This window comes from Lathyrus oleraceus, chromosome 4, assembly GCF_024323335.1.
Source record: "Lathyrus oleraceus cultivar Zhongwan6 chromosome 4, CAAS_Psat_ZW6_1.0, whole genome shotgun sequence".
Classification (NCBI taxonomy): domain Eukaryota; kingdom Viridiplantae; phylum Streptophyta; class Magnoliopsida; order Fabales; family Fabaceae; genus Lathyrus; species Lathyrus oleraceus.
In genome coordinates, this window is record NC_066582.1 from 385,135,755 (window position 1) to 386,289,187 (window position 1,153,433).

Here is a 1,153,433-nt window from a genome sequence, read left to right on the forward strand (position 1 = left end):
AGACCACAAATGGAGTTCCTCTCTTGAGATCATATTGATGATCCAAGTAGCTCCCATCCTTTGGAATATGCAAGCAAAATAATAGTAAGCTCAAGCAATCAACAATCAATTTAGCTCTGGGAAAGTTCCTCAATGGCTCTTAGATCTCTCTCTCTCTTAGAAGCTCATGGCAATGGTTCCTCACTTAGGCTCAATGTTGGAATCCCTAGCACAAGAACACACACATTAAAAAGTTCCATCAAACAATCAAGAATGAACAAGAGAGAGTTTTAGAGATTGGTTCTTTCAAAGTTCTCTTCAACATTTATAGCATTCTAAAGGCACAATGCCTAGTGGCTCTTTGACTTTTATAGCACTCTAAAGGCTCAATGCCTAGTTGCTGTTTGACTCCACATTTGCATAGGGAATGTCCTAAAGTCTAAGTCCATGATCCGCTGTCGCGCGCGGATCAAAAACGAGTATTTTTGACAAAACGTAGTTAGCGACAAATTGACTCGGATTATCGTTCTCACAAGGATTCTTGAATGAATTAACCAATGATAGTAACAATTAATGGGGTTTTGGTTGGTTTAGGATTCAATAAAAAAAAGATTAAAATAAGTGATTATTGAAATAAGTTGTAGCAACAATTTACTGATTCGGTCTTTGCCTCTCATCAACTATCGTAATTCCAACCGCAGATTAACTATTCCTATTCGATTATAATATCAACTGACAAGAACAATTGATAGTATAAGTTGTATGTTCCTATTATCCGAATTAAGCAAACGAGATTAAGTTTCATGAATAAAGCAAACATGAATTAAACGGACTCGATAACGAATTAAGTAAACGAAATCGTGACTATAGTTAGGATCACACAATCAATCGGATTAAATCAATATAGCATATGTAAATCGGATTAAGCAAACAAAATACATATATTAATATTGAAAGGAATAAAAAACCTGAATAAGAATTACTAAAATCTCAAGGTATCGGAACCCGAATACAGTAAATTGTTTGGATCGATTAGTTCTTCATGAGAATTCTTCCAAAGCTTTCAAGTATTTCGTGAATAGTTCCTTTTTTTCTCTAATGTTATGCGGCTGCTAGGTATATGGAAAACAAGGAATTTGGTTTACAACCCAACTGGATCGAAAAGATAACCCAAGCCCAAAACTAATGACCCCAAAACTTAAATAAAACTAATGCTGCAACTTCAACGAATTTTCTGGCCTTGCTACAGTCTGATTCAGCTCTCGACTTCTGAACAAAAGTTGTAGCTCTTTTTCTTAGCTTTCCATCTACTGGTAGCACGTCTCAATCTGATACTCCTAGCTCAAGATATGATTTTTCTTGCGAAAGCTGCTAATGCTGAAAATTAAATACGAAAATTAAATAAGTGCAAAAATAAAATAAATTATTAAAACACATTAAAACATAAAAATAATCAAAGAAAACCGAAGAAATGCTTGAGTACAAACATGAAAGAACGTGCATCAAAATGCACTGATCAGTCCATTTTGTCCATTTCTTTGCATTTGGTCCACAACAATCAAAACAAAACACAAGCATAATGATCTATACACAAATATGTGCTCAAGTGAGCAAAAGGCAAATTGCATTAACATAAACATGTGCTCAAGTGAGCAAAAGAAAAAAAGAAAATAAATAATATGTACAAGAATAATAAATCGCATAAAAGTAAAGGGCAAAAAGTAAATGTTAATTGTTAATGGTTAATGTTAGTAGTTAGTGTGCCATAAGGAAAATTTAGCGCTATGTTAAGCAATCGTAATTGGACTTATGTAGAAGTCACAACTATCTGAGGCCGGTCAATAATAATGTAGGCAACAACACAAGTTAGAAGTCTTGATTAGTGAACCAAGTTCCAACAACTTGCCATGCCAAAAAGAAGATGAGAAATGATCTTGTATTGGTTTAAGTCCTTTGCATGATTTAAGAAGCAATTTATCTTTAATGCAAAGCCATTCACTTGATTATTTGATCAAGATGAATTAGATTTGAATCAAGGAAGATTAAACCTCCCTAATCAATGCTAACTTATCAACCTTTAACTCATTGATCAAAAAAGAAAAGAAGAAGAAGAAGATGAAGGAGATGAATAATAGAAATGAAGAAAATAAAGTGCATCCAATGAAAAGGAATGTACCAATCTATAAATGTTGACCAAAGATAGGGAAGATCAAGGTCAAACCCTCAAAATCAGAAATGAGATGAAGATTGGAAGTCAAGAAATAAACAAAATATTTTTGGCATTTTTAATATTTGAAAATAAACTTGAATTAAAATATTAAAGAAAGGTCAAACTTTAAAATCACCTCAAATTAACTTTAAAAAGTCCAAGTGAATTATCCCAAGTTCAACAAGGTCAAACAAAGTTTGACAAAAAATTTCAGCATTTTTAAAAGTCAGAAACTATTTTTTTTATCAATTAAAAATGAAGAAAAATAACCTAATTGAACTAAAATCTCAAATAAATCTCAAATCAATTAATAAATTGATGAGAATATTTTTCATAGATCTATCATCATTCAAAGAGATTGAGAAAACATTTTTGTATTTTTTGAATATCAAAAACTATTTAAAATGAATTAAAAATAACTAGAAAAGAGAAAATTCACAAAAAATATCAAATGATAAAATAAAAAATATTACAAATCATATTTAGATACTAGAATTAAAAAGAGAAATAATGCAATTGGTCCCATATTTTTTGGAATTAAAATGAGAGAGTTATGAATTTTTGAAATAAAATGGAATTAAAGAAAATAAACAGAAATAAAGGAAAATAAACAGAAATTAAGGAAAATAGAAAAATCAGGAAGCGTTGGATGACTTCATTAATTGACGTGGCAACATCCAATGGATCAGGAGCGCGCGCATACCCTAGTCATTAGTCAACTGAGAAACATATTGAATTAAAAAAGTCATAACAATGGAGCGTGGAGATTAGATATGGAGATTGAGATCAATGGCTCACATTGAATCTGGCAATGAGACGGTGGCCAGCGCCACCGTCTTCTCCGGTGAGCTCCGGCGAAGGTCAAAAAATGCAGAGACTCAAATGCTCACTAAAATGGACGATCCAGACACCATTCGAAAGGTGAAGTGATGTACATCACTCCTATATCACTCACTTCCACTCTAGATTCCTATTAAGAGAGAAATCAGAGATGGAAGTTTGGTGATGTTCAACTGAACTTGCTCGATTTCAACAATTAAGCACTCAATAATAATGCCTTTATAGAGAGGACTTCAGACCACACAATATCAAGGTTAATGGATCAAAGAATAAAGAGATTCGAAGCAAAAACCAATTGATCTAAACCTTTGGATTATGATGATTTGAGTCCTTTTCCTTGGTTCCTTTTGCAAAAGAAGGTCTAGGAACTTTAGATCTGAAAATTCAACCAAATGCAATTGAATTTCAGATCTGAATTTTTGAAGAAAGATGAACTTGTTCCTTTAGGTATGGCTAGGGATTCAATCTTGCAGCATTTCAGGTGCCTTCAGGTCGGAGAATTATGAAGCATAGCACATGTATTTATAGCTGAAATGGATGCAAGCAAGTGAGGAACTCATGTGCATGGCAAATGGATTTTTCATTGCATGGGCTTGTGTGATCATGTGGAAGGCCCAATGAAGACTGAAATGACCTGCTGAGTTCATGTGAATTGCAAGTGGACGTGCACATTAAGTGTAAACAGCTCATGCATGGCAATTTGAATGGAATTTCACAAAATGCAGTTAATCTTCATGTCTTCGAAAATGGTGCTTCTAAACTCCAAATGCCACCTTATGAGTAATGGTTAGAGAGCTTGTTGCATAAGGAACAAATGATATGTTGATCAAAATTTCAATTGGGCCTTGAAATTTAGTGAATTTTGAGTTTAAAGTGTAGGGTGCAAAACATGCATGAGTGAAGTTTCCAAATTTTGCCAATGTTCAAGCCCTTCTGTCTCAATGATGCAAGCTCCAAATGGTAAAACCTTCAACATCAAAGTTGTATCTTTTCAATCCAATCAATTTAGACTTAAATTTTGCATCATTTGGATTTTTAATGAAGAAGTTATGGGCACTTGAAGTTGGACTTTTTTCCATTTCAATGACTTTGGTCCAAAGTGACCTATAATGTCTTGCATTATCACATGTATTTCTTTTGAGATTTTGAAATTTTGCTCAACTTAACATTTGAAGTAGACACAATAAGCTTTCTAATGCACTTGGTTCCACCTCAAAATCATAAAAAATGAATGAGTTATGTTCTTGGGAAGTTGACCCAAAATTAGGGTTTGGAATCTAGAGAACATTACCTCTATGGCTTTGTCATCCTCCATTTTGAAGGCTTCATTTTTCTGGATTAGAGCCAGAGCCTTTGTTTCATTGACCTGAGAGTTTCCTTCATGAGTCATCCTCAGGGAATCAAGTATGTCTTTAGCTGTTTCCTGTTGGTGATTTTTTCACACTCGTTGTAAGATATGGCATTGAGAAGTATCGTTCTGGCTTTGTGATGATTTTTGAATTCGCGCTTCTGATCATCTGACATCTTACTTCTGGGAACTTCAACTCCAGCATCTGTTATAGGAGGTTTGTATCCATATGTGACAATGTCCTAGAGATCAGCATCATAGCCTAGAAAGAAACTTTCAATTCTATCTTTCCAGTAATCAAATTTCTCTCCATCAAAGACATGAGGCTTAGCATTGTAACTGTCTCTTTCATTTGTGTGGGCCATAGTTTTTCTCGTTCTGGATCTCTCTACACTGTTAAGTGTTTGATTAGAAAATCAATAACAGAGCCGAAGCTCTGATACCAATTGAAGGTGAGAAAAACAAGAAAGGGGGGTTTGAATTGTTTTGGAAAATAAGCGCTTTTGCAGAATAAGAACACACAGGATTTTATACTGGTTCGCTTATAACACAAAGCTACTCCAGTCCACCCGGCCAAGGTGATTTCGCCTTCAAAAAGGACTTAATCCACTAATCTTGAAAGATTATTACAACCAACATCTAAGAGAAAGATCTCTTAGTCTTCCCAAGTATACAGACTACGCAGAGTCACTTGAGGAACAAAAATCAATTTAAGCAAACAGAATTTTGTAATCTAGAGTGCTTCTAAGATAAAGCAAATATTACAGCAATTTGAGCAAGCAAGAGATTTCACGTATGAGCAACAGATCGTGAAAGACTAAGAGAGAGAGTAGAGTATTTCTGTGCGTTCAGGTGTATGTCTCAATGAAGTTCGCCGTCCTTTATATAGTGGTGAAGGGACCGTTGTAGTGATGGCAGAATATTTGACTTTGATGAGAGTTTAATGCCATTACTTCTGTGTTTCTTGCCATAACAGATTTGTCTCCTTAAGTAACTTCCTTCCAAATATACTTTCTTTCCATTTGAAGTTGTAGTTTCCGTTACTCTTTCTGGATTAAGAGATTCTTCGTCAGAATCTGTGTTGACTTTGTTACTCTGAGATTGAGTTGACGTAACATCAGAGCTTCTGATAGTCCTGGTCTTTTTAGATCATCAGCGTTAATTCCAGAGGAAGTTTAGAGCTTCTGGTATTCTGCTATGCTGTTGTGCTCAGAGTCAGAACTTCTAGAGCGCGCTTCTTCTTCAGATGCTTCTAATCTTCTAGTGCTTTGTATCTGATTCGATTCTGTATCTGATAAAAAGATCAGATTCCTTTGTTCTTGTTCAGAGTCCTGCACACTTAGAGAAATTTCGTTAGAGTGCCATTTTTGGTTTCAACCTTTGTTATCATCAAAATCCTGGAATCTGTTGTAGAACAATTTTTGTTCTTACAATTTCCCACTTTTTGATGATGACAAAACAAACTCAAATAATAGATGAAACATTCAGATAAAGAGTTTATCAGATTAGATAGAAGTGAGCTCCCCCTGAGATAAGACTGGGAGTTCAGAAGTTCTTACCAGAGCTTCCTTGCAATGATGTTTCTAGGTACTCTTCTGCAAATGTCTAAGTCAACGAGGGTTAGATAGATTTTTATTGAGACAAATAAAAGAAACAAGCAGAGACAATAGACAAAAAGCAGAAAATAAGCCTAGGTGCCTAAGGGTTGGGAGGAGGAGGCATTCTCTGAAGCAGTTGAGTCAGCAGATTCTGGATGTTGGCGTTGACTATGTCGTGTTGATCCAATCTGGCTCGGACTTCCTTATGCTCTTTCTGAAGCTCCTCAAGGGTCTTGAGAACCAGAGGGGAAAATGTAGAGGACTCCGCCTGAGTCAGAGCATTCTATTCTTCAGCGCGGAGAGCTTCAGCTTCAGCAACGGCTTTAGCTTCAGCTTCAGCAGCAGCTCTTGCTTCAGCTTCAGCAGCAGCAGCAGCAGCTAGAGCTTTGGCTTCAGCTTCCTTTAAACTTTGAAGTTCTTCTTGTCTTGCTCTTTCTTCTACATCCCTTCTGGCCAGTTCCTCAGCTTCTCTGGCTAAGCGCTCCTGTATTCTTTCCTCAGCGTCTCTGATAAAGTCGTTTCTGACTTGCTCAGAGAGGTTCTTCAGCTTGAAGGCCTCAGGGGTCATCCAACCAATGACTCTGTTCCAGTGTGTCTTAACAGAGGAAGGATCATCACTGATGCCAGAGTTGATGGTCAAAGACTTGACCTTTTCAACCGATGCTCCTGAAAACAGCATAGTTGCCTCTTCTAGGGTTGGCAGGGAGTGTTCAGGTTCAGATGGTAGAGGTGAAGAAGTGGGAGGGCTTAGGTTGAGAGTTTGAGGTTCAGCGGAAGTGTTTGGAGGGGTAATGTCAGAGGTGTTGGGGTATGAGGGTTGAACGTCAGATGGAGTGATGTTTGGTTGTTCTGTGGGTGGTGAGGTTACTTCAGGTTCAGGTGGAGGTTGTTGTGGTTGTTGTGAGGCACGGTTTTGAGTCTAAAGTTGGGCTAGAGTGGGAGAAGAGGGGTCAGAGAGTTCTGTGTCAGATGAGATGACAAAGTAAGGAGGTGATTCTGGGGCTGAAGATGAGGAGGTGGTTTCATTCATTTGTTCAGCTTCAGATAGGGGTAAGGAGGTAGTGGTAAGGTTAAATTTTGGGAGTCGTTGAGATGTTCTGGTCGTTGAAGGAGGGGTTTCAGATGGGGTGTAGAGAGGTGTTGGTAGAGGAATAGAAGCAGCAAGTTGCTGTGTAGAAGGAGCAGGAGAGACAGACTTACCAGAAGACTCATGCAGAGGTGCTAGAGGTCTTGATCTAGAGGATTCTCCTAGCTTTGCTTTCTTCGCCTTCGATGTCTTCTCAGAGGGACCTCTTTTATGCCTCATGAAGTTTGGAGCTTTATCTGGCAGATTGTTCAGATTGAATTCTAAGATATCCACTCCTTCATCCTTCAGACCTTGGAGATAGTGGAGGATTGCCTCTTTGGGTTCTTCCTTGGAGAACAGATATAGACCATGGGGAATTTTCCTCTTATCTTTTAAGGCTTCCCAAGAGGTGTCCAGAGTAGGTCTAACGTTGACCTTCTCCAGAATCCCCATGCTCTTCAGATTCTTAGAGTTCAGAGGCTTTCCAGTGTCGATTGCCATGTCTTCCATGAGCCTGAGTCTCACCAGATGGTCCACGAGACCACTCTCTATCAGTACATCTGAGATAAGTCTTCCCAAAGGAATGTAAGTTCTAGGCTTCATGTGATTTCTGGTTTCTCGTACAGTGTCTCTGAGGTATTTGAAAAGAAGTGCTGGGAGGAATAGCTTCAGACCTTTGTGTATGCAGTACATAATACATTTCTGATCTGTGTTGATGTAGTCTGACGAGTTTGACGCTGGGCGATGATGGATTGTGCCCAGAATGATCTTCAGCCAAACCCGGAGGTTCTGAAGTAATTCCTTGTTCTTGGAGGGATTTCCTTCTGCGTATTGTTTGAAGATTGTTGGGTTGATTTCTTGAGATATGTATTTCGCCCTAGGATTGATGTTGTAGATTCTTCTGCCTCCATCTTTCTCCATGTTCAAAAGAGCAGCGATAGACTTCTCCGTTATCACCATCTTTACTCTCAGAACATAGGAGACGATAAAGTGATCGTCAGCATCAGCAAATCTCCAGAATTCTTTAACAAGATTTAGGTAAACTGGATTGTAAAGGCGTTGAAAGTAGTTTCTCCAACCCTATTTGTGAAGTTCTTCAGTGAGGTCTACGCCATTCCTTTTCATGTTATCAAAATCCACCAAGGATTCACATAATACTTCTAGTTTGTCAAAGGGCGTTGCAAGATGAATGTGGGGCTCACGATCAAGAATGTGAGGCTCCTTGTAGACTGGTGTTATAACTACGCCTGTAACCGTTGGAGTAGGGTTGCTTGTGCTTTGAACTTGATTGCTTGAATCCATTTGCTGAGAGTAGTTGAACGCAGCTTGTTGTTGAGCATCCATGATGGTAATGAAGAACTGAGATGAAGATGAAGAACTGCTTGCAGAAATGCCTTGAGAGAACTGGGGTTTAAAGAGTGAGTGAGAGTGAAATGTGTGCAAAGTGAGAAATGAGTGTTTAAATACCCAAATTAGGGCGCATGCAAAACGACACACAAATCAGAGTTTTAGCACAAAAACCAAGTTAGCACGTTTAGAGGGAGAAATGATTATAGCTCATAAATGATGTCTAATCCCAACAATCAGCACACTGCTCGAGGAGATCTCAAGAGATTGTTCCTTGATTACTGTTGGATAGTTGTCTAGAAGTTTCAAGGTCAGACGCAAGGCACTCCACGTGGTTTGATTTATCTGATCTTCAGGAAAACCAAAGGATTGGTTCCTGGAGATTTCTAACTCAGATAACTTCTAACTAGGTAAAGGTATCAGAGTCAGAGGCAGAATCCATTTGTTTATTTCAGAGTCTCATTTAACAACCTCAGAGGCACATTTTATTCAGGGCAGTTTTGAATGTTCAGATTTTCTAAGATAAAGAGGAATCTATCTTCAGCTAAGGGTTTAGTAAAGATATCTGCCCATTGATGATCTGTATCAATGAACTTCAATGTTACTATCCCTTTCTGAACATAGTCTCTGATAAAATGATGTTTTATTTCAATGTGTTTAGCTCTGGAGTGCAAAATGGGATTCTTACTTAAACAAATGGCAGCAGTATTATCACAAAAGATAGGAATGTTACTCTCGAAGATTTGCAGATCTTGTAACTGATTCTTCATCCAGAGCATTTGAGTAGTGCACAGTGATGTTGAGATGTATTCTGCTTCTGCCGTGGACAGAGCGATAGTTGATTGTCTTTTGCTTGCCCAGGATATCTGATTGTTTCCCAAGAGCTGACAATTTCCAGATATGCTTTTTCGTTCCAATCTATCTCCTGCGTAATCTGCATCACAGTAACCAGAAAGTCTATACTCTGATGTTTTCTCATACATCAGGCTCAGGTTAGGTGTTCCTTTCAGATATTTGAAAATTCTCTTAACTGCTGTTAAGTGAGTTTCTCAAGGATCTGATTGAAATCTGGCACAGAGACAAACACTAAAGAGAATATCAGGTCGAGTAGCAGTCAGATAGAAAAGAGAGCCTATCATACCACGATAGAGCTTCTGACAAACCTTTTTACTGACTTCTTCCTTTTCAAGACTGCATGTTGGATGCATGGGAGTCTTTGCAGAGTTGCATTCAGCCATGTCAAATTTCTTCAGAACATCTTTTATGTATTTGCTTTGATGAACGTACGTGACTTCTGAAGTTTGGTTAATTTGAATTCCTAGAAAGAACTTTAGTTCTTGCATTAAGCTCATTTCAAATTCTGCCTGCATTAAGTCAGAGAATTCTTGACAAACAAAGGCGTTAGCTGAACCAAAAATGATATCATCAACGTATATCTGGCATATCATGAGATCATTGTTAAGGTTTTTACAAAAGAGTGTGGAGTCAACTTTCCCTCTGATAAAATTATGTTCCAGAAGAATATTACTTAATCGCTCATACCAAGCTCTAGGAGCTTGTTTAAGTCCATATAAGGATTTTTTAAGTTTAAAAACATGTTCTGGATAATTTAGATTTTCAAAACCTGGAGGTTGGTTGACATACACTTCTTCTGATATATAACCATTAAGAAATGCGCTCTTGACATCCATTTGATACAATTTGATAGAATGATTTATAGCGAATGATACAAGAAGACGAATAGATTCTAACCTGGCGACTGGAGCAAAGGTTTCATTGTAGTCAATACCTTCTTGTTGACTGTAACCTTGAGCCACCAGTCGAGCTTTGTTTCTGACGACTTCTCCTTTCTCATTCAGCTTGTTTCTGAATACCCATCTGGTTCGGATAACATGAATGCCTTTGGGCTTAGGAACAAGATCCCAGACATCGTTCTTTGTGAATTGATCTAGCTCTTCTTGCATGGCTAGAACCCAGTCGTTATCTTGAAGTGCCTCATCACAGGACGTAGGCTCGATCAGAGATACTAGTCCCAGAGGAGTTTCTTCAGAGGTCTTGAAGGTAGATCTGGTTCTGACAGGTTCGTCCTTGTTACCCATAATCAACTCTTCAAATATGTTGAGGTGACTTTTAGCTTTCTTTGGGATTAATGGAAGGTTAATTTCTTCAGGAGTTTGAATGGCAGTTGCTTCTGGAGCTTTGTCAGATCCTGCAAGAGTGATTTCCAAATCTGCAAAATTCTCAACTAGCTTTGACTTTTCAGGGTCAAGCTTATCGTCAAATCTGACATGGATTGATTCTTCCACAATTTTGGTTTCTGTATTATATACTCTATAGCCTTTAGAGCGTTCTGAGTATCCTAACATAATACCTTTCTGTGCTTTGGAATCAAACTTGTTCAGATGCTTTTTAGTGTTTAAAATAAAACAGGAACATCCAAAAGGATGAAAATATGAAATGTTTGGTTTTCTTCCTTTACACAGTTCATAGGGAGTCTTTTCCAGAATAGGTCTTATGGAGATTCTATTATGAATATAACACGCTGTATTTACAGCTTCGGCCCAAAAGTGCTTAGCCATATTTGTTTCATTGATCATAGTTCTGGCCATCTCTTGGAGTGTCCTATTCTTCCTCTCTACAACTCCATTTTGTTGTGGAGTTCTAGGGCAGGAGAAATCATGGGATATTCCATTAGAGTCAAATAATTCCTCAAAGAATTTGTTTTCAAATTCCCCACCATGATCACTTCTGACTCTTACAATTTTAGAGTCAAATTCTTTTTGCACTTTGGAACAGAAGCTAGTGAATACATAGTGAGACTCACTCTTGTGCTTTAGGAATTTCACCCATGTCCATCGACTGAAATCATCAACAATGACTAGTCCATACTTCTTTCCATTGACTGTTGCTGTTTTCACAGGACCAAATAAATCAATGTGAAGAAGTTCTAGAGGCTTAGAGGTAGTAACAATAGTTTTCTTTTTGAAAGATGTTTTTGAAAATTTTCCTTTCTGACATGCTTCACATAGAGCATCTGAAGAGAACTTCAGTTTGGGTAGGCCTCTGACTAACTCGAGTTTATTTAGCTGGGATAATTTCCTCATGCTAATGTGGCCCAAGCGTCTATGCCATGCCCATTGCTCTTCGTGAACGGACATCAGACACTTCACATTTTGTTCTTTTAAATCAGAGAGATTTATTTTATAAATATTGTTTTTCCTCTTGCCTGTGAATAGGACAGAACCATTGTTTTGATTTATGGCTTTACATGTTTTTTGATTAAAGATTACGTCATAACCGTTACCACTTAATTGACTTATGGATAACAGGTTATGCATTAATCCTTCTACGTAAAGGACATCAGATATAGAGGGAAGAGTACCATTACCAATAGTTCCGGAGCCTCTGATCCTTCCTTTCTGATCTCCTCTGAAGCCTACGAATCCAGCGTCTTTAAGTTCCAGGCTTTGGAACATAGACTTTCTTCCTGTCATGTGTCGCGAGCATCCAGAGTCCAGGTACCATGACTGGTGTTTGAACTTTGCTGCATAAGATATCTGCAACATAAACAATCTTATCTTTTGGTACCCAGAGTCTCTTGTGTCCTTTATGATTAGTTTTCCCAGAGTTTCTTATCGCTTTGGGTTTTCTACAATTATCAAATTTTTGCTCTTGTGTGTGTGTATAGTGATATGAAAATAGAGATTTAGGTTGGTCACTAGTAGAAGTTTTATCTTCCTTAGGATCATACCCAATTCCTCTTCTATTGTTCTGACTGACTCCATAAATCATGGATGCCATTACACTCCTTCCTATCCCATTTTTCAGAAACTTTTGAAAGGCTTTTTCGTATTTATAAATTATCGTGTTTGAATTTTGTGGAGCTTGAGATAACGCTTCTTCCAGGTTTAAACAATTTTTCTTTGCTGCATCTCTTAGTGATGTTAAAACTTTGTTTTCATCTTTTAGTTCTAGAATTATTATCTCAGGTTTGCCACACTCTTCAAATTTTTCTTCAAGACAGCCTTTTATTGCTTTAAATTTTTGTTTTAGTTTCTGATATGAGCTACGAGTTTCAGACAAGCATGATTCTAGGTCAGATCGAGAGAGTTCAGAAAATACCTCTTCTGATTCAGATTCTTCATCTGAAGTGTTCCTGGATGTGGTAGCCATGAACGCCACATTGGCCTGTTCATCAGAGTCAGATTCTGATGAGTCAGATTCACTATCATCCTAGGTAGCCATCAATCCCTTCTTGGTTCTGAGGGAGTTTTTCTTGAAGCTCTCTTTTCTGGAACTGTCTTTCTTTAACTTGGGACATTCGTTCCTGTAGTGACCTATTTCTTTACATTCATAACAAGTAATATCTTTGTTAGTTTTACCTTTTGAGGTTGATTCTGATCGATCCCCTCTGGGTCTTGGTCTCCTGAAGTTATTGTTCCTCTTTTTCCAGAGTTGTTTAACTCTTCTGGTTAGGAGGGACAATTCTTCTTCATCATCAGAATCTTCCTGTTCAGAATCATCAACATCTTTTGTTTCGGCCTGGAAGGCTTTGTTTCTGTCAGATTTGCAGCTTTTCAGATCTGGACTTTAATGCAACAGACTTGTTCTTCTTCTGAGGCTCATCTTCCTCTAGTTCTATCTCATGACTTCTGAGTGAACTGACAAGCTCTTCAAGACTGATGTTGTTCAGATCCTTTGAAAGCTTTAAGGCAGTGACCATGGGTCTCCACTTCTTTGGTAAGCTTTTGACTATCTTTTTGACATGGTCTGCAGTTGTGTATCCTTTGTCTAGAACTTTGAGACCTACAATAAGAGTTTGGATTCTAGAGAACATTTCCTCTATGGCTTCGTCATCCTCCATTTTGAAGGCTTCCTTTTTCTGGATTAGAGCCAGAGCCTTTGTTTCTTTGACCTGAGAGTTTCCTTCATGAGTCATCCTCAGGGAATCAATTATGTCTTTAGCTGTTTCCCTGTTGGTGATTTTTTCACACTCGTTGTAAGATATGGCATTGAGAAGTATCGTTCTGGCTTTGTGATGATTTTTGAATTAGCGCTTTTGATCATCTGACATCTTACTTCTGGGAACTTCAACTCCAACATCTGTTACAAGAGGTTTGTATCCATATGTGACAATGTCCTAGAGATCAGCATCATAGCCTAGAAAGAAACTTTCAATTCTATCTTTCCAGTAATCGAATTTCTCTCCATCAAAGACATGAGGCTTAGCATTGTAACTGTCTCTTTCATTTGTGTGGGCCATAGTTTTTCTCGTTCTGGATCTCTCTACACTGTTAAGTGTTTGATTAGAAAATCAATAAACATAGCCAAAGCTCTGATACCAATTGAAGGTGAGAAAAACAAGAAAGGGGGGTTTGAATTGTTTTGGAAAATAAGGGCTTTTGCAGAATAAGAACACACAGGATTTTATACTGGTTCGCTTATAACACAAAGCTACTCCAGTCCACCCGACCAAGGTTATTTCGCCTTCAAAAAGGACTTAATCCACTAATCCTGAAAGATTATTACAACCAACGTCTAAGAGAAAGATCTCTTAGTCCTCCCAAGTATACAGACTACGCAGAGTCACTTGAGGAACAAAAATCAATTTAAGCAAACAGAATTTTGTAATCTAGAGTGCTTCTAAGATAAAGCAAATATTACAACAATTTGAGCAAGCAAGAGATTTCACGTATGAGCAACAGCTCGTGAAACACTAAGAGAGAGAGTAGAGTATTTCTGTGCGTTCAGGTGTATGTCTCAATGAAGTTCTCCGTCCTTTATATAGTGGTGAAGGGACCGTTGTAGTGATGGCAGAATATTTGACTTTGATGAGAGTTTAATGCCATTACTTCTGTGTTTCTTGCCATAACAGATTTGTCTCCTTGAGTAACTTCCTTCCAAATATACTTTCTTTCCATTTGAAGTTGTAGTTTCCGTTACTCTTTCTGGATTAAGAGATTCTTCGTCAGAATCTGTGTTGACTTTGTTACTCTGAGATTGAGTTGACGTAACATCAGAGCTTCTGATAGTCCTGGTCTTTTTAGATCATCAACGTTGATTCCAGAGGAAGTTTAGAGCTTTTGGTATTCTGCTATGCTATTGTGCTCAGAGTCAGAACTTCTAGAGCGCGCTTCTTCTTCAGATGCTTCTAATCTTCTGGTGCTTTGTATCTGATTCGATTCTGTATCTGATAAAAAGATCAGATTCCTTTGTTCTTGTTCAGAGTCCTGCACACTTAGAGAAATTTCGTTAGAGTGCCATTTTTGGTTTCATCCTTTGTTATCATCAAAATCCTGGAATCTGTTGTAGAACAATTTTTGTTCTTAGAGTTGCTTCATGAGCAAGGCATTGTTGATGATCAGATGAATTAGGGTTTCCTTGGGAGACAAACCTCAAACCCCTTGACTTGCTTTGATCAAAATGATGAATTGAGATACTAGGGAGGCATATTTGATGGATGAGAGCTTTGGGAACCATCACCATGCTTGCTTTCATCTTCTCTTGACTTTATCATTGCACAAAGGATCTCCTAGAAGCTTCTAGACCTTGTGATTGCTCAAGCTACAAATAAAGGATGTTAGTGACATATCGTTGTGTTTTTGGTTAATAAATAAAATGAGAAAAGCAATGATATATAATTCAAGCATGCTTGGTGATCTCAAACCACTCACTAGAGGTCCCACCCAAAGACAAAGGGAACTCAGATGCTTATGATCCTTGAGGCTTTGTAAATGCAATGTTATGATGCCATAACGGATCTTAGGGCCAAAATTGGGGTCTTACACTTGCTCTTCAAGATAATATAATTATGCATTTGTGTGTTTCTGGATTCAAAAAGTCCAAGGGAATTCTGGGTTTCTATTGACATTTTTGTCTATTGGATTGCTACCCATTTACTCAGATCTTTTTAAATCTAAACTTTTAATTTTGTACATAGGATAGTCTCTTCAGCTTCTCCCCATTTCTTTAATTTCAAAATCCCTCCCTCCCTTTTCAAAATCTTCTCTGGTTGAACCTATTTTGTTCTAAACTTTGACCACTTTGCAAAAAGATAGAAACTTTGGCCTTATGCCATTGCATTTTTCAAACTTCTTCTCTAAATCAAACTTGTAAATAAACTTAATTATACTTGACTTAAATTTTCAAAAAGCCAAAAAGAACTTACTCATTCAAACCATTTTTAGGCCTTTGTGCCTTTCAAACTTAATTTTTTGTTAAAAGTAATGCATCCACTTTGAAATTTGTATCACGAACTACGAGGTTTTGATCCCTCACTTTTATGTTGGTACGTAGGCACAAGACCGAAGGTCTTGTCAAACACAAAAATATAATTAATGAATTCTTTTCTGAATCCCCCATTCTATTTGTTTGTAAACATAACTTTATACCAAGTACATATGCATACAAAAAGGGCTCCCTAGGAGTACCTAGTGTAGCGGGAAATTCATGATCATTAAGCTATTGCAAGCTAAAGATCAATTAACAAGAGTCGCCACCACGATTTTATTGTTTCCAAGAGAAAAGGGAAAAATGCGAACAAAACCCAAATAGTAAGAAGTTTTCAAATAAAAACTAATAAAAATCAGAGATCACAGGTAAGGGGATTGGTTACACAGAGGGAAGGTGTTAGCATCCAAAGTGTCCTAGGTACTCTTAGGGAGCCCTTTTTGTGTGCATATGTATTTTGTACAAAGTGATGTTTACAAACAAATAGAATGGGAGGATGAGAAAATAATTGATTAATTATATTTTTGTGTTTGACAAGACCTTCAGTCTTGTGCCTACGTACCAACATATAAATGAGGGATCAAAACCTCGTAGTTCATGCTATAAATTTCAAAGTGAGTATATTGATTTTAACAAAAATTAAGTTTGGAAAGACACAAAGGCCTAAAAATTATTTGAATGAGTTAGTTCTGTTTGGCTTTTTGAAAGTTTAATTCAAGTATAGTTAAGTTTATTTACAAATTTGATTTCAGAAAATAAGTTTGAAAATGCAATGGCATAAGGCCAAAGTTTCTACCTTTTTGAAAGTGGTCAAAGTTTAGAACAAAAATAGTTCACACAAAGAAATTTTGAAAATGGAGGGAGAGATTTTTGAAATTAAAGAAGTGGGAAGAAGATGAAGAGACTACCCTAGATACAAGAAATTTTAAAGTTTAAAGTTGAAAAGATTTGATCAAATGGGAGCAATCCAATAGACAAGTATGTCAATAGAAACCCAGAATTCCCTTGGACTTTTTAGAATCAAGAAACACACAAATGCATAATTATATCAATCTTGAAGAGAAAAGGCATCAAATAAAGATGGCCTCATCCAAGCTTATCCACTTCAATGATCTTCTTTAGAATAGCCTATGTAGCAGATGAATTCCACAAGTCACAGGTTCAACATAACAACTTAACATGGATCAATGTTGCAGATGAATTTTGAGAGATCTTGAATGATGTATCAGATGAATTCAAACTTACAAGTATTTGGTCTTTCAACAAATTGGCATTGGCCAAGTCCATTAGCAAAGGAATGTTGCCTAAGTTCTAAGTCCAATTGGGGAGATCAAAACAATAGTCCACTCAAAAGTCTTTTAGGGTTCTTGTTATTATTATGTGCATTAATGGTCAAAGACCAAACAAACAAGGCAAAAAAGTATATTAAACAAAACCGTCCAAGTGGACAAAGTAAAAAATTGCATAATCATAAACAATTAGAATGATATGTACAATGACAAATGATAATAAAAATAAATTGCATTATGTAGAAGTCACAACTATTTGAGGTCGGGCAATAAACTTTTGGTGTTAATGCATGTTAGAGACATAGTATTAGGAACTATGCTCATTAAACACACCACACACAAAAGATATGCAAAGGTGTGGCCTAATCTCATCCATACTCATGTTAATCTTTCAATCAACTAGCATTAGGACTTTGAGATGACATTGGCCAATTGAAAATGAATGGATGAAGAATGGGAATTAGATTAAGAGGGAAGGGGATGAATGAGATCACAAATTGGTCAAAGGAGGACTTTTACCAAATTAATATTATTCATTCATTTTGGGAAATGGAATGTACATTCCATCAATCCCCTAAATCCAATAATATTAACTTGACAAAGTCAAATCAACCTTGACCAAGGCCCAACAACAAGTGAGAAACTCAAATAAGTCAATCCAAATGGTCAACACAATTAAAATGGCATTTATTCAATTAAAAATATTAAAATAATACATTAAATTCAAGTATGTTTTGTCCAAATCCTAAAATCACATCAAAACACCAAATAAATGGCCATGTGATTTATCATAGGTCAAACAAGGTCAAAGGACCTTGGATAAAAAATTTCATAATTTTTGGACACTTAAAAATAGTTTTAAACGATTAAAAACAAGTGAAAAATCAATTAATTCATGAAAAATATTAATAATGATCCAAAAAATGATTTTAATTCAGAATATGAAAGAGAAAAATATTTGAAAATTTTCCGTGAAAGTCCCATATTTTTTGGATCAATATTAAATTTATTATGAATTATTGAAAATAATGGAGTTAAATGGAAAATCAAAAATTACAAAAAAACGTGGACCATCAGATCTCCCTCATTAATTGAGGTGGCAGATCTGATGTTCCTTAGTCAACAGCGTGACAAAATGAGTAATCAAAACAAGCGGTCCCGATTATAATGTGGGACTCGGATCAAGTAGTCCAGAGGTGAGACACCTCATCGCCAGAGCCAGAGCTCCGGTCATCTTCCCCAATGAGCTCCACCGGTCTGGTTAAGATGAACCATCACCAAAATGCAAAACAGGGACATGATTTTAAAGAGAGAACATCACTGAGCAAGAATATCACCTCTATTTCTTCCAATTCCACCTATATTGAGAGATACGTGGAATTGAAAAATGAGGTTCATGATCTGATTTGCTTCGGTTCATCACCAAAACAACTCAAACACCTTGCCTACATTGGTAGGACTTTTAGATGTTTGATTGGCTGCATTTTATGGTAAAACATTGGTTGGATTCTAATGTCTTGACTAATGTCATGACATGTTGTGGAGATGTTTATCTGACTGCATTGTATGTTAGAATATCTAGCTGTAATCTGATGTCTTGACTGATGTCATGACATACTTGAGTAGTATGCTGCAGGTTTAGCTAATACAGGATCTACTGAATGTCAAACTAGATGTTATGACATTCATCCATGTCAGCAGATACTGAGGAATAGAACAATTGGTGTTCTTTTATAACTCAATATTTATTTTCAGTCTGTTTATTACGGGAATAACAGACTTGGCACAAGGCCTACTGTCTGAATGTCAAACTGGATGTTATGACATTCATCATTGACAGCATATACTGAATAATAGGCAGGTTGGATTTCTGCTACATTTCAGTATGTATCTCAGTCTGTTCTTCAGGAGAACAACAGACCATGGCAAAAGGCTCTATGTGCAAATGTCAAATTGGATGCCTTGACATTTATTAATGTAAGCTGATACTGAAGTATGAATGAGTTGGTCTTCTACAGTACAACATTTGTGTACAGTCTGTTTTCTGGAAAATAACAGACTTAGCATATGGTCTATGATTTGGATGTCAAACTGAATGTTGTGACATTCATTCCTGATAGCGTACGCTAAATTGTAGGTTGTTTAGTTTTTCTGTTTCAGCGTTTTTCTCACGCTATTCTTCAGGGATTCAACAGCTGAGCTAAAATCTAGGAAACTAACAACTAAGCTACCATTAATGAACCTAACAAATAGCCTATTTGTTAGTACCCTAATATATGGAGTTTAGGTTAACTCGCTTGACCTTAAGTTCAGGAAATACAAGTACAAGGCCCAAGTGCTGCAATATAAAAGGATGGCAATCCTTCATTTAGAACTCGGGGATTTTAGGCGTGAAGATTTTATTTGTCCATCATACTTCACTGCTGTATTTTGTGTGTCTTGTGTTAGGTGTATCTTGTGAGCCAAGCTATTATCACTTAGATGATTGCATTGGTATAGGGTGTTCATTGAGTTGTAAGTGTTGTGTCACTCTAAACTTTTAAGCGTGAGTGTTGTGTATCTTGATTAAAGCTGTTAAGCACAATCAAGAGTTGTTTGAAGTGTGACTTCACAATTATCTTTAATCTAAATTACAGGTTGTAATCACTGAGGTGATTGAGGGGGGGTGAGTAGGGACTCTGATCTTAGTGTAAGATTGAAATTGCATTGGGTAGGTATTAAGTGATAGGGTTAAACAGTTGGTTTAAGGTCTGAATTAATACTACTAATAGTGAATTTCCTCCCTGGCTTGGTAGCCCCCAGACGTAGGTCATGTTGGACCGAACTGAGTAAACAATCCCTTGTGTTATTTATTGCACTTACTTTTTAAGTTCTGCATAATTCTTGTCTGCGCAGAATTGGATGTCATAACATCCCGTGTGACATCGAAAGTCTGTTCACTAGAATTTCAATTGGCATCAGAGCAGGCACCCTGCCTGTTAATTTCTGGGTGAGATCTAGGGAAGGTACTTTCTAGTACCATGGACAAGGATGTAGGATACTCAAATAGACCACCCATACTGGATGGTTCTAACTATGATAACTGGAAGCCTCGTATGATAGCATTCTTAAGGTCTCTAGATAGCAAAGTCTGGAGAGCTGTCAACAAAGGATGGGAACATCCAACGAAGACAGGTAACGATGGAGTCAGTATGCAAATTCTTGAAGAAGAGTGGGACAAGGAGCAAGAGGCATTAGCCCTTGGAAATTCTAAGGCCTTGAATGCATTGTTCAATGGAATAAGTAAGAACATCTTCAGACTGGTGCATCACTGTGAGCTGGCTAAGGAAGTTTGGGATACCCTCAAGATAACTCATGAAGGTACCTCCAAGGTGAGGATATCTAAACTTCAGATGCTGACCACCAAGTTTGAAAATCTGAGGATGAAAGAGGATGAGACTATTCATGACTTCCACATGAATATTCTTGAAATTGCCAACACTTCTGGTGGCTTAGGTGAGAAAATGGCTGAAGAGAAGCTTGTAAGAAAGATTCTCAGATCATTGCCTAAGAGATTAGCCATGAAGGTCACAGCCATTGAAGAGGCTCTTGATATCAGCAATATGAAGGTTGATGAACTTATTGGTTCACTCCAAACCTTTGAAATGAGCTTCTGTGAGGATGCTGAAAAGAAGATCAAAAGCATAGCTTTTGTATCAAATACTGAGGAGAATTCAAAAGAAGGAAACATTGGAGGAAATGAGAGCATTTCAGAAGCCATAGCCATGCTTGGAAGACAGTTCAACAAGCTCATAAAGAAGGTTGATCAACAGGGTAGACCTAATGTCAAGAACTCTTCATATGACATCAGTAGAAAGTCAAAATATGAAGAAAAGGTCACTCAAGGCAAGGGAATTCAGTGCCATGGATGTGAAGGTTATGGTCATATTAAAGCTGAATGCCCTACCTTTCTCAAGATGCAAAAGAAAGGGCTATCTGTCACCTGGTCCGAAGGAGACTCTGAGAGTGAATCTGAAGGAGAATCTGCTAAACATGTCACTGCTCTGACCAGTGTCTGTGCCTCAGATGATGACTCAAGTGGAGATGAACTTACCTTGGATGAACTTGCTGCTTCATATAAAGAACTATGTGTTAAAAGTGCAGAAGTGTGTATCCAAGGAGAGAAGCAGAAGAAACTCATCAAAGAGCTGGAAGCTGAGAAACAGAAGCAGCTGAAAGTCATAGATGGTCTGAATGGTGAGATATCTTTGCTGACATCTAAGCTAGAACAAATGACTAAATCCATCAGAATGATGAATAAAGGAACTGACACCTTGGAAGAGATTCTAAAGGTGGGACAGAAGTCAGGAACCAGGTCTGGTTTAGGCTTTGCTAAGAAATCCTCAACTGAATTCAAAAGATCAAAGGCTGAAGTTCAGAAACTTAAGCAGAAGTCACAACCGATGTCTCAACATCAGGGAACCAGGATGAGTAACCATCAGAAGAAGAAATTTCAGAGATGGAGATGTCACTACTATGGTAGATTTGGTCACATAAAACCCTTCTGCTACAGGCTGCATGGTTATCTTAACCAGACTACTCAAGTCAGACCTAAGCAGAAGGCATCTAAGCATAATGCCCCCATTAAGAAACAAAAATGGGCTGCTAATTAGACACCCCAAGTCAGACCTAAGCAGCAAGCATCTAAGCTTAATCTCCCCATTGAGAAACAACAATGGGTTGCTAAACTAGCTCACACATCTCCAAGGGCATTTACCAGACAAGCCTGGTATTTTGATAGTGGCTGCTCAAGACATATGACTGGGATGAGCAACTTATTGGTGGATCTACAACCCCATGTCACCAGGTATGTGACATTTGGTGATGGAGCTAAAGGAGAAATCAAGGGTGCTGGTAAGATGGATTGTCCTGGAGTTCCAAAACTGAGTAATGTGCTGTTAGTAAAAGGACTAACTGCTAATCTCATCAGCATAAGCCAGCTGTGTGACCAAGGATTCAATGTGCAATTCACTAGGGGAGGATGTGTGGTGTTGAATGGTTGCATATAGGAAGTGATGAGAGGAGCCAGATCCAAAGATAACTGTTATCTATGGGAATCTAAAGACTCACTCTACTCCTCAAAGTGTCCCTTAGCCAAGGAAGAGCAGGAAGTGAAGCTGGGGCATGGAATACTTTGACAACTTCATTTAAAAGGAATGAAGAAGATCATATCCAAGGGAGCAATTAGAGGAATCCCAAAGCTGCTTATGTATAAAAGAACAGACTGTGGAAAATGTCTGATTGAAAGCTATGAGTCATTGTCACCTATTGGACATCATACAAATGATGCAGTAGCAAGGGATAAACAGAAGTGTGTATCATTGTCCACTGCAGAAGCTAAGTACCTAGCTTCTGGTAGCAGGTGTTCACCACTGGTATGGATGAACCAGATGCAGATTGAGTACAATGTCACTCAGAATGTCATGACATTGGATGCTACTCAGTTTGACAAAGTTAGGGGCAAAGAGGGAATGTGCGCTTATGAGAAATTATAGCAACTAATGATGTTAGTTATTTACTGTTTAGTAAGTCAACTTATTAAAAAATTAATAGTGCACTCTGAGTGGTCAACAAATAATAGGCATTGCTCATGCAACAAGCGTTTCCTATTCCATCGCTTCAACTTTCAGTCTTGCAAACTTTCTCCTAAAGAAACTGTTCAACTCTCCTCCGAGATATTCATCATGTCGCACCAATCCGACTCAACCTCCTACACGACCATGTCTGATTCCCCCAGCACTGAGTCTTGCAACCCTAACCGGGAGGATCCTGTTGCTGACGCTGCAACTTCGTCCCATGCAAGAAGACCTAAAGAAACGGTCTCCGGATTCTCCTCAGCAATCGCACTTGATGAACAAACCAGGGAAGGCTCTAGGTATGTGTATAATGCCATTGCAACTATTGTCACTAAGATACTATCTGGTAATCAGAATGTTCCTGGGGTTTCTGTTCCCTTGAACACTATCATACCTGATAATGTTGCATGTCAAGAAAACGCATTCGTCTTAAGAAAGAATGTTTCTGACAATGCTGAGCAACCTGATGCTCATGAGGGGTCCAAAATTGACAAACCCTTAGACAATGTGAGAGGTGAGAAGGTCCGTGTCACTCAAGATGTCAGTGACAACCCTAATGCTGACATAGTGAATCTGGAAGAGTTCTCTGATAATGAACTATTGACCTCAGTTGTCCCTAGCATAGCCAAAAGGGTTAGGACTAGGAGAGAGAAGAAGACTGTGGTGCAGAGGTCCCCAACAAGGGAGGTTGATGTGGCAACTTCTCCCAATCCAAAGGTGACAGAGAGTTCCCTCAAAAGTAAAGGACATGGACCTGCGAAATCTTGGAGCAAAGAGGTGCCCAAGAAAATGAAGACCAAGTCTGTTGTGGTGGAGTCTGATTCAGATGTCCCATGTGATGTCACAACATCTCTGTCTAAAAAGAAGCCAACCACTAGCAAGCTGGCTGCTAGTGTTCCTTAGGTAACTATTGACAATGTGTCATTCCATTTTGCTTCTAGTGTGAACAGGTGGAAGTATGTCTATCACAAGAGGCTGGCCTTGGAGAGGGAACTGGCTCAGAATACCCTAGAGTGTAAGGAGATTGTAGACCTTATTAAAGAGGCAGTGCTAATGAGAACTGTGACTCAACTCCCAAAGTGCTATGAGACTTTAGTGAAGGAGTTCATTGTCAATGTGTCTGAGGAATGTGCAGATGGGAAGTCCAGAGAATTCCGAAAAGTTTATGTGCGAGGCAAGTGTGTAAACTTCTCTCCCTCAGTAATCAATCTGTATTTGGGAAGAGCTGATGTAGTGCAACCAGAGCTTGAAGTGACTGACAACAAAATCTATCAAGTCATCACTGCAAATCAAGTCAGGAAGTGGCCTCTTAAAGGTAAGTTGGTGGCCAGCAAACTCAGTGTGAAGTATGCTATGCTACACAAAATTGGAGCTGCCAACTGGGTGCCCACAAATCACAAGTCCATTGTGTCTGTGATGCTTGGAAAGTTCATCTATGTTGTTGGAACCAAAGCAAAGTTTGACTATGGAACCTACATTTTTGATCAGACCATGAAACATGCTGGGAGTTTCAGTGTGAAGGGGCCTATAGCCTTTCCTTCCCTCATATGTGGCATTGTGCTGAATCAATTTCCAAACACCTTGACAGAAAATGACCTTGTGAAAAGAAGAGAGAGTCCGTTGGCCTTCAATTACAAACTGTTCCTGGGTAAGCATGTCCCCGACATTGTCATGACAACTGGAGAAACATCAAGTGTTAGCAACCAACCAGATAAAGCTGTTGTCATTGCCGTACTCAGAGAGACTTGCAAAGAGATGGAGGCTAGGAAGCTCACTTTGGAAAAGTTGATTATCCAATTGGAGATGTCTGATAATGGTGTGCTTGGTGAAGCTGCTGAGGCTACAGATGGAGCTGCAAGGCAAAGTGCAGAGGGTGAGGAGGAGGCCAGTTATGATGATGGCACTGATGATGAGGCTGACTCTAAGTCAGATGAATAAATCATTTATTGTATTTCTGTCATTTGTGTAATTCTGTTTATGTTGGTCTGTAATTTAAAGTGTTGCTTTGGCAACATTTTTGACAAAAAGGGGGAGTAACACCTGTGATGCCCCAGGACAACAGATTGTTTTGCTAAACAGATATTGAAGATCCTCTAATCCAGAGGTTGTGCTACAGCTGATGTTCCACTTCTATGAGTGTGAGTGTGTTTATGTGTGCTGCTATTAGAAGTTTTTACTTAATTTCTGTATGTGTGCTGCTATTAGAAGTTTTTATTTAACTTCTGTATGTGTGCTGATGTGTGAAGTTTTTATTTAACTTCTATGTGTGTGAGTGTGCTGCTGCTCTGAGTGTATTAGCTAGTTTTTTTCCTGCTAGATGTGTGTTTTTCGCTGCTGTGTACTCTGTTGTGAGGCCAAAGTGTTTTAGCCAAAAATTTGCCAAAGGGGGAGTTTGTAGATGTTTGATTGGCTGCATTTGATGGTAAAACACTAGCTGGATTCTAATGTCTTGACTGATGTCATGACATGCTGTGGAGATGTTTATCTGACTGCATTGTATGTTAGAATATCTAGCTGTAATCTGATGTCTTGACTGATGTCATGACATACTTGAGTAGTATGCTGCAGGTTTAGCTAATACAGGATCTACTGAATGTCAAACTAGATGTTATGACATTCATCCCTGTCAGCAGATACTGAGGAATAGAACAGTTGGTGTTCTTTTATAACTCAATATTTATTTTCAATCTGTTTATCAAGGGAATAACAGACCTGACACAAGGCCTACTGTCTGAATGTCAAATTGGATGTTATGACATTCATCATTAACAGCATATACTGAATAATATGCAGGTTCGTTTTCTGCTACATTTAAGTATGTATCTCAGTCTGTTCTTCAGGAGAACAACAGACCATGGCAAAAGGCTCTATGTGGAAATGTCAAATTGGATGCCTTGACATTTATTAATGTAAGCTGATACTGAAGTATGAACGAGTTGGTCTTCTACAGTACAACATTTGTGTATAGTATGTTTTCAGGAAAATAACAGACTTAGCATATGGTCTATGATTTGGATGTCAAACTGAATGTTATGACATTCATTCCTGACAGCGTATGCTAAATTGTAGGTTGTTTAGTTTTTCTGTATCAGCATTTTTCTCAGGCTATTCTTCAGGGATTCAACAGCTGAGCTAAAATCTAGGAAACTAACAACTAAGCTACAATTAATGAACCTAACAAATAGCCTATTTGTTAGTACCCTAATATATGGAATTTAGGTTAACTCGCTTGACCTTAAGTTCAGGAAATACAAGTACAAGGCCCAAGTGCTACAATATAAAAGGATGGCAATCCTTCATTCAGAACTCGGGGATTTTAGGCGTGAAGATTTTATTTGTCCATCATACTTCACTGCTGTATTTTGTGTGTCTTGTATTAGGTGTATCTTGTGAGCCAAGCTATTATCACTTAGATGATTGCATTGGTATAGGGTGTTCATTGAGTTGTAAGTGTTGTGTTACACTAAGCTTTTAAGCGTGAGTGCTGTGTATCTTGATTAAAGCTATTAAGCACAATCAAGAGTTGTTTGAAATATGACTTCACAATTATCTTTAATCTAAATTAAAGGTAGTAATCACTGAGGTGATTGAGGGGGGGTGAGTAGGAACTCTGATCTTAGTGTAAGATTGAAATTGCATTGGGTAGGTATTAAGTGATAGGGTTAAACAGTTGGTTTAAGGTCTGAATTAATACTACTAATAGTGGATTTCCTCCCTGGCTTGGTAGCCCCCAGACGTAGGTCATGTTGGACCGAACTGAGTAAACAATCCCTTGTGTTATTTACTGCAGTTACTTTTTAAGTTCTGCATAATTCTTGTCTACACAGAATTGGATGTCATAACATCCCGTGTGACATCGGAAGTCTGTTAACTAGAATTTCAGGACTTCAACCAACACAATAATCAAGAGAATTGAGCAAGAAACAAGGAGAATCGAAGAGATCAAATTTTCTGAAATTCACCTTCAATGGAGGTCTAAACTTGCTAGATCTCGATCTGAATTGTGCTTTGTTTCACTCCAATAGCTTGCCGAAGATGAATGGAATGGCTTAGAATCAATGGACTCCTGGAGAATTAAATTCCAAAACATTGGAGATTCAAGCTCAAATTCAGTTGAATTTTTCAGGTTTATCCTCTCAATGTGAAGGTTTTTTTGTGGGGATTCGAAGCTGGCACAGTGTGTGTGTGTTGATTGTGAGCAAATGAGCTTCAATTTATAGAGGATTCAAGTGTTAATTGCACACTTCATTCAAGTTTCTAAAATTGGCAAAGTGAGGCCAGCTCATGCATGGGCGCGCATATGCCCATCAAATGATTGCCATAAGTCCAAATTTGAAGTTCATATATGTTTAAGCAAGCTTGGAATGCAAGGAAATTGAGAATTTGAATTTGAAGTTTGATCAATGACACATGATACCAGTCTGTTTAAGCCATGCGCAACCTGTGTATTTCTCATCCAAAATGAATGAACTTTATCTCTTTGGAAAGGTGAGATCAAGAGGAACAAGTTTGATGTTGAACACTTTTTCATTTGGATCTTGTAACTTGGAGATATTTGAGGTGGAAGTTTGGAAAAATTTGACATATTGAAAATTTTCTAAGTGTCAAGCCATATGCCTGAATATTCCACCTTGCTTAACTTTTTGTGGGAGCTTCAAATGAGAAAAGTGTCTTCATCAAAGTTGGAGCTCTCTCAAAGATATTCAAAATGGTCACAAATTTTATGTCATTTAGATTATAAATGATAGAGTTATGCATTTTTGAAGTTTGGCAAAATCACTTGATCAATGGTATAGGTCAAAAGTGACCTATAATGTAGCCTCATATCACATGTGCAAATAAGTTCAATTATCTCACACTTAAAGCATCAAAGTTGAAGTAGACACATTGAATTGGATTATGAAACTTGGAAATCTTTCATTTCATAAAAATTGATCAAGTTATGGCCTTGGGATGTTGACTTTCATATTAGGGTTTATACAAAATGACCTATAATGTTTCAACATAGAAGAGGATTTTCCAAGAAAAACTAGCTCTAGGTCTCAACATTAAAGTTGTTTATAATGTCATTTAGAGTAAGTGTTCTCCTGGAATCATTTTCATATGGTAAAAATTGTAGGAGATAGGGTCTAGGGAGACCCAATTTTGATAAGATGAACTCATCTGGCCAACCACCATCAACCAACTTGCTAATTTCCAAATCCCTTGACTTTCTTGACTCATAGTAGATCATATATGAATAATATGATGAAATTTGAATCATCCCTTGAGAAATTTGATCAATTTATAAGATAGCTTGTTGGAGAAGTTACTTAAGATACCTAGTCAAACTAGGGCTTCCAAGGCAAATCGCCCTCAAACTTTTGAAGCAAACTTGATAAATATAACATGTAAAAATAATTGGGACTCATACATGATGCTCATAACCATTCTTGAATCAGTTCTTGATTGTGCTCTTTGTTCATGAGGGTCTCAAACCCTAGGTGTGATAAATGAATCAAGGAAATCATGTCCTTTACCTACAAAAGAGTTAGACAACTACAAAGACATATTTTTTGTATTTTGGTTAGTGAAATGATAAAATACAAGTATGATATAATCACAAAGTGCTTGGTGATCTCTCCTAAAACAAACCCAATGCAAAAGGGGTAAGGAGAATGCCAAGATATGATCCCAATGCCAATGCTCCTGATGAAATGCACGAGGGATCTTAGGGTCAAAATTGGGGTCATACACCTAGGACATAACAACATAGAGAAACAAATTTTGGTCCCTAAGAGACCTCATGATGTATATGATATGAATGCAAAAGTTAATGCTTTGTGGGGAAATGTTGCCACAAAGGAAAAAGAAATCAGAGAGACCGAAAGTCCATAGGAGTATAATGCATTCCATAAGGAAAACTCACTGGGGAGACAAAGACTCTGAGGGGACAAGGACATATGCGTAGGCTAGGCTATGACTTAAAACTACTGGGGGACTCGAGGGGATCCATATAAAAATGGAAAGACTCAGTTGGGGAAACAAATATCTGCAGGGGATACGACTAAGCCAGGATAAAACTGAAGTATTCGACTCATGCAGGGAAAAGCGGTTTCACTAAGGAAATGCACACTCGACTCGATTGGGGAGAAAAATGAGTTTTCAACACAAGAGGAGCAGAAATCTATCATCTACTACTTGTTACTGGGTAAGATGAAGATATCAAGAATGTCTCGCTGAGGACCGCCAGGAGGAAGTATTCATTACCAGTTATTGGGTAAGAATAGCCTTGCTAGGGAAAACTGCAGGAAAATAGGATTTACAACTACCAGTTACTGGGCAGAAGACCAAAGGGTGAGAGTATCCGTCATCGGTTAGGATGAACATATCAAGGATAAACTCAACAAGGAAGAAAATTCGTCACCGGTTAAGATGAACATATCAAGGATAGACTTTCCTGGGAATGTCAAGGAGGATACCTGTCATCGGTTAGGATGAACATATCAAGGATATACCAATTGAACGAAAAGAGGATTACATCTATCAAAAATTGGATAGAAAACTGTCGGAGAGAGAATCCGTCAACGGTTAGGATGAACATATCAAGGATTAAACTCTACGAGGGGACAAAGTAGGATTTACAACTACCGGTTACTAGGTAGAAAACCGATCAAAGAGAATATCTGTCACCGGTTAAAGTGAACATATCAAGGATAGACTCTAAAAGGGGAGAAAATAGGGATTACATCTATCAGTTACTGGATAGAATACCAAAGAACAGAAAATACGTCACTGGTTAAAGTGAACATATCAAGGATTGACTCCGCTAAAGGGGAACAATAGGATTTACAACTACCGGTTACTGGGTAGAAGACCAATCAAAGAGAAAATTCGTCACCGGTTAAGATGAACATATCAAGGATTAACTCTCTAGGGAAACAAAATAGGGATTACAACTACCTTTTTACTGGGTAGAATACCAAAGATGAGGATATATGTCACTAGTTAAAGTGAACATATCAAGGATAGACGCATGTGGGGGAATGAAAGATATCCGTCAACGGTTAGGATGAACATATCGAGGATATACTTCCGAGGACTCTACTGGGAGAAAAGGGGTACTTTTGCCGAGTATTAGGCAAGAAGTAACAAACCACAAGCTAACAAGGATATTACCAGTTACTGGGTAATAGACCCTTAGGGGACCAAAATATCCATCTAGGTAAGAGCTAGAAAGACCAATCAATCAAGACTCGACCCAATGAGGACATAACTCAAGGGGAGTAATTCCATCCAGAAAATTTTACTGGAAAGGAAACCGAAATAACAATCATCCACGAGGAAACAAACTCAGTGGGGTAACTCAAGGGCTGACACTCTACAATTAAACGAGGACAGACACCAGATTTGGTATGGGGATAAAGTACCGCCATAAGAGAGAATGAAAATCTCAAATTAATGAAGATGCAGGATATGCAAATTATGAAATTATATGAATGTATATGTATATGTATATATGGTGATTATGCTGACAAAACGATCACGAAGGATACAGAGATGTTGCAAAGAATTTAAACCACCGGTACAATCCTCGGTCAATCCACGAAAATCATGGAGACAAATTGCTAAAGAACAGAGAGATCAACAACCCAAAAACTCAAACCCCGGCTAGGGAAGGAGAAGATCTATTGAGGAAATACGCATCCAACTGTAGGGATTTTAGGTCGACACCATAAAATGGGAGACAACCCTATTGGGGAGAAAACAAACAGCCGCTCAGAAACCAGGAGGAAACTCTGACTGGGGGCAAAGGTACAACGATTGGTGGAGATACCAAAGCGATCTACTGGGGAGAGATCACACATCTTCTGATGACGATAGACCTGCAACGAACTCCGCTGGGAAGGCCAAATCTATGTTAGGGACCAAGACACGCTGTTGGGGATATACAAGCATCTTAGCGACTTTACTGGGGAAAATAATATGCCACAGAGTATATGAATCAACCAACTCAGCTAGGGAAACAGAAAGAAACTCCACTGCGGAACAAGCACTCCACCGGAGAACTGAATCCACTAGCTAGGAACAACAACACTCTATTGAGGACATGAATCGACACTGATGCCTAGAGATACCTGAAGAGTTACGACTTGGGAAACCTCAGATGCTTCGCACTTAAGAACTTGCTATTCACTGAAATGCTGTTGATATTACTGTTACTTGCTTTGGAAAAGTTTTTGCTTTTATATCTTTCCGAAAAATATGAATTTTGATTTAAAAATTTAATAATAAAATGATCATAATAAAATCTAAAACTATTGGCTGAAGTAAAATAAGCGTAGAAACAATTGGATAAAAGCTCAACTTTATTTAATAGGATGGTAGTTTGTAAATGACAAGACTCCATAGATTTTACAAAGTTGAAAATTGTAATTTTCATGGAAAAGGGGTACATTGAATACAAACGATCCTTAATCCTTCTACCAAATCTTGATATTCGATGTGCTCTCGACCGCTGCTGAAGATGAACCAATGTCAACCCTTGTGCTCAAACAAGTCTTCAAAAGTTACTGAAGATCAGCAGAATGCAATTACTTGCCATAATCCCTAATTTTTGCATAAGTTGCCCCAAGGTGGGGTACTCAACTTATCGGGAAATTATTTTCTGTTTTTATGTCTCTAATTTTTGCCTAGATCGCCCTTTCGGGTTTTCAATCCAACGAGACACTCATTTTTGCCCAAGCCGCCCTTTCGGGTTTTCAACTTAACGTGTTGTTCTTTTCTTTTTTTAGGCAAAGTATTTCTTGACTGCATCTGCGATCACAGGACGAGTGAACTCTTCACCATCCATAGTTGTAAGAATCAATGCACCACCTGAAAAGGCTCTCTTGACAACATATGGGCCTTCATAATTAGGAGTCCATTTTCCTCTGGAATTTGGCTTGAACGATAAAATCTTCTTGAGCACAAGGTCACCTTCTCTAAACACACGAAGTTTGACCTTCTTATCAAAAGCTTTCTTCATTCTCTGCTGATATAACTGACCATGACACATGGCCATCAATCTCTTCTCTTCAATTAAATTCAACTGGTCGAACCTGGTCTGACACCATTCAGCTTCAGTCAACTTGGCTTCCATGAGCACACATAACGAAGGATCTCAACCTCTACAGGGAGCACTGCTTCCATACCATATACAAGAGAGAAAGGGGTTTCCCCTGTCGAAGTGCGGATAGATGTACGATATCCATGCAATGTAAAAGAGAGCATCTCATGCCAATCCTTATACGTGACAACCATCTTCTAGATAATCTTCTTGATGTTCTTGTTTGCAGCTTCAACAGCCCCATTCATCCTGGGTCTATAGGGAGAAGAATTATGATGTGCAATCTTGAAGTCTTTGCAAAGAGCTTCCACCATATTGTTATTTAAGTTTGATCCATTATCAGTAATGATCTTACTTGGCACACCATAACGACATATAATCTGATTCTTGATAAACCTTACAATAACTTGCTTGGTTACATTTGCATATGATGCCGCTTCAACCCATTTGGTGAAGTAGTCAATTGCCACTAAAATGAAACTATGTTCATTGGAAGCTTTGGGCTCAATCATCCCAATCATATCAATTCCCCACATGGAGAAGGGCCATGGGAATGAGATAACATTCAATAGTGTCGGAGGAACATGAATCTTATCAGCATAAATTTGACACTTGTGGCATTTCTTCACAAACTTGCAATAGTCAGATTCCATTGCCAGCCAATAGTAACCTGCTTGCAACATCTTCTTCGCCATTGCATGTCCATTGGAATGAGTACCAAAGGAACCTTCATGCACTTAGGTCAACAACAAGTCTGCTTTGTGTCATTCCAAGCATCTGAGCAAAACCATGTAGAAGTTTCTCTTGTACAGTACATCACCATTCAAGTAGAAGTTACCGGTTAATCTTCTCAAAGTCTTCTTATCTTTCAAAGATGCCCCAGGCGGGTAAATCTGACTTTGGAGGAAACACTTGATGTCGTAATACCACAGCTTCTCATCTTTGATCTCTTCAACAACAAACACATGAGCTGGTCTATCAAGACGGATCACAGATAAATTGGGAACTTCATTCCAATACATCACCATAATCATTGATGCCAATGTTGCAAGAGCATCTGCAATCCGGTTCTCATCTCGAGGGATATGATAAAACTCAACCTTTGTAAAGAAAGTTGAAATCCTCCTCACATAATCTCTATATGGTATCAAACTGGGTTGGTTCGTCTCCCATTCTCCTTTTATCTGATTTACTACCAAAGCTGAAAATCGCCGAAGACATCCAAATACTTAATTCTGAGATTCATGGCCTCTTCGAGCCCCATAATGCAAGCTTCATATTCTGCCATGTTGTTTGTACACTTGAAAGTTAATCTAGCTGTAAACGGTAGATGCGTGCCTTGAGGAGTAATAATCACTGCCCCAATGCCATTTCCATATTGATTAACAGCTCCATCAAATACCATGCCCCAACGGGAACCAGGTTCTGGCCCTTCATCTAGTAATGGTTCATCACAATCTTTCATTTTCAAGTACAAAATCTTTTCATCAGGAAAGTCATATTGTACTGACTGGTAATCTTCAATTGGTTGGTGAGCCAAATGGTCAGCCAAGTTGCTACCTTTGATTGCTTTCTGAGATCGGTATTCAATATCATACTCTGATAACAACATCTTCCAGTGGGCAATTCTCCCAGTTAAAGCAGGCTTCTCAAATATATACTTGATTGGATCTATTTTGGATATCAACCAAGTGGTATGATTCAACATATACTGACGCAGACGCTTAGCAGCCCAAGCCAATGCGCAACAAGTCTTCTCAAGCATTGAATACCGAGTCTCACAATCAGTGAACTTCTTACTGAGGTAGTAAATTGAAAATTCTTCCTTCCCAGTCTCATCTTGATGTCCAAGAACACAACCCATACTCTCTTCGAGCACAGTCAAATACATAATCAACGGTCTTCCTTCAACAGGTGGAGACAGAATTGAAGGTTCAAGCAGATATTCTTTGCTATTATCAAATGCTTTCTGGAAATCTTCGATCCAATCACAAGACTAATCTTTCCGAAGAAGCTTGAATATAGACGCATATATGGCAGTCATGTGGGAAATGAATATGGAAAAATAATTCAAGCGGTCGAGAAAACCTCTGACTTGCTTCTCAATTTTGGGCGCAAGCATCTCTTGTATTACTTTGACCTTGGCAGGATCAACTTCAATACATTTCTCGCTAACAATAAAACCCAACAACTTATCAGAACGAACACCAAAAGTACATTTATTGGGATTCAAGCGGAATTTATACTTCCTCAAACGTTGTAATAGCTTCAACAAATGCTCAACATGTTCCTCCTCATCAATCGATTTAGCAATCATGTCATCGACATATACTTCAATCTCTTTATGCATCATATCATGAAAAAGAGTAGTCATTGCTCTCTGGTAAGTTGCACCAGCATTCTTTAGACCGAAAGGCATCACTCTATAACAGAATGTTCCCCAGGGCGTAATGAATGTGGTCTTCTCCATATCCTCGGGTGCCATCTTAATCTGATTATATCCGGAAAATCCATCCATAAAGGAAAAGACTTTGAATTTAGCAGTATTGTCTACCAACATATCAATGTGTGGCAGAGGGAAATCATCGTTCGGGATGACTTTATTCAAATCTCTATAATCGACACACATGCAGACTTTTCCATCCTTCTTTGGCACAGGAACAATGTTGGCCACCCATTGCGGATACTCAGCAGTTACAAGGAAACCAGCGTCAATCTGCTTCTGAACTTCCTCTTTGATCTTCATAGCCATATCAGGAGGCGTTCTTCTCAACTTCTGCTTGACTGGCGGGCATTCTGGCTTCAACGGCAATCTATGCTCCACAATATCGGAATCCAACCCAGGCATGTCTTAATAAGACCAAGCAAACACATCTTAATACTCTCGAAGAAGATCAATCAACCCCTTCTTAGCATCTGGACAAAATCGAGACCCAATCTTGACTTCCTTCACATCATCTTCGGAACCCAAGTTGAATAGCTCAATCTGCTCTTCAAACGGCTGAATAATCTTCTCATCTTGCTCAAGAAGACGAGACAATTCACCACTCACTTCTACATCACTTTCCTCCTCGGTTTCAAACACAGGGAATTCAAAATTTGAAGAAGGAGAAGGATCATTGTATTCAATGGGGTTAGGAACCAACCTGCATAATGATTTGATATTTTGATTTTAGAGAAGTGAATTTGTGACCAAATATTATGCAGATGGACAATTGTATTGTTTATTTATGTTTTTTTGTGATTACCATTTTCATAAATAAGCAAAAAGTAAAAATAAACATCAAAGATGTGGATGAATAGAATTAATTTTATTGATGATCAATTTAAAATGCCCAATAATGTTAACTTCTCCCTTAGGCATAGGAGAAGGATTTTTAAAATAAAAAAGAAAATTACTTAGATCGATGCAAAATAATAGGAATATCAACAGCAGTCCCATTGTTACATGTCTGTCCATGCGTCACAAAGTTGGTGCAATCTTCCTCTTTGTTGTCCTCTATCACAAGAGCTAAGTGTTGTTCATTCCCATGAGTGAACCCTCCGCTACGGAAACTGAGTTGCATCTCTTCAGATCTAACGGTTGATGAGCCCTTATGGAACCCCAAACCAATTCTTCCCTTGTTGTCGGCGACCTCTACCACGCGCCCCTAGTGATCAACAGGACCTCGTTCAACAATTCTCTGTGCATCCTTCAGAGAGGACATGGGTGTCTCAACTCTCTTCTCAGCAGCAATAGACAAATCTTGGAACGGCACTCCAACTTCATCCTCAGCTTCCACATATGAAAAAGATGACAAATGGCTTACCAACAATGCTTTCTCTCCTCCCACGATCACCAACTTTCCATTCATGAAAAACTTGAGCTTTTGGTGCAGAGTGGAAGTAACAGCTCCTGCTTCATGAATCCCTGGCCTTCCCAACAAACAACTATAGGCCGGGTGAATGTCCATTACCTGGAAAGTAATCTGAAAATCACTCGGACCTATCTTGACTGGAAGGTCCACTTCTCCAATGACAGTCTTGCGCGAGCCATCAAAGGCTTTAACAATTACTCCATTGTACCTCATGGGAGCTCCTTGATATGATAACTTTGACAATGTTGACTTTGGAAGCACGTTGAGTGACGACCCAGTATCAACTAGCACGTTTGACAAAGCATCTTCTTTGCAATTCATCGAAATATGCAAAGCCAGATTGTGATTCCTTCCCTCCTCAGGGAATTCTTCATCACAAAAACTCAAATTGTTGCATGAAGTGATGTTGGCTACAATGTGATCAAATTAAGCTACAGTAACATCTTGCTCCATGTACGCTTATTCGAGAACTCTTTGGAGTGCTTCTCTGTGTGCTTTAGAATTTAAAAGCAGAGACAACACGGAAATCTTTGAGGGAGTCTGAAGCAACTGCTTAACCACGTTAAATTCACTCCTCTTAATCAGTCGGAGTACCTCATCATCATCACTATCGGCTTTCAAATTGCTGAATTCACCAGACTTATCTCTTGAACAGCCCATAGGATCTACACTAGGCACCTCTGCCTTCTTACCAACAATCAAATCTTCCTTACTCTCTAGGACAATTAGCCCAAAAACTCGACCACTGCGGGTCACCTTCGTAACGTCTGCAATGCTCACTACTGAACTGGTCGTAGGCAACGAGACCTCTTGACCTTTCTCATTCATCGTAGCATTGTATTGATAAGGTACAACTTTATCAGATGCATACGGGAAGGTCATCATTCATTTCAAAACATTATAGGTCATTTTGACTGAAACCCAAATTTTAGGTCAACTTCCCAAAGGCCTAACTTCTTTATTTTGTATGATTTTCAGGTGAGACCAATTGCATTGGAAAGCTTAAGATGTCTACTTCAATTGTTATGTTGGACAAAATTTCATAATCCTAAAAAAAACACATGTGATAATACAAAACATTATAGGTCACTTTGGACCAAAACCATTGAATCTTGAAAAAGTCCAATTTCAAGTGCCCATAATTTTCTCATCAAAAATCCAAATGATGCAAAATATAAGTACAAATTGATCATCTTGAAAATATCTACAACTTTGTTGTTGGAAATGTTTCCATTTGAGGCTTGTATCATTGAAACAGAAGGGCTTGAAGTTGATCATTTTTGACAAATTTTCCTTATACATGTTTTGTACTTCAAACTTCAAGGCCAGTTTTCACAAATTTCCAAACTCCAAATGGATTTTTGACCAACATAACTTTTGTTCTTTATGTCAAGAACTTTCCAACCATTACTCGCATGCCTATGTTCGGATTTTTCATGTGTGACTTTCGAAGAGGGGAACATTTAGGCCCAATTATGCATTCCACTTTGAATCTTCATGCACAAGCCATTGCAGTTTAAATTGAACATCCAAACCCTCTTCAAATGAGCTTAGCGTTCATTTCCATCAGCTTTTAGGCCTCACATGCGTCTGTACAGGCCCATGCATGGAGGATCCAAAGCTTCATGCACACGAGTTTGGCACTTGCTTGCTTGTATCTCAACTATAAATAAGAGCCTTGCCTCATTCAAATTCCAACCTCAAGGCAACCTGAAACTCTGCAGAAGTGAAAACCCATCCATTACCAAAGGAATTCTGATTTTTATTTTCTCAATTCAAGCTTGAATTTCAACAAAATCAGTTGATCTTCAAGACTTATTCCTGAGCCTTGCATTCATACCACATCTCAAGAGCAAATTGGAAGCAAAAGTTGGAAGGAATCGTGCTGATCAAAGCTGCTCTTCAAAGGTATATGATCCAACTGTTTTGATCTGAATCTCTTCATACAATGTGAATTGCTTGTGTTCAAATGGTTTTCTGAAGTCCTCGTGCAAGAGGCAAGCCAGTGGTGGCTTTGATTTCATGTTTTGAGAAGTTTCAGTTTGCACACCTGGATTTTCAAGCTCAGATTTCTCCTTACATAGAGATCTTGAGAACAATCCAAGGTTACAGGGGTGATGTACATCACCCCAACTTTATTTTGGTATATGGCTCGTGCATTTTAGTTGAGGTTTAAAAACCTGCAACTGGTGGCCGGAATCAGTTGGTCCACCGGAGAAGACGGTGGTTTCCACCACCGTCCCCACGTGGATGACTCCAGGCCCTTGGATGAGGCTTCAGCGTTCTAATCCTGGCCAATGATTCTTTTGACTTTTTTTAATTCAGTTTGTAACGCATTTGACTGTGGACCATGGTACACGCGCGCTTCTGAACCCTTGGATGTTGCCACGTCAATTAATGAAGTGGATCAAACGTTCCCTTATTTTTCTCTTTTTCTAATTTCTGTTTTATTTTCTTTTATTCCATTTATTTTCAAAAATTCATAACTATTTTATTTGGAATCATAAAAATATGAGACCAATTGCAAAAATTTTCTTGAAAAATCTAGTTTCATAATCTGATTTTTAATTATTTTTGTGATTCCATTTAATATTTTTTGTGAATTATTTTGTTTTTAATAGTTTTTAATTCATTTTAATTACTTTTTGATATTCAAAAATTCCAAAAATACTTTCTCAATACATATGGATCATGACAAGTCTATGAAAATATTCTCATCAATTTCTTAATTGATTTGAGATTATTTTGAGATTTTAATTCATTTGTGTCATATTATAATGCTTTTAATTGATTTTAAATTAGTTTTTGTTTTTAAAAAATGTTGAGAAAATTTGTCAAACTTTGTTTGACCATGTTAGACCTATGATGATTCAATTGGACTTGTTCAAGTTGATTTGAATTGAATTTCAGGTTTGACCATATTTTAACCATTTTAATTTTGCATTTATTTTAATTTCAAAAAATACCAAAAATATGTTTGACTTTGTTGACTTCTAATCTTCATTCCTCTTCTGTTTTACATTGGTTGATGATGATTTCATTCACATTTGATCATTGGGTTTTGATTATGTCATTTGAATTCTCATTTTGTCCATTTCATTTTCATTTTCATCTCTCTTCTTATTTCTTTTTCTTTGGCCAATGAGTTAATGATTTGTGGTTAGTCTTGACATATGAGAGGCTTAACCTTCTTTGATCCAAATCAAATTCAACTTGATCAAAGATCAAGTGAATTGCTTTGTGTCTAAGATAGGTTGCTTCTTGGTGAAGCAAAAAACCTAAAATCCATACAAGGCCATTCTTCTTTTTGTTTGGCATGGCAAGTTGTAGGAGCTTGGCTTACTAGTCATGATCTCTAACTTGTGTTTATTTGCCTATAGTTTTATTGACCGGCCTCAGATAGGTGTGACTACTACATTAATCCACTTACGATTGCTTAACATAGCGCTAAATTGTCTTATGACACACTAACACTAACCATTAACTACTAACTTTAATTTGAGCATTTAATTCATGCAATTTACTTTAATGCAATTTATTTTCTTGCTCATTTATTCATATTGCCTTTTCCCTTTGCTCACTTGAGCTCATATTTTATGTTTATGTCATTTTCCTTTTGCTCACTTGAGCACATTATTGTATATAAATATATTGTTGCTTGGTGCTTGTTTTGTGAACCCAATGCAAAAAGGAGAAAGGACTTCGAATTAGGACCTTACCTATGCTTAAAGGAGTTCAAGAGCAACTAGGTCTCATGCCTTTAGAATGCTAAACTTGTTGAAGAGCAACTAGGCCTCATGCCTTTAGAATGCTAAATCTTAAAGTTGACTTCAAAGGACCCCTAATCTAAACTCATTCTTTGTCCATTGCTCTTATTGCATTGTGAACTTTTTTATGTTTGTTCTTGTGTGATAGGGATTCCAAACTTGAGATAGTAAGAAGGACCATTGTCATGAATAACCAAGTTAAGAGAGACAAGCTAAATGGAGATCCTAGGAGCTTGAATATAATATTTGTTTGATTGCTTGAGTTAATTGCTAAGTCCAAAGGAAAGGAGCATCTTGAATCATCTTTATGATCTCAAGAAAAGGAACTCCAAGGGTTTTATCTCTTCTCTTATCTTTGCATGTTTAGGACTAGCCATTCTCTTCTTCTCTCCATTCTAACCCAAGCTAAACTCATTTTGTGCAAACTTTGACATTGATTTCAAATTAGAAACCTAGGCCTTACGCCTTTGACATTTCAAACTCTTTTCAGTAATACTTATTTTGAATGAATCTTAAGTCAACTTTGACTTCATTTTGTGAATACTTCTAATTTGTAAATACAACTCACTTCAAGTTGTTTTTGTGGTTCCAATGACCACCTTTGTTGAAACTTTTCATAAACATTAGTCATTAGGTTTGAGTTATCATAGTGGTTGATGTAAACCTCACCTATCCTTAGTGATTGGACTATAAGTCTTCCATACTTATTATAGGGTGGATCCCTCACTAGTATGTTGAAGCTCTCCTCACATGGTGGATTGTTGGTTTAGGTTGAGTTTTCTCCCTTTGATAACAAAAGACCTTAAGGCTTTTGATCAAATTAATTCACCAATCTTTTGAGATTTTGACCCTGAACTATGAGGTTTTGATCCTACCTTTCTGATGGTACGTAGGCAATGGGTTCATCCATTCAAACAATAAAATTGTAAATAATATGTATATTCTTTTCTCATCTCTCCAATCTTGTTTGCACAAATATTTTCACAAATACCAACCTATAATACACCTTTGCAAAAAGGGCTCCCTTAGAGTACTAAGGATGTTTTGGGTGCTTAAAACCTTCCCATTGCATAACCAACCCTCTTACCCAGATCTCTGACATTTTTATTAGTTTTTGATTTGATAAAACTTCTTACTTGGTTTTTGTTCGCTTTCTAACCTTTCCTTTGGATAAATAGAAGTGCGGTGGCGACTCGAATTGTATGCTTACTTTTGATTTAGTCAATAAATCTAAAGGTAACGAATACCCCGCTATACACAAAAATAGGTCATGACATGTTTGAGTTATTGTCTGACCTAGAATTTCAGGTCATGACCTCAAATTCCCAAGCATGCCATTTCCACCTCAAGCATCCTTTGAACTTGGTTCTTTTTTCAATGTTCTACTCCATGAAAGGATCATTTGGCCTAAAGAAAATTGGAAAATGCACGAGTGGATTTTATTTAGCCTAAGCATGAACATAGTGACCTGAACTCTATTTTGAACTGTGACCTATAATTTCGAATCATGCCAAAATCAAATTGGGAATACTTCTCACACGTGCAAACTTATTTATCATGACCAAACGCATCTCACCATAACACAAAATGACTTGAATAGTGTTAAAATCACAGAATGTGTGCCATTTTTTCACATGGATGAATATAGAAATATCTGAATTTGGTTCACACGTTTAGGATCCAATTAGGCACGTACCTTGACCTCACTCTCTTCCCTATAAACATATCATCATTTTGTCTAACTTTCCAAACTTGGATAGCCACATAATCCCTTCCATTTTCACACTCCGAAAGCTCAAAGAGTTTATGGTTACACAAAAACAAGCTTGTTTGAGGTCATTTCTTTTCCCAGAAAGCTTCATTGGCGTCTTCTGAACCTTCTCCAATTGGAATCGAGCTTCGAGACTTCCTGAATTGCTTTGACCATTTTCACCATCTTCAACCTCAAGCTTCGATTTGGACTAGGTAAATACGAGTCAAATTACACTTCAAACAAGTTACCATCCTCCTAGTCTTGATCTTTTGGTGCTAAGCCCTCACTTACCTTTGATTTATTCATCGTGTTGACCGTTTAATTTAACTTTGAAACCTTATGGTTTTTTGCGTATTTGAGCCAATTCTCTCTGCTCAGAGCAAATCAATTGCTATGATGCAGAGAGATAGGAATGATGATGGTAGTAGAAGCTTGCGTTCATAGTGTTTGAGCTAAAAACTCCAAGTTTCTGGACCTGAAAATCAGTTCAGAGGTTGAAGATGAAGTGCTTCGGGCGCTTTAGAGAGAAATTCAAATTCACCATCCAATCAGCGCCTGAAACTTCACCTAGCCGTTGCTTTTACATTTTTTTCTATTTTTAATTCATTTAGTTTACTTTTCTTTCAAAATTAGTTTTAAATAACTCCCTTATTATTTTTTACTCCAACTTTTTTTCTTAATTTTATAAAAATATTTTCTACCACATATAAGTTTTGCATTTAATTCATATTTTCTTCTATGTTTCATTTAATTTTCATTTGGAATTTTATTTTTAATCATTTTGAAACATTTTTCACTCCAACTTTTGAGATCTCAATTCTTATAGTATTTGTGACTTTCTAAAAAATTTTGGGACATTTGTTTGGTGTTTTGATACCTCTTTGACATTTTCCTTTTAATTTCCATTTAAAACCTTTTTTTTAAAATTTGTTTTATTTGGCTTATCATCCTTTTTGTGCCATTTTTTGTGTTGACCTTTCATCATATATGGCTGATTGATGCTTCATCTTGTCCAAATGGACTTTGGATTAAGGCTATGATGATTTGAACTTTCTTCATTTCAAATCTATCATTAAGTGAACATTTGATCATTTATGATACCTCAGATTGATGACAAGTTTATCTCAAAGTATCATGAAGAAGTTTGCTGGAAATTGATAATAGATATTCCCCTTGCCTTTATAATTGATGATCTCTCTCTCCTTCTCTTTCTCATTCTTGTTTCGTTTTGACTTGTGTTACATTATTTTAGGAGAATGATTTTGTATCATTTATCTAACATGTATGACACATAAATTGCTATTGACCGACCTCAGATAGGCATGACTTCTACACAAGCCTACTTACGATTACTTAACATAACGCTAAATTATCCTGACACAATTAATTTACCATTAACTCCTAACATTACTTTATTGCACCTACTTAAATGTCATTTAATTCTTACAATTTACTTAATTCCATTTACTTAATGCAATTTACTTTAATATCTCATTATTCATCAACTCACTTCATACATTATTCATCTTATCTTATCTATCTATTGCTGCTTATCTTCTTTGATTGATCTTCTTGCTAATCTCAACGAATCAAAACATGATAAAATGGAGAGATTTGATCTTTAAGACCTTTATTTCACTTTGAGCGATGATGAACTCTTTGGACTTTTGGACTTAGGCCTTAGACCCTTTACTTTACTTGGAGTGACCTTGGACACTTGGACCTTGTGGGAACTTTGACTTTGTACCTTTTTCACTTGTTTAACTCTTGAACTTCTGACCTTGTTTTTGTTATTGTGTTGTATGCCTCTGCTTATCACATTCATCTATTTAGGTTAATAAACTTATCACACACATGGCTTTCTTTTGGGCTACCTAACAATGAAACCAGACTCAATACACTTTGTACCCACATGGCTTACTCTTGGGCCACCTAACAATGAGACATTAGGTTAGTCTTTGTATGATCATGCATTATTTGTTTCTATCCCTCTCATTCCCTCTTATTTGGCTTGATCAAGGTCCACTTCATCAACTAAATCCCTTGACTTTGCACATTCCCTCAGTCTTTGTCAAGTGACGGTAAGTCCCTTGATCACTTGATAGTATTTTCCTCTATTACCTTGGAGTCCTAGTCTCCGTTCGAGTTCAAGACTTCATGAACAAGTACAAAGTATCCCAGTGGACCACAAATTTCCTCAGCAAGTCTTAACCATCTGTCTCATCTCCATAGATCATCATCTTTGTGAACCTGGTTCAACAACTTGTAAGACATTGAGAAGGATTCCATGCCATGAGCCTTAAGAAATTGAGAAGGGGGGATATGGAGCACTCATATCCTCATTATGAATATTTTGGGTGCGAGACGAATGACCCAATTGCTCAGAGTATTCATCTATATTCATAGATTGTAATGCAATTCTAATCAATTCACTATCAAGTTTGCAACTGGCCTTGTGGCTCCTCTTTTCATCTCCTTTTGGTTTAAACACTATTGGAACCTCTTTTTAGGGACACACCTCTATGGTTAACCCCATCTCCTTGTCTTTTTAGGGACACACCTTTATGGTTAACCCACTCTCCTTTTCTTTTTAGGGACACACCTCTATGGTTAACCCCCTATCATTTTCTTTGGCACACACCTTCATGGTTAACCCCCATTTCTTGGTTTTGACACCATAATTCAGGCTGACATCTTTATGGTTAACCCACCCTCCTTTTATTTTTAGGGACACACCTCTATGGTTAACCTCTATTCTTTTCTTTGGGAAACACCTCCATGGTTAACCCCCATTTCTTGGGTTTCACACGATAATTCAGGTTGACACCTTTATGGTTATACACCTCTTTTTAGGGACACACCTCTATGGTTAACCCCAACTCATTTAATTTTTAGGGACACACCTTATTGTTAAACCCCATTTCCTTTTCTTTTTAGGGACACACCTCTATGTTTAACCCCTATCCTTATTTTTGGGACACACCTTTATGGTTAACCCCTATTTCTTGGTTTTGACACCACAATCCAGGTTGACACATTTATGGTTATACACCTATTTTTAGGGACACAGCTCTATGGTTAACCCCCTCTCCTTTTCTTTTTAGGGACACACCTTTATGGTTAACCCCCTATCCTTTTGTTTGGGAAACACCTCTATGGTTAACCCCTATTTCTTGGTTTTGAAACCACAATTAAGGTTGACACATTTATGGTTATACACCTCTTTAGGGACATACCTCTATGGTTAACCCCATTCTTCTTTTATTTTTAGGGACACACCTTTATGGTTAAACCCCTTTCCTTTCAGGGAAACACCTTTAAGGTTAACCCCCTCATTTCTTGGTTTAAACATCATTCCCTTACCATGTTAGTGTCAATGCTTTGGTAAAACCCTTGTCATGTCAATCCTAGTGCTTTGACAAGTTCATTTTTTCCTTCCTTACCATTCCAGGCCCATTGCTTTGGTAAGCCTTTTCCTTCTAGTTTAAACACCACCCCCAATCTTATCTTTTCTCAATCTTAGTCCTCCTAACTACAAAGCTCTGACTTCCTTATTGCACTATAAGGATATGTAGGCACGAGGATGCAAGTCCTTGGTGAGCACCTTCTCCACCCTCTTTCCTCTACGAGGCTCTAACTTTCTCATTGCACTATGAGAATACGTAGGCATGAAGGCCCCAATCTTCCTCGAGCACTCTTTTTATAATCCATTTTCTGTTTCGCAGGTACATGAAGATAGCAACACCCATCTACGTATGAGCATTCAAAATGGTTGTCGTGGAGTACCATGGATGTGAGGGGTGCTAGAACCTTCCCCTTACATAACCGACTTCCTTACCCATTTCTATGTTTCCCCTTGGGTTTTATCGATATTTTACATTCCTTCTTTTAGGATAAATAGAGTTTGGTGGTGACTCTATTATTTGTTTGATTGTGCGACGCATTCGAGTACATTTTCGTCCAGTTTCACCATCATCTTAGAATGAGCCCAACTAACCTAGATGAGTGAGAGGGTAAATGGCTTAACAAGACGAGAGAGAGAGAGAGAGAGAGAGAGAGAGAGAGAGAGAGAATAACTAAAAAGGCCTAGTTGATCATGATAAATAGAGGCAAAAGAGAAAAATCCATCTGATGTATGATTTCAATTCCATTGTCTCTATCCAAAGAGAGACTTGAACCAAAAATCACAAAGATAAGGTTATCAACCATATGTAGTGCTATTATATTTGATTGGAAAGATTTTTATTGGCAACATGAAAAGAAAGATGTCCTGCCAAGAATATAGACATATTGTCTCTGTATAATTAAGACCTTTTAGTAATAAAGTAACATGTTAAGCATAATGGCATTCATCTTGAGACTTCCCGTCTCGCTCTGGGTTGCTTCGTGCACAAGATAATTTGAGTAATTATTATGCTTTTAAGGATTTGTTTTTAAGAATTTGTTTTCTTTTATATTTAATCAGAGTTTTGTCCTTTGTGCGCTTCTGGTAATAAGGAAGGTTGGCTCAAAATCACTATTAGCAAGAATAAATGTATTTTGATTTGTTCAAGATTTAATCAATCAAAGTTTTCAATCAACATAACTGAAGATTGGTTTCTTGTGCCTTTGGGAAGTTTATCCACATTCAAGAGAAAAACCCTAGTGGCTTTTGAGGTTGGACCTTTGTTGCTATTTAAAGAGGCATTCTCCATTGTGAAGACTCATACCTTGCATAAATAAGCTTGGCATGTTTATTTTCTTTGAGTCTTTTATTTTTTATTTTTGTGTAATACTATATTATTGCATCTTACTTCTAAGTTCGGAGAATAGAGTATTTTAGTTGTAATATTGTTCCATCGTTCATAGTCTTTATAACTGTCAAAACACTTGGAAGAGTGTTTGAATGAAAGTGATATGGGTCTAATATTGAGGGGGAAGTCTTGAATCGAAGTTCGTATGTAATATTAGGAAAAGATGCATTGAGATAGGAGAGTTCAAATCATACCAATTTATACTTTTGCCTATTAAGAGTGAATTTCCTCACATTGGGTTAACGTACTCGAGACATATGATGGATTTTCTCTTTAACTGGGTTACTAAGTCCTGTGTTATTTTACATTCAGTTTTTATTTTGTCCGTTATGCCTACACTTTTCATACGTATTGTTATAACATTATGTTTGAAATATTGTTATCGAGATAGCAAAATTTCAATTGGTATCAGAGAAGACGCCCTATTATGCTAGGGTGAGCTCTACGATTTTTATATATTTTGTTTAAAATGGACAATGCTAAAGAAGGAGGGTCTGTAAATAGGCCACTTATTCTAGATGGCACAAACTATGATTATTTGAAAGCTCTCATGGTTTCGTTTCTCAAGTCTATGAATAGTAAAATATGAAAATCAGTCATACAAGGATGGATACCTCCCAAGATTACAACTGAAGATGGCATAGAATCCTTGAATCCTGAGAGTGATTGGTTAAAATTAGAAAATGAATAATCTCATGGGAACTTTCATGCTCTCAATTCCATTTACGACGGAGTTAACCAAAATATTTTCTGACTTATTAATACTTGCTCCAGCACAAATCAAGCTTGGAAAACTCTTCGAACCACACATGAGGGAACCTCTAAAGTTTGCATGTCAAGACTGGAACTCCTTACTACGAAATTTTAAATTGTGAGGATGAAAGAGAGTGAAACCATTGCTGATTTTAATGTCCATCTCCGTGACAAAGATAATAACTCTTTTGCTCTTGGTGATAAAATATCAAATGAGAAGCTAACAAGAAAATTCTTAGATCTCTTCAAAAGAGGTTTGATATGAAAATTACATCCATCTAATAAGCATAATATATTAGCACTATCAAAGTGAATGAGTTAATCGGCTCGTTACTCACTTTTGAAATGGCTACCAATAAAAACTCAAATAAAAAAAATTGTGGCATTGAAAGCTAACATTGAAAATGCTAATGACAAGGTAGAAGAAGATACTCATGATAGCCTGGTTAAATCTATTACACTACTTTCAAAAAGATTTGGTAAGTCCATGAGAAGACTTAACGGGAAATCAAGGAATAATGTCACAACCAATGTCAAAGACAATATACCTCTCAATCCCAAGGGCTTCAATTCTCAATGTTAAGATAGAGAATAAGATAAATTGAACAAAGACAAGGAAATTCAATATCATGAATGAGGGATTTGAAAACATTTATATGGAATGTGTAATACTCTAAACCCCACTCTTAATTATAAAAGAGAAATCACATTTTAGGATGTTACTCCAATAAAACATACATACTTTATTCAGATAAAGTCAAAATACTCGTAACGGAGTTTAAATTATGGGATAACTTCAAATATTTATTCAATTGAAATACTCAAATAAATAAATAAAATCCAACATCAACTCATAGAAAATAACATCTCATTCGCCGATGTCACAGAATCAGAGCAATGTCTCTCTGACAGCGAAAGATAAATATATAAGAAAGAGAGTTGCAAAACCATCTTCCAACTCACAATAGAAATCACTCCTTCTCAGTATTTGTACAAAATTTCACAAAGCCGCATAAAACAAACAAGAAAAGGGAGAGAATAAACCTTATAAATGTTAGCGGTGAAAATAGATAGCAAGATAGTAATTGTAATTAAACAGATAATTTTCACACAACAACAATAACCAAACAGTTCATAATGAAAATGAAAATACAACAACTTCTCCACCAAGATTGCATGTGGTACCGGGTTTTTGGGATCAGAGGTACGTTACTGATTATCCCTATCTTCGGCTCCTCTATGAACCGTGTCCCTTTTTGGACATGAGATTGTTATGGTTCCTTTCTGAACCTGACCTCACTGGACTGGATTCTTACCTAACTCTAATATACATGTATGCATGATTATGACATCGTAAGCTCAAAGAATCATACAATCATCAATATCTAATCTTAAAATATATAATGAAAAATAGGTTCCACTCTTGAACCATAATTAACAAATAACAGGTCTCAATGTAATTCCACTAAATTACTCAACTCCAAAAATATAATTAATTTTATATAATTATATTATAACTCAAAATTTCACAATTCCAATAACATGCCTCAGTGTAATTCCATTGATTACTAAACTCAAAACATAATATATTTATATATTTTCTCAAAATAATAAATCATAGAGTAAAATTGTGTTGTTACTCAATAATTCACCTTAATTCAATCACTAAACTCAAAAACATCTCAAAAGGGTATATTTTAAATTATATACTCTCAACTCCAAAATAATTTAAATAATTCCACAATGTTCATAAGGGAACTCTAAACAACTCGCCAATAAAACTTGACAACTCTAAGGTGACCCCTGAGTACTCAAACTCGAAAGTGCCCTAATGACGACTTTTACGAGTGGTAACTCTACTAAACTCCTTAGGGGCTGACGGTTCTACTCAAATAATAATAAAATTAACTATAAAATAATAATTTTGTCTCAACTTATCAAAAAGGTTAGTAACAACAAAATTGCTCGAACTTAATAGTTTAATAAAAATCCAATTTACTTAATAATTATAAAATAACCATTTTTATTTTATTCGGATAATTATTTCAAATATATCTAATTATTATAATAATTTAATTTTATTTCTCCTCCCTCAAATACTCTATATTCTCAATAATTATTAAATTACTAAAATACCCCTAAAACCCAAAAAACACCAAAATAACTCAAATAATTTAAAATAAATTTAAATAAATCAAGAAACACACATAAAAACACTCAATTAATTAAATAAAATTAATAATTTAAAGTTGTAGTGTTACAACTCTCCCTCACTTAGAAATATTTTTTCACACGAAAATTACCTGCCAAAAACAGATTCGGATAAGATCCCTTGATCAGACTCTACAACTCTCACGTCATGTTCTTTCTAACAGGTCCTTCTAAACAACCTTCACTAGAGGAATATCTTCACCTCTGAGTTTCTTCACTAATCGATCCTCAATCCTTAAGGTGATGCCTCGACAATTAAGTTATCCCTCACTTGCACATCGTCCATTTGGATTATACCAGATGGATCGCGGATATACTTCCTAAGTTGGGATACATGAAAAATACAATGCATATTTGAAAGAGATAGTAACAAGGCCACTCTATAGGCAACAAATCCAACTCGCTAGGTAATTTGATACGGACCAATGAAACGAGGAGTAACCTTCTTAGACTTTATTGCATATCCAACACCAATCATGGGAGTGATTCTCATAAATTCATGATCACCTTCTCAGAACTCAAAAGCCTTCCTCCGTTTATCATGGTAACTCTTTTGCATACTCCGTGATGCCTTCACCTTCTCTTGGATCATCTTCACCTTTCGAGTAGTATGTTGACCAATCTTTTGTCCAAGTACAACACTTTCTCCAAACTCATACGAACACAAAGGAATCCTACACCTCCTACCATACAAACTCTCTAATGGTGTCATTCTAATACTAGAATGGTAGCTCTTATTGTACATAATTTCGATACATGGCATATAATTGTCCTAAACACCTCCTTGCTCTAAGACACAAGCCCTTAATAAGTCCTCTAGAGACTAGATAGTCCTTTCAGTCTGACCATTTATCTGTGGATGATAGGAAAAACTCAATCTCAGTCTAGTATCCAAAGCCTTATGCAAACTCTCTCAAAACCTGGTGTAGCGGGGTATTTGTTACCTTTAGATTTATTGACTAAATCAAAAGTAAGCATACAATTCGAGTCGCCACCGCACTTCTATTTATCCAAAGGAAAGGTTAGAAAGCGAACAAAAGCCGAGAAGTTTTATCAAATCAAAAACTAATAAAAATGTCAGAGATCTGGGTAAGGGGGTTGGTTATGCAATGGGAAGGTTTTAAGCACCCAAAACACCCTTAGTACTCTAAGGGAGCCCTTTTTGCAAATGTTGTAGGGTAGGTTGGTATTTGTGAAAATATTTGTGCAAACAAGATTGGGGAAATGAGAAAATAATATACAAATTATTTACAATTTTATTGTTTGAATGGATAAACCCATTGCCTACGTACCATCACAAAGGTAGGATCAAAACCTCGTAGTTCGGGGTAAAAATCTCAAAATATGGGTGAATTGATTTAACAAAAGCCTTAAGGTCTTTTGTTATTAAAGGGAGAAAACTCAACCTAAACCAACAATCCACCATGTGAGGAGAGCTTCAACATACTAATGAGGGATCCACCCTATAATAAGTATGGAAGACATATAGTCCAATCACTAAGGATGAGGTGAGGTTTACATTAACCACTATGATAACTCAAACCTATGGCTAATGTTTATGAAAAAGGTTTTAACAAAGGTGGCCATTGGAACCACAAAGGAATCACTTGAAGTGAGTTGTATTTACCAATTAAAAGTATTCACAAAAGGAGGTCAAATTTGACTTAAGATTCAATTCAAAATAAGTATTAAATGAAAAGAGTTTGAAAAATCAAAGGCATATGGCCTAGGTTTCTAGTTTTGAAAACAATGTCAATGTTTGCACAAAATAAGTTTGGCTTGGGTTAGAGTGGAGAGAAGAAGAGAAGGGTTAGTCCTAAACATGCAAATATGAGAGAAGAGATAAAACCCATGGAGTTCCTTTCTTGAGATCATAAAGATGATCCAAGATGCTCATTTCCTTTGGACTTAGCAATTAACTCAAATCAATCAAATATTCAATCAAGCTCCTAGGATCTTCCAATTGGGCTTGTCTCTCTTAACTTGGATGCTCATGACAATGGTCCTTCTAACAAGCTCAAGTTTGGAATCCCTATCACACAAGAACAAACAATCAAAAAGTTCACAATGCAATAAGAAATGGATAAAGAGGGAGTTTAGATTAGGGTTCCTTTCAAGTCAACATCGAGATGTAAGCATTCTAAAGGCATGAGGCCTAGTTGCTCTTCAACAATTTTAGCATTCTAAATGCATGAGGCCTAGTTGCTCTTGAAATTCCATTAAGCATAGGTGAGGTCCTAATTCTAAGTCCTTTCTCCTTTTTGCATTGGCTTCACACAAACAAAAACAAAACAAGCACAAGGCAATAGTATATTTACACAATAATGTGCTCAAGTGAGCAAAAGGCAAACGACATAAACATAAACATGAGATCAAATGAGCAAAGGGAAAAGACAATATGGATAAATGAGCAAGAAATTAAATTGCATTAAAGTATATTGCAAGAATTAAATGCTTGAATTAAAAGTTAGTAATTAGTAGTTAGTGTTAGTGTGCCATAAGGAAATTTAGCGCTATGTTAAGCAATCGTAAGTGGACTAATGTAGTAGTCACACCTATCTGAGGCCGGTCAATAAAACTATAGGCAAATAAACATAAGTTAGAGATCATGACTAGTTAGACAAGCTCCTACAACTTGCCATGCCAAAAGAAAAGAAGAATGACCTTGTATGGATTTCAAGTTCTTTGCTTGACCAAGAAGCAACCTATCTTGGACACAAAGCAATTCACTTGATCTTTGATCAAGTTAAATTTAATTTGGATCAAAGAAGGTTAAGCCCCTCATATGTCAAGGCTAACCACAAATCATTAACTCATTGGTCAAAAGAAAAAGAAGAAGATGAAAGGTGAAGATGGAATGTACAAAATGGAAATTCAAATGACATAATCAAAACATAATGGTCAAATGTGAATGGAATCATCATCAACCAATGGTAAATAGAAGTGAAATGAAGATTAGAAGTCAAAGAAGGTCAAACATATTTTTGGTATTTTTTGGAATTAAAATAATACATAAAATAAAAGGAACAAATGAGGTCAAACTTCAAATCCAATTCAAATCAACTTGGATAAGTCCAATTAGATCATCATAAGTCTAACATGGTCAAACAAGGTTTGACAAGTTTTCTCAACATTTTTTGAAAAAAGAAACTATTTTTAAACAATTAAAAATGAAGAAAAGTAACATAATTGGACTAAAATCTCAAACAAATCTCAAATCAATTATGAAATTGATGAGAATATTTTTCATAGACTTATCATCATCCAAAGATGTTAAGAAAATGTTTTTGGCATTTTTGAATATCAAAAAGTATTTTAAATGAATTAAAAACAAGCAAAAACAAAATAATTCACAAAAAATATTAAATGGAATCACAAAAATAATTAAAAATCATATTATGAAACTAGAATTTAAGAGAAAGTTTTTGCAATTGGCCCCATATTTTTGTGATTCCAAATAAAGAAGTTATGGATTTTTGAAAATAAAAAGAATTAAAGAAAATAAAACAGAAATTAATAAAATAGAAAAAACCAGAGGCGCACGATCCATCTCATTAATTGACATGGACATCATCAACGGATCAGAGGCGCGCGCTTACCATGTACATGAGTCAAGCGCGAAGTATCATGAATTAAATGAAGTCAAACATAACAAAGGCCAGGATTAGATCGTGGCTAATGGATCCAAGGGCCAAGGGACTCCCACGTGGGGACGGTGGTGGAAACCACCGTCTTCTCCGGTGAGCTCACTAAATCCGGCCACCAGTTGCAGGTTTTGCAACCTCAACCAAATCAAACGATCCTTATACCAAATTAAAGTTGGAGTGATGTACCTCACCCATGTAACCTTAGTTTTCACTCAAGATCCCTATGGAAGGAGAAATATGAGTTTGAAAATCTAGGTGTTCAATCTAAAGTTCAACAATTCACAAAATTAAAGCCACCATTGGCTTGCCTCTCACATGAGGACTTCAGAAAACCAAGCAAACTCAAGAAATGCACAATATATAGTGAGATTTGAAGCAAAATAGTTCAGATGGAAACCTTTGAAGTGCAACTTTGATGAGCACGATCCAACCAATCTCTTGCTTGCAGCTTGATCTTAATGTATGATATGAGAGCTAGGCCTAGGAATTAGTATTGAAAATCAACTGATGTTGTTGAAAATCAAACTTGAAAAAGAGAAATGAAAATTCAAATTCCTTTGGTGGGAAATGATTTTAGTAGGGTTTCAGGCGCCTTCAGGTTGAGAATTCAATGAAGTGAGCATGCTATTTATAGATGAAATGCAAAGGAGAGTGGATGGAAACCGTGTGCATGAAGCTTTGGATCCTCCATGCATGGGCCTGTACAGGCGTATGTGAGGCCTAGAAGCTAATGGTTTTACATGCTGAAATGATTTGAAGCAAGTTTGGACGTGCATATTGCATGGCATTGGCTTGTGTATGAAGTTTCATCATGAAATGCATAAATGGTCACAAAAGTTCTCCTCTTCGAAAGTCCCATTTGGAAATTCAAACATAGGCACGTGAGTAATGGTTGGAAAGGTCTTGACATAAGAAAAAGAATCTATGTTGGACAAAAATCTATTTGGAGTTTGGAAAATTGTGAAAACTGGCCATGAAGTTCAAGGTACAAAACATGTATTTGAAAAATTTGCCAAAAAGGACCAACTTCAAGCCCTTCTATTTCAATGATGAAAGCCTCAAATGTTACAACCTTAAACATCAAAGTTGTAGATATTTCTAATAAAATCAATTTGGACTTAAATTTTGCATCATTTGGATTTTTGATGAGAAAGATGTGGGCACTTGAAGTTGGACTTTTTCAAGATTCAATGGCTTTGGTCCAAAGGGACCTATAATGTTTTGTATTATCACATGTGTTTATTTTAGGATTATGAAATCTTTTCCAACATAACAAATGAAGTAGACATCTCAAAATTTCCAATTCACTTGGTCTCACCTTAAAATCTTTAAAAATGAAGGATCTGGGTCCATGGGAAGTTGACCCAAAATTAGGGTGTCAGTCAAAATGATCTATAATGTTTTGAAATGAATGATGACCTTCCAAGTTTAAAATGAATTTTTGATGAACATGAAAGTTGTTTAAATGGTTCTTAAGAACATGTTTTCTCTTGGGGTCATCTTCATTTGACCAACACATCAAAAGTTAGGTCTCAGTGGATTTCAATTTAGTCAGATGACTTGACTGATCAACTTCTCAAGTCCAAACTTCAATTCTTGATGAATGAATGATTGAGAGGCCTCAAATAGGCTCATATATGTATAAAATAATTAATTAAAGAACTTCCCTTGATTTAATTTGATCACAGGTTGAGGTTGCTTCATTAGCAAGGCACAGTCAATGCACAACTGAATCAGGGTTTCCTTGGGAAGCAATCCTCAAGCCCTTTGGTTTATCTTGATCAAATTGGCAAATTGAGATACTTGGGAGACATATATGATGTTTGAGAGATTTGGGGACCATTGTCATACTTGCTTTCATCTTTATCTGGCCACTTCAATGGGCATAGGAGCGTCCTAGGAGCCTTGGATCACATGACTGCTTAAGCTTCAAAACAAAAGAGGTTAGTGACATATTTTTGTGCTTTTGGTTAGTAAACAAAATAAGAAAGGCAATAATATACAATTCAAGCATGCTTGGTGGTCTCAACCAACTCACACAAGTCCCAACCCTAGGGTAAGGAGCCAAGATGCTATGATCCTTGAGGCAAATGTAATGAACAATGATATGATGCCATGAGGGATATAAGGGTAAAAATTAGGGTCTTACACCTGGATGTGAATCCCGGGTCTCTGTGAGAAGTAATACTCATGGAATACCATATAACTTCATAATTGCACTAATATAGATCTCAGCCAGCTTCTGTAATGAAAAACTGATCTTGATCGGGATCAAATTCGCCTACTTAGTAATTATATCCACGATCACCAAATCACGTCGCTCCCTATAGGAGTATTCAAAAAATCAGTCATAAAATCCATCGAGATATTATGCCACTTCCATTCAGGAATATCCAATTGTTGCATCAGTCTATACGACTTCTGATGCTAAATTGTTTTAGCCCAATTCTACCTATCTTGCTTTGGATTTTAGTGTCAATCAATTATTTTAGCCCAATTCAACCTAACTTACTTTGGGCTTTGTGTGCTTCACCACTTCTTATCATTACTCGGACCCATTCGCTATAAAACACTAGAATACTAATCTTTTGGGTTAGAAAAATAATTTATTGAGACGAATAAAAAATTAAATTCATTATTTTAAGGTTTTAATCATAGTTTTTTGATTATTTTCACCTTAAAATAATGTATACATCTTTTATAAAGAAATATAGATAAATAATTCCCTAAAAGGGAAAACACCAAATATACTATTTTATTATCCTTCTCTAAATATTGTTGGATGCGAGAGTTGATATAGACGACAAAATGAGCATGTTCATAACAGACATATCCACTCATCTAATCACTAAGGATCATAAACTTTAAGATATTCTCAAATAATTTGCTTTAATCACAATGATTGATATTTGTCATCGTCTATCCGTGGATCATAAACTTTATAAATATTATATACTTTAGAAGTACACTATAAGAAAATTAGGGTTTTACGACATAAAAGTCTCGACGGTTACTTGATAATCATTGTAATTCTCCGGTAGCAATGGTTGCCAATGCGGTTTACACCTAGCACACTTTTGTTTTAAAAAAAATACTAAAGGTGGCGACGATTGGTTTCTTGAACCGGCCTAAATCACAGGTAACAGAGATAACACACCCGTCGTCCCCCTAAACCTTTCACCATGCATTTATAAAGTAAAAAGGTGAAAAGGCCCCCCACCCACCATCCCCTTCTAAACCATTCACCGCTGAAAATGCACAAATGTTACGATGGTAACATATCCGTTGTCCCCCTCAAAGCCCTTCACTCTGCTTCATAAAGTGAAAATTAACAAACATCACGATGGTACCCTCACCCATTGTCCCCCCTAAAATCTTCGCCCACGAACAAATGATGAAAACCATTCAAAGGTTACGTTATTTCACTTTTTCTTGGTTCTTATTTCTCTTCTTTTCTCATCTTCATATATCTCTCTCTTTCTTTCTTCATACAGACTCGCATCAAGTTCATCTCTCAACTCGCATCAAGTTATGCTTCAATCAATTAATCTATAAGTTTCCATTTCCCTTTTTATTGATGCTTCTATTAATTAGGGTTTACTATGATATCTATTGTTTGGTTTTGATAATGGTAGCATGTAGTTCTTAAATCAAAAATCACATGTGAACCATGAATGATTTTGAATGCCATTACTTTTATCTTCTTTTTGTTTAAATGTCATTACTTTGAAAAAAATTTATTGTAACCTAGTTGATAAAGTTCTAAAATTTAAGAGGGATTTGACTCAATGTTTTCAATGATGTAATTAATGGCTGGTTGGGGATTTTCTTAATGCTAGTTTTGTTTGTGCTTTCATTTTTGTGCATTAATCCACCTTGCAGAGAAAAAGTTGTTGATAACTTGATGCTGATATATAATTTTGATTAGTTTTATCAACTATTGGGCATATCAAACTTAACTAATGTTGTTCTGACGCTGTTGGGCATATCAAACTTAACTTGCTGGAAAAAAGGTTTTATCAAGGATGAGGAGTATAAACTTAACTTGTAGAGAAAAAGTTGTTAATAATTTGATGTTGTTGATTAATTTGATGTTGTTTGTTGCATGTTATTGTCATTGCTAAGTGAAACATATGTTTGTTCTTGCTGTCTTTTGTAACCTAATCAGAAATTTACCGCCTCTGGTGTTCTTCGTTTATGCGAGCAAAATTCAAACGGGAAAGTTGATTTTGATACACTTTCATAGCAATCATATGAGTGAATTTAGAAGTATTTAGAAACTTATGATCATTGACAAATGATTTTAATGATTTATTCATTATGATTGATTATGCTTGTCTAACTCGCTTAGGATATCAAATGGTTTCCCTTGGATGGGATCATGGTTTTAAATTGCGGTCCGCAACCACAATTGCACCCGCAATATTGCGGATGCGGTTACCTCCACAACCACATCAGACCATAATTACGGTGTGATTTTAAAATTAAACCTTCACCTGTATTAGAAACCATATCAAATTGTTTCAATCATGATTCTTCAAGTATTTTAATAAAAAAAACAAAATATTAGAATCCTAAAACTCAATTTACTTCATATGTAATTAAAAAATTTAACATTAAGTGTTTTTCAACATTGTATTTCAAACACCTACCTATAAAATTCACACCGCAACGTCCGCAATGCACATCGTAACAAGTGCAATGACCGCAATCGTAACACCTGCATCTGCAACCGCAACCGTAATTTAAAACCATGGATGGGATATCCAAGTGTATTGTTCATTATAGGAAGTCTAGCTTCATTAGTGTTGTTAGATTCTGGCCATGGAGAAAAAATTCCTAAGGTTGCTACATTAGTTTCTATTTTATACTTTTGCTAGAGACAACTTCTTCTCTACTATAGCTGAACTGGATTCGTCGGTTGCGTCGGCTGTAGGCTTTGCATGTCTAGCTCTACAAATCAATAAACCACGAGAGAGACTCCTACTAGACATGTGGTAGAACACATTCCTAGAATTTGAGGGAAGAGTTAGCCATACTTACTCTAAAACTCTCTTTCCAACACACTTTTATTTGAAACGACCCCACTGATCAATGTTGCCAACCTCAATAGCCTTTTATGCATCCTTTAAAGAAGACATGGGTGCCCCAGTTTTATTCACTTCAGCAATAGACAAGGCTTAGAACAATGTTCCAACCTCCTCCTCAGCATCAACATAAGAAAAATATAACAAATGGCTCACCAATAGTGCCTTCTCTCCACCAATAATGACAAGCTTGTCATTCTTCACAAATTTCAACTTCTGGTGAAGAGTAGACATCACAGCTCCTGCTTCATGAATCCATGGCCTTCCCAATAAACAAATGTAGACCGGGTGGATATCCATTACTTGGAAAGTAATTTGGAAATCACTAGGACCTATCTTAATTGGAAGGTCCACTTCACCAATGGTGGTTTTACAAGAACCATCAAACGCCTTAGCAAGCACGCCACTGTACCTCATCGGGGCACCCTGATAGGAGAGTCTTGAAAAAGTTGACTTTTGAAGCACGTTCAGTAATGACACGGTGTCAACCAACACATTGGACATAGCGTCCTCCTTACAATTCATTGAAATGTGTAGCCAAATTATGATTTCTGCCTTCCTTAGGAAGCTCTTCATCACAAAAACTCAAATTATTGCAAGAAGTGATGTTGGCAACAATGTGTCAAACTGATCCAGAATCACATCATATTCTACATAAGCTTGTTCGAGCACTTTCTAAAATGCCTCCCTATGTGCCTCAGAATTCATTAATAATGACATCACGAAGATCTTTGACGGGGTTTAGAGCAGCTGCTCCACCACATTAAACTCACTTCTCTTTTTTAGCTTCAAAACTTCATCATCATCATTAGCCTTCAGTTTGATGGATTCACCAGACTGACACACTAAAGTGCTAACCGGATTTGTTGCTGGAATCTATGCCTTCTTACTGGCTGCAGCATCTTCTACCTATCTCGAAAAAACTTGACCAAACACTCGACCACTATGGGTTACCTTTGCAATATCAACAATATTTACCACAGAGTCTACAATTGGTAGAGGAACCTCTTGACCATTCTCAACCATTGTGGCGTGGTATTGATAAGGCACAACTTTATCGGATGTATACAGGACGAGGCTTGCTAACTGTATTACTAACGGCGATACCAATTTGTTAACATTGTTGTTGTTCCTGCTATCAAACTGGATAACTACCCGCTCAGGGGTCCTGAATACTGGCACAATCACATTCACATCATTTATATCTCTTGAATGACAAATTTGAATGAGTTCTTCATCCATCAACCTTTGAATATCCCTCTTGACAATAACACATCCTCGAGGGTTCACACTGCAGATTACACAACCATCATGGTTATGCTCATAGTCACTAACTAACCAAATATCTTTATGAATTTCCACCAAAGATTGTCTGATATGGAGAATATCATAAACCTTGTACTCACCAAGACAACCATCTACCATGTTGACAGAAGCATTACCATGAGCAGGTAACAGATTGGCTTTCACATTAGGCGCTCAGTCCTCAAAGGACACCAATGATGTTCTTAAGAACCAATGATGGATATCATTCTGCGTACGACATAGGAATAGGGTCAAACGAGACATTCTTCCTCTCAAAGGTTTGCTGGTTACTATTGTTGTTGTTGTTGTTGTTGTTGGTTCTTTGTTGCGGTTGTTGTTGACGTTGTTGTTGTTGAATCGGAACAGATTGATTGTTGGAATTATTGGAAAATACAGGAATCACTGGTGAAACTTTATGTTGATGTTGATGTTGACGAGGTTGAGAACTCTTTCTGACATGAGGACTCCTCTGCCTCCCCACGGTTACTGGATTAGTTTCCCCCTCCTTCCTCTTGGAGAAACTATCCCCATACTTCTTGCTAGACGGTGCTTCTTCTTTAGACAGACGTCCTTCATGGACTCCCTCTTGTAACCTCATCCCCATATTTACCATTTTAATAAAGTCATTGGGGGCACTGGAAATCATATGTTCGTAGTAAAAAAAACTCAGCGTCTTCAGGAAGATCTTCGTCACCTCCTTCTCTTCCATTGATGGACTAATCTGGGCAGCAAGTTCTCTCCATCTCTGAGCATACTCCTTGAATGTCTCCTTATCCTTCTGAGACATAGACCTCAGTTGGTCTCTATCGAGTGCCATATCAATGTTGTATTTATACTGCTTAACAAAGGCTTCACCTAAGTCATTTAAAGTACGAATACTTGCATTATCAAACCCCATATACCATCTCAAAGCAACACCAGTCAAACTATCTTGGAAGTAGTGAATCAGCAACTGATCATTATCAGTTTGAGTAGATATCTTTCTGGCATACATCACAATATGGCTTAGCGGAAAAGTGTTTCCCTAATACTTTTCAAAGTCAGTGACCTTGAACTTCATCCGGATTTTCACATTAGGCACTAGGTAGAGCTCATCAACACTCTTCCCAAACAAGTCCTTTCCACTCAGAGTCTTTAACTTTTTATGCAGCTCGAGGAACTGATCCTTCATTTCGTCCATTTTATCATACACGTCTGGAACCCTCAGATGGCTCAGAGTGGTAGATGGTATCCTCACCATGATGCAAAGTATGAACAACTAGAGAGGGCACTAACATGACCGGGCTAGATGCCGACAGAGAAACAAAAGTGGGTGCATACCCTTCAGGCATAAAATTTTATGGCATTCCCCAAGGGAATCCAGCAGGCATAGAAGGACCGGATTGGTTGGCAGCAACATGAATGGTTGAGGTAGAAACCTTAGAAATAACAGTCCTCTAGGGAGGAGTTGTGGGAGTTGGTGAATATTGATTCTGCACAGCAATGACAAACTCCATCAACACCGTTAACCTGTCGATCTCATCCTTCAGCTCTCTGTTCTCTTGCTCTAAATGTTCCATGATCCTCGGTTGATTAGCGCGAGTGTTGTATCGGTGAGTCAGCTTGGCTGAAGCACATAATGATAACCGATAAGACATCTGGTAGAAGAAAACCTGCTATGCAAATGATGCATTAAATGCGATGTTTATGTTTGTTTAATTTCAAGGAACATATGAAGTTCTATTTGCAAATATATGATAGTAATGAGAACAATTTGATTGACCATAAAATCTCTTTTTATTCATAAAATTTGGAAGGATTACACTGAGTACAATTTCAGAAACCCAAATATAAATACAAGAGAAAAGGAAACTAATCATTCTAAGGATCCCTTAACAACGGTGTCAGATGATATGGTTGTGGGTGCGTACTTCCTTCAGATGCGTCGAATCTCAGACTCAACAGATGTCTTCATCTGAGCCTTCTCGAGGACAAGTTGATGCACCGGAAGGTTGAGGCATACTAGAGGAAGGTAGACCCTTTGTCTCTCTCTGTCTCTTCACTACTCAGTCTTCAAGAAGTTCAATAAGCACATCCTTGTCTTTCGACTCAAGTTGCAACTCTTCATGCTTTCGGCTTAAAGCATGGAACCACTCTTTCCACATATATTTCTCTTACTTCATCTTGGTGAGTGAATCTTCCAACTCATCTATATCTTGGTTAGGGAGAGTTGATGGCTCAGCCACAACCAAAGACATAGGTCTTTCACAAGCATAAGGCATCTTCAGCTCCAAAGCTCTCTTTTTCACCCAAGTAGTGTAAGCTTCCAAAGCTACATAATTGCGGGGATCAAGCTCAGATCTTCCTTTCTTATGCACCTTATGCCAAACATGTATCATCCCCTGCTTCAAATGTTGGGGATCTTTACCCTCTTAATAGAAAAAACCTTCTAATTTAGTGTTATTAGCTTTGTCTCTCAAGGGGAACCCAAGTTGACGACGAGCCAAAGCATGGTTGTAGTTGATTCTTCCTTGTGTACAAATGAGGGGCACATTAGAGAACTCATCACAACGGTCAATTATATCCAAGCTACTCAATGAAGAATCATGCCAAAAAATATCATCATTAGTGAGAGACACGAGTCTCTGAGACCACAATAGACATTGTTTGTTCTCCAGAAAAGTAGGCATCTGAGCCAAGTGCGAAATAAACCACTTGTACAGAAGAGCTCACAGCAAACAACAGTCCCACCACCTTTATAATTACTCAAATGCAAAGATATATACATGTCACCCAACAGAGTAGGAACATGATTCCTAGTCAAGAAGATTCTAATGGCGTTAACATCAACAAAACCGTCAATGTTAGGGAACAAAGCTAGACCATAGATGAGCAACACAAAGATGGCTTCAAAAGAATCCACACTACCGGCTTGAGAAAAGACAGTAGCTTTACTAATGAGGAACTCAGAAATCAACCCCAAAATACCTCCTTTCTTCACCCAATGAGCCTTAATCTCAGATTTCTTCAGATGAAGAGCTTTAGCTATGATATGAGATCTAGAAATCTCCTCCAATCCACTAAAAGGAACTTTGTCAGATACAGGTATTCCCAAGAGATGGGCATACTCTTCTAACGTAGGCAAAAGCTGATAATCAGGAAAAGTGAAGCACCGGTAGAGAGGGTCATATAACTGAGCCAAAACACTCAAGAGCCCTTCAACCACATCAGTATATAATACAGACAAGATCTTCCCATGAATTTGCTTGAAGTCCAAGGAATCTAATATAAAGGATGACAACTTCCTTACCTCTTTCAAATCAGGACATCTGAAACCGTACTTCTTAGTGTTCCTTCGTCCATAATCCATGGTCTAAAAGTATTTGTAAATAAGACCTCAGTTCCTTGAAATTTATTTTTTTGTGATGAATGTTATGATGTGTATGTATGCATGAATGCAACAATCACAAACAAGGGATCACACACAAGGCAAACACAATCAAAGGTCAAGGGATGGATCAAGTCATCATCAAGATCAATCATCCATTTTGGCAGATTATGGTTTTCACCTTATCAACACCCAAGTTCCATTGATATTGATGAGACTTGATCAGATCAACCAAGAATCAAAGGGTTTGTGTGAGTCACGAGCATGGAGTCAGGTTAAAAACCATCCCAAAGGAGTGTACTAAGGAAAAAAACATGTAGATCATGTTCTAAAGAGTTCCCAGAGTCTTAATCCCATCTATCGGATATTATAGGTTAGGATGACTGACTCATCAACCCATAATATTCTCAAGAGAAACTCGTCTGAGTGTAGTATAGCGTAACAACTGTTATGAGGTCTACACTTGAAGATCCTCTGCACTACATCCTAAATAGGCCAAGTTGGGTTAAATGTTCTACGGTCCTTAGCTTCTCGGACCCCAAATCAGAGAAAGTAATGCCTAACCACAAATAACTTGTCCACTGAGTAGACGGGTCTCAAGCCAACTTGTTAAGGACTACAACACACAAGTTAAACATGACTATACCATCCTCCTATCTTAATTGCACTCAAGTTCGGGTTAGAACTTATATCACCACTCAAAGATCACCAAGCACAACAGCCAGATTATATCATACCAACAAATATACAAACATCAAAATATACAAATATATACACATAAAAAAGAAGGCTAAACCCACCGAGGACTACTCCCCAGCAGAGTCGCCACTTAATTTTTATAGTGGTAAATTCATGACCATCAAATTATGGATAAGCCTAATGTCAATAAAACCAGAGTCGCCACCGCACTTTTATTGTTTCCAAAGGAAAAGGGAAAAGTAAGAACAAAACCGAAAGATAAGAAGTTTTCAAATCAAAACTAATAAAATTCCAGAGATTACAGGTAAGGGGGTTGGTTACACAGAGGGAAGGTGTTAGCACCCAAAGTGTCCTAAGTACTCCTAGGGAGCCCTTTTTTATGTGTGTATGTGTTTTAGGTATAAAAGATGTTTGAGAAAAAATAGAGTGTGGGGATGAGAAAAGAATTCATTAATTATATTTTTGTGTTTGATAAGACCTTCCGACTTGTGCCTAGGTACCAACATAAAAATGAGGGATCAAAACCTCGTAGTTCGTGTTAGCAATTTCAAAATGAGTGAATTGATTTTAATCAAAAGTTTAAATGAAAAGGGCTCAAAGGGTGAAAAGTTTGAATGGGGTTGTTAGTTCTTTTCGTCTTTTAAAATTTTAAGTCAATATGATTAAGTTTGTTTACACATTTTATTTAAGAAAAAGTTTGAAAATTCAATGGCATAAGACCAAAGTTTCTATTTGAAATAAGGTCTAAATTGAAATCACAAGCAAAGAAAGTTTTTGAAAAGGGGGAGAGATTTTGAATTTTAAGAAGTGAGAGGAGATGAAGAGACTATCCTAAGCACAAAATTAAAAGTTGAGAGTTGAAAAGATCTGACCAATGGAATGCAATCCAATAGACAAGAATGTCATATAGAAAATATATTTTCCCTTTGGACTTTGAATCAAGCAATAATCAATCAAGCAATTAGCAATATCCAAACATCATGAAGATCAAGGCATCAAATAAAGATAGTGACATCCAAGCAAGAAACTCCATAGCTAGTAGTCTTCTTTGTCTTCTCATGTACCAGATGAAATATTCCTTGATCAACTCAGCACAAAGCATTAGACACAAGATCAAAATAATAGTTTGCACCAAGACAATGTAGTAGATGAGTTCAAATGAATCCCAAGACTTACATCAGATGAAGGCTCATTTTACAATAACTTGGTCTCAAAATGTTGGCATTGGCCAAGTCCTTTTTGCATAGGGAATGTTGCCTAGTTCTAAGTCCAAAAGTTCAGATCAAGCTCAAAAGTCCACCAAACATTTTTTAGGGTTTTTGTTGTTTATTAAGTAATTTAAGGTCCTAAGACCACAAACAAGATCAAAACGCACAAACAAATATATACAATCACAAGATATGGCTCAAATGAGCAAAAATGAAAATGGCATAGACATAAACAAGTTAAATGAAATGTAAATGATAATGAATGATAAATGAATGAAAATTAAATTGCATAAAGTAAATGACTTGAAAGTAAAGCAATATTAACAAGAGTTAGTCAAAGGTTAGTCAAGTGTTACTGGTGTTTTATTTTTTAGAATAAGTCATTCTTTGGAGAACACTCAACCATCCATTCTAGAGCATGGATCCTTGAACCAATACATCTTCCATAGGAAGGAAAAAAGGAAAATTTTCCATACAATACCATGAAGGATGGGAGACTTCTAATCTCACTTACTAGAATGTTATTCCTTTAGGGTCAAATTTAGATCTATGTTAAGCAATCATAATTGGACTTATGTAGAAGTCACAACTATCTGATGTCGAGCAATAAGAATTTAGGTGTTAATACATCTTAGAGATTTGGTATAATGAACCAAACTCCTAAAACATATCACACACTAAAAGAAAAGATCAAGAGGGATAAACCTATCTCATCCATACTTGTATTGATTCATCTGACACAAGGTCATTGATGAACTAATTAGCCTTAGGATATTTGAGATTTTATTGGTTAATGAAAGGAATGGGCAAGAATAGGGATGAAGATGAAGAGGGAGGGGGGTAGAGAAACACAAATTTGTCATGGGAGGAATTTTATCAAATTAAAATTATTCATTCATTTTGGGAGATGAAATGTACATTTCATCAATCCCCTAAATCCAATGATTTTAATCAAACAAAATTCAAATCAACCTTGACCAAGGCCCAAACAAATTGTCAAACATCACAAGACCATAAAAATGCTCAACATAACTTTTACACATTTAATCAATTAAAAATCAAATTAAAAATGCATTAAAATTCAATTTAATTTGGTCAAAACCTAAAATCTCTTCAAAACACCAAATAAATGGCCAAGAGATTTATCCTAGGTCAAACAAGGTCAAAGGACCATAGACAAAATATTTCATCATTTTTGAAAAGTCAGGAGTATTTTTAAACAATTAAAAATATGCACAAAAACTTTTAATTCATGAAAAATATCAAAATTATTCCAAAATATAATTTTAATTCAGAATATGAAAGAGAAAAATATTTAAAGATTTTTGGTGAAAGTACCATATTTTTTGGATTAAAAATGAAATTAATATGAATTAAACAAAATAAAAGGAATAAACATAAATTTATAAATTAAAATAAAATAAGAAAACAAGGGTCATCAGATCTCCCTCATTAATTGAGGTGACAGATCTGATGGCCAACAACACACATTCCATCAAGACTTCAGTCAACTCGTGTACACGGGTGGTATGCAAAAGCAATGGCTAAAATTAAAACGTTGAAACCAGATCAGATGGCTTGGGACTTGCCAACGCACCACCGGAGCCCTAGCTCCTGTCATCTTCTCCGGTGATCACAATTAGACTGGTTCAACCTCAACTTCATGAAAAATAAAAAATAAGGACATTAATTCAAAGAGAAAATGCTCAGGAGCTCGAATCTGGCCTCAATCTTCTCCAATTCCAAGTATATAAAGAGATACAAGGATTTGAATTTTGAGGATTATGAACTCAGTTGCTTCGATTTGACCTCAAAGCAACTCAATCTTGTTGCCTACATTGGTAGGACTTCAGCCAACCAAAAATAAATCAAAATAATTTAGAAATGAGGGAGAATCGAGGAAGAGAAGTTTCTGAAATTTCACCTTCGAGTAGCTTCAATTCAGCTTTATCTTAATCTGGATTTGCTTGATCATTCCTCCTCTTTCTTGCAGTAATCAATTGAGATGGAAAAGGAAATGAATCCTTGGAGTTTGAACTTCAAAACAGAAGGTGAAATTCAAACTCGATTTCAAAGAAATCTATGGTGTGAGGTTCTAAGTTCTCTTGGCAAAGCTTGGGCAAGGTGCGTGTGTGATTTCTGAGGCCATGAGCTTGTTTAAATAGGCAAGGGAATTCATCTTTGCACCACTTGAAATTTTGCCAAAAATGGAAACCAAGGTGCATGGATGCATGGGAAATGGTTTGGTCCTAAATAATGATGCAATCCATCTCCAATTAGTGCACAAAGAGTAATTAGGTCATCACATGGAAGCATGCAAAAAGGAATGATCATTTGAATCCAAACCTTGCCAAAACAAACCCAACAAAGGAGCCATGCGCAAGTCCCTCAATTTTGATCCAAATGGGGTTATCTTAGACTTTCTGGAAAGTTGAGATCAAGGGGAACATCTTTCATGTTGAAAACTTTTCCATTTGAAACTTGGATCATGATGAATTTTGATGTGGAACTTTGGAAAATCAAACATATTTGAAAAATTTCTAAGTACCAAGTCAAATGTTCACTTCTTCCACCTTGAATAACTTTTTCTATGGGCTTCAAATGGAAATTTTTCCTTCATCAAAGTTGTATCTCTTTCAAACCTCTTCATTTTGGTCACCAATTTGACCTAATTTGGATTTGGCATGAAGAAGTTATGCATTTTAGAAGTTAAGGAAAATCACTTGTTCAATGGTAATGACCCAAAATGACCTATAACGTTTCCTCTTGGCACATGCATTTACAAATTGAATTTAAACTTCTTCCAAACATAAAAGTTTAATAGGAAATTTGAATTTAATCATGGAACTTGAATGGCTTTCATCTTATAAAAATTGAGCAAGTTATGGTCCTTGGAAGTTGACCTCCTGACTAGGGTTCAGACAAAATGACCTATAATCTTTCACCATAAAAAATGAATTTCCAAGCAAAACTAGCTCTTGACATCAACATAAAAAGTTATTTGGAATGGCATAATAAGTAAATTTTCTCTTGTAATAATTTTCATATTACAAAAAATGTAGGAGATAGGGTCTAGGGAACTCCAGTTTTGACCGGTTGACTTTCTCTGGTCAATCACCATGAACCAACTTGCTAACTTGATATTATCTTGATCTTTGGGACTAATTGAGGATAATATATGTGTAATATGATGTATAATGAATTATCCCTTGATATATTTGATCAAATGATGAAGAAACTTACTAAGGAAGTCACACAAAATACCCAGATGAATTAGGGCTTCAAAGGCAAACAAGCTTCAAACCCTTGATGAATTCTTGATCAAAATTATATGTGAAGACCATAGGGATCCATATATGATGTCTAAAGTCAAACTTGTACCATATGCTCCTTGCATTGAGGGTCTTAAACCCTAGATATGAGTTTGATGAGGCATTGGTGGATGCACACACTACCTACAAAAGTAACAAACTATACATTGACATATGTTTGACATTTTGGTTAGTAAACAAAGTATGATACACTCAAATGTGCTTGGTGATATCTGCCCATGCAAACCCAACGAATGAGGGGTAAGGAGGATGCCAAGGTGTGATCTCAAAGCCAATGTATATGGTGAGATAGCATGAGGGATCTTAGGGTCAAAATTGGGGTCTTACAGATATGCCTGACAAAATCATGGTTGTCAAGGCTATAATCATAATGAACATTTAGACTCCTATTTGTCCAGGAATGCACACTTGCTGCAAGAACAATGGTATAACTTGGATAGATTTTAGGTATGAAAGGTTGCCTCTCTTTTTCTTCTACCGCGGAATCATGGGGCATAATGAGAATTTCTACACACAAAAACACTACACATGTGCATGGGATAACAAAGGTTAAGTCACTTGGCCATTGGCTAAAATATACCAAACCAGGAAGAAAACAGGTGTCTATAGAAGATAGAAAGTTCAGCAAAATTCCTTCAAATAAACCCTATATGAGTATGTATATTCCTTCCCTGAACTCCATGGTAGAGCAGCTAAAATCTATTTCTCTGAAGGAGGAAAAAAGAACCAACATGGAAGGACAAAGTAATCTGAGTACCTCTCAAGTCAGAACAAGAAATAAAGACTTATAGAAGTGGAAGAAACAATGGACAACACCAACAACACAACATCAAATAATTCAAACATTTTGGCATGCCTTTTTAAAAAGGCAGCCTTGGAAGGATGAAAAACTTGGCGTGGAACTGCAGGGGGTTGGGAAAACCCCAAACTACCAAAGCTCTCAAACACCTGATAAGATTACACTCTCCCAATATACTATTTTTATCTGAAACTACGAAGAACAACAATGACACATGCTTTAATAAACTTGCTAGAATTGAATCCTTAACCAATGTTTTTAGCATTAGTAGTAGTAGTAGAAATGAGACAGGGAGGGCTGGGGGGCTTGCTTTAATTTGGAGTGACAATTTTAATCTTTATATCAATGATTCTATTAAAAACTATATTGACTTTTATATTATGGCTCATAATAATTTGATTGATAAGAATGATAATGACAATATTCTATGGAGAGGGGCTGCCATCTATGGCTATCCCAAATCTAATAAAAAAAGTCTTACTTGCAACATGATTACCAACATGGCTTAAAGAAATAGAAACCATAATTGGCTTATCTTTGGGGAGCTGAGTTTAACTTTTGCTAACCATGAAAAACTGGGGGTAACCCTTTAGACCCCCAATTAAACCAAATTACGTTTTATACTTTTAATGTTATAATCTGGTGGATTTAGGTTTTGAAGGAAACATGGCTACTTGGAGCAACAACCAGCAGAAGGATAATTGCATTGCAGCAAGGCTAGATAGATACTTGGCTTATTCTGGTTGGATGAAGGCAATTATTTTTATAGAGGAGGAAATTCAAAACATCTTAATGCAGTTCTACAAGAATCAGTTTACTACTAAAAGTCTTATTACTCATGAAGATTGCTTCCCCACCAACTACCACAAAGTTTCTAAGGATATGATGGACAATCCTAATATCCCTTTCACTATGGAGGAGATTATCTTTGTTGTTAACCAACTTAAGGGGAATGCAGCCCCTGGTCCCGATGGTATGCCAACCATATTCTACCAGAGACTTATTGGGAGATTATGGGAGACGAAGTCACCCAAAACATTCTAAACGTTCGTAACAACCAAGTGAGCCCCCAATGATTTAACGATACCTTTATTACGCTTATTCCTAAAATGAATAATCCATCCAAACCCATTAATTATAGACCTAGAGCCCTCTGCAGTGTTATCATGAAAATCAAAAAAAAAATCTAGGCAATGGAATGAAACCCATCCTCCATAAACTCATCAGTGAGAATCAAAGCGCTTTTGTCCACAAGAGACACATAACTAATAATACTATGGTGGCGTTTGAAGCCTTTCATCATATAAACAAAGCCTCTATAAGAAAGTAAGGTATGGTTGGCATTAAATTGGAATATGACAGGTTTTAGCATGTTGTATTGCATTTGGGACATTACGGGAAGTTGATATGTTAGATCTAGTAGCTTGGAACTGGTAAATGAATTAACTCCAACAAATCTTACAAATGATGTTCTTTTAGACAACCAATAACGTTTTGAATGTTGAGTTTTCAAAACATTTGAAGTTGAATCATCAAGTGGTGTAAACCTAGAAACACTTCATTTTTTACTAATAGATTAAGATAAATGTTCATTATGAGACATATTCTCTTTAAATGATCTATTTTATATAAAAAAAAATCTTCATTAGTGTCAATTTTCTTTTTTTCCTTGCAGCTACAGGATGAGTGTTGTTATTATCCATGGTTGTATGTTCGAAATAAATCTATTAAAAAAAGACAAGGAAACCCAAATCAGTCATAAAGTTTAATGCATGAAAGTTGTGGTTGATTCAACTAAAAAATAAGCATAAACCTTAAGGAAAAAAATTAAGTAATCAAATGTAATGCATACGAAACAAATTCTAGTAAGACCGATTTCAGAGGTAAAAATCCTGGAATTAAATACATTAGCTTTTGTTAGCATTGAAACTTATGAAATGGCATTCAATAGACACATCGTTGAATGATAATTATTAAAAATAATTGTTTATGGTTTTTAGAACGATAATTATTAAACATCATATTACAATCGGATACCTTTCACCATTGAAATTGTGATTTTCTATGTTTATTTGTGTTTGTGAAAATTCTTGAAAGATTTTTTTTTTATACAGATGTTGATGTTATTGAGTGAAAAATGTGATAAATTTTAAATGGAGTAATAAGTAGATTGTTTCAATGTATCATTTCTACGTGAATTGTTAATTTGCCACAATGGCGTACTAATTAGTTTTTCATAATGGTATGCTAATTATTTTTTCTTACTTTACTTAAAATTTTGTTTAATGATTTTGTTTGATTTAAATTTGCAAGGCGTGTGAATTGATTCTAACTTAAAATTCAACATGGAAGAAATGCCATTGGAGGAATGCATCTATATAAGTTTATAGGAATATACAACATAGCTTAGGCAAAATTATTTTGTAATAATTTAACGAATAAATGTGTTTATTTTTGTATATTTAGCTTTAAATTAGAGTTTAGCTTATTTTTAGTGGAATTCTTTATTGTAAATAACAAAAATGAATCTTATCATTAATTAAATAAAATTGCTCTTGATAAAAATTTAATTTTTAATATTATCTTTTTAATCTTTAATTAACTAATAAATATTATCAATAGCAGGAAACAAATTTAAAAGTGTAACCTAAATAAAGTTGGTCTACTAAATACGCGGCGGTTTTATGTTGTGGCTTAATCAAAACCGCGGTCTATAATTAATTTAAAAACTGCAGCATATTCCTATATTTTAGGTGACGATTTTTGGTATTCATGGACTAAAGCAAAAAAATCGTAGACTATAGAATAGGAAACAACCACATACTTCACGCCTGGATAATACGGTTTTTAAACTTTTGGCTACGATTTTCAATCGTTACCCAAACACGTTTTTGTTGTAGTGTACTTAATAGATATATACAAGTACAATGATAAAATGATTCTTCATATGTTTGGATTTGTGATTCGCAACAATGTTTCCTTTTTTTAGATTATATGATTTCTTGAACTCTACTAACCAGCAACAATGTATATTTCATTTTGATGTTTGTCTCTTATTGCATGAATGACTTTGCACGTATCTCTAATTGACTTATCATCTTCATTTCTCAAAATTATCTGATGAACATCACGGGAAAACAACACTTTGCAACTGACCTTGGTGTAAGACCCTAATTTTGACCCTAATATCCCTCATGTCATCATATCATTGCTCATTGTATTTGCCTAAAGGATCATAGCATCTTGGCTCCTTACCCTTGGGTTGGGACTTGTGTGAGTTGGTTTGAGACCACCAAGCATGTTTGAATTGTATATTATTGCTTTTCATTTTTTTAATAACCAAAAGCACAAAAATATGTCACTAACTTATTTGTTTTGAAGCTCAAGCAGTCATGTGATCTAAGGCTCTTAGGAGGCCCCCATGCCCATTGAAGTGGCCAGATGACGTTGGAAGCAAGCATGACAATGGTTCCCAAAGCTCTCAATCATCATATATGCCTCCCAAGTATCTCAATTTTTCAATTTGATCAAGATAAACAAAAGGGCTTGAGGATTGTTTCTCAAGGAAACCTATTTCAACTGTGCATTGACTGTGCCTTGATCATGAAGCAACCTCAACCTATGATCAAATACAATCAAGGGAAGTTCTTTCATTCATCATTTTATTCATATATGAGCCTATGTGAGTATCCTCAATCATTCATTCATCAAGATTTGAAGTTTGGACTTGAGAAGTTGATCAGTCAATTCATCTGACTATTTTGAAATCCACTGAAAGCTAACTTTTGATGTGTTTGTCAAATCATGATTACCCCAAGAGAAAAACTGTTCTTAAGAACCATATAAAAAACTTTTATGTTCATCGAAAATTCATTTGAAGCTTGTAAGATCATCATTCATTTCAAAGAATTATAGGTCATTTTGACTGAAACCCTAATTTTGGGTCAACTTCCCAAGGACCTAACTCCTTCATTATTTATGATTTTGAGGTGATACCAAGTGCATTGGAAAGTTTAAGATGTCTCCTTCAAATGTTATGTTGGACAAATTTTCATAATCCTAAAATAAACACATGTGATAATACAAAACATTATAGGTCACTTTGGACCAAAGTCATTGAAATGTGAAAAAGTCCAACTTCAAGTGCCCATAACTTTCTCATCAAAATCCAAATGATGTAAAATTTAAGTCCAAATTTATTTTCTTAGAAATATCTCCAACTTTGATGTTGGAGGTTTTGTCATTTGAGTCTTGCATCATTGAAACAGAAGGGCTTGAAGTTGGTCCATTTTGGCAAATTTTCCATATACATGTTTTGTATCTTGAACTTCATGGTCAGTTTTCAATATTTTTCCAACTCCAAATGGATTTTTGTTCAACATAACATTTGTTCCTTATATCAATACCTTTCCAACCATTACCCACATGCCTATGTTTCAATTTTCCAAATGGCATTTTCGAAGAGGTGAAGTTTTGGGTTCAATTATGCATAACATGTGAAATCTTCTTCCATACTACATTGCCTTGCCATTTGCACGTCCAAACTTCATTCATTAGTGTTCAGCACTCAATTGCAAGTGGTTTTGGGCCTCACATACGCCTGTACAGGCCCATGCATGGAGGACCCAAGTTCATGCACACACGAGTTTGATCATGCATTGCATCAGCTCTTGCTATAAATACACATGCTTGCTTCATTTGAAAACTAACCTAAAGGCGCCTGAAGCTCTGCACAACTGATTCCCCAACCCTCCATTAAAGGAATTTTGAATTTTTCTCTTCATTTTTCAAGCTCAAATTTCAACTTCCTTGGTTGATCTTTGGCTTCTAAATTCCTTAGCCTTGCTTCCTTGTTACTTCAAGATCAAGTTGCACTGAAGAATTGGATTGGATCAAGCTCACACAAGCAGCACTTCAAAGGTTTTCACTCCAACTGTTTTCCTTCAAATCTCTTTGGATATTGAATATTATTTGTATTGGTTGGCATCTCTAAAGTCCTCATGTGAGAGACAATTGATTTGTGGTTTTAATTTTTAGAATTGAACAAGTTCAGATTGAACACCTCATTTTTCTAGCTCAGATTTCTTCCTTTATAGGGATCTTGAGTAGAAACTAAGGTTACAGGGGTGATATACATCACCCCAGCTTTTGACTGGTATATAGATCGCGTGCTATGGTTAAGGTTTGAAAACCTGCAACTGGTGGCTGGAAATGGCCTCAGCCCCTGGATCCATGTTTCCAGATCTAATCCTAGCGCTTCATTTTTATGACTTTATTTAAATCATTGTGCCACGCTGTTGACTAGAATGCACCATGCGTGCGTGTTTCCCAGCCACAAGATGAGCCACGTCAATTAATGAAATGAGATCTGACGCCTCAGGCTTTTTGCTATTTTCTGAATTTCCATTTTAATTTCTTTTATTCCATTTAATTTTAAAAATTCATAACTTCTTTATTTGGAATCACAAAAATATGGGACCAATTGCAAAAAAATTCTCTTAAATTCTAGTTTCTAAAAATGATTTTTAATTATTTTTGTGATTCCATTTAATATTTTTTGTGAATTATTTCTTTTCTGGTTATTTTTAATTCATTTAAAATACTTTTCAATATTCAAAAATGCCAAAAATATTTTCATAATATCTTTGGATGATGATGGATCTATGAAAAATATTCTCATCAATTTCTTAATTTATTTGAGATTTATTTGAGATTTTTGTCCAATTATGTTATTTTTCTCCATTTTTATTTGTTTAAAATTAGTTTCTGTTTTCAAAAAATATTGAGAAATTTTGTCAAACTTTGTCTGACCATGTTAGACTTATGATGATCCAATTGGACTTTTCCAAGTTGATTTGAATGGGATTTGAAGTTTGACCTTTATTTGTTCATTTTATTTCATGTATTATTTTAATTCCAAAAAATACCAAAAATATTTTTGTTATTTCTTGACTTCTAATCTTCATCTCACTTCTGTTTACCATTGATTGATGTTGATTCCATTCATGTTTGATCAATGTGTATTGGTTATGTTATTTGAATTTCAACTTTGTACATTCCATTTCCATCTTCTTCTTCTTCTTTTTTCTTTTTGACCAATGAGTTAATGATTGGTGGTTAGCCTTGACATATGAGAGGATTAACCTTCTTTGATCCAAATCCAATTCATCTTGATCAAAGATCAAGTGAATTGCTTTGCATTAAAGATAGGTTGCTTCTTAGTCAAGCAAAAAACCTAAATCCATACAAGGTCATTCTTCTTTTCTTTTGGCATGGCAAGTTGTAGGAGCTTGGCTTACTAGTCATGGTCTCTAACTTGTGTTTATTTGCCTATAGTTTTATTGGCCGGTCTCAGATAGGTGTGACTACTACATTAGTCCACTTAGGATTGCTTAACATAGCGCTAAATTGCCTTATGGCACACTAACATTAACTACTAATTACTAACTTTTAATTCAAGCATTTAATTCTTGCAATTTACTTTAATGCAATTTAATTTCTTACTTATTTATTCATATTGTCTTTTGCCCTTTGCTCACTTGATCTCATGTTTATGTTAATGCAATTTGCCTTTTGCTCACTTGAGCACATTATTGTGTATATACTATTGCCTTGTGCTTGTTTTGTTTTTGTTTGTGTGAACCCAATATAAATGGAGAAAGGGCTTAGATTTAGGACCTTACCTATGCTAAATGGAGTTTCAAGAGCAACTAGGTCTCATGCCTTTAGAATGCTAAAATATGTTGAAGAGCAACTAGGCCTCATGCCTTTAGAATGCTTAATCTTGAAGATGACTTGAAAGGACCTCTAATTCTAAACTCACTCTTGTCCATTCTTTCTATTGCATTGTGGAACCTTTTGATTTGTGTGTTCTTGTGATAGGGATCCCAAACTTGAGCCAATTAGAAGGACCATTGTCATGAGCATCCAAGATAAGGGAGACAAATCCAAATTGGAAGATACTAGGAGCTTGATTGATTATTTGCTTCATTGCTTGAGTTAATTGCTTATTGCTTGCTAAGTCCAAAGGAAATGAGAAACTTGGATCATCTTTATGATCTCAAGAAGGGAACTCCAAGTGGTTTTATTTCTCTTCCATCATCTTTGCATGTTTAGGACGTAGCCCTTCTCTTCTTCTCTCCACTCTAACCCAAGCTAAACTTTTGTGCAAAACATTGACATTGTTTTCAAAATTAGAAACCTAGGCACTACGCCTTTGATTTTTTTAAAACTCTTTTCATAATACTTATTTTGAATTGAACTTTAAGTCAATTTTGAACTTATTTTGTGAATACTTCTAATTTTAAATACAACTCACTCAATTGATTTTTTATGGTTCCAATGGCCATATTTGCCAAAGCTTTTCATAAACATTAGCTATTAGGTTTGAGTTATCATAGAGGTTGATATAAACCTCACCTTTATCCTTAGTGATTGGACTATAAGTCTTCCATACTTATTATAGGGTGGACCCCTCACTAGTATGTTGAAGCTCTCCTCACATGGTGGATTTGTGGTTTAGGTTGAGTTTTCTCCCTTTGATAACAAAAGAACTTAAGGCTTTTGACCAATCAATTCACCAACTCATTTTGAGATTTTTACCCCGAACTACGAGGTTTTGATCCTACCTTTTTTAAGATGGTACGTAGGCAATGGGTTTATCCATTCAAACACAAATTGTAAATAACTTGTATATTCTTTTCTCATCTCCCCAATCATGTTTGCACAAATATTTTTTTTACAAATACCAACCTACCATATAACATTGGAAAAAAGGGTCCCTTAGAGTACTAAGGATGTTTTGGGTGCTTAAAACCTTCCCATTGCATAACCAACCCCCTTACCCAGATCTCTGACATTTTTATTAGTTTTTGATTTGATAAAACTTCTCGGTTTTTCTTAGCTTTCTAACCTTTCCTTTGGATAAATAGAAGTGCGGTGGCGACTCGAATTGTATGATTTACTTTTGATTTAGTCAATAAATCTAAAGGTAACAAATACCCCGCTACAGAAAAGTGGCGACTCTGATGGGGACCTAAATCTTTCCTAGTGGGTTTAGCCTACTTTTTACCTTGGTTGTATTGTATGTTTATATTTACTTGTGACATATTTTTTGTGTAAATTTGGGATGACTGTATTGTTTGTAATGTATGAATTGCTTGATATATGAATTGCTTGTGTGCTTGGTGGTCTCTTGTGAGATGAGTTCTATACCCAAACTCGAGTGCACTTATGATAGGAGAGTGGCATAGTCTTGTTGACTTGTGTGGATTTATTCCTTAGCAAGTTGACTTGCAATCCCATTCACTTGGTGGAGGTTATGTTGGGATCAATAATGTCACACGAGTAGTCGTGGTTAGTGTAGAACCTCAAATTTGCACCTCCCATCTTGTATATACATTTTCATTTTAGGTCATTAACATTGCATTGTTCATTGCATAGTCCATCAAGTCATCAGGCAAGACTGGTCAGGAGGTTCAACTGTGCAAGCAAGCCAGTGCATTTTCTATGAGATCAAAGCCCTAGGGTTGGTACAATGAGTTCATGTGACCTAAGGATCATTTTAAAATGATTTGGCCAAGCATTGAAGGCTCAAGGCTCATCAGTTCATGTGCAATTCATCTGAAACCCTAGAAAGTCAACAGAAGTCAACTATCAGTTCAACTGTGGATTTGGAGGTGGGAGATGGTTAGAGATGCCTCATTCATGTGTAAACAAGTCTCATTTGACATTTCAAACATCAACATTGAAGAATTTGAGGTCAGATCAAAACTTTCCAAAAATAGAAAGTGACCTGTAATTTGAATTTGCCAAAAATGGAATGGTTTTCAACTCAAGATTACATCATCAAGAAAGCTTCAAATGAAATTTTGTTGAACATGAAAGTTGTAGATCTTTCTCTCCCATTTCCAAAAAGTCCAAGATCATCAATTTCTCATGTGTGGTTAAGGAGATATGATCAAAACTTGACAAAGTGAACATGGAACTTCAAAGGAGCATAACTTCTCAACCAAAACTCCAATTCAAGTGGTTCTTTTTGCTAAATTCTCCTTTTAACCTCTAGTTTCAAAAACATACATTGCATTACACCAATTATCGTCACATGTTCATTTGCAAATTTTTGGATTTTTGGAGGGAATTTTCAATATTTAAAATTGGTGAATTATTTGAATATGCTACCATTGCATTTGGCTCCAAAACATCATTTGAAGTGAATTTGAAGGGAAATTCGTGCACTATTCACCATGCATTTTCATGCATAGGGTGAAAACTCATTTTGCACTTACACTCCCTAACTCATCCATTTCATTAGCATTTGGTTTAAGGCTTAATTAAACATGATTAGTGGAGCATATATAAGCATAACCATAACTATTTTTCACTAACAACCATCATAATTTTCAGATCTAGAAAATTCATCAAACTTTTTCTCTCAAATTTTCTTTGAAATTCTTCAAACAACTTGCATTTCTCTTGCTTGATTCATCATCCTGGAGCATAATCAAGGAGATTTGCACGTGGAACTGGTTGAAACAGAGCTGAATTTAAGCACATTCAAAGCATGAAGCATTAATGGTGAATCCAAAATTTGTTGAAATCGTGCATAATTAATCCTCAATTTCTCTTCCAATCAACTGTACAAGCATCATAGAGAAGCATTGGAGCATTGCAAGGCTTGAATCCATTGAATTCCAAAGCTGTTCATCAAGACGTCACAATTTCGATCTCTCTAATTCTTAAAATGCTTATGCTATACTTGTAGATCTAAGAACACTGATGATGCTGAGCTTTGAATCATTGAAATCCATGCAAAATTGAGTGAGATATGGTTATTTGAAGTTTTGATGTTGAATCTTCTTCACTTCGATCCGTGCATGTTTTAGTGTTTCTTGTTGATTTGATTATGGATTCGTGTTGTGTGATGGAAGATCTACACATTGATATGCGCCATGCTAATTTCTGGACACTTTTAATTTTTCTGGAAATTGGTTGATGAAGATCTTCATATGTTCTTCATACCTGCATATTACCTGCGAATTTTGCTATGACCTTCATACGTTTTCCTGCGAATTTTGCTGCGTGTTCATCATGTTTCCTGCGGATTCCATTTGCATTGCATGGCGTGCGTGTTAGGGTTTCAAAGTCCAAACGTTGTCGTTTTGGACTTGGCGCGTTTTCTCATTCAAATTGCGCCTGGCTTCGATCCTTGGCTGAAGCGTTTCTCACAATGCCATTTCATTTTTCCCATATTTTCACATGTTAATGTCCACTTCATTTTTTATTTTTCTATCAACTTCATAAACTCAAAACAAATTGAATAATCATCCAAAAAATATGTGGTTTTCTGCATTGTGTCACATTTTCTCTCTAGTTTTTTATCATCATTTTTCCATAAATTGTGGCTGGCCTGAAAAATTATTTTTCCTAAGGAGTTTGAACATGTATGCTTGCTTGACATTGCCTTGCTATATCATTTGTGAAATGCTCATTTTTTATCCAATGCTCATGAAATTTTACATGTTGAAACTAGACTCATGTCTTGAAATTATGGTGTTGATTTGGTATTTTTATCATGTGTCATTTCTGTTTTATGATCATGTTAAGGTAGGTGTGACAATTTGTGTCACACCTTGTGATGTTCACTTGATTGATGAGTTTGCCATGCCAAATGATCTCCAAATGTTCTGATTTTTTGTATGCTGCTTGATATGAATGTTGTGATTGCTCATGATTTATGGTGGAATTTTTGGAATCATTTCTGATTTAATTGGGATTTTTCATTCTGGATGGTCACATGTGAGCTTTTGGTTTGCCTTGAACTTCATTTGATTGTGAAATGCTTGTGGATTATCCAATGAATGTGAAACTTTGCACACTATTTCTAGACATGTTTAATGGTGTTTTGGCTTTGGTTTGAGGTCTTTACCATGATTCATTTCTGTTTTATGCTTATGCTAAGTTGGTGTGACATTTGGTGTGACACATGTGCTTGTTATGCTTGCCTTGGCTTATGCAATGTGATTACCATGCCTAATATTGTCCAATGCTCCTAATTTTTTGTGTGATGATCATGTTGTATGTCCTGTTTACTCATGAATTTTGGTTAATGATATTGATATGAGCCCTTTTGGATTGTGTTCTTGATTGATTGAGGTTGATTCATGTCAAATTTCATGTTCTGTTTTGAATTTTTTCCCCATCTTTGACCCTAGGCCTTGACCTAGTGGTTTGTGACTCACAGTTGAGCTTTGATTTCAGGTTTACACATCCAAGTCCATAGTTGATGATGCTTCCTCACTTGAGCATTGATGTTTGTTCTAAATGTTAACTAACTTTGAGTTGTTTTGTAGGTTGATGCCAAGTTACTTGTGTTGTGCCCATTGGCTTGTGCCTTGCACATTGCTTGCTTATCTGTCTGATTGTGTGATTGACTGTCTGTTTGTTTGTTTGACTTGTATACTAATTGGGTTAGATTTTTTTCAGGTACATAAGTTGCTTTGAGTTCTTTTGAACTTGCTTTTGCTTTGCTTGGTTGCTTAACCATTGAGGTATAACTCTCTGACTTCATGTAGTCTGAAAGATCTGTCCTGTTACTTGGGCAGGCACCTGTCTGAAGCCCTTCTTAAGAGGCAATGCTTGTGTTTGTTTACTTTTGTGCCAAGCAGGAAAAGTCCTCCTATGAGGCAATTGGCAGATAAAAGAGATGTGTAATTCATCTCCTGCTATTCAGTGTGTCATTCACTTTGCTCACACACCTTGTGTTGATGCATTGTGGACATTAACCCAAGATCTCTATTGTGTCAGTCATATGTGGAGAAGAGTTCCAACTTTCTGAACTCCCGCACTTTCACTTGTCTGAAGCTCTCCCAGGCCAGGGATAAGAGCTGTGAGGTCTTACCCTCACTTCCCATTTCATTTGCTTCACCCTAACTCTCAATGTTAGGGTTAAGAGCTAACATCACCCTGTTACAGTGGCTTATTTGTCGAGGTTGACATGACCCCTTGACTAAAGCCTAACCTTGTATGAGCCTAATTGTTTGCATATAGTGTGTGTGCTTGCTTTTGTATTTGCCTGTGCTGTTTAGGATAGCTTGCTTCCTGTGCAAGTTAGATAGCAACCTTAACATAGGGATCGTATGCATGATAACTTCTAGGCTCGAGTCGTAGTCTCCCTAGTAGCTTGTGTCTCCCTTTGTATCTGGTTAGGCTAGTCCTTTTTCCCTGCGTAGGGGAACTACGTCGCCCTGATCCTCATACCAGATGAGGTACGTAGGCAGGAGATGAGCTGATCTCTCCGGGTGCCCTTTTTCTTTTTCAACCCCTTTGTGTGTGTTGGAGTCTGACATAAGTCCAGCGATTGGCAGTCGGTTTCCTGTGTCTTGTTTGCTTGTTGGAGTCTGACGTAAGTTCAGCGATTGGCATTCGGTTTCCAGGTTTGCCTGTTTGTGTGGAGTCTGACGTAAGTCCAGTGATTGGCAGTCGGTTTCCTGTGTGGTTTTGTTTGGCGTGCGTTAGCCGAGCTACGAGTGCTCTGATTCTTCTCCAGTCAGAGAAGATACGTATGCATAGGATGCAACATCCTAGCGAGCACGTTTCCCTTGTCCCGAACTACGTCGACTCTGATGTCTGTGCCTGACAGACTACGTAGGCCCAAGATGCGATATCCTGCCGAGTTTGTTTCTTTTGTCGTTTCTGTGTCTCTTTCAGCCATGTGTGATGTTTGTGAGCAGTTTTTTAGCAACCTTTATCCTTTCTTTTGAGCGTGGATCCCGTCGAGTACGACGGATGCGTAGGGGTTCTAATACCTTCCCTTCGCATAACTGACTCCCGATCCCATCTCTCTCTGGTCGCGAGACCATGTCTTTTCCAGGTTTACTTCGAGCGTTTCCTTTCCCTTCTTTGGGATAAATATCGCACGGTGGCGGCTCTGTTGTTTTCGTTTTCCCGCCGGTTTTTCGCGTCATGCGACAGCTGGCGACTCTGCTGGGGATTATAGAGAAGTTGACCTCTTGCTGGTCCATCTTCCCTAAGCGAGTCAGTCCTAGCGCTCTTTAGGATAGGGTTTGGTTGCTTTTGCTGCTTTACTTATTGCATTTATGATTATCATGTTGTGATTGTATATGTTTGCATATATGTTTGCATGCATATTGTCATTGTGCTGGCTGTGTGTTTGTCTCTCTATGGGGTGGGAGTTACAAGAGGTAAAAGGCCCAATACCTAGGCTATGAGTGAACTCTAGGACACCAAGGAATAGAGTGATTCTTGGGAAGCGGGTGGTATTGCGCCACTTAGCGGAACATGATATCACAAGCAGTTCAGACTCTGATGGGGTATTATCGGTGCATACATCGGGTGTGTACATGATGATATTCTATGAAAGGGTTGTTTATCCTGCGTTTCTCTTGACCTTACCCTGGCCTAGATGATACCCGTGAGTGGGGAGGGAATGAATCATTTACAGGTACAGTTGGTGACTTGTCGGTGACTTGTTGGTAACTTGTGATCCTGCTGGTGACTATGGTTCAGATGGACTTATGGGTATCTATCTCTGACGCCGGAGTTCTGTCCGTGATATCTAGCAGCGGGTTCCGTTTATTTCGGATCCCCGGGTTGAATTTGAGGGTACTTTTTCAGAGGATCTGGTTGTCATCCGTTCAGTGGATTTCCTGTGATGATAGTGATATAACCTCCGGTTCCGTTTATTTCGAAATTCCCCAAGTTGGATTTATGGTTACTCGGGCCCTCAGATGATTGTAATCAGTTCAGAGACCGATCCAGTACAAATGATCCTTAGATGACTTGGAAAATGGCACAGTGACCTGCCTGCATGCATTTGCATCATGCCCATTTCGCATTCATCTACATTTAACCCATGTCTATCCGTACTCAGGGTCCATTTTTGATTGAGATTCTGGTCGAGAGACATCCGGATGTCAGAATGTTGTTGTTGAAATATTATCCGTCTCAATGAAGCTAGAATCAAAGGACATTCCTCATACGGATAGACATTGCATGTGTGAGTCATACTAACCTGTTTGTTGTTTTGTAGGTGTCTAACTGGTGCGCATAGCTCTTCCGTTCAGACATCTAAGCTGATGGATCCACCCAACGCCGACATTCTCGAATTGAAAGAGATGATGGGGGAGTTGTTCAAAGTCGTGCAAGGGCTCGCCTTGGGGAAGAAAGCAATGGCTGAGAGGTTGGAAAGGATTGAAAGCTGGATGATAAAGGAGAAAGTTCAGGGAAAGGCTCCGTCATCCGTGGTACAGAAACCCTCTGGCAATGGTCAGCCCAAGAAGGAGGTTGAATCAGGTGGTGTGCTTGCCCGAAAGGAGCACGGTAAGGATCGGTACCACCCTTATGCTGCCAATGTAACCACTCCTATTGGTAGTCCATCAGTACCACAGCAACAACCACTACCTCAACAGAAGGCGCAGAAAGCTAAGAGCCAAGTGAAGAAAGGGACAGATCGTCGGTTTGATAAGCCACCCATGACTTATACCCTTCTGTTCAAAAGGTTGAGGGATCTTGGGTTAGTTCGGCCGAGGATATTGGTTTCTGTAGAACCGCATCGGAGGCCTGTAAATTACGATGAGAATGCCAGGTGCGAGTTCCATTCTGAGACACCCGGACATAACATTGAGGGTTGTAGAGCTTTTAAGCATGTCGTCCAGGACATGGTGGATTCCAAGGCCATCAGCTTGACACAGATACTGAATGAGGATGTTAACCCCGTACCAAGGCATGGTCCTGTAAAAGTGAAAGTGATGTCAAAGAACAAGGGAGGAATAGAGGTGATTGATGGAGATCAGTTAAAAACTCCAATGTCTGTCCCAAAACATCTGATGAAGGATGGAGCATTCCCTAGTGTTGATAATCGTTGTGCGGTCGTCGCCACAAAGGGGTGTATAGTGATGGGGGAAACGATCCAGAGAATGATGAAAGTAGAAATGGACAATGTAAGATGTAAAGCGCCCAGTCTGGCAGTTGAAACCGTCAAGGTGGAAAACGCCCTTGTTGCTGAGAAAGAGAAGAAGCTGTCCATTTCTTCTTATAAACAAGCCCTAGAAGTGGTGAAGAACAGAGAGGTACAAGGCTGGGGAAGGATCATAGATATTATGGTGAAAGCGGATATGTTCGGGGTCGGCTATCAGCCAGATCAGGAGTCGTCTAGACAAAACAGAGGACGCCGTCCACCGTACACCTTCGTTAGTGCAGGAATGCTGGATCCTGGCTACGCCTATACAGTGAGTGAAGAGATTGACCGTGACCGCGAGCTTGAGTCGTCGATAAAATCGTGCATACCAGGAAACTGGAAGGCCTCCAAAATCATCACTGTCACTCATCCCGAAGTGTAATATTTCTGTGTTTCAATTTTGTTTGCATGAAAGCCATACGTTTTGCCCGAAACGTAATGGTCCATTGTAAGGGCCACCTCATGTGTTTCATTTTGCAACATTTTGCATCAGTAATAAATGGATGTTTTTGTAGTAAAAGCGGTGCGCCCTGTTTTTCATTTATTTTTGCAGTTTAAAAATAATAAAAATGGCAATGTTTTTTTCATTTTCATTCCTTTTGATTTGTCTGGTTCCGACCTCAAAAGTGACTATTCTCCTAATCTCATTGATAACAATTCGGTTACAGCTCTGTATGACTTCGACAATCCGATCTATCATGCCGAAGAATAAGGCGAAGAAGATTGTGATCTGCTGGAATTAGCCAGGTTGTTAAAATAAGAGGAGAAGGTGATTTAACCGCACGAGGAGCGATTCAGGATTAATATTACAGGCACCACCGAGGTCAGAAAGGAAGTGAGAGTTGGGGCCGCTTCAGAGGCGAGTCGAGAGCAGAATGGTAGCCCTGTTGAAAGAGCATGTGGATACCTTTGCCTGGTCGTGTCAGGATATGCCAGGGTCGGATACCGATGTCGTTGTGCACAAGCTACCATGGAGAGAAGACTGTCCTCTAGAGAAGCCGAACGCCGGTGCCACGTATCAGAGTGACTTTGTTTCATAATATGATTCATCATGAAATCGAATGCTATGTTGATGACATGATAGCAAAGTCCCGAACAGAAAAGGGGCATTTGGTGGATCTGGCCAAGTTGTTTGACCGGATCGAGACAACTCAGACTGAGGTTGAGTCCGAATTAGTACACTTGTGGAGTGCGGTCCGGTAAGTTGCTGAGGCTTATTGTGAATGAAAGAGGAATCGAGGTTGATCCTGCTAAAAAAAAAAGATATAAAGAAGAAAAAGCAATACGAGAAATGCCTGAACCGAAAACAAAAGAAGGTTCATGGTTTCTTAGATAGATTGAATTGCATTTCACGGTTCATATCTCATCTGATAGCCACGTGGGAACCCATTCAAGAAAAAAGAGCAAACGGTCAGGTGGATAACGATTGCTAAGGGGCATTGAAAGATAAAAGAATAAGTTGCAGGAACCTCTGATTCTGATGCCTCCTGTGGAAGGAACAACTGTTAATCTGGTACTTGACAGCCCTCGAGGGGTCTATGAGGTGCGTATTGTGTCAGCATGACGAGTCTGGTCGAAAAGAGCATGCAATTTACCTTAGCAAAAATTTTATCGACTGTGAAACAATACATTCACTGCTCGAGAAAACTTGCTGTACTTTGGCATAGGTTGCTCGCCGACTGAGACAGTATATGCTGGTTCATACCATTTTGTGGATGTCCAAGATGGATCTGATCAAGTATGCATTTGAGAAGCCAGCATCGACCGGACGGGTGGCGAGAGGGCAAATGATGTTGACTGAATACGATATTCAGTATACCTCTCAGAAAGCAATCGAGGGGAGTGTATTGTCTGATTACATCGCCCCGCAACCCATTGAGGATTATCGACCAAGGAAGTTTGAGTTCCCTGATGAGGACATCTCGAGATCCTCAAATTGAAAGATTGTGAGGAACCGATCCCGGAGGAGGGGCTTGACCCTGAATCCGAACGGATTCTGATGTCTGATGGGGGAGGTTAATGTGGATGAGTTAGCGCCGTTTTGGTTACGCCAAAAAGATCCCACATTCCTTTTGTTGCCCGGATAAAATTTGAATGCACCAACAATGGTAGCTGAGTACGAAGCTTGTATCCTGGGTATTGATCTTCGGTGCGTACGTCTACTGGGGCAACGCCGCGCTCACTCGTGTATGGGATAGAAGTAGTATTACCTACTAAAGTCTAGATCCCAGTGTGGAGAGTCCTGATGGATAGGAAATTAGAGAAGGCTGAGTAGATAAGGACTCGGTATGACGCGTTGAGCCTGACTGAGGAAAAAGGCTGACAGTTATTTATCGTGGGGCAGTTGTACCCAGTGAATGAAGCGTGTTGTTAACCGAGAAGTGCGACCTCGTGCGTACCACGTGGGAAACGCGTTGTTGAAAAGGATCCTTCCTCCTCAACGATCGTAGGGGCAAGTGGACACACAATTATGAATGCCCATTTGTGGTCAAGAAGGCGTTCTCTGGCAGAGCCTTTGTTGTCGACGACCATGGAGGGTGAGGATTTTCCATCCCCTGTGAATGCAGACGCAGTTAAAAGATATTTCGTAAAAGAGAGACCCGCTGGACGAAAAGAATAAAAGAGTCCAGGCAAAAATGGGCATCCCGGCGAACCAAAAGAAAAGGAAAAGGTTCGGGCAAAAATTAGGGATAAAAAGAGAAAAAATCGTACACCCGGCAAGTCGAAAACCCCACAAGGGCGACTAGGGCAAAAAAGGGTATCCTGGTGGACCGAAAACCCGAAAGGGCGGTCCAGGCAAAAGAGGGAATAAAACGAACAACTGCGTCTAGCATAATCGTTTGTACTTTGGTTAAGACATCATGGATAATTCCCGGTGGAGATCGATTGGAAGCGTCTTGTTCAGAAGACAGAAAGTGTGGAAAGTCTTGAGGACATATGGGGTGTAACCGAGTTGGAACTCGATGAGATCACGGTTTCACGTTGCCAATGGGATAGGTTTTTTTCCTTTTGTGAGCAATCACCTCTTTTCAGGGTTTGCTTCCAGTGTGTTGCTCGGTTCTGAGCCACCTTGTGTTCAGTCAATAAAATGCGTGTTCAGTCAAATAACTTTTGTTTTGTTTTCATTACCGCTTTGATTGCGAAAACATCCGTTTATTTTTGATAAGAATATTTGCATTTTGAAACATAGAGGTCCCTTCCGATGCATGCTTATAAGATTGGAATCTGGAAATCTTATTCGGAAGTTTGAGTGACCTAGGTGTTGAAATGTTGGCACGCATGGGGCACGCTTTTTATCTAACGATCTCTTGTGCAGGTGTTGTTAGATATCTTCATTCACTTGCAGTTGGTGATGGGTAACCTTTTGATAAAAGAGATTCCCGCAGAGTCCTATCAGGGGCAAGGGATAGACGAACGGTGAAAGGACGGAGACAGAATTACGACGACGATCCCAGAGGGTAACCCAGAAGACTCTTCAAAGTCTGAAGATTAGAGAGTTCGCCCGGGTCTGAGGAGATCAATTCTCGAAGCCAAGAAAAGACGAGAATACTGGGTGATGAATCCGAAAAGACCGGATGAATTTGGGAGCTCAAAAGTGGAAAGTTGACACTATGGTTGGATGGTAAATGCCAGGGTTAGACGAATCAATGGGCGTTCCATGTCAAATAGACCGTATCTCCCCAGTGGATTTGGGAGTGTTATCTCCACAGCAGATTCGAGATTGGTGTCTCCTCGACAAGCCTAAAGGTTGCCATATCCCCAGTGGAAGTGCCAGTGGGTAGATTGTTCCTAAGAGTTGAGGATGTTTCCCCAGCAGGCTTGAGAATGGCCGTTTCCCCAAGCAAGTCTGAAAGCTATTATAACTGTTATTCCCCAGCAGTCAGATGGCAGGTCTGAAGGCTATGCTATCCCCAGCCAGTCTGAAGATTGTCAGTCCCCACTGAATCTAGAGTTTGTTGTATCCCTAGCGGAGGTATCAGTGAGTAGTTTGTTCCCCAACAGTTGGGTATGAAGCACTGTAATCCCCAGCATGGTCGTGAATGCCTTTCTCCAGCCGGGTTGTGAATATTCTCCCCAGCAATTTTGAAGTGGGTCGTCTTCCCAGCGGAGTTTGTGTTGATGATTTTCCCTAGGAAGTCCCCAAGTGAAAATTATCCCCAGTAGAGTTTCTTCCCTGAGGGTTGACAGTTATTACCCAGTAGAGGTGAGCATTGGTTGTTTCCCCTAAGCGGAGTCCCTCAGTGGATTGGATTCAATGGAAGTCGTCCCCGATGGGATTCATCCTTTCTCCAGCAGCAATGCTATTTGCCAGCACGATTGAGAAGTTGGCGTGTTCCTCAGGCAGAGTCTCCCCAGAGTTGACTTGGTTTCCTCTGTCGTCTCCAGAGTATCAGATCAGCAAAGCACCCCGAGCAGTGCATCTCCCCACCGAGTCGGAGAATCTAATCAGATGTGTGCACTCAGAGGAGCGACCATTTGCTTCCCAGCAGGAGTTCTCATCATTTTGTATCTTGCATGTAGTAAACATTGCATCCTCAAATCACGTAGCATTTCCATTCAATATGGAGCATTACGCCATAGAAAAATTCAAACATATGCATTCATGTGTTAAACCTAATTGGACCATATCCCCAACAGAAGCGGATCATTGTTCAACATCTGCACGACACCTTTGTTACAGTTGCTCTTGACAGACAGCATTCAGGGTTGATAATCCCCCAGAGAGGTTTATTTCCTCACCCGCAGGTGAAAGGAAAGGTTGATTCTCCCCAGTGAGATCCCCAGCAAGTGTTTGGCCTTGTCTCGACATATGTAGATGTCATCCTTGTGATACCCGTGAGTGTCGTGGTTATCCCCGTGTGGGTTTTATTTGGGTGTCCGTAGACATCATCTTTCGATGTTCGTATCATCCTATTTCCGTCTTCCCATTCATCCGTTGATGTCTGGTCACCTCTCCGTTGGTTTCGATAAACGTTGAGTTTTTCCCATTCGTCCGTTGACGTATGGTAGTATCTCTTTCCCCATTCATCCGTTGATGTCTGGTCACCTCTCCATTGGTGTCGATAAACGTCGAGCTTCTCCCGTTCGTCCGTTGACGTCTGGTCGAGTCTTCCCATTCATCCGTTGATGTCTGGTCACCTCTCCATTGGTTTCGATAAACGTTGAGTTTTTCCCATTCGTCCGTTGACGTATGGTAGTATCTCTTTCCCCATTCATCCGTTGATGTCTGGTCACCTCTCTGTTGGTGTCGATAAACGTCGAGCTTCTCCCGTTCGTCCGTTGACGTCTGGTCGAGTCTTCCCATTCATCCGTTGATGTCTGGTCACCTCTCCGTTGGTTTCGATAAACGTTGAGTTTTTCCCATTCGTCCGTTGACGTATGGTAGTATCGCTTTCCCCATTCATCCGTTGATGTCTGGTCACCTCTCCGTTGGTGTCGATAAACGTAGAGCTTCTCCCGTTCGTCCGTTGACGTCTGGTCGAGTCTTCCCATTCATCCGTTGATGTCTGGTCACCTCTCCGTTGGTTTCGATAAACGTTGAGTTTTTCCCATTCGTCCGTTGACATATGGTAGTATCTCTTTCCCCATTCATCCGTTGATGTCTGGTCACCTCTTCGTTGGTGTCGATAAACGTCGAGCTTCTCCCGTTCGTCCGTTGACGTCTGGTCGAGTCTTCCCATTCATCCGTTGATGTCTGGTCACCTCTCCGTTGGTTTTGGTAAACGTTGAGTTTTTCCCATTCGTCCGTTGACGTATGGTTGTATTTCCTTCCCAGTCATTCATTAATGTATGGTCACCTCTCCGTTGGTGTCGATAAACGTCGAGTTTTTCCTAAGCGTCCGTTGGCGTCTGGTTGTGATTTCTATTCCCATTCATCGTCTTTCGATGTCTGGATGTGGTCCTTTTTCTGGAAAAAATCAGAATCCCCGGGGAAGTCGTTGGTAAACGTCTTGTCTGGTTCAGTGACAAATATCAGATCCCAGTGGAAGCGTCCGTTGGTGACTTTTCTTTTCTTGGATCCCCGCAGGGTGCAAATTTCTACGGTTCTTCGGTATTCAATCCCTGTTTACCTTGAAGGTCTGACAGTCGTTGCTATCATCCGTTCAGGTTCCCAGCTGATTGAATAGGGGCAGCAGTAGCACCTTAAATTTGCACCTCCCATCTTGTATATACATTTTCATTTTAGGTCATTAACATTGCATTGTTCATTGCATAGTCCATCAAGTCATCAGGCAAGACTGGTCAGGAGGTTCAACTGTGCAAGCAAGCCAGTGCATTTTCTATGAGATCAAAGCCCTAGGGTTGGTACAATGAGTTCATGTGACCTAAGGATCATTTTAAAGTGATTTGGCCAAGCATTGAAGGCTCAAGGCTCATCAGTTCATGTGCAATTCATCTGAAACCCTAGAAAGTCAACAGAAGTCAACTGTCAGTTCAACTGTGGATTTGGAGGTGGGAGATGGTTAGAGATGCCTAATTCATGTGTAAACAAGTCTCATTTGACATTTCAAACATCAACATTGAAGAATTTGAGGTCAGATCAAAACTTTCCAAAAATAGAAAGTGACCTGTAATTTGAATTTGCCAAAAATGGAATGGTTTTCAACTCAAGATTACATCATCAAGAAAGCTTCAAATGAAATTTGTTTGAACATGAAAGTTGTAGATCTTTCTCTCCCATTTCCAAAAAGTCCAAGATCATCAATTTCTCATGTGTGGTTAAGGAGATATGATCAAAACTTGACAAAGTGAACATGGAACTTCAAAGGAGCATAACTTCTCAACCAAAACTCCAATTCAAGTGGTTCTTTTTGCTAAATTCTCCTTTTAACCTCTAGTTTCCAAAACATACATTGCATTACACCAATTATCATCACATGTTCATTTGCAAATTTTTGGATTTTTGGAGGGAATTTTCAATATTTAAAATTGGTGAATTATTTGAATATGCTACCATTGCATTTGGCTCCAAAACATCATTTAAAGTGAATTTGAAGGGAAATTCGTGCACTATTCACCAAGCATTTTCATGCATAGGGTGAAAACTCATTTTGCACTTACACTCCCTAACTCATCCATTTCATTAGCATTTGGTTTAAGGCTTAATTAAACATGATTAGTGGAGCATATATAAGCATAACCATAACTGTTTTTCACTAACAACCATCACAATTTTCAGATCTCGAAAATTCATCAAACTTTTTCTCTCAAATTTTCTTTGAAATTCTTCAAACAACTTGCATTTCTCTTGCTTGATTCATCATCCTGGAGCATTATCAAGGAGATTTGCACGTGGAACTGGTTGAAACAGAGCTGAATTTAAGCACATTCAAAGCATGAAGCATTAATGGTGAATCCAAAATTTGTTGAAATCATGCACAATTAATCCTCAATTTCTCTTCCAATCAACTGTACAAGCATCATAGAGAAGCATTGGAGCATTGCAAGGCTTGAATCCATTGAATTCCAAAGCTGCTCATCAAGAGGTCACAATTTCGATCTCTCTAATTCTTAAAATGCTTATGCTATACTTGTAGATCTAAGAACACTGATGATGCTGAGCTTTGAATCATTGAAATCCATGCAAAATTGAGTGAGATATGGTTATTTGAAGTTTTGATGTTGAATCTTCTTCACTTCGATCTGTGCATGTTTTAGTGTTTCTTGTTGATTTGATTATGGATTCGTGTTGTGTGATGGAAGATCTACACATTGATATGCGCCATGCTAATTTCTGGACACTTTTAATTTTTCTGGAAATTGGTTGATGAAGATCTTCATATGTTCTTCATACCTGCATATTACCTGCGAATTTTGCTATGACCTTCATACGTTTTCCTGCGAATTTTGTTGCGTGTTCATCATGTTTCCTGCGGATTCCATTTGCATTGCATGGCGCGCGTGTTAGGGGTTCAAAGTCCAAACGTTGTCGTTTTGGACTTGGCGCGTTTTCTCATTCAAATTGCGCCTGGCTTCGATCCTTGGCTGAAGCGTTTCTCACAATGCCATTTCATTTTTCCCATATTTTCACATGTTAATGTCCACTTCATTTTTTATTTTTCTATCAACTTCATAAACTCAAAACAAATTGAATAATCATCTAAAAAATATGTGGTTTTCTGCATTGTGTCACATTTTCTCTCTAGTTTTTTATCATCATTTTTCCATAAATTGTGCCTGGCCTGGAAATTATTTTGCCTAAGGAGTTTGAACATGTATGCTTGCTTGACATTGCCTTGCTATATCATTTGTGAAATGCTCATTTTTTATCCAATGCTCATGAAATTTTACATGTTGAAACTAGACTCGTGGCTTGAAATTATGGTGTTGATTTGGTATTTTTATCATGTGTCATTTCTGTTTTATGATCATGTTAAGGTAGGTGTGACAATTTGTGTCACACCTTGTGATGTTCACTTGATTGATGAGTTTGCCTTGCCAAATGATCTCCAAATGTTCTGATTTTTTGTATGGTGCTTGATATGAATGTTGTGATTGATCTTGAGTTTTGGTGGAATTTTTGGAATCATTTCTGATTTAATTGGGATTTTTCATTCTGGATGGTCACATGTGAGCTTTTGGTTTGCCTTGAAATTCATTTGATTGTGAAATGCTTGTGAATTATCCAATGAATGTGAAACTTTGCACACTATTTCTAGACATGTTGAATGGTGTTTTGGCTTTGGTTTGAGGTCTTTACCATGATTCATTTCTGTTTTATGCTTATGCTAAGTTGGTGTGACATTTGGTGTCACACATGTGCTTGTTATGCTTGCCTTGGCTTATGCAATGGGATTACCATGCCTAATGTTGTCCAATTCTCCTAATTTTTTGTGTGATGATCATGTTGTATGTCCTGTTTACTCATGAATTTTGCCAAGATTATTTGAATCATTTTTGAATTAATGTGCATTTGTTCATTCTGATGTCACAATGTGGTTACAACTTGCATACTTTGCCATATCTGGTTCATGAAATGAATTTGGTTATTGATATTGATATGATCCCTTTTGTATTGTGTTCTTGATTGATTGAGGTTGATTCATGTCAAATTTCATGTTCTGTTTTGAATTTTTTCCCCATCTTTGACCCTAGGCCTTGACCTAGTGGTTTGTGACTCACAGTTGAGCTTTGATTTCAGGTTTACACATCCAAATCCATAGTTGATGATGCTTCCTCACTTGAGAATTGATGTTTGTTCTAAATGTTAACTAACTTTGAGTTGTTTTGTAGGTTGATGCCAAGTTACTTGTGTTGTGCCCATTGGCTTGTGCCTTGCACATTGCTTGCTTATCTGTCTGATTGTGTGATTGACTGTCTGTTTGTTTGTTTGACTTGAATACTGATTGGGTTAGATTTTTTTAAGGTACATAAGTTGCTTTGAGTTCTTTTGAACTTGTTTTTGCTTTGCTTGGTTGCTTAACCATTGAGGTATAACTCTCTGACTTCATGTAGTTTGGAAGACCTGTCCTGTTACTTGGGCAGGCACCTGTCTGAAGCCCTCCTTAAGAGGCAATGCTTGTGTTTGTTTACTTTTGTGCCAAGCAGGAAAAGTCCTCTTATGAGGCAATTGGCAGATAAAAGAGATGTGTAATCCATCTCCTGCTATTCAGTGTGTCATTCACTTTGCTCACACACCTTGTGTTGATGCATTGTGGACATTAACCCAAGATCTCTATTGTGTCAGTCATATGTGGAGAAGAGTTCCAACTTTCTGAACTCCCGCACTTTCACTTGTCTGAAGCTCTCCAAGGCCAGGGATAAGAGTTGTGAGGTCTTACCCTCACTTCCCATTTCATTTGCTTCACCCTAACTCTCAATGTTAGGGTTAAGAGCTAACATCACCCTGTTACAGTGGCTTGTTTGTCGAGGTTGACATGACCCCTTGACTAAAGCCTAACCTTGTATGAGCCCAATTGTTTGCATATAGTGTGTGTGCTTGCTTTTGTATTTGCCTTTGCTGTTTAGGATAGCTTGCTTCCTGTGCAAGTTAGATAGCAACCTTAACATATGGATCGTATGCATGACAACTTCTAGGCTCGAGTCGTAGTCTCCCTAGTAGCTTGTGTCTCCCTTTGTATCTGGTTAGGCTAGTCCTTTTTCCCTGCGTAGGGGAACTACGTCGCCCTGATCCTCATACCAGATGAGGTACGTAGGCAGGAGATGAGCTGATCTCTCCGGGCGCCCTTTTTCTTTTTCAACCCCTTTGTGTGTGTTGGAGTCTGACATAAGTCCAGCGATTGGCAGTCAGTTTCCTGTGTCTTGTTTACTTGTTGGAGTCTGATGTAAGTCCAGCGATTGGCATTCGGTTTCCAGGTTTGCCTGTTTGTGTGGAGTCTGACGTAAGTCCAGCGATTGGCAGTCGGTTTCCTGTGTGGTTTTGTTTGGCGTGCGTTAGCCGAGCTACGAGTGCTCTGATTCTTCTCCAGTCAGAGAAGATACATATGCATAGGATGCGACATCCTAGCGAGCATGTTTCCCTTGTCCCGAACTACGTCGACTCTGATGTCTGTGCCTGACAGACTACGTAGGCCCAGGATGCGATATCCTGCCGAGTTTGTTTCTTTTGTCGTTTCTGTGTCTCTTTCAGCCATGTGTGATGTTTGTGAGCAGTTTTTTAGCAACCTTTATCCTTTCTTTTGAGCGTGGATCCCGTCGAGTACGACGGATGCGTAGGGGTGCTAATACCTTCCCTTCGCATAACCGACTCCCGATCCCATCTCTCTCTGGTCGCAAGACCATGTCTTTTCCAGGTTAACTTCGAGCGTTTCCTTTCCCTCCTTTGGGATAAATAACGCACGGTGGCGACTCTGTTGTTTTCGTTTTCCCGCCGGTTTTTCGCGTAATGCGACAGTTAGGCATTACTCTTTCCAACATAAACCTTAGAAGCCAAGGACATTAGATTACCTATCCCATCTTGGCCTATTTTAGGATGTAGTGCGAAGGTCGGTCAAGTGTAAGATTTGATACGATTATTACGCGATACTACACTCATAAGAGTCTCTCTTGAGAATATTTTTGGAATACGAGTAGTCATTTATCCGATAATATCTGAAAGATGGGATGATGACTATGGGAACCTCTTATAGAACATGATCGTCAGGTTTAACCATAGTACACTCCCTTTGGGTGGTTCTTAACCAAGACTCTATGCTCGTGACTTGCAACAAACCTCTGATTCGCGGTTGATCCGTTCTCGTATATCCTTAATATCAATGGAACTTGGGTGTTGATAAGGTGTAAACCATAATCCACCAAAATGGATGATTAATATTAAAGATGACTTGATCCATCCCGTGACCTTTGTATGGTGTGATTTGCTTGATCCTTGAGTGTGATTTTTGCATCCATGCATTCATGTATTCATTCACATCCATATCATCAACAATGAGAGAATTTTAAAGGAACTTAAGAGGTCTATTTGCAAAAGCTTCAGACATGGATAAGCAAAGAAGGAATATGAAGAAGTACAGTTTCAGACAACCCGACTTGAAAGAGTTAAGGATTTTGACATCCTATGTATTAGATCCCTTGGAGTTCAAAGCTCGCCATGGGAAGCTTCTGTCAATTCTTGCTACTCAAGTGGATGAAGATCTGATGAGTGTGTTGGTGCAGTTCTATGATCCCTTGTACCGCTGCTTCACTTTTCCGGATTTCCAGCTTTTTCCTACGCTTGAGGAGTACCTATCTTAGATCAGTTGCCATTCAGTGGCTTGGAGAGAGTTCCTTCTTCCCAAGAGATTGCTGATTTGTTGTATATAGATGCATCTATTATTGGTGCTCATATGACTACCAAAGGTGGAATTCAAGGTCTCCCATCTGATTTCCTCATTGCCCAAGCTACTTATTTTGGGAAGGCTATGAGGGAGGACGTCGTTGAGGCCATATTTGTACTTTCATCTATGGGCTAGTGTTATTCCCCAACATCGACAATTTTGTGGATGTGAACGCCATTAGGATTTTCTCTACTCTTAATCCAGTTCCTACTTTGTTGGGTGACACTTATTTCTCTTTGCATATGAGGAATGCAAAGGGTGCTGGTACCATTGTGTGTTGTTTGCCTCTGTTGTACAAGTGGTTTATTTCGCACTTGCCACAGACGCTCGCCTTCAAGGAGAACAAAGGATGTATACGGTGGTCCACGAGACTTATGTCTCTCACTAATGATGATATCTTTAAGTATAACCGTGTATATGATGGTGTGCAGATTATTGACTCTTGTGGTGAATTCTCCAATGTGCCTCTTCTTGGTACATGTGGTGGAATTAACTACCACCCTATTTTGGCACGTCGTCAGCTTGGGTTCCCCTTAAAGGATAAACCTAATAACATTTTGTTAGACGGTGTGTTCTTTCAAGAGGGTAAAGATCCCTGAAACTTGAAGGGCAGGATGGTTCGCGCTTGGCGCAAGATTCATAGGAAGGGAAGGAAAGAGCTCAATCCGAAGAATTTTATTGCTTTGGAACCCTATACCTCGTGGGTTAGGAAGAGAGCTTCTGAGTACCGCATGCCCTATGACTATCCGAGACATACACCTATGGTTATGGTTGGGCCTTCAACCCTCCCTAACCAAGGAGTAGAGGAGTTGAGAGATGAAGACGGTTCGCGTGCTTGGGTCCGTGAGCGAGAGGAGCTACTTCAGCAACTTAGAGATAAGGATGCGTTGATAGAATTTCTGGAGTATCAGGTTATCGACGAGCCTGATGATGTAGTTACTTATCTTCTTCCTCAGTCATCCAGGTTTTGGAAGAGGAAGTGTGATCGGCTCTCCAAGGAGAAGGCAGATATGGAGGTAGCCTGTGAGAGAGAGGTGAAGAGGCTTCGTGCAGCTTATCTTCCGATCTCGAGAGCTTTGGATGATTATTTCTAGGGTTCCATAGGATGTTCATTTTCCTTCTCTCTTGTATTGTATTTGGTTACCAAGACTGTACTTCTTTGGTGTAGATTTTTTTCCAGATATTATTGATATGAATATTCCATTTATATATCTAAATGATTAATATTTTCCAAATATTTGCAAATATAACTCTGAAAGTTCATCTGATTAAAAATAAAATCATATGCACAAGCATTGCATGCATCATATGCATAAGCAGATTTTGTTCAGGGCTTCTTGATCAGTGGTCTAACTCTGTGTTCTTCATTTATTTTGAAGACAAGTTGACACACCGGTACTACACCGGAGCTAACTCTTCAAAGCTAATGGATCACCTCGAGCAAGAAAACAGGGAACTCAAGGAGGAAGTGGCAATATTGACTGCCCTGATGTAGTCATTCTTGACCGCCCAAAGCCAGTCTTCTCCAACGCCTTCAACTCCTCCCCAGAGAAAGGTCATCTCAGAGGTTGCCTCTTCTACCGTGCCTGCTGCCAGTGCTCATTTTGCTCTGTCTGCTATGCCATCCGGGTTTCCCTGGGGGATGCCCGCTAATTTTGTTCCAGAGGGTCTCGCCCCTAATTTTGCTTCTCTGCCGGCATCTAGCCCGGTCCTTGTTGTGCCACCTCCAGTTGTGCATACTTTGTCGAGAGTTGATGACACCATTTATCACTCTGAGCCATCTGAAGGCCCAGATGTGTACGAGAAAAGGATGTTATGAATGATCAATTCCTTGAGCTGCGCAAGGAACTTAAAACTCTAAGAGGGAAAGACCTCTTCGGCAAATCTGCTGCTGAGTTGTGCCTCGTGCCAAATGTCAAAATTCCTATCAAATTCAAAGTGTCTGACTTTGAAAAGTACAAAGGAAACACTTGCCCGCTCAGCCATCTTGTGATGTACGCAGGCAAGATGTCAACTCAAACTAACAACGATCAACTCCTCATCCACTACTTCCAGGACAGCCTGTCCGGTTCCGCATTGAGATGGTATATGGGCTTGGATAGTGTGAATATTCGCTCCTTCAATGACCTTGGTGAAGCTCTCGTCAAGCAGTACAAGTACGACGTTGATATGGCTCCCGATAGGGACCAACTGAGGGCTATGTCCCAGAAGGAGAAAGAAACATTTAAGGAGTACGCCCAGAGGTGGCGTGAATTGGCTGCACAGATTATGCCCCCGCTCGAAGAGAAAGAAATGACGAAGATCTTTCTCAAGACTTTAATCTCTTTCTACTACGAGCGGATGATTGCTAGTGCTCCCAGTGATTTCACCGAGATGGTGAACATAGGAATGCGATTAGAGAAAGGAGTCAGGGAAGGACGCCTTACCAGAGAAGAAGGCTCTTCTACCAAACGTTATGGGGCGTTTGCCAAGAAGAAAGATGGAGAGGCACATGCCGTATCCTCCCATGTCAAACAAAGAAGACCCTCTGTGAAGAGGAAGACTGTGCCCCCGGCCAATACCCAACACCAGGTGGCTCATATAGCACCTGCCTTCAGGGAGAATCAACATTATCAGCATCAGAACTAGCAACAACAACATCAACAATATCAACAGCAACAACATCGTCCGCAACAGTAGGCCTACCAGCCTCGAAACAACAATCAAACCAGCACTAGCTATGATAGGAAGAGGGTCACTTTTGATCCCATTCCAATGACCTATGCTGAATTATATCCTTCGATGATTGAAAGGAAGCTAATTACTCCACGTGACCCACCTGCTATACCAACCAACCCTCAGTGGTGGTACAAGCCCGAGCTTCACTGTGTTTATCATTTCGGTGCTCCCGGACATGATATGGAGAAATGTTACCCTTTCAAGACCAAGGTTCAAGACCTTGTTAGAAGCGGTATATTGTTTTTCGAGGACGTAGGTCCTAATGTCAAGAAGAACCCATTGCCCGAGCATGGGAAATCTGCTGTTAACATGGTTCAGGGTTGCCTTGGCAAGTACAAGGTTCGGTATGTCAGCTATATCAGACAATCATTGGTCGAGATGCATAGAATGTTATGTGGATAGAGTCATTATGAGCATGACCATGACAGCTGCCGTGTATGCACTGTCAATGAGAGGGGATGTCGCCAAGTTAGGAAAGACATCCAAGAAATGTTGGATCAGGGTGTGATCGAGATACTTCAGAATCGTGATGAGGATGAAGTTAATGTTATATCCCCTGATTTCAGAATACCTGAGCCTGTTGTTGTTAGATATGATGGCAGCAAGCAAAAGGCCTCTCCTACTCTCATTATTAAGCCAGCTGGCCCTGTTCCATACTTTTCAGACAAGGTTGTTCCCTATCGATATAATGCAATTGCATTAGAAGATGGGAAGGAGGTGTTGGTGTAAGCCCTAGAGGCCAATACTTTTTGGTACTTGTATCGAATTATTTATTAATAATAAAAGGCATTTTCTTTATTATGGTTGATTAATAAAGTCCCTGGAATAGATAGTCCGTTTAATGTATTAAGTGTGACTTAATCATGAGAACACATTAAACATAAGGACACTATTCTTAAAGTATCCGTAGTCGAGCTTTAGTGTGAAGTGGGATAACATTAAAGCATTAAGACTATTATGTTTGTAGACTGATGATCACATCTCATGGATCATGGATAAAGAGTTATCAAGTCTTAAACATAGATATGAATATTAGCAGTAATATTTATACCGGATTGACCCGCTATGAGAATACTATATAGAAAGTTATGCAAAGTGTCATAAGTTATTCTCATGGTGATAATGGTGTATATCACTCTTCGACCTGAAACCACTATGGACCTTAGATGTAGAGTCGAGTGCTTTATTGCTGATCCAACGTTGTCCGTAACTGGATAACCATAAAGGCAGTTGATGGGTACTCCACGAAGCATGCTGAGGGACATGAGTGACCTAGATGGAATTTTCCCATCCTGCATAACAGGATAAATGTCTATGGGCCCAATATTGAACTGGACAAGGATGACACGGTCTATGCCTTGTGTTCAATATAGACATAAGGGAAAAGGGGTAATTATACACATAAGTATTATCACAGAAGGTTTGTCAGATCACATGACATAATGTGCTAGTAGACACAGGATCATCGCTGAATGTGTTGCCAAAATCCACTATGGCCAAACTTTCATACCAGGGGCCTCCCATGAGGCCGAGTCGAGTGGTAGTCAAAGCTTTTGATGGATCCAGAAAAATTGTGATTGGCGAGATTGAGCTCCCAGTCAAAAAATCGGACCTAGTGATTTCCATATCACTTTCCAGGTTATGGATATCCACCCATCATATAGTTGTTTGCTTGGCAGACCATGGTTTCACGAGGCAGGCGCCGTGACATCCACCCTACACCAAAAGTTAAAGTTCGTGAAGAACAAGAAGTTGGTGGTGATAGGGGGAGGGAAGGCTCTCTTGGTAAGCCATTTGTCTTCCTTTTCTTACATCGATGCCGAGGATGAGGTTGGGACGCCGTTCCAAGCCTTGTTTATTGCTGAGCTTTCTAAGAAAGGAACTTCTTCATTTGCGTCCTATAATGATGCGAAGTTGGCCATTGAGCATGGCGCAACTATTGGTTTAGGATAAATGATTAAGCTGGAAGACAATAAATCTCGGGCTGGCATAGGGTACCCTTCAGGCACTTTCAATGAGCGTGGCTTGTTCCAGAGTGGAGGTTTCACCCACACGGTCGAAGACCAAGAGGATGTTGCTGTAGTAGAAGATGATGCAAAGGAAGATTCTGGAAACTTTGTCATCCCTGTAGGAGTCTGCAATAATTTGGTCGATGTTGATGTTCCAACAGTTGTCCATAAGTCCACGTAATGTTAATTTTGTTTAAAAACCCTTCTCCCATGCCAAAAGGAGAAGTGATGACATTGCTGGCACATAAATACAATGATATTCATTCAATAATTACATGTTAAATGTTTGTTTTTCCAAATTATTTTCATTTTTTGCTTTTTGCATGAAATTGGTGATCACAAAAAAAACCCTAAAAAAGAGAAAAAAATCAGTATTTTCATCTTCATAATGATTTGCTTTCCTTGAATTCTAAAATCTCTTTTATATCCAAAATCATTATGCAGGTTGATCAAACCCATTGAACATAATGATCCAACATCATCTCCCAACTTTGAGTTCCCTGTATTCGAGGTCGAAGAAGATGATGTTGAAGAGATTCCTGATGAGATTACCCGTCTGCTTGAGCACGAAGAGAAGATCATTCAGCCACATCTTGAGAATCTGGAAACAGTCAACTTGGGGTCTGAGGATTGTGTTCGCGAAGTGAAGATTGGGGCACTCCTGGAAGAGTTTCTCAAGAAGGGGTTGATTGATATGCTACGAGAATATGTCGACGTCTTTGCCTGGTCATATGAAGACATGCCTGGTTTGGATACTGATATCGTGCAACATTTCCTGCCTTTGAAGCCTGAGTGTATGCTTGTGAAGCAGAAGCTCAGAAAAACTCATCCTGATATGGCAGTGACGATTAAAGAAGAGGTTCAGAAGAAAATTGATGTGGGGTTTCTGGTGACTTATACATATCCTCAATGGGTGGCCAATATTGTGTTCGTGCCTAAGAAAGATGGAAAAGTCTGAATGTGTGTTAACTATAGAGACTTGAATAAAGCTAGTCCGAAAGATGATTTTCCCCTACCACACATTGATATGTGGTAGATAATACAGCTAAATTCAATGTCTTCTCATTTATGGACGGATTTTCCGGTTATAACCAAATCAAAATGGCACCCGAGGATATGGAGAAGACAACATTCATCACACCTTGGGGAACATTCTGTTATCGAGTGATGCCCTTCGGTTTGAAGAACGCCGGAGCCACGTATCAATGTGCTATGACTACCTTGTTTCATGATATGATGCACAAGGAGATCGAGGTATATGTCGACGATATGATTGCAAAGTTGAGAATGGAAGTTGAACATGTAGAGCACTTGTTGAAGCTTTTTCAGCATTTGAGGAAATACAAACTTCGTCTGAATCCGAACAAGTGTACATTTGGAGTCTGTTCCGACAAGTTATTGGGCTTCATTGTTAGTGAAAGAGGTATTGAAGTTGATCCTGCCAAGGTCAAAGCAATACAAGAGATGCCTGCGCCCAAAACTGAGAAGCAAGTCCGAGGTTTTCTTGGCCGCTTGAATTACATTTCCAGATTTATATCCCACATGACTGCCACATGTGCGCCTATATTCAAGCTCCTCCAGAAAGATCAGCGTCATGAATGGACCGAGGATTGCCAGAAGGCCTTTGACAGTATCAAAGAGTATCTGTCCGAGCCTCCGATTCTGTCTCCGCCTGTGGAAGGGAGACCCTTGATTATGTACCTGACAGTTCTTGAAGACTCTATGGGTTGTGTACTAGGTCAGCAAGATGAATAAGGGAAGAAAGAGTATGCAATCTACTATCTGAGTAAGAAGTTCACTAATTATGAGTCTTGATACTCAATGCTTGAGAAAACATGTTGTGCTTTGGCTTGGGCTGCTAAGCGCTTACGCCAGTATATGTTGAATCATACGACTTGGTTGTTATCCAAAATGGATCCAATCAAGTATATCTTTGAGAAGCCTGCTTTAACTGGGAGGATTTCCCGTTGGCAGATGATGTTGTCTGAGTATGACATTGAGTATCGAGCTCAGAAAGCTATTAAAGGTAGTATCTTGGCTGACCACTTGGCACATCAACCAATTGAGGATTATCAGTCTATTCAGTACGACTTCCCTGATGAGAAGATTTTGTATTTGAAAATGAAAGATTGCGATGAGCCTACACTCTATGAAGGGCCAGAACCTGGTTCCCGATGGGGCATGGTGTTCGATGGCGTTGTAAATCAATATGGAAATGGTATTGGGGCAGTGATTATTACTCCTCAGGGCACACATTTTCCTTTTATAGCAAGGCTAACTTTCAAATGCACGAATAATATGGCGGATTATGAGGCATGTATTATGGGTTTAAAAGAGTGTAATGATCTTAGGATCAAACATCTTGATGTGTATGGTGATTCGGCCCTTGTTGTTAATAAGATTAAGGGTGAATGGGAGACGACTCAACCTGGCCTCATCCTATACAGAGATTATGCGAGGAGGATTTCAACGTTCTTTACTAAGGTTGACTTCCATCATATTCCTCGATATGAGAATCATATGGAAGATGCTCTTGCTACGCTTACTTCTATGATTATGGTGAAATTCTGGAATGAAGTTCCCAATATTATTGTGATGCGCTTGGATAGACCAACTCATGTATTTGCAGTAGAAGAAGTAAAAGATGATAAGCCATGGTATTTTGATATCAAATGTTTTCTTCAGAGTCAGATTTACCCGCCTGGGGCATCTGTTAAAGATAAGAAGACTTTGAGGAGATTATCTGGTAGTTTCTACCTCAATGGCGATGTGCTTTATAAGAGAAATTTTGACATGGTTTTGCTCAGATGCGTGGAGAGACACGAAGCAGACTTGTTGATGATTGAAGTCCATGAGGGTTCATTTGGTACTCATTCCAATGGACATGCCATGGCAAAGAAGATGTTGAGAGCAGGCTACTATTGGCTGACAATGGAGTATGACTGCTGCAAATACATGAAGAAATGCCATAAGTATCAGATTTATGCGGATAAGATTCATATTCCCCCGACACTTCTGATTATGATTTCATCACCATGGCCTTTCTCCATGTGGGGGATTGAAATGATTGGCATGATAGAGCCAAAAGCGTCTAACGGTCACAGGTTTATTCTCGTAGCAATTGATTACTTCACTAAGTGGGTTGAAGCGATGTCATATGCAAATGTGACCAGGCAGGTGGTTGTGAAGTTTATCAAGAATCAACTCATATGCTGTTATGGTGTGCTAGATAAGATCATTACTGATAATGGATCTAACTTGAACAACAAGATGATGAAAGAGCTGTGTAGCGAGTTCAAGATTGCACATCATAATTCTTCTCGTTATAGACCCAAGATGAATGGGGTTGTTGAAGCTGCTAATAAGAACATCAAGAAGATTATTCAGAAGATGATTGTTACATACAAAGATTGGCATGAGTTATTGCCATTTGCTTTGCATGGTTATCGTACATCTGTCCGCACTTCAACACGGGCAACCCCTTTCTCTCTTGTTTATGGCATGGAGGATGTGCTCCCCGTGGAGGTTGAGATCCCATCAATGAGAGTCTTGATGGAAGCCAAGTTGACTAAAGTTGAATGGGTTCAGAGTCGTTATGACCAACTGAATTTGATTGAAGAGAAGAGATTGACTGCCATGTGCCATGGTCAGTTATATCAGCAAAGGATGAAGAAAGCCTTTGATAAGAAGGTCAAGCCTCGTGTGTTCCGAGAAGGTGACCTCGTGCTCAAGAAAGTCTTGTCTTTCGCGCCCGATTCCAGGGGCAAGTGGACTCCAAACTATGAAGGCCCATATGTTATTAAGAGAGCCTTTTCAGGCGGTGTTTTGATACTTACAACTATGGATGGGGAGGATTTCACTTGTCCTGTGAATTCAGATGCAGTCAAGAAATACTTCGCCTAATAAATAAAAACAGAATAGCTCGCTAAGTTGAAAACCCGAAAGGGCGGCTTAGGCAAAAATGAGCGTCTCGGTGGATTGAAAACCCGAAAGGGCGATCTAGGCAAAAGTTAGAGACATAAATAAATTATGAATATATATATCCCGCTAGATTGAGTGCCTCACCTTGGGGCAATCTAGGCAAAAATTAGGGATTTGGCAAGTAACTGCATCTTGACAAGACTTTGTTTTACGACCGTCTTCTGTCAAAGAATTTCGCTCAGTCATCGTCAACTAAAGCTTCAAATACATTGGATTCAGAGTTGGTGGAGAAATGGTCATTATGTTCAATGTAGCCCTTTTCCAATATATATCACCAATTTCAAATTTTGTAAAGATCCATGGAGTCTTGCCATTTGCAGACTACCATTCAATCAAATAAATTTGAGCCTTTATCCAATTCTTTGCACTCTTATTTGTTCCTGTTTAACAAATGTTTGCATGTTTTAATTGATAAGTATTATTGTTTTAAACGAATGAAGTTTTTATAAACTGTTTTTTAAACAAAGTGAACATTCACAAGGACTGAAAGGATAATGGGGATATCCTTAGTGCTCTCCCAAGGATAGTATGATCTCCAAAAGGGTAAGGCATTTGTTCATATTCCTAGCATATTTGTATCCTCTTTCATCATCTTTTAGGTTGACCCCTCAGCAAGCGCAGAGAAGAGGTGATACACCGCCAAATTCCCCAGGGAGTCTGGAGTTTGGTCTCAATCTTTTAACTCCTCAGTGGGTCTGGGTCTAACATCTGTGTTTTATCAATTATATGGTTGTCATCCCTTGTGTGGATTGACCCAAAATCCATTATAAATAGATAAAAATTGATATGCTATCTGTTCGAGGAAGTTGGTCTCCCCTCAATGTGATCGGAAATCTCCCGCAGAGTTGAGCAGGAATCCCCAGCATGAGCGGAACTTTCAGCAGGTTGGTTTGTAGCTTATCCCCTTCGGATTTGCATACATTTATCCCCAGCAAGTTTGCCTACCGTTCATCCTCAGCAGGGTTTCACATTAGACTTCCCCAGTTTGGTCATCAGTAGGTTATCTCCAGCATGATCGCCTACAGGTTATCCCCGGTTCAGTCATCAGCAGTTGTTCCCCAGTGGAGTTGTCTGATCAGAGCCTGATATTTGCTCCTGCCTCCTTCTTGGATAGTTTCCTCCTAGCAGGGCTGGTGGTGATGATGTTTATTTCTTTCCCCAGCGGAGCGGTGTTTCTTTTCTCCTCGGCAGAGATTTGTTTCTCCAGCAGGTATGAGGAAGTTTGGTGATTTTTGGAACTTCTGTTTGGTGGTTGTATCCCCACAAAGTTTCATATCTTCCCTTTTGATAAGCTCCTCAGTAGAGTTATTTCTACGATGGATCTTATCCGTGTTAAGCTCCCTAGAAGTGGCTGTGTAGCTCCCCTCAGCTAAGACTTTACCCGATCCTAGCTTGGCGTTGGAACTTCGAGGAGGATGTGTTGTTTCTTTCCCCAGAGGAGTGGTTTTGTTTCTTTGCCTCCGCATCAGAGATGTTCCTTCAGTGGTTAGAAGTGAATGTTTGTTAGATGTGTTTCTGTTTGGTGGTTGTTCCCCATAGAATTCCACATCACATCCTGATAAGATCCCCAGTAGAGTTCTTCTATGATTGATCTTATCCACCTCTCCGCATACTGTCGGAAGATCCCTATCTTTGATGGTTGTGACCTTTTGGGCTGATCCCCAACAGCGGTCTCCGATCCCTGGTGATCCTGCATGTTCCCCTAGCAGTGGCCTTCGTCTCTGGCAGCAACTCTGCTCAATCCTCGACAGTGATTGGTGTTTCCTGGTATTTGTTGCTCCCCGCCAGATTGGATTTCTCCTGTGGGTCTGGCTTTCTCTTTTGAGATGTTGTACCGGATGTTTGTCCATTGATTCTTGGACCTGTTTGTGTCAGATATGTCTTCTTGTCAGCATTAATCATACATAAACCACACATATACATGCATAATTATAACATTCAGATATTCATGTTGCATCCTTTGCCATATATCTTTGCTTGTTATCTCCCGCTATTGGTGAAATGTTCTTCTACAAGCAAATGTTTGTGTCTGATCTCTCCATATAGAGTCCTCCCCCATAGGCAGAAAGTGTCTACCCTTTCTTCCATATTCCCCACTGAGTTATGTCCTCGTGGATGATTATTGGTTCAGTTTTATCCCTAATTATGTATTGGGATGGAATTATTCCCCTGAGTTATATCCTCATTGGGTTGAGTCTTGTTTCATTGCGCCTCTCTAGTTTGTCCCTAGATTGACTCCTTTCTTGTTATTTCCCCTGCAGTTCCCTGTGGTTCAGGTGATCAATTGCTCAGTAAACAGTAATTATTCATTCTCTCCCCAGTGAATTTCCGTGGCCTTCTACCCAGTAACCGGTAGTTGTAAGTCCTATTTCTGTGGTTTTCTACCCAGTAACCGGTAGTTGTAAACCCCATTTTATCCCCGTGCAGAGTTAAACCTTGATTGTTGTTCATCCTAACCGATGACGGGTACTCTCTTCTGTGGTTTTCTACCTAGTAACCGGTAGATGTAATCCCCTCTTTGTTGGTTATCTTTATCCAGTATTCGGTATTGATATTCCTTCAGTTTTAAGTATACCACCCAGTAACCGGTGATATATCTCTTGGATAATTGCTCTAATTAAGCAATTTATCCCCAGCGAGTCATCTTTCATTTACCCTTGTTTGGTAATGATTGTTTCTCCCCTTGATTGGTCATCATTTTATACCCAGTAACCGGTATCCCGATGTCCTTTCTTTTCGGTCAATTTATCCTTTATTAACCCAGTAAACGATTATGGATAATCTTCCATGCGAGTATATTAGCTATGTTCTGACGGTAATAGATAATATATCTCATGCGCTCTTCCATCGAAGTCTTTTTTCTTCCTGATTAGAGTAAGATTCGTATTTCCTTATGGGATTGAATGACCATCCTATAATCGAGCTCGCTTTTTCAGCCCTCCTTTCGGATGATGAGTGTCTTGGAAATATTCCCCAATTCACGCCTGGTTGGTCACCTATTATATGCCCAGTAACCGGTATCCCTGGTGTTCCTTCCTTTTTGCTCCCTATTATGACTTTTTGTCCCCTGTGGAGTCAGATTTTCCTGAGTTGAAATATACCTTTTAGGTTTTCCTCAGATGATTGGACGATCGATATCTCTCACCTTTATACCGGTTTTAGATATTCTTTCTCCCTGAGCATGTTGCCTTTTCACCTTTATACCGGTGTTTTGATCACATGTCTCTTTGAGCTTATTACCCAGTAACCGGTAATATCTCATTATTTCTTCCTCAGCTAAATCCCTTTCTGGATATTCCCCATCCGAGTCCAGATTTTTATCCAAAGTATACATTATGGATAGTTTGATGTATTGGCATATTCCCCAATACATGCATCCTTGCGTCAGCTCGAGTCTTTCCATTGATTTATTTTCATGGAATCCCTTCGTGTCTCCCAGCAAGTTTCAAGTCATGACCTGCTCATGTATTTTTACCCTTTACTCCCCCAGAGTCTCTGTCTCCCTAGTGAGTGTATTACTCCTTTGGATTTTTAGTTTCTCCTGATTTCTTTTTTCTTTGTGGACATATATCCCCACGGAGTATTAACTTTTGCATACATACATTTGCATCATGAGGTCTCTTAGGGACCAAAATTCGTCTCTTTGTAATTATTTAAGCCCATTCTACCTCGTCGAGACAAAGATTTTAACCTTCATATCTCCGGTTAGAATTACCTTAAATAGGGGCATTTGTAAGACCCTAATTTTGACCTTAAGATCCCTCATGGCATCATATCATTGCTCATTGTATTTGCCTCAAGGATCATAGCATCTTGGCTCCTTACCCTTGGGTTGGGACTTGTGTGAGTTGGTTTGAGACCACCAAGCATGTTTGAATTGTATATTATTGCTTTTCTTATTTTGTTTACTAACCAAAAGCACAAAAATATGTCACTAAGTTGTTTGTTTTGAAGCTCAAGCAGTCATGTGATCTAAGGCTCTTAGTAGGCCTCATGCCCATTGAAATGGCCAGATGAAGTTGGAAGCAAGCATGAAAATGGTTCCCAAAGATCTCAATCATCATATATGCCTCCCAAGTATCTCAAATTTTCAATTTGATCAAGATAAACAAAAGGGTCTGAGGATTGTTTCCCAAGGAAACCCTAATTCAACTTTGCATTGACTATGCCTTGATCATGAAGCAACCTCAACCTATGATCAAATACAATCAAGGGAAGTTTCATTCATAATTTTATGCATATATGAGCCTATGTGAGTATCCTCAATCATTCATTCATCAAGATTTGAAGTTTGGACTTGAGAAGTTGATCAGTCAATTCATCTGACTATTTTGAAATCCACTGAGACCTAACTTTTGATGTGTTTGTCAAATGATGATTACCCCAAGTAAAACAATGTTCTTAAGAACCATATTAACAACTTTCATGTTCATCAAAAATTCATTTGAAGCTTTTAAGGTCATCATTCATTTCAAAGAATTATAGATCATTTTGACTGAAACCCTAATTTAGGGTCAACTTCCCAAGGACCTAACTCCTTCATTTTTTATGATTTTGAGGTGAGACCAAGTGCATTGGAAATCTTAAGATGTCTAATTCACATTTTATGTTGGACAAATGAAACACATGTGATAATACAAAACATTATAGGTCACTTTGGACCAAAGTCATTGAAATGTGAAAAAGTCCAACTTCAAGTGCCCATAACTTTCTCATCAAAATCCAAATGATGCAAAATTTAAGTCCAAATTTATTGTATTGAAAATATCTACAACTTTGATGTTCGAGGTTTTGTCATTTGAGTCTCGCATCATTGAAACAGAAGGGCTTGAAGTTGGTCCGTTTTGGCAAATTTTCCATATACATGTTTTGTATCTTGAACTTCATGGCCAGTTTTCAATATTTTCCCAACTCCAAATAGATTTTTGTTCAACATAACATTTGTTCCTTATGTTAAGACCTTTACAACCATTACCCACATGCCCATGTTTCAATTTTCCAAATGGCATTTTCGAAGAGGTGAAGTTTTGGGTTCAATTATGCATAACATGTGAAATCTTCTTGCATACTACATTGCCTTGCCATTTGCACGTCCAAACTTCATTCATTAGTGTTCAACACTCAATTGTAAGTGGTTTTGGGCCTCACATACGCCTGTACAGGCCCATGCATGGAGGACCCAAATTCATGCACACACGAGTTTGATCATGCATTGCATCAGCTCTTGCTATAAATACACATGCTTGCTTCATTTGAAAACTAACCTAAAGGCGCCTGAAGCTCTACACAACTGATTCCCCAACCCTCCATTAAAGGAGTTCTGAATTTTTCAAGCTCAAATTTCAACTTCCTTGGTTGATCTTTGGCTTCTAAATTCCTTAGCCTTGCTTCCTTGTTACTTCAAGATCAAGCTGCACTGAAGAATTGGATTGGATCAAGCTCACACAAGATGCACTTCAAAGGTTTTCACTCCAACTGTTTTCCTTCGAATCTCTTTGGATATTGAACATTATTTGTATTGGTTGGCATCTCTGAAGTCCTCAAGTGAGAGGAAATTGATTTGTGGTTTTAATTTTTAGAATTGAACAAGTTCAGATTGAACACCTCATTTTTCTAGCTTGGATTTCTTCCTCTATAGGGATCTTGAGTAGAAACTAAGGTTATAGGGGTGATGTACATCACCCCAGCTTTCGAATGGTATATAGATCGTGTGCTATGGTTGAGGTTTGAAAACCTGCAACTAGTGGCCGGAACTGGCCTTCTCACCGGAGAAGACGGTGGTTTCCACCACCGTTCCCATGCGTCCTAGCCTCATCCCTTGGATCCATGTTTCCAGATCTAATCCTAGCGCTTCATTGTTATGACTTTATTTAAATCATTGTGCCACGCTGTTGACTAGAGTGCACCATGCGCGCGCGTTTCCCAGCCACAAGATGAGCCACGTCAATTAATGAAATGAGATCTGACGCCTCAGGCTTTTTGCTATTTTTTGAATTTCCATTTTAATTTCTTTTATTCCATTTTATTTTAAAAATTCATAACTTCTTTATTTGGAATCACAAAAATATGGGACCAATTGCAAAAATTTTCTCTTAAATTCTAGTTTCTAAAAATGATTTTTAATTATTTTTTTGATTCCATTTAATATTTTTTGTGAATTATTTCTTTTCTGGTTATTTTTAATTCATTTAAAATACTTTTCAATATTCAAAAATGCCAAAAATATTTTCTTAACATCTTTGGATGATGATAGATCTATGAAAAATATTCTCATCAATTTCTTAATTGATTTGAGATTTATTTGAGATTTTAGTCCAATTATGTTATTTTTCTCCATTTTTAATTGTTTAAAATTAGTTTCTGTTTTCAAAAAATATTGAGAAATTTTGTCAACCTTTGTTTGACAATGTTAGACTTATGATGATCCAATTGGACTTTTCCAAGTTGATTTGAATGGGATTTGAAGTTTGACCTTTATTTGTTCATTTTATTTCATGTATTATTTTAATTCCAAAAAATACCAAAAATATTTTTGTTATTTCTTGACTTCTAATTTTCATCTCACTTCTGTTTACCATTGATTGATGTTGATTCCATTCATGTTTGATCAATGTGTGTTGGTTATGTTATTTGAATTTCTACTTTGTACATTCCATTTCCATCTTCTTCTTCTTCTTTTTTCTTTTTGACCAATAAGTTAATGATTGGTGGTTATCCTTGACATATGAGAGGCTTAACCTTCTTTGTTCCAAATAAAATTCATCTTGATCAAAGATCAAGTGAATTGCTTTGCATTAAAGATAGGTTGCTTCTTGGTCAAGCAAAAAACCTAAATTCATACAAGGTCATTCTTCTTTTCTTTTGGCATGACAAGTTGTAGGAGCTTGGCTTACTAGTCATGGTCTCTAACTTGTGTTTATTTGCCTATAGTTTTATTGACCGGTCTCAGATAGGTGTGATTACTACATTAGTCCACTTACGATTGCTTAACATAGCGCTAAATTGCCTTGTGGCACACTAACACTAACTACTAATTACTAACTTTTAATTCAAGCATTTAATTCTTGCAATTTACTTTAATGCAATTTAATTTCTTGCTCATTTATTCATATTGTATTTTGCCCTTTGCTCACTTGAGCTCATGTTTATGTTAATGCAATTTGCCTTTTGCTCACTTGAGCACATTATTATGTATATACTATTGCCTTGTGCTTGTTTTTTTGTGTGTGTGAACCCAATGCAAATGGAGAAAGGACTTAGATTTAGGATCTTACCTATGCTAAATGGAGTTTCAAGAGAAACTTGGCCTCATGCCTTTAGAATATTAAAATATGTTGAAGAGCAACTAGGCCCCGTGTCTTTAGAATGCTTAATCTTGAAGATGACTTGAAAGGACCTCTAATTCTAAACTCACTCTTGTCCATTCTTTCTATTGCATTGTGGAACCTTTTGATTTGTATGTTCTTGTGATAGGGATCCCAAACTTGAGCCAATTAGAAGGACCATTGTCATGAGAATCCAAGATAAGAGAGACAAATCCAAATTGGAAGATCCTAGGAGCTTGATTGATTATTTGCTTGATTGCTTGATTTAATTGCTTATTGCTTGCTAAGTCCAAAGGAAAGGAGCAACTTGGATCGTCTTTATGATCTCAAGAAGGGAACTCCAAGTGGTTTTATTTCTCTTCCCGCATCTTTGCATGTTTAGGACCTAGCTCTTCTCTTTTTCTCTCCACTCTAACCCAAGCTAAACTTTTTGTGCAAACATTGACATTGTTTTCAAAATTAGAAACCTAGGCAATATGCCTTTGATTTTTTTTAAACTCTTTTCATAATACTTATTTTGAATTGATCTTTAAGTCAATTTTGACCTTATTTTGTGAATAGTTCTAATTTGTAAATACAACTCACTCAATTGATTTTTTATGATTCCAATGGCCATATTTGCCAAAGCTTTTCATAAACGTTAGCTATTAGGTTTGAGTTATCATAGAGGTTGATATAAACCTCACCCGTATCCATAGTGATTGGACTATAAGTCTTCCATACTTATTATAGGGTGGATCCCTCACTAGTATGTTGAAGCTCTCCTCACATGGTGGATTTGTGGTTTAGGTTGAGTTTTCTCCCTTTGATAATAAAAGATCTTAAGGCTTTTGACCAATCAATTCACCAACTCATTTTGAGATTTTTATCCCGAACTACGAGGTTTTGATCCTACCTTTTTAAAGATGGTACGTAGGCAATGAGTTTATCCATTCAAACACAAATTGTAAATAACTTGTATATTCTTTTCTCATCTCCCCAATCATGTTTGCACAAATATGTTTTTTACATATACTAACCTACCATACAACATTGGCAAAAAGGGCTCCCTTAGAGTACTAAGGATATTTTGGGTGCTTAAAACCTTCCCATTGCATAATCAACCCCCTTACCCAGATCTCTGACATTTTTATTAGTTTTTTATTTGATAAAACTTCTCGGTTTTTGTTCGTTTTTTAACCTTTCCTTTGGATAAATAGAAGTGCGGTGGCGACTCGAATTGTATGATTTACTTTTGATTTAGTCAATAAATCTAAAGGTAACCAATACCCCGCTACACTTGGTACATACTACAAAAATTTGCAAATTAAATTTAAATATGGTTTTGAGAAGTGTAGTACAATGTATTAAATTGATCATAAATAAGGTTTTCTATTTACTGAAAATGAAAATGAAAATTAAGGTACCAAAACATTGTTCTTATTGACAATGGTTTGAGTTACTTGAAGGAACCAGGTATCATCCTCAAAGTCTGGTTTTAGATAGGATTGAGTCACTCTGAAATTCAATATTAGAAAGTAAAATTATAAAGAATTGTAATAAAGAGTGTGATTTAACTTAATTATAATTTTTAGACCGCTTAAGCATGATAAAAACCTTATGTTTGACATTTTAAAGACTAATTTCAAAGAAGGAGATGAAGATGACTAATTTATTCAAGTTGGAGTTAAACACGTTAGAAATGTTTTATGTGGTTGCTTTATTTATACATAAAAGACAAATTCATCGTGTAGGAATCTCTTCAATCGCGCGTAGCCTTCTGAAAAAGTAATGAAGAGATATATTGGAAAGTATATTACATCACACATCATAGTATATAGCAAGCAGATGAGACAAAAACAACATAGAATTCTGTTGCATATTAATGTTATTGCATTCTCATATTTTGTTAACACATAATATGCTTGCATATTGTTGACTCTTTCAAAAAACTATTCAAAAGTGAACTGATTCAGTTTGGTAGTAAGGAACATAGTGGGATATAAACAACATAGAGTTCTATTTTTTCTTATCCAACTTAACATGTTTGCGACGTAGTCTGGTTGATGAATGTTCTCCTTCATCAAGTTCTTTCAAAGTGGATGACTCGTTGGACCTATGATGTGCACCCCTTTTGAAAGTGTTGACTAGAGTGACTGGTTGTGGATCACATTTTTTCAGAAGTTTCCAAATTCTAGTATTATTAGAAACATAAAGAAAACTTGTGTCAAGTGAAATTAAGAAACAATAGTAATGTCGTAAGTTTAGACGTAATTTCCAATTCCTGTAGCAAAATGCATAATTATAAAATACAGTTCATAATGGTTTGAAAAACAACTATATCTAGTGCAATACAAGATAACAACATTGGTTTTATGTAATGCTTATTGTGATGATATTATATTCATCAGTAAATATTGCCTTATAGTTACACTTTCCTTAATCTAATTGTAAAAAGAATTCATAAAATAAAGATTAACATGTAAGTTATAGGTCAAATGATAGTTAAATAAATCAAACTAACAGAATGTGACATATAATAAACTTGCGGAATTTTCCCATCATTGACATTAGAAGATGTTGGAATTTGTTACGAAATGGAAGAGATTTATTTTGCATTCATACAATTGTAAAGAGGTAGAGAATAAAATACCCTGAACTAATTGTAATACCTTGCAAATCTCCCATTGAAAAAATAAATTATTAATGGTGTCTTTATCATGGTTAATCGACATAACATTTGTATTATGCCACCTGGATTTTCATTTGACTTTGAAGGCAATTTCCTTACGAAGCATTTTATCAAGGACCAATGGAAATTCTAGTGGATCATTAACACCAACCTATGTTCAATTAAAAAATGTATAAGAAAATCAACAATTGTCATGACATGATAGTTGAAATGAAAAATTATATAGGGCCAGACCTGAATATTGTATCACAGACGTGGGCAATAGAAACTTCCAATAAATGGGAACACTCCCGACCCCAAATCACAAATGCAGAATGTCAACCACCATGGATAATATCAATCTCAAAACTGTACCTACAAATGTATGCATATTAATTTGATATAAGCTGCAAAGATTTAATAGTACGAGTTGAAGAATAACTAATACCTAAAAAAAATAGTTTCAGTTGAATAGCCATCATAGCATATATAAGGTGGACAACTTCCTTTAGCAACTTTGGGACACTTACAGTAGACCTGATAATAATACCAAACAAAGTGAGATGCTCTCAGTTTATCCGTAGTAGCAACGGGAAAGCACCATGTCAACTACAAAATATTACAAGTTAAAACACAAAAGTTGCTTTTAATCAGAAGGAAATAAAATGGAGTTAATATCAATTTTAAACAAAGCGACCCATAGAGATTGTTACACCTGAAAGTTTTATAATATCACTCAAACAAAGAGGTATAACATTTGGCATGAATTTATCATGAACACTAATTTGAGAACCATTAGCATTTTGTGACCATATATTAGATTGGGTACTCATAAGTTGATTAGATGTTCCAACTTGGGAGTCTTTAGGTATCTTATATTAGAATAATAATATGTTAATATGGTATATTTTGTGTTAGTTGACCGAAAATACAAGAATATAAAGGAAACATGTTACTTGGTTCAAAGGAACCATTTTTTTTTATATTCTAACGATTTCATACATATCTTCGTTTATGTGAAGATTTATTATATTGTACGTATTGGCCACAGATATAGGATATTTTCCTTTATGAATATATAAAATTTCAAAGGGATTAGTTTAATGACTAATATTAAACCGATTATAAAGCAACAACATAAAAAGTTAAGAAGACTCACCTTCCTCTTTTATTTTAGTATACTGTAATAATATGATTATCGACCTTTCATCCTTCCTCTACTGATTGTAATTAATGAATTTCATTGCATATGACTATGGGTGTGCATGGATACTATTTAGTATGAACCAATCAATTTTTATGGTTATGGTTTATAAATCAAACCACTTCTCACAAACACTAATTTAAAATTTCAAATCGATTCCAAATCGGTTTCGAACCGGTTTAAAATTGGTTTTAAATGGATTTTGATTTTAATCAAAATTATTTAATTTAATTTAAATTTTATTTTCTTTAAATTAATATTAATTTTTAAATTTAAAACATAAACAAATTTTATGAGGTTTTAAAATATTTTTTCTTTTAAAATTTAAAAAGTATACAAAAGATAATTAAAAAAAAATAATAACAAATATTCAGAAAAAAAAATATATCAAAAAAAAATTGAAAATAATAAAACTATATTCTGAAAATAAAAAAAAATTGAAAATATAAAAAATCTTAAAAATAAATTATTCTAAAAAATAAAAATAACTGAAAAAATTTATTTTAAAAAAATGGAAATAAAAAATAAAAAATTCTGAAAATAAAAATAATTAAAAAAAAACTTTTTTTTCTTCTGAAAATAAAAGTTTTTTTATTCTAAAAATTTGAAAAAATAACCTTTTTGAAAATTAAAAAAATTATCAAAAGAAATTATTTAAAAAAAATCTAAATTATTTTACTAAAAAAAATACAAAATATTTTGATAAAATTTTTTTTTTATTTAGAATAAAATAAGAATTTTATTTGAAAAAAATATCAAATATAATTTTTTTGAAAAAAAAAATTCCGAATATAATATTTTTCGTGAAAGAAAAATTCTGAATTTTATACTTAAAATAATTTTTTATAAAATTAATTTATAATGTGATAAAACATAAAAAAACAGACAAATATAAAATTTTAAGGCATACTAAAATTTGGATACCCAATAACAAAACTAAATTTTTATAATGGGTAACGGTTTATATTTGGATAACAAAATGGATATCCAAATTTTTATTTTAGCATTTGGTTTGATTTTTTAAAAGTGGAATAATTTGGATACAAATTTGATTATGAATAACTGATTTTTTTGCACACCCCTAAGGGGCATGCGTTTGTATATCTAAAATAACAAATATAACCTAAGGGTAAAATGGTCATTTCACATGAATATTCAATTTAAGAACAAAATTAAACCCTAATCAATATCCTAACTAAAACTTAAAAATTAATTAAGTTTTAAGAAAACTAATTTAATCAAATCAAAGAAACCTAATTATTTTTAGAAATCTAACTAAACTATAAAAATTCAATTAATTATCTAACAATAGAGGCATTTCCGTCATTTTCTTGACTCCATATTTTTTGTATTTTTGAAATCTTTCTCCTCTCTCTCACAACTCTGTTTTGTGTATAATTTTCTCTTCTACTTTTATTTTCGAGTAAATTTTTCGCACCATCTACACTCATCTTTATTACATTAACTTCATTTTCTTCATTGTTTTAATAGTTCCAATTTATACATAATTATTGCGATCAGTCATCATTTTTATCATCTTCTTCATCAATCCTCTAAAGATTTAAAACAATCCTCTTTGGTACTCATTGTTTATTCCATGAAATACAAACGAATATTTTATTTTAGAATTGGATTATACATTTTCTGATCGGATCTATATGAATTTTATTCAATAAAAAATAAATGTTACAAAAATGTTCTCAACACAAACTACAAATATTATATGAAAAATGCTAACTTACATTCTAGGGATATAAGTTAAAAATTAAAAAAAATAATATTGTAATATATTAATTTTAATATTATTTTTTTTAATATAAATTTTTTATAAGTAAATTTCTTAGAAAATTATCCTTATCCGGTATGATATATTTATGTATGTCAGAATCACACTCACTCTGATCACGATGTCTTAACTACTTAATAAAATTATTAAGGGCTGCTAAGGATAAGCTTTGACGAAATGCCACCATATCAGATCTCATCCATGTTACAATATTCTTATTAACTAGCTAGATACAGTGATTTTATATAAAATAATAATATATAATCTCTTCTGTACTAAAATAAAATAAAATAAAAATATATAATCTCTTCTGTACTAAAAAAATAAAATAATAATATCTACTCTTTCCTTGATAAATATTATTAAAAAATGTACTCTCTCTTTCTCTGATCTTATTTTTTTGTTATTCTTTTCTATTTTGTTCTTAAAAGGCTAACTATTTTACTTAAAAGTGTAGTGAAATATTAAAAATAAAAGAATTAAATTTTTTAACCAAGGCATACTAAATATTCCTTCAACATTTTACCATTTTTACTCCTGGTTTAAATATATACTTGACATTCATAAAAATTAAAATACACATTTTAAAACAATAAATTAAAAAAAAAATACAGCTAGTTAAATATTTTGAATTTATGATATAATACTAATTAAAATTGATACGAAATAATTATTAATAAAAAAAAAAGAATATACACTGATAATATAAAGTAAATTTATATTATCAACTAATTATCATCACGTATTTCGTCAAATCATCTTGATATTTTTAAATTAATTATAAGATATAGAAGAATGATGAATTTCTATTAGATAATAATGTAAAACTATTTTACACTGTCAATTTTATTTAATCTCTTATTAATATTATTTTTTTCATTTATAGTATTATTAGAATTTATTTGGGATACAGTAATACGTTTAATTAAAAGAGATATTTTATAAGATTTTTATTTATTTTTTTATAATTAAATTGTGATTAATCTTGACATATTAAAGTATGTTTGATACAGAACTTTCTAAATTTTTTATTTATTATAGTTGTTGTTTTTTAATTGTTTGTATGCATGGATAGTTTCAAAATAATATCTTAACGTCAATCGCAATCCGAAGGTGGCCATTATATTATATTATATATATATATATATATATATATATATATATATATATATATATATATATATATATATATATATATATATATATATATATATATATATTAGTTCTTAGTTCATAGTTAAACACTCACTGGATTCTACTTTCTACCACTTGACAGCTTTAATGGGGTTTACACATCTATCTCTTTTGGCTCTATTTTGTGTAAGTTATTTTCTGTTTCTTGATCATTATGATTAAATGTATCAACTTTCAATCCAAAATTTCATATGATTTAAAAAAATGTCTGTCTTTCTTTATGAATCATTCCCTTTCCATGTTTTGTAATTATTACAGTCTCTTTATGATAATATGACAAATCGAAAATATGAGTAATATATAGGATAGAAAAAAATAACATCTATCTTTTTAACATTTTTGGTTGCAATTACCCTTAATATTTTCTGATATTAATTTCTTTAAACTATAAATTATATCATTAATTTATAGAAACAGAATATAGATTATATATATATATATATATATATATATATATATATATATATATATATATATATATATATATATATATATATATATAATGACTTTTAGATGTCATTATAAATTAAAGGAATGTCAATGTCATTTTTATAGATTTCAGGAGAAATTAATGCATATTTTAAAATTAAAAAAAAATACAATGTCATTTTAGTAGATTTTGAAAGAGAATAGAGGAAATTCTCATAAATTCATTTCATACTTTAGTATATTTATTAGCGAGGTCAACTTAATCATTTGGTTTCCATCTTTTTGACATCTAATGTTTAGTAATGATTTTGACACAACTGGACCATTTTCAAAAGGTTCAAACATTAATTAGACAAAACGTGTTTCTTGGTGACATGTAATATGGACATATTACAAAAGTAAAATCTATTATTTTCTAAATTTATGAATAATTTATATTTTCTATATATTTTTTTTGTATTATAGAGATTACTTTTATTAAAAATACTACGATTTTATTGAATTATTTTTTATAATATCTATATTACACAAACATTACTAAAATATATATTTTTTAGTTGGTTTTCTTAGGAATCAATGGATATAAGTCAGAAGAAGAATATTTGAAATCTATTTGGCCAGACACTCCTATTCCTAGACCTCTTTTAGATCTTCTTCAGCCTGGTTAGTAAATATGAATTATTTTGTGTTTGATCATGGTTATTTTAACCTTTTTGATTGATATATGTGATATCATGTGAATTGGTGTCTTGCAATATATAAGAATATTATAATTTTAGAATTTGATTCCTTTTTTATGGTGTAGATAGCAAAACCAGTGTGCCTATTAGAGACCACGAAAAAAATCAATATTGGACTGTCTTTTTTGAACATGACCTATATCCGGGAAAAAAGTTGAGTTTGGGCATCCATAAACATTCAAAGACACATATGTCTGTCGAAAATACAAATCAACCTTTTGGAATCAACACATGGTGGGATAAAAAATCAAGTCAAGCTTTTGAAACTCATATTCCGACTAACAAAGCAATTGAAGAGGAAATTAGAAAACCAATTGAAACTTTTGGAATTCTTATATGGACCGGTAAACCAAGTCAAGATAGTGAGAGTCGTACAGAAATTGATAAAATAAAAGAAGATATTGAAAAACCAGACCAACATTTTGCTACTCGCAAATGGATTGATAAAGCAAATGCTAAAAAAACTGAAAGATTAATTCAAACTTCTACGGTACCCCTGTGGACCGAAGAAGAGATGCGCACTTTTCATGACTATTGTGGCAACCCTTCACCAATAGGGGAAGATAAATATTGTGCACCATCCTTAGAATCAATGATGAATTATGTCATTTCAAAACTTGGAAAAAATATTAAAGCTATGTCAAGTTCCTTTTCTCAAAGTCAAGACGAATATGTGGTTGAGGAAGTAAAGAAAATAGGCGACAAAACAGTTATGTGCCATAGATTGAATTTTAAAAAGGTGGCATTCTATTGCCACCAAATCAATGCGACAACAACTTATATGGTCCCATTAGTGGCTTCAGATGGAACTAAATCTAATGCGTTAACTATTTGTCATCATGATACAAGAGGAATGGATCCAGATATCCTTTATCAAATTCTTCAGATAAAATCGGGAACTGTCCCCGTATGTCATTTTATTGGAAATAAGGCTATTGCATGGGTACCAAACGAAGATGTAACTGCATCTAATGACCATTCTTGTGTCATCTAGAACATATTTGTAAATTTATTAGCCTCTTATGTTGTTATTTCTTTTGAAGTGTAATATACACGGAAAAATACTCTGAAAAAATATTATATACTATATATTGAGTATTATCCATGTATTCATGTAAAACTAGTTAAAAAATTTGTTAGTACTATTAGTTTGTTATTAACTATGACAATATGAATTGCCAGTATGTTGTACTTTTTATTGGATAATATGAATTGCGAGTAAGTTTCTTTTGTTTGGTTGGAGATTATTGCTTGATAAATTTTCAACTAGAGTTGAATTAGGTAGAAGAAATGTGATATGTGGCAGTCATAATATGGTTTTTACTCATTGCTTCAAATAAGATGAATGAGTGTTGTATTTTCTCTTGAATTTTAACTTTACTAGTCAGTTATGGGTGAAGGTTTATGACTGGATTGTAATGGCTTTGGTTGGTGTTGGTGGCTCAACAACAGAAAAGTTTAGGCATTTTTGCAGAAAGCTTAAAGTTAGGATCAAGAGTGATTTTAGTGGTCTATTGTGGATTGTAGTTTGTTGGAAGATCAGGCACAGTAGAAATGCAGTATTATTCAAAGGTGGAATCAAGGATGTTGTTAAAGTGTTGTATCATGGTATATTCATTTCACGGAAATGATTTGTCTCTAGATTTAATAGGAAAGTTGTAACAACTTAAAATCCCGACTCACTATTAAAATGATAAAATTTATATTTTAGGATGGTACCCAAACACAACATGCATACTTCATTAACTCATCAAGTTGAAAATACTTAATCAAAATAACATAATTCAAAACTAACTCAAAACAATTAAAACGCTTCGTTCCCAATGTTACAGATCAGAGCACGTAAATCAACTAAATAGCGATAACGGTAAATGAAACGAAGAAAAGCTTCAAGGCTATCTTCCAACTCATAACAACACTCATTCCTCCTGAGTGTCTGTACAACAATGTACTTAGAAACACACAAAAAACAAGAGATAAAGGGGTGAGAATACACTAAAATATATTAACAATGTAAGACAATGCAAGGATAGATAAAATTACGCAATCAACAACACAAATTTAATTACACAACAACACAACAATTCAACTCACATAACTTTTATGTATGCAATGTGACTCACAACTCGACTCAATGCATGTGGTACCAATTTGTACATCATAGGTTTGTCATTGATCTCGTCCACTCAATAATGGTTCCTCATTCGAATCAGGTCCCCACTTCTGAGTCCCAGACGATCACATGTCCCCACTTCTAAACCTAAGACGATCACATGTCCCCACTTTTGAACCCATGACTCGCCTCTTTCAACACATTGACACAATATGATGCATGGCATACAATAATACAATAACAACAGTTATTGTTCCACTTCTAATCATAACAAATAATGAAGTACAACATTCAACAATAGTCTCCACTTCAGAACTACACACCATAACATAATACATACAAATATATTCACATCATATTATTGTATTTACAACACAACAGTTCATACACATGATCATAATTCAACACATAAAATCATGCAAGTTAATTCAATTATTACTTCATCATAATAATACTTTAGCATTAATTAAATAATTAAACCAAATACCCCAAAACAACAGTCAAACACCGACTACTCGAGAAAACAGCTTAAAAAACTGGACTAATCACTCAAAAATGCGTCCCTGGCAGCATGACGACTCGGTCGTCTTATGGGTGACGACCGTCACCTCCCCCTTCATGACCCATCACCTATGCAACGACCAACATAAACATTTCTACCCGGAGACCATGACAGTCTTCCGTCACCCTGATGATGACCGTCAACAGACTCAGGCGTACGACGAGTAGCCCGTCACGCATTTACAAAATGCAGTTTTCTGCATTTTGACCATGAAAGCTCATTCCAAGCTCTGATTTCGACCCCCAGTACCAGGATTTGCACTGAAATTATAAATACATGTGATATATGGATTAAATCATAACATACTCACCGATTATCAATAAATTTCAGCAATTAATCCTAATTTCGATGTTAGGTTTATAAATCCAAAACACATCAATGGCAACCATCAAATTCAGAATTCATACTAACATGTTATATATATATTTAGCATATAAAAAAGCACGAATTCATACACAAAAATTTCAACTATCATGGATTACACATAATTACATTTCAAGGATTCTTACAACACAATAATGGTGAATAAAAACCTAGACGATGGTGAGGATCCCTCTCTACCCTTCATGCAATACACCTATATTCAATTATTCCCTCCCTTTTACCTGAATTTTCAGCAAACGTTCCAAACTTGGCTATGGATTCTCCTTCTCTCTCAAACCTTTGTTCTTATCTTCTAGCACTTGCCTCCTTTCTCAATTCTACATATTGTAAGGTTTTGACTCCCATCCCTTTTACTATTTATTTTAACTAAAAAATATAATTAATTCTTTTTCACATTATAAGCCCTCAACTAATCTCCATTTTCACACTCTTGAACCATAAGATTACCAATCACAGGCCTCAATGTAATCCCACCGGATTACTAATCTCAAAAATATAATTTTAAAAATAATTAATTTTCATCTTAAAAAGAGAAAAGTTATGATTCTACTCGGCAACTCTAAACTCGTCAAAACTACTCATAATGTCTCAAAAGTTTTATTATATTATTTATAACTCAATAAAGTTCTCATAATGAACTTTAAATAACTCTATAACAACCTTCACAAATCTAAAATAACTCTAAGGTACTCAAAATTACTCTAAAGTATTCAATTTTCAACTCTTTAACAACTCTAACAATTCTATAACATCAAGTTGATATGAACGTGGTTGAACTCCAACCCGTTCATTCCTAGCATAACATCAAGTTGACTTAATGATAAGCAGACTAAGTCAATACCAAAGTCCTTATAATAGATATTCAAAGGGAAATTTAGACAAACCCATAAAGTAGTCACTGAATTATTAGTTGGGGTATCAATGACCATCGACACAACTCTGAAACGTATTATTTGTTTTGAGTTGATTATTGGAGTTATTTTCCTTGAGTATTTTCTTTAAATAACCATTTTGCTGTGATGAGATATTTTGAGTTGCACTGTGAGTTTTTTTTATAATATTCATGAAGTATGTATGTTAAGCGTTGAGTAGTATCCTAAGTTGTGAAATTCTCTTTTATATTAAGAATCGAGGTTTAGGGTGTTACAATCTACAAGTTGTGTGTGATTTTTTGGGGGTGTTCCCAGATGACATTAGTGATTTACCGCTGGAGCACGAGGTTGAGTTCACCATAGACTTAGTACCTTATACTAGTCCTATTCTAGTGACACCTTATAGAATGTCGGCTTCAGATCTGAGTAAGTTCAAGACACTTATAGATTCAACCTCCCAGCGCAATTAATATATATGAACGAATGTGTTACACCTATGTCAATCATAGAAATCAGAGAAAGACCATTAATAAAGCACATACCTTGAATCAAGTTATCATATCTAGTAGTCTTTGTTCCACTCAAAGTAAAAACTTTCCCTCCAAAATGAGCCTTTTTTTTTTTTTGGCAATTAGTACTATTGTGACCTAGTTCTTCACAATTGAAGCAAGTAAGTACGTTACTTTTACAATTAGCAATATAATTTCCTCTCTTCCCACACTTGAAACATTTATGACCAGAACCCTTTCATTCACTAGCACGACGACTCATACCTCCACAACTAAAACATCTGACAGAAACACGAGTGCCCCCTCACTTGTCTCTTTCCAACCTGGAGCCTTACACTTCCCTTTAACAACTGGTGCCCCATAAGGTTTTCTATGGTTTTGATTTCCACATTTCTTCTCACTAATACTCTTATAGTGAGCAGATCTAGAACGACTATCCTCATTGTAGATTCAACACTTATTAACCAACACATACAACTGAAAAATCTCCGGATAACTGATGAATTTATTGATCTCTAGATGCAAGCCACTCTTTAAATTGACACACTTAGAACCTTCAGATCCTACCTCATTGTAATGTGGGAAGAACCTAAACAACTCTTCAAACTTCACAGCATAATCAATAACTGTCATGTTTCCTTGCTTCAACTCAAGGAACTCGATCTCCTTCTTGCTACGAACATCAGCAAGAAAGTACTTTTTAGGAATTCAGTCTTAAAATTATCCCATGTAATCTCAGTACCTGGAACTTCAAGCCTCTGACGAGCATTGTCTCACCAATACTTTGTTTCCACATCCAACATATGAGTATTAATCATGACCTTCTGCGCGTCAGAACAACCATCACTTTGAAGAACTTCTCAATTTATTGCAGCCAAACCTGAGCATTTTCTGGGCCATATCTCCCCTTAAAAGTCAAAATATTGTTCCTCTAGACTTTCCCAACCCTCTAAACTCATCAGCCATCGAATTCTGATTCTGCAATGCATGATTCTCCTGACCCCATCACATGAGACATAACCTCCAAAGCATCAGTGATTGCATGATCACTTCTTCCATCCATTTATCTGCACACCAGTAAACATTCATTAGAATAAACATTGTATCAGTATCGTTTATATACATGTCACATACTAGGGGACATATAATGTCACAAAACCTAGCTGGATGGACCGACCTACTAAGATACTCCTAATTCTAAGACCCTAATTTTGACCCTAAGATCCCTCATGGCATCATAACATTGCATTTGCATCTTGCCTCAAGGATCATAAGCATCTTGGCTCTTACCTTTGGGTGGGAACTGTTGTGAGTTGGTTTGAGATCACCAATCATGCTTGAATTGTATATTATTGCTTTTCTCATCTTATTTACTAATCAAAAGCACAAAAATATGTCACTAACACCTTTTATTTGTAGCTTGAGCAATCACAAGGTCCAAAACTTCTAGGAGATCCAATGTGCATTGATAGGGCCAATTAAAGATGAAAGCAAGCATGGAAATGGTTCCCAAATCTCTCATCCATCAAATATGCCTCCCAAGTATCTCAATTCCTCATTTTGATCAAAACAAATCAAGGGGCTTGAGGCTTGTTTCCCAAGGAAACCCTAATTCATCTGTTCATCAACTGTGCCTTGCTCATGAAGCAACCTCAACCCATGATCAAATACAATCAAAGGAAGTTATTTAATTCATCATTTAATGCAAATTTGAACTTATTTGAGTGTCCTAAAACATCAATTCATCAAGATATGAGGTTTGGACTTGAGAAGTTGATTAGTCAATTCATCTGACTATTTTGAAATACACTAAGACCTAACTTTTGATGTGTTTGTCAAATGGAGATGACCCCAAAATAAAAACTGTTCTTAAGAACCATATTAACAACTTTCATGTTCATCAAAAATTGATTTGAAGCTTAGGTCATCATCCATTTCAAAACATTATAGGTCATTTTGACTGAAACCCTAATTTTGGGTCAACATCCCAAGGACATAACTCCTTCATTTTTCATGATTTTGAGGTGGTATCAAATGAATTAGAAAGATTAAGATGTCTAATTTAAATGTTATATTGAGAAAATTTTCAAAATCCTAAAATAAATACATGTGATAATGCAAAACATTATAGGTCACTTTAGACCAAAGGCATTGAAATTTGAAAAAGTCCAACTTCAAGTGCCCATAACTTCTTCATAAAAAATCCAAATGATTCAAAATTTAATTCCAAATTTATTGTCTTGGAAATATCTACAATGTTTATATTGAAGATTTTGTCATTTGGAGCTTGCATCAGTGAAACAGAAGGGCTTGAACTTTGGCCAATTTTGAAAATCTCACATGTACATGTTTTGCACCCTACACTTCATGACCACTTTTCATCAATTTCCAAGTTTCAAATGGAGTTTTTATCAACATAACAATTGATCCTCATGCAAAAATCTTTCCAACCATTACTCATGAGGTGGTGTTTCAAGTATGGACATGCCATTTTCGAAGACATGAACATTATGGTACAATTTTGGAAATTCATAAAATTTGCATTGCATGAGATGATTATGCACATTTTGCACGTCCAGTTTGCATATGCTAATGATCAGCTGCCAAATCCAAGTGGAATTGGGCCCTCCATGCGCCTGTGCAGGCCCATGCATGGAGGCCCTTTCCATTCATGCAATGGAATGTTCATGCATTCAGCCATGCTTCTCCTATAAATACAATGCCAAGGCCTCTCATTTTAGCAATCTGAAGGCGCCCTAAATGCTGTGCAATTGAATCCTCACCCTCACTACCAAAGGAACTCACTAATTTTTCTCTCAATTTTTAGATCTACAATTCAATTGCATCGATTGTTTTCTTAGATCTAAAGTTCCTTAGCCTTCTTCCCTTTGATCTAAAGAACAATTGCAAGCATCCATACCAAGGAATTATGCTCTCACACTATGCAAATCAGAGGTTCACTTCACATTTTAATTTCTTCGAATCTGCTCATATACTGGTTGTTTCTTGTTGTTGTTGTGTGATCTGAAGTCCTCTGCATAGAGGCAACATTCTTGAGCTTCGAATTTTTAAAATCTAGCAAGTTCAGTTGAACACCATTAAAATTCCATCTCTGATTTCTCTCAATTTAGAAACCTAGAGTGGATTTGGTTGGTACAAAGGTGATGTACATCACCCCAACTTTCGATTGATACCTGGATCGTGGCTTTTCATGCACATTTATTCTCTATAAATTTTGAGCCTCGCCGGAGCTGGACGGAGAAGACGGTGGCGCTGGTCACCGTCTGGTCTCCAGATTAAATCTGAGCCTTCCATTTCATTTTCCAGATTTGATCCCATCCATTCATTGTTATAACTATTTTAATGGCCCTGTGCGCTTCAGTTGACTAGAGTGCATGGTGAGCGTGCGCCTCTTGGCCACGTGATGATCCACATTAATTAATGAGGTCTCATCAGACGGTCCACGCATTTTTATCATTTTAATTTCTGATTTCTATTTACTTTTATTTCTTTTAATTCCATTTCATTTTAAAAATTCATATCTCCTTCATTATTGGTCCAAAAAATATGAGACCAATTTCATTTTCTCCTTTTAATTTCTAGTTTCTAAAAATGATTTTTAATATTTTTTATTTCATCATTTGATATTTTTTAAGAATTTTCTCTTTCTGCTTATTTTTAATTCATTTAAAATAGTTTTTGATATCCAAAAACTACAAAAATATTTTTCCAACCTCTTTGAATGATGATAGATCTATGAAAAATATTCTCATCAATTTATTAATTGATTTGAGATTTATTTGATATTTTAATTCAATTAGGTTATTTTTATGCATTTTTAATTGATTTAAAATAGTTTCTGACTTCTAAAAATGCTGAAATTTTTTGTCAAACTTTGTTTGACCTTGTTGAAGTTGGGATAATTCACTTGGACCTTTCAAAGTTGATTTGGCGTGAGTTTGAAGTTTGACCTTTCTTTATTATTTTAATTCAAGTTTTATTTTAATATTGAAAAATACCAAAAATATTTTATTTGTTTCTTGACTTCTAATCTTCATCTTACTTCTGTTTACCATTGTTTGACCTTGATCTTCTCTATCTTTGGTCAATACTTGTTGATTATTTCATTCCATTTCCATTAATGTACTTTAATATTCATCTTCTTCTTCTTCTTCTTCTTCTTTTTCTTTTTTTGATCAATGAGTTAAAGATTGGTGGTTAGCCTTGATACATGGAGGTTTAACCTTCCTTGATTCAAATCTAATTCATCTTGATCATGTATCAAGTGAATGGATTTGCATTAAGGATAGGTTGCTTCCTAATCAAGCAAAGAACCTAAAGCAATACAAGATCATTTCTCATCTTCTTTTTGGCATGGCAAGTTGTAGGAGTTTGATTCACTAATCAAAATCTCTAACTTGTGTTGTTGCCTACATTATTATTGACCGGCCTCAGATAGTTGTGACTTCTACATAAGTCCAATTACGGTTGCTTAATATAGCGCTAAATTGCCTTATGGCACACTAACTCTAACACTAACCATTAACCATTTACATTTAATTCTTGCTCTTTACATTTATGCAATTTACTATTCTTGTACATATTATTCATTTGCTTTTCCCCTTTGCTTATTTGAGCACATGTTTATGTTAATGCAATTTTCCTTTTGCTCACTTGAGCACATAATTGTGTATATATTATTGTGCTTGTGTTTTTATTTGATTGTTGTGGACCAAATACAAAAATGGACAAATGGACTTAGTTTCTAGGACATTCCCTATGCAAAATTGGAGTAAAAAGGCCTTAATGTTGAAGATGGATTAGAAGGACCAAACCTCTAAACTCACTCTTGTCCATTCTTGATTTACTTCATGGAACTTTTTGATGTGTGTGCTTTTGTGCTAGGGAATCCTATTTGAGCCAAAATGAAGAACCATTGTCATGTGCTTCAAACTAAAAGATACAAGAGCCATTGGGGATCTTCTAAGAGCTTGCTTGATTAATTTGATTGCTTGAGCTTACACTTATTTGCTTGCTTATTCCAAAGGATGGGAGCTACTTGGATCATCAATATGATCTCAAGAGAGGAACTCCATTTGTGGTCTTGTTTCTTATCATTCACCTCTTGTATGATTAGGACTTTAGCCATTCTTCTTCTTCCCTCCACTCTAACCCAAGCCAAAACTTTTGTGAAAACATTAACACTTGTTTTCAAGCACTAGAAACCTAAGCATTATGCTTTTGATTTTCAAACTTTCTTTTCATAACACTTATTTTGAATTGAATCTTTAATTCAACTTTGACCATATTTTGTAAATACTTTTCATTGGTAAATATAACTCATTCAAATACTTTTGTGGTTTCAATGGCCACTTTCTTATTAAACTTTTTCATAACCTTTAGCTATTAGGTTTGAGTTATCCTTGAGGTAGATGTAATACTCACCTATATCCTTAGTGATGGACAATGAGTCTTCCATGCTTATTATAGGGTTAACCCCTCACTAGCATGTTGAAGCTATCCTCACATGGTGGATTTGCGATTTTTAGGTTGAGTTTTCTCCCTTGGATAACAAAAGACCTTAAGGATTTTGGACCAATCAATTCACCAACTTGTTTTGAGATTTTTACCCCGAACTACGAGGTTTTGATCCTAATCTTTTTTAAGATGGTACGTAGGCAATGGGTTTATCCATCCAAACACAAATTGTAAATAACTTGTATATTTCTCTTCTCATCTCTTCAATCATGTTTGCCCAAACAAATTTTTCACAAAATACCAACCTTACAACAAGTGTGAAAAGGGCTCCCTAGGAGTACCTAGGATGTTTTGGGTGCTTAAAACCTTCCCATTTCATAACCAGCCCCCTTACCCCGATTTCTGACATTTTTACTAGTTTTTGATTCGATAAAACTTTTAGGTTTTTGTTCTCTTTCTAACCATTCCTTTGGATAAATAGAAGTGCGGTGGCTACTCGACTTGTATGGTTTACCTTGGATTTAGTCAATATGTCTAATGGTAACGAATACCCCGCCACAAAAAAGTTGTGACTCTGCTGGGGAGATTTTCCTAGTGGATTTTGCCTACTTTTCATATTTGTTGTATTGTATATTATTTTGTGACATATTTTTGTGCAATTTGGGATTACTGTATTGTATGTAATGATTGAATTGCTTGAATATTAATTCCTTGTATGCTTGGTGATCTTTGTGAGATGAGTTCTATACCCGAACTCGAGTGCACTTAGGATAGGAGAATAGCATAGTCTTGTCAACTTGTGTGGAGTTATTCCTTAGCAAGTTGATTTGCAAGCCCATTCACTTGGTGGAAGTCATGTTGGGATCAATAATGTCACACGAGTAGTCGTGGATAGACATTACTCTTTCCAATATAGACCTTAGAAGCCAAGGACCTTAGTTTACCAAGCCCATCTTGGCCTATTTTAGGATGTAGTGCGAAGGTCGTTCAAGTGTAAGATTTGATACGATTGTTACGCGATACTACACTCATAAGAGTCTCTCTTGAGAATATTTTTGGAATACGAGTAGTCGTTTATCTGATAATATCCGAAAGATGGGATGATGACTATGGGAACCTCTTGTAGAACATGTTTGGCAGGTTTAAACCCTAGTACACTCCCTTTGGGTGGTTCATAAGCGAGACTCCATGCTCGTGACTTGCAACAAACCCTTGATTCATGGTTGATCCGTTCTTGTGTATCCTTAATATCAATGGAACTTGGGTGTTGATAAGGTGTAAACCATAATCCACCAAAATGGATGATTGATATTAAGGATGACTTGATCCATCCCATGACCTTTGTGTGGTATGCTTTGCTTGATCCTTGAGTGTGATTGTTGCATCCATGCATTCATGCACCCATTTGCATCCATATCATCAATAATGAGAAAATTTTCAAGGAACTTAAGAGGTCTATTTGCAAATTTTCAGACATGGAAAGACAAAGAAGGAATACGAAGAAGTACAGTTTCAGACAACCCGACTTGACAGAGCTAAGGAATTTGACATCCTATGTATTAGATCCCTTGGGTTTCAAGGCTCATTATGGGAAGCTTCTATCTATTCTGACTACTCAAGTGGACGAAGGTTTGATGAGTGTATTGGTGCAGTTCTATGATCCCTTGTACCGTTGCTTCACATTTCCGGATTTCCAGCTTTTGCCCACGCTTGAGGAGTATGCCTATCTTGTGGGTATACCTGTCCTAGACCAGTTACCGTTCAGTGGCTTAGAGAGGGTTCCTACTTCTCAAGAGATAGCTGATATGTTGCATATAGATGAATATCTGGTTGGTGCTCATATGACTACCAAAGGTGGAATTCAAGGTCTTCCTTCTGAGTTCCTCATCGCTCAAGCTACTATGTATGGGAAGGCCATGAGTGAGGACGCCTTTGAGGCCATATTTGTAATTCGCATTTATGGGCTAGTGTTATTCCCCAACATCGACAAGTTTGTGGATGTGAACGCTATTAGGATTTTCTCTACTCTTAATCCCGTTCCGACTTTATTGGGTGACACTTACTTTTCTTTGCATATGAGGAATGCAAAGGGTGGTGGTAGCATTGTGTGCTGTTTGCCTCTGCTGTACAAGTGGTTTATTTCGCACTTGCTGCAGACGGTCGCCTTCAAGGAGAACAAAGGATGTCTACGGTGGTCCACGAGACTTATGTCTCTCACTAATGATGATATCTTTTGGTACAACCGTGTATATGATGGTGTGCAGATTATCGACTCTTGTGGTGAATTCTCCAATGTGCCTCTTCTTGGTACATGTGATGGGATTAACTACAACCCTATTTTGGAACATCGTCAGCTTGGGTTCCCCCTAAAGGATAAACCTAATAACATTCTGTTAGAAGGTGTGTTCTTCCAGGAGGGTAAAGATCCCCAAGGCTTGAAGGGCAGGATGGTTCGTGCTTGGCGCAAGATCCATAGGAAGGGAAGAAAGGAGTTGGGTCCGAAAAACTGTATTGCTTTGGAACCCTATACCTCTTGGGCTAGTTGGAGAGCTTCCGAGTACCTCATGCCTTTTGAGTATCCAAGACCTACCCCTTTGGTCGTGGTTGGGCCTTCAACCCTCTCTGAACAAGGAGTAAAGGAGTTGAGAGATGAAGACCGCTCACGTGCATGGATCCGTGAACGAGAGGAGTTGCTTCAACAGATTAGAGAGAAGGATGCTTTGATAGAGTTCCTTGAGCACCAGGTTATTGATGAGCCTGATGATGCATTGACTTATCTTCTTCCTCAGTCTTCCAAGTTTTGGAAGAGGAAGTACGATCGACTCGCCAAAGAGAAGGAAGATATGGAGGCAGCCTATGAGAGGGAGGTGAAGAGACTTCGTGCAACTTATCTTCCAGTCTCCAGAGCTTTAGATGATTGCTTCTAGGGTTCCATAGGATGTTCATTTTCCTTCTCTCTTGTATTGTATTTGGTTACCAAGACTATACTTCTTTGGTGTAAAAATATTTTCCAGATATTATTGATGTGATATTTCCATATATGTCTAAATGATTAATATTTCTAAATATTTGCAAATAAGACTCTAAAGTTCCTATGATAAATAAAACAAATCATATACACAAGCATTGCATGCATCATGTGCATAAGCAGGTTTTGCTCCAGGCTTCTTGTTCTATGGTCTAACTTTGTATTCTTCATTTATTTTGAAGACAAGCTGACTCACCGGTACTACACCTGAGCCAACTCTACAAGACTAATGGATCATTTGGAGCAAGAGAACCGTGAACTCAAGGAGGAAGTGGCTAGATTGACTGCCCTGATGGAGTCTTTCATGGCTGCCCAGAGCCAGTCATCTCCGACACCTTCAACTCCTCCCTAGAGGACAGTCATCTCTGAGATTGCCTCTTCAACCGTGCCTGCGGCCAACGCCCACTTTGTACCAACAACTATGCCAGCCAGATTTCCTTGGGGGATGCCTCCCAACTTCGTTCCTGAGGGTCTTGCGCCCACCTTTGCTTCTCTGCCGGCATCTACCCCGGTTCTTGCCGTCCCACCTCTTGTCATGCATACTATGCCCAGAGTAGACGACACCATCTACCATTTTGAGCCGTCTGAGGGCCCAGATGTCAATGAAAAGACGGATGCTATGAATGATCAGTTTCTTGAGCTCCGCAAGGAATTGAAAACTCTCATAGGAAAGGACCTCTTTAGCAAGTTTGTTGTCGAACTCTGCTTAGTCCCAAACGTCAAAATCCCTATAAAATTCAAAGTACCTGACTTTGAAAAGTACAAGGGAAATACTTGCCCTCTTAGCCACCTGGTCATGTATGCTAGGAAGATGTCGACTCAAACTGACAATGATCAACTTCTTATTCACTACTTTCAGGACAGTTTGTCCGGTGCTGCCCTGAGATGGTATATGGGCTTGGACAGCGCGAACATTCGATCCTTCAATGATCTTGGCGAAGCCTTCGTCAAGAAATACAAGTATAATATGGATATCGCTCCCGATAGGGATCAATTGAGAGCCATGTCCCAGAAGGAAAAGGAAACTTTCAAAGAGTACGCCCAGAGGTGGCGAGAGTTAGCAGCCTAGATTGTGCCTCCGCTGGAGGAGAAAGAAATGACCAAGATCTTCCTGAAGACCTTGAGCTTATTTTACTATGAGCGGATGATTGCCAGTGCTCCTTCTGATTTCACTGAGATGGTGAACATGGGGATGAGTTTAGAGGAAGGAGTCAGGGAAGGGCGCCTAACCAGAGAAGAAGGCTCTTCTGCCAAACGATATGGGATGTTTGGAAAGAAGAAAGATGGTGAGGCACATGTTGTGACCTCCCATGTTAAACCAAGAAGACCCTCAGTGAGGAGGAAGACCGTGCGGCCCGCCGGTAACCAGCATCAGGTGGCTCACATAGCACCTGTTTTCAGAGATAATCAACAATATCAGCATCACAATAATAACCAGCAACAACAACATCAACAATATCAACAACAACAGCACCGTCCTCAATAGTAGGCCTACCAACCTTGAAACAACAATCAAGCCAGTACAAGTTATGAGAGGAAGAAGGTCACCTTTGATCCTATTCCCATGACCTATGCAGAATTGTATCCCTCTTTGATAGAGAGGAAGCTGATTACTCCACGAGACCCACCGGCTATACCTACCAACCCTCAGTGGTGGTATAAGCCTGAGCTACACTGTATTTATCATTCTGGTGCCCCCGGACACGACGTAGAAAACTGTTATCCTCTGAAGACCAAGGTTCAAGACCTTATGAGATGTGGTATCTTGTGTTTCGAGGACGTAGGTCCCAATGTGAAGAAGAACCCATTTCCCAAGCATGGGAAATCCTCTGTCAACATGGTCCAGGGTTGCCCTGGTAAATATAAGGTCAAATATGTTAGTCATATTCGACAATCTTTGGTCTAGATGCACAGACTGTTGTGTGAATACAATTATTATGAGCATGACCATGATAGATGTCGTGTTTGCACTATCAATCAGAGGGGATGTCGCCAAGTCCGCAAAGACATCCAAGAAATGCTGGATGAAGGAGTAAATGAGATACTTCAGAATCGAGATGTTGATGATGATGATGAAATCAATGTGATATCTCCGGTGTTTCAGATCCCTGAGCCTGTTGTCATCCGATATGATGGTAGCAAGCAGAAGGCTTCTCCCTCTCTGATTATTAAACCAGCTGGCCATGTGCCATACTCTTCTGATAAAGCGGTCCCCTATCGCTACAATGTTGTGGCATTGGAGGATGGGAAGGAGGTGCCCCTTCCCTCTACTTCTGTTGTTAATATTGCCGATGTCAGCGGCCTGACCCGTAGCGGTCGTGTTTTCTCGGCTCCGCCGAAACCTCAAGCTGATGTCCGAAAGGCCGATGTTGCTAATTATGTTGAACGCCCGGTTGGGAATGCTGTTATTGCTCCGAATCCGAAACTTGTTGCCAATAAACCTACCTCTGTTGTAAAAACTCCTGTCTCTGCTGGCAAAAGTGGCACCATGAAAGAAGACTGTGATGAGATGCTGAGGCTCATCAAAAGGAGTGAATACAATGTTGTAGATCAGCTTCTATAGACGCCATCAAAGATCTTTGTGCTATCTTTGTTGATGAATTCATAACCACACCATGAAGCTCTGCAGAAGGTGTTGGATGTGGCGTATGTAGACCATGACGTCACAATAGAACAATTTGGTAGTATTGTTGCAAACATTACCGCTTGTAACAATTTGAGTTTTTGTGATGCTGATCTCCTCGGGAAGGGAAGAGACCATAATTTGGCACTACACATATCCATGGGCTGCAAGGATGATGCTATGTCCAATGTGCTGGTGGACACTGGATCATCGCTGAATGTGTTGCCAAAATCCACTCTGGCCAGATTCTCATACCAGGGGCCTCCCATGAGGCAGAGTGGAGTAGCGGTTAAAGCTTTTGATGGATCCCGTAAAAATGTGATTGGAGAGGTTGAACTCCCAGTCAAGATCGGACCAAGTGATTTCCAGATCACTTTTCAGGTCAGGGATATCCACCCATCATATAGCTGTCTGTTGGGCAGACCATGGATTCACGAGGCAGGCGCCGTGACATCCACCCTACACCAGAAACTGAAATTTGTCAAAAACAAGAAGCTGATGGTGGTAGGGGGAGAGAAGACTTTCCTGGTTAGCCATTTGCCTTCCTTTTCTTACATAGATGTTGAGGATGAAGTTGGAATGCCGTTCCAAGCTTTATCTATTGCCGAGCCTACTAAGAAAGGAACTTCTTCATTTGCGTCCTACAATGATGCTAAGTTGGCCATTGAGCATGGCACAACTACCGGTTTAGGACAAATGATCAAACTGGAAGACAACAAATCCCGGGCTGGCATAGGGTATTCTTCTGGCGCTTTCAACAAGCATGGGCTATTTCAGAGTGGTGGGTTCATCCACACTGTTCAAAATGAGGAAGCAACTGCTATTGTGGAAGAGGATGCAGAGGAAGATTCTGGCAACTTTGTCATCCTTGGAGGGGTCTGCAATAATTGGGTCGCTGTTGATGTTCCAACAGTCGTCCATAAGTCAACGTAATGTTCATTTTGTTCAAAAACCCTTCTCCCATGCTAAAAGGAGGAGTCATGACATTGTTGGCTCATAAATACAATGATATTTTCATTCAATAAATTCATGTTAAATGTTTGTTTTTCCAATTATTTTCACTTTTTGCATTTTGCATGAAATTGGTGATCACAAAAAACCTTAAAAATAGAATAAAATCAATCTTTTCATCTGCATAACGATTTTCCTTGTTTGAATTCTAAAATCTCTTTTATATCCGAAGTCATTATGCAGGTTGATCAAACCCATTGAACATAATGATCCAACACCATCTCCCAACTTTGAATTCCCTGTATTTGAGGCGGAAGAAGATAATATTGAAGAGATTCCTGACGAGATTACCCGTCTACTTGAGCACGAAGAGAAGATCATTCAACCGCATCTTGAGAATCTGGCAACAGTCAACTTAGGGTCTGAAGGTTGTGTGCGAGAAGTGAAGATTGGGGCACTCCTAGAAGAGTCTGTTAAGAAGGGGTTGGTTGAGTTGCTACGAGAATATGTCGACGTCTTTTCCTGGTCATATGAAGACATGCCTTGTCTGGATATTGATATCGTGCAACATTTCCTACCTTTGAAGCCTGAGTGTGTGCCTGTGAAGCAGAAGCTCAGAAGAACTCATCCTGATATGGCAGTGAAGATCAAAGAAGAAGTTCAGAAGAAAATTGATGCGGGGTTTCTAGTGACTTCTACATATCCTCAATGGGTGGCCAATATTGTGCCCGTGCCTAAGAAAGATGGAAAAGTCTGAATGTGTGTGTGTAGCACCTCAAATTTGCACCTCCCATTTTGTATATACATTTTCATTTTTAGGTCATTAGCATTGCATTGTCCACTGCATAGCATTGCATTGTCCATTGCCTAGTGCAAGTCATCAGTCAAGACTGGTCAGGAGATCTAGTTGTGCAAGCAAGCAAGTGCATTTCCTATGGAAGCAAAGCCATAGGGTTGGTTCATTGAGTTCATGTGACCTAGGGATCATTTTGAAGTGGTTTGGCCAAAGGTTGGATGCTCAGAGATCATCAGTCAAGATGCAATTCATCTGAAACCCTAGAAAGTCAACCAAAGTCAACTGTCAATTCAATCATGGATTTGAAGGTGGGAGATGGTTAGAGAGGCCTCATTCATGTCCATACAAGTCTCATTTGACATTTCAAACATCAACAATGAAGAATTTGAGGTCAGATGAAAAGTTTCCAAAAATAGTAAGTGACCTGTAATTTGAAATTGCCAAAAATGGAAAGGTCTTCTCCTCAAGATTACATCATTAAGAAAGCTTCAAATGAAATTTTGTCCAACATGAAAGTTGAAGATATTGCTCTCCCCTTTCCAAAAAGTCCAAGAACATGAATTTCTCATGTGTGGTTAAAAAGATATGGATCAATCATGGCCAAGTGAATTTGAACTTCAAGCATGCATAACTTTTAAACCATAAGGCCAAATGAGATGGCTCTTTTTGCAATATTTCTCTCTTGACATGTACTATCCAATTCATGCATCATAGGCCATGCATTTCCATCACAAAAATATTTGACTTTTCATTTGAATTTTGGAGGGAAAGTTTAAATTCAAAAATTATGCATTGTTTTCACTTCCCACCACTTGCATTAGCTTCTAAACAGCATTTGAAATGATTCCAAGGCAAAATTCGGGTACTGTTACATTGCCATTTCATACATAAGGGTGCATTGGCCAATTTGCATAAACACTCTCTTTTCACTAATACCAATTGCATTGGCTTAATTGGGATTAAGAGCATCATTAACAGATCATATATAAGTGAAATCATAACAGAAAATTGAAAAAACACATCATAATTCTCAAATCTGAAAATTTTCTTCACTTTGTTCTCTCACTTTTTCTTCAATTTTCTCTACATACATTGCCTTGTTCTCGATTGATTCATGATCCATAAGCATTGTGGAGGTAGATTGAAGCAAGATCCATCAAGTTTCATCAAGATTCGAAGTTGTTGAAGTTCAAACTCATCCATGGCAGATGCAGATTCTGGCAAGATCAAGCACGATTAACATCCAATTCTTCATCCATGCTATCATACAATAGCTGAGGAAGAACTGTTTATGCATAGCAAGGCCTGAATCAACCTGTTTCGTTTCTGCATCTTCATTAAGGTCAGAATTCGATTTCCCTAATTCATGAAATAGTTATGTGCATATTGTAGATCTTTCATTGGTGGTTAATCTGAACTTTAGATCATTGAATTCCATGGAGAAATGAGTTAGTTATGTTAGCTTGAAGTTTGATATGTGAAAATGTATGCGTGCGATTTGCTGGATATATGTTGATTCATGTTAAACCATGCCTGGATTTGTAACGTGTGATGGAAGATCTATCCAATGATGTGTTCATTTTGCATTTCTGGACACTTTTGTTCTTGAGCCTCAAGAACACGATGAATGTTGATGAATATCCTAGGGTTTTCATGTCCAGAATCTGTTTGATCTTGTTTAGCGCTTGGCTGCATGTTTTTAAGTGTTTGTCTCCATGCATTGGTCCACGTTGTCGCTGGCTTGGCATTATGATTGGCCCTGAGTGTTTCCCACTGCCACATAGATCAAATGAAACAGTGTGTTTCATTAGGAAACGCGCCTAGTTCAAATGCGTTCTCACTTCGATTCCCAGTGCATGACATTTCCAAAATTGCCTTTGCCTTTTATTTCCTTATTCCATGCCATTCATGTATATGCTTCATCATGTTTTTTTTTAATTTTTCATTCACTTCCAAAATTCATAACTCAATAAATATTGATCCAAATCATGTGTGGATTTTTGCATCATGCTCCTCATTGTGTCTACTACTTTTTGATTATTTTTCCAGAAATTGTGCTTGGATGGAATTTAATTTTGCCTAGGGTTTGTGTATGCATGTCTATGTTGAACCTTGCTTGCCATATGCTTTGTGAAATGATGAGTTTTAACCCAATGCTTTTGAAATTTGGTATGCTTAAACTAGACATCTTGCTGGACATTTTGATGTTCAGTTTGCATTTTTATCATTTGTGGTTGCTGAGTTATGATCCTTTGAATGTAGGTGTGACAATGTGTGTCACACCTTTGCTTGCTCAACTTGATGAATTTCTTTGCCATGCCAAATGAATGCCAATTGATGTGATTTTTTGCATGATGGTTCTTCTGGATGTTGTGAATGCTCATGATGTTTCTTGGAATTTTTGGATCCATTTCTGATTTGTTTGAGATTTTTCTTGCTGTATGATCATTTGTGCACTTTTGAATAGTGTTGAACTTCAATGATTTGGGAAATGCTGGTTGTGTATCATATGGATGTGAAATTTTGCACATTGTTTCTAGACATATTGAAGTTTATTGTGGATTTGGTTTGAGGTCTTTACCATTTGTCATTTCTGTTTTAGGCTTGTGCTAAGTTGATGTACCATTTTGGTGTCCATTTGAGCTTATTTGTGCTTACCTTGCCTTATGGAATTTGATTACCATGCTTAAACTTGTCCAAATGCCTTGATTTTTGGTGTGTTGATCATGTTATGTGTTCTGTTTAGCCATGATTTTTCTTGGGATTTATTGGACCATTTTTGAATTAATGTGGATTTGTTCATTCTGTTGCTTCAATGAGCTTCCAACTTGCATGCCTTGCCTTATTTGATGTGTGAAATGAATTTGGTTGATACTATTGACATGAGACCTTTTGGATTATGTTCTTATTGGTTTGAAGTTGATTCATGTCAATTTTCATGTTCTGTTTTGAATTATTTCTCCCTCTTTGACCCTAGGCCTTGTCCTAGTGGTTTGTGCTTATGTTTGAGCTTTGTTTTCAGGTTAAGAAGCATATGGCCATAAGAGGATTGATTCACTTTCTTAAGTTGACTAATTGGTTAATGTTGACTAATCTTGAGTTGTTTTGTAGGTGGCTCTTAGCTCATTTGAGTTGAGCTTGTGCTTTGCACCTTGTTGCATTTGCTTGTTTGACTGTGTACTGTTGACTGTTGACCATTGGTTGTCTGTTTGACCTTTTTGAGTTGTATACTGATTGAGTTGGATTGTTTTCAGGTACATTAGTTGCTTAAGTTCATTGTGAACTTGCTTTTGCTTTGCTTGGTTGCTTAACCACTAGAGGTATAATTCACTGACTTCATGTAGTCTGGAAGACCTGTCCTGTTACTTGGGCAGGCACCTGTCTGAAGTCCTCCTTACGAGGCAATGCTTGTGTTTGTTTATCTTTGTGCCAAGCAGGAAAAGACCTCTATGAGGCAATTGGAAGATAAAAGAGATGTGCAATCCATCTCCTACTATTCAGTGAGTCATCCACCTTGCTCACACACCTTGTGTTGATGCATTGTGGATATTAACCCAAGATCATTGTTGTGTCAGTCATCTGTGGAAAAGAGTTCCTACTTTCTGAACTCCCACACTTTCATTTGTCTGAAGCTCTCCCAGGCCAGGGATAAGAGCTGTGAGGTCTTACCCTCACTTCCCATTTCATCTGCTTCACCCTAACTCTCAATGTTAGGGTTAAGAGCTAACACCACCCGTTTCCAGCTGGCTTGTGTTTCACAGCCTAACCTTGTGTGAGCCCACTTTGTTTGTATATAGTGTGTGCTAATTGTGTGTATGTTTGCTTTGCCTATGCTGTTTAGGATAGCTTGTTTCCTGTGCAAGTTAGATAACAACCTTAACTTAGGGATCGTATGCATGACAACTTCTAGGCTCGAGTCATAGTCTCCCTACTAGTTTGTGTCTCTCTTTGTATCTGGTTAGGCTAGTCCTTTGTCCCTGCGTAGGGGAACTACGTCGCCCTGATCCTCATACCAGATGAGGTACGTAGGCAGGAGATGAGCTGATCTCTCCGGGCTCCCTTTTTGTTTTGTCTCTTGTGTGTGTTAGGAGATGGATGTAAGACCAACGATTGGCATTCCGTATCCTATTGTTGTTTGCTTGTTGGAGTCTAATGTAAGTCCAGTGATTGGCAGTTGGTTTCCAGTGTGTGTTTGTTTGGTTCGGAGTCTGATGTAAGTCCAGCGATTGGCATTCGGTTTCCATGTTTGCCTGTTTGTGTGGAGTCTGACGTAAGTCCAGCGATTGGCAGTCGGTTTCCTGTGTGGTTTTGTTTGGCGTGCGTTAGCCGAGCTACGAGTGCTCTGATTCTTCTTTGGTCCGATATTATACGTATGCATAGGATGCGACATCCTAGCGAGCACGTTCCCCCTGTCCCGAACTACGTCGACTCTGATGTCTGTGCCTGACAGACTACGTAGGCTCAGGATGCGATATCCTGCCGAGTTAGTTTCTTTTGTCTTTCCTGTGTCTCTTTCAGCCAGTGTGTGTGATGTTTGAGCAGTCTCTAGCAACCTTTATCCTTCCTTTTGTGCGTGGATCCCGTCGAGTACGACGGATGCGTAGGGGTGCTAATACCTTCCCTTCGCATAACCGACTCCCGATCCCATCTCTCTTTGGTCGCGAGACCATGTCTTTCCCAGGTTTACTTCGAGTGTTTCCTTTCCCTCTTTTGGGATAAATAACGCACGGTGGCGGCTCTGTTGTTTTGTTTTCTCGCCGATTTTTCGCGTAATGCGACATTGTGGACTATAGAGACTTGAATAAATCTAGTCCGAAAGATGATTTCCCTCTACCACATATTGATATGTTGGTAGATAATACGGCTAAATTCAATGTCTTCTCATTTATGGACGGATTTTCCGGATATAACCAGATTAAGATGGCACCCGAGGATATGGAGAAGACAACATTCATCACACCTTGGGGAACATTCTGTTATCGAGTGATGCCCTTCGGTTTGAATCACGTCGGAGCCACGTATCAACGAGCTATGACTACTTTGTTTCATGATATGATGCATAAGGAGATCGAGGTATATGTTGATGATATGATTGCAAAGTCAAAAACGAAAGTTGAACATGTTGAGCACTTGTTGAAGTTATTTTAGCGTTTGAGGAAGTATAAGCTTCGTCTGAATCCCAACAAGTGTACATTTGGAGTCCGTTCCGGCAAGTTATTGGGAATTATTGTCAGCGAGAGAGGTATTGAAGTTGATCCTGCAAAGGTCAAAGCAATATAAGAGATGCTTGCGCCCAAAACTGAGAAGCAAGTCCGAGGTTTTCTTGGCCGCTTGGATTATATTTCCAGATTTATATCCCACATGACTACCACATGTCCGCCGATATTCAAGCTCCTCCAGAAATATTAGTCTCATGATTGGACCGAGGATTGCCAAAAAGCCTTTGACAGTATCAAAGAGTATCTGTCCGAGCCGCCGATTCTGTCTCCACCTGTGGAAGGGAGACCCTTGATTATGTATCTGACAGTTCTTGAAGACTCAATGGGTTGTGTCCTTGGTCAGCAAGACGAAATAGGGAAAAAAGAATATGCTATTTACTACCTGAGTAAGAAGTTCACTGATTGTGAGTCTCGATACTCAATGCTGGAGAAAACATGCTGTGCTTTGGCTTGGGCTGCTAAGCGCTTACGCCAGTATATGTTGAATCATACGACTTGGTTGATATCCAAAATGGATCCAATCAAGTATATCTTTGAGAATCCTACTTTAACTGGGAGGATTGCCCGTTGGCAGATGTTGTTATATGAGTATGATATTGAGTATCGAGCTCAGAAGGCTATTAAAGGTAGTATCTTGGCTGACCACTTGGCACATCAACCAATTGTGGATTATCAGTCAGTTCAGTATGACTTCCCAGATGAGGAGATTCTGTATTTGAAAATGAAAGACTGCGATGAGCTTACGCTTGATGAAGGGCCAGAGCCTGGTTCTCGATGGAGTATGGTGTTTGATGGCGCTGTAAATCAATACGAAAATGGTAGGGCATTGATTATTACTCCTCAGGGCACACATTTTCCTTTTATAGCAAGGCTAACTTTCAAATGCACGAATAATATGGCTGAGTATGAGGCCTGTATTATGGTATTAGAAGAGTGTATTGATCTTCGGATCAAGCATCTTGATGTTTATGGTGATTCGACCCTCGTTGTTAATCAGATCAAGGGTGAATGGGAGACGAATCGGCCTGGCCTCATCCCATATAGAGATTATGCGAGGAGGATTTCAACATTCTTTACTGAGGTTGACTTCCATCATATTCCTCGAGATGAGAATCGGATGGCAGATGTGTAGCGGTGTATTCGTCACTTTATGATTTATTGATTAAATCAAAAGCAAAGCATACAAAGAATCGAGTCGCCACCGCACTTTTATTTATCCTAAGGAATGGCTAAAAAGCGAACAAAAGCCTAAGAAGTTTTACACATAGAAAACTAATGAAAAGATCAGAGATCGGGTAAGGGGTAAATTACGCAATGGGAAGGTGTTAGGCACCCAAAACGTCCTAGGTACTCCTAGGGAGCCCTTTTCACACTTGTTCAATGAAATGTTATTTGTTTATGAAATATTTATTGTGCAAACATGGATTGAAAGGATGAGAAAAGAATATACAAGTTATTATTTTTGTGTTTGAACGGATGAACCCGTTGCCTACGTACCTTTCCATGGAAGGTAAGGATCAAAACGCCGTAGTTCGGCTAAAATATTTCCAAAATATGAGTGGGTTCATTTTAAAACAAAATCCCTAAGGTCTTTCGTTATCCACGAGAGAAAACTCAACCTTATACAAACAACAAGTCCACCATGTGAGAAAAGCTTCAACTTGCTAGTGAGGGGTTAACCCTATAATAAGCAAGGAAGTCTTACAATTCAACCACTAAGGACAAAAGGTGAGATTAACATCAACCAACTAGGATAAATCAAACCTATGGCTAATGTATGAAAACTTAACAAGAATGGACAAAGCCACAAAACAATTGAATGAGTTGGATTAACCAATTAGGATTTATTCACAAAAGATGGTCAAAGTATGATTAGAATTCAATTCAAATAAGTGTTAAGAAAATGAAGTTTGAAAAGTCAAAGGCCTAAGGCCTAGGTTTCTAATTTGAAAAGAGATGACAATGTTTGCACAATATTTTTCAGTTTTGGATTAACATGCACAGATGGAGGTTTAAAGAAGCAAAAAGGATGGGAGGTGAGGGAGTGTAAAACTTCTTAGATGTTCACCTCTTGAAATCATATGGAAGATGATTCAAGTGTGTCCTTAGGAATAAGCAATAAGCAATAACAAATAAGCAAAACAAATGATACCGGATGCCAATTGCTGGACTTACACCAATCTCACAAACAAAGGTGGATACCGGATACCAATTAATGGATTTACACCAATCTCCTAAAGCAAACAGGGATATCAGATGCCAATAAATGGACTTATACTAATCTCCTAAAGCAAAACAAAACATGGATATCAGATGCCAATCTATCTGGACTTATACCAATCTCCTAAAGCAAAATAAAACATGGATCTCAGATGCCAATCTATCTGGACTTATACCAATCTCCTAAAGCAAAACAAAACATGGATCTCAGATGCCAATCTATCTGGACTTATACCAATCTCCAAAGCAAAGAAACAAGGATACCGGATGCCAATCACTGGACTTATACCAATCTCCTACCATATCACAGGAAACAAATGCCAATAATTGGACTTACAATTGACTCCTCAATGGTCATAGGAAACAACTGCCAATAAATGGACTTACAGTTGACTCCTCAAAACAAAATGATCACACAAATATGAACAATGATTATGCAATTATGTACAATTAATGATGATAAATGCACAAGGGCACACATAAGTAAATATGCACAGATGAATCAAGTAAGCAATCAATCAAAGTCAATTAGCACACACTATATACAAGCAATTAGGCTCAAACAAGGTTAGACTTTACAGTCAACTGGAATGGGGTATGCTGTGCTCTTAACCTTAACATTGAGAGTTAAGGTGAAGCAGATGAAATGGAGATGAGGGGTGTGCCTCATAGCTCTTATCCCTGGCCTGGGAGAGCTTTGAATGATAGAAGGTGTGGGAGTTCAGAAAGTTGGAACTCTCTCCACAAGAGAATGACTCTATAGATCTTGGGTTAATATCCATAATGCATCAACATGTTATGTGAGCAAAGGGATGACACACTGACTAGTAGGAGATGGACTACACATCTCTTTTATTTACCAATTGCCTTATCAAAGGACTTTTCCTGCTTGGGACAAAAAGTAAACAATCACAAGCATTGCCTCTTAAGGAGGACTTCAGACAGGTGCCTGACCACATAACAGGCCAGGTCTTCCAGACTACATGAAGAAGAGAGGTTATACCTAAGTGGTTAAGCAACCAAGCAAAAGCAAGTTCAAAATGAACTTAAGCAACTAATGTACCTGTGGAAAAATCAAACAAATCAGTATACAACTCAGATAAACAACCAACAGTTAATATCAACAGTCAAGCCCAATAAGCAAAGGCATAAGCCACAAGTTATGCTCAAATTAATTAACAACCCTACAAAATACACAATGTTAGTAGCCAAAGGTAGACATCAAATGCTCAAATGATGGAGCATCATGAACCATATAACCTGGATGTTCAACCTGAAAACAAAGCTCAAAGATGAGAGGCAAACCACTAGGTCAAAGCCTAGGGTCAAAGATGAGGAAAAAATCCAAAACAGAAGCTGAAATTTGACATGGTGACACTTCAAACAATTATTGACACATAGCAAAAAGTCTAACATAAATATCATATACCAAATGCATTTTACAATCAAACTATGGCAATGTATGCAAGTTGAAAGCACATTGAGGCAACAGAATGAACAAATGCACATAAATTCAAAAATGATTCAAATAATCTTGACAAAATTCATGGATGACCAAAACATACAACATGATCAACACACCTAGAATTAGGGCAATTGGACAACATTAGGCATGGTAAAGAAATTGCATAAGGCAAGGTAAGCACAAACAAGCATATTGGTGACACATCTTGGCACATCAACTTAGCACAAGCCTAAAACAAAATTGGAACAAGGTAAAAACCTAAAACCAAAGCCAAAACAAACTTTAACATGTCTAGAAACAATGTGCAAAATTTCACATCCATATGATAAACCACAATCATTTCATGATCAAATGAAAATCAAGACTATTCAAAAGCTCACACATAGCAATCCAGAAAGAAAAATCTCAATCAAATCAGAAACCAATCCGAAAATTCTACAAAAAATCATGAACATTCACAACATCCACAAGAAGCATCATACAAAAAATCACATCAATTGGAATTCATTTGGCATGGCAAATCAATTAATCAAGCTGAGCAAGCAAAGGTGTGACATACATTGTCACATCTACATTCACATGATCATAAATCAGAAACCACAAATGGTAAAAATGCAAACTCAACACCAAAATGTCCAGCCAAGTGTCTAGTTTAAGCATACAAAATTTCACAGGCATTGGATTAAAACTCATCATTTCACAAAAGATATGGCAAGAAAGGTACAAAATATGATACATGTTAACATTCTCTAGCACCAATTTAATTTCAGCCATGCATAATTTGTGAAAAAATAACCAAAATATAATAGACAGAAAATGGAATCCAACACAAAAATCCTCATATTTTTTGGATGTATTTTCAATTTAATATGGATTTTATAAGATGATGAAAAATTAAAAAAATGCATGAGGCATGGCATGTGAAGCATATACATGAATGTGGAATAAATCAGCATGGCACTTGGATTTTGCTACCACCAGGAATCGAATGGAGGAAATATTTGAAATGGATGGCGCGCTAGCTTAAAATGATAGTGTTTGGCATAACCATAGACACACGTGCATGCATGCAAAGCGGAATCCGCAGGAAACAATGAAGAACTGGCAGGTAAATTCGCATTTATTGGCATCTGATATCCCTGTTTGTTTTAGGAGATTGGTGTAAATCCATTAATTGGTATCCGGTATCCACCTTTGTTTGTGAGATTGGTGTAAGTCCAGCAATTGGCATCCGGTATCATTTGTTTTGCTTATTTGTTATTGCTCATTGCTTATTCCTAAGGACACACTTGAATCATCTTCCATATGATTTCAAGAGGTGAACATCTAAGAAGTTTTACACTCCCTCACCTCCCATCCTTTTTGCTTCTTTAAACCTCCATCTGTGCATGTTAATCCAAAACTGAAAAATATTGTGCAAACATTGTCATCTCTTTTCAAATTAGAAACCTAGGCCTTAGGCCTTTGACTTTTCAAACTTCATTTTCTTAACACTTATTTGAATTGAATTCTAATCATACTTTGACCATCTTTTGTGAATAAATCCTAATTGGTTAATCCAACTCATTCAATTGTTTTGTGGCTTTGTCCATTCTTGTTAAGTTTTCATACATTAGCCATACGTTTGATTTATCCTAGTTGGTTGATGTTAATCTCACCTTTTGTCCTTAGTGGTTGAATTGTAAGACTTCCTTGCTTATTATAGGGTTAACCCCTCACTAGCAAGTTGAAGCTTTTCTTACATGGTGGACTTGTTGTTTGTATAATGTTGAGTTTTCTCCCGTGGATAACGAAAGACCTTAGGGCTTTTGTTTTAAAATGAACCCACTCATATTTTGGAAATCTTTTAGCCGAACTACGGCGTTTTGATCCTTACCTTCCATGGAAAGGTACGTAGGCAACGGGTTCATCCGTTCAAACACAAAAATAATAACTTGTATATTCTTTTCTCATCCTTTCAATCCATGTTTGCACAATAAATATTTCATCAACAAATAACATTTCATTGAACAAGTGTGAATAGGGCTCCCTAGGAGTACCTAGGACGTTTTGGGTGCCTAACACCTTCCCATTGCGTAATTTACCCCTTACCCGATCTCTGATCTTTTCATTAGTTTTCTATGTGTAAAACTTCTTAGGCTTTTGTTCGCTTTTTAGCCATTCCTTAGGATAAATAAAAGTGCGGTGGCGACTCGATTGTTTGTATGCTTTGCTTTTGATTTAATCAAAAAATCATAAAGTGACGAATACACCGCTACACATCTGCCATCCGATTCTCATCTCGAGGAATATGATGGAAGTCAACCTCAGTAAAGAATGTTGAAATCCTCCTCGCATAATCTCTATATGGGATGAGGCCAGGCCGATTCGTCTCCCATTCACCCTTGATCTGATTAACAACGAGGGTCGAATCACCATAAACATCAAGATGCTTGATCCGAAGATCAATACACTCTTCTATATCAACTCGGTATGAAGGTTGTGGTAAAATTCGCAGGAAAAACGCAGCAAGTTATGAACACGATGAAGATCTTCAAGATCTTCATCTCCAGATTTCCAGAAATTTTCAAAGTCTCCAGAAATTAACATTGAGCATATCATTATGTTCATCAATCAACATACAACATGAATCAACAAACATTTCATCCAAAGATCAACTAACACGCATGGATCGAATAGAAAAAGAATCATCAACCAAACTTTGAACAACCATATCTCACTCAATTATGCATGGATTCACACGATTCAAAGCCTAAACTAACCAGCATTCAAAGATCTATCATATTAGCATAGTAATTTTAAGAAAATAAGAGGTCGAATTGGAACCTCTTTGATGAACAGAGCTGGAATTGTTGATGTTCAGGTTGTGTAATGACTCAAAAACTCCTCAATGATGCTTGTGAAGTTGATTAGGAGAGAACTCGAAGCTCAAATGCACACGAACTTGCAAGAATTTGGAATTGCCATAGTAGCTTCAAGCTTCACCAATGCTCCAATCTTGCTCGATTTCTACTGGATCTATGTGTAATCCTGCTCAATATCAACTCAATAACAAGAATCCAACAAGAAAATAGATTGGAAAATGAAGAAATTGGAAGAAAATTTGAGAGAGAAATTTTTATGTTCTAGATCTAGATCTGAAAATAATGAATGTTGTTAGCAGAATTCTGTTATGATTTATGTTATATACTCCCTCCTAATCACTTCCCTAATCATGTTTAAGCAATTGGCAAAGTGGATTAGCAAAATGAAGGTGTAAGTGCAAATTAGCAAATTCACCTCATGCATGGTGTGCATGATGAACAGTGCACGTGGCTGAGTTCAAATTCACTTAAAACCTCATTTTGGAGTTATTGGCAATGATAGAATGTCCAAACAATTCACCAATTTTAAACTTTGAAAATTCCCTCCAAAAATCAAGTGAAAATGCAAATAATTGTGTGATGAGAATTGATGTAATGCAATGCATGTTTTGGATAGTAGAAGTCAAGAGAAGAATTTAGCAAAAAGAACCACTTCATTTGGCCATTTGGTTGAGAAGTTATGCATGTTTGAATCTCCATGTACACCTTGCCATGTTTTGACCATATCTCTTCAACCACAAATGAGAAATGGATGATCTCGACTTTTTGGAAATGGGAGAGAAAGATCTTCAACTTTCATGTTGGACAAAATTTCATTTGAAGCTTTCTTGATGATGTAATCTTGAGGAGAAAACCTTTCCATTTTTGGCAAATTCAAATTATAGGTCACTTTCTATTTTTGGAAAGTTTTGACCTGACTTTATTTTCTTCAAGGTTGATGTTTGAAATGTCAAATGAGACTTGTTTGAACATGAATGAAGTATTTCTAATCACTTCCCACCTCCAAATCCATGATTGAACTGACAGTTGACTTGTGTTGACTTTTCTAGGTCTTCAGTTGACTGAAGAATGCCTTGATGAGATTCAAGCCTCTACCACTTGGGGTTTTGATTCAAAATGATGTCATAGCTCATATGAACTCTTATGAATGATTATGGTGCCCAAATTATCTAGAATGGCCACCACTTATGGCTCAATGACTGCCTTTGACTACTTTGACTGTTGATTGCTTCATCTGCAAGTCAAGGGTTAAATGACGTATTTTTGTACTTTTGGTTAGTAAACAAATGAAAAGCAATGATATACATATGCCAAACATGCTTGGTGATCAAGAATCACTCTCAAAAGATAACCTACCCATAGGGAAGCAGGCAAGGTGCACAATGATCCTTGAGGCAATGATATGATATGATATGATGCCATGAGGGATCTTAGGGACAAAATTGGGGTCTTACAGATGCCCCTATTTAAGGTCATTCTAGCCGGAGAAGTGAAGTTTAGAAATCTTCATCTCGACGTGGTAGAATGGGCTTAAATAATAGTAATGAGACAAATTTTGGTCCCTAAGAGACCTCATGATGCAAATGTATGCATGCAAAAGAAACAAAACTCTGTGGGGAATATGGGTCCACAAAGAAGAAAAGACGATCCGTCGGAGTAATACATTCACCAGGAATAGAGACTCTAACAAGACTCTCATGGGGATAAGAAAAAGAAAAAGAATGCGTGAGTAGGACACGACTTTGAATTAGGGGAAACAAGAATTAGACACGACTGGGAGACTTTACTGGGGAGTGAAGGACTCACACTGGGGACAAACGAAGAATTCCAAAGGAAAACACATCCATTGGAAGGACTCAAGCTGACTCAAACTATCCATAAAAGATACTTCGGATGAAAATCCGGACTCGGACTGGGGAAAAGATTCACAAAGAACCTCCCTGCCGGGAAAAAATGCGTATATTGGGGAAAACGCCAATACAACAAGAGGGTAAAAACCACAAGAAACTCCACTGGAGAAGGTCTAACAAAAAGACTCTCCTGAGGAAGCACCAAGGAAATGAGGTGTTACCGGTATAAGGGTAACAAACTCAGGAAGAATGAATATCTAAGACCGGTATAAGGGTGAGAGATATCAATCAACGAAACATCTGAGAAAGACCTGAAAAAAGGTACATCAACTCAGGAAGATCTGACTCCACGGGGGACCAAGGTTATAATAGGGAGCAGAAAGGAAGGAACCCCAGGGATACCGATTACTGGGTATATAATAGGTGACCTACCGAAAACGTGAATTGGTATATATGCCAAGACACTCATCATCCGAAAGGAGGGCTTAAAAAAGCAAATCGACTTACAGGATGGATATTCGAATCCACAACGGGAAAACGAATCTTACTCAACTGGGGACACAAACCCAAAGAGCGCATGAGACATAATATCCGTTACCGTCAGAACATGGATAGAATACTCGCATGAGATATATCATCTATTACCGTCAGAACGTAGATAATACACTCGCATGGAAGGGAACACCAGGGATACCGGTTAGGGTATACAACAGGTGTCCTACCGAAAAAGTGAATTGGTATATATGCCAAAACACTCATCATCCAAAACACAAAATTGTTAAAGGATGGATATTCGATTCTACAAAGAATACGAATCTTACTCTACTAGGAAAAATCAACAAAGGACTCCAACCAAAGAGCGCATGAGACATATTATTCATTACCGTCAGAACGTGAATAATATACTCGAAAAGAAGAGACACCAGAGATACCGGTTACAGGGTATATAATAGGTGGTCAACCAAAAAAAAAGAGAGACAATCGATACCACAACAACAGGGTAAACGAAAGACAACTCACAGGGGATAAATTGCAAGCATCCGACAATTATCCGAGAAACAAAGAATATTCGATTCCCACAAAGGGAAATAACGAACCTTACTCGACTGGGGAAACACAAAAGGTTTCGACTGAAGAGTGCATGAGATATATTATCCATTACCGTCAGAACATGGATAACATACTCGCATGGAAGATTATTGATCCGCTGTCGCGCGCGGATCAAAACGAGTAATTTTGTAAAAACGTTATACAACGACAATTAAACTCGGATATCGTCTCAAGGATTCTTGTTTGTAATAATTAAACGTAATCGAATGGGGGGGGGGGGGGTGATTTGGTGTTCAATTACAAAAATGCAGAAAATAAGTGATTATGAAAAGTGATTATTTGAATAAGCTGAAACGAATCAACCCACTATATCATCTTCCGACTTATCATTGATCCCTATAAAATTCCAATTCCCTAAACGAGTCTGATCCTATTCGATTACAAAAGCTACTGACAAGCGCAATAACAATTATACGAAGTATGCCCCTGAATTCCGAGTAAAGCAAACAGATTAAAACTATTGCAAATTAAGCAAACGCAATATGATCGAACGCGATAATGCAAAAGCTACACTAATCACGAAATTGATTCAAAAGCAGACAACAATCAAATTAAAGAATTCTATCATGTAAAAACAATTAAATTAAGCAAGTAATTGTGATTATAGATATAATTCAAAGGAACAGATTAATGGAAAATTATAAAAGAACCTCAAAGTGGCATCCGATTACAGTGAATTGATTCTTGGGAAATTAGTTCTCCATAGTCATTCCTTGCAAGCTCTCAAATTCGTGCATGAATAGTGATTTTTCCCGTTCCATTCCCTATGGTGTACGACTGCTAGACCTAGGGGAAAACAAATACCCGTTTTACAACTCAACTGGGTCGACCCAGCCCACTACAAATGACCCAACAAAAATACAAATAAAATTCTGCAACTTCAACAGACTTTCTGGCCCTGCTACAGTCCGATTCAGCTCTCGACTTCTGAACAAAAGTTGTAGATCTTTCCCTTATCTTTCCAACGCATACTCACAAGCCTCAATCTGATACTCGTAGCTCAAGATATAATTTTTCTTGTGAAAGCTGCTAATGCTGAAAATATAATGCGAAAAACAAATAAGTGCAAAAATAAAATAAATTGTAAAAACACATTAAAACATAAAAATAAGTAAAGCAAACCAAAGAAATGCTTAAGTACAAACATGGAAGAACGTGCATCAAAATGCACTGATCAATTATCCACAACCGGTTACTGGGTTAACAACGGATAAATCAACCGAAAAGAAAGGCATCGGGATACCAAAACTAGGTATATAAAGATGACCAATCAAAGGGAGCAACAACATTACCAACAAAAAGGGTAAATGAAAGAAGACTCGCTGGGGATAAATTGTATAAACAACAGTTATCCACAAGGACTTACTGGCGGCTTCAAAGGGGATAACATTGCAAGCATACGACAATGATCCAGAAGACTGCTGGGGATACAATTGCTAGCAACCGACAATTGTCCCGAAGCAAAGAAGGAATATCAACATCGATCTTTGAATGAAGATAACCACAAAGAGTAACCATCATCGGTTAGGATGAACAACAAGGTTAACTCTGCAAATGGGAGAAATTAGGGTTTATAACTACCGATTACGGGGTAGAATACCAAAACTCTGGCTGGGGATAGGGTTGCTAGCATCCGACAACTGTCCATAAAAAGCACAGACTCCGTTAGGAATAAAACCACAACAGCATAGGATTTACAACTACCGAATACTGGGTAGAAGACCACAAAATCCACCATCAACCAGAACGAACCACAACGGTTACCTTTGCTAGGGGAAAAGAGATAGGACTTACAACTACCGAATACTGGGTAGTAGCCAGCAACTCTGATGAGGATAAAAGATATTAGGGTTTACATCTACCGAATACGGGGTAGAAAACCAACCAACTCTTGCTGAGGAATAAAAGGTATATAACCACAAATTCCGCCAAGAAGAGGGAACGTAGGACTTACAACTACCGGTATGAGGGTAGAGGCCCAAACTCCGCTGGGGATAAAAAGAATTATTGCCGGTTACTTGGCAATTTATTCATTTACTCCACAGGGAAGTACAAGAAACAACTGACAAATAACCAATTCAGGATCAAACCGAAAAGACAGACTGAATCAAAACTCGTCCTATGAGGATATAACTCAATAGGAAAATCCATCCCAATATGTGTGTTGGGAGGAAACGGAAACAACCGTCATCCACGAGGATATATCTCGATGGGGAACTGCAGAAGGAAAGACAGACACTTTCTGCTTATGGGGCTGACTCTATATGGAGAGATTTAAATGCCCGACATCTGCTTGGGGAGATCTACTGAAGAGATCTATATCACCAATTAGCAGGGAACAACAAACAAAAGATATATGGCAAAAAATGCAACATGAATATCTGAATGTTTATGATTGCGTGAATATGCGTAATTTATGTTTGATGAATGCTGACAAAACAGACATATCTAACATAAACAAGGTCCAGGAATCAAACGCCCGGTACTATACTTCCAGAGGAAAATCCAACTGGAAAGCCAATCTGCTGGAGATCTTCAATGCTAAAAAGCAAAGATCTGCGGGGAGGCAAAAGATCAAAGATATCACAAAATCTCTGAATGATGGATCAACAATCAACCCTACTAGGGTACAGAAAGTCACAACAGGCATAAACAGCCACAAAGACCAATCTGTTGGGGAAATGGAGAAATCCCAAAAATCTGCAGGGAGATTCTCAGCACCAACTGGGAAACAAAAGTTCACTGCACAAGCAAGAGCTGCTATGAAAGCAACTCCAAATAACTCCGCTGGGGGAACAACCCACTGAGGGAGAACAAATCATCCACGTAGAATCTACTGCACAAGCAACTCTACCTGGGAAAACACAAGTAGCCACTCCGTCGGGGATACACCCACTGAAGGAAAAACAGATCACACAAGTAGATTCTGCAACAAGCCACTCTACTAAGGATCAAAAGCAATCAGGAAATCAACCAAATCTCTGGATGCTAGACCACCAACCGTCCCTACTGGGGAACAGAGGTATCAACAAGCAGAAACTGCCACAAAAGCAACTCTGTCGAGGATACCAGCTCTGGCGGAGACTCTGAGGGAATACCACTCTTTTGGGGATTTTGCATAAATACAATCCACCAAACCACAAATCTACTGACGGCTCCACTGGGGAATCCACTGAAGAATCCACTGGGGATATGGAAGAGAGCTGGGGGATCAACCACTGAATGCTACATCTTCCAAAAACAACATCAACAACTGCTGAGGAGGAAAGTAATCACTACTCTGCTGAAGGCTAAACGCTCCGATGGGGAGATATAGCATAAAAATGCAGTATATCATATCAACAACTCTGCAGGCGACTGCGTTGAGGAAAGTGGTAAAGTACCGGGACATCAATCCACCAACCACTGAATCTTCAAAAGGAAATCATCCATGCTGAGGAGAGAAACAACAACTCTGTTGCGGCAACTGCACTAGGGAGAGAGACGGGGTACCGGGGTCTCAAACCACCAACTACCGAATCTTCCAAAAGGAAACACCCATGCTGGGGAGATAATACTGCTAGAGAAGAAAACGAAGTCTTCAACAAGCACTCTGCTTAGGGAACAACCCCAACAACAACTCTGCTTGTGGGACAACCCCTAACAACAAAGCAGGAGAAAGAGGATACAGCCAAACCAGGAATATGAACAAATGTCTTACCTGTCGGAAATCATGCCACCCTTGGGAGAGCACTGAGAAATTCTTGAGTATCCTTCCATCATTGTGAATGTTCACTTTGTTTAAAACAACAATTTGAAAAATTTTATTTGTTTAAAACAATGACATTTTATCAATTAAAACATGCAAAACATTTGTTGAATTGAAACAAATAAGAGTGCAAATAATTGGATAAAAGCTCAAATTGATTTGATGGAATGGTAGCCTGCAAATGGCAAGACTCCCTAGATCTGTACAAATTTGAAATCAGTGATATATATTGGAAGAGGGCTACATTGAACATAATGATCCTTTCTCTACCAATTTGAATTTCGATGTATTCGAAGCTTCAGTCGACGACGAATCGAGAATCTTCTGACGAAAAGACGGCTGTGGAACAGAAACTCTTGTCAGGACGCAGTTACTTGCCAAATCCCTAATTTTTTCCTAGATTGCCCCAGGGTGAGGTACTCAATCTAGCGGGATGCAAATTCATTTTTTTTATGTCTCTAACTTTTGCCTGGATCGCCCTTGCGGGTTCTCCACCGAGACGCTCATTTTTGCCTAAGCCGCCCTTTCGGGTTTTCAACTTAGTGAGCTATTCTGTTTTTATATACTCTTTTTTTTATATATTTTTTTAGGCAAAGTATTTCTTGACTGCATCTGAATTCACAGGACGAGTGAAATCCTCCCCATCCATTGTTGTGAGCATCAAAGCTCCGCCTGAAAAGGCTCTCTTAACAACATATGGACCCTCGTAGTTTGGAGTCCACTTGCCCCTGGTATCGGGCGCGAAAGACAAGACTTTCTTGAGCACGAGGTCACCTTCTCGGAACACACGAGGCTTGACCTTCTTATCGAATGATTTCTTCATTCTCTGCTGATATAACTGACCATGGCACATGGCAGTCAATCGCTTCTCTTTAATTAAATTCAGCTGGTCATAACGACTCTGAATCCATTCAGCATTAGTCAACTTGGCTTCCATCAAGACTCTCATTGATGGGATCTCCACCTCTAATGGGAGAACAGCCTCCATGCCGTAAACAAGAGAGAAAGGGGTTGCCCGTGTTGAAGTGCGAACAGATGTACGATATCCATGCAAAGCAAATGGCAGTATCTCATGCCAATCTTTGTACGTAACTGTCATCTTCTGGATAATCTTCTTGATATTCTTATTTGCAGCTTCAACAGCCCCATTCATCTTAGGTCTGTAAGGAGAGGAATTATGGTGTGCAATCTTGAACTCAGCGCACAACTCTTTCATCATCTTATTATTCAGATTAGATCCATTATCAGTAATGATCTTATCTGGCACACCATAACGGCAAATCAGCTGATTCTTGATAAACTTCACGACCACCTGCCTGGTCACATTCGCATACGAAGCGACTTCAACCCATTTGGTGAAGTAATCAATTGCTACGAGAATAAACCTGTGTCCATTGGACGCCTTCAATTCAATCATGCCGATCATGTCAATTCCCTACATAGAGAAAGGCCATGGTGATGAAATCACATTCAGAAGTGTCGGAGGGACATGAATCTTATCCGTATAAATCTGACACTTGTGGCATTTCTTCACATATTTGCAGCAGTCAGACTCCATTGTTAGCCAATAGTAGCCTGCTCTCAACATCTTTCTAGCCATGGCATGTCCATTGGAATGAGTACCAAATGAACCCTCATGGACCTCAGTCATTAACAGGTTTGCTTCGTGTCTATCCACGCATCTGAGCAAAACCATGTCAAAATTTCTCTTATACAGCACTTCACCGCTGAGGTAGAAACTGCCTGACAACCTTCTCAAAGTTTTCCTGTCTTTCATAGATGCCCCAGGCGGGTAGACCTGGTTCTGGAGGAAATTCTTGATATCAAAATATCAAGGCTTGTCATCATTCACTTCTTCAACTGCAAACACGTGAGCTGGTTTATCCAAGCGCATCACGGAAATGTTAGGAACTTCATTCCAATACTTGACTACAATCATCGAAGCAAGCATAGAAAGCGCATCTGCCATCCGATTATCCTCTCGAGGAATATGGTGAAAGTCAACTTTAGTAAAGAATGTTGAAATCCTTCTTGCATAATCTCTATACGGAATGAGACCAGGCTGATTCGTCTCCCATTCACCCTTGATCTAATTGACAACCAGGGCTGAATCACCATACACATCAAGATGCTTGATTCTCAAATCAATACATTCTTCCAGTCCCATAATACAGGCCTCATACTCAGCCATATTATTCGTGCATTTGAAAGTTAGCCTTGCTGTAAGCGGAATATGCGTGCCATGAGGAGTAATGATTACTGCCCCAATACCATTTCCGTACTGATTCACAGCGCCATCAAACACCATCGTCCACCTGGAACCAGGTTCCGGACCTTCATCAAGTGTAGGCTCATCACAATCATTCATTTTCAAATACAGAATCTCCTCGTCTGGGAAGTCGTACCGAACAGACTGATGATCTTCAATAGGCTGGTGCGCTAAATGGTCAGCCAAGATACTACCTTTGATAGCTTTCTGAGCTCGATACTCGATATCATACTCAGACAACAACATCTGCCAACGGGAAATCCTCCCAGTTAAAGCAGGCTTCTCGAAAATATACTTAATTGGATCCATTCTGGATATCAACCAAGTTGTATGATTTATCATGTACTGGCGCAAACGCTTAGCAGCCCAAGCCAAAGCACAACACGTCTTCTCAAGCATTGAGTACCGAGACTCACAATCAGTAAACTTCTTACTGAGGTAGTAGATATCAGATTCTCTCTTCCCTGATTCATCTTGCTGACCGAGTACACAACCCATCGAGTCTTCAAGAACAGTCAAATACATAATCAGAGGTCTTCCGTCTACAGGCGGAGACAAGATCGGAGGTTCCGACAGATATTCTTTGATACTGTCGAAAGCTTTCTGGCAATCCTCGGTCCAATCATGAGACTGATCTTTCCGGAGGAGCTTGAATATCGGCGCACATGTGGCAGTCATGTGGGATATAAATCTGGAAATATAGTTCAAGCGGCTAAGAAAACCTCGGACTTGCTTCTCAGTTTTGGGTGCAGGCATCTCTTGTATTGCTTTGACCTTTGCAGGATCAACCTCAATACCTCTCTCGCTGACAACAAATCCCAACAACTTGCCGGAACGGACTCCAAATGTACATTTGTTCGGATTCAGGCGAAGTCTGAACTTCCTCAAACGCTGAAAAAGCTTCAATAAATGCTCAACATGTTCAACTTCCGTTCGGGACTTAGCAATCATATCATCAACATAGACCTCTATCTCCTTGTGCATCATATCATGGAACAAGGTAGTCATAGCTCGTTGATACGTGGCTCCGGCGTTCTTCAAACCGAAGGGCATCACTCGATAACAGAATGTTCCCCAAGGTGTGATGAATGTTGTCTTCTCCATATCCTCGGGGGCCAGCTTGATTTGATTATATCCGGAAAATCCGTCCATAAACGAAAAGACTTTGAACTTAGCTGTATTGTCTACCAATATGTCAATGTGTGGTAGAGGAAAATCATCTTTAGGACTAGCCTTATTCAAATCTCTGTAATCAACACACATACGGACTTTTCCGTCCTTCTTAGGCACAGGCACAATATTCGCCACCCATTGAGGATATGTAGAAGTCACCAGAAACCCCGCATCAATTTGCTTCTGAACTTCCTCTTTGATCTTCACTGCCATATCTGGATGAGTTCTTCTGAGCTTCTGCTTCATAGGCACGCACTCAAGCTTCAAAGGCAGGAAATGTTGCACAATATCTGTATCTAGACCCGGCATGTCTTCATACGACCAAGCAAAGATATCGGAATATTCTCGTAGCAAACTGATCAACCCCTTCTTGACAGACTCTTCAAGAAGTGCCCCAATCTTCACCATACGAACACAATCCTCAGACCCCAAATTGACTGTTTCCAGATCTTCAAGGTGCGGCTGAATGATCTTCTTCTCGTGCTCAAGGAGACGGGTAATCTCATCAGGAATCTCCTCAACATCATCTTCCTCTGCATCGAATATAGGGAATTCAAAATTGGGAGATGGCGTTGGATCATTATGTTCAATGGGTTTTAGAATCAACCTGCATAATGATTTTGGTTAATAAAAAACTTTAGAATTTAAACAAGCAAACCATTATGCAGATGAAAAGATGTTTTTATTCTTGTTTTTATGGGTTTTTTGTGATCACTGATTTCATGCAAAAGCAAAAAGTGAAAACAAATGGAAAAACAAATGTTTAACAATGCATTAATTGAATGAAAATATCATTGTATAAATGCTGCCAACAATGTCATCACTTCTCCTTTTGGCATGGGAGAAGGGTTTTGAACAAAGTGAACCATTACTCTGATCTATGAATGACTGTAGGAACATCTACAACGACCCAATTGTGGCAGACACCACCAGGTATGATGAAGTTGCTCAAATCCTCTGCATCTTCTTCCAAGATAGCAGCAGCCTCTTCAGGTTGATCAGCATGGATGAAACCTCCACTCGTGAACAAACCTTGCTCGTTGAATGCCCCAGAACAATAGCCAATGCCATCCCGGGCTCTGTTGTCTTCAAGCTCAATCTTCTTCCCCGAACCAGCAACTGCACCACATTCAATGGCCAATTTCGCATCTCGGTAGGAAGGAAATGAAGGAGACTTCTTCTCAATTGGCTCAGCAATAGACAAAGCTTGGAAAGGAGTTCCAACTTCATCCTCAGCATCAATATATGAGAAAGAAGACAGGTGGCTAACCAGGAAAGCCTTTTCTCCCCCTACCACAACCAGTTTCTTGTTCTTGACGAATTTCAGCTTCTGGTGTAGGGTGGATGTCACGGCGCCAGCCTCATGAATACATGGTCTACCAAGGAGACAACTATAAGATGGGTGGATATCCATAACCTGAGAGGTAACTTGGAAATCACTTGGTCCAATCTTGATTGGGAGATCAACTTCCCCAATCACGGTCTTACGCGACCCATCAAAAGCCTTCACAACAACACCACTCTGCCTCATGGGAGGCCCTTGATATGACAATCTCGAAAGAGTGGTCTTCGGCAATACATTCAGAGATGACCCAGTGTCCACCAGCACATTGGACATGGCGTCGATCTTGCAGTTCATAGAAATATGTAAAGCCATGCTGTGGTCTCTTCCCTCCTCAGGGAGATCAGCGTCACAGAAACTCAACGTGTTGCAAGCAGTAATGTTTGCAACTATACTATCAAACTGTTCTATGGTGACGTCATGATCAACATAAGCCAGGTCCAAAACTTTCTGCAGAGCCTCCTTATGAGGTTCCGAATTCAGCAGCAAAGATAAAACAGAGATTTTGGATGGCGTTTGTAGAAGCTGGTCTACAACATTGTACTCACTCTTCTTGATGAGCCTCAGCATCTCATCACATTCTTCGTTCACAGTGCCAATCGGGCCAACAGAAGAAGCAGGAGTCTTTTGTACAGAGGAGGGTTTGGCAACAGGTGCCGGATTCTGAACACTCACAGCAGTCCCAACTGGACGCTCAACGGAATCAGAAACAATGTGAGGCTTCGGGGGTGCAGAAAACACACGACCACTACGGGTCAACCCGCTCACGTCAGCAATATTGGTAACAGAAGTGGAAGGCAACGACACTTCTTTCCCATCTTCCACAGCAACGGGATTATACCGGAAGGGGATAGCTTTGTCCGAAGAATAAGGTATAGGGCCTGCAGGCTTGATTACCAATGAAGGAGAGACCTTCGGCTTGCTACCATCATAACGGATGACAACAGGCTCGGGCAACTTGAACACAGGAGAAATAACATTGACTTCTGGTTCATCTTCATCAACATTACGGTTCTGAAGAATCTCTATAGTACCTTCATCCAATAGCTCTTGAAGCTCTCTTCGCACTTGGCGACAACCCAGTCTATTGACGGAGCAAATGCGGCATCTATCATGGTCATGCTCCATGTGGCTGTACTGACACAGCAAACGATGCAACTCGACCAATGACTGTCGAATATGACTGACATATTTGACTTTATACTTCCCAGGGCACCCCTGGACCATGTTCATTGATTTCCCATGCTCGGGCAATGGGTTCTTTGTAACATTGGGGCTTGAGTCCTCAAAGCTCAGAATACCACACCGCATAAGGTCTTGAACCTTAGTCTTTAATGGGTAGCAATTCTCAATGTTATGTCCCGGAGCACCGGAATGATAAACACAGTGTTGATCTGGCTTGTACCACCACTACGGGTTAGCAGGCACAACCGGAGAATCCCTTGGAGTAACCAGTTTCCTTTCCAACAAGGAAGGATATAGTTCAGCATATGACATAGGAATGGGATCGAAGCTGATCTTCTTCCTATCATAATTCAGATTGGCCTGATTACTGGTACTGCCACGAGGCTGGTAAGCCTGTTGCTGTGGACGGTGTTGCCGTTGATACTGAGGTTGTTGCTGATGCTGATGCTGATTAGGCTGTTGATACTGAGCATTATCTCGGAAGACAGGTGCTATATGAGCCACCTGGTGCTGATGACGCACCGGCTTCCTCTTGACAGAGGGTCTTCTTGGTTTAGCATGGGATTACACAGCATGTGCCTCCCCATGTTTCTTCTTAAATGCCCCATATCGTTTAGAAGAGCTCTCATCCTTACTCAAACGTCCTTCACGGACACCCTCCTCCAGACGCATCCCCATGTTCACCATCTCGGTGAAATCCGAGGGAGCACTCGCAACCATCCGCTCGTAATAAAACGAACTAAGAGTCTTCAAAAAGATCTTAGTCATTTCTTTCTCTTCCAGCGGAGGAGTAATCTGAGCTGCCAACTCTCGCCACCTCTGGGCGTACTCCTTAAATGTCTCTTTATCCTTCTGAGACATGGCCCTGAGTTGATCACGGTCAGGCGCCATATCAACATTATATTTGTATTGCTTGACGAAGGCTTCGCCAAGATCGTTGAAGGATCTGATGTTTGCACTATCAAGGCTCATATACCAGCGAAGAGCCGCACCAGACAAACTATCCTGAAAGTAATGAATCAAAAGCTGATCATTATCTGTTTGCGTAGACATTTTCCTGGCATACATAACCAGGTGAGCGAGAGGGAAGGTGTTCCCCTTGTATTTTTCAAAGTCAGGCACTTTGAACTTGATTGGAATCTTCACACCGGGAACTAGGCAAAGTTCAGCAGCAGACTTGCCAAACAGATCTTTCCCTCGGAGGGTCTTCAATTCCTTACGCAGCTCAAGGAATTGGTCATTCATCGCATCCATCTTTTCATTGACATCTGGGCCCTCAGACGGCTCAGAATGATAGATGGTGTCGTCTACCCTGGGAATGGTATGCACGACAGGAGGAGCAGCAGCAAGGACTGGGCTAGATGCCGGCATGGAAGCAAAAGTCGGAGGTGGAATATCTGGCATGAAACCCGGAGGCATACCCCACGGAAACCCGGCTGGCATGGCATTAGGCACAAAGTGAGCACTGGCAGCTGGCACAGTCGGAGCAACGACTTCAGATATAACCGTCCTCTGGGGAGGAGTTGCAGGAGGTGGAGAAGGTTGGTTTTGAGCAGAGAAGAACTGCTCCATCAGGGCACTCAGACGAGCGACCTCTTCCTTCAGCTCTCTGTTCTCTTGTTCCAATTGATCCATCACTCTGGCAGAATTCGCTCTGGTATAGTACCGGTGAGTCAACTTGTCTTCAAAATAAATGAAGAGCACAAAGTTAGGCCACAGACAAGAAGACCAGAACAATACCTGCTTATGCAAAATGATGCATGCAATGCTTGTGCATATGCTTTGTTTTTCAAGGAACTTTTAGGGTATTTATTTGCAAATTTGAATATTTGACATTTAATAGCATATGGAAAATATCTCATCAAATATATATTCGAGACAAAGAAGTACAGCATTTTTGATCATTACAAAGGGAAAAGGAAAATAAACATCCTATGGATCCCTAGAAGCTCGAGATGCACAAAGCTTCTTGATCTCTCTCTCATATGCTGCTTCCATATCCGCTTTCTCCTTAGCAAGTCGATCGTACTTCCTCTTCCAGAACTTGGAAGACTGAGGAAGCAAAGAAGTCCAGGTATCATTCGGATCATCGATCACCTGATGCTCGAGGAACTCAATCAGAGCGTCCTTCTCCTTGATTTGCTGAAGCAACTCTTCTCTTTCACGGATCCAAGCACGTGAAAGGTCTTCTTCTCTCAACTCCTCTACACCCTGGTTAGGGAGGGTTGAAGGCCCAACCACATCCAATGGTGTAAGTCTCGGGTAATCATATGGCATAAGATACTCAGAAGATCTCTGTCTGATCCAAGAAGTATATGGCTCCAAAGTGATGCAGTTCTTGGGACCCAATTCATTCCTACCCTTCTTGTGAATCTTGCGCCAAGCGCGGACAAATCTGGCTTTCAGGCCTTGGGGATCTTTACCCTCCTGAAAGAATACACCCTCTAACAGGATGTTATGAGGTTTATCCTTTAGGGGGAACCCAAGCTAACGACGTGCTAGAATAGGATTGTAGCTGATCCCACCACATGTACCAAGAAGAGGCACATTAGGGAATTCACCACAATAATCAATAATCTGAACAGTATCATACACGCGATCATACCAAGAGATATCATCATTAGTGAGAGACATAAGTCTCTGAGACCACCGTAGACATCCCTTGTTCTCCTTGAAAGCGACCGTCTGCGGTAAGTGAGAAATAAACCACCTATACAGCAGAGGCAAACAACACACAATAACTCCTCCACCTTTTGCATTCCTCAAATGCAAAGAGACATAGGCATCACCCAACAGAGTCGGAACGGGATTAAGAACTGAAAAGATCCTAATGGCGTTCACATCCACAAATTTGTCGATGTTGGGGAACAATACCAAACCATAGATGAGCAGCACAAATAAAGCCTCAAAGGCATCCTCACTCATGGCCTTCCCATACACGGTAGCTTGAGCGATGAGGAAATCAAAAGGAAGACCCTGAATTCCACCTTTGGTAGTCAGATTAGCTTTAATCAAGGCTTCATCTATGTGCAACAAGTCTGCAATCTCTCGAGGAGTCAGAATACTCTCTAAGCCACTGAACGGCGCCTGATCCAGAATAGGAATACCCACAAGATGAGCATACTCCTCCAAGGTAGGCAACAACTGGAAGTCCGGAAAAGAGAAGCAGTGATACAGAGGATCATAAAACTGAGCCAAAGTACTCATCAGTCCCTCATCAACCTGAGTAGTCAACAGAGGCAGAAGCTTCCCATAACGAGCTTTGAAACCCAAGGGATCCAATACATAAGATGTCAGATTCCTTAACTCTTTCACATCGGGCTGTCTAAAGCTGTACTTCTTTGTATTCCTTTTTGGTCTTTCCATGTCTGAAAATTTGCAAATAACCCTTTAAGTCCCTTGAAAATTTTCTCATTTTTCTGATGACATGAATGCAGATGAATGCATGAGTGCATGAATGCAACAATCACACTCAAGGATCAAGCAAATCACACCAGACAAAGGTCATGGGAAAGCTCATAGTATCCCTAATATCAATCATCCATTTTGGTGGATTATGGTTTTCACCTTATCGACACCCAAGTTCCATTGATATTAACGATACCTGAACCGGCTCAATCATCCTTAATATCAACCATCCATTTTGGTGGATTTAGGATTTACACCTTATCAACACCCAAGTTCCATTGATATTAAGGTTGTCTGAACGACTCAACCATGAATCACGGGTTTACTGAGAGTCACGAGCATGGAGTCTCGGTTAAGAACCACCCAAAGGGAGTGTACTAGGGTTTAAACCTGCCAGACATGTTCTACCAGAGGTCCCCATAATCATCATCCCATCTTTCGAATATTATCGGAGGAACGAATACTCGTATTCCAAAAATATTCTCAAGAGAGACTCTTATGAGTGTAGTATCGCATAACAATCGCATCAGATTTGACATCTGAACGACCTCCGCACTACGTCTTAAAAATAGGCCAAGATGGGCTTGGTAAACTAAGGTCCTTGGCTTCTAAGGCACACGATTGAAAGAATAATGCCTAACCACAAATAACTTGTGTGACATTATTAATCCAACATGACCTCCACCAAGTGAATGGACTCGCAAGTCAACTGGCTAAGGAATACTCCACACCAGTCAACAAGACTACGCCATTTTCCTATCCTAAGGTGCACTCGAGTTCGGGTATAGAACTCATCTCACAGAGATCACCAAAGCAAACAGCAATTGTATATCAAGCAATTCAAACATTACAATCAATACAGTTATCCCAAATTGTACAAAAATATGTCACATAACAAATTACAAATATCATACAACAAGGGTGAAAAGTAGGCAATACCACCAAGGATATTATCTCCCCAGTGGAGTCGCCACTTTTCTGTAGCGGTGTATTCGTCACTTTATGATTTATTGATTAAATCAAAAGCAAAGCATACAAAGAATCGAGTCGCCACCGCACTTTTATTTATCCTAAGGAATGGCTAAAAAGCGAACAAAAGCCTAAAAAGTTTTACACATAGAAAACTAATGAAAAGATCAGAGATCGGGTAAGGGGTAAATTACGCAATGGGAAGGTGTTAAGCACCCAAAACGTCCTAGGTACTCCTAGGGAGCCATTTTCACACTTGTTCAATGAAATGTTATTTGTTTATGAAATATTTATTGTGCAAACATGGATTGAAAGGATGAGAAAAGAATATACAAGTTATTATTTTTGTGTTTGAACGGATGAACCCGTTGCCTACGTACCTTTCCATGGAAGGTAAGGATCAAAACACCGTAGTTCGGCTAAAATATTTCCAAAATATGAGTGGGTTCATTTTAAAACAAAAGCCCTAAGGTCTTTCGTTATCCACGGGAGAAAACTCAACCTTATACAAACAACAAGTCCACCATGTGAGAAAAGCTTCAACTTGCTAGTGAGGGGTTAACCCTATAATAAGCAAGGAAGTCTTACAATTCAACCACTAAGGACAAAAGGTGAGATTAACATCAACCAACTAGGATAAATCAAACCTATGGCTAATGTATGAAAACTTAACAAGAATGGACAAAGCCACAAAACAATTGAATGAGTTGGATTAACCAATTAGGATTTATTCACAAAAGATGGTCAAAGTATGATTAGAATTCAATTCAAAGAAGTGTTAAGAAAATGAAGTTTGAAAAGTCAAAGGCCTAAGGCCTAGGTTTCTAATTTGAAAAGAGATGACAATGTTTGCACAATATTTTTCAGTTTTGGATTAACATGCACAGATGGAGGTTTAAAGAAGCAAAAAGGATGGGAGGTGAGGGAGTGTAAAACTTCTTATATGTTCACCTCTTGAAATCATATGGAAGATGATTCAAGTGTGTCCTTAGGAATAAGCAATGAGCAATAACAAATAAGCAAAACAAATGATACCGGATGCCAATTGCTGGACTTACACCAATCTCACAAACAAAGGTGGATATCGGATACCAATTAATGGATTTACACCAAACTCCTAAAACAAACAGGGATATCAGATGCCAATAAATGGACTTATACTAATCTCCTAAAGCAAAACAAAACATGGATATCAGATGCCAATCTATCTGGACTTATACCAATCTCCTAAAGCAAAATAAAACATGGATATCAGATGCCAATCTATCTGGACTTATACCAATATCCAAAGCAAAGAAACAAGGATACCGGATGCCAATCACTGGACTTATACCAATCTCCTACCATATCACAGGAAACAAATGCCAATAATTGGACTTATAATTGACTCCTCAATGGTCATAGGAAACAACTGCCAATAAATGGACTTACAGTTGACTCCTCAAAACAAAATGATCACACAGATATGAACAATGATTATGCAATTATGTACAATTAATGATGATTAATGCACAAGGGCACACATAAGCAAATATGCACAAATGAATCAAGTAAGCAATCAATCAAAGTCAATTAGCACACACTATATACAAGCAATTAGGCTCAAACAAGGTTAGACTTTACAGTCAACTGGAATGGGGTATGCTGTGCTCTTAACCTTAACATTGAGAGTTAAGGTGAAGCAGATGAAATGGAGATGAGGGGTGTGCCTCATAGCTCTTATCCCTGGCCTGGGAGAGCTTTGAATGATAGAAGGTGTGGGAGTTCAGAAAGTTGGAACTCTCTCCACAAGAGAATGACTCTATAGATCTTGGGTTAATATCCATAATGCATCAACATGTTATGTGAGCAAAGGGATGACACACTGACTAGTAGGAGATGGACTACACATCTCTTTTATTTACCAATTGCCTTATCAAAGGACTTTTCCTGCTTGGGACAAAAAGTAAACAATCACAAGCATTGCCTCTTAAGGAGGACTTCAGACAGGTGCCTGACCACATAATAGGCCAGGTCTTCCAGACTACATGAAGAAGAGAGGTTATACCTAAGTGGTTAAGCAACCAAGCAAAAGCAAGTTCAAAATGAACTTAAGCAACTAATGTACCTGTGGAAACATCAAACAAATCAGTATACAACTCAGATAAAGAACCAACAGTTAATATCAACAGTCAAGCCCAATAAGCAAAGGCATAAGCCACAAGTTAAGATCAAATGAATTAACAACCCTACAAAACACACAATGTTAGTAGCCAAAGTTAGACATCAAATGCTCAAATGATGGAGCATCATGAACCATATAACTTGGATGTTCAACCTGAAAACAAATCTCAAAGATGAGAGGCAAACCACTAGGTCAAAGCCTAGGGTCAAAGATGAAGAAAAAATCCAAAACAGAAGCTGAAATTTGACATGATGACACTTCAAACAATTATTGACACATAGAAAAAAGTCTCACATCAATATCATATACCAAATGCATTTTACAATCAAATTATGGCAAGGTATGCAAGTTGAAAGCACATTGAGGCAACAGAATGAACAAATGCACATAAATTTAAAAATGATTCAAATAATCTTGAGAAAATTCATGGATGACCAGAACATACGACATGATCAACACACAAAAAATTAGGGCAATTGGACAACATTAGGCATGGTAAAGAAATTGCATAAGGCAAGGTAAGCACAAACAAGCATATTGGTGACACATCTTGGCACATCAACTTAGCACAAGCCTAAAACAGAATTGGAACAAGGTAAAAACCTAAAACCAAAGCCAAAACAAACTTCAACATGTCTAGAAACAATGTGCAAAATTTCACATACATATGATAAACCACAATCATTTCATGATCAAATGAAAATCAAGACTATTCAAAAGCTCACACATGGCAATCCAGAAAGAAAAATCTCAATCAAATCAGAAACCAATCCGAAAATTCTACAAAAAATCATTAACATTCACAACATCCACAAGAACCATCATACAAAAAATCACAACAATTGGAATTCATTTGGCATGGCAAATCAATTAATCAATCTGAGAAAGCAAAGGTGTGACACACATTGTCACACCTACATTCACATGATCATAAATCAGAAACCAAAATGGTAAAAATGCAAACTCAACACCAAAATGTCCAGCCAAGTGTCTAGTTTAAGCATACAAAATTTCACAGGCATTGGATTAAAACTCATCATTTCACAAAAGATATGGCAAGCAAGGTACAAAATATGATACATGTTAACATTCTCTAGCACCAATTTAATTTCAGCCATGCACAATTTGTGAAAAAATAACCAAAAAATAATAGACAGAAAATGGAATCCAACACAAAAATCCTCATATTTATTGGATGTATTTTCAATTTAATATGGATTTTATAAGATGATGAAAAATTTAAAAAATGCATGAGGCATGGCATGTGAAGCATATACATGAATGTGGAATAAATCAGCATGGCACTTGGATTTTGCTACCACCAGGAATCGAATGGAGGAAATATTTGAAATGGATGGCGCGCTAGCTTAAAACGACAGCGTTTGGCATAACCCTAGACACACGTGCATGCATGCAAAGCGGAATCCGCAAGAAACAATGAAGAACTGGCAGGTAAATTCGCAGCAAACGGTATGAAGGTTGTGGTAAAATCCGCAGGAAAAACGCAGCAAGTTATGAACACAATGAAGATCTTCAAGATCTTCATCTCCAGATTTCCAGAAATTTTCAAAGTCTCCAGAAATTAACATTGAGCATATCATTGTGTTCATCAATCAACATACATCATGAATCAACAAACATTTCATCCAAAGATCAACTAACACGCATGGATCGAATAGAAAAAGAATCATCAACCAAATTTTGAACAACCATATCTCACTCAATTATGCATGGATTCACACAATTCAAAGCCTAAACTAACCAGCATTCAAAGATCTATCATATTAGCATAGTAATTTTAAGAAAATAAGAAGTCGAATTGGAACCTCTTTGATGAACAGAGCTGGAATTGTTGATGTTCAGGTTGTGTAATGACTCAAAAACTCCTCAATGATGCTTGTGAAGTTGTTTAGGAGAGAACTCGAAGCTCAAATGCACACGAACTTGCAAGAATTTGGAATTGCCATAGTAGCTTCAAGCTTCACCAATGCTCCAATCTTGCTCGATTTCTACTGGATCTATGTGTAATCCTGCTCAATATCAACTCAATAACAAGAATCCAACAAGAAAATGGATTGGAAAATGAAGAAATTGGAAGAAAATTTGAGAGAGAAATTTTTGTGTTCTAGATCTAGATCTGAAAATAATGAATGTTGTTAGCAGAATTCTGTTATGATTTATGTTATATACTCCCTCCTAATCACTTTCCTAATCATGTTTAAGCAATTGGCAAAGTGGATTAGCAAAATGAAGGTGTAAGTGCAAATTAGCAAATTCACCTCATGCATGGTGTGCATGATGAACAGTGCACGTGGCTGAGTTCAAATTCACTTAAAACCTCATTTTGGAGTTATTGGCAATGATAGAATGTCCAAACAATTCACCAATTTTAAACTTTGAAAATTCCCTCCAAAAATCAAGTGAAAATGCAAATAATTGTGTGATGAGAATTGATGTAATTCAATGCATGTTTTGGATAGTAGAAGTCAAGAGAAGAATTTAGCAAAAAGAACCACTTCATTTGACCATTTGGTTGAGAAGTTATGCATGTTTGAATCTCCATGTACACCTTGCCATGTTTTGACCATATCTCTTCAACCATAAATGAGAAATGGATGATCTTGGACTTTTTGGAAATGGGAGAGAAAGATCTTCAACTTTCATGTTGGACAAAATTTCATTTGAAGCTTTCTTGATGATGTAATCTTGAGGAGAAAACCTTTCCATTTTTGGCAAATTCAAATTATAGGTCACTTTCTATTTTTGGAAAGTTTTGACCTGACTTTATTTTCTTCAATGTTGATGTTTGAAATGTCAAATAAGACTTGGTTGAACATGAATGAAGTATTTCTAATCACTTCCCACCTCCAAATCCATGATTGAACTGACAGTTGACTTGTGTTGACTTTTCTAGGTCTTCAGTTGACTGAAGAATGCCTTGATGAGATTCAAGCCTCTACCACTTGGGGTTTTGATTCAAAATGATGTCATAGCTCATATGAACTCTTATGAATGATTATGGTGCCCAAGTTCTCAAGAATGGCCACCACTTATGGCTCAATGACTGCCTTTGACTGCTTTGACTGTTGATTGCTTCATCTGCAAGTCAAGGGTTAGATGACGTATTTTTGTACTTTTGGTTAGTAAACAAATGAAAAGCAATGATATACATATGCCAAACATGCTTGGTGATCAAGAATCACTCTCAAAAGATAACCCACCCATAGGGAAGCAGGCAAGGGACACAATGATCCTTGAGGCAATGATATGATATGATATGATGCCATGAGGGATCTTAGGGACGAAATTGGGGTCTTACAAGATGCACTTGCTACACTTGCTTCGATGATTGTGGTGAGACTTTGGAATGAAGTTACCAATATCATTATGATATCAAGTGCTTTCTTCAGAGTCAGATTTACCCACTTGGGGCATATGTGAAAGATAAGAAGACTTTGAGAATATTATCAGGCAATTTTTACCTCAATGGCGATGTGCTTTATAAGAGGAATTTTGACATGGTTCTGCTCAGATGCGTGGATAGACACGAAGCAGACCTGTTAATGACTAAGGTCCATGAGGGTTCATTTGGTACTCATTCCAATGGACATGCCATGGCAAGAAAGACGTTGAGAGAAGGCTACTATTGGCTTACAATGGAGTCTAACTGCTGCAAATATGTGAAGAAATGCCACAAGTGTCAGATCTATGCGGATAAGATTCATATTCCCTCGACACTTCTGAATGTGATTTCGTCACCATGGCCTTTCTCTATGTGGGGAATTGAGATGATTGGCATGATAGAGCCAAAAGCGTCCAACGGTCACAGATTTATTCTCGTAGCAATTGATTACTTCACCAAGTGGATTGAAGCGACATCATAGGCAAACGTGACCAGGCAGGTGGTTGTGAAGTTTATCAAGAACCAACTCATATTCCGTTATGGTGTGCCAGATAAGATCATTACTGATAATGGATCTAACTTGAACAACAAAATGATGAAAGAGATGTGTAGCAAGTTCAAGATTGCACATCATAATTCTTCTCCTTATAGACCCAATATGAATGGGGTTGTTGAAGCTGCTAATAAGAATATCAAGAAGATTGTCCAGAAGATGGTTGTTACGTACAAAGATTGGCATGAGATGCTGCCATTTGCTTTGCATGGATATCGTACATCTGTCCGCACTTCAACAGGGGCAACCCCTTTCTCTCTTGTTTACGGCATGGAGGTTGTGCTCCCAGTAGAGGTGGAGATCCCATCAATGAGAGTCTTGATGGAAGCCAAGTTGACTGATGCTGAATGGGTTCAGAGTCATTATGACCAACTGAATTTGATAGAAGAGAAGAGATTGACTGCCATGTGCCATGGTCAGTTATATCAGCAGAGGATGAAGAAAGCCTTTGATAAGAAGGTCAAGCCTCGTGTGTTTCGAGAAGGTGACCTAGTGCTTAAGAAAGTTTTGTCTTTAGCGCCCGATTCCAGGGGCAAGTGGACTCCAAACTATGAAGGTCGATATGTTGTTAAGAGAGCCTTTTCAGGCGGTGCTTTGATACTTACAACTATGGATGGGGAGGATTTCACTCGTCCTGCGAATTCAGATGCAGTCAAGAAATACTTCGCCTAAAATAAAAACAGAATAGCTCGCTAAGTTGAAAACCCGAAAGGGCGACTTAGGCAAAAATGAGCGTCTCGGTGGATTGAAAACCCGAGAGGGCGATCCAGGAAAAAAAATTAGAGACATAAAAAAATGAATATGTATCCTGCTAGATTGAGTACCTCACCCTGGGGCAATCTAGGAAAAAATTAGGGATTTGGCAAGTAACTGCATCCTGAGAAGACTTTGTTCTGCAGTTGTCGTTTGTTAGAGATTCTCGCTCAGTCATCTTCAACTGAAGCTTCAAATACATCGCATTCAGAGTTGGTGGAGAACGATCATGATGTTCAATGTAGCCCTTTTCCAATATATATCACCAATTTCAAATTTGTAAAGATCCATGGAGTCTCGCTATTTGCAGACTACCATTCCATCAAATAAATTTGAGCCTTTACCCAATTCCTTACACTCTTATTTGTTTCTATTCAACAAATGTTTGCATGTTTTAATTGAAAAATATCATTGTTTTAAATAAATAAAATTTTCATAAATTATTTTTAAACAAAGTGAACATTCACAATGACAAAAAGGATACTTGGGATATCTTCAGTGCTCTCCCAAGGATAGTATGAATCCCAAAAGGGTAATATAAGACCCTAATTTTGTCCCTAAGATCCCTCATGGCATCATATCATATCATTACATTGCCTCAAGGATCATTGGACACCTTGCTTCCTTCCCTGTGGGTGGGTTATCTTTTTTGAGAGTGATTCTTGATCACCAAGCATGTTTGCATTTGTATATCATTGTTTTTCTTTTAATCACTAACCAAAAGTACAAAAATATGTCATTAACCCTTTGTCTTGCAGATGAAGCAATAACAGGTCAAGGCAATTAAAGGCATTCATTGAGCAATAGATGGTGGTCATTCTTGAGATTTGGGCCCACAGTCATTCACAAGAGTTTATATGAGTTATGATGTCATTTTGAAGCAAAATCCCAAGTGCTAGAGGCTTGAATCTCATCAGAACATTTTCTGATCATCTGAAGACCTAGAAAGTCAACTGCAAAGTTAACTGTGGATTTGGAGGTGGGAAGTGATTAGAAATACTTCATTCATGTTCAAACAAGCCTCATTTGACGTTTCAAACACTCACATTGAAGAATTTGAAGTCAGGTCAAGACTTTCCCAAAATAGCAAGTGACCCATAATTTGAAATTTCCAAAAATGGAAAGGTTTTGGACCAACTTCAACTCAATATTACATCATCAAAAAAGCTTCAAATGAAATTTTGTTGAACATGAAAGTTGTAGATCTTTCTCTCCCATTTCCAAAATGTCCAAGATCATGAGCATATGATGTATGGTTGAGGAGATATGATCAAATCATTGCCAAGTGTGCATGGAACTTCAAATGAGCATAACTTTTGAACCAAAGCTCCAATATGAGTGGTTCTTTTTGCAATATTCTCCTCTTGACATCTAATTTCCAAATCATGCATCACATTACATGAATTGTTATCACATAATCACTTGCTATTCCATGACTTTTTTTGGAGGGAAAATGCAAAATTCAAAAATGGTGCATTGTATGGACTTTCACCACTGCCATTGAGTTTAAAAGATAATTTTAAGTAAAAATGATGAGGGAGTGGTACTGTTCACGTGTAAATGGTACATGCACCATGCAAATTTTGATTTTTTGTAAAACACCTCATTTCACTTAACCAAACAAATTATGGATTAGCAAAGTGATTTGGAAAGCATATATATATACTCTAATCATAACAAAATTGAGGGAGGTTAATCACAATTCACATTTTCAAGATCCAAATTCTCTCTCCCTCCAAAATTTTCTTCCATTCATAATTAAAAATTTTTCCAAATAGCATTGCATTTTGACTTCATATTCTTGTTCCTGAGCATTGATTTAGTGCAGATCAAGTATTTGTTTGAAGAATTCGTGCAAGAATGGTGCATAGCAAGCTCATGAAGTTGAAAATGGAAATTCAAGTTTAAGCTAGATCTACACGTGTGCAAGCTTCCTTTTCTTCACCAAACATCATTTCAAGCATTGTAGAGTGGATTTAGATACTTACAAGCAGTGGATCGTGCAAAATCAAGAACTGCTCTTCAAGAGGTTCAGTTTTCAAATCTCTTAATTCTCAAATTCATGTATATATTCTGGTAGATCTTGTTCTCCTGGTGATTCTGATCTAAAAATCGTGTGAATTTGTGCATTATTGAGCAAGATATGAGTGTTTAAAGTTTTACATCCATGAATGTTCTTGCTTGATTCTCTCTATTCTTGATGATTTGTGCTTAAATGTTTGTTGATCTTTGCTCTCCATTGCAAGAGCTTCATGATGATGTATTTGTTTCTGAGTTCTGGAAAAAAATTCTGGAAAAGTATGAAGTTCGTGCACTGTTCATCTTCTTCTTCTTCATGAAGAAGATGAAGATCTTCAGCCGTGCATCGACCATACAGCAATGTTGCGTCGACCGTTCGACAGTTTTGAGTCGACCATAACTGGCCTTGCGTCGACTCCTCTCTGGTTAGGGTTTTCTGTGAAACGGCGTCGTTTCACCTTGGCGCCACTTTTTTTTGAATTTGTACCGGGTTCGATCCCTGCTGAGCGCTGATTTTCAATAATGCTTTCATATTTTCATCTTTTACCTCTACTTTGCCATGCTTTGATTTTAATTTTTCTTCCAATTTAGAAAAATCATAATAAATTGAAAAATGATCCAATTCATCTCCAATTTTTTGCAAAATGTTCCTTATTTTGTCTAGTTTTTTTATGATAATGAATTGGCACGTTGTGCCTGGCTGGAAATTTATTTGCTCTAGGTTTATTGAACACATGTGCATTTGTGACCTTGTCTTACTCTTTCCTTTGTGAAATGCTTGATTTTAATCCAATGAACTTGAAATTTTGCATGATGAATCTAGACACGTTGCTGGATATTTTGGTTTTGGTTTGACATTTTTCTCAATTACCATTTCTGTTTTATGCTTGTGCTAACTTGGTGTGACAATTTGTGTCATACCTTTTGGATGTTCAACTTGTGCCATTTAATTTCCATGACAAATGATTTTTGATGCTTCTGATTTTTTGTATGTTGATCATGTTAGATGTCTTGAACGTTCATGAATTTTTCCAGATTTATTTGAATCATTTCTGTTTTGATTTGGATTTTTCATTTATGTTGATCACATATGAGCTTTGAAATTGCCTTGGATTTCTTTTGATCATGAAATTCTTTTGGTGATTGATTTTGATGTGAGACCTTTTGGAATATGTCAATATTTGTTTGAAGTTGCTTTGTGTTAAATTTCAGCCCCTGTTTTGAATTTTTTCTCCATCTTTGACCCTAGGCTTTGACCTAGTGGTTTGTTGCTTACATGTGAGCTTTGATTTCAGGTTGAGCATCCAAGTTCCATAGTTGATGATGCTTCATCATGTGAATATTGATGTTTGCTTTTTATTACTAACACTTGTGTGTTTTGTAGGTTGATGCTAACGCATTTGAGTTTGCCTTTTGGCTTACACATTTTGTACATTGGGATTGTCTGTTGCTTATTGACTGTTGTCTGTTTGTCTGAGTATTGTACTGATTTGTTTAGTTGTTTCCACAGGTACCTAAGTTGCTTTATGTTCATTTGAACTTTGCTTTGCTTGGTTGCTTAACCACTTAGGTATAATCTCTAATCTTCATATAGTCTGGAAGACCTACTGTTATTGGTAGGCACCTGTCTGAAGCCCTCCTTAAGAGGCAATGTTTGTGCTTGTTTAACTTTGTGCCAAGCAGGTAAAGTCCTCTCATGAGGCAGTTGGCAGATAAAAGAGATGTGTAATCCATCTCCTGCTACTCAGTGTGTCATTCACCTTGCTCACACCATGTGTTGATGCATGGTGAATAAAAACCCAAGATCCTATAGAGTCAATCATTTGTGGAGAAGAGTTCCAACTTTCTGAACTCCCACACTTTCCATTGATCAAAGCTCTCCCAGGCCAGGGATAAGATCTATGAGGCACACCCCTCATCTCCATTTCATCTGCTTCACCCTAACTCTCAATGTTAGGGTTAAGAGCACAAAAAACCCCATTCCAGTTGGCTGTAAAGCCTAACCTTGCTTGAGCCTAATTGATTGTATATAGTGTGTGCTAATTGACTTGTTTGATTGCTTATTTGATTCATCTGTGCATATTTGCTTATGTGTGCCTTTGTCCATTTATCATCATTACTTGTATATCATTTCATGATCCATTGTTCATTACTTTGTGACTTTTTTTGTTTTGTCCATTGAGGAGTCAATTGTAAGTCCAGCTATTGGCAGTTGTTTCCTATGATCTGGAGGGATTTGGAACTAAGACCATTCATTGGCATTCCTTTCCTTGGAGTCGAGTGTAAGACCATTTATTGGCAACTTGTTTCCTCTTGCTTATTGCATTTATTGTTTGTTTCTTGTGAGGAGTTAATTGTAAGTCCAGCTATTGGCAGTTGTTTCCTATGATCATTCCTTGGAGACTAGTGTAAGTCCATTGATTGACATCTGGTATCCCTGTTTTGTTTTAGGAGATTGGTATAAGTCCATTGATTGGCATCTGGTATCCCTGTTTTGTTTTAGGAGATTGGTATAAGTCCATTGATTGGCATCTGGTATCCCTGTTTTGTTTTAGGAGATTGGTATAAGTCCATTGATTGGCATCTGGTATCCATTTTGTTTTGCGAGATTGGAATAAGTCCATTGATTGGCATCCAGTATCCATTTACTTTGTTCATCTGTTATTTGCTTATTGCTTTGTTGCCTATTCCAAAGGAATCACTTGAATCATCTACATATGATCTCAAGAGGTGAACATCTAAGAAGTTTTACTTCCTCACCCTCCCACCTTTTTGTTTCTTTAAAACCTCCATGTGCATGTTAACCCAAAACTTAAAAAACTATTGTGCAAACATTTTCACTTCTTTTCAAATTAGAAACCTAGGCCTTAAGCCTCTGATTTTTCAAACTTCATTTTCATAATACTTCTTTTGAATTGAATTCTAATCATACTTTGACCATCTTTTATGAATAAATTCTAATTGATTAATTCCACTCATTCAATTGTTTTGTGGCTCAAGTCCACTTTCTTGATAAGTTTTCATACATTAGCCATAGGTTTGATTTATCCTAGTTGGTTGATGTTAATCTCACCTTTTGTCCTTAGTGATTGAATTGTAAGACTTCCTTGCTTATTATAGGGTTAACCCCTCACTAGCAAGTTGAAGCTTTTCTCACATGGTGGACTTGTGGTTGTATAGGTTGAGTTTTCTCCCATGGATAACGAAAGACCTTAGGGCTTTTGTTTAAAATTGAATCCACCCATACTTTTGCAAATCTTTTAGCCGAACTACGGTGTTTTGATCCTTACCTTCCATGGAAAGGTACGTAGGCAACGGGTTCATCCGTTCAAACACAAAAATAATAACTTGTACATTCTTTTCCCATCCCTTCAATCCATGTTTGCACAATAAATATTTCATGAACAAATAACATTTCGTACAACAAGTTGTGAAAAGGGCTCCCTAGGAGTACCTAGGACGTTTTGGGTGCCTAACACCTTCCCATTGCGTAATTAACCCCTTACCCAGATCTCTGATCTTTTCATTAGTTTTCTATGTGTAAAACTTCTTAGGCTTTTGTTCGCTTTTTAGCCATTCCTTTGGATAAATAAAAGTGCGGTGGCGACTCGATTCTTTGTATGCTTTGCGTTTGGTTTAATCGATAAATCATAAAGTGACGAATACACCGCTACAGAAAAGTGGCGACTCCACTGGGGACCTCCTTGGTGGTTTTGCCTACTTTTCACCCTTGTTGTATGATATTGTTTATTTGTTATATGACATATTTTTGTACAATTTGGGATTACTGTATTGATTGTAATGATTGAATTGCTTGATATACAATTGCTATTTGCTTGGTGATATCTGTGAGATGAGTTCTATACCCGAACTCGAGTGCACCTTAGGATAGGAGAATGGCATAGTCTCGTCGACTTGTGTGGAGTATTCCATAGCAAGGTGACTTGCGAGTCCATTCACTTGGTGGAGATCATGTTGGATTAATAATGTCACACAAGTCATTTGTGGTTAGGCATTAGTCTTTCAATCATGTGCCTTAGAAGCCAAGGACCTTAGTTTACCAAGCCCATCTTGGCCTATTTTTAGGACGTAGTGCGGAGGTCGTTCAGATGTAAGATCTGATGCGATTGTTATGCGATACTACACTCATAAGAGTCTCTCTTGAGAATATTTTTGGAATACGAGTATTCGTTCCTCCGATAATATTCGAAAGATGGGATGATGACTATGGGAACCTTTTGTAGAACATGTTCGGCAGGTTTAAACCATAGTACACTCCCTTTGGGTGGTTCTTAACCGAGACTCCATGCTCGTGACTCTCAACAAACCCGTGATTCATGGTTGAGTCGTTCAGACATCCTTAATATCAATGGAACTTGGGTGTTGATAAGGTTAAAACCATAATCCACCAAAATGGATGATTGATATTAAGGATGATTGAGCCGGTTCATGTATTGTTAATATCAATGGAACTTGGGTGTCGATAAGGTGAAAACCATAATCCACCAAAATGGATGATTGATATTAAAGATACTATGAGCTTTCCCATGACCTTTGTCTGGTGTGATTTGCTTGATCCTTGAGTGTGATTGTTGCATTCATGCATTCATCTGCATTAATGTCATCAGAAAAATGAGAAAATTTTCAAGGAACTTAAAGGGTTTATTTGCAAAAATTTCAGACATGGAAAGACCAAAAAGGCATACAAAGAAGTACAACTTTCGACAGCCTGATGTGATAGAGTTAAGGAATCTGACATCCTATGTATTAGATCCCTTGGGTTTCAAAGCTCGTTTTGGGAAGCTTCTGCCTCTGTTGACTACTCAAGTTGATGAAGGGCTGATGAGTACTTTGGCGCAGTTCTATGATCCTCTGTATCACTGCTTCTCTTTTCCGGACTTTCAGTTGTTGCCTACGCTTGAGGAGTATGCTTATCTTGTGGGTATTCCTATTCTGGATCAGGTGCCGTTCAGTGGCTTAGAGAGTATTCCGACTTCTCGAGAGATTGCAGACTTGTTGCAAATAGATGAATCCCTGATTGAAGCGCATATGACCACCAAAGGTGGAATTCGGGGTCTTCCTTCTGATTTCCTCATCGCCAAGCTACTGTTTATGGGAAGGCCATGAGTGAGGATGCCTTTGAGGCCATATTCGTGCTGCTCATCTATGGTTTGGTATTGTTCCCCAACATCGACAAATTTGTGGATGTGAACGCCATTAGGATCTTTTCAGTTCTTAATCCCGTTCCTACTCTGTTGGGTGATACCTATTTCTCTTTGCATCTGAGGAATACAAAGGGTGGAGGAGCTATTGTGTGCTGTTTGCCTCTATTGTATAAGTGGTTTATTTCTCACTTACCACAGACGGTCGCTTTCAAGGAGAACAAGGGATGTCTACGATGGTCTACGAGACTTATGTATCTCACTAATGACGATATCTCTTGGTATGATCGCGTGTATGACACAGTTCAGATTATTGATTATTGTGGTGAATTCCCAAATGTGCCTATTCTTGGTACATGTGGTGGGATCAGCTACAACCCTATATTAGCACGTCGCCAGCTTGGGTTCCCCCTAAAGGATAAACCTCATAACATTCTGTTAGAAGGTGTGTTCTTTCAGGAGGGTAAAGATCCCAAAGGCCTGAAAGCCAGGATGGTCCGCGCTTGGCGCAAGATTCACAAGAAGGGTAGAAATGAGTTGGGTCCGAAGAACTGCATTGCTTTGGAGCCGTATACTTCTTGGGTCAGACAGAGAGCATCAAAGTATCTTATGCCTTATGATTATCCGAGACCTACACCGTTGGATGTGGCTGGCCCTTCTACCCTCCCTAACCAAGGCGTAGAGGAGTTGAGAGACGAAGACCTTTCACGTGCCTGGATCCGTGAAAGAGAAGAGTTGCTTCAACAAATTAAGGAAAAGGACGCTCTGATCGAGTTCCTCGAGCATCAGGTGATAGATGATCCGAATGATACCTGGACTTCTCTACTTCCTCAGTCTTCTAAATTCTGGAAGAGGAAGTATGATCGACTTGCTAAGGAAAAGGCGGATATGGAAGCAGCATATGAGAGAGAGATCAAGAGGCTTTGCGCATCTCGTCTTCCAGCATCTCGAGCTTCTAGAGATCCATAGGATGTTCATTTTCCTTTTCCCTTGTAATGATCAACAATGCTGTACTTCTTTTGTCTCAAATATATTTGATGAGATATTTTCCATATGCGATTAAATGTTTAATATTTAAAAAAAAAAACATTTACAAATAGAACCCTAAAAGTTCCTTGAAATAAAAACAAAGCATGTGCACAAGCATTTCATGCATCATTTGCATAAGCAGGTGTTGTTCTGGTCTTCTTGTCTGTGGCCTGACTCTGTGCTCTTCATTTATTTTGAAGACAAGTTGACTCATCGGTACTACACCCGAGCTAATTCTGCAAGAGTGATGGATCAACTTGAACAAGAGAACCGTGAGCTGAAGGAAGAGGTCGCCAGACTGAGCGCTCTGATGGAGCAGTTCTTAGCTGCACAGAATCAACCGTCTCCACCGCCTGCAACTCCTCCCTAGAGGACTGTTATATCTGAAGTAGTTGCGTCAACTGTGCCAGCTACCAGGCCCATTTCATGCCAGCCGGGTTTCCGTGGGGTATGCCTCCAGGTTTTATGCCTGATATTCCAGCTCCTACATTTGCTTCCATGCCGGCGTCTAGCCCGGTCCTTGCAATGCCTCCTCCTGTCGTGCATACCACTCCCAGGGTAGACGACACCATCTATCATTCTGAGCCGTCTGAGGGCCCAGATGTTAATGAAAAGATGGATGTTATGAACGACCAATTCCTTGAACTCCAGAAGGAATTGAAGACCCTCTGAGGAAAAGATTTGTTCGGCAAGTCTGCAGCTGAATTATGTTTGGTTCCCGGTGTTAAGATACCCGTCAAATTCAAAGTCCCTGACTTTGAGAAGTATAAGGGGAACACCTGTCCGCTCAGTCACCTGGTTATGTATGCCAGGAAAATGTCTACTCAAACAGATAATGATCAACTGCTGATTCATTATTTTCAGGATAGTTTGTCTGGTGCAGCTCTTCGTTGGTATATGAGCCTTGATAGTGCAAACATCCGCTCCTTCAACGATCTTGGCGAAGCCTTCGTCAAGCAGTATAAGTACAATGTTGATATGGCTCCTGTCCGTGATCAACTCAGAGCCATGTCCCAGAAGAATAAAGAGACATTTAAGGAATACGCCCAGAGGTGGCGAGAGCTGGCAGCTCAGATTACTCCTCCGCTGGAAGAGAAGGAGATGACTAAGATCTTTTTGAAAACTCTTAGTTCATTTTATTATGAGCGGATGGTCGCTAGTGCTCCCTCTGATTTCACCGAGATGGTGAATATGGGGATGCGATTGGAGGAAGGAGTCCGGGAAGGACGTTTGACTAAGGATGAAGGCTCTTCTAAACGATATGGGGCGTTTAAGAAGAAAGATGGGGAGGCACATGCTGTGCAATCCCATGCTAAACCCAGAAGACCCTCTGCCAAGAGGAAGCCTGTGCATCATGCCAGCAATCAGCATCAGGTGGCTCACATAGCACCTGTCTTCAGAGACAACAATCAGCATAATCAGCAACAACCTCAACAATATCAACAGCAACATCGTCCACAGCAACAGGCTCACCAGCCTCGCAACAACAGTAATCAAGCTAATTTGAATTATGAGAGGAAGAAGATCACTTTCGATCTAATTCCTATGTCATACACTGAGCTATATCCCTCTTTAATAGAGCGGAAACTGATTACTCCTAGAGATCCTCCGGCTGTGCCTGCTAACCCGCAGTGGTGGTACAAGCCTGACCAGCATTGTGTTTATCATTCCGGTGCTCCGGGTCACAATGTGGAAAACTGCTATCCGTTGAAGACTAAGGTTCAAGACCTTGTGAGATGCGGCATTCTGAGCTTTGAGGACTCAGGCCCCAATATTACGAAGAACCCATTGCCCGAGCATGGGAAGTCGGTTAACATGGTCCAGGGTTGCCCTGGCAAATATAAGGTCAAATATGTAAGCCATATTCGACAGTCATTGGTTGAGTTGCATCGTCTGCTGTGTGATTACAGTCATATGGAGCACGACCATGACAAATGTCGTATCTGCTCCGTCAATAGATTGGGTTGCCGCCAAGTGCGCAGAGAGCTTCCAGAGCTGTTGGATGAGGGGGCCATTGAGATTCTTCAAAACAGAAATGTTGATGAAGATGAACCCGAAGTAAATGTGATTTCTCCTGTGTTCAAAATTCCTGAGCCTGTTGTTATCCGATATGATGGTAGCAAGCCGAAGGTTTCTCCTTCTCTGGTCATCAAGCCTGCAGGCCCTGTGCCTTATGCTTATGAGAAAGCGATTCCCTTTCGTTACAGTGCTGTTGCTGTTGAAGATGGGAAAGAAGTGCCGTTGCCTTCAACTTCTGTGGTAAATATTGCTGATGTGAGCGGGTTGACCCGTAGTGGTCGCGTGTTTTCAGCGCCTAAGCCTCAGGCTAGAGCTGATGTTGCTGATACTGTTGTAGGTCCGGTTGGGACTGTAGTGAATGTTCCGAACCCAACACTTGCTGTTGCCAAACCCTCCTCTGTACAAAAGACCTCTACTTCTTCTGTTGGCCCGAGTGGCATTGTGAATGAAGAGTGTGATGAGATGCTGAGGCTCATCAAGAAGAGTGAGTACAACGTTGTAGACCAGCTTCTACAAACGCCGTCCAAGATCTCCGTGCTATCTTTGCTTCTGAATTCAGAACCCCATAGGGAGGCTCTGCAGAAAGTGTTGGACTTGGCTTATGTTGATCATGATGTCACGATTGAACAGTTTGATAGTATCGTTGCAAACATTACTGCTTGCAACACTTTGAGTTTCTGTGACGCGGATCTCCCTGAGGAGGGAAGAGACCACAACATGGCTTTACATATTTCCATGAATTGCAAGACCGACGCCATGTCCAACATGCTGGTGGACACTGGGTCATCTTTGAATGTATTGCCAAAGACCACTCTTTCGAGATTATCATATCAAGGGCCTCCCATGAGGCAGAGTGGTGTTGTTGTGAAGGCTTTCGATGGGTCACGTAAGACTGTGATTGGGGAAGTTGATCTCCCAATCAAGATTGGACCAAGTGATTTTCAGATCACCTTTCAGGTTATGGATATCCATCCATCTTATAGCTGTCTCCTTGGTAGACCATGGATTCACGAGGCTGGCGCCGTGACATCCACCCTACACCAGAAGCTGAAATTCGTTAAGAATAAGAAATTGGTTGTGGTAGGGGGAGAAAAGGCTCTCCTGGTTAGCCACCTGTCTTCTTTCTCATATATTGATGCTGAGGATTAAGTTGGAACGCCTTTCCAAGCTTTGTCTATTGCTGAGCCAATTGAGAAGAAGTCTCCTTCATTTGCTTCCTATCGAGATGCGAAGCTGGCCATTGAATGTGGTGCAGTTGCTGATTCAGGGAAGATGATTGAGCTTGAAGACAACAAATCCCGGGCTGGCATTGGCTATTCTTCTGGGGCATTCAATGAGAAAGGACTGTTCAAGAGTGGAGGTTTCATCCATGCTGATCAAGCTGAAGAAACTGCTGCTATTTTGGAAGAGGATACAGAGGATTTGAGCAACTTCGTCATCCCTGGTGGTGTCTGCCACAATTGGGTCGCTGTGGATGTTCCTACGGTCATTCATAAGTCAACGTAATATGTTCACTTTGTTTCAAAACCTTTCTCCCATGCCAAAAGGAGAAGTGATGACACTGTTGGCGTCATATATACAATGATATTTCATTCAATTAATGCATGTTTAAACATTTGTTTTTCCATTTGTTTTCACTTTTTGCTTTTGCATGAAATCGGTGATCACAAAAAACCCTAAAAACAAGAATAAAAGCAATTTTTTCATCTGCATAATGGTTTGCTTGTTTAAATTCTAAAGTTTTTTATTATCCAAAATCATTATGCAGGTTGATTCTAAAACCCATTGAACATAATGATCCAACACCATCTCCCAATTTTGAATTCCCTGTATTCGAGGCAGAGGAAGATGATGTTGAAGGGATTCCTAACGAGATTACCCGTCTCCTTGAGCACGAGAAGAAGATCATTCAGCCGCATCTCGAAGATATGGAAACAGTCAACTTGGGGTCTGAAGATTGTGTTCGTATGGTGAAGATTGGGGCACTTCTTGAAGAGTCTGTCAAGAAGGGGTTGATCAGTTTGCTACGAGAATATTCCGATATCTTCGCTTGGTTGTATGAAGACATGCCAGGTCTAGATACAGATATTGTGCAACATTTCCTGCCCTTGAAGCCTGAGTGCGTGCCTGTGAAGCAGAAGCTCAGAAGAACTCATCCAGATATGGCAGTGAAGATCAAAGAGGAAGTTCAGAAGCAAATTGATGCAGGGTTTCTGCTGACTTCTACATATCCTCTATGGGTGGCCAACATTGTGCCCGTGCCTAAGAAGGACGGAAAAGTCCGTATGTGTGTTGATTACAGAGATTTGAATAAGGCTAGTCCGAAAGATGATTTTCCTCTACCACACATTGATATGTTGGTAGACAATACAGCTAAATTCAAAGTCTTTTCCTTTATGGACGGATTTTCCGGATATAATCAAATCAAGATGGCACCCGAGGATATGGAGAAGACAACATTCATCACACCTTGGGGAACATTCTGTTATCGAGTGATGCCCTTCGGTTTGAAGAACGCCGGAGCCACGTATCAACGAGCTATGACTACCTTGTTTAATGATATGATGCACAAGGAGATAGAGGTCTATGTCGATGACATGATTGCTAAGTCCCGAACGGAAGTTGAACATGTTGAGCATTTGTTGAAGCTTTTTCAGCGTTTGAGGAAGTTCAGGCTTCGTCTGAATCCGAACAAATGTACATTTGGAGTCCGTTCTGGCAAGTTGTTGGGTTTTGTAGTCAGCGAGAGAGGTATTGAGGTTGATCCTGCAAAGGTCAAAGCAATACAAGAGATGCCTGCGCCCAAAACTGAGAAGCAAGTCCGAGGTTTTCTTGGCCGCTTGAATTATATTTCCATATTTATATCCCACATGACTGCCACATGTGCGCCGATATTCAAGCTCCTCCGGAAAGATCAGTCTCTTGATTGGACCGAGGATTGCCAGAAAGCTTTCGACAGTATCAAAGAATATCTGTCTGAACCTCCGATCTTGTCTCCGCCTGTAGAAGAAGACCTCTGATCATGTATCTAACTGTTCTTGAAGACTCGATGGGTTGTGTACTCGGTCAGCAAGACGAATCAGGGAAGAAAGAATCTGCTATCTACTACCTGAGTAAGAAGTTTACCGATTGTGAGTCTCGATACTCAATGCTTGAGAAGACGTGTTATGCTTTGGCTTGGGCTGCTAAGCGTTTGCGCCAATACATGATTAATCATACAACTTGGTTGATATCCCGAATGGATCCAATTAAGTATATTTTCGAGAAGCCTGCTTTAACTGGGAGGATTGCCCGTTGGCAGATGTTGTTGTCTGAGTATGATATCGAGTATCGAGCTCAGAAAGCTATCAAAGGTAGTATCTTGGCTGACCATTTAGCACACCAGCCGATTGAAGATCATCAGTCTGTTCAGTACGACTTCCCAGATGAAGAGATTCTGTATTTGAAAATGAAAGATTGTGATGAGCCTACACTTGATGAAGGTCCAGAACCTGGTTCCAGATGGACGATAGTGTTTGATGGCGTTGGAAATCAGTATGGAAATGGAATTGGGGCAGTGATCATTACTCCTCATGGCACGCATATTCCTTTTACAGCAAGGCTAACTTTCAAATGCATGAATAATATGGCTGAGTACGAGGCCTGCATTATGGGATTAGAAGAATGCATTGATTTGAGGATCAAGCATCTTGATGTGTATGGTGATTTGGCCCTGGTTGTCAATCAGATAAAGGGAGAGTGGGAGACGAATCAACCTGGTCTCATTCCGTATAGAGATTATGCGAGGAGGATTTCAACGTTCTTTACAGAAGTTGACTTTCATCATATTCCTCGAGAGGATAATCAGATGGCAGATGCTCTTGCTACACTTGCTTCGATGATTGTGGTCAGGTATTGGAATGAAGTTCCCAACATCACCGTGATGCGCTTGGATAGACCAGCTCACGTATTTGCAGTGGAAGAAGTGAAAGATGACAAGCCTTGGTATTTTGATATCAAGAATTTCCTTCAGAACCAGGTCTACCCGCTTGGAGCATCTATGAAAGATAGGAAAACTTTGAGAAGGTTGTCAGGTGGTTTCTACCTCAGTGGTGAAGTGCTTTACAAGAGAAATTTTAACATGGTTCTGCTCAGATGCGTGGCTAGACACGAAGCAAACCTGTTGATGACTGAGGTCCATAAGGGTTCATTTGGTACTCATTCCAATGGACATGCCATGGCTAGAAAGATGTTGAGAGCAGACTACTATTGGCTAACAGTGGAGTCTGACTGCTGCAAGTATGTGAAGAAATGCCACAAGTGTCAGATTTATGCGGATAAGATTCATATTCCTCCGACACTTCCGAATGTGATTTCATCACCATGGCCTTTCTCTATGTGGGGAATTGACATGATCGGCATGATTGAACCGAAAGCGTCCAATGGACACAGGTTTATTCTCGTAGCAATTGATTACTTCACCAAATGGGTTGAAGCCGCATTGTATGCGAATGTGACCAGGCAGGTGGTCGTGAAGTTTATCAAGAATCAACTTATTTGCCGTTATGGTGTGCCAGATAAGATCATTACTGATAATGGATCTAATCTGAATAACAAGATGATGGAAGAGTTGTGCGCTGAATTCAAGATTGCACACCATAATTCCACTCCCTATAGACCAAAGATGAATGAGGCTGTTGAAGCTACTAATAAGAATATCAAGAAGATTATCCAGAAGATGACAGTCACGTACAAAGATTGGCATGAGATGCTGCCATTTGCTTTGCATGGATAACGTACATCTGTCCGCACTGCAATAGGGGCAACCCCTTTCTCTCTTGTTTACGGCATGGAGGTTGTTCTCCCAATAGAGATGGAGATCCCATCAATGAGAGTCTTGATGGAAGCCAAGTTGACTGATGCTGAATGGGCCCAGAGTCGTTATGACCAACTGAATTTGATTGAAGAGAAGCGATTGAGTGCCATGTGCCATGGTCAGTTATATCAGCAGAGGATGAAGAAAGCATTCGATAAGAAGGTCAAGCCTCGTGTGTTCCGAGAAGGTGACCTCGTGCTCAAGAAAGTCTTGTCTTTCGCGCCCGAATCCAGGGGCAAGTGGACTCCAAACTATGAGGGTCCATATGTTGTTAAGAGAGCCTTTTCAGGCGGAGCTTTGATGCTTACAACAATGGATGGGGAGGATTTCACTCGTCCTGTGAATTCAGATGCAGTCAAGAAATACTTTGCCTAAAAAAAAGTATATAAAAGAAAAACAGAATAGCTCGCTAAGTTGAAAACCCGAAAGGGCGGCTTAGGCAAAAATGAGCGTCTCAGTGGAGAACCCGAAAGGGCGATCCAGGAAAAAGTTAGAGACATTGGAAAAAAATAATATTTGCATCCCGCTAGATTGAATACTTCACCCTGGGGCAATCTAGGCAAAAATTAGGGATTTGGCAAGTAACTGCATCCTGACAAGACTTTCTGTTCCACAATTGTATTTTCGTTAGAGATTCTCGATTCGTCGTCAACTGAAGCTTCAAATACATCGAAATTCAAATTGGTAGAGAAAGGATCATTATGTTCAATGTAGCCCTCTTCCAATATATATCACCGATTTCAAATTTGTACAGATCTATGGAGTCTTGCCATTTGCAGACTACCATTCCATCAAATAAATTTGAGCTTTTATCCAATTATTTGCATTCTTATTTGTTTCAATTCAACAAATGTTTTGCATGTTTTGATTGATAAAATGTCATTGTTTTAAACAAACAAATTTTTCAAAATTGTTTTTAAACAAAGTGAATATTCACAATGATGAAAGGATACTTAAGAATTTCTCAGTGCTCTCCAAAGGGTGGCATGATTTCCAACAGGGTAAGCCATTTGTTCATATTCCTGGCATAGTTGTATCCTCTTTCTCCAGATTGTTGGTGGGGTTGTTCCCTAAGCAGGGTTTCTGTTGAGATTTTGTGTTCCCAGATCAGAGTGCTTGCTGGAAACTTCAGTTTTCCTCTCCAACAATATTTTCTCCCCAGCGTGGTTGCTTTCCTTTTGGAAGACTCGGTAGTTGGTGGGTTGACATCCCAGTACTTCGTTTCTCTCCTCAGTATAGTCTCCAGCGGAGTTGTTGGCATGATATACTTCATCTATGCTATCTCTCACCATCAGAGTGCTTGCTGAGGTTTTTCACCTCTTATCCCTTCAGCAGAGCAGTGTTTTTTTCCTCCTCAGCAGTTGTTGGTTTCTTCTTAGAAGGTTCAGCATTTGGTGGTTGATCACCAGTTCTCCTTCTCTTCCTCAGATAATTCCCCAGTAGATTTATGGTATGGTGGATTATGTCTGTGATGTTTCCCTGCAGAAGTTCCGTGATTTCCCTGCAGTATCTCCAACAGAGTTGGTATCCTCAACAAAGTTGCTTTTGTGGCAGTTTCTTCCTATTGTAAACTTTTGTTCCCTAGTTGGGTTGGTTGGTGATCTATCATTCATAGACTTGGTGATTTCCTGATGATTTTGATCCCCAGTAGAGTGGCTTGTGGCAGAATCTACTTGTGTGATCTATTTCCTCTCAGTGGGTTTATCCCCAATGGAGTGGCTGACAGCATCCCCAGTAGAGTTGCTTGTGCGGCTGGATTCTACTTGTGTGTTCTATTCTCTTCAGTAGTTCTTGCTTGTGCAGTGAACTCTTGTTTCCCAGTTGATACTGAGGATCCCCTGCAGAAATCTCGGGATTCCTCCATTTCCCCAACATATTTGTCTTTGTGGCAGTTGCTGCCTGTTGTGAACTTCTGTTCCCCAGTTGGGTTGATTGATGATCCATCACTCAGAGATTTTGTGATTTCTTTGACATCTCTGATCTTTTTCTTTCCAGCAGATCTTTTCTTTTTAGCATGTAGATCTCCAGCAGATTGGCTTTCCAATTGGATTTCTTTGGATTTTCCTCTGGAAGTGTAGTACCGGGCTTTTGATCCCTGGGCCTATTTGTGTTAGATATGTCTGTTTTGTCAGCATTCATCAAACATAAATTACGCTTATTCATGCATATTTTCAACATTCAGATATTCATGTTGCATTTTTCGCCATATGTCTTGTGTTTGTTGTCTCCTGCTAATGGTAATATAGATCTCTCCAGTAGATCTTCCCAAGCAGATGTCGGGTGTCTAATCTCTCAATATAGAGTCAGCCCCATAAGCAGAAAGTGTCTGTCTGTGCTTCTGCAATTCCCCACTGAGATATATCCTCGTGGATGACGGTTTTTTCCGTTTCCTCCCAACACATATATTGGGATGGATCTTCCTATTGAGTTATATCCTCATTAGGATGAGTCTTGATTCAGTTTGCCTTTTTTGGTTTGATCCTGAATTGGCATTTTTCAACTGTCTCTTGTGCTTCCCTGTGGAATAAGTGAATGAATTTCCCAGTAACCGACAATAGTTCTTTTTTATCCCCAGCGGAGTTTGGGCCTCTACCCAGTAACCGGTAGTTGTAAGTCCTATGTTCCCTTTTCCCTCTTGGCGGAATTTGTGGTTATATACCTTTTATTCCTCAGGAGAGTTGTGGGTTTTCTACCCAGTATTTCGGTAGTTATAAATCCTACTTTTTTCCCCTAGCAGAGGTAACCTTTGTGGTTCATTCTGGTGGATGGTGGATTTTATGGTCTTCTACCCAGTTTTCGGTAGTTGTAAATCCTATGTTGTTGTTGTCTCCCTAGCGGAATCTGTGCTTTCTCGTGGAATAGTTGGATAATTGCTCAGTATTCAGCAATTATTTCACCCTATCCTCATAAGAGTTTCTGGTCTTCTACCCCGTATTCGGTAGTTGTGAATCCTAATTTCTCCCTTTTGCAGAGTTAACCTTGTTGTTCATCCTAACCGATGATGGTTACTCTTTGTGGTTATATTCATCCAGTATTCGATGTTGATATTTCCTCTCTTCTGGGTAATTGCCGTATGTTAGCAGTTGTATCCCCAGCAGATCTTTCCTTGTGGATAATTGCCGGATGCTAGCAGTTTTATCCTCAGCGGGTCCTTTCACTGTTTTCCAGTGATTTGTTCCCCAGATCATTGATGTTTATCAATGCATCCCTAGTGAGTTTCTCTTTCATTTACCCTTTTGTTGGTAATGATTGTTGCTCCCTTTGATTGGTCATCTTTATATACCTAGTTTTGGTATCCCGATGCCTTTCTTTTCGGTTGATTTATCCTTTATTAACCCAGTAACCGGTTGTGGATAATCTTCCATGCGAGTATGTTATCCATGTTCTGACGGTAATGGATAATATATCTCATGCACTCTTCGGTCGAAGCCTGTTGTGTTTCCCCAGTCGAGTAAGATACGTGTTCCTTTGTGGAATCGAATATTCTTTGTTCTCCTTTTTTGAGCGTATCACCCAGTAGCCGGTGATATGTCTCCTGGATGATTGCCGGATGCTTGCAATTTATCCCCTGTGAGTTATCTTTCGTTTACCCTATTGGCGTTGGTATCGATTGTCTCTCTTTTCGGTCGGTCACCTATTATATACCCAGTAACCGGTATCCCTGGTGTTCCTTCCATGCGAGTATACTATCTACGTTCTGACGGTAATAGATAATATGTCTCATGCGAGTATACTATCCACGTTCTTACGGTAATGGATATTATATCTCATGCGCTCTTTGGTTTTTTTTCCAGCTGAGTAAGATTCATTTTCCCGTTGCGGAGTCGAATGTCCATCCTGTAAGTTGATTTGCTTTTTCAAGCCCTCCTTTCGGATGATGAGTGTTTTGGCATATATACCAATTCACGCTTTGGTCGATCACCTATTATATACCCAGTAACCGGTATCCCTGGTGTTCCTTCCTTTCTGCTCCCTATTATGACCTTGGTCCCCTGTGGAGTCAGATTTTCCTGAGTTGACGTACCTTTTTCAGGTCTTTCTCAGATGTTTGGTTGATTGATATCTCTCACCCTTATACCGGTCTTAGATATTCATTCTTCCTGAAGCTTGTTGTTCTTTCACCCAGTAGCCGGTGTTTAGATCACATGCCTCTTTGAGTTTGTTACCCAGTAACCGGTAACACCTCATCTTGCAGTTTTTTCTCCAGGCGAGTCTCTTTGTTAGACATTCCCTAGTGGAGTTTCCGTTGTGATTTTGCCCTTTTGCTGTATTGGCGTTTTCCCCCAAAATATGCATTTTTCCCCGACAGGGAGATTCTGTGTGAATCTTTTTCCCCAGTCCGAGTCCGGATTTTCATCAGAAGTATCCTTCGTGGATAGTTTGAGTCGGCTTAAGTCTTTCCAATGGGTTTATTCCCTTTGGAAATTTCTTTTTTTCCCCAGTGTGAGTCCTCTACTCCCTAGTGAGGTCTCTAGTCTAGTCGTGTCTTGTTCATGCAGCGTCAGTTTCCCCTAATTCAGAGTCGTGTCCTGCTCACGCATTCTTTTTCTTATCCCCATGAGAGTCCTGTTAGAGTCTCTGTTCCTGGTGAGTGTATTACTCCGATGGATCGTCTTTTCTTTGTGGACCAGTATTCCCCACAGAGGTTGTTTCTTTTGCATGCATACATTTGCATCATGAGGTCTCTTAGGGACCAAAATTTGTCTCATTATTGTTATTTAAGCCCATTCTACCGCGTCGAGATGAAGATTTTAACCTTCACTTCTCCGGCTAGAATGACCTTAAATAGGGGCATCTGTAAGACCCCAATTTTGTCCCTAAGATCCCTCATGGCATCATATCATATCATTACATTGCCTCAAGGATCATTGGACACCTTGCTTCCTTCCCTGTGGGTGGGTTATCTTTTTTGAGAGTGATTCTTGATCACCAAGCATGTTTGCATTTGTATATCAATGTTTTTCTTTTAATCACTAACCAAAAGTACAAAAATATGTCATTAACCCTTTGTCTTGCAGATGAAGCAATAATAGGTCAAGGCAATTAAAGGCATTCATTGAGCAATAGATGGTGGTCATTCTTGAGATTTGGACCCCACAATCATTCACAAGAGTTTATATGAGTTATGATGTCATTTTGAAGCAAAATCCCAAGTGGTAGAGGCTTGAATCTCATCAGAACATTTTCTGATCATCTGAAGACCTAGAAAGTCAACTGCAAAGTCAACTGTGGATTTGGAGGTGGGAAGTGATTAGAAATACTTCATTCATGTTCAAACAAGCCTCATTTGACGATTCAAACACTCACATTGAAGAATTTGAAGTCAGGTCAAGACTTTCCCTAAATAGCAAGTGACCCATAATTTGAAATTTCCAAAAATGGAAAGGTTTTGGACCAACTTCAACTCAATATTACATCATCAAAAAAGATTCAAATGAAATTTTGTTGAACATGAAAGTTGTAGATCTTTCTCTCCCATTTCCAAAATGTCCAAGATCATGAGCATATGATGTATGGTTGAGGAGATATGATCAAATCATTGCCAAGTGTGCATGGAACTTCAAATGAGCATAACTTTTGAACCAAAGCTCCAATATGAGTGGTTCTTTTTGCAATATTCTCCTCTTGACATCTAATTTCCAAATCATGCATCACATTACATGAATTGTTATCACATAATCACTTGCTATTCCATGACTTTTTTTGGAGGGAAAATGCAAAATTCAAAAATGGTGCATTGTATGGACTTTCTACCATTGCCATTGAGTTTAAAAGATAATTTTAAGTAAAAATGATGAGGGAGTGGTACTGTTCACGTGTAAATGGTACATGCACCATGAAAATTTTGATTTTTTGCAAAACACCTCATTTCACTTAACCAAACTAATTATGGATTAGCAAAGTGATTAGGAAAGCATATATATATATACTCTAATCATAACAGAATTGAGGGAGGTTAATCACAATTCACATTTTCAAGATCCAAATTTTCTCTCCCTCCAAAATTTTCTTCCATTCATAATTCAAAATTTTTCCAAATAGCATTGCATTTTGACTTCATATTCTTGTTCCTGAGCATTGATTTAGTGCAGATCAAGTATTTGTTTGAAGAATTCGTGCAAGAATGGTGCATAGCAAGCTCATGAAGTTGAAAATGGAAATTCAAGTTTAAGCTAGATCTACACGTGTGCAAGCTTCCTTTTCTTCACCAAACATCATTTCAAGCATTGTAGAGTGGATTTGGATACTTACAAGCAGTGGATCGGTGCATTATTGAGCAAGATATGAGTGTTTAAAGTTTTACATCCATGAATGTTCTTGCTTGATTCTCTCAATTCTTGATGATTTGTGCTTAAATGTTTGTTGATCTTTGCTCTCCATTGCAAGAGCTTCATGATGATGTATTTGTTTCTGAGTTCTGGAAAAAAATTCTGGAAAAGTATGAAGTTCGTGCACTGTTCATCTTCTTCTTCATGAAGAAGATGAAGATCTTCAGCCGTGCGTCGACCATACATCAATGTTGCGTCGACCGTTCGACAGTTTTGAGTCGACCATAGCTGGCCTTGCGTCGACTCCTCTCCGGTTAGGGTTTTCTGTGAAACGGCGTCGTTTCACCTTGGCGCCACTTTTTTTTGAATTTGTACCGGGTTCGATCCCTGCTGAGCGCTGATTTTCAATAATGCTTTCCGATTTTCATCTTTTACCTCTACTTTGCCATGCTTTGATTTTAATTTTTCTTCCAATTTAGAAAAATCATAATAAATTGAAAAACGATCCAATTCTTCTCCAATTTTTTGCAAAATGTTCCTTATTTTGTCTAGTTTTTATGATCATGAATTTGCACGTTGTGCCTGGCTGGAAATTTATTTGCTCTAGGTTTATTGAACACATGTGCATTTGTGACCTTGCCTTACTCTTTCCTTTGTGAAAGGCTTGATTTTAATCCAATGAACTTGAAATTTTGCATGATGAATCTAGACACATTGCTGGACATTTTGATTTTGGTTTGACATTTTTCTCAATTACCATTTCTGTTTTATGCTTGTGCTAACTTGGTGTGACAATTTGTGTCACACCTTTTGGATGTTCAACTTGTGCCATTTAATTTCCATGCCAAATGATTTTTGATGCTTCTGATTTTTTGTATGTTGATCACGTTAGATGTCTTGAATGTTCATGAATTTTTCCAGATTTATTTGAATCATTTCTATTTTGATTTGGATTTTTCATTTATGTTGATCACATATGAGCTTTGAAATTGCCTTGGATTTATTTTGATCATGAAATGCTTTTGGTTTTTGATTTTGATGTGAGACCTTTTGGAATATGTCAATATGTGTTTGAAGTTGCTTTGTGTTAAATTTCAGCCCCTGTTTTGAATTTTTTCTCCATCTTTGACCCTAGGCTTTGACCTAGTGGTTTGTTGCTTACATGTGAGCTTTGATTTCAGGTTGAGCATCCAAGTTCCATAGTTGATGATGCTTCATCTTGTGAATATTGATGTTTGCTTTTTATTACTAACACCTGTGTGTTTTGTAGGTTGATGCTAACGCATTTGAGTTTGCCTTTTGGCTTACACATTTTGTACATTGGGATTGTCTGTTGCTTATTGACTGTTGTCTGTTTGTCTGAGTGTTGTACTGATTTGTTTAGTTGTTTCCACAGGTACCTAAGTTGCTTTAAGTTCATTTGAACTTTGCTTTGCTTGGTTGCTTAACCACTTAGGTATAATCTCTAATCTTCATGTAGTCTGGAAGACCTACTGTTATTGGTAGGCACCTGTCTGAAGCCCTCCTTAAGAGGCAATGTTTGTGCTTGTTTAACTTTGTGCCAAGCAGGTAAAGTCCTCTCATGAGGCAATTGGCAGATAAAAGAGATGTGTAATCCATCTCCTGCTACTCAGTGTGTCATTCACCTTGCTCACACCATATGTTGATGCATGGTGAATAAAAACCCAAGATCCTATAGAGTCAATCATTTGTGGAGAAGAGTTCCAACTTTCTGAACTCCCACACTTTCCATTGATCAAAGCTCTCCCAGGCCAGGGATAAGAGCTATGAGGCACACCCCTCATCTCCATTTCATCTGCTTCACCCTAACTCTCAATGTTAGGGTTAAGAGCACAAAAAACCCCATTCCAGTTGGCTGTAAAGCCTAACCTTGCTTGAGCCTAATTGATTGTATATAGTGTGTGCTAATTGACTTGTTTGATTGCTTACTTGATTCATCTGTATATATTTGCTTATGTGTGCCTTTGTGCATTTATCATCATTACTTGTATATCATTTCATGATCCATTGTTCATTACTTTGTGACTTTTTTTGTTTTGTCCATTGAGGAGTCAATTGTAAGTCCAACTATTGGCAATTGTTTCCTATGATCTGGAGGGATTTGGAACTAAGACCATTCATTGGCATTCCTTTCCTTGGAGTCGAGTGTAAGACCATTTATTGGCAACTTGTTTCCTCTTGCTTATTGCATTTATTGTTTGTTTCTTGTGAGGAGTCAATTGTAAGTCCAGCTATTGGCAGTTGTTTCCTATGATCATTCCTTGGAGACTAGTGTAAGTCCATTGATTGGCATATGGTATCCCTGTTTTGTTTTAGGAGATTGGTATAAGTCCATTGATTGGCATCTGGTATCCCTGTTTTGTTTTAGGAGATTGGTATAAGTCCATTGATTGGCATCTGGTATCCCTGTTTTGTTTTAGGAGATTGGTATAAGTCCATTGATTGGCATCTGGTATCCATTTTGTTTTGCGAGATTGGAATAAGTCCATTGATTGGAATCCAGTGTCCATTTACTTTGTTCATCTGTTATTTGCTTATTGCTTTGTTGCCTATTCCAAAGGAATCACTTGAATAATCTACATATGATCTCAAGAGGTGAACATCTAAGAAGTTTTACTTCCTCACCCTCCCACCTTTTTGTTTCTTTAAAACCTCCATGTGCATGTTAACCCAAAACTTAAAAAACTATTGTGCAAACATTTTCACTTCTTTTCAAATTAGAAACCTAGGCCTTAAGCCTCTGATTTTTCAAACTTCATTTTCATAATACTTCTTTTGAATTGAATTCTAATCATACTTTGACCATCTTTTGTGAATAAATTCTAATTGATTAATTCCACTCATTCAATTGTTTTGTGGCTCAAGTCCACTTTCTTGATAAGTTTTCATACATTAGCCATAGGTTTGATTTATCCTAGTTGGTTGATGTTAATCTCACCTTTTGTCCTTAGTGATTGAATTGTAAGACTTCCTTGCTTATTATAGGGTTAACCCCTCACTAGCAAGTTGAAGCTTTTCTCACATGGTGGACTTGTGGTTGTATAGGTTGAGTTTTCTCCCATGGATAACGAAAGACCTTAGGGCTTTTGTTTAAAATTGAATCCACCCATACTTTTGGAAATCTTTTAGCCGAACTACGGCGTTTTGATCCTTACCTTCCATGGAAAGGTACGTAGGCAACGGGTTCATCCGTTCAAACTCAAAAATAATAACTTGTAAATTCTTTTCCCATCCCTTCAATCCATGTTTGCACAATAAATATTTCATGAACAAATAACATTTCGTACAACAAGTTGTGAAAAGGGCTCCCTAGGAGTACCTAGGACGTTTTGGGTGCCTAACACCTTCCCATTGCGTAATTAACCCCTTACCCAGATCTCTGATCTTTTCATTAGTTTTCTATGTGTAAAACTTCTTAGGCTTTTGTTCGCTTTTTAGCCATTCCTTTGGATACATAAAAGTGCGGTGGCGACTCGATTCTTTGTATGCTTTGCTTTTGATTTAATCGATAAATCATAAAGTGACGAATACACCGCTACAGGTAAGGCATTTGTTCATAGTCCCAACATACTTGTATCCTCTTCATTATCTTTCAGGTTGTCTCCTCCGCGAGCACAGAAGAAAGTTGTACATCCCACCAATTCCCCAGAAAGTTTGGGAGTTCTAGGTGTGATCTTAATCTTCTAGACCCCCGGTGAGTCTGGATTTAGCATTTGTGCTATCAATTATATGGTTGTCATCCCTTGCGTGGATTGCCCTAAAATCCCTTATAGATTGATAAATTGAATATGCTAATCTTTCCGAAGGAGTTGGTTTTCCCTCGCTTCGAGTCAGAATTTTCTCCGCCAGAGTAAGCCAGAAATCCCCAGCGTGAGCAGAGTCATCATCAAGTTTGATTTGTAGATTTTCCCCTGTGGACTTGTCTACTTTTGATCTCCAGCAAATTTGCTCCTCGACCATCCTTAGCAGGGTTGATCCCACTTTTACTCCCCAGTATGGTCACCAATAGGGTAGCCCCAATAGTTGCCTACGGTTAATCCCCGATTCGGTCGTCAACAGTATTTCCCCTGGTGGAATTGTCTGATCAGAACCCGTTTATATTTTCCTCCCGAGAAGAGTGGTTGATGAAGATGTTTATCTTTCCACCCCCGGCGGAGTAGTACCCTTCCTCCTCGCCAGATTTGATTTCCTCCGTAGTGCAAGAAAGGTGTTGGCATCGGAACCTTCTGATTGGTGGTTGTTCCCCACAGAGTTTCATTTCCCTCTTCGATAATATCCCCAGTAGAGTTGCTTCTACGGCGGATTTTATCCGTGTTTAGACTCCTCAGCCGAGACTTTGCCTGATTGCAGAGTGGCATGAGAGCTTCTGAGGAAGATGTGTTGATCCTTTCCCCAGCGGAGTGACTGGTTCTCCTTTCCCTCCAGAGATCTTTGTTTCCTGGTATCTTTTGCCCTCCATCAGATTGGATGTTCTCCAGTGGGCATGGCTTTCTCTCATGAGATGTAGTACTGGATGTTTGTCCATTGATTCTTGGACCTGTTTGTGTTAGATATGTCTGTTTGTCAGCATTCATCATACATAAACCACGCATATATGCATAATCTTAACATTCAGATATTCATGTTGCATTCTTTGCCATATATATCTTTGATTGTTGTTACCTCCTATTTGGTGATACATATTTCCCCAAGCAGATGTTTGTGTCTGATCTCTCCATAATAGAGTCGGCCCCATAGGTAGAAAGTGTCTACCCTTTCTCCCATATTCCCCACTGAGTTATGTCCTCGTGGATGGTTGTTATTTCAGTTTCCTCCCCAACATGTGTAGGGATGGAGTTCTCCCCTAAGATATATCCTCATTGGGTTGATTCTTGTTTCATTGTGTCTCTCTAGTTTGTTCCTAGATTGACTCCTCTTGTTATTTCCCATGCACTTCCCTGTAGTGTAGATGAATGATTGCTCAGTAACCGGTAATTGTCCATCTCTTCCCCGGCGGAGTTTGTGGCCTTCTACCAAGTAACCGGTAGTTGTAAGTCCTATTTTTGTGGTTTTCTACCCTCATACCAGGTAGTTGTAAACACCATTGTATCCCCTTGCAGAGTTAACCTTATTTTTGTTCATCCTAACCGATGACGGTTACTCTCTTCTATGGTTTTCTACCTAGTATCTGGTAGATGTAATCCCCTCTTTGACGGTTATCTTTATCCAATATTCGGTATCGATATTCCTTCACTTTTGAGTATATCTCCCATAACCGGCGATATATCTCCTGGATCATTGCCTTTGTCAATGTATCCCCAGCGAGTCATCTTTCATTTTTCGGTAATAATTGTTTCTCCCTTTGATCGGTCATAATTTTATACCCAGTATTCGGTATCCTGATGTCCTTCCCTTTCGGTCGGTTTATCCTTTATTAACCCAGTAACCGGTTGTGGATAATCTTCCATGCGAGTATATTATCTACGTTCTGACGGTAATAGATAATATATCTCATGTGCTCTTCAGTCGAAGTCTTTTGTTCTTTCCAAGTCGAGTAAGATCCGTATCCCCTTTGCGGAGTCGAATGCCCATCCTGTAATCGAGTTTGCTGTTTCAGCCCTCCTTTTGGATGATGAGTGTCTTGGAAATATTCCCTAATTCACGTTTGGTTGGTTACCTATTATATGCCCAGTAACCGGTATCCCTGGTGCTCCTTCCTTTCTGCTACCTATTATGACTTTTTGCCCCCTGTGGAGCCCGAATTTTTGAGTCGAAATATACCTCTTTAGGTCTTCCTCAAATGATTTTGGATGTTTGATATCTATCACCCTCATACCGGTCTTAGATATTCATTCTCCCCGAGCGTGTTGTTCTCTCACCCTTATACCAGTGTTTTGATCACATGTCTCCTTGAGCTTATTACCCAATAACCGGTAATACCTCATCCTGTTGTTTCCTCAGATGAGTCCGTTTTGGATATTCCCCGTTGAACTCCCTTAGTGGATTTTCCCCATCTGAGTCCGGATGTTCATCCGAAGTATCCTGTGTGGATAGTTTTCGCTGTATTGGCATATTCCCCAATACATGCATCTCTGAGTCAACTCGAGTCTTTCCATTGATTTATTTTCATGGAATTCCTCTCATGTCTCTCAGCAAGTCTTAAGTCGTGACCTGCTCATGCAATTTATTCCCTTTCTTATCCCCATGAGAGTCCCCAGAGTCTCTGTCCCATTGAGTGTACTACTCATATGGATTGTCAGTTTCTCCTGATTTCTTTTCTCTTTGTGGACACATATCTCCGCAAAGTATTACCTTCTGCATACATACATTTGCATCATGAGGTCTCTTAGGGACCAAAATTCGGCTCTTTGTTATTATTTAAGCCCATTCTACCTCGTCGAGACGAAGATTTTAACCTTCACTTCTCCGGCTAGAATAACCTTAAATAGGGGCATCTGTAAGACCCTAATTTTGACCTAAGATCCCTCATGGCATCATAACATTGCATTTGCATCTTGCCTCAAGGATCATAAGCATCTTGGCTCTTACCTTTGGGTGGGAACTGTTGTGAGTTGGTTTTAGATCACCAAGCATGCTTGAATTGTATATTATTTCTTTTCTCATCTTATTTACTAACCAAAAGCACAAAAATATGTCACTAACACCTTTTATTTGTAGCTTGAGCAGTCCCAAGGTCCAAAGCTTCTAGGAGATCCTATGTGCATTGATAGGGCCAATTGAAGATGAAAGAAAGCATGGCAATGGTTCCCAAAGCTCTCATCCATCAAATATGCCTCCCAAGTATCTCAATTCCTCATTTTGATCAAAACAAATCAAGGGGCTTGAGGCTTGTTTCCCAAGGAAACCCTAATTCATTTGTTCATCAACTGTGCCTTGCTCATGAAGCAACCTCAACCCATGATCAAATACAATCAAGGGAAGTTCTTTAATTCATCATTTCATGCATATTTGAACTTATTTGAGTGTCCTCAATCATCAATTCATCAAGATATGAGGTTTGGACTTGAGAAGTTGATCAGTCAATTCATCTGACTATTTTGAAATACACTGAGACCTAACTTTTGATGTGTTTGTCAAATGGATATGACCCCAAAAGAAACAATGTTCTTAAGAACCCTATAAACAACTTTCATGTTCATCAAAAATTTATTTGAAGCTTGGAAGGTCATCATCCATTTCAAAACATTATAGGTAATTTGGACTGAAAGCCTAATTTTAGGTCAACTTCCCAAGGACATAACTCCTTCATTTTGCATTCTTTTAACGTGGGATCAAATGCATTGGAAATATTAATATGTCTACTTCAAATGTTATGTTGAGCCAAATTTCAAAATCCTAAAATAAATACATGTGATAATGCAAAACATTATAGGTCACTTTGGACCAAAGGCATTGAAATGTGAAAAAGTCCAACTTCAAGTGCCCATAACTTCTCCATAAAAAAATCCAAATGATGCAAAATTTAATTCAAAATTTATTATCTTAAAAAGATCTACAACTTTTATGTTGAAGATTCTGTCATTTGGAGCTTGCATAAATGAAACAGAAGGGGTTGAACTTTGGCCAATTTTGAAAATCTCACATGTACATGTTTTGCACCCTACACTTCATGACCACTTTTCATCAATTTCCAAGTTTCAAATGGAGTTTTGATCAACATAACAATTGATCCTCATGCAAAAATATTTCCAACCATTACTTATGAGGCGGTGTTTCAAGTTTGGACATGCCATTTTCGAAAACATGAACATTATGGTACAAACTTGGAAATTCATAAAATTTGAATTGCATGAGATGATTATGCACAATTTGCACGTCCAGTTTGCATATGCTAATGATCAGCTTCCAAATCCAAGTGGAATTGGGCCATCCATGCGCCTGTACAGGCCCATGCATGGAGGCCCTTTCCATTCATGCAATGGAATGTTCATGCATTCAGCCATGCTTCTCCTATAAATACAATGCCAAGGCCTCTCATTTTGGCAACCTGAAGGCGCCCTAAATGTTGTGCAATTGAATCCTCACCCTCACTACCAAAGGAACTCACTAATTTTTCTCTCAATTTTCAGATCTAGAATTCAATTGCATCGATTGTTTTCTTAGATCTAAAGTTCCTTAGCCTTCTTCCCTTTGATCTAAAGAACAATCTGCAAGCATCCATACCAAGGAATTGTGCTCTCACACTCTGCAAATCAGAGGTTCACTTCACATTTTAATTTCTTCGAATCTGCTCATATACTGGTTGTTTCTTGTTGTTGTTGTGTGATCTGAAGTCCTCTGCATAGAGGCAATATTCTTGAGCTTCGAATTTTTAAAATTTAGCAAGTTCAGTTGAATACCATTAAAATTCCATCTCTGATTTCTCTCAATGTAGAAACCTAGAGTGGATTTGGTTGGTACAGGGGTGATGTACATCAGCCCAACTTTCGATTGATACCTGGATCGTGGCTTTTCATTCACATTTGTTTCTCTGTAAACTTTGAGCCTCGCCGGAGCTGGATGGAAAAGACGGTGGCGCTGGTCACCGTCTGGTCTCCAGATTAAATCTGAGCCTTCCATTTCATTTTCCAGATTTGATCCCATCCATTCATTGTTATGACTATTTTAATGGCCCTGTGCAGTTCAGTTGACTAGAGTGCATGCTGAGCGTGCGCTTCCTGGCCACGTGATGATCCACGTCAATTAATGAGGTCTCATCAGACGGTCCACGCATTTTCATCATTTTAATTTCCGATTTCTATTTTCTTTTATTTCTTTTAATTCCATTTCATTTTAAAAATTCATATCTCCTTCATTATTGGTCCAAAAAATATGAGACCAATTTCATTTTTCTCCTTTTAATTTCTAGTTTCTAAAAATGATTTTTAATATTTTTTATTTCATCATTTGATATTTTTGAAGAATTTTCTCTTTTCTGCTTATTTTTAATTCAGTTAAAATAGTTTTTGATATCCAAAAAATACAAAAATATTTTTCCAACCTCTTTGAATGATGATAGATCTATGAAAAATATTCTCATCAATTTATTAATTGATTTGAGATTTATTTGAGATTTTAATTCAATTAGGTTATTTTTATGCATTTTTAATTGATTTAAAATAGTTTCTGACTTCTTAAAATGCTGAAATTTTTTATCAAACTTTGTTTGACCTTGTTGAACTTGGACCTTTCAAAGTTGATTTGGAGTGAGTTTGAAGTTTGACCTTTCTTTATTATTTTAATTCAAGTTTTATTTTAATATTGAAAAATACCAAAAATATTTTATTTGTTTCTTGACTTCTAATCTTCATCTTACTTCTGTTTACCATTGTTTGACCTTGATCTTCTCTATCTTTGGTCAATACTTGTTGATTATTTCATTCCATTTCCATTAATGTACTTTAATATTCATCATCTTCTTCTTCTTCTTCTTTTTCTTTTTTTGATCAATGAGTTAAAGATTGGTGGTTAGCCTTGATACATGGAGGTTTAACCTTCCTTGATTCAAATCTAATTCATCTTGATCATGGATCAAGTGAATGGACTTGCATTAAGGATAGGTTGCTTCCTAATCAAGCAAAGAACCTAAATCAATACAAGATCATTTCTCATCTTCTTTTTGGCATGGCAAGTTTTAGGAGTTTGATTCACTAATCAAAATCTCTAACTTGTGTTGTTGCCTACATTATTATTGACCGGCCTCAGATAGTTGTGACTTCTACATAAGTCCAATTACGATTGCTTAACATAACGCTAAATTGCCTTATGGCACACTAACTCTAACACTAACCATTAACCATTAACATTTAATTCTTGCTCTTTACATTTATGCAATTTACTATTCTTGTACATATTATTCATTTGCTTTTGCCCTTTGCTCATTTGAGCACATGTTTATGTTAAAGCAATTTGCCTTTTGCTCACTTGAGCTCATAATTGTGTATATATTATTGTGCTTGTGTTTTGTTTTGATTGTTTTGGACCAAATACAAAAATGGACAAATGGACTTAGTTTCTAGGACATTCCCTATGCAAAATTGGAGTAAAAAGGCCTTAATGTTGAAGATGGATTAGAAGGACCAAACCTCTAAACTCACTCTTGTCCATTCTTGATTTACTTCATGGAACTTTTTGATGTGTGTGCTTTTGTGCTAGGGAATCCTATTTGAGCCAAAATGAAGAACCATTGTCATGTGCTTTAAAGTGAAAGATACAAGAGCCATTGGGGATCTTCTAAGAGCTTGCTTGATTAATTTGATTGCTTGAGCTTACACTTATTTTCTTGCTTATTCCAAAGGATGGGAGATACTTGGATCATCAATATGATCTCAAGAGAGGAACTCCATTTATGGTCTTATTTCTTATCCTTCACCTCTTGTATGATTAGGACTTTAGCCATTCTTCTTCTTCACTCCACTCTAACCCAAGCCAAAACTTTTGTACAAACATTAACACTTGTTTTCAAGCATTAGAAACCTAAGCATTATGCTTTTGATTTTCAAACTTTCTTTTCATAACACTTATTTTGAATTGAATCTTTAAGTCAACTTTGACCGTATTTTGTAAATACTTTTCATTGGTAAATATAACTCATTCAAATACTTTTGTGGTTTCAATGGCCACTTTCTTATTAAACTTTTTCATAACCTTTAGCTATTAGGTTTGAGTTATCCTTGAGGTAGATGTAATACTCACCTATATCCTTAGTGATGGACAATGAGTCTTCCATGCTTATTATAGGGTTAACCCCTCACTAGCATGGTGAAGCTATCCTCACATGGTGGATTTGCGGTTTTTAGGTTGAGTTTTCTCCCTTGGATAACAAAAGACCTTAAGGCTTTTGGACCAATCAATTCACCAACTTGTTTTGAGATTTTTACCCCAAACTACGAGGTTTTGATCCTAATATTTTTAAGATGGCACGTAGGCAATGGGTTTATCCATCCAAACACAAATTGTAAATAACTTGTATATTTCTCTTCTCATCTCTTCAATCATGTTTGCCCAAACAATTTTTTCACAAAATACCCACCTTACAACAAGTGTGAAAAGGGCTCCCTAGGAGTACCTGTAGCACCTCAAATTTGCACCCCCACTCATGCATTCATTTCATGTTTTAGGTCATTAACATTACATTAACATTGCATAGTACATTGCATCTTATCAGTCAAGACTGGCATCAAGAGGATTCATCTGTGCAAGAGACCAAACATTTCCTTGAAAAGAGGCTACATGAGTATTCTAGAGAGCTTATGTGAATTAATGTTCATTTTGAAGCAATTTGACCAAGTGTTAGAGGCTCAAAGTCATCAGTGCATGTCCCGGTCATCTGGGGCCCATAAAAGTCAACTGCAAGTCAACTGAGGGCTAGGAGGTCAAACATCTACCTTGAAGATTTTGAAGCCAGATCAAAAGTTTCCCAAAATGGAAAGTGACCTGTAATTCCAAGTTTCCAAAAATGGCAAGTTTTTGGACCACTTTCAACTTGACTTTCCAACATCAAAGAAGCTTCAAATGAAATTTTGTCCAACATGAAAGTTGAAGATATTTCTCTCCCATTTCCAAAACGTCCAAGATCATGAGCTTCTGATGAATGGTTGAGATGATATGATCAAATCATTGCAAAGTGTGCATGGAACTTCAACAAGCCATAACTTTCTCTCCACCATAATTCAAAAATTCTTCAAGTAACACATGATTTTTATTGCATATTCTGGTTTCTTGATCATCATTTGGTAGAATTCAAGCTCTTAATTGAAGCATTTGGTGAAGAATCAAGGTGTGCAAGCTCAAGAACATGAAGAGAGAAGTGGCAAATTAATCAAGATCTAGTTCGTTTCAAACTTCAATTTCTACTTCAGACTTCATATCAAGGTTGATAGAGTGAATCTGGACATTGTAGAAGCTTGGATCCACTGCTGCCATTGATTGATCTTCAAGAGGTGTGATTTTCGAGCATCTTAATTCTTGTTGTTATGCACATGTTTAGATAGCTCTCTCCATGCTGATCACACTGATACTTTCAGAATTAAAAATGGTGCAATATTCATTGAGATATGTTGGTTTAAAGTTTGAATGATCATTTTGTTTTCTCTTCGATTTGCTTTGTTTATGATGACTTAATATGAATTGATGATAGATTTGAATTGTACATGAGCTAAGCTTTCCATTGATATAAATTTCACGCGATTCTGCAAAAATTTTAGAGTGTGGCTACTGTTCAGCCACCGTCTCAACGAAGGAGACGGTGGTTTCCACCGCTAGCGCCGCCGCCTGCAAAAGCAGGCTAGGGCTTACCTGTACGTCCATGCGAGCGCACCTGTTGGCCAAATAATTGGATGCGGCTTGCTTGACCAGTTCCACACGTACATTGGACCGCTGATGTAGGCGCCATGTCATTTAGTAATACGCCAGCGTTTTGGACGCTCCTCCCTTCGATTCCAGGCGAAAGCACATTTTTATTCCACTTTATTTTTACCAAAACGCTGTGTTTTGATTGGTAGCGCTGGTACCTCCGCTCCAGCTTTTTTTCAAATTTTCTCACCATTTATCATTTCCCTCCATTTCATCATGTACATGTTTCATCATTTATTCATCATTTTCTTCCTACTTCCAAAAATCACCAAAAATAGCATATTAATCCAATTAATTCCAAATTTTTTCTCATATGTTCATTGAAATGTCTAGTATTTTTTAATGTGATTTTCCTGATTTTAGCATTTCTGGATTTTTGATTGAGCTTGAGTATTTGAGTATGGTGCAAAATGTGACATGTTGTGCTATTTGATTTGTGAAATGCTCATACTTTCTCCAATTGTCATGAAACTTGACATGCTGATTCCTAACACATAAAATGGTCTTTGAGGCTTGGTTGTGCATTTTTAGCATTTTCCATTTCTGTTTTAGGCACATGAACTTAGGGTGTGACAATGTGTGTCACACTATTTGATGTTGATCTTATTCATTTTCATTGCCTTGCCAATTGAGCTTTTCTGATTATAATTTTTGGCATGATGATTGTGTTGGACATGTTGTATGCTCATAAAAATTTCCAGGATTGTTTGATTCATTTCTGTCTTAATATGGAATTTTCATTCTTGATGACCAATTGTGTGCCTTGAAATTGCCTTTGCCATATTTTGCTCATGTGATGATTTTGCTTAATGCTTTTGACTTGGTCCTTTTTAGGACATGTTCTTGATTGAATAAATATGCTTCATGTTGAATATTGGTTTCTGTTTTGACTTTTTACTTTGCCTTTTACCCTAGCCTTGGTGCTAGTGGTTTGAACTCACAATTTGAGCTTTGTATTTCAGGATCAAGCATTCATCTACATGGTTGATGTTGCCTCATCATTTGACCTTTGCTATTTGCCTTGTTTACTAACCTTTGGTTATTTTGTAGGTCCTTTGGTAGTGAATCACTTGAGTGTTTGCCTTCTATGGCTTACTTGTTGTGCATATTAGGATTGTCTGACTGTTGACTGTCTGTTTGGTTTGTCTGAATGTGAATATTGACTTGTTTGATTTTCTTACAGGTACTTTAGTAGCTTTAACTCATTGCTTGAGTTGCTTTGCTTTGCTTGTGGTTGGCATACCACTTAGGTAATCCCTCTAACTCCATGTAGTCTGGAAGCCCTGTCGTTTATGTTTGGCAGGCATTTGGCTGAAGTCCTCCTTAAGAGGCAATGACTGTTTTTGTTTTCTTTTGTGCCATGTACTTCAAGTCCTCCTAAGTGAAAATGCAATTGGCAGATAGAAGGGATGTGCAATCCATCCCCTGCTATTCAGTTGAGTCTTTCATCTTCCTCGCACTACGTGCTTATGCATTTTGAATATACACGCAAGATCCTTTGTATATAGAGTCGGTCAAGTGGAGTAGAGTCCCACATTCTGAACTCCCGCGTTTTCATTGATTGAAGCTCACCCAGGCCCGGGTTAAGAGCTATGAGGACCAATCCTCATTACCTTTCATCTGTTCACCCTGACGGTCAATGTCAGTGGTTAAGAGCCCTCAGATACCCTTCCAGTGCCGGCTTGTTTGTCGAGGTTGATATAACCCCTTGACTAAAGCCCCACCCTTGATGTTTGAGCCCCATTGTTAGTGTGTTTACTTCATGCTGTATATGTTTGTGTGTGGTGTGATTGTATCCCCATAGGATTGCTAGACTTCACATAGTCTCGTTTGCATGTCAATTAAGGTAGCACGGTTCCTTCGTCTAGGACTTCCTTTCTTGCGTGAGCTTTCCTAAAACACAAACAAATGTTATCCACTCTTAAAGACACGTTAACTCCTTCTACTACAGGTGAGTAAGTCTCCAAAGGTCGAGCATCCGGTAGGTTGCGTAGTAACGTCGTTCACTTAAAAAACACAAACCAATAGAAATAGTTTAGTCGAACCACGACTACTCTGATTCTCATGTCCAGATGAGATACGTAGGCACGAGATGCGATGTCTTGTCAAGTTTGACTAACGACTAACTTTTATCCTTTTCTCTCACCCCCGTTACGATTGAGACCTGCCCTTTCTCTTGCCCTAGTTGCAATCGAGACCCTTCTTCTTCTTGTGTGTGTGCTTGGAGTCTGACGTAAGTCCAGCGATTGGCAGTCAGTTTCCCGTGTGTGTTTGTTTGTTTGGAGTCTGATGTAAGTCCAGCGATTGGCATTTGGATTCCTGTTTGCGTTTCTTTTGTGGAGTCGGATGTAAGCCCAGTGATTGGCATTCCGTTTCCAGTTTGTGTTTGTGTGTTTGCTTTGACGTCTCAGCGTCTATTTTTTAGCGTTTTGTTTCGGCGTGCGTTAGCCGATCTACGAGTGCTCTGATTCTTCCTCTGGTTAGAGAAGATACGTATGCATGGGATGCGATATCCTAGCGAGCACGTTTCACGTTTCCCCCCGAACTGCGTTGACTCTGATGTTTGTTTATGACAAACTACGTAGGACCAGGATGCGACATCCTGCCGAGTCACCTTCTTCTGTCTTCTTTCACTTGTGTTTCATTCCAGTCTTGTGCAGTTTTGAGCAGTTATTTAGCAATCTTATTCTATTCTTTCTGAGCGTGGATCCCGTCGAGTACGATGGACGTGAGGGGGGTCTAATACCTTCCCCTCGCGTAACCGACTCCCGATCCTTGCAATCTCTGGTCGTAAGACCATTTCCTTTCCAGGTTTACTTCGAGCGTTTCCTTTCCCTCCTTTGGGATAAATAACGCACGGTGGCGGCTCTGTGTCTTTTCCCGCCGGTTTTTCGCGTAATGCGACAGCTGGCGACTCTGCTGGGGAATAAAAGAGAAGTTGACCTCTTGTTGGTCCATCTTCCCTAAGCGAGTCCATCCTAGCGCTCTTCAGGATAGTTTTGGTTGCTTTTACTGTTTTATTTATTGCATTTATGATTATGATGTGACTGTATATATGTGCATGTATGTTTGCATGCATCATATTATCATTGTGCTGGGTGTGTATCTGTTTCTCTGTGGGGTGGGATTCACAAGAGGTAAAAGGCCCAATACCCAGGCTATGAGTGAACTCTAGGATACCTAGGAATAGAGTGATTCATGGGAAGCGGGAGGTATGACGCCACTTAGCGGAACATGATATCACGAGCAGTTCAGATTCTGATGAGGTATTATCGTTGCATACACCTGGTGTGCATATGATGATATTCTTGAATGGATCGTTTATCCTGCGTTTCTCTTGACCTTATCCTGGCCTAGATGACACCCGTGAGTGGGGCGGGAATGAATCATTTGCAGGTACTGATGGTGACTATGGTTCAGATGGATTTGTGGATAGTTATCTTTGAGACGCCGGAATTCTGTCCGTGGTACTTATCCGCGGGTTCCGTTTATTTCGGATCCCCGGGTTGAATTTGGATGGACCTGTTCAGAGAATCTTGTTGTCATCCATTCAATGGATTTCCTGTGATGATAGTGATATACCCCCCGGTTCCGTTTATTTCGGAACTCCCCAAGTTGGATTTATGGTTACTCGGGCCCTCAGATGATTGTAATCAGTTCAGAGACCGGTCCAATACAGTTGATCTTCAGATGACCTGGAGGATACACAGTGACTTGCATTTATGCATTTGCGTCATTCCCATTTTGCATTCATTCACATTTAACCCATGTCTATCCGTACTTAGGGTCCATTTTTGATTGAGATTCTGGTTGAGAGACATCCTGATGTCCGAATGTTATTGTCAAATTATTATCCGTCTCGATGAAGCCAGAATCAAAGGACAAAATCTTCCTCATACGGATAGACATTGCATGCATGCGTGAGTCATATTAACCCGTTTTCTATTTTATAGGTGTTAGTATCTAACCTGCTTGGTTGACAGAAGAATCACTGCTCGCGCCCACCGAATCATTCCTCCGCTCAGATATCCTACCAGACTCAACAACCCAGACTGATAGATCTACCCAACGCCGACAGTTTCGAATTGAAAGAGATGATGAGGGAGTTGTTCAATGTCATGCAGGGGCTCGCCTTGGGGCAAAAAGCAATTGCTGAGAGGTTGTAGAGGATTGAAAGCCGGTTGGGAATGGAGAAAATTCAGGGAAACGCTCCGTCGTCCGAAGTAAAGAAGCCCTCTGGTAATAGTCAGCACAAGAAGGAGGTTGGATCCAGTGGTGTGCATACCAGAAAGGAACATGGTAAGGAGCGTTACCACCCGTATGCTGCTACAGTAATGACTCCTATTGGTAATCCATCTGTACAAAAGCAACAACAGCCACCTCAACAGAGAGCACAGAAAGCTGGGTGCCAAGTGAAGAAGGGGACGACGGACCGTCAGTTTGATAAGCCACCCGTGACTTATACCCTTCTGTTTAAGAGGTTGAGGGATCTTGGTTTAGTTCAGCCGAGGATATTGGTTCCTGTAGAACTGCATAGGAGGCCTGCAAATTACTATGAGAACGCCAGGTGCGAGTTCCATTTTGGGGCACCCGGACATAACATTGAGGGTTGTAGAGCGTTTAAGCATGCCGTCTAAGATATGGTGGATTCTAAATCCATCAATTTTGCACCGACGCCAAATGTTGATGTTGACCCCATGCGAATGCATGGTCCTGTGGGGGTAAACGTGGTGTCGAAGGACAAAAGAAAAATGGAGGTGACAGATGCGAATCAGTTAAAAACTCCAATGTCTGTGGTCCAGAGGCATCTGAGGAAGAGTGGAACTTTCCCTGGTGGTGATAATTGGGGTGTGGTTGTCGCCACAAATGAGTGTGAAATGGTGAGGGAAACAATTCAGAGAATGACGGAGGTGGAAATGGACGGTGAACCGTGTGAAACACCGAGTCAGGCAGTTGAGACCGTCAAAGAGGAGAAGGCCATCTGTGCTGAGAAAGAGAAGAAGCTGTCCATTTCTTCTTACAAACAGGCCATGGAAGTGGTGAAGAATGGATAAGCCCTAGGCTGGGGAAAGATCATAGACATTGTGGTGAAAGCAGATATGTTCGGGGTTGGCTATCAGCCAGACCAAGACTCGTCTGGGCAAAACAGAGGACGTCGTCAACCGTTCCTGTTCATCAGTGCTGGAATGTTGGATCCAGGTCACGCCTGTGCGGTGGGTGAAGAAGTTGACAGTGATTGCGAGCTTGACTCGTGGATAAAATCGTGCGTACCAGGGAACTGGAAGGCCTCAAAAATCACCACTGTCACTTATCATGAAGAGTAACATTTCTGTTTTTCAATTCTGTTTGCATGAAAGCCATAAGTTTTGCCCGAAACGTAATGGTCCATTGCAAGGGACACGTCATGTGTTTCATTTTGCAACATTTTGCATCATTAATAAATGGATGTTTTTGTAGTAAAAGCGGTGTTCCCTGTTTTTCATTTATTTTTGCAGTTTTAAAAAAAATAATAAAAATGGCAATGTTAGTTTCATTTTCCTTCCTATTGTTTTGTCTCGTTCCGACTTCAAAAGCAATGCATGAATCAATATTCGTGTAGATGCGATCATTTTCCTGATCTCATTGATAACAATTCGGTTACACCTCTGTATGACTTCGACAATCCGATCTATCATGCCGAAGAAGAAGGCGAAGAAGATTGTGACCTGCTGGAAGATCAGCCAAGTTGTTGAAACAAGAGGAGAAGGTGATTCAACCGTACGAGGAGCGAGTTGAGATTGTTAATCCAGGCACCGACGAGGACAGAAAGGAATTGAAAATTGGGGCCGCTTCAGAGGCAAATGTCATGAGCAGAATGGTAGCACTGTTGAAAGAGCATGTTGATATCTTCGCCTGGCCGTATCAGACATGCCAGGGTTGGATGCTGATGTCGTGGTGCACAAGCTACCATTGAGAGAAGACTGTCCTCCAGTGAAGCAGAAGTCGGCGCTGAAAAAAGGATGAGAAGGTGAGAACGCGTGTGGACTACCGAGATATGAACAGAGCTAGTTCGAAAGATGACTTCCCATTACCTCACATTGATGTATTGGTTGATAGTACAACTAAATTCTCGGTGTTTTCCTTCATTGATGGTTTTTCTGGCTATAATAAAGTTGAAATGTCGCCAGATTACATGGAGAAAACAATGTTCATCACACCGTGGGGCACCTTTTGTTGTAAGGTGTTGCCATTTGGTCTGCAGAATGCCGGTGCCACGTCTCAGAGAGCTATGGGACGCCTTCCTCGCTCGTGTATGGGATAGAAGTGGTATTACCTATTGAGGTCCAGATCTCATCATGGAGTGTCCTGATGGATGAAATTGGAAAAGGCTGAGTGGATAAGGACCCTGTACAGAATGTTGAGCCTGATTGAGGAAAAGAGGCTGACAGTTATTTTGTCGTGGGCAGTTGTACCTAGTGAACGAAACATGCTTTGGACCGAAAGGTGCGATCATGCGTACCACGTAAGAGATGTGGTGTTGAAAAGGATCCTTTCTCCTCAAAACGATCGTAGGGGAAAGTGGACACACAATTATGAATGTTCATTCATGGTCAAGAAGGTTTTCTCTGGCAGAGCCTTGTTGCTGACGACCATGGATGGTGAGGATTTCCATCCCCTGTGAGTGCGGACGCAGTTAGAAAAAATACTTCGTAAAAGAGACCCGCTGGATGAAAAGAATAAAAGAGTCCAGGCAAAAAAAAGGGCATCCCGACGAACCAAGAGAAAAAGAAGAAAAAGGTTCGGGCAAAAGTTAGGGATAAAAAAGAAAAAACTGTACACCCGGCAAGCCGAAAACCCCACAAGGGTGGCTTGGGCAAAAATGGGTATCCCGGTGGATTGAAAACCCGAAAGGGAGGTCCAGGAAAAAGAGGGATTGAAACGAACAACTACGTCCAGCATGATCGTGTGTGCTTTGGTTATGACACCATGGATAATCCCCGACAGAGATCGATCAGAAGCGTCTTGTTCAGAAGGCAGAAAGTGCCGAGAGTCTTGAGGACATATGGGGTGTAACCGAGTTGGAACTCGATGAGATCACGGTTCCACATTGCCATTAGGATAGATTTTTCCTTTTGTGCGCAATTACCTTTTTTCAGGGATTGCTTCCGGTGTGCTGCTCTGTTACGAGCCACACCTTTTTCAGTCAATAAATGCATGTTCAGTCAAATAATTTTGTTTTTGTTTTCATGACCGCTTTGATTGCAAAAACATCCGTTTGTTTCGATAAAGAATCTTTGCATTTTGAGACATGGAGATCCCTTCCAATGCATGTTTATAAGATTGAAAATGTGAAATCTTATTCGGAAGGTTGAGTGACGTAGGTGCTGAAATTTTGGCACGCCTGGGGCACGCTTTTATCTAACGATCTCTTTTGCAGGTGCTGTTGGTTATTTTCACTCACTTGCAGGTTGTGATGTGAAGCGTTTTGACAAGAGATCCCCGCAGAGTCCAATCAGGGACAAGGGATAGAATAACAGTGAAAAGACGGTGAAAGAAGTGCGGCGATCCTAGAGGGTAATCAAGAAGACTCTTCAAAGTCTGAGGATTAGAGAATTGGCCCGAATCTGAGGAGATCGATCTTCTCTGAGTAGAGAAATGCCGAGAATACAAGGTGACGAATCAGAAGAATCCAGATGAGTCTGGGGGCTCTCAAAAGTGGAAAGTTGACACTGTGGTTGGATGGTGAATGCCAGTGTTCGACGAATCGACGGGCGTTCCGTGTCAAATAGGCCGTATTTCCCCAGCGGGTTCGAGAACGTCATCTCCCCAGTGGATTCGAGAGCGGTGTTTCCTCGGCAACCAGGCCTGAGAATGTGATCCCCAATAGGGCAGAGAGCTTTAATTTTCCAAGAAGTCTGAGGACTTTTAGTTCCCCAGCAAGCCGAAAGATTGCTATTTCCCCAGCGGAGGTGTCTGTGAGTAGTTTGTTCCTCAACAACCAGGTTTGAAGTGCTGTAATCCCCAGCAGGGTTGAGAATGTTGGTTCCCCAGCAAGTATGAAGTTGGTTGTTTTCCCCGGCGAAGTCCCCAAGCGGATCGAGTTCGGTGAAGGTCATCTCCAGTAAGGATTATCCTTTCCCCAGCAGCAGTGTTATTCCCCAGCAGGGTGGAGATTGAAGCGGTATTGAGTTCCTCAGCAGAGTTCCTCGAGCTCCCCAGTAGAGTCCCCTGAGGGGACATGTTTTTATGCATTCATCATTTAGATAAGCATAGCATATTGCATCATTAATTGCGTAGCATTTCCATGGTTGTGGAGTACTACGCTAAAAAACTCATGCATCAGCATTGCAAGCATAAACTAGCCCTAAGCCGTGGTTATCATTCAAGAGTTGATTGAGATGGTCGGTGAAGGTGTTACTCTGAGGAGTTTAGCATTACGACGTTGGGTCGTCTGGGTCGATTTCAGAATTGGTTTCCCCAGCATAGTTGAGGGGTTGATGTTTGCCCAGCAAGTGACTCCCTAGGAATGACAGATTGGCAAGCGCCCCCAGTAGCAGTGCTACTCCCCACAGAGTTGGAAGATTGAATCGGGAATTGCGTGCAAAGTGATCATTGGCTTTTCCAGCAGGAGTTTTCCTCCCTTGGCATCTTGCAAGCTGGGATCAGTTCCCCAGCAGAGGTGAATCATTGTTCAACATCTGTATGGCACGTTTGCAGCGGTTGTTCTTGGCAGCATTCAGGATTGGTAATCCCCAGAGAGGTTTATTTCCTCACCCGTCAGTGAAAGAAAAGTTTGACTCCCCCAGAGTAGTCCCCGACAAGTGTCTGGCCTTGTCTTGACATATGTAGATGTCATCCCTATGATACTAGTAGGTGTCGTGTTGATCCCCGTGTGGGTCTCCTTTCTTTTGTTGTCGGTAGACATCAGCTTTCGATGTTCGTAACATCAGCCCCCTTCCCATTTGTCCGTTGGCGTGTGGTCGTGGTTTCTTTCTCCCATTCATCTGTTGATGTCTGGTTGAGTTTTTTTCCCATTCGTCCGTTGACGTTTGGATGTGTATCTTTTTCCAGTCATCGGTAAATGTCTGGTCGACCTTTTGTTGGTGTCGGTAAACATCATCTTTCGATATCGGTAAACGTCGAGTTTTTTTCCCATTCGTCCGTTGACGTCTGGATGTGTATCTTTTTCCAGTCATCGGTAAATGTTTGGTCATCCTTTTGTTGGTGTCGGTAAACATCATCTTTCGATATCGGTAAACGTCGAGTTTTTTTCCCATTCGTCCGTTGACGTCTGAATGTGTATCTTTTTCCAGTCATCGGTAAATGTCTGGTCGTCCTTTTGTTGGTGTCGGTAAACATCATCTTTCGATGTCGATAAACGTCGAGTTTTTTTCCCATTCGTCCGTTGACGTCTGGTTGTGTATCTTTTTCCAGTCATCGGTAAATGTTTGGTCGTCCTTTTGTTGTTGTCGGTAAACATCATCTTTCGATGTCGGTAAACGTCGAGTTTTTTTCCCATTCGTCCGTTGACGTCTGGATGGGTATCTTTTTCCAGTCATCGGTAAATCTCTGGTCGTCCTTTTGTTGGTGTCGGTAAACATCATCTTTCGATATCGGTAAACGTCGAGTTTTTTTCCCATTCGTCCGTTGACGTTTGGATGTGTATCTTTTTCCAGTCATCGGTAAATGTCTGGTCGTCCTTTTGTTGGTGTCGGTAAACATCATCTTTCGATGTCGCTAAATGTCGAATTTTTTTCCCATTCGTCCGTTGACGTCTGGATCTGTATCTTTTTCCAGTCATCGGTAAATGTCTGGTCGTCCTTTTGTTGGTGTCGGTAAATGTCGAGTTTTTTTCCCATTCGTCCGTTGATGTCTGGTTGTGTATCTTTTTCCAGTCATCGGTAAATGTTTGGTCGTCCTTTTGTTGCTGTCGGTAAACATCTTCTTTCGATGTCGGTAAACGTCGAGTTTCTTTCCCATTCGTCCGTTGACGTCTGGATGGGTATCTTTTTCCAGTCATCGGTAAATCTCTGGTCGTCCTTTTGTTGGTGTCGGTAAACATCATCTTTCGATATCGGTAAACGTCGAGTTTTTTTCCCATTCGTCCGTTGACGTCTGGATGTGTATCTTTTTCCAGTCATCGGTAAATGTCTGGTCGTCCTTTTGTTGGTGTCGGTAAACATCATCTTTCGATGTCGCTAAATGTCGAATTTTTTTCCCATTCGTCCGTTGACGTCTGGATGTGTATCTTTTTCCAGTCATCGGTAAATGTCTGGTCGTCCTTTTGTTGGTGTCGGTAAATGTCGAGTTTTTTTCCCATTCGTCCGTTGACGTCTGGTTGTGTATCTTTTTCCAGTCATCGGTAAATGTTTGGTCGTCCTTTTGTTGCTGTCGGTAAACATCATCTTTCGATGTCGGTAAACGTCGAGTTTTTTTCCCATTCGTCCGTTGACGTCTGGATGGGTATCTTTTTCCAGTCATCGGTAAATCTCTGGTCGTCCTTTTGTTGGTGTCGGTAAACATCATCTTTCGATATCGGTAAACGTCGAGTTTTTTTCCCATTCGTCCGTTGACGTTTGGATGTGTATCTTTTTCCAGTCATCGGTAAATGTCTGGTCGTCCTTTTGTTGGTGTCGGTAAACATCATCTTTCGATGTCGCTAAATGTCGAATTTTTTTCCCATTCGTCCGTTGATGTCTGGATGTGTATCTTTTTCCAGTCATCGGTAAATGTCTGGTCGTCCTTTTGTTGGTGTCGGTAAATGTCGAGTTTTTTTCCCATTCGTCCGTTGACGTCTGGTTGTGTATCTTTTTCCAGTCATCGGTAAATGTCTGGTCGTCCTTTTGTTGGTGTCGGTAAACATCATCTTTCGATGTCGGTAAACGTCGAGTTTTTTTCCCATTCGTCCGTTGAAGTTTGGTTGTGTATCTTTTTCCAGTCATCGGTAAACGTCTGGTCGTCCTTTTGTTGGTGTCGGTAAACATCATCTTTCGATGTCGGTAAACGTCGAGTTTTTTTCCCATTCGTCCGTTGACGTCTCGATGTGTATCTTTTTCCAGTCATCGATAAATGTCTGGTCGTCCTTTTGTTGGTGTCGGTAAACATCATCTTTCGATGTCGGTAAACGTCGAGTTTTTTCCCATTCGTCCGTTGACGTCTGGATGTGTATCTTTTTCCAGTCATCGCTAAATGTTTGGTCGTCCTTTTGTTGGTGTCGGTAAACATCATCTTTCGATGTCGGTAAACGTCGAGTTTTTTTCCCATTCGTCCGTTGACGTCTGGTTGTGTATCTTTTTCCAGTCATCGATAAATGTCTGGTCGTCCTTTTGTTGGTGTCGGTAAACATCATCTTTCGATGTCGGTAAACGTCGAGTTTTTTTCCCATTCGTCCGTTGACGTCTGGTTGTGTATCTTTTTTCCAGTCATCGGTAAATGTTTGGTCATGTATCTGTTCTTTGGTACATATCAAAATCCCCAGTAGAGTCGTCGGTAAACGTCTTGTCTGCTTCCAGTTGTAAACATTTTTGTTCCTCCCAAGTCGAAGCCACCATCGGTAAATGGCCTTGCTTTCCTTGATATCAGTGTATATCAAGTCGACTGTTCCACCAGCCGCCATCGGTAAATGGCCTCGCTTTCCTTGATATCAGTGTATATCAAGTCGACTGTTTCAAGCCGCCATCGGTAAATGGCCTCGCTTTCCTTGGTATCAGTGTATACCAAGTCGACGGTTTCTTTGATCATCCCCCGCAAAGTGCAAATTTCCCAGTTCTTTGGTATTCAATCCCTGTGTACCTTAAAGGTCTGACAGCCGTTGCCCTCATCCGTTCAGGTTCCCAGCTGATTGAATAGGGGCAGCTGTAGCACCTCAAATTTTCACCCCGCACTCATGCATTCATTTCATGTTTTAGGTCATTAACATTACATTAACATTGCATAGTACATTGCATCTTATCAGTCAAGACTGGCATCAAGAGGATTCATCTGTGCAAGAGACCAAACATTTCCTTGAAAAGAGGCTACATGAGTATTCTAGAGAGCTTATGTGAATCAATGTTCATTTTGAAGCAATTTGACCAAGTGTTAGAGGCTCAAAGTCATCAGTGCATGTCCCGGTCATATGGGCCCCATAAAAGTCAACTGCAAGTCAACTGAGGGCTAGGAGGTGGAGAAATGGTTTGAGACACCTCATTCATGTCCCAAAGAGGTTTATTCAACATGTCAAACATCTACCTTGAAGATTTTGAAGCCAGATCAAAAGTTTCCCAAAATGGAAAGTGACCTGTAATTCCAAGTTTCCAAAAATGGCAAGTTTTAGGACCACTTTCAACTTGACTTTCCAACATCAAAGAAGCTTCAAATGAAATTTTGTCCAACATGAAAGTTGAAGATATTTCTCTCCCATTTCCAAAAAGTCCAAGATCATGAGCTTCTGATGAATGGTTGAGAAGATATGATCAAATCATTGCAAAGTGTGTATGGAACTTCAACAAGCCATAACTTTCAATCTAAAACTCCAAATTGAGTGCCTCTTTTTGCATAATGCTTGTCCTGACTCATATTTTCCAAATCCATCAAGCCATTGCATGAAATTTCATCACATGACCATTTGCTCATTCATGCTCATTTTGGAGGGAAAATCATGAATTTGAATTTGGTGCATCATATGAGTTTTTTAACCATTCTATCATGTTCATAAGATGATTTTAAGTGTAATTGCATGGTCATGTGGTATTGTTCACGTTCATGTTGCATGCATGGGGTGAAAATTCCAATTGTGCATAACACCTTATTTCTCATTAAACTTTCATTAGCCATGCCTAAGTGTAATTAGCAAATGGATTAACATGACGTATAAAGCCCAAATCATAACATAATTTCTCACAACTTATCATTCTAGATCTAGATTCAAATTTTCCCTCCAAAATTTCTCTCCACCATAATTCAAAAATTCTTCAAGTAACACATGATTTTTATTGCATATTCTGGTCTCTTGATCATCATTTGGTAGAATTCAAGCTCTTGATTGAAGCATTTGGTGAAGAATCAAGGTGTGCAAGCTCAAGAACATGAAGAGAGAAGTGGAAAATTAATCAAGATCTAGTTCGTTTCAAGCTTCAATTTCTACTTCAGACTTCATATCAAGGTTGATAGAGTGAATCTGGACATTGTAGAAGCTTGGATCCACTGCTGCCATTGATTGATCTTCAAGAGGTGTGATTTTCGAGCATCTTAATTCTTGTTGTTATGCACATGTTTAGATAGCTCTCTCCATGCTGATCACACTGATACTTTCAGAATTAAAAATGGTGCAATATTCATTGAGATATGTTGGTTTAAAGTTTGAATGATCATTTTGTTTTCTCTTCGATTTGCTTTGTTTATGATGACTTAATATGAATTGATGATAGATTTGAATTGTACATGAGCTAAGCTTTCCATTGATATAAATTTCACGCGATTCTGCAAAAATTTTAGAGTGTGGCTACTGTTCAGTCACCGTCTCAACGAAGGAGACGGTGGTTTCCACCGCTAGCGCCGCCGCCTGCAAAAGCAGGCTAGGGCTTACCTGTACGTCCATGCGAGCGCACCTGTTGGCCAAATAATTGGATGCGGCTTGCTTGACCAGTTCCACACGTACATTGGACCGCTGATGTAGGCGCCATGTCATTTAGTAATACGCCAGCGTTTTGGACGCTCCTCCCTTCGATTCCAGGCGAAAGCACATTTTTATTCCACTTTATTCTTACCAAAACGCTGTGTTTTTATTGGTAGCGCTGGTACCTCCTTCGATCCTCCACTCCAGCTTTTTTTCAAATTTTCTCACCATTTATCATTTCCCTCCATTTCATCATGTACATGTTTCATCATTTATTCATCATTTTCTTCCTACTTCCAAAAATCACCAAAAATAGCATATTAATCCAATTAATTCCAATTTTTTTCTCATATGTTCATTGAAATGTCTAGTATTTTTTAATGCGATTTTCCTGATTTTAGCATTTCTGGATTTTTGATTGAGCTTGAGTATTTGAGTATGATGCAAAATGTGACATGTTGTGCTATTTGATTTGTGAAATGCTCATACTTTCTCCAATTGTCATGAAACTTGACATGCTGATTCCTAACACATAACATGGTCTTTAAGGCTTGGTTGTGCATTTTTAGCATTTTCCATTTCTTTTTTAGGCACATGCACTTAGGGTGTGACAATGTGCGTCACACTATTTGATGTTGATCTTATTCATTTTCATTGCCTTGCCAATTGAGCTTCTCTGATAATAATTTTTGGCATGATGATTGTGTTGGACATGTTGTATGCTCATAAAAAATTCCAGGATTGTTTGATTCATTTCTGTCTTAATATGGAATTTTCATTCTTGATGACCAATTGTGTGCCTTGAAATTGCCTTTGCCATATTTTGCTCATGTGATGATTTTGCTTAATGCTTTTGACTTGGTCCTTTTTAGGACATGTTCTTGATTGAATAAATATGCTTCATGTTGAATATTGGTTGTTGTTTTGACTTTTTACTTTGCCTTTGACCCTAGCCTTGGTGCTAGTGGTTTGAACTCACAATTTGAGCTTTGTATTTCAGGATCAAGCATTCATCTACATGGTTGATGTTGCCTCATCATTTGAGCTTTGCTATTTGCCTTGTTTACTAACCTTTGGTTATTTTTTAGGTCCTTTGGTAGTGAATCACTTGAGTGTTTGCCTTCTATGGCTTACTTGTTGTGCATATTAGGATTGTCTGACTGTTGACTGTCTGTTTGGTTTGTCTGAATGTGAATATTGACTTGTTTGATTTTCTTATAGGTACTTTAGTAGCTTTAACTCATTGCTTGAGTTGCTTTGCTTTGCTTGTGGTTGGCATACCACTTAGGTAATCCCTCTAACTTCATGTAGTCTGGAAGCCCTGTCGTTTATGTTTGGCAGACCTTTGGCTGAAGTCCTCCTTAAGAGGCAATGACTGTGTTTGTTTACTTTTGTGCCATGTGCTTCAAGTCCTCCTAAGTGAAGAGGTAATTGGCAGATAGAAGGAATGTGCAATCCATCCCCTGCTATTCAGTTGAGTCTTTCTGAAATTCTGGTGTAGTCAGAATTCAGATGTTCTACTCCAAGTCATGACATCTGATCTAACATTGTAACTAATACAGCAAGATAGTTATTAACCACTGTACTAATATGCACACGTTCACAGATGTCACGACATCTCATTCTATGTCACCCTAGAATGGATGAACACTGGGTTCTGTGCATTAGGAAGAAAGACTCAACAGAGATCAATCCTAGCACTCACTTCTGTTGTTTTCTTACACAATTATCAGCATGATGTCTTACTATTGATTTTGGACATCATCTGTTACATTGTTCCTGTGTGTTTGTCTTTTACTTGTATTTCCTGAATTAAAGGTTGAACACTTTAATCTAATTTCCACTTATTAGATTGCTAACAACTAGGTTATTTGTTAGGTTCATTAATTGTAGGTTAGTGGTTGGTTTCCTGGATTTTAGCTCAGCTGTTGAATCCCTGAAGAATAGCCTGAGAAAAATACCTAAACAGAAAAACCAATCATCCTACACTTTAGCACATGCTGTTGAGAATGAATGTCACAACATTCAGTTCGACAGTTAGAACATATGTTGATTCTGTTATGTTCCTGGAACCATGCTGTGCTAAGTTTGCAGTACTGTAAAAGACCAACTAGTCTCTACTTCAGTATCAACCATCAGTATCAACTGTCCAAACATCCAGTTTAACAGTTTCACAATGATCCTTCGGCTAGGTCTGTTATCTTGGAAGAGAACAGACTTAAATAAATACTGAACTGAACCTAACCTGCTTTTTGTTCAGTATACACAGTCACTGATGAATGTTATAACTTTCTGATTGACTTTCAAACAGAAGGCTATATACCAGGTCTGTTATCATCTTGGTAAACTGACTGGAATACCAACTGAGTTATGACAGTAACAAAAACACATGCAGAAGGAAAACAAACACAGGAAATTGTTAACCCAGTTCAGTCCAACATGACCTACATCTGGGGGCTACCAAGCCAGGAAGAAGATCCACAATTAGCAGTATTAATTCAGAGTTAAACTCACCCGTTTATAACTCTTCACTTAATCCCTACCCAATGCAATCTATACCTAGGAACTCCTAGATAGAAACCTCCAGTTTCCATTCCTATCACTACAAATACAATGTAATGTTAACACACCTTGAACTTACTTCACAGCTTCATTCAAGAACAAAATCACTCTTGCCTACAGGCTTTGAGTTACAAAAACTCTCAGCTTTTACCACTGAGAAACACATGGTAACCTTCCCACAGGTTGGGAGGTTTACCTCACACACACCCCTAAATTTTCATTCTAAGAGGCTTACAAAAACTAGGTTACAATTAGCTATTTATAACCTAATCACCCAACTGGATTTGGGCCTTCAGAAATCGCAGCAGACTTGTTCTTTGCTGTTACAACTTCAGCAGAAAAATTCTGCTACAAACAAGGTCTTCAATCCTAAAATCTCTCCATATATATCTCCTTACTTTGAGCCTATATATCTTCTGATTGAGTCTTCAAGACCTCCACATGGGAGTTAGGATATTCACCAAATATCCTTGCTTATCCCAGAATATATACTGAATTAATTAATTCAGTTTTCTACACATGTACGATGTCACAGACCTGATGTCGTGACATCGTACAAGACATGTTGGTCCAGATGTTGAATTTCTTCAACCCAACATATTAAAACAACAGAGGTGATTACATTATTTGTTTTACTAAAATTAATGCCAATCCTAAGGTATTAACAATCTCCCCCTTTGGCAAATTTTAGCTAAAACAAATAAGCCTCTGTCATTCTCTCCACCACCACAAACTCCAAGGTTGGTGTACATGGGGAAGAAGAGGTACACGGATCAGTTGTACCAGAACCCTTCCCCTCCACAGGAGAGCTTCCGGAAGAATATGTAATACTGAGTACATGGATAATGTAACTCAGATCCCAAGACACAACTGTCCTCTTAACTCAGATCACAAGACACAAGTGATATACCCAGTTGGTGGATTTTGTGCCTGACACCAACTTCTGTTTGCTACCACAATTAGCTTGCTTCTGGTACATTCTCAACCCCAGGACTGTATTTCTCTCCCCCTTTTTAGCTAAACATTTGTAAAGGCACCCCTCACAAAACCAGATCCATTAATGGTAGGAATTAATGGTAGGAATTAACGGTAGGAATTAATGCTTGGTCAAGATTCATTAATGTTTGCTGAGAGACAGTCAGGGAATCACCAACAAAATCTCAGACTATCTTTGAATACCTTTTATAGCTCTTGACTGTTTCTTTTTCAAAACAGCAGTTCCAGTGCATGGAGACTATTCCATATATGCAGTCAGACACGTTGCACGCGATGTCTTAACATTCCACGCGGCTTTTTCCTGAATTCTGCCAGTATTCAACATTTCCCAAGGTTCCTGTCATACCTCCGGTAGAGACTTGACATCTGGCACTGCTACAGTCAATTTCCCACACTTCAGCAGATGGTTACTCCCCCTGTACCACACAGCTGTAGCCATCAGGCTTATTCTGATTTATCAGAATTTGACACATCACCTTCATAATTCCTACTGATTTTAAGATTCAGAAGGAATTAGCAGCATTGTCCAGGGCAATGTCATGACATCCGGTCAGACATTCTTCTGCTCACTCAGCCTTAACATACATCACAGCATCCTGATAACTGACAGGGTGCCATACCTAGTTATCTGAGTACACAAAGACCACAAGCTTGATAATTACTTGCAGCTTCAAAGACAGAACTCCCCCTGTCATGGACACCCTACTCTCCTCTTGACACTTGGAGGTCACACATGAGCATATCCAACACCCCAAAGTTGGACCTTCACATACTTCCTGATTCAAAGAGAATCCAGACCACTTTATGAATGGAAAACATAAGACGCATCTTCATGTCTTCAAGAGCACACCCTCTGTTCAACCCTCTTAGCTGAACACATTCACACTCTGTGTCAATCTCTCTTCTAACCAGAACAGAAGTCCACTTCACAAGATGTTCTAACATCGGTTGAGACATCCTTCATAACAAGACAAGGCACACCATCTGATAGTCTTCAAATATCACTGAGTCACCAGGTTGATCAAGAAGAACCCAGACATACATTGGGACATATACATTTTCATCCCATTACAAGAGATACTCTTCCATAGATAGCTCAGAACTCCTACCACAAGCTCCAAGAGATGAATAGAAAACACCTCCTTTAGTCTTCAACTTACTACTTTTCTGCTCAAAAGTAATTTGTCTCAGACTTTCCTCAAGAATAATCAGCCGCCATATGTGGATTATCTTGATTCTTCGAATTCACTTCTGAGATAGACCAAATTCCACTGGTTGATTACCTCCTTCATGAATCCTCATATGAAAAAGGTCAAATGCTGCTTTTTGACCTTCCCAAGTTTATCAGACTTCTCCCAAAGATATTCTGACCTTCCAAGTGAGATTTGAACTTCAAGTTACATGTTAAACAAAGCTTAGGGTCTCTAAGACATGAACATGTAACATCTTCTGCAATGAGAACGATCCTTTTGAAGTACCCAATCTACAACTCTGTAGACCCTTCTATCTTAAGTTGATGTGCCACTTCACCAACTAAGAATCTGATGTTAAGCCAAATGTCACAACATTGTTTTTAGACATTTAGCTGTTGAATTCAGCTCCTTCTTCTGCCACTTGAAAGAACTTCCTCCCTTCACAGAACAAGAGTTCAATGTTCTCATAGACTTGATTGTGGAACCAAGTTTGAGTAAACAACCTCCATCCTGCAGGTTGGCAGTTAAGTCATCCAAGCTCACACCTTGATGAATCCCTGCTTCTTCTCCAAAGACATCAGACACTTTGATGCATGAGTCTTCAGAAGGACCAGTTAGAAACTAACCCTTCAGCTATACCAAGGATTCCACATCCTAAAGCAAGGTTGTTTCCATGATGTCAAGACTGCTGCCACTTGTTCTTGACTCCACAACGTGCATAAGCTAATGCACTTCCTTACCTAGATCAGAAATAACCTGATCCAAGTAACCACCATCAGGACTATGATGTCTTCTTCTTCTTGTCCATACCCAGGCTGAACATGTTTCTTGCCAGGAGACCTTTTCAGAGATCATATGCTTTTGCTGCCACCAAAGAGATAGATCATCAACCAATGTACTATCCTTCCTGTGATTCTGCACAGGGTCTTGAAGAAGAGATGTTCCAACATCTTTAAGAACATCAGTTATCTTGAGTTCCAAGGATAATCAATTATATACTTGTACTTGGCACAAGTTGACATTGATCTTAAATCCTTTCCCAATATTCCTTTCAGATACTTCCACCATAAGACTACTTTGAAAATACTCTTCTAGTGTCAACATCTTCTGCTTGCAAGCACTTCAACAGTTTTGAAACTCTTCTCAGATTAAATTCACCCTTAGGAAAGAGAGAGATGAATTCTTCCTTGCAAACATGTCACACACCCACCAGAACCCATGTGACACAGGTCAACAGCTAACCAGACCCTAGGCTGACCAAACTTGAGGAGGTTAACTAAACTCCCCCTCAAATTGACAATCATGGAAACTCCATACCAGTATCCATGTATTGTATACAAATGTCTCAACATGACATGCACTATCCTCCCTGTGGCAACTAACTCCCCCAATCAGACTCCAGCTGACCGTAAGTACTAGTGAGACACACAACACCAGTCAATAGTAGACATGCATTGCCAGAGCATACTACATCAACCAACCTCTGAATCTTCATATTCTCACTCCTTGTAAGAACTGCCACTTCTGAACGTGGTGTATGAATAACAAGATTCATGGTTCCAATCTTCTTAAATGATATAGCAATCAGGTTACCCCAATATTGACTTCTAACATTCAGGGGACTTGTCTTCCAAAACAACATAGTACTTCAGGGAACAACTATTCCACCCTGATCAATCTACAGGAGTAAGACACCCAGCAGGAAATTGCACAATGTCACATCTCAACCAGCTCCACTTCTAGAGATCAGACTTTTACAAGTGACCCTCTTGAGCATACACACAGTTGACCCTACCCTTGTCAACTGAGCACACACAGATGTCTCCTCTTCCAGGTCAGGAGTAGGTTCCAAACAAGAGTATCCCTTTGTTTGACACCTGGTCACATCTGCTCTTCAACCAGTAGCTGCATACTTGTTGAACAACATGTTCTAACATCACATAGAACATTAGTTCCACCTCCTTGGAACACACCTTCCTTGAAAGACTTCAAGATCTTCACATACACTACTCAAGAGAGTAAAGGAATCAGTGATTAAGTGATTCTTACCATCCTGAATTGAGGACGTCATTATGTGTGGACTTGAGGGGACTCAAGTATCTTTGACATCTTCAGTAGATTATGCTGGGGTCTTGAATATGGCAGCCATTCATCCACATGAGGGGAAACTACATCAGAGTTTGAGTTTTCCCAGGTATTATGCAGCGGAAATCATAATACGACTCACCTAATGAACACACACTTCATCAGATCACCCTCCAAGAACATACCAAGTTTGAATATGATTCAATACTTGTACAGCTGTCCCATACAAGGGTCCATAGCCAACCTCCAGAGACAGGTACACACCATTCCTGTCATGAACAGTCCATCCACCTACTTCAAGGGACCATTCAGGGAGAATACAGAACCTTCCACAGGTTCCAACATAACTTCTTGCAAGATACCAGAAAGTATCACCCATGGATCTCATCTAGAAGCAGAACAGGATGCCAGCTCTGATACCAATTGAAATTCTGGTGTAGTCAGAATTCAGATGTTCTACTCCAAGTCATGACATCTGATCTAACATTGTAACTAATACAGCAAGATAGTTATTAACCACTGTACTAATATGCACACATTCACAGATGTCACGACATCTCATTCTATGTCACCCTAGAATGGATGAACACCTGGTTCTGTGCATCAGGAAGAAAGAATCAACAGAGATCAATCCTAGCACTCACTTCTGTTGTTTTCTTACACAGTTATCAACATGATGTCTTACTGTTGATTTTGGACATCATCTGTTACATTGTTCCTGTGTGTTTGTCTTTTACTTTTATTTCCTGAATTAAAGGTTGAACACTTTAATCTAATTTCCACTTATTAGATTGCTAACAACTAGGTTATTTGTTAGGTTCATTAATTGTAGGTTAGTGGTTGGTTTCCTGGATTTTAGCTCAGCTGTTGAATCCCTGAAGAATAGCCTGAGAAAAATACCTAAACAGAAAAACCAATCATCCTACACTTTAGCACATGCTGTTGAGAATGAATGTCACAACATTCAGTTCGACAGTTAGAACATATGTTGATTCTGTTATGTTCCTGGAACCATGCTGTGCTAAGTTTGCAGTACTGTAAAAGACCAACTAGTCTCTACTTCAGTATCAACCATCAGTATCAACTGTCCAAACATCCAGTTTAACAGTTTCACAATGATCCTTCGGCCAGGTCTGTTATCCTGGAAGAGAACAGACTTAAATAAATACTGAACTGAACCTAACCTGCTTATTGTTCAGTATACACAGTCACTGATGAATGTTACAACGTTCTGATTGACTTTCAAACAGAAGGCTATATACCAGGTCTGTTATCATCTTGGTAAACTGACTGGAATACCAGCTGAGTTATGACAGTAACAAAAACACATGCAGAAGGAAAACAAACACAGGAAATTGTTAACCCAGTTCAGTCCAACATGACCTACATCTGGGGGCTACCAAGCCAGGAAGAAGATCCACTATTAGCAGTATTAATTCAGAGTTAAACTCACCCGTTTACAACTCTTCACTTAATCCCTACCCAATGCAATCTATACCTAGGAACTCCTAGATAGAAACCTCCAGTTTCCATTCCTATCACTACAAATACAATGTAATGTTAACACACCTTGAACTTGCTTCACAGCTTCATTCAAGAACAAAATCACTCTTGCCTACAGGCTTTGAGTTACAAAAACTCTCAGCTTTTACCACTGAGAAACACATGGTAACCTTCCCACAGGTTGGGAGGTTTACCTCACACACACCCCTAAATTTTCATTCTAAGAGGCTTACAAAAACTAGGTTACAATTAGCTATTTATAACCTAATCACCCAACTGGATTTGGGCCTTCAGAAATCGCAGCAGACTTGTTCTTTGCTGTTACAACTTCAGCAGAAAAATTCTGCTACAAACAAGGTCTTCAATCCTAAAATCTCTCCATATATATCTCCTTACTTTGAGCCTATATATCTTCTGATTGAGTCTTCAAGACCTCCACAGGGGAGTTAGGATATTCACCAAATATCCTTGCTAATCCCAGAATATATACTGAATTAATTAATTCAGTTTTCTACACATGTACGATGTCACAGACCTGATGTCGTGACATCGTACAAGACATGTTGGTCCAGATGTTGAATTTCTTCAACCCAACATATTAAAACAACAGAGGTGATTACATTATTTGTTTTACTAAAATTAATGCCAATCCTAAGGTATTAACACTTTCATCTTGCTCGCACTACGTGCTGATGCATTTTGAATAAACACCCAAGATCCTTTGTATATAGAGTCGGTCAAGTGGAGTAGAGTCCCACATTCTGGACTCCCGCGTTTTCATTGATCGCATCTACTTGCTATGAGGACCAATCCTCATTACCTTTCATCTGCTCACCCTGACGGTCAATGTCAGTGGTTAAGAGCCCTCAGATACCCTTCCAGTGCCGGCTTGTTTGTCGAGGTTGATATGACCCTTTGACTAAAGCCCCACCCATGATGTTTGAGCCCCCTTGTTGGTGTGTTTACTTCATGCTGTATATGTTTGTGTGTGGTATGATTGTATCCCCATAGGATTGCTAGACTTCGCATAGTCTCGGTTGCATGTCAATTAAGGTAGCACGGTTCCTTCGCCTAGGACTTCCTTTCTTGCGTGAGCTTTCCTAAAACACAAACAAATGTTATCCCCTCTTAAAGACACGTTAACTCCTTCTACTACAGGTGAGTAAGTCTCCAAAGGCCGAGCATCCGATAGATTGCGTAGTAACGTCGTTCACTTAAAAAACATAAACCAATAGAAATAGTTTAGCCGAACTACGACAACTCTGATTCTCATGTCCAGATGAGATACGTAGGCACGAGATGCGATGTCTTGTCGAGTTTGACTAACGACTAACTTTTATCCTTTTCTCTCGCCCCCGTTGTGATTGAGACTTGCCCTTTCTCTTGCCCTAGTTGCAATCGAGACCCTACTTCTTCTTGTGTGTGTGCTTGGAGTCTGACGTAAGTCCAGCGATTGGCAGTCGGTTTCCCGTGTGTGTTTGTTTGTTTGGAGTCTGATGTAAGTCCAGCGATTGGCATTCGGATTCCTGTTTGCGTTTCTTTTATGGAGTCGGATGTAAGCCCAGCGATTGGCATTCTGTTTCCAGTTTGTGTTTGTGTGTTTGCTTTGACGTCTCATGGTCTATTTTTTAGCGTTTTGTTTCGGCGTGCGTTAGCCGAGCTACGAGTGCTCTGATTCTTCCTCTGGTTAGAGAAGATACGTATGCATGGGATGCGATATCCTAGCGGGCACGTTTCCCGTTTCCCCCCAAACTACGTTGACTCTGATGTTTGTTTATGACAAACTACGTAGGACCAGGATGCGACATCCTGCCGAGTCACCTTCTTCCGTCTTCTTTCATCTGTGTTTCATTCCAGTCTTGTGCAGTTTTGAGCAATTATTTAGCAATCTTATTCTATTCTTTCTGAGTGTGGATCCCGTCGAGTACGACGGACGTGAGGGGGTGCTAATACCTTCCCCTCGCGTAACCGACTCCCGATCCTTGCAATCTCTGGTCGTAAGACCATTTCCTTTCCAGGTTTACTTCGAGCATTTCCTTTCCCTCCTTTGGGATAAATAACGCACGACGGCGGCTCTGTGTCTTTTCCCGCCGGTTTTTCGCGTAATGCGACAGTACCTAGGATGTTTTGGGTGCTTAAAACCTTCCCATTGTATAACCAACCCCCTTACCCCGATCTCTGACATTTTTACTAGTTTTTGATTCGATAAAACTTTTAGGTTTTTGTTCGCTTTCTAACCATTCCTTTGGATAAATAGAAGTGCGGTGGCGACTCGACTTGTATGGTTTACCTTGGATTTAGTCAATATGTCTAATGGTAACGAATACCCCACTACACTAATGTAACACCCTAAAATACTGACTCACATTTAAAAGGATAAAAATCATATTTTCAAGTTGCTAATTAAACATAACATGCATACTTTCCAAATATTTTTAAAACACACAATAGAATCAAATAAGTAACATACTGTCATAATGAAATGAAGCGCTCGCACGCTCGAGACGATAAACAGAGTCACCATCAAACCTTATATTTTTAAGAGGAAAGGGATAATATTGATAAAACCCTTAAAATAAAAATAAAGTGGTCGTCGTAACCAAATTTGGGTCCAGGGGTAGGTTATCCAAGGGAAAGGTATTAGCACCCCTCACATTTGTTGTACTCAATGAGAACCATTTAATTATATTTGTGATTATAATGTTAGCGCGTGTCATTTATTTTCTTCGAGTGATTAAAAGATTAAAAGGAAAATAAAACAGTCACAAAAAGGTTTTAATTAGGGTGCTTGACAAGATTACGGGTCTTACTCCTATGTATCCTTAGGTGCGATGAGGAATTCAAAGCTCTGTAGTTCTTTATAGAAAACTATGTATTGGTTGATTGATTTAATTGAAATAATTTTTAGATTGAATTCTAGCAGTTAAACATTGCTTGTAAGCTCCTAATTGGGGGCTTAAGCATTTGGTTGTATCACGGTATAACAGACTAAAGAGTGTTCTTTCGTAAAATGGTTTTCGATTGCGTGGGGGAAAGAAAATATAAGTTTGATTGGTTGAAGTTTGTTTTTAAATAGATAACTAATGCTTGAATGGTCAAGCTATATTGGTCTTATCCAAGCAATCGAGGAAAAGATTAGTAGATACTAAACCATTCATTTTCTACTCAATTAATTGTAAAAGGGTTAGTTATGATTATGTTATTTTGAATGGAGGACAAATACTCGAATAGTCGAGCTATACAAATCGTATCCGAGTATTCAGGGGAAAGGTGGTATAGACCAAACCGTTCCTTTTTCATCCTATTGACTATGAAAATAATACCTCCTAAGATTGGATTATGAAACATGTTCAAGGTGAATCAGGTTAGATGTTTTTAAGCGGATGATGAACTCTCGGATGGTCGATCCATGTAGATCGAATCCAAACAATCGGGGAAAAGAGTAATAGACACTAAACTATTCTTTTTTCATCCTTTCTGTGAAAAGATGTTTGAATATTATTAGGTATATTTATTTTGGTTTAAGAAATGCACTCGATATGGATCGATGTTTGATTTGTGTTAATTCGAAATTGATCTAAAATGATAAATTTTGAAAACACCACTTGACGTTGAATCAAGTTTTTTTTTTTAAATTTCAAACATTCATTTTATTTTTCTAACATATTTTATCAAATAAAATAATAAAACTTAAAAAAAATAAAAATAATAAGATGGCAATAGTACACTTTGCACCCACATGGCTTCCTCTATGGCTACCTGTCGCCTCGCGAAAAACAACCGGCGGGAAAAGACACAGAGCCGCCACCGTGCGTTATTTATCCCACATGGCTTCCTCTATGGCTACCTGGGCCTACGTAGTTTGTCAGACACAAACATCAGAGTCGACATAGTTCGGGGGAATGGGAAACGTGCTCGCTAGGACATCGCATCCTATGCATACGTATCTTCTCTAACCAGAGTAAGAATCAGAGCACTCGTAGCTCGGCTAACGCACGCCGAAACAAAACGCTAAAACAGGACGCTGAGACGTCAGAGCAAACACACAACCGGAAACGGAATGCCAATCGCTGGTCTTACATCCAACTGTGCAAAAGAAACAGGAAACAGATAGCCAATCGCTGGTCTTACATCTGATTCCGAACAAACAAACACCAACAGGAAACCGAATGCCAATCGCTGGACTTACATCAGACTCCAAACAAACAACACAAACAGGAAACCGAATGCCAATCGCTCGACTTACATCAGACTCCAAGCACACACACAAGAAGAATAAGGGTCTCGATTGCAACTGGGGCAAGAGAAAAGGAAGGTCTCAATCGCAACGAGGGCGAGAGACAAGGATCAAAGTTAGTTGTCAGTCAAACTCGACAAGACATCGCATCTCGTGCCTACGTATCTCATCTGGGCATGAGAATCAGAGTTGCCGTAGTTCGGCTAAACTATTTCTATTTGTTTTGTGTTTTTTAGGTGAACAACGTCACTACGCAATCTACCGGATGCTCGACCTTGGGAGACTTACTCACCTGTAGTAGAAGGAGTCAACGTGTCCTTAAGAGGGGATAAAGTTGGTTTGTGTTTTAGGAAAGCTCACGCAAGAAAGGAAGTCCTAGACGAAGGAACCGTGCTACCTTAATTGACATGCAAACGAGACTATGCGAAGTCTAGCAATCCTATGGGGATACAATCATACCACACAAACACATACATCATGAAGTAAACACACCAACAAGGGGCTCAAACATCAAGGGTGAGGCTTTAGTCAAGGGGTCATATCAACCTCGACAAACAAGCCGGCACCGGAAGGGTATCTGAGGGCTCTTAACCACTGACATTGACCGTCAGGGTGAGCAGATGAAAGGTAACGAGGATTGGACCTCATAGCTCTTAACCCGGGCCTGGGTGAGCTTCAATCAATGAAAACGTGGGAGACCAGAATGTGGGACTCTACTCCACTTGACTGACTCTATATACAAGGATCTTGGGTGTTTATTCAAATGCATCAGCATGTAGTGCGAGCAAGATGAAAGACTCAACTGTATAGCAGGGGATTGATTGCAAATCCCTTCTATCTGCCAATTGCCTCTTCACTTAGGAGGACTTGAAGTACATGGCACAAAAGTAAACAAACACAGTCATTGCCTCTTAAGGAGGACTTCAGCCAAATGCCTGCCAAAAGAAACGACAGGGCTTCCAGACTACATGGAGTACAAGAATTATTACCTAGGTGGTATGCCAACCACAAGCCAAGCAAAGAAACTCAAGCAATAAGTTAAAGCTACTAAAGCACCTGTAAGAAAGTCAAACAAGTCATTATTCACATTCAGACAAACCAACAGTCAATCACAGTGTTACTATATGTACACAAGTCATGCTCTATGTGCAAGCATTCAAGATATTCCACCACACTCAGTGAACCTACACACAACAAAATTTAGTGGACAAAGAATTTGCATCTCAAGGTATGAGATCAACATCAACCATTAGGACTATAAGCTTGAACATGAAATGCAAAACTCAAAAGATGAGTACAAACCACTAGCACCAAGGTTAGGTCAAAGGCAAAGCAAAAAGTCAAAACAACAACCAATATTCAACATGAAGCACATTTATTCAAGTAAGAACATGTCCTAAAAAGGACCCAGTCTAAAGCCTTAAGCAAAGTCATCACATGATCAAGATATGGCAAAGGCAATTACAAAGCACACAATTGGACATCAAGAATCAAAATTCCATATTAAAATAGAAATGAATCAAACAATCATGAAAATTTTTATGTGCACACAACATGTCAAACACAATCATCATGCCAAAAATTAGAATCAACAGAGCTCAATTGACCTAGAAATGAAAATGAACAAGTATGACATCAAATTGTATGACACACATTGTCACACCCCACATTCATGTGCCTAAAACAGAGAGGAAAAATGGTAAAAATGCACAATCAAGCCTAAAAAATCAAGCAACATGTTGGGACTCAGCACACCAAATTTCAAATTAATTGGCCAATGTATGAGCATTTCACAAAAGAATTAGTACAACATGTCACAATGTGCACTATGACCAAATAAGCACTCACAATTAAAATTCCAAAAATGACAAAATTAGAAAATCCATACCACAAAATACTAGACATCTCAAGGATCATGTGATAAAAAATTTGGAATTATTTGGAATCATTTTCAATTTTTATGATTTTTAGAATTTGCATGAAAATTAAATGAAATTACATGTGAAAATCCATGTGAAAATGCAATAGAAAAATGAAATGAATTAAAAACAGCATGAGGTGTGGTTCGAACCCAGGCCTTGAAGCTCATAATAGGCGCTTGGTGGAAAATGAATGAAAGCAAACAAAACATCCACCATCCAGGATCGAATCCTGGGCGCAATGGTTCTAAGTGCTTCAGCATAAAACACGGTCATTTTGTTAAGTGGAGAATCAGAAAGAAAATAAAGAAATGCACGCTGGAAGGATCGAACACAGGATTGGCAAGTGCAAGGCTTATCTACAGTGGATTTGGAGCGCACGAACCAGAAGAAAACCCTAACTGTTCACGCACGGCCATGCACGGTTGTTTCCACCGTCTTCTTCATGAAGACGGTGGTGCTACAGTGACATACATTTTTTTTTGCAGAATTTTAAATAGCTTACACCATTGGAAAGCTTATTCCATGTACATCACGAACCCAACACTAATTTGGCCTAAAACCTCATAGATTAAGAGAATCAACCAAGAACATTTTCATGCATCAAACTTTAAACTACCGTATCTCATGCAATTCTTGTCCGTTTTCAATGAATTTCATATCAGTGTAATCAGCAATCCAAGATCTACAACATTATGGTAATAAAATGAAGAATTAGGACGGTCAAATTTCTGACCTCTTGAAGAACAGTCAATGGAAAATGGTGGATTCAAGTGCTCTCCAGGTCCCAATTTCCTTCCTCAATATTGCTATGAAGTCTAAGACACGATTTGATGCTTCAATTGGCTTGGATCTTGCTGAAACTCAAAACTCCATGTTCATGTTCAAGCTTGGAGCATGCATAAATCTTCACCAGATTCTCCAATCCAGCACTTGATTTGCACTAAATGATGATCCAAGAGCAAGATTATGCAATAAAAATCATGTGTTATTTGAAGAATTTTTGAATTTTGATAGAGAGAAAAATTGGAGGGAAAAATGTGATCTAGATTTAGAATGTGTTAGAATGAGAAATTTTGTTGGGATTAAGGCTTTATACCACATGCTAATTACTTTGCTAATGATGCTTAGGCTTGGCTAATGAAATTTTAATGAAAAATGAGGTGTTATGCACAAATTGCAAATTCACCTTATGCATGGCAATCCCACGTGAACAGTACCACATTATCATTCAATTACACTTAAAATCAACTTATGAACATAATGGAATGATCAAAAGGCTCATGTGATGCACCAATTTTAAATTCTTCATTTTCCCTCCAAAAATCACATGTATGCACCAATGATCATATGAGATTTTTCAATGCAATGCAATGATAGATTTGGAAATTATAGGTCAAAAGAAGCAAATTGCAAAAAGAGGCACTCAAATTGGAGCTTTGAATCAAAAGTTATGGCACTTTGAAGTTTCAAGCACACTTTGCAATCATTGGATTATAACTCCTTAACTATTCATCAGATGCCCAGGATCTTGGACTTTTTGGAAATGGGAGAGAAAGATATTCAACTTTCATGTTGGACAAAATTTCATTTGAAGCTTATTTGATGTTGGAATGTCAAGTTGAAAGTGGTCCAAAAACTTGCCATTTTTGGAAACTTGAAATTACAGGTCACTTTCCATTTTGGGAAACTTTTGATCTGGCTTCAAAATCTTCAAGGTGGATGTTTACAATGATGAATAAACCTCTTTTGGACATGAATGAAGTGTCTCAAACCATTTCTTCACCTCCTAGCCCTCAGTTGACTTTCAGTTGACTTTTATGGGCCCCAGATGACCTGAAACTGCACTGTGGACTTTGAGCCTCTAGCACTTGGTCAAGTTGCTTCAAAACGAACCTTGGCTCATGTAAGCTCTTTAGAATACTAATGTGGCTTTCATCTCAAGGAAATGCTTGGTCTATTTTGCACTGATGAATCCTCTTGATGCCAATTCTAGTTGATGAGGTGCAATGCAATATGTAATGTTAATGACCTAAAAAAATGAAATGTATGCATGAGTGGGGGGTGAAAATTTGAGGTGCTACACTACCTAACAATGAGACCTTAGGCTAGTGTTTATATGATCATGAATTTGTTTGTTCATCAATCTCACTCCTTTGATTTGGCTTTATCAAATTCCCCTTTGATCAACTAGATCCTTTCATCTGTTACAAATTCCTTTTGTCTTTGTCAAGTGACCATAAGTCCCTTAGTCACTTGATAGAACTCTTCTCTATTTCTTTGAAGCTTCAACCTCTCAACAAGTACAAGACTTCGAGTGGAGTACATTTTTCCTCATCAAATGTCAGCCATCTGATTCATCCACACAAGAAGCTTTATGAACCTATTTCAACTACTTGTCAAGCATTGACAAGAATTGCATGTCATGAGCTTAAAACAATAGAGAATGATGAGAGGGGGTCTTTCCTACCCTTATCTAGAGTACCTTTGTGCATGAGGTGCAAACCTTAGTTGCTCAGAGTATTCACCTCTATTCATAGACTTTAGTGCTATTCCAGTCAATTCCCTATCAAGTTTGTAACTGGCCTTGTGGCTCCTTTCATTTCTTCTTTTAGTTTAAACATCACTGCAATCCTCTCTTTTTAGGGACACGCCTATGTGGTTAACCCCCTTTTTCTTTCTAGGTTTAAACACCATAATTCAGGTTGACACCTTCATAGTTATACACCTCCTTTAAGACACACATCTGTGGTTAACCCCTTTTCCTTTCTTGGTTTAAACACCATAATTCAGGTTGACACCTTCATTGTTATATACCATCCTTGGGACACTTTTATGGTTAACCCCCTTTTCCTTTCTTTGTTTAAACACCACAATTTAGGTTGACACCTTCATGGTTATATACCTCCTTTGGGACACACCTCTGTGGTTTACCCCCATTCCTTGATTTTGAAACTGTAATTTAGGGACATATATCTATGGTTAACCCCCTATCCTATCCCGGTTTAAACATCATTTCCTTACCATGTTAGACTTAGTGCTTTGGTAAGATCCTCGTCATGTGAGTCTTCGGCTTTGACGAGTTCCTACTTTTCTTCCTTACCATGTTATTCCCAGTGCTTTGGTAAAACCATTGTCATGTGAGTCTTTGGATTTGACAAGTTTCTTTTCCTTTAGTTTAAATAAATCCCCCCCACCACACACAATCTTATATTTTCTCAGTCTTTATCCTCCTAACTACGGAGCTCTGACTTCCTCATTGCACTATGAGGGTACGTAGGCACAATGATGTGAATCCTTGGTGAGCATTTTTTTGTATTTTCCCCCTTTCCTTCTCTGGTTCCACAAACTATGAGGTTCTGAATTTCTCGTTGCACCATGAGAATACGTAGGCATGAGGGCCCCAATCCTCCCCGATTATTCTCTTTCTAACCCATTTTCTATTTTGCAGGTGCATGAAGATAACAACACCCATCCAAGCAAGAACATTCAAAACAATTCCCATGGAGTACCATGGATGTGAGGGGTGCTAATACCTTCCCCTTGCATAACCGACTTTCTTACCCGTTTCTCTATTTCCCATTGGGGTTTATCGATATTTTCTCATCCCTCTTTTGGGATAAATAAAGTTCGGTGGCAATTTTGTTATATGTCCAGTCATGCGATGCATTAGAGTATACTCCGCGTAGCTTCAAGAGGCATACATAGAGGCCAGTCAACCAGGGCTAGGTCAATGAATCAGATGGCTTTGCAAGAAGCCACATGTGGCCATTGCAAATGAAGGGTGGAAAAGTAAAAAGAAAAGAGGACGTGAGAGATAGCTCATTCTGAAATCTCTTTCTCTCTCTTGGTCTACCACGCTCTCCTCTTTTCTCTCACCAAACCACCACACAAACATAAAATACACATATTTTCTCTCTCTAAAAGGTAGATCAAATACGATGGTTGGTTATAAAAACGAACGAACATTCTCGTGTTCATCCCTACCATTTCCAGATTTTGACAAAAATACCTTAAATCCAAAAATAAATTAAAGCAACCTTACTTAAAATCCTATTCTATACATGAATTTAATCTTTATTTAACCAAACATCACACACAAACACATACTGAGCCTTGTTCCCAAATCAAAACCCTAGGTACATAATTCGACAACTAAAGGTACAATACATGCAAACCATGCAATTAGCCATACAACAAGTATAAAGCAACAAGTAAGCATGAAGAAAATGCAAGAAAAAATGGAGAAGAAGACCTTGTCGGAGCTTTGAAACAACGACGATGTTCCAAATAACCTCAGGTGAGTACTTTTGAACCTTTTTCTACTTCTTTTCGTATGCTATTGTCCTTCCTACTCTGGTTCTTCTTCCCTTCCCTTCTATATTGCTCCGACGAGTGGTGTGATTATAGGGTTCATCTCTGACTTGCTCAAGTTCAGGAGATGAACTTGAGAGGTCCCTTTAGAGAGAACTAGTATAATGTATGGGGAGTTTGCAGCAACGATTCAAGGTTTTGTTGTTGGTGTTTAGAGAGTAAGCATAGAGCTTAATTTATAGTGGATTAAATGAGGTTTTTGTGAGAAAAGAGGGGGAAAGTTTATTAGAACAATTTGGGGGGAAAATTGGCATGACCTGTGTCAGTGTGAGGGACTTATGTGATTGATTGGGTTGAGTTAAGGAAAACATTGTAAATGAAATTCATGGATTATTGACGTTATGGAAATGAGATGATGTATGTCATGGTGTTGGGTGAGAGCACGCGTTTTTGAATTTTCTTGAATCAATTGTTTCACATTATTTTAATTTTATCATTTTATTTGATGTTAGTGATGATATGTATGTTGTGTATGTTGAATATGATGTGAATGAATGGACTCACGCGTTTCTCTTCTTCTTTCAACTTGTTTCACATCTGATTTTAATTTATTTTCATGAACGTATATTATGATGGTGATGACTTGTATGTTGTGATGATATGGTGCATGCGTCATTTGCTGCAAAACTCGTGTCTCCTCTTGTTATTTCAAATTTCAAATTTGATTATGTATTGATGGATGGATGCAGGCAAGAAGGTTATAGTTGCATGGAAATGAATTATGAGGAGATGCTAATTGGATAAGTCAAAAGCATGGAGCTCGTGCTCCTCACAAGCTAACCTCACTTATCTTCTTTACTTAATTTTTTTTTGTCTTTTCAATTCCTATGGTTATGTAATATGATTTAATGTAATTGCATATAAAAAAGCAGTCATTCTTTTCAAGTAATATTTTAATTTTCATACAACATTAAATTTATCCATACTATAGTACATGTAGATATTAAACAAAACCCTTTCTCTATGCATTAGTATATGTACATTCTGGAAATTTATGTTGACCAGTTGACTTGTAAAATTGGATGAATCTGGTGATGAAGTAGGAATGGTTCGGGAGGAAGTCGGGTAGTAGTCATAGATGGAACACAAACCTGCGAAGTCATCATATTGTCGGGTTGATGGTCCTAATAGGAAGAGATAGAGAGTCTCTTATCATTGGGCATGGAACCCAGATGAGCCAAGATAATGGTAAAATGAAGGGTCCCTATCTGGAAACGATTTCGGAAAGTGAAAGGTCATAACGTCTCCATAATGGTAGGGGGTACATAAGCTGAGGGAAAATTTGTTATGTCATGATTATGGAAGACAGTGGATGTTATTCCAAGTTCCGTTAATGAGGAATATGAATAAGCACCCCTTTAAGGTCCATTGATGGTGAAAGGACTATAAAAGGAGACTTCTTTTAAGAGGAAAAGGACAGATGATAATGACTTGAGAATTTTTTTTATAAACACTTCACCAATCATTTGAGGCTCTCCTCGACTTGCATCGGGGAAGTAAACCTTTTAGTGTTTTTTAGCAAGAACATTTGGAGATCAACGTGGGGCCTTGGTAATATATTTCCAGGCCACACAAAAATCATCACCCAACCCAGTTGTGCAATGTATGCGTCATCTCCCATCCAAAGTGATCCACCTTAGCCATCATATTTAGCCCAATTACTTGCAGTGGTGGATGCTCTCTGTCAACAGAATGAAATAGTGAAAGATAGCGTACCTATTTCAGAAACACAAAGTCAACAAGATGGGGATATGGAGGAGAATCTTCTGGATTCCCAACCATTGTCTAAGGCAATATGGGACGATCAAGTTCCAAAGAACTTCAAAGCACCACCATTGGTATTATTTGATGGTAAAATCGATCCACGGGAGCACATTATTACGATCAATAATTAGATGGGAATAGTAGGGGATTCTGACTCCCTTTAGTGTAAACTCATGACATGTACCTTTAAGGGGGAGGGGGGCTCTACGCTGGTATATGAGCTTTCCTAGATTCTCAGTCGTTAGATACCAGTACCTAACTAAAAAGATGGTACAACCAAGAAACCATTAAGGGGTCTCACCCAAACGAGGAGATGTTTGTGGGGGCATTTCAACACGGCCTCAAAGTCCGGCAGTTCATCGAATCCCTGGCACAAAATCCGGCAACCAGGATGGATGAGGTTATTAATAGAGAAGAATTCCACATCCAAGGGGAAGAGGGCAACATAGGAAGGAGATCTCAAGACACCAAGGAAAAAATGCGAGTTAAGGAGGAGAGCATTTCAACACGGACTCAAAGTCTGGCAGTTCAACGAATCCCTTCTCTCCATTTTCCTTATATTTTCAGTAATTGATGATGAATTGTACATCTTTTATGATTTCCCTCTCCAATTTCCTAGCTTGCTTTTCCTATCCTCTTTTTGCCTCTTTTCTATGTGTAGTACCCCAAAATTTACCCTTCATTTTTCCTGGAAGCATGGGATTATGTTTTACATTTTCATTGGCATCATACTAGGTCATACTCATTGCATACTGCATTAGCGACTTGGAAATCAGGGTTTGATTGATCACTCCTTAACAGAAGGAGCCCACACAAAGCAAGATTGAGAATTGGACTTCATTCTCTAAATATACAAGTCTCAAGGGTCTCAGGGGGCTCCAGGTATCTCATCATGGTCCTCAGTTCATCAATGAAGGATTCAGAGCTATCAGAGTGTTCATTTGGATTTAATCAGGAAATTAGGGTTTCATGGCTACCTACAACAGGCAATGTTTGGTTGGAAGTAGAGGAGCTCATCCATGTCATGATTGGAGAGGCATCTTGGCCTAGGAAGACTCACAATTATCTCAGAAAGATCCATTGGCAAACGGTGGAATTAGTCCCCGATAATTTTTGCCCTAAAATTAGGGTTTGGTATAAAATCAGTTTATTTCTGATTCTTTGGGTGAAACTCTTTTCCATGGTCCTCCATATGTCCCCAAGGGTCCACATACAAAAACTCAGCTTTTTATTTGAGCCAGAAGTGCTTCAATTGATCACTGAATTGGGAATCAGACAGTTTGGGAAATGTCCCCAAGTTACCATGTTAATCTACACATTTTGTACTTGAGTTCTGGTTTTTATTTCATGTCATTTTGTGCCCTATGGTGGTCGTATTATTGAGTGGAAATTGAAGAAAATCCATTGCATTTTCACGTTGTTGCATGGTTATGGCGCTAGGGTTTCTGTTTTAGTGGAGAAGACGATGACGTGTCGTCTTATGACCCATTAGATCCAAGGCGCATGTTTTAATCGTGGCTGCCCATTGCTATTTTGTCCTCTAGTGACTTAATGAAACGTGACCAGTTGATACAATGTTACATAATTCTTTTTAATTGAATGTTATTTCATTTTCTCACGCTGGATTTAATTTTGTTTTGGACCATAGGCCTGTGCTAGTTGCTCTTCACACCCTCCCTTTCCTGGCCCATCAGCACTAACACACTCTCTTTTCATTTTCTTTTTTAATTTCCATTTATTTTCTGTTTTGATTTTAATTATTTTAAAATATTTTCTTGGTCCATAAAATTACCCAAAAATATTTTCCATTTTTCTTAATTCCTTATTCAATTTTATTTAATTTTTATTTTTGAATTTATTTAATGTTAATATTTTATTTTAATTATTCATTCTAAGTGGTTCATTTTAGCACATATTTAATTCTTGATTTTATTTTTATAAGTTAAAATTATTTTTAGCTTCTGATTTTTGGGATGAAGGTTGACCACTGTCCCATGGTCAACCTGACCTTTTCTTGGAATTTTATTTCCCATTTTCAATTTATTTTAGATTTATTTTTGACCTAGTTTGGTTGGTTGACTTTTGGTTTGACCTTTGTTTTATTTCAATTAATTTATGCACTAATTTTCATTATTTTTGAAATCTTTTTGGGGGATGATGATGTCCTGACCCCACCTTATTTAGTTAAATTTTTCATAATTTTCTTGATCAATTTGCTATTTATTTGATAATTATTAAGTTGGCTTGAATTTTCAGTTGACTTCTTTATGATCGATGTTTGACTTAGGGATTGCTTATGGCAATTGAAGAGATCTTTTGATCCTCCCTTGTTCATCTCATATGCCATGTATTAGAGGCCTTGTATCTTGATTTTATTTGATCCTTACCTCATTTCCTGATTTAATTATTCAGTGGACCCTTTTTGTGTATCTTTTCATCTGTCTGATTCATCTATTATCAGTTATACTCGTTCCTTTCATCCATGCATACTATTGCTTGATTGTGTAACATGTTCATACTTCCCATGCATTGTTTAATGCTCCATTATTTCATTATTTGATTCTTTGGTTTAATTACATACCTATTTGCTTATCTGATTTGATTGATAATTGTTGCCTACTTGTATGATGATTGAGGCATATATTCTTATTGTTTGATTAACTGTTGCCTACTTGTATGGTGATTGAGGCATATATTCTTATTGTTTGATTGCCATGAACCACCCCCATTCATAACAAATGTACCCCTCTCCCATAAAGTGTATAATATTTATTCTTTCATTCTTTATTCATCTGTTAATACAAGAATTAAAACGAACATCTGATAATCATTTCAAAACAAGATCAAAAGCTCGATCCAACATCGAGTAATCATTTTCAAAACTTAACGGAACCAGCATGTATTCATCCATCCTTTTGTAAGTCTTTTGCTTCATGCATCGCCATCTACCGGTAAGTCGATTGCTTCATGCATCGCCATCTACCTATAAGTCGATTGCCTCTGGCATCGCCATCTACCCTTATCCGTGGCTCCTCTCCTTACTCCATCCGTCGACTCTTGTTCCGTTTAGGTAGCACCCATTAGGTTGAACCCTTTGTATGATAACATAGGTAGAATTCCCTTATTCTTTGCATGCTAACATTAGGTAGATGTTCCCCTTTGAAAATCCTAACACATAGGTTCACATTGCATAACAACTCTAGGGCAGAGCTTTCCCCACTTTTAGACCTTCCGTGCGTCTCCGATCTTGTGGCATGTCAGTCCGTTCTATTGCAAAGAGGTAACTGCCTAAGACTCGATTCAGCGAGCTGCGACACCTACTGCTAGGATGTTGAGCACATTTCCCACTTTCCTTTGACAAAGCTGGTGTCCTCTTTTGTAAGTCCATGTTCAGATGGCAATCATTAACCCCTAGTTAGCCGAACTACGGCAACTCTGATTCTCATGTTCAGATGAGATACGTAGGCACGAGATGCGATGTCTTGCCGAGTTTTGACTGGCGACTAACAACTAATCCTTGTTTGTTTTCGCCCTTGTTGCGATTCTTTTCTCTCGCCCTCGTTGCGATCGAGACCTTCCTTTTCTCTCGCCCTCGTTGCGATTGAGGCCTTCCCTTTCTCTTGCCCTAGTTGCAATTGAGACCCTTATTCCCGTAGTTAGCTGAACTACGTTTTGCTCTGATTTTCATTCCAGATGAGATACGTAGGCATAATACGCGATGTCTTACCGAGCACACTTCTCTTTCACCCGTAGGTAGCCGAACTACGACAACTTTGATTCTCATGTTCAAATGAGATACGTAGGCAGTGGATGCGACATCCTTGCGAGTCATTTTATTTTAACCTTCTTTTAGCAGACAGTACTTTAGATATACCCACACCCTATAAACTAGACCAACAAGAGTGGATCCCGTAGAGTACTACGGATGCGTAGAGGTGCTAATACCTTCCCTTCGCATAATCGACTCCCGAACCCAAGATTTGGTTGCGAGACCTTATCTTTTCCTTCTCTTCAGGTTTTCTTCGATCGTTTCCTTTCCCTCCTTTGGGATAAATAACGAACGGTGGTAACTCTTCTGTTTCTTTTTTTCGCCGGTTGTTTTTTCGCCTAGTTGCGACAGCTGGCGACTCTGCTGGGGAACTGGTTTCCCTATGCGAGTCCCTCCTAGCTTTTGTGAGTTTCTTGTTTGTTGGGTGTTTATTCTTTTATACAGTTTTTTACTTTCAGCATTTATCTGCTTTATCTTATTGCATTGTGTACATATGATTGATGTATTTGTTGGATCTGTGGGGTTGTTTGTTTGTTGGGATGAGTTGTTCTATGAGAGATAAGCCCACTACCCAGGCTTGAGCGTACACACAGGTTTTAGAGTGGATAGTCATGAGGCTTGCATAGTATATTACTACGTTAAGTCATTCATGAAGACCCACACCCAGACGAGGTTTCTTTTGGGTATATTTTGTCCTACGGGTGTTCCGTAACGACAGTATGTTCCTTTAGAACTCGTTGACTCTGGTGACCATTTCCCGAGGACTCAGTCGAGGCCACTCCTCCGAGACGCGATTATGTTAGCTCTAGTGGGCACATTCTCGCTGCTCAACCCAAGGACCCCGAGGCTGAGAACTTGCTTTTAGGATGTCCTGTTGAGGGGAGTCAGTGTAGGTCTTTTGTCTCGTAATAATGCCAAACCTTCAGTGGTAAACGTATTATTCTTGACTGAAGGGCTAGAAGCTGACAAACTTCTGGTCTTAGAACCTACCAGTGAGGGGCGGGATAAATTCAAGAAACCTTGACCTTCAACCAACCCGGTTTTCTGGTATTCTTGTTGGAGCAGAACTTTGATCTCTTATATGTTCCTCAGTGGTTTTCTCTTCAGACAGTGCGACCTGACAGTTTTTCAAGCAGATGCAGCAATCCTTATTCCCATGTCACTGCATTGCATCACATCATTTTGCATTCACATCATCTAACACATGTTTATCTATTTCTAGGGGTTTATATCTTCTTCTTGATTCTAGTCGGGGTTTTCTGGTTCTCCTAAGATGGATATTGGTAGAAAAAGACATGTCGCCTACAAGTTTCCTATGGTTTGTTTGGATCCCATTCAACAGCTGATGAAGTTAATGGATCATGATTCTCTAGAAAGATTCCGGAAGGATTACGGGTTGATTCTAAGTTTCGTTACGGTTCTCTCCAAAGATCAACACGATGCTCTCTTTACATTGCTGCAGTTCTATGACCTTCCATTGAGGTGTTTTACATTCCTAGATTATATCTTGGTCCCTACTCTGGAGGAGGTTTCCAATTTTCTCAGAGTTCCTATCAAGTCGCAGTTGCTATTCTACAGTTCTGAGTTTCTGCCCGATTTCAGCATGGTTGCTTCAGCCACATATTTGGGGAAATCAATCTTGGAGTCTAATATGTGTCAGAAAGGAGGAGTCAGTGGTTTTCATCTGAGTTTCTTAGTGGGAGAAGCCAAGAAGAAGCTCGAGGATGGTGATTGGAGGTGTTTCAATGTTGTGTTGGCTCTTTGTGTATACGGGATTGTCCTGTTCCCTAATGTTGCAAAATTTGTGGACGTAGACGCAATACGCCTCTTTGTGTTGGGAAATCCAGTGCCGACTTTGCTGGGAGATTTCTTTCATTCAGTGTATCACAGGAATGAGAATAGAAAACGAGGATTGGTGAATTGTTGTGCACCCTTGTTTTATAAGTGGTTCAATTCTCATCTGCCCAAGTCAGGAGCGTTCGTTGATTTCGAGGACTCGTTGAGTTGGTCAAAGAGGTTGATGGGGATAAGAGTTAAAGATATTTCTTGGTGGTCTGACCGGAACATGCTTCGGGCGGATATCATTCACAGTTGTGGGAACTTCCCGAATGTGCCGTTGGTAGGAAGAAGAGGGGGAATCAACTATAATCCTTCTCTAGCAGTCAGACAGTTTGGGTATGCTTTAAAGACTCCGCCTTTGGAAAAAGATGTGGAAGAATCTCTGTTTTTCCATTCTTCATCTGATATGATTGTATCCCATAAGGCAGCTGAGGCCTGGCTCAAGGTAATCAAGAGAGGAAGGACTGTGCTTGGAAAGGGGGATTGCAGGACTTATCCTCAATATGAAGATTGGCTTCGGAGAAGAGTCGAAGAGTTAGGTCTTCCTTTTCCTATTGAAGAACCTTTGTATCCACCTACTCCTGAGCAGTCAACAATGGTGATCCGAGAGGAGTATGAAAAATTGAAGAATACCATGGAGGAGCTTCAAACTTAAAACTCGGAGTTGAGTGTGAAGTTGCAAGACGGTATGCATCTGTACCATGAGGCAGAATATCAGAAGGGGAAGTTGTCAAATAGCAAGAGGAAACAGAAAAGAAATTGGCTGTGGAGGTGAGATTCTTCAGGAAAACTGACAAAGCCTTGGGGTCATCTGGTTCTGTGTTGAAGCGAGTCAAGCAGCAGTTAATAGATGCCCGTGGTAAGTTAGTTGGGTGGCAAGAACAATGGGATGTATTTTTAGCTTCTCGGAAGGCAAAAGAGGAGAAGACGGTGGCCCAATTGACTGGTCAGATGGAGAAGTTGAAGACTCTGCTAAAGGAGAAGAACAATGAGCTCCTGTGTGTAAGACCCCAATTTTGACCCTAAGATCCCTCATGGCATCATAACATTTCATTTGCATAGCCTCAAGGATCATAAGCATCTTGGTTCCTTTTACCTTTAGTTGGAACCTCTTGTGAGTGGTTTGAGATCACCAAGCATGCTTGAATTGTATATCATTGCTTTTCTCATTTTATTTACTAACCAAAAGCACAAAAATATGTCACTAACATCTTTTGTTTATAGCTTGAGCAATCACAAGGTCCAAAGTTTCTAGAAGATCATGGGTGCAAAGATATGGCCAAGAGAAGATGAAAGCAAGCATGGAAATGGTTCCCAAATCTCTCATACATCAAATATGCCTCCCTAGCATCTCAATTCATCATTTTGATCAAAGCAATTCAAAGGGCTTGAGGTTTGTTACCCAAGGAAGCCCTAATTCATCTATGTATCAACAATGCCTTGCTCATGAAGCAACCTCAGCCCATGGTCAAATACAACCGAGGGAAGTTCTCTAATTCATAATTTCATGCATATTTCAGCTTATTTGAGTGTCCTCAATCATCAATTCATCAAGATATGAGTTGTGGACTTGAGAAGTTGATCAATCAATTCATTTGACTATATTGAAATGCATTGAGACCTAACTTTTTATGTGTTGGTCAAATTGAGATAATCCCAAACGTAAAAATGTTCTTAAGGACAATATTAACAACTTTCATGTTCATCAAAAATTTATTTGAAGCTTGGAAGGTCATCTCCCATTCCAAGACATTATAGGTCATTTTGACTGAAACCCTAATTTTGGGTCAACTTCCCAAGAACATAACTCATTTATTGTTTAAGATTTTGAGGTGGGATCAAATGCATTGGACATATTATTATGTCTACTTCAAATTTTATGTTGAACAAAATTTCAAAAACGCAAAAGAAATACATGTGATAATGCAAAACATTATAGGTCACTTTGGACCAAATGCATTGAAAGGCAAAAAAGTCCAACTTCAAGTGCCCATAACTTCTTCATCAAAAATCCAAATGATGAAAACGTTAAGTCCATCTTGATTGTCTTGAAAATATCTACAACTTTTATGTTTGCGGTTTTTCCATTTGAGGCATGCATCATCAAAACAGAAGGGCTTGAACATTGGCCAAATTTGGAAACCTCACTTTTGCATATTTTGCACCTTACACTTTAAACTCAAAATTCACTAATTTCCAAGGCCCAATTGAAATTTTGATCAACATATCATTTGTTGCTTATGCAAAAAGCTTTCTAACCATTACTCATGAGGTGGCATTTGGTGTTTGGAAGCACCATTTTCGAAGGCATGAAGGTTTAGTGCATTTTGTGAAATTCAATTCCAATTGCCATGCATAAGCTGTTTACACTTCTTGTACATGTCCATTTGCAATCTGCATGAGTTCCACAGGTTATTCCAAGCTTCATTGGGCCTTCCACATGATCATACAAGCCCATGCAAGGAAAATCCATTTGCCATGCACACGAGTAAAATCACTTGTTCAGCCAATTCCAGCTATAAATACATGTGCCGTGCTTCATTATGAACTAACCTAAAAGGCGCCTGAAATGCTGCAAGAGTGAATTCCCAACCATACCAAAGGAACTAAATCCATTTTCTTCAAAAAATCAGATCTGAAAATCATTTGAATTTGGTTGAATCTTCACATCTAAAGTTCCTAAACCTTCATAATTTGATCCATAAAAGTTCTGTTTTGTAAAAGGAACCAAGGAAAGGGACTCAAAGCCTCACAATTCAAAGGTGTGCATCAACTGGTTTTTTCTTCAAAACTCCTTATTCTTTGATCTGTTGGCCTTGATATTGTGTTGTCTGAAGTCCTCTCTATAGAGGCATCATTGCTATATGCTCAATTTTTGAAATCCATGAAGTTCAGCATGAACACCATATTTTCTCCTTCTGATTTCTCTTACTATGGGGATCTAGAAGAGAAACTAATGGTACAGGGGTGATGTTCATCACCCCAGCTTTAATTTGGTATATGGATCGTGAGTTTTGGTTAACTTTTGCAAACCTGCAACTCTTGCCGGAGCTGGTGTGCTCGCCGGAGAAGACGGTGGTGTACACCACCGTCCACCATGCCAGATTGAATCTGGACCATTGGATGTGTTTCCCACGATCTAATCCTGGCCCTTGTTATGTTTGACTCCATTTAATGCATGATACCACGCGCTTGACTCATGTACATGGTAAGCGCGCACTTGGGAGCCTTCTGATCAGCCACGTCAATTAATGAGGCTTGATCAGACGCTCGTGGTTTTTCTTGATTTTTATAATTTCCATTTTATTTCTTTTATTTCATTTAACTTAAAAAATTCATAACTCTCTCATTTTTAATCCAAAAAATATGGGACCAATTGCATTATTTCTCTTTTTAATTCTAGTTTCTAAAAATGATTTTTAATATTTTTTATTTCATCATTTGATATTTTTTGTGAATTTTCTCTTTTCTGGTCATTTTTAATTCATTTTAAATAGTTTTTGATATTCAAAAAATACAAAAATATTTTCTTAACCCTTTTGAATGATGATGGATCTATGAAAAATATTCTCATCAATTTATTAATTGATTTGAGATTTATTTGAGATTTTAGTTCAATTAGGTTAGTTTATTCATTTTTAATTGATTAAAAGTAGTTTCTGACTTTTAAAAATGCTGAAATTTTTTGTCAAACTTTCATTTTCAAGTGCTCCAGCCAAGATACTACCTTTAGTAGTTTCTGACTTTTAAAAATGCTGAGAATGATAACCAGTGCTCCCTCAGACTTCACCGGGATGGTGAATATGGGGATGAGATTGGGAGAGGGGGTCCGTGAAGGACGCTTAACTCGAGATGAAGGCTCTTCAGCAAAAAGATATGGAAGCTTTGCAAAGAAGAAGGAGGGAGAGGCACATGTTGTGTCTTCCCATGTCAAGAGAAGACCCTCTGTGAAGAGGAAGATTGCTCGTCCGATCAATAATCAGCATCAGGTGGCTCATATAGCACCTGTTTTCAGGGAAGCTCAACATTATCAACAACCGCAAACTCAGAATTATCAGCAACAACAACAGCGTCCACAACAGCAGGCCTACCAGCCTCGAAATAACAACAACAATGCCAACACCAGCTATGAGAGGAAGAGGGTCACTTTTGATCCCATTCCAATGACTTATGCTGAACTCTATCCATCTCTGATCGATAGAAAGTTAATCATTCCGCGAGACCCTCCCGTTGTACCTGCTAACCCCCAGTGGTGGTACAAGCCTGAGCTTCATTAAGTGTATCATTCTGGTGCTCCCGGACACGACATAGAGAACTGTTATCCCCTGAAGACCAAGGTGCAAGACCTTGTGAGAAGCGGGATTTGGTTTTTCGAGGACGTAGGTCCGAATGTGAAGAAGAACCCATTGCCCGAGCATGGGAAGTCTGTTAATATGGTCCAGGGCTGTCCTGGCAAGTACAAAGTTAAATATGTCAGCCATATCCGACAATCGCTGGTTGAGATGCATCGCTTGCTGTGTGATTATAGCCATTATGAGCATGACCATGATAGATGCATAGTCTGTTCTGTTAATCAGAGAGGATGTCGCTAGGTGCGCAGAGATGTTCAAGAGATGTTGGATGAAGGAGTCATTGAGATCCTTCAAAATAGAAATGTTGACGAAGATGCTCCCGAAGTCAACGTAATTCTCCAGTATTCCAGATACCTGAGCCTGTTGTCATCAAGTATAATGGTAGCAAGCAGAAGGTTTCTCCAGCTCTGACTATCAAGCCAGCCGGACCTGTACCGTACTCCTCCGAGAAGGAAGTTTCTTATCGCTACAATGTTGTAGCAGTGGAGAATGGGAAAGAGGTGTCCTTGCCCTCTTCATCTGTCGTTAATATTGCTGACGTCAGCGGTTTGACCCGCAGCGATCGTGTATTTTCAGCTCCGTTGAAGCCTCAAGTTGATGCTCGAGGAATTGTTGATGATGATTTTTTTGAACGCCCGATGGGGAATGCTGTGAGCACTCCAAATCCGGCATTTGTTGCTAAGCCCTCTTCTACATTGAAAACTCCTGCTTCTGCTGGCCCGAGTGGCAATACGAAAGAAGATTGTGATGAGATGTTAAGGCTCATCAAGAGAAGCGAGTACAACGTTGTACACCGGCTTCTACAAACGCCATCCAAAATGTATGTGTTATCACTACTATTGAATTCAGAACCATACCAAGAGGCTCTACAAAAGGTGTTGGATGTGGCGTATGTGGATCACGACGTCACGATAGAACAATTTGATAGCATTGTTGCAAACATCACCGCTTGTAACAACCTAAGTTTTTGTGACGCTGATCTCCCCGAGGAGGGAAGAGACCATAACTTGGCATTACATATATCTAGGAGCTGCAAAGATGACGCCATGTCCAATGTATTGGTGGAAATTGGGTCATCATTGAATGTATTGCCGAAGACCACTCTCGCGAAGTTGTCATATCAAGGGCCTCCCATGAGGCAGAGTGGAGTAGTTGTGAAGGCTTTCGATGGGTCTCGCAAAACTGTGAATGGTGAGGTTGATCTCCCAGTCAAAATCGGACCAAGTGATATCCAGATTACCTTCCAGGTTATGGACATTCACCCATCGTATAGCTGTCTCTTAGGCAGACCATGGATTCACGAGGCAGGTGTCGTGACATCCACCCTATACTAGAAACTGAAATTTGTAAAGAATAAGAAGCTGGTGATGGTAGGGGGGAAAAGGCTCTCCTGGTAAGCTATTTGTCTTCCTTCTCTTATATAGATGCTGAGGATGAAGTTGGAACTCCAATCCAAGCTTTATCTATTGCTGAACCTATTAAGAAGGGAACTCCTTCATTTGCTTCCTACAAAGATGCAAAGTTGGCCATTGAGCATGGTGCAACTTCCGGTTTAGGGCAAATGATTGAGCTAGAAGACAACAAGTCCCGGGTTGGCATAGGTTATTCTTCTGGGGTATTCAACAAGCAAGGGTTGTTCAAGAGTGGAGGTTTCATCCACACTGGTCAAGATGAAGAGGCTGATGCCATTTTAGAGGAGGACGAAGAGGATTCCGGCAATTTCATCATCCTTGGAGGGATCTGCAATAATTGGGTCGCTGTGGATATTCCAACAGTTATCCATAAGTCAAAGTAATGCTCATTGTGTTTGAAAACCCTTATCCCATGCCAAAAGGAGAAGTGATGACATTGTTGGCGCATAAATACAATGATACTTTCATTCAATAAATTCATGTTAAATGTTTGTTTTTCCAATTATTTTCCCTTTTCGCTTTTTGCATGAAATCGGTGATCACATAAAACCCTTTAAAGATAAAATAAAAACAATCTTTGCATCTGCATAATGATTTGCCTTGCTTGAATTCTAAAAGCTCTTTATATCCAAAATCATTATGCAGGTTGATCAAACCCATTGAACATAATGACCCAACATCATCTCCCAACTTTGAATTCCCTGTATTTGAGGCGGAAGAAGATGATGTTGAAGAGATTCCTGACGAGATTACCTGTCTACTTGAGCATGAAGAGAAGATCATTCAGCCGCATCTTGAGAATCTGGAAATAGTCAACTTGGGGTCTGAGGATTGTGTGCGAGAAGTGAAGATTGGGGCACTCCTTGAAGAGTCTATTAAGAAGGGGTTGATTGAATTGCTACGAGAGTATGTTGACGTCTTTTCCTGGTCATATGAAGACATGCCTGGTCTAGATACTGATATTGTGCAACATTTCCTACCTTTGAAGCCTGAGTGTGTGCCTGTGAAGCAAAAGCTTATAAGAACTCATCCCGATATGGCAGTGAAGATCAAGGAGGAAGTTCATAAGCAAATTGATGCGAGGTTTCTGGTGACTTCTACATATCCTCAATGGGTGGCCAATATTGTGCCCGTGCCTAAGAAACACGGAAAAGTCCGGATGTGTGTGGACTATAGAGACTTGAATAAAGCCAGTCCGAAAGATGATTTTCCACTACCACATATTGATATGTTGGTAGATAATACAGCTAAATTCAAGGTCTTCTCATTTATGGACGGATTTTCCAGATATAATCAGATTAAAATGGCACCTGAGGATATGGAGAAGACAACATTCATCACACCTTGGGGAACATTCTGTTATCGAGTGATGCCCTTCGGTTTGAAGAACGCCGAAGCCACGTATCAACGAGCTATGACTACCTTGTTACATGATATGATGCATAAGGAGATCGGGGTATATGTTGATGATATGATCGCTAAGTCAAGAACAGAAGTTGAACATTTAGAGCACTTGTTGAAGCTTTTTCAGCATTTGAGAAAATATAAGCTTCGTCTGAATCCCAACAAGTGTACATTTGGAGTCCGTTTCGGCAAGTTATTGGGCTTTATCGTTAGTGAAAGAGGTATTGAGGCTGATCCTGCAAAGGTCAAAGCGATACAAGAGATGCCTGCGCCCAAAACTAAAAAGCAAGTCCGAGGTTTTCTTGGCCGCTTGAATTACATATCCAAATTCATATCCCACATGACTGCCACATGTGCGCCGATATTCAAGCTCCTTCGGAAAGATGAGTCCCATGATTGGACCAAGGATTTCCAGAAAGCATTTGATAGTATTAAAGAGTATATGTCTGAGCCTCCGATCCTATCTATGCCTGTGGAAGGAAGACCATTGATTATGTATCTGACAGTTCTCGAAGACTCAATGGGTTGTGTCCTTGGTCAGCAGGACGAATCAGGAAAGAAAGAGCATGCCATCTACTATTTGAGTAAGAAGTTTACTGATTGTGAGTCTCGATACTCGATGCTTGAGAAAATATGTTGTGCTTTGGCTTGGGCTGCTAATCGCTTACGCCAGTATATGTTGAACCATACGACTTGGTTGATATCCAAAATGGATCTAATCAACTATATCTTCGAGAAGCCTGCTTTAACAGGGAGGATTTCCCGCTGGCAGATGTTGTTATCTGAGTATGATATCGAGTATCGAGCTCAGAAGGCTATTAAAGGTAGTATCTTGGCTGACCACTTGAAAATGAAAGATTATCAGTCAGTTCAGTATGACTTCCCAGATGAGGAGATTCTGTATTTGAAAATGAAAGATTGTGATGAGCCTACGCTCGATGAAGGGCTAGAGCCTGGTTCCAGATGTAGTATGGTATTTGATGCCGCTGTAAATCAATATGGAAATGGTATTGGGGCAGTGATTATTACTCCTCAGGGCACACATTTTCCTTTTACAGCAAGGTTAACTTTCAAATGCACGAATAATATGGCTGAGTATGAAGCTTGTATTATGGGATTGGAGGAGTGCATTGATCTTAGGATCAAACATCTCGATGTTTATGGTGATTCGGCCCTCGTTGTTAATCAGATTAAGGGTGAATGGGAAACAAATCAGCCTGGCCTCATTCCATATAGGGATTATGCGAGGAGGATTTCAACATTCTTTACTGAGGTTGACTTCCATCATATTCCTCGAGATGAAAATCGGATGGCAGATGCTCTTGCTACACTTGCTTCAATGATTGTGGTAAGACTTTGGAATGAAGTTCCCAATATCACTGTGATGCGCTTGGACAAACCAGCTCATGTATTGGCAGTAGAAGAAGTAAAAGATGATAAGCCATGGTATTATGACATCAAGTGTTTCCTTCAGAACCAAATTTACCCGCCTGGGGCATCTGTGAAAGACAGAAAAACTCTGAGGAGATTATCAGGAAGTTTCTACCTCAATGGTGATGTGCTTTATAAGAGAAATTTTGACATGGTGCTGCTCAGATGCGTGGATAGACACGAAGCAGACCTGTTGATGACTGAGGTCCATGAGGGTTCATTTGGTACTCATTCCAATGGACATGCCATGGCTAGAAAGATGTTGAGAGCAGGCTACTATTGGCTGAGAATGGAGTCTGACTGTTGCAAATATATGAAGAAATGCCATAAGTGTCAGATTTATGCGGATAAGATTAATATTCCTCCGACACTTCTGAATGTGATTTCGTCACCATGGCCCTTGTCCATGTGGGGAATCGACATGATAGAGCCAAAAGCGTCCAATGGACACAGATTTATTCTCGTAGCAATTGATTACTTCACCAAATGGGTGGAAGCAGTGTCATATGCAAATGTGACCAGGAAAGTGGTTGTGAAGTTTATCAAGAATCAACTCATATGGCGATATGGTGTGCCAGATAAGATCATTACTGATAATGGCTCTAACTTGAACAACAAGATGATGAAAGAGCTGTGTAGTGAGTTCAAGATTGCACATCATAATTCTTCTCCTTACAGACCCAAGATGAATGGGGTTGTTGAAGCAGCTAATAAGAATATCAAGAAAATTATACAGAAGATGGTTGTCACGTATAAAGATTGGCATGAGATGCTGCCATTTGCTTTACATGGATATTGTACATCTGTCCGCACTTCAACAGGGGCAACCCCTTTCTCTCTTGTTTATGGCATGGAGGTTGTGCTCCCAGTAGAGGTGGAGATCCCATCGATGAGAGTCTTGATGGAAGCCAAGTTGACTGATGCTGAATGGGTTCAGAGTCGTTATGACCAGTTGAATTTGATTGAAGAAAAGAGATTGACTGCCATGTGCCATGGTCAGTTATATCAGCAAAGGATGAAGAAAGCCTTTGATAAGAAGGTCAAGCCTCGTGTGTTCCGAGAAGGTGACCTTGTGCTCAAGAAAGTCTTATCTTTCGCGTCCGATTCCAGGGGCAAGTGGACTCCAAACTATGAAGGTCCATATGTTGTTAAGAGAGCCTTTTTAGGCGGTGCATTGATACTTACAACTATGGATGGGGAGGATTTCACTCGTCCTGTGAATTCAGATGCAGTCAAGAAATACTTCGCCTAAATGAATTAAAACAGAATAGCTCACTAAGTTGAAAACCCGAAAGGGCGACTTAGGCAAAAATGAGCGTCTCGGTGGATTGAAAACCCGAAAGGGCGATCTAGGCAAAAATTAGAGACATAAAAAAAGGGGGGGTGAACATGTATCCTGCTAGATTGAATACCCCATTCTGGGGCAATCTAGGTAAAAAATAGAGATTTGGCAAGTAACTGCATCCTGACAAGACTTTGTTCTACAACTGTCTTCCGTCAGAGATTCTCGCTCATTCATCATCAACCAAAGCTTCAAATACATCGGATTCAGAATTGGTGGAGAAATGGTCATTATGTTCAATGTAGCCCTTTTCCAATATATATCACCAATTTCAAATTTGTAAAGATCTATGGAGTCTTGCCATTAGTAGACTACCATTCCATCAAAATAATTTTGAGCCTTTATCCAATTATTTGCACTCTTATTTGTTTCTATTCAACGAATGTTTTGCATGTTTTAATTGAAAAAATATCATTGTTTTAAATAATCAAATTTTTCATAATTTGTTTTTAAACAAAGTGAACATTCACAATGACATAGGGATACAAGGAATGCCTGCAGTGCTCTCCAAAGGATGGTAAGATTCTCGACAGGGTAAGGCGTTTGTTCATATTCTTGGCCAGCTCATGTCCTCTTCCTCTGGAGCCTCTTGTGGTTCTTTCTCTCAAGCAGAGTGTTGGGTAAGATTATTCATCTCTCCCTCCTCAGTAGATATGAGCTCATTGGTAGTACAATATCTGGTGATCTGTCGCAACCTGAAAAATACAGTGCGCGAAAAAACAACCGGCGAAAGAAAATGACAGAAGAGTCGCCACCGTGCGTTATTCATCCCAAAGGAGGGAAAGGAAACGCTCGAAGTAAACCTGAAAAAGGAAAGGACAAGACGGGGTCTAGCAACCAAATCTTGGGTTCGGGAGTCGGTTATGCGAAGGGACTCCACCTCCGGATCGGGTCTCGGTTGCTCAACCAATTCCCTCAGTTTTTCCTGGCTTTCTGCCATACCAGTCATCAATGTCATGAACTGATCCATCCTTTCACCCGTATCAGCCAGCTCTTTCTGTACTTGGTCCATCGCTAGCTGTGGATGATTTTCCTTTGTCGGGTACCTGTGGACTCGCTTGGGACCAATAACTGCCTGATACAGGGAACAAACATTAGACACAGCGGTGACACCTGCAAAACACACAAGGGTTAATATGCATGGTATGCGATGCACTGCTTGTTCAGTTTTAAGGCACCCCCGTTTTGAAAGGGAATACCCTGTAAATGAATAAGCATGAGATGTTGGATGCAAATATGCAGATGATGTTATGCAATGCAAAGGCATGTCAATCAGAATTAATGGATCCGCTTTAACATCTGTCAGGTTGCACTGCCTGGAGAGAAATTCACTGAGGAATATAATACAAGACCAAAACTCTGCTCCAGAAAACCGGGTTGGTTGGAGGTTAAGGTTTCCTGAATTTAGCCCGCCCCTCACTGGTAGGTTCTAAGAACAGAAGTTCGTCAGCTTCAGCCCTTCAGTCGCGAATAATATCTTTACCACTGAAGGTTTGGTATTATGACGGGACAAAAGACCTCCATTGACTCCCCTCAACAGGACATCCTAATAGCAAGTTCCCAGTCTCGGGATCCTCGGATTGAGCAGCGAGAATGCGCCCACCAGAGCTAACATAATCACGTCTCGGAGGAGAGGCCTCGACTGAGTTCTCAGGAAATGGTCACCAGAGTCGACGATTTCTAGAGGAACATCCTGCCGTTACGGAACACCCGTAAGACATAATATATCCAAAAGAAACCTCGTCTGGGTGTGGTTCTTCACGAACGACTTAACGTAGCAACACGCCACGCAAGCCTCATGATTATCCACTCTAAAACCTGTGTGTACACTCAAGCCTGGGTAATGGGCTTATCTCTCATAGAACACCCCATCCCAACAAACAAACAAACAGATCCAACAGATAAAACAGATGCATGCAAGCAGGTAAGCAAATAAATGTACAAAAGCATGAACACCCAATAAACAAGAAATCACACAAGCTAGGAGGGACTCGCTTAGGGAAGATGGACCAGCAAGAGGTCAACTTCTTTCAATCCCCAGCAGAGTCTCCAGCTGTCGCAACCTGAAAAATACAGTGCGCAAAAAAACAACCGGCGAAAGAAAATGACAGAAGAGTCACCACCGTGCGTTATTCATCCCAAAGGAGGGAAAGGAAACGCTCGAAGTAAACCTGAAAAAGGAAAGGACAAGACGGGGTCTTGCAACCAAATCTTGGGTTCGGGAGTCGGTTATGCGAAGGTAAGGTATTAGCACCCCTACGCATCCGTAGTACTCTACGGGATCCACTTTTGTAGTTCTTGTCTAAAGGGTGTGGGTTCATCTAATGTGTTATTTACTAAAAAAGAGGGGGTTAAATGAAAATGACTCGCGCGGATGTCGCATCCACTGCATACGTATCTCATCTGAATATGAGAATCAGAGTCTTCGTAGCTCGGCTACCTAGGGGTTAAGGGTAATTGTGCTCGCTAAGACATCGCGTCTTATGCCTACGTATCTCATCTGGCCTGAGAAACAGAGCAAAACGTAGTTCGGATAACTATGGGGTTATGGATTGGGTTTTGGACGAACGACGTCACTACGCAATCTACCGGATGCTCGACCTTTGGAGACTTACTCGCCTGTAGTAGAAGGAGTTAACGTGTTGCTTTGGGTTTTAGGGTTTGGGATGCTCAATGGCAAAAAAGGCAGTCCTTGACGAAGGAACCGCGCTACCTGCAGGGATACGAACACATACAAAACAAACATGTATAAAGTAAATGTGCCAACAAGGGGCTCAGAAGTAAATAAACAAAAGAAAACAACAGCCTCCTATCGAGGTCTTCCAGCTAAGAAAGCGATAAAATGCGGAAAAGAGGTAAAAGTACCACACGGATAAAGATCCGAAGTAACAACAATTAAAGGAGTAAGAAACCCAGGGATCTCCCAAGCTAATGCCATCAAAGAAAGGTGAGTCAGTACAGGTAATCGAAATGAACCTCCAGGGGGTATCCCACAAATAAAATGGGAAAACCATGCAAACCATCTCTGCAAGAGTCTGTGAGCCCTCACAAAAACTCAACAAAAGGGTTAGTGAAACATGATAAGCATTTTTTTCATGGATAACAGTATGGTTTCAGAAACCTCAAACCCTGTGGCATACATTTCAGAAATCATGTGATTAAACATTCAAGGCATAGGTTTCACCCATTCATGCATAATTAAACCCTTGGGCAAAAACATAATGAAATTCATCCATCATACCTCATACATTCAGATGATCCAAATTAAGAGCATAAAATCATGGGAATGAGGTAAACCTGATGGGAGAGACCGGTTGAAATCAAATGGCACGGCTTGGTTTGCAAGGCAATGTTAGGGTTTGCGTGAGATGAAAGTGTGTGAGTCAGATTGAATTTTTCAGAGCTGCCTGGGGGTTGCTCTCAGTTCTTTGTCAGGTTTCTCTCCAGTTTTGTCAAGGGTTTTGTTTCAAGGAAACCTCAGAGTATTTTGCTTCTCTTCCTTTTTCTGTCTGATCTCCCTCTTTTATAACCTGATTTTCATGGCTTTGTGGGCTCAAATGAGAGAGGTCCAAGTCCAAGTTTTTTTCTCTTTGGAAGCTTTTGGTTTATGGTTGTTCCCTTTCAGACATCCATCCTCCTTTTTGATAACTTTCCCGGTAGAGTTGCTTCTACATAGAAGTTCATTTATGCAACGACTTTGCCCCAATTGGAATGACGGGTGCTCTTTCCCCTGCAGGAATCTTTGTTTACTGGTATCTCTTGCCCCTCATCAGATTGGATATCTTTCCACTGGGCCTAGCTTTATCTCTTGAGATGTAGTACCGGATGCTGGTGTACTTATTCTTTGGACCTGTTTGTGTTAGAAATGTCTGTTTGCCAGCATTCATCATACATAAACCACGCATGTGTGCATATAATTCTAAAACATTCAGATAGTCATGTTGCATTCTTTGCCATATACCTTTGATTGATATCCCCTGCTAGCTGGTAATACATTTCCCCAAGCAGATGTCTGTGTCTGATCCCTCCATAAAGAGTCAGCCCCTTAAGTAGAAAGTGTTTATCCTTTCTTCCGTATTCCCCACCGAGTTATATCCTCGTGGATAATGGTTGTTTCTGCTTCCTCCCAACACATATATTGGGATGGAGTTCCCCATTGATCTATATCCTCATAGGGACAAGTGTTGTTCCATCGTGCCCATCTAGTTTGATCCTAGATTGGCCTCCTATGACTGTTTCTGGCACTCCCCTGTGGTATAGATGAATAGTTGCTCAGTAACTAGTAATTATCCATCTTTGCCCCGGCGGAGTCTGTGGTTTTCTACCTTTATACCAGTAGTTATAAACCCTATTTCATCCCCTTGCAGAGTTAACCTTTTGTTCATCCTAATCGATGACAGTTACTTTTCCGTGGTTTTCTACCCAGTATCCGGTCGATGTAATCCCCTCCTTGGAGGTTATATTTATCCAATATTCGGTATTGATATTCCTTCATCCCTTTCTTTTGAGCATATCTCCCAGTAACAGGTGATATGTCTCCTGGATCGTTGCCTTTGTCAATGTATTCCCAGTGAGTTATCTCTCGTTTACCCTTTTGTTGGTAATGATTGTTTCTTCCCCCTGGATTGGTCATCACTGTATACTTAGTATTCGGTATCTCGATTCCTCTCTCTTCAATCAATTTATCCCTTATTAACCCAGTAACCGGTTGTGGATAATCTTCCATGCGAGTATTTTATCTATGTTCTGACGGTAATAGATAATATATCTCATGCACTCTCTGGTCGAAGTCCGTTCCTCTTCCCCAGTCGAGTAAGATTTGTATCCCTTTTATTGGAATCGAATGTCCATCCTATAATCGAGTTTTGCTTTTAGCCCTCTTTTGGATAATGAGTGTCTTGGGAATACTCCCTAATTCACGCTTTGGTTGGTCACCTATTATATGCCCAGTAACCGGTATCCCTGATGTTCCTTCCCCCCCTGCTCCCTATTATGACTTTTTGTCCCCTTGTGTAGTCAGATTCTCCTGAGCTGAAGTTTACCTTTTTAGGTCTGCCTCAGATGATTTCGGATGTTTGATATCTCTCACCTTTATACCGGTCTTAGATATTCATTCTCCCAGAGCATGTTGTTCTCTCACCCTTATACCGGTGTTTGGATCACATGTCTCTTTGAGCTTATTACCCAGTAACCGGTAATACCTCGTCCCGTTGCTTCCCCATGAGGAATTTTGTTTGGGTGTTTCCCCGGCGAGGTCCCTTAGTGGATTCTCTCAGCCTGAGACCGGATTTTTATCCGAAGTATCCGTTACGGATAAGTTTTTGCTGTATTGGCATATTCCCCAATACATGCATCTTGGAGTCAGCTCGAGTCTTTCCATTGATTTATTTCATGGATTTCCTTTGTGTCTCTCAGCAAGTTTCAAGTCGTGACCTGCTCACGCATTTTTATCTCTTTGCTCCCCAATAACGTCCCTAGAGTCTCTGTCCCACTTATGAATGTGTTACTCCAGTGGATTTTCAGTTGTTCCTGTTCCTTTTCTTCCTCTGTGGACATAGATCCCCACAAAGTGTTACCATTTGCATACATACATCTGCATCATGAGGTCTCTTAGGGACCAAAATTCGTCTCTTTGTTATTATTTAAGCCCATTCTACCTCGTCGAGACGAAAGATTTTAACCTTCACTTCTCCGGCTAGAATGACCTTAAATAGGGGCATCTGTAAGACCCGAATTTTGACCCTAAGATCCCTCATGGCATCATAACATTTCATTTGCATAGCCTCAAGGATCATAAGCATCTTGGTTCCTTTTACCTTTAGTTGGAACCTCTTGTGAGTGGTTTGAGATCACCAAGCATGCTTGAATTGTATATCATTTCTTTTCTCATTTTATTTACTAACCAAAGGCACAAAAATATGTCACTAACATCTTTTGTTTATAGCTTGAGCAATCACAAGGTCCAAAGCTTCTAGGAGATCATGGGTGCAAAGATATGGCCAAGAGAAGATGAAGGCAAGCATGGCAATGGTTCCCAAAGCTCTCATCCATCAAATATGCCTCCCTAGCATCTCAATTCATCATTTTGATCAAAGCAAGTCAAAGGGCTTGAGGTTTGTGTCCCAAGGAAGCCTTAATTCATCTGTGTATCAACAATGCCTTGCTCATGAAGCAACCTCAGCCCATGGCCAAATAGAATCAAGGGAAGTTCTCTAATTCATCATTTCATGCATATTTGAGCTTATTTGAGTGTCCTCAATCATCAATTCATCAAGATATGAGTTGTGGACTTGAGAAGTTGATCAGTCAATTCATCTGACTATTTTGAAATGCACTGAGACCTAACTTTTTATGTGTTGGTCAAATGGAGATGATCTCAAATGAAAAAATGTTCTTAAGGACAATATGAACAACTTTCATGTTCATCAAAAATTTATTTGAAGCTTGGAAGGTCATCTCTCATTCCAATACATTATAGGTCTATTTGACTGAAACCCTAATTTTAGGTCAACTTCCCAAGAACATAACTCATTCATTGTTTATGATTTTGAGGTGGGATCAAATGCATTGCAAATATTATTGTGTCTACTTAAAATGTTATTTTGAACATAATTTCAAAATCTCAAAAGAAATACATGTGATAATGCAAAACATTATAGGTCACTTTGGACCAAATGCATTGAAAGGCAAAAAAGTCCAACTTCAAGTGCCCATAACTTCTTCATAAAAATTCCAAATGATGCAAAATTTAAGTCCATATTGATTTTCTTGAAAATATCTACAACTTTAATGTTTGAGGTTTTTCGATTTGAGGCTTGCATCATCAAAACAGAAGGGCTTGGACATTGGCAAAATTTGGAAACCTGACTTTTGCATGTTTTGCACCTTACACTTTAAACTCAAAATTCATTAATTTCCAAGGCCCAATTGAAATTTTGATCAACATATCATTTGTTCCTTATGCAATAAGCTTTTTAACCATTACTCATGAGGTGGCATTTGGAGTTTGGAAGCACCATTTTCGAAGGCATGAAGGTTTAGTGCATTTTGTGAAATTCAATCCCAATTGCCATGCATAAGCTGTTTACACTTATTGTACATGTCCATTTGCAATCTGCATGAGTTCAGCAGGTTATTCCAAGCTTCATTGCGCCTTCCACATGATCATATAAGCCCATGCAAGGAAAATCCATTTGCCATGCACACGAGTAAAATCACTTGTTCAGCCAATTCCAGCTATAAATACATGTGATGTGCTTCATTATGAACTAAACTAAAGGCGCCTGAAATGTTGCAAGAGTGAATTCCCAACCATACCAAAGGAACTAAATCCATTTTCTTCAAAAAATCAGATCTGAAATTCAATTGAATTTGGTTGAATCTTCAGATCTAAAGTTCCTAAACCTTCATCATTTGATCCATAGAAGTTTTGTTTTGCAAAAGGAACCAAGGAAAGGGACTCAAAGCCTCACAATTCAAAGGTGTGCATCAACTGGTTTTTTCTTAAAAACTCCTTATTCTTTGATCTGTTGGCCTTGATATTGTGTTGTCTGAAGTCCTCTCTATAGAGGCATCATTGCTATATGCTCAATTTTTGAAATCCATAAAGTTCAACATGAACACCATATTTTTCTCCTTCTGATTTCTCTTGCTATGGGGATCTAGAAGAGAAACTAATGGTACACGGGTGATGTACATCACCCCAGCTTTAATTTGGTATATGGATCGTGAGTTTTGGTTAACTTTTGCAAACCTGCAACTCTGGCCGGAGCTGGTGTGCTCGCTGGAGAAGACGGTGGTGTACACCACCGTCCACCATGCCAGATTGAATCTGGACCATTGCATGCGTTTCCGACGATCTAATCCAGGCCCTTGTTATGTTTGACTCCATTTAATGCATGATACCACGCGCTTGACTCATGTACATGGTAAGCGCGCACTTGAGAGCCTTCTGATCAGCCACGTCAATTAATGAGGCTTGATCAGACGCTCGTGGTTTTTCCTGATTTTTATAATTTCTATTTTATTTCTTTTATTTCTTTTATTTCATTTAACTTAAAAAATCCATAACTCTCTCATTTTTAATCCAAAAATATGGGATCAATTGCATTATTTCTTTTTTTAATTCTAGTTTCTAAAAATGATTTTTAATATTTTTTATTTCATCATTTGATATTTTTTGTGAATTTTCTCTTTTCTGGTCATTTTTAATTCATTTTAAATAGTTTTTGATATTCAAAAAATACAAAAATATTTTCTCAACCTATTTGAATGATGGTGGATCTATGAAAAATATTCTCATCAATTTATTAATTTATTTGAGATTTATTTGAGATTTTAGTTCAATTAGGTTATATTTATTCATTTTTAATTGATTAAAAGTAGTTTTGACTTTTAAAAATGCTGAAATTTTTTGTCAAAGTTGGGATAAATCACTTGGGCTTTTCAAAGTTGATTTGAAGTGATTTTGAAGTTTGACCCATCTTTAATATTTTAATTCAAGTATATTTTCAAATATTAAAAATGCCAAAAATATTTTGTTCATTTCTTGACTTCCAATCTTCATCCCACTTCTGTTTTTGATAGTTTGACCATGATCCTCAATGTCATTGGTCAACACTTGTTGATTGGTACATTCTATTTCATTTAATGCACTTTGTTCTTTTATTCTTCATATCCATTTTTCTTATTCTTCTTCTTCTTCTTTTCCTTTTGATCAATGAGTTAAAGGTTGATAAGTTAGCATTGATTAGGGAGACTTAATCTTCCTTGATTCAAATCTAATTCATCTTGATCAATTGATCAAATGAATGGCTTTGCATTAAGGATATGTTGCTTCCTAAATCATGCAAAGGACTTAAACCAATACAAGATCATTTCTCTTCTTCTTTTTGGCATGGCAAGTTGTTGGAACTTGGTTCACTAATCAAGACTTCTAACTTATGTTGTTGCCTACATTATTATTGACCGGCCTCAGATAGTTGTGACTTCTACATAAGTCCAATTACGATTGCTTAACATAGCGCTAAATTTGCCTTATGGCACACTAACTACTAACACTAACCATTAACCATTAACATTTACTTTTACTCTTTACTTCTTGCACTTTACTTTTATGCAATTTACTATTCTTGTACATATTATTCATTTGCTTTTCCCTTTGCTCATTGGAGCACATGTTTATGTTAATGCAATTTTCCTTTTGCTCACTTGAGCACATAATTGTGTATATACTATTGTGCTTGTGTTTTGTTTGTTGTTGACCAAATGCAAAGAAATGGACAAATGGACTTAGACTTTAGGACTTTCCCAATGCAAATTTGGAGTCAAAGAGCGACTAGACATTGGGCCTTTAGAGTGCTATAAAAGTCAAAGAGCAACTAGGCATTGGGCCTTTAGAATGCTTAATGTTGAAGATGACCTTGAAAGGACCAACTTCTAAACTCTTCTTGTCCATTCCTTGTTTGTTTGCTAGAATCTTTTAATGTGTGTGTTCTTGTGCTAGGGATTCCAACTTGATTCAAATTGAGAAACCATTACATGAGCTTCTAAGAGAGAGAGAGAGAGAGATCCAAGAGCCATTGAGGAACTTTCCAAGAGCTAACTTGATTGTTGATTGCTTGAGTTTATGCTTATGTGATTGCTTATTCCAAAGGATGGGAGCTACTTGGATCATCAATATGATCTCAAGAGAGGAACTCCATTTGTGGTTTTACTTCTTTTCCCTTACTTCTTGTATGTTTAGGACTTTAGCCATTCTTCTTCTTCTCTCCACTCTAACCCAAGCCAAAATCTTTGTGCAAACATTTAACACTTGTTTTCAACATCAGAAACCTAAGCCTTATGCTTTTGATTTTCAAACTTTCTTTTCATAACACTTATTTTGAATTGAATCTTTAATCCACTTTGACTATATTTTGTACATGCTTTTCATTGGTAAATATAACCCATTCAAATGTCCTTTTTGTGGTTTCAATGGCCACTTTCTTAATCAAATTTTTTCACAACCTTTAGCTACTAGGTTTGAGTTATCCTTGAGGTAGATGTAATACTCACCTATATCCTTAGTGATGGACAATGAGTCTTCCATGCTTATTATAGGGTTAACCCCTCACTAGCATGTTGAAGCTATCCTCACATGATGGATTTGTGGTTTTAGATTGAGTTTTCTCCCTTGGATAACAAAAGACCTTAAGGCTTTTGGACCAATCAATTCACCAACTCATTTTGAGATTTTTACCCCGAACTACGAGGTTTTGATCCTAATCTTTTTTAAGATGGTACGTAGGCAATGGGTTTATCCATCCAAACACAAAATGTAAATAAACTTGTATATTCTCTTCTCATCTCTTCAATCATGTTTGCACAAACAATTTTTCACAAAATACCAACCTTATAACAAGTATGAAAAGGGCTCCCTAGGAGTACCTAGGATGTTTTGGGTGCTTAAAACCTTCCCATTGCATAACCAACCCCCTTACCCAGATCTCTTAGTTTTTGATTCGATAAAACTTTTAGGTTTTTGTTCGCTTTCTAACCATTCCTTTGGATAAATAGAAGTGGGGTGGCAACTCGACTTGTACGGTTTACCTTAGATTTAGTCAATATCTCTAATGGTAACGAATACCCCGCTACACTGTGTGCCCGTACAACCAATGGTTACATCACAGATCAACTCGACAAGGCTAAAGAACAGATTGAAGAACTCAAAGTGCTGGCGGGTTTGAAGAAATCTAGACTTGAAGAGGTATTCGGGGAGGATGACGGGGATTATAACATAGAGCACATCAAAGAACTGGATGGGATTATTCACAAGAGGAATTTGCTTATCCGACGTTTGAAAGAATCTCCAGATCATCCTGACACGGTGGCACTTCTGGCTGAAGTTAGGAGCAGTCCTTATGGGTTGTATACAGGAGGCTGATTCCTGATTTTTGTTCCTCTTTTTACTTGTTGTGTTTCTTTGTTGCTTTGTAGTGATGATCCACAGGCTTGTTATGGGGATCCTCTTTTGATGTATTGTTGGTTAAGGCCCTTCTCTTTGAACTCATTTGTATGACGGTTTTTCTTTATTGCATCTTGGTCTCCGAAATTTATCCACAGCTCGATCTTCTTACACTGTTTATCTATTGAGAGACTGGAATCAAGGGGTAGAATACCCTTTGGAATTGATAAACATGTCATTGCATTTGCATATTCATTAGCATGTCTTGCATAACAGGTACCGCCATAGTGTTCTCATTTTGTTTGGCGCTCCACTAGCAGGATAGCTGACTCAGGCATTCACCGATACGGTACCCAAAGAAATCAACAAAGATCAACGGAAGGTCTACAAGCAGAGCTCGCTGAGATGAGGATTTGCATGAATCAGTTCATGGAAGTGGTCCAAGAAGTGGCTTAGGGACAACAGGAGCTTAGATTGTTGGTATAGAGGAATCCCCCTACTACTCAACTGGAGGTTGTGGCTGATCCTACAACTAGAGAGGCTAATGGACCCCCAATGGACCAGGGCCTATCCCGATCCCACATGTCAACCTTGATCAACAACCCATCCATGATGATCAGGAGGATCAGTTCCCCCTGCTTCAGGAGGACTTTGGCATGGGCCATGGTATGGACCCTATGTTTCGGAGACTGGAAGTGAGGTTGAAAGCTGTGGAAGGGCAGAATGCTCTTGGTGTGGATGTTGCTGACTTGGGGCTGGTCCCAAGTGGGAGAGTTCCACCAAAGTTAAGAGTCCCAGTTTTCGATAAATACAATGGCAACTCTTGCCCAAAGACTCACGTACAAGCTTACTTCCGCAAGATGGTTGCGTATTCTGATGAAGAGAAGTTGCTCATGTACTTCTTCCAGGACAGTCTAGCTGGGGCATCCTTGGAGTGGTATATGAGGCTGTACAGAGCCCATATTCGCTGCTGGAGAGACTTGGCTGAGGCTTTTGTGAAGCAATATCAATACAATGCGGATATGGCACCTGATAGGACTCAGCTCCAGAATTTATCTCTCAAAAGCAATGAGTGCTTCATAGAGTATGCTCAACGTTGGAGAGAGATGGCTTCCCGTGTTCAGCCTCCGATGTTGGAAAAAGAGATGGCCAACATGTTTATGAACACACTGCCTGGATCTTATCTGGAGCGTTTGGTGGGTTGCAACGCCTCGAATTTTGCTGATGTGGTCTCTACCGGTGAGAGGGTGGAGAACTACTTGAAGACGTATAAGATCCAAAATGGGGTTGGATCATCTTCGGGGTCAAAGAAGTCGTTCTTAGGAGGACAGAAGAGGAGAGAAGGGAATGCAAATGTTGTGTCTTCTTATCAGAGCAGAGGTAACCGAAGGAGCAGTTTTCAGAATTACCATCAGCAACCTTATGTTGCAGCTGTGACCATTCCGGCTGCAGGTCCAGTGCAACAACAACAACCTCAACATCAACAAAATCAATACCAACAATAACAGGGTAATAGGCCTGCTTACCAACAGAGACAGAGGATGATGGATAGGCATTTTGACACTCTTTCGATGTTGTACTCCCAGTTGCTTCCCAACCTTCAACAGTTACAACTTGTGTAGTTACGCACTTTGGCTCCTCCCATTGGCAGACTTCCAATGGGTTATGACGCCAATGCTAGGTGTCAGTTCCACTATGGGGCACCTGGCCACACTATTGAGAAATGCAAAGCTTTTAAGCACGTAGTTCAAGACCTTATTGACTCAAAGGCCATTAACTTTGCGTCGGCTCCTAATGTTGTCAACAATCCCATGCCGCAGCATGGTAGAGCAAATGTTAACATGGTTGAAGGAGAAGTCAAATTAGTCAAGGAGGTGTTGAAGCTGAAGACTCCGCTGTTAGAAATCAAAGAATACTAGCTAAAGGCAGATGTTTTCCCCGGTTGTGGGAGCGGTTGTTTGGGTTGTACTGCACATAGTGGGGGTGGTGTGAAGCTGCAGCAGGGTATCCAGGCTTTGCTTGACGATGGTGTCCTTCAAGATGAAGACCTATCTGCCCAAAGGTTTGTTGAAGGGGTTGTTGAGAATGCAGATGCTGATCCTCTCTTGTCTGAAGATGCCATTGCCGTTGATGAATTTACAAATGTTGTTCCTACTGAGTTTGTAATTCCCAATGATGTAATAAATTTTTCTAATGTTGTTGCTGATATTCCAAACATTGTGCTTGATTCTTATGTACTTGTTGAACTTGATTCCGATGTTTCGGATGTTTGTACTTTAATGAATGAGATTTATGAGTATGACTGTGACGTTGCCACTATCACAATTTTCTACCCGACCGCTCAGATCAGTGTGCCAGTAGCGCAACCGGTGCCACCAGTGCGACCGCATCAATCCACTATGACCATCACGACCCGGGTCCTTTACCTTTCACAAGCGAAAGGTCATTCCTTGGTATTACGGGGGGAGTGTGTACACGCATGATCATGGAGTGGAGCAACCATTGAAAATAGAGGAGGTGCAGGATCAGAAGTCTGAACCTGAAGTTGAGTTAAAAGATCCTGCAGTGGACAATGTTTGTGGAAATCGGGCGATTCACCAGAAGTGGTAGACTGTTCTCACCACCAATTACCCAACCTGATAGTGCTGACGCCACGGCAAAGGCCAAAGGCAAGCAAGTTGCAATTGAGGGTACCTCTGCACCACGGGCTGGCTCTGAGCCTGCTTTCGTGAAGGATGTGGACGAGCTCTTGAGGATCATAAAGAAAAGCGACTACAAGGTAGTCGATCAGTTGATTCAGACACCATCCAAGATATCCATTCTCTCACTCCTGCTGTGTTCGGAGGCACACAGGGAGGCACTTCTGAAGGTCCTTAATGCTGCATATATGCCTCAGGAGATCTCAGTGAACCAACTAGAAGGGATCGTTGCAAATGTTCATGCAAGCAACAGGTTGGGTTTTACTGATTCTGACTTGACACCGGTCGAACGTAATCATAACAAGGCTTTGCACATTTCGATGGAATGCAAAGACACTGTGTTATCCCATGTTCTGGTGGATACATGTTCCTCTCTGAATGTGCTACCCAAGAGAGCCCTGTCAAGGTTAGATGTAGAAGGTTTGATCTTGAAGCCTTCCGATCTTGTGGTGAGAGCCTTCGATGGTTCTAAGAGGTCGGTGTTCGGAGACGTAGAATTGCCAATTCAGATTGGATCACAAACCTTCAACACCATCTTCTATGTGATGGATATCAGTCCTTTGTATAGTTTCTTGTTGGGTCGTCCTTAGATCCACAATCCTGGGGTAGTCTCCTCAACCTTGCATCAGAAGATCAAGTTCCCGGTCAACGGAAGAATTATCATTGTCTGTGGTGAGGAGGATATTTTGGTCAATCACCTGTCTATATTCAAGTATGTAGAGGTAGAAGCTGAGATTCATGAGACCCTGTGTAAGGCCTTTGAGGCAGTTCAAGTCAAGGATGCAGCTCCAGTGGAAGAGGCAGGTGCCTCTATTTTGTCCTTCAAGCAGGCACATGCCTTGGTAAGTTCAGGTGTTGCTCCCGGTTGGGGACGTCTGTTGGATTTACCTATGCAGGAAGACAAGTTTGGGATTGGGTATCAGCCATCATTGACTTCTACAACTTCAACGCCTCAGACTCGTCAGGGGCCGATTACTTTCTCCAGTGCTGGCATCATTCAGTACTGCCAGGTCTTTGCAATCAACAAAGAAGATGAGGATAGGGATTCCGACATTGACAACTGGGTGCGTCCAAGGGTCCCAGGTGAAGTTCTCTGCAATTGGTCTTCTGAAGAGATTATCCAAGTGACTCTTCTTGAAGAGTAATTTTATTTGTTTAGTTGTGCATATCCAAGTCTTACGTTCCTCCCAGGGCGTAATGACTCATTGTAGGGCTCATCTATGTGAATACCTGCATTTTTTATCGTAAATAAAGGACGTCTTTTTGCATTCAAAAATTTTGTTCACTGTCTTTCTATTTTTGAAGTTTTCAAAAAAAATCAAAAAATGTATTTGGAAATGTCTTGTTTAGTTGTCACTCTTTTTTTTCACACTCATAAGCACATACCATCACTCATGCAGATGCACGTCACCGGGTCCTATTGATAACAGTTCTGCTATGGCTCGCTTCGACTTTGAAAATCCAATCTTTCAAGCTGAAGAAGAGGGTGATGATGACTATGAACTCCCTGAAGAACTTGCCTGGTTGTTAAAACAGGAGGAAAGGGTCATTCAACCGCATCAAGAGTCTATTGAAGTGATTAATCTCGGCACCGAGGACGTCAAGAGAGAAATCAAGATAGGGGCTGCTTTGGAAGATAATGTGAAGAAGGGGCTGATTGAATTGCTGCAAGAGTATGTTGACATATTCGCTTGGTCTTATCAGGACATGCCAGGGCTTGACACAGACATTTTGGTACACTGTTTGCCTCTCAAAGAGGATTGTCCTCCGGTCAAGTAGAAGCTCAGGAGAACAAGACCAGAGATGGCTGTCAAGATAAAGGAAGAAGTGCAAAAATAGTTGGATGCAGGGTTTCTAGCGGTTACAAATTATCCGCCTTGGGTTGCAAACATCGTTCCAGTACCTAAGAAGGATGGAAAGGTACGGATGTGTGTTGACTACCGGGATCTGAACAGGGCTAGTCCTAAAGATGATTTCCCATTACCTCACATTGACGTTTTGGTGGATAACACGGCTCAGTTCTCGGTATTCTCCTTCATGGATGGCTTTTCTGGCTATAATCAAATTAAGATGGCACCAGAAGACATGGAGAAGACAACTTTCATAACCCCATGGGGGACCTTCTGCTACAAGGTGATGTCGTTCGGTCTGAAAAATGTTGGGGCAACATATCAACGAGCTATGGTAACTCTTTTCCATGATATGATTCATCATGATATCGAGGTTTATGTTGATGATATGATTGCCAAATCTCAGACGGAAGAAGAACATTTGGTGAATTTGCATAAACTGTTTGAGCGTTTGAGGAAATTCAAGCCGAGGCTTAATCCGAACAAGTGTACTTTCGGGGTGAGATCTGGAAAACTGCTGGGTTTTATTGTTAGTGAAAAAGGGATTGAGGTGGATCCGGCCAAAGTGAAAGCAATACAAGAAATGCCTGAGCGAAGAACAGAAAAACAAGTCAGTGGTTTCTTAGGAAGGTTGAACTACATTGCAAGGTTCATATCTCACCTAACAGCCAAGTGTGAGCTAATATTCAAATTGTTAAGAAAAGATCAGGCTGTCAGGTGGAATGACGATTGCCAAAGTGCCTTCGAAAAAATAAAAGAGCATTTGCAGAATCTTCCAATCCTTATGCCTCCAGTCCCAGGGAGACCGCTAATTATGTATTTGATAGTACTCGATAATTCCATGGGTTGCGTTCTCGGTCAACACGACGAGACAGGTAGGAAAGAGCATGCCATCTACTACCTGAGTAAAAAATTCACAGATTGCGAGTCGAGATACTCAATGCTTGAAAAGACATGTTGTGCACTTGCATGGGCTGCTAAGCAATTGAGACAATACATGCTGACTCACACAACATTACTGATCTCCAAAATGGATCCAGTCAAATATATATTTGAGAAGCCAGCTCTCAACGGAAGGGTTGCTCGTTGGCAAATGGTACTGACAGAGTACGACATCTAGTATACATCCCAGAAAGCCATCAAAGGGAGTATTCTGTCAGACTATCTTGCTCAACAACCGATTGATGATTACGAGCCGATGAAGTTTGATTTTCCGAATGAAGACATCATGTTCCTCAAGATGAAAGATTGTGAAGAGCCAGTTGTTGAGGAGAGACCTGATCCAGACGAAAAGTGGACTTTAACGTTTGATGGGGCCGTCAATGCCAAAGGAAGGGGAATTGGTGTTGTCATTACCACTCCGAAAGGTGCCCACATGCCTTTCATCGCTCGTCTGACTTTTGAGTGCACCAATAATGAAGTTGAGTATGAGGCGTGTATCTTGGGTATTGAGCAAGCCATTGATTTGAGAATCAAGACTCTGGAGATCAACGAAGATTCAACTCTAGTGATCAATCAAGTGAATGGTGATTGGAATACTCTCCAGCCTAATCTGGTCTCCTACAGAGATTACACGAGAAGACTGTTGACTTTCTTCACAATAGTAAAGCTGTATCATATACCTCGTGATGAGAACCAGATGGCAGATGCTCTTTCTACTCTATCCTTCATGACCAAGGTGATTCGGTGGAACTATGTTCCCAAAATCGATGTTATGCTCCTTGATAAGGTCGCGTATGTGTTTGCTGCTGAACTAGTAGTTGATGATAAGCCCTGGTATCACGGCATCAAGTGATTTCTGAAGAATCAAGAGTACCCTGCAGGGGCATCCAACAATGATAGAAAGACTTTGAGTTGATTGGCAGGCAGTTTTTTCTTGAACAAAGACGATGTGTTGTATAAGAGGAACTTCGACATGGTTTTGCTCAGATGCGTGGATAGACACGAAGCGGACACGTTAATGCATGAAGTTCATGAAGGCTCCTTCGGTACTCATGCCAGTGGACATGCAATGGCTAAGAAATTGTTGAGAGCGGGTTGTTACTCGAAGACCATGGAATCTGATTGTTTCAAATATGCTCGGAAGTGTCATAAATGCCAGGTTTATGATGATAAGGTGCATGTGTTGCCAAATCCTCTAAATGTGATGTCTTCGCCGTGGCCGTTTGCTATGTGGGGCATTGATACGATTGGAAAGATTGAGCCGACTGCTTCCAATGGGCATCGCTTCATCCTTGTTGCCATCGACTATTTCCCCAAGTGGGTCGAAGCAGCGTCATTTGCAAAGGTCACCAGACATGTGGTTTCCCGATTCATTAAGAAGGAAATCATTTGTCGTTATGGGATTCCCGAAAGAATCATTACTGATAATGGTTCTAATCTCAATAACAAAATGATGTAGGAGTCGTGCAAGAACTTCAACATTCAGCATCACAATTCTTCCCCTTATCGTCCTAAGATGAACGGTGTTGTTGAGGCAGCAAATAAGAACATAAAGAAGATTGTGCAGAAGATGGTCATTATGTACAGAGATTGGCATGAGATGCTACCCTTCGCCTTGCATGGGTACCGTACTTCAGTACGTACATCGACCGGGGAAACCCCTTACTCCCTTGTGTATGGTATGGAAGCAGTCCTACCTGTTGAAGTGGAGATTCCTTCTCTAAGAGTCCTGCTGAATGTCAAGTTAGACGAAGCTGAATGGATTCAGACAAGGTTCAATAAGTTGAGTCTTATCCAAGAGAAGCGAATGGAAGCCATTTGTCATGGGAAGTTGTATCAAAGTCAGATGAATAGAGCCTTTGATCAGAAAGTGAGTCCTCAAAAATTCCAAGTCGGAGATTTGGTGTTGAAAAGGATCCTTCCTCCTCAGACAGATCACAGGGGAAAGTGGACTCATAACTATGATGGGCCATATATTGTCACCAAGATTTTTGATGGTGGAGCCTTAATTCTTGCAACTATGGATGGTGAAGACTTCACTTCCCCTGTGAACTCAGACGCAGTTAAAAAATACTTCGCATAAAATAGACCCGCTGGACGATAAAAAGAATAATCCAGGCCAAAAATGGGCATCCCGGCGAACCAAGAAAATGAAAAAGGTTCGGGAAAAAGTTAGGGATTAAAAAATGAAAAGATTGTACACCCGGTAAGTTGAAAACCTGAAAAGGCAACTTAGGCAAAAATGGGTATCCCGGTGGATTGAAAACCCGAAAGGGCAATCCAGGCAAAAGTTAGGGATTAAGCGAATGATTGCGTTCTGAGTAGTTCTGAATATCATCTCGTGTCGATAACTGGAAACTTTCGAAGGATAGGAAACAGTCCAATCACCCTTTTCAGAAAGCTAATCATTTGGAGGATCTTGAAGACGAGCGAGTCATAGCAGAATTGGAACCCGATAGAAATCCACTTCACATTGCCATTAGATTAATTTCTGTTTTCATCTTTTATGCAATTACCTCTTTCCAGGGATTGCTTCCTGATGTAAATGCCTATTTAGAGGCCATTCAATCAAGAAAATCATGTTATTCAGTATATCTCTGTGTTCATTTTCATTTTACTGTTTTGTTTGCAAAAATGACGTCCGAATTTTGATAAACATTGCATCATGAAACATAAGAGCTCTACAGGTACATGCTCAATAAACATTTAAAATTGATGTAAATTTTAATTGCTTTGGATCGTCTATTCAGAATAGGTACACTCGGGGCATTTCTTTAAGGTACCCAGAATATGATCGCATATGTTTTTCTTCAATAGTTGGTATTTGGTATCTTGTCCCTACAAAGCTGATCCGAGCATTGGATTCTTCAATCCCCAGCATGTTCTCACTACTGTACTCCCCAAGCGTTTGTTTCAGGCTATACATTCACTAGTAGAGTCGACAGTGTCAGACTGTATATCCCCAGCGGAGTCGAAAGAATCAGACTGTATATCCCTAGCGGAGTCGAAAGTATCAGACTGTATATCCCCAGCGGAGTTGACAGTTCCAGATTGTATCTTCCCAGCAGAAGTGGCTACTCCTCAGAGTTCGACGCCAGATAGATGATCTCGATGCGAGATCCGTGGTCTCTTTTCTTGAAGCAAAATCCCAGTACCGTATTAGTGTTTTCTTCCCTTGCTGAGTCGTCTCTCGCATATTATGGTTTCCAGAACCACTGTCGTTTTCCAGAGCAGCAAGCTTTCAGTGCCATTCTTTCCCCAGTCAGAGTCTCGGTATTTTGTCATTTCCAGAACACCGAGTGGCCGGTTGTTTCCCCACAGAGTTCATTGTGCTGTGTATTTCCAACAGCATTGCCAGGGTCCAGAAGATTGTGATCACTTCCCCAGCAGAATTCCATGCCTCGGCTTGGCGTTCTCTCTAACCTAGCATTTCGCATACCTGCATGTAGAATCATATCGCATTACATCCTCCCAAATCGCGTAGCATTTCCATTTTCATGGAGCATTACGCCATTGAAAAATTCAAACATACGCATGTAAAGCATAAGACATTCTCGGTATCCCAAGTGATAAGTCAGAAGTTTGTTTCCAGTACTCAGACTGAAGGTTGTTCATGACTTAGCCTTTATTATTCCCAGCAGGGGTCGTTGGCCCACGCACCGCCTCAATTATCACTTTCGCTATTTCTGCCGATGCTGACAGGCATGTAAGTTTCCGGTATTCAGACGGAAGTGACACTCAGGCCAGTTTTCCGATGTTCAGATCGAAGAAGTTTCCGACGTTCAAGTCGACACAACTTGTGGCATTCAGGCCAGTTTTTCGGTATTCAGACCGAAGTGGCATTCAGGCCAGTTTTTCGATGTTCAGATCAAAGAAGTTTCCAACACTCAGGTTGATGCAACTTATGGCATTCAGGCTAGTTTTCCGGTGTTCAGACCGAAGTGGCATTCAGGCCAGTTTTCCGATGTTCAGATCGAAGAAGTTTCCGACATTCAGGTCGATGCAACTTGTGGCATTCAAGCTAGTTTTCCGGTATTCACACTGAAGTGGCGCTCAGGCCAGTTTCCCGGTGTTCATACCGATGTTTGATAATCTAGTATCTTCCGATGCTCAAATCGAAGTCATTTCCAGTATTCAGATTGATGAACGACATTCAGGCCATGGTTATTTCTTTGTTACCATTTATTTTGGTATTCAGGCTAACATTCTTTTTTCGGTGTTCAGACCGACTCTCACCGTACCAGACGGATTCTTTTTTCAAGACCACCTCTTTGCCGATCCTGACAGGCATTGTTACTTCATTTTTCACTTCAGTGTAAATTTTCGAGCTTTTATCGTATTCAGTCCCTTGATACCTCGAAAGTGTGAAAGTCGTTGCTATCTTCCTTTCGGGTCTCCAGTTGATTGAATAGGGGCAGCTGTAATACCCCAAAATTTACCCTTCATTTTTCCTAAAAGCATGGGATTATGTTTTACATTTTCATTAGCATCATACTAGGTCATACTCATTGCATACTGCATTATCGACTTGGAAATCAGGTTTTGATTGATCACTCCTTAACAGAAGGAGCCCACACAAAGCAAGATTGAGAATTGGACTTCATTCTCTAAATATACAAGTCTCAAGGGTCTCAAGGGGCTCCAGGTATCTCATCATGGTCCTCAGTTCATCTGTGAAGGATTCAGAGCTATCAGAGTGTTCATCTGGATTTAATCAGGAAATTAGGGTTTCATGGCTACCTGCAACAGGCAATGTTTGGTTGGAAGTAGAGGAGCTCATCCATGTCATGATTGGAGAGGCATCTTGGCCTAGGAAGACTCACAATTATCTCAGAAAGATCCATTGGCAAACGGTGCAATAAGTCCCCAATCATTTTTGCCCTAAAATTAGGGTTTGGTATAAAATCAGTTTATTTCTGATTCTTTGGGTGAAACTCTTTTCCATGGCCCTCCATATGTCCCCAAGGGTCTACATAAAAAAATCAGCTCTTTATTTGAGCCAGAAGTGCTTCAATTGATCACTGAATCGGGAATCAGACAGTTTGGGAAAAGTCAACTATGGGGCCAGAAAAGTCAACTCCTGACATTTTGAGAGTGGAATCTTAAAATACATGCCTAGGGGATCCTACATGTGAAATTTATCCATGTTTGGATAATGGACTCATCATTTAACCAGGAATTGGAAAAGTTACTTAATTTGGAAATGGTTGACTTTCTATTTAGGGCAAGTTTTCATGATTGTTGCACTCACTTTAAGCCCATTTTCTATCAAGATAAAAGCTCCATTTGAAAATATCTCCAACACGAAAGTTGTTCCTATTGTTCCAAGCTTTCTAGAAATATAAAGTTTGCCCATTTGGATCAAAATTGAGAAAGTTATGCTCAGTCAAAGTGAGATATTTTTTTAGAACACTTAGAAAAATTTCTAAGTCCAAAGATCTTCAAAGTTTGTCAAGACTTTTGGCCAATTTTCTTGCACTTCAAGGTACCAATTGAAAATGTTTTCTTCATAATAATTATACCTTGCCATGTCCTCTTTCAGATCCTTTTGGAATCATCTCATTTGGATCCATGGTTTGAGAGATACATTCACTTAAAGTGGGCACCATGACTTGATTCTCTAGGCAGATTTTAGGCCAAACTGGCCCAATCAGTTTTGCATGGTGAGACCTGAACTTGAGGCCCATTTTTCACCTTCTTCCACTCCTTATTTCCACTCATGCTCAACATTAAAGATGACACACTCCATGAGGTCTTGCTACTGTTTGCATTATTTCTTCATTTGGTAGCTTGATCATCAAGTTACATGGCCTCAAAGTCACCCCTTTGGACTGTTTTCTTGTCAAACCAAACCAACCAAGCCATGCTGCATTACACAACCCACATTTTTGTTACCTCATTTGGCCATGCATTGAATATTTACTCACTTAAGTTTGGCCCAAAATATCACAAACCTCATGTGTCCATTCCTAATACACCTCACTTTGCATTTTTTGCCCATAAACCAAAACAATTATTTCTGAGCCCATTAAGCATTAGACCCACATATTTAAGAGACAAAAACCATAAGTCTAGGAGGAAGCATTGGAATTTCGTTGCAAGCAAGGAAAAGAGGTCATAGAGCAGACTTTATTTTCTCATCAAGTTCTTGAAGTCAGGCACAAAGGAAGCATCATATTCTTCCATTCTCTCCATAATCAAGAGGCAGTGGACCTAACTTCCACTAGGTACCTTTATTACTCCTCTTCCATGGCCATGTATTGATATATCCATGCTCATCATCATGTTTTCCATGCTTGCTTCATGCCATTACCATGCTCATCATCATGCTCCTTTTCATGTTAACCATATGTTATGCTTGTTTCTTAAGCCCTCAACACGAGGCAATGTCCATGATATTGATTTGTGCTGTTGAATTTTTTCCCTTTCCCGTGCCCATATTGACATCTTATTGTCAATATTTCTCAATGTTTAAGCCATCATTTTACTCAAACCAAGTTACCATGTTAATCTACACATTTTGTACTTGAGTTCTGGTTTATATTTCATGTCATTTTGTGCCCTATGGTGGTCGTATTATTGAGTGGAAATTGAACAAAATCCACTGCATTTTCACGTTGCTGCATGGTTATGGCGTTAGGGTTTCTGTTTTAGTGGAGAAGACTGTAAGACCCCAATTTTGTCCCTAAGATCCCTCATGGTATCATATCATAACATTGCATTGCCTCAAGGATCATTGGACACCTTGCTTCTTTCCCTGTGGGTGGAATATTGTTTGAGAGTGGTTCTTGATCACCAAGCGTTGCTTGCATTTGTATATCATTGCTTTTCTTTTAATCACTAACCAAAAATGTACAAAAATATGTCATTAACCTGTGTTACTTGCAGCTTAAGCAGTCAACAGGTCAAGGCATCAGGTGAATTCATGGTACAAAGAGAGATGAAGTTTCCATTGATATATGGATCATGTGATCATTATTTTGAGCTTATGTGAGCTATAAGTTCATTTTGGAGCAAATTCCCAAGTGGCAAAGGCCCCAAATTCATCAAGACATTTTCAGGTCATCTAAGGACCAGTGCAGTCAACTGAAAAGTCAATTGTGGGTTTTGAGTGTGGGAATTGAGTTTCTTCATCCCATTCATGTTTAAATCATGCTCATTCATCATTTCAAAGATAAAGGTTGAAGAATTTGAGGTCAAGTCAAAAGTTTCCAAAAATGGAAAGTGACCTATAATTTCAACTTTCCAAAAATGGCAAGTTTTTGATCCAACTTCAACTCAACTTTCCAACATCAAATAAGCTTCAAATGAAATTTTGTTCAACATGAAAGTTGAAGATCTCTCTCACCTATTTCCAAAAAGTTCAAGATCATGAGCATCTGATGAATGGTTGAGGAGATATGATCCAATCATTGCCAAGTGTGCATGGAACTTCAAATGGCCATATCTTTTGATCCATAACTCCAAATTTGGTGGTTCTTTTTGCATTTTGCTTTCATGACATGAGCTTTTCAAAACATTCACCACATTGCATGAATTGTTATCACATGATCACTTGCTATTCCATGCCTTTTTTGGAGGGAAATTGCAAAATTCAAAAATGGTGCATTGTATGGACTTTCTACCATTGCCAATGTGTTTAAAAGATGATTTTAAGTGACTTTGATGAAGGAAGTGGTACGGTTCACGTGGGTTTACCACATGCACCATGCAATTTTGATTTTTTGCAAAACACCTTATTTTCATTAACCAAACTAATTATGGATTAGCAAGGTGATTAAGGAAGCATATAAATACCTAAATCTAACAGAACTTGAGGGAGGTTAATCACAATTCACCATTTCTAGATCTAGTTTTCATCTCCCTCCAAAATTTTCTTCAAATCAAAATTCAAATTTCTTCAACATAACACCTTGTTTTTGTTGAAGATTCATGATCAGTGAGTTGAATAGAGTGTGAATCAAGTGTTTGTTTGAAGAATTTGTGCAAGAATTAAGCAGTTGAAGCTCAAAAACTCAAAGATGGAAATTCAGAATTAAGCTAGATCCAGCACCTGCCAAGCTTCAATTTCTTCATCAAACATTATTTCAAGCATTGTAGATTGGATTTGGATCATTACAAGTTGTGGATCGTGCATTTACAAGGAACTGCTCTTCAAGAGGTGAGTTTTTCGAGCTTCATAATTCTCAAATTCATTAGCATGTTCATGTAGATCTTGTGTTCCTGATGATTCTGGTGAAAATTTCATGTGAATTGGTGCATTATTGAGCAAGATGTGTGTGATTAAAGTTTGATGCATCAAAATGTTTTCTATCGATTCTCTCTTGTTATGTTGAATTAAGTTTAGATGTTTGTTGATCTATGATCTCCATTGAAAATGCTGCATGATGATATACTTGTTTTGGATTTCTGGAAAAATCTGGAAATTGGCTTGAAATTCATGCTACTGTTCATCTTCATCTTCATGAAGAAGATGAAGATCTTCGTGTTTGCGTCCGAAGCATCCATGTTAGCGACGAATCTGGTTATTTCCACGCTGGCTTAGGGTTTTGTCCTTATTCGTCCACGCATTTGCCTTGTAAGCGTTTCCATTGGTTCACATTAGTCTGACCGAGTCCACATAAGCGCTGACCAACCAGCGCATTAATGAAACGACCGTGTTTCATTTGTTAGCGTGCGCCTCATTCAAATATGAACATGGATCGATTCCCAGCGCTGCCACATTTTCAAATGTTTTCACCATTTTATGCTTTCCCTCCATTACCATATGCTATGCTTCATTTCATTTTTATTTTTTCCATCAACTTAGAAAAATCATAACAATTTGAAAAATGCTCCAAAAAATGCCTGGTTTTTTGCTACTTGTTCCTTAGAATGTCTAGTTTTTTTTGATGATAATTGCTGAAGTTGTGCATGGCTGGATTTTGTTCGGTGCTAGAATATGTGAACATGTGTACATTTGTGACCTTGCTCCATTCATCTTATTGTGAAATGCTTGATTTTAATCCAATGGACATGAAATTTTACATGTTGATTCTAGACACATTGATGGACGTTTTAGGCTTGGTTTGGTATTTTTCGCATTTACCATTTCTGTTTTATGCATGTGTTTGCATGGTGTGACAATTTGTGTCACACCTTTGGTTGTTCAACTTGTGCAATTTAATTTCCATGCCAAATGATCTTTGATGCTTCTAATTTTTTGTATGATAATCATATTGGATGTGTTGAATGCTCATGATTTTTTCCAGAATTATTTGAATCATTTATGTTTTGATTTGGAATTTTCATTCATTTTGTCCAAATATGAGCTTTGAAATTGCCTTTGACTTCCTTTGATCATGAAATGCTTTTTCTTGATGATTTTGACGTGATCCTTTTTAGGACATGTTAATATGTGTTTGAAGTTGCATTGTGTTGAATTTCAGCTCCTGTTTTGAATTTTTTCTTCACCTTTGACTCTAGGCTTTGACCTAGTGGTTGTACTTACATGTGAGCTTTGAATTTCAGGTTCAAGCATCCAAATTCCATGGTTGATGTTGCTTCATCATTTGAATGTTGATATTTGCTTTTGATTGCTAACATTTGCTATTTTGTAGGTTGATGATAACTCACTTGAGTTTGCCTTATGGCTTATTTGTTGTACATTGGGATTGTCTGTTTGTTATTGACTATTGTCTGTTTGTCTGAGTATTGTACTGATTTGTTTAGTTGTTTACACAGGTACCTAAGTTGCTTTAAGTTCATTTGAACTTTGCTTTACTTTGCTTGTGATTGGCATACCACTTAGGTATAATCCCTGATCTTCATGTAGTCTGGAAGACCTGCTGTTATTGGTAGGCACCTGTCTGAAGCCCTCCTTAAGAGGCCATGTTTTTGTTTGTTTAATTTTGTGCCAAGGAGGTAAAGTCCTCTTAAGAGGCAATTGGCAGATAAAAGGGATGTGTAATCTATCCCCTGCTATTCAGTTGTGTCATTCACTTTGCTCCCACCATGTGTTGATGCATTGTGAATAAGAACCCAAGATCTTATAGAGTCAATCATATGTGGAGAAGAGTTCCCTCATTCTGAACTCCCACACTTTCTATTGATTAAAGCTCTCCCAGGCCAGGGATAAGAGCTATGAGGCATAACCCTCATCTCCATTTCATCTTCTTCACCCTAACTCTCAATGTTAGGGTTAAGAGCTCAAAACACCCCATTCCAGCTGGCTTGCTTCTAAAGCCTAACCTTGCTTGAGCCCATTGAGTTTTTTATAGTGTGTGCTAATTGGTTGCTTCTTGTTTGTTTGCCCATATGTGCATAATTGTTTGTGTGTGCCTCTGTGCATTGCTTTCATCTTTGAATATTAATTGTATATCATCTCATGATCATTATTCATATTTTGTGACATTTTGTTTTGTCCATTGAGGAGTCAATTGTAAGTCCATTTATTGGCCGTTGTTTCCTATGATCTGGTAGGGATTGGTGTAAGTCCATTGATTGGCATCCGGTACCCATGTTTTCTTTGTTCTGTGAGACTAGTGTAAGTCCATTGATTGGCATCTGGTATCCATCTTTGTTTTGTGAGATTGGTGTAAGTCCATTGATTGGCATCCGGTACCCATGTTTTCTTTGTTTTGCGAGATTGGTGTAAGTCCATTGATTGGCATCCGGTATCCATCTTTGTTGGCTTTGCCTGATACATTGTTCATCTATTATTTATTTGTTGCCTTTTCCAAAGGAATCACTTGGATCATCTACATATGATCTCAAGAGGTGAACACCTAAGAAGTTTTGCATCCCTTAATCTCCCACCCTTTTTGTTCTTTAAACCTCCATTTGCATGTTAACTCAAACCAGAAAAACTTTGTGCAAACATTTTCACCTGTTTTCAAATTAGAAACCTAGGCCTTAGGCCTTTGATTTTCAAACTTCATTTTCACAATACTTCTTTTGAATTGAATTCTAATCATACTTTGACTTCATTTTTGTGAATAATTCTAATTGACTAATTCCACTCATTCAAATGTTTTGTGGCTCAAGTCCACTTCTTGATAAGTTTTCATACATTAGCCATAGATCTCAATTATCTTAGTGGTTGATGTAAATCTCACCTTTTGACCTTAGTGATTGAATTGTAAGTCTTCCTTGCTTATTATAGGGCATAGTCCCTCACTAGCAAGTTGAAGCTTTTCTCACATGGTGGACTTTTGGTTGTATAGGTTGAGTTTTCTCCTGTGGATAATGAAAGACCTTAGGGCTTTTGTTTAAAATCAACCCACCCATATTTTGGAAAGTTTTTAGCCGAACTACGAGGTTTTGATCCTGTAAAGGTACGTAGGCAATGGTTATCCATCCAAACACAAAAATAATAAAATTGTATATTCTTTTCTCATCCTCCCAATCAATGTTTGCACGATAAATATTTTCATAAACAATATCTTTTGCAACAATTTGTGAAAAGGGTTCCCTAGGAGTACCTAGGATACTTTGGGTGCCTAACACCTTCCATTTGCATAATTACCCCCTTACCCAGATCTCTGACCTTTCATTCGTTTTCTATGTGTAAAACTTCTTAGGCTTTTGTTCGCTTTTTAGCCATTCCTTTGGATAAATAAAAGTGCGGTGGCGACTCTATCTTTGTATGCTTTGCTTTTGATTTAGTCAATAAATCATAAAGTGACGAATACACCGCTACAAAGACGATGACGTGTCGTTTTATGACCCATTAGATCCAAGGCGCAAGTTTTAATTGTGGCCGCCCATTGCTATTTTGTCCTCTAGTGACTTAATGAAACGTGACCAGTTGATACAATGTTACATAATTTTTTTTAATTGAATGTTATTTCATTTTGTCACGCTGGATTTAATTTTGTTTTGGACCATGGGCCTGCGCTAGCTGCTCTTCACACCCTCCCTTTCCTGGCCCATCAGCACTAACACACTCTCTTTTCATTTTCTTTTTTCATTTCCATTTATTTTCTGTTTTGATTTTAATTATTTTAAAATATTTTCTTTGTCCATAAAATTACCCTAAAATATTTTCCATCTTTCTTAATGCCTTATTTAATTTTATTTTATTTTTATTTTCAAATTTATTTAATGTTAATATTTTATTTTAATTATTCATTCCAAGTGGTTCATTTTAGCACATATTTAATTCTTGATTTTATTTTTATAACTTAAAATTATTTTTAGCTTCTGATTTTTGGGATGAAGGTTGACCACTGTCCCATGGTCAACCTGACCTTTTCTTGGAATTTTATTTCCCGTTTTCAATTTATTTTGGATTTATTTTTGACCTTGTTTGGTTGGTTGACTTTTGGTTTGACCTTTGTTTTATTTCAATTAATTTATGCACTAATTTTCATTATTTTTGAAATCTTTTTGGGGGATGATGATGTCCTGACCCCACCTTATTTAGTTAAATTTTTCATATTTTCTTGCTCAATTTGCTATTTATTTGATAATTATTAAGTTGGCTTGAATTTTCGGTTGACTTCTTTATGATCGATGTTTGACTTAGGGATTGCTTATGGCAATTGAAGAGATCTTTTGATCCTCCCTTATTCATCTCATATGCCATGTATTAGAGGCCTTGTATCTTGATTTTATTTGATCCTTACCTCATTTCCTGATTTAATTATTCAGTGGACCCTTTTTGTATATCTTTTCATCTGTCTGATTCATCTATTATCAGTTATACTCGTTCCTTTCATCCATGCATACTATTGCTTGATTGTGTAACATGTTCATACTTCCCATGCATTGTTTAATGCTCCATTATTTCATTCTTTGATTATTTGGTTTGATTACATACCTGTTTTCTTATCTGATTTGATTGATAACTGTTGCCTACTTGTATGATGATTGAGGCATATATTCTTATTGTTTGATTAACTGTTGCCTACTTGTATGGTGAGTGAGGCATATATTCTTATTGTTTGATTGCCATGAACCACCCCCATTCATAAAAAATGTACCCCTCTCCCATAAAGTGTATAATATTTATTCTTTCATTCTTTATTCATCTGTTAATACAAGAATTAAAACAAACATCTGATAATCATTTCAAAACAAGATCAAAAGCTCGATCCAATGTCGAGTATTCATATTCAAAACTTAACGGAACCAGCACACATTCATCCATCCTTTTGTAAGTCGATTGCTTCATGCATCGCCATCTACCGGTAAGTCGATTGCTTCATGCATCGCCATCTACCTGTAAGTCGATTGCCATTGGCATTGCCATCTACCCTTATCCGTGGCTCCTCTCCTTACTCCATCCGTCGACTCTTGTTCCGTTTAGGTAGCACCCATTAGGTAGAACCCTTTGTATGATAACATAGGTAGAATTCCCTTATTCTTTGCATGCTAACATTAGGTAGATGTTCCCCTCTGAAAATCCTAACACATAGGTTCACATTGCATGACAACTCTAGGGCAGAGCTTTCCCCACTTTTAGACCTTCAGTGCGTCTCCGATCTTGTGGCATGTCAGTCCGTTCTATTGCAAAGAGGTAACTGCCTATGACTCGATTCAGCGAGTTGTGACACCTATTGCTAGGATGTTGAGCACATTGCCCACTTTCCTTTGACACAATTCGTGTCCTCTTTTGTAAGTCCATGTTCAGACGGCAATCCTTAACCCCTAGTTAGCCGAACTACGACAACTTTGATTCTCATGTTTAGATGAGATATGTAGGTACGAGATGCGATGTCTTGCCGAGTTTTGACTGACGACTAACAACTAATCCTTGTTTGTTTTCGCCCTTGTTGCGATTCTTTTCTCTCGCCCTCGTTGCGATCGAGACCTTCCTTCTCTCTCGCCCTCGTTGCAATCGAGACCTTCCCTTTCTCTTTCCCTAATTGAAATCGAGACCTTTGTTCCCGTAGTTAGCTGAACTAAGTTTTGCTCTGATTCTCATTCCAGATGAGATACATAGGCATAAGACGCGATGTCTTATCGAGCACACTTCTCTTTCACCCGTAGGTAGCCGAACTATGGCAACTCTGATTCTCATGTTCAGATGAGATACGTAGGAAGTGGATCCGACATCCTTGCGAGTCATTTTCTTTTAACCTTATTTTAGCAGACAGTACTTTAGATATACCTACACCCTATAGACTAGAACAACAAGAGTGGATCTCGTAGAGTACTACAGATGCGTAGGGGTGCTAATACCTTCCCTTCGCATAATTGACTCCCGAACCCAAGATTTGGTTGCGAGTCCTTGTCTTTTCCTTCTCTTCAGGTTTTCTTCGATCGTTTCCTTTCCCTCCTTTGGGATAAATAACGAACAGTGGCGACTCTTCTGTTTCTTTTTTTCGCCGGTTGTTTTTTCGCCCAGTTGCGACACTACGTATATCTGATGTTTCTCTAAAAACCTAGCTCTTTCCCTATTTTTAGAATATATACTCCCCTACCACTTTGTTTAATTATGAATTTTACCCAACTCATTACTAACCTCTCTATTTTTATCACTTACTTTCTCCAATTCTCACAAATGGTCAATTATATCATTTTTATGAATTAAATAATTTTAAATAAAATACTATTTATTCTAATAATTAATTAAAATTCTAATTAATTCTAAACCACTATACCAAACTCTTACTTTCTCTATACCTCTACCTCAAGGAAACTTACCCCCACAACCAAACAACAAATAATTAAAACACCAATTAATCAAATAAAACTCTAAATAATTAAATTAAATTAATTAATTGAATTTAGGGTGTTACATCCAGCAAATGATAACTTGACCTCTACTGGAGAATTAAAAAAGGTGTAAATCAATGTTCAAGACTTCACATCACACAGATAGGTTCAGGGGTATCTCGGGAAGAGGAAGAAGAAATCATCAAGGTACTAAAAGATAATGTTGACCTCTTCGCATGGAAGCCATCGAATATTCCTGGGATCGACCAAAATGTCATGTGCCGTCAGCTTTAACTTGATCCATCATCGATGGCCGTAATGTAGAGGAAACGAAAAAAAAATGGAGAATAAAGAAAGCTATCACAAAAGAAATCGATAAGCTCTTGAAGGTCGGGTTCATCTGGGAACTAAAATATCCTACCTGGTTGTCCAAGGTTGTCATGGTAAAGAAGAAATTGGGAAAATGGCACATGTGCGTAGATTTCACTGATCTTAACAAGGCTTGCGTAGATACCCCATATTAATAGACGGATTAGTGTCGCATCCGGGTCCCGCCTCCATAGCTTCATAGACGCCTATTCAGGCTACAATCAAATATGAATGAACTCAGTGGATGCTTCCAAGACAAAATTCATGACCTACGTAAACAACTGTTTCTATGAAGTAATTCCATTTGGGCTTAAAAACATTGTAGCTACGTATCAGAGGTTGATGGATATGGTATTCTCGTCACAAATAGGAAGAAACCTAGAAGTATATGTTGATGACATGTTAGTCAAGACCTGGGAGTAAGTAATACATGTAAAAGATTTGAAATAAACATTTGAATTAATATGTAAGTTCGACATGAGGCTTAACGCCGATAAGTGCACCTTTGGGGTACAAGTCGACAAATGTTTGGGCTTCATGTTGACACATTGGGGAATAGATGCAAATCCAGACAAGTGTCAGACAATCATTAATATAAGAAGCCCGATGTTAGTGAAAGAAGTCCAACAACTGACCGAGATATTAATTGACTTGTCACGATTTTTGTCTTGCACATGCGATAAGTCCGTACATTTCTTCGTGGTTATAGAGAAATTAGTAGAGTTCCAGTGGATAAAAGAATGTAGATGGAATTTATGGAGTTGAAACAATTTCTGTTTACCCCACCGATCTTGATTTGTCCGAAGGAAAATCTTAAAGGTAGCGGAGTAGGGATAATATTATAGGGACCAGGGGAATTGGTACTAGAACAATCTCTCTACTTCAATTTCCAGGACAACAATAATCAAGCAAAATATGAAGCAGTGATTTCCAGTTTGATGTTTGCAAAATAAGTTAGAGTTTCTCACTTTCTAGTTCGTACCGACTCACAATTTATCGCCAGTCAAATCAAAGGAGATTATTAGACAAAGGATGCAGTATTACTCAAATATTTATAACGAGCTCTTCAATAAGCCAATGGGTTCACGAAATTTGAAGTATCTCATATCCTCGGGAAGAAAATGCCAAAGTCGATTTGTTAACCCGTCTAGCCAACACCAAGGGCTATGGGTTAAATAGACCTGTAATCCAAGAAACTATGGAAGCACCGAGCACAGAAATTGAGGAATTCATGGTATTGGATATCCTCTCGATACCTAATGGTCCCCGACCATCTATACAAGATGGCTAGATCTTCTTCGGTGTTGAGATGCGTCTCTGAAGAAGAAGTAGGACTTATAAGGAAGAAAGTGCATGAAGGAGTGTGTAGAAGTCATATTGGCGGAAGAGATTTATTTGGAAATATACTTAGGGTCAGGTGTTATTGACCAAGTATGCTACAAGAATGTGCACGGTTCGTGAATCATTGAGAGAAATATCATATTTATGTTCCCTTCATATATTCTCCTATTGAGTTATTACATTCAGTAATATCCCATTGTCCTTTTTACTAGTGGGGATCGGGTATTCTCAACCCCTTTCCTTTAGCTCTCGGAAAACTAAAATTCCTTATAGTAGCAGTGGATTATTTCACCAAATGGGTGGAAGCCGAGGCCGTATCCCGAACCACAACTCAGAGGGTAAGACATTTTCACTGGAGAAATATCATATGTCGTTTTGGCCTACCAAGAATCATTGTATCCGATAATGGTACATAATTTACGAGTTCGTCAATTATAGAATTTTATAGGCACCTCCGCATACAAAACCGGTTTGTTTCGGTCGAGTAGAAGTAGTGAATAGGATCATCCTATCAAGAATGAAGAAAAAGTTGGATGAAGCGATGGGGCTTTTGTCGGGTATTTTCATGATATCTTATGACCCTATCACATTACTCGTCATTCAACTGCTAAGGAGGCCCCCTTCAAATGGTGTACGAGGTCGATGCAATGATACTAGTAGAATTCAATACTCAAACCTGGTGTTGAATAAATATTAATGACAGACTTAACGAGGAGGGATTATACAACTCGGTCGACATCATAGAAGAAATTAGGAGAATGACGCATGTGAGAGAATGTGCAGGGAAATAAAGAATGGCCAGTAGGTTCAACACTGGAGTCCATTCGAGAAGTTTCCGAAAGGGTGAATTGGTTTTGAAGAAAGTTACAAAAACATATAAGAAGGGAAAACTCTCCCCCAACTAGGAAGGACCTTATCGGATCCGACAAAAGCTGAACAATTGAGCCTATAAACTTGAGAAATTGGAAGGAGTAGAAAACCCAAGGGCTTGGAATGTTTCCAACCTAAGGTTTTAGTACAGTTAACATTATGCAAAACTATTATTAAATAAAAATTGGTGGTTACACTTTTTTCCCTTGCAAGGGCCCCATCAATGCGTATGTTTATGTGTTACCATTTCGATTTTTTTACAGTAAAGTCGAGCTCATCCTATGAGTGATACGCATGCTAGACACCATCCATGACCAAATTAAATCAGCCACATAAATAAGAACGTCTTGCCATGTTACATTAACAAAACCTCTGACCTAATTAAATCAACCACATAAATAAGAACCTCTGGTTGAGTTACGTTAACAAAACCTCTGACCTAATTAAATCCTCCACGAATAAGAATTATTGGTTGAGTTATGTTAATAAAACCTTTGACCTAAAGAAGTCGGCCACATAAATAACAACCTCTGGTCAGGTTATGTTAATAAAACCTCTTACCTAACAAAGCAGGTCATGTAGATAAGAACCTCTGGATGGGTTATGTTAATAAAACATCTGACCTAACAAAGTTGGACATGTAAATAAGAACATATGGTCGGGTTATGTTAATCAAACCTATGACCAAATTGAAGGTCTAAAGGAACCTCTAAAAAACTGACTAAATGTGTTGATCACCTAATCAAAAGGTCTAAATCATCAAGTCAATTAGTTTAAAATATATGACTTAATTAAAGAAGAGTGAGTTGATATGTAACCATACTGAGTTCTAATGCATACCACTAAAACATGAGCGACACGGGTAGGATCATCAATTGTCACATCCTAAGAAACCTTGGCTTCATAGGAAGCTTCCTCCATATCCACAAGTCGGTCATCCACCACGGTCTTGAAGAAGTCTATCTCAAACACATTGAGGCCAGGCTTGAGGCATAATGCTGGAGCTTTAAGCCTCTGAAAAGCTTTATCCAGCTGAGAACAGTCCTACCTGGGCATCTTGCAAGGATTTCTCCAGTGTCTCATTAAGAGCCCAAGCCTATTCAACATCTTGGACTAAGCCAGATGTGGTTATTTTGAGTTCCAAACACTTAAATTTCACGGTCTCCTACTTCTTCTTCATTTATAACAGTTGTTTGTTTAGTTCTTCCACCTTGTTGGTCTAAACATTAAGCTTGTCCTTCAACTGTGTTACATCCTTAGTAGGACATATTTCATTCTGCTCATAAGCATCACTGACTTCAAATAGCCTCAGGGTCATAACAACACACCTCAATAGGTAGGCCCTAATGTTTCATGTTAGTTGTTAAGCACCTATAGTTTTCACCTTCTCGACATTTTTTGTTGCATTAAGTTGATATTAAAGATACTTAAGACTGTCAAACCTATTGGACCAGAACTTGAATTCAGTTGACGGATTAGATTGATGGCTACTGCCAGAATCTTGCATCAGGGTAGTAATTTCCAAGTCGGCATGATTGACATGGTCAATCATTAGGATTTTCATTCTCTTGGGAGAATTCCATTTGGATCCTCTAGAAGAGGGAACATAGGCGGTATGAGGCTCCGAAACAATAGGGGAGGCCTTCTCAACATCTATTTTCTTTATCTTAAGAACTCAGGTATGGATGTCAGACAAGTCTATCTTAGAGGAAGATTCTTCTCCCCTCTTTCTCTCACTTCTGCCACTAGCTTCCTTTGTTCTTTTAGCTTGAGGTTCATCATTTCGGCTGAAAAAAGAGTAACAAAGCTAAGATCAGAGAGGATAAATGAAAATATCACCAGAATATAACAAGAACATATAAGCATTACCCATAAAAGAATTAAAAAGAGGAAATAAGTCATAGAAATGAGACCCGAAGCTTGTGGTTGCAAAAATGATTGCTAGAAAGCGCAAAAAATCTGATCAGCAAGTCTAGAAGAAAAGGGTACGAGAGTCACTAACGGTAAGCAGGGGAGTAAAGAAAGAAGGTTTTTTTTTATTGAAGTGAGCTTTAATACGGTCAACAAAATCATTCAAATTAGAGTCATGATGACAATTTGGTTCCCCATAAAAATAATCAGGACAAGGAGTGAGAAAATAATTGCAGTTATTACTCTTTTATAACCCATTGTCACATGGTAACTTTCCATAAAGGTAACTAACTCAAGGAAGAAGGAATTACAAAAGTTTCTATTTGAACACTTCATTCCGTTGTACCTTGTGATCGGGGGGCTTATGTACATACATAAATTCCCAAGACCGAGTTATTGAGGCCGAGTATGAGGAGACAATCATGTCGAGTTGCATAGATATAAACAAGTTGGATCCCAGTCATGAGAGTCTTGGTAGATGACATGGACAGGCCAGACGTGGTCTCATCAGAATTCTAGTAGACAACATGAACAATCACGCATGATGGTTACAAGGTAGCTCCATGATTGCATAGGAGTTATAGAAAATGATGGATGAGACGTTACATGATAATAAGAGAGAGTGATTGACGTTATCAAATACCATTTCAAATACGAAATTTAAAGGGATACTTCTTAAATGGCCCTTGGAGGCATGACAAGTATAAAAAGGATTCCCATCAAAGAAGAAAGGTATACAAAAACTACCCCTACAAAGAGGATGATTGTGACCTCACCTGACTCGCCTCAGGGAAATTAACCAAATAGTATTTATCTGGAACATATATATATATATATATATATATATATATATATATATATATATATATATATACATATATATATATACATATATATATATATATATATATATATATATATATATATATATATATATATATATATATATATATATATATATATATATTGTGTATTGGTTAAAAACTACAAATATGCAAGGTATCCCAACAAGGGTGTGGGATACTCAGAGTTCTTAGTAAGTGTATAACAATTGAGGGTCATAAGGACTTACCCACGGAGGAGAGAAGCTTTGTATGGTAATATTACAATGGTTTTAGAGCACTTGCTTACGTGAGGTGATAGGCTTTGTGTATCAGTGATGTGAGAGGCCTTTTGGGACTAAGATATAGGAAACCCTCAAAGGCAGTAACCACTCCCCCTTGACTAAGGAATATTGTCGACTACCTACCTTTTAGGGAATCATGGTATGAACCTTTCTTACATTCTCATATGACTAATGTGAGGATAACTGTACTATACATGTCATATGTCCCCACGAGAGCCCTCACTTTTTGTAAATGTGTCTCTCGGGCAATGTCATGTTGAGCGAAGACCTTGTCGTTGCCCCTATTTTGGAATATCACAAATATAAAATTGCATAATCTCTTATGCATGAAGGATTGTAAATGGAGCATTGTTTAAAACCTCCTTCTAGGTTTGGCTCCATAGTCAAGGGCGAGCCTTTTGATAAGAGAAACTTCTAGTATTTTGGGACGTAATCCCTATATATGGGCGGACAGCTTTTCAACTGAAGCTAAACTTTTTAACGGTAGGTGAGTCCCTCAGTTTAGGGTGACTCCTTTAGCTAAAAGCGTACTTTTTAATGGGAAGCAAATCCTTTAGCTTAAGGAGTTCCCTCAGTTGAAGGCAAACGTTTTTAGTGGAGGCGGGAGCGAATCTTTAGTCGGAGGTGAATCACCACTTTGTTTCAGATGTTTATGTATAAATAAATGTTACTAGAAAATATGGAGTTCCTTGATTCACGAAAGACATTAAAATGCTAGTCAATCATGAAATCTTAAGGGTTCAATAAAGGAAGCAAGGGTAACATTTAATGCAAATAATGATGGTTTTCATATAAAACCCAAATTAATTGTAATTCCTTACAGGTCTACCCTAAGTGTAGTAAATTTTCCATTCCTCATAGAAGTCACTCCCTTTAGAGGACACGTTACTTACGCATTTGGATTTCTTCAAAAAGAGTCAGTTCATTAATTGAGAGGTCTTTTTTCTATTTCCTCCAAATTCCCCCTTCATACTTCTTGGGAAAAGCACAAAAGTACAAAAAGAAACTATAAAGGAAGAAGAAAGATAGGAAAAGAGGTAACATTCATTTTCTTAGGGCATAGATGCGACCACTCATGTTCCTTTTTCCCTCTCCTTCTTGTCTGGAGTTAATGGCCAAAAGGAAAATCAAAAGTATTCATGTTTGAGACATAGTGTCTCTATATGCAAGCCCTAACATGATAAGAAGGTTTTGTGAGGGTATTGGATTTTCCATTATGGGAAATGAAGATAACATGGTCCTTGAACTATTCAAAAATAGAGACAGCCAATGTGAACATTGTTAGTAAGGCCTTTGTCCCATACTTTTATTTTTACGTGCCTTTTATTCACGAGTTAGGTTTTTTTATCCCCTTTACTCCCTTTGAGGCTAATTTTTTTATGACTATTAATGTCGCCCCTTCCTATATTACTCCCAACGCGTGGGGTATGTTACGAGCTTTTTAAATAGTCTGTAGTAACCATGGGTCCCCCCTACCATTTTGGGATTTCTCTCCTTTTATCATGTAAAGGTTCTTCCTAACTGTAGTCTGTCATACCCGAATTTTGACCCTCGATAAATAAATCAAGACATTTGTATCATTTAGATATCATAGCATGCATTTGTTTCAACATACTACTTAGAAAGTCACTTGAAATAAATTTTCGGTATTACAGGCAGACCAATTGAATAAATTATCCAATGTATGTAAAATTAGCGGGCGAAAAATTTCAAGATTAAGCTTGCAGACATCAGTTTTATTGATCTATATTTTTATGTTTTAAGTGTTTTATTTTATTTTAGTTTTAACTAGTTTATTTAATTTTGTCTCTAAAATAGCATTAAGGGTGAAACTACGCGAAAAATACTCGAGCACATCACACGTTCGAAGATACAAGAGAGTCACCATCTAACTTTATTTATTCTCGAAGGAAAGGGAAAACATCGATAAAACTCAAGGGAAGAGAAAAATGGTAAGGAAGTCGGTTATGCAAGAAGAATATATTAACACCCTTCACATCAGTTGTACTCAATAGGAACCGTTTTGATTGTTCTTTGCTGGAATGGGTGTTATCATCTAAAGATTACTTGTGAAAAGGATAAAAGGAAAAAGAATGAAATAAAAAAAGTGTTCGGTGAGGATTAGGGCCCTTGTGATACGTATCTTTATAATGGAATAAGGAATTCATAGTTTCGTAGTTCATAGAACAAATGGTGAGAGATGAAAGAAGTTATGATTGAAGTATGGTTTGAAATAAAGGATAATATTGTATGAAACCATAACATAGGTATATCTGAACCCAAGAGGAAAGGCTGACATCAAGCCAAAAATAAGGGGTTTTACCTATATAAGGAATTACATGAAAAGTGAAATAAAAGGGATAGTTTGTCTATAGAAGACAAACAAAGAGTCTTGGTTCAGAGGCGGGCATAGGTTATTGGCCCAAAAGTATGTACGTAACTCAAAGAAATAATGAATTTGGTTCAAAGAGAATCCCTAGTAGTGTCGCTAGCTGAAGCTACACGAAAAATACCCGAGTGCATCACACCCTCGAATATACAACAGAGTCGCCATTGAACTTTATTTATTCCAAAAGGAAAGGGAAAACATCGATAAAACCAGGGGGAAGAGAAAAAGGGTAAGGAAGTCGGTTATGAAACAGGAATGTATTAGCACCCCTCATATTCGTTGTACTAAACGAGAACCGTTTTGATTATTCTTTGCTCGAATTGGTGTTATTATCTAAAGATTACTTGTGAAAAGAATAAAGGGAAAAAGAATGAAATAAACAAAGTGTTCGGTGAGGATTAGGGCCCTCATGCCTATGTATCCTTATAGTGCAATAAGAAATTCAGAGCTCCGTAGTTCTTAGAACTAATGGTAGGAGAGGAAAGTAGTTATGATTGAAGTATGGTTTGAACTGAAGGATAATGTTGTCTGAACTCATAAGGTAGGTATATTTTAACCCAAGAGGAAAGTGAAACAAAAGGGATGGTTTGTCTATACAAGAAAAACAAAGGCTCTTGGTTCAGAGGCATGCGTAGGTTTTTGGCCCAAAAGTATGTACAGAACTCAAAGAAATAGTGTATTTGGTTCAAAGAGAAAGTATATCAATGGGGATGAATGATTGTATGTATTGAATGATGGATGATGAAATATCTAGATGATACCCTAAGGCAGAAGAATAGTTAATATGCTCGCCAAGGATTTGAATCCTCGTGCCTTGGTATTCTTATCGTGCAATGAGAAAGTCAGAGCTCCGTAGTTTGGGGAACTAAGACGAAAACATTGGAAAAAATGGGTTTGCCTAAGAAACTAGGACTGACAAGACAAACACAAATGAAGGAGTGTGACTGAAGTAATGAAAAGTATAACTTGTACCAAAAGATAATGGTATCGTTGGAATCCACAGGGTAATGGTATTTGAACCAAAGAGGATGTTGCATGAACAAACACATGGTATGGCCAAAGAGAAAAAAAAGGGTTTGCTTAAGCATGAGGACTAATAAGGAAAATAAAGCAAAATAAGGGGGGTTGCCTAAGCATTAGGACTGATAAGGCAAACAAAGAAAAAGAAGGGAGTTTGCCTAAGCACGAGGACTGATAAGGAAAACAAAGCAAAAAATGGGAGTTTTCCTAAGCACGAGGACTGATAAGGAAAATAAAGCAAAAGAAGGGAGTTTGCCTAAGCACGGGGATTGATAGGGCAAACAAAGAAAAAGAAGGGAGTTTTCCTAAGCACGGGGACTAATAAGGTAAACAAAGCAAAATAATGGAGTTTTTCTAAGCACAAGGTCTGATAAGACAAATAAGATAGAAAAAGGTTTTTCTAAGCACAGGGCATGATAAGACAAACAAGATAGAGAGAGGTTTTTGTCTAAGCACAGTGTCTGATAAGACAAACAAGATAGAGAGAGGTTTGTCTAAGAACAAGGTCTGATAAGACAAACTCGATAGAGAGAGGTTTGTCTAAGCACAAAGTCTGATAAGAAAATCAAGAAAGAAAAATGTTTGTCTAAGCAAAAGGTCTGATAAGACAAACAAGATATAGAAAGGTTTGTCTAAGAACAAGGTCTGATAAGACAAACAAGAAAGAAAAGGTTCTTTGTTCAGAAGTGGGTATTTAACCATATGTTAATTAACCTAAAGATATATATGGAATCCAAAGAAAATGTATTTTATCCAAAGAGATAAGTATATCACTGATGAGAATTGTTGAAGGTATTGAAAATATTGAATGGTGTAAGGTTTAGATGTTTCCCTAAGGAAGGAGAATATATTTGATCGTTTTATTTATGAAAATTGTCTGGCGATTTTAATCATTGGTACTTAGAGGGAGACAAACGTCTAACCACTGGCTAAGTACGTCCGAAAATCAGAATACTCGGGAGTTGAGAGGATAGTTGCATCCTAACTACTCTTTTTCGCCCTAAGAGGATCGAATAAAACTTGTTTCATTGTTAAGTTTTTTTGAATAGATGTCAAGTATCAGGCTACAAGCTAGGTACAACCAACAACTCAAGTACTTAAGAATGTTGTGCACAAGTATGTGCGCCCCATCCCTTTTCATCCAGTTTATTGTGAAAATGTTTTGAAAATAACTTGACATTAGATCAAGTGTTTGAGATTTGAATTGAAAATGTATGAATGAAATAAAATGGAAGTTTGAGAATTGTGAGAATGAGATGGAAGAGATACTTGACATTATATCAAGCACTCGTGTTGCATTTGTTTGAATTTGATTTTGAAAAACACTTGACGTTGGATCAAGTGTATTTTTATTCTTTGAAAAAAAAAGGTTATTTTAAACTCATTTTTGATTATTTCAAAGTTAATGGGTGAATGATTGATCTAAAGGATCAATAATGAGATCAAATAAAAGATCTAATCCAATTTAAGTGGTAAAGAGATTTGTGATCACTTAAATATGGATGAAAATTTAAGGGAGCATGTAATTGTTTTTAATGTCTTACTAAAAGTCCTAAAGACATTAATCTAAATAATTGATCAAAAAGGTTTAATCAATTAATTAAATTGGGACAATGGAGAATCATGCAAGACATTATGGGTCAAGCTATAATTCATCAAAAAGAAATCAAGGAAGCTACTATGAAATTGTGAATTAAAGACCATGAAAAATAAAGAAATCAAGATTAACTCTGATTAAATCCAACCTCTTCCTAATTAATTAAGAGAACTGAAATCCTATTTTTATTACAAAAATTAGGTTAATTCTAATGTGAGTTAAGTAAAAATTAGACCTTAAAAATAATTTTGCATGATTATGAGCATTTTGATGGGAAGTAGAATGATTTTCTAAACTTAATTCAATGACGGATTAACACTTGAAATGCGGCAATCTTTATTAAGTAAAATACATTCGGTATTAGTCCATAATTAACATGTGGTAATTGAATTATATATTAAGTTAAATAAAACTACAACTAAACTAATATAATAGTAGTTACGAAAGGGGACACTAGTGTTATCTAATTAAAATTCTACTCCAATTAATTAATGATTCACATGGGAACTTGAACCATATATTACACTAAATAAAGCAAGAATAAAAGAAAAGGGGAGTAAGGGCTTCGTTGATTTCTCTGTGACTGTCCTTATACTTTGATTTTGATTCCTTATATGTGCATAACAACAAGATTGTCAAAGGAAAAGATATAATATCTAATGCTACCTTAACCAATAATTAGGGGGATCTGTATGGATATCCATTTAATATGAACCAACTCATTTTTATGGTTATAGTTTGTAAAAGATAATATTTCTCACAAAATATGGTTTAAAATTTATAATCGATTTCAAACCGGTTTAAAAGCGGTTCTAAATAGATTTTGGTTTTAATCCAAATTATCTAATTAAATAGATTTTGGTTCTAAAATATTTATGAATCTTTAAAAAAAATAATTTTTCTTAAAAAACTAAAACACGATGAAACCTAGGAATTTTCAAAGAAGGAAAAATAGTGCGGCAGTCGAGCCTATTAAAAAAACAAAGACAGAAAGAATCAACGACAATCTAAGTCGATAAACCAATGTTAGAGGAGCCCGAAGAAGACTTAGAGGATTCGACGTCAAATCACGATGAAACCTATAACACCTTCTCTTCCTTAACAAACATGTTGACTTCAATCTTTTAACGGGTAAAATGCCAACCAAACAATGAATCAAGAAAGAGAGTTTATCCTCGACACTGAAGATCATTGGACTATTCAAAAATTTTCATTTGTAATTTTTTTGCTTGTTGAGTACTCAGTTGCTTTTAAATTTATTGTTCTTCGAATGGTAATATTAATGAGTTGATCATGCATATTTTGAATTAATCTTTTCGTGTTCACTCTTTTCATCTACTTCTTTCCTTGTTTTTCAACAAAAGAAACCTCGCTTTTCTTTATCAAAATTTTGTTTAAGTAATGATTGGATGGAGGATGATGTAAATAAAATACACCAAATTTCTATAGTATGCTTTTTAATAAAACCAGTTGGTGATGTTGGGCATTGTTTCACTTCCCAAACACTAAGGAGTTCAAAAGATTTAATCCCTAGTCAACGCCTTTGAGCCTAGAAGTTGGTGTTTTCTTTTTGTATCAAAAACCCTGAAGTTTAACCATGGACGGGGTTGTTTTGAATTAATTTGACCATGCATTCAAATTTCAAGAGAAAACATCACATCTGAGGTTCAACCATATATTTTGTAGCGGTAAACTCATGACCATTAAGCTATGGATAAACTTAATGTCAATTAAACCAGAGTCACCACCGCGCTTTTATTGTTTCCAAGGGAAAAAGGAAAAGTATGAACAAAACCCAAAGATAAGAAGTTTTCAAATCAAAACTAATAAAATGCCAGAGATTACAGGTAAAGGGGTTGGTTACATAGAGGGAAGGTGTTAGTATCCAAAGTATCCTAGGTACTCCAAGGGAGCCCTTTTTTGTGTGTACATGTGTTTTGGTATGAAAATATGTTTGCAATAAATAGAGTGAGGATGAGAAAAGAATTCATTAATTATATTTTTGTGTTTGACAAGACCTTCAGACTTGTGCCTACGTACCAACATAAAATGAGGGATCAAAACCTCGTAGTTCGTAGTATCAATTTCAAAGTGGGTGGGTTGCTTTTAACACAATTTTAAGTTTAACAATGGCACAAAAGGCCTAAAAAAGTTTGAATGAGTGTTAATTCTTTTTTCCGTTTTGAAATTTTAAGTCAATAAGATTAAGTTCGTTTACAAGTTTGATTAAGAAAAAAGAAGTTTAAAAATGCAATGGCATAAGGCCAAACTTTCTAATTTGCAATAAAGTCAAAGTTTAGAAATCAAAAGTAAAGAAGTTTTTTTAAAGAAGGGAGAGATTTTAAATTTAATAAGTGGGAGGAGATGAAGAGACTAATCCTAAGCAAAAATTTAAAAGTTGAGAGTTGAAAAGATTTGACCAATTGGATGCAATCCGATAGACAAGAATGTCATATAGAAACCCAATTTTCCCTTGGACTTTAGAATTAATCAATATCAATACACACAATACCAAGGTGAAGAGAAAGACATCAAATAAAGATGGCCACATCCAAGCTAGCAACTTCATAGTCTTCTTCATAATCTTCCTCATGTATCAGATGAGATACCCCTTGAATGGCTCAGAATAAGGCATTAGACACAGGTTCAGAATAACATCTTCATCAATACCAAGTAGCAGATGAGCTCAAATGGGATCTCAACACTTGTATCAGATGGAAGTTCAATTCACAATGACTGACTTCAGAAAAGTTGGCATTGACCAAGTCCTTTTGCATAGGGAATTTTGCCTAATTCTAAGTCCAAATCTCAAATAAAACCCAACAGTCCGCACAAATATCTTTTAGAGTTTTTGTTGTTATTATGTACATTAAGGTCAAAAGACCACAAACACAAACAAAATACACAAACAAGTATATACAATCACAAGATATGGCTCAAGTGAGCAAAGTGAAAATGACATTAAAGTAAACAAGTTAAATGGTATGAATAATGTAAAATGATAAATGACTTGAATTTAAAATGCATAAAGTAAATGACTTAAAATTAAAAGTTAGTCAAATGTTAGTTGATTAGAAGTTAGTATTGCTTTTGCTTTTCAATTGTTTAAGTCATTCTTTGGAGAACACTCAACCCTCTATTCACAAGCATGGATCCTTGAACCAATACATCTTCCAAAGGAAGGAAAAAAGGCCAAGTTTGCACACAATACCATGAAAAGGGGGACACTTACAATCTCACTTACTAGAATGTTATGCTTTTGGGTCAAAATTTAGCGATATGTTAAGCAATCCTAATTGAACTTATGTAGAAGCCACAACTATTTGAGGCTGGACAATAGAAATTTTAGTGTTAATGCATGTTAGAGATATGATACTATGAACCTTACTCCTAAAACATACCACACTTAAAAGAAAATGGCAAAAGGGTGGACGTAGTTGTTGGAGAATTGCCATCCAAGGCGCATCGGAATTTAAAAATTTCTCCATTTAGTGATCCTTACGAATGGGCATGATCAGTGATAGAATCGTTACCTCTTGTGGCGATTCAAACCTTTGGTGCAGATCTCTGATAATGATTAAAACCTTTGATACAGATCTACGGGGCGATCACGAACGTTGAACGATGACAACGTCTCTACTCAGTCCACACGAACGGATTTCTTCAATCGCAGTGCTAGCTGTTATGAATGAAGGCTTTGAGTGAGAGAGAGATACGAAATTCCAACTCTTCAGTTGTGTTTTCTATCTCTGTGAGTCACAATGCTTCTACCCAAGGGGTTCTATTTATAGAACCACTTGTGTGTGCTTCAAGCCAAAAAGCCCACTTAAGTGCATTTTGGCCCATATCTCATAATATGCCAAAATCACTTAAGTATTTGGTACCTTACCATATTTCGTATTCTACTTAAGTACACCTTACCTTACGATGTTCCTTAATTATTCTATCTCTCATCAATCCATCCTTTGTGTGTGACCCTATAGGTTTTCGCGGCGTTGGCAATTATATTAAATCACGCATTTAACATAATAAACAGTGAGCGATATCTAGCAACACATCACTGCTACCCAAGTCACGAAAATGTCATGTGATCTGACAAAACCTCTTGTGATAATAATTATGTGTATAATTACCCCTTTTCCCTTATGTCTATATTGAACACAAGGTATAGACCGTGTCATCCTTGTCCAGTTCAATATTGGGCCCATAGACATTTATCCTGTTACGCAGGATGGGCAAATTCCATCTAGGACACTCATGTCCCTCAGCATGGTTTGTGGAGTACCCATCAACTGTCTTTATGGTTATACAGTTACGGACAACGTTGGATCAGCAACAAATCACTCGACTCTACATCTAGGATCCATAGTGGTTTCAGGTCGAAGAGTGGTATACACTATTATCACCATGAGAATAACTTATGACACTTTGCATAACTTTCTATATAGTATTCTCATAGCGGGTCAATCCGGTATAAATATTACTCCTAATATTCATACCTATGTTTAAGACTTGATAACTCTTTATCCATGATCCATGAGATGTGATCATCAGTCTACAAACATAATAGTCTTAATGCTTTAATGTTATCCCACTTCACACTAAAGCTCGACTACGGATACTTTAAGAATAGTGCCCTTATGTTTAATGTGTTCTCATGATTAAGTCACACTTAATACATTAAACGGACTATCTATTCTAGGGACTTTATTAATCAACCATAATAAAGAAAATGCCTTTAAATAATTCGATACAAGTACCAAAAGTATTGGCCTCTAGGGCTTACACCAACAATAATCTCATCCATACTTATATATTGGTTTATGAATCAATTAGCCTTAGGATATAAAGATATCATAGGTCAATGAAATGGATGGGATAGAAAGGGATTGAAGATGACGGGGGGGGGGGGGGGGGGGGGGGGGGGATGAAATAAACTAAAATTGGTCATGGGAGGACTTTTATCAAATTAAAATAATTCATTCATTTTGGGAGATGAAATGTACATTTCATCAATCCCCTAAATCTAATGATTTTAGTCCAACAAAGTCAAATCAACCTTGACCAAGGCCCAACAACAATAGTCAAACTCAACAAGTCAATGGAAATAGCTTAACACAATTTATTCACAATTAATCAATTAAAAATGCATTAAATTAAATTATGGTTGATCAAAAACCTAAAACCTCTTCAAAACACCAAATAAATGGCCAAGGGATTTATCATAAGTTAAACAAGGTCAAATGACCTTGGAGAAAAAATTTCATAATTTTTGTAAACTTAAAAGTATTTTTAAACAATTAAAAATATGCACAAAAACAATTAAATCATGAAAAATATTAATATTGATCCAGAAAATAATTTTTATTCAGAAAATGAAAGAGAAAAATATTTGAGAATTTTTGGTGAAAGTCCCATATTTTTTGATCAATATTAAAATTAATATGAATTAATGAAAATAAGTCATTTAAAATGAAAATCAGAAATTACAAAAAAAACGTGGACCACTTGATCTCCCTCATTAATTGAGGTGGCAGATCAAGTGGCTCCAAGCGCGCCTTCCACAAGGTCATTAGTCAACAGCGCAGTAGGGATGATAATCAAAACCAATGCGTGAGATTAAAACAAATTAAACAGATCATGTGGTTAGAAGCATGCCAACGGACCGCCGGAGCCAGAGCTCCGGTCTTCTTCTCAGGTGGACCTCACCGGACTGGTCCACCTTCAACCATCACCAAAATAAAAAAGGAGGACATGAATTTAAAGTAAAAATGCTTAGGAGCTCGAATCTGGCCTCAATTTTGTCTAACTCCTAGTATATAGAAAGATACAGGGAGTTGAAATTTGAGGATCATGACCTGAGTTGATTCGATTTGACCTCTAAGTAACTCAAGCTTGTTGCCTACATTGGTAGGACTTCAGACAACCAAAAATCAACAAGAATAATGGAGAATTGAGTGAGAATCGAAGAGATGAAAAATTTAGAAAATCACCTTCAATGTGGCTTCAGATTGGCACGATCTTGCTCTCAATTATGCATGGCCTTGCTTCAAATGCTTGATGGAATTGAAATGGATCAAAGAGAGGGATGGGCTCTTGGAGTTTCAATCTCAAAATACTTGAGAGATTCAAATTCGATTTTCAAAGAAAATCTTCAAGCTTATCCTTTGAATGAGAGGGTTTAGGGTTGCTGATTCAAAGCTTGCGCGCCAGGGTCCTTAATTCTGAGCAAGAGCACTTCTATTTATAGCCAAGGAGATTGATAATTACACACTTCCATTTTCGGCCAAAGTTGGAATTACACTTGCATGCTTGCATGGGCTTGTGATAAGCCCATCAAATGATGCAATTGGGTCCAAAGATATGTGTAAGCAATGCTAAAATCATGTGGAAAGGCCATGCAATCGTGTATGAGAAGTGGAACATCAAATCTTCCAAATGGTCCTTCAACTTTAAGCCATGCGCAAGTCATTCATACTTTGTCTGAATCAGATACACATGGACTTTTTGGAAAGGTTAGATCAAGAGGAACAAATTTCATGTTGAACACTTTTTCATTTGAAGCCTTGATCATGATGAATTTTGAGGTGGAAGTTTGAAAAATCAAACATATCAAAAAAAAAAAAAGTATCAAGCCATATGTTCACTTCTTCCACCATGAGTAACTTTTTCTATGGACTTCAAATGAGAAACGTTCCTTAATAGAAGTTGTATCTCTCTCAAATTCCTTCAAATTGGTCACAAATTTGACCTTATTTGGACTTATCATGAAGGAGTTATGCATTTTAGAAGTTGAGGAAAATCACTTGTTCAATGGTGTTGGCCCAAAATGACCTATAATGTTTCCCTTTATCACATGCATTTACAAGTTGAATTTGCACTTCCTCAAAACATCAAAGTTTAAGTAGACATATTGAATTTGATCATTCAACTTGAATAGCTTTCATCTTATAAAAATTGAGCAAGTTATGGTCTTGGGAATTTGACCTCTAAATTAGGGTTTAGACAAAATGACCTATAATCTTTCACCATAAAAAGTGACTTTCCAAGCAAAACTAGCTCTTGACCTCAACAGGAAAGTTGTTTGGAATGTAATTTATAGTAAATTTTCTCTTGGAATCATTTTCATATGACAAATATTGTAGGAGATAGGGTCTACAGAACCCCAGTTTTGACCAGTTGAGTTCCTCTAGCCAACCACCATGAACCAACTTGCTAGCTTGACATTATCTTGACCTTTGGGACTCATGGAAGATAATATATGCATAATATGATTCAATGTGAAGTATCCCTTGAAATATTTGATCAATTGGTGAAGAAACTTGTTGAAGAAGTCACATAAGATACCTAGATGAATTAGGGTTTCCAAGGCAAACCAACTCCAAACTCTTGAGGATTTCTTGATCAAAATAGCATGTGAAGATCATAGGGATTCATATATAATACTTATAGCCATAGTAAACCATTTCTTGATTGAGCTCCTTGCAATGAGGGTCTTAACCCCTAGATATGAGCTTGATAAAGCATAGGTGAGCATGTGCACTACCTACAAAAGAGTTAAACTATATAATGACATATTTTTGGTATTTTTGTTCGTAAATAAAGAAAAATGAAGTATGATACAATCAAATGTGATTAATGATCTCTTCCAATTCAAACCCAATGAATGAGGGGTAAGGAGGATTCCAAGGTGTGATCCCAATGCTAATGCATATGATGAGATAGCATGAGGGATTTTAGGGTCAAAATTGGGGTCTTATAGCTACCTCTATTTAAGGACGTTCTAGATGAGGAGATGAAGGTTAAAATCTTCGTATCGACTCAGTAGAATAGACTTAAATAACAACATATAGAAACAAATTTTGGTCCCTAAGAGACCCCATGATGCATATGATTGAATGTTAAAATAATATTTATGGGGAAAATGTTGCCACAAAGGAAAATAATTCAGAGAGACCAAAAGTCCGTAAGAGAATAATGCATTCCGTAAGGAAAACTCACTAGGGAGACAAAGACTCCGGGGAAAAAGGTTGTGCGTAGGCCAAGCTACAACTTTAAAAACTGTTGAGGGACTCGAGGGATTCCATGAAAATAAATCAATGGAAAGAATCAGCCGGAGAATGAAAGGAACATCTACAGGGGAAACGGGTAGATCAGACAAAGCTGAAATACTCGAACCAAACAGGAAAATGGCGGTCTCACTGAAGAAATATGCACTCAAACTCAACTGGGGATGAAATGATCTTCAACATAGGAGGAGCAAAAGTATATTATCCGCTACTGGTTACTGGATAAAGGGGATAACATAATTTGTCAAAGAGGACATCTGTTACCGGTTAGGGTAAACATATCAAGGATGACTCGCTGGGGGAAACATAAGGTGTATTCATTACCAGTTACTGGGTAAGAATAACATAATGAGGAAAGCCAAATATGATTTATAATTACCGGTTACTGGGCAGAAGACCGCAAAGAAAGAGAATATACGTCACTTGATTAAAGTGAACATATCAAGGATAGACTCAAAGGGGAAGAATATTCGTCATCGGTTAAGATGAACATATAAAGGATAAACTGCCTGAAAAGTAGGAATTATATCTATCAGATACTGGATAGAATACCAAAAAGAGAATATCCGTCACCAGTTAGGATGAACATATCAAGGATAGACTCTGAGGGGAAGCAGGAATTACATCTATTAGTTACTGGATAGAATACCAAAAAGAAGAGGAAATCTGTCATCGGTTAGGATGAACATATAAAGGATTAACTCTCTGTGGGAACAAAAATAGGGATTACAACTACCTTTTTTACTAGGTAGAATACCAAAATGAGAATATCCGTCATCAGTTAAGATGAACATATCAAGGATAGACTCAAAGCAGGGGAAGAAAATATCTGTCATCGATTAGGATGAACATATCAAGGATAGACTTCCTGGGGAAACGTGAAAACAAATCCGCTGGGGAGAAAAAGGGTTACTTTTGCTGGGTATTGGGCAGAAAGTGAAACACTTGCAAATTGAGAAGAATATTACCAGTTACTGGGTAATAAACTCTCAGGGGAGCAAAAGCATCTATCTGGGTAATAAACTCTCAGGGGAGCAAAAGCATCTATCTCAGGGGAGCAAAAGCATCAAACTAATGAGGATATAGCTCAAGGGGAGTGGTTCCATCCAGACTATCGAGTGTGGAGGAAGCTGAAATAATAATCATCCATGAGGAAGTAACTTAGTAGGGAATGAGAAAGGTTAAATTCTTTCTGCTTAGTGGGGCTAGCACTCTACAATTGAAAGAGGACAAACAAATAAAATCCGCACAGGGGAAAATGTATACCACCATAGTAGAGGATCATAGAAACCATGAATCTCAAAGTGCATTGTGTAAATGATGAAATTTATGAATGTATATGTCTATGTATATATGATGATTATGCTGACAAAACAATCACAAAGGATACAAATGTCACTGGACTGCATCATCAATACAGTACTCCGCCAATCCTCACAGGAGGGAAACAACTGCTAGAGAAAAAGGTGCAAAGGAATGCACAAGAATCATCCTCCTCAAAGGCTCAAGCTTGGCTGGGGAAAAGGAAAAGGTCTGCCTAAAATCCGCACCATCAACTCCGCGGGGAATTTTAGGTCAACACCATATCAAATGGGAGACAACCTTGTAGAGGATCGAAAATAACGCTAAAAAATCAGGGCTAACAGGGATAATGTACAACGCTGCTAGCGACTTGAGGGGAAACAAAACTTGCTGAATCTATGCAACCTGCTGCAAATAATGCGCCTACAACTCAAGGGAGGCAATTATAAACTCCGCTGGGGAAACCAACAAAACTCGGCTGGAGATGCTGAAAATCTGCTGGGGAAAGGGCATAAATCACAATAACTGCTTGGGGATAAAACTAACAATGTTTCGCATTTAGGGCTAACCGGTTCTCGGGCCGCTGTGGACATTCCTTTAATTTCTTTCTAAAAGCAACTGCTTTTATTATTTAAGAAAACACGTTTTTTATTTTTTTAAAACTTTAATTTAAAAATGATCATAATAAAATTTAATTCTATTTAGCTGAATAAATAAGAGTGGAAACAAATGGATAAAAAACTCAACTTTATTTAATAGAATGGTAGTCTGTAAATGATAAGACTCCATAGATCTTTACAAAAGTTGAAAAATGGTAATTTACATGGAAAAGGTCTACATTGAATACAATGACAATATCCATTGTGCTCTTGGCTTTGGCTGAAGATGAATTAGAACCAAACATTATGCTCAAGAAAGTCTTCGAGACTGAAGATAAACAACTTGCAGTTACTTGCCATAATCCCTATTTTTTGCATAAATTTCCCCAAGGCGGGGTGCTCAATTTATGGGGATAATTTTTCTTCTGTTTCATGCCTCTAACTTTTTCCTGGATCGCCCTTTTGGGTTTTCAATCCACCGAGACACTCATTTTTGCCTAAGCCGCCCTTTTGGGTTTTCAACTTAGCGAGTTGTTCTTTTCTTTTTAGGCAAATTATTTCTTAATTGCATCAACATTCATTGGATGAGTGAACTCTTCACCATCCATAGTTGTAAGAATCAAAGCACCGCCTAAAAAGGCTCTCTTAACAACATATGTGCCTTCATAATTAGGAGTCCATTTTCCCATAGAATCTGGTTTGAAAGATATAATTTTCTTTAGCACAAGATCACCTTCTCTGAATACACGAGCCTGACCTTCTTATCAAACACTTTCTTCATTCTCTGCTGATATAACTGATCGTGGCACATGGAAGCTAACCTCTTCTCTTCAATCAAATTCAGATGATCATACCTGGTCTGACACCATTCAACCTCAATCAACTTGGCTTCCATCAATACACGCAATGATGGGACCTCGACCTCTACGGGGAGCACAACTTCCATACCATAAACAAGTGAGAAAGGGGTTGCCCCTATTGAAGTGCGGAAGGATGTACGATACCCGTGCAAAGCAGATGGGAGTATCTCATGCCAATCCTTATATGTTACAACAATCTTCTGAATGATCTTCTTGATGTTCTTATTTGCAGCTTCAACAACCCCATTCATCTTAGGTATGTAGGGAGAAGAATTATGATGTGCAATCTTGAAGTCTTTGCAAAGAGCTTCCACTATATTGTTATTCAAGTTCGATCTATAATCAGTAATGATCTTACTTGGCACACCATAACGACATATAATATGATTCTTGATTAACCTTACAACAACTTGCTTGGTTACATTCGTGTACGATGCCGCTTCAACCTATTTTGTGAAATAGTCAATAGCCACCAGAATGAAACGATATCCGTTCGAAGCTTTGGGATCAATCATGCCAATCATATCAATTCCCCACATGGAGAAAGGCCATGGGGAGGAAATGACGTTCAATAGTGTCGGAGGAACATGAATTTTGTCTACGTATATTTGACACTTGCAACATTTCTTCACAAACTTGCAATAGTCAGATTCCATTGTCAACTAATAGTAACCTGCTGTCAACATCTTCTTAGCCATAGCATGTCCATTGGAATGAGTATCAAAGGAACCTTCATGGACTTCAGTCATCAACAAGTCTGCTTTGTGTCTATCCACGCATCTGAGCAGAACCATATCAAAGTTTCTCTTGTACAACACATCACCTTTCAAGTAGAAGTTGCCAGCTAATCTCCTAAAAGTCTTCTTATCTTTCAAAGATGCCCCAGGAGGGTAAATATGACTTGTGAGAAAACACTTGATATCATAATACCACGGTTTCTCATCTTTGATTTCTTCAATAGCGAACACATGAACTGGCCTATCAAGTTGGGGAATTCATTCCAATACTTCCCCATAATCATTGAAGCCAACGTTGCAAGAGCATTTGCCATCCGGTTTTCATCTCGAGGGATATGATGAAATTCAACCTTTTAAAGAAAGTTGAAATCCTCCTCGCGTAGTCTCTATACGGTATCAAATCGGGTTGATTCGTCTCGCATTTACCTTTGATCTGATTCACAACCAAAGCTGAATCTCCATAGACGTCTAAATACTTGATTCTGAGATCAATGGCCTCTTCAATCCCCATAATGCAAGCTTCATACTCGGCCATATTATTTGTACATTTGAAAGTCAATCTAGCTGTAAATGGATAATGAGTGCCTTGAGGAGTAATAATCACTGCCCCAATGGCATTACCATACTGATTAACAACTCCATCAAATACCATGCCCCAACGGGAACCAGGTTCTGGCCCTTCTTCAAGCAATGGTTCATCATAATCTTTCATCTTCAAGTACAAGATCTCTTCATTAGGGAAGTCATACTGTACTAACTGGTAATTTTCAATCGGTTGGTGAGCCAAATGGTAAGCCAAGACACTACCTTTGATAGCTTTCTGAGATCGGTATTCAATATCATACTCTGATAACAACATCTGCAAACAGGAAATCCTCCTAGTTAAATCAGGCTTCTCAAAAATATACTTGATTGGATCCATTTTGGATATCAACTAAGTGGCATGATTCAACATATACTAACGCAGATGCTTAGTAGCCCAAGCCAATGCGCAACAAGTATTCTCAAGCATAGAATACCGAGTCTTACAGTCGGTGAACTTCTTACTGAGGTTGTAAATATCATAATATTTCTTTCCAGTTTTTTCTTGTTGACCTAGAACATAACCCATACTCTCTTCAAGCACAATCAGATACATGATCAATGGTCTTCCCCCAACAGGCAGAGACAGAATCAGAGGCTCAAGCAGATACTCTTTGATACTGTCAAAAGCTTTCTGGCAATCCTCGGTCCAAACACAAGACTGATCTTTCTGAAGAAGCTTGAATATAGACGCACTGTAGCGGGGTATTCGTTACCATTAGAAATATTGACTAAATCTAAGGTAAACCATACAAGTCGAGTCGCCACCGCACTTTTATTTATCCAAAGGAATGGTTAGAAAGCGAACAAAAACCTTAAAGTTTTATCGAATCAAAAACTAGTAAAAATGTCAGAGATCTGGGTAAGGGGGTTGGTTATGCAATGGGAAGGTTTTAAGCACCCAAAACATCCTAGGTACTCCTAGGGAGCCCTTTTCATACTTGTTGTAAGGTTGGTATTTTCTGAAAATTTGTTTGTGCAAACATGATTGAAGACATGAGAGGAGAATATACGAGTTATTTACTTTTTGTGTTTGGATGGATAAACCCATTGCCTACGTACCATCTTAAAAAAAGATTAGGATCAAAACCTCGTAGTTCGGGGTAAAAATCTCAAAAATGAGTTGGTGAATTGATTAGTCCAAAAGCCTTAAGGTCTTTTGTTATTCAAGGGAGAAAACTCAACCTAAAACCACAAATCCACCATGTGAGGATAGCTTCAACATGCTAGTGAGGGGTTAACCCTATAATAAACATGGAAGACTCATTGTCCATCACTAAGGATATATATAGGTGAGCATTACATCTACCTCAAGGATAACTCAAACCTAATAGCTAAAGGTTATGAAAAGTTTTGATTAAGAAAGTGGCCATTGAAACCACAAAAAGACATTTGAATGGGTTATATTTACCAATGAAAAGTATTTACAAAATATGGTCAAAGTTGACTTAAAGATTCAATTCGAAATAAGTGTTATGAAAAACAAGTTTGAAAATCAAAAGCATAAGGCTTAGGTTTCTAATGTTGAAAAGAAATGTTAATGTTTGCATAAAAGTTTTGGCTTGGGTTAGAGTGGAGGGAAGAAGAAGAATGGCTAAGTCCTAAGCATACAAGAGGTAAGGGATAAGAAACAAGACCACAAATGGAGTTCCTCTCTTGAGATCATATTGATGATCCAAGTAGCTCCCATTCTTTGGAATATGCAAGCAAAATAATAGTAAGCCTAAGCAACAATCACACAAGTCTCTTAAGAGATCCTCAATGCATCTTGTATCTTTCACTTTGGATGAACATGGCAATGGTTCTTCAATTTCAGCTCTTATAGAATTCCCTAGCACAAGAGCACACACATCAAAAGTTTTATGAAAACAAATCAAGAATTGACAAGATTGAGTTTAGAGGTTTGGTCCTTCTAATCCATCTTCATCATTATGGTCCTTTTACTCCAATTTGCATAGGGAATATCCTAGAAACTAAGTCCATTTGTCCATTTCTTTGCATTTGGCACACAATAATCAAAACAAACACAAGCACAATAATATATACACAATTATGGGCAAATTGCATTAACATAAACATGTGCTCAAGTGAGCAAAGGGGGAAAAGCAAATGAATAATATGTACAAGAATAGTAAATTGCATAAAAGTAAAGAGCAAAAAGTAAATATTAATTGTTAATGGTTAATGTTAGTAGTTAGTGTGCCATAAGGAAAATTTAGCGCTATGTTAAGTAATCGTAATTGGACTTATGTAGAAGTCACAACAATCTGAGGCCGGTCAATAATAATGTAGGCAACAAACACAAGGTAAGAGTCTTGATTAGTGAACCAAGTTCCAACAACTTGCCATGCCAAAAAGAAGATGAGAAATGATCTTGTATTGGTTTAAGCCCTTTGTATGATTTAGAAAGCAACCTATCCTTAATGCAAAGCAATTCACTTGATCATTTGATCAAGATGAATTAGATTTGAATCAAGGAAGATTAAACCTCCCTAATCAATGCTAACTTATCAACCTTTAACTCATTGATCAAAAAGAAAAGAAGAAGAAAAAGATGAAGATGGATAATGGAAATGAAGAACATAAAGTGCATTAAGTAAAATGGAATGTACCAATCCATAAATGTTGACCAAAGATAGGGAAGGTCAAGGTCAAACTCTCGAAATCAGAAATGAGATGAAGATTGGAAGTCAAGAAATAGACACAACATTTTTTGGCATTTTAATATTTGAAAATAAACTTGAATTAAAATATTAAAGAAAGGTCATACTTCAAATTCACTTCAAATCAACTTTAAAAAAGTCCAAGTGAATTATCCCAAGTTCAACATGGTCAAACAAACTTTGACAAAAAATTTCAGCATATTTAAAAGTCAGAAACCATTTTTAATCAATTAAAAATGAATAAAAATAACCTAATTGAACTATAATCTCAAATAAATCTCAAATCAATTAATAAATTGATGAGAATATTTTTCATAGATCTATCATCATTCAAAGAGGTTGAGAAAATATTTTTGTATTTTTTTAATATCAAAAACTATTTAAAATGAATTAAAAATAACCAAAAAAGAGAAAATTCACAAAAAATACCAAATGATAAAATAAAAAAGATTAAAAATCATTTTTAGAAACTAGAATTAAAAAGAGAAATCATGCAATTGGTCCCATATTTTTTGGACCAATAATAAAAGAGATATGAATTTTTGAAATAAAAGGAAATAAAGAAAATAAAATTAGAAATTGGAAAATAGCAAAAATCAGGGAGCGTTGGATGGATCCTCATTAATTGACGTGGAGGATCTAATGGTCAGGGCATGCGCGCGCACCAAAGTCCTCAGTCTAATGGTCATGGCTAAGCAAGTGAGGAACTCGTGTGCATGGAAAATGGCTTTCTCATTGCATGGGCTTGTGTGATCATGTGGAAGGCCCAAAATCAAGTGCAAATGCAAGCTGATGTCATACTAAATTGAAGTGGACGTGCATTCTGCAAGGCATTGGCTTGTGCATGGAAATTTAACATGAAATGCATAATTGGTCACAAAACTTCAAGTCTTCAAAAATCCCCTTTGCAAAATCCAAACATAGGCATGTGGGTAATGGTTGGAAAGGTCTTGACATAAGGAACAAATGTTATGTTTAGCAAAAACTCATTTGGAATGTGGAAATTAGTGAATTTTGAGTTTAAAGTGTAAGGTGCAAAACATGCATGAGTGAAGTTTCCAAATTTGGCCAATGTTCAAGCCCTTCTGTCTCAATGATGCAAACTCGAAATGATAAAACCTTCAACATGAAAGTTGTAGATCTTTTCAAAAAAATTCAATTGGACTTAAATTTTGCATCATTCGGATTTTTGATGAAGACGTTATGGGCACTTGAAGTTGGACTTTTTTCCATTTCAATGCATTTGGCCCAAAGTGACCTATAATGTTTTGCATTATCACATGTATTTATTTTGTGATTTTGAAATTTTTCTCAACATAACATTTGAAGTAGACAGAATAAGCTTTCCAATTCATTTGGTTCCACCCCAAAATCATAAAAAATGAATGAGTTATGTTCTTGGGAAGTTGACCTAAAATTAGGGTTTCAGTCAAAATGACCTATAATGTCTTGGAATGGATGATGACCTTCCATGCTTCGAATAAAATTTTGATGAACATGAAAGTTGTTCATGTTGTCCTTAAGAATAGGTTTTCTCTTGGAATCATCTCCATTTGACCAACACATAAAATGTTAGGTCTTAGTGTATTTCAAAATAGACAGATGAATTGACTGATCAACTTCTAAACTCCACAACTCATATCTTGATGAATTGATGATTGAGGGCACTTAAATAAGTTCAAATATGCATGGAATTATGAATCAAAGAACTTCCCTTGATTTTATTTGACCATGGGCTGATGTTGCTTCATGAGCAAGGCATTGTTGTTGACCAGATGAATTAGGGTTTTCTTGAGAATCAAACCTCAAATCCTTTTACTTGCTTTGATCAAAATGATGAATTGAGATACTAGGGAGGCCTATTTGATGGATGAGAGCTTTGGGAACCATTATCATGCTTGCTTTCATCTCCTCTTGACCTTATTATATGCACAAAGGATCTCCTAGAAGCCTTTAGTCCTTGTGGTTGCTCAAGCTACAAACAAGAAATGTTAGTGACATATTTTTGTGCTTTTGGTTAATAAATAAAATGAGAAAAGAAATGATATACAATTCAAGCATGTTTGGTGATCTCAAACCACTCACAAGAGGTCCCACCCAAAGGCAAAGGGAACCAAGATGCTCATGATCCTTGAGGCTTTGCAAATGCAATGTTATGATGTCATGAGGGATCTTTAGGGCCAAAATTGGGGTCTTACAGATGCCCCTATTTAAGGTCATTCTATCCGGAGAAGTGAAGGTTAAAATCTTCGTCTCGACGAGGTAGAATGGGCTTAAATAATAACAAAGAGACGAATTTTTTTGGGTCCCTAAGAGACCTCATGATGCAAATGTATGTATGCACAAGGGTGATACTTCGTGTAGATATGTGTCCACAAAGAAGAAAAGGAATATGGAGAAATTGACAATCCATATGAGTGATTCACTCCATGGGACAGAGACTCTGGGACTCTTATGAGAATAGAAAAGGGCTAAACTGTGTGAGCAGGCAACGACTCAAAGCTTTAAGGAACGGAATTCCACAAAGATAAATTAATGGGGAGACCCGAGCTGAGTCAAAGGCGCATGTATTGGGGAATATGCCAGTACAACGGAATTATCCACCAAGGGACACATCGGATAAAAATTCGGACTCAGATGGGGAGCATCCACTAACGGACCTCAATGGGGAATATCCAAACGGGATTTCTCTTGGGAAGCAACAGGATGAGGTATTATCGGTTACTGGGTAATAAGCTCAAGGAGACATGTGATCAAAACACCGGTATAAGGGTGAGAGAACAACATGCTCGGGGAGAATGACTATCTAAGACCGGTATAAGGGTGAGAGATATCAAACATCCAAAATCATCTTAGGAAAACCTAAAAAGGTATTCTTCAACTCAGGACAATCTGACTCCACAGGGGACAAAGGTCATAACAGGGAGCAAAGAGGAAGGAACACCAGGGACACCGGTTACTGGGTATATAATAGGTGACCGACCAGGACGTGAATTGGGGAATATTTTCAAGACACTCATCATCCAAAAGAGGGCTAACAGAAAACTCGATAACATGATGGGCATTCGACTCCGCAAAAGGGGTACGAATCTTACTTGACTGAGGACGAACAAGGACTTCGACCGAAGAGTGCATGAGATATATTATCTATTACCGTCAAAACATAGATAACATACTCGCATGGAAGATTATCCACAACCGGTTACTGGGTTAATAAAAGATAAATCGACCGAAAAGAAAGGACATCGGGGATACCGAAAACCAGGTATAAAATGATGACCAATCAAGGGGAGATACGATGATTACCGACAAACAGCAAATGAAAGATGACCTGCCGAGGATACCTTGACGAAGGCAATGATCCGGGAGATATACTCAAAATGGGCGAAGGACTTATCAATACCGAATATTGGATAATGATAACCGTGAAGGAGGAGATTACACCTACCAGATACTGGGTAGGAAACCGCGGAAAAGTAGCCGTCATCGGTTAGGATGAATAAAAGGCTTACTCTGCAAATGGGATAAAAAAAGGGTTTACAACCACCGATATGAGGGTAGAAAACCAAAGAAATGGGACTTATAACTACCGGTATGAGGGTAGAAGGCCACAGACTCCTCCGGGGAAAAGATGGGTAATTATTGGTTACTGAGCAACTATTCATCTGAACTACGAGGAACTGCAAGGATAATCTCTAGAAATCACATCTAGGAACAAACTAGAGGTGCACAATAAAACGAGACTCGCCCCTATGAGGATATAACTCGATGGGGGGGGGGGGTTCCATCCCAATATATGTGTTGGAAGGAAACAGAAACAAACATCATCCACGAGGGCATAACTCGGTGGGGAATATGGAAGAAAGGATAAACATTTCCTGCTTATGGGGCTGACTCTTTATGGAGATATCATACACAAACAACCTGCTTGGGGAAAATACTACCAGCTAGCAGGGGATAATAAACAAAGATATATGGCAAAGGATGCAACATGAATATCTGAATGCTAAAATTATGCATATATGTGTGATTTATGTATGATGATTGCTGACAAACAGACATATCTAATCACAGGCAAGTCCACTGGTCGACTGAGTAAACAATCGGTACTACATCTCAAGAGAGAAAGCCAGGCTCAATGGAGAACATCCTATCTGCCGGGGATCAGGAACAAAGATCTCTGCAGGGGAATGAACAACAACCAATCCAACTGGGAAAAGGATCACGACACCGATAAGTATCGTTGGGGAAGCCACTCCGTCGGGGAGGTCATCAAAGGGGGTGATGGATCTTCGTGGGGATACAACCACCAATCAGAAGCTTCCAAGGGTCAACCGAACCAAGAGCTCACACCTGCTGAGGAGGAAAGAGACTGCATATCCTTAACACACACTCTGCTCGGGAGAGGAAAGCCACAAAAGGTTCCGGAGAAAAAGGGTACCAAACACGTCAGGAATATGGACGAATGTCTTACCCTGTTGAGAATCATACCATCTTTGGGAGAGCACTGAAGACATTCCCAGTATCTTTTCATCATTGCGAATGTTCACTTTGTCTAAAAACAAGTTATGAAAAATTTAATTATTTAAAAACAATGATATTTCTCAATTAAAGCATGCAAAACATTTGTTGAATAGAAACAAATAAGAGTGCAATTAATTGGATAAAGGCTCAAAATTTGTTTAATGGAATGGTAGTCTGCAAATGGCAAGACTCCATAGATCTTTACAAATTTGAAATTGGTGATATATATTGGAAAAGGGCTACATTGAACATAATGACCATTTCTCCACCAATTCTGAATCCGATGTATTTGAAGCTTTAGTTGATGATGACTGAGCGAGAATCTCTGACGGATGATAGTTTGTAGAATAGTGTCTTGTCAAGCTGCAGTTACTTGCCAAACCCCTAATTTTGGCCTGGATTGCCCCAGGATGAGGTACTCAATCTAGCGGGATACATATTCATTTTTTTATGTCTCTAATTTTTGCCTGGATTGCCCTTTCGGGTTTTCAATCCACTGAGACGCTCATTTTTGCCTAAGCCGCCCTTTCGGGTTTTCAACTTAGCGAGCTATTATGTTTTTATTTTAGGCGAAGTATTTCTTGACTGCATCTGAATTCATAGGATGAGTGAAATCCTCCCCATCCATAGTTGTAAGTATCAATGCACCGCCTGAAAAGGCTCTCTTGACAACATATATACCTTCATAGTTTGGAGTCCACTTGCCCCTGGAATCGGGCGCGAAAAACAAGACTTTCTTGAGCACAAGCTCACCCTCTCGGAACACACGAGGCTTGACGTTCTTATCAAAGGCTTTCTTCATCCTCTGCTGATATAATTGACCATGGCACATGACAGTCAATCTCTTCTCTTCAATCAAGTTCAGTTGGTCATAATGACTCTGAACCCATTCAGCATCAGTCAACTTGGCCTCCATCAAGACTCTCATTGATGGGATCTCCACCTCTACTGGGAGTACAGCTTCCATGCCGTAAACAAGAGAGAAAGGGGTTGCCCCTGTTGAAGTGTGGACAGATGTACGATATCCATGTAAAGCAAATGGCAACATCTCATGCCAATATTTGTATGTAACAACCATCTTCTAGATAATCTTCTTGATATTCTTATTAGCAGCTTCAACAGCCCCATTCATCTTGGGTCTATAAGGAGAAGAATTATGATGTGCAATATTGAACTCGATATAAAGCTCTTTCATCATCTTGTTGTTCAAGTTAGATCCATTATCAGTAATGATCTTATCTGGCACTCCATAGCGGCATATAAGTTGATTCTTGATAAACTTTACGACCACCTGCCTGGTCACATTTGCATATGATGCGGCTTCAACCCATTTGGGGAAGTAATCAATTGCCACGAGAATGAATCTGTAACCGTTGGACGCTTTTGGTTCTACCATGACAATCATGTCGATCCCCCACATAGAGAAAGGTCAGGGTGATGAAATCACATTCAGAAGTGTCGGAGGAATATGGATCTTGTCCGTATAAATCTGACACTTATGGCATTTCTTCACATATTTGCAGCAGTCAGACTCCATTGTCAGCCAATAGTAGCCTGCCCTCAACATCTTTCTAGCCATGGCATGTCCATTGGAATGAGTACCAAATGAACCCTCATGGACCTCAGTCATTAACAGGTGTGCTTCGTGTCTATCCACGCATCTGAGCAGAACCATGTCAAAATTTCTCTTGTAAAGAACATCGCCATTGAGATAGAAACTACCTGATAATCTCCTCAAAGTTTTTCTATCTTTCATAGATGCCCCAGGTGGGTAAATCTGGCTCTGAAGAAGGCACTTGATATCATAATACCATGGCTTATCATCTTGCACTTCCTCTACCGCAAACACATGAGCTGGTCTGTCCAAGCGCATCACAGTGATATTGGGAACTTCGTTCCAAAGTCTGACCACAATCATCGAAGCAAGTGTAGCAAGAGCATCTGTCATCCGATTCTCATCTCGAGGAATATGATGGAAGTCAACCTCAGTAAATAATGTTGAAATCCTCCTCGCGTAGTCTCTATATGGAACGAGGCCAGGCTGATTCGTTTCCCACTCACCCTTAATCTGATTAACAACGAGGGCCGAATCACCATAAACATCAAGATGCTTGATCCTAAGATAAATGCATTCTTCTAATCCCATGATACAGGCCTCATATTCAGCCATATTATTCGTTCATTTGAAAGTTAGCCTTGCTATGAATGGAAAATGTGTGCCATGAGGAGTAATAATCACTGCCCCAATGCCATTTCCATATTGATTCACAGCGCCATCAAACACCATACTCCATCTGGAACAAGGTTTTGGCCCTTAATCAAGCGTAGGCTCATCGCAATCTTTCATTTTCAAATACAGAATCTCCTCATTTGGGAAGTCGTACTGAACTGACTGATAATCTTCAATTGGTTGATATGCCAAGTGGTCAGCCAAGATACTACCTTTTATCGCCTTCTGAGCTCGATACTCAATATCATATTCTGATAACAACATCTGCCAATGGGAAATCCTCCTCGTTAAAGCAGGCTTGTCGAAGATATACTTGATTGGATCCATCTTGGATATCAACCAAGTCGTATGATTCAACATATATTGGCGTAAGCGCATAGCAGCCCAAGCCAAAGCACATCATGTCTTCTCAAGCATTGAGTATCGAGACTCACACTCGGTAAATTTCTTACTCAGGTAGTAGATAGCATATTCTTTCTTTCCCGATTCATCTTGTTGACCCATGACACAACCCATCGAGTCTTCAAGAACTGTCAGATACATAATCAAAGGTCTCCCTTCCACAAGCGGAGACAAAATCGGAGGCTCAGACAAATACTCTTTAATGCTATCAAAAGCTTTTTGGCAATCCTTGGTCCAATCATGAGACTGATCTTTCTGGAGAAGCTTGAATATGGGTGCACATGTGGCAGTCATGTGGGATATAAATTTGGAAATATAATTCAAGCGGCCAAGAAACCCTCGGACTTGCTTCTCAGTTTTGGGCGCAGGCATCTCTTGTATTGCTTTGACCTTTGCAGGATCAACCTCGATACCTCTTTCACTGACGATAAAGCCCAATAACTTGCCGGAACGGACTCCAAATGTACATTTGTTTGGATTCAGAAAGAGCTTATACTTCCTCAAACATTGAAAAAGCTTTAACAAGTGCTCCACATGTTCGACTTCCGTCCTCGAATTTGCAATCATATCATCAACATATACCTCGATCTCCTTGTGCATCATATCATGAAACAAGGTAGTCATAGCTCGTTGCTACGTAGCTCCGGCGTTCTTCAAACCGAAGGGCATCACTCGATAACAGAATGTTCCCCAAGGTGTGATGAATGTTGTCTTTTCCATATCCTCGGATGCCATTTTGATCAGATTATATCCGGAAAATCCGTCCATAAATGAGAATACATTGAATTTATCTATATTGTCTACCAACATATCAATGTGTGGTAGAGGGAAATCATCTTTCGGACTAGCTTTATTCAAGTCTCTATAGTCCACACACATTCGGACTTTTCCATCTTTCTTAGGCACGGGCACAATATTGGCCACCCATTGAGGATATGTAGAAGTCACCAGAAACCCCACATCAATTTTCTTCTGAACTTCCTCCTTGATCTTCACCGCCATATCGGGATGAGTTCTTCTGAGCTTTTGCTTCACAGGCACACACTCGGGCTTCAAAGGCAGGAAATGTTGCACGATATTTGTATCTAGACTAGGCATGTCTTCATATGACCAAGCGAAAACGTCGACATATTCTCGTAGCAATTCAATCAACCCCTTCTTAACAGATTCTTCCAGGAATGCTCCAATCTTCACTTCTCGCACACAATCTTCAAACCCCAAGTTGACTATTTCTAGATTCTCAAGATGCGGCTGAATGATCTTTTCTTCTTGCTCAAGTAGACGGATAATCTTGTCAGGAATCTCTTCAACATCATCTCCTTCTGCCTCAAATACAAGAAATTCAAAATTGGGAGATGGTGTTGGATCATTATATTCAATGGGTTTGATTAACCTGCATAATGATTTTGGATATAAAAGAGATTTTAGAATTCAAACAAGGAAAATCATTATGCAGATGAAAAGATTGATTTTATTTTTATTTTTAGGGTTTTATGTGATCACCAATTTCATGCAAAAAAGCAAAAAGGGAAAATGATTGGAAAAACAAACATTTAACATGAATTTTTTGAATGAAAATATCATTGCATTTATGTGCCAACAATGTCATCACTTCTCCTTTTGGCATGGGAGAAGGGTTTTTAAACACAATGAACATTACTTTGACTTATGGATAACTGTCAGAATATCAACAACGACCCAATTATTGCAGATCCCTCCAGGGATGATGAAATTGCCAGGATCCTATTCCTCTTCTTCCAGAGTAGCAGCAGCCTTTTCACCTTGACCGGTGTGGATGAAACCACCACTTTTGAACAACCCTTGGTTGTTGAAGACCCCAGAAGAATAGCCTATGCCAGCCTGGGATTTGTTGTCTTCCAACTCAATCATTTGCCCTAAACCAGCAGTTGCACCATGCTCAATGGCCAGCTTCGCATCTTTATAGGAAGCAAATGAAGGAGTTCCCTTCTTAATAGGTTCAACAATAGATAAAGCTTGGAAGGAAGTTCCAACTTCATCCTCAGCATCTATATAAGAGAAAGAAGACAAATGGCTAACCAGGGGAGCCTTTTCTCCCCCTACCACTACCAGCTTCTTATTCTTTACAAACTTCAGTTTCTGGTGTAGGGTGGATGTTACGGCGCCGGCCTCGTGAATCCATGGTCTGCCTAAGAGACAGCTATACGATGGGCGAATATCCATAACCTTGAAGGTAATCTGGAAATCACTTGGTCCAATTCTGACTGGGAGATCAACCTCGCCAATCACAGTCTTGCGAGACCCATCGAAAGCCTTCATAACTCCTCCACTCTGCCTCATGGGAGGCCCCTGATATGACAACTTCGTAAGAGTGGATTTTGGCAATACATTCAATGATGACCCAGTGTCCACCAGCACATTGGACATGGCATCATCCTTGCAACTCATAGATATGTGTAATGGCAAGTTGTGGTCTCTTCCCTCCTCGGGGAGATCAGCATCACAAAAACTCAGATTGTTACAAGCGGTAATGTTTGCAACAATACTGTCAAATCTTTCTACCGTGACGTCGTGATCCACATACGCCACATCCAACACCTTCTGCAGAGCTTCTCGGTGTGGTTCTGAATTCATCAGCAATGATAAAATAGAGATTTTGGATGGCGTTTGTAGAAGCTGATCAACCACATTGTACTCGCTTCTCTTGATGAGCCTCAGCATTTCATCACCATCTTCTTTCGTATTGCCACTCGGGCCAGCAAAGGCAGGAGTTCTCAACGTAGAGGTGGGTTTAGCGACAAGGGCTAGATTCGGAGCGTTCACAGCATTCCCAATCGGGCTTTAAGCATGATCAGCATTGTCATTCCTTCGAACGTCAACTTATGGTTTCGGCGCAGCCGAAAAAACACGACCGTTGCGGGTCAAGCCACTAACGTCAGCAATATTAACAACAGATGAAGAGGGTAGGGGCACCTCTTTCCCATTTTCCACTACTACAACATTGTAGCGATAGGGGACTGCCTTCTCGGAAGAGTACGGTATAAGACCAACTGGCTTAATAGTCAGAGTAGGAGAAACCTTCGGCTTGCTACCATCATACTTGATGACAACAGGCTCAGGTATCCGGAATACCGGAGAAATTACGTTGACTTCAACAACATCTTCGTCAATATTTCTGTTTTGAAGGATCTCAATGACTCCTTCATCAAGCATTTCCTGGACATCCTTGCGCACCTGGTGACAACCTCTCTGATTGACAGAACAGACTTGACATCTATCGTGATCGTGTTCTTAATGGCTATAATCACACAGCAAACGATGCATCTCAACCAGAGATTGTCGAATATGACTGACATATTTGACCTTGTACTTGCCAGGACAGCCTTGGACCATATTGACAGATTTCCCATGCTCGGGCAATGGGTTCTTCTTCACATTCGGACCTACGTCCTCGAAAAATAAAATCCCACTTCTCACAAGGTCTTGCACCTTGGTCTTCAAGGGATAACAATTCTTCACGTCATGTCCGGGAGCGCCAGAATGATATACACAGTGAAGTTCAGGCTTGTACCACCACTAGGGGTTAGCAGGTACAGCGGGAGGATCTCGTGGAGTGATTAACTTTCTATCAATCAAAGATGGATAGAGTTCAGCGTAAGTCATCGGAATTGGATCAAAGGTGACCCTCTTCCTCTCATAGCTGGTGTTGGCATTGTTGTTATTGTTTCGAGGCTGGTATGCCTGTTGTTGTGGATGTTGTGGTTGTTGCTGATATTGCTGAGTTTGTTGTTGTTGATAATGTTGGGCTTCACTGAAAATAGGTGCTATATGAGCCACCTAATGCTGGTTGTTAATGGGGCGGGCAATCTTCCTCTTCACAGAGGGTCTTCTCTTAACATGGGAAGACACAACATGTGCCTCTCCCTCCTTCTTCTTTGCTGAAGAGCCTTCATCTCGAGTTAAACGTCCTTCACGGACCCCTTCTTCCAATCTCATTCCCATATTCACCATCTCGGTGAAGTCTGAGGACGCACTGGCTATCATTTTCTCATAGTAAAATGAACTCAAGGTCTTCAAAAAGATCTTGGTCATCTCTTTCTCCTCAAGGGGAGGCACTATCTGAGCTGCCAACTCGCGCCATCTCTGGGCGTACTCTTTGAAAGTCTCTTTCTCTTTCTGGGACATTGCCCTCAGCTGGTCCCTATCAGGAGCCATATCCACATTGTATTTATATTGCTTGACGAAGGCCCCGCCAAGATCGTTGAAAGAGCGGATGTTCGAACTTTCCAGACCCATGTACCAGCGGAGAGCGGCGCTGGACAGACTGTTCTGGAAATAGTGGATGAGCAGTTGGTCATTATCAATTTGCGTCGACATCTTGCGAGCATACATCATAAGATGGCTGAGAGCGCAGGTGTTTCCCTTATACTTCTCAAAGTCAGGCACTTTGAATTTAATAGGGATATTCACGTTGGGCACAAGGCACAACTCAGCAGCACTTTTACCAAAGAGGTCTTTCCCCCTCAGAGTTTTCAGTTCCTTGCGAAGCTCAAGGAATTGATCTTTCATATCATCCATCTTCTTATAAACATTTGGACCTTCAGATGGTTCAGAATGGTAGATGGTATCTTCAACTCTCGGTAATGTATGCAGAATGGGAGGTGGCACTGAAAGGACCGGGCTAGATGCCGACAAGGAAGTAAGGGTAGGAGCGAAACCTTCTGGCATAAAATTGGCAGGCATTCCCCACGGGAACGCGGCCGGCATAGATAGCGCAAAGTGGGCTGTTGCAGCAGGCACGGTAGAAGTCATGATCTCAGAAATGACCGGCCTCTGGGGAGGAGTTGCAGGTGTTGGAAAAGACTGGCTCTGGGCAACCATGAATGACTCCATCAGGGTAGTCAATCTGGCTACTTCTTCTTTCAGCTCGCGGTTCTCTTGTTCCAAATGATCCATCAGTCTCGAAGAGTTGGCTCTGGTGTAGTACCGGTGAGTCAGCTTGTTTTTGAAATAAACTAAGAACACAGAGTTAGACCAAAGAACGAGAAGCCTGGAGCAAAAACCTGCTTATGCACATGATGCATGCAATGCTTGTGCACATGATTTGTTTTTGTTCTTCAAAGGAACTTTTAGAGTTCTATTTGCAAATATTGGAGATATTAAACATTTATCACATATGGATATATTTCGTCAATAATATCTGGGAAATGGCTTTACATCAAAGAAGTACAGCATGAGTAATAAAATACAATAGAGAAAGAAAATGATCATCCTATGGATCCCTAGAAATAATCATCTAAAGCTCGGGACACAAGAAGATAAGATGCACGAAGCCTCTTCACCTCTTCCTCATAGGCTGCCTCCATATATGCCTTCTCCTTGGCGAGTCGATCGTACTTCCTCTTCCAAAGCATCATGAGGAAGTAGAGAAGTCCATGCATCATTAGGATCATCAATAACCTGATGCTCGAGGAACTCTATCAAAGCATCCTTTTCCTTAATCTGCTGAAGCAACTCTTCTCGTTCACGAATCCAAGCACGTGAACGGTCTTCATCTCTCAACTCCTCTACTCCTTGGTCAGGGAGGGTTGAAGGCCCTGCCATAACCAAAGGTGTAGGTCTCAGATACTCGTAAGGCATGAGGTATTCAGCAGCTCTCTTCCTCACCCAAGAAGTATAAGGCTCCAAAGCAATACAATTCTTTGGTCCCAGCTCGTTTCTTCCTTTCCTATGGATCTTGCGCCAAGCGCGGACCATCCTGGGCTTCAAGCCTTGGGGATCTTTACCCTCCTGAAAGAACACACCCTCTAACATAATGTTATTGGGTTTATCCTTTAGGGGGAACCCAAGCTGACGACGTGCCAAAATAGGGTTATAGTTAATCCCACCACATGTACCGAGAAGAGGCACATTGGAGAATTCACCACAAGAGTCGATAATCTACAAATCATCATACACACGGTTGTACCAAAAGATATCATCATTAGTGAGAGACATAAGCCTCGTGGACCACCGTAGGCATCCTTTATTCTCTTTGAAGGCGATCGTCTGCGGCAAGTGAGAAATAAACCACTTGTACAACAGAGGCAAACAACACACAATGACACCACCACCCTTTGTATTCCTCATATGCAAAGACAAATAAGTGTCACCCAACAGAGCCGGAACGGGATTAAGAGTAGAGAAAATCCTAATAGCGTTCACATCCACAAACTTGTCGATGTTGGGGAACAATGCCAACCCATAGATGAGAAAATCAAATATGGCCTCAAAGGCGTCCTCACTCATGGCCTTCCCATACATAGTAGCTTGAGCAATGAGGAACTCAGAAGGAAGACCTTGAATTCCACCTTTGGTGGTCATATGAGCACCAACCAGAGATTCATCTATATGCAACATATCCGATATCTCTTGAGAAGTAGGAATAATCTCTAAGCCACTGAACGGTAACTAGTCTAGAATAGGTATACCCACAAGGTAGGCATACTTCTCAAGTGTAGGCAAAAGCTGAAAATCCGGAAATGTGAAGCAACGGTACAAGGGATCATAAAACTGCACCAATACACTAATCAATCCTTCGTCCACTTGAGTAGTCAGAAGAGAAAGAAGCTTCCCAAAACGAGCTTTGAAACCCAAGGGATCTAGTACATAGGATGTCAAGTTCCTTAACTCTTTCAAGTCGGGCTGTCTGAAACTGTACTTCTTTGTTTTTCCATGTCTGAAATTTTGCAAATAGACCTCTTAAGTTCCTTGAAAATTTTCTTATTATTGATGATATGGGTGCAAATGGGTGCATGAATGCATGGATGCAACAATCACACTCAAGGATCAAGCAAAGCACACCAAACAAGGGTCATGAGATGGATCATGTCATCCTTAATATCAATCATCCATTTTGGTGGATTATGGTTTACACCTTATCAACACCCAAGTTCCATTGATATTAAGGATATATGAACGGATCGACCATGAGTCAAGGGTTTGTTGCAAGTCACGAGCATGGAGTCTCGGTTAAGAACCACCCAAAGGGAGTGTACTAGGGTTTAACCTGCCAAACATGTTCTACAAGAGGTTCCCATAGTCATCATCCCATCTTTCGGATATTATCGGAGAAACGACTACTCGTATTCCAAAAATATTCTCAAGAGGGACTCTTATGAGTGTAGTATCGCGTAACAATCGTATCAAATCTTACACTTGAACGACCTTCGCACTACATCCTAAGAATAGGCCAAGATGGGTTTAGTAAACTAAGGTCCTTGGCTTCTAAGGTCTATATTGGAAAGAGTAATGTCTAACCACAACTACTTGTGTGACATTATTAATCCCAACATGACCTCCACCAAGTGAATGAACTTGCAAGTCAACTTGCTAAGGAATAACTCCACACAAGTCAACAAGACTATGCCATTCTCCTATCCTAAGTGCATTCGGGTTCGGGTATAGAACTCATCTCACAAAGATCACCAAGCATACAAGGATTTAATATTCAAGCAATTCAATCATTACATACAATACAGTAATCCCAAATTGCACAAAAATATGTCGCAAAACAATATACAATACAATACAACAAATATGAAAAGTAGGCAAAACCCACTTGGCAAATTTCCCCAGTAGAGTCACCACTTTTCTGTAGCGGGGTATTCGTTACCATTAGAAATATTGACTAAATCTAAGGTAAACCATACAAGTCGAGTCGCCACCGCACTTCTATTTATCCAAAGGAATGGTTAGAAAGCAAACAAAAACCTAAAAGTTTTATCGAATCAAAAACTAGTAAAAATGTCAGAGATCTGGGTAAGGGGGTTGGTTATGCAATGGGAAGGTTTTAAGCACCCAAAACATCCTAGGTACTCCTAGGGAGCCCTTTTCATACTTGTTGTAAGGTTGGTATTTTGTGAAAATTTATTTGTGCAAACATGATTGAAGAGATGAGAGGAGAATATACGAGTTATTTACTTTTTGTGTTTGGATGGATAAACCCATTGCCTACGTACCATCTTAAAAAAAGATTAGGATCAAAACCTCGTAGTTCGGGGTAAAAATCTCAAAAATGAGTTGGTGAATTGATTAGTCCAAAAGCCTTAAGGTCTTTTGTTATTCAAGGGAGAAAACTCAACCTAAAACCACAAATCCACCATGTGAGGATAGCTTCAACATGCTAGTGAGGGGTTAACCCTATAATAAACATGGAAGACTCATTGTCCATCACTAAGGATATAGGTGAGCATTACATCTACCTCAAGGATAACTCAAACCTAATAGCTAAAGGTTATGAAAAGTTTTGATTAAGAAAGTGGCCATTGAAACCACAAAAAGACATTTGAATGGGTTATATTTACCAATGAAAAGTATTTACAAAATATGGTCAAAGTTGACTTAAAGATTCAATTCGAAATAAGTGTTATGAAAAACAAGTTTGAAAATCAAAAGCATAAGGCTTAGGTTTCTAATGTTGAAAAGAAATGTTAATGTTTGCATAAAAGTTTTGGCTTGGGTTAGAGTGGAGGGAAGAAGAAGAATGGCTAAGTCCTAAGCATACAAGAGGTAAGGGATAAGAAACAAGACCACAAATGGAGTTCCTCTCTTGAGATCATATTGATGATCCAAGTAGCTCCCATTCTTTGGAATATGCAAGCAAAATAATAGTAAGCCCAAGCAACAATCACACAAGTCTCTTAAGAGATCCTCAATGCATCTTGTATCTTTCACTTTGGATGAACATGGCAATGGTTCTTCAATTTGAGCTCTTATAGAATTCCCTAGTACAAGAGCACACACATCAAAAGTTTTATGAAAACAAATCAAGAATGGACAAGAGTGAGTTTAGAGGTTTGGTCCTTCTAATCCATCTTCATCATTAAGGTCCTTTTACTCCAATTTGCATAGGGAATATCCTAGAAACTAAGTCCATTTGTCCATTTCTTTGCATTTGGTCCACAATAATCAAAACAAACACAAGCACAATAATATATACACAATTATGGGCTCATGTGAGCAAAAGGGAAATTGCATAAACATAAACATGTGCTCAAGTGAGCAAAGGGGGAAAGGCAAATGAATAATATGTACAAGAATAGTAAATTGCATAAAAGTAAAGAGCAAAAAGTAAATGTTAATTGTTAATGGTTAATGTTAGTAGTTAATGTGCCATAAGGCAAATTTAGCGCTATGTTAAGCAATCGTAATTGGACTTATGTAGAAGTCACAACTATCTGAGGCCGGTCAATAATAATTTAGGCAACAAACACAAGTTAGGAGTCTTGATTAGTGAATCAAGTTCCAACAACTTGCCATGCCAAAAAGAAGATGAGGAATGATCTTGTATTGGTTTAAGCCCTTTGTATGATTTAGAAAGCAACCTATCCTTAATACAAAGCCATTCACTTGATCATTTGATCAAGATGAATTAGATTTGAATCAAGGAAGATTAAACCTCCCTAATCAATGCTAACTTATCAACCTTTAACTCATTGATCAAAAAGAAAAGAAGAAGAAAAAGATGAAGATGGATAATGGAAATGAAGAACATAAATTGCATTAAGTAAAATGGAATGTACCAATCCATAAATGTTGACCAAAGATAGGTAAGGTCAAGGTCAAACTCTCAAAATCAGAAATGAGATGAAGATTGGAAGTCAAGAAATAGACAAAGCATTTTTTGGCATTTTTAATATATGAAAATAAACTTGAATTAAAATATTAAAGAAAGGTCAAACTTCAAATTCTCTTCAAATCTACTTTAAAAAAGTCCAAGTGAATTATCCCAAGTTCAACATGGTCAAACAAAGTTTGATAAAAAAATTCAGCATTTTTAAAAGTCAAAAACCATTTTTAATCAATTAAAACTGAATAAAAATAACCTAATTGAACTAAAATCTCAAATAAATCTCAAATCAATTAATAAATTGATGAGAATATTTTTCATAGATCTATCATCATTCAAAGAGGTTGAGAAAATATTTTTGTATTTTTTGAATATCAAAAACTATTTAAAATGAATTAAAAATAACCAGAAAAGAGAAAATTCACAAAAAATACCAAATGATAAAATAAAAAAGATTAAAAATCATTTTTAGAAACTAGAATTAAAAAGAGAAATCATGCAATTGGTCCCATATTTTTTGGACCAATAATAAAAGAGATATGAATTTTTGAAATAAAAGGAAATAAAGAAATTAAAATTAGAAATTGGAAAATAGCAAAAATCAGGGAGCGTTGGATGGATCCTCATTAATTGATGTGGAGGATCTAATGGTCATGGCATGCGCGCGCACCAAAGTCCTCAGTCAATGCAACCACACACTTAATTAAAATAAGTTATATCATTGGAAGGTGGAGATTAGATCTGGGATTTGAGATCAACGATCCACATTGAATCTGGCAATGAGACGGTGGCCAGCGCGACCGTCTTCTCCGGTGAGCTCCGGCGAAGGCCAAAAAACACAGAGGTTCAAATGCTCATCAAAATGGACGATCCAGGCACCGTTAGAAAGGTGAAATGATGTACATCACTCCTATACCACTCACTTCCACTCTAGATTCATATTAAGGGAGAAATCGGAGATGGAAGCTTGATGGTGTTCATCATGAACTTGCTCGATTTCAAAAATTAAGCATACAACAATGATGCCTCTATAGAGGGGACTTCAGACAACACAATATCAAGGCCAATGGATCAAAGAATAAGGAGATTCAAAGCAAAAACCAGTTGATCCACACCTTTGGATTATGAAGATTTGAGTCCCTTTACTTGGTTCCTTTTGCAAAACAGAACTTCAATGGATCAAATGATGAAGGTTTAGGAACGTTAGATCTGAAGATTCAACCAAATTCAATTGAATTTCAGATCTGAATTTTTGAAGAAAATGGATTTAGTTCCTTTGGTATGGTTGGGAATTCACTCTTGCAGCATTTCAGGCACCCTTAGGTTGGTTTATTATGAAGCATAACACATGTATTTATAGCTGGAAATGGCCGAGCAAGTGAGGAACTCAGAGATTTGGTGTTTCCTGATATCTCTGATCCTCTGCTTCTCCAGTAGTACCCGCAGATCTATGCTTTATAGCATGTAGATCTCCGCAGATTGGCTTTCCAATTAGTTTCTCCCCTGGAAGTATAGTACCGGGCGTTTGATTCCTGGACCTGTTCGTGTTAGATATGTTTGTTTTGTCAGCATTCATCAAACATAAATCACGCATATTCATGCATATCCATAAACATTCAGATATTCATGTTGCATTTCTTGCCATATATCTTTTGTTGATTGTTCCTTGCTATGGTGGTGCAGATCCCCAATAGATCTCCCCTAGCAGATGTCGGGTGTTAAATCTCTCCATATAGAGTCAACCCCATAAGCAGAAAGTGTCTGTTATCTTTCCTTCTGCAGTTCCCCACTGAGATATATCCTCGTGGATGACGGTTTCTTCCGTTTCCTCCCAACATATATATTGGGACAAATTTTCCTATTTGAGTTACATCCTCATTAGGAAGTGGCTTGATTCAGTCTGTCTTTTCGGATTATTCCCGGATTGGCTATTTGTCAATTGTCTTGTGCTTCCCAGTGGGTTGTTCCCCAGCGGAGTTTTTCGGGCCTCTACCCCTATACCGGTAGTTGTAAGTCCTATTTTCTTTGCCCTTTCAGCGGAATTGGTGGTTATATACCTTTTATTCCTCGGCAAGTTTTTCGGTTTTCTACCCCTTATTCGGTAGATATAACCCTAATTCATAATTATCCCCACCAGATTATGGATATTACCTCGTATTCGGTAGTTGTAAGTCCTATCTCTTTTCCCCTAACAGAGGTAACCTTTGTGGTTCGTCCTGATTGTAAGTGGATTTCTGTTGTTGTGGTTTTTATCCCTAACAGAGTTGGTGTCTCCCTGTGGTGATTTCTATCCCCAGTTGAGTTTATGGTCTTCTACCCCGTATTCGGTAGTTGTAAATCCCAAGTGTTGATGTTTCTCCCCAGTGGATTTTGTGCCTTGTGGTACAATTGGATAATTGCCGGATGCTTGCAATTTATCCCCAGCGGGTCTCCTTTCATTTACCCTTGTGTTGGTAATGTTGTTGTTCCCTTTGATTGGTCATCATTATATACCTAGTTTGGTATCCCGGTGCTTTCCATTTCGGTTGATTTATCCTTTATTAACCCAGTAACCGGTTGTGGATAATCTTCCATGCGAGTATGTTATTCACGGTCTGCCGGTAATGAATAATATATCTCATGCACTCTTCAGTCGAAGCCTTTTGTGTTTCCCTGGTCGAGTAACTTTCGTTATTTCCCTTTTGCAGAATCCAATTCTTGTTGTGTTGGATAATTGCCGGATGCTTGCAGTTTATCCCTTTGAGTTATCTTTCGTTTACCCGGATGCTTGGTATCGATTGTCTCTCTTCTTGGTTAGTCACTTATTATATACTTCGGTATCTCTGGTGTCTTTTCCTTTCGAGTATGTTATTCACGGTCTGCCGGTAATGAATAATATGTCTCATGCGCTCTTCAGTTGGAATCCTTTGTTGATTTTCCCCAGCTGAGCAAGATTCGTATTCTTTGTAGAATCGAATATCCATCCTTTAACCAGTTTGTGTTTCGGATGATGAGTGTTTTGGCATATATACCAATCCACGTTTTCGGTAGATCACCTATTATATACCTTGGTACCTCTGGTGTTTCTTACCATGCGAGTTTATTATCTACGTTCTGACGGTAATAAATAATATATCTCATGCGAGTTTTCTTATCCACGGTCTGCCGGTAATGGATATTATATCTCATGCACTCTTTGGGTTTGTGCCCCCAGTTGAGTAAGGTTCGTTTTCCCGTTGTGGATTCGAATGTCCATCCTGTAAGTCGATTTGCTTTTTCAAGCCCTCCTTTCAGATGATGAGTGTTTTGGCATATATACCAATTCACGCTCTGGTCGGTCACCTATTATATACCTCGGTATCCCTGGTGTTCCTTCCTTTCTGCTCCCTATTATGACCTTGGTCCCCTGCGGAGTCAGTTTTTCCTGAGTTTATATACCTTTTCCAGGTCTTTCTCAGATGTGTGGTTGATTGATATCTCTCACCCTTATACCAGTCTTAGATATTCTTTCTTCCTGAGTTTGTTACCCTTATACCGGTAACACCTCATTCTTTGGTGCTTCCCCAGTGGAGTTTCCTGTTGCTTCTCCCCAGGAGTCAGCTTGTGTCTCTCCAATGGATGTTTTTCCTTTGGAATTTTCTTTTCCCTAGTGTGAGTCCTTCACTCCCCAGTGAGGTCTCCAGTCTGATTTCTGTTATTACCCTAATCAGAGTCGTGTCTTGTTCACGCTGTGTCAGTTTTGTTTTTCCCCAACTTGAAGTCGTGTCCTGCTCACGCATTCTTTTTCTTTTACTATCCCCAATGAGAATCTTGTTGGAGACTTTGTTCCTGGTGAGTGTATTACTCCGATGGATCGTCTTTTCTTCTGTGTGAATCATATTCCCCACAGAGTTGTGTCTTTTGCATACATACATTTGCATCATGAGGTCTCTTAGGGACCAAAATTTGTCTCATTACTGTTATTTAAGCCCATTCTACCGCGTCGAGATGAAGATTTCTAAACTTCACTTCTCCGGCTAGAATGACCTTAAATAAGGGCATCTGTAAGACCCCAATTTTGTCCCTAAGATCCCTCATGGCATCATATCATACCATATCATTGCCTCAAGGATCTTTGTGCACCTTTGCTTCCCTCCTAGTGGGTGGGTTATCTTGTGAGTGTGGTTCTTGATCACCAAGCATGTATTGCATTTGTATATCATTGCTTTTCATTTGTTTACTAACCAAAAGTACAAAAATATTGTCATCTAACCATGTTACTTGCAGATGAAGCCAACTAGGTCAAATCAGTCAAAACAATCATTGAACAGTGGATGGTGGCCATTCTCGAAGAATTTGGGAACCATAATCATTCATCAAGAGTTCATATGAGTTGTGACATCATTTTGAATCAAGATCTCAAGTGGTAGGGGCTTGGAATTCATCAGAACATGGTTCAGTCAACCAAAACCCTAGCAAAGTCAACTGTGGTCAACTGTGCATTTAATCAGTGATTTGATGGTGGGAATTGGTTTGAGAGGTCTCATTCATGTCCATATAAGCCTCATATAACATGTCAAGCATCCACAGTGAAGAATTTGAGGTCAGACAACAAATTTCCAAAAATAGTAAGTTGACGTGTAATTGGAATTTGCCAAAAATGGAAAGTTCTTCTCCTCAAAATTACTTCATCATACAAGCTTCAAATGAATTTTTGTCTAACATGAAAGTTGAAGATCTTGTTCTCCTATTTCCAAAAAGTCCAAGAACACTCATTTCTCATGTGTGGTTGGCAAGTTATGATCAAATCATTCTCAAGAATTTTTGAACTTCAAAATGAGATAACTTTCAAACCATTTGGCCAAATTGAGTGAGGTTTTTTGCTACAAGTCATATTTGATATGCTCTATCCAAATCCTTCATCACATTTCACCAAAAATCTTCCAATCAAAATGGCCTTTTTCAAAGTACATTGAATTAAAAAGAGAGGGGTGAAAAATGAACTTTCAAATTAAGCTTTGCCAATACATTCTACCAATTGCAAATGACTGAAAATCATATTTGGAGATTGTTTAGGCCCATTTTCGCACTGTAGCACATGCACATGCAATTTGAGTTAATTTCACTAATTAACCAAAACATTTCCATTTGAGCTAAATGCAATTACCACTTCATTAACCAAACTTAAGCTTCATTAAATAGAGTATATATGGCTCATTTCTGATTGAAAAACCCGAGCCACTATTCACAAATCAGATCCAAACTTTCATTTTTCTCTCAAAATCTCTCATCCTTCACTTGAATTTTTTCTGGAAAATCTCCAAAGGATTCGTGCTTCTGTGTATTGGACCATCATCCACCATCCTTTTGGAAGCTTTTGCAAGCGTTACTTCACAACTGTAAAGCCAAAAACAACACTGTTCCATTGAAGCTCTTCCATGGCAGTTGGACTTTGGAGCACGATTGAGTAAGAATGAGCTAGAACCCTTCTTCCATTCACCTCCTAGAACATCATTGTGCATCTGTTTCAGCTCAACAAGGCCAAAGAACCACTGTTTCGAAACTGCATCTTCCAAGAGGTACCATTAGTTGCTCAGTTCTTTTAAGAACTTGCTTTGCTTTGCTTGATAGCATTTGCATTGAGGTAGAATCCTTTTTCTTCATGTAGTCTGGAAGACCTGGCCTGTTACTTGGCCAGGCAACTGTCTGAAGTCCTCCTTAAGAGGCGATGTTTGTGCTTGTTTACTTTTGTCCCAGGCAGGAAAAGTCCTTTGAATAAGGCAATTGGTAGACAAAAGAGATATGTAGCCTATCTCCTACTATTCTGTGAGTCACTCACCTTGCTCACACTACTTGTGTTGATGCATAGTGAGTAAAAACCCAAGATCTATCGAGTCAATAATCTGTGGAGAGAGTTCCTACTTTCTGAACTCCCACACCTTCTATCATTTGAAGCTCTCCCTGACCAGGGATAAGAGCATGAGGCACACCCCTCATATCCTTTCATCTGCTTCACCTTGGCTCTCAATGTCAAGGTTAAGAGCACCATTAACCCTATTCCAGTTGGCTTCAATGCCCACCCTTTGTATGAGCCTAATTGTTTGGTTATAGAGTGTGCTGAATGACTTTGGTTGATTGATTACTTAGTTCATTTGCACATGTTTGCTTGTATGATTTGTACATTTATCATCATCAATTTCTCATTAGTGCATGATCATTTCATTTGTCTTTGTGACATATCTTTGTTGATTGCCCATTGAGGACAATTATAAGACCATTCATTGGCCATTGTTCCTATGATATGGAAGTGAGTATAAGACCATTTCATTGGCCACTCATTTTCTCTTTGCTTGATGCGTTTGTTTGATTTATGTGAGGATGCAATTGTAAGTCCGTGTAATTTGGCATTTGTTTTCCCATGATCATATGTTGGAGGTTAGAGTAAGCCCAGATAGATTGGCATCTGACGTCCAAGTGTTTGCTTTGTTTTTGTTGGAGATTGGTATAAGCCCAGATAGATTGGCATCCGGTATCCACTTTTTATTTCTTTGTTGAGGAGATTGGTATAAGTCCATAGAGTGGCCTCTGATATCCAGTTCTATTTTAGGAGATTGGTATAAGTCCAGTAATTGGCATCCGGTATCCGCTTTTGTTGACTTTCTCCTTTTGCTTTGCTTGTTTGTTATTGCTCATTGCCTATTCCAAAGGACACACTTGAGTCATCTTCTATATGATTTCAAGAGGTGAACCTTCTAGGAAGTTTTACACTCCATCTTTATCCATTCATCCCATTTTGTCCTAAACCTTTTCACACGTTGCTTTTAAAACTTGAGATAAATATTGTGAAAACATCTTCATGCTTTCAAATTAGAAACCTGGACCCTAAGTCCTTGACTTTTCAAACTCCATTTCATAATACTTCTTTTGAATCAATCTTAATCATACTTTGACCCTCCTTTTGTGAATAATCATAATCAATTAACTTCACCCATTCAATTGTTTTGTGGCTTTGTCCATTCTTGTTAAGCTTTCATACATTAGCCGTAGGTTTGATTTATCCTAGTTGGTTGATGTTAATCTCACCTATTTGTCCTTAGTTGATTGAATTGTAAGTCTTCCTTGCTTATTATAGGGTTAACCCCTCACTAGCAAGTTGAAGCTTTTCTCACATGGTGGACTCGTTGTTTGTATAAGGTTGAGTTTTCTCCCGTGGATAACGTAAGACCTTAAGGCTTGTGTTTAAAATTGAATCCACTAACTTTTGGAAATCTTTTAGCCGAACTACGGCGTTTTGATCCTTACCTTTGATGGAAGGTACGTAGGCAACGGGTTCATCCGTTCGAACACAAAAACAATAAAAATTGTATATTCTTTTCTCATCATCCCATTCATGTTTGCACAATAAATATTTCATAACAAATAACAATTTAGTACAACAAGTGTGAAAAGGGCTCCCTAGGAGTACCTAGGACGTAGTGGGTGCCTAACACCTTCCCATCGCGTAATTTACCCCTTATCCAGACTCTCTGATCTTTTCATTAGTTTTCTATGTGTAAAACTTCTTAGGCTTTTGTTCGCTTTTTAGCCAATCCTTTGGATAAATAAAAGTGCGGTGGCGACTCGATTCATTGTATGCTTTGCTTATGGTTTAATCAATAAATCATATAGCGACGAATACACCGCTACACTCTTGACCTTATTATGTGCACAAAGGATCTTCTAGAAGCCTTTAGTCCTTGTGGTTGCTCAAGCTACAAACAAGAAATGTTAGTGACATATTTTTGTGCTTTTGGTTAATAAATAAAATGAGAAAAGAAATGATATACAATTCAAGCATGTTTGGTGATCTCAAACCACTCACAAGAGGTCCCACCCAAAGGCAAAGGGAACTAAGATGCTCATGATCCTTGAGGCTTTGCAAATGCAATGTTATGATGTCATGAGGGATTTTTAGGGCCAAAATTGGGGTCTTACACGCACACGTGGCAGTCATGTGTGAAAAAGAATCTTGAGATATAATTCAGGTGGCCGAAAAAACCTCTGACTTGCTTCTTAGTTTTGGGCGCAAGCATCTCTTGTATTGCTTTGACCTTGGTAGGATCAACTTCAATACCCTTCTCGCTGACAATAAAGCTCAACAACTTACCAGAATGAACACCAAATGTACATTTATTGGGATTCAAGCGGAGTTTATACTTCCTCAAACGCTGGAATAGCTTTAACAAATGCTCAACATGCTCTTCCTCATTACTGGATTTAGAAATCATATCATAAACATAGATTTTGATCTCTTTGTGCATCATATCATGAAAAAGAATGGTCATTGCTCTCTGGTACATTGCACTAACATTCTTTAGACCGAAGGGCATCACTCTATAACAGAATGTTCCCTAGGGTGTAATGAATGTGGTCTTCTCCATATCCTCGGGTACCATTTTGATATGATTATAACCGGAAAATCCGTCCATAAACGAAAAGACTTTAAATTTAGCTGTATTGTCTATCAACATATCAATGTGTGGCAGAGGAAAATCATCTTTTGGACTAGATTTGTTCAGATATCTATAATCAACACACATGCGGACTTTTCCATCCTTCTTCAGAACAGGCACAATATTGGCCACCCACTGCGGATATTCAGCGGTAACAAGGAAACCGACATCAATATTCTTTTGCACTTCTACTTTGATATTCACTGCCATATCAGGATGAGTCCTCCTCAACTTCTGCTTGACTGGCGGGCATTCTTGCTTCAATGGCAATCTATGCTCCACAATCTCAGAATCCAAACCAGGCATGTCTTGATAGGACCAAGCAAACACATCTGAATACTCTCGAAGAAGATCAATCAACCCCTTCTTAACCTCTGGACACAGTTGCGACCCAATCTTGACTTCCTTCACATCATCTTCAGAACCCAAGTTGCCTAACTCAATCTGTTCTTCGAATGGCTGAATGGCTTTTTCCTCGTGCTCAAGTAGACGAGACAATTCATCAGATACTTCTTTATCACTTTCTTCCTCAGCCTCAAACACAGGGAATTCAAAGTTTGGAGAAGGAGTAGGGTCATTGTATTCAATGGGTTTAGAAACCAACCTGCATAATGATTTGATATTTTGATTTTAGAGAAGTGAATTGTGACCAAATTTTATGCAGATGGACAATTATTATTTATTTATTTATGTTTTTTGTGATTACGATTTTCAGAAAAGCAAAAATAAAAATGAAACATCATAGATGTGGATGAATAGAATTGCATTTTATTAATGATCAATTGAAAGATGTCTGACAATGTTCACTTCTCCCTTAGGCATAGGAGAAGGATTTTCAAAAACAATAAAAGCAATTACTTAGAGTGATGACCAATAATAGGAACATCGACAACGATCCAATTGTTGCAAGCTTTTCCATGCGTCACAAAATTGGTGCAGTCTTCATCTTCGTCATCCTCAATCACTGCAACTGAGTGTTACTCATTACCATAAATGAACCCTCAGCTACGGAAACTAGGTTGCACATATTCAACTAATGACCCTTGTTGGAAACCCAAAGCGACTTAGCTCTTGTTCTCGGCGACCTCTACCATCCAACCCCACTAATCAGAACTACCATCTTCAACAATCTTCTGCGCGTGTTTAAAAGAGGACATAGGTGCCCCAACTCTCTTTTCTTCAACAATAGGTAAAGCTTTGAACGGTGTTCCAATCTCATCCTCAGCTTCCACATATGAGAAAGACGACAGATGGCTCACCAACAGAGCTTTCTCTCCACCTATGATGACGAGCTTACCATTCTTTACAAATTTTAACTTCTGATGCAGAGTTGACGTAACAGCTCCTGCCTCATGTATCCATGGCCTTCCTAACAAGCAACTATAGGCCAGGTGCATATCCATTACCTGGAAAGTAATTTGGAAATCACTCGGACCTATCTTCACTAGAAGGTCCACCTCACCAATAACAGTCTTGTGAGAACCATCAAAGGCTTTGACGATCACGCCACTGTATCTCATCGAAGCTCCTTGATACGAAAATCTACAGAGTTGACTTCGGGAGTACATTAAATGAAGAAATGGTATCAACCAACACATTGGACAACACATCCTCCTTACAATTCATTGATATATGCAATGCCAAGTTGTGATGCCTACCTTCCTCGGGAAGTTCTTCATCACAAAAGCTCATATTGTTGCAGGGAGTAATATTAGCCACAATATGATCAAACTGACCCACTGTTACATCATGCTCTACATAAGCTTGCTACAATACTTTTTGCAATACTTCTCTGTGCACTTCAGAGTTCATAAGCAGAGACAACACTGAAATCTTGGAAGGAGTTTGGAGCAGCTGCTCCACCGTATTATACTCGTTCTTCTTTATCAAACGGAGTACCTCATCATCATCGTTAGGCTTCAAACTGCTGGATTCACCAGACTGACACTTTGGAGCACTAACCGGATCTACTACAGGCACTTCAACCTTCTTGCCAACATCCTCTACATCTTTTGGGAAAACAGACCCAAAAACACGACCACTACGGGTCGTAACATTAGAATGCTCACAACAGAATTTGTCATAGGAAACAGAACCTCTTGACCATTCTCCCACATAGTTGCATTATACTGATACGATATAGCTCTATCGGATGCATACAGGACTGGACCCGCTAACCGTATTACTAACGGTGATACCGATCTATTTCTTCTATTACTGCTGCTGCTATCAAACTGAATTATCACGCTCTCAAGAGTTTTGAACACTGGCACTATTACGTTGACATCATCTATATCCCTCGATTGTTGAATCTGGATTACATTCTCATCCATCAACTTCTGGATATCTCTCTTGACAACTGAACACCCACAAGGGTTCACACTGCAAATTGCACAACTGTCGTGGTCGTGCTCACAATCACTAATAGTACACAGGGTCTTATGCATCTCAACCAAAGATTGACAAATACACCGCACATCAAACACTCGGAAACTCCCTAGACAACCATCTACCATGTTGACAGAGGAATTACCATGAGTAGGAAATGGGTTTGCTTTCACATTCGCCGTGCGGTCCTCAAAGGACACCATCCCACTCTTCACAAGCTTTTGGACCTCATACTTCACCAAGTAGCAATTCTCTATATCACGGCCGAGAGCTCCTTGGTGAAAGGCACAATGAAGCTCTGGCTTATACCACCATGGAAGTGGTTCTGGAATTTGTGGCAGATTTCTTGGTTGGAGAAGGTTCTTGAGAACCAAAGATGGGTATAATTTGGCATAAGACATAGGACTCGGGTCGAAAGACACCTTCTGAGACAACCTTAGACATTGTTTATTTTCCACAAAAGCAGTCGTCTGAGGCAAGTGTGAAATAAACCACTTCTACAGAAGAGGAACACATCTCACAATAGTTCCACAACCTTTAGAATTCCTTAGATGCAAAGAGAAATACATATCACCCAACAAAGTAGGCACAAGATGTGTAAGCAATGCTGAAATCATGTGGAAAGACCATGCAATCATGTATGAGAAGTGGAACTTCAAATCTTCCAAATGGTCCTTCAACTTTAATCCATGCGTAAGTCATTCATACTTTGTCCAAATGAGACGAATTTAGACTTTTTGGAAAGGTTAGATCAAGAGGAACAACTTTTGTGTTGAAGACTTTTTCATTTGAAGCTTGGATCATGATGAATTTTGAGGTGGAACTTTAAAAAATCAAACATATAAAAAAATTCTAAGTATCAAGCCATATGTTCACTTTTTCTACCTTGAGTAACTTTTTCTATGGACTTCAAATGAGAAACGTTTCTTCATAAAAGTTGTATCTCTATCACACTACTTCAAATTGGTCACAAATATGACCTCATTTTGACTTATCATGAAGGATTTATGCATTTTAGAAGTTGAGGAAAATCACGTGTTCAATGGTATTGGCCCAAAATGACCTATAATGTTTCCCTTTATCACATGCATTTGCAAGTTGAATTTGCACTTCCTCAAAACATAAAAGTTGAAGTAGACATATTGAATTTGATCATGCAACTTGAATAGCTTTCATCTCATAAAAATTGAGCAAGTTATGTTCTTGGGAAGTTGACCTCTAAATTAGGGTTTAGAAAAAATGACCTATAATCTTTCACCATAAAAAATGAGTTTTCAAGCAAAACTAGCTCTTGACCTCAACATGAAAGTTGTTTGGAATGTCATTTAGAGTAAAGTTTATCTTGGAGTAATTTTCATATGACATAAATTGTAGGAGATAGGATCTAGGGAACCCCAGTTTTGACTAGTTGAGTTCCTCTGGCCAACCACCATGAACCAACTTGCTAGATTGACATTCTCTTTACCTTTAGGACTCATGGAGGATCATATATGAATAATATGATGAAATTTAAAGTATACCTTGAAATATTTTATCAATTGGTGAAGAAACTTGTTGAAGAAGTCACATAAGATACCCAGATGAATTAGGGTTTCCAAGGCAAACCAACTCCAAACTCTTGAGGATTCTTGATCAAAATAACATGTGAAGATTATTGGGATTCATATATTATACTTAGAGCCATCGTAAACCATTTCTTGATTGAGCTCCTTGCAATTAGGGTCTCAGACCCTAGATATGAGCTTGATAGAGCATAGGTGAGCATGTGCACTACCTACAAAAGAGGTAAACTATACAATGCCATATTTTTGGTATTTTGGTTAGTAAATAAGAAAAATTAAGTATGATACAATCAAATGTGCTTGGTGATCTCTCCCAATTCAAACCCAATGAATGAGGGGTGAGGAGGATGCCAAGGTGTGATCGCAATGCTAATACATATGATGAGATAACATGAGGGATCTTAGGGTCAAAATTATGGTCTTACATATTCCTCTTCACACACATAATATGGTGTCTAAAAGGTTATAAAATTTCAAAAGTTCACAGTGGTTAACTATCACTAATCAACAATATGACAATCACAACCCTTTCAACAAATTCAAACCAAGAGCATAAATTGTTCTTCAAAAAACCAAAAGAACAAAATACAAACAAATAAAAAAAAGAGAACGAAAAAAATTTGAAAAAAAGAGGTCACCAAAATCCTTAACGGAAAAACATTAAGAGTATGTATCATACCCTAATTTTTAACCCTAAGATCCCACATATCATTTACATCATTTGCATCATTTGCACACAAATAAGGTCACATCTTGATCCTCCCCTTGTTCATCTTTGGGTTTGTTTCTTAGAGGGAACACCAAGCACCTCTTTGTTGGTGTTTTAAATTTGTGTTTACATGATTAATTGCTTATCTAACCACTAATAAAAATAGAAAAAATGTGTTTTATTTTCCTTAAGTTTATTTTGCAATACAGGGCTTTTCAATGAAGAGCATCTCAAATTTTTGTGGCTTACTTCTCAAGGAAAGTAAGGGGTTCATGTGTTTCTTCCCATACCTTCTTCAACAAGCAACTTCAAGCTTTGAGAAATATAATCAAGAGGAAATAAAATATGCCTTATTTTGCGTTCATATGATCACCCATGTGCTTTAAAATGCAGTAGATTCCTTAATAAGGATCTCAGAAGTCAACCCAAAAATACCTCATTTCTTCACCGAATGAGCCTCAATCTCAGACTTCTTTAAGTGAAGAGCTTCAGTTATAAGACGAGATTTGGGAATCTCCTCCAATCCACTAAAAGGCACGTTGCTAGAAAATTAGTATTCCCAAGAGGTGAGCATACTCCTCCAACGTAGGCACGAGCTGATAATCGGGAAAAGTGAAGCAACGGTAGAGAGGGTCATAAAACTGAACTAACACACTCAAGAGTCCTTCCACTACATCAGTAGATAACATCGACAGAAGCTTCCCATGACGTTGTTTGAAATCCAAGGTATCTAATACAAAAGATGATAGCTTCCTTAGCTCTTTCAAATCGGGATATCTGAAACTGTACTTCTTAGTGTTCCTTCATCCACAATCCATGGTCTGAAAATATTTGCGAATAAAACTTCAGTTCCTTGATGTTATTTTTCGTGTGATGAATGTTATGATGCGCATGAATTCATGAATGCAACAATCACAAATAAGGGATCACACACAAGGAAAACAAAGGTCAAGGGATGAATCAATTCATTGTCAAGGTCAATCATCCATTTTGGTGGATTATGGTTTTCACCTTATCAACACCCAAGTTCCATTGATATTGACAAGACATGATTGGATCAACCAAGAATCAAGGGTTTGTTGTGAGTCACGAGCATGGAGTCAGGTTAAGAACCATCCCAAAGGAGTGTACTAAGGATAAAAACCTGTAGATCATAAAAAGTTCCCAGAGTCTTAATTCCATATATCGAATATTATAGGTTAGGATGACTGACTCATCAACCCATAATATTCACAAGAGAAACTCGTCTGAGTGTAGCATCGTGTAACAACTATTATCAAGTCTACACTTGAACAGTCTTTGCACTACGTCCTAAATAAGCCAAGATGGGTTAAATGTTCTACGGTCCTTAACTTATCGGACCCCAAATCAGAGAAAGTAATGCCTAACCCCAAATAACTTATGCGACATTCATAACTCCAAAAGGGTCTCCACTGAGTAGATGGGTCTCGAGCCAAATTGTTAAGGACTACTCCAGACAAGTCGAACATGACTATACCATCTTCCTATCTTAATTGCACTCAAGTTCGGGTTAGAACTTATCTCACCACTCAGAGATCACCAAGCACAACAAGCAGATTATATCATACAAACAAATATACATACATCAAATACACAATTATATACACACAAAAAAGTAGGTTAAACCCACTGGAGACTACTCCCCAGCAGATTCGCCGCTTTAATTTTTGTAGCGGTAAATTCATGACCATTAAGTTATGGATAAACTTAACGTCAATTAAACCAGAGTCGCCACCGTGCTTTTATTGTTTCCAAGGGAAAAGGGAAAAGTATGAAAAAAACCCAAAGATAAGAAGTTTTCAAATCAAAACTAATAAAATGCCAGAGAATACAAGTAAGGGGATTGGTTACATAGAGGGAAGGTGTTAGCATCCAAAGTGTCCTAGGTACTCCCAGGGAGCCCTTTTTTGTGTGTACATGTGTTTTGGTATGAAAAGATGTTTGCAATAAATTAGTGTGGGGATGAGAAAAGAATTTATTAATTATATTTTTGTGTTTGACAAGACCTTCGGACTTGTGCCTACGTACCAACATAAAATGAGGGATCAAAACCTCGTAGTTCGTGGTATAAATTTCAAAGTGGGTGAGTTGATTTTAACAAAATTTTAAGTTTAACAAAGGCAAAAAAGGCCTAAAAGAGTTTGAATGAGTGTTAGTTCTTTTTTCCCTTTTGAAATTTTAAGTAAATATGATTAAGTTTATTAACAAGTTTGATTAAGAAAAAAGAAGTTTAAAAATGCAATGGCATAAGGCCAAAGTTTCTAATTTGCAATAAACTCAAAGTTTAGAATCACAAGCAAAAAAGTTTTTTTAAAGTAGGGGGAGATTTGAAATTTAAGAAGTGGGAGGAGATGAAGAGACTAATCCTAAGCAAAAATTTAAAAGTTGAAAGTTGAGAAGATCTTATCAATGGGATGCAATCCAATAGACAAGAATGTCATATAAAAACCCAATTTTCCCTTGGACTTTAGAATCAAGCAATATTAATACACACAATAGCAAGGTGAAGAGCAAGGCATCAAATAAAGATGGTCACACCCAAGCTAGCAACTTCATAGTCTTCTTCATAATCTTCCGCATGTATCAGATGAGATACTCCTTGAATGGATCAGAATAAGGCATTAGACACAGGTTCAGAATAACATCTTCATCAAGACCAAGTAGCAGATGAGCTCAAATGGGATCACAACACTTGTATCAGATGGAAGTTTAATTCACAATGACTGGCTTCAGAAAAGTTGGCATTGGCCAAGTCCTTTTGCATAGAGAATGTTACCTAATTTTAAGTCCAAGTCTCAAATCAAACCCAACAGTCCGCACAAATATTTTTTAGAGTTTTTGTTGTTATTATGTACATTAAGGTCAAAACACCACAAACACAAACAAAATCACAAACAAGTATATACAGTTACAATATAATCACAAGATATGACTCAAGTGAGCAAAGTGAAAATGGCATTACAGTAAACAAGTTAAATGGTATGAATAATGACAAATGATAAATGCCTTGAATTTATAGTTAATAAAGTAAATGACTTGAAATTAAAAGTTAGTCAAATGTTAGTTGATTAGAAGTTAGTATTGCTTTTGCTTTTCAATTGTTTAAGTCATTCTTTGGAGAACACTCAACCCTCTACTCACAAGCATGGATCCTTAAACCAAGACATCTTCCAAAGGAAGGAAAAAAGACCATCTTTCCACAAAAAACCATGAAAGGGGGGAGACTTACGATCTCACATACTAGAATGCTATGCTTTTGGGTCAAAATTTAGAGCTATGTTAAGCAATCGTAATTGGACCTATGTAGAAGTCACAACTATCTGAGGTCGGGCTATAGAAATTTTAGTGTTAATGCATGTTAGAGATATGGTATTATGAACCATACTCCTAAAACATATCAAACTTAAAAGAAAATGGCAAAAGGGTGGACCTAATCTCATCCATACTTAGATTGGTTTATGAACCAATTAGCCTTAGGATATAGAGATATCATAGGTCAATGGAATGGATGGGATAGAAAGGGATTAAAGATGAAGAGGGGAGGGGGGAATGAAATAAACTCAAATTGGTCATGGGAGAAATTTTATCAAATTAAAATCATTCATTCATTTTGGGAGATGAAATGTACATTTCATCAATCTCCTAAATCCACTGATTTTAATCCAACAAAGTCAAATCAACCTTGACCAAGACCTAACAACAATAGTCAAACTCAACAAGTCAATGGAAATAGCTCAATACAATTTATTCACAATTAAACAATTAAAAATTAATTAAAAATGCATTAAATTAAATTATGGTTGATCAAAAACTTAGAACCTCTTCAAAACACCAAATAAATGGCCAAGAGATTTATCATAGGTCAAACAAGGTCAAAGGACCTTGGAGAAAAAAACTTCATAATTTTTGTAAACTTAAAAGTATTTTTAAACAATTATAAATATGCACAAAAACAATTAAATCATCAAAAATATTAATATTGATCCAAAAAATAATTTTAATTCTGAAAATGAAAGTGAAAAATATTTGAGAATTTTTGGTGAAAGTCTCATATTTTTTGGATCAATATTAAAATTGATATGAATTAATGAAAATAAGTCAATTAAAATGAAAATAAAAAATTACAAAAAAAACGTGGACAACTTGATCTCCCTCATTAATTGAGGTGGCGGATCAAGTGGCTTAAAGCGCGCGTTCCACAAGTTAAACAGGTCATGTGGTTAGAAGCATGCCAACCCACCGCCGGAGCCAGAGCTCCGGACTTCTTCTCCGGTGGACCTCACAGGACTGGTCCACCTTCAACCAACACCAAAATAAAAAAGGAGGATATGAATTTAAAGTAAAAATGCTCAGGAGCTCGAATCTGGCCTCAATTTTGTCTAACTCCGAGTATATAGAAAGATACAGGGATTTGAATTTTGAGGATCATGATCTGAGTTACTTTGATTTGACCTCTAAGCAACTCAATCTTGTTGCCTACATTGGTAGGACTTCAGACAACGAAAAATCAACAAGAATAGTCGAGAAATAAGAGAGAATCGAATAGTGAAAAAATCTGGAAAATCACCTTCAATGGAGCTTCAGATTGGCATGATCTTGCTCTCAATTATGCTTGACCTTACTTCAGATGCTTGATGGAATAGAAATGGATCAAGGAAAGGGATGGACTCTTGGAGTTTCAATCTCAAAATAGTTGGAGATTTGAAACTCGATTTTCAAAGAAAATCTTCAAGCTTATCCTTTGAATGTGAGGGTTTAGGGTTGCTAATTCAAAGCTTGCGCACCAGGGTCCTCAATTCTGAGCAAGAGAACTTCTATTTATAGCCAAGGAGATTGATAATTGCACACTTCCATTTTTGGCCAAAGTTGGAATCACACTTACATGCTTGCATGGGCGTGAGATAGGCCCATTAAATGATGAAATTGGGTCCAAAATTATGTGTAAGCAATGCTGAAATCATGTGGAAAGGCCATGCAATCGTGTATGAGAAGTGGAACTTCAAATCTTTCAAATGGTCCTTCAACTTTAATCCATGCGTAAGTCATTCATACTTTGTCCAAATGAGATGAATTTAGACTTTTTGGAAAGGTTAGATCAAGAGGAACAACTGTTGTGTTGAAGACTTTTTCATTTGAAGCTTGGATCATGATGAATTTTGAGGTGGAACTTTGAAAAATCAAACATATAAAAAAAATTCTAAGTATCAAGCCATATGTTCACTTTTTCCACCTTGAGTAACTTTTTCTACGGACTTCAAATGAGAAACGTTTCTTCATAAAAGTTGTATCTCTATCACACTACTTCAAATTGGTCACAAATCTGACCTCATTTGGACTTATCATGAAGGATTTATGCATTTTAGAAGTTGACGAAAATCACGTGTTCAATGGTATTGGCCCAAAATGACCTATAATGTTTCCCTTTATCACATGCATTTGCAAGTTGAATTTGAACTTCCTCCAAACATAAAAGTTGAAGTAGACATATTGAATTTGATCATGCAACTTTAATAGCTTTCAGCTCATAAAAATTGAGCAAGTTATGTTCTTGGGAAGTTGACCTCTAAATTAGGGTTTAGACAAAATGACCTATAATCTTTCACCATAAAAAATGACTTTTCAAGCAAAACTAGCTCTTGACCTCTACATGAAAGTTGTTTGGAATGTCACTTAGAGTAAAGTTTCTCTTGGAGTAATTTTCATATGACATAAATTGTAGAAGATAGGATCTAGGACACCCCAGTTTTGACTAGTTGAGTTCCTCTCGCCAACCACCATGAACCATCTTGCTAGATTGACATTCTCTTTACCTTTAGGACTCATGGAGGATCATATATGAATAATATGATGAAATTTAAAGTATACCTTGAAATATTTTATCAATTGGTGAAGAAACTTGTTGATGAAGTCACATAAGATACCCAGATGAATTAGGGTTTCCAAGGCAAACCAACTCCAAACTCTTGAGGATTCTTGATCAAAATAACATGTGAAGATTATTGGGATTCATATATTATACTTAGAGCCATAGTAAACCATTTCTTGATTGAGCTCCTTGCAATGAGGGTCTCAGACCCTAGATATGAGCTTGATAGAGCATATGTGAGCAAGTGCACTACCTACAAAAGAGGTAAACTATACAATGACATATTTTTGGTATTTTGGTTAGTAAATAAAGAAAAATTAAGTATGATACAATCAAATGTGCTTGGTGATCTCTCCCAATTCAAACCCAATGAATGAGGGGTGAGGAGGATGCCAAGGTGTGATCCCAATGCTAATGCATATGATGAGATAACATGAGGGATCTTAGGGTCAAAATTATGGTCTTACATATTCCTCTTCACACACATAATATGGTGTCTAAAAGGTTATAAAATTTCAAAAGTTCATAGTGGTTAATTATCACTAATCAACAATATGACAATCACAACCCTTACAACAAATTCAAACCAAGAGCATAAATTGTTCTTCAAAAAACCAAAAGAACAAAGTACAAAAGAATAAAAAAAAGAGAAAGAAAAAAAATTGAAAAAAAGAGGTCACTAAAATCCTTAAAGGAAAAACATCAAGAGTATGTATCATACCCTAATTTTTAACCCTAAGATCCCACATATCATTTACATCATTTGCACACAAATAAGGTCACATCTTGATCCTCCCCTTGTTCATCTTTGGGTTTGTTTCTTAGAGGGATCACCAAGCACCTCTTTGTTGGTGTTTTAATTTTGTGTTTACATGATTAATTGCTTATCTAACCACTAATAAAAATAGAAAAAATGTGTTTTATTTTCCTTAACTTTATTTTGCAATATAGGGCTTTTCAATGAAGAGCATCTCAAAGTTTTGTGGCTTACTTCTCAAGGAAAGTAAGGGGTTCATGTGTTTCTTCCCATACCTTCTTCAACAAGCAACTTCAAGATTTGAGAAATATAATCAAGAGGAAATAAAATATGCCTTATTTTGGGTTCATATGATCACCCATGTGCTTTAAAATGCAAGGAATATCAAAGTACACAAAAAAGACAACATTTGAAGTCAAAGTTCCAAGGATCACAACTCTTGCAATTCTCAACATTTTTGAATGCTTCTTTTATATATGACTCTTCCCAATATCGTCTACAACTTCTCTTTACATTAAAAGATCCAATTATGCTTGGAGGATCATCAAAAGTTTGAAGAAATTATAGGTCATTTGTGGACTTGGTGAAATTTGACCAATTTTCAAGTGACTTTTTCTCAACATTCAAAGATCATAACTTCTTCAATTTTCAATATTTGATGCTGATTCTTTTTTCACAATGTCATTTTTGATGCCCTCCACAAGTTTGCTCAAGTATCAAGGTCAAAATATTCCTGGAAGACCATGGAATGCCTAACCAAGTTCTACGGTCCTCATCTTCTCAGAACCCAAATCAGAGAAAGTAATGCCTAACCACAAATAACTTGTCTGATATTAGTAACTCCAAAAGGGTCTCCACTGAGTAGATGGGTCTTGTAGCAATAAATTCATGATTATCAAGCTATGGATAAGTTAAACATCAAATAATAAGAGTCGTCACCGCGCTTTTATTGTTTCCAAGGGAAAAGGGAAAAGTACGAATGAAACCCAAAAGTAAGAAGTTTTCAAATCAAAACTAATAAAATGCCAGAGATTATAGGTAAGGGGGTTGGTTACACAGAGGGAAGGTGTTAGCACCCAAAGTGTCCTAGGTACTCCTAGGGAGCCCTTTCTTGTGTGCATATGTATTTTGTAAAAGTGATGTTTAGAAACAAACAGAATGGGGGGATGAGAAAAGAATTCATTAATTATATTTTTGTGTTTGACAAGACCTTCGGACTTGTGCCTACGTACCAACATAAAAATGAGGGATCAAAACCTCGTAGTTCGTGGTACAAATTTCAAAATGGACGCATTGCTTTTAATCAAAAATTAAGTTTGAAAGGCACGAAGGCCTAGAAAATGGTTTGAATGAGTTAGTTTTTTTTGGCTTTTGAAAATTTTAAGTCAAGTATAGTTAAGTTTATTTACAAGTTTGATTTAAGAAAAGAAGTTTGAAAATGCAAAGGCAAAAGGCCAAAGTTTCTAATTTGCAAAGGGTCTAAGTTAAAAAAACACAAGCACAAGCAAAGAAGTTTTTTGAAAAGAGGAAGAGATTTTGAAATTAAAGAAATGGGGGAAGAGATGAAGATACTAATCTTAAGCATAAATTTAAAAGTTAAGAGTTGAAAAGATCTAACCAATGGGCTGCAATCCAATAGACAAGAATGTCATATAGAAACCCCAAATTCCTTTGGATATTAGAATCAAGCAATAAACAATGCATACAATATTAACTTGACGAGAAAGGCATCAAATAAAGATAGCCACATCCAAACTTTAGCCACTCCATGATCTTCTTCAAATTTGCCCATGTAACAGGTGAATTCCATAAATCACAGGTCCAAAATAACAACTTCACAATGATCATGTTGCAGATGAACTCAGATGGATCTTCAATGATGTATCAAATGAAGTTTCAAATTGCAAGCACTTGGTTACATGAAAGTTGGAAATGGCCAAGTCCTTTTGCATAGGGATGTTGCCTAGATTCTAAGTCCAATTGCCCAAGATCAAACCAACAGTCCACACAATAGTTTTTTAGGGTTTTTGTTTCTTATTATGTACATTTATGGTCAAAGACCACACAAAAAACAAAATATACACAAACAAGATATATCACACAATATGGTCCAAGTGGACAAAGTAAAAATGCATTAATATAAACAATTAGAATGGTATGAAAAATGACAAATGAGTAGAGCTTAAAAATTAAAGTGCATTAATAATAAATGGCTTGAAATTAAATTTTTGTGGTTAATGAATTAGAAGTTAGTATTGTTTTTGCTTTTGCTTTTTATTTTAAGTCATTCTTTGGAGAACACTCAACCCACTTATCACAAGCATGGATCCTTTAACCAAGACATCTTCCAAAGGAAGGAAAAAGGCCAAGTTTCCACACAATACCATGAAACAGGGGAGACTTACAATCTCATTAACTAGAATGCTATACCTTTTTGTGTCAAAAATTTAGCACTATGTTAAGCAATCGTAATTGGACTTATGTAGAAGTCACAACTATTTGAGGCCGGGCAATAGAATTTTGGTGTTAATGCATGTTAGAGACATAGTATAATGGACTATGCTCATGAAACATACCACACACAAAAAGAATATGCAAGAGAGGTGGCCTAATGTCATCCATACTTATGTTGATTTTTCAATCAACTAGCCTTAGGACCTTGAGATATCATAGGCCAAATTAAATGGATGCATAAAGAAAGGGAATTAGATGAAGAGGGAGGGGAATAGATCAAACTCAAATTGGTCAAAGGAGGACTTTTACAAAATTAAGATCATTCATTCATTCTGGAGATGGAATGTACATTCCATCAATCCCCTAAATCCAATCATCTTAACCTACCAAAGTCAAATCAACTTTTACCAAGGCCCAACAACACAAGTCAAACTTATACAAATCATCAAGATAGCTCAACACAATTATTTGGCATTTATTCAATTTAAAAAAAATAATGCATTAAATTAAATATGGTTTGTCAAATTCCTAAAATCTCATCAAAGCACCAAAGGAATGGCCATGAGATTTATCATAGGTCAAATAAGGTCAAAGGACGTTGGAGAAAAAATTTCATAATTTTTGGAGACTTAAAAGTATTTTTTAACAATTAAAAATATTCACAAAATCAATTAAATCCTGAAAAATATTAATAATGATCCAAAAAAATAATTTTAATTCAAAATATTAAAGAGGAATTTATTTAATTTTTTTTGGTGAAAGTCTCATATTTTTTGGATCAATATTAAAATTAATATGAATTAAAGAAAATCAAATGAAAATAAAAATATCTAAAAAACATGGACCACTTGATCTCCCTCATTAATTGAGGTGGCAAATCAAGTGGACATGAGCGCGCGTTCCACCATACACCTGGTCAACTGTTCCACACGCGTGGTAATTACTTTGGGCGCTTATGATTAAAACATTTCAAATGAGATCAATGGCTCAGAACCTGTCCAGCACACCACCGGCGCTGGACCTCCGGTCACCTTCTCAGGCGAGGTCCACCAGACTGGTTCACTCATCACCATCAAGAAAATGAAAAAAGAGGACATGATCTGAAAGAAAAAAAAGGTGTAGAGCACGAATCTGACCTCAATTTCAACTAACTCCAAATATAGAGAAAGATACAAGGAGTTGAATTTTGAGGTGTGTTAACTGAGTTACTTCGATTTGACCTCAAAACAACTCAATCTTCTTGCCTTCATTGGTAGGACTTCAGACAACCAAAGATCCAAGAGAATTGATGATAATTGAGTGAGAATTGATGAGAATTGAGTGAGAATCAAAGAGAAGAAGATTTCTGAAAATTACCTTCAATGTTGTGCAGAAATGGATCTTGCTTGCTTCAAACTTGACTTGATCACACTCGAGGAGCTTGCAGAAGTGGTTTGGGAATGGTACAAAGCTTTGGATCCTGGAGTTTTTGAATCTCCAAATAGTGAGATTCAAACTCAATTTTCAAGTTGAAAATTCTCAGGTTTTCCTATGAATTGTGAGGGTTTCAATTGGGGGGCAAAGCTGGCGCGCAAGGTGTCTTTGAAATGAGCTCAGAGGCCTTGTATTTGTAGCATTTGGGATTTATAATTGCACACTTGAAAATTTGCTAAAAATGGCAAGGGTGATGCACAAGCTTGCATGGGCGTGTACAGGCCCATGAAGCAATCCATTATGATCAAATTGCAACTGTACTGAAGTTCAAATCATGCTTGAATGGCAAGGCAAAGTGAAATGGAGTTTTGGACATTTGATTTTCTCCAATGATGCAGACCTATTAAGACCATGCGCAACCCTAGCAAACCTCATTGAAAATGCATGAAATAGGGCTCTTTGGAAAGCTTAGATCAAGGGGAATAACTTTGATGTTCGATACTTTTCCAATTGGAACTTGGATCATGGTGAATTTTGAGGTGGAAGTTTAGAAATTTCAACAAGTTGAAATTTTTTCTAAGTGTTAAGTCATATATCTCCATATTCCACCTTACTTAACTTTTTATGTTAGCTCCAAATGAGAAACGTGTCTTCATCAAAGTTTTATCTATTTCAAATACCTTAAAAATGGTCACCATTTTCATGTGATTTGGATTTAGAATGATAGAGTTATGCATTTTTAAAGTTGAGGAAAATCACTTGTTCAATGGTATAGGTCAAAAATGACCTACAATGTATCCTCATATCACATGCTCATAAAAGTTGATTTATCTTTCACTCCAAACATAAAAGTTGAATTAAATATATTTAATTTGATTGTTCAACTTGGAAGTCTTTCATCTCATAAAAATTGAGCAAGTTATGGCCTTGGGAAGTTGACTTTCAAATTAGGGTTTAGACAAAATTACCTATAATGTTTCAACATAGAAAATGATTTTACAAGAAAAACTAGCTCTAGGTCTCAACATGAAAGTTGTTTGGAATGTCATCTAGAGTAACTTTTCTCTTTGAATCATTTTCATATGGTGAAAATTGTAGGAGATAGGGTATAGGGAGACCCAATTTTGATTAGATGAATTCATTTGGCCAACCACCATCAACCAACTTGCTAACTTGCAATTCTCTTGACTTTTTAGGCTCATGGGAGATCATATATGCATAAGATGATGAAATTTGAAGTGTACCTTGAGAAATTTGAACAATTGGTGAGATAGCTTGTTGAAGAAGTTACTCAAGATACCCAGACAAACTAGGGTTTCCAAGGCAAACTACCTCCAAACTCTCGAAGAATACTTGATCAAAGTAACAAATGAAGATCATGGAGACTCATATATGATGCTTTAAGACATTGTGGCTCAATCCTTGGTTGTACTTTTAGCCATGAGGGTCTTAAACCCTAGATATGAACTTGATAGATCAATGGTGATCATGTCTTACCTACAAAAGAGTTAGGCAAATGTAAAGACATGTTTTTGGTATTTTGGTTAGTAAAATGATAATATACAAGTATGATACAATCACATAGTGCTTGGTGATCTCTCCCAAAACAAACCCAATGAAGAAAGGGTAAGGAGAATGCCAAGTTTTGATCCCAATGCTAGTGCATATGATGAAATTGCATGAGGGATCTTAGGGTCAAAATTGGGGTCTTACAACTGCCCCTATTTAAGGACATTCTAGCTGAGGAGGTGAAGGTTAAAATTTGCGTATCGACTCAGTAGAATGAGCTTAAATAACAACATATAGAAACAAATGTTGGTCCCTAAGAGACCTCATGATGCATATGATATGAATGTAAAAGCGAATTCTCTGTGGGGGAAATGTTGCCACAAAGGAAAAGAAATCAGAGAGATTGAATATCCGCAAGAGTATAATGCATTCCATAAGGAAAAACTCACTGGGGAGACAGAGACTCTAAGGGGAAAAAAAGGATTATGCGTAGGACATGATACGACTTAAAATTGCTGGGGGACTAGGGGAATTCCATAAAAAATGGAAGGACTCAGCCAGGGAAACACAACATCTACAGGGGAAACAAGTAGATCAGGATAAAACTGACATACTTGAATTATGCAGGAAAAGCGATTTCACTAAGGAAACGCGCACTCAACTCAACCGGGGAAGAAATAAACTTCAACACAGGAGGAGTAGAAATCTATTATCCACTACCTGTTACTGGGTAAGGAAATAATAGAGATCTGGCAGAGAGGACATCCGTCATCGGTTAGGATGAACATATCAAGGATGACTCGCTGAGAACCACCAGGAGGGAGTATTCATTACCGGTTACCGGGTAAGAATATCCTTGTCGGGGAAAATTGCAGAAAATAGGATTTACAACTACTAGTTACCGGGAAGAAGACCAAAGATAAGAATACCCGTCACCGGTTAGGGTGAACATATCAAGGATAGACTCAGAAGGGAAGAAAATCCGTCGTCGGTTAAGATGAACATATCAAGGATAGATATGCCTGGGATGTCAATGAGGATATCCGTCATCGGTTAAGATGAACATATCAAGGATAAACCAACTGAGCAAAGAGGTAGGAATTACATCTATCGAATGCTGGATAGAAAACCATCAAAGAGAAAATTTGTCACCGGTTAGGATGAACATATCCAGGATAAACTCTGTTGAGGAGCAAAATAGGAACTACATCTATCAGTTACTGGATAGAATACCACAAAGATAAAATTTGTCACCGGTTATGATGAACATATCAAGGATAGACTCTGCAAAGGGGAAAGAAAAGCAGGATTTACAACTACCAGTTACTGGGTAGAAGACCGCAAAGAGAAGGAAGCCTGTCATCGCTTAGGATGAACATATCAAGGATTAGCTCTTTGGGGAACAAAATAGGGATTACAACTACCTTTTTACTAGGTAGAATACCAAAGATGAGAATATCCGTCATCGGTTAGGATGAACATGTCAAGGATTAACTCAGATAGGGGAAGAAAATATCCGTCATCGGTTAGGATGAACATATCAAGTACATTCTTCTGGGAAAAGAGTGAACCCACTAGGGACTCTAGTGATGGGGAAAACAGGGGTATCTTTGCCGGGTATTGGGCCAGAAGTAACAAACTGCAAACTAAGAAGAATATTACCAGTTACTGGGTAATAAACTCTTAGGGGACCCAAAGCATCTATCTAGGTAAGAACTAGAAAGAAATGGTCAATCAAGACTCAACCCAATGAGGATATAACTCAAGGGGAGTGATTCCATCCAGATAATCCACTAGGGAGGAAACTAAAATAAAAATCTTCCACGAGGAAATAACTCAGTGGGGAAAGGAGAAAGGTTAAAGTCTTTCTGCTTAAGGGGCCGACACTCTACAATTGAAGGAGGACAGACGCCAGATTTGTATGGGGATAAAGTACCGCCATAACAGAGAATAAGAGTCTCAAACAATGAATCAACCAATATGATGATTATGAAATTATGAGTGTATACGTATATATATTTGTATATATGATGATTATGATGAAAAAATGATCGCAAAGGATACAAAGGTGTCGTAAAAATTTGAATCATCGATATAATCCTAGGCCAATCCACAAAAGAGAGGAACAACTGCCGGAGCAAAGAGATTAATATCCCAAAGGCTCAACCCTAGATGGGGAAGGAGGAGATCTGTTGAGGAAAGGAAACGTTATTGAATTTTCGGGGAACACCATATTGAATAGGAGACAACCGTACAGAGGATAAACGCAAATAGCTGCTCAGAAACAAGGAGGAAACTCTGACTGGGGATCAAGCTGGATGGCGACTGGTGGAGAAACTAATGCAATCTACTGAGGAAACCAATCTTACTCTGCTGGAGATCAAAACCAACATCAATCCTGCCGAGGAATACACAAACTCCGTTGGGGAATATCCATAAATTCCGCTAGGGAATGAATCAGCCAACTCGGCTGGGGATAACTGAAGAGTTAACTGCTCGGGGGAACCATTAATGCTCCACACTTAGGACTTGCTGTTTTCAAAATGTTGTTGATATTTCTTTTTAATTGCTTTAAAATCCTTGGTTTTATATGTTTAAGAAAATGATCATAATAAAATTTAAAACTATTTGGCTGAAGTAAATAAGAGTGGAACAATTGGATAAAAGCTCAACTTTATTTAATAGAATGGTAGTCTGTAAATGACAAGATTCCATAGATCTTTACAAAGTTGAAAATGGTAATTTACATGGAAAAGGGTTACATTGAATACAATTGACGATTAATCCTTCTACCAACTCTTGATATCCGTTGTGCTTTTGGCCGCCACTAGGGATGATGAATTGATGTTAACCCTTGTGCTCAACAAAGTTTCTCAAAAATTTGAAGATCAGCAGAATGCAGTTACTTGCCATAATCCCTAAATTTTGCAAAAGTTGCCCTAGGGTGGGGTACTCAATTTATCGGGAGAATTTTTTCTGTTTTATATCTCTAATTTTTTCCTGAATCGCCATTTCGGGTTTTCAATCCACCGAGACGCTCATTTTTGCCTAAACCACCCTTTCGGGTTTTCAACTTAGCGAGCTATTCTTTTCTTTCTTAGGCGAAGTATTTCTTGACTGCATCTGCGTTCACAGGACGAGTGAACTCTTCACCATCTATAGTTGTGAGAATCAATGCACCGCCTGAAAAGGCTCTCTTAATAACATGTGGGCATTCATAACTAGGAGTCCATTTGCCCCTGGAATCTGGTTTAAACGATAAAATATTCTTGAGCACAAGGTAACCTTCTCTGAATACCCGAGGTCTGACCTTCTTATCAAAAGCTTTCTTCATCCTTTGCTGATATAACTGACCATGACACATGGCAGTTAGCCTCTTCTCTTCTATTAAATTCAACTAATCAAACCTAGTTTGACACCATTCAGCCTCAATCAACTTGGCTTCCATGAGCATACGCAATGAAGGAATCTCGACCTCTACGGGGAGCACAACTTCCATACCATATACTAGAGAGAAAGGGGTTGCCCCTGTTGAAGTGCGGATTAATGTACGATACCCGTGCAAAGCAAATGGGAGCATCTCATGCAAATCCTTATATGTCACAACCATCTTCTAAATAATCTTCTTGAAGTTCTTATTCGCAGCTTCAACAGCCCCATTCATCTTGGGTCTGTAGGGAGAAGAATTATGATGTGCAATCTTGAAGTCTTTACAAAGATCTTCCACCATATTATTATTCATGTTCGATCCATTATCAGTAATGATCTTACTTGGCACACCATAACGACATATGATCTGATTCTTGATAAACCTTACAACAACTTGCTTGGTCACATTCGCATATGATGCTGCTTCAACCCAATTTGTGAAGTAGTCAATTGCTACCAAAATGAAACGATGTCCATTCGAAGCTTTGGGCTCAATCATGCCAATCATATCAATTCCCCACATGGAGAAGGGCCATGGGGAGGAAATAACGTTCAACAGTGTCGGAGGAACATGAATCTTATCTGCATATATTTGACACTTGTGACATTTCTTCACAAACTTGTAACAGTCAGATTCCATTGCCAGCCAATAGTAACCTGCTCGCAATATCTTCTTCGTCATTGCATGTCCATTGGAATGAGTACCAAAGGAACCTTCATGGACTTCAGTCATTAATAGGTATGCTTCGTGTCTATCCACGCATCTGAGTAAAACCATATCGAAGTTTCTCTTGTACAATACCTCTCCATTAAGGTAGAAATTGCCGGCTAATCTCCTCAAAGTCTTCTTATCTTTCACAGATGCCCCAGACGGGTAAATCTGACTTTGGAGTAAACACTTGATGTCGTAATACCACGGTTTTTCATCTTTGATCTCTTCCACAGCAAACACATGAGTTGGCCTATCAAGACGCATCACGGTCAAATTGGGAACTTCATTCCATTACTTCACTATAATCATTGATGCCAACATTGTAAGAGCATCTGCCATCCGGTTCTCATCTCGAGGGATATGATGAAATTCAACCTTGGTAAAGAAAGCTGAAATCCTCCTCGTGTAATCTCTATATGGTATCAAACCGGGTTGATTCGTCTCCCATTCACCTTTGATCTGATTGACAACCAAAGCTGAATCTCCAAAGACATCTAAATGCTTGATTCTGAGATCAATGGCCTCTTCGAGCCCCATAATGCCAACTTCGTATTCTGCCATGTTGTTTGTAAACTTGAAAGTTAGCTGTAAAGGGAAAATGTATGCCTTGAGGAGTAATAATCACTGCCCCAATGCCATTGCCATATTGATTAACAGCTCCATCAAATACCATGCCCCAATGGGAACCAGGTTTTGGCCCTTCTTCAAACAATGGTTCATTACAGTCTTTCATTTTCAAGTACAAGATTTCTTCATCCAGAAAGTCATACTGCACTGACTGATAATCTTCATTTGGTTGGTGAGCCAAATGGTCAACCAAGATACTACCTTTGGTCGCTTTCTGAGATCGATATTCAATATCATACTCTGATAATAACATCTGCCAACGGGAAATCCTCCTAGTTAAAGCAGGCTTCTCAAATATATACTTGATTGGATCCATTTTGGATATCAACCAAGTGGTATGATTCAACATATACTGACGCAAACACTTAGCAACCCAAGCCAATGCCCTACAAGTCTTTTCTAGCATAAAGTACCGAGTCTCACAGTCGGTGAACTTCATACAAAGGTAGTAAATTGCAAATTCTTTCTTTCCAGTTTCATCTTGATGACCAAGAACATAACCCATACTATCTTCAAGCACAACCAAATACATGATGAATGGTCTTCCTTCTTCAGGTGGATACAAAATTGGAGGTTCAAGCAGATACTCTTTGATACTATCCAAAGCTTTCTGGCAGTCTTCGGTCCAATCACAAGACTGATCTTTCCGAAGAAGCTTGAATATAGGCGCACATGTGACAGTCATGTGTGAAATGAATCTTGAGATATAATTCAAGCGGCCGAGAAAACCTCTGACTTGCTTCTCAGTTTTGGGCGCGGGCATCTCTTGTATTGCTTTGACCTTGGCAGGATCAACTTCAATACCCTTCTCGCTGACAATAAAGCCCAACAACTTACTAGAACGAACACCAAAGGTACACTTATTGGGATTCAAGCGGAGTTTATACTTCCTCAAACGCTGGAATATCTTCAACAAATGCTTAACATGTTCCTCTTCATCAATTGATTTAGAAATCATGTCATCGACATAAACTTCAATCTCTTTATGCATCATATCATGAAAAAGAGTAGTCATTGCTCTTTGGTAAGTTGCACCAGCATTCTTCAAACCGAAAGGCATCACTCTATAACAGAATGTTCCCCAATGTGTAATGAATGTGGTCTTCTCCATATCTTAAGGTTCCCTCTTGATCTGATTATATCCGGAAAATCCACCCATAAAGGAAAAGACTTTGAATTTAGCAGTATTGTCTACCAACATATCAATGTGCGGCAGTGGGAAATCATCTTTCAGACTGGCTTTATTCAAATCTCTATAATCGTCACAGATGTGGACTTTTCCATCTTTCTTTGGCACATGCACAATATTGGCCACCCATTGCGGATACTCAAGGGTCACAGGGAAACCAACATCAATCTGCTTCTGCACTTCTTCTTTGATCTTCACTGCCATGTGTGGATGCGTTCTTCTCAAGTTTTGCTTGATTGGCGGGCATTTCTTGCTTCAATGGCAATCTATGCTCCACTATCTCAGAATCCAAACCAGACATGTCTTGATAGGACCAAGCAAACACATCTGAATACTCTCGAAGAAGATCAACCAACCCCTTCTTCACATCTGGACACAGTCGAGACCCAATCTTGACTTCCTTCACATCATCCTCGGCACCCAAGTTGACTAACTCAATTTGCTCTTCGAACGACTGAATGGCTTTTTCTTCATGCTCAAGAAGATGAGACAATTCATCACTCACTTCTTCGTCACTTTCCTCCTCGTCCTCAAACACGGGGAATTCAAAATTTGGAGAAGGAGAAGGATCATTGTATTCAATGGGGGTTAGAAACCAACCTACATAATGATTTGATATTTTGATTTTAGAGAAGTGAATTTGTGACCAAACATTATGCAGATGGACAATTTGAAAATGCCCAACAATGTTCACTTCTCCCTTAGGCATGGGAGAAGGATTTTTTTTAAAACAAATAAAAGCAACTAGTTAGATTGATGCAAAATAACAGGAATGACAACAACAGTCCAATTGTTGCAAGCCTTTCCATGTGTCACAAAACTGGTGCAGTCTTCCTCTTCGACATCCTCTAGCACAACAACTAAGTGTTGTTCATTGCCATGAATGAACCCTCCGCTACAGAAGCTAAGTTGCATATCCTTAGACCTAGCAAGTGATGAACCTTGTTGAAAGGCTAGACGGTTATACTTTTGTTTTCGGAGACCTCTACCATGCGCCCCCCTGATCAATATTACCTTCTTCAACAATCCTCCTTGCATCTTTCAATGAGGACATAGGTTCCCTAACTCTATTTTTGGTAGAAATAGATAAGGCTTGGAACAGAGTTCCAACCTCATCCTCAGCTTCAACATAAGAGAAAGATGACAGGTGGCTAACTAACAATGCCTTTTCCCCGCCAACAATTACAAGCTTTCCATTCTTCACAAATTTGAGCTTCTGATGAAATATGGAGGTAACAGCTCCCGCCTCGTGGATCAATGGCCTTCCCAACAGACAACTATAGGTCGGGTTGATATCCATTACTTGGAAAGTAATCTGGAAGTCACTCGGACCTATCTTCACTGGAAGGTCCACTTCACCTATCACTATTTTGCGTGAACCATCAAAAGCTTTGACGATTACACCGCTATACCTCATAGGCGCTTCGTCATATGACAACTTTGAAAGAGTTGACTTCGGCAACACATTCAACGATGATCCGGTGTCAACAAGTACATTGGACAAAGCATCATCTTTGCAATTCATGGAGATATGCAAAGCCAAATTATGATTCCTACCCTCCTCAGGGAGTTCTTCATCACAGAAGCTGAGATTGTTGCAGGAAGTGATATTAGCTACTATATGATCAAACTGATCCACCATAACATCATGTTCCACAAATGCTTGTTCTAAACTCTCTATAGTTCTTCTCTGTGCGCCTCTAAATTCATGAGCATAGACAATACTGCGATCTTTGAGGGGGTTTGGAGCAGCTGCTCCACCATATTAAACTCACTTTTCTTGATCAAACGGAGTACCTCATCATCATCATTAGCCTTCAAATTGCTGGATTCACCGGACTGACACTTTGAAGCAATAGTCGGACCCATAGGAGGCACTTCCACCTTCTTACTGACAGTTGATTCTTCCTTATCTTTTGGGAACACCAGCCCAAACACTCGACCGCTACGGGTCACTTTAGTAAAATCAACAATGCTCATTATAGAGCCGGTCGTAGGCAATGGAACCTCTTGACCATCTTTCAACATTGTTGCATTGTACTGATACGGAATAACCTTATCGGATGAATATGGGACTGGACCCGCTAACCGTATGACCAACGGTGATACCGATCTTTGACTGATGCTGTTACTATTACTGTTGTCGTACTGAACGACTACTCTTTCTGGATTCTTGGACACAGGCATTATGACATTCACATCGTCATCTACATGACGAGATTGAACAATTTGAATCATACCTTCATCCATCAACCGCTGGATGTCTCTTTTTACAACCATACAACCCCTCGGGTTGACACTGCAGATAGCACAACTATCATGGTCATGCTAACAATCGCTTACCATACAAATGTCCTTGTGCATCATCACTAAAGACCTTCTGATGAAACGAACATCAAACACTTTGAACTCCTCAGGGCAGCCGTTGATGCTTGTCGTGACTATATATAAAATATAGTCTATCGGGTACTTGACTGCAAGTGCACAGTCCAGCCGCTTTAGTTTTAAAAGATATTGATCCCACAGGGACCTATGGTCAACTAGTGTTACTAACGTCACTATGTTTAGCTAAGGGAATGATTAGTAGAAGTTCGGGTGCAGAATATTAAATCTAAGGGAAATTTAGTGTTAAGAAAGAATTGATGGAAGGAATCAGTATGCAATGCATTAGTTGTCAGGGATTCGATAAGTTACTGGTGAATAGTTTAAATGCCAAATATCTCTCAATAGAAAATATTTATTTAAAAACCTTTATCTCACACTCTCGTGATTGTTGATTCGGCCTATAGCTTTAAGTCAGAATGTACGCTCTCGTTGTCCCATCTGAAGTTAAAATTACTTTTTGAAAATAAATAAGTTCTAATTGCTTTTAAAGTGCTCTCGCTGTTTTTAAACTCAATGCCGAATTTTTACTATCCAGCTCGAGCGTCACGCTCTCGCGATTGTTGGTTCTCACCTTAGTTAATTTCCCACTCTCGTGGCAAAATCATATTAAATAGCTTCTCACGACTTATATGATAAAGTTAATTAAATTTAAATTAAAAATCTCAGCCTAAAAGATTGTTTGAGAAAAAGAGTTTTCACTAATTATTATTAAGTCCCATATAATTAAATTGTTACATACCGATACCGGTAATTTAACCGGACATGTTAAATAAAGCAAACACAGAGCATAAACAGATTAATAGTGCAGCAAACATAATTATAATAATAACAAGGCAATAATAATAATTTAATAAAAACCTGACAATTGGATTAACAGAGTACAACGAATCTTCGAGTACTTGAGCAGTCCTCCACAAGTCGGTAGGATTCTGCTTCTTCAATACAATTGCTTACTAAATTAAATAAAGTGTAGTAGTTCCCCAGTGTAGGAATCTACTACTATGGCTAACTGGAAAACAGAAAGGAAAAGGGAAAAGGAAATTCTAAGAAGAATGGCAAATGAACTAAGGCAACAGAAACAAAGTTGCTGAAAAGAAAATAACTAAAAAGCTAGAATGTTGTTAAAATTAATTGCAGAGCGTAAGTGTAGATGTTCTAATTTTTCCAACTTTGGTCCTTTATATATTGCCTTGGTAGGTCTTGGTGGTTGAGAAAATTAAGGAAGACTGGTTGAACGAGGAATCCACGGGGGAGTCATGTTGTTGGAGAGAATTTAGACACGTTTGGGTGCCTCTGATTGACTGTTTCAAAGTGTAAAATCTGGCCGTGAGACGCCCGTCATGGGCCTATAACGGTCGTTGTAGGTTGCATCGTGACGGTCGTCATGAAGCTTGTGACGGTCGTCACATCAGCAAATTTTGCATTCTGGTTTTCTGCTTTTTTTGTGCTTTCTCATCTGTTTCTTCTTCTTTTTCTGCCTTTTCTTCATTTTACTCATTAATGCTTGGAGATTTAAATACCTGCAAAAACAACTCGAATACTTGTGGAATAATCAGAATATTAATTAAAGTGGTATGATCTTTGAGTGTAAATCAAGGCAAATATCTGATGTATTTTCACGTTATCAAACTCCCCTAAACTTGAATCTTTGCTTGTCCTTAAGCAAATACAATTTGAAAACAAAGTTAAACGCGAATACATTACCCATTCGTACGTGGTTGTCAGGTGGATTGTTAAGATGGCCGATATTCAAGTAAAACACTAAAGATACTGTGACGACACGAGCATTAAGCATTAGCATAGATCTCTCCTTTGCACAATCCAGTTCGAATCATGTTATTATAGCTCAACCCAGTGTCTCTCGTTCCTATTTCACCCGGTTTCATTCTAGCGCAATCACATTAAGGCCTTTGCCTCCGCACGCACTTAGTGAAGTAGCCGGTTAGTGACTTTGGTACTTTTCTTAGCACGGGGGTGTAGTACACTAGTGCGGTACCCCTTCATATATCCCCTTTTTGAAGGTTGTGGGGGATCGAGCCGTAGTTCTCCCTACCGAGTCCAGTACCAGGTACCTCTGGACCAACCAACTGGGGTTTCTGTTCCTTCTTTTTGTGTATCTTTGCAACCTTTTGTATGGTTCGTTTATCAATTTCTTGATAGCAACAGTGTGAAGAAATTTCTTAATTTGTAGGCATCAAACACTTATATTCATCGGCTCTCCACGTGGTTTGCGCTTGAGACGGTGCTGACTGCTAGTATAAACTACTAGGGGTTAATCTAGAATGGAGACTTAAGGTGTCGGTATAATGGTTATTCAAACTGATCTCGTAGAAGTGAGGGATCTAGGGTGTCGGGACGGTATCAATCTTGTTAGATCTTTCTCAGTTTTCCTAACAAAACCTCTACAAGACAAGCTATATACTCGTAGGGTATGCATTTAATCTTAAGGAATTTTTTTTTTATAATGCCAAAATATGTATAAATGATCGATAAGGACAAACAAATTTTTTTGTATTGGCTGAAAATACTAACAATAGAAACAAGTAGAGGAGTGATAAGGATTTCCTCCTGTAGCGGTGTATTCATCACTTTATAATTTATTGATTAAATCAAAACCAATGCATACAAAGATAGAGTCGCCACCGCACTTTTATTTATCCAAAGGAATGGCTAAAAATCGAACAAAAGCCTAAGAAGTTTTACAAAGAAAACTAATAAAAAGGGTACAGAGATCTGGGTAAGGGGGTAATTATGTTGTGGGAAGGTGTTAGGCACCCACAACATCCTTAGTACTCTAAGGGAACCTCTTTTCACAACTGGTTGTATCAATTTATTTGTTTATGAAATATTTTTATGCAAACATTGATTGAAGGGATGAGAGAAGAATATACAATTTTTATTATTTTTGTGTTTGGATGGAAAGATCCATTGCCTACGTACCTTTACAAGATCAAAACCTCGTAGTTCGGCTAAAAGATTTCCAAAAAGAAGATAAGTGGATTGATTTTAAACAAAAGCCTTAAGGTCCTTCATTATCCATGGGAGAAAACTCATCCTATACAACCACAAGTCCACCATGTGAGAACAACTTCAACTTGCTAGTGAGGGACCATGCCCTATAATAAGCAAGGAAGTCTTACAATTCAATCACTAAGGACAAAAGGTGAGATTCACATCAACCACTAAGATAATTGAGATCTATGGCTAATGTATGAAAACTTGATTAAAGAATGGACAAAGCCACAAAACAATTGAATGAGTGGAATTAGTCAATTAGAATTATTCACAAAAAGAAGTCAAAGTATGACATTAGATTCAATTCAGAAGAAGTATTGTGAAAAAAGTTTGAAAATCAGATGCTTAAGGTCTAGGTTTCTAGTTTTGAAAACAGGTGAAAATGTTTGCACAAAGTTTTCTGGTTTAGGTTAACATGCAAATGGAGGTTGTAAGGAAAAAAAACGTGGGGATGAGGGGTAAAACTTCTTAGGAGTTCACCTATTGAGATCATATGTAGATGACCCAGGTGATTCCCTTTGGAATAGGCAACAAGCAAAGCAAACAAGCAAGGTTCAAAAAGAGATAAAGATGGAAACAGATGGCCAATAAATGGTCTTATATCCAACTCCACAACAAGAAACAAAATAGGAAACAAGTTGCCAATCAATGGTCTTATACCTGACTCCACAAAATGATCACAGGAAACAGATAGTCAATCAATGGTCTTACATCTGACTCCTCACAAGACAAAAATAGGAAATGGAGTGCCAATCAATGGTCTTATGTCCACCTCCACAAAACAAAGATGGAAACCGGATGCCAATCAATGGACTTACACTAGCCTCACAAAGCAAAGAAAACAAATGCAATAAGCAAGAGGAAACAAGTTGCCAATAAATGGTCTTACACTCGACTCCAAGGAAATGGAATGCCAATCAATGGTCTTAGTTCCAACTCCTACCAGATCACAGGAAACAAATGCCAATAGCTGGACTTACAATTGACTCCTCAATGGACAAAACAAAATGTCACAAAGTAATGAACAATGATCATGAAATGATATACAATTAATGCTCAAAGATGAAAACAAAGCACAGAGGCACACACAAACAATTATGCACAGATGGACAAATAAGCAAACAAGCAGTCAATTATCACACACTATACACAACCAAGGGGGCTCAAGCAAGGTTGGGCTTTAGTCAAGGGGTCATATCGACCTTGACAAACAAGCCAAATACTGGAATGGGTAGTCAGGCTCTTAACCTCTAACATTGAGAGTTAGGGTGAGCAGATGAAATGGAGATGAGGGTTATGCCTCATAGCTCTTAACCCGGGCCTGGGTGAGCTTTGGATCAAAGAATGTGTGGGAGTCCAGAATGAGGAACTCTATTCCACAATGACTGACTCTATATACAAGATTTTGGGTTATATTCAAATTGCTTCAACACATAGTGTGAGCAAGATGAAAGACACAACTGAATAGCAGGGGATGGATTGCACATCCCTTTTATCTGCCAATTGCCTCCTAAGAGGACTTAACCTGCTTGGTACAACATTAAACAAACAAGGACATGGCCTCTTAAGGAGGGCTTCATACAGGTGCCTGCCAAAATAACATGACAGGTCTTCCCAGACTACATGGAGATCAAGGAAAATACCTAAGTGGTATGCCAACCACAAGCAAAGCAAAGCAACTCAAGCAATGAGTTAAAGCTACTAAATTACCTGTGCAAACAACCAAACAATCAGTATAGTGTTCAGACAAACAGACAACAGTTAACAACAAACAGACAATCCCAATATACAACATGTAAGCCAAACAACTCAAGTGAGCTATCATCAAAGCCTACAAAACAAACAAATGTTAACAATCAATAGCAAATATCAACACTCAAATGATGAGGCAACCTCAATCATGGAAATTGGATGCTTGAACCTGAAATTCAAAGCTCAAATGTGAGTTCCAACCTAGGTCAAAGCCTAGGGTCAAAGGTGGAGAAAAAATTCAAAACAGCAACCAATATTCAACACAAAGCATTTTTATTCAATCATGAGCATGTCCAAAAAAGGACCAAATCAAAAGCATTGAGCAAATCCATTTCATGTGCAAGAGAAGGCAAAGGCAAATTCAAAGCTCACAAATGATCATCATGAATCAAAATTCCATATTAAAACAGAAATGACTCAAACAACTCTGGAAATTTTTATGAGCATACAACACATCCAATACAATCATCATACCAAAAATTAGAATCAACAGAGGTCATTTGATATGGAAATAAAATTGCACAAGCAAGGCATCCAATTGTGTGACACACATTGTCACACCATACAAACATGTGTATAAAACAGAAATGAAAAATGGTAAAAATGCACAATCAAGCCTCAAACATCCATCAACATGTTAAGAATTATCGTGCAAAATTTCATGGCATTTGGATCAATATCAAACATTTCACAATGGAAAGAACAAGGCAATGTCACATATGCACACATGTTCAAAGAATCTAGCACTATTAAAAATCCAGCCATGCCCAACTCCAGAAATTTTCATCAAAAAATAGAAGACAGTCCAAGGATCATGTAGCAAAAAACCAGGAATTATTTGGATGATTTTTCAATTTAATATGAATTTTCAAAGTTGGCATAAAATTTGGAATAAAAATGAAACATGCATAGGCAATTATGGAGGGAAAGGCCAAAGTGAAGAATTAATTTGAAAATATGTGGCCACCAGGAATCGAAGTAGGTTGCAATTTGAAATGAGGCTCATGAATAAATAAATCCAGAAATGCCAATGTCTGGAATCGAATTGAGGGAGAGTATGAAACGAGGCGTTTCACTTAAACGTGCTGGCACTACAATCAGCGTCAAAGGCTTATGCGTGGCATAGTCAACAAACGCTGGCCAATCATTTCTCTAGCATGGCGCTCACGTGGACACTGAATGGGACCAAGCCCTAGCCACATTAGCATCAACCAGACGGTGGTTCTTGCAGCCGCGCATGGTGGAAAACACCGTCTTCCTCGCGAAGACGGTGATGAACAGTAGACATCCAACAATTTTTTTTCAAGATTTTAAAAAAATTCATATCATCAGAAAGCTCATGCTACGTAGGTTATGGATCGAGCAACATTTTATCCTAAAACATCATGAACAGAGAGAATCGAGCAAAATAAGTTTGATGCACAAAACTTTAATCACACGTATCTCACTAATAATGCACCAAATCACATGAATTTTAGCTCAGATTAACCAGCATGGAAGGATCTACATTATCATACACATAAAACAGAGAATTAAGATGATCGAAAATGTGACCTCTTGAAGATCAACTTCTGGAATCTGCAGTTTCAAGGCCTGGCAAGCTTCCAATACACTCCCGATCACTTGCTATGAAGTTTGATGAAGAAGTTGAGGCTAGGAACTACTTAAATCTTGCTTAAATCTGAACTGCCATTGCTATGTTCTTGAGCTTACACCACACGATTCTGGTCCAAATTTGATGATCCAAGGCTTGATCTATACTAAATCCACACCAGAGAACAAGAATATGGAAGAATATTGCAAGGTTATGTGAAGATTTTTCAAGTTTTGGTTGAGAGAAAAAAAATGGAGGGAACTTGAGTTTGAGATCTAGAAATGGTGAAAATCCCCCAAATTCTGTTATGATTTTGTATTTATATGGTGTCTTAATCACATTGAAAATGTTAATTAGCAATGGTTAATTTGGAATTAGCAAAAATAAGGTGTTTTGCAAATTTTGGAAAATTGGTGGTGCATGGAGCATTCTCACGTGAACAGTGCCAAATGAGAGCGTAAAATCATTTAAAATCTTCCCATGCACATGTTAGCAATGGTAATTTGTCCATACAATGCACCAATTTTGAATTTGCAAAATTCCCTCCAAAATAGGCATGAAATAGCAAATGATCATATGATGCAAATTCAAGCAATGTGATGAATGATTTGGAAACTTCATGTCATGAGAATAAAAATGCAAGAAGAGCCACTCAATTTGGAGTTATGAATCAAAAGTTATGGCCTTTTGAAGTTCCATGCATACTTGACAATGATTTGAACATATATCCTCAACCATTCATCAGATGCTCATGATCTTGGACTTTTTGGAAATGGGAGAGAGAGATCTTCAACTTTCATGTTGGGTAAAATTTCATTTGAATCTTCTTTGATGTTGGAAAGTTGAGTTGAAGTTGGTCCAAAAACTTTCCATTTTTGGAAAGTTGAAATTATAGGTCACTTTCCATTTTTGGAAACTATTGACTTGACCTCAAATTCTTCAACATTGATCTTTGGTATGATGAATAAGCATGATTTGGACATGAATGAGATGAAGAAACTCAATTCTCACACTCAAAACCCACAGTTGACTTTTCAGTTGACTGCATTAGCCCTTAGATGACCTGAAAATGTTCTGATGAGCCTGAGCTTCAACCACTTGGGGAATTTGCTCCAAAATGAACCTATAGCGCATATTAGCTCCATATAATGATCACATGATTCATATCTCAATGGAAACTTCATCTCTTGCACAAAAGATTCACTTGAATTGCCCTGACCTGTTAACTACTTAAACTGCAAGACAAATGTTAGATGACATATTTTTGTACATTTTTGGTTAGTGATTAAAAGAAAAGCAATGATATACAAATGCAAGCAATGCTCGGTGATCAAAAATCACTCTAAAAAAGATATCCCACCCACAGGGAAGGAAGCAAGGTGTCCAATGATCCTTGAGGCTATGCAATGCTATGATATGATGCCATGAGGGATCTTAGGGACAAAATTGGGGTCTTACAGATGCCCCTATTTAACGTCATTCTAGCCGGAGAAGTGAAGGTTAAAATCTTCATCTCGACACGGTAGAATGGGCTTAAATAACAATAATGAGACAAATTTTGGTCCCTAAGAGACCTCATGATGCGAATGTATGAATGTAGAACAAACAAAGCTCCGTGGGGAATATGGGTCCACAAAGAAGAAAAGACGATCCATCGGAGTAATACACTCACCAGGAGCAGAGACTCTAACAGGACTCTCATGGGGATAAGAAAAGAAATGCGTGAGCAGGACACGACTCTGAAACTAGGGGAAAAAAGAATTTGACACTGCGTGAGCAGGACACGATTCGACTAGAGACCTTACTGGGGAGTAAAGGACTCAAACTAGGGGAAAGAGTTCCAAAGGAAGACAAATCCGATTGGAAAGACTCAAGCTGACTCAAAGATGCGTGTATTGGGGAAATGCCAAAAGAGCAAAACTATCCACAAAGGATACTTCGGATAAAAATCCGGACTCAGGCTGGGGAAAGATTCACACAGAACCTCCCTGCCGGGAAAAATGCATATATTGGGGAAAACACCAATACAGCAAAAGGGTAAAGATCGCAACAGAAACCCCGCTGGGGAAATCTAACAAAGACTCTCCAGAGGAAACAAAAGGGTGAGATGTTACCGGTTACTGGGTAACAAACTCAAAGAGACATGTGATCTGAACACCGGTTACTGGGTGAAAGAACAACAAGCTCAGGAAGAATGAATATCTAAGACCGGTATAAGGGTGAGAGATATCAATCAACCAAACGTCTGAGAAAGACCTGAAAAAGGTACATCAACTCAGGAAAATCTGACTTCGCAGGGGACCAAGGTCATAATAGGGAGCAGAAAGGAAGGAACACCAGGGATACCGGTTACTGGGTATATAATAGGTGACCAACCAAAGGCGTGAATTGGTTTTTACTGCCAAAACACTCATCATCCGAAAGGAGGGCTTGAAAAAGCAAATCGACTTACAGGATGGACATTCGACTCCGCAACAGTAATACGAATCTTACTCAAATGGGGAAGGACAAAAAGCTTCAACCAAAGAGCGCATGAGATATATTATCCATTACCGTCAGAACGTGGATACTATACTCGCATGGAAGGAACACTAGGGATACCGGTTACTGGGTATATAATATGTGGCCGACCGAAAACGTGAATTGGTTTTTACTGCCAAAACACTCATCATCCTAAAGAGAGCAAAACGCAAACTTATTAAAGGATGGATATTCGATTCTACAAAGAATACGAATCTTACTCCACTTGAGAAACAATCAAAAGACTTTGACCAAGGAGTGCATGAGATATATTATCTATTACCGTCAGAGCGTAGATAATATACTCGCATGGAAGGAACACCAGAGATACCGGTTACTGGGTATATAATAGGTGACCGACCGAAAAGTGAGACAATCGTTACCAACAACAACAGGGTAGACGAAAGATAACTCACTGGGGATAAATTGTAAGCATACGGCAATTATCCATGCGACATATTGTAGCACCTCAAATTTGCACCTCCCATTTTGTACATACATTTTCATGTCTAGGTCATTAACATTGCATTGGTCATTGCATAGTCTATCAAGTCATCAGTCAAGACTGGTTAGGAGGTTCAATTGTGCAAGCAAGCAAGTGAATTTTCCATGGAATCAAAGCCCTAGGGTTGGTTCAATGTGTTCATGTGACCTACGGATCATTTTGAAGTGGTTTGGCCAAAGGTTGGATGTTCAAAGCTCATCAGTCAAGATGCAATTCATCTGAAACCCTAGAAAGTCAACCAAAGTCAACTGTCAATTCAATCATGGATTTGAAGGTGGGAGATGGTTAGAGAGGCCTCATTCATGTCCATACAAGTCTCATTTGACATTTCAAACATCAACATTGAAGGATTTGAGGTCAGATGAAAAGTTTCCAAAAATAGTAAGTGACCTGTAATTTGAAATTGCAAAAAATGGAAAGGTTTTCTCCTCAAGATTACATCATCAAGCAAGCTTCAAATGAAATTTTATCCAACATGAAAGTTGAAGATCTTGTTTTCCCATTTCAAAAAAGTCCAAGATCATGAATTTCTCATGTGTGGTTGAAAATATATGGATCAATCATGGCCAAGTGAATTTGAACTTCAAGAATGCATAACTTTCACACCAAATGTCCAAATGGAGTGGCTCTTTTTGCAACATTTCTCTCTTGATCTCTACTATCCAAATCATGCATCATAAGCCATGCATTTCCATCACAAAAATATTTGCATTTTCATTTGAATTTTGGAGGGAAATTCCAAATTTGAAAATTAAGCATTGTTTTCACATTTTACCATTTGCACTTGCCTCAAAACAGAATTTCAAATGATTTCCAAGCCAATTTCGTGCACTGTTCCATTGGTAATCTCATGCATGAGGTGCATTGGCCAATTTGCATTTACACTCTCTTTTCACTAATCCATTGGCAATTGGCTTAATTGTGATTAACAACATGATTAGGAGCTCATATATATAACTAATCATAACAGAAAACTGCATCAAGATCATCACATTTTCAGATCTGAAAATTTTCTTCACACTTTTTCTCTCAAACTTTTGCAATTTTCTTCAAACCAATTCATCATCCATTGATCAAATCATCATCTGGAAGGATTATGGTGCATGTTTGAAGCAAGAACCATCACAATTCATTCAGATTTGAAGCAGCTCGAAGCTTGCATTCATCCATGGCAGTTGGAAATTCTGGCCAGATCGTGCAAGATTAAGTCACAAACATTCATCCATTCAATCATACAAGAGCATTGGAGCATCTGTTTGAGCTCTTCAAGGCCTGAATCAACCAATTCCACTTCTGCATCTTCAACAAGGTCAGAATTCGATTCCCTTAATTCATGAAATTGATAGGTGGTAGTTGTAGATCTTTGAACACTGAGCAAACTGAGCTTTAGATCACTAAATTCCATGCAGTATTGTGTTAGTTATGGTGATTTTAAGTTTGACATGTGAAACTTCAAGGCTTCGAATCTTTGAATATGTTGAATTAGGTAAAATTAGATATGGATTGTTGATGTATGATGAGAGATCAACATGATGATGTGCGTATTTTGTATTTCTGTGCACTTTTGTTCTTGAGCATGAAGAACATGATGAATGCGTATGAAGTTGTTAGGGTTTGCATTTCCAGATTTCATTTGATCCATTCCAGCGCTTGTTTGCATGTGTTTATGTGTTTATGGACATGTATTGGTCCAGCTGTTGCATGCGTGGCTAATTGATTGGTCTTCATTGTTTCGCCTGGCCACGTAGATTTAGTGAAACAGTGCGTTTCACATGATAGTGCGCCAGCTTTCAAATGCTCACTCACTTCGATTCCAGCCTTTGACAAATCCAAATATTGCATTTGCATTTTATTCCATTTTTCTTCATCCATTCATGTACTAGCTTTTCATGTTTTTTTAATTTTTCTTTTACTTTAAAAAATCATAACTAAATAAATATTGATCCAAATAATGTGTGGATTTTTGCATCTTGCTCCTCATTGTGTCTAGTTTTTTATGAGCATTTTTTCACAAATTGTGCCTGGTTGTAAAATTGTTTAGCCTAGGGATTGTGCACATGTATGTTTGTTTGTACCTTGCCTGCCATATGCTTTGTGAAATGATGAGTTTTAACCCAATGCTTTTGAAATTTTACATGCTTAAACTAGACTCTTGGCTGGACATTTTGGTGTTGACTTTTTATTTTTATCATTTGTGGTTGCTGAGATATGCTCATGTTAATGTAGGTATGACAATGTGTGTCACACCTTTGCTTGCTCAACTTGACGAATTTCTTAGCCATGCCAAATAAACTCCAATTGATGTGATTTTTTGCATGATGCTTGTTATGGATGTTGTGATTGATCATGCATTTTCTTGGGATTTTTGGATTCATTTCTGATTTGTTTGAGATTTTTCTTTCTAGATTGCCATTTGTGCACTTTTGAATGGTCTTGAATTTCATTGGTTTGTGAAATGCTGGTTGTTTATTCGATGAATGTGAAATTTTGCACATTGTTTCTAGACATACTGAAGTTTGTTGTGGCTTTGGTTTGAGGTCTTTATCATGTCCCAATTCTTTTTTTAGGCTTGTGCTAAGTTGATGTACCAAATTGTGCCACATTTTAGCTTGTTTTGATTGCCTTGACTTGATAAATTTGATTACCATGCTTAATCATGTCCAAATGCCCTAATTTTTTTTGTGATGATCATGTTGTGTGTTCTGTTTAGCCATGATTTTTATTGAGATTAATTGAGTCATTTTGGAATTAATGTGCATTTGTTCATTCTGTTGCTTCAATGTGCTTTCAATTTGCATGCCTTGCCATGATTGGTTTATGAAATGAATTTGGTGAATTCTATTGACATGAGACCTTTTGGAATGTGTTCTTGATTGATTAAAGTTGATTCATGTCAATTTTCATGTTCTGTTTTGGATTTTTTCTCCATCTTTGACCCTAGGCCTTGTCCTAGTGGTTTGTGCTTATGTTTGAGCTTTGTTTTCAGGTTAAGAAGCACATGGCCATGATTGGATTGATTCACTTGCTTGAGTTGACTAATTGGTTAATGTTGACTAATCTTGAGTTGTTTTGTAGGTGGTTTTTAGCTCATTTGAGTTGAGCTTGTGTCTTGCACATTGTTGCATTGCTTGTTTGACTATGTTTGTTGACTGTTGATTATTGGTTGTCTGCTTGACTTTTTGAGTTGTATACTGATTGAGTTGGATTGTTTTTAGGTACATTAGTTGCTTAAGTTCATTGTGAACTTGCTTTTGCTTTGCTTGGTTGCATAAGAATTGAGGTATAATTTCTTTGACTTCATGTAGTCTGGAAGACCTGTCCTGTTACTTGGGCAGGCACCTGTCTGAAGCCCTCCTTAAGAGGCAATGCTTGTGTTTGTTTACTTTTGTGCCAAGCAGGAAAAGTCCTCTATGAGGCAATTGGCAGATAAAAGAGATGTGCAATCCATCTCCTTCTATTCTGTGTGTCATCCACTTTGCTCACACCATGTGTTGATGCATTGTGGATACTAACCCGAGATCTTTGTCGAGTCAGTCATATCTGGAGAAGAGTTCCAACTTTCTGAACTCCCACACTTTCATTTGTCTGAAGCTCTCCCAGGCCAGGGATAAGAGCTGTGGAGTCTTATCTTCACTTCCCATTTCATCTGCTTCACCCTAACTCTCAATGTTAGGGTTAAGAGCTAACATCACCCTGTTACAGTGGCTTGTTTGTCGAGGTTGACATGACCCCTTGACTAAAGCTTAACCTTGTGTGAGCCCACTTTGTTTGTATATAGTGTGTGCTATTTGTGTGAATGATTGCTTTGCCTGTGCTGTTTAGGATAGCTTGCTCCCTGTGCAAGTTAGATAGAAACTTCAACCTAGGACCATGGTGAATTTACATGATAACTATTAGGCTCGAGTTAGTCTCCCTTCTAGTTTGTCATTTCCTAGTCTCTAGTTAAGTTAGAAGTTCTTTCCCTGTGTAGGGGAACTACGTCGCCCTGATCCTCATACCAGATGAGGTACGTAGGCAGGAGATGAGCTGTTCTCTCCGGGCGCCCTTTTGTTTTGTTTGTGTGAGTTGTTTCTCCTTTTCTGGTTGGTGTCCGATGTAAGTCCAGCGATTGGCATTCGGTTTCCAGTTTCTTTGTTGGAGTCTGACATAAGTCCAGCGATTGGCAGTTGGTTTCCTGTGTGTGTGTTTGTTGGTTCGGAGCCCGATGTAAGTCCAGCGATTGGCATTCGGTTTCCATGTTTGCCTGTTTGTGTGGAGTCTGACATAAGTCCAACGATTGGCAGTCGGTTTCCTGTGTGGTTTTGTTTGGCGTGCGTTAGCCGAGCTACGAGTGCTCTTATTCTTCTTTAGTCCGAGAAGATACGTATGCATAGGATGCGACATCCTAGCGAGCACGTTTCCCCCTGTCCCGAACTACGTCGACTCTGATGTCTGTGCCTGACAGACTACGTAGGTCCAGGATGCGATATCCTGCCGAGTCTTGTTTCTCTTGTCTTTCTTGTGTCTCTTTCCAGCCTGTGTGTGTGCAGTTTGTGAGCAGTGTTTAGCAACCTTCATCCTTCCTTTTGTGCGTGGATCCCGTCGAGTACGACGGATGCGTAGGGGTACTAATACCTTCCCTTCGCATAACCGACTCCCGATCCCATCTTTCTCTGGTCGCGAGACCATGTCTTTTCCAGGTTTACTTCGAGCGTTTCCTTTCCCTCTTTTGGGATAAATAACGCACGGTGGCGGCTCTGTTGTTTCGTTTTCCCGCCGGTTTTTCGCGTAATGCGAGAGCTGGCGACTCTGCTGGGGATTTAGAAAAGTTGACCTCTTGCTGGTCCATCTTCCCTAAGCGAGTCTCTCCTAGCGCTCTCTAGGATAGGGTTTGGTTGCTTTTGCTGTTTTATTTATTGCATTCATTTATTTGTTGTTTGCATTTATTGTTTGCATTTATGTTTGTATTCATATTCATCTATGCATCTGGCTGTGCTGTGTTTGTCTCTCTGTTGGGGTGGGAGTTACTCGAGGTAAAGGGCCCAATACCCAGGCTATGAGTGAAATCTAGGAAACCTAGGAATAGAGTGATTCATGGGAAGCGGGTGGTATTGCGCCACTTAGCGGAAAATTGATATCACGAGCAGTTCAGACCCTGATGGGATATTATCGTTACATACTTCGGGTGTGTATATGATGATATTCTATGAAAGGTTATTTATGCTGCGTTTCTCTCGACCTTACCCTGGCCTAGATGACACCCGTGAGTGGGGAGGGAATGATCATTATTACAGGTACAGTTGGTGAGTTGTCGGTGACTTGTTGGTGACTTGTGATCCTGTTGGTGACTATGGGTTCAGATGATAGTTCCTCAGATGACTTTGGGTTTCAGATGAATTGTGGTTCCGAGTTCAAGCCGAAGCTTTGATCCTGTGTTCCGAGATGCACAGCCGGCCAGTCTTGTCTGCATCATTTGCATCATAGCATGTTTATTTTCAAAAAGATACGCAAAAGAAAAAGAATTGAAAAAAAAAGAAAAGAAAAAAGCTAATCTCTGCATGCATATCATTTCTCAGGTTCATTCAGGAGTTCTATTCACTGATAGAGATGGCAACAGTCCCAGAGTTGAAGCGGAAGACTTGTTCCTACAGCTTTCACCGTGAGCCTTTGACGTCTCTGATAGAGTTGAGCAACCTTGTGACCAGTGGTAATCAGAAGGGGTTTGTTGATCAATATGGGGATATTCTGACACTGTTGAAGATGGTAGTTGATCCAGTGCCGTTGCAGACTCTTCTACAGTTCTACGACCCTAAGCTTCGTTGCTTCACCTTTCAGGATTATCAGTTGGCGCCTACTCTTGAGGAGTACTCCATTCTGATGAATGTCCCGATCAAATATCAGGTTCCTTTCTTGGACGTGCCTAAGGAGGTTGATTTCAGAGTTGTTGCCAGAGCTTTCCATTTGGGTATCAAAGAAGTCAGTGATAATTGGAAGTCCAGTGGGGATGTTGTGGGTTTGCCTTTGAAGTTCCTGTTGAGGATTGCTAGAGGAGAAGCAGAGAAGGGGAATTGGGGAGCTTTTCATGCTCAGTTGGCCATCATGATCTATGGATTTGTTTTGTTCCCGAGTATACCCAACCTTATAGACTATGCTGCAGTCACTATCTTCATCGGAGGAAACCCGGTTCCTACTTTGTTAGCTGACACTTATTATGCTATTCACAGTAGGCATGGTAAGGGTGGAGCTGTCAGATGTTGTCTGCCACTTTTGCTCAGATGGTTCTTGTCTCTCCTGCCAGTCGGTGGACCTTTTGTGGATGCTCAGAGCACTCATAAGTGGACTCAGAGGGTTATGTCTCTTACCTCATATGATATCAGATGGCAGTCTTATCGGATGGATGTGCGTGATGTCGTTATGAGTTGTGGAGAGTTCCGTAATGTGCCACTTGTAGGGACTAAGGGTTGCATCAATTACAATCCAAATCTTTCTCTTTGCCAGTTGGGGTTCGTGATGAATGGAAGACCGCTTGACACTGAGATAGTTGAGAGTGTGTATTTTGAGAAGCGGAGTGACCCTGTCAGAGTGGAGCAGATAGGAAGAGCTTGGAAGACCATTGGTGTCAAAGGTGGAGCTGTCTTAGGGAAGAAGTTTGCCATTGCTATGCCTGACTACACGGAGTGGGTCAAGAAGAGAGTGGAAACTTTGTTGTTGCCCTATGATAGGATGAATCCCTTGCAAGTGCAACCACCTTTGATCCTTGATGAGAGTGTACCTGCTGAGCAGTACAAGCAAGCCCTGATGGAGAATCGTCGGTTGAAGGAGAAAGAGCAAGATGCCCAGACGGAGTTGTACCAAGCCAAAGCTGATAGGTTGAACCTGACTGATCAACTCAGAGACATCCAGAGTGTAGATGTTGGTGGAGTAAGGAGCAAGAAAAGATCCTATGAAGAGATGGAGAACTTGTTGAATGTAGAGCACCGTGAGTGTTTGAGGCTGCAGAGAGCTGAGGCCAGTTATCAGAAGAAGATCAGAGACTTGGAGAAGCAACTCAGAGACAAAGATATCCAGTTGAAAAAGGAAGTAGACTTGAGACATGCATCAGAGAACCAACTTGGAGCAGAAGTTGTAGAGCTCAGAAGACAATTGAAGGAGAAGCTCACTCCTTTGCCAGAATGTTCAGAGTGTGACCTGTTGATAGACCAGTGTCAGTACTTGAAGACTCTCATTCCTGGAAGTCGTTTGTCTTAGCTTGTATTTCTGATGTTTATGTTGAGAATCACCTCCAGGGTTGTTGGATGGGATTCATTTGTTGTACTTTACTTGGATCTTTGAATCTTGGTTGTATGATCCTGTTGCTCTTATCTATGTATGAGATTGTTGGTTTCACCTTGTGATCATTATCTTGTGTTGCTTCTGTGTTGTTCTTGTTGCAGGTTGCCATCTTGAAGATGAATCAGGCTCTTTGAATGCCTGAGAAATGAGCATATCATGTGCATCATATGCATTAGCATCATACTCATATCATTTTGCATAACAGGTGTTCTTGTTCGTGACTTCTCACTCTGGTTCCTGTGTCAAGCAGGATAGCTGATCGAAGACCGCACCGTTATTCAACCAGACTCAATCAATAGAGAAGTATGGATCAAGTTCAGACGGAGTTGGCTGAGATGAGGGCAAACATGGCCCAGTTTATGACTATGATGCAAGGGGTTGCACAAGGTCAAGAGGAACTTCGAGCCCTAGTTCAGAGACAGGAGACCGTGATTCCGCAGTCCAACCGAGCGTCGCCAGTGGGTGTACCTGTTCATGAGAATGTTAATGATGCTGCTCCCGCCAATGACTATGCCGTGGGTGATGAGTTAAGGGGGATCAGAATCAACGGACAGCCTCTTGCTGCAGAGACTGTCAATGCTAGAGCTACCCGGGCTCCTGTTCGTCATCCTGCTCCGATTGTTGATAGACAAGAGGATATGTTCACTTTGCTTAGTGAAGATGAGGAAGTTGTTGGAAGAGTTGAAGAGAGGGATCGTAAAGTTGACGCCCTTGCTGAGAAAAAAAGAGCCATGGAATGTCAGAATTCCATGGGTTTCGATGTGACCAACATGGGTCTGGTGGAAGGGTTGAGGATTCCCTACAAATTCAAAGCACCCTCGTTCGAGAAATACAACGGTACTTCTTGCCCTCGCACCCACGTGCAGGCGTATTATCGGAAAATCTCTGCTTACACCGATGATGAGAAGATGTGGATGTACTTCTTCCAGGATAGCTTATTTGGGGCTTCCTTGGACTGGTACATGGAACTGAAGAGAGATTATATTCGTTGCTGGAGGGATCTGGGTGAGGCCTTCTTGAGGCAGTATAAACATAATATGGACATGGCGCCGAGCCAGACTCAGTTGCAGAGTCTTTGTCAAAAATCCGGAGAAAGCTTCAAGGAGTACGCCCAGAGGTGGCGTGAATTGGCTGCTAGAGTACAATCCCCTATGCTGGAGAGGGAGTTGACTGACATGTTTATTGGTACTCTGCAGGGTGTTTTCATGGACCGGATGGGAAGCTGCCCATTCGGTAGTTTTTCAGACGTGGTAATCTGTGGAGAGAGGACATAGAGCCTGATCAAAGTTGGTAAAATTCAAGATGTTGGGTCCTCGTCGTCCAAGAAACCTTTTGCTGGGGCACCTCGCCGAAGAGAGGGTGAAACCAGTGTTGTGCAACATGGTAGAAGAGTTGGGAATAGAAATCAGTACCGCCAGGTTGCTGCTGTGACAATTCCAGCACCTCAACCTCGTCAACAACAGCAACAACAGAGAGTTCAACAGCCGCCACAACAACAACAACAACAGCAACGCCCGTATCAGCCCAGACAGAGGATGCCTGATCGACGTTTTGATCCTTTACCGATGACCTATGCGGAGTTGCTACCTGAGTTGCTCAGACTAAGGTTTGTTGAATTGAGAACCATGGCACCATTGACAAAAATATCACCTGGGTATGATGCCAACGTGCGTTGTGATTTCCACTCTGGTGCACCGGGGCACCACATTGAGAACTGTCGGGCTTTGCATCATAAGGTCCAGGACCTAATTGACGCTAAAACTATCAATTTTGCTCCTGTGCCGAATGTTGTCAATAACCATATGCCTCCGCATGGTGCACACAGAGTGAACAGTATCGAAGGGGCAGAAGCTGAAGATGTGGTTGTCAGTGTTGAGGATGTTCAGACTTCATTGCTGGTGGTCAAAGATCGTCTGTTGAAGGGGGGTGTATTCCCGGGCTGTGACCAGGTTTGTGCTGATTGTGCTGAATCTGAAAACGGTTGTGATCAGTTGAGGGCTAGTATATAGAATCTGCTAGATGAGGGCTGTTTGCAATTCATTCGGGCCGTTAGAGATCATGGGATGGTGTCAACCGTCACTATTTACTTCAAACCGTCAGAAGGACGTGGCCAGAGGGTTGTTAATGCGCCTGCAGCTAGTGGTACTCCTGTTACCATTTCTGCTCCTGTAACCGCCAGTAATCCAACTACAATTGTTGCTCCAGTCAGAAGGGTTGTTGATAGTAGGGTTGTGCTGTGGAGGTATGACAACGCTTATCGCAGCAATTGGAGGGCTGAGAGTCAGGTCAAGCCGGTGAATCAAGCGCCTGTGACTATTGATGTGCCCGGTAGAACTCATGGGGTTGTTAGTCCAGTTGTGGACAATGTCGGTGGGCCAGGAGGTTTTACTCGAAGTGGACGTCTGTTTGCTCCACAACCTTTAAGAGACAACAATGCCGAGGCTCTAGCCAAGGCTAAAGGCAAACAGGTTGTGGTTGATGAGGAACCTGCTCAGAAGGAGGCGCCTGAGGGCTCATTCGAGAAAGATGTGGAGGAGTTCATGAAAATAATCAAGAAGAGTGACTACAAAATTGTAGACCAATTGAATCAGACTCCGTCCAAAATTTCTATCCTCTCGTTGCTTCTGTGCTCTGAGGCACATCGTAATGCCTTGTTGAAGATGCTGAATCTGGCTTACGTGCCTCAAGAGATATCTGTCAACCAACTGGAGGGAGTGATTGCCAACATGAGCACCAGGCATGGTTTGGGGTTCACTGACTTGGACTTGACGCCGGAGGGCCATAACCATAATAAGGCCTTGCATATCACCATGGAGTGCAAGGGTGCTGTTTTGTCTCACGTGTTGGTAGACACTGGCTCGTCTCTGAACGTGTTGCCTAAGCAAAATTTGAAGAAGATAGCTGTTGAAGGGGTTGTACTCACTCCCAGTGACCTGATTGTTCGTGCATTCGACGGATCCAAACGTTCTGTCTTTGGTGAAGTTACTTTGCCAGTAAAGATAGGTCCGGAGATCTTTGACATTGTCTTCTATGTAATGGACATTCAGCCCGCGTACAGTTGTTTGTTGGGACGTCCGTGGATTCATGCAGTTGGGGCAGTTTCGTCAACTCTCCACCAAAAGTTAAAATATGTCTGGAACGGTCAGATTGTGACCGTGTGCGGTGAAGAAGATATTCTGGTGAGTCACCTATCCTCTTTCAAGTATGTAGAGGTGGATGGCGAGATCCATGAAACTTTATGCCAGGCGTTTGAGACTGTTGCTCTTGAGAGGGTGGCTTTTGCTGATCAGAAGAAGCCGGGTGCCTCAATTGTATCGTACAAGCAGGCCAAGGAGGTTGTTGATTCCGGTAAAGCTGAAGGCTGGGGCAAGATGGTGGATTTTCCTATTAAGGAGGATAAGTTTGGAATTGGCTATCAACCCTTGCAGGTGGAGCAGGGTATGCAGACAGGTCCGAGTACCTTTACCAGCGCTGGGCTGATGAATCACGGTGATGTCTTTGCGGTCGGTAGTGAAGATGATGACAGTGATTGTGATCTCGACAACTGGGTTCGCCCGTGTGCACCAGGGGAGTCAGTCAACAATTGGACGGCAGAAGATATGGTCCAAGTTACTCTTCAAACAGAGTAATTTTCTTTTGTTTTTTCATTCTGCACAAAACCCTACGTTCTGCCCAAGACGTAGTGGTTCATTGTAGGGCCTCAACATGTTTTTAATGATTATCATTAATAAAGGACGTTTTGCAAATAATTTTGCGATCCCTGTCTTTCTATTTTTGTTTTTCATTTTTCAAACAAATAAAAATGGCAATGTTTTTGTTTTTGTGACTTTATTGAACTCTTTTTTCTAAAACAAAGCATTAAATATGCAGAAGTGATCTCAAGGAATCCACTATGAACAGTTCTGTTACGGCTCAGTATGATTTCAATAATCCCATCTACCAAGCTGAAGAGGAGAGTGAGGAAGATTGTGAACTCCCTAAAGAATTGGTCAGATTGTTGAAGCAAGAGGAAAGGGTCATCCAACCTCATCAGGAGGAGTTGGAGATTGTTAATCTTGGTACTGAGGACGCCAGAAGAGATATTAAGATCGGGGCTGCTTTGAAGGCAGATGTCAAGAGAAGGTTGATTGAGATGCTGAGAGAGTATGTGGAGATATTCGCCTGGTCTTATCTAGATATGCCTGGGTTAGATACTGATATTGTGGTGCATAGACTACCTCTCAGAGAAGAGTGTCCTTCGGTCAAGCAGAAGCTTCGGAGAACGAGTCCTGATATGGCTGTTAAGATCAAGGAAGAGGTTCAGAAGCAGTTCGATGTGGGTTTCTTGTTAATAACAACTTATCCCCCGTGGGTGGCCAACATCGTTCCCGTGCCGAAGAAGGATGGCAAAGTCAGAATGTGTGTCGATTACCGGGATTTGAACAGAGCGATTCCGAAAGATGATTTCCCATTACCTCACATTGATGTACTGGTTGATAAAGATGGCGCCAAAAGACATGGAAAAGACGACATTTATTACACCTTGGGGCACTTCTGCTATAAGGTGATGCCATTTGGGCTGAAGAATGCCGGTGCTACCTATCAGAGGGCTACGACGACTCTCTTTCATGACATGATGCACAAAGAGATTGAAGTGTACGTGGATGATATGATTGCGAAGTCGCAGACAGAAGAGGAGCACCTGGTCAATTTGCAGAAATTGTTCGATAGATTGAGAAAGTTCAAATTGAGGCTGAATCCAAACAAGTGTGCGTTTGGTGTGAGATCCGGTAAGCTGTTGGGCTTCATTCTCAGTGAGAAAGGGATTGAGGTTGATCCAGCAAAATTCAAAGCTATTCAAGAAATGCCTGAACCGAAAACAGAAAAGCAGGTTCGTGGATTTTTAGGGAGATTGAACTACATTGCAAGGTTTGTATCTCACCTAACTGCCACGTGTGAACCGATATTCAAATTGCTCAGAAAGAATCAAGCAATCAGGTGGAATGATGATTGTCAGAAAGCTTTTGACAAGATAAAAGAGTATTTACAGAAACCTCCAATCCTTATACCTCCAGTTCCTGGGAGACCGCTGATAATGTACCTGTCAGTGACTGAGAACTCGATGGGGTGTGTATTGGGACAGCATGATGAGTCTGGTCGAAAAGAGCATGCCATATACTACCTTAGCAAAAAGTTTACCGACTGTGAAATCAAATATTCACAGCTTGAGAAAACTTGCTGTGCTTTGGCATGGGCTGCTCGCCGACTGAGGCAGTACATGTTGAACCATACTACCTTGTTGATTTCTAAGATGGATCCAGTAAAGTACATCTTTGAGAAGCCGGCTCTCACCGGACGTGTTGCCCGTTGGCAGATGATCTTAACAGAATATGATATCCAGTACACGTCACAGAAGGCCATCAAAGGTAGTATTCTGTCAGAATACCTTGCCGAGCAACCGATTGAAGATTATCAGCTGATGATGTTTGAATTCCCTGATGAAGACATCATGTATCTTAAGATGAAAGATTGTGAAGAGCCTCTTGTCGAGGAAGGACCGGATCCTGATGACAAGTGGACATTGATGTTTGATGGGGCTGTAAATGTGAATGGTAACGGTGTTGGTGCAGTGCTTATCAATCCAAAAGGTGCGCATATACCTTTTTCTGCCAGATTGACTTTTGACGTCACCAACAATGAAGCTGAGTATGAGGCTTGTATCATGGGGATTGAAGAAGCCATTGATTTGAGAATCAAAACTCTTGACATATATGGAGATTCTGCTCTAGTGATCAATCAGGTCAATGGAGATTGGAATACGAACCAGCCGCATCTGATTCCTTATAGAGATTACACCAGAAGAATACTGACGTTCTTCAAGAAGGTGAAGCTGTATCATGTTCCCCGGGATGAGAATCAAATGGCTGATGCCTTGGCTACTTTGTCTTCTATGATCAAAGTTCATTGGTGGAATCACGTGCCACATGTTGCGGTGAATCGACTCGAGAGGCATGCGTATGTGTTTGCAGCCGAGTCTGTTGTGGATGAGAAGCCGTGGTACTATGACATCAAGAACTTCCTCAAGAGTCAGGAGTATCCTGAAGGTGCGTCAAAGAATGACAAGAAAACCCTGAGAAGGCTAGCTGGAAGCTTTTATTTGAATCAGGATGATGTGCTGTATAAGAGAAACTTTGACATGGTTCTGCTCAGATGCGTGGATAGACACGAAGCAAACCTGTTAATGCAAGAAGTGCATGAAGGATCTTTTGGTACCCATGCTGGTGGTCATGCAATGTCTAAGAAATTGTTGAGAGCCGGTTATTACTGGATGACTATGGAATCCGATTGTTTCAAATACGCTCGGAAGTGCCATAAGTGTCAAATTTATGCTGATAAGGTGCATGTACCACCAAGCCTCTGAATGTCATGAACTCGCCTTGGCCGTTTGCCATGTGGGGCATTGACATGATTGGGAAGATTGAGCCTACTGCTTCGAATGGACATCGCTTCATCCTGGTTACGATTGACTACTTCACCAAGTGGGTGGAAGCAACTTCCTACGCTAATGTTACCAAACAAGTGGTTGCCCGGTTCATTAAGAAGGAAATCATCTGTCGTTATGGAGTTCCTGAGAGAATCATCACTGATAATGGTTCGAATCTCAATAACAAGATGATGAAAGAGCTTTGCAGAGATTTCAAGATTGAACATCACAATTCTTCTCCTTACAGACCAAAGATGAATGGTGCTGTAAAGGCGGCAAACAAGAATATTAAGAAGATTGGGCAGAAGATGGTTGTAACGTACAAGGATTGGCATGAGATGTTGCCTTTTTCTTTGCATGGGTACCGTACCTTAGTACGTACGTTGACCGGGGCAACCCCGTACTCCCTTGTGTATGGTATGGAAGCAGTCCTACCAGTTGAAGTGGAGATTCCTTCTCTGAGAGTTTTGTTAGATGTCATGCTGGATGAAGCCGAATGGATTCGAACAAGGTTTAATGAGTTAAGTCTTATCGAAGAGAGACGGCTAGCAGTTGTGTGCCATGGGCAGTTGTATCAGAGAAGGATGAAGAGAGCCTTTGATCAGAAAGTGCGTCCTCGAAGCTATCAGATTGGTGATCTAGTGTTGAAGAGGATCCTTCCTCCCGGTACAGATAACAGGGGCAAGTGGACTCCTAATTATGAAGGTCCATATGTTGTTAAGAAGGTTTTCTTCGGTGGAGCCTTGATGCTTACAACTATGGATGGTGAAGATTTCCCGTCCCCTGTTAACTCAGATGTAGTCAAAAAATACTTCGCATAAATTGACCCGCTGGACAAAAAGAATAAAAGAGTCCAGGCAAAAAAGGGCATCCCGGCGAACCAAAAAACAGAAAGAAAAGGTTCGGGCAAAAGTTAGGGATAAAGAATGAAAAGAATTTGTACACCCGGTAAGTCGAAAACCCGCAAGGGCGGCTTAGGCAAAAATGGGTATCCCGGTGGATTGAAAACCCGAAAGGGCGATCCAGGCAAAAGAGGGATTAGAGAGAAGACTACAGTCTGAGTTATCTGTACTTCATCGCGCTTCGTCGTCTGCCATCTCGATGGATAGGATCGGTCCAGTCATTCTTCTCAGAAAGCAAGGAAGTTGGGAGGAAAACTGATGATCTGTGAGTTATAACAGAATTAGGAAATAGTGCATGCCGTGTTCACATTGCCATTAGGATAGATTTTTCCTTTTGTGCGTAATTACCTCTTTCTAGGAATTGCTTCCCGATGCATTCGCCTTTTCAGGCCCATTTTCAATCAATAAAAGTCGTTATTCAGATAAAAAGCTCTCTTGTTTTATTTTACTGTTTTGTTTGCAAAAACGTCCGAATTTTTGATAAACATTGCATATAAAAACATGAAGGCTAAACAATAACATGCTGAAAGATAAAACATTTGAAAATCATTTTAAATGTTGAGGACACTTGAGCGTATCTTGTCCATGCGACCCCTCGGGCATGTGTGTTGTGCTGTTTTGCAGGTTGTAATCTGTGAAGACGATTCCCCAGCAGCTATTTCCCCAGTTGAGTTCCCCACTAAGTTGGAAGGATGTCGTATCCCCAGCGAAGGTATCAATGGAATAGTTTTATTCCCCAGCAGTCTGGTCTGAAGTACTGCTATCCCCAGTGTGGTTGTGAGCGTTTATCCCCAGCAGGGTTGTGGATGTCTATCTCCAGGGTGGTCTGGTATATTTCCCCACCAGAGTTATGCATTTCCTCAGCAGAGCGGTGAATGCCTGTCCCAGTCAGGGTTGTGAAGTTTTCCCCTAGCAGATCTCCCGAGCATAGATTTGTGTTGATGGTTTTCCCAGCAGGTTCCCCGAGTGGATCAGGTTCTGTGAAGATTATATCCAGCAGAGTTTATTCCTACTTGTGGATTGGCAACTCTCCCCAGTGAAGTCGCCCTATTCATTTCCCCAGCGAAGTCGCTTTGGTTGTTCCCTAAGAGGAGTCCCCGAGTGGATCGGGATCCTTTCCCCACCAACAGTTTTATTTTACCAGCCTGAGTGAGAAGTCGGTGTTGCTCCCCACAGAGTATTCCTCAGTCAGAGTCTCCCCACAGAGTTGGAGTATCTGATCAGTTTGGCTCCCCAGCGGAGTTTTCATCATTTTTCATTTTTGCATATAGTAACCATTGCGTCCTCAAAATCGCGTAGCACTTCCATTCAATATGGAGCATTACGCCATAGAAAAATTCAAACATATGCATTCATGTGTTATCCTAATCAGACTATCCCCGGCCAAGGCGGATCATTGTTCAACATTTGTCCAACACATTTGCTACGGTTGCTCCTGACAGCACTTAGGATTGATAATTCCCCCCAGAGGTTTATTTCCTCACCCCCAGTGAAAGGAAAGTTTGACTCCCCAGTGAGATCCCCAGCAAGTGGTCAGCCTTGTCCTGGCATGTGTAGATGTCATCCTGTGATACCCGTAAGTGTCAACACCTGCGTGTGTCTTTTCTTTGGTGTCGGTAAACACCATTCTTTTGGTGTCGGTAAACATCGAGTCTCGCCTCCAGTCATTCGTTAATGTCTGGTCTTCTTTGGATGTCGGTAAACATCATCTTTCGATGTTCGTAATACCCTTATTCTTCCCCAAAGATTCACCTCTCCGTTGGTGTCGATAAACGTTGAGTTTTTCCTATTCGTCCGTCGATGTATAGTTGCGTATTCCCCACAGATCGTCCATGGATGTCTGTTCACCTCTTCGTTGGTGTCGGTAAACGATGAGTTTTTCCCAATCGTCCATTGACGTTTGTTTGAGTTATATTTTCTCTCCCCAGAGAGTCACCTCTCCGTTGGTTTCGATAAACGTTGAGTTTTTCCTATTCGTCCGTTGACGTATAGTGATACCTTTCCCCTCAGAGTCACCTCTCCGTTGGTTTCGATAAACGTTGAGTTTTTCCTATTCGTCCGTTGACGTCTAGTTGTATCTTCCCTAGTAGAGTTCACCTCTCCGTTGGTGTCGATAAACGTCGAGCTTCTCCTTCTCTGTTGGTGTCGATAAACGTCGAGCTTCTCCTTCTCCGTTGGTGTCGATAAACGTCGAGCTTCTCCTTCTCCGTTGGTGTCGATAAACGTCGGGCTTCTCCTTCTCCGTTGGTGTCGATAAACGTCGAGCTTCTCCTTCTCCGTTGGTGTCGATAAACGTCGAGCTTCTCCTTCTCCGTTGGTGTCGATAAACGTCGAGCTTCTCCTTCTCCGTTGGTGTCGATAAACGTCGAGCTTCTCCTTCTCCGTTGGTGTCGATAAACGTCGAGCTTCTCCCGTTCGTCCGTTGACGTCTGGGTGTTTCTTTCCCCATTCATCCGTTAATGTCTGGTTACCTCTCTGTTGGTTTCGATAAACGTCGAGTTTTTCCTATTCGTCCATTGACGTATAGTTGTGATTTCTGTTCCCATTCATCATCTTTCGATGTATGGGTGCGACTGTACCTTTTGGGAAAAATCAAAATCTCCCGTAATAGATATCAGATCCCAGTGGAAGTTGCCATGGGTGAACTTTCCTTTCTTGGATCCCCGCAGAGTGCAAATTTCTACGGTTCTTTGGTATTCAATCCCTGTTTACCCTAAAGGTCTGACAGCCGTTGCTCTCATCCGTTCGGGTTCCCAGTTGATTGAATAGGGGCAGCTGTAGCACCTCAAATTTGCACCTCCCATTTTGTACATACATTTTCATGTCTAGGTCATTAACATTGCATTGGTCATTGCATAGTCTATCAAGTCATCAGTCAAGACTAGTTAGGAGGTTCAGTTGTGCAAGCAAGCAAGTGAATTTTCCATGGAATCAAAGCCCTAGGGTTGGTTCAATGTGCTCATGTGACCTAGGGATCATTTTGAAGTGGTTTGGCCAAAGGTTGGATGTTCAAAGCTCATCAGTCAAGATGCAATTCATCTGAAACCCTAGAAAGTCAACCAAAGTCAACTGTCAATTCAATCATGGATTTGAAGGTGGGAGATGGTTAGAGAGGCCTCATTCATGTCCATACAAGTCTCATTTGACATTTCAAACATCAACATTGAAGGATTTGAGGTCAGATGAAAAGTTTCCAAAAATAGTAAGTGACCTGTAATTTGAAATTGCCTAAAATGGAAAGGTTTTCTCCTCAAGATTACATCATAAAGAAAGCTTCAAATGAAATTTTGACCAACATGAAAGTTTAAGATCTTGTTCTCCCATTTCCAAAAAGTCCAAGATCATGAATTTCTCATGTGTGGTTGAAAAGATATGGATCAATCATGGCCAAGTGAATTTGAACTTCAAGAATGCATAACTTTCACACCAAATGTCCAAATGGAGTGGCTCTTTTTGCAACATTTCTCTCTTGATCTCTACTATCCAAATCATGCATCATAAGACATGCATTTCCATCACAAAAATATTTGCATTTTCATTTGAATTTTGGAGGGAAATTCCAAATTTGAAAATTAAGCATTGTTTTCACATTTTACCATTTGCACTTGGCTCAAAACAGAATTTCAAATGATTTCCAAGCCAATTTCGTGCACTGTTCCATTGGTAATCTCATGCATGAGGTGCTTTGGCCAATTTGCATTTACACTCTCTTTTCACTAATACATTGGCAATTGGCTTAATTGTGATTAACAACATGATTAGGAGGTCATATATATAGCTAATCATAACAGAAAACTGCATCAAGATCATCACATTTTCAGATCTGAAATTATTCTTCACACTTTTTCTCTCAAACTTTTGCAATTTTCTTCAAACCAATTCATCATCCATTTATCAAATCATCATCTGGAAGGATTATGGCGCATGTTTGAAGCAAGAACCATCACAATTCATTCAGATTTGAAGCAGCTCGAAGCTTGCATTCATCCATGGCAGTTGGAAATTCTGGCCAGATCGTGCAAGATTAAGTCACAAACATTCATCCATTCAATCATACAAGACCATTGGAGCATCTGTTTGAGCTGTTCAAGGCCTGAATCAACCAATTCCACTTCTGCATCTTCAACAAGGTCAGAATTCGATTCCCTTAATTCATGAAATTGATAGGTGATAGTTGTAGATCTTTGAAGACTGAGCAAACTGAGCTTTAGATCACTAAATTCCATGCAGTATTGTGTTAGTTATGGTGATTTTAAGTTTGACATGTGAAACTTCATGGCTTCGAATCTTTGAATATATGTTGAATTAGGTTAAATTAGATATGGATTGTTGATGTATGATGAGAGATGAACATGATGATGTGCGTATTTTGTATTTCTGTGCACTTTTGTTCTTGAGCATGAAGAACATGATGAATGCGTATGAAGTTGTTAGGGTTTGCGTTTCCAGATTTCGTTTGATCCATTCCAGCGCTTGTTTGCATGTGCTTATGTGTTTATGGACATGTATTGGTCCGACTGTTGCATGCGTGGCTAATTGATTGGTCTTCATTGTTTCGCCTGGCCACGTAGATTAAGTGAAACGGTGCGTTTCACATGATAGCGCGCCAGCTTTCAAATGCTCACTCACTTCGATTCCAGCCTTTGACAAATCCAAATATTGCATTTGCATTTTATTCCATTTTTCTTCATCCATTCATGTACTAGCTTTTCATGTTTTTTTAATTTTTCTTTTACTTTAAAAAATCATAACTAAATAAATATTGATCCAAATAATGTGTGGATTTTTGCATCTTGCTCCTCATTGTGTCTAGTTTTTTATGAGCATTTTTTCACAAATTGTGCCAGGTTGTAAAATTGTTTAGCCTAGGGATTGTGCACATGTATGTTTGTTTGTACCTTGCCTGCCATATGCTTTGTGAAATGATGAGTTTTAAACCAATGCTTTTGAAATTTTACATGCTGAAACTAGACTCTTGGCTGGACATTTTGGTGTTGAGTTTGCATTTTTATCATTTGTGGTTGCTGAGATATGCTCATGTTAATGTAGGTGTGACAATGTGCGTCACACCTTTGCTTTCTCAACTTGATGAATTTCTTAGCTATGCCAAATAAACTCCAATTGATGTGATGTTTTGCATGGTGCTTCTTAGGGATGTTGTGATTGATCATGAATTTTGTTGGAATTTTTGGATTCGTTTATGATTTGTTTGAGATTTTTCTTTCTGGATTGCCATTTGTGCACTTTTGAATGGTCTTGAATTTCATTGGTTTGTGAAATGTTGGTTGTTTATTCTATGAATGTGAAATTTCGCAAATTGTTTCTAGACATATTGAAGTTTGTTGTGGCTTTGGTTTGAGGTCTTTATTATGTTCCAATTCTGTTTTAGGCTTGTGCTAATTTGATGTACCAAATTGTGCCACATTTGAGCTTGTTTTGATTGCCTTGACTTGATAAATTTGATTACCATGCTTAATCATGTCCAAATGCCCTAATTTTTTGTGTGATGATCATGTTGTGTGTTCTGTTTAGCCATGATTTTTCTTGAGATTAATTGAGTCATTTTGGAATTAATGTGCATTTGTTCATTCTGTTGCTTCCATGTGCTTTCGATTTGCATGCCTTGCCATGATTGGTTTATGAAATGAATTTGGTGAATGCTATTGACATGAGACCTTTTGGAATGTGTTCTTGATTGATTAAAGTTGATTCATGTCAATTTCCATGTTCTGTTTTGGATTTTTTCTCCATCTTTGACCCTAGGCCTTGTCCTAGTGGTTTGCGCTTATGTTTGAGCTTTGTTTTCAGGTTAAGAAGCACATGGCCATGATTGGATTGATTCACTTGCTTGAGTTGACTAATTGGTTAATGTTGATTAATCTTGAGTTGTTTTGTATGTGGATTTTAGCTCATTTGAGTTGAGCTTGTGTCTTGCACATTGTTGCATTGCTTGTTTGACTATGTCTGTTGACTGTTGACTATTGGTTGTCTGTTTGACTTTTTGAGTTGTATACTGATTGAGTTGGATTGTTTTCAGGTACATTAGTTGCTTAAGTTCATTGTGAACTTGCTTTTGCTTTTCTTGGTTGCATAAGCATTGAGGTATAATTTCTTTGACTTCATGTAGTCTGGAAGACCTGTCCTGTTACTTGGGCAGGCACCTGTCTGAAGCCCTCCTTAAGAGGCAATGCTTGTGTTTGTTTACTTTTGTGCCAAGCAGGAAAAGTCCTCTATGAGGCAATTGGCAGATAAAAGAGATGTGCAATCCATCTCCTGCTATTCAGTGTGTCATCCACTTTGCTCACACCATGTGTTGATGCATTGTGGATACTAACCCAAGATCTTTGTCAAGTCAGTCATATGTGGAGAAGAGTTCCAACTTTCTGAACTCCCACACTTTCATTTGTCTGAAGCTCTCCCAGGCCAAGGATAAGAGCTATGGAGTCTTATCTTCACTTCCCATTTCATCTGCTTCACCCTAACTCTCAATGTTAGGGTTAAGAGCTAACATCACCCTGTTACAGTGGCTTGTTTGTCGAGGTTGACATGACCCCTTGACTAAAGCTTAACCTTGTGTGAGCCCACTTTGTTTGTGTATAGTGTGTGCTATTTGTGTGAATGATTGCTTTGCCTGTGCTGTTTAGGATAGCTTGCTCCATGTGCAAGTTAGATAGAAACTTCAACCTAGGACCATGGTGAATTTACGTGATAACTATTAGGCTCGAGTTAGTCTCCCTTCTAGTTTGTCATTTCCCAGTCTCTAGTTAGGTTAGAAGTTCTTTCCCTGCGTAGGGGAACCACGTCGCCCTGATCCTCATACCAGATGAGGTACGTAGGCAGGAGATGAGCTGATCTCTCCGGGCGCCCTTTTGTTTTGTTTGTGTGAGTTGTTTCTCCTTTTCTGGTTGGAGTCCGATGTAAGTCCAGCGATTGGCATTCGGTTTCCAGTTTCTTTGTTGGAGTCTGACATAAGTCCAGCGATTGGCAGTTGGTTTCCTGTGTGTGTGTTTGTTGGTTCGGAGCCCGATGTAAGTCCAGCGATTGGCATTCGGTTTCCATGTTTGCCTGTTTGTGTGGAGTCTGACATAAGTCCAACGATTGGCAGTCGGTTTCCTGTGTGGTTTTGTTTGGCGTGCGTTAGCCGAGCTACGAGTGCTCTGATTCTTCTTTAGTCCGAGAAGATACGTATGCATAGGATGCGACATCCTAGCGAGCATGTTTCCCCCTGTCCCGAACTACATCGACTCTGATGTCTGTGCCTGACAGACTACGTAGGTCCAGGATGCGATATCCTGCCGAGTCTTGTTTCTCTTGTCTTTCTTGTGTCTCTTTCCAGCCTGTGTGTGTGCAGTTTGTGAGCAGTGTTTAGCAACCTTCATCCTTCCTTTTGTGCGTGGATCCCATCGAGTACAACGGATGCGTAGGGGTGCTAATACCTTCCCTTCGCATAACCGACTCCCGATCCCATCTTTCTCTTGTCGCGAGACCATGTCTTTTCCAGGTTTACTTCGAGCGTTTCCTTTCCTTCTTTTGGGATAAATAACGCACGGTGGCGGCTCTGTTGTTTCGTTTTCCCGCCGGTTTTTCGCGTAATGCGACACATATCACCGGTTACTGGGAGATATGCTCCAAAAGGGGAGAAACAAATATTCGATTCCGCAAAGGGAACACGAATCTTACTCGACTGGGGAAACACAACAGGCTTCGACTGAAGAGTGCATGAGATATATTATCCATTACCGTCAGAACGTGGATAATACACTCGGATGGAAGATTATCCACAACCGGTTACTGGGTTAACAAAGGATAAATCGACCGAAAAAGAAAGGACATCGGGATACCAAAACTAGGTATAAAAAGATGACCGATCAAAGGGAGCAACAATCATTACCAATCAAAAGGGTAAATGAGAGAGGACTCACTGGGGATGCATTGATAAAAAAATCAATGATCCGGGGAACAAATCACTGGCATACGGTGAAAGGACCCGCTGAGGATAAAATTGCTAGCATACGGAAATTATCCATAAAAAGACCTGCTGGGAATACAATTGCTTACTCAGAGCAATTACCCAGAAGAGGGTGAGGAAAGATCAACATCGAATACTGGATATTGATAACCACCAAGAGTAACCGTCATCAACTAGGATGAACCACAAGGTTAACTCTGCAAATGGGAGAGATTAGGATTTACAACCACCGAATACTGGGTAGAAGACCATCAACTCTGATGAGGGTAAAATATAGGGTTTACAACTACCGAATACTGGGTAGAAGACCAACCTCTGCGTGGGGAGTGAAAGAATCACAATTCCGCACGGGGAACAAAAAGGGTTTATAACTACCAGTTACTGGGTAGAAAACCACAAACTCTGCTGAAGAGCAAGAAAAAAGGATTTACAACTACCGAATACTGGGTAGAAGACCAAAAACTCAGCTGAGGATGAAGAGAATGATTGCTGGTTACTGAGCAAGCATCCAACTATTCCACAAGGAAGCACAAACTCCGATAGGGAGACAACAACAACATAGGATTTACAACTACCGAATACTGGGTAGAAAACCACAAAATCCGCCATCAACCAGGATGAACCACAAAGGTTACCTCTGCTAGGGGATGAAAGTAGGATTTATAACTACCTATTACTGGGTAGAAAACCACAAAGATAGGACTTACAACTACCGGATCCTGGGTAGAAGCCACCAAACTCTTGTTGAGGAACAACAAGTATACAAATACCAATCTCTGGGTAAACAGCCACAGATTTCACAAAGAGGGAAAAAGGTAAACAGGACTTTCAACTACCGGTTACTGGGTAGAAGTCACAAATTCCGCTAAGGATAAGATGAACTATTGCCGGTTACTGGGCAATTTATTCATTTATTCCACAGGGAAGCACAAGAGACAGACACCAAAGGGTAATTCAGGATCAATCCAAAAAGGCAAACTGAATCAATACCCATCCTAATGAGGATATAACTCAATAGGGAAAACCCATCCCAATATATGTGTTGGGAGGAAACGGAAACAACCGTCATCCACGAGGAGATATCTCAGTGGGGAACTGCAGAAGGAATGACAGACACTTTCTGCTTATGGGGCTGACTCTATATTGAGAGACTAGACACCCGACATCTGCTTGGGGAGATCTACTGGAGAGTTCTATATCACCTTTAGCAGGAGACAACAAATAAAAGATATATGGCAAAAAATGCAACATGAATATCTGAATGTTCAAAGTATGCATGAATATACGTGATTTATGTTTGATGAATGCAGACAAAACAGACACATCTAACACAAACAGGTCCAGGAATCAAACGCCTGGTACTACACCACAGGAGAGAAAGCCAGGATCACCAGAGAATAAACAATTCTGACGGGATCAGGACACAACAAGATCTCTGCAAGGATGGATCATCAGCCTTAGCTGGGAAACAGGGGCTCATTGCACAGGCAAGAACTTCTACGAAAACAGACCACACAAGTAGAATCTGGCTGCACAAGCAACTATACTAGGGATAATGTCAGCAACTCCATTGGGGACGAATCCGCTGAGGGAAAAAAAAGATCACGCAAGTAGATTCTGCCACACAAGCAACTCTACTGGGGATCAGAGATATCAGGAAATCACCAAATCTCTGCAGGGGAGAAAATCATTACAGATACAATCCACCATGCCACAAATCTACTGGGGATTTATCTGAGGCAGAGAAGGAGAACTGGGGATCAACCACCAAAAACTGAACCATCCAAGAGGAACCACAACTGCTGAGGAGGAAAGAATCACTGCTCTGCTGAAGGGAGGAGAGGTGGAAACCTCAACAAGCACTCTGAATGGGGAGAAGTCCAACAAAGGCTCTGCTCAACAAAAATCTGCTAGGGAGGAATCCCAACAAAAAACCCTGCTTAGGGAACAAAATCTCAACAGAAGCTCTGCTTGGGAAGAAACCCCAACAACAATCTAGAGAAAGAGGATACAGCCATGCCAGGAATATGAACAAATGTCTTACCTTGTTGGAAATCATGCCACCCTTGGGAGAGCACTGAGAAATTCTTAAGTATCCTTTCATCATTGTGAAGGTTCACTTTGTTTAAAAACAATTTTGAAAATTTATTTGTTTAAAACAATGACATTTTATCAATTAAAAACATGCAAAACATTTGTTGAATTGAAACAAATAAGAGTGCAAATAATTGGACAAAAGCTCAAATTCATTTGATGGAATGGTAGTCTGCAAATGGCAAGACTCCATAGATCTGTACAAATTTGAAATCGGTGATGTATATTGGAAGAAGGATACATTGAACATAATGACCATTTCTCTACCAATTTGAATCCGATGTATTTGAAGCTTCAGTTGACAACGACTGAGCGAGAATCTCTGACGAAAAGACAGTTGTAGAACAAAACGTCTTGTTAGGATGCAGTTACTTGCCAAATCCCTAATTTTTGCCTAGATTGCCCCAGGGTGAGGTACTCAATCTAGCGGGATGCAAATACATTTTTTTCATGTCTCTAACTTTTGCCTGGATCGCCCATTCGGGTTATCCACCGAGACCCTCATTTTTGCCTAAGCCGCCCTTTCGGGTTTTTAACTTAGCGAGCTATTCTGTTTTTCTTTTTATGCGAAGTATTTCTTGACTGCATCTGAATTCACAGGACGAGTGAAATCCTCCCCATCCATTGTTGTAAGCATCAATGCACCGCCTGAAAAGGCTCTCTTGACAACATATGGACCTTCATAGTTTGGAGTCCACTTGCCCCTGGAATCGGGCGCGAAAGACAAGACTTTCTTGAGCACGAGGTCACCTTCTCGGAACACATGAGGCTTGACCTTCTTATCGAATGCTTTCTTTATTCTCTATCGATATAACTGACCATGACACATGGCAGTCAATCGCTTCTCTTCAATCAAATTCAATTGATCAAAACGACTCTGAATCCATTCAGCATCAGTCAACTTGGCTTCCATCAAGATTCTCATTGATGGGATCTCCACCTCTACTGGGAGCACAACCTCCATGCCGTAGACAAGAGAAAAAGGGGTTGCCCCTGTTGAAGTGTGGACAGATGTACGATATCCATGCAAAGCAAATGGCAGCATCTCGTGCCAATCTTTGTACGTGACTGTCAACTTTTGGATAATCTTCTTGATATTCTTATTAGCAGCTTCAACAGCCCCATTCATCTTGGGTCTGCAGGGAGAGGAATTATGGTGTGCAATCTTGAACTCAGCGTACAACTCTTCCATCATCTTGTTGTTCAAGTTAGATCCATTATCATTAATGATCTTATCAGGCACACCATAATGGCATATCAGCTGATTCTTGACAAACTTCACGACCACCTGCCAGGTCACATTAGCATACGACGCCGCTTCAACCCATTTGGTGAAGTAGTCAATTGCTACGAGAATAAACCTGTGTCCGTTGGACGTTTTCGGTTCAATCATTCCAATCATGTCAATTCCCCACATAGAGAAAGGCCATGGTGATGAAATCACATTCAGAAGTGTCGGAGGAATATGAATCTTATCCGCGTAAATCTGACACTTGTGGCACTTCTTCACATATTTGCAGCAGTCAGACTCCATTTTCAGCCAATAGTAGCCTGCTCTCAGCATCTTTCTAGCCATGGCATGTCCATTGGAATGAGTACCAAATGAACCCTCATGGACCTCAGTCATCAACAGGTTTGCTTCGTGTCTATCCACGCATCTGAGCAGAACCATGTCAAAATTTCTCTTATACATCACTTCACCACTGAGGTAGAAACTGCCTGACAACCTTCTCAGAGTTTTCCTATCTTTCACAGATGCCCTAGGCGGGTAGACCTGGTTCTGGAGGAAACATTTGATATCATAATACCAAGGCTTGTCATCATTCACTTCTTCAACTGCAAACACGTGAGCTGGTCTATCCAAGCGCATCACGGTGATATTGGGAACTTCATTCCAATATTTGACCACAATCATGGAAGCAAGTGTAGCAAGCGCATCCGCCATTTGATTATCCTCTCGAGGAATATGATGAAAGTCAACTTCTGTAAAGAACGTTGAAATCCTCCTCGCATAATCTCTGTACGGAATAAGACTTGGCTGATTCGTTTCCCATTCACCCTTGATCTGATTGAAAACCAGGGCTGAATCCCCACACACATCAGGATGCTTGATCCTTAAATCAATGCACTCTTCCAATCCCATAATACAGGCTTCGTACTCAGCCATATTATTCGTGCATTTGAAAGTTAGCCTTGCTGTAAACGGAATGTGTGTGCCCTGAGGACTCATGATTACTGCCCCAATACCATTTCCGTACTGATTTACAGCGCCATCAAACACCATCGTCCACCTGGAACCAGGTTCCGGACCTTCATCAAGTGTAGGCTCATCGCAATCTTTCATTTTCAAATACAAAATTTCCTCGTCTGGGAAGTCGTACTGCACAGTTTGATGATCTTCAATCGGCTGATGTGCTAAATGGTCAGCCTAGATACTACCTTTGATAGCTTTCTGAGCTCGATACTCGATATCATACTCAGATACACTACGCCAAATAAGGGAAAAGAGGGCGCTTTTTTTGGCCTATAACAGCGCTTTAAAGTGCCCTCTAATCTGGCGCTGGCATAGGTAAAGACAACGCTTTTTTTCCTGGTGAAAGCGCTCTCTAAAGTGGCTCTTTAAGCCCTTTAAGGGCCACTTTAGAGGGCGCTTTTTAAAGAAAGCGCCCTCTAAAGTGGAAACTTTTAAAGGTTTAGAGGGCGCTTTTACTGGAAAGCGCCCTCTAAAGTGGAAATTTAAAGGGTTTAGAGGGCGCTTATTTTGGAAAGCGCCCTCTAAAGTGGGTGGTTATTTAAATTTTTTTTTTTAAAAAGCGCTATATTTTTTTATTTATTTTAGACAACCTGTATATTGAAGCAGTACACCTAAAACTGTATAATTTGAAGCCCTTTTTCACATATTGCATTCAACAAGCCTTATATACAACAATCCATACATATACAACAATCCACTGATATATAATCGTTTAACTTCTAAGGATTCTAAATATACAACCAATTCATAACTTAAAAAGAAATAAAACTAAGTAGCAAAAGCATCTCTGAGATGTATGTTTTTTTTGCTAGCCGCAGTCTTCTTAGCAACAACCTCTTTTTGTTCAATATGAATAGCATGAACCTAAAATATCATAAAATTAGTTAGGTGAAGTATAAGATCAAGAATTAACATTTTCTATGCATAAATATCATATAATTGTGTTTATACCTTTTCTTTTATGCAACTGACCCGATTTGCTGTAATAAAAGCCATTTTACCTGTAATAAAGAAAACAATTAAAATCATTTGACCTGTACCTTTTTCACTAAGTTCTCTTTCTTTTCTTGGTTGGAATATGTTCTACATGTCTCTTAACAACACGGACGGTTGGATTGATCCAAATACCCTCATTATGATCATTTCTAATATATGAATCATTTGATATAATATTCTCATCTTATCATAGCTCATGCCAATAGAGCACAACATCTTTTTGGTCTCATATGTTCGATTGGGAAGAACATTATCCTCAGGAAGCATATCTTTCAAAAGGGCTAATAACTCTGTGAAACTTTTATCCGACCATCCATTGCCCGCCTTTAAGTTGTACAACTTTAATACCGCAGACAATCTTGTGAATTTAGTGCAACCATCATACAAAGGTTTCTCTGCATCACTTACCAACCTCTCAAACATTTCGGGACAATCCTTAAGATCTCCTTCAAGTGCTTCTACAATCTCTTCAACTCGATCACAATCGAATGTATCTACGCCACTATAGTTTGAGGCATAGGTCGTACTATCCCCCGGTTTAACATTCTCGTTACTTTTCTCACCATGCAAATTCCAACATGTATAACTTCGATCAATTCCATGCCTCATTAGATGCGATGTCAACTGAACTGCGTCAACCCGTTTCCCATAACAACAACCCAAGCAAGGACATATCATTCTACCGGGGTCTTCGGTGTGCGCAACGGCAAACTTAACGAATTCTGATACCCCATTCTCGTACTCTCTCGACAATCGATTGGAAGACATCCATGTATTATCCATTACTAATTAGAATAAACAAAAAACAATTTCAGAAGAGAAACCAAAAATGGGATGAGACAAAACAATTTCGCTTTATTGAGTTAGTCTCTGTGCAGGGCATTCATGTCTCCTCCAACAACCCAAAACCAAAACAATTTTGGTTTATTGAGTTAGTTTCTCAACATTTTCAGATATCTCTGACTTCAATAGCATGAGAATGTATGAACCATGCATTAAGCATTAGTGGTGTGCACTAATTTGTAGCATAGTTATATATCATCATGTAGTTTTTACAAAAGATAAACATTGACTAGAAAATATATATGTAGAATTGTATAATGGTCTAACTGAAAGCTAACAGAAGAATAGTCCACTCTAATTTACTCTATCAAATAACATCCATACCTAAACTTCTTAAGTTACTAGCTACGCTATGTATGCTAGAATAAATACACTCATAAGCTGCATAGTGTACCTTTGATTGGTAGAAGGTATTTTAGATATTGCTGCCTCCTTTTTCTACATCGAGAAACAAATGGAACAGTTGGTGAAATTTAACCCATAATGCCTAGTCTCCATTGCTAGCATTGCAACACAATAATTATTGTTAAGAATACTCAATAAATGTATGAACCAAGAAAAATGAAACCAAAAATGAACAATAGCGAACGTCAGAAGAGAAACCAAGTGATATGAAGATTAGAAAAATACCTATGGTGTCAAAATCGAACAGCTAACAACGAATTAATAGAAGGAGGAAACGTCGTAGATCTAACAGAGGTGGAAGGAGAACGCCTTAGAAGTAGCGAAAATCGTAGCAGTGAGAACCCTAACGTGAAAAAGAACAAAAATAACAGAGAGTGAAATAACAAAACGCGCAGTATGTTATAATTTTAATGTTTACTAAAGGGGACCTTAGAGGGCGCTTGTGGAAAAAAAGCGCCCTCTAAAGGGGGCCTAAGAGGGCGCTTATGAAAGCGCTCTCTAAGGCTTTCCAAAAGTGCTTTATAAACTCGAAATGCACATGGACTTATAGAGCGCTTTTTTAAAAGCGCCCTCTAAGGGTAACCTTAGAGGGCGCTTTCTAAAAAGTGCCCTGTATTGTTATCCCTCTATCTCCTCCTTATTTTTTCGCTTCACCTTAGAGGGCGCTTTATTACAAAAGCGCCCTCTAAAGTGCGCTCTCTATTCCAGTTGTTCGCTCCTTATTTTTTCGGTTCACTTTAGAGTGCGCTTTTGTAATAAAGCGCCCTCTAAGGTGCGCTGTCTATTCCAGTTTTTGGCGTAGTGATAACAACATCTGCCAACGGGTAATCCTCCCGGGTAAAGCAGGCTTCTCGAAGATGTACTTGATCGGATCCATTCTGGATATAAACCAAGTTGTATGATTTATCATGTACTGGCGTAGACGCTTAGCAGCCTAGGCCAAAGCACAACACGTCTTCTCAAGCATAGAGTATCGAGACTCACAATCAGTGAACTTCTTACTCAGGTAGTAGATAGAAGATTCTCTCTTTCCCGATTCGTCTTGTTGACCGAGTACACAACCCATCGAGTCTTCAAGAACGGTCAAATACATGATCAGAGGTCTTCCTTCTACAGGCGAAGACAAGATCGGAGGTTCAGACAGATACTCTTTGATACTGTCGAAAGCTTTCTGGAAATCCTCGGTCCAATCATGAGACTGATCTTTCCGGAGGAGCTTGAATATCGGTGCACATGTGGCAGTCATGTGGGATATAAATCTGGAAATATAATTGAAGCGGCCAAGAAAACCTCGGACTTGCTTTTCAGTTTTGGGCGCAGGCATCTCTTGTATTGCTTTGACCTTTGCAGGATCAACCTCAATACCTCTTTCGCTGACTATAAAGCCCAACAACTTGCCAGAACGGACTCCAAATGTACCTTTGTTCGGATTCAGACGAAGCCTATACTTCCTCAAACGCTGAAAAAGGTTCAACAAATGCTCAACATGTTCAACTTCCGTTCGGGACTTAGCAATCATATCATCGACATAGACCTCTATCTCCTTGTGCATCATATCATGAAACAAGGTAGTCATAGCTCGTTGATAGGTGGCTCCGGCGTTCTTCAAACCGAAGGGCATCACTCGATAACAGAATGTTCCCTAAGGTGTGATGAATGTTGTCTTCTCCATATCCTCGGGTGCTATCTTGATTTGATTATATCCGGAAAATCCGTCCATAAACGAAAAGACTTTGAATTTGGCTGTATTGTCTACCAACATGTCAATGTGTGGTAGCGGAAAATCATCTTTCGGACTAGCCTTATTCAAATCTCTGTAATTAACACACATACGGACTTTTCCATCTTTCTTAGGCACAGGCACAATATTGGCCACCCATTGAGGATATGTGGAAGTCACCAGAAACCCCGCATTAATTTGCTTCTGAACTTCCTCTTTGATCTTCACTGCCATATCTGGATGAGTTCTTCTGAGCTTCTGCTTCACAGGCACGCACTCAGGCTTCAAAGGCAGGAAATGTTGCACAATATCTGTATCTAGACCCGGCATGTCTTCATACAACCAAGCGAAGATACCAGAATATTCTCGTATCAAACTGATCAACCCCTTCTTGACAGACTCTTCAAGGAGTGCCCCAATCTTCACTATCCAAACACAATCTTCAGACCCCAAGTTGACTGTTTCCAGATTCTCGAGATGCGGCTGAATGATCTTCTTTTGGTGCTCAAGAAGACGGGTAATCTCATCAGGAATCCCTTCAACATCATCTTCCTCTGCTTCGAATACAGGGAATTCAAAATTGGGAGATGGCGTTGGATCATTATGTCCAATGGGTTTTAGAATCAACCTGCATAATGATTTTGGTTAATGAAAAACTTTAGAATTTAAACAAGCAAATCATTATGCAGATGAAAAGGTTACTTTTATTCTTGTTTTTAGGGTTTTTTGTGATCACCAATTTCATGCAAAAAGGCAAAAAGTGAAAACAAAATGAAAAAACAAATGTTTAACATGAATTTATTGAATGAAATATCATTGTATAAATGATGCCAACAATATCATCACTTCTCCTTTTGGCATGGGAGAAGGGTTTCTAAACAAAGGAAACATATTACGCTGATCTATGAATAACTGTAGGAACATCTACATCGACCCAATTGTGGCAGATCCCTCCAGGGATGACAAAGTTGTCAGAGTCCTCTGCATCCTCTTCCAGAATAGCAGCAGCTTCGTCAGCTTGATCGGCGTGGATGAAACCTTCACTCATGAACAACCCTTTGTTGTTAAAGACCCCAAAAGAATAGCCAATACCAGCCCGGGGTTTATTGTCTTCAAGCTCGATCATTTTTCCTAGACCAGCAACTGCACCACATTCAATGGCCAGTTTCGCATCTCGATAGGAAGCAAATGAAGGAGACTTCTTCTCAATCAGCTCGGCTATAGATAAAGCTTGGAAAGGAGTTCCAACTTCATCCTCAGCATCAATGTATGAGAAAGAAGACAGGTGGCTAACCAGGAGAGCCTTTTCTCCCCCTACCACAACCAGTTTCTTGTTCTTAATGAATTTCAGCTTCTGGTGTAGGGTGGATGTCACGGCGCCAGCCTCGTGAATCCATGGTCTACCAAGGAGACAACTATAAGATGGGTGGATATCCATAACCTGAAAGGTAACCTGGAAATCACTTGGTCCAATCTTGATTGGGAGATCAACTTCCCCAATCACAGTCTTACACGACCCGTCGAAAGCTTTCACAACAACACCACTCTGCCTCATGGGAGGCCCTTGATATGACAATCTAGAAAGAGTGGATTTCGGCAATACATTCAAAGATGACCCAGTGTCAACCAGCACGTTGGACATGGCGTCGCTCTTGCAATTCATGGATATATGTAAATCCATGTTGTGGTCTCTTCCCTCCTCAGGGAGATCAGCGTCACATAAACTCAAAGTGTTGCAAGCAGTGATGTTTGCAACAATACTGTCAAACTGTTCTATAGTGATATCATGATCAACATAAGCCAAGTCCAAAACTTTCTGCAGAGCCTCCGTATGGGGTTCTGAATTCAGAAGCAAAGATAGCACGGATATCTTGGACGGCGTTTGTAGAAGTTGGTCTACAACGTTGTACTCACTCTTCTTGATGAGCCTCAGCATCTCATCACAGTCTTAATTCACAGTGCCACTAGGGCCAACAGAAGAAGTATGAGTTTTTTGTACAGAGGAAGATTTAAAAACAGGTGCCGGGTTCGGAGAATTAACCGCATTCCCAACCGGACGCTCAACAGAGTCAGCTTTAGCCTGAGGCTTCGGGGGTGAAAACACGCGACCACTACGGGTCAACCCGCTCACATCAGCTATATTCACAACAGAGGATGAAGGCAAAGACACTTCTTTCCCATCTTCTACAGCAACAACATTATAGCGGAAGGGAACTGCTTTGTCAGAAGAATAAGGCACAGGGCCTGCAGGCTTGATAATCAGGGCAGGAGAAACCTTCTGCTTGCTACCATCATATCGAATGACAACAGGCTCAAGGATCTTAAACACCGGAGAAATCACATTCACCTCTGGTTCATCTTCATCAACATTTCTATTCTGAAGAATCTCAATAGTCCCATCATCTAGCAATTCTTACAGATCTTTACGCACTTGGCGGCAACCTAATCTGTTGACAGAGCAGATACGACATTTATCATGGTCGTGCTCCATATGACTGTACTCACACAGTAGACGATGCAACTCAACCAATGACTGTCGAATATGGCTTACATATTTGACCTTGTATTTTCCAGGGCAACCCTGGACCATGTTAACTGACTTCCCATGCTCGGGCAATGGATTCTTCGTAACATTAGGGTCTGAGTCCTCAAAGCTCAGTATGCCGCATCTCATAAGGTCTTGAACCTTAGTCTTCAACGGAAAACAGTTTTCCACATTGTGACCCGGAGCACCGGTGTGATAAACACAATGTTGATCGGGCTTGTACCACCACTGCGGGTTAGCAGGTATAGCCGGAGGATCTCTGGGAGTAATCAACTTCCGTTCTATCAATGAGGGAAACAGCTCTGCATATGATACAGGAATCGGATCGAAGGTGATCTTCTTCCTCTCATAACTCGGACCAGCTGGATTACTGTTGCGAGGCTGGTAAGCCTGTTGTTGAGGGTGATGTTGTTGCTGATACTGTTGAGATTGTTGATTATTATGTTGTTGATGATGATATTGCTGATTATCACGGAAGACAGGTGCTATATGAGCCACCTGATGTTGATTGCTGGCATGACGCACAGGCTTCCTCTTGACAGAGGGTCTTCTGGATTTGACATGGGATTGCACAGCATGTGCCTCCCCATCTTTCTTCTTAGCAAATGCCCCATATCGCTTGCTAGAAGAGCCTTCATCTTTGGATAACCGTCCTTCACGGACTCCTTCCTCCAATCGCATCCCCATGTTCACCATTTCGGTGAAGTCCGAAGGAGCACTAGCAATCATCCGCTCATAATAAAATGAACTCAAAGTCTTCAGAAAGATTTTGGTCATTTCCTTCTCTTCCAGCAGAGGAGTAATCTGAGCTGCCAGCTCTCGCCACCTCTGGGCGTACTCTTTAAATGTCTCTTTGTCCTTCTGGGAAATGGCTCTGAGCTGATCCCGATCGGGAGCCATATCCACATTGTATTTGTACTGCTTGACGAAGGCTTCGCCAAGATCATTGAAGGAACGGATGTTTGGACTGTCCAAACTCATATACCATCGCAGTGCAGCACCGGACAGACTGTCCTGGAAATAATGAATCAGCAGTTGATCATTATCCGTTTGAGTAGACATTTTCCTGGCATACATAACCAGGTGGCTGAGAGGGCAGGTGTTCCCCTTATACTTCTCAAAGTCTGGGACTTTGAATTTGACAGGAATCTTTACACCGGGAACCAAACACAACTCGGCAGCAGACTTGCCGAACAAATCCTTTCCTTGAAGGGTCTTCAATTCCTTGCGGAGTTCAAGAAATTGGTCATTCATTGCGTCCATCTTCTCATTAACATCTGGGCCCTCAGATGGCTCAGAATGATAGATGTTGTCGTCTACCCTGGGAACGGTATGCACGACAGGAGGAGGCATCGTAAGGACTGGGCTAGATGTCGGCATGGAAGCGAATGTTGGAGCTGCAATATCAGGCATAAAACCAGGAGGCATCCCCCATGGAAACCCGGGGGGCATGGCTGTTGGCACAAAATGGGCATTGACAGCTGGCACAGTCGCAGACACAACCTCGGAAATAACAGTCCTCTGGGGAGGAGTTGCAGGTGTTGGAGATGGCTGATTCTGAGCAGCTAGGAATTGCTCCATCAGAGCGCTCAGTCTGGCGACTTCCTCTTTCAACTCACGATTCTCTTGCTCGAGATGATCCATTAATCTTGCAGAGTTGGCTCTGGTGTAGTACCGATGAGTCAGCTTGTCTTCAAAATAAATGAAGAGCACAGAGTTAGGCCACAAACAAGAAGACCGGAACAAACACCTGCTTATGCAAATGATGCATGCAATGCTCGTGCATATGCTTTGTTTTTTTTATTTCAAGGGGAACTTTTAGGGTATTATTTGCAAATTTTGAATATTAAGCATTTTTTATCACATATGGAAAATATCTCATCAAATATATTTGAACAAAGAAGTACAGTATTGTCAATCATATTACAAGAGAGAAGGAAAATAAACATCCTATGGATCCCTAGAAGCTCGGGATGCTGGAAGATAAGCTGCACGAAGCCTCTTAATCTCTCTCTCATATGCTGCTTCCATATCTGCCTTATCTTTGGCGAGTCTGTCATACCTCCTTTTCCAGAACTTGGAAGACTGAGGAAGTAGAGAAGTCCATGCATCATTCGGATCGTCAATCACTTGATGCTCGAGGAACTCAATCAGAGCGTCCTTCTCCTTAAGCTGTTGAAACAACTCTTCTCTTTCACGGATCCAGGCACGTGAAAGGTCTTCTTCTCTCAACTCCTCTACGCCTTGGTTAGGGAGGGTTGAAGGCCCAGCCACAACCAATGGTGTAGGTCTCGGATAGTCATAAGGCATAAGATACTCGGATGCTCTCTTCCTCACCCAAGTCGTATATGGATCCAAAGCAATGCAGTTCTTCGGACCCAATTCACTTCTACCCTTCTTGTGAATCTTGCGCCAAGCGCGAACCATCCTGGCTTTCATGCCTTAGGGATCTTTACCCTCCTGAAAGAACACACCTTCTAACAGAATGTTATTAGGTTTATCCTTTAGGGGGAACCCAAGCTGACGACGTGCTAATATAGGGTTGTAGCTAATCCCACCACATGTACCAAGAAGAGGTACATTGGAGAATTCACCACAAGAGTCAATGATCTGGACACCATCATATGCACGATCATACCAAGACATATCATCATTAGTGAGAGACATAAGTCTCGTGGACCACCATAGACATCCCTTGTTCTCCTTGAAAGCGACCGTCTAAGGTAAGTGAGAAATAAACCACTTATACAATAGAGGTAAACAGCACACAATAACGCCACCACCCTTTGCATTCCTCAGGTGCAAAGAGACATAGGTATCACCCAATAGAGTCGGAACGGGATTAAGAACCGAGAAGATCCTAATAGCATTCACATCCACAAATTTGTCGATGTTGGGGAACAATACCAGTCCATAGATGAGAAGCACAAATATGGCCTCAAAAGCATCCTCACTTATGGCCTTCCCATAAACGGTAGCTTGAGCGATGAGGAACTCAGAAGGGAGACCTTGAATTCCACCTTTGGAAGTCATATGAGCTTTAACCAAGGATTCGTCTATGTGCAACAAGTCAGCTATCTCCCGAGAAGTAGGAATACTCTCCAAGCCACTGAACGGCAACTGATCCAGAATAGGAATACCCACAAGATGAGCATACTCCTCAAGGGTAGGCAATAGCTGAAAGTCTGGAAAAGAGAAGCAGTGATACAGAGGGTCATAGAACTGCGCCAAAGTACTCATCAACCCTTCATGAACCTGAATAGTCAGAAGAGGCAGAAGCTTCCCATAACGAGCTTTGAAACCCAAGGGATCTAATACATAGGATGTCAGATTCCTTAACTCTTTCAGATCGGGCTGTCTAAAGCTGTACTTCTTTGTATGCCTTTTTGGTCTTTCCATATCTGAAAATTTTGCAAATAAACCCCTTAAGTTCCTTGAAAATTTTCTTTTTATCTGATGATATGGATGCAGATGAATGCATGAATGCATGAGTGCAACAATCACACTCAAGGATCAAGCAAAGCACACCAGACAAAGGTCATGGGATGGTTCATATTATCCCTAATATCAATCATCCATTTTGGTGGATTATGGTTTTCACCTGATCAACACCCAAGTTCCATTGATATTAACGATATACAAACGGTTCAACCATCCTTAATATCAATCATCCATTTTGGTGGATTATGGTTTACACCTTATCAACACCCAAGTTCCATTGATATTAAGGAGGTCTGAACGGATCAACCATGAATCACGGGTTTGTTGTGAGTCACGAGCATGGAGTCTCGGTTAAGGACCACCCAAAGGGAGTGTACTATGGTTTAAACCTGCCAACATGTTCTACCAGAGGTTCCCATAGTCATCATCCCATCTTTCGAATATTATCAGAGGAACGAATACTCTTATTCCAAAAATATTGTCAAGAGAGACTCTCATGAGTGTAGTATCGCGTAACAATCGCATCAAATCTGACATTTGAACGACCTCCGCACTACATCCTAAAATTAGGCCAAGATGGGCTTGGTAAACTAAGGTCCTTGGCTTCTAAGGCACATATTGGAAGAATAATGCCTAACCACAAATAACTTGTGTGACATTATTAATCCAACATGACCTCCACCAAGTGAATGGACTCGCAAGTCAACTTGTTAAGGAATAATTCCACACAAGTCGACGAGACTATGCCATTCTCCTATCATAAGGTGCACTCGAGTTCGGGTATATAACTCATATCACAGAGATCACCAAGCACGCAGCAATTGATACATCAAGCAAATCAATCAGTACAAACAATACAGTAATCCCAAATTGTACAAAAATATGTCATAAACAATAGACAAATATGATACAACAAAGTGTGAAAAGTAGGCAAACCCACTAGGAAGACTTCCTCCCCAGCAGAGTCACCGCTTTTCTGTAGCGGTGTATTCATCACTTTATGATTTATTGATTAAATCAAAAGCAAAGCATACAAAGATAGAGTCGCCACCGCACTTTTATTTATCCAAAGGAATGGCTAAAAAGCGAACAAAAGCCTAAGAAGTTTTACAAAGAAAACTAATAAAAAGGGTACAGAGATCTAGGTAAGGGGGTAATTATATTGTGGGAAGGTGTTAGGCACCCACAACATCCTTAGTACTCTAAGGGAACCTCTTTTCACAACTTGTTGTATCAATTTATTTGTTTATGAAATATTTTTATGCAAACATTGATTGAAGGGATGAGAGAAGAATATACAATTTTTATTATTTTTGTGTTTGGATGGAAAGATCCATTGCCTACGTACCTTTACAGGATCAAAACCTCGTAGTTCGGCTAAAAGATTTCCAAAAAGAAGATAAGTGGATTGATTTTAAACAAAAGCCTTAAGGTCCTTCATTATCCACGGCAGAAAACTCAACCTATACAACCACAAGTCCACCATGTGAGAACAGCTTCAACTTGCTAGTGAGGGACCATGCCCTATAATAAGCAAGGAAGTCTTACAATTCAATCACTAAGGACAAAAGGTGAGATTCCCATCAACCACTAAGAAAATTGAAATCTATGGCTAATGTATGAAAACTTGATTAAAGAATGGACAAAGCCACAAAACAATTGAATGAGTGGAATTAGTCAATTAGAATTATTCACAAAAAGAAGTCAAAGTATGACATTAGATTCAATTCAGAAGAAGTATTGTGAAAAAAGTTTGAAAATCAGAGGCTTAAGGCCTAGGTTTCTAGTTTTGAAAACAGGTGAAAATGTTTGCACAAAGTTTTCTGGTTTAGGTTAACATGCAAATGGAGGTTGTAAGGAAACAAAAGGTGGGGATGAGGGGTAAAACTTCTTAGGAGTTCACCTCTTGAGATCATATGTAGATGACCCAGGTGATTCCCTTTGGAATAGGCAACAAGCAAAGCAAACAAGCAAGGTTCAAAAAGAGATAAAGATGGAAACAGATGGCCAATAAATGGTCTTATATCCAACTGCACAACAAGAAACAAAATAGGAAACAAGTTGCCAATCAATGGTCTTATACCTGACTCCACAAAATGATCACAGGAAACAGATAGCCAATCAATGGTCTTACATCTAACTCCTCACAAGACAAAAATAGGAAATGGAGTGCCAATCAATGGTCTTATGTCCAGCTCCACAAAACAAAGATGGAAACCGGATGACAATCAATGGACTTACACTAGCCTCACAAAGCAAAGAAAACAAATGCAATAAGCAAGAGGAAACAAGTTGCCAATAAATGGTCTTACACTCGACTCCAAGGAAATGGAATGCCGATCAATGGTCTTAGTTCCAACTCCTACCAGATCACAGGAAACAAATGCCAATAGCTGGACATACAATTGACTCCTCAATGGACAAAACAAAATGTCACAAAGTAACGAACAATGATCATGAAATGATATACAATTAATGCTCAAAGATGAAAACAGTGCACAGAGGCACACACAAACAATTATGCACAGATGGACAGATAAGCAAACAAGCAGTCAATTATCACACACTATACACAACCAAGGGGGCTCCAGCAAGGTTGGGCTTTAGTCAAGGGGTCATATCGACCTTGACAAACAAGCCAAATACTGGAATGGGTAGTCAGGCTCTTAACCTCTAACATTGAGAGTTAGGGTGAGCAGATGAAATGGAGATGAGGGTTATGCCTCATAGCTCTTAACCCGGGCGTGGGTGAGCTTTGGATCAAAGAATGTGTGGGAGTCCAGAATGAGGAACTCTATTCCACGATGACTGACTCTATATACACGATTTTGGGTTTTATTCAAATTGCATCAACACATAGTGTGAGCAAGATGAAAGACACAACTGAATAACAGGGGATGGATTGCACATCCCTTTTATCTGCCAATTGCCTCCTAAGAGGACTTAACCTGCTTGGTACAACATTAAACAAACGAAGACATGGCCTCTTAAGGAGGGCTTCAGACAGGTGCCTGCCAAAATAACATGACAGGTCTTCCAGACTACATGGAGATCAAGGAAAATACCTAAGTGGTATGCCAACCACAAGCAAAGCAAAGCAACTCAAGCAATGAGTTAAAGCTACTAAAGTACCTGTGCAAACAACCAAACAATCAGTATAGTGTTCAGACAAACAGACAACAGTTAACAACAAACAGACAATCCCAATATACAACATGTAAGCCAAACAACTCAAGTGAGCTATCATCAAAGCCTACAAAACAAACAAATGTTAACAATCAATAGCAAATATCAACACTCAAATGATGAGGCAACCTCAATCATGGAAATTGGATGCTTGAACCTGAAATTCAAAGCTCAAATGTGAGTTCCAACCCCTAGGTCAAAGCCTAGGGTCAAAGGTGGAGAAAAAAGTCAAAACAGCAACCAATATTCAACACAAAGCATGTTTATTCAATCATGAACATGTCCTAAAAAGGACCAAATCAAAAGCATTGAGCAAATCCATTTCATGTGCAAGAGAAGGCAAAGGCAAATTCAAAGCTCACAAATGATCATCATGAATCAAAATTCCATATTAAAACAGAAATGACTCAAACAATTCTGGAAATTTTTATGAGCATACAGCACGTCCAATACAATCATCATACAAAAAATTAGAATCAACAGAGGTTATTTGATATGGAAATAAAATTGCACAAGCAAGGCATCCAATTGTGTGACACACATTGTCACACCATACAAACATGTGTATAAAATAGAAATGAAAAATGGTAAAAATGCACAATCAAGCCTCAAACATCCATCAACATGTTAAGAATCATCATTCAAAATTTCATGTCATTTGGATCAATATCAAGCATTTCACAATGGAAAGAACAAGGAAATGTCATATATGCACACATGTTCAAAGAATCTAGCACTATTAAAAATCCAACCATGCACAACTCCAGAAATTTGCATCAAAAAATAGAAGACAATCCAAGGATCATGCAGCAAAAAACCAGGAATTATTTGGATGATTTTTCAATTTAATATGAATTTTCAAAGTTGGCATAAAATTTGGAATAAAAATGAAACATGCATAAGCAATTATGGAGGGAAAGGCCAAAGTGAAGAATTAATTTGAAAATATGTGGCCACCAGGAATCGAAGTAGGTTGCAATTTGAAATGAGGCGCATGAATAAATAAATCCATAAATGCCAATGTCTGGAATCGAATTGAGGGAGAGTATGAAACGAGGCGTTTCACTTAAACGTGCTGGCACAACAGTCAGCGTAAAAGGCTTATGCGTGGCTTAGTCAACAAACGCTGGCCAATCATTTCGCTAGCATGGCGCTCACGTGGACACTGAATGGGACCAAGCCCTAGCCACATCAGCATGAACCAGACAGTGGTTCTTGCAGCCGCGCACGGTGGAAAACACCGTCTTCCTCGCGAAGACGGTGATGAACAGTAGAAATCCAACAATTTCTTTTCCAGATTTTAATAAAATTCATATCATCAGAAAGCCAATGCTACGTAGGTTACGGATCGAGCAACATTTTATCCTAAAACATCATGAACAGAGAGAATCGATCAAAATAAGTTTGATGCACAAAACTTTAATCAGACGTATCTCACTCAATAATGCACCAAATCACATGAATTTTAGCTCAGATTAAACAGCATGGAAGGATCTACATTATCATACACAAAACAGAAATTAAGATGATCGAAAATGTGACCTCTTGAAGATCAACTTCTGGAATCTGCAGTTTCAAGGCCTGGCAAGCTTCCAATACACTCCTGATCACTTGCTATGAAATTTGATGAAGAAGTTGAGGCTTGGAACTACTTAAATCTTGCTTAAATATAAACTGCCATTGCTATGTTCTTGAGCTTACACCACACGATTCTGGTCCAAATTTGATGATCCAAGGCTTCATCTATACTAAATCCACATCAGAAAACAAGAATATAGAAGAATATTGCAAGGTTATGTGAAGATTTTTCAACTTTTGGTCGAGAGAAAAAAAATGGAGGGAACTTGAGTTTGAGATCTAGAAATGGTGAAAATCCCCCAAATTCTGTTATGATTTTGTATTTATATGGTGTCTTAATCACACTGAAAATGTTAATTAGCAATAGTTAATTTGGAATTAGCAAAAATAAGGTGTTTTGCAAATTTTGGAAAATTGGTGGTGCATGGAGCATTCTCACGTGAACAGTGCCAAATGAGAGCTTAAAATCATTTAAAATCTTCCCATGCACATGTTAGCAATGGTAATTTGTCCATACAATGCACCAATTTTGAAATTGCAAAATTCCCTCCAAAATAGGCATGAAATAGAAAATGATCATATTATGCAAATTCAAGCAATGTGATGAATGATTTGGAAACTTCATGTCATGAGAAGAAAAATGCAAGAAGAGCCACTCAATTTGGAGTTATGAATCAAAAGTTATGGCCTTTTGAAGTTCCATGCATACTTGACAATGATTTGAACATATCTCGTCAACCATTCATCAGATGCTCATGATCTTGGACTTTTTGGAAATCAGAGAGAGAGATCTTCAACTTTCGTGTTGGACAAAATTTCATTTGAAGCATCTTTGATGTTGGAAAGTTGAGTTGAAGTTGGTCCAAAAACTCTCCATTTTTGGAAAGTTGAAATTATAGGTCACTTTCCATTTTGGGAAACTTTTGACTTGACCTCAAATTCTTCAACATTGATCTTTGGTATGATGAATAAGCATGATTTGGACATGAATGAGATGAAGAAACTCAATTCTCACACTCAAAACCCACAGTTGACTTTTCAGTTGACTGCATTGGCCCTTAGATGACTTGAAAATGTTCTGACGAACCTGAGCTTCAACCACTTGGGGAATTTGCTCCAAAATGAACCTATAGCTCATATTAGCTCCATATAATGATCACATGATTCATATCTCAATGGAAACTTCATCTCTTGCACAAAAGATTCACTTGAATTGCCCTGACCTGTTGACTACTTAAACTGCAAGACAAATGATAGATGACATATTTTTGTACATTTTTGGTTATTGATTAAAATAAAAGCAATGATATACAAATTCAAGCATTGCTTGGTGATCAAAAATCACTCTCAAAAAGATATCCCACCCACAGGGAAGGAAGCAAGGTGTCCAATGATCCTTGAGGCTATGCAATGCTATGATATGATGCCATGAGGGATCTTAGGGACAAAATTGGGGTCTTACACCTCCCACATTTAATAAATGTATTTTCCTCAATGCAACCATATACAGAATAAAAAGAAAGGAACAAATGTCACTACTCGTCGTTACGCTGTTGGCTTCTACGTGCTCTGACTCTTGCTCTTGCGTGCTCACCTCTTCCTCGCTGGGTAGGATCCAACCCTACATGCTAAGTGTACTCCTGGATGGCATCTACGCGATATGTCAGGGCAGTCATCTGGTCCAAAAGCTCTACCAACCCCTGATCATGCCAGTTTGCATAATCGTGTTGATCTCGCTGTATTTGCTGGATCGCTTGCATCATTTCCGTCTGGCGTTTTTCCATTCTTAGGTTGTGTCGCAACTTCTCGGCGTAAATTTTTTCCATGGTGGTGGGTCTTCTATCGCTTCTCCTTTGTCCTCGGGAAGATGTCTCTGCAGCGTACTCCTGAGGCGGTTGTGGCATGCCTCGGTCAAGCTCCTCCTCGACTTCATCTGCTCCATTACCAGGATTTCTTTCATTTACCTCAGGGGCATCCAGATCAAAAATCCAATTTGCCATATTTTTAGGATCTGTGCGGTTCCTGTTGGGCATGATGACGCTTCGTACTATCTTGTTTCTGACAACAAGATGACACTTCCCGTCGTCTCTGGCTTTGATCACGTGTGAAGTACGACAGTAGTCGATGTCGAGGAATTCTGCTGGCACAGCTGGCAAGTTGGCGAGCCTATCTCCCAGATTCAAGCCTAGTGCTATGGAGGTGATGATATAGGAGTAGGAACTCAGAAATTCCAGGTTACAGTGTGGTACACAGTTGCGTCAAGCTGGAGTTTTCAGCATCCACTCCACGCCCTCCAGAAGTCCTAGCTCCGTCAGGCATTCAATATCAACATACCTCGTAGCTTGAACTGAGCGTTGGTAGAACTTGAGGTAGTTGTCTCTTTGGCGTTCTCCGGCTTCTCCTTTTCTGAATACGACGGTTGAGAGGTTGGGCGTAGCTCTTTCTTGATGGGCCATTGATAAGGTTTATGAAACTTTTGGTGTTGGTGGGTGAGATGGAATATTGTGAGTTATACGCTTGAAACAAAATGTAAAGAATTGAATAATGGAGAGAAGAATGGTATGAGAGTGGTGATTGATAAGGAAGAAGAGAGGAAAAGCGCCTGCATTTATAGGCGAGCTCTCTGGAGTTCGTGACGGTCGTCACAAGGGTGTGACGGTCGTCACGCGCAACGGGTGCGTAACGGTCAGATGCTCGTAACGGTCATTTGCATGCCGTGTGACGATCGTGGTAGATCCGTGACGGTCGTCACGTCTGTGAGATGGGAGTCACACTATATGTGACGGTCATCACACGCTTATTTTCAATTTTCTCATCGACTGTTTGTAGCAGTTTTAATTACAGTAGCATATGATAACAGTATAATATGATAACTGAGCAATTGAATTTAAAAACATAAATGAATAAATAAATAAATATAGAATCATAAATAAATGAATAACAATGTTATTGAATTAATAGATTGAAATTAAATGTAACATAAGAAAGAAAAAAATAATGACGCATTAAACAAAAGTAATAAAATAATTAAACAAAAGCAATAAAATAAATATGCTCCCTCCCCACACAAAACAGAGCAGTGTCCTCATTGCTTAGTGCGAGTAGGAGAAATCAGTGGTCAGTAGTATTAGCCACGGTTTTGTCCCAATGTAGTTACAACCTAGTTCAGGTGATGAAACTGCTCGACGACTATATCCATAAGGCCTAAGATATCAAAGCGTATGATCTTTATCTCTTCTTTCGCAATTGTGATGTCAGCTTGGAAATCATTCAGACGGGTTAGAAGCATGGCAAGATTATCAGCATATGATGGAGGAACCGGTTCATCAATGTTATAGTAGTTGGGAGGTGTTTCAGAGTCAGATTCTTCCACAATGATCAGGTCATTGATATACTCATATTTAGGCGGTGTCTCGGGAGGTGAAGGTGGATCAATAGGGTGTTCATCTAAGTCATAAAGCCAGCTATTGCGGTTGTGAACACTCGTTCTCTCATGGTTAGGCAAGGTAAATATTCGGACCACTTCTCTCATGGTTTCCAAATGGTACATGCTCGTAAAGTGGGCGTCTAAGTCCGATGGCGTCTGTTATCATGGTTATTAGGCCACCTATTATTACTGGGGTATGATTGTTCTTAGCAAGGTGAACAAATCTTTTCATCATAAATGTCACGATATTGACATGTCGACCTTGATCGACACATAGCAAGATGAAAAGTTCATCGCGGGACACTATGGTGTTATTCTCTTCCTTACCAAACAGGGTGTGGGCTAGTATTTTATGGAAGTAGCGGATAACAAGGTTATGGATCATTTGTGAGTGCATCTCATTCGGGTTTGGGTTTGAGTATCCATTTAAGCTACCCCAAAAGTTATATAGGTCAATGTCATCGATTAGTTCCTCCTGGCGGGTAGTAAAAACGAAAGGGCCACTAGGGAATCCTAGGAGGTCCGCAAGGTCTCGATGACTATAGGTGAAGTCCACGCTAAACAGCCTAAAGGATATCAACCCTTTGTTAAGCTCGTAACCATGCTCGAGGTTGTAAGCGAGGGAGCTAAGGAATTCTAAGGTTAGTTCACGGTACGTGACAAATTGTCTCTTAATAGCTGCATTCTCCCATCCTAGCTGGTTAAACATAAACAGGATGCTATCTCGGATACCTAACTTATCCATGGAAGGTCCATCATAATATATGGTCAATGCCATATCCTTCCGAGCTAGATAATCATACCTCCTTCTCTGAACTCTGCCTCTGAAAACTGTATCTACTTGTTGCATGATGAAAGTAATTAACTAACTAGTTAGTAATTTTCCTGTTTATCAGTGTCCAATATGTCTAAGTTAGTAACTAAAAGAAACAAGAATGACTGCAAAGAATCAAGAAGAGGGGAGCAAAAGATAAAGAAGAAAATCAAAGAAGGAAAATAGTTTATAACAAAGATAACAAAAAAAAGGGTGGGTTGTCTCCCACTAAGAACTTTGTTTAATTTCGTAAGTTCGACAGTAGCGTCGCGGTGTATTAGGTTTGGGGTTGAGCGGGCAACTCTATGAGTCTGAGACTGTTCGAATAGTCTCTATTTTCAATATTATGCTAATGCTTTAATCGCTGCCCGTTTACTATAAAAGGTTCACTATTCCTACCATTTATTTCTATCGCACCGCTTTTGAGGACTTTGGTGATCTCGAAAGGGTCGGACCACCTAGATTTATGTTTTCTTGGAAAAAGTTTAAGTCTTGAATTGAATAGTAGCACTATGTCGCAAACATTAAACTCCTTCCTAGAAATGTGTTTGTCATGCCATCTTTTGGTTCGCTCTTTGTATATCCTGGAATTCTACTAGGCATCCAGTCTCAGCTCTTCCAATTCGTGAATGTCCAGAATTCGTTTCTCGCATGCGGAAGTATAATTTATATTTAGGGTCTTAATTGCCCAATATGCTCTGTGTTCTAGTTCCACAGGGAGATGACATGATTTACCAAAGACTAGTTTAAAGGGTGTGGTTCCTATTGGGGTTTTGTAAGCCGTCTTATAGGCCCACAGAGCTTCGTTTAGTTTAGATGACCAGTCTTTTCTGGATATTCCTACAGTCTTCTCTAGAATTTGTTTTATTTCTCGATTCGAGACTTCGACTTGCCCGCTAGTTTGTGGGTGATAAGGTATTGCTACACGGTGTCGAACTCCATACTTCAGAAGAAGTTTTCTAAAGATATTCGATATGAAGTGGGAGCCACCGTCACTAACTACTAGTTTTGGCATACCGAATCTAGGAAAGATGATGTTCTTGAATAACTTAATCCCTACTCGTGTGTCATTTGTCAGAGAAGCTACAGCCTCGATCCATTTCGAAACATAATCGACATCAACGAGTATGTACTTATTACCAAAAGAATATGGGAATGGTCCCATGAAGTCAATCCCCCATACATCGAAGACTTCTACTTCTAAGATTCCTGTTTGTGGCATTTCATCGCCTCTTGATATGTTGTCAGTGCGTTGGCACCGGTCGCATTTTATAACTGCATTATGAACATGTTTCCATAGAGTAGGCCAAAAGAGGCCTGATTGCAGGATCTTACTATAGGTCTTTGAGGTACTTGCTTGCCCTCCATAGTGAGTGGAATGGCAATGAGAGATTATATCATCTATTTCATCCTCAGGAACACATCGACGGAAAATACCTTTGGTACCTCCTTTGAAAAGTAGAGGTTCATCCCAATAGTACTGTTTTAGATCGTGAAAGAATTTATTCTTTTGTTGGTAAGATAGGTCCAGTGGAAGTACTCCGATAGCTAGGTAGTTGACAAAATCAGCATACCATGGCAGAGTTGCATTCGCATGGATTTCTTCCATGGATTCTTCTATTTCTGTATCGTTTAATGTTAATTCAGACATATCACTTTCCATTTGGGCTATGAGTCGTTCGTAAGGGAAATCATCATTAATTGGAATTTGTTCAGGTTTATTCCCTTCGATTCGTGATAAGTGGTCCGCTACTACGTTTCCAGTACCTTTCTTATCTTTTATCTCTAATTCAAATTCTTGTAAGAGCATGATCCATCTTAAAAGTCTTGGTTTAACATCCTTCTTACTTAGCAGATATCTAATAGCGGCATGGTCGGTATAGATGATAATTTTCTCGCCTACTAGGTAGGAACGTAATTTGTCCAAGGCGAACGCGACGGCTAGAAGTTCCTTTTCAATGGTGGTGTAGTTCATTTGGGCTGGATCTAGTGTTCTACATGCATAGTAAATACCATGAAGCTTCTTATCCTTTCTTTGTCCTAGTACTGTGCCTACTGCTTAATCACTCGCATCACACATGATTTCGAAAGGTAATCTCCAGTCAGGTAGTTGCATTATGGGTGCGGTGATTAAAGATGTTTTCAGTTGAGTGAACGCTGTTAAACATTTTTCATCAAAGATGAAATCAGCATCTTTCATTAATAAACCGGTAAGTGGCTTGGTAATTTTCGAGAAATCTCTAATGAAACGTCGGTAGAAACCGGCGTGTCCTAAAAAGCTTCGTATTTCTCGTACGGTTTTTGGAGGTTGAAGGTTTTCTATGATTTCGATCTTAGCTTTGTCTACTTCAATTCCTCAGTCAGATACCACGTGACCTAACACGATTCCTTGTTGAACCATGAAATGGCATTTCTCCCAGTTTAAAACGAGATTTACCTTTACGCATCTTTCGAGTACCATTTCAAGGTTTGATAGACATCCTTTGAAACTCTGCCCATAAACAAAAAAATCATCCATAAAGACTTCCATGATGTCGTCTATAAAATCGGCAAAGATTGCCATCATGCATCTTTGAAATGTTGCGGGAGCGTTGCATAACCCAAATGGCATTCGTCGGTAAGCGAATGTACCATAAGGGCATGTCAAGGTAGTCTTTTATTGGTCGTCAGGATGGATTGGGATTTGAAAGAATCCTGAATAACCATCTAGATAGCAGAAGTGAGAATGCTTAGCCAATCGTTCAAGCATTTAGTCAATGAAGGGTAGAGGGAAATGATCTTTCCGAGTGGCTTTGTTTAGTTTTCTATAGTCGATGCACATTCTACTTCCGGTCACAACTCTTTGTGATATAGATTCTCCCTTCTCATTCTTAACGACTGTAACACCCCCTTTCTTGGGTACTACATGAACGGGGCTAACCCATTGACTATCGTAGATCGGGTATATGATTCCAGCATCTAGAAGTTTCTTTACTTCATCCTTGACTACCGTACTTAGGATTGGGTTGATCCTTCTCTGGTGTTCTCTAGAGGTTTTACAATCTTCCTCTAGCATAATGCGATGCATAGAGATAGAAGGACTTATTCCTTTTGGATCGGCGATGTTATATCCTAACGCAGTTGGATATTTCCTTAGGACACCTAGTAATTTCTCAGTTTCCATCTATCCCAAGTCAGCGTTGACTATTACTGGTCTTTTCAGTTCAGTGTCTAGGAATTCGTATCTTAGGTTCTTTGGTAGTGCTTTTAATTCCAAGTCAGGTTTCTTTGGGCATGGCATGTGGTTAGGTGTAAGTGCTAAGCATTCGCTTAGACTTTCGTTTTGGTATGGTTCATGCCAATTATCGTCTTCAAAGATTGGAGGGATTTGGATTTTCATTATATCAGAGTATGTGGTTTCTTGCATCTCCATCTCTTTCACGCACTCGTCTATGACATCGAGTAGATAACAGGTGTCGTCTATAGCTGGCGCTTGTAAGAATTGGGTCAAGATGAATTCAACCTTTTCCTCTCCAACTTCGAATGTTAGCTTACCTCTCTTTACGTCTATTATGGCTCCGGCGCTAGCCAAGAATGGCGTTCCTAATATGATAGGTGTACTGGCATCTTCTTTGATGTCCATGATTATGAAGTCTGTAGGAATGTAAAATTGTCCTACACGTACTGGGACATTTTCTAGTATACCGACAAGATATTTGATTGAGCGGTCAGCTAATTGAATAGACATCTTGGTCGGTCTTAATTCTCCCATACTGAGCCTTTTACAGATGGTTAAGGGCATTGCACTAATGTTGGCTCCTAGATCGCATAGAGCTTTATCTATGACGAATTTTCCAATTGCACAGGGTATGGAAAAACTACCTGGGTCTTTTAGTTTGGGAGGCATGTTGTTTTGGATTATTTCGCTACACTCGAAAGTAAGTGTAACTGTTTCGTTATCCTTAATATTTTTCTTATTGGATAGATTTCCTTAAGAAATTTGGCATAGGAGGGCATTTGTGTGATGGCTTCTGTAAAGGGTATCATAATGTTTAGTTGCTTCAGAAGTTCAACAAATTTCCTAAATTTACTCGGAGTTTTAGAACTTGTGAGTCTTTGGGGATACAAAATGGGTGGTTTATAAGGAGGCGGAGGCACATAAGGTTTCTTTTTATCTTCGGCCTCTCGGGTTTTATCTTCTATTTCCTTTAGTTCAATCACCTGCTCAGTTGAGGTTTTATCTGGTTTTTGGTACATGGCAGGGTTTTGGAGTCTTGGATCTACGGGTCCGTCTATTTCTTTTCCACTCCATAGTATAACGGCATTTTGGTGTCCTTTTGGATTAGGTTGCGGCTATCCAGGAAATGTTCCAGCTGGAGTGGCTGTAGACGCTTGATGTTTAGCCACTTGTGAAATATGTGTTTCAAGCATTTTATTGTGGGTGGCTAAGGCGTCTACTTTGCTCGCTAGTTGTTTGAGTTGCTCGCTAGTATGTATGTTTTGGTTCAAGAAGTCTTTGTTTGTCTGAGCTTGGGTAGCTATGAAGCTTTCCATCATTAATTCGAGATTTGACTTCCTAGGCATGTTAGGAGCATTATTAGCTGGCTTTTGATATCCAGGCGGAACAGCTGGTGCTTGGCCAGGTGCGTACAGGGCGTTGTTATTCTTATACGAGAAATTAGGATGGTTTTTCAAACCTGGGTTGTAGGTATTCGAATATGGATTTCCTTGTGTGTAATTCACTTGATTGGTTGGGACTCCTGCTAATATTTGACATTCTTGTGCAGTGTGTCCAGGGTTCCCACATAACTCACAATTTTGGAGTTACAGCAGCCACGGTGGCTATGGGTGGTATGGTCAAGTTATCTAATTTTTGAACAAGGGCATCTACCTTTGCATGAACATGGTCAAGGCTATTGATTTCGTATATTCCACCCTTTGTCTGGGACTTTTCCACTGGAGTTCTTTCACCTCCCCATTGGCAATGGTTTAGGGCCATGTTTTCAATGAGTTGATTGGCTTCGTTGTATGGCTTATCCATAAGTGCACCGCCCGCAGCAACGTCTACTGTCAGTCTTGTGTTATACAGAAGCCCATTGTAAAATGTGTGAATGATCACCAAGTCTTTGAGACTGTGATGTGGACATATCCTCATCATGTCCTTGTATCTCTCCCACACTTCGTAGATTGATTCCACATCTTTTTGTCAAAATCCATTGATTTGAGCTCTCAGCATAGCAGTTTTGCTCGGCGGAAAATATCGGGATAAGAAGACGTTCTTCAGTTCTTCCCATGTTGTAACGGAGTTGGAGGGAAAGGATTGCAACCAAGCCCAAGCTCTGTCCCTTAGTGAGAAAGGAAAGAGGCGCAATCTTATCGCATCTTGAGATACACCATTCGCCTTTACAGTGTCTGCATACTGCACAAACTTGGTCAAATGTTCATTAGGATCGTCCGTAGGATTTCCAGCAAATTGATGTTGTTGGACGGCTGATAATAGTGAGGGTTTCAGCTCGAAATCGTTTTGATTGATAGCGAGGGTAGCAATGATGTTGTGAGGTTCTTGTTGGGACAGGGTAGCGTAGAATTTAAGAGGACGATTATGTGGTCCTTCTTCAGCCATGGTTGGTTTTTCTTCTTGTTTAGTAGGAGAGAAGATATCGGGAATATCGTACTTTTGTTGATATTCTTGTATTCGGCGTCTTACGTATAAGAAACACTCTAATTCTTGGACTGGTGGGGCTAAGTTATCGCCTTGTGAGCGAGTACTTGGCATACAATCGGGGAAATTGGGGAGAGTAAATTAGTTTTTATTTTTACCTTAGTCTATACCGTGCAACGAAATAATCGCACCATTCGACTAAAATAGGTCCCCGACAACGGCGCCAAAAACTTGATGCTTGTCGTGACTATATATAAAATATAGTCTATCGGGTACTTGATTGCAAGTGCACAGTCCAGTCACTTTAGTTTTAAAATATATCGATCCCACAGGGACCTATGGTCAAACTAGTGTGACTAACGTCACTATGTTTAGCTAAGGGAATGATTAGTAGAAGTTCGGGTGCAGAATATTAAATCTAAGGGAAATTTAGTTTTAAGAAAGAATTTATGGAAGGAATCAGTATGCAACTGTAAGGCCCTAATTTTTACCCTAAGATCCCTCATGGCACCATATCATTGCACATTGCATTTTGCCTCAAGGATCATAACATCTTGGCTCCTTTACCCTAGGGTTGGGACTTGTGAGAGTTGGTTTGAGACCACCAAGCATGCTTGAATTGTATATTATTGCCTTTCTCATTTTGATTACTAACCAAAAGCACAAAAATATGTCACTAACTTGTTTTGTTTTGAAGCTTGAGCAATCATGTGATCCAAGGCTCCTAGGAGGCCCCCATACTCATTGAAGTGGTTAGATGAAAGTGAAAGCAAGCATGACAATGGTTCAAAAAGCTCTCAATCATCATATATGCCTCCCAAGTATCTCAATTTGTCAATTTGATCAAGATAAACCAAAAGGCTTGAGGATTGTTTCCCAAGGAAACCCTAATTCAACTGTGCAATGATTGTGCCTTGCTCATGAAGTAACCTCAACCTATGATCAAATACAATAAAGGCAAGGTCTTTAATTCATCATTTCATGCATATATGAGCTTATGTGAGTGTCCTCAATCATTCATTCATCAATATTTGAAGTTTGGACTTGAGAAGTTGGTCAGTCAATTCATTTGACTATTTTGAAATCCACTGAGACATAACTTTTGATATGTTTGTCAAATGAAGATGACCCCAAGAGAAAATATGTTCTTAAGAACCATATGAACAACTTTCATGTTCATAAACAATTTATTTGAAACTTGTAAGGTCATCATTCATTTCAAAACATTATAGGTCATTTTGACTGAAACCCTAATTTTGGGTCAACTTCCCAAGGACCTAACTCCTTCATTTTTCATGCTTTTGAGGTGGGACCAAGTGCATTGGAAAGTTTAAGATGTCTACTTAAATTGTTATGTTCGACAAAATTTCATAATCCTAAAATAAACACATGTGATAATACAAAACATTATAGGTCACTATGGACTAAAGTCATTGAAATGTGAAAAAGTCCAACTTCAAGTGCCCATAACGTTGTCATCAAAAATCCAAATAATGCAATATGTAAGTCCAAATTGACTGTCTTGAAAATATCTACAACTTTGATGTTGAAGGTTTTGTCTTTTGAGGCTTGCATAATTGAAAAATAAGGGCTTGAAGTTGGTCCATTTTGGCAAAATTCTCATACACATGTTTTGCACCTTGAACTTCAAGGCCTGTTTTCAATATTTTCCCAATTCCAAATGGATTTTTGTTCAACATAACATTTGTTCCTAATGTCAAGACCTTTCCAACCATTACCCACATGGCTATGTTTCAATTCGGCAAGTGGTATTTTCGAAGAGGAGAAGTTTTTGGTTCAACTATGCATAACATATCAAAACTCCATGCATAAGCTTACACATTCCAATCTGTATGTCCAATTTCATTTGGCTGATGTTTAGCACTCAATTGCCATTGCATTTGGGTCTCAGATGCGCCTGTACAGGCCCATGAATGGAGGACCCAAGCTCATGCACACATGGATTGTTCATTGCTTGCATCATGCTTGGCTATAAATAGAAGCTCATTCCACTTCAAAATCCAACCTCAAGGCGCCTGAACTGCTGCACAATTGAACCCCTAACCTTCAATCAAAGGAATTTTTCTTTTTCTCTCAATTTTTCAAGCCCAAATTTCAACTTCATTGGTTGATCTCTGAACTTCAATTCCTTAGCCTAGCTTCTTTGTTACCTCAAGAACACACTGCATCGGAGAATTGGAGTGGATCAAGTCTTGTAAAGCTGCACTTCAAAGGTTTTTGTTCAAACTTTTTTGATTCGAAACTCCTTGGATATTGATCATTTCTTGTGTTTGTTGGTACCTCTGAAGTCCTCATGTGAGAGGCAATTGATCTGTGCATTTAATTTCATGAATTGAGCAAACTCAAATTGAACACCACAAATTTCCATCTCAGATTTCTCTCTCCATAGAGGTCTTGAGTGGAAACCAAGGTCATAGGGGTGATGTACATCACCCCAGCTTTCTAAAGATATATAGATCGTGCATTTTGGTGAAGTTTTTAAAACCTGCAAGTTTTGGTCGGAACTGTGAATCTCGCCGGAGAACACGGTGGTGTACACCACCGTCCCCACGTGGATGAGTTCTGGACCATTGGATGTTATTTCCAAATTTAATCCCAACATTTGAATGTTATGACTTCATTTAATGCATCCTACCATGCATTTGACTAATGTGTATGGTGAGCGCGCGCTTCCTGGCCATGTGATAATCCACGTCATTTAATGAGACAAGATCAGACGTTCCATGATTTTTCTAATTTCTGATTATTTCATTTTATTTTCTTTAATTCCATTTTATTTTAAAAATCCATAACTTCTTCATTTTTAATCATAAAAATATGGGACAAATTGCATTATTTCCCTTTTAAATTCTAGTTTCTAAAAATGACTTTTAATAATTTTTATGATTCCATTTAATAATTTTTGTGAATTTTCTCTTTTCTGGTTATTTTTAATTCATTAAAAATAGTTTACAATATTCAAAAATGCCAAAAATATTTTCTTAACATCTTTGAATGATGATGAATCTATGAAAAATATTCTCATCAATTTCTTAATTGATTTGAGATTTATTTGAGATTTTAGTTCAATTATGTTATTTTTCTTCATTTTTAATTGTTTAAAATTTGTTTCTGTTTTCAAAAAATGACGAAATTTTTTATCAAACCTTGTTTGACCATGTTAAACTTAGGATGATCCAATTGGAATTTTCCAAGTTGATTTGAATTGGATTTGAAGTTTGACCTTTATTTGTTTATTTTAATCAAGTATTATTTTAATTACAAAAATTAACAAAAATATTTCTACTGTTTCTTGACTTCTAAGTTTCATCTCACTTCTGTTTATCATTGATTGATATTGATTCCATTCATGTTTGATCAATGTGTGTTGGTTATGTTATTTGAATTCCATTTATGTACATTCTATTTATTTTTTATTTTTTTTCTTTTTGATCAATGAGTTAAAGATTGGTGGTTAGCCTTGACATATGAGGGTCTTAACCTTCCTAAATTCAAATAAAATTCATCTTGATCAAAGATCAAGTGAATTGCTTTGCATTAAGGATAGGTTGCTTCTTGGTCAAGCAAAAAACCTAAATCCATACAAGATCATTCTTGTTTTTCTTTTGGCATGGCAAGTTGTAGGAGCCTGGCTTACTAGTCATGATCTCTAACTTGTGTTTGTTGCCTATAGTTTTATTGACTGACCTCAGATAGGTGTGAATACTACATTAGTCCACTTACGATTGGTTAACATAACGCTAAATTGTCTTATGGCACACTAACACTAACTACTAATGACTAACTTTTAATTCAAGCATTTAACTCTTGCAATTTACTTTTATGCAATTTAATTTCTTGCACATTAATTCATTTTCCTTTGCCCTTTTCTCAATTGAGCTCATGTTTATGTTAATGCAATTTGCCTTTTGCTCACTTGAGCACATTATTGTATATATTATTGTGCTTGTTTTGTTTTGTTTGTGTGAACCCAATGCCAATGGAGAAAGGACTTAGATTTAGGACCTTACCTATGCTAACGGAGTTTGAAGAGCAACTAGGCCTCATGCCTTTAGAATGCTAAAATTGTCAAAGAGCAACTAGGCCTCATGCCTTTAGAATGCTTAATCTTGAAGATGAATTGAAAGGACCCCTAATTGTAAACTCACTCTTGTCCATTCTTTTATTTGCATTGTGGAACTTTTTTATTTGTGTGTTCTTGTGTGCTAGGGATCCCAAACTTGCCAATTAGGAGAACCATTGTCATGGACATCCAAGATAAGAGATAGAAAAGCCAATTGGAAGATTCTTAGGAGCTTGATTGATTGTTTGCTTGATTGCTTGAGTTATTTGCTTATTGCTTGCTAAGTCCAAAGGAATGGAGCAACTTGGATCATCTTTATGATCTCAAGAAGGGAACTCCAAATGGTTTTATTTCTCTTCCCTCATCATTGCATGTTTAGGACCTATCCCTTCTCTTCTTCTCTCCACTCTAACCCAAGCCAAGCTTTTGTGAAAACATTAATGTTGTTTTCAAAATTAGAAACCTAGGCACTATGCCTTTGATTTTTCAAACTCTTTTCATAACACTTATTTTGAATTGAATCTTAAGTCAACTTTGACCTTATTTTGTGAATACTTTTCATTTGTAAATACAACTCACTCAATTATTTTTGTGGTTTAAATGGACACTTCTTGCCAAAGCTTTTCATAAACATTAGTTATTAGGTTTGAGTTATCCTAGAGGTTGATATAATACTCACCTATATCCTTAGTGATGGAGTATAAGTCTTCCATGCTTATTATAGGGTTAACCCCTCATTAGCATGTTGAAGCTCTCCTCACATGGTGGATTGTGGTTAGGTTGAGTTTTCTGCCTTTGATAACAAAAGACCTTAAGGCTTTTGACCAATCAATTAACCAACTTATTTTGAGATTTATACACCGAACTACGAGGTTTTGATCCTACCTTTTTAAGATGGTACGTAGGCAATGGGTTTATCCATTCAAACACAAAATTGTAAATAACTTGTATATTCTTTTCTCATCTCCCCAATCATGTTTGCAGAAATATTTTTCATAAATACCAACCTACCTTACAACATTTGTAAAAAGGGCTCCCTTAGAGTACTAAGGATGTTTTGGGTGCTTAAAACCTTCCCATTGCATAACCAACCCCCTTACCCAGATCTCTGACATTTTTATTAGTTTTTGACTTGATAAAACTTCTCGGTTTTTGTTCGCTTTCTAACCTTTCCTTTGGATAAATAGAAGTGCGGTGGCGACTCAAATTGTAGGATTTACTTTTGATTTAGTCAATAAATCTAAAAGTAACGAATACCCCGCTTCAGAAAAGTGGCGACTCTGCTGGGGATCATTTGCCTAGTGGGTTTTGCCTACTTTTTACCTTTGTTGTATTGTATGTTTATATTATTTGTGACATATTTTTGTGCAAATTTGGGATGACTGTATTGTTTGCAATGTATGAATTGCTTGATATATCAATTGCTTGTGTGCTTGGTGGTCTTTTGTGAGATGAGTTCTATACCCGAACTCGAGTGCACTTATGATAGGAGAATGGCATAGTCTTGTTGACTTGTGTGGAGTTATTCCTTAGCAAGTTGACTTGCAAGCCTATTCACTTGGTGGAGGTTATGTTGGGATCAATAATGTCACATGAGTAGTCGTGGTTAGGCATTACTCTTTCCAATATATGCCTTAGAAGCCAAGGACCTTAGTTTACCAAGCCCATCTTGGCCTATTTCTAGGACGTAGTGCGAAGGTCGTTCAAGTGTAATATTTGATACGATTGTTACGCGATACTACACTCATAAGAGTCTCTCTTGAGAATATTTTTGGAATACGAGTAGTCGTTTATCCGATAATATCCAAAAGATGGGATGATGACTATGGGAACCTCTTGTAGAACATGATTGTCAGGTTTAACCATAGTACACTCCCTTTGGGTGGTTCTTAACCGAGATTCCATGCTCGTGACTTGCAACAAACCCTTGATTCATGGTTGATCCGTTCTTGTATATCCTTAATATCAATGGAACTTGGGTGTTGATAAGGTGTAAACCCTAATCCACCAAAATGGATGATTGATATTAAGGATGACTTGATCCATCCCATGACCTTTGTATGGTGTGCTTTGCTTGATCCTTGAGTGTGATTATTGCATCCATGCATTCATGCATTCATACACATCCATATCATCAACAATGAGAAATTTTTCAAGGAACTTAAGAGATCTATTTGCAAATTTTCAGACATGGATAAGCAAAGAAGGAATACGAAGAAGTAAAGTTTCAGACAACCCAATTTGAAAGAGTTAAGGAGTTTAACATCCTATGTATTAGATTCATTGGAGTTCAAGGCTCGTCATGGGAGGCTTCTGTGTATTCTTGCTACTCAAGTGGATGAAGGTCTGATGAGTGTGTTGGTGAAGTTATATAATCCCTTGTACCGTTGCTTCACATTTCCGGATTTCAACTTTTGCCCACGCTTGAGGAGTATGCCTATCTTGTGGGCAGACCTATTCTAGATCAGTTGTCGTTTAGTGGCTTGGAGAGAGTTCCTTCTTCCCAAGAGATTGCTGATCTGTTGCATATAGATGAATCTGTTATTGGTGCTCATATGACTACCAAAGGTGGAATTCAAGGTCTCCCATCTGATTTCCTCATTGCTCAAGCTACTATATATGGGAAGGCCATGAGTGAAGACGCCTTTGAGGCCATATTCGTACTTCTCATCTATGGGCTAGTGTTATTCCCCAACATCGACAATTTTGTGGATGTGAACGCTATTAGGATCTTCTCTACTCTTAATCCCGTTCCTACTATGTTGTGTGACACTTATTTCTCTTTGCATACGAGGAATGTAAAGGGTGGTGGTACCATTGTGTGTTGTTTGCCTCTGTTGTACAAGTGGTTTATTTCGCACTTGCCACAGACGCTCGCCTTCAAGGAGAACAAAGGATGTCTATGGTGGTCCACGAGACTTATATCTCTCACTAATGATGATATCTTTTGGTACAACCGTGTATATGATGGTGTGCAGATTATTGACTCTTGTGGCGAATTCTCCAATGTGCCCCTTCTTGGTACATATGGTGGGATTAACTACAACCATGTTTTGGCACGTCGTCAGCTTGGGTTCCCCTTAAAGGATAAACCTAATAACATTTTGTTAGAAGGTGTGTTCTTTCAAGAGGGTAAAGATCCCCAAAACTTGAAAGGCAGGATGGTCCGCGCTTCGCGCAAGATTCATAGGAAGGGAAGGAAAGAGCTTGGTCCGAAGAATTGTATTGCTTTGGAACCCTATACCTCATGGGTTAGGAGGCGAGCTTCTGAGTACCGTATTCCCTATGACTATCCAAGACCTAAACCTATGGTTATGGTTGGGCCTTCAACCCTCCCTAACCAAGGAGTAGAGGAGTTGAGAGATGAAGACCGATCGCGTGCTTGGGTCCGTGAGCGAGAGGAACTACTGCAGCAACTTTGAGATAAGGATGCTTTGATAGAGTTTCTACAGCATTAGGTTATCTAAGAGCCTGATGATGTGGTGACTTCTTTTCTTCCTCAGTCTTCCAAGTTTTGGAAAAGGAAGTATGATCGACTCGCAAAAGAAAAGGCAGATATGGAGGCAGCCTATGAGAGAGAGGTGAAGAGGGTTCGTGCAGCTTATCTTCCGGTCTCGAGAGCTTTGGACGATGGTTTCTAGGGTTCCATAGGATGTTAATTTTCCTTCTCTCTTGTATTGTATTTGGTTACCAAGATTGTACTTCTTTGGTGTAAATTTTTTTCCAGATATTATGATATGATTATTCCATATATGTCTAAATGATTAATATTTCCAAATATTTGCAAATAGAACTCTAAAGTTCCTCTGACTAAAAAAAAAATAAAAAAAATAAAATCATATGCATGAGCATTGCATGCATCATGTGCATAAGCAAGTTTTGTTCCTGGGCTTCTTGTTCAGTGGTCTAACTGTGTGTTCTTCATTTAATTCAAAGACAAGCTGACGCACCGGTAATACACCAGAGCCAACTCATCAAAGCTAATGGATCACCTAGAGCAAGAGAACAGGGAACTCAAAGAGGAAGTGGCAAGATTGACTGCCCTGATGGAGTCATTCTTGGCCGCCCAAAGCCAGTCTTCTCCAATGCCTTCAACTCCTCCCTTGAGGACGGTCATTTCAGTGGTTGCTTCCTCTATCGAGCTTGCTGCAAGTGCTCACTTCGCTTCCTCTGCTATGCCAGCCGGGTTTCCTTGGGGGATACCTGCTAATTTCGTTCCAAAGGGTCCCGCCCCAACTTTTGCTTCTCTGCCAGCATCTAGCCAGGTCCTCACTGTGCCACCTCTAGTCGTGCATACTTTGCCGAGATTAGATGACACCATTTATCACTCTGAGCCATCTAAGGGCCCAGACGTGTATGAGAAAATGGGCAATATGAATGATCAATTCCTTGAGTTGCGCAAAGGACTTAAAACTCTCAGAGGGAAGGACCTCTTCGGCAAATCTGCTGCTGAGCTATGTCTCGTGCCTAATGTCAAGATTCCTGTAAAGTTCAAATTGTCAGAATTTGAAAAGTACAAAGCAAACACTTGCCCGCGCAGCCATCTTGTGATGTATGCATGGAAGATGTCGACTCAGACCGACAACGATCAACTCCTGATCAACTACTTCCAGGACAGCCTGCCCGGTGCCGCCTTGAGATGGTACATGGGTATGGATAGTGTGAACATCCGCTCCTTCAACGACCTTGGCGAAGCTTTCGTCAAGCAGTACAAGTACAACGTTGATATGGCTCCCTATAGGGACCAACTGAGGGCTATGTCCCAGAAGGAGAAAGAAACATTTAAGGAGTACGCCCAGAGGTGGCGTGAATTGGCTGCACAGATTGTGCCCCCGCTCGAAGAGAAAGAAATGACGAAGATATTTCTCAAGACTGTAAGCTCTTTCTACTATGAGCGGATGATTGCTAGCGCTCCTTCTGACTTCACCGAGATGGTGAACATGGGAAGACGTTTAGAAGAGGGAGTCAGGGAAGGGTGCCTGACCAGAGAAAAAGGCTCTTGTGCCAAACGTTATGGGGCGTTTGCTAAGAAGAATTATGGAGAGGCACATGTTGTGACCTCCCATGTTAAATCAAGAAGACCCTCTGTGAAGAGGAAGACTGTGCGTCCCGCCAGTAACCAGCACCAGGTGGCTCATATAGCCCCTGCTTTCAGAGAGAACTAACATTATCAGCATCAGAACCAGCAATAACAACATCAATAGTATCAGCAACAACAACATCGTCCGCAACAGCAGGCCTACCAGCCTCGAAACAACAATCAAACCATCATTAGCTATGATAGGAAGAGGGTCAGTTTTGATCCAATTCCGATGACTTACTATAGCGGGGTATTCGTTACCATTATAAATATTGACTAAGTCTAAGGTAAACCATACAAGTCGAGTCGCCACCACACTTCTATTTATCCAAAGGAATGGTTAGAAAGCGAATAAAAACCTAAAAGTTTTATCGAATCAAAAACTAGTAAAAATGTCAGAGATCTAGGTAAGGGGGTTGGTTATGCAATGGGAAGGTTTAAAGCACCCAAAACATCCTAGGTACTCCTAGGGAGCCCTTTTCATACTTGTTGTAAGGTTGGTATTTTGTGAAAATTTGTTTGTGCAAACATGATTGAAGAGATGAGAGGAGAATATACGAGTTATTTACATTTTGTGTTTGGATGGATAAACCCATTGCCTACGTACCATCTTAAAAAAGATTAGGATCAAAACCTCGTAGTTCGGGGTAAAAATCTCAAAAATGAGTTGGTGAATTGATTAGTCCAAAAGCCTTAAGGTCTTTTGTTATCCAAGGGAGAAAACTCAACCTAAAACCACAAATCCACCATGTGAGGATAGCTTCAACATGCTGGTGAGGGGTTAACCCTATAATAAACATGGAAGACTCATTGTCCATCACTAAGGATATAGGTGAGCATTACATCTACCTCAAGGATAACTCAAACCTAATAGCTAAAGGTTATGAAAAGTTTTTATTAAGAAAGTGGCCATTGAAACCACAAAAAGACATTTGAATGGGTTATATTTACCAATGAAAAGTATTTACAAAATATGGTCAAAGTTGACTTAAAGATTCAATTCGAAATAAGTGTTATGAAAAACAGGTTTGAAAATCAGAAGCATAAGGCTTACGTTTCTAATGTTGAAAAGAAATGTTAATGTTTGCACAAAAGTTTTGGCTTGGGTTAGAGTGGAGGGAAGAAGAAGAAAGGCTAAGTCCTAAGCATACAAGAGGTAAGGGATAAGAAACAAGACCACAAATGGAGTTCCTCTCTTGAGATCATATTGATGATCCAAGTAGCTCCCATTGTTTGGAATATGCAAGCAAAATAATAGTAAGCTCAAGCAACAATCACACAAGTCTCTTAAGAGATCCTCAATGCATCTTGTATCTTTCACTATGGATGAACATGGCAATGGTTCTTCAATTTGAGCTCTTATAGAATTCCCTAGCACAAGAGCACACACATCAAAAGTTTTATGAAAACAAATCAAGAATGGACAAGAGTGAGTTTAGAGGTTTGGTCCTTCTAATCCATCTTCATCATTAAGGTCCTTTTACTCCAATTTGCATAGGGAATATCCTAGAAACTAAGTCCATTTGTCCATTTCTTTGCATTTGGTCCACAATAATCAAAACAAACACAAGCACAATAATATATACACAATTATGGGCTCAAGTGAGCAAAAGGCAAATTGAATTAACATAAACATGTGCTCAAGTGAGCAAAGGGGGAAAACCAAATGAATAATATGTACAAGAATAGTAAATTGCATAAAAGTAAAGAGCAAAAAGTAAATGTTAATTGTTAATGGTTAATGTTAGTAGTTAGTGTGCCATAAGGAAAATTTAGCGCTATGTTAAGCAATCGTAATTGGACTTATGTAGAAGTCACGACTATCTGAGGCTGGTCAATAATAATGTAGGCAACAAACACAAGTTAGGAGTCTTGAATAGTGAACCAAGTTCCAACAACTTTCCATGCCAAAAAGAAGATGAGAAATGATCTTGTATTGGTTTAAGCCCTTTGTATGATTTAGAAAGCAACCTATCCTTAATGCAAAGCCATTCACTTGATCATTTGATCAAGATGAATTAGATTTGAATCAAGGAAGATTAAACCTCTTTAATCAATGCTAACTTATCAACCTTTAACTCATTGATCAAAAAGAAAATAAGAAGAAGAAGATGAAGATGGATAATGGAAATGAAGAACATAAAGTGCATTAAGTAAAATGGAATGTACCAATCCATAAATGTTGACCAAAGATAGGGAAGATCTAGGTCAAACTCTCAAAATCAGAAATGAGATGAAGATTGGAAGTCAAGAAATAGACAAAGCATTTTTTGGCATTTTTAATATTTGAAATTAAACTTGAATTAAAATATTAAAGAAAGGTCAAACTTCAAATTCACTTCAAATCAACTTTAAAAAAGTCCAAGTGAATTATCCCAAGTTCAACATGGTCAAACAAAGTTTGACAAAAAATTTCAGCATTTTTAAAAGTTAGAAACCATTGTTAATCAATTAAAAATGAATAAAAATAACCTAATTGAACTAAAATCTCAAATAAATCTCAAATCAATTAATAAAATGATGAGAATATTTTTCATAGATCTATCATCATTCAAAGTGGTTGAGAAAATATTTTTGTATTTTTTGAATATCAAAAACTATTTTAAATGAATTAAAAATAACCAGAAAAGAGAAAATTCACAAAAAATACCAAATGATAAAATAAAAAAGATTAAAAATCATTTTTAGAAACTAGAATTAAAAAGAGAAATAATGCAACTGGTCCCATATTTTTTGGACCAATAATAAAAGAGATATGAATTTTTGAAATAAAAGGAAATAAAGAAAATAAAATCATAAATTGGAAAATATCAAAAATCAGGGAGCGTTGGATGGATCCTCATTAATTGACGTGGAGGATCTAATGGTCATGGCATGCACGCGCACCAAAGTCCTCAGTCAATGCCACCACACACTGAATTAAAATAAGTCATATCATTGAAGGGTGGAGATTAGATCTGGGAATTGAGATCAATGACTCACATTGAATCTGGTAATGAGCCGGTGGCCAGCACCACCGTCTTCTCCGGTGAGCTCCGGCGAAGATCAAAAAACAAAGAGGTTCAAATGCTCATCAAAATGGACGATCCAGGCACCGTTCGAAAGGTGAAGTGATGTACATCACTCCTATACCACTCACTTCCACTATAGATTCCTATTAAGAGAGAAATCAGAGATGGAAGCTTGATGGTGTTTGAAATTCTAGTTATCAGACTTTGGATGTCACACTGGTTGTTATGACATCCAATTCTGCACAGACAGGGATTATGCAGAACTTAATTGTAAGTGCAGTAAATAACACAAGTAATTGTTCACCCAGTTCAGTCCAACATGACCTACATCTGGGGGCTACCAAGCCAGGGAGGAAATCCACTATTAGTAGTATCAATTCAAAGCTAAACTCACCCGTTTACAACTTATCACTTAATCCCTACCCAATGCAATTTCAATCTTAATCTAAGATCAGAGTTCCTACTCACTCCCCCTCAATCACCTCAGTGATATTAAAAACACTTTGAAGTCACACTTCAAAAACAACTCTTGGTTATGCTTCACAGCTTAAACCAAGATACACAGCACTCACGCTTAAAAGCTTTGAGTGACACAACACTTACAACTCAATGAACACCCTATGCCAAAGCAATCATCTATTTGATAATGACTTGGCTTACAAGATACGTCTAATTCTAGACTCACAAAAATACAGCAGTGAAGTAAGATGGACACACTAAATCTTCACGCCTCAAAATCCCTGAAACTGAATGGAGGAATGCCTTCCTTTTTATATTGCAGCACCTGGGCTTTTGCACCTGTATTTCCCTGAATTTTAGGTCACATACGTTCCCTCAAATTCAATATTTAGGTTGCTAACAAATAGGCTATTTGTTAGGTTCATTGAATGTAGCTTGGTTGTTGATTTCCTGAATTTTCTCTAAGCTGTTGACTTCCTAAAGAATAGCCTGAGAAAGCTGTAACAGAAAACTGAACAACCTACAATTTAGCATATGCTGTCAGGCATGAATGTCACGACATTCAGCTTGACATCAAGGTCCATATGCTGAGTCTGTTTTCCCAGAAAACAGACTGTACAAATCTGCTGATCTGTACATGATCAATATGACCATACTACAGTACCAGCTTACATTAGTAAATGTCAAAGTGTCCAACTTAACATTTACACAGTTGGCCTTAGGTTAGTTCTGTAATTCTCTTGAAGAACAAACTAACTAATATGCTGAAGTATAGCAGAACACCACTCTGCCCAATCTTCAGTAGCTGCTGTCAATGATGAATGTCACAACATCCAGTTTGACATTCAATCAGTAGGCCTTATGCCAGGTCTGGTTCTTCCTTGATAACCAGACTGCAAGTGAATACTAAGTTCTAACAGAGCTTCTGTTCCTTAGTATCTGTTGACAGGTATGAATGTCACAGCATTCAATAATCCTGTGTTAGCTAGTCCTGCAGTAACTATAATGTAGTTACATATACATGTCATGACATCAGTCAAGACATTAGTGTTTTACCATACAATGCAGCCAATTCAACACCTACAAACTCCCCCTTTGGCAAATTTTTGGCTAAAACACTTTGATCCCCATAACAGAGTTCATAGCAGCGGAAACACTCACCTAGCAGGAAATAATACTAGCTAAAACACTCAGAGTGGCAGCACACTCACACACATGGAAGTTAAATAAAAACTTCACATAGCAGCACACACATATTAGAAGTTGCACCTAAACTTCAATATCTGCTGCAGGGGGGGGGGAATCTTCAGATCTGTCATGAGAGTCTGTTGTAGAGACTTACTCTGTTTGTCAGGGATGGATGGTTATTACTCCCCCTTTTTGTCACAAATGTTGCCAAAGCCAACAACATTGTCAGAGCACAATGACAGAGTTCCAGACTTGGTTTTACTTCATAGTTTCAACCAAGTTCACATCCACTTGATCTTGCTTCACAGCTTCGATCAAGTGATCACCCACTTTTGCTTTACAGTAGGTACCACCATATCAGATGCCATAATTTTGTTTCTGACATCCAGAACCACTCCTGCATGAACAGCATCCTTGAACTCCTGCAGGTACAGAGGCCTTCTCTCTGTAGGGTGTCCCCTTACCCTCTTGTATTCACCCTTGTTGCGCGCAGCATAGCTATGATGAGTTGACCAATCATAGTCTTGTACAAATTGTTTAATAGGCAGAGATATTAAACAATTTATCCCAACCATCAGTGGTTGCTATAATGTCTCAGAGAGACATATTCCCAGTTTGCTCCTTAAGTTTTCAAACTGAGTAGCATCCAGAGCCTTTGTAAATATGTCAGCCAGTTGAAGATCCGTGGCTACATGTTCCAAAGTGATCACCTTGTCTTCCACCAGATCTCTAATGAAGTGGTGCCTAATGTCAATATGTTTGGTCCTGCTGTGTTGGATGGGATTCTTGGAGATGTTGATGGCACTGAGATTATCACAGAACAATGTCATGACATTTTGAGTGACATTGTACTCAGTGAGCATTTGTTTCATCCAAACCAGTTGGGAGCAACTGCTTCCAGCCGCTATGTATTCAGCCTCTGCAGTGGACAAAGAGACACAGTTCTGCTTCTTGCTGAACCATGATATGAGGTTTTCTCCTAAGAAGAAACATCCACCTGATGTGCTTTTTCTGTCATCAGCACTTCCAGCCCAATCAGCATCACAGTACCCAGATAGGACAGGCTCAGACCCATGTGAGTACAGTATCCCATAGTCACATGTCCCATTGATGTACTTGAGGATCCTTTTGACTTGATTCAAGTGACTCACCTTGGGCTCTGCTTGATATCTGGCACACACTCCAACTGCATAGGAAATGTCCGGTCTACTTGCAGTTAGATACAGCAGACTACCTATCATGCTTCTGTATAGGCATTGATCAACACTGGGTCCTCCATCATCCTTGGTTAACTTCAGATGAGTAGGAGCTGGAGTCCTTTTGTGCCTGGCATGATCCATACCAAACTTCTTAACTATGTTCTTGGCATACTTGCTTTGGGAGAGAAACATGGAGTCCTCCATTTGGTTTACTTGCATTCCAAGGAAATAGGTCAGTTCTCCCACTAGACTCATTTCAAACTCAGATTGCATCTGGTGAACAAATTTTTTAACCATTTGTTCTGACATTCCACCAAAGACTATATCATCCACATAGATTTGAGCTATCATGATTTTGCCTTCCTCATCCTTCACAAACAAGGTTTTATCTATGCCACCCTTTCTGTATCCATTTGTGGTCAGAAATTCGGTTAACCTTTCATACCAAGCTCTGGGTGCTTGCTTCAACCCATACAAGGCTTTCTTCAGCTTGTATACATGCTCAGGTTGGTTAGGATCACTAAACCCTTTGGGTTGTTCCACATAGACTTCTTCATTCAGGTAGCCATTCAAGAATGCACTCTTCACATCCAGTTGAAAAAGCTTAAACTTCAGGATGCATGCTACCCCCAACAGCAATCTGATGGACTTAAGTCTAGCCACAGGAGCAAATGTCTCATCAAAGTCTACTCCTTCAACTTGAGTGTATCCTTGAGCTACTAGTCTTGCTTTATTTCTAGTAATTACTCCTTTCTCATCAGATTTGTTTTTGTAGATCCACTTGGTACCAATGATGTTGGACCCTTCAGGTCTTGGAACCAGCTCCCATACTTCATGCCTTGTGAACTGCTCGAGTTCCTCTTGCATGGCAATGATCCAGTATTCATCAGTCAGGGCTTCTTTCACATTCTTTGGTTCAACCTTGGAAACAAAGCAGGAATTGGAGTTTATTCCCCTTGACCTGGTAGTTACACCACTGGTGGGATCCCCTATGATAAGATCCTTAGGGTGGTCTTTCTGAATTCTGATAGATGGCACTTTGGCAGGTGCTTCTACTTCACATTCAGGAGGAGGTTCCTGTACTTCTTCAGGCTTGACTGGACTGTCAGTTGGACTATCAAGGAATGTTTCAACATCCTCCATGACATCGGTTCCTTCCTCTTTATCATCCACAATGACATTTATGGATTCCATCAGGACATTGGTCCTGTAGTTGAACACTCTATAGGCTCTGCTGTTCGTGGAGTATCCCAGAAATACGCCTTCATCACTTTTGGGATCTAGCTTCCTTCTCTGTTCACGATCTGTGAGAATGTAGCATTTACTTCCAAAAATATGAAAGTACTTCACAGTGGGTTTTCTACCCTTCCATATTTCATACAGAGTGGAGGAGGTTCCTTTTCTCAAGGTGACTCTGTTGTGAACATAGCACGCCGTATTCATTGCTTCAGCCCAAAAGTGCATAGGGAGCTTCTTTGCATGAATCATTGCTCTGGCAGATTCTTGAATAGTTCTATTTTTTCTTTCAACTATTCCATTCTGCTGAGGAGTTATAGGGGAGGAGAACTCATGGCTTATTCCTTCAGATGAGCAGAACTCATCAAACTTGGAGTTCTTGAATTCAGTGCCATGATCACTTCTAATCCGGACCACACTACTGTCCTTTTCTCTTTGAAGTCTTATGCACAGATCCTTGAAGACATCAAATGTATCTGACTTCTCTCTGATGAAGTTTATCCACGTGTATCTGGAATGGTCATCAACCACCACGTAGGCATACTTCTTCCCTCCAAGACTTTCCACCTGCATAGGTCCCATTAGGTCCATGTGCAGCAGTTCCAGAACTCTGGAGGTTGTGGAATGTCCCAGCTTTGGGTGTGACATCTTGGTTTGCTTGCCCACTTGGCATTCTCCACAGACTCTTCCTTCATCAATCAGAAGCTTTGGCATTCCTCTGACTGCTTCCTTGGATATGATCTTCTTCATTCCACGTAAGTGGAGATGGCCAAGTCTTCTATGCCACAGCTTCACCTCCTGTTCTTCCTTGGCTGAGGAGCAAGTTGTGGAAAAGTTAGAGAGGTCAGGTTCCCACAGATAGCAGTTGTCTTTGGACCTGGTTCCTCTCATAACTTCCTGATTGTCACCATTTGTCACAATGCACTGCTCCTTCGTAAACTGAACATGAAAACCTTGATCACACAGCTGACTTATACTGATGAGGTTTGCAGTTAGTCCTCTTACTAACAGCACATTGTTCAGTTTTGGCACTCCAGAACAGTCCAGTTTGCCCACACCTCTGATTTTTCCTTTGGCACCATCACCAAAAGTCACATAGCTGGTGGTGTGAGGTTGAATGTCTACCAGTAGATTTTCCATACCAGTCATATGTCTTGAGCATCCACTGTCAAAGTACCAGTCTTCTCTGGAAGAAGCCCTTAGGGCAGTGTGTGCTATCCTAGCATACCATTGTTGCTTCTTAATGGGAACACATCGCTTGCGTGTGTTATGCTTAGGTCTGACAGGTGAGGCTCTGTTAGGGAAGCCATGAATCCAGTAGCAGAAGGCTTTTATATGTCCAAGCCTGCCACAGTGGTGACACCTCAAATTCTGGAATATTCTCTTCTGATGATCATTCATCCTAGCTCCTCGATGTTGAGACATCGGTTTTGACATCTGCTTGAACTTCTGAACTTTAGCCTTTGGGCGTTTGTGTTCAGCTCTTTTTCTAAATCCTAGCCCAGATTTGGTTCCAGACTGCTGTCCCACCTTTAGGATTTCTTCCAAGGTGTCAGTTCCCTTATTCATCATTCTGATGGATTTGGTCATCTGGTTCAGCTTGGAGGCCAGCAGGGCTATCTCATCATTCAGCCCTTCTATGGCAGACAGTTGTTTCTGTCTCTCATCTTCCAGTTCCTTGATGAGTTTCTTCTGCTTTTCACCTTGTGCACGTACTTCTGCATTGGTGGTACACAGCTTCTTATATGCTGCAGCAAGTTCATCAAAGGTCAGCTCATCTGCACTTGTGTCATCTTCAGAGACACACACACTAGTTAGTGCAGTGACATGTTTGGCAGATTCTCCTTCAGATTCACTTTCAGAATCTCCTTCAGACCATGTGATAGCTAGCCCCTTATTTTGCAATTTGAGGTAAGTAGGACATTCAGCTCTGACGTGTCCATACCCTTCACAACCATGACACTGGATTCCCTTCCCATGGTTGAACTTTTCTTCAGAAGTTGATCTTTTCTTAATGTCAGACGGGATGTTCTTGACATTGGGTCTACCTCTTTGATCAATCTTCTTCATGAACTTGTTGAATTGCCTTCCAAGCATGGCTAAGGCTTCTGATATACTTTCATCACCTCCAGTATATCCTTCTTCTGCCTCCTCTTCAGCATTAGATACAAAGGCTATGCTTTTCTTCTTCTCAGCATACTCACCTAAGCCCATTTCAAAGGTTTGGAGAGAACCAATGAGCTCATCTACCTTCATATTGCTGATGTCCTGAGCCTCCTCTATGGCAGTGACCTTCATAGCAAACCTCTTAGGCAAGGACCTGAGAATCTTTCTTACAAGTTTCTCTTCGGCCATTTTCTCACCTAGTCCACCAGAGGTGTTTGCAATTTCAAGAATATTCATGTGGAAGTCATGAATAGTCTCATCCTCTTTCATCCTCAGATTTTCAAACTTGGTTGTCAGCATCTGAAGTTTTGACATCTTCACCTTGGAAGTACCTTCATGAGTTACCTTGAGGGTATCCCAAACTTCCTTAGCTAGTTCACAATGGTGCACCAGCCTGAAGATGTTCTTAGTGATTCCATTGAACAGTGCATTCAAGGCTTTGGAATTTCCAAGAGCTAATGCCTCTTGTTCCTTGTCCCAATCTTCTTCAGGAATCTGCACACTGACTCCATCTTCATCAGTCCTCGTTGGATGTTCCCATCCCTTGTTGACAGCTCTCCAGACTTTGCTGTCTAGAGACCTTAAGAAGGCTATCATGCGAGGCTTCCAGTCATCATAATTAGATCCATCCAACATGGGTGGTCTGTTTGAGTGTCCTAAATCCTTGTCCATGGTACTAGAAAGTAACTTCCCTAGATCTCACCCAGAACTTCACAGGCAGGGTGCCTGCTCTGATGCCAATTGAAATTCTAGTTATCAGACTTTGGATGTCACACTGGTTGTTATGACATCCAATTCTGCACAGACAGGGATTATGCAGAACTTAATTGTAAGTGCAGTAAATAACACAAGTAATTGTTCACCCAGTTCAGTCCAACATGACCTACATCTGGGGGCTACCAAGCCAGGGAGGAAATCCACTATTAGTAGTATCAATTCAAAGCTAAACTCACCCGTTTACAACTTATCACTTAATCCCTACCCAATGCAATTTCAATCTTAATCTAAGATCAGAGTTCCTACTCACTCCCCCTCAATCACCTCAGTGATATTAAAAACACTTTGAAGTCACACTTCAAAAACAACTCTTGGTTATGCTTCACAGCTTAAACCAAGATACACAGCACTCACGCTTAAAAGCTTTGAGTGACACAACACTTACAACTCAATGAACACCCTATGCCAAAGCAATCATCTATTTGATAATGACTTGGCTTACAAGATACGTCTAATTCTAGACTCACAAAAATACAGCAGTGAAGTAAGATGGACACACTAAATCTTCACGCCTCAAAATCCCTGAAACTGAATGGAGGAATGCCTTCCTTTTTATATTGCAGCACCTGGGCTTTTGCACCTGTATTTCCCTGAATTTTAGGTCACATACGTTCCCTCAAATTCAATATTTAGGTTGCTAACAAATAGGCTATTTGTTAGGTTCATTGAATGTAGCTTGGTTGTTGATTTCCTGAATTTTCTCTAAGCTGTTGACTTCCTAAAGAATAGCCTGAGAAAGCTGTAACAGAAAACTGAACAACCTACAATTTAGCATATGCTGTCAGGCATGAATGTCACGACATTCAGCTTGACATCAAGGTCCATATGCTGAGTCTGTTTTCCCAGAAAACAGACTGTACAAATCTGCTGATCTGTACATGATCAATATGACCATACTACAGTACCAGCTTACATTAGTAAATGTCAAAGTGTCCAACTTAACATTTACACAGTTGGCCTTAGGTTAGTTCTGTAATTCTCTTGAAGAACAAACTAACTAATATGCTGAAGTATAGCAGAACACCACTCTGCCCAATCTTCAGTAGCTGCTGTCAATGATGAATGTCACAACATCCAGTTTGACATTCAATCAGTAGGCCTTATGCCAGGTCTGGTTCTTCCTTGATAACCAGACTGCAAGTGAATACTAAGTTCTAACAGAGCTTCTGTTCCTTAGTATCTGTTGACAGGTATGAATGTCACAGCATTCAATAATCCTGTGTTAGCTAGTCCTGCAGTAACTATAATGTAGTTACATATACATGTCATGACATCAGTCAAGACATTAGTGTTTTACCATACAATGCAGCCAATTCAACACCTACAAACTCCCCCTTTGGCAAATTTTTGGCTAAAACACTTTGATCCCCATAACAGAGTTCATAGCAGCGGAAACACTCACCTAGCAGGAAATAATACTAGCTAAAACACTCAGAGTGGCAGCACACTCACACACATGGAAGTTAAATAAAAACTTCACATAGCAGCACACACATATTAGAAGTTGCACCTAAACTTCAATATCTGCTGCAGGGGGGGGGGGGAATCTTCAGATCTGTCATGAGAGTCTGTTGTAGAGACTTACTCTGTTTGTCAGGGATGGATGGTTATTACTCCCCCTTTTTGTCACAAATGTTGCCAAAGCCAACAACATTGTCAGAGCACAATGACAGAGTTCCAGACTTGGTTTTACTTCATAGTTTCAACCAAGTTCACATCCACTTGATCTTGCTTCACAGCTTCGATCAAGTGATCACCCACTTTTGCTTTACAGTAGGTACCACCATATCAGATGCCATAATTTTGTTTCTGACATCCAGAACCACTCCTGCATGAACAGCATCCTTGAACTCCTGCAGGTACAGAGGCCTTCTCTCTGTAGGGTGTCCCCTTACCCTCTTGTATTCACCCTTGTTGCGCGCAGCATAGCTATGATGAGTTGACCAATCATAGTCTTGTACAAATTGTTTAATAGGCAGAGATATTAAACAATTTATCCCAACCATCAGTGGTTGCTATAATGTCTCAGAGAGACATATTCCCAGTTTGTTCCTTAGTATCTGTTGACAGGTATGAATGTCACAGCATTCAATAATCCTGTGTTAGCTAGTCCTGCAGTAACTATAATGTAGTTACATATACATGTCATGACATCAGTCAAGACATTAGTGTTTTACCATACAATGCAGCCAATTCAACACCTACAGTGTTCATCATGAACTTGCTCGATTTCAGAAATTAAGCATACAATAATGATGCCTCTATAGAGAGGACTTCAGATAACACAATATCAAGGCCAATGAATCAAAGAATAAGGAGATTCGAAGCAAAAACCAGTTGATCCACACCTTTGGATTATGAAGATTTGAGTCCCTTTCCTTGGTTCCTTTTGCAAAACAGAACTTCAATGGATCAAATGATGAAGGTTTAGGAACGTTAGATCTGAAGATTCAACCAAATTCAATTGAATTTCTGATCTGAATTTTTGAAGAAAATGGATTAAGTTCCTTTGGTATGGTTGGGAATTCACTCTTGCACCATTTCAGGCGCCCTTAGGTTGGTTTATTATGAAGCATAGCACATGTATTTATAGTTGGAAATGGTTGAGCAAGTGAGGAACTCGTGTGCATGGCAAATGGATTTCTCATTGCATGGGCTTGTGTGATCATGTGGAAGGCCCAAAATAAAGTGCAAATGCAAGCTGATATCATACTAAATTGAAGTGGACTACATTCTGCAAGGCATTGGCTTGTGCATGGAAATTTAACAAGAAATGCATAATTGGTCACAAAACTTCAAGTCTTCGAAAATCCCCTTTGCAAAATCCAAACATAGGCATGTGGGTAATGGTTGGAAAGGTCTTGACATAAGGAACAAATGTTATGTTGAGCAAAAACACATTTGGAATGTGGAAATTAGTGAATTTTGAGTTTAAAGTGTAAGGTGCAAAACATGCATGAGTGAAGTTTCCAAATTTGGCCAATGTTCAAGCCCTTCTGTCTCAATGATGAAAGCTCCAAATGATAAAACCTTAAACATGAAAGTTGTATATATTTTCAACACAATCAATTTGGACTTAAATTTTGCATCATTTAGATTTTTGATGAAGAAGTTATGGGCACTTGAAGTTGGATTTTTTTCCATTTCAATGCATTTGGCCCAAAGTGACCTATAATGTTTTGCATTATCACATGTATTTCTTTTGAGATTTTGAAAGTTTACGCAACATAACATTTGAAGTAGACACAATAAGCTTTCGAATGCATTTGGTCCCACCCAAAAATCATAAAAAATAAACGAGTTATGTTCTTGGGTAGTTGACCCAAAATTAGGGTTTTAGTCAAAATGACCTATAATATCTTGGAATGGATGATGACCTTCCAAGATTCAAATCAAATTTTGATGAACATGAAAGTTGTTCATATTGTCCTTAATAACATTGTTACTCTTGGAATCATCTCCATTTGACCAACACATAAAACGTTAGGTCTCAGTGTATTTCAAAATAGACAAATGAATTGACTGATCAATTTCTCAACTCCACAACTCATATCTTTATGAATTGATGATTGAGGGAACTCAAATAAGTTCAAATATGCATGGAATGATGAATTAAAGAACTTCCCTTGATTGTATTTGACCATGGGTTGAGGTTGCTTCATGAGCAAGGCATTGTTGATGACTAGAGGAATTAGGGTTTCCTTGAGAATCAAACCTCAAATCCTTTGACTTGCTTTGATCAAAATGATGAATTGAGATACTAGGGAGGCCTATTTGATGGATGAGAGCCTTGGGAACCATTATCATGCTTGCTTTCATCTCCTCTTGACCTTATTATGTGCACAAAGGATCTCCTAGAAGCCTTTCGTCCTTGTGGTTGCTCAAGCTACAAACAAGAAATGTTAGTGAAATATTTTTGTGCTTTTGGTTAATAAATAAAATGAGAAAAGAAATGATATACAATTCAAGCATGTTTGGTGATCTCAAACCACACACAAGAGGTCCCACCCAAAGGCAAAGAGATCCAAGATGCTCATGATCCTTGAGGCTTTGCAAATGCAATGTTATGATGTCATGAGGGATCTTTAGGGCCAAAATTGGGGTCTTACAGATGCCCCTATTTAAGGTCATTCTAGCAGGAGAAGTGAAGGTTAAAATCTTCGTCTCGACGAGGTAGAGTGGACTTAAATAATAACAAAGAGACGAATTTTGGTCCCTAAGAGACCTCATGATGCAAATGTATGTATGCACAAGGGTGATACTTCGTGGAGATATGTGTCCACAAAGAAGAAAAGGAATCTGGAGAAACTGACAATCCATATGAGTGATTCACTCCATGGGACAGAGACTCTGGGACTCTTATGAGAATAGAAATGGGCTAAACTGCGTGAGCAGGGCACGACTCAAAGCTTTAGGGAACGGAATTCCACAAAGAATAAATCAATGGGGAGACCCGAGCTGACTCAAAGGCGCATGTATTGGGGAATATGCCAATACAGCGGAATTATCCACCAACGGACACATCGGATAAAAATCCGGACTCAGATGGGGAGAATCCACTAACGGACCTCAATGGGGAATATCCAAACGGGATTTCTCTGGGGAAGCAACAGGATGAGGTATTACCGGTTACTGGGTAATAAGCTCAAGGAGACATATGATCAAAACACCGGTATAAGGGTGAGAGAACAACATGCTCGGGGAGAATGACTATCTAAGACCGGTATAAGGGTGAGAGATATCAAACATCCAAAATCATCTGAGGAAAACCTAAAAAGGTATTCTTCAACTCAGGACAATCTAACTCCACAGGGGACAAAGGTCATAACAGGGAGCAGAGAGGAAGGAACACCAAGGACACCGGTTACTGGGTATATAATAGGTGACCGACCAGGACGTGAATTAGGGAATATTTCCAAGACACTCATCTTCCAAAAGAGGGCTAACAACAAACTCGATAACAGGATGGGCATTCGACTCCGTAAAAGGTGTACGAATCTTACTCGACTGAGGACGAACAAGGACTTCGACCGAAGAGTGCATGAGATATATTATCTATTACCGTTAGAACGTAGATAACATACTCACATGGAAGATTATCCACAACCGGTTAATGGGTTAATAAAGGATAAATCGACCAAAAAGAAAGGACATCGGGGATACCAAAAACTAGGTATAAAATGATGACCAATCAAGGGGAGACATGATCATTACCCACAAACGGCAAATGAAAGATGACCGGTCGAGGATACCTTGACGAAGGCAATGATCTGGGAGATATACTCAAAATGGGCGAAGGACTTATCAATACCGAGTATTGGATAATAATAACCGTCAAGGAGGAGATTACACCTACCAGATACTAGAAAGGAAACCGCGGAAAAGTAGCGGTCATCGGTTAGGATGAATAAAAGGCTAACTCTGCAAATGGGATAAAAAAAGGGTTTACAACCACCGGTATGAGGGTAGAAAACCAAAGAAATGGGACTAATAACTACCGGTATGAGGATAGAAGGCCACAGACTCCGTCGGGGAAAAGATGGGTAATTACTGGTTACTGAGCAACTATTCATCTGAACTATGGGGAACTGCAAGGATAATCTCCAGAAATCACATCTAGGAACAAACCAGAGGTGCACAATAAAACGAGACTCGCCCCTATGAGGATATAACTCGATGGGGGGGGGGGGGGTTCCATCCCAATATATGTGTTGGAAGGAAACAGAAACAAACATCATCCACGAGGGCATAACTCGGTGGGGAATATGGAAGAAAGGATAAACATTTCCTGCTTATGGGGCTGACTCTTTATGGAGAGATCAGACACAAACAACCTACTTAGGGAATATACTACCAGCTAGCAGGGGATAATAAACAAAGATATATGGCAAAGGATGCAACATGAATATCTGAATGCTAAAATTATGCATATATGTGTGATTTATGTATGATGAATGCTGACAAACAGACATATCTAACACAGACAAGTCCACTGATCGACTGAGTAAACAATCGGTACTACATCTCAAGAGAGAAAGCCAGGCTCAATGGAGAACATCCTATCTGTCGGGGATCAGGACCAAAGATCTCTGCAAGGGAATGAACAACAACCAATCCAACTAGGAAAAGGATCACGACACCGATAAGTATCGCTGGGGAAGCCACTCCGTCGGGGAGGTCATCAAAGGGGGTGATTGATCTTCGTGGGGATACAACCACCAATCAGAAGCTTCCAAAGGTCAACCGAACCAAGAGCTCACACCTGCTGAGAAGGAAAGAGACTGCATATCCTTAACACGCACTCTGCTCGGGTGAGGAAAGCCACAAAAGGTTCTGGAGAAAGAGGGTACCAAACACGTCAGGAATATGGACGAATGTCTTACCCTGTTGAGAATCATACCATCTTTGGAAGAGCACTGAAGACATTCCCAGTATCTTTTCATCATTGTGAATGTTCACTTTGTTTAAAAACAAGTTATGAAATATTTAATTATTTAAAAACAATGATATTTCTCAATTAAAGCATGCAAAACATTTGTTGAATAGAAACAAATAAGAGTGCAAATAATTGGTTAAAGGCTCAAAATTTGTTTGATGGAATGGTAGTCTGCAAATCGAAAGACTCCATAAATCTTTACAATTTTGAAATTGGTGATATATATTGGAAAAGGGATACATTGAACATAATGACCATTTCTCCACCAATTCTGAATCCGATGTATTTGAAGCTTCAGTTGATGATGACTGAGCGAGAATCTCTGACGGATGACAGTTTGTAGAATAGTGTCTTGTCAAGCTGCAGTTACTTGCCAAATCCCTAATTTTTGCCTGGATTGCCCCAGGATGAGGTACTCAATCTAGCAGGATACATATTCATTTTTTTATGTCTCTAATTTTTGCCTGGATTGCCGTTTCGGGTTTTAATCCACCGAGACACTCATTTTTGCCTAAGCCGCCCTTTCGGGTTTTCAACTTAGGGAGCTATTCTGTTTTTATTTTAGGCGAAGTATTTCTTGACTGCATTTGAATTCACAGGACGAGTCAAATCCTCCCCATCCATAGTTGTAAGTATCAATGCACCGCCTGAAAAGGCTCTCTTGACAACATATGGACCTTCATAGTTTGGAGTCCACTTCCCCCTGGAATCGGGTGCGAAAGACAAGACTTTCTTGAGCACAAGGTCACCATCTCGGAACACACGAGGCTTGACCTTCTTATGAAAGGCTTTCTTCATCCTCTGCTGATATAATTAACCATGGCACATGACAGTCAATCTCTTCTCTTCAATCAAGTTCAATTGGTCATAACGACTCTGAACCCATTCAGCATCAGTCAACTTGGCCTCCATCAAGACTCTCATTGATGGGATCTCCACCTCTACTGGGAGTACAACTTCCATGCTGTAAACAAGAGAGAAAGGGGTTGCCCCTGTTGAAGTGCGGACAGATGTACGATATCCATGTAAAGCAAATGGCTGCATCTAATGCCAATCTTTGTACGTAACAACCATCTTCTGGATAATCTTCTTGATATTCTTATTAGCAGCTTCAACAGCCCCATTCATCTTGGGTCTGTAAGGAGAAGAATTATGATGTGCAATCTTGAACTCGATACAAAGCTCTTTCATCATCTTGTTGTCCAAGTTAGATCCATTATCAGTAATGATCTTATCTGGCACTCCATAGCGGCATATAAGTTGATTCTTGATAAACTTTACGACCATCTTCCTGGTCACATTTGCATATGATACGGCTTTAACCCATTTGGTGAAGTAATCAATTGCTACGAGAATGAATCTGTGACCGTTGGACGCTTTTGGCTCTATCATGCCAATCATGTCGATCCCCCACATAGAGAAAGGCCAGGGTGATGAAATCACATTCAGAAGTGTCGGTGGAATATGGATCTTGTCTGCATAAATCTGACACTTATGGCATTTCTTCACATATTTGCAGCAGTCAGACTCCATTGTCAGCCAATAGTAGCTTGCCCTCAACATCTTTCTAGCCATGGCATGTCAATTGGAATGAGTACCAAATGAACCCTCATGGACGTCAGTCATTAACTGGTCTGCTTCGTGTCTATCCACGCATCTGAGCAGAACCATTTCAAAATTTCTCTTGTAAAGCACATCGCCATTGAGATAGAAACTGCCTGATAATCTCCTCAAAATTTTTCTATCTTTCATAGATGCTCCAGGTGGGTAAATCTGGCTCTGAAGAAGGCACTTGATATCATAACACCATGGCTTATCATCTTGCACTTCCTCTACCGCAAACACATGAGCTTGTCTGTCCAAGCGTATCACAGTGATATTGGGAACTTTGTTCCCAAGTCTGACCACAATCATCGAAGCAAGTGTAGCAAGAGCATCTGCCATCCGATTCTCATCTCGAGGAATATGATGGAAGTCAACCTCAGTAAAGAATGTTGAAATCCTCCTCGCGTAGTCCCTATATGGAACGAGGCCAGGCTGATTTGTTTCCCACTCACCCTTAATCTGATTAACAACGAGGGCCGAATCACCATAAACATCAAGATGCTTGATCCTAAGATCAATGCATTCTTCTAATCCCATGATATAAGCCTCATATTCAGCCATATTATTCATGCATTTGAAAGTTAGCCTTGTTGTGAATGGAAAATGTGTGCCCTGAGGAGTAATAATCACTGCCCTAATACCATTTCCATATTGATTCACAGCGCCATCAAACACCATACTCCATCTGGAACCAGGTTCTGGCCCTTCATCGAGCGTAGGCTCATCGCAATCTTTCATTTTCAAATAAAGAATCTCCTCATCTGGGAAGTCGTACTGAACTGAGTGATAATCTTCAATTGGTTGATGTGCCAAGTGGTCAGCCAAGATACTACCTTTTATCGCCTTCTAAGCTTGATTCTCAATATCATATTCTGATAACAACATCTGCCAATGGGCAATCCTCCCCGTTAAAGCAGGCTTCTCGAAGATATACTTGATTGGATCCATCTTGGATATCAACCAAGTCGTACGATTCAACATATATTGGAGTAAGCGCTTAGCAGCCCAAGCCAAAGCACAACATGTCTTCTCAAGCATTGAGTATCGAGACTCATACTCGGTGAACTTCTTACTCAGGTAGTAGATAGCATATTCTTTCTTTCCCAATTCATCTTGTTGACCCAGGACACAACCCATTGAGTCTTCAAGAACTGTCAAATACATAATCAAAGGTCTCCCTTCCACAGGCGGAGACAGAATCGGAGGCTCAGACAAATACTCTTTAATGCTATCAAAAGCTTTTTGGCAATCCTCGGTCCAATCATGAGACTGATCTTTCTGGAGGAGCTTGAATATGGGTGCACATGTGGCAGTCATGTGGGATATAAATCTGGAAATTTAATTCAAGCGGCCAAGAAAGCCTCAGACTTGCTTCTCAGTTTTGGGCGCAAGCATCTCTTGTATTGCTTTGACCTATGTAGGATCAACCTCGATTCCTCTTTCACTGACGATAAAGCCCAATAACTTGCCGAAACGAACTCCAAATGTACATTTGTTGGGATTCAGACGAAGCTTATACTTCCTCAAACGCTGAAAAAGCTTTAACAAGTGCTCCACATATTCGACTTCCATCCTCGACTTTGCAATCATATCATCAACATATACCTCGATCTCCTTTTGCATCATATCATGAAACAAGGTAGTCATAGCTCGTTGATATGTGGCTCCGACGTTCTTCAAACCGAAGGGCATCACTCGATAACAGAATATTCCCCAAGGTGTGATGAATGTTGTTTTTTCCATATCCTCGGGTGCCATTTTGATCTGATTATATCCGGAAAATCCGTCCATAAATGAGAAGACATTGAATTTAGTTGTATTGTCTACCAACATATCATTTTGTGGTAGAGGGAAATCATCTTTCGGACTAGCTTTATTCAAGTCTCTATAGTCCACACACATTTGGACTTTTCCATCTTTCTTAGGCACGGGCACAATATTGGCCACCCATTGAGGATATGTAGAAGTCACTAGAAACCCCGCATCAATTTGCTTATGAACTTCTTCCTTGATCTTCACCGCCATATCGGGATGAGTTCTTCTGAGCTTCTGCTTCACAGGCACGCACGCGGGCTTCAAAGGCAGGAAATGTTGCATGATATCTGTATCTAGACCAGGAATGTCTTCATATGACCAAGCGAAAACGTCGACATATTCTCGTAGCAATTCAATCAACCCCTTCTTAACAGATTCTTCCAGGAATGCTCCAATCTTCACTTCTCACACACAATCTTCAAACCCCAAGTTGTCTGTTTCCAGATTCTCAAGATGCGGCTGGATGATCTTTTCTTCTTGCTCAAGTAGACGGGTAATCTCGTCAAGAATCTCTTCAACATCATCTCCTTCTGCCTCAAATACAGGAAATTCAAAATTGGAAGATGGTGTTCGATCATTATGTTCAATGGGTTTGATTAACCTGCATAATAATTTTGGATATAAAAGAGATTTTAGAATTCAAACAAGGCAAATCATTATGCAGATGAAAAGATTGATTTTATTTTTATTTTTAGGGTTTTATGTGATCACCAATTTCATGCAAAAAAGAAAAAAGGGAAAATGATTGGAAAAACAAACATTTAAAATGAATTTATTAAATGAAAATATCATTGCATTTATGTGCCAACAATGTCATCACTTCTCCTTTTGGCATGGGAAAAGGGTTTTTAAACACAATGAACATTACTTTGACTTATGGATAACTGTCGGAATATCAACAGCGACCCAATTATTGCAGATCCCTCCAAGGATGATGAAATTGCCAGGATCCTCTTCCTCTTTTTCCAGAATAGCAGCAGCCTCTTCACCTTGACTGGTGTGGATGAAACCACCACTTTTGAACAACCCTTGCTTGTTGAAGACCCCAGAAGAATAGCCTGTGCCAGCCCGGGATTTATTGTCTTCCAACTCAATTGTTTGCCCCAAACCAGCAGTTGCACCATGCTCAATGGCTAGCTTCGCATCTTTATGGGAAGCAAATGAAGGAGTTCCCTTCTTAATAGGTTCAGCAATGGATAAAGCTTGTAAGGGAGTTCCAACTTCATCCTCAACATCTATATAAGAGAAAGAAGACAAATGGTTAACTAGGAGAGCCTTTTCTCCCCCTACCACTACCAGCATCTTATTCTTTACAAACATGAGTTTCTGGTGTAGGGCGGATATTACGGCGCCAGCCTCGTGAATCCATGGTCTGCCTAATCGACAGCCATACGATGGGCGAATATCCATAACCTGGAAGGTAATCTGGAAATCACTTGGTCCAATTCTGACTGGGAGATCAACCTCGCCAATCACAGTCTTGCGAGACCCATCGAAAGCCTTCACAACTACTCCACTCTACCTCATGGGAGGCCCCTGATATGACAACTTCGTAAGAGTGGATTTTGGCAATACATTCAATGATGACCCAGTGTCCACCAGCACATTAGACATGGCATCATCCTTGCAACTCATAGATATGTGTAATGCTAAGTTGTGGTCTCTTCCCTCCTCTGGGAGATCAGCGTCACAAAAACTCAAATTGTTACAAGCGGTAATGTTTGCAACAATACTGTCAAATTTTTCTATCGTGACGTCGTGATCCACATACGCCACATCCAACACCTTCTGCAGAGCTTCTCGGTGTGGTTCTGAATTCATCAGCAATGATAAAACAGAGATTTTGGATGGCGTTTGTAGAAGCTGATCAACCACATTATACTCGCTTCTCTTGATGAGCCTCAGCATCTCATCACAATCTTCTTTCATATTGCCACTCGGGCCAGCAGAAGCAGGAGTTCTCAATGTAGAGGTGGATTTAGCGACAAGGGCCGGATTCGGAGCGTTCACAGCATTCCCAATCGGGCTTTCAACATTATCTGCATTGTCATTCCTTCGAACGACAACTTGTGGTTTCGGCGGGGCCGAAAAAACACGACCGCTGCGGGTGAAGCCACTAACGTCAGCAATATTAACAAAAGATGAAGAGGGTAGGGGCACCTCTTTCCCATTTTCCACTACTACAGCATTGTAGCGATAGACGACTACCTTCTCGGAAGAGTACGGTATAGGACCGGCTGGCTTAATAGTCAGAGAAGGAGAAACCTTCGGCTTGCTACCATCATACTTAATGACAACAGGCTCAGGTATCCAGAATACCGGAGAAATTACGTTGACTTCAACAGTATATTCGTCAACATTTCTGTTTTGAAGGATCTCAATGACTCCTTCATCAAGCATTTCCTGGACATCCTTGCGCACCTGGCGACAATCTCTCTGATTGACAGAAAAGACTCGACATCTATCGTGATCGTGTTCATAATGGCTATAATCACACAGCAAACGATACATCTCAACTAGAGATTGTCGAATATGATTGACATATTTGACCTTGTACTTGCCAGGACAGCCTTGGACCATATTGACAGATTTCCCATGCTCGGGCAATTCGTTCTTCTTCACATTCGGACCTACGTCCTCGAAAAACAAAATCCCACTTCTCACAAGGTCTTGCACCTTGGTCTTCAAGGGATAACAATTCTCCACGTCATGTCCGGGAGCACCGGAATGATATACACAGTGAAGTTCAGGCTTGTACCACCACTGGGGGTTAACAGGTACAACGGGAGGATCCCGTGGAGTGATTAACTTTCTATCAATCAAAGATGGATAGAGTTCAGCGTAAGTCATCGGAATTGGACCAAAGGTGACCCTCTTCCTCTCATAGCTGGTGTTGGCATTGTTGTTATTGTTTCGAGGCTGGTATGCCTGTTGTTGTTGATGCTGTGGTTGTTGCTGATATTGCTGAGTTTGTTGTTGTTGATAATGTTGGGCTTCTCTGAAAACAGGTGCTATATGAGCCACCTGATGCTGGTTGTTAATGGGGCGGGCAATCTTCCTCTTCATAGAGGGTCTTCTCTTAACATGGGAAGACACAGCATGTGCCTCGCCCTCCTTCTTCTTTGCAAAGCTTCCATATCTCTTTGCTGAAGAGCCTTCATCTCGAGTTAAACGTCCTTCACGGACCCCTTCTTCCAGTCTCATTCCCATATTCACCATCTCGGTGAAGTCTGAGGGAGCACTGGCTATCATTTTCTCATAGTAAAATGAACTCAAGGTCTTCAAAAAGCTCTTGGTCATCTCTTTCTCCTCAAGGGGTGGCACTACCTGAGCTGCCAACTCGCGTCATCTCTGGGCGTACTCTTTGAAAGTCTCTTTCTCTTTCTGGGACAATGCCCTTAACTGGTCCCTATCAGGAGCCATATCCACATTGTATTTATATTGCTTGACGAAGGCCTCGCCAAGATCGTTGAAATAGAGGATGTTCGAACTTTCCAGACCCATGTACCAGCGGAGAGCGGCGCCGGACAGACTGTCCTGGAAATAGTGGATGAGCAGTTGGTCATTATCAGTTTGTGTCGACATCTTGCGAGCATACATCACAAGATGGCTGAGAGGGCAGGTGTTTCCCTTATACTTCTCAAAGTCAGGCACTTTTAATTTAATAGGGATCTTCACGTTGGGCACAAGGCACAACTCAGCAACACTTTTACCAAAGAGGTCTTTCCCCCTCAGAGTTTTCAGTTCCTTGCGAAGCTCAAGGAATTGATCTTTCATATCATCCATCTTCTCATAAACATCTGGACCTTCAGATGGTTCAGAATGATAAATGGTATCTTCAACTCTCGGTAATGTGTGCATAATGGGAGGTGGCACTGAAAGGACCGGGCTAGATGCCGGCAAGGAAGCAAGGGTAGGAGCGAAACCTTATGGCATAAAATTGGCAGGCATTCCCCACGGGAACCCGGCTGGCATAGATGGCGCAAAGTGGGTTGTTGCAGCAGGCACAGTAGAAGTCACGATCTCAGAAATGACCGTCCTCTGGGGAGGAGTTGCAGGTGTTGGAGAAGACTGGCTCTGGGCAGCCATGAATGACTCCATCAGGGCAGTCAATCTGGCTACTTCTTCTTTCAGCTCGCAGTTCTCTTGTTCCAAATAATCCATCAGTCTCGAAGAGTTGGCTCTGGTGTAGTACCGGTGAGTCAGTTTGTCTTTGAAATAAACGAAGAACATAAAGTTAGACCAAAGAACGAGAAGCCTGGAGCAAAAACCTGCTTATGCACATGATGCATACAATGCTTGTGCACGTGATTTGTTTTTGTTTGTCAAAGGAACTTTTAGAGTTCTATTTACAAATATTGGAGATATTAAACATTTATCACATATGGAAATATTTCTTCAATAATATCTGGGAAATGGCTTTACATCAAAGAAGTACAGCATGAGTAATAAAATACAAGAGAGAAAGAAAATGATCATCCTATGGATCCCTAGAAACAATCATCTAAAGCTCGGGACACAGGAAGATAAGATGCACGAAGCCTCTTCACCTCTTCCTCATAGGCTGCCTCCATATCTGTCTTCTCCTTGGCGAGTCGATCGTACTTCCTCTTCCAAAACCTGGAAGACTGAGGAAGTAGAGAAGTCCATGCATCATTAGGATCATCAATAACCTGATGCTCGAGGAACTCTATCAAAGCATCCTTTTCCTTAATCTGTTGAAGCAACTCTTCTCGTTCACGGATCCAAGCACGTGAACGGTCTTCATCTCTCAACTCCTCTACTCCTTAGTCAGGGAGGGTTGAAGGCCCATCCATAACCAAAGGTATAGGTCTCGGATACTCGTAAGGCATGAGGTATTCAGCAGCTCTCTTCCTCACCCAAGAAGTATAAGGCTCTGTCGCAACCTGAAAAAGGGGAAATGCGAAAAGACAACCGGCGAAAAAGAAATGACAGAAGAGTCGCCACCGTGCGTTATTTATCCCAAAGGAGGGAAAGGAAACGCTCGAAGTAAACCTGAAAAAGGAAAGGAAAAGACAAGGTCTCGCAACCAAATCTTGGGTTCGGGAGTCGATTATGCGAAGGGAAGGTATTAGCACCCCTACACATCCGTAGTACTCTACGGGATCCACTCTTGTTGTTCTTTTCTAAAGGGTGTGTGTTTATCTAATGTATTATTTACTAAAAGAGAGGGTCAAAAGAAAATGACTCGCACGGATGTCGCATCCACTGCATACGTATCTCATCTGAGCATGAGAATCAGAGTCTTCGTAGCTCGGCTACCTATGGATTAAGGATAAGTGTGCTCGCTAAGACATCGCGTCTTATGCCTACGTATCTCATCTGGAATGAGAATCAGAGCAAGCCGTAGTTCGGCTAACTACGGGAACAAAGGTCTCGATTGCAACTAGGGCAAGAGAAAGGGAAGGTCTCGATCGCAACGAGGGCGAGAGGAAGGAATCGCAACAAGGGTGAACGCAAACAAAGATTAGTTGTTAGTTGTTAATCAAATCTCGGCAAGACATCGCATCTTGTGCCTACGTATCTCATCTGAACATGAGAATCAGAGTTGCCGTAGTTCGACTACATAGGGCTTGCCATCTGAACATGGACTTACAAAGGAGGACACCAGTTGTGTCAAAGGAGGGTGGGAAATGTGTCCACATCCTAGCAGTAGGTGTCGCAGCTCGCTGAATCGAGTCTTAGGCGGTTACATCTTTGCAATAGGACGGACTACATGCCACAAGATCGGAGATGCTCGGAAAGGTCTAGAAGTGGGGGAAGCTCTGCCCTAGAGTTGTCATGCGATATGTACTTAAGTGTTAGGATTTACAAATGGGAATACCTACCTAATGTTAGCATGCAAAGAATATGGGAATTCTACCTATGTTATCATACAAAAGAATAAGGGAATCCTACCTATGTTATCATACAAAAGGATATGGGAATCCTACCTATGTTATCATACAAAAGAATAAGGGAATCCTACCTATGTTATCATACAAAAGGATATGGGAATCCTACCTATGTTATCATACAAAGGGTTCGATCTAATGGGTGTTACCTAATCGGAACAAGAATTGACGAGTGGAGCAAGGAGAGGTGCTAGGGATAAGGGTATATGGCGATGCATGAAGCAATCGACTTACAAGGTTGATGGCGATGCATAAAGAAATCGACTTACAAGGTTGATGGCGATGCATAAAGCAATCGACTTACAAAAGGGTGGATGAATACGTGCTGGTTCAGTTAGGTTTTGAAAAATGATTACTCGACGTTGGATCGAGGTTTTGATCTTGCTTTGAAATGGTTATCGAATGTTCATTTTAATTCTTGTATTAACAGATGAATAAAGAATGAAAGAATAAATATTATACATTTCATGGGAGAGGGATACATTTGTTATGAATGGGGGTTGTCAAAAATCATGAAATAATTAAATCGGGCCCAAACAACAAAATGATGCGAAATATGAGTGTAAGTGCAAGAGAACCGGCTCGTTGTAAGAAAGCCCAAGAGTAAGCTATGTGAGGTTGATGGCGATGCTTAAAAAGCAATCGACTTACAAGGGTGTGGAAATGGGCTCGACATTGAATCGAGAAAAATATGATTTTTATAGTTTTAAAATGGTTTTGAATGAATGATGAAGTTAAAAGAAAACAGATCAACCATGAGTATAATAAAAACATAAACATAAAATAAAATGCTAAAAGAAAATAAAATGCTAAAAGAAAATAAAATGCTAAAAGAAATAAAATGCTCATTGCGGGTATCGAACCCACTATACTAAAGACCATAGAAACCACCCCTCTCCACCAGACCACTCATGACTAGTTATTATTTTGATGCTGGATTGGATAAATAAACTAAGACGGATTACAAATTAGAATTAAAATAAAATAAAAAATAAAAAATAAAAAATAAAAAAAACTAAGAAAAGAGAAATCTGTTGGACTACCCTAATTAACCCAGCCGCTTGGCTGTTGGGTTTTCAATGGGGTATAAATTGAAAATATAAAAACAATTATTAACTAATAACCTAGGAATTTTAAACAAAATCTTTAATGTTTTCAAAACTTATTCTGTTTAAAAATAAATTAAAGAAAAGAAAATAAGGAAAAACAAATGCAATAGACACTTCTGTCTCTCTCACACTGCGTTTCTCACAACTTCAAACACCCTCAACCTCACTTCTCTCTCACGCTCTCAACAAAAACTCAATCAATCGCTCTCAGCGAATCGCTCCCCCATCGCTCCCTTGCCGTACTCGCTCTCAATCTTCATTCTCTCAATCTCCATCATTCATCCTCAACCTTCGCTTTTCCAAATCAATCTCTCGACCTCTCTCACTATCAAAAGCCTTAAACTTTATTTCCTCAAATCATCAACTAAAAAAAAACTAATCCTACACTTCCAACAACAAGCACATGAAAAGGATAAAAGAAGGAAGGAAAAATTCTCACAAGGTTTCACGGCGGTGGTGAAAAGCGTGAAGAAGTTGGCCGGGAAATGGCTTGAGCAGCGGAGGGACGTGAGGTGCGGCGGTGAAGGTTTATGGTGTTCTTAAAGTTAGCCGCCCAATCCAAGTATTCGATTTTGGGATTTAGGGTTTCGTTTTGAGATTTTTTCGCCTCCAAGTTTTTTGTTCTCAATTCCTGATTCTCTTCTCTCCTTTTATGCTCACAGATTAGGGTTTTCGGATTTGGTACTCAAAAGCTCAAAGAAGAAAATTTCCAGAAGTCTTTTTGATGCTCAGAATTGGACTACCTCCTTTGATGCTTGGCCTTGGAAAGGTAATCTGAACCACGCTTTCTCCAATTGTTTTGTCTAGATGCCAAATTGGGAATTCTTTGAAATTTTACTGCTTGGTAATTATTTTGCAGCTTTGGTTGTCACAGGGGTTCTGGATCGGTGAGGATGAGAAGACGGGGCTCACTGTTGAAGTTCCACATCCGTCGACCACCATTGTTCCAAATCATAAGCCTCGAGAAATTTCTGTTTTTCCTTCGACACAACTAACAGTTTTGCCGTAATTTGTCCGCCAACATTCTCTTTGTCAACAACTTTCTCTGCTGTGCCGGTAGGATCATTGTAATAGCAACATATGTAGTCACTATCGTTATCATACAAATGTGGAATCCATTTTGCCATGCCAACAACAGCGCTAGGATCCTTCAAACCATAACCATATAACCGAGACATCCAACTCTTCGATTCGACAAACATGGTCTTTTCCACATCACTGCTAACTTGAGCTTCCCGTCCATAAGGAATTATAGATTTAACTCTACTCCACGCATATCCGGCCTTTTCACCAAGATTTTGAGACTCATGGCTAGTGAAGCAGGCGGTGGATTAAACAAATGCGCCTCCACAAAGATTCCTTGTTTTGCTAATTGTTTTGTTGTTTTTTTTTTACTGCAGTGAACTCGGTGAGCTTGGTTTGATTTTGACAAGCTTGGTAATGTTGGTTGCAAGTTTGGAATAGAGCCTATTTGCTCATGCTCATAGTAGATTGGACAACAAGCCTGCGGCTTTAGCTTCAAGGTACGTCACCGCCCTTCATGGCTTGGAAGTGATAATATTTTCTGCTAGTTGTGCCCTTGTGTGTGCTTGTCTTGCTTACACTTTTGATACGTTCTGCAGGTTTACAACTATGTATGTGGGTGACGATGACTAGCTGCATAAGTCTTGGTTCGAATGCAGCCCGGGTTGCTGGGAATTTCAGGTGACTTGAAGGTTGATGTTAGCATGAGCGGAAACTACGACTTACACTTGGAAAAACGTGGCTGTTTGTAGACTTGATGGTCAAGAAGCGGTTTTGTGAATCATGGGTCGAATTGCGATTTGGACATTGCGAACCCGCCGTGAGTAAGTGAGTTTTGTTAAAAGAATGTAGATGGAATTTAGAAATGATTGTAATCTTTTTTTTGGACTGCTATGAGTTTTTTCTGCTACAAGTTGTTGTCGGTGCCATGTTCTTTATTGTTTGTTGCAGGTTGTGGACGAGGTTGCAAGCATGTTGATGAAGGAGTACCGACAGCAGGTGTAGCCACATGAGCGGCTGTGTTTTAGTAGCTTCTGCATGATGCTGCAATGTCATTGCTTGACTGGATGGCTGGATATTGCATGACTGGATGGCTGGATCATCTACAATTGTTGTTGAAGCTGGGAGAAGGTTTTGTTTTGTGTAGGTTTGGTGAGTTGAAGGATTTGCTGATGGGTTATATTATTCTCATGACAGTTGGAACTCTTGGAGCAATTGTACATGGATGACCCAAGAAGCTGTTAAGTATGCGTTTTACTTTCTGATTGTCGGTGCTGCTATTTGGGAATATTCATGGGCAGAGATTTCTTGTTGGATGTGGACGGGTGGGTCTTGTGCATGATGATGGTGGAGGGTGACGGTGTAGGAAAAGGTTGAAGAGTTTTTTTTTGTTGTGGAATTTTTCCTCCATATTTCTTTTTAATTCCAACCAATTATTGTAATATGTATTAGTCATTTAGGATGTAATAAGTTGTAATAGTATTTAGCTTATGTAAAATGATTCACACAATGCCAAATTTCATGTAATGCAATGCATATGGACATGTTTATGGGATCATGCTTGGTTATAAAAAATGGATATGGATTTTAGAAATAATCTAAGACTAATCAAAATGTCAATTTAAAATCAAAAAAACCAAATAAAACCAATTAAAATCAAATTAATCTATAATTCGTTAAAATTACTTTGATATCAACTCTAACATTTATTTGGAAATTAAAAATCAATTAGAGTTTGAATCATTAGTAAAAACACAATTAAGATTAACTTGAAATTTGGAATTAGATTTACTTTGAAATTAAATTAAAATTGAAAACTAAAATCAAATAACTAAAATCCATTTTGTAATCACAAAGCACCATGATCAAAAAGCTAAATAATAACCAATGTTTATCACAAAATATGGACTTGGGAATGAATGTATGCAAATGAACTTTAGGCCAAGTGCCAAATAAAAAATGAAAAAAATGGAAAAAATTCAGGGTCAAAATCGGGTTATGACAGGCTCAAAAGCAATACAATTCTTTGGTCCCAGCTCGTTTCTTCCTTTCCTATGGATCTTGCGCCAAGCGCGGACCATCTTGGGCGTCAAGCCTTGGGGATCTTTACCCTCCTGAAAGAACACACCGTCTAACAGAATGTTATTGGGTTTATCCTTTAGGGGGAACCCATGCTGACGATGTTTCAAAACAGGGTTGTAGTTAATCCCACCACATGTACCGAGAAGAGGCACATTGGAGAATTCACCACAAGAGTCGATAATCTGCACACCATTATACACTCGGTTGTACCAAAAGATATCATCATTAGTGAGAGACATAAGCCTCGTGGACCACCGTAGACATCCTTTATTTTGTTTGAAGGCGATCGTCTGCGGCAAGTGAGAAATAAACCACTTGTACAACAGAGGCAAACAACACACAATGGCACCACCACCCTTTGTATTCCTCATATGCAAAGACAAATAAGTGTCACCCAACAGAGTCGGAACGAGATTAAGAGTAGAGAAAATCCTAATAGCGTTCACATCCACAAACTTGTCGATGTTGGGGAACAATGCCAACCCATAGATGAGAAGTACAAATATGGCCTCAAAGGCGTCCTCACTCATGGCCTCCCATACATAGTAGCTTGAGCAATGAGGAACTCAGAAGGAAGACCTTGAATTCCACCTTTGGTGGTCATATGAGCACCAACCAGAGATTCATCTATATGCAACATATCCGCTATCTCTTGAGAAGTAGGAATACTCTCTAAGCCACTGAACGGTAACTGGTCTAGAATAGGTATACCCACAAGGTAGGCATACTCCTCAAGTGTAGGCAAAAGCTGAAAATCCGGAAATGTGAAGCAACGGTACAAGGGATCATAAAATTGCACCAATACACTCATCAATCCTTCATCCACTTGAGTAGTCAGAAGAGAAAGAAGCTTCCCAAAATGAGCTTTGAAACCCAAGGGATCTAGTACTTCTTTGTATTCCTTCTTTGTTTTTCCATGTCTGAAAATTTGCAAATAGACCTCTTAAGTTCCTTGAAAATTTTCTTATTATTGATGATGTGGGTGCAAATGGGTGCATGAATGCATGGATGCAACAATCACACTTAAGGATCAAGCAAAGCACACCAAACAAGGGCCATGGGATTGATCATGTCATCCTTAATATCAATCATCCATTTTGGTGAATTATGGTTTACACCTTATCAACACCCAAGTTCCATTGATATTAAGGATATATGAACGGATCGACCATGAGTCAAGAGTTTGTTGCAAGTCACGAGCATGGAGTCTCGGTTAAGAACCACCCAAAGGGAGTGTACTAGGGTTTAACCTGTCAAACATGTTCTACAAGAGGTTCCCATAGTCATCATCCTATCTTTCGGATATTATCGGAGAAACGACTACTCGTATTCCAAAAATATTCTCAAGAGGGACTCTTATGAGTGTAGTATCGCGTAACAATCGTATCAAATCTTACAGTTGAACGACCTTCGCACTACATCCTAAGATTAGGCCAAGATGGGCTTTTGTAAACTAAGGTCCTTGGCTTCTAAGGTCTATATTGGAAAGAGTAATGTCAAACCACAACTACTTGTGTGACATTATTAATCCCAACATGACCTCCACCAAGTGAATGGACTTGCAAGTCAACCTGCTAAGGAATAACTCCACACAAGTCAACAAGACTATGCCATTCTCCTATCCTAAGTGCACTCGAGTTCGGGTATAGAACTCATCTCACAAAGATCACCAAGCATACAAGGATTTAATATTCAAGCAATTCAATCATTACATACAATACAGTAATCCCAAATTGCACAAAAACATGTCATAAAACAATATACAATACAATACATCAAATATGAAAAGTAGGCAAAACCCACTAGGCAAATTTCCCTAGCAGAGTCGCCACTTTTCTGTAGCGGGGTATTCGTTACCATTAGAAATATTGACTAAGTCTACGGTAAACCATACAAGTCGAGTCGCCACCGCACTTCTATTTATCCAAAGGAATGGTTAGAAAGCGAACAAAAACCTAAAAGTTTTATCCAATCAAAAACTAGTAAAAAAGTCAAAGATCTGGGTAAGGGGGTTGGTTATGCAATGGGAAGGTTTTAAGCACCCAAAACATCCTAGGTACTCCTAGAGAGCCCTTTTCATACTTGTTGTAAGGTTGGTATTTTGTGAAAATTTGTTTGTGCAAATATGATTGAAGAGATGAGAGGAGAATATACGAGTTATTTACATTTTGTGTTTGGATGGATAAACCCATTGCCTACGTACCATCTTAAAAAAAGATTAGGAGCAAAACCTCGTAGTTCGGGGTAAAAATCTCAAAAATGAGTTGGTGAATTGATTAGTCCAAAAGCCTTAAGGTCTTTTGTTATCCAAGGGAGAAAACTCAACCTAAAACAACAAATCCACCATGTGAGGATAGCTTCAACATGCTAGTGAGGGGTTAACCCTATAATAAACATGGAAGACTCATTGTCCATCACTAAGGATATAGGTGAGCATTACATCTACCTCAAGGATAACTCAAACCTAATAGCTAAAGGTTATAAAAAGTTTTTATTAAGAAAGTGGCCATTGAAACCACAAAAAGGCATTTGAATGGGTTATATTTACCAATGAAAAGTATTTACAAAATATGGTCAAAGTTGACTTAAAGATTCAATTCGAAATAAGTGTTATGAAAAACAAGTTTGAAAATCAAAAGCATAAGGCTTAGGTTTCTACTGTTGAAAAGAAATGTTAATGTTTGCACAAAAGTTTTGGCTTGGGTTAGAGTGGAGGGAAGAAGAAGAATGGCTAAGTCCTAAGCATACAAGAGGTAAGGGATAAGAAACAAGACCACAAATGGAGTTCCTCTCTTGAGATCATATTGATGATCCAAGTAGCTCCCATTCTTTGGAATATGCAAGCAAAATAATAGTAAGCTCAAGCAACAATCACACAAGTCTCTTAAGAGATCCTCAATGCATCTTGTATCTTTCACTTTGGATGAACATGGCAATGGTTCTTCAAGTTGAGCTCTTATAGAATTCCCTAGCACAAGAGCACACACATCAAAAGTTTTATGAAAACAAATAAAGAATGGACAAGAGTGAGTTTAGAGGTTTGGTCCTTCTAATCCATCTTCATCATTAAGGTCCTTTTACTCCAATTTGCATAGGGAATATCCTAGAAACTAAGTCCATTTGTCCATTTCTTTGCATTTGGTACACAATAATCAAAACAAATACAAGCACAATAATATATACACAATTATGGGCTCAAGTGAGCAAAAGGAAAATTGCGTTAACATAAACATGTGCTCAAGTGAGCAAAGGGGGAAAAGCAAATGAATAATATGTACAAGAATAGTAAATTGCATAAAAGTAAAGAGCAAAAAGTAAATGTTTATTGTTAATGGTGAATGTTAGTAGTTAGTGTTCCATAAGGCAAATTTAGCGCTATGTTAAGCAATCGTAATTGGACTTATGTAGAAGTCACGACTATCTGAGGCTGGTCAATAATAATGTAGGCAACAAACACAAGTTAGGAGTCTTGAATAGTGAACCAAGTTCCAACAACTTGCCATGCCAAAAAGAAGATGAGAAATGATCTTGTATTGGTTTAAGCCCTTTGTATGATTTAGAAAGCAACCTATCCTTAATGCAAAGCCATTCAAGATGAATTAGATTTGAATCAAGGAAGATTAAACCTCCCTAATCAATGCTAACTTATCAACCTTTAACTCATTGATCAAAAAGAAAAGAAGAAGAAGAAGATGAAGATGGATAATGGAAATGAAGAACATAAACTGCATTAAGTAAAATGGAATGTACCAATCCATAAATGTTGACCAAAGATAGGGAAGATCAAGCTCAAGCTCTCAAAATCAGAAATGAGATGAATATTAGAAGTCAAGAAATAGACAAAGCATTTTTTGGTATTTTTAATATTTGAAAATAAATTTGAATTAAAATATTAAATAAAAGGTCAAACTTCAAATTCACTTCAAATCAACTTTAAAAAAGTCCAAGTGAATTATCCCAAGTTCAACATGGTCAAACAAAGTATGACAAAAAATTTCAGCATTTTTAAAAGTCAGAAACCATTTTTAATCAATTAAAAATGAATAAAAATAACCTAATTGAACTAAAATCTCGAATAAATCTCAAATCAATTAATAAATTGATGAGAATATTTTTCATAGATCTATCATCATTCAAAGAGGTTGAGAAAATATTTTTGTATTTTTTGAATATCAAAAACTATTTAAAATGAATTAAAAATAACCAGAAAAGAGAAAATTCACAAAAAATACCAAATGATAAAATAAAAAAGATTAAAAATCATTTTTAGAAACTAGAATTAAAAAGAGAAATAATGCAATTGGTCCCATATATTTTGGACCAATAATAAAAGAGATATGAATTTTTGAAATAAAAGGAAATAAAGAAAATAAAATCAGAAATTGGAAAATAGCAAAAATCAGGGAGCGTTGGATGGATCCTCATTAATTGACGTGGAGGATCTAATGGTCATGGCATGCGCGTGCACCAAAGTCCTTAGTAAATGCAACCACACACTGAATTAGAATAAGTCATATCATTGGAGGGTGGAGATTAGATCTGGGAATTGAGATCAATGGCTCACATTGAATTTGGCAATGAGCCGGTGGCCAGCGCCACCGTCTTCTCCGGTGAGCTCCGGCGAAGGCCAAAAAACACAGAGGTTCAAATGCTCATCAAAATGGACGATCCAGGCACCGTTTGAAAGGTGAAGTGATGTACATCACTCGTATACCACTCACTTCCACTCTAGATTCCTATTAAGAGAGAAATCAGAGATGGAAGCTTGATGGTGTTCATCATGAACTTGCTCAATTTCAAAAATTAAGCATACAATAATGATGCCTCTATAGAGAGGACTTCATACAACACAATATTAAGGCCAATGGATCAAAGAATAAGGAGATTCGAAGCAAAAACCAGTTGATCCACACCTTTGGATTATGAAGATTTGAGTCCATTTCCTTGGTTCCTTTTGCAAAACAGAACTTCAATGGATCAAATGATGAAGGTTTATGAACGTTAGATCTGAAGATTCAACCAAATTCAATTGAATTTCAGATCTGAATTTTTGAAGAAAATGGATTTAGTTCCTTTGGTATGGTTGGGAATTCACTCTTGCAGCATTTCAGGCGCCCTTAGGTTGGTTTATTATGAAGCATAACACATGTATTTATAGCTGGAAATGGCTGAGCAAGTGAGGAACTCGTGTGCATGGCAAATCGCTTTCTCATTGCATGGGCTTGTGTGATCATGTGGAAGGCCCAAAATCAAGTGCAAATGCAAGCTGATATCATACTAAATTGAAGTGGACGTGCATTCTACAAGGCATTGGCTTGTGCATGGAAATTTAACATGAAATGCATAATTGGTCACAAAACTTCAAGTCTTCGAAAATCCCCTTTGCAAAATCCAAACATAGGCATGTGGGTAATGGTTGGAAAGGTCTTGACATAAGGAACAAATGTTATGTTGAGAAAAAACTCATCTGGAATGTGGAAATTAGTGAATTTTGATTTTAAAGTGTAAGGTGCAAAACATGCATGAGTTAAGTTTCCAAATCTGGCCAATGTTCAAGCCGATCTGGCTCAATGATGTAAGATCCAAATGATAAAACCTTAAACATGAAAGTTGTAGATATTTTGAAAAAATTAAATTTGGACTTAAATTGTGCATCATTTGGATATTTGATGAAGAAGTTATGGGCAGTTGAAGTTGGACTTTTTTCCATTTTAATGCATTTGGCCCAAAGTGACCTATAATGTTTTGCATTATCACATGTATTTATTTTGCGATTTTGAAATTTTTCTGAACATAACATTTTAAGTAGACACAATAATATTTCCAATTCATTTGGTCTCACCCCAAAATCATAAAAAATGAATGAGTTATGTTCTTGGAAAGTTGACCCAAAATTAGGGTTTCAGTCAAAATGACCTATAATGTCTTGTAATGGATGATGACCTTAAAAAGCTTAAAACCAAATTTTGATGAACATGAAAGTTGTTCATATTGTCCTTAAGAACATTTTTTCTCTTGGAATCATCTCCATTTGACCAACACATGAAAAGTTAGGTCTCAGTGTATTTCAAAATAGACAGATGAATTGACTGATCAACTTCTCAACTCCACAACTCATATATTGAGGAATTGATGATTGAGGGCACTCAAATAAGTTCAAATATGCATGGAATGATGAATTAAATAACTTCCCTTGATTGTATTTGACCATGGGCTGAGGTTGCTTCATGAGCAAGGCATTATTGATGACCAGATGAATTAGGGTTTCCTTGAGAATCAAACCTCAAATCCTTTGACTTGCTTTGATCAAAATGATGAATTGAGATACTAGGGAGGCATATTTGATGGATGAGAGCTTTGGGAACCATTATCATGCTTGCTTTCATCTCCTCTTGACCTTATTATGTGCACAAAGGATCTCCTAGAAGCCTTTAGTCCTTGTGGTTGCTCAAGCTACAAACAAGAAATGTTAGTGACATATTTTTGTGATGTTGGTTAATAAATAAAATTAGAAAAGAAATGATATACAATTCAAGCATGTTTGGTGATCTCAAACCACTCACAAGAGGTCCCACCCAAAGGCAAAGGGAACCAAGATGCTCATGATCCTTAAGGCTTTGCAAATGCAATGTTATGATGTCATGAGGGATCTTTAAGGCCAAAATTGGGGTCTTACACTTACGCTGAATTATATCCTTCACTGGTTAAAAGGAAGCTGATTACTCCACGTAACCCACCTTCTATACCGACCAACCCTCAGATGTGGTATAAGCCCGAGTTCACTGTGTTTATCATTCCGGTGCTCCCGGACATGATGTGGAGAACTGTTACCCTCTCAAGACCAAGGTTCAAGAGCTTGTTAGAAGTGGTATTCTGTTTTTCGAGGACGTAGGTCCTAACGTCAAGAAGAACCCATTGCCCGAGCATGGGAAATTTGCTGTCAATATGGTTCAGGGTTGCCCTGGCAAATACAAGGTCAGATATGTCAGCCATATCAGACAATCACTGGTCAAGATGCATAGACTGTTGTATGGATACAGTCACTATGAGCATGACCATGACAGCTGCCGTGTATGCACTGTCAATGAGAGAGGATGTCGTCAAGTCAGGAAAGACATCCAAGCAATGCTGCATCAGGGTGTGATAGAGATACTTCAGAATCGTGATGAGGACGAAGTAAATGTGATATCCCTTGTATTTAGGATACCTGAGCCTGCTGTTGTCATATACGATGGCAGCAAGTAGAAGGCTTCTCCTACTCTCATCATTAAGCCAGCTGGCCCTGTTCCATACTCTTCCGCTTATGTTGTGAATGTTGCTGACGTTAGTGGTTTGACCCACAGTGGTCGTGTTTTCTCGGCGCCGCCGAAATCACAGGCTGACATATGAAGAGCTGATGCTGCTGATAGTGCTACCCGTCCTGTGGGAAATTCTTCTCCTTCTCCGAATCCGGGACTTGCTGTTGATAGACGTGCCGCTGTTTCTAGGGCTCCTATCCATACTGGCCAGAATGGCATGTTAAGAGAGGACTGTGATGAGATGTTGAGGCTCATCAAGAGGAGTGAATATAATGTTGTAGATCAGCTACTACAAACGCCTTTAAAGATATATGCGCTGTCTTTGTTGATGAACTCTGAGCCACACCGAGAAGCTTTGCAGAAGGTGTTGGACGTGGCGTACGTGGATCACGACGTCACCATTGAATAGTTTCATAGCATTGTTGCAAACATAACTACTTGTAACAACCTGAGCTTCTATGATGCTGATCTTCCCGAGGAGGGAAAAGACCACAATTTGGCACTTCACATCTCTATGAACTGCAAGGATGATGCCTTGTCTAACGTGTTGGTAGACAAATGATCATCGCTGAATGTGTTGTCAAAATCCACTCTAGTGAAACTTTCTTACCAGGGGCCTCCCATGAGGCAGAGTGGAGTGGTCGTTAAAGCTTTTGATGGATCCCGAAAGACAGTGATTGCCGAGGTTGAACTCCCAATCAAGATAGGACCTAGTGATTTCCAGATCACTTTTCAGGTCATGGATATCCACCTATCATATAGCTTTTTGTTAGGCAGACCATGGATTCACGAGGCAGGCGCCGTGACATCCACCTTACACCAAAAGTTGAAGTTCGTGAAGAACAAGAAGTTGGTGGTGGTAGGGGGAGAGAAGGCTCTATTAGTTAGCCATTTGTCTTCCTTTTCTTACATTGATGCCGAGGATGAGGTTGGAACGCCGTTCCAAGCTTTATCTATTGCCGAGCCTTCTAAGAAAGGAACTTCTTCATTTGCATCCTACAATGGTGCGAAGTTGGCCATTGAGCATGGCACAACTACTGGTTTAAGACAAATGATCAAGCTGGAAGACAATAAATCCCGGGCTGACATAGGGTACTCTTAAGGCACTTTCAACAAGCACGGTCTATTTTAGAGTGGTGGTTTCATCCACACGGTCGAAGACCAAGAAGCTACCGCTATAGTGGAAGATGATGCAGAGGAAGATTCTGGTAACTTTGTCGTCCCTGGAGGGGTCTGCAATAATTGGGTCGATGTTGATGTTCCAACAGTTGTCCATAAGTCCACGTAATGTTCATTTTTGTTTAAAAACCCTTCTCCCATGCCAAAAGGAGAAGTGATGACATTGTTGGCACATAAATACAATGATATTCATTCAATAAATTCATGTTAAATGTTTGTGTTTCCAAATTATTTTCACTTTTTGCTGTTTGCATGAAATTGGGGATCACTAAAAAACCCTAAAAAAGAGAATAAAATCAATCTTTTCATCTGCATAATCATTTTCCTTGTTTGAATTCTAAAATCTCTTTTATATCCCAAATCATTATGCAGGTTGATCAAACCCATTGAACATAATGATCCAACACCATCTCCCAACTTTGAGTTCCCTGTATTTGAGGCCGAAGAATATGATGTTGAAGAGATTCTTGATGAGATTACCTGTCTGCTTGAGCACGAAGAGAAGATCATTCAGCCGCATCTCGAGAATCTGGAAACAATCAACTTGAGGTCTGAAGATTGTATTCGTGAAGTGAAGATTGGGGCACTCTTGGATGAGTCTGTTAAGAAGGGGTTGATTGAGTTGTTGAGAGAATATGTCGACGTCTTTGTCTGGTCATATGAAGACATGCCTCGTCTGGATACTGATATCATGCAACATTTCCTGCCTTTGAAGCCTGAGTGTGTGTCCGTGAAGCAGAAGCTCAGAAGAACTCATCCTGACATGGCAATGAAGATTAAAGAAGAAGTTCAGAAGCAAATTGATGTGGGGTTTCTGGTGACTTATACATATCCTCAATGGGTGGCCAATATTATGCCTGTGCCTAAAAAAGATCGAAAAGTCCGAATGTGTGTGGACTATAGAGACTTGAATAAAGCTAGTCCGAAAGTTGATTTCCCTCTACCACATATTGATATGTTGGTAGATAATACAACTAAATTCAATGTCTTCTCATTTATGGATGGATTTTCCGGATATAATCAAATTAAAATGGAACCCGAGGATATGGAGAAGACAACATTCATCACACCTTGGGGAACATTCTGTTATCGAGTGATGCCCTTCGGTTTGAAGAACGCCAGAGCCACGTATCAATGAGCTATGACTACCTTGTTTCATGATATGATGCACAAGGAGATCGAGGTATATGTTGATGATATGATTGCAAAGTCGAGAACGGAAGTGGAACATGTAGAGCACTTGTTGAAGCTTTTTCAGCGTTTGAGGAAGTATAAACTTCGTCTGAATCCGAACAAGTGTACATTTGGAGTCCGTTCTGGCCAGTTATTGGGCTTTATTGTCAGTGAGAAAGGTATTGAAGTTTATCCTGCCAAGGTCAAAGCAATACAAGAGATGCCTGCGCCCAAAACTGTGAAGCAAGTCCGAGGTTTTCTTGGTCGCTTGAATTATATTTCCAGATTTATATCCCACATGACTGCCACATGTGCACCAATATTCAAGCTCCTCCGAAAAGATCAGTGTCATGATTGGACCGAGGATTGCCAAAAGGCCTTTGACAATATTAAAGAGTATCTGTTCGAGCCTCCGATTTTGTCTCCGCCTGTGGAAGGGAGACGCTTGATTATGTACTTGACAGTTCTTGAAGATTCTATGGGTTGTGTATTGGGTCAACAAGATGAATTAGGGAAGAAAGAATATGCCATCTACTATCTGAGTAAGAAGTTCACTGATTGTAAGTCTCGATACTCAATGCTTGAGAAAACATGTTGTGCTTTGGCTTAGGCTGCTAAGCGCTTATGCTAGTATATGTTAAATCATACGACTTGGTTGATATCCAAAATGGATCCAATCAAGTATATCTTTGAGAAGCCTGCTTTAACTGGGAGGATTTCCCGTTGGCAGATGATGTTGTCTGAGTATGATATTGAGTATCGAGCTCAGAAAGCTATTAAAGGTAGTATCTTGGCTGACCACTTGGCACATCAACCAATTGAGGATTATCAGTCTGTTCAGTACGACTTCCCTGATGAGGAGATTCTGTATTTGAAGATGAAAGATTGCGATGAGCCGACACTCGATGAAGGGCCAGAGCCTGGTTCCCGATGGAGCATGGTGTTTGATGGCGCTGTAAATCAATATGGAAACTGTATTGGGGCAGTGATTATTACTCTTCAGGGCACACATTTTCCTTTTACAGCAAGGCTAACTTTCAAATGCACGAATAATATGGCAGAGTATGAGGCCTGTATTATGGGTTTGGAAGAGTGTATTGATCTTAGGATCAAACATCTTGATGTTTATGGTGATTCGGCCCTTGTTGTTAATCAGATTAAGGGTGAATGGGAGACGAATCAGCTTGGCCTCATCCCATACAAATGCGAGGAGGAATTCAACATACTTTACTGAGGTTGACATCCATCATATTCCTCGAGATGAGAATCAGATGGCAGATGCGCTTGCTACGCTCGCTTCGATGATTATGGTGAAATTCTGGAATGAAGTCCCCAATATTACTGTGATGCGCTTGGATAAACCAGCTCATGTATTTGCAGTAGAAGAAGTAAAAGATGATAAGCCATGGTATTATGATATCAAATGTTTTCTTCAGAGTCAGATTTACCCGCCTGAGGCATCTGTTAAAGATAAGAAGACTTTGAGGAGATTATTTGGCAGTTTCTACCTCAATGGCGATGTGCTTTATAAGAGAAATTTTGACATGGTTCTGCTTAGATGCATGGATAGACACGAAGCAGACCTGTTAATGACTGAAGTCCATGAGGGTTCATTTGGTACTCATTCCAACTGACTGCTGCAAATATATGAAGAAATGCCATAAGTGTCAGATTTATGCGGATAAGATTCATATTCCCCCGACACTTCTGAATGTTATTTCCTCCACATGGCCTTTCTCTATGTGGGGAATTGACATGATTGGCATGATACAGCCAAAGGCGTCCAACGGTCACAGGTTTATTCTCGTAGCAATTGATTACTTCACCAAGTGGGTCGAAGCGGCATCATATGCGAACGTGACCAGGCAGGTGGTCGTGAAGTTTATCAAGAATCAACTCATATGTCGTTATGGTGTGCCAGATAAGATCATTATTGATAATGGATCTAACTTGAACAACAAGATGATCAAAGAGCTGTGTAGAAAGTTCAAGATTGCACATCATAATTCTTCTCCTTGTAGACCCAAGATAAATGGGGTTGTTGAAGCTGCTAATAAGAACATTAAGAAGATTATCCAGAAGATGGTTGTTACGTACAAAGATTGGCATGAGATGCTGCCATTTGCCTTGCATGGCTACCGTACATATGTCCGCACTTCAACAGGGGCAACCCCTTTCTCCCTTGTATATGGCATGGAGGTTGTGCTTCCCGTGGAGGTTGAGATCCCATCAATGAGAGTCTTGATGGAAGCCAAGTTGACTGAGGCTGAATGGGTTCAGAGTCGTTATGACCAGCTGGATTTGATTGAAGAGAAGAGATTGACTTCCATGTGCCACGGTCATTTGTATCAGCAAAGGATGAAGAAAGCCTTTGTTAAGAAGGTCAAGCCTCGTGTGTTCCGAGAGGGTGACCTTGTGCTCAAGAAAGTCTTGTCTTTCACGCCCGATTCAAGGGGCAAGTGGGCTCCAAACTATTAAGGTCCACTTGCCCCTGTTAAGAGAGCCTTTTCAGGAGGTGCTTTGATACTTACAACTATGGATGGGGAGGATTCCACTCGTCTTGTGAATTCAGATGCAATCAAGAAATACTTCGCCTAGAATAAAAATAGAATAGCTCGCTAAGTTGAAAACCCGAAAGGGCAGCTTAGGCAAAAAGGAGCGTCTCGATGGATTGAAAACCCGAAAGGGCGATCCAGGTAAAAGTTAGAGACATAAAAAAAATGAAGATATATATCCCGCTAGATTGAGTACCTCACCCTAGGGCAATCTAGGCAAAAATTAGGGATTTTGCAAGTAACTGCATCCTGACAAGACTTTGTCCTACAGTTGTCATCTGTCAAAGAATTTCGCTCAGTCGTCGTCAACTGAAGCTTCAAATACATTGGATTCAGAGTTGGTGGAGAAATGGTCATTATGTTCTATGTAGCCTTTTTCCAATATATATTACCAATTTCAAATTTGTAAAGATCCATGGAGTCTTGCCATTTGCAGACTATCATTCCACCAAATAAATTTGAGCGTTTATCCAATTCTTTGCACTCTTATTTGTTTCTGTTTAACAAATGCTTGCATGTTTTAATTGATAAATATCATTGTTTTAAAGAAATAAAGTTTTTATAAACTGTTTTTAAACAAAGTGAACATTCACAATGACCGAAAGGATAAATGGAAGGTCTTTAGTGCTCTTCCAAGGATAGTATGATCTCCAAAAGGGTAAGACATTTGTTCATATTCCTAGCATCTTTGTATCCTCTTCATCGTCTTTCAGGTTTGTCTCCTCAGTAAGCACAGAGAAAGTGACACACCTCCCATATTCCCCAGAGAGTCTGGAGTTTGGTTCTAATCTTCTGGCTCCCGAGTGAGTCTGGATCTAGCATATGTGTTATCAATTATATGGTTGTTATCCACTGTATGGATTGACCTAAAATCCCTTATAGATTGATAAATTGGCATGCTATCTTTTTCGAGGAAGTCGGTTTGTAGCTTATCCCCTGTGGATTCGCCTACATTAATCTCCAGCAGGATTGCCTACCGTTCATCCTCAGTAGGGTTGCTCCCATTAGACTTCCCAGTTTGGTTAGCAGCAGGTTATTCCCAGCTGATCGCCTATAGGTTGTTCTTGGTTTAGTCATCAGCATTTGTCCCCTAGTGGAGTTGCCTGATCAGAGCTTGTCTGTTGTTGCTTCCTCCTTCTCAGATAATTTTCCTCTTAGTAGAGCGGGTAATGAAAATGTTTATTTTCTATCCCCAGCGGAGCGTTGTTTCCCTTCTCCTGGACAGAGATTGTTTCTCCAGCAGTTTGAGGAAATGTGATGGTTATTGGAACTTTTGTTTGGTGGTTATTCCCCATAGAGTTTCATATCTTTCCTTGATATTTTCCCTAGTAGAGTTGCTTCTACGGTGTATCTTATCCGTGTTTAGCTTCCCCCAGCTAAGGCTTTACCTGATTTTAGTTCGGCGTTGGAGTTTCTGAGGAGGATGCGTTGTTTTCTTCCTCAGCGGAGTGACTGGTTCTCCTTCTCCACAACAGAGATATTTCCTTCCGTGGTTAGAAGTGAGTGTTGTTTGATGTATTTCTGTTCGGTGATTGTTCCACATAGAATTTTACATCACCCTCTGATAAGATCCCCATTAGATTTCTTCTCTGACTGATCTTATCCTTGCCTCTGCGTACTGTTGGAAGATCCCCAACTTTGGTGATTGTGATCCCTTGCTTATTCCCAACAGCGGTCTCTGATCCCCGTTGATCCTGCTTGTTCCCCTAGCAGTAGTCTTTGTTCCCGGCAGCAACTCTGTTTGATCCTCAACTTTGGCCTTTATCCCCTGCAGAGATCAGTGTTTCCTGGTATTTGCCTCCCTCACCAGATTGGATGTTCTCCAGTGGGCCTGGCTTTCTCTTTTGAGATGTAGTACCGGATGTTTATCCATTGGTTCTTGGACCTGTTTGTGTTAGATATGTCTGTTCGGCAACATTAATCATACATAAACCACGCATATACATGCATAATTATAAAATTAAGATATTCATGTTGCATTCTTTGCAATATATCTTTGTTTGTTATCTCCTGCTATTTGGTGATACATATTTCCCCAAGCAGATGTTTGTGTCTGATCTCTCCATATAGAGTCAGCCCCATAGGCAGAAAGTATCTATCCTTTCTTCCATATTCCCAACTGAGTTATGTCCTCGTGGATGATTTTTGTTTCGGTTTCCACCCAAAATATGTATTGGGATGGAATTACTTCCCTGAGTTATGTCCTTGTTGGGTTGAGTCTTGTTTCATTGTGTCTCTCTAGTTTGTTCCTAGATTGACTCCTCTTGTTTTTTTCCCCTGCAGTTCCCTGTGGATCAAGTGACCAATTGCTCAATAAACAGTAATTGTTCATTCTCTCCCCAGCGGATGTTTTGGCCTTCTACTTAGTAACCGGTAGTCGTAAGTCGTATTTCTGTGGCCTTCTACCCAGTAACCGGTAGTTGTAAGTCCTATTTCTGTGGTTTTCTACCCAGTAACCGGTAGTTTTAAACCCCATTTTATCCCCTTGCAGAGTTAACCCTTGATTTCGTTTATCCTAACCGATGACGGTTACTCTCTTCTGTGGTTTTCTACCCAGTAACCGGTAGATGTAATCCCCTCCTTGTTGGTTATCTTTATCCAATATTCGGTATTGATACTCCTTCATTTTGAGTATATCTCCTAGTAACCGGTGATATATCTCTTGGATAATTGTTCTGATCAAGCAATTTATCTCCAGCGAGTTATCTTTCATTTACCGTTTGTTGTTAATGATTGTTTCTACCATTGATTGGTCATCATTTTATACCCAGTAACCGGTATCCCGATGTCCTTTCTTTTTGGTCGATTTATCCTTTATTAACCCAGTAACCGGTTATGGATAATCTTCCATGCGAGTAAGTTATCTATGTTCTGACGGTAATCGATAATATATCTCATGCGCTCTTCAGTTGAAGTCTTTTTCTTCCCTAGTCGAGTAAGATTCGTATTTCCTTATGGAATCAAATGTCCATCCTGTAATCGAGTTTGTTGTTTCAGCCCTCCTTTCGGATGATGAGTGTCTTGGAAATATTCCCCAATTCACGCCTGGTTGATCACCTATTATATGCCCAGTAACCGGTATCCCTGGTGTTCCTTCCTTTCTGCTCCCTATTATGACTTTTGTCCCCTGTGGAGTCAGATTTTCCTGAGTTGAAGTATACCTTTTAGATTTTCCTCAGATATTTTGGATGATTGATATCTCTCACCCTTATACAGGTCTTAGATATTCATTCTCCCCGAGTGTGTTGTTCTCTCACCCTTATACCAGTGTTGTGATCACATGTCTCTTTGAGCTTATTACCCAGTAACCGGTAATACCTCATTTGTTTCTTCCTCAGCTGAGTCCTTTATGGATATCCCTGCCTGAGTCCCTTAGCGGATTTTTCCCCATCCGAGTCCAGATTTTTATCTGAAGTATCCTTTGTGGATAGTTTGCTATATTGGCATATTCCCCAGTACATGCATCTTTGCGTCAGCTCGAGTCTTTCCATTGATTTATTTTCAGGGAATCCCTTCGTGTCTCTCAGCAAGTTTTAAGTCGTGACCTGCTCGTGCATTCTATTCCTTTTTATTCCCCGGTAAAATCCCCAGAGTCTCTGTGCCATTTATGAGTGTATTACTCACATGGATTTTCAGTTTCTCCTGATTTCTTTTTCCTTTATGGACATATATCCCCAGAGAACATTAATTTTTGCATACATACATTTGCAACATGAGGTCTCTTAGGGACCAAAATTTGTCTCTTTGTTATTATTTAAGCCCATTTTACCTCGTCGAGACGAAGATTTTAACCTTCATGTCTCCGGCTAGAATGACCTTATAGGGGCATCTATAAGACCCTAATTTTGACCCTAAGATCCCTCATGGCACCATATCATTGCACATTACATTTTGCCTCAAGGATCATAGCATCTTAGCTCCTTTACCATAGGTTGGGACTTGAGACCACCAAGCATGATTGAATTGTATATTATTGCCTTTATCATTTTGATTACTAACCAAAAGCACAAAAATATGTCACTAACTTGTTTTGTTTTGAAGCTTGAGCAATCATGTGATCCAAGGCTCCTAGGAGGCCCCCATACTCATTGAAGTGGTTAGATGAAAGTGAAAGCAAGCATGACAATGGTTCACAAAGCTCTCAATCATCATATATGCCTCCCAAGTATCTCAATTTGTCAATTTGATCAAGATAAACCAAAAGGCTTGAGGATTGTTTCCCAAGGAAACCCTAATTCAATTGTGCATTGACTTTGCCTTGCTCATAAAGCAACCTCAACCTATGATCAAATAAAATCAAGGGAATTTCTTTAATTCATCAATTAATGCATATATGAGCTTATGTGAGAGTCCTCAATCATTCATTCATCAAGATTTGAAGTTTGGACTTGAGAAGTTGGTCAGTCAATTCATCTGACTATTTTGAAATCCACTGAGACCTAACTTTTGATGTGTTTGTCAAATGAAGATTACCCCAAGAGAAAAGATGCTCTTAAGAACTATATGAACAACTTTAATGTTCATAAAAAATTTATTTGAAACATGGAAGGTTATCATTCATTTCAAAACATTATAGGTCATTTTAATTGAAACCCTAATTTTGGGTCAACTTCCCAAGGACCTAACTCATTCATTTTTCATGATTTTGAGGTGGGAACAAGTGAATTAGAAGTTTTGAGATGTATAATTCAATTTTTATGTTGGAAAAAATTTCAAAATCCTAAAATAAACACATTTAATAATACAAAACATTATAGGTCACTTTGGACTAAAGTCATTGAAATGTGAAAAAGTCCAACTTCAAGTCCCCATAACTTTCTCATAAAAAATCCAAATGATGCAAAATGTAAGTCCAAATTTATTGTCTTGAAAATATCTACAACTTTAATGTTGAAGGTTTTGTCATTTGAGGCTTGCATCATTGAAACGGAAGGGCTTGAAGTTGGTCCATTTTGGCAAAATTCTGATACACATGTTTTGCACCTTGAACTTCAAGGCTTGTGTTCAATATTTTCCCAATTCCAAATGGATTTTTGTTTAACATAACATTTGTTCCTCATGTCAATACCTTTCTAACCATTACCTACATGGCTATGTTTCAATTTGGCAAGTGGTATTTTCTAAGAGGAGACGTTTTTGGTTCAATTATGCATAACATATCAAAACTCCATGCACAAGCTTACACATTCCAATCTGCACGTCCAATTTCATTTAGCTGTTGTTTAACACTCAATTGCCATTGCATTTGGGCCTCACATGCGCCTGTACAGGCCCATACATGGAGGACCCAAGCTCATGCACACACGAATTTTTCATTGCTTGCATCATGCTTGGCTATAAGTAGAAGCTCCATTCCACTTCAAAATCCAACCTCAAGGCGCTTGAACTGCTGCACAATTGAACCCCTAACCTTCACTCAAAGGAATTTTGCTTTTTCTCTCAAATTTTCAAGCTCAGATTTCAACTTCATTGGTTGATCTCTGAACTTCAATTCCTTAGCCTAGCTTCTTTGTTACCTCAAGAACACACTACATCAGAGAATTGGAGTGGATCAAATCTTGTAAAGCTGCACTTCAAAGGTTGTTGTTCAAACTTTTTTGATTCGAAACTCCTTGGATACTGATCATTTCTTGTGTTTGTTGGTACCTCTGAAGTCCTCATGTGAGAGGCAAGTGATATGTGCATCTAATTTCATGAATTGAGAAAACTCAGATTGAACATCATAAATTTCCATCTCAGATTTCTTTCTCCATAGAGGTCTTGAGTGGAAACCAAGGTCACAGGGGTGATGTACATCACCCCAGCTTTCTAAAGATGTATAGATCGTGCATTTTGGTTAAGTTTTTAAAACCTGCAAGTTTTAGCCGGAACTGTGAATCTCACCGGAGAAGAGGGTGGTGTACACCACCGTCCCCACGTGGATGAGTTATGGACCATTGGATGTTATTTCCAGATTTAATCCCAGCCTTTGAATGTTATGACTTCATTTAATGCATCCTACCACGCGTTTGAGTAATGTGTATGGTGAGCGCGCGCTTTCTGACCATGTGATGATCCACGTCATTTAATGAGACAAGATCAAACGCTCCATGATTTCTCTATTTTCTGATTATTTCATTTTATTTTCTTTAATTCCATTTTATTTTAAAAATTTATAACTTCTTCATTTTTAATCATAAAAATATGGGACCAATTGCATTATTTCCCTTTTAAATTCTAGTTTCTGAAAATGATTTTTAGTACTTTTTATGAATCCATTTAATATTTTTTGTGAATTTTCTCTTTTCTGGTTATTTTAAATTCATTTAAAATAGTTTCCAATATTCAAAAATGCCAAAAATATTTTCTTAACATCTTTGAATGATGATAAATCTATGAAAAATATTCTCATAAATTTCTTAATTGATTTGAGATTTATTTGAGATTTTAGTTCAATTATGTTATTTTTCTTCATTTTTAATTGTTTAAAATTAGTTTCTGTTTTCAAAAAACTGATGAAATTTTTTGTCAAACCTTTTTTGACCATGTTGAACTTAGGATGATCCAATTGGACTTTTCCAAGTTGATTTGAATTGGATTTGAAGTTTAACCTTTATTTGTTTATTTTAATTCAGTATTATTTTAATTCCAAAAATTACCAAAAATATTTCTATTGTTTCTTGACTTCTAAGTTTCATCTCACTTCTGTTTACCATTGATTGATGTTGATTCCATTGATGTTTGATCAATGTGTGTTGGTTATGTTATTTGAATTCCATTTATGTACATTTTATTTCTTCTTCTTCTTCTCTTTTTTTTCTTTCTTTTTGATCAATTAGTTAAAGATTGATGGTTAGCCTTGACATATCAGGGGCTTAATCTTCCTTGATTCAAATCAAATTCATCTTGATCAAAGATCAAGTGAATTGCTTTGCATTAAGAATAGGTTGCTTCTTGGTCAAGCCAAAAACCTAAATCCATACAAGACCATTCTTCTTTTTCTTTTCGCATGACAAGTTGTAGGAGCTTCGCTTACTAGTCATGGTCTCTAACTTGTGTTTGTTGCCTATAGTTTTATTGACCGGCCTTAGATAAGTGTGACTACTATATTAGTCCACTTACGATTGCTTAACATAGCGCTAAATTGCCTTATGGCACACTAACACTAGCTACTAATGACTAACTTTTAATTCAAGCATTTAACTCTTGCAATTTACTTTTATGCAATTTAATTTCTTGCACATTAATTCATTTGCATTTTCCCTTTGCTCACTTGAGCTCATGTTTATGTTAATAAAATTTGCCTTTTGCTCACTTGAGCACATTATTATATATATTATTGTGTTTGTTTTGTTTTTTTGTGTGAACCCAATGCAAATGGAGAAAGGACTTAGATTTAGGACCTTACCTATACTAATGGAGTTTGAAGAGCAACTAGGCCTCATGCCTTTAGAATGCTAAAATTGTCAAAGAGCAACTATGCCTCATGACTTTAGAATGCCAAATATTAAAGATGAATTGAAAGGACCCCTAATTCTAAACTCACTCTTGTCCATTCTTTTATTTGCATTGTGGAACTTTTTGATTTATGTGTTCTTGTATGCTAGGGATCCCATACTTGCAAATTAGAAGAACAATTGTCATGGACATCCAAGATAAGAGATACAAAAGCCAATTGGAAGATTCTTAGGAGCTTGATTGATTGTTTGCTTGATTGCTTGCGTTATTTGCTCATTGCATGCTAAGTCCAAAGGAATGGAGCAACTTGGATCATCTTTATGATCTCAAGAAGGGAACTCCAAATGGTTTTATTTCTCTTCCCTCATCTTTGCATGTTTAGGACCTTACCCTTTTCTTCTTCTCTCCACTCTAACCCAAGCCAAGCTTTTGTGCAAACTTTAATGTTGCTTTCAAAATTAGAAACCTAGGCATTATGCCTTTGATTTTTCAAACTCTTTTCATAACACTTATTTTGAATTGAATCTTAAGTCATCTTTGACCTTATTTTGTGAATACTTTTCATTTGTAAATACAACTCACTCAATTATTTTTGTGGTTTAAATGGCCACTTCTTGCCAAAGCTTTTCATAAACATTAGCTATTAGGTTTGAGTTATCCTAGAGGTTGATATAATACTCACTTATATCCTTAGTGATGGACTATAAGTCTTCCTTGCTTATTATAGGGTTAACCCCTTATTAGTATGTTGAAGCTCTTCTCACATGGTGGATTGTGGTGTAGGTTGAGTTTTCTCCCTTTGATAACAAAATACCTTAAGGATTTTGACCAATCAATTCACCAACTTATTTTGAGATTTATACACCGAACTACGAGGTTTTGATCCTACCTTTTTAAGATGGTACGTAGGCAGTGGGTTTATCCATTCAAACACAAAATTGTAAATAACTTGTATATTCTTTTCTCATCTTCCCAATCATGTCTGCACAAATATTTTTCACAAATACCAACCTACCTTACAACATTTGTAAAAAGGGGTCCCTTAGAGTACTAAGGATGTTTTGGGTGCTTAAAACCTTCCAATTGCATAACCAACCCCCTTACCCAGATCTCTGACATTTTTATTAGTTTTTGACTTGATAAAACTTCTCGGTTTTTGTTTGCTTTCTAACCTTTCCTTTGGATAAATAGAAGTGCGGTGGCGACTCGAATTGTATGATTTACTTTTAATTTAGTCAATAAATCTAAAAGTAACGAATACCCCGCTACAACAACACATTAGTTGTCAGGGATTTGATAAGTCACCGGTGAATAGTTTAAATTCCAAATATATCTCACTAGAAAATATTTATTTAAAAAGCTTTATCTCACACTCTCGTGATTGTTGATTCGGCCTATACCTTTAAGACAGAATGTACGCTCTCGATGTCCCATTTGAAGTTAAAATTACTTTTTGAAAATAAATAAGTTCTAATTGCTTTTAAAGTGCTCTCGCTGTTTTTAAACTCAATGCCGAATTTTTACTATCCAGCTCGAGCCTCACGCTCTCGCGATTGTTGGTTCTCACCTTAGTTAATTTCCCACTCTCGTGGCAAAATCATATTAAATAGCTTCTCACGCTTTTGTGATAAAGTTAATTAAATTTAAATTAAAAACCTCACCCTAAAATATTGTTTGAGAAAAAGAGTTTTCACCGATTATTATTAAATCCCATCTAATTAAATTGTTACATACCGATACCGGTAATTTAGCCAGACATGTTAAATAAAGCAAACACAGAGCATAAACAGATTAGCAATGCAGCAGACATAATTATAACACTAACAAGGCAATAATAATAATTTAATAAAAACCTGGCAATTGGATTAATAGAGTACGGAGAATCTTCGAGTACTTGAGCAGTCCTCCACAAGTCGGTAGGATTCGGCTTCTTCAATACAATTGCTTACTAAATTAAATAAAGTGTAGTAGTTTCCAAGTGTAGGAAACTTCTACTATGGATAACTGGAAAACGGAAAGGAAAATGGAAAAGGAAATTCTAAGAAGAATGGAAAATGAACTAAGGCAACGGAAATAAAGTTGCTGAAAAGAAAATAACTAAAAAGCTAGAATGTTGTAAAAATTAATTGTAGAGCGTAAGTGTAGATGTTCCAATTTTTCCAACATTGGTCCTTTATATATTGCCTTGGTAGGTTTTGGTGGTTGAAAATTAAGGAAGACTGGTTGAATGAGGAATCCACGGGGGAGTCGTGCTGTTGGAGAGAATTTAGGCACGTTTGGGTGCCTCTGATTGACTGTTTCAAAGCGTAAAATCTGGCCGTGTGACGCTCGTCATGGGCCTGTGACGGTCGTCACAGGCTGGGTCGTGACGGGCGTCATGAAGCTCGTGACGGTCGTCACATCAGCAAATTCTGCATTCTGGTTTTCTGCTTTTTTCTGTGCTTTCTCATCTGTTTCTTCTTCTTTTTCTTCCTTTTCTTCATTTTGCTCATTAATGCTTGGAGATTTAAATACCTGCAAAAACATCTTGAATACTTACGGAATAATCGGAATATTAATTAAAGTGGTATGATCTTTGAGTGTAAATCAAGGCAAATATCTGATGTATTTTCGCGTTATCAGCCGTCTACCATATTAATAGATGAATTTCCATGGGCAGGCAGTGGGTTAGCTTTCACATTAGGTACACGGTCCTCAAAGGACACCATTCCACTCTTCACTAGCTTCTGAACTTCGTATTTGAGCGGATAACAATTCTCAATATCATGTCCAGGTTCTCCTTGATGAAAAGAACAACGGAGTTCAGGCTTGTACCACCATGGAAGTGGTTCCGGAATTTGTGGCGGGTTTCTCGGTTGGAGTAGGTTCTTGAGAACCAAAGACGGATACAGTTCTGCATATGTCATAGGAATCGGGTCAAAAGAGACCTTCTTCCTCTCGAAATTTTGTTGTTGATGATTATTGGTATTGTTGTTGTTGAAAGTGTTTTTTCGTTGTTGTGGTTGTTGTTGTTGACGCCATTGTTGTTGAATTGGTGTTGATTGACTTGCGGAAAATACAGGAATTACGGAGGATACTTGATGATGGTGTTGATGGGGTGGTTGATTCCTTTTGATTTGAGGCCTACTCTGCCTCCCACTGGAAATTGCATTGGCTTCATTGTCTTTCTTCTTCCCGAAACTGCTCTCATATCTCTTAGTTGATTATGCCTCCTCTTTTGACAATCGTCCTTCTCGGACACCTTCTTCAAGCCTCATCCCCATATTTACCATTTCGGTAAAGTCACTGGGGGAACTGGCGATCATACGTTCATCGTAAAATGAACTCAGGGTCTTCAAAAAGATCTTCGTCATCTCTTTCTCTTCCAAATGAGGAGTGGTCTGAGCATCTAACTCTCTCCATCTTTGCATATATTCTGTGAATGTCTCCTTATCTTTTTGAGACATGGACTTTAACTAGTCTCTATCAGGCGCCATATCCACATTATATTTATACTGTTTGACAAAAGCTTCTCCTAAATCGTTGAAAGTGTGAATGCTTGCACTGTCCGAACCCATGTACCACCTGAGCGTCGCACCGGTCAAACTATCTTGGAAGTAGTGAATTAACAACTGATCATTGTTAGTTTGGGTAGACATTTTATGGGCATACATCATAAAATAACTGAGCGGACATGTGTTCCCTCTATATTTTTCAAAGTCAGGCGCTTTGAACTTCACCAGAATCTTCACATTCGGCACCAGACATAATTCAACAGCACTCTTCCCATACACGTCTGGGCCCTCAGATGGCTCGGAATGATAAATGGTGTCTGCCACACGAGGTAAGGTGTGCACTACAGGGGGTGACATAGACATGACCGGTCTAGATGCCGGCATATAAGCAAAGGTAGGCGCGAAGCCTTCAGGCACGAAGTTCGGCGGCATTCCCCACGGGAATCCGGCAGGCATGGCAGGCGTAAAATAAGCGGTAGCAGCAGGCATGGTAGAGGTAGCCACCTCAGAAATAACAGTCCTTTGAGGAGGAGGAGATGCGGGTGTTGGAGAAGATTGGCTTTGAGACTCTAGCACGGACTCCATCATGGTAGTCAGGAGGGCGATCCCGTCCTTTAGCCCTCTATTCTCTTGCTCAAGAGGTTCCATGATTCTGGGGTGATTGGCACGAGTGTTGTACCGATGAGTCAGCTTGGCTAAAGCACAGAAGAAACACCAATGAGACATATGGCGAAAGAGAAACCTGCTTATGCAAATGATGCATGAAATGCAATGCTTGTTTATTTTTATTTTCATTTTTTAAAGGAACTTACTATATTATTTGCAAATATATATATCTAACAACAATTGCAACAAATTGATATAACCAAAAATCTCTTTTATTTATAATTGGAAGGATTACACTGAGTATAATTTCAGAAACCCAATGAAAAATACAAGAGAAAAGGAGACTAGTCATCCTAAGGATCCCTAACAACAACAATGTCAGAAGATCTGGCTGTAGGGGCGTACTTCGTTCGAATGCGTCGAATATCGGTCTCGAAAGAAGCTTTCATCTGAGTCTTCTCGAGGACAAGTTGATCAACAATGTTCTTCCAGGCAACGGAAGGCTGAGGCATGCTAGAAGATGAAACCTCCGTCTCTTTCTGTCTCTTTGTCACTCGGTCTTCAAGTAGCTCAATAAGTGCATCTTTTTGCTTAGACTCCAACTGCTACTCCTCATACTTTTTTATCAAAGCATGGAAATGCTCTTCCCACATATCCTTCTCTTGCTTCATCTTGGCGAGTTCGTCTTCCAACTCCTCTACATCTTGGTTAGGGAGAGTTAATGGCTCAACTACAACCATAGATATAGGTCTTTCACAAGGATAAGGCATCTTCAACTCCAAATCTCTCTTCTTCACCCAAAGAGTGTAAGCTTCCAAAGCTACACAGTTGCGCGGACCAAGCTCGAACCTTCCCTTACTATGCACATTATGCCAAGCATGCACAATATTATGCTTCAAATGTTGGGGATCTTTACCCTCTTGATATAAAAGACCTTCTAACAAAGTGTTATTAGGTTTGTCTCTCAAGGGGAACCCAAGTTGACGACGAGCCAAAGCAGGGTTGTAGTTAATTCCTCCTCGTGTACCAATGAGAGGCACATTAGAGAATTCACCACAATAGTCAATAATCTCTAAACTGCTCAAAGAAGGATCATACCAAACTATATCATCATTAGTGAGAGACATAAGTCTATGGGATCACCGTAGACATTGTTTGTTCTCCACAAAAGCAGGTGTCTCAGGCAAGTGCGAAATAAACCACTTGTACAGAAGAGGAATACAGCAGACAATGGTTCCACCACCTTTAGAGTTCCTTAGATGCAAAGAGAAATACATATCATCCAACAAAGTAGGCATAAGATTCCCAATCAAGAAGATTCTAATGGCGTTAACGTCGATAAAACCGTCAATGTTAGGGAACAAAGTTAATCCATAAATGAGCAACACAAAGATAGCTTCAAAAGCATCCACACTACCGGCTTGAGCAAAAGCAGTTGCTTCGTTGATGAGGAAATCAGATGGCAACCCAAACAATCCTCTTTTCTTCACCCAATAAGCCTCTATCTCAGACTTCTTCAAGTGAAGAGTTTCAGTAGTAAGATGAGATCTGGGAATCTCTTCCAATCCACTAAAAGGCACCTTGCTAGAAATAGGTATTCCCAAGAGATGGGCATACTCCTCCAACGTAGGCACAAGTTGATAATCAGGAAAAGTGAAGCAACGGTAGAGAGGATCATAGAATTGTACTGGCACACTCAGAAGTCGTTCAACTACATCTGTAGACAAGATAGACAGAAGCTTCCCATGGCGTTGTTTGAAGTCCAAGGGATCTAATACAAAATATGCTAGTTTCCTTAGCTCTTTCGAATCTGGACATCTGAAACTATATTTCTTAGTGTTCCTTCGTCCATAATCCATGGTCTGAATATATTTGCAAACAATACCTCAGTTCCTTGAAATTTTCGTGTGATGGATGTTATGATGCGCATGAATGCATGAATGCAACAATCACAAATAAGGGATCACACACAAGGCAAACAAACAAAGGTCAAGGGATGAATTAAGTCATTGTCAAGATCAATCATCCATTTTGGTGGATTACGGTTCTCACCTTATCAACACCCAAGTTCCATTGATATTGACAATACTTGATTGGATCAACCAAGAATCAAGGGTTTGTTGTAAGTCATAAGCATGGAGTCTGGGTAAGAACCATCCCATATGAGTGAATTAAGGATAAAAACCTATAGATCATGTTCTAAAAAGTTCCCAGAGTCTTAATTCCATCTATCAGATATTACAGGTTAAGATGACTGACTCATCGACCCATAATATTCTCAAGAGAAACTCGTCTGAGTGTAGTATCGCGTAACAACTGTTATCAAGCCTACACATGAACAGTCTCCGCACTACGTCCTAAGTAGGCCAAGAGGGATAAATGATCTACGGTCCTCAGCTTCTCGGACCCAAATTAGAGATAGCAATGTCTAACCACAAATACTTGTGTGACATTTCCAAATCCAAAAGGGTCTCCACTGAGTAGATGGATCTCAAGCCAACTTGTTCAGGACTACTCCATACAAGTCGAACATGACTATACCATCCTCCTATCTTAATTGCACTCATGTTCAGGTTAGAACTTATCTCACCACTCAGAGATCACCAAGCATAACAAGCAAATTATATCACATAAATATACATACATCACATATATACAATTATATACACATAAAAAAGTAGGCTAAACCCACTGAAGACTACTCCCCAGCAGAGTCGCCACTTAATTTCTGTAGCGGTAAATTCATGAGCATCAAGCTATGGATAAGATAGACATCAAATAACAAGAGATCACGGGTAAGGGGGTTGGTTACACAAAGGGAAGGTGTTAGCACCCAAAGTGTCCTAGGTACTCTTAGGGAGCCCATTCTTGTGTGCATATGTATTTTGTATAAAGTGATGTTTACAAACAAATAGAATAGGGGGATGAGAAAAGAATTCATTAATTATATTTTTGTGTTTGACAAGACCTTCGGACTTGTGCCTACGTACCAACATAAAAATAAGGGATCAAAACCTCGTAGTTCGTGGTACAAATTTCAAAGTGGATGCATTACTTTTAATCAAAAATTAAGTTTGAAAGGCATGAGGGCCTAGAAAATGGTTTGAATGAGTTAGTTATTTTTGGCTTTTGAAAATTTTAAGTCAAGTATAGTTAAGTTTATTTACAAGTTTGATTTAAGAAAAGAAGTTTGAAAATGCAATGGCATAAGGCCAAAGTTTCTAATTTGCAAAGGGTGTAAGTTAAAAAAAGACAAGCACAAGCAAAGAAGTTTTTTAAAAGGAGGGACAGATTTTGAAATTAAAGAAATGGGGGAAGAGATGAAGAGACTAATCCTAAGCATAAATTTAAAAGTTAAGAATTGAAAAGATCTGACCAATGGGCTGCAATCTAATAGACAAGAATGTCATATAGAAACCCCAAATTCCTTTGGATATTAGAATCAAGCAGCAAACAATGCTTACAATATTAACTTGAAGAGCATGGCATAAAATAAAGATAGCCACATCCAAACTTTATCCACTCCATGATCTTCTTCAAATTTGCCCACGTAGCAGGTGAGTTCCGCAAATCACAGGTTCAAAATAACAGCTTCACAATGATCATGTTGCAGATGAACTCAGATGTATCTCCAATGATGTATCAGATGAAGTTTCAAATTGCAAGCACTTGGTTACATGAAAGTTGGCATTCGCCAAGTCCTTTTGCATAGGGATGTTGCCTAGATTCTAAGTCCAATTGCCCAAGATCAAACCAACAGTCCACACAATAATTTTTTAGGGTTTTTGTTTCTTATTATGTACATTAATGGTCAAAGACCACACAAACAAACAAAATATACACAAACAAGATATATCACACAATATGATCCAAGTGGACAAAGTGAAAATGCATTAATATAAACAATTAGAATGGTATGAATAATGGCAAATGAGTAGAGCTTAAAAATTAAAGTGCATTAAGAATAAATGGCTTGAAATTAAATCTTAGTGGTTAATGAATTAGAAGTTAGTATTGTTTTTGCTTTTGCTTTTCATTTTAAGTCATTCTTTAGAGAACACTCATCCCACTTATCACAAGTATGAATCCTTGAACCAAGACATCTTCCAAAGGAAGGAAAAAAGGCCAAGTTTCCACACAATACCATGAAAGAGGGGAGACTTACAATCTCACTAACTAGAATGATATGCCTTTTTGTGTCAAACATTTAGCGCTATGTTAAGCAATCGCAATTGGACTTATGTAGAAGTCACAACTATTTGAGGCCGGGGAATAGAATTTTGGTGTTAATGCATGTTAGAGACATAGTATAATGGACTATGCTCATGAAACATACCACACACAAAAAGAATATGCAAAAGTGGTGGCCTAATCTCATCCATACTTATGTTGATTTTTCAATCAACTAACCTTAGAAACTTGAGATATCATAGGCCAAATGAAATGGATGCATAAAGAAGGGGGATTAGATGAAGAGGGAGGGGAATCTATCAAAACTCAAATTGGTCAAAGGAAGACTTTTACCAAATTAAGATCATTCATTCATTTTGGGAGATGGAATGTACATTCCATCAATCCCCTAAATCCAATGATCTTAACCTAGCAAAGTCAAATCAACTTTGATAAGGCCTAACAACACAAGTCAAACTTATACAAATCATCAAGATAGCTCAACATAATTATTTGGCATTTATTCAATTTAAAAAATACTAAAAATAATGCATTAAAAAAATATTGTTTTTCAAATTCCTAAAATCTCATCAAAGCATCAAATAAATGGCCATGAGATTTATCATAGATCAAACAAGGTCAAAGGACATTGGAGAAAATTTTAAAGAATTTTTGGAGACTTAAAAGTATTTTTTAAAAATTAAAAATATTCACAAAATCAATTAAATCATGAAAAATATTAATAATGATCCAAAATATAATTTTAATTCAAATATGAAAGAGGAATTTATTTAAATTTTTTTGGTGAAACTCTCATACTTTTTATATCAATATTAAAATTAATATGAATTAATGAAAATCAAATTAAATAAAATGAAAATCAGAAAATAAAAAAAAACATGGACCACTTGATCTCCCTCATTAATTGAGGTGGCAGATCAAGTGGACATGAGCGCACGTTCCACCATACACCTTGTCAACTGTTCCACACGCGTGGTAATTACTTTGGGCGCTCATGATTAAAACATTTCAAATGAGATCAATGGCTCAGAACCTGTCCAACACACCACCGGCGCTGGACCTTCGGTCACCTTCTCAAGTGAGGTCCACCAGACTGGTTCACTCATCACCATCAAGAAAATGAAAATAGAGGACATGATCTAAAAGAAAAAAAGGCATAGAGCACGAACCTTACATCAATTTCAACTAACTCCATATATATATAAAGATATGAGGAGTTGAATTTTGAGGTGTGTCAACTGAGTTGCTTCGATTTGACCTCAAAGCAACTCAATCTTTTTGCCTACATTGGTAGGACTTCAGACAACCAAAGATCCAAGAGAATTGATGAGAATTGAGTGAGAATCGAAGAGAAGAAGATTTATGAAAATTACCTTCAATATTATGCAGAAATGGATCTTGCTTGCTTCAAACTTGACTTGATCACACTCGAGGAGCTTGCAGAAGTGGTTTGGCAATGGTACAAAGCTTTGGATTCTGGAGTTTTTGAATCTCCAAACAGTGAGATTCAAACTCAATTTTCAAGTTCGAAATTCTCAGGTTTTCTTTTGAATTTTGAGGGTTTCAATTGGGGAGTAAAGCTGGCACGCAAGGTGTCTTTGAAATGAGCTCATAGGCCTTGTATCTATAGCATTTGGGATTGATAATTGCACACTTGAAAATTTGTTAAAAATGGCAAGGGTGATGCACAAGCTTGCATGGGTGTGTGCATGCCCATGAAGAAATCCATTATGATCCAATTGTAACTGTACTGAAGTTCAAATCATCCTTGAGTGGCAAGGCAAAGTGAAATGGAGTTTTGAACATTTGATTTTCCCCAATTATGCAGACCTGTTAAGACCATGCGCAGCCCTATCAAACCTCATCCGAAATGCATGAAGTAGGGTTCTTTGGAAATCTTAGATCAAGGGGAACAACTTTGATGTTGGACACTTTTCCAATTGGAACTTGGAGCATGGTGAATTGTGAGGTGGAAGTTTGGAAATTTCAACATGTTGAAACTTTCTCTAAGTGTTAAGTCATATATCTCCATATTCCACCTTACTTAACTTTTTATGTGAGCTCTAAATGAGAAACGTGTCTTCATCAAAGTTGTAGATATTTAAAAGACCTTAAAAATGGTCACCAATTTCATGTTATTTGGTTTTATAATGATAGAGTTATACATTTTTGAAGTTGAGGAAAATCACTTGTTAAAGGGTATAGGTCAAAAATGACCTATAATGTATCCTCATATCACATGCTCATAAAAGTTGATTTAGATTTCACTCCAAACATCAAAGGTGAATTAGACATCTTGAATTTGATTTTGCAACTTGGAAATCCTTCATCTCAGAAAAATTGAGCAAGTTATGGCCTTGGGAAGTTGACTTTCAAATTAGGGTTTAGTCAAAATGACCTATAATGTTTCAACATAGAAAATGATTTTCCAAGCAAAACTAGATCTAGGTCTCAACATGAAAGTCTTTTGTAATGTCATTTAGAGTAATGTTTCTCTTGGAATCATTTTCATATCGTGAAAATTGTAGGAGATAGGGTCTAGGGAGTCCCTGTTTTGATCAGATGAATTCATCTGGCCAACCACCATCAACCAACTTGCTAACTTGTAATTCTCTTGATTTTTTAGCCTCATGGGAGATCATATATGCATAAGATGATGAAATTTGAAGTTTCCCTTGAGATATTTTATCAATTGGTGAGATAGCTTGTTGAAGAAGTTACTCAAGATACCCAGACAAACTAGGGTTTCGAAGGCAAACTACCTCCAACCTCTTGAAGAATACTTGATCAAAGTAACAAATTAAGATCATGGGGACTCATATATGATGCTTTGAGACATTGTGGCTCAATCCTTGATTTTACTTTTAGCCATGAGGGTCTTAAACCCTAGATATGAACTTGATAGATCAATGGTGATCATGTCTTACCTACAAAAGAGTTAGGCAAATGCAAAGACATATTTTTGGTATTTTGGTTAGTAAAATGATAATATATGTTGGTTCTAAGTGTTGGCAGCAATTTTGGTAAAACAAAGAGTGTTCACAAGACGTTATGTGTGATGTCTTAACATAAGATATCATGTGTACCTGCTGGAGTTCAAGAACATGATCATGCAGGATTGTTTTAGAATGTCATACACAAGGTCATCGCTTCTGATAATTTGTGCCTGCTGGAGTTTAATGGAAAACATAATTATACAGGATTGTATCAGGATGTCATACACGATGTCATGACATATGATGTTTATGTACCTACTGGAAATTATAAAAGGAATTATGGAATTATGCAGGATTGTTCCAGGATGTCAGACCCGATGTCATGACATCCTATACACAGAACATTCAGTGTAAATGTCTGGTGTTTTGTGATTGCACAATTAATGGCAATCTATGCATGATTGAAGATCTGATTTGCAGGCGCATTCAATCATTGATTACAACCTGATTTACTTATTTTCCAAGGAGATCTAACCATTTGTCATAAGAAGATTTAATTGGAAAATAGATTTAGGGTTTTCAAGATGTCCGAGCCCAGCTGAAAGCTTCTATAAAAAGGGACTTAGAAAACCTGTTTTACAACACAACCAATACTGAGCAAAATATAGAGAGAGAGTTAGGGTTTGTGTCTTGTTTAGTTGTAAGACTTGTAAGCCATTCAAATCATCCATTGATGATTGAATTGATCTGATTTGTGGTTGTAATTTGTCACTCTAAAGTTGTTAAGCAAGAGTGTGTGTCGAGTTAATCAAAGTTGTAAAGCAAGAACAAGTGTGTGTCTTCTTGATTGAAACTGTGAAGTAAAATCAAGAGTGTGTTATTGAAAAGTGTTTTCTTTTCTCAAGGGATTGTTCTTTAAAATCACAGGTTTGATTGTAGGGAAGTGAGTGGGTTCTCATATCTAAGAGTGCTTAGGTAGAAATTGCACGGGTAGAGATTAGGTGAGAAAGACTGTAACTTGTCGAAGTGTACGGAGAGTCTTTGAACTTATTCTATTTTAGTGAATTTCCTTCCTGGCTTGGTAGCCCCCAGACGTAGGTGAGTTGCACCGAACTGGGTTAACAATTGCTTGTGTCTTTTGCTATACCATTCTGTATCTTTATCCTGTTTGTGTTCTCAGATATTAGTGTCATGACATTACCTTCGACATCTTATATCTGATACCAGAATTTCAGTTGGTATCAGAGTAGGCAGCCTGCTCTGGTTCTGGGTGAGATCTAGGGACTATACTTTCTGGTACAATGGAGAGAGATGGGGGATCTATTCACAGGCCACCAATTTTGGATGGTTCTAACTATGACTATTGGAAACTTCGAATGGTAGCTTTCCTAAAATCTCTTGATAACAAAGCTTGGAAGGATGTGTTAACATGCTGGGTACATCCTGTAATTACTAAATAAGGAGAAGCCACAATTGATAAGAAACCTAAAGAACAATGGTCTAAGGAGGAGGATGATCTAGCCCATGGAAATTCAGAAGCATTGAATGCAATATTCAATGGGGTAGACAAGAATATTTTCAGGTTGGTAAACAACTGTGAAGTGGCCAAAGATGCTTGGGACATTCTCAAGACCACTCATGAAGGCACCTCTAGAGTAAAGATTTCTAGACTTCAGCTGCTCACCTCCAAGTTTGAAAATTTAAGGATGAAAGAAGATGAACATATTCATGAATTTCACATGAGTATCCTTGAAATTGCTAATGCCTCAGGAGCCTTGGGAGAGAAGATGTCAGATGAAAAATTGGTAAGAAAAATACTCAGGTCACTCCCTAAGAGATTTGCTATGAAATTGACTGCCATAGAAGAGTCTCAAGACATCTCCAACATCAGAGTTGATGAGCTGGTTGGTTCTATCCAAACCATTGATATGGGAGTGAATGATGGTTCTGAAAAGAAAACCAAAATCATTGCCTTCATGTAAAACACAGAAGAGGAAAATAGTCAGGATGTTGATGAAGATTTGGCCAATGAAGTAGCAATGCTGGGGAGACAGTTCAACAGATTGCTAAAAAAGATGGATGTAAGATCCAAGTCTAATGTCAAGAACATCTCATCTGACATCAGTAATGGAAGAAGAGCAGGGTCAAATGAGAAGCCCAAAGAAGGAAAAGAAGTAAAGTGCTATGAATATGATGGGTATGGACACATTATAACTGAATGTGGAACCTACCTCAAGAAGGAGAAGATGAGTCTTGCTGCAACTTGGTATGATGAGAGTGAAACAGAGGAAGCTGCAAATCTTGTGACTGCATTGACAGGAAGATGGGGTTCTGATGAAGACTCAAGTGATGAAGAAGTAACCTTTGAAGAGTTTGCCTCCACCTATAGAAAGTTGTGTCGCAAAAGTGTAGAGTTGTGTAAACAGGTTGAAAGCCAGAAGAAGGAGATAAACTTGAGAATGAGAAGGTAGAACACTTGGAAACCATCTCCAAATTAAAAACAGAAGCAGTGGCTCTGAATGTCAAGCTAGATGAAAGTCAACAAGTTGAAAGCCAGAAGATAGTACAGCTGGAGAATGAGAAGGCAGAACATGTGGAAACCATCTCCAAGTTAAAAGCTGGAGCTATGTTCTTAAATTCAAAACTAGAAGAGATGACCAAGTATGTAAGGATGTTAAACAATGGATCTGACTCCTTAGACAAGATTCTCCAAACTGGACTAATCACAGGAGATAAATCTGGCATAGGGTACAATAAATCTAAGGCTGAGAGCAGTTACACTAGTTGCAAACCTCAAGCCAAACCTAAATACAGCCATAGTAAGAGAAGACCTGAGATGTCACATCATATGTCACAACATCAGAGGAGAAGACAACAGAAAGGGAAACACCAAAGATCGAGATGCCATTGTTGTGGGAAATTTGGTCACCTCAAGCCCTTCTGCTATAAGCTGTATGGTTATCCTACCCCTGTTCATCATCAGACTCACTATCAACCCAGACCCAAACAACACATGCCTATCAACAAGAAGCAATAGGTTCCTAAGACTAATATTACAAGTCTAATAGCTCACATTCTCCTCATAATCTTAGCCAAAGAAGAGTGGTATTTTGATAGTGGATGTTCTAGACACATGACTGGAAACATAAACTTGATAACAAATTTTCATCCTCATGCCATAAGCTATGTAACCTTTGGTCATGGATCAAAGGGTGAAATAAAGGGGATAGGAAAGCTTGATTGTCCTGGAGTTCCTAAACTTGACAATATCCTAGTGGTTAAGGGCTTGACTGCAAATCTAATAAGCATCAGTCAACTATGTGATCAAGGTCTGAATGTTAACTTCACCAAAACTGAATGTCTAATTTCTAACAAAGACAGTTAAGTAATTATGAGAGGAATCAGGACCAAAGACAACTGTTACATATGGAGCTCTCAAATTGATTATTCCTCAAAGTGTACCTATGTCAAAGAAGAAGGGATGAAGATGAATATATCAGCTAGAGGAACTCTCAAGAGTGATGAAAGACAAGTCTGTGGGAAATGTCAGACAAGGATGTCACACTAGAAGCTCAGACTTAACCTCATTTTCAAAGGAGAAAAGGTCATGATGGCCCAAATAACTGAGAGGTTAGATCAAATAGGTGGACATGTGACTAGTCATATGCAGTCTGAAATTGGAGAGAGCTTTGTTGGAACTGGACCACAAGGGACTATGTGTCTATCTCAAAGCAAAAGTGCCAAGAACAATATGGAGAAGATTGAGATGGAGAGTGAAAGGTCACCTGCTCCTACACATTTGAAAGATGAAAATGGTGTTGATGTTGAAAATATATCAGATGGGAGCAGTTGTTCTCAAATGGGTTGGATGAAACTACTGATAATTGCGTACAATGTCACACACGATGTCATGACATTGTATTATGACAACCTGAATACTGCAGCTATGTCCAAAAATCATATTCAGCACAGTTGGACCAAGGACATTATTTGTTGTCATCACTCCATTAGAAAATTTGTGGAAGACAAATTCATAGTTCTAACGCATGAAATGCAACTAGCTGACAAGGTTGCAAGGGATTTGGATGATATTCAATTTGAATATGTAAGAGGGAAATTAGGGATTTGGACTCTTGTGAAATTATGGCAATTAAAGTGGAAAGGAAAAGGAAATAAAAATAGTGTCTTCCCACTTAAAAGAAAGAGCCTCATTAATGATAAATCATTCCCTAACATTAGAAATAGTATCTATGCCATTTGCACACGCTACCTAAACACAACCATTTCCATCTCCATCCAACTTCTCAGAGAAACTCTACTAGGGCAAATAAATTTCTTTCAAAAGTTCAACAACATGTCTCAACATCCATCATCATCTGGTTCAAAACCCTCTTCTCATACAAGAACTCCCTCCATGGAGTTTCTAGATGAAGATGTGTTGGACGTTACCCCTCTTTGTGTGATACCAGGTGACGCCCCAGGCCCCTCTTTCACGGCTGGAAGTAAGCAAGGTAATACCCCTGATAAATCTCCTCTTCCAAATGACATGCATTATGTTGATCGTGCCATTAGGAACCTAGTTACTAGGATTCTAAGTGAAGGGCATGCAGTCAAGGGTGTTTCTACCCCTCTGTCCAGAAGGGACCCCTCACCTGAGGAGGAACCCCAAGCTGAGAAAGATGATGACTCATCTAGATTAGAAAAGGAAGTGGCTGCTGAGGGATTGTGTTCTCTAGGTAAAACCCTACCTAGCAAGAAACTAGCAAATATGTCCCATGAAACTGCTGAGAATATTATTGACCTGGAGGAAGAAAGCTCTGAAGAAGAGGATGACACTTTGGTCCATCTTGTAAAACCAAGTGTAGCTAAGAAATTGAGGACTAGAAAAGGGAAAAGTGTGGTTGAATGAGAACAACAAGAAGAGTGAAAAAGGTTGTTGGTGTAGGACCCTCCAAATCTTGGAGTAAAGTTGAGGTTAGGAAAAGGAAAGAAAGAGAGAGTTCTGACTCTGATGAGGATGTCGAAGACGATGTCCCAAACATCTCCCTGCAAAAAGGCAGGCTGTTAAGAAGTCTCCAGGAAAAGTTGTTGCTGTGCACCTAGACAATATCTCCTTTCATTTAGAAGATGGTGCTGCAAAATGGAAGTTTATCATTTAGAGGAGGGTAAATGTTGAAAGAGAGCTTGGAAAAGAAGCTGTTGAGATAAAGGAAGTGATGGATTTGATCAAAAATGTTGGACTGATGAAGACTGTGGTGGCTCTGCCCCAATGCTATGAGGGGTTAGTAAAAGAGTTTATTGTGAATATCCCTGAGGATATTTATGAAAAGAGCAGCAGGGAGTTCTGCAAGGTTTTTGTAAGGGGTAAATGTGTGAGATTCTCACCAACCATTATCAACAAGTTCCTAGGAAGAGGAACTGATGGAGGAGTGGATTTAGAGACTACAGACAATGAAGTCTGTAGGATTATTACAGCTGGCCAAGTTAAGGAATGGCCTAGTAGGAATCACCTATCAGCAGGCAAGCTAACTGTCAAATATGCCATCTAGCACAAGATTGGTTCAGCCAACTCAGTGCCTACTAATCATATCTCTACCATCTTGTATCTGATACCAGAATTTCAATATACAAGTATGATACAATCACATAGTGCTTGGTGATCTCTCCCAAAATAAACCCAATGAAAGAGGGGTAAGGAGAATGCCAAGTGTAGCGGGGTATTTGTTACCATTAGAGATATTGACTAAATCCAAGGTAAACCATACAAGTCGAGCCGCCACCGCACTTCTATTTATCCAAAGGAATGGTTAGAAAGCGAACAAAAACCTAAAAGTTTTATCGAATCGAAAACTAGTAAAAATGTCAGAGATCTGGGTAAGGGGGTTGGTTATGCAATGAGAAGGTTTTAAGCACCCAAAACATCCTAGGTACTCCTAGGGAGCCCTTTTCATACTTGTTGTAAGGTTGGTATTTTGTGAAAATTTGTTTGTGCAAACATGATTGAAGAGATGAGAACAAAATATACAAGTTATTTACAATTTGTGTTTGGATGGATAAACCCATTGCCTACGTACCATCTTAAAAAAAGATTAGGATCAAAACCTCGTAGTTCGGGGTAAAAATCTCAAAATGAGTTGGTGAATTGATTGGTCCAAAAGCCTTAAGGTCTTTTGTTATCCAAGGGAGAAAACTCAACCTAAAACCACAAATCCACCATGTGAGGATAGCTTCAACATGCTAGTGAGGGGTTAACCCTATAATAAGCATGGAAGACTCATTGTCCATCACTAAGGATATAAGTGAGTATTATATCTGCCTCAAGGATAACTCAAACCTAATAGCTAAAGCTTATAAAAAATTTGATTAAGAGAGTGGCCATTGAAACCATAAAAAAGTATTTGAATGGGTTATATTTACCAATGAAAAGTATGTACAAAATGTGTTCAAAGTTGACTTAGAAGTTCAATTCAAAGTAAGTGTTATAAAAAGAAAGTTTGAAAATCAAAAGCATAAGGCTTAGGTTTCTAATGTTTGAAAACAAATGTTAAATGTTTGCACAAAAGTTTTGGCTTGGGTTAGAGTGGAGGGAAGAAGAAGAATGGCTAAAGTCCTAATCATACAAGAGATAAGGGATAAGAAACAAGACCACAAATGGAGTTCCTCTCTTGAGATCATATTGATGATCCAAGTAGTTCCCATCCTTTGGAATATGAAAGCAAAATAATAGTAAGCTCAAGCAATCAACATAATCAAACAAGCTCTTGGAAAGTTCCTCAATGGCTCTTAGATCTCTCTCTCTTAGAAGCTCATGGCAATGGTTCCTCACTTAGGCTCAATGTTGGAATCCCTAGCACAAGAACACACACATTAAAAAGTTCTATCAAACAAATCAAGAATGAACAAGCAAGAGTTTAGAAATTGGTCCTTCCAAAGTTCTCTTTAGCATTTATAGCATTCTAAAGGTCCAATGCCTAGTTGCTCTTTGACTCCAAATTTGCATAGGGGGAGTCCTAAAGTCTAAGTCCATTTGTCCATTTCTTTGCATTTGGTCAACAACAATCAAAACAAAACACAAGCATAATAATAAATACACAATTATGTGCTCAAGTGAGGAAAAGGCAAATTGCATTAACATAAACATGTGCTCAAGTGAGCAAAGGGGGAAAAGCAAATCATTAATATGTACAAGAATAGTAAATTGCATAAATGTAAAGAGAAAAAAGTAAATGTTAATGGTTAATGGTTAGTGTTAGTAATTAGTGTGCCATACAACAAATTTAGCGCTATGTTAAGCAATCGTAATTGGACTTATGTAGAAGTCACAACTATCTGAGGTCGATCAATAATAATGTAGGCAACAACACAAGTTAGAGGTCTTGATTAGTGAATCAAACTCCAACAACCTGCCATGCCAAAAAGAAGATAAGAAATTATCTTGTATTGATTTAGGTCCTTTGCATGATTTAGGAAGCAATCTATCCTTAATGCAAAGTCATTCACTTGATCCATGATCAAGATGAATTAGATTTGAGTCAAGGAAGATTAAACCTCCCTAATCAATGCTAACCACCAATCTTTAACTCATTGATCAAAAAGAAAAAAAAGAAGAAGGAGACGAAGAAGAAGATAAAGAATTAAAGTGCATTAAATGAAATGGAATGAGATAATCAACAAGCTATGACCAAAGATAGAGAAGATCAAGGTCAAACAATAGAAAACAGAAGCAAAATGAGGATTAGAAATCAAGAAACAAGTCAAATATTTTTGGCATATTTAATATTTACAATAAACTTGAATTAAAATAATAAAGAAAGGTCAAACTTCAAATTCACTTCAAATCAACTTTGAAAAATCCAAGTGAATTATCCCAAATTCAACAAGGTCAAACAAAGTTTGACAGAAAATTTCAGCATTTTTAGAAGTCGGAAACTATTTTAAATCAATTAAAAATGCATAAAAATAACCTAATTAAATTAAAATCTCAAATAAATCTAAAATCAATTAATAAATTGATGATAATATTTTTCATAGATCTATCATCATTCAAAGAGGTTGAGAAAATATTTTTGTATTTTTTGGATCTCAAAAACTATTTAAAATGAATTAAAAATAACCAGAAAAGAGAAAATTACTAAAAAATAGTAAATAATAAAATAAAAAATATAAAAAATCATTTTTAGAAACTTGAAATTGAAAGAGAAATAATGCAATTGGTCCCATAATTTTTGGAACAAAATGAAAGAGATATGAATTTTAGAAATAAAATGGAATTAAAAAAAATAAAAGAAAATATAAATCAGAAATTAAAAATAAGAAAAAAGGAGAAGCGTTGGATGATAGCTCATTAATTGAGCTGGCACATCACACGGCCTCTGAGCGCGCTTCCACCAAACACGCGAGTCAATGCAAAACACGCTGCCAATTAAAAGGTCATAACATTGTGTGGATGAGATTAGATCTGGAAATTGAGATGGACGACTCAGATCCAATCTGGAGACCAGATGGTGCCCAGCGCCACCGTCTTCTCCGGCTAGATCCGGCGAAAGCCAAAAATTACAGAGAAATAAATATGCACCAAAATGCACGATCCAGGTACCAAACGAAAGGTGGAGTGATGTACATCACTCCTATGGCATTCAATTCCACTCTAGATCTCTAGATTGAGAGAAATCAGATATGGAAGTTTTGGGGTGGTCAAGTGAACTTGCTTGATTTTAAAAATTCAAAGCCCAATAATGATGCCTATATGCAGAGGACTTCAGATCACCCAAAATCAAGGCAAATGGAACAATATATGAGCTGTTTCGAAGCAAAGTTCAGTTGAAGAAAACCTTTGAATTGTGAAGAATTGAGTCAAGATCCTTAAGTCCTTTTGCAAACAGAAAGATCTATGGATCAATGTGAAGAGGTCTAGGAACTTTTAGATCTAAGAAAACAGTCGAGGAAACTGAATTCTAGATCTGAAATTTTGAGAGAAAAGAGAGAGTTCCTTTGGTGTGGGTGTGGGATTTCAGTTGCACAACATGTATTGCTCCTTAAGGTTGAAGAATTGAAGAGCAAAGCACTTGTATTTATAGATGGAGGGAGTTGCAAGCATCATCAAACTCGTGTGCATGGGAGAAGGGGGCCTCCATGCATGGGCCTGTACAGGCGCATGGAGGGCCCAATTCTGATTGGAATTGCAAGCTATACATCACCAGATATGAATTGAACGTGCAGATTATGTATTAATGGATCATGCATGGCAATTGGAATGATTTTCATAAAATGCACTATCACATTGAAGCCTTCGAAAATGCCATGTCCAAAATCCAAATGCAACCTTATGAGTAATGGTTGGAAAACTTGTTGCATAAGGAACAAATGTCATGTTGATCAAAACTTCATTTGGATCTTGGAAATTAATGAAATTTGAGCTTGAAGTGTAGGGTGGAAAACATGCCTATGTGAAATTTCCAAATTTGGCCAATGTTCAAGCCCTTCTGTTTAAATGATGCAAGCTCCAAATGACAAAATCTTCAACAGGAAAGTTGTATATCTTTTAAAGGAAATCAATTTGGACTTAAATTTTGCATCATTTGGATTTTTGATGAAGAAGTTATGGGCACTTGAAGTTGGACTTTTTCACATTTCAATGCATTTGGTCCAAAGTGACCTATAATGTTTTGCATTATCAGAAAACTGTTTCTGTTTCTATGAGAGACTAGTCTCAGAAGCTTCAAGAAGAATTATGGGCCTATAGAACCGCTTTCAAAACCCCTATAGGAACTACTCCTTACCAACTAGTCTATGGAAAATCCTGTCACTTACCGTTCGAATTAGAGCATAAGGCCTATTGGGCCATTAAAACTTTGAATTTAGACTACTTAGCCGCTGGAGAAAAGCGTACCCTAGACATTCATAAACTAGAAGAACTTAGGTAATCTGTCTACGAGAATGCAAAAATATACAAAGAGAGAACAAAAGTCCTCCTTTTCAACTCTAGGTTACGACTCTTCTCTGGAAAGCTACGTTCAAGATGGACTGGTCCCTTCGAAGTATCCAAGATTCTGAGATCCGGAGCCGTAGAAATCAAGAACGAAAGCTGCAGTCCATTAATTGTAAATGGACAAAGACTGAAGCTCTACGAAGGAGGAGACATTCCAGCATACTACTCAAGCCACACCCTGATTGATCCACCAATCCCTACTACTACAGGTGTATAAATTCTAGTCGTCAAGCTAATGACATTAAACAAGCGCTGCGTGGGAGGCAACCCATGGTTTTTCTTTCATTTTACTTTTTCGCATTTATTTAATTTAATTTAATTTTATTTTTATTTTGCATCGAGACTAAAAATTTGAATGGTTTTCATTTTCAGGATCACTTTCTTAACTTTTACAGGATGCAGGATTTCGATGATATGCACGTGGCCTATAGAGATAATGCTCAGAGAGAGTGCTACATCGCTCTGTATCAGTGCCCTATGGCACCCACACGTTATCCTGATCAACACTGTATGGAGGCATTGGGTATCGACCCGAGTATCCGATTCCTTAGCCACCAGCTTCACTGGGACGAGTTTGCCGACGACTTGAGTAACACCTACAGGAACCTGACATTGGAGTTCCTGAGTTCATTCGACTATGACCCATACTCTGGACCAGATGGGTATGCTGCTTTCAGGCTCTTTGGAGTTGAGTACTCTTTCACCCATAAAGAGTTTGACGACCTTTTGGGTTTCCAAACCACTCCTGATGCTATCCCGGAGACACCTATGGGATATTTTCTGGGTAAGGAGGTGGAGAAGTTTTGGAGATATATATCAGGTGTCAGAAGCCAGGATCCTTCTACGCAACTGTCTCATGTTATACATAACCCCGCCTTTAGATACTTTCAGATGATATTGGCACATTCCTTCCTGGGAAGACCGGATGCAGAGACATTACTGAGTGAAGAGGAGATCTTCCTACTGTTTTGTGCATCCCAGTCTCGCCCAGTAGCATGTGGGAACTTTTTGTTATATAGTCTCAGTGGTATCTCCAGATCTACCGAAAGAGTCATCCATGTGGGCGGGATCATCACGCAGATTGCTGTCGCTTTAGGTCTGTCTCGCAAGCTGTCACATCTCTGGATCTATTGTGGGTACACTACCATGGACATCGACTTTTGCTTGACCAGAGGGTCGATGAGGAGAGCCTCTTTCCGCCCATGTCAGTTCCGATTGCTGGTCGACAGCGAGGCTATCCATTATTTCACACTGCCAGATCCTATGATGACCAGTGTGCATGATCCAGCGAATTGGAGTTATGCTCCAGAGGGCCAGGGAGAGACCGTCGAGGAGCCGAGATCACCACCCATTGCTGAATACACGCCTACACCACCATCTCCCAGGATCACTGTTTTCTCTAATAATCTTTCATTGCAGACCCCCGACATCTGCACCCAGATTGCTGAGTGTCGTAAAGAGATCGCAGAGCTTAGAAAGGAGGTGGCTGACCTCACTTTATAGATAGGAGTGTCTGATCTCACCCACGCTACCGAAGCCGACTGTTTATATCAGGAGATCGCAGAGCTCAGGCAGGAGGTAGCCATGCTCCGTGGATCCACTCAAGAAGACGACATCCCTACTATATGATCTCACCATTTCATCTTATTTTATCTCTTTTTTATATTTCTCGTATTTACATAACTCATTTTATATTATCGCATTTGGAATATTATATAAACTATGTCTATACATTGATATTTCTATTTTTATCTATATATGTCTTATGTTTGTTTTATTTGCATTTTTTATTTTCAGTTATTTATTTATTTATTAGTCTAATATTTAATTTTTGTTTCATTTTTATTTTTATTTTTACTTTTATAAAATTATGCAAGCCAATGATACTAGGAAATCAAAAGACAAATACTATCCGGACCCCTCAAAGCCAAAAGACAAGAGAAGCCCAAACCAAAGGACAAAAATTCGGCCCAGCCAGACTTTGCCTTGTGGCGCCCGCCATAGACCCTGTGGCTCCCGCCACAGCGTCTGTAAAAGGTCGGGGCATAACCCCTTTCTTCACCATTTTCACACCTTACAACCTTCCAAACCCATTTTTCCATCTTGTAAAAACATCCTTGAACCCACAAAAAGCTCATACCTTTCTAACCATCACACCGTACAAATCATTTTTTCGATTTCCATTTTCATTTTCATCCGTCGAATTTCGTAAAAATCCAACCTTTTCACATTCCACTTCATCTTCTTTGTCACTTTTCAAGAGCTACACAAATGGAGTTTAATGGATTCATTCTTCGAGGAGGGAAACCGGGGGATAGACAAAGAAAAATCATCGAACGGTTGCAAAATCGGGAGATCCTCCCGACAAGGTATGTTGACGAAAACTGTCTCTACACTTTAGGTATCTATCATAGCATATTTCATTTATTAGATAACTTAGGATTGCATAATTTATTTTCCAACAAAGAACCCATCTATGAGCGATTGACGATTGAATTCTTGAGTTCCTTAATCTATATTGTCAATCCTAACACTGCTAGCACAGTTGGTACTGTCAGATTTAGAATGTTAGTTGTTGAATATGAATTCAGTACCGACGAACTAGCCAGCTTGTTAGGAACCCCTCATGGGGACGGTGCTATTTGTGAGGCCCCTTTGGATTCTGAGTGGTCAATTGAGGTATTCTCCTTCTGGGAGCGATTATCAAACACTTCCATAAACTCTTTTGAAGGAGTTCTTGCCTCAACTATCCATAACCCGACCATCAGAGTTTTTAGATATCTGTTGGCATGCACTATTTTTGGCCGGGTGAATCCAAATAAGGTTAATGCTAGAGAGCTTCTATTTTTGCAAGGAAGCCTCACAAATAGACGAATTAATTCGATCCCGTTCATGCTTGCCCATATGACTTTAACTTTGAATAAAGCGGGACCGATTTCTTTTGGTGGATTGATTACGTCTATTGCTCGGGCACTTAACCTGAACAATGAGATGGCTACCCTAGACCCCTTACCTCCTCGCACAATTAACCTAAAATTTTTGAGAGACATGAAATTGTGCCGCTTGAGGAGGGAAGGAGGCTATATGCTTATGGTTCATGGTGTTGTCATCCCATCTGTTGTTTTACCGTGCACTAGACGTACAGATGTACGAGATGAACGGAATTGGACCTATGCTTTAGATGCTCCACCTGTTTTAGGTCCTCTTCCTCCTAACATTCCTGATGAGGCGGGACATGACACTGATGATGAATATGATCGGAGAGAGAGATCTCCCGTACCCCATGTGTCCCCCCATCATCCTTTACCACCACACACCACACCATCTTCTTCTTCTGCAGGTACCACTCCTGGCTTTTATATTACGGAGGAGATGTGGCGTGACCACATGGCTAGAGAGCAAAGGCGTGACGACCTACTCTCTACCATCCAACAACAGCTGGCGAATAACATGAGCTTCATGCAAGAGTCGCAGTGGAGGACAGACATGTCCTATGACACTGTTCTACAGTCTCTGCAAACGATCACAGATACACAAGCCCGTCAGCAACACCACCACCGTCAGCATATTGCACTCATAGAAAACACTCAGGGCTCCATTTTGGATAACCTTCGAGAGGTAAGGACCGCTCAGGATGCCCTACAGGCGAGGATGGATCAGAGAGATCGCGTCATACCCGATCCCGTCGTCCACCTCAGGATGGCGAGGGCACCAGTCGTCAGCAATAGGTTGTCAGGTAACTCTTCCATTATCTTATTTCGAAACATTGGGGACAATGTTCGATTTAAGTGTGGGAGGAGACTCTATCGTCTTTTCTTTATTGTTTTTCTCGTCTTTCCTTTATCACTCTTCTTTGTTGTTTTTAGATAGCTTGTTTATTTTTACTTTCCTTTTAGTTGTTAATTTTGCTTTTTAGTATAATGCATGAGTCTGACGAGTCACCAAATATAGTATATCTTTAGTGCAATCTAATCTCCCCATACCTTTTGCCCCACCGAATTTTTTTTGCAAAAGAAAACAATGTTATTCCGAATGTTTTCAGGTTTTAAATACATGTTTTGAGTAAGGATGTGGTGACTTGGGAGAACTTTGCGAAACATCAGTATTATTTTAACACCATAGACTTCGTAAATATAGGAACCACTCCCGAAACCCCATATACTATGGACTTAATCATCATTTCCGTATAAGCCCCCAGTATTTTATCTCAGCAGTCAGCTCCGGCCTACGCATCCTCTACGTAGGGGACCGATGCAAATAAGTGAATGATCCAGCAAAAATAAAAAAAATAAAAGAAAGCAAAAAGGCAACTCCGGTATAGGTGACCCTCAGAAAGTCATTTAAACCAAAGACTTGTAAGAATTTGCTACAAAAAGAAAAAGAAAAAGAAAAAGAAAAACTTACCCACTGTTAGTTGGTTCAGAGGTATCTGGCACTGAACTCGGTAGGGCGGATTACGATCCGATCCCCCACAACTACAGTTGAGTCCAATAAAAGGGTTTACACATATTTATGTGCCAGAAACCCCATGCTCAGATCATAATCACTAACGGGCCACTCTACTACGAAGCATGTAGGGATAACGAGCTTAATGTGATTGCGCCTGAATGAAAAGGACACAAAAAGAGATGAAGAGGCAGGCCTAGGTATTGTGGGATAATATAGGTTGGTTAATATAGGAATGAAGTCTATGTATGTATTTGCAGATTAGTGCCATCATGATACCCTTAGTTCACTCAGTTAGTACCTATCAGTACTTCCACTAAGGCGCCTCAGATCGGCCTTGTGGCGGGCGCCACAAGAGGAAACGTTTTCCCTCCCATTTTCAAGTTGAAGGGCATCCTTTTCATTTCCATCTTTTTACTTGCTTATAAATAGAAACTCGAAATCACTTTTACAATCATCCAAACTTAAAACAGAGGCAAACTCAGAGCAACTTTGTTTCACTTAGGCATATATTAAGTATTTTAAAGTGGTAATCGCTTCGCATTGGAGTGTTACCACAATTGTGTAATCGAGTCTGTGATAGAGTCTGTAATCGAGTTTGGAGCACTTTGGAAAGAAGTTAATCCTGTCGCCATTTTCATTTCTGCTTTGCAATTTACTCAAGCCTCCGATTGGAGCAGGTTTTTATTACTTGTCTTTATCTTATTTATTTTCACGCACTCGCTTTACTTTATTTATTTTCCCGCACTCGCTTTACTTTATTTATTTTCCCGCACTCGCTTTAAATTATTTATTTCCCGCACTCGCTTTAAATTATTTATTTCCTCGCACTCGCTTTAAATTATTTATTTCCTCGCACTCGCTTTAAATTATTTATTTCCTCGCACTCACACTACTTTTATTTAAATTAATGCACTTTTACTTTACCATGTCTAACTAAATTTATAAGGTTAGAATGTAAGGATCGTAATTGAACCGATAATCCGTACAATTGTTCGTAGAAACACTTAAGGGCTATTTTAACTTTCAACTTAAGTTTTCCCGCACTTCAATTCCGTTGGGTAAGATCGAAAGCCGTCCAACGTCTATCTAAACTTAATTGTTTTTAACTATTTCAAAAACAGCGAAAACGCTTTGTTTAGTTAATTAGATGATTTTAACTTAAGAAGAAAAGAGATTTTAAAACTATTTTCGGACGCGTTTATAAGTTTAGAGTCTGGTTTGTAAGAACCTCTTTTGGTTAAGAAATCCAGGTTATAATACTTTTCAACTTAGTCAAGATACTATATTTCTTAAAAATAGGTTTACTAATCTAACGCAATGCGCGCCTTTTTATAAGTGACAATAAGAGGGTTTGATTAGGGAGTACAACTCGGTTCTGAATACGCGAAAGCGACAGTTCCCGTTAAATCAGTTCTTTTCAAAGTAGAAAACATTGCCCATAAGTAGTTCTATTAGCAAGTACTTGGATTATTAATTGATTATGTGAATTACATTCGACCCTGTCTTTATTAATTAAACTTCATTCAATACTTTACTTTTCACTGCACACTCTAAAAACACCTATTTTGATTGTCTTTGATAAACACCATAACAATAGATAACGATAGATTGACACTTGGTCTCTGTGGATTCGACAATCTTTTATATCACTCTGACGTGTTCGTATACTTGTTAAAAACACGCATCACCATCCTCCTATCTTAATTGCACTCAAGTTCGGGTTAGAACTTATCTCACCACTTAGAGATCACCAAGCACAACAGACAGATTATATCATACAAACAAATATACAATCATCAAATATACAAATATATACACATAAAAAAGTAGGATAAACCCACTGAGGACTACTTTCCAACAAAGTCGTTACTTAATTTCTGTAGCGGTAAATTCATGACCATCAAGCTATGGATAAACTTGACGTCACTAAAACCAGAGTCGCCACCGCACTTTTATTGTTTCCAAAGGAAAAGGGAAAAGTACGAACAAAACCCAGAGATAAGAAGTTGTCAAATCAAAACTAATAAAATGCCAGAGATTACAGGTAAGGGGGTTGGTTAGACAGAGGGAAGGTGTTAGCACCCAATGTGTCCCAGGTACTCCTAGGGATCCCTTTTTTATGTGTGCATATGTGTTTGGTATAAAAGATGTTTGATAAAAATAGAATATGGGGTGAGAAAATAATTCATTGATAATATTTTTGTGTTTGACAAGACCTTTGGTCTTGTGCCTACGTACCAACATAAAAATGAGGGATCAAAACCTCGTAGTTTGTGTTAAAAATTTCAAAGTTGTTGAATTGCTTTTAACAAAAGTTATAATAAGAAAAGGGGACAAAGGGCCCAAAAGTTTAGATGAAGTTGTTAGTTCTTTTTGTCTTTTGAAATTTTAAGTCAATATGATAAATTTATTTACAAGTTTGATTTAATAAAAAAAGTTTGAAAATTCATTGGCATAAGGCCAAAGTTTCTAATAATTAACACACAGTCTCAATTTGAAATCACATGCAAAGAAAGTTTTGAAAAGAGGGAGAGATTTTGAAATTTAAGAAATGGGAGGAGATGAAGAGGCTATACTAAGCACAAAAATTAAAAGTTAAGAGTTGAAAAGTTCTGACCAATGGGATGCAATCCAACAAACAAGAATGTCATATAGAAACCCATTTTCCTTTGGACTTTAACCAAGCAATGAACAACATCCAGACATCATGAAGCTCAAGGAATCAAATAAAGATAGCCATATCCAAGTAAGAAATCCCAAAAGCTAGCAGTCTTCTTTGTCTTCTCATGTATGAGATGAAATGTTCCTTGAATAACTTAGAGCAATGCATCAGACACAAGACCAAAATAACAATTTAGCACAAAGACAGAGTAGCATATGAATTCAAACAGACCCCAGGCTTGTATCAGATGAAGGCTCTGTTTACAATAGCTTGGTCTTAAAATGTTGGCATTGGCCAAGTCCTTTTTGCACAGGGAATGTTGCCTAATTTTAAGTCCAAGAGTTCAAATCAAGATCAACAGTCCACCAGATGTTTTTTAGGGTTTTTGTTGTTATTAAGTATTTTAAGGTCCTAAGACCATAAACAAAACCAAAACACACAAACAAATATATACAATCATAAGATATGGCTCGGATGAGAAAAGTGAAAATGACATAAACATCAACAAGTTAAATGAAATGTAAATGACAAAGAATGATAAATGACTGAAATTCAAATTGCAAAAAATAATTGACTTGAAAGTAAAGCAATATTAACAAGAATTAGTCAAATGTTAGTGGTGATTTTTAATTGGTTAAGTCATTCTTTCGAGAACACTCAACCATTCATTCACAAGTATGAATCCTTAAACCAAGACATCTTCCATGAGAAGGGCTCCGACTTGGATAATTCAACAAGTATGCCAATAGCTCCCATGAAAGGAAAAAAGGTCAAGTCTCCATAGAACTCCATGAATAATGGGAGACTTACAATCTCACTTACTAGAATGTTATGCCTTGAGGGTCAAATTTAGCTCTATGTTAAGCAATCGTAATTGGACTTATGTAGAAGTCACAACTATCTGAGGTCGGATAATAAAAACATAGGTGTTAATGCATGTTAGAGATTTGGTATGAAGAACCAAACTCCTAAAATATACCACCCACTGTTGCAACTAGGCGAAAAACACAACCGGCGAAAAAGAAAACAGAAGAGTCGCCACCGTTTGTTATTTATCCCAAAGGAGGGAAAGGAAACGATCGAAGAAAACCTGAAGAAAGAAAAAGACAAGGTCTCGCAACCAAATCTAGAGTTCGGGAATTGATTATGCAAAGGGAAGGTATTAGCACCCCTACGCATCCATAGTACTCTACGGGATCCACTCTTGTTGTTCTAGTCTAAAGAGTGTAGGTATATCTAATGTACTATCTGCTAAAGGAAGGTTAAAAGAAAATGACTCGCAAGGATGTTGCATCCACTGCCTACGTATCTCATCTGAGTATGAGAATCAGAGTCTTCGTAGCTCGGCTACCTATGGGTGAAAGAGAAATGTGCTCAATAAGACATCGCGTCTTATGCCTACGTATCTCATCTGGAATGAGAATCAGAGCAAAACGTAGTTCAGCTAACTACAGGAACGAGGGTCTCGATTGCAACTAGGGCAAGAGAAAGGGAAGGTCTCGATCGCAACGAGGGCGAGAGAAAAGAATCGCAACAAGGGCGAAAGCAAACAAGGATTAGTTGTTAGTCGTCAGTCTAAACTCGGCAAGACATCGCATCTCGTGCCTACGTATCTCATTTGAACATGAGAATCAGAGTTGTCGTAGTTCGGCGAACTAGGGGTTAAGGATTGCCATCTTAACATGGACTTACAAAAGAGGACACCAGCTATGTCAAAGGAGGGTGGGCATTGTGTTCACGTCCTAGCAGTAGGTGTCGCAGCTCGCTGAATCGAGTCTTAGGCAGTTACCTCTTTGTAATAGAACGGACTCACATGCCACAAGATCGGAGACGCACTGAAGGTCTAAAAGTGGGGAAGCTCTGCCCTAGATTTGTCATGCAATATGGACCTATGTGTTAGGATTTACAGAGGGTAACATCTACCTAATGTTATCATGCAAAGAATAAGGGAATTCTACCTATGTTATCATATAAAGGGTTCTACCTAATGGGTGCTACCTAAACGGAACAAGAGTCGACGGATGGAGCAAGGAGAGGAGCCACGGATAAGGGTAGATGACGATGCCTGAGGCAATCGACTTACAGGTAGACGGCGATGCCTGAAGCAATCGACTTACAGGTAGATGGCGATGCCTGAAGCAATCGACTTACAAGAGAATGGATGAATTCGTGTTGGTTCTGTTAAGTTTTGAAAATGATTACTCGACATTGGATCGAGCTTTTGATCTTGTTCTGAAATGATTATCGGATGTTCATTTTAATTCTTGTATTAACAGATGAATAAAGAATGAAAGAATAAATATTATACACTTTATGGGAGAGGGGTACATTTGTTATGAATGGGGATTGTTCATGGCAATCAAACAATAAGAATATATGCCTCAATCATCATACAAGTAGGCAATAGTTAACCAAACAATAAGAATATATGCCTCAATCATCATACAAGTAGGCAATAGTTACCAATCAAATCAGATAAGTAAACAAGTATATAATCAAATCAAAGAATCAAAGAATGAAATAATGGAGCATTAAATAAGGCATGGTAAGTATGAACATGTTAAACAATCAAGACATAATAAGCATGGATGAAAGAAACAAGTATCAAAGATGATAGATGAATCAGACATATGAAAAGATGCACACAAGGGGTCCACTGAATAATTTAATCAGGAAATAAGGTAAGGATCAAATAAAATCAAGGTAAAATGCCTCTAATACATGCCATATGAGATGAACAAGGGAGGATCAAAAGATCTCTTCAATTGCCATAAGCAATCCCTAAGTCAAACATCGATCATAAAGAAGTCAACTGAAAATTCAAGTCAACTTAAAAAATATCAAATAAATAGCAAATTAATCAAGAAAATTATGAAAAATTAAACTAAGTAAGGTGGGGTCAGGACATCATCATCCCCAAAAAGAAGGGTCAAACAAAAAGTCAACCAACAAAATAATTATCAAATAAATAGTAAAATGGGAAATAAAAAGCTAAAAAGAATTTTAAGTCATGAAAATAAAATCAAGAGTTAAATGTGTGTTAAAATGAACCACTTAGAAAGAATAATTAAAATAAAATATTAACATTAAATAAATACGTAATTAAAAATTAAATAAAATTAAATAAGGCATCAAGAAATGTGAAAAATGTTTTTTCACATTTTTATGAACAAAGAAAATATTTTTTATTAGTTAAAATCAAAACAGAATAAAAATAAGAATCAAAAAATGAACATGAAAATGGAAGGGGTGCATTAGCAATTAATTGAGCTGGAAAATATGAAGCGCTGATGGGCCTTGCAAAGGGGGGCGTGGAAAGTAAGTGGCGAAGGCCCAGTCCAAGCAATTATTAAACCAGCGTGACAACATGTTATAACAATTTAATAAAATAATTCATTTCAACATTATCAACAGGTCACGTTCCATAAGTGACTACAGACAAAAATAAGCTAGCGGCCAGGATTAAAATATAAGCCTTGGATCTAGTGGTTCATAAGATGACACGTGGTCCTCTTCCTCACTAAACCAGAAACCCTAGTGCCATAACCATGCAGAAACGTGAAAAACAGTGGGTTTCTTCAATCTTTCACTCAAGAATGCGCATGCCATAGTGCACCAAATGACATGAAATAAAAACCAAAACTCAAGTACAAAATGCAAGGTTTAAAATGGTGTCCTTGTTTGGGTAAAATGGTGGCTTAAACATGGAGAAATATTGTCAACAAGGTGACAACATGGGCACGGGCATAACAGAAACACAAATCCTTAACATGAACATTGCCTCATGTTGAGGGCTTCAGAAATAAGCACAAGCACATGATTGGCATGGTAATGATGATGAGCATGGCATGAAACAAGCATGGTAAACAACATGGAGCAAGCATGATATACATGGCCATGGAATATGGAGTAGAAGGATTACCTAGTGAAAGTTAGGTCCACTGCCCCTTTGATTTGTGAGAGAAATAGAAGAAGAATGGTGTTGCCTTGATGGTGCTTCAATGCTTCAACTTGAGAAATGGAGAGGAATGAAAACAGATCTCTAATGCTCCTTGCCTTTCTTAGCTCGAAAAATCACAATGCCTTGCCTTCAGATTTAGGGTTTTAGTGCTTAAATATGGTGGGTCAAGTGTCTTAATGGGCTCAGAAATCCATGTTTTGGTTTATGAACAAATGATGCAAAGTGACGTGGTGTTAGAAAGTTACTTATTTTGGCAAAGTTTAAGTGAGTGAAAAAAAAGATGCATGGCCAAATGAGGAAAATAGAAAACATGGGCTGTGTAATGCAGCATGACTTGGTTGGCTTGGTCTGGCAAGAAAACAGTCCAAGATGATGACTTTGAGGCTATGTAACTTAATGAGCAAGCTACCAGATGATGAAATAAAGCAAACAGTGGAAAGATCTCATGGAGCATAGCATCTTTCATGTTGAGCATGAATGGAAATGATGAATGGAAGGTGAAAAATGGTCCCAAAATCGTGTCACACCAACTGCAAAATGGTTGGGCCAATTTGGCCTAAAATCTGCCTAAAGAATCAAGTTATGGTGCCCACTTTAGGTGAATGTATCTCTCAAACCATGGATCCAAATGAGATGATTCCAAAAGGAGGTGAAAGAGGACATGGCAAGGTATAATTGTTGTGAAGAAAACATTTTCAATTGGTGCCTTGAAGTACAAGAAAACTGGGCAACAATCATGAAAACTTGCCCTAAATGGAAAGTCAACCATTTCCAAATTAAGTAACTCTTCCAATTCCTGATTAGATGATGAATCCAAGATACAACCTTGATCAAATTTCACATGTAGGATCCCCTAGGCATGGATTTTGAGATTCCACTCTCAAAATGTCAGGAGTTGAGTTTTCTGGCCCCACAGTTGACTTTTCTCAAACTATCTGATTCCCGATTCTAGTGATCAATTGAAGTCCTTCTGGCTCAAATAAAAAGCTGATTTTTTGTATGTAGACCCTTGTGGACATATGGAAGGCCATGGAAAAGAGTTTCACCCAAAGAATCAGAAATAAACTGATTTTATACCAAACCCTAGTTTTAAGGCAAAATTGATCAGGAACTGATTGCACTGCTTGCCAATGGATCTTTCCGAGATAATTATGAATCATCCTAGGCCAAGATGCCTCTCTAATCATGACATGGATGAGCCCCTCTACTTCCAACCAAACATTGTCTGTTGCAGGTAGCCATGAAACCCTAATTTCTGATTAAATCCAAATGCACACTCTGCGAGCTTTAAATCCTCCACTGATGAACTGAGGACCACAATAAGACACCTGGAGCCCCCTGAGACCCTTGAGACTTGTACACTTAGAGAATGAAGCCCAATTCTCAATCTTGCTTTGTGTGGGCTCCTACTGTTAAGGAGTGATCAATCAAAACCTGATTTCCATGTCACTAATGCAGTATGCAATGAGTATGACCTAGTATGATGCTAATGAAGTGTGACACAAAATCCCATGCTTCCAAGAAAAAATGAAGGGTAAATTTTGCGGTATTACAGCTGCCCCTATTTAATAAACTGGAAACCCGAAATGAAGATAGCAACGGCTTTCGCAGTTTCGAGGTATCCAGGGATTGAATACGATAAAAGCCCGAAAATTTACACTGAAGTGAAAAAATGAAGTAATAATGCCTGTCAGAATCGGCAAAGAGATGGTCTTGAAAGAAGAATCCGTCTGGTACGATGAGAGTCGGTCTGAACACCGAAAAAAAAAGAATGTTAGCCTAAATACCAAAATAAATGGTAACACATAAATAACCATGGTCTGAATGCCGCTCGTCAATCTGAATACGAGATTATCAACATCGGTTTGAACACCGAGAAACTGGTCTGAGCGCGACTTTGGTCTGAATACCGGAGAACTGGACTGAATGCCAAAAGTTGTGTCGACCTGAACGTCGGAAACTTATTCAATCTGAACAACGGAAAACTGGCCTGAATGCCACTTCGGTTTGAATACCGGAAACTTGCCTGAATGCCATAAGTTGCGTCGACCTGGACGTCGGAAACTTCTTCAATCTGAACATCGGAAAACTGGCCTGAATGCCACTTCGGTCTGAATACCGGAAATTGGATTGAATGCCACAAGTTGCATCGACCTGAATGTCAGAAACTTCTTCGATTTGAACATCGGAAAACTGGCCTAAATGCCACTTCGGTTTGAATACCGGAAACTGGCCTGAATGCCACAAGTTGCGTCGACCTGAACGCCGCAAACATCTTCGATCTGAACATCGGAAAACTTGCCTGAATGCCACTTCGATCTGAATACCGGAAACTGGCCTGAATGCCACAAGTTGCTTCGACCTGAACGTTGGAAACTTCTTCGAACTGAACATCGGAAAACGTGCCTGAATGCCACAAGTTGCATCGACCTGAACGTCGGAAACTTTTTCAATTTGAACATCGGAAAACTGGCCTGAATGCCACTTCGGTCTGAATAACTGAAACTTTCATGCTTGTCAGCATCGGCAAAAATAGGGAAAATGATTATTGAGGCGGCACATGGGCCAACGACCCCAGTTGGGAATAATGAAGGATAAATCATGAACAAACTTCAGTCTGAGCACTAGAAACAAACTTCTGGCTTATCACTTGGGATACCGAGAATGTCTTATGCTTTACATGTGTATGTTTGAATTTTTCAATGGCGTAATGCTCCAGGAAAATGGAAATGCTACGCGATTTGGGAGGATGCAATGCGATATGATTCTACATGCAGGGATGTGAAATGCTAGGCTAGAGAGAACGCCAAATCGAGGCAAAGAAATCTGTTGGAGAAATGATCACAATCTTCCGGACCCAGGCGATGCTATTGGAGATACACAACACAATGAACTCTGTGGGGAAATGACCGGCCACACGGTGTTCAGACAATAACAAAATACTGCACATAGCAAACGACCATGGCGAAGACATCACATTTAGAGGATTTGACGGCACATGCACCTTATCAGCATAAATCTGGCATTTATGACACTTCCGAGCATATTTGAAACAATCAGATTCCATGGGCATCCAGTAATAACCCACTCTCAACAATTTCTTAGTCATTGCATGTCCGCCGGCATGAGTACCGAAAAAGCCTTCATGAACTTCCGGCATTAACATGTCCTCTTCGTGTCTATTCACGCATCTGAGCAAAACCATGTGGAAGTTCCTCTTATACAACACATCGTCTTTGTTCAAGAAGAAACTGCCTACCAATCTTCTCAAAGTCTTTCTATCATTGTTGGATGTCCCTGCAGGGTACTCTTGATTCTTCATAAAGCACTTGATGTCGTGATACCAGGGCTTGTCATCAACTACCAGTTCAGCAGCAAACACATACGCGGCCCTATCAAGGCGCACAACATCGATCCTAGGAACAAAGTTCCACCGAATCACCTTGACCATGGAGGATAGAGTAGCAAGAGCATCTGCCATCTGTAGCACCTCAAATTTGCACCTCCCATTTGTACATTCATTTCATTTTTAGGTCATTAACATTGCATTAACATTGCATATCACATTGCATTTCATCAGTCAAAACTGGTTAGGAGGATTCATCTGTGCAAATGAGACCAAGCATTTCCATGAGATAGAGGTCCTATGGTCGTTCTAGAGAGCTTACATGACCCAAGGCTCATTTTGATGCAATTTGGCCAAGTGTTGAAGGCTCAAAGTCCACAGTGCATGTCCAAGTCATCTAAGGCCCATAAAGGTCAACTGAAAGTCAACTAAGGGCTAGGAGATGGAGAAATGGTTTGAGACACTTCATTCATGTCCAAAAGAGGTTTGTTCAACATGCCAAACATCTACATTGAAGATTTTGAAGCCAGATCAAAAGTTTCCAAAATGGAAAGTGACCTGTAATTTGAAAGTTTCCAAAAATAGCAAGTTTCTGGACCAACTTAAAATCAACTTTCCAACATCAAAGAAGCTTCACATGAATTTTTGCCCCATATGAAAGTTGAAGATCTTTCTCTCCCATTTCGAAAAAGTCCAAGATCATGAATTTATGATGAATGGTTAAGAAGTTATGATCAAATCATGGCAAAGTGTGCTTGAAACTTCAAATGGCCATATCTTTTGAACCAAGACTCCAAATTTGGTGCCTCTTTTTGCATTTTTCTCCTCATGTCATGAAGTTTCTAAATAAATCATTAAATTGCATAAAATGTTATCACATGATCATTTGAATATCCAAGTCAATTTTGGAGGGAAATTGCAAAATTTAAAAATGGTGCATTACATGAACTTTTTACCATTACCAATATGTTTTAAAGATGATTTTAAGTGCATTTGAGATGGTAAGGGTTACTGTTCACGTGTGCATGCTTCACACACCCTCCAATTTGTCATTTTTGGCCATGCACCTTATCTTGTTTAATTTGAACTAAGTCATGCCTAATTTTGATTAGTATGTGATTAGTGAAGAGTATATATTGATAATCACAACAGAATTGGTGAGTTTTTCTGGATCTAGATCTCACATTTTTCTCTCCCTCCCAAAATTTCTCATAATCAAATTTCAAAATTCTTCAACATAACACCTTGTTTTTATTGAAGATTCATGATCAGTGAGTGTAATTGAGTGTGAATCCATCAATTGTTTGAAGATTTGGAGCCATTTTCGAGCACTTGAAGTTCAAGAACCTTGCCATGGAAGTTGGTTATTAAGCTGGATCTACACGTTTCTAAGCCTCCAATTCTTCATCAATCATTACTACAAGTATCCTGGAGCTGATTTGGACCGCTGCTGAGCCTTGTAGCACGCGTTTTCAATCTGCTGTTCTTCAAGAGGTCAAGTTTCGAACCTCATAATTCTCAAATTCATGTACATATTTGTGTAGATCTTGTGTTGCTGATAATTCTGGTAGAAATTTCATGAAAAATGGAGCATTATTGAGTGAGTTGTGTATGATTGAAGTTTGATGCACCAAAAATGTTTTGCTCGATTCTCTCTGGATATGATGAATTAGGCTTAGTTGTTTGTTGATCTATGATCTCCATTGAAAGATCTTCATGTTGATGTACTTGTTTTTAAAATCTGGAAAATTTGTTCTTAGGCATGTACTATTCATCTTCATCTTCGTGAAGAAGATGAAGTTTCCAAGTTAGCGTCTACATAGTGACGGCTTTAGCGTCCAAATTTGCCTGGCTAGGGTTTTCAGGCAAAACGGTGTCGTTTTGGCCTGGCGCGTACAATTCAAATGTCGACATCGTTCGATCCTGGCCTGAGACAATATTTCAAACTTCATTCCATTTTTAACTTTTCCCTCCTTATTTTCCATGCCATGATCATTTTGATTTTCATTTTTTATGCTAACTTACAAAAATCATAACAAATTGAAAAATGACTCAAATCACTCCCAATTTTTTGCAAAATGATCCTCTGTTTGTCTAGTTTTTTATGATGATGAATTTTGAAGTTGTGCTTGGCTGGGTTTTGATTTGTGTTAGAGAATGTGAACATAGGTGCTTTTATGACCTTGCCTTTCTATTTCTATTGTGAAATGCTTGATTTTAATCCAATGGACATGAAATTTTACATGATGATTCTAGACATGTTAATGGATGTTTTAGGCTTGGTTTGGTATTTTTCTAATTTGCCAATTCTGTTTTATGTACATGTTTGCATGGTGTGACAATTTGTGTCACACATGTGGTTGATCAACTTGTGCAATTTAATTTCCATGCCAATTGATCTTTGATGCTTCTGATTTTCTATATGATGATGTTATTAGATGTGTTGAATGCTCATGAATTTTTCCAGAATTATTTGAATCATTTCTGTTTTGATTTGGAATTTTCATTCATAATGATCAAAATGTATGCCTTGAATTGGTCTTTGACTTCTCTTGCTCACCAAATGAACTTGCTTATTGATTTTGATTTGGTCCTTTTTAGGACTTGTTCTTGATTGAATAAACATGCTTTGTGTTGAATATCAAGTTCTGTTTTGGCTTTTTGATCCACTTTTGACCCTAGGCTTTGACCTAGTGGTTTGGACTTACCATTTGAGTTGTGAATTTCACGTTCAAGTATGCATCTCCATGATTGATGTTGCTCCTTCATTTGAGCTTGATCATTTGTTACTGTTGGCTAACATTTGTTTGTTTTGTAGGCTTTGATGATGGTTCACTTGTGTTTATGGCTTATGTGTTGCATATTGGGTTGTCTGTTTGATATTGATTGTTGACTATTGTCTGAATTTTGTACTGATTGGTTTAGTTGTTTCCACGGGTACCTAAGTTGCTTTAAGTTCATTTGAATTTTGCTTTGCTTTGCTTGTGGTTGGCATACCACTTAGGTATAATCCCTTGATCTTCATGTAGTCTGGAAGACCTGGCATGTTACTTTGGCAGGCACCTGTCTAAAGCTCTCCTTAAGAGGCAATGTTTGTGGTTGTTTAATTTTGTGCCAAGCAGGTTAAGTCCTCTTAGGAGGCAATTGGTAGATAAAAGGGATGTGCAATCCATCCCATGCTATTCAGTTGTGTCATTCACTTTGCTCACACCATGTGTTGATGCACTTTGAATAAAAAAACCCAAAATCTTGTTGTGTCACTCCTTTGTGGAGAAGAGTTCCTTCATTCTGAACTCCCGCGCTTTCATTGTTTCAAGCTCTCCCAGGCCAGGGATAAGAGCTCCGAGGTCTCACCCTCACTTCCCATTTCATCTGCTTCACCCTAACTCTCAATGTTAGGGTTAAAAGCTAAAAACACCCAATTCCAGTTGGCTTGTTTGTCGAGGTTGATATGACCCCTTGACTAAAGCCTAGCCTTGTATGAGCCATTTGTTTGCATATAGCGTGTGTGCTTGCTCTCTTGTTCTTGTGTTTGATGATGTGTTGTTTAGGCTAGCTTGCTTCCTGTGCAAATTAGGATAGATACCTCAACATAGGGATCGTATGCATGACAACTTCTAGGCTCGATTCGTAGTCTCCCTAGTAGCTTGTTATCTCCCTAGTCTCTGGTTAGAATAGAAGTTCTTTCCCTGTTAAGGGGAACTACGTCGCCCTGATCCTCATACCAGATGAGGTACGTAGGCAAGAGATGAGTTGATCTCTCCGGGCGCCCTTTTTCTTTTTCAACCCTTTGTGTGTGTTTGGAGTCTGACGTAAGCCCAGCGATTGGCAGTCGGTTTCCTGTCTGTGTCTCTTTCTTTGGAGTCTGACGTAAGTCCAACGATTGGTAGTTGGTTTCCTGTGTGTTTGTGTGTTGGTTCGGAGTCTGACGTAAGTCCAATGCTTGGCAGTCGGTTTCCTGTTTGTGTTTTGTTTGGCGTGCGTTAGCCGAGCTACGAGTGCTCTGATTCTTCCTTTGGTTAGAGAAGATACGTATGCATAGGATGCGACATCCTAGCGAGCACGTTTCCCCTGTCTCCGAACTACGTCGACTCTGATGTTTGTGTCTGACAAACTACGTAGGCCCAGGATGCGATATCCTGCCGAGTCCTCTTCTTCCGTCTTTCATTTGTGTTTGATGCCAGCGTGTGCGTAGTGTTTGAGCAGTTATCTAGCAACCTTTCTTCTATTCTTTCTGAGCGTGGATCCCGTCGAGTATGACGGATGCGTAGGGGTACTAATACCTTCCCTTCGCATAACCGACTCCTGGTCCTATCAATCTCTGGTCGCGAGACCATGTCCTTTCCAGGTTTACTTCGAGCGTTTCCTTTCCCTCTTTGGGAGAAATAACGCATAGTGGCGGCTCTGTGTCTTTTCCAACCGGTTTTTCGCGTAAGGCGACAGCTGGCGACTCTGTTGGGGACTATTCCGAGAAGTTGACCTCTTGCTGGTCCATCTTCCCTAAGCGAGTCAATCCTAGCGCTCTTTAGGATAGGGTTTGGTTGCCTTTACTACTTTATTTATTGCATTTATAATTATGATGTGATTGTATATATGTGTGTAACACCCCAAAATTTTCCCTCCTCATTCATGCATTCATTTAGCATTTCATATTGCATTTCATCATGTCAATCAGAATTAGATCCAATAAACTTTAAAAAAAAAATTTAAAAAAAAATGAAAAAGAAAACAAAAAAATAATAATAATAATTTTTTACAAAAATAAATAAATAAATAAAATTAATAATAAAAAAATAAATAAAATATAATAGAAAAAACTTGGACTTGGACCTCTCTCATTTGAGCCCACAAAGCCATGAAAATCAGGTTATAAAAGAGGGAGATCAGACAGAAAAAGGGAGAGAAGCAAAATACTCTGAGGTTTCCTTGAAACAAAACCCTTGACAAAACCTAGAGAGAAACCTGACAGAGAACTCAGAGGAACCCCCAGGCAGCTCTGAAAAATTCAATCTGACTCACACACTTTCATCTCACGCAAACCCTAACATTGCCTTGCAAACCCAGCCGTGCCATTTGATTTCAACCGGTCTCTCCCATCAGGTTTGCCTCATTCCCATGATTTTATGCTCTTAATTTGGACCATCTGAATGTATGAGGTATGATGGATGAATTTCATTATGTTTTTGCCCACGGGTTTAATTATGCATGAATGGGTGAAACCTATGCCTTGAATGTTTAATCACATGATTTATGAAATGTATGCCACAGGGTTTGAGGTTCCTGAAACCATACTGTTATCCATGAAAAAAATGCTTATCGTGTTTCACTAACCCTTTTGATGAGTTTTTGTGAGGGCTCACAGACTCTTGCAGAGATGGTTTGCGTGGTTTTCCCCCTTTATTTGTGGGATACCCCCTGGAGGTTCATTCCGATTACCTGTACTGACTCACCTTTCTTTGATGGCATTAGCTTGGGAGATCCCTGGGTTTCTTACTCCTTTAATTGCTGTTACTTCGGATCTTTATCCGTGTGGTACTTTTACCTCTTTTCCGCATTTTATTGCTTTTTTAGCTGGAAGACCTCGATAGGAGGCATTTGTTTTCTTTTGTTTATTTACTTCTGAGCCCCTTGTTGGCACATTTACTTTATACATGTTTGTTTTGTATGTGTTCGTATCCCTGCAGGTAGCGCGGTTCCTTCGTCAAGGACTGCCTTTTTTACCCTTGAGCATCTGAAACCCTAAAACCCAAAGTAATACGTTAACTCCTTCTACTATTGGCGAGTAAGTCTCCAAAGGTCGAGCATCCGGTAGATTGCGTAGTGACGTCGTTCGTCCAAAACCCAATCCATAACCCCATAGTTAGCCGAACTACGTTTTGCTCTGATTCTCAGGCCAGATGAGATACGTAGGCATAAGACGCGATGTCTTAGCGAGCACAATTACCCTTAACCCCTTTTTTTAGTAAATAACACATTAGATAAACCCACACCCTTTAGACAAGAACTACAAAAGTGGATCCCGTAGAGTACTACGGATGCGTAGGGGTGCTAATACCTTCCCTTCGCATAACCGACTCCCGAACCCAAGATTTGGTTGCAAGACCCCGTCTTGTCCTTTCCTTTTTCAGGTTTACTTCGAGCGTTTCCTTTCCCTCCTTTGGGATGAATAACGAACGGTGGCGACTCTTCTGTCATTTTCTTTCGCCGGTTGTTTTTGCGCGCACTGTATTTTTCAGGTTGCGACAATGTGCATATGTGCTTGCATGCATCATACTGTCATCATATTGGATTCTGTACAGGTGGGTTCCTCTGATTTGGGGTGGGTGTTCTGAGTGAGGCCCAATACCCAGGCCCGAGTATACACCTAGGATTATCGTGGTCTCATGTTTCTTCACATGTTGTACGACATGATGAGGAGACGTGTCACCACAGCCGGACGAGGTTCATTTGAGAGAGTCCTTCCGTTTGGAGTATTCCACTCAGGTTGGGTTATCTCATCTGAGCTATTGACTTCGGTGGCCGTTCTTTCCCGGATCTTTGGTTTAGACGATCTTAAGAGAGCTACAACGGCACACCCGAATGGGCAAACCCGTTGAGTATCTTTTCCCGATTGTCGAGACCATTGTCCGCCTTAGGATGACCTTTTTAGAATTCACCTGTGAGGGGAGGGTTTGATTCTTGCAAGTACAGGTTCCGTCAGTGATTCTGTGATGGCGACTATGGTTCATATGGACTTATGGGTCTTTATTTATGGACGCCGGAGGTTTGACCTTGGTATTTATCAGAGGGTTCCGTTTATTTCGGACCCCTGGGATGAATTTGAGGATACTTGCTCAGATGGTGACTTGGTTCTGAAGTATGGGTTCCAGATGACCTTGGGTTCCAGATGATTTTGATCAGTGGTTTCCAGTGCCGAATTCATGCCGAAGTTTTGATCCTGTGCCGTGTGATACTCAGTCAGCCTGCCATGGCTTCATCATTTGCATCATAGCATGTTTATTTTTAAAAAAAAAAGAGGGGAGAAGTTAACCCGCATATGTATATCCTTTTCAGGATCATTCATGATAAACAGCATACGCATCATGCGCATCATATACATATCATCTTGCATTACAGGTGTTCTTGAACGAGACTTCTCACTCTAGTTCCTGTCTTAGGCAGGATTGCTGATCAACGTCCGCATCGCTACGCTACCAGACTGAATCAACAGAGGAATGTGGTTCAAGTTCAAGTTGAATTAACAGAGATGAGGGCTAACATGGCCCAATTCATGACCATTATGCAAGGGGTCGTTCAAGGGCAAGAGGAGCTGCGTACCTTAGCCCAGAGACAGGAAGTTGTGATTCCACCTGCCAGCCGTGCTTCACCAGTGGGTGTCCCTGTTAATGACAATGATACTGCTGCTACTATCCCCGTCAATGATTATGCTGTGGGTGATGAGTTGAGGGGTATCAGAATCAATGGACAGCCTCTTGCTGTAGAGACTGTTAATGTCAGAGCAACCCGTGCTCCAGTGTGCCATCCTGCTCCGCTGGTTGACAGACAGGAGGATATGTTCACCCTGCTTAGTGATGAAGACGATGTGGGAAGAATTGAAGAGAGGGATAGAAAAGTTGATGCCCTAGCTGAGAAAGTCCGTGCTATGGAATGTCAGAACTCTTTAGGGTTTGATGTTACGGATATGGGTTTGGTTGAAGGGCTGAGAATTCCGTACAAGTTCAAAGTGCCTTCCTTTGACAAATACAATGGTACTTCCTGCCCTCACACCCACGTGCAAGCTTACTACAGAAAAATCTCTGCATACACTGACGACGAGAAGATGTGGATGTACTTTTTCCAGGATAGCTTGTCTGGAGCTTCCTTGGACTGGTACATGGAGCTGAAGAAGGAATCCATTAGAAGCTGGAGGGATCTGGGTGAAGCCTTCTGGAGGCAATATAAGCATAATATGGATATGGCTCCGAGCTGAACTCAGTTACAGAGCTTGTGTCAGAAATCAGGCGAGAGTTTCAAGGAGTACACCCAGAGATGGCTTGAATTGGCTGCAAGGGTGCAACCTCCGATGCTGGAGAGGGAGTTGACCGATATGTTTATTGGAACTTTGCAAGGAGTGTTTATGGACCGTATGGGGAGCTGCCCGTTCGGTAGTTTCTCTGATGTTGTTATCTGTGGAGAGAGAACAGAGAGCCTTATTAAAGCAGGAAAGATTCAGGATGCTGGTTCTTCGTCTTCAAAGAAGCCATTTTCTGGGGCACCTAGAAGGAGAGAGGGTGAAACTAATGCCGTGCACAGTCGTAGAAATGCAAATAGAGGCCAGTATCGCCAGATTGCTGATGTGACTATTCCAGCACCTCAACATCAACCTCAGCAACAACAGGGACAACACCAACATCCACAACAACAACAACAACAGCAACATCCATTTCAGCCGAGACAGAGAATGTCGGATCGTCGTTTTGACCCATTGCCTATGACATATGCTGAGTTGCTGCCCGAACTGCTCAGGTTAGGGTTTGTTGAATTGCGCACTATGGCTCCGTTGACGAAGATACCTGCTGGGTATGATGCCAACATCCCCTGTGACTTTCATTCTGGTGCACCGGGACACCATATTGAGAACTGTCGGGCTTTTCATCATAAGGTCCAGGACTTGATTGACGCCAAAACAATCAACTTTGCTCCTGTTCCGAATGTTGTGAACAACCCTATGCCTCAACATGGTGGGCCTAGGGTGAATAATGTGGAAGATGGAGAAGTTGTGGATCTGGTAGTTGATGTCGATGAGGTTCAGACGTCGCTGTTTGTTGTGAAAGAGTGTTTGTTGAAAAGGGGAGTGTTCCCGGGCTGTGATGAGGGTTGTGCAGATTGTGTTAATTCAGAGAATAGTTGTGACAAGTTGAGGAATGGTATCCAGGGACTGATTGATGAGGGTTGTCTGCAGTTTGCTAGGGCTATGGAAGATCGTGGAGTGGTGTCAACTGTCACCATTTATTTCAAACCGTCCGAAGGTCCTGGACGTGTGCTAAGAACCGTCAATGCACCAGTAACCGTCAGTGCTCCTGTTACCATGTCTGCTCCAGTAACTGTCGGTGCTCCTGCTACTATTGTTGCTTCTGATAGAAGACCGGTTGAGAATAGTAGGGTTGTTCCGTGGAAGTATGATAATGCTTACCGCAATAACAGAAGGTCAGCAAGTCAAACCAGACCGGTGAATCAGACTCCTGTAACTATTGGTTTGCCAAGTAGAGCTCCAGTGACTGTTGGTCCTGTTGTGGACAATGTAGGGGGACCTGGAGGTTTTACAAGAAGCGGTCGTCTGTTTGCACCGTAGACCTTGAGAGATAGTAATGCTGAGGCTCTTGCCAAAGCAAAGGGTAAGCAAGCTGTGGTTGAGGAAGAACCTGTACAGAAGGAGGCGCCTGAGGGGTCTTTTGAGAAAGACGTGGAGGAGTTTATGAAGATTATTAAGAAGAGTGACTACAAGATTGTAGATCAGCTGAATCAAACTCCATCCAAGATTTCTATACTCTCATTGTTATTGTGCTCTGAGGCACACCGTAACGCCTTGCTGAAGATGTTGAATCTAGCTTACGTGCCTCAGGAGATTTCTGTCAACTAGTTGGAGGGTGTTATTGCGAATGTGAGCACAAGGCACGGTGTGGGGTTCACAGACTTGGATTTGACGCTTGAAGGTCGTAACTATAACAAAGCTTTGCATGTCACCATGGAGTGTAAAGGCGCAGTATTGTCACATGTGTTGGTGGGTACTGGCTCCTCGTTGAATGTGTTGCCCAAGAAGACTTTGAGCAAGATTGATGTTAAAGGGGTTGTCCTCACTCCAAGCGATCTCATTGTTCGTGCTTTTGATGGATCCAAACGATCTGTTTTTGGTGAAGTCACGTTGCCAGTGAAGATTGGCCCGGAGGTATTCGATATTATCTTCTATGTGATGGATATTCAGCCAGCATATAGTTGCTTATTGGGGCGTCCCTGGATACATGGCGCTGGAGCAGTGTCGTCAACTCTCCATCAGAAGCTGAAGTATGTATGGAATGGTCAGATTATAACTGTGTGCGGCGAGGAGGACATTCTGGTGAGTCATTTATCCTCTTTCAAGTATGTGGAGGTGGATGGCGAGATCCATGAAACTCTGTGCCAATCGTTTGAGACCGTTGCCATTGAGAAGGTGGGTTTTGCTGAGCAGAAGAAGCCAAGTGCCTCAATTGCGTCATACAAGCAGGCTATGGAGGTTGTCAACTCGGGCAATGCAGAAGGCTGGGGCAAGATGGTGGACCTGCCCGTTAAAGAAGACAAGTTCGGTATTGGTTATCAGCCTCTTCAGGCAGAGCAGGGTGAGCAGAAAGGGCCGAGTACCTTCACCAACGCTGGGCTGATGAATCATGGTGACGTCTTTGCAGCCGGTAGTGAAGACGGGGACAGTGATTCTGATCTGGATAACTGGGTGCGCCCGTGTGCTCTGTAACACCCCGATAAAAATAAGATAATTATTTAATTTAAGTTAATATTATATTTATTAATTTAATTAAATAATTGGAATTTTTGGATTATTATTATTATTATTATTGGAATAATAATTATTGGAAAATATATAAGTTGGAAATAAGGAAAAAGAGTTTCATTTTTGGTAAAAAGAGTTTTCACGTGAAAATAGAGAAGCGGCTCAAAAAGAAGAAAAGGGCAAAGAGGCAGAGCAAGAGGAAGAAGGTTGGAGAAGAGAAGAGCTTGAGGCTAAAGGATTACCGGATTAACTCAGGTAAGGGGGGTTTATCGTCGTTTAATGGGTATTATGGGTTAACATGTAATGGGTAGTGATAAACTGTTGAATTGACCCTAATTGGATTATGAATGTTGAAAAATTGTGATGAATAGATGATGGGAAAACTGTAATTGAATATGTATTTGTGTGAGTTGTGATTCCCCGAACGTATAGCTTTTTACGGAATCGGAATCGGAGGTCCGGAAGTTCTCCAACGGCGGAAAATGCGGAGAATTCTGCATTCTGCTTCGTGTTAGCGCAGGAACAGCTTTCTGTCTTGCGTTAACCGGTTAACCCAGGGTGTTAACCGGTTAACACTGTTATGAACTGTGAAAATATTGCTGTTTTGCTTGCGTTAACCGGTTAACCCATGGCGTTAACCGGTTAACACTGTTGTGGTTTCTGAGAAATTGCTGTTCTGTCTGCGTTAACCGGTTAACCCAGGGCGTTAACCGGTTAACACTGTTGAATTTGGCCAGGAAGCGTGTTCTGTCCTGCGTTAACCGGTTAACCCAGGGCGTTAACCGGTTAACACTGTTGGAAATTGGAAAAATTGATATTTAATGTTGTGAACATAATTGGCGATTGGCCTATATCGGTGTGTGATATAGTAGGGATTATTTCCCGTTGTTTTGAGTAGGATAGGTATTAGTAGAGTGTGCTAATACTGTGATTGAATTATTTGGCATGACATGATATGATTATGTGATAAATATGCTGATGATGTGTGAAAATATGCATAATGTTGTGAATGTATATATTATGCATGTGTTGGTGAATGGACTGTTTTATGGCTTAGAGTGTGAGCATATGTCAATTGTGGATTGTTGTTGATGATGTTGCATTGCTAGGTGAATTAGCATGCATATTGTGGCCTTTATGGTGGTAGCTAATTCCCATGGTGAGGAATTAGTGAGTAAATCTTTGTAGATTGTTGTTGATGTTTGCATGCTAGGTGATTAGCGTGCATAGCATAGCCCTTGGGGTGGTAGCTAATTCCCATGGTGAGGAATTAGTGAGTGAGTCACTAGGTCTCAAATGAGTGGGACTAGTGGGCTTGGTAGCCGCATCTGGATTTGATCGGTGAGGTTGAACTATATGTTCACGAATAGTCGGTACCGCATGCATGGAGTCTCATTGCATAATGTATGTATTGTGTATAATATGAATGGATGTGTTCCAATATTATACGTGTGTTTTGACGTTTATGTTGAGCATGATTATGATGTTTGAGTTGATGTGCCGTTACCGAATGTGTGATATGATTAGGGTGATTAATGTGTTATTTACTTAGCATTACATGATATTTTATAATGCTTATTATATCGATTGAGGAACTCACCCTTACAACTATTTTTCAGGTAACGAGCAGTGATTGAGTAGAAGCTAATGCTTGGAGTCTAGTGTAATCTCCTTAGTGGGTCATGCTCTGATAGATGTAACATCGGGACGGGATGTTTTACCTTGTTGAATAATTTTACATGTAATGTGTTACATGTTTTGCATGATTGATTTGATTTCTATCCGCTGCGTATTGTGCAAATGCTTTATGTTTTGAATTAATAAAAGAGCATGACAGTTATTTGGTGAATGGTGTGAAATGATTGTGTGACACCCTTAATTGCATAATTACTCTGATTGATATATTGCTATTTTAATTAAATATTTGGGGTATTTTAGAAGGGTGTTACATTAGTGGTATCAGAGCATAGTCGGTCGAGTCGAGTCGTAATTATTCTGTTTCCCTGTATGTGATAGGTGTTGTGTAACCCTATCCGTACTTATTGTTTTAGCTTGTTGGGTTTTCAGAATAGAGATGGCTGGAAGAGGTAGAGACGATGCTGCGATTGCTGAGGCTCTGGGTATGCTAGCTGGAGTACTTGGAGGGAATCCGAATGTTGTGGGAATGGGAGCTGCTCGTCAACTGAGTGAGTTCCAGAAGAACAATCCTCCAATGTTCAAGGGAGCATACGATCCAGATGGTGCTCAGAAGTGGTTGAAGGAGATCGAGAGAATCTTCTGAGTGACTGAGTGTGCCGATAACCAGAAGGTCAGGTTCGGTACGCATATGCTGTCAGAAGAAGCAGATGATTGGTGGGTTGCTACCCGCACTGAGTTGGAATCTGCTGGGAATGCTGAGATCACTTGGGCTGTGTTCAGAGAGAGATTCCTGAGGAAGTATTTTCCAGAGGATGTTAGAGGAAAGAAAGAGATAGAGTTCTTGGAATTGAAGCAGGGCAACCGGTCTGTTACTGAGTATGCTGCTAAGTTCACAGAGCTGTCGAAGTATTACACTCCCTATGATGAGGCTACTGGGGAATTTTCGAAATGTGTGAAGTTTGAGAACGGGTTGCGTCCCGAGATCAAGCAGGCTATTGGGTATCAACGGATTAGAGTGTTTTCTGATTTGGTTGACTGTTGCAGGATTTTTGAACAGGATACCAAAGCCAGAGCGGAAAGCTATCAGCAGAGGGTTGATAAGAAAGGCAAGAATCAGAATGATCGTGGGAAACCGTATGCAGCTGGCAATGGTTTCCAGCGACAGAGTGGGATGAAGAGGCCTAGTGGGGGAGACTCCAGTGCCCCTGCTAAGTGTTTCAGATGTGGTCAGGCTGGACATCGTATCCATGAGTGTACCAGTAATGAGAAGAAGTGTTTTAAGTGTGGCAAAGGTGGTCACTTGGCTGCAGAGTGCCGGTTGAAGACTGTGACTTGTTTCAACTGTGGAGAGGTGGATCATATCAGTCCACAGTGTCCTAAGCCGAAGAGAGAGAACCAGTCGGGAGGCAAGGTCTTCGCTTTATCGGGTTCTGAGACTTTTGCAGATGATCGTTTGATCCGAGGTACGTGTTATATTAATGGCTTTCCTCTTGTAGCTATTATTGACACCGGTGCTACTCATTCCTTTATATCTTTGGATTGTGCTGTGAAACTTAAGTTAGAGATATCTGAGATGCATGGAAGTATGGTGATTGATACTCCTGCGAAGGGTTCAGTGACTACTACTTCAGTTTGTTTAAATTGTCCTTTGAGTATTTTTGGTAGAGACTTTGGGATGGACCTCGTGTGTCTTCCACTAGTGCAGATTGATGTTATCCTGGGTATGAACTGGTTGGTGTTTAACCGAGTTTATATCAACTATTTTGATAAGACTGTGATCTTTCCTGAGATTGAGGAAGGAAAGAGTTTGTTTCTATCAGCAAGGCAGGTGAATGAGGCAGTAGCAGATGGGGCAGAGTTGTTTATGCTGTTAGCGACTTTGGAGGCTAAAGATAAACTGGTGATTTGCGATCTAGCCGTGGTGTGTGATTTTCCTGATGTGTTTCCTGAAGAAGTGAATGAATTACCGCCAGAGCGTGAAGTTGAGTTCTCGATTGATTTGGTACCTGGTACTAGGCCGATGTCGATGGCTCCGTACCGTATGTCTGCTATTGAGTTAACTGAATTGAAGAGTCAGTTGGAAGATCTGTTGGATAAGAAATTTATTCGTCCGAGTGTGTCGCCGTGGGGTGCACCAGTGTTATTGGTTAAGAAGAAAGAAGGTACTATGAGGTTGTGTGTGGACTACAGGCAACTGAATAAAGTGACGATCAAGAATCGGTATCCTTTGCCGAGGATTGATGATTTGATGGATCAGTTGGTTGGTGCGAGTGTGTTCAGCAAAATAGATTTGAGATCGGGTTATCATCAGATACGTGTGAAAACTGAGGATATTCAGAAGACTGCTTTCAGAACGAGGTATGGACATTATGAGTATTCTGTAATGCCTTTTGGTGTGACTAATGCGCCTGGAGTATTTATGGAGTATATGAATAGGATTTTCCATCCGTACCTAGACAAGTTTGTTGTGGTGTTTATTGACGATATTTTGGTGTATTCGAAATTAGAAGAAGAGCATGCTGAGCATTTGAGAGTGGTTTTAGAAGTTCTACGAGAAAAGAAGTTATTTGCTAAACTGTCCAAGTGTGAATTTTGGTTAGAAGAGGTTAGTTTTCTTGGTCATGTGATTTCAAGAGGTGGTGTTGCTGTTGATCCTTCTAAGATAGAAGCGGTATCTAAGTGGGAAGCTCCGAAGTCAGTTTCTTAGATAAGGAGTTTTCTTGGTTTGGCTGGTTATTATAGGAAGTTCATCGAGGGATTTTCTAAGTTGGCGTTACCGTTGACGATGTTGACTAGAAAGGGGCAAGCGTTTGTTTGGGACTCAAAATGTGAAGAAGGTTTCCAAGAGTTAAAGAGAAGGTTAACTACTGCTCCTATTCTGATATTACCGAGTCCATCGGAACTATTTGAGGTTTACTGTGATGCTTCATTGTTGGGTTTGGGTGGTGTGTTGATGCAGAACAAGCAGGTTATAGCTTATGCTTCGAGACAATTGAGGGTTCATGAGAGGAACTATCCGACACACGATTTAGAGTTGGCAGCTGTGGTATTTGTTCTGAAGTTATGGAGGCATTACTTGTACGGGTCAAGATTTGAGGTTTTCAGTGACCATAAAAGTTTAAAGTATTTGTTTGATCAGAAAGAGCTGAATATGAGACAGAGGGGATGGTTAGAGTTTCTGAAGGATTATGACTTTGGTTTGAATTACCATCCGGGTAAAGAAAACGTGGTGGCTGATGCATTGAGTCGGAAATCATTGCATATGTCTATGTTAATGGTTAAGGAATTGGATTTAATTGAGCAGTTTAGAGACTTGAGTTTGGTGTGTGAGAGTACTCACAATAGCGTTAAATTGGGAATGTTAAAGTTAACGAGTGGTATTCTGGATGAGATTAGAGAGGGTCAGAAATCCGATGTGCTTTTGGTTGATAAGTTGACTCTGGTGAATCAAGGTCAAGGTGGTGAATTCAGAGTTGATGAGAATGGTGTTTTGAAATTTGGTAATCGGGTGTGTATTCCGGATGTTACCGAACTTAAGAAGAGTATTCTTGAGGAAGGACATCGTAGTGGCCTGAGTATTCATCCTGGAGCTACGAAGATGTATCATGATTTGAAAAAGTTATTTTGGTGGCCGGGAATGAAAAGAGAAATTGCGAGTTTTGTTTATTCTTGTTTGACTTGTCAGAAGTCAAAGGTTGAGCATCAGAAGCCGTCTGGGCTAATGCAACCGTTGGCTATTCCAGAGTGGAAGTGGGATAGTATCAGTATGGATTTTGCTTCTGGTTTACCGAGGACAAGTAAGAATTTTGAAGCTATTTGGGTGATTGTTGATAGATTGACAAAATCGGCTCATTTCATTCCGATCAGAATGGATTATCCGTTAGAGAGATTAGCTGAGTTGTATATTGAGAAGATTGTAAGTTTGCATGGTATTCCGTCGAGTATTGTTTCGGACAGAGATCCTAGATTTACATCGAAGTTCTGGGAAGGTTTGCAGAGGGCTTTGGGAACTAAGCTGAGATTGAGTTCTGCATATCATCCGCAGACTGATGGTCAGACTGAGAGGACGATTCAGTCACTAGAGGATCTTTTGAGAGCTTGTGTTTTGGAAAAGGGAGGTGCTTGGGATTGTTATTTACCTTTGATTGAGTTTACCTACAACAATAGTTTTCATTCGAGCATTGGTATGGCACCGTTTGAAGCTTTGTATGGTAGGAGATGTCGGACGCCTTTATGTTGGTATGAGTCCGGTGAGAGTGCTGTGGTTGGACCGGAGATTGTTCAACAAACTACGGAAAAGATTAAGATGATTCAGGAGAAGATGAGAATTGCTCAGAGTCGTCAGAAGAGTTATCACGACAAGAGGAGGAAGTCACTTGAGTTTCAAGAGGGAGATCATGTGTTTCTTCGCGTTACTCCGATAACTGGGGTTGGTCGAGCTTTGAAGTCGAAGAAGTTGACACCTCAATTTATTGGTCCTTATCAGATTTTGGAGAGGATAGGAGAGGTAGCCTATCGTATCGCTTTACCGCCGTCCCTTGCGAATTTGCATGAGGTTTTTCATGTGTCTCAGTTGAGGAGGTACATTCCTGATCCGTCGCATGTTGTCCAAGTAGATGATGTACAGGTGAGAGATAACCTGACTGTTGAAACATCACCTATGAGGATCGAGGATCGAGAGTTGAAGCAGTTGCGGGGTAAAGAGATTGCTTTGGTAAAGGTAGCTTGGGGAGGACCAGCAGGTGGTAATGTGACTTGGGAACTTGAGAGTCAGATGAAGGAGTCTTATCCGGAGCTATTCGCTTGAGGTATGTTTTCGAGGACGAAAACTCTTTTAGTGGGGGAGAGTTGTAACACCCCGATAAAATAAGATAATTATTTAATTTAAGTTAATATTATATTTATTAATTTAATTAAATAATTGGAATTTTTGGATTATTATTATTATTATTATTGGAATAATAATTATTGGAAAATATATAAGTTGGAAATAAGGAAAAAGAGTTTCATTTTTGGTAAAAAGAGTTTTCACGTGAAAACAGAGAAGCGGCTCAAAAAGAGGAAAAGGGCAAAGAGGCAGAGCAAGAGGAAGAAGGTTGGAGAAGAGAAGAGCTTGAGGCTAAAGGATTACCGGATTAACTCAGGTAAGGGGGGTTTATCATCGTTTAATGGGTATTATGGGTTAACATGTAATGGGTAGTGATAAACCGTTGAATTGACCCTAATTGGATTATGAATGTTGAAAAATTGTGATGAATAGATGATGGGAAAACTGTAATTGAATCTGTATTTGTGTGAGTTGTGATTCCCCGAACGTATAGCTTTTTACGGAATCGGAATCGGAGGTCCGGAAGTTCTCCAAAGGCGGAAAATGCGGAGAATTCTGCATTCTGCTTCGTGTTAGCGCAGGAACAGCTTTCTGTCTTGCGTTAACCGGTTAACCCAGGGTGTTCACCGGTTAACACTGTTATGAACTGTGAAAATATTGCTGTTTTGCTTGCGTTAACCGGTTAACCCAGGGCGTTAACCGGTTAACACTGTTGTGGTTTCTGAGAAATTGCTGTTCTGTCTGCGTTAACCGGTTAACCCAGGGCGTTAACCGGTTAACACTGTTGAATTTGGCCAGGAAGCGTGTTCTGTTCTGCGTTAACCGGTTAACCCAGGGCGTTAACCGGTTAACACTGTTGGAAATTGGAAAAATTGATATTTTAATGTTGTGAACATAATTGGCGATTGGCCTATATCGGTGTGTGATATAGTAGGGATTATTTCCCGTTGTTTTGAGTAGGATAGGTATTAGTAGAGTGTGCTAATACTGTGATTGAATTATTTGGCATGACATGATATGATTATGTGATAAATATGCTGATGATGTGTGAAAATATGCATAATGTTGTGAATGTATATATTATGCATGTGTTGGTGAATGGACTGTTTTATGGCTTAGAGTGTGAGCATATGTCCATTGTGGATTGTTGTTGATGATGTTGCATTGCTAGGTGAATTAGCATGCATATTGTGGCCTTTATGGTGGTAGCTAATTCCCATGGTGAGGAATTAGTGAGTAAATCTTTGTAGATTGTTGTTGATGTTTGCATGCTAGGTGATTAGCGTGCATAGCATAGCCCTTGGGGTGGTAGCTAATTCCCATGGTGAGGAATTAGTGAGTGAGTCACTAGGTCTCAAATGAGTGGGACTAGTGGGCTTGGTAGCCGCATCTGGATTTGATCAATGAGGTTGAACTATATGTTCACGAATAGTCGGTACCGCATGCATGGAGTCTCATTGCATAATGTATGTATTGTGTATAATATGAATGGATGTGTTCCAATATTATACGTGTGTTTTGATGTTTATGTTGAGCATGATTATGATGTTTGAGTTGATGTGCCGTTACCGAATGTGTGATATGATTAGGGTGATTAATGTGTTATTTACTTAGCATTACATGATATTTTATAATGCTTATTATATCGATTGAGGAACTCACCCTTACAACTATTTTTCAGGTAACGAGCAGTGATTGAGTAGAAGCTAATGCTTGGAGTCTAGTGTAATCTCCTTAGTGGGTCATGCTCTGATAGATGTAACATCGGGATGGGATGTTTTACCTTGTTGAATAATTTTACATGTAATGTGTTACATGTTTTGCATGATTGATTTGATTTCTATCCACTGCGTATTGTGCAAATGCTTTATGTTTTGAATTAATAAAAGAGCATGACAGTTATTTGGTGAATGGTGTGAAATGATTGTGTGACACCCTTAATTGCATAATTACTCTGATTGATATATTGCTATTTTAATTAAATATTTGGGGTATTTTAAAAGGGTGTTACATGCTCCAGGGGAGTCAATCAATAATTGGACAACCGAAGAAATGGTCCAAGTTACTCTTCAAACAGAGTAATTTTCTCTTGTTTTTCATTTTGCACAAAACCCTACGTTCTGCCCAAGGCGTAGTGGTTCATTGTAGGGCCTCATCATGTTTCCAATGATATCATTAATAAAGGACGTTTTGCAAACAATTTTGTGATCCCTGTCTTTTTGTTTTTGTTTTTCATTTTTTTCAAAACAATAAAAATGGAAATGTTTTTGTTTTTATGACTTTCTTGAACTCTTTTCTAAAATAAAGCATTAAACATGCATAATCGATCTTACGGACTCCACTATAAACAGTTCTGTTATGGCTCAGTATGATTTCGATAATCCCATTTACCAAGCCGAAGAGGAGAGTGAGGAAGACTGTGAGCTCCCTAAAGAACTGGTCAGATTATTGAAGCAGGAGGAAAGGATCATCCAACCTCATCAGGAGGAGTTGGAGATTATTAACCTTGGTACTGAGGACGCTAGAAGAGAGATCAAGATCAGGGCTGCTTTGAAGGAAGATGTCAAGAGAGGGCTGATTGAAATGCTGAGAGAATATGTGGAGATATTCGCCTGGTCGTATCAAGATATGCCTGGTTTGGATACAGACATTGTGGTGCACAGGCTACCTCTCAGAAAAGATTATCCTTCGGCGAAGCAGAAGCTGCGCAAAACTAGTCCTGATATGGCTGTCAAGATCAAGGAAGAGGTTCAGAAGCAGTTGGATGCGGGTTTTCTGGCAGTGACCAATTATCCCCCGTGGGTTGCCAACATTGTTCCCGTGCCGAAGAAGGATGGCAAAGTCAGGATGTGTGTCGATTACCGGGATTTAAACAGAGCCAGTCTGAAAGATGACTTCCCATTACCTCACATTGATGTATTGGTTGATAACACTGCTCAATCCTCGGTTTTCTCTTTCATGGATGGTTTCTCTTGCTATAATTAGATCAAGATGGCGCCAGAAGACATGGAAAAGACGACATTCATTACACCTTGGGGCACGTTCTGCTATAAGGTGATGCCATTTGGGCTGAAGAATGCCGGTGCTACCTATCAGAGGGCTATGACGACTCTCTTTCATGACATGATGCACAAAGAGATTGAAGTGTACGTGGATGATATGATTGCGAAGTCGCAGACAGAAGAAGAGCACCTGGTAAACCTACAGAAGTTGTTTGAAAGGCTGAGAAAATTCAAACTGAGGCTGAATCCAAACAAGTGTACTTTTGGAGTGAGATCCGATAAGCTGTTAGGCTTCATTGTCAGTGAGAAAGGGATTGAGGTTGATCCAACAAAAGGGAAAGCTATACAAGAAATGCCTGAACCAAAAACAAAAAAAGAGGTTCGTGGGTTTTTAGGGAGACTGAACTACATTGCACGGTTCGTATCTCACCTAACTGCCACGTGCGAACCGATAGTCAAATTGCTAAGAAAAGATCAAGCAATCAGGTGGAATGATGATTGTCAAAAAGCTTTTGATAAGATAAAAGAATATTTGCAGAAACCTCCAATCCTTATACCTCCAGTTCCTGGAAGGCCTCTGATAATGTACCTTTCAGTAACTGAGAACTCGATGGGGTGTGTATTGGGACAACATGACGAGTCTGGTCGAAAAGAGCATGCCATATACTACCTTAGCAAAAAGTTTACCGACTGTGAAATAATTTATTCGCAGCTCGAGAAAACTTGTTGTGCTTTGGCCTGGGCTGCTCGCCGACTGAGACAGTATATGCTGAACCATACTACCTTATTGATTTCTAAGATGGATCCAGTGAAATACATCTTTGAGAAGCCGGCTCTCACCGGACGTGTTGCTCGTTGGCAGATGATTTTAACAGAATATGATATCCAGTACACGTCGTAGAAGGCCATCAAAGGTAGTATTCTGTCAGATTACCTTGCCGAGCAACCAATCGATGATTATCAGCCAATGATGTTTGAATTCCCTGATGAAGACAGCATGTATCTAAAGATGAAAGACTGTGAAGAGCCTCTTGTTGAGGAAGGACCGGATCCTGATGACAAGTGGACACTGATGTTTGATGGGGCTGTGAATGTGAATGGTAACGGTGTTGGGGCAGTACTCATTAATCCCAAAGGTGCACACATACCTTTTTCTACCAGATTGACTTTTGACGTAACCAACAACGAGGTTGAGTATGAAGCTTGTATCATGGGGATTGAAGAAGCCATCGATTTAAGAATCAAAACTCTAGACATCTATGGAGATTCCGCTCTAGTGATTAACCAAGTTAATGGAGATTGGAATACTCACCATCCGCATTTGATTCCTTACAGAGATTACACCAGAAGGATCCTGACTTTCTTCAAAAAGGTGAAACTGTATCATGTCCCCCGAGATGAAAATCAGATGGCTGATGCCTTGGATACTTTGTCTTATACAGATGCCTTGGAATCATGTGCCACATGTTGCTGTGAATCGACTCGAGAGGCATGCGTATGTGTTTGCAGCCGAGTCTGTTGTTGATGAGAAGCCTTGGTACTATGATATTAAGAATTTCCTCAAGAGCCATGAGTATCCTGAAGGAGCGTCAAAGATTGACAAGAAGACCCTGAGAAGGCTAGCTGGAAGCTTTTATTTGAATCAGGATGATGTGCTGTATAAGAGGAACTTTGACATGGTTCTGCTCAGATGCGTGGATAGACACGAAGCAGACATGTTGATGCAAGAAGTGCACGAGGGATCTTTTGGTACCCATGCTGGTGGCCATGCAATGTCTAAGAAATTGCTGAGACCCGGTTACTACTGGATGACTATGGAATCCGATTGTTTCAAATATGCTTGGAAGTGCCATAAATGTCAGATCTATGCTGATAAGGTGCATGTACCACCAAGCCCTCTGAATGTCATGAATTCGCCTTGGCCGTTCGCGATGTGGGTTATTGATATGATTGGGAAGATTGAGCCTACTTCTACTAATGGACATCGCTTCATCCTGGTAACGATTGACTACTTCACCAAGTTGGTGGAAGCAGCTTCCTATTCCAACGTTACCAAGCAAGTGGTTGCCCGATTCATTAAGAAGGAGATTATCTGTCGTTATGGGGTTCCTGAGAGAATCATTACTGATAATGGTTCGAATCTCAATAACAAGATGATGAAGGAGATTTGCAAATACTTCAAGATTGAACATCACAATTCTTCTCCTTACAGACCAAAGATGAATGGTGCTGTAGAGGCGGCAAACAAGAACATTAAGAAGATTGTGCAGAAGATGGTCGTGACGTACAAGGATTGGCATGAGATGCTGCCTTTCGCTTTGCATGGGTACCGTACATCAGTACGTACGTCGACCGGGGCAACCCCTTAATCCCTGGTGTATGGTATGGAAGCAGTCCTGCCTGTTGAAGTGGAGATTCCTTCTCTGAGAGTTTTGCTGGATGTCAAGCTTGACGAAACTGAGTGGATCCGAACAAGGTTTAATGAGCTGAGCCTTATCGAAGAGAGACGGTTAGCGGCTGTGTGCCATGGACAGTTGTATCAGAGAAGGATGAAGAAAGCCTTTGATCAGAAAGTGTGTCCTCGAAGCTATCAGACAGGTGATTTAGTTTTGAAGAGGATCCTTCCTCCCGGAACAGATAACAGGGGCAAATGGACTCCTAATTATGAAGGTCCATACGTTGTTAAGAAGGTCTTCTCCGGTGAAGCCTTGATGCTTACAACTATGGATGGTGAAGATTTTCCGTCCCCTGTTAACTCAGATGTAGTCAAAAAATACTTCGCATAAATCGACCCGCTGGACGAAAAGAATAAAAAAGTCCAGGAAAAAAAGGGCATCCCGGCGAACCAAGAAAAAAAAAAGAAAAAGGTTCGGGCAAAAGTTAGGGATAAAGAATGAAAAGAATATGTACACCCGGTAAGTCGAAAACCCGCAAGGGCGGCTTAGGCAAAAATGGGTATCCCGGTGGATTGAAAACCCGAAAGGGCGATCTAGCCAAAAGAGGGATTAAAGAGAAGACTACAGTCTGAGTTATCTGTACTTCATCGCGCTTTAGTGTCTACCGTCTCGAAGGATGTGATCGGTCCAATCATTCTTCTCAGAAAGCAAGGGATTTGGGAGGAAATTGAGAATCTGTGAGTCATAACAGAATTGGGAAATAGTGGATGCCGTGTTCACATTGCCAATAGGATAGTTTATTTTCCTTTTGTGCGCAATTACCTCTTCCTAGGAATTGCTTCCCGATGTATTTGCCTTTTCAGGCCCATTTTCAATCAATAAAAGTCGTTATTCAGATAAATTGCTCTCTTGTTTTTATTTTACTGTTTTGTTTGCAAAAACGTCCGAATTTTCGATAAACATTGCATATAAAAAACATGAAGGCTAGACAATAACGTGCAGAAGGATAAAACATTTGAAAATCATTGTGAATGTTGAGTACACTTGGGTGTATCTTGTCCATACAATCCCCTGAGGCATGTATGTCTTGCTGTTTTGCAGGTTGTTACCTTTGATTCCTGGCTGAAGCAAGCCACGGTTCGTTCAGAGATAATTCACCACTGCCCAACAGGTTTGAAAGTGGCTATGTCCCCAGGCAAGTCTGGAAACTTTTAAGAATTGTTCTTCCCCACCAGTCGGGTAGCAGGCCTGAAACTTGATCTATTCCCCAGCTAGTCTGAAGATTGTTAGTCCCCACTGAGCCGGAAAGTTGTCATATCCCCAGCGGTGGTGTCTGTGGTTAGTTTGTTCCTCAGCAGTCGGATCTGAAGTACTACAATCCCCAGCAGGGTCGAGTTTGCAGCATCCCCAGTAGGGTTGTGTTTGTTTTCCAAAGCTGAAGTGGGCAGTCTCCCCAGCGGAGGTTTGTGTTGATGTTTTCCCCAACAAGGTCCCCAAGCGGACCAGGTTCAGTGAAAATTATCCCCAGTAGAGTTAATCCTTCCCGTGGATTGGCAGTTATCCCCAGTAGAGGTAAACTTTGGTTGTTTCCCCCCAGCGGAGTACCCAAGTGGATTGGATCAGTGAGAGTTGTCCCCGGTGGGATTTATCCTTTCTCCAGCAGCAATGTTAGTTCCTAGCACGGTTGAGAAGTTGGTGTATTCCCCAGACAGAGTCTCCCCAGTTAACTTGGTTTTTCTGCCGTCCCTAGAGTATCAGAGCAGCGAAGCACTCCCAGCAGTACGTCTCCCCACAGAGTTGGAGAATCTAATCAGAATTGTGTGCTCAGCGAAGCGATCATTTCCTCCCCAACAGGAGTTTTCTTCATTTGCATCTTGCATGTAGTAATCATTGTGTCCTCAAATAGCGTAGCATTTCCATTCAATATGGAGCATTACGCCATAAAAACTCAAACATATGCATACATGTGTTACACTAGATCAGATCATATCCCCAGTAGAGGCGAATCATATTTCAACATCTGTATGGCACATTTGCTACAGTTACTCCTGACAGCATTCAGGGTTTGATAATCCCTAGAGAGGTTTATTTCCTCACCCATCAGTGAAAGGAAAGCTTGACTCCCCAGCGTAGTCCCCGACAAGTGTGTGGCCTTGTCTTGACATATGTAGATGTCATCCTTGTGATACCAGTGAGTGTCGTGTCAGCACCCGTGTGTGTTCTTTCTTTGGTGTCGGTAAACATCATCTTTCGATGTCGGTAAACGTCGAGTTTCTCCCATTCGTCCGTTGACGTATGGTTGAGTCTTCCCAGTCATCCGTTGATGTCTGGTCACCTCTCCGTTGGTGTCGGTAACCATCATCTTTCGATGTCCGTAAACATCGAGTCTCATCCCAGTCATCGGTAAATGTCTGGTTGTCATTTTTTGATGTCGGTAAACATCATCTTTCGATGTCGGTAAACATTGAGTCTTCCCATTCATCCGTTGATGTCTGGTCACCTCTCTGTTGGTGTCGGTAAACGTTGAGTTTTTCCCATTCGTCCGTTGACGTCTGGTTGTATCTCATCCCAATCATCGGTAAATGTCTGGTCGTCCTTTTTTGATGTCAGTAAACATCATCTTTCGATGTTGGTAAACGTCGAGTTTCTCCCATTCGTCCGTTGACGTATGGTTGAGTCTTCCCATTCACCCGTTCATGTCTGGTCACCTCTCCGTTGGTGTCGGTAAACGTCGAGTTTTTCCCATTCGTTCGTTGGCGTCTGGTTGTATCCTTTTCCATTCATCCGTTGATGTCTGGTCACCTCTCCGTTGGTGTCGGTAAACGTCGAGTTTTTCCCATTCGTCTGTTGGCGTCTGGTTGTATCCTTTTCCAGTCATCCGTTGATGTCTGGTCACCTCTTCGTTGGTGTCGGTAAACGTCGAGTTTTTCCCATTCGTCTGTTGACGTCTGGTTGTATCATTTTCCATTCATCCGTTGATGTCTGGTCACCTCTCCGTTGGTGTCGGTAAACGTCGAGTTTTTCCCATTCGTTCGTTGACGTCCGGTTGTATCTTTTCCCATTCATCTGTTGATGTCTGGTTGAGCCTTTCCTATTCGTCCTTTGGCGTCTAGTCATGATTTCTCTTCCCATTCATCATCTTTCGATGTCTGGTCGTGGTTCCTTTTTCTGATAAAAATCAAAATTCCCAATGGAGTCGTCGGTAAACGTCTTGTCTGGTCCAGTGATAAAAATCCAAATACCCAGTGGAAGCTGCCATTGTTGAACATTCTTTTCTTTGATCATCCACCGCAGAGTGCAAATTTCTACGGTTCTTTGGTATTCAATCCCTGTGTACCTTGAAGGTTTGACAGCTGTTGCTCTCATTCGTTCAGGTTCCCAGTTGATTGAATAGGGGCAGCTGTAGCACCTCAAATTTGCACCTCCCATTTGTACATTCATTTCATTTTTAGGTCATTAACATTGCATTAACATTGCATATCACATTGCATTTCATCAGTCAAAACTGGTTAGGAGGATTCATCTGTGCAAGAGAGACCAAGCATTTCCATGAGATAGAGGCCCTATGGTCGTTCTAGAGAGCTTACATGACCCAAGGCTCATTTTGATGCAATTTGGCCAAGTGTTGAAGGCTCAAAGTCCACAGTGCATGTCCAAGTCATCTGAGGCCCATAAAAGTCAACTGAAAGTCAACTGAGGGCTAGGAGATTGAGAAATGGTTTGAGACACTTCATTTATGTCCAAAATAGGTTTGTTCAACATGCCAAACATCTAAATTGAAGATTTTGAAGCCAGATCAAAAGTTTCCAAAATGGAAAGTGACCTGTAATTTGAAAGTTTCCAAAAATGGCAAGTTTTTAGACCAACTTCAACTCAACTTTCCAACATCAAAGAAGCTTCAAATGAATTTTTGTCCAACATGAAAGTTTAAGATCTTTCTCTCCCAATTCCAAAACGTCCAAGATCATGAATTTATGATGAATGGTTAAGAAGTTATGATCAAATCATGGAAAAGTGTGCTTGAAACTTCAAATGGCCATATCTTTTGAACCAAGACTCCAAATTTGGTGCCTCTTTTTGCATTTTTCTCCTCATGTCATGAAGTTTCTAAATCAATCATTACATTGCATAAAATGTTATCACATGATCATTTGCATATTTAAGTCAATTTTGGAGGGAAATTGCAAAATTTAAAAATGGTGCATTACATGAACTTTTTACCATTGCCAATATGTTTTAAAGATGATTTTAAGTGCATTTGAGATGGTAAGGGTTACTGTTCACGTGTGCATGCTTCACACACCCTCCAATTTGTCATTTTTTTCCATGCACCTTATCTTGTTTAATTTGAACTAAGCCATGCCTAATTTTGATTAGTATGTGATTAGTGAAGAGTATATATTGATAATCACAACAGAATTGGTGAGTTTTTCTGGATCTAGATCTCACATTTTTCTCTCCCTCCAAAAATTTCTCATAATCAAATTTCAAAATTCTTCAACATAACACCTTGTTTTTGTTGAAGATTCATGATCAGTGAGTGTAATTGAGTGTGAAGCCATCAATTGTTTGAAGATTTGGAGCCATTTTCGAGCACTTGAAGTTCAAGAACCTTGCCATGGAAGTTGGTTATTAAGCTGGATCTACACGTTTCTAAGCCTCCAATTCTTCATCAATCATCACTACAAGTATCCTGGAGCTGATTTGGACCGTTGCTGAGCCTTGTAGCACGCGTTTCCAATCTGCTGTTCTTCAAGAGGTCAAGTTTCGAACCTCATAATTCTTAAATTCATGTACATGTTTGTGTAGATCTTGTGTTTCTGATAATTCTGGTAGAAATTTCATGAAAAATGGAGCATTATTGAGTGAGTTGTGTATGATTGAAGTTTGATGCACCAAAAATGTTCTGCTCGATTCTCTCTGGATATTATGAATTAGGCTTAGTTGTTTGTTGATCTATGATCTCCATTGAAAGATCTTCATGTTGATGTACTTGTTTTTAAAATCTGGAAAATTTGTTCATAGGCATGTACTGTTCATCTTCATCTTCGTGAAGAAGATGAAGTTTCCAGGTTAGCGTCCACATAGTGACGGCTTTAGCGTCCAAATTTGCCTGGCTAGGGTTTTCAGGCAAAACGGTGTCGTTTTGGCCTGGCGCGTACAATTCAAATGTTGACATGGTTCGATCCTGGCCTGAGACAATATTTCAAACTTCATTCCATTTTTAACTTTTCCCTGCTTATTTTCCATGCCATGATCATTTTGATTTTCATTTTTTATGCTAACTTAGAAAAATCATAACAAATTGAAAAATGACTCAAATCACTCCCAATTTTTTGCAAAATGATCCTCTGTTTGTCTTGTTTTTTATGATGATGAATTTTGAAGTTGTGCTTGGCTGGTTTTTGATTTGTGTTAGAGAATGTGAACATAGGTGCTTTGATGACCTTGCCTTGCTCTTTCTATTGTGAAATGCTTGATTTTAATCCAATGGACAAGAAATTTTACATGATGATTCTAGACATGTTAATGGATGTTTTAGGCTTGGTTTGGTATTTTTCTCATTTGCCAATTCTGTTTTATGTACATGTTTGCATGGTGTGATAATTTGTGTCACACATGTGGTTGATCAACTTGTGCAATTTAATTTCCATGCCAATTGATCTTTGATGCTTCTGATTTTTTGTATGATGATGGTATTAGATGAATGCTCATGAATTTTTCCAGAATTATTTGAATCATTTCTGTTTTGATTTGGAATTTTCATTCATAATGATCAAAATGTATGCCTTGAATTGGTCTTTGACTTCTCTTGCTCACCAAATGAACTTGCTTATTGATTTTGATTTGGTCCTTTTTAGGACTTGTTCTTGATTGAATAAACATGCTTTGTGTTGAATATCAAGTTCTATTTTGGCTTTTTGATCCACTTTTGAACCTAGGCTTTGACCTAGTGGTTTGGACTTACCATTTGAGTTGTGAATTTCGGGTTCAAGTATGCATCTCCATGATTGATGTTGCTCCTTCATTTGAGCTTGATCATTTGTTACTGTTGGCTAACATTTGTTTGTTTTGTAGGCTTTAATGATGGTTCACTTGTGTTTATGGCTTATGTGTTGCATATTGGGTTGTCTGTTTGATATTGATTGTTGACTATTGTCTGAATTTTGTACTGATTGGTTTAGTTGTTTCCACAGGTACCTAAGTTGCTTTAAGTTCATTTGAACTTTGCTTTGCTTTGCTTGTGGTTGGCATACCACTTAGGTATAATCCCTTGATCTTCATGTAGTCTGGAAGACCTGGCATGTTACTTTGGCAGGCACCTGTCTGAAGCCCTCCTTAAGAGACAATGTTTGTGGTTGTTTAAATTTGTGCCAAGCAGGTTAAGTCCTCTTAGGAGGAAATTGGCAGATAAAAGGGATGTGCAATCCATCCCATGCTATTCAGTTGTGTCATTCACTTTGCTCACACCATGTGTTGATGCACTTTGAATAAAAACACCCAAAATCTTGTTGTGTCAGTCCTTTGTGGAGAAGAGTTCCTTCATTCTGAACTCCCACGCTTTCATTGTTTCAAGCACTCCCAGGACAGGGATAAGAGCTGTGAGGTCTCACCCTCACTTCCCATTTCATCTGCTTCACCCTAACTTTCAATGTTAGGGTTAAGAGCTAAAAATACCCCATTCCAGTTGACTTGTTTGTCGAGGTTGATATGACCCCTTGACTAAAGCCTAGCCTTGTATGAGCCATTTGTTTGCATATAGCGTGTGTGCTTGCTCTCTTGTGCTTGTGTTTGATGATGTACTGTTTAGGCTAGCTTGCTTCCTGTGCAAGTTAGGATAGAGACCTCAACATAGGGATCGTATGCATGACAACTTCTAGGCTCGAGTCGTAGTCTCCCTAGTAGCTTGTTATCTCCCTAGTCTCTGGTTAGGATAGAAGTTCTTTCCCTGTTAAGGGGAACTACGTCGCCCTGATCCTCATACCAGATGAGGTACATAGGCAGGAGATAAGCTGATCTCTCCAGGCGCCCTTTTTCTTTTTCAACCCTTTGTGTGTATTTGGAGTCTGACGTAAGCCCAGCGATTGGCAGTCGATTTCCTGTCTGTGTCTCTTTGTTTGGAGTCTGACGTAAGTCCAGCGATTGGTAGTTGGTTTCCTATGTGTGTGTGTGTTGGTTCGGAGTTTGACGTAAGTCCAGCGCTTGGCAGTCGGTTTCCTGTTTGTGTTTTTTTTGGCGTGCGTTAGCCGAGCTACGAGTGCTCTGATTCTTCCTCTGGTTAGAGAAGATCCGTATGCATAGGATGTGACATCCTAGCGAGCACGTTTCCCCTGTCTCCGAACTACGTCGACTCTGATGTTTGTTTCTGACAAACTACGTAGGCCCAGGATGCGATATCCTGCCGAGTCCTCTTCTTCCGTCTTTCATCTGTGTTTGATGCCAGCGTGTGCGTAGTGTTTGAGCAGTTATCTAGCAACCTTTCTTCTATTCTTTCTGAGCGTGGATCCCGTCGAGTACGACGGATGCGTAGGGGTGCTAATACCTTCCCTTCGCATAACCGACTCCCGATCCTATCAATCTCTGGTCGCGAGACCATGTCCTTTCCAGGTTTACTTCGAGCATTTCCTTTCCCTCTTTGGGATAAATAACGCACGGTGGCGGCTCTGTGTCTTTTCCCGCTGGTTTTTCGCGTAAGGTGACACCATCTGGTTCTCATCACGAGGTATATGATACAGCTTTACTATTGTGAAGAAAGTCAATAGTCTTCTCATGTAATCTCTGTAGGGGACCAGATTAGGCTGGAGAGTATTCCAATCACCATTCACTTAATTGATCACTAGAGCTGAATCTCTGAAGATGTCTAAGTCTTGATTCTTAAATCAATGGCTTGCTCAATACCCAAGATACAGGCCTCATACTCAGCTTCATTATTGGTGCGCTCAAAAGTCAGATGAGCAGTGAAAGGCATGTGGGCACCTTTCGGAATGGTAATGACAGTAGCAATTCCACTTCCTTTGGCATTGACGGCCCCATCAAACATTAAAGTCCACTTTTCATCTGGATCAGGTCCCTCCTCAACAACTGGCTCTTCACAGTCTTTCATCAATCGGCTGCTGAGCAAGATAGTCTGACAGAATACTCCCTTTGATGGCTTTCTAGGATGTATACTGGATGTCATACTCTGTCAGTACCATTTGCCAACGAGCAACCATTCTGGTGAGAGTTGGCTTCTCAAATATATACTTGACTGGATCCATTTTGGAGATCAGTAAGGTCGTGTGAGTCAGCATGTATTGTCTCAATCGCTTAGCAGCCCATGCAAGTGCACAACATGTCTTTTCAAGCATTGAGTATCTCGACTTGCAATTTGTGAATTTTTTACTCAGGTAGTAGATGGCATGCTCTTTCCTACCTGTCTCGTCGTGTTGACCGAGAACACAACCCATGGAATTATCAAGTACTGTCAAATACATAATCAGCGGTCTCTCTAGGACTGGAGGCATAAGGATTGGAGGATTCTGCAAATACTCTTTTATTTTTTCGAAGGCTGTAATACCCCAAAATTTGCCCCCCTCGTTCATGCATTCATTTTTAGGTCAGTTACCATTTCATATTGAATTTCATCATGTCAATCATATTTAGATCCAAGGAGCCTGAATATCATCGAAGACACTTTGTGGGTTCTATCTGGGTGATCAGTCAACACAAGGAAATGACGTGAGTTACTTCCAACATTTTCAAATAGGGTCTATTCATCATTCAAAACACTAATCTTGAAGGAGAAAAAGTCTGTGCCCGAGCTGTCATGCTCGCTAGGCGAGCAGCATGGTTCGCTTAGCGAATTTGAACTGTCATGTTCGCTAGGCGAAGCTCACGCGCTTTCAAAATATAACAGAAAAATCTTGGACTTGGACCTCTCTCATTTGAGCCCACAAAGCCACGAAAATCAGGTTATAGATTCTAAAGTTTCAGTGAAACAAAACCCTGGAGAGAAAGAGAGAGAGAAAAGAACAGAGCTGGCAGAAGAGAAGAGCTAACAGAATTCAGAGCAGCCTCGAGAGACTGAAAGGAACTCATCTGCAAAGAACCAATTCCCTCTCATATAAACCCTAAGATTGTTCTGCGAACCCAACGGTGCGATTCAATTTCATTCGATCTCTCCAGTCAGGTTTGCCTTATTCCCATTACTTTATGCTTTTAATTTGAATACTCTGAATGAATGAGGTATTATCGTGAGGTTTCACATGTGGTTTTAGACGTGCATGAATGTGTAAAACAATGCCTTGAATGTTTGATCACTTAATTTCTGAAAGGGATACCATAGGGTTTGGAGTCCCTGAAATCATACTGTTATCAATGGAAAATCCATAACCCGCAGGCATTCGCTAGCACCATCGCTAGGAGAGCCTGTAGCGAGGCTTCGCTAAGCCTTCACTAAGCGAAGCAGTAGCGATCGCGACAGTAGCTGATTTTTGCTTTTTGCTCTCCAACCTGTTTCATGCTTTGTTATGACATGCTTTCTATTGCATCCGGGCACCTGTTTTAGTATATATATGTCATGTATTGATGTGCGGGTCCTGACCCCCCCTGACTTTGAGTTTTTGATACCCTTTTGATGCATATGTTTGACAAGAGGTTTAGGCCTCCTACCCTTGGTTGCTTTTTGTGAGCTCTTTTTGTGAATTTTAATGGCATGATTCATATGGTTACATTTTGATTTGGGGCAACTCTTGATTGCGCCCTATTTTGTTTCTCTAACCTGTTTGTTGAGTTTTTGTGAGGGCTCACATGACTCTTGAAGAGATAGCTTGCTTGGTATCCCACTTTATTTGTGGGATAACATTTGGCGGTTTATTCTAATTGCTTTGCTGACTTGTTTTCTTTGATGGTGCTAGCTTGATAGATCTTTGGGTTTCTTATTTCTTTAGTTGTTGTTACTACGGATTTTTATCCGTGTGGTAGATCTCTTGATCCTTTACCTTTCCCGCATTTTACCGTTTTCTTAGCTGGAAGACCTCGATAGGAGGCAATGTTTTTGTGTGTTTACTTTTATGCCCAAAGACCTCCAAGAAGAGGCACTAGTGCTAAAAACCTCCATGAAGAGGCAATCGACGGATAAAAGGGATTAGTAGTCAATCCTCTGTTATTCAGTGTGTCGTTCTTTATGCTCGCACTACGTGTCGATGCTTCAGAACAAAAGCCCAAGATCTTTAGTCCGGTCAGTCAGTGGAGAGGGTTCCACCTTCCTGAATCCCCACTTTTTGTCATGAGCTCACCCTGTCCAGGGTTAAGAGCTATGAGGTCTTATCCTCATTACCCTTTTGATCTGCTCACCCTGACGTTCAATGTCAGTGGTTAAGAGCCCATTTGATTACCTTTTCATGGCTTGTTTGTCGAGGTTGATCTGACCCCTATTGACTAAAGCCCTACCCATATATGTTTGAGCCCCCTTGTTGGCATGTTTTAATTTATGCATGTTTGCTTTGTATGGTGTGATCGTCTCCCCATAGGATTGCTAGGCTTCGTATAGTCTCTCGTTTGCATGTCAATTAAGGTAGCACTGTTCCTTCGTCCAGGACTTCCTTTTTGCATGAGCATTCCTAAAACACAAACAAACTCATTGATTTTTCGTCTCCTAAGAACACGTTAACTCCTTCTACTACAGGCGAGTAAGTCTCCAAAGGTCGATCATCCGGTAGATTGCGTAGTAACGTCGTTTGTCTAAAAAACACAACCCTTAACCCGTAGTTATCCGAACTATGGCTTGCTCTGATTCTCATTCCAGATGAGATACGTAGGCATAAGACGTGATGTCTTAGCGAGCACACTCCTCTTTAGCCCATAGGTAGCCGAGCTACAAAGACTCTGATTCTCATATTCAGATGAGATACGTATGCAGTGGATGCAACATCCGTGCGAGTTATTTTCTTTTGACCCCTCTTTTAGTAAATAGTACATTAGATAAACCCACACCCTTTAGACAAGAACAACAAGAGTGGATCCCGTAGAGTACTACGGATGCGTAGGGGTGCTAATACCTTCCCTTCGCATAATCGACTCCCGAACTCAAGATTTGGTTGCGAGACCTTGTCTTTTCCCTTCCTTTTTCCAGGTTTACTTCGAGCGGTTCCTTTCCCTCCTTTGGGATAAATAACGCACGGTGGCGACTCTTCTGTCATTTCTTTCTCGCCGGTTGTTTTTTCGCATTTCCTTTTTCAGGTTGCGACAGCTGGCGACTCTGCTGGGGATTACGGTTTCCCTAAGCGAGTCCCTCCTAGCTTTTGTAGGTTTCTTGTTTGTTGGGTGTTCGTTCTTTTGTACAGTTATTTATTTATCTGCTTTATCTTATTGCATTATGTACATATGTCTGTTGTATCTGTTGGCTCTGTTGGGTTGTTTGTTTGTTGGGGTGGGATGTTCCATGAGTGATAAGCCAACTACCCAGGCATGAGTGTACACACAGGTTTTAGAGTGGATAGTCATGAGGCTTGCGTGGCATGTTGCTACGTTAAGTCGTTCATGAAGACCCACATTCCAGACGAGGTTTCTTTTGGATATATTATGTCCTATGGGTGTTCCATAACGACATATGTCTCTTTAGAAATCGTCGACTCTGGTGACCATTTCCCGAGAACTCAGTCAAGGCCTCTCCTCCGAGACGCGGTTATGTTAACTCTGGTGGGCGCATTCTCGCTGCTCAATCCGAGGACCCCGAGACTGGGAACTTGCTATTAGGATATCCTGTTGAGGGGAGTCAGCGGAGGTCTTTTATCCCGTAATAATGCCAAACCTTCAGTGGTAAACGTATTATTCTCGACTGAAGGGCCGAAGTTGACGAACTTCTGTTCTTAGAACCTACCAGTGAGGGGCGGGCTAAATTCAGGAAACCTTAACCTTCAACCAACCCGGTTTTCTGGAGCAGAGTTTTGATCTTGTATTATACTCTTCAGTGGGTTTCTCTTCAGATAGTGCAACCTGACAGTTGTTCAAGCGGATACAGCAATCCTGATTCCCATGTCACTGCATTACATTACATCATTTTGCATTCATATCATTCAACACATGTTTATCTATTCCCAGGGGTTTATATCTTCTTCTTGATTCTAGTCGGGGTTTTCTTCTTACACTGTTTATCAAATGTGAGACTAGAATCAAGGGGGTAGAATACCTTTGGAATTGATAAACATGTCACTCCATTTGCATATCCATCAGCATGTCTTGCATAACAGGTACTGCCGTAGTGTTCTCAGTTTGTTTGGTGTTCCACTAGAAGGATAGCTGACTCAGGCATTCACCGGTACGGTACCCGCAGAAATCACCAGAGAGCAATGGAAAGCCTACAAGCAGAGTTCGCCGAGATGAAGATCCGCATGAACCAGTTTATGGATGTGGTTCAGGGGGTGGCTCAGGGAGAGCAAGAGCTCAGGCAGATGATGCAGAGGAATCCCGCCACTACTCAACCAGAGACGTTGACTGATCCTCCAGCTGGAGAGGTTAACGGACCCAGTGGACCGGGGCCTACCCCGATCCTACATGTCAACTCCGGTCAATAACCCACTCATGATGACTAGGAGGATCAGTTCCCCTTGCTTCAGGAGGACTTTGGTATGGGTCATGGTATGGACCCTATGTTTCGGAGACTGGAAGAGAGGTTGACGGCAGTGGAAGGACAGAATCCTCTGGGAGTAGACGTTGCAGACTTAGGATTGGTCCCAGGCGTGAGGGTGCCACCGAAATTCAAGGTCCCGATATTTGACAAATACAGTGGCAACTCTTGCCCGAAGACCCATGTGCAAGCCTATTTCCGTAAAATGGTTGCATACTCCGATGACGAGAAGTTGGTTATGTAGTTTTTCCAGGATAGCCTAGCTGGGGCATCCCTGGAATGGTATATGAGGCTGGACAGAGCCCACATCCGTTGCTGGAGGGATTTGGCTGAGGCTTTCGTGAAGCAGTATCAGTATAATGCAGACATGGCTTCAGGGAATACGCTCAACGCTGGAGGGAGACAGCTTGCCGTGTTCAACCTCCTATGTTGGAGAAGGAAATGGCTAACATGTTCATGAACACTCTGCCCGGACCTTACTAGGAGCGCCTGGTGGGTTGCAATGCCTCCAACTTTGTCGATGTAGGCTCTACCGGAGAGAGGGTGGAGAATTACCTGAAGACATACAAGATCCAGAGTGGAGGTGGATCTTCATCAGGGGTAAAGAAGCCGTTCATTCAGGGACAGAAGAGGAGAGAAGGGGATGCAAGTGCCATATCTTCTTATCATAACAGGGGTAACCGGGGGAATGACTTTCAGAACTATCATCAACAACCGTATGTTGCGTCTATGACCATTCCGGCTACAACACCACTACAACAACAACAACCACAACGTCAACCATCTCAGTACCAACAACAACAACTGGGTAACAGACCCGCCTATCAACAGAGGCAAAGGATGATGGACCGACGTTTCGACACTCTTCCAATGTCATACGCTCAGTTACTTTCCAGTGTTCAATAACTACAACTTGTGCAATAGGAAGGAAAATGGTTGCTAAAACACTGCTCATAAACACACAAATACCGGCTGAAAGAGACGCAAGAAAACAAACAAGACTGACTCGGCAGGATATCGCATTCTGGGCCTACTTAGTCTATCAGGCATAGACATCAGAGTCAAAGTAGTTCGACCGGGGAAACGACACATGCTCGCTAGGATGTCGCATCCTATGCATACGTATCTTCTTGGACGAAGAAGAATCAGAGCATTCGTAGCTCGGCTCACGCACACAAACAAAACAACACAGGAAATCGACTGCCAATCGCTGGGCTTACGTCAAACTCCACACAAAAAGGGGTAAACATGGAACCCGAATGCCAATGGCTGGACTTACATCAGCTTCTGAACCAAACACACCCACACTGGAAACTAGATGCCACTTGATGGACTTATACCGGACTCCAAGCACACAACAAGAGGATACGGAATGCCAATCGTTGGTCTTACATCCATCTCCTGACACACACAACACAAAACAAGACGGGCGCCCGGAGAGATCTGCTCATCTCCTGCCTACGTACCTCATCTGGTATGAGGATCAGGGCGACGTAGTTCCCCTACGAAGGGACACAGGGCTAGCCTAACCAGATAACAGAGGGAGACACAACTAGGGAGACTAACTCGAGCCTAGATGTTATCATGCAAAATCATCCCTAAGTCAAGGTTTCTAGCTAACTTGCACAGGGAGCAAGCCTATCTTAATCAGCACAAACAGCAAAGCAGACAATCACAAATAGCACACACTATATACACACAAGTGGGGCTCAATCAAAAGGTTAGGCTGCAAGAGCAAGCCAAACTGGAAGGGTAATGTTAGCTCTTAACCTTGACATTGAGAGTCAAGGTGAAGCCAGATGAAAGGTGAGTGAAGATTAGACTTCACAGCTCTTATCCCTGGTCAGGGAGAGCTTCAGACAATGAAGTGTGGGTCCAGAAAGTGGGAACCCTTCTACACTTATGACACTGACTCAACTGATCTTGGGTTAATGTCCACAAGGCATCAACATGTGATGTGAGCCAAGGGACGACTCAACAGAATAGCAGGAGGTGGACTACACACCTCTTGTGTCTGCCAATTGCCTTAACAAAGGTCTTTTCCTGCTTGGGGACAAAAATAAACAAGCACAAACATTGCCTCTTAAGGAGGACTTCAGACAGGTGTCTGGCTAGGTAACAAGCCAGGTCTTCCAGACTACATGGAGACAAGGGATTCTACCTCAATGCTTAAGCAAAGCAAAGCAAGTTCTCAAAGAACTATTAGCAACTAATGTACCTGAAATCAATCAAATACAGTCAGTATACCAATCACAAAGTCAAAACAAGCAAATAAGAATCAACAGTCAACACTATCAATCACATGTGCAAAGCACAAGCCCAAAGCAAGTGAGCTAAGCATCCTACAAAATAAAACAAGTTAGTCCATCACAATCAACTAAACCAAACTCAATCAACTTGAATTAATCTCCTTAAAGCATTTGCTTCTTAACCTGAAAAGTCAAATTCAAACATGAGAAACAAGACCACTAGGACAAGCCTAGGGTCAAAAGGAGGTGAGAAATTCAAAACAGCAAGTGAAAATTATCCAAAATCAATATCAAACAATTAAGAATTCAATCCAAGTGGTTTCACATTCATATCATTCATCATTATCATTTCATGAAGGAAAAGGCACAAAACATGCAATCTAGAACCTCAAAGGACCAAACAGAATGATCACAATCAAATCAATACCAAAACATTTCAATAAATCCTCAAAAAATTCATGATCAAACAACATTCATAACATGTCAATCATACCAAATTTCAGCTCATTTGGACCAAGGGAAGCAAGTCAATGAAATTCAAAAAGTTCACACAGACTCAAGCAAACTCATACATGGCATCAAAACATGCATTCACTTCAACCAATCATAAAACATAGACAAAACATGATAAATGAATGGGACTAAAACCATGGCAAACCTCAGGATGCCTACAATACACATGCCAAATTTCAAGTTCATCCAATAATAACCAGAATTTCCCAAATCAAATACAAACATGTCTCACAAATGGTCAACAATTGGTCAAGCAGCAAATAAAATCCCAATAAAAATAAGAAATGGATTCAAAAATTCCAGAAAAATTCACATATATTCTCAACATTCACAAGTATTCTCATGCAAAAATCCAGCTCAATCCAAGTTCAATAAGCATTGCAAATAAAATCAGGAAGATGCACAAGGAATGGTATGGCACAAAATGTAACACCTACAAAGATCATGTCATAGCTCTCAATCCAAGAACTCAAAATTTACAAACCACATGCCAAAATCACCAGGAAAGAGTCTAGATCATGCATATAAAATTTCAAGCATTTTGGAGCTGGCATCAAGATTTCATGAATGAAATGGAAAAACATAGGCAAAAGGCATACATGATCAAAGACATTAGATCAAAATAAAAACCATCTGTGCACAACTTATGTTATCATACCTATAAAAAACTAGATGAAAAATGGAGATGAATGCAAAAATTCCCACACAATTTGGGTCATCCATGAATTATTTATGATTTTTTGAAGTCTAATCTTGAAATGAAATAAACATTTGAAAACAAAATGAAATGAAATAGAATTTAAATCAGAAAATGGCAAAAGTGTAATTATGTAACCACTTAAGTGAAACGCTGCATTTCACTTAAGTGTTTGGCAGCGCGTGATTGGTTCATGGGCGCGGGAAACAACAATTTGAACATAAAGCTAGGCAAAATGGATCTAAACGTATCCGGAAACGAATTTCTCATGTTCTTCATCATCGTTCATCACCAGAAATCCATCAAGAACAAAGGCTCACGAAACTTAACAAATCATACATCATTGGACGCGTCTAATCAAGCACAACAACAATATCAACATGCTTTGACCTAATTCTAACCATACAGCACGAATCGATCAAAGAAAGTTTTGACATCAAACATTCAAATCCAGATTTCTTCATCAATATTCAATGAAATTCAAAACTACAAGTTGCATGCTACTCTACGATCCAAGATCTACACAAGCCATAGCACAATTCTATCAATTAAAGAATTCGAGATCCAACCTCTCGAATGTGCAGATGCTGCTATCGTGCTCTTCAGGCCTCCAATTAATGAAACAGACGTGGATTGATGCTCTAGGAAGTGAATGAAGTAGGTTCTTCAGCTCAATTATGCTCCAGCTTCAAGAATCTTCAAAATGCCATGTGAATGCTTGGATGCAACAGTTGCGATTCTTCAGGATTTGGCCACGATTTCCTTCAAACAGATACTCAATATGCATGCCAATGATGAATGGAACCAAGAGGAAGCAACATGAATCAATGAATTCGATGAAAAAGTGAAAAGAAAATTGAGAGAGTTTTGAGAGAATTTGGTGATTTTTCTATTTGGATCTGAAAGAATGATAGTGATTATCTGAAACAGTTACAATTAATGCTTTATATGATGTACTAATCCAATTTGTTAATCAAGATTAAGCAAATTCAAGTGATTTAGTGAAATGCAATTTTAAGCTAAGTGGCCAAAATGCCCTTTTTCAATTAAAGCCAATGGAACAGTAAAAGTGCAGTTGAAGCAAGTCATAAATCTTGTTTATGATGTGTTGGAAATGGTTTTGAGTGAAAATTACATGTATTTTTCAAATTGACTATTTTTCCCACCAAAATGCAAAATGAACACTTGAAAAATGGACTTTTGCTATGATGATTTTTGATGAAATGTGATGATGCAATATGATAGTACATGTCAAATGTGGTTTTCTCAAAAAAGAATCACCCAATTTGGCCTTTCCATTCAAAAGTTATGGCACTTTGAATTTCAACTTTTTCTGAAAATGATTTGATCATAACTTGCCAACCACACATGAGAAATGAGTGTTCTTGGACTTTTTGGAAAGGTGAGATCAATATCTTAAACTTTCATGTTGGAAAAAATTCCATTTGAAGCTTGTATGATGATGTAAATTTGGGGAGAAGAACTTTCCATTTTGGGCAGTTTCCAATTACAGGTCACTTGCTATTTTTGGAAACTTTTCATCTGACTTCAAATTCTTCAATCTTGATCTTTGAAATGTCAAATGAGACTTGTATGGACATGAATGAAGCCTTTCAAACCATCTCCCACCTTCAAATCCTTGATTTCTGGCACAGTTGACCACAGTTGACCTTCTAGGGTTTCAGATGAAATTCAGCTTGACTATTGAGCTTTGATCATCAAATCTTTGGCCAAACCACTTCACAATGATCACATAATCATATGAACTTGATGAACCAACCATAGGGCTTTGCTTCAATGAAAGATGCACTTGCTTGCTTGTCTGACTGATCTCCTGATCTTCTCGACCTAATTTTGTCTGATGACTTGCACTTGGGCAAAGGACAATGCAATGTTATGCAGTGGACTATGTTATGTTAATGACCTAATGATGAAAATGAATGTACAAATGGGGAGGTGCAAATTTGAGGTGCTACACGGAGGACAATCCTCTTTGAGAGGCAAACGATGTACCACAATGTTTGTGTCCAGCCCTGGCATGTCCTGATAAGACCAACCGAAGATGTCAACATACTCTTGCAGCAATTCAATCAGCCCCTTCTTCACATTATCTTCCAAAGCAGCCCCTATCTTGATTTCTCTCTTGATGTCCTCGGTGCCAAGATTAATCACTTCAATAGACTCTTGATGCGGTTGAATGACCCTTTCCTCTTGTTTTAACAACCTGGCAAGTTCTTCAGGGAGTTCACAGTCTTCATCACCCTCTTCTTCAGCTTGAAAGATTGGATTTTCAAAGTCGAAGCGAGCCATAGCAGAACTGTTATCAATAGGATCGGGTGTCGTGCATCTGCATGAGTGATGGTATGTGCTTATGAATGTGAACAAGAAATGAAAACTAAACAAAACATTGCCAAATATATATATTTTTGATTTTTTTTTGAAGACTGCAAAAATAGAAAGACAATGAACAAAATATTTGAATGCAAAAAGACTTCCTTTATTTATGATAAAAAATGCAGGTATTCACATAGATGAGCCCTACAATGAGTCATTACGCCCTGGGCAGAACGTAAGACTTGGATATGCACACATAATCACAGAAAATTACTCTTCAAGAAGAGTGACTTGGATAATCTCTTCAGAAAACCAATTGCGGAGAACTTCACCCGGGACCCTCGGACGCACCCAGTTGTCAACGTCACAATCACTATCCTCGTCTTCTTCATTGATTGCAGAGATCTGGCCATACTGAATGATGCCAGCGGGGGAGAAAGTAATCGGCCCCTGACGAGTCTGAGGCGTTGAAGTTGTAGAAGTCAATGCAGGCTGATACCCAATCCAGAACTTGTCTTCCTTTACAGGTAAATCCAACAGACGTCCCCAACTGGGAGCAACACTTGAAAATACCAAGGCTTGTGCCTGCTTGAAGGAAGAAATAGAGGCACCTGCTTTCACCTCTTCCACCGGAGCTGCATCCTTGACTTGAACTGCCTTAAAGGCCTGACACAGGGTCTCATAAATCTCACCTTCTACCTCTACATACTTGAATGTAGACAGGTGGCGGACTAGAATATCCTCCTCACCACAGACAGTGATAATTCTTCCGTTAACCGGGAACTTAATCTTCTGATGCAAGGTCGAGGAGACTGCCCCAACATTGTGGATCCAAGGATGACCCAACAAGCAGCTATAGGAAGGACTGATATCCATCACATAGAAGACGGTGTTGAAGGTTTGTGATCCAATCTAAATTGGCAATTCTACCTCTTCGAACACTGACCTCTTAGACCCATCGAAGGCTTTCACCACCATATCGGAAGGCTTCAAGACCAAACCTTCTACTTATAACCTTGACAAGGCTCTCTTGGGTAGCACATTGAGAGAGGAACCTGTATCCACCAGAACATGGGATAACACAGTGTCTTTGCATTCCATCGAAATATTCAAAGCCTTGTTATGATTGCGTCCAGCTGGTGTCAAGTCAGAATCAGTAAAACCCAACCCGTTGCTTGCATGAACATTTGCAACGATCCCTTCTAGTTGGTTCCCTGAAATCTCCTAAGGCACATATGCAGCATTAAGGACCTTCAGAAGTGCCTCCCTGTTTGCCTCCGAACATAGCAAGAGTGAGAGAATAGATATCTTGGACGGAGTCTGAATCAACTGATCGACTACCTTGTAGTCGCTTTTCTTTATGATTCTCAAGAGCTCGTCTACATCCTTCGTTAAAGCAGGCTCAGAGCCATCCTGTGGTGCAGGGGTACCCTCATTCACAACTTGCTTGCCTTTGGCCTTCACCGCGGCGTCAGCACAATCGGGTTCTATTAAGATTTGAAAATGATTACTCGATGTTGGATCGAGCTTTTGATCTTGTTCTGAAATGACGATCGAATGTTCATTTTAATTCTTGTATTAACAGATGAATAAAGAATGAAAGAATAAATATTATACACTTTATAGGAGAGGGGTACATTTGTTATGAATGGGGATTGTTCATGGCAATCAAACAATAAGAATATATGCCTCAATCATCATACAAGTAGGCAACAATTAACCAAACAATAAGAATATATGCCTCAATCATCATACAAGTAGGCAACAGTTACCAATCAAATCAGATAAGTAAACAAGTATATAATCAAATCAAAGAATCAAAGAATGAAATAAGGGAGCATTAAATAAGGCATGCGAAGTATGAACATGTTAAACAATCAAGACAGAATAAGCATGGATGAAAGAAACAAGTATAAAAGATGATAGATGAATCAGACAGATGAAAAGATGCACAGAAGGGGTCCACTGAATAATTTAATCAGGAAATGAGGTAAGGATCAAATAAAATCAAGGTAAAAGGCCTCTAATACATGGCATATGAGATGAACAAGGGAGGATCAAAAGATCTCTTCAATTGCCATAAGCAATCCCTAAGTCAAACATCGATCATAAAGAAGTCAACTGAAAATTCAAGTCAACTTAAAAAATATCAAATTAATAGAAAATTATGAAAAAATACACTAAGGAAGGTGGGGTCAAGACATCATCATCCCCCAAAAAGATTTTAAAAATAATAAAAATTGGTTCATGAATTAATTGGAATAAAACAAGGGTCAAACTAAAAGTCAACCAACAAAATAATTATCAAATAAATAGTTAAATGGGAAATAAAATTCCAAGAAAAGGTCAGGTTGACCATAGGACAATGGTCAACCTTCATCCCAAAAATCAAAAGCTAAAAAGAATTTGAAGTCATGAAAATAAAATCAAGAGTTAAATGTGTGTTAAAATGAACCACTTGGAAAGAATAATTAAAATAAAATATTAACATTAAATAAATATGAAAATAAAAATTAAATAAAATTAAATAAGGCATCAAGAAATGTGAAAAATATTTTTGGACATTTTTATGAACAAATAAAATATTTTTTATTAGTTAAAATTAAAACAGAATAAAAATAAGAATTAAAAAATGAACATGAAAATGGAAGGGGTGCATTAGCAATTAATTGAGCTGGAAAATATGAAGCGCTGATGGGCCTTGAAAAGGGGGGCGTGGAAATGAAGTGGAGAAGGCCCAATCCAAGCAATTATTAAACCAGCATGACAACATGAAATAACAATTTAATAAAATAATTCATGTCAACATTATGAACCGGTCACGTTCCATAAGTGACTACAGGACAAAAATAAGCCAGCGGCCAGGATTAAAACATAAGCCTTGGATCCAGTGGTTCATAAGACGACATGTGGTCGTCTTCCTCACTAAACCAGAAACCTTAGCGCCATAACCATGCAGAAACGTGAAAAACAATGGATTTCTTCAATCTTCCACTCAAGAATGCGCATGCCATAGTGCACCAAATGACATGAAATAAAAACCAAAACTCAAGTACAAAATGCACGGTTTAAAATGGTGTCCTTGTTTGAGTAAAATGATGGTTTAAACATGGAGAAATGTTGTCAACAAGGTGACAACATTGGCACGGGCATAACAGAAACACAAATCCATAACGTGAACATTGCCTCATGTTGAGGGCTTCAGAAATGAGCACAAGCACATGATTGGCATGGTAATGATGATGAGCATGGCATGAAACAAGCATGGTAAACAGAATGGAGCAAGCATGATATACATGGCCATGGAAGATGGAGTAGAAGGATTACCTAGTGGAAGTTAGGTCCACTGCCCCTTTGATTGTGGAGAGAAATAGAAGAAGAATGGTGTTGCCTTGATGGTGCTTCAATGCTTCAACTTGAGAAATGGAAGAGGAATGAAAACAGATCTCTAATGCTCCTTGCCTTGCTTAGCTCGAAAAATCACAATACCTTGCCTTCAGATTTAGGGTTTTAGTTCTTAAATATGGTGGGTCAAGTGTCTTAATGGGCTCAGAAATCCATGTTTTGGTTTATGAACAAATGATGCAAAGTGAGGTGGTGTTAGAAAGTTACTTATTTTGGCAAATTTTAAGTAAGTGGAAAAAAAGATGCATGCCCAAATGAGGAAAATAGAAATCATGGGCTGTGTAATGCAGCATGACTTGGTTGGCTTGGTCTGGCAAGAAAAAAGTCCAAGATGATGACTTTGAGGCTATGTAACTTAATGAGCAAGCTACCAAATGATGAAATAAAGCAAACAGTGGAAAGATCTCATGGAGCATAGCATCTTTCATGTTGAGCATGAATGGAAATGATGAATGGAAGAAGGTGAAAAATGGTCCCAAAATCGTGTCACACCAACTGCAAAATGGTTGGGCCAATTTGGCCTAAAATCTGCCTAAAGAATCAAGTCATGATGCCCACTTTAGGTGAATGTATCTCTCAAACCATGGATCCAAATGAGATGATTCCAAAAGGAGGTGAAAGAGGACATGGCAAGGTATAATTATTGTGAAGAAAACATTTTCAATTGGTGCCTTGAAGTATAAGAAAACTGGCCAAGAAGTCTTGGAACACTTTGAAGATTTTGAGACTTAGAAATTTTTCTAAGTGTTCTAAAAATATGTCTCACTTTGACTAAGCATAACTTTCTCAATCTTGATCCAAATGGAGTAAACTTTATATTTCTAGAAATCTTGGAAAAAGAGGAACAACTTTCATGTTGGAGAAATTTTCAAGTGGAGCTTTTATCGTGATGGAAAATGGGCTTAAAGTGAGTGCAACAATCATGAAAACTTGCCCTAAATGGAAAGTCAACCATTTCCAAATTAAGTAACTTTTCCAATTCCTGATTCAACGATGAATCCAAGATCCAACCTTGATCAAATTTCACATGTAGGATCCCCTAGGCATGGATTTTGAGATTCCACTATCAAAATATCAGGAGTTGACTTTTTTGGCCCCACAGTTGACTTTTCCCAAACTATCTGATTCCCGATTCCAGTGATCAATTGAAGTACTTCGGGCTAAAATAAAAAGCTGATTTTTTGTATGTAGAGCCTTGTGGACATATGGAGGGCCATGGAAAAGAGTTTCACCCAAAGAATTAGAAATAAACTGATTTTATACCAAACCCTAGTTTTAAGGCAAAATTGATCAAGAACTGATTGCACTGCTTGCCAATGGATCTTTCTGAGATAATTGTGAATCTTCCTAGGCCAAGATGCCTCTCTAATCATGACATGGATGAGCCCCTTTACTTCCAACCAAACATTGCCTGTTGTAGGTAGCCATGAAACCCTAATTTCTGATTAAATCCAGATGCACACTCTGAGAGCTCTGAATCCTCCACTGATGAACTAAGGACCACAATAAGACACCTGGAGCCCCCTGATACCTTTGAGACTTGTACACTTAGAGAATGAAGCCCAATTCTCAATCTTGCTTTGTGTGGGGTCTTACTGTTAAGGAGTGATCAATCAAAACCTAATTTCCATGTCACTAATGCAGTATGCAATGAGTATGACCTAGTATGATGCTAATGAAGTGTGAAATAAAATCCCATGCTTCCAAGAAAAAATGAAGGGTAAATTTTGGGGTATTACACACACTAAAAGAAAAGATCAAGAGGGAGGGACCTATCTCAGTGATACTTGTATTGATTCATCTTACAGAAGGTCAGTGATGAATCAATTAGCCTTAAGACATTAGAGATTTCATTGGTCAAATGAGGCAATGGGGAAGAATAGGGATGAAGATGAAGAGGGAGGGGAAAATAGAAACACAAATTGACCAAGGGAGGACTTTCATCAAATCAAAACCATCAATTCATTTTGGGAGATGAAATGTACATTTCATCAATCCCCTAAATCCAATGGTTTTGATCTAACAAAAGTAAAATCAACCTTGACCAAGGCCCAAACAGAAAGTCAAAGATCACAAGACCATAAAAATGGCTCAACATAATTTTTAAACATTTAATTAATTAAAAATCCAATTAAAAATGAATTAAAATATATTTTAATTTGGTCAAAACCTAAAATCCCCACAAAACACCAAATAAATGTCCAAGGGATTTATCCTAGGTCAAGCAAGGTCAAAGGACCTTAGACAAAAAAATTCACAATTTTTTAAAAGTCAAAAGTATTTTTAAACAATTAAAAATATGCACAAAAACATTTAATTCATGAAAAATATCAAAATTAATCCAAAAAATAATATTAATTCAGAATATGAAATAGAAAAATATTTAAATATTTTTGGTGAAAATCCCATATTTTTTGGATTAAAAATGAAATTAATATGAATTAAACATAATAAAAGGATTAAATGAAAATTTAGAAAATAAAAAGAAGTTAGAAAAAAAAGGGTCATCAGATCTCTCTCATTAATTGGGGTGGCAAATCTGATGGCCACGCGCGTGCTATCCACGATGCACCTCAGTCAAAGCGGCACACACATGGTATTTAAAACCAATGGCTCAGATTAGAACATTCAAACAAGATTAGATGTCCAAGAGGCGTGCCAACACACCACCGGAGCTAAGGGTCTGGTCATCTTCTCTAGTGAGCTTCACCGGACTGGTCCAACTTCCTGTTAATTAAAAATGAAAAATAAGGATACTATTTCAAAGAAAAAATGCTCAGGATCTCGAATCTGGCCTCAATTTTATTCAATTCCAATTATATCAAAAGATACATGGATTTAAATTTTTAGCATCATGAACTGAGTTACTTCAATTTGATCTCAAAGCAACTCAATCTTGTTCCCTACATTGGTAGGACTTCAGCCAACCAAAAATCAAAGGGAATGGTGAAGAATTGAGAGAGAATCGAAGAGATGAAGTTTCTGAAAATTCACCTTTGATGGAGCTTGAATATTGCTTGATCTTGCTTCCAGTTGGCCTTGGCATGACTTCAGAAGCTTGCAGGAGTTGAATTGGATCAAAGAAAGGCTTGGATTGTTGGAGTTTCAACTTCAAAACTGAAATGAAATTGAAAATCGACTTTCAATTGAAAACCTTCAAGTTTATCCTCTAACGGTGAGGGTTAGGATTGCAGGTTGAAAGCTTGGGCAAGGTGTCCCCAATTATGAGCATGACGAGTCTTATTTATAGGCTATGCATTTGCTTTCCACACACTTCATTCAAAATGCCAAAAATAGAAATCCCACACGCATGGATGCATGGGCGTGTGATAGGCCCATCAAATGATCCATAATTCTGTGTTATCCAATCTGAAATGATGTCACATCACCATGCATAAAGGAAATGAAATTTGACCATAAATTTGACCAAATGGAACCTTATGAAGAACACATGCGCAAGTCCCTCAATCTTGGTCCAAATGAGATGATATTGGATGTTTTTGAAATGTGAGATCAAGGGCAACAACTTTTATGTTAAACACTTTTACATTTGAAGCTTTGATCATGATGAATTGTAAGGTGTAAGTTTGGGAAATCAAATATAAATGAAATTTTTCTAAGTACCAAGCCAAATGTTTACTTCTTCCATCTTAAATAACTTTTTCTATGGTCTTCAAATGGAAAATGATCTTTCATCAAAGTTATATCTATTTCAAACCTCTTCAATTTGGTCACAAATTTGACCTCATTTGGATTTGGCATGAAGGAGTTATGCATTTTAGAAGTTGAGAAAAATCTCTTACTCAATGGTAATGGCCCAAAGTGACCTATAATATTTCCTCTTGGCACATGCGTTTTCAAGTTGAATTTGAATTTATTCAAAGAATCAAATTTGGATAGGACATCTTGAATTTGATCATGAAACTTGCATGACATTCATCTCATAAATATTGAGCAAGTTATGGTACTTGGAAGTTGACCTCCTAACTAGGGTTCTGACAAAATCACCAAACATCTTTCACCATAAAAAATGACTTTACAAGAAAAACTAGATTTTGACCACAACATGAAAGTTGTTTGGACTATCATAAGGAGTAACTTTGATCTTGAAATGATTTTCATATGACAAAAGTAGTAGGAGATAGAGTCCAATGAACCTTAGTTTTGACCAGTTCACTCTCTCTGGTCAACCACCATGAACTAACATGGAAAATTGAAGTTATATTGATCTATTGGACTCATTGTCATACCCTGATTTTGGTCCTAAGAAATAAAAACTGTCCCAATCAATCACTTCTTCTACTGTAAATGTTTGTGCTAAGACCCTTGAGGACGAACAACTTGCACTAGTTATTAGTCACTTTGTTGAGGGCCATAGTGGACCATTAGAGCATCACCTAATTACTAAGTATATATTTCTGTCTACAACTGATAGAGGAGACTGCTGGCTGGCTAGCCTTCTAGAGTGGGAATGGTGCAACTTACGTTGGAGGCCAGCAACATGATCATTTATTTGTTTCTATTATTTCTGGTAGCATGATCATTCATTTGGTTCTATTATTTCTGGCAGCAAAGATCTATAAAATGCGTCTAGCTCACTTGGATCAGTTTCATTGAATAATAAATTTAACCATCACTTGGATCAGTTTCATTGAATAATAAATTTAACCATGATCACGGTTTAGCTAAATGGAACTGTTGAACCACAATGCTTTGGCCCTAGTGCGAACTTTGGTCAACATTTTAATTGTTCAAATACACAGTTTGATGAACAAAAAAAGAATTTCTTAAACAATTATGCTACTGAAAGTCAACAGTCCATTGGTTACTGCAATCAATCATTACATGGTGGACAACAACATTCTTATGCCCCTCATGTTGGAAGATCATCTTCTGGGCGTCCTTCTCATGCTTTGGTTACCTTTGGATTTGGTGGAAAAACTCATAAATAGAAAGATTCTAGTCTGTTGAACCCAACATATTGAAATCAGAGTGTTGTACAGGGCTCAGCATATGTCTTACACTTGATAAAGAAGTTGAAAGGGAAAGTTTATAATTTTAAAAGTCAAAACTTTAAAAGTTGATAATCATAATCATATTTGAGGGTGGATTAGCAATGTGGAGTTCAAGCAGAGTCTCCAAAGAGGAACAAAGTGAATCTTTTCCATTCTCAACTTCTGTCTTCAATTTCTCTTCTGGAAACCCCAGAATCGAAGAAACTCGAGGCCTCATACACTTCCTTGCACTTGTTTGCATTGCTACAACATTCAAAGAAGAGGTTCACCGCCGATACCGCTTGCTATTTTCCGTAACAATAAAGTGCAGAGTGAAAATGAAACGTGAATCGTCGCGCGTATAACAGCTCACTAATCAATGCCATGACTCTAGATCCTGCACGGTATCAAACGCAATAATATCAGCGTAAATTTGTCAAGTCTACGACACACATGAGATGGCGTGAACAAAGAAGAAACAGCTTACCGTAAGTGAATGTCGGCATGGTGTGAACTACAAAAATCAGTTTTTTGTATTCTCAAAATCAACAAGAGGAGAGAAGAGGCGTGAAATCTGGGACTTGTTTCCTAGGCCTTTACATCATCCTATTTCCATTGAGTAGCGTTCCCCGATCAAGCTCCCGCTGCGAGTTCAATTGATTCTTCGTTTTGCTCCATGATTTTGTGCTACTTCACCTTTGAGTTCGTCCGACCGCCATTTTTGAACTTGGAAGGAAAATAGATCATTATGTTAATGCCAAGATCGTGACAAGATGAACCACCAAGCACGACAAAGTCCTGAAATATAATAAAAGTGCTAAGGAGCATCAAAATCTCAATTAAACCTGTAGAGTGGTGGATCAAACACCAGCAGCCTATGCATAATGTTGTGTGTAGGGATGGGCCTCCAAACAGTCGTGTTATTGCTTCTGATTGAGAAATGCCTAGGGTGCATCTGTACAAAGAAATAAACGTCTTAGGAAGTCGCCTGATCTTGCTGGCTGTAATGATTTTGATTCAACTGCTTTGGTCTTGAGTGAACAAAGGATACAAAGGCAACTGTTAAAGTAATTTGTGGGAAAGAGAAAAATTAGTTGTCTAGAAGATGGTGATTTTGTTTATCCTTATGCCCTCGAGGAGAAACGTGCAAATCTGAAGCAACTCTATGAAGCCTCTTCTAGTGGGGTCACTTCCAAGAGTTTTGCAACAAGATGCATCCATACCTGCATTCATACATTTTCAAAATAGAGTCTCATTCCTTCCTTTCTTCCTCCAGGTTCACGCTGAATCTTCAACACCGGTACAATACTCGTGCCCGAGCAAGACAGAGGATGGCTGAACAAGAGCAAGAGAGCGCCCGAGTTAGAGCTGAACTAGATGAGATCAAGGGAGGCATGTCCCAGATGCGAGAAATGTTACAAGCTTTAACCTTCAGATTTGAGGTTCCGCAAGCGACCGTGATTTCAGAGCCCACGGGCCCAGCAGTGGAAGTCCAACTTCAGAGGATGTTACCCTCAACCCTTCCTCCATATGGGCTACCTTACGACTTCGTCCCTCGAGCGGGAGTAGTGCACGACATGGGGAAATCTGTCCAACAAGTCGTGTCATTACCGGTTTATATCGACGCGCGCCCAATCATCCATACTGTTGCTCCACCAGCAGCCTATGCTAGGCACATTCCGCACTTTGAAGATCAACACCATATGTATCAGACTGTCGACTCAACCGTTGTTGGTGACGAAGTGATATTTGAGGATTTTAGAAAAGTAAAGGAGAACATGCAACTCCTTGAAAAGAAGTTCTGAGATTTAGAAGGAGACCACGTCTTTGGATCTGCCGCCAAAGAAATGTGCCTTGTATCTGGGTTGGTGATTCCGGGAAAATTCAAAACTCCAGACTTCGAAAAATACAAGGGGCATACTTGTCCAAAGAGCCATCTCATCATGTATTACCGAAAAATGGCTGCACACGTGGAAGACGACAAGCTGATGATCCACTGTTTTCAAGATAGCTTGAGTGGGGCTCCTTCCAAGTGGTATTTAAGTCTGGATCAGAATAGGATCAGATGTTTCCAAGACCTGTCAGACGCGTTCATAAAACACTATAAATATAACATGGACATGGCGCCTGACAGAAGACAGTCGCAAAGCATGTTCCAGCATGACAAGGAGTCCTTCAAGGAATATGCTCAGAGATGGAGGGAACTGGCTTCTCAAGTTGAACCACCTCTAGCTGAGAAGGAATTGGCTGAACTATTTATCGATACTGTCCAACCCCAATTCTATGAGAAGATGGTTGGAAGTACTTCATTGGGATTCTCCGAGCTTGTTGCTATAGGGGCTCGTGTCGAATATGGTTTGAGAAATGGAAAACTTGCGGCTGTAGCTGGAAATTCAAATGCTAATCCAAAGAAGTTCTTTGGAGGGTTTCCTAGAAAGAAGGAAGGTGAAGCAAATGCTGTGACTATTGGCCAAGGAAGAGCCTCTCTAAGAAGGAAGCCAAAACAATATTCACCAGAGCAGTATGTTCAACAACCCTTTCCCTACCAGCAACCCATGTATCCCGTTCAGTACGCCCCGCAACCGTACATAGTTGTTGTGACGCCCGCATTCAATCAACAACCTCCTCAGGCTTATCAAGTGCCTCCGGTTTATAGACCGACTCCAGTTCAGCAACGTGCTGCGGTTCCTCCAGCTTGTCAACAAGCACCAGCAGCTCCTGTTTATCAACAGCCGAGAGCTCAAGCTCCAAGGCAAAATGCTCAAAACAAGAATAGGAGGCAAGGGGATAGGGCGACCTTCAATCAAATCCCAATGTCGTACACTGAGCTTTATCCCTCCCTGTTGCAAAAGGGTTTGGTGGTTCCCAGACTTATGGGACCTCCACCTGGTCGTCTTCCTCCATGGTACAACCCTAATGCACATTGTCCTTTTCATGAAGGTGCCCCCAAGCATGACCTAGAGGGTTTCTATGCTTTGAAGCATAGGGTTTGTGAACTGATTGAAAGCAAGATCCTGTCTTTTAAAGATATGGGACCAAATTTGAAGATCAATCCTCTTCCTCCTCATGGAGATCCTGCAGTAAACGCCATTGAAGATGCCTCTGTTGTTGTTACGGTTGATAAGGTGGATGATGTTAGGACTCCTTTGGCAGTATTCCATGCCCGATTGGGGGAAGCTGCCTCATTAATGTTCGCCATGACAACTATGAAGAGTGTGCCACACACCCAAGAGGGTGGTAGATGGTACGAGATAATATCCAAAACTTGATGAATAAAGGAGTGCTTCAAATCTCCAGTGTTGTAAAGAACGAAGATGTGCTGCGGTTCCGGCGAATAGTCAGTTGTCACCTGCTGAGATATGTATGCCCACGCCTTTTCCATATGAGAGCACCAAGGCCGTTCCTTGGAAATATGAGATTACCGCTGTGGAAAAGGTTGTTGAAGGAAGTGCAAATGTTGAAGTGACAGAAGCTGTAAGTGAGGACGTCACCAATATTACAGGAATGAGTAGAATGACCCGTAGTGGTCGAATCTATACGCCTGAATTCAATGTGACTCCTCAAGGGCCAAACAAGGAATCATAAGTCGCAACTCCCACTAAAGAACCCGAAGTGGTCCAATCCGAAGATGCTGTTGAATTATTGATGCTGATCAAGAGAAGTAATTACAAGGTTGTGGACCAGTTGCATCAGACACCATCTAAAATTTCTATTTTGTCTTTGCTGTTGAACTCCCAAGCCCATAGGGAGGCTTTGTTGAAGGTGCTTGCCCAAGCTCATGTAACGCAAAGCATAACAGTTGACCAATTTGCTGGAGTAGTTGCAAACATCACAGCTTGCAATACTTTGAGCTTCAGTGGAGAGGAATTACCTGAGGCTGGACAAAATCATAATCGTGCTCTCTACATCTCAGTAAAGTGCAAAGATGATGCTTTGGCAAGAGTTTTGGTTGATACCGGATCTTCTCTGAATGTTATGCCAAAGAGAACACTCGCCAAGTTATCTTATCTAGGACCAGCTATGAAGCATAGTGCCTTGGTAGTGAAAGCTTTTGATGGTTCCAGGAGAACCGTGATTGGAGAGGTTGAACTGCCCATATTGATTGGCCCTCATGTATTCCTGATTAATTTCTAGGTCATGGATATTAATCCAGCGTATAGTTGCTTGCTGGGACGTCCTTGGATTCATGCTGCAGGGGCAGTCGCTTCCACTTTACATTAAAAAATGAAGTTTGTGGTGGACAATCAACTGATTATTTCTGAAGAGGAAGACATTATGGTCAGCCACCTTTCATCCTTCAGGTATATCGAGGTTGATGAGGACGCTTTGGAAAATTCTTTACAAGCTCTTGAAATAGCCAATGCCACTTTTATGGAGATGAAGGACCCGGTTGGGAAAGCTTGTTCATCTTTCGCTTCTTTGAAAAGCGCAAAGTCTAGTATTGAAGGAGGAAACCCTGAAGGTTAGGGTCAACTTATTCATATTCGCGAGAAGCATGATTGCTTTGGTCTGGGACATGTGCCTTCCGGTGCGAAAGGAACCCGAGTCCCTACAAAGGACAACACCCGAAGCATCCAAGAAGTATTCCTTAGTACAGGATTCATCCATGGAGATCAGGTCACCGCAATTGAAGATAGCACCGAAAAAGAAGATGAGCCATGTTTGGTTTACCGGTGTGAGACAACTTTGAACAACTAGAAGGCGGTTGAGATCCCCGAAATTTTTCCTTTGTCAAAGTAATAATTGTTGTTTTTTTCTTTTCAAATCCTTAGCTCTACCCAAGGCTAATGGATCATGTTGTAGGGCCCCTTTTCATTTTCAAATAATCATTATCAGTGAATGAAAGGCATTTTGTTAAATTCCTATTATTCATTCATTTTGCTTTCTCTAAAGAAAATGACAATCTTTTCAAAAACAAAAAAAGACAAAAAAAAACTTTTCATTTATGCATCTTTTATTTTTACTTTTCTAACAGAAATCAATCATTCAAACATGCAGAAAAAATGATAACCCCGTTGAATCCAATGACTTTACTCCCTCTCATAACTTTGACTCCCCTATCTACTAAGCGGAAGAAGAGGGTGAAGAAGATTGTTACATCCCCGACGAATTGGCAAGGCTGCTCGAGCACGAGTCCAAAGCCCTTCAGCCACATGAAGAACCGGTGGAAACCATCAACCTGGGAACAAAGGAAGAGAAGAAAGAAGTCAAGGTCGACACCACACTTGAAGCAAGCGTCAAAGAGAGATTGGTCGAGCTGCTATAAGAATACGTGGATGTATTCGCATGGTCATACCAGGATATGCCAGGCTTGGATACCGACATCATTGAGCATAAGCTGCCACTTCAGCCAGACTGCGCACCAGTAAAGCAGAAACTCCGAAGAACAAGACCAGATATGGCTCTGAAGATTCGTGAAGAAGTCAAACGACAATTTGACGTTGGTTTTCTCGCAGTGGCGAAGTACCCGCAATGGGTAGCTAATATTGTACCTGTGCCTAAAAAGGATGGAAAGGTGAGGATGTGTGTTGACTATAGGGATCTGAATAAAGCTAGTCCAAAGGAAGATTTCCCTCTACCACACATTGATACTCTGGTAGATAACACTGCAAGTTTTGCTATATTCTCCTTTATGGATGGATTTTATGGATACAATCAAATTAAGATGGCACTAGATGACATGGAGAAGACCACTTTTATTACCCCTTGTGGCACCTTTTGCTACAAGGTAATGCCTTTTGGTCTTAAAAATATCAGGGCAACTTATCAAAGACCTATGGTCACTCTTTCCCATGACATGATGCACAAGGAGATAGAGGTCTATGTTGACGACATGATCGCTAAGTCTCAGAGTGAAGAAGATCATATGAACCATCTGAAGAAGATGTTTGAACGCCTCAGAAAGTTTAGATTACGATTAAACCCTACAAAATGCACATTTGGTATCCGTTCAGGGAAGTTGCTTGGTTACATAGTTAGTCAACAAGGAATTGAGGTGGACCCTGACAAGGTCCAAGCTATATAAGAAATGCCTGCTCGACGCATCGAGCGAGAAGTTAGAGGTTTCCTTAGACGTTTGAATTACATCTCAAGGTTTATCTCACACATGACGGCCACGTGTGAGCCTATCTTCAAATTGCTTCGAAAAGATCAAGCTATCGAATGTAATTTTGATTGTCAAAGTGCCTATGAGAAGATTCGTCAATACATGCAAGATCCTCCTATTTTGATTCCACCTGTCCCAAGAATGCCATTAATCATGTATCTGACTGTGCTTGAAGGGTCAATGGGATGCGTGCTGGGGAAACATGACGAAACTGGTCGGAAAGAACATGCTATTTACTATCTGAGTAAAAAGTTTATTGATTGTGAAAGTCGATATTCTCTTTTGGAGAAGACTTGTTGCGCGCTAGCATGGGCCGCTTGTCGTTTGGGGCAGTACATGATTTGCCATACTACTTTGTTGATCCCGAAAGTGGATCCAATAAAGTATATCTTTGAGAAACCTGCCTTAACTGGAAGACTTGCCCGTTGGCAGATGCTCTTGTCAGAGTACGACATCCAGTACGGAACCCAGAAAGCAATCAAGGGAAGTGTTTTAGCAGAGTATCTTGCTCATCAACCAGTTGAAGACTATCAACCATTGAAGTTTGATTTCCCCGATGAGGATATAATGCTGATAAAGGATTATGAAATCCCAGGCCCAGATGAAGGACCAAAACCAGGATCTCGATGGAAGCTCGTGTTCGACGGTTCCTCCTATTATAGTGGTCATGGTGTGGGGGCTATTTTGATGAATCCAAATGGTGGCTTTACCCCTTTCATAACAAGGTTATGCTTTGATTGTACGAATAATGTCGTAGAATATGAAGCCTGTATCCTTGGTCTTGAAGCTGCAATTGATCTCCGAATCAAGATACATTAGATGTATGGAGACTCGACCTTAATGATTTATCAGGTCAAAGGTGAATGGGAGAGCCGTGATACGAAGTTGATCCCGTATCGCGCTCATGTTGTAAAGATGATAGAATACTTTGATGACATTGTAGCACCTCAAATTTGCGACACCCCCATTCATGCATTCATTTCATTTTTAGGTCATTGACATCACATTAACATTACATTAATAGTGCATAGTACATTGCATCTCATCAGTCAACACTGGCATCAGGAGAATTAATTTGTGCAAAAGAGCAAGGTTTTTATTGAGGTAAAAGCCCTATGGTTGTTCTAGAGAGATTATATGAACCAAGGTTCATTTTGAAGCAACTTGACCAAGTGTTAGAGGCTCAAAGTCCACAGTGCAGTTTCAGGTCATCTAGGGCCCATAAAAGTCAACTACAAAGTCAACTGAGGGATAGGAGGTGGAGAAATGGTTTGAGACACTTCATTCATGTCCAAAAGAGGTTTATTCATAATGTCAAACATCAAAAGTTTCCCAAAATGGAAAGTGACCTGTAACTTTAAGTTTCAAAAAATGGCAAGTTCTTGGACCACTTTCAACTTGACTTTCCAACATCAAAGAAGCTTCAAATGAAATTTTGTCCAACATGAAGTTGAAGATCTTTCTCTCCCATTTCCAAAAAGTCCAAGATCATGAGCATCTGATGAATGGTTGAGGAGATATGATCAAATCATTGCCAAGTGTGCGTGGAACTTCAAAAGGCCATAACTTTTGATCTAGAACTCCAAATGGAGTGCTCCTTTTTGCATAATTCTTCTCATGACATGAAATTTCCAAATCCATCAAGGCATTTCATGAAATTTCATCACATGACCATTTGTTCAATCATGCTCATTTTGGAGGGAAAATCATGAATTTGAAATTGGTACATCACATGAGCCTTTTGATCATTCCAACATGTTCATAAAATGGTTTTAAGTGAAATTGCCTGGCCATATGCACTGTTCACGTGGGATTGCATGCATGGGGTGGAAAAACCAATTTTTGCATAACACCTCTTTTCTCACTAAAATCTCATTAACCATGCTTAATTTTGATTAGGATGTGATTAGTACAGCATATAAATACCAAATCCTAACAGAATTCTAATTATTCATCATTTCTAGATCTCAAACTTTTTCCCTCCAAATTTTTCTCTCCATTGAAATTTGAAATTCTTCCACATAACACCTTAATTTTCCTCCATATTCTGGTTCTCTGATATTCATTAGGTACAGATCAAGCCTTGATTTGCAGAAATTGGTGAAGAATCAAGCAATTCCATACATGAACATGAACATGGAGTTTTGAAGATCTAGCTAGATCCAAGCCATTCCAAGAGTTGACAAGGTTGATAGAAGAGATTTGGATGCTGCTAACCACCTGAATCCATTACTGCCATTGTTGGAGCTTCAAGAGGTCAGAATTTCGCATCTCCTAATTCTTGTTTTTATTGCCATAGACTTGTAGCTCGTTGCTTGCTGATTCTCCTGATATAAAGATCTTGAAATTTGGTGCAATATCCATGGAAATATATGAGTTTAAAGTTTTGTATGCAAAGATGTTCTTGATCGATTCACATAATCCATGATGTTTTAGGCCAAAATAATGATAGATTTGGATTCCTCATGTTGTAAGCTTTCCATTGGTGTATGCATTTCGAAATTCTGGAAAAATAAATAATTGAATTCACTGTTCACCACCGTCTTCATGAAGAAGACGGTGGTTTCCTCCCTGCCTGGCCGCTAGCGCCTCCGTCTGTAATAATTGAGTTGGCTAGGGTTTTTTGACAGCGTGTGCGCCACCTGTGCTGCCATTTGGCCTTTCTATTGGCCTAGCTTCCTTTGACCTGTCCACATACGCCTTTGACCATGACTGGACACGCCACTTCATTAATAGAACGCCTGCGTTTTGGTCCATACCAGGCTTCGATTCCTGGATTTTGCAATTTTGTGCAGCGCGCTTGTTTATTGTGCATATTTACTTCGATTCCTGCTGAAGACATATTTTCAAATCAACCAAACCTTTTTACCTTTCCCTCCATTTTTCATGTACAATGTTCATTTCATTTCAAATATTTTCCAACTTTGAAAAATCATATTAAATTGAAAATTCATCCAATTAAATCCATTCTTTTTGCTAAATGTTCATTGAAGGGTCCTTTACTTTTTGATGTAATTTTCTGGATTTTACCATGTCTGGAATTTTGAATGTGATGGATTGATTGAACATGATGCAAAATGCGATATGTTATGCCATTTGACTTGTGAAACACTCATACTTTCTCCAATTGCCATGAAACTTGACATGATGATTCCTAACACATAACATGACTCTTGAGGCTTGGTTGTGCATTTTTAGCATTTGTCATTTCTGTTTTAGGCACATGAACTTAGGGTGTGACAATGTGTGTCACACAATTTGATGTTGATCTTATTCATTTTCATATCCATGCCAATTGATGTCCTCTGTTTCCAAGTTTTTGCATGATGATTATGTTTAGTATGTTGAGCTTGCACAAAAAGTTTCATTATTATTGGATGTGTTTCTGATTTAATGTGCATTTTCTCACTTTGTATGTCCAATTGATGATCATGTTGTGTGTCTTGCCTTATCTTGTTCATTACATGGCCTTGCTTAATGCTTTTGACTTGGTCCTTTTTAGGACATGTTCATGATAGATTAAATATGCTACATGAGAATGGGTTGCTGTTTTGCCTTTTTGCCTTACCTTTGACCCTAGCCTTGGTGCTAGTGGTTTGTACTCATCTTTTGAGTTTTGCATTTCAGGTTTAAGCTATTATCCCTAGTGGTTGATGCAATATCAATTCATGAGATGTCAATTATTTTGGGTTGACTAACCTTGTTGTGTTGTAGGACTATTGGAAATGAACTCTCTTGAGTTGCACCTGACTTGCATTGGGCATACTTGTTGGAAACCACTGTTGTTTGTCTGTTGATTGTTTTGTCTGAATACTATACTGATTGTTTGGTTGTTTACACAGGTACCCTAGCTGCTTTAAGTTCATTACTTGAACTTTGCTTTGCTTGTGGTTGGCATACCACCTAGGTAACCTCTCTAACTTCATGTAGTCTGGAAGACCTATTTTGGCAGGCACCTGTCTGAAGCCCTCCTTAAGAGGCAATGATTGTGTTTGTTTATCTTTGTGCCTTGCACTTCAAGTCCTCCTAAGTGAAGAGGCAATTGGCAGATAGAAGGGATGTGCAATCCATCCCCTGCTATTCAGCTGAGTCATTCATCTTGCTCGCACTACGTGCTGATGCATTTTGAATAAGCACCCAAGATCATTGTCTAGAGTCAGTCATGTGGAGTAGGGTCCCTCATTCTGGATCCCCACACTTTCATTGAGTCAAGCTCACCCAGGCCCGGGTTAAGAGCTATGAGGTCTTATCCTCATTACCTTTTCATCTTCTCACCCTGACGGTCAATGTCAGTGGATAAGAGCCTCAGATACCTTTCCAGTTGGCTTGTTTGTCGAGGTTGATATGACCCCTTGACTAAAGCCCAGACTTGATGTTTGAGCCCCTTGTTGGTGTGTTTACTTCACGCTGTATGTGTTTGTGTGGTGTGATTGTATCCCCTAGGTTTGCTAGACTGCGCGTAGTCTCGTTTGCATGTCAATTAAGGTAGCACGGTTCCTTCGTCTAGGACTTCCTTTCTTGCGTGAGCTTTCCTAAAACACAAACCAACTTTATCCCCTCTTAAGGACACGTTGACTCCTTCTACTTCAGGTGAGTAAGTCTCCCAAGGTCGAGCATCCGGTAGATTGCGTAGTGACGTTGTCCACATAAAAAACACAGAACAAACAGAAATAGTTTAGTCGAACTACGACAACTCTGATTCTCATGTCCAGATGAGATACGTAGGCACGAGATGCGATGTCTTGTCGAGTTTGACTAACAACTAACTTTAATCCTTTTCTCTCGCCCCCGTTGCGATTGAGACCTTCCCTTTCTCTTACCCTAGTTGCAATCGAGACCCTTCTTCTTCTTGTGTTTGTTTGGAGTCTGACGTAAATCCAGCGATTGGCAGTTGGTTTCCCGTGTGTGTTTGCTTGTTTGGAGTCTGACGTAAGTCCAGCGATTGGCAGTCGGTTTCCTGTTGACGTTTGTCTGTTTGGAGTCTGATGTAAGCCCAGCGATTGGCATTCGGTTTCCTGTTTGTGTTTCTTTTGGGGAGTTGGATGTAAGCCCAGCGATTGGCATTCCGTTTCCAGTTTGTGTTTGTGTGTTTGTGCTGACGTCTCAGCGTCTTCTTTCAGCGTTCTGTTTGGCGTGCGTTAGCCGAGCCACGAGTGCTCTGATTCTTTCTTTGGTTAGAGAAGATACGTATGCATAGGATGCAAGATCCTAGCGAGCACGTTCCCCATATCCCTTCTCCCGTCTTCTTCCATTTGTGCTTTATTCCAGTGTGTGTGCAGTTTGTGAGCAGTCTTTTAGCAACCTTTATTCTATTCTTTCTGAGCGTGGATCCCGTCGAGTACGACGGATGCGTAGGGGTGCTAATACCTTCCCTTCGCATAACCGACTCCCGATCCCATCAATCTCTGGTCGTGAGACCATTTCCTTTCCATGTTTACTTCGAGCGTTTCCTTTCCCTCCTTTGGGATAAATAACGCACGGTGGCGACTATGTGTCTTTTCCCGCCGGTTTTTCGCGTAATGCGACATCCCGAGAGTAGATAATCAAGTGGTTGACACTTTGGCAATATTAGCATCAATGTACCAAGTCAGATTCCATAATGAAGCTCCACTTATTCGAATCGAGCGAAGAGATGAGCCTGCTTACTATCAGCTGATTGAAGAAGAAACTAATGGTAAACCATGGTTTCATGACATCAAGCGATATCTTTTAAGTCAAGAGTATCCAGAAGATGCTACATTGATGGATAAGAAAACTCTGAGGAGGTTATCATCCAAATTCTTTTTTAGCAATGATGTTCTTTACAAGAGAAACCATGACATGGTTCTGCTCAGATGTGTGGATAGACACGAAGCAGACATTTTAATCAAGGAAATTCATGAAGGATATTTTGGAACTCATGCTAATGGACATGCCATGGCCAAGAAGATTTTGAGAGTTGGCTATTATTCGTTGACCATGAAGTCCTATTGTTTCAGCAATGCTAGAAAATGTCACAAGTGTCAAATTTATGCTGATAAAGTGCATGTACCGCCAACACTGCTAAATGTTTTGACATCGCCTTAGCCTTTCTCAATGTGGGGCATCGACATGATTGGTGCTATAGAGCCTAAGGCTTCCAATGGTCACCGCTTCATCCTGGTTGCCATCGATTACTTTACTAAATGTGTGGAGGCTGCTTTCTACACCAGTGTGACGAGATATGTGGTTGCTCACTTTATCAAGAAGGAGATTATATGCCGCTATGGAATCCCTAGAAAGATCATTATAGACAACAGTTTAAACTTGAATAACAAGACAATGATATAATTATGTGACAGTTTCAAGATTGACCAACAAAATTCTTCTCCATATCGTCCAAAGATGAACGGTGTTGTTGAAGCCGCCAGATAAAATATCAAGAAGATCCTACAAAAGATGGTGAAAACTTATAAGGATTGGCACGAGATGCTACCCTTTGCTTTGCATGGATACCAGACCTCAGTCCGCACTTCAACAGGGGCAACCCCATTCTCCTTAGTGTATGGGATGGAAGCAGTTCTCCCAGTCGAAGTAGAGATACCTTCAATGAGAATATTGATGAAGGCCAAGCTTGACGAAGCTGAATAGATCCAGAACAACTATGATCAACTTAACCTCATTGATGAGAAGCGTATGACTGCTCTGTGCCATGGAAAATTGTACCAGCAACGAATCAAGAAAGCGTTTGACAAGAAGGTCTGCCCTCGAGAGTTCAAGGAAGGGGATCTCGTGCTCAAGAAGATCTTACCAATACACAAAGATTCACGTGGGAAGTGGACTCCCAACTATGAAGGCCCATACGTCGTAAAAAGAGCATACTCTGGAGGTGCTCTATTTCTCACAACTATGGATGGTGAAGAGCTCATTAACCCTGTGAACTCTGATGCAGTCAAAAGATACTATGCCTAACAAAACCCGTTGGACTGAAAAACCCGAAAGGGTGGTCCAGGAAAAAGTTATGGATAAAATAATGGTAGCTCGCTAAGTTGAAAACCTGAAAGAGCGACTTAGGCAAAAAAAAGCGTCCCGGTGGATTAAAAAACCAAAAGGGCGATCCAGGAAAAAATTAGGGACAAGAGGCATAGACTGCATCAGTTGTCACTGATCAACACAGAAGAGCTAAAAGTGGAAGATCAACTCAACTGCTCCCTTCAGAAGCGACGTTTTGTGGAGTCATTGTTATTAGGGATAGTTAGTCATTGCGATTCGATGTAAACCTTTCCCTATTGCCATTTTCAAATTTGTAACATTCCATGGAGCTACACAATTTGTGTGCTACCATTCTTGAATAAATACAAGTTTGCATATCAAATTCTATCATTTGCTATTTTTCTCTGATTTTATTTGTTATGCAAAATGTCATTTATTTGTGAATAATGAAATTTTGAACTTATAAAGAATTTTTCAACATCATGAGAAACACAATTTTGCTTTGACATGTGGAAATATTAAAAAGGAAACCTTTCGTCTTTCCCGGCAAGTCTCAAGTTGCAAGATTTCTCTTAGATGATCAACATATATCTCTAGAGAGCACAGATTTAGCATTCTCCCATGGCCAGTTGTAACTGTTCAGCTCGATGGATCCCCCTTTAATACATTTTTACTCACTCCTTCGGTTGAGTTATTGGTGTTGAGGATTCAGTACCTCCATAAAGCTTTCCCTAATTTCCAGTCTGTATATTGTCAGCATTTGCATATCGTGATCATTCATATATCATGCATATAAGCAAAATCCAAATCATGCATAGCCCGAAGTGCTTCGCGCTCATTTTGCATAAGCTCATGTCTCGTTGTTCATTGTATCCCTTGACCTCTAACTCCGGTTGTTACTGGTGTCGTTTGTTAAGACTGGTTGTCACCAACATCTTTTGAAATCCAATAGTAACTGGTATCTCTTTAAATCTGGTTGTCACCAGCATTTTCTGTCAAGTCCAATTGTTATTGGCATCACCTGTTAAATCCAGTCGTAACTGGCGCTCAAATGATAAAATCCAGTTGTAACTGGTATCTTTTAAAGTCTGGTTGTGACCAGCATCTTGTCTCAAATCCAACCATAATTGGTACCTCAAGCACAGTTGTAACTGGCGCTTTGACAAAAATCCATTTGTCAATGGTATGATAAATCTGGTTGTAACCAACATTGTCTACAAGTCCATTTGTTATTGGCATTATCTGTTAAGTCCAGTTGTAACTCGGGCTCAAATGTTAAAATCCAATTGTAACTGGTGGCTCTGTAAAATATGGTTGTCACCAGCATCTTATTTTAAATCCAATTGTAATTGGAATCCCCAATCAGAGTTGTAACCGACACTGTCTTAAAATCCATTTGTAAATGGTATGATAAGTCTGGTTGTCACCAGCATTTGTTTGCGAGTCCAATTGTTATTGGAATTACCTGTTAAGACCAGTTGTCACTGGCGTCGTTTGTTAAGTCTGGTTGTCACCAGCGTCTTTGATCAAATCCAATTGTAACTGGTATCCTTTTAAAGTCTGGTGGTTACCAGCATTTGTCAAATCCAGTTGTAACTGGTATCATTTTAAAGTCTGGTTGTCACCAGTATCCATCAAATCCAGTTGTAACTGGTATCCTTTTAAAGTCAGGTTGTCACCAGCATCTATCCACTCCAGTTGTAACTGGTATCATTTTAAAGTCTGGTTATCACCAGCATCTATCAAATCCAACTGTAAATGGTATCTTTAAGTCTGGTCGTCACCAGCACCCTTGAAGTCATGTTGTAACTGACACTAATCCGTTGGAGGTTGGTTGTGATATATGTTTATGGTATAAGTCCAATTGTTGTTGGCCCCTACAGAGAGTTTTTTGTCCTTTTGGCCTTGGTGTTTCCTAGAAAGTTATCATTTTGACTTTTTCATTGACAGTAATTTCCAGAATTTTTGATCAGATAATTTTCTTGTGAGAAATCTCCAGATTTGTCAGGAATGTTCAAAGTGTCGTCAGGTCATGTATGAACCTGTTGATATACTCTTTTTGATTTTTCTAAATTTCGTCAGGTCATGTTTGAACCTGTTGTCAGAACTTCTTGATATTCCCCAGCATTGTCAGGTCGTGTATGAACCTGTCGCTGAACTTTTATTCCAGTATTACCAGGTCATGACTGAATATATTTTTGAAGAACCTTTTTCTTTGATTATTCCAGTGTCGTCAGGTCATGTATGAACCTGTTGTAGGATTTTTCCTTAAAAATATTCGGGTTATTAGTAAGTCATGTGTGCACTTACCGTTGAAACCTCTGGTACTCCAATTGTCGTTTATCAACTTTCACTTTGAGTACTCCCTGGTGTGTGTTTGACTCTCCAGCAGGATTGTTATCCCTGGCGAATCGGTTTTACATTATCTGTCTGATTCTCTTTGGGCCATCAGTATTCCCCACAGATTGATATGTCTAGTAGCATCTCCTGTTAAGGATTCATCATACCCCTAACAGATAAATTCGGAACTAAAGAATCCTTCACCCATGCATATCATATCATAGCATTTGCATTTTTTCAGGATCAAAATCTGGGTCCACATGGTATTTAATCATCCCCCACTACGATCCAATGAAGAGGTGCCGCTTCATATTCCTCAGGTGGAAGATGTTTAAATATGGGCAACTGTCATACCCTGATTTTGGTCCTAAAAAAAACTGTCACAATCAATCACTTCTTCTGCTGTAAATGTTTGTGCTAAGACCCTTGGGGACAAACAACTTGCACTAGTTATTAGTCACTTTGTTGAAGGCCATAGTGGACCATTAGAGCATCACCTAATTACTAAGTATATATTTCCGTCTGCAACTGATAGAGAAGACTACTTGCTGGCTAGCCTTCTAGAGTGGGAATGGTGCAACTTACGTTGGAGGCCAGCAGTATGATCATTCATTTGGTTCTATTATTCCTGGCAGCAAAGATCTACAAAATGCGTCTAGCTTACTTGGATCAGTATCATTGAATAATAAATTTAACCATCACTTGGATCAGTTTCATTGAATAATAAATTTAACCATGATCACGGTTTAGCTAATTGGAACTGTTGAACCACAATGCTTTGCCCCTAGTGGGAACTTTGGTCAACATTTTAATTGTTCAAATACACAGTTTGATGAACAAAAAAAGAATTTCTTAAACAATTATGCTGCTGAAAGTCAACAGTCCATTGATTACTACAATCAATCGTTACATGGTGGACAACAACATTCTTATGCCCCTCATGTTGGAAGATCATCTTTTGGGCGTCCTGCTCATGCTTTGGTTACCTTTGGATTTGGTGAAAAAACTCATAATAATGAAAGATTCTAGTCTGTTGAACTCAACATATGGAAGTCAGAGTGTCGTACAGGGCTCAGCATCTATGTTACACTTGATAAAGAAGTTGAAAGGGAAAGTTTATAATTTCAAAAGTCTAAACTTTAAAAGCTGATGATCATAATTATATTTGAGGGTAGATTAGCAATGTGGAGTTCAAGCAGAGTCTCCAAAGAGGAACAAAGTGAATCTTTTCCATTCTCAACTTCTGTCTTCAATTCCTCTTCTGGAAACCCCAGAATCGAAGATACTCGCGGCCTCATACACTTCCTTGCACTTGTTTGCATTGCTACAACATCCAAAGAAGAGGTTTACCGCCGGTACCGCTTGCTATTTTCTGAAACAACAAAGTGCAGAGATGAAAATGAAACGCGAACCGTCGCGCGTATAACAACTCACCAATCAATGCCATGACTCTAGATCCTGCACGGTATCAAACGCAACAATTTCAGCATAAATTTGCCAAGTCTACAACACACATGAGAAGGCGTGAACAAAGAAGAAAAAGCTTACCGTAAGTGAATGTTGGCATGGTGTGAACTACAAAAATCAATTTTTGGTATTTTCAAAATCAACAAGAGGAGAGAAGAGGCGTGAAATCTTGTACTTGTTTCCTAGGCCCTTACATCATCCTATTTTCATTGAGTTGAGTTCCCCGATCAAGCTCCCGCTGCGAGTTCAATTGATGCTTCATTTTGCTCCATGATCTTGTGCTACTTCTCCTTCGAGTCCGCCCGACCGCCATTTTTGAACCTGGAAGCAAAAGAGATCATTATGTTAACGCCAAGATCGTGACAAGATGAACCTGGAAGCAAAAGAGATCATTATGCTACGGAGCATCAAAATCTCAATTAAACCAGCGAAGTGGTGGATCACACACCAGCAGCCTATGCATAATGTTGTTGGTAAGGATGGGCCTCCAAACAGTCGTGTTATTGCTTCTGATTGAGAAATGCCCAGGGTGCATCTGTACGAAGAAATAAACGTCTTAGGAAGTCTCCTGATCTTGCTGGCTGTAATGATTTTGATTCAGCTGCTTTGGTCTTGAGTGAACAAAGGATACAAAGGCAAATGTTAAAGCAATCAGTGGGAAAGAGAAAAATTAGTTGTCTAGAAGATGGTGATTTTGATCATCCTTATGCCCTCGAGGAGCAACGTGCAACTCTGAAGCAATTCTATGAAGCCTCTTCTAGTGGGGTCACTTCCCAGAATAGCATTCACCAACAAAGACCAAATATGGAGTCTGATTCTTTGGGTTGTGTACAGATGCAAACTCCCTCAATGCACCCAGATTGCAACCATACTTCGGATTATACACCCCTCCTTCCTGCAAGCATCAAACAACACATATTATATTCAAGTGAACTCACAACAGTGAATAGCCTTTTACCGGCGGTAAAAGTCCACAAGCAACAAAAGGGAATCGAAACATTTTAGGAAGAAGGTACAAGGTACAAGTTACCTTTTTCAGGATAAACATCAAAATAGGGTAGACAACTGGCAACACCGCAAGCACTCCCAATTCCGATACTCCTTTGGTCTCAACGGCCAATTCAAACCCTAAAAGGATGAATATAAAAGGGAGAACTTTCTCCTCATTGAAGGGGACTGTTTAAAATAAGAAACCCTAAAAATTCAATACGACGGCAAAGTGAGAAAAAACCCTAACGAGATTCAAAGAAGAAAAAGAGAGAAAAACCAGGGAGTTTTCATATAGTTTTTTTCCTCAGTCTCACGAAATCATCTCACACAGTTTACTAGAGTTCCAATCGAAACTCTAATTATCTCAATCCACCACTACTGAACACGGAAGGAGGGGGAGATAATGCGGAGAAGGACCAAGCCATTATCGCAGTCGTGGTTTCACAAGTTATTACTTTCTCCCTATGCTTGTTGTGTTTGTTGTTTACTATTGTTGGGCGTCGCTACTCGAAACTCCATCGTTGGTATCACCCTTGTCACCATTCGTGCTTTATAAAAATGAAATTTGAAGTGAGGATCTCGTGTTATTTTGTGGTGCTTCTACTTAGTTCACGTGCGTGCGCCGTTTCTATTTACTCGTGACCCTTCAGTTTTCCCAACCTTGCTATTTCCCATGAATGGTTGACAACTAGCCATTAATGAGGATGTTTCTTGTCCCTCTGTTCGCCTACCAAACGGCCACGCGGTTAGGGATGGCTTGGGATTCTTGTCGCCTCCCATTTGGGCCAGGCTGGAGCAGGTTCATTAACCCGAACCCAGACAGTCCAAGAGACTGTTGGGTTTTCTTGTCCCAAGCCCACTTCATATTATTAATTTAATTATTTATTTTTTATATTTATATTTTTATTTTAGTTCTTTGTTTATGTACTTGGGTCGCTGTTAAGGTAACAGTTGGCTGTCCATGGCTGAGTGGAGGGAGAGTTATCTCATCTCCCTTTGTGTGGTTGGTCCGATTCCCGTGTGTGGTATTTTGGTTGTTTAGCATTTAATTTTTTATGTTATTCTTAATTCTCATGTATATGTTTTAATTTAATTTCTTCTATACTTATTATTATTTTAACATTTACCACTTTTATTTATTTTAATTGACAAAGCATCGATTTTAATTTATGGATTCAATCGTTCTTATGTTGTTTACCCATGATTATTTTATCGAGATAACAATAGAATTTTGCCGCGTTTCGATTGGTTGCACATGATCATTCAATGTTGACATGATGCATAAACCGGTTTTGAGCACAATACTTAGTTGTAATTTCCCCATCTCCACACCCTTGTAAGTCGTTTGCCTTTAAGCATCGCCATCAACCTCACATAGTTTACTCCTGGGCTTCCTTACAATGAGACGGTTCTCTTGCACTTACACTCATGCATTGCTCGTTGATTATTTTATTCCATTTTAATTATTCCATTACTTTGAATCCCCATTTGAAAAATGTACCCCCACTCCTATGATGTGTGAAATTCTGGTATCATATATGAGATGTCCAAGTTAATGTCACGACACTAATATCTGAACAATACAGACAAGATGAAAGATAAAGAACAGTAATGCAAGAGACACAAGCAATTGTTAACCCAGTTCGGTGCAAACTCACCTACGTCTGGGGGCTACCAAGCAAGGAAGGAAATCCACTAAATAGAATCAGTTCAAAGACTCTCAGTAAACAACTTCAAGTTACAGTCTTTTCACCTTATCTCTACCCGTGTGACTTCTACCTTAGAACTCTTAGATATGAGATCCCACTCACTCCCCCTCAATCACATAAGTGATATAAAACAAGAATTACAATGAAAAGAAGACACTCTTCACAGACACACACTTGATCTTACTTAAAAGCTTCAATCAAGTTGACACACACTCATGCTTAAAAGCTTAGAGTGACAAATTATAACTCAAAAATCAAACCAATTCAATCATTTATGGATGAATTGAATGACTTACAATACACACGACCACACAAGACTAAAACCCTTATTCTCTCTCAGTATTTCGTTTGTTCTTTCTTGTCTATAACATCAGGTTTTCCATGTCTTTTTTATAGAAGAATTTGGCTGGTCTTGGACATTATAAAACCCTAAAACTATTTTCCATTCAAATCTTCTCATGACAGCTGATTATATTTTGTTGGAAAAAAGTCAATCTTAGTCGTAATTACTTATTGATAGCGTGTTCAATCATATCTTCAATCATACATAGATTTCCATTAAAAACGCAATCACATAATACATAACATTCAGACTGAATGTTCTGTATACACATGTCATGACATCGGGTCTGACATCTCAGTAAAAATCCTGCATAATCACATTTTAAGCATCCAGCAGGTACATGTTGTCTTATGTCAAGACAACACATGTGACAACTTGTGAACACTCTAGGTTTTACCAAAATTACTGCTAACACCAGAACCAACAATGTGTAATAATATTTTACTATTTTCCTTCTTTACTTGCTTGACAGTTTAGCTAGCTACTAACGCAAGAATAAAACCAATTTCTTTGGTAAATTTTGGCTAAAACATATATCAATCCATTTGTTCACAAGATCAGCAGTTAAGCAGCAGCAGAAGTAATAACCAAACAATTACTAGCTATAATAGCAACTAGTAATAAACATACATTAAACACATATGTGCTTCTTCTCCCCGTAAGTCTGTTCAACACAGACATCTCCTTCAACAACACTTGTAACATTCAGAATCACCCCATCTAAAATCTCCTTCAACATCACCTGTACAACACAGAATATTATACTGTTCAACATTAGCTGTCATCTGTTTAGCCTAGCTAATTCAGCATATGTTAACTGCAGCTCTCCATATATTAACTACAGCTCTCCACATAATAACTTCTTCCCCTTTTTAGTCAAAATAGACCAAAGAGACCAATTAGACAAAATAAATGTCAATTAGTCCAGCAGAGAATGTCACATAGAATGTTATAACATCTTTGGCACCCACTGTTAAAATACCAATCATCTTTGGAAGAAACTCTGAAGGAAGTGTGAGCTATCAGACTTGTACCATCAGTCTTAGGAACCCATTGCACTCAGGTTTAGATTCATGGAACCCAATGCCAGACTTGTCTCCTGTTATTTGTCCAGTCTGGAGAATTTGGTCTAAGGTGTCAGATCCATTGTTTAGAATTCTTACATACTTGGTCATCTCATCCAATTTGGAATTCAAGAATACTGCTTCAGTCTTCAACTTGGAGATGGTTTCCAAATGTTATGCCTTCTCATTCTCCAGCTGTGCTATCACTTTCTTCTGACTTTCAACTTGTTGACACACTTCTACACTTCTGTGACACAACTTTCTGTAGGTAGTGGCCAACTCTTCAAAGGTTACTTCATCATCACTTGAGTCTACATCAGAACCCCATCTTCTAGTCAAGGCAGTCACAAGATTTGCAGACTCTTCTGTTTCACTTTCATCAGACCAAGTGGCAGTAAGACTCCTCTTCTGTTTCTTAATGTAGGTTCCACATTCAGTTCTAATGTGTCCATACCCATCACATTCATGGAACTGAACTCTTTTTCCTTCTTTGGGCTTTTCATCTGACCTTGTTCTTCTTCCAGCATTGTTGGATTTATTGATGTCAGATGAGATGTTCTTGACATTAGCCTTAGATCTTACATCCATCTTTTTTAGAAATCTGTTGAACTGTCTTCCCAGCATTGCTACATCATTTGCCAGATCTTCATCAGTATCTTGACCACTTTTCTCCTCTTTCTCTTCAGTGTTTGACATGAAGACTATGCTTTTGACTTTCTTTTCAGATCCATCACACATTCCCATCTCAAATGTTTGGAGGGATCCAATTAGCTCATCAACTCTCATATTGGAAATGTCTTGAGACTCTTCTATGGCTGTCACTTCCATGGCAAGTCTCTTAGGGAGTGACCTGAGTATTTTCCTCACTAATTTTTCATCTGACATCTTCTCACCCAGGGCTCCTGAGGCATTAGCAATTTCAAGGATATTCATATGAAATTCATGAATATTTTCATCTTCTTTCATCCTTAAATCTTCAAACTTGGTAGTGAGCAGTTGCAGCCGAGACATCTTCACTCTAGAGGTGCCTTCATGAGTGGTTTTGAGAATATCCCAAGCATCTTTGGCCACCTCACAGTTGTTTACCAATATGAAGATATTCTTATCTACTCCATTTAATATAGCATTCAATGCTTTAGAGTTCCCAAGGGCTAAATCATCCTCCTCCTTGGTCCATTGTTCTTCAACCTTCTTATCAGTAGTAGCTTCTCCATCCTTAGTAATAACTGGATGTTCCCATCCTGTTAAAACAGCCTTCCAAGCCTTATTATCCAGAGATTTTAGGAAGGCTACCATTCGAGGTTTCCAGTTGTCATAATTGGATCCATCCAGATTAGGTGGCCTGTGAACAGATCCTCCATCTCTCTCCATAGTACCAGAAAGTAACGTCCCTGGATCTCACCCAGAACGAGAGCAGGATGCCTGCTCTGATACCAATTGAAATTATGGTATCACATATGAGATGTCGAAGGTAATGTCATGACACTAATATTTGAACAATACAAACAGGATAAAAGATAAAGAACAATAATGCAAGAGACACAAGAAATAGTTAACCCAGTTCGGTGCAAACTCACCTACGTCTGGGGGCTACAAGCCAAGAAGGAAATCCACTAAATAGAACAAGTTCAAAGACTCTCAATAAACAACTTCAAGTTACAGTCTTTTCACCAAATCTCTACACCTGTGACTTCTACCTAAGAACTCTTAGATATGAGATCCCACTCACTCCCCCTCAATCACAGAAGTGATATAAAACAAGAATTACAATGAAAAGAAGACACTCTTCACAGACACACACTTGATCTTACTTAAAAGCATCAATCAAGTAGACACACGCTCATGCTTAAAAGCTTAGAATGACAAATTACAACTCAAAAATCAGACCAATTCAATCATCTATGGATGAATTGAATGGCTTACAATACACACGACCACACAAGACTAAAACCCTTATTCTCTCTCAATATTTCGTTCGTTCTTTCTTGTCTATAAAATCAGGTTTTCCATGTCCTTTTTATAGAAGCATTTGGCTAGGGTTGGACATCATAAAACCCTAAAACTATTTTCCATTCAAATCTTCTCATGACAGTTGATTATATTTTGTTGGAAAAAAGTCAATCTTAGTCGTAATTACTTATTGATAGCGTGTTCAATCATATCTTCAATCATACATAGATTTCCATTAAAAACGCAATCACATAATACATAACATTCAGACTGAATGTTCTGTATACAGATGTCATGACATCGGGTCTGACATCTCAGTAAAAATCCTGCATAATCACATTTTAAGCATCCAGCAGGTACATGTTATCTTATGTCAAGACAACACATGTGACAACTTGTGAAAACTCTAGGTTTTAACAAAATTACTGCCAACACAAGAACCAACAATGTGTAATAATATTTTACTATTTTCCTTCTTTACTTGCTTGACTGTTTAGCTAGCTACTAACGCAAGAATAAAACCAATTTCTTTTCAAAAAGATAAAAAATAATGACTCGATCCAACATCGACTATTTTCTCAGTAAACAAATTAATCCATTTCTTCCTCCCATTCTATTCCATTTCTTTCAAACCTTCATCGAATGCTTGATCCAACGTCAAGCCATTTTCATGATAAAACTAAAAATACTTAATTCCTAGTTAACACTTTTCCAATAAAGATGGAAATAGAACATGATGGATACCATGCACTCTTGGGATTAAGATTCGAGGTGGATGCCTCGCCTATCTTAGCTCTCGCCATTATTTAAAGCTGTCAATGTAGTTTCTTTAAACCTTTTTCTCAATCAAATTCAAAAACACTTAATTCTTATTAAATACTTTTGCAAATAAGGGGGAAATGGAACGTGGTGGATACCACACACTCCTGAGACTAGGATTCGAGATGGATATCTCGCCCATCCAAGTTGTTGCCATTATTCAAAACACATCAAACCAATAAATTTCTTTTCTCGCCGTCGTGCGATTGACCCTTCAAACCCTTTCTCAAACGAAAGGTACTTTGTTTCAAAACAATGCAAGGCAATATTTTTCCACCTGTTTTAGGTAGTCCAACAATGTTTTCATCGATTGACACAAAGTAGCTTTCGCTAATATCGACCAACAAACAAACATTTTTCTACCCAGAACTACATAAGCCTTGATTTCTCTATTAAGATACGTAGGAGCAGGATTTGTAAATCTTGTCGGGCCCACTAATAAAAAACTTAGGTTTAGTCCTTTGTCGAAAATCCAAAAACATTCTTCTCTCTTCCTTTCTTTCTTTCCCACCTAATAACTCGAGAAGCCTAACATTTTAAACTAACACTAATGCGCACAACTAACCTAATGGTTCCCGTTGAGTACAACGGACGTGAGGAGTGCTAATACCTTCCCCTTGCGTAATCGACTCCCGAACCCTGATTTGGTTGCGACGATCATAATCATTGTCGTTATTTCTTGGGTTTTATCGATATTTCCCCTTTCCCTTTTAGGAATAAATAAAGTTCAGTGGCGACTCTGTTAAGTCCATCATTGCGAGCGTGCGATTGCGCTTCGCTAGGTCGTATTCCCATTTTTCGAGGTACGACACTCATGGAGGATCATAAATGTATAAATTGATGTATAATGAAGCATCCTTTGAAATATTTGATCAGATGATGAAGATAGTTGCGGAGGAAGTCACACAAGATACCTAAATTAATTTGGGCTTCCAAGGCAAACAAGCTTCCAACTCTTGATGAATTCTTGATCAAAATGATAAATGGAGATCATGGGGATCCATATATGATGTCTAGAGTCAATGTGAACCATCTTTTGATTAGCCTTCTTGCATTGAGGGTCGCAAACCCTAGATATGAGCTTGATGAGGCCTTGGTGGATGCACACACTACCTACAAAAATAAATAAAACTATACATAGACATATTTTTGGTATTTTGGTTAGTAAATAATGAAACAACAAAGTATGATACAATCAAATGTGCTTGGTGATCTCTCCCAATGCAAACCCAATGAATATGGGGTAAGGAGGACACCAAGGTGTGATCCCAAAGCCAATGCATGTGATGAGATAACATGAGGTATCTTAGGGTCAAAATTGGGGTCCTAAAGCTGCCCCTATTTAAGGAAATTTTAACTGAGGATTTGAAGGTTAAAATCTTTGTATCGAATCAGTAGAATGGACTTAAATCACAACATCTAAAAACAAATTTTGGTCCCTAAGAGATCTTATGATGCATACGATATAAATGTTAAAATAATCTTTGTGGGGAATATATTGCCACAAAGGAAAAGAATCCGGAAGAAACTGAAGATCGACAGGAGCATCATGCATTCCATAAGGAAAACTCACTTGAGAGGCAGAGACTTTGGGGGGATAAAAAGTTGTGTGTAGGCCAGGCTATGTCTTAAAAATTCCTGGAGACACGAGGGGAATTTCCATGAAAATAAATCAATGGAAGAAACCAATCGGGGATAAGGGAAAATTTGCAGGGGAAACGGGTGAATCAGAACAAGGCTGAAATACTCAAGCCAAAGAGGAAAAGGAGATTCCACTGAAGGAATACACACTCAAACTCAACTGGGGAAGAATAATATTCAACACAAATGTACCAGAGATTATCTATTACCGTTTACTGGGTAGGAAGATAATATACTCTGACAGAGGGACATCCGTTACCGGTTAGGGTAAACATATCAAGGATGACTCACTGAGGAGGAAGAGGTGTATTCGTTACCTATTCCTGGATAAGAATAACCTGGCGGGGATAAAGATCAAATTGGATTTAAAACTACCGGCTACAGGGTAGAAGACCAAAGAGAGAGCATTCATCACCTGATTAAAGTGAACATATCAAGGATAACTCAAAGGAAGAATATCTGTCATCGGTTAGGATGAACATATCAAGGATAGACCGTCGAGGAAAAATAGTAATTGTATCTATCAGTTACTGGATAGAATACCAAAGAGAGAATATCCGTCACCGGTTAGGACGTACATATCAAGATAAACTCAGGAAGGAAAAGTAGGAATTATAACTACCGATTATTGGGCAGAAGACCACTGAGAGGAGAAAATCCATCATTGGTTAAGATGAACATATCAAGGATTAACTCTCTAGGGAATAAAAGTAGGGATTACAACTACCTTTTTACAGGGTAGAAAACCACAAAGGAAGAATATCCGTCATCGGTTATGATGAACATATCAAGGATAGACTGCCTGGGGGAAACGTGAAAACGAATCAGCTAGAGAAAACAAAGGAAGTAGATTACATTTATCGGGTATTGGGAAAAAGTAAAGTCCTCAAAAACTGAGAAGAATACTACCGATTATTGGGTAATAGACTCTCAGGGGACCAAAAATATCTATCTAGGTAATAACTAGAAATGAACGTTCAAACAAAGACTCAACCCAATGAGGATATAACTCAAGGGGCGTGGTTCCATCCAGATAATTAACTGGGAGGAAACTAAAATGATAATCATCCACGAGGAAATAACTCAGTGGGGAAATGAGAAAGAATAAACTTTTTCTGCTTAAATGGGCTGACACTCTACAATTGAAGGAGGACAAACGCGCCAAACCTGCATAGGTAAATGATATTACCAAAGCAAGGGAACAGAATAAAGAAATCAAATACAATAAAAATGCAGAGTGAAATTTCTGATGTTGTGTTTTATGCATGAATATGTATGTATATGATTATGTTTATGTTGACACAACAACACAAAGGATACAAATAACAAAGATTTGAATTATTGCTGCAACACTCGGCTAATCTCAACAAGATGGAAACACCAAGTAGAGAAAATGTTGGGGATGAAAATAAATCATCCATCTCTGAACAAACCAACTATGGTTGGGAAAGTCATAGAGAACATGCTTCCGACCAATCACGACAAACTCTACGGGGGGAGAGAGCACTGTTGAAGGATAAACAACCAAACATGATGAGGATAGAGAAAAGGCGTGTCGAGGATCCAAATTGTCAACTCTGTGGGGAATTTTTAGGTCAACACCATATCAAGCAGGAGACAACCTTGTAGAGGATAAAGATAAATACTGCTCAGAATCAAAAAATTACCGAGAACAAGGGATCTTCATGATTAGGAGATGAATTCCGCTGGGGAATACAAGAGATAAAACTCTGCACGAAGATTTGAGAAAATTTTCGGGGATGCCAAGATCATCACATTCCTCAACAATCAACAAATTCTTCTTGGAAATTGTGAAATAAACCAATTCCAAGGCAAAAATAACCGGATTTGATAAACTGCCGAAGTTATGCGACACAATTATGCAAATGGAAACCAAATAAAGGTTCCGGATTTCCAGGGTCCAATCATAAACTGGGAGGATACAAAACATGAGCACCTCAGCTAGGGAATATGATTTTGCAAAGGGGACCGATCATTAACTCAACTCTACTAGGGATATGACCATCAAATTGACTCTATTGAGGATGTGACCATCAACTAAACTAGGGATAACTGATGAACTATTGTGGAGGAAAGTAGTTACCAAACCAACTACTTGGGGAAGACCAAGAAAGCTTCACTCTTCAAGACTTAACTGTTCTCGAATTGATGTTGACATTCCTTACTGAAAGCGATTATTCTTAAAGTGATTGTTTTTATTATTTTAAGAAAAACAGTTATTATTCATTAATTTATTTCAAAATTATCATCATAAAGATTCAATTTTATTTAGTAGAAATAAATAAGAATAGAATCAATTGGATAAAAGCTCAAATTTATTTAATAGAATGGTATTCTGTAAATGACAGGACTCCATGGATCTTTACAAAATTTGAAAATGGTAATTTACATAGAAAAGGGCTACATTGAATACAATGACCACTACTCTCCCTACCAACTTCAATATCCATTGTGCTGGTCTTTAGTTCAGAATGATGAATCAGAACCAAATGACTTACTCAAAACTGCTTCCAAGATCAGGACCAACCGAATGCAATTACTTGCCAAAATCCCTAATTTTTACCGAGATTGCGCCAAGGTGGGGTACTCAATCTACCAGGATAGTTTTTCTGTTTTATGTCTTTAATTTTTGCCTAGACCAGCTGATAACACTGAAATTTACCGTATTTTCGACTCCGATTTCACATGCATTCTAGTTGTTTTATTGCTATTTTGTTATGTTATTACTATGTTTTTCTTTGTTTTCAGGTTTTCACTTTAATCGGAGCCCCGATCGAGAATAGGAGCGAAAAAGAGCCAAAAACCCTAAAATTCAGCATTTTGTACTTGTGGCTTCCCCCATGGCTGGCGCCATAGACCCTGCCATGACGTGTTCAAGCTCAACTTCCCTCAACTGCCACATTCCCCACTACTTCCACTAAGGCGCCTCAGAATGGTCTTGTGGCAGGCGCCACAAGAGGAAAAGTTTTCCCTCCCATTTTCAAGTTGAAGGGCATCCTTGTCATTTCCATCTTTTTACTTGCTTATAAATAGAAACTCGAAATCACTTTTTCAATGATCCAAACTTAGAGCAAAGGCAAACTCAGAGCAACTTTGTTTCACTTAGGCATATATTCAGTATTTTAAAGTGGTAATCGCTTCGCATTGGAGTGTTACCAGAATTGTGTAATCGAGTCTGTGATAGAGTCTGTAATCGAGCTTGGAGCACTTTGGAAGGAAGTTAATCTTGCCGCCATTTTCATTTCCGCTTTGCAATTTACTCAACCCTCCGATTGGAGCAGGTTTTTATTACTTGTCTTTATCTTATTTATTTTTCCGCACTCACTTTACTTTATTTATTTTCCCGCACTCGCTTTACTTTATTTATTTCCCCGCACTCGCTTTACTTTGTTTATTTCCCGCACTCGCTTTAAATTATTTATTTCCTCGCACTCGCCTTAAATTATTTATTTCCCCGCACTCGCTTTACTTTTATTTATTTCCTTGCACTCACACTACTTTTATTTACTTTCCGCACTCGCACTACTTTTATTTAAATTAATGCACTTTTACTTTACCATGTCTAACTAAATTTATAAGGTTAGAATGTAAGGATCGTAATTGAACCGATAATCCGTACAATTGTTCGTAGAAACACTTAAGGGCTATTTTAACTTTCAACTTAAGTTTTCCCGCACTTCAATTCCGTTGGTTAAGATCGAAAGCCGTCCAACGTCTATCTAAACTTAATTGTTTTTAACTATTTCAAAAACAGCGAAAGTGCTTTGTTTAGTTCATTAGGAGTTTTTAACTTAAGAAGAAAAGAGATTTTAAAACTATTTTCGGACGCGTTTATAAGTTTAGAGTCTGGTTCTTGAGAACCTCTTTTGGTTAAGAAATCTAGGTTATAATACTTTTCAACTTAGTCAAGATACTATATTTCTTAAAAATAGGTTTACTACTCTAACGCAATGCGCGCCTTTTTATAAGTGACAATAAGAGGGTTTGATTAGGGAGTACAATTCGGTTCTGAATACGCGAAAGCGACAGTTCCTGTTAAATTAGTTCTTTTCAAAGTAGGAAACATTGCCCATAAGTAGCTCTACTAGCAAGTACTTGGATTATTAATTGATTACGTGAATTACATTCGACCCTGTCTTTATTAATTGACCTTTATTCAATACTTTACTTTTCCTTGCACACCCTAAAAACACTAATTTGATTGCCTTTGATAAACACCATAACAATAAATAACGATAGATTGACACTTGTGAAGGTGAGAAAAACAAGAAAGGGGGGGTTGAATTGTTTTGGAAAATAAGCGTTTTTGCAGAATAAGAACACACAGGATTTTATACTGGTTCGTTTATAACACAAAGCTACTCCAGTCCACCCGACCAAGGTGATTTCGCCTTCAAAAAGGACTTAATCCACTAATCTTGAAGAATTATTACAACCAACGTCTAAGAGAAAGATCTCTTAGTCCTCCCAAGTATACAGACTACGCAGAGTCACTTGAGGAACACAATCAATTTAACAAAAGGAATTTGTAATCTAAAGTGCTTCTAAGATTTAAGCAAGTATTACAGCAAGTGGAGCAATTAAGTGTTTTCACGTATGAGCAACAGCTCGTGAAAGACTAAGAGAGAGAGAGAGATAGAGTATTTCTGTGCATTCAGGTGTGTCTCTCAATGAAGTAAGCCGTCCTTTATATAGTGGTGAAAGGACCGTTGTAGTGATGGCAGAATATTTGTCTTTGATGAGAGTTTAATGCCATTACTTTTGTGTTTCTTGCCATAACCAATTTGTCTCCCTGAATAACTTCTTTCCAAATATACTTTCTTTCCATTAGAAGTTGTTGTTTCCGTTACTCTTTCTGGATTAGGAGCTCCTTCGTCAGGATCTACGTTATCTTTGTCAATTTGAGATTTTGTTGAAGTAACGTCAGAGCTTCTGATATTCCTGTTCTTTTAGATGATCAGAGTTGATTCCAAAGGCAGTTTAGAGCTTCTGGTGTTCTGCTATGCTGTTTTACTCAGAGTCAGAACTTCTAAAGCGCGCTTCTTCTTCGGATGCTTTTGATCTTCTGGTACTTTATATCTGATCCGATTCTGTATATGATAAAGTGATCAGATTCCTTTGTTCTTGTTCAGAGTCCTACACACTTAGAGAAATTTCGTTAGAGTGCCATTTTTGTTTTCATCCTTTGTTATCATCAAAATCCTGGAATCTATTGTAGAACTAATTTTGTTCTTACAATCTTCCCCTTTTTGATGATGACAAAACAACCTTAATTAATAGATGAAACATTCAGAGATAAGAATTTTTCAGATCGGATAGAAGTAAGCTCCCCCTGAGATAAGCCTGGGAGTTCAGAGGTTCTTACCATAGTTTCCATGAAATGATGTTTCGAGATACTTTTCTGCAGCTTTCTGAGTCAAAGAGGGTTAGATATGTTTTTTTGAATAATATGTTTGCAGAGTACTGAAGGAATTAGATATGTTTTCATCAAAGCTATTTTGATTTCTCCCCCTTTTTGTCAGAATCAAAAAGACTTAGTAAAAGTAAAGTAAAGGAAAAAATATATATATCCAGAAAAAAAGAAAAATAGGCAGAGAAAAATAGCAACAAGCAAGAAAGAATCCTAGGTGCCTAAGGGTTGGGAGGAGGAGACATTCTCTAAAGCAGTTGGGTCAGCAGACTCTGGATGTTGGCGTTGACTGTGTCCTGTTGATCCAATCTGGCTCGGACTTCCTTCTGCTCTTTCTGAAGTTCCTTAAGGTTCTTGAGAACCAAAGGGGAAAATGTGGAAGCATCCCCCTGAGTCAGAGCATTCTGTTCTTCAGCACGGAGAGCTTCAGCTTCAGCAGCGGCTTTAGCTTCAGCTTCAGCAGCGGCTTTAGCTTCAGCTTCAACAGCAGCTATTGCTTCAGCTTCTGCAGTAGCAGCGTCAGCTAGAGCTTTGGCTTCAGCTTCCTTAATCCTTTGAATTTCATCTTGTCTTTCTCTTTCTTCTGCTTCCCTTCTGGCTTGCTCCTTAGCTTCTCTGGCTAAGTGCTCCTGTAGTCTTGCCTCAGCGTCTCTGATGAAGTCGTTTCTGACTTGCTCAGAGAGGTTCTTCAGTTCGAAGGCCTCAGAGGTCATCCAACCAATAACTCTGTTCCAGTGTGTCCTAACAGAGGAAAGATCATCACTGATGCCAGAGTTGATGGTCAGAGACTTGACCTTTTCAACTGATGTTCCTGCAAACAACATAATTGCTTCCTCTAGGGTTGGCAGGGAGTTTTCTGGTTCAGATGGTAGGGGTGAAGACGCGGGAGGGCTAAGGTTGAGAGTTTGTGGTTCAGCGGAAGTGTTTAGGTCAGAGGGTTGAGTGTCAGATGGTGTTATGTTTTGTGGTTCTGTGGGTGGTGAGGTTACTTCAGGTTCAAGTGGGTTTTGTGTGGTTGTTGTGAGGCAAGGTTCTGAGTCTGAAGTTGGGCTAGAGTGGGAGAAGAAGGGTTAGAGAATTCTGTGTCGGATGAGATGATGAAGTAGGGGGGTGATTCTGGGGAAGAGGATGAAGATGTGGTTTCGTTTAGCTTTTCAGCTTCAGATAAGGGTAGGGTGGTGGTGGTAAGGTTGAATTTTGGAAGTGGTTGAGATGTTCTGGTGGTTGAAGGGGAGGTTTCAGATTGAGTGTATATGGGAGTTGGTTGAGGGAGAGAAGAAGCAATTTGCCGTGTTTGTGCAGAGGGAGCAAAAGAGTCAGACTTACTAGAAGACTCATGCAAAGGTGCTAGAGGTCTTGATCTGGAGGATTCTCCTAGTTTTCCTTTCTTCGCCTGCGATGTCTTCTTAGAGGGACCTCTTTTATGTCTCATGAAGTTTGGAGCTTTATCTGGTAGATCACTTAAGTGGAAATCAGAGATATCTATTCCTTCATCCTTCGGACCTTGTAGATAGAAGAGGATTACATCTCGGGGCTCTTCCTTTGAAAACAGATATAGACCATTGGGAATTTTCCTTTGATCTTTTAAAGCATCCCAAGAAGTGTCCAGAGTGGGTCTAACGTTGACCTTCTCCAGAATCCCCATGCTTTTCAGATTCTTGGCGTTGATAGGTTTTCCAACGTCGATCGCCTCATCCTCCATGAGTTTGTGCTTTAACAGATGATCCACCAGCTGACTTTCAATCATAAAGTCAGAGATTAGCCTTCCCAGAGGGATGTAGGTTCTGGGCTTCATGTGGTGTCTGGTATCCCGCACAGAGTCTCTAAGGTACTTGAACATTAGTGCTGGAAGGCATAGCTTCAGACCCTTGTGAATGTAGTACAGAATGCATTTCTGGTCTGTGTTGATGTAATCTGAGGAGTTTGACGTTGGGCGATGATGGATTGTACCCAGAATGATCTTCAGCCAAACCCGGAGGTTCTGAAGTAGTTCCTTGTTCTTTGAGGGGTTGCCTTCTGCATTTTGTTTGAAGATTGTTGGGTTGATTTCTTGAGATATGTATTTTGCCCTGGGATTGATGTTGTAGATTCTTCTGCCGCCATCCTTTTCCATACCCAGAAGCACAACAATATCCTTCTCAGTTATCACAATCTTTACTCCCAGAACATAGGAGACAATGAAGTGATCGTCAGCATCAGCAAATCTCCAGAATTCTTTCACAAGATTTGGGTAAACTGGACCGTAGAGGCGTTGAAAGTAGTTTCCCCAACCTTGTTTGTGAAGTTCTTCAGTGAGGTCAACGCCATTTCTTTTCATATTATCAAAATCTACCAAGGATTCACATAAAACTTCCAGTTTGTCAAAGGGCGTTGCAAGATGAATATGGGGCTCACGATCGAGAATGTGAGGCTCCTTGTAGATTGGTGTTGTAACTACGCCTGTGACCGTTGGAGTAGGGTTGCTTGTGCTTTGAACTTGTTCGCTTGAACCCATTTGCTGAGAGTAGTTGAACACAGCTTGTTGTTGAGCATCCATGATGTTGATGAAGAACTGAGATGAAGATGAAGAGCTGCTTGTAGAAATGCCTTGAGAGAACTGAGGTTTAAAGAGTGCGTGAGAGTGAAATGTGTGCAAAGTGAGAAATGAGTGTTTAAATACCCAAATTAGGGCGCATGCAAAACGACACACAAATCAAAGTTTAGCATAAAAACCAAGTTAGCACGTTTATAGGGAAAATGATTATAGCTCATAAATGATGTCTAATCCCAATAGTCAACACACTGCTCAAGGAGATCTCAAGAGATTGTTCCTTGATTACTGCTGGACAGCTGTCTAGAAGTTCCAAGGTCAAACGCAAGGCACTCCACGTATTGCTTTATCTGATCTTCAGGAATACCAAATGATTGGTTTTTGGAGATTTCTAACTTAGATAACTTCTAACTGGGTAGAAGTATCAGAGTCACAGGCAGAATCCATTTGTTTATATCAGAGTCTCATTTAACAACCTCAGAGGCACATTTTATTCAGGGCAGTTTTGAATGTTCAGATTTTCTAAGATAAAGAGGAATCTATCTTCAGCTAAGGGTTTAGTAAAGATATCTGCCCATTGATGATCTGTATCAATGAATTTCAATGTTACTATCCATTTCTGAACATAGTCTCTGATAAAATGATGTTTTATTTCAATGTGCTTAGCTCTGGAGTGTAAAAAGGGATTCTTACTTAAACAAATGGCAGCAGTATTATCACAAAAGATAGGAATGTTACTCTCGAAGATTTGCAGATCTTCTAACTGATTCTTCATCCAGAGCATCTGAGTAGTGCATAGCGATGCTGAGATATATTCTACTTCTGTTGTGGAGAGGGCTACGGTTGATTGTCTTTTGCTGGCCCAGGATATCAGATTGTTTCCCAAGAGCTGACAATTCCCAGATGTGCTTTTTCGTTCCAATCTATCTCATGCGTAATCTGCATCACAATAACCAGAAAGTCTATACTCTGATGTTTTCTCATACATCAGGCCCAGGTTAGGAGTTCCTTTTAGATATTTGAAAATTCTCCTAACTGCAGTTAAGTGAGTTTCTCTGGGATTTGATTGGAATCTTGCACAGAGACAAACACTAAAGAGAATGTCAGGTCGAGTAGCAGTCAGATAGAGAAGGGAGCCTATCATACCACGATAGAGCTTCTGACAAACCTTTTTACTGACTTCTTCCTTTTCAAGAATGCAGGTTGGATGCATGGGAGTCTTTGCAGAGTTGCATTCAGCCATGTCAAATTTCTTCAGAACATCTTTTATGTATTTGCTTTGATGAACGTACGTGACTTCTGAAGTTTGGTTAATTTGAATTCCTAGAAAGAACTTTAGTTCTTGCATTAAGCTCATTTCAAATTTTGCCTGCATTAACTCAGAGAATTCTTGACATACAGAGGCGTTCGCTAAACCAAAAATGATATCATCAACGTATATCTGGCATATCATGAGATCATTGTTAAGGTTTTTACCGAAGAGTGTGGAGTCAACTTTCCCTCTGATAAAATTATGTTCCAGAAGAAAATTACTTAATCTTTCATACCAAGCTCTAGGAGCTTGTTTAAGTCCATATAAAGATTTTTTAAGTTTAAAAACATGTTCTGGGTAATTTGGATTTTCAAAACCTGGAGGTTGGTTGACATACACTTCTTCTGATATATAACCATTAAGGAATGCGCTCTTGACAAACCTTTGATACAATTTGATAGAATGATTTATAGCGAATGATACAAGTAGGCGAATAGATTCTAACCTGGCGACTGGAGCAAAGGTTTCATTGTAGTCAATACCTTCTTGTTGATTGTAACCTTGAGCCACCAATCGAGCTTTGTTTCTGACGACTTCTCCTTTCTCATTCAGCTTGTTTCTGAACACCCATCTGGTTCCGATAACGTGAGTGCCTCTGGGCTTAGGAATAAGATCCCAGACATCGTTCTTTGTGAATTGATCTAGTTCTTCTTGCATGGCTAGAACCCAGTCATTGTCTTGAAGTGCCTCATCATAGGACGTAGGCTCGATTAGAGATACTAGTCCCAGAGGAGTTTCTTCATAGGTCTCAAAGGTAGACCTGGTTCTGACAGGTTCATCCGTGTTACCCAGAATTAACTCTTCAGATATGTTGAGGCGACTTTTAGCTTTCTTTGGGATTAATGGGGAGTTAATTTCTTCAAGAGTTTGAATGGCAGTTGCTTCTGGAGCTTCAGTCTTCTTGTCAGATCCTGCAAGAGTGATTTCCAAATCTTCAAAATTCTCAACTAGCTTTGACTTTTCAGGGTTAAGCTTATCGTCAAATCTGACATGAATTGATTCTTCCATAATTTTGGTTTCTGTATTGTATACTCTGTAGCCTTTAGAGCGTTCTGAGTATCCTAACATAATACCTTTCTGTGCCTTGGAATCAAACTTGTTCAGATGTTCTTTAGTGTTTAAAATAAAGCAGGAACATCCAAAAGGATGAAAATATGAAATGTTTGGTTTTCTTCCTTTACACAGTTCATAAGGAGTCTTTTCCAGAATAGGGCTTATGGAGATTCTATTCTGAATATAACACGTTGTATTTACAGGTTCGGCCCAAAAGTGCTTAGCCACATTAGTTTCATTGATCATAGTTCTGGCTATCTCTTGGAGTGTCCTATTCTTCCTCTCTACAACTCCATTTTGTTGTGGAGTTCTAGGGCAGGAGAAATCATGGGATATTCCATTAGAGTTAAATAATTCCTCAAAAAAATTGTTTTCAAATTCCCCACCATGATCACTTCTGACTCTTACAATTTTAGAGTCAAATTCTTTTTGCACTTTGGAACAGAAGCTAGTGAATACAGAGTGAGACTCACTCTTGTGCTTTAGGAATTTCACCCATGTCCAGCGACTGCAATCATCAACAATGACTAGTCCATACTTCTTTCCATTGACTGATGCTGTTTTCACAGGACCAAATAAATCAATGTGAAGAAATTCCAGAGGCTTAGAGGTAGTAACAATAGTTTTCTTTTTGAAAGATGTTTTTGAAAATTTTCCTTTCTGACATGCTTCACATAGAGCATCAGAAGAGAACTTCAGCTTAGGTAGGCCTCTGACTAGCTCGAGTTTATTTAGCTGGGATAATTTCCTCATGCTAATGTGGCCCAAGCGTCTATGCCATACCCATTGCTCTTCGTGAACGGATATCAGACATTTCACATTTTGTTCTTTTAAATCAGAAAGATTTATTTTATAAATATTGTTTTTCCTCTTGCCTGTGAATAGGACATAACCATTATTTTGATTTATGGCTTTACATGTTTTTTGATTATAGATTACATCATAACCGTTATCCCTTAATTGACTTATGGACAACAGGTTATGCATTAATCCTTCTACGTAAAGGACATCAGATATAGAGGGAAGAGTACCATTACCAATAGTTCCGGAGCCTCTGATCCTTCCTTTCTGATCTCCTCCGAAGCCTACAAATCCAGCATCTTTAAGTTCCAGGCTTTGGAACATAGACTTTATTCCCGTCATGTGTCACGAGCATCCAGAGTCCAGGTACCATGACTGGTGTTTGAACTTTGCTGCATAAGATATCTGCAACATAAACAATCTTATCCTTTGGTACCCAGAGTCTTTTGGGTCCTTTATGATTAGTTTTTCCAGAGTTTCTTATCACTTTGGATTTTCTAGCATTATCAAATTTTTGCTCTTGTGTGTGTGTGTAGTGATATGAAAATGGAGATTTAGGTTGGTCACTAGTAGAAGTTTTATCTTCTTTAGGATCATACCCAATTCCTTTTCTATTGTTCTGACTGACTCCATAAATCATGGATGCCATTACACTCCTTCCTATCCCATTTTTCAGAAACTTTTGAAAGGCTTTTTCGTATTTATAAATTATCGTGTTTGAAGTCTGTGGAGCTTGAGATAACGCTTCTTCCAGTTTTAAACAGTTTTTCTTTGCTGCATCTCTTAGTGATGTCAAAACTTTGTTTTCATCTTTTAGTTCTAGAATTGTTGTCTCAAGTTTACCACATTCTTCAAATTTTTCTTCAAGACAACCTTTTATTGCTTTAAATTTTTGTTTTAGTTTCTAATATGAGCTAAGAGTTTCAGACAAACATGATTCTAGGTCAGATCGAGAGAGTTCAAAAAATACCTCTTCTGATTCAGATTCTTCATCTGAGGTGTTCCTGGATGTGGTAGCCATGAACGCCACATTGGCCTGTTCATTAGAGTCAGAATCTGATGAATCAGATTCGCTATCATCCCATGTAGCCATCAATCCCTTCTTCGTTCTGAGGGAATTTTTCTTGAAGCTCTCTTTTCTGGAAATGTCTTTCTTTAACTTGGGACATTCATTCCTGTAGTGACCTGTTTCTTTACATTCATAACAAGTAATATCTTTGTTAGTTTTACCTTTTGAGGTTGATTCTGATCGATCCCCTCTGGGTCTTGGTCTCCTGAAGTTATTATTCCTCTTTTTCCAGAGTTGTTTAACTCTTCTAGTCAGGAGGGACAATTCTTCTTCATCATCATAATCTTCCTGTTCAGAGTCATCAGCATCTTCTGTTTCGGCCTAGAAGGCTTTGTTTCTGTCAGACTTGCGCTTCTCAGATCTGGATTTTAATGCTATGGACTTGTTCTTCTTCTGAGGCTCATCTTCCTCCAGTTCTATCTCATGACTTCTGAGTGAACTGACAAGCTCTTCAAGACTGATGTTGTTCAGATCCTTTGAAAGCTTTAAGGCAGTGACCATGGGTCTCCACTTCTTTGGCAAGCTTCTGACTATCTTTTTGACATTGTCTGCAGTTGTGTATCCTTTGTCTAGTACTTTGAGACCTGAAATAAGAGTTTGGAATCTAGAGAACATTACCTATATAGCTTCATCATCCTCCATTTTGAAGGCTTCATATTTCTAGATTAGAGCCAGAGCCTTTGTTTCTTTGACCTGAGAGTTTCCTTCATGAGTCATCCTCAGGGAGTCGAGTATATCTTCAGCTGTTTCCCTGTTGGTGATTTTTTCATACTCGTTGTAAGATATGGCATTGAGAGGTTTCGTTCTGGCTTTGTGATGATTTTTGAATTCGCGCTTCTGATCATCTGACATCTTACTTCTGGGAACTTCAGCTCCAGCATCAGTTACAGGAGGTTTGTATCCATCTGTGACAATGTCCCAGAGATCAGCGTCATAGCCTAGAAAGACACTTTCAATTCTATCTTTCCAGTAATCGAATTTCTCTCCATCAAAGACATGAGGCTTAGCATTGTAACTGTCTCTTTCATTTGTGTAGGCCATAGTTTTTCTCGTTCTGGATCTCTCTACACGGTTAAGTGTTTGATTAGAAAATCAATAACAGAGCCGAAGCTCTGATACCAATTGAAGGTGAGAAAAACAAGAAAGGGGGGATTGAATTGTTTTGGAAAATAAGCGTTTTTGCAGAATAAGAACACACAGGATTTTATACTGGTTCGCTTATAACACAAAGCTACTCCAGTCCACCCGACCAAGGTGATTTCGCCTTCAAAAAGGACTTAATCCACTAATCTTGAAAGATTATTACAACCAACGTCTAAGAGAAAGATCTCTTAGTCCTCCCAAGTATACAGACTACGCAGAGTCACTTGAGGAACACAATCAATTTAACAAAAGGAATTTGTAATCTAAAGTGCTTCTAAGATTTAAGCAAGTATTACAGCAAGTGGAGCAATCAAGTGTTTTCACGTATGAGCAACAACTCATGAAAGACTAAGAGAGAGAGAGAGTATTTCTGTGCGTTCAGGTGTGTCTCTCAATGAAGAAAGTCGTCCTTTATATAGTGATGAAAGGACCGTTGTAGTAATGGAAGAATATTTGTCTTTGATGAGAGTTTAATGCCATTACTTTAGTGTTTCTTGCCATAACCAATTTGCCTCCCTGAATAACTTCTTTCCAAATATACTTTCTTTCCATTAGAAGTTGTTGTTTCCGTTACTCTTTCTAGAATAGGAGCTCCTTCGTCAGGATCTACGTTATCTTTGTCAATCTGAGATTTTGTTGAAGTAACATCAGAGCTTCTGATATTCCTGTTCTTTTAGATCATCAGAGTTGATTCCAAAGGCAGTTTAGAGCTTATGGTGTTCTGCTATGCTGTTTTACTCAGAGTCAGAACTTCTAGAGCGCGCTTCTTCTTCAGATGCTTCTGATCTTCTAGTACTTTGTATCTGATCCGATTCTGTATCTGATAAAGTGATCAGATTCCTTTGTTCTTGTTCAGAGTCCTACACACTTAGAGAAATTTCGTTAGAGTGCCAGTTTTGGTTTCATCCTTTGTTATCATCAAATTCCTGGAATCTATTGTAGAACTACTTTTGTTCTTACAACTTGGTCTTTTTGGATTCGACAATCTTTTATATTACTCTGACGCGTTCGTATACTTGCGAAACACCGCATCACCAGCCTTTCGGGTTTTCAACTTAGCGAGTTGTTCTTTTCTTTTTTAGGCGAAGTATTTCTTGACTGCGTCAGCATTCACAGGACGAGTAAACTCTTCACCATCCATAGTTGTAAGAATCAAAGCACCACCTGAAAAAGGCTCTCTTAACAACATATGGGCCTTCATAATTAGGAGTCCATTTTCCCCTAGCATCAGGTTTAAAAGATAAAGTATTTTTGAGCACGAGGTCACCTTCTCTAAACACACGAGGTCTGACCTTCTTATCAAACGCTTTCTTCATTCTTTGCTGATATAACTGACCATGACACATGTGAGTCAATCTTTTCTCTTCAATCAAAATCAACTGATCATATCTAGTCTGGAACCATTCAGCTTCTGTCAACTTGGCTTCCATCAAGACACACAATGACGGGATTTCAACCTCTACTGGGAGCACAACTTCCATACCATAAAGAAGAGAGAAAGGGGTTGCCCCTGTTGAAGTTCAAACAGATGTACGGTACCCATGTAAAGCAAACGGGAGCATCTCATGCCAATCTTTGCACGTCACAACCATTTTCTAAATGATCTTCTTAATGTTCTTACTTGTAGCTTCAACCGCCCCATTCATCTTGGGTCTGTAGGGAGAAGAATTATGATGTGCAATCTTGAAGTTTTTGCAATAATATTCCACCATTTTATTGTTCAAGTTCGATCCATTATTAGTAATGATCTTACTTGGCACACCATACCGGCATATAATCTGATTCTTGATCAACCTCACAACAACTTGCTTGGTCATATTTTCATACGATGCCGCTTCAACCTGTTAGACGGTGTGGCTAGTGATCGAGAGGGGGGGTGAATAGATCACCTTTTTAAAAATTAAACGGATTTAAAATTTTATCAGAGTTTTTAAACTTGGCGGAAAATTTCAGTCCCGAATCGACTTCCGTCTATTCTGAACCGCTACTAGAAAACCGGACACGCGAGTTTAATGCTGGATTTGGATAAGAATGACAGAAATTATTAACACTAGAATCTTAGCTAGTTGAATGCACTTATCATTAAAGTCTATTTCCAATGAATAAAACCTGGATAACAATTTTGTCAAACAGTTGGTGTGTATGTGCTTAATGATGAACAATGGTGGACTTTAGTTTGAAAGTTTTCTTGCCACTATTGTACCGCAAAGAGTTCAGCCACAACACACAAACTGATATTGCAAAACTGATGAAAACGTAAAGAAAAGTAAGGGAAGAATACGATACACAGAGATTTGGTAAGGAAGTTCCCCACGTCGTCCTCCCGTGTGGGTACGTCTCCCTCTCAATTTCAAATGAAATTGAGAACTTTGATTATCAATTATACCGAATTCGTAGATACAAGGTTACGATACAAAGACAGAATTCTAAATTCCAAGAACTTCTTCTTGTATGAAACTTCCACTTGATCTGAGCTCGATCAAGAATTTCCTGCACGAAATTGCAAACAATTCACCGGTTCCATGACCTGTTTGCGAAATCCCCCGATCTCCAAACGCAACGCTGCGGCTGAATCTGTTCTGCAAACGTGACTAACAAACCCTCAAGAACACTCCAGTTCTTGAAGGACAAACCAATTGGTTTTTCCTCGAAACCCCCTTCAATCTTCAACTCAGCTAGATCCTCGATCGTTCCACTGAAAAACTCAGCTAGATCCTTGATCGTACCACTGAATGTTATCTCGTTGATCCTTTAATCCAAAGAACAAGAATGATTATGTGTTGATGTTCTTGAAGAAAAGTGATTGAGAAGATGGAGAAGATGATCTTGTGTTCAATTGTTTTTCCCTCTCAGAATTCGTGTTTTTCACTGCTGTCATAACATCTCTTATATATGCTAAAACAGAAACTGTTAGTACATAAAACAGACTTATGCATTGATACATGAGGGTATGCATCGATGCATACTGTAAGATAAATGAGTTTTTGGTGAAATGAATTAAGCATGGATCGATGCATAATTCGTATGTATTGATGCATATGACATTTCCACTAACATGCATCGATGCATAATACGCATGCATTGATACATAGGGTGTTTCAACTAATCATGGATCGATGCAAGGCTCGTATGGACCGATCCATAGAGCATTTTGCCTGTTCATGTGTCGATACATGACTCGTATGCATCGATGCATACTGAACAAAAAAGTTTTGTGATTTGCAACATGCTGTATGGATCAATGCATAGGCTTATGTGTTGATGTATACTGACACAAAATGGATTTTATGAGTTCTTTTAAGAGATGTATCAATGTATGTCTTTATGTACAGTCATGCAACAATAGAATGGGATAAAAACACAATAAAAACACAAATGTGTCATGTAATGTGATGCACAACCAACATTTGGATGATGATCACACAATTTCCTATCATTCAAAATTTATTCAAAGTAAAGACTTTTCTCACACAACCCACTTTGTGAAGTAATCAATAGCCACCAGAATGAAACGATGTTCATTCGAAGCTTTGGGCTCAATTATACCAATGATATCAATTCCCCACATGGAGAAGGTCCATGGAGAGGAAATGACATTCAATAGAGTCGGAGGAACATGAATCTTATGTACATTAATTTGACACTTGTTGAATTTGTTCACAAACTTGCAATAATCAGATTCCATTGTCAGATAATAGTAACATGCTCTCAACATCTTCTTTGCCATAACATGTCCATTGGAATGAGTACCAAAGGAACCTTCATGGACTTTAGTCATCAATAAGTTTGCTTCGTGTCTATCGACATATCTGAGCAGAAACATATCGAAGTTTCTCTTGTAAAGCACATTACCATTTAGGTAGAAGTTGCCAGCTAATTTTCTCAAAGTCTTCTTATCTTTCAAAGATGCCCTAGGTGGGTAAATCTGACTTTTGAGGAAGCATTTGATATCATAATACCATGGATTTTCATTTTTAACTTTTTCAATAGTAAACATATGAGTTGGCCTATCAAGACGCATCACAGTCCAATTGGGAACTTCATTCCAAAATTTCACCATAGTCATGGAAGCTAACATTGCAAGAGCATCTTCCATCCAGTTTTCATCTTGAGGGATGTAAGACCCCAATTTTGACCCTAAGATCCCTCATGGCATCATAACATTTCATTTGCATTTCCTCAAGGATCATAAGCATCTTGGCTCCTTACCTTTGGGTGGGACTTCTTGTGAGTGGTTTGAGATCACCAAGCATGCTTGAATTGTATGCCAAGAGCTTCAAGGAATTCCTTTGTGCAGAGATATGGCCAAGTGAAGATGAAAGCAAGCATGGTAATGGTTCCCAAAGCTCTCATCCATCAAATATTCCTCCCTAGCATCTCAATTCATCATTTTGATCAAAGCAAGTCAAAGGGTTTGAGGCTAGACTACCAAGGAAACCCTAGTTCATCTGATCATCCACAATGCCTTGCTCTTGAAGCAACCTCAGCCCATGCTCAAATAAAATCAAGGGAAGTCCTTTAATTAATCATTTCATGCATATTTGAACTTATTTGTGTGCCCTAAATCATTAATTCATCAAGATATGAGTCATGGATTTGAGAAGTTGATCAGTCAATTCATCTAACTATTTTGAAATACACTGAGACCTAACTCTTTATGTGTTGGTCAAATGGAGATGATCCCAAAGGAAACAATGTTCTTAAGGACAATATGAACAACTTTCATGTTCATCAAAACTTGATTTGAAGCTTGGTAGGTCATCTCCCATTCCAATACATTATAGGTCATTTTGACTGAAAGCCTAAGTTTCGGTAAACTTCCCAAGAACATAACGCATTCATTTTTTATCATTTTGAGGTGGGATCAAATGCATTGGAAAGCTTAAGATGTCTACTTCAAATGTTATTTTGAACAAAATTTCAAAATCTCAAAGGAAATACATGTGATAATACAAAACATTATAGGTCACTTTGGACCAAATGCATTGAAAGTCAAAAAAGTCTAATTTCAAGTGCCCATAACTCTTTCATCAAAAATCCAAATTATGCAAAATTTAAGTCCATTTTGATTTCCTTGAAAATAACTACAACTTTGATGTTGGAGGTTTTTTCATTTGAGGCTTGCATCACCAAAATAGAGGGGCTTGAACATTGGCCAAATTTGGAAACCTTGCCTTTACATGATTTGCACCTTACACTTTAAACTCAAAATTCACTAATTTTCACACTCCAAATGGATTTTTGCCCAACATAAAAATTGTTCCTTACATCAAAACCTTTCCAACCATTACTCACATGCTCATGTTTGGATTTGGCAAATGGCATTTTCGAAGAGGAGACGTTTTAGGCATGATTATGCATAACATGTTGAAACTCATTATACAAGCTTGTGCATTGCCAAATCCACGACCATTCCAGCTCAATTATGATTCAGAGTGCATTTGGCATTGAATTGGGCCTTTTGAATGATCATGCAAGCCCATGCAATGGATATCCAATTCCATGCACACGACTTTGATCACACTTGCCTTGCCTCTCCATCTATAAATAGAAGCCTCACTCCATTCAAATTTCATCCATGAATCAACCTGAAGTGCTGCAGAAATCAAAACCGAGCAACACCTTAAGGAACTATTCCAATTTTCTTCAATTTCTCAAATCTGAAATTCAACTAAATCAGGTTGAATTTCTAGATCTAAAGTTCCTAGACCTCTCTCTCATACTCCATTGATCTTTTGTTTGGCCAAAGGAAGCAAGGAAGCAAGCTCAAATATCCAGAATTCAATGGTGATCATCAACTGGTTTTCTCTTCGAAACTCATTACTCTTTGATCTATTTGCCTGGCCAATGTGTTTTCCGAAGTCCTCACTTGAGAGGCAAGCTAGTGGTAGCTTCAATTTTGTGTTTTATTGAACTGCATTTTTTATACCTGAATCTTCCAGCTCAGATTTCTTAATCTATAGGAATTTTGAGTGTGATTCAAGGTTATAGGGGTGATGTACATCACCCCAGCTTCATTTTGATACATGGATCGTGGATTTTGGTTGAGGTTTATGAACCTGCAACTCTGGCCAGAGTTCATGTGCTCATCGAAGAAGACGGTGGTGTACACCACCGTCTGTTCACCAGTTTAAATCCAGATCATTTGATCATGTTTCCAGATTGAATCGTGTCCTTTGGATCTTATGACTTTCAATAATGCTGGATGTTTCTCAGTTGACTCATGCCTTCCATGCGTGCGCATCTCACATCTGTCTGATCAGCCACGTCAATTAATGAGGCTTGATCAGACGCTTGTGGTTTTTTTCTGATTTTTGTAATTTCCATTTTATTTCTTTTATTTCATTAAACTTCAAAAAATCATATCTCTCTCATTTTAAATCCAAAAAATATGGCACCAATTGCATTCTTCTCCAAATAATTTCTAGTTTCTAATTTTGATTTTTAATATTTTTTATTTTGTCATTTGATATTTTTTAGGAATTTTCTCTTTTCTGGTTATTTTTAATTCATTTTAAATAGTTTCTGATATTCAAAAAATACAAAAATATTTTCCTAACCTATTTGAATGATGATGGATCTATGAAAAATATTCTCATCAATTTTTTAATTGATTTGAGATTTATTTGAGATTTTAGTTCAATTGGGTTATTTTTATTCATTTTTAATTGATTAAAAATAGTTTCTGACTTTTTAAAATGCTGAAATTTTTTGTCAAACTTTGTTTGACCTTGTTGAACTTGGGATAAATCACTTGGACCTTTAAAGGTTGATTTGAAGTGATTTTGAAGTTTGACCTTTTTTTTTATTTTTAATTCAAGTTTATTTTAATATTAAAAATGCCAAAAAATATTTTGCTTATTTGTTTGACCTCCAATCTTCATCCCCTTTTGATTTCTTATTGTTTGACTTTGACTTTCAATGTCATTTGGTCAACACACATGGATTGGTACATTTTATTTCACCTTATGCACTTTATTCTTTCCATTTTCCTTTTCCATTATTCATCTCTTTTTTCTTCTTCTTCTTTTTCTTTTTTGATCAATGAGTTGAAGGTTGATAAGTTAGCATTGATTAGGGAGACTTAATCTTCCTTGATCCAAATCTAATTCATCTTGATCAATTGATCAAGTGAATGGCTTTGCATTAAGGATAGGTTATTTCCAAGATCATGCAAAAGACTTAAACCAATACAAGATCAATTCTCTTCTTCTTTTTGGTATGGCATGTTGTTGGAACTTGGTTCACTAATCAAGACTTCTAACTTGTGTTGTTGCCTACATTATTATTGACCGGCCTCAGATAGTTGTGACTTCTACATAAGTCCAATTACGATTTCTTAACATAGCGCTATATTTGCCTTATGGCACACTAACTACTAACACTAACTATTAACCATTAACATTTACTTTTGCTCTTTACTTTCATGCAATTTACTATTCTTGCACATATTATCCATTTGCTTTTTCCTTTTGCTCACTTGAGCATATGTTTATGTTAATGCAATTTGCCTTTTGCTCACTTGAGCACATAATTGTGTATATATTATTGTGCTTGTGTTTTGATTTGATTGTTGTGGACCAAATGCAAAGAAATGGACAAATGGACTTAGTTTCTAGGACATTCCCTATGCAAAAATTGGAGTAAAAGGATCTTAATGTTGATGATGATCATGAAGGACCCAACCTCTAAACTCACTCTTGTCCATTCTTGATTTGCTCCATAAAACTCTTTGATGTGTGTGCTTTTGTGCTAGGGATTCCACCTTGATTCAAATTTAAGGAACCATTTCCATGAGCTTCTAAGAGAAATGGTTACAAGATGCCTTGAAGAGCCTTCCAAGAGTTTATTCGATTGATGATTGCTTGGGTTTATGTTTCTGTGATTGCTTATTCCAAAGGATGGGAGCTACTTGGATCATCCATATGATCTCAAGAGAGGAACTCCATTTGTGGTCTTGTTTCTTATCCCTCACCTCTTGTATGCTTAGGATCTTAGCCCTTCTTCTTCTTCTCCCCACTCTAACCCAAGCCAAAACTTTTTGTGCAAACATTTAACAATTGTTTTCAAACATTAGAAACCTAAGCCTTATGCTTTTGATTTTCAAACTTTTCTTTTCATAACACTTGTTGTGAATTGAACTTCTAAGTCAACTTTGACCATTTTGTAAATACTTTTCATTTGTAAAATATAACCCATTCAAATGTTTTTATGGTTTCAATGGCCACTTCTTAATCAAAAACTTTTCATAACCTTTAGCTATTAGGTTTGAGTTATCCTTGAGGTAGATGTAATACTCACCTATATCCTTAGTGATGGACAATGAGTCTTCCATGCTTATTATAGGGTTAACCCCTCACTAGCATGTTGAAGCTATCCTCACATGGTGGATTTGTGGTTTTAGGTTGAGTTTTCTCCCTTGGATAACAAAAGACCTTAAGGCTTTTGGACCAATCAATTCACCAACCCATTTTGAGATTTTTACCCCGAACTACGATGTTTTGATCCTAATCTTTTTTAAGATGGTACGTAGGCAATGGGTTTATCCATCCAAACACAAAATGTAAATAAACTTGTATATTCTCTTCTCATTTCTTCAATCATGTTTGCACAAACAAATTTTTCACAAAACAACAATCTTTACAACAAATGTGAAAAGGGCTCCCTAGGAGTACCTGGGATGTTTTGGGTGCCTAACACCTTCCCATTGCATAACCAACCCCCTTAACCAGATCTCTGACTCTCTTTTACTAGTTTTTGATTCGATAAAACTTTTAGGTTTTTGTTCGCTTTCTAACCATTCCTTTGGATAAATAGAAGTGCGGTGACGACTCGACTTATATAATTTACCTTGGATTTAGTCAATATCTCCAATGGTTACTGAAATTCTGGTATCAGATATAAGATGTCGAAGGTAATGTCACGACACTGATATCTGGTTATAAACAATGGATAAACAGAAACAGAATGGTAAAGCAAATAACACAAGCAATTGTTAACCCAGTTCGGTGCAACTCACCTACGTCTGGGGGCTACCAAGCCAGGAAGGAAATCCACTAAAATAGAAATAGTTCAAAGACTATGGTACACTTCACCAAGTTACAGTCTTTCTCACCTAATCTCTACCCGTGCAATTTCTACCTAAGCACTCTTAGATATGAGAACCCACTCACTTCCCTTACAATCACACACCCGTGATCTTAAACAACAATCCCTTGTGAAAAGAAAATACTTTTCAATTACAATATTCTTGATTTTACTTCATAGTTTCAATCAAGAAGACACACTCTTGATCTTGCTTCAAAGCTTTAATCAAGAAGACAAATTAGTCCAATTCAATCATCAATGGATGACTTGAATGACCTACAAATACAAACCCTAGCTCTCTCTCTAAATTTTGCTCAGTCTTGGTTGTGTGTACAATCAGGTTTTCTAAGTCCCTTTTTATAGAAGTATTGGACACCTTGAAAACCCTAGATATATTTTCCAATCAAATCTTTTCATATCAGCTGTAAAGATCTCCTTGGAAAAAAAACAAATCTGGTTGATATCCCTGATAGAATGCACCAGCTAGCCATATCTTCAATCAACCAATGATTGCCACCAATTGTGCAATCACAAAACACCAGACATTCATACTGAATGTTCTGTGTACAGGATGTCATGACATCGGGTCTGACATCTGGAAAAATTCTGCATAATCTAGTTTCCTTTTATAGCAGGTACAACCATATCAGTTACCATGATAATGAGTATGTCAACTGAAACAATCCTGCAACATATGTCTTCCATATAAGCTCCAGCAGGTACAACCAATATCAGAAGCCTTGTATGTGGCATTCTAAAACAATCCTGCTTGCAAATGTTCTTCAACTCCAGCAGGTACATAGGATATCTCATGTTAAGACATCATACATGACATCTTGTGAACACTCTTTGTTTTACCAAAATTGCTGCCAACTCTTAGAATCAACAAACTCCCTCTTTGGCAAATTTTGGCTAAAACATATTGTAGCGGTGTATTCGTCACTTTATGATTTATTGACTAAATCAAAAGCAAAGCATACAAAGATAGAGTCGCCACCGCACTTTTATTTATCCAAAGGAATGGCTAAAAAGCGAACAAAAGCCTAAGAAGTTTTACAGAGAAAACTAATAAAAAAGGGTACAAAGATCTGGGTTAGGGGGTAATTATGCAAAGGGAAGGTGTTAGGCACCCAATGCATCCTAGGTACTCCTAGGGAACCCTTTTCACAAATTGGTGCAAAAGATATTGTTTATGAAAATATTTATTGTGCAAACATTGATTGGGAGGATGAGAGAAGAATATATAATTTTTATTATTTTTGTGTTTGGATGGAAAACCATTGCCTACGTACCTTTACAGGATCAAAACCTCGTAGTTCGGCTAAAAGATTTCCAAAAAGTAAGTGGATTGATTTTAAACAAAAGCCCTAAGGTCTTTCATTATCCATGGGAGAAAACTCAACCTATACAACCACAAGTCCACCATGTGAGAAAAACTTCAACTTGCTAGTGAGGGACCATGCCCTATAATAAGCAAGGAAGTCTTCCAATTCAATCACTAAGGACAAAAGGTGAGATTTACATCAACCACTAAGATAATTGAGATCTATGGCTAATGTATGAAAACTTGATTAAAGAATGGACAAAGCCACCAAAACAATTGAATGAGTGGAATTAACCAATTAGAGTATTCACAAAAATGGTCAAAGTTGACATTAGATTCAATTCAGAAGAAGTATTGTAAAAAATGAAGTTTGAAAATCAGAGGCCTAAGGCTTAAGTTTCTAATTTGAAAACAGGTGAAAATGTTTGCACAAAGTTTTTCTGGTTTGGGTTAACAAATGCAAATGGAGGCACCTGATGCCTTGACCTGTTGACTGCTTAAGCTGCAAGTAACAAAGGTTAATGATATATTTTTGTACATTTTTGGTTAGTGATTAAAAGAAAAGCAATGATATACAAATTCAAGCAATGCTTGGTGATCAAGAACCACTCTCAAAGAGATTCCACCCACAGGGAAGGAAGCAAGGTGTCCAATGATCCTTGAGGCTATGCAATGATATTATATGATGCCATGAGGGATCTTAGGGCCAAAATTGGGGTCTTACACATATATCTGTCCTTTTTTTGTTCACAAGGAAAACTATGAGCAGTTAAACCATATAACAGTAGTTTAATCAGCAGCAGAAGCAAAACAATTACTAGCTATGGCTACTAGTAATACACACATGCACAAGGGTACTTCTCCTTCCCCTAAATCTGTGCAACAATCAACAGAATTACTAGTTATGGATGCAACTAGTAAGACATACAAATGCACAATTCACAAGGGTACTTCTTCTCCCCCTAAAACTGTGCATAACCATAACAGCTACTGAACTCCAGTACCTATACCAGCCAGAATGTCATACTGACATTTGCTTCAACATCAACACCTGTGCACCAGTCAATAATAGTTGCCCTTCTGATCAGCCACATCCAACTTCCATATCAAGCACTTCTCCCCCTTTTTAGTCAAAATTGACCAAAGCTGACCAATCAGACAAAATTAATGTCTATTAGTCTAGCAGAGAAAGTTAAAATTGATGCTATAACATTAAGCATGTTAAAACAGAATATTTAGGAAGTACACAACATCATTATACATAGCAAAAAGCTGAGACAATGAACAAATTCAAGGAACTCATTAAAAGCCCTAAATATTACATAACAGGCATCATGTGGACTGCCACAAAATACAAAAACAAACAAGACAACAACCTTCCAAACAGCAGCCCAGCTTCCACCACACCTTCCAGCACCCCTCCAAGTCTTCAATACAGCCAGGGACAATTAATCAGAAGAAGAAGTATCTCCTTCACATTCATCTTCATCTCCACCTGCACCTTCAGAGTCTTCTGAACTTTCAGAATAGGACTGGGATCTTGTATTTGATTCCTTTCCAGCCTTTTCTCTGTCTTCCCTTTCCAGGCTACATATGAGGACTTCTAAAGCTTCCTTTCTGGCCTTGGCCACCCTTATACCATTTTCCAATTCTTTACAGGTCTCTTTTAGTTGGTCAATCAGACTTCCTTTGGATGCAGACTCCCTTCTGGCAGATGTCATGACATCATTGACATGACTTCCCTCAAACAACTTGTAATGGATGGACAGAGGGGATTTTGTCCTGCTTGGGATGTCACTTGTGCTCAGAATCCCTGGTTGTTGGCTCAGGATAATGCCACAAATAAGGGAGGGAAAGGCAATGGGTAACTTCACAGCATTTGTAGAAGCATGTCTAATGGTTTGTTCAAATATGAACCTGCCAAAATCATAGTTAACCCTTGTTCAAATAGCATGAATGATTCTTCCAAGATTGATGGAGATAGTAGAGGCATGATTAGTAGGAATCCAATTAGCTGAGCCAATCTTGTGCAGGATGGCATATTTAACACTGAGCTTTCCAGCTGATAGGTGATTTCTACTGGGCCATTCCTTAACTTGGCCAACTGTGATAGCTCTACAGAGCTCATTGTCTGTGGTTTCTAGGTCTACTCCTCCATCCATTCCTCTTTCTAGGAACTTGTTGATGACATTTGGGGAGAATTTTACACATTTGCCTCTTACAAATACCTTGCAAAACTCCCTGCTGTTCTTATCATGAATATCCTCAGGGATATTGACAATAAACTCTTTAACCAGTCCCTCATAGCATTGGGGTAGGGATACCACAGTCTTCATGAGTCCAGCATTTTTGATCAGCTCAATTACCTCCTTTACCTCTACAGCTTCTTGTCCAAGTTCTCTTTCAATGGCTACTCTTCTTTGAATGACATATTTCCACTTTGCTGCTCCATCTTCCAAATGAATGGAGATATTGTCTAGATGGACAACAACAGCCTTGCCAGGAGATTTCTGAACAACCTGCCTTTTTGCAGGGGAGATGTTAGGGACATCGTCTTTAACATCCTCCTCAGAATCAGAGCTGCGTCTTTCTTTTCTTTTTCCAACCTCAACCTTGCTCCAGGGTTTTGAGGGTCCTACTCGTGCAGTCTTTTTCACTCTAGCAGCTCTTATTTTAGCCATACTTTTCCCTTTCTTAGTTCTCAGTTTCTCAGCTATGCTAGGTTTAACCAGATGAACCAACGAATCATCTTCTCCTTCAGTGATTTCTTCCTCCAGATCAATAATATTTTCTTGAGGCACATTTTGTTTCTTGCTAGGTAGGGTTTTACCTAGAGAGCAAAGCCCTTCAGCAGCCACCTCTTTTTCTGATCTAGATGAATCATGATCTTTATCAGCATGGGGTTCTCTCTCAGGAGAGGGTTCCCTTCTGGACAGAGGGGTAGAGACCCCTTCAACTTTGTGTCCTTCACTCAGTATTCTAGTAACCAGTCTCCTTATAGCGCGATCAGTGTAATACATGTCTTTAGGAAGGGAGGAGTTACCAGAGGTATTACCTTGCTTATCTCCAGCATCGGAGGAGGTACCTATGGTGTTGCCCGGTATCATGCATAGAGGAGTGACGTCCATAATGTCTTCATCTACAAACTTCATGGATGAAGTCTTTGCATGTTTGGAGGATTTGGATTCAGATGACGATGGATGTTGAGACATGCTGTAGGACTTTTGAGGAAGGTTTCTTTGCCCTAGCTGAGCTTTTCTTAGAAGTTGAATGGGAATGGCAGTTGCTGAGTTTAGGTAGCGTGTGCTAAGGGAATAGATACTGTTTTCAAAGCATGGGAATGATTTATTATTAATGTGGCTCTTTCTTTTAAAATGGCATACATTATTTTTATTTCTTTTATCTTTTCTTTTTAATTTCCATAATTTCTCAAGAGTCCAAATCCCTAATTTCCCTTCCTCATATTCAATTTTACCCAAATTCCTTGCAAGCTTGTCTGCTAGTTCTAGTCCAAACTCTTGACTTCTAAATTTGTCTTTCACATATTTTCTAATGGAGTGACAATAGCTAGAACAGTATGTTGTCCATTGTGTTGAATGTGATTTTTGGACCTGACTTCAGCATTCAGGAAGTCATAATACAATGTCATGACATCATGTGTAACATTGTCTGCAACCAGTAAATGGTTCATCCAACCCAGTTGAGCCCAACTGTTATCATCTTCTATGCCTTTCACAGGTGTCATCCAAATCTTCCCCATATTGTCCTTGGCCTTTTTGCACAGAGTCCTATTTGGATTGGTCCCAACGGTTCTATTCTCCCTGTGACTGGTCAAATGTCTGCCTATTTGGTCTAACCTCTCAGGTTTTTGAGCCATCATAACCTTTTCTCCTTTGGGCTTCTGGTGTGACATCTGTCGCAACCTGAAAAATACAGTGTGCGAAAAAAAACAACCGGCGAAAGAAAATGACAGAAGAGTCGCCACCGTGTGTTATTCATCCCAAAGGAGGGAAAGGAAACGCTCGAAGTAAACCTGAAAAAAGGAAAGGACAAGACAGGGTCTCGCAACCAAATCTTGGGTTCGGGAGTCGGTTATGCGAATGGAAGGTATTAGCACCCCTACGCATCCGTAGTACTCTACGGGATCCACTTTTGTAGTTCTTGTCTAAAGGGTGTGGGTTTATCTTGTGCTGTTTACCAAAAAAATGAAAATGACTCGCGCGGATGTCGCATCCACTGCATACGTATCTCATCTGAATATGAGAATCAGAGTCTTCGTAGCTCGGCTGACCTATGGGTTGGGGGGATATGTGCTCGCTAAGACATCGCGTCTTATGCCTACGTATCTCATCTGGCCTGAGAATCAGAGCAAAACGTAGTTCGGCCAACTATGGGGTTATGGATTGGGTTTTGGGCGAACGACGTCACTACGCAATCTACCGGATGCTCGACCTTTGGAGACTTACTCGCCTGTAGTAGAAGGAGTTAACGTGTTGCTTTGGGTTTTAGGGTTTGGGATGCTCGAGGGCAAAAAGGCAGTCTTTGACGAAAGAACCGCGCTACCTGCAGGGATATGAATACAAAACACAAAACATGTATCTCAAAGTAAAATGCCACCAAGGGGCTCAAACGTTGCCTCCTATCGAGGTCTTCCAGCTAGGAAAGCAGTAAAATGCGGGAAAAATGTAAAAGTACCACGCGGATAAAGATCCGAAGTAACAACAATTAGAGGAATGGGAAACCCTGAGATACTTCCAAGCTAACATCATCAAAGAAAGTGGGTCAGTACAGGTAATCGGAATGAACCTCCAGGGGTTATCCCACAAATAAAGTGGGAAACCACGCAAGTTATCCCTGCAAAAGTCATGTGAGCCCTCACAAAAATTCAACAAAAGGGTTAGTGAAACATCATAAGCATTTTTTTCATGAATAATAGTATGGTTTCAGAAACCTCAAACCCTGTGGCATACACTCAAAAATTAAACGGTTAAACATTCAAGGCATTGTTTATACATTCATATACGTATTAAACTCATTGGGCAAAGGTAATGGGAATAATGGCAAACCTGATTGGAGAGTTTGATTGAAATTGAGTTGCACCCGTGAGGTTTACCAAACAATCTTCAGGGTTTATGTGAGGCAGAGGTGATTCTGTGTAGTTGAGTTCCCTTCGGGGTTTGGAGGCTGCTCTGAACTCCGTTAGGTCTTCTCTCACTATCTTTTTCCTCAGGGTTTTGTTCCAAGGAAACCTCAGAGTATTTTGCTTCTCTTCAAAATCCCCCTTTTGTTCTGTGTTCTCTCAAGTGAAGCCTTGGTATTTATAGACTGAATTTCATGGTTTTGTGGGCTCAAATGAGAGAGACCCAAGTCCAAAAAATTTTAATATATTTTATTTATTTAATTATTTATTTAATTAATTAATTAATTAAAAAAAAATTATTTTATTTTATTTTTGTTTTTTGTAAAAAATTATATATTTTTTTTTTTCGTTTTTTTTTTTTTTTGTAAAAAATTATATGTATATATATATATTTTTTTTCTTGGATCTAATTCTGATTGACATGATGAAATGCAATATGAAATGCTAAATGAATGCATGAATGAGGAGGGCAAATTTTGGGGTGTTACAGCTGCCCCTATTCAATCATCAGCTAACCCGAGTAGGATGAAAGCGAACAGCTTATCAGACAAACGGGGTGAGCTGTGGTTGAATACCAAAGATAGACCGAAAATTTGCGCTCCGAGAACACCAGAAAAACGCGGAAATACACCACGCTGTTTATCTTTCTTCCGATCCTCTGGCTTAATCTGGAGTTTCGATCCTCTGGCTGAACCTATACTCAATTTAGTCCTCTGGTTGGATATTAATTTTGATCCTCGGGCTGGATACGATTTTGATCTTCTGGCTAGATCTTCTTCGTTTCGATTCTCTGGCTGAACCTATTTCCTTTGATTCTCTGGCTGAATCTACTTCGATCTTCTGGCTAGATCTGAATTGTTTCGATTCTCTGGCTGAATCTATTTCCGGTCTTCGGGCTAGACCTGACTTCGATCTTCTGGCTAGATCTGAATTGCTTCGATTCTCTGGCTGAATCTATTTCCGGTCTTCGGGCTAGACCTGACTTCGATCTTCTGGCTAGATCTTCTTCGATCTTCTGGCTAGATCTCCTTTGTTTCGATTCTCTGGCGGAATCTATTTCGATCTTCTGGCTAGATCTGGATTGTTTTGATGATAAATTCCCATCATTAGGATCCCGCATCTGAGGCATGCGCTGGTTGACCCTCTTTTGAAATCTACACCCAACCTTCATATTAGATATGCAGCTTCGAGAATATTCCACTTTTGGGCTTCGTACATATTCTTCGGGCTAGAACATGTTGTAACGACTCCTCAATTAGACTTGCTGGGGAAATAAAGCTTGTAGGCGACTTCACTGGGGAATCTTCAAATTGAGCCTCAGGCTGACTCTTGGGAAAACGATTCTCAGGCTGAATCTTCAAAAATGACCCTCATGCTGGATCACGGGAAAACGATTCTCGGGCTGAATCTTCAAAAAGTGACCCTCATGCTGGATCACGGGAAAACGATTCTCAGGCTGAATCTTCAAAATGACCCTCAGGCTGGATCACTCACGCTTGATCCTCTGGCTGGATCTCATGACCATGGTTGTAAAGTAATTCTTCAGTCTGCTTGGAAGAACCTGTTTATCAGCTTATGTGTATGCTTGATATGATATGCATGCAAATGCAAATGTTATGCATGGTGTAAAAAAGAAATCTGCTTGGGGAAACAAACTCCGGTAGGGAACAAATCGCTGTATCAATCCTTGAATGCTATGTGGGGAATGATCCGTCTGCCGGGACCAATGAGCCACCAAAAATAAATTGGCTGCTTGAAAAGTTGACCTTGCGGGGGGAGTATCAACTATGGAAACTTTGTTCGGTGAGGCTCTGTGAGGAGAGTCTGTGGGGAAAACACTTCTTGGGGAAATGTCGTAGGAAACAACCTTTGTTGGGGATATGAACTTGCTAATCGTCCTCAAGCTGGGGATTAGAATAAATCTGTTAGAAATAATCTGCTGGGGATGAGATGAACACTGGGAACACCACCCTCTTGTCCGTTGGGCATGCAACCACTCCGCTGATGCTAGGAAGATACAGTCTGACACTGTCAACTCCACTGGGGATATATAGTCTGGATACTGTCAACTCTACTGGGGATAGACAGTCTGGATACTGTCAACTCTGTTGGGGAACATGCTCTGCTGAGGAGAGACTTTGTCAACCGCTTGGGGATGAGGATTCATGACTTGGCATCCGGTTCCTGTGACCTGCAACCAAAAATACACGTATGCCTCGGGGGAATTACTCGGTTTGAATTCACCGTTCGGGATTAAGCACATTCAAAGCAATTTTAAATGTTTTCCTGTGTAAATCATCTGCAAAATCCACCATTATGTTCATATGCAATATGTTTTATCAAAAATTCGGTAATTTTTGCAAACAAACTGATAAATGAAAATTAAAGAGGCTCTTTAATTGAATTATTCGACTCTTACTGGGGAGAAAATTTGTGCCAGGAATAGGCGAGGGTATCAGGAAGCTGATCCCTGAAAAGAGGTGATCGCTATAAAAAAAAAGAGAACTATCCTAATGGCAATGTGGAAACGGGGTCCCACTAAGTTTCGACTCTGCTATGACTCGTATGTCCTCAAGACGCTCTGCTCATCTTGCTTTCTGAAGTGGATGATTAGTCGATCTTTAACCTTCGAAGATTGCCGGATTGAATGAAACGGTGATATAACACTGATGAACTCAGATCACAGTCATTCGCTTATTCCCTAACTTTTGCCTGGATCGCCCCCTTTTCGGGTTTTCAATCCACCGGGATACCCATTTTTGCCTGAGCCGCCCTTTTGGGTTTTCGACTCACCGGGTGTACTCTTTTTTTTTATATATCCCTAATTTTTGCCCGAACCTCTTTATTCTTTTTTTTTTGGTTCGTCGGGATGCCCCTTTTTTGCCTGGACTATTCTTTTTACTGTCCAGCGGGTCTATTTTATGCGAAGTATTTTTTAACCGCGTCTGAGTTAATAGGGGACGGGAATCCTTCGCCCTCCATGGTTGTTAGCGTCAAAGCTCCATCATAGAAAATCCTTTTAACCACGTACGGACCCTCATAGTTCGGTGTCCATTTGCCTTTGTGATCTGTGTTGGGAGGAAGAAATCTTTTGAGTACCAATTCACCGACTTGATACCCCCGAGAGCGCACTTTCTGACCAAATGCTTTCTTCATTCGTCTCTGACCGAGATACGTCAATTTTGGGTACGTAGTTCCAGCATAGCACCATTTCCCTGTTGGTTTGATTGATGACCAAAGCTGAATCCCCGTATACATCCAGGGTTTTAATCTGTATATTGACGGCTTCCTCAAGTCTTAGGATACAAGCTTCGTATTCGGCTTCATTGTTGGTGCAGGGAAAAGTTATTCTGGCACCAAATGGCATATGAACCCCCTTCCGGTGTGATCAACACTATACCAACTCCGCGACCATTGACGTGGACCGCCCCATCAAACATCATAACCCATTTGGATTCGGGGTCAGGCCCCTCCTCCGGGAGTGGTTCCTCTTAATCTTTCGATTTGAGAAACATGATGTCCTCATCAGGAAAGTCAAACCTCATAGGTTGGTAATCATTAATCGGTTGCTCTGCAAGATAGTCTGACAAGACACTTCCCTTGATGGCTTTTTGTGAAGTGTATTGGATGTCATACTCTGTCAGTATCATTTGTCACCTAGTAACCTTTCGGGTAAGTGATGGCTTTTCAAAAATATACTTGACTGGATCCATTTTTGATATCAATAGAGTCGTGTGAGTCAACATATACTGTCTTAGTCGGCGAGCAGCCCATGCTAAAGCACGGTAAGTTTTCTCGAGCAATGAGTATCTTTGTTCACAGTCGGTAAACTTTTGCTAAGGTAGTATATTGCATGCTCTTTTCGACCTGACTCATCATGCTGACCGAGCACACAACCCATTGACCTTTCTAACACAGTCAAGTACATGATCAACGGTTTTTTTCTCTCGGCCTGTAGACTGGCCCCGATCTTGATCTCTTTCTTGTCGTCTTCGGTACCAACGTTGATGGTCTCAACCACCTCCTATTAAGGTGTAATAGCTCGGTCCTCCTGTTTCAACAATCTGGCTAACCCTTCAGGAAATTCACAAACTTCCTCAGCCCCTTCTTCGGCTTGATAGATAGGATTGTCGAAGTCATACTTGGCCATAGCAGTGTCGTTAGCAGTGAGATCCGGGTGGTCGGATCTGCATGATGGAGGATCATGCTTAACCTTAGAATGAGAGATTTTTTTTGAAAGAAAGGAAAAACGAAAAAAGAAACATTGCCATTTTTTTTGTAAAAAGTAAAAAAACTGAAAGAAAGAGAACACAAAATTGTTTGCAAAAGCCGTCCTTTATTGATGATAAAAATAATTGCGAAACGTAACTAAATGGATGGCCCTACAAATGAGTCATTACACCTTGGGCAAAGTGTAAGACTTTATTATGCATGTAATAAAAGGAAAACAATAAAAATCACTCTTTCAGCAGAATAACCCGGACGGTTTTTCGGACGACCAATTGTCGAGCTTTTCTCCTGGGACACACGGGCGAATCCAGCTATCTAAGTCACAGTCGCTGTCAGCCTTGTCTTCATCTGCAGCATTGACGATGTGGGGAGAAACCAAACCCCCGCTGGAGAGAGTACCGGTTTCATTCTTCTGAGATCCCGGAGCATACCCCAATCCAAACTTGTCTTCTTTGATGACTGGCTCCACAAATTTGCCCCAGCCTTGGGCATTACCAACTTTAACCACTTCAACAGCATTAATCCCCTGCCCGCCGTGAGTCGGCATCGGGTTTTGGATAACATTAGGCACCGGAGCAAAATTGATAGCCTAGGCATCTCTCAAATCTTGTACCTTTAACTGGAGAGCCTTGCAATTATCTGTAGTATGGCCAGGTGTGTTGGAGTGAAAAGCACATCTGGCGTTGACATCATAACCTCTGGGCAAATTATTGGGATCGATTGGTGGGGCCAGAGTTCTCAGCGTAACCAGATTCATGTCAATCAGCTTGGGAAGTAATACTGAATAAGGCATTGGGATTGGCTCGATGACCCGGTCCGTCTGCCTTGGACGTTGTTGATAGTGTCTCTGCTGACCCAGATTACCTCCTTGATTGTTGTACCTGGGTTGTTGTTGCGGATGATATTGCGGTTGAGGAACAGGTGTTGGAATAGTGACTGCGGCCACTTGATCTTGATAATAAGTAGGGCGTCCTCTGCCCCTGCCTTTGCTGGCATACACAACGCTTGCCTCGCCTTCTTTTCTTCGCTGACCGTTACCAGCAAACGGTCTCTTGGGACCTGATGAGTTGGAAGCACTATTGTCTTGAATTCGGCCCATCTTCAACAGACTCTCGATTCTTTCTCTAGCAATTACTATCTCTACAAAGCTGATTGACGGGCAAGCAGCCAATCTCTCAATATAATTGCCTTGAAGAGTGTTCATGAACATGTCCGCCATCTCCCTTTCAGACATAGGGGGTTGGACGGACGCAACAATCTGTCTCCAACGCTGAGCATACTCTCTAAAGGTTTCCTTGGCAGTCTGAGACATACCTTGCAACAAGGTCCGATTTGGAGCCATGTCCAAGTTGTATTGATATTGCTTGATAAAAGCCTCTGGCAAGTCTTTCCAGCTCTTGATGGTAGTACGAGACAAATGAGAATACCATTCACGATAAGCTCCAGTTAGACTGTCTTCAAAATAGTACATCCACAGCTTTTCATCTTCCGTGTGAGCTCCCAACCTTCCCAGATAAGATTGGAGATGAGTGCGTGGGCAAGAAGCCCCGTTGTATTTCTCAAAAGTAGGGGGTTTGAACTTGTGAGGAATCCTTACTCCCTGAACCAGACCAAGATTTGTGACATCAAAACCTAAGGAATTTTGAGACTCCAAAGATTTGAGCTTCTCAGCAAGCTCATCCATACGGCGAGTGGTCTCGAGGGCTTCGTCGTGCAAAGAAAATTGATCATACTGACAATCTTCAGTAACGGGGTGCCCGTTAATCCGAATTCCTTGATTCACATTGTATCTTCCACCAATACCATTTCCAACATTCCCTGTGTTGCCAACATTACCCGGGTTTCCATCAGCATTTGCGTTACCCGCGTTACCAGTGTTCACAGGGTTATCAGCGTTCCCAGGGTTACCAGGGTTTCCCTCAGCATTTGGTATCTCCAAATATGGATTGGGCCTCGGTTGCTCAACCAATTCCCTCAGCTTTTCTTGGCCTGCTGCCATACCAGTCATCAATGTCATGAACTGATCCATCCTTTCACGCATATCAGCCAGCTCTTTCTGTACTTGGTCCATCGCTAGTCGTGGACGGTTTTCCTTTGTCGGGTATCTGTGAACTCGCTTGGGACCAATAACTGCCTGATACAGGGAACAAACATTTGACACTGCGGTGACACCTGCAAAACAGACAAGGGTTAATATGCATGGTATGCGATGCACTGCTTGTTCAGTTTTAAGGCACCCCCGTTTTGAAAGGGAATATCCTGCAAATGAATAAGCATGAGATGTTAGATGCAAATATGCAGATGATGTTATGCAATGCAAAGGCATGTCAATCAGAATTGATGGATCCGCTTGAACATCTGTCAGGTTGCACTGTCTGGAGAGAAATTAAGAGCACACCAAACAAAGGTCATGGGATGGATCATGTTATCCTTAATATCAACCACCCATTTTGGTGGATTATGGTTTACACCTTATCAACACCCGAGTTTCATTGATATTAAGGATACCTGATCGGATTAACCATGAATCAAGGATTTGTCGCAAGTCACGAGCATGGAGTTTAGGTTAAGAACCACCCAAAAGGAGTGTACTAAGGTTTAAACCTGCCAAACATGTTCTACAAAAGGTTCCCATAGTCATAATCCCATCTTTCGGATATTATCAGAGGAACGACTACTCGTATTCCAACAATATTCTCAAGAGAGACTCTTATGAGTGTAGTATCGCGTAACAATCGTATCAAATCTCACACTTGAACGACTTTCGCACTACGTCCTACGAATAGGCCAAGATGGGTTTGGTAAACTAAGGTCCTCGGCTTCTTAGGTCTATATTGGAACAAGTAATGTCTAACCACAACTTCCTTGTGTGACATTATTGATCTCAACATGACCTCCACCAAGTGAATGGGCTTGCAAGTCAACTCGCTAAGGAATACTCCACACAAGTTGACAGGACTATGCCATTCTCCTATCCTAAGTGCACTCGAGTTCGGGTATAGAACTCGTCTCACAAAGATCACCAAGCAGCCAGCCAACAAAAACAGCAATGATATATACACAATGCAATAAGGTAAAGCAGGTAAATAAATAACTGCACAAAAGTATGAACACCCAATAAGCAAACAAACTACAAAAGCTAGGAGGGACTCGCTTAGGGCAGATGGACCAGCAAAAGGTCAACTTCTTAAAGTCCCCAGCAGAGTCACCAGCTGTCGCAACCTGAAAAATACAGTGTGCGAAAAAAAACAACCGGCGAAAGAAAATGACAGAAGAGTCGCCACCGTGCGTTATTCATCCCAAAGGAGGGAAAGGAAACGCTCGAAGTAAACCTGAAAAAAGGAAAGGACAAGACAGGGTCTCGCAACCAAATCTTGGGTTCGGGAGTCGGTTATGCGAAGGGAAGGTATTAGCACCCCTACGCATCCGTAGTACTCTACGGGATCCACTTTTGTAGTTCTTGTCTAAAGGGTGTGGGTTTATCTTGTGCTGTTTACCAAAAAAAAGGGTTAAATGAAAATGACTCGCGCGGATGTCGCATCCACTGCATACGTATCTCATCTGAATATGAGAATCAGAGTCTTCGTAGCTCGGCTGACCTATGGGTTGGGGGGATGTGTGCTCGCTAAGACATCGCGTCTTATGCCTACGTATCTCATCTGGCCTGAGAATCAGAGCAAAACGTAGTTCGGCCAACTATGGGGTTATGGATTGGGTTTTGGACGAACGACGTCACTACGCAATCTACCGGATGCTCGACCTTTGGAGACTTACTCGCCTGTAGTAAAAGGAGTTAACGTGTTGCTTTGGGTTTTAGGGTTTGGGATGCTCGAGGGCAAAAAGGCAGTCCTTGACGAAAGAACCGCGCTACCTGCAGGGATATGAATACAAAACACAAAACATGTATCTCAAAGTAAAATGCCACCAAGGGGCTCAAACGTTGCCTCCTATCGAGGTCTTCCAGCTAGGAAAGCAGTAAAATGCGGGAAAAATGTAAAAGTACCACGCGGATAAAGATCCGAAGTAACAACAATTAGAGGAATGGGAAACCCTGAGATCCTTCCAAGCTAACATCATCAAAGAAAGTGGGTCAGTACAGGTAATCGGAATGAACCTCCAGGGGTTATCCCACAAATAAAGTGGGAAACCACGCAAGTTATCCCTGCAAAAGTCATGTGAGCCCTCACAAAAATTCAACAAAAGGGTTAGTGAAACATCATAAGCATTTTTTTCATGAATAACAGTATGGTTTCAGAAACCTCAAACCCTGTGGCATACACTCAAAAATTAAACGGTTAAACATTCAAGGCATTGTTTATACATTCATATACATATTAAACCCAATGGGCAAAGGTAATGGGAATAATGGCAAACCTGATTGGAGAGCTTGATTGAAATTGAGTTGCACCCGTGAGGTTTACTAAACAATCTTCAGGGTTTATGTGAGGCAGAGGTGATTCTGTGTAGTTGAGTTCCCTTCGGGGTTTGGAGGCTGCTCTGAACTCCGTTAGGTCTTCTCTCACTATCTTTTTCCTCAGGGTTTTGTTCCAAGGAAACCTCAGAGTATTTTGCTTCTCTTCAAAATCCCCCTTTTGTTCTGTGTTCTCTCAAGTGAGCCTTGATATTTATAGACTGAATTTCATGGTTTTGTGGGCTCAAATGAGAGAGACCAAAGTCCAAAATTTTTTATTATATTTTATTTATTTAATTATTTATTTAATTAATTAATTAATTAATTAATTAAAAATAATTTATTTTATTTAATTTAATTTTTTTTTGTTTTTTGTAAAAAATTATATATTTTTTTTTTCGTTTTTTTTTTTTTTTTTTTTTGTAAAAAATATATATATTATATATATATATATATATATATATATATATATATATATATATATATATATATATATATATATATATATATATATATATATATATATATATATATATATATATATATATATATATATATATATATATTTTTTTTGGATCTAATTCTGATTGACATGATGAAATGCAATATGAAATGCTAAATGAATGCATGAATGAGGAGGGCAAATTTTGGGGTGTTACAACATCTTTGTGTAACATTTTCCCCATCCTTGTTTTTCATCACTCTTGAGGGCATCTGTACTTGCCCAATACTTTAAGGGACAATCCAATTGAGGGCTCCATATGTAGCAATTGTCCTTGGTCCTGATTCCTCTCATGATTACTTCATTCTTTATGTCCAGGATTAGACATTCAGTTTTGGTGAAGTTAACATTCAGACCTTGATCACACAGTTGGCTAATGCTTATGAGGTTTGCAGTTAAGGCTTTGACTAGTAGAACCTTGTCAAGTCTAGGTACTCCAAGGCAATCAAGTTTACTTGTTCCCTTGATTTCACCTTTTGCTCCATCTCCAAAGGTTACATGACTTATAGTATGTTGATGCAGATCAGTTAGCAGGTCTTGGTTTCCAATCATGTGTCTGGAGCATCCACTATCAAGGTACCATTCTTCTTTGGCTGAGATTCTGAGCTATCAGACTTGTGACATTAGTCTTAGGGACCCATTGCTTTTTGATGATAGGCATGTGATGTTTGGGTCTGAATTGATGGTGATCCTGATGATGAGAAGACCTGGGATAGCCATACAGTTTATAGTAGAAAGGCTTTAGATGACCAAATTTCCCACAGTGATGGCATCTCCATCTTTGGTGTTTTCCTTTCAATTGTTTTCTCCTTTGATGCTGTGACATGTGATGTGACATCACAGGTTTTTGAGTGCACTTAAGTTTGGCTTGAGGTTTATCACTAGTGTCACTACTCTCAGGTTTTGAGTTATTATACCCAATGCCAAATTTGTCTTCTGTTATTTGTCCAGTTTGGAGAATCTTGTCTAAGGAGTCAGACCCATTGCTTAACATCCTTACATACTTGGTCATCTCTTCTAATTTAGAATTTTGAAATAAGACTTCAGTCTTCAAATTTGAGATGGTTTTAGCATGGTCTGCTTTCTCACTTTCCAGCTGTGTTATCTTCTGATTTTTAGCTTGTGAATTTTTGTCAAGCTTAGCTTTCAGAACCACTGCTTCTGTTTGTAACTTGGAAATGGTTTCCAAGTATTCTATCTTCTCATTCTCAAGTTGAGTAATTTCCTTCTTCTGGCTATCAACCTATTTACACAGCTCTACACTTTTGTGACACAACTTTTTGTAGGTAGAGGCCAATTCCTCAAAGGTTACTTCACCATCACTTGACTCTTCATCAGATTCCCATCTTCCTGTCAAAGCAGTCACAAGATTTGCATCCTCTTCAGTATCACTCTCATCAGACCATGTGGCAGCAAGACTCATCTTCTGTTTCTTAAGGTAGGTCCCACATTCAGACCTGATGTGTCCATACCCATCACATTCATAGTACTGAACCTCTTTTCCTTCTTTGGGCTTCTCATCTGTTCTTGCTTTTCTTCCAGCATTGTTGGATTTACTGATGTCAGACGAGATGTTCTTGACATTTGCCTTGGATCTGACATCCATTAACAATCTGTTAAACTGTTTCCCCAACATTGCAACTTCATTGGCCCACTCTTTATCCACATCTTGATTGTTTTCCTCTTCTGTGTTGGAAACACAAGCAATGCTCTTGATTTTCTTTTCAGTTCCCTCAATCAATCCCATCTCAAAGGTTTGGAGGGAGCCAATTAACTCATCTACCCTCATGTTGGAGATGTCTTGAGACTCTTCTATGGCAGTCACCTTCATTGCAAATCTCTTAGGGAGTGACCTGAGTATTTTTCTCACCAACTTTTCATCTGTCATCTTCTCTCCCAGGGCTCCTGAAGCATTAGCTATCTCAAGGACACTCATGTGGAATTCATGAATGTTTTCATCTTCTTTCAACCTTAAGTTTTCAAACTTGGAGCTGAGCAGCTGAAGTCTAGACATCTTTACCCTAGAGGTGCCTTCATGAGTGGTCTTGAGAATGTCCCAAGCATCTTTGGCCACTTCGCAATTATTTACCAGCCTGAAAATATTCTTGTCTACACCATTGAATATTGCATTCAAGGCTTTAGAGTTTCCAAGAGCAAGATTATCCTCCTCCTTGGACCATTGTTCTTCAGGCTTCTTCCCAGTAGTGGCTTCTCCTTCTTTAGTGACTACAGGGTGCACCCATCCTGTCAAGACAGCTTTCCAAGACTTGTTATCAAGGGATTTTAAAAACGCTACCATTTTAGGTTTCCAAAAGTCATAGTTAGAACCATCCAGGATTGGTGGCCTATGAACAGATCCTCCATCTCTTTCCATTGTACCAGAAAGTATTGCCCCTAGATCTCACCTAGAACCAGAGAAGGATGCCTGCTCTGATACCAATTGAAGTTATGGTATCAGATATAAGATGTCGAAGGTAATGTCACGACACTGATATCTGGTTATAAACAATGGATAAATAGAAACAGAATGGTAAAGCAAATAACACAAGCAATTGTTAACCCAGTTCGGTGCAACTCACCTACGTCTGGGGGCTACCAAGCAAGGAAGGAAATCCACTAAAATAGAATTAGTTCAAAGACTATCCGTACACTTCACCAAGTTACAGTCTTTCTCACCTAATCTCTACCCGTGCAATTTCTACCTAAGCACTCTTAGATATGAGAACCCACTCACTTCCCTTACAATCACACACCCGTGATCTTAAATAACAATCCCTTGTGAAAAGAAAATACTTTTCAATTACAATATTCTTGATTTTACTTCACAGTTTCAATCAAGAAGACACACTCTTGATCTTGCTTCAAAGCTTTAATCAAGAAGACAAATCAGTCCAATTCAATCCTCAATGGATGACTTGAATGACCTACAGACACAAACCCTAGCTCTCTCTCTAAATTTCGCTCAGTCTTGGTTGTGTGTACAATCAGGTTTTCTAAGTCCCTTTTTATAGAAGTATTGGACACCTTGAAAACCCTAGATATATTTTCCTATCAAATCTTTTCATATCAGCTGTAAAGATCTCCTTGGAAAAAAAACAAATCTGGTTGATATCCCTGATAGAATGCGCCAGCTAGCCATATCTTCAATCAACCAATGATTGCCACCAATTGTGCAATCACAAAACACCAGACATTCATACTAAATGATCTATATACAGGATGTCATGACATCGGGTCTGACATCTGGAAAAATCCTGCATAATCCAGTTTCCTTTTATAGCAGGTACAGCCATATCAGTTACCATGACAATGAGTATGTCAACTGAAACAATCCTGCAACATATGTCTTCCATATAAGCTCCAGCAGGTACAACCAATATCAGAAGCCTTGTATGTGGCATTCTGAAACAATCCTGCTTGCAAATGTTCTTCAACTCCAGCAGGTACATAGGATATCTCATGTTAAGATATCACACATGACATCTTGTGAACACTCTTTGTTTTACCAAAATTGCTGCCAACTCTTAGAATCAACAGTTACGAATACCCCGCTACAGAAAAGTGGCGACTCTGCTGGGGAGGTGTTTTCCTAGTGGGTTTTGCCTACTTTTCATATTTGTTGAATTATATTGTTTTGTGACATATTTTTGTGCAATTTAGGATTACTGTATTGTATGTAATGTTTGAATTGCTTGAATATTAATTCCGTGTATGCATGGTGATCTTTGTGGGATGAGTTCTATACCCGAACTCGAGTGCACTTAGGATAGGAGAATGGCATATTCTTGTTGACTTGTGTGGAGTTATTCCTTAGCAAGTTGACTTGCAGGTCCATTCACTTGGTGGAGGTCATGTTGGGATCAATAATGTCACACAAGTAGTTGTGGTTAGACATTACTCTTTCCAATATAGACCTTAGAAGCCAAGGACCTTAGTTTACCAAGCCCATCTTGGCCTATTCTTAGGATGTAGTGCGAAAGTCGTTCAAGTGTAAGATTTGATACGATTGTTACGCGATACTACACTCATAAGAGTCTCTTTTGAGAATATTTTTGGAATACGAGTAGTCGTTTCTCCGATAATATCCGAAAGATGGGATGATGACTATGGGAACCTCTTGTAGAACATGTTTGGCAGGTTTAAACCCTAGTACACTCCCTTTGGGTGGTTCTTAACCAAAACTCCATGCTCGTGACTCGTAACAAACCCTTGATTCGTGGTTGATCCGTTCATGTGTCCTTAATATCAATGGAACTTGGGTGTTGATAAGGTGTAAACCATAATCCACCAAAATGGATGATTGATATTAAGGATAACATGATCCATCCCATGACCTTTGTTTGGTGTGCTTTGCTTGATCCTTCAGTGTGATTGTTGCATTCATGCATTCATACATCCATTTGCATCCATATCATCAATAATGAAGAAAACTTTCAAGGAACTTAAGAGGTCTATTTGCAAATTTTCAGACATGGAAAGACAAAGAATGGAATACAAAGAAGTACAGCTTCAGACAACCAGACTTGAAAGAGTTAAGGAATTTGACATCCTATGTACTAGATCCCTTGGGTTTCAAGGCTCGATTTGGGAAGCTTCTTCCTCTTCTGACTACTCAGGTGGATGAAGGGTTGATGAATGTTTTGGTGCAGTTTTATGATCCTTTGTACCGTTGCTTCACGTTTCCGGACTTTCAGCTTTTGCCTATGCTTGAGGAGTATGCTTATCTTGTGGGTATACCAATTCTAGACCAGTTGTCGTTCAGTGGCTTGGAGAGCATTCCTACTTCTCAAGAGATAGCTGATATGTTGCATATAGATGAATCTCTGGATGGTGCTCATATGACTACTAAATGTGGAATTCAAGGTCTCCCTTCTGAGTTCCTCATTGCACAAGCTACTATGTATGGGAAAGCCATGAGTGAGGAAGCCTTTGAGGCCATATTTGTACTTCTCATCTATGGGTTAGTACTGTTCCCCAACATCGACAGGTTTGTGGATGTGAACGCTATTAGGATCTTCTCTACTCTTAATCCTGTTCTGACTCTGTTGGATGACACTTATTTTTCTTTGCATATGAGAAATGCAAAAGGTGGTGGTGCCATTGTGTGCTGTTTGCCTCTGTTGTATAAGTGGTTTATTTCTCACTTACCGCAAACGGTCGCCTTCAAGGAAAACAAGGGATGTCTACGGTGGTCCATGAGACTTATGACTCTCACTAATGATGATATCTCTTGGTACAACCGTGTGTATGATGGTGTGCAGATTATCGACTCTTGTGGTGAATTCTCTAATGTACCTCTTCTTGGTACATGTGGTGGGATTAACTACAACCCTATTTTGGCACGTCGTCAGCTTGGGTTCCCTCTAAAGGATAAACCCAATAACATTCTGTTAGAGGGCGTGTTCTTTCAGGAGGGTAAAGATCCCCAAGGCTTGAAGGGCAGAGTGGTCCGCGCCCGGCGCAAGATTCATAAGAAAGGAAGGAAGGAGTTGGGTCCTAAGAATTGTGTCGCTTTGGAGCCTTACACTGCTTGGGTTAGGAAGAGAGCGTCTGAGTATCTCATGCCTTACGAGTATCCAAGACCTACACCTTTGGTTATGGCTGGGCCTTCAACCCTCCCTAACCAAGGCGTAGAGGAGTTGAGAGACGAACACCGTTCACGTGCCTGGATCCGTGAACGAGAAGAGTTGCTTCAGCAGATTAAGGAAAAGGATGCTTTGATTGAGTTCCTCGAGCATCAGGTCATTGATGATCCTAATGATACATGGACTTCTCTACTTCCCCAGTCTTCCAAGTTCTGGAAGAGGAAGTACGATCGACTCGCCAAAGAGAAGGCATATATGGAGGCAGCCTATGAGGAGGAGGTGAAGAGGCTTCGTGCATCTTATCTTCCTGTGTCTCGAGCGTTAGATGATTGTTTCTAGGGATCCATAGGATGATTGTTTCCCTTTTCTCTTGTATATGGTTACCAATGTTGTACTTCTTTGATGTAAAACTATTTTCCAGATATTGGTGACAAGATACTTTCATATATGATAAGTGTTTAATAGTTCAAAAATTTGCAAATAGAACCCTAAAAGTTCCTTTGAAATAAAAACAAATCATATGCACGAGCATTGCATGCATCATGTGCATAAGCAGGTTTTGTTCCCGGCTTCTTGTCCTATGGTCTAACTCTATGTTCTTCATTTATTTCAAAGACAAGCTGACTCACCGGTACTACACCAGAGCCAATTCTTCAAGACTGATGGATCATCTAGAACAAGAAAACCGCGAGCTGAAAGAGGAAGTAGCCAGGTTGACTGCCTTGATGGAGTCATTCTTGGCCGCTCAGAGCCAATCTTCTCCAACGCCCTCGACTCCTCCCCAAAGGACGGTCATCTCCGAGATCGTGACCTCTACTGTGCCTGCTGCAACGACTCACTTCGCACCATCCATGCCAGCCGGGTTCCCCTGGGGAATGCCCCTAACTTTGTACCAGAGGGTTTCGCCCCTACTCTTGCTTCTTTGCCGACATCTAGCCCGGTCCTATCAGTGCCACCTCCCGTCGTGCACACATTACCAATAGTTGAAGATACCATCTACCACTCTGAGCCATCTGAGGGCCCAGATGTTTATGAAAAGATGGATGATATGAAGGACCAATTCCTTGAGCTTCGCAAAGAACTGAAACTTTGGTAAAAGTGATACTGAGTTGTGCCTTGTGCCCAACGTGAAGATCCCTATTAAATTCAAATTACCTGACTTTGAGAAGTATAAGGGAAACACATGCCCCCTCAGTCATTTTGTGATGTATGCTCGCAAGATGTCAACGCAAACTGACAATGACCAACTACTCATCCACTATTTCCAAGACAGTCTGTCCGGTGCCGCTCTCCGGTGGTACATGGGTTTGGAGACCTCGAACATCCGATCTTTCAACGATCTTGGCGAGGCTTTCGTCAAGAAATATAAATACAATGTGGATATGGCTCCTGATAGGGACTAATTAAGGGCGATGTCCCAAAAAGAGAAAGAGACCTTCAAAGAGTACGCCCAGAGGTGGCGCGAATTGGCAACTCAGATAGTGCCTCCCCTAGAGGAAAAAGAGATGACCAAGATCTTCTTGAAGACCTTGAGCTCATTTTACTACGAGAGGATGATAGCCAGTGCTCCCTCAGACTTCACCGAGATGGTGAATATGAGGATGAGATTGGAAGAAGGGGTCCGTGAAGGACGCTTAACTCGAGACGAAGGCTCTTCGGCAAAGAGGTATGGAAGCTTTGCGAAGAAGAAGGAGGGAGAGGCACATGCCGTGTCTTCCCATGTAAAGAGAAGACCCTCTCTGCAGAGGAAGATTGCCCGCCCAGTCAATAATCAGCATCAGGTGGCTCATATAGCACCTGTTTTCAGGGAAGCTCAACATTATCAACAACCGCAAACTTAGCAATATCAGCAACAACAACAGCGTCCACAACAGCAGGCTTACCAACCTTGAAATAACAACAACAATACCAACACCAGCTATGAAAGGAAGAGGGTCACCTTTGATCCAATTCCGATGACTTATGCCGAACTCTATCCATCGTTGATCGATAGAAAGTTGATCACGCCGCGAGACCCTCCCGCTGTACCTGCTAACCCCCAGTGGTGGTACAAGCCTGAACTTCATTGTGTGTATCATTCTGGTGCTCCCGGAAACGACGTAGAGAACTGTTATCCCCTGAAGACCAAGGTGCAAGACCTTGTGAGAAGTGGGATTTTGTTTTTCGAGGACGTAGGTCCGAATGTGAAAAAGAACCCATTTCCCGAGCATGGGAAGTCTGTCAATATGTTCCAGGGATGCCCTGGCAAGTACAAGGTGAAATATGTCAGTCATATCCGACAATCGCTGGTTGAGATGCATAGATTCCTGTGTGACTATAGCCATTATGAGCATGACCACGATAGATGTCGAGTATGCTCTGTTAATCAGAGAGGTTGTCGCCAGGTGCGCAAAGATGTGCAAGAGATGTTGGACGAAGGAGTCATTGAGATCCTTCAGAATATAAATGTTGATGAAGATGAGCCCGAAGTCAATGTGATTTCTCCAGTATTCCGGATACCTGAACCTGATGTCATCAAGTATGACGGTAGCAAGCTTAAGGTTCCTCCCGCTCTCGTCATCAAACCAGCCGGACCTGTACCGTACTCCTCTGAGAAAGCGGTTCCCTATCTCTACAACGATGTGGAAGTGGAAAATGGGAAAGAGGTGTCCTTGCCTTCTTCATCTGTCGTAAGTATTGCTGGTGTTAGCGGTTTGACCCGTAAAGGTCGTGTATTTTCAGCACCGTTGAAGCCTCAAGCTGATGTTCGAGGAAGTGTTGATGCTGATTCTGTTGAGCGCCCGATTGGGAATGTTGTGAGCACCCCGAATCTGGAACTTGTTGTTAAGCCCTCCTCTACGTTGAAAACTCCTACTTCTGCTGGCCTGAGTGGCAATACGGAAGAAGACTGTGATGAGATGCTGAGGCTCATCAAGAGAAGCGAGTACAACGTTGTAGACCAACTTCTATAAACGCCATCCAAAATATCTGTGTTATCATTGCTTTTGAATTCAGAACCACACCGAGAAGCTCTGCAGAAGGTTTTGGGTGTGGCGTACGTGGATCACGATGTCACAATAGAATAATTCGACAGTATTGTTGCAAACATTACCACTTGTAACAACTTGAGTTTTTGTGACTCTGATCTCCCCGAGGAGGGAGGAGACCACAACTTGGCATTACATATATCTATGGGATGCAAAGACGACGCCATGTCCAATGTTCTGGTGGACACTGGGTCATCATTAAACGTGTTGCCGAAATCCACTCTTGTGAAGCTGTCATATCAAGGGCCTCCCATGAGGCAGAGTGGAGTAGTTGTGAAGGCTTTCAATGGGTCTCGCAAAACTGTGATTAGTGAGGTTGATCTCCCAGTCAAAATCGGACCAAGTGATTTCCAGATTACCTTCCAGGTTATGGATATTCTCCCATCGTATAGCAGTCTCTTAGGCAGACCATAGATTCACGAGGCGGGCACCGTGACATCCACCCTACACCAGAAACTGAAATTTGTAAAGAACAAGAAGCTGGTGGTGGTAGGGGGAGAAAAGGCTCTCCTGCTTAGCCATTTGTCTTCCTTCTCTTATATAGATGCTGAGGATGAAGTTGGAACTCTGTTCCAAGCTTTATCTATTATTGATCCTATCAAGAAGGGAACTTCTTCATTTGCTTCCTACAAAGATGCAAAGTTGGCCGTTGAGCATGGCGCAACTGCTGGATTAGGGAAAATGATTGAGTTAAAAGACAACAAGTCCCGGGCTGGAATAGGTTATTCTTCTGGGGTTTCCAATACGCAAGGTTTGTTCAAGAGTGGAGGTTTCATCCACACCAGTCAGGACGAGGAGGCTGCTGCCATCTTGGAAGAGGACGAAGAGGATTCTGGCAACTTCGTCATTCCTGGGGGGATCTGCAATAATTGGGTAGCTGTGGATATTCCAACAATTATCCATAAGTCAAAGTAATGTTCATTGTGTTTAAAAACCCTTCTCCCATGCCAAAAGGAGAAGTGATGACATTGCTGGCGCATAAATACAATGATGTTTTCATTCAATAGATTCATGTTAAATGTTTGTTTTTCCAATTGTTTTCCCTTTTCGCTTTTGCATGAAATTGGTGATCACATAAAACCCTAAAAAAGAATAAAATCAATCTTTTCATCTGCATAATGATTTGCCTTGTTTGAATTCTAAAGCTCTTTATATCCAAAATCATTATGCAGGTTAACCAAACCCATTGAACATAATGATCCAACACCATCTCCCAACTTTGAATTCCCTGTATTTGAGGCGGAAGAAGATGATGTTGAAGAGATTCCTGACAAGATTACCCATCTACTTGAGCATGAAGAGAAGATCATTCAGCCGCATCTTGAGAATCTGGAAACAGTAAACTTGGGGTCTGAGGATTGTGTGCGAGAAGTGAAGCTTGGGGCACTCCTGAAAGAGTCTGTTAAGAAGGGGTTGATTGAGTTGCTACGAGAATACGTCGATGTCTTTGCCTGGTCATATGAAGGCATCCCTGGTCTAGATACTGATATTGTGTAACATTTCCTACCTTTGAGACCTGAGTGCGTGCCTGTGAAGCAGAAGCTCAGAAGAACTCATCCTGATATGGCAGTAAAGATCAAAGAGGAAGTTCAGAAGCAAATTGATGCAGGGTTTCTGGTGACTTCTACATATCCTCAATGGGTGGCCAATATTGTGCCCGTGCCTAAGAAATATGGAAAAGTCCGGATGTGTGTGGACTATAGAGACATGAATAAAGCTAGCCCGAAAGATGATTTCCCTCTACCACACATTGATATGTTGGTAGATAATACAGCCAAATTTAATGTCTTCTCTTTTATGGATGGTTTTTCCGGATATAATCAAATCAAAATGGCACCCGAGGATATGGAGAAGACAACATTCATCACACCTTAGGGAACATTCTATTATCGAGTGATGCCCTTCGGTTTGAAGAACGCCGGAGCCACGTATCAACGAGCTATGACTACCTTGTTTCTTGATATGATGCACAAGGAGATTGAGGTATATGTTGATGATATGATCGCTAAGTCAAGAACAGAGGTTGAACATGTAGAGCACCTGTTGAAGCTTTTTCAGCATTTGAGAAAGTATAAGCTTCGCCTGAATCCCAACAAGTGTACATTTGGCGTTCGTTCCGGTAAGTTATTGGGCTTTATTTTCAGTGAAAGAGGTGTTGAAGTTGATCCTGCCAAGGTCAAAGAAATACAAGAGATGCCTGCGCCCAGAACTGAGAAGCAAGTCCGAGGTTTTCTTGGCCGCTTGAATTACATTTCCAGATTCATATCCCACATGACTGCCACATGTACAACGATATTCAAGCTCCTCCGGAAAGATCAGTCCCATGATTGGACCGAGGGTTTCCAGAAAGCTCTTGACAGTATTAAAGAGTATCTGTCTGAGCCTCCGATCCTGTCTCCGCCATTGATTATGTATCTGACTGTTCTTGAAGACTCGATGGGTTGTGTTCTCGGTCAGCAAGACGAATCAGGAAAGAAAGAATATGTTATTTACTACTTGAGCAAGAAGTTCACTGATTGTGAGTCTCGATACTCGATGCTTGAGAAGACATGTTGTGCTCTGGCTTAGGCTGCTAAGCGCTTACGCTAGTATATGTTAAATCATACGACTTGGTTGATATCTAGAATGGACCCGATCAAGTATATCTTTGAGAAGCCTGCTTTAACAGGGAGAATTGCCAGTTGGCAAATGTTGTTATCTGAGTATGATATTGAGTATCGAGCTCAGAAGGCTATTAAAGGTAGTATCTTGGCTGGTCGCTTGGCGCATCAGCCGATTGAGGATTATCAGTCAGTTTAGTATGACTTCCCGGATGAGGAGATTGTGTATTTAAAAATGAAAGTTTGTGATGAGCCTATGCTCGATGAAGGGCCAAAGCCTGGTTCCCGTTGGAGCATGGTATTTGATGGCGCTGTAAATCAGTATGGAAATGGTATTGGGGCAGTAATTATTACTCCTCAAGGCACACATTTTCCTTTCACAGCAAGGCTAACTATCAAATGCACGAATAATATGGCTGAGTTTGAGGTATGTATTATGGGATTGGAGGAGTGCATTGATCTAAGGATCAAGCATCTTGATGTTTATGGTGATTCGGCCCTCGTTGTTAATCAGATTAAGGGTGAATGGGAAACGAATCAGCCTGGCCTCATTCCATATAGGGATTATGCGAGGAGGATTTCAACGTTCTTTACTAAGGTTGACTTCCATTATATTCTTCGAGATGAGAATCGCATGGCAGATGCTCTCGCTACACTTGCTTCAATGATTGTGGTAAGACTTTGGAATGAAGTTCTCAATATCATTGTGATGCGCTTGGACAGACCGGCTCATGTGTTTGCAGTTGAAGAAGTGAAAGATGATAAGCCGTGGTATCATGACATCAAGTGTTTCCTTCAGATCCAGATTTACCCACCTGGGGCATCTGTGAAAGATAGGAAGACTTTGAGGAGATTATCAGGAAGTTTTTACCTCAATTGTGGTGTGCTTTATATGAGAAATTTTGACATGGTGCTGCTCAGATGCGTGGATAGACACGAAGCAGGCCTGTTGATGACTGAGGTCCATGAGGGTTCATTTGGTACTCATTCCAATGGACATGCCATGGCTAGAAAGATGTTAAGAGCAAGCTACTATTGGCTGACAATGGAGTCTGACTGCTGCAAATATGTGAAGAAATGCCATAAGTGTCAGATTTATGCGGATAAGATTCATATTCCCCTGACACTTCTGAATGTAATTTCATCACCATGGTCTTTCTCCATGTGGGGAATTGACATGATTGGTATGATAGAGCCAAAAGTGTCCAATGGACACATATTTATTCTCGTAGCAATTGATTACTTCACTAAGTGGGTTGAAGCAGCGTCATATGCAAATGTGACCAGGTAGGTGGTTGTGAAGTTTATCAAGAATCAACTCATATGCCGCTATGGTGTGCCAGATAAGATCATTACTGATAATGGATCTAACTTGAACAACAAGATGATGAAAGAGCTATGTAGCGAGTTCAAGATTGCGCATCATAATTCTTCCCCTTATAGATCCAAGATGAATGGGGCTGTTGAAGCTGCTAATAAGAATATCAAGAAGATTATCCAGAAGATGGTTGTCACGTATAAAGATTGGCATGAGATGCTGCCGTTTGCTTTACATGGATATCGTACATCTGTCCGCACTTCAACAGGGGCAACCCCTTTCTCCCTTGTTTATGGCATGGAGGTTGTACTCCCAGTAGAGGTTGAGATCCCATCAATGAGAGTCTTGATGGAAGCCAAGTTGACTGATGCTTAATGGGTTCAGAGTCGTTATGATCAGTTGAATTTGATAGAAGAAAAGAGATTGACTGCCATGTGCCATGGTCAATTATATAAACAAAGGATGAAGAAAGCCTTTGATAAGAAGGTCAAGGCTCGTGTGTTCCGAGAAGGTGACCTTGTTCTTAAGAAAGTCTTGTCTTTCGCGCCCGATTCCAGGGGAAACTGGACTCCTAACTATGTAGGTCCATATGTTGTTAAGAGAGCCTTTTCAGGTGGTGCTTTGATACTCACAACTATGGATGGGGAGGATTTCACTCGTCCTGTGAATTCAGGTGTAGTCAAGAAATACTTCGCCTAAAATAAAAACAGAACAGCTCGCTAAGTTGAAAACCCGAAAGGGTGGCTTAGGCAAAAATGAGCGTCTCGGTGGATTGAAAACCCGAAAGGGCGATCCAGGCAAAAGTTAGAGACATAAAAAAATGAATATATATATCCCGTTAGATTGAGTACCTCACCCTAGGGAAATCTAGGCAAAAAATAGGGATTTGGCAAGTAACTGCATCCTGACAAGATTTCGTTCTACAACCGTTAGAGATTCTCGCTCATCATCAACCAAAGCTTCAAATACATCGGATTCAGAATTGGTGGAGAAATGGTCATTATGTTCAATGTAGCCCTTTTCCAATATATATCACCAATTTCAAATTTGTAAAGATCTATGGAGTCTTGCCATTTGCAGACTACCATTCCATCAAATAAATTTGAGCCTTTATCCAATTAATTGCACTCTTATTTGTTTCTAATCAACAAATGTTTTGCATGTTTTCATTGAAAAAAAATCATTGTTTTAAATAATCAAATCTTTCATAATTTGTTTTTTAAACAAAGTGAACATTCACAATGACATAAGGATACTTAAGAGATCTTCAGTGCTCTCCTAAGGATGGTATGATCCCTAACAGGGTAAGACATTTGTTCATATTCCTGGCATGCTTGTATCCTCTTCCTCCGAAGCCTTTTGTGTTTTTTTTCTACCAAGCAGAGTGTGTGGTAAGATATTCATCCCTCTTTCCTCCTCAACAGATGTGATCTTGGGTAGTACGACATTTGGAAGCTTCCTGTGTGGTGGTTGTTCCCCACAGAATTCCATTACCTTCTCTGATTGATTCCCCAATAGAGTTGTTCATGCGGCGGATCTTATCTGTGCAATAACTCCTGTTCCTAGCTGGAATGATTGATGTTTACTCCCCTGCAGAGATTTTTGCTTCCTGGTATTTCTTGCCCTCATTAGATTCGATACTCTTCGGTGGGCTTGGCTTTCTCTCCTAAGATGTAGTACCGGATGTTTGTGTACTTATTTCTTTGGACCTGTTTGTGTTAGAAATGTCTGTTTGTCAGCATTCATCATGCATAAACCACGCATGTGTGCATATAGTTTTCAAACATGAAGATATTCATGAGTACTTTTTTTGCCATATATCTTTGTTTATTATCCCCTACTAGTTGGTAATACATGTCCCAAGCAGATGTTGGTGTCTGATCTCTCCATATAAAGTCAGCCCCTTAAGCGGAAAGTAGGTATCTTTCCTTCCATATTCCCCACCAAGTTATATCCTTACGGACGATGATTATTTCTGTTCCCATCCAACGCATATATTGGGATGGGATTCCCTATTGAGTTATATCCTCACTAGGACAAGTCTTGATTCAGCTTGCCTCTTTAGTTTGATCCTAAATTGGCTTTTTGTGGCTGTTTCCTGCACCTCCCCGTAGTATAAGTGAATAATTGCTCAGTAATCAGTAATCATTCATCTTATCCCCAGTGGAGTCTGAGGTTTTCTACCCTTATACCGGTAGTTGTAAACCCTATTTCATCCCTTTGCAGAGTTAACCTCTTGTTCATCCTAATCGATGACGGTTACTTTTCCGTGGTTTTCTACCCAGTATCCGGTAGATGTAATCCCCTCCTTGACGGTTATCATTATCCAATATTCGGTATTGATAAGTCCTTCACCCCCGGTGATATATTTCTTGGATGATTGCTCTTTTCAGGCAGTTCATCCCCACCAAGTCATCTTTTATATACCGATTGCCGGTAACGGTTGTTGCTCCCCTTGATTGGTCATCATTGTATACCTAGTTTCGGCATTCCGATGCCTTTCTTTGTCGGTCGATCTATACTTTATTAACCCAGTAACCGGTTGTGGATAATCTTCCATGCGAGTATATTATCTACGTTCTGACTGTAATAGATAATATATCTCATGCACTCTTTGGTCGAAGCCTTTTGTCCTTCCCCCAGTTGAGTAGGATTCGTATCCCTTTTTGGAATCGAATGTCCATCCTATAATCGAGTTTGCGTATAGCCCTCTTTTCGATGATGAGTGTCTTGGGAATATTCCCCAACTCACATTTTGGTTGGTCACCTATTATATGCCCAGTAACCGGCATCCCTGGTGTTCCTTCCTTCTGCTCCCTATTATGACCTTGTGTCCCCTTGCGGAGTCAGATTTTCCTGAGCCGAAGTTTACCCTTTTAGGTCTTCCTCAGATGATTTTCGGATGTTTGATATCTCTCACCCTTGTACCGGTCTTAGATATTCATTCTTCCCAAGCTTGTTGTTCTCTCACCTTTATACCAGTGTTCAGATCGCATGTGTCTTTGAGCTTATTACCCAGTAACTAGTAATACCTCATTTATTATTTCCCCACCTGAGTCCGGATTTTTATCCGAAGTATCCGTTATGGATAATTTTTGCTGTATTGGCATATTCCCCAATACATGCATCTTTGAGTCGGCTCGAGTCTTTCCATTGATGTATTTCACTGGATTTCCTTCGTGCCTCTCAGCAAGTTTCAAGTCGTGACCTGCTCACACATGTTTATCCCTTTACTCCCCGGTAGAGTCTCTGCCCCGTAAAGTGAATTATTCATAGGAATCCTCATATTCCTTCTAATATTTTCTTTTGTGGACACGTCCCCCCACAGAGTGTTACCATTTGCATACATACATTCGCATCACGAGGTCTCTTAGGGACCAAAATTTGTCTCTTTGTTATTATTTAAGCCCATTCTACCGCGTCAAGGCGAAGATTTTAACCTTCACTTCTCCGACTAGAATGACCTTAAATAAGGGCATCTGTAGTACCCCAATTTTGACCCTAAGATCCCTCATGGTATCACAACATTGCATTTGCATTGCCTCAAGGATCATAAGCATCTTGGCTCCTTACCTTTGGGTGGGACTTCTTGTGAGTGGTTTGAGATCACCAAGCATGCTTGAATTGGATGTCATTGCTTTTCTCATTTTTTTTACTAACCAAAAGCACAAAAATATGTCATTAACATTTCTTGTTTGTAGCTTGAGCAATCACAAGGTCAAGAGCTTCAAGGAGATCCTTTGTGCAAAGATATGGCCAAGTGAAGATGAAAGAAAGCATGATAATGGTTCCCAAAGCTCTCATCCATCAAATATGCCTCCCTAGCATCTCAATTCATCATTTTGATCAAAGCAAGTCAAAGGGTTTGAGGCTTGACTCCCAAGGAAACCCTAGTTCATCTGATCATCCATAATGCCTTGCTCTTGAAGCAACCTCAGCCCATGGTCAAATACAATCAAGGGAAGTCCTTTAATTCATCATTTCATGCATATTTGAACTTATTTGTGTGCCCTCAATCATTAATTCATCAAGATATGAGTCATGGACTTAAGAAGTTGATCAGTCAATTCATCTGACTATTTTGAAATACACTGAGACCTAACGTTTTATGTGTTGCTCCAATGGAGATGATCCCAAAAGAAAAAATGTTCTTAAGGACAATATGCACAAAGTTAATGTTCATAAAAAATTTATTTGAAGCTTGGAAGGTCATCTCCCATTCCAATACATTATAGGTTATTTTGACTGAAACCCTAAGTTTGGGTCAACTTTCCAAGAACATAACTCATTCATTTTTTATGATTTTCAGGTGGGATCAAATGAATTAGAAAGCTTAATATGTCTACTTAAAATGTTATGTTGAACATTATTTCAAAATCTCAAAGGAAATACATGTGATAATGCAAAATATTATAGGTCACTTTGGACCAAATGCATTGAAAGTCAAAAAAGTCCAACTTCAAGTGCCCGTAACTCTTTCATCAAAAATCCAAATGATGCAAAATTTAAGTCCATTTTGATTGTCTTGAGAAGAAATACAAGTTTTATGTTAGAGGTTTTTCCTTTTGAGGCTTGCATCATCAAAACAGAGGGGCTTGAACATTTGCCAAATTTGGAAACTTTGCCTTTACATGATTTGCACATTACACTTTAAAATCAAAATTCACTAATTTCCACACTCCAAATGGATTTTTGCCCAACATAACAATTGTTCCTTACATCAAAACCTTTCCAACCATTATTCACATGCTCCTGTTTGGATTTGGCAAATGGCATTTTCGAAGAGGAGAAGTTTTAGGCATGATTATGCATAACATATTGAAACTCATTATACAAGCTTGTGCATTGCCAAATCCACGACCATTTCAGCTCAGTTATGCTTCAGAGTGCATTTGGCATTGAATTTAGGCCTTTTGAATGATCATGCAAGCCCATGCAATGAATATCCAATTCCATGCACACGGCTTTGATCACACTTGCCTTGCGTCTCCATCTATAAATAGAAGCCTCACTCCATTCAAATTTCATCCATGAATCAACCTGAAGTGCTGCAGAAATCAAAACCGAGCCACACCTAAAGGAACTATTCCAATTTTTTCTTCAATTTCTCAGATATGAAATTCAACTAAATTAGGTTGAATTTCTAGATCTAAAGTTCCTAGACCTCTCTCTCATACTCCATTGATCTTCTGTTTGGCCAAAGGAAGCAAGGAAGCAAGCTCAAATATCCAGAATTCAAAGGTGATCATCAACTGGTTTTCTCTTTGAAACCCATTACTCTTTGATCTATTTGCCTGGCCAATGTGTTTTCTGAAGTCCCCACTTGAGAGGCAAGCTAGTGGTAGCTTCAATTTTGTGTTTTATTGAACTGCATTTTTTATACCTGAATCTTCCAGCTCAGATTTCTTACTCTATAGGAATTTTGAATGTGATTCAAGGTTACAGGGGTGATGTACATCACCCCAACTTCATTTTGATATATGGATCGTGGATTTTGGTTGAGGTTTTTGAACCTGCAACTCTGGCCGGAGTTCATGTGCTCGCCGGAGAAGACGGTGGTGTACACCACCATCCGTTAACCAGTTTAAATCCAGACCGTTTGATCATGTTTCCAGATTGAATCGTGTCCTTTGGATCTTATGACTTTCAATAATGTTGGATGTTTCTCAGTTGACTCATGCCTTCCATGCGCGCGCATCTCACATCTGTCTGATCAACCACGTCAATTAATGAGGCTTGATCAGACGCTTGTGGTTTTTTCTGATTTTTGTAATTTCCATTTTATTTCTTTTATTTCATTAAACTTCAAAAATTCATATCTCTCTCATTTTAAATCCAAAAAATATGGCACCAATTGCATTCTTCTCCAAATAATTTCTAGTTTCTAATTTTGATTTTTAATATATTTTATTTTTTCATTTGATATTTTTTAGGAATTTTCTCTTTTCTGGTTATTTTTAATTCATTTTAAATAGTTTTTGATATTCAAAAAATACAAAAATATTTTTCCTAACCTATTTGAATGATAATGGATCTATTAAAAATATTCTCATCAATTTTTTAATTGATTTGAGATTTATTTGAGATTTTAGTTCAATTAGGTTATTTTTATTCATTTTTAATTGATTAAAAATAGTTTGTGACTTTTAAAAATGTTGAATTTTTTTGTCAAACTTCGTTTGACCTTGTTGAACTTGGGATAAATCACTTGGACCTTTCAAGGTTGATTTTAAGTGATTTTGAAGTTTGACCTTTCTTTTATTTTTAATTCAAGTTTATTTTAATAATAAAAATGCCAAAAAATATTTTGCTTATTTGTTTGACCTCCAATCTTCATCCCCTTTTTATTTCTCATTGTTTGACTTTGACTTTCAATGTCATTTGGTCAACACACATGGATTGGTACATTTTATTTCACCTTATGCACTTTATTCTTTCCATTTTCCTTTTCCATTATTCATCTCTTTCTTCTTCTTCTTCTTTTTCTTTTTTGATCAATGAGTTGAAGGTTGATAAGTTAGCATTGATTAGGGAGACTTAATCTTCCTTGATCCAAATCTAATTCATCTTGATCAATTGATCAAGTGAATGGCTTTGCATTAAGGATAGGTTATTTTCTAGATCATGCAAAAGACTTAAACCAATACAAGATCAATTCTTTTCTTTTTTTTGGCATGGCAAGTTGTTGGAACTTGGTTCACTAATCAAGACTTCTAACTTGTGTTGTTGCCTACATTATTATTGGCACCTCAGATAGTTGTGACTTCTACATAAGTCCAATTACGATTGCTTAACATAGCGCTAAATTTTCCTTATGGCACACAAACTACTAACACTAACTTATAACCATTAACATTTACTTTTGCTCTTTACTTTCATTCAATTTACTATTCTTGCACATATTATCCATTTGCTTTTTCCTTTTGCTCACTTGAGCACATGTTTATGTTAATGCAATTTGCCTTTTGCTCACTTGAGCACATAATTGTGTCTATATTATTGTGCTTGTGTTTTGATTTGATTGTTGTGGACCAAATGCAAAGAAATGGACAAATGGACTTATTTCTAGGACATTCCCTATGCAAAAATTGGAGTAAAAGGATCTTAATGTTTAAGATGATCATGAAGGACCCAACCTCTAAACTCACTCTTGTCCATTCTTGATTTGCTCCATAAAACTCTTTGATGTGTGTGCTTTTGTGCTAGTGATTCCACCTTGATTCAAATTTGAGGAACCATTGCCATGATCTTCTAAGAGAAATGGTTACAAGATGCCTAGAAGGCCTTCCAAGAGTTCATTCGATTGATGATTGCTTGGGTTTATGTTTCTGTGATTGCTTATTCCAAAGGATGGGAGCTACTTGGATCATCCATATGATCTCAAGAGAGGAACTCCATTTGTGGTCTTGTTTCTTATCCCTCACCTCTTGTATGCTTAGGATCTTAGTCCTTCTTCTTCTTCTCCCCACTCTAACCCAAGCCAAAACTTTTTGTGCAAACATTTAAGAATTGTTTTCAAACATTTGAAACCTAAGCCTTATGCTTTTGATTTTCAAACTTGTCTTTTCATAATACTTATTGTGAATTGAACTTCTAAGTCAACTTTGACCGTTTTGTAAATACTTTTCATTGGTAAAATATAACCCATTCAATTGTTTTGGTGGTTTCAATGGCCACTTCTTAATCAAAAAATTTTCATAACCTTTAGCTATTAGGTTTGAGTTATCCTTGAGGTAGATGTAATACTCACCTATATCCTTAGTGATGGACAATGAGTCTTCCATGCTTATTATACGGTTAACCCCTCACTAGCAAGTTGAAGTTATCCTCACATGGTGGATTTGTGGTTTTAGGTTGAGTTTTCTCCCTTGGATAACAAAAGACCTTAAGGCTTTTGGACCAATCAATTCACCAACCCAATTTGAGATTTTTACCCCGAACTACGAGGTTTTGATCCTAATCTTTTTTAAGATGGTACGTAGGTAATTGGTTTATCCATCCAAACACAAAATGTAAATAAACTTGTATATTCTCTTCTCATCTCTTCAATCATGTTTGCACAAACAAATTTTTCACAAAACAACAATCTTTACAACAAATGTGAAAAGGGCTCCCTAGGAGTACCTAGGATGTTTTGGGTACCTAACACTTTCCCATTGCATAACCAACCCCCTTACCCAGATCTCTGACTCTCTTTTACTAGTTTCTGATTCGATTAAACTTTTAGGTTTTTGTTCGCTTTCTAACCATTCCTTTGGATAAATAGAAGTGCGGTGGCGACTCGACTTGTATGATTTACCTTGGATTTAGTCAATATCTCCAATGGTAACGAATACCCCGCTACAAGGGATATGATGAAATTCAAATTTCATAAAGAAAGTTGATATCCTTTTCGCATATTCTCTGTATGGTATCAAACCGGGTTGATTCGTTTCCCACTCACCTTTGATCTGATTCACAACCAAAGTTGAATCTCCATAGACGTCGAGATATTTTATTCTGAGATTAGTGGCCTCTTCAAGCCTCATAATGCAAGCTTCATATTCGGCCATATTGTTTGTACATTTGAAAGTCAATCTAGTTGTAAATGGAAAATGAGTGCCTTGAGGAGTAATAATCACCGCCCAAATGCCATTACCATACAAATTAACAGCTCCATCATATACCATGCCCCAACGGGAACCAGGTTCTGGACCTTATTCAAACAATGGTTCGTCACAATCTTTCATCTTCAAGTAAAACATCTCCTCATCAGGAAAATCAGACTGTATTAATTGGTAATCTTCAATCGGTTGGTGAGCCAAATGGTCAGCCAAGACACTAACCTTGATAGCTTTTTGAGATCGGTATTAAATATCATATTCGGATAACAACATTTACCAACGGGAAATCCTCCCAGTTAAATCAGGCTTATAAAAAATGTACTTGATTGGATCCATTTTGGATATCAACCAAGTAGTATGATTCAACATATACTGGCGCAGACGCATAGCAGCCCAAGCCAATGCACAACATGTCTTTTCAAGCATAGAATACCGAGTCTCACAGTCGGTGAACTTCTTACTAAGGTAGTAAATTGCATACTCTTTCTTTCCATATTCATCTTTCTGACCAAGAACATAATGTAAGACCCTAATTTTGTCCCTAGGATCCCTCATGGTATCATAACATTGTATTTGCATTGCCTCAAGGATCCTTAGCATCTTGGTTCCCTTTCCCTTTGGGTGGGACTTCTTGAGAGTGGTTTGAGATCACCAAGCATGTTTGAATTGTTTACCATTGCTTTTCTCATTTTGTTTACTAACCAAAAGCACAAAAATATGTCACTAACATCTTTTGTTTGTAGCTTGAGCAATCACAAGGTCCAAAGCTTCAAGGAGATCCTTTGTACAATGACATGGCCAAGAGAAGATGATAGCAAGCATGGTAATGGTTCCCGAATCTCTCATCCATCAAATATGCCTCCCTAGCATCTCAATTCATCATTTTGATCAAAGCAAGTCAAAGGGTTTGAGGTTGGTTCCCCAAAGAAACCCTAATGCATCTGTGCACCACAATGCCTTGCTCTTGAAGCAACCTCAGCCCATGATCAAATACAATCAAGGGAAGTTCTTTAATTCATCATTTCATGCATATTTGAACTTGTTTGAGTGTCCTCAATCATCAATTCATCAAGGTATGAGTCATGGACTTGAGATGTTGATCAGTCAAGTCATCTGACTATTTTGAAATGCACTGAGACCTAACTTTTTATGTATTGGTCAAATGGAGATGGTTCCAAAATAAAAACTGTTCTTAAGGACAATATGAACAACTTTCATGTTCATCAAAAATTTATTTGAATCTTGGAAGGCCATCTGTCATTCCAATACATTATAGGTCATTTTGACTGAAACCCTAATTTTGGGTCAACTTCCCAAGGACATAACTAATTCATTTTTAATTATTTTGAGGTGGGATCAAATGAATTGGAAAGCTTAATATGTCTACTTCAAATGCTATGTTTAACAAAATTTCAAAATCTCAAAGGAAATACATGTGATAATGCAAGACATTCTAGGTCCTTTTGGGCCAAATGCATTAAAAGTCAAAAAAGTCCAACTACAAGTGCCCATAACTCTTTTATCAAAATTTAAGTCCATTTTGATTGTCTTGAAAAAATATACAACTTTGATATTGAAGGTTTTTTCATTTGAGGCTTGCATCATCAAAATAGAAGGGCTTGAACATTGGCCAAATTTGGAAACCTTGCATTGACATGTTTTGCACATTACACTTTAAACTTAAATTTCATAAATTTCCACACTTCAAATGGATTTTTCCCAACATAACAATTGTTCCTTACATCAAGAACTTTCCAACCATTACTCACATGATCATGTTTGGACTTTCCAATTGGGACTTTCGAAGAGATGAATGTTTAGGTCAAATTATGGAATTCATATGAAATCTTGATGCACAAGCAATTGCCATTCAAATTACACATCCAGTTCAACTTGGTTGGTGTTCAACATTCATTTGTATCACTTTTTGGGCTTTGCACGCGCCTGTACAGGCCCATGCATGAAGGGTTCAAATTCCATGCACATGAGAATTCACCTTGCTTGCCTTGCCATTTGCTATAAATAAGTGTGCTCACCTCCACTATTGTACACCCTGATTCAACCTGAAATGCTGCAGAATTCTCTCCATAGCCATCACTAAAGGAATTCCAATTTTTCTTCTAAAAATTCAGATCTGAATTTCAACTTCCTTGGTTGATTTTCAGACCTATAATTCCTCAGCCTTGCTTCCTCTTCATCACTAGATCTCATTGCGAGCATTGGTTGTGAAGAATCGTGCTCCCAAGACTTGCATTTCAAAGGTGGATAACATAACTTTTCCTCTTCGAAACTCTTTGATCCTTGTTATTTCTTGTGTTCCTTGGCCTGGCTGAAGTCCTCTTAATAGAGGCATTTGATTTGTGCTTTCAATTTTGCAAAAACATGAAGTTCATGATGAACACCATCATACTCCCAGCTCTGATTTCTCCATTTATAGGGATCTAGAGTGGAAGTGCATGGTATATGAGTGATGTACATCACTTCCTCTTTCGATTGATGTATAGATCGCTCCATTTGGTTGAGTTTGCCATGTCTGCAATTCTCACCGGAACTGGAAGTCTCACCGGAGAAGACGGTGGCTCCGGTGGCCGTCCCAGCTCCAGATCAAATCTGGACCGTGTGATCTCTTTTCCAGATCTAATCTGGACCTTCCATCGTTATGACTTTTTTTAATGCACCCTGCGTTTCAGTTGACTAGTGTGTTTGGTACGCACGCGCTGAGAGCCCTTGGATCTGCCAAGTCATTTAATGAAATGAATCCAACGCGCCACGCTTTTTCTGAGTTTATTAATTTCCCTTTTATTTTCTTTTATTCCATTTTATTTCAAAAAATCATAACTCTCTCATTTTTAATCCCAAAATTATGGGACCAATTGCATTTGTCTCCAAATAAATTCTAGTTTCTATTCCTAATTTTTAATAATTTTTATTTTGTCATTTGATATTTTTTGTGAATTTTTTCTTTTCTGGTGGTTTTTAATTCATTTTAATTAGTTTTTGATATTCAAAAAATACAAAAATATTTTCCTAACGTATTTGAATGATGATGGATCTATGAAAAATATTCTCATCAATTTTTAAATTTATTTGAGATTTATTTGAGATTTTAGTTTAATTAGGTTATTTTTATTCATTTTTAATTGATTAAAAATAGTTTCTGACCTTTAAAAATGCTGAAATTTTTTGTCAAACTTTGTTTGACCTTGTTGAACTTAGGATAAATTACTTGGACCTTTCAAGGTTGATTTGAAGTGATTTTGAAGTTTGACCTTTCTTTTATTTTTAATTCAAGTTTAATATTAAATATAAAAAATGCCAAAAATATTTTGTTCATTTCTTGACTTCCAATCTTCATCTCACTTCTGTTTTTGATTGTTTGACTTTGACTTTCAATGCCATTGGTCAACATATGTAGATTGGTACATGTTATTTCATTTAATGCACTTTAATTTTGCCATTTTCATCTCTCTTATCCATCTTCTTCTTCTTTCTTTTGATCAATGAGTTGAAGGTTGATAAGTTAGCATTGATTAGGAAGACTTAATCTTCCTTGATTCAAATCTAATTCATCTTGATCAATTGATCAAGTGAATGGCTTTGCAATAAGGATAGGTTGTTTTCTAAATCATGCAAAAGGTTTAAACCAATACAAGATCAATTTTCTTCTTCTTTTTGGCATGGCAAGTTGTTGGGACTTGGTTCACTAATCAAGACTCCTAACTTGTGTTTGTTGCCTACATTATTATTGACCGTCCTCAGATAGTTGGGACTTCTACATAAGTCCAATTACGATTGCTTAACATAGCGCTAAATTTGCCTTATGGCACACTAACTACTAACACTAACCATTAACAATTAACATTAACTTTTTGCTCTTTACTTTTATGCAATTTACTATTCTTGCACATATTATCCATTTGCTTTTCTCTTTGCTCACTTGAGCACATGTTTATGTTAATGCCATTTTCCTTTTGCTTATTTGAGCACATAATTGTGTATATATTATTATGCTTGTGTTTTATTTTGATTGTTGTGAACCAAATGCAAAGAAATGGACTTAGTTACTATGACTTTTCCTATGTAAAGAATGGAGAATTGGACTTAGATTTTAGGACTTTCCTTATTCAAAATTTGAGTAAATGGACCTTAATGATGAAGATGGATTAGAAGGACCAAATCTCTAAACTCACTCTTGTCCATTCTTGTTTACTTCATGGAACTTTTGATGTGTGTGCTTTTGTGCTAGGGAATTCTACTTGAGCTTAATTGAAGGACCATTGCCATGCTCATCCAAAGTGAAAGACACAAGATACATTGAGGATCTCTTAGTTGACTTGGTTTGATTGCTTATGCTTTGTGTGATTGCTTATTCCAAAGGATGGGAGCTACTTCGATCATCTATATGATCTCAAGAGAGGAACTCCTTGTGTGGTTTTGTTCTCTCTCCCCTCACCTCTTGTATGCTTAGGATTTAGCCATTCTTCTTCTCTCACTTTAACCCAAGCCAAAACCTTTTGTACAAACATTTAACCTTTGTTTTCAAACATTAGAAACCTAAGCCTTATGATTTTGATTTTCAAACTTTCTTTTCATAACACTTATTTAGAATTGAATCTTTAAGTCAACTTTGACCATTTTGTATATACTTCTAATTGGTAAATATAACCCATTCAAATGTCTTTTTTGTGGTTCCAATGGCCACTCTCTTAATCAAATTTTTCATGACCTTTAGCTATTAGGTTTGAGTTATCTTTGTGGTAGATGTAATACTCACCTATATCCTTAGTGATGGACAATGAGTCTTCCATGCTTATTATAGGGTTAACCCCTCACTAGCATGTTGAAGTTATCCTCACATGGTGGATTTGTGGTTTTTAGGTTGAGTTTTCTCCCTTAGATAACAAAAGACCTTAAGGCTTTTGGACCAATCAATTCACCAATTTTTTTTGAGTTTTTTATCCCGAACTACGAGGTTTTGATCCTAATCTTTTTATAAGATCGTACGTAGGCAATGGGTTTATCCATCCAAACATAAAATGTAAATAAACTTGTATATTCTCTTCTCATCTCTCCAATCATGTTTGCACAAACAAATTTTCACAAAAACAACAACCTTTACAACAAGTAAGAAAATGGCTCCCTAGGAGTACCTAGGATGTTTTGGGTGCCTAACACCTTCCCATTGCATAACCAACCCCCTTACCCAGATCTCTGTTTCTTTTACTAGTTTTTGTTAAAAATTATTAGGTTTTTGTTCGCTTTCTAACCATTCCTTTGGTTAAATAGAAGTGCGGTGGCGACTCGACTTGTATGATTTACCTTGGATTTAGTCAATATCTCTAATGGTAACGAATACCCCGCTACACATACCACATACTCTCATCAAGAACAATCAAATATATGATCAAGGGTCTCCCTTCAACAGGCGGAGACAGAATCGAAGGCTCAAGCATATACTCTTTGATACTTTCAAAAGCTTTCTGGAAATCCTCGGTCCAATCGCAAGACTGATATTTCCTAAGAAGCTTGAATATAGGCGCACATGTGGCAGTCATATGCTATATAAATCCTGAGATATAATTCAAGCGACCGAGAAATCCTCTGATTTACTTCTCAGTTTTGGGTGCATGAATTTCTTGTATTGCTTTAACCTCGGCAAGATCAACTTTAATACCCTTCTCACTGACAATAAAGCCCAACAACATAACAGAACGAACACCAAAAGTACAGTTATTGGGATTCAAACGGAGTTTATATTTCCTCAAACGCTTGAATAACTTCAACTAATGCTCAACATTCTCTTCTTCATCACTTGATTTGGAAATCATATCATCAACATAAACTTCAATCTCTTTATGAATCATATCATGAAAAAGAGTAGTCATAGCTCTCTGTTATGTTGCACCAGCATTCTTTAAACCGAAGGCATCAGTCTATAACAGAATGTTCTCCAGGGTGTAATGAATATGGTCTTCTTCATGTCTTCGGGTGCCATCTTGATCTGATTATTACCGGAAAATCCATCCATAAACGAAAAGACTTTGAATTTAGCTGTATTGTCTACCAACATGTCAATGTGTGGCAGAGGAAAATCATCTTTCGGACTAGCTTTGTTCAAATCTCTATAATCAACACAGATGCAGAATTTTCCATCCTTCTTAGGAACATGCACAATATTGGCCACCCACTGCGGATACTCAGAGGTTACAAGAAAACCAACATCAATCTACTTCTGCACTTCCTCTTTGATCTTTACTGCCATATCAAGATGAGTTCTCCTCAACTTCTGCTTGACCGGCAGGCATTCTGGCTTCAACGAAAGTCTATGCTCCACAATCTCGGAATCCAAACCAGGCATGTCATGATAGGACCACACAAACACACTAGAATAATATCGAATAAGATCAATAACCCCTTCTTAGCTTTTGGACACAGTTGAGACCCAATCTTGACTTCCTTCACATCATCCTCGGAACCCAAGTTGACTAGTTCAATCTTCTCTTCAAACGGATGAATGGCTTTTTCCTCGTGCTCAATTAAACGAGACAATTCATTAGATACCTCTTCATCATTAATCTTTTCCTCAGCATCAAACATAGGGAAATCAAAGTTTAGAAGGGGAGTATGATCATTGTATTCAATGGGTTTGAGAACCAACCTGCATAATGATTTGATATTTTGATTTTAGAGAAGTGGAGTGCGATAAAATATTATGCAGATGGAAGATTATTATTTATTTATGTTTTTTTGTGATTACCAGTTTTAGAAAAGCAATAAAGTAAAACTAAAACATCATAGATGTTGATGAATACAATTGTATTTCATTGATGATAATAAAGAAAATGCCCAACAATGTTCACTTCTTTCTTGGGCATAGGAGAAGGATTTTTCTTTAAAATAAATTAAAACAAATTACTTAGAGAGATGAATATCAGTAAGAACATCAACAGCAACCCAATTTTTGCAAGTCTGGCCACGCGTCATAAAGTTGGTGCAAACTTCGTCTTCATCACCATTGTCCTCAATAACGACAGTTGAGTGTTGATCATTCCCATGAATGAACCCTCCACTGTGAAAAATTGGTTGAATAACTTTAGTTTTGACGTTGAACGGCCCGAGTTGAAAACCCAATCTGGCTGTATTCTTGTTGTAGACATTCTCTACCATACTACTTCATTTGTTAGTGTTGTCTGCCTCAATAGCCTCTTGTGCAAGTTTCAAAGAAGACATGAGTGCCCCGATTTTCTTCATTTCATCAACAATAGACAAGGCCCGGGACGGTGTTCCAACCTCCTCCTTAACATTAGCATAAGTGAAAGACGACAAATGGATCACTAATAATGCCTTCGCTCCACCAACAACGACAAGCTTGTCGTTCTACACAAATTTAAGCTTCTGGTGTAGAGTAGACGTCATAGCTCCAGCTTCATGAATCCACGGTCTTCCCCATAAGAAACTGTAGGCCGGGTGTATATCCATTACCTGGAAAGTAATTTGGAAATCACTCGGACCTATCTTCACTTGAAGGTCAACTTCACCAATGATAGTTTTACGAGAACCGTCGAACGCTTTGACAATCACGCCGATATACCTCATTGGGGCGCCTTGGTAAGAAAGTCTTAACAAAGTTGATTTCAAAAGCGTATTCAAAGATGACCCAGTGTCAACTAATACATTGGACAGAGCGTCCTCCTTATAGTTCATTGAAATATGCAATACCAAATTGTGATTTCTGCCTTCCTCAGGAAGCTCTTCATCACAAAAACTCAAATTGTTACAAGAGGTGATGTTGGCAACTATGTGGTCAAACTGATCCATTGTAACATCATGCTCAACATAGGCTTGTTCCAACACTTTCTGCAATGCCTCCCTATGCGCTTCAGAATTCATTAGTAGTGACAACACATAGATCTCTAACGGAATCTGGAGCAGTTGCTCCACAACATTGAATTCAATTATCTTAATCAACTTTAAAACTTCATCATCATAGTTAGCCTTCAATTTGCTACATTCACCAGACTGACACATTGAAGCACTGGTCGGATTCACTACTGGAATCTCTGCCTTCTTACTGGCTGTAACATCTTCTATTTCTTTTGGAAAAACTGGACCGAACACATGACCGCTATGGGTCACCTTCATACTATCTGCAATATTCACCATGGAGTCTGTGACTGGTAGAGGAACCTCTTGACCATATTCAATCATAGTGGCGTTGTATTGATATGGAACAGCTTTATCGGATGCATACGGAACAAGGCCCGCTAACCATATAACCAACGCTGATAACTATATATTAAAATTATTTCTGTTGTTGCTATCAAATTGAATAACTACCCACTCAGGGGTCTTAAACACTAGTATAATAACATTCACATCATCTCCCAAATGACGGGACTGAAAAATCTGGATAATCCCTTCATCCATCAGCCTTTAAATATCCATCCTAACAATAACACAGCCACGAGGGTTCACACTGCAAATCATACAACCATCATGGTCATGCTCACATTCACTAACCCGACAGATATCTTTATGCAGGGCCACTAAAGATCTTTGGATATAGCGGACATCATAGACCTTAAACTCACCAGGACAACCATCTACCATGTTGACATAAGCGTTACCATGAGTGGGCAAAGGATTGGCTTTCACATTTGGCACTTTGTCCTCAAAGGACACCATTCCACTCTTCACAAGCTTTTGGACCTCATATTTCAATGGATAACAGTTTTCTATATCATGGCTAGGGGCTCCCTGGTGAAAATCACATTGTAAATCAGGTTTGAACCACCATGGAAGTGGCTAAGGAATCTGTGGAGGATTTCTTGGTTGGATTAGATTCTTAAGGACCAATGATGGGTACAGTTCTGCATAAGTCATAGGAATAGGGTCAAAGCAGACCTTCTTCCTCTCAAAATTTTATTGATGATTATTGTTGTTGTTATAGTTGGTTATTTGTTGCGGTTGTTGTTGATGTTGTTGTTGAACCGGAATTGAATGATTGTTGTTGGAAAATACAGGAATTACTGATGAAACTTGGTGTTGATGTTGACGAGGTTGAGAACTTTTTCTGACATGAGGCCTCCTCTGCCTCCCTGTAGCGGGGTATTCGTTACCTTTAGATTTATTGACTAAATCAAAAGTAAATCATACAATTCGAGTCACCACCGCACTTCTATTTATCCAAAGGAGAGGTTAGAAAGCGAACAAAAACCAAGTAAGAAGTTTTATCAAATAAAAAAACTAATAAAAATGTCAGAGATCAGGGTAAGGGGGTTGGTAATGCAATGAGAAGGTTTTAAGCACCCAAAATATCCTTAGTACTCTAAGGGAGCCCTTTTTCCAAAGTGTATTGTAGGTTGGTATTTGTAAAAAGATTTGTGCAAACAAGATTGGGGAGATGAGGAGAGAATATACATATTATTTACAATTTTGTTGTTTGAATGGATAAACCCATTGCCTACGTACCATCACAAAGGTAGGATCAAAACCTCGTAGTTCGGGGTAAAAATCTCAAAAGATTGGTGAATTGATTTGATCAAAAGTCTTAAGGTCTTTTGTTATCAAAGGGAGAAAACTCAACCTAAACCAACAATCCACCATGTGAGGAGAGCTTCAACATACTAGTGAGGGATCCACCATATAATAAGTATGGAAGACTTATAGTCCAATCACTAAGGATAAGGTGAGGTTTACATCAACCACTATAATTACTCAAACCTATGGCTAATGTTTATGAAAAATATTTTAACAAAGGTGGTCATTGGAACCACAAAACAAACTTGAGTGAGTTGTATTTACAAGTTAGAAGTATTCACAAAATGAGGTCAAAGTTGACTTAAAATTCAATTCAAAATAAGTATTAATGAAAATAGTTTGAAGGGTCAAAGGCATATGTCGTAGGTTGCTAGTTTTGAAAACAATGTCAATGTTTGCACAAAATGAGTTTGGCTTGGGTTAGAATGGAGAGAAGAAGAGAAGGGCTAGTCCTAAACATGCAAAGATGAGAGAAGAGATAAAACCCTTGGAGTTCCTTTCTTGAGATCATAAAGATAATTCAAGATGCTCCTTTTCTTTGGACTTAGCAAGCAACAAGCAATCAAAACAATTAAACATTCAAGCTCCTAGGATCTCCAATTGGCTTGTCTTTCTCTTAACATGGTTATTCATGACAATGATCCTTCTTACTATCTCAAGTTTGGAATCCCTATCACACAAGAACAAACAATCAAAAAGTTCACCATGCAATAAGAGGAATGGACAAAGAACGAGTTTAGATTAGAGGTCCTTTCAAGTCAACTTTCAAGATTTAGCATTCTAAAGGCATGAGGCCTAGTTGCTCTTCAACAAATTTAGGATTCTAAAGGCCTGAGGCCTAGTTGCTCTTGAACTCCATTAAGCATAGGTAAGGTCCTAACTCTAAGTCCTTTCTCCTTTTTGCATTGGGTTCACACAAACAATCACAAAACAAACACAAAGCAACAATATATTTATATATAATAGTAAGCTCAAATGAGTAGTCACACCTATCTGAGGCCGGTCAATAAAACTATAGGTGAATAAACACAAGTTAGAGATCATAACAAGTAAGCCAAGCTCCTACAACTTGCCATCCAAAAAGAAAAGAAGGAAAGGCCTTATATGGAGTTCAAGTTTTTTGCTTGACCAAGAAGCAACCTATCTTGGACACAAAGCAATTCACTTGATCTTTGAACACTAGATAGAATACCAACAAAGAGAAAATCTGTCACCGGTTAGGGTGAACATATCAAGGATAGACTCTGCAAAGGGGAAGGAAAAGCAGGATTTACAACTACCAGTTACTGGGTAGAATACTGCAAAGAGAAGGAAACCCGTCATCGGTTAGGATGAACATATCAAGGATTAGCTCTCTGGGGAATAAAATAGGGATTACAACTACCCCTTTACTAGGTAGAACACCAAAGATGAGAATATCCGTCATCGGTTAGGATGAACATATCAAGGATAAACTCAAACAGGGGAAGAAAATATTCGTCATCGATTAGGATGAACATATCAAGGATATTCTTCTGGGAAAAGAATGAATCCAATGGGGACTTTACTGATAGGAAAAAAAATAAGGGTACCCTTGCCAGGTATTGGGCAAGAAGTAACAAACTGCAAACCAAGAAGAATATTACCAGTTATTGGGTAATAAACCCTTAGGGGACCCAAAGCATCTATTTAGGTAAGAACTAGAAAGAAACGGTCAATCAAGACTCAACCTAATGAGGATATAACTCAAGGGGAGTGGTTCCATCGAGATAATCAACCTGGGAGGAAACTAAAACAATACTCTTCCATGAGAAAATAACTCAGTGGGGAAAAGGAGAAAGGTTAAAGTCTTTCTGCTTAAGGGGCCAACACTCTCCAATTGAAGGATGACAGACGCCATATTTCTATTGGGATAAAGTACTGCCATAACAGAGAATAAGGATCTCAAACAATGAATTAGTAAATATGATGATGAAATTATATGAGTCTATATGTATATGTATATGTATATATGATAAGTATGCTGGCAAAACGATCGCAAAGGATACAAAGGTGTCGCAAAATTTGAATCATCGGTACAATCCCCGGGCAATCCACAAGAGAGGGAGATAAATGCTAATAAAAAAAGAGAACAACATCCCACAGACTCAAATCTAACCAGGGAAGGAGGAGATCTGCTGAGGAAAGGAAACGTTATCGAGTCTGCAGGGAATTTTAGGTTAACACCATATCGAATGGGAGACAACCGTACAGAGGATAAACGCAAATATCCGTTCAGGAACCAGGGGGAAACTCTGACTGGGAGCGAGCCGGATGGCGATTAGTGGGGAAACCAAAGTAGTCTACTGAGGAAACCATCCTCACAATCCCGGAGATTAAAACAAATATCAACCCTGCTGAGGAATACACAAACTCCGTAGGGGAATGTCCACAAGATCCGCTGGGGATTAAAGCACTCCGCGGGGGAACTGAATCAACTAAACTCGGATAAGAATAACTAAGGGTTAACTGCTCGAGGGAACCATTAATGTTCCACACTTAGGACTTGCTATTTTTCAAAATGCTGTTGATATTTCTTTTTAATTGCTTTAAAATTCTTGCTTTTATATGTTTAAGAAAATGATTTTGATTAAAAAATTTAAATTCAAAAATGATCATAATAAAATTTAAACTATTTGGCTTAAGTAAATAAGAATGGAAACAACTGGATAAAAGCTCAACTTTATTTAATTGAATGGTGGAGCGTGGTATTCATTACCATTAGAGATATTGACTAAATCTAAGGTAAATCATACAAGTCGAGTCGCCACCGCACTTCTATTTATCCAGAGGAATGGTTAGAAAGCGAACAAAAACCTAAAAGTTTTATCAAATCAGAAACTAGTAAAAATGTCAAAGATCTGGGTAAGGGGGTTGGTTATGTAATTGGAAGGTGTTAGGCACCCAAAACATCCTAGGTACTCCTAGGGAGCCCTTTTCACATTTGTTGTAAGGTTGGTATTTTGTGAAAGTTTATTTGTGCAAACATGATTGAAGAGATGAGAAGAGAATATACAAGTTTATTTACATTTGTGTTTGGATGGATAAACACATTGCCTACGTACCATCTTAAAAATGATTAGGATAAAAACCTCGTAGTTCGGGGTAAAAATCTCAAAATGAGTGAGTGGATTGATTGATCCAAAAGCCTTAAGGTCTTTTGTTATCCAAGGGAGAAAACTCAACCCAAAACCACAAATCCACCATGTGAGGATAGCTTCAACATGCTAGTGAGGGATTAACCCTATAATAAGCATGGAAGACTTATTGTCCATCACTAAGGATAAAGGTGAGTATTACATCTACCTCAAGGATAACTCAAACCTAATAGCTAAATGTTATGAAAAATTTGATTTAAGAAGGGGGCCATTGAAACCACAAAAAGATATTTGAATGGGTTGTATTTACCAATGAAAAGTATTTACAAAATGGTCAAAGTTGACTTAGAAGTTCAATTCAAAATAAGTGTTATGAAAAGAAAAGTTTGAAAATCAAAAGCATAAGGCTTAGGTTTCTAATGTTGAAAACAAGTGTTAAATGTTTGCACAGAGGTTTTGGCTTGGGTTAGAGTGGAGAGAAGAAGAAGAACGGCTAAAGTCCTAAACATACAAGAGGTAAGGGATAAAGAATAAGACCACACATGGAGTTCCTCTCTTGAGATCATATTGATGATCCAAATAGCTCTCATCCTTTGGAATAAGCAATCACATAAGCATAAACTCAAGCAATCAACAATTAATGAATTCTTGGAAAAGCTCCTCAATGTATCTTGGATTTCTCTCTCTTAGAAGCTCATGGAAATGGTTCCTCAATTTGGCTCAATGTTGGAATCCCTAGCACAAAAACACACACATCAAAAGGTTCTATTAACAATCAAAGAATGGACAAGAGGGAGTTTAAAGTATGGTCCTTTCAATGTTCATCTTCAAGTTTTAAGAATTCTAAAGGCATGAGGCCTAGTTGCTCTTTGACATTTAAGCACTCTAAAGGCATGAGGCCTAATTGCTCTTTAAACTCCATTAGCTTGGGTAAGGTCCTAATATCTAAGTCCATTTGTCCAATTCTTTGCATTGTGGTCAACAACAATCAAACAAAACACAAGCATAAAAGTATATACACAATTATGTGCTTAAGTGAGCAAAAGGCAAATTGCATTAACATAAACATGTGCTCAAATGAGCAAAGGAAAAAGCAAATGAATAATATGTACAAAAATAGTAAATTGCATAAAAGTAAAATGCAAAAAGTAAATGTTAATGGTTAATGGTTAATGTTAATGGTTAGTATGCCATAAGGCAAATTTAGCGCTATGTTAAGCAATCGTAATAGGACTTATGTAGAAGTCACAACTATCTGAGGCCGGTCGATAATAATGTAGGCAACAACGCAAGTTAGAAGTCTTGATTAGTGAACCAAGTTCCAACAACTTGCCATGCCAAAAGAAAAAGAGAATTGATCTTGTATTGGTTTAAGTCATTTGCATGATTTAGGAAGCAACCTATCCTTAATGCAAAGCCATTCACTTGATCATTTGATCAAGATGAATTAGATTTGAATCAAGGAAGATTAAACTTCCCTAGTCAATGCTAACTTATCAACCTTCAACTCATTGATCAAAAAAAAGAAAAGAAAAGAAGATGAATAATGGAAAATGGAAAAGGAAAGAATAAAGTGCATTAAATGAAATAGAATGTACCAATAAACAAATGTTGACCAATGATATTGAAGATCATGGTCAAACAATCCAAAACAGAAGTGAGATGAAGATTGGAGGTCAAAATGAACAAAATATTTTTGGCATTTTTAATATTTAAAATAATCTTGAAGTAAAATATTAAAGAAATGTCAAACTTCAAAATCACTTCAAATCAACCTTGAAAGGTCCAAGTGATTGATCCCAAGTTCAACAAGGTCAAACAAAGTTTGACAAAAAATTTCAGCATTTTTAAAAGTCAAAAACTATTTTTAATCAATTAAAAATGAATAAAAATAACCTAATTGAACTAAAATCTCAAATAAATCTCAAATAAATTAAAAAATTGATGAGAATATTTTTCATAGATCCATCATCATTCAAATAGGTTAAGAAAATATTTTTGTATTTTTTGAATATTAAAAACTATTTAAAATGAATTAAAAATAACCAGAAAAGAGAAAATTCACAAAAAATATCAAATGAAAAAATAAAAAATATTAAAAATGATTTTTAGAAACTAGAATTTAAATGGAGAAAAATGCAATTGGTCCCATATTTTTTGGAATTAAAATGAAAGAGTTATGAATTTTTGAGAATAAAGGAAATAAAAGAAATAAAAATCAGAAATTAAGAAAATCAAAAAAACCTCAAGCGTCTGATCAAGCCTCATTAATTGACGTGGCTGATCAGACGGATGTGAGATGCGCGCTCATGGTTAGTCCAAGTCAAACGCGTCACACCTGGCATTAAAGCAAGTAATCCAAGCGCATGGCTGAGTTGCAGGTCCTCCAAACTCAACAAAAACTCACGATCCAGGTACCAAATTAAAGCTGGGGTGATGTACATCACCCCTATGCCATCCATTTCTACTATATATCTTCATAGTGAGAGAAATCAGAGGTTGAAACTTGATGGTGTTCATCATGAACTTGCTTGATTTTGAAAATTGAGCATACAGCAATGGTGCCTCTATAGAGAGGACTTCAGACAACACAATAGCCAAGCAAATAGATCAAGGAATAAGGAGTTTCAAAGAAAAAACTAGTTGAAGTAAACCTTTGAATTGCGAAGATCTGAGCTCTTTTCCTTGTTTCCCTTTGCAAAACAGAAGTTCAATGGATCATATGAGGAAGGTCTATGAACTTTAGATCTAAAGATTCAACCAAATTTAGTTGAATTTCAGATCTGAAAATTTTATGAAATGTGAACTAGTTCCTTTGGTAATGGCTATCGATTCAGTTGTGTAGCATATCAGGCGCCTTTAGGTTGATTTTTGATGGAGGTATGCACCTCTATTTATAGCTGGAATTGGCTGAATGAGTGAGTTTCCTCGTGTGCATGGCAAGTGGATATTCTTTGCATGGGCTTGCATGATCATGTAGAAGGCCCAAATTCAATTGCATTTGCATGCTGATGACCAAAACACTTGAAATGGACGTGCAGATGGCAATGTATAAGCTTGTGCAATGAGTTTCAACATGTTATGCATAATTGAGCTTAAAACTTCACCTCTTCGAAAATGCCAATTAGAAAATCCAAACATAAGCATATGGCTAATGGTTGGAAAGGTCTTGACATAAGGAACAAATGTTATGTTGAGCAAAAACTCATTTGAAGTGTGGAAATTTATGAAAACAGGCCATGAAGTTTATAGTGCAAAACATGGCTTTGAGAATTTTTCCAAATTGGACCAACTTCAAGCCCCTCTATTTTGATGATGCAATCCCCAAATGAAAAAACTTCTAACATTAAAGTTGTAAGTCTTTTCAAGAAAATAAAAATGGACTTAAATTTTGCATCATTTGGATTTTTTATGAAGGCGTTATGGCCACTTGAAGTTGGACTTTTTTGCCTTTCAATGCATTTGGTCCAAAGTGACCTATAATGTTTTTCATTATCACATGTATTTCCTTTGAGATTATGAAATTTATTTCAACATAACATTTGAAGTAGACATCTTAAGCTTTCCAATGCATTTGATCCCACCTCAAAATCATAAAAAATGAATGAGTTATGTTCTTGGGAAGTTGACCCAAGATTAGGGTTTCAGTCAAAATGACTTATAATGTCTTGGAATGGGAGATGACCTTCCATGCTTCAAAATAATTTTTGATGAAAATGAAAGTTGTTCGTATTGTCCTTAAGAACATTTTTCCTTTTGGGATCATCTCCATTTGACCAACACATAAGAAGTTAGGTTTCCATGTACTTCAAAATAGTCAGATGGATTGACTGATCAACTTCTCAAGTCCACAACTCATATCTTAATGAATTGATGATTGAGGACACTCAAATAAGTTCAAATATGCATGAAATTATGAATTAGAGGACTTCCTTGATTGTATTTGATCATGGCTGAGGTTGCTTCATGAGCAAGGCACAGTTGGATGAACGGATGAATTAGGGTTTCCTGGGGAACAAACCTCAAACCCTTTGACTTGAGTTGATCAAAATGATGAAATGAGATACTAGGGGGGCATATTTGATGGATTAGGGCTTTGGGAACCATTACCATGCTTTTTTTCATCTCCTCTTGGCCATATCTTTGAACCAATGATCTCCTAGGAGCTTTGGGACCTTGTGATTGCTCAAGCTACAAACAAAGAATGTTAATGACATATTTTTGTTCTTTTGGTTAGTGAATAAAATGGGAAAAGCAATAATGTACAATTCAAGCATGCTTGGTGATCTCAAACCACTCACAAGAAGCCCCACCCAAAGGTAAAAGGGAACCAAGATGCTTATGATCCTTGAGGCTTTGCAAATGCAATGTTATGATGCCATGAGGGATCTTAGGGATAAAATTGGGGTCTTACAGATGCCCCTATTTAAGGTCATTCTACCCGGAGAAGTGAAGGTTAAAATCTTCGTCTCGGCGAGGTAGAATGGGCTTAAATAATAACCGAGAGACGAATTTTGGTCCCTAAGAGACCTCATGATGCGAATGTATGTATGCAAAAGGTAATACTCTATGGAGATATGTGTCCATAAAGAGGAAAAGAAATCAGGAGGAACTAGCAATCCATATGAGTAATTTACTCCATGGGACAGAGACTCTAGGACTCTCATGGGGATAGAAAAGGGGATAAATGGCATGAGCAGGGCACAACTCAAAGCTTGGGGAGCAGAATTCCAAAAGGGGTAAGTCAATGGAAATACCCGAGCTGACTCAAAGGCGCTTGTATTGGGGAATATGCCAATACAGCAGAAATTATCCATAACGGATAATCCGGATAAAAATCTGGACTCTGGGAGAATCCACTAAGGGACCTCGTTGGGGAAAACCCAAACAAAACTCCTATGGGGAGGCAACAAGATGAGGTATTACCGGTTACTGGGTAATAAGCTCAAAGAGACATAAGATCTGAACACCGGTATAAAGGTGAGAGAACAACATGCTCGGGAAGAATGAATATCTAAGACCGGTATAAAGGTGAGAGATATCAAACATCCGAAATCATCTGAGGAAGACCTGAAAAGGTATACTTCAGCTCAGAAAAATCTCGCTCCGCAAAGGGACAAAAAGTCATAATAGGGAGCAGGGAGGAAGGAACACCAGGGATACAGGTTACTGGGCATATAATAGGTGACCAAATAAAGCGTGAATTGGGGAATATTCCCAAGACACTCATCATCCAAAAGAGGGCTAAAAGCAAACTCGATTATAGAATGGACATTCGATTCCAAAAAAGGGATACGAATCTTACTCGATTGGGGAAGAACAAAAGGCTTCGACCAAAGAGTGCATGAGATATATTATCTATTACCGTCAGAACGTAGATAATATACTCGCATGGAAGATCATCCACAACCGATTACTGGGTTAATAAAGGATAAATCAACCGACAAAGAAAGGCATCGGGATACCGAATACTGGGTATATAATGATGACCAATCTGGGGGGAGAAGCAATCGTTACCAACAACAAAGGGTAGACGAGAGATGACTTGCTGGGGATAAATTGCTTGATCAGAGCAATTATCCAAAAGATGAGGGAATATCAACACCGAATATTGGATAATGATAACCGTCAAGGAGGGGATTACATCTACCGGATACTGGGTAGAAAACCACGGAGAAGTAACCGTTATCGGTTAGGATGAGCAAAAGGTTAACTCTACAAGGGGATAAAATAGGGTTTACAACTACCGGTATGAAGGTAGAGAACCACAAAAATAGGACTTATAACCACCGGTATTAGGGTAAAAGGCCATAGACTCCGCCGGGGATAAGATGAATAATTCCTGGTTACTGTGCAATCATTCATTTACACCACAGGGGAGTGCAAGAAGCGGCCAAAAGAGGCCAATATAGGATCAAACTAGATGGGCACGCTGAAACAAAACTTGTCCCTATAAGGATATAAATCAATGGGGATCTCCATCCCAATATATGTGTTGGGAGGAAACAGAAGCAACCATCATCCACGGGGGTATAACTCAGTGGGGAATATGGAAGGAAAGATGAACACTTTCTGCTTATGGGGCTGACCTTATATGAAGAGATCAACCACCAACATCTGCTTGGGGAACATAACACCCTCAAACAAGAGATAACAAACAAAGATATATGTCAAACAAATGCGACATGAATGTTATCAATATGCGCATATGTATGGTTTATGTATGATGAATGCTGACAAACAGACATATCTAACACAAACAAGTCCAACAGACAAGTATACAAACATCCGGTACTATATCTCAAGAGAGAGAGCCAGGACCACAAGGATCTCCGCAGGGGATGAGCATCAATCATTCCAATTGGGACAAGGATCATCATACAAATGAAATCCTCCATGGAAGCACTCTACTGGGGGAAATATCAGAGGAGATCATGGAACTCTGTGGGGAACAACCACCAACCAGAAGTCTCCAGGGGTCATCAAATATTGTCCCAAATAATGCGATCACATCTGCTGAGGAGGAAGAATCACTATTCTGCTGTAGGAAAGAGGGATGAACAAATCTTCCCCACACTCCGCTAGGGGGAAGAAACCACAAAAGGCTCAGGAGGAAGAGGACACCAACATGCCAGGAATATGAACAAATGTCTTACCCTGTCAAGAATCTAACCATCTTTGGGAGAGCACTGAAGACATCCCCAGTATCCCTTTCATCATTGAGAATGTTCACTTTGTTTAAAAAAAAATTATAAAAGATTTGAATAAAACAATGATATTTTTTTCAATTAAAACATGCAAAACATTTGTTGAATTAAAAACAAATAAGAGTGCAAATAATTTGATAGGAGGGTAGTCTGCGAATGGCAAGACTCCATAGATCTTTTCAAATTTGAAATTGGTGATATATATTTCAAAAGGGCTACATTGAACATAATGACCATTTCTCCACCAATTCTGCATCCGATGTATTTGAAGCTTTGGTTGATGATGAATGAGCGAGAATCTCTGACGGAGAACAGTTGTAGAACAAAGTCTTGTCAAGATGCAGTTACTTGCCAAATCCCTATTTTTTGCCTAGATTGCCCCAAGGTGAGGTACTCAATCTAGCGGGATATATATTCATTTTTTTTATGTCTCTAATTTTTGTCTGGATCGCCCTTTCGGGTTTTCAATCCACCGAGACGCTCATTTTTGCCTAAGGCGCCCTTTCGGGATTTCAATCCACCGAGACGCTCATTTTTGCCTAAGCCGCCCTTTCGGGTTTTCAACTTAGCGAGCTATTCTGTTTTTATTCATTTAGGCGAAATATTTCTTGACTGCATCTGAATTCACAGGACGAGTGAAATCCTCCCCATCCATAGTTGTAAGTATCAATGCACCGCCTGAAAAGGCTCTCTTAACAACGTATGGACCTTCATAGTTTAGAGTCCACTTGCCCCTGGAATCGGGCGCGAAAGACAAGACTTTCTTGAGCACAAGGTCTCCCTCTCTGAACACATGAGGCTTGACCTTCTTATCAAAGGCTTTCTTCATCCTTTGCTGATATAACTAACCGTGGCACATGGCAGTCAATCTCTTCTCTTCTATCAAATTCAACTGATCATAACGACTCTGAACCCATTCAACATCAGTCAACTTGGCTTCCATCAAGACTCTCATTAAGGGGATCTCCACCTCTACCGGGAGCACAACCTCCATGCCATAAACGAGAGAGAAAAGGGTTGCCCCTGTTGAAGTGCGGACAGATGTACGATATCCATGCAAAGCAAGTGGCAACATCTCATGCCAATCTTTATACGTGACAACCATCTTCTGTATAATTTTCTTGATATTCTTATTAGCAGCTTCAACAACCCCATTCATCTTGGGTCTGTAAGGAGAAGAATTATGATGTGCTATCTTGAACTCGCTACATAGTTCCTTCATCATCTTGTTGTTCAAGTTAGATCCATTATTAGTAATGATCTTATCTAGCACACCATATCGGCATATGAGTTGATTCTTTATAAACTTTACAACCACCTGCCTGGTCACATTTGCATATGATGCCGCTTCAACCCATTTAGTGAAGTAATCAATTGCTACGAGAATAAATTTGTGACCGTTAGATGCTTTCAGTTCTATCATGCCAATCATGTCGATTCCCCACATGGAGAAGGGCCATGGTGATGAGATCACATTCAGAAGTGTCGGGGGAATATGAATCTTATCAGCATAAATCTGACACTTATTGCATTTTTTCACATATTTGCAGCAGTCAAACTCCATTGTCAGCCAACAGTAGCCTGCTCTCAACATCTTTCTAGCCATGGCATGTCCATTGGAATGAGTACCAAATGAACCCTCATGGACCTCAGTCATCAACAGGTCTGCTTCGTGTCTATCCACGCATCTGAGCAGCACCATGTCAATATTTCTCTTATAAAGTACATCACCATTGAAGTAGAAACTTCCTGATAATCTCCTCAGAGTCTTCCTATCTTTCACAGATGCCCCAGGTGGGTAAATCTGGCTCTGAAGGAAACACTTGATATCATAATACCATGGCTTATCATATTTTACTTCTTCTACTGCAAATACATGAGCTGGTCTGTCCAAGCGCATCACAGTGATATTGGAAACTTCATTCCAAAGTCTTACCACAATCATCGAAGCAAGTGTAGCAAGGGCATCTGCCATCCGATTCTCATCTCGAGGAATATGATGGAAGTCAACCTTAGTAAAGAATCTTGAAATCCTCCTCGCATAATCCCTATATGGAATGAGGCCAGGCTGATTCGTTTCCCATTCACCCTTAATCTGATTAACAACGAGGTCCGAATCACCATATTCGTGCATTTGAAAGTTAGCCTTGCGGTAAAAGGAAAATATGTGCCTTGACGAGTAATAATCACTGGCCCTTCATCGAGCGTAGGCTCATCACAATCTTTCATTTTCAAATACAGAATCTCCTCATTTGGGAAATCATACTGAACAGACTGATGATCTTCGATCGGTTAATGTGCTAAATGGTCAGCCAAGATACTACCTTTAATAGCCTTCTGAGCTCGATACTCAATATCATACTCAGATAATAACATCTGCCAACGGGCAATCCTTCCAGTTAAAGCAGGCTTCTCGAAGATATACTTGATTGGATCCATTTTGGATATCAACCAAGTCGTATGATTCAAAATATACTGGCGTAAGCGCTTAGCAGCCCAAGCTAAAGCACAACATGTTTTCTCAAGCATTGAGTATCGAGACTCACAATCGGTAAACTTCTTACTCAAGTAGTAAATAGCATACTCTTTCTTTCCTGATTCGTCCTGCTGACCAAGGACACAGCCCATTGAGTCGTCAAGAACAGTCAGATACATAATCAATGGTCTCTCTTCCACAGGCGGAGACAGAATCGGAGGCTCAGACAAATACTCTTCAATACTATCAAAAGCTTTATGGCAATCCTCGGTCCAATCATGGGAGTGATCTTTCCGGTGGAGCTTGAATATCGGCGCACATGTGGCAGTCATGTGGGATATGAATCTGGAAATGTAATTCAAGCGGCCAAGAAAACCTCGGACTTGCTTCTCAGTTTTGGGCGCAGGCATCTCTTGTGTTGCTTTGACGCTTGCAGGATCAACCTCGATACCTCTTTCACTAACGACAAAGCCAAATAGCTTGCCGAAACGGACTCCGAATGTACACTTGTTAGGATTCAGACGAAGCTTGTACTTCCTTAAACGTTGAAAAAGCTTCAACAGGTGTTCTACATGTTCAACCTCCGTTCTTGACTTAGTAATCATATCATCAACATATACCTCGATCTGCTTATGCATCATATCATGAAACAAGGTACTCATAACTCGTTGATACGTGGCTCCGACGTTCTTCAAACCGAAGGGCATCACTCGATAACAGAATGTTCCCCAAGGTGCGATGAATGTTGTCTTCTTCATATCCTCGGGTGCCATTTTAATCTGATTATATCTGGAAAATCAGTCCATAAATGAGAAGACATTGAATTTAGCTGTATTGTCTACCAACATATCAATATGTGGTAGAGGGAAATTATCTTTCGGACTAACTTTATTCAAGTCTCTATAGTCCACACACATCCGGACTTTCCATCTTTCTTAGGCACATGCACAATATTGGCCACCCATTGAGGATATGTAGAAGTCACCAGAAACCCCGCATCAATTTGCTTCTGAACTTCTTCTTTGATCTTTACTGCCATATCAGGATGAGTTCTTCTGAGCTTCTGCTTTACATGCACACACTCAGGCTTCAAAGGTAGGAAATGTTGCACGATATCAGTATCTAGACCAGGCATGTCTTCATATGACCAAGCGAAGACGTCAACATATTCTCGTAGCAACTCAATCAACCCTTTCTTAACAGACTCTTCCAGGAGTGCCCCAATCTTCACTTCTCGCACACAATCCTCAGACCCCAAGTTGACTGTTTCCAGATTCTCAAGATGCGGCTGAATGATCTTCTCTTCATGCTCAAGTAGACGGGTAATCTCGTCAGGAATCTCTTCAACATCATCTTCTTCTGCCTCAAATACAGGGAATTCAAAGTTGGGAGATGGTGTTGGATGATTATGTTCAATGGGTTTGACTAACCTGCATAATGATTTTGAATATAAAAGAAATTTAGAACTCAAACAAGGCAAATCATTATGCAGATGAAAAGATTGATTTTATTCTTATTTTTTAGGGTTTTTTGTGATCACCAATTTCATGCAAAAAAGTGAAAAGGGAAAATAATTGGAAAAACAAACATTTAACATGAATTTATTGAATGAAAATATCATTGAATTTATGCGCCAACAATGTCATCACTCCTCCTTTTGGCATGGGAGAAGGGTTTTCAAACACAATGAACATTACTTTGACTTATGGATAACTGTTGGAATATCCACAGTGACCCAATTATTGCAGATCCCTCCAGGGATGATGAACTTGCCAGAATCCTCTTCGTCCTCTTTCAAAATGGCATCAGCCTCTTCATCTCGACTGCTGTGGATGAAACCTCCACTCTTGAACAAACCTTGCTTGTTGAATACCCCAGAAGAATAGCCTATGCGAGCCCGGGACTTGTTGTCTTCCAACTTGATCATTTTCCCCAAACCGGCAGTTGCACCATGCTCAATGGCCAACTTCGCATCTTTATAGGAAGCAAATGAGGGAGTTTTCTTCTTAACAGGTTCATCAATGGATAAAGCTTGGAAAGGAGTTCCAAGTTCATCCTCAACATCTATGTATGAGAAAGAAGACAAATGGCTAACCAAGAGAGCCTTTTCTCCCCCTACCACCACCAGCTTCTTGTTCTTAACAAATTTCAGTTTCTGGTGTAGGGTGGATGTCACGAAGCCTGCCTCGTGAATCCATGGTCTGCCTAAGAGACAGCTATATGATGGGTGAATATCCATAACCTGGAAGGTAATCTGGAAATCACATGGTCCAATTTTGATTGGGAGATCAACCTCACCAATCACAGGTTTGCGAGACCCATCGAAAGCCTTCACAACTACTCCACTCTGCCTCATGGGAGGCCCTTGATATGACAACTTCGTAAGATTGGTCTTCGGCAATACAATCAACGATGACCCAGTGTCCACCAACACATTGGACATGGCGTCATCTTTGCAGCTCATAGATATATGTAATGCCAAGTTGTGGTCTCTTCCCTCCTCGGGGAGATCAAAGTCACAAAAACTCAAATTGTTATAAGCGGTGATATTTGCAACAATGCTGTCAAACTGTTCTAGTGTGACATCATGATCTACGTACGCCACATCCAACACCTTCTGCAGAGCTTCCCGGTGTGGTTCTGAATTCAATAGTAGTGATAACACAGATATTTTGGATGGAGTTTGTAGAAGCTGGTCTACACTGTTGTACTCACTTCTCTTGATGAGCCTCAGCATCTCATCAGAATCTTCTTTCGTAATGCCACTAGGGCCAACAGAAGCGGGAGTTCTCAACATAGAGGAGGGCTTAGCAACAAGTGCCAGATTCGGAGTGCTCACATCATTCCCAATCGGGCGTTCAGCAAAATCAGCATCAACACTTCCTCGAGCATCAGCTTGAGGCTTCGACGGAGCTGAAAATACACGACCACTACGGGTCAAACCACTGACATCAGCAATGTTAACAACAGATGAAGAGGGCAAGGACACCTCTTTCCCATTTTCCACTGCTACAGCATTGTAGCGATAAGGAACTGCCTTCTCGGAGGAGTACGGTACAGGTCCGGCTGGCTTGATGACGAGAGTTGGAGAAACCTTCTTCTTGCTACCATCATACTTGATGACAACGGGCTCAGGTATCCGGAATACCGGAGAAATTACATTGACTTCGAGCTCATCCTCGTCAACATTTCTATTTTGAAGGATCTCAATGAATCCTTCGTCCAACATCTCTTGAACATCTCTGTGCACCTGGCGACACCCTCTCTAATTCACAGAACATACTCTGCATCTATCATAGTCATGCTCATAATGGCTATAATCACACAGCAAGCGATGCAACTTAACCAGCGATTGTCAGATATGGCTGACATATTTAACTTTGTACTTGCCAGGACAGCCCTGGACCATATTAACAGACTTCCCATGCTCGGGCAAGGGGTTCTTCTTTACGTTTGGACCTACGTCCTCGAAAAACAAAATCCCACTTCTCACAAGGTCTTGAACCTTGGTCTTCAGGGGATAGCAATTTTCTACGTCGTATCCGGGAGCGCCGGAATGATACACGCAATGAAGCTCAGGCTTGTACCACCATTGGAGGTTAGTAGGTACAGCGGGAGGATCTCGCGGAGTGATCAATTTTCTATCGATCAGAGATGGATAGAGTTCGGCATAAGTCATCCGAATTGGATCAAAGGTGACCCTCTTCCTCTCATAGCTGGTGTTGACATTGTTGTTGTTATTTCGAGGCAGGTAGGCCTGCTGTTGCGGACGCTGTTGTTGTTGATGTTGTTGAGTTTGCGGTTGTTGATAATGTTGAGCTTCCCTGAAAACAGGTTCTATATGAGCCACCTGATGCTGACTATTGACTGGGCGAGTGTAAGACCCCAATTTTGTCACTAAGATCCCTCATGGCATCATATCATAGCATTGCATAGCCTCAAGGATCTTTGAGCATCTTGCCTTCCTTCCCCCGTGGGTGGGATCCCTTTGTGAGTGGTTTGAGATCACCAGGCTTTGCTTGCATTATATATCATTTGCTTTTCTTGTTTTTAATCACTAACCAAAAGCACCAAAGATATGTCATCTAACATTTGTTTTGCAGTCTTAGCAACCACAGGTCAGGGAATTCAAGGATTTCCTTTATACAAGAGAGGATGGTATTTTCTTGGTATGAGGACCACATGATCATTCTATTGAGCTTATATGAGCTATGGTCCATTTTTGAGCAAATTCCCGAAGTGGTGAGGCTCAAATTCATCAGGCATTGTCAAGCTCATCTGAGGACCATATAATCAACTGTGTAGTCAATTGAGGGCTTTGAGGTGTGGAAAATGATTTGAGACATCCCATTCATGTTCAAACAAGGCCTATTCATCATGTCAAACATTTATCTTGAAGATTTTGAAGCCTTTGCAAAAGGTTCCCAAAATGGAAAGTGACCTATAATTTCAAGTTTCCAAAAATGGCAAGTTTTTGGTTCACATTCAACTTAACTTTCCAACATCAAAGAAGCTTCAAATGAATTTTTGGTCAAACTGAAAGTTGAAGATCTTTCTCTCCCCTTTTCAAAAAGTCCTATATGACGATCATATGATAATTGGTTGAGAAGTGATGATCAAATGATTGCAAAGTATGCTTGGAAGTTCAAAGTGCCATAACTTTTGATCCAAAACTCCAAATTGAACCACTCTTTTTGCAAAATGCTCCTTATGACCCAGAGATTACAAATCAACCTTTGCATTGCATGAAAAAAGCTCACATGATCAAGTGTCAATTCAAGTGCATTTTGGAGGGAAAGTTGGTAATTCAAATTTGGTGAATCATACAAGCCAAATACCAATTCCATCTTGCTTGTTGGATGATTTTAAGTGAAATTGCACCTTGCATGGCACTGTTCACGTGCACATTTGCCATGCCACCTCACATTTGCATTTTTTGCATTTCACCTTATTTCTCCTTAATTTTCAATTAGCCAATGACTAATCTTGATTTCAGCATCATTAAGGGACCATATACAAGCTAAATGCTAATCACAATTCAGAGAACAACACATTCTAGATCTAGAATTCCATTTCCCTCCAAAAATTCTCTCACTTCAAACTTGAAATTTCTTCACATAAGTCATCAATTTTCTTGCACAATCTTGTTCATTGAGCATTATTGAGTAGGAATCAAGCTTTGGTTTGAAGAAATTGGTCCAGATTTGAGCTATACAAGTGCATGAACATGTTAATGGAACTTGAAGATTGAGCCGGATTGGAGTGCTTTCAACCATCAATTCTTGTTCAAAGCTTCAAAGCAATCATAGGGGAGAAGATCTGGAGCTGGAGGAAGCTGGAAGCCACGAATTCATCACACTGCACATCAAGTAAGTGGAATTTCGACCTTCACCATAGGCTGTTTCATGTACCTAAAACAGTAGATCCTTTGATGCTGATGATGCTGATAGTTTTAGAATTTAATTTGGTTAAGAATTGAGTGAGATATGTGGAAATGAAATTTTGATGATCAATATGTTTCTGTTCGATCTGCTTAATCCATGGAGTTCTAGGCTTAGATGATCATAGATTCGTGTTCTACGTAGCAAGACCTTTCCAACGGTGTATAGCATGTCAATTTCTGGAAAAAATATGATGAAGGTCGCCGGAGAGCCACCGGAGAAGACGACCGGAATCACTATTCCGGCCGTCTGGTTTAACACCCTAGGGTTTGCTTCAGACGCACTTGGAACCTTCAAGTCCTCAGTTCAAACCTTCGCCATGCTGTTTTTAATTTCCACTTGATTTCTCCTCTTATTGAAACACTGCGTTTTGATAACGCTCTTTGATCCCTGGCACGCGAGTTCGATCCTGCCTGTGTGCATATTTCTGAATCCAATTGATTAATTCTTGAGCTCTTATTTTGATCCCTTATACCTGAGTTCGATTCCTGCTTGGTGCATGTTTTTTTCATTTCAAATATTATTTCCATATTATTTCATGTTAATTCATTTTATTTTCTTCAACTTGCAAAAATCATAAAAAATAGAAAATATGTCCAATTTGATCCAAACTTTTTTTCACATTCTTGTTTTGATGTCTATTATTTTTTTATATTAATTTCTTGATTTTTGTATTTCTGGATGTTTGATTGTGCTTGATTGTTTGAACATGATGCCAAAATGACATGTTGTTCTAATTGATTTGTGAAATGCTTATGGTTTATCCAATTGCCTTGAAATTTGACATGCCTGAACCTAACATGTGACATGATGTTTTGGCTTTTGTTTGGCATTTTTATCATTTAATATCACTGTTTTGGACACATGGATATGTGGTGTGACATTTGGTGTAACATTTTGTGCATTGTACTTGTGCATTTTGATTCATATACCTTTTGTTGTCTTCTGGACCTAAATTTTGGCATGATGCTTGTCCATAACATGTTTAGCACACATAAAAAATTTCATGATCATTAGATTCATTTTTGTTACTAGTGGTTTGTACTCACCAATTTTCATGATCATAAGCTCACCCAGGCCAGGGTTAAGAGCATGAGGTCTCATCCTCATTCCCTTTCATCAGCTTCACCCTAACTCTCAATGTTAGTGGTTAAGAGCTCACAGATCAGCTGATACACTTGGCTTGTTTGTCGAGGTTGATATGACCCCTCTTGACTAAAGCCCACCTATTTGATTGAGCCACCTTGTTTGTGTTTAGTGTGTGCTTGCTTGTTTGTTTGTGAACCTTTTCATGTGTTTGCATTTGCATGTTTTGCTCTGAGGAGTTGGATGTAAGACCATCTATTGGCATTCCGTTTCCTGTTATGTTTCGTGGAGTTAGATGTAAGTCCATTTATTGGCATTCTGTTTCCCGTTTTGTTTTGTGGAGTTGGATGTAAGCCCATCTATTGGCATTCTGTTTCCAGTTTTGTTTTAGGAGTTAGATGTAAGTCCATTGATTGGCATTCTGTTTCCTCTTTCTGTGGTTCTCTCTTGAGACTTGCTTGTTTCTTTTACCTTGTGTTGCCTAATTCCAAAGGAACTTACTTGGATCATCTCTATGATCTTGAGGAAGCAACTCCTATTGTGGCTTATCCCTTAACCCACCTCTTGCATGCCTAACCTTGATCCATATTTTCATCCTTAACCCAAACCAGAAAAACTATTGTGCAAACATTTCACTTGTTTTCAAAACTAGAAACCTAGGCTTTATGCCTTTGATTTTCAAACTCTCTTTTCACTAATACTCATTGTAAATGAACTTTAAGTCAACTTTGACTTCATTTTGTGAATAATTCTAATTGGTTAATTCAACACACCCAATTGCTTTCGTGGCCCATGTCCACTTCTTAATCAAATTTTCATGCAATTAGCCATAGATCTGAATTATCTTAGTGGTTGATGTAAATCTCACTGCATCCTTAGTGATCGAATTGTAAGCCTTCCATGCTTATTATAGGGTTAACCCCTCACTAGCATGTCGAAGTTATTCTCACATGGTGGATTGTTGGTTTAGGTCGAGTTTTCTCCCTTTGATAATGAAAGACCTTAAGGCTTTTGTTTAAAATCAATCCACTCACTTGTTTTGAAATTTTTTACCCGAACTACGGGGTTTTGATCCTTATCTTTCATGAAAAGGTACGTAGGCAATGGGTTCATCCATCCAAACAAAAATATGTAAATAAACTTGTACATTCTTTTCTCATCTCTTCAATCATGTTTGCACAATAAATATTTCATAAACAATAACCTGTACAAGAAGTTGTGAAAAGGGCTCCCTAGGAGTACCTAGGATGTTGTGGGTGCCTAACACCTTCCCATGACATAACCAACCCCCTTGCCCAGATCTCTGACCCCCTTTTACTAGTTTTGTTTGTAAAACTTTTTAGGTTTTTGTTCGCTTTCTAACCATTCCTTTGGATAAATAGAAGTGCGGTGGCGACTCGACATTGTATGATTTACCTTGGATCTAGTTAATATTTCCAATGGTGACGAATACACCGCTACAGAAAAGTCGCGACTCTGTTGGGGATATTCCTAGTGGGTTTTGCCAACTTTTCACACATGTTGTGTTATATTTGTTATGACATATCTTTGGTGCAATTTGGGATTACTGTATTGATTGTAATGTTTGAATTGCTTGATATATCAATTGCTTGCTTGCTTGGTGATCTCTGTGAGATGAGTTCTATACCCGAACTTGAGTGCACCTTAGGATAGGAGAATGGCATAGTCTCGTCGACTTGTGTGGAGTTAATCCTTAAGATATGGGTTCATCCATCCAATTCGCGCCACCTCCGGGCGTACTCTTTGAAGGTCTCTTTCTCTTCTGGGACATCGCCCTCAACTGGTCTCTATCAGGAGCCATATCCACATTATATTTATCTTGCTTGACGAAGGCCTCACCCAGATCATTGAAAGAGCGGATGTTCGAACTCTCCAAACCCATGTACCATCGGAGAGCGGCACCGGACAAACTGTCTTGGAAATAGTGTATGAGCAGTTGATCATTATCAGTTTGTGTCGACATCTTGCGAGCATACATCACAAGATGACTGAGCGGGCATGTGTTCCCCTTATATTTCTCAAAGTCAGACACTTTGAATTTAATAGGGATCTTCATGTTGGGCACAAGACACAACTCAGCAGCACTCTTACCGAAGAGATCCTTTCCCCTCAAGGTCTTCAGTTCCTTGCGAAGCTCAAGGAATTGGTCTTTCATGTCATCCATCTTCTCATAAACGTCTGGGCCCTCAGATGGCTCAGAATGATAGATGGTATCTTCAACCCTTGGTAAAGTGTGCACGACAGGAGGTGGCATGGACATGACCGGGCTAGATGCCGGAAAAGAAGCAAGAGTTGGAGCAAAACCCTCTGGCATAAAGTTGGCGGGCATTCCCCAAGAGAATCCGGCTGGCATAGATGGCGCAAAATGAGCTGTTGCAGTAGACACAGTAGAAGTTACGACCTCATAAATGGTCGTCCTCTGGGGAGGAGTTAAGGGTGTTGGAGAAGACTGGCTCTGAGCGGCCAAGAATGACTCCATCAGGGCAGTCAATCGGGCTACCTCTTCCTTCAGCTCGCGATTCTCTTGTTCCAAATGATCCATCATTCTCGAAGAATTGGCTCTGGTGTAGTATCGGTGAGTCAGCTTATCTTCAAAATAAATGAAGAACACGAAGTTAGACCATAGGACAAGAAGCCTGGAGCAAAACCTGCTTATGCACATGATGCATGCAATGCTTGTGCATATGATTTGTTTTTTATTTCAGAGGAACTTTTAGAGTTCTATTTGCAAATTTTGGGAAATATTACATTTTTATCACATATGAAAACATCTCATCAATAATATCTAGGAAATATTTTCACACCAAAGGAGTACAGCATTGGTAACCAAAGATACAATATAAGAGGAAAGGAAAATGACCATCCTATGGATCCCTAGAAACAATTATCTAAAGTTCGGGACACGGGAAGATAAGATGCACGAAGCCTCTTCACCTCCTCCTCATAGGCTACCTCCATATTTGCCTTCTCCTTAGCGAGTCGATCGTACTTCCTCTTCCAAAACTTGGAAGACTGAGAAAGTAGAGAAGTCCATGCATCATCAGGATCATCAATGACCTGATGCTCGAGAAACTCAATCAAAGCATCCTTCTCCTTAATCTGCTGAAGCAACTCTTCTCGTTCACGGATCCAAGCACGTGAACGGTCTTCGTCTCTCCACTCCTCTACTCCTTGGCCAGGGAGGGTTGATGGCCCAGCCCTAACCAAAGGTGTAGGTCTCGGATACTCGTAAGGCATGAGATACTCAGAAGCTCTCTTCCTAACCCAAATAGTGTAAGGCTCCAAAGCGACACAATTCTTAGGACCCAACTCATACTTCCTTTCCTATGAATCTTGCGCCAAGCGCGGACCATCCTGCCCTTCAAGCCTTGGGGATCTTTACCCTCCTAAAAGAACACACCCTCTAACAGAATGTTATTGGGTTTATCCTTTAGGGGGAACCCAAGCTGACGACGTGCCAAAATAGGATTGTAGTTAATCCCGCCACATGTACCAAGAAGGGGTACATTGGAGAATTCACCACAAGAGTCGATAATCTGCACACCATCATACACACGGTTGTACCAAGAGATATCATCATTAGTGAGAGACATAAGTCTCGTGGACCACCGTAGACATCCCTTGTTCTCCTTGAAGGCGACCGTCTGCGGTAAGTGAGAAATAAACCACTTATACAACAGAGGCAAACAACACACAATGGCACCACCACCCTTTGCATTCCTCATATGCAAAGAAAAATAAGTGTCACCCAACAGAGTCAGAACGAGATTAAGAGTAGAAAAAATCCTAATGGCGTTCACATCCACAAACTTGTCGATGTTGGGGAATAACACTAGCCCATAAATGAGAAGTACAAATATGGCTTCAAAGGTATCCTCACTCATGGCCTTCCGATACATAGTAGCTTGAGCAATGAGGAATTCAGAAGGGAGACCTTGAATTCCACCTTTGGTAGTCATATGAGCACTAACCAGAGACTCATTTATATGCAACATATCAGCTATCTCTCGAGAAGTAGGAATACTTTCCAAGCCACTGAACGGCAACTGGTCTAGAATAGGTATGCCCACAAGATAGGCATACTCCTTAAGCGTAGGCAAAAGCTGAAAATCTGGAAATGTGAAGCAACGATACAAAGGATCATAAAACTACACCAATACACTCATCAATCCTTCATCCACCTGAGTAGTCAGAAGAGGAAGAAGCTTCCCAAAACGAGCCTTGAAACCCAAGGGATCTAATACATAGGATGTCAAACTCCTTAGCTCTTTCAAATATGGTTGTCTGAAGCTGTACTTCTTTGTATTCCTTCTTTGTCTTTCCATGTCTGAAAATTGGCAAATAGACCTCTTAAGTTCCTTGAAAATTTTCTTTTTATTTTGATGATATGGATGCAAATGGGTGCATGAATGCATGGATGCAACAATCACACTCAAGGATCAAGCAAAGCACACCAAACAAAGGTCATGGGATGGATCATATTATCCTTAATATCAATCATCCATTTTGGTGGATTATGGTTTACACCTTATCAACACCCAAGTTCCATTGATATTAAGGATACATGAACGGATCAACCATGAATCAAGGGTTTGTTGCAAGTCACGAGCATGGAGTCTCGGTTAAGAACCGCCCCAAAGGGAGTGTACTAGGGTTTAACCTACCAAACATGTTTTACTAAAGGTTCCCATAGTCATCATCCCATCTTTCGGATATTATCGGAGAAACGACTACTCGTATTCCAAAAATATTCTCAAGAGAGACTCTTATGAGTGTAGTATCGCGTAACAATCGTATCAAATCTTACATTTGAATGACTTTCGCACTACATCCTAAAAATAGGCCAAGATGGGCTTGGTAAACTAAGTTCCTTGGCTTCTAGGGTCTATATTGGAAAGAGTAATGTCTAACCACAACTACTTGTGTGACATTATTGATCCCAACATGAGCTCCACCAAGTGAATGGACTTGTAAGTCAACTTGCTAAGGAATAACTCCACACAAGCCAACAAGACTAAGCCATTCTCCTATCCTAAGTGCACTCGAGTTCGGGTATAGAACTCATCTCACAAAGATCACCAAGCATACAAGGAATTAGTATTCAAGCAATTCAATCATTACATACAATACAGTAATCCCAAATTGCACAAAAATATGTCACAAAACAAATATACAATACAATACAACAAAGATGAAAAGTAGGCAAAACCCACTAGGTAGATTTTTCCCAGCAGAGTCGCCAATTTTCTGTAGCGGGGTATTCGTTACTATTAGAGATATTGACTAAATCTAAGGTAAATCATACAAGTCGAGTCGCCATCGCACTTATATTTATCCAGAGGAATGGTTAGAAAGCGAACAAAAACCTAAAAGTTTTATCAAATCAAAAACTAGTAAAAATGTCAGAGATCTGGGTAAGGGGGTTGGTTATGTAATGGGAAGTGTAAGACCCCAATTTTGTCCCTAAGATCCCTCATGGAATCATATCATATCATATCATTGCCTCAAGGATCTTTGTGCACCTTTGCTTCCCTCCTAGTGGGTGGGTTATCTTGTGAGTTTGGTTCTTGATCACCAAGCATGTCTGGCATTTGTATATCATTGCTTTTCATCTGTCTATTAACCAAAGGTACAAAAATATTGTCATCTAACCATGTTACTTGCAGATGAAGCAAATTAGGTCAAATCAGTCAAAGTCAGTCATTGAGATAGATGGTGGCCATTCTTGAAGAATTTGGGCACCATGATCATTCATCAAGATTTCATATGAATTATGACATCATTTTGAATCAAGATATCAAGTGGTAGGGGCTTGGAATTCATCAGAATATGGTTCAGTCAGCCAAAACCCTAGCAAGGTCAACTGAAGTCAACTGTGGTCAACTGTGCATTTAATCAGTGATTTGATGGTGGGAATTGGTCTGAGAGGTCTCATTCATGTCCATATAAGCCTCATATAACATTTCAAACATCCACAGTGAAGAATTTGAAGTCAAACAAGAAATTTCCAAAAATAGAAAGTTGACCTGTAATTGGAATTTGCCAAAAATGGAAAGTTCTTCTCCTCCAAATTACTTCATCATACAAGCTCCAAATGAATTTTTGTCCAACATGAAAGTTGAAGATCTTGTTCTCCCATTTCCAAAACGTCCAAGAACACTCATTTCTCATGTGTGGTTGGCAAGTTATGATCAAATCATTCTCAAAAATTTTTGAACTTCAAAGTGGCATATCTTCCAAACCATTTGTCCAAATTGAGTGAGGTTTTTTGCTACAAGTCATATTTGATGTGCTCTATCCAAATCCTTCATCACAATTCACCAAAAATCAACCAATCAAAATGTTCTTTTTCAAGTGGCTTGAATTTAAAAAGAGGAGGTGAAAAAGTGACTTTGCAAATTAACGATTTCCAACATATTTTACCAATTGAAAATGTTCAGAAATCATGTTTTGGATGTGCTTAGGCCCAATTTTCGCACTGTAGAGCCATGAACATGCAAGTTAAGTGGAATTTCATTAATTGGCCAAAACACTCCATTAACCAAATTGTGATTATCATTTCCACTAACCAAGCTTATGCAACATTAAACAGGGTATATATTTGACATTTCAGACTGCAAAAGCCCTAGCCACACTTTGCAAAACAGATCAAAAATTCATTTGCTCTCAAAATATTCATTTCTTCATTTGAACTTTTTGCTGAAAATCTTCAAAGAGCTCGAGCTTGGGTTGATTGTTTCATCATATGCCATCCTTTTGGAAGCTTTAGCAAGTGTTATTTCTTAGTTGTACAGCAAGAATCCATTACTGTTCCATTGAACCATTTCCATGGCAGCTCGAATTTGGAGCTAGAATCAAGACAACTGAACTTTCAAAACTCATTCGTTCATCATCTGGAGCATTAAGAAGCATCTGTTTCGTGCATACACAGTCAAACAACCTCTATTTCATCACTGTGCTTCAAGCTAGGTAAAATCTCGAATCACACCATTCTCAAAATCATGCTATGCTTTAGAAAGGTCTTTCCATGCTGATTACATTGAGCTTTAAATCGTGGCAAATGGTTGAGTATTTTGAGAGTTATGTTGTCATGAAGTTTCATATGTGAATATTGTTTTTGCTTAGTTCTCTTTTGTTAGCACGAGTTAGCGAAAATTAAGGTTGGTTTAGTGATGAGCATGTTGAGATGAGTTGATTGGTATGTCGCTTTGTGATTTTGGTTGACAAGTGTTCTTGCTGGGATTTTGAATGATGAATGTTGCAGTAAACCCTAATTTCCATTTTATCAGAATCTGTTTTGATCCATGGAACCCGTGTTTTGCATGAAAAGTACTGTTCCATTGCCATGAGCCTGTAAGCGCGCGACACCTCCTTAAGTGAAACGCAGAGTTTCACTTAAGGGACTCCCAAATTACAAAATTGCCACTGCCGGTTTTATTTTATTTAAATCATTTCATTTTTCTCAATATTTATTTCATTTTGTATGCCAATCTTCCAAAATTCATAAGTCACTCATTTTTAATCCAAATTTGATGGGATTTTTTGTGAAATGATCCTCATGACCTCTAGTTTTTTATGATGATTTTTCCAGATTTTTTGCATGTGTGGATTTTAAAATGTGCTAGGGTTTGTTCATGATTGACCATTCTATGTATGCCTTGCCAAATTGCTTGTGAAATGATGATACCTAATCCAATGAGGCTGAAATTGTTTGTGCTTAAACTAGACATGTTCATGGTGATTTTGGTGTAGAGTTTGTGAATTTATCTTTGCTGGCTGATGAGATATGATTTTTTGAATAGGGGTGTAACAATTTGTGTCACACCATTCATGTCCAACTTCATGATTTTATTTTCCATGCTTATTGAACTCAAATTGGTCTGGATTTTTGCATGAACATACTTGTGGACGTTGAGAATACATGTAAATTTTTCTGGAATTATTGGTGGCATTTCCTATTTGATTGGAATTTTCTCCTCTGTTTGGTCATTTGTTGACTTTTTGTGACACATGTTTTTATTTGATTTGTGAAATTCTAATGCTTAATTGGATGGACTTGAAATTTGACATGTGAAATGTAGACATCTTAAAGTTTGTCATGGCTTTGGTCCCATTCATTTATCATGTGTTGTCACTGTTTTATGATTTATTGAAGTTGGTGCATGTTTTGATGCTTTGAATGGTTTGGTTTGAACTTGCTTTGACTTTCTGATTTTCATTGACCTACTTCCCTGGATCCAAATGAGCTGAAATTTGGTATGCTTATCATGTTATGGATGATGTTTGATCATGAATTATTTGAGATTTTTTGAAATGTTTGTCATTGGATTTGAGTTGAATCATTTTGTTGACTTCTTTGAGGTTCTATTTGACATGCTTTGACCTAATTTGTTTGTGAAATGATAATGATGAAGGATATGAACATGAAGCCACTTGGGTTTGTTTCTTAATTGTTTGAACTTGATTTTGGATATCTTTCACTTGCTGTTTTGGATTTCTTATCCCTTTTTGACCCTAGGCTTATCCTAGTGGTCTTGTTTCTCATGTTTAAGTTTGCTTTTCAGGTTAAGAAGCAAATGCTTAAGGAGACTTATGCAAGTTGCTTGAGTTTGATTGATTATCATGAACTAACTTGTTTGTTTTATGTCTAGCTCATATGCTTTGAGCTTTGTGCATTGCACATTTGACTGATTGTGTTGATCCTTATCTTATATTGGTTTTGAATTTGAGTTGTATACTGATTTTACTTGATTGATTTCAGGTACCATTAGTTGCTCAGTTCTTTTAAGAACTTCCTTTGCTTTGCTTGATAGCATTTGCATTGAGGTAGAATCCTTTTTCTTCATGTAGTCTGGAAGACCTGGCCTGTTACTTGGCCAGGCAACTGTCTGAAGTCCTCCTTAAGAGGCGATGTTTGTGCTTGTTTACTTTTGTCCCAAGCAGGAAAAGACCTCATGTGAGGCAATTGGTAGACAAAAGAGATATGTAACCTATCTCCTACTATTCTGTGAGTCACTCACCTTGCTCACACCACATGTGTTGATGCATAGTGAGTAAAAACCCAAGATCTATCGAGTCTAACTTGTGGAGAGAGTTCCATCTTTCTGAACTCCCACACCTTCTGATATTCAATGCTCTCCCTGACCAGGGATAAGAGTGATGAGGCACACCCCTCATATCCTTTCATCTGTTTCACCTTGGCTCTCAATGTCAAGGTTAAGAGCACCATTAACCCTATTCCAGTTGGCTTCAATGCCTAACCCTTTTGTATGAGCCTTATTGCTTGGTTATAGTGTGTGCTGAATGACTTCATTTGATTGATTGCTTACTTCATATGCACATGTTTGCTTATATGCCTTGTGCATTTATCATCATTAATTGCTCATTAGTGCATGATCATTTCATTTGTCTTTGTGACATATCTTTGTTGTTTGCCCATTGAGGACAATTGTAAGACCATTCATTGGCCATTGTTCCTATGATATGGAAGTGAGTATAAGACCATTTCATTGGCCACTCATCTTCTCTTTGCTTGATGCATTTGTTTAGTTTATGTGAGGATGCAATTGTAAGTCCGTGTAATTTGGCATTTGTTTTCCTATGATCATATGTTGGAGGTTAGAGTAAGCCCAGATAGATTGGCATCTGACATCCAAGTGTTTGCTTTGTTGTTGGAGATTGGTATAAGCCCAGATAGATTGGCATCCGGTATCCACTTTTTATTTTCTTTGTTGAGGAGATTAGTATAAGTCCATAGAGTGGCCTCTGATATCCAGTTCTGTTTTAGGAGATTGGTATAAGTCCAGTGATTGGCATCCAGTATCCGCTTTTGTTGACTTTCTTCCTTTGCTTGTTTGTTATTGCTTATTGCCTATTCCAAAGGACACACTTGAGTCATCTTCTATATGATTTCAAGAGGTGAACCTTCTAGGAAGTTTTACACTCCATCTTCATCCATTCATCCCATTTTGTCCTAAACCTTTTCACACATTGCTTTCAAAACTTGAGACAAATATTGTGCAAATATCTTCATGCTTTCAAATTAAAAACCTGGACCCCAAGTCCTTGACTTTTTTCAAACTCCATTTCATAATACTTCTTTTGAACCAATCTTAATCATACTTTGACCCTCCTTTTGTGAATAATCATAATCAATTAACTTCACCCATTCAATTGTTTTGTGGCTTTGTCCATTCTTGCTAAGTTTTCATACACTAGCCATAGGTTTGATTTATCCTAGTTGGTTGATGTCAATCTCACCTATTTGTCCTTAGTTGATTGAATTGTAAGTCTTCCTTGCTTATTATAGGGTTAACCCCTCACTAGCAAGTTGAAGCTTTTCTCACATGGTGGACTTGTTGTTTGTATAAGGTTGAGTTTTCTCCCGTGGATAACGTAAGACCTTAGGGCTTGTGTTTAAAATTGAATCCACTAACTTTTGGAAATCTTTTAGCCGAACTACGGCGTTTTGATCCTTACCTTTGATGGAAGGTACGTAGGCAACGGGTTCATCCGTTCGAACACAAAAATAATAAAAATTGTATATTCTTTTCTCATCATCCCAATCATGTTTGCACAATAAATATTTCATAACAAATAAAAATTTTATACAACAAGTGTGAAAAGGGCTCCCTAGGAGTACCTAGGACGTAGTGGGTGCCTAACACCTTCCCATTGCGTAATTTACCCCTTACCCAGACTCTCTGATCTTTCATTAGTTTTCTATGTGTAAAACTTCTTAGGCTTTTGTTCGCTTTTTAGCCAGTCCTTTGGATAAATAAAAGTGCGGTGGCGACTCGAATTCATTGTATGCTTTGCTTATGGTTTAATCAATAAATCATATAGCGACGAATACACCGCTACAGGAAGGTGTTAGGCACCCAAAACATCCTAGGTACTCCTAGGGAGCCCTTTTCACATTTGTTGTAAGGTTGGTATTTTGTGAAAGTTTATTTGTGGAAACATGATTGAAGAGATGAGAAGAGAATATACAAGTTTATTTACATTTGTGTTTGGATGGATAAACTCATTGCCTACGTACCATCTTAAAAAAGATTAGGATCAAAACCTCGTAGTTCGGGGTAAAAATCTCAAAATGAGTGAGTGGATTGATTGATCCAGAAGCCTTAAGGTCTTTTGTTATCCAAGGGAGAAAACTCAACCCAAAACCACAAATCCACCATGTGAGGATAGCTTCAACATGCTAGTGAGGGGTTAACCCTATAATAAGCATGGAAGACTTATTGTCCATCACTAAGGATAAAGGTGAGTATTACATCTACCTCAAGGATAACTCAAACCTAATAGCTAAAGGTTATGAAAAATTTGATTTAAGAAGGTGGCCATTGAAACCACAAAAAGGTATTTGAATGGGTTGTATTTACCAATGAAAAGTATTTACAAAATGGTCAAAGTTGACTTAGAAGTTCAATTAAAAATAAGTGTTATGAAAAGAAAAGTTTGAAAATCAAAAGCATAAGGCTTAGGTTTCTAATGTTGAAAACAAGTGTTAAATGTTTGCACAAAGGTTTTGGCTTGGGTTAGAGTGGAGAGAAGAAGAAGAACGGCTAAAGTCCTAAACATACAAGAGGTAAGGGATAAAGAATAAGACCACACATGGAGTTCCTCTCTTGAGATCATATTGATGATCCAAGTAGCTCCCATCCTTTAGAATAAGCAATCACATAAGCATAAACTCAAGCAATCAACAATCAATGAATTCTTGGAAAAGCTCCTCAATGTATCTTGGATTTCTCTCTCTTAGAAGCTCATGGCAATGGTTCCTCAATTTGGCTCAATGTTGGAATCCCTAGCACAAAAACACACACATCAAAAGGTTCTATTAACAATCAAAGAATGGACAAGAGGGTGTTTAAAGTATGGTCCTTTCAATGTTCATCTTCAAGCTTTAAGCATTCTAAAGGCATGAGGCCTAGCTGCTCTTTGACATTTAAGCACTCTAAAGGCATGAGGCCTAGTTGCTCTTTAAACTCCATTAGCTTGGGTAAGGTCCTAATATCTAAGTCAATTTGTCCAATTCTTTGCATTGTGGTGAACAACAATCAAACAAAACACAAGCACAAAAGTATATACACAATTATGTGCTCAAGTGAGCAAAAGGCAAATTGCATTAACATAAACATGTCCTCAAATGAGCAAATGAAAAAGCAAATGAATAATATGTACAAGAATAGTAAATTAAATAAAAGTAAAGTGCAAAAAGTAAATGTTAATGGTTAATGGTTAATGTTAATGGTTAGTATGCCATAAAGCAAATTTAGCGTTATGTTAAGCAATCGTAATTGCACTTATGTAGAAGTCACAACTATCTGAGGTCGGTCAATAATAATGTAGGCAATAACACAAGTTAGAAGTCTTGATTAATGAACCAAGTTCCAACAACTTGCCATGCCAAAAGAAAAAGAGAATTGATCTTGTATTGGTTTAAGTCATTTGCATGATTTAGGAAGCAACCTATCCTTAATGCAAAGCCATTCACTTGATCATTTGATCAAGATGAATTAGATTTGAATCAAGGAAGATTAAACCTCCCTAACCAATGCTAACTTATCAACCTTCAAGTCATTGATCAAAAAAAAGAAAAGAAGAAGATGAATAATGGAAAATGGAAAAGGAAAGAATAAAGTGCATTAAATGAAATAGAATGTACCAATAAACAAATGTTGACCAATGATATTGAAGATCATGGTCAAACAATCCAAATTAGAAGTGAGATGAAGATTGGAGTTCAAAATGAACAAAATATTTTTGGCATTTTTAATATTTAAAATAAACTTGAATTAAAATATTAAAGAAAGGTCAAACTTCAAAATCACTTCAAATCAACCTTGAAAGGTCCAAGTGATTTATCCCAAGTTCAACAAGGTCAAACAAAGTTTGACAAAAAATTTCAGCATTTTTAAAAGTCAGAAACTATTTTTAATCAATTAAAAATGAATAAATATAACCTAATTGAACTAAAATCTCAAATAAATCTCAAATCAATTAAAAAAATGATAATATTTTTCATAGATCCATCATCATTCAAATAGGTTAAGAAAATATTTTTGTATTTTTTGAATATTAAAAACTATTTAAAATGAATTAAAAATAACCAGAAAAGAGAAAATTCACAAAAAATATCAAATTAAAAAATAAAAAATATTAAAAATCATTTTTAGAAACTAGAATTTAAATGGAGAAAAATGCAATTGGTCCCATATTTTTTGGAATTAAAATGAAAGAGTTATGAATTTTTGAAAACAAAGGAAATAAAAGAAGTAAAAATCAGAAATTAAGAAAATCAAAAAAACCACAAGCGTCTGATCAAGCCTCATTAATTGACGTGGCTGATTAGACGGATGTGAGATGCTCGCTCATGGTGAGTCCAAGTCAAACGCGTCACACCTAGCATTAAAGCAAGTAATCCATACGCATGACTGAGATTAAAACGTGGGAGATGCATCCAACGATCCAGATTGAATCTAGCATGGTGGACGGTGGCCAGCGCCACCGTCTTCTCCGGCGAGCACTCAAGCTCCGGCCAGAGTTGCAGGTCCTCCAAACTCAACCAAAACTCACGATCCAGGTACCAAATTAAAGCTAGGGTGATGTACATCACCCCTATGCCATCTGTTTCTACTCTAGATCTCCATAGTGAGAGAAATCAGAGGTTGAAACTTGATGGTGTTCATCATGAACTTGCTTGAATTGGTGAAAATTGAGCATACAGTAATGGTGCCTCTATAGAGCGGACATCAGACAACACAATAGCCAAGCAAATAGATCAAGGAATAAGGAGTTTCGAAGAAAAAACAAGTTGAAGTAAACCTTTGAATTGTGAAGATCTGAGCTCTTTTCCTTGCTTCCCTTTGCAAAACAGAAGTTCGATGGATCATATGAGGAAGGTCTAGGAACTCTAGATCTAAAGATTCAACCAAATTCAGTTGAATTTTAGATCTGAAAATTTTATGAAATGTGAACTAGTTCCTTTGGTAATGGCTATGAATTCAGTTGTGCAGCATATCAGGCACCTTTAGGTTGATTTTTGGTGGAGGTATGCACCTCTATTTATAGCTGGAATTGGCTGAATGAGTGAGTTTCCTCGTGTGCATGGCAAGTGGATATTCTTTGCATGGGCATGCATGATCATGTAGAAGGCCCAAATTCAATTGCATTTGCATGCTGATGACCAAACCACTTGAAATGGACGTGCAGATGGCAATGTATAAGCTTGTGCAATGAGTTTCAACATGTTATGCATAATTGAGCTTAAAACTTCACCTCTTCGAAAATTCCAATTAGAAAATCCAAACATAAGCTAATGGGTAATGGTTGGAAAGGTCTTGACATAAGGAACAAATGTTATGTTGAGCAAAAACTCATTTGAAGTGTGGAAATTTATGAAAACAGGCCATGAAGTTTATAGTGCAAAACATGCCTTTGAGAATTTTGCCAAATTGGAAAAACTTCCAACATCAAAGTTGTAGGTCTTTTCAAGACAATCAAAATGGACTTTTTTGCCTTTCAATGCATTTGGTCCAAAGTGACCTATAATGTTTTGCATTATCACATGTATTTCCTTTGAGATTATGAAATTTAGTTCAACATAACATTTCAAGTACACATCTTAAGCTTTCCAATGAATTTGATCCCACATCAAAATCATAAAAAATGAATGAGTTATGTTCTTGGGAAGTTGACCCAAGATTAGGGTTTCAGTCAAAATGACCTATAATGTCTTGGAATGGGAGATGACCTTCCAAGCTTCAAATCAATTTTTGCTGAACATGAACGTTGTTCATATTGTCCTTAAGAATATTTTTTCTTATGGGATCATCTCCATTTGACCAACACATAAGAAGTTAGGTCTCCGTGTACTTCAAAATAGTCAGATGGATTAACTGATCAACTTCTCAAGTCCACAACTCATATCTTAATAAATTGATGATTGAGGACACTCAAATAAGTTCAAATATGCATTAAATGATGAATTAAAGGACTTCCCCTGGTTGTATTTGATCATGGGCTGAGGTTGCTTCATGAGCAAGGCAAAGTTGGATGAACAAATGAATTAGGGTTTCCTTGGGAACAAACCTCAAACCCTTTGACTTGAGTTGATCAAAATGATGGAATGAGATACTAGGGGGGCATATTTGATGGATGAGAGCTTTGGGAACCATTAGCATGCTTGGTTTCATCTCCTCTTGGCCATATCTTTGCACCAGTGATCTCCTAGGAGCTTTGGGACCTTGTGATTGCTCAAGCTACAAACAAAGAATGTTAGTGACATATTTTTGTGCTTTTGGTTAGTGAATAAAATTGGAAAAGCAATAATGTACAATTCAAGCATGCTTGGTGATCTCAAACCACTCACAAGAAGCCCCACCCAAAGGCAAAGGGAACCAAGATGCTTATGATCCTTGAGGCTTTGCAAATGAAATGTTATGATGCCATGAGGGATCTTAGGGACAAAATTGGGGTCTTACAAATGGTAGTCTGTAAATGACAAGACTCCGTAGATCTTTACAAAGTTTGAAAATGGTAATTTACATGGAAAAAGGGTTACATTGAATACAATTGATCACTAATCCTTCTACCAACTCTCGATATCCACTGTGCTTTTGGTCGCTACTGGGGGCAATGAGTTGATGTCAACCCTTGTGCTCAATAAAGCTTCTCCAAAATTGAAGATTAGTAGAATGCAGTTACTTGCCAGAATCCCTAATTTTTGCATAAATTGCCCCGAGGTGGTGTATTCAACTTATCGAGAAAATTCTTTCTGTTTTATGTCTCTAATTTTTGCATGGATCGCCCTTTCGGGTTTTCAATATAGCGAGCTATTCTTTTTCGTTTTAGGCAAAGTATTTCTTGACTGCATCTGCATTCACAGGACGAGTGAACTCTTCACCATCCATTGTTGTAAGAATTAATGCACCGCCTAAAAAGGCTCTCTTAACAACATATGGGCCTTCATAATTAGGAGTCCATTTGCCCCTAGAATCTGGTTTAAACGACAAAATCTTCTTGAGCACAAGGTCACCTTCCCTGAATACCTAAGGTCTTACCTTCTTATCAAAAGCTTTCTTCATCCTTTGCTGATATAACTGATCATGACACATGGCCGTCAATCTATTCTCTTCAATCAAATTCAACTAATTAAACCTGGTTTGACACCATTCAGCCTCAGTCAACTTGGCTTCCACGAGCACACGCAATGACGGAATCTCAACCTCTACGGGGAGCACTGCTTCCATACCATAAACAAGAGAGAAAGGGGTTTCCCCTGTTGAAGTGTTGATGGATGTACGATACCCATGCAAAGCAAATGGGAGCATCTCATGCCAATGCTTATATGTCACAACCATCTTCTAAATAATCTTCTTAATGTTCTTAGTTGCAGCTTCAACAACCCCATTCATCCTGGGTCTATAGGGAGAAGAATTATGGTGCGCGATCTTGAAGTCTTTACAAAGAGCTTCCACCATATTATTATTCAAGTTCGATCCATTATCGGTAATGATCTTACTTGGCACACCATATCGGCATATGATCTGATTCTTGAAAAACCTTACAACAACTTTCTTAGTTACATTCGCATATGATGCCGCTTCAACCCATTTTGTGAAGTAGTCAATTGCCACCAAAATGAAACGATGTCCATTCGAAGCTTTAGGCTCAATCATGCCAATCATATCAATTTCCCACATGGAGAAGGGCCATGGGGAGGAAATAACATTCAACAATGTCGGAGGAACATGAATCTTGTCTGCATATATTTGAGACTTGTGGCATTTCTTCACAAGCTTGCAACGGTCAGATTCCATTGTCAGCCAATAGTAACCTGCCCTCAACATCTTCTTCGCCATTGCATGTCCATTGGAATGAGTACCAAAGGAACCTTCATGAGCTTCAGCCATCAACAAGTCTGCTTCGTGTCTGTCCACGCATCTGAGTAGAACCATGTCAAAATTTCTCTTATACAACACATCACCGTTCAGGTAGAAGTTGTCGGCTAATCTTCTCAAAGTCTTCTTATCTTTCAAAGATGCCCCAGATGGGTAAAGCTGACTTTGGAGGATACATTTAATATCGTAATACCATGGCTTTTCATCTTTGACTTCTTCCACAGCAAACACATGAGCTGGCCTATCAAGACGCATCATGGTCAAATTGGGAACCTCATTCTAATACTTCACTATGATCATGGATGCCAATGTTGCAAGAGCATCTTCCATCCGGTTCTCATCTCGAAGGATATGATGAAATTCAACCTTGGTAAAGAAAGTTGAAATCCTTCTTGCATAGTCTCTATATGGTATCAAACCGGGTTAATTCGTCTCCCATTCACCTTTGATCTGATTCACAACCAAAGTTGAATCTCCAAAGACATCTAAATGCTTGATTCTGAGATTAATGGCCTCTTCAAGCCCCATAATGCAAGCTTCATATTCTGCCATGTTGTTTGTACACTTGAAAGTCAATCTAGTTGTAAAAGGAAAATGTGTCCCTTGAGGAGTAATAATCATTGCCCAAATGCCATTACCATATTGATTAACAACTCCATCAAATACCATGCCCCAACGGGAACCAGGTTCTGGCCCTTCTTCAAGCAATGGTTCATCACAACATCTGTTAGCGGGAAATCCTCCTAGTTAAAGCAGGCTTCTCAAATATATACTTGATTGGATCCATTTTGGATATCAACCAAGTGGTATGATTCAATATATACTGACCAGACGCTTAGCAGCCTAAGCCAATGCGCAACAAGTCTTCTCTAGCATAGAATACCGAGTCTCACAGTCGGTGAACTTCTTACTGAGGTACTAGATTTGAAATTCTTTCTTTCTAGTATCATCTTTCTGACCAAGAACGCAACCCATACTATCTTCAACACAGTCAAATACATTATCAATGGTCTTCCTTCAACAGGCGGAGACAAAATCGGAGGCTCAAGCAGATATTCTTTGATACTATCAAAAGCTTTATGGAAGTCTTCGGTCCAATCACAAGACTGATCTTTCTGAAGAAGCTTGAATATAGGCGCACATGTGGTATTCATGTGTGAAATGAATCTAAAAATATAATTCAAGTGGCCGAGAAAACCTCTGACTTGCTTCTCAGTTTTGGGCACAGGCATCTCTTGTATTGCTTTGACCTTGGCAGGATCAACCTCAATACCCTTCTCGCTGACAATAAAGCCCAACAACTTACCATAACGAACACCAAAAGTAAACTTATTGGGATTCAAGCGGAGTTTATACTTCCTCAAACGCTGGAATAGCTTCAATAAATGTTCAACATGTTCCTCTTCATCAATAGATTTGGTAATCATGTCATCGACATAAACTTCAATCTCTTTGTGCATCATACCATGAAAAAGAGTAGTCATTGCTCTTTGGTAAGTTGCACCAGCATTCTTTAAACCCAAAGGCATCACTCTATAACAGAATGTTCCCCAAGGTGTAATGAATATGGTCTTCTCCATATCTTCAGGTTCCATCTTGATCTGATTATATCTGGAAAATCCATCCATAAACGAAAAGACTTTGAATTTAGTAGTATTATCTACCAACATATCAATGTGTGGCAGAGGGAAATCATCTTTCGGACTGGCTTTATTCAAATCTCTATAATCGACACACATGCAGACTTTTCCATCTTTCTTCGGCACATGCACAATATTGGCCACCCGTTACGGATACTCAGCGATCACAAGGAAAACGGCATCAATCTGCTTTTGCACTTCTTCTTTGATCTTCATTGTCATATCAGGATGAGTTCTTCTCAACTTCTACTTGACTGACGGGCATTCTGGCTTCAACGGATATATATGCTCCACAATCTCAGAATCCAAACCAGGCATGTCTGTATAGGACCAAGCAAACACATGTGAATACTCTCGATGAAGATCAACCAACCCCTTTTTCGCATCTGGACACAGTCGAGACCCAATCTTGACTTCCTTCATATCATCCTCGGAACCCAAGTTGACTAACTCAATCTACTCTTCGAATGACTGAATGGCTTTTTCATCATGCTTAAGAAGACGAGACAATTCATCACTCACTTCTTCATTACTTTCCTCCTCGGCCTCAAACACAGGGAATTCAAAATTTGGATAAGGAGAAGGATCAATGTCTTCAATGGGGTTAGAAACCAACCTGCATAATGATTTGATATTTCGATTTTTGAGTAGTGAATTTTATGACCAAATATCATGCAGATGGACAATTATATTGTTTATTTATGTTTTTTGTGATTACCAATTTCAGAATAAAGCAAAAAGTAAAAACAAAACATCATAGATGTGGATGAATAGAATTAATTTTATTGATGATCAAATTTGAAAATTCCCAACAATGTTCACTTCCCCCTTAGGCATAGGAGAACGATTTTTTAAAACATATAAAAGCAATAACTTAGATCGATGCAAAATAATATGAATGTCAACAGCAGTCCAATTGTTGCAAGCCTTTCTGTAAGACCCCAATTTTGTCCCTAAGATCCCTCATGGCATCATAGCATTGCATTGCATAGACTCAAGGATCATTGAGCATCTTGGCTTCCTTTACCTTTGGGTAGGGATCTCTTTGTGAGTGGTTTGAGATCACCAGGCATGCTTGGATTGTATATCATTGCTTTACTCATTTTATTCACCAGGTCAAGATCTTCAAGGATTTCCTTTATGCAAGAGATGAGGTATTTTTCTTGAGATGAGGACCACATGATTATTATATGGAGCTTACATGAGCTAGGGTTCCATTTTGGAGCAATTTCATCAAGTGGTAAAGGCTCAAATTCATCAAAACATGTCAAGGTCATCTAAGGACTAAAAAAGTCAATTGTGCAGTCAACTGAGGGATATGAGTTGGGGAAATGAAGTGAGACACCTCAATAATGTCCAAAATAGGGCCTATTCATCATTCTAAACATCTATCTTGAAGATTCAAAAGTCATGGCTAAAGTTACTAAAAATGGAAAGTGACCTGTAATTCAAAGTTTCCAAATTTGGCAAGTTTCTGGTCCACATTCAACTTGAATTTTCAACATTAAATATGTTTCAAATGGATTTTTCGTGAACATGAAAGTTGAAGATCTTTGTCTCCCCTTTCCAAAAAGTCCTAATTCATGTCCATCTGATGATTGGTTGAGAAGTTATGGACAAATGATCACAAAGTATACATGGAAATTCAAAATGGCATAACTTTTGATACAAAGCTCCAATTTGGTCCATTCTTTTTGCAAAATACTCCTCATGACCAATATTTCTCAAAACCAGCCTTACCATGCAGGGGAGAACCTTGTATGCTTACTATTTCATTCATGATCATTTTGGAGGGAAATTTCACAATTTGAATTTGACTTATGATACAAGCAAAATACCAATTCCATCATGATTATTGGTTGATTTTAAGTGGATTCAGAATATTGCATGAGATTTGGCACGTGCACATGGCCATGCTAGCTTCATTTGCAATTTTGCACTTTGCCTTATAATTCCCTAATCATGTTTAAGCAAAGCCTAATTGGGATTTCAATGTCATTAGTACACCATATCAAAGCTCAAACCCTAATCTCAATTGCACGAAGAGAATTTCAGATCTAGAATTTTCATTTTCCCTCCATTTTTCTCTCTCTTAGAAATTCAATTTTCTTCACACAAACACCAAATCTCTTTGCATATTCTTGCTCCTGGTGTAATTCTGAGCAAGAATCATCATCAGGATTGGACAATTGAGCTGGATTTCGAGCAGATCAAGTGCACTTTCATGGAAATGGATTTCTGAAATTGAAGAAGATCCAGGTGGTTTCAAGTGGTGATTCTTGCACAAAGCTTCAAGGCAAGGTTAAGGAAGAAGACTGGAGATTTTGAGAGCCTGAGGACACGAATTCATAGAACTGCATTTCCAAGTGAGTTGAAATCGATCATCTCTTTTTGTTGTTTTCTTGTTATAGAACTATAGATCTCACTTAGTTGAGCATGTTGATATGATTAGAATTGAAAATGGATGAATATTGAGCATGTTATGTGAACTTTCAGTTTTGATGTCATAAATGTTTTGCTTCGATCCAGAAATTATAGAATGAATTAGAAGAAATGAACATGATATTTGGAATGTATGTTGTAAGAGCTTTCAATTGGTATATGATTTGATGATTTCTGGAAATTTTGGTTGAACCTCGCCGGAATCTCACCGGGGAAGACGACCGGAGCTACAGCTCCGGCGTCTGGTTCGTTTTAGGGTTTTGCCTATGTGGCTGCTGACTGTGTGCTTGCTTGTACAATCCATTGGCCATGATTCCATTGACTGTGCCATGTGTTGCGTTGAATGATGAGTGTGCGTGCCAAATAGATTAATGAAACGATGCGTTTCATTTTGCCTTGCTGGATGCTGATGTATGCACTTGCTTGTCCATTCTATTGGATACCATTGCTTTGACTTGCCATGTGTGTGTGTTGACTTGCTTAGTGTGCATGCTGACTATTTATTGAAACTGTGCGTTTTGCTTGTTTAAATGTGGACCGCTGATTGCTTTTGCGCGCCTTATCCAACGGATCATGTTAATTCTGGATTATTTCAAATATTTCTTTCCCTCCATTTTCATGTGCTTATTCCATTTATTTTAGTCATCTTATAAAAATCATTAAAAATTGAAAAATGCTCCAAATTAACTCCAATTTTTTTTCATAGTGTTGTTTTAATGTCTAGTTTTTTATAGTATTATTTTCATGAATTGTTTGTTTCTGGATTTTTATTTTGGAATTTTTGATTGAACCTTGTGCTAAATTGATATGTTGTGATCAATGCTTTGTGAAATTCTATATGTTGAGCTTCTTGATCCAAATTTTTGCATGCTTAATCTTCACTCATGATATGATTTTTGAGCACTGGTTTGAATTTTTTCTCATATGCTATCATTGTTTTTGACACATGAAGATGTAATGTGACAATTTGTGTCACATTTTTGGGATTAAATTTGTGCATTTTTGTTCACCTATCATTTGAACTCTTCTGGATTTGAAATTTTGCACATTGTTTGTTTATAACATGAGAAACTTGCATAAAAAATTTCATAGCCATTGCATGCTTTTCTGTTTTGATTTGAATTTTCTAATTAGGATGTCCATTTTGTGCTCATTTGTTGGTCTTTGTATAGCATGTGTCATTTGATGCCTTTTCTTTTTGAATTGATGCTGGTCCTTTTGAGGAAATTTTGTGAAGTGTTTGAATGTGCTTTATGCAAAAGATTGGGTTCTGTTTTGATCATTTGATTTGGTTTTGGACCTAGTCTTTGTACTAGTGTTTTCTACATAAACTAATTGTGTTTTGTGTTTCAGGTTTGGACATTTAGCATTGATGGTTGGTTTGGTCTCACTTTGTGAGATGAAAATGATTTGAATTCTAACTCTTGTTTGTTTTGTAGGTTCTAAGTGATAGGCTTGAGCTCATTTGAGTGTTTGAGCATTGTTCATTGAAGTACTAACTGGTTAGCCTTTGTACAAGTACCTTAGTTGCTTGCTTTTATCTCTTGCTTGAGCTTTAGATTGTGGTTGATACACCACTTAGGTAGCTATTATCTTACTTCATGTAGTCTGGAAGTCCTGTCACCTTTTTGGCAGACATTTTGCTGGAAGTCCTCCTTAAGAGGCTCTGTTTGTGTTTGTTTACAGATTGTGCCAAAGACCTCCAAGATGAGGCATGTGCTACTTGATAAGTCCTCCTAAGTGAAGAGGCAATTGACGGATAAAAGGGATTAGCAATCAATCCCCCGTTATTCAGTGAGTCATTCTTTATGGTCGCACTACGTGTTGATGCTTCTGAACATATACCCCAAGATCTTTGTCCAGTGTCTGTCAAGTGGAATAGGATCCCACTTTCTGAATCCCCACGCTTTCTTTATCATGAGCTCACCCAGGCCAGGGTTAAAAGCATGAGGTCTCATCCTCATTTACCATTTTGATCAGCTTCACCCTAACTCTCAATGTTAGTGGTTAAGAGCTCACAGATTACACTTGTACAGTTTGGCTTATTTGTCGAGGTTGTTATGACCCCTCTTGACTAAAGCCCACCCATTTGTTTGAGCCTCTTGTATGTATATAGTGTGTGATGCATTGTTTGCTTGTTTGCTTTTGATGTTTGTTTGTTGTTGGGAGTTGGATATAAGTCCATATATTGGCATTCTGTTTCCTTTTTGTTGTTAGGAGTTGGATATAAGTCCATATATTGGCATTTTATTTCCTTTTTGTTGTTAGGAGTCGGGTGTAAGTCCATATATTGGCATCCTGTTTCCTTTTTGTGGTTGGAGTTGGATGTAAGTCCATTTATTGGCATTCTGTTTCCTTTTATTGTGGATCTCTTATGAGACTTGTGTGTTTGCTTTTGCTTTGTGGTCGTTTATTCTAAAGGATGGTACTTACTTGGATCATCTCTCTGATCTCGAGAGAGGAACTCCTAGTGTAGTTTTATTTCCTTAACCCTCACCTTGTTGTTTCCTTTATCTCTCCATCCTAACCCAAACCAAAAAAATCTTTTGTGCAAACATTTGACTTGTTTTCAACATTAGAAACCTAAGCCTTAGGCTTTTTGTTTTCAAACATTCTTTTCATAATACTCATTTTGAATTGAATCTTTAAAACAACTTTGACCATTTTTGTATATACTTCTAATTGGTTAATATAACCCATTCAAATATCTTTTTGTGGTTCCATGTCCACTTCTTAATCAAAAGTCTTTTCATAACCTTTAGCTATTAGGTTTGAGTTATCTTTGTGGTAGATATAATACTCACCTTTGTCCTTAGTCATGGACAATGAGCCTTCCATGCTTATTATAGGGTTAACCCCTCACTAGCATGTTGAAGCTATCCTCACATGGTGGACTTGTGGTTTTTCAGGTTGAGTTTTCTCCCTTTGATAACAAAAGACCTTAAGGCTTTTAGACCAATCAATCCACTCATTTGTTTTGAAATCTTATACCCGAACTACGAGGTTTTGATCCTAATCTTTTCATAAGAGGGTACGTAGGCAATGGGTTTATCCATCCAAACACAAAATATAAATAACTTGTATATTCTTCTCTCATCTCTTCAATCATGTTTGCACAAAATAATTTCACAAGATAATAACCTTTGCAGCAAGCGTGAAAAGGGCTCCCTAGGAGTAGCTAGGATGTTTTGGGTGCCTAACACCTTCGCATTACATAACCAACCCCCTTACCCAGATCTCTGTTTCATTTACTAGTTTTGTTTGTAAAACTTTTAGGTTTTTGTTCGCTTTCTAACCATTCCTTTGGATAAATAGAAGTGCGGTGGCGACTCGACTTTATAGGATTTACCTTAGATTTAGTCAATATCTCAAATGGTAACGAATACACCGCTACAGGAAAGTGGCGACTCTGCTGGGGAAAAGATCTTCCCTAGTGGGTTTTGCCAACTTTTCACCTTTGTTGTATTATATTGTGTGTGACATATTTTTGTGCAATTTGGGATTACTTTATTGTTTGTAATGATTGAATTGATTGATATATCAATTGCTTATTTGTTTGGTGATCTTTGTGAGATGAGTTCTATACCCGAACTCGAGTGCACTTAGGATAGGAGAATGGCATAGTCTCGTCGACTTGTGTGGAGTTATTCCTTAGCAAGTTGACTTGCGAATCCATTCACTTGGTGGAGGTCATGTTGGGATCAATAATGTCACACAAGTAGGTTGTGGTTAGACATTACTCTTTCCAATATAGACCTTAGAAGCCAAGGACCTTAGTTTACCAAGCCCATCTTGGCCTATTTTTAGGATGTAGTGCGGAAGTCGTTCAAATGTAAGATTTGATACGATTGTTACGCGATACTGCACTCATAAGAGTCTCTCTTGAGAATATTTTTGGAATACGAGTAGTCGTTTCTCCGATAATATTCTAAAGATGGGATGATGACTATGGGAACCTCTTGTAGAACATGTTCGGCAGGTTTAAACCCTAGTACACTCCCTTTGGGTGGTTTTTAACCGAGACTCCATGCTCGTGACTTGCAATAAAACCTTGATTCATGGTTGATCCGTTTGTATGGCCTTAATATCAATGGAACTTGGGTGTTGATAAGGTGTAAACCATAATCCACCAAAATGGATGATTGATATTAAGGATAATATGATCCATCCCATGACCTTTGTTTGGTGTGCTTTGCTTGATCCTTGAGTGTGATTATTGCATTCATGCATTCATTTGCATCCATATCATCAGATAAAAAGAAAATTTTCAAGGAACTTAAGGGGTTTATTTGCAAAATTTTCAGACATGGAAAGACAAAGAAGGAATACAAAGAAGTACAGCTTCAGACAACCCGATTTGAAAGAGTTAAGGAATCTGACATCCTATGTATTAGATCCCTTGGGTTTCAAGGCTCGTTTTGGAAAGCTTCTTCCTCTTTTGACTACTCAGGTTGATGAAGGGTTGATGAGCGTGTTGGTGCAGTTTTATGATCCTCTGTACCGTTGCTTCTCGTTTCCGGACTTTCTGCCGTTACCTACCCTTGAGGAGTATGCCTATCTTGTGGGTATACCTATCCTGGATCTGTGGCGTTCAGTGGCTTGGAGAGTATTCCTACTTCTCAAGAGATAGCTGACCTGTTACACATAGATGAATCTCTGGTTCGTGCTCATATGACTACCAAAGGTGGAATTCAAGGTCTCCCTTCTGAGTTCCTCATTGCTCAAGCTACTATCTATGGGAAGGCCATGAGTGAGGATGCCTTTGAAGCCATATTTGTACTTCTCATATATGGGTTGGTATTGTTCCCCAACATCGACAAGTTTGTGGATGTGAACGCTATTAGGATCTTTTCCGCTCTTAATCCCGTTCCTACTCTGTTGGGTGATACCTATTTCTCTTTGCATATGAGGAATGCAAAGGGTGGTGGCGCCATTGTGTGCTGTTTGCCTCTGTTGTATAAGTGGTTTATTTCTCACTTACCTCAGACGGTCTCCTTCAAGGAGAACAAGGGATGTGTACGGTGGTCCACGAGACTTATGTCTCTCACTAATGATGATATCTCTTGGTATAACCGTGTATATGATGGTGGGCAGATTATCGACTCTTGTGGTGAATTCTCCAATGTGCCTCTTCTTGGTACATGTGGTGGGATTAACTACAACCCTGTTTTAGCACGTCGTCGGCTTGGGTTCCCCCTAAAGGATAAACCTAATAACACTCTGTTAGAAGGTGTGTTCTTTCAGGAGGGTAAAGCTCCCAAAGGCTTGAAGGGCAGAATAGTTCGCGCTTGGCGCAAGGTTCACAAGAAAGGAAGGAATGAGTTGGGTCCTAAGAATTGTGTTGCTTTGGAACCGTATACTGCTTGGTTAAGGAAGAGAGCATCTGAGTATCTCATGCCTTACAATTATCCGAGACCTACACCTTTGGTTGTGGCTGGGCCTTCAACCCTCCCTAACCAAGGAGTAGAGGAGTTGAGAGACGAAGACCTATCACGTGCCTGGATCCGTGAAAGAGAAGAGTTGCTTCAGCAGATTAAGGAGAAAGATGCTCTGATTGAGTTCCTCGAGCATCAGGTCATTGATGATCCTGATGATCCATGGACTTATCTACTTCCTCAGTCTTCCAAGTTTTGGAAAAGGAGGTATGACCGACTCGTCAAAGAGAAGGCAGATATGGAGGCAGCTTACGAGAGAGAGGTGAAGAGGCTTCGTGCAACTTATCTTCCTGTGTCCCGAGCTTCTAGGGATCCATAGGATGTTTATTTTCCTTTTCTCTTGTATATGATTGACAATGCTGTACTTCTTTTCCCTGATATATTTGATGAGATATTTCCATATGCGATAAAATGCTTAATATTTCCAAAATTTGCAAATAAAACCCTAAAGTTCCTTTGAAATAAAAACAAATCATATGCACCAGCATTGCATGCATCATATGCATAAGTAGGTGTTGTTTTGGTCCTGTGGTCTAACTCTGTTGTTCTTCATTTATTTTGAAGACAAGATGACTCACCGGTACTACACCAGAACCAACTCTGCAAGATTGATGGATCATCTAGAGCAAGAGAACCATGAACTCAGGGAGAAAAGGCTCTCCTGGTTAGCCACTTGTCTTCCTTCTCATACATAGATGCTGAGGATGAAGTTGGAACTCCTTTCCAGGCTTTATCTATAGCCGAGCCTGTTGAGAAGAGAACTCCTTCATTTGCTTCCTATAGAGATGCGAAATTGGCCATTGAGTGTGGTGCAATTGCTGGTCTAGGAAAAATGATTGAGCTGGAAGACAATAAGTCCCGGGCTGGCATTGGCTTTTCTTCTGGGGTCTTCAATGAGAAAGGGTTGTTCAAGAGTGGAGGTTTTACCCACACCGATCAGAACGAGGAAGCTGCTGCTGTCTTGGAAGAGGATGCAGAGGACTCTGACAATTTTGTCATCCCTGGTGGGGTCTGCAACAATTGGGTCGCTGTGGATGTTCCTACAGTTGTCCACAAGTCAGCGTAATGATCACTTTGTTTAAAAACCCTTCTCCCATGCCAAAAGGAGAAGTGATGACATTGTTGGCAGCATTAATACAATGATATTTTCATTCAATAAATTCATGTTAAATATTTGTTTTTCCAATTATTTTCCCTTTTTGCTTTTTGCATGAAATTGGTGATCACATAAAACCCTTAAAAAGAATAAAATCAATCTTTTCATCTGCATAATGATTTGGCTCGTTTGATTTCCAAAAGCTTTTCATATCCAAAATCATTATGCAGGTTGATTTCTAAACCCATTGAACATAATGATCCAACGCCATCTGGATTCCCTGTATTTGAGGCAGAGTAAGATGATGTTAAAGAGAAACCTGATGAGATTACCCGTTTACTTGAGCATGAAGATAAGATCATTCAGCCGCATCTTGAGAATCTGGAAACAGTCAACTTGGGGTCTGAGGATTGTGTTCGCATAGTGAAGATCAGGGCACTCTTGGAAGAGTTTGTTAAGAAGGGGTTGATCGAATTGCTACGAGAATATGCCGATATCTTTGCTTGGTTGTATGAAGAGTTTGTTAAGAAGAGTTTGTATAGATATTGTGCAACATTTCCTGCCTCTGAAACCTGAGTGCGTGCCTGTGAAGCAGAAGCTCAGAAGAACTCACCCTGATATGGCAGTGAAGATTAAAGAGGAAGTTCAGAAGCAAATTGATGCGGGGTTTTTGGTGACTTCTACGTATCCTCAATGTGTGGCCAATATTGTGCCCGTGCCTAAGAAAGATGGAAAATTTTGAATGTATGTGGACTATAGAGACTTGAATAAAGCTAGTCCGAAAGATGATTTTCCTCTACCATACATTGATATGTTGGTAGACAATACAGCCAAATTCAATGTCTTCTCATTTATGGACGGATTTTTCGGATATAACCAGATTAAGATGGCACCCGAGGATATGGAGAAAACAACATTCATCACACTGTAGGGAACATTCTGTTATCGAGTGATGCCCTTCGGTTTGAAGAACTCCGGAGCCACGTATCAACGAGCTATGACTACCTTGTTCCATGATATGATGCACAAGGAGATGGAGGTATATGTTGATGATATGATCGCTAAGTCAAGACCGGAAGTGGAACATGTAGAGCACCTGTTGAAGCTTTTTCAGCGTTTGAGGAAGTTCAAGCTTCGTCTGAATCCCAACAAGTGTACATTTGGAGTCCGTTCTGGCAAGTTATTGGGCTTTATTGTCAGCGAAAGAGGTATTGAGGTTGATCCTGCAAAGGTCAAAGCAATACAAGAGATGCTTGCGCCCAAAACTGAAAAGCAAGTCCGAGGTTTTCTTGGCCGCTTGAATTATATTTCCAGATTCATATCCCACATGACTGCCATATGTGCGCCGATATTCTAGCTCCTCCGGAAAGATCAGTCTCATGATTGGACCGAGGATTTCCAGAAAGCTTTCGACAATATCAAAGAATATTTGTCTGAACCTCCAATCTTGTCTCCGCCTGTAGAAAGAAGACCTTTGATCATGTATCTGACAGTTCTTGAAGACTCGATGGGTTGTGTCCTTGGTCAGCAAGACGAATTGGGAAAGAAAGAGGATTCTATTTACTACCTGAGTAAGAAGTTCACTGATTGTGAGTCTCGATACTCAATGCTTGAGAAGACATATTGTGCTTTGGCTTGGGCTGCTAAGCGTTTACGCCAGTATATGATAAATCATACAACTTGGTTGATATCTAGAATGGATCCAATCAAGTACATCTTTGAGAAGCCTGCTTTAACCGGGAGGATTTCCCGTTGGCAGATGTTGTTATCTGAGTATGATATTGAGTATCGAGCTCAAAAAGCTATTAAAGGTAGTATCTTGGCTGACCACTTGGCACATCAGTCGATTGAAGATCATCAGTCAGTTCAGTATGACTTCCTAGATGAGGAGATTCTGTGTTTGAAGATGAAAGATTGGGATGAGCCTACACTCGATGAAGGGCCAGAGCCTGGTTCCAGATGGAGTATGGTATTTGATGGCGTTGTAAATCAGTACGGAAATGGTATTGGGGCAGTAATCATTACTCCTCAGGGCACACATATTCCTTTTACAGCAAGGCTAACTTTCAAATGCACGAATAATATGGCTGAGTATGAGGCCTGCATTATGGGATTGGAAGAATGCATTGATCTAAGGATCAAGCATCTCGATGTTTATGGTGATTCGGCCCTCATTGTCAATCAGATCAAAGGTGAATGGGAAACGAATCAGCCTGGTCTTATTCCCTATAGAGATTGTGCGAGGAGGATTTCAACGTTCTTTACTGAGGTTGACTTCCATCATATCCCTCAAGATGATAATCGGATGGCAGATGCTCTTGCTACGCTTGCTTCGATCATTGTGGTTAAATATTGCAATGAAGTTCCCAATATCACTGTGATGCGCTTGGACAGACCAGCTCATGTGTTTGTAGTTGAAGAAGTGAAAGATGATAAGCCATGGTATTATGACATCAAGTGTTTCCTCCAGAACCAGGTTTACCCGCCTGGGGCATCTGTGAAAGATAGGAAAACTTTGAGGAGATTGTCAGGTAGTTTCTACCTCAATGGCGAAGTGCTTTATAAGAGAAATTTTGACATGGTTCTGCTCAGATGCGTGGATAGACACGAAGAAGACCTGTTTATGACTGAGGTCCATGAGGGTTCATTTGGTACTCGTTCCAATGGACATGCCATGGCGAGAAAGATGTTGAGAGCAGGCTACTATTGGCTGACAATGCAGTCTAACTGCTGCAAGTATGTGAAGAAATGCCACAAGTGTCAGATTTATGGAGATAAGATTCATATTCCTCCGACACTTCTGAATGTGATTTCATCACCATGGCCTTTCTCCATGTGGGGAATTGTCATGATTGGCATGATAGAGCCGAAAGCGTCCAATGGACACAGGTTTATTCTCGTAGCAATTGATTACTTCACCAAGTGGGTTAAAGCTGCGTCATATGCAAGGGTGACCAGGCAGGTGGTCGTGAAGTTTATGAAGAATCAGCTTATATGTCGTTATGGTGTGACAGATAAGATCATTACTGATAATGGATCTAATCTGAATAACAAGATGATGAAAGAGCTGTGCAGCGAATTCAAGATTGCACACCATAATTCTTCTCCTTACAGACCCAAGATGAATGGGGCTGTTGAAGTTGCTAATAAGAATATCGAGAAGATTATCCAGAAGATGGTTGTTACGTACAAAGATTAGCATGAGATGCTGCCATTTGCTTTGCATGGATATCGTACATCTGTCCGCACTTCAACAAGGGCAACCCCTTTCTCTCTTGTTTATGGCATGGAGGCCGTACTCCCAGTAGAGGTGGAGATCCCATCAATGAGAGTCTTGATGGAGGCCAAGTTGACTAATGCTGAATGGATTCAGAGTCGTTATGACCAGCTGAATTTGATAGAAGAGAAGAGATTGACTGCCATGTGTCATGGTCAGTTATATCAGCAGAGAATGAAGAAAGCTTTTGATAAGAAGGTCAAGCCTCGTGTGTTTCGGGAAGGTGACCTTGTGCTCAAGAAAGTCTTGTCTTTCGCGCCCGATTCCAGGGGCAAGTGGACTCCAAACTATGAAGGTCCATATGTTGTTAAGAGAGCCTTTTCAGGCGGTGCTTTGATACTTACAACTATGGATGGGGAGGATTTCACTCGTCTTGTGAATTCAGATGCAGTCAAGAAATACTTCGCCTAAAAATAAAAACAGAATGGCTCGCTAAGTTGAAAACCCGAAAGGGCGGCTTAGGCAAAAATGAGCGTCTCGGTGGATTGAAAACCCGAAAGGGCGATCCAGGCAAAAGTAAGAGACATAAAAAAAATGAATATTTGCATCCCGCTAGATTGAGTACCTCATCCTGGGGCAATCTAGGCAAAAATTAGGGATTTGGCAAGTAACTGCATCCTGACAAGACTGTGTTCTACATCTGTCATCTATCAGAGATTCTTGTTCATTCGTCGTCAACCAAAGCTTCGAATACATCGAATTCGGAATTGGTGGAGAAATGGTCATTATGTTCAATGTAGCCCTTTTCCAATATATATCACCAATTTCAAACTTGTAAAGATCTATGGAGTCTTGCCATTTGCAGGCTACCATTCCATCAAATGAATTTGAGCTTTTATCCAATTATTTGCACTCTTATTTGTTTCTGTTCAACAAATGTTTTGCATGTTTTAATTGATAAAATATCATTGTTTCGAATAAATGAATTTTTCACAAATTGTTTTTAAAGAAAGTGAATATTCACAATGATAAAAAGACACTTAGGAGATCCTCAGTGCTCTCCCAAGGGTGGTATGATTTCCAACAGGGTAAGACATTTGTTCATATCCCTGGCATGTTTGTATCCTCTTCCTCCGGATCCTTTTATGGTTTTCTCCCGAGCAGAGTGCCTTTCTTGGCTTCTTCCTAAGTAGAGTGTTGGGAGGATTTATTCATCCATTTTCACTTCAGCAGAGCAGTGTGAAGGAGAATTGCGACCCAAAGCGCAGCGGAAATTAAAATTTCTCCTTTAGAGATCCTTACGAATGGTCATGATCAGTGATAGAATATTTACCTCTTATGACGGTTGAAACCTTTGGTGAAGATCTCTTTTGACGATCAAAACCCTTTGATGCAGATCTCTTGTGACGATCAAACCCTTTGATGCAGATCCACTAAACGATCACGAACGTTGAACGATGACAACGTCTCTACTCAGTCCACACGAACGGTTTCCTTCAATCTCAGTGCTAGCTGGTACGAATGAAGGCTTTTGAGTGAGAGAGGGAGAGAGTGAAAACGAAAAGAATGCAACCGCAAATTTTGCTTCTGCACAAGGGTTCTATTTATAGAACCACTTGTGTGGGCTTCAAGCTAAAAGCCCACTTAAGTGTATTTTGGCCCATATCTTATAATATGCCCAAAATCACTTAAGCCCATGGTACCTTACCATATTTCGTATTCTACTCAAGTACACCGTACCTTACGATGTTCCATAACTCACTTAAGGGCACCGTACCTTACAGTATTCCTTAATTACTCTATCTCTCATCAATCCGTCCTTTGTGTGTGACCCTGTAGGTTTTCGCGGCGTTGGCAATTATATCAAATCATGTATTTAACATAATAAACAGTGAGCGGTATCTAGCAACACATCACTGCTACCCAAGACACGAAAATGTCATGTGATCTGACAAAACCTTCTGTGATAATAATTATGTGTATAATTACCCTTTTGCCCTTATGTCTATATTGAACACAAGGCATAGACCGTGTCATCCTTGTCCAGTTCAATATTGGGCCCATAGACATTTATCCTGTTATGCAGGATGGGCAAATTCCATCTAGGTCACTCATGTCCCTTAGCATGCTTCGTGGAGTACCCATCAACTGTCTTTATGGTTATCCAGTTACGGACAACGTTGGATCAGCAATAAAGCACTCGACTCCACACCTAGGATCCATAGTGGTTTCAGGTCGAAGAGTGGAATACACTATTATCACCATGAGAATAACTTATGACACTTTGCATAACGTTCTATATAGTATTCTCATAGCGGGTCAATCCGGTATAAATATTACTCCTAATATTCATACCTAGGTTTAAGACTTGATAACTCTTTATCCATGATCCATGAGATGTAATCATCAGTCTACAAACATAATAGTCTTAATGCTTTAATGTTATCCCATTTCACACTAAAGCTCGACTACGGATACTTTAGGAATAGTGTCCTTATGTTTAATGTGTTCTCATGATTAAGTCACACTTAATACATTAAACGGACTATCTATTCCAGGGACTTTATTAATCAACCATAATAAAGAGAATGCCTTTTATTATTCGATACAAGTACCAAAATGTATTGGCCTCTAGGGCTTACACCAACACAGTGGTCTTCCCTCCTCAGCAGATGTGTATTCTTTTGAAGGTTCGGTATTTGGCGGTTGATCCCCAAAATTCCTTCATTTCCTCAGATAGATCCCCAGCGGAGTTGTTGGTGTGTTGGATCTTATCTTTGATGATGTTATCCCCTGCAAATATTGTTGTTTCCTGGTATCTCTGATCCTCATTAGAGTTGTCGGTGTGGTGGATCTTATCTGTGATGACAATTTCCCCAACCAGAGTTGCTTTTGTGGCAGATTCCACTTGTGCATTAAGCTCTTTTCCTCAGCTGAGATTGATGGTTTATCCCGATCTTTTCTCCTCAGCAGGTGTGATCTCCTTGGTGAGTTTGGTACTTGGTGGTTGATCACCAGATTTCCTCTTATATCCCTCAGATGGATTCTCCAATAGAGTTGCTTTTGTGGCAGTTTCTGCCTATGCAATGAACTTATTCTTTTTCTCTAGCCGGATTGATTGATGATTCATTCCCCAAAGATTTTGTGATTTCCTGATATCTTTGATTCTCCGGCAAGGTCTTTGCTTCCTAGCATCTCGGATCTCCAGCAGATTGGATCCTCTCCATTGGAATCCTGGCTTTCTCCCTTGAGATGTAGCACCGGGCGGCTGTGTGCCTTTTCCTGGACCTGTTTGTGTTAGATATGTCGGTTTGTCAGCATTCATCATACATAAACCGCGCATATACATGCATAATCATAACATTCAGATATTCATGTTGCATTTTTTTTGCCATATATCTTTTGTTTGTTATCTCCTGCTAATTGGTGGTATATCTCCCCAAGCAGATGAGTGTGTCTGATCCTTCAATATAGAGTCAGCCTCTTAAGCAAAAAGTGTTTATCTTTCCTGCCATTCCCCACTGAGTTATATCCTCGTGACGAGGGTTGGTTCCGTTTCTTCCCAACACATATATTGGGATGGGTTCCCCTATTGAGTTATATCCTCATTAGGATGAGTCTTGATTCAGTTTGCCTTTTTGGTTTGATCCTAAATTGGCCTTTTGTGACTGTTTCTGGTGTTTCCCTGTGATAGATGAATAATTGCTCATTTATTGGCAATCCTTCACCTTATCCCCAATAAGGTCGCCAATAATTATTCACCTTATCCTCAGTGGATTTTTTGTGGCTTCTACGCAGTAACCGGTAGTTGTAAGTCCTATTTTTGTGGTTTTCTACCCAATAACCGGTAGTTGTAAATCCTACTTTCATCCCCTAGCAGAGTTGACCTTTGTGGTTCATCCTGGTTGATAGCGGATTTTTGTGGTTTTCTACCCAGTAACCGGTAGTTGTAAATCCTATATTTTTCCCTCCCCATCAGAGTTTGTGCTTCCCCGTGGTATAAATGAATAATTGCTCAGTAATCGGCAATCATTCATCTTATCCCCAGCAGAGTCTGTAGTTTTCTACCCAGTATCCGGTAGTTGTAAACCTCAATTTTTCCCCTTCGCAGAGTTAATCTTGTTGATGACGGTTACTCTTCCGTGGTTTTCTACCCAGTATTCGGTAGATGTAATCTCCTCTTTAATGGTTATCTTCATCCAATATTCGATGTTGAAATTCCCTCCTTCTTGTGGATAATTCCTCTGATTAAGCAATTTTATCCCCAGCGGTTCCTCTTTCATTTACCGTTTGCCGGTGATGTTTTTCGTTCCCTTTGATTGGTCATCATTATATACCTAGTTTTGGTATCCCGATGCCTTTCTGTTCGGTGGATTTATCCTTTATTAACCCAATAACCGGTTGTGGATAATCTTCCATGCGAGTATATTATCTACGTTCTGACGGTAATAGATAATATATCTCATGCACTCTTCGGTCGAAGCCTTTTTTGTTTCCCCAGTTGAGTAAGATTCGTGTTCCTTTGCGGAATCGAATATTCATCCTCCCCATTTGTTTGGATAATTGCTCTGTTTGCGCAATTTATCCCCAGCAAGTTATCTTTCGTCTACCCTGTTGTTGTTAGTAAAAATTGTTTCTCTTTTCGGTCGATTTATCCTTTATTAACCCAGTAACCGGTTGTGGATAATCTTTCATGCGAGTATATTATCTACATTTTGACGGTAATAGATAATATATCTCATGCACTCTTCGGTCGAAGCCTTCTGTCCTTCACCAGTCGAGTAAGATTCGTATTCCCTTTACGGAATCGAATATCCATCCTATAAACAAGTTTGCGTTTCTGCTCTCTTCTGGATGATGAGTGTCTTGGGAATAAACCCCAATTCACGCGTTAGTTGGTCACCTATTATATGCCCAGTAACCGGTATCCCTGGTGTTGCTTCCTTTTGAGTATATTATCTACGTTTTGACGGCAATAGATAATATATCTCATGCACTCTTCGGTCAAAGCCTTCTGTCCTTCACCAGTCGAGTAAGATTCGTATTCCTATTTCGGAATCGAATGCCCATCCTGTAAGTCGATTTTGCTTTTTAAGCCCTCCTTTCGGATGATGAGTGTTTTGGGCATAAACCCCAATTCACGCGTTGGTTGGTCACCTATTATATGCCCAGTAACTAGTATCCCTGGTGTTTCTTCCATGAGAGTATATTATCTACGTTCTGACGATAATAGATAATATATCTCATGCACTCTTTGGTCGAAGTCTTTTGTTCTTCCCCATTCGAGTAAGATTCGTATTCCTATTTTGGAATCGAATGTCCATCCTGTAAGTCGAGTTTGCTTTTTCAGCCCTCCTTTCGGATGATGAGTGTTTTGGGTTTATTCCCCAATTCGAGCTTTGGTTGGTCACCTATTATATACCCAGTAACCGGTATCCCTGGTGTTCCTTCCTTCTGCTCCCTATTATGACCTTGGTCCCCTGTGGAGTCAGATTTTCCTGAGTTGAAACATACCTTTTCAGGTCTTCCTCAGATGATTTGGTTGATTGATATCTCTCACCCTTATACCGTTCTTAGATATTCATTCTTCCCGAGCTTGTTACCCAGTAACCGGTAACACCTCGACCCGCTTCTTCCCCTAGAGAGTCTTTTTAGACTTCCCCAGCGAAGTCGTCAGCGAAGTCCCTTAGTGGATTGCTTTTCTCCGGATTTTTATCCGAAGTATCCATTGTGGATAGTTTTGCTGTGTTGGCTTTTTCCCCAATACATGCATTTTCCCTGGAAGGGATGTTTTGTTCAAATCTTTCCTCAGCCTGAGTCCGGATTTTTATCCGAAGTATCCATTGCGGATAGTTTTGTTGTGTTGGCGTTTTCCCCAACATATGCATCTTTGAGTCAGCTTGAGTCTTTCCATTGGATTTATCTCCCTTTGGAACTCTTTCCCCAATTTTGAGTCGTGACCTGGCTCACGCATTTTTATCCCTTCACTCCCCAGTAGGGTCTCTACTCCATGGATTGAATTATCCATGAGAGTCGTCAATTTCTGCTTAGTCTTTCCATTGGATTTGTCCCTTTCGAATTCTGCTCCCCAAGTTTTGCGTCGTGACCTGCTCGCGCATTTTCATTTTCTTATCCCCATTAGAGTCCCCGTTAGAGTCTCTGTCTCATTAGTGAGTGTATTACTCCTATGGATTGTCGGTTTCCCCGGTTTATCTTTTCTTCTTTTTGGACACATATCCCCCACAGAGTTTTTTTTTTTTTGCATACATACATTTGCATCATGAGGTCTCTTAGGGACCAAAATTTGTCTCTCTGTTATTATTTAAGCCCATTCTATCTCGTCGAGACGAAGATTTTAACCTTCACTTCTCCGGCTAGAATGACCTTAAATAGGGGCATCTGTAAGACCCCAATTTTGTCCCTAAGATCCCTCATGGCATCATAGCATTGCATTGCATAGCCTCAAGGATCATTGAGCATTTTGGATTCCTTTACGTTTTGGGTAGGGATCTCTTTGTGAGTGGTTTGAGATCACCAGGCATGCTTGGATTGTATATCATTGCTTTACTCATTTTATTCACTAAACAAAAGCACAAAAATATGTCATTAACATTTTGTTTTGCAGCTCAAGCAATCACCAGGTCAAGATCTTCAAGGATTTCCTTGTGCAAGAGATGAGGTATTTTTCTTGAGATGAGGACCACATGATTATTATATGGAGCTTACATGAGATAGGGTTCCATTTTGGAGCAATTTCATCAAGTGGTAAAGGCTCAAATTCATCAAAACATGTCAAGGTCATCTGAGGACCAAAAAAGTCAAATGTGCAGTCAACTGAGGGTTGTGAGTTGGGGAAATGAAGTGAGACACCTCAATCATGTTCAAAATAGGGCCTATTCATCATTCTAAACATCTATCTTGAAGATTCAAAAGTCATGGCAAAAGTTACTAAAAATGGAAAGTGACATGTAATTCAAAGTTTCCAAATTTGGCAGGTTTCTAGTCCACATTCAACTTGACTTTTCAACATCAAGGAAGTTTCAAATGGATTTTTGGTGAACATCAAAGTTGAAGATCTTTGTCTTTACTTTCCAAAAAGTCCTAATTCATGTCCATGTGATGATTGGTTGAGAAGTTATGGCCAAATGATCACAAAGTATACATGGAAATTCAAAATGGCATAACTTTTGATACAAAGCTCCAATTGGGTCCTGTAACACCTCAAAATTTGCCCTCCTCTTCTTGGAACTAGTTTAGCATATTGCATTTCATGTTTTAGGACACTAGGCATTTGCATATTGCATTTCATGTGGAAACAATAGAGAAGTCATCCTCCAAAGTCTCTTTAGAAGATGGAGAAGTTACATGGTTTAGGCCTGAGGGTTTCATGGATTGATGATCAACCATCTGAGGGGTTTGCAGGGCATTAGGGTTTATTGATCCTTCAAAGGTTGAGCATTATCTTGTGTGCAAGGATATGTTGTTGGTGTAAGCCCTAGAGGCCAATACTTTTGGTACTTGTATCGAATTATTTATTAATAATAAAAGGCTTTTTCTTTATTACGTTTGTTTAATAAAGTCCCTAGAATAGCTAGTCTGTTTAATGTATCAAGTATGACTTAATCATGAGATCACATTAAACATAAGGGCATTATTCTTAAAGTATCCGTAGTCAAGCTTTATTGTGAAGTGGGATGACATTAAAGCATTAAGACTATTATGTATATAGACTGATGATCACATCTCATGGATCATGGATAAGGAGTTATCAAGTCTTAAACATAGGTATGAATATTAAGAGTAATATTTATACCGGATTGACCCGCTATGAGAATACTATATAGAAAGTTATGCAAAGTATCATAAGGTATTCTCATGGTGATAATGGTGTATACCACTCTTCGACCTGAAACCACTATGGACCCTAGATGTAGAGTCGAGTGCTTTATTGCTGATCAAACGTTGTCCGTAACTGGATAACCATAAAGACAGTTGATGGGTACTCCACGAAGCAGCTGAGGGACATGAGTGACCTAGATGGAATTTTCCCATCCTGCATAACAGGATAAATGTCTATGGGCCCAATATTGAACTGGACAAGGATGATACGGTCTATGCCTTGTGTTCAATATAGACAAAAGGGCAAAAGGGTAATTATACACATAAGTATTATCACAGAAGGTTTTGTCAGATCACATGACATTTTCGTGTCTTGGGTAGCAGTGATGTGTTGCTAGATACCGCTCACTGTTTATTATGTTAAATGCGTGATTTAATATAATTGCCAACGTCACGAAAACCTACAGGGTCAAACACAAATGACAGATTGATGAGAGATAGAGTAACTAAGGAATACCGTAAGGTACGGTGCCCTTAAGTGAATTATAGAACATCGTAAGGTACGATGTACTTGAGTAGAATGCGAAATATGGTAAGGTACCATGGGCTTAAGTGATTTTGGGCATATTATAAGATATGGGCCAAAATACACTTAAGTGGGCTTTTTAGCTTGAAGCCCACACAAGTGGTTCTATAAATAGAACCCTTGTGCAGAAGCGTTCATTGCAGTTGCATTAATTTCGTTTTCTTTCACTCTCTCTCTCTCACTCAAAGCCTTCATTCGTACCAGCTAGCACTGAGATTGAAGGAACCCGTTCGTGTGGACTGAGTAGAGACATTGTCATCGTTCAACGTTCGTGATCGCTCCATGGATCTGCATCAAAGGTTTTCAATCGTCACAAGAGGTAAATATTCTATCACTGATCATGACCATTCGTAACGATCTCTAAAGGAGAAAATTTTAATTTCCGTTGCGTTTTGGACCGCAATTCTCCTTCAGTGGTATCAGAGCCACTTACGAAACCATGAATCGGATAGCTGTTTAATTTCTGTATTAATATGATTAAAAGACAGAATAAATCAATTAATTAAACGGGTAATTAAATTTGGCATCATGAGTGTACGAGTTGGATGATTGATGTTGACTATGCTTCGGTACCGACATTAGTATGGTGAAGCAGCGATACATCGATCGTCCATATGTTACGCGATTGAGACCGATCAACTTATATATGATATAAGTAATCCTAATGCAAAGTATGGTATATATGATATATTGTTTCTGTTTCGTTGATTCAAACACTAAATGGTTGTTTTCCTTTGAGCGATCAATGGTCATTAGCTTCGGAATCCGACATTAGTATGGTGAAGCAATGACCTGTTGATCAATCATACTGAATCAACAATCGAGGTGTGTTTGACGGTCTAAAATTGGCGCATTAGGGTTGGTGATGGCGCAAGGGTTGTGCGGTCAAAGAGTTGTGAATTTAGGGCTTTTGGAACACGTCTGTTGACTATTTCAAAGTTTTGTTATTTTGGCCGCGTGACGTTCGTCACGAGCTTGTGACGATCGTAACAAGCTGGACGTGACGGTGGTCATGATTCCATTGATTGTGCCATGTGTTGCGTTGAATGATGAGTGTGCGTGCCAAATAGATTAATGAAATGATGCGTTTCATTTTGCCTTGCTCGATGCTGATGTATGCGCTTGCTTGTCCATTCTATTGGATACCATTGTTGTGACTTGCCATGCGTGTGTGTTGACTTGCTTAGTGTGCATGCTGACTGTTTATTGAAACTATGTGTTTTGCTTGTTTAAATGTGGACCGCTGATTGCTTTTGCGCGCCTTATCCAACGGATCATGTTAATTCTGGATTATTTGAAATATTTCTTTCCCTCCATTTTCATGTGCTTATTCCATTGATTTTAGTCATCTTATAAAAATCATTAAAAATTGAAAAATGCTCCAAATTAACTCCAATTTTTTTTCATAATCTTGTTTTAATGTCTAGTTTTTTACAGTATTATTTTCATGAATTGTTTGTTTTTGGAATTTTATTTTGGAATTTTTTATTGAACCTTGTGCTAAATTGATATGTTGTGATCAATGCTTTATGAAATTCTATATGTTGAGCTTCTTGATCCAAATTTTTGCATGCTTAATTTTCACTCATGATATGATTTTTGAGCACTGGTTGAATTTTTTCTCATATCCTATCATTGTTTTTAACACATGAAGATGTAATGTGACAATTTATGTCACATTTTTGGTATTCAATTTGTGCATTTTTGTTCACCTATCATTTGAACTCTTCTGGATTTGATATTTTGCACATTGTTTGTTCACAACATGAGAAACTTGCAAAAAAAATTCATAGCCATTGCATGCTTTTCTGTTTTGATTTCAATTTTCTAATTTGGATGTCCATTTTCTGGTCTTTGCATAGTCTTTGTATAGCATGTGTCATTTGATGCCTTTGCTTTTTGAATTGATGCTGGTCTTTTTGAGGACATTTTGTGAAGTGTTTGAATGTGCTTTATGCAAAAGATTGGGTTCTATTTTGATCATTTGATTTGGTTTTGGACCTAGTCTTTGTACTAGTGTTTTATACATAAACTAATTGTGCTTTGTGTTTCAGGTTTGGACATTTAACATTGATGGTTGGTTTGGTCTCACTTTGTGAGATGCAAATGATTTGAATTCTAATTGTTGTTTGTTTTGTAGGATCTAAGTGATAGGCTTGAGCTCATTTGAGTGTTTGAGCATTGTTCACTGAGTTGTGTACAGTTGGATGGTTTCACTGTTTGTTTTTTGATTTTTATGTCTGAAGTACTAACTGGTTAGCCTTTGTACAGGTACCTTAGTTGCTTGCTTTTAGCTCTAGCTTGAGCTTTGGATTGTGGTTGATACACCACTTAGGTAGCTATTCTCTTACTTCATGTAGTCTGGAAGTCCTGTCACCTTTTTGGCAGGCATTTTGCTGGAAGTTCTCCTTAAGAGGCTCTGTTTGTGTGTGTTTACAGATTGTGCCAAAGACCTCCAAGATGAGGCATGTGCTACTTGATAAGTCCTCCTAAGTGAAGAGGCAATTGACGGATAAAAGGGATTAGCAATCAATCCCCCGTTATTCAGTGATCAACATTGCCTTCTTCAACAATCTTCCTTGCATCCTTCAATGAGGACATAGGTGCCCCAACTCTCTTTTCAGCAGCAATAGATAAGGCTTGGAACGGAGTTCCAACCTCATCCTCAGCTTCAACGTAAGAGAAAGATGACAGGTGGCTAACCAATAACGCCTTTTCCCCACCAACGATAACAAGCCTCCCATTCTTCACAAATTTGAGCTTCTGATGCAATGTAGAGGTAACAGCTCCTGCCTCGTGGATCCATGGCCTTCCCAACAGACAATTGTAGGCCGGGTGGATATCCATTACTTGAAAAGTAATCTGGAAGTCACTCGGCCCTATCTTCACTTGAAGGTCCACTTCACCTATCACTGTGTTGCGTGAATCTTCAAAAGCTTTGACGATTACGCCATTATACCTCATAGGTGCTCCTTGGTATGACAACTTCAACAATGTTGATTTTGGCAACATATTCAATGAAGACCTAGTGTCAACAAGCACATTGGACAAAGCATCATCTTTGCAATTCATGGAGATATGCAGAGCCAGATTATGAATCCTAGCCTCCTCAGGGAGTTCTTCATCACAAAAGGTGAGGTTATTGTAAGAAGTGATGTTAGCTACTATATGATCAAACTGATCCACCGTAACATCATGTTTTACAAACGCTTGCTCTAGAACTCTTTACAGTGCTTCCCCGTGCGCTTCTGAATTCATTAGCAGAGACAACACTGAAATCTTCGAGGGGGTTTGGAGCAGCCGCTCCACCATATTAAACTCACTCTTCTTTATTAGATGAAGTACCTCATCATCATCATTAGCCTTCAAATTGCTGGATTCACCAGACTGACACTTTGAAGCACTAATCGGATCTACAACAAGTACTTCCACCTTCTTATTGACAGTTGATTCTCCCTTATCTTTTGGGAACACCGGCCCAAACACTCGACCGCTACGGGTCACCTTAGTAACATCAACAATACTAACTACAGAACTGGCCGTAGGCAATGGAACCTCTTGACCAACTTTCAACATTGTTGCATTGTACTGATATAGAACAACTTTATCGGATGAATACGGGACTGGGCCCGCTAACCGATCTTTGACTGTTGTTGTTACTATTACTGCTGTCGTACTGAATGACTACTCTTTCCATATTCTTGAAAATGGGAACTATGACATTCACATCGTCATCTACATGACGGATTGAACAATTTGAATCATGCCTTTATCCATCAACCGTTGGATGTCCCTTTTCACAATCATACAACCTCTCGGGTTTACACTGCAAATAGCACAACCGTCATGGTCATGCTCACAATCATTCACCATACAAATGTCCTTATGCATTGTCACCAAGGTCCTTCGAATAAAACGGACATCAAACATTTTGAACTCCCTAGGGCAGCCGTCTACCATGTTAACAGATGAATTTCCATGAACGGCCAGTGGATTTGCTTTCACGTTCGGCGCACGGTCCTTGAAGGATACCATTCCACTCTTTATCAGCTTCTGAACTTCGTACTTGAGAGGATAGCAGTTCTCAATGTCATGTCCGGGTGCCCCTTGATGAAAAGCACAACAGAGTTAAGGTTTGTACGACCATGGAAGTGGTTCTGGAATTTGTGGTGGATTCCTCGGTTGGAGCATGTTCTTGAGAACCTAAGACGGATACATTTCTGCATATGTCATAGGAATCGGGTCAAAAGAGACCTTCTTCCTCTCGAAATTTTGCTGATGATGATTGTTGGTATTGTTGTTGATGTAGGTGTTTGCTCGTTGTTGTGGTTGTTGTTGTTGATGTTGTTGTTGTTGCTAAATTGGTGTTGATTGACTGTTCGAAAATACTGGAATTACTGAGGATACTTGATGATGATGTTGACGGGATGGTTAGCTCTTTCTGATCTGAGGCCTCCTCTGCCTCCCACTAGTTATTGGGTTTGCTTCGTTGTCTTTCTTCTTCCCAAAACTGCTGCAATATCTATTACTTGATGATGCTTCCTCCTTTGACAATCGTCCCTCTCGGACACCTTCTTCAAGCCTCATCCCCATAGTTACCATTTCAGTAAAGTCATTAGGGCACTGGCAATCATATGTTCATAGTAAAATGAACTCAGGGTCTTCAAAAAGATCTTTGTCATCTCTTTCTCCTCTAAAAGAGGGGTGATATGAGCAGCTAATTCTCTCCATCTCTACGTGTAGCGGGGTATTCGTTACCTTTACATTTATTGACTAAATCAAAAGTAAATCATACAATTTGAGTCGCCATCGCACTTCTATTTATCCAAAGGAAAGGTAAGAAAGCAAACAAAAATCGAGAAGTTTTATCAAATCAAAAACTAATAAAAATGTCAGAGATCTGAGTAAGGGGGTTGGTTATGCAATGGGAAGGTTTTAAGCACCCAAAACATCCTTAGTACTCTAAGGAGCCCTTTTTGCAAATGTTGTAGGGTAGGTTGGTATTTGTGAAAATATTTGTGCAAACAAGATTGGGGAGATGAGAAAAGAATATACAAATTATTTACAATTTTGTTGTTTGAATGGATAAACCCATTGCCTACGTACCATCACAAAGGTAGGATCAAAACCTCGTAGTTCGGGGTAAAAATCTCAAAATATGGGTGAATTGATTTGACAAAAGCCTTAAGGTCTTTTGTTATCAAAGGGAGAAAACTCAACCTAAACCAACAATCCACCATGTGAGGAGAGCTTCAACATACTAATGAGGGATCCACCCTATAATAATTATGGAAGACTTATAGTGCAATCACTAAGGATGAGGTGAGGTTTACATCAACCACTATGATAACTCAAACCTATGGCTAATGTTTATGAAAAAGGTTTTAACAAAGGTTTCCATTAGAACCACAAAATAATCACTTGAAGTGAGTTGTATTTACCAATTAAAAGTATTCACAAAAGGAGGTCAAAGTTGACTTAAGATTCAATTCAAAATAAGTATTAAATGAAAAGAGTTTGAAAAATCAAAGGCATCTGGCCTAGGTTTCTAGTTTTGAAAACAATGTCAATGTTTACACAAAATAAGTTTGACTTGGGTTAGAGTGGAGAGAAGAAGAGAAGGGCTAGTCCTAAACATGCAAAGATGAGAGAAGAGATAAAACCCTTGCAGTTCCTTTCTTGAGATCATAAAGATGATCCAAGATGCTTCTTTCCTTTGGACTTAGCAATTAACTCAAGCAAATCAATCAAATATTCAATCAAGCTCCTAGGATCTTCCAATTGGGGTTGTCTCTCTTAACTTGGATGCTCATGACAATGGTCCTTCTAACTATCTCAAGTTTGGAATCCCTATCACACAAGAACAATTAATCAAAAAGTTCATAATGCAATAAGAAATGGACAAAGAGAGAGTTTAGATTAGGGGTCCTTTCAAGTTAACATTAAGATGTAAGCATTCTAAAGGCATGAGGCCTAGTTGCTCTTCAACAATTTTAGCATTCTAAAGGCAAGAGGCCTAGTTGCTCTTGAAACTCCATTAAGCATAGGTGAGGTCCTAATTCTAAGTCCTTTCTCCTTTTTGCATTGGGTTCACACAAACAAAAACAAAACAAGCACAAGGCTATAGTACATTTACACAATAATGTGCTCAAGTGAGCAAAAGGCAAATTGCATAAACATAAACATAAACATGAGCTCAAATGAGCAAAGGGAAAAGACAATATGGATAAATGAGCAAGAAATTAAATTGAATTAAAGTAAATTGCAAGAATTAAATGCTTGAATTAAAAGATAGTAATTAGTAGTTAGTGTTAGTGTGTCATAAGGAAATTTAGCGCTATGTTAAGCAATCGTAAGTGGACTAATGTAGTAGTCACACCTATCTGAGGTCGGTCAATAAAACTATAGGCAAATAAACACAAGTTAGAGATCATGACTAGTAAGTCAAGCTCCTACAACTTGCCATGCCAAAAGAAAAGAAGAATGACCTTGTATGGATTTCAAGTTCTTTGCTTGACCAAGAAGCAACCTATCTTGGACAAAAAGCAATTCACTTGATCTTTAATCAAGTTGAATTTGATTTGGATCAAAGAAGGTTAAGCCCCTTATATGTCAAGGCTAACCACAAATCATTAACTCATTGGTCAAAAGAAAAAGAAGAAGATGAAAGGTGAAGATGGAATGTACAAAATGGAAATTCAAATGACATAATCAAAACATAATGGTCAAATATGAACGGAATCATCATCAACCAATGGTAAACAGAAGTGAAATGAAGGTTACAAGTCAAAAAAGGTCAAACATATTTTTGGTATTTTTTGGAATTAAAATAATACATAAAATAAAAGGAACAAATGAGGTCAAACTTCAAATCCAATTCAAATAAACTTGGATACGTCCAATTGGAACATCATAAGTCTAACATGGTCAAACATGGTTTGACAAATTTTCTCAACATTTTTTGAAAACAGAAACTATTTTTAAATAATTAAAAATGGAGAAAAATAACATAATTGGACTAAAATCTCAAATAAATCTCAAATCAATTAAGAAATTGATGAGAATATTTTTCATAGACTTATCATCATCCAAAGATGTTAAGAAAATATTTTTGGCATTTTTTAATATCAAAAAGTATTTTAAATGAATTAAAAACAAGCAAAAACAAAATAATTCACAAAAAATATTAAATGGAATCATAAAAATAATTAAAAATCATATTATGAAACTAGAATTTAAGAGAAAATTTTAGCAATTGGTCCCATATTTTTGTGATTCCAAATAAAGAAGTTATGAATTTTTGAAAATAAAAAGAATTAAGGAAAATAAAACAGAAATTAATAAAATAGAAAAAACCAGAGGCGCACGATCCATCTCATTAATTGACTTGGACATCATCAACGGATCAGAGGCGCGCGCTTACCATGTACATGAGTCAAGCGCGAAGTATCACGAATTAAATAAAGTCAAATATAACAAAGGCCAGGATTAGATCGTGGCTAATGGATCCAAGGGCCAAGGGACTCCCACGTTGTAGCACCTCAAATTTGCACCTCCCATTTGTATATACATTTTCATTTTAGGTCATAAACATTGCATAGTCCATCAAGTCATCAGGCAAGACTGGTCAAGAGATTTAACTGTGCAAGCAAGCAAGTGCATTTTCTATGGAATCAAAGCCCTAGGGTTGGTACAATGGGCTCATGTGACCTAAGGATCATTTTGAAGTGATTTCGCCAAGAATTGAAGGCTCAAAGCTCATCAGTCAATGTACAATTCATCTGAAACCCTAAAAAGTCAACAAAAGTCAACTGTCAATTCAACTATGGATTTGGAGGTGGGAAATGGTTAAAGATGCCTCATTCATGTGTAATCAAGTCTCATTTGACATTTCAAACATCAACATTAAAGAATTTGAAGTCAGATCAAGACTTTCCAAAAATAGCAGGTGACCTGTAATTTGAAAGTTTCCAAAAATGGAAAGGTTTTGGACCAACTTCAACTCAAGATTACATCATCAAGAAGGCTTCAAATGATATTTTGTCCAACATGAAAGTTGTAGGTCGTTCTCTCCCATTTCCAAAAAGTCCAAGATCATGGATTTCTCATGTGTGGTTGAAGAGATATGATCAAAACTTGGCAAAGTGTGGTTTGAACTTCAAATGGGCATAACTTCTCAACCAAAACTCCAAAATGGATGGCTCTTTTTGCATTCTTCTCCTTGTGACCTCTAATTTTCAAATCTTGTATCACATTACCTAATTTGTCTTTATATCATCACTTGCAAATTCTTGGATTTTTGGAGGGAAATTTCAATATTCAAAATTGGTGCATTAGTTAGACATTTTGCCTTCACCAATGATTTTAAAAATGCATTTTAGGTGAAAATAAATAGAATTCGTGTACTGTTCATTCATGATTTTCATGCCGAAGGGTGGAAAACCAAATTTGCCAAAACACCTTGAAACTTAATCCATTCCATTAGCATTTGGTTTAGACTTAATTAAGCATGATTAGGGAGAGGTATAAAGGCCAAACCCTAACAGTTTTCAGCAGAACAACATCCATTTTTTCAGATCTAGAAAAATTCTTCCAACTTTTTCTCTCAAATTTTCTTTCAAATTCTTCAAACACAATCCACTTCTCTTGATCAATTCATGATTCTGAAGAATCATTGAGCAATATTGGACTTGGAACCGAGAGAATCCGTGCTTGTTTGAAGCATATTGAAGCTTGAACTCATCCATGGCAAATGCAAAATCTGGTTGAATCACGAGCAATTGAACCTCAAGCCTTCATCCAATCAACTTTAAAAGCATTATAGAAGAAGTTTGGAGCATTGCAAGGCCTGAATCCATCCAATTCCAATTCTGCACTTCAAGAGGTCCCAAAATCGATCTCCTTATTTCTCAAATTTGTTATGTCATTATTGTAGATCTTAGGATGCTGAGTATTCTGAGCTTTGAACCATTGATTTTCATGCAAAATTGAGTGAGATATGCTTGCATAAAGTTTGGATGATGATTCTTATGTGCTTCGATTCATGCATGTTTGAGTGTTCCTTGATGGATTAGTTATGGATTCTTGATGTATGTTGAAGGATGTACACGATGATATGCTTAATTTTAAGTTCTGGAAATATTGTTCTTGGTGTTCTTGAGTTTGTCACTGTTCATGCATGAAACGCTTTGAAGAAGATGAAGCTTGGCTTTAGGCAACGGTTTTGATTTTCTTTTGCAACAGAAAAGCGTTGGCTGCATGTTTGTATTAGGGTTGGCACGTGATTGGTGCATGCGCATGCCCATGCAGCATTCTGATTGGCTCATGGCTTTGACCGCGCCTTTGCTTGACACTGCATTAGTGAAAAGACTGAGTTTCACTCCAGCGCGCCACAATTCAAATTGAGACATAGCTCGATTCCAGCCGGTGCACAAAGTTCGAATGCTCATTCATTTTTCTTTTTTCCCTCCTTTGCCATGTACATGCTTCACATGCATTTTTTTATTTTTTCTTCAACTTCACAAATTCATATCTAATGGAATATTGATCCAAAAATCATGAGATTTTTTGCATTGTGATCCTGATTGTGTCTAGTATTTTTTGATCATTAAAATGAAAATTGTGCTTGGCTGAATTTTTTTTGGTGCTAGGAGACTTGAACATGTGTCCATTCTTAACATTGCCTTGCCATATCATTTGTGAAATGCTTGATTCTTGCCCAATGCTCATGCAATTTTGCATGCTATAACTAGACTCATTGCTTGACAGTTTGGTGTTGAGTTGGTATTTTTATCATGTGTCATTTCTGTTTTATGATCATGTTAAGTTAGGTGTGACAATTTGTGTCACACCTTGTAATGTTCAACTTGATTGATGAGTTTGCCATGACAAATGATCTCCAATTGCCTTGATTTTATGTATGATGCATCGTACAGATGTTGTGATTGCTCATGATTTTTGTTGGAATTTTTGAGATCATTTCTGATTTAATTGACATTTTTCATTCTGGATGGTCACATTTGAGCTTTTAAATTGCCTTGAACTTCATTTGATTGTGAAATGCTTGTTCCTTATCCAATGAATGTGAAATTTTGTACACTATTTCTAGACATGTTGAGTGTTGTTTTGGCTTTGGTTTGAGGTCTTTACCATGATCCATTGCTGTTTTATGCCTATGCTAAGTTGGTGTGACAATTTGTGTCACACATGAGCTTGTTGTGCTTGCCTTGACTTATGCTATGTGATTGCCATGCCTAATGATGTCCAATGCCTATAATGTTTTGTGTGATGATCATGTTTTATATCCTGTTTGCTCATGAATTTTGCCAAGATTATTTGAATCATTTTTGATTTAATGTGCATTTGTTTCTTCTCATGTCACAATGTGGTCACAATGTGCATACCTTGCCATGTTTGGTTCATGAAATGATTTTGGTTAATGATATTGATATGAGACCTTTTGGATTGTGTTCTTGATGGATTGAAGTTGATTCATGTTAAATTTCATGTTCTGTTTTGAATTGTTTCTCCATCTTTGACCCTAGGCCTTGACCTAGTGGTTTGTGACTCTAAGTTGAGCTTTGATTTCAGGTTTACACATCCAAGTCCATAGTGGATGATGCTTCTTCACTTGAGCATTAATGTTTGCTCTAAATGTTGGCTAACCTTAGGTTGTTTTGTAGGCTTTGAGACCAAGTGGTTTAATAGCTTGGGCCTTGCTCACTATTGCATTGCTTGCTTATCTGTCTGATTGTGTGATTGACTGTTGTCTGTTTGATTGTTTGAATTGTATACTGATTGGGTTAGATTTTTCAGGTACCTAAGTCGCTTTGAGTTCTTTTGAACTTGCTTTGCTAGCTTGTGGGTTGCTTAACCTAGGTATAACTCTCTGACTTCATGTAGTCTGGAAGACCTGTCCTGTTATGTGGGCAGTCACCTGTCTGAAGTCCTCCTTAAGAGGCAATGCTTGTGAATGTTTAAATTTGTGCCAAGCAGGAAAAGACCTCTTATGAGGCAATTGGCAGATAAAAGAGATGTGCAATCCATCTCCTGCTATTCAGTGTGTCATTCACTTTGCTCACACACCTTGTGTTGATGCATTGTGGATATTAACCCAAGATCTTTGTTGTGTCAGTCATATATGGAGAAGAGTTCCTACTTTCTAAACTCCCACACTTTCTATTGTCTGAAGCTCTCCCAGGCCAGGGATAAGAGCTGTGAGGTCTTACCCTCACTTCCCATTTCATCTGCTTCACCCTAACTCTCAATGTTATTTTTAAGAGCTAACTACACCCGATTCCAGTTGGCTTGTGTTTCACAGTCTAACCTTGTATGAGCCCAATTGTTTGCATATAGTGTGTGTGCTTGCTTTTTGTGCTTGTATATCTTTGCTTGTGCTGTTTAGGATAGCTTGCTCCCTATGCAAGTTAGATAGAAACCTTAACCTAGGACCATGGTGAATTTACATGATAACTATTAGGCTCGAGTCAGTCTCCCTTCTAGTTTGTCATTTCCTAGTCTTTGGTTAGGTTAGAAGTCCTTTTTCCCTGCGTAGGGGAACTACGTCGCCCTGATCCTCATACCAGATGAGGTACGTAGGCAGCAGATGAGCTGATCTCTCCGGGCGTCCTTTTTCTTTTTCAACCTTCTTTGTGTGTGTTTGGAGTCTGACGTAAGTCCAGCGATTGGCAGTTGGTGTCCTGTATGTGTTTGTTGGTTCGGAGTCTGATGTAAGTCCAGCGATTGGCATTCGGTTTCCATGTTTGCCTATTTGTGTGGAGTCTGACGTAAGTCCAGCGATTGGCAGTCGGTTTCCTGTATGGTTTTGTTTGGCGTGCGTTAGCCGAGCTACGAGTGCTCTGATTCTTCTCCAGTCAGAGAAGATACGTATGCATAGGATGCGACATCCTAGCGAGCACGTTTCCCCCTGTCCCGAACTACGTCCACTCTGATGTCTGTGCCTGACAGACTACGTAGGCCTAGGATGCGATATCCTGCCGAGTTAGTTTCTTTTGTCTTTCTGTGTCTCCTTTCAGCCTGTGTGTGCAGTTTGTGAGCAGTTTTAGCAACCTTATCCTTTCTTTTGTGCGTGGATCCCGTCGAGTACGACGGATGCGTAGGGGTGCTAATACCTTCCCTTCGCATAACCGACTCCCGATCCAATCTTTCTCTGGTCGCGAGACCATGTCTTTTCCAGGTTTACTTCGAGCGTTTCCTTTCCCTCCTTTGGGATAAATAACGCACGGTGGCGGCTCTATTGTTTTGTTTTCCCGCCGGTTTTTTCGCGTAATGCGACAGCTGGCGACTCTACTGAGGACACAAAGAAGTCGACCTCTTGCTGGTCCATCTTCCCTAAGCGAGTCTCTCCTAGCGCTCTCTAGGTTAGGGTTTGGTTGCTTTTGTTGTTTCATTTATTGCATTCATTTATTTATTGTTTGCATTTATGTTTGCATTCATCATCATAAATTCATCTGGCTGTGATGTGTTTGTCTCTCTGTTGGGGTGGGAGTTACATGAGGTAAAAGGCCCAATACCCAGGCTATGAGTGAAATCTAGGACACCTAGGAATAGAGTGATTCTTGGGAAGCGGGTGGTATTGCGCCACTTAGCGGAACATTGATATCACGAGCAATTCAGACTCTGATGGGGTATTATCGTTACATACTTCGGGTGTGTATATGATGATATTCTATGAAACGGTTATTTATGTTGCGTTTCTCTCGACCTTACCCTGGCCTAGATGACACCCGTGAGTGGGGAGGGAATGATCATTATTACAGGTACAGTTGGTGACTTGTCGGTGACTTGTTGGTGACTTGTGATCCTGTTGGTGACTATTGGCTCAGAATTTTGGGGTCTCAGATGACTTTGGGTTTCAGATGAATTTGTGGTTTCGAGTTCAAGCCGGAACTTTGATCCTGTGCTCCGAGACACACAGCCAGCCAGTCTTGTCTGCATCATTTGCATCATAGCATGTTTATTTCAAAAAAATATGCAATAAAAAAATTGAGAAAAAAAAAGAAAAGAAAAGAAAAAAGCTAATCTCTGCATGCATATCATTTCTTAGGTTCATTCAGGAGTTTATTCATTGTGAGAGATGGCAACAGTCCCAGAGTTGAAGCGGAAGACTTGTTCTTACAGTTTTCACCGTGAGCCTTTGTCGTCTCTGATAGAGTTGAGCAACCTTGTGACCAGTGGTAACCAGAAGGGGTTTGTTGATTAGTATGGGGTTTTGTTGACACTGTTGAAGATGGTAGTAGATCCAGTGCTGTTGCAGACTCTTCTACAGTTCTACGACCCAGAGCTTCGTTGCTTCACATTCCAGGATTATCAGTTAGCGCCTACTCTTGAAGAGTACTCCATTCTGATGAATGTCCCGGTCCGGTATCAGGTTCCTTTCTTGGATGTGCCTAAGGAGGTTGATTTCAGAGTTGTTGTCGGAGCTCTTCATCTGAGTATTAAAGAAGTCAGTGATAATTGGAAGTCCAGTGGAGATGTTGTAGGGTTGGCTCTGAAGTTCCTGTTGAGGATTGCTAGAGAAGAAGCAGAGAAGGGAAATTGGGAAGCTTTTCATGCTCAGTTGGCTATTATGATCTATGGGATTGTCTTGTTCCCGGGTATGCCCAACTTTGTGGACTTTGCTGCAGTCACTATCTTCATTGGAGGAAACCCGGTTCCTACCTTGTTAGCAGACACTTATTATGCTATTCACAGTAGACATGGTAAGGGTGGAGCTATCAGATGTTGCCTTCCATTGTTGCTCAGATGGTTCTTGTCTCTTCTGCTAGTCAGTGGACCTTTTGTGGATGCTCAGAGCATTCATAAGTGGACTCAGAGGGTTATGTCTCTTACCTCTTATGATATCAGGTGGCAGTCATACCGGATGGATGTGCGTACTGTCATTATGAGTTGTGGAGAGTTCCGAAATGTGCCACTTGTAGGGACTAAGGGTTGCATCCATTACAACCCGGTTCTTTCTCTTCGCCAGATGGGGTTTGTGATGAATGGAAGACCACTTGATGCTGAGATAGCTGAAAGTGTGTATTTTGAGAAGCGGAGTGACCCTGATAGGTTGGAACAAATAGGAAGAGCTTGGAAGACCATTGGTGTCAAAGATGGAGTTGTCCTAGGGAAGAAGTTTGCCATTGCTATGCCTGCCTACACTGAGTGGGTCAAGAAGAGAGTGGAAACTTTGTTGTTGCCCTATGATAGGATGAAGCCCTTGCAAGTGAAACCACCTTTGATCCTTGCTGAGAGTGTACCTGCTTAGCACTACAACCAAGCCCTGATGGAGAATCGTCGGTTGAAAGAGACGGAGCAAGATACCCAGATGGAGCTCTACAAAGCCAAAGCTGATAAGTTGAACCTGGCTCATCAAATCAGAGACATGCAAGGTGAAGATGCTAGTAGAATGAAGAGCAAGAAGAGGTCCTATGAGGAGATGGAGGCATTATTGAATGCAGAACACCGGGAGTGCCTGAGATTGCAGAGAGCTGAAGCCAGTTACCAGAAGAAGATAAGAGACCTGGAGAAGCAACTCAAAGACAAAGACATCCAATTGAAGAAGGAAGTTAACTTGAGACATGCGTCAGAGAGCTGTGACGGTGTATTCGTCGCTATATGATCTATCGATTAAATCATAAGCTATGAGATACATTGAAATTTCGAGTCGCCACCGCACTTTTATTTATCCAAAGGACTGGCTAAAAAGCGAACAAAAGCCTAAGAAGTTTTACACGTAGAAAACTAATAAAAAGATCAGAGAGTCTGGGTAAGGGGTAAATTACGTAATGGGAAGGTGTTAGGCACCCACTACGTCCTAGGTACTCCTAGGGAGCCCTTTTCACACTTGTTATGCTAAATTGTTATTTGTTATGACATAAATATTGTGCAAACATGATTGGGATGGTGAGAAAAGAATATACATTTTTTATTGGTTTATTGGGTTCGAACGGATGAACCCGTTGCCTACGTACCTTCCATCAAAGGTAAGGATCAGAACGCCGTAGTTCGGCTAAAAGATTTCCAAAAGTGGGTTAGGTTCAATTTTAAAACACAAACCCTAGGTCTTACGTTATCCACGGGAGAAAACTCAACCTTATACAAACAACAACGTCCACCATGTGAGAACAGCTTCAACTTGCCAGGGAGGGGTTAACCCTATAATAGGCAAGGAAGACTTACAATTCAATCACTAAAGACAGAAGGCGAGATTAACATCAACCACTAAGATAAATCAAACCTATAGATCATGTATGAAAAGATTAATGGACAAAGCCAAAACAAGTGAATGAGTGAAGTTACTGATTATGATTATGAAAATGGAGTCAAAGTATAATTAAGATCAATTCAAATAAGTATTATGAAAATGAAGTTTGAAAAAAGTCAAGGACTTGAGTCCAGGTTTTTTAATTTGAAAAAACATGAAGATGTTTGCACAACACTTACGTCAAGTTTGAAAAGTAAAGTGTGAAAAGGTTTAGGACATAATGAATGATGAATGGATGAAGGATGGATAGTAAAACTTCTTAGAAGGTTCACTTCTTGAAATCATATAGCAGATGATTCAAGTGTGTCCTTTGGAATAGCAATTAATAATAACAAACAAACAAAGCAAGCAAAAGCGGATATCGGATGCCAATCACTGGGCTTATACCAATCTCCTAAAATAAAACTGGATATCAGATGCCACTCAATGGTCATACACTAATCTCCTCAAACAAAGAAAATAAAAGGCGGATACCGGATACCAATAGATGGATTTACACCAGTCTCCTAAAACAGAACAGGATATCAGAAGCCACTCAATGGACTTACACCAATCTCCTCAAAAGAAAACAAAGATGAAACATGGAAGTCAACTGCCAATCTGTCTGGACTTAGGTTAACTCCACAGTATGGTCCTAGGAAATCCAATGCCACGTTACTGGGACTTACAATGGATCCTCACATACAAGAACAAAAGCAACAATATGATCACAGGAATGCAAATGCCAACTTACAGGGACTTATAATTGCAACCTCTCACACAAACAGATAAACAAATTATGATCACAGGAAAGCAGATGCCAACTTACAGGGACTTATAACTGCAAACCTCACATACAAAACCAAACAGATCAAATTATGATCACAGGATAACAGGTGCCAACTTACAGGGACTTATAACTGTATCCTCACAAGCAAACAAACAAAGCAACAGAAGATATGAGTGACCAATGAGGTCTTACACTCTATCCTTCCATATCATAGGAGCAAATGCCAAAGCAATGGACTTACAATTGTCCTCAATGGGCAAACAACAATGATAGCATCACAAAGACAAATGAGATGATCATGCATCAATGGCAATTGATGATGATGATAAATGCATAACATACAAGCAAACATGTGCATATGAAGCAATCAATCAATCAATGAATATCAAACAGCACACTCTATAGCCAAACAATGGGGGCTCACACAAGAGGGTTTGACTTTAAAAGTCCACTATAATTGGTAAAGGTCGCTCTTAACCTTGCCATTGAGAGGCTAAGGTGAAGCAGATGAATAGGAGATGAGGGGTGTGCCTCATTGCTTCTATCTCAGATCAGAGAGAGCATCAAATAGAAAGTGTGGGAGTTCAGAAAGTAGGAACTCTCTCCACATTATTGACTCGATTAGATCTTGGGTTTTTATCTCAATGCTTCAACCATGTAATGGGAGCAAAGAGAGGACACACTGAATAGTGGGGGATAGATTTCTTATCCCTACCTTCCACCAATTGCCTTACTTGAAGGACTTTTCCTGCTTAGGACAAATTTAAACAAACACAGGCATTGCCTCTTAAGGAGGACTTCAGACAGTTTGCCCGGTCAAATAACAGACCGAGTCTCCAGACTACATGAAGAAGAAAGGTTTACCTCAAAGCAAATGCTAAATAGCAAAGCAAGCAAGTTCAAAGAACTTAAGCAACTAAAGTGTACCTGAAAAAGTCAAACTTATTAGTAAACAAGTCAACAGTTCAAACCAAAAGAAATGGACCAATAGTCAACCACAGAGGGACCAATTGTGCAAGGCACAAAGACTCAAGTTACATGAGTCAACCTACAAAACAAAGGTTAGCACATGATAAACAATTCAACTCAATCAAATTTGAATGATCTTTGAGGCATTGGTGCTTAACCTGAAACAACAGCTCAATTGTAAGCTCAGAAGACCACTAGGACTAGCCTAGGGTCAAAGATGAAAGAAAAAGCCAAGGCAGCAAGGAAAAGTCAACCCAAACCAAGTCTAAACATTCAAGAAGCATTCTCAATTGGATTCATAATCAAATCATGCATCATTGTCATTTCATACACAAAAGAATGCAAAGCATGGCAAGAAAGAGCACCAATAAGTCAACAGCAAGACCTCTTTCAAAAGTCAACTTAAACAATCTCAAAAATCATGAAATAAATCACACTCAATCCTAACATCTATCATGGTAGACATGTAAAATTTCATGGCATTTGGATAAGAAGAAGGCAGTCAAATAAAATCATGAAGTCAAATCAAATTTAAGTAAGCATGGTGAAAGTCAACAAGCATGGGTCAACTTCAAAAAAACATATCAATTTGAAAACAGAAGAGAAATGAGTGAGATTAACACCAATGCAAAGCTCAAGGTGTCTAGTTATCACATATGAAATTTCATGGACATACAATATGATATGAGAATTTCACAAAAGATTTGGCAATGTGTAGCACAAAAAGTCAACAAATGACTAAGCATGGAAGAAAATTCTCAATCAAATGGAAAACAGCAAGATTAATTCCAAGAAAAAATTCATACACAAACTAGACATGTGATAGGTCATTCATGCAAAATTTGGGGTCCATTGGATAAGAGAAAGCATGTGAACAAAAATTGGGAAAATACATGATCATGGTATAGCACCAAATGTAACACATAACTTCAGAAAATCACAACTCTCAATCCACAAATGATAAATGCACAAACTTTATATGGAAATGAAGGTCAATGTGTCTAGTTTCACCACAAAAAATTTCAAGCTCAAAAGATATGACATGAGTATTTCACAAAAGGAATGGCACAATGTATCATTTTGGCATACATGTTGGGAAAACAATTATCATTTAAAATCCAGCCACTGAAAAATTAATTAAAATTCACCATAAAATAGAGGACACATTCATGAGCACGATGGAAAAAATTTCATAATTTTTGGATGAAAATTGAAAGAGGAATTAATTGTGGAAGATGAGGAAATAATTGGATGCAATATGAACAAATGGCATGGCAAAGTGGTCAAACCAAGGTCAACCGATGGCAGAGTTGTAATTAACTCCTTCACTAATCCAAACGACACAGTTTTGGGGAAGGAAATGAAATGTTCCTATTGGCTCTCAGCCAATGGAACAGTGCACGCAGCTAAAAAGCTCAAATTTCTGGTTTTTCACATAAACCCTTAGGGTTTCTAACAGCATGGCCAAGGCATTGCTCAATGTTATCATCATCATGAAACAAAACAAACAACAGCATGGTATTGGTAATGTTCCTACTGCAACCAAACAACAGCATACAACAATGTTTCACATGGATTTCAGGACAATGCTCATAAGGTTTCAAAACTGCAGCAGGATTTAAACATCATAAAACCAGTTTCGAACAACAAGAACAACAGCAAATCACACCACAGCATGGTATCATGTAATCAATACAAGTTCATCATCAATATACATCCTCAACCAAAATTCGAAAGGCAATGGCAATCAACAAGGCAATGACAAAGTTCATGTAATGTCCAAAGCAGCTCTAAACCAAACATAACTAACACAACTCACATGGATTTCTGGGCATATTCAAAGCAACAGCAGGGCATGTTTATCATTATCATGTAGTCATCATAAGCAACAACAAGCAAACAGCATGGTGCTCAACATGGTATCACCAACATCAACCCAAAATCACTTAACATGGTAAACAGCAAGGTTCATATAACTTTACACCAAACAAATTCCAAACAAGATTCATGGACAAGCTGGGCAGAGCTAGGGTTTTAAAACAGCAGCAAAGCTTCATGTCTATCATGTTCAATCATCCACCAAACAACCAACACACCATAGTCAACCAAAGGAGCACGACTTATGAAATACCAACATCATGCATCATCAGCTAACAACCAAAACAAGCCTAATCATGAGAGTTTTCTGGGCAAAGTGTTTGGTTTAAATACAACAGCATATGTTCAACATCAATGTGTAACTTGAAATTTCAAAATGTGCAGAAATCCAAATCAAGTAAGCCCATAACATCAGCACATATCAAACAACAAGAATGCATCATCAAAGTTCATTGAATCTCTTCCAGCAAGGCAAATCGTGCAAAAATTCATTTGTACACAAAAAGGAAAATTCGGATTTCTCCAACATGAGACCACCATTTTAAATGAAACAAGTTGCCTTCAGACCAGTATTCAAAGACCTACTCTAAGCCTAGCATGATTTGGTAAAAGGAGAGGATCGAAACTTACTTGAATTTGAAGCAAAGTGTTGAATGTTGGTTGTTTGGACGATACAGACTGAAACAGCTGCTCCCAATGCTTTGGAATGAGGGGTGATGAAGCTTTTTCAGCTCACAAGTGCACGAGGTAGGTTGAACCAACTTCCACCATTGTTGTGTGCTTAATGAAAACAGAACTTGAAAATGGAGTAAAAGCTGGGATTTAATGATCCAAGTGACTCCTAAATGCTGTCTAGATGAAGAAAACAGTGAGGATTGTTCAAAGGTTTTGGTGTTTTGTGCAGAAAAATCTCAAATGCAAAAATGCAAGAATGAGAGGATGAAGTGTTTTGGTCGAGGGAGGCTGTCAAGCTAGGTTTAGAAATGCTGAAAAATCCCTTATAAGGGTCTGTTTAGAGTTGGATTAGGGAGTACTAAACTTGATTAGCTTGAATGAGTGTAATTGCAAACTTGCTAATTTTGGACAAAGTGGAAAATGGGGGTATGTTTGCTGCTCGAGTTGGGCTTGGAATGAGCTGCTAGCAGACCAAAACTCTGCTGTTTGTTGCTGCTTCATGAATTGCTGGCTTGTACTCTCACTTATGAAGCCATTTGCATATTTGCCAACTTTGAATTTTTGTCCAAAATGGTAGTGTAATGGTGGTATGGTTATGATTTTAGGCTTGGAGCAAGTCACAAATGATATATGGAACATTTCCCAATTGGCCAAATCAAGAAAAAGTCAAAGAATCAAAAAGTCAAAGTTTGGTCAAACTTTGAATTTAAATGAAAAAGGTCCAAAAATGCCATTTTGATTGGTAGGGTTTTGGTGCATGAAATTTATATTTTTGGAAAGAGGATGAAAAATGTGGTTTGTAGGAAAAAACCCCACCAAATTTGGCCTTATGGTTTGAGAGATATGGCTCTTTGAAGTTCAAAAATTGATGAAAATGAATTGATCATATCTTGACAACCACACATGGGATTTGAGAGTTCTTGGACTTTTTGAAAATGGGAGAACAAGATCTTCAACTTTCATGTTGGGCAAAAATTCATTTGAAGCTTGTATCATGATGTACGTTTAAGATCAAGAAGTTTCCATTTTTGGCAGTTGAAATTACAGGTCCACTTGCTATTTCTGGAAATTTTCTGATTGACTTGATTTTCTTCCATGATGAGGTTTGACATGATAGATGAGGCTTGTACAAGCATGAATGAACTCCTTCAGATCAATTCTATCCATCAAATCTCTGATTAAATCCTCAGTTGACCAAGTTTGACTTTTCTAGGGTTTTGGATGATTGGACCACTTCTGATGAATTCCAAACCCTAATTCCTTGAGAACTTGACTTCAAATGATGTCTCAAGTTGTATGAACCTTTGATTTTTGATCATGGTGCCTAAATTCTGCAAGAATGGCCACCATCCATTGCTTTGACTGATCAATGACTGATTTTGACCTAATTGCTGATGAATGCTTCAACTGCAAGCAACAAGGTTAGACTGACAATATTTTTGCACTTTTTGAATGATAAACATATGAAAGGCAAAGATATACAAATGCAAAGTATGCTTGGTGATCAAGAAACAACCCACAAGGCAATCTACCCACTAGAAGGGGGCAAAGGCATGCATTGATCCTTGAGGCCATGATATGATATGATATGGGCCATGAGGGATCTTAGGGCCCAAAATTGGGGTCTTACAGATGCCCCTATTTAAGGTCATTCTAGCCGGAGAAGTGAAGTTTAGAAATCTTCATCTCGACGCGGTAGAATGGACTTAAATAACAGTAATGAGACAAATTTTGGTCCCTAAGAGACCTCATGATGCAAATGTATGCATGCAAAAGACACAAATTCTGTGGGGAATATAATTCACACAGAAGAAAAGACGATCCATCGGAGTAATACACTCACCAGGAACAGAGACTCTAACAAGACTCTATGGGGATAATAAAAGAAAAAGAAATGTGTGAACAATACACGACTCCAAACTGGGGAAGATAAAACTGACATAACGTGAACAAGACACGACTCTGATTAGAAGAACAGAAAACAGATTGGAGAACTCACTGGGGAGTGAAGGACTCACACTGGGAAAAGATTTCCAAATGGAAAATAAATCCATTGGAGAGACACAAGCTGACTCCTGGGGGAGAAGCAACAGAAAACTTCCACTGAGAAAACACCAAAGAAAACGAGATGTTACCAGGCATACGGGTAGCAAACTCAGGAAAATCTGACTCCACAGGGGGACCGAGGTCATAATAGGGAGCAGACAGGAGGGAACACCAAGGATACCGGTTACTGGGTATATAATAGGTGACCGACCAAAGCGTGAGTTGGATTTCACTTCCAAAACACTCATCATCCTGAAGAGAGCTAGAAAAGCAAACTTGTTTATAGGATGGACATTCAATTCCACAAGGAAAATGAATCTTACTCTGAGGGGAAAACAATCAAAAGATTGACTCAAGAGCGCACGAGATATAATATCCATTACCGTCATAACGTGGATAGAATACTCAGATGAGACATATTATTCATTACCGGCAGACCGTGAATAATATACTCGAAAGGAAAATTATCCGGAACCGGTTACTGGGTTGTTTATAGGATAAGATCCGAAGACGTGAATTGGTTTTCACTTCCAAAACACTCATCATCCGAAAGGAGGGCTTGAAAAAGCAAAACAACTTACAGGATGGGCATTCGAATCCACAACGGGAAAACGAATCTTACTCAACTGGGGACACAAACCCAAAGAGTGCATGAGATACAATATCCATTACCGGCAGACCGTGGATAAGAATACTCGCATGAGATATATTATCTATTACCGTCAGAACGTAGATAATAAACTCGCATGGTAAGAAACACCAGAGATACCGGTTACTGGGCATATAATAGGTGATCTACCGAAACGTGAATTGGTTTTCACTTCCAAAACACTCATCATCCAAAACACAAACTGGTTAAAGGATGTATATTCGATTCTATAAAGAATACGAATCTTGCTCAGTTGGGGAAAATCAACAAAGGATTCCAACTAAAGAGCGCATGAGATATATTATTCATTACCGGCAGACCGTGAATAATACACTCGAAAGGAAAAGACACCAGAGATACCGGTTACTGGGTATATAATAGGTGACTAACCAAAAAGAGAGAGACAATCGATACCAAGCATCCGGGTAAACGAAAGACAACTCAAAGGGATAAATTGCAAGCATCCGGCAATTATCCAACAACAAGAATATTCGACTCCACAAAGGGAAAATGACGAATCTTACTCGACTGGGGAAACACAAAAGGCTTCGACTGAAGAGTGCATGAGATATACCATTCATTACCGGCAGACCGTGAATAATATACTCGCATGGAAGATTATCCACAACCGGTTACTGGGTTAATAAAGGATAAATCAACCGAAAAGAAAGGCATCGGGATACCAAACTAGGTATATAATGATGACCAATCAAGAGGAGCAACAGACATTACCAACAAAAAGGGTAAATGAAAGGTGAGCTGCTGAGGATAATTTGCAAGCATCCGGCAATTATCGACAGAAGACTAGCTGGGGATGCACTGGTAAACAACCAATGATCCGGGGAACAAATCACTAGCATACGGTGAAAAGACCCACCGGGGATAAAATTGCTAGCATACGGCAATTATCCACAAAAGACTTGCTGAGGATATAAGTGCTGATCTGAGCAACTTATCCAAGCAAAGGAAAATCAACATCAAGAACTAGATGAAGATAACCACAAAAATTAGGGTTTACATCTACCGAATACGGGGTAGAAGACCAAAAACTCCGCGTGGGGATAGAACAAATCACAAATCCGCACGGGAAACCAAAAATAGGGTTTATAACAAACCACAAACTGCTGAAGAGCAGGAAAACAGGGTTTACAACTACCGGGTAGCAGGTAGAAAACCAAAAACTCTGGCTGGAGAATAAAAAGGTGTATAACCACAAATTCTGTTAAGAAAGCCAGGAAAAGTAGGACTTACAACTACCGGTTATGAGGGTAGAGGCCCAAAAACATTCCGCTGGGGAACAACCCGCTGGGAAACACAAGACATCTGACAAATAGCCAATTCGGGAATAATCCGAAAAGACAGACTGAACAAAGACACGTCCTAATGAGGATATAACTCAAATAGGAAAATCCATCCCAATATATGTGTTGGGAGGAAACGGAAGAAACCGTCATCCACGAGGATATATCTCAGTGGGGAACTGCAGAAGGAAAGACAGACACATTTCTGCTTATGGGGTAGACTCTATATGGAGAGATTTTAAACACCCGACATCTGCTTGGGGAGATCTGTAAAGAGATCTATATCACCATAGCAGGAGACACGACAAACAAAAGATATATGGCAAGAAATGCAACATGAATATCTGAATGTTTCATGAATATGCATGAATATGCGTGATTTATGTTTGATGAATGCTGACAAAACAGACAGTTCTAACACAACAGGTTCAGGAACCAAACGCCCGGTATTATACTTCCAGGGGAAAACCAGCTGGAGAGCCAATCTGCGGAGATCTACATGCTGTAAAGCAAAGATCTGCAGGTACTGCTGAAGAAGCAGAGAATCAGAGATATCAGGAAACAACCCAATCAGGATACAGAAAGTCGCAACGGGCAAAACAGCCACCAAGACAAATCTGTAGGGGAACAAGAGAAGTCCCAAAAATATCTGCAAGGGATCCCAGTGTCAACTGAGAAACAAAAAGTGCATTGCACAAGCACGAACTGCTGTAGAAGTAAATCCATATAACTCCGCTGGGGAACAATCCACTGAGAGAGAATGATATCATCCAAGTAGAATCTAACTGCATAAGCAATTCTACTGGGGAAAACTGTCGGCTACTCTCTTGGGAACAAGCCACTGAGGGAGGACAGATCAAACAAGTATATTCTGCAACGAACCACTCCACTTGGGGAGAACACACAGCAAACTGATCACAACAAGTAGATTCTGCAATATAAGCCACTCTACAGGGGATCACAAACAGTCAGGAAATCAGTCCGTTCACTGGAGGCAAAAGCCATCATCCGACCATATTGGGGATTGAAGGAGCAATCAACAGGCAAAACTGCCACAACAAACATTCTGCAGACTATGCTGAGGAAAAGATGGTTGCAATACGGGGATACCAGTCGCATCAACCACTGAATAGGAAAATAAATCCTGCTCTGCTGAAGAGAAAAAAAACTCTGATGGAGAGATAGCAACAATTCCACAGACGACTTCGCCGGGGAAAAGGTAAAGTACCGGGTATCAAACCACTGACTTACCAAGTCTTCAAAAGAAAACAAACGTGCTGAGGAAACAGGCAACTCCTGCTGGCACACTGCATGGGGAAAAGAGGTAACAAACTCCACTTGCAACCCTGGTGGGGATATTAATAACAGCTCTACTCGCGACTCCGAGGGGAGTATCAGTCAATGGCTATACTCATGACTGTGCTGAGGAGACAAATAAAGTCTGGGGCATACGACCCACTGGAGAAAGTGACGGGGCACCAAGATGATAGACCATCAACCGCCGAAACTTCTACAAGAAAAACACCCATGCTAGGGGAAAACTGCTGCTGGAGAGAACGAAATCTTCAACAACACTCTGCCTGCGGCTGTACTGGGGAACAACCCCAACAACAACTTTGTTTGAGGAACAACCCCAACAAAGATCTGAAGAAAGAAGATACAACCAAACCAGGAATATGAACCAATGTCTTACCTGTTGGAAATCATGCCACCCTCGGGAGAGCACTGAGATATTCTTGAGTATCCTTTCAATCTTGTGAATGTTCACTTTGTTTAAAACAAAAATTTTGAAAAATTTATTTGTTTAAAACAATGACATTTTATCAATTTAAAACATGCAAAACATTTGTTGAATTGAAACAAATAAGAGTGCAAATAAATTGGATAAAAGCTCAAATTGATTTGATAGAATGGTAGTCTGCAAATGGCGAGACTCCATAGATCTGTACAAATTTGAAATCAGTGATATATATTGGAAGAGGGCTACATTGAACATAATGATCCTTTCTCTACCAATTTGAATCTCGATGTATCCGAAGCTTCGGTTGACGACGAGTCGAGAATCTTCTGACGAAATGACGACTGATGAACCAGAAAGTCTTGTCAGGATGCAGTTACTTGCCAAATCCCTAATTTTTGCCTAGATTGCCCCAGAGTGAGGTACTCAATCTAGCGGGATGCAAATATATTTTTTCAAGTCTCTAATTTTTGCCTGGATTACCCTTGCGGGTTCTCCACCGAGACGCTCATTTTTGCCTAAGCCGCCCTTTCGGGTTTTCAACTTAGCGAGCTATTCTGTTTTTTCATTTGTTTTTTCATTTGCATATACTTTTTTTTTAGGCAAAGTATCTCTTGACTGCATCTGAATTCACAGGACGAGTGAAATCCTCCCCATCCATTGTTGTAAGCATCAAAGCACCGCCTGAAAAGGCTCTCTTAACAACATATGGACCCTCGTAGTTTGGAGTCCACTTGCCCCTGGAATCGGGCGCGAAAGACAAAACTTTCTTGAGCACGAGGTCACCTTCTCGGAACACACGAGGCTTGACCTTCTTGTCGAATGCTTTCTTCATTCTTTGCTGATATAGCTGACCATGGCACATGGCAGTCAAACGCTTTTCTTCAATCAAATTCAGTTGGTCGTAACGACTCTGAATCCATTCAGCATCAGTCAACTAGGGACTTGAGGGTATAATTTTCTTTTTCCTTTTGAAGAAATCTTGAAAAAATTTTGCTGATTTTTGATTTTTCTTATTTTTTCACCCTCTCTTTTTTCTTTTTTTTTTTTTTTTTTTTTTTTTTTTTTTTTTTTTTTTTTTTGTAATCCCCAGTTTGACTGTTCTGCTGATTCTTGTGATACAGCTGAATGAGCTTCTTTTGTGCTCAAGAAGGCGGGTAATCTCGTCAGGAATCCCCTTCAACATCATCTTCCTCTGCCTCAGATACAAGGACTTCAAGATTGGGAGATGGCGTTGGATCATTATGTTCAATGGGTTTAGAAATCCCTGCATAATGATTCTGGATAATGAAAAGCTTTTGAATTTTAAACAAGCGAATCATTGATGCAGATGAAAAATGTTGTTTTTGTTTTTCATGGTTTTTTGTGATCACTGATTTCATGCAAAAGCAAAAAGTGAAAACAAAGGAAGAACAAATGTTTGACAATGCATTAATTGAATGAAAACATCATTGTATTAAATGCTGCCAACAATGTCATCACTTCTCCTTTTGGCATGGGAGAAGGGTTTTAAACAGAGTGAACAAATCATGCTGATTTATGAATGACCGTAGGAACATCCACAGCGACCCAATTGTGGCAGACACCACCAGGTATGATGAAATTGTTCAGGTCCTCTGCATCCTCTTCCAAGATAGCAGCAGCTTCTTCTTCAGGTTGATCGGCATGGATGAATCCTCCACTTGCGAACAAACCTTGCTCATTATGCCCCAGAACAATAGCCAATGCCAGCCCGGGATCGGTTAACCAGGAATAAATCCATCAATAGGAAAAAATCCATCAACAGGAATAAATCCATCAACAGCACTAAGGCTGACAAAATCCTCCTCGGAGTCCACAATTCTCTTGCCCAGGATGATCCATCAATCTGGCAGAGTTGGCTCTGATATAATACCGGCAAAGTGCGTCTTCAAAATAAATGAAGATCGCAGGGTCAGACCACAGGACGGGAGACCGGAACAAAACACCTGCTTATGCAAATGATGCATGAAGTGTTTATGCATATGCTTGTTTTTTACTTCAAAGGAACCCGAGGGTTTTATTTGCAAACTTTGAAATATTGAAGCATTTTGATCATACATGAGAATATCTCATCAGATATATCAGGTGAAAATTTTTTTCCGGTTTTTTCATGTTTTGAAAATTTTTGCAAATAAACTCCTTTGAGTTCCTTGAAAATTTTCTTTTTTCTGATGATATGGATGCGGATGAATGCGTGAATGTATGAATGCAACAAACACACTCAAGGATCAAACAAAGCACACCAAACAAAGGTCGTGGGAAAGCTCTATGTATCCCTAATATCAATCATCCATTTTGGTGGATTTAGGTTTTCACCTTATCGACACCCAAGTTCCATTGATATTAACGGTACGTGAACCGGTTCAGACATTCTTAATATCAACCAGCCGCTTTGATGGATTTTAGGTTTTACACCCGATCCGGGATCCATTGATATTAACAATGTTTGAACGACTCAACCACGAATCACGGGTTTGTTGAGAGTCACGAGCATGGAGTCTCGGTTAAGAACCACCCAAAGGGAGTGTACTAGGGTTTAAACCTGCCAGACATGTTCTATCAGAGGTTCCCATAATCATCGTTCCATCTTTCGAATATTATCGGAGGAACGAATACTCGTATTCCAAGAATATTCTCAAGAGAAACTCTTACGAGTGTAGTATCGCGTAACAATCGCATCAGAACTGACATCTGAACGACCTCCGCACTACGGTCCTAAAAATAGGCCAAGATGGGTTTGGTAAACTAAGGTCCTTGGCTTCTGCGGAACATGATTGAAAGAATAATGCCTAACCACAAATAACTTGTGTGACATTATTAGTTCAACATGACCTCCACCAAGTGAATGGGCTCGCAAGTCAACTGGCTAAGGAATACTCCACACCAATCGACAAGACTATGCCATTCTCCTATCCTAGAGAGCACTCGAGTTCGGGTATAGAACTCATCTCACAGATCACCAAAGCAAACAGCAAATGTATATCAAGCAATTCACACATTACAATCAATACAGTGATCCCAAATTGTACAAAAATATGTCATATAACAAATAATAATATAGCACAACAAAGGTGAAAAGTAGGCAATACCACTAAGGATCGATTTTTTCCCCAGCAGAGTCGCCACTTTTCTGTGACGGTGTATTCGTCGCTATATGATCTATCGATTAAATCATAAGCTATGAGATACATTGAAATTTCGAGTCGCCACCGCACTTTTATTTATCCAAAGGACTGGCTAAAAAGCGAACAAAAGCCTAAGAAGTTTTACACGTAGAAAACTAATAAAAAGATCAGAGAGTCTGGGTAAGGGGTAAATTACGTAATGGGAAGGTGTTAGGCACCCACTACGTCCTAGGTACTCCTAGGGAGCCCTTTTCACACTTGTTATGCTAAATTGTTATTTGTTATGACATAAATATTGTGCAAACATGATTGGGATGGTGAAAAAAGAATATACATTTTTTATTGGTTTATTGGGTTCGAACGGATGAACCCGTTGCCTACGTACCTTCCATCAAAGGTAAGGATCAGAACGCCGTAGTTCGGCTAAAAGATTTCCAAAAGTGGGTTAGGTTCAATTTTAAAACACAAACCCTAGGTCTTACGTTATCCACGGGAGAAAACTCAACCTTATACAAACAACAACGTCCACCATGTGAGAACAGCTTCAACTTGCCAGGGAGGGGTTAACCCTATAATAGGCAAGGAAGACTTACAATTCAATCACTAAAGACAGAAGGCGAGATTAACATCAACCACTAAGATAAATCAAACCTATAGATCATGTATGAAAAGATTAATGGACAAAGCCAAAACAAGTGAATGAGTGAAGTTACTGATTATGATTATGAAAATGGAGTCAAAGTATAATTAAGATCAATTCAAATAAGTATTATGAAAATGAAGTTTGAAAAAAGTCAAGGACTTGAGTCCAGGTTTTTTAATTTGAAAAAACATGAAGATGTTTGCACAACACTTACGTCAAGTTTGAAAAGTAAAGTGTGAAAAGGTTTAGGACATAATGAATGATGAATGGATGAAGGATGGATAGTAAAACTTCTTAGAAGGTTCACTTCTTGAAATCATATAGCAGATGATTCAAGTGTGTCCTTTGGAATAGCAATTAATAATAACAAACAAACAAAGCAAGCAAAAGCGGATATCGGATGCCAATCACTGGGCTTATACCAATCTCCTAAAATAAAACTGGATATCAGATGCCACTCAATGGTCTTACACTAATCTCCTCAAACAAAGAAAATAAAAGGCGGATACCGGATACCAATAGATGGATTTACACCAGTCTCCTAAAACAGAACAGGATATCAGAAGCCACTCAATGGACTTACACCAATCTCCTCAAAGAAAACAAAGATGAAACATGGAAGTCAACTGCCAATCTGTCTGGACTTAGGTTAACTCCACAGTATGGTCCTAGGAAATCCAATGCCACGTTACTGGGACTTACAATGGATCCTCACATACAAGAACAAAAGCAACAATATGATCACAGGAATGCAAATGCCAACTTACAGGGACTTATAATTGCAACCTCTCACACAAACAGATAAACAAATTATGATCACAGGAAAGCAGATGCCAACTTACAGGGACTTATAACTGCAAACCTCACATACAAAACCAAACAGATCAAATTATGATCACAGGATAACAGGTGCCAACTTACAGGGACTTATAACTGTATCCTCACAAGCAAACAAACAAAGCAACAGAAGATATGAGTGACCAATGAGGTCTTACACTCTATCCTTCCATATCATAGGAGCAAATGCCAAAGCAATGGACTTACAATTGTCCTCAATGGGCAAACAACAATGATAGCATCACAAAGACAAATGAGATGATCATGCATCAATGGCAATTGATGATGATGATAAATGCATAACATACAAGCAAACATGTGCATATGAAGCAATCAATCAATCAATGAATATCAAACAGCACACTCTATAGCCAAACAATGGGGGCTCACACAAGAGGGTTTGACTTTAAAAGTCCACTATAATTGGTAAAGGTCGCTCTTAACCTTGCCATTGAGAGGCTAAGGTGAAGCAGATGAATAGGAGATGAGGGGTGTGCCTCATTGCTTCTATCTCAGATCAGAGAGAGCATCAAATAGAAAGTGTGGGAGTTCAGAAAGTAGGAACTCTCTCCACATTATTGACTCGATTAGATCTTGGGTTTTTATCTCAATGCTTCAACCATGTAATGGGAGCAAAGAGAGGACACACTGAATAGTGGGGGATAGATTTCTTATCCCTACCTTCCACCAATTGCCTTACTTGAAGGACTTTTCCTGCTTAGGACAAATTTAAACAAACACAGGCATTGCCTCTTAAGGAGGACTTCAGACAGTTTGCCCGGTCAAATAACAGACCGGGTCTCCAGACTACATGAAGAAGAAAGGTTTACCTCAAAGCAAATGCTAAATAGCAAAGCAAGCAAGTTCAAAGAACTTAAGCAACTAAAGTGTACCTGAAAAAGTCAAACTTATTAGTAAACAAGTCAACAGTTCAAACCAAAAGAAATGGACCAATAGTCAACCACAGAGGGACCAATTGTGCAAGGCACAAAGACTCAAGTTACATGAGTCAACCTACAAAACAAAGGTTAGCACATGATAAACAATTCAACTCAATCAAATTTGAATGATCTTTGAGGCATTGGTGCTTAACCTGAAACAACAGCTCAATTGTAAGCTCAGAAGACCACTAGGACTAGCCTAGGGTCAAAGATGAAAGAAAAAGCCAAGGCAGCAAGGAAAAGTCAACCCAAACCAAGTCTAAACATTCAAGAAGCATTCTCATTGGATTCATAATCAAATCATGCATCATTGTCATTTCATACACAAAAGAATGCAAAGCATGGCAAGAAAGAGCACCAATAAGTCAACAGCAAGACCTCTTTCAAAAGTCAACTTAAACAATCTCAAAAATCATGAAATAAATCACACTCAATCCTAACATCTATCATGGTAGACATGTAAAATTTCATGGCATTTGGATAAGAAGAAGGCAGTCAAATAAAATCATGAAGTCAAATCAAATTTAAGTAAGCATGGTGAAAGTCAACAAGCATGGGTCAACTTCAAAAAAACATATCAATTTGAAAACAGAAGAGAAATGAGTAAGATTAACACCAATGCAAAGCTCAAGGTGTCTAGTTATCACATATGAAATTTCATGGACATACAATATGATATGAGAATTTCACAAAAGATTTGGCAATGTGTAGCACAAAAAGTCAACAAATGACTAAGCATGGAAGAAATTCTCAATCAAATGGAAAACAGCAAGATTAATTCCAAGAAAAAATTCATACACAAACTAGACATGTGATAGGTCATTCATGCAAAATTTGGGGTCCATTGGATAAGAGAAAGCATGTGAACAAAAATTGGGAAAATACATGATCATGGTATAGCACCAAATGTAACACATAACTTCAGAAAATCACAACTCTCAATCCACAAATGATAAATGCACAAACTTTATATGGAAATGAAGGTCAATGTGTCTAGTTTCACCACAAAAAATTTCAAGCTCAAAAGATATGACATGAGTATTTCACAAAAGGAATGGCACAATGTATCATTTTGGCATACATGTTGGGAAAACAATTATCATTTAAAATCCAGCCACTGAAAAATTAATTAAAATTCACCATAAAATAGAGGACACATTCATGAGCACGATGGAAAAAATTTCATAATTTTTGGATGAAAATTGAAAGAGGAATTAATTGTGGAAGATGAGGAAATAATTGGATGCAATATGAACAAATGGCATGGCAAAGTGGTCAAACCAAGGTCAACCGATGGCAGAGTTGTAATTAACTCCTTCACTAATCCAAACGACACAGTTTTGGGGAAGGAAATGAAATGTTCCTATTGGCTCTCAGCCAATGGAACAGTGCACGCAGCTAAAAAGCTCAAATTTCTGGTTTTTCACATAAACCCTTAGGGTTTCTAACAGCATGGCCAAGGCATTGCTCAATGTTATCATCATCATGAAACAAAACAAACAATAGCATGGTATTGGTAATGTTCCTACTGCAACCAAACAACAGCATACAACAATGTTTCACATGGATTTCAGGACAATGCTCATAAGGTTTCAAAACTGCAGCAGGATTTAAACATCATAAAACCAGTTTCGAACAACAAGAACAACAGCAAATCACACCACAGCATGGTATCATGTAATCAATACAAGTTCATCATCAATATACATCCTCAACCAAAAATTCGAAAGGCAATGGCAATCAACAAGGCAATGACAAAGTTCATGTAATGTCCAAAGCAGCTCTAAACCAAACATAACTAACACAACTCACATGGATTTCTGGGCATATTCAAAGCAACAGCAGGGCATGTTTATCATTATCATGTAGTCATCATAAGCAACAACAAGCAAACAGCATGGTGCTCAACATGGTATCACCAACATCAACCCAAAATCACTTAACATGGTAAACAGCAAGGTTCATATAACTTTACACCAAACAAATTCCAAACAAGATTCATGGACAAGCTGGGCAGAGCTAGGGTTTTAAAACAGCAGCAAAGCTTCATGTCTATCATGTTCAATCATCCACCAAACAACCAACACACCATAGTCAACCAAAGGAGCACGACTTATGAAATACCAACATCATGCATCATCAGCTAACAACCAAAACAAGCCTAATCATGAGAGTTTTCTGGGCAAAGTGTTTGGTTTAAATACAACAGCATATGTTCAACATCAATGTGTAACTTGAAATTTCAAAATGTGCAGAAATCCAAATCAAGTAAGCCCATAACATCAGCACATATCAAACAACAAGAATGCATCATCAAAGTTCATTGAATCTCTTCCAGCAAGGCAAATCGTGCAAAAATTCATTTGTACACAAAAAGGAAAATTCGGATTTCTCCAACATGAGACCACCATTTTAAATGAAACAAGTTGCCTTCAGACCAGTATTCAAAGACCTACTCTAAGCCTAGCATGATTTGGTAAAAGGAGAGGATCGAAACTTACTTGAATTTGAAGCAAAGTGTTGAATGTTGGTTGTTTGGACGATACAGACTGAAACAGCTGCTCCCAATGCTTTGGAATGAGGGGTGATGAAGCTTTTTCAGCTCACAAGTGCACGAGGTAGGTTGAACCAACTTCCACCATTGTTGTGTGCTTAATGAAAACAGAACTTGAAAATGGAGTAAAAGCTGGGATTTAATGATCCAAGTGACTCCTAAATGCTGTCTAGATGAAGAAAACAGTGAGGATTGTTCAAAGGTTTTGGTGTTTTGTGCAGAAAAATCTCAAATGCAAAAATGCAAGAATGAGAGGATGAAGTGTTTTGGTCGAGGGAGGCTGTCAAGCTAGGTTTAGAAATGCTGAAAAATCCCTTATAAGGGTCTGTTTAGAGTTGGATTAGGGAGTACTAAACTTGATTAGCTTGAATGAGTGTAATTGCAAACTTGCTAATTTTGGACAAAGTGGAAAATGGGGGTATGTTTGCTGCTCGAGTTGGGCTTGGAATGAGCTGCTAGCAGACCAAAACTCTGCTGTTTGTTGCTGCTTCATGAATTGCTGGCTTGTACTCTCACTTATGAAGCCATTTGCATATTTGCCAACTTTGAATTTTTGTCCAAAATGGTAGTGTAATGGTGGTATGGTTATGATTTTAGGCTTGGAGCAAGTCACAAATGATATATGGAACATTTCCCAATTGGCCAAATCAAGAAAAAGTCAAAGAATCAAAAAGTCAAAGTTTGGTCAAACTTTGAATTTAAATGAAAAAGGTCCAAAAATGCCATTTTGATTGGTAGGGTTTTGGTGCATGAAATTTATATTTTTGGAAAGAGGATGAAAAATGTGGTTTGTAGGAAAAAACCCCACCAAATTTGGCCTTATGGTTTGAGAGATATGGCTCTTTGAAGTTCAAAATTGATGAAAATGAATTGATCATATCTTGACAACCACACATGGGATTTGAGAGTTCTTGGACTTTTTGAAAATGGGAGAACAAGATCTTCAACTTTCATGTTGGGCAAAAATTCATTTGAAGCTTGTATCATGATGTAAGTTTAAGATCAAGAAGTTTCCATTTTTGGCAGTTGAAATTACAGGTCCACTTGCTATTTCTGGAAATTTTCTGATTGACATGATTTTCTTCCATGATGAGGTTTGACATGATAGATGAGGCTTGTACAAGCATGAATGAACTCCTTCAGATCAATTCTATCCATCAAATCTCTGATTAAATCCTCAGTTGACCAAGTTTGACTTTTCTAGGGTTTTGGATGATTGGACCACTTCTGATGAATTCCAAACCCTAATTCCTTGAGAACTTGACTTCAAATGATGTCTCAAGTTGTATGAACCTTTGATTTTTGATCATGGTGCCTAAATTCTGCAAGAATGGCCACCATCCATTGCTTTGACTGATCAATGACTGATTTTGACCTAATTGCTGATGAATGCTTCAACTGCAAGCAACAAGGTTAGACTGACAATATTTTTGCACTTTTTGAATGATAAACATATGAAAGGCAAAGATATACAAATGCAAAGTATGCTTGGTGATCAAGAAACAACCCACAAGGCAATCTACCCACTAGAAGGGGGCAAAGGCATGCATTGATCCTTGAGGCCATGATATGATATGATATGGGCCATGAGGGATCTTAGGGCCCAAAATTGGGGTCTTACAAGAGCCAACTTGGAGGAGAAGTTGTAGAGCCAGAAGACAATTGAAGGAGAAGCTCACTCCTTTGCCAGAATGTTCAGAGTGTTACCTGTTGATAGACCAGTGTCAGTACTTGAAGACGCTCATTCCAGGAGAACATTTGTCTTAGCTTGTATTTCTGTTGTTTATGTTGAGAATTACCTCCAGGCTTGTTGGATGGGATTTGTTGTTGTACTTTGATTACTTGGATCTTTGTTTACTTTGTTGTATGTTCTTTGTTGCTCTTATCTATAGATGAGGTTGTTGTTGTTTCACCTTGTTCTCATTATCTTGTGTAGCTTGCTGTGTTTGTGTTGCAGGTTGCCATTTCTTGAAAGATGAATTATGCTCTTTGAATGCCTGAGAAATGAACATATCATGTGCATCATACGCATCATTAGCATCATACACATATCATTTTGCATAACAGGTGTTCTTGTTCGTGACTTCTCACTCTGGTTCCTGTGTCAGGCAGGATAGCTGATCAACGACCGCACCGTTACGCAACCAGATTGAATCATCAGAGGAACATGGACCAAGTTCAAGCAGAATTGGCTGAGATGAGGGCTAACATGGCCCAATTTATGACGATGATGCAAGGGGTTGTTCAGGGGCAAGAGGTGCTGCGTGCCTTAGCCCAGAGACAGGAAGCTGTGATTCCACCATCCAACCGTGCTTCACCAGTGGGTGTACCCGTTCATGAGAATGTTGTTGCTGCTCCCGTCAATGACTATGTTGTAGGGGATGAATTGAGGGGTATCAGAATCCACGGACAGCCTCTTGCTGCAGAGACTGTTAATGCCAGAGCTACCCGGGCTCCGATTCGTCATCCTGCTCCGCTTTTTGACAGGCAGGGGGATATGTTCAGACTCCTCAGTGAAGACGATGATGTAGTGAGGGTTCAAGAGAGGGATTGGAAAGTTGATGCCCTTGCTGAGAAAATCCGAGCCATGGAATGTCAGAACTCCCTTGGGTTTGATGTGACCAACATGGGTCTGGTGGAAGGGTTGAGAATCCCTTACAAGTTCAAAGCACCCTCATTCGATAAATACAACGGTACTTCTTGCCCACGCACCCATGTGCAGGCGTATTACCGAAAGATCTCTGCTTACACCGATGACGAGAAAATATGGATGTATTTTTTCCAGGATAACTTGTCTGGGGCTTCCTTGGATTTGTACATGGAACTGAAGAGAGATTCTATCTTAAACTGGAGAGATCTGAGTGAGGCCTTCTTGAGGCAGTATAAGCATAATATGGACATGGCGCCGAGCCGGACTCAGTTGCAAAGTCTTTGTCAAAAATCAGGAGAGAGCTTCAAGGAGTACGCCCAGAGGTGGCGTGAATTGGCTGCAAGAGTACAACCCCGTATGCTGGAGAGGGAGTTGACTGACATGTTCATCGGTACTTTACAGGGTGTATTCATGGACCGAATGGGGAGTTGCCCATTCGGTAGTTTCTCGGATGTTGTGATTTGTGGTGAAAGGACAGAGAGCTTGATTAAAGCTGGGAAAATTCAAGATGTTGGGTCCTCATCTTCCAAGAAACCATTTGCTGGGGCACCTCGCAGGAGAGAGGGTGAAACCAACGCTGCGCAACACCGAAGAAATACAAACAGAGGGCAATACCGCCAGGTTGTTGCTGTAACAATTCCGGCACCTCAACCTCGTCAACAACCGCAACAACAGAGAGTTCAACAACAACAGCCACAACAACAACAACTACAACAACGTCCTTATCAATCGAGACAGAGGATGCCCGATCGACGTTTCGATCCGTTGCCGATGACCTATGCTGAGTTGTTGCCTGAGTTACTCAGATTGGGATTCATGGAGTTGCGCACAATTGCACCGCTGACGAAAATACCACCTGGGTATGATGCCAACGTGCGTTGTGATTTCCACTCTGGTGCACCGGGGCACCTCATTGAGAATTGTCGGGCTTTTCATCATAAGGTCCAGGGCCTAATTGACGCTAAAACTATCAATTTTTCTTCTGTGCCGAATATTGTAAATAACCCTATGCCTCCGCATGGTGCACACAGAGTGAACAATTTGGAAGGAGGAGAAGTTGAAGATTTGGTGGTCAGTGTTGAGGATGTCCAGATATCGCTGTTTGATGTGAAAGACCGTTTGTTGAATGGGGGCGTATTCCCAGGCTGTGATCAGGATTGTGCAGACTGTGCAGGGTCAGCAAATGGTTGTGAACAGTTGAGGGCTGGTATATAGAATTTGATTGACGAGGGCTGTTTGCAGTTCAGTCGGGCTGTTAAAGATCGTGGGGTGGTGTCAACCGTCACCATTTACTTCAAACCGTCCGAGGGACGTGGTAAGAGGACTGGTAGTGCGCCTACAGCTAGTAGTACTCTTGTTACCATTTCTGCTCCTGTAACCGTCTGTACTCCAACTACTATTGCTGCTTCGGGTAGAAGGCCTGTTAAGAATAGTAGGGCTGTGTCGTGGAAGTATGACAATGCTTACCGAAGCAATCGAAGTGCTGAAACTCAGATTAGGCCGGTGAATCAAGCTCCAGTAACTATTGGGTTGCCTAGTAGAACATCTGTGATTGCGAGTCCAGTTGTGGATAACGTTGGGGGACCCGGAGGTTTCACCAGAAGCGGTCGTTTGTTTGCTCCACAACCTTTGAGGGATAACAATGCTGAGGCTCTCGCCAAGGCTAAAGGTAAACAGGTTGTGGTTGATGAAGAACCAGCTCAGAAGGAGGCGCCTGAGGGTTCGTTTGAGAAGGACGTGGAGGAGTTCATGAAGATAATCAAGAAGAGCGACTACAAGATTGTAGATCAGTTGAACCAGACTCCGTCCAAGATTTCTATACTCTCATTGTTGCTATGCTCCGAGGCGCACCATAATGCCTTGTTGAAGATGTTGAATCTGGCTTACGTGCCTCAAGAGATCTCTGTCAAACAGTTGGAGGGTGTGATTGCTAATGTCAGTACCAGGCATGGTGTGGGGTTCACAGATCTAGACTTAACGCCTGAAGGACGTAACCATAACAAGGCCTTGCACATCAGCATGGAGTGTAAGGGGGCAGTGTTGTCTCATGTGCTGGTAGACACTGGCTCATCTTTGAACGTGTTGCCTAAGAAGATTTTGGGTAAGATTGATGTGGAAGGGGTTATCCTCACTCCGAGTGATCTGATTGTTCGCGCATTTGATGGATCCAAACGGTCTGTTTTTGGTGAAGTCACACTGCCGGTGAAGATCGGTTCGGAGGTGTTTGACATTGTCTTCTATGTGATGGACATCCATCCAGCATATAGTTGTTTATTGGGGCGTCCTTGGATACACGCAGGTGGGGCAGTTTCGTCAACTCTCCACCAGAAGTTGAAGTATGTCTGGAACGGTCAGATTGTGACCGTGTGCGGTGAAGAAGATATTCTGGTGAGTCACCTATCCTCTTTCAAGTATGTGGAGGTGGATGGCGAGATCCATGAGACTTTATGCCAGGCATTTGAGACTGTTGCTCTTGAGAGGGTGGCTTTTGCTGAGCAGAAGAAGCCAAGTGCCTCAATTGCATCGTACAAGCAGGCAGTGGAGGTTGTCAACTTTGGTAAGGCTGAAGGCTAGGGCAAGATGGTGGACTTGCCTGTCAAAGAAGACAAGTTCGGAATTGGCTATCAACCTCTGCAGGCAGAGCAGGGTGTGCAGACAGATCCGAGTACCTTTACCAGCGTTGGGCTGATGAATCACGGTGATGTCTTTGCAGCCAGTAGTGAAGACAGTGACAGTGAGTGTGATCTGGACAACTGGGTTCGCCCGTGTGCACTATGGGAGTCGATCAACAACTGGACATCAGAAGATGTGGTCCAAGTTACTCTTCAAACAGAGTAATTTTCTTTTGTTTTTTTCATTTTGCACAAAACCCTACGTTCTGCCCAAAGCGTAGTGGTTCATTGTAGGGCCTCATCATGTTTTTCCAATGATATCATTAATAAAGGACGTTTTGCAAACAATTTTGTGATCCCTGTCTTTCTATTTTTGTTTTCATTTTTCAAAAAAATAAAATGGCAATGTTTTTGTTTTTGTGACTTTCTTGAATTCTTTTTCTAAAACAAAGCATTAAACATGCAGAAGTGATCTCACAGAATCCACTATGAACAGTTCTGTTATGGCTCAGTATGATTTCAATAATCCCATCTACCAAGCTGAAGAGGAGAGTGAGGAAGACTGTGAACTCCCCAAAGAATTGGTCAGATTGTTGAAGCAGGAGGAAAGGGTCATCCAACCTCATCTGGAGGAGTTGGAGATTATTAATCTTGGTACTGAGGACGCCAGAAGAGATATTAAGATCGGGGCTGCTTTGAAAGAAGACGTCAAGAGCAGGTTGATTGAGATGCTGAGAGAATATGTGGAGATATTCGCCTGGTCGTATCAAGATATGCCTGGGTTGGATACCGATATTGTGGTGCATAGACTACCTCTCAGGGAAGAGTGTCCTTCAGTCAAGCAGAAGCTTTGCAGAACTAGTCCTGATATGGCGGTTAAGATTAAGGAAGAGGTTCAGAAGCAGTTTGATGCGGGTTTCTTGTCAGTTACGACTTATCCCCCGTGGGTGGCCAATATCGTTCTTGTGCCAAAGAAGGATGGCAAAGTCAAGATGTGTGTCGATTATCGGGATTTGAACAAAGTGAGTCTGAAGGATGATTTCCCATTACCTCACATTGATGTATTGGTTGATAATACGGCTTAATCCTCGGTTTTCTCTTTCATGGACGGTTTTTCTGGCTATAATCAGATCAAGATGGCGCCAGAAGACATGGAAAAGACGACATTCATTACACCTTGGGGCACGTTCTTCTATAAGGTGATGCCATTTGGGCTGAAGAATGCCGGTGCTACCTATCAGAGGGCTATGACGACTCTCTTTCATGACATGATGCACAAAGAGATTGAAGTGTACGTGGATGATATGATTGCGAAGTCGTAGACAGAAGAGGAGCACCTGGTTAATTTGCAGAAATTGTTTGACCGGCTGAGAAAGTACAAACTTAGGCTGAATCCAAACAAGTGTACATTTGGGGTGAGATCCGGTAAGATGTTAGGCTTCATTGTCAGTGAGAAAGGGATTGAGGTTGATCCAGCGAAAGTCAAAGTTATTCAAGAAATGCCTGAACCAAAAACAGAAAAGCAGGTTCGTGGGTTTTTAGGGAGATTGAACTACATTGCACGGTTTGTATCTCACCTAACTGCCACGTGTGAACCGATATTCAAATTGCTAAGAAAGAATCAAGCAATCAGGTGGAATGATGACTGTCAGAAAGCTTTTGACAAGATAAAAGAATATTTACAGAAACCTCCAATCCTCATACCTCCAGTTCCTGGGAGACCGCTGATAATGTACCTATCAGTGACTGAGAACTCGATGGGGTGTGTATTGGGACAGCATGATGAGTCTGGTCGAAAAGAGCATGCCATATACTACCTTAGCAAAAAGTTTACCGACTGTGAAATAAAATATTCACAGCTAGACAAAACTTGTTGTGCTTTGGCCTGGGCTGCTCGCCGACTGAGGCAGTATATGTTGAACCATACCACTTTATTGATTTCTAAGATGGATCCAGTGAAGTACATCTTTGAGAAGTCGGCTCTCACCGGACGTGTTACCCGTTGGCAAATGATTTTAACTGAGTATGATATTCAGTACACGTCACAAAAGGCCATCAAAGGTAGTATTCTGTCAGACTACCTTGCCGAGCAACCGATTGATGATTATCAGCCGATGATGTTTGAATTCCCTGATGAAGACATCATGTATCCGAAGATGAAAGATTGTGAAGAGCCTCTTGTCGAGGAAGGACCGGATCCTGATGACAAGTGGACAATGATGTTTGATGGGGCTGTGAATGTGAATGGCAACGGTGTTGGGGCAGTGCTTATTAATCCAAAAGGGGCTCATATACCTTTTTCTGCCAGACTGACTTTTGATGTCACCAACAACGAGGCTGAGTACGAGGCTTGTATCATGGGGATAGAAGAAGCCATTGATCTGAGGATCAAAACGCTTGACATTTATGGAGATTCCGCTCTAGTGATTAACCAGGTCAATGGATATTGGAATACCAATCAGCCACATTTGATTCCTTATAGAGATTACACATGGAGAATACTGACGTTCTTCAAGAAGGTGAAGTTGTATCGTGTCCCCCGTGATGAGAATCAGATGGCTGATGCCTTGGCTACTTTGTCGTCTATGATCAAAGTTCATTGGTGGAATTATGTGCCACATGTTGCGGTGAATCGACTCGAGAGGCCTGCGTATGTGTTTGCAGCCGAGTCTGTTGTCGATGAGAAACCGTGGTATTATGATATCAAGAACTTCCTCAAGATCCAGGAGTATCCTGAAGGTGCGTCAAAGAATGATAAGAAAACCCTGAGAAGGCTAGCTGGAAGCTTTTATTTGAATCAGGATGATGTGCTGTACAAGAGGAATTTTGACATGGTTCTGCTCAGATGCTCGGATAGACACGAAGCAGACATGTTGATGCAGGAAGTGCATGAAGGTTCATTTGGTACCCATGCTGGTGGTCATGCAATGTCTAAGAAATTGTTGAGAGCCGGTTATTACTGGATGACTATGGAATCCGATTGTTTCAAATACGCTCGGAAGTGCCATAAGTGTCAAATCTATGCTGATAAGGTGCATGTACCACCAAGCCCGCTGAATGTTATGAATTTGCCTTGGCCGTTCGCGATGTGGGGGATTGATATGATTGAGAAGATTGAACCTACTGCTTCGAACGGACATCGCTTCATCCTGGTTGCGATTGATTACTTCACCAAATGGGTGGAAGCAGCTTCCTATGCTAACGTTACCAAACAAGTGGTTGCCCGGTTCATTAAGAAGGAGATTATCTGTCGTTATGGGGTTCCCGAGAGAATCATCACTGACAATGGTTCGAATCTCAATAACAAGATGATGAAAGAGCTTTGCAGAGATTTCAAGATTGAACATCACAATTCTTCTCCTTACAGACCAAAGATGAATGGTGTTGTAGAGGCGGCAAACAAGAATATTAAGAAGATTGTGCAGAAGATGGTCGTGACGTACAAGGATTGGCATGAGATGCTGCCTTTCGCTTTGCATGGGTACCGTACCTCAGTACGTACGTCGACCGGGGAAACCCCTTACTCCCTTGTGTATGGTATGGAAGCAGTCCTACCTGTCGAAGTGGAGATTCCTTCTCTGAGAGTTTTACTTGATGTCAAGCTTGATGAAGCGGAGTGGATTCGAACAAGGTTTAATGAGTTGAGCCTTATCGAAGAGAGACGGCTAGCAGCTGTGTGCCATGGGCAGCTGTATCAGAGAAGGATGAAAAGAGCCTTTGATCAGAAAGTGCGTCCTCGGAGCTATCAAATCGGCGATTTGGTTTTGAAGAGGATCCTTCCTCCCGGTACAGATAACAGGGGCAAGTGGACTCCTAATTATGAAGGTCCATATGTTGTTAAGAAGGTTTTCTCCGGTGGAGCCTTGATGCTTACAACTATGGATGGTGAAGATTTTCCGTCCCCTGTTAACTCAGATGTGGTCAAAAAATACTTCGCATAAATTGACCCGCTGGACAAAAAGAATAAAAGAGTCCAGGCAAAAAAGGGCATCCCGGCGAGGAAAAAAAATAAATAAAGGTTCGGGCAAAAGTTAGGGATAAAGAATGAAAAGAATTTGTACACCCGGTAAGTCGAAAACCTGCAAGGGCGGCTTAGGCAAAAATGGGTATCCCGGTGGATTGAAAACCCGAAAGGGCGATCCAGGCAAAAGAGGGATTAAAGCGAAGACTACAGTCTGAGTTATCTATACTTCATCGCGCTTCAGCGTCTACCATCTTAAAAGATGTTATCGGTCCAATCATTCTTCTCAGGAAGCAAGGAACTTGGGAGAAAAACTGATGATCTGTGAGTTATAACAGAATTGGGAAATAGTGGATGCCGTGTTCACATTGCCATTAGGATAGATTTTTCCTTTTGTGCAAAATTACCTCTTTCTAGGAATTGCTTCCTGATGTATTCGCCTTTTCAGGCCCATTTTCAATCAATAAAAGTCGTTATTCAGATAAATTGCTCTCTTGTTTTTATTTTACTGTTTTGTTTGCAAAAACGTCCAAATTTTTGATAAACATTGCATATAAAAACATGAAGGCTAGACAATAACGTGCAGAAAGATAAAACATTTGAAAATCATTTTGAAATGTTAAGGACACTTGAGCGTATCTTGTCCATGCAACCCCTGGGGCATGTTTGTCGTGCTATTTTGCAGGTCGTTACCTTTTGATTCCTGGCTGAAGCAGTTAAGCCACGGTTGATTCCTCAGCAGTGTGAGAGGATGGGGATATTCCCCAGCAGATGAAGCAAGTTCGGGATTTGTCTCCCCAGCTTATGTCAAGATCAGGAATTCCCCAGCGGATTGAGGATGTTTCCCCAAGCAAGTCTGAAAGTTATCAGAACTATTTTTTCTCCCCTGCAGAGACGTCTGTGGATAGGGCCTTTTATCCCCCAGCAGACCTGGAAGTGGGTTTATCCCCAGATAGGCGGAAAGCTATCGAATCCCCAGCTGAGTCTGAAGATTGTTAATCCCCACTGAGTTGGAAGGGTGTTGTTATCCCCAGCAAAGGTGTCAGTAGAGTTTTATTCCCCAGCAGTCTGGTTTGAAGTACTGCTATCCCCAGCGTGGTCGTGGACGCTTTTCCCCGGCAGGGTTGTGGATGTCTATCCCCAGCAGGGTCTGGTATATTATTTCCCCAACAGAGTTATGCCTTTGCCCACCAGAGTTGTGAAGGTTTTCCCCAGCAGGTTCCCCTAGTGGATCAGGTCCGGTGAAAATTATCTTCAGCAAAGTTTATCCTACCTGTGGAGTGGATTGGCAGCTCTCCCCAGCGAGGTCGCTTTGGTTGTTTCCCTAGCAGAGTCCCCGAGTGGATTGGGATCCTTTCCCCAGCAGCAGGGTTATTCTCCAGCATGAGTGAGAAGTTGGTGCTACTCCCCGCAGAGTATTCCTTAGACAGAGTCTCCCCACAGAGTTGGAGTATCTAATTTGTTTGCTCCCCAGCAGGAGTTCATCATTTTGCATTTTTGCATGTAGTGATCATTGCATCCTCAAATCGCGTAGCATTTCCATTCAATTTGGAGCATTACGCCATAGAAAAATTCAAACATATGCATTCATATGTCAAACCTAATCAGACTGTATCCCCGGCAGAGGAGGATCGTTGTTCAACACCTGTACGACACATTTGCTACAGTTGCTCCTGACAGCATTCAGGATTGATATTTCCCAGAGAGGTTTATTTCCTCACCTGTCCGCGAACGGAAAGCTGGATTCTCCCCAGTGAGACCCCCAGCAAGTGTTTAGCCTTGCCCTGACATATGTAGATGTCGTCCTCTTGTGATATCGGTAAGTGTCATGTCAACACCCGTGTGTGTTCTTTCTTTGGTGTCGGTAAACACCATTCTTTCGGTGTCGATAAGCATCGAGTCCCACCCCAGTCATCGGTAAATGTCTGGTCTTCTTTGTTGATGTCGATAAACATCATTGTCCGATGTTCGTAACATATATTCTTTCCCCAGGAGTCACCTCTCCGTTGGTGACGATAAACGTTGAGTTTTTCCTATTCGTCCGTTGAAGTCTAGTTGTATCCTCCCCACGGGTCATCCGTTGATGTCTGTGTCACCTCTCCGTTGGTGTCGATAAACGATGAGTTTTTCCCAATCGTCCGTTGACGTTTGGTTGTGATTAGCTTTTCCCCAGTAAGTTCACCTCTCCGTTGGTGTCGATAAAGGTTGAGTTTTTGCCTGGTCGTCCGTTGACGTCTGGTTGCACATTTTATTCCCCGGTCATCGGTAAATGTCTGGTCGCCTTTTGTTTGATGTCGGTAAACATGATCTTTCGATGTCGGTAAACATCAAGTCTTATCCCAGTCATCGGTAAATCTCTGGTAATTCCCCAGCCAGAGGTACCCAGTAGAGTCGTCGGTAAACGTCCTGTCTGGTTTCCGGTTGCAAATACCATTTCCCTTCCCCAGGGAAGTGTTCACCTCTCCGTTGGTGTCGATAAACGTCGAGCTTCTCCCGTTCGTTCGTTGACGTCTGGTCGAGTCTTTCCCAGTCATTCGTTAATGTCTGGTCACCTCTCCGTTGGTGTCGATAAACGTTGAGTTTCTCCCGTTCGTCCGTTGACGTCTGGTCGAGTCTTTCCCAGTCATTCGTTAATGTCTGGTCACCTCTCCGTTGGTGTCGATAAACGTTGAGTTTTTCCCGTTCGTCCGTTGAAGTCTGGTCGAGTCTTTCCCAGTCATTCGTTAATGTCTGGTCACGTCTCCGTTGGTGTCGATAAACGTCGAGCTTTTCCCATTCGTCCGTTGACGTTTGGTTGTATCTTTCCTTTGATGAAAATCAAAATCCCCAGTAGAGTCGTCGGTAAACGTCTTGTCTGGTTACTGTTGCAAAAATTCGTTATCATATCCCGCAGAGTGCAAATTTCTACGGTTTTTTGGTATTCAATCCCTACTTACCTTGAAGGTCTGACAGTCGTTGCTCTCATCCGTTTAGGTCCCCAGCTGATTGAATAGGGGCAGTTGTAGCACCTCAAATTTTCACCTCCCATTTGTATATACATTTTCATTTTAGGTCATAAACCCTAAAAAGTCAACAAAAGTCAACTGTCAATTCAACTATGGATTTGGAGGTGGGAAATGGTTAGAGATGCCTCATTCATGTGTAAACAAGTCTCATTTGACATTTCAAACATCAACATTGAAGATTTTGTAGTCAGATCAAGACTTTCCAAAAATAGCAGGTGACCTGTAATTTGAAAGTTTCCAAAAATGGAAAGGTTTTGGACCAACTTCAACTCAAGATTACATCATCAAGAAGGCTTCAAATGAAATTTTGTCCAACATGAAAGTTGTAGGTCTTTCTCTCCCATTTCCAAAAAGTCCAAGATCATGGATTTCGCATGTGTGGTTGAAGAGATATGATCAAAACTTGGCAAAGTGTGGTTTGAACTTCAAATGGGCATAACTTCTCAACCAAAACTTCAAAATGGATGGCTCTTTTTGCATTCTTCTCCTTGTGACCTCTAATTTTCAAATATTGCATAACATTACATAATTTGTCTTTATATCATCACTTGCAAATTCTTGGATTTTTGGAGGGAAATTTCAATATTCAAAATTGGTGCATTAGTTAGACATTTTGCCTTCACCAATGATTTTAAAAATGCATTTTAGGTGAAAATAAATAGAATTCGTGTACTGTTCATTCATGATTTTCATGCATAAGGGTGGAAAACCAAATTTGCCAAAACACATTGAAACTTAATCCATTCCATTAGCATTTGGTTTAGACTTAATTAAGCATGATTAGGGAGAGGTATAAAGGCCAAACCCTAACAGTTTTCAGCAGAACAACATCCATTTTTTCAGATCTAGAAAAATTCTTCCAACTTTTTCTCTCAAATTTTCTTTCAAATTCTTCAAACACAATCCACTTCTCTTGATCAATTCATGATTCTGAAGCATCATTGAGAAATATTGGACTTGGAACCAAGAGAATCCGTGCCTGTTTGAAGCATATTGAAGCTTGAACTCATCCATGGCAAATGCAAAATCTGGTTGAATCACGAGCACTTGAACCTCAAGCCTTCATCCAATCAACTCTACAAGTATTATAGAAGAAGTTTGGAGCATTGCAAGGCCTGAATCCATCCAATTCCAATTCTGCACTTCAAGAGGTCACAAAATCGATCTCCTTATTTCTCAAATTTGTTATGTCATTGTTGTAGATCTTAGGATGCTGAGTATTCTGAGCTTTGAACCATTGATTTTCATGCAAAATTGAGTGAGATATGCTTGCATAAAGTTTGGATGATGATTCTTATGTGCTTCGATTCATGCATCTTTGAGTGTTCCTTGATGGATTAGTTATGGATTCTTGATGTATGTTGAAGGATGTACACGATGATATGCTTAATTTTAAGTTCTGGAAATATTGTTCTTGGTGTTCTTGAGTTTGTCACTGTTCATGCATGAAACGCGTTGCAGAAGATGAAGCTTGGCTTTAGGCAACGGTTTTGATTTTCTTTTGCAACAGAAAAGCGTTGGCTGCATGTTTGTATTAGGGTTGGCACGTGATTGGTGCATGCGCATGGCCATGCAGCGTTCTGATTGGCTCATGGCTTTGACCGTACCTTTGCTTGACAGGGCATTAGTGAAACGACTGAGTTTCACTCCAGCGCGCCACAATTCAAATTGAGACATAGCTCGATTCCGGCCGGTGCACAAAGTTCAAATGCTCATTCATTTTTCTCTTTTCCCTCCTTTGCCATGTACATGCTTCACATGCATTTTTTTATTTTTTCTTCAACTTCACAAATTCATATCGAATGGAATATTGATCCAAAAATCATGAGATTTTTTGCATTGTGATCCTGATTGTGTCTAGTATTTTTTGATCATTAAAATGAAAATTGTGCTTGGCTGAATATTTTTTGGTGCTAGGAGACTTGAACATGTGTCCATTCTTAACATTTCCTTGCCATATCATTTGTAAAATGCTTGATTCTTGCCCAATGCTCATGAAATTTTGCATGCTATAACTAGACTCATTGCTTGACATTTTGGTGTTGAGTTGGTATTTTTATCATGTGTCATTTCTGTTTTATGATAATGTTAAGTTAGGTGTGACAATTTGTGTCACACCTTGTGATGTTCAACTTGATTGATGAGTTTGCCATGCCAAATGATCTCCAATTGCCTTGATTTTTTGTATGATGCATGCTATAGATGTTGTGATTGCTCATGAATTTTGTTGGAATTTTTGAGATCATTTCTGATTTAATTGAGATTTTTTATTCTGGATGGTCACATTTGAGCTTTTAAATTGCCTTGAACTTCATTTGACTGTGAAATGCTTGTTCCTTATCCAATGAATGTGAAATTTTTCACACTATTTCTAGATATGTTGAATGTTTTTTTGACTTTGGTTTGAGGTCTTTACCATGATCCATTGCTGTTTTATGCCTATGCTAAGTTGGTGTGACAATTTGTGTCACACATGAGCTTGTTGTGCTTGCCTTGACTTATGCTATGTGATTTCCATGCTTAATGATGTCCAATGCTTCTTATTTTTTGTGTGATGATCATGTTGTATATCCTGTTTACTCATGAATTTTTCCAAGATTATTTGAATCATTTTTGATTTAATGTGCATTTGTTTCTTCTGATGTCACAATGTGGTCACAATGTGCATACCTTGCCATGTTTGGTTCATGAAATGCTTTTGGTTAATGATATTGATATGAGACCTTTTGGATTGTGTTCTCGATGGATTGAAGTTGATTCATGTTAAATTTCATGTTCTGTTTTTATTTTTTTCTCCATCTTTGACCCTAGGCCTTGACCTAGTGGTTTGTGACTCATAGTTGAGCTTTGATTTCAGGTTTACACATCCAAGTCCATAGTGGATGATGCTTCCTCACTTGAGCATTGATGTTTGCTCTAAATGTTGGCTAAACTTAAGTTGTTTTGTAGGCTTTGAGACCAAGTGGTTTAATAGCTTGGGCCTTGCTCACTGTTGCATTGCTTGCTTATCTGTCTGATTGTGTGATTGACTGTTGTCTGTTTGATTGTTTGAATTGTATACTGATTGGGTTAGATTTTTTCAGGTACCTAAGTCGCTTTGAGTTCTTTTGAACTTGCTTTGCTAGCTTGTGGGTTGCTTAACCTAGGTATAACTCTCTGACTTCATGTAGTCTGGAAGACCTGTCCTGTTATGTGGGCAGGCACCTGTCTGAAGTCCTCCTTAAGAGGCAATGCTTGTGAATGTTTAAATTTGTGCCAAGCAGGAAAAGACCTCTTATGAGGCAATTGGCAGATAAAAGAGATGTGCAATCCATCTCCTGCTATTCAGTGTGTCATTCACTTTGCTCACACACCTTGTGTTGATGCATTGTGGATATTAACCCAAGATCTTTGTTGTGTCAGTCATATGTGGAGAAGAGTTCCTACTTTCTAAACTCCCACACTTTCTATTGTCTGAAGCTCTCCCAGGCCAGGGAGAAGAGCTGTGAGGTCTTACCCTCACTTCCCATTTCATCTGCTTCACCCTAACTCTCAATGTTAGGGTTAAGAGCTAACTACACCCGATTCCAGTTGGCTTGTGTTTCACAGCCTAACCTTGTATGAGCCCAATTGTTTGCATATAGTGTGTGTGCTTGCTTTTTGTGCTTGTATGTCTTTGCTTGTGCTGTTTAGGATAGCTTGCTCCCTGTGCAAGTTAGATAGAAACCTTAACCTAGGACCATGGTGAATTTACATGATAACTATTAGGCTCGAGTCAGTCTCCCTTCTAGTTTGTCATTTCCCAGTCTTTGGTTAGGTTAGAAGTCCTTTTTCCCTGCGTAGGGGAACTACGTCGCCCTGATCCTCATACCAGATGAGGTACGTAGGAAGGAGATGAGCTGATCTCTCTGGGCATCCTTTTTCTTTTTCAACCTTCTTTGTGTGTGTTTGGAGTCTGACGTAAGTCCAGCGATTGGCAGTTGGTGTCCTGTGTGTGTTTGTTGGTTCGGAGTCTGATGTAAGTCCAGCGATTGGCATTCGGTTTCCATGTTTGCCTGTTTGTGTGGAGTCTGACGTAAGTCCAGCGATTGGCAGTCGGTTTCCTGTGTGGTTTTGTTTGGCGTGCGTTAGCCGAGCTACGAGTGCTCTGATTCTTCTCCAGTCAGAGAAGATACGTATGCATAGGATGCGACATCCTAGCGAGCACGTTTCCCCCTGTCCCGAACTACGTCGACTCTGATGTCTGTGCCTGACAGACTACGTAGGCCTAGGATGCGATATCTTGCCGAGTTAGTTTCTTTTGTCTTTTTGTGTCTCCTTTCAGCCTGTGTGTGCAGTTTGTGAGCAGTTTTAGCAACGTTATCCTTTCTTTTGTGCGTGGATCCCGTCGAGTACGACGGATGCGTAAGGGTGCTAATACCTTCCCTTCGCATAACCGACTCCCGATCCCATCTTTCTCTGGTCGCGAGACCATGTCTTTTCCAGGTTTACTTCGAGCGTTTCCTTTCCCTCCTTTGGGATAAATAACGCACGGTGGCAGCTCTGTTGTTTCGTTTTCCCGCCGGTTTTTTTGCGTAATGCGACACACGTGGGGACAGTGGTGGAAACCACCATCCTCTCCTGTGAGATCACTAAACCCGGCCACCAGTTGCAGGTTTTGCAAGCTCAACCAAATGAAACGATCCTTATACCAAATTAAAGTTGGGGTGATGTACATCACCCTTGTAACCTTGGATTGTTCCCTAGATCTCTATGGAAGGAGAAATCAGAGATGGAAAATCCAGGTACTTGATCTGAAGTTCAACAATTCACAAAATTAAAGCCACCATTGGCTTGCCTCTCACATGAGGACTTCAGAAAACCAAGCAAACTCAAGCAATGCATAATATATAGTGAGATTCGAAGCAAAACAGTTCAGATAGAAACCTTTGAAGTGCAGCTTTGATGAGCATGATCCAATAAATCTCTTGCTTGCAGCTTGATCTTGATGTATGATACGAGAGATAGACTTAGGAATTAGTGTTGAAAATCAACTGATGTTGTTGAAAATTAAACTTGAAAATTCAAATTCCTTTGGTGAGAGGTTGGGAAATGATTTCAACAGGGTTTCAGGCGCCTTCAGGTTGAGAATTCAATGACGTGAGCATGCTCTTTATAGATGAAATGCAAAGGAGAGTGGATGGAAACCGTGTGCATGAAGCTTTCGGTCCTCCATGCATGGGCCTGTACAGGCGCATGTGAGACCCAAAAGATAATGGTTTTGCATTCTGAAATGATTTGAAGCAAGTTTTGATGTGCAGATTGCATGGAATTGGCTTGTGTATGAAGTTTCATCATGAAATGCATAAATGGTCACAAAAGTTCTCCTCTTCGAAAGTCCCATTTGGAAAATTCAAACATAGGCATGTGTGTAATGGTTAGAAAGGTCTTAACATAAGGAACAAAAGCTATGTTGCACAAAAATCCATTTGGAGTTTGGAAAATTGTGAAAACTAGCCATGAAGTTCAAGGTACAAAACATGTATTTGAAATATTTTCCAAAAAGGACCAACTTCAAGCCCTTCTGTTTCACTGATACAAGCCTCAAATGGAAACACCTCCAACATAAAAGGTCTATATATTTTCAGGAAAATCAATTTGGACTTAAATTTTGCATCATTTGGATTTTTGATGAGAAAGTTATGGGCACTTGAAGTTGGACTTTTTCAAGATTCAATGGCTTCGGTCCAACATAACAAATGAAATTTGAAATTTGATGAGAAAGGTCTATAATGTTTTGTATTATCACATGTGTTTCTTTTACAATTATGAAATTTTATCCAACATAACAAATGAATTAGACATCTCAAGATTTCCAATGCACTTGGTCTCACCTAGAAATCATAAAAAATGAAGGAGCTAGATCCTTGGGAAGTTGACCCAAAATTAAGGTTTCAGTCAAAATGAACTATAATGTTTTGAAATGAATGATGACCTTCCAAGTTTCAAATGAATTTTTGATGAACATGAAAGTTGTTAATATGATTCTTAAGAACATATGTTCTCTTGGGGTCATCTTCATTTGACCAACACATCAAAAGTTAGGTCTCAATGGATTTCAATTTAGTTAGATGACTTGACTGGTCAACTTCTCAAGTCCAAACTTCAATTCTTGATGAATGCATGATTGAGAGGAATAAAATAGGATCATATATGAATAAAATAATGAATGAAAGAACTTACCTTGATTGAATTTGATGATAGGTTGAGGTTGCTTCATAAGCAAGGCACAGTCAATGCACAGTTGAATTAGGGTTTCCTTGGGAAGTAATCCTCAAGCCCTTTGGTTTATCTTGATCAAATTGGAAAATTGACATACTTGGGAGACATATATGATGTTTGAGAGCTTTGGGGACCATTGTCATACTTGATTTCATCTTTATCTGGCCGCTTCAATGGGCATAGGAGCCTCCTAGAAGCCTTGGATCAAATGACTACTTAAGCTTCAAAATAAAAGAGGTTAGTGACATATTTTTGTGCTTTTGGTTAGTAAACAAAATAATAAAAGCAATAATATAGAATTCAAGCATTCTAGGTGGTCTCAAACCAACTCACACAAGTCCCAACCCTATGGTAAGGAGCCAAGATGCTATGATCCTTGAGGCAAATGTAATGAACAATGACATGATGTCATGAGGGATCTTAGGGTCAAAATTAGGGTCTTATAGATGCCCCTATTTAAGGTTATTCTAGCCGGAGATATGAAGGTTAAAATCTTCGTCTCGATGAGGTATAATGGGCTTAAATAATAACAAAGAGACAAATTTTGGTCCCTAAGAGACCTCATGATGCAGATGTATGCATGCAAAAGTTAATACTCTGTGGGGATATATGACCACAAAGAAGAAAAGAGATCAGGAGAAACTGAAAGTCCGCAGGAGTATAATACATTCCATAAGGAAAACTCACTGGGAGACAGAGACTCTGAGGGGATAAAGGGAATTAAAGTGCGTGAGCAGGTCACGACTTGAAGACTCGCTGGGAGACATGAAGCGATTCCATGAAAATAAATCGATGGAAAGACTCGAGCTGACGCAAAAGTGCATGTATTGGGGAATATGCCAATACAGCAAAACTATCCACAAAGGATACTTCGGATAAAAATCCGGACTCAGGTGGGGATGTCCACAAAGGACTCAGATGAGGAGGAAAACAATGAGATGTTACCGTTTATTGGGTAATAAACTCAAATAGAGACATGTGATCGCACACCGGTATAAGGGTGAGAGAACAACACGCTCAGGGAGAAAGAATATCTAAGATCGGTATAAGGGTGAAAGATATTCATAATCCAAAACATTTGAGGAGGACCTAAAAGGTATATCTCGACTGGGGAAAATCAGACTCCACAGGGGACAAACAGTCATAATAGGGAGCAGAAGGGAGGAACACCAGGGATACCAGTTACTGGACATATAATAGGTGACCAACCAGGCGTGAATTGGGGGTATATTTCCAAGACACTCATCATCCGAACAGAGGGCTGAAAAAGCAAACTCGATTAAAGGATGGACATTAGATTCCATAAGGAAATACGAATCTTACTCAACTGGGGAAGAAAAAGACTTCTACTGAAGAGCGCATGAGATATATTATCTATTACCGTCAGAACATAGATAACATACTCGCATGGAAGATTATCCACAACCGGTTACTGGGTTAATAAAGGATAAATCGACCGAAAAGAAAGGACATCGGGATACCGGTTACTAGGTATAAAATGATGACCAATCAAGGGGAGAAACAATCATTACCAAACAAAGGGTAAATGAAAGATAACACGCTCGGGATGCATTGACAAAAGCAATGTTCCCAGAGATATATCACCGGTTACTGGGAGATATACTCAAAACGAAGGAAGTTCAATACCGAATATTGGATAACAATAGCCAACAAAGAGGGGATTACATCTACCGGTTACTGGGTAGAAAACCAAAGGTGAGAGTACTCTACATCGGTTAGGATAAACAATATCAAGGATTAACTCTGCAAGGGGACAAAATGGGGTTTAAAACTACCGGTTACTAGGTAGAAAAACACAGGAATAAGACTTACAACTACCGGTTACTGGGTAGAAAGCCACGACATCTGCTGGGGAGATAATAAACAATTACTGTTTACTGAGCAATTAGTCACCTAACCCACATGGAATCGCAGGGAAAACAACAAGAAATGAGTCAATCTAGGAACAAGCTAGAAAGACAAAATCAAACAAGACTCAACCCAATGAGGATATAACTTAGGGGAGTAATTCCATCCCAGTAAATAATTAGGGAGGAAACTGAAGCAATAATCATCCACGAGGACATAACTTGGTGGGCAATATAGAAGGAAAGATAAACACTTTCTGCCTATGGGTTTGACTCTATATGGAGAGATCAGACACCGACATCTGCTTGGGGAAGAACATTTCACCAATAGCAGGAGATAACAAGCAAAGATATATGGCAAAAGATGCAACATGAATATCTAAATGCTATGATTATGCATGTATATGCGTGGTTTATGCATGATTAATGCTAACAAACAGACATATCTAACACAAACAGGTCCAAGAATCAATGGTAAGACATCCGGTACAACATCTCAAGAGAGAAGGCCAGGCCCATAGGAGAAAATCCAATTTGGTGGGGGAGCATCAAATACCAGGGAACGCCAATCATTGCTGGGGATCCAACAAAGTCGCTGCCAGGGACAAATACCATTGATAGGGATCAGAGACCTCCATTGGGGATAAGCAAAGGTCGACAACTACCAAATGCTAGGGATCTTCCAACAATACACAGAGATATTGATAAGACCTGTCAGAGAAGAAACTCTACAAGGGATCTTATCAGGTAATAATACGAAATTTTGTGGGAAACAACCACTAAATAGAAACACATCAATCAAGCATTCACTTCTAACCACTGAAGGAACATCTCTGCTGCGGAGAAAAAGAAACAAAATACTCCACCGGGGAAGTTATAGAGTCACTACTAGGGATTTGATGATGAACAGACAAAAGATCTTATGCAGAGAATACGAAACTCTGTGGGAAACAACCACCAAACAGAAATTTCAAAAATCAACATATTTCCTCATATCTATTGGAAAAACATCTCTGCCAAGGAGGAGAGACACAACTGCTCTGCTGGGGAAGGAAATAAACATCTTCAACACCAGCTCTGTTAGGAAGGAACTATCTAATAAGGAAGGAAAAACAAATATCAGGCTTTGATCAGGCAACTCCACTGGGGAAGACTGAAGGTGATCATACCGGGGATAATCTGATGGCGGCCCAACTGGGGGAAGTCTAATGTGAGCAAACCTACTGAGGATGAGCGGTAATAAAACTTGCTGAGGAAAAAATGCAAGCCATCATGCTGAGGAGAGACTATAAGCCAAACTGCTGAGGATTTCCACTCATGCTGGGAATTCCTGCTCACTCTGCGGGAGATTTCCATTTATGATGAGGGAAAGACCAACTTCATCGAAGAGATAGCATATCAATTTTTATTAATCCACAAGGGATTTTAGGTCAGTCCACACAAGGGATGCCAACCATATAATTGATAAAACACAAATGTTAGACTCAGACTCTCTTGGGATCTGAGGATGGAGGTATATACATCTCCACAAGATCAAGATCAAAGATCAAAACTTCCTAGGGACTAGATGACATATCACCCTTCTCTGTGCTCTCGGAGGAGACAACCTGAAGGATGATGAGGAGAATAACAATATGCTAGGAATATGAACAAATGTCTTACCCTTTTGGAGATCGTACTATCCTTGGGAGAGCACTGAAGACATTCCATTTATCCCTTCAGTCATTCTGAATGTTCACTTTGTTTAAAAACAGTTTATAAGAACTTTATTTGTTTTAAACAATGATATTTATCAATTAAAACATGCAAACATTTGTTAAACAGAAACAAATAAGAGTGCACATAAATGGATAAAGGCTCAAATTTATTTGATGGATTGGTAGTCCGCAAATGGCGAGACTCCATGGATCTTTACAAATTTGAAATTGGTGATATATATTGGAAAAAAGGTTACATTGAACATAATACCCGTTTCTCCACCAACTTTGAATCCAATGTATTCGAAGCTTCAGTTGACGATGACTGAGCGAGAATCTTTGACAGATGACGGTTTGAAGCACAAAGTCTTGTCAGGATGCAGTTACTTGCCAAATCCCTAATTTTTGCCTAGATTGCCCTAGGATGAGGTACTCAATCTAGCGGGATATATATATATATATATATATATATATATATATATATATATATATATATATATATATATATATATATATATATATATATATATATATATATATATTCATTTTTTATGTCTCTAATTTTTGCCTGGATCGCCCTTTCGAGTTTTCAATCCACTGAGCCACTCATTTTTTGCCTAAGCCGCCCTTTCGGGTTTTCAACTTAGCGAGTTATTCTATTTTTATTTTAGGCGAAGTATTTCTTGACTGCATCTGAATTCACAGGACGAGTGAAATCCTCCCCATCCATAGTTGTAAGTATCAAAGCACAACCTGAAAAGGCTCTCTTAACAACATATGGACCTTCATAGTTTGAAGTCCACTTGCCCCTGGAATCGGGCGCGAAAGACAAAACTTTCTTAAGCACTAGGTCACCTTCTCGAAACACACGAGGCTTGACCTTCTTATCAAAGGCATCATTCATCCTCTGCTGATACAACTGACCATGGCACATGGCAGTAAATCTCTTCTCTTCAATTAAATTCAGTTGTTCATAACGACTCTGAACCCATTCAGCCTCAGTCAACTCGGCTTCCATCAAGACTCTCATTGATGGGATCTCAACCTCTATGGGGAGCACGGCCTCCATGTCATATACAAGGGAGAAAGGGGTTGCCCCTGTTGAAGTGCGGACATATGTACGATAACCATGCAAGGCAAATGGAAACATCTCATGCCAATCTTTGTACATAACAACCATCTTCTGGATAATCTTCTTGATGTTATTGTTAGCAGCTTCAACAGCCCCATTCATTTGGGTCTATAGGGAGAAGAATTATAATGCGTAATCTTGAACTCACTACACAACTCTTTCATCATCTTGTTGTTCAAGTTAGATCCTTATCTGGCACACCATAACGACATATGAGTTGATTCTTGATAAACTTCACAACTACCTGCCTGGTTACGTTCGAATATGACGTCGCTTTGATCCATTTGGTGAAGTATTCAATTCCTATGAGAATAAAACAATGACCGTTTGACGCCTTTGGCTCTTTCGTGCCAATCATGTCAATTCCCCACATGGACAAAGGCCATGGTGAGGAAATAACATTCAGAAGTTTCAGGGGAATATGAATCTTATCAGCATAAATCTGACACTTGTGGCATTTCTTCACGTATTTGCAGCAGTCAGACTCCATTATCAGCCAATAGTAGCCTGCTCTCAACATCTTCTTTTCCATGGCATGTCCATTGGAATGAGTACCAAATGAACCCTCATGGACTTCAGTCATCAACAGGTCTACTTCGTGTCTATCCACGCATCTGAGCAGAACCATGTCAAAGTTCCTTTTATAAAGCACATCACCATTGAGGTCAAAACTGCCAAATAATCTCCTCAAAGTCTTCCTATCTTTAACAGATGCCTTAGGCGGGTAAATCTGACTCTGGAGAAAGCACTTGATATCATAATACCATGGCTTATCATCTTTCACTTCTTCAACTACGAATACATGAGTTGGTCTATCCAAGCGCATCACAGTGATATTGGGAACTTCATTCCAGAATTTCACCACAATCATCGAAGCAAGCGTAGCAAGAGCATCTGCCATCCGATTCTCATCTCGAGGAATATGATGGAAGTCAACCTTGGTAAAGAAAGTTGAAATCCTACTCGCATAATCTTTGTATGGGATGAGGCCCGACTGATTAGTCTCTCATTCACCTTTAATCTGATTAACAACAAGGGCTGAATCACCATAAACATCCATATGTTTGATCCTAAGATTATACATTCTCTAAACCCATAATACAGGCCTCATACTCTGCCATATTATTCGTGCGTTTGAAAGTTATCCTTGCTGTAAAAGGAAAATGTGTGCCCTGAGGAGTAATAATCACTGCCCCAATACCATTTTCATATTTATTTACAGCACCATCGAACACCATACCCCATTGGGAACCAGGTTCTGGACCTTCATCAAGCGTAGGCTCATCGCAATCTTTCATTTTCAAATACAGAATCTCCTCATCTTGGAAGTCGTATTGAACAGACTAATAATCTTCAATTGGTTGATGTGCCAAGTGATCAGCCAAGATACAACCTTTAATAGCTTTCTAAGCTCGATACTCAATATCATACTCAGACAACGGCATCTGCCAACGGGAAATCCTCCTAGTTAAAGTAGGCTTCTCAAAGATATACTTGATTGGATCCATTTTGGATATCAACCAAGTCGTATGAATCAACATATACTGGCATAAGCACTTGACAGCCCAAGCCTAAGCACAACATGTCTTCTCAAGCATTGAGTACTGAGACTCACAATTAGTGAACTTCTTACTCAGATAGTATATATCATACTCTTTCTTCCCTGATTCATCTTGCTGACCTAGTACACAACCCATAGAGTCTTCAAGAACGGTCAAGTACATAATCAATGGTCTCCCTTCCACAGGCGGAGACAGAATTGGAGGCTCGGACAGATACTCTTTGATACTGTCAAAGGCTTTTTGGCAATCCTAGGTCCAATCATGACGCTGATCCTTCCGGAGGAGCTTGAATATTGGCGCACATATGGCAGTCATGTGGGATATAAATCTGGAAATATAATTTAAGCAGCCAAGAAAACCTCAGACTTGCTTTTCGGTTTTTGGTGCAGGCATCTCTTATATCGCTTTGACCTGGGCAGGATCAACTTAAATACCTCTTTCACTGACAATAAAGCCCAATAACTTGCCGTAACGGACTCCAAATGTACACTTGTTCGGATTCAGACGGAGTTTGTACTTCCTCAAATGCTGAAAAAGCATCAACAAGTGCTCTACATGTTCAACTTCCGTTTTCGACTTTGCAATCATATCATCAACATATACCTCGATCTCCTTATACATCATATCATGAAACAAGGTAGTCATAACTCGTTGATACGTGGCCCCAGCGTTCTTCAAACCGAAGGGCATCACTCGATAACAGAATGTTCCCCAAGGTGTGATGAATGTTGTCTTCTCCATATCCTCGGGTGCCATTTTGATCTGATTATAACCAGAAAATTCGTCCATAAATAAGAAGACATTGAATTTAGTTGTATTATCGACCAACATATCAATATGTGGTAGAAGAAAATCATCTTTCGGACTAGCTTTATTTAAGTCTCTAAAGTCCACACACATTCGGACTTTTCCATCTTTCTTAGGCACGGGCACAATATTGGCCATCCATTAAGGATATGTAGAAGTCACCAGAAACCCCACATCAATTTTTTTCTCTGCCATATCAGGATGAGTTCTTCTGAGCTTTTGCTTCACATGCACACACTCAGGCTTCAAAGGCAAGAAATGTTGCACGATATCAGTATCTAGACCAGACATGTCTTCATATGACAAGGCAAAGACGTCGACATATTCTCGTAGCAACTCGATCAACCCCTTCTTCACAGACTCTTCCAGGAGTGACCCAATCCTCACTTTGCAAACACAATCTTCAGACCCCAAGTTGACTGTTTCCAGATTCTCGAGATGTGGCTGAATGATCTTCTCTTCGTGCTCAAGCAGACAGGTAATCTCATCAGGAATCTCTTCAACATCATCTTCTTCGGCCTCAAATACAGGGAACTCAAAGTTGGGAGATGGTGTTGGATCATTATGTTCAATGGGTTTGATCAACCTGCATAATGATTTTGAATATAAAAGAGAGTTTAGAATTCAAACAAAGCAAATCATTATGCAGATGAAAAGATTGATTTTATTCTCTTTTTAGGGTTTTTTTGTGATCACCATTTTGATGCAAAAAAGAAAAAAGGGAAAATAATGTGGAAAAACAAACATTTAACATGTAATTATTGGATGAATATCATTGTATTAATGTGCCAACAATGTCATCACTTCTCCTTTTGGCATGGGAGAAGGGTTTTTTTAAAATAAAAGTGAACACATTACGTGGACTTATGGACAACTGTTGGAACATCAACATCGACCTAATTATTGCAGACTCCTACAGGGATGACAAAGTTGCCAGAATCTTCCTCTGCATCATCTTCCACTATAGCAGCAGCCTCTTGGTCTTCGACCGTGTGGATGAAACCACCACTCTTGAACAAACCGCGCTCGTTGAAAGTGCCTAAAGAGTACCCTATGCCAAGCCGGGATTTATTGTCTTCCAGCTTAATCATTTGTCCTAAACCAGTAGTTGCGCCATGCTCAATGGCCAACTTCGCATCATTGTAGGACGCAAATGAAGAAGGTCCTTTCCTTAAAGGCTCAACAATAGATAAGGCTTGGAACGGCGTCCCAACCTCATCCTCAGTTTCTATATAAGAAAAGGAAGACAAATGGCTTACTAAGAGAGCCTTCTCTCCCCCTATCATCACCAACTTCTTATTCTTAACGAATTTTAACTTTTGGTGTAGGGTGGATGTCACGGCGCCTGCCTCGTGAATCCATGGTCTGCCAAGCAAGCAGCTATATGATGGGTGGATATTCATGACCTGGAAAGTGATCTGGAAATCACTAGGTCTAATCTTGATTGGGAGCTCAACCTCGCCAATCACAGTTTTCCTGGATCTATCAAAATCCTTAACAACCACTCCATTTTGCCTCATGGGAGGCCCCTGGTAAGAAAGTTTAGTCAGAGTGGATTTTGGCAACACTTTTAGCGACAATCCTGTGTCTACCAGCACATTAGACAAGGCATCATCCGTGCAATTCATAGAAATGTGTAAAGCCAAATTGTGGTCTTTTCCCTCTTCGGGAAGATCAACATTGCAAAAGCTCAAATTGTTACAAGCAGTTATGTTTGCAACAATGCTATCAAACTGTTCGATTCTGACATCGTGATCCACGTATGCCACGTCCAACACCCTCTGCAAAGCTTCGCGGTGTGACTCAGAATTCATCAACAAAGATAGGACATATATCTTTGATGGAGTTTGAAGCAACTGATCAACAACATTATATTCGATCCTCTTGATGAGCCTCAGCATCTCATCACAGTTCTCTCTCAAAATGCCATGATGGCCAACAGGGACAGGAGCTTTAGTAGATTTACCAACAACAAGTGCCGGATTCGGAGAAGGAGAAGAAGTCCCTACAGGACCGGCTGAATTATTAACGACATCAGCTTTTCTTATGTCATATTGGGGTTTCGGCGGCGCCGAGAAAACATGACCACTGCAGGTCACACCACTAACGTCTGATATACTTACAATAGAAGTGGAGGGCAAAGGCACCTCCTTCCCATCTTCTAACGCAATTGCGTTATATGAAAAATATTATCATCAATTTCTTAATTGATTTGAGATTTATTTGAGATTTTAGTCCATTTGTGTTATTTCTCTTCATTTTTATGTTGATCCAATTGGACTTATCCAAGTTGAGTTGAATTAGATTTGAAGTTTGACCATGATTTGTTCATTTTATTTTATGTATTATTTTAATTCCAAAAAAATACCAAAAATATGTTTGACCTTTCTTGACTTTTAATCTTCATTTCACTTCTGTTTACCATTGATTGATGTTGATCCCATTCATATTTGATCATTGTGTTTTGGTTATGTCTTTTGAATTTTCATTTTGTACATTTCATTTTCATCTCTCATCTTTTTCTTTTTCTTTTGACCAATGAGTTAATGATTTATGGTTAGCCTTGACATATGGGAGGCTTAACCTTCTTTGATCCAAATCAAATTCAACTTGATCAAAGATCAAGTGAATTGCTTTGTGTCCATGATAGATTACTTCTTGGTCAAGTAAAGAACCTGAAATCCATACAAGGTCATTCTTATTTTCTTTTGGCATGGCAAGTTGTAGGAGCTTGGCTTACTAGTCATGATCTCTAACTTGTGTTTATTTGCCTATATTTTTATTGACCGGCCTCAGATAGGTGTGACTACTACATTAGTCCACTTACGATTGCTTAACATAGCGTTAAATTTCCTTATGGAACACTAACACTAACTAATAATTACTAACTTTTAATTCAAGCATTTAATTCTTGCAATTTACTTTAATGCAATTTAATTTCTTGCTCATTTATTCATATTGCCTTTTCCCTTTGCTAATTTGAGCTCATGTTTATGTTTATGCTATTTTCCTTTTGCTCACTTGAGCACATTATTGTGTAAATATATTGTGGCCTTGTGTTTGTTTTGTCTTTGTTTGTGTGAACCCAATGCAAAAAGGAGAAAGGACTTAGAATTAGGACCTCAGCTATGCTTAATAGAGTTCAAGAGCAACTAGGCCTCATGCCTTTAGAATGCTAAAATTATTGAAGAGCAACTAGGCCTCATGCCTTTAGAATGCTTACATCTTGATGTTGACTTGAAAGGACCCCTAATCTAAACCCTCTCTTTGTCGATTTCTATTATTGCATTGTGAACTTTTTGATTGTTTGTTGTTATGTGATAGGGATTCCAAACTTGAGATAATTAGAAGGACCATTGTCATGAGCATCCAAGTTAAGAGACAAGCTAAATGGAGATCATAGGAGCTTGATTGAATATATGTTTGATTGCTTGAGTTAATTGCTAAGTCCAAAGGAAAGGAGCATCTTGGATCATATTTATGATCTCAAGAAAGGAACTCAAGGGTTTTATTCTCTTCTCTCATCTTTTCATGTTTAGGACTAGCCCTTCTCTTCTTCTCTCCACTCTAACCCAAGCCAAACTTATTTTGTGCAAACATTGACATTGTTTTTTCAAATTAGAAACCTAGGCCTTATGCCTTTGATTTTTCAAACTCTTTTCATTAATACTTATTTTGAATTGAATCTTAAGTCAACTTTGACTTCATTTTTATGAATACTTCTAATTTGTAAATATAACTCACTTCAAATTATTTTTGTGGTTCCAATGGCCACCTTTGTTAAAAACCTTTTTCATAAACATTAGCCATAGGTTTGAGTTATCATAGTGGTTGATGTAAACCTCACCTCATCCTTAGTGATTGGACTATAAGTCTTCCATACTTATTATAGGGTGGATCCCTCACTAGTATGCTGAAGCTCTCCTCACATGGTGGATTGTTGGTTTAGGTTGAGTTTTCTCCCTCTGATAACAAAAGACCTTAAGGCTTTTGACCAAATCAATTCACCCATATCTTTTTTGAGATTCTTTACCCTGAACTACGAGGTTTTGATCCTACCTTTCTGATGGTACGTAGGCAATGGGTTTATCCATTCAAACCACAAAATTGTAAATAATTTGTATATTCTTTTCTCATCCCCCGAATCATGTTTGCACAAATGTTTTCACAAATACCAACCTACCATACAACATTTGCAAAAAGGGCTCCCTTAGAGTACTAAGGATGTTTTGGGTGCTTAAAACCTTCCCATTGCATAACCAACCCCCTTACCCAGATCTCTGACATTTTTATTAGTTTTTGATTTGATAAAACTTCTCGGTTTTTGTTATCTTTCTAACCTTTCCTTTGGATAAATAGAAGTGCGGTGGAGACTCGAATTGTATGATTTACTTTTGATTTAGTCAATAAATCTAAAGGTAACGAATACCCCGCTACAGAAAAGTGGCGACAGTGCTGGGGAAGAAGTATTTCCTAGTGGGTTTAGCCTACTTTTTTCCTTGGTTGTATTGTATGTTTATATTTATTTGTGACATATTTATTGTGCAAATTTGGGATGACTGTATTGTTTGTAATGTATGAATTGCTTGATATATCAATTGCTTGTGTGCTTGGTGGTCTATTGTGAGATGACTTCTATACCCGGACTCAAGTGCACTTATGATAGGAGAATGGCATAGTCTTATTGACATGTGTGGAGGTATTCCTTAGCAAGTTGACTTGCAAGTCCATTCACTTGGTGGAGGTCTTGTTGGGATCAATAATGTCACACGAGTAGTCGTGGTAGGCATTACTCTTTCGAATATAAACCTTAGAAGCCAAGGACCTTAGATTACCTAGCCCATCTTGGCCTATTTTAGGACGTAGTGTGAAGGTCGTTCAAGTGTAAGATTTGATACGATTGTTACACGATACTACACTCATAAGAGTCTCTCTTGAGGATAACTTTGGAATACGAGTAGTCGTTTATCCGATAATATCCGAAAGATGAGATGACGACTATGGGAACCTTTCTAGAACATGATCGTTGGGTTTAACCATAGTACACTCCCTTTGGGTGGTTCTTAACCAAGACTCCATGCTCGTGACTTGCAACAAACCCTTGATTCGCAGTTGATCCGTTCTCGTATATCCTTAATATCAATGGAACTTGGGTGTTGATAAGGTGTAAACCATAATCCACCAAAATGGATGATTGATATTGAGGATGACTTGAACCATCCCGTGACCTTTGTGTGGTGTGACTTGCTTGATCCTTGAGTGTGATTGTTGCATCCATGCATTCATGCATTCATTTGCATCCATATCATCAACAATGAGAAAATTTTCAAGGAACTTGAGAGGTCTATTTTCAATTTTTCAAACATGGATAAGAAAAGAAGGAATACGAAGAAGTACAGTTTCAGACAACCCGACTTGAAAGAGTTAAGGAGTTTGACATTCTATGTATTAGATCCCTTGGAGTTTAAAGCTCGCCAAGGGAAGCTTCTGTCTATTCTTTCTACTCAGGTGGATGAAGGTCTGATGAGTGTGTTATTGCAATTCTATGATCCTCGGTACCGTTGCTTCACTTTTCCGGATTTCCAGGTTTTTCCTACACTTGAGGAGTATGCCTATCTTGTGGGTATACCTATTCTGGATCAGTTGTCGTTCAGTGGCTTCCCAAGAGATAGTTGATCTTTTGCATATAGATATATCTGATATTGGTGCTCATATGACTACCAAAGGTGGAATTCAAGGTCTCCCATCTGATTTCCTCATTGCTCAAGCTACTTTATTTGGGAAGGCCATGAGTGAGGATGCCTTTGACGCCATATTTGTACTTCTCATCTATAGGCTAGTGTTATTCCCCAACATCAACAATTTTGTGGATGTGAATGGTATTAGGATTTTCTCTACTCTTAATCCCGTTCCTACTCTGTAGGGTGACACTTATTTCTCTTTGCATATGAGGAATGCAAAGGGTGGTGGTACCATTGTCTGTTGTTTGCCTCTGTTGTACAAGTGGTTTATTTCGCACTTGCCACAGACGCTCGCCTTCAAGGAGAATAAAGGTTGTCTATGGTGGTCCACGAGACTTATGTCTCTCACTAATGATGATATCTTTTGGTACAACCGTGTATATGATGGTGTGCAAATTATTGACTCTTGTGGTGAATTCTCCAATGTGCCTCTTCTTGGTACATGTGGTGGAATTAACTACAACCCTATTTTGGCTCACCGTCAACTTGGGTTCCCCTTAAAGGATAAACCTAATAACATTTTGTTAGAAGGTGTGTTCTTTCAAGAGGGTAAAGATCCCCAGAACTTGAAGGGCAGGATGGCCCGCGCTTGGCGCAAGATTCATAGCAAGGGAAGCAAAGAGCTTGGTCTGAAGAATTGTATTTCTTTGGAACCCTACACCTCGTGGGTTAGGAAGAGAGCTTCTGAGTACCGCATGCCCTATGACTACTCGAGAACTACACCTATGGTTATGGTTGGGCCTTTAACCCTCCCTAACCAAGGATTAGAGGAGTTGAGAGATGAAGACCGTTCGCGTGCTTGGGTCCGTGAGCGAGAGGAGCTACTTCAACAACTTAGAGATAAGGATGCTTTGATAGAATTTCTAGAGCACCAGGTTATCGACGAGCCTAATGATGTGGTTACTTCTCTTCTTCCTCAGTCATCCAGGTTATAGAAGAGGAAGTATGATCGACTCGCCAAGGAGAAGGCAGATATGGAGGCAGCCTATGAGAGAGAGGTGAAGAGGCTTAGTGCAGCTTATCTTCCGGTCTCGAGAGCTTTGGACGATTGTTTCTAGGGTTCCATAGGATGTTAATTTTCCTTCTCTCTTGTATTGTATTCGGTTACCAAGATTGTACTTCTTATGTGTAAAAAAATTTCCCGATATTATTGATATGAATATTCCATTATATGTCCAAAAGATTAATATTTTACAAATATTTCCAAATAGATCTCTAAAAGTTCCTCTGAATAAAAATAAAATCATATGCACAAGCATTGCATGCATCATATGCATAAGAAGGTTTTATTTAGGGCTTCTTGATCAGTGGTCTAACTTTGTGTTCTTCATTTATTTTGAAGACAAGCTGACGCACCGATACAACACTAGGGCCAATTCTTTAAAGTTAATGGATCATCTTGAACAATAGAACAGAGAACTTAAGGAGGAAGTGGCTAGGCTGACTACCCTGATGGAGTCATTCCTGGCCGCCCAAAGCCAGTCTTCTCCAACGCCTGCAACTCCTCCCCAAAGGACGGTCATCTCAGAGGTAGCTTCCTCTATTGTGCCTGCCGCCACCGCTCATTTCGCTCCTTTTGCTATGCCAGCCGGGTTTCCCTGGGGGATGCCCGCGAACTTTGTGCCAGAGGGTCTCGCTTCAACCTTTGCTTCTATGCCGACATCTAGCCCGGTCCTTGCTGTGCCACCTCCCGGTTTGCACATGTTACCGAGAGTCGACCACACCATTTATCATTCCGAGCCATCTAAGGGCCCAGATGTTTATGAGAAAATGGACGCCATGACTGACCAATTCCTTGAGCTGCGCAAGGAACTGAAGAGTCTAAGAGGGAAAGACCTCTTCGGTAAATCTACTGTTGAGTTGTGCCTCGTGCCCAATGTCAAGATTCCCATCAAGTTCAAAGTATCTGACTTTGAAAAGTACAAGGGAAACACTTGCCCTCTCAGCCATCTTGTGATGTACGCACGCAAGATGTCAACCCAGATTGACAACGATCAACTCCTCATCCACTATTTCCTCAGATGGTATATGGGTCTGGATAGTGCGAACATCCGCTCCTTCAACGACCTTGGCGAAGCTTTCGTCAAACAGTACAAGTAAAATGTTGATATGGCTCCCGATAGGGATCAGCTGAGGGCTATGTCCCAGAAGGAGAAGCAAACGTTAAAGGAGTACGCCCAGAGGTGGCGTGAATTGACCGCACAGATTATGCCCCCACTCGAAGAGAAGGAAATGACCAAGATTTTTCTGAAGACCTTGAGTTCATTTTATTACGAGAGGATGATTGCTAGTGCTCCCTCGGACTTCACCGAAATGGTGAACATGGGGATGAGGCTAGAGGAAGGAGTCCGGGAAGGACGAATGACCCAGGATGAAGGCTCTTCTACAAAGCGTTATGGGGGCTTTGCAAAGAAGAAAGAGGGAGAGGCACATGTTGTATCTTCCCATACTAAACGAAGACCCTCTGTAAAGAGGAAGACTGTTCGCCCTGCCAGTAACCAGCACCAGGTGGCTCATATAGCACCTGCCTTCAGGGAAACTCAACATTATCAGCATTGAAAACAACAACATCAACAATATCAACAACAACAACATCGTCTGCAATAGTAGGCCTACCAGCCTCGAAACAATAACAATACCAGCACTAGCTATGATAGGAAGAGGGTCACTTTTGATCCAATTCTAATGACCTATGCTGAGCTCTATCCGTCGCCGATAGATAGGAAGCTAATCACTCAACGTGACCCACCTGCTGTACTGACCAATCCTCAGTGGTGGTACAAGCCTGAGCTTCACTGTGTTTATCATTTCGGTGCTCCCAGACATGATGTGGAGAACTGTTATCCCCTAATGACCAAGGTTCAAGACCTTGTTAGAAGTGGGATCTTGTTTTTTGAGGACGTAGATCCAAACATTAAGAAGAACCCATTGCCCGAGCATGGGAAATCTGCTGTGAACATGGTCTAGTGATGCCATGGCAAATATAAAGTCATGTATGTCAGTCATATCAGGCAATCGTTGGTCAAGATGCATAGACTATTATATGGATACAGTCATTACGAGCATGACAACGACAGATGCCGAGTGTGCACTTTAAACGAGAGAGGATGCCGCCAAGTCAGGAAGGACATCCAAGAGATGCTGGATCAGGGTGTGATCGAGATACTCCATAATCGTGATGAGAACGAAGTGAATGTTATATCCCCTATTTTCAGAATACCCGAACCTGTTGTTATCAGATATGATGGCAGCAAGAAGAAGGCCTCTCCATCTCTTATTATCAAGCCAGCGGGCCCTATCCCGTACTCTTTAGATAAAGTTGTTCCCTACAGATATATTGCAGTTGCGCTAGAAGATGGGAAGGAGGTGGTTTTGCCCTCCACTTCTGTTGTGAGTATATCTGATGTCAGTGGTGTGACCCGCAGTGGACGTGTTTTCTCGGTGCCGGCGAAACCCCAAGATGACATGAGAAGAGCTGATGTTGTTAATAATTCTGCCAATCCTGTGGGGACTTCTTCTCCTTCTCCGAATCCGGCACTTGTTGTTGATAAATCTACTAAAGCTCCTGTCCTTGTTGGCCAGAATGGCATTCTGAAGGAGGACTGTGATGAGATGCTGAGGCTCATCAAGAGGAGTAAGTATAATGTTGTTGATCAGCTGCTTCAAACTCCATCAAAGATATTTGTCTTATCTTTGCTGATGAATTCTAAGCCACACCGCGAAGCTTTGCAAAGGGTGTTGGACGTGGCATACTGTAACACCTCAAAATTTACCCTCCTCTTCTTGAGACTAGCTTAGGTCATTGAATTTCATGTTTTAGGGCATTAGGCATTGCATTTTGCATCTCATTTGAAAATGAGAAGGTCATCCTCCAAAGTCTTTTCAGAAGATGGGGAACTTAGGTGATTCAAGCCTGATGGTCTCTATGAATTGATCATCAACCATTTGAGGGTATGAGCTTAAATTAGGGTTTCTTGATTCTTCAGAGATTGTGAGCATTATCTTATCTGCAAGGATATATCACGATCATCGTGGTTCTATCATCATCAAGACATCTCAAGGTCATCTGAGGACCAAAAGTCAACTGTGCAGTCAACTAAGGGCTGTGAGGTGGGGAAATGAGTTGAGACACCTAAATGATGTTCAAATGGGGTCTATTCTTCATGCTAAGCATCCTTCTTGAAGATTCAAAGGTCATGGCAAAAGTTACTAAAAATGGAAAGTGACCTATAATTCAAAGTTTCCAAATTTGGCAAGTTTTTGGTCCACCTTCAACTTGACTTTTCAATATCAAAGATGTTTCAAATGGATTTTTGGTGAACATGAAAGTTGTAGATCTTTGTCTCCCCTTTCCAAAAAGTCCTAATTCATGTCCATGTGATGAATGGTTGAGGAGTTATGGTAATTTGATCACAAGATGTGCATGGGAATTCAAAATGGCATAACTTTAGATATAATGCTTCAAATTGGTTCATTCTTTTTGCAAAATGCTTCTCATATTCAAGGCATATCAAAATGACATCATTTGACTCAATTGTGCAAGCTAAGCCTCAATGGATCATGGTTAAAAGTCACATTATTTCACATTTGTTCAAAGGATAATATCATGCTGCAAATCAAAATTCACAAAGAATCAAGGCAAGGCTTCAATTCAGCATGCTTCATGGACCATATTTGAGTAAGAATGAGCCATTTCCATGCATGAGAAAGGCATGTATGTTCATTATTTTACACATGTGCAAATTGAAGAAAATATTCACCATTCATTCTTGGCTTGAGATGTAAGCTAATTAATATTCAAATCCTAGCCCTTGGTTGTTCATGAGTGAATTAAAGACCATAACATGGGAGATCACACGTGCATTATGGCCATGTGAGCTCATTTTGCATTTTTGCAAATGGCTTCATATCTCACTAATCATGATTAGTAAATGGAAAAGAGGATTAGCAGTGTCATTAGCAAGGGATATAAATAGCCAAACCCTAATCATAACTTCCATAACCACCATTTTAGATTAAAATTCAAGAAACTCTCTCAAAATTCTCTCTCTTCGATTTGCATTTTCTTCACACAAACCTCAAAGATTCTTGCATATTCTTGATCCTCATGCTTCACTGAGAAAGAATCATCCATTGTTTGGTGCAATTCAGCCAGAATTCGAGCAGATTAAGAGCACTCTCATGGCAATGGAATTTGGAAATTGAGGTGTATTCAAGAGGATTTAACCGTTTCTTTTTGCGCAAAGCTTCAAAAGAAGTTCAAAGGCATGGATCTGGAGCAGATGAGCTCGTGAGAACACGTTTTCAGAAAGCTCCAATTCAAGGTGACTCAATTTTCGATCTCTCCTTTTGTTGTTTTTAGGCCATAGAGTTGTAGAGATTGATGAGTAGATCACGAATATATGATTAGATTTGAGTTTGAGTGAGAATTGAGGACGTGGTGTTGAATGGATGTTTGGATCTGGGAACTTTCTCCCTTCGATTTACAAAACCTAGGAGGAATTAGGATGAACTAAGTGGATATTTGGAACCTACGTGAGAAGACGAGTAGAATGGTATAGGCCTGGGGAAATTCTGGAAAAATGCATGGCGACGCCACCGTGAGGCTCGCCGGAGAAGACGACCAGAGCTTTAGCTCCAGCGTCTGTGTGTTGGCTAGGGCTTTGCCTTGTTGGATCCATGTGGCTCATGCGTGGAAGAACGATTGGACGAGATTGCTTTGACTGAAGCCACACGAGCATTGAAAGCTGACTTGGATTGTGATTGTGTTTAATGAAACGCAACGTTTTATTCGTTAGAATGTGAGCCATTGATGCAATAGCGCGCCAGATCCAATGGCGTGTGATTTTCTGGATTTAATTCAAATATTTTCATTTCCCTCCATTTTCCATTTGATTTCAATTATTTTAGATCATTTTGTAAAATGCATAAAAAATACAAAAATTGTCCAAATGAGTCCCAATTTTTTTTCATGGTTTTGTATTGATGTATACTTTTTTATGTTGTTAATTTCAAGAATTGTTGATGTCTAGATTATTATGTGTGAATTTTTGAATCAATGTTGTGGTAAATTGATCTATTGCATTCAATGCATTGTGAAATCCTCATTTTTGAGCCATTTGATCCAATTTTTTGCATACATGACATTCATACATGACATGAATTTTTGGTCACTGGTTTGGATTTTTTCTCACATGTTATCATCATTTTTGACACATAGAGAATAATGTGACAATTTTTGTCACATTTTTGGCATTGAATTGGTGCATTTTTGTTCACATAGCATTTGCATCATTCTGGATTTGACTTTTTGCATGTTGAACATTCATGGCATGAGAAACTTATACAAAAAATCCCAAAGTCATTGCATGCATTTCTGATTTGATTTGAATTTTCTAAGTTGGAAGTTCATTTTGTGCATATTTTTGATCATTGCATGGCATAGGCCAGTGGAGGCACTTGGTTATTGATTTGATGCTGGTCCTTTTAAGGACATGAGTTCTCCACATCAATAAAACCTACAAAACAAACAGGAGGTTGTGAGCAATCTCTCCGGGCACCCTTTTGGTTTTTTGTGTGTGTTCACCCTTTTGGTTTTTTTGTGTGTGTTCACCCTTTTGTTTTTTTTTTGTGTGTTCACCCTTATTCTTAGTTTGGGTTTACCGCTTCATGTCTTTGCTTCTGGAATTTGTTTTCTTTGGTGTGAGTACCCGTTTGTTCAGCGTGGGCGTGTGTGGTATGTTTATACCTTGGGGTTTTCTTCTGATTTCATTTAGGGTTCATATTGGGGTTCATCTTCGGGGTTCATTTATGATGATTGTTAATCACTTGGGGATCATATTGGGGTTCACCTTATGGGTTCATATTCGAGGTTCATTTGTGTTGATTGTTAATCACTTGGGGATCATATTGGGGTTCACCTTAGGGGTTCATCTTCGGGGTTCATTTATGACGGTTGTCATTCATATTGGGGTTCATTTGTGGTGATTGTTATTCACATTGGGGTTCATATTCGGGGTTCATTTGTGACGGTTGTCATTCATATTGGGGTTTACCTTTTGGGGTTCATTTGTGGTGTTTGGTTATACATATCGGAGTTCATTTGTGATGATAGTTATACATATCGGGGTTCATTTGTAATGATGGTTATACATATTGGGGTTCGTATTCGGGGTTCATTTGTGAGGATTGTTATTACTTGGGGTTCATATTTAGGGTTCATCTTTGGGGTTCATTTGCGGTGATTGGTTATCCATATAGGGGTTTATTTTGGATATTTGGTGACTGGTTGGGGTTCGTTCTGATAACCTTTTTCGTTGGTGTTTGCTGGTTAGCGATTGTTGTTGTCAGGAGTCGGATGTAAGCCCATGTATTGGCATTCTGTTTCCTCTTGTTTGTCGTTGTTGGGAGTCACGTGTAAGTCCATGTATTGGCATTCTGTTTCCTTTTGTTTGTTATTGTTGGGAGTCGAGTGTAAGTCCATGTATTGGCATTCTGTTTCCTTTTGAGTGTTTCTTTTGACGTCTCAGCGTCCCTTTTTGGTGTCTTGTTTCGGCGTGAGTGTTTCTAATAAACTACGTAGGCCCAGGATGCGTCATCCTGCCGAGTCCACTTCCTCCGTCTTCTTTCTCTCCCCCACCTGTTTATTGTTCCAGTTTGTGCAATTTCTTTGAGCAGTTTAGCAGCAACCTTTTCCTTCCCTTTGAGCTATCTTTTGAGCGTGGATCCCGTCGAGTACGGCGGACGTGAGGGGTGCTAATACCTTCCCCTTGCGTAACCGACTGCCGTACCTTGTAATCCCTGGCCGTAAGACCGTTCCTTTCCCTTTCTTAGGTTAGTCCTGCGCTCCCTTTCCGTTATAGGATGAATAGCGTCGGTGGCGGCTCAGTATTTTCCCCGCCGGTTGTTTTTCGTGTCGCGACAGCTGGTGACTCTGCTGGGGACTGAAGTTGACCTATTTCTGGTCCATCTTCCCTAAGCGAGTCGATCCTAGCGCTCACTAGCGTAGTTTTTAGGGTAGCTTAGGTTGCTTTTACTGCTTTATTTATTGCATTTGTGATTATTATACTGTGATTGTATATATTTGCATATATGTTTGCATGCATCATATTATCACTGTGTTGAATTCTGGACAGGTATGGTTCCTATGATTTTGGGGTGGGTGTTCTGAGTGGGGCTAAAACCCAAAGCCCGAGTATACACCTAGGATTAATGTTGTCTCATGTTGCCTCACATGTTAGATTAGCATGTTGTCGTGACATGACATACCACAGCCGGACGAGGTTCTTCTGAGAGAGCCCTTCCTAGTGGAGTTTCCACTATGGTTGGGTTATCTCTTTTGAGCTGTTGACTTCGGTGACCGTTCTTTCCCGGATCTTTGGTTTAGATGATCTTATGAGAGCTGCACGGCACACCCGAAAGGGCAAACCCGTTGAGTATCTTATCCGATTGTCGAGACCATTATCCGCCTTAGGATGACCTTATTAGAATTCACCTGTGAGGGGAGGGGTTTGATTCCTACAAGTACAGGTTCTGTTGGTGACTGTTTGATGGTGACTTTGGTTCGGTTTGTGATTTGGTTTCTATTTATAAGTTGGATTTATGGATTTATTTCTGACACGCCGGAGTTCTGTCCGTGGTATTTATTAGCGGGTTCCATTTATTTCGGATCCCCGGGTCAGATTTGGGGTTACTTGTTCAGATGATCTTGTTGCTATCTGTTCAATGACTTTCTAGTGATGATGGTGATGTATCCTCCGGTTCCGTTTATTTCGGATCCTCCAAGTTGGATTTGTGGTTACTCAGTCCCTTGGATGGTTGTGATCATTTTTGAGACCGGAATCTAGTACAGTTGGTGTTCAGATGTCTTGGAGGATGGCACTATGCATTGCATTCATGCATCTGCAACATTCCCATTTTGCATTTACCCGTATCTAACTCATGTTTATCCATATCCAGGGTACATTCTTGATTGAGATCCTGGTTGAGAGACATCTTCATAAATTTCTGTTCCGAACGACAAAGCCAGATGATTGATGTCAGAATGTTGCTGTCGAAATATTATCCGTCTCAATGAAGCCAGGATCGAAGGACAGAATGTTCCTCATACGGATAGACATTGCATTCATGCATGAATCATAATAACCTGTCTTCTATTTTGCAGGTGTCGGTTTCTATCGTGTTTGGTTGTGACAGGAATCATTGCTCGCGCACGTAGAGTCATCCCTCGGCACGTAGCTCGTCCGCACAGATACTTTACCAGACGCAACAAACCCAGACTGATGGATTCGTCCAACGCTGAGATTCTCGAGTTGAAAGAGAAGATGAGTGAGTTGATCAACGCCATGCAAGGGTTCGCCCTGGGGCAGAAAGCACTCGTCGAGAAGGTGGAGAAGCTTGAGCTGGCTTCGGTTGCCAATAATGGCAATAGTCAGAAGGGTAACTCCAACAATGGTCCTGGTGGTTCTAGAGATGGTGGCGATCCCAGAAAGAAGGCGACTAAGGATGGTGTAGTCATCAACAACGGTGGTGGTCTTGGTTTTGCTGCAGGCAGTGGTCCAGGTCATGTTGGCAACATTCTGAATGAAACTCAATTTCCTCCTTTCTTTGGGGCTGTGGAGGATAAAGAAGAGGATCAGTTCTCTCTGCTGAATGAGCAGTTCGGTCAGTATGGTGTTCAACCGCAGAACAAAGAGATTCAGGTACTGGCAGTAAAGATCAGGGCTCTAGAAAGCCATACCACTCCTAGGACCATTAACATGACTAATATGGGGCTGGTTGAGGGGATTATGATCCCACAGAAGTTCAAGGTGCCCATGTTTGATAAGTACAACGGAAGTTCTTATCCGGAAACTCATCTTCAGGCCTTTGTCCGAAAGATATCTGCCTACACCATGGATCAGAAGCTTTGGATGTACTTTTTCCAGGATAGCTTATCTGGCGGGTCTCTCGAGTGGTACACCAAGCTAGGATTGTCAAATGCAAAGAGCTAGCAGGATTTGGGGGATTCATTCTTCAAACAATACCAATTCAACACTGACATGGCACCAAGTCGTACCCAGTTGCAGGGTATGTCTCAAAAGCCGAACGAGGGGTTTAAAGAGTATGCACAAAGGTGGAGAGAGTTGGCTGCCAGAGTTCAACCCCCGTTAGTGGATCGGGAGATGTCAGACTTGTTCATGGGTACTCTTCAGGGGACTTTCGCTGAGAGGATGGTGGGATGTCCAATTACTGGTTTTGCGGATATAGTAGTGGCCGGTGAAAGGATTGAAAGTTGGTTGAAAATGGGGAAAATACAAGGAAATGCTCCGTCGTCTGGATGAAGAAGCCCTTCGGAAATGGTTAGCGCAAGAAAGAGGGTGACTCGAGTGCTGTGTATGCTCAAAGAGGATACGATAGGGATCATTACTACCAGCACACTGCTGCAGTAACAATCCCTGCTGGTAATCAACCCGCACAACAGCAACAGCAGCCACCTCAACAGAGAACACAAAGGGCTGGGTATTAAGTTAGGGGAAGGATGGCAGATCGCCAGTTTGATAGGCCACCCGTGACATATGCCTTTCTGTTGAAGAAGTTGAAGGATCTCGGGTTGGTACAGTTGAGGACGTAAGCTCCACTAAGACCAGATCAGAGGCCTGCAAGTTATGATGAGAACGCCAAGTGCAAGTTCCATTCTGGTGCTCCCGGGCATAATATTGAGAGTTGTAAAGCCTTTAAGCATGTTGTTCAAGACTTGGTGGATTCCAAAGCCATCAATTTTACACCATCGCCGAATGTTAATGCCAATCCCATGCCGACGCATGGTTAGATGACGGTGAATGTAATTTCTGAGGATAAAAGTAAAATCTGGGTGATGGATGTGGATCAGTTGAGGACCCCAATGGCTGTGAGTGAAGAGACTGACAGTGACTGTGAGCTCGACTCGTGGATAAAACCGTGCGTACCAGGAATGGAGATCCAGAACTAGAAAGCCGAAAAGATCATCACTGTCACTCTGCGTGAAGAGTAATATTTATGTTTGTTAATTCCGTTTGCATGAAAGCCATACGTTTTGCCCGAACGTAATGGTCCATTGTAAGGGCCACCTCATGCTTTTCATTTTGCACTGTTTGCATCATTAATAAACGGATGTTTTTCGCATTAAAGGCGGTGTTCTCTGTTTTTCATTTATTTTTGCAGTTTAAAAATTAACACAATAAAAATGGCAATGTTTATTTTCATTTTTCTTCCTGTTAATTTGCCTCGTTCCGACTCTGAAGCAATGCATGAATCAACATTCATGCAAATGCGATTATTCTCCGGATCTCATTGATGACAATTTTGTTACACCCCTATATGACTTCGACAACCCGATCTATGATGCCGAAGAAGAAGGCGAAGAAGATTGTGAATTGCCAGAAGAGTTAGCCAGGTTGTTGAAATAAGAGGAGAAGGTGATTCAACCGCACGAGGAGCGACTTGAGATTGTTAATCTGGGTACCGAGGAGGTCAGAAAGGAAGTAAAAATTGGGGCTGCTTTGGAGGTGAATGTCAAGAGCAGAATGGTAGCACTATTGAAAGAGTATGTTGATATCTTCGCCTGGTCTTATCAAGATATGCCTGGGTTGGATACCAATGTTGTTGTACACAGGTTGCCATTGAGATAAGGTTGTCCTCCAGTAAAGCAGAAGTTGCGCAGAACTCGACCTGAGATGGCCATGAAAATCAAAGAGGAGGTGCAAAAGCAGTTGGATGCTGGTTTCCTAGCTGTCACTAATTATCCGCCTTGGGTCGCGAACATTGTGCTGGTACCGAAGAAGGATGGAAAGGGGAGGATGTGTGTGGACTACCGGGATCTGAACAGAGCTAGCCCAAAAGATGATTTCCCATTACCACACATCAATGTGTTGGTAGATAATACAGCTCAATTCTCGGTGTTTTCGATCATGGATGGCTTTTCTGGCTATAATCAAATTAAAATGTCGCCAGATGATATGGAGAAAACAACGTTCATCACACCGTGGGGCACTTTCTGTTATAAGGTGATGCCATTCAGTCTCAAGAACGCCGGTGCCACGTATCAAAGAGCTATGGTGACCTTGTTTCATGATATGATTCATCATGAGATCGAATGCTATGTTGATGACATGATAGCGAAGTCCCAAACAGAAGAGGGGCATCTTGTAGACTTGGCCAAGTTGTTCGACCGGTTGAGACAATTCAAATTGAGGTTGAATCTGAATAAGTGCACTTTTGGAGTGCGGTCCTGTAAGTTGTTGGGGTTTATCGTAAGTGAAAGAGGAATCGAGGTTGATCCTGCTAAAGTAAAAGCGATACAAGAAATGCCTTAACCGAGGACAGAAAAAGAGGTTCGTGGTTTCTTAGGTAGATTGAACTATATTTCACGGTTCATATCTCATTTAACAGCCACGTGTGAACCCATATTCAAGTTGTTGAGAAAAGATCAAACAGTCAGGTGGAATGATGATTGTCGAGCGGCATTTTAAAAAATAAAAGAATATTTGCAGGAGCCTCCGATTATGATGCCCCCTGTGGAGGGGCGACCGGTAATCCTATACTTGACAGTCCTCGAGTGGTCTATGGGGTGTGTACTGGGGCAACATGACAAGTCTGGTCGAAAAGAGCATGCAATTTATTACCTTAGCAAAAAGTTTACCGACTGTGAAACAAGATATTCACTGCTCGAGAAAACTTGTTGCGCTTTGGCATGGGCTGCTCGCCGACTGAGACAATATATGCTAGTTCATACCACTTTGTTGATTTCCAAGATGGATCCGATCAAGTATATATTTGAGAAGCAAGCATTGACCGAACGGGTGGCGAGATGGCAAATGATTTTGACTGAGTACGATATTCAATACACTTCTCAAAAAGCAATAAAGGGGAGTGTATTGTCTGATTACCTCGCCCAGCAAGCCATTGAGGATTACCAACCGATGAAATTTGAGTTCCCTGATGAGTACATCATGTTTCTCAAATCGAAAGATTGTGAGGAACCTATCCCGGAGGAGGGGCCTGACCTTGAGTCTGAATGGATTCTGATGTTTGATGGGGCCGTTAACGTGAATGGTAGTGGAGTTGGTGTTGTTTTGGTTACACCGAAGGGATCCCACATTCCTTTTGCTGCCCGGCTAACATTTGAATGCACCAACAATGTGGCTGAATACGAAGCTTGTATCTTGGGTGTCGAAGAGGCGATTGATTTGCGAATCAAGAACCTTGTTATTTATGGAGATTCAGCTTTGGTTGTGAACCAGGTTAATGGGAAATGGCTTACGCATCAATCCCACTTAATTCCATACCGGGATTATAAGAGGAGATTGTTGACATTCTTCACCAAGGTGGAATTACACCATGTGCCGAGGGAAGAAAATCCTTTGGTTGATGCTTTGGCTACTCTGGCCGCTTTGATTAAAGTGCAGTGGTGGAACCAAGTTCCTAGTGTTGAGGTGGGACGGCTGGATAGACCGGCTTATGTGTTTGTCATCGAGACAGGGCCTGATGATGAAAAGCCATGGTATTATGACATCAAGCGTTATCTGGAAACCCAAGAGTATCCTGAGGGAGCGTCTAAGAAGGACCGAAAGACTCTGAGGAGGTTGGCGATGGCATTCTATCTGAATAAAGATGGGGTTTTGTACAAGAGGAATTTTGATTGGGTTTTGCTCAGACGTGCCGATGACAAAGAAGCAAGCCAATTGATGAAAGAGGTGCACGAGGGATCGTTTGGTACCCATGCCAGTGGGAATGCGATGGTGAAAAAGTTGCTAAGGGCTAGATATTACTGGATGACAATGGAGGCTCAGTGTTGCAACTTCGTTCGGAAATGTCATAAATGCCATATTTATGCTGACAAGGTGCACGTGCCTCCAAATCTGTTGAGTTTGATGTCCTCTCCGTGGCCGTTTGCTATATGGGGCATTGATATGATTGGAAAGATCGAGCCTACGGCTTCGAATGGGCACCGGTTCATATTAGTGGCAATTGATTACTTCACCAAGTGGGTGGAAGCGGCGTCTTATGCAAACGTGACGAAATAGGTCGGAGCCAGGTTCCTGAAAAGAGATATCATTTGCCGATATGGGGTTCCCGAAAGAATCATTACTGATAATGGTTCTAATCTCAACAACAAGATGATGGCAGAACTGTGTCGGGAGTTCAAGATCGAGCATCACAATTCTTCTCCTTATCGTCCAAAGATGAATGGGGCGGTCGAGGCGGCTAATAAGAATATTAAGAAGATTGTGCAGAAAATGGTCGTGACCTATAAGGATTGGCACGAGATGTATCTGTTTGCATTGCACGGGTATCGGACCTCATTGCGTACATCCACTAGGGCAATGCCTTTCTCGCTTGTGTATGGGATGGAAGCTGTGCTACTAGTTGAGGTCCAGATTCTGTCATTGAGAGTCCTGATGGATGTGAAATTGGAAGAGGTTGAATGGGTAAGGACTCGGTATGAAGAGTTGAGCCTGATTGAGGAAAAGAGGCTGGCAGCCATTTGTCATGGGCAGTTGTACCAGCAATGAATGAAGCGTGCTTTTGACCGAAAGGTGCAACCTCGTGTGTACCATGTGGGAGATATGGTGTTGAAAAGGATCCTTCCTCCTCAGAACGATCATCGAGGCAAGTGGACACCCAATTATGAAGGTCCATTCGTGGTCAAGAAGGTTTTCTCTGGCGGAACCTTGTTGTTGACGACCATGGATGGTGAGGATTTTCCATCCCCTGTGAATGCGGACGCAGTTAAAAAATACTTCGTATAAGAGACCCGCTGGACGGAAAGAATAAAATAGTCCAGGAAACAATGGGCATCCCGGCGAACCAAAAAAAAAAAAGGTTCGGGCAAAAATTAGGGATAAAAAGAAGAAAAACTGTACACCCGGCAAGTCGAAAACCCCACAAGGGCGGCTTGGGCAAAAAAGGGTATCCCGGTGGACTGAAAATCCGAAAGGGATGTCCAGGAAAAAGAGGGAATGAAACGAAAAACTGCGTCTAGCATGGTCGTTTGTACATTGGATATGACACATGGATAATCTGAAAGTGAAGTTCAATCGGAAGCGTCTTGTTTCAGAAGGCAGAAAGCGCGGAGAGTCTTGAGGACATATGGGTTGTAACCGGGTTGGAACTTGATGAGATCACGGGTTCCCATTGCCATTAGGATAGATTTTCATTTTGTGCGCAATTACCTCTTTTCAGGGATTGCTTCCTGTGTACTGCTCGGTTACGAGCCACCTTTTTCAATCAATAAAATGCATATTCAGTCAAATAATTTTGTTTTTGTTTTCATTACCGCTTTTATTGCAAAAAACATCCGTTTATTTTGATAAGAATCTTTGCATTTTGAGACATAGGGGTCTCTTCCAGTGCATGCTTAAAGGATTGAAGCATGAAATCTTATTCAGAAGGTTGAGTGACCTGGGTGTTGAAATTTTCGCACGCCTGGGGCACGTTTTATCTGACGATCTCTTTTGCAGGTGCTGTTGGTTATTTTCACTCACTTGCAGGTTGTGGTGTGAAGCGTTTCTTTTTGACAAAAGACTCCTCTGAGGTCCAATCAGGGACGAGGAATTGAAGAATGGTGTAAAGACGGCGAAAGAATTGTGATGACCCTAGAGGGTTAATCAAGAAGACTCTTCAAAGTCTGAGGACTAGAGAGTTGGCACGAATCTAAGGAGGTCGATTTCCTTGAAGTAGGGAGAAGTCGAGAATACAAGGTGATGAATCTGAAAAGACCGGATGAGTCCGGGAGCTCTTAAAAGTGGAAAGTTGACACTATGGGTAGATGGTGAATACCAGGGTTCGACGAGTCGACAGGTGTTCCATGTCAAATATTCCATATCTCCCCAGCGGGTTTGAGGTCGGTGTTTCCTCAGCAGCCAGGCCTGAAGGTTGTTTCCCCCGGCATGGGTGTGCGTTGGTAGTTTTTTCCCCAATTTTCTTCCCCAGCAGATCGAGTTCAGTGGAGGTTATCCCCAGTGAGGGTTACTCTTTCCTCGACGTCAGTGTTATCCCAAGCAGGGTTGGAGATTGGAGCGATAACGAGTTCCTCAACAGAGTTGTTCGTGCTGTCCCCTGAGGGGGATATTTTTTATGCATTCATCATTTAGAGAAGCATAGCATATTGCATAACTCATTACGTAGCATTTCCATGGTTATGGAGCATTACGCTGTAAAATTCATGCATCGGCATTGCAAGCATAGGCTTGTCTCGAGCCGTGGTTACCGTTTGAGAGTTGGTTTAGATGGTTGGTGAAGATGTTACTCTGAGGAGTTTGGCATCGTGTTTTTGAATCAACAGTATTCCCCAGTAGTGCGATACTGGAGGAAGAGATTCCGCTGTGCGGAGATGGAAATGAAGATTTGGAGAACGTTACGCGATCAGCGCGGAAATTGGGGTCCACCAGGAGAAAAGGAAGTGCTAGGCATTTTCTGGAGAACGGGGTTCAACTGGAGATGGAGATTGGAGTTGTAGATTGTATCCAGGATGAGGTCCTCAGGATTGTCTTCTGATCATGTGTCGCCTTAGACTTTGGCGAGGCCAACAAAAGTCGTTATGGGTGTCTTCAAGGGAAGAAACGCACATGTTACCTTCCTTTTGTGAAGGTGTACCCTCTGGTATGTTGCCATCAGAGTGGTGGTTGGTGTTAGTTCCGACGTTGCGAACGGAATTATCACAGGAAAATGGAGAACGGGGTCCAAATGGAGAAAAAGAGACACAGGGTCTTCTGGAGAATGGGGTTCACAACGGCGATCGAGAGTTATCGTCAGGCGACTGGGGTTCAAATGGAGAACGGGGTTCATTGTTTGGCAGCAAGAGTGACATGAAGTTGTCGGGGTTCAAATGCGGTGATCAGGGATCATTCGCACGAAAGAAATATATTTTTGTCGGGGTTCAAGAAAAGCAAAAAAATAATAATATTAATTCCCAGCGGAGCGCAAATTGTTCGTTTGTTCTTGGTATTCAACCACTCTTCGCCCTGATCATCTGAAAGCCGAGGTTGTTCATATCGACAGGTTCACGACCGGTATTCAGGCATGCAGGTTTCCGGTATTCAGACCGAAGTGGCATTCAGGCCAGTTTTCTGGTATTCAGACCGAAGTGGCATCCAGGCCAGTTTTCCGATGTTAAGATCGAAGAAGTTTCCGACATTCAGGTCGATGCAACATGTGGCATTCAGGCCATGTTTCTGGTATTCAGACCGAAATGGCATCCAGGCCAGTTTTCCGATGTTCAAATCGAAGAAGTTTCCGACATTCAGGTCGATGCAACTTGTGGCATTCAGGCCAGGTTTCCGGTATTCAGACCGAAGTGGCATCCAGGCCAGTTTTCCGGTATTCAGACCGATGTGGCATTCAGGCTAGGTTTCCGGTATTCAGACGGAAGTGGCATCCAGGCCAGTTTTCCGATGTTCAGATCGAAGAAGTTTCTGACATTCAGGTCGATGCAACTTGTGGCATTCAGGCCAGTTTTCCGATGTTCAGATTGAAGAAGTTTCCGACATTCAGGTCGATGCAACTTGTGGCATTCAGGCCAATTCTTCAGGTATTCAGACCGAAGTGGCATTCAGGCCAGTCTCTCGGTGTTCAGACCGATATTTATAATCTCATATCGTCCGATCCTCAGATCGGAGTCATTTCCAGTATCCAGATTGATGAGCGGCATTCAGGCCATGGTTATTTCTGTGTACCATTTATTTTGGTATCCCGGTTAACGTTCTTTTTCGTATTCATACCGACTCTCACCGTGCCAGAAGGATTCTTCTTTCAAGACCACCTCTTTGCCGATTCTGACAAGCATTGTTACTTCATTTCACTCCAGTGCAAATTTTCAGGCTTTTATTATATTCAATCCCTTGATACCTCGAAAGTGCAAAAGCCGCTGCTATCTTCTTTTCGGGTCTCTAGTGGATTGAATAGGGGCAGCTGTAACACCTCAAAATTTGCCCTCCTCTTCTTGAGACTAGCTTAGGTCATTGCATTTCATGTTTTAGGGCATTAGGCATTGCATTTTGCATCTCATTTGAAAATGAGAAGGTCATCCTCCAAAGTCTTTTCAGAAGATGGGGAAGTTAGGTGATTCAAGCCTGAGGGTCTCTATGAATTGATCATCCACCATCTTAGGGTATGAGCTTCAATTAGGGTTTCTTGATTCTTCAAAGGTTTTGAGCATTAACTTATCTGCAAGGATATATCACCATCATCATGGTTCTATCATCATCAAGACATCTCAAGGTCATCTGAGGACCAAAAGTCAACTGTGCAATCAACTGAGGGCTATGAGGTGGGGAAATGAGTTGAGACACCTCAATCATGTTTAAATGGGGTCTATTCGTCATGCTAAGCATCCATCTTGAAGATTCAAAGGTCATGGCAAAAGTTACTAAAAATGGAAAGTGACCTATAATTCAAAGATGCCAAATTTGGCATGTTTTTGCTCCAGCTTCAACTTGACGTTTCAATATCAAAGATGTTTCAAATGGATTTTTGGTGAACATGAAAGTTGTAGATATTTGTCTCTCCTTTCCAAAAAGTTCTAATTCATGTCCATGTGATGAATGGTTGAGGAGTTATGGTCATTTGATCACAAGGTGTGCATGGCAATTCAAAATGGCATAACTTTTGATTTAATGCTTCAAATTGGTTCATTCTTTTTGCAAAATGTTTCTCATATTCAAGCCATCTCAAAATGACATCATTTGACTCAATTGTGCAAGCTAAGCCTCAAGGGATCATGGTTAAAAGTCACATTATTTCATATTTGTTCAAAGGATAATATCATGCTACAAATCAAAATTCACAAAGAATCAAGGCAAGGCTTCATGGACCATATTTGAGTAAGAATGAGCCATTGCCATACATGAGAAAGGCATGTATGTTCATTATTTTACACATTTGCAAATTGAAGAAAATATTCACCATTCATTCTTGGCTTGAGATGTAAGCTAATTAATATTCAAATCCTAGCCCTTGGTTGTTCATGAGTGAATTAAAGACCATAACATGGGAGATCACACGTGCATTATGGCCATGTGAGATCATTTTGCATTTTTGCAAATGGCTTCATATCTCACTAATCATGATTAGTAAATGGAAAAGAGGATTAGCAGTGTCATTAGCAAGGGATATAAATAGCAAAACCCTAATCATAACTGCCATAACCACCATTTCAGATTAAAATTCAAGAAACTCTCTCAAAATTCTCTTTCTTCGATTTGCATTTTTCTTCATACAAACATCAAAGATTCTTGCATATTCTTGATCCTCATGCTTCACTGAGCAAGAATCATCCATTGTTTGGTGCAATTCAGCCAGAATTCGAGCAGATCAAGAGCACTCTCATGGCAATGGAATTTGGAAATTGAGGTGTATTCAAGAGGATTTAACTGTTTCTTTTTGCACAAAGCTTCAAAAGAAGTTCAAAGACATGGATCTGGACCAGATGAGCTCGTGAGAACACGTTTTCAGAAAGCTCCAATTCAAGGTGACTCAATTTTCGATCTCTCCTTTTGCTATTTTTAGGCCATAGAGTTGTAGAGATTGATGAGTAGATCACGAATATATGATTAGATTTGAGTTTGAGTCAGAATTAAGGACGTGGTGTTGAATGGAAGTTTGGATCTAGGAACTTTCTCCCTTCGATTTGCAAAACCTAGGAGGAATTAGGATAAACTAAGTGGATATTGGAACCTACGTGAGAAGACGAGTAGAATGGTATAGGCCTGGGGAAATTCTAGAAAAATGCATGGCGGCGCCACCGTGGGGCTCGCCGGAGAAGACGACCGGAGCTGTAGCTCCGGCGTCTGTGTGTTGGCTAGGGCTTTGCCTCGTTGGATCCATGTGGCTCATGCATGGAAGAACGATTGGACGACATTGCTTTGACTGAAGCCACGCGAACATTGAAAGCTGACTTGGATTGTGACTCTGTTTAATGAAACGCAGCGTTTCATTCGGTTGAATGTGAGCCATTGATGCAATAGCGCACCAGATCCAATGGCGTGTGATTTTCTGGATTTAATTCAAATATTTTCATTTCCCTCCATTTTCCATTTGATTTCAATTATTTTAGATCATTTTGTAAAATGCATAAAAATACAAAAATTGTCCAAATGAGTCCCAATTTTTTTTTCATGGTTTTGTATTGATGTCTGCATTTTTATGATGTTAAATTCAAGAATCGTTGATGTCTGGATTATTATGTGTGAATTTTTGAATCAATGTTGTGTTAAATTGATCTATTGCATTCAATGCATTGTGAAATCCTCATTTTTGAGCCATTTGATCCAATTTGTTGCATACATGACATTCATACATGACATGAATTTTTGGTCACTGGTTTGGATTTTTTCTCACATGTTATCATCATTTTTGACAGATAGAGAATAATGTGACAATTTGTGTCACATTTTTGGCACTGAATTGGTGCATTTTTGTTCACATAGCATTTGCATCATTCTGGATTTGATTTTTTTCATGTTGAACATTCATGGCATGAGAAACTTATACAAAAAATCCCAAAGTCATTGCATGCATTTATAATTTGATTTGAATTTTCTAAGTTGGAAGTTCATTTTGTGCATATTTTTGATCATTGCATGGCATAGGCCAGTGGAGGCACTTGGTTATTGATTTGATGCTGGTCCTTTTGAGGATATTTAGGGGAGTGTTTGAAGGTGTAATGTGCAAAAGGATGAGTCCTGGATTGGTCATTTGGTTGGGTTTTGAATTTGGCCTGTGTTTATGCTTTGCTGCGTTGATTGGATGTACATAAACTAAATCTGTTTTGTGTTTCAGGTTTGGATACTCATCATTGATGATTGTGAGATACAAAATGCATTGAGTTCTAACCTATGTTTGTTTTGTAGGTTTTATTGATGTGGTGAACTCATGAGCTCATTTGAGTGCCAAGGCACTTATGCATTGAATTGTGTAACTATCAGAGGGTTTCACTGTTTATTTTCTGGTTGTATAACTGAAGTACTAATTGTTTAGTCTTTGTACAGGTACCTTAGTTGCTTGCTTGCCTTAGCTCTTGCTTGAGCATTGGATTATGGTTCATACACCGCTCAGGTAGTTAGCTTCTTACTTCATGTAGTCTGGAAGTCCTGTCACCTTTTTGGCAGGCATTTTGCTACCAAGTCCTCTTTTAGAGGCTCTGTTTGTGTTTGTTTAAAATTGTGCCCAAAGACCTCCAAGAAGAGGAATGTGTTATTTGATAAGACCTCCAAGAGAAGAGGCAATTGGCGGATAAAAGGGATTAGTAGTCGATCCGCCGTTTTTCAGTGTGTCGTTCTTTATGCTCGCACTACTTGCTGATGCTTCTGAACATGTGCCCCAGATCTTTGTACAGAGTCTGTCAAGTGGAAAAGGATCCCACTTTCTGGATCCCCACGCTTTCTGTGTCATGAGCTCACCCTGGCCAGGGTTAAGAGCATGAGGTCTCATCCTTATTACCATTTTGATCAGCTTCACCCTGACGTTCAATGTCAGTGGTTAAGAGCTACAGATTACCTCTTACAATTTGGCTTGTTTGTCGAGGTTGATATGACCCCTCTTGACTAAAGCCTACCCATTGTTTGGGCCTTTTGAATGGATATAGTGTGTGATGCTTGTTTACTTGTGTTGGTGTGTTTATTTGCTTTAATCTTCTCATCTCCGTTTCTGTAGGAGTCGTACGATTAACTTCTGAGGAAGTTGAACGTATGTAGAGTTTAGACTTGAGTTGACTCGCGTCCAGGTTGAGTAAAATTCTTGTTAGAGACCTCAACTTAGGGATATTTGATTGCATGACAACTATTAGGCTCGAGTATCAGTCTCCCAATTAGTTTGATGTTTCCCTGGTCTCTGGTTAGGAGAGTGTTTTACCCCTGGTAAGGGGAACTAGGTCGCCCTGATTCTCATACCAGATGAGATACATAGGCAGGAGGTTGTGAGCAATCTCTCCGGGCACCCTTTTGGTTTTTTTTTTTTTGTGTTCACCCTTTTGGTTTTTTTGTGTATGTTCACCCTTTTGTTTTTTTTGTGTGTGTTCACCCTTATTCTTAGTTTGGGTTTACTATTTCATGTCTTTGTTTCTGGCATTTGTTTTCTTTGGTGTGAGTACCCGTTTGTTCAGCGTGGGCGTGTGTGGTATGTTTATACCTTAGGGTTTTCTTCTGATTTCATTTGGGGTTCATATTGGGGTTCATCTTCGGGGTTCATTTATGATGATTGTTAATCACTTGGGGACATATTGGGGTTCACCTTAGGGGTTCATATTCGAGGTTCATTTGTGTTGATTGTTAATCACTTGGGGATCATATTGGGGTTCACCTTAGGGGTTCATCTTCGGGGTTCATTTATTACGGTTGTCATTCATATTGGGGTTCATTTATGGTGATTGTTATTCACATTGGGGTTCATATTCGGGGTTCATTTGTGAAGGTTGTCATTCATATTGGGGTTTACCTTTTGGGGTTCATTTGTGGGGTTTGGTTATACATATCGGAGTTCATTTGTGATGATAGTTATACATATCGGGGTTCATTTGTGATGATGGTTATACATATTGGGGTTCATATTCGGGGTTCATTTGTGAGGATTGTTATTACTTGGGGTTCATATTTGGGGTTCATCTTTGGGGTTCATTTGCGGTGATTGGTTATCCATATAGGGGTTTATTTTGGATATTTGGTGACTGGTTGGGGTTCGTTCTGATAACCTTTTTCGTTGGTGTTCGCTGGTTAGCGATAGTTGTTGTCAAGAGTCGGATGTAAGCCCATTTATTGGCATTCTGTTTCCTCTTGTTTGTCGTTGTTGGGAGTCAGGTGTAAGTTCATGTATTGGCATTCTGTTTCCTTTTGTTTGTTATTGTTGGGAGTCGGGTGTAAGTCCATGTATTGGCATTCTGTTTCCTTTTGAGTGTTTCTTTTGACGTCTCAGCGTCCCTTTTTGGTGTCTTGTTTCGGCGTGCGTTAGCTGAGTTACGAGTGCTCTGTTTCTCCTCTGGATAGAGAAGATACGTAGGCATAAGACGCGTTGTCTTAGCGAGCATGTCTCCCTTCCCCAAACTACGTCGACTCTGATGTTTGTTTTTGACAAACTACGTAGGCCCAGGATGCGACATCCTGACGAGTACACTTCCTCCGTCTTCTTTCTCTCCCCCACCTGTTTATTGTTCCAGTTTGTGCAATTTCTTTGAGCAGTTTAGCAACAACCTTTTCCTTCCCTTTGAGCTATCTTTTGAGCGTGGATCCTGTCGAGTACGGCGGACCTGAGGGGTGCTAATACCTTCCCCTTGTGTAACCGACTCCCGTACCTTGTAATCTCTAGTCGTAAGATCGTTCCTTTTCCTTTCTTATGTTAGTCCTGCGCTCCCTTTCCGTCATAGGATGAATAGCGCCGGCGGCGGCTCTGTATTTTCCCCGCCGGTTGTTTCTCGCGTCGCGACACATACGTGGATGACGATGTCACAATTGAACAGTTTGACAGCATTGTTGCAAACATAATTGCTTGTAACAATTTGAGCTTTTGCGATGCTGATCTTACCGAGGAGGAAAAAGACCACAATTTAGCTTTACACATTTCAATGAATTGCAAGGATGATGCCTTGTCTAATGTGCTGGTAAATTTAGATCATTGCTAAATATGTTGCCAAAATCCACTCTGGCTAAACTTTCTTATCAGGGGCCTCCCATGAGGCAGAGTGGAGTGGTTGTTAAAGCTTTTGATGGATCCAGGAAAACTGTGATTGGTGAGGTTGAGCTCCCAATCAAGATTGGACCTAGTGATTTCCATATCACTTTTCAGGTCATGGATATTCACCCATCATATAGCTTTTTCCTTGACAGACCATGGATTCACGAGGCAAGCGCCTTGACATCCATCCTACACCAGAAGTTAAAGTTCGACAAGAACAAGAAGTTGGTGGTGATAGGGGGAGAGAAGGCTATCTTGGTAAGCCATTTGTCTTCCTTTTCCTATATAGACGCCGAGGATGAGGTGGGGACGCCGTTCCAAGCCTTATCTATTGTTGAGCCTTTAAGGAAAGGACCTTCTTCATTTGCATCCGAGAATATGCGAAGTTGGCCATTGAGCATGGTGCAACTACTGGCTTAGGACAAATGATTAAGCTGGAAGACAATAAATCCCGGGCTGACATAGGGTATTCTTCCGGAACTTTCAACGAGCACGGTTTATTCCATAGTGGAGGTTTCATACACACGGTCGAAGACCAAAAAGCTGCTGCTATAGTGGAAGATAATGCAGAGGAAGATTCTGGCAACTTTGTCATCCCTGGAGGAGTCTGCAATAATTGGGTCTCAATTGATGTTCCAACAGTTGTCCATAAGTCCATGTAATGTGTTCACTTTTGTTTAAAAAACCTTCTCCCATACCAAAAGAAGAAGTGATAACATTGTTGGCACATTAATACAATGATATTCATTCAATAATTACATGTTAAATGTTTGTTTCTCCAAATTTATTTTACCTTTTTGCTTTTTGCATGAAAATGGTGATCACTAAAAAACCCTAAAAAGAGAATAAAATCAATCTTTTCATCTGCATAATGATTTGCCTTGTTTGAATTCTAAAATCTCTTTTATATCCAAAATCATTATGCAGGTTGATCAAACTTATTGAACATAATGATCCAACACCATCTCCCAACTTTGAGTTCCCTGTATTTGAGGTAGAAGAAGATGATGTTGAAGATATTCCTAATGAGATTACCCGTCTACTTGAGCACGAAGAGAAGATCATTCAGCCGCATCTCGAGAATCTGGAAATAGTCAACTTGGGGTCTGAGGATTGTGTTCGGGAAGTGAAGATTGGGGCACTCCTGGAAGAGTTTGTAAAGAAGGGGTTGATCGAGTTGCTATGAGAATATGTCGACGTCTTTTCCTGGTCATATGAATACATGCCTGGTCTAGATACATATATTGTGCAACATTTCCTGCCTTTGAAGCCTGAGTTTGTGCCTGTGAAGCAGAAGCTTAGAAAAACTCATCCTGATATGGCAGTGAAGATTAAAGAAGAAGTTCAGAAGCAAATTGATGCGGGGTTTCTGGTGACTTCTACATATCCTCAATGGGTGGCGAATATTGTGCCCGTGCCTAAGAAAAACGGAAAAGTTCGAATGTGTGTGGACTATAGAGACTTGAATAAAGCTAGTCCGAAAGATGATTTTCCTCTACCACATATTGATATGTTGGTAGATAATTCAGCTAAATTTAATGTCTTCTCATTTATGGACGGATTTTCCAATTATAACTAGATTAAAATGGCACCCAAGGATATGGAGAAGGCAACATTCATCACACCTTGGGGAACATTCTGTTATCGAGTGATGCCCTTCGGTTTGAAGAACGCCGGAGCCACGTATCAACCTGCTATGAATACCTTGTTTCATGATATGATGCACGAGGAGATCGAGGTATATGTTGATGATATGATTACAAAGTCGAAAATGGAAGTTGAACATGTAGAGCACTTGTTGAAGCTTTTTCAGCGCTTGAGGAAGTACAAACTCCGCCTGAATCCTAACAAGTGTACATTTGGAGTCCGTTCCAGCAAGTTATTAGGCTTTATCGTCAGTGAAAGAGGTATTGAAGTTGACCCTGCCAAGGTCAAAGCAATACAAGAGATGCCTGCGCCGAAAACTAAAAAGCATGTCTGAGGTTTTCTTGGCCGCTTGAATTATATTTCCATATTTTTATCCCACCTGGCTGCCACATGTGTGCCAATATTCAAGCTCCTCTGGAAATATCAGCGTCATGATTGGACCGAGGATTGCCAGAAGGCCTTTGATAGTATCAAAGAGTATCTGTCCGAACCTCCGATTCTGTCTCCTCCTGTGGATGGGAGACCCTTGATTATGTACTTGATAGTTCTTGAAGACTCTATAGGTTGTGTATTGGGTCAGCAAGATGAATCAGGGAAAAAAGAGTATGCTATATACTATCTGAGTAAGAAGTTCACTGATTTTGAGTCTCGGTACTCAATGCTGGAGAAAACATGTTGTGCTTTGGCTTCGGCCGTTAAGCGCTTACGCTAGTATATGTTGAATCATACCACTTGGTTGATATCCAAAATGGATCCAATTAAGTATATCTTTGAGAAGCCTGCTTTAATTGGGAGAATTGCCCGTTGGCAGATGCTGTTTTCTGCGTAGATAGACATGAAGAAGACCTGTTGATGACTGAAGTCCATGAGGGTTCATTTGGTACTCATTCCAATGGACATGCCATGGCAAAGAAAATGTTGAGAGCATGCTACTATTGGCTGACAATGGAGTCTGACTGCTGCAAATATGTGAAGAAATTCCACAAGTGTCAAATTTATGCGGATAAGATCCATATTCCCCCGACACTTCTGAATGTTATTTCCTCACCATGGCCTTTTCCATGTGGGGAATTGATATGATTGGCATGATAGAGCCAAAGGCGTCTAACGGTCACCGTTTTATTCTCGTAGCAATTGATTACTTCACCAAGTGGGTTGAAGCGGCATCATATGCGAATGTGACCAGGCAGGTAGTTATGAGGTTTATCAAAAATCAACTCATATACCGTTATGGTGTGCCAGACAACATCATTACTGATAATGGATCTAACTTGAACAATAAGATGATGAAAGAGTTGTGTAACGAGTTCAAGATTGCACATCATAACTCTTCTCCCTATAAACCCAAGATGAATGGGGCTTGTCGCACCCCAAAATTTGACTTTGGCTTTGTTGACCACATCTTGATTAATCTCGTTGTCTCGTATTCATCTTAATTTCTTAAACTTCGCGTGACAACTGGTTTGATTAGGTTTTGTGTGTTTTCGTTGCTTACCGTGTTGTATTTCGTTGTTTTAGCAAAACCTGGCCGATATCGTTGCCTCGTATTTATCTCGCTTATCTCTTTTGTGCGTGGCATCGCTTCGATTAGGTTTTGTGCGTTTTTTTAATTGTTTGTTTGTCGGTATTTTGACTATATTTCGAATATATTAGAGTTTTCGTATTGTCCGATTATTTGTGATTGTGTTTGTCAGCGTTTTCGTGATGTCGTGTTGATTTTATTATTGCCTAGGGTTGTTTATTTAATTACGTGTTGTGCCGTGTGATTTAATCGAGTCTGTTTCAGTTGTGTTGTTGATTTTACTGGTTTACCGGTTTACTGGTTTATTGGTTTTATCAATTTGTCTGTTTTGCTGTGCAAATTGTCATCGTTTTTATCGCGTTCGTGTCGCTCGATTTTATCGTATTTTAATCGTGTGTCGTTAATATTATTTGTGCTTAATATTAATTGTGTTTAGTTGTTAATTAGTTTATTTAATTAGGATTAATATTATATTAGTTTATTATTATTATTAGATAATATATAAATATATATTATTAATTTATGTTAAATATTTTTTTAGGTTTCTTATTGTTTAAGTAATCTAAATATATATTATTAATTTATGTTAGATATTCTTTAGGTTTCTTATTGTTTAAGTAATCTAAATATATATTATTAATTTATGTTAGATATTTTTTAGGTTTCTTATTGTTTAAGTAATCTAAATATATATTATTAATTTATGTTAGATATTTTTTAGGTTTCTTATTGTTTAAGTAATCTAAATATATATATATATATATATAGATGTGGTTAGTAAGAGGAAAGAGAGGTGGATCAGGAAGGAAAAAACGTGTGGTGAGAGAAACAGAGAATTGAAAAGAAATATTTTTCCAAAAGAATTACCGTATTTCACTCGTTCTTCATTTTCGGTAACCCAAAATCGTCCCGATTATTCACCGAAACACAAAACCGATTTCATATCTTTGAAGTTCGTTGACTCCAGGTCACAAATATCCAAGGTTCATTTCATTCCGGCGTCGTTTCACCGATCAAAAGCGACGTTGAAGTCAGGTACTCACGAAGGCAGCCAGCACTGCGTCGGTGACGGTTTCCAGCTTTCGGTCGATCATTTGGACGATCAGAAGTTCATCCTCTTCACACAAGGTAATATTCTTCACTTATCTCTGAAATCGGAAAAGTTCCGGCTTGCCGACATGTGGTTTAATATATTATTTATCTAATATATATATATATATATATAGATATATATAGATATATATATATATATAGATATATAGATATATATATATAGATATTATATATATATATATATATATATATATATATATATATATATATATATATTTTTGTCTATTTATATCTAAATAAATATATATATATATATATATATATATATCTATATATATATATATATATATATATATATATATAAATATATATATATATATTATATATATATATATATATATATATATATATTATTTTTGTTTATTATATATATTTGTCTAAATGTACATATATATTATTTTGTCTACTATATATTTATTGTCTAAATATAAATATATATATATATATATATATATATATATATATATATATATATATAATATATATATATATATATATATATATATATATTACTTTTGTTTACTAATATTATTTATCTTTTATTATTATTTTGCATATATGTTTTATTTAAATGTTAGTTAAATTAATTATTTGTTTAAATGTTTATTTTAATTAAATGTTTATTTATATCAAATGTTTATTTTGTCTAAAGTAAATGTTTATATTGTTTTTTTATATATTTGTTTATGTTGTTACTAACCGTTTCGTTTCAGTTTCAGCTCGATTAACTCCACTAACTATTCGTAATACTAACTATTCATAGCTAACTGTGTTGTAATAATTTACTTTCTCGCATTTTTTATTTTCTGTATTGTGTGTTTAATCGTATTGTTCACGTTTTATGTTAAAAAATCGAAAAATCCAAAAAAGAGAAACCCGACGCGATTCCAACAGTCGCCGTTTAAGAAACCCTTTTCACACACTCACAAGCTTACTCTTGGGCTTCCTTATAATGAGCCCATTTATTTATTGTTTCAGGGTTTAGGCTCATTCAAATCTTTTGCCAGCTTTGGCTTTTCAGTTTAAAAACATTTTCAAAAAGGACGTGTCAGTCTCGAAGCCTCCCGCCTAGGTCGAGCAAGAGATGGCAAGACACGCCAATCTAAAATCAACAAAACAGACTTTCCCCTTTTCTTTTGGGAGAACTACGTGGATTCTGATTTCTCCATTGCGCCTTGGAGATACGTAGGCATGAAGTCTACGACTTTATCGAGTCCAAAAACAATAAAATCAAGTTCTTTTCTCATCTCCCCAATCAAACGATCAAAGCGAAAAAAGCAAAGCATTCACATAAACATAAGCAAAAAGGTTCCTGTGGAGTACCACAGATGTAGAGGGTGCTAATACCTTCCCTTTGCATAACCAACCCCCGAACCCGTAACTCTAAAGGGATTTATCGTTATTTTTCCCTTCCTCTTTTTGGATAAAATAAAAGACGGTGGCGACTCTTGCATTTAAAATATTTTTCAAACGGGTTAAGTTCAATCAATACTTAATCTCGTGAAAAATCCCGCCGCGACAGAATGGCGACTCTGCTGGGGAATACATGATTAAACTTATTTGAGGGTTTAGCCTATCTTTGCTTGTTTATATGTTTGCTTTGTGAATATTTGCTAAATTGTATTGTTTGTAGTGTTTGTTATTTTGGGTTTTGGGGGATACTTGTGATAAATCCTATACCCGGATTTGGGGCACATTTGAGATAGGATGGATGATAATTCAGGTTGACTTGATAGGAGACAATCCTTACCGAGTTGACTTGAGCCTTTGTCCGCTTGGTGGAGGCCTCTTTGAGGGTGATAGTGCTAAACAAGTCATTTGTGAGGCATTGTTGCTTTCGACGGGCCCGTGAAGCCAAGGACCTTAGTTTACCTTTACCCCATCTTGGCCTTACTTAGGATGTGATGCGGTGACCACTTCGGACCAAAAGTCTGGTTTGGTTGATACGCGATATCACACTCAAGCGAGATTCTTTTGAGAATAATATTGGAAAGCGATCAGTTGCTTAACCCGGTATTATCCGAAGAAGGATCCATAACCTTGGGAACTTTTAGAACCCGTTTGGCAGGTGAACCTTAGAACTTATCTTGGGGCTTTGTCCTAAACTCCATACTGGTGATGAACTTTGAGCCTTGTATTGTTTGACCATGTTTGTGTTTGTTGCATTCATGCATGACATGCATTCATTCCCATCATTTCAACCTTTTTCCAAGGAACTTAAAGTGAGGATTGCAAATATTGCAGGAAACATGGATTTTGGACGGAGAAGTGTGAAAAAGTACAATCTCATCAATCCAAAGATAGATGAACTAAAGAAACTGGTTTCTTCGATCGCAGATCCTATTGGTTTCAGAGACAGATATGGGGCACTTATATCTTTATTGACACTTAGGATGGAAGAAGGGTTATTGCAGACATTAGTACAGTTCTATGATCCAGTCTATCACTGTTTCACATTCCCAGACTATCAACTCATGCCTACATTGGAAGAGTATGCCCAGTTGCTTCACATCCCAGTTGCTGATACAGTACCTTTCTCTGGTTCAGAAAAGTTACCCGAGCACAGTTCTCTTGCAAAAGTGTTGTACATGAAGAAGTCAGAATTCAAGAATAACTTCACCACCAAAGGAGGACTTCCAGGTTTCACTGCCAAGTTCTTAATGGGGAAGGTTTCTTATTTTGCCAATCAAGGTTGTGATATTATTGTGGAGCATCTCTTCGCCTTGTTGATCTACGGTTTGTTACTATTTCCTAATATTGAAGGTTTTGTGGATTCATATGCTATACGCATCTTCCTAAGTGGTAATCCTGTTCCAACTTTGCTCGGAGACACCTATCATTCCATCCATTACCGTACTTTGAAAGGAGGAGGAACCATAGTCTGCTGTATACCGTTACTCTACAAATGGTTTGTCTCTCATCTTCCTAAGTCAGCTACTTTTTGGGATCGCAAGTCAGGACTTCAGTGGTCACAGAGGATTATGTCTCTTACCCAGTCAGATATTGCATGGTATAGTAGAGTTTTAGACGATGTGAAGATCATTGATAATTGCGGGGAGTTCCCCAATGTGCCCCTCATGGGCACAAAGGGAATCATTTCTTATAATCCAGTACTTGCTAGGAGACAACTCGGTTACCCTATGAAGGACAAGCCTCCTAACATTCTTTTAGAAGGTATTTTCTTGAGGGATAACGAGGAGGACCCTACCATGAAAGAGAGAGTAGTAAGAGCTTGGCATCGTGTTTGTCGCAAAGGGAGACTTGAATTAGGTAAGAAAGATTGTACCTCCTATGAGCCGTACCTCCAGTGGATCAGAGCCAGAGCTATACAGTTGAAAATGCCATACCCACATCATGATCCTATCAAACCCGCTCCGTTGAAGACCCCCTACCTTCCGCTAGATGACAAAGGAGAACTCCAAGCCACCTTGGAGAGGGTCAAGAAAGAGAGAGACGCTTGGAAGGATAAGGCCCAGGTGCTCGAAATGGAAAATGAAGAACTTCAGAGACAGTTAAAGGAGCAGAGTGGAGAAGATCGTGCAGGTAAACGTCCAAGGGTGCAAGAGGATTTATTTTCCTCAGGCACAACAGATTACTCCCAGATTCCACAGTCCTCGAGTGCATGGAAAGGTCTTGTAGACAGTTTGGTGAAGGAGAAAGCTTTTATGCAGAAGGCCTATGAAGAAAGAATTGAGAGACTTGAAGGACAACTCCTACTTGTTTATGCTCGTCCTGATGACACATATCCTTAAATGGTTTTCTTGGTTGTATTTTGGGTTGATAACTTTGTATATTTTGATAAAAATGCTTAAAATGAAAATTTTTGTTTTGTTATCAAAAATGTTTGCAATTCTATCTTTTCCTTCACTTAGAGTTCCTTGGAAAATCATTCATTTTGCATATCCATGCATCACATGCATACTGGTTGTTTGTCTTGGTCCAGTCTTCTAAACAGTTGCTTCCCGCCGCCAAGATCCATTTCAAGTTGACGCATAATTACAACACAAGAGCCAACTACAAAAGAAGAATGGAGATAACAGATAACGAGAACCGAGAATTGAAAGCTCAGGTTGACCGCCTTTCTGCTATGGTCGAGACATTGATAGCAAACCAAGCAGCCCAAGCTGCTCAACTTCAAACAGCACAAGCTCAGGTTGCCGAAGCACAAGATGCACAGATCCAGGCGCAAGCACAGGCAGCAGAGATGCGCAACCAAATGTTAACCGCCCGTCTACAAGCAGAGGAAGCCCAGGCTAGGGCTCAAGTTCATAATTCAGGACAGACTTCGGCACAGAATCAACCTCAAATTCAGAATCAGACAACAGCAGCACCCGTCACTACAGTCATCGCTTCAGAAATCAACGTTGTCCCAGTCACTTCTGTTACCATCACAACATCCCGTCCTTGGGAAATACCCAGGGATCTTAATCAAGATAGATATCAACAAGAGTTCGTTCCACCAAATGCTCCTGTCTTCACTAATGTGCCTCCCGTTGTTCACTATACTCCTCACCTAGGAGAACCTGTCTATCACGGCCCTACCCCAAGTGAGGATCCTGGTCTCAATGATAGAATGGATGAATTCCAGGATCAGTTTGCGGAATTACAAAAAGAGATAAAAGCTCTTCGAGGGAAAGACAGAATGGCGACTGGAGTAGTTATGAAGAACTGGACCGCAGTTGACATCCCACATTGTGTCCACATATCAAAGTAATTAAGCTTTTCAGTTTTCAAAAATCTTCCGCTTTAGCCCAAAGCGCGAAGCATTAATTTTGTAAAATGGGCACTTTTGTCAAAAACGTACTATCCATGAAAAAGATCTTTTGTGTTCCTATACACTTGTGTCCTTTTATCTTTTCAGCTTTTTCGGAAAATGGTAACACAAAAAAAAACCTTAAAAAGAACACATTTTTGCATGTCATGGTCAGTCCTCTAAAAACAATTGTTTGTACAGGTTACTTAAAACCGTTGAACACAATGACATCATGCCCTCTCCCAACTTTGAACATTCTGTATTCGAAGCTGAAGAGGAAGAGTGGGATGAGATTCCAGAAGAGGTCGCCCGCCAGCTTGAAAATGAAGAAGACACTATTCAGCCATACAAGGAGCCTTTGGAAACAGTCAACTTGGGTTTGGAAGAAAATGTGAAAGAAGTCAAAAATTGGAGCATTGTTATCCCCACAGGTCAAGGAGCAATTGATCAGCCTGTTGAAAGAGTATGTAGATGTGTTTGCTTGGTCTTATCAAGATATGCCTGGTCTCGACACTGGCATCGTAGAGCACAAGCTACCTTTGAAGCCAGAATGTCCACCGGTCAAACAGAAATTAAGAAGAACACATCCAGATATGGCCGTCAAAATTAAAGAAGAAGTTCTGAAGCAAATAGATGTTGGTTTTCTTGCCACTTCAGTGTATCCAGAGTGGATAGCAAATATTGTGTCAGTTCCTAAGAAGGACGGGAAGGTACGAATGTGTGTCGACTATCGTGACTTAAATAGAGCAAGCCCAAAGGATGATTTCCCCCTGCCTCACATTGACATGTTGGTAGACAATACATCAAAGTTTGACATATTCTCCTTCATGGACGGATTCTCCGGGTATAACCAAGATCAAAATGGCTCCCGAAGACATGGAAAAAACTACATTCATAACACCATGGGGAACATTCTGTTATCAAGTGATGCCGTTTGGGTTGAAGAACGCAGGTGCTACTTACCAGCGAGCCATGACAACGCTCTTTCACGACATGATGCACAAAGAGATTGAGGTTTATGTGGATGACATGATCGCGAAGTCTCGTTCAGAAGAAGGTCACTTAGTAGATCTATTGAAGCTGTTTCGACGATTGAGGAAGTTCCGTCTTCGCCTCAATCCGAACAAATGCACATTTGGCGTCAGGTCAGGTAAACTCTTGGGCTTCATTGTCGGCCAAAAAGGCATTGAAGTTGATCCAGATAAAGTAAAAGCTATCCAAGAGATGCCCGCACCAAAAACAGAAAGGCAAGTGAGAGGTTTTCTAGGACGATTGAATTACATATCCTGGTTTATTTCTCACATGACTGCCACTTGTGAACCTATCTTCAAATTGCTGAGAAAGAGTCAGAATTGTGTTTGGACAGAGGATTATCAGAAAGCATTTGACAATATCAAAGAGTACCTCGTGGAGCCTCCTATCTTGTTACCACCTGTTGCTGGAAGACCGTTGGTTATGTATTTGACAGTGCTTGAGAATTCTATGGGCTGTATTCTGGGTCAACAAGACGAAACTGGAAAGAAAGAGCATGCCATTTACTACTTAAGCAAGAAATTTACTGACTGTGAATCACGATACTCCTTACTCGAGAAGACATGTTGTGCATTGGCTTGGGCTGCTAAGAGATTGAGGCAGTATATGTTAAGTCACACCACTTGGTTGATATCCAAAATGGATCGAATCAAGTACATTTTTGAGAAGCCTGCACTCACTGGTAAGATTGCCAGATGGCAGATGCTGTTATCAGAATACGACATTGAGTATCATACCCAGAAAGCTATCAAGAGCAGTGTGTTGGCTGAGTACCTTGCTCACCAACCCATTGAAGATCACGATGATAATGAGGATGAGTTTCCTGATGAAGATGTCATGTTCCTAAAATCCAAAGATTGTAAAGAGCCACTTCCTGAAGAAGGACCTGAACCAGATTCTCAATGGGGTTTAGTATTTGATGGAGCTTCCAACGTTTATGGACATGGAGTAGGTGCAGTCATTATCACTCCAGGAGGTTCTCATATTCCTTTCACGGCAAGAATTTGCTTTGAATGTACAAACAACATTGCTGAATATGAAGCCTGTATCATGGGTCTTGAAGAAGCCATTGACCTCCGCATCAAAAATCTTACTGTTTATGGTGACTCAGCGTTAGTTATCAATCAGATCAAAGGAGAATGGGAAACACGCCACCCTGGCTTGATCCCATACAAAGACTATGCAAGAAGATTGTTGACTTTCTTCACCAAGGTTGAATTGCATCACATTCCTCGGGATGAGAATCATATGGCGGATGCTCTAGCTACGTTGTCTTCAATGTATCAAGTGGGTTTTCCAAACGAAGTACCCAGAATTGTGATCAAGCGACTAGATAGACCAACACATGTGTTTACAGCTGAGGCCAGTTTTGATGATAAACCATGGTACCACGATATCAAGCATTTCCTTCAGACTCAGGAGTATCCTCTTGGAGCAATAGAAAAAGATAAAAAGACTTTGAGAAGATTGTCAGGCAGTTTCTTCCTTAATCAGAATGTGCTCTATAAGAGGAATTATGACATGGTCTTACTCAGATGTGTTGACAAAAAGGAAGCATAAATGTTGATGAAAGAAGTTCACGAAGGGTCCTTTGGTACTCATGCAAATGGCCACTCTATGTCAAGAAAGATGTTGAGAGCTGGTTACTACTGGTTGACCATGGAATCAGATTGCTACAAATTTGTAAAGAAGTGTCACAAATGTCAGATCTACGCTGATAAGGTTCATGTACCACCAACCTCTTTGAATGTGATTTCTGCTCCTTGGCCATTCTCAATGTGGGGCATTGACATGATCGGTATGATTGAACCCAAAGCTTCCAACGGACACCGTTTCATTCTCGTGGCAATTGATTACTTCACCAAATGGGTGGAAGCAGCTTCGTATGCAAAGGTGACAAAGCAAGTGGTGGTCAGATTCATCAAAAATAATCTCATTTGCCGATATGGCATTCCAAACAAGATCATCACTGACAATGGCTCCAATCTGAACAACAAAATGATGGATGAATTATGTGAAAGTTTCAGGATCGAGCATCACAACTCTTCTCCTTACCATCCCAAGATGAATGGGGCAGTTGAAGCTGCAAATAAGAATATCAAGAAGATCATTCAAAAGATGGTTTTTACCTACAAAGATTGGCATGAAATGCTGTCTTTTGCACTACACGGATATAGAACATCAGTCCGTACTTCAACTGGGGCAACCCCATTTTCACTTGTATACGGTATGGAAGTTGTGTTACCGATAGAGGTTGAAATTCCATCAATGAGGATACTAATGGAAACTCAGTTGTCAGAGGCTGAATGGTGTCAAAGCAGATACGATCAGTTGAATTTGATTGAAGAAAAAAGAATGATTGCCTTGTGCCATGGATAGTTATATCAAAAGAGAATGAAGCAGGCATTTGATAGGAAGGTTAAGCCGAGAGAATTCAAAGAGGGTGACCTTGTACTCAAGAAGATGATACTATTTCACAATGATTCTAGGGGCAAGTGGACTCCTAACTATGAAGGACCCTATGTTGTCAAGAAAGCCTTCTCAGGCGGTGCTTTAATTCTTACAAACATCGATGGTGAAGAGCTTCCACGTCCCGTGAATACAGATGCAGTCAAGAAATACTTCGCCTAAAAAATGAAAAGAACAGCTCGCTAAGTTGAAAACCCGAAAGGGCGGCTTAGGCAAAAATGAGCGTCTCGGTGGACTGAAAACTTGAAAGGGCGGTCCAGGCAAAAATTAGAGACATAAAAAACAAAGAAAATATTATCCCGGTAGATTGAAAACCCGAAAGGGCAATCTAGGCAAAAGTTAGGGATTTCAGGCAAGTAACTGCATAACGGAGACAAGATCATTGAAGTATCAGAATATTTTCAACAGTTCTCCAACTTTCTTAAGGCTGCAATACAGGTTTCAAAAGTGGAAGAGAGAATGATGTCATTGTAGTTCAACGTACCCTTTTTCCACGAAATTACCATTTTCCAATTTGTAAAGATATATGGAATCATGCTGTTGGCTGATTACCATCCTATCAAATCAATTTGAGCCTTTCTATATTTCTTGGCACTCTTAATTTTCATTTCAATTTACGAAAGTTCTTTTACTTTGACAGATATGTTTTGAAACAAAAGTTTTGAATTAAAAACAGTTTTTGAAAACTATAAAGATTATTTACTTTGATTTGTGGACATCAATAAAAGGATTGAGACATGCGGTCCCAGTAATTCTAAAATCATGTGATTCCAACTAGACATGTTCATGTTACTATCCTCATATGTATATGATGAAAAGATCTCCACAGGTGTCTTGGCAGTAATATTTATCCAACAGAGGTTGTGATTCTGGATATCCCCAGTTTTGCTTCCTAGTTTTCCTCAAGAGATCATGCAAGAAATATTTCAAGAAGATTGTTCCCTTCACTTGGGGCATGAAGACTCCCCAGTTAATTGATCATGAAGACTCCCCGGTTAATTGATCATGAAGACTTTGATCCAGGTTTTAAGTTACAAATTTGGCCTATGGGATTACTACAGGTATTTCCCCAGTAATTTATTAAGGGGGGATCAACAATGTCCCCAGCAGAGGATGAGAAGGAAGCTTTGATTTCCCCGAGCAGGAGTAATACAGAGGTCTCCATCCCTCAGCGAGTGAAGAAAGTTGATATTCAGAAACTACAGGGAATCTCCTGTTGTTCTCTGTCCATTCAATAGAAGGATATGTCTCCTCCTCAGTAATGTCTTGTAGTAAAGAAGAGTGTGTTGCATTTTAAGCAAATTCAAGAATTACAGGATTCCTCCTGAATTCTCATTTACATTCAAAGGTCAGACATCACGGTTCCCCGACAGAGTCTTCTAGAGGAAAGATCTCGTAACCAGATATCAGACACCATAATCCCCTGCAGAGTCTTCAGATATAGAAAGTCTCCATGATAATTAAAGCAAAAAAATCAAGGATAGATTTCCCCTATATTCTTATTCCCTGGAAAGATACCACCTATCCCCAGCGGACTTTATCCCCAGCGGAGTCTTCCAGAAGAATAATCCCTGCTGCATTATCAGCAAATTCAAGAATTGCAGGACTTCTCTTACAATATCATCTTATTTCCAGAGGATAACACCTTGTATCCCCAGCGGAGTCCTCAGAAAGGTCCAATCCTCATATACCTCACAAATTCAAGAACCACAGGGAATCTCCTGCATTTTTGAAGTAGAAGGCATCTCCATTCTTCTACGGAATCCTCAGCAGAGACAGACTTTTAAAGAAACCTGGATATGGTGCTCTTGTACCAATTCCCCAGCAAGTATTTGTACTACTCCCTAGCGAGTCTCAGTGCAAATCTCCAGCAAGTCCTTATGCAGCTGTTAACATTTTTAGTTATTCCTAGTTTTGTCTTTCCATCATGCATTCATTACTAAATATTCATGCATATCTATGACATATCATGCTTGCATTCATATGCACCTTGTTTCCTTGTTTATATTGTGGGTTGAGTCAATCTCTCCATATAGAGTATCCTCATAAGCAGCAAAATACCTTTTATTGGTCATGTTCCCCACAGAGATCTATGCCTCGTGGAAGATGGTTGTTTCAGTTGTAAATCCTGATGAGTTCATTCCTCTTCAGTTGAAGTCTTGTTTGACCGTTTCATTCTAGTTCTATCCTAGTTTGAACCTCGTGTCTCCAGATAAGGCTCAGAAATTGCCAGTAAAAGAAGGCAACAATATAGTCTTTGTGACTCTCATTCAGTAAAACAGACATGACAGATATTGTGTCCAAGTCCTTTATACCTTCATCTTTGAGTTGGTACCCATTACAAACTTGAGTTACCTACATCCATGAGTGGTAACCTTTGTTATCCCTCGGATAAATTAATTACTATCTCCATCTATGAGTTGATAACATCCTCACAGAAAGTTCCATGGTTCTACCTGCAACTTTGAGCTGGTAGCGTGCTTTCGTCTTTGAGTTTAGCACAGTTTCCTTTTGATTCCACCTTCGTCTGTGAGTTGGTGAAGTACCTGCAACTTTGAGCTGGTAATATGCATTCATCTTTGAGTTAACAAGATTTCTTTTGATTCCACCTTCGTCTTTGAGTTGGTGAAGTACCGTCATCTATGAGCTGGTAGTGTGCATTCATCTTTGAGCTTGCACAGGTTTCTTTTGATTCCATCTTCGTCTTTGAGTTGATGGAATGCCTTCATCTATGAGTTAGATACACTTTATCCTGTTACCTTCATCTTTGAGCTGGTAACGTGCTTTCGTCTTTGGGTCAGCACAATTTTCTTATGTTTCCATCTCCGTCTTTGAGTTGATGGAGTACCTTCATCTATGATTTAGGTACATAGTGAGCCCTCATATATGAGCTGGTAATATGCATTCATCTTTGAGTTCGCACATTTTCCTGTGATTCCATCTTCGTCTTTGAGTTGATGGAGTACCTTCATCTATGAGTAGGGTATGTTTGATCCTTGTTGAACTGATAGTGTGCTTTCATCTTTGAGACTGCACAAATAACTTCTGATTCCATCTTCGTCTTTGAGTTGATGGAGTACCTTCATCTATGAGTTAGGTACATTTTGTCCTTCCACCGTCATCTTTGAGTCGGTAATGATAAACATCTCCAGGAGAATATGTTCTAAATTCTTTTAAACACCTTTGTCAATGAATCAGTGGTTGCCTTCAACTTTGAGTCGGCATTTCTCTGTCTACCTCATCAATGAGTTGGTAGTGTGCATTCAACTGTAAGTCTGCACAATGATCCTTAGATCTGATTTTTCATCTACACCATCATCAATGAGTTGGGATTTGATTTCCCTAGCAGTGTTATTATCAATCTTTTGAAGCTTGCCTTCAACTTTGAGTTGGCATGTCCTGGTTACCTCATCAATGAGTGGGTAGTGAGCTGTCAACCATGAGTTAACGTAGTTCGATTCTTATTATGCCCTTGTTATACCTTCATCCTCGAGTTGGTATTCATCTTTTCTGTTACCTCCATCTTTGAGTTGGTAACGTACTGTCACATCAGTACTCTTGTTATATTGATCTTTTCCCACTTTCATCTATGAGATAGTGATGTATCGTCAACATTGAGTCGATATCTCTTTTCCTCCTATTTTCCATCTATGAATAGGTAGTGAATCTTCCCCAGCTGAGTATTCTCAGTGTTTACCTTCATGCATTGAGTCGGTGTATGTCCTTCCCCAGTAGAGTTTGCACTCCTGTGTCTCTGTGTCTGTCTGTCTTTTGCATCATGCATACATGCATTTGCGGTCAAATTTTGTGGCGTTTGTCATATTTAATTACCTTACGCCATTCGATAGCCTCCGGCTATCTGGCCTAAGTTAATTAAATAGGGGCATCTGTCGCACCCCAAAATTTGACTTTGGCTTTGTTGACCACATCTTGATTAATCTCGTTGTCTCGTATTCATCTCAATTTCTTAAACTTCGCGTGACAACTGGTTTGATTAGGTTTTGTGTGTTTTCGTTGCTTACCGTGTTGTATTTCGTTGTTTTAGCAAAACCTGGCCGATATCGTTGCCTCGTATTTATCTCGCTTATCTCTTTTGTGCGTGGCATCGCTTCGATTAGGTTTTGTGCGTTTTTTTTAATTGTTTGTTTGTCGGTATTTTGACTGTATTTCGAATATATTAGAGTTTTCATATTGTCCGATTATTTGTGATTGTGTTTGTCAGCGTTTTCGTGATGTCGTGTTGATTTTATTATTGCCTAGGGTTGTTTATTTAATTACGTGTTGTGCCGTGTGATTTAATCGAGTCTGTTTGAGTCGTGTTGTTGATTTTACTGGTTTACCGGTTTACTGGTTTATTGGTTTTATCAATTTGTCTGTTTTGCTGTGCAAATTGTCATCGTTTTTATCGCGTTCGTGTCGCTCGATTTTATCGTATTTTAATCGTGTGCCGTTAATATTATTTGTGCTTAATATTAATTGTGTTTAGTTGTTAATTAGTTTATTTAATTAGGATTAATATTATATTAGTTTATTATTATTATTATTTATAATATATAAAATATATATATTAATTATGTTAGATATTTTTTTAGGTTTGTTATTGTTTAAGTAATCTAAATATATATTATTAATTTATGTTAGATATTTTTTAGGTTTCTTATTGTTTAAGTAATCTAAATATATATTATTAATTTATGTTAGATATTTTTTAGGTTTCTTATTGTTTAAGTAATCTAAATATATATTATTAATTTATGTTAGATATTTTTTAGGTTTCTTATTGTTTAAGTAATCTAAATATATATATATATATAGATGTGGTTAGTAAGAGGAAAGAGAGGTGGATCAGGAAGGAAAAAACGTGTGGTGAGAGAAACAGAGAATTGAAAAGAAATATTTTTCCAAAAGCATTACCGTATTTCACTTGTTCTTCATTTTCGGTAACCCAAAATCGTCCCGATTATTCATCGAAACACAAAACCGATTTCATATCTTTGAAGTTCGTTGAGTCCAGGTCACAAATATCCAAGGTTCATTTCATTCCGGCGTCGTTTCACCGATCAAAAGCGGAGTTGAAGTCAGGTACTCACGAAGGCAGCCAGCACTGCGTCGGTGACGGTTTCCAGCTTTCGGTCGATCATTTGGACGATCAGAAGTTCATCCTCTTCACACAAGGTAATATTCTTCACTTATCTCTGAAATCGGCAAAATTCCGGCTTGCCGACATATGTTTTAATATATTATTTATCTAAAATATATATATATATATATATATATATATATATATATATATATATAGATATATATATTATTTTTGTCTATTATATATCTAAATAAATATATATATATATATATATCTTTGTCTATTATATATTATTTGTCTATATATATATATATATATATTATTTTTGTCTATTATATATTATTTGTCTAAATGTACATATATATTATTGTTGTCTACTATATATTTATTGTCTAAAATATAAATAAATATATATATTATATATATTATATATATATATATATATATATATATATATATCTATATATATATATATATATATATAATATATATATATATATATATATATATATATATATATATATATATTATATATATATATATATATATATTATATATTATATATATTACTTTTGTTTACTAAATATTGTTTATCTTTTATTATTATTTTGCATATATGTTTTATTTAAATGTTAGTTAAATTAATTATTTGTTTAAATGTTTATTTTAATTAAATGTTTATTTATATCAAATGTTTATTTTGTCTAAAGTAAATGTTTATATTGTTTTTTTATATATTTGTTTATGTTGTTACTAACCGTTTCGTTTCAGTTTCAGCTCGATTAACTCCACTAACTATTCGTAATACTAACTATTCATAGCTAACTGTGTTGTAATCATTTACTTTCTCGCATTTTTTATTTTCTGTATTGTGTGTTTAATCGTATTGTTCACGTTTTATGTTAAAAAATCGAAAAATCCAAAAAAGAGAAACCCGATGCGATTCCAACGGTCGCCGTTTAAGAAACCGTTTTCACACACTCACAAGCTTACTCTTGGGCTTCCTTATAATGAGCCCATTTATTTATTGTTTCAGGGTTTAGGTTCATTCAAATCTTTTGCCAGCTTTGGCTTTTCAGTTTAAAAACATTTTCAAAAAGGACGTGTCAGTCTCGAAGCCTCCCGCCTAGGTCGAGCAAGAGATGGCAAGACACGCCAATCTAAAATCAACAAAACAGACTTTCCCCTTTTCTTTTGGGAGAACTACGTGGATTCTGATTTCTCCATTGCGCCTTGGAGATACGTAGGCATGAAGTCTATGACTTTATCGAGTCTAAAAACAATAAAATCAAGTTCTTTTCTCATCTCCCCAATCAAACGATCAAAGCGAAAAAAGCAAAGCATTCACATAAACATAATCAAAAAGGTTCCTGTGGAGTACCACAGATGTAGAGGGTGCTAATACCTTCCATTTGCATAACTAACCCCCGAACCCGTAACTCTAAAGGGATTTATCATTATTTTTCCCTTCCTCTTTTTCGATAAAATAAAAGACGGTGGCGACTCTTGCATTTAAAATATTTTTCAAATGGGTTAAGTTCAATCAATACTTAATCTCGTGAAAAATCCCGCCGCGACAGGGCTATTGAAGCTTCCAACAAGAGCATCAAGAACATTATCCAGAAGATGGTTGTTACGTACAAAGATTGGCATGAGATGTTGCCATTTGCCTTGCACGGCTATCGTACATCTGTCCACACTTCAACAGGGGCAACCCCTTTCTCTCTTATATATGGCATGGATGTTGTACTCCCCGTGGAGGTTGAAATCCAATCAATGAGAGTCCTGATGGAAGCTAAGTTGACTGATGCTGAATGGGTTCAGAGTCGTTATGACAAGCTGAATTTGATTGAAGAGAAAAGATTAACTGCCATGTGCCATGGTCAGTTATATCAGCAAAGGATGAAGAAAGCCTTTGATAAGAAGGTCAAGCCTCGTGTCTTCAGAGAAGGTGACCTCGTGCTCAAGAATGTTTTGTCTTTCGCGCCCGATTCCAGGGGCAAGTGGACTCCAAATTATGAAGGTCCATACGTTGTTAAGAGAGCCTTTTCAGGCGGTGCTTTGATACTTACAATTATGGATGGGGAGGATTTCACTCGTCTTGTGACTTCAGATGCAGTCAAGAAATACTTTGCCTAAAATAAAAACATAATAGCTCGTTAAGTTGAAAACCCAAAAGGGAGGCTTAGGCAAAAAATGAGCGTCTCGGTGGATTGAAAACCCGAAAGGGCGGTCCAGGCAAAAGTTAGAGACATAAAAATGAATCCCGCTAGATTGAGTAACTGCATCCTGACAAGACTTTGTTCTACAACCGTCATCTGTCAAAGTTTCTCGCTCAGTAATTGTCAACTGAAGCTTCAAATACATTGGATTCGGAGTTGGTGGAGAAACGGTCATTATGTTCAATGTATCCTTTTTTCCAATATATATCACCAATTTCAAATTTGTAAAGATCCATGGAGTCTCGCCATTTGCAGACTACCATTCTATCAAATAAATTTGAGCCTTTATCCAATTCTTGGCACTCTTATTTGTTTCTGCTTAACAAATGTTTACATGTTTTAATCGATAAATATCATTGTTTTAAATAAAATTTTCATATAAACTATTTTTAAACAAAGTGAACATTCACAATGACTGAAAGGATAAATGGAATGTCCTCAGTGCTCTCCCGAGGATAGTATGATCTCCAAAAGGGTAAGACATTTGTTCATATTCCTAGCATATTTTTATTCTCTTCACCATCTTTTAGGTTATCTCCTCCGTGAGTGCAGAGGAGGGTGATATGTCATCAAGTCCTTAGAGAGTTTGGAGTTTTGGCCTTGATATGTATACCTCTACCTCCATCCTCAGATCCCTAGAGAGTCTGAGTCTAGCATTTGTGTTTTATCAATTATATGGTTTTCATCCCTTGTGTGGGCTGACCTAAAATCCCTTATAGATTGATAAAAATTGATAAGCTATCTTTTCGAGGAAGTTGGTCTATCATTCAGCATAAATGGAAATCTCCCGCAGAGTGAGCAGGAATTCCCAGCAAGAGTGGAAATCCTCAGCAGTTTGGCTTGTAGCCTCTCCTTAGCAGTTTGACTTACATCTCATCCATGATAGGGTCGCTCATAGTAGGTTATCCCCAGTATGATCGCCTTCAGTCTTCCCCGTGGAGTTGCCAGATTAGAGCTTGACATTTTGTATTCCCCTTCTAATTGGAAAGTTTCCTCCTGGAAGGTCTGATGGTGAAGATGTTGTGTCTTTACCCAGCGGAGCATCAGTTATCTCTCCTTGGCAGAGATATCTCTCCAGCATATGAAAGGAAGTGTTTTATTTGTTGAAACTTTTGTTTGGTGGTTATTCCCCCACAGAGGTTCATATCATGTCCCCTGATAAGTTCCCTAGTAGATTTTCTTAGTGATTGGACTATAAGCCTTCCATACTTATTATAGGGTGGATCCCTCAATAGTATGTTGAAGCTCTCCTCACATGGTGGATTTGTGGTTTTAGGTTGAGTTTTCTCCCTTTGATAACGAAAGACCTTCAGGCTTTTGACCAATCGATTCACCAATTTATTTTGAGATTTTTACCCCGAACTACGAGGTTTTGATCCTACCTTTGTGATGGTATGTATGCAATGGGTTTATCCATTCAAACACCAAAATTGTAAATAATTTGTATATTCTCCTCTCATCTCCCCAATCATGTTTGCACAAATATCTTTTCACAAATACCAACCTACCATAAAACATATGTAAAAAGGGCTCCCTTATAATACTAAGAATGTTTTGGGTGCTTAAAACCTTCCCATTGCATAACCAACCCCCTTACCCAGATCTCTAACATTTTTATTAGTTTTTAATTTGATAAAACTTCTCGGTTTTTGTTCGCTTTTTGACCTTTCCTTTGGATAAATAGAAGTGCGGTGGCGACTCGAATTATATGATTTACTTTTGATTTAGTCAATAAATCTAAAGGTAACGAATACCTCGCTACTGAAAAGTGGCGACTCTGCTGGGGAGACATGTCTTTCCTAGTGGGTTTAGCCTACTTTTTACCTTTGTTGTATTGTATGTTTGTGACATATTTTTGTGCAAATTTAGGATTACTGTATTGTTTGTAATGTATGAATTGCTTGATATATCAATTGCTTGTGTGTTTGGTGGTCTCTTGTGAGATGAGTTCTATACCCAAACTTGAGTGCACTTATGATAGGAGAATGGCATAGTCTTGTTGACTTGTGTGGAGTTATTCCTTAGCAAGTTGACTTGCAAGCCCATTCACTTGGTGGAGGTTATGTTGGGGTCAATAATGTCACACGAGTAGTCGTGCTTAGGCATTACTCTTTCTAATATACGCCTTAGAAGCCAAGAACCTTAAATTACCTAGCCCATCTTGGCCTATTTTAGGAAGTAGTGCGAAGGTCGTTCAAGTGTAAGATTTGATACAATTGTTATGCGATACTACATGTAGCGGGGTATTCGTTACCATTAGAGATATTGACTAAATCCAAGGTAAATCATACAAGTCGAGTCGCCACCGCACTTCTATTTATCCAGAGGAATGGTTAGAAAGCGAACAAAAACCTAAAAGTTTTATCGAATCAAAAACTAGCAAAAATGTCAGAGATCTGGGTAAGGGGGTTGGTTATGCAATGGGAAGGTGTTAGGCACCCAAAGCATCCTAGGTACTCCTAGGGAGCCCTTTTCACATTTGTTGCAAAGGTTGTTGTTTTTTTTTTTGTGAAAATTTATTTGTGACAACATGATTGAAGGGATGAGAAAAGAATATACAAATTTATTTACATTTTGTGTTTGCATGGATGAACCCATTGCCTACGTACCATCTTAAAAAAAGATTAGGATCAAAACCTCGTAGTTCGGGGTAAAAAAATTCAAAAAAAAGTTGGTGAATTGATTGGTCCAAAAACCTTAAGGTCTTTTGTTATCAAAGGGAGAAAACTCAACCTAAAACCACAAATACACCATGTGAGGATAGCTTCAACATGCTAGTGAGGGGTTAACCCTATAATAAGCATGGAAGACTCATTGTCCATCACTAAGGATAAAGGTGAGTATTATATCTACCTCAAGGATAACTCAAACCTAATAGATAATGGTTATAAAAAAAGGTTTGATTAAGAAGGTGGCCATTGAAACCACAAAGAGTATTTGAATGGGTTATATTTACCAATTAAAAGTATTTACAAAAATATGGTTAAAGTGGATTAAAAGGTTCAATTCAAAATAAGTGTTATGAAAAATAAGTTTGAAAATCAAAAGCATAAGGCTTAGGTTTCTAATGTTGAAAACAAAAGTTATTGTTTGCATAAAAAGTTTTGGCTTGGGTTAGAACGGGGAGAAAAAAAAGAAGGGTTAAATTCCTAAACATACAAGAGATAAGGGAAAAGAAAATAAAACCACATTAGGAGTTCCCCTCTTGAGATCATATTGATGATCCAAGTAGCTCCCATCCTTTGGAATAAGCAGTCACAAACAAATATCTCAAGCCATTAAGCATAGGTAATCGGAATAAACCTCCAGGTGGTATTCCACAAATAAAGTGGAACACCAGGCCATCCCTGCAAGAGTCATGTGAGCCCTCACAAAAAAAACTTAACAAACAGGTTAGAGAAACAAGATAGGGTAATCAAGAGTTTCTCCCAAATCAAAATGTAACCACATGAATCATGCCATTAAAATTCACAAAAAAGCTCACAAAAAGCAACCAAGGGTAGGAGGCCTAAACCTCCTGTCAAACACATGCATCAAAGGGGTATCAAATTCTCCCATAATACCTCATATATTCAGAAAATTCAAATTGAAGGCATAAAGATGATGGATATAGGGCAAACCTGATTGGAGAGATCGAATGAAATTGAATTGCACCGTTGGGTTTGCAGAGCAATCTAAGGGTTTATATGAGAGGGAATTGGTTCTTTGCCGATGAGTTCCCTCCAGCCTCTGGAGGTTACTCTGAACTCTGTTAGCTCTTCTCTCACTTTCTTTTTCCTGCCAGGGTAATAGGAATGGAATGTCTTTGTTTCACTGAAATTATGAATTTATATCCTGGTTTTTGTGGGCCTGTGGGCTCAAATGAGAGAGGCCCAAGTCCAATTTTTTTTTGTTATATTTTATTTATTTATTATTATTATTATTATTTTCTTTTTTTTTTTCTTTTTTTTTTAATTTTTTTTTCTTTTTTTTTTATTTCGTTTTTTTTTATTTCGTTTTTTTTTATAAATTTTTTTAGTAAACAAAAGTAAGAGAAACAATGATGTATAATTCAAGCATGCTTGGTGATCTCAAACCAATCACAAGGAGTCCCACCCAAAGGCAAAGGGAACCAAGATGCTCATGATCCTTGAGGCTATGCAAATGCAATGTTATGATGCCATGAGGGATCTTAGGGTCAAAATTGGGGTCTTACAGATGCCCCTATTTAAGGTCATTCTAGCCGGAGAAGTGAAGGTTAAAATCTTCGTCTCGACGAGGTAGAATGGGCTTAAATAATAACAAAGAGGCAAATTTTGGTCCCTAAGAGACCTCATGATGCAAATGTATGTATGCAAATAGTACGAACTCTGTGGGGATATGCGTCCACAAAGAAGAAAAGACATCCGGAGAAACTGACAATCCATATGAGAAATACACTCAATGGGACAGAGGCTCTGGGGACGCTTATGGGGATATGAGAGGGAATAAAATGTGTGAGCAGGTCACGACTCAACGCTTGGGGAACAAAATTCCAAAGGGAAAATATCCAATGGAAAGACCCGAGCTGATTCAAAGGTGCATGTATTGGGGAATATGCCAATACAGCAAAAACTATCCACAACGGATACTTCGGATAAAAATCCGGATGAAAACAATCCACTAAGGGACTTCGCCGAGGATGCCTAAAATGACACTCCTGGGGAAACAGCGGGACAAGGTATTACCAGTTACTGGGTTATAAGCTCAAGGAGACATGTGATCTGATCGCCGGTATGAGGGTGAGACACAACATGCTCGGGAAGAAAGAATATCTAAGACCGGTATAAGGGTGAGAGATATCAATCAACCAAATCATCTGAGGAAGACCTAAAAAGGTATATCTCAACTCAGGAAAATCTGACTCCACAGAGGACAAAAAGTCATAATAGGGAGCAGAGAGGAGGGAACACCAGGGATACCGGTTACTGGGCATATAATAGGTGACCAACCAAGGCGTGAATTGGGGAATATTCCCAAAACACTCATCATCCAAAAAGAGGGAAAAAAGCAAACTCGACAATAGGATGGATATTCGACTCCGTAAAGGAGGTACGAATCTTACTCGACTGGGGAAGAACAAAAGCTTCGACCAAAGAGTGCATGAGATATACTATCTATTACCGTCAGAACGTAGATAATATACTCGCATGGACGATTATCCACAACCGGTTACTGGGTTAATAAAGGATAAATCGACCGAAAAGAAAAGGCATCGGGATATCGTAACTAGGTATATAATGATGACCAATCAAGGCGTGAATTGGGGAATATTCCCAAAAAACTCATCATCCAAAAAGAGGGTAAAAAGCAAACTCGATTATGGGATGGACATTCGACTCCGAAAAAGGGGTACGAATCTTACTCAACTAGGGAAGAACAAAAGGCTTCGACCAAAGAGTGCATGAGATATACTATCTATTACCGTCAGAACGTAGATAATATACTCGCATGGACGATTATCCACAAACGGTTACTATGTTAATAAAGGATAAATCGACCGAAAAGGAAAGGCATCGGGATACCGAAACTAGGTATATAATGATGACCAATCAAGGCGTGAATTGGGGATATTCCCAAAACACTCATCATCCAAAAAGAGGGCAAAAAGCAAACTCGATTATGGGATGGACATTCGACTACGAAAAGGGGGTACGAATCTTATTCAACTGGGGAAGAATAAAAGGCTTCGACCAAAGAGTGCATGAGATATACTATCTATTACCGTCAGAACGTAGATAATATACTCGCATGGACGATTATCCACAACCGATTACTGGGTTAATAAAGGATAAATCGACCGAAAAGGAAAGGCATCGGGATACTGAAACTAGGTATATAATGATGACCAATCAAGGCGTGAATTGGGGAATATTCCCAAAACACTCATCATCCAAAAAGAGGGCAAAAAGCAAACTCGATTATGGGATGGATATTCGACTCCGTAAAGGGGGTACGAATCTTACTCGACTGGGGAAGAACAAAAGCTTCGACCAAAGAGTGCATGAGATATACTATCTATTACCGTCAGAACGTAGATAATATACTCGCATGGACGATTATCCCCAACCGGTTACTGGGTTAATAAAGGATAAATCGACCGAAAAGAAAAGGCATCGGGATACCGAAACTAGGTATATAATGATGACCAATTCAGGGGAGGAACAATCGTTACTAACAACAACAAGATATACGAGAGATGACCCGTTGGGGATAAATTGCGTAATTAGAGCAATTATCCAAGAGATATATCCCCGGTTACTGGGTGGTATACTAAAAAATTAAGGAATGTCAATATCGAATTTTGTATAAAGATAACCAACAAGGAGGGAATTACATCTACCGGTATGAGGGTAGAGAACCAAAAAAGAGAGTACCCGTCATTGGTTAGGATGAACAACAATCAAGGTTTAACTCTGCACCGGGACAAAATGGGGTTTACAACTACCGGTTACTGGGTAGTAGACAACAAAAATATGACTTACAACTACCGGTATGAGGGTAGAGAACCATAGACTCCGCCGGGATAATAATTACTAATTATTGAGCGATTATTCATTTATCACGGGGAAACAGGAAAAGAGTCTCAAGAGACCGATCTAGGATCAAACTAGATAGGCACACCAAATCAAGACTTGTTCCGATGAGGATATAACTTAATGGGGAAAACCATCGCAGTATATGTGTTGGGAAGGAGCAAAAACAATCAACATCCACGAGGATATGACCTGGTGGGGAATATGGAAGAAAGGATAGACGCTTTCTACTTATGGAGCTGACTCTATATGGAGAGATCAGACACACACGTCTGCTTGGGGAAGTATATCACCAAATAGCAGGAGGCAACAAACAATGATATATAGCAAAGAATGCAACATGAATACCTGAATGTTAAAATTATGCATGAATATGCGTGGTTTATGTATGATGTATGCTGACAGACAGACATATCTAACACAACCAGGTCCAGGAATTAACCACCCGGTACTACACCTCAAGAGAGAAAGCCAAGTTCACCGGAGAGTATCCAATCTGCTGGGGATCAGAGATACCAGGAAGAAAAGAACTCTGCAAGGGATGAATCATCAATTATTCAAGCTGGGGACGAGAGTTATCACAGACAAGGTCCACCACACTAACAACTCTACTGGGGAATCTATCCGAGGAGATAAAGGATTTATCGGGATCAACCACCAAATACCGCTCTTGCCCAAAGAGATCCAAGTTGTTGAGGGGGAAAGATTGCTACTCTGCTGAAGGAAAGAGAGGTGACTCTCAACAAGCAATCCACTTGGTAGGATAAACCACAAGAGGTTCCGGAGGGAGGAGATACAGTCATGCCAGGAATATGGACAAAAATCTTACCCTGTTGGGGATCGTACCACCCTTGGGAGAGCACTGAGGATCTCCTAAGTATCCTTTCGTCGTTGTGAACATTCACTTTGTTTAAAAACAAATTATATAAAAAAATTGATTGTTTAAAACAATGATATTTTCTTAATCAAAACATGCAAAACATTTGTTGAATAGAAACAGATAAGAGTGCCAATGATTGGATAAAAGGCTCAAATTTATTTGATAGAATGGTAGTCTGCGAATGGCAAGACTTCATAGATCTTTACAAATTTGAAATTGCTGATATATATTGGAAAAGGGCTACATTGAACATAATGACCATTTCTCCACCAGTTCTGAATCCGATGTATTTGAAGCTTTGGTTGATAATGAGCAAGGATCTCTGACGGACGACAGTTGTAGAACAAGGTGTTGTCGGGATGTAGTTACTTGCCAAATCCCTAATTTTTCCCTAGATTTCCCCAGGATGAGGTACTCAATCTAGCGGGATACATATATCATTATTTTTTGTGTCTCTAACTTTTGCCTGGATCGCCCTTTCGGGTTTTCAATCCATCGAGACACTCATTTTTGCCTAAGCCGCCCTTTCGGGTTTTTAACTTAGCGAGCTATTTCGTTTTTTATTTTATTTTTAGGCGAAGTATTTCTTGACTGCATCTGAATTCACAGGACGAGTGAAATCCTCCCCATCCATAGTTGTAAGCAACAAAGCATCGCCTGAAGAGGCTCTCTTAACAACGTATGGACCTTCATAGTTTGGAGTCCACTTGCCCCTGGAATCGGGCGCGAAAGACAAAACTTTCTTGAGCATAAGGTCACCTTCTTGGAACACACGAGGCTTGACCTTCTTATCAAATGCTTTCTTCATTTCTCTGCTGATATAACTGACCATGGCACATGGCAGTCAATCTCTTCTCTTCAATCAAATTCAACTGGTCATAACGACTCTGAACCCATTCAGCATCAGTCAACTTGGCTTCCATCAAGACTCTCATTGATGGGATCTCCACCTCTACAGGGAGTACAGCCTCCGATCTTGACTTAGCGATCATATCGTCAACATACGCCTCAATCTCCTTGTGCATCATATCATGAAACAAGGTGGTCATAGCTCGTTGATACGTGGCTACGGCGTTCTTCAAACCGAAGGGCATCACTCGATAACAGAATGTTCCCCAAGGTGTGATGAATGTTGTCTTCTCCATATCCTCGGGTGCCATCTTAATCTGATTATATCCGGAAAATCCATCCATAAATGAGAAGACTTTGAATTTAGTTGTATTGTCTACCAACATATCAATGTGTGGTAGAGGGAAATCATCTTTCGGACTAGCTTTGTTCAAGTCTCTATAGTCCACACACAGCCGAACTTTTCCATCATTCTTAGGCACGGGCACAATATTGGCCACCCATTGAGGATATGTAGAAGTCACCAGGAACCCCGCATCAATTTGCTTCTGAACTTCCTCTTTGATCTTCACTGCCATATCAGGATGAGTTCTTTTGAGCTTCTACTTTACAGGCACACACTCAGGCTTTAGAGGTAGGAAATGTTGCACAATATCAGTATCTAGACCAGGCATGTCTTCATATGGCCAGGCAAAGACGTTAACATATTCTCGTAGCAACTTAATCAACCCCTTCTTTCAGAGAATATCAACAATATCAGCATCACAATCAGAACCAGCAATAACAACAACACCGTCCTAAACAGTAGGCCTACCAGCCTCGAAACAATATTCAGACCAGTACAAGCTATGATAGGAAGAGGGTCAGTTTTGATCCTATTCCCATGACCTATGCAGAGCTATATCCTTCTTTGATAGAGAGGAAACTGATCACTCCATGTGACCCACCGGCTATACCTACCAACCCTCAGTGGTGGTATAAGCCTGAGCTTCATTGTGTGTATCCTTCTGGTGCTCCCGGACATGATGTGGAGAACTGCAACCTGCTGAAGACCAAGGTTCAAGACCTTGTAAGGAGCGGTATATTGTTTTTCGAGGACGTAGGACCTAACGTCAAAATGAACACATTGTCCGAGCATGGGAAATCTGCTGTAAACATGGTTTAGGGTTGCCCTGGCAAGTACAAGGTCAGATATGTCAACCATATCAGACAGTCATTGGTAGAGATGGACAGACTGCTGTGTGGATACAGTCATTACGAGCACGACCATGACATATGTCGTGTTTGCACGATCAATGAGAGAGGATGTCGTCAAGTTAGAAAAGGCATCCAAGAAATGTTGGACGAAGGTGTAATTGAGATACTTCAGAATCGCGATGAGGATGATGAAGTCAATATGATATCGCCAGTATTCAGGATCCCCGAGCCTGTTGTCATCTAGTATGATGGCAGCAAGCAGAAGGCTTCTCCTGCCCTCATAATCAAGCTAGCTGGCCCTGTGCCATATTCTTCTGATAAGGTTGTTCCCTATCGTTACAATTTTGTGACATTGGAAGATGGGAAGGAGGTGCCTCTAGCCTCCACTTTTGTAGTTAACATCGCTGATGTCAGCGGCCTGACCAGTAGTGGTCGTGTTTTCTCGGTGCCGCCAAAACCTCAGGCTGACACCAAAAGGGCTGATGTTGCTGATTGTGATGTTCGTCCGGTTGGGAATCCTTCCAATTCTCCGAATCCGGCACTTGCTGTTAACAGACATGCCGCCGCTGTTAAAACTCTTGTCCCTGCTGGCCAGAATGGCATGATAAAAGAGGATTGTGATGAGATGCTGAGGCTCATCAAAAGGAGTGAATACAATGTTGTAGATCAGCTTCTACAAACGCCATCAAAGATCTCTGCAGAAGGTGTTAATGAACTTAGAACCACACCGAGAAGCTCTGCAGAAGGTGTTGGACGTGGCGTATGTAGATCATGACGTCACCATAGAACAATTCGATAGTATTGTTGCAAACATTACTGCTTGTAACAATCTGAGTTTCTGTGATGCTGATCTCCCTGAGGAGGGAAGAGACCACAATTCAGCACTTCACATCTCAATGAACTGTAAATATGATGCCATGTCTAATGTGCTGGTAGACACTGGATTATCACTGAATGTGTTACCAAAATCCACTCTCACTAGACTTTCATACCAGGGGCCTCCCATGAGGCAGAGCGGAGTAGTGGTAAAAGCTTTTGATGGATTTCGCAAAACTGTGATTGGTGAGGTTGAACTCCTAGTCAAGATTGGACCAAGTGATTTCCAGATCACTTTTCATGTCATGGATATCCACCCATCATATAGCTATTTGTTGGGCAGACCATGGATTCACGAGGCAGGCGCCGTGACATTCACCCTACACCAAAAATTAAAATTTGTCAAGAACAAAAAGTTGGTGGTGGGAGGGGGAGAGAAGGCTCTCTTGGTTAACCATTTGTCTTTCTTTTCTTATATTGATGCTGAGGACGAGGTTGGGACGCCGTTCCAAGCCTTGTCTATTGTTGAACCTTCTAAGAAAGGAACTTCTTCATTTGCGTCCGACAACGATGCTAAGTTTGCCATTGAGCATGGCACAACTACTGGTTTAGGACAAATGATCAAGCTGGAAGACAATAAATCCCGGGCTGGCATAAGGTATTCTTCAGGAACTTTCAACAAGCATGGGATGTTTCAGAGTGGTGGTTTCATCCACACCGTTGAAGATCAGGAAGCTGCTGCTGTTGTGGAAGAGGATGTAGAGGAAGATTCTGGCAACTTTGTCATCCCTGGAGGGGTCTGCAATAACTGGGTCGCTGTTGATGTTCCAACAGTTGTCCATAAGTCAATGTAATGTTCATTTTTGGTTAAAAACTCTTCTCCCATTCCAAAAGGAGGAGTGATGACATTGTTGGCCCATAAATACAATGATATTTCATTCAATAAATTTATGTAAATGATTGTTTTTCTAATTTATTTTCACTTTTCTGTTTTTGCATGAAATTGGTGATCACATAAAACCCTAAAAAATAGAATAAATCTTTTCATCTGCATAATGATTTGCCATGTTTGAATTCTAAAATCTCTTTTATATCCAAAATCATTATGTAGGTTGATCAAACCCATTGAACATAATTATCCAACACCATCTCCCAACTTTGAGTTCCCGGTATTTGAGGCCGAAGAAGATCATGTTGAAAAGATTCCCGACAAGATTACCCGTCTGCTTAAGCATGAAGAGAAGATCATTCAGCCGCATCTTGCGAATCTGGAAACAGTTAACTTGGGGTATGAGGATTGTGTGCGAGAAGTGAAGATTGGGGCACACCTGGAAGAGTCTGTTAAGAAGGGGTTGATTGAGTTGCTACAAGAATATGTCGACGTCTTCGCCTGGTCATATAAAGACATGCCTGGTCTGGATACTGATATCGTTCAATATTTCCTACCTTTGAAGCCTGAGTGTGTGCCTGTGAAGCAGAAGCTCAGAAGAACTCATCTCGATATGGCAATGAAAATCAAAGAAGAAGTTCAGAAGCAAATTGATGCGGGGTTTCTGGTGACTTCTACATATCCTCAATGGGTGGCCAATATTGTGCCCGTGCCTAAGAAAGATGGAAAAGTCCGAATGTGTGTGGACTATAGAGACTTGAATAAAGCTAGTCCGAACGATTAGTTTCCTCTACCACACATTGATATGTTGGTACATCATACAGCTAAATTCAATATCTTCTCGTTTATGGACGGATTTTCCTAATATATTCAACTCAAAATGGAACTCGAGGTATGGAGAAGACAACATTCATTACGCCTTGGGGAACATTCTGTTATCGAGTGATGCCCTTCGGTTTGAAGAACGTCGGAGCCACGTATCAATGCGATATGACTACCTTCTTTCATGATATGATGCACAAGGAGATCGAGGTGTATGTTGACGATACGATTGCGATGTCGAGAACGGAAGGTGTACATGTTGAGCACTTGTTGAAGCTTTTTCAACGTTTGAGGAAGTAAAAGCTTCGTCTGAATCTTAACAAGTGTATATTTGGAGTCCGTTCCGGCAAGTTATTGGGCTTTATTGTCAGCGAGAGAGGTATTAAAGTTGATCCTGCCAAGGTCAAAGCAATACAAGAGATGCCTGCGCCCAAACCTGAGAAGCAAGTCCGAGGTTTTCTTGGCCGCTTGAATTATATCTCCAGATTTATATCCCACGTGACTTCCACATGTGCGCCAATATTCAAGCTCCTCCAAAAAGATCAGCGTCATGATTGGACCGAGGATTGCCAGAAGGCCTTTGACAGTATTAAAGAGTATTTGTCCGAACTTCAACTAGGGCAACCCCTTTCTCTCTTGTTTACGGCATGGAGGTTGTGCTCCCAGTAGAGGTGGAGATCCCATCAATGAGAGTCTTGATGGAGGCCAAGTTGACTGAGGCTGAATGGGTTTAGAGTCGTTATGACCAGTTGAATTTAATTGAAGAAAAGAGATTGACTGCCATGTGTCATGGTCAGTTATATCAGCAAAGGATGAAGAAAGCCTTTGATAAGAAGGTCAAGCCTCGTGTGTTCCGAGAGGGTGACCTTATGCTCAAGAAAGTCTTGTCTTTCGCCCCCGATTCCAGGGGCAAGTGGACTCCAAACTATGAAGGTCCATATATTGTCAAGAGAGCCTTTTCAGGCGGTGCTTTGGTACTTACAACTATGGATGAGGAGGATTTCACTCGTCCTGTGAATTCAGATGTAGTCAAGAAATACTTCGCCTAAAATAAAAACAGAATAGCTCGCTAAGTTAAAAACCCGAAAGGGATGCTTAGGGAAAAATGAGCGTCTCGGTGGATTGAAAACCCGAAAGGGCAATCCAGGCAAAAGTTAGAGACATAATATATATATATATATATATTATATATATATATATTATATATATATATAATATATATATATATATATATATATATCCCGCTAGATTGAGTACCTCACCCTAGGGCAATCTAGGAAAAAATTAGGGATTTGGAAAGTAACTGCATCCTGACTAGACTTTGTTCTACAGTTGTCTTCTGTTAAAGAATTTCGCTCAGTCATCGTCAACTGAAGCTTCAAATACATTGGATTCAGAGTTGGTGGAGAAATAGTCATTATGTTCAATGTAGCCTTTTTCCAATATATATCACCAATTTCAAATTTGTATAGATCCATGGAGTCTTGCCATTTGCAGACTACCATTCCATCAAATAAATTTAAGCCTTTATCCAATTATTTGCCCTCTTATTTGTTTCTGTTCAACAAATATTTTGCATGTTTTAATTGATAAATATCATTGTTTTAAATAAATAAAATTTTCATAAACTGTTTTTAAACAAAGTGAACATTCACAATGACAAAAGGATACTTAGGACGTTTTCAGTGCTCTCTCAAGGATAGTATGATCTCCAAAAGGGTAAGACATTTGTTCATATTCCTAGCATACTTGTATCCTCTTCAGTATCTTTTAGGTCGTCTCCTCTGCGAGCACAGAAGAAAGTTATACCCCACCAGATCCCTAGAGAGTCTGGAGTTTGGTCTCAGTTTTCTAGCTCTCCGGTGATATTGGATTTAGAATTTGTGTTATCAATTATTTGGTTGTCATCCCTTATGTGGATTGACCTAAAATCCCTTATAAATTTATATATCGACATGCTATCTTTTCGAGGAAGATGGTCTTCCCTCACTCAAATTGGAATTCTCCCGTAGAGTAAGCAGGAAATCCCCAGCATGAGTAGAATCCTTAACAATCTGGTTTGTAGTTTATCCCCTATGGATTCACCTACATTGATCTCCAGCAGGTATGGCTTCTGTCCATCCTCAGCAAGGTTGATTCCATTTTTACTCCTCAGTACGGTCATCAGCAGTGTTTCCCTAATGGAGTTGTCTGATCAGAACCTGTTTATTGATTCCCCCTGAGCAGAGTGGGTATTGAAAACGTTTATTTCCTAGACCCAACGGACTGTTTTTTCTCTTCTCCTCGGCATAGTTTGTTTCTCCAGCAGTGCGAGGAAATTTGTTGGTTTTGGAACTATTTGATTCGATGGTTATTCCCCACAGAGTTTCATCTCTCTCCTTGATAATTTCCCCAGTAGAGTTGCTTCTACGGCGGATTTTATCCGTGTTTAGATTCCCCAACCGAGACATTGCCTGATTGTAGTTTGGCGTTGGAACTTCTGAGGAAGATGTGTTGATTCCTTCCCCAACAAAGTGACTGTTTCTCCTTCTCCTTAGTAGAGATATCTCCTTCAAGTGATTAGAAGTGAATTTTATTGATGTACTTTTGATTGGTGCTTGTCCCCCACAGAATTATACATCACTTCCTGATGAAGATCCCTAGTAGATTTTGTAAGACCCTAATTTTGTCCCAAAGATCCCTCATGGCATCATAGCGTTGCATTGCATAGCCTCAAGGATCTTTGAGCATCTTGGCTTCCTTTCCCTTTGGGTTGGAATCTCTTGTGAGTGGTTTTAGATCACCAGGCATGCTTGAATTGTATATCATTTCTTTTCTCATTTTATTAACTAACCAAAAGCACAAAAATATGTCATTAACATTTTGTTTTGTAGCTCAAGCAATCATCAGGTCAAGAGCTTCAAGGATTTCCTTTGTGCAAGAGATGAGGTATTTTCTTGAGATGAGGACCACATGATTATTATATGGAGCCTACATAAGCTAGGGTTCCATTTTGAAGCAATTTCCTCCAGTGGTAGAGGCTCAAGTTCATCAGAACATGTCAAGGTCATCTGATGACCAAAAAGTCAATTGTGCAGTCAACTGAGGGCTATGAGGTGGGGAAATGAAGTGAGACCTATTCATCATTTAAGGCCTATTCATCATTTTAAGCATCCATCTTGAAGATTCAAAAGTCATGGCAAAAGTTACTAAAAATGGAAAGTGACCTGTAATTCAAAGTTTCCAAATTTGGCAAGTTTCTGGTCCACATTCAACTTGACTTTCGAACATCAAAGAAGTTTTAAATGGATTTTTGGTGAACATGAAAGTTGTATATCTTTGTCTCCCCTTTCCAAAAAGTCCTGTTTCATGTCCATATGATGATTGGTTGAGAAGTAATGGTCAAATGATCACAAAGTGTACACGGAAATTCAAAATGGCATAACTTTTGATACAAAGCTCCAATTTGGTCCGTTCTTTTTGCAAAATTCTCCTCATGACCAAGAAATTTCAAAGGAACCATTGCCATGCATGGGAGAAGCTTGTATGCTCACTATTTCATTCATGTTCATTTTGGAGGGAAAATTCACAATTCAAAATTGGCTTATGATACAAGTAGAATACCAATTCCATGTTGATCCTTGGATGATTTGGAGTGAATTTGAAGCCTTGCATGGTACTGTACACGTGGAACATGGCATAATGAGCTCCATTTGTAAATTTGCAAGAAACCTCACATCTCACTAATCTTGATTAACCAAGGCTTAATTGGATTAGCAGCATCATTAGTGCACTATATAAAAGCCAAACCATAACCATAATTCGGCCATAACAAAATTTTCAGATCAAATTTTCAAGTTTCCCTCCATTTTTCTCTCTCTTCGAAATTCAATTTGCATCACACAAACACCAAATCTCTTTGTATATTCTTGCTCCTGGTGTCATTCTGAGCAAGAGTCATCATCTGGATTGGACAATTGAGCTGGATTTCGAGCAGATCAAGTGCATGAACATGACAATGGATTTCTGAAATTGAAGTGGATCTAGGTGTTTTCCATTGATTCTTCGTGCTTAAAGCTTCAAGTAAAGGTTAAGGAAGAAGATCTAGAGATTTTGAGAGCCTGAGGACACGAATTCAGAGAACTGCAGTTCCAAGTAGGTTGAAATCGATCAACTCTTTTTGCTGTTTTCTTGTTATAGTTATGTAGATCTCACTTAGCTGAGCATGCTGATATGATTAGAATTGAGAATGGATGAATAATGAGCATGTTATGTGAACTTCAAGTTTTGATGTCAAAAATGTTTTTGCTCGATTCAGAAATTATAGGACGAATTAGATGAAATGAATTTGATATCTGAGATCCTGGTTGAAATACGGTTTGAATGGTGTATCGTTTATTCATTTCTAGAATTTTTTTGTCGTGAATCTGCCGGAGCTTGGCCGGGGAAGATGATCGGAGACTATAGCTCCGGCATCTGGTTTTTGCTAGGGTTTTGCTCGCGTGGCCTCCATGTAAGCGCTTGCATGGCCTTTCCATTGGCTGATATCCTTTTCACCGTGCCATGTGTTGCGAAGACTGATGAGTGTGCGTGCTAAATAGATTAATGAAACGATGCGTTTCATTTTGCCTTGTGGCTGCTGATTGTATTACTTGCATGTACACTTGACTGGTTGTGAATGCCTTGACTCTGCTTGCGTGTGCATTGATTGATGATGTGTATGATGACAGTGTATTAGTGATGCTGTGCATTTTGATGTTCAAATCTGGTCCGTTTGATTGCTTTGCGCGCTTGATCTGATGGCTAGGAATAATTCTGGATTTGATTCAAATATTATTTTCCCTCCATTTCTTTTAATATGTCAATTATTTTGTTCATTTTTGAAAAATCATTAAAAATAGAAAAATGATCCAAATTGACTCTAATTTTTTTCATAGCTCTGTTTTAATGTCTAGTTTTTTTTGATATTATTTTCATGATTTGTTGATGTCTGATTTTTATCCATGCCATGCTAATTTGATATGTGTGAATTTTTTGATCCATGCCATGCGAATTTGATATGTTGAGTTCAATGCTTTGTGGAATCTTCATCTTTAATCCAATTGATCTGATTTTTTGTATGCTTCATCTTCACTCATGATATGATTTTTGGTAATTGGTTTGGAATTTTTCTCATATGCTATCATTGTTTTGACACATGGAGATGTATGTGACAATTTGTGTCACATTTTGGACATTCAATTTGTGCATTTTTGTTCATCTATCATTTGAACTTTTCTGGATTTAATATTTTGCACATTGCTCATTCATGACATGAGAAGCTTGCATAAAAAATCTCAAGGCTATCAGATGCTTTTCTGATTTGATTTGGATTTTCTAATTTGGATGTCCATTTTGTGCTCATTTGTTGGTCTTCGCATAACATGAGCCATTTGATACCTTTGCTTTTTGAATTGATGCTGGTCCTTTTGATAACATCTTATTGAATGTTTGAATGTGCAATATGTGAAAGATTGAGTTCTGTTTTGATCATTTGATTTGGTTTTGGACCTAGCCTTTGTACTAATGTTTTGTACATAAACTAATTGTGCTTTGTGTTTCAGGTTTGGACATTTAGCCTTGATGGTTGGTTTGGTCTCACTTTGTGAGATGCAAATGATTAGAATTCTAACTTGTGTTTGTTTTGTAGGGTTCTAAGTGATAGGCTTGAGCTCATTTGAGTGCTTGATCATTGTTCTTTGAGTTGTGTACAGTTGGATGGTTTCACTATTTGTTTTCTGATTTTATGTCTGAAGTACTAATTGGTTAGCCTTTGTACAGGTACATTAGTTGCCTGCTTTTAGCTCCTGCTTGAGCTTTGGATTGTGGTTGACACACCAATTAGGTAGCTATTCTCTTACTCCATGTAGTCTGGAAGTCCTGTCACCTTTTTTGCAGGCATTTTCCTGGAAGCCCTCCTTAAGAGGCTCTGTTTGTGTTTGTTTACAGATTGTGCCAAAGATCTCCAAGATGAGGCATGTGCTACTTGATAAGTCCTCCTAAGTGAAGAGGCAATTGACGGATAAAAGGGATTAGTAGCCAATCCCCCGTTATTCAGTGAGTCGTTCATTATGATCGCACTACGTGCTTATGCTTCTGAACATATACTCAAGAGCATTGTCCAGTGTCTGTCAAGTGGAATAGGATCCCTCTTTCTGGATCCCCAGGCTTTCTTTATCATGAGCTCACCCAGGCCAGGGTTAAGAGCATGAGGTCTCATCCTCATTTACCACTTTGATCAGCTTCACCCTAACTCTCAATGTTAGTTGTTAAGAGCTCACATATTACCCTTGTACAGTTTGGCTTGTTTGTCGAGGTTGATATGACCCCTCTTGACTAAAGCCCACCTTTTGATTGAGCCTCTTGTATGTATATAGTGTGTGATGCATTGTTTGCTTGATTGCTTTTGATGTGTTTGCTTTTGATCCTTGTTTGTTGTTAGGAGTTGGATATAAGTCCATATATTGGCATTCTGTTTCCTTGTTTGTTGTTAGGAGTTGGGTCTAAGTCCATGTATTGGCATTCTGTTTCCTTTTATTGTGGGTCTCTAATGAGACTTGTGTGATTACTTTTGCCTTGTGCTTGCTTATTCCAAAGGATGGTATCTACATGGATCATCTCTATGATCTCAAGAGAGGAACTCCTAATGTGTGGTTTCATTCCTTAACCCTCACCTTTTTGTTAACCTTCTCTCCACCTTAACCTAAACCAAAAATGTTTGTGCAAACATTTCACTTGTTTTCAACATTAGAAACCTAAGCCTTATGCTTTTGATTTTCAAACTTTCTTTTCATAATACTCCTTTTGAATTGAATCTTTAAGTCAACTTTGACCATTTTGTACATACTTCTAATTGGTTAATGTAACCCACTCAAATGTATTTTGTTGTTCCAATGTCCGCTTCTTAATCAAATTTTTCATAACCTTTAGCTATTAGGTTTGAGTTATCTTTGTGGTAGATATAATACTCACCTTTGTCCTTAGTGATGGACAATGAGCCTTCCATGCTTATTATAGGGTTAACCCCTCACTAGCATGTTGAAGTTATCCTCACATGGTGGACTTGTATATCCTTTTCTCATCTCTTCAATCATGTTTGCACAAAATAAATTTCACAAACAATAACTTTTGCAACAAGTTGTGAAAAGGGCTCCCTAGGAGTACCTAGGATGTTTTGGGTGCCTAACACCTTCCCATTACATAACCAACCCCCTTACCCAGATCTCTGTTTCTTTTACTAGTTTTGTTTGTAAAACTTTTAGGTTTTTGTTCACTTTCTAACCTTTCCTTTGGATAAATAGAAGTGCGGTGGCGACTCGACTTTGTATGATTTACCTTGGATTTAGTCAATATCTCCAATGGTAACGAATACACCACTACAGAAAAGTGGCGACTCTGCTGGGGAAACACAGATCTTCCTAGTGGGTTTTGCCAACTTTTCACACTTGTTGTATTATATTGTTTATGACATATTTTTGTGCAATTTGGGATTACTGTATTGTATGTAATGATTTAATCGCTTGATATATCAATTGCTTGTTTGCTTGGTGATCTTTGTGAGATGAGTTCTATACCCGGACTCGAGTGCACTTAGGATAGGAGAATGGCGTAGTCTTGTCGACTTGTGTGGAGTTATTCCTTAGCAAGTTGACTTGCGAATCGATTCACTTGGTGGAGGTCATGTTGGGATCAACAATGTAACACAAGTAAGTTGTGGTTAGACATTACTCTTTCCAATATAGACCTTAGAGGCCAAGGACCTTAGTTTACCAAGCCCATCTTGGCCTATTTTAGGATGTAGTGCGGAGGTCGTTCAAATGTAAGATTTGATACGATTGTTACGCGATACTACACTCATAAGAGTCTCTCTTGAGAATATTTTTGGAATACGAGTAGTTGTTTCTCCGATAATATTTGAAAGATGGGATGATGACTATGGGAACCTCTGGTAGAAAATGTTCAACAGGTTTAAACCCTAGTACACTCCCTTTGGGTGGTTCTTAACCGAGACTCCATGCTCGTGACATGCAACAAACCCTTGATTCATGGTTGATCCGTTCATATGGCCTTAATATCATTGGAACTTGGGTGTTGATAAGGTGTAAACAATAATCCACCAAAATGGATGATTGATATTAAGGATACTATGATCCATCCCATGACCTTTGTTTGGTGTGCTTTGCTTGATCCTTGAGTGTGATTGTTGCATTCATGCATTCATGCATCCATTTGCATCTATATCATCAGTAAAAAATAAATTTCAAGGAACTTAAGGGGTTTATTTGCAAAATTTTCCGACATGGAAACACAAAGAAGGAATACAAAGAAGTACAGCTTCAGACAGCCCGATCTGAAAGAGTTAAGGAATCTGACATCCTATGTATTAGATCCCTTGGGTTTCAAGGCTCGTTTTGGGAAGCTTCTTCCTCTTCTGACTACTCAGGTGGATGAAGGGTTGATGAGCGTGTTAGTGCAGTTTTATGATCCTCTGTACCGTTGCTTCTCGTTTCCGGACTTCCAGCTGTTGCCTACCCTTGAGGAGTATGCTTATCTTTTGGGTATACCAATTATGGATCAGGTGTCGTTCAGTGGCTTGGAGAGTATTCCTACTTCTCAAGAGATAGCTGACCTGTTGCACATAGATGAATCTTTGATTCGTGCTCATATGACTACCAAAGGTGGATATCAAGGTCTCCCTTCTGAGTTCCTCATTGCTCAAGCTACTGTTTATGGGAAGGCCATGAGTGAGGATGACTTTGAAGCCATATTTGTACTTCTCATCTATGGATTGGTATTGTTCCCCAACATCGACAAGTTTATGGATGTGAACGCTATTAGGATCTTCTCCGCTCTTAATCCCGTTCTGACTCTGTTGGGTGATACATATTTCTCTTTGCATCTGAGGAATGCAAAGGGTGGTGGCGCTATTGTGTGTTGTTTGCCTCTGTTGTATAAGTGGTTTATTTCTCACTTACCTCAGACGGTCGCCTTCAAGGAGAATAAGGGATGTATACGGTGGTCCACGAGACTTATGTCTCTCACTAATGATGATATCTCTTGGTATAACCGTGTATATGATGGTGTGCAGATTATCAACTCTTGTGGTGAATTCCCCAATGTACCTCTTCTTGGTACATGTGGTGGGATTAACTACAACCCTGTTTTAGCGCATCGTCAACTTGGGTTCCCCCTAAAGGATAAACCTAATAACATTATGTTAGAAGGTGTGTTCTTTCAGGAGGGTAAAGATCCCTAAGGCTTGAAGGGCAGAATGGTTCGCGTTTGGCGCAAGGTGCATAAGAAAGGAAGGAATGAGTTGGGTCCTAAGAATTGCATTGCTCTGGCGCCTTACACTGCTTGGGTAAGGAAGAGAGCATCTGAGTATCTCATGCCTTATGAATATCCGAGACCTATACCTTTGGTTGTGGCTTGGCCTTCAAACCTCCCTAACCAAGGAGTAGAGGAGTTGAGAGACGAAGACCTATCACGTGCCTGGATCCGTGAAAGGGAAGAGTTGCTTCAGCAGATTAAGGAGAAAGATACTTTGATTGAGTTCCTCGAGCATCAGGTTATTGATGATCCTGATGATGCATGGACTTCTCTACTTCCTCAGTCTTCCAAGTTTTGGAAAAGGAGGTATGATCGACTTGCCAAAGAGAAGGCAGATATGGAGGCAACTTACGAGAGAGAGGTGAAGAGGCTTCGTGCAGCTTATATTCCTGTGTCCCGAGCTTCTAGGGATCCATAGGATGATTATTTTCCTTTTCTCTTGTATATGATTGACAATGTTGTACTTCTTTTCCCTGATGTATTTGACGAGATATTTCCATATGCGATAAAATGCTTAATATTTCCAAATTTGCAAATAAAACCCTAGAGTTCCTTTGAAATAAAAACAAATCATATGCACAAGCATTGCATGCATCATATGCATAAGCAGGTGTTGTTTTGGTCCTGTGGTCTAACTCTGTTGTTCTTCATTTATTTTGAAGACAAACTGACTCACCGGTACTACACCAGAGCCAACTCTCCAGATTGATGGATCATCTAGAGCAAGAGAACCGTGAACTCAAAGAGGAAGTCGCCAGACTGAGTGTTTTTATGGAATCGTTCCTGGCTGCCCAAAGCCAGTCTTCTCCGACGCCTTCAACTCCTCCCCAGAGGACAATCATCTCTGAGATTGTTTCCTCTACTGTGCCTGCTGCCAGTGCACACTTTGTGCCTACAGCCATGCCAACCGGGTTTCTGTGGGGGATGCCTCCCAACTTTATGCCTGAAATTCCTGCTCCGACTTTTGCTTCTATGTCGGCATCTAGCCCGGCCCTTGCTGTTCCTCCTCCTGTCGTGCATACCATCCCTAGGGTAGACAACACCATCTATCATTCTGAGTTGTCTGAGGGCCCATATGTTCATGAGAAGATAGATGCTATGAATGATCAATTTCTTGAGCTGCGCAAGGAATTGAAAACTCTTAGAGGAAAGGATCTCTTTGGCAAGTCTGCTGCCGAATTATGCTTGGTTCCCAACGTAAAGATTCCTGTGAAATTCAAGGTCCCTGACTTTGAGAAATACAAAGGGAATACTTGTCCTCTCAACCACCTGGTCATGTATACCAGGAAGATGTCTACTCAGACTGATAACGACCAGTTGCTCATCCATTACATTCAGGACAGTCTATCCGGTGAAGCTCTGCGTTGGTATATTGGTTTGGACAGTGCGAACATTCGTTTCTTCAACGACCTTGGCGAAGCCTTCATCAAGCAGTACAAGTATAATATGGATATGGCTCCCGATAGAGATCAACTAAGGGCCATGTCCCAGAAGGACAAGGAAACGTTCAAAGAGTACGCCCAGAGGTGGCGAGAGTTGGCAACTCAGATTGTGCCTCCGCTAGAAGAGAAGGAAATGACCAAGATCTTTTTGAAGACCTTGAGTTCATTCTATTACGAGCGGATGATTGCTAGCGCTCCTTCTGACTTCACCGAGATGGTGAATATGGGGATGCGTCTAGAAGAAGGGGTTAGAGAAGGACGTTTAACCAACGAAGAAGGCTCTTCTGCCAAACGATATGGGGCGTTTGCGAAGAAGAAAGATGGAGAGGCACATGCTGTGACCTCCCATGTGAAACCTAGAAGGCCCTCTGTGAGGAGAAAGACTGCGCGTCCAGCCGGTAATCAGCATCAGGTGGCTCATATAGCACCTGTTTTCAGAGATAGTCAGCAGTATCAGCAGCGTAGAAACAATCAACAATCACCTCAGCAATATCAGCAACAACACCGTCCGCAACAGCAGGCCTACCAGCCTCGCAACAGTAATCAAACCAGCACGAGTTATGAGAGGAAGAAGATCACTTTTGATCCGATTCCGATGACGTATGCAGAGTTATATCCCTCTTTGATAGAGAGGAAGTTGATTACTCCGAGAGACCCGCCAGCTATACCTGCTAACCCTCAGTGGTGGTATAAGCCTGATATGCATTGTTTCTACCACTCTGGTGGTCCCGGCCACGACGTGGAGAATTGCTTTCCGTTGAAGACCAAGGTTCAAGACCTTATGAGGTGTGGCATTTTGTGCTTTGAGGACGTAGGTCCTAATGTTAAAAAGAACACATTGCCCGAGCATGGGAAGTCTGTCAACATGGTCCAGAGCTGTCCTGGAATTGGCTTTTCTTCTGGGGTCTTCAATGAGAAAGGGTTGTTCAAGAGTGGAGGTTTTATCCACACTGGTCAGAATGAGGAAGCTGCTGCTGTCTTGGAAGAGGATGAAGAGGGTTCTGGCAATTTTGTCATCCCTGGTGGGGTCTGCAACAATTGGGTCGCTGTGGATGTTCCTATAGTTGTCCACAAGTCAGAGTAATGATCACTTTGTTTAAAAACCCTTCTCCCATGCCAAAAGGAGAAGTGATGACATTGTTGGCAACATTAATACAATGATATTTTCATTCAATAAATTCATGTTAAATGTTTGTTTTCCCAATTATTTTCCATTTTTTCTTTTTTACATGAAATTGGTGATCACAAAAAACCCTAAAAAAGAATAAAATCAATCTTTTCATCTACATAATGATTTGCCTTGTTTGATTTCTAAAACTTTTTATATCCAAAATCATTATGCAGGTTGATTTCTAAACCCATTGAACATAATGATCCAACGCCATCTCCCAATTTTGAATTCGCTGTATTTGAGGCAGAGGAAGATGATGTTGAAGAGATTCCTGATGAGATTACCCATCTACTTGAGCATGAAGAGAAGATCATTCAGCCGCATCTTGAGAATCTGAAAACAGTCAACTTGGGGTCTGAGTATTGTGTGCGAATAGTGAATATTGGGGCACTCCTGGAAGAATCTGTTAAGAAAGGGTTGATTGAATTGCTACGAGAATATGCCGATATCTTTGCTTGGTCGTATGAAGACATGCCAGGTCTAGATACAGATATTGTGCAACATTTCCTACCCTTGAAACCTGAGTGCATGCCTGTAAAGTAGAAGCTCAGAAGAACTCATCCTGATATGGCAGTGAAGATCGAAGAGGAAGTTCAGAAGCAAATTGATGCGGGGTTTCTGATGACTTCTACGTATCCTCAATGGGTGGCCAATATTGTGCCCGTGCCCAAGATAGATGGAAAAGTCCGAATGTGTGTGGACTATAGAGACTTGAATAAAGCTAGTCCGAAAGATGATTTCCCTCTACCACATATTGATATGTTGGTAGACAATACAGCTAAATTCAATGTCTTCTTATTTAGGACGAATTTTCCGGATATAACCAGATTAAGATGGCACCTGAGGATACGGAGAAGACAACATTCATCACACCTTGGGGAACATTCTGTTATCGAGTGATGCCCTTCGGTTTGAAGAACGCCGGAGCCACGTATCAACGAGCTATGACTACCTTGTTCCATGATATGATGCACAAGTAGATTGAGGTCTATGTTGATGATATGATTGCTAAGTCAAGAACGGAAGTAGAACATGTAGAGCACTTGTTGAAGCTTTTTCAGCGTTTGAGGTAGTTCAAGCTTCGTCTGAATCCCAACAAGTGTACATTTGGAGTCCGTTCTGGCAAGTTATTGGGCTTTATTGTCAGCGAAAGAGGTATTGAGGTTGATCCTGCACAGGTCAAAGCAATACAAGAGATGCCTGCGCCCAAAACTGAGAAGCAAGTCCGAGGTTTTCTTGGTCGCTTGAATTATATTTCCAGATTCATATCTCACATGACTGCCACATGTGCGCCAATATTCAAGCTCCTCCGGAAAGATCAGTCTCATGATTGGACCGAGGATTGCCAGAAAGCTTTCGATAGTATCAAAGAGTATCTGTCTGAACCACCAATCCTGTCTCCGCCGGTAGAAGGAAGACCTTTGATCATGTATCTGACAGTTCTTGAAGACTCGATGGGTTGTGTCCTTGGTCAGCAAGATGAATCAGGAAAGAAAGAGTATGTTATTTACTACCTGAGCAAGGAGTTCACTAATTGTGAGTCTCGATACTCAATGCTTGAGAAGACATGTTGTGCTTTGGCTTGGTCCGCTAAGCGTTTACGCCAGTATATGATAAATCATACAACTTGGTTGATATCCAGAATGGATCCAATCAAGTATATATTTGAGAAGCCTACTTTAACCGGGAGGATTGCCCGTTGGCAGATGCTGTTGTCTGAGTACGATATTGAGTATCGAGCTCAGAAGGCTATTAAAGGTAGTATCTTGGCTGACCACTTGGCACATCAGCCGATTGAAGATCATCAGTCAGTTCAGTACGACTTCCCAGATGAGGAAATTTTGTATTTGAAGATGAAAGATTGTGATGAGCCTACACTCGATGAAGGGCCAGAGCCTAGTTCTAGATGGAGTATGGTATTTGATGGCGCTGTAAATCAGTACGAAAATGGTATTGGGGCAGTAATTATTACTCCTCAGGGCACACATATTCCTTTTATAGCAAGGCTAACTTTCAAATGCACGAATAATATGGCTGAGTATGAGGTCTGCATTATGGGATTGGAAGAATGCATTGATCTGAGGATCAAGCATCTCAATGTTTATGGTGATTCGGCCCTCGTTGTCAATCAGATTAAGGGTGAATGGGAAACGAATCAGCCTGGTCTTATTCCGTATAGAGATTATGCGAGGAGGATTTCAACGTTCTTTACTGAGGTTGACTTCCATCATATTCCTCGAGATGATAATCGAATGGCAGATGCTCTTGCTACACTTGCTTCAATGATTATGGTTAAATATTGAATTGAAGTTCCCAATATCACCGTGATGCGCTTGGATAGACCAACTCATGTATTTGCAATTGAAGAAGTGAAAGATGATAAGCCATGGTATTATGACATCAAGTGTTTCCTCCAGAACCAGTTTTACCCACCTGGGGCATCTGTGAAAGATAGGAAAACTTTGAAGAGATTGTCACGCAGTTTCTACCTCAATGGCGAAGTGCTTTGTAAGAGAAATTTTGACATGGTGCTGCTTAGATGCGTGGATAGACACGAAGCAGACTTGTTGATGAATGAGGTCCATGAGGGTTCATTTGGTACTCATTCCAATGGACATGCCATGGCTAGAAAGATGTTGAGAGCAGGCTACTATTGGCTGACGATGGAGTCTGACTGCTGCAAATATGTGAAGAAATTCCATAAGTGTCAGATTTATACGGATAAGATTCATATTCCTCCGACACTTCTGAATGTGATTTCATCACCATGGCCTTTCTCCATGTGGGGAATTGACATGATTGGCATGATTGAGGCGAAAGCATCCAATGGACACAAGTTTATTCTCGTGGCAATTGATTACTTCACTAAGTGGGTTGAAGTTGCGTCATATGCAAATGTGACCAGGCAGGTGGTCGTGAAGTTTATCAAGAATCAGCTTATATGTCGTTATGGTGTACCAGATAAGATCATTACTTATAATGGATCTAATCTGAATAATAAGATGATGGAAGAGTTGTGTAGTGAGTTAAAGATTGCACACCATAATTCTTCTCCTTACAGACCCAAGATGAATGGGGCTGTTGAAGCTGCTAATAAGAATATCAAGAAGATTATCCAGAAGATGGTTGTTACGTGTAAAGATTGGCATGAGGTGCTGCCATTTGCTTTGCATGGATATCGTACAGTTGTCCGCACTTCAACAGGGGCAACCCCTTTCTCTCTTGTTTATGGCATGGAGGCCGTACTCCGAGTAGAGGTGGAGATCCCATCAATGAGAGTCTTGATGGAGGCCAAGTTGACTGATGCTAAATGGATTCAGAGTCGCTCTGACCAGCTGAATTTGATCGAAGAGAAGAGATTGACTACCATGTGTCATGGTCAATTATATCAGCAGAGAATGAAGAAAGCTTTTGATAAGAAGGTCAAGCCTCGTGTGTTCCGAGAAGGTGACCTTGTGCTCAAGAAAGTCTTGTCTTTCGCGCCCGATTCCAGGGGTAAGTGGACTCCAAACTATGAAGGTCCATATGTTGTTAAGAGAGCCTTTTAAGGCGGTGCTTTGATACTTACAACTATGGATGGGGAGGATTTCACTCGTCCTATGAATTCAGATACAGTCAAGAAATACTTCGCCTAAAAAAATAAAAACAGAATGGCTCGCTAAGTTGAAAACCCGAAAGGGCGGCTTAGGCAAAAAAGAGCGTCTCGGTGTATTGAAAACCCGAAAGGCCGATCCAGGCAAAAGTTAGAGACATGAAAAAAATGAATATTTGCATCCCGCTAGATTGAGTACCTCATCCTGGGGCGATCTAGGCAAAAATTAGGGATTTGGCAAGTAACTGCATCCTGACAAGACTGTGTTCTACATCTGTAATCCGTCAGAGATTCTTGTTCATTCGTCGTCAACTAAAGCTTCGAATACATCGAATTCAGAATTGGTGGAGAAACGGTCATTATGTTCAATGTAGCCCTTTTCCAATATATATCACCAATTTCAGATTTGTAAAGATCTGTGGAGTCTTGCCATTTGCAGGCTACCATTCCATCAAATGAATTTGAGCTTTTATCCAATTATTTGCACTCTTATTTGTTTCTATTCAACAAATGTTTTGCATGTTTTAATTGAGAAAATATCATTGTTTTGAATAAATACATTTTTCACAAATTGTTTTTTAAACAAAGTGAACATTCACAATGATAAAAGATACTTAGTAGATCCTCCGTGATCTCCCAAGGGTGGTTTGATTCCCAACAGGGTAAGACATTTGTTCATATCCTTGGCATGCGTGTATCCTCTTCCTCCGGAGCCTTTTGTGGTTTTCTCCTGAGCAGAAGGCCTTTCTTGGCTTCTTCCCCTAGCACAGTGTTGGGAGGATTTTTTCACCCCTTTTCACTTCAGCAGTGTAGTGGTTTTCCCTCCTCAGCAGATGTGTCCTTTTTGGAAGGTTCGGTATTTGGTGGTTGATCCCCAGAATTCCTTCATTTCCTTAGATAGATCACCATCAGGGTTGTTGGTATGTTGGATTTTATCTATGATGATGTTATCCCCTACAGAGGTATTGCTGTTTCCTGGCATCTCTGATCCTCAGTAGAGTGTTGGTGTGGTGGATCTTATCTGTGATGAATTTCCCCAACCAAATTTTTTTGTGCCAGATTCTACTTGTGCATTAAGCTCTTTTCCTCATCTGAGACTGATGGTTTATCCCCGAGTGGTATGCTTGTTGAGACTAATGTTCACCACTCTCCCCTTCAGCGGAAGAGCGATCTTTTCTCCACAGCAGGTGTGATCTCCTTGGTGAGTTTGGTACTTGGTGGTTGATCACCAGATTCCTCTTATATCCCTCAGATGGATTCTCCAGAAGAGTTGCTTTTGTGGAAGTTTTTGCTTGTGCAGTGAACTCTTTTCCCTAGCCGGATTGTTGATGATTCATCCCTCATAGATTTTTGTGATTTCCTGATATCTCTGATTCTCCGGCGAGGTCTTTGCTTCCTAGCATCTCGGATTTCCAGCAGATTGGATACTCTCCATTGGAATCCTGGCTTTCTCTCTTGAGATGTAGTACCGGACGACTGTGTGCCTTTTCCTGGACCTGTTTGTGTTAGAATGTCTGTTTGTCAGCATTCATCATACATAAACCATGCATATACATGCATAATCATAACATTCAGATATTCATGTTGCATTTTTTGCCATATATCTTTTGTTTGTTGTCTCCTGCTAGTTGGTGATATATATCTCCCCAAGCAGATGGGTATGTCTGATCCTTCAAAATATAGTCAGCCCCTTAAGCAGAAAGTGTTTGTCTTTCCTGCCATTCTCCAATGAGTTATATCCTTGTGGACGACGGTTGTTTCTGTTTCCTCCCAACACATATATTGGGATGGGATCCCCTATTGAGTTATATCCTCATTAGGATGAGTCTTGATTCAGTTTTCCTTTTTGGTTTGATCCTAAATTGACCTTTTGTGATTGTTTCTGGTGTTTCCATGTGATAGATGAATAATTGCTCATTAATCAGCAATCCTTCAGCTTATCCCCAGTAAGGTCGCCAATATTATTCACCTTATCCTTAGTGATGTTTGTGGCTTCTACCCAGTAACCGGTAGTTGTAAGTCCTATTTTTGTGATCTTCTACCCAGTAACCGGTAGTTGTAAATCCTACTTTCATCCCCTAGCAGAGGTAACCTTTGTGGTTCATCCTGGTTGATGGCGGATTTTGTGGTCTTCTACCCAGTAACCGGTAGTTGCAAATCCTATATTTTTTCCCTCCCCATCGGAGTCTGTGCTTCCCCGTGGTATAAATGAGTATTTGCTCAGTAATCGGCAATCATTCATCTTATCTCCGGCTGGGTCTGTGGTTTTCTACCCAGTTCGGTAGTTGTAAACCCTAGATTTTTTCCCTTCGCAAAGTTAACTTTTGTTGTTCATCCTGGTTGATGACGGCTACTCTTCAAAGGTTTTTTACCTAGTATCTGGTAGATGTAATCCCCTCTTTGATGGTTATCTTCATTCAGTATTCGATGTTGATTTTCCCTCCTTCTTGTGGATGATTGCTATGAGTAAGCAATTTTATCCCCAGCTGGTCCTCTTTCATTTACCGTTTGCCGGTGATGTTTGTTGTCTCCCTTTGATTGGTCATCATTATATACCTAGTTTTGGTATCCCGATGCCTTTCTTTTCGGTTGATTTATCCTTTATTAACCCAATAACTGGTTGTGGATAATCTTCCATGCGAGTATATTGTCTACGTTTTGACGGCAATAGATAATATATCTCATGCGCTCTTTGGTCGAAGCCTTTTGTGTTTCCCCAGTTGAGTAAGATTCGTGTTCCTTTGCGGAATCGAATATTCATCCTCCCCATTTGTTTGGATAATTGCTCTGTTTGCGCAATTTTTCCCCAGCGAGTCATCTTTCGTCTACCCTGTTGTTGTTGGTCACGATTGTTTCTCTTTTCGGTCGATTTATCCTTGATTAACCCATTAACCGGTTGTGGATAATATTCCATGCGAGTATATTATCTATGTTTTGACGGTAATAGATAATATATCTCATGCACTCTTTGGTCGAAGCCTGCTGTCCTTCCCTAGTAGAGTAAGATTCATATTCCCTTTGCGGAATCGAATGTCCATCATATAAATAAGTTTGCTTTCTGCTCTCTTCTTGGATGATGAGTGTCTTGGGCATAAACCCCAACGGAGTGGTTTTTCTCTTCTCCTCGGCATAGTTTGTTTCTCCAGCAGTGCGAGGAAATTTGTTGGTTTTGGAACTATTTGATTTGGTGGTTATTCCCCATAAAGTTTCATCTCTCTCCTTGATAATTTCCTTAGTAGAGTTGCTTCTACGGCAGATTTTGTCCGTGTTTAGATTCCCCAACCGAGACATTGCCTGATTGCAGTTTGGTGTTGGAACTTCTGAAGAAGATGTGTTGATTCCTTCCCCAACAAAGTGACTGTTTCTCCTTCTCCTTAGTAGAGATATTTACTTCAAGTGATTAGAAGTGAATTTTATTGATGTACTTTTGATTGGTGCTTGGCCCCCACAGAATTATACATCACTTCCGGATGAAGATCCCTAGTAGATTTTGTAAGACCCCAATTTTGTCCCTAAGATCCCTCATGGCATCATAGCATTGCATTGCATAGCCTCAAGGATCTTTGAGCATCTTGGCTTCCTTTCCCTTTGGGTTGGAATCTCTTGTGAGTGGTTTGAGATCACCAGGCATGCTTGAATTTTATATCATTTCTTTTCTCGTTTTATTAACTAACCAAAAGCACAAAAATATGTCATTAACATTTTGTTTTGTAGCTCAAGCAATCATCAGGTCAAGAGCTTCAAGGATTTCCTTTGTGCAAGAGATGAGGTATTTTCTTGAGATGAGGACCACATTATTATTATATGGAGCCTACATAAGCTAGGGTTCCATTTTGAAGCAATTTCCTCCAGTGGTAGAGGCTCAAGTTCATCAGAACATGTCAAGGTCATTTGAGGACCAAAAAGTCAACTGTGTAGTCAACTGAGGGCTATGAGGTGGGGAAATGAAGTGAGACACCTCAATCATGTTCAATTAAGCCCTATTCATCATTTTAAGCATCCATCTTGAAGATTCAAAAGTCATGGCAAAAGTTACTAAAAATGGAAAGTGACCTGTAATTCAAAGTTTCCAAATTTGGCAAGTTTCTGGTCCACATTCAACTTGACTTTCCAACATCAAAGAAGTCTCAAATGGATTTTTGGTGAACATGAAAGTTGTAGATCTTTGTGTCCCCTTTCCAAAAAGTCCTATTTCAAAATGGCATAACTTTTGATACAAAGCTCCAATTTGGTTCATTCTTTTTGCAAAATGCTCCTCGTGACCAAGACATTTCAAATGAACCATTGCCATGCATGGGAGAAGCTTGTATGCTCACTATTTCATTCATGTTCATTTTGGAGGGAAATTTCGCAATTCAAAATTGGCTTATGATACAAGGAAAATACCAATTCCATGTTGATCCTTGGATGATTTGGAGTGAATTTGAAGCCTTGCATGGTACTGTACATGTGGAACATGGCATAATGAGTGCCATTTGCAAATTTGCAAGAAACCTCACATCTCACTAATCTTGATTAACCAAGGCTTAATTGGATTAGCAACATCATTAGTGCACCATATAAAAGCCAAACCCTAACCATAATTCGGCCATAACAGAATTTTCAGATCAAATTTTCAAGTTTCCCTCCATTTTTCTCTCTTTTCGAAATTCAATTTTCTTCACACAAACACCAAATATCTTTGCATATTCTTTGTCCTGGTGTAGTTCTGAGCAAGAATCATCATCTGGATTGGACAATTGAGCTGGATTTCGAGCAGATCAAGTGCATGAACATGACAATGGATTTCTGAAATTGAAGTGGATCTAGGTGTTTTCAATTGATTCTTTGTGCTTAAAGCTTCAAGTCAAGGTTAAGGAAGAAGATCTGGAGATTTTGAGAGCCTGAGGACACGAATTCAGAGAACTACAATTCCAAGTAGGTTGAAATCGATCAACTCCTTTTGTTGTTTTCTTGTTATAGTTATGTAGATCTCACTTAGCTGAGCATGCTGGTATGATTAGAATTGAAAATGGATGAATAATGAGCATGTTATGTGAACTTCAAGTTTTGATGTCAAAAATGTTTTTGCTCGATCCAGAAATTATAGGACGAATTAGATGAAATGAATGTGATATCTGAGATCCTGGTTGAAATACGGTTCGAATGGTGTATCGTTTATTCATTTCTGGAAAAATTTTGTCGTGAATCCGCCGGAGCTTGGCCGAGGAAGATGACCGGAGACTGTAGCTTCGGCATCTGGTTTTTGCTAGGGTTTTTCTCGCGTGGCCTCCATGTAAGCGCTTGCATGGCCTTTCCATTGGCTGATATCCTTTTGACCGTGCCATGTGTTGCAAAGACTGATGAGTGTGCGTGCCAAATAGATTAATGAAACGATGCGTTTCATTTTGCCTTGTGGTTGCTGATTGTATTGCTTGCATGTACACTGGATTGGTTGTGAATGCTTTGACTCTGCTTGCATGTGCATTGACTGATGATGTGTATGATGACAATGTATTAAAGATGTTGTGCGTTTTGATGTTCAAATCAGGTTTGTTTGATTGCTTTGCGAGCTTGATCTGATGGCTAGGAATTATTCTGGATTTGATTCAAATATTATTTTCCCTCCATTTCTTTTAATATGTCAATTATTTTGTTCATCTTTGAAAAATCATGAAAAATAGAAAAATGATCCAAATTGACTCCAATTTTTTTCATAGCTCTGTTTTAATGTCTAGTTTTTTTTTATATTATTTTAATGATTTGTTGATGTCTGATTTTTAATGAGTGAATTTTTTGATCCATGCCATGCTAATTTGATATGTTGAGTTCAATGCTTAGTGGAATCTTCATCTTTGATCCAATTCATCTGATTCTTTGTATGCTTGATCTTCACTCATGATATGATTTTTGGTAATTGGTTTGGAATTTTTCTCATGCGCTATCACTGTTTTTGACACATGGAGATGTATGTGACAATTTATGTCACATTTTGGACATTCAATTTGTGCATTTTTGTTCATCTATCATTTGAACTTTTCTGGATTTGATATTTTTCACATTGCTCATTCATGACATGAGAAGCTTGCATAAAAAATCTTAAGGCCATTAGATGCTTTTCTGATTTGATTTGGATTTTCTAATTTGGATGTCCATTTTGTGCTCATTTGTTGGTCTTGCATAGCATGAGCAATTTGATACCTTTGCTTTTTGAATTGATGCTGGTCCTTTTGAGGACATCTTATTGAATGTTTAAATGTGCAATATGTGAAAGATTGAGTTCTGTTTTGATCATTTGATTTGGTTTTGGACCTAATCTTTGTACTAGTGTTTTGTACATAAACTAACTGTGCTTTGTGTTTCAGGTTTGGACATTTAGCCTTGATGGTTGGTTTGGTCTCACTTTGTGAGATGCAAATGATTTGAATTCTAACTTGTGTTTGTTTTGTAGGGTTCTAAGTGATAGGCTTGAGCTCATTTGAGTGCTTCATCATTGTTCTTTGAGTTGTGTACCATTGGATGGTTTCACTGTTTGTTTTCTGACTTTATGTCTGAAGTACTAATTGGTTAGCCTTTGTACAGGTACATTAGTTGCTTGCTTTTAGCTCCTGCTTGAGCTTTGGATTGTGGTTGACACATCACTTAGGTAGCTATTGTCTTACTCCATGTAGTCTGGAAGTCCTGTCACCTTTTTGGCAGGCATTTTGCTGGAAGCGCTCCTTAAGAGGCTCTGTTTGTGTTTGTTTACAGATTGTGCCAAAGACCTCCAAGATAAGGCATGTGCTACTTGATAAGTCCTCCTAAGTGAAGAGGCAATTGATAGATAAAAGGGATTAGTAGCCAATCCCCCGTTATTCAGTGAGTCGTTCATTATGCTCGCACTACGTGCTGATGCTTCTGAACATATACCCAAGAGAATTGTCACGCTTTCTGTCAAGTGGAATAGGATCCCTCTTTCTGGATCCCCACGCTTTCTTTATCATGAGCTCACCCAGGCCAGGTTTAAGAGCATGAGGTCTCATCCTCATTTACCACTTTGATCAGCTTCACCTTAACTTTCAATGTTAGTGGTTAGGAGCTCACAGATTACCCTTGTACAGTTTGGCTTGTTTTTCGAGGTTGATATGACCCCTCTTGACTAAAGCCCATCTTTTGATTGAGCCTCTTGTATGTATATAGTGTGTGATGCATTGTTTGCTTGATTGCTTTTGATGTGTTTGCTTTTGATCCTTGTTTGTTGTTAGGAGTTGGATATAAGTCCATATATTGGCATTCTGTTTCCTTTTTGTTGTTGGAGTTGGATGTAAGTCCATATATTGGCATTCTGTTTCCTTGTTTGTTGTTAGGAGTTGGATGTAAGTCCATGTATTGGCATTCTGTTTCCTTTTATTGTGGGTCTCTTATGAGACTTGTCTGATGACTTTTGCCTTGTGCTTGCTTATTCCAAAGGATGGTATCTACTTGGATCATCTCTATGATCTCAAGAGAGGAACTCCTAATGTGTGGTTTCATTCCTTAACCCTCACCTTTTTGTTAACCTTCTCTCCTACTTAACCTAAACCAAAAACTTTTGTGCAAACATTTCAGTTGTTTTCAACATTAGAAACCTAAGCCTTATGCTTTTGATTTTCAAACTTTCTTTTCATAATACTCCTTTTGAATTGAATCTTTAAGTCAACTTTGACCATTTTGTACATACTTTTAATTGGTTAATGTAACCCACTCAAATGTCTTTTGTGGTTCCAATGTCCGCTTCTTAATCAAAATTTTCATAACCTTTAGCTATTAGGTTTGAGTTATCTTTGTGGTAGATATAATACTCACTTTTGTCCTTAGTGATGGACAATGAGCCTTCCATGCTTATTATAGGGTTAACCCCTCACTAGCATGTTGAAGCTATCCTCACATGGTGGACTTGTGGTTTTTCAGGTTGAGTTTTATCCCTTTGATAACAAAAGACTATAAGGCTTTTGGACCAATCAATCCACTCATTTGTTTTGAAATTTTTTACCCGAACTACGAGGTTTTGATCCTAATCTTTTCATAAGAGGGTACGTAGGCAATGGGTTGAATCCATCCAAACACAGAATGTAAATAAACTTGTATATTCTTTTGTCATCTCTTCAATCATGTTTGCACAAAATAAATTTCACAAACAATAACCTTTGCAACAAGTTGTGAAAAGGCCTCCCTAGGAGTACCTAGGATGTTTTGGATGCCTAACACCTTCCCATTACATAACCAACCCACTTACCCAGATCTCTGTTTCTTTTAGTAGTTTTGTTTGTAAAACTTATAGGTTTCTGTTCTCTTTCTAACTTTTCCTTTGGATAAATAGAAGTGCGGTGGCGACTCAACTTTGTATGATTTACCTTGGATTTAGTCAATATCTCCAATGGTAACGAATACACCGCTACATATGTCTTCTCTGACTGATCTTATCCTTATCTCTGCATACTGTTGGAAGATCCCCAGCTTTGGTGATTGTGATCCCTTGCTTATCCCCAATAGTAATCTCTGATTCCTGGTGATCCTATTCGATTCCCTGGCAGTAGTCTTTGTTCCCGGCAGTGACTATGTTTGATTCTCAGCACTGGCTTTTGTTCTCCTGCAGAGATTGGTATTTCCTGGTATCTGTCGCCCCCATCAGATTGGGAGTTTCCCCGGTGGGCCTTGCTTTCTCTTTTTTAGATGTAGTACCGGATGTTTGCCCATTGATTCCTGGACCTGTTTGTGTTAGATATGTCTGTTTGTCAGCATTAATCATACATGAACTATGCATATACATGAATAATTATAACATTCAGATATTCATGTTGCATTCCTTACCATATATCTTTGTTTGTTGTCTCCTGCTATTTGGTGATAGATGTTTCCCCAAGCAGATGTTGGTGTTTGGTCTCTCCATATAGAGTCAGCCCCATAGGCAGAAAGTGTCTATCCCTTATTGATGTTTGATTGGCTGCATTTTGTGTTAAAACACTAACTGTACTATGATGTCTTTACTGATGTCATGTGTAACACCTCAAAATTTCCCCTACTCATTCATGCATTCATTTTGCATTTCATCATGTCAATCAGAACTAGATCCAAGAAACTTTTAAATAAAAAAAAAACAAAAAAAAAACAAAAAAAGAACGAAAAAAAATAAATAATAATAATAATAATTTTTTTACAAAAAATAAATAAATAAATAAAAATAATAATAAAATAAATAAATGAAATATAATAGAAAAACTTGGACTTGGACCTCTCTCATTTGAGCCCACAAAGCCATGAAAATCAGGTTATAAAAGAGGGAGATCAGATAGAAGAAGGAGGAGAAGAAAAATACTCTAAGGTTTCCTTGGAACAAAACCCTGGACAAAACCTGAAGAGAAACCTGACAGAGAACTCAGAGCAACCCCCAGGCAGCTTTGAAAAATTCAATCTGACTCGCACACTTTCATCTCACGCAAGGAGAAAAGCAGAAGAAACTCATCAAGGAGATGGAAGCTGAGAAACAGAAGCATCTGACAGTCATAGATGGTCTAAATGGTGAGATATCATTGCTGACATCTGAGCTAGAACAAATGACAAAATCCATCAGAATGCTGAATAAAGGAACTGACACCTTGGAAGAGATTCTAAAGGTGGGACAGAAGTCAGGAACCATGTCTGGTTTAGGCTTTGCTAAGAAATCCTCAACTGAACTCAAAAGCTCAAAGGATGAAGTTTAGAAACTCAAGCAGAAGTCACAACCAATGTCACAACATCAGGGAACCAGAAGGAGTAACCATCAGAAGAAGAAATTTCAGAGATGGAGATGTCACTTCTGTGGTAGATTTGGTCAAATAAAACCCTTCTGCTACAGGCTGCATGGTTATCCTAACCAGACCCCTTAAGTCAGACCTAAGCAGAAGGCATCTAAGCATAATGCTCCCATTAAGAAACAACAATGGGTTGCTAAACTAGCTCACACATCTCTAAGGGCATGTACCAGACAAGACTGATATTTTGATAGTAGCTGCTCAAGACATATGACTGGGATGAGCAACTTATTGGGTGATATACAACCTCATACTATCAGGTATGTGACATTTGGTGATGAAGGTAAAGGAGAAATCAAAGGTGTTGGTAAGTTGGACTGTCCTGGAGTTCCAAAACTGAGTAATGTGCTGTTAGTAAAAGGACTAACTACTAATCTCATCAGCATAAGCAAGCTATGTGATCAAGGCTTCAATGTACAGTTCACTAAGGAAGGATGTGTGGTGATGAATGGTTGCAATCAGGAAGTTATGAGAGGAGCCAAATCCAAAGATAACTGTTATCTGTGGGAATCTAAAGTCTCAAATTACTCCTCAAAGTGCCCCTTAGCCAAGGAAGAGCAGGAAGTGAAGTTGTGGCATGGAAGACTTGGACAACTTCATTTAAGAGGAATGAAAAAGATCATATCCAAGGAAGCAGTTAGAGGAATCCCAAATCTGCTTATGGATGAAAGAAAAGGCTGTGGAAAATGTCAGGTGGGCAAGCTAACCAAGATGTCATATCCCAAGATGGGACATTCAAAATCTGCCAAACTTATGGAACTGGTGCCCATGCACTTAATCGTACCTATGCAGATTGAAAGCCATGAGTTGTCCTTACCTATTAGTCCTCATCAAAATGGTGGAGTAGCAAGGGAGAAACAAATTTGTGTATCATTGTCCACTGTAGAAGCTAAGTACCTAGCATCTGGTAGCAGATGTTCCCCACTGGTATGGATGAACCAGGTGCAGACTGAGTACAATGTCACTCAGAATGTCATGACATTGGATGCTACTCAGTTTGGCAAAGTTAGGGGCAAAGTGGGAATGTGTCCTTCTAAGAAATTATAGCAACTAATGATGTTAGTTATTTACTGTTTAATAAGTCAACTTATTAAACACTTAATAGTGCACTCTGATTGGTCAACAAATAATAGACATTGCTCGTGCAACAAGCGTTTCCTCTTCCATCGTTTCAACTTTCAGTCTTGCAAGCATTCTCTCAAAGAAACTTTTCATTTCTCCTCTGAGATATTCATCATGTTGCACCAATCCGACTCATCTTCCTACATGACCATGTCTGATTCCTCCAGCTCTGAATCTTGCAACCCTAACAGGGGAGATCCTGTGGCTGACGCTGCAAATACTTCTCATGCAAGAAGACCTAAAGAAACGGTGTCCGGCTTCTCCTCAGCAATCGCACTTGATGAACAAACCAGGGAAGGCTCCAGGTATGTGCACAATGCCATTGCAGCTATGGTGACTGGGATACTATCTTGTAATCATAAGGTTCTTGGGGTCTCCGTTCCCTTAAACACTATTATACCTAATAATGTTGCATGTCAAGAAAATACAGTCGTCTTAGGAAAGAATGTATCTGACGATGCTGAGCAAACTGATGCTCATGAGGGGTCAAATATTGACAAACCCTTAGACAATGTGGGTGGTGAGGAAGTCCGTGTCACTCATGATGTCAGTGACAACCCTAATTGTGCAACTGAAACCGTAGACCTAGAGGAGTTTTCTGATAATGAGTTGTTGACCTCCGTTGTCCCTAGCATAGCCAAAAGGGTAGGACTAGGAGAGAAAAGAAAACACTGGTGCAGAAGTCCCCAAAAAGGAAGATTGATGTTTCAACTTCTCCCAATCCAAAGGTGACAGAGAGTTCCCTCAAGAGGAAAGGGCATGGTCCAACAAAATCTTGGAGCAAAGAGGTGCCCAAGAAAATGAAGACCAAGTCTATTGTTGTCGAGTCTGACTTAGATGTCCCATGTGATGTCACAACATCTCTGTCAAAGAAGAAGCCAACCACTAGCAAGCTGGCAGCTAGTGTCCCTGAGGTGTCTATTAACAACATATCATTCCATTTTGCTTCTAGTGTGAACAGGTGGAAGTATGATTATCACAATAGGCTGGCATTGGAAAGGGAACTGGCTCAGAATGTTCTGGAATGTAAGGAGATTGTAGACCTGATTCAAGAGGCAGGGTTAATGAAAACTGTGACTAAACTCTCAAGGTGCTATGAGATTTTAGTAAAGGAGTTTATTGTCAATGTGTCTGAGGAATGTGCAGATGGAAACTCTAGGGAATTCAGAAAGGTATATGTGCGAGGCAAGTGTGTGAACTTCTCTCCCTCAGTAATCAACATGTATTCGGGAAGACCTGATGTAGCTCAACCTGAGCTTGAGGTGACTGACAACAAAATCTGTCAAGTCATCACTGCTAATCAAGTCAGGAAGTGGCCTCTGAAAGGTAAGTTGGTGGCCAGCAAACTCAGTGTCAAAGACGATATGCTGCACAAAATTGGAGCTGCCAACTGGGTGCTCACCAATCACAAATCTACAGTGGCTGTGATGCTTGGAAAGTTCATATATGTTGTTGGAAACAAAGCCAAGTTTGACTATGGAACCTACATTTTTGATCAAACCATGAAACATGCAGGAAGCTTCAGTGTGAAGGGGCCCATAGCCTTTCCTTCCCTCATATGTGGTATTGTGTTGAATCAATTTCCAAACATACTAATAGAGAATGATTTTTTGAAAAGAAGAGAGAGTCCATTGGCCTTCAATCATAAACTATTCCTAGGTAAGCATGTCCCTGACACTGCCATGACAACTGGAGAGACATCAAGTGGTTGCAATCAACCAGGTAAAGCTGTTGTCATTGCAATACTCAGAGAAACGTGCAAGAAGCTAGAGGCAAGGAAGCTCACTTTGGAAAATTTGATTATCAAATTGGAGATGACTGAAGGTGGTGTGCTTGGTGAAGCTGCTGATGCTCCAGAAGAAGCTGCAACGCAAAATGCAGAGGGTGAAGAGGATGCCAGTCCTGATGATGGCACTGATGATGAGGCTGACTCTGAGTCAGATGATTAAATCATTTCCTGGGTTTCTGCCAGTTTTGTTTAATTTTATTTTATTTTGGTCTGTAATTTTTAAGTGTTGCTTTGGCAACACTTTTGACAAAAAGGGGGAGTAACACCTGTACCCTAGGGCAACAGATTATTTGCTATATGCTTGAACAAATATTGAAGATCCACTAATCCAGAGGTTGTGCTGCAATGTGATGAGTGTATATGTGCTGCTGTGTGAAGTTTTTATTTAACTTCTGTGTGTGTTGCTGTTTGAAGTTTTTATTTAACTTCTATGTGTGCTGAGTGTGCTGTTGTTCTGAGTGTATTAGCTATGGTATTACTCTGCTAGGATGTGTATTTTCCGCTGCTGTGAACTCTGTTGTGATGCCAAGTTGTTTTAGCCAAAAATTTGCCAAAGGGGGAGTTTGTAGATGTCTGATTGGCTGCATTTTATGTTAAAACACTAATTGTACTCTGATGTCTTGACTGATGTCATGACATACCTTGTAGATGTTTGATTGGCATTCTGTGTTAAAACACTAACTGTACTCTTTTGTCCTGACTGATGTCATGACATACTTGAGTAGTATGCTGCAGGTTTAGCTAATACAGGATTTACTGAATGTCAACCTGGATGGTATGCATTCATCCCTGACAGCAGATACTGAGGTATAAAATAGCTGGTTGGTTGTTATAACTCAGTATGTAATTCAGTCTGTTTATCAAGGGAATAACAGACATGGCATAAGGCCTATTGTCTGAATGTCAAACTGGATGTTATGACATTCATCATTGACAGCATATACTGAATAATAGGCAGGTTGGTTTTTCTGCTACAGTTCAGTATTTATTTCAGTTTGTTTTTCAGGAGGATAACAGACCTGGCATAAGGCCCATTGTCTAAATGTCAAACTGGATGTTATGCCATTTATTTCTGTCAGCTGATACTGAAGTATAGACTGGTTGGTCTTTTACAGTACATCATTTAGTACAGTCTATTTTCAGGAAAATAACAGACCTAGCATATGGCCTATGTTCTGGATGTCAAATGGAATGTTGTGACATTCATTCCTGACAGCATATGCTAAAGTGTAGGATGATTAGTTTTTCTCTTTCAGTATTTTTCTCAGGCTATTTTTCAAGAATCCAACAGCTGAGCTAAAATCCAGGAAACTAACAACTGAGCTACAATTAATGAACCTAACAAATGGCCTATTTGTTAGCACCCTAATATGTGGAAATTAGGTTAACTTGCTTAACCTTAATTTTAGGAAATACAAGTACAAGGCCCAAGTGCTGCAATATAAAAGGATGGCAATCCTGATTTCAAAACTTAGAGGTTTTAGGCGTGAAGATTTTATTGATCCATCATACTTCACTGTTGTATTTTATGTGTGTCGTGTATTAGGTGTAACTTGTCAGCCAAGCAATTATCACATAGATGATTGCATTGGACTAGGGTGTTCATTGAGTTGTAAGTGTTGTGTCACTCTAAGCTTTTAAGCGTGAGTGCTGTGTATCTTGATTAAAGGTGTTAAGCACAATCAAGAGTTGTTTGAAGTGTGACTTCACCATTAACTTTAATCTAATTAAAGGTTGTAATCACTAAGGTGATTGAGGGGGAGTGAGTAGGAACTCTGGTCTTAGTTTAAGATTGAAATTGCATTGGGTAGGTATTAAGTGATAGGATTAAACAGGTGGTTTAAGGCCTGAATTAATACATCTAAATATGGATTTCCTCCCTGGCTTGGTAGCCCCTAGACGTAGGTGTGTGTGACACCGAACTGGGTAAACAATTCCTTGTGTTATTTACTGCACTTACATTTACCTGCTGTTTACATTCCTGTCTGCACAGAATCGGATGTCATAATATCCTGTGTGACATCGATAGTCTGTTAACTAGAATTTCACTTACTCTCTTATGTGGTTTTTTACCTAGTAACTGGTAGATGTAATCCCCTCCTTGGCGGTTATCTTTATCCAATATTCGGTATTGATATTCCTACATCTTTTGAGTATATCTCCCAGTAACCGGTGATATATCTTTTGGATAATTGCTCTGATAAAGCAATGTATCCCCGACGAGTCATCTTTCATTTACCCCTTTTTGTTGGTAATGATCGTTTTTCCCCTTTGATTGGTCATCATTTTATACCCAGTATTCGGTATCCCGATGTCCTTTCTTTTCGGTCAATTTATCCTTTATTAACCCAGTAACCGTTTGTGGATAATCTTCCATGCGAGTATGTTATCTACGTTCTTACGGTAATAAATAATATATCTCATGTGCTATTCAGTCGAAGTCTTTTTCTTCCCCAATCGAGTAGGATTCGTATTTCCTTATGGAATCGAATGCCCATCCTGTAATCGAGTTTGCTTTTTCATCCTTCCTTTCGGATGATGAGTGTTTTGGAAATATTCCCCAATTCACGCTTGGTTGGTCACGTATTATATGCCCAGTAACCGGTATCCCTGGTGTTCCTTCCTTTCTATTCCCTATTATGACTTTTTGTCTCTTGTGGAGTCAGAATTTCCTGAGTTGAAATATACCTCTTTAGGTCTTCCTCAGATGTTGTGGATGATTGATATCTCTCACCCTTATACAGGTCTTAGATATTCATTCTCCCCGAGCGTGTTATTCTCCCACCCTTATACCGGTGTTTGATCACATGTCTCTTTGAGCTTATTACCCAGTAACCGGTAATACCTCATTTTGTTGTTTCCTCAGCTGAGTCCTCTTTGAACATTCCCCATCGGAGTCCCTTGGTGGATTTTCCCAGCCTGAGTCCGAATTCTAATCTGAAGTATCCTTTGTGCATAACTTCGTTGTATTGGCATATTCCCCAATACATGCACCTTTGCGCCAGCTCGAGTCTTTCCATTGATTTATTTTCATGGAATCCCTCTCGTGTCTCTCAGCATGTTTTAAGTCGTGACCTGCTCACGCATTTTATTTCCCTTTACTCCCCAGAGTCTCTGTCCCATTTATGAGTGTATTACTTATATGGATTTTCAGTTCCTCTTGATTTCTTTTCCTTTGTGGACATATATCTCCATAGAGTATTACCTTTTGCATACATACATTTGCATCATGAGGTCTCTTAGGGACCAAAATTCGTCTCTTTGTTATTATTTAAGCCCATTCTACCTCGTCGAGACGAAGATTTTAACCTTCACTTCTCTGGATAGAATGACCTTAAATAGGGGCATCTGTAAGACCCTAATTTTGACCCTAAGATCCCTCATGGCATCATATCATTGCATTTTCTATTGGCCTCAAGGATCATGGCATCTTGGATCATTCCCCTTGGGTGGGAACATTTCTGAGTTGGTTTGAGATCACCAAGCATTCTTGAATTGTATATTATTTCTTTTCTTATTTTGTTTACTAACCAAAATCACAAAAATATGTCACTAACATCTTTTGTTTTGTAGCTTGAGCAATCATAAGATCTGAGGCTCCTAGGAGGCTTTATGCTGAATGATGTGGTCAAATGAAGTGGAAAGTAAGCATGACAATGGTTAACAAATCTCTAATTCATCAAATATGCCTCCCAAGTATCTCAATGTGTCAATTTGATCAAAGCAAACCAAAGGGCTTGAGGCTTGTTTCCCAAAGAAACCCTAATTCAACTATTCATCAATTGTGCCTTGCTCTTGAAGCAACCTCAACCCATGATCAAATACAATCAAGGGAAGTTATTTCACTCATCATTTCATGCATATTTGAGCTTATTTGAGTGTCCTCAATCATCAATTCATCAAAATTTGAAGTTTGAACTTGAGAAGTTGATTAGTCAATTCATCTGACTATTTTGAAATCCACTGAGACCTAACTTTTAATGTGTTTGTAAAATGAAGGTGACCCCAAGATAAAAAATGTTCTTAAGAACCATATGAACAACTCTCATGTTCATCAAAAATTAATTTGAAGCTTGGAAGGTTATCATCCATTTCAAAAGACTATAGGTCATTTTGATTGAAACCCTAATTTTGGGTCAACTTCCCAAGGACTTAACTCACTCATTTTTTATGATTTTGAGGTGGGATCAATTGCATTGGAAATTCTAAGATGTATAATTCATTTTTTATGTTGAACAAATTTTCATAATCCTAAAATAAATACATGTGATAATGCAAAACATTATAGGTCACTTTGGGCCAAAGGCATTGAAATGTGAAAAAGTCCAACTTCAAGTGCCCATAAATTTCTCATAAAAAATCCAAATGATGCCAAATTTGAGTCCAAATTTATTTACTTGAAAATCTCTACAACTTTGATGTTGAAGGTTTTTCCATTTGAAGCTTGGAGGCCCTTATCATTCATGCACACATAATTCTCATGCTTGCTGCTTGCATTTGCTATAAATAGAGGTGCATACCATCATCATAAAGCAACCTGAAGGCGCCTGATATGCTGCAAAATTGAATCCATAACCTCACATAAAGGAATTTCTCTCTTTCACTTTCAATTTTCAGATCCAAATTTCAACCTCCTTGGTTGTTCTTTGGACTCAAATTCCTTAGCCTCATCTCCTTTCCATCTCAAGAGTGAACTGCAATCAAGAGCTGTGAAGAATTGTGCTCCATAGATCTACTTTTTAGAGGTGGATGTTCAAACTTTTTTTCTTCGAAACTCATTGATTCTTGCTTGTTTCCTGTGTTTATTGGTTTGGCTGAAGTCCTCTCATCAGAGGCATTTTAATTGTGCTTTTAATTTTGCAAAATCATCAAGTTCAGTTTGAACTCCATTATTTTCCTCTTTTGACTTCTCTTCCTATGGGGATCTAGAAGGAAAACCAATGGTACAGGGGTGATGTACATCATCCCATCTTTCCAATGATATGAGGATCGCTTCATTTGGTTAAGATTTTTTGTCTGCAACTGTGGCCGGAATCCCTGGATCTGATCTCTAGATCTAATCTCCACCTTCCATCTTTATAACTTTATTTAATGCTAGGTGTTTCTCAGTTGACTGAGGATCATGATGCGCGCGCATGCCAGAGCCCTTGGATCTACCAGCTCAATTAATGAGACTGGGTCCAACGCGCCAGATATTTCCTATTTTTCATTTTTCTGATTTTAATTTCTTTTATTTTGTTTTATTTCATTTTATTTCAAAAAATCATAACTCTTTCATTTTAATTCCAAAATATATGGGACCAATTGCATTATTTTTCTTTTAATTTCTAGTTTCTAAAAATGATTTTTAACATTGTTTATTTTATCATTTGATATTTTAATTCATTTTAAATAGTTTCCAATATTCAAAAAATACAAAAATATTTTCTCAACCTCTTTGAATGATGATGGATCTATGAAAAATATTCTCATTAATTTATTAATTGATTTGAGATTTTAGTTTAATTAGGTTATTTTTTATTCATTTTTAATTAATTAAAAATAGTTTCTGGTTTCTAAAAATGCTAAAAAAAATTGTCAAACTTTGTTTGACCTTGTTGAACTTAGGATGGTCCATTTGGACTTTTCAAAGTTGATTTGAAATGGATTTGAAGTTTGACCTTTAATTGTTCATTTTAATTCAAGTATTATTTTAATTTTGAAAAATACAAAAATATTTTATTTGTTTCTTGACTTTTAGGTTTCATTTGGCTTCTATTTACTATTGTTTGATCTTGATTCCACTTGTATTTGATCAATGCAATTTGCTTATTTCATTTTAAGTCCATTAATGTGCATTCTTATTCATCTTCTTCTTCATTTTTTTTTGATCAATGAGTTAAAGATTGGTGGTTAGCCTTGATGTATAGGAGGTTTAACCTTCCTTGATTCAAATCTAATTCATCTTGATCAAGGATCAAGTGAATGGCTTTGCATTAAGGATAGGTTGCTTCTTAATCAAGCAAAAAACCTAAATCAATACAAGATCATTCTCATTTTCTTTTAGCATGGCAAGTTGTAGGAGCTTGGCTTACTAGTCAAAGTCTCTAACTTGTGTTTGTTGCCTACATTTTTATTGATCGGCCTCAAATAGGTGTGACTACTACATTAGTCCACTTACGATTTCTTAACATAGCGCTAAATTGCCTTATGGCACACTAACTCTAACTATTGACCATTAACTTTTAATTCTTGCACTTTACATTAATGCAAATTTATGTTAATCCAATTTGCCTTTTGATCACTTGAGCATATAATTGTGTATATACTATTGTCTTTGTGTTTTTTTTTTAATTATTGTGAACCAAATGTAAATGGACAAAAGGACTTAGAATTTAGGACATTCCCTATGAAAAAATGGAGTCAAAGAGCAACTAGGCCTCATGCCTTTAGAGTGCTATGAATGTCAAAGAGCAACTAAGCCTCATGCCTTTAGAATGCTTAATGTTGAAGACTTTGAAAGGACCTAATCTCTAAACTCACTCTTGTCGATTCTTTGTTTGCATTGTGGAACCTTTTGATGTGTGTGTCCTTGTTCTAGGGATTCCAAATTGAGCCTAATTGAAGAACCATTGTCATGAGCATCCAAATTGAGAGATACAAAAGCCATTGGAAGATTCCTAGGAGCTTGATAGTTATGTGATTGATTGCTTGAGTATTTGCTTATTTGCTTGCTTATTCCAAAGGATGGGAGCTACTTGGATCATCACTATGATCTCAAGAAGGGAACTCCATTGTGGTTTTATTTCTCTTCCTTCATCTTTGTATGTTTAAGACTTAGCCATTCTTCTTCTTCCCTCCACTCTAACCCAAGCCAAATCTTTTGTGCAAACATTAACATTTGTTTTAACATTAGAAACCTAAGCATTATGCTTTTGATTTTCCAAACTTCTTTTCATAACACTTATTTTGAATTGGTAAATGCAACTCACTCAATTGTTTTTGTGGTTTCAATGGCCACTTTTTCCAAAGCCTTTCATAAACATTAGCTATTAGGTTTGAGTTATCCTTGAGGTTGATATAATACTCACCTATATCCTTAGTGATGGACAATGAGACTTCCATGCTTATTATAGGGTTAACCCCTCACTAGCATGTTGAAGCTATCCTCTCATGGTGGATTTGTGGTTTTAGGTTGATTTTTCTTCCTTGGATAACAAAAGACCTTAAGGCTTTTGGGCCAATCAATTCACCAACTTGTTTTGACATTTTAACCTCGAACTACGAGGTTTTGATCCTAATCTTTTTTAAGATGGTACGTAGGCAGTGGGTTTATCCATTCAAACACAAAATTGTAAATAATTTGTACATTCTTTTCTCATATCCCCAATCATGTTTGCACAATTAATAATTTTCACAAATACCAACCTACCTTACCACAAATTGTGAAAAGGGCTCCCTAGGAGTACCTAGGATGTTTTGGGTGCTTAAAACCTTCCCATTGCATAACCAACCCCCTTACCCAAATCTCTAACATTTTTATTAGTTTTTGATTTGAGAAAACTTCTCGGTTTTTGTTCACTTTCTAATCATTCCTTTGGATAAATAGAAGTGCGGTGGCGACTCGATTTGTATGATTTACTTTTGATTTAGTCAATAAATCTAAAGGTAACGAATACCCCACTACACCGATCACTTAGCACATCAACCAATTGAGGATTATCAGTTTGTTCAGTACGACTTCCAAGATGAGGAGATTCTATATTTGAAAATGAAAGATTGTGATGAGCCTACGCTCGATGAAGGGCTAGATCCTGGTTCCCGATGGGGCATGGTGTTTGATGGCGCTATAAATCAATATGGAAATGGTATTAGGGCAGTGATTATTACTCCTCAGGGCACATATTTTCCTTTTACAGCAAGGCTAACTTTCAAATGCACGAATAATATGGCGGAGTATGAGGCTTGTATTATGGGTTTGGAAGAGTGTATTGATCTTAGGATCAAGTATCTTGATGTTTATGGTGATTCGGCCCTTGTTGTTAATCAGATTAAGGGTGAATGGAAGACGAATCAGCCTGGCCTCTTCCCATACAAAGATTATGCGAGGAGTATTTCAAATTTCTTTACTGAGGTTGACTTCCATCATATTCCTCGAGATGAGAATCGAATGGCAGATGCTCTTGCTACGCTTGCTTCGATGATTATGGTGAAATTCTAGAATGAAGTCCCCAATATTACTGTGATGCGCTTGGATAGACCAACTCACGTATTTGCAGTTGAAGAAGTGAAAGATGATAAGCCATGGTATTATGACATTAAATGTTTTCTTCATGGATAGATTTACCCGCCTGGGGCATCTGTTAAAGATAAGAAGGCTTTGAGGAGATTATCTGGTAGTTTCTACCGCAATAGCGATGTGCTTTATAAGAGAAATTTTGACATGGTTCTGCTCAGATGCGTGGATAGACACGAAGCAGATCTGTTGATGACTGAAGTCCATGAGGGTTCATTTGGTACTCATTCCAATGGACATGCCATGGCAAAGAAGATGTTGAGAGCAAACTACTATTGGGTGACAATGGAGTCTGACTGCTGCAAATATGTGATGAAATGCCACAAGTGTCAGATTTATGTGGATAAGATTCATATTCCCCCGACACTTCTGAATGTTATTTCCTCACCATGGCCTTTCTCTATGTGGGGAATTGACATGATTGGCATGATAGAGCCAAGGGCGTCCAACGGTCACAGATCATTCTCGTAGCAATTGATTACTTCACCAAGTGGGTTGAAGAGACATCGTATGTGAATGTGACCAGGCAGGTGGTTGTGAAGTTTATTAAGAATCAACTCATATGTCGTTATGGTGTGCCAGACAAGATCATTACTGATAATGGATCTAACTTGAACAACAAGATGATGAAAGAGCTGTGTAGCAAGTTCAAGACTGCACATCACAATTCTTCTCCTTATAGACCCAAGATGAATGGGGTTGTTGAAACTGCTAATAAGAACATCAAGAAGATTATTCAGAAGGTGGTCGTTACATACAAATATTGGCATGAGATGTTTCCATTTGCTTTGCATGGCTATACATCTGTCCGCACTTCAACAGGGGCAACCCATTTCTCTCTTGTTTATGGCATGGAGGTTGTGCTCCCCGTGGAGGTTGAGATCCCATCAATGAGAGTCTTGATGGAAGCCAAGTTGACTAACGCTGAATGGGTTCAGAGTCGTTATGACTAGTTGAACTTAATAGAAGAGAAGAGATTGACGGCCATGTGTCATGGTCAGTTATATCAGCAGAGGATGAAGAAAGCTTTTGTAAGAATGTCAAGCCTCATGTGTTCCGAGAAGGTGACCTTGTTCTCAAGAAAGTCTTGTCTTTCGCGCCTGATTCCAGGGGCAAGTGGACTCCAAACTATGAAGGACCATATGTTGTTAAGAGAGCCTTTACAGGCGGTGCTTTGATACTTACAACTATGGATGGGGAGGATTTCACTCGTCATGTGAATTCAGATGCAGTCAAGAAATACTTCGCCTAAAAAAATAAAAACAGAATAGCTCGCTAAGTTGAAAAACCGAAAGGGCGGGTTAGGTAAAAATGAGCGTCTCGGTGGATTGAAAACCCGAAAGGATGATCCAGGAAAATGTTAGAGACATAAAAATATGAATATATATCCCGCTAGATTGAGTACCTCACCATGGGGAAATCTAGGGAAAAATTAGGGATTTGGCAAGAAATTGCATCCTGACAAGACTTTGTTTTTCAATCGTCTTTTGTCAAAGATTCTCGCTCAGTCATCGTCAACTGAAGTTTCAAATACATTGGATTCGGAGTTTGTGGTGAAATGGTCATTATGTTCAATGTAGCATTTTTCCAATATATATCACCAATTTCAAATTTGTAAAGATCCATGGAGTCTTGCCATTTGCAGACTACCATCCCATCAAATAAATTTGAGCCTTTATCCAATTCTTTGCAGTCTTATTTGTTTCTGTTCAACAAATATTTGCATGTTTTAATTGATAAATATCATTGTTGTAAACAAATAAAGTTTTTATAAACTGTTTTTAAACAAAGTGAACATTCACAATGACTGAAAGGATAAATGGAATGTCTTCAGTGCTCTCTCAAGGATAGTACGATTTCCAAAAGGGTAAGGCATTTGTTCATATTCCTAGCATATTTGTTTCCTCTTCATCATCTTTCAGGTTGTCTCCTCAATGAGCGCAAAAAGGTAATACACCACCAAAGTCCCTAGAGAGTCTGGAGTTTGGTCTCAGCCTTCTACTTCCCCAGTGAGTCTGGATCTAGCATCTGTGTTTTATCAATTATATGGTTGTCATCCCTTGTGTGGATTGACCTAAAATCCCTTATAGATTGATAAATTGACATGCTATCTTTTTCGAGGAAGTTGGTCTTCCCTCATTAAGATTGGAAATCTCCCACAGAGTGAGCAGGAAATCCCAGCATGAAGGGAATTTTCAACAAGTTGGTTTGTAGCTTATCCCCAGCGGATTCGCATACATTGATCTCCAGTAGGTTTGCCTACCATTCATCCTCAGCAGGGTTGCTCACATTAGACTTCCCCAGCATGATCACCTACAAGTTATCCCCAGTTCAGTTATCATCAGTTGTTCCCTAGTGGAGTTTCCTGATCAGAGCCTGATTATTTATTTACTTCCTCTTTCTTGGATAGTTTCCTCCTAGCAAGGTTGGTGTTGAAGATGTTTATTTCCTTCAGCGGAGCAGTGTTTCCCTTCTCCTCGGCAGAGATATTTGTCCAGCATATATGAGGAAATTGGGTGATTATCGGAACTTCTGTTTGGTGGTTGCTCCCCGCAGAGTTTCATTTCTTCCCTTCTGATAAGTTCCCCAGTAGACTTTCATCTACGATGGATCTTATCCATGTTGAGCGCCCTGGCAGTGGTTGGGTAGCTTCCCTAGCTAAGGCTCTACCTGATCCTAGTTTGGCTTTGGAACTTCGAGGAGGATGTGTTGATTCCTTCCCCAGTGGAGTGACTGGTTCTCCTTCTCCGCAGCAGAGATGTTTCCCTCGGTGGATAGAAGTGAATGTTTGATTTGATGTGCTTCTATTTGGTGGTTGTTCCCCACATAATTCCACATCACCCCCTGATAAGATCCCCAGTAGAGTTCTTCCATGAATGATCTTGTCCATACCTCTGTGTACTGTTGGAATATCCCCAGCCTTGATGGCTGTGACCCTTTCCTTATCCCCAACAGCGGTCTCCGATCCCTGGTGATCATGCTTGTTCCCCTAGCAGTGGCCTTCGTCTCTGGCAACATTTCTGCTCGATCCTCAACGGTGATTGGTTTCCTGGTATTTGTTGCCCCCACCAGATTGGATTTCTCCTGTAGGCTTGGCTTTCTCTTTTGAGATGGTGTACCGGATGTCTGTCAATTGATTCTTGGACCTGTTTGTGTTAGATATGTCCGTTTGTCAGCATTAATCATACATAAACAACGCATATACATGCATAATTATAGCATTCAAATATTCATGTTGCATTCTTTGCCATATATCTTTGTTTGTTATATCCTCCTAGTGGCGAAATATTCTTCCTCAAGCAGACGGTTGTGTCTAATCTCTCCATATAGAGTTAGCCCCATAGGCAGAAAGTGTCTATCCTTTCCTCCATATTCCCCACTGAGTTATGTCCTCGTGGATGATTTTTGTTTCAGTTTCCTCCCTAAATATGTATTGGGATGGAATTACCCCCCTGAGTTATATCCTCATTGGGTTGAGTCTTGTTTCATTGTGTCTCTAGTTTGTCCCTAGATTGACTCTTCTCTTGTTATTTCCCCTGCAGTTCCCTGTTGTTCAGATGATCAATTACTCAGTAAACAGTAATTGTTCATTCTCTCCCCAGTGAATTTTTGTGGCCTTCTACCCAATAACCGATAGTTATAAGTCCTATTTTTGTGGCCTTCTACCCAGTAACCGGTAGTTGTAAACCCCATTTTGTCCCCGTGCAGACTTAAACCTTGATTGTTGTTCATCCTAACCGATGACGGGTACTCTCTTCTGTAGTTCTCTACCCAGTAACCGGTAGATATAATCCCCTCTTTGTTGGTTATGTTTATCCAGTATTCAGTATTGATACTCCTTCAGTTTTGAGTATACCACCTAGTAACCGGTGATATATCTCTTGGATAATTGCTCTAGTTAAGCAATTTATCCCGAGCGAGTCATCTTTCATTTACCCTTGTTTGGTAATGATTGTTTCTCCCATTTGAATGGTCATCATTGTATACCCAGTAGCCGGTATCCCGATGTTCTTTCTTTTTGGTCGATTTATCCTTTATTAACCCAGTAACCAATTGTGGATAATCTCCCATGCGAGTATATCATCTAAGTTCTAATGGTAAGAGATAATATATCTCATGCGCTCTTCAGTCGAAGCCTTTGTTCTTCTCCAGGAGAGTAAGATTCATATTTCCTTATGGGATCGAATGTCCATCCTGTCATCAAGCCTGCTTTCTCATCCCTCCTTTCGGATGATGAGTGTCTTGGAAATATTCCCCAATTCACGTCTGGTTGGTCACCTATTATATGCCCAGTAACCGGTATCCCTGGTGTTCCTTCCTTTCTTCTCCCTATTATGACTTTTTGTCTCTTGTGGAGTCAGATTTTCCTGAGTTGAAACATACCTTTTAGGTTTTCCTCAGATGTTCGGACAATCGATATCTCTCACCTTTATACAGGTCTTAGATATTATTTCTCCCTGGGCATGTTTCCTTTCACCCATATACTGGTGTTTTGATCACATGTCTCTTTGAGCTTATTACCCAGTAACCGGTAATATCTCATTGTTTCTTCCTCGGCTGAATCCCCTTCTGAATATTCCCCATTTGAGTCCAGATTTTTATCTGAAGTATCCTTTGTGGATAGTTTGCAGTATTAGCATATTCCCCAATACATGCGTCTTTGCGTCAACTCGAGTATTTCCATTGATTTATTTTCATGGAATCCCTTCGTCTCTCCCATCAAGTTTCATGTCGTGACCTGCTCACGCATTTTTACCCTTTACTCCCCTAGAGTCTTTGTCTCCCTAGTGAGAGTATTACTCCTTTGGATTCTTAGTTTCTCCTGGTTTCTTTTTTTCCTTTGTGGACACATATCTCCACAGATTATTAACTTTTGCATACATACATTTGCATCATGAGGTCTCTTAGGGACCAAAATTCATCTCTTTGTTATTATATAAGCCCATCCTACCTCGTCGACACGAAGATTTTAACCTTCATATCTCCGGCTAGAATGACCTTAAATAGGGGCATCTGTAAGACCCTAATTTTGACCCTAAGATCCCTCATGGCATCATAGAATTGCTCATTGCATTTGCCTCAAGGATCATAGCATCTAGGCTCCTTAACCCTTGGGTTGGGACTTGTGTGAGTTGGTTTGAGACCACCAAGCATGCTTGAATTGTATATTATTGCTTTTCTAATTTTGTTTACTAACCAACAGCACAAAAATATGTCACGAACTTTGTTTGTTTTGAAGCTTAAGCAGTCATGTGATCCAAGGCTCCTAGAAGGCTCCTATGCCCATTGAAGTGGCCAGATGAAAGTAAAAGCAAGCATAACAACGGTTCATAAAGCTCTCAATCATCATATATGCCCCCAAGTATCTCAATTTGTCAATTTGATCAAGATAAACCAAAGGGCTTGAGGATTGTTTCCCAAGGAAACCCTAATTCAACTGTACATTGATTGTTCCTTGCTCGTGAGGCAACCTCAACCTATGGTAAAATACAATCAAGGTAAGTTCTTTCATTCATCATTTTATTCATATATGAGCTTATGTTAATGTCCTCAATCATTCATTCATCAAGATTTGAAGTTTGGCTTTGGGAAGTTGATCAATCAAATCATCTGACTATTTGGAAATCCATTGAGACCTAACTTTTAATGTGTTTGTCAAAGGAAGATGACCCCGAGAGAAAATATATTCGTAAGAACCGTATGAGCAACTTTCATGTTAATCAAAAATCCATTTTGACTGGAACCCTAATTTTGGGTCAACTTCCCAAGGACCTAACTCTTTCATTTATTATGATTATGTGGTGAGACCAAGTGATTTAGAAATTTAAAGATGTCTACTTCAATTATTATGTTAGACAAAATTTCATAATCCTAAAAGAAGTACATGTGATAATAAAAAACATTATAGGTCACTTTGGACCAAAGTCATTGAAATGTGAAAAAGTCCAACTTCAAATGCCTATACCTTACTCATCAAAATCCAAATGATGCAAAATTTAAGTCCAAATTGATTGTCTTGCAAATATCTACAACTTTTATGTTGAAGGTTTTTCCATTTTAGGCTTGCATCATTGAAATAGAAGGGCTTGAAGTTGGTCCATTTTGGCAAAATTTCCATATACATGTTTTGTACTTTGAACTTCATGTCCAGTTTTCAATATTTTTCCAAATCCAAATGGATTTTTGTTCATCATAACATTTGTTCCTTATGTCAATACGTTTCCAACCATTACCCACATGCCTATGTTTCAATTTTCCAAATGGCATTTTCGAAGAGGTGAAGTTTTGGGTTCATTTATGCATAACATGTTAAAATTCCATGCACAAGCTTATGCATTGCTATCTGCACGTCCATTTCACTTTCATTTGTGTTCAGCATGCAAAACCAATTGAGTTTGGGCCTCACATGCGCCTGTACAGGCCCATGCATAGAGGATCCAAGTTCATGCACACACGAGTTTGATCATGCATTCCATCAGCTCTTGCTATAAATACACATGCTTGCTTCATTTGAAAACTAACCTAAAGGCACCTGAAGCTCTGCACAACTGATTCCCCAACCCTCCATTAAAGGAATTCTGAATTTTTCTCGTCACTTTTCAAGCTCAAATTTCAACTTCATTGGTTGATCTTTGGCTTCTAAATTCCTTAGCCTTGCTTCCTTGTTACTTCAAGATCAAGCTGCACATGAGGATTGGATTGGATCGAGCTCACACAAACTGCACTCCAAAGGTTTTCACTCCAACTGTTTTCCTTCGAATCTCTTTGGATATTGAACATTATTTGTATTGGTTGGCATCTCTGAAGTCCTCATGTGAGAGGCAATTGATTTGTGGTTTTAATTTTGAGAATTGAACAAGTTCAGATTGAACACCTCATTTTTCAAGCTCAGATTTCTTCCTCTATAGGAATCTTAAGTGGAAACTAAGGTTATAGGGGTGATGTACAACACCCCAACTTTCGAATGGTATGTGGATCGCGCATTTTAGTTGAGGTTTGAAAACCTACAACTGGTGGCCGGAACAGGCCTTCTCACCGGAGAAGTTGGTGGTTTTCACCACCGTCCCCATGCGTCCCAACCTCATCCCTTGGATCCATGTTTCCAGATCTAATCCTAGCGCTTCATTGTTATGACTTTAATTAAATCATTATGCCACGCTGTTGACTAGACTGCACCATGCGCGCGCGTTTCCCAGCCACAAGATGAGCCACGTCAATTAATGAAATGAGATCTGACGCCTTAGGCTTTTTGCTATTTTCTGAATTTCCATTTTAATTTCTTTTATTCCATTTTATTTTAAAAATTCATAACTTCTTTATTTGGAATCACAAAAATATGGAACCAATTGCAAAAATTTTCTCTTAAATTCTAGTTTCTAAAAATGATTTTTAATTGTTTTTGTGATTCCATTTAATATTTTTTAGTGAATTATTTCATTTCTGATTGTTTTTAATTCATTTTAAATACTTTTTGATATTCAAAAATGCCAAAAATATTTTCTTAACATTTTTAGATGATGATAGATTCATGAAAAATATTCTCATCAATTTCTTAATTGATTTGAGATTTATTTGAGATTTTAGTCCAATTATGTTATTTTTCTTCATTTTTTATTGTTTAAAATTAGTTTCTGTTTTCAAAAAATGATGACAATTTTGTCAAACCTTGTTTGGCCATGCTAGACTTATGATGATCCAATTGGACTTTTCCAAGTTGATTTGAAGTTTGACCTTTATTTGTTCATTTTATTTCATGTATTATTTAATTCCAAAAAATACCAAAAATATTTTTGTTATTTATTGACTTCTAATTTTCATCTCACTTCTGTTTACCATTGATTGATGTTGATTCCATTCATGATTGATCAATGCATTTTGGTTAAGTCTTTTGAATTTCAATTATGTACATTCCATTTCCATCTTCTTCTTCCTCTTTTTCTTTTTTGACCAATGAGTTAATGATTGGTGGTTAGCCTTGACATATGAGAGGCTTAACCTTCTTTGATCCAAATCAAATTCATCTTGAATAAAGATCAAGTGAATTTCTTTGTGTCCAAGATAGGTTGCTTCTTGGTCAAGCAAAAAACCTAAATCCATACAAGGTCATTCTTCTTTTCTTTTGGCATGGCAAGTTGTAAGAGCTTGGCTTACTAGTGCTAAATCCATTGATCTATAGTTTTATTGACCGACCTCAGATAGGTGTGACTACTAAATTAGTCCATTTACGATTGCTTAACATAACGCTAAATTGCCTTATGGCACACTAACACTAACTACTAATTACTAACTTTTAATTCAAGCATTTAATTCTTGCAATTTACTTTAATGAAATTTAATTTCTTGCTCATTAATTCATTTTTATTTTCCCTTTGCTCACTTGAGCTCATGTTTATGTTTATGCCATTTGCCTTTTGCTCACTTGAGCATATTATTGTGTATATACTATTGCCTTGTGCTTGTTTTGTTTTTGTTTGTGTGAACCCAATGCAAATGGAGAAAGGACTTAGATTTAGGACCTTACCTATGCTAAATTGAGTTTCAAGAGAAACCAGGCCTCATGCCTTTAGAATGCTAAATATATTGAAGAGCTACTAGGCCTCATGCCTTTAGAGTGCTTAATCTTGAAGATGACATTGAAAGGACCCCTATTCTAAACTCACTCTTGTCCATTCTTTTATTGCATTGTGGAACTTTTTGATTTGTGTGTTCTTGTGTGATAGGGATCCCTAACTTGAGCTAATTAGAAGATCCATTGTCATGAGCATGCAAAATGAGAGAGACAAGTCCAATTGGAAGACCCTAGGAGCTTGATTGATTATTTGCTTGATTGCTTGAGTTAATTTCTTATTGCTTGCTAAGTCCAAAGGAAAGGAGCAAGTTGGATCATCTTTATGATCTCAAGAAGGGAACTCCAAGTGGTTTTATTTCTCTTCCCTCATCTTTGCCTGTTTAGGATCTAGCCCTTCTCTTCTTCTCTCCACTCTAACCCAAGCCAAACTTATTTTGTGCAAACATTAACATTACTTTCAAAATTAGAAACCTAGGCATTATGCCTTTGATTTTTCAAACTCTTTTCATAACACTTACTTTGAATTGAATCTTAATTCATCTTTGACTTTATTTTGTGAATACTTTTCATTTGTAAATACAACTCACTCAAATTGTTTTTGTGGTTCCAATGGCCACTTTTTCCAAAGCTTTTCATAAACATTAGCTATTAGGTTTGAGTTATCATAGTGGTTGATATAAACCTCACTTGTATCCTTAGTAATTGGACTATAAGCCTTCCATACTTAGTATAGGGTGGATCCCTCACTGGTATATTGAAGCTCTCCTCGCATGGTGGATTTGTGGTTTTATGTTGAGTTTTCTCCCTTTGATAACAAAAGACCTTAAGGCTTTTGACCAATCGATTCACCAATTTATTTTGAGATTTTTACCCCGAACTACGAGGTTTTGATCCTACCTTTATGATGGTACGTAGGCAATGGGTTTATCCATTCAAACACCAAAATTGTAAATAATTTGTATATTCTCCTCTCATCTCCCCAATCATGTTTGCACAAATATCTTTTCACAAATATCAACCTACCATACAACATTTGTAAAAAGGCCTCCCTTAGAATACTAAGGATGTTTTGGGTGCTTAAAACCTTCCAATTGCATAACCAACCCCCTTACCCAAATCTCTGACATTTTTATTAGTTTTTGATTTGATAAAACTTCTCGGTTTTTGTTCGCTTTCAGACCTTTCCTTTGGATAAATAGAAGTGCGGTGGCGACTCAAATTGTATGATTTACTTTTGATTTAGTCAATAAATCTAAAGGTAATGAATACCCCGCTACACTCCCCGATAGAGTTTCCTCTACATCGGATCTTTTGTCTGTTCAACAGCAAATCCCTGACGATGACTCTATAGCTTCCCCAACAGAGTAATTTATTCCTGCTCCTGGCGGCAGAGTTGTTTCTGCATGTTCCTGAGAACTGTTGGAAGATCCCCAACATTTGGTAGTTGTGACCTTTGCTTATCCCCGACAGCGGTCTCTGATCCCAAGCGGTGATTGGTGTTTCCTGGTATTGGATGCCCTCCACCAGTTTGGATTCTCTCCTGTGGACCTAGCCTTCTCTTTTGAGATGATATACCGGATGTCTGTCGATTGATTCTTGGACCTGTTTGTGTTAGATATGTTTGTTTGTCAATATTAACAATACATAAACCACGCATATACATGCATAATTATAGCAATCAGATATTCATGTTGCATCCTTTGCCATATATCTTTGCTTATTATCTCCTGCTAGTGGTGAAATGATCTTCCCCAAGCAGGCGTTTGTGTCTGATCTCTCCATATAGAGTCAACCCTATAGGCAGAAAGTGTCTATCTCTCCTTCTATACTCTCAACTGAGTTATGTCCTCGTGGATGATTATTGTTTCAGTTTCCTCCCTAAATATGTATTAGGACGGAATTACTCCCCTGAGTTATATCCTTGTTGGGTTGAGTCTTGTTTCACTATGTCTCTCTAGTTTGTTCCTAGATTGACCCCTTCTTTGTTTTTTTCCCTGCAATTCCCTGTGGCTCAGGTGATCAATTACTCAGTAAACAGTAATTGTTCATTCTTTCCCCAGCGGATGTTGTGGCCTTCTACCCAGTAACCGGTAGTTGTAAGTCCTATTTCTGTGGTTTTCTACCCAGTAACCGGTAGATGTAATCCCCTCTTTGTCGGTTATCTTTATCCAATATTCGGTATTGATACTCCTTCATTTTTTGAGTATACCACCCAGTAACAGGTGATATATCTCTTGGATAATTGTTGTTGTCAAGCAATGTATCCCCGGCGAGTCATCTTTCATTTACCCATGCTTGGTAATGATTGTTTCTCCCCTGGATTGGTCATCATTTTATACCCAGTAGCCGGTATCCCGAGGTCCTTTCTTTTCGGTCGATTTATCCTTTATTAACCCAGTAACCGGTTATGGATAATCTTCCATGCGAGTATGTTATCTATGTTCTAACGGTAATAGATAATATATCTCATGCACTCTTCAGTTGAAGTCTTTTTCTTCCCGAGTTGAGTAAGATTTATATTTCCTTATGGAATCGAATGCCCATCCTGTAGTCGAGTTTGCCTTTTCAGCCCTCCCTTTGGATGATGAGTGTTTTGGATATGTTCCTAATTCACGCCTGGTTGGTCACCTATTATATGCCCAGTAACTGGTATCCCTGGTGTTCCTTCCTTCTGCTCCCTGTTATAACTTTTTGTCCCTTGTGGAGTCAGAATTTCTTGAGTTGAGATATGCCTTTTGGTTCCTCCTCAGATGTTTCGGATGATTAATATCTCTCACCCTTATACCGGTCTTAGATATTCTTTCTCCCTGAGCGTGTTGCTCTTTCACCCTTATACCGGTGTTTGGATCACATGTCTCCTTTTGAGTTTTTATTACCCAGTAACCGGTAATACCTCATTTATTTCTTCCTAAGCTGAGTCCTTTGTGGATTCCCCCCACCCGAGTCTGGATGTTTATCCGAAGTATCCTTTGTGGATAGATTTGATGTATTGGCATATTCCCCAATACACGTATCTTTGCGTCAGCTCGAGTCTTTCCATTGATTTACTTTCATGGAATCCCTTCGTGTCTCCCAGCAAGTTTCAAGTCGTGACCTGCTCATGCATTTTTACCCTTATTTCTCCCTAGAGTCTCTGCCTCCCTAGTGAGTGTATTACTCATTTGGATTCTCAGTTTCTCCGGATTTCGTGTTCTTTGTGGACATATATCCCCATAGAGTATTAACCGTTGCATGCATACATCTGCATTATGAGGTCTCTTAGGGACCAAAATTCGTTTCTTTGTTATTATTTAAGCCCATTCTACCACGTCGAGACGAAGATTTTAACCTTCATATCTCCGGCTAGAATGACCTTAAATAGGGGAATCTGTAAGACCCTAATTTTGACCCTAAGATCCCTCATGGCATCATATCATTGCTCATTGCATTTTGCCTCAAGGTTCATAGCATCTTGGCTCCTTACCCTAGGGTTGGGACTTGTGTGAGTGGTTTGAGACCACCAAGCATGCTTGAATTGTATATTTATGCTTTTCTTATTTTTTTTACTAACCAAAAGCACAAAAATATGTCACTAACATCTTTTGTTTTGAAGCTCAAGCCACCCTGAGACCCAAGGCTCCTAGGAGGCCCCTATGCTCAATAAAATGACCAGATGAAGATGAAAGCAAGCATAAAAATAGTCCCCAAAGGTCTCAATCATCATATATGTCTCCTAAGCATCTCACTTTTTCAATTTCATCAAGGGCTTGAGAATTGCTTCCCAAGGAAACCCTAAATCAACTGTGTATTGACTATGCCTTGCTCATGAAGCAACCTCAACCTATGATCAAATTCAATCAAGGTAAGTTCTTTCATTCATTATTTTATGCATATATAAGCCTATTTTAGGCCCCTCAATCATTCATTCATCAAGATTTGAAGTTTGGACTTGAGAAATTGACCAGTCAAGTCATCTGACTATATTGAAATCCACTGAGACCTAACTTTTGATGTGTTTGTCAAATGATGATGGACCCAAGAGAACAAATTTTATTAAGGACAATATGAAAAACTTTAATGTTTATCAAAAAACCATTTGAAACATGGAAGGTCATCATTAATTTCAAAACATTATAGGTCATTTTGACTGAAACCCTGATTTTGGGTCAACTTCCCAGAGACCTAACTCCTTCATTTTTTATGATTTTCAGTTGAGACCAATTGAGTTGGAAATTTTAATATGTCTACTTAAAATGTTATGTTGGACCAAATTACATAATCCTAAAAAAAACACATGTGATAATACAAAACATTATAGGTCACTTTGGACCAAAGCCATTGAATCTTGAAAAAGTCCAACTTCAAGTACCCATAACTTTCTCATAAAAATTCCAAATGATGCAACATTTAAGTCCAAATTGATTGTATTTAAAATATATACAACTTTGATGTTAGAGGTTTTTCCATTTGAGGATTTCATCATTGAAACATAAGGGCTTGAAGTTGGTCACTTTTGGCAAAATTTTCAAAGACATGTTTTGTACATCAAACTTCATGGCCAGTTTTCACAATTTTCCAACATCCAAATGGATTTTTGTCCAACATATATTTTGGTCCTTATGTCAAGTCCTTTCCAACCATTACTCACATGCCTATGTTTGGATTTTCCAAATGGGATTTTCAAAGAGAGGAACATTTGTGACCATTTATGCATTTCACATGAAACCATCATGCACAAGCAAATGCCATTCAAATCACATGTCCAATTCAACTTGGTTCAAGCTCAGCATTCATTTCCAATTGGTTTTGGGCCTCACATGCACCTGTACAGGCCCATGCATGGAGGATCCAATGTTCATGCACACGAGTTTTTGCTTTGCTTGCTTTGCATTTCATCTATAAATATGATGCTTGCTTCATTGAATGATCAACCTGAAGGTGCCTAAAACTCTGCTGGAATTGAATCATAACCTCACACCAAAGGAATTTTTCATTTTCATTTCACTTTTCAAGTTTGATTTTCAACAACATCAGTTGATCTTCAATACTAATTCCTAAGCCTTGCACGCATACCACGCCTCAAGATCAAGCTGCAATCAAGAATTGGAGTGGACCGTGCTCATCAAAGCTGCACTTCAAAGGTTTACATCTCAACTATTTTGCTTTGAATCTCACTATATATTGTGCTTTGCTTGAGTTTGCTTGGTTTTCTGAAGTCCTCGTGTGAGAGGCAAGCCAATGGTGGCTTTAATTTCATGAATTGTTGCTCTGAATACTGAACACCTGGATTTTCCATCTCAGATTTCTCCTTCTATAGGGATCTTGAGTGAAATCCAAGGTTACCGGGGTGATGTACATCACCCCAGCTTTAATTTGGTATAAGGCACGTTTGATTTTGTTGACATTGCAAAACCTGCAACTGGTGGCCGGTGGCCGAATTTAGTTAATTCACTAGAGAAGACGGTGGTTTCCACCACCGTCCCCACGTGGTTGATCCTGAATCCTTGGATGAGGCCCCCACGATCTATTCCTGACCATGTTTTTGTTTGACTTCATTTAATTCATGATACCACGCGTTTGACTAAGGTACATGATGAGCGCGCATATCTGAGCCAAATGATGGTCCACGTCAATTAATGAGGTTGGATCATGCGCTCCAGATTTTTTCTCTTTTTATAATTTCTGTTTTATTTTCTTTAATTCCATTTATTTTCAAAAATTTATAAATCTTTTATTTGGAATCACAAAAATATGGGACCAGTTGCAAAAAAATTCTCTTAAATTATAGTTTCATAATCTGATTTTTAATTATTTTTGTGATTCCATTTAATACTTTTTGTGAATTATTTTGTTTTGATTGTTTTTAATTCATTTTAAATACTTTTTGATATTCAAAAATGCCAAAAATATTTTCTTAATACATGTGGATGATGATAAGTCTATGAAAAATATTCTCATCAATTTCTTAATTGATTTGAAATTTATTTGAGATTTTAGTCCATTTGTGTTATTTTTCTTCATTTTTAATTGTTTAAAAATAGTTTCTGTTTTCAGAAAATGTTGAGAAAATTTGTCACACCTAGTTTGACCATGTTAGACTTATGTGATCCAATTGGACTTATCCAAGCTGATTTGAATTGGATTTGAAGTTTGACCATGATTTGTTCATTTTATTTTATGTATTATTTTAATTCCAAAAAAATACCAAAAATATGTTTGACCTTTCTTGACTTTTAATCTTCATTTCACTTCTGTTTACCATTGATTGATGTTGATCCCATTATCATTTGATCATTATGTTTTGGTTATGTCTTTTGAATTTTCATTTTGTACATTTCATTTTCATCTCTCATTCTCTTCTTTTTCTTTTGACCAATGAGTTAATGATTTGTGGTTAGCCTTGAAATATGAGAGGCTTAACCTTCTTTGATCCAAATCAAATTCAACTTGGTCAAAGATCAAGTGAATTGCTTTGTGTCCAAGATAGGTTGCTTTTTGGTCAAGCAAAGAACCTGAAATCCATACAAGGTCATTCTTATTTTCTTTTGACATGGCAAGTTGTAGGAGCTTGGCTTACTAGTCATGATCTCTAACTTGTGTTTATTTTCCGATAGTTTTATTGACCGGCCTCAGATAGGTGTGACTACTACATTAGTCCATTTACGATTTCTTAACATAGCGCTAAATTGCCTTATGGCACACTAACACTAACTACTAATTACTAATTTTTAATTCAAGCATTTAATTCTTGCAATTTACTTTAATGCAATTTAATTTCTTGCTCATTTCTTCATATTGCCTTTTCCCTTTGCTCATTTGAGCTCATGTTTATGTTTATGATATTTACCTTTTGCTCACTTGAGCATATTATTGTGTAAATATATTGTAGCCTTGTGTTTGTTTTGTCTTTCTTTGTGTGAACCCAATGCAAAAAGGAGAAAGGACTTAGAATTAGGACCTAACCTATGCTTAATGGAGTTCAAGAGCAACTAGGCCTCATGCCTTTAGAATGCTAAAATTGTTGAAGAGCAACTAGGCCTCATGCCTTTAGAATGCTTACATCTTGATGTTGACTTGAAAGGACCCCTAATCTAAACCCTCTCTTTGTTCATTTCTATTATTGCATTGTGAACTTTTTGATTGTTTGTTCTTGTGTGATAGGGATTCCAAACTTGAGATAGTTAGAAGTACCATTTTCATGAGCATCCAAGTTAAGAGACAAGCTAAATGGAGATCCTAGGAGCTTGATTGAATATTTGTTTGATTGCTTGAGTTAATTGCTATGTCCAAAGGAAAGGAGCATCTTGGATCATCTTTATGATCTCAAGAAAGGAACTCCAAGAGTTTTATTCTCTACTCTCATCTTTTCATGTTTAGGACTAGCCCTTCTCTTCTTCTCTCCACTCTAACCCAAGCCAAACTTATTTTTGGCAAACATTAACATTGTTTTTTCAAATTAGAAACCTAGGCCTTATGCCTTTGATTTTTCAAACTCTTTTCATTAATACTTATTTTGAATTGAATCTTAAGTCAACTTTGACTTCATTTTTGTGAATACTTCTAATTTTTAAATATAACTCACTTTAAATTGTTTTTGTGGTTCCAATGTCCACCTTTGTTAAAACCTTTTTCATAAACATTAGCCATAGGTTTGAGTTATCATAGTGGTTGATGTAAACCTCACCTCGTCCTTAGTGATTGGACTATAAGTCTTCCATACATATTATAGGGTGGATCCCCCACTAGTATGTTGAAGGTCTCCTCACATGGTAGATTCTTGGTTTAGGTTGAGTTTTCTCCCTTTGATAACAAAAGCCCTTAAGGCTTTTGACCAAATCAATTCACCCATATCTTTTTTGAGATTCTTTACCCCGAACTACGAGGTTTTGATCCTACCTTTGTGATGGTACGTAGGCAATGTGTTTATCCATTCAAACAACAAAATTGTAAATAATTTGTATATTCTTTTCTCATCCCCCCAATCATGTTTTCACAAATGTTTTCACAAATACCAACCTACCATACAACATTTGCAAAAAGGGCTCCCTTAGAGTACTAAGGATGTTTTGGGTGGTTAAAACATTCCCATTGCATAACCAACCCCCTTACCCAGATCTCTGACAATTTTATTAGTTTTTGATTTGAAAAAACTTCTCGGTTTTTGTTCGCTTTCTAACCTTTCCTTTGGATAAATAGAAGTGCGGTGGCGACTCGAATTGTATGATTTTCTTTTGATTTAATCAATAAATCTAAAGGTAACGAATACCCCACCACACATGGTGTAACACCTCAAAATATGCCCTCCTCTCTTGGGACTAGCTTAGCATATTGCATTTCATTTTTGTAGGACATTAGGCATTACATCTTTGCATATCATATGAACACAATGAGCAAGTCATCCTCCTAGGTCTTTCTCAGAAGATGGAGAGGTTAAGAGATTCAAGCCTGAGGGTCTCATGAATTGATCATTAATCATCTGGGGTTTGTGCTTCAATTAGGGTTTCTTGGTTCCTCAAGGAGGTGGGGCATTATCTTGGTTGAAATGGTACATCATCATCATCATGGTTCATTATTTCTGATCAAGTTCCTTGGGATTAGGGTTTTGACCTCTGGTCAACCCTAATCAGTTGCATTATGCCAATCAGGGATTTTCAGGGAGATGAGGTCTTTATTGAGATGGAGATCATCATAGGATTTTTTTTAGCTTGTATAAGCTAGGGTTTCATGTTGGAGTTATTTCATCAAGTGGTTGAGGCTCAAAATCATTTGTGCATGACCAAGTCATCTGTCAACCACAAAAGTCAACTGCAAAGTCAACTGTGGATTTGGAGGTGGGAAGTGGTTAGAGATACTTCATTCATGTTCAAACAAGTATCATTTGACATTTCAAACATCAACATTGAAGAATTTAAAGTCAGGTCAAAACTTTCCAAAAATAGAAAGTGACCTATATTTCAAACTTGCCAAAAATGGAAAGGTTTTAACCTAGCTTCAACTCAAGATTACATCATCAAGAGAGCTTCAAATGAAATTTTGTTGAACATGAAAGTTGTAGATCTTTCTCTCCCATTTCCAAAAAGTCAAAGATCATAAATTTCTCATGTGTGGTTAAGGTGATATAATCAAAACTTGACCAAGTGTACTTGAAGATTCAAATGAGCATAACTTCTCAACCAAAGCTCCAAATTGGATGGCTCTTTTTGCATTTTTCTTCTCTTAACCTCTAGTTTCCAAATCCTACATTGCATTACATGAATTATATTCACATGATCATTTGATAATCTCTTGGATTTTTGGAGGGAAAATTTGAAATTCAAAATTGGTGCATGGCTTGATCATTTTACCATTACCATTGGCTCTAAAATCAAATTTTAAGTGGAAATGAATCAGATTTTCGTGCACTATTCACCATGCATTTCCTGCATAGGGTGAAAAACCAAATTTGCTAAAACACTCCATAACTCACTAATTCCATTTGCAAATTGGTTTAAGCATAATTAAGCATGATTAGGGGGAGGTATAAAAGCCAAACCCTAACTGTTTTTCAAGGAGAGGCTTCATAATTTCAGATCTAGATCAAATTCATCAAACTTTTCTCTCAATTTCTTCAAACAAATCACATTCCATTGCTTGATTCATCATCTGGAAGCATCCTTGAGCATGTTTGGAAGAGAATTCACATGAAATCGTGCCTGTTTGAAGCATATGCAAGCTTGAACTCATCCATGGTGAATCCAAATTCTGGTGGAATCAAGTGCAATTGAACTTCAAGCTTTCATCCAATCAACTCTATAAGCATCATAGAAGAACTGTAAAGCATTACCAAGGCCTGTAGCTCGCAAATTCCAGATCTGTTCTTCAAGAGGTACCTAAGTTGCTTTGAGTTCTTTTGAACTTGCTTTGCTAGCTTGTGGGTTGCTTAACCTATGTATCACTCTCTGACTTCATGTAGTCTGGAAGATCTGTCCTGTTATGTGGGCAGGCACCTGTCTGAAGCCCTCCTTAAGAGGCAATGCTTGTGTTTGTTTATCTTTGTGCCAAGCAGGAAAAGACCTCTTAAGAGGCAATTGGCAGATAAAAGGGATGTGCAATCCATCCCCTACTATTCAGTTGAGTCATTCATCCTGCTCACACACCTTGTTGTAGCACCTCAAATTTGCACCTCCTATTTTGTACATACATTTTCATGTCTAGGTCATTAACATTGTATGGCTCATTGCATTATCATTTGCATAGTCCACCAAGTCATCAGTCAACTGGTCAGGAGGCTCAGTTGTGCAAACAAGCAAGTGCATTTTCCATGGAATCAAAGCTCTAGGGTTGGATCATTAAGTTCATATGACCTAGGGATCATTTTGAAGTGGTTTGGCCAAAGGTTGGATGTTCAAAGCTCATCAGTCAAGATGTAATCCATCTGAACCCCTAAAAAGTCAACCAAAGTCAACTGTCAATCCAATCATGGATTTGAAGGTGGGAGATGGTTAGAGAGGCCTCATTCATGTCCATACAAGTCTCATTTGAAATTTCAAACATCAACAATGAAGAATTTGAAGTCAGATGAGAACTTTCCAAAAACAGTAAGTGACCTGTAATTTGAAATTGCCAAAAATGGAAAGGTTTTCTCCTCAAGATTACATCATCAAGAAAGCTTCAACTGAAATTTTGTCCAACATGAAAGTTGAAGATCTTGTTCTCCCATTTCCAAAAAGTCCAAGATCATGAATTTCTCATGTGTGGTTGAAGAGATAGGGATCAATCATGGCCAAATGAATTTGAACTTCAAGAATGCATAACTTTTAAACCATAAGGCCAAATGAAGTGGTTCTTTTTGCAACATTCATGTCTTGACATGCACTATCCAAAACATGCATCATATGCCATGCATTCCTATCACAAAAATATTTGGTTTTTCATTTGAATTTTGGAGGGAAAGTTATAATTTGAAAATTAAGCATTGTTTTCACATTTTACCATTTGCACTTGGCTCAAAACAGAATTTCAAATGATTTCCAAGCCAATTTCATGCACTGTTCCATTGGTAATCTCATGCATGAGGTGCATTGGCCAATTTGCATTTACACTCTCTTTTCACTAATCCATTGGCAATTGGCTTAATTGTGATTAACAACATGATTAGGAGCTCATATATATAGCTAATCATAACAGAAAACTGCATTAACATCATCACATTTTCAGATCTGAAATTTTTCTTCACACTTTTTCTCTCAAACTTTTGCATTTTTCTTCAAACCAATTCATCATCCATTGATCAAATCATCATCCATAAGCATAATTGAGTATTTTGGAAGCAAGATTCAGAGGATTTCATTCAGATTTGAAGCAGCTCGAAGCTTGCATTCATCCATGGCAGTTGGAAATTCTGGCCAGATCGTGCAAGATTAAGTCACAAACATTCATCCATTCAATCGTACAAGAGCATTGGAGCATCTGTTTGAGCTTCTCAAGGCCTGGAATCACCTGTTTCACTTCTGCATCTTCAACAAGGTCAGAATTCGATTCCATTAATTCTTGAAATTGATAGGTGATAGTTGTAGATCCTTCGACACTGAGCATGCTGAGCTTTAGATCAATGATTTTCATGAAATATTGTGTTAGTTATGATGATTTTAAGTTTGGCATGTGAAACTTCATGGCTTCAAATCTTTGAATATATGTTGAATTAGGTTAAATTAGATATGGATTGGTGATGTATGATGAGAGATGAACATGATGATGTGCGTATTTTGTATTTCTGTGCACATTTGTTCTTGGCTGGTATGAACACGATGAACATGATGAAGAAGCTAGGGTTTTTGTTTCCAGAATCCTTTTGATCTTTCCAGCGCTTGTTTGCATGCGTTTGTGTGTTAGTGGACATGTAGTGGACCATGTGGCCTTGGCGTGTCATAATGATTGGCTACGAGCGCTTGAGCGTGCCACATCCGCTTAAGTGAAACGGTGCGTTTCACTATGAAACGCGCCTAATTCAAAATTTCAAACGGTTCGAATCCTGCTCATAGCATTTTCCCAAATTGCATTCACATTTTATTTCCTTTTCTCCATCCATTCATGTATATGCTTTATCATGTTTTTTTTATTTTTCTTCCACTTCCAAAAATCATAACTAAAAAAATAATCATCCAAATAATGTGTGGATTTTTGCATTGTTCTCCTTGTTGTGTCTAGTATTGTTTGGTTATTTTTTCAGAAATTGTGCTCGGATGGAAATTTATTTGGCCTAGGGTTTGTAAACATGTATGTTTGTTTGTACCTTGCTTGCCTTATGCTTTGTGAAATGATGCGTTTTAATCCAATGCTTTTGGAATTTTACATGCTTAAACTAGACATCTTGCTGGACATTTTGGTGTTGGGTTTGCATTTTTATCATTTGTGGTTGCTGAGTTATGATCCTTTGAATGTAGGTGTGACAATGTGTGTCACACCTTTGCTTGCTCAACTTGATGAATTTCGTTGCCATGCCAAACAAATGCCAAATGATGTGATTTTTTGTATGATGCATCTTCTGGATGTTGTGATTGATCATGAATTTTCTTGGATTTGTTGGATTCATTTCTGATTTGTTTGATATTTTTCTTGCTGGATGGTCATTTGTGCACTTTTGAATAGTCTTGAACTTTAATGATTTGTGAAATGATGGTTGTTTATCCTATGGATGTGAAATTTTGCACATTGTTTCTAGACATGTTGAAGTTTTTTGTGGCTTTAGTTTGAGGTCTTTACCATGTACCAATTCTGTTTTAGGCTTGTGCTAAGTTGATGTATCAAATTGTGTCCTATTTGAGCTTGTTTGTGCTTACCTTGACTTGATGAATTTGATTACCATGCTTAAAATTGTCCAAATGCCTTGATTTTTGGTGTGTTGATCATGTTGAGTGTTCTGTTTAGCCATGATTTTTCTTGAGGTTAATTGAATCATTTTTGAATTGATGTGCATTTGTTCATTCTGTTGCTTCAATGTGCTTTCAACTTGCATGCCTTGCCATGATTGATTTGTGAAATGAATTTGGTTGATGCTATTGACATGAGACCTTTTGGATTATGTTCTTATTGGTTTGAGGTTGATTCATGTTGAAATTCATGTTCTGTTTTGAATTATTTCTCCCTCTTTGACCCTAGGCCTTGACCTAGTGGTTTGCCTCTCATGTTTGAGCTTTGTTTTCAGGTTAAGAAGCACATGGCCATGATTGGATTGATTCACTTGCTTGAGTTGACTAATTGGTTAATGTTGACTAATCTTGAGTTGTTTTGTAGGAGGAGTTTAGCTCATTTGAGTTGAGCTTGTGCCTTGCACTTTGTTGAATTGCTTGTTTAACTGTTGACTGTTGACTATTGGTTGTCTGTTTGACTTTTTGAGTTGTATACTGATTAAGTTGGATTGTTTTCAGGTACATTAGTTGCTTAAGTTCATTTTGAACTTGCTTTTGCTTTGCTTGGTTGCTTAAGCATTGAGGTATAACTCTCTGACTTCATGTAGTCTGGAAGACCTGTCCTGTTACTTGGGCAGGCACCTGTCTGAAGCCCTCCTTAAGAGGCAATGCTTGTGTTTGTTTATCTTTGTGCCAAGCAGGAAAAGACCTCTATGAGGCAATTGGCAGATAAAAGAGATGTGCAATCCATCTCCTGCTAGTCTGTGTGTCATCCACTTTGCTCACAGACCTTGTGTTGATGCATTATGGATACTAACCCAAGATCTTTGTTGTGTCAGTCACATGTGGAGAAGAGTTCCAACTTTCTGAACTCCCACACTTTCATTTGTCTGAAGCTCTCCCAGGCCAGGGATAAAAGCTGTGAAGTCTTATCTTCACTTCTTATTTCATCTGCTTCACCCTAACTCTCAATGTTAGGGTTAAGAGCTAACATCACCCTGTTACAGTGGCTTGTTTGTCGAGGTTGACATGACCCCTTGACTAAAGCTTAACCTTGTGTGAGCCCACTTTGTTTGTATATAGTGTGTGCTATTTGTGTGAATGATTGCTTTTCCTGTGCCGATTAGGATAGCTTGCTCCCTGTGCAAGTTAAATAGCAACCTTAACATAGGGATCGTATGCATGATAACTTCTAGGCTCGAGTCGTAGTCTCCCTAGTAGTTTGTGTCTCCCTTTGTATCTGGTTAGGCTAGTCCTTTGTCCCTGCGTAGGGGAACTACGTCGCCCTGATCCTCATACCAGATGAGGTACGTAGGCAGGAGATGAGCTGATCTCTCCGGGCGCCCTTTTTGTTTTGTTTGTGTGAGTTGTTTCTCCTTTTCTGGTTGGAGTCCGATGTAAGTCCAGCGATTGGCATTCAGTTTCCAGTTTCTTTGTTGGAGTCTGACGTAATTCCAGCGATTGGCAGTTGGTTTCCTGTGTGTGTTTGTTGGTTCGGAGTCCGATGTAAGTCCAGCGATTGGGATTCGGTTTCCATGTTTGCCTGTTTGTGTGGAGTCTGACATAAGTCCAGCGATTGGCAGTCGGTTTCCTGTGTGGTTTTGTTTGGCGTGTGTTAGCCGAGCTACGAGTGCTCTGATTCTTCTTCGGTCAGAGAAGATACGTATGCATAGGATGCGACATCCTAGCGAGCACGTTTCCCCCTGTCCCGAACTACGTCGACTCTGATGTCTGTTCTTGACAGACTACGTAGGCCCAGGATGCGATATCCTGCCGAGTTAGTTTCTTTTGTCTTTCCTGTGTCTCTTTCAGCCATGTGTTTGATGTTTGTGTTCAGTTTTTTAGCAACCTTTATCCTTTCTTTTGAGCGTGGATCCCGTCGAGTACGATGGATGCGTAGGGGTGTTAATACCTTCCCTTCGCATAACCGACTCCCGATCCCATCTCTCTCTGGTCGCGAGACCATGTCTTTTCCAGGTTTACTTCGAGCGTTTCCTTTCCCTCTTTTGGGATAAATAACGCATGGTGGCGGCTCTGTTGTTTTCGTTTCCCGCCGGTTTTTCGCGTAATGCGACACTTGTGTTGATGCACTTTGAATCAAAACCCAATATCCATGTTGTGTCAGTCATATGTGGAGAAGAGTTCCTACTTTCTGAACTCCCACACTTTCATTTGTCTGAAGCTCTCCCAGGCCAGGGATAAGAGCTGTGAGGTCTTACCCTCACTTCCCGTTTCATCTGCTTCACCCTAACTCTCAATGTTAGGGTTAAGAGCTAACTACACCCGATTCCAGTTGGCTTGTGTTTCACAGCTTAACCTTGTATGAGACCAATTGTGTGCATATAGTGTGTGTGCTTACTTTGTGTGCTTGTATGTATTTGCTTGTGCTGTTTAGGATAGCTTGCTCCCTGTGCAAGTTAGATAGAAACCTCAACCCAGGACCATTGTGGATTGCATGATAACTATTAGGCTCGAGTCGGTCTCCCTTCTAGTTTGTCACTTCCCAGTCTCTGGTTTAGAAGAAAATTTCCCCCCTGATCAGGGGAACTACGTTGCCCTGATCCTCATACCAAATGAGGTACGTAGGCAGGAGATCGTGCGAGATCTCTCCGGGCACCCTTTTTCTTTTTGAGTGTGTTTGCTTGACAGTTATTAGGCTCGAGTGCCAGACTCCCTATTAACTTGTTTGTTTGTTAACCTTCTTGTGTGTGTTAGGAGATGGATGTAAGACCAGCGATTGGCATTCCGTATCCTAGTGGTGTTTGTTTGTGTGGAGTCTGACGTAAGTCCAGCGATTGGCAGTTCGTTTCCAGTGTGTGTTTGTTGGTTCGGAGTTTGATGTAAATCCAGTGATTGGCATTCGGTTTCCATGTTTGTCTGTTTGTGTGGATTCTGACGTAAGCCCAGCGATTGGCAGTCGGTTTCTTGTGTGTGTGTTTTGTTTCGGCGTGCGTGAGCCGAACTACGGTAGCTCTGATTCTCATTCTAGATGAGATACGTAGGCATAGGATGTGATATCCTAGCGAGCCCGTTTCCCCCTCTTCCTCCATCTGTGTTTTATTCCAGTGTGCGTGCATTCTTTTGAGCAGTGTTTAGCAACCTTTCTTCTTTCCTTTTGAGCGTGGATCCCGTCGAGTACGACGAATGCGTAGGGGTGCTAATACCTTCCCTTCGCATAACCGACTCCCGATCCCATCTCTCTTTGGTCGCGAGACCATGTCTTTTCCAGGTTTACTTTGAGCGTTTCCTATCCCTCTTTTGGGATAAATAACGCACGGTGGCGGCTCTGTTTGTTTGTTTTTCCCGCCGGTTGTTTTTCGCGGATGCGACAGCTGGCGACTCTGCTGGGGACATAAAGAAGTTGACCTCTGGCTGGTCCATCTTCCCTAAGCGAGTCCATCCTAGCGCTCTTTGGGTAGTTTAGGTTGCTTGTGCTGTTATATTTATTGCATTTATGATTATTATGTTGTGTATATATTTGCATAAATGTTTTGCATGCATCATACTATCATTGTGCTGTCTTTTGTACATGTTGGTTCCTCTGATTTTGGGGTGGGTGTTCTGAGTGGGGCTAAAACCCAGGCCCGAGTATACACCTAGGATTAGTGTGGTTTCATGTTGCCTCTCATGTTAGGTCAACATGTTTTTGGCGACGTGACATACCACAAGCTGGACGAGGTTCTTTTGAGGGAGCTCTTCCTTTATGGAGTATCCACTTTGGTTGAGTCACTTCTTTTGAGCTATTGACTTCGGTGACCGATCTTTCCCGGATCTTTGGTTTAGACGATTTTAAGAGAGCTACAACGGCACACCCGAAAGGGCAAACCCGTTGAGTATCTTTGCCCGATTATCGAGACCATTATCCGCCTTAGGATGACCTGATTAGAATTCACCTGTGAGGGGAGGGTTGATTCTTACAGATGCATTGTCTGATCGTGACTTTGATGGTGACTATTGGTTCAGTTATTGATCAGAGTCTTATTTATAATTTGGATTTATGGATTTATTTCTGAGACGCCGGAATGCTGTCCGTAGTATTTATCAGTGGGGATCCGTTTATTTCAGGATTCCCTGGGCTGGTTCAGAGGTTCTTGTGGTTATTTGTTCAGAGGATCTCTGGTGATGACGGTGATATCTTTCAGTTCCGTTTCTTTCGGAACCCAGAGTGGGATTTGTGGTTACATATTCCTTCAGATGGTTGTGATCAGTTCAGAGACCGTGATTCAGTGCAGTGGTTGATCAGATGACTTGGAGGATGGCACAGTGCATTGCATTCATGCATCAACATCATTCACATTTTGCATTTATCTGCATCTAACTCACGTTTATCCATATGCAGGGGACATTCTTGATTGAAATCCTGGTTGAGAGACTTCTTTGTTTCGGACATGAGGACCGGCTTGAAAGATGACGTCGTCTACAGCTTCTTTGACCCAGAGATTGGTGTGCTGAGAGATATGATAGCATTGATTACCCCTGACCATGTGGGGATGTTCCGTGAGGCATACGGTGGTATTCTGAAGTTGGTTTTCAGGCTCACAGACAGTGATAGGAGCGCCATTCATACTCTTCTCCAGTTTTATGACCCTGGTTTGAGATGTTTCGTGTTCCCGGATTACTTGTTGGGGCCTTTGATGGAGGATTATGCTAGCATCTTGGGTATTCCGATCAGAGATCAGATTCCATTCTATGTTACTAAGGGGGAACCTGATGTTGCTGAGATCTCTCGTGCTCTTTATTTAAGCCCGGAGGTGACAAAGGGGGGTTTGAAGAAGAAGGGAAAGTTGTCCGGTTTTCATCTGAGCTTCTTGGAGGCTAAAGCCAAGGAGCATGCTGTTGTGGGTAATTGGAGGACCGTCTGTGCCTTGATTGCTGTGAGCATTTATGGGACCATACTGTTTCCTAATCAGAAGAACTTTGTGGATATTAATGCCATCAGGTTGTTTGTTCAGAGGAATCCCATTCCTACCCTGGTTGGGGATTTATATTACTCGGTCTATAATCGGAACGAGAAGCGGCGTGGGGGACTGATCAGATGTTGTGCTCAGCTGCTGTACAAGTGGTTTATGGGGTATTTGCCTTCCAGAGGTGCCTTTGCCTTTCTTGATCCTACTGTAAAATGGTCAATCAGACTGATCGGTTTGCGAGCCAAGGACATAGCTTGGACTCACAATGGTATGGCTGGACAAGATTTCATTTACAGTTGTGGGAGTCTTCCCAATGTGCCTCTTATGGGAGTTCAAGGTTGCATTAATTACAACCCGGTGCTTCTTAGGAGACAGATGTGGTTTGCTGTGGAGGGTCCTCCTCTTGGACGAGAGATTCAGGAGTCTTTCTACTTCCCAATTAAGGGTAATCAGACAAAGTTGAGGCAAGTATCTGATGAGTGGCGTGACATTCAGAGAAATGGCAAGGTTCCTTTTGGCAAGGTTAACAGCAGGTCTTTTCCTCCATTTGATGATTGGCTTAGGAAGAGGATTGAGCTCACACATCTACCATTTCCTGGAGGTGATCCTTGGTGTCCTTTGATTGAAGGGCCACATTCTTCTGTCAGCCTGGAAGAGTTCCTTTAGATGAAGAAAGCCAGAGATCAGCTGCAAGCAGAGAAGACTGAGTTGGAGATGAGTGTTGCTAGAATTCAGATGGCTAATCAGGAGATCAAAGGGAGAATAGAAGACCAGGATAAGAGACATGCCATGGAAGTGAAGCGCTTCGAGATAGACACCGCTTATTACCGCAAGGTCAGCCAAGCTTTGGAGTCATCCACGAGGGAGCACGACATCACCAAGGAGAGGTTGGGTAGAGCTTCGAAGGTCATCGAAGATGAGAAGAGGAGAAAAATCCTTGTGAGGGATCAGAGGGAAGACAGAGTCAGAATCCTTATCGCCGAGTGGGAAACAAAGCTGAAGATTAAGGCAGCTAATAAGAATATTAAGAAGATTGTGCAGAAGATGGTCGTGACCTATAAAGATTGGCACGAGATGTTGCCATTTGCATTGCATGGGTATTGAACTTCGGTGCATACATCTACTGGGGCAACGCATTTCTCACTTCTGTATGGGATGGAAGCTGTGCTACCGGTTGAGGTTCAAATTCCCTCTTTGAGAGTCCTGATGGACGTGAAATTGCAAGAGGCTGAATGGGTAAGAACTCGGTATGAAGAGTTGAGCCTGATTGAGGAAAAGAGGCTGGCGGCCATCTGTCATGGGCAGTTGTATCAGCAGCGGATGAAGCGTGCTTTTGACCGAAAGGTGCGACCTCGTGTGTATCACATAGGTGATATGGTGCTGAAAAGGATCCTTCCTCCTGAAACCATCGTAGGGGCAAGTGGACACCCAATTATGAAGGTCCATTCGTGGTCAAGAAGGTTTTCTCTGGCGGAGCCTTGTTGTTAACGACCATGGATGGTGAAGATTTTCCATCCCCTGTGAATGCAGACGCAGTTAAAAAATACTTCGTATAAGAGACTCGCTGGACAAAAAGAACAAAAGAGTCCAGGCAAAAAATGGGCATCCCGGCGAACCGAAAAAAAAATGGAAAAGGTTCGGGCAAAAATTAGGGATAAGAAGGAAAAAATGTACACCCGGCAAGTCGAAAACCTGAAAAGGCGGCTTGGGAAAAAAAGGGTATCCCGGTGGACTGAAAACTAGAAAGGGCGGTCCAGGCAAAAGAGGGATTGAAATGAACAACTGCGTCTAGCATGATCGTTTGCGCTTTGGATATGACATGGATAATCCCCGGTAGGGAGCAGTCGGAAACGTCTTGTTCAAAAGGCAGAAGGTACGGAGAGTCTGAGGACATATGGGGTGTAACCGAGTTGGAACTCGATGAGATCACGATTTCACATTGCCATTAGGATAGATTTTCCTTTTGTGCGCAATTACCTCTTTTCAGGAATTGCTTCCTTTGTATTGCTCGGTTTTGAGCCACACTTTTTTTCAATCAATAAAATGCATATTCAGTCAAATAATTTTGTTTTTGTTTTCATTACCGCTTTGATTGCAAAAACATCTGTTTATTTCGATAAAGAATCTTTGCATTTTAAGACATACAGGTCCCTTCCAATGCATGTTTATAAGATTGTAAACTTGAAATCTTATTTGAAAGGTTGAGTGACCCAGGTGTTGAGACTTTGGCATACCTGGGGCACGTTTTGTCTAACGATCTTTTTCGCAGGTGCTGTTAGATATTTTCACTCACTTGCAGGTTGTGATGTGAAGCCTTTTGACAAAAGATCCCCGTGGAGTCTAATCAGGGACGAATGAATGGAGGAAGGGTGAAAAGACGACGGAAGACGTGCGGCGATCCTTGAAAATTAATCAAGAAGACTCTTCAAAGTCTGAGGACTGGGAAGTTTGTATCAATCCAAGGAGTTCGATCACCGTCGAGTACGGAGGAGTCGAGAATACAAGGTGATGAATCAGAAAAGTCCAGACGAGTCTGGGAGCTCTTAAAAATGGAAAGCTGATACTGTGGTTAGAGGGTGAATACCATGATTTGACGAGTTGACGGGTGTTCTGCACCAGACTTTCCTTATTTCCCCAAGCAGAGTTGGGATTGTTATCTCTCCAGCAGGTTTGAGATCGTTGTTTCCTCAGCAGCCAGGCCTGAAGTTTTCTAGTTCCCCAGCGGAGGTGCCTGTTGGTAGTTGTTTTTCCTAACATGGCGGAGCTTGTTAAGTTCCCCAGCAAGTCAAAGACCGTTGTTTCCCCACAGAGTGCGTTGGTGGTTTATTCCCCGACGAAGTCCCCAAGTGGATCGGGTTTCGTGGAGGTCATCCCTGGTAAGGGTGATCCTTTCCCTAGCAGCAGCGCTATTCTCCAGTAGGGTGGAGATTGGAGTGCTATCAGGTTCCTCAGCAGAGTACCTTGAGCTCCCCAGACGAGTCCCTTGAGGGGGATACTTTTTATGCATTCATCATTTAGATAAGCATAGTATGTTGCATAGCTAACTGCGTAGCATTTCCATGATCATGGAGAGTTACGCTAAAAAAATCATCATCATGCATAAGCATTGCAAGCATAAGCTAGTCTCAAGCCGTGGTTATTGTTTAAGAGGTGGTTTCGCCAGAAGGTGAAGATGTTACTCCGAGGAGTTTGGCATCGTGATTTTGAATCAACAGTATTCCCCAGTAGTGCGATATTGGAGGAAGGATTTCTGTCGGGCGGAGATGGAAATGATAATCCAAGAAGTTTCGGGGTCCAAAAAGAAAAAGTAAAGAGAAAGAGATAATCCCCATCTAAGCGCAAAGTGTTCGTTGGCTAGGGTTGAATAGAGAATAACCGACTCATGGCTTGTTATCCCCAACATGGGTCGTTGGCACGCGTGCCGCCTCGTTTATCACTATTCATTATTTCTGCCAATGCTGACAGGCATGACGAGTTTTTCGGGTATTCAGACCGTTGTGGCATTCAAGCCAGGTTTCCGGTATTCAGACCGAGGTGGCGTTCAGGCCAGTTTTCCGATGTTCAGATCGAAGAAGTTTCCGACACTCAGGTCGATGTAACTTGTGGCGTTCAGGCCAGTTTTTGGGTACTCAGGACCCTTGTGGCACTTAGGCCAGTTTCCGATTTTCAGATCGAAGAAGTTTCCGACGCTCAGGTCGAAGCACTTGTGGCACTCAGGCCAGTTTCCGATTTTCAGATCGAAGAAGTTTCTGACGTTCAGGTCGAAGAACTTGTGGCACTCAGGCCAATTTCTGATTTTCAGATCGAAGAAGTTTCCGATGTTCAGGTCGAAGAACTTGTGGCACTCAGGCCAGTTTCCGATTTTCAGATCGAAGAAGTTTCCGACGTTCAGGTCGAAGAACTTGTGGCACTCAGGCCAGTTTCCGATTTTCAGATCGAAGAAGCTTCCGAAGTTCAGATCGATGCAGCTTGCGGCACTCAGGCCAGCTTTCCGGTACCCAGACCAAAGTGGTGTTCAGACCGAAGTGGCGTTCGGGCCAGTTGTTGGGCATTCAGGCCAATCTCCCGGTATTTAGACCGATATCAATACTCTCATATTCTGATGCTCAGTATTCAGACTAATGGGCGGCGTTCCGGCCGTGGTTACCCCTGTGTTACCATTTATTTTGGTATCCAGGTCAACATTTCTGTTCGGTGTTCAGGCCCACTTTCTCCGTACCAGACGGATTCTTCTTTTGGAATTGCTTCTTTGCCAATTCTGACAGGCATTGTAAATTATTTCCCATCAGAGTGCAAATTGTTCGTCTGTTCTTGGTATTCAATCACTCTTCACCCTGATCATCTGAAAGCCGAGGCTGTTCATATCGACAGGTTCACAGTGGATTGAATAGGGGCAGCTGTAACACCTCAAAATTTGCCCTCCTCTCTTGGGACTAGCGTAGCATATTGCATTTCATTTTTGTAGGACATTAGGCATTACATCTTTGCATATGATATGAAAACAATGAGCAAGTCATCCTCCTAGGTCTTTCTCAGAGATGGAGAGGTTAAGAGATTCAAGCCTGAGGGTCTCATGAATTGATCATTAATCATCTGGGGTTTGTGCTTCAATTAGGGTTTCTTGGTTCCTCAAGGAGGTGGGGCATTATCTTGGTTGAAATGGTACATCATCATCATCATGGTTCATTATTTCTGATCAAGTTCCTTGGGATTAGGGTTTTGACCTCTGGTCAACCCTAATCAGTTGCATTATGCCAATCAGGGATTTTCAGGGAGATGAGGTCTTAATTGAGATGGAGATCATCATATGATTTTGGTGAGCTTGTATAAGCTAGGGTTTCATGTTGGAGTTATTTCATCAAGTGGTTGAGGCTCAAAATCATCTGTGCATGACCAACTCATCTGTTAACCACAAAAGTCAACTGCAAAGTCAACTGTGGATTTGGAGGTGGGAAGTGGTTAGAGATACTTAATTCATGTTCAAACAAGTCTCATTTGACATTTCAAACATCAACATTGAAGAATTTAAAGTCAGGTCAAAACTTTCCAAAAATAGAAAGTGACCTATATTTCAAACTTGCCAAAAATGGAAAGGTTTTAACCTAGCTGCAACTTAAGATTACATCATCAAGAAAGCTTCAAATGAAATTTTGTTGAACATGAAAGTTGTATATCTTTCTCTCCCATTTCCAAAAAGTCCAAGATCATCAATTTCTCATGTGTGGTTAAGGAGATATAATCAAAACTTGACCAAGTGTACTTGAAGATTCAAATGAGCATAACTTCTCAACCAAAGCTCCAAATTGGATGGCTCTTTTTGCATTTTTCTTCTCTTAACCTCTAGTTTCCAAATCCTACATTGCATTACATGAATTATATTCACATGATCATTTGATAATCTCTTGGATTTTTGGAGGGAAAATTTGAAATTCAAAATTGGTGCATGGCTTGATCATTTTACCATTACCATTGGCTATAAAATCAAATTTTAAGTGGAAATGAATCAGATTTTCGTGCACTATTCACCATGCATTTCATGCATATGGTGAAAAACCAAATTTGCCAAAACACTCCATAACTCACTAATTCCATTTGCAAATTGGTTTAAGCATAATTAAGCATGATTAGGGGGAGGTATAAAAGCCAAACCCTAACTGTTTTTCAAGGAGAGGCTTCATAATTTCATATCTAGATCAAATTCATCAAACTTTTCTCTCAATTTCTTCAAACAAATCACATTCCATTGCTTTATTCATCATCTGGAAGCATCCTTGAGCAAGTTTGGAAGAGAATTCACATGAAATCGTGCTTGTTTGAAGCATATGCAAGCCTGAACTCATCCATGGTGAATCCAAATTCTGGTGGAATCAAGTGCAATTGAACTTTAAGCTTTCATCCAATCAACTCTATAAGCATCATAGAAGAACTGTAAAGCATTGCCAAGGCCTGTAGCTCACGAATTCTAGATTTGCTAGCTTGTGGGTTGCTTAACCTAGGTATAACTCTCTGATTTCATGTAGTCTGGAAGACCTGTCCTGTTATGCGGGCAGGCACCTGTCTGAAGCCCTCCTTAAGAGGCAATGCTTGTGTTTGTTTATCTTTGTGCCAAGCAGGAAAAGACCTCTTAAGAGGCAATTGGCAGATAAAGGGGATGTGCAATCCATCCCCTGCTATTCAGTAGAGTCATTCATCCTGCTCACACACCTTGTGTTGATGCACTTTGAATCAAAACCTAAGATCCATGTTGTGTCAGTCATATATGGAGAAGAGTTCCTACTTTCTGAACTCCCACACTTTCATTTGTCTGAAGCTCTCCCAAGCCAAGGATAAGAGCTGTTAGGTCTTACCCTCACTTCCCATTTCATCTGCTTCACCCTAACTCTCAATGTTAGGGTTAAGAGCTAACTACACCCGATTCCAGTTGGCTTGTGTTTCACAGCCTAACCTTGTATGAGCCCAATTGTGTGCATATAGTGTGTGTGCTTGCTTTGTGTGCTTGTATGTATTTGCTTGTGCTGTTTAGGATAGCTTGCTCCCTGTGCAGGTTAGATAGAAACCTCAACCTAGGACCATTGTGGATTGCATGATAACTATTAGGCTCGAGTCGGTCTCCCTTCTAGTTTGTCACTTCCCAGTCTCTGGTTTAGAAGAAAGTTTCTCCCCTAATCAGGGGAACTACGTTGCCCTGATCCTCATACCAGATGAGGTACGTAGGCAGGAGATCGTGCGAGATCTCTCCGGGCACCCTTTTTCTTTTTGAGTGTGTTTGCTTGACAGTTATTAGGCTCGAGTGCCATACTCCCTATTAACTTGTTTGTTTGTTAACCTTCTTCTGTGTGTTAGGAGATGGATGTAAAACCAGCGATTGGCATTCCGTATCCTAGTGGTGTTTATTTGTGTGGAGTCTGACATAAGTCCAGCGATTGGCAGTTGGTTTCCAGTGTGTGTTTGTTGGTTCGGAGTCTGATGTAAGTCCAGCGATTGGCATTCGGTTTCCATGTTTGCCTGTTTGTGTGGAGTCTGACGTAAGCCCAGCGATTGGCAGTCGGTTTCTTGTGTGTGTGTTTTGTTTCGGCGTGCGTGAGCCGAACTACGGTATCTCTGATTCTCATTCTAGATGAGATACGTAGGCATAGGATGCGATATCCTAGTGAGCCCGTTTCCCCCTCTTCCTCCATCTGTGTTTTATTCTAGTGTGCGTGCATTCTTTTGAGCAGTGTTTAGCAACCTCTCTTCTTTCCTTTTGAGCGTGGATCCCGTCGAGTACGACGGATGCGTAGGGGTGCTAATACCTTCCCTTTGCATAACCGACTCCCGATCCCATCTCTCTTTGGTCGCGAGACCATGTCTTTTCCAGGTTTACTTCGAGCGTTTCCTTTCCCTCTTTTGGGATAAATAACGCACGGTGGCGACTCTGTTTGTTTGTTTTTCCCGCCGGTTGTTTTTCGCGGATGCGACACATGGCACCAGACAGAGATTAACTTTGTGCTATGTCCTGAAAGTATAAAGAGACTTTCAAGGAGTACGAGCAGAGATGGCGCGACATCGCTGCAAAGGTTAGTCCTCCGTTGGAAGAGAAGGAAATGACAAAGTTGTTTTTGAAGACTCTGAGTCTGTTCTATTATGACACAATGGTGGAAAATGCGCATAGTGACTTTACTGAGATGGTAAATATGGGTTTAAGATTAGAAGAAGGTGTCCGTGAGGGACGATTGAAAAAAGGTGGTTCGACTGACAATTTCAGAAAGTATGGGAATGGATTACCCAAGAAGAAGGAACATGATGCTAACTCTATCTCGCAAGAGAAACGAAGGAGACTTTTGAGGAACAGTCAATGTCATCAACATGTGGCATCAGTAACTCTAGTTTTTAATCCTGCCTCAGTCATTCAAGTAGCACCGAGTTATCAACCACGTTCTCAACAACGGACAAATCAACAAAATCGACAAAGTCGTGCCCAGAGGCTTGCCCAATTTGATCAAATTCCAATGACCTATATAGAGTTATTTCCTGCTTTTATTCAAAAGAATTTGGTACGGACAAGAACTCCACCAGTTGTTCCGAAAGAACTTCAGTGGTGGTATAAACCTGATCAGCATTGTGCATTCCACCAAGGAGCACCCGATCATGACATTGAAAATTGTTTCACCTTGAAAGTTGAGGTGAGAAGGTTAATGCAAAGTGGTATTTTGTATTTTAAAGATTCTAGTCCTAACGTACAAGATAATTTGTTGCCCAAACATGACAGTCCAACTATGAATATGGTCGAAGGTTGTTCAGGGAAATGCCGAGTTTTTGTCATCAATCTGATCAGAAGATCTTTGGTCGAAATGCACACAACTTTTTGCGAGTTCAGCTATTATGAGCATGACCATGCTTCTTGCCATGTTTGATCCCGAAATTCTCGAGAGTGTGCTATCATGAAAAGAGACTTACAAGAAATGCTGGTTCAAAATACTATTTAGATTACAAGGGATAGAAACAAAGATGAGCAGGAGGTGAATGTCATCGTTCCATGTTTTAACATCCCGTAACCAGTTATAGTTTCGTATAATGGTCAGATGTCTATTGTTTCTTTGTTGGTCATTCGTTTGGCAAGTCCTACGCCCTACAAATCTGATAAAGTTGTGCCTTACAAGTATAATGCTATCATGGTGGAAGATGGTAAAGAAGTTCCCATCCCTTCTTTTCCTTATGTCGTAAACATTACCAATGTTAGTAAGGTAACCCGAAATTGTCGGATATTTGATGCTGAAACTCCTAAGAGAACTCAAGATATGGTGATAGATAAGTCAACTCAAGAGAAAACTCTTGTTATGCAAACCGGCCAATCCAGTAGTGTGAGTCAGAAAGCTGATCAAGATGAAGTGTTGAAATTAATTAAGAAAAGTAATTTCGACGTGGTAGATCAGTTATTGCACACTCCGTCCAAGATATATATATTATCTTTATTAATGAGTTCAGATGCTCATCGAGAGGCTTTGCAGAAAGTCCTGGAGCAAGCCTTGTAAGAACAAGATTATGTGTCTACAATTCATCTCTAAGGTTTTGATGATAACAAAGGATGAAACAAATTGGTACCCTAACATAATTTATCTAAGTGTGCAAGACTCTAATCGAAAAAGGGTTAGATAGACATATATCTGATATACACGTAAGTCCAAAATGACCACTTAGAAGTTATTCAAGTAGACGTTCTGACTCGCAACAAAAGGAAGCACATAAAGTTCTACGTAGAAAGAAGTATCAGACGCTATAAATCTGAACAGTGCACTCTAGGATCTGATGATTTTTCACTCTGAAGAAATCACTATCAGAAAAACATCAAGATCCTTTGAAGTCAATCAACTTTCAGCAACTATCTGAAGATACACACGCTGAACAGAAACATTTGTGCTCTGCATACTCTGGCTCAGAACGTTCCCCAAGACTTAGCTGCGAACTCTTCCGCTTTTGGCTAAAACTTATTTTGGAAGATAGTTAACGCGCCTCAAATTGCTATGGAAAGGACAAAGAGATTAATGACATTAAAAGTCCATCATTGTCAAGATTTCCTTATCCAACGGTATCCTCATCAAACCTATATATAAAGGATGGATCATTTTCATACAAGATAATGAAGCACACAAAAATACTGGAAACAAATCTCAAATATCTTTGATTCTTGCTCATTCTCTTTCATACGAGTTGTTTCTCTAAGTGTGGAATATTTTCAGTTCCCATATTGTGTAACCTCTGCTTATATAGATGTACTAAGCATATTACTGTATTTTCACTACTAGCTGAATATTCCTCAAGTGACTTGTGAAGTCTATAAACTTGAGAGTGCTAAGAGCTCTTTATCCTCTTAGACGCTCTTTGTTGTAATCTTTCAAGATTAGTGGATTAAGTCCTTGTTAAAGGAGAAATCACCTTGGGCGGGTGGACTGTGGTAGCTTTGAATTTCAAGCGAACCAGGATAAACTTTTGTGTTGATAGTATTATTTTTCATGTGTGTTTTATTTGCAAAAGTTTTTATTATCTAGGGAAATAATTGAAACCCCCATTTCTTGTTTTTCTCTACCTTCAATTGGTATCAGAGCTTCGGCTCTGTTATTGGTTTTCTAATCAAACACTTAACAGTATAGAGAGATCCAGCATGAGAAAAACACTATGGCCAACACCAATGAAAGAGAGAGTTATAATGCCAAACCTCCAGTTTTTGATGGAGAAAAGTTTGATTATTGGAAAGATAGAATCAAAAGTTTCTTTCTGGGTTATGACGTTGACCTGTGGGACATAATTACTATTGGCTATGTACCTCTTGTATCTGATGTCGATATTGCTATTTCTAGAAACAAGATGACTGATGACCAGAAGCGTGACTTCAAAAATCATCACAAAGCCAGAACAATATTGCCGAATGTCAATTCCTTCAATGAATATGAAAAGATCACCAACAGGGAAACTGCTAAAGAAATACTTGACTCCCTAAGGATGACCCATGATGGCAACTCACAAGTTAAAGAGAGAAAGGATTTGGCTCTAATTCAGAAGTATGAAGTCTTCAAGATGGAGGACGATGAAGCTATAGAGGTAATGTTTTCTTGATTTCACACTTTAATTGCAAGACTCAAGGTTCTGGACAAAGGCTACACAACTGCAGATCATGTCAAAAAGATTGTCAGAAGCCTACCAAAGAAGTGGAGACCTATGGTTACTGAATTGAAACTATCAAAGGATCTGAACAACATAAGCTTGGAAGAACTCGTCAGCTCCCTCAGGAGTCATGAGATAGAACTTAAGAAAGATGAGCCCCAAAAGAAAATCAAATATGTAGCTCTGAAGTCCAGATTTGAGAGACGCAAACCAGAAAGGAACAAAGCCCTCCAAGCTGAAAAAGAAGATAATGAGGACTCTGAAAAGGACGATTCTGACAATGAGGAAGAGTTATCCCTTCTAACCAGAAGAATAAAACAACTCTGGAGAAAAAGGAATAACAACTTCAAAAGACCAAGACCCAAGGGAGATCGCTCAGAATCAACTTCCAGAGGTAAATCAAACAAAGAGGTAACATGCTATGAATGTAAAGAACCAGGTCATTAGAGAAACGAATGCCCAAAGCTTAAGAAAGAAAGCTCCAGAAGAGAAGGATTTAAGAAAAATTCCTTCAAAACTAAGAAGGGACTCATGGCCACCTGGGATGACTCTGAATCTGACGCCTCAGAATCAGATTCCGAAGAAGAACAGACAAATGTGGCATTCATGGCACCACATCTGGAAACTCATCAGAGAGAGAATCTGATCTTGAAGAGGTATTTTCTGGTCTTTCTCGCTCTGACCTTGAATCGTGCCTATCTGAATCTCTAAGCTCATATCAGAAACTTTGAAAAAAATTTAAAGCATTAAAAAGGGTCCTTGAAGGAACCACTAAAGAATGTGATAAGCTTGAGATAAAAATTCCTGAATTAAAGGATGGCATTTTGATTTTGGAAAGATAAAAAGAATCTACTAATAAACAATGTTTAAAACTTGAAGAAGCTTTATCTCAAGCCCCACAAACTTCTAACAATTATATATGAATATGAAAAGGCTTTTCAAAAGTTTATGAAAAATGGGATAGAGAGAAGCAGAATGACCTCTATGATTTCTGGAGTCAGTTAGAAAAAGAAAAGACGAATAGAATATGATTCTAATGAAGACAAACACATATCTTCTGCAGATGATAAACCTAAATCCCTATTTTCTTATCACTACACGCATGCGCAAAGACAAAATTTTACTAATGCTAGAAAACCCAAAGTTTCAAGAAACTCTGGGAGAACTAATCCCAAAGGACCCAAAAGATTATGGGTACCAAAGGATAATATAGTTTATGATGCAGATATCCTATGCAACAGAGTTAAGACACCAATTATGGTACCTCGACTCTGGATGCTCGCGACACATGACGGGAAGAAAGCATATATTCCAAATCCTGGAACATAAAGATGCTGGCTTCGTAGGTTTCAGAGGAAATCAGAAAGGAAGAATCAGAGGCTCCGGAACTATTGGTAATGAATCTCTTCCCTATATATCTGATGTTCTATGTAGAAGGATTAATGCATAACCTGTGATCAATAAGTCAATTAAGTGATAACGGTTATGATATAATCTTCAATCAAAAAACATGTAAAGCAATTAATCGGAATAATGGAAGGATTCTATTCACTGGCAATAGGAAAAGCAACATTTATAAGATTAATCTTTCAGATTTAAAAGATCAAAATGTAAAAGGTTTAATGTCTGTAAATGAAGAGCAATGGGTATGGCATAGACACTTGGGTCACATTAGCACGAGAAGGATTTGTCAGCTAAATAAAATAGAGTTAGTCAGAGGTCTACCTAAACTGTAGTTCTCTTCAGATGCTCTGTGTGAGGCATGTCAGAAAGGAAAATTTTCAAAAAATTCTTTTAAAAAGAAAAATCTTGTTTCTACCTATAAGCCTCTGGAACTTCTTCACATTGACTTGTTTGGACCTGTTAAGACAACTTCGGTCAATGGAAAGAAGTATGGACTGGTCATTGTTGATCATTTAAGTCGCTGGACATGGGTAAAATTTCTAAAGCATAAGAATGAGTTACACTCTGTATTCACTAGCTTCTGTTCTAAAGTGCAAAATGAATTTGACTCTAAAATCATCAAAGTCAGAAGTGATCATGGTGGCGAATTCTCAAATAAGTTCTTTGAGGAACTTTTTGATACAAATGGAATATCCCATGATTTCTCTTGTCCTATAACTCCACAACAAAATGGGGTTGTATAAACGAAGAATAGGACACTCTATGAAATGGCCAGAACCATGATTAACGAAACAAATGTGGCTAAGCACTTTTGGGCTGAAGAAGTACATACAGCATGTTATATTCATAATAGAATATTTGTAAGACCTATTCTGGAGAAGACTCCTTATGAACTGTGTAAGGGAAGAAAACCCAACATTTCTTACTTTCATCCTTTTGAATGCTTCTGTTTTATTCTTAATACTAAGCAACATCTGAACAAGTTTGATTCAAAAGCACAAAAAAGTATTATGTTAGGATACTCAGAGAGATCTAAGGGCTACAATGTATACAACACAAAAACCAAAACTGTGGAAGAATCAATACATGTCAGATTTGATGATAAGCTTGACTCTGAAAAGTCAAAGCTAGTTGAAAAACTTGCAGATCTGGAGATAACTCTTGCAAGTTCTGACGAAAAGACTAAAAAATATGAGGAAGCTGAAAAGAAAAATCCAGAAACATTTGAAATCTCAACTATCCAAAAAAGATCAAGAAATCGTCCAAACATCTCTGAAGATTTGATTTTGGGAAACAAGGATGAACCTGTCAGAACAAGGTCTACATTCAAAATATATGAAGAAACCCCTCTAGGATTAGTGTCTCTGATTGAGCCTACTTCATGTGATTAGGCACTTCAAGACAATGACTGGATTCTGGAAATGAAAGAAGTACTTGATCAATTTACAAAGAATGACGTCTGGGATTTGGTTCCAAAACCAAAAGGAACCCACGTTATGGGAACAAGATGGGTATTCAGAAACAAACTAAATGAAAAGGGAGAAGTAGTCAGAAACAAAGCACAACTGGTATCACAAGGTTACAGTTAATAAGAAGGCATTGACTACAATGAAACCTTTGCTACAGTCGCTAGGTTAGAATCTATTCGCTTACTTGTATCATTCGCTGTAAATCATTCCATCAAATTATATTATATGGATGTCAATAGTGCATTTATTAATGGTTATATCTTAAAAGAAGTGTATGTTCCCCAACCTCCAGGTTTTCAAAACCCTAAATGTCCAGAACATGTTTTTAAGCTGAAAAAGTCTTTGTATGGTCTAAAACAAGCTCGTAGAACTTGGTATGAAAGACTAAGCACCTTTCTTCTGGAACATGATTTTATTAGAGGAAAGGTTGATTCTACACTTTTCTGTAAAAACATTAGAAATGATCTCATGATATGTCAGATATACGTTGATGATATAATTTTTGGTTCAGCTAACCCCTCTGTTTGTCAAGAATTCTCTGAGTTATAATGCAGGCAGAATTTGAAATGAGTTTGATGCAAGAACTAAAATTCTTTCTGGGAATTCAAATTAATCAAGCTTCAGAAGCCATATACGTATACCAAAGTAAATACATAAAAGACATTGTAAAGAAATTTGAAATGTCAGAATGCAAACCAGCAAAGACACCCATGCATCCAACCTTCATTTTGGAGAAAGAAGAAGTAAGTCAAAAGGTTTGTCAGAAGCTATATCGTGGTATGATAAGCTCTCTTCCCTATCTGACGGCTACAAGGCCAAATATTCTTTTTAGTGTATGTCTCTGTGCCAGATTCCAATCAAATCCAAGGGAATCTCATTTAATAGTTGTTAAGAGAATCCTAAGGTATTTAAAGGGAACACCTAATCTTGGCCTGATGTATGAGAAAACATCAGAGTATAGGCTCTCTGGATATTGTGATGCAGACTATGCAGGAGACAAAATGGAATGTAAAAGCACATCTAGAAACTGTCAGTTCTTGGGAAACAATCTTATATCTTGGGCCAACAAAAGACAGTTAAGCATTGCACTTTCCACTACAGAAGCAGAATATATATCAGCTTCATTATGCACTACTCAGATGCTCTGGATGAAGAATCAACTAGAAGATCTTCAGATATATAAGAGTAACGTTCCTATCTTTTGTGATAATACTGATTCCATATGTTTAAGTAAGAACCCTATTCTACATTCTAGAGCGAAGCACATAGAAATAAAACATCATTTTAATAGAGACTATGTTCAGAAAAGGGTAATTTCTTTAAAATTCATAGATACAGACCACCAATGGGTTGATATCTTCATAAAACCTCTTGTTGAAGATATATTCTCATTCGTTCTGAAACATTTAAAAATTAAAAATTGCGTAGAATGAAACAATGTGTGCTTCTCTGAAATGGAAAAATAAGGCTCTGAATATAACATCTGGTGTCTGGATCTGACTCTGATACTTCTACCAGTTAGAAGTCATCTGAATCAGAAATCCTCAAGATCCAATCTTTTGTTATTCAGGAAGATCAGATAGATCAACATGTGGCTTCTCTGGCGTCTGACTTTGGATCTTCTAGACACCTGTCTAGCAGAAATCAAGAGACAGACCCTTGAGATCTCCTCGAACAATATGTTGATTTGTGGATTAGATATCCATCATTAGATGTAATCAATTTCTCCCTTAGTGTGTCAACTCTTTTTCTATGCCATCATTAAATTTAACTGTTCCTTTTCCATCTAACGTTGTCGTTTTGCATGCCTTTCTTTTCTAATTATAGTTACCACACTTCACACTTTCACACTTTTCACTCACATCCTACACAAACATCTCTCTCTCTCTCTCTCTCAAGCATCCTCAGCATCTTCAAACATTCTTCAACAACTTCATCTTCTTCATGGATTCCCAGCAACAATCAGTGTACAACTACTCACAACAAATGGAATCAACGGAACAACCTCCAAATTCTTCCCAACAAACCACTGCAACAACTGGTATTATCTCCACTTCCATCTATAAAGAACCCCATATTTTGGATCGTGAACCCCACATCAACCTTGCCACTCCGTTTGACAAGCTTGAAGTACTGTGTGAATCTTTGGTTGATTTCAAGAATATGAAAAGAAATGGGATAGGCCTCATTGAAAAACTCAGAAAGCAAGGGTAGGAAAACTACTTTCAAAGCCTATATGGTCCCATATACACATATATGGTCAAGGAATTTTGGTGTTTTGCAGATTCAGATGACCACTACATTATGTCCTACATTCTAGGGGTGAAGATCGTCATCATCGAGAAGTCAGTCGCTACCTTTCTGAACATGGAGAAGACAAGGGGAAGACGTATTTACAATATTAACCCTAAGGAAAAATACATGTCCCAGGAGATTATCCCAACCATCCTCAAGCAGAACGCTGAGGGGAATTCATCAAAGAAAAAGGAACATTACCAGAACCTAAAAGTCTGTCTGAAGATCATTCTGGGGACTATTCATCATTGCCCAGTGTCCAACTCATCAGATTATATCAACACTGACCATAAGTGTACCCTCTACTGCCTCCACAAAGGGCTTAAGCTGAATCTGCCAGCTTTGTTATTCAAGTACCTGAGGGACTCTGTCAGAGACACCAGGAACAACATGAAGTCCAAAATGTATATCCCTATGGGAAGGATGATATCTGATGTTCTGATAGAGAGCGGCTTGGTGGATCATCTGATTCGCCACAATCTAATGGAGGATGTAACAATTGACACTAGGAGGCCTCTGAACTCAAGAAATCTAAAGAGCACGGGGATTATTAAGAAGATTCTGGTCAAGCCTTCTTTGGACACCTCTTGGGAAGCCTTGAAAGATCAGAGGAAAATACCCAATGGCCTCTACCTCTTCTCAAAGATTGATCATCTAGAGGTTGTTTCACACTATCTGCAGGATCTGGAAAACCAAGGAGTTGACATCTCAGATTTCTCTGTGGATTGGCTACCTGAGCATCCACCAAATTTTATAAAGAGACAACGTGAGCCTTCTAAGAAGTCGAAGAAGGCTAAGAGAGCAAATTTGGGGGAACCTTATGTATCAAGACCTCTTGTCCCTCTGGTCCCCTCCTTTGCATCTCCAAGTAAGTATATGCCTTCTAACTCTTCGTATTTTCAATTAAGGCAACTTGCTTCTTCCCTTCCTCAAACGTCACGAATATACACACACTCTGAACCTTCACCTTCCACCATCAAACCCTCTAAAACACCTACTTCTAACCCATCATCCCCCCCTTCAAAAATTTAACCTCTCCACCACCATTCTTCCCATATCTGAGGTTCAAATGTTCAATGAACCCATATCACCACCCTCTTCAACACCCTCATCCCCACCTTACTACACCACCTCCTCTGACTTAGATCCATTTGACCCCTAATCACCCACTCTGGCTCAATTTCAGGCTCACGCCCTCTCCACACACCACCAACCTGAACCAGAAACTAACATTCCTGCCTTTGAAGCCTGAGTGTGTGCCTGTGAAGCAAAACCTCAGAAGAACTCACCCTGATATGGTAGTGAAAATTAAAGAAGAAGTTCAGAAGCAAATTGATGCAGGGTTTTTGGTGACTTCTACATATCCTCTATGGGTGGCCAATATTATGCCCGTGCCTAAGAAAGATGGAAAAGTCTGAATGTGTGTGGACTATCGAGACTTGAATAAAGCTAGTCCAAAAGATGATTTTCCTCTACCATACTTGATATATTGGTAGATAATACAGATAAATTCAATGTCTTCTCATTTATGCACAGATTTTCCGGTTATAACCAGATTAAAATGACACCAGAGGATATGGAGAAGACAACATTCATCACACCTTGGGGAACATTCTATTATCGAGTGATGCCCTTCGGTTTGAAGAACGCCGGAGCTACGTATCAACGTGCTATGACTACCTTGTTTCATGATATGATGCACAAGGAGATCGAGGTGTATGCTGATGATATGATTGCGAAGTCGAGAATGGAAGTTGAACATGTAGAGCACTTGTTGAAGCTTTTTCAGCATTTGAGGAAGTAAAAACTCCATCTGAATCCAAACAAGTGTACATTTGGAGTTCGTTCCGACAAGTTATTGGGCTTTATTTTCAGTGAAAGAGGTATTGAAGTTGATCCTGCCAAGTTCAAAGCAATACAAGAGATGCCTGCGCCCAAAACTGAGAAGCAAGTCCGAGGTTTTCTTGGCCGCTTGAATTATATTTCCAGATTTATATCCCAAATGACTGCCACATGTGCACCTATATTCAAGCTCCTCCAGAAAGATCAGCGTCATGATTGGACCGAGGATTGCCAGAAGGCCTTTGACAGTATCAAAGAGTATTTGTTCGAGCCTCCGATTCAGTCTCCGCCTGTTGAAGGGAGGCCATTGATTATGTATTTGATAGTTCTTGATGACTCTATGGTTTGTGTCCTTGGTCAGTAAGATGAATCAGGGAAGAAAGAGTATGTTATATACTACTTGAGTAAGAAGTTCACTAATTGTGAGTCTTGATACTCAATGCTTGAAAAAACATGATTTGCTTTGGCTTGGGCTGCTAAGCGCTTATGCCAGTATATGTTGAATCATACCACTTGGTTGATATCTAAAATGGATCCAATCAAGTATATCTTTGAGAAGCCTGCTTTAACTGGGAGGATTTCCCGTTGGCAGATGTTGTTATCTGAGTATGACATTGAGTATCGAGCTCAGAAAGCTATTAAAGGTAATATCTTGGCTGACCATTTGGCACACCAACCAATTGAGGATTATCAGTATGTTCAGTACGACTTCCCTGATAAGGAGATTCTGTATTTGAAGATTAAAGATTGTGATGAGCCTATGCTCGATGAAGGGCCAAAACCTGGTTCCTGATGAGGCATGGTGTTCGATGGTGCTATTAATCAGTATGGAAATGGTATTGGGGTGTAGAGGGGTATTCTTTACATACAATTCGAGTCGCCACCGCACTTCTATTTATCCAAAGGAAAGGTTAGAAAGCGAACAAAAACCAAGTAAGAAGTTTTATCAAATCAAAAGCTAATAAAAATGTCAGAGATCTGGGTAAGGGGGTTGGTTATGTAATGGGAAGGTTTTAAGCACCCAAAACATCCTTAGTACTCTAAGGGAGCCCTTTTTGCAAAGTGTATTGTAGGTTGGTATTTGTGAAAATATTTATGCTAACAAGATTGGGGAGATGAGAAAAGAATGTACAAATTATTTACAATTTTGTTATTTGAATGGATAAACCCATTGCATACGTACCATCACAAAGGTAGGCTCAAAACCTCGTAGTTCGGGGTAAAAATCTCGAAAGGTTGGTGAATTGATTTAATCAAAAGCCTTAAGGTCTTTTGTTATCAAAGGGAGAAAACTCAACCTAAACCAACAATCCACCATGTGAGGAGAGCTTCAACATAGTAGTGAGGTATCCACCCTATAATAAGTATGGAAGACTTATAGTCCAATCACTAAGGATAAGGGGAGGTTTACATCAACCACTATGATAACTCAAACCTATGGCTAATGTTTATGAAACGTTTTAGCAAAGGTGGCCAATGGAACCACAAAATTAACTTGAGTGAGTTGTATTTACAAGTTAGAAGTATTCATAAAATGAGGTCAAAGTTGACTTAAAATTTAATTCAAAATAAGTATTAATGAAAAGTGTTTGAAAAATCAAAGGCATATGGCCTAGGTTTTTAGTTTTGAAAACAATGTCAATGTTTGCACAAAATGAGTTTGGCTTGGGTTAGAGTGGGGAAAAGAAGAGAAGGGCTAGTCCTAAATATGCAAAGATGAGAGAAGAGATAAAACCCTTGGAGTTCCTTTCTTGAGATCATAAAGATGATTCAAGATGCTCCTTTCCTTTGGACTTAGCAATTAACTCAAGCAATCAAACAAATATTCAATCAAGCTCCTAGGATCTCCACTTGGCTTGTCTTTCTCTTAACTTGGCTATTCATGACAATGGTCCTTCTTACTATCTCAAGTTTGGAATCCCTAACACACAAGAATAAACAATCAAAAAGTTCACAATGCAATAAGAGGAATTGACAAAGAAAGAGTTTTGGATTAGGGGTCATTTGAAGACAACTTTCAAAAATTATCATTCTAAAGGCATGAGACCTAGTTGCTCTTCAACAAGTTTAGCATTCTAAAGGCATGAAGACTAGTTGCTCTTGAACTCCATCAAGCATAAGTAAGGTCCTAATTCTAAGTCCTTTCTCCTTTTTGCATTGGGTTCACACAAACAATCACAAAACAAACACAAAGCAACAATATATTTATGTACAATAATGTGCTCAAGTGAGCAAAAGGCAAATGGCATAAACATAAAATATGAGCTCAAGTGAGCAAAGGGAAAAGGAAATATGAGTAAATGAACAAGAAATTAAATTGCATTAAGGTAAATTGCAAGGAATTAAATGCTTGAATTAAAAGTTAGTGATTAGTAATTAGTGTTAGTGTGTCATAAGGCAATTTAGTGCTATGTTAAGCAATCGTAAGTGGACTAATGTAGTAGTCACACCTATCTGAGACCGATCAATAAAACTATAGGCAAATAAACACAAGTTAGAGATCAAGACTAGTAAGCCAAGTTCCTACAACTTGCCATGCCAAAAGAAAAGAAGAATGACCTTGTATGGATTTTAGGTTTTTTGCTTGACCAAGAAGAAACCTATCTTGGACACAAAGCAATTCACTTGATCTTTGATAAAGTTGAATTTGATTTGGATCAAAGAAGGTTAAGCCTCTCATATGTAAAGGCTAACCACAAATCATTAACTCATTGGTCAAAATAAAAAGAAGAAAATGAAGAAGAAAATGAAATGGACAAAATGAGAATCCAAATGATATAATCAAAACACCATCATCAAATGTGAATGGAATCAACATCAATCAATGAAACAAAAGTGAAATGAAGATTAGAAGTCAAGAAAGGTCAAACATATTTTTGGTATTTTTTGGAATTAAAATAATACATAAAATAAAATGAATAAAGCATGGTCAAACTTCAAATTCTATTAAAATCAACTTGGATAAGTCCAATTGAATCATCATGAGTCTAACATTGTCAAACAATATTTGACAAATTTCCCCAACATTTTTTGAAACCAGAAACTATTTTTAAACAATTAAAAAATGAAGGAAAATAACACAAATGAAAAATATGGAAAATCAGGAAGCGTTGGATCCACATTCATTAATTGACATGGACAATCCATTGGCTCAGAGATGCACGCTCATGGTGAAGATTAGTCAAGCGCGTTGCAAAACGTTTTAAAACAAGTCAAATGAAACAAGGGCTCAGATTAGATCATGGCAGTTGGATCCAAAGGCCAAGGAGATTCCACGTAGGGACGATGGTGGAAACCACCGTCTTCTCCGATGAGCAAACAGAAACCGACCACCAGTTGCAGGTTTTGCAACCTCAACCAAATTACATGTGCCTTATACCAAATTAAAACTGGGGTGATGTACATCACCTCTGTATGGATTTCTCTCAAGATCTCTATGAAGGAGAAATCTGAGATGGAAAATCCAGATGTTCAATCTGAAATGCATCAGTTCATAAAATTAAAGCCACCATTGGCTTGCCTCTCACATGAGGACTTCAGAGAACCAAAAAAACACAAGCAAAGCACAATATATGATGAGATTTGAATCAAAACAGTTGAGATGTAAACCTTTGAAGTGCAGCTTTGATGAGCACGATCCAACCAAATTCTTGCTTGCAGCTTGATCTTGAGATGATGATGATGATAGGCTTAGGAATTATAATTTGAAGATCAACCAGGGAAGTTGAAATTCAAGTTTGAATTTGAGAAAATAAAATCAAAGTTCCTCTAGTATGGTTGGGATTCAATTTCTGCAGAGCTTCAGGTTGATTCCAGGATGAGAAATGAATGAAGCATGGCATGTATTTATAGTTGAAGCTGCAAGGAATGAGATGCCAAAACCGTGTGCATGAAGCTTTGGGTCCTCTATGCATGGGCCTGTACAGGCGCAGGTGAGGCCCAAAAGCTGGTGGATTTGCAAGCTGATAGCATGACGAATTGATTTGGACATGTGGTTTGCATTTTAATTGCTTGTGGATGAAGTTTCATCATGAAATGCATAAATGGTCACAAATGTTCCTCTCTTTGAGAGTCATACATAGAAATTCCAAACATAGGCATATGAGTAATGGTTGGAAAGGTCTTGACATAAGGAAAAAAAGCTATGTTGGACAAAAATCCATTTGGAGTTTGGAAAATTGTGAAAACTGGCCATGAAGTTTGATGTACAAAACATGTCTTTGAAAAATTTGCCAAAAGTGACCAACTTCAAGCCCTTCTGTTTCAACGATGCAAGCCTCAAATGAAAAAACCTCCAACATGAAATTTTTAGATATTTTCAAGGTGATCAATTTGGAGTTAAATTCTGCATCATTTCGATTTTTAATGAGAATATTATGGGCATTTGAACTTGGACCTTCTCAAGATTTAATGGCTTTGGTCCAAAATGACTTATAATGTTTTGTATTATCATATGTGTTTCTTTTAGGATTATAAAATTTTGTCCAACATAAAAATTGAAGTAGGAATCCTAAGTTTTCCAATGAAATTAGTCTCATCACTAAATCATAAAAAATGAGTGAGTTAGGTCCTTGGGAAGTTTACCCAAAATTAGGGTTTCAGTCAAAATGACCTATAATATTTTGAAATAAATGATGACCTTTCAAGTTTCAAATGAATTTTGGATGAACATGAAAGTTGTTCATATGGTTCTTAAGAACATTTTTAATCTTGGGGTCATCTTCATTTGACAAACACATCAAAAGTTAGGTCTTAGTGGATTTTAATTTAGTTAGATGACTTGACTGGTCAACTTCTCAAGTCCAAACTTCAAATCTTGTTGAAATGAATAATTGAGGGGCCTCACATAGGCTCATGTATGCATAAAATTATTAATTAAATAACTTTCCTTGATTGTATTTGATCATAGGTTGAGGTTGTTTCATGAGCAACGCACAGTCAATGCACAATTGAATTAGGGTTTCCTTGGGAAACAATCCTCAAGCCCTTTGGTTTATCTTGATCAAATTGACAAATTGAGATACTTGGGACACATATATGATGATTTAGAGCTTTGGGAACCATTGTCATGCTTCCTTTCATCTTTATCTGGCCACTTCATTGAGCATAGGGGCCTCCTAGGAGCAAGGGCACACATGATTGCTTAAGCTTCAAAACAAAAACGTTAGTGACATATTTTTGTGCTTTTGGTTAGTAAACAAAAAATAAATAAAGAAATAATATACAATACAAGCATGCTTGGTAGTCTCAAACAAATCACACAATTCCCAACCCAAGGGTTAAGGAGCCACACATGCTATGATCCTTGAGGTAATGCAATGAGCAATGATATGATGCCATGAGGGATCTTAGGGTCAAAATTAGGGTCTTACATGGGGAAGTAATTATTACTCCTTAGGGCACTCATTTTCCTTTTACAGCAAGGCTAACTTTCAAATGCACAAATAATATGGCGAAGTATTAGGCTTGTATTATGGGTTTGGAAGAGTGTATTGATCTTAGGATCAAGCATCTTGATGTTTATGGTGATTCGGCCCTTGTTGCTAATCAGATTAAGGGTGAATGGGAGACGAATCAGCCTGGCCTCATCCCATACAGAGATTATGCGAGGAGGATTTCAACTTTCTTTATTGAGGTTGACTTCCACCATATTCCTCGAGATGAGAATCGGATGGCAGATGCTCTTGCTACGCTTGCTTCGGTGATAGTGGTGAAATACTGGAATGAAGTCCCCAATATCACTGTGATGCGCTTGGATAGACCAGCTCACATATTTGTAGTTGAAGAAGTGAAAGATGATAAGCCGTGGTATTATGATATTAAATGCTTTCTCCAAAGTTAGATTTAACTGCCTGGGCCATCTGTTAAAGACAAGACTTTGAGGAGAATATCTGGCAGTTTCTACCTTAATGGTGATGTGCTTTATAAGAGAAATTTTGACATGGTTTTGCTCAGATATGGGGATAGCACGAAGTAGACCTGTTGATGACTGAAGTCCATGAGGGTTCATTTGGTACTCATTCCAATGGACATGCCATGGAAAAGAAGATGTTGAGAGCAGGCTACTATTGGCTGACAATGGAGTCTGACTGCTACAAATATGTGAAGAAATTCCACAAGTGTCATATTTATGCAGATAAGATTCATATTCCCCCGACACTTCTGAATGTTATTTCTTCACCATGGCTTTTCTCTGTGTGGGGAATTGACATGATTGGCATGATAAAGCCAAAGGCGTCAAACGGTCGCCGTTTTATTCTCGTAGCAATTGATTACTTCACCAAGTTGGTTGAAGCGGCATCGTATGCGAACGTGACCAGGAAGGTGGTTGTGAAGTTTATCAAGAATCAACTCATATGCCGATATGGTGTGCCAGACAAGATCATTACTGATAATGGATCTAACTTGAACAACAAGATGATGAAAGAGATGTGTAGCGAGTTCAAGATCATACATCATAATTCTTCTTCTTATAGACCAGAGATGAATGGGGCTGTTGAAGCTGCTAACAAGAACATCAATAAGAGTATCCAGAAGATGGTTGTTACGTACAAAGATTGGCATGAGATGCTGCCATTTTCTTTGCATGGCTATCGTACATTTGTCCGCACTTCAACAAGGGGAAACCCCTTTCTCTCTTGTACATGGCATGGAGGTTGTGCTCCCCGTGGAGGTTGAGATCCCATCAATGAGAGTCTTGATGGAAGCGAAGTTGACTGAGGTTGAATGTGTTCAAAGTCGTTATGACCAATTGAATTTAATTGAAGAGAAAAGATTAATTTCCATGTGCCATGGTCAACTATATCAGCAGAGGATGAAGAAAGCCATTGATAAGAAGGTTGAGCCTCGTGTGTTCCGAGAAGGTGGCCTCGTGCTCAAGAAAGTTTTGTCTTTCGCGCCCGATTCCAGGGGAAAATGGACTCCAAACTATGAAGGTCCAAATGTTATTAAGAGAGCCTTTTCAGGCGGTGCTTTGATACTTACAACTATGGATGGGGAGGATTTCACTCGTCCTGTGAATTCAGATGCAGTCAAGAAATACTTTGCCTAAAATAAAAGCAAAATAGCTCGCTAAGTTGAAAACCCGAAAGGGTGGCTTAGGTAAAAATGAGCGTCTCGGTGGATTGAAAACCCGAAAGGGCGATCCAGAAAAAAGTTAGAGACATAAAAAATGAATATATATATCCCGCTATATTGAATACCTCACCCTAGGGCAATCTATGCAAAAATTAGGGATTTGGCAAGTAACTGCATCCTGACAAGACTTTGTTTTACAAGTCGGCTTCTGTCAAAGATTCTCGTTCAGTCATTGTCAACTGAAGCTTCAAATACATTGGATTTAGAGTTGGTGGAGAAATGGTCATTATGTTCAATGTAGCCCTTTTTCCAATATATATCACCAATTTCAAATTTGTAAAGATCCATGGAGTCTCGCCATTTGCGGACTACCATTCCATCAAATAAATTTGAGCCTTTATCCAATTCTTGGCACTCTTATTTGTTTCTGTTTAACAAAGGTTGGCATGTTTTAATTGATAAATATCATTGTTTTAAACAAATAAGGTTGTCATAAATTGTTTTTAAACAAAGTGAACATTCACAATGACTGAAAGGATAAATGGAATGTCTTCAGTGCTCTCCCAAGGATAGTACGATCTCCAAAAGGGTAAGACATTTGTTCATATTCTGGCATGTTTGTATCATCTTCATCATCTTTCAGGTTGTCTCCCCAATGAGCACAGAAGAGGGTGATACATCACCAAATTCCCCAGAGAGTCTGGAGTGTTGGCCTTGATCTTCTTAGAGATGTGTATACCTCTAACATCCTTAACTCCCTAGTGAGTCTGAGTCTAGCATTTGTGTTTTATCAATTATATGGTTGTCATCCCTTGTATGGACTGACCTAAAATCCCTTATAGGTTGATAAAAATCGATATGCTGTCTATTTTAAAGGAAGTTAGTCTTCCCTCAGCATAAATGGAAGTCTCCCGCAGAGTGAGCAAGAATTCCCAGCGTGAGTGGAAATCCTTAGCAGGTTGACTTATAGCTTCTCCCCAGCGGGTTTGCCTACAACTCATCCCTAGTAAGGTTGCTCACGGCAGATTATCCCTAGTAACATCGTTTACAGTCTTTCCTTAGTGGAGTTGCCTGATCAGATCCTGTTATTTAGTTTTCCTCTCCTTATTGGAAAATTCCCTCTAAGTTGAGCTGGTGGTGTAGATGTTCTTCCCATCCCCAACGGAGCAGTGGTTCTCTCTCCTCCTAGCAGAGATATCTATCCAGCTGATAGGAAGAGGTGTGTTGATTATTGGAATTTCTGTTTGGTGGTTGTTCCCCACAGAGTTTCATATCATTCCTTGATAAGTTCCCCAATAGAGTTTCGTCTACAACGGATCTTATCCGTGTTGAGCTCCCAGTAGAGTTTCCTCTACGATGGATTCTTCGTCTGTTCAACAGCGAATCGTTGGCAATGGCTATGTAGCTTCCCCAACTGAGACTTTGCCTGATCCTAGTCTGACTTTGGTTCCTCTCCGAGTGGAAGACATTTTCCAGTGAGGGATTTTGAGGAAGATGTGTTGATTCCTTCCCCAGCGGAGCAGTTTGTTCCTTCTCCCGGTAGCAGAGATATTTCTTCAGTGGTTAGGAGAGATTTCTTGATTGATGTGTTTCTATTTGGGGGCTTGTTCCCTACAGAATTTCATATTATTGCCTAATAAGATCCCCTAATAGAATTCTTCTATGTCAGATCTCATTGATATATCTGCATGTTCCCGAGAATTATTGGAAGATCCCCGACAATTGATAGTTGTGACCTTTTGCGGATCCCCAGCAGCGGTCTCTGATCCTCAGCATTGGTCTTTGTCTCCAGTGGTGATTAGTGTTTCCGCGTATTTGATGCTCCCCACCAGAATTGGATTTCTCCTATGGGCCTGGCCTTTCTCTTTTGAGATATTATACCGGATGTCCGGACCTGTTTGTGTTAGATATGTTTGTTTGTCAGCATTAATCATACATAAACCACGCATATACATGCATAATCATAGCATTCAGATATTCATGTTGCATTATTTGCCATATATCTTTGCTTGTTATCTCCTGCTAGTGATGAAATGTTCTTCCCCAAGCAGATGTTTGTGTCTGACCTCTCCATTTAGAGTCAGCCCTATAGGCAGAAAGTGTATATCTTTCCTTCTACATCCCCCACTGAGTTATGTCCTCGTGGATGATTATTGTTTCAGTTTCCTCCCTAAATATGTATTGGGATGGAATTACTCCACTGAGTTATATCCTCATCGGGTTGAGTCTTGTTTCATTGTGTATTTCTAGTTTGTCCCTAGATTGACTCCCTTCTTGTTATTTCCCCTGCAGTTCCATGTGGTTCAGGTGATCAATTGCTCAATAACCAGTAATTGTCCATCTTCCCCAGTGGATATTTATGTGGCCTTCTACCTAGTTGCCGGTAGTTATAAGTCCTATATCTATGGTTTTCGACCCAGTAACTGGTAGATGTAATCCCCTTTATGTTGGTTATCTTTATCCAATATTCGGTATTGATATTCCTTCATTTTTTATGAGTATATCGCCCAGTAACCGGTGATATATCTTTGGGATCATGGCTTTTGTCAATATATCTCCAGCGAGTAATTTTTCATTTACCCTTGTTTGGTAATGATTGTTTCTCCTTTGGATTGGTCATCATTTTATACCCAGTAACCGGTATCCCGATGTCCTTTCTTTTCGGTCGATTTATCATTTATTAACCCAGTAACTGGTTATGGATAAGTCTTCCATGCGAGTATATTATCTATGTTCTGACGGTAATAGATAATATATCTCATGCGCTCTTCAATCGAAGTCTTTTTCTTCCCTAGTCGAGTAAGATTCGTGTTTCCTTATGGAATCGAATGCCCATCCTGTAAATTGAGATTGCTTTTTCACCCCTCCTTTTCGGATGACAAGTGTCTTGGATATTTTCCCAATTTACGTCTGGTTGGTCACCTATTATATGCCCAGTAACCGGTATCCCTGGTGTTCCTTCCTTCTGCTCCCGTTTATGACTTTTTGTCCCCTGTGGTCTCAGATTTTCCTGAGTTGAAATATGCCTTTTGGGTTTTCCTCAGATGTTTTGGATGATTGATATCTCTCACCCTTATATCGGTCTTAGATATTCTTTCTCCCGGAGTGTGTTGTTCTCTCACCATTATACCGGTGTTTTGATCACATGTCTCTTTTTGAGTTTTATTACCCAGTAACTGGTAACATCTCATTGCTTCTTCCTCGGCTAGATCCCTTAGTGGATTTCCCCATCCGAGCCCGGATTTTTATCCGAAGTATCCTTTGTGGATAGTTTTTCTGTGTTGGCATATTCCCTAATACATGCATCTTTGCGTCAGCTCGAGTCTTTCCATCCATTTTTTTTCAAGGAATCCCTTTGTGTCTCCCAGCAAGTTTAAGTCGTGACCTGCTCATGCATTTTTCCCTATTCTCCCCAAAGTCTTTGTCTCCCTAGTGAGCGTATTACTCCTATGGATTTTCAGTTTCCCCTGATTTCTTTTTCTTTGTGGCCATATTTCCCCATAGAGTATTAACTTTTGCATGCATACATTTGCATCATGAGGTCTCTTAGGGACCCAAATTCGTCTCTTTGTTATTATTTAAGCCAATTCTACCTCGTTTAGACGAAGATTTTAACCTTCATATCTCTGGTTAGAATGATCTTAAATAGGGGCATCTGTAAGACCCTAATTTTGACTCTAAGATCCCTCATGGCATCATATCATTTGCTAATTGCATTGCCTCAAGGATCATAGCATGTTTGGCTCCTTAACCCTAGGTTGGGACTTGTGTGAGTGGTTTGAGACCACCAAGCATGCTTGAATTGTATATTATTTATTTTCTTATTTTGTTTACTAACCAAAATCTCAAAAATTTGTCACTAACTTGTTTTGTTTTGAAGCTCAAGCAATCATGAGACCCCTTGCTCCTAGGAGGCTCTTATACTCAATGAAGTGGCCAGATGAAGATAAAAGCAAGCATGAAAATGGTTCACAAAGCTCTCAATCACCATAAATGTTTCCCAAGTATCTTAATTTTCCAATTTGATCACGATAAACCAAAGGGTTTGAGGTTTGTCTCCCAAGGAAACCCTAATTCAACTGTGCATTGACTATGCCTTGCTCATGAAGAAACCTCAACCTATGATCAAATTTAATCAAGGGAAGTTCTTTAATTATTTATTTTATGCATATATGAGCCTATGTGGGTATCCTCAATCATTCATTCATCAAGATTTGAAGTTTGGACTTGAGAAGTTGACCAGTCAAGTCATCTGACCAAATTGAAATCCACTGAGACCTAACTTTTGATGTGTTTGTCAAATGAAGATGACCTAAAGAGAACAAATTCTCTTAAGAACCATATTAACAACTTTCATGTTCATCAAAAATCCGTTTGAAACTTGGAAGGTCATCATTCATTACAAAACATTATAGGTCATTTTGACTAAAACCCTAATTTTGGGTCAACTTCCCAAGGGCCTAACTCCTTCATTTGTTATTATTTTGAGGTGATACCAATTGCATTGGAAAGATTACCATGTCTACTTAAAATGTTATGTTGGACAAAATTTCATAATCCTAAAATAAACACATGTGATAATACAAAACATTATAGGTCACTTTGGACCAAAACCATTGAATCTTGAAAAAGTCCAACTTCAAGTGCCCATAACTCTCTCATCCAAAATACAAATGATGCAAACTTTGAATCCAAATTTATCATATTTAAAATATCTACAACTTTGATGTTGGAGGTTTTTCCATTTGAGGCTTGCATCACTGAAACAGAAGGGCCTGAAGTTGGTCACTTTTGGCAAAATTTTCAAAGACATTTTTTGTATATCAAACTTCATGACCAGTTTTCAACCATTATTCACATGCCTATGTTTGGGTTTTTTATGTATGACCTTAGAAGAGGGGAACATTTATGCCCAATTATGCAATTCACTTTGAATTTTCATGCACAAGTTATTACAGTACCAATTGCACGTCCAAACCTTCTCCAAATGAGCTCAGCATTCATTTCCAATTGGTTTTGGGTCTCACATGCGCCTGTACAGGCCCATGCATGGAGGACCCAATGATCATGCACACGAGTATTTTCCCTCCTTGCCTTGCAGCTCATCTATAAATAGCATGCTTGCTTCATTCAATTAAGGACCCTGAATTCAACCTGAAGCTCTGCAGAATTGGAAACCCAACCATACCAAAGGAATTTTCATTTTTAATTTATCATTTCAAGTTTGAATTTCAACAAAATCAGTTGATCTTCAATACTTATTCCTTAGACTTCCATTCATATCACACCTCAAGATCAATTTGAAAGCAAGAGATTGAGTGGATCGTGCTGTTTAAAGCTGCACTTCAAAGGTAGATGCTCAAACTGTTTTGATCTACATCTCCTCATATAATGTGATTTGCTTGTGTTTATTTGGATTTCTGAAGTCCTCGTGTGAGAGGCAAGCCAGTGGTGGCTTTGATTTTGTGTTTTGAAGCATTTCAAATTTAACACCTGGATTTTCCATCTCAGATTTCTCATTCCATAGAGATCTTCAGGATAATCCAAGGTTACAGGGGTGATGTACATCACGCCAGCTTCATTTTGGTATAAGTATCATGCATTTTGGTTGAGGTTTGAAAACCTGCAACTGGTGGCTGGAAACGGTTAGTTCACCGGAGAAGACGGTGGTTTCCACCACCGTCCCCACGTGGAACCTCCAGGGCCTTTGGATCTCATGTGCACGATCTAATCTCAGCCTTTGTGTTTTTTGACTTTTTTAAATACATTGTGTCATGCGGTGGACTTGAGAACATGATGGAAGCGCGCTTCTGGACCGCCTGAGGTGTCCACGTCACTTAATGAAATGGATCATGCGCTCCCTGATTTTCCATATTTTTCTAATTTCTGTTTTATTTTTCTTTTATTCCATTTATTTTCAAAAATTCATAACTCTTTTATTTGGAATAATAAAAATATGAGACCAATTACAAAAAATTTCTTTTAAAATCTAGTTTTATAATCTGATTTTTAATTATTTTGGTGATTCCATTTAATATTTTTTGTGAATTATTTTGTTTTTAATAGTTTCTTTAATTCGTTTTAAATACTTTTTGATATTAAAAAATTCCAAAAATATTTTCTTAACACATATGGATGATGACAAGTCTATGAAAAATATTATCATTAATTTCTTAATTGATTTGTGATTTATTTGAGATTTTAATTCATTTGTGTTATTTTTCTTTGTTTTTAATTTTTTTAAAAATAGTTTCTGTTTTCAAAAAATGTTGAAAAAATTTGTCAAACCTTGTTTGACCATGTTAGACTTATGATAATTCAATTGTACCTATCCAAGTTGATTTGAATTGAATTTGAAGTTTGACCTTACTTTGTTCATTTTATTTTATGCTTTATTTTAATTCCAAAAAATGCCACAAATATGTTTGACCTTTATTGACTTCTAATATTCATTTCCCTTCTGTTTACCATTGGTTGATGATGATTTCATTCATATTTGATCATTGTGTTTTGATTATGTCATTTGGATTCTCATTTTGTCCATTTCATCTTCATCTCTTTTCTTCTTCTTTTTCTTTTGGCCAATGAGTTAATGATTTGTGGTTAGCCTTGACATATGAGAGGATTAACTTTCTTTGATCCAAATCAAATTCAACTTGATCAAAGATCAAGTGAATTGCTTTGTGTCCAAGATAGGTTGCTTCTTAGTCAAGCAAAAAACCTAAAATCCATACAAGGCCTTTCCTTCTTTTCTTTTGGCATGGCAAGTTGTAGGAGCTTGGCTTACTAGTCATGATCTCTAACTTGTGCTTATTTGCCTATAGTTTTATTGACCAGCCTCAGATAGGTGTGACTACTATATTAGTCCACTTAAGATTGCTTAACATAACGCTAAATTGTCTTATGACACACTAACACTAACCATTAACTACTAACTTTAATTTAAGCATTTAATTCTTGCAATTTACTGTATTACAATTTAACTTCTTGCTCATTTATTCATATTGCCTTTTCTCTTTGCTCACTTGAGCTCATATTTTATGTTTATGCTATTTTCCTTTTGCTCACTTGAGCTCATTTTTGTGAATAAATATATTGTGGTTTTGTGCTTGTTTTGTCTTTGTTTGTGTGAACCAATGCAAAAAGGAGAAAGGACTTAGAATTAGGACCTTACATATTCTTAAAGAAGTTCAAGAGCAACTAGGCCTCATGCCTTTATAATGCTAAACTTGTTGAAGAGCAACCAGACCTCATGCCTTTAGAATACTAAATCTTAAAAGTTGACTTCAAAGTACCTCTAATTCTAAACTCATTCTTTGTCCATTCCTCTTATTGCATTGTGAACCTTTTGATTGTTTGTTCTTGTGTGATAGGGATTCCAAAATTGAGATAGTAAGAAGGACCATTATCATGAATAGCCAAGTTAAGAGAGACAAGCCAAATGGAGATCCTAGGAGCTTGATTGAATATTTGTTTGATTGCTTAAGTTATTTTGCTAAGTCCAAAGGAAAGGAGCATCTTGAATCATATCTATGATCTCAAGAAAAGGAACTCCAAGGGTTTTATCTCTTCTCTCATCTTTGCATGTTTAGGACTGACCCTTCTCTTCTTCTCCTCACTCTAACCAAAGCCAAACCAATTTTATACAAACATTGACATTGTTTTCAAAACTAGAAACCTAGGCCATATGCCTTTGATTTTTTTTTCAGACTCTTTTCATTAATACTTATGTTGAATGAACCTTAAGTCAACTTTGACTTCATTTTGTGAATACTTCTAACTTGTAAATACAAATCACTTCAAGTTGTTTTTGTGGTTCCAATGACCACCTTTGTTAAACTTCTTTTCATAAACATTAGCCATAGGTTTGAGTTATCATAGTGGATGATGTAAACCTCACCTTATCCTTAGTGATTGGACTATAAGTCTTCCATACTTATTATAGGGTGGATCCCTCACTAGTATGTTGAAAGTCTCCTCACATGGTGGATTGTTGGTTTAGGTTGAGTTTTCTCCCTTTGATAACAAAAGACCTTAAGGCTTTTGATCAAATCAATTCACAAATATTTTGAGATTTTTACCCCGAACTACGAGGTTTTGATCCTACCTTTGTGATGGTACGTAGGCAATGGGTTTATCCATTCAAACAACAAAATTGTAAATATGTATATTCTTTTCTCATCCCCCCAATCATGTTTGCACAAATATTTTCATAAATACCAACCTTCAATACACATTTGCAAAAAGGGCTCCCTTAGAGTACTAAGGATGTTTTGGGTGCTTAAAACCTTCCCATTTCATAACCAACCCCTTTACCCAGATCTCTGACATTTTTATTAGTGTTTGATTTGATAAAACTTCTTATTTGGTTTTTGTTCGCTTTCTAACATTTCCTTTGGATAAATAGAAGTGTGGTGGCGACTCGAATTGTATGATTTACTTTTGATTTAGTCAATAAATCTAAAGGTAAGAAATACCCCGCTACATTCACAAGCATGGATCCTTGAACCAAGACATCTTCCAAAGGAAGGAAAAAAGGCCAAGTTTCCATACAATACCATAAAAGAGGTGAGACTTACAATCTCACTTACTAGAATGCTATTATGCCTTTAGGTCAAAATTTAAAGATATATTAAGCAATCGTAATTGGACTTATGTAGAAGTCACAACTATTTGAGGTCGGGCAATAGAAATTTTATTGCTAATGCATGTTAGAGATATGGTATTATGAACCATACTCCTAAAACATACCACACTTAAAACAAAATGCCAAAAGGGGTGGACCTAATCTCATCCATACTTATGTTGATTTTGCAATCAACTAGCCTTAGGATATAGAGATATCATAGGTCCATGAAATGAATGAGAATAGAATGGGATTGAGATGAAGAGGAAGGGGAAATAGAATCAACACAAATTGGTCAAAGGTGGACTTTTATCAAATTAAAATCATTCATTCATTTTGGGAGATGAAATGTACATTTCATCAATCCCCTAAATCCAATGATTTTAACTCAACAAAGTCAAATCAACCTTGACCAAGGTCTAACAACAATAGTCAAACTCAAAAAGTCAACACAAATAGCTCATCACAATTTATTTGCAATTATACAATTAAAAATCAATTAAAAAATGCCTTAAATTAAATTATGGTTGGTCAAAATCCTAAAACATCATCAAAACACCAAATAAATAGCCATGAGATTTATCATAGCTCAAACAAGGTCAAAGGACCTTGGAGAAAAAATTTCATTATTTTTGGAAACTTGAAAGTATTTTTAAACAATTAAAAATATGCAGAAAAACAATTAAATCATGAAAAATATTAATAATGATCCAAAAAATAATTTTAATTCAGAAAATGAAAGAGGAATTTTTTTTTTTTGGTGAAAGTCTCATATTTTTTGGATCAATATTAAAATTATTATGAATTAATGAAAATAAAGCAATTAAACTAAAAATCAGAAAATGCAAAAATACGTGGACCACTTGATCTCCCTCATTAATTGAGGTGGCAGATCAAGTGGATCTCAACGCGCGTTCCACAATGGACTCTACTCAATGCGCTGCAGGGATGGTAATTAAAACCAACGCGTGAGATTAAAATAAATTGAAAGGATCTTATGGTCTGAGACATGCTAATGCATCGCCGGAGCTGCAACTTCGGTCGTCTTCTCCCGTGGACCTCACCGAACTGGTCCACCTTCAACCATCACCAAAATAAAAAGGAGGACATGAATTTAAAGTAAAATGCTGAGGAGCTCGAATCTGACCTCAATTTCATCTAACTCCAAGTGTATTGAAAGATACAGGGAGTTGAATTTTGAGGATCATGATCTGAGTTGCTTCGATTTGACCTCAAAGCAACTCAATCTTCTTGCGTACATTGGTAGGACTTCAGACAACCAAAAATCAAGAAGAATTATGGAGAATTGAGTGAGAATCAAAGAAATGAAAAAAATGAGAAAATCACATCCACTGCAGGTTTAGGTAGCCACGATCTTGCTTCCAACTTCACTTAGCCTTGCTCTGGATACTTGATAGAGTAGAATTGAATAAAAAAGGAAGCATAACTCTTGGATATTTGAATCTCAAAATAATGGAGATTCAAACTCGATTTCCAATGGAAATCCTCAAGGTTATCCTTTGAAAGAGAGGGTTTATTTATAGCCAAAGCACTTAATAATTGCACGCAAGTGTCCTCAAGTGTCCTCAAACTAGATTTGGCACGCAAGTGTCCTCAAATCTGATCAACGGAGCTTCTATTTATAGCCAAAGCACTTAATAATTGCACACTTCTTTCAAAACTACAAAAATAGAAATTCCCTTTGCATGGATGCATGGGCGTGTGATAGGCCCATGTAATCATTCAATCAGGTCCAAAATCATGTACAAACATTGCTGAAGTCATGTTAGGAAGCCATGCATTTGTGTGTGGAAGATGCAAGTTCAATTATGCCAAATGGTGATCCAACTTCAAGCCATGCGCAAGTCACTCATACTTTGTCCAAATTGGATGAAATTGGACTTTTTTGGAAAGGTTAGATCAATAGGAATAACTTTCATGTTGAACACGTTTTCATTTAAAGCTTGGATCATGATGAATTTTGAGGTGGAAGTTTGGAAAATCTAACATATCAAAAAAAAAATCTAAGTGTCAAGCCATATGTTCATTTCTTCCACCTTGGATAACTTTTAATATGAGCTTCAAATGAGAAAAGTTCCTTCGTCAAAGTTGTATCTCTCTCAATGCCCTTTAAATTGGTCACAAATTTGACCTAATTTGGATTTAGAATGAAGGAGTTATGCATTTTAGAAGTTGAGGAAAATCACTTGTTCAATGGCATGGGTCCAAAATGACCTATAATCTCTCCTCATATCACATGCATTTAAAAGTTGAATTTTCTCTTCCTCCAAGCATCAAAGTTTAAGTAAACATCTTTAATTTGATCATGCAACTTGAGCAAGTTATGGCCTTGGGAAGTTTACCTCCAAATTAGGGTTTAGACAAAATGACCTATAATATTTCACCATAAAAAATGACTTTCCAAGCAAAAATAGATTTTGACCTCAACATTAAAGTTGTTTGGAATGTTATTTAGAGTAACTTTTCTCTTGGAATCATTTTCATATGACAAAAATTGTAGGAGATAGGGTCTAGGGAACCCTAGTTTTGATTAGTTGACTTCCTCTTGTCAACCACCAAGAACCAACTTGCTAGGTTGATATTCTCTTGACTTTTGGTACTCATGGAGGACCATATATTCATAAGATGATGAAATGTGAAGTATCCCTTGAAATATTGGATCAATTGGTGAAGAAACTTGTTGAAGAAGTCACATAAGATACCTAGATGAATTAGGGTTTCCAAGGCAAACCAACTCCAAACTCTTGATGACTTCTTGATCAAAATAACATGTGAAGATAATAGGGACCCACATATGATGCTTAAAGCCATAGTAAATGAAATTCTGGTATCATATATGAGATGTCGAAGGTAATGTCACGACACTAATATCTGAACAATATAAACAGGATAACAGATAAAGAAATAATAGTACAAGTGACACAAGCAATTGTTAACCCAGTTCGGTGCAAACTCACCTACGTCTGGGAGCTACCAAACCAGGAAGGAAATCCACTAAATAGAATTAGTTCAAATACTCTCACTAAACAACTTCAAGTTACAGTCTTTTCACCTAATCTCTACCTGTGTGACTTCTATCTAAGAACTCTTAGATAAGAGACCTTACTCACTCCCCCTCAATCACAGCAGTGATATAAAAACAAACATTACAAAGAAAGAAGACACTGTTCAAGAAGACATACTTGAACTTGCTTAAAAGCTTCAACCAAGTAAATACACACCCATGCTTCAAAGCTTAGAGTGGACAAATTACAACATAAAAGTCAGTCCAATTCAATCATCAACAGGATGAATGAGTGGCTCACAATACACAAGCTCTCACAAGACTAAAACCCTTATTCTCTCTCATTATTTCGTTCATTTTTCTTGTGTGTTAAAACCACGTTTTCCATGCCCTTTAAATAGAAGCTTTTGAATGGGCTTGGACATCATAAAACCCTAAATCTATTTTCCTTTCGTATCTTCTTAACAGTTGATCATATCTTATTGGAAAATAAATTAATCTGGTTTTAATTACTGCTTGAATCGCACGTTCAATCTCCACATCAATCACACGCAGATTTGCATGAAAAGCGCAATCACAAAATACATAACATTCAGACTGAATGTTCTGTATACACATGTCTTAACATCGGATCTGACATCTCAGCTAAATCCTGCACAACCATTGTTAAACACCCTACAGGAAACTGATATCTCATGTCAAGAGAACACTTGTGACAACTTGTGAAAACTCTAGGTTTTACCAAAATTGGTGCCAACACATAGAACTAACAGTAAACCAATTCTTGATTGAACTCCTTGCATTGAGGGTCTTAAACCCTAGGTATGAGCTTGATAGATCAAAGGTGAGCATGTGCCCTACCTACAAAAAGAGTCAAACTATACAATGACATATTTTTGGTATTTTGGTTAGTAAGTGATAAAATACAAAGTATGATACAATCAAATGGTGCTTGGTGATCTCTCCCAATGTATACCCAATGAATGAGGGTTAAGGAGGATGCCAAGGTGTGATCCCAATGCTAATGCATATGATGAGAATAACATGAGGGATCTTAGGGTCAAAATTGGGGTATTACACATCCTATCTTGAGGAGTGTTGGACCTGCCATATCAATTAATGAGGCGTGAACCAACACTCTGTGTTTGTTCTGATTTTAATTATTTTTCTTTTATTATTTTTAATTTCTTTTTCTTTTAAAATTAGTAGTAATTTCATTTTTCATCCAAAAAATCCTAAAGTAATTTCTAAAATTCTCTTTTATTTTCCATCATCTGATTTTTATTTTCTCACATTTTAATTCATTGATTTTCTACAAGTTGAGATAAAATCCAGAAAATCCAAAAAAAACCCAGAAAAATACACATCAAGGCAGCAGAACATGACTGCCAAAAGAGATCAGAACATCCATCACAGCAAGAAAAAGATCCACAACAGAAGAATGAGGGCTAACTTCAAACAGGGTTATTTAGAGGAGCTTGAGCTTACATCTTCATCAGCATCAGAACCAAAACGGCCACTTGTTTCATCTTTAGTTGCAGACCTCTCACTAGAGGTTTGGGCTTCTGTTTCCTTGGCCTGTCCAATATTCTCTCTCTCAGCTTGCTCCAAGCTTGCAATCAGAACCTCCAAAGCCCCTTTCCTGGTTGTTGCTACCCTTATCCTTGTATCCAACTCTTTACAAGTTTCCTTCAGCTCAGCAATAAGACCACCTTTTGAGGTTGGCTTTTTCACAGCAGATGTCATGACAATGTCTTCGACATGACTGCCTTCAAACAATTTGTAGTGAACTGATAGAGGAGGTTTTCTTCTTCTTGGAAGGTCATTTGTACTCAGAATTCCAGGTTGCTGACTCAGGATAATCCCACAAATCATTGAGGGAAAAGCTATATGCAGCTTTAATGCATTAGTAGAAGCATGCTTGACAATTTGTTCAAACATAAATCTACCATAATCAAATTTTAGCTTGGTTCCAACAACAAAGATGAATCTTCCAAGGGCATTTGAAATTGTGGAAATGTGGTTGGTAGGCACCCAATTTGCAGACCTTATCTTGTGCAATATGGCATACTTAACAGACAGCTTCCCAGCAGGGAGATGCTTTTTACTAGGCCACTCCTTCACCTGTCTTGCTATAATTTCCCTACAGACCTCATTGTCTGTGGCTTCCAATTCACACGCACCTTCTGTACCTCTTCCTAGAAACTTTTTAATCACAGTGGGAGAAAATGTGATACACTTCCCTCTTACAAACACTTCACAAAATTCCTTGTTGTTTTTATCAGCAATATCTTCAGGAATGTTGACAACAAATTCCTTAACCAATCCTTCATAGCAATGAGATAACCTAGCCACAGTCTTCATTAACCCAGCATTTTTAATTAGGTCCATGACCTCTTTGACCTTAACATCATCCTTTCCTAACTCTCTCTCTACAACAACCCTTCTTTGGATCACAAACTTCCATTTTGCTGCTCCATCTTCAAGATGGAAAGAGATATTGTCCAAGTGTACAACAACAACTTTTACAGGGGACTTCCTAACAGTTTTCCTCTTGACAGGGGAGATGTCAGGGACATCTTCTTCAACATCTTCATCAGACTCAGAAACTTCTCTCACCTTCCTCTTCTTCACCTCAACCTTGCTCTAAGGTTTGGAAGGACCTACACCAGTAGTCTTCTTAGCTATTTTAACTGACACCATTTCAGCCATAAACCTACCTTTTCTAGTCTTCATCCTCTTATCCACACTAGGCTTTAAGTGATGAAGTAAGCTATCATCTTGATCATCTGACCTATCATCCTCTAGGTCAATCACACTGTTTTCAGAATCATGCTTCTTAGGTTGTGAAGCATTGGCAGTAGTAGATGCCACATATTTCTTACCAGACACAGTTTTCCCTAGAGAGCACAAACCTTCAGCATCCATATCCTTTTCAGTTCTAGAGGAATCATCATCCTTCTCACTATGAGGTTCAACCTCAGGAGAGGGGTCCCTTCTTGATAGAGGAGTAGAAACTCCCTTCACAAAATGTCCTTCATTGAGGATTCTAGTGACTAGGTTTCTTATGACACAATCAGTGTGATGTATGTCGTCCTTAGAACTAGTGGCATGAGTAGAGCTAGAAGGGATATTAGAGTAGTTACCTTGAGTAGGGCATGCAGAGGCAGATGCATCCATGGGATGGTTAGGAATTTCACCTGGAATAACAGACAGGGGAATCACATCCAAAATATCTTCATCAAGAAAGTCCATAGAAGGCGTTTTATCCTTGTGAGTAGGTTAGGTAGTTTTTGAACCAGATGGTGTTTGATGTGGTGACATCTTGTTGTTTTTGTGGAAAGGTTTCGGTTGTCCTAGCATAAGAGTTTGATGAAGTCGCAGGAAGTTGGAAATGTTTGAGTAGAGGTTGCGTGTGAAAAGGTAATAGATGGAATTTCCAATACTAGATGATGATTTACCATAAATGGGGCGCTTTATTTTAAGAAAGCAGACAATAATTTGATTACCTTTTCCACTCCAAATTAATTGCTACAAATTCTCATAAATACAAATCCCTAATTTCCCTCTTATAAATTCAAATTGATTTGCATCCAAGGCCTTTGTAAAAATATCAGCTAACTGCATTTCAGTAACAACATGCTTTAGGGCTCTAATTTTATCTTCCACTAGTTCTCTAATAAAATGATGACGGATATCAATATGTTTTGTCCTGCTGTTCTGAACGGGATTCTTAGAAATATTTATAGCACTCAGGTTGTCACAGTACAATGTCATGACATCTTGCGTGAAATTGTATTCAGCCAGCATCTGTTTCATCCATACCAGTTGAGAATAACTACTTCCAGCTGCTATGTATTCAGCTTCAGCAGTGGACAGAGACACACAATTTTGTTTCTTACTAAACCATGATATTAAGTTGTTCCCCAAGAAGAAGCATCATCCTGATGTGCTTTTCCTATCATTAGCACTTCCATCCCAATCAGCATCACAGTATCCAGTCATCATAGATCCCGGTCCATTAGTGTACAACTTCCCATAGTCACTAGTACCATTGACATATTTCAGGATCCTTTTCACTTGGTTTATGTGACTCACGTTTGGTTCAGCTTGATATCTAGCACATACACCTACAGCAAAAGCAATGTCAGGTCTGCTTGCTGTGAGATATAGCAGACTCCCTATCATGCTTCTGTAGAGACTTTGATCTACACTAACACCATTTTCATCTTAAGAGACTTTCAGATGAGTAGGAGCATGTGTCCTTTTGTGACTTGCATTCTCCATGCCAAACTTCTTAACAATATTTTTGGCATATTTGCTTTGAGATAGAAAGATAGAATCTTCCATTTTCTTGACTTGTAGCCCAAGAAAATAGGTCAGCTCTCCAACAAGGCTCATTTCAAATTCAGACTGCATTTGTTTAACGAAATGTTCAACCATCTTATTTGACATCCCACCAAACACAATATCATCTACATATATCTGAGCCACCATGAGTTTTCCTCCTTCTTTTTTGACAAATAAGGTCTTATCAATGCCTCCCTTCCTATATCCATTGTCAATGAGAAACACTGTGAGTCTATCATACCAAGCCCTAGGAGCTTGTTTCAGCCCATAGAGGGTTTTCCTCAACTTATACACATGCTTTGGAAGATTTGGGTTTGTAAACCCTTTAGGTTGTTCAACATACACTTCCTCATTTAAGTAACCATTCAAGAAGGCACTTTTTACATCCATTTGGAAAAGTTTAAACTTCAGAATACATGCCACTCCAGACGAGCTACAGGGGCAAATGTTTCATCAAAGTCAACTCCTTCAACTTGAGTGTATCCTTGTGCTACCAATCTTTCTTTATTTTTAGTAACCACCCTTGTTCATCAGATTTATTCTTGTAAACCCACTTTGTTCCAATAACATTTATTCCTTCAGGTCTTGGAAGCAGTTCCCATACTTTATTTCTCTTGAATTGGCCTAACTCTTCCTGCATGGTTTTGATCCAGAATTCATCAGTTAAGGCTTCTTTGACATTCTTGGGCTCAATCTTGGACACAAAACAACCATGTGAGATCACTTCCCTTGATCTAGTTGGGACCCCTTTATTTGGGTCTCCTATAATGAGATCTTTCGGATGATCCTTCTAAATTCTGATAGAGGGTCCCTTATTAATTTTATCAGCTTCAGGTTCAGCTTGAGTAGGTTCACTCTCATTACTTTTGTCTGGGAGATCAGCTGGGGCATCATTTAGAGATGTTTCAACATCGTTTGTGACATCAGTCTGTTGATCATCAACAACAACATTGATAGATTCCATCATTACTTTTGTTCTAGAATTATAAACCCTAAATGCTCTGCTGTTTGTTGAGAAACCCAGGAATATTCCTTCATCACTCTTGGGATCCATTTTCCTTCTTTGTTCACGATCAGTCAGGATATAACATTTACTACCAAACACATGAAAGTATTTGACATAGGTCTTCTACCTTTCCAGACTTCATATAAAGTAGTTAGAGTTCCTTTCTTCAAGGTTACTCTATTATGAACATAGCAGGCTGTGTTCATAGCTTCAGCCCAGAAGTGGTAGGGCAACTTCTTAGCATGAATCATAGCTCTGGCATATTCTTGGAGAGTTCTATTTTTCCTTTCAACAACACCATTTTGCTAAGGGGTAATGGGAGATGAGAACTCATGACTAATTCCTTCAGATGAACAGAATCCAACAAATTTACTATTATCAAATTCTTTCCCCTGATCACTTCTGATTCTGATAACCTGACTTTATTTTTCTTTTTGAAGTCTTAAGCAAAGATCTTTGAATACCTCAAATACATCAGATTTTTCCCTTATAAAATTTACCCAAGTCCATCTGGAGAAGTCATCCACCACCACATAAGCATACTTTTTCCCACCAAGACTTTCCACCTGCATAGGTCCCATCAAGTCCATGTGGAGAAGTTCCAGCTCTCTGGATTTTGTGTCATGTTTGATCTTCTGATGTGACATCTTTGTCTACTTTGCAATCTGACACTCCCCACAAACTCTTCCTTCATCAATCTTTAATTTTGGGATTCCTCTGACAGCTTCAACAGATATAATCCTCTTCATTCCTTTAAGATGCAGATGGTCCAGGTTTTGATGCCATAGTTTCACTTCTTCTTCTTTGGCTAGAGTACACATTGATGAGTAACCAGTTTCTTGAGAACTCCATATATAGCAATTGTCCTTAGACCTGACTCCTTTCATGATCACTTCATTTTATTATTAGTAATCAGACATTCAATTCTTGTGAAGTTTACATTTAGACCTTGGTCACACAGTTGACTGATGCTGATAAGGTTTGCAGTCAGTCCTTTAACAAGTAGCACATTGTCAAGGTTAGGGACTCCAGGGAAGTTTAGCTTTCCAATCCCCTTGATTTCCCCTTTTCTCCATCACCAAAGGTTACATAGCTGGTGGCATGAGGATGAAGGTCAATTAGCAGGTTTTTGCTTCCAGTCATGTGTGTGGAGCATCCACTGTCAAAATACCAGTCTTCTTTGGCTGAAACTCTAAAGGAAGTGTGAGCTATCAAGTTAGTAGCACCAGTCATAGGAACCCACTATTTTCTGTTGATAGGGATGTGGTGTTTGGATCTAGGTTGATGATGAGAAGGACTAGGATAGCCATACAACTTAAAGAAGAATGCTTTTATGTGGCCAAAATTTCCATAGTAATGACATCTCCATCTTTGGTGTTTTCCTTTATGTTGTCTTTCCTTGTGATATTGTGACACATGATGTGACATCTTTGGTTTGCTACTAGTGTGACTACACTTAGGAGTGGATTCATTGAACCCAAGACCAGACTTGTCTCCTGCCATTTTTCTAGTCTGGAGGATTTTGTCTAAGGTGTCAGACCCACTGTTTAGCATTCTGACATACTTTGTCATCTCATCTAGTTTGAAGTTCAAGAACACGGCTTCAATCTTCAACTTAGAAATGGTTTCCAAGTGTTCTGTCTTCTCATCCTCTAGTTTTGTTATCAATTTCTTCAGATTCTCCACTTGTTGACACACTTCTTCACTTTTGTAACACAACTTTCTTTAGGTAGTGACTAACTCATCAAAAGTTATTTCATCATCACTTGAGTCTTCATCAGAACCCCATCTTCCAGTCAAGGCAGTCACAAGATTGGCATACTCTCCTTCTATTTCACTTTCATCAGACCAAGTAGCAGCAAGACTCTTCTTCTGTTTCTTGAGGTAGGTCCCACATTCAGCTCTAATGTGTCCATATCCATTACATTCATGGTACTGAACTTCTTTGCCTTGTTTGGATTTTTCTTAAGATTTTGTTCTTCTTCCAGCATCATTGGACCTACTGATGTCAAATGAGTTGTTCTTGACATTAAACTTTGACCTAACATCCATCCTTTTCAGGTGTTTGTTGAACTGTCTCCCCAGGAATGCTACATCATTTGCACGTTCTTCATCAGTATCCAAACCACTTTCTTCCTCTTTCTCTTCAGTGTTTGACATGAAGGCTATTCTTTTGGATTTCTGTTCAAATCCACCACTCATACCCAAATCAAATGTTTGGAGGAATCCAATTAGCTCATCCACTCTCATATTGCAGATGTCTTGAGATTCTTATACGGCTGTCACTTTCATGGCAAATCTCTTGGGAAGTGACCTGAGAATTTTCCTTACTAGTTTTTCATCTGACATCTTCTCACTAGGGCTCCTGAGGCATTAGCAATTTCAAGGATATTTATATGGAATTCATGAATACTTTCATCTTCTTTCATCCTCAAATTTTCAAACTTGGTAGTAAGCAGCTGCAATCTAGACATCTTTACTTTAGAGGTACCTTCATAAGTGGTTTTGAGAATATTCCAAGCATCTTTAGCCACCTTACAGTTGTTCACTAGTCTGAAGATGTTCTTATCAACCCCATTGAATATAGCATTCAATGCTTTAGTGTCTCCAAGAGCTAGTTCATCCTCCTCCTTGGTCCATTCTTCCTCAGCCTTCTTATCAGTTGTAACTTCTTCTTCCTTAGTAATAACGGATGTTCCCAGCCTGTTAGAACAACCTTCCAAGCCTTATTATCCAATGATTTCAGGAAGGTGTAGCGGGGTATTCGTTACCTTTATATTTATTCATACAAATCGATTCGCCACCGACTTCTATTTATCCAAATGAAAGGTTAGAAAGCGAACAAAAACCCAGAAGTTTTATCAAATCAAAAACAAATAAAAATGTCAGAGATCTGGGTAAGGGGGTTGGTTATGCAGTGGGAAGGTTTTAAGCACCCAAAACATCCTAGGTACTCCTAGGGAGCCCTTTTCATAATTTGTTGTAAGGTAGGTTGGTATTTGTGAAAAATTGTTTGTGCAAACATGATCGGGGAGATGATAGAAGAATGTACAAATTATTTACAATTTTGTGTTTGAATAGATAAACCCACTGCCTACGTACCATCTTAAAAAAGATTAGGATCAAAACCTCGTAGTTCGGGGTAAAAATCTCAAAGCAAGTTGGTGAATTAATTAGTCCAAAAGCCTTAAGGTCTTTTGTTATCCTAGGGAGAAAACTCAACCTAAAAACCACAAATCCACCATGTGAGGATAGCTTCAACATGCTAGTGATGGGTTAACCCTATAATAAGCATGGAAGTTTTATGGTCCATCACTAAGGATATAGGTGAGTATTATATCAACCTCAAGGATAACTCAAACCTAATAGCTAATGTTTATGAAAAGCTTTGGAAAGGAGTGGCCATTGAAACCACAAAAACAATTGAGTGAGTTGTATTTACCACATGAAAATTATTTACAAAAAGGTCAAAGTTGACTTAAGGATTCAATTCAAAATAAGTGTTATGAAAAGAAGTTTGGAAAATCAAAAGCATAATGCTTAGGTTTCTAATTTTGAAAACAAATGTTAATGTTTGCACAAAAGTTTTGGCTTGGGTTAAAGTGGAGGGAAGAAGAAGAATGGCTAAGTCCTAAACATACAAAGATGAAGGAAGAGAAATAAAACCATAATGGAGTTCCCTTCTTGAAATCATAGTGATGATCCAAGTAGCTCCCATCCTTTGGAATAAGCAAGTAAATAAGCAAATACTCAAGCAATCAATCCAACAATCAAACAAGCTCCTAGGAATCTTCCAGTGGCTTTTGTATCTCTCACTTTCGATGCTCATGACAATGGTTCTTTAATTTGGCTCAAGTTGGAATCCCTATCACAAGAACACACACATCAAAAAGTTCTATAATGCAAACAAAGAATGGAAAATAGTGAGTTTAGAGATTAGGATCCTTTCAAGTTCATCTTCAAGATTAAGCATTCTAAAGGCATGAGGCCTAGTTGCTCTTTGACATTTTTTCTTCTTTTATAGCATTCTAAAGACATAAGGCCTAGTTGCTCTTTGACTCCATTTTGCATAGGGAGTGTCCTAAAGTTTAAGTCCTTTTGTCCATTTGCATTTGGTTCACAACAATCAAAATAAAACACAAGCACAATATGATATACACAATTATATGCTCAAATGAGCAAAAGGCAAATTACATTAGCATAAACATGAGCTCAAGTGAGCAAAGGGCAAAAGCAAATGAAATAATGAACAAGATATTAAATTGCATTAAAGTTAATTGCAAGAATTAAATGACTTGAATTAAAAGTTAATGGTCAATAGTTAGTGTTAGTGTGCCATAAGGCAATTTAGCGCCATGTTAAGCAACCGTAAGTGGACTAATGTAGTAGTCACGCCTATCTGAGGCCGGTCAATAAAAATATAGGCAACAAACACAAGTTAGAGACCTTGACTAGTAAGCCAATCTCCTACAACTTGCCATGCCAAAAGAAAAGAAGAATGCTCTTGTATTGATTTAGGTTTTTTGCTTGATCAAGAAGCAACCTATCCTTAAGGCAAAGCCACTCACTTGATCTTTGATCAAGATGAATTAGATTTGAATCAAGGAAGGTTAAACCTCCCATATATCAAGGCTAACCACCAACCTTTAACTCATTGATCAAAAAGAAAAAGATGAAGAAGAAGATGAATAAGAATATACATGAATTCAAATTCAAATGAAGTAAGCAAAGTACATTGACCAAAGATAGATGGAATCAAGGTCAAACAATAGTAAACAGAAGCAAAATGAAACTTAGAAGTCAAGAAACAAATAAAATATTTTTGGTATTTTTCAAAATTAAAATAGTACTTGAATTAAAATAAACAATTAAAGGTCAAACTTCAAATCCATTTCAAATCAACTTTGAAAAGTCCAAATCGATCATCCTAAGTTCAACAAGGTCAAACAAAGTTTGACAAAAAAATTCAGCATTTTTAGAAACGAGAAACCATTTTTAATCAATTAAAAATGAATAAAAAATAACCTAATTGAACTAAAATCTCAAATAAATATTTTTCATAGATTCATCATCATTCAAAGAGGTTAATAAAATATTTTTGTATTTTTTGAATATTGGAAACTATTTAAAATGAATTAAAAATAACTAGAAAAGAGAAAATTCATAAAAAATATCAAATGATAAAATAAAAAACATTAAAAATCATTGTCAGAAACTAGAATTAAAAAGGAAAATAATGCAATTGGTCCCATATTTTTTGGAATTAAAATGAAAGAGTTATGATTTTTTGAAATAAAAGGAAATAAACAAAAATAAAAGGAAATTCAGAAAATGAGAAAAATCATGGCACGTTAGATCAACCTCATTAAATGAGGTGGCACATCCAAGGACTCTCAGCGCGCGCTTACCTTCGATCCAAGTCAACTGAGCCACAAAATGATTTATTAAAAGTCATAAGATCTGATGGTTATGATATAAACTGGAGATAAGATCCAAGGGTCCACATTCAATCTGGCGCTAGGACGGTGGTGTACACCACCGTCTTCTCCGACGAACATGAAGATTCCAGTGACATTTGCAGGTATGGAAAACTTAACAAAATTAGAGATCCTCATATCATTGGATAGCTGGGGTGATGTAAATCACCCCTGTACCATTGGTTCCTTCTCTAGATCCTCATAGAGAGAGAAATCAGATAGAGAAAATCATGGTGTTCAATCTGAACTTCATGGATTTGCAAAATTGAAGACACAATTCAAATGCCTCTTATGAGAGGACTTCAGCCAAGCCAATAAACACAAGAAATAAGCAAGAATCAGTGAGTTTCGATTGAAAAAAGTCTTAACATCCACCTCTGAAATGTAGATCTATGAAGCACGATTCTTCATAATTCTAGATTGCAGTTTGCTCTTGAGATGAAGATGAAGCAAGGCCAAGGAATTTTAAGTCCAATAATCAACCAATGAAGTTGAAAATTGGATCTGAAAAATGAAAGTGAAATTGCACAATTCCTTTAAAGTGAGGTTTGGATTGATTTCCGTAGCATATGAGGCGCCTTAAGGTTTGTTTATGATAAAGGTAAGCACCTGTATTTATAGCAAGGCAAGCTGCAAGCATGGGATTTTCATGTGCATGAGTGATGAGGGCCTCCATGCATGGGCATGTACAGGCGCATGGAGGGCCCAAATCCTATTGATTTGGTAAGCTGAAATCACAATGACCAAGTTTGGACGTGCAAATATGATTACAAATGAGTGTGCATGAAATTTTCAATTGGTTTCTAAAAATGCACATGATTCTTCATCTCTTCGAAAATGCATCTTCCCAAAATAAAACATGGCCTTATGGGTAATGGTTGGAAAGGGCTTAACATGAGGATCAATTGTTATGTTGAACAAAACTTCATTTGGAGTTGAGAAATTAGTGAAAATTGGTCATAAAGTTCAAGGTGCAAAACATGTGCATGTGAAAATTTCCAAAATGGACCAACTTCAAGCCCTTCTGTTTCAATTATGAAAGCCCCAAATGACAAAACCTTCAACATAAACGTTGTAGTTATTTTCAAGACAATCAATTTGGACTTAAATTTTGCATCATTTCGATTTTTGATGAGAAAGTTATGGGCACTTGAAGTTGGACTTTTTCACATTTCAATGCCTTTGGTCCAAAGTGACCTATAATGTTTTTCATTATCACATGTTTTTCTTTTAGGATTATGAAATTTTTTTCAACATAACAATTTAAGTAGACATCTAAAAAGTTCAAATGCATTTGATCCCACCTCAAAATCATGAAAAATCAGTGAGTTAGGTCCTTGGGAAGTTGACCCAAAATTAGGGTTTCAATCAAAATGACCTATAATGTTTTGCAATGGATGATGACCTTCCAAGATTCAAATCAATTTTTGATGAATATGAAAGTTGTTCATATGGTTCGTAAGCACATTTTTTCTCTTGGGGTCATCTTCATTTGACAAACACATTAATAGTTAGGTCTTAAAGTATTTCAAAATGGTCAGATGAATTGACTGATCAACTTCTCAAGTCCATACCACAAACCTTGATGAATTAATGATTGAGGACACTCAAATAAGCTCAAATATGCATGAAATTATGAATGAAAGAACTTCCCTTAGTTGTATTTGATCATGGGTTGAGGTTGCTTCATGAGCAAGGCACAGTCAATGCACAGCTTAATTAGGGTTTCCTTGGGAAACAAGCCTCAAGCCCCTTGGTTTTCTTTGATCAAATTGACAAATTGAGATACTTGGGAGGGATATATGATGAATTAGAGCTTTGGGAACCATTGTCATGCTTGCTTTCACCTTCACCTGGCCATATCAATGAGCATAGGGTCTCCCAAGAGCCTCAGATCTTATGATTGCTCAAGCTACAAAACAAATAAAGTTAGTGACATATTTTTGTGCTTTTGGTTAGAAAAGAAAGTAAGAAAAGCAATAATATACAATTCAAGCATGCTTGGTGGTCTCAAACTAACTCACACAATTCCCACCCTATGGTTAAGGAGCCAAGATGCTATGATCCTTGAGGCAAATGCAAAATGCAATGATATGATGCCATGAGGGATTTTAGGGTCAAAATTAGGGTCTTACAGATGCCCCTATTTAAGGTCATTCTAGCCGGAGAAGTGAAGGTTAAAATCTTCATCTCGACGAGGTAGAATAGGCTTAAATAATAACAAAGAGATGAATTTTGGTCCCTAAGAGACCTCATGATGCAAATTTATGTATGCAAAAGTTAATACTCTATGGGGATATATGTCCACAAAGGAGAAAAGAAATTAGGAGAAACTAAAAAAATCCATGTGAGTAACACACTCATAAATGGGACAACGACCCTGGGAATAAAGGGAATAAAATGCATGAGCAGGTCACGACTTAAAGTTTGCTGAGAGACACGAATATATTCCATGAAAATAAATCAATGGAAAGACTCGAGCTGACACAAAGATGCATGTATTGGGGAATATGCCAATATAGAAAGACTATCCACAAAGGATACTTCGGATAAAAAATCCGGACTCAGGTGGGGAAGATCCACTAAGGGACTCCGATGGGGAGTGTCCAAAGAGGACCCAGCCGAAGAAAAGGAAAATGAGGTATTACCGGTTACTTGGTAATAAGCTCAAGGAGACATGTGATCAAAACACCGGTATAAGGGTGAGAGAACAACACGCTCGGGGAGAATGAATATCTAAGACCGGCATAAGGGTGCGAGATATCAATCATCCAAAACATCTGAGGAAGACCTAAAAAGGTATATTTCAAATCAGGAAAGTCTGACTCCACAGGGGACAAAAAGTCATAATAGGGAGCAGAAAGGAAGGAACACCAGGGATACCGGTTACTGGGCATATAATAGGTGACCAACCAAGGCGTGAATTGGGGAATATTTCTAAGACACTCATCATCCGAAAGGAGGGCTGAAACAGCAAACTCGATTACAGGATGGACATTCGATTTCATAAGGAAATACGAATCTTACTCGACTAGGGAAGAAAAAGACTTCGAGCGCATGAAATATATTATCTATTACTGTCAGAACATAGATAACATACTCGCATGGAAGATTATACACAACCAGTTACTGGGTTAATAAAGGATAAATCGACTGAAAAGAAAGTACATCGGGATACCGGTTACTGGGTATAAAATGATGACCAATCAAAGGGGAGAAACAATCATTACCAAATAAAGGTAGATGAAAGATGACTCACTGGGGAAATATTACTTTATTAGAGCAATTATCCAAGAGATATATCACCGGCTACTGGGAGATATACTCAAAAGGTGAAGGAATATCAATACCGAATATTGGATAGAGATAACCAACAAATAGGGGATTACATCTACCGGTTACTAGGTAGAAAACCACAAAAGAGAGTAACCATCATCGGTTAGGATGAACAAAATCAAGGGTTAACTCTGCAAAGGGATAAAATGGGGTTTACAACTACCGGTATGAGGGTAGAAAACCACAGAAATAGGACTTACAACTACCGGTTACTGGGTAGAAGGCCACAGACTCCGCCTGGGAAAAGATGGACAATTACTGGTTACTGAGCAATCATTCATCGAAACTAAGGGGAAGCGGCAAAGGAAATAACAAGGGGAGTCAATCTAGGAACGAACTAGAGAGACACAACGAAATAAGACTCAACCCAATGAGGATATAACTCAGGGGGGAAATTCCGTCCCGATACATATTTTGGGAGGAAACAGAAATAATAATCATCCACGAGGACATAACTCAGTGGGGAATATGGAAGAAAGGGTAGACACTTTCTTCCTATGGGGCTGACTCTATATGGAGAGATTAGACACAAACATCTGCTTGGGGAAATATATATCACCAAATAGCAGGAGACAACAAATAAAGATATATGGCGAACAATGCAACATGATTATCTGAATGTTATAATCATGCATGTATATGCGTGATTTATGTATGATTGACGCTGACAAACAGACATATCTAACACAACCAGGTCCAGGAATCAATGGACAAATATTCGGTACTACATCTCAAAATAGAAAGCCAGACCCACTGGGGAAACTCCCAATCTAATGGGGGCAACAGATACCAGGCAACACCAATCTCTGCAGGGGATAAAAACCAATGTTGAGAATCAAATGGAGTCACTGCCGGAAACGAAGACTACCGCCAGGGAAACAAACAGGACCACCGGGAATCAGAGACTACTGTCGGGAATAAGCAAGGGATCACAATCACCAAAGTTGGGGATCTTCCAACAGTATGCAAAGATAAGGATAAGATCAGTCAGAGAAGAAATCTATTGGGGATCTTCATCAGGAAGTGATGTAGAATTCTGTGGGGGACAACCACCAAACAGAAGCACATCCAACAAAATTTACTTCTAATCACGGAAGGAAATATCTCTGCTAAGGAGAAGGAGAACCAGTCACTTCGCTGGGGAAAGGATTAACACATCTTCCTCAGAAGTTCCAACGCCAAACTTCAAAAGGCAAAGTCTCGGTTGGAGAATCTACCCAAACACCACTAAGGAGCTTAACACAAGTTCCAAAAGTTCCAAAAGGCAAAGTCTGTGGGGAATAACCACCAATCAAAAGTTCCAAAACCCATATATTTCCTCTTACTGCTGGACAAATCATCTCTGCCTAGGAGAAGAGAATCAACACTCCGCTGGGGATAGAAAATAAACATTTTCATCACCCACTCTACTCAGGAGGAATCAACAAACAGGCTCTGATCAGACAACTCCACTAGGGAGACACTGCTGATGACTGAACCGGGAACAACCTGTAGGCAATCAACTAGAGATAAGCTGCAGGAGATCAATGTAGAGGACGGTGCTGTTGTTGTTGATATTGTTGATGTTGCTGTTGCTGGTTATGATGTTGATACTACTGGTTTTCTCTGAAAACAGGTGCTATATGAGCCACCTGATGTTGGTTACCGGCGGGACGCACGGTCTTCCTCTTTACAGAGGGTCTTCTAGATTTGACATGGGAGGTCACAGCATGTGCCTCACCATCTTTCTTCTTTGCAAACGCCCCATAACGTTTGGCAGAAGAGGCTTCTTCTCTAGTCAGGCGACCTTCCCTGACTCCTTCCTCCAGACGCATCCCCATATTCACCATCTCGGTGAAGTCAGAAGGAGCACTGGCAATCATCCGCTCATAATAAAATGAGCTCAAGGTCTTCAGAAATATCTTGGTCATTTCTTTCTCTTCCAGTAGAGGCACAGTCTGTACAGCTAATTCTCTCCACCTCTGGGTGTACTCCTTGAATGTTTCCTGGTCCTTCTGGGACATGGCCCTCAATTGATCCCTGTCCAAACCCATGTACCATCTCAGGGAGGCACCGGACAGGTTATCCTTGAAATAATGGATTAGGAGCTGATCATTGTCAGTCTGAGTCGACATTTTTCGTGCATACATAACCATATGGTTAGGAGGGCAAGTATTTCCCTTGTACTTTTCAAAGTCAGGCACTTTGAACTTTACAGGGATCTTGACATTTGGAACCAGACAAAGCTCAGTAGCAGACTTGCCAAAGAGGTCCTTCCCTCTGAGAGTTTTGAGTTCCTTGCGAAGCTCAAGGAACTGATCATTCATAGCATCCATCTTTTCATACACATCTGGGCCCTCAGATGACTCAGAGTGATAAATGGTGTCGTCTACTCTCGGCATAGTATGCACGACCAAAGGTGGCACAACAAGGACCAGACTAGATGCCGGCAGAGAAGCAAACGTTGGGGCGAGACCCTCAGGAATGAAGTTCGCGGGCATCCCCCAGGGAAACCCGGCTGGCATAGTAGTTGGCGCGAAATGGGCACTGGCAGCAGGCACTGTCAAAGAGGCAATCTCAGAAATGACTGTCCTCTAGGGAAGAGTTGAAGGCGTTGGAGTAGACTGGCTTTGGGCGGCCAAGAAAGACTCCATCAGGGCAATCAATCTTGCCACTTCCTCCTTCAGCTCTCTGTTCTCTTGCTCTAGGTGATCCATTAGTCTTGAATAGTTGGCTCTGGTGTAGTACCGGTGCGTCAGCTTGTCTTCAAAATAAATGAAGAACACAGAGTTAGACCACTAAACAAGAAGCCTGGAGCAAAACCTGCTTATGCACATGATGCATGCAATGCTTGTGCATATGATTTAGTTTTTAATCAGAGGAACTTTTAGAGTTCTATTTGAAAATATCTGGAAAATATTAATCATTTAGACATATATGGAAATATCATCTCAATAATATCTGGAAAAAAAATTTACACCAAAGAAGTACAGTCTTGGTAACCAAATAATACAAGAGAGAAGGAAAATGAACATCCTATGTAACCCTAGAAACAACCGTCCAAAGCTCTCGAGACCGGAAGATAAGCTGCACGAAGCCTCTTCACCTCTCTCTCATAGGCTACCTCTATATCTGCCTTCTCCTTGGCGAGTCGATCGTACTTCCTCTTCCAAAACTTGGAAGACTGAGGAAGAAGAGAAGTCACCACATCATCAGGCTCGTTGATAAGCTGATGCTCAAGAAACTTTATCAACACATCCTTATCTCTAAGCTGCTGAAGTACCTCCTCTCGTTCACGGATCCAAGCATGCGAGCGGTTTTCATCTCTCAACTCCTCTACTCCTTGGTCAGGGAGGATTGAAGGTCCATCCATAATGTAAGACCCCAATTTTGACCCTAAGATCCCTCATGGCATCATAACATTGCATTTGCAAAGCCTCAAGGATCATGAGCATCTTGGTTCCCTTTGCCTTTGGGTGGGACCTCTTGTGAGTGGTTTGAGATCACCAAGCATGCTTGAATTGTATATTATTGCTTTTCTTATTTTGTTTACTAAGCAAAAGCACAAAAATATGTCACTAACATCTTTGGTTTGTAGCTTAAGCAATCACAAGGTCAAGAGCTTCAAGGAGATCCTTTGTGCAAAGATATGGTCAAGAGAAGATAAAAGCAAGCATGGCAATGGTTCCCAAAGCTCTCATCCATCAAATATGCCTCCCAAGTATCTCAATTCATCATTTTGATCAACTCAAGTCAAAGGGTTTGAGGTTTGTTTCCAAGGAAACCCTAATTCATCTGATCATCCACAATGCCTTGCTAATGAAGCAACCTCAGCCCATGGTCAAATACAATCAAGGGTAGTTTTTTAATTCATCATTTCATGCATATTTGAACTTATTTGAGTACCCTCAATCATCAATCCGTCAAGATATGAGTTGTGGACTTGAGAAGTTGATCAGTCAATTCATCTGACTATTTTGAAATGCACTGAGACCTAACTTCTTATGTGTTGGTCAAATGGAGATGATCCCAAAAGAAAAAATGTTCTTAAGGACAATATGAACAACTTTCATGTTCATCAAAAATTGATTTGAAGGGCAATACATGTGAACAAAATTTCATGATCTCAAAGGAAATACATGTGATAATGCAAAACATTATAGGTCACTTTGGACCAAATGCATTGAAAGGCAAAAAAGTCAAACTTAAAGTGCCCATAACTCCTTTATAAAATATCCAAATGATGCAAAATGTATATCCATTTTTATTGTCTTGAAAAGATCTACAACTTTGATGTTGGAGGTTTTTTCATTTAAGGCTTGCATCATCAAAACAGAGGGGCTTGAAGTTGGTCCAATTTGACAAAATTCTCAAAGGCATGTTTTGCACTATGAACTTCATGGCCTGTTTTCATAAATTTCCACATTCCAAATGAGTTTTGGTCCAACATAACATTTGTTCCTTATGTCAAGACCTTTCCAACCATTACCCACATGCCTATGTTTCAATTTCTCAAGTGGCATTTTCGAAGAGGTGAAGTTTTAAGCTCAATTATGCATAACATGTTGAAACTCATTGCACAAGCCATTGCATTGCCATCTGCACGTCCATTTCAAGTGGTTTGGTCATCAGCATGAAAATGCAATTGAATTTAGGCCTTCTACATGATCATGCAAGCCCATGCAAAGAATATCCACTTGCCATGCACACGAGTATTTCCTTGCCTTGCCTCCAATTCAGCTATAAATAGACATGCTATGCTTCATAATTGAGGACCCTGAATCAATCTGAAATGCTGCAGAAATCAAAACCTAGCCACACTTATAGCAACTAGTTCACATTTTCTTCAAATTTTCAGATCTAAAATTCAACTAAATTTGGTTGAATCTTTAGATCTAAAGTTCCTAGACCTTTATCATCCAGTCCATAGAAGTTCTGTTGGGCTAAAGGAAGCAAGGAAGGTAGCTCAAATCTTCATAATTCAAAGGTGATCATCAACTGGTTTTTTCTTCGAAACTCATTAATCTTTGATCCATTCGCTTGGCTATTGTGTTTTCTGAAGTCCTCACTTGAGAGGCAAGCCAGTGGTGGCTTTGATTTTGTGTTTTAATGAACTGCAATTTATGTACCTGAATCTTCCAGCTCATATTTCTTATTCTATAGAAAGATTGAGTACAATTCAAGGTCACAGGGGTGATGTACATCACCCTAGCTTCAATTTGGTATAAGGATCGTGCATTTTAATTGAGTTTTGAAAACCTGCAAATCTTGGCCGGAGCGGTGAGTCTCGCCGGAGAAGACGGTGGTTTCCACCACCGTCCCCACGTGGATGAGCTCTTGACCATTGGATCTCATTTCCAGATCTAATCTCAGCCTTTGGATGTTATGACTTTTTTAAATACTACGTGTTTCTCATTGACTCAAGCCTACCATGAGCGCGCGCATGTGGAGCGTCTGATCAGCCACGTCAATTAATGAGGCTTGATCAGACGCCTGTGGTTTTTTTTTATTTTCTTAATTTCTGTTTTAATTTCTTTTATTTCCTTTATTTTCAAAAATTCATAACTTCTTCATTTTATTTCCAAAAAATATGGGACCAATTGCATTCTTCTTCGTTTCAATTCTAGTTTCTAAAAATGATTTTTAATATTTTTTATTGTGTCATTTGATATTTTTTGTGAATTTTCTCTTTTCTGGTTATTTTTAATTCATTTTAAATAGTTTTCAATATTCAAAAAATACAAAAATATTTTCCTAACCTATTTGAATGATGATGGATCTATGAAAAATATTCTCATCTATTTATTAATTGATTTGAGATTTATTTGAGATTTTAGTTCAATTAGGTTATTTTTATTCATTTTTAATTGATTAAAAATAGTTTCTAACTTTTAAAAATGCTGAAATTTTTTGTCAAACTTTGTTTGACTTGTTGAACTTAGGATAAATCACTTGGACCTTTCAAGGTTGATTTGAAGTGATTTTGAAGTTTGACCTTTCTTTAATATTTTAATTCAAGTTCATTTTAAATATTAAAAATGCCAAAAATATTTTTATTCATTTCTTGACTTCCAATCTTCATCTCACTTCTGTTTTTGATTGTTTGACCATGATCCTCCATGTCATTGGTCAACACTTGTTGATTGGTACATTCTATTCGATTTAATGCACTTTATTCTTTCCTTTTCCATTTTCCCTTATTCATCTTCTTCTTCTTCTTTTCTTTTTTGATCAATGAGTTGAAGGTGGATAAGTTAGCATTGATTAGGGAGGTTTAATCTTCCTTGATTCAAATCTAATTCATCTTGATCAAATGATCAAGTGAATGACTTTGCATTAAGGATAGGTTGCTTCCTAAATCATGCAAATGACTTAAACCAATACAAGATCAATTCTCTTTTTCTTTAGGCATGGCAAGTTGTTGGAACATGGTTCACTAATCAAGACTTCTAACTTGTGTTGTTGCCTACATTATTATTGATCGGTCTCAGATAGTTGTGACTTCTACATAAGTCCAATTACGATTGCTTAACATAGCGCTAAATTTGCCTTATGGCATACTAACCATTAACATTAACCATTAACCATTAACATTTACTTTTTGCTATTTACTTTTATGCAATTTACTATTCTTGTACATATTATTCATTTGCTTTTTCCTTTGCTCATTTGAGTACATGTTTATGTTAATGCAATTTGCCTTTTGCTCACTTGATCACATAATTGTGTATATATTATTGTACTTTTGTTTTGTTTTGATTATTGTGGACCAAATGCAAAGAAATGGACAAATGGACTTAGACTTTAGGATCTTTACCCAAGCTAATGGAGTTTGAAGAGCAACTAGGCCTCATGCCTTTAGAATGCTTAAAATGTCAAAGAGCAACTAGGCCTCATGCCTTTAGAATGCTTAATATTGAAGATGACTTTGAAAGGACCAACTTCTAAACTCCTCTTGTCCATTCCTCATTTGTTTTTGCTAGAATCTTTTGATGTGTGTGTTTTTTGTGATAGGCATTCCCACTTGATCCAAATAGAGGAACCATTGCCATGAACTTCTAAGAGAGAGAAATCCAAGATACATTGAGGAGCTTTCCAAGAGTTCATTTGATTGTTGATTGCTTGAGTTTATGCTTATGTGATTGCTTATTCCAAAGGATGGGAGCTACTTGGATCATCCATATGATCTCAAGAGAGGATCTCCATGTGTGGTGTTATTCTTTATCCCTTACCTCTTGTATGTTAGGACTTTAGCCATTCTTCTTCTTCTCTCCACTCTAACCCTAGCCAAAACTTTTGTGCAAACATTTAACAATTGTTTTCAAACATTAGAAACCTAAGCCTTATGCTTTTTATTTTCAAACTTTCCTTTCATAACACTTATTTTGAATTGAACTTTTAAGTCAACTGTGACCATTTTGTAAATACTTTTCATTGGTAAATACAACCCATTCAAATATCTTTTTGTGGTTTCAATGGCCACCTTCTTAAATCAAAATTTTCATAACCTTTAGCTATTAGGTTTGAGTTATCCATGAGGTAGATGTAATACTCACCTTTATCCTTAGTGATGGGCAATGAGTCTTCCATGCTTATTATAGGGTTAACCCCTCACTAGCATGTTGAAGTTATCCTCACATGGTGGATTTCTGGTTTTAGGTTGAGTTTTCTCCCTTGGATAACAAAAGACCTTAAGGCTTTTGGGTCAATCAATTCATCAACTCATTTTGAGATTTTTACCCCGAACTACGAGGTTTTGATCCTAATTTTTTTTAAGATGGTACGTAGGCAATGGGTTCATCCATCCAAACACAAAATGTAAATAACTTGTACATTCTCTTCTCGCCCCTTCAATCATGTTTGCACAAATAAACTTTCACAAAACACCAACCTTACAACAAATTTGAAAAGGGCTCCCTAGGAGTACCTAGGATGTTTTGGGTGCCTAACACCTTCCTATTGCATAACCAACCCCCTTACCCAGATCTCTGACATTTTTACTAGTTTTTGATTTGATAAAACTTTTAGGTTTTTGTTCGCTTTCTAACCATTCCTTTGGATAAATAGAAGTGCGGTGGCGACTCGACTTGTATGATTTACCTTAGATTTAGTCAATATCTCTAATGGTAATGAATACCCCACTACAGAAAAGTGGCGACTCTGCTGGGGAATGTCTGCCTAGTGGGTTTTGCCTAGTTTTCATCTTTGTTGTATTGTATGGTATATTTGTTTTGTGACATATTTTTTGTGCAATTTGGGATTACTGTATTGTATGTAATGGTTGATTTGTTTGAATATTAATTCTTTGTATGCTTGGTGATCTTGGTGAGATGAGTTCTATACCCGAACTCGAGTGCACTTAGGTTAGGAGAATGGCATAGTCTTGTTGACTTGTGTGGAGTTATTCTTTAGCAAGTTGACTTGCAAGTCCATTCACTTGGTGGAGGTCATGTTGGGATCAATAATGTCACACAAGTAGTTGTGGTTAGACATTACTCTTTCCAATATAGACCCTAGAAGCCAAGGAACTTAGTTTACCAAGCCCATCTTGGCCTATTTTTAGGATGTAGTGCGAAAGTCGTTCAAGTGTAAGATTTGATACGATTGTTACGCGATACTACACTCATAAGAGTCTCTTTTGAGAATATTTCTGGAATACGAGTAGTTGTTTCTCCGATAATATCCGAAAGATGGGATGATGACTATGGGAACCTCTTGTAGAACATGTTTGGCAGGTTAAACCCTAGTACACTCCCTTTGGGGTGGTTCTTAACCGAGACTCCATGCTCGTGACTTGCAACAAACCCTTGATTCATGGTTGACCCGTTCATGTATCCTTAATATCAATGGAACTTGGGTGTTGATAAGTGTCGCATTACGCGAAAAACCGGCGGGAAAACAGAACAACAGAGCCGCCACCGTGCGTTATTTATCCCAAAAGAGGGAAAGGAAACGCTCGAAGTAAACCTGGAAAAGACATGGTCTCGCGACCAAAGAGAATGGGATCGGGAGTCGGTTATGCGAAGGGAAGGTATTAGCACCCCTACGCATCCGTCGTACTCGACGGGATCCACGCACTAAAGGGAGGAAAACGGTTGCTAAACACTGCTCACAAACAAACAAACACTGGCTGAAAGAGACACAAGAAAACAAACGAAACTGACTCGGCAGGATATCGCATCCTGGGCCTACATAGTCTATCAAACATAGACATCAGAGTCTAACTAGTTCGGATGGGGGGAAAACATGCTCGCTAGGATGTCGCATCCTATGCATACGTATCTTCTCGGACTAAAGAAGAATCAGAGCACTCGTAGCTCGGCTAACGCACGCCAAACAAAACAAACACGGGAAATCGACTGCCAATCGCTGGACTTACGTCAAACTCCACACAAACAGGCAAACACGGAAACCGAATGCCAATCGCTGGACTTACGTCAGACTCCGAACCAAACACACGCACACTGGAAACCGAATGCCAATCGCTGGACTTACATCGGACTCCAAGCACACAACAAAAGGATACGGAATGCCAATCGCTGAACTTACATTCATCTCCTAACACACACAAGAGACAAAACACAAAGGGCGCCCGGAGAGATCAGCTCATCTCCTGCCTACGTACCTCATCTGGTATGAGGATCAGGGCGACGTAATTCCCCTACGCAGGGACACAGGCCTAGCCTAACCAGATAATAGAGGGAGACACAACTAGGGAGACTACGACTCGAGCCTAGATGTTATCATGCAAATCATCCCTAAGTTAAGGTTGCTATCTAACTTGCACAGGGAGCAAGCTATCCTAAGCAGCACAGGCAAAAGCAAACAATCACAAATAGCACACACTATATACACACAAAGTGGGCTCACACAAGGGTTAGGCTGCAAAAGCAAGCCAACTGTAATCAGGTGATGTTAGCTCTTAACCCTAACATTGAGAGTTAGGGTGAAGCAGATGAAATGGGAAGTGAAGATAAGACTTCACAGCTCTTATCCCTGGCCTGGGAGAGCTTCAGACAAAAGAATGTGTGGGTTCAGAAAGTGGGAACCCTTCTACACTTATGACTGACTCAACTGTACACCTGTACAAGGATCTTGGGTTAATACCCACAATGCATCAACACCAATTGTGTGAGCAAAGGGATGACTCAACTGAATAGCAGGAGATGGATTGCTCATCTCTTGTATCTGCCAATTGCCTTATCAAAGGTCTTTTCCTGCTTGGGGATAAAGATAAACAATCACAGGCATTGCCTCTTAAGGAGGACTTCAGACAGGTGCCTGGCCAAGTAATAGGCCAGGTCTTCCAGACTACATGGAGTTAGAGACATTATACCTCAATGCTCAAGCTATCAAGCAAAGCAAAAGCAAGTTCACAAAGGAACTATAGCAACTAAGGTACCTGAAAACAATCCAACATAATCAGTACTCAACTCAAACAAAAGTCAAACAGACAATGGTCCACAGTTAACTGTACACAGTCAAACAACAATCAAGCAAAGCAATGCACAAAGGTGCAAGCCACAAAGCCTAAGCTCAAGTCTCAAAGCCTACAAAACAAACTCAAGGTTAGTCATAAACAAGCAATGGACCAACTCCAATTGAGTGCACATCATCAAGTATAAGCAATTGTGCTCTTTGACCTGAAACAAAGCTCAAACATTAAGCACTAACCACTAGGACATGGCCTAGGGTCAAAATGGGAGCAATAAACCAAAACAGAACATGAAAATTGTCAAGAATCAAGTTCAATCAAATAAGAAACAAGTCCAAGTGGTCTCACACTCATATCATTCACCAATTTTATTTCATGAAGCACTTAGTGCAAAGCATGCAATTTGAAGCTCATAGGACCAAACAGAATGAATCACTTCACATCAACTCAAAAACAATTCAATAAATTTCAAGAAAAATCATGGCTAAACAGCATTCATCAAAGGATCATCACACAATATTTCAAGTCATTTGGACCAAGGGAAGCAAGTCAATTAAAATCCATAAGTCAAAGCATGCTCAAACAAGCTCAAACAAGGCACAAATTCATACATCAACTTCAAGCAAGCATAAAACAGAATCCAAACATGATATGGACATCAAACTAAAGCCATGGCAAACTTCAAGGTGTCTAGAATACATGTGCAAAATTTCAAGCTCATCCAACAAACATCAAGAATTTCATAAATCATATAAGATCATGACTCACAAAAAGTCCACAAATGGTCAAACAGAAAAGAAATCCTCAAACAAATTGGAAATGAACTCAAAACTTCTACAAAAATTCATGATCAAACTTAACATCCAGAAGAGTCAACATGCAAAAATTAAGATCATTTTGAGTTAATATGGCATGGTAATGAAAATCCACAAGTTGGACAAGAAAATGGTGTGACACACATTGTCACACCTCCAATGAACAGAGCATATCTCACAAACCACAAATGATAAAATCACAAACTCAAAGCCAAAATGTCCCAAAGGATCTCTAGTTTACACATGCAAAATTTCAGCCTCATTGGATTAAGCATCATCATTTCACACTCAAAATGGCAAGCAAGGTGCAACAAAACACATGTATGAACAAACCCTAGGCCACATTAAAAACCACACGTGCACAAATTCTGGAAAAATCACCATAAAATAGTAGACATGGCAAGGATCATGGCACAAAAAATCTCATGTGAATTGGATTAATAGTTTAGGAGTTATGAATTTTTAAGTGTGGAGAAAAAATAAAAAATGTGATGGAAAGGCATGTGATCATGAGAAGCATATGTGAATTAAATGCCAAAAACCAAAATGAGAATGCACTCGGACGGAATCGAAGCGGCTCACAATTCAAACCAACGCGCGCTACAGTGAAGCGCTGCGTTTCATTAAGTTCGTGGCACAATATGGTTGGCTGCATGGGCGAAAAACAGAGAAAACGCATGCAAACAGCCATGGACAGGATCAAATACGATCTGGAAATGAAAATGTTAGGGTTCTTCACGCATTCATCATGTTCATCATCATCATGATCCAAACATCACAGAAATTCATCATACATATACCATTCGATCCGTCTTTCAATGCACATTAACAATCTAACAACAATTAAACCTAATTCTAATCATATCAACCAAATCGAGCAAAGAAAGTTTCATCAACCAACATTCAAATCAACATAACTTTCTTAATACTTGATGAAATTTAAAACTACAAGGTTCAGCATGCTCGTGGATACAAGATCTACAAAAACCATAGCATAATTTCATGAATCGTGAGGATCGATTCCTGACCTGAGTTGGAATGCAGAGCTGGATTTGTGATTTTCTGGCCTTGTGAGGTTGAAACAGAAGCTCTATAGTGATTAGGAAGATGAATGAATGAAGGATCGTGGCTCAATTGTCCTAGATCTTGCTCCAGTTTCCAACTGCCATTGGTGATGCTTGCTTTAACAGTCCAAGAAACAGCACGAAAATGGAGGATTCTGGCTTCAATCTTCTTCAGAAATGGTGGTGGATGATGATTCAGTGAAGATCAATGCAAGTTTTATGAGAAAAAATTGCAGAAAAATGGAGAGAAAAAGTTTGTGCAATTTCCAATTTCGATCTAGATCTGGTGCAAATGATGTGTTAATCCCAAATTCAGTTAGAATTATGATTATATATGGTGGATTAATGAAGATGTTAATCAAGGTTAAGCCAAATGCAAAGTAATTAAGTGAAATGAAAAATTTAGGCAAAATGGCCAAAGTAACCTTGCATGCATGAAACCTGCTACAGTGTACGAAAATTGAGCTAAACACACTCCAAATGTGATTTAAGACCAAGTGCAAGTGGTTGGAAGTGTGGAAAATGATATTTTTGAAAATGAACTTTTCCCTCCAAATTTCGAATTCAAATCACATGGAAAATGCAATATTTTTGTGATGACTTTTGATGAATGGAAATGCATGATTATGATAGCTCATGTTAAAAGGAGATTGTAGCAAAAAAACCCCACTCCATTTGGCCTTGTGGTGTGAAAGTTATCCAAGTTTGAAGTTCAAAATGTCTTGACAATGATTTGATCATAACTTGCCAACCACAAATGAGAAGTGGATGTTCTTGGACTTTTTGGAAAGGTGAGAGCAAGATCTTCAACTTTCATGTTGAACAAAATTTCATTTGAAGCCTTCTTGGACATGTAAATTTGAGGAGAAGACCTTTCCATTTTTGGCAGTTTGAAATTACAGGTCACTTACTATTTTTGGAAACTTTTCATCTGACCTCAAATTCTTCAATATTGATCTTTGACATGTCAAATGAGACTTGTATGGACATGAATGAGGCCTTTCTAACCATCACCCACCTTCAAATCCATGATTTCAGGCACAGTTGACCACAGTTGACTTTCTAGGGTTTTAGATGAAATTCAGCTTGACTGTTGAGCTTTGATCATCCAATCCTTGGCCAAACCACTCCAAAATGATCCCTAGGTCATATGAACTTGTTGAATCAACCTTAGGGCTTTGCTTCAATAGGAAAATGCACTTGCTTGTTTGCTTGACTGATCCTCTTAACCAGTCTTGACTGATGAACTGATGGCTTGCACTTGGGCCAATGGACAATGCAATGTTATGCAGTGGACAAATTTAATGTTAATGACCTAATCATGAAAATGTATGTACAAAATGAGAGGTGCAAATTTGAGGTGCTACAGATGCCCCTATTCAATCAACTGGGAACCCGAACGGATGAGAGCAACGGCTGTCAGACTTTCAGGGTAAACAGGGATTGAATACCAAGAACCGTAGAAATTTGCACAATGCGGGGATCCAACAGTAACTTCAACTGGGATCTGATATTTATTACTGGGGATTTTATTTTTTCTTTTTCCAAGGATACAACCACCTCCAGACATCGAAAGACGATGAATGGGAATAGAAATCACAACTAGATGCCAACGGACAACTAGGAAAAACTCAACGCTTACCGAGACCAACAGAGAGGTAACCAGACATCAACGGATGACTGCAGGGAAAATACATCTAGATGTCAACGGACAACTAGGAAAAACTCGACGTTTACCAAAACCAACAGAGAGGTAACCATACATCAACGGATGAATGGGAAGACTCGGCCAGACGTCAACGGACGAAAGGGAGAAGCTCGACGTTTATCGACACCAACGAGAAGGAGAAAACTCGACCAGACGTCAACGGACGAACGGGAGAAGCTCGACGTTTATCGACACCAACGGAGAAGGAGACCCTACTGGGGAAGAGAGAAATACATCTAGATGTCAACGGGCAACTAGGAAAAACTCGACGTTTATCGAAACCAACGGAGAGGTAACTCTACTGGGGATGACCAGGAAAAACTCGATGTTTACCAAGACCAACGGAGAGGTAACCAGACATCAACGGATGAATGGAAAGACTCGACCAGACGTCAACGGACGAACGGGAGAAGCTCGACGTTTATCGACACCAACGGAGAAGGAGAAAACTCGCTAAGGAAGGGATACAACAACCGGAAACCGAATAGGACGCCCACCGACGACTCTACTAGGGATTCTGGGTTGGGAATCAACCAGACATTAATGAATGACTGGGGAATAGGATATACAATCAAACGTCAACGGACGAATGAGAAAAACTCAACGTTTACCGAGACCAACGGAGAGGTAACTCTGCATGGGGAAATATATCACCAACAACCGTCAACAGACGATCGGGAAAAACTCGACGTTTATCGAAACCAACGGATAGGTAACTCTGGGGGGAATCAATAGCCATTAACTAATGATCTGTGGGGAATAAGCAACTATACGTCATCGGACGCATAGGAAAAACTCAACGTTTACCGAAACCAACGGAGAGGTAACCATTATTGGAGATAATGAACACAACCAAATCATCAACGGATGATCGGGAAAAACTCAACGTTTACCGAAACCAACGGAGAGGTAACCCTTATGGGGAAGAATAAGGGTATTACGAACATCGAAAGATGATGTTTACGGACACCAACAGAAGACCAGACATTAATGAATGACTGGGAAATACTCGATGTGTACACCGAAAGATGGTGTTAACCGACACCAAAGAAAGAACACACGCGGGTGCTGACATGACACCGACCAGTATCACAAAATGACATCTACACATGCCAGGGCAAGGCTAAACACTTGCTGGGATCTCGCTGGGGAGAAACAGGCTTTCCTTTCGCCAACGGATGAGGAAATAAACCTCTCTGGGGTATCAATCCTGAATGCTGTCAGGAGCAACTGTAGCAAATGTGCCGTACAGATGTTGCTCAAAAATCTGCCTCTTCCGGGGATACGGTCTGATTGGTTTCGAACACATGAATGCATATGTTTGAATTTTTCTATGGCGTAATGCTCCATATCGAATGGAAATGCTACGCATTTTGAGGATGCAATGATCACTATATGCAAAATGCAAATGATGAAAACTCCGGCTGGGGAGCCAAACTGATTGGATACTCCAACTCTGTGGGGAGACTCTGCTTGAGGAATACTCTGCGGGGAGAGCCCCAACTTCTCACTCATGCAGGAGAAATAACATTGTTGTTGGGGAAAGGATAGACTCCACTGGGGTGTCCTTCATCAGATCCAATCCACTCGGGGACTCTGCTCGAGAAGCAACCAATACGACTCCACTGGGGAAACAACAGGCCATTCGCTGGGGAAGACCCAACCACTCCACATGGAGGATAAACTCTGCTGGAGATAAATTTCACTGAACCCACTCCACTCGGGGACTTGCCGAGAAAAATTGACACACAAACCTCTGCTCGGGAGATCTGCTAGGGCAACTTCTCAATCCTGATAGGGACAAGCATACACAAACCCCGCTGGGGAAAGACCCACACCACTCTGCTGAGGAGACAACTCTGGTGGGAAGAGTAATAACTCTGTTGGGGATAAGCGCTCACAGCCACGCTGGGGATATCAGTACTCCAAACCCGACTGCTGGGGAACACAAAACCACTCCACTGGGAAACCAGGCTTACTCCGCTGGGGATACAACATCCTTCCTACTCAGTGGGGATCTCAGCTGGGGAAATACTTGCTGGGGAAAATCACCCACTTCCAGGCCTGCTGGGGATAGGCAATCCTTAGATCTGCCGGGGATAGAAGACAATATCCAAAGGCATCTCTGCAGGGGAACATAGCTCTGACAGCTTCCATACTTGCTTGGAGAAATATCTGTTGGGGAAACCATCCTCAACCCTTAGAAACATTCTGCCTAATAACACTCCCACTGGGGAACGTGGCAACCTTCAAGCTCACTGAGGAGACACCAATCTCGAATCGACCAGGGAAGTAATACTTTCAGACCCACTGTGGAGATACGGCTTATTCGACACGGAACACCTGTTGATTCGTCGAACAGTGGCATTCATCATTCACCCACAGTATCGACTTTCCACTTTTGAGAACTCCCAGACTCGTCTGGACCTTTCTGATTCATCACCTTGTATTCCCGACCTCTCCATACTCCACGGAGATCGAACTCCTGGGATTCATACAAACTTTCCAGTCATCAGACTTTGAAGAGTCTTCTTGATTAACCTTCCAGGATCGTCGTCGTAATCCTTCACCGTCCTTTCACTATTCATCTATCCCTTGCCCCTGGTCGGGCTCCACGGGGATCTTTCTTTTCAAAAGGTTTCATACAAACTGCCAGTGAATGAAGATATCTAACAGTACCTGCACAAGAGATCGTTAGATAAAAACGTGCCCCAGGCGTGCCCCATATTTTAACACCTAGGTCACTCAAGCTTCCGAATAAGATTTCCAGAATTCAATCTTATATGCATGCATCGGAAGGGATCTCCATGTTTCAAAATGCAAATATTCTTATCAAAATAAACGGATGTTTTCGCAATCAAAGCGGTAATGAAGACAAAAACAAAATTATTTGACTGAACACGCATTTATTGACTGAAAACACAAAAAGTGGCTCAGAACCGAGCAACACACATGAAGCAAACCCTGAAAAGAGGTGATTGCACATAAAAGGAGAAAAAAATCTATCCTAATGGCAACGTGAAACCGTGATATCATCGGGTTCCAACCTGGTTACACCTCATATGTCCTCAAGACTTCCCGCCCTTTCGGCCTTCCGAACAAGACACTTCTGATCGATCTCTGTCGGAGACTAGCCAAGTCATATCCCAAAGCACAAACGATCATGCTGGACGCAATTGTTCGTTTCAGTCCCTCTTTTGCCTGGACCGCCCTTTCGGGTGTTCAGTCCACCGGGATACCCTTTTTTGCCCAAGTCGCCTTTGTGGGGTTTTCGACTTGCCGGGTGTACAGTTCTTTTCTTTTCTTATCCCTAACTTTTGCCCGAACCTTTTCTCTTTTTTCTTGGTTCGCCGGGATGCCCCTTTTTGCCTGGACTCTTTTATTCTTTTTGTCCAGCGGGTCTCTTTTCACGAAGTATTTTATAACTCCGTCCGCATTCCCAGGGGATGGAAAATCTTCGTCATCCGTGGTCGTCAACAACAAGGCTCGGTTTAGAGACAACCTTCTTAACCACGAATGGACATTCATGCTATTTATCCACTTTGCCCCACGATCGTCTTGCAGAGGAAGGATCCTTTTCAACAATAACTCTTCCACGTAATACGCACGAGGTCACACTTTTCATTCCACAACACGCTTCACTTACCAGGTACAACTGCCCCACGATAAGTAATTGTCAACCCTTTTACTCAGTCAGGCCTAACGCGTCATACCGAGTCCCTATCCACCCAGCCTTTTTCAATTCTACGTCCGACAGGACTCTCCATGACGAAACCTGGGTCTCAAATGGTAGTACAATTTTCATCTCATACCTGAGTGAGGAAGGCGTTGCCCCAGTAGATGCACGCATCGAAGTACAATACCCAGGATACCAACTTCGTACTCAGCCCCCATCGTCAACGAAAGGAACGTGGGATCCCTTTGGCGTAACCAAAGCAACACTAACTCATTCACCTCAATTTCCCCATCAGACATCAGAATCCGTTCGGATTCAGGGTCAGGCCCCTCCTCCAGGATCGGTCACTCACAATCTTTCGATTTGAGCACCTCGAGATATCCTCATCAGGGAACTCACACTTCCTTGGTTGATAATCCTCCCTGGGTTGCTGGACGAGATAATCATACAGTACACTCCTCTTGATTGCTTTCTGGGAGGTATACTGAATGTTGTATTCAGTCAACATTATTTGCCCTCTCGCAACCCGTCCGGTCAATGCTAGCTTCTCAAGCACATACTTGACCAGATCCGTCTTGGACATCCACAAAGTGGTATGAACCAGCACACTGTCTCAATCGGCGAGCAGCCTATGCCAAAGTACATCAAGTTTTTTCGAGTAGTGAGTGTATTGTTTCACAGTCGATAAACTTTTTGCTAAGGTAAATTGCATGCTCTTTTCGACAAGACTCGTCATGCTGACACAATACGCACCTCATAGACCCCTCGAGGGCTGTCAAGTACCAGATTAACAGAATCAGAGGTTCCTGCAACTTACTCTTTTTGTTTTTTAAATGCCCCTTGGCAATCATTATCCTACCTGACCGTTTGATCTCTCTCTTTTTTGTTTCGGTTCAGGTATTTCTTGCATCGTTTTTCCTTTATATCTTTTTTTTTTATTTTTTTTTATTATTATTATTTTATTTTTTTTAAGCAGGATCAACCTCGATTCCTCTCTTACAATGAACCCCAACATCTTACCGGACCGCACTCTGATAGTGCACTTATCTGAATCCAACCTCAGTTTGAATTGTCTCAACCAGTTGACCAACTTGGCCAGATCCACCAGATGCCCCTCTTCTGTTTGGGACTTTGCTATCATGTCATCAACATAGCATTAAATTTCATGATGAATCATATCATGAAACAAAGTCACCATGGCTCTCTGATAAGTAGCACCGGCGTTCTGCTTCTCTAGAGGACAGTCTTCTTTCCATGGTAGCTTGTGCGCAATGACATCGGTATCCGACCCTGGCATATCCTGACACGACCAGGCGAAGGTATCCACATGCTCTTTCAACAGGGCTACCATTCTGCTCTAGACTTGCCTCTGAAGCGGCCCCAACTTTCATTTCCTTTCTGACCTCGGCGGTGCCTGTTAACAACAATCTTGAATCGCTCCTCGTGCGGTTGAATCACCTTCTCCTCTTGTTTCAACAACCTGGCTAATCCCAGCAGATCACAATCTTCTTCGCCTTCTTCTTTGGCATGATAGATCGGATTGTCAAAGTCATACAGAGGCGTAACCGAATTGTTATCAATGAGATCAGGAGGATAATCACTTTTGAGGTCGGAACCAAGTGAATCAAAAGGAAAGAGAATGAAACAAAACATTGCCATTTTAATTTTTAAAACTGCAAAAATAAGTGAAAAACAGGGAACACCGCTTTTAATCACAAAAACATCCATTTATTACTGATGCAAAATGTTGCAAAATGAAACACATGAGGTGGCCCTTACAATGGACCATTACGTTTCGGGCAAAACGTATGACTTTCATGCAAAGAAAATCAAACCAGAAATACTACACTTCCGGATGAGTGACAGTGATGCTTTTGGAGGCTTTTCAGTCGCCTGGTACTCACGACTTTATCCATAACTCGAGCTCGCGGTCACTGTCGATCTCTTCACCCACTGAACAAACTTGATCAGGATCCAGCATTTCTGCACTGACAAAGATGTACGGTGGACGACGTCCTCTGTTTGGTCTAGACGGCTCTTGATCTGGCTGATACCCGACCCCAAACATGTCTGCCTTTACCATGATGTCAATGATCCTGCCCCAACCTTGGGCCTCTTGGTTCTTCACCACCTCTAGGGCTTGCTTATAAGAAGAGATGGATAGCTACTTTTCTTTCTCAACACCAAGAGCGTTCTCCACCTTGACGGTTTCAATTGCTTGACTTGGTGTTTCAACCTTTTCACCATCCATTTCTACTTCCATCATGCTCTGGATCTTATCTCCCATCCCTACACACCCCTTTGTGGCGATGGCCGCACAACAATTATCAGCACTAGGGAAAGCTCCATCCTTCATCGAAGGTTTTGGGACCACAAACATTGGAATGTTTAGCTGATCCTCCTCAGTCACCTCCATTCTTCTCTTGTCTTTTTTCACCATCTTCACTTTTATAGGACCCTGCCTGGGTACGGGGTTGACATTCCCATTCATTATCTGTGTCAAGCTGATGGTCTTGGAATCCACCATGTCCTGGACGACATGTTTGAAAGCTCTACAACCCTCAATGTTGTGTCCGGGCATCTCAGAATGAAACTCACACCTGGCATTCTCATCATAGTTTGGAGGCCTCCGCTGCCGTTCCACGGGAATCAATATCCTTGGCCGGACTAACCCCAAATCCCTCAACCTTTTGAACAGAAGAGCATAAGTCACGGGCGACTCATCAAACTGACGATCAACCTTCCCCTTCTTCACTAGGCTCTTAGCTCTTGGTGCTTTCTGTTGAGGTGGTGGTTGTTGCTGCTGTACAGTTGGATTACCGACAGGAGTGGTTACAACGGCAACATAAGGGTGATAACGATCTTTACCGCGTTCTTTCTTTGTCTCCACACCTCTTGATTCAACCTCCTTTTTGAGCGGACCACTGCCAGAGGGTTTCTTTGTCACTGTGCCAGAGGGGTTGTTTGTTTCGGATGACGGAGCCTTTCCCTGAACTTTCTCCTTGATCATCCAGCCTTCAATCCTTTCCAATCTCTCCGCCATGGCTTTCTGTCCCAAGGCAAGCCCTTGCACAACACTGAGCAACTCCCTCATCATCTCTTTCAGTTCAATAATGTCGACGTTGGGTGGATCCATCAGTTTGGATTTGTTGCCCCCATCAGGATATCTGAGCAGACGAGCTATGCGCACCGATTGACACCTACAAAACAGCAAATGGGTTAGTATGACTCACGCATGCAATGTCTATCCGTATGAGGAATATCCTGTCCTTTGACTCTGGTTTCATCAAGATGGGTAAATTTTTTCCTTTTTTTTTTATCCATAACATTTTGACATCTGATGTCTCTCAACCAGAATCTTAATGAAAAATGGACCCTGAGTACGAATAGACATGGATTGAATGCAGATGAATGCGAAATGATAATGATGCAAATGCATGAATGCAGGTCATTGTGCCACCAAGTCATCTGAAGACTCATCAAGTCTCTGAACCAGTCACAGTCATTTGAGGGACTAAGTCACCATACATCCAACTTGGGGAGTTCTGAAATAAACGGAACCGAAGATTATATCACTATCATCACAAGAACATCCACTGAACGGACGACAACCAGATCCTCTGAACGAGTACTCTCAAATTCAACCCGGGGATCCGAAATAAACGGACCCGCTGATAGATATCACGGACAGAATTCCGGCGTATCAGAAGCAAGTACTCATAAGTTCATCTGAACCAAAGTCACCATCACAAACTCACTGACGGAACCTGTTCTTGCAAGAATCAAACCCTCCCCTCACAGGTGAATTCTAACAAGGTCATCCTAAGGCGGACAATGGCCTCGACAATCGGGCAAAGATATTCAACGGGTTTGCCCTTTCGGGTGTGCCGTTGTAGCTCTCTTAAGATCATCTAAACCAAAGATCCGGGAAAGAACGGTCACCGAAGTCAACAGCTCAGATGAGATCATCCAACCTGAGTGGAATAACTCCAAACGGAGGGACTCTCTCAAATGAACCTCGTCCGGCTGTGGTGACACATCGCAACAACATGCTGATACAGCAAGTGAGGAAACGCGAGACCACACTAATCCTAGGTGTATACTCGGGCATGGGTTTTAGCCCCACTCAGAACACCCACCCCAAACAGAGGAACCACCTGTACAGAAGACAGCTCAATGACAGTATGATGCATGCAAACAGATATGCACTTATATACAATATAATAATCATGAATGCAATAAATAACAACAAATAGCAACCAAAACCCTAACCTAGAGAGCGCTAGGAGAGACTCGCTTAGGGAAGATGGACCAGCAAGAGGTCAACTTCTCTATTGTGTCCCCAGCAGAGTCGCCAGCTGTCGCATTACGCGAAAAACCGGTGGGTAAACAGAACAACAGAGCCGCCACCGTGCGTTATTTATCCCAAAAGAGGGAAAGGAAACGCTCGAAGTAAACCTGGAAAAGACATGGTCTCGCGACCAAAGAGAATGGGATCGGGAGTCGGTTATGCGAAGGGAAGGTATTAGCACCCCTACGCATCCGTCGTACTCGACGGGATCCACGCACTAAAGGAAGGAAAATGGTTGCTAAACATTACTCACAAACAAACAAACACTGGCTGAAAGAGACACAAGAAAACAAACAAAACTGACTCGGCAGGATATCGCATCCTGGGCGTACTTAGTCTATCAAACATAGACATCAGAGTCTAAGTAGTTCGGATGGGGGGAAAACATGCTCGCTAGGATGTCGCATCCTATGCATACGTATCTTCTCGGACTAAAGAAGAATCAGAGCACTCGTAGCTCGGCTAACGCACGCCAAACAAAACAAAGACGGGAAATCGACTGCCAATCGCTGGACTTAAGTCAAACTCCACACAAACAGGCAAACACGGAAACCGAATGCCAATCGCTGGAATTACGTCAGACTCCGAACCAAACACACGCACACTGGAAACCAAATGCCAATCGTTGGACTTACATCGGACTCCAAGCACACAACAAGAGGATACGGAATGCCAATCGCTAGGCTTACATCCATCTCCTAACACACACAAGAGACAAAACACAAAGGGCGCCCGGAGAGATCAGCTCATCTCCTGCCTACGTACCTCATCTGGTATGAGGATCAGGGCGACGTAATTCCCCTACGCAGGGACACAGGCCTAGCCTAACAAGATAACAGAGGGAGACACAACTAGGGAGACTACGACTCGAGCCTAGATGTTATCATGCAAATCATCCCTAAGTTAAGGTTGCTATCTAACTTGCACAGGGAGCAAGCTATCCTAAGCAGCACAGGCAAAAGCAAACAATCACAAATAGCACACACTATATACACACAAAGTGGGCTCACACAAGGGTTAGGCTGCAAAAGCAAGGCAACTGTATTCAGGTGATGTTAGCTCTTAACCCTAACATTGAGAGTTAGGGTGAAGCAGATGAAATGGGAAGTGAAGATAAGACTTCACAGCTCTTATCCCTGGCCTGGGAGAGCTTCAGACAAAAGAATGTGTGGGTTCAGAAAGTGGGAACCCTTCTACACTTATGACTGACTCAACTGTACACCTGTACAAGGATCTTGGGTTAATACCCACAATGCATCAACACCAGTTGTGTGAGCAAAGGGATGACTCAACTGAATACCAGGAGATGGATTGCTCATCTCTTGTATCTGCCAATTGCCATATCAAAGGTCTTTTCCTGCTTGGGGACAAAGATAAACAATCACAGGCATTGCCTCTTAAGGAGGACTTCAGACAGGTGTCTGGCCAAGTAACAGGCCAGGTCTTCCAGACTACATGGAGTTAGAGACATTATACCTCAATGCTCAAGCTATCAAGCAAAGCAAAAGCAAGTTCACAAAGGAACTATAGCAACTAAGGTACCTGAAAACAATCCAACATAATCAGTACTCAACTCAAACAAAAGTCAAACAGACAATGGTCCACAGTTAACTGTACACAGTCAAACAACAATCAAGCAAAGCAATGCACAAAGGTGCAAGCCACAAAGCTTAAGCTCAAGTCTCAAAGCCTACAAAACAAACTCAAGGTTAGTCATAAACAATCAATGGACCAACTCCAATTGAGTGCACATCATCAAGTATAAGCAATTGTGCTCTTTGACCTGAAACAAAGCTCAAACATTAAGCACTAACCACTAGGACATGGCCTAGGGTCAAAATGGGAGCAATAAACCAAAACAGAACATGAAAATTGTCAAGAATCAAGTTCAATCAAATAAGAAACAAATCCAAGTGGTCTCACACTCATATCATTCACCAATTTCATTTCATGAAGCACTTAGTGCAAAGCATGCAATTTGAAGCTCATAGGACCAAACAGAATGAATCACTTCACATCAACTCAAAAACAATTCAATAAATTTCAAGAAAAATCATGGCTAAACAGCATTCATCAAAGGATAATCACACTAAATTTCAAGTCATTTGGACCAAGGGAAGCAAGTCAATTAAAATCCATAAGTCAAAGCATGCTCCAACAAGCTCAAACAAGGCACAAATTCATACATCAACTTCAAGCAAGCATAAAACAGAATCCAAACATGATATGGACATCAAACTAAAGCCATGGCAAACTTCAAGGTGTCTAGAATACATTTGCAAAATTTCAAGCTCATCCAACAAACATCAAGAATTTCACAAATCATATAAGATCATGACTCACAAAAAGTCAACAATTGGTCAAACAGAAAAGAAATTCTCAAACAAATTGGAAATGAACTCAAAACTTCTACAAAAATTCATGATCAAACTTAACATCCAGAAGAGTCAACATGCAAAAATTAAGATCATTTTGAGTTCATATGGCATAGTAATGAAAATCCACAAGTTGGACAAGAAAATGGTGTGACACACATTGTCACACCTCCAATGAACAGAGCATATCTCACAAACCAGAAATGATAAAATCAAAAACTCAAAGCCAAAATGTCCCTAAGGATCTCTAGTTTACACATGAAAACTTTCAGCCTCATTGGATTAAGTATCATCATTTCACACTCAAAATGGCAAGCAAGGTGCAACAAAACACATGTATGAACAAACCCTAGGCCACATTAAAAACCACACGTGCACAAATTCTGGAAAAATCACCATAAAATAGTAGACATGGCAAGGATCATGGCACAAAAAATCTCATGTGAATTGGATTAATAGTTTAGGAGTTATGAATTTTTAAGTGTGGAGAAAAAATAAAAAAATGTGATGGAAAGGCATGTGATCATGAGAAGCATATGTGAATTAAATGCCAAAAACCAAAATGAGAATGCACTCAGACAGAATCGAAGCGGCTCACAATTCAAACCAACGCGCGCTACAGTGAAGCGCTGCGTTTCATTAAGTTCGTGGCACGATATGGTTGGCTGCATAGGCGAAAAACAGAGAAAACACATGCAAACAGCCATGGACAGGATCAAATACGATCTGGAAATGAAAATGTTAGGGTTCTTCACGCATTCATCATGTTCATCATCATCATGATCCAAACATCACAGAGATTCATCATACATATACCATTCGATCCGTCTTTCAATGCACATTAACAATCTAACAACAATTAAACCTAATTCTAATCATATAAACCAAATCGAGCAAAGAAAGTTTCATCAACCAACATTCAAATCAACATAACTTTCTTAATACTTGATGAAATTTAAAACTACAAGGTTCAGCATACTCGTGGATACAAGATCTACAAAAACCATAGCATAATTTGATGAATCGTGAGGATCGATTCCTGACCTGAGTTGGAATGCAGAGCTGGATTTGTGATTTTCTGGCCTTGTGAGGTTGAAACAGAAGCTTTATAGTGATTAGGAAGATGAATGAATGAAGGATCGTGGCTCAATTGTCCTGGATCTTGCTCCAGTTTCCAACTGCCATTGGTGATGCTTGCTTTAATAGTCCAAGAAACAGCACGAAAATGGAGGATTCTGGCTTCAATCTTCTTCAGAAATGGTGGTGGATGATGATTCAGTGAAGATCAATGCAAGTTTTATGAGAAAAAATTGAAGAAAAATGGAGAGAAAAAGTTTGTGCAATTTCCAATTTCGATCTAGATCTGGTGCAAATGATGTGTTAATCCCAAATTCAGTTAGAATTATGATTATATATGGTGGATTAATGAAGATGCTAGTCAAGGTTAAGCCAAATGCAAAGTAATTAAGTGAAATGCAAAATTTAGGCAAAATGGCCAAAGTAACCTTGCATGCATGAAACCTGCTACAGTGCATGAAAATTGAGCTAAACACACTCCAAATGTGATTTAAGACCAAGTGCAAGTGGTTGGAAGTGTGGAAAATGCATATTTTTGAAAATGAACTTTTCCCTCCAAATTTCAAATTCAAATCACATGGAAAATGCAATATTTTTGTGATGACTTTTGATGAATGGCAATGCATGATTATGATAGCTCATGTTAAAAGGAGATTGTAGCAAAAAAACCCCACTCCATTTGGCCTTGTGGTGTGAAAGTTATCCAAGTTTGAAGTTCAAAATGTCTTGACAATGATTTGATCATAACTTGCCAACCACAAATGAGAAATGGATGTTCTTGGACTTTTTGGAAAGGTGAGAGCAAGATCTTCAACTTTCATGTTGGTCAAAATTTCATTTGAAGCCTTCTTGGATATGTAAATTTGAGGAGAAGACCTTTCCATTTTTTGCAGTTTGAAATTACAAGTCACTTACTATTTTTGGAAACTTTTCATCTGACCTCAAATTCTTCAATATTGATCTTTGACATGTCAAATGAAAATTGTATGGACATGAATGAGGCCTTTCTAACCATCTCCCACCTTCAAATCCATGATTTCAGGCACAGTTGACCACAGTTGACTTTCTAGGGTTTCAGATGAAATTCAGCTTGACTGTTGAGCTTTGATCATCCAATCCTTGGCCAAACCACTCCAAAATGATCCCTAGGTCATATGAACTTGTTGAATCAACCTTAGGGCTTTGCTTCAATAGGAAAATGCACTTGCTTGTTTGCTTGACTGATCCTCCTAACCAGTCTTGACTGATGAACTAATGGCTTGCACTTGGGCCAATGGACAATGCAATGTTATGCAGTGGACAATGTTAATGTTAATGACCTAATCATGAAAATGTATGTACAAAATGAGAGGTGCAAATTTGAGGTGCTACAATAAGGTGTAAACCATAATCCACCAAAATGGATGATTGATATTAAGGATAATATGATCCATCCCATGACCTTTGTTTGGTGTGCTTTGCTTGATCCTTGAGTGTGATTGTTGCATCCAGGCATTCATGCACCCATTTGCATCCATATCATCAAAATAAAAAGAAAATTTTCAAGGAACTTAAGAGGTCTATTTGCCAATTTTCAGACATGGAAAGACAAAGAAGGAATAAAAAGAAGTACAGCTTCAGACAACCAGATTTGAAAGAGCTAAGGAATTTGACATCCTATGTATTGCATCCCTTATGTTTCAAGGCTCGTTTTGGGAAGCTTCTTCCTCTTCTGACTACTCAGGTGGATGAATGATTGATGAGTGTGTTGGTGCAGTTTTATGATCCTTTGTATCGTTGCTTCACATTTCCGGATTTTCAGCTTTTGCCTATGCTTGAGGAGTATGCCTATCTTGTGGGCATACCTATTCTAGACCAGTTGTCGTTCAGTGGCTTGGAGAGTATTCCTACTTCTCGAGAGATAGCTGATATGTTGCATATAAATGAGTCTCTGGTTAGTGCTCATATGACTACCAAAGGTGGAATTCAAGGTCTCTCTTCTGAGTTCCTCACTGCTCAAGCTACCGTGTATGGGAAGGCTATGAGTGAGGACGCCTTTGAAGCCATATTTGTACTTCTCATCTATGGGCTAGTGTTGTTCCCCAACATCGATAAGTTTGTGGATGTGAACGCTATTAGGATTTTCTCTACTCTTAATCCCGTTCCGACTCTGTTAGGTGACACTTATTTTTCTTTGCATAAGAGGAATACAAAAGGTGGTGGTGCAATTGTGTGTTGTTTGCCTCTGTTGTATAAGTGGTTTATTTCTCACTTACCACAGACGGTCGCCTTCAAGGAAAACAAGGGATGTCTACGGTGGTCCACGAGACTTATGTCTCTCACTAATGATGATATCTCTTGGTACAATCGTGTGTATGATGGTGTGCAGATTATCGACTCTTGTGGTGAATTCTCCAATGTACCTCTTCTTGGTACATGTGGTGGGATTAACTACAATCCTATTTTGGCACGTCGTCAGCTTGGGTTCCCCCTAAAGGATAAACCCAATAACATTCTGTTAGAGGGTGTGTTCTTTCAGGAGGGTAAAGATCCTTAATGCTTGAAGGGCAGGATGGTCCGTGCTTGGCGCAATATTCATAAGAAAGGAAGGAATGAGTTGGGTCCTAAGAATTGCATCGCTTTGGAACCTTACCCTGTTTCGGTTAGGAAGAGAGCTTATGAGTACCTCATGCCTTACGAGTATCCAAGACCTACACCTTTGGTTATGGCTGGGCCTTCAACCCTCCTCGACCAAGGAGTTGAGGAGTTGAGAGACGAAGACCGTTCACGTGCTTGGATCCGTGAACGAGAAGAGTTGCTTCAGCAGATTAAAGAGAAGGATGCTTTGACTGAGTTTCTCGAGCATCAGGTCATTGATGATCCTGATGATGCATGGACTTCTCTACTTCCTCAGTCTTCCAAGTTTTGGAAGAGGAAGTATGATCGACTCGCCAAGGAGAAGGCAGATATGGAGGGAGCCTATGAGGAGGAGGTGAAGTGGCTTCGTGAATCTTATCTTCCCGTGTCCCGAGCACTAGATGATTGTTTCTAGGGATCCATAGGATGATCACTTTCCTTTTTCTCTTGTATTTGGTTACCAATTATGTACTTCTTTGGTGTAAAAACTATTTTCCAGATATTATTGACGAAATATTTCCATATGTGATAAAAATGTAATATTTCCCAAAATTTGCATAAAGAACTCTAAAGTTCCTCTGATATAAAAAACAAATCATATGCACAAGCATTGCATGCATCATGTGCATAAGCAGGTTTTGCTCCAGGCTTCTTGTCCTATGGTCTAACTCTGTGTTCTTCATTTATTTTAAAGACAAGCTGACTCACCGATACTACACCAGAGCCAATTCTTCGAGACTGATGGATCATTTGGAACAAGTGAATCGCAAGCTGAAGGAAGAGGTAGCCAGATTGACTGCCCTGATGGAGTCATTCTTAGCCACTCAGAGCCAGTCTTCTCCAACACCCTCAACTCCTCCCCAGAGGACGGTCATTTCTGAGGTCGTAACGTCTACTGTGCCTGCTGCAACAGCTCATTTTGCGCCATCTATGCCAGCCGGATTCCCTTGGGGAATGCCCGCCAACTTCATGCCAGAGGGTTTTGCTCCGACTCTTGCTTCTTTGCCGGCATCTAGCCCGGTCATGTCCGTGCCACCTCTTGTCGTGCACACTTTACCAAGGGTTGAAGATACCATTTATTATTCTGAGCCATCTGAGGGCCCAGACATTTATGAGAAGATGGACGACATGAATGACCAATTCCTTGAGCTTCGTAAGGAACTGAAGACCTTGAGGGGAAATGATCTCTTCGGTAAGAGTGCTGCTGAGTTGTGCCTTGTGCCCAACGTGAAGATCCCGGTTAAATTCAAAGTGCCTGACTTTGAGAAATATAAGGGGAACACATGCCCGCTCAGTCATCTTGTGATGTATACTCGCAAGATGTCGACACAAATTGATAATGATCAACTGCTCATCCACTATTTCAAGGACAGTCTGTCTGGTGCCGCTCTCCGGTGGTACATGGGTTTGGTGAGTTCGAACATCCGATCTTTCAATGATATCGGCGAGGCCTTCGTCAAGCAATATAAATATAATGTGGATATGGCTCCTGATAGGGACCAGTTGAGGGCGATGTCCCAGAAAGAGAAAGAGACCTTCAAGGAATACACCCAGAGGTGGCGCTAATTGGTAGCTCAGATAGTGCCTCCCCTTGAGGAGAAAGACATGACCAAGATCTTCTTAAAAACCTTGAGCTCGTTTTACTATGAGAGAATGATAGCCAGTGCTCCGTCAGATTTCACCGAGATGGTGAATATGGGAATGAGATTGGAAGAGGGGGTCCGTGAAGGACGTTTAACTCGAGATGAAGGCTCTTCAGCAAAGAGATATGGAAGCTTTGAAAAGAAGAAGGAGGGAGAGACACATGTTGTGTCTTCCCATGTCAAGAGAAGACCCTCTGTGAAGAGGACGATTGCTCGCCCAGTCAACAGTCAGCATCAGGTGGCTCATATAGCACATGTTTTCAGGGAAGCTCAACATTATCAACAACCACAAACTCAGCAATATCGGCAACAATAGCAATGTCCACAATAGCAGGCCTACCAACCTCGAAATAACAACAACAATGCCAGCACCAACTATGAGAGGAAGAGGGTCACCTTGAAGGAGAATTGCCCTCCAAGGCGCAGCGGAATTTAAAATTTTCTCCATTTAGTGATCCTTACGAATGAGCATGATCAGTGATAGAATCGTTACCTCTTGTGGCGATTCAAACCTTTGGTGCAGATCTCTTGTAACGATCAAAACCTTGGATACAAATCCACGAAGCGATCACGAACGTTGAACGATGACAACGTCTCTACTCAGTCCACAAGAACGGGTTCTTTCAATCTCAGTGCTAGCTGGTACGAATGAAGGCTTTGAATGAGAGAGAGAGGGAAACGAAATTCCAAGTCTTCACTTGAATTTCAGTCTGAGTGGAGTGACAATGCTTCTACCCAAGGGTTCTATTTATAGAATAACTTGTGTGGGCTTCAAGCTAAAAGCCCACTTAAGTGTATTTTGGTCCATATCTCATATTATGCCAAAATCACTTAAGTATTTGGTACCTTACCATATTTCGTATTCCACTTAAGTGCACCGTACCTTATGGTGATCCTGAGTTACTCTATTTCTCATCAATCCGTCCTTTGTGTGTGACCCTGTAGGTTTTCGCGACGTTGGCAATTATATTAAATCACGCATTTAACATAATAAACAGTGAGCGATATCTAGCAACACATCACTGCTACCCAAGACACGAAAATGTCATGTGATCTGGCAAAACCTCCTATGATAATAATTATGTGTATAATTACCCCTTTGCCCTTATGTCTATATTGAACACAAGGTATAGACCGTGTCATCCTTGTCCAGTTCAATATTGGGCCCATAGACATTTATCCTGTTACGCAGGATGGGCAAATTCCATCTAGGACACTCATGTCCCTCAACATGCTTTGTGGAGTACCCATCAACTGTCTTTATGGTTATCCAGTTACGGACAACGTTGGATCAGCAATAAAGCACTCGACTCTACATCTAGGATCCATAGTGGTTTCAGGTCGAAGAGTGATATACACTATTATCACCATGAGAATAACTTATGACACTTTGCATAACTTTCTATAGAGTATTCTCATAGCGGGTCAATCCGGTATAATTATTACTCCTAATATTCATACTTATGTTTAAGACTTGATAACTCTTTATCCATGATCCATAAGATATGATCATCAGTCTACAAACATAATAGTCTTAATGCTTTAATGTTATCCCACTTCACACTAAAGCTCGACTACGGATACTGTAAGAATAGTGTCCTTATGTTTAATGTGCTCTCATGATTAAGTCACACTTAATACATTAAATGGACTATCTATTCCAGGGACTTTATTAATCAACCATAATAAAGAGAATGTCTGTTATTATTAATAAATAATTCGATACAAGTACCAAAAGTATTGGCCTCTGAGGCTTACACCAACACACCTTTGATCCAATTCCGATGACTTATGCTGAACTCTATCCATCTCTGATTGATAGAAAGTTAATCACTCCGCGAGATCCTCCCGATGTACCTGCTAACCCCCAATGGTGGTACAAGCCTGAGCTTCATTGTGTGTATCATTCCGGTGCTCCCGGACAGGATGTGGAAAATTGTTATCCCCTGAAGACCAAGGTGCAAGACCTTGTGAGAAGTGGGATTTTGTTTTTCGAAGACGTAGGTCCAAACGTAAAGAAGAATCCATTTCCCGAGCATGGAAAGTCTATTAATATGGTCCAGGGCTGTCCTGGCAAGTACAAAGTTAAATACGTCAGCCATATCCGGTAATCGCTGGTTGAGTTGCATCGCTTGCTGTGTGATTATAGCCATTATGAGCATGACCATGATAGATGCAGAGTCTGTTCTGTCAATCAGAGAGGGTGTCTCCAGGTGCGCAGAAATGTTCAAGAGATGTTGGACGAAGGAGTCATTGAGATCCTTCAGAACAGAAATGTTGACGAAGATGAGCTCGAAGTCAACGTAATTTCTCTGGTATTCCAGATACCTGAGCCTGTTGTCATCAAGTATGATGGTAGCAAGCAGATGGTTTCTCCAGCTCTGACTATCAAGCCAGCCGGACGTATGTCGTACTCCTCTGAGAAGGAGGTTCCCTATCGCTACAATGATGTAGAAGTGGAAAATGGGAAAAAGGTGTCCTTGCCCTCTTCATCTGTTGTTAACATTGTGGATGTTAGTGGTTTGACCCATAGCGGTCGTGTGTTTTCAGCTCCGTCGAAGCCTCAAGATGATACTCGAGGAAGTGTTGATGCTGATTTTGTCGAACGCCCGATTGGGAATGCTGTGAGCACTTCGAATCCGGCACTTGTTGCTAAGCCCTCCTCTATGTTGAAAACTCCTGCTTCTGTTGGCCCGAGTGGCAATACAAAAGAAGATTGTGATGAGATGTTGAGACTCATCAAAAGGAGCGAGTACAACGTTGTAGACCAGCTTCTACAAACGCCATCCAAAATATTTGTGTTATCACTACTTTTGAATTCAGAACCACACCGAGAAGCTCTGCAAAAGGTGTTGGATGTGGCATACGTAGCTCACGATGTCACACTAGAACAGTTCGACATCATTGTTGCAAATATCACCGTTTGTAACAACCTGTGTTGGTGGACACTGGGTCATCGTTGAATGTATTGCCGAAGACCACTCTTACGAAGTTGTCATATCAGGGGCCTCCCATGAGGTAGAGTGGAGTAGTTGTGAAGGCTTTCGATGGGTCTCGCAAAACTGTGATTGGTGAGGTTGATCTCCCAGTCAAAATTGGACCAAGTGATTTCCAAATTACCTTCCAGGTTATGGATATTCACCCATCATATAGCTGTCTCTTAGGCAGACAATGGATTCACGAGGCTGGCGCCGTGACATCCACCCTACACCAGAAACTGAAATTTGTAAAGGACAAGAAACTGGTGGTGGTAGGGGGAGAAAAGGCTCTCCTGGTTAGCCATTTGTCTTCCTTCTCATATATAGATGTTGAGGATGAAGTTGGAACTCCGTTCCAAGCTTTATCCATTTTTGAACCTGTTAAGAAGAAATCTCCTTCATTTACTTCCTATAAAGATGCGAAGTTGGCCATTGAGCATGGTGCAACTGCTGGATTGGCACAAATGATCAAGTTGGAAGACAACAAGTCCTGGGCTGGTATAGGCTATTCTTCTGGGGTCTTCAACAAGCAAGGTTTGTTCAAGAGTGGAGGTTTCATCCACAACAGTCGAGATGAAGAGGCTGATGCCATTTTGGAAGAGGACGAAGAGGATTCTGGCAATTTCATCATCCCCGGAGGGATCCGCAATAATTGGGTCGCTGTGGATATTCCAACAGTTATCCATAAGTCAAAGTAATGTTCATTGTGTTTGAAAACCCTTCTCCCATGCCAAAAGGAGGAGTGATGACATTGTTGGCGCATAAATTCAATGATATTTTCATTCAATAAATTCATGTTAAATGTTTGTTTTTCCAATTATTTTCCCTTTTCGCTTTTTTGCATGAAATTGGTGATCACGAAAAACCCTAAAAAATAAGAATAAAATCAAACTTTTCATCTGCATAATGATTTGCCTTGTTTGAGTTCTAAATTTCTTTTATATCCAAAATCATTATGCAGGTTAGTCAAACCCATTGAACATAATGATCCAACACCATCTCCCAAATTTGAATTCCCTATATTTGAGGTAGAAGAAGGTGATGTTGAAGAGATTCCTGACGAGATTACCCGTCTACTTGAGCATGAAGAGAAGATCCTTCAGCCGCATCTTGAGAATTTGAAAATAGTCAACTTGGGATCTGAGGATTGTGTGCGAGAAGTGAAGATTGGGGCATTCCTGGAAGAGTCTATTAAGAAAGGGTTGATTGAGTTGCTACAAGAATATGTTGACGTCTTCGCTTGGTCATATGAAGACATGCCTGGTTTAGATACTGATATCGTGCAACATTTCCTAACTTTGAAGCCTGAGTGTGTTCCTGTAAAGCAAAAGCTCAGAAGAACTCATCCCGATATGGCAGTAAAGATCAAAGAAGAAGTTCATAAGCAAATTGATGCGAGATTTCTGGTGACTTCTACATATCCTCAATGGGTGGCCAATATTGTGCCCGTGCCTAAGAAAGATGGAAAAGTCTGGATGTGTGTGGACTATAGAGACTTGAATAAAGCTAGTCCGAAAGATGATTTTCCACTACCACATATTGATATGTTGGTAGATAATACAACTAAATTCAAGGTCTTCTCATTTATGGACGGATTTTCTAGATATAATCAGATTAAAATGGCACCCGAGGATATGGAGAAGACAACATTCATCACACCTTGGGGAACATTTTGTTATCGAGTGATGCCCTTCGGTTTGAAGAACGCCGGAGCCACGTATCAATGAGCTATGACTACCTTGTTTCATGATATGATGCATAAGGAGATCGAGGTATATGTTGATGATATGATTGCTAAGTCAAGAACGGAAGTTGAGCATGTAGAACACCTGTTGAAGCTTTTTCAGCGTTTAAGGAAGTACAAGCTTCGTCTGAATCCCAACAAGTGTACATTCGGAGTCCGTTCCGGCAAGTTATTGGGCTTTATCGTTAGTGAAAGAGGTATTGAGGTTGATCATGCCAAGGTCAAAGCAATACAAGAGATGCCTGCGCCCAAAACTGAGAAACAAGTCCGAGGTTTTCTTGGCCGCTTGAATTACATTTCCAGATTCATATCCCACATGACTGCCACATGTGCGCCGATATTCAAGCTCCTCCGGAAAGATCAGTCCCATGATTAGACCGAGGATTTCCATAAAGCTTTTGATAGTATTAAAGAGTATTTGACTGAGCCTCTGATTCTGTCTCTGCCTGTGGAAGGGAGACCATTGATTATGTATCTGACAGTTCTAGAGGACTCAATGGGTTGTGTCCTTGGTCAGCAGAACGAATCAGGAAAGAAAGAACATGCCATCTACTACTTGAGTAAGAAGTTTACCGATTGTGAGTCTCGATACTCAATGCTTGAGAAAACATGATGTGCTTTGGCTTGGGCTGCTAAGCGCTTACGCCAGTATATATTGAATCATACGACTTGGTTGATATCCAAAATGGATCCAATCAAGTATATCTTCGAGAAGCCTGCTTTAACTAGAAGGATTACCCCTTGGCAGATGTTGTTATCTGAGTATGATATTGAGTATCGAGCTCAGAAGGCTATTAAAGGTAGTATCTTGGCTGACCACTTGGCACATCAGCCGATTGAGGATTATCAGTCAGTTTAGTATGAATTCCCAGATGAAGAGATTCTGTATTTGAAAGTGATAGATTGTGATGAGCCTACACTCGATGAAGGGCCAGAGCCGTGTTCCAGATGGAGTATGGTATTTGATGGCGCTGTAAATCAATATGGAAATGGTATTGGGGCAGTGATTATTACTCCTCAGGGCACACATTTTCCTTTTACAGCAAGGCTAACTTTCAAATGCACGAATAATATGGCTGAGTATGAAGCTTGTATTATGGGATTGGAGGAGTGCATTGATTTAAGGATCAAGCATCTTGATGTATATGGTGATTCGGCCCTCGTTGTTAATCACATTAAGGGTGAATGGAAAACGAATCAGCCTGAATTTGATTGAAGAGAGGAGATTGACTGCCATGTGCCACGGTCAGTTATATCAGCAAAAAATGAAGAAAGCCTTTGATAAGAAAGTCAAGCCTCGTGTGTTCCGAAAGGGCGGCCTTGTGCTCAAGAAACTCTTGTCTTTCGCGCCCGATTCCAGGGGCAAGTGGACTCCAAACTATGAAGGTGCATATGTTGTTAAGAGAGCCTTTTCAGGCGGTGCATTGATACTTATAACTATGGATGGGGAGGATTTCACCTGTCCTGTGAATTCAGATGCAGTCAAGAAATACTTCGCCTAAATGAATAAAAACAGAATAGCTCGCTAAGTTGAAAACCCGAAAGGGCGACTTAGGAAAAAATGAGCGTCTCGGTGGATTGAAAACCTGAAAGGGCGATCCAGGCAAAAATTAGAGACATAAAAAAAAATGAATATATGTATCCCGCTAGAATGAGTACCCCACCCTGGGGCAATCTAGGCAAAATAATAGGGATTTGGAAAGTAACTGCATCCTGACAAGACTTTGTTCTACAACTGTCATCCGTCAGAGGTTCTCGCTCATTCATCATCAACCAAAGCTTCAAATACATCAGATTCAGAATTGGTGGAGAAATGGCCATGATGTTCAATGTAGCCTTTTTCCAATATATATCACCAATTTCAAATTTGAAAAGATCTATGGAGTCTTGCCATTTGCAGACTACCATTCCATCAAATAAATTTGAACCTTTATCCAATTATTTGCAATCTTATTTGTTTCCATTTCAACAAATGTGTTGCATGTCTTAATTGAAAAATATCATTGTTTTAAATAAATCTTTCATAATTTGTTTTTAAGCAAAGTGAACATTCACAATGATGAAAGGGATACTGGGGATGTCTTCAGTGCTCTCCCAAAGATGGTAAGATTCTTGACAGGGTAAGACATTTGTTCCTATTCCTATCTTGTTGGTGTCCTCTTCCTCCTGAGCCTTTTGTGGTTTCTTCCCCCTAGCGGAGTGTGGGGAAGATTTATTCATCCCTCTTTCCTACAGCAGAATAGTGATTCTTCCTCCTCAGCAGATGTGATCTCATTATTTGGGACAGTGTTTGATGACCCTTGGAAACTTCTGATTTGGTGGTTATTTCCCACGGAGTTCCATGATCCCCTTTAATAATTTCCCCAATAGAGTGTTTCCATGGCGGATTTTGATGATCTTTGCCCCCCAGCCGGAATGTTTTGCTTTCCCCTGCGGAGATCTTTGTGGTCCTGGTTTTCTCTCTTGAGATGTCTCCATATAGGGTCAGCCCCATAAGCAGAAAGTGTTTGTGTACTTGTTCGTTGGACTTGTTTGTGTTAGATATGTCTGTTTGTCAGCATTCATCATACCTAAACCATACATATGCGCATATTGATAACATTCATGTCGCATTTGTTTGACATATATCTTTGTTTGTTATCTCTTGTTTGAGGGTGTTATATTCCCCAAGCAAATATTGGTGGTTGATCTCTCCATATAGGGTCAGCCCCATAAGCAGAAAGCGTTCATCTTTCCTTCCATATTCCCCAATGAGTTATACCCTCGTGGATGATGGTTGCTTCTGTTTTCCTCCCAACACATATATTGGGATTGAGTTCCCCATTGAGTTATATCCTCATAGGGACAAGTTTTGTTTCAGCGTGCCCATCTAGTTTGATCCTAGATTGGCCTCTTTTGGTTGCTTCTTGCACTCCCCTGTGGTGTAAATGAATGATTGCTCAGTAACCAGTAATTATTCATCTTATCCCCGGCGGAGTCTGTGGCCTTCTACCCTAATACCGGTGGTTATAAGTCCTATTTTTGTGATTCTCTACCTTCATACCGGTAGTTGTAAACCCTATTTCATCCCCTTGCAGAGTTAACCTTTTGCTCATCCTAACCGATGACGGTTACTTCTCCGTTGTTTTCTACCCAGTATCCGGTAGATGTAATCCCTTCCTTGACGGTTATCATTATCCAATATTCGGTGCTGATATTCCCTCATCTTTTGGATAATTGCTCTGATCAAGCAATTTATCCCCAGCAAGTCATCTCTCGTCTACCCTTTGTTGTTGGTGACGATTGCTTCTCCCCGGGATTGGTCATCATTTTATACCTAGTTTTGGTATCCCGATGCCTTTCTTTGTCGGTCGATTTATCCTTTATTAAACCAGTAACCGGTTCTGGATAATCTTCCATGCGAGTATATTATCTACGTTCTGACGGTAATAGATAATATATCTCATGCACTCTTTGGTCGAAGCCTTTTGTTCTTCCCAGTCGAGTAAGATTCGTATCCCTTTTTTTTGGAATCGAATGTCCATCCTATATTTGAGTCTGCTTTTAGACCTCTTTTGGATGATGAGTGTCATGGGAATATTCCCCAATTCACGCTTTGGTTGGTCACCTATTATATGCCCAGTAACCGGTATCCCTGGTGTTCCTTCCTCCCTGCTCCCTATTTTGACTTTTTCTTTCCTTTGCGGAGTCAAATTTTCTTGAGCTGAAGTACACCTTTTTAGGCCTTCCTCAGATGATTTCGGATGTTTGATATCTCTCACGTTTATACTGGTCTTAGATATTTATTCTTCCCGAGCATGTTGTTCTCTCACCCTTATACTGGTGTTCAGATCATATGTCTCTTTGAGCTTATTACCCAGTAACCGGTAATACCTCATCCTATTGCTTCCTCAGAGGAGTTTTTGTTCGGGTTTTCCCCAATGAGGTCCCTCAGTGGATTCTCCCAGTCTGAGTCCGGATTTTTATCCGAAGTATCCGTTATGGATAATTTCTGCTGTATTGGCATATTCCCCAATACACGCGCCTCTGAGTAAGCTCGGGTCTTTCCATTGACTTACCCCTTTTGGAATTCTGCTCCCCAAGCTCTGAGTCGTGCCTTGCTCACGCCATTTATCCCCTTTTCTATCCCCATGAGAGTCCCAGAGTCTCTGTCTCATGGAGTGAATTACTCATATGGATTGTTAGTTTCCCCAGATTTCTTTTCTTCTTTGTGGACACATATCTCCACAGAGTATTACTTTTTGCATACATACATTTGCATTATGAGGTCTCTTAGGGACCAAAATTCGTCTCTCTGATATTATTTAAGCCCATTCTACCTCGTCGAGACGAAGATTTTAACCTTCTCTTCTCCGGCTAGAATAACCTTAAATAGGGGCATCTGTAAGACCCCAATTTTGACCCTAAGATCCCTCATGGCATCATAACATTTCATTTGCAAAGCCTCAAGGATCATGAGCATCTTGGTTCCCTTTGCCTTTGGGTGGTGGCGCAACCTAAAAAAGGAATGCAAAAAAACAACCGGCGAAAAAAGAAATGACAGAAGAGTCGCCACCGGGCGTTATTTATCCCAAAGGAGGGAAAGGAAACGCTCGAAGTAAACCTGGAAAAAGGAAAGGAAAAGACAAGGTCTCGCAACCAAATCTCGGGTTCGGGAGCCGATTATGCGAAGGGAAGGTATTAGCACCCCTACGCATCCGTAGTACTCTACGGGATCCACTTTTGTTGTTCTTGTCTAAAGGGTGTGGGTTTATCTAATGTACTATTTACTAAAAGAGGGTTAAAAGAAAATGACTTGCACGGATGTTGCATCCACTGCATACGTATCTCATCTGGATATGAGAATCAGAGTCTTCGTAGCTCGTTACCTATGGGTTAAAGAGGAGTGTACTCGCTAAGACATCACGTCTTATGCCTACGTATCTCATCTGGAATGAGAATCAGAGCAAATCGTATTTGGGTTAACTACGGGTTAAGGGTTGTGTTTTTTAGATGAACGACATTACTACGCAATCTACCGGATGCTCGACCTTTGGAGACATACTCGCCTGTAGTAGAAGGATTTAACGTGTTCTTAGGAGAAGAAAAATCAATGAGTTTGTTTGTGATTTGGGAATGCTCATGCAAAAAGGAAGTCCTAGACGAAGGAACAGTGCTACCTTAATCGACATGCAAACGGGAGACTATACGAAGCCTAGCATCCTATGGGGAGACGATCACACCATACAAAACAAACATGCATAAAGTAAAATGCCAACTAGGGGGCTCGAACATACATGGGTAGGGCTTTAGTCAAGAGGGGTCATATCAACTTCGACAAACAAGCCATGGAATAGGTAATCAAATGGGCTCTTAACCACTGACATTGAACGTCAGGGTGAGCGGGTAATGAGGATAAGACCTCATAGCTCTTAACCCTGGACAGGGAGAGCTCATGACAAAAAGTGGGGATTCAGAAAGGTGGAACCCTCTTCACTGACTGACCGGACAAAAGATCCTGGGCTTTTGTTCTGAAGCTTCGACACGTAGTGCGAGCATAAAGAATGACACACTGAATAACGGGGGATTGACTTCTAATCCCTTTTATCCGTCAATTGCCTCTTCATGGAGGTCTTTAGCACTGATGCCTCTTCTTGGAGGTCTTTGTGCACAAAAGTAAACACACAAAAAACATCGCCTCCTATCGAGGTCTTCCAGCTAAGAAAGCGGTAAAATGCGGGAAAGGTAAAGGGATCAAGAGATCTACCACACGGATAAAAATCCGAAGTAACAACAACTAAAGAAATAAGAAACCCGGAGATCTCTCAAGCTGGCACCATCAAAGAAAGCATGTCAATACAGGTAATCGGAATAAATCTCCAAATGGTATCCCACAAATAAAGTGGAATGCCAAGCAAGCTATCCTTTCAGGAGTCATGTGAGCCCTCACAAAAACTCAACAAACAGGTTAGAATAACAAGACGGGGTGCAATTAAGAGTTGCACCAAACAAAGGAAACATGACAACAAAGCGTCAGGTAAACAGTGCACGGAGGCAAGAGAAAGCCTGTCATAACAATCACCGAACAGATTAAAGAGTGAAAAAAACTTCTGTCACGCTCGCTACTACTTCGCCTAGCGAAGGCTTAGCGAAGCCTCACTACAGGCTCGCCTAGCGATGGTGCTAGCGAACGCCTGCAGGTTCTGGGTTCTTCTTTGATAAGACTGCGGTTTCAGAAACCCCAAACCTTATGGAACGTATTTCAGAAATTAAACGATTAAACAGTTAAGGTGTTGTTTTACACATTCATGCTTATTTACCCGTGGGCGAAATCTCACGATAATACCTCATACATTCAGAGTATTCAAATTAAAAGCATAAAGTAATGGGAATAAGTCAAACCTGATTGGAGAGATCGAATGAAATTGAATTGCACCGTTGGGTTTGCAGAGCAATCTGAGGGTTTATATGAGATGGAATTGGCTCTTTGATGATGAGTTCCCTTCAGTGTCCGGAGGCTGCTCTGAATTCTGTCAGCTCTTCCCTTTTTCTCTCTTCCCGTTTTTTTTCTCCAGGGTTTTGTTTCACTAAAACTCTAGAATTTATAACCTGATTTTCGTGGCTTTGTGGGCTCAAATGAGAGAGGTCCAAGTCCAGGATTTTCTGTTATATTTTGAAAATGCGTGAGCTTCGCCTAGCGAAGGATTTGCTCGCCTAGCGAGCATGACAGTTCAGCTTCGCTTAGCGAACCATCTTGCTCGCCTAGCGAGCATGACAGCTCAGGCTCTGCTTTTTTTGTCCTTCGAGATTAGCGTTTAAAATGATGAATAGACCCCATTTGAACATGTTGGAAGTAACTCACGTCATTCCCTTGTGTTGACCGATCACCCAGATAGAACCCACAAAGTGTCTTGGATGACATTCAAGCTTCTTGGATCTAATTCTAAATGACATGATGAAATGCAATATGAAATGTTAAATTACCTAAAAATGAATACATGAATGATGGGAGAATATTTTGGGGCATTACAGCTGCCCCTATTCAATCAACTGGAGACCCGAAAGGAAGATAGCAGCGGCTTTCGCACTTTCGATGTATCAAGGGATTGAATACAATAAAAGCCTGAAAACTTGCACTGAAGTGGAGTGAAGTAACAATGCCTGTCGGAATCGGCAAAGAGGTGGTCTTGAAAGAAGAATCCGTCTGGTACGGTGAGAGTCGGTCTGAATACCGAAAAAGAATGTTAACCTGGATACCAAAATAAATGGTAACACAGAAATAACCATGGCCTGAATGCCGCTCATCAGTCTGAATACTAGAAATGACTTCGATCTGAACATCGGAAGATATGAGATTATTAATATCGGCATGAACACCGAGAGACTGGCCTGAACGCTACTTCGGTCTGAATACCGGAAGACTGGCCTGAATGCCACAAGTTGCGTCGACCTGAATGTCGGGAACTTCTTCGATCTGAACATCGGAAAATTGGCCTGAATGCCACTTCGGTCTGAATACCGGAAACCTGGCCTGAATGCCACTTTGGTCTGAATACCGGAAAACTGGCCTGAATGCCACTTCGGTCTGAATACCGGAAACCTGGCCTGAATGCCACAAGTTGCGTCGACCTGAATGTCGGAAACTTCTTCGATCTGAACATCGGAAAATTGGCCTGAATGCCACTTCGGTCTGAATACCGAAAACCTGGCCTGAATGCCACTTCGGTCTGAATAGCGGAAAACTGGCCTGATTTCCACTTTGGTCTGAATACCGGAAACCTGGCATGAATGCCACAAGTTGCGTCGACCTGAATGTCAAAAACTTCTTCGATCTGAACATCGGAACATTTCCCTGAATGCCACAAGCTGCGTCGACCTGAACGTCGGAAACTTCTTCGATCTGAACATCGGAAAATTGGCCTGAATGCCACTTCGGTCTGAATACCGGAAACCTGGCCTGAATGCCACTTCGGCCTGAATACCGAAAAATTGGCCTGAATGCCACTTCGGTCTGAATACCGGAAACCTGGCCTGAATGCCACTTCGGTCTGAATACCGGAAAACTGGCCCGAATGCCACTTCGGTCTGAATACCAGAAACCTGGCCTGAATGCCACTTCGGTTTGAATACCGGAAAAACTTTCATGCCTGTCAGCATCGGCAAAAATAAGGAAAATGATAATAGAGGCGGCGCATGGGCCAATGACCCTTGTTGGGGATAATAAAGGTAAGTCATGAACAATCTTCAGTCTGAGTATTGGAAACAACTTCTGGCTCATCACTTGGGATACCGAGAATGCTTTATGCTTTACATGCGTATGTTTGAATTTTTCAATGGCGTAATGTGTTGGTGTAAGCCCTAGAGGCCAATACTTTTGGTACTTGTATAGATTAATAAAAGGTTTTTTCTTTATTATGGTTGATTAATAAAGTCCCTAGAATAGATAGTCCGTTTAATGTATTAAGTGTGACTTAATCATGAGAACACATTAAACATAAGGATACTATTCTTAAAGTATCCGTAGTCGAGCTTTAGTGTGAAGTGGGATAATATTAAAGCATTAAGACTATTATGTTTGTAGACTGATGATCACATCTCATGGATCATGGATAAGGAGTTATCAAGTCTTAAACATAGGTATGAATATTAGGAGTAATATTTATACCGGATTGACCCGCTATGAGAATACTATATAGAAAGTTATGCAAAGTGTCATAAGTTATTCTCATGGTGATAATAGTGTATTCCACTCTTCGACCTGAAACCACTATGGACCCTAGATGTAGAGTCGAGTGCTTTATTGTTGATCCAACATTGTCCGTAACTGGATAACCATAAAAACAGTTGATGGGTACTCCACGAAGCATGCTGAGGGACATGAGTGACCTAGATGGAATTTGCCCATCCTGCATAACAGGATAAATGTTTATGGACCCAATATTGAACTGGACAAGGATGACACGGTCTATGCCTTGTGTTCAATATAGACATAAGGGCAAAAGGGTAATTATACACATAAGTATTATCACAGAAGGAATTGTCAGATCACATGACATTTTCGTGTCTTGGGTAGCAGTGATGTGTTGCTAGATACCGCTCACTGTTTATTATGTTAAATGCTTGATTTAATATAATTGCCAACGTCACGAAAACCTACAGGGTCACACACAAAGGACGGATTGATGAGAGATAGAGTAACTAAGGAATACCGAAAGGTACGGTGCCCTTAAGTGAATTATAGAACATCGTAAGGTACGATGTACTTGAGTAGAATACGAAATATGGTAAGGTACCATGGGCTTAAGTGATTTTGGGCATATTATAAGATATGGGCCAAAATACACTTAAGTGGGTTTTTTAGCTTGAAGCCCACACAAGTGGTTCTATAAATAGAACCCTTGTGCAGAAGCATAAAATGGCGGTTGCATTATTTCGTTTTCTCTCTCTCTCTCTCTCTCTCTCTCTCTCTCTCTCTCTCTCTCACACTCAAAGCCTTCATTCGTACCAGCTAGCACTGTGATTGAAGGAATCCGTTCGTGCGGACTGAGTAGAGACGTTGTCATCGTTCAACGTTCGTGATCGCTTTGTGGATCTGCATCAAAGGTTTTTGACCGTCACAAGAGATCTGTACCAAAGGTTTCAATCGTCACAAGAGGTAAATATTCTATCACTGATCATGACCATTCGTAAGGATCTATAAAGGAGAAAGTTTTAATTTCCGCTGCGTTTTGGATCGCAATTCTCCTTCAGTGGTATCAGAGCCACTTACGAAACCATGAATCGGATAGCTGTTTAATTTCTGTATTAATATGATTAAAAGACAGAATGAATCAATTAATTAAACGGGTAATTAAATTTGGCATCTTGAGTGTACGAGTTGGATGATTGATGTTGACTATGCTTCGGTACCGACATTAGTATGGTGAAGCAGCGATACATCGATCGTCCATAGGTTACGCAATTGAGACCGATCAGCTTATATATGATATAAGTAATCCTAATGCAAAGTACGGTATATGTGATATACTGTTTCTGTTTCGTTCATTCAAACACAAAATGATTGTTTTCCTTTGAGCGATCAATGGTCATTTGCTTCGGAATCCGACATTAGTATGGTTAAGCAATGACCTGTTGATCAATCATACTGAATTAACAATCGAGGTGTGTTTGACGGTCTGAAATTGGCGCATTAGGGTTGGTGACGGCGCAAGGGTTGTGCCGTCAAGGAGTTGTGAATTTAGGGCTTTTTGGAAGAGGTCTGTAGACTGTTTCAAAGTTCTGTTATTTTGGCCGCGTGAAGCTCGTGACGAGCGTAACAAGCGCTGGATGCGTGACGGTCGTAACAGGCCCATGACGGTCGTAACAAGGACGTGACGGCCGTCACGTGCTTTGTGACGGTCGTCACACTCACAAATCCAAAATTGTAGGCGTTTCTGTTTTTGGCCCTGTGACGGTCGTAACATGCCCTGTGACGGTCGTAACACGCTGGGCATGACGTTCGTCATGGGCTGGGTGACGGTCGTCACATTCACCAAGTCAGAATTCTCGGGGTTTCTGTTTTGTGACTATGCAAGGGTTGTGCTGACCGGGCAGCGGAACCCCCGGCTAACTCTGCGTAGTTTGATCGGTCGCCGAAATTTAATTTTGTTTTAATTAATTAAAGGAATTAAAAATTAATAATAATAATAATGTGTTTATTATTATTGCCTTGTGGTGATCAGTTATGGCCTTAGTTATCCTTTATTTTGTTTTGGGTTTTAAAATACGACCTGCGTGTCGTGCCTCTCCTTTTGATCTCTTAATGTAACTTCTTTTCTCATCTCAAACCCTCGTATGTAAAACGAGTTTCTTCTGGAATGTAATGTTATGAAGAAAGATAAGAAGACAATGTTATGAAGAAAGAGAAGATTTCAATATCAAAAGAGGACAATCTTGAAGATTTTGCTTGGAGAAGCTTAGAGAAGAATTCAATATTAAAGGAGGACAACCTTGAAGATCTTGCTTGGAGAAGCTTAGATCGTTATTAGGTAAGCTTAGGTTCTCTCATTGGCTTGGGAGAACAATTGCGCTAGGGGCCATAACTGTTTCATTGTGTATGTGTGTTGATGCATGTGTATGTATGTTGATGCATGTGAGAGACGATTTATATGATAAATAAGCCGGTGAGATCAGAACAATTGCAATTCCCTCAAACTAAAATATTAAGTTTATGCTTTCCAAGTCTTAGCACTCATCAAGACTAGTATCGGATAATGTAGGTTTCGCCTACGCGAGGTGCATGATCTATATATTAGTAAGGTGCGATGGGATAATTGTAATATCCAACTGCTAAGACAATGGGTAAAACTTAACTAAACAAATTATAATAATATTATATATGTTTGCTTTCCAAGTTTTAGCACTCATCAAGACTGGTATCGAATAATGTAGGTTTCGCCTACGCGAGGTGCATGTTTTGTATTAGTTGAGGTGCGATGGGATAATTGTAATATCCAACTGCTAAAACGATGAGTCAAACTTAATTATAATTTTATTATATATGTTTAGAAGCAAGAGTTGGGAATAATCCATATGATGGATTGGAATAAGGAGTTATTCACCCAACTGAAATTTTCGAGAGTTGTATGAGATACAACTGGAAGGAGTTCCTACCTAAATAACCTAGTTTTGTGTAATCCGCCTACGCGAACTTAGAACGAAGTGAAATATGGATCTCGACCCACTAGAAAATCTTCCAACGGGATTTTCCGAATCAAATGATGAGGGTCATTTGTTTTGAGTAAAATAGTGGGAGCATATTTGATTAAAGGCCTAATTAAATATGTCAATGATACTTATATTTTCTTAATCCTTATGTAGATAACCATGACAGCAAACACCTTTAACAATATCTTGCGATCAATCCTTGACAAGGAAAAATTGTCTGGGACAAATTTTCTGGATTGGCACCGAAACCTAAGGATTGTCCTCAAACATGATAAAAAGCTGTATGTCTTGGAGACACCTGTTCCTGAAGAGGAACCTCCTAGTTCTGCACCTAAGGCAGAAAGAGATGCTTATAAGAAGCATGTCGATGATGCCAATGAAACTGCTTGTCTCATGCTGGCTACCATGAACTCAGAATTGCAAAAGCAACATGAGAACATGTCAGCGTTCGATATGATCGAACACTTGAAGATGCTCTATCAAGAGCAAGCAAGGCATGAGAGGTTTGAAGTTTCAAAAGCCCTTTTTCAAAGCAAGTTAGCTGAGGAAGCCCCTCTAGGTCCCCATGTACTCAAGATGATTGGGTATGTGGAAAACCTTGAGAGATTGGGTTTTCCCCTCGAAAAGGAACTTGCGACTGATTTGATCTTGCAATCGTTGCCAGATAGTTTCAGTCAATTTGTCCTAAATTTCAATATGATTGATATGGACAAATCTCTTCCGGAACTGCTCGCCATGTTAAGAACTGCCGAGCAGAATCTGAAGTCAAAAGGGAAGTCCATTCTGATGATCGGAAATGGAAAGAGACAGAACAAAAGGCCCACCAAGCAGGGTGATAAAGGGAAAGGCAAGGAAGTTGCCAAACCCAGACCCACTGTTGCTGCTTTGAAGCCTAGTGGAGGCATAGCAAAGGCAGGCACCTGCTTCCATTGCGGTAAGACCGGACACCTGAAGAGAAACTGCCCAAAGTACCTGGAAGATAAGAAGAATGGAGTAGAGACTTCAACTTCAGGTATTTTTGTTATTAAATAAATTTATCTACTTCTGCATCATGGGTATTAGATACTGGATGTGGTTCTCACATTTGTAAAAATGTGCAGGGGCTGAAAAGGAGTAGAGATTTGACAAAAGGTAAAGTTGACCTACGAGTTGGCAATGGAGCAAAGGTTGCTACTTTAGCCGTAGGATCTTATGTATTGAATTTACCTAATGGTTTTATAATTCAGTTAGAGAACTGTTATTATGTACCTGCAATTAGCAGGAATATTATTTCCATTTCTTGTTTGGACAAGTTTGGTTTTTCATTTATAATAAAGAACAATTGTTGCTCAATTTATTTGAATGATATATTCTATGCTACAGCATAAATGAGCAATGGACTACATGTCCTTGATCTCGAAATGCCTATTAATAACATTAATACTAAAAGGGTGAAACCTAACGAGTTAAAACCAACTAGGTAAGAATATTATAACTCTTCGATCAGATCGAGCTGGTGAGTATTTAAGCCTAGAGTTTGATGACCATCTGAAAGAGTGTGGGATCCTATCCCAGCTTACTCCTCCTGGAACACCCCAATGAAATGGTGTATCTGAGAGAAGAAATCGAACCCTGTTAGACATGGTCCGATCCATGATGAGTCACGCCGATCTTCCAAATTCCTTTTGGGGACATGCACTATTGACAGCAGCTTACACACTTAACCGTGTTCCATCCAAAAAGGTTGAGAAGACACCATATGAGATATGGAGTAGTAAGAAACCACATATGTCTTACATGAAGATTTGGGGTTGCGAAGTTTATGTAAAACAACAAATTTCAACTAAGCTTGAGCCCAAATCTGACAAATGCTTATTTGTGGGGTAGCCTAAAGAAACAAGAGGATATTACTTCTACAATCCTTCTGAGGGCAAAGTGTTTGCCGCTCGAACTGGAGTTTTCCTAGAAAAGGATTTTATTTCCAAAGGAACCAGTGGGAGGAAAGTAGAGCTTGAAGAAATTCAAGAATCACAAAGCATCGACACACCTATGGAGGAATTGGAGCAGGAAACACAAGTAGTTGTGTAAGAGCAACCTGCTCAAGTAGAACAAGACCAGCGTAGGTCAGGCAGGATACGTCACCTACCTGAGATATATGGATCAAGGTGATGTATTACTCATGGATCAAGATGAGCCAGTGACCTACTCATGGAATCTTCGTTTTGATGAAATAGTAAAACAATATGGATTCATCAAGAACGAAGATGAGCCTTGTGTCTACAAGAAGGTTAGTGGGAGCATGATCGTATTCCTGGTATTATATGTGGATGACATATTACTCATTGGAAACGATATCCCTACCCCACAATAAGTAAAGTCTTGGTTGGGGAAATGCTTTTCTACGAAGGACCTAGGTGAAGCAGCCTATATATTAGGAATCAGAATCTATAGAGATAGATCATAAAATGCTTGGCCTAAGTCAGAGTACATAGACAAGGTGCTGAGACGCTTTAATATGAATGATTCCAATGGTTATGTGTTTTGCTGAAATGGTGGCGCTGTGAGGTTGAAAAGTTCAAAGCAAGATACAGTTGCTGATTCTACAACCGAGGCCGAGTATATTGTTGCCTCAAATGCAGAAAAGGGAGTTGTTTGGATCAAAAAGTTGATTAGTGAACTTGGCATAGTCCCTAGCATTGTGGATCCCATTGGTCTCTATTATGATAACAATGGTGCTATCGCACAAGCTAAGGAGCCTAGATCTCACCGACGATCCAAACACATACTCAGGCGTTATCATCTCATTCGAGAGATAATAGATAGAGGAGATGTGAAAATATGTAAAGTACCTACACTTGACAATATAGCTGACCCACTGACAAAGCCTCTTGCGCAGCAGAAGCATGATGGCCATACTAGATCAATGGGCATACGGGGTAGGCCTGACTGGCTCTAGTGCTAGTGGGAGATTGTTGGTGTAAGCCCTAGAGGCCAATAATTTTGGTACTTGTATCGAATAATAAAAGGCTTTTTCTTTATTATGGTTGATTAATAAAGTCCCTGGAATAGATAGTCCGTTTAATGTATTAAGTGTGACTTAATCATGAGAACACATTAAACATAAGGACATTATTCTTAAAGTATCCGTAGTCGAGCTTTAGTGTGAAGTGGGATAACATTAAAGCATTAAGACTATTATGTTTGTAGACTGATGATCACATCTCATGGATCATGGATAAGGAGTTATCAAGTCTTAAACATAGGTATGAATATTAGGAGTAATATTGATACCGGATTGACCCGCTATGAGAATACTATATAGAAAGTTATGCAAAGTGTCATAAGTTATTCTCATGGTGATAATAGTGTATTCCACTCTTCGGCCTGAAACCACTATGGACCCTAGATGTAGAGTCGAGTGCTTTATTGTTGATCCAACATTGTCCGTAACTGGATAACCATAAAGACAGTTGATGGGTACTCCACGAAGCATGCTGAGGGACATGAGTGACCTAGATGGAATTTGCCCATCCTGCATAACAGGATAAATGTTTATGGACCCAATATTGAACTGGACAAGGATGACACGGTCTATGCCTTGTGTTCAATATAGACATAAGGGCAAAAGGGTAATTATACACATAAGTATTATCACAGAAGGAATTGTCAGATCACATGACATTTTCGTGTCTTGGGTAGCAGTGATGTGTTGCTAGATACCGCTCACTGTTTATTATGTTAAATGCGTGATTTAATATAATTGCCAACGTCATGAAAACCTACAGGGTCACACACAAAGGACGGATTGATGAGAGATAGAGTAACTAAGGAATACCGTAAGGTACGGTGCCCTTAAGTGAATTATAGAACATCGTAAGGTACGGTGTACTTGAGTAGAATACGAAATATGGTAAGGTACCATGGGCTTAAGTGATTTTCGGCATATTATAAGATATGGGCCAAAATACACTTAAGTGGACTTTTTAGCTTGAAGCCCACACAAGTGGTTCTATAAATAGAACCCTTGTGCAGATGCCTTCATTCGTACCAGCTAGCACTGTGATTGAAGGAATCCGTTCGTGTGGACTGAGTAGAGACGTTGTCATCGTTCAACGTTCGTGATCGCTTCGTGGATCTGCATCAAAGGTTTTTGACCGTCACAAGAGATCTGTACCAAAGGTTTCAATCGTCACAAGAGGTAAATATTCTATCACTGATCATGACCATTCGTAAGGATCTCTAAAGGAGAAAATTTTAATTTCCGCTGCGTTTTGGATCGCAATTCTCCTTCATAATGCTCCATGAAAATGGAAATGCTACGTGATTTGGGAGGATGCAATGCAATATGATTCTACATGAAGGGATGCAAAATGCTGGGGAGAATGCCAAGTCGAGGCAAGGAATTCTGCTGGGGACAACCTTCTTTGAGAGGCAAACCTTCTTTAAGAGGCAAACGGTGTACCACAATGTCTGTGTCAAGCCCTAGCATGTCCTGATAAGACCAAGCAAAGATGTCAACATACTCTTGCAGCAATTCAATCAACCCTTTCTTCACATTATCTTCCAAAGCAACCCCTATCTTGACTTCCTTCTTGACGTCCTCGGTGCCACGATTAATCACTTCAGTAGACTCTTGATGCGGTTGAATGATCCTTTCCTCCTGTTTTAATAACCTGACAAGTTCTTCAGGGAGTTCACAGTCTTCATCACCCTCTTCTTCAGCTTGAAAGATTGGATTTTCAAAGTCGAAGTGAGCCATAGCAGAACGGTTATCAATAGGATCCGGTGATGTGCATCTGCATGAGTGATGGTATGTGCTTTATGAGTGTGAAAAAGGAGTAAAAACTAAACAAAAGATTGCCAAATATTTTTTGATTTTTGAAAACTACAAAAATAGAAAGACAGTGAACAAAATATTTGAATGCAAAAAGACGTCCGTTATTTATGATAAAAGATGCAAGTATCCACATAGATGAGCCCTACAATGAGTCGTTAAGTCCTGGGCGGAACGTAAGACTTGGATATGCATGAATAAACAAAGAAAATTACTCTTCAAGAAGAGTGACTTGGATAATCTCTTCAGAAGACCAGTTGTTGATGACTTCACCCGGGATCCTCGGACGTACCCAATTATCAATGTCACAATCGCTATCCCCATCTTCATTATTGACCGCGGAGACCTGGCCAGCATTCTCAAACGCCTCTTCAACAACCCCTTCAACAGACCTTTGGGTCGATAGGTCTTCAGCTTGGAGGGTACCTTCGTCGAGCAAGGCCTGGATACCTTGCAGTAGCTTCAAACAACCTTTATTCTGGGTAGCACAATCCACACAACCGGGGAAAACATTGGCCTTCAACAAGTAGCCCTTGATATCTGTAAGACCCCAATTTTGTCCCTAAGATCCATCATGGCATCATAACATTGCATTGCATAGCCTCAAGGATCATTGAGCATCTTGGCTCCCTTTCCCTATGGGTAGGGATCTCTTGTGAGTGGTTTGAGATCACCAAGCATGCTTGAATTGTATATCATGGCTTTTCTTGTTTTATTTACTAACCAAAAGCACAAAAATATGTCACTAACATTTGTTTGTAGCTTAAGCAATCACCAGGTCAAGAGCTTCAAGAAGATTTCTTTGTGCAAGAGATGAGGTATTTTCTTGGTATGAGGATCACATGATTATTATAAGGAGCTTGCATGAGCTAGGGTTTCATTTTGAGCAATTTCACCAAGTGGTAGAGGCTCAAGTTAATCAAGACATTTCAAGGTCATATGAGGACCAAAAGTCAACTGTGCAGTCAACTGAGGGCTATGAGGTGGGGAAATGAGTTGAGACACCTCAATCATGTTCAAATGGGGTCTATTCATCATTCTAAACATCCATCTTAAAGATTCAAAGGTAATGGTAAAAGTTACTAAAAATGGAAAGTGACCTATAATTCAAAGTTTCCAAATTTGGCAAGTTTTTGGTCCACCTTCAACTTGACTTTTCAATGTCAAAGATGTTTCCAATGGATTTTTGGTGAACATGAAAGTTGTAGATCTTTGTCTCCCCTTGTCAAAAAGTCCTAATTCATGTCCATATGATGAATGGTTAAGGAGTTATGGTCATTTGATCACAAGGTGTGCATGGAAATTCAAAATGGCATAACTTTTGATGCAATGCTCCAAATTGGTCCATTCTTTTTGCAAAATGCTTCTCATGTTCAAGACATAACAAATTGACATAATTTGTCCCAATTATGCAAAGGAATCATGATCATGAATTCATTATTTCACACATGTGCAAATTGAAGAAAATTTTCACCATTCATTTTTGGCTTAAGGTGCAAGCAAATTACTCTTCAAAGCATGACCATTGGATAATTTTGAGTGGATTAAAGCCTTAACATGGGAAAGAACACGTGCATTATGGCCATGCTAGCTGAATGTGCATTTTTGCAATTTGCTTCAATACTCACTAATCATGATTAATACATGGAAAAGAGGATTAGCATTGTCATTAGCATGGAGTATAAATACAGAAACCCTAATCATAACTGCAATGACAGAACTTTTCAGATCAAAATTCAAGAAACTCTCCAAAAATTCTCTCTCTTCGATTTGCATTTTTCTTCACACAAGCCTCAAATATTATTGGATATTCTTGATCCTCATGCTTCACTGATCAAGAATCATCATTCATTTGGTGCAATTCATCAAGAATTCAAGCAGTTCAAGAGCATTATCAAGTGGATCGGATTTGGAAATTGAGGTGCATTCAAGGAGTTTCATCCAATTCTTTTGCATAAAGCTTCAAAGGAAGTGTAGTGGAAGTGATCTGGAGCTGATGAGCTTGTGAGAACACGATTTCAGAGGTATTCACTTCAAGGTGACTCAAAATTCATTCTCTCTTTTTGTTGTTTTTAGATCATAGAATGGTAGATCTTGATGAGTAGAGCATGTACATATGTTTAGAATTGAGATTGACTGAGAATTGAGGAAGTTATGTGTACTGTAAGTTTAGATCTCATAAATGTTTCTCTTGGATCTGCAAAACATAGGGAGAATTAGGATGATCCATTAGCATATTTGGATTCAGCATTGAAATAGGATTCGAATGGTGTAGGCCTTGTGAGATTCTGGAATTTTTTTGGGCGGCGCCACCGTGCATCTCGCCGGAGAAGATGACCGGAGTTGTAGCTCCGGCGTCTGCGTGTTTAGGGTTTTGTCTGACTGTGTATTCCATGTGTGCGCTTGCTTGGACAATTGATTGGATGTGATTGCTTTGACTGAGCCACGCTTGCGTTGAAACGCTGAATGGCATGCTGACTGGTTTAAGTGAAACGGTGCGTTTCATTCATTCAAATGTGGACCATTGATCTTAGCGCGCGCCAGATCTGATGGTTGTGGATTTTTCTGGCTTTATTCAAATTAATTCGTTTCCCTCCATTTTCATTTGATTATTCAATTATTTTGGTTATTTTAGAAAATTCATAAAAAATGCAAAAATGACCCAAATGAGTCCCAATTTTTTTCATGGTTTTGTATTCATGTCTACTTTTTTATGGTGCTGAATTCATGAAATGTTGATGTCTGGATTTTTATTTGTGATATTTTGAATGAACATTGTGCTAAATTGATCAATTGCATTCAATGGATTGTGAAATCCTCATTTTTGAACCTTCTGATCCAATTTTTTGCATAAATGACATTCATACATGAGATGAATTATTGGTCACTGGTTTGGATTTTTTCTCACATGTTATCATCATTTTTGACACATAGAGAATAATGTGACAATTTATGTCACATTTTTGACATTGAATTGGTGCATTTTTGTTCACATAGCATTTACATCATTCTGGATTTGACCTTTTGCATGTTGAATGTCCATGGCATGAGAAACTTGTACAAAAAATCCCAAAGTCATTGCATGCATTTCCGATTTGATATGAATTTTCTAAGTTGGAAGTTCATTTTGTGCATATTTTTGGTCATTGCATGGCATAGGCAATTTGAGGCATTTGATTATTGATTTGATGCTGGTCCTTTTGAGGAAATTTAGTGGAGTGTTTGAATGTGTAATATGTAGAAGGGTGGGTTCTGAATTGGTCATTTGGTTACGGTTTGAATTCATCTCTTATGTCTTTGTTTGTTGGTGTTTGTTGTGTTGTTTAAATGCACATAAACTAACTTTGTCTTGTGTTTCAGGTTTGGATACTCATCATTGATCTTGTGAGATACAAATGCATTTGAGTACTGACCTGTTGTTGTTTTGTAGAGTTTTAATTGATATGGTGAACTCATGAGCTCATTTGAGTGCTAGGGCACTTATGCACTGAATTGTGTAACTGTTAGAGGGTTTCGCTGTTTGTCTGCTGGTTTTATGACTGAAATACTAACTGTTTAGTCTTTGTACAGGTACCTTAGTTGCTTGCCTGCTTTAGCTCTTGCTTGAGCACTGGATTATGGTTGATACACCACTCAGGTAGTTAGCTTCTTACTTCATGTAGTCTGAAGTCCTGTCACCTTTTTGGCAGACATTTTGCTGGCAAGTCCTCCTTCAGAGGCTCTGTTTGTGTTTGTTTAAAATTATGCTCAAAGACCTCCAAAGAGGCATGTGTTATATTTGATAAGACCTCCAAGAGAAGAGGCAATTGACGGATAAAAGGGATTAGTAGCCAATCCCCCGTTATTCAGTGTGTCGTTCTTTATGCTCGCACTATGTGCTGATGCTTCTGAACATGTGCCCCAGATCTTTGTCCAGAGTCTGTCAAGTGGAATAGGATCCCACTTTCTAGATCCCCACGCTTTCTTTGTCATGAGCTCACCCTGGCCAGGATTAAGAGCATGAGGTCTCATCCTCATTACCATTTTGATCTGCTCACCCTAACGTTCAATGTTAGAGGTTAAGAGCTACAGATTACCCTTTACAGTTTGGCTTGTTTGTCGAGGTTGACATGACCCCTCTTGACTAAAGCCCACCCATTGTTTGAGCCTCTTGTGTGGATATAGTGTGTGATGTTTGTTTATTTGTGAGTTAAGTTCTTGTTAGAGACCTCAACTTAGGGATGTTGATTGCATGACAACTATTAGGCTCGAGTCTTAATCTCCCTTTTAGTTTGTTATTTCCCTGGTCTCTGGTTATGAGAGTGTTTTACCCCATGGAACTTTTGATGTGTGTGCTCTTGAACTAGGAGTTTCCATTTGAGCTTAATTGGAGGATCATTACCATGTTCATCCAAGTGGAAAATACAAGACACATTGAGGATCTCTTATGAGACTTGTTTGATTGCTTATACTTTGTGCTTGCTTATTCCAAAGGATGGGAGATACATGGATCATCAATATGATCTCAATAGAGGAACTCCTAGTGTGGTTTCATTTCTCATCCCTCATCTTTTTGTTTTCCTTAGGACTTAGCCCTCCTTCTTCATCTCTCCACTCTAACCCAAGCCAAAACCCTTTTTGTGCAAACAGTCAACCTTTGTTTTCAACATTAGAAACCTAAGCCTTATGCTTTTGATTTTCAAACTTTCTTTTCGTAACACTCATTTTGAATTGAATCTTTAAGTCAACTTTGACTAATTTTGTGTATACTTCTAATTGGTAAATATAAACCATTCAAATTTCTTTTGTGGTTTCAATGACCATTTCTTAATCAAACTTTTCCATAACCTTTAGCTATTAGGTTTGAGTTATCTTTGTGGTAGATGTAATACTCACCTTTGTCCTTAGTGATGGACAATGAGCCTTCCATGCTTATTATAGGGTTAACCCCTCACTAGCATGTTGAAGCTATCCTCACATGATGGACTTGTGGTTTTAGGTTGAGTTTTCTCCCTTTGACAACAAAAGACCTTAAGGCTTTTGGACCAATCAATTCACCAATTTGTTTTGAGATTTTTACCCCGAACTACGAGGTTTTGATCCTAATCTTTTTATAAGAGGGTACGTAGGCAATGGGTTTATCCATCCAAACACAAAATGTAAATAACTTGTACATTCTCTTCTCATCTCTTCAATCATGTTTGCACAAATAAAAATTTCACAAAACAATAACCTTTGCAACAAGTGTGAAAAGGGCTCCCTAGGAGTACCTAGGATGTTTTGGGTGCCTAACACCTTCCCATTGCATAACCAACCCCCTTACCCAGATCTTTGTTTCTTTTACTAGTTTTTCTTAAAACTATTAGGTTTTTGTTCGCTTTCTAACCATTCCTTTGGATAAATAGAAGTGCGGTGGCGACTCGACTTTGTATGATTTACCTTGGATTTAGTCAATATCTCCAATGGTAACGAATACCCCGCTACAGAAAAGTGGCGACTCTGTTGGGGAAAACCTAGTGGGTTTTGCCATCTTTTCAAGCTTGTCGTATTATATTGTTTTGTGACATATTTTTGTGCAATTTGGGATTACTGTATTGTATCTAATGATTGATTTGCTTGATATTAATTCCTTGTATGCTTGGTGATCTTTGTGAGATGAGTTCTATACCCGGACTCGAGTGCTCTTATGATAGGGGAATGGCGTAGTCTTGTTGACTTGTGTGGAGTTATTCCTTAGCAAGTTGACTTGCAAGTCCATTCACTTGGTGGAGGTCATGTTGGGATTAATAATGTCACACAAGTAAGTTGTGGTTAGACATTACTCTTTCCAATATAGACCTTAGAAGCCAAGGACCTTAGTTTACCAAGCCCATCTTGGCCTATTTTTAGGATTTGATACGATTATTACGCGATACTACACTCATAAGAGTCTCTCTTGAGAATATTTTTGGAATACGAGTAGTCATTTCTCCGATAATATCCGAAAGATGGGATGATGACTATGGGAACCTCTTGTAGAACATGTTTGGCAGGTTTAAACCCTAGTACATTCCCTTTGGGTGGTTCTTAACCTAAACCCCATGCTCGTGACTTGCAACAAACTCTTGATTCATGGTTGATCTGTTCATGTATCCTTAATATCAATGGAACTTGGGTGTTGATAAGGTGTAAACCATAATCCACCAAAATGGATGATTGATATTAAGGATAATATGATCCATCGCATGACCTTTGTTTGGTGTGCTTTGCGTGATCCTTGAGTGAGATTGTTGCATTCATGCATTCATGCACCCATTTGCATCCATATCATCAATAATAAAAGAAATTTTCAAGGAACTTAAGGGGTTTATTTGCAAAATTTTCAGACATGGAAAGACAAAGAAGGAATACAAAGAAGTACAGCTTCAGACAGCCAGATTTGAAAGAGTTAAGGAATCTGACATCCTATGTATTAGATCCCTTGGGTTTCAAGGCTCGCTTTGGGAAGCTTCTTCCTCTTCTGACTACTCAGGTGGATGAAGGGTTGATGAGTGTATTGGTGCAGTTTTATGATCCCTTGTACCGTTGCTTCACGTTTCCGGACTTCCAGCTTTTGCCTACCCTTGAGGAGTATGCTTATCTTGTGGGTATACCTATCCTGGATCAGTTGTCGTTCAGTGGGTTGGAGAGTATTCCTACTTCTCAAGAGATAGCTGACCTGTTGCACATAGATGAATCTCTAGTTGGTGCTCATATGACTACCAAAGGTGGAATTCAAGGTCTCCCTTCTGAGTTCTTCATTGCTCAAGCTACTGTTTATGGGAAGGCCATGAGTGAGGATGCCTTTGAAGCCATATTTGTACTTCTCATCTATGGGTTGGTTTTGTTCCCCAACATCGACAAGTTTATGGATGTGAACGCTATTAGGATCTTTTCCGCTCTTAATCCCGTTCCGACTCTGTTGGGTGATACCTATTTCTCTTTGCATATGAGGAATGCAAAGGGTGGTGGTGCCATTGTGTGTTGTTTGCCTCTGTTTTATAAGTGGTTTATTTCTCACTTACCTCAGACGGTCGCCTTCAAGGAGAACAAGGGATGTCTACGGTGGTCCACGAGACTCGTGTCTCTCATTAATGATGATATCTCTTGGTATAACCGTGTGTATGATCGTGTGCAGATTATTGACTCTTGTGGTGAATTCTCCAATGTACCTCTTCTTGGTACATGTGGTGGGATCAACTACAATCCTGTTTTAGCACGTCGTCAGCTTGGGTTCCCCCTAAAGGATAAACCTAATAACATTCTGTTAGAGGGTGTGTTCTTTCAGGAGGGTAAAGATCCCCAAGGCTTGAAGGGCAGAATGGTTCGCGCTTGGCGCAAGGTTCATAAGAAAGGAAGGAAGGAGTTGGGTCCTAAGAATTGCATCGCTTTGGAGCCTTATACTGCTTGGGTAAGGAATAGAGCATCTGAGTATCTCATGCCTTACGAATATCCGAGATCTACACCTTTGGTTGTGGATGGACCTTCAACCCTCCCTAACCAAGGAGTAGAGGAGTTGAGAGACGAAGACCTATCATGTGCCTGGATCCGTGAAAGGGAAGAGTTGCTTCAGCAGATTAAGGAGAAATATGCTTTGATCGAGTTCCTCGAGCATCAGGTTATTGATGATCCTAATGATGCATGGACTTCTCTACTTCCCCAGTCTTCCAAGTTTTGGAAGAGGAAGTATGACCGACTCGCCAAGGAAAAGGCAGATATGGAGGCAGCTTACGAGAAGGAGGTGAAGAGGCTTCACGCATCCTATCTTCCTGTGTCCCGAGCTTTAGATGATTGTTTCTAGGGATCCATAGGATGATTATTTTCCTTTCCTCTTTTATACGATTGACAATGATGTACTTCTGATATTATTTGATGAGATATTTCCATATGTGATAAACAGTTAATATTTCCAAAATTTGCAAATAAAACCCTAGAGTTCCTTTAAAATAAAAACAAATCATGTGCACAAGCATTGCATGCATCATATGCATAAGCAGGTTTTGTTCCCGGCTTCTGGTCCTGTGGTCTAATTCTGTGTTCTTCATTTATTTTGAAGACAAGCTGACTCACCGGTACTACACTAGAGCCAACTCTTCAAGACTGATGGATCATCGTGAAAGCTTTTGATGGGTCGCGTAAGACTGTGATTGGGGAAGTTGATCTCCCAAACAAGATTGGACCAAGTGATTTCCAAATTACCTTCCAGGTTATGGATATTCACCCATCGTACAGCTGTCTCTTAGGCAGACCATGGATTCACGAGGCGGGCGCCGTGACATCCACCCTACACCAGAAGCTGAAATTTGTGAAGAATAAGAAACTGGTAGTGGTAGGGGGAGAAAAGGCTCTCCTGGTTAGCCACTTGTCTTCCTTCTCGTACATAGATGTTGAGGATGAAGTTGGAACTCCTTTCCAAGCTTTATCTATAGTTGAGCCTGTTGAGAAGAGAAGTCCTTCATTTACTTCCTATAAAGATGCGAAATTGGCCATTGAGTGTGGTGCAATTGCTGGTTTAGGAAAAATGATTGAGCTGGAAGACAATAAGTCTTGGGCTGGCATAGGCTTTTCTTCTGGGGTTTTCAATGAGAAAGGGTTGTTCAAGAGTGGAGGTTTTATCCACACCGGTCAGGAGAAAGAAGTTGCTGCTGTCTTGGAAGAAGATATAGAGGACTCTGACAATTTCATCATCCCTGGAGGGGTCTGCAACAATTGGGTCGCTGTTGATGTTCCTACAGTCATCCACAAGTCAACGTAATGATCACTTTGTTTAAAAACCCTTCTCCCATGCCAAAAGGAGAAGTGATGACATTGTTGGCAACATAAATACAATGATATTTTCATTCAATAAATTCATGTTAAATGTTTGTTTTTCCAATTATTTTCCCTTTTTGCTTTTTGCATGAAATTGGTGATCACATTAAACCCTAAAAATAGAATAAAATCAATCTTTTCATCTGCATAATGATTTGCCTTGTTTGATTTCTAAAAGCTTTTCATATCCAAAATCATTATGCAGGTTGATCAAACCCATTGAACATAATGATCCGACACCATCTCCCAATTTTGAAATCCCTGTATTTGAGGCAGAGGAAGATGATGTTGAAGAGATTCCTGACGAGCTTACCCATCTACTTGAGCATGAAGAGAAGATCATTCAGCCGCATCTTGAGAATCTGGAAACAGTCAACTTGGGGTCTGAAGACGGCATTCAAGAGGTAAAGATTGGGGCACTCCTGGAAGAATTTGTTAAGAAGGGGTTGATTAAATTGCTACGAGAATATGTCGATATCTTTGCTTGGTCATATGAAGACATACCGGGTCTAGATACAGATATTGTGCAACATTTCCTACCATTGAAACCTGAGTGCGTGCCTGTGAAACAGAAGCTCAGATGAACTCATCCTGATATGGCAGTGAAGATCAAAGAAGAAGTTCAGAAGCAAATTGATGCGGGGTTTCTGGTGACTTCTACATATCCTCAATGGGTGGCCAATATTGTGCCCATGCCTAAGAAAGATGGAAAAGTCCGAATGTGTGTGGACTATAGAGACTTGAATAAAGCTAGTCCGAAAGATGATTTCCCTCTACCACATATTGATATGTTGGTAGACAATACAACTAAATTCAATGTCTTCTTATTTATGGATGGATTTTCCGGATATAACCAGATTAAAATGGCACCCGAGGATATGGAGAAGACAACATTCATCACACCTTGGGGAACATTCTGTTATCGAGTGATGCCCTTCGGTTTGAAGAACGTCGGAGCCACGTATCAACGAGCTATGACTACCTTGTTCCATGATATGATGCACAAGGATATTGAGGTATATGTTGATGATATGATTGCTAAGTCGAGAACGGAAGTGGAACATGTAGAGCACTTGTTGAAGCTTTTTCAGCGTTTGAGGAAGTATAAGCTTCGTCTGAATCCCAACAAGTGTACATTTGGAGTCCGTTCTGGCAAGTTATTGGGCTATATTGTCAGCGAAAGAGGTATTGAGGTTGATCCTGCAAAGGTCAACGCAATACAAGAGATGCCTGCGCCCAAAACTGAGAAGCGAGTCCGAGGTTTTCTTGGTCGCTTGAACTATATTTCCAGCTTCATATCCCACATGACTGCCACATGTGCGCCGATATTCAAGCTCCGCAGGAAAGATCAGTCCCATGATTGGACCGAGGATTGCCAGAAAGCTTTCGATAGTATCAAAGAGTATCTGTCTGAACCTCCAATACTGTCTTCGCCTGTAGAAGGAAGACCTTTGATCATGTATCTGACAGTTCTTGAATACTCGATGGGTTGTGTACTGGGTCAACAAGACAAATCCAGGAAGAAAGATTATGCTATTTACTACCTGAGTAAGAAGTTCACTGATTGTGAGTCTCGATACTCAATGCTTGAAAAGACATGCTGTGCTTTGGCTTGGGCCGCTAAGCATTTATGCCAGTATATGATAAATCATACAACTTGGTTGATATCAAAAATGGATCCAATCAAGTATATATTTGAGAAGCCTGCTTTAACCGGGAGGATTGCCCGTTGGCAGATGTTGTTATCTGAGTATGATATTGAGTATCGAGCTCAGAAGGCTATTAAAGGTAGTATCTTGGCTGACCACTTGGCACACCAGCCGATCGAGGATTATCAGTCAGTTCAGTATGACTTCCCAGATGAGGAGATTCTGTATTTGAAAATGAAAGATTGTGATGAACCTACACTCGACGAAGGGCCAGAGCCTGGTTCCAGATGGAGTATGGTGTTCGAAGGCGCTGTAAATCAGTACGGAAATGGTATTGGGGCAGTAATCATTACTCCTCAGGGCACACATATTCCTTTTACAGCAAGGCTAACTTTCAAATGCACGAATAATATGGCTGATAATGAGGCCTGTATTATGGGATTGGAAGAATGTATTGATCTAAGGATCAAGCATTTTGATGTTTATGGTGATTCGGCCCTCGTTGTCAATCAGATTAAGGGTGAATGGGAAACGAATCATCCTGGTCTTATTCCATATAGGGATTATGCGAGGAGGATTTCAACTTTCTTTACTGAAGTTTACTTCCATCATATTCCTCGAGATGAGAATGGGATGGCAGACGCTCTTGCTACGCTTGCCTCAATGATTGTGGTTAAATATTGGAATGAAGTTCCCAATATCACCTTGATGCGCTTGGATAGACCAGCTCATGTATTTGCAGTTGAAGAAGTGAAGGATGATAAACCATGGTATTATGACATCAAGTGTTTCCTTCAGAGCTAGATTTATCCGCCTGGGGCATCTGTGAAAGATAGGAAAACTTTAAGAAGATTGTCAGGCAGTTTCTACCTTAATGGAGAAGTACTTTAGAAGAAAATTTTTGACATGGTTCTGCTCAGATGCGTGGATAGACACGAAGCAGACTTGTTGATGACTGAGGTCCATGAAGGTTCATTTGGTACACATTCCAATGGACATGCCATGGCTAGAAAGATGTTGAGGGCAGGCTACTATTGGCTGACAATGGAGTCTGACTGCTGCAAATATGTGAAGAAATGCCATAAGTGTCAGATTTATGCGGATAAGATTCATATTCCCCAGACACTTCTGAATTTGATTTTATCACCATGGCCTTTCTCTATGTGGGGAATTGACATGATTGGCATGATAGAGCCGAAAGCGTCCAACGGACACAGATTTATTCTCGTAGCCATTGACTACTTCACCAAGTGGGTTGAAGCGGCATCATATTCAAGTGTGACCAGGCAAGTGGTCGTGAAGTTTATCAAGAATCAACTCATATGCCGTTATGGTGTGCCGGATAAGATCATTACTGATAATGGATCTAACTTGAATAACAAGATGATGGAAGAGTTGTGTAGTGAGTTCAAGATTGCACACCATAATTCTTCTCCTTATAGACCCAAGATGAATGGGGCTGTTGAAGCTGCTAACAAGAATATCAAGAACATTATCCAGAAGATGGTTGTCACGTACAAAGATTGGCATGAGATGCTGCCATTTGCTTTGCATGGATATCGTACATTTGTCCGTACTTCAACAGGGCCAACCCTTTTCTCTCTTGTTTATGGCATGGAGGTTGTACTCCTAGTAGATATGGAGATCCATCAATGAGAGTCTTGATGGAGGCCAAGTTGACTGATGCTGAATGGGTTCAGAGTCGTTATGACCAGCTGAATTTGATAGAAGAGAAGAGATTGACTGCCATGTGCCATGGTCAGTTGTATCAACAGAGAATGCAGAAGTCTTTTTATAAGAAGGTCAAGCCTCGTGTGTTCCGAGAAGGTGACCTCGTGCTCAAGAAAGTCTTGTCTTTCGCGCCCAATTCCAGGGGCAAGTGGACTCCAAACTATGAAGGTCCATATGTTGTTAAGAGAGCCTTTTCAGGCGATGCTTTGATATTTACAACTATGGATGGGGAGGATTTCACTCGTCCTGTGAATTCAGATGCAGTCAAGAAATACTTCGCCTAAAAAATAAAAATAGAATAGCTCGCTAAGTTGAAAACCCGAAAGGGAAGCTTAGGCAAAAATGAGCGTCTCGGTGGATTGAAAACCCGAAAGGGCGATCCCGGCAAAAGTTAGAGACACAAAAAATCAATATATGCATCCCGCTAGATTGAGTACCTCATCCTAGGGCAATCTAGGCAAAGATTAGGGATTTGGCAAGTAATTGCATCCTGACAAGACTGTGTTCTACAACTGTCATCCGTCAGAGATTTTTGTTCATTCATCGTCAACCAAAGCTTCGAATACATCGAATTCAAAATTGGTGGAGAAATGGTCATCATGTTCAATGTAGCCCTTTTCCAATATATATCACCAATTTCAAACTTGTAAAGATCTATGGGGTCTTGCCATTTGCAGGCTACCATTCCATCAAACGAATTTGAGCCTTTTATCCAATTATTTGCACTCTTATTTGTTTCTGTTTCAACAAATGTTTTGCATACTTTTAATTGAGAGGATATCATTATTTTAAATAAATGAATTTTTCATAACTTGTTTTTTAAACAAAGTGAACATTCACAATGATAAAGGATACTTAGGAGATCCTCAGTGCTCTCCCAAGGGTGGTATGATCCCCAACAGGGAAAGACATTTGTTCATATCCCTGGAATGACTATATCTTCTTCCTCCAGAGCCCCTTTTATGGTTCATCCCCGAGTGGTATGCTTGATGAGATGTTCACCACTCTCCCCTTCAGCGGAAGAGCGATCTTTTCTCCTCAGCAAGTGTGATCTCCTTGGTGAGTTTGGTACTTCGTGTCGGATCACCAGATTCCTCCTATATCCCTTAGATGGATTCCCTAGTAGACTTGCTTTTGTAGCAGTTTCTACCTGTGCAATGAACTTTTTTCCCCCAGCCGGATTGACTGATGATTCATCCCCCAGAGATTTTGTGATTTCCTGGTATCTCTGATTCCCCGGAAGATTGGATACTCTCCATTGGAATTTTGGGCTTCCTCCCTTGAGATGTAGTACCGGACGGCTGTGTGCCTTTTCCTTTGGAGCTGTTTGTGTTAGAATGTCTGTTTGTCAGCATTCATCATACATAAATCACGCATTTGTGCATATAACCTTCAAACATTTGGATATTCATATTGCATTTTTTGCCATATATCTATTGTTTGTTATCCTCTGCTAGTTGGTAATACATTTCCCAAGCAGATGTCGATGTCTGATCCCTCAATATAGAGTCAGCCCCTTTAAGTAGAAAGTGTTTTATCTTTCCTGCCATATTCCCCACTGAGTTATATCCTCGTGGACGACGGTTGTTTCCACTTCCTCCCAACACATATATTGGGATGGGTTCCCCATATTGAGTTATATCCTCATTAGGATGAGTCTCGATTCAGTTTGCCTTTTTGGTTTGATCCTAAATTGGCCTCTTGCGACTGTCTTTGGTGTTTCCCTGTGGTAACTGAATAATCGCTCAGTAATCAATAATTATTCACCTTATCCTCAGCAGAGTTTGTGGTTTTCTACCCTTATACCGGTAGTTGTAAACCCTATTTTCCCCCCTTTGCAGAGTTAACCATTGTTGTTCATCCTAGTTGATGACAGTTACTCTTCCGTGGTTTTCTACCCAGTATCCGGTAGATGTAATTCCCTCTTTGACGGTTATCATTATCCAATATTCGGTATTGATATTCCCTCCTTCTTTTGGATAATTGCTCTGATTAAGCAATTTTATCCCCAGCGGGTCCTCTTTCATTTACCGTCTGCCAGTGATGTTTGTTGCTCCCCTTGTTTGGTCATCATTATATACCTAGTTTTAGTATCCCGAGGCCTTTCTCTGTCGGTCGATTTATCCTTTATTAACCCAGTAAACGGTTGTGGATAATCTTCCATGCGAGTATATTATCTATGTTCCGACGGTAATAGATAATATATCTCATGCACTCTTTGGTCGAAGCCTTTTGTTCTTATCTAGTCGAGTAAGATTCGTATCCCTGTTTTGGAATCGAATGTCCATCCCATAATCGAGTTTGCGTTCTGCCCTCTTTTTGGATGATGAGTGTTTTGGGAATATTCCCCAATTCATGCTTTGGTTGGTCACCTATTATATGCCTAGTAACCGGTATCCCTGGCGTTCCTTCCTTCTGCTCCCTATTATGACTTTGGTCCCCTGTGGAGTCAGATTTTCCTGAGTTGAGATATACCTCTTAGGTCTTCCTCAGATGATTTGGTTGATTGATATCTCTCACCCTTATACCAGTCTTAGATATTCATTCTTCTCGAGCTTGTTGTTCTCTCACCCTTATACCGGTGCTCAGATCTCATGTCTCATTGAGCTTGTTACCCAGTAACCGGTAACACCTCATCCCGATGCTTCCCCAGGAGAGTCTTTTTAGACATCCCCAGCGAGGTATCTGTTGTGGATCGCCTTTTGTTGTGTTGGCATATTCCCCAACACATGCACCTTCGAGTCAGCTCGATGTCCTTCCATTGGGTTTACTCCCTTTGGGATTCTGTTCCCCAAGTTTCAAGTCGTGACCTGCTCGCGCAATTTATCTCCTTTTCTATCCCCATAAGAGTCCTAGAGGCTCTGTCCCATGGAGTGAATTACTCATATGGATTGTCGGTTTCTCCGGATTTCTTTTCTTCTTTGTGGACACATATCTCCAAAGAGTACTACCCTTTTGCATACATACATTTTCATCATGAGGTCTCTTAGGGACCAAAATTTATCTCTTTATTATTATTTAAGCTCATTCTACCTCGTCGAGACGAAGATTTTTACCTTCACTTCTCCGGCTAGAATGACCTTAAATAGGGGCATCTGTAAGACCCCAATTTTGTCCCTAAGATCCCTCATGGCATCATGACATTGCATTGCATAGCCTCAAGGATCATTGAGCATCTTGGCTCCCTTTCCCTGTGGGTAGGGATCTCTTGTGAGTGGTTTGAGATCACCAAGCATGCTTGAATTGTATATTATTGCTTTTCTTGTTTTATTTACTAACCAAAAGCACAAAAATATGTCATTAACATCTTTTGTTTGTAGCTTAAGCAATCACCAGTGTAAGACCCCAATTTTGTCCATAAGATCCCTCATGGCATCATATCATAGCATTACGTAGCCTCAAGGATCTTTGAGCATCTTGATTTCCTTCCTTGTGGGTGGGATATCCTTGTGAGTGGTTTTGGATCACCAGGAATTGCTTGCATTGTATATCATTGCTTTTCTTGTTTAATCACTAACCAAAAGCACCAAAAATATGTCATCTAACATTTGTTTTGCAGTCTAAGCAGTCATCAAGCCAGGCAATTCAAGGTTTTCCTTTGTACAGGAGGTGATGGTATTTTCTTGGTATGAGGACCACATGTCATTATCTTGAGCTTATATGAGCTAGAGGTTCATTTTGGAGCAAATTCCCCGAGTGGTTGAAGTTCAAATTCATCAGGCATTGTCAGGTCATCTAAGGACCAATGCAAGTCAACTAAAAGTCAACTGAGGGCTTTGAGTGTGAGAATTGAATTTCTTCATTCCATTCATGTTCATACAAGGCTTATTCATCATGTCAAACATCTATATTGAAGAATTTGAAGCCAGTGCAAAAGTTTCCCAAAATGGAAAGTGACCTATAATTTCAAGTTTCCAAAAATGGCAAGTTTTTGGACCAAATTCAACTTGACTTTCCAACATCAAAAAAGCTTCAAATGAATTTTTGTCCAACATGAAAGTTGAAGATCTCTCTCTGTCATTTCCAAAAAGTCCAAGGTCATGAGCATCTGATGAATGGTTGAGGAGTTATGATCCAATGATTGCAATGTGTACATGAAACTTCAACAAGCCATAACTTTTGATCCAAAGCTCCAAATTGAGTGCCTCTTTTTGCATAATGCTCCTCATGACATATATTTTCCAAATCATTCATTGCATTGCATGAAATTTCATCACATGACCATTTGCTCATTCATGAACATTTTGGAGGGAAAATACCAAATTCAAATTTGGTGCATCATATGAACAAAATTCCAATTCCAACATGTGCAAGAGATGATTTTAAGTGATCCTACACCTCCATATAGCACTGTTCACGTGCTCATTCACCATGCAAGGGTGTTTTTGCTAATTTTTCCATGCACCTCATTCTCACTAATTTTTCACTAACCATTGCTTAATTAATTTTTCAGAGTGATTAACACATAGTATAAAGCCTTAATCCTAACAGAATTTTGATAACAATCACATTCTAGATCTCAAATTTTGCTTTCCCTCCATTTTTTCTCTCATCTCAAATTTCAATTTCTTTCACATAACACCTTGATTTTATTGGAGAATCATGATCAGTGAGCTTCATTGAGTATGGGTCAAGCTTTGATTTGAAGAATTCGAGCAGAAATCAAGCTGTGCAAGCTCAAGAACATGAAGATGGAAACTTCCATTTGAGCTAGATCTAGGTCGTGCCAAGCCTCAATTATTGCATCAAACTTCAAGTCATCATCTCAGGATTGGATCTGGATCAATTGAAGCCTTGAACACGCTGATTTCACTCACTGCTCTTCAAGAAGGTTTGATTTCGAACCTTTTAATTCTTCATTCCATTGCCATGTTTAGGTAGAGCTTTTCATGCTGATCACACTGATGCTTTTAGAATTTGGAATGGTGAAGTATTGCATGAGTTATTCTTGGTAGAAGTTTTATAGATCAAAATGTTTTTCTTCGATTTGCATTGATTAGGAAGAATTATGATGAATTGAGCCTGGATTTGGATTGTGCATGGAACAAGCTTTCGAATGGTATATGATTTGCATGATTCTGGAAAAAAAATTGTCACGTGTTACTGTAGCGCCACCGTCTTCACGAAGAAGACGGTGGAAACCACCGCTAACCGCCGCGCCTGCACAGGACCTAGGGTTTCCTGGTTCAGAGTTTCAAATACACTGTTTGAACGCAATTAGCCTTGGCGTTATGTGTTTGATCCTGCGTTTGGAAATTTTGTTTTCACTTATTTCTTCCATTTTACCTAAACGCTGGCGTTTTGATATGAAGCGCTTGCAACCTTCTCGTTCTTAGTTCGATTTTGGCTGTGGCCATTGTGTTTTCGTTAATTGTTTTTCAGCGCTTGTTTTAATTGCCATGTCCTGAGTTCGAATCTCCATGATGCCGTTTCCATTTATTCATTTCATTTCACTTTTCATGCTTCACATTTTATTTCATTATTTCATGCCAAATTTAAAAAATCATAAAAAATAGCATGTTGATCGAATTAATTCCCAATTTTTTCCTACATGATCATGTGAATGTCTATTATTTTGTGGTGTTTATTTTTTGATTTTATCATTTCTGGATTTTTAATTGTGTTGGCTTCTTTGAACATGTATTGCAAATGTGACATGTTGTACCAATTCTATTGTGAAATGCTCATACATTGGCCAATTGATTTGAAATTTGGTATGCTGATTCCCAATATGTTGTATGATATTTGAGGCTTGGTTGTGCATTTTTAGAATTTTTCATCTCTGTTTTAGGTACATGAATGTATGGTGTGACAATGTGTGTCACACAATTTGATATTGATCTTGTTCATTTTCATTCCTAGGTCAATTGAGCTTTTCTGATTCCAATTTTTTGCATGATGATTGTGTTCAACATGTTGTATGCACATAAAAATTTTCATGATTGTTTGATTCATTTCTGTTTTAATATGGAATTTTCATTCTTGATGACCAATTGTGTGCTTTGTAATTGCCTTTGCCATATCTTGCTCATATGATGACTTTGCTTGATGCTTTAGACTTGGTCCTTTTTAGGACATGTTCTTACTTGATTAAATGAGCTTCATGTTGAATATTGGTTACTGTTTTGACTTTTTGTTTTGCCTTTGACCCTAGGCTTTTCCCTAGGGGTTTGTACTCACAATTTGAGCTTTGCCTTTCAGGTTCAAGAAATTAGTTCTAATGGATGATGTGATCTCCTTGCTTGAGATGCAATTTACTTTGTTTAACTAATTTTGATTGTGTTGTAGGTCCTTGGGTGGCTAACTCACTTGAGTGTTTGCCTCTTATGGCTTACATTTTGTACATATTGGGAATGTCTGACTGTTATTAATTGTTTGGTTGTCTGAATGTGAATACTGATTGTTTGGCTTTTCATACAGGTACCTTAGTAGCGTTTTGCTCATTATCTGAGCTTTGCTTTGCTTGTGGTTGGTTTACCACTTAGGTAATCTCTCTAACTCCATGTAGTCTGGAAGCCCTATCGTTTCTGTTTGGCAGGCATTTGGCTGAAGTCCTCCTTAAGAGGCAATGTCTTTGTTTGTTTACTTTTGTGCTAAAGACCTCATTGTTGAGGCATGTGACTTAAGACCTCCTAAGTGAAGAGGCAATTGGCAGATAGAAGGGATTTGCAATCAATCCCCTGCTATTCAGTTGAGTCTTTCATTATGCTCGCACTATGTGCTGTTGCATTTGAATAAGCACCCAAGATCATTGTATATCGAGTCAGTCATGTGGAATAGAGTTCCTCATTCTGGACTCCCACACCTTCTTTGATTCAAGCTCACCCCGGCCAGGGTTAAGAGCTATGAGGTCTAACCCTCATCTCCCATTTCATCTACTCACCCTGACGGTCAATGTCAGTGGTTAAGAGTCTGAACACCCATAAACAATATTGGCTTGTTTGTCAAGGTTGATATGACCCCTTGACTAAAGCCCAACTTTGATTGAGCCTCTTGCTTGTGTATAGAGTGTGCTAATTGATTGCTGTGATTGATTGTGTTTGCTTTTGCATATTGTTTTATATATCATTTTTTGCATTTGTTACTTGCTTAGTTTGAGGAGTCAGATGTAAGACCATTGATTGGCTATCTGTTTCCTGTTCCTTTTGGGGAGCTGGATATAAGACCATTTATTGGCACTCCGTTTCTTGTTTTATTTCTTTTGTGGAGTCAGATGTAAGACCAATGATTGGCTATCTGTTTCCTATCTTGTTTTCTTTTGTGGAGTCAGATGTAAGACCATTGATTGGCCATCTGTTTCCTATCATGTTGCTTTGTGGAGTTTGACGTAAGACCATTTATTGACCATCCATTTCCAGTTTTGTTGCTCCTTTGAGCTTGCTTATTTGCTTTTGCCTTGTGTTGCCTGATTCCAAAGGAACTTACTTGGATCATTTCTATGATCTTGAGAAAGGAATTCCTATGTGTGGCCTTGTCCCTTATCCTTAACCCTTTTGTGCTAAACAATTCTATTTTTTTCATCTTTAAACCAAAAAACCAAAAATTGTGCAAACATCAGATTCTTTTTTCAAATTAGAAACCTAGGCCTTACGCCTTTGATTTTCAAACTTCACTTTCATAAATACTCATTGTAATTGAACTTTAACTCATACTTTGACTGTGTTTTGTGAATAATTCTAACTGGTTAATTCAACTCATTCAATTGCTTTTGTGGCCCTTGTCCACTTCTTAATCAAGTTTTCATGCATTAGCCATAGATCTGAATTATCTTAGTGGTTGATGTAAATCTCACCTCATCCTTAGTGATCGAATCGTAAGTCTTCCATACTGATAACAGGGTTAACCCCTCTAGTATGTTGAAGCTATTCTCACATGGTGGATTGTTGACTCAGGTCGAGTGTTCTCTATTTGATAATGAAAGACCTTAGGGCTTTTGTTTAAAATCAATCCACTCACTTTTTGGAAATCTTTTATCCGAACTACGGCGTTTTGATCCTTATCTTTCATGAAAAGGTACGTAGGCAATGGGTTCATCCATTCAAACATAAGAATAACTAATTTGTACAATCTTTTCTCATCTCTTCAATCAATGTTTGCACAATAAATATTTTCATAAACAATAACCTGATACAACAAGTTGTGAAAAGGGCTCCCTAGGAGTACCTAGGATGTTGTGGGTGCCTAACACCTTCCCATAGCATAACTAACCCCCTTACCCAGATCTCTGACCTTTTATTAGTTTTCTTTGCAAAACTTCTTAGGCTTTTGTTCTCTGTCTAGCCATTCCTTTGGATAAATAGAAGTGCGGTGGCGACTCTATCTTTGTATGATTTACCTTGGATCTAGTTAATATTTCCAATGGTGACGAATACACCGCTACAACCAGGTCAAGAGCTTCAAGAAGATCTCTTTGTGCAAGAGATGAGGTATTTTCTTGGTATGAGGATCACATGATTATTATAAGGAGCTTACATGAGCTAGGGTTTCATTTTGAGCAATTTCACCAAGTGGTAGAGGCTCAAGTTAATCAAGACATTTCAAGGTCATCTAAGGACCAAAAGTCAACTGTGCAGTCAACTGAGGGCTATGAGGTGGGGAAATGAGTTGAGACACCTAAATCATGTTCAAATGGGGTCTATTCATCATTCTAAACATCCATCTTGAAGATTCAAAGGTCATGGCAAAAGTTACTAAAAATGGAAAGTGACCTATAATTCAAAGTTTCCAAATTTGGCAAGTTTTTGGTCCACCTTCAACTTCACTTTTCAATGTCAAAGATGTTTCAAATGGATTTTTGGTGAACATGAAAGTTGTATATCTTTGTCTCCCCTTTCCAAAAAGTCCTAATTCATGTCCATAAGATGAATGGTTGAGGAGTTATGGTCATTTGATCACAAGGTGTGCAAGGAAATTCAAAATGGCATAACTTTTGATGCAATGCTCCAAATTGGTCCATTCTTTTTTCAAAATGCTTCTCATGTTCAAGACATCTGAAATTGACATCATTTGGCCCAATTATGCAAAGGAATAATGACCATGAATTCGTTATTTCACACATGTGCAAATTTAAGAAAATGTTCACCATTCATTTTTGGCTTAAGGTGCAAGCAAATTACTCTTCAAAGCATGACCATTGGATAATTTTGAGTGGATTAAAGCCTTAACATGGGAAAGAACACGTGCATTATGGCCATGCTAGCTTAATGTGAATTTTTGAAATTTGCTTCAATACTCACTAATCATGATTAATACATGGAAAAGAGGATTAGCATTGTCATTAGCATGGAGTATAAATACAGAAACCCTAATCATAACTGCAATGACAGAATTTTTCAGATCAAAATTCAAGAAACTCTCCAAAAATTCTCTCTCTTCGATTTGCATTTTTCTTCACACAAGCCTCAAATATTATTGGATAATCTTGATCCTCATGCTTCACTGATCAAGAATCATCATTCATTTGGTGCAATTCATCAAGAATTTAAGCAGCTCAAGAGCATTATCAAGTGGATCAGATTTGGAAATTGAGGTGCATTCAAGGAGTTTCATCCAATTCTTTTTGCATAAAGCTTCAAAGGAAGTGTAGTGGAAGTGATCTGGAGCTGATGAGCTTGTGAGAACACGATTTCAGAGGTCTTCACTTCAAGGTGACTCAAAATTCATTCTCTCTTTTTGCTATTTTTAGATCATAGAATGGTAGATCTTGATGAGTAGAGCATGTACATATGTTTAGAATTGAGATTGACTAAGAATTGAGGAAGTTATGTGGACTGTAAGTTTAGATCTCATAAATGTTTCTCTTCGATCTGCAAAACATAGGGAGAATTAGGATGAGCCATTAGCATATTTAGATTCAGCATTGAAAGAGGATTCGAATGGTGTAGGCCTTGTAAGATTCTGGAATTTTTTTGGGCGGCGCCACCGTGCGTCTCGCCGGAGAAGACGACCGGAGTTGTAGCTCCGGCGTCAGCGTGTTTAGGGTTTTGTCTGACTGTGTATTCCATGTGTGCGCTTGCTTGGACGATTGATTGGATGTGATTGCTTTGACTGAGCCACGCATGCGTTGAAGCGCTGAGTAGCATGCTGACTGGTTTAAGTGAAACGGTGCGTTTCATTCATTCAAATGTGGACCATTGATCTTAGCGCGCGCCAGATCTGATGGTTGTGGATTTTTCTGGTTTTATTCAAATTAATTCGTTTCCCTCCATTTTCATTTGATTATTCAATTATTTTGGTTATTTAAGAAAATTCATAAAAAATGCAAAAATGATCCAAATGAGTCCCAAATTTTTTTCACGGTTTTATATTGATGTCTACGTTTTTATGGTGCTGAATTCATGAATTGTTGATGTCTGGATTTTTATTTGTGAGTTTTTGAATGAACATTGTGCTAAATTGATCTATTGCATTCAATGCATTGTGAAATCCTCATTTTTGAACCTTCTGATCCAATTTTTTGCATAAATGACATTCATACATGACATGAATTATTAGTCACTGGTTTGGATTTTTTCTCACATGTTATCATCATTTTTGACACATAGAGAATAATGTGACAATTTGTGTCACATTTTTGACATTGAATTGGTGCATTTTTGTTCACATAGCATTTGCATCATTCTGGATTTGACCATTTGCATGTTGAACATCCATGGCATGAGAAACTTGTATAAAAAATCCCAAAGTTATTGCATGCATTTCTGATTTGATATGAATTTTCTAAGTTGGAAGTTCATTTTGTGCTTATTTTTAGTCATTGCATGGCATAGGCAATTTGAGGCATTTGAATATTGATTTGATGCTGGTCCTTTTGAGGACATTTAGTGGAGTGTTTGAATGTGTAATGTGTAGAAGGGTGGGTTCTGGTTTGGTCATTTGGTTAGGTTTTGAAATCATCTCTTATGTCTTTGTTTGTTGGTGTTTGTTGTGTTGTTTAAATGCACATAAACTATCTTTGTCTTGTGTTTTAGGTTTCGATACTCATCATTGATCTTGTGAGATACAAATGCATTTGAGTACTGACCTATTGTTATTTTGTAGGGTTTTACTTGATGTGGTGAACTCATGAGCTCATTTGAGTGCTAGGGCACTTATGCACTGAATTGTGTAACTATTAGAGGGTTTCACTGTTTGTCTGTTGGTTTTATGACTGAAATACTAACTGTTTAGTCTTTGTATAGGTACCTTAGTTTCTTTCTTGCTTTATCTCTTGCTTGAGCATTGGATTGTGGTTGATACACCACTCAGGTAGTTAGCTTCTTACTTCATGTAGTCTGAAGTCCGGTCACCTTTTTGGCAGGCATTTTGCTGGCATGTCCTCCTTCAGAGGCTCTGTTTGTGTTTGTTTAAAATTATGCTCAAAGACCTCCAAAGAGGCATGTGTTATATTTGATAAGACCTCCAAGAGAAGAGGCAATTGACGGATAAAAGGGATTAGTAGCCAATCCCCTGTTATTCAGTGTGTCGTTCTTTATGCTCGCACTACGTGTTGATGCTTCTGAACATGTGCCCCAAATCTTTGTCCAGAGTCTGTCAAGTGGAATAGGATCCCACTTTCTTGATCCCCACGCTTTCTTTGTCATGAGCTCACCCTGGCCAGGGTTAAGAGCATGAGGTCTCATCCTCATTACCATTTTGATATGCTCACCCTAACGTTCAATGTTAGAGGTTCAGAGCTACAGATTACCCTTTACACTTTGTCTTGTTTGTCGAGGTTGACATGACCCCTCTTGACTAAAGCCCACCCATTGTTTGAGCCTCTTGTATGGATATAGTGTGTGATGTTTGTTTATTTGTGAGTTAAGTTCTTGTTAGAGACCTCAACTTAGGGATGTTGATTGCATGACAACTATTAGGCTCGAGTCTTAATCTCACTTTTAGTTTGTTATTTCCCCGGTCTCTGATTATGAGAGTGTTTTACCCCATGGAACTTTTGATGTGTGTGCTCTTGAACTAGGAGTTTCCATTTGAGCTTAATTTGAGGATCATTACCTGGTTCATCCAAGTGGAAGATACAAGACACATTGAGGATCTCTTATGAGTCTTGTTTGATTGCTTATACTTTGTGCTTGCTTATTCCAAAGGATGGGAGCTACTTGGATCATCAATATGATCTCAAGAGAGGAACTCCTAGTGTGGTTTCATTTCTCATCCCTCATCTTTTTGTTTTCCTTAGGACTTAGCCCTCCTTCTTCATCTCTCCACTCTAACCCAAGCCAAAACCCTTTTTGTGCAAACATTCAACCTTTGTTTTCAACATTAGAAACCTAAGCCTTATGCTTTTGATTTTCAAACTTTCTTTTCATAACACTCATTTTGAATTGAATCTTTAAGTCAACTTTGACTACTTTTGTATATACTTCTAATTGGTAAATATAACCCATTCAAATTTCTTTTGTGGTTTCAATGACCACTTCTTAATCAATTTTTTCCATAACCTTTAGCTATTAGGTTTGAGTTATCTTTGTGGTAGATGTAATACTCACCTTTGTCCTTAGTGATGGACAATGAGCCTTCCATGCTTATTATAGGGTTAACCCCTCACTAGTATGTTGAAGCTATCCTCACATGGTGGACTTGTGGTTTTAGGTTGAGTTTTCTCCCTTTGATAACAAAAGACCTTAAGGCTTTTGGACCAATCAATTCACCAATTTGTTTTGAGATTTTTACCCCGAACTACGAGGTTTTGATCCTAATCTTTTTATAAGAGGGTACGTAGGCAATGGGTTTATCCATCCAAACACAAAATGTAAATAACTTGTACATTCTCTTCTTATCTCTTCAATCATGTTTGCACAAATAAAAATTTCACAAAACAATAACCTTTGCAACAAGTGTGAAAAGGGCTCCCTAGGAGTACCTAGGATGTTTTGGGTGCCTAACACCTTCCCATTGCATAACCAACCCCCTTACCCAGATCTCTGTTTCTTTTACTAGTTTTTGTTAAAACTATTAGGTTTTTGTTTGCTTTCTAACCATTCCTTTGGATAAATAGAAGTGCGGTGGCGACTCGACTTTGTATGATTTACCTTGGATTTAGTCAATATCTCCAATGGTAATGAATACCCCGCTACAATATACAACAACAGAGTCTTCAGCTTCAACACATCTTTGACGGATCTGGCTTCCCCTTCCATCATATTAACATTTGCACCACCATGTTAGGGAATGGGATTGTTAACGACATTAGGAGCCGGTGCAAGGTCGATGGCCTTTGAATCTATGAGGTCCTGAACTACGTGCTTAAAAGCTTTGCAGTTCTCAATATTGTGGCCAGGTGCCCCAGAGTGGAAGCTGCACCTAGCGTTGGCGTCGTAACCAACCAGAAGCCTACCAACAGGAGGAGCCAGAGTGCGTAACTGCACAAGTTGTAGTTGTTGAAGACTAGAAAGCAACTGAGCGTACGACATTGGAAGAGTGTCGAAACGCCGGTCCATCATCCTTTGCCTCTGTTGATAGGCGGGTCTGTTACCCGGTTGTTGTTGCTGGTACTGAGCTGGTTGATGCTGGGGTTGTTGTTGTTGTAGCGGTGCTGCAGCTGGAATGGTCATAGCCGCAACATACGGTTGTTGATGATAGTTCTGAAAGTCACTCCTCCGGTTACCCCTGTTCTGATAAGAAGATAAGGCACTTGCATCCCTTTTCTCCTTTTCTGTCCCTGAATGAACGGCTTCTTCACCCCTGATGAAGATCCACCTCCACTCTGGATCTTGTATGTCTTCAGGTAATTCTCCACCCTCTCTCCGGTAGAGACTACATCAGCAAAGTTGGAGGCATTGCAACCCACCAGGCGCTCCAAGTAAGGTCCGGGCAGAGTGTTCATGACGTGTTAGCCATTTCCTTTTCCAACATAGGAGGTTGAACACGGGAAGCTGTCTCCCTCCAGCGATGAGCGTATTCCCTGAAGCACTCATTGCTTTTAAGAGACAGATTCTGAAGTTGAGTTCTGTCTGGAGCCATGTCTGTGTTGTACTGGTATTGCTTCACAAAAGCCTCAGCCAAATCCCTCCAGCAGCGGATGTGGGCTTTGTCCAGCCTCATATACCATTCCAGGGATGCCCCAGCTAGGCTATCCTGGAAAAAGTACATAAGTAGCTTCTCGTCATCGGAGTATGCAACCATTTTACGGAAATAGGCTTGCACATGGGTCTTTGGGCAAGAGTTGCCACTGTATTTGTCAAATATCGGGACCTTGAATTTCGGTGGCACCCTCACGCCTGGGACCAATCCCGAGTCAGCAACGTCTACTCCTAGAGGATTTTGTCCTTCCACTGCCTTCAACCTCTCTTCCAGTCTCCGAAACATAGGGTCCATACCATGACCCATACCAAAGTCCTCCTAAAGCAAAGGGAATTGATCGTCCTGATCATCATGAGTGGGTTGTTGATCAGGGTTAGCACGTGGGATCGGGATAGGCCCCGGTGCGCTGGGTCCGTTAACCTCTCCAGTTGGAGGATCAGTCAACGTCTCTGGTTGAGTAGTGGCGGGATTCCTCTGCATCATCTTCCTGAGCTCTTGCTGTCCCCGAGCCACCCCTTGAACCAAATCCATGAACTGATTCATGCGGATCTTCATCTTGGCGAGCTCTGCTTGCAATTGATCCATGATCTTCCGTTGATTATGCCTTGTTGCGTAACGGTGCGGACGATATTCAGCAATTCTGCCACATGGGAACCAGAATGAGAAATCCTCTTCCAGAACACCTGTAATGATGCAAGAATGATATGTGTATGATGCGTATGATGTATGCTATGTTTTATCATGAATAAACCTGAAAATCGATATGCATATGCGGGTTAACTTTTTTTTTATGCATATTTTTTGAAAATAAACATGCTATGATGCAAAATGATGAAAGAATGGCTGGTTGGTTGTATATCACGAGGAACAGGATCAGAACTTCAGCACGAATTCAGAACCAGGAACCATAAAACACAGTCATTGACTTAGAACCCATACTTCAGAACCAACGGTCACCAACAAGAACCAAACAAAAGTCACCAACAGGACATGGTCACCAACAGTACCTATAAATGATCATTCCCGCCCCACTCATAGGTGTAATCTAGGCCAGGGTAAGGTCAAGGGAAACGCAGGATAAACAATCCTTTCAAGAATATCATCATATGCACACCAGGTGTATGCAACGATAATACCCCATCAGAATCTGAACTGCTCGTGATACCATGTTCCGTTAAGTGGCGCCATACCACCCGCTTCCCATGAATCACTCTATTCCTAGGTGTCCTAAAGTTCACTCATAGCCTGTGTATTGGGCCTTTTACCTCTTGTGACTCCCACCCAACACTGAAACAGATACACAGCCAACACAGTATGCATGAAACAATAAAGCACACATAGGATGCAATGCAAGCAGATAAGTATGCAAAGCAATAAATAAATAACACACAATAGACAATAAACAAACAAACGCTAGGAAAGGCCCACTAGGGAAAATAAATCCCCAACAGAGTCGCCAGCTGGCGCAACCTAAAAAAGGAATGCGAAAAAACAACCGGCGAAAAAAGAAATGATAGAAGAGTCGCCACCGTGCGTTATTTATCCCAAAGGAGGGAAAGGAAACGCTCGAAGTAAACCTAGAAAAAGGAAAGGAAAGGAAAAGACAAGGTCTCGCAACCAAATCTTGGGTTCGGGAGCCGATTATGCGAAGGGAAGGTATTAGCACCCCTATGCATCCGTAGTACTCTACGGGATCCACTTTTGTTGTTCTTGTCTAAAGGGTGTGGTTTTATCTAATGTACTATTTACTAAAAGAGGGTTAAAAGAAAATGACTCGCACGGATGTCGCATTCACTGCATACGTATCTCATCTGGATATGAGAATCAGAGTCTTCGTAGCTCGACTACCTATGGGTTAAAGAGGAGTGTGCTCGCTAAGACATCGCTTCTTATGCCTACGTATCTCATCTGGAATGAGAATCAGAGAAAACTGTAGTTCGGCTAACTACGGGTTAAGGGTTGTGTTTTTTAGATGAACGACGTTACTACGCAATCTACCGGATGCTCGACCTTTGGAGACTTACTCGCCTGTAGTAGAAGGAGTTAACGTGTTCTTAGGAGAAGAAAAATCAATGAGTTTGTTTGTGTTTTGGGAATGCTCATGCAAAAAGGAAGTCCTAGACGAAGGAACAGTGCTACCTTAATCGACATGCAAACGGGAGACTATACGAAGCCTAGCATCCTATGGGGAGACGATCACACCATACAAAACAAACATGCATAAAGTAAAATGCCAACCAGGGGGCTCGAACATACATGGGTAGGGCTTTAGTCAATAGGGGTCATATCAACCTCGACACACAAGCCATGGAATAGGTAATCAAATGGGCTCTTAACCACTGACATTGAACTTCAGGGTGAGCGGGTAATGAGGATAAGGCCTCATAGCTCTTAACCCTGGACAGGGAGAGCTCATGACAAAAAGTGGGGATTCAGAAAGGTGGAACCCTCTCCACTGACTGATCGGACAAAAGATCTTGGGCTTTTGTTCTGAAGCTTCGAGACGTAGTGCGAGCATAAAGAACGACACACTGAATAACGGGGGATTGACTTCTAATCCCTTTTATCCGTCAATTGCCTCTTCATGGAGGTCTTTAGCACTGATGCCTCTTCTTGGAGGTCTTTGGGCACAAAAGTAAACACACAAAAAACATCGCCTTCTATCGAGGTCTTTCAGCTAAGAAAGCGGTAAAATGCGGGAAAGGTAAAGGGATCAAGAGATCTACCACACGGATAAAAATCCGAAGTAACAGCAACTAAAGAAATAAGAAACCCGGAGATCTCTCAAGCTGGCACCATCAAAGAAAGCAAGTCAATACAGGTAATCGGAATAAATCTCCAAATGGTATCCCACAAATAAAGTGGAATGCCAAGCAAGCTATCCTTTCAGGAGTCATGTGAGTCCTCACAAAAACTTAACAAACAGATTAGAATAACAAGACAGGGTGCAATCAAGAGTTGCACCAAACAAAGGAAACATGACAACAAAGCGTTAGGTAAACAGTGCACGGAGGCAAGAGAAAGCCTGTCATAACAATCACCAAACAGATTAAAGAGTAAAAACAACTTCTGTCACGCTCGCTACTGCTTCGCCTAGCGAAGGCTTAGCGAAGCCTCGCTACAGGCTCGCCTAGCGATGGTGCTAGCGAACGCCTGCGGGTTCTAGGTTCTTCTTTGATAACAGTGCGGTTTCAGAAACCCCAAACCCTATGGCACGCATTTCAGAAATTAAACGATTAAACAGTTAAGGTGTTGTTTTACACATTCATGCATATTTACCGGTGGGAAAAATCTCACGATAATACCTCATACATTCAGAGTATTCAAATTAAAAGCCTAAAGTAATAGGAATAAGGCAAACCTGATTGGAGAGATCGAATGAAATTGAATTGCACCGTTGGGTTTGCAGAGCAATCTGAGGGTTTATATGAGATGGAATTGGCTCTTTGCAGATGAGTTCCCTTCAGTGTCCGGAGGCTGCTCTAAATTCTGTCAGCTCTTCCCTTCTTCTCTCTTCCCGTTTTTTTTCTCTAGGGTTTTGTTTCACTGAAACTCTAGAATTTATAACCTGATTTTCGTGGCTTTGTGGGCTCAAATGAGAGAGGTCCAAGTCCAGGATTTTCTGTTATATTTTGAAAACGCGTGAGCTTCGCCTAGCGAAGGATTTGCTCGCCTAGCGAACATGACAGTTCAGCTTCGCTTAGCAAACCATGTTGCTCGCCTAGAGAGCATGATAGCTCAGGCTCTGCTTTTTTCTCCTTCGAGATTAGCGTTTTGAATGATGAATGGACCCCATTTGAACATGTTTGGTTTGTAGCTTAAGCAATCACAAGGTCAAGAGCTTCAAGGAGATCCTTTGTGCAAAGATAAGGCCAAGAGAAGATGAAAGCAAGCATGGCAATGGTTCCCAAAGCTCTCATCCATAAAATATGCCTCCCAAGTATCTCAATTCATCATTTTGATCAACTCAAGTCAAAGGGTTTGAGGTTTGTTCCCAAGGAAACCCTAATTCATCTGATCATCCACAATGCCTTGCTAATGAAGCAACCTCAGCCCATGGTCAAATACAATCAAGGTAAGTTCTTTAATTCATCATTTCATGCATATTTGAACTTATTTGAGTACCCTCAATCATTAATCCATCAAGATATGAGTTGTGGACTTGAGAAGTTGATCAGTCAATTCATCTAACTATTTTGAAATGCACTGAGATCTAACTTCTTATGTGTTGGTCAAATGGAGATGATCCCAATTAAAAAAAATGTTCTTAAGGACAATATGAACAACTTTCATGTTCATCCAAAATTTATTTGAAGCTTGCAAGGTCATCCCCCATTCCAAGACATTATAGGTCATTTTGACTGAAACCTTAATTTTGGGTCAACTTCCCAAGAACATAAATCATTCATTTTTTATGATTTTGAGGTGGGATCAAATGCATTGGAAAGCTTACGATGTCTACTTCAAATGTTAGGTTGAACAAAATTTCATAATCTTAAAGTAAATACATGTGATAATGCAAAACATTATAGGTCACTTTGGACCAAATGCATTGAAAGGCAAAAAAGTCCAACTTCAAGTGCCCATAACTCCTTCATCAAATATCCAAATGATGCATAATTTAAGTCCATTTTGATTGTATTGAAAAGATCTACAACTTTGATGTTGGAGAGTTTTTCATTAAAGGCTTTCATCACCAAAACAGAGGGGCTTGAAGTTGGTCCAATTTGACAAAATTCTCAAAGGCATGTTTTGCACTATGAACTTCATGGCCTGTTTTCATAAATTTCCACATTCCAAATGAGTTTTGGTCCAACATAACATTTGTTCCTTATGTCAATACCTTTCCAACCATTACCCACATGCCTATGTTTCAATTTCTCAAGTGGCATTTTCGAAGAGGTGAAGTTTTAAGCTCAATTATGCATAACATGTTGAAACTCATTGCACAAGCCATTGCATTGCCATCTGTATGTCCATTTCAAGTGGTTTGGTAATCAGCATGCAAATGCAATTGAATTTGGGCCTTCTACATGATCATGCAAGCCCATGCAAAGAATATCCACTTGCCATGCACACGAGTATTTCCTTGCCTATCCTCCAATTCAGCTATAAATAGACATGCTATGCTTCATAATTGAGGACCCTGAATCAATCTGAAATGCTGCAGAAATCAAAACCTAGCCACACCTAAAGGAACTAGTTCACATTTTCTTCAAATTTTCATATCTAAAATTCAACTGAATTTGGTTGAATCTTTCGATCTAAAGTTCCTAGACCTTCATCATCCAGTCTAGAGAAGTTCTGTTTGGCTAAAGGAAGCAAGGAAGGTAGCTCAAATCTTCACAATTCAAAGGTGATCATCAACTGGTTTTTTCTTCGAAACTCATTAATCTTTGATCCATTTGCTTGGCTATTGTGTTTTCTGAAGTCCTCACTTGAGAGGCAAGCCAGTGGTGGCTTTGATTTTGTGTTTTAATGAACTGCAATTTATGTACCTAAATCTTCCAGCTCAGATTTCTTATTCTATAGAAAGATTGAGTACAATTCAAGGTCACAGGGGTGATGTACATCACCCCAACTTCAATTTGGTATAAGGATCGTGCATTTTAATTGAGTTTTGAAAACCTGCAAATCTTGGCCGGAGCGGTGAGTCTCGCCGGAGAAGACGGTGGTTTCCACCACCGTCCCCACGTGGATGAGCTCTGGACCATTGGATCTCATTTCCAGATTTAATCTCAGCCTTTGGATGTTATGACTTTTTTAAATACCACGTGTTTCTCATTGACTCAAGCCTACCATGAGCGCGCGCATGTGGAGCGTCTGATCAGCCACGTCAATTAATGAGGCTTGATCAGACGCCTGTGGTTTTTTTTTTTCTTAATTTCTGTTTTAATTTCTTTTATTTCCTTTATTCTCAAAAATTCATAACTTCTTCATTTTAATTCCAAAAAATATGGGACCAATTGCATTCTTCTCCATTTAAATTCTAGTTTCTAAAAATGATTTTTAATATTTTTTATTTTGTCATTTGTTATTTTTTTGTGAATTTTCTCATTTCTGGTTATTTTTAATTCATTTTAAATAGTTTTAAAAATTCAAAAAATACAAAAATATTTTCCTAACCTATTTGAATGATGATGGATCTATGAAAAATATTCTCATCAATTTATTAATTGATTTGAAATTTATTTGAGATTTTAGTTCAATTAGGTTATTTTTATTCATTTTTAATTGATTAAAAATAGTTTCTGACTTTTAAAAATGCTGAAATTTTTTGTCAAACTTTGTTTGACCTTGTTGAACTTGGGATAAATCACTTGGACCTTTCAAGGTTGATTTGAAGTTTGACCTTTCTTTAATATTTTAATTCAAGTTCATTTTAAATATTAAAAATGCCAAAAATATTTTTGTTCATTTCTTGACTTCCAATCTTCATCTCACTTCTATTTTTGATTGTTTGACCATGATCCTCCATGTCATTGGTCAACACTTGTTGATTGGTACATTCTATTTCATTTAATGCACTTTATTCTTTACTTTTCCATTTTCCATTATTCATATTCTTCTTCTTCTTTTCTTTTTTGATCAATGAGTTGAAGGTGGATAAGTTAGCATTGATTAGGGAGGTTTAATCTTCCTTGATTCAAATCTAATTCATATTGATCAAATGATCAAGTGAATGGCTTTGCATTAAGGATAGGTTGCTTCCTAAATCATGCAAATGACTTAAACCAATACAAGATCAATTCTCTTTTTCTTTTGGCATGGCAAGTTGTTGGAACTTGGTTCACTAATCAAGACTTCTAACTTGTGTTGTTGCCTACATTATTATTGACCGGCCTCAGATAGTTGTGACTTTTACATAAGTCCAATTACGATTGCTTAACATAGCGCTAAATTTGCCTTATGGCTTACTAACCATTAACATTGACCATTAACCATTAACATTTACTTTTTGCTATTTACTTTTATGCAATTTACTATTCTTGTACATATTGTTCATTTGCTTTTTCCTTTGCTTATTTGAGCACATGTTTATGTTAATGCAATTTGCCTTTTGCTCACTTGAGCACATAATTGTGTATATATTATTGTGCCTGTGTTTTGTTTTGATTATTGTGGACCAAATGCAAAGAAATGGACGAATGGACTTAGACTTTAGGATCTTTACCCAAGCTAATGGAGTTTGAAGAGCAACTAGGCCTCATGCCTTTAGAATGCTTAAAATGTCAAAGAGCAACCAGGCCTCATGCCTTTAGAATGCTTAATATTGAAGATGACTTTGAAAGGACCAACTTCTAAACTCCTCTTGTCAATTCCTCATTTGTTTTTGCTAGAATCTTTTGATGTGTGTGTTTTTTTTTTGATAGGGATTCCCACTTGATCCAAATGGAGGAACCATTGCCATGAACTTCTAAGAGAGAGAAATCCAAGACACATTGAGGAGATTTCCAAGAGTTCATTTGATTGTTGATTGCTTGAGTTTATGCTTATGTGATTCCTTATTCCAAAGGATGGGAGCTACTTGGATCATCCATATGATCTCAAGAGAGGAACTCCATGTGTGGTCTTATTCTTTATCCCTTACCTCTTGTATGTTAGGACTTTAGCCATTCTTCATATTTTCTCCACTCTAACCCTAGCCAAAACTTTTGACCATTTTGTAAATACTTTTCATTGGTAAATACAACCCATTCAAATATCTTTGTATGGTTTCAATGGCCACCTTCTTAAATCAAATTTTTCATAACCTTTAGCTATTAGGTTTCAGTTATCCTTGAGGTAGATGTAATACTCACCTTTATCCTTAGTGATGGACAATGAGTCTTCCATGCTTATTATAGGGTTAACCCCTCACTAGCATGTTGAAGCTATCCTCACATGGTGGATTTGTGGTTTTAGGTTGAGTTTTCTCCCTTGGATAACAAAAGACCTTAAGGCTTTTGGGTCAATCAATTCATCAACTCATTTTGAGATTTTTACCCCGAACTACGAGGTTTTGATCCTAATCTTTTTTAAGATGGTACGTAGGCAATGGGTTCATCCATCCAAACACAAAATGTAAATAACTTGTACATTCTCTTCTCGCCCCTTCAATCATGTTTGCACAAATAAACTTTCACAAAACACCAACCTTACAACAAATTTGAAAAGGGCTCCCTAGGAGTACCTAGGATGTTTTGGGTGCCTAACACCTTCCCATTGCATAACCAACCCCCTTACCCAGATCTCTGACATTTTTACTAGTTTTTGATTTGATAAAACTTTTAGGTTTTTGTTCGCTTTCTAACCATTCCTTTGGATAAATAGAAGTGCGGTGGCGACTCGACTTGTATGATTTACCTTAGATTTAGTCAATATCTCTAATGGTAATGAATACCCCGCTACACATAACCAAAGGTGTAGGTCTCGGATATTCATAAGGCATAAGGTACTCAGAAGCTCACCTCCTCACCCACGAGGTATAGGGTTCCAAAGCAATACAGTTCTTTGGGCCAAGCTCTTTCCTTCCCTTCCTATGAATCTTGCGCCAAGCGCAGACCATCCTGCCCTTCAAGTTTTGGGGATCTTTACCCTCTTGAAAGAACACACCTTCTAACAAAATGTTATTAGGTTTATCCTTTAAGGGGAAACCAAGCTGAGGACGTGCCAAAATAGGGTTTTAGTTAATTCCACCACATGTACCAAGAAGAGGCAAATTGGAGAATTCACCACAAGAGTCGATACTCTGCACACCATCATACACCCAGTTGTACCAAAAGATATCATCATTAGTGAGAGACGTAAGTCTCGTGGACCACCGTAGACATCCTTTGTTCTCCTTGAAGGCGACCGTTTGTGGCTAGTGCGAAATAAACCACTTGTATAACAGCAAACAGCTCACAATGGTACCACCATCCTTTGCATTCCTCATATGCAAAGAGAAATAAGTGTCACCCAACAGAGTCAGAACGGGATTAAGAGTAGAGAAAATACTAATGGTGTTCACATCCACAAATTTGTCGATGTTGGGGAATAACACTAGCCCATAGATTAGAAGTACAAATATGGCCTCAAAGGCGTCCTCACTCATGGCCTTCCCATACAAAATAGCTCGAGCAATGAGGAACTCAGAAGGGAGACGTTGAATTCCACCTTTGGTAGTCATATGAGCACCCACAATAGATTCATCTATATGAAACATATCAACAATCTCTTGAGAAGTAGGAACTCTCTCCAAACCACTGAACGACAAATGATCTAGAATAAGTATACCCACAAGATAGGCATACTTCTCAAGCGTAGGCAAAAGCTGGAAATCCGGAAAAGTGAAGCAACGGTACAAGGGATCATAGAACTGCACCAACACACTCATCAGACCTTCATCCACCTGAGTAGAAAGAATAGACCGAAGCTTCCCATGGCGAGCTTTGAACTCCAAGGGGTCTAATACATAGGATGTCAAACTCCTTAACTCTTTCAAGTCGGGTTATCTGAAACTGTACTTCTTTGTGTTTCTTCTTTGTCTATCCATGTCTGAAAATTTGCAAATAGACCTCTTAAGTTCCTTGAAAATTTTCTCATTATTGATGATATGGATGCAAATGAATGCATAAATGCATGGATGCAACAATCACACTCAAGGATCAAGCAAAGCACACCACACAAAGGTCATGGGATGGATCAGGTCATCCTTAATATCAATCATCCATTTTGGTGGATTATGGTTTACACCTTATCAACACCTAAGTTCCATTGATATTAAGGATACACAAGAACATATCAACCATGAATCAAGGTTTTGTTGCAAGTCACGAGCATGGAGTCTCGGTTAATAACCACCCAAAGGGAGTGTACTAGGGTTAAACTTGACAATCATGTTCTACAAGAGGTTCCCATAGTCATCATCCCATCTTTCGGATATTATCGGATAAACGACTACTCGTATTCCAAAAATATTCTCAAGAGAGACTCCTATGAGTGTAGTATCGCGTAATAATCGTATCAAATCTTACACTTGAACGACCTTCGCACTACATCCTAAAAATAGGCCAACATGGGCTTGGTGAACTAAGGTCCTTGGCTTCTAAGGTCTATATTGGAAAGAGTAATGCCTAACCACGACTACTCGTGTCACATTATTGATCCCAACATGACCTCCACCAAGTGAATGGGCTTGCAAGTCAACTTGCTAAGGAATAACTCCACAAAAGTTGACAAGACTATGCCATTCTCCTATCCTAAGTGCACTCGGGTTCGGGTATAGAAATCATCTCACAAAGATCACCAAGCATACAAGCAAATTATATATCAAACAATTCATACATCACAAACAATACAGTAATCCCAAATTTGCACAAAAATATGTCACAAAATAATATACACAATATAATACAACAAATGTGAAAAATAGGCAGAACCCACTAGGCAAATGTTTATCCCCAGCAGAGTCGCCACTTTTTTTGTAGCGGGGTATTTGTTACCTTTAGATTTATTGACTAAATCAAAAGTAAATCATACAAATCGAGTCGCCACTGCACTTCTATTTATCCAAAGGAAAGGTTAGAAAGAGAACAAAAATCGATAAGTTTTATCAAATCAAAAACTAATAAAAATGTCAGAGATCTGGGTAAGGGGGTTGGTTATGCAGTGGGAAGGTTTTAAGCACCCAAAACATCCTAGGTACTCCTAGGGAGCCCTTTTCACAATTTGTTGTAAGGTAGGTTGGTATTTGTGAAAAATTGTTTGTGCAAAGATGATTGGGGAGATGAGAGAAGAATGTACAAATTATTTACAATTTTGTGTTTGAATGGATAAACCCACTGCCTATGTACCATCTTAAAAAAGATTAGGATCAAAACCTCGTAGTTTGGGGTAAAAATCTCAAAGCATGTTGGTGAATTGATTGGTGCAAAAGCCTTAAGATCTTTTGTTATCCAAGGGAGAAAACTCTGTGAGAAAATTCTTTACTTTGAATAAATTTTGAATGATAGCAAATTGTGTGATCATCATCCAAATGTTGACTGTACATAAAGACCTACATTGATACATCTCTTAAAAGAACTCATAAAATCTATTTTGTGTCAGTATGCATCAACACATAATCCTATGCATCGTTCCATACAGTATGATGTAAATCACAAAATTCTTTTGTTCAGTATGTATCGATCCATACGAGTCATGTATCGATACATGGACAGGCAAAATGCTCTATGGATCGACCCATACGAGCCTTGCATCGATCCATGATTAGTTGAAATGTCCTATGTATCAATACATGTGAATTATGCATCGATCCATGTTAGTTGCAATGTCCTATGTATCAATACATACGAATTATGCATCGATCCATGCATACTTAAATTCCCCAAAAACTCATTTATCTTACAGTATGTATTGATGCATACCCTCATGTATCAATACATAAGTCTGTTTTATGTTCTAACATCTCCTGTTTTTGCATATATAAGAAATGTTGTGACAGCAGTGTAAAGGCACGAATTCTGAGAGGGAAAAACAGTTGAGACACGAATCAAAGGAGTGTGTAGCAGCAATTGTTTTGAGCAGTTAGAAACCTGAAAGAGACTTCGTCTTCTTCATCTTCTCAATCACTTTTCTTCAAGAACATCAACACATAATCATTCTTGTTCTTTGGATTAAAGGATCAACGAGATAACGTTCAGTGGTACGATCAAAGATCTAGCTGAGGTTTTCAGTGGAACGATCGAGGATCTAGCTGAGTTGAAGATTGAAGGGGGTTTCGAGGAAAAACCTACTGGTTTGTCCTTCAAGAACTGGAGTATTCTTGCGGGTTTGTTAGTCACGTTTGCAGAACAGATTCAGCCGCAGCGTTGCGTTTGGAGATCGGGGGATTTCGCAAACAGGTCGTGGAACCGGTGAATTGTTTGCAATTTCGTGCAGGAAATTCTTGATCGTGCTCAGATCAAGTGGAGGTTTCATACAAGAAGAAGTTCTTGGAATTTAGAATTCTGTCTTTGTATCGTAACCTTGTATCAACGAATTCGGCATAATTGATAATCAAAGTTCTCAATTTCATTTGAAATTGAGAGGGAGACGTGCCCACACGCGAGGACGACGTGGGGAACTTCCTTACCAAATCTCTGCGTATCATATTCTTTCCTTACTCCTCTTTACGTTTCCAACAGTTTCGTAATTTCAGTTAGTGTGTTGTGACTATATTTTTTGAGAGACAGCAGTGGCAAGAAAACTTCTTTAACTAAACCCCACTGTTGTTCATCATTGATCACATACACACCAACTGTTTGACAAAACTGTTAGCTGAGTTTTATTCATTGGAAATAGGATTTAGTGATAAGTGCATTCAATTTAATAAGATTCTAGTGTTAATATTTTCTGTCATTCTAATTCAAATCCAGCATTACATTCGCGTGTCCGGTTTTCTAGTAGCAGTTCAGAATAGACGGAAGTCGATTCGGGACTGAAATTTTCTGCCAAGTTTAAAAACTCTGATAAAATTTTAAATCCGCTTATTTTAGAAGAGGTGATCTATTCACCCCCCCTCTCGATCACTAGCCACACCGTCTAACAAACTCAACCTAAAAACCACAAATCCACCATGTGAGGATAGCTTCAACATGCTAGTGAGGGGTTAACCCTATAATAAGCATGGAAGTCTTATGGTCCATCACTAAGGATATAGGTGAGTATTATATCAACCTCAAGGATAACTCAAACCTAATAGCTAATGTTTATGAAAAGTTTTGGTAAGGAGTGGCCATTGAAACCACAAAAACAATTGAGTGAGTTGTATTTATCACATGAAAAGTATTTACAAAAAGGTTAAAGTTGACTTAAGGATTCAATTCAAAATAAGTGTTATGAAAATAAGTTTGGAAAATCAAAAGCATAATGCTTAGGTTTCTAATTTTGAAAACAAATGTTAATGTTTGCACAAAAGTTTTGGCTTGGGTTAGAGTGGAGGGAAGAAGAAGAATGGCTAAGTCCTAAACATACAAAGATGAAGGAAGAGAAATAAAACCATAATGGAGTTCCCTTCTTGAGAACATAGTGATGATCCAAGTAGCTCCCATCCTTTGGAATAAGCAAGCAAATAAGCAAATACTCAAGCAATCAATCCAATAATCAAACAAGCTCCTAGGAATCTTCCAATGGCTTTTGTATCTCTCACTTTGGATGCTCATGACAATGGTTCTTTAATTTGGCTCAAGTTGGAATCCCTAGCACAAGAACACACACATCAAAAAGTTCTATAATGCAAACAAATAATGGACAAGAGTGAGTTTAGAGATTAGGATCCTTTCAAGTTCATCTTCAAGATTAAGCATTCTAAAGGCATGAGGCCTAGTTGCTCTTTGACATTTTTTTCTTCTTTTATAGCATTCTAAAGGCATGAGGCCTAGTTGCTCTTTGACTCCATTTTGCATAGGGAATGTCCTAAAGTCTAAGTCCTTTTGTCCATTTGCATTTGGTTCACAACAATTAAAACAAAACACAAGCGCAATAGTATATACATAATTATGTGCTCAAATGAGCAAAAGGCAAATTGCATTAGCATGAACATGAGCTCAAGTGAGCAAAGGGAAAAAGCAAATGAAATAATGAACAAGATATTAAATTGCATTAAAGTTAATTGCAAGAATTAAATGACTTGAATTAAAAGTTAATGGTCAATAGTTAGTGTTAGTGTGCCATAAGGCAATTTAGCGCTATGTTAAGCAAGCGTAAGTGGACTAATGTAGTAGTCACACCTATCTGAGGCCGGTCAGTAAAAATATAGGCAACAAACACAAGTTAGAGACCTTGACTAGTAAGCCAAGCTCCTACAACTTTCCATGCCAAAAAAGAAGAAGAATGATCTTGTATTGATTTAGGTTTTTTGCTTGATCAAGAAGCAACCTATCCTTAATGCAAAGCCATTCACTTGATCTTTGATCAAGATGAATTAGATTTGAATCAAGGAAGGTTAAACCTCCCATATATCAAGGCTAACCACCAATCTTTAACTCATTGATAAAAAAAAAAGATGAAGAAGAAGATGAATAAGAATATACATGAATTGAAATTCAAATGAAGTAAGCAAAGTACATTGACCAAAGATAGATGGAATCAAGGTCAAACAATAGTAAACAGAAGCAAAATGAAACTTAGAAGTCAAGAAACAAATAAAAATATTTTTGGTATTTTTCAAAATTAAAATAATACTTAAATTAAAATAAACAATTAAAGGTCAAACTTCAAATCCATTTCAAATTAACTTTGAAAAGTCCAACTGGATCATCCTAAGTTCAACAAGGTCAAACAAAGTTTGACAAAAAACTTCAGCATTTTTAGAAACCAGAAACTATTCTTAATCAATTAAAAATGAATAAAAAATAACCTAATTGAACTAAAATCTCAAATAAATATCAAATCAATTAATAAATTGATGAGAATATTTTTCATAGATTCATCATCATTCAAAGAGGTTAAGAAAATATTTTTGTATTTTTTGAATATTGAAAACTATTTAAAATGAATTAAAAATAACCAGAAAAGAGAAAATTCACAAAAAATATCAAATGATAAAATAAAAATTATTAAAAATTATTTTCAAAAACTAGAATTAAAAAGGAAAATAATGCAATTGGTCCCATATTTTTTGGAATTAAAATGAAAGAGTTTTGATTTTTTGAAATAAAAGGAAATTCAGAAAATGAGAAAAATCATGGCACGTTGGATCAACCTCATTAAATGAGGTGGCACATCCAAGGACTCTCAGCGCGCGCTTACCATGGATCCAAGTCAACTGAGCCACACAATGATTTATTAAAAGTCATAAGATCTGATGGTTATGATATAAACTGGAGATAAGATCCAAGGGTCCACATTCAATCTGGCGCTGGGACGGTGGTGTACACCACCGTCTTCTCCGGCGAACATGAAGATTCCGGTGACATTTACAGGTATGGAAAACTAAATAAAAATAAGTGATCCTCATATTATTGGAAAGCTGGGGTGATGTACATCACCCCTGTACCATTGGTTCCTTCTCTAGATCCTCATAGAGAGAGAAATCAGAGAGAGAAAATCATGGTGTTCAATCTGAACTTCATAGATTTGCAAAATAAAGACACAATTCAAATGCCTCTTATGAGAGTACTTCAGCCAAGCCAATAAACACAAGAAATAAGCAAGAATCAGTGAGTTTCGATTGAAAAAAGTTTGAACATCCACCTCTGAAATGCAGATCTATGAAGCACGATTCTTCACAATTCTTGATTGCAGTTTGCTCTTGAGATGAAGATGAAGCAAGGCCAAGGAATTTTAAGTCCAATAATTAACTAATGAAGTTGAAAATTGGATGTGAAAAATGAAAGTGAAATTGCACAATTCCTTTAAAGTGAGGTTTGGATTAGTTTCTGCAGCATATGAGGCGCCTTAAGGTTCGTTTATGGTGAAGGTAAGCACCTGTATTTATAGCAAGGCAAGCTGCAAGTATGGGATTTTCATGTGCATGAGTGATGAGGGCCTCCATGCATGGGCCTGTACAGGCGCATGGAGGGCCCAAATCCTATTGATTTGGCAAGCTGAAATCACAATGACCAAGTTTGGACGTGCAAATATGATTACAAATGAGTGTGCATGGTGTTTTCAATTGGTTTCTAAAAATGCACATGATTCTTCATCTCTTCGAAAATGCATCTTCCCAAAATAAAACATGGCCTTATGGGTAATGGTTGGAAAGGTCTTAACATGAGGATCAATTTTTATGTTGAACAAAACTTCATTTGGAGGTGGGAAATTAGTGAAAATTGGCCATAAAGTTCAAGGTGCAAAACATGTGCATGTGAAAATTTCCAAAATGGACCAACTTCAAACCCTTCTGTTTCAATTATGAAAGCTCCAAATGACAAAACCTTCAACAAATACGTTGTAGATCTTTTCAATACAATCAATTTGGACTTAAAGTTTGCATCATTTGGAGTTTTCATGAGAAAGTTATGGCCACTTGAAGTTGGACTTTTTCACATTTCAATGCCTTTGGTCCAAAGTGACCTATAATATTTTGCATTATCACATATACTTATTTTAGGATTATGAAAATTTGTTCAACATAACAAATGAATTAGACATCTAAAAATTTCCAATGCATTTGATCCCACCTCAAAATCATGAAAAATGAGTGAGTTAGGTCCTTGGGAAGTTGACCTAAAATTAGGGTTTCAGTCAAAATGACCTATAATATTTTGAAATGGATGATGACCTTCCAAGCTTCAAATCAATTTTTTATGAATATTAAAGTTGTTCATATGACCTTCCAAGCTCTAAAGAACTTATTAGCTCCCTTAGGAGTCATGAGATAGAGCTAGAGGAAGATGAAACTCAGAATAAAAACAAATCTGTAGCTCTAAAGTCTAGATCAGAAAGAAGGAATCCAGAAAAGAACAAAGTGTTGGAACCTGAAGAAGAAGACAACGAGGACTCTGAGAAGGAAGATTCTGATGACAAAAAGGAGTTATTTCTTCTATTCAGAAGTATCAAACAACTCTAGAGAAAAATAAATAACAACTTCAGAAGACCTAGACAGAAGGGAGATCGTCCAGAGTCAATCTCCAGAGGCAGATCCAACAAAGAAGTGACCTGCTATGAACGCAAGAAACATGTACGCTATATAAATGAATGTCCAAAGCTCAAGAAAGACATCTCCAAAAAGTAAGTTTTCAAGAAAATCTCCTTCAAAGCAAAGAAGAAGGGACTCATGGAAACATGGGATGACTCGGAATCTGAAGCCTCAGAATCTGATTCTGAAGAGGATAAAGCAAACATTGCACTCAAGGCAGCCACTTCTGAAAGTTCATCTGACTCTAAAGAGAAATTCAATAATGCTAGAAAACCCAAAGTTGTCAGAAACTCTGGGAAAACTAATCATAAAGGACCCAAAAGATTCTGGGTACTAAAAGATAAAATAGTATATGTTGTAGATATCTTATACAGCGGAGTTAAAACACCAATCATGGTACCTAGACTCTTGATGCTCGCGACACATGACGGGAAGAAAGCATATGTTACAAAGTCTGGAAGTTAAAGACGTTGGTTTCGTAGGCTTTGGAGAAAATCAGAAAGGAAGAATCAGAGGATCTGGAAAATTTGGTAATGGATCTCTTCCCTATATTTCCAATGTCCTTTATGTTGAAGGATTAATGCATAACTTGTTATCCATAAGTCAATTAAGTGATAATGGTTATGATATAATCTTTAATCAAAAAAATGTGCAAAGTTGTTAATCATAAAAATGGCACAGTCCTTTTCACCGGTAAGAGGAAGAACAACATTTACAAAATCAAGCTTTCAGATTTAAAAGATCAAAATGTAAAATGTAAAATGTTTAATGTATGTAAATGAAGAGTAATGGGTGTGGCATAGACGCTTGGGTTATATTAGCTTGAGGAGGATTTCTCAGCTAAATAAACTTGAGTTAGTCAGAGGCCTAGCTAAGCTGAAGTTTTCTTCGGATGCTCTTTGTGAGGCATGTCATAAAGGAAAATTTTCTATAAAAAAATTCAAAAAGATAAATGTTGTTTATACCTCTAAGCCTCTGGAAATTTTACACATTGACATGTTTGGACCTGTTAAGACAACGTCAGTCAATGGTAAGAAGTATGGACTCGTCATTGTTGATGATTATAGTCGTTGGACATGGGTAAAATTCCTAAAATACAAGAATGAGTCACATTTTGTGTTCACTAGTTTTTGCTGAAAGGTGCAAAATGAATTTGACTCTAAAATCATCAGAGTCAGAAGTGATCATGGTGGTGAATTCAAAAATAAACTTTTTGAAGATCTTTTTGACTCTAATGGAATATCTCATGATTTCTCCTATCCTATAACTCGACAACAAAATGGAGTTGTAGAAAATAAGAATAAAACCCTCCAAGAAATGGCCAGAACCATGATCAATGAAACAAATGTGGCTAAGCACTTCTGGGCTGAAGTTGTGAATATAATGTGTTACATTCAGAATAGAATCTCTATTAGACCTATTCTGGAGAAGACTCCTTATGAACTGTGTAAGGGAAGAAAACCCAACATTTCTTATTTTTATCCTTTTGGATGTTCTTGTCTTATTCTAAATACTAAAGGTAATCTAAACAAGTTTGACTCTATAGCAAAAAAAGTGTATTATGTTGGGATACTCAGAACGCTCTAAAGGCTATAGAGTATACAATACATAAACAAAAATTGTGGAAGAATCAATACATGTCAGATTTGATGATAAGCTTGACTCTGAAAAGTCAAAGCTAGTTGACAATTTTGCAGATTTGAAAATAACTCTTGCATGTTTTGACGAAAAGACCAAAGAATCTGAAGAAGCAAAAAAGGATCAAGAAATAGACCGAATATTTTTGAAGAACTGATTCTGGGAAAAAAGGATGAACCTGTCATAACAAGATCAACATTCACAGCTTCTGAAGAAACACTTCTGGGAATAGTATCTCTAATAGAGCCAACATCCTATGTAGAAGCTCTTCAATACAAAGAATGGATTCTGGAAATGAAAGAAGAACTTGTTCAATTTGAAAAGAATGATGTTTGGATCTTCTACCAAGACCCAAGGGAACCCATGTGATTGGAACCAAATGGGTATATGGAAACAAACTCAATGAATAGGGTGAAGTGGTCAGAAATAAAGCACGATTGGTAGCACACGGTTATAGTCAATAGGAAGGTATTGACTACAATTAAGCCTTTGCTCTAGTCTCCAGGTTAGAATCTATTTGTCTACTTGTATCTTTTGATGTAAATTACTTTATTAAATTATATCAGATGGATTTCAAAAGTGTGTTTCTGTATGGATATATTTCTGAAGAGGTGTTTGTTCATCAACCTCCTGGTTTTGAAAACTCAAAATGTCCAGAACATGTTTTTAAACTGAAAAAATCTATATATGGTATGAAACAAGCTCCCAGAGCTTTCTATGGCAGACTAAGTTCTTTTCTTCTGGAAAATGATTTTATTAGAGGCAAAGTGGACTCTACTCTCTTCTGTAGAAACATCAGAAACGACCTAATAATCTGTCAAATATACGTTGATGACATAATTTTTTAGTCTGATGCAAGAAATAAAGCTCTTTCTGGGGATTCAAATCAATCAAACATTAAATGATACTTATGTATATCAAGGAAAATACATAGAAGAAATTAAGAAGAAGTTTAAAATGTCAGAAAGCAAACCAGCAAAGACTCCCATGTATCCTACTTGCATTCTGGAGAAAGAAGAAGCGAGTCAAAAGGTTTGTCAGTAACTCTATCGTGGTATGATAGGATCTCTTCTCTATCTTACTGTTACACGTCCAGATATATTATTCATTGTATGTCTCTGTGCCAGGTTTTAGTCAGATCCAAGGGAATCTCACTTAACTGCTATTAAGGGAATCCTAAGGTATCTGAAAGGAACACCTAACCTAGGCCTGGTGTATAAGAAAACATCAGAGTATAGGCTTTTTGGGTATTATGATGTAGATTATGCTGGAGACAAATTGGAACGCAAAAGCACACCTGGGAACTGTCAGTTTATGGGAGGAAACCTCATTTCATGGGATAGCAAAAGACAATCAACCATTGGACTCTCAACTGTAGAAGTAAAATGCATTTCATCTTCACTATGCAGCACTCGGATGCTCTGGAAAAAGAATCAGGTTGAGGATTTTTAGATATATGAGAATAACATCCATGTCTTTTATGACAATCATACTGAGATATGTTTAAGTAAGAATCCTATTTTGCATTCCAAAGTGAAGCACATAGAATACTTAGCTGAAGATAGATTTCTTTTCATTCTAAAACATTTAAATATGGAAGATTTCCCAGAATGAATATATCCTTGTGCTTCCTCAATGTTAAAATAGGCTCTGACTTAATCATCTGGTACGTATCTGGTTCTGGTTCTGATACTTCTACAAGTTAGATGCTATATGGGCTAAAATCCATCTGAGTCAGAAAACTCTTGGCATTCCTGACTTCAGATACAACAACACGTGGTATATCAAACGTGTGGCTTTGAATCTTCTAGGAAATTGTCTAGCTAAAAACTCAAGAGCCAAATTGTTGAGATCCCATCGAGCAACGTGCTTAATCTTGAGATTAGACAACTAGTATTAGCTGCATTTAATACTCTCCACGCTTGTCAACTCAGAATTCTGAAATAATTATTTTTTTTGTCCCCTATTCATTAAATACAATGTCGTTTTTGCATTTTATTTGGTTAGGTATATATATATTTACCATATTTCACACTTTCACACTTTTCACTCACAACCAACACAAACCCTTTTACAGACAGTTTTCTCTACAACTTCATCAATCTTCATCCTCATTAATAATCTTCATCTTCTACAACTTCAAATGGATACTCAACAATAACAAGTTTATGAATATTCCCAACAAATGGATGTTGGTGAACAACGTGTTAAATCTCCCCAACAAGCTGCCACTCAAACTGTTACGACTTCAATAACTGCTTACAGAGAACCCCACGTTCTTGACCATCCCCCTCATATAAATATTGCCACGCCATTTAAGAAGTTTGAAGTATTATGTGAAACGCTGGTGGATTTCGACAACTTGAAGAGAAACGATGTTGATCTCACTGAAGAATTAGAGAAACAAGACTGGGGAAACTACTTCAAGAGGCTCTATGGTCCTGTATACACATTTCATTTGAAGGAATTCTGGATATTTGCATACTGCGACGACCATTGCATTGTCTCCTACATCCTGGGGGTAAAGATGGTTATCACAGAGAAGTCCATAGCGAAGCTTCTGGACATGGAAAAGGTCGTGGCAGAAGGATCTACAACATCAACCATAGGGTAAAATACATGTCCCAGGAAATAATCCCCACAATATTCAATCAGAACCCACAAGGGAAAACCTCCATGAACAAGGAACTTCACCAGAATCTGAGGGCCTGGTTGAAGATTATTCTGGGAACTATCCATCATTGTCCATCATCAAATTCATATGACTATCCATCATGTACTTCCTTCACAAAGGAATGAAGCTGAATCATCCCTCCTTACTCTTCAAATATCTGAGGGACTTAGTCAGAGATACAAGAAATATTATGAAGCCCATAAACTACATCCCTATGGGGAGGTTGATCTCTGATGTCTTAATAGAAAGTGGGATAGTGCACCACCTCATCTTCATTAACATGATGGAAGATGTAACGGTGGATCTCGGCAAGCCTCTGAATGCCAACAATCTGAAGAGCATGAGGGTCATTGATAGAGTCTTCGTCAAACCAACCTTGGACACCTCCTAGGAAGCTCTAAAGGATCAGAGGAAGATACCAAATGGGTTGTATATTTTCTCTAAGATAGATCCCCTAGAGGTTATTGCTCATTACCTTTAAGATCTGACGTCTCAAGGTATTGACATATTCGAGTTCTCTATGGACTGGCTACCGAAATAGCCACCAAATTTCATGAAGAGAAAGAGATAGCCCTATGAGAAGTCAAAGAAGAAGACTATGAAGCTGGGAGAACCTTTGGAAACTCAGCCGCATGTGCCTATGAGCTCCCCCGCTCCAAGTAAGTCTTCTATCTCTGAAGCTCCTTTACTTTTTGGGTCTAAGCAAATATCCCCTTCCCTACCTAAACCACCCCCTACATATTCTCCCTTTGAACCAACTATTTCCATTCAAACTCCCTAAGAACCTCACAACTTTGAAACTAACACATCCTCATCCCTTTTACAAAAATTCGACCTCACAACCACAACTCTCCTTGTATCTGAGGCCCTGCTTTCCAATGAACCCATTTCACCTCCCTCATCTACTCCCTCATCTCCTCCATATTATGACCTTTCTTTTGACTTTGAACAACCACAAGTTCTTGACCCTTCCTCTCCCACCTTAGCACAACTCTAAGCCACAACAAACTCTGAACAGACTTTGTTTGTCCCAAAAACTTCTGAACCTACACCATCTCCCTCCACACCTCCGTCAGCACCATCAAAAACTCTACCATCTTCTGACCTCCCACTGAACCCTCTAAAACTACTCAAATTCCCTCTTAACCCATTAATCCAACCTATGAACCTGAACCAACCTTTCCAACCCTAGAAGATGTATTTGCTATATTCTGAGAAAGCTTAGGTGCGAGGCTCAAACAACTATCTAAAGAATCCAGACTAAGTGACAATCCTTCTAAAGTAAGGACTCACTGGAATGGATTTCTCATATGCATGACATCTGAGGTCTTTAAGCTCAAAGGACTCTCTGAACAAGTCATAAATGACTACATCAGAGGAGATGAAGAAAGACTAGAGGCGCGTCTGGTGCAGGAAGCTGAAGAGAAGGCCAGGAAGGAAGCTGAGGAAAAAGCTATCGCTGAAGCTATTGATGCAGAAGATGAAGCTAAAGTTGATGCTGAAGAAGCAGCATGCATAGCTACAGAGGAGACTGCAAAGACTACTGAAGTTGCTCTGACTCGAGGTGAGTTATCGACATCTGATATTTCTCTGTTGGTTCTCCAGACTTTGGAAGAACATCAGAAGGAACAATGACTTGTGAGAGTCAGACTCGACAAGCAAGATTCAGTCAACTCTAGCATTCAGAACCTTCTTGCCCAGGTACTTCAGAGGATTCCTCCTACTCTAAAGCCTTAGGAACTCTAGGAATTTTCTTTTTTCTTTGAATTTTTTTCCTAGTCTAAGTGTTTTTTTTCCTCTGAAGCTTTCTTCTTCTATGTATTTATCTCAACTTATCTAATGAAACTTTGTTTTGCTCTATATGTTTTTCTCTTAATGTGTTTCTTTTTTAGTCTGATAAAAAGGGGGAGAAATAAATAAACAACCTTCTGATGAAATAAATATCTAACTCTCATAATGCACTGCTTACATTCTAAGACCTTAAATAAATTGTGCAGTCTAAGCGTTCTTACAGAATGTATCTGAATAAATATCTAAGAAACAAGTTATCAGATTTAAGGGGAGCTTGCCAATATCAGGGAGAGTCATACTATATCTGACTCTAATTCATTTTCCTATCCATCTTGTGAAGTATCATTCTTTCATCAATAGTCTGAAGTTTTTGTCATCATCAAAAAGGGAGAGATTGTTAGAACAAGATTTTGGTTCTGCAATATATCTCTAAGTTTTGATGATAACAAAGAATGAAACAACTTGGTACCCTAATAAAATTCTCTAACTGTTCAAGATTCTAAGGTAAACTAAATCAAATGAAACAATGTGTGACAATCAAACAAAGTCCAGAATAGCTGATCCAAAAATGAAGAAATCATATATGACACTGAACACAAGCATGTCCAAGACAATCACATACATAATCTGAAGACTCTGAAGACTGTAAAAGGAATTTTTTCTCTTGCTTCCCTTTCTTCCTTTTAATATTGATTTAGTTCATGCTTTTCTCTTGTTTGATCTATTTCTTGGTTTATAAAAGGATTTTTTTGTTTGTTTGAAAGGAAGGGTTTGTGATAAAAGAGAGGGTTTTCTTTGTTTTTTCATAAAGGAGAAGAAGGGTTTGTTTTCTGTTTCTATTTTCCAGCGTGAAACAGAGAGAGAAAAGAAACTTTGTTTACCGTGTCCATGCGAATGGTTTATTTTTTCCATTTCTCTTTATTATTATTATTATTATTATTAGTAGTAGTAGTAGTAGTAGTAGTAGTTGTAGTAGTAGTAATAGTAGTAGTAGTAGTAGTGGTAGTGGTAGTGGTAGTGGTAGTGGTAATGGTAGTGGTAGTGGTAGTAGTAGTAGTAGTGGTAGTCGTAGTAGTAGTGGTCGTAGTAGTGGTCGTAGTCGTAGTAGTAGTGATAGTAGTAGTGGTAGTAGTAGTAGATTAAGAGGAGGCGCCATCTCCCTTGGTGCATGCTTCCAAGGCATTGCATGAAGGCACTAGGGTTGCTGGCGCATATTGGTCTTAAGAGGAGGCATCAGGGTCTCTGTCAGTCTTAATATCCACCCATTCACGCACTTATCCATTTGGGTTGAGCGTGGACTAAAGCCATTGAATCCTTCTAATCCATTCACCATCTACAACTTCCCCTTCTAACCAACGGTCCAACATCCGATTAAAACATTCGAACGAATCTATATTTCAAAGTCGAATCTTTATCCGAGGTGCGACTGCTGAAAAAATTAAATCAACATTTCTCTTGTGAATATATTCAGACATGGTTAAAGAACAAAATATTGAAGGAGATTGAAGTAGAATGAAAGAAAATGGGGTTGGAGGGTAAAAGTTGTGTGAAAAAGTATGGGTGATGCGCAAGGTATTTATAGATGAAACATGAAATGCATGCGCCAAAGGGTTAGGCGTCACACACACAAGCACATGCATGCGCCAGATGCATGGGCGCATGTGCTAAATGACACATGCATGCGCCAGCAACCCTGGCGCCTCCATGCAATGCCTTGGAAGCATGCGCCAAGGGAGTTGGCGCCTCCTCTTAGGTTAAAATGAGTGTTAGAGATTTGGATTGGGCTATAGGAATGTATATTATTCACACCCTAATAGAGATCTAATCCTCTCTTTTTTTCTAAAAATACATTAATTAAAATTAGATGAAAAATGTGATCTCCGAATGTTCGGATATAAGTTATATAACTTGCCTTTTCGAATACTTGTCATCTTTCCATTTTAATCAACTTCTAATATTTTCCCAATAACTCTGATGAAAAAGGATCTATTTGATGTATATCTTTGTGATCCCCGAGTGTTTGGATACAAGTCATATAGATGGCCTTTTGAGCATTTGTCATCTGTTCAAAAAATGATAACGGTATCGAGTCCAACTTATTCTTTCATAAATGAAAAATGGTCTATTGGATGTATATCCATGTCATTCCCAAGCATTCAGATACAAGCCGTGTAACTTTCCTACAAGATACTCGTCTTCCACTTAAAAATAACTCTAACCCATCAAACCTAATTGTTCGGCCTCATCGCGACCATTTTTTTTCATAAACGAATGGTGTTTTATGCATTGTGACGCAACGAACAAACAAAAGCTTCATTCCACCCATGCGCGAATAAAAAGCTACGTTTTATCGCTCGAATTCGAAATAAAAACCTTTTACTAAAATCAACCAACATATGAAAATTTTCTATATAACATCGATTGTGTACACTTGTTATGACTACATATCTTGACTCAACTCATACCAAATGTGTCATTGTTTGTAATCTTGGATATTTGTGAAACAAACTGTGTGTTTGCTTGATCCTAATCGATTGTATAATTTTCATTTTCGCTTCAAACCTTCCGCTCACAACTCATTTTTGAAAATACTCTAATTTTGAAAATCGGCGGTTGCATTTTTTAATTTGGGTGTATTCACCCCCTCTAGACCGTTTTTCTACTTCCATACGCACCTAAAAAACAACTTGTCTTTGATGACAACAACTAAAGTCAAGCTTAAAGCGATTAAATATGTAAACCAAAGTATTAGAGTTTTATGGACTTGAATCTCTGAGGATGGAAACTAAATGGAACATAGCTCAAGCCTTATCTCAAATGAACTCAAGCAAGTTTCCACAAGATAGAAACATCTGACAAGACTTGAATCATGTGAAAGAACAACTTGAACGTCTTAGTGAATATATTGTAAAAGCATTTGGGCTTCTTGCAAAGTATACGGCTAATCACACACACACAAAAAAAATTTAAAACTTATTTTTATCAAGAAAATACATTGAAGCCATTCCAGATGAGTTGGAAGCTGTCAGAAAAGCTTTAGGAGAATGTTTGTATTTGCCAATTGATTGGCATCTTAACCCAATTGATTGGGTCAGTTCAAAAATGACCCCTAAGATATTAGTACAATATCTTAATGATGGACAATGGCTAAATAACTTTCCTTTACTTTTCAGTCTTTTAATCGATTAATTTAGGCATACCAGTTGATTAGTGCACATTGCCAATCGATTAGAAATTCATAAATGGCCCCAAAAATTTTAATTTTTTGTGCCAACTTCTAGCCACATATTTTCACATCCATAAAATGTGATTTCGTTTCTCACTTCTCAGTTTCTCTCTAAAAATTATCTTTCTTTACTTTCTCTCACGGAAGGTTAGCCGAAGTTCTTTTTGAGAAAGTCAGTGTGCGAGTGAGAAAATTGTAATTTCTGGAAGGGTAATTACCGAGGAATTTTTATTTTTACCTTGGTTGAACAACTCATCCATTTAAATATTTGTTGGGTTCAAAGCTAAACACGTAAAAGACTTTGGTTTTGGGATTGTGTGATCAAGTCTCTACTTAGGTTCGAAAGTTCAGTCCGTTCAAAGCTTTAAGAGGTTCTTGGTTAGCCCGTGATAAAACCAAATTTAAGTTAAAGCTCAGCCCATGATAAAAGCTTGTTTCGGTTCAAGATTAGACGAGTAGTAAAATTGCACAAATTCTTGGTTAGTCCGGTATAAAACCAAGTCTCAGTTTGCAAGCTCAATCATGTGTTAAAAGTCCTAAAGGTTCAAGGTCAACCTGTGATAAAATATTTATTTAAAGCTTGAAGACTAAGCGCTCCAAGTTTCTTGTGTAAAAGAGATTTATCGCTTTGATCAATCGTTTGGAAGGAAGAATCACGACTTCTCTCCCGTATTTTTTATTTGGTTGAAAGTTCGCCAGAAACTTCATTTTTTCTTATATAAGGGGGCTCAAGAATTTAATCCATTAATAGCTCTTACGTATATTGGATACTCTCAAGATCAAATATTAGGGACATTAACAATTTGATTTTGACTAAACATGCATATTTCCTGGTGTTCTTCTCTTTTCCCTTAACTCTTTATTTCCGCACTTTACCGTCTGCAAATTATTTTTCTGCTTATTAACTCTAAAACGTTTCTAAAATGTTTTCAAATTTTGATTTTGACCCAAAAAAATTCAAAGAAAAGTTTTCTAAAACATACAATTCACCCCCTCTCTCTCTTATGTGGGGAGTCACATGTCCAACAAATGTCAGTTGCATCTTTCTCCTTCAATATTGGGGAGGTCTTATATATTCAAAATTTCACAATCGTGGCTTCTATAGACGAACCTAGGTTCCTCGCCTCCGGTGAATCCTCCTACAATAGTATTAAGTGTGTGTCACAACTTTGTTGAGCCTAGGGATCCAAGCATCGCTTCACCCACGATAGCTATATTTGTATGCTCAACAGGAGGAATGGCCATTGACATTCTTCTTGAGGTATCCATCTTAGATCACCCTCTCGGTCCCTTTCTTGAGTTAGTAACGATCTTCAATGTGGTTTATTTTGATCCCATGGAGCTTGCACTACCTACCTGGTTCTAGACCCATTACATCTGCCTTTGGAGCTCGAGGTGTAGGGATGTCGTGCAGGTTAAAAACCTCGCATCAGACCGGTTTCACAATAAGTGTTCAAAGGCGTAAAGCTCTATGTTTTCTTACCTATTCTCTTAAAAGTAGTATTGCATTTAATAGGTTAGGAATAATTACTCTTCCTCTGGTGGTGTGAACCTTCGGTGTTGGGAACATGCTCCTTGACATCTTACACCTTCTTTTCGGCGTTGTTATCCACGCCCTTTTATATAACATTATGCCCTTGCCACCGTTTATGCTAATGAGAGTGTTGACTTATAGTAGAGATACTCATTAAAGTATACCTCCTTTAAACCATTCTTGAATGCTACTAATTAAAGTGTACCTTCTTGAAACCATTCTTGTTGATCTGGGGGAACGACTCTAATGGTGGCTTCGTTGAATCAGGTGAGATAGTCCCTCAGTAACTCTGACAGACCCTGTTGTATGTAGAACATACTGGTGGTGGGCATCTTTTTATGACAGCTGGAGGAGAACTGATGTACAAGTCTCTTTACAAGCTTCTAATAGCTGGTGATGGAAGCTCGGGGTAGACCCATATACCATCGCACGACGGTGTCCTTGAAGGTGCCAGACAACAGTTTGCATTTTAGGGAGTCAAATGCTCCAATGATGGTCATGTGTGTTGGTGGAGGCGGTGTGTTCATATAAGTCAATGTGCCTTTAAAACTTGGCTAGAGAGAGAGGTTTGAACCCTTCAGAAATGAATTTTTGACCAAAATAACACAGTTTTCAAAAAAAAATCCCAAAATAACCCACTTTTCAGATTATTTCCCAATCTACCCCATTTTGAAGAGGCGGCGCCCGATGAATTGGTGTCTGCTCTCTAAGTTAAAGAGGTGGCTCCAATTGGATTAGCTTGTGAACCTAGTGCTTCCAATCCAATTGGAGCTTATGTGTTATGTTATAAAGGAGGCGCCAATTGGTCTGACACCTATGTGTGTTTCGTAATTTTTTTTGAAAAATAATATACATTTTAGATAAAAGTCAAAATCGGACCAATTGATATTAATATTAATATGTGTTTACATACGTTAACCAAAAAGACTAATGTCGTTGACTGGGATGACCTAACTGACCTCCGATCCCACATCCCCTAGCTACCCGAATGCGTGACCCTAACCTACATTGATGATTCACCCCAGGTGTTTGAGTATTTGAGGGCCTAGGAACATCACCACCGCCTACAGGAGATTGCCTAAGATATTTAGACAAATCTGCATAGTCTTGTGTATGCGATGAAGCGCTACCTCCATAGCTGAGTTCGTGACCCATGCTAGATTAGGTGGGTTGTGTTTGAGTTATTAGAGGGTGACCATGACGATTGGAGGGCGAGATTGGTGTGAATGATGCATCGAGGAAAGGTTTAAATGATTGTTATGGTGTTTGGTAGCCCTATGGTTGTTGCATGTTTTGGTTTTATGATGTTTAGGATTTTTGGCTATAGTATGAGGAGGTATGGTTGGTGTTAAATGATCTCTAAGTCTTTTGTCTAAGGCGTCTATGGTAGGGTGATGTGTTAGGTGTATAGCGATGTTGGATGTATTGATGATGATCTACTTGTTAGTGGTGGTACGGGGTATGCTCTTGGTATTGTGGTTGGGTGTTTGGCAAGTTAGGGTGGTAGGTTTGTGTGTTTGTGGACCAGAAATTTTGATGGATAGGGGATTGTGAGTAACCGGTCTGACAATGTTGTTAGGGGTTAGATATTGAACCTTCTTGTGTATAAGTTACCTGGCGTGGGTCGTAAAGGTACATATCCTTGGCGAGGAACTCAAATCCAACCAATTTGTACTAAGCCATATAATTACGAGTTGGTTTTTCTTCGGTTGGAATCATAACGTCAGTTAAGGTATGGTTTTGTCGGTGCTTCCATTTTCGACACTCAGATCTAGCGAAGCTTTAGCAAGGGTTAAAGTTCCATTGGTCGTTAATTTTTCGTAGATGCCAATCTCCGAGGTTTGTCGGGGGATTTGGGATGTGTTGAAGCATACCGAATTGAAATTTAACACGATAATTATGGTGCATCTCCATAATGGTGAATCTTATGATCGGTGCGCATGCAGTCCAAACGATTGTGTCTTGTTCGTTGATTTTAGGGTCATGATCCATGTTTAGATATGGACGCCAAATGAACTGAAATGTGAACATGTATTAGATTATAAATTTTTTAGAAGAAATTAAAAAATTATTACGAATTAATTTGGTTAATGGCAATACATCTATTGGTCGAAGGTGATCCAAGAGATTGGGTTACTAGGTAATACAGTCTCTAGGACATCTGTTGCAACTCATACCACGTGTCGACCATCAGCATCATAAAAGTAAATATATTATTTAGAGATAATAATTGGTAAAGTAAGTAAATATAGTCCATTGTTAAGAACTTACTTTTGTGCGTACGGAAATGTGAACGGGTTGTGGTTGACGAATGCTAGGGAAGGTAGTCTGGACCAACCCCATGCTTGGAGCAAAAGATCACATCCAGAAAATGTAGATATGTCTTTGTGTGCATTTTTACACAAAGATCTATAAAGATAAGCCAAATAAGCGGACTCCAACTGTAACTTCTTATTCTATCTAAATGTCTTAGTAAAGGTAAATATATAACATGCATACTAGAACCACTACCTTTGTGAAATAAAAATAAACCAATTAAAAGCATAATATAACACCTAATTTTTATTATTTGAGTGTTTTCGGTAGAATTTTCATTTAACTGTAAGTTGTTTTAATATGCCTTAAGCCGTGAAAAGAGTATACTTTGACCTCTCGAGTTATCATCTAACAAGTCATCATCGAAAAGGTCCATGCAAATTTAATTCACATAGTTGGTTTTACCATTTACCGTCTTACCCTCAATAGGCAGTCCCAATAACATGTAGACATGTTCTAACGTCACGGTAGATTCACCGGTTGGAAACCAGAATGTGTGTGTCCAGGGACGCCATCTTTCACATAATGCAAGAATAAATTTAGTATTAACCGACCAAGACATGATTTTGCTTACATGTCTAAAACCGGCGAGTTCGACATAAGGTTGAATCAACGCGTCCATGGCAACAAATTCGTGGAGACGAGTTGGAAACCTAGAAACATCCTAAAAAATAAACAACAAAATAAGTTACTTTATAAAAAAATGTGTTAGAAAAATATGAAAATAAGTAAACACTTACATAAGATGCTATGTTTGCAACTGTGCCTCTATGCGATTCACCCATAGTGAGCAGAGACATCTTGTCATAGTGTTGTAGATGAAACAGTGGTTGTTGCAGATGAAAGAGTATTTGTTGCAGATGTAGAAGTGATTGTTACTGAGGAAGAAGTGGTGAGTTGTATGTCTATTTATAATGAGATACATGCATAAGTGTGCATGCATGGAAAATTGAGCATGCAAGCTAGCGCCAATTGAATTGGCGTGCACATGTATTTGTTACATGCTAGCACCAAATGGACTGGCGCTTCCTAGGTCGTGGCAGGTTGCATGCATCATCTTTTCACTAGGCTGCATGGCTATTTGCATGCAGCGCAGAATCTCGAGGCTTACGCACACAAGGCACCATATGGATTGGTGCCTGTAAGACCCCAATTTTGTCCCTAAGATCCCTCATGGCATCATATCATACCATATCATTGCCTCAAGGATCTTTGTGCACCTTTGCTTCCCTCCTAGTGGGTGGGTTATCTTGTGAGTGTGGTTCTTGATCACCAAGCATGTATTGCATTTGTATATCATTGCTTTTCATTTGTTTACTAACCAAAAGTACAAAATATTGTCATTTAACCATGTTACTTGCAGCTGAAGCAATCAACAGTCAATCAGTCAAAAACAGCCACTGAGCAATAGATGGTGGCCATTCTTGAAGAATTTGGGCCCCATGATCATTCATTAAGAGTTCATATGAGTTGTGACATCATTTTGAACCAAGATCTCAAGTGGTAGGGGCTTGGAATTCATCAGAACATGGTTCAGTCAACCAAAACCCTAGCAAAGTCAACTGTGGTCAACTGTGCATTTAATCAGGGATTTGATGGTAGGAATTGGTTTGAGAGGTCTCATTCATGTCCATACAAGCCTCATATAACATGTCAAACATCATCATTGAAGAATTTGAGGTCAGGTGAAAAGTTTCCCAAAATAGTAAGTTGACCTGTAATTGGAAATTGCCAAAAATGGAAAGTTCTTCTCCTCAAATTTACTTCATCATAAAAGCTTCAAATGAATTTTTGTCCAACATGAAAGTTGAAGATCTTGTTCTCCCGTTTCCAAAAAGTCCAAGAACACTCATTTCTCATGTGTGGTTGGCAAGTTATGATCAAATCATTCTCAAGAATTTTTGAACTTCAAAGTGAGATAACTTCCAAACCATTTGGCCAAATTGAGTGAGGTTTTTTGCTACAAGTCACATTTGACATGCTCTATCCAAATCCTTCATCACATTTCACCAAAAATCATCCAATCAAAATGGACTTTTTCAAGTGCATTGAATTAAAAAAGGGAGAGGTGAAAAATTGACTTTCAAATTAAGCCTTGCCTACACTTTCTACCAATTGCAAATGATCAAAAACCATATTTGGAATATGTTTAGGCCCATTTTCTCACTGTAGCATGCCATGCACATGCAACATGAGTGATTTCACTAATTGGCCAAAACACCTCCATTGAGCTAATTTCATTTACCATCTTATTAACCAAGTTTAGGCATTGTTAATCAGGAGTATATATTGCATATTTCAGACTGAAAACCCTAGCCAAAATTTACAAAAACTCAGATCCAAATTTTTTCTCTCAAAACTCTCAATTCTTCACTTGCTTTTTTCTGAAAAAATTGCCAAAGAACTCGTGCTCTTGTGCATTGGTCCATCATATACTATCATTTTGGAAGCCTTTGCAAGCATGAATCCACAATTGTAGAGCAAAAACCAGCACTGTTACATTGAGCATCCTCACATGGCAGTCGGATTTTTGAGCACTACCAAGCGTTGCTGAGCTAGGATCTTCACTCATTCACCTTCTGGAGCACCATTGAGCTGCTTTTTCTACTTTCCAGGGCCACATAACCACGAATCAACACTGTTCTTCAAATCAGGTACCATTAGTTGCTAATAGTTCTTTGAGAACTTGCATTGCTTTGCTTGATAGCATTTGCATTGAGGTATAGCACCTTCTTCTTCATGTAGTCTGGAAGACCTGGCCTGTTACTTGGTCAGGCAACTGTCTGAAGTCCTCCTTAAGAGGCAATGTTTGTTTACTTTTGTCTGGAAGAGCATGAGGCACACCCCTCATATCCTTTCATCTGCTTCACCTTGGCTCTCAATGTCAAGGTTAAGAGAACCATTTTAACCCTATTCCAGTTGGCTTTAATGCCTAACCCTTTGTATGAGCCTGATGTTTGGTTATAGAGTGTGCTGAATGACTTTGGTTGATTGATTGCTTACTTCATATGCACATGTTTGCTTGTATGATTTGTGCATTTATCATTATTAATTGCTCATTAGTGCATGATCATTTCATTTGTCTTTGTGACATATCCTTGTTGATTGCCCATTGAGGACAATTGTAAGACCATTCATTGGCCATTGTTCCTATGATATGGAAGTGAGTATAAGACCATTTCATTGGCCACCCATCTTCTCTTTGCTTGATGCATTTGTTTGTTGTATGTAATTTGGCATTTGTTTTCCTATGGTCATATGTTGGAGGTTAGAGTAAGCCCAGATAAATTGGCATCTGACATCCAAGTGTTTGCTTTGTTATGTTGGAGATTGGTATAAGTCCAGATAGATTGGCATCCGGTATCCACTTTTTATTTTTTTGTTGAGGAGATTGGTATAAGTCCATAGAGTGGCCTCTGATATCCAGTTTTGTTTTAGGAGATTGGTATAAGTCCAGTGATTGGCATCCGGTATCCGCTTTTGTTGGCTTTCTTCTTTTGTTTGCTTTTGCGTTATTACTCATTGCCTATTCCAAAGGACACACTTGAGTCATCTTCTATATGATTTCAAGAGGTGAACCTTCTAGGAAGTTTTACACTCCATCTTCATCCATTCATCCCTCTTTATCCTAAACCTTTTCACACATTACTTTCAAAACTTGAGATAAATATTGTGCAAACATCTTCATGCTTTCAAATTAGAAACCTGGACCCTAAGTCCTTGACTTTTCAAACTCCATTTCATAATACTTCTTTTGAATCAATCTTAATCATACTTTGACTCTCCTTTTGTGAATAATCATAATCAATTAACTTCACCCATTCAATTGTTTTGTGGCTTTGTCCATTCTTGTTAAGTTTTCATACATTAGCCATAGGTTTGATTTATCCTAGTTGGTTGATGTTAATCTCACCTATTCGTCCTTAGTTGATTGAATTGTAAGTCTTCCTTGCTTATTATAGGGTTAACCCCTCACTAGCAAGTTGAAGCTTTTCTCACATGGTGGACTCGTTGTTTGTATAAGGTTGAGTTTTCTCCCGTGGATAACGTAAGACCTTAAGGCTTGTGTTTATAATTGAATCCACTAACTTTTGGAAATCTTTTAGCCGAACTACGGCGTTTTGATCCTTACCTTTGATGGAAGGTACGTAGGCAACGGGTTCATCCGTTCAAACACAAAAACAATAAAAATTGTATATTCTTTTCTCATCATCCCAATCATGTTTGCACAATAAATATTTCAAAACAAATAACATTTTAGTACAACAAGTGTGAAAAGGGCTCCCTAGGAGTACCTAGGACGCATTGGGTGCCTAACACCTTCCCATTGCGTAATTTACCCCTTACCCAGACTCTCTGATCTTTTCATTAGTTTTCTATGTGTAAAACTTCTTAGGCTTTTGTTCGCTTTTTAGCCAATCCTTTGGATAAATAAAAGTGCGGTGGCGACTCGATTCATTGTATACTTTGCTTTTTATTTAATCAATAAATCATAAAGCGACGAATACACCGCTACAGTGCCCATGTTCAAAAATTGCAGTCAGACGTCAAATGGATCTGCGCTAGCTCTTGCGTGGATGCCATGTCACATTCTATTTATATTCTACCTCATACCAACACAAATTTAAATTCATCCCCAAACCAGCATAAATTCATTGTCAAACCTACACAACTTCATTATATTACTATGTCATCTGCATCCAAATATATTATCAATGCTCACTGCAACAGTGAGACATATGAGTGTGATGTATACGGGTTTAGTTTTCGAAACACCGATACTACGTGATTTACGATCCAGAGAAATTCAAATTTATTGCATTTGAAAAAACGAATAGAATCCTGCCTAGGATCTGGTCTTGTGTCACAAATCACGTAGCAGAATCCAATTTATTTAAAAAACAATCAATGTAAATTTTACCCGCTAAAGGTGCGAGACGATGAAGATGTTGAATATATGTTTGTTAGTCACGAACATTCTTCTTGCATCTCTATTGAGTTATATATTAATCTCTAACAAAGTAAACCATCTCAACAATCTCAGATAACTAATCAAGCTGAATCTGATGAATTTGATCCAGAAGACTCAGATGAATCCGACCTAGAAGCAGAAGTAGGAGTCAACGTCGTTAATTAAGAAGAAGAAGAAGAAACCAAGACATACGTTGATCATATGTTGAACAACAACATTTAAGATGACAATCATCCAACACCGTTACCTCCAAGTCATGTATATAATCCGCCTCAACATATGAAAAACATGGACTTCCATGACGATGAATCATACGACAGTGTTTTTTATAACCTGTATCCACGGTCAGAGGGTGAGTTAAAAGTAGGAGACATATTCTGCACTATAGAAGAATGTGTGCGAGCTATCAAAAAATTTCACATGGATAACTCTGCTGATTTCACCATGAAACACACTGATTCGAGAAGGTATGTCATCGAATGTCGTAATATCCTTTGTAAGTTTCGGTTGGTTGCGTCTCACAATAAGAGAAACGATTCTTGAGAGATAGCTTTTATAGACCCACCTCACAGTTGCATTGCCACTAATGTTGTACAAGATCACCGAAAATTAAGCGTTGAATTGGTATGTCAAGACATTTTGCCTCTTGTTAACAAAGACCCATCAATAAAGGTGAGTATAATAATATCTCATATCGTCACATGATATAATTATACTCCCTCTTACAAGAATGCATGGATTGCAAGGACAAAGGTTGTTGAATAGATATTCGACAACTGGGAGGATTCATGCAAAGAATTTCCACGGTTTTTATGGGCACTTAAAACATACGCACCGGGAATTGTTGCAATTATGGAGACATTTCCAGCATTTACACCAGAGAGAACTTGTGTTGCTGGAAATAGAATTTTTTACCGCCTCTTTTGGGCGTTTCAACCATACATCAAAGGTTTTACATTCTGCAAACCTATTATTCAAATTGATGGAACATGGTTATACGACAAATACAAGGGAACTTTGCTTATGGTTGTTGTACAAGACGACAACAAGAATGTCTTTCCCATTTCCTTTGCTTTGGTTGAAGGTGAAATCGCTGGTGGTTAGGGTTTCTTACTTAGTCATCTCAGAGCACATGTCGCTCCACAAGCCAATCTCTGTTTGATTTCAGATAGACATGCTTCCATTGAGACTCCTTATAATAACCATGATAACGAATGGCATAATCCTCCTTCTACCCATGATTATTGCATTAGACATATCGCACAAAACTTCATGTGTCCAATCAAAGACAAGAACCTTCACAAAAAAGTGGTAAATGTTGGGTATGCTCTAACTCAACCGTCATTTCAACATTACTGTGACGAAATTAGATTGTCTAATGCAGATGCAGGAAGGTGGGTGGATAACATACCATTAGAGCAGTGCACAAGGGCATTTGACAGAGGCTGTCGATGCGGCCACATGACAAAAAACCTTGTGAAATGCATGAACAATGTTTTCAAAGGCATTAGAAGTCTACCAATAATCGCATTGGTCAGAACAACCTATTTTAAGTTGGCATCTACCTTCACAGCCAAAGGTAAATGATGGAGTGCAATGTTAATGTCAGGTCAATTTTTTAGTGAATGTTGTATGAAAGTGATGAAAGAGGAAAATATCAAAGCTAGCACACACACGGTTACAATCTTTGACCGTCATAAGCAAATTTTCAGTGTACAGGAAACAATGCACCATAATGAGGGGAGGCCAAATTTATCCTATACTTTCAGACTAAACAGAAGTTGGTGCGACTGTGGAAAGTTTCAGGCCTTCCATATTCCTTGCTCCCATGTCATTGCGACATGCACACATACTCGCCAAGACACTTACAACCATTTATCTGATGTTTACAAGGCCATTACCGTCATGAATGTCTATAACGAAAACTTCTCAGTGCTAGCAATGGAGGAATATTGGCCTCCATATGAAGGGGACATAGTTTGACACAATGATTAGATGCGAAGAAAGAAAAAGGATGGCCAAACAGCACGCGTATTAGAACGGAAATGGATACGACTGATAAAATGATAACATTATGTAGTATATGTCGTCAACCCGGACACAATAAGAAAAAATGTCCCAATCTAGGATAAACCTCTGCATTATAATTTAGTATCTCCTTTCAATTTTTGTAACCTTTGATTTTGATATATTAATAACTTTTTGTTACAACAAAGTTAACAACAAACATTACTCCAAACAAGGTTAACAACAAACACACTTAAAACCGAACAAGTCTAAATAAACAACACAAACAACAAATATTAAAACAAATGAAAATACTTAACCACAACATTTAAAAACAACATTTTTAACTGATTTAAACAATCAAACTGAGGTCATCTGGTCCAAACATCCCTTCCCTAGCATCCTTATCATTTTTTACTCGCACCCAACCACGTACGCTATCGAGTCTCTCAATACTTCTAATTTTTTCCCCTTCATGTATGTTTCCATCTAACCAACGAACCAACTCCCTCTTTAGTTGCTCAAAAGGACAAATGTTCCAAAACATCATCTCCATCGGAGGCTTATCTCTCGAATAAATCACTTTTCCATAGTGGTGACGAAGACGAAACATGTTTGCAATATAATGAAAAGAGATGTTGAAAAATGAATCACCCAACACATCTATTTATACAAAAAAAAATTACACAATACACGGAGGAGCCAGACCAATTGGCGCCTCCTCTCACTTTATACACATGGGCGCTAATTGGATTGACAACACCATATGTTGTAGCCAATTCAATTGAGACCCCCTATTTAAAATTAAGGATAGGCGCCGATTGATCTAGCACTGATGCCTTAACGTTTTTTTTAAACTGGGTTAGTTTAGGAAATAATTTGAAAAGCGGGTTATGTTGGGATTTTTTTTGAAAATGTGGGGTATTTGAGTAAAAAATTCTTTAGAAACATACATTTCCCATATCTCGCCTGAGAGTGGTGAGGGATCCAACACTTACATCTCCTATGGGGGGTTTGATTCTTTCTTGTGAGTTCTAATGTTGTGGACATTTTATTCAAGTGTTTGATTCTGGCATTTTAATTCGTCCATGGTGGCACGTATCTCAGCCAGGGCATTAAAATCACCGCTACCACTGGTATCCTTTGGCTTAGGGGATAGATCCCTCCCAGTAATCATGTATGAAAAAGGCGAGGTATGGGAGTGGATGGTAATAGTGAGTTTAGTGTTACTAGGGCCCCAAGGTAGGCGTCATTGCATTAGTCAAAAGCACAAAAGTGCATGATCTTATTACATGGGTATGGGATACTTAGAGACAGTTAGGGCTTGCCCAAAGCGGCGAGAAGCCTTCTATGGTGGTGTTACGATGGATTTAAAGGACCTACTCATGTGAGGTGAAAGGCTATGTGTATCAGCGTTGTGTTGTGGGAATTATATGTAAGTTATGAATTGTCTTCTCTCCCGTTAGGGAAGAAGTATTTATAGAGGCCTTTTGGGTCCAGGGTTTAGGAAACCCTTAAAGGAAGTAACTACTCCCCTTGATTAAGGAAGACTTGTAGACTGATGCTCCTGCAAGTGCACGACTTTGTCGGTTTTGGTATGAAAGATGTCGAATCCCACAAAGACCAATTGACAAGTATCATTCTCTACTACTAACGCCATAGTCTTTCTATGGCCGATTGTCATCTTCCGCCATCTCTAAACGTATTTGACAAATTTGACATTTAATGTGTATAATAACAGTAGCAGCAGAATGAAAAATACAGCAGAAATTAAACTAAAATAATGCAAGAAATAAAATTTAATAAGCACTTCAATATGAGGTATTTATACTTTACAAGAGTAAATGTATGGCTTAAAGTAAGCTTGGGTGCCTTTTATCTTCATTACAGGGGGTATTTATAGCTAATTCGGATTTTAAAAGTGCATAAATCATGGAGAAATTGGCTTGAATCGTGGAGCACTATGTTGAGAAAAACTGGAATTTTTGAATAAATAAACTACTTGAGGATTACTAAAAACCAAAAATTCGAGATTGTGGCACAATATGTCATTAAATTAATATCCATATATAGGAAGCTTTAGGTGTTGGAATAATATTGATCTTATCAAGGTTTTCCCAAGTGTCCTTAACCTTGGCCTCTCCTGCTTTGTATCCCATATACTTTTAAAATATGCTACGAATCCTACGGTTTTTCAAAAAAAAATTGGTGGGCTCAAGAATTGGGAGAAATTAATAAAATTGCAGAAACACGTGTATAAAAGACTTGACAATACATGTATGGACTCGATAACACTAATTAAAAATTAAAAATTAAAGTACCTAAACTAAAAAGTACGGAAATCCTAATCTACAAAAAAAAGTCAACTAAACTAAAAAGCAAGTAAATTTAATCTATGAAAAGTGGGAAAATTCCTCCCCCACACTTAAATCATGCATTGTCCGTAATGTAATGAGAAAAATGTGAGAAAGGCAGGGCAGAACATGGAGATTCATGTAACACCCTAAAATCCAAATTCTTTATTTATAATATAATTCAATTAAGTTTTCTCAAATAGGGCATTACACATTCTTCACCAAATATTTTACTCGAAAAAACATTTATTAAATAAACGAAATAGAAACATCATGTGACATAAAAAGTTTCAATACCAAAAAGATAATAACGTAATTCAAAACATATATGAAAATATATAAAATGTAACAAACAATCTGTACCAATTGTTACATATCAGAGTGACACCAAAACTAATAGACTCAACAAAATAATAAAGTAACTGAAGAGCCCTCAATGTTATCCTCTAGCTCAAACAATAACTACTTTTCTACCTGATTATTTGTACTCCAAAAGAGTACAAAACACCACAAACAAAATAACAGAGGGTGAGAATACATTTAAAAGTGTTCACGGTGTATAAGGCAATAAAGAATAGTGCACACAAATAACAATGTATTCATATCATTCACAACCATCACCAATCACTAACCTAGTTATGTAGCATTCACAACCATCACCAATCACTAACCTAGTTATGTAGCATTCACAACCATCACCAATCATTAACGTATTCATATCATTCCAAGAGTAAGTTTTTTTAACTTACTCCAAATTATAGACTTTAATTTAAATTTAATTGAATTATTAATTGGGTAAGAATTTCATTAATTAAAAATATAAACCATTACATTAAATTCAATTTAAAGTCTATGATTTGAAGTGTGTTAAAAAAACTTACTCTTTGAGTAAGTTGAACCTCCCTTTATATATATATATATATATATATATATATATATATATATATATATATATATATATATATATATATATATATATATATATATATATATATATATATATATATATATATATATATATATATATATAACATTACTCACTATATTACATATAGACATACCCATACCCCACAATACCTATAGATAGATAATATTTTACATCCATTCTCATCAGAGTCAGCCCATGACTCCCAGAGCTCATACACGACTCTAAATCTTAACTAAGTTACTTTTTTACTCAACTCTAAACATTTCAGATAGCTCAATACATCCCTTATTTTATTCGCTAACTCAGGAAAATATCGACAAATAGTAATAACTAGTTACTGCTATCCGAAATAGCTCAGAAAATTGAGTCGACGACCCAAACCTAGTCAACACAAGGGATGATGGTAAAACCTCATGTCATAATGGTCATCATGATTGGACGGTCACCCTTTCCCCCACCAAACCTTCACCCTGTGACGCCCGGACCAAGAACCCGTCTTCGGAGACCATGATGGTCTCCCCATTATCCCCATGACGATCGTCACCCCACCCTGATGCAGTGATGGACAATCAATCACCATGCTAACGCCCGTCAAGTTTCTTTTACGTAGTGACAGGTAGTCCATCACCTAGGTGATGCCCGTCACCGCTATGCAACAAGCAGAAATTGCATTTTCACCATTGTAAGACCCCAATTTTTGCCCTAAGATCCCTCATGGCCTCAAGGCATCATATCATGTCATTCATTGCCTCAAGGATCATTGTACATCTTTGCTTCCCTCCTAGTGGGTGGGTATCTTGTGAATGTGGTTCTTGATCACCAAGCTTGTATTGCATTTGTATATCATTGCTTTTCATTTGTTATCTAACCAAAAGTACAAAAATATTGTCATCTAACCTTGTTTCTTGCAGATGAAGCAAACTAGGTCAAAATAGTCAAATCATTCATTGAGCATTGGATGGTGACCATTCTTGAAGAATTTGGGCACCATGATCATTCATCAAAGATTCATATGAGTTGTGACATCATTTGGTATCAAAATCTCAAGGGAAAGAGGCTTGGAATTCATCAGAGCATGGCCCAGTCGACCAAAACCCTAAAAAAGTCAACTGTGGTCAACTGTGGTCAACTGTGCATTTAATCAGGATTTGGAAGGTGTGAGATGGTTGGAAAGGTCTCATTCATGCCCATATAAGCCTCATTTGGCATTTCAAAGATCAAGGTTGAAGAATTTGAAGTCAGACAACAAGTTTCCCAAAATGGAAATGACCTGTAATTCTCACCTGCCAAAAAGGGAAAGTCTTGCTCCTCAAAATTACATCATGAACCAAGCTTCAAATCAAAATTTGTCCAACATGAAAGTAGAAGATCTTGATCTCACCTTTCTAAAAAGTCCAAGAACACTCATTTCTCATTTATGGTTGGCAAGTTATGATCAAATCATTTTCAAGAATTTTGGAATTTCAAAGTGGCATAACTTTCACATGGAATGGCCAAATTGGATGGTTCTTCTTTGAGCAAACCCCATTTGATGTGTACTATCCAAATCCATCATTACATCTCACCAAAAACCTTCACATAAAAAGGTCATTTTTCAAGTGAACTAATTAAAAATTGGTGGGAAAAAAGTCCAAATTTCAAAATACAAGGAATTTTCACATGGGACCAATTCCAATAGCTTCCAAATGCATTTTATGATTTGCTCAAAGTGAAAAACTACTGTTCCATTGGTTCAAGGTGCATAAGGGCAAAAAGGCCATTTGACAAAACAAGCTCATTCACTAATCATCCAATTTTGCTTAATCATGATTAAAGGATGGATTAACATGAAGTATATAAGCTTAATTCTAACAGAATTGAGAAGGAGGATAATCATTTTTTCAGATCCAATCCAAAAACTCACAAAATTCTCTCAATTTTCACATTTTTCACATTCACTTTCTTCATCATTTCATCAATAATTCATCAATATTGTGGCAAGTTCTTTGTTGATTCTTCATGTGCAGGTGATTCTAAATTTCTGTTTGAAGCATTTGAAGCAAGAATCGTGGCCAATTCCAACTGTTGCAAAGCATCACTCTCCAATGGCAGCTGCAAATTTCCACTTCCTCGTGCACCTTTGAGCTGAATTTTCATCATCAATCATCTTCTTGAGCATAACACTACATCTGTTTTCACGAATTGGAACAAAACGAGCAAGGATTTCACACTGTACTTCAAGAAGGTGAGATTTTCGAATCTTCTAATTGTTGCAATTGCCATGTGGATTCAATAGATCTTTGAACGTAGAGCATTTTGATGTTTGAATCATGCATTTCCATGGAGTAATCGTGTAGATATCTTGATTCAAAGTTTGTGTGACAAAACAATTCTTGAGTGGATCTCTTTATATATTAACTTCTGGACCAAACCATTGCCATATCCATGACCTGCGTGGAGAGATGGAGAGAACGGTATATGATTTGTATGATTTGGTTGAAAATTGTTCATAACCGAATCTGGAAACGAAGAACAATGATGAAGCTCAAGAATTCTGGAAATTTCGCGTTTCGATCTTGCTTCCTTGGCTTCGCATTCAAATTTCCGTTTCCCGCTGAAAGCAGCCAATCACGTGGCGCCAGCATTTTAATGGAACGATGCGTTTTGCATCCTGGCACTTGGAATTACAATTATGCCACTGCGTATTAATTAAATCAATTTAAATCTTAAATAAATATTTCATAATTTGATCAAACTTACAAAATTCATAATTAAATCATCCCTAATCCAAATTGAGTGGGAATTCTTTTTGTTGGATTTAGAATTTTGTCTAGTTTTTTTTAGGCATGATAATGGAAGTTGTGCCTGGTGATTTTTTGGATTGGCCTAGTGATCTTTGACATGTATGCTATATGTGTATGCTTTACCATATTGATCATAAAATAATCATGCATTATCCAAAATAATTGAAATTTCACATGCTTGTTCTTGACTCTTTCCTGGTGATTTTGATGTATAGTTTGCTATTTTTTAGTCCCTGGTTAGAGAGATATGATGTGATCTTTTTGAGTGTGACAATGTGTGTCACACTATATTATGCCATGTTCCTGACTTTATTTCCCATACCTATGCTATGCCTATGGCTCTGATTTTTTCCATGTGATATCATGTGTATGTCTAGTTTCACCATGAAGTTTTGTAGGATTTGTTGATACATTTCCTATTTGATTGGTATTTTTGTTTGCTGTTTACCATTTTGTGAACCTTGTTTGAGTGATTGACTTCCATAGCTTGTGAAATCCTCATCCCTTACTATATGAAGATGAAATTTGGTGGAGTGTTTCTTGACATGTTTAGATTCACTTTGGCTTTGGTCCCATTCATTTCTCATTTGATCTCACTGTTTTACAATTGATTGAAGTTGACACTTGGTTTGTGACCTAGTTTAGGTTGATTTTGGCATGCCATGACATGTTGAATTTAATTTCCCTACTTCCACTGGTCCAAATGGCATGAAAATTGGCATGTAGCTCATTGAATGTGTCCTGTTTGAGCTGGAAGTTTTGTGGAATTTATTGAGCTGTTTTGGTATTTGTTTGATTGTAATCATTCTGTTTACTCATATGTGGTTCACACTTGCTTACTTTGACCTAAATTGTGCATGAAATGAAATTGGTGTATTGTTTTGATATGAGACCAATTAGACTTTCTTCTTAATTGAATTATCTTGGTTTTGATCATGTTTCACTTGCTGTTTTAAGATTTTCCCTCCTTTTTGACCCTAGGCTTGTCCTAGTGGTCTTAATTCTCATGTTTGAGTTTGACTTTGACTTTTCAGGTCAAGAAGCAAAGTGCTTTAAAGGAATTAATGCAAATTGATTGAGTTGTTTCATTTGACTATTGTAAACTAACTTGTTTGTTTTGTAGGATGCTTTGCACATGTGTGATTATGTTATCTGTTGGCTATTATGTTGTTGTCTTTGACTTTGTGATTGGGATGCTGATTATATTTGATTGATTTCAGGTACCATAGTCGCTTTAGTTCCTTTGAGAACTTGCATTGCTTTGCTTGTATAGCATTTGCATTGAGGTATAGCACCTTCTTCTTCATGTAGTCTGGAAGACCTGGCTCGTTATTTAGCCAGGCAACTGTCTGAAGTCCTCCTTAAGAGGCATTGTTTGTGATTGTTTATTTTTGTCCCTAAGCAGGTAAAGACCTCATGTGAGGCAATTGGTAGACAAAAGAGATATGTAGCCTATCTCCTACTATTCTGTGAGTCTCTCACATTGCTCACACTACTTGTGTTTGATGCATGTTGAGTAAAAAACCCAAGATCAATCGAGTCTAACTTGGGGAGAGAGTTCCATCTTTCTGAACTCCCCCACCTTCTGATATTCAATACTCTCCCTGACCAGGGATAAGAGTGATGAGGCACACCCCTCATATCCTTTCATCTGCTTCACCTTGGCTCTCAATGTCAAGGTTAAGAGCGCCTTTCATCCTACTCTAGTTGACTTTTAAAGTCCAACCTTTGATTGAGCCCAATTGTGTGGTTATAGTGCGTGCTACTTGAACTTGTTTGATTGATTATTTGATTCATTTGAACATGATTGCTTACTTGCCATTGTGCATTCATCATTATTGATTGTTAATTCTTGTATGATCATTATTGCATATCCTTGTGATCTATGTTTGTTTGCCCATTGAGGACAATTATAAGCCCATGTTGATTGGCTTTTGTTCCCATGATATGGAAGGATAGAGTGTAAGACCTCATTGGTCACTCATATCTTCTTTTCTCTTGTTTGTTGTATGAGAGGATGCAATTGTAAGTCCCTGTGATGTGGCATTTGTATTCCTATGACCATACTTTGGAGGTTGGTATAAGTCCAGATAGATTGGCGTCCGACATCCAAGTTTTGTTTTACCTTAGGAGGTTGGTGTAAACCCATTTATTGGTATCCGACATCCGCCTTTGTTTTGTGAGATTGGTATAAGACCATTGATGGCATCCGGTATCATTGTTTTGTTTTAGGAGATTGGTGTAAACCCATTTATTGGTATCCGATATCCGCTTTTGTTTGTGAGATTGGTATAAGACCATTGATGGCATCCGGTATCACCTTGCTTTTTATTTACTTGCTTTGTTGCCTCATTCCTAAGGACACACTTGAATCATCTTCTATATGATTTCAAGAGGTGAACCTTTCTAAGAAGTTTTACATTCCATCATCCATACCTTCTTTGTCCTAAACCTTTTTCACACTTTGCTTTCAAAAACTTTGACTTGTTGTGCAAACATCTTCATGTCTTTTCAAATTAGAAACTTGGACCTTAAGTCCTTGACTTTTCAAACTCCATTTCATAACACTTCTTTGAATCGATCTTAATCATGCCTTGACCACATTTTGTGAATAATCATAATCAATTAACCTCACCCACTCAATTGTTTTGGCTTTGTCCATTGTTAACATGTTTTCATACATTAGCCGTAGGTTTTAATTACCATAGTGGTTGATGTAATTCTTACCTTATCCTTAGTGAGTTGATTGTAAGCCTTCCATACTTATTATAGGGTTAACCCCTCACTAGTATGTTGAAGCCGTCCTCGCATGGTGGATTGTTGATGTTGGTTGAGTTTTCTCCCATTGGTAATGAAAAACCTTTATGCTTATGTTTTAAAATTAAACTCACTAATTTTTGGAAATCTTTTAGCCGAACTACGGCGTTTTGATCCTTACCTTTGATGGAAGGTACGTAGGCAACGGGTTCATCCGTTCGAACACAAAAATAATTAACTTGTACATTCTTTTCTCATCATCCCATTCATGTTTGCACATTATGTCAAAACAAATAAACATTTTTTATACAACAAGTGTGAAAAGGGCTCCCTAGGAGTACCTAGGACGTGATGGGTGCCTAACACCTTCCCATTGCGTAATTTACCCCTTACCCAGACTCTCTGATCTTTTTCATTAGTTTTCTACGTGTAAAACTTCTTAGGTTTTTGTTCGCTTTTTAACCAGTCCTTAGGATAAATAAAAGTGCGGTGGCGACTCGATTCATTGTATTCTTTGCTTATGGTTTAATCAATAAACCATATAGCGACGAATACACCGCTACAACCATTGGAGCACTTCCAAAGCGTCGATTTCAACTCCCAACTTCTCGAATCGAACGAAAACGTATCAACTATGTTATATCAAATAGATAACACACTTAGTTAGTACCAATTACACATAAACACCAACTTATCATGCATATTTAAATATATAATCATCACCATCAAAGCATAAAACATAAACAACACCAATTCATTATTTCTTATACAATTACATACAAATTTCAATACATAATCACAACATAAAACATAATCAAAGCATGATAAACTAAAGAGGTATGCACAACCATCTCAAAGACTCAAAACCTCATATATGAAGGATTGGAGAAAACAATAAGGAAGAGGGTTAGGATCCCTCTAAATCCTTTATGAATAATACACCCATGGATGAATAATCTCCCCCATTTACCTAAAATTTGCAGCAAAAGGTTGAATTTTCAGCAATGGTAGTTATCCCATCTAGCTTTGCTTTTGCCCATCCACTTCCAATTCCCACGACTTTTCACGTACAACACACAAACCTATTTTCCCCTTCTTTTTCTTTTAAAAACCTAATTTAATCTTTTGTATTTCTAGTTCCCCCCTAAATTTTTGGTTTATTTCACCTTATCCCACCACTTATCTCATTATACCACTTTTTACTCCATAAATCATATTTCTTATTTTTCTCAATATTCTTCTATTATTTTAATTAACTAAAAATGGTGAATGATATTATAAATATCATCCAACATCAAATAATCCCACAAAATATACACGCAACACACCTATAAACTATATAAGTATATATTGACTCAATAAAATAAAATAAATTTAAAAATGGGGGTGTTACAATTTACGCCTGCATGTGGATGATAGATGTCAAGCGATTGATCTCTTTATTTTCTGAAAATTAAAAAGAAAAGCAAAAACCATTAAATTAAAAACCCGTGGGATGTCTCCTACGCAACACTTCTTTTAACGCCAGTATCTCGACTTGCTTGTCCATATGAATAAAGAGGGTGCCTCTTTCAGACTTATTATATTAACGTTATGCTAAAAAACATTCCCACCGGCCTTAGGGCTCCATTTGAACATCTCAAGCCAAATCCTAGGTAATTTCGCTTTTCATCTCTTTCTTCTATGAGGAGGTTCGTACCTTAGGTCTAGCTGTAGAGGTTTTTTCTTCACCTTGTCGATCATCTTATATGCTAGAGTTAAGCCTTCTTTATTAAAGTTCTGGTATTGAGTAACATGGCTTCCATCTAACACCTTCTCGTATGTTTTTTCTTCTTTTCTATCGTAGAAAATATCACTCATTAGGTGTTATTTTTTATGTTATAAGGGACTTATTAAAAGAAGGATTCATCAACATGTCTTGCGACTATGTCGAATCTGCAATAAGAGTTCTTAAAAGTAGGGCTTTCATAAGTTTGGACAATAGGAACTCGATATTTTCATCCCCTGCTTCTAATGTGAGTTTCCCATGCTTAACATCAATAAATGCTCTGGCTTTGGCAAGGAAGGGTCTACCTAGTAGGATTTGGATTTTAGTGGCTTCCGGTAAATCCATCACAACATGGTCTATAGGGATGACTAGTTCACATATATTTATCTCCATATCATGTACAGTTCCTATAGGATATCTGACCGATCTATCTGCCAGCTACAAAATAATTCTAGTTTCACATAAACGATCAAAGGAATTAAACTCACACTCTCCTCGAGATCACACAAATCTTTTTTGAAACTAATTGTGCCTATAACATAGAGAAGTGAAAATCTCCCATGATCTTTTTATTTCGGAGGCAACTTACTTTGGAAGACAATGTTGCACTCTTGTGTCACACTACAATATTAGTATCTTCTAGTTTAACTTTTTTGATAGAAGTTCCTTAAGGAATTTGACATAACATAAAATATGTGACAATTCCTCATTGAAAGGGATTTTGATATATAACTTTTAATGCACTTCAACAAAATTCCCAAAATTGTCCTCTATCCTGGGTTTTACTAATCTTTATGGAAACAGGATAGTAGGTTTATATGGCGAGGTAGGCACATACGACTCTTTCTCGACTACCTCCTTCGCATGTGGTGATGACTCCCTATCCTTCCCATATTGTACAAATTTAATATCTTTTCCTTCATCCCTTTTGTTATCAACGACTTCCAACTCTTTGCCACTTCGCATTGTTATAAAGTTCACATGCCCTTTTGGGTTGGGTTGAGGATGCTTTGGAAAAATTGTAGCAGGGGCTCTTGAAGGCGCTTGTTGTTGGACTACTTGTGAAATATTTGTTTCAAGTATCTTACTGTGAGTAGTTATGGCATCAACCTTAGTCGCTAGTTATCTTAGCAATTCATTGTTGTGAGGCCTTTGGTTCTTGAAGTCCTCATTTTGCTGGGATTGGGTCATGATAAATTTCTCCATCATTACCTCAAGGTTTGACTTTCTAAAAGAAGCATGTAGTGAAGAACTGGGGGCCAAGGTAGGTTTATTGTTCTTATAGGAGAAATCGGGATGATTTCTCCATCCATGATTATACGTGTTGGAGTACGGGTTACCTTACGCGTAGTGTGCATGGTCTGGGGTGAGCTTAGTTAGTAACTAACAATCGGTAGTTATGTGTCCAGGGACTCCACATATTTCGTAGTTAGGAGTCATTGTAGCTACAGTAGCTACAATGCTAATTATTAAGTTGACAATCTTTTGAGTAAGGACATCTACTTTAGTGTTCATGTGATTAAAACAACTCACTTTCTACATACCTCCTTTGGGTTGTGTATTCTCAGCGGGAGCATGTTCTCTTCTCCATTGGTAATGGTTTTGAGTCATACTCTCAATTAAAGCGTAACCATCAATGAAAGGTTTATTCATAAAAGCTCCGCCTACGGTGGCATAAATAATCATTCTCATTTGATAGAGAAGACCATTATAAAATGTATGGATAACCAACCACTTTTATAACCTATGGTGTGGTCATGCTCTCATGATTTCCTTATAGCCCTCCCTCACATTGAACAAAGATTGTCCATCATTCTTCCTAAAGCAGGTGATTTGGTTCCTTAGTTGCACTACTTTGCTCAGTGGAAAGTATCCAGCGAGGACATCCTTTTTTAGCTCATTCCATGTTATTATGGAATTATATGGGAGAGACTATTACCAAGCTTTGACTTTGCCTCTTAAGCAGAAAGGAAATAGTCTTAATTGAATGGCTTCAGGGTCAACGCTAATACTTTTCAGTGTGTCAGCGAATTGAACAAACACTGAGATGTAAATTTGGGTCCTCCAATGGGTTAGCGGAGATAGGTTCTACTGCATGATTTGCAGTAGAGGTGGTTTTAGATCGAATTTGTTAGCTTGGTTTACAGGACTACTTATACTCCAGTGAGGCTCGTCCTCAAAGGGGATGTGAAACTCTTTTAGTGGCCGGTTGTCAGCTTTCTCCTCTTTACACGTATCTCACGAGTTTGACGAGTCGTCTGTCACAGTCATGGAAGGCATCATCATGAAGATGGGTCATCTGTCATGCTATTGAAACTTGCCTCATTCGCTTTGGCTAACGGTTTGCGCTGATGGTTGAAGTTGATCACCCCATGACATGCGTCATGGTTGGGCAGAGCCCGTCATGACAGCCTTAAACACTCAAAACTTTGTCGTTTTCACCGTTTTTCGCAATTTCTTCAAGCAGAGGCCACTATTTGATTATTACATGAAATATACACATAATAATAGCATAAAACCACAAAATATAGAAAATCAACACTAAAACATGCGCCATTCAAGCTAATAAATTGTGGTAGTTTATGTGTTATCATAAACTACCTACCTTTAAGAGGGTCATGGTATACCTTTAAGGGGGTCACAGTATGACCCTTTCTTACTTTCTCATGTGACAAATGTTCGGATAACGATCCTATACAGGTCACATGTCCTCAAGCGAGCTCCCGCATTTTATGAAGTAGTCTCTAAAACAATGTCATGTTGGGTGAAGACCTTGGCATCGTCCCCGATTAAGAATCTCACATACACAACTCTCTCTCTCTCTCTCTCTCTCTCTCTCTCCCTGTGTGTGTGTGTGTGTGTGTGTGAGGTTCAACTCACTTGAAGAATAAGTTTTTTAACTTACACCAAATCTTAACTCTTTAATTAGATTTAACCATTAGATTAGATTTAATTTTTAGGCTATGATTTAGAATAAGTTAAAAAAACATCTCTCTCTCTCTCTCTCTCTCTCTCTCTCTCTCTCTCTCTCTCTCTCTCTCTCTCTCTCTCCTCTCTCTCTCTCTCTCTCTCTCTCTCCTCTCTCTCTCTCTCTCTCTCTCTCTCTCTCTCTCTCTCTCTCTCTCTCTCTCTCTCTCTCTCTCTCTCTCTCTCTCTCTCTCTCTCTCTCTCTCTATATATATATATATATATATAATATATATATATATATATATATATATATATAAGCTTAAAAATATCTTATACCCAATTTATCCCATTTTTATCCCTAGTAACACTTACAATTAACCTTAAATATAGTTATTCAAAGAAAGCTGAGAAGCTTATCTACAAATACTCCCTTCGTCTCAAATTATAAGTCGTTTGCATTTCATACGAATTAAAAAACTTAATAAATGTTATATAGGAAAGATAAATTTTGTACTATAATTTTACACTATTGTTATTCATTTATTATATTTGAAAGAGAAATTTAAAGAATTCAAAGAAGAAAAAATAATAAATGATAGAGGGTATATTCAAAAAAATATCAGAAATTGTAAAGTGACTTATAATTTGGGACAATTTTTTTTTTATAAATTGACTAATAATTTGGAATAGAGAAAATATAACTTATGTACCAATGTTCAAAGAAAACTTACTTCTCCCAATATTTTTTGTGAATTTAATTAATCTATCAATTCTTTGAAGATAAGTTAGTGTTGACCAAAGAAAACCTAGTACTCCTAAATGTTTAGAGTCAATTTAATAGATTGTTTCTTTAAAGATACTCCCTCAGACCTTATTTATAAGTATAAAAATTTAAACTTTTAGGAGCTTAAGTATAAGTAAATGACAACAAATCTATATAGATGACAATTTATTCTAAAAATATCAGTGCATTAATCACTTAATATTATTAGTGAATGATAATTTAATTGAGTGTATAGAAATAATTGTGTTATCTCTCTTTTATATGTAATTAAAAAAAATTAATAAACATAAAATTTATTTTTTTCTTATAAATTATTACCTCTATTTTTTATTATAAGTCGTTTTGGAAAAATATTTTATACCAAAATATAAGTAGTTTTAAAATATCAATGAATCACTAATAATATTTTTTTATTATATTCTTAAATATTTATTACTTTCTCTCCTTTTAATTATGTTAATTTATCTTTCCAATACCATTAATGAAAGACAATTTTGTAAAATCTTGTGCAATTTCTTTTTTTTTATACCACAATTATTACATTTGTTAATAAATGTGAAAAATAAAAAATAATTTATAATAAAAAATGAAGGGACTAGAGCATAGTACTAACTTAGTCTTGACCGTATTTATTCTAAATTTACTTATTCAAAAATACTCTAGTGGTCACTAATATTTATTGTGAATTTAGTTTCCCAAAAATAACCTAGTTCTCAGAAATATTTAATGTGAATTTAGTTTCTCAAAAATAACCTAATATTTATTGTTAATTTAGTTTCTCAAAAATAGCCCAGTACTCAGCAATATTTATTGTGAATTGAGTTATGTTTGGATTAGCTTTTCCAATTAGAAAATCACATTCCAACACAGTTCTGAACAAAAATTAAAGAAACTCAAATAGTAGCTTTATGTCACATGCGTTTGAGATGAACTTTCACACACAGATTGAATTAGACATTGAATTCACTATATATATTTGCAGCAGTATGTTGTTTATATTCACACACTCACAAAGCTTCAGTCAATACACAGCTTAATGGAGTTTAAAAATCTATCAATTTTACTTCTCCTTTTTGTAAGCTATTATTTTCTTGCTTGATTACTTTTATTTAGTTGTCTCAAATTTCAATCAATATTTTATGTGATTTGAAAAAAATTTATTGTTTCAATGCAGTATTTAGAATGAATATTATGATCCTTTTTAATTATAGTAATCAGGAAGCACTTTATACATCTAACTATTTGTATGCTGATGCCCCATATAAATTTTTTTTATTGTATACATGTTGCTGATTACTTATTTATTTTATCAATTTTCAGTAATACTCAAATACTATTACATGTAACTATTTGTATGCTGATGCCCCATATAATATGTTTACATACATGACCCACTAAAAAACCGTAAGCTTTCGGTATTGCTATTCTCGACATCTTTTTCAAACGTTAGTTTCATTTAAGTTTAATTATCTATTTGCAGTGCGCTCATGTGGGAATCAATGAATCTAAATTAGAAGAAGATTATTGGAAGTCTGTTTGGCCAAACACTCCAACACCTAAAGAACTTTCAAATCTGTTGTTGTCTGGTTAGTAAAGTATATTGCTAATTTGTGCCCTATTATCTTAAATTAAGGAACTCAAAGTTTAAATATTGTAAAGAAAAATAATTTTAAAATTTTTAAGACTATATATTTTTATATTGAGTTATTTAACATTTGTTTTAAGGGCATACATTAGTATTTGTCATATAAGTTTAATATTATTTCTCTCCATATGTATACCTTTTTCTATATTTTTTATGAGATAGTTTTAGAAAAGAGTTTTACATTATTGATAAGTGAAATATTAATTTTTTTTTTGTGATACTTTGATATCAAATATAAACATTGATAATTGATGGTTCCAAATATAAACAAAAGTTTATAAATTTAATTAAATTTAATATAATCATTTTAAGATACTCTAATAAATAATTATGATCAAATACAAAATTAAATAAAAAAGTGAATGTTAATTTTGGGATATACAAATTTGTTATGGGTCAACAGTGCATTATAGGGACATAAAAAGCAATAATCATTAACGGGGAGAACCTTATTTAAACAAAAGTTTCAGAAGTGAAATATTTCATTAAACTACAAATATAATTGTAGTTGTTGTAAGGTATATTTTAAATGTTAAAGTTAAAACATAAGGGTAGATAGATAAGATCATAAGATCTCTTTCAGTTTAATAAAAAATCTTTGATTCGATTTTAATCATGAAAATACAACATTATTATATTTTTTGAGATTTTTTTATCGTATATTATGATCCTCCACAACTCAGAAGATTTGTTAAAGATTTATTCTTTTTAAATCTATCACATTTTAGTTTTAGTTTATTTTATATATATATATATATATATATATATATATATATATATATATATATATATATATATATATATATATATATATATTATATTGTTTCTTTTTTGTCTTTTATATTTTGTTTTAGTCCCAAAGCATTGACCATATTAAAATCAGATTTTTAAATATTTATTTTAGTGTTTATTTTAAAGGATTAAAATAAAATATTGTACATATTATAAGACCAATTCCAATACAAATAAATTTTACAGTGAAAAAAAACAAAATAAAAAGGAAGAAACGTAAAAAAAATGTATATTTGCAATGAATAACAACAAACTAATACTTTGTATTAGTACCAAAATAAAAATTCTTCATATTTGCAAGTTTCATTTGGCATATCTAAATTTTTTGTTAATTATTTATTTTACCTCAATATGTACCTGTATATATAATTATATAAGAGTTGGTTGATATTAACGTAGAGTAATGTAGATGGCAACTATTTATGATTATGTATTTGGTTTAACTTTTGATTTGCAGATAAAGAAACCAGTACACCTATCAAAAGTGAAGAAGAGAAACAATATTGGACCATCTTTTTTGAACATGACCTTTATCCGGGGAAAATAATGAATTTAGGTATCCATAAACATTTAGATACCAAATCATCAAAATTAACAACACATGTAACTCATAGAACAAATCTACCTTTTGGAGTATGGATTTGGTTTAAAGAAGAAATTGATAGAACAAATCAACCTTGTGAATTTAGTATGTGTGATAAAAAAGAATCTGGAAAAGAAAATCAACCTTTTAAATTTAGTGTGTGGGATAAAAAAGAAACTAGATATTTTGTAGCACACACATCAGATGAAAAAGAAGCTCACATTCTTAACAACTATTGTGGAACCCCATCAGCAATAGGAGAAGATAAACATTGTGCCCTATCACTAGAATCAATGATGGATTTTTCTATTTCAAAGCTTGGAAAGAATATCAAAATGATGTCAAGTTCCTTTGCTCAAAATCATGACAAATATGTAGTGGAGGAAGTAAAGAAAGTTGGAGACAAAGCAGTGATGTGCCATAGATTGAATATTGAAAAAGTTGTATTTTATTGCCACATGGTAAATGCAACAACAACTTACATGGTTCCATTGGTAGCCTCTGATGGAACTAAATCAAAAGCACTAACTATTTGTCACCATGACACTAGAGGTATGAATCCTATTGTCTTGCATGAAGTTCTCAATGTTAAACCGGGAACGGTTCCTATTTGCCATTTTATTGGAAATAAGGCTATTGCTTGGGTACCCGATGTAAGTCAGGCTAATGAACATCCTTGTATTATCTAGCCAATTTATATATTGATCAAGATCTTATATTTGGACTTGTTAAATAAAACTAAAATGTGATAGTGCTATGGCCAATCTTTGATGTACTTTATGTACTATATTACCTTTATATTGATTTCTAATGGCTTAGAAAATAATTATAGAAATCTCTCTCAGTCAATTATACATTAATCATGACCTAATCACTATATTAACCTGTCAAAATTAGTATTTTTCTTTTGTTAGCTCAACATTGCTATCTTTGAATAATCCATTTACATCAGAAAGTTCAATACAACAACTTTTGTGTAATCATCAATTAATCGAGCCAACTTGATTTTTGACTTAACTTTTTTCATTTTATCTAGATTTAAATACATTTTCGATTCCTCTAACTTGAAGATTTTTAATTCTTAATCTTCCTATTTAAAAAAATCAATTTTGTATTCCTCAACTTTACATTCCTTGAGAATTAGTTGATCCCCTTTCAATTTTGTTGATGTGACAGTGATGATTAGAATAAAAAAATTTATTTCTAATGATGTAGCATTGATGACTAGGTCATTTTATTAATTATTATTTAATAATATTATTTATTAAATAAATTATTAAGTTTTTTAAAAACTAATTAAATAAAATTCTTAAAATAACATTCTAGGCCGAAATCCCATTATGCTTCAACATGGACCAATCACCCATTATGTCACCAACCATATTGAAAGCACTAAAGTCCCCTTCGGTCTCTTCTGAGCTATCATGTTTTGATTTCTAGCCAATTTCAATTTAATTTCTTAATTCTATTAGCACCTTCGATCTCCTCTGAAGCTTTTGCAATATTTCCCAAGCTCTAAGACCTTCTGACCAAATCAAGCTTCTTCTACCTCCGATTATTATTTGAACAAGGTAGTTTTGAGCATCATTTGAACTCAAGCAAGTTACCACAATGTAATTCTTCACTCTATGATGCTTTCCTCTAACTTATCTAGTGTTGTTTGATAGATTTCATCATTTAATTTTACTTTTCGTGACTTGTTTGTTTCTGAAACTTCTCTTAAATTCTCCATGCTCAGTTTAGAAAAATGAATTTTGAGCATAAGGTTGAATTCGTGATGAAGAGACGATCCCATTCGTGGTAGTCTCATGTTCTTACTTTTTCAAATGATGAAGCTTCGTTGAGGGATCACCGAAAAAGATGATCGGAGTTGTTTTAGGCCATCTGAGTTGGTTATCCACGTTGGCATTTTGAAATGTTTTGATTGGTCCATTTTGAATGTGATTCCATATTTTATTTTGATTATTTTCCATCATACGCCCTAGCCTGATAGTTGTTGGATCTGCCACGTCAATTAATGAGGCCAGATCCAACGCCTATGTTTTTTTTTCTTCTGTTTTTTATTTCATTTTCCTTTTTAGTTTAAATTACACTTTCTTTAAAAATTTATAAAAAATTTATTATTTATCCAAAAAATACCAAAATAATTTCTAAAATATTTCTTTCTTTTTCTTCATAAGATTTTTATTTTTCCATATTTTATTTTATTGATTTTATATTTTTCTTGGATTTCCTCTTTTTTCCTTTGTTTTAATTGGTTTAAAAATACTTTTATGCATTTAAGAATTCTAAAAAAATTATTTTCTGTTTCTTATTTTATCTCAAACCTTCCATAATTATATTGATCATTTATTGGTGTTTTAAAAGGCTTTATGAATTTTCCTTTTATTTCCCTTTTAAAATTCATTTTAAAAATATTTTTGATGCATTTTATTTTATTTTCTTGCATTTATGCTTGTTTGTTTGACTTCTATTGAATTCTGTTGGCCTTGGGTCTTAGCTATTTTGATCATAGGTCTCATCAAACTCAATGGATCTTGGGTGTTGATGGGGTGAAAACCCTAATCCACCAAGATGGATGATTGATTTTGATGATGACTTGATCAATCCTTTGATCCAATTTGGGTTTGGTTTCTCTTGTCTTCTTATTCTTCATTTGTTTCTCTTTCTTTTTTCTCTTGCACAATTGGATGGGTTATGTACATCTTGTTCATGATGTGCGAATTGGTAATTGATGAACTTTCATCATTTCAAATCTACCTCCTAATTGATCATGGATCATTTAAGGTACTTTGGATTGATTCATAAGTTTGTCCTAAGTATCATGAAGTATTGATCGATGTAATAGAAAACTCTCTTATCCTTTGTGCTTGATCCATCCTCTTTTCTTTTTTGTGTGGCATAACTTTATGAGAATGATTTGCATATCATTTCTCTAGCATGTATTAACAGAAATATTATTATTGGTCGGCCTCAGATAGTTGTGACTTCTACATAAGTCCAATTACTATTGCTTAACATAGCGCTAAATTTGTCCCGAATCGAAAAGTGAGTTATTTTCATAAGCGATATTGCAAGTTCCTACTCCCCATGGTATTGTGTGAAAAATATTGTTTCCTTTTCATCTAAGAGAGATAGTGCCATACTTGTTGATTTTATCCAAGTTGGATCCCTTCTCATGGTGATGTAGAGGTCCATATTTTTATACTTGTGGGTGAATAGTTGAGTGTTCTCCCAAAAATGACAAATTTATTTCTATTTTCGATTACTAAAATATTATTGTATTAACTTTACTTTAATGTCATATATGTTATGCCATTTATTTTTTGTCATTTATTTCTTGCTATTTAATTTAATTTATGATTTTACTTTAGCATCTCATATCATATTGATTGTACTTATGCTATTTGTTATTTATCCACTTGGACCTTTGTTTATGTTTATGCTTTTTTTCCTTTGTCCATTTGGACTTATTTTTCTTTTAAAGACATTAATAAAGGAAAAAACCCTAAAAAATTGGTTCTCTTAATTCTTGGACTTAAGGTTACTATCATTGGCATTGTTGTGGAGTTATGGACTTAGAACTAGGATCTCGGCCCTTGCTTTGAGAGTTTGTGATTTGAGATTCTGGGATTCATCTGGTACCTTTGAATTTGGGCTTCTTTTGAAGACTTGACTTGGTTACTTTGCTTTCATCTGACACATACATTATTCTTTGATTATTTGGATTGCTTGAGGTTTAATCCAAAGGAGAGAATTCTTGCTTGACTCATGTCATAATCTTTGTTATCTCTTGGTTAGATCTTTCCTCCCTAGCTTTTAGTTTATGTTCTAGGATAGTCTCTTCATCTCTTCCCCTTCTTTAATTTTCAAAATCGTCTCTCTTTTTTTATCAAAAACCTTCTTGTTTTCAAACATGAACCACTTTCTCAATAAACCTTGACTTTTGTCTGTAGCGGTGTATTCGTCACCATCGGAAATATTGATTAGATCCGAGGTAAATCTTACAAAAGATAGAGTCGCCACCGCACTTCTATTTATCCAAATGAATGGCTAGAAAACGAACAAAAGCCTCAGAAGTTTTACAAAGAAAACTAATAAAAGGGGTACAGAGATCTGGGTAAGGGGGTAATTATGCAAAGGGAAGGTGTTAGGCACCAAATGCATCCTAGGTACTCCTAGGGAACCCTTTTCACAAATTGTTGCAAAGATTATTGTTTATGAAATATTTATTGTGCAAACACGAATGAAGGGATGAGAAAAGAATGTACAAGTTTTATTATTTTTGTGTTTGGATGGATGAACCCATTGCCTACGTACCTTTACAGGATCAAAACCTCGTAGTTCGGCTAAAAGATTTCCAAAAAAAAGATAAGTGGTTTGATTTTAAACAAAAGCCTTAAGGTCTTTCGTTATCCACGGGAGAAAACTCAACCTATACAACCACAAGTCCACCATGTGAGAACAACTTCAACTTGCTAGTGAGGGATTATGCCCTATAATAAGCAAGGAAGTCTTACAATTCAATCACTAAGGACAAAAGGTGATATTCACATCAACCACTAAGATAATTGAGATCTATGGCTAATGTATGAAAACTCGATTAAGAAGTGGGCAAGGCCACCAAAAACAATTGAATGAGTGGAATTAGTCAATTAGAATTGTTCACAAAAATGAAGTCAAAGTATGATTAGAATTCAATTCAGAAGAAGCGTTATGAAAGTGAAGTTTGAAAATCAAAGGCATAAGGCCTAGGTTTCTAGTTTTGAAAAGCAAGTGGAAATGTTTGCACAATAGTTTTCTGGTTTGGGTTAACATGCAAATGGAGGTTTTAAGAACAAAAAGGTGGGAGGATGAAGAGCAAAACTTCTTAGGAGTTCCTCTCTTGAGATCATATGTAGATGATCCAAGTGATTCCTTTGGAATAGGCAACCAGCACAAAGCAAAGCAATAAAGCAATAAAGAGGAAATGGAATGCCAATCAATGGTCTTACTTCCAACTCCTGGACAGAGAAATAAGGAAACAGGATGCCAATCAATGGTCTTATACCTGACTCCAGAACAACACAGAGGAAACAAAATGCCAATAGCTGGACTTACATTTAACTCCTCAAAACAAAATAAACAAGGAAACAGGATGCCAATCAATGGTCTTACACCTGACTCCACAAAACAAAACAGGAAAGGAAATTGAGTGCCAATAAATGGTCTTAAATCCAGCTCCCCAATAGGAACAGGAAACAGATGGCCAATTAATGGTCTTATATCTGACTCCTTAAACAAAGCAAATAACAGATGCTACAAGCAATATGCAACAACATGCAAAAGCAGTATGCAAGAACAATATGTAAAGCAAGCACAAGCAATCACAATCAATCAATTAGCACACACTATACTCAATCAAGAGGCTCGATCAAGGTTAGGCTTTAGTCAAGGGGTCATATCAACCTCGACAAACAAGTCGGTTCTGTTAGGGGTGTTTTGAGCTATTAACCCTAACATTGAGAGTTAGGGTGAAGCAGATGAAATGGTAAATGAGGGTTAGACCTCATAGCTCTTAACCCTAGCCTGGGTGAGCTTGATCAATGAAAATGTGGGAGTCCAGAATGAGGAACTCTACTCCACATGACCGACTCGATATACAATGATCTTGGGTGTTTATTCAAATGCATCAGCACGTAGTGCGAGCAATATGAAAGACTCAACTGAATAGTAGGGGATGGATTGCACATCCCTTCTATCTGCCAATGCCTCTTCACTTAGGAGGACTTAACCTGTATGCCTCGACAAGGAGGTCTTAAGCACAAAGATAAACATACACAGACATTGCCTCTTAAGGAGGACTTCAGACAGGTGCCTGCCAAAAGAAAATGACAGGTCTTCTAGACTACATGGAGTTAAGGAAATTACCTAAGTGGTATGCCAACCACAAGCAAAGAAAAGTTCAAATGAACTTAAAGCGGCTAAGGTACCTGTATGAAAAGCTAAACAATCAGTATTATGTTCAGACAAACAACCAACAGATAACAACAGTCAAACAACCAATATGTACAACATGTAGGCCATAAACTCAATTGAGTTCACCACCAAAGACCTACAACACAATCAACATTAGTTAAACAAAGTGAAAAACAAAGCTCAAATGAGGAAGCAACATCAACCATGGAGCTAAAGGCTTGAACCTGAAATACAAAGCTCAAATGTGAGTCTAAACCCCTAGGGCAAAGCCTAGGGTCAAAGGTGGAGAAAAAAGTCAAAACAGAAGCTAATACTCAACATAATGCAACTTTAAACACATGAGAACATGTCCTCAAAAGGACCAAGTCAAAAGCATCAAGCAAAGTCATCTCATGAGCAAGATATGGCAAGGCAAGCAAAAGGTGCATACAATTGGTCATCAAGCATCAATATTCCATATTAAAACAGAAATGACTCAAAGAATTCTGGAAATTTTTATGAGCACACAATATGTCAAACACAATTATCATGCCAAAAATTAGAATCAACAGAGTCCAAATGATATGGATATAAAAATGCACAAGCAAGACATCCAATTGTATGACACACATTGTCACACCTAAAGTCTATGTATCCCAAACAGAGAAGGAAATAGCAAAAAATGCCAAATAAAATCTCACAAATCAATCAACATGTTAAGAATCATCATGTAAAATTTCATGGCAATTGGATCATTATTGAGCATTTCACAATAGGATGAATGAGGCATGTCACATTTTGCATACATGTTCAAAGAATCAACACAATTAAAATTCCAGCAAGGCACAATTCCAGAAATTCACATCAAAAAATAGAAGACATTTCAATGAACATATGAGAAAAAATTTGGAATTAATTGGATCATTATTCTATTTTTGGTGATTTTTGTAATATCATGGATAAAATGAAATGAAAATTGCAAAAAAACATGAAAATAATGAATAAAATGGCAATTGCATTCAGGCTGGTTCGAACTCAGGAACTAGAGGCCCAAGGAAGCGCGTCTAAACGCAACTTTCCATTAATCTGATGTGGCTAGCCACATCACTGGTCCAAGCTTGCGTGGACAAGTCAAAGTAAACTGAACCAATAGAAGTGACACCAATGTGCCATGCAAGCGCCAGGTCAAAATGAATTAAAACAAATAAGATGCAACACTGAAGGATCGAACACGCGAGCTAAGCATGAAAGGTGCGCTAACAGTGGTTTTTAAAAGAACAAACCAGAAAACCCTAGCACAGTGTTCACACGGCCAGGCACGGTGGAAACCACCGTCTTCTTCATGAAGACGGTGGAGGAACAATATGAACTTCAAAAAAAATTCCAGATTCGCATAAAATTTACATCATCAGAAAGCTCTTGTTACGTACATTACAGATCGAGCATTAACTAAGGCTAATTCATCATGAATCTTGAGAATCGAGCAAAAACAGTTTGACCTACAAAACTTTAAATCATCATATCACAGCCAATACTCAACCATTTCACATGAAATTTTCATCAGAATGCTCAGCAATCAAAGCTCTACAACGTTATGCACATAAAATCAGTAATTAAGAGATTCGAAAAACCTACCTCTTGAAGAGCAATCGCTGAAATCTGTGGATTCAAGGCTTGGCAAGTATCCAGATCTACTCCTGAGATGATGTTATGAAGCTTTATGAATGAATTGAGGCTTGGAGATGCTTGGATCTAGCTCAAAAATCAGTTTCCATTGCCATGTTCTTGAGCTTCATATGCTTGATTTCCACTCGAATCCTTCAAACCAAAGCTTGATCTGCACTAAATGAGGATCAGAGAACAAGAATATGCAAGAAAATCACTAGCTTATGTGAAGAAAATTCGAATTTGGATTTGAAGAAAATTTTGGAGGGAAGAGAGATTTGGATCTAAAATGAGCAAAAACTCCACAATTCTGTTATGCTTTGGTTTATATATGCTCTACTAACCACATCCAAATTAGAATTAAGCATGGTTTAATTGAGATTAGTGAAAATGGGGTGCATGGCCAAAAATTGAAATTGTGAGGTGCATGGAGCATTTGAACGTGAACAGTAGCATGTGCATGATCAATTTCACTTAAAATCATCTCATAAGCATAATGGCAATGGTATTTTGTTCATACAATGCACTAATTTTAAATTTGTCATTTTCCCTCCAAAATGGTCATGAAAGAACAAATCATCATATGATGAAATTTCATGCAATGTAATGAATGATTTGAAAATATATGTCATGACAAGCAAAATGCCAAAAGAGACACTGAATTTGGAGTTATGAATCAAAAGTTATGGCCTTTTGAAGTTCCAAGCACACTTGGCAATGATTTGATCATATCTCCTTAACCATTCATCAGATGCTCATGATTTTGGACTTTTTGGAAATGGGAGAGAGAGATCTTCAAATTTCATGTTGGACAAAAAATCATTTGAAGCTTCTTTGATGTTGGAAAGTTGAGTTGAAGTTGGTCCAAAAACTTTCCATTTTTGGAAACTTGAAATTACAGGTCACTTTCCATTTTGGGAAACTTTTGCACTGGCTTCAAATTCTTCAAGATAAAGGTTTGACATGATGAATAAGCCTTGTTTGAACATGAATGGGATGAAGAAACTCAATTTCTCAATTCAAAACCCACAGTTGACTTTCAGTTGACTGGCATTGGTCCTTAGATGACCTGAAAATAATCTGATGAACTTGGGCCTTTGCTACATGGTGAATTGGTTCCAAAATGAACCTATAGCTCACATAAGCTCAATACAATGATCACATGATCCAAATCTCAATGAAAACCTCAACTCTTGCACAAAGGATTCACTTGAATGCCTTGACCTGCTGACTGCTTAAGCTGCAAGACAAATGTTAGATGACATATTTTTGTATATTTTTGGTTAGTGATTAAAAGAAAAGCAATGATATACAAATGCAAGCAATGTTTGGTGATCAAGAATCACTCTCAAGAAAGATCCCACCCACAGGGAAGGAAGCAAGGTGTCCAATGATCCTTGAGGTTTTGTAAGGCTATGATATGATGCCATGAGGGATCTTAGGGACAAAATTGGGGTCTTACAGATGCCCCTATTTAAGGTCATTCTAGCCGGAGAAGGGAAGGTTAAAATCTTCATCTCGACGCGGTAGAATGGGCTTAAATAACAACAAAGAGACAAATTTTGGTCCCTAAGAGACCTCATGATGCAAATATATGGATGCAAAAGAAACAAACTCTGTGGGGGATATAGGTCCACAAAGAAGGAAAGAAAATGAGGAGAAAAGACAAATCCACAAGAATGATGCACTTCCTAATGGAACAAAGACTCTGACGGGACTCTTATGGGAATAAGAAAAGAATGCGTGAGCAGGACACGACTTGAAACTGGAGACTTTACTGGGGAGTAAAGGACTGACACTAGGGATAAGAAGTTTCCAAAGGGAAAAAATCCGTTGGAAAGACTCAAACTGACTCAAAGATGCGTGTATTGGGGAAAACGCCAATACAACAAAACTACCCACAAAGGATACTTCGGATAAAAATCCGGACTCAGGCTGGGGATAAGATTCACACAGAATCTCCCTGCCGGGGAAAATTGCATATATTGGAGAAAACGCCAATACAACAAAAGGGTAGATCATAATAGAAACTCCGCTGGGGAATGTCTAACAAAGACTCTCCAGAGGAAACAAAAGGATAAGGCGTTATCGGTTACTGGGTAACAAGCTCAAAGAGACATGTGATCTGAACACCGGTTACTGGGTGAAAGAACAACAAGCTCAGGAAGAATGAATATCTAAGACCGGTATAAGGGTGAGAGATATCAATCAACCAAAACATCTGAGGAAGACCTGAAAAAGGTATATCAACTCAGGAAAAATCTGACTCCGCAGGGGACCAAGGTCATAATAGGGAGCAGAAAGGAAGGAACACCAGGGATACCGGTTACTAGGTATATAATAGGTGACCAACCAAAGCTTGAATTGGGGTTTACTTCCAAAACACTCATCATCCAAAAGGAGGGGTTGAAAAAGCAAATCGACTTACAGGATGGACATTCGAGTCCGCAACGGGAAAACGAATCTTACTCAAATGGGGAAGGACAAAAGGCTTCAACCAAAGAGTGCATGAGATATATTATCCATTACCGTCAGAACGTGGATAGTATACTCGCATGGAAGGAACACCAGGGATACCGGTTACTGGGCATATAATAGGTGATCGACCGAAAAGAGAAACAATCGTTACCAACAACAACAAGGTAAACGAAAGATAACTCGCTGGGGATAAATTGAAAGCATAAGGCAATTATCCAGGAGACATATCACCGGTTACTGGGAGACATGCTCAAAAAAGGGAGAAATAAATATTCGACTCCGCAAAGGGAACACGAATCTTACTCGACTGGGGAAACACAACAGGTTTCGACTGAAGAGTGCATGAGATATATTATCCATTACCGTCAGAACGTGGATAATACACTCGCATGGAAGATTATCCACAACTGGTTACTGGGTTAACAAAGGATAAATCAACCGAAAAGAAAGGACATCAGGATACCAAAACTAGGTATATAAAGATGACCGATCAAAGGGAGCAACAGTCATTACCAACAAAAGGGTAAATGAAAGAGGACTCACCGGGGATGCACTGATATGAAATCAATGATTCGGGGAACAAATCACTGGAAAACGAGGAAAGGACCCGCAGAGGATAAAATTGCTAGCATACGGCAATTATCCACAAGAAAGAGGGAATATCAAGATCGAATACTGGATGAAGATAACCACAAAGAAGGGATTATATCTACCGAATACTGGGTAGAAAACCATGGATGAGTAACCATCATCGGTTAGGATGAACAACAAGGTTAACTCCGCACAGGGGAGAACATAGGATTTACAACTACCGAATACTGGGTAGAAGACCAAAGACTCAGCTGAGGAAAAGGTGAATGATTTCCGGCTACTGAGCAATTATCCAACTATTCCACAAGGAAGCACATACTCCATTGGGGAGACAACAACAACAAGGATTTACAACTACTGAATACTGGGTAGAAGACCGCAAAATCCGCCATCAACCAGGATGAACCACAAAGGTTACCTCTGCTAGGGGATGAAAGTAGGATTTATAACTACCTGTTACTGGGTAGAAAACCAACAAAGATAGGACTTACAACTACCGGCTACTGGGTAGAAGCCACAAACTCTCCGTGGGGAGCGAAAGGATCACTACTCCGCACGGGGAAAAACAAATAGGGTTTATAACTACCAGTTATTGGGTAGAAAACCACAAACTCTGCTGGAGAGCAAGAAAATAGGATTTACAACTACCGAATACTGGGTAGAAAACCACCGACTCTTGCTGAGGAACAAAAGGTTCACAAATACCAATCTCTGGGTAAACAACCACAGATTCCACAAAGAGGGAAAACGGTATATAGGATTTACAACTACCGGTTACTGGGTAGAAAACCACAAAGATAGGACTTACAACTACCGGTTACTAGGTAGAAGCCCACAAATTCCGTTGAGGATAAAGTGAATGATTGCCGGTTACTGAGCAATTATCCATTTATTCCACAGGGAAGCACAAGAGATAGTCACAAGAGGCCAATTTAGGATCAAACCAAAAAGGCAAACTGAATCAAGACCCGTCCTAATGAGGATATAACTCAATAGGGAAAACCCATCCCAATATATGTGTTGGGAGGAAACGGAAAAAACCGTCATCCACGAGGATATATCTCAGTGGGGAACTGCAGAAGGAATGACAGACACTTTCTGCTTAAGGGGCTGACTCTATATTGAGAGATTAGACACCCGACATCTGCTTGGAGAGATCTACTGGGGAGATCTATATCACCATCAACAGGAGACAACAAACAAAAGATATATGGCAAGAAATGCAACATGCATATCTGAATGTTGAAAGTATGCATGAATATGCGTGATTTATGTTTGATGAATGCTGACAAAACAGACATATCTAACACAAACAGGTCCAGGAATCAAGCGCTCGGTACTACACCATAGGAGAGAAAGCCAGGAACACCGGAGAATAAACAATTTGCCGGGATCAGGAAACAACAAGACCTCTGCAAGGATGGATCATCAGTCTCATCTGGGAAAAAGGAGCTCACTACACAGGCGAAAACTGCCACGAAAGCCACTCCAAACAACTCCACTAGGGGAAAAACCCAACTGAAGGAGAAAAGATCACACAAGTAGATTTTGCCACACAAGCAACTCTAATGGGGATCAAAAACATCAGGAAATCACCAAATCTCTGCAAGGGAGGAATCATCACAGATACAATCCACCATGCCACAAATCTACTAGGGATTTATCTGAGGCAGAGAAGGAGAACTGGGGGATCAACCACCAAATACTAAACCTTCCAAAAGGAACAACAACTACGGAGAAGGACAGAATCACTGCTCTGCTGAAGGGAGAAGAGGCGAAAACCTCAACAAGCACTCTGATGGGGAAAGTCATAACAAAGGCTCTGCTCAACAAAAAATCTGCTCGGGAGAAATCCCAACAAATACCACGCTTGGGAAACAAAATCTCAACAGAAGCTCTGCTTGGGGAGAAACCCCAACAACAATCTGGAGAAAGAGGATACAGCCATGCCAGGAATATGAACAAATGTCTTACCCTGTTGGAAAACATGCCACCCTTGGGAGAGCACTGAGAAATTCTTAAGTATCTTTTTCATCATTGTGAATGTTCACTTTGCTTAAAAACAATTTTGAAAAAAACTTGTTTGTTTAAAACAATGACATTTTATGAATTAAAACATGCAAAACATTTGTTGAATTGAAACAAATAAGAGTGCAAATAATTGGATAAAAGCTCAAATTTATTTGATGGAATGGTAGCCTGCAAATGGCAAGACTCCATAGATCTGTATAAAATTTGAAATCGGTGATATATATTGGAAGAGGGCTACATTGAACATAATGACCATTTCTCTACCAATTTGAATCCGATGTATTTGACGCTTCAGTTGACGGTGACTGAGCGAGAATCTCTGACGAAAAGACAGTTGTGAAACAGAAAGTCTTGTCAGGATGCAGTTACTTGCCAAATCCCTACTTTTTTGCCTAGATTGCCCCAAGGTGAGGTACTCAATCTAGCGGGATACAAATTCATTTTTTTCATGTCTCTAATTTTTGCCTGGATTGCCCTTTCGGGTTTTCAATCCACCGAGACGCTCATTTTTGCCTAAGCCGCCCTTTCGGGTTTTCAACTTAGCGAGCTATTCTGTTTTTTCTTTTATTATTTTTTTAGGCGAAGTATTTCTTGACTGCATCTGAATTTACAAGACGAGTGAAATCCTCCCCATCCATTGTTGTAAGCATCAAAGCACCACCTGAAAAGGCTCTCTTGACAACATATGGACCTTCATAGTTTGGAGTCCACTTTCCCCTGGAATCGGGTGCGAAAGACAAGACTTTCTTGAGCACAAGGTCACCTTCTCGGAACACGCGGGGCTTGACCTTCTTATCGAATGCTTTCTTCATTCTCTGCTGATATAACTGACCATGGCACATGGCAGTCAATCTCTTCTCTTCAATCAAATTCAGTTGGTCATAACGACTCTGAATCCATTCACCATCAGTCAACTTGGCTTCCATCAAGACTCACATTGATGGGATCTCCACCTCTACTGGGAGAACAACCTCCATGCCATAAACAAGAGAAAAAGGGGTTGCCCCTGTTGAAGTGCGGACAGATGTACGATATCCATGCAAAGCAAATGGCAGCATCTCGTGCCAATCTTTGTACGTGACTACCATCTTCTGGATAATCTTCTTGATATTCTTATTAGCAGCTTCAACATCCCCATTCATCTTGGGTCTGTAGGGAGAGGAGTTATGGTGTGCAATCTTGAACTCAGCGCACAATTCTTCCATCATCTTGTTGTTCAAGTTAGATCCATTATCAGTAATGATCTTATCAGGCATACCATAACGGCATATCAACTGATTCTTGACAAACTCCACGACCACCTGTCTGGTCACATTCGCATACGATGCGGCTTCAACCCATTTGGTGAAGTAGTCAATTGCTACGAGAATAAACCTGTGTTCGTTGGACGCTTTCGGTTCAATCATGCCAATCATGTCAATTCCACACATAGAGAAAGGCCATGGTGATGAAATCACATTTAGAAGTGTCGGAGGAATATGAATCTTATCCGCGTAAATCTGACACTTGTGGCATCTCTTCACATATTTGCAGCAGTCAGACTCTATTGTCAGCCAATAGTAGCCTGCTCTCAACATCTTTCTAGCCATGGCATGTCCATTGGAATGAGTACCAAATGAACCCTCATGGACCTCAGTCATCAACAAGTTTGCTTCGTGTCTATCCACGCATCTGAGCAAAACCATGTTAAAATTTCTCTTGTAAAGCACTTCTCCACTGAGGTAGAAACTGCCCGACAACCTTCTCAGAGTTTTCCTATCTTTCACAGATGCTCCAGGCGGGTAGACCTGGTTCTGGAGGAAACATTTGATGTCGTAATAACAAGGCTTGTCATCATTCACTTCTTCAACTGCAAATACATGAGCCGGTCTATCCAAGCGCATCACGGTGATGTTGGGAACTTCATTCCAATACTTGACCACAATCATAGAAGCAAGCATAGCAAGATCATCTGCCATCCGATTATCCTCTCGAGGAATATGGTGGAAATCGACTTATGTAAAGAACGTTGAAATCCTCCTCGCATAATCTCTGTATGGAATGAGACTGGGCTGATTCGTTTCCCACTCACCCTTGATCTGATTGACAACGAGGGCCGAATCACCATATACATCAAGATGCTTGATCCTTAGATCAATGCACTCTTCTAATCCCATAATGCAGGCTTCGTACTCCGCCATATTATTCGTGCATTTGAAAGTTAGCCTTGCTGTAAATGGAATATATGTGCCCTGAGGAGTAATGATTACTGCCCCAATTCCATTTCCGTACTGATCTACAGCGCCATCAAACACCATCGTCCATCTGGAACCAGGTTCCGGACCTTCGTCAAGTGTAGGCTCATCGCAATCTTTCATTTTCAAATACAGAATCTCCTCGTCTGGGAAGTCATACTAAATAGACTGATGATCTTCAATCGGCTGATGTGCCATGTGGTCAGCCAAGATACTACCTTTGGTAACTTTCTGAGCTCGATACTCGATATCATACTCAGATAACAACATCTGCCAATGGGCAATCCTCCCGGTTAAAGCAGGCTTCTCGAAGATATACTTGATTGGATCCATTCTGGATATCAACCAAGTTGTATGATTTATCATGTACTGGCATAAACGCTTAGCAGCCTAAGCCAAAGCACAACACGTCTTCTCAAGCATTGAGTATCGAGACTCACAATCAGTGAACTTCTTACTCAGGTAGTAGATAGCAGGTTCTTTCTTTCCTGACTCGTCTTGGTGACCAAGGACACAACCCATCGAGTCTTCAAGAACAATCAAATACATTATCAAGGGTCTTCCTTCTACAGGCGGAGACAAGATCGGAAGTTCAGACAGATACTCTTTGGTACTTTCGAAAGCTTTCTGGCAATCCCCGGTCAAATCATGAGACTGATCTTTCTGGAGGAGCTTGAATATCAGCGCACATGTGGCAGTCATGTGGGATATAAATCTGGAAATATAGTTCAAGCGGCCAAGAAAACCTCGGACTTGCTTTTCAGTTTTGGGCGCAGGCATCTCTCGTATTGCTTTGACCTTTGCAGGATCAACCTCAATACCTCTCTCGCTGACAACAAAGCCCAACAACTTGCCGGAACGGACTCCAAATGTACAGTTGTTCGGATTCAGACGAAGTCTGAACTTCCTCAGACGCTGAAAAAGCTTCAACAAATGCTCAACATGTTCAACTTCCGTTCGGGACTTAGCAATCATATCATCGACATAGACCTCTATCTCCTTGTGCATCATATCATGAAACAAGGTAGTCATAGCTCGTTGATACGTGGCTCCGACGTTCTTCAAACCGAAGGGCATCACTCGATAATAGAATGTTCCCCAAGGTGTGATGAATGTTGTCTTCTCCATATCCTCGGGTGCCATTTTGATTTGATTATATCCGGAAAATCCGTCCATAAACGAGAAGACTTTGAATTTGGCTGTATTGTCTACCAACATATCAATGTGTGGTAGAGGGAAATCATCTTTCGGACTAGCCTTATTCAAATCTCTATAATCAACACACATACGGACTTTTCCGTCTTTCTTAGGCACATGCACAATATTGGCCACCCATTGAGGATACGTAGAAGTCACCAGAAACCCCGCATCAATTTGCTTCTGAACTTCCTCCTTGATCTTCACTGCCATGTCAGGATGAGTTCTTATGAGCTTCTGCTTCACAGGCACGCACTCAGGCTTCAGAGGCAGGAAATGTTGCACAATATCTGTATCTAGACTTGGCATGTCTTCATACGACCAAGCGAAGATATCGGAATATTCTCGTAGTAAACTGATCAACCCCTTCTTGACATACTCTTCAAGGAGTGTCCCAATCTTCACTATTCGAACACAATCTTCAGACCCCAAGTTGACTGTTTCCAGATTCTCAAGATGCGGCTGAATGATCTTCTCTTCGTTCTCAAGAAGACGGGTAATCTCATCAGGAATCTCTTCAACATCATCTTCCTCTGCCTCGAATACAGGGAATTCAAAATTGGGAGATGGCGTTGGATCATTATGTTCAATGGGTTTAAGAATCAACCTGCATAATGATTTGGATATAAAAGCTTTTTAGAAAACAAACAAGGCAATCATTATGCAGATGAAAAGATTGCTTTTATTCTTGTTTTTAGGGTCTTTTGTGATCACCAATTTCATGCAAAAAAAGCAAAAAGTGAAAACAATTGGAAAAACAAACATTTAACATGAATTTATTGAATGAAATATCATTGTATAAACGTTGCCAACAATGTCATCACTTCTCCTTTTGGCATGGAAGAAGGGTTTTTAAACAAAGTGAACATATTACGCTGACTTATGAATGACCGTAGGAACATCCATAACGACCCAATTGTGGCAGATCCCGCCCGGGATGACAAAGTTGTCAGTATTCTCTGCATCCTCTTCCAGAATAGCAGCAACTTCGTCAGCTCGATCAGCGTGGATGAAACCTCCACTCTTAAACAACCCTTTGTCGTTGAAGACCCCTGAAGAATAGCCAATGCCAGCCTGGGATTTGTTGTCTTCAAGCTCGATCATTTTTCCTAAACCAGCAACTGCACCACATTCAATGGCCAGTTTCGCATCACGATAGGAAGCAAATGAAGGAGTTCTCTTCTCAATTGGCTCAGCAATAGATAAAGCTTGGAAAGGAGTTCCAACTTCATCCTCAGCATCAATGTATGAGAAAGAAGACAAGTGGCTAACCAGGAGAGCCTTTTCTCCCCCTACCACAACCAGTTTCTTGTTCTTAACAAATTTCAGCTTCTGGTGTAGGGTGGATGTCACGGCGCCAGCCTCGTGAATCCATGGTCTACCAAGGAGACAGCTATAAGATGGGTGAATATCCATAACCTGAAAGGTAATATGGAAATCACTTGGCCCAATCTTGATTGGGAGGTCAACTTCCCCAATCACAGTCTTACGCGACCCATCAAAAGCTTTCACAACAACTCCACTCTGCCTCATGGGAGGCCCTTGATACGACAATCTAGAGAGAGTGGATTTCGGCAATACATTCAAAGATGACCCAGTGTCCACCAGCACGTTGGACATGGCGTCGTTCTTGCAATTCATGGATATATGTAAAGCCATGTTGTGGTCTCTTTCCTCCTTAGGGAGATCAGCGTCACAGAAACTCAAAGTGTTGCAAGCAGTAATGTTTGCAACAATGCTGTCAAACTGTTCTATAGTGACATCATGATCAACATAAGCCACGTCCAAAACTTTCTGCAGAGCCTTCCTATGAGGTTCTGAATTCAGAAGCAAGGATAACACGGAGATCTTGGACGACGTTGGTAGAAGCTGGTCTACAACGTTGTACTCACTCTTCTTGATGAGCCTCAACATCTCATCACAGTCTTCATTCACAATGCCACTAGGGCCAACAGAAGAAGTAGGAGTCTTTTGTACAGAGGAGGGTTTAGCAACAGGTGTCGGATTCGGAGAATTAACCGCATTCCCCACCGGACGCTCAACACAGTCAGCTCTAGCCTGAGGCTTCGGTGGTGAAAACACACGACCGCTACGGGTCAACCTGCTCACATCAGCTATGTTCACAACAGAGGGAGAAGGCAAGGGCACTTCTTTCCCATCTTCCACAGCAACAGCATTATAGCGGAATGGAATTGCTTTATCAGATGAATAAGGCACAGGGCCAGCAGGCTTGATAATCAGGGCAGGAGAAACCTTCTGCTTGCTACCATCATATCGAATGACAACAGGCTCAGGGATCCTGAACACAGGAGAAATCACATTAACCTCTGGTTCATCTTCATCAACATTTCTGTTCTGAAGAATCTCGATGGTCCCATCATCCAACAATTCTTGCAGATCTCTACGCACTTGGCGACAACCCAATCTGTTAACAGAACAAATATATCACTTATCATGATCATGCTCCAAATGACTGTACTGACACAGCAGACGATGCAACTCAACAAGTGACTGTCGAATATGGCTTACATATTTGACCTTGTATTTGCCAGGGCAACCCTGGACCATGTTAACAGACTTCCCATGCTCGGGCAGTGGGTTCTTCGTAACATTGGGACCAACGTCCTCAAAGCACAAAATTCCGCACCTCATAAGGTCTTGAACCTTAGTCTTCAACGGAAAGCAGTTTTCCACATTATGGCGGGGAGCACCGGAGTGGTAAACACAATGTTGATCGGGCTTGTACCACCACTGAGGATTAGCAGGTACAGCCGGTGGGTCCCTGGGAGTAATCAATTTCCGCTCTATCAAAGAGGGATACAGCTCTGCGTATGACATCGGAATCGGATCGAAAGTGATCTTCTTCCTCTCATAACTCGTATTCACTTGATTACTGTTACCGCGAGACTGGTAAGCCTGCTGCTGAGGGCGATGCTGTTGCTGATGATACTGCTGAGATTGTTGTTGATTATGATGCTGCTGATGATATTGCTGATCTCTGAAAACAGGTGCTATGTGAGCCACCTGATGCTGACTGCTGGCTGAACGCACAGGCTTCCTCTTCACAGAGGGTCTTCTGGGTTTGACATGGGATTGCACAGCATGTGCCTCCCCATTTTTCTTCTTTGCAAACACCCCATATTGCTTGCTAGAAGAACCTTCATCCTTAGTCAACCGTCCTTCACGGACTCCTTCCTCTAGACGCATCCCCATGTTCACCATCTCGGTGAAGTCAGAAGGAGCGCTAGCAATCATCCGCTCGTTATAAAATGAACTCAAGGTCTTCAAAAAGATCTTGGTCATTTCCTTCTCTTCCAGCGGAGGAGTAATCTGAGCTGCCAGCTCTCGCCACCTCTGGACGTACTCTTTAAATGTCTCTTTGTCCTTCTGGGACATGACCCTGAGCTGATCCCGATCGGGAGCCATATCCACGTTATATTTGTATTGCTTGACGAAGGCTTCGCCAAGATCATTGAAGGAACGGATGTTTGCACTGTCCAAACTCATATACCATCGCAGTGCAGCACCGGACAAGCTGTCCTGGAAATAATGAATGAGCAGCTGATCATTATCCGTTTGAGTAGACATTTTCCTGGCATACATAACCAGGTGGCTGAGCGGGCAGGTGTTCCCCTTGTACTTCTCAAAGTCTGGGACCTTGAATTTGACAGGTATTTTCACACCGGGAACTAGACAGAGCTTGGCTGCAGACTTGCCGAACAAATCCTTTCCTCGAAGGGTCTTCAATTCCTTGTGGAGTTCAAGAAATTGATCATTCATAGCATCAATCTTCTCATGAAAGTCTGGACCCTCAGACGGCTCAGAATGATAGATGGTGTTGTCTACCCTAGGATGGTATGCACAACAGGAGGAGGCACGACAATGACCGGGCTAGATGCCGGCATAGAAGTAAACGTTGGTGCGGGAATATCAGGCATAAAACCAGGAGGCATACCCCACGGAAACCCGACTGGCATGGCTGTTGGCACAAAATGGGCACTGGTAGCTGGCACTGTTGAGGAAGCAACCTCAGAGATAACAGTCCTCTGGGGAGGAGTTGGAGGTGTTGGAGACGGCTGATTCTGAGCAGCTAGGAAAGACTCCATCAAAGTGCTCAGTCTGGTGACTTCCTCTTTCAGCTCACGATTCTCTTGCTCGAGATGATCCATCAATCTTGCAGAGTTGGCTCTGGTGTAGTACCGATGAGTCAGCTTGTCTTCAAAATAAATGAAGAGCACAGAGTTAGGCCACAGACAAGAAGACCGGAACAAACACCTGCTTATGCAAAATGATGCATGCAATGCTCGTGCATATGATTTGTTTTTATTTTCTGAAGGAACTTTAGGGTATTATTTGCAAATTTTGAATATTAAGCATTTGATCGCATATGGAAAATATCTCATCAAATATATTTGAGAAAAGAAGTACAGCATTGTCAAGCATACTACAAGAGGGAAGGAAAATAAACATCCTATGGATCCCTAGAAGCTCGGGATGCCGAAAGATAAGTTGCACGAAGCCTCTTTATCTCTCTCTCATATGCTGCTTCCATATCCGCCTTCTCTTTGGCGAGTCTGTCATACCTCCTTTTCCAGAACTTGGAAGACTGAGGAAGTAGAGACGTCCATGTATCATCAGGATCATCAATGACCTGATGCTCGAGGAACTCGATCATAGCATCCTTCTCCTTAAGCTGTTGAAGCAACTCTTCTCTTTCACGGATCCAGGCACGTGAAAGGTCTTCGTCTCTCAACTCCTCTACGCCTTGGTTAGGGAGGGTTGAAGGCCCAGCCACAACCAAAGGTGTAGGTCTCGGATAATCATAAGGCATGAGATACTCAGACGCTCTCTTCCTTATCCAAGTAGTATACGGCTCTAAAGCTATGCAATTCTTCGGACCCAACTCACTTCTACCCTTCTTGTGAATCTTGCGCCAAGCGCGGACCATCCTGGCTTTCAGGCCTTGGGGATCTTTACCCTCCTGAAAGAACACACCTTCTAACAGAATGTTATTAGGTTTATCCTTTAGGGGGAACCCAAGCTGACGACGTGCTAAGATAGGGTTGTAGCTAATCCCACCACATGTACCAAGAAGAGGCACATTGGAGAATTCACCACAAGAAGCAATAATCTGGACACCGTCATATGCACGATCATACCAAGAGATATCATCATTAGTGAGAGACATGAGTCTCGTGGACCACCGTAGACATCCCTTGTTCTCCTTGAAGGCAAACGTCTGAGGTAAGTGAGAAATAAACTACTTATACAACAGAGGCAAACAACACACAATAGCGCCACCACCCTTTGCATTCCTCAGGTGCAAAGAGACATAGGTATCACCCAACAGAGTCGGAACGGGATTAAGAACAGAGAAGATCCTAATAGCGTTCACATCCACAAATTTTTCGATATTGGGGAACAATACCAGTCCATAGATGAGAAGCACAAATATGGCTTCAAAGGCGTCCTCACTCATGGCCTTCCCATAAACAGTAGCTTGAGCAATGAGGAACTCAGAAGGGAGACCTTGAATTCCACCTTTGGTCGTCATATGAGCTTTAACCAAGGATTCATCTATGTGCAACAAGTCTGCGATCTCTCGAGAAGTAGGAATACTCTCCAAGCCACTAAACGACACCTGATCGAGAATCGGAATACCCATAAGATGAGCATACTCCTCAAGGGTAGGCAACAGCTGAAAGTCTGGAAAAGAGAAGCAATGATACAGAGGATCATAGAACTGAACCAAAGTACCCATCAACCCTTCGTCAACCTGAGTAGTCAGCAGAGGCAGAAGCTTCCCAAAACGAGCTTTGAAACCCAAGGGATCTAGTACATAAGATGTCAGATTCCTTAACTCTTTCAGATCGGGCTGTCTGAAGCTGTACTTCTTTGTATGCCTTTTTTGTCTTTCCATATCTGAAAATTTTGCAAATAGACCCCTTAAGTTCCTTGAAAATTTTCTTTTTATCTGATGATATGGATGCAGATGAATGCATGAATGCATGAATGCAACAATCACACTCAAGGATCAAGCAAAGCACACCAGACAAAGGTCATGGGATAGTTCATATTATCCTTAATATCAATCATCCATTTTGGTGGATTATGGTTTTCACCTTATCGACACCCAAGTTCCATTGATATTAACGATATATGAACGGTTCAACCTCCTTAATATCAATCATCCATTTTGGTGGATTAGGGCTTTCACCTTATCAACACCCAAGTTCCATTGCTATTAAGGATGTCTGAACGGATCAACCATGAATCACGGGTTTGTTGTGAGTCACGAGCATGGAGTCTCGGTTAAGAACCACCTAAAGGGAGTGTACTATGGTTTAAACCTGCCGAACATGTTCTACCAGAGGTTCCCATAGTCATCGTCCCATTTTTCGAATATTATCGGAGGAACGAATACTCGTATTCCAAAAATATTCTCAAGAGAGACTCTTATGAGTGTAGTATCGCGTAACAATCGCATCAGATCTTACATCTGAACGACCTCCGCACTACGTCCTAAAAATAGGCCAAGATGGGCTTGGTAAACTAAGGTCCTTGGCTTCTATGGCACACATTGAAAGAATAATGCCTAACCACAAATAACTTATGTGACATCATTAATCCAACATGACCTCCACCAAGTGAATGGACTCGCAAGTCAACTTGCTAAGGAATAACTCCACACAAGTCGATGAGACTATGCCATTCTCCTATCATAAGGTGCACTCGAGTTCGGGTATAGAACTCATCTTACAGAGATCACCAAAGCAAGCAAGCAATTGATATATCAAGCAAATCAATCATTACAAACAATACAGTAATCCCAAATTGCACCAAAATATGTCATAAACAATATATCACAACAATTGTGAAAAGTTGGCAAACCCACTAGGAATCATATTTTGCTTCCCCAACAGAGTCGCCACTTTTCTGTAGCGGTGTATTCGTCACCATCGGAAATATTGATTAGATCCGAGGTAAATCATACAAAAGATAGAGTCGCCACCGCACTTCTATTTATCCAAATGAATGGCTAGAAAGCGAACAAAAGCCTCAGAAGTTTTACAAAGAAAACTAATAAAAGGGGTACAGAGATCTGGGTAAGGGGGTAATTATGCAAAGGGAAGGTGTTAGGCACCCAATGCATCCTAGGTACTCCTAGGGAACCCTTTTCACAAATTGTTGCAAAGATTATTGTTTATGAAATATTTATTGTGCAAACACGAATGAAGGGATGAGAAAAGAATGTACAAGTTTTATTATTTCTGTGTTTGGATGGATGAACCCATTGCCTACGTACCTTTACAGGATCAAAACCTCGTAGTTCGGCTAAAAGATTTCCAAAAAAAAGATAAGTGGTTTGATTTTAAACAAAAGCCTTAAGGTCTTTCGTTATCCACGGGAGAAAACTCAACCTATAGAACCACAAGTCCACCATGTGAGAACAGCTTCAACTTGCTAGTGAGGGATTATGCCCTATAATAAGCAAGGAAGTCTTACAATTCAATCACTAAGGACAAAAGGTGAGATTCACATCAACCACTAAGATAATTGAGATCTATGGCTAATGTATGAAAACTCGATTAAGAAGTGGGCAAGGCCACCAAAAACAATTGAATGAGTGGAATTAGTCAATTAGAATTGTTCACAAAAATGAAGTCAAAGTATGATTAGAATTCAATTCAGAAGAAGCGTTATGAAAGTGAAGTTTGAAAATCAAAGGCATAAGGCCTAGGTTTCTAGTTTTGAAAAGCAAGTGGAAATGTTTGCACAATAGTTTTCTGGTTTGGGTTAACATGGAAATGGAGGTTTTAAGAACAAAAAGGTGGGAGGATGAAGAGCAAAACTTCTTAGGAGTTCCTCTCTTGAGATCATATGTAGATGATCCAAGTGATTCCTTTGGAATAGGCAACCAGCATAAAGCAAAGAAATAAAGCAATAAAGAGGAAATGGAATGCCAATCAATGGTCTTACTTCCAACTCCTGGACAGAGAAATAAGGAAACAGGATGCCAATCAATGGTCTTATACCTGACTCCTGAACAACACAGAGGAAACAAAATGCCAATAGTTGGACTTACATTTAACTCCTCAAAATAAAATAAACAAGGAAACAGGATGCCAATCAATGGTCTTATACATGACTCCACAAAACAAAACAGGAAAGGAAATGGAGTGCCAATAAATGGTCTTAAATCCAGCTCCCCAATAGGAACAGGAAACAGATGGCCAATCAATGGTCTTATATCTGACTCCTTAAACAAAGCAAATAACAGATGCTACAAGCAATATGCAACAACATGCAAAAGCAGTATGCAAGAACAATATGCAAAGCAAGCACAAGCAATCACAATCAATTAATTAGCACACACTTTACTCAATTTAGAGGCTCAATCAAGGTTAGGCTTTAGTCAAGGGGTCATATCAACCTCGACAAACAAGCCGGTTCTGTTAGGGGTGTTTTGAGCTCTTAACCCTAACATTGAGAGTTAGGGTGAAGCAGATGAAATTGGAAATGAGGGTTAGACCTCATAGCTCTTAATCCTGGCCTGGGTGAGCTTGAATCAATGAAAGTGTGGGAGTCCAGAATGAGGAACTCTACTCCACATGACCGACTCGATATACAATGATCTTGGGTGTTTATTCAAATGCATCAGCACGTAGTGCGAGCAATATGAAAGACTCAACTGAATAGCAGGGGATGGATTGCACATCCCTTCTATCTGCCAATGCCTCTTCACTTAGGAGGACTTAACCTGTATGCCTCAACAAGGAGGTCTTAAGCACAAAGGTAAACATACACAGACATTGCCTCTTAAGGAGGACTTCAGACAGGTGCCTGCCAAAAGAAAATGACAGGTCTTCCAGACTACATGGAGTTAAGGAAATTACCTAAGTGGTATGCCAACCACAAGCAAAGAAAAGTTCAAATGAACTTAAAGCGGCTAAGGTATCTGTATGAAAAGCTAAACAATCAGTATTATGTTCAGACAAATAACCAACAGATAACAACAGTCAAACAACCAATATGTACAACATGTAGGCCATAAACTCAATTGAGTTCACCACCAAAGACCTACAACACAATCAACATTAGTTAAACAAAGTGAAAAACAAAGCTCAAATGAGGAAGCAACATCAACCATGGAGCTAAAGGCTTGAACCTGAAATACAAAGCTCAAATGTGAGTCTAAACCCCTAGGGCAAAGCCTAGGGTCAAAGGTGGAGAAAAAAGTCAAAACAGAAGCTAATACTCAACATAATGCAACTTTAAACACATGAGAACCTGTCCTCAAAAGGACCAAGTCAAAAGCATCAAGCAAAGTCATCTCATGAGCAAGATATGGCAAGGCAAGCAAAAGGTGCATACAATTGGTCATCAAGCATCAAAATTCCATATGAAAACAGAAATGACTCAAACAATTCTGGAAATTTTTATGAGAACACAATATGTCAAACACAATCATCATGCCAAAAATTAGAATCAACAGAGTCCAACTGATATGGATATAAAAATACACAAGCAAGACATCCAATTGTATGACACACATTGTCACACCTAAAGTCTATGTATCCCAAACAGAGAAGGAAATAGCAAAAAATGCCAAATAAAATCTCACAAATCAATCAAGATGTTAAGAATCATCATGTAAAATTTCATGGCAATTGGATCATTATTGAGCATTTCACAATAGGATGAATGAGGCATGTCACATTTTGCATACATGTTCAAAGAATCAACACAATTAAAATTCCAGCAAGGCACAATTCCAGAAATTCACATCAAAAAATAGAAGACATTTCAATGAACATATGAGAAAAAATTTGGAATTAATTGGATCATTATTCTATTTTTGGTGATTTTTGTAATATCATGGATAAATGAAATGAAAATTGCAAAAAAACATGAAAATAATGAAATGAATGAATAAAATGGCAATTGCATTCAGGCTGGTTCGAACTCAGGAACTAGAGGCCCAAGGAAGCGCGTCTAAACGCAGTGTTCCATTAATCTGATGTGGCTAGTCACATCACTGGTCCAAGCTTGCGTGGACAAGTCAAAGTAAACTGAACCAATAGAAGTGACACCAATGTGCCATGCAAGCGCCAGGTCAAAATGAATTAAAACAAATAAGATGCAACACTGAAGGATCAAACACGCGAGCTAAGCATGAAAGGTGCGCGAACATTGGTTTTTACAAGAATGAACCAGAAAACCCTAGCACAGTGTTCACACGGCCAGGCACGGTGGAAACCACCGTCTTCTTCATGAAGACCGTGGAGGAACAGTATGAACTTCAAAAAAAAATTCCAGATTCGCATAAAATTTACATCATCAGAAAGCTCTTGCTACGTACATTACAGATCGAGCATTAACTAAGGCTAATTCATCATGAATCTTGAGAATCGAGCAAAAACAATTTGACATACAAAACTTTAAATCATCATATCACAGCCAATACTCAACCATTTCACATGAAATTTTCATCAGAATGCTCAACAATCAAAGCTCTACAATGTTATGCACATAAAATCAACAATTAAGAGATTCGAAAAACCTACCTCTTGAAGAGCAGTCGCTGAAATCTATGGATTCAAGGCTTGGCAAGTATCCAGATCTACTCTTGAGATGATGTTATGAAGCTTTATGAATGAATTGAGGCTTGGAGATGCTTGGATCTAGCTCAAAAATCAGTTTCCATTGCCATGTTCTTGAGCTTCATATGCTTGATTTCCACTCGAATCCTTCAAACCAAAGCTTAATCTGCACTAAATGAGGATTAGAGAACAACAATATGCAAGAAAATCACTAGCTTATGTGAAGAAAATTCGAATTTGGATTTGAAGAAAATTTTGGAGGGAAGAGAGATTTGGATCTAAAATGAGCAAAAACTCCACAATTCTGTTATGCTTTGGTTTATATATGCTCTACTAATCACATCCAAATTAGAATTAAGCATGGTTTAATTGAGATTAGTGAAAATGGGGTCATGACCAAAAATTGAAATTGTGAGGTGCATGGAGCATTTGGACATGAACAGTAGCATGTGCATGATCAATTTCACTTAAAATCATCTCATAAGCATAATGGCAATGGTATTTTGTTCATACAATGCACCGATTTCAAATTTGTCATTTTCCCTCCAAAATGGTCATGAAAGAACAAATGATCATATGATGAAATTTCATGCAATGTAATGAATGATTTGAAAAATATATGTCATGACAAGCAAAATGCCAAAAGAGGCACTCAATTTGGAGTTATGAATCAAAAGTTATGGCCTTTTGAAGTTCCAAGCACACTTGGCAATGATTTGATCATATCTCCTTAACCATTCATCAGATGCTCATGATCTTTGACTTTTTGGAAATGGGAGAGAGAGATCTTCAAATTTCATGTTGGACAAAAATTCATTTGAAGCTTCTTTGATGTTGGAAAGTTGAATTGAAGTTGGTCCAAAAACTTTCCATTTTTGGAAACTTGAAATTACAGGTCACTTTCCATTTTGGGAAACTTTTGCACTGGCTTCAAATTCTTCAAGATAAAGGTTTGACATGATGAATAAGCCTTATTTGAACATGAATGGGATGAAGAAACTCAATTTCTCAATTCAAAACCCACAGTTGACTTTCAGTTGACTAGCATTGGTCCTTAGATGATCTGAAAATAATCTGATGAACTTGGGCCTTTGCTACTTGGTGAATTGGTTCCAAAAATGAACCTATAGCTCACATAAGCTCAATACAATGATCACATGATCCAAATATGAATGAAAACCTCAACTCTTGCACAAAGGATTCACTTGAATGCCTTGACCTGCTGACTGCTTAAGCTGCAAGACAAATGTTAGATGACATATTTTTGTACATTTTTGGTTAGTGATTAAAAGAAAAGCAATGATATACAAATGCAAGCAATGCTTGGTGATCAAGAATCACTCTCAAGAAAGATCCCACCCACAGGGAAGGAAGCAAGGTGTCCAATGATCCTTGAGGTTTTGTAAGGCTATGATATGATGCCGTGAGGGATCTTAGGGACAAAATTGGGGTCTTACAGATGCCCCTATTTAAGGTCATTCTAGCCGGAGAGGGGAAGGTTAAAATCTTCATCTCGACGCGGTAGAATGGGCTTAAATAACAACAAAGAGACAAATTTTGGTCCCTAAGAGACCTCATGATGCAAATGTATGAATGCAAAAGAAACAAACTCTGTGGGGGATATAGGTCCACAAAGAAGGAAAGAAAATCAGGAGAAAAGACAAATCCACAAGAATGATGCACTTTCTAATGGAACAGAGACTCTGACAAGACTTTTATGGGAATAAGAAAAGAATGCGTGAGCAGGACACGACTTGAAACTAGAGACTTTATTGGGGAGTAAAGGACTGACACTGGGGAAAAGAAGTTTCCAAAGGGAAAAAATCCATTGGAAAGACTCAAACTGACTCAAAGATGCGTGTTTTGGGGAAAATGCCAATACAGCAAAACTATCCACAAAGGATACTTCGGATAAAAATCCGGCATCAGGCTGGGGATAAGATTCACACAGAATCTCCCTGTCGTGGAAAATTGCATATATTGGAGAAAACGCCAATACAGCAAAAGGTAAATCATAACAGAAACTCCGCTGGGGAATGTCTAACAAAGACTCTCTAGAGGAAACAAAAGGATGAGGCATTACCGATTACTGGATAACAAGCTCAAAGAGACATGTGATCTGAACACTGGTTACTGGGTGAAAGAACAACAAGCTCAGGAAGAATGAATATCTAAGACCGGTATAAGGGTGAGAAATATCAATCAACCAAAACATCTGAGGAAGACCTGAAAAAGGTATATCAACTCAGGAAAAATCTGACTCCGCAGGGGACCAAGGTCATAATAGGGAGCAGAAAGGAAGGAACACCAGGGATACCGGTTACTAGGTATATAATAGGTGACCAACCAAAGCGTGAATTGGGGTTTACTTCCAAAACACTCATCATCCAAAAGGAGGGCTTGAAAAAGCAAATCGACTTAAAGGATGGGCATTCGACTCCGCAACGGGAAAACGAATCTTACTCAAATGGGGAAGGATAAAAGGCTTCAACCAAAGAGTGCATGAGATATATTATCCATTACCGTCTGAACGTGGATAGTATACTCGCATGGAAGGAACACCAGGGATACCGGTTACTGGGCATATAATAGGTGATCGACCGAAAAGAGAAACAATCGTTACCAACAACAACAAGGTAAATGAAAGATAACTCGCTGGGGAAAAATTGCAAGCATACGGCAATTATCCAGGAGACATATCACCGGTTACTGGTAGATATGCTAAAAAAAGGGAGAAATGAATATTCGACTCCGCAAAGGGAACACGAATCTTATCTATGTTTTTATTAGTTTTATCTTAAAACTTCTTTGGGTTTTGTTTGTTCTCTTTCCATTTCCTTTGGAAATAATAAAAGCGCATTGGCGACTCTTGCTTTGTGAGTTAAGTTAATCAATAACTTAATCCCAAAATTTTACCGCTATAAAAAGTGGTAACTCTGCTGGGGAGTAGTCCTTAGTGGGGTTAGCCTATCTTTGTTTATCTGTGTATATTATATTTGATATTGTTTGTTATTGTTTATTCTATCTGGGTGCTCGGTGATCTATGTATGGTGAGATAAGTCCTATACCCGAAATTTAGTGCTCTTATGATAGGAGGATGGTATAGTCTTGTTTGGCTTACATGGAGTTAATCCTTAATGAGCTGACTTGAGATCCCCTGCTCAGTGGAGGCCTATTTGGGATTACTGATGTCTTACAAGTAGTCGTAATTGGCATTACTTTTTTTGACATGGGACCCCGAGAAGTTGAGGACCTTAGAACCCTTAATCGATCTTGTCCTTTTAGTTCGTATTGCGACGACTATTCATGTCTAGACTTGAATTAGTTGTTACATAATACTGCACTCAGACGAGTTTCTGTTGAGAATACTATTGGTTGGTGAGTAGTCGTTTAAGCCGTTAATATCTAAAAGATGGAATTATGACTCTGGGAAGTTTTTTAGAACCTTTTTCTACAAGTGATTATACCCTTAGTACATACCTTATGGGTTGGTTATTGCCCCTGGCTCCATGCTCGTGACTCTGAACCTTTGGACCTTACTTCTGTGCCTTGTGTGATCTTTTTTGTGGTTGTTGCATTATGCACTCATTGCATTCGTGAGCATTTTTTTTTTCAGTTTTCAAGGAACTTAGAGATTCACTTTGAAAACATTGTAGATATTTTGACCATGGATATTGGAATAAGGAATATTCGGAAATGCAATTTCAAATGTCTTGATCTTAAGGAATTGAGAAAGCTAACATCTTTTGTGGATGATCCTAAGGATTTCAGACACCATTGACTTTTGTCTGTTCTATGATCCCATCTACCAGTGCTTCATTTTCCCTGATTATCAGTTGTTGCCTACCATGGAGGAGTATGCTTATCTTTTGGGTATACCAGTTTCTAATAGGGTTCCTTTTTGTGGTTTGGAAGGGATTCTGGAGTCTCAAGTTATTGTTGGAGCTATTCACCTGAAGAAATTTGACATAGATGCTAATCTCACTGTCAAAAGGGGTATCATAGGGTTGAATTTAAAATTTCTAATTGAGAGAGCCTCTTCTTTTGCTAATGCTGATAGCATGGTGGCCTTTGAAGCTATTCTTGCCTTACTTGTATATGGGTTGGTCTTGTTTCCCAACATTGATAATTTTGTTGATGTTAATGCTATTAGGATCTTTTTGGTTGGGAATCTTGTTCCAATTTTGCTTGGTGACACCTATTTCTCCATTCATCATAAGACTTCTAAGGGAAACATAACTATTGTATGTTGTGCACCTTTGCTATACAATTGGTTTATTTCGCACTTGCCGCAGTCTCATATCTTCAAAGAAAACAAGCGTTGTTTAAGGTGGTCTCAAAGACTTATGTCTCTGACCAATGATGACATCACTTGGTATTCTTCTGTTTACGACAACGTCAAGATTATTGATATTTGTGGCAACTTATCTAATGTGCCTTTTCTTGGTACACAAGGAGGAATCAACTACAATCTGGCTTTGGCAAGACATCAACTTGGGTTCGCTATGAAGGACAAACCTAATAAAACTTTGTTAGAAGGTTTATTTTTCCAAGAAGGGAAAGACACTCAAGGATTCAAGGCTAGGATGGTGCATGCTTGGTGCAATATTCATAAGAAAGGAAAAAGTGAGCTTGGATTGAAGAATTGTGTAGCTTTTGAGCCTTACACTAGTGGGGTGGAGAGGAGAGCAAAAAAAATCATGATGCCCTACGCTTATGAGAGACCTATGTCTTTTGTAGTGGCCAAACCACCCCACTATTCATATTAAAGGCATAAAGAAGTTGCAAGAAGATTTGGTAATCATGAAGCATGATAAGGATGCTTGGGAGACAAGTTTCATGCTCTAAACCTCAAGAAGATAGAATTGCAGATGTAGTTGAAGGAAAAGGATGACTTGATAGAGTTGCTTGAGCAACGTGCTATAAAGAGGTCAAGCAACCAAGAGGATTTATTTTCCTCTAACGTTTCATCATCTACTCATCTTCCTACTTCTGGTGTTTGGAAAGGCATTATAGATCAACTCGTGATGGAAAAGGATTCCTTGAAGATCAACTATGAAAGAGAGATCAAAAGACTTCACAAGAAGTATCATCTTGGATTTAGGTCATCATCGGATATGATTCCATAGACCTAACTTCTTTCCTCTTATGTTTTAGGATTGTTGAGACTGTATTTCAGAGTGTAAGCCTTACCATTATGAATAAAATGAGATTTTAAGTATTTTAAAATGTGTTATTTCCTTTATAATGTTTGCAGTTTTCTTTATATCTTGAAGATCCTTGAAAACTTTGCATTTGAATTTGCATATCAAGCATCATGTTGCATCTTGGTCTTGATTTGTGTGAGTTTTCCAGGTGCCTTATTTCTTCCTTTTCTTGGTCTTTGTTTAGACAAGCTGTCTCACCGGTACAACACTCATGCTAATCAACAAAAGAAGATGGATCATTTAGAGCAAGAGAATTGTGAACTCTGCGAGGAAGTTACTACTTTGAGGGATAATATGGAAAGGTTGTCTACTATGATGGAAGCTCAAATGGTTGTTAATAATTAGCCTCCTCCTTCTCAGACTCCTCTTCAAAGGACTGTGATTTCTGAAATCACTTCTACGCCCATTTCTGTGGCTCCGGCCAGTGCTCCACAACACCAAATGACTCCTGGTTTCCCTTGGGTTATGCCTCCTAACTTTATGCCAAAAGGATATCAACCAGTTTTTGAAGTTATCGTTGCTTAAACTGTTTTGTTTGTACCACCTCCCATGGTCCATGCTACTCCTTATGTGGAAGAACATGTTTTCCATGCTGATCAGAGTGAAAGTGTTGGTGTCTATGAAAGGATGGATGAATTTCAAGCAATGCAAAAGGAGATTAAAGCTATGAGGCAAAAATATTTTTTTGGAAAGAACGCTCATGATGTTTTCTTAATTCCTACTGTAAAGATCCCTAATAAGTTCAAAGTGTCGGGTTTCTAGAAATATAAGGGAAACTCTTGTCCTTTGAGTAACTTAGTGATGTATGCTCGCAATATGTCAACTCAAACTGATAACCATTAATTGTTGATTCATTACTTTCAAGATAATTTGACTAGTGCTTCTTTGAAGTGGTATATGGGACTTGATAGCACCCATATCCATACTTTCAATGATCTAGGAGAATATTTTGTTCACCAATAAAAGTATAATGTTGACATCGCACCAAACTGAGATAAACTTCGTGCTATGTCCCAAAATGATAAGGAAACTTTCAAAGAGTACGCGCAAAGATGGGGCGACATTTCCGTGCAAGTCAGTCCTCTGTTAGAAGAGAAAGATATGACAAAGCTTTTCTTGAAGACTTTTAGTCCGTTTTACTATGATAGAATGGTTGCAAGTGCTCCCCGTGATTTTATCGAGATAGTAAACACGAGGATGAGACTAGAAGAGGGATACCTTAAGGGACGATTGATGAAAAAGAGTGGTTTATCTAGTAGTTCCAAGAAATATGGTAATGGTTTTTCCAAAAAGAAGGAACATGACGCTATTGCTATTTCGCAAGAAAAGCATAGGAGATCTCCGAGAAGCAACCAACGTCATCAACATGTAGCGTCAGTTACCCTGATTGTTAATCTTACTCCAATTGTTTAAGTATCACCAAATTATCAACCACGTTTTCAACAACGTACCCATCCAATAAATCATCAACAAAATCATGTCCAAAGACAAGCGAAATGTGATCCAATTCTGATGTCCTATGTGGAATTATATCCTACTTTGATATAAAAGAACTTGGCACAAGCCAGGACTCCACCAGCTATTCCAAAGGAACATCCATGGTGGTATAAATATGATCATCATTGTGCATTCCATCAAGGTGCACTCGGTCATGACATTGAAAACGGTCTTGCTTTGAAAGTTGAAATGAAAAGACTAGTGTAAAGTAGTATTTTATCTTTTGAAGACTCTGGTCCTAATGTGCAAGCCAATCTGTTGTCTAAACATGGTGGTATAACTGTGAATATGGTTGAGGGATGTCTTGGAAAGTACCGTGTCTTTGATGTCAATATGATTAGAAGATCCTTGGTCGAGATGCATGCAACTTTGTGCGAGATGAGTTATTACGAGCGCAATCATGTTTCTTATTGTATCCGTTCAAGAAACCCTCGAGGGTGTGTTACGGTAAAGAGAGATTTACAAGATATATTGGATAAAAATCTTATTCAGATTACCAAAGATAAGGATGAAGATAAGCATGGTATGAATGTCATAGTTCCCCATTTCAATATCCCTGAACCAATTGTGATTTCCTACAATAGTCAAAAGTCTGTCGTTTCTCCTTTGGTTATTCGATTGGCGAGTCTGACACCCTATGAATCTGGCAAAGTTATTTCTTACAAATACAATGCTACAATGTGGGAAGATGGAAAGGAAGTCCCAATCCATTCCCTTTCTTATGTTGTGAATATTGTTGATGTAAGCGGTGTAACCTGAAGTGGTCAAGTATTTGCTTATGTGCCCCCTAAAAGAATTGAAGATACTTCGGTGGGTAAGAAAGCTCAGTTGGAAACTCCTATTGTGCAGTTTGGCCAGTCCAGCGGTATAAACCAGAAATTTTATCATGATGAAGTAGTGAAGTTGATTAAGAGAAGCGAATATAATGTGGTTGATCAATTATATCATACCCCATCCAAAATATATGTCTTATCTTTACTGATGAACTCAGAAGCATACTGAGAGGCTTTGCAGAAGGTCTTAGAGTAAGCCTATGTAGATCATGATGTAGCATTGGTCAATGATGCGTGCTTTTCGTAAGTATACGAACGCGTCAGAGTAATATAAAAGATTGTCGAATCCACAGAGACCAAGTGTCAATCTATCGTTATCTATTGTTATGGTGTTTATTAAAGGTAATCAAAATAGGGTTTTTTAGAGTGTGCAATGAAAAGTAAAGTATTAAATTAAGTTCAATTAAAAAAGACAGGCTCGAATGTAATTCACGTAATCAATTAATAATCCAAGTACTTGCTAATAGAACTACTTATGGGCAGTGCTTCCTACTTTGAAAAGAACCAATTTAACAGGATCTGTCGCTTTCGCGTATTCAGAACCGAGTTGTACTCCCTAATCAAACCCTCTTATTGTCACTTATAAAAAGGCGCGCATTGCGTTAGAGTAGTAAACCTATTTTTAAGAAATATAGTATCTTGACTAAGTTGAAAAGTATTTTAACCAGGATTTCTTAACCAAAAGAGGTTCTCACGAACCAGACTCTAAACTTATAAACGCGTCCAAAAATAGTTTTAAAATCACTTTTCTTCTTTAGTTAAAAACTCCTAATGAACTAAACAAAGCGCTTTCGCTGATTTTGAAATAGTTAAAAACAATTAAGTTTAAAAGGACGTTGGACGACTTTAGCTCTTAAGTGTTTCTACGAACAATTGTACGGATTATCGGTTCAATTACAATCCTTACATTCTAACCATATAGGTTTAGTTAGACATTGTAAAGTAAAAGTGCATTAATTTAAATAAAAGTAGTGCGAGTGCGTAAAGTAAATAAAAGTAGTGCGAGTGCGGAAAGTAAATAAAAGTAGTGTGAGTGCGAGAAATAAATAAAGTAAAGCGTGTGCGAGAAATAAATAAAGTAAAGCGAGTGCGAGAAATAAATAAAGTAAAGCGAGTGCGAGAAATAAATAAAGTAAAGAGAGTACGAGAAATAAATAAAGTAAAGCGAGTGCGAGAAATAAATAAAGTAAAGACAGTGCGGGAAAATAAAATAGATAAAGGCAAAGCAATAAAAACCTGCTCCAATCGGAGGGTTGAATAGAATGCGAAGCGGAAATGAAAATGGCGGCAGGATTAACTTCCTTCCAAAGTGCTCCAAACTCGATTATAGACTTGATCACAGACTTGATTACACAATTGTGGTAACACCCCAATGCGAAGCGATTACCACTTTAAAATACTGACTATATGCCTAAGTGAAACTAAGTTTGCTCTAAGTTTGCATCTGCTCTAAGTTGGGATGATTAAACAAATGAAAACGAGTCTATATTTATAGGCAAGGAAAATAATGGAAAAGACAAGGATGCCCTTCAGTTTGAAATTGGGAGGGAAAATATTTCTTTTTGTGGCGCCCGCCACAAGTCCATGGCGCCCGCCATATGGCCAAATTGTGGCGCCTTAGTGGAAGTAGTGGGGACCGTGGCAGTTGAGGGAAGTTGAGTTGTGACACGTCATTGACGGTCCTATGGCGCCAGCCACAAGTGCAAAATGCTGAATTTTAATCTTTTTAGCTCATTTTCACTCCTTTTCTCGATCGGGGCTCCGATTAAAGTAAAAACCTGAAAACAAAGAGAAACATAGTAATAACACAACAAAATGACAATAAAACCACTAAAATGCATGCGAAATTGGAGTCGAAAATACGGTGAAATTCAGTGTCATCAAACTCTCCCACGCTTAAACCCTTGCTTGTCCTCAAGCAAAACACTAAAAAGCTCATAGAAGAAGAACAGGTGTCAACGAGTGATTCGGGCTAGAAAGATTTCTAAGTTCAAGTCGGGATGCAGTGATAGGTATTAACTGAGTGAACTAAGGGTATCATGATGACACTTTACCGCAAACACGGACATAAACTCCATTCCTATACTAACCAACCCATATTATCCCACAATACCTAAGCCTTCCTCTTCATCTCTTTTTGTGTCCTTTTCATTCAGGCGCAATCACATTAAGCCCGTTATCTGTACATGCTTCATAGCAGAGTGACCTGTTAGTGATTATGATCCAAACATGGGGTTCCTGACACATAAATTTGTGTAAACCCTTTTATTTGACCCAACTGCAGTTGTGGAGGATCAGATCGTAATCTGCCCTACCGAGTTCAATGCCAGATACCACTGAACCAACTAACAGTGGGTGAATTTTTCTTTTTCTTTTTCTTTTTGTAGCAGATTTTTACAACATTTTTGGTTTAAATGACTTTGTGAAGGTAACCTATACCTGAGTTGCGTTTTTTCTTTCTTTTATTTATTTCACTAGATCATTCACTTACGTTCATCGGTCCCCTACGTAGAGGATACGTAGGCCGGAGCTGACTGCTAAAATAAACTACTGAGGACTTATACTGAAATGATGAGCATGGTGATAATATGTAGGCACGAGGATGTGAATACTTGGCGAGCATATTTATTCCTTATCCTTTCACTCATCATTCATCATTCATCATTCAACATTCAATACCTTCATCCCCAGTGATGCAATTTCTCTTTGAAACAAATACACTATTTCATTGGATTCCATACAAACTTTTGGGCCAATATCCAATGCCTGCCTTTGAACCAAGAGCTTTTGGTTTGTCTCGTCGAGAAACTATGCCTTTCTTTACTTACCTTGCTATTCCTTCGATAGGAAAAACCTCTTTGTTTTATGCTCGATGCCACCTTTCCCCATTGGCTCAGATGTACCTACCATATGGGTTCAAACAACATTATTCTTTTATTCAAACCATACATTTATAACAACTAGCGCATCTGTCTTAGTTCGACGAACTAGAGAGCTCTATTTCCTTATTACACTATGAGGATATGTAGGAACGAAGGCCCCAATCCTCCACGAGCACACTTATTTATTAACCTTTTTATCCTTTAGCGAGTAATCTTTAGATAGTAACACCCGTTCTTGAAATGAACAATCGAAATGGTTCCCGTTGAGTACAACAAATATGAGGGATGTTAATACCTTCCCCTTGCATAACCGGCTTCCTTACCCTTTTTTCTCTTCGCCCGGGTTTTATCGATGTTTTATGTTTCCATTGGGAATAGATAAAGTTTGATAGAGACTCTATGTATCTTTAAGTACGCGATGCGCTCAAGTATATTTTGTGTAGCTTCAAAATGCAGTGCCACATTCGCTTCCGCCATAATATGAGCCATCGCCTCAAGATCATCAATAACTTCATGATCTTTCTTATCAACCATTTCTGTCTACACAACTAGCCAAGACGGTTTACTAATCATAAATAGTAAACCAAATAACTGATACATGAACTAACAACACCAACAATGTTTACCACACATGTTGCACACAAGGGTATAAACAAGTTCACAGCACCTTGGCGATCATACTGACCTGCTCTGATACAAAGTATGTAACACCCTAAACCCCCAACATATATTATATTAAAACATGCGGATAATTCATTCAACAATATGGTGTCATATTTTCTAAGCATAAAACAACTTTCTAGATTTACATGATATAGAAGCGGAAACACAATAATAACAACTCATCTTTAATTGTCTCATGAATAAAAATCAACTTCATTTTAATTTAAAAAAATAAATTTTCAACAAATCTAAAAAAAATTAAAACCAGAAAAGTAACCTATCAAGATGTTGGACTATCATTGCAACACGCAGAAACTAAAATAACTCAAAGTGATACTAGAGGAAGAAATCTACTATGCCATCCTCCACACAATAATAGCTAAGACTCCTCTACCTGAGTATCTGCATCATAGGCGTAAGGAACCACACACAAAATAGGGTGAGAAATACATTCATGTATGTTAGCAGTGCATAAAACAACAAGGGTAGTGAAAATTATGTCACTCATCAGTAATATCAATTAGTCACAACAATCATTAACCACAAATGTGGTTATGTATGCAATGTATCTTATCTCGTATACTCCGATGCATATGGTAAAAAAGTTTTTAGATATCATAGGTGTGTTAATGATTAATCCACTTGTCACAGGTTCCTCTCTGAACCATTAGACTTATTATTGGTTTCTCTCTGATATACATGATGCATGGATGCAACAAATAAATGCAATACTTGTCTTAAACCTCTAACTCCAATACTCATCCTCGGTTCCTCTCTGAACCTAAAACTCAACATGAGCATCGCCAATATAAAGCCACAACAGTGGTTCCTCTTGGAACTAACATCTCAACACATCTCAATATTTTTATCATAACTCATCATAATAACTACATTAGGTAATTTTCAACAAAACTCATTAATATTCATCAACAACATCAAAATAATATCATATAACCAACAAAAATAGAAACTACTCAAAAAACTGAGACAAACAACCTAGACCAGTTAACATAGGGATGGCGATCAACCCCTAGCAGGGATGGCAACCGTCATCCCCCCCAAATCGCTACTTGTCACCCATTCTAATGGTTAAAACACAAGGCGCTCATCATGATGGACTAACGGTCAGATAATCACCCTTGTTGACACCCGTCATCTTGGTCGAGTTGAACTTCTCCCCCAATACGATGACAATTTAGATGTCACCCAGGGTGACGCTTGTCATCGCTATGCAGAATGCGAAAAATAACGTTTTATCCATGGATGCACCTTGAGGCCTCCGATTTTGACCCCAAATGACCTCACACGCATAACAGTTCATCAATCATGAACAATACAACATTTAATCACACCAAACATCAAAGTTTTGACATATACATCATTATTCAAACCTCATATTTTATCATCTTCATATTTTATCAAATCATAACATAAATTCAAGAGCATCATAGATATGAAGTTAACACCCATATCATGAACAATCCCCCCTTCCCTTTTACCTCAAATTTGCAGCAATGGTTGAAACTTTTGACAATGGAAGCTCTTTTCTTTTACCTCTTGATCTTCTATGGATCTCTCTGACATTGCTGAGAACTATTTCTCACCACCACAACAAACCTAAATATAATTCTCTTATTTATTTAAATAAAACCCTACTATTTTATTAATTCACTAACTCCACTTAATTCTCACTAAGTCCAATATTTTCCTTATTTTTAATTAAAATTTTAATTTCCTCCCGAAGCTCAATTTCTAATTATTTCTGTTACCTAAATAATTAAAAATTAGTGATAATTCTAATAAACTTGTATCCATCCTTAATAATACTAATTAAATAAATATAGCACTCAAATAAAATACATAAATCATTTTAAATTCAATTAAAATAAGATTAATTGAAATTGGGGTGGTACAGTTTTCCTGAGTTTTAGCCTTTCAAAATCGGTTCTTTTTGGTAACTCCTATCCACCAAAAGGTTCACGCTAATATATTACGATATTGGGAACAATATGGAGGGTATATGTGTTGAGTTTTTCCCTAAGTACTGGACTTAAAGCCGTTTTATCATGGGAAATAAGGTGTATGTATATATAGAAGAATACCTTTATCTAGAGGATTCATATAAGAAGAAGTGGTTGATGACTTTAATCAATGATCTAAGTTATTTTGGGGGCGGTGTCCCCTCGTAGGAGGCCGACTAGAAATGCTTAAAGCGCCTTATTGATACCCAATATCTGATGGAGGCTCGTACTTGGGATGAAAGGAATATTGTCCTTAGTAAGTTATGGAAACTCTTGGCTATTTTGCCTTCAATTTGCTTCTTCTTGACACATTTTCTTTGATACTGATTGTGTGTATATTTTATGAAGGATAAAGTAAAGATTCGGCTTTTGAGATGGGGAATATGTCCGACAAGAATTGAAACAGGCCCTTATATTAATTTTGAGACCTCTGGAAGTGATGATGCTTTTAACGCTCTTCAAAGGTTGCAGAGTGCTTCAGGGTTGGGCCCTCGTTCCCTCAGAGAATTACAAGATCCTCTGGAGGAGGAGGAATTGTTTGTATTTGGCCAATTTGTCTAGGCATGCCCTGAAGGGAGAATTGGCAATTTTGGGTCAGTATACTTGGCATGCTTCTACTACTTTGACCCTCAAGGAAACTAATTGATGGGAAACTCTTTGGTTTGAGAAACAATACGAGGAAAGCCACCGGCTAGAAGAAAGCGTTCATAATCTGATGGATCAGTAGGACATGTACTTGTACAAGTTATAGACAACTTCTACCTATCTCACCCGGATATGGGATGCTTTTCTCCACCTTAATCTCCATGGTTCTCTCATTGACCAGGTGAATCATTTGATAAGGATTGAGGAAAGGAAGAGCCATGCTCTAGTTTCTAATCAAGGCGATCAATCATTTGCTCAAGCATCTCTATCATAAGCTCGGAGAGGAATAAAGTATATGAGCCTTGAAAATGCTCATCTGACTAAGTGCTTGGCCGGCTGTATGCCCACCAACCTTGGGGTGGTTTTATAGTCTTTTGAAAATTCCTTGCAGCAAGTGGAGCATTTTCATCTCCTTGCTGGAGTAGCCCTATGGGCATTTTTTTGGGTACTGTATGAATACTAATTTGTAATGGAAGAATATTGTGTATATACTTTATTTTTTGGAACGAAATACTTAAGTACCTATATGAGGTGTATTTATGCGATCTTGAGGACGAAGCTCTGGATTATGTGCGAACTTACAAGGTACTTTCTTGATGTTTATTTGATGTAACTGGGGTTGTTCCCGATGAAGGGTTGGTTCCCATATCCCCCCCCCCAAGTGAAAACCCGATCCAAGGTAAACGTGTGGCCAAACCACCATAACCTCTATAGTGACTAACTTCCATAGGGGGTGGACTATTTTATCTTGTGGGGAATTGATTATTATAGTCTCACGAACAAAGCGTCTGCAATAGAACCCCTGGTATGGGGAATTGATTACACTAGTCACACATACGAGGAGTTTGCGAAAACAACCTTGATTGTGGGGAATTGATTGTTATAGTAGAATGAGCAAAGCATGTGCGACAACACCCCTGAATTTCATCGTGTTGGTCTTCGATCCTGTCGGCCGTGCCCCAGACTCGCTGTTACTATGCACACTCACAAAGAAATGAATATTTCAGAAATTGTCACATTTGATTCATAATTGATATTAGCTCTTTGTAGTGATATATTTGTAAAAGACCTAGCTAGGGAGATGACTATATGATGCCTTTAGGGGATTCGTAGATTCCATATCGCCTACTTAGGGTAAACGTCAGATAAGATATTTATGGGGTAGAGAGAAGTCAGGTCAATAATTGACCTACGCCCCCCTCGAAAATAGTGATTCAACGGTCCACCGTTGACTAGGTGGGTGGTGATCTTTCCCAATGAAATCCTTGGCCCAAAGCCTCTATAAATACCTCTCCCCCAACGAAAGAGGACAAATCCTAATCGAGATGCATATCACCTAAAGCACAACATTTCACACCTACAATTTCACCTCACATGAGCATGTTCTGTTTACCCGCCCAAAACAGCACCATACAATGCTTCTCACTGTCGTGGGTAAGCTATAACCACCATACAACATAATATACTTGTAGCGGGGTTTTCGTTACCTTTAGGTTTATTGACTCAACCAAAAGTCAACATAAAATTCGAGTCGCCACCGCACTTTTATTTGTCCAAAGGAAATGATAAAAAGCAAACAAAAGCCAAGTAAGAAGTTTTTCAAATAAAAAACTAATAAAAATGTCAGAGATCTAGGTAAGGGGGTTGGTTATTAAATGGGAAGGTTTTACGCACCCAAAACATCCTTAGTACTCTAAGGGAGCCCTTTTTGCAAGTATGTGTTATAGGTTGGTATTTGTGAAAAGATTTGTACAAAAGATTGGAGGGATGAGAAAAGAGTAGATTATATTTACAAATTTTGTTGTTTGAATGGATGAACCCATTGCCTACGTACCATCACAAAGGAGGATCAAAACCTCGTAGTTCGGGGTAAAAATCTCAAAGATTGGTGAATTGATTTTAATTAAAAAGCCTTAAGGTCTTTTATTATCAAAGGGAGAAAACTCAACCTAAACCAACAATCCACCATGTGAGGAAGGCTTCAACATGATAGTGAAGGGTTAACCCTATAATAAGCATGGAAGACTTATAATCCAACACTAAGGATGAGGTGAGATTTACATCAACCACTATGATAACTCAAACCTATGACTAATGTTTTTGAAAGGTTTTAACAAGTGGCCATTGGAACCACAAAACAACTTGAAATGGGTTATATTTACAAGTTAGATTTATCTACAAAATGAGGCCAAAGTTGGATTAAAGTTTATTTACAATGAGTATTTATGAAAAGAGTTTTGAAAAGTCAAAGGCTTAAGGCCTATGTTTCTAATTTGAAATAAAGTCAAAGTTTTAAAAATGATTTTTGGCTTGGTTAGAGTGGGGAGAAGAGAGAATGACTATTCCTAAAGCAAACAAAGATAAGAGGGGAGAGAAAAACCCTTGGAGTTCCTTTTCTTGGAGTCATAGAGATGACTCAAGATGCTCATTTCCTTTGGACTTAGCACACAACCAAGAAATCAATAAGTTTGAATTCAAGCTCCTAAGATCTCCATTTGACTTGGCTCTCAACTTGTCTACTCATGATAATGGTCCTCTTTTCACAATCTTAAGGTGAGATCCCTATCACACAAAAGCAAACATCAAAAAGCTCACAACACAATAAAGGGAATGGACAAAGAATAAGTTTGAAGGAGAAGTCCTTTGAAGTCAACTTTGAATTTTAGCATTCTAAAGGCATGAGGCCTAGTTGCTCTTCAACAAATTTTGCATTCTAAAGGCATGAGACCTAGTTGCTCTTGAACTCCTTTAAGCATGGGTAAATCCTAATTCTAAGTCCTTTCTCCTTTTGCATTTTGGTTCACATCAAAACAAACACAAACAACACAAAATAGCAATATATTTATATACAATAATGGGCTCAAATGAGAAAAAGAAAAATGACATAAACATAACATATGTGCTCAAGTGAGCAAAGATGAAAATCAAGATGAATAATGAGCAAGAATTAAATGGAATTAAAAGTAAATGACAAGAATTTAAAAGCTCAAATTAAAGTTAGTAGTTAGTAAGGTTATGTTAACTTGTCATAAGATAATGTAGCGCTATGTTAAGCAATCGTAAATGGACTAATATAGTAGTCACACCTATCTGAGGCCGGTCAATAAGAATATAGGCAAAGAACACAAGTTAGAGATCATGATTAGTAAGCCAAGCTCCATAAACTTGCCATGCCAAACAAAAGGGGAAGGCCCTTGTATTGACTTTCGATTATTTGCTTGACCAAGAAGTAACCTATCTTTGACACAAAATAAATCACTTGATCATGAATCAAGTTGAGCTTGGTTTGGATCAAAGAAGGTTAAGCTTCTCATTTGTCAAGACCAACCTCAAGACTTTAACTCATTGGCCATTGATGGAAAGAAAGGGATGGAGATGAAAGGGAGGGGGAAAGAAGACAAAAATCAAATCCAATTGATCAAAGTTAAAACAAATCAACTTCAATCAATACCAAACAGAAAAGAAATGAAGATAACAAGTCAAGAAGTCAACAATATTTTTTTGGTATTTTTTGAATTAAAAGAAAATACAAATAAAAAATAAACAAACCAAATGGCACCTCAAATTCAATTCAAATCAACTTTAAAAAGTCCAATTAAATTCTCATAGGTTCAACATAGTCAAATAAGCATTGACCAATTTTCTCACCAATTTTTGAAATCAGAAAGTAATTAAAAACAATTAAAAATAGCATAATATGAATTAAAATCTCATATAATCTCAAAATAATCAAGAAATTTTTGAGACTATTTTTCATTGACTTATCATGATCCATAGATGCTATGAAAATATTTTTGAATTTTTTTAAAGTCAGAAAGTATTTTAAAATGAATTAAACTCATTAAAAACAAAGTAATTCATAAAAAATATCAAATGAAGTCACAAAAATAATTAAAAATCATAATATGAAACTAGATTTTTCAAGAAAGTTTTTGGAATTGGTCACTTCAAATGAAATTTTAATGAATTATTTAAAATCAAATCAATTAACAGAAAATAAAAAGAAAATGAAAATAAGTGAAAAAAGCAGCGCCACTGGATGCAGTTCATTAATTGACCTGGCACAAGACAATGGTTTAGATCTGATGGCACACGGTGCACTCAAGTCAAACACGCCACATGAAGCATTAAATGAAGTATTTAAAATGAATGAACAAGATTAGATCGTGGCATGGAGATCCAAGGGCCCTAGCGTGCACACGTGGTGGTGGTGGTGGAAACCACCATCTTCTCCAACCGAACACACAAACCCCGACCACCAGTTGCAGAAAATAAATCTTAACAAAAATAAGAAACAAGGACATGAAAATGAAGCTCGTGTGATGTAGATCATCACTGTACCATTGGATTTCCCTCACTCTTCCTATATTGAGAGAAAGATGAAGGAGAAAATCACGGTGTCCACTCGGATTGCTCATGAAATGATAAATTGAATGTATCAACATCTTGCGTCAAGTATGAGGACTTCAAAAAACCACAGAAATACAAGAATGCTACATTGAATTAGGAGATTCAGATCCAAAAAGTTTGAATGGATACCCTTGAATTGATGAACTTCTAGCCACGAATTCTGCAAGATCTTTGCTCCTCTTTGATCCTTGAGTGTAATGGAAGTGATTGACTAAGGAATCAGGCCTTAAAACTGAGCTAATGATGCCGAATTTCAAGCTCGAAAATTTGAGAAAAAATGGAATGATTCCTTTGGTGAGGGTGTGGTTTCACTTCTGCAGCACTTGCGATCTCCAAAGGGTTGTTGAATGAAGCTCATGAGGGTGTTACTTATAGCTGAATCTGGCTGATCACACGCTTCTTTCATGTGCATGAGAATTTGAAAATTGGATGCATGAGCCTGTGTGGACGTGTGGAAGGCCCATGGATGGCTGAAACAACATGCTGGTATCATGTAGAGGGAAATTGGTCGTGCACATTGAATGGAGAAAGCTTGCATTTCAAGTTTTAGCATACAATATCAAAATTGCACATAAATGAAAAGAATTTCGAATATCCCAAATGGTGAATCCAAAAGACTATTGTAAGTAATGGTTGGAAAGCTCTTGAAATAAGGAACAAAAGTCATGTTGGGCAAAAAATCATTTGGCATGTGAAAATTGATCAAAACTGGCTTGGAACATTCAAGTACAAAACATATTCAGACCACTTTGAAAAATTTCACCAAAATCAAGCTTACTCAAACCCCTCTGTTTTCATGATACAAGCTTCGTATGAGAAAATCTCCAACATCAAAGTTGTAGATATTTTCAAGGTGATCAATATAGACTCAAAGTGTGCATCATTTAGATTTTCTATGATAAATTAATGGGCATTTAAAGTTGGGTACTTTTTCAAATTCAATGAATTAGGTCCAAGATGACCTATAATGTTTTGCATTATCACATGTATTTATTTTAGGATTATGAAATTTTGTCCAACGTAACATTTGAAGTATACATATAAATATTTCCAATGCATTTGGTCTCACCTCAAAATCATAAAAATTAAAGAAGTTATTCCCTTGGTAAGTTGACCCAAAATTAGGGTTTCAGTTAAAATGACCTATAATGTTTTTAAATGAATGATGACCTTCCAAGCTTAAAATGGATTTTTGATAAACATGAAAGTTGTTAATATGGTTCTTAGAAACAATTTGGATTTTAAGGTCATCTTAATTTGACAAATACATCAAAAGTTATATCTCATTGATCTTCAGTTTAGTCAGATGACTTGACTGGTCAACTTTTCAAGGCCAAACTTCCAATCTTGATGAATAAATGATTGAGGGGCCTAAAATAGGCTCATATATGCATAAAATGATAAATTAAAGAACTTACCTTGATTAAATTTGATCAGAGATTGAGATTACTTCATGGGCAAGGCACAGTCAAAGCATAGTGAAATTAGGGTTTCCTTGGGAAACAATCCTCAAGCCCTTTGGGTTATCTTGATCAAATTGTAAAATTGAGATACATGGGAGACATATATGATAATTAGGAACATTGTGGACCATTGTCATGCTTTTTCTCATCTTCATCTAGTTATTGCATTGGGCTTAGGAGCCTCCTAGGAGCATTGTGGAGCACATGATCACTTGAGCTTCAAAACAAAAAGAGTTAGTGACATATTTTTGTGCTTTTGGTTAATAATCAAATAAGAAAAGAAATAATATACAATACAAGCATGCTTGGTGATCTCAAACCACTCAAACAAGTCCCAACCCTAGGGTTAAGGAGCCAAACATGTTGTTATCCTTGAGGCAATGCACTTGTGCAATAACATGATGCCATGAGGGATCTTAGGATCAAAACTAGGGTCTTACAGATGCCCCTATTTAAGGTTATTCTATCCGGAGATATGAAGGTTAAAATCTTTGTCTCGACGAGATAGAATGGGCTTAAATAATAACAAAGAGACGAATTTTGGTCCCTAAGAGACCTCATGATGCAAATGTATGTATGCAAAAAAAATCTTCATGGTGAATAATTGCCACAAAGGAAAATAAATCGGGAGAAACTGAAAATCCATAGGAGTAACACACTCACTCGGAAGACTGAGACTCTGGGGGGAAAATAAGGTAAAAATGTGTGAGCAGGTCACGACTTGAAAACTAGTTGGGAGACACGAAGGGATTCCACGAAAATAAATCGATGGAAAGACTCGAGCTGACTCAAAGATGCATGTATTGGGGAATATGCCAATATAGCAAAACTATCCACAAAGGATACATCGGATAAAATCCAGACTCAGACGGGGACGTCCACAAAGGACTCAATTGAGGAAGAAACAACGAGATATTACCGGTTACTGGGTAATAAACTCAAAGAGAGACATGTTATCAAAACATCGGTTACTGGGTGAGAGAACAACACGCTCAGGGAGAAAGAGTATCTAAGACCGGTATAAGAGTGAGAGATATCAATCATCAGAAACATCTGAGGAGGACCCAAAAGGCACATCTCAACTCAAGAAAAATCTGACTCCACAGGGGACAAAAAAGTCATAGTAGGGAGCAGAAGGAAGGAACACCAGGGATACCGGTTACTGGGTATATAATAGTTGACCAACCAGGCATGAATTGGGAGCATATCCAAGACACTCATCATCCGAAAGGAGGGCTGAAAAAGCAAACTCGACTTACAGGATGGACATTCGATTCCACAAGGAAATACGAATCTTACGCGACTGGGGAAGAAAAAGACTTCGACTGAAGAGCGCATGAGATATATTATCTACTACCGTTATATGGGTAAAATGTAGATAACATACTCGCATGGAAGATTATCCACAACCGGTTACTGGGTTAATAAAGGATAAATCGACCGAAAAGAAAGGACATCGGGATACCGGTTACTGGGTATAAAATGATGACCAATCAGAAGGAGAAACAATCATTACCAAACAAGGGTAAATGAAAGATGACTCGCTAGGGATAAATTGTCTGACAAAAGCAATTATCCAAGAGATATATCACCAGTTACTGGGTGGTATACTCAATAACGAAGGAATATCAAGACCGGTTACTAGGTAAAGATAACCAACAAATAGGGGATTACATCTACCGGTTACTGGGTAGAAAACCACAGAAATAGGACTTACAACTACCGGTTACTAGGTAGAACGCCACAGAAATCCACTGGGGAAAGAATGAACAATTACTGGTTACTGAGCAATTGAACAACTAGACCACAAGGGACTGCAGGGGATAACAAGAAAGGAATCAATCTAGGAACAAACTAGAAAGACACAATCAAACAAGACTTAACCCGATGAGGATATAACTCAGGGGAGTAATTCCATCCCGATACACAACTGGGGAGGAAACTGAAACAATAATCATCCACGAGGACATAACTCAGTGGGGAAGAAAGAAGAAAAGATAGACACTTTCTGCCTATCGGGCTGACTCTATATGGAAAGATCAGACACAAACATCTTCTTGGAGAAGAACATTTCACCAATAACAGGAGATAAAAAGCAAGGATATATGGCGAGGAATGCAATCATGAATATCTGAATGCTATGATTATGCATGTATATGCATGATTTGTGTATGATTAATACTGACAAACAGACATATCTAACACAAACAGGTCCAAGAATCATGAACAGACACTCGACAAACGTCTCGACAAGGAGGGCGAAGCCTGCTGGAGAACTCAGCTTGGGAACAACCCGAGAAGGATGAAAATAAATCATCGAGGATATCAAACCCTATCCCAAAGCTACACTCGCTGAGGATACAAAGAAAATGTATTTAAGAGAAGCGAGAGAAGAGAATCAAACAGAGAACTCAAACTTTGATGGGGATTATCTCTGGAACAAGAGTGAACAAGAGAAGTCTTTAACCACGACTGGGGATGATCAAAGTCAAAGCTTCCAACTGCAGAAGATAATACTCTGCACAGGGGAAGTCTTCCAGGAGCAAACAATCCTGAAATAAGGAAGATGCAGAAAAACCTGTCGTGGAGTTTCTATCAACTATCTTGGGGACAAGCGGTTAAAACAATAAGATCCACCGGAGAAGAAACTCTACTGGGGAAGCTTATCAAGGAATGATGTGAAACTCCATGGAGAACAACCACCAAATAGAAATACACCAATAAAAACACTCCCTTCTATCTACCGGAGAGGAAACTCTGCAAAGGGGAGTAATAGCATTCTGCCCCACTGAGGAAGGAAATAAACATCTTCACCACCAACTGTCAATGCTAGAAGAAATCTTCAGACTTGGAGGAGATACAAACATCAAACCCTGATTTGGAAACCCTACTGGGGATAAGTTGTAGATGCTCTCGAGGGAACTACCCTGGCTGGAGAAACCGGAAATGAATCCATCATTAACAAGCAACATATCGGGGATACCCCTTTTTCAAAATAAATGAGACCGGAAATAGGCCCTTCATCAATTGCACTAGGCAACTTCCTGCTGAGGAAACAATTATCTAGAAAGATAGCTCTGCAGGGGACACATGCCTACTTGTAAGACCCAATTTTTGACCCTAAGATCCCTCATGGCATCATAGCATAACATTGCATAAGCCTCAAGGATCAATAAGCATCTTATGCTCCTTACCTGTGGGTAGGGTATCTTTTGAGTGGTTCTTTGATCACCAAGCATGTGTGGATTATATATCTCTGCTTTTCTCATTTTTTCATTAACCAAAAGTACCAAAAATATGTCATCTAACATTTGTTTTGCAGTCTAAGCAGTCATCAGGTCAAAGCAATTCAAGGTTTTCCTTTGAGCAAGAGCAGAGGATATTTTCTTGAGACAAGGACTATTTGATCATTATAAGAGATTATGTGAGCTAGAGGTTCATTTTGAATCAAATTTGCCAAGTGGTTGAGGCCCAAGTTTATCAGGCATTTTCAGGTCATCTGAAGACCATATGATAAACTAAACAGTCAAATTGAAGGCTTTGAGGTGTGGGAAATGATCTGAGACATCCCATTCATGTTCAAACAGGGCCTATTCATCATGTCAATAATTTATATTAAAGAATTTGAAACCAGTGCAAAAGTTTCCCAAAATGGAAAGTGACCTGTAGTTTCAAGTTTCCAAAAATGGCAACTTTTTGGTCCACATCCAACTTGACTTTCCAACATCAAAGAAGCTTCAAATGATTTTTTGTCCAACATGAAAGTTGAATATCTCTCTCTCCCATTTCCAAAAAGTCACAGATCATGAGCATCTGATGAGTGGTTAAGGAGATATGATCAAATCATTGCAAAGTGTGCTTGAAACTTCAAAATGCCATAACTTTTGATCTAAAACTCCAAATTGAGTGCCTCTTTTTGCATTATGATCCTCATGACATAAATTTTCCAAATCCATTATTACATTGCATGAAATTTCATCACATGACCATTTGCTCATTCATGTTCATTTTGGAGGGAAATTTGCAAATTCAAAATTGGTGCATCATATGAACAAAATACCATTGCCAACATGTGCATGAGATGATTTTAAGTGAATTTGAGCATTCATGTGGTACTGTTCACGTGTACAATTTGTCATGCACCTCATTTTCCAATTTTGGTCATACACCTTATTCTCACTAATCTCCAATTAACCATTGCTTAATTAATTTTTCAGCACGATTAGGACAGAGTATAAATGCCAAATCATAACAGAATTCTGGCGTTTTTTAACATTCTAGATCCAAAATTTCTCTTCCCTCCAAATTTTTCTCTCAATTGAAACTTTAAATTCTTCCACATAGCACTTGAATTTTATTGCATATTTGTGTTCTCTGATCATCATTGAGTGCAGATCAAGGTTTGGATCGAAGGTTTTGGTGAAGAATTAAGCACATGAAGCTCAAGAACATGAAGATGGAAACTGACTTTTGAGCTAGATCCAAGCATCTCCAAGCCTCAATTATTGCATCAAACTTCATAATATCATCTCAGGATTGGATATGGATACTTGCAAGGCCTCAAATCCACGGTTTCAGTGATCTTCTTTTCAAGAGGTTAGGTTTTCGAACCTCTTAATTCTCCTATTTATGCACATAATGTTGTAGATCTTTGCTTGCTGATAACACTGATATAAATTTCGTGAAAAATGGTGAAGAATTGGTTGAGTTATCTTGAATTAAAGTTTTGGATGTGAAAATGTTTTTCTTCGATTCTCATAATTCATGAATTGTTAGGATGAAATGATGTTAGATTTGTGTTCTACATGTTATAAGCTTTCGAATGGTGTATTTGTTGGTGAGATCTGGAAAGTTTTTTGAACATGGCACTGTAGCGCCACCGTCTTCATGAAGAAGACGGTGGAAACCACCGTGAGCACCGCCGCCTAGGGTTCCTCTGGTTCGTTTCTTCAAATGTACTATAGAAGCGCATGTATTATTTGAGTCATGTGTTCGATTCTTGCTTTTAGCATTTGATTTGTTTTAATTCTGCTTGTTGGCGCTTGCGTGTGCACTCTGTTGGCACAACCATTGACTACCGTCCCTTGACTGACTCCACGCAGGCATTGACCAGTGATGTGGCCTGCCACATCAATTATTGGAACGCTGCGTTTTGGACGCGCTTCCTTGGACTATGACCATGCCAGTTCGATTCTGGCTAGAGGCGTTTTTGTTTTCATTAGTTCATTTCATATTATTTCATGTTTTTTACATTTATTTCATTTTATCCATGTTAATTACAAAAATCATTAAAAATAGCATGTTGATCCAAATCACTTCCAATTTTTTGTTACATGTTCATATGGATGTCTATTATTTTGTGGTGTTGATTTTCTGATTTTATCATTTCTGGATTTTTAATTGTGTTGGATTATTTGAATATGTATGCAAATGTGACATGCTTCATTCATTCTATTGTGAAATGCTCATACATTGGCCAATTGATTTGAAATTTGGTATGCTGATTCCCAACATGTTGCATGATTTTTGAGGCTTGGTTGTGCATTTTTAGCATTTTTCATCACTGTTTTATACACATGAACTTTAGGTGTGACAATGTGTGTCACACAATTTGATGTCATACTTGTGCATTTTCATTTCTAGGTCAATTGAGCTCTGCTGATTCTAATTTTTTCCATGATGATTGTGTTTGACATGTTGTATGCTCATAAAAATTTTCATGATTGTTTGAGTCATTTCTGTTTTAATATGGAATTTTGAGTCTTGATGTTCAATTGTGTGCTTTGAAATTGCCTTTGCCATATCTTGCTCATGAGATGACTTTGCTTGATGCTTCATGTTGAATATTGGTTGCTGTATTGACTTTTTGATTCACCTTTGACCCTAGGCTTTGCCCTAGAGGTTTATACTCACAATTTGAGCTTTGTATTTCTGGTTCAAGCATTTAGCCCCATGGTTGATGTTGCCTCATCATTTGAGCTTTGCTATTTTGCTTTTGTTTGCTAACCTTTGGTTATTTTGTAGGTCCTTTGGTAGTGAATCACTTGAGTGTTTGCCTCTTGTGGCTTACATGTTGTACATATTGGGAATGTCTGATTGTTGTTGTCTGTTGGTTGTTTGTCTGAACATAATACTGATTGTTTAGCTTTTCATACAGGTACCTTAGCCGCTTTGAGTTCATTTGAAATTTGCTTTGCTTGTGGTTGCCATACCACTTAGGTAACCTCTTTTCTCCATGTAGTCTGGAAGCCCTGTCGTTTCTGTTTGGCACGCATTTGGCTGAAGTCCTCCTTAAGAGGCAATGTCTGTGTATGTTTATCTTTGTGCTAAAGACCTCCTTGTCGAGGCATACAGGTTAAGTCCTCCTAAGTGAAGAGGCAATTGGCAGATAGAAGGGATTTGCAATCAATCCCCTGCTAATCGTTTGAGTCGTTCATTATGCTCGCACTACGTGCTGAAGCTCTTGAACCTAACCCAAGATCATTGTATATCGAGTCAGTCATGTGGAGTAGAGTTCCTCATTTTAGACTCCCACACTTTCATTGATTCAAGCTCACCCAGGCCAGGGTTAAGAGCTATGAGGTCTAATCCGCATTTCCCATTTCATCTGCTTCACCCTAACTCTCAATGTTAGGGTTAAGAGCTCAAAACACCCATACAGTACCAGCTTGTTTGTCGAGGTTGATATGACCCCTTGACTAAAGCCCAACTTTGCTTGAGCCTTTTGTTTGTGTATAGAGTGTGCTAATTGATTGATGTGATTTCTTGTGTTTGCTTTGCATATTGTTCTTGCATATTGCTGTTGCATACTGTTTTGCATATTGCTCTTGCATTTGTTATTTGCTTTGTTTGAGGAGTCAGATGTAAGACCATTGATTGGCTATCTGTTTCCTGTTCCTATTCGGGAGCTGGATATAAGACCATTTATTGGCACTCCATTTCCTTTCCTGTTTTGTTTTGTGGAGTCAGATGTAAGACCATTGATTGGCTATCTGTTTCCGGTTTATTTTGTTTTGAGGAGTTAACTGTAAGTCCAGCTATTGGCATTTTGTTTCCTCTATGTTGTTCAGGAGTTAGGTATAAGACCATTGATTGGCATCCTGTTTCCTATTCTTTGTTCAGGAGTTGGAAGTAAGACCATTGATTGGCATTCTATTTCCGTTGTTGTGGAGTTGGATATAAGTCCATTGATTGGCTTTCCGTTTCCTCTTTATTGCTTATTGCTTTGCTTGTGCTTGTTGCATATTCCAAAGGAACCACTTGGATCATCTACATATGATCTCAAGAAAGGAACTCCTAATGAAGTTTTGTTCCTCATCCTCCCACCTTTTTGTTCTTTAAACCTTCATTTGCATGTTAACACAAACCAGAAAACTATTGTGCAAACATTTTCACTTGTTCTCAAAACTAGAAACCTAGGCCTTATGCCTTTGATTTTCAAATTTCACTTTCATAATACTCATTGTGAATTGAACTCTAATCATACTTTGACTTCATTTCTGTGAATAATTCTAATTGATTAATTTCATTCACTCAATTGCTTTTGTGGCTCTAGTCCACTTCTTAATCAAGTTTTCATGCATTAGCCATAGATCTCAATTATCTTAGTGGTTGATGTGAATCTCACCTTTTGTCCTTAGTGATTGAATAGTAAGACTTCCATGCTTATTATAGGGTATAGTCCTTCCCTAGCATGTTGAAGCTGTTCTCACATGGTGGACTTGTGGTTGTTCAGGTTGAGTTTTCTCCTGTGGATAATGAAAGACCTTAAGGCTTTTGTTTAAAATCAATCAATTCACTTTCGAAATTTATTAGCCGAACTACGAGGTTTTGATCCTGTAAAGGTACGTAGGCAATGGATTCTTCCATCGAAACACAAAAATAATTAAATTGTACATTCTTTCCTCATCCCTTCAATCATGTTTGCGCAATAAATATTTCATAAACAATAACTTTTTGCAACAATTTGTGAAAAGGGTTCCCTAGGAGTACCTAGGATATTGTGGGTGCCTAACACCTTCCAATAGCATAATTACCCCCTTACCCAGATCTCTGTACCTTTTATTAGTTCTCTCTTTGCAAAACTTCTCAGGCTTTTGTTCGCTTTCTAGCCATTCCTTTGGATAAATAGAAGTGCGGTGGCGACTCTACCGTGTATGATTTACCTCAGATATAATCAATATTTCCGATGGTGACGATTACACCGCTATAGAAAAGTGGCGACTCTGCTGGGGATAATTCCTAGTGGGTTTGCCAACTTTTCACAATTGTTGTGATATATTGTTTATGACATATTTTTGGTGCAATTTGGGATGACTGTATTGTTTGTAATGATTGATTTGCTTGATATATCAATTGCTTGCATGCTTTGGTGATCTGTGAGATGAGTTCTATACCCGAACTTGAGTGCACCTTAGGATAGGAGAATGGCATAGTCTCGTCGACTTGTGTGGAGTTATTCCTTAGCAAGTTGACGTGCGAGTCCATTCACTTGGTGGAGGTCATGTTGGATTAATGATGTCACACAAGTCATTTGTGGTTAGGCATTATTCTTTCAATGTGTGCCTTAGAAGCCAAGGACCTTAGTTTACCAAACCCATCTTGGCCAATTTTTAGGACGTAGTGCGGAGTTTGTTCAGATGTAAGATCTGATGCGATTGTTACGCGATACTACACTCATAAGAGTCTCTCTTGAGAATATTTTTGGAATACGAGTATTCGTTCCTCCGATAATATTCGAAAGATGGGATGATGACTATGGGAACCTCTGGTAGAACATGCTTGGTAGGTTTAAACCCTAGTACACTCCCTTTGGGTGGTTCTCAACCGAGACTCCATGCTCGTGACTCACAACAAACCCGTGATTCATGGTCGATCCGTTCAGAACGGATGATTGATATTAAGGAGGTTTGAACCGTTCATATATCGTTAATATCAATGGAACCTGGGTGTTGATAAGGTGTAAACCATAATCCACCAAAACGGATGATTGATATTAAGGAGGTTTGAACCGTTCATATATCGTTAATATCAATGGAACTTGAGTGTTGATAAGGTGAAAACCATAATCCACCAAAATGGATGATTGATATTAAGGATAATATGAGCCATCCTGTAGCGGTGTATTCGTCGCTATATGATTTATTGATTATATCAAAAGCAAAGCATACAATGAATCGAGTCGCCACCGCACTTTTATTTATCCAAAGGACTGGCTAAAAAGTGAACAAAAGCCTAAGAAGTTTTACGCGTAGAAAACTAATGAAAAGATCAGAGAGTCTGGGTAAGGGGTAAATTACGCAATGGGAAGGTGTTAGGCACCCAAAACGTCCTAGGTACTCCTAGGGAGCCCTTTTCACACTTGTTGTACTAAAGTGTTATTTGTTATGAATTATTTATTGTGCAAACATGATTGGGATGATGAGAAAAGAATATACAATTTTTATTGTTTTTGTGTTCGAACGGATGAACCCGTTGTCTACGTACCTTTCCATAAAAGGTAAAGGATCAAAACGCCGTAGTTCGGCTAAAAGATTTCCAAAAGTTAGTGGATTCAATTTTAAACACAAGCCTTAAGGTCTTACGTTATCCACGGGAGAAAACTCAACCTTATACAAACAACGAGTCCACCATGTGAGAAAAGCTTCAACTTGCTAGTGAGGGGTTAACCCTATAATACGCAAGGAAGACTTACAATTCAATCAACTAAGGACAAATAGGTGAGATTGACATCAACTAACTAGGATAAATCATACCTATGGCTAATGTATGAAAACTTAACAAGAATGGACAAAGCCACAAAACAATTGAATGGGTGAAGTTAATTGATTATGATTATTCACAAAAGGAGGGTCAAAGTATGATTAAGATTGATTCAAAAGAAGTATTATGAAATGGAGTTTGAAAAGTCAAGGACTTGGGGTCCAGGTTTTTAATTTAAAAGCATGAAGATGTTTGCACAATATTTATCTCAAGTTTTGAAAGTAATGTGTGAAAAGGTTTAGGATAAAATGGATGAATGGATGAAGATGGAGTGTAAAACTTCCTAGAAGGTTCACCTCTTGAAATCATATAGAAGATGACTCAAGTGTGTCCTTTGGGAATAGACAATGAGCAATAACAAACAAGCAAAGCAAAAGAGGAAAGTCAACAAAAGCGGATACCGGATGCCAATCACTGGACTTATACCAATCTCCTAAAACAAAACCGGATATCAGAGGCCACTCTATGGACTTATACCAATCTCCTCAACAAAGAAATAAAAAGTGGATACCGGATGCCAATCTATCTGGGCTTATACCAATCTCCAACAAAGCAAACACTTGGATGTCAGATGCCAATCTATCTGGGCTTACTCTAACCTCCAACATATGATCATGGGAAAACAAATGCCAAATTACATGGACTTACAATTGTATCCTCACATAAATCAAACAAATGCATCAAGCAAAGAGAAGATGAGTGGCCAATGAAATGGTCTTATACTCACTTCCATATCATAGGAACAATGGCCAATGAATGGTCTTACAATTGTCCTCAATGGGCAAACAACAAAGATATGTCACAAAGACAAATGAACTGATCATACACTAATGAGCAATTAATGATGATAATAAACTAGAGGTCAAGAGGAGCATTTCACAAAAAATCCCATCAAATTTGGACAAATATTGAAGAACTTATGAATTTTTGAAGATTAGTACACAAAATGAAATAAATATTGAAAAAGAAAATGATTTAAATGAATAATAAAACCGGCCGTGGCATTTTTGTAATATTGGGACTCACTAAGTGAAACGCCGCGTTTCACTTAGTGAGGTGGCGCTCAGCTACTCGCTTCATGGCCAGGAAACTGGGAAAAGCATGCAAAACACGGGTTTAAGGATCAAATGCGTTGCTGGGTTCATGAAATTAGGGTTCCAAGCTACAGTTCATCATCATCTTTCCAGATTTTTCCAGCAAGAACGAAATGTAACCAAAATCCACAAACAATATATATTTGTGTTCATCTCATCATGTACATCAACAAACCAACAATCATTAACACTAAATCATGCTGAAATGGATGAAATAAACAACACAACATTCACATATGAAACTTCATGACAACATAACTCTCAAAATACTTGATGAAATTTCACGATTTAAAGTTCAGTATAACCAGCAAGGCAAGATCTATCCAAAACATGACATGATTTCAAGAAAAGAGAGAATCGAAAACCAACCTCTTGGAAGATGCAGTTTCGAAACAATGGTTCTTTGGCCTTTTTGAGCTGAAGCAGATGCACAATGATGCTCCCGGAGGTGAATGGAAGAAGGGTTCTAGCTCACTCTTACTCAATCGTGCTCCAAAGTCCAACTGCCATGGAAGAACTTCAATGGAACAGTAGCGGAAATGGCTCTACAGTTTGGAGATGATGTTTGCAAAGACCTCAACAATGATAGTAGATGGTGAATCAATGGACCAAGGCACGAGTTCTTTGACAATTTTCCAGAAAAGTTCCAAGTGAAGAATGAGAATTTTTTTTTGAGAGGAAATGATGAATCTCAGTTTTGTGAAATAGTGGCTAGGGTTTTCTATCAGAAATGTGCAATATATACTTTGATTAACAAATGCCTAAGCTTGGTTAAGGAAGTGGTAATTGAATTTAGCTTAATGGAGTGTTTTGGTTAATTAGTGAAATTAACTCAAATTGCATGTGCATGTGCTACAGTGCGAAAATGGGCCTAATCAATCTCCAAATGTGATTTTTGAACATTGGCAATTGGTAGAATGTATGGACAATGGTTAATTTGAAAGTTCATTTTTCACCCCTCTCTTTTTAATTCAATGCACTTGAAAAAGGCCATTTTGATTGGAAGATTTTTGGTGAAATGTGATGAAGGATTTGGATAGAGCATATCAAATGTGACTTGTAGCAAAAAACCTCACTCAATTTGGCCAAATGGTTTGAAAGTTATCTCACTTTGAAGTTCAAAAATTCTTGAGAAAGATTTGATCATAACTTGCCAACCACACATGAGAAATGCGTGTTCTTGGACTTTTTGGAAATGGGAGAACAAGATCTTCAACTTTCATGTTGGACAAAAATTCATTTGAAGCTTGTATGATGAAGTAATTTTGAGTAGAAGAACTTTCCATTTTTGGCAAATTCCAATTACAGGTCAACTTACTATTTTTGGAAATTTTTCACCTGACCTCCAATTCTTCACTGTGGATGTTTGACATGTTATGTGAGGCTTATATGGACATGAATGAGACCTCTCAAACCAATTCCTACCATCAAATCACTGATTAAATGCACAGTTGACCACAGTTGACTTTGTTAGGGTTTTGGTTGACTGAACCATGTTCTGATGAATTCCAAGCCCCTACCACTTGAGATCTTGGTTCAAAATGATGTCACAACCCATATGAACTCTTGATGAATGATCATGGTGCCCAAATTCTTCAAGAATGACCACCATCTATTGCTCAATGACTGTTTTGACTGATTTGACCTAGCTGGCTTCATCTGCAAGTAGCATGGTTAGATGACAATATTTTTGTACTTTTGGTTAATAGACAGATGAAAAGCAATGATATACAAATGCAATACATGCTTGGTGATCAAGAAACACACTCACAGGATAACCCACCCACTAGGAGGGAAGCGAAGGTGCACAAAGATCCTTGAGGCAATGATATGGTATGATATGATGCCATGAGGGATCTTAGGGACAAAATTGCGGTCTTACAGATGCCCCTATTTAAGGTCATTCTAGCCGGAGAAGTGAAGTTTAGAAATCTTCATCTCGACGCGGTAGAATGGGCTTAAATAACAGTAATGAGACAAATTTTGGTCCCTAAGAGACCTCATGATGCAAATGTATGCATGCAAAAGACACAAATTTTGTGGGGAATATGGTTCACACAGAAGAAAAGACGATCCATCGGAGTAATACACTCACCAGGAACAGAGACTCTAACAAGATTCTCGTTGGGGATAGTAAAAGAAAAAGAATGCGTGAGCAGGACACGACTTCAAGTTGGGGAAAAACAAAACTGACACATCGTGAACAAGACACGACTCTGATTAGGGTAATATCAGAAATCAGACTGGAGACCTAACTGGGGAGTAAAGGACTCACACTGGGGAAAAGGAAATTCCACAGGAAGAACATTCATTGGAGAGACACAAGCTGACTCTTGGGAAGAAGAAAATAGGAAACTCCACTGAGGAAGCACCGAAGAATGAGGTGTTACCGGTATAAGGGTAACAAACTCAGGAAGAATAAATATCTAAGACCGGTATAAGGGTGAGAGATATCAATCAACCAAGCATCTGAGGAAGACCTGGAAAAGGTACATAAACTCAGGAAAATCTGACTCCACAAGGGACCAAAGTCATAATAGGGAGCAGAAAGGAAGGAACACCAGGGATACCGAGGTATATAATAGGTGACCGACCAAAGCGTGAATTGGTATATATGCCAAGACACTCATCATCCGAAAGGAGGGCTTGAAAAAGCAAATCGACTTACAGGATGGACATTCGAATCCACAACGGGAAAATGAACCTTACTCAACTGGGGACACAAACCCAAAGAGTGCATGAGATATATTATCCATTACCGGCAGACCGTGGATAAGAATACTCGCATGCGATATATTATCTATTACCGTCAGAACGTAGATAATAAACTCGCATGGTAAGAAACACTAGAGATACCAAGGTATATAATAGGTGATCTACCGAAAACGTGGATTGGTATATATGCCAAAACACTCATCATCCGAAACACAAACTGGTTAAAGGATGGATATTCGATTCTACAAAGAATACGAATCTTGCTCAGCTGGGGAAAATCAACAAAGGATTCCAACTAAAGAGCGCATGAGACATATTATTCATTACCGGCAGACCGGGAATAATATACTCGAAAGGAAAAGACACCAGAGATACCGAAGTATATAATAGGTGACTAACCAAAAAGAGAGACAATCGATACCAAGCATCTGGGTAAACGAAACATAACTCAAAGGGATAAACTGCAAGCATCCGGCAATTATCCGAAACACAACAAATATTCGACTCCGTAAAAGGGAAATAACGAAACTTACTCGACCAGGGAAACACAAAAGGCTTCGACTGAAGAGTGCATGAGATATATTATTCATTACCGGCAGACCGTGAATAACATACTCGCACGGAAGATTATCCACAACCGGTTACTGGGTTAATAAAGGATAAATCAACCAAAAAGAAAGGTATCGGGATAGCAAACTAGGTATATAATGATGACCAATCAAAGAGAACAACAACATTACCAACACAGGGGTAAATGAAAGGAGACCCGCTGGGGATAAATTGCAAGCATCCGGCAATTATCCAACTGTACCACAAGGCACAAACTCCGCTGGGGAGAAACATCAACACCTGGGATTTACAACTACCGAATACGGGGTAGAAGACCATAGACTCAACTGGGGGATAGAAATCACCACAGGGAGACACCAACTCTGTTAGGGATAAAAACCACAACAACAAGGATCCACTTACAATCAGGACGAACCACAAAGGTTACTCTGTTAGGGGAAAAGAGATAGGACTTACAACTACCGAATACGAGGTAATAGCCATACTCTGGTGAGGATAATCATGAATTAGGGTTTACATCTACCGAACACGGGGTAGAAAACCAAAAAACTTGCCGAGGAATAAAAGGTACATAAACACCAATTCCGCTGAAAGGGCAAAGAAAATAGGACTTACAACTACCGGTATAAGGGTAGAGGCCCGAAAAACTCCGCTGGGGAACAACCCACTGGGAAGCACAAGACAGTTGACAAATAGCCAATTCGGGAATAATCCAAAAAGACATGCTGAATCAAGACACGTCCTAATGAGGATGTAACTCAAATAGGAAAATCCATCCCAATATATATGTTGGGAGGAAACGGAAGAAACCGTCATCCACGAGGATATATCTCAGTGGGGAACTGCAGAAGGAAAGACAACAGACACTTTCTGCTTATGGGGCTGACTCTATATGGAGAGATTTAACACCCGACATCTGCTAGGGGAGATCTATTGGGGATCTGCACCACCATAGTAAGGAACAATCAACAAAAGATATATGGCAAGAAATGCAACATGAATATCTGAATGTTTATGGATATGCATGAATATGCGTGATTTATGTTTGATGAATGCTGACAAAACAGACATATCTAACTCAAACAGGTCCAGGAATCAAATGCCCGGTACTATACTTCCAGGGAAGAACCAACTGGAAAGCCAATCTGCGGAGATCTACATGCTATAAAGCATAGATCTGTGGGTACTGCTGGGGAAGCAGAGGTTCTGAGATATCAGGAAACGCCAAATCTCTGAGCGATGGATCAACAGACAACCTAACCAGGGTACAGAAAGTCACAACGGGCAAAACAGCCACCAAGACGAATCTGTCGGGGAACAAGAGAAAATCTCGAAGATCCGTAGGGGATCTCAGCATCAACTGAGAAACAAAAAGCTTTGCAACTCCAAACAACTCCGGGGAACAACCCACTGAAGGAGAAGAACATCATCCAAGTAGAATCCAACTGCATAAGCAACTCTACTGGGGAAAACTGCTGCTGGAGAAAATTGAGTCTTCAACAATACTTTGCTTGCAACTATGCTGGGGAACAAGCCCATCACAAGATCTGGAGAAAGAAGATGTAACCAAACCAGGAAAATGAACCAAATGTCTTACCTATTGGAGATCATGCCACCCTTGGGAGAGCACTGAGATATTCTTGAGTATCCTTTCGACATTGTGAATATTCACTTTGTTTAAAAACAACAAATTTTGAAAAATTTGATTTGTTTTAAAAAAAACAATGATATTTTATCAATTAAAACATGCAAAACATTTGTTGAATTGAAACAAATAAGAGTGCAAATAATTGGATAAAAGCTCAAATTCATTTGATGGAATGGTAGCCTGCAAATGGCAAGACTCCATAGATCGGTACAAATTTGAAATCAGTGATATATATTGGAAGAGGGCTACATTGAACATAATGATCCTTTCTCTACCAATTTGAATCTCGATGTATTCGAAGCTTCAGTTTGACGACGAATCGAGAATCCTCTGACGAAATGACAGCTGTGGAACAGAAAACCTTGTCAGGATGCAGTTACTTGCCAAATCCCTAATTTTTGCCTAGATTGCCCCAGAGTGAGGTACTCAATCTAGCGGGATGCAAATATTCCTTTTTTCTAGTCTCTAATTTTTGCCTGGATTACCCTTGCGGGTTCTCCACCGAGACGCTCATTTTTGCCTAAGCCGCCCTTTCGGGTTTTCAACTTAGCGAGTTATTCTGTTTTTCATTTGCATATACTTTTTTTTTTAGGAAAAGTATCTCTTGACTGCATCTGAATTCACAGGACGAGTGAAATCCTCCCCATCCATTGTTGTAAGCATCAAAGCACCGCCTGAAAAGGCTCTCTTAACAACATATGGACCCTCGTAGTTTGGAGTCCACTTGCCCCTGGAATCGGGCGCGAAAGACAAGACTTTCTTGAGCACGAGGTCACCTTCTCGGAACACACGAGGCTTGACCTTCTTATCGAATGCTTTCTTCATTCTCTGCTGATATAACTGACCATGGCACATGGCAGTTAACCGCTTCTCCTCAATCAAATTCAAATGGTCATAACGACTCTGAATCCATTCAGCATCAGTCAACTTGGCTTCCATCAAGACTCTCATTGATGGGATCTCCACCTCTACTGGGAGAACAGCTTCCATGCCGTAAACAAGAGAGAAAGGGGTTGCCCCTGTTGAAGTGCGTACCGACGTACGATATCCATGCAAAGCAAATGGCAGCATCTCATGCCAATATTTGTACGTGACAGTCATCTTCTGGATAATCTTCTTGATGTTCTTATTAGCAGCTTCAACAGCCCCATTCATCTTAGGTCTGTTGGGAGAGGAATTATGGTGTGCAATCTTGAATTCAGCCCACAACTCATCCATCATCTTATTATTCAGATTAGATCCATTATCAGTAATGATCCTCTCTTGCACACCATAACAGCAAATCAACTGATTCTTGATAAACTTCACAACCACCTGTCTGGTTACATTCGCGTACGAAGCGGCTTCAACCCATTTGGTGAAGTAATCAATTGCTACGAGAATAAACCTGTGTCCGTTGGACGCTTTCGGCTCAATCATGCCGATCATGTCGATTCCCCACATAGAGAAAGGCAATGGTGATGAAATCACATTTAGAAGTGTTGGAGGAATATGAATCTTATCCGCATAAATTTGACACTTGTGACATTTCTTCACATACTTGCAACAGTCAGACTCCATTGTCAGCCAATAGTAGCCTGCTCTCAGTCTTCTTAGCCATGGCATGTCCATTGGAATGAGTACCAAATGAACCCTCATGGACCTCAGTCATCAATAGGTTTGCTTCGTGTCTATCCACGCATCTGAGCAAAACCATATCAAAATTTCTCTTATACAGCACTTCACCACTGAGGTAGAAACTGCCTGACAACCTTCTCAAAGTTTTCCTATCTTTCACAGATGCCCCAGGCGGGTAGACCTGGTTCTGGAGGAAATTCTTGATATCAAAATACCAAGGCTTGTCATCTTTCACTTCTTCGATTGCAAATATGTGAGCTGGTCTATCCAAGCGCATCACAGTAATATTGGGGACATCATTCCACCATCTGACCACAATCATGGAAGCAAGCGTAGCAAGCGCATCTGCCATCCGATTATCCTCTCGAGGAATGTGATAAAATTCAACTTCTGTAAAGAATGTTGAAATTCTCCTTGCATAATCTTTGTACGGAATGAGACCAGGTTGATTCGTCTCCCATTCTCCCTTGATCTGATTAACAACCAGGGCCGAATCACCATACACATCAAGATACTTGATTCTCAAATCAATGCATTCTTCAAGTCCCATGATACAGGCTTCATACTCTGCCATATTATTCGTGCATTTGAAAGTTAGCCTTGCTGTAAACGGAATGTGTGAACCTTGAGGAGTAATGATCACTGCCCCAATTCCATTTCCATATTGATTAACAACGCCATCAAACACCATCGTCCACTTGGAACCAGGTTTCGGACCTTCATCAAGTGTAGGCTCATCACAATCTTTCATCTTCAAATACAGAATTTCCTCATCAGGGAAGTCATACTGAACAGACTGATGATCTTCGATCGACTGGTGCGCTAAATGGTTAGCCAAGATACTACCTTTGATAGCTTTTTGAGCTCGATACTCAATATCATACTCAGACAACAACATCTGCCAACGGGCAATCCTCCCAGTTAAAGCAGGCTTCTCGAAGATATACTTAATCGGATCCATTCTGGATATCAACCAAGTTGTATGATTTATCATGTACTGGCGCAAACGCTTAGCAGCCCAAGCCAAAGCACAACACGTCTTCTCAAGCATAGAGTATCGAGACCCACAATCAGTAAACTTCTTACTGAGGTAGTATATAGCAAATTCCTTCTTCCCTGATTCATCTTGTTGACCGAGTACACAACCCATCGAGTCTTCAAGAACTGTCAAATACATGATCAGAGGTCTTCCTTCCACAGGCGGAGACAATATCGGAGGTTCAGACAGATATTCTTTGATACTGTCGAAAGCTTTCTGGCAATCCTCGGTCCAATCATGAGACTGATCTTTCCGGAGGAGCTTGAATATCGGCGCACATGTGGCAGTCATGTGGGATATAAATCTTGAAATGTAATTCAAGCGGCCAAGAAAACCTCAGACTTGCTTTTCAGTTTTGGGTGCAGGCATCTCTTGTATTGCTTTGACCTTTGCGGGATCAACCTCAATACCTCTTTCACTTACCACAGAACCCAACAACTTGCCGGAACGGACTCCAAATGTACATTTGTTCGGATTCAGGCGAAGTTTAAACTTCCTCAAACGCTGAAAAAGCTTCAACAAATGCTCAATATGCTCAACTTCCGTTCGGGACTTAGCAATCATATCATCAACATAGACCTCTATCTCCTTGTGCATCATATCATGAAACAAGGTAGTCATAGCTCTCTGATACGTGGCTCCGGCGTTCTTCAAACCGAAGGGCATCACTCGATAACAGAATGTTCCCCAAGGTGTGATGAATGTTGTCTTCTCCATATCCTCTGGTGCCATCTTGATTTGATTATATCCGGAAAATCCGTCCATAAACGAAAAGACTTTGAATTTAGCTGTATTGTCTACCAACATGTCAATGTGTGGTAGAGGAAAATCGTCTTTCGGGCTAGCCTTATTCAAATCTCTATAATCAACGCACATACGGACTTTTCCGTCCTTCTTAGGAACAGGCACAATATTGGCCACCCATTGAGGATATGTAGAAGTCACCAGAAACCCCGCATCAATTTGCTTCTGAACTTCCTCTTTGATCTTCACTGCCATATCTGGATGAGTTCTTCTGAGCTTCTGCTTCACAGGCACGCACTCAGGCTTTAAAGGCAGGAAATGTTGCACAATATCTGTATCTAAACCCGGCATATCTTCATAGGACCAAGCAAAGATATCTGAATATTCTCGTAGCAAACTGATCAAATCTTCCTTGACAGACCCTTCAAGCAGTGCCCCAATCTTCACCAGATGAACACAATCCTCAGACCCCAAGTTGACTGTTTCCAAGTCTTCGAGATGCGGCTGAATGATCTTCTCTTCGTGCTCAAGGAGACGGGTAATCTCATCAGGAATCCCCTCAACGTCATCTTCCTCTGCCTCAAATACAGGGAATTCAAAATTGGGAGATGGCGTTGGATCATTATGTTCAATGGGTTTTAGGATCAACCTGCATAATGATTTTGGTTAATGAAAAACTTTAGCATTTAAACAAGCAAACCATTATGCAGATGAAAAGGATTGTTTTTATTCTTGTTTTTATGGGTTTTTTGTGATCACTGATTTCATGCAAAAAAAAAGTGAAAACAAAGGAAAAACAAATGTTTAATAATGCATTAATTGAATGAAAACATCATTGTATATATGTTTTGCCAACAATGTCATCACTTCTCCTTTTGGCATGGGAGAAGGGTTTTAAACAAAGTGAACAATTACTCTGATCTATGGACGACCGTAGGAACATCTACAGCGACCCAATTGTGGCAGACACCACCAGGAATAACGAAGTTGTTCACGTCTTCTGCATCCTCTTCCAAGATAGCAGCAGCTTCCTCCTCAGGTTGGTCAGCATGGATGAATCCTCCACTTGTGAACAAACCTTGCTCATTACATGCCCCAGAAAAGTAGCCAATGCCAGCCCGGGATCTATTGTCTTCAAGTTCAATCACCTTCCCTAATCCAGCAACTGCACCACATTCAATGGCCAGCTTCGCATCTTTGTAGGAAGAAAATGAAGGAGACTTCTTCTCGATTGGTTCATCAATAGATAAAGCTTGGAATGGCGTTCCAACTTCATCCTCAGCGTCAATGTACGAGAAAGAAGACAAATGGCTAACCAGGAGAGCCTTTTCTCCCCCTACTACAACCAATTTCTTATTTTTGACAAATTTCAACTTCTGGTGTAGGGTGGATGTCACGGCGCCAGCCTCGTGAATCCATGGTCTGCCTAAGAGACAGCTATAAGATGGGTGGATATCCATTACCTGGAAGGTAACCTGGAAATCACTTGGTCCAATTTTGATTGGGAGATCAACTTCCCCAATCACGGTCTTACGCGACCCATCAAATGCCTTCACAACAACCCCACTCTGCCTCATAGGAGGACCTTGATATGACAATCTGGAGAGTGTGGTCTTTGGCAATACATTTAAAGAAGATCCAGTGTCCACCAACACATTAGACATTGCATCAGATTTGCAATTCATGGAGATATGTAAAGCCATGTTGTGGTCTCTTCCCTCCTCAGGGAGATCAGCGTCACAAAAGCTCAAAGTGTTGCAAGCGGTAATGTTTGCAACAATACTATCAAATTGCTCAATGGTGACGTCGTGATCAACATACGCCAGGTCCAAGACTTTCTGCAGAGCCTCCCTATGGGGTTCTAAATTCAGCAGCAGAGAAAGAATGGAAATCTTGGATGGCGTTTGTAGAAGCTGGTCTAGAACATTGTACTCACTCTTTCTGATGAGCCTCAGCATCTCATCAGATTCTTCATCTATAATGCCACTCGGGCCAACTGAAGAAACGGGAGTTTTTTGTACAGAGGAGGAGGGTTTGGCAACATCACGTGCCTGATTCTGAATATTCACAGCCGTCCCAACCGGACGCTCAACCGTATCAGAAGCAACAGCCTTAGGAGGCGTAGAAAACACACGACCACTTCGGGTCAACCCACTTACGTCAGCGACGTTGGTTACGGAAGTTGAAGGTAAAGGCATTTCTACCCCATCTTGCACAGCAACAGGGTTGTATCTGAATGGCACAGCTCGGTCTGAAGAGTAAGGCACAGGGCCTGCAGGTTTAATGACCAGAGAAGGGGAAGCCTTCGGCTTGCTGCTATTGTAGCGGATAACAACATGCTCGGGCAGCTTGAACACTGGTGAAATCACATTCACCTCAGGCTCGTCTTTGTAAACATTGCGATTCTGCAGAATCTCAATGGTACCCTCATCCAACAACTTTTGGAGTTCTCTTCGTACTTGATCGCAACCCAAGCGGTTAACCGAGCAGACGCGGCACTTGTCGTGGTTATGCTCTAAGTAGCTGTACTGACACAGCAAACGATGTAATTCAACCAACGACTGTCTAATGTGGCTTACATATCTGACCTTGTACTTCCCAAGGCATTCCTGAACCATATTAACTGACTTCCCATGCGCAGGCAATGGGTTCTTGGTGACATTCGGGCCTGAATCTTCAAAACTCAAGATTCCACATCTCATAAGGTCTTGAACCTTAGTCTTGAGTGGGTAGCAATTCTCGATGTTGTGGCCCGGAGCACCGGAATGGTAAACACAATGTTGATCTGGTTTGTACCACCATTGTGGATTTGCAGGAATGGCAGGAGGATCCCTGGGAGAAACCAATTTCCTTTCCAACAAGGAAGGATAAAGCTCCGCATATGACATAGGAATTGGATCGAAGCTGATCTTCTTCCTATCATAACTCAAGTTAGCTTGATTGGTTGTACTGCCACGAGGCTGGTAAGCCTGTTGCTGTGGACGAGGTTGTTGCTGATACTGAGGCTGTTGATATTGCTGCTGATGCTGATATTGCTGATGTTGCTGAGCATTGTCTTTAAAGACAGGTGCTATATGAGCCAGCTGGTGCTAATGACTTGCACGACGTGCAGGCTTCCTCTGAGCAGAGGGTCTTCTGTGCCTGGGATGGGATTGCACAGCATGTGCTTCCCCATCCTTCCTCTTAAACGATCCATATCGTTTAGAGGAAGAGCTCTCATCCTTCGCCAATCGTCCCTCACGGACACCTTCTTCGAGACGCATCCCCATGTTCACCATCTCGGTGAAATCAGAGGGAACGCTTGCTACCATCCGCTCATAATAGAATGAGCCAAGAGTCTTCAAAAAGATCTTGGTCATTTCTTTCTCCTCCAGCGGTGGAGTAATCTGAGCTGCCAGCTCTCGCCATCTCTGGGCGTACTCCTTGAAAGTTTCCTTGTCCTTCTGCGACATGGACCTGAGTTGATCTCGGTCAGGCGCCATATCGACGTTATATTTATACTACTTGACGAAGGCTTCGCCAAGGTCGTTGAAGGATCTGATATTGGCACTGTCTAAGCTCATGTACCATCTGAGCGCGGCACCAGACAGACTGTGTTGGAAATAATGAATCAGAAGCTGATCATTATCAGTCTGGGTAGACATCTTCCTGGCGTACATGACCAGGTGAGCGAGTGGACAGGTGTTCCCTTTATACTTTTCAAAGTCAGGTACTTTGAATTTAATCGGTATCTTCACACCGGGAACAAGGCACAACTCGGCAGCAGACTTGCCGAACAAATCTTTTCCTCGAAGAGTCTTCAATTCCTTTCGCAGCTCGAGGAATTGGTCGTTCATGGCATCCATCTTTTCATAAACGTCCGGGCCCTCAGATGGCTCGGAGTGATAGATGGTGTCGTCTACCCTTGGCATGGTATGCACGACAGGAGGAGCGGGAACAGGGACCGGGCTAGATGCCGGCATATGAGCAAAAGTTGGAGCAGGTCGATCAGGCATAAAACCTGGAGGCATCCCCCAAGTGAACCCGGCTGGCATAGCATTGGGCACTTGATTAACACTGACTGGCACAGTCGAAGTGACGACCTCTGAGATGACCGTCCTCTGGGCAGGCGTTGCAGGCGATTGAACAGGTTGATTTTGAGCAGCGAGG

At 39.1% G+C, this 1,153,433-nt stretch overlaps 5 protein-coding genes, 1 long non-coding RNA gene and 1 other non-coding gene across 7 annotated transcripts; 5 read left to right on the forward strand and 2 right to left on the reverse strand.

Annotated features, from left to right (window-relative positions):
* Window positions 1–117,830: 117,830 nt before the first annotated feature.
* LOC127075585 (embryonic abundant protein USP92) lies at window positions 117,831–120,219 on the forward strand. Its single transcript, XM_051017040.1, has 3 exons — window positions 117,831–117,934; window positions 118,795–118,900; window positions 119,043–120,219. Exons 1-3 carry the CDS (start codon window positions 117,896–117,898, stop codon window positions 119,969–119,971), a joined length of 1,074 nt encoding a protein of 357 aa, XP_050872997.1. The 5' UTR covers window positions 117,831–117,895; the 3' UTR covers window positions 119,972–120,219.
* A 302,406-nt stretch (window positions 120,220–422,625) lies between these two features.
* On the forward strand, window positions 422,626–422,732 carry LOC127077790 (small nucleolar RNA R71). Its single transcript, XR_007787562.1, has one exon. It is a non-coding gene; the product is annotated as a small nucleolar RNA R71 (small nucleolar RNA).
* A 146,182-nt stretch (window positions 422,733–568,914) lies between these two features.
* Window positions 568,915–571,021, forward strand: LOC127137643 (uncharacterized). Its single transcript, XM_051064085.1, has 4 exons — window positions 568,915–569,952; window positions 570,098–570,274; window positions 570,458–570,838; window positions 570,935–571,021. Exons 1-4 carry the CDS (start codon window positions 568,915–568,917, stop codon window positions 571,019–571,021), a joined length of 1,683 nt encoding a protein of 560 aa, XP_050920042.1.
* Window positions 571,022–582,883: 11,862 nt separating this feature from the next.
* On the reverse strand, window positions 582,884–585,486 carry LOC127075586 (uncharacterized). The gene is made up of 4 exons (XR_007786587.1): window positions 584,695–585,486; window positions 584,113–584,559; window positions 583,746–583,985; window positions 582,884–583,655 (listed from the first exon to the last, which is right to left on the reverse strand). It is a non-coding gene; the product is annotated as an uncharacterized LOC127075586 (long non-coding RNA).
* Window positions 585,487–617,151: 31,665 nt separating this feature from the next.
* On the reverse strand, window positions 617,152–619,142 carry LOC127137644 (uncharacterized). The gene is made up of 4 exons (XM_051064086.1): window positions 618,761–619,142; window positions 618,159–618,697; window positions 617,307–617,357; window positions 617,152–617,202 (listed from the first exon to the last, which is right to left on the reverse strand). Exons 1-4 carry the CDS (start codon window positions 619,140–619,142, stop codon window positions 617,152–617,154), a joined length of 1,023 nt encoding a protein of 340 aa, XP_050920043.1.
* Window positions 619,143–1,051,901: 432,759 nt separating this feature from the next.
* LOC127137645 (uncharacterized) lies at window positions 1,051,902–1,053,568 on the forward strand. Its single transcript, XM_051064087.1, has 2 exons — window positions 1,051,902–1,052,179; window positions 1,053,325–1,053,568. Exons 1-2 carry the CDS (start codon window positions 1,051,902–1,051,904, stop codon window positions 1,053,566–1,053,568), a joined length of 522 nt encoding a protein of 173 aa, XP_050920044.1.
* Window positions 1,053,569–1,081,537: 27,969 nt separating this feature from the next.
* Window positions 1,081,538–1,084,501, forward strand: LOC127075588 (unknown seed protein USP). The gene is made up of 3 exons (XM_051017041.1): window positions 1,081,538–1,081,792; window positions 1,082,198–1,082,303; window positions 1,083,612–1,084,501. Exons 1-3 carry the CDS (start codon window positions 1,081,754–1,081,756, stop codon window positions 1,084,424–1,084,426), a joined length of 960 nt encoding a protein of 319 aa, XP_050872998.1. The 5' UTR covers window positions 1,081,538–1,081,753; the 3' UTR covers window positions 1,084,427–1,084,501.
* The last annotated feature ends 68,932 nt before the right edge of the window (window positions 1,084,502–1,153,433 follow it).

Excerpts from the sequence above, each read along its gene's own strand:
- LOC127075585 (XM_051017040.1), top strand. The coding sequence starts at position 117,896 with ATGGGGTTTACACATCTATCTCTTTTGGCTCTATTTTGT. Across the intron at positions 117,935-118,794 it reads CTCTTTTGGCTCTATTTTGT|TTGGTTTTCTTAGGAATCAA; the intron begins GTAAGTTATTTT and ends TATATTTTTTAG. Across the intron at positions 118,901-119,042 it reads TTTAGATCTTCTTCAGCCTG|ATAGCAAAACCAGTGTGCCT; the intron begins GTTAGTAAATAT and ends TTTATGGTGTAG.
- LOC127137643 (XM_051064085.1), top strand. The coding sequence starts at position 568,915 with ATGGACATGGCGCCTGACAGAAGACAGTCGCAAAGCATGTTCCAGCAT. Across the intron at positions 570,275-570,457 it reads ATGTTGAAGTGACAGAAGCT|AGAAGTAATTACAAGGTTGT; the intron begins GTAAGTGAGGAC and ends ATGCTGATCAAG. Across the intron at positions 570,839-570,934 it reads CTATGAAGCATAGTGCCTTG|GTCATGGATATTAATCCAGC; the intron begins GTAGTGAAAGCT and ends ATTAATTTCTAG.
- LOC127137644 (XM_051064086.1), bottom strand. The coding sequence starts at position 619,142 with ATGTCTCAACATCCATCGTCATCTGAATCCAAATCCTCCAAACATGCA. Across the intron at positions 617,358-618,158 it reads ACAGCAGGGAGTTTTGCAAG|ACTTGGAGGGGTGCTGGAAG; the intron begins GTATTTGTAAGA and ends GCTGTATTGAAG. Across the intron at positions 617,203-617,306 it reads GCTGGGCTGCTGTTTGGAAG|CTTTTTGCTATGTATAATGA; the intron begins GTTGTTGTCTTG and ends TCATTGTCTCAG.
- LOC127137645 (XM_051064087.1), top strand. The coding sequence starts at position 1,051,902 with ATGACATCTGAGGTCTTTAAGCTCAAAGGACTCTCTGAACAAGTCATA. Across the intron at positions 1,052,180-1,053,324 it reads TCGACATCTGATATTTCTCT|TAGTAGTAGTAGTAGTAGTA; the intron begins GTTGGTTCTCCA and ends TATTATTAGTAG.
- LOC127075588 (XM_051017041.1), top strand. The coding sequence starts at position 1,081,754 with ATGGAGTTTAAAAATCTATCAATTTTACTTCTCCTTTTT. Across the intron at positions 1,081,793-1,082,197 it reads CAATTTTACTTCTCCTTTTT|TGCGCTCATGTGGGAATCAA; the intron begins GTAAGCTATTAT and ends ATCTATTTGCAG. Across the intron at positions 1,082,304-1,083,611 it reads TTCAAATCTGTTGTTGTCTG|ATAAAGAAACCAGTACACCT; the intron begins GTTAGTAAAGTA and ends TTTGATTTGCAG.